The sequence below is a fragment of the Ovis canadensis genome, chromosome 22 (genome assembly GCF_042477335.2).
Source record: "Ovis canadensis isolate MfBH-ARS-UI-01 breed Bighorn chromosome 22, ARS-UI_OviCan_v2, whole genome shotgun sequence".
Taxonomy (NCBI): Eukaryota; Metazoa; Chordata; class Mammalia; order Artiodactyla; family Bovidae; genus Ovis; species Ovis canadensis.
Window position 1 is genome coordinate 40,451,356 of NC_091266.1, and position 1,153,433 is coordinate 41,604,788.

At 41.7% G+C, this 1,153,433-nt stretch overlaps 2 protein-coding genes, 1 long non-coding RNA gene and 1 other non-coding gene across 5 annotated transcripts; 2 read left to right on the top strand and 2 right to left on the bottom strand.

The window, feature by feature from the left end:
* The first annotated feature begins 75,891 nt into the window (after nt 1-75,891).
* LOC138427668 (uncharacterized) lies at nt 75,892-99,584 on the top strand. 2 transcript variants are annotated; one of them, XR_011252103.1, is made up of 4 exons: nt 75,892-76,015; nt 95,845-95,890; nt 96,560-96,628; nt 98,311-99,584. It is a non-coding gene; the product is annotated as an uncharacterized lncRNA (long non-coding RNA). The 2 variants fall into 2 exon arrangements; XR_011252104.1 differs by having other exon boundaries at nt 75,906-76,015; nt 96,560-96,772; nt 98,311-98,646.
* A 33,422-nt stretch (nt 99,585-133,006) lies between these two features.
* On the top strand, nt 133,007-783,438 carry SORCS3 (sortilin related VPS10 domain containing receptor 3). The gene is made up of 27 exons (XM_069567050.1): nt 133,007-134,075; nt 330,905-330,972; nt 421,184-421,283; nt 472,559-472,717; nt 538,700-538,773; nt 592,155-592,219; nt 611,128-611,246; nt 646,393-646,482; nt 658,675-658,854; nt 670,983-671,129; nt 672,748-672,850; nt 678,096-678,172; nt 681,420-681,511; nt 689,631-689,738; nt 717,499-717,616; nt 718,582-718,715; nt 731,493-731,606; nt 735,829-736,000; nt 738,387-738,573; nt 747,894-748,027; nt 759,228-759,351; nt 761,813-761,925; nt 769,289-769,420; nt 771,158-771,257; nt 772,171-772,276; nt 780,386-780,546; nt 781,501-783,438. Exons 1-27 carry the CDS (start codon nt 133,452-133,454, stop codon nt 781,563-781,565), a joined length of 3,666 nt encoding a protein of 1,221 aa, XP_069423151.1. The 5' UTR covers nt 133,007-133,451; the 3' UTR covers nt 781,566-783,438.
* Nucleotides 783,439-1,005,141: 221,703 nt separating this feature from the next.
* LOC138427682 (ATP synthase F(0) complex subunit B1, mitochondrial) lies at nt 1,005,142-1,006,269 on the bottom strand. Its single transcript, XM_069567492.1, has one exon. The coding sequence runs from the start codon at nt 1,006,193-1,006,195 to the stop codon at nt 1,005,425-1,005,427; it is 771 nt and encodes a 256-aa protein (XP_069423593.1). The 5' UTR covers nt 1,006,196-1,006,269; the 3' UTR covers nt 1,005,142-1,005,424.
* Nucleotides 1,006,270-1,068,883: 62,614 nt separating this feature from the next.
* Nucleotides 1,068,884-1,068,955, bottom strand: TRNAA-AGC (transfer RNA alanine (anticodon AGC)). The gene has a single exon. It is a non-coding gene; the product is annotated as a tRNA-Ala (tRNA).
* Nucleotides 1,068,956-1,153,433: the final 84,478 nt, after the last annotated feature.

A 1,153,433-nucleotide genomic window follows, 5' to 3' on the forward strand; every position in this document is an offset into this window, starting at 1 on the left:
GATAACTTAAGAGGACTTAGGTATTTCTATTAACTAAAATTTGTGATAATTCTAGAAAAATCGGAGCTCCTTGAGTATACGCATATGGATACAGATGTTCACACTTATATATCTTCTCTGTTCAGTCACTGGTTCTCAGAGTGGGGTCCCTGGCCAGCAGCACGAGAGTCACCTAGGAAACTGCTGCAAGTGCAAGTTCTTGGGCCTCATGCTTGACCTGCTGAAACACTGGCATGAAACCTGGAAACCTATGTTTGAACCAGTCCTTCAAATGGCTCTGATGTGTGAGAACTGCTGCTTTAAATGCATTGTCTAATTGAACCCTCACAAGAACATAGAGAGAACCTCCACACAAGAAAAGACAAGGCAACTTAGCAAGGCTAAACATAAGAGGGTTGACTATGTCCCCTCAAAAATCCTAATGCCAGCAGATCTGGAGACTCTGGGGGTCCTTGGAAGGGTACTCTTACAGCTCCTTGCATTTCTAGCAAGCAACTGCTACCTAGAGAGAAAGGATCACAGGCCTTTGCAAATACAAAGGACAAAGAGGGCAGAGTTTGCAGATGGGAGTAAAAGGCTTGGTGTCAGGGGGCTGTCTGTGCAAAAAGCAGCCAGGAAGCATCTTTGCATACAATTTCCCTTGTCCTGCATTTAGCCGGCTGGCCCACTCCAGAGGGAAACCTTGGCTTCCTTTGGCGTCAGCAGCTGGCTGTGCTCTGCAGGAGGTGGGGAAGTGTCATCACTCAGGGCAGGGTAAGGGGGGCACAGGAGGCCAGCTGTTGGCTCTGGACCTGCAAAGATTGGTGCCATTTGGTCTGGGCTGCTGCTTCCCATGACCCCAGGGAACTGCTGCACTCACAGCTTGTAAGCCAGCTGTTTGGGATGCCTCTGAACAAGCATAAAGTCCTCAATAGCTGTTTTTCTTATTACTTTAAAGTTTGCTTTGATTAGCATGAAGTTTGCTAATGGAAAATCAACGTGTCTTTCTGACTCTGGGTCTGGCAGCAAGGCTGCGGGGCGTTGGACTATTGTCTTCCGTTTTCTCCTGGTCCAACCTGAGGTTCAGATGAGCAGGGATGAACTCACCCACCAATACTCAGGGGCTTCTGCTCTAGGCTGGGTAAGGTTCTACCGGGTAGGGACACAGCACGCAGATGGATCCTCCCCTCATGGAACTTGCCTTCTAGAGGCAGAGACTTCCTTGTTTATTTGTGATAGATGGTATGAAGATAGAGAGACAGAAAGATATGGTATCATGTGTCTACTGCTGTGTGATGCACCATCCTAAGACTCTGGTTTAGAGCAATGCTTATTCAAGGTGAACATGTTAGTTGCTCAGTCATGTCTGACTCTTTGAGACCCCATGGACTATAGCCCATCAGGGTCCTCTGTCCATGGAATTCTCCAGGCAAGAATACTGGAGTGGGTAACTAGCTATTCGCTTTTCTAGGGGATCTTCCCGACCCAAGGATCAGACCTGGGTCTTTTGCATTGCAGGCAGATTCTTTACCGTCTGAGCTACTAGGGAAGCCCTATCAGGACTGAACTCATCAGGGTGGCTTTTTGCGTAGCTTACCGATAGTCCCTGTGTGTGACTGCACTTGGTTGACAGGTTGGCCATGTCTGGCATTAGCTAGATCAGCTGCCTGCTTGTCCTCTCACCATGTGGCTTCAGGACATCTCCTTCTGCCTGTGGCTTCTCCATCTAGGATATCTAGGAAGAGGCCTGGATTTCTTACACAGGGGCTCCAGCCTTCCACGAGCACAAAAGCAGAAGCTGTCAGGCCCTCTTAAGGCACAGCATCACCTCTGCCACATTCTTTGGTTAAAACAAGTCACAGGACCAGCCTAGATTCCAGGGACTATGACTGTAGAAGGTACAGGTACCTGGAAGCCTGGTGGCCTGGGAACCGTCATTTAAAGGGCTATCCCAGAGACCTAGATGAGATGGTGGGGGGCGTCACATGGATGAGGTGCACACGGGGGTGGTAGGCGGGCTGGTGGGGGCAGCCCTCTCTGGAGAAGTGAGCTTTGGACTGAGGCAAAGGTCTGAGGGATGAGCATTCTGGTCAGTACAGTATGACTTTCTCTACCGCAAAAGTGGCCTCCTCACCTTTTGCTCCCCAAATGGAGCTGTGTGAAGACCCCCTTTATTGACAGGGATGGCAAAATGGATTGAAGGAACCGGGGGGAGGAAAATGAGGTGCTTCACAGTCATGGAGCCGGTCATGAGTCAGCCGGGGGGACCAGGAGAATAGGACTGAGGGAACAGCCTGGGGACAGCCTCCCAGCTGGCTTCCTGAGTGCTTCTAGAACAGAAGCTGAGCCACTGGCCATTGGCAGGGGATGAATGGAATATGGGGCATCAGCTCTGAAGAAGTTCTTTGCGTTCTTTCGGAGGCACCAGTCTTGTGGCAGCAGCTGTTGCTTTGCTTCTTGGGAGGGGAGACCTCTGTGGAAGGTTCGGGAATCGTTTTCAAATGTCAAGTGTCTTGACAGGTGTCTGAAAACAGCTCTTAGGGCTTTTTCTTTCTTTCGTTTTGTAATAGTACAGGTGGAATCAGAAAGGATTGAACCCGTTTTTTCTCTATGATCTACAGACCAGCTGCCCCAGAATCCCCGGTGAGCTTGTTAAAATGCAAATTCTCAGTCCCAATTTCAGACGAATTGATCAGAATCTGTGGGAGATAGACCCTAGGACTGCACATTTTATAGATAGCTCCCCTCGCCAATGATTCACATGTTCATAAAGGCTCAAGAAGCACTGCTTTAAACTTCCATGACCACAGATGGAGTTACAAGTGAATTGCTTGGAAATGGCATACAGAATCATTCTTTGAGCTCCAGCTCAGATATTACCTTCTCCAAGAAGCCTTCCCCAAATTTCTGGAGATGAACCTGCTCATATGGGTACTGGGGTGCTTAGTGCACATCTTTGAGATGGTCTGGTGGCCCATTCTTTACTCTTGGCATATCAAGAGCTCTTGTTGGTGGAAACAAAAGTGTTAGAAGGCTATAGGGGCGTTGTCCTAATCTGTAAGGAAAAGGCCTCCTTCCCTACTCATGAAAGTGAGTCTCACTAGCAATTTCCTGGGCTCTACCAGGTCAGTTGGTCCTGGGAAGGAGTCCAAGAACTTCATGCACTGGAGAATACTTCATGTAATCCACTCCATCTGTGAATGAAGACTTGAGTACCTAAGAGGCAAGGTGACTAACTCAAGGGCTCAAGTCCAGCTTGGAGTGGTACCCAGGTTTTCAGAGTCCCCATCCAGTGCTCCATTCTTCACATCCCAAGCTGACTTCTTCCTTCAGGTAGCGGACATTTTGGTTTCATTTAGAAATTAAACCCTGACCATTTTCCTGCTCTCCTCCCATCTCACTGTGCGGTGTGGAAGGAAGTTTGTGCCCGAAGCAGCTCTTCCTTCACTGTCCTCACTCAGGTCGAGCTGGGTGCAGAGGCAGGGCTGCTGCTGGAGTGTTCTGAAGAGCACCTTGTCCCCCACCTCCAGCAGGGACAGGCTTCCTCTGACCCTGACCACCCTGCTTCATTTCTCAGCCTGCAAATCCCGTTTGGTGAGCATCCCCTGGGGCTCCTTGCAACAAACGTCAACGGCTGCTAAGGGTGCCTCCTGCTTCTTTGTGGGTAGCTAAGGGCTTGGGGTGGGATTTGCATATTGCTAATTACCGTTGATTCCAACTTCGGAGAAAAATCATTGATTCGTTTATAACTTACAGTAATTTGCAAAGCAATTACCTTCTGGCATCTTCTTTCTTGCTAAAAAGTTGTCATTATTTTTTTCTTTGAAAGAAAAATGATCTGGGTGCTATCCACGAAGGACCGACCAGGCTCTCTGATGCCTGAAAATCCTGCTGGGCTGGAACCTCCTAACCTTTAAATCTCATTTGGCACCCACACATAGTAGGTGTACAATCAGTCACTGGCTGAGAGAAGTGATTAGAAACACTGTGGGGATCTGCTGGACCATAGGACCTTCCTGTCTCCTCTGATGGGTGGTGCAGCAGGGCAGGATACAGCCTCTGGGGGCAGACTGTCCAGGTTGGAATCCTGTCTCTCCTCTTCACTGCCTTTGTGACTTTGAACAGACATAGCTTTCTGTACTGGGCATTTCTTGAAATGGAAAGGCTAGGAGTACCTCGCTCCAAAGATTTGACATAAAGATCGAATGAAATGATGTAGGTAGAGTGCCCGGTCCACAGTAAATGTTAAATTAATGTTGATGATGACCTTTTCTTGGTTTGATGAGTTGTTCATTCTGATTCGATAGGTGAATTGTCATTTTCCAACTGGACACCCAGCAGACAAAAGAAAGGCTCTCTGGTGTGGACTGAGGGTGTTGGCAGACAGAGGGCAGTGCATGCATGGTGGGAGGCTCTCATGGTGGGGGATAGGCTCTGACAACCTGCCTGAAGGAATCTGAGTGGTGGGAAAACAGGGGTGCCAGAGGGTGTGAATCTGGGGAAATGGGACTTAGTGGAAAGAGTCACAGATGTGGGAGTCAAAAGGCCTGTGTTTGAGTGATGGTTTTGCACTTGCTATGTGATCTTGGGCAAATCACTCTACATCTCTGAGCCTCAGAGGGAAGATAAGCATCCCGGTGCCAGTCTTACAACCAGGGCCAGGATTAGAGTAAGGAGAGTCAGGTTTGTACCTTGGGTGCGAAATTTAAGCAGGAAGGGCACCAAAATCTCAGTAATCAAGATGAATAATATTTTAATGTAACATTAAAAAAAACTCCTAACCTGGGAAGACACACTCTTGTTTGAACTCATCAAATAATGGGAAAAGAATTTCCATCTCCGAATGTGGCACTCCACCAGAGACTGTGTGGTCCCTTACCCATCTGACAAAGGTGGTGTGGTGAGCAGAGCAGAGACACAAAGCCAGGTGATTCTTGTCTGAAATCCACAACATTGCGGCAGTGCTTCCCTCATTTCATCAGTCCTACTCATTATGCAAGAGAATCGTGTGTAACATATTTCTTCTGATAAACCACCTGGAGGGGGACATCTCTCTAACTATTCAACACTTTGCGTCACTCTCAGCACCAAGCAATGTCTTGCATATGGCACACACTAAATAAGAACAAATCAATGAATCCTCCTTCTAATTTTGAACTCTTTGGTCTGCTTGACTAATTCCACCTCATTCATCTTAATACATTTAATAAAGATAAAGGGAACCCAGCCAATGCATCACATTCTGCTCATTTAGACAGCCCTGAGTGGACAGTGAGGGACACGACCCTCTCTTGAGCTGCCCTGTGTGGAACTTCTATCTAGAGAAGTAGTTCTTACAGGGTAGCACCCAAGGGCAGCATCAGCACCACCTAAGAAAGTTCTTGGGCCCCATCCCAGGGTCTACTGAACCAGGAGGTAGAGCCCAGGAAATTGTGAGTGAGATCCACTTTCACGAGTTGGGAAGGAGGCCTTTTCTCTCCAGATTAGGTCAACATCCCTGTAGCCTTCTGATGCTTTTGGCTTGTAGGGAAAATGTCTATTTTCTAAGGATTTATAAATGACTCCCTCTATCCTTCTGGCCTCTTGGACACCTCCTGCCCTTCCCACACTAGTTAGTGTGTAGAATTTGTAACTTGTTTTCTTTTTTTCTTATCTTTATAGTATGGACATCCTTCCAAGTCAGTATTTATAGATTGATCTCATTCTTTTATTTTTAACAATTCATATAATTAAGATTCATAGAATTTTCACACAACTGCTGCTGCTGCTGCTGCTAAGTCGCTTCAGTCGTGTCTGACTCTGTGCGACCCCATAGACACAGTAGGATGCAAATTCTATTTAAGTTCCATAGACTACAAACTAGGAGACAATGGAACAAATCCAGGGACATAAAACAAGGTGCAAGCATTTCATGGTCTAAAGGTACTGAAATCATACAGAATCTGTTCTCTTATCACCATGGAATTATGTTAGAAATCAGTATCAAAAGATGGTTTAAAATAGCCCACATATTTTCAGGTGCAATGTGATGTTTACCAAGAGAGATCTTTGACTTAGCCATTGAAAGCCTCAGTAAAGTTAGAAGACTGAAAAAACACAGAGGGTGATTGCAGAGAATAAATGAGAAATTAATATCAAAGATACTTTAAAAGCCCCATATATTTGGAAATTAAATGTCCATTGTTAAATGATGGGTGTATCTAAGAAGCCATAACAAGGTAAATATTTTTAATGGAATGAAAACGGACAGAGAATCTACCAGAATTTGTTGCATGCAGCTGAAGCTGCTCAGTGCAGCTAAATACAAAGTGGAATCTTGAATAAGGTATGAAAACAAATAACTGACATGCATAAGATTTTATGAAATTTGAGCAAAATCTGTACTTTAGTTATTACTATTGTTGTTCAGTAGCTCAGTCATGTCTGACTCTTTGTGACCCCATGTACTGCAGCATGCCAAGTTTTCTTGTCTTTCACTGTCTCCCAGAGTTTGCTCAAACTAATGTCCATTGAGTCAGTGATGCCATCCAACAATCTCATCCTCTATCGTTCCCTTCTCCTCCTGCCTTCAGTCTTTTCCAACATCAGGACCTTTTCCGATGAGTTGGCTGTTTGCATCAGGTGGCCAAAAAGTATTGGAGCTTCAGCTTCAGCATCAGTCATTCCAATGAATAGTAATAAAACAATGAATTTGAATAATACTGTATCACATGTTAATTTTCTGTTTTTTATAATCTTTTTAAAAATTTTATTTATTTATTTGGCTTTGCAGCATGTGGATTTTGGATGAGCTGGAAATAGAACCATTTCCTTCTAGCTTGGAGTTGCAGTGAGAGAAGGTATGATGCAAAAGAACTTTCTCTGTTTCTCCAGGCTTAATGCTGTGCTCAATTGTCTTTAATTTTCTTGTCAGAACAGACAGGTTAAATATCATATCTCCTTCGCCCTCCGCCTGCCTCTCCTGGCCTGCTAAGCTTGCGCTGTAGTTAAATACATTTTAGTGGCAGCTCTTTTGTTTCTTTTCTTTTAAAAGAGCCAAGTAAAGAGAAAACATGTTGTTTCTTTGCTTTCCCATTTAAGTAAATCTCTCTCTTTTTCATTTCTAAAAGTCTCTTTGCACTGGTGGTTTTGGTACTTACATGAATCCCATCAACTCTTAATGCATGCATTTTTGGAAGAAGCATTAGAAAATAATCTCTCTGCCTTTTTCACTCTGCCTGAGCCCCAGCTAGTCTAGCTAAAAAGCCATTTCTGCAGAAAAATGCCATCATCCTTTGGTCAAACACATAGCTGAGAGAGTGTTCGGTGGCTAACTTGTAATTGGTTAATTTGTATTATGCGAGTTCCATTCCTCTCTCTGTTGACAAAGGCAGCTTTGTCCACCAATAGTACTGCCCCATGGATGGAAATGTCCTGCATCCCTGGTGTCCAGTATGCAGCCACTGGCCACAAGGTGAGCACTTGAAATATATGCCTTGTGCAACTGAAGAACCATTTTCAACTTTATTTAATCTTCATTCATTGAAATGAGAAAAAGCCACATGTGGCTTTTGTTGTGGACGTCCAGGTCTATGAACAAGATCACTCTTGATTAGAAGGGAATGACTCCTGCCCCACCGTGTGCTGCTCTACAGACCACCTTGAATGCCTGGCGAGGGTTTACATGTCCCCCTGAGGGGAGTCGGCGGGGGGGTGGTTGGCTTCCTGAGCTGCTCCAGACTCCTCTTCCACCAAGCACACCACTGCCCTCAGCTCTCAGTGGTCCTGGAGTACGTCTGGTCATAGGGGCGATGGTAGGTCCCACAGCAGTGGCAGGGCCTGAGCTACAGGTGGGGAGCTCTTAGACTGTCAGTTCAAGTCCTGAGACCACAGGGGTCCTTCCTTAGCCACTTGGGGTCTGTCGGTCACTCTCCTGGAGCACAGGTCCACTGATGAACTGCACAAGGAGCAATGGACCAGAGATGCTTTGCCTCCTAGGCCTGAGATGCTGACATAACCAGGGGAGCCGGTGTCAGGAGACAGGGTCCAACAAGGAAAACAGACTCTGTGAGTTTTTACAACGCTGGACAGTGTAATGTGATGGAAAAGCCTCAAGCTGAAAGGGATGGTGAGGCAACTCAGAGATTAGCAACCACAGGATGTAGTTACCCTCACCCCCCACCACACACACCCCCTGATCAGGCTGGAGGATCAAGCTCTGTCTTCTTCCTCCCACCCTTCAGTCTCCTACTAATGTTTCCCATTGGGCAACCCAGTCGGAAGCCAACTGACACAGGAGTTACCCCAAGTCTTCTGTTACAGAGGACAGAGCAGGAGAGGGCTGAGGACTGGCCCAGAGTCTATGTGAGTGTGTTTAATATATGAGCCCCTACTGTTTCCCCAGTGTACAGTTATGGGGGGCAAGACCCATTCCCCTGCTTCCTGCCCAGTCTTCGCCTCCCCTGGTTCACAGCACATTTTGGAAGGACTGACACTGAAGCTGAAGCTCCAATACTTTGGCCACCTGATGCGAAGAGCCAACTCATTGGAAAAGACCCTGATGCCGGGAAAGGCAGGAGGAGGAGGGGACGACAGATGAAATGATCGGATGGCATCACTGACTCAATGGACAGGAGTTTGAGCAAACTCTGGGAGACAGTGAAGGACAGGGAAGCCTGGTGTGCTGCAGTCCATGGGGTTGCAAAGAGCTGGACATGACTGAGAGACGGAACAGCAATGCAGCACACCTGGTGGGGTGTCAGAGGTGTTTATGGACTAGTCCTCTTAGAAAGGATGCTGTAGAATAGGGTTCAACAATGGTGGTGATCTGGGCTTGAACTACATTTCAAAAAATTTTTTGAGTTATTTTTAATTAAAATTTTAAAACTTGATAATTAAAAAAAAATCGCATAACATAAAATTTACCGTTTTAGCCTTTTTTAAAGTTCAGAGGCATTAAATTTATCCACATTGTTGTACAACCAATTTCCAGAGCTCTCTTCATCTCACAAAACCCATCCGTTCTCCCCCAGCTCCTGACAACCACCATGGCGCTTTCTGTCCTTATGAATTTGACTGCTCTAGACACCGCTGAACTGAATTATTTTTGAAGTGACTGCCAACCTGGAGATTTTGTGGTTCAGGCTCAAAAGTCTGTGTAGTACAATGTCCCTGTGATTTAAAAACAAAACGAAAAAGAGCATCTGGGTGAGATTGCCGGGGGTGGATTCTTCCCTCAGAAAAAGAAAGAAATTCAGAAAGGCCTGATGCTGGCAGGGTAGGCTCCTATTGTGTGGCGTTCTCCTGGTGGGTGAGCTTCATTCCTGTGAGATCTAAGTCTGTTAGATTGCTGCTTTTAACCATTAATAATCCATTAGCCAGGATTATTGACTGGGAGAGCGGGAGAGTGCCCAAGGTACCTAGTGATTGTCTGGAGTTCCAGACATAATTTCTCTAGTCCCATGGTGGAGCAGCCACCCAATCTCCCTTTGGATCAGTCCCCTTCCCTGGCTCAATCACCCCAGCCCACCCATGCTTGAGACCCCTTTTCTGCCTGTTGGTTCAGCAGTGTGACAGGTGGTTCAGCCTCATTGCCTGTGTCTGTGACTGAGGTTTAGGACATGAGAGTGAATCTATCCCGGGTCCACCTGGTTTGGATATATGTAAACTGCTTGGTTTTGTCATTGTTGGTTGGTTGAGCAATATTCATAGCAGCTTTATTTGGAATAGTCAGAAACTCTGTGTAGGAAGAATTCTAAGATTCCTGGCCCTTAGGCTATAGGTGCTTTTCCCCAGTTATTCAAGAACTGATCTCGCTATGCCTGTAAAGTGACTTTGCAAATGTTAGGAAGGTTTCAAATCAGTTGAGTTTAAGATAGGGAGATGATCAGGTGTAGGCTTGGCCTGAAGCACACAAGCCCTTTAAATTTGGATCTAGAAGTCAGAGACTGGAGACATCAGAGATTTGAAATGTGAGGCAGGAGATTCAAACACGAGAGTTTTTCCACTGTTGGCTTAAAGATGGAGGGAGCCATGTGACAAGGAATGAAGACAGCCTCTGCGGGCCGAGAACAGCCTGTAACTGATAGTCAGCAAAAAAACCTAACTTGAGTCCTGCAACTTCAAGGAGCTATTTGACGGTGAATTTGTTCTCAGAGACACCAGAAAGGAATGTGTTATGGCTGACACCTCGACTGCAACCTGCGTTTCTCAGAGCAGAGAAACCTGGCCATCTGGGCCCGGCCTTCAGACCTGCAGAACTAAAACAAACAGACAGATACTGTTTGTAGTAGGTAAGGTGGCAGTAATTTGTTATGCCCCAAATGCTTAGTTTTCAATTAAAGTAAGAGACTGGATTTAGCATGAAGTTCAGCTCTCTTTAAGTAGAAAGGGCTGTTGTCTACTACCTAACTGAGTTCTTAAATCATTACAGGGTATGCAGTTTGGATATGGGTACAATTAATTATATAGTTAACTGTAGAGTTAAAACTAGTTCAATCTATGAGGAAATTGAGTCCCAGTGAAGATGATTGACAAGCCCAAAGCTCCACATCTTGTTAGTGCCTAAGCTGGGACTGGAGTCTAGAAGTCTCCTGAACTCAAGCCTGATGTTCTAGTTACATGCCCACATTCCTTTAAAACTATTTTAAAGTTTCAGGAGTCTGTGGGAAGGGCAAGGTATGGCTGTCCCTTCCTGGGCTTTTTCTAGAGGCATTAAATGCAGCTAGAAGGCAAGCAGGGCCCTTGGCCTGTCTGTATGGGGAGCCTGGTTATCTTGACTCCATTCCTTGGTGGGAAAGCCACCACCAGCTGCAGCTACAGGAGGCTCTGGGCAGGGGTCTGCAGGAGATGTCGAGAAAGGATCAAGTGCTGCTCCAGCTGGCACCTGCTACCCGTATTTCTAAGCCCGATAATCAAGGTGCTCACTGGCAGAAATGGGTGGAGGCCCAAACAAGGGGTCCTTGAGGGAGGATCTTCAGACATCTGTTCTCATCTGTTTTATTCAAAGAAATTCCTACACTAAACTGTCCCTGTTCCAGGTGATTGTGGGGGACCTGAAATCAGCCCCAGGCCATGGCTTAGATCTGGGCCCTGGAGTCTCAGAGATGATGGAAGTGAGGCTTTGAGGATTTAAGCTAGGGTTATTGGGAGTGAAAAGATGAAGGATGGGCTCCCTCCTCAGACAGCTATCCACATGTACCCCCATCGCATGTTCTGACCCAGGTAGTGTTTTTCCTTGGGGGCTCCATTTATGTGTCTAAAGAGCCCTGGAGTGCTCCAGCTGGAAAGGACCCCAGAGATGGATTAGTCCAACCCTCTCGCTGTGCAGGGGGGAAACTGAGGGTGCTGTGGGGTGGGTAGGTGGAGGGGGGCCAGAGTCACCAGATGGCAGAGTCAGGACCCAAACCTAGTGTCCTGGCAGATGGAAGACAGGCCATCTGTTGGGGAGAGGCTGCACTTCTGAAAGCTGTGGGCAGCCCTGTCTCCGTTAGTCTGGAGACAGACTTTTAGACACGCCTGTTTATTTTGACCTACTTACTGAGAATCTGCAGTCTTTTGAACATGGAACCCACAGACCTTGTTGAGAAACAGGTTGAAATCAGTAACATAGACCTGTAGATAGTTAACACAAGGAGAATGCATTTGCCTGGAGTAGATTCGGCATCAGACTAATCTGCCTGGATTAAAATCAAACTCCCCGTTACTAGCATATGCCTTTGACCTATAATCTTACCGAACTCCAGTCTCCTCATCTATAAATTGGGGATTTTAACAATTATAACTACCTGCTACTTAGAATTGTTGTGAGGATTAAATGAAGTCATTTAACAACACCTGGCATATTAGGAACACAATGCACTGAGTAATAAGTATGACGAGTGTCTTATTTGTGTGGGTCAGCTAATTGTGAATTTGCAGTGATCTGCCTCATTGAAACTGATCAGAGTCATTTGATTTCTTTGTGGAAAGTACTTATTATAGTTAAATGCAAAACTGGGCAGCATTCACCATCCCCTCTTACCTCCAAAGCTTTCTGAGGTAGTGAGATATTTTAAACAATTATCAGGTAGTTTATTAAGCACCATCACCGAAACTTCAGGAGGTAGTGAGGGACAGGGAGGCCTGGAGTGCTGCAGTCCACGGGGTTGCAAAGAGTTGGACACGACTGGGTTTTTGATCAACAACAACAATGTGCTTGGCTCTGGGTTACAAGCCTATCCATGCAGCAAGAGAAAGAGAAGACTTGGTCCTTTCCTTAAGAAACTTGAACTTGCTGAGAACACTCACTGCATGGCAGCACACAACATATCTGAACGTGTTCTGCCCCTGCGAGAGGTATGTGCTGCTGTTTCAGGGGTGGGATGGGCTTTGGGACCCAAGTATTTCTATTAGCTTTTTAAAAAAACACTTGCAACTCTTAGAACACTTTTAGACTTACAGAAAAATTCCAAAGATAATAATACTCCACACCCAGTTGGACCTATTATTAAAGTCTTACATTAGTACAGTATGTTAGCCCTATGCAATGAAACAATATTTATTATTAACCGAAGTGCATACTTTATTCAGATTTCCTTAGTTTCTTGCCTAACGTCCTTTTTCTGATTCAGGATTCTATCCAAGGTGCCTCATTTAGCCCTCGTGTCTGCTTTGGCACTTCTTGGTTGTGGCAGTTTCTCAGACTTTCGTTGTTCTGATGACCTTGACCGTTTCAAGGAGAACTGGACAGATGTTTTGTAGAATGTCCTTTGGGGAGAGACTAACACAAGATACCTTTTTCTGATGGACTGAGATTGAAATATGAGGCTGCCGGAAAGAAAGTTTCTCCTTCCCACATAGTGGACAGAAGGATGTGGACGTTGGAGGAGGGTTGACTGATGAGGGCTGCGGAATCAGGGATGAAACTTGGGTGGGGTAGACTTAAGGTTTGGGAAGGAAACTCTAGACCGGTAGTCCCCAACCTTTATGGCACCAGGGACAGATTTCATGGAAGACAATTTTTCAAGGGCCCAGGGGGGTGCAAGTGATGGGGAACAGCTATAAATAATGATGAAATTTTGCTCACTTGCCTGCCACTCACCCCCTGCCATGTGGCCCAGTTCCTAACAGGCCACGGACTGGTACTGATCTGTGGCCTGGGGGTTGGGGACCCCTGCACTAGAGGGACCATCCTGGCATTTCCTCAAAGACACAGCCTATTTTCTGATATGGCATTGGTAACCACATTTTGGAGAACGTGATGGCAATGGGTTGCCTCACATTGAACTTGTTAGAAATGTGTGTGTCTCTAGGGTGGGCAGGACAGGAGGTCACTTGTTGGGGCTCAAAGCAGGCTACACTGGGCTTGGCATGACCTGTGAGGGAAAGCTCAGAGGGACAAGTTGCTGAGGGCCTGCAGGCAATGGCATTAATTAGGAGGCGGATGGCTGTGGCCTCCTGATGTTTGGGATGTGGTGCTAGTTGTTTTTATATTATTTACTTTGGTACCTCAGCCAGTAAAGAATCTGCCTATAGTGCAGGAGACCTGGGTCTGATCCCTGGGTCAGGAAGATCCCCTGGAGAAGGAAATGGCAACCCACTCTAGTAATTTTGCCTGGAAAATCCTATGGACAGAGGAGCCTGGCGGGCTACAGTCCATAGGGTCTCAAGAGTTGGACACGACTTAGCAACCAAACCACATAACACAAGCAAGCGAGAAAACTAATCAACCTGCCCCTCCAGCCTTTGGGTTCAGCTTGGCTGGAATAACTGAGCTTGTGGAGGAGGAAGGAAAGTCAAGATTCAGGGTTAGTTTGAAGGCACTACGGGGCCAGAGAAATCTCAGGATTAGGTAATTCTATCTGTATCCACCCATCCCTCCCTCCATCCATCCTTCCTCTGTATGTGTGGGCAATGGGCAGGCCATGACTTCAGCACACAGGGAGACAGTCTTTACCTGGCCAGTCCAGCAGGTTGAGTTTTCTCACCCACAGGCCCCTTCTGCCTCTACAATGAGCCGGTTAAACACCTCTTGTTTGAGTTTTCACCCTATGCCAGTCTAGTGCCAGATTCCAGAAGGGATCCATAAGAAGATTAAAGACAGTCCCATTCTTGTAATTACAGAAGAGACTGTCCCTGTAATTGAGAAGAGAGCATGTCCACTCTGAAAACAGAAGGTGCAGTTGGTATATGAAAATATTCAGTGACCCGTCTATAACACTCATCCTTTTCCAGCAAAGGAGGAAATGGGGGTGAGGTGGGGGTATTTGGGATATTGTTATCTCTATTGCTGAGACTAAGCAGTGACTGTTAAAAGACTGTCTTCAATTCCAGCTGAGTCCACTGCAGACTCCATGAGAGCGCCTTTAGGGTGTCTGTCATGACACGGTGCCCTGCTTTCATCCTTACGTGAACTGAGACTTCCTGAGGTTGTTTCGCTGGTTGTCGCATAAGCCCAGACCTTCTCTTGGTCTGACACCTCCTGGGGCAAATCCCTTGTGAACTGGGGTCTCTGAGGACTTCCCTGTGGCCCCAAAGTGCTGTAGTGGCCCTGCCAAGCAAGGCCTCCCTGGGCTTTCTTGGGTTCCCATGAGAAGCCCAGTCTGACCCTGAAGGGAGCATGTACTTCTGCTGTGTTCGTGACTTAAAATAATGAGGCAGTTGTCTTAGCAAGAGGAGGCAAATAAATCACTTGGAAGGGTTTTTCACAGGTCAGCAGGTTTGGGACTCGGATACATTAAGATGGAAAATTGCTTTTCCTTCTGAGAGGGGGGCTGGGGATGGGTGGGGTATGACTTGAGCTTCCCTGTCTAAGTCACTTTGTCCCACTTCCCAGAGCCCTTCCTTGGGACAAGTGGGGAGTCAAAGGCTCAGCAGGCCTGGTACCTCTTGACCCTGAAGTCTGTCACACACTAACTCTGAGACTTCCTACCACTGCCCCCTGCAGGGCTTTCTCTAGCTCACCACTCAGGGTCTACTGGTTTTTCCACTCTTCCCTCTGCTCCTTCCATACATGTCCCCATTTCTGTCTTTGCTTGGGTTGGCTCCCCTCTGCTCTGAAGAGTCTCTCATCTCAGCTCACCTCCTCCCAGAAGCTCTCAGGGATCTCTCTTCTATAGCCATAGACGCTTGCCTTCACCCCTCACTGTGGATCTTCTCCCTGCGCTCCTCAGCTGGTTTTGGTAGCTGTCCTGTCCCTCCAGTGAGGCCAGACTTCCCTGAAGACAGGGAACTTGCCTTAATGCCCAAGAGCCACTAGATCTGGGGTTAGACAGGTCTGTCTTGTGCTTTTATGACAGTTCTCTTCACTTCCTGCCTTGTAGGGTGGGGGCAGACTCCCCTTAGGCACAGAGAATGAGATTTGGAGTCTGCATCTGGGCAGCTCTGAGTTCTGTTACTTTCCGCTTCAGGAACTTGGAGAGGGTACTGAACCATGCTGAGGCTCCTTCTCCATCCCTACAAGGGGGGCAAGTTCAGTATTATCTCATCAGATAGCTGTGAGGATGAAGTGCTAGAATGCCTGTCAAGTACTTAGGACAGCTCCTGGCAGCTTCCTCTGCACACCTTCCCGGATGGCACAGCTCTACTTCAGCTGATTAGTTAAACCAACTGATGTACTCACAGGCCTGTGTGAACGAGTCCCTCCTGTTGGAAGAACTGAAGTCTGGGTCTTCCAGGGCCATCTGTGGGTGAAGCATCTCCGTGTAAAGGTGAGACTCCTGGCTTCATAGGCATGAAGCTACCTTGTGGCTCTCAAATTCTCCTTCCAGGCATCTGCACAGTTGAGGCAAGGCTAGATTTTCAAGTAATGCCTTCCCAAGTTCTCAGGGGTGTCAACAAGATGAAGAGAACTGAATAGTGATGGAAAACAGCAGAGGGCTTGAGTTTGATACCCACAGCACTGGTACGCCACCCCCAGCTCTTTCCCTACTGGGTGGAGGGACCCCGACCATTCCAGGGTCAAAGCCGGGCTGGGCTCTGTGTAAGCTGTATGGGCTCAGGCAGGAGGCTATGATGCGCAGTCTCTTCACATGGACATTGGGGAGAGCACAACGTGTGCCTCAGAGGGCGTGGGCCTGTGGCCACAGTGAGACAAAGCAGGCTTGGTGCTCGCTTAGCACAGACAGTGCACGCTCATGAATCAGTCCCTTGTTATTAACAAACGAGATCTGGTTTCCTCACCTTCAGCTGTGGCTTCCCCCACTGGGACCTCTCAGCTCCTGCTTTCCCTCTTAAGAACCCCTTCCCAAGACAGCTCTGCCTTCAGGAGCTGGGACTGAAGAAATCTAGGCTTCCCAGCCTCAGGTTGATACCAGAGAAGACTTCCCCCAACCCCAGGGGCCACTCATACCTCCTACCCCAGCCCAGCCTCCCCCACAGGTCCCCTCAGGATAAGCCCTCATGAATGCCACATGGTAATCCCATATCCCTGTGTTCCTTTGTCGGGGAGGGCTTGAGGTGAGGAAGAGGAAGGAAGAAAGAGGAGTGTAAAATCATTCTGTTATAATGTCAACAGCCTCTCCTGCCATCTGGAACCCAAACAACACCCTTTATTGCAGAAATGCATCAATCTATGGACTTTTTGAAAGAACAGAGGCGCTTAGAACAATGTGCTGTGTGCTGTAGCCATAGAGGTGAGGGGCCCATTGATGGCGCCTCCTCATAGCTACACCCACCTCTGAGTGAGGCAGTGTTTATCCTCACAACTCCAAGGGCTGAGTGCTGCCATCATTCCTGTTCCTCAGGTGAGAGAGCTAAGGCATGAGAGGACCTGACCCTTAAGAGCATCATTCCACTGCCTTGCTTTCAGGATGGGGCAGTTCAGTTAAGTTCAGTCGCTCAGTCATGTCCAACTCTTTGCGACCCCATGAATTGCAGCACGCCAGGCCTCCCTGTCCATCACCGACTCCCGGAGTTCACTCAGACGCGCGTCCATCGAGTCAGTGATGCCATCCAGCCATCTCATCCTCGGTCGTCCCCTTCTCCTCCTGCCCCCAATCTCTCCCAGCATCAGACTCTTTTCCAATGAGTCAACTCTCCGCATGAGGTGGCCAAAGTACTGGAGTTTCAGCTTCAGCATCATAACCTCCAAAGAAATCCCAGGGCTGATCTCCTTCAGAATGGGCTGGTTGGATCTCCTTGCAGTCCAAGGGACTCTCAAGAGTCTTCTCCAACACCACAGTTACCTAAGCCCTATTTGAAAGGAAGGGAAATCATAGTTCAGAGACTCAAAGACACCTGCCCAAGGACACACAGAGCTGTGTTAGGATGACGAACAGAGCTGTGTTAGGATGCTGGCTGCCTAGTTCTAGCCTACCCTGGTTCTGTTTCAGAATCAGGATGGTCTGTGCCCCGAGGCGGGTGAGTTGGGTGGGTTGGGGGCAGGAAGCTCTGGTCTGGTTCTCCTGCAGGGTCTGCAGGGAGATGCTGATGCTGGCAGCCTCCGCTGCTGCGGCTGAAGATGAAGAGGACGCACTATGGGGCCAGCCCCAGCCTGGGCGTCCTGCCAGAGCAGCTGACACTAAGTTGCATTTTGTCGTCTGCTCCCTTTGCCTGATTTAATACAACCTTAAATAATAATGGGGCAGGGGGAAGGGGGAGCAAGGGAGAAACAACCCAGCCAAGATTCTGTGTAACAATCTCATCAAGCCTGGCGTTTTCCCTTTGCTACTCGAGGAGCAATTTCTCCTCTGATGTAAACATTTTTTTTTGATGATGATTCCAGGCTGAGCGGCACCAGGAGCTGCAGCTCGGTGCTTTCCTCCAGCTCCCTCTGGTCCTCAAACGGAGGCAGAATGGGGCCTGTAACCATAGCAATTCTCTAATATTCTTCTTCCGTAAACCGTAAACATAGGGGAGTCTTCATTATGGCTTCTTCAAGGAGAAAATAAAGCTTTCCCTGACTGGGGCAGGGCAAGGTGACAGGCAGAGGGGAGGAGAGGAGAGGAGACATCCTAGATTTTTTGTTTTCTTTTGCAATAGAGATGAATTGCCTCAAATTGGCTCAGTCCAATGTATGGTTCCAGCAATTAAAAAAAGATGCAGCCCCAGAGCTGGGCACAAAGGAGGTGCTTCTTAAACGTCTGTTGCAAGCTGGCAGGGAGGGAGACAGAGACAGAGTAGTGTGGGTGAGGGGACAGGATTTGAGGAATCCCAAGGAATAAGTTGGGTGACCAGATGGGCCCATATTTTGAAAGGGTTTCAAGTTTTGCTGACCTGTCTAATAAGTTTCTTGAAAGAGCAAGATGCTGTATGCATTGTCCTCCCTGAAGGCTGGCATGGCTTCGTATCTTGCTTGTATTCCCTGGGCTGGGTACTTGCTCTCTGAATTGTCAGCATCAGTGTTTGTTGAATAAATGAAGGAGTGGGTCAACTTTTTAGACTTTTTTTTGAAGTTGTACTGAGGATTCTACTGAGGATAATTGTACTGAGGATATAGATTGATGAAAGCTATGACTTCTTACTCCAAAAGTGTAGTCATGAAAGCACACATTTTATTGGTCATTTCAGGGTGCTTACAGACTTACTCATCACCATCCTTAGAATTCACAGTGAGAATCCCTGGCTGCATTAACCTCTAGATGACCTTGAGCATTTGTTAGTTTGGATCATCAGCAAGAGAAGGGTCTACTACGCTGCCTTGGTTTCCCCAAAGTAACTGAGAACAGATGGATCTGAAGAGGTAATCTTGCTCCTAATTGCCAAGTTTTGGGAAGACAATCAGGTTTCACTCAAACTCTTTGTAGCTCAGGGGCTTCACAAGAAATTTCACACCAGGCACCTACAGACAGAGGATTCAGATCCTTTTCCAGGGAAAAGTGCAGAGTGTAGACCTTGACCTGAAGCCTCTCAGCAAATTTCTGTCGTCCTTGAAGCTGTCACGTTAGTGCTGTCCTTGTTTCATGTGGCTTTGGTGTTGCGAACTGGTTCTGTTAATTTCCCACAGCCGTAAGCCACACACCGGCGCACACGTGCAAACATCTCTCATCTATTCTGAGAGTCTTAAAGACTGCCTGGTCTTTAAGTCAGGGGACTGTGTCTTGCTCATCTTTGGGTCCCCAGGGCTTAGTAGAGTTCTGGGGTCCTGATACAGGTCTTAGTTTAGGTGACTTCTAGAATTCTCTTCAGCCTGATCAAGTTGGGAACCCAACACCCCCTGTACCCTTAGTATCCAGTACTATGAAAGCAGTTTACAGTATAAAAGAACACATTAGGCATTGTCTTTGATCTTGGATTTCTTGTTCTTGACTGGAGAGCTAAGAGTCCTTTTTTAAAATCCATCAGAATCATTATTGTGCCTAAGATATTCCCTCTCCTGCAAAATATTTCTTGACTTTTGCAGACAGAATATGTCACTGCCATCCCAAGTTCTTTGCTTCATATTTCAGTGTTAACCTCTTTATGGACTTACCTCTTTTTTTTTGTTAGGTTGTAAATTTCTGGAGGGAAGGCTGAATGGAATTCAACTTGGTATTCCATGGTGCCTTGCATATGGTAGAAACTCAGCAAATGTGGGGCTTGGTGAACAGCAGATACTTTACTTATTATGGGGAGGGGATTACCCCTCTCTGTATCTAGTCCCCATGCGGTGTCACTTTGCAGTCCCTCTCACAAAGGTGGATTACATGTCCCTGCTCTTTAGTGTTGGGCTTGGCCATTGGACTTGCTTTGGCCAAAAGGATACTAGGGGGAATCATGCAAGCAGAGCCTTGGGATGTGCTGGTGCAATTGACTTGCACTCTTATGCTGTGACCATTGCTTGACTCACCCCAGCCCTAGGATAAGAGTGAGAAACACGTGAAGCAGCCTGCCCAGCCAACCTGCTGAGTGACACATACGTGCCTATTGTTGGTGCCCATGGGATCTGGTGTGGCGGGACGGGGGGGTGGGGGTGGGTTGTTCATTCCTCAGCAACAGTTGTTTAACACAACTGCTAACCTAAAATATCGATTGAGAAACATGGAAGGCTTTGAGGTGAGTTGTTTTTAATCTTTTAGAAAGAATGAAACATTGAAAAGTGACTTGAAGCGGTTGGTTGTTCCCCAAATGTAAGACTGAATGGAGGTGGAGGAGGTGTAAAAATTTTCCCAAACATCTTCCTCTCTTTACTGAGTCTGTTGCTATTAAGACCTGAATGATGACAGCTTTTGTGGGAGGAAGAAAGAAACTGAGCTTCTTTGAAGAGCAGCACATTTCCCCCAGAGTTACAATAGGTGTTGTTTCCTATCCCTGACTTCCGTGAGCATCTCTGCAGCATAAGACAATGCGTGTGCACACGTGAGAGAGTGTGGATCTCCAATAGAGTCTGACTTCGGTGCTTTTTAGAAAATCGGACTTTCCCATGATCCTGTCATGGGGTTTCCCAGCCAGCTCACTGCATTACTAGCGGCAGAAGGGATGATGGGACACAGGAGGTGAGGGAGCCTAATTGGGTTTCCATGCTTGTCTGTGACTTCAGGGTTTCCACACTGCGCAGTCTCCTCTTCTGGAGCATCGTGATGGCCGTGCTTCTCATCCGCTTCTAATGCACAGCCGTTCTTCTAGGTACTGGCCTCCCTGGGTGCCCTCTGGTCTCCCGGAAGTTCTCACACTGCTGTGTCTGTTCTCTCACTGCTTCGCTCACCCGGAGTTTCCTTTCTCAGTGCCGGCTGTAGGCACCCTTCTCACCTTTCATGTTCCAACTCAAATACGATCTTTATTGGGAAGACTCCCTTAAATAATCTGTGGGATAGCACGTTGTTTCTGTGTTACAGTCCATGTCTCTGCACTTATTTTCTTGGGTGTTTTTCTTTCTAGGTTGAGTTTGGTGTCTTGCAGTGTCTTTCTATCTGAGGTCTCCCATAAGTAGTTACTGCTGTCCCAACTATAGGCAAGAGAAGGTGGGTTCTTATACGGAAGGCGCTGCTTGTCTGGGTGAAGAAACCACAGACAGGCGCATAAAATGCCGCGAACAATCAGCAGTGATAGAGACACGAAATGGTGCAGTCATAGCGGAAAAGCAATATGGTGGTCCCTCAAAAAATGAAACACAGAATTATTGTGTGCCCCAGAATCCCACTGCTGGGTATATATCCAAAACCATCAAAAGCAGGAAATCAGACAGGTATTATACACCCACGTTCATAGCAAGATTATTCACAATAGTCAAAATGTGGGAACAACCTGTGTCCATCTATGAATGAATGCATAAACAAGATATGGTTATACATGCAATGAAATATGTCTCTAAAAAGAAGGAAATTCTGGTACATCTACCAGATGTATGAACCTTGAGGACATTATGCTAAGTGAAACAAGCCAGTCACAAAAGGACAAATATTGTATGATTCCACTTATGAAGCATCTAGAGTCATCAAGGAGAAGGCAATGGCACCCCACCCCAGTACTCTTGCCTGGAAAATCCCATGGACGGAGGAGCCTGGAAGGCTGCAGTCCATGGACTCGCTGAGGGTCAGACACTACGGAGCGACTTCACTTTCACTTTTCACTTTCATGCATTGGAGAAGGAAATGGCAACCCACTCCACTATTCTTGCCTGGAGAATCCCAGGGACAGAGGAGCCTAGTGGGCTGCCGTCTATGGGGTCACACAGAGTTGGACATGACTGAAGCAACTTAGCAGCAGCAGCAGCAGAGTCATCAAGCTCATTGAAGCAGAAAGTAGCATAGTGGTTACCAGCAGCTAGAGGGAAGGGTTATTGTTTAATGGGTATGGAGTTCAGTTTAGAGTGATGACAAAGTTCTAGTGATAGATAGTGGTGTGGTTGTACAACCATGTCAAGGTACTTAATGCTCCTGAACGATGCACTTAAAACGAATTAAAATGGTAAATTTTATGTAATCTGTATTTTATCGCAATGAAAAATGAAAACAATAGCAACAACAAAAATTTAGCACGTACAAATAATGGTCTGTATACAAACTGGTTTCAGGCGCAAACGTTTTTGGCAGGGAATGCTGAGGTGGGTTTAAAGAGTGGGGGTTCCAGCAGGAATGTATGAGCTCCTTGGATTCTGCCTAAGGGGGAAATGGGTGAAGGGTCTTCTGACATCGTGTGTCCTTGATTGGAGGTTCCTTACTTGAATCCCAGAGGCTGACCACCAAGGACCACTCAGCTGGAGTCCTCCATTCCCCAGGTGGGTCTGGCCGGTGTGAAGGGCCAGCAGGTGGGAGGAGAGCAAGAGGTCGACGAGGTCAGGGACTCTCCTGCAATGTGGCAGCGACTTTGGTCCTTTACTGCCATCACATCTGCGTATGAGCAGCAAATGGGAAGAAGGAAAGAAAAGGAAGGTTTCCTCTAAGTTTTTCACATATTTCTGCTCCATTTCATGTGGTCAGAACCCAGCTTACTGGGGAGAGCAGGGCATATAGGCTTTATTCCTAGAGACAGTTTGTGGGAATAAATGTTAGAATTCTGTTTCTAAGGAAGAAAGGGGGATGGATACTAGAGTCCCCTGGCTGGCTCTGCCATGGAGCTGACCAGAGCCCACTCATGACTGGGGTGGACAGGGTCAATGTGCCTTCTTTCCTCTCCCACTGTTGGGTATCTAGGCTTTGTCTGCTGGCAGAGTCTTAGCCAACTTGGGCCCCTTCTCTGTGCTGCATGTGGAGAAGGTACCACATGCCCTGCCTCCAGGAAGAAATTAAAGAACCAGAACAGATCCATGTACAAGCATTTTAGACCAGGAAGCTATAAGTCCAGTTTGCACGCTTGTGCCTCCCATCTCTCAGTTATCATGGGACATAGGTTGCTATGGTGACAAGATGAGGGAGGGTCTGCTTCCACTTATACATAAAACTTCATAAAGTTTCCTCTGAGGAGCTGGACTCCAGATAAGGCAAAGCCTGCCCCCGGGTGCCAGAGGGCTCGAAAAGTTTTCCCAGATTTCTGTTCACCAAATGAATCTTGCAGGAAGCCAGTGCTATAAACTGAGTCCAGAAACATCCTAGGAAGAGGAACGATTCAGTGCAAATCCTAAAGAACTGGAACGAGCTGAAAAAGAGCTCTGCTTTGGAGTTGAGAGTGGGCACAAGGAGAGAGGTGGTCAGGACTGCAGCCTAGGAACCACTTCCCACCCCTCTTCTATCCCTGCCCCTCACCCCATGGCTGGCCATCTGCGCTCAGCATCGGAGTGCTGGTGGGGGTGTAGGCTCTGGCATCTCCTCGGCTTGAGCCCTTCCTCCATCACTTTCTAGTTATATGACTTTGGGATAATTTCTTTCGCTTTCTGAGCCTCTGCTTCCTCATCTGTAATAAGTAGATAACACCAGATTCAGAGGGAATTCCATGAGGGAATGCACACAACAGCTTAGCACACTGTCAGACTGGTGGCTATTTTAACTGGTATTTCCAGATGAGGCTTCCCAGGTGACGCTAGTGGTAAAGAATCCACCTGCCAGTGCAGGAGATGTAAGAGGTTCATCTATGGCCATACCACCCTGAATGTGCCCGATCTCGTCTGATCTCGGAAGCTAAGCAGGGCTGGGCCTGCTTAGTACTTGGATGGGAGACATGGGTTTAAACCATGGGTCGGGAAGATCCCCTGGAGAAGGACATGGCAACCCACTCAAGTTTTCTTGTCTGGAGAATCCCATGGACAGAGGAGCCTGGCAGGTTATAATCTACAGGGTTGTAAAGAGTCAGACATGACTGAAGCAACTCAGCACACATGCACTCATTTCCAGGTGACCAAATTTCTGAGCACTTCAGTGTGCAGAGAGTTACAGTCTTTGGGGTAGAATTAAAAAGCACCCCAGGAGTGAGGAAGGGATGAGGTTGGAGGAGGGGTGCTGTGGTAAGCAGGTAAGGGCAATCCTTTGTTTCTGAATTATTCATAGAAATAGGCTTTGAATAATTGGAGGCCATTTTTCATTATCATTATTTTCCAGAGAAATGACTCCATTGCTAAAATCTGAGGCAAGGAGGTACACTCGACTCGGCTTAGATTTCTTTCTTAAAAACTGTTTAGGGACGGCCCCAAGCCAGCGGCTCCTGTGGGGAGGTATGGATGCAAGGGTGGATAATCCCCCCCTTGTTGATTACTCCCAAAGTGAAAGGGAGGAAAGGGAGGGAGATGGAGAGGGGAGGGAGGGGTACGAGGGAAAGAGGGAGTGGAGTTGAAAGGCAGGCTCTAGAAAGTGTTCAGTTGCTCAGTCGTGTCTAACTCTTTGTGACCCCATGGACTGCAGCACGCCAGGCTTCCCTGTCCTTCACTATCTCCTGGAGTTTGCTCAAATTCATGTCCAGTGAGTCGGTGATGCCATCCAGCCATCTCATCCTCTACCACCTTCTTCTCTTCTTGCCCTCAGTCTTTCCCAGCATCAGGGTCTTCTCCAATGAGTTGGCAGTTTGCATTGGGTGGCCGCAGAGGGAGTAGGGTTGAGAGGCAGGCTCTAGAAGGATCTGATAGGTGTGGGGTCAGCCAGGACCAGGGAGTGGTTCTGTGAGCCTGCGCCTGGTGGGGCTCCGAGGAGCATGTCTTCCCATCTGTCCCCAACCTCCCTGCAATATTTTATCCCCATCCAGGTACAGGGTATTGAAAAGGGGCAGAGCTGCTCCACCTCAGGATGACCTTGGGCAAGCCCTGTTCCTGCCTCCATGCCCCGTTTCCCTTTCTGAGAAGTGAGGCTGAGAATGTGTCTTTTGCAGAATTGTTATGAGGGTTGAATGAGATAATGGATGTGATTTACCCAGCACTGTGTGTGAGTTACAGGAGGTTTATAACAGCTGTTAGAAAACCCATCTCCCCATCATTGAGTGCTTCCCGTTAGAGACCTAGTCCTAGGGGTTCAGTGTTGATCGCCCCTTTTCAAATGCAGAGGCAGATGCCCTTGGTAAGGGGCATGCCTTTAATCACAATAAATTACTTATCTCTGGGGCTGGAAAGGCCTTTGGTTCTTGAGTGTGTTGTGGGTGGGCAGAAGAGGAGGCAAGGGGAGGGGGAGGCAGAGAGTGCTGAGGGAAGGGGGAGAAGTGTTGCGGCTTGAGATTGCTGGCGAAGGCCAGTCTGAAGAGGCACACGCACACACACACACTCAAGCACGTGCACACATTTGCCTGCTCTGAGTGTCTCATGAAGCCTTCTTGAACCCCTCACCTCTACCCGCCTGCTCCAGCCCGGCTGACCCCGCTCCAGGCAGATGCATTCATATTGGGCGGATGAGACGTAAGTAGAAGTGTCACATGTCAGTGTCTGGGAGGCTTCCTTAAGACAGCTGGCACATGCCCTTGGTTGTAATTTAATTGCATCTGGAAGGTTTGCGGGGATTGCATCTGTCTGTCTAATGAGTTAGAAGCTCTCAGTGAAAGAAATACTTCTTCCGTGTCATGGTACCCCCACCCCCGGCCCACACATCTTGCCCAGAGTCAAGCGCAGGGCTCTGGGTGTCATTAGCCGGCAGTGCTCCGCAAGCTGTTGATTGATGGCTGGCTGGATGTAAGCAGATACCACCTAGTGACATGTTTTGAACCTAACTGAGAATTCATCCTGGGGACCAATTTGAGTGGAGAGAGCCTAGTGTTGAAGAGAATAAATGAACCAAATTTGACAAAGGAAGATAAGCAGGGGGCCCCCCATCTCCCCACTGGCCGAAGAAGCCCTGTGCCCGGGGATCAGTTTCCCTGTCTATGTCAGTTCTCTTCATTCCATTCTGTGTGAATATCTTTTCTGAGAAGAAGAAGAAGAAAGTGCCATATATGTAGTAACACTGGTCTTGGCCATTTGGGATTGTCCCCAGAGGGCAAAGCCTTAGGCAGCAGGATGGATACGAGGAAGGCAATAACCTCCTTAGGTCCTTTCTGGAGCCCCTGCTCTAGAAAATCACACAAGGGCCCCTGTGCTTGTGGTTTGTCTGGTGTGGGGGACAGAGGGCAGCTCTGACTCGGTCGAATGAGTGCCAGCCCTGGCACGTGTGAGCTTCAGACCTGCAGTAAAGCTGCTTATTGGGGAGGGGAGTAACACTCACTTCAGTGATGTTCCCGGGTAACCTGTGGAGGGACCCAATCCAGACCGCCAGCTAAGACGGCTCATCAAACCAAGTGAACATCTGAGCCTACTGGACCATTCCTCTGCAGGGTGAGCAAAGATCCTTAAGAATCCATTCATTCCATCCGCACAGATTTTCTTCCCTGTGATTTGCCTCACAGGGACAAATATGTGACAATTTCCAGATATGCCTCATTCAGGGACAGAGATAGAGAGATAGGAGATGAGAAGAGGGAGATGAAGAGAGGAGATTATGTGAGTGTATTTGCTGTGTGGAGTGCCTGTGGAAGAGGTCTGGAGAAGGCATGGCAGGGACTGCAGGGAGCCGCTGAAAGAGCACATGAATCCTGTCATTGTAAGTGAAGATTAAACAGTGGAGAGAATGGGGCTTTGCTGCAGCCACTGGATTAACAGCTTGTAGATTTCAATAATCAGTTTAAAGTTGAGTTTATCACTCATGCCAGGAAATGTGGCTTTTTAAGATGAGCTACGCCGTTGCTGCTGGAAATGGTTGAAAGTCAGGGAGGCGATTTGCAGCCTGAAGATGCTGCCTCTCAGAGAAGAATCACCCACCCCTGTAGCAGCAGCCCACTGGAACGAGAGATCCTGTCAATTCCTTAAGACCATGAATTTGAGTTGAGATGCCCTGAGAGCAGATAGATGCTATTTCTAAGGTGACTGAGATGAACTGGCTCAAGAAGCCGCTGCAGTGCCCCAAGGCCAAAATGTAAAGCTCTAACCGTTGGCCAGAAGACTCAGCCTTCGCTTGGGGCCTCCTGAACCCATTTATAGCCCCTTCCTAGGTGCTCCTTCTCACAGGCCTGTCCTAAATCCCAGCCCCCATAATTCTTGATCAGCCTTCCTACTTAAAACATTCATTCTTTTCCACTTGTCTAAACTAGCCCACTCACCAACTCCAAATAAAAAATAGATGCCTCCACTGAAAGGTCTCTGAAGCCCTCCTCCCTCCCCAGGTGGGAAGACATCCCCCTGCTCCTGTAGGCCCCAGCATATTTTCCTTGTTATAATAGATAGATCGTTGGAACATGACCCCTGGCAGGTTGTAAGTTCCAGAGGCACACAGCTCATCTGGGCTTCCCCATGTGTCCTGGGGCTTGTACTCTGCTTGGCAGAGTACCTTGCCCATGGCTACCACATCAGATCCTATCTACTTATCCTTGGCTTTCCCATTACATTCTTTCACCTACAGTAGCCAGCTCACTGTCCCGCAATGTACTGTGAGATTTCACACCGCTGAGCCATTCACTGATTCTTTCACTCATGCCTTCTTCCTTTCAGCATGTATTTTTTGAATGCCTACTCTGTGCCAGACTGCTCTACTTCCAAGACCCAGGGATGAGCGCAAGACCCAGGCCTGGCCAGCCTGAGAATTCCCTTTTCTTAGCCACAGGAATGGTTCCAGATGGGCAAGTGGCACAGGTCATACACTGAGACTCAGATCTAAGACTCCTCCAGAAACTTTCATGTACTTTCCTCTGGAGTTGCCTAATAGCAGGTATCAGCCTGGAGCTGCTGGGAACCACGCATGAATGGTGAGAAGCAAGTCCCACCAAGGAAAGCAGATCCGAGAGGCAGAGAGTTGGAGATTCCTGGGGACTAGATCAGTTATGCCTGACCCATCCCTGGACTTCAGTTACATGGGTCAGTCAGTCAGTCCCCTTTTCTCATTAAGCCTGTTTAATCTTGACTCCGTAACATTCAACCAGTGTCCTCACTAGACTGAAGGCAGAACATGGGCCTTTATGGGTAGGAAAACCAGTTCTTTGTTTTCCTGGCTGTTCTATACCTGGGTTTAGACTGTCTTTGCTTTCTTGCTGCCAATAAAGTGGGTGGGTGGGTGGTGGGTGATGGCAGAGGAGTTGTTGGCTTGTCTGTCGCCATCTGTGCCTGGCCTTCAGGCCCCACTTGGTTGTAACTTCCTGCTCTGTCTAGAAATGAGCCTGAGATTCTTTCTTTAAGAATATTTTGGCCACCTGATGCGAAGACCCAGCCCTGGCCAGTCTGAGCATTCCATTTTCTTAGCCACAGGAATGGTTACATCAGGGTCTTTCTCATTGGAAAAGACCCTGATGCTGGGAAAGATTTAAGGCAGGAAGAGAAGGGGATGACAGAGGGTGAGATGGTTGGATGGCATCACCAACTCGATGGACATGAGTTTGAGCAAGATCCGGGAGTTGGTGATGGACAGGGAAGCCTGGTGTTCTGCAGTCCACGGGGTCGCAAAGAGACGGACATGACTGAGCTCTATGGCACCCTCTGATTGTGTCTAGCCTGCACAGAGGCATTTCTCTTAGCTTGCTTGATTCCTCTCTTCAAATGACCATCAAGGAGGTGAGCTGGCCTTATGGACCACGTCTTCATGGCTAGTGCATAAGAGACCTAGGATGCTCAGCTGTGCCTGTTACTGTACCTCCCAATACCCGGTTCAGGCTGGATAGCCTGCCTGAGAGAACTGGGACAGAGGTAACAGCTCACCCTTGCTCAGCTTGATTAATAATTGGGTGTTAGTGGTAGGTCACATTAGGATTTGAATATGAACAGATTGTTTTGGTATCAGATATCTATATTTGTCATTCCTGTTGTTGTTTTTATGTTGAATTTTACTTTAGCTGCCATTTCTCTTGTGCTCCTTGAGATCCTGAGGTCCCGTCATTGCCCCAGGGACTGAGAATGTTCCTGCACACTTAACGAAGTCAGCAACGGGTATATTTTTAGTTGGCTTGTTTGCATCTGTTCTCTCCCTGTTCCTTGCTTGATTGACACCCCCTGGATGAGAGTCACAGGAGCATAGTTTTGCCATGGGAGCTACAGGTTATAGCAGCTGGCTCCACGGCACCCTCTGACTGTTTCTAGCCTACACAGAGGCATTTCTCTTGGCTTGCTTGATTCCTGTCTTCAAATGACTGTCAAGGAGGTGAGCTGGCCTTATGGACCACATCTCCATGGCTAGTGCATAAGAGACCCAGGATGCTCAGCCATGCCCCTTACTGTACCCCGCAATGCCTGGTTCAGGCTGGACAGCCTGCCTGAGAGAGGTGTTTCCAGACTGTGCCTGTCTCTGGCTTGGAGTGGCTTCTCAAAATGCTTGTTATTGTTCAGTCATTCAGTCGTGTCCGACTCTTTGAGACCCCACGGACTGCAGCACGCCCGGCTTCCCTGTCCTTTGCTCTCTCTCAGAGTTTGCTCAGACTCGTGTCCGTTGAGTTGATGATGCCATCCAACCATCCCATCCTCTGTCACCCCCTTCTTCTCCTGCCCTGAGTCTTTCCCAGCATCGGGGGCTTTTCCAACATGGGTGATACTTGATACAGCCCTGCTGTCTGCTGGAGCTCCCTGAAGCCAGGGAAGAAGCTCAGGGTCCTGGCATGAAACAGATGGTACCTTCATGGGGTGGGGGATGAGAGTTTAATAAAGGGACTGTTCACAAGTGTAGGCATGTTTGAGGGAACCATTCAAGGATGCGAAATACCTCTGGATTAGTAACAGCAAGAAACTTACCACACTTGCCCCCCACCAAGACATGGAGCACTTACACACTCCAAGAAGGCTGAAGATGGGGCGCCCAGCAGAGCAGTGGCTTTCCAGAAGAGGAACACAGCTATTACCAGCCTGGGGCTGGGCTGTGTGGGAGCTGGAGGAATGAGGGGCCTGACCCCTCTCTCCTCCCACCCTCTGCTGACTTGATCCTTCTGTTGGCTGAACCCAGCTAGAAAGGCCGTCTTATTCACTGTACATGGATGCCAGTCTCCTGGGGGCACTGTCTAGTTTTCAAGTGCTATCTGCTGTTTCAGGCGGGGCTTCCTGGGACAGAAGGAACAAAGCCACCCATGGTTCCTTCAAGGAGAAGTGGGCAGGCACGGCACTGTTTAAGATGCCCAGGGAGTCTGTGTATGGATGCCACATGGGATGGCAGGAGACAGATAATCTGCCAGGTCCCTCCTCGTGCCAAGCTTGGCCTTAAGCCTCATGGGAAAGAGATGCTGCTGTCTGGATTAGAGCAAAGTCTGACATAGCTGGACTTCGCTCTATTTGTAACACTTACAGATGCCCCTCAGAGTGAAATGTAATGCATGTTCGTTGCAGCCGAAGGACACAGAGACCCGCAAAGGAAAAGCCGACTCCCTCCCCCACCGCCACCCCCCACAGCAAACATTAGCAGTTTGGTGTGTGTTCTTCCTTCCTTTCCTCTGTGCTCACTCAAAATATATTTAAATGTTTATAAAATATAAATTTTTTTTCTTCAAAAATCAGAGGATGTGCATAACCTACAACAGTTTTTTCCACTGAAAGTATAATATCACCCTAGGTCAATCAATATATATGGCTCCAACTCATTGTTTTTAATTGCTTCCTACAGTACTCTTGCAAAGAGTTGACTCATTGGAAAAGACTTTGATGCTGGGAGGGATTGGGGGCAGGAGGAGAAGGGGACGACAGAGGATAAGATGGCTGGATGGCATCACTGACTCGATGGACGTGAGTCTGAGTGAACTCTGGGAGTTGGTGATGGACAGGGAGGCTTGGCATGCTGCAATTCATGGGGTCGCAAAGAGTTAGACACGACTGAGCATCTGAACTGAACTGAGCTGAACTGACAGTACTCTTGCCTGGAAAATCCCATGGACAGAGGAGCCTCGTAGGCTGCAGTCCATGGGGTCACGAAGAGTTGGACATGACTGAACGACTTCACTTTCACTTTTAACTTTCATGCATTGGAGGAGGAAATGGCAGCCCACTCCAGTGTTCTTTCCTAGAGAATCCCAGGGATGGGGGAGCCTGATGGGCTGCCGTCTATGGGGTCACACAGGGTCGGACATGACTGAAGCGACTTAGCATGTCATAGTATCCTTATATAAAGATTTTTTTGAGGAAATCACACTTCCCTTTCAATTAGCCAACACAGAATTTTTGGTGACCTACGAAGTCAAATTACTGTAAAGACTGTCTTTTGGTCTCTAAGTATTAATACTCCTGGTCTAGTTAGGGCTGTAACTTCTGGGCATGTGACAGAACTTATATTTCAAGAGTACCCATAAATGGCACCTAGGTGACTTAGACTCTGGACACTTTAGAGAACGTTGTTGGACTGAGAAGTCCTTGAGGGTCTCATGTGGGAGCAGGAGAGGGGTGATGTGAGCTGGCCTTTAAAGAGGGAGACAGTCACTAGCACTATTTTAAGCACAGGTGGCAACACCAATTGGGCCTTCCCTGGTGACTCAGTGGTAAGGAATCCACCTGCCAGTGCAAGAGACGCAAATTCAATCCCTGGGTCAGAAAGACGCCTTGGAGAGGGAAATGACAACCTACTCCAGTATTCTCACCTGGAAAATCCCTTGGACAGAAGAACCTGGGGCTACAGTCCATGGGGTCATGAAAGAGCTGGGTACAACTTAGCAACTAAACACCACCGCCACCACCACCGATTAGTGGCTGACAGAAGTGTTATATGGCAGAGAGTCTGCTGGCCCTCTGAAGTAAGGAGACGGCTATCGTGCATAAGAGATACAGAGAGAGGCGCTCGTACCATTCCAGATTCTTGAAATCTGGTTGCTTTTCTCCAAATAGGTTAATTATCCCTCTAGCCCAGAATTCTTTCACATTCTTGATTTGTGGAACACACTCTTTTTATTGAAATCTCGCATGTCAGTTCGAGTCTTGTCTGTGTCTGCACGATCATGAGTTTGAAATAGGGCATGTTTCTGTTAATAAGATTTGACGTGATGCCTGTTAGCCAGTGAACAGCATGGGGCTCTGCGGTTCTGTGTCAGACCCCAAGGGCTTCTTGGTTTAGGTTGCCATAAGCTTCCTGCAGAGGGAGAAGGAGGCCCTACTCTCTGGGCAGAGCAGGAGGGCAGCTGGGAAGAGCAGGCTCCCTTCCTTCTGGTCCCACACCAGGGTCGTTTGCCTTTGTGCCTGCCTCCCTCAAGTGCTATTCCCTTATCTTGGCCATCGCCTCCTTTCTCTCCCCTCTCCCGAATCTCTGAAGGCGTCTCCTGTGCTTCCAGGTGGCCAAGCATTCTCTCTGGCTCCCCAGTTGGGTCCCTCCCCCAGGCACCCCGGGAGACACTTCTCTATACTTTCTCTTAAGTTTCTGGCCCCCTTATGGGGACATGGCTCCCCTAAGGTGCTTGTCTAGGGCAGCCACGTTTTGATCTGGCCTCCATTCATTTCCCAGAGCTCACAACTTGAGGACACAAGTTTCCCATCAGAACCCTGCCCCCAGCTCTGAACTCCTTGAACACTCTGTAATCCCTCATCCTGTTACCTCTCTGTTGTTATAACTTTGGACTCTTCCAAGGTTTGGGGTATAACTATTCACTGTTCATCTCCAGGGCAAACTTAGTGCTTTAAGACTCTTCATTCAAAAGATTTGAGGAATCATTACAAACCCCAGTGAGGAGGAAAGAGACACACAACTTGATACTATCCCCTTTAAATGGGAGAAACTCCCAGTTATGAACCATATGGGAGGCAGATTCTCACCTTGAAGAAGTGGTGCTGGGAATTGCTTTTCCTCTCCTGGCACTCTCCGAGCTGCTGAAATATCTCCCCTCATTATTGGGAGCCTATATGAAAGCTGGTAAACTTTTATTGCAGGCGTATCATAGCTTGACTTTAAAACATTCCCCCCACCCGCCCTACACTTGGCAGCACTGAGGGATGGATTTCATATGAAATTTGCAACTGTCATTCAGGCCCTCTTTGAGCAGGGAGGGCAGTGGGGAATAAGTCTGGGAGCCCCCAGGGCCTCAGACAGTCTCCTCTGCCCCCAGGTCCATTCCCCTTTTTGTGTCCGCTTTTGCTGAGCCTTGCCCTCTCCAGGGGACTTAACGAAGGTCACGGAATTACCTGCACATAAGGTCTTCAGGAGGGGAGAGTGGTTCTCAGTCATCCCCCATTTGGGTAGCTGCATAGAAGGCTCTGGAGAGAGCCAAGACTGGCGAGGATGGCCCGGTTGAAATGGGAAGATGATGAAGAGGAAAGGGTCCACCCTCTGCACTCGGAGCCTCACAGGAACCAGCCCTTGATCCCCCTAAGTGACCCAGGCTTTGGAATCTAAGGCAAATGGGAAGTGGGGGAAGGGCAAGTGTGGGCTCTGATCTTGAATTATTCTTGGTTGTCATCTTGGTGTCCACACTCATCAGCTGCAGCTCCCAGGGCAACTGACATCGTTTCTCTGCCCCGAGACCTCTCATGTTTTAGTACAAGTAATATTCTACTGGAGAGGAATGATGAGGACTAAACACGATCTCATTTGCAAAACTCCCAGGGCTGGTCCTAGCTTAAAGTAAATGCCTGATTGATGTCGAGCCTCTCCTTGTATTTGATTCAAGCTGCTTCTACCGCAGTCATGGTTTCCCTCTCTCATTCAGTTCTCAGTGGTCCCATCTTGCTGTTTTCTATGGAAATATGTCCATCAATTGAAGTGTTATGTCTCTTGCAAGGCCAGCTCTAAGACCCCATATGTCCATAGTTCTCTATTAACTTTTCATAACTGTTCAACTGTTTTCTTTTCCTTTTGCTTTCTCTTGATCTTTTCCACATTCTCTAGCTAGGACTACTCAAGGTCTCCCAAAGGGTTATCTGAAATAAGGGCCAAAGTTGAGGTTCAGGATAGTGAAAGGATGATTCACATGTCTCAAATATCCCTTATATCCAACAAAGTTGGGTGCATAATGGTAAAGCATTACCCAGTCCTGCCTAAAATGATTCAGACTGGCTCTCTAGATCAGAGGTCAGTAAACCACAGCCTATGGGAAAAATCCATCCCATCATCTTTTCTTGTAAATAAAATTTTATTAGAACATGGTCACACTCGTTTGTTTAGAAATTGACTATGGATGCTTTTGCATTATGGGCTTTCCAGGTGGCTCAGTGGTAAAAAAAATCTGCCTACCAAGGCAAGAAATGTGGGTTTGATCCCTGGGTTGGGAAGATCCCCTGGTGAAGGAAATGGTAACCCACTCCAGTATCCTTGCCTGGAGAATCCCGTTAGAGGAATCTGGTGGGCTACAGTCCATGGGGTCAAAAAGAGTCAGATGTGACTGAGCAACTGAGCGTTACCTTTGCATTACCACGACAGAGCTGAGCAGTTGCAACAGAAATTGTACAGCCTGAAAAGCTTAGAATATTTACTATCCGACCCTCACAGAATTTTGCTGACCTCTGCTCTAGGTCATCTTCTGTTGATGTGTTCCAAGGCTCCTGCCTCAGCTTCAAGGGGGCACTGAGGAATTAACTCTGTCATCCATTAGGTAAGCTCACCTGCTGAGCTACTCATTTATGAGGAAATGTTGCATATATATTGCATGACTCATATGTTGAGTAAGCATTTTAGGCAGTTTGGGTCTATCCTGACAAATGAATCTTAAGATTTATTTCAAGGGTAAGGCCAATCCTGGATGTGCCTAGGAGCTTGAGAAAGATCTGAAAGGCAGTTAACTCAGCTGTCATCTGTCCCTGATGCTGATCACAAGCACTGCTTGGGTCCAATACCTTAATAAATAGCATCTTATGTTTGTTGAACATATAACTGTTTCAATAAAGGTCCATATAGTCAAAGCTATGGTTTTTCCAGTAGTCATGTACAGATGTGAGAGTTGAACCATAAAGAAGGCTGAGTGCCAAAGAATTGACGCTTTCAAATTTTGGTGCTGGAGAAGACTCTTGAGAGTCCCTTAAACTGCAGAGAGATCAAACCAGTCAATCCTAAAGGAAATCAACCCTGGATACTCATTGGAAGGACTAAAGCTGAAGCTGAAGCTCTAATACTTTGGCCGCCTGATGCAAAGAGCCAACTCATTGGAAAAGACCCTGATGCTGGGAAAGATAGAAGGCAAAAGGAGACGGGAGCAGCAGAGGATGAGATGGTTAGATAACATCACTGACTCAATGAACATGAATTTGAGCAAACTCTGGGAGATAGTGAAGGACAGAGGAGCCTAGCATGCTGCCGTCTATGGGGTTGCAAAGAGCCAGATGTGAGTGAGCGAAAAACAACAGCAATCATTGTTTCATAGGACTCTAATATACGTATATATGATTTTTTTCCACTTGATTCTACTATCACTTTTGAGAGGTATACTCTGTTTTGTATATGTTAAAGGCAAGACCTGAAAGTGTTTCAGGACTCTTTTTACACACCATGATTTATCTGTATTTTCACAATTACAGCCTTATTTTCAACCTCTCATTAAGCCTCATTCTGCTTTGCGTGCAGATCTGGACAGACAGACTTTGAGGAAGTGATAAGATCTTTGGCTTTATTCTGGCACTCATCTTGCCCAGATCTACGCTTGACTTGAACTCATTAAGTTTTGGGCCAGGCCCTCTACTACTTTCTTCCCCCTTGTCTGCCATCCCTGTAAGAATTTGCCTTCTCATGCTCAACTTCTTGCCATTCACTCAACATTGGACAACTTGCCTTCTAGGTAATATATTCTCCAGACACTAATGAAAGTCTCCAGGTAATTTGTAAATGTTCATCTTCTTTTATAATAGATAGTTGGGAGGTTAAGGATATTTTGAAGAGAAACAACATGGTCTTTAAAGTCCCATGGAACTCAGCTCCTGACTTTCCATTTTGAAAGATAGTTCAGTCTTTGGACTAAGGTAAGCATGCCCTTTTTGCTTCGTTCACCATCTAGCCAAAGCCATAGCCTCCCTCCCAGGACCCTTGACTAATTCTTCCTTTGATAGTTGCCTGTGATATTCTGCCACGTGCAAGTGCCCAGGTGTGGAGCAAGGCAACACATGATTATATTGCTTCCTTTAATAAAGCCAGTTGTACCCTAGTGATGGGGCTACAGCTGTCTCAGAGAGTGCCAACAAACAGTTACTCAGCATAACAGACTGAGGTAGGTGTGGGGAGAAGACAGGAAAACCAATCAGCAGATCCAGTAACCAGAATCTTCCTTGAATTTTAAAGAAATGAGAGGGTCTTTAGTGATCACATACCTAAGCTCTCCATTTTAATAGGGAGAGAGCTGAGGCTCTGAGAGCAGAAGTAACTTGTCCAAGGTCTTCCTGGGAGTTAGTGGCATAACAGATATTAGAATTTAAGACTTCCAATTCATCTTACGCAAGTAGTTTTCTAAGGGTTCAGAGAGAGTGTCTCTGAAGACTCTTCCGGAGGGAAGGGGGTGATGGGACCAATTTTATCTGTTTGATTTATTTTAATGGGAGTATTTTGCTCCTTAAAATGATTTGAAAGTCACGGTAGCAAAACATGCTGACTTTTGCTTGGAGGAGATTGAAAATCCTTAAAAGAAAACTGAAAAGTCATTATACAATTGGCTTCCATTGACTGTCTATTGTGTTCCATGTACTTGATGCTCAGTGGTTCACTTAATCTTAATAATATTCCTAGGAGGTAAAAGCTATAACCCATTTTAAGTGGGGAGACTGAATGTCATGCAGTTTAAGAAACTTGTCCAAGGATTCATATTTGAAAGTAAGTGGAGTAACTGGAATTCAAACTGAGGTCTTTCTGATTTTTTTAAAAAAAATTTTATCTGAATATAATTGATTTACAATGTTGCATTAGTTTTTGCTGTATAGCAAAGTAAGTCAGTTATACATATACATAGATCACTCTCTTTTTAGATCCTTTTCCTTTATAGGTCATTACACAGAGCATTGAGAAGAATTCCCTGTGCTATACAGTAGGTCCTTATTAGTTATCCAGTATATTTTATTCTGATTTTAAAATTCATTCTTTCTTTATAGATTAAATTAGATTATCAAATACTTTCAAGTTTATTGAGAATATACCCTAACAGTCCACAGACTCACCAGTGGCCACAGGACTGGAAAAGGTCAGTTTTCATTTCAATCCCAAAGAAAGGCAATGCCAAAGAATGCTCAAACTACCACATAACTGCACATGCTAGTAAAGTAATGCTCAAAATTCCCCGAGCCAGGCTTCAACAATGTGTGAACCATGAATCCAGATGTTCAAGCTGGTTTTAGAAAAGGCAGAGGAACCAGAGATCAAATTGCCAACATCTGCTGGATCATCAAAAAAGCAAGAGAGTTCCAGAAAAGCATCTATTTCTTCTTTATTGACTATGCCAAAGCATTTGACTGTATGGATCACAACAAACTGTGGGAAAATTCTTAAAGAGATGGGAATACCAGATCACCTAACCTGCCTCTTGAGAAATCTGTATGCAGGTCAGGAAGCAACAGTTAGAACTGGACATGGAACAAGGGACTGGTTCCAAATTGGGAAAGGAGTATGTCAAGGCTGCATATTGTCAGCCTGCAACTTATATGCAGAGAACATCATGAGAAACGTTGGGCTGGATGAAGCACAAGCTGGAATCAAGATTGCTGGGAGAAATATCAATAACCTCAGATATGCAGATGACACCACCCTTATGGCAGAAAGCAAAGAAGAACTAAAGAGCTTCTTGATGAAAGTGAAAGAGGAGAGTGAAAAGGTTGGCTTAAAACTCAATATTTAGAAAACAAAGATCATGGCATCTGGTCCCATCACTTCATGGGAAATAGATGGGGAAACAGTGGAAACAATGACAGACTTTATTTTGCGGGGCTCCAGAATCACTGCAGATGATGACTGCAGCCATGAAATTAAATGACACTTGCTCCTTGGAAGAAAAGCTATGACCAACCTAGACAACATATTAAAAAGCAGAGACATTACTTTGCCAACAAAGGTCCATCCAGTTAAAGCTGTGGTTTTTCCAGTAGTCATGAATGGATGTGAAAGTTGGACTATAAAGAAAGCTGAGTACTGAAGAATGGATGCTTTTGAACTGTGGTGTTGGAGAAGACTCTTGAAAGTTCCTTGGATTGCAAGGAGATCCAACCAGTCTATCCTAAAGGAGATCAATCCTGAATATTCATTGAAAGGACTGATGTTGAAGCTGAAACTCCAATACTGTGACTACCTGATGCAAAGAACTGATTCATTTGAAAAGACCCTGATGCTGGGAAAGATTGAAGGTGGGAGGAGAAGGGAATGACAGAGGATGAGGTGGTTGGATGGCATCACTGACTCAATGGACATGAGTTTGAGTAAATCCAGGAGTTAGTGATGGACAGGGAAGCCTGGCTTGCCGAGGTCCATGGGGTCACAAAGAGTCAGACACGACTGAGCAACTGAATTGAACTGAACTGAACCCTAAGGGAATAATTGGTGTAAAGAAGTGTCAGAGGGTATTGCTTTCTTTGAAACATGAGGTGCTACCTTAGGCCAGGCCTAGATGGTGTCCGTGGGACAAACTCGGCATGCAGGGGTCGCGTTCATAGATTGGGCACAGGGGAGACATGCCTAATGAGATGCATCTAGAAGGAAGGGGCAGGGCAGGAGCCAAAAGCAGATACTAATCACTAACTTTTATTGAATATGTAGTGTGTACTGGTGGCTTAGATGGTGCCTGCAATGCAGGAGACCCAGGTTCAATCCCTGGGTCAAAAGATCCCCTGGAGAAGGGAATGGCAACCCATTCCAGTATTTTTGTCTGGAGAATTCCATGGACAGAGGAGCCTGGTGGGCTACAGTCTATGGGGGTCTCCAGTAGCTGGACATGACTGAGCAATTGACACTTTCACTTTTTCACCAAGAACTCACTTATGCATTAGCTCTTTTAATCCCAAGACACCCTTGTGGTATAGGCGTTATTATTACTATCTCCCTTTTATTGATAAGGATCTTGCGGTATAGAGAAGTTAAATAGCTTACTTTAGTTATTTAGTTAAATAGCTGAAAAGTGCCAGAGTTAGGATCTAAACACAGGTAGTATCACCCCAGAGCCTGCATTCTCTATTTTTTATTTTTTGTAGAGTTTACAAAAGCAGGACTGTGAAATAATAAATATATGGAAAATATCCATGACTCTAAAGCTCTGTTTGAGGCCTTCTCTTCATACAGGATGATATAACACTTTATACTGCACATCTCTTTACTCTCTGCAGAGTATATTAACTTTGTTGGATGGGCTGGAGGTGGATAGGGTCTGTAGATTGGCTGGCCAGGGCCTTTGGAGGGTGCTATATGAGAGGGAACATCTTGACTATGGAAACCAACCCTGCAGAGTGTTAGCCCTGCTCCATAAAGCTTCAGGCAGGGGTCCCACCCCATGTCTTTAAGCTTTATTTTCTGCTTCTCTCCCTCTGTGGTTCAGCATTGAATGTTGGGACCATAGAATTTTCTTCCAGAATTAAGGGGCCCCAACTTATTCACAGCCAAACCAGACCTGGGGAGGGTTTTGTTTCTACAGTAAGTTTTCTAAAGTCCTAGTCAACCTGAGGAGTGCTGGCTGAGCAGGCACAGGAGGGCCTAGAGGAGCTATCCCACGTTGAAGGTCAGGAACAGCAGTGGTAAGGAGATACCCTTCGTCCAAGGTAAGGAGCAGAGGCTGCGATTTGCTGGAGCAGCCGTGAAGAGATACCCCACGCCCAAGGTAAGAGAAACCAAAGTAAGATGGTAGGTGTTGCAAGAGGGCATCAGAGGGCAGACACACTGAAACCATACTCACAGAAAACCAGTCAATCTAATCACACTAGGACCTCAGCCTTGTCTAATTCAATGAAACCAAGCCATGCCTGTGGGGAAACCCAAGACGGGGGGGGGGGGGGGGTCATGGAGGAGAGATCTGACAGAATGTGGTCCACTGGAGAAGGGAATGGCAAGCCACTTCAGTATTCTTGCCTTGAGAACCCCGTGAACAGTATGAAAAGGCAAAATGATAGGATACTGAAAGAGGAACTCCCTAGGTCATTGCTGCTGCTGCTGCTGCTAAGTCGCTTCAGTCGTGTCCAACTCTGTGCGACCCCATAGACGGCAGCCCACCAGGCTCCCCCGTCCCTGGGATTCTCCAGGCAAGAACACTGGAGTGGGCTGCCATTTCCTTCTCCAATGCACGAAAGTGAAAAGTGAAAAGTGAAAGTGAAGTCGCTCAGTCGTGTCCGACTCTTAGCGACCCCATGGACGGCAGCCTACCAGGCTCCTCCATCCATGGGATTTTCCAGGCAAGAGTACTGGAGTGGGGTGCCATTACCTTCTCCCCACACCAGGTCATTAGGTGCCCAATATGCTACTGAAGATCAGTGGAGAAATAACTCCAGAAAGAATGAAGGGATGGAGCCAGAGCAAAAACAATACCCAGTTGTGGATGTGACTGGTGATAGAAGCATGATCCGATGCTGTAAAGAGCAATATTGCATAGGAACCTGGAATGTCAGGTCCATAAATCAAGGCAAATTGAAAGTGGTCAAACAAGAGATGGCAAGGGTGAACGTCGACATTCTAGGAATCAGCGAACTAAAATGGACTGGAATGGGTGAATTTAACTCAGATGACCATTATATCTACTACTGCAGGCAGGAATCCCTCAGAAGAAATGGAGTAGCCATCATGGTCAACAAAAGAGTCCAAAATGCAGTACTTGGATGCAATCTCAAAAACGACAGAATGATCTCTGTTTGTCTCCAAGGCAAACCATTCAATATCACAGTTATCCAAGTCTATGCCCCAACCAGTAATACTGAAGAAGCTGAAGTTGAATGGTTCTATGAAGACCTACAAGACCTTTTAGAACTAACACCCCAAAAAGATGTCCTTTTCATTATAGGGGACTGGAATGCAAAAGTAGGAAGTCAGGAAACACCTGGAATAACAGGCAAATTTGGCCTTGGAATGCAGAATGAAGCATGGCAAAGACTAATAGAGTTTTGCCAAGAAAATGCACTGGTCATAGCAAACACCCTCTTCCAACAACATAAGAGAAGACTCTACACATGGACATCACCTGATGGTCAACACCGAAATCAGACTGATTGTATTCTGTGCAGCCAAAGATGGAGAAGCTCTATACAGTCAACAAAAACAAGACCAGGAGCTGACTGTGGCTCAGATCATGAACTCCTAATTACCAAATTCAGACTCAAATAGAAGAAAATAGGGAAAACCGTTAGACCATTCAGGTATGACCTAAATCAATCCCTTATGATTATACAGTGGAAGTGAGAAATAGATTTAAGGGCCTGGATCTGATAGATTGAGTGCCTGATGAACTATGGAATGAGGTTCGTGACATTGTACAGGAGACAGGGATCAAGACCATCCCCATGGAAAAGAAATGCAAAAAAGCAAAATGGCTGTCTGGGGAGGCCTTACAAATAGCTGTGAAAAGAAGAGAGGCGAAAAGCAAAGGAGAAAAGGAAAGATAAAAGCATCTGAATGCAGAGTTCAAAGAATAGCAAGAAGAGATAAGAAAGCCTTCTTCAGCAATCAATGCAAAGAAATAGAGGAAAACAACAGAATGGGAAGGACTAGAGATCTCTTCAAGAAAATTGGAGATACCAAGGGAACATTTCATGCAAAGATGGGCTCGATAAAGGACAGAAATGGTATGGACCTAACAGAAGCAGAAGATATTAAGAAGAGGTGGCAAGAATACACAGAAGAACTGTACAGAAAAGATCTTCACGACCCAGATAATCATGATGATGTGATCACTCATCTAGAGCCAGACATCTTGGAATGTGAAGTCAAGTGGGCCTTAGAAAGCATCACTACGAACAAAGCTAGTGGAGGTGATGGAATTCCAGTTGAGCTGTTTCAAATCCTGAAAGATGATGCTGTGAAAGCGCTGCACTCAACATGCCAGCAAATTCGGAAAACTCAGCAGTGGCCACAGGACTGGAAAACGTCAGTTTTCACTCCAATCCCAAAGAAAGGCAACGCCAAAGAATGCTCAAACTATCGCACAATTGCACTCATCTCACACGCTAGTAAAGTAATGCTCACAATTCTCCAAGCCAGGCTTCAGCAATACATGAACCGTGAACTTCCAGATGTTCAAGCTGGTTTTAGAAAAGGCAGAGGAACCAGAGATCAAATTGCCAACATCCGCTGGATCATCAAAAAAGCAAGAGAGTTCCAGAAAAACATCTATTTCTGCTTTATTGACTATGCCAAAGCCTTTGACTCTGTGGATCACAATCAACTGTGGAAAATTCTGAAAGAGATGGGAATACCAGACCACCTAACCTGCCTCTTGAGAAATCTGTATGCAGGTCGGGAAACAACAGTTAGAACTGGACATGGAACAACAGACTGGTTCCTAATAGGAAAAGGAGTACATCAAGGCTGTATATTGTCACCCTGCTTATTTAACTTCTATGCAGAGTACATCATGAGAAATGCTGGACTGGAAGAAACACAAGCTGGAATCAAGATTGCCAGGAGAAATATCAATAACCTCAGATATGCAGATGACACCACCCTTATGGCAGAAAGTGAAGAGGAGCTAAAACGCCTCTTGATGACAGTGAAAGAGAAGAGTGAAAAAGTTGGCTTAAAACTCAACATTCAGAAAACGAAGATCATGGCATCCGGTCCCATCACTTCATGGGAAATAGATGGGGAAACAGTGGAAACAGTGTCAGACTTTATTTTTTTGGGCTCCAAAATCACTGCCGATGGTGACTGCAGCCATGAAATTAAAAGATGCTTACTCCTTGGAAGAAAAGTTATGACTAACCTAGATAGTATATTCAAAAGCAGAGACATTACTTTGCCGACTAAGATCCGTCTAGTCAAGGCTATGGTTTTTCCTGTGGTCACGTATGGATGTGAGAGTTGGACTGTGAAGAAGGCTGAGCACTGAAGGATTGATGCCTTTGAACTGTGGTGTTGGAGAAGACTCTTGAGAGTCCCTTGGACTGCAAGGAGATCCAACCAGTCCATTCTGAAGGAGATCAACCCTGGGATTTCTTTGGAAGGAATGATGCTAAAGCTGAAGCTCCAATACTTTGGACACCTCATGCGAAGAGTTGACTCATTGGAAAAGACTCTGATGCTGGGAGGGATTGGGGGCAGGAGGAGAAGGTGATGACTGAGGATGAGATGGTTGGATGGCATCACTGACTCGATGGACGTGAGTCTGAGTGAACTCCGGGAGTTGGTGATGGACAGGGAGGCCTGCGTGCTGCGATTCATGGGGTTGCAAAGAGTCGGACACGACTGAGCAACTGAACTGAACTGAGTCTGATAATTTGGGGTACCAGCCTAGTCTCACTGGGTCAATCTGGGGAGGTGGTTATGGACCTCCATTATGGAGCTGGGGTCTGTGTTGTTACAGACCTGGCTTCAGTCCTTCCTTTTTCATTCAGTCAAATATATATATATTTTTAAGTGTTGGAGTGTTCCTTATGAGCCTGGTCCTGTGTGAATGTATGCAGGAGATGGGGCAGGGGAAAGATCCATCTCTGGCTTCAAGAAGCTTCCAAGTCTGTTGAGAGGAGAAGGCTCCCACCAGAAACAGTTGATCTACATCTGGAGATTTGGAAAAGGAGAGGGTGAGAGGACAGGGTTCCCCATGGTGAGCTACTATATAGCACGGGGAACTCTGCTCAGTGTTAGGTAACAACCTGAATGGGAAAAGAATTTGAAGAAGAGATACATGTACATGGATAACTGATTTACTTTGCTATATGCCTGAAACTAATGCAACACCATTAATCAACTATACTCCGATATGAAATAAAAAGTTTCAAAAGAAAGTGAGGGGAGAGCTGCCCAAGGGTGATAGGACCCTAGCTGCCTATCCAAACTCCATCCATCTTGTGTCGCTCAGCCCAAAGCCTCTCTTCTGTCTGAAACCTTCTGTGCTTTTGTGGTTATGTAGATCTCTCCCTTCTGTGGGCTCAGCAGCACTTTTTTGTTCTCTTACAAGACTTAGCATTGTTCTTTTTTCGACTTATTTTTTGGCATTCCTCATCTCGACTGGGGCAGAGCCCACTGTTATTCCCATCTTCTCTACTCCCTACCAGTACTTTAAAAAATTCATTGTGAAGCTGAAGCCCCAGAGAACTTGTTAAAATGCAGATTTGAATCCAGTTAGTCTTGTGTGGATCCCAGGATTCTGCATTTCTAACAAGCTCCCAGCTTGTCAGATGCTGAACCCAATGGTCAATGGACCCTGATTTGAGCAGGAAGGTTCTATAGTGTTAGACACAGACAGTACCTTTTAAGTGAACTTGTTGATGTATTGAAGTGGTTAATGGGGGCATTTTTTAATGGGGGCTTCCTTTCTCTGGGTTTCTTTTTACCTATAATCCAGAAAAGGAACTTTTTTAGGCTTGACAGATACTAAGGCTTCTGTACCCTCATTTTCCTCTCCTGCATCCTTAGCTGATATTGAAGTTAAAGATGGTATTCTTTCCCACTGAACTTGGGAATGTCCTCTTGAGAAGGATTTTCTCAATATAGTGCCCTAAAGATTCACTTCTGGCCCAACAGAGCTGGCTGGAGGATGAAACCTACCTGCTACCCTAGCTAAGATGTCCCTTAAAGGTGTCTTCTAATGGAAAGATTTGGGATGTGTGGGGAAGCTGAGTGCTACATAGAGATGCTCCAGAATCCAGCCCACTCTGGGAGATGAAGACTTTGCTACCTTCAGAGGCTCTCATGCTAGAGAAGCCCTACAGTCTGGGTTTGGGAAGTGAGAAGAGGGGCAGGAAGATGGAGAAGAGGTGATGGATGGGAATGATGAAGTCAATGGTTCTCCCTTCTTACACTGTTGGTGGGAATGTAAATTGGTGCAATCTCCATGGAAAACAGTATAGATTTTCCTTTAAAAACTAAAAATAGAGTTACCACACGATCCAGCAATTCCACTCCTTGGCATATACCTCGACAAAACTCTAATTCAAAAAGATACATGCACCCCAGTGTTCATAGCAGCTCTATTTGCAATAACCAAGACATGGAAGCAACCATCAACACAGGAATGAATAAGAAAGATGTGGTATATATACAATAGAATATTATTCAGCCTCACAGAAAAGAAAGAAAGAATGTCATTTGCAGCAGCTTGTATGACTTAGAAATTATTATACTAAGTAAGCTAGACAGAGAAAGACAAATATATGATTCCATGTCTAAGTGGGATAGAAAAAAGTGATACAAATGAACTTATTTGCAAAACAGAAGTAGGCTCACTGACAGAAAACACACTTACTGTTAACAAAGGGGATGAAGGAGGGGAGAGAGATAAATTAGGAGTCTGGAATTAACATAGGCACAAGTTTGGAATTAACATGGACACATTAATATATATAAAACAGATAGCAAGGACCTACTGTATAGCCCAGGGAACTATATTCAGTATCTTATAATAACCCATAATGGGAAAGAATCTGAGAAAGAATATACATGTCTCTCTATATCTGAACTGCTTTGCTGTATACCAGAAACTAACACAACATTGTAAATTAACTATACTTCAATTTAAAAAAACGATTACAAAAACAAATCTGGTTCTCAGCCGAGATTGCATATTAGTAACAGAATCATGAGAAAGCTGTAACAAGTAGAGATGCCTGGAGCCACTCCTAGATACTACATTTAACTGGTCTGGGATAAGACCTGGGTATCAACATTGAAACATCTCCCAGGTGAATCTAATGTGCAATCTAATGAGAACCACTGGTTAAGCCCGCATGTTCCTGCTCAGCAAGTGGCGAGAGATTGAGGAGCTGGGCTCACTTTCAGTCCTGAGCTCCAGGAGAAGCAGAGCCCTGACCTCCCTCCCCTAGCTCACCACTCCAGGGCTGGGACCAGTAAGCTCTTGGAAGCAGCTCCAGTTCAGGGAGCCTTGTGGTTAGAACTGACCCTGTCTCCAGAGGCCACGCCAAAGGGCAAGGGTTTGAGGAAAGATAATGCCTCCCAGCCACGTTTTTTTGCTTAAAATGGATCCATCCTCAACAAAATGAGGTAAGGTAGCACCTTCTCAGGTGCCATACTTTCTTGAGGCAATGCTGCTCTTATTGTTGTTATTGGCTCCAGGTTGGCTTTTCTCGTCCTCTGAGCTTTCTGTGGGGACCTCTTCTCCTTCCTGGTTGAGGGCTGGGAGGTAGAAGGCCGCCCTAGTCACCGTCGTCCTCCCTTGAACCCCACCCTTGAGTGCAGTCCTTCTCTTCTCACTTTCCTCCAGACACACACACCCTGTTTCCCCCGTCTCTCAATCCTGTCGGCTCAACTATTCTGATGAAAGACTGCATCAGTGTTAACCCACTAAGATGTGGACGACTGATCCCTACACTCTTGGATTTGAAGAGTCTGCTCACTGTCCTAAAATGCTTTTAATTTGTGGGATTCCAGATCATGCATGAATGATGAGAACGGGAAGCATTTTCACAACTACCATTAGGGGAGATGGGGGGGGGGCTTTTGGGGGTGGGGTGGGGATGGCGTTCCTATACTCTTCTGTGTAGATGTTTCCTTCAAAGGTGAGAACGAGGTATTGCTTGAGAACAAGCCAGATACCTGAGGAGGAACAGCTTGTGTCTCTTCTCTCTTAAAAAAAAAATGACAAAAGGGTGTCTGCTTTAGGCAGCTTCAGCATATTTCTAATTTTAGTGCCCATTTGTAACCAAGACTTTGGCCTTCCAAGAAGACTTGATTACTACATTCATAATTCATTGGCAGCCCATCTAGTCCTAATTCAATGATTTCTCCAGTCAGGGAGAGAATCTTGATCCTTTAAAAACTGATTTTTCACTTTAGAATAGCAAAAGCAATTAGTTTTATTTTTAGCTCAGTTAAGCAAGAGCTCTAATGAAGCTGAAAGGAGGTTTTTTCTCTTCTCTCTTTCCCCCGAGGTGCTTTGCAGGATTCAACCTAGAAGTTGGCCCACTGCTGCTGCTGGGTCTGGGTGAGATGCTTGTGGCTGACAGAGGAAGCCTAGAGTGCGGAGTCTGTGAAGGCGGAGGGTGGTTTTCAAAACTTTGTACTTGGCCATGTGTTTCCCGAGGCCGAGACTCCTACCTCGACTCTCGTCATGAAGGTGGGGGTGGAAGTGTGTGCAGGGCGAGCTTGGCAGCCTTAGTCCCTAAACTCTGTGTTGTATCTGGAGTTCTTGGCATGAAAGGCGGAGAATAATAGTACTTGGCATTCAGGTTCTTTGTTCCAACAGTACTGGCTCGACTTGCCATTTCCAGCCTTGCATCCCACTAGCTCCCCTGCACAGGCCCCCAGTCTGGCCAGAACGGTTACACATGGGCCCCAAGTAGGACCACACATGTCTCCCACCTTTCCTTCACCATCCCCCTCCCCCAACATTCTGAATCCCCTTTCCTCTGGATTCTTGGGAGTCCACTTGTGCCTGTAAGTGTGAATTCCTAGATGGTGTTGGGCACGTGCGGTCATAAGCCACAAGTGAATCTGCTCAGGCTTATTAACCATTCAGATGGCTGCAGGGTCTGGAGAGGAGAGGGCTGGTTGGCTTAAAACAGGAAAGCTGATTGCAGTGTGAACTGGGATGCCCTGCAGAGCACAGGCCCAGTCTAAAGGCCGGAGCCATTCTTCAGCTGCAAAAGACGGCTTTCATGCTGAGCTTCTGGTCTGGTGTTGTCAGAATTCCTATTTTCAAGAGCAGCTGGAAATCCAGTTTAAAATGTAAAATCTCTTAATTTTTCAATGTTGGAAATTTGGGTTTCTTTAATACCTTGTGTGACCAAATCCCCATGTCTCGGGTCATCATTTTGATTCCTCAGCTTTAGGTTTTAAGAGCAGAACCTTGTAGACCCCAGCTGAGAGCCACCATTTTAAAGCATCTTTGAGCCCCCTCTGCCTCATAGTCTTATAGATCAGGCAGAAGAGCCGGCCCTACATGCAACAGGCTCAGAGTGGTCCAGGGGGTTCCCAGTTACCATAGGGACCTTCACAGGTCCTCTGGGCAAAGCCAGCATTAATTTGTGGCCTCCAGCCCAGAATTCTTTCCATCAGTTTCACACAGAATGCGTGGTGTGGTGTCAATTTTTGTAGCATCTTCACTGTTGAATCTTACCGGTAAATGAGGAAAATGCTCTTCCCTTGGAATGAATTAGATGAGAGAAAAAAAATATAAGACTTCGTTCCTGTTGACTCCTATGTGATTTTTTGTGGGAAAGATGCTACTAAAATTGAGTATTGGAAAGTGCCATTGAGGCTATACTGTGTGCCAGGCACTGTGAAGCTACAGGGCAGAGTGAGCCACTCCCAGACCTAGTCTGTGTCCTTGGCAGGCTTAGAGTTGCAGGCTCCAGTCACAGAGCTCCTAGAGCAGAGACTTGGCCGCAGTCAGCTGTACGTGTCTCCCGACCCCCAGCCCTCTGCCCAGCACATCAGAGGGACTTAACAAATTAAAGACATGGCAACCCAAGTGAGGGACAGAATAGAGAGGCAAAATAAGGCTTCCAACTAAAATCGCGAGACTGCTTCATCTTGATCTGAGGATGTTCCTTCTCTTAGGAATCAGATTTTGGCATCCTTTTCTCTTGGTGAACAACTGCTTGTTGTAACAGACTCGTGTCTTGAATTGATAACTGAATAATATACAATTATTCCAAGTGACATTCCCTGGAAAACCTGAGATGTGGCTGGGGGAGGGAGGGCGGGTGCTCTAAGGGTTAAACGCTGTGGTTCATGCACTTCTTCCAGGTCTTTCCCTCCTTTCTCCATCTTCTTTATCCTGACTGCAGCCCCTAAGATAGTCCCATGGGAAAATCGAGCATTGCTGCAGTTTCCCTATGTCCAGCCCCTGAGAAATTGCCTGCTGTTCTCAGGGAGAAGGTATACAAATTGGACCCCCATGGAGGCCAGCTCAGGGTGTTAGATGAGCCTCTGACAGAGGATGTGAATCTTGGCCCCAGGTCTCTGTGAAGGATGGTGGGGCTGACAAGCCGACATCAAACACGCCTCTGTTCTGGGGGAGCCATTACTCACCCCCTGCGCTCTGGCAGTGCATGCTAATGAGGGCCAGCTCGTATACCATCCGTGCCAGAGGCTGGGGGTGGGGAGGGGGTGCAGCCTCCTAGCAGATTAGAAAGGGAGCCCTTGGGGTTGGGAAGGAGACGGCGGTTAGCTCTACCCCTTCTAATTTCTGGTGGTCCCCATCTGTAGCAGCCCTTCTGTTGTCAGCCCCTGCCTCAGTTTCCTAGTCACCCATCCTTCCTAAGCCATGGACTGCTTTCTCAGAGCATGAATTGCATGTGTGAGTCGTTCTTGGTGGCTTTTCTGTTTACAGGAAGACCCCAGGCATAGGACAGATTCTTAACCTCAGGAACAAGTGACTGATTACCCACTTTAGGCACCTGCTAGGAAAGGGTCTTGAGAGAGCCCTTGTGAAAACAGAGGTTCCCTTCTTATCAAGGGTGGTCCTGTCAGCTCAAGGGGCACCGAGGACAGATGATGACAATGATGATGACACAATGGCTTCCCTGGGGTAAAGACGGTAAAGAATCTGCCTGCAATGCAGGAAACCCAGGTTTGATCCCTGGGTTGGGAAGATCCCCTGGAGAAGGGAATGGCAACCCACTCCAGTATTCTTCTCTTGAGAATTCCAATGACAGAGGAACCTGGTGAGCTACAGTCCATGGGGTTGCAAAGAGTCGGACACGACTAAGTGACTAACACACACAAGTGCTTTCCATGTGACAGAACTATTAAGAGCTTTGCATGTGTAAACTCACTTAATTCCTCCCATGAGCTCTGTGGTAGGCACTATTGTTATTCAGAAAGTGAAGAAACTGGGGCTCAGAGAAGTTAAAAAGAACTTACCTTTATAGCTAAGAAACATTCTTGGGACATGTCCCAGAAATCCTGCCTTTCTGTAATAACGAATGTGGGGGCTTAGTCTTCTCTAATGCTACTTCTGTGTGAAGCATCTGCCAGTTCCCACCAGTTCCCCAGTGGTGCAGAGTTGAAGGGAAATGACCTAAGGCTTGACTTTGAACCCCCATCTTAGACACTTAGAAGCGGTGTGATCTCAGACAAATTTTATAACTCCTCTGAGATTGCGTCCCTCTGAGGTTGATGGGAACAACGTCATTCGGATAGCTGTGTGGGTTAAGTGTGTTGAGCCCACTTAACTGGCTCAGCCATGCTGCTTGAGCCCCCAGCGCAGGTCAGCCCATCCTCGGCACATGGTGCTACCTTTTCTGTTACAGGCAGCCTACCTCCTCCATCTTGATGTTTTATGCATATGCTTGTCTTCCCCATGAGGCTGAGTATCTGGGGGCAAATTCCATGTGTTATTCATCTTTGAAAATACTTCCCTTGGAACTTTACTTAGTTGACTTGACTTAGTTGAAGCTCCCTTGGAACTTGACTTAGTTGACTAGAATTGAAACAATAATAGCAACCAACTTTTATGACGTGCACACCTCATGCTATGCTTCATTTTAAGTCCTTCCAGCCATCTTGCTGCCTGGTCCTGTTGTGATGCTCACCTCTGTATCAATAGTTGGAGGACTTGTGACCCAGATAACTCAGATCTCTGACTTGGAATCCCACCATCAACAGGTGGTGGAAGCCGGAAGTGACCCAGGTGGTCTGAATCACAAGCTCTTAATCACTCGCCTGTGAGACCTTTGCCTTAAAGATCCTTTCCTCCAATCCTCATTCCTTTTAAATAAAAAGTTTCAAATGAGTGGAAACTCGAGGCTCCCAGAGGGTGAGCTGCTCAAGCTACGTCACAGGGCTAATTTGGTAGCCAGGCTGGGGCTGGAGTGAGCTCTCCCCACTGCCAGCCCAGTGTTCCTCCTCGGAGGTATGCCCTGTCATATGGTACTGTGATTAATTGGGAGAGAAGCTGTAGGAGGCTGACATTTTCCCAGCCTCATCTGCGTTTGCTGCCCACACGCCAGGCCCTGAATGTCAAAGCCCCCCACGCTGCTTTGCCTGGTGGGGGGAAGAGGGAAGCCCACTCACTATTATTAAGCAATTAAAAATAAGGGCTGAGCAGATGTGGGCCGGCCTCCTCTCCTGACGTGTCGGGCAACAAGATAGCTGGCTCCTCTCACTCACGCTGAGAGACATTTAAGGGACTAAATGAAAAGCAGCTGCTCTGAGCACTGCTGACTTAGTACTTCTCCAGCACAGCCTCCCCAGCAGCCTGCCGCTGGGGTGGGGTGGACCCCAGGAGAAGCCGGGGCTCAGGACTGTGGTCAGTAATCTCAAAAACACTGTGGTTATCTCATTATATCCATAAAGAGAGACAGGGTCTGAAAACTTTCTCTGGGTCCTGGGGTCTGTTCCCAAGGCTGATGTATTCCTTACTCCACTTCCCTACAGCAGCCTGGAACCTCAGCAGCCAGGTTCATGTCAGGTTGGGCCCAAATCATTTCCTATTCTTCATTTCCACCTGTAAGGAAGCGCCCAGGACCTAATCTATTAGAAGAGGAAATGGGGACTGAGGCGGGTCAATACCATGGTCTGATTGTTTCAAAATTTTTATGTTGCAATCCTAACCCCAAGGTGATGGTATTAGGGGGTGGGGCCTTTAGGAGGTGATTAGGTCATGAGGGCAGAGCCCTGATGAATGGGATTTGTGGCCTGATAGGAGAGGCCTGAGACATCTCCCCTACACCCTCTGCCAAGTGAGGTTACATGAGGAAGATGGCTGTTTATGTATCAGGAAGGAGGCCCTCGGCAGATATAGAACCTGACCATGTCAGCACCCTGACACCAGACTTCCAGCCTCCAAAACTGTGAGAGACATTTCTGTTGTTTAGAAGACATCCAGTCTATGTTAGTCCAGGGGCTTCCCTAGTGCCTCAGACAGTAAGAATCTGCCTGCAGTGCAGGAAACTGGAGTTTGATCCCTGGGTCAGGATGATCCCTTAGAGAAGCGAATGCCAACCCACTCCAGTATTCTTGCCTGGTGAATCCCATGGGCAGAGGAGCCTGGCAGGCTACAGTCCATGGGTTATGAAGAGCTGAGCCTGACTGAGCAACTAACGCTTTCCGTCCGTGTTAGTTTGGTTATAGCAGGTGGTGGTTATAACCCATTTGCTGAATAGGTTGACAGTTGGTGAAAAAGGCCTCCTTTGTGTAAGACTGAATGCTCTTGTTAGAATCTGGCCTTGGCACTTAGAAATGAGAGCAGAGGATGGTCTCCGCGATCCTTTCCTTTTAGGTACTTCCATTTCTGATGGACTGACTTTTTCCATTCCTTTCCAGTGTCTGCCACGTTGATCCTAACCTTTGCTTTCTGCACGTCTGTGGCTGGATACACATCTCGTGGATGGAGAAGAAGCGAGGCCACCCAGTGAGTCATGGGAGGGGGTTCAGGCCCTTCAAAGAAGGTTCACTTACTCTGTGTTGTAGAAGGAAGACTGGAAGCGAGTCACTCCTTATTGTTCCACAGTGTGTGATGCTCGAGTTTCCAATACATATCTACTGAATGAATGAGACGCTTATAGATGGGATTTGTGGGAAGTCCTTTATTTTTTGCTACCTGCAATTGATAATGACAAGATTTCAACTCTACTAATACTACAAAAATATTGAGTATGGCTTGATGGTGTGAAATTTATACAGTGTAAGTGGAAAAATCACATGTTTTAGAGTGTGTGTATGCACACATATACACATGCACACACTCATACACACACAACTTGGAACACACCACTGCCATCTAAAGTGATGGAAATAATTGTTAAGCACCAGTTGGGTCAGAGCTGGAGTAAGGACATGGAAGGGGGAATAAATCCTCTGAAATGCTTACCCCGGCATGTGGGGCCCCAGCATACAGAAAGGATAATTGGGTAGTTAGGCAGATTAGCGGGAGAGTAAGGCCCTCCCAAGTGGGATAAGGGTTTGACCAATGAGACTAGTCCTCCAGGTTCTGTGTCAGGACATAGTTAAGTCTATGGGAACAAAAATTTCAGCAAACTATGGGCTTCCCAGGTGGTAAAGAACTACGGGCTAGTGGTAAAGAACTTGCCTGCCAATGCAGGAGACATAAAAGACACATTCCATCCCTGGGTCAGGAAGATCCCCTGGAGGAGGGCACAGCAACCCATTCCAGTATCCTTGCCTGGAGAATCCCATGGACGGGAGCCTGGGGGGCTATAGTCCACAGGGTTGCACAGAGTCAGACAGGACTGAAGCAACTTGCACACACACATCCAAGATGGAATATCTTGGAATTTCAGCAAGAGCCCGCCCTCCACTGGTCATCCACCTCTGAGCCCAGAAGCTATTGGCAGCCATCCAGGTCTCCTTTGGGCTGGGCTTGGATGTTCCTACCTTTGTGACTCTAAAGGAGCTTGAAAGATGTGTCTTTCCCTCTCTCTCTTTCCAGATAAATAGAGGTGAAGAGAATAAGGAACAGGTAAACATCTTTTTAAATATTTTGTATTGAATTTTACGCTTACAGAAGAGGTTGCAAAATGGTACAGTGTGTCCATGGAGAAGGAAACCGCAGCCCACTCCAGAATTCTTGCCTGGAGAATCCCATGGATGGAGGAGCCTGACAGGCTGCAGTTCATGGGGTCATAAAGAGTCAGATATGACTGAAGCAACTTAGTACACACACACAGTGTCTCCATGTACCAGTTTCCAAACATCCCCTGACATTAATGACTCCCATAACCTCAGTGCAATGATTGAGACTGAGACATTAACCTTAGCACAGAACAATCTCTGCTGATATCCTTCTTGGGTTCCAGAGTCCTATCTAGGACCCCACATTGCATTTGGTTGTTTTCCTTTTCATATTCTGTTCAGTTCAATTCAGTCGCTCAGTCGTGTCCGACTCTTTGCGACCCCATGAATCACAGCACACCAGGCCTCCATGTCCATCACCAACTCCCGGAGTTCACTCAGACTCATATCCATCGAGTAGGTGATGCCATCCAGCCATCTCATCCTCTGTCGTCCCCTTCTCCTCCTGTCCCCAATCCCTCCCAGCATCAGTCTTTTCCAATGAGTCAACTCTTCGCATGAGGTGGCCAAAGTACTGGAGTTTCAGCTTTAGCATCATTCCTTCCAAAGAAATCCCAGGGCTGATCTCCTTCAGAATGGACTGTTTGGATCTCCTTGCAGTCCAAGGGACTCTCAAGAATCTTCTCCAACACCACAGTTCAAAAGCATCAGTTCTTCGGCTCTCAGCTTTCTTCACAGTCCAACTCTCACATCCATACATGACCACTGGAAAAACCATAGCCTTGACTAGACGGACCTTTGTTGGCAAGGTAATGTCTCTGCCTTTCAATATGCTATCTAGGTTCATCATAACTTTCCTTCCAAGGAGTAAGTGTCTTTTAATTTCATGGCTGCAATCACCACCTGCAGTGATTTTGGAGCCCCAAAAAATAAAGTCTGGCAGTTTCCACTATTTCCCCATGTATTTGCCATGAAGTGATGGGACCAGATGCCATGATCTTCGTCTTCTGAATGTTCATTTTCTGTACTCCCTAACAATTCCTTGGTCTTTCCTTGCCTCTTAAGACCTTGACAGTGTCAAAGAGTGTTGTGCTCAGGGCACATCTTCACGTCTGTGCAAAAATACCACTTGTGCATTTTTGCCAAAAATGCATAGCCTCAATCTGATCATGAGAAAACACCAGACAAACGCAAACTGAAAGACAGTCAACAAAATGCTGGCCAACCAATACTTCTTGAAAAAACCTTGAGCCTCTGTTTTGTACTCGGTTGGTCCCCAAATAGGGACCACTGCTTGCTCTGGTAGAAAAATAGGACACTGAATTGGAATTTTAAACACGACCTCATGAGGGAGAGGGTGTGCTTCTGTGTGGCTCTGGCAATAGTCCTGAGTGGTTGGAGCTGGGGATTCTGATGTCAGTTCCCTTGTGTCACTCAGAAGCCTCCCAGATGCCTTTCTGAGACATGGTGATACCTCCTCTGACTCTTCCAAAGGTTGGGCTAAAGACTCAGTGAAATTATGTAGAGGGGCTTATCAGTTCTCTTGGGATGATTCACAAGAAGGGACTGTTGTTTCTAAACTTCACTGGGGACACAGAGAGGTGAGAAATTGGTAGCTCCAGGCAGTCTAGAACCTTGTCAACTGGTCAACTCCCAACTCTTCCCTTGTGTGTGTGTGTCTGTATGTTAGTTGCTCAATTGTGTCTGACTCTTCATGACCTCATGGACTGTAGCTTACCAGGCTTCTCTGTCCATGGAATTCTCCAGGCAAGAAAACTGGAGTGGGTTGCCATTCCCTTCTCCGGGGGATATTCCCGACCCAGGGATGGAACAACTTTCCCTTATTTAGCTGTAATCTTCCTGGAGAACCACGAAGGAGAGGAGACAAAAGGAAATATACCAAATTTATACCCCTAATTTTTCTAGAGGGAGGTGACCTTTACAAGAGGTCCTAAAAGGGGAGATCTTGTAGAACTTTATAAACGATATATTCTCATATGATCACCTATTATGAACCAGGCAGTATTCTAGATGCTGGACTTACGTCAATGAATAGAGCAGGCTAAAATCTCTGCCCTGTGGAGGTAACATGCTGGAAGCAGAAGGGGCAGACACTAAGAAAAATAAGTAAATACAACTATGCTTTGATATCCTTGGGGATTGATTCTAGGACCCTGGTAGATATCAAAATCCATGGATGTTCAAATCCCTTATATAAAATAGTGTAGTGTTTGCATATAACCTATGCACATCCTCCAGTGTACTTTAGACCATTTAAAATGTGCTCAGTTACCAGGTTATGGCAAATTAAAGCTTTGCTCTTTGGAACTTTCTGGATGTTTTTCCCGCCAAATACTTTAGAGCAGTGGTTGGTTTAGTCAGCAGATGCAAAACCTGAAGATAGAGAGGGTTGATTGTAAATAAGTAAACGTTTGGAGGTGATGGAATGCTACCTGTGAATTAAAAATTAAGTCAAAATAATCCTGGATAAAATTTATGTTGGGAGGCAGACAGTCTCTGCTGATAGGCAGGGATGGTTATAAAGTAACAAATAGCACATATTAGGGGAGGGAAAATGGGCGTTGCCAAATGTCTCAACTACCTAAGTGTTCTCATTTAAAGTTTCAAATCAGACTCCTCCTTTCTGTAATTAGGCAGTGCATGGAGCTGTTGAAATTCATACCTTTGACCTGGCAAGACGACTCCTTATCATTCTGTCTTGGTCCCCGGCATCCGGGGGAGGAGATGGATGAACGAGCAAGCACAGGAGTAATTCACTCTCGGAGTACTAATACCAAAATGATGACTGAGAGATGAGTTGCACACATCATTCGGGGGATCTTTGATTAAGCATGAAGAAAACTTGTAAGTGTAAAATACACACCAGACTGTTAGTCTATTAATACCCGGTGTTTGTGAGAGTGCGGAGGCCGCAGTGTTGGAAGTGTGGGGTGAGCAGGTGGTGGAAAGGCTTTGCATACCTTGGTGGTTGACTTGTAGAAATCAGTGAGTATTGCTTTTGTGGTTGGAAAAAGAAAATCTAAGGAAACACTTATATAAATGAAGAAAGTCAGGAAGATATTAGGGAATTTCTAAGTCTCCGTAGTTTACGTATAGCTTTTCTTCAGATTATTTATTCATTCAGGCAAACACTGCATCTTGTCTTCATGAGGCTGCTGCTGCTGCTGTTGCTAAGTCACTTCAGTCGTGTCCGACTCTGTGTGACCCCACAGATGGCAGCCCACCAGGTTCTGCCATCCCTGGGATTCTCCAGGCAAGAACATTGGAGTGGGTTGCCATTTCCTTCTCCAGTGCATGAAAGTGAAAAGTGAAAGTGAAGCCGCTCAGTCGTGTCCGACTCTTAGCGATCCCATGGACTGCAGCGTACCAGGCTCCTCCATCCATGGGATTTTCCAGGCAAGGGTACTGGAGTGGGGTGCCATTGCCTTCTCCGCTTCATGCAGCAGATAGTGCTAAATATCAAGGGGTGAGGGCACATAAAGGTGAGTGAGATTCGATTTCTACCTTCCAGTAGCTTTGTTTTTTAATAAACTATTAAAAATTCAAAAATTGATTTATCTGGTTTACTTTTTCTTTTTAACTGAGGTGAAATGTACACGAGATAAAAACGAACCATCTTAAAGTAAAGGATTCAGTGGAATTTAGTACATTTACAAAGCTGTGCCTTTACCACCTCTTTGTAGTTCTACGATATTTTTATCACCTCCAAAAGGCAGTTAACCTCCATTTCCCTGTCCCCTCCAGTCCCTGACAACAAAGAATCTGCCTCCTATTTCTTTGGATTTAACTATTCTGGGTATTTCATATAGATGGAATCATACAAGATGTAATATTTTGTGTCTGGCTTCTTTGGCTCAGTATAATGTTCCCTGGGTTCATCCCGGTTGTAGCACGTATCAGTACTTCATTCCTCCATACGGCTCAATAGTATTTCATTGTCTACATATGTCACGATTTTTTATGTGTTCATCCAGTGAAGAACATTTGGGGTTCTACCTTTTGGGTGTTGTGAAATGGTGCTGTTATGAACATGGGTATACATACATTTGTTTCAGTACTTGTTTTCAATTATTTTGGATCTATATCAAATATCCATATCCAAATTTGAAGGGAGTTACTTATTTACATTGTAGCTCTAATTAACTTTTTGAGTAACCACCAAACTGTTTTCCGCAGGAGCTGAATGTTTTATATTCCCACCAGCAACGTACAAGGGTTCCAGTTTTTCCATATCTTTACCAACACTTGTGATTTTGTGTGTATGTGCGTGTGTTTTTTTAAATAAGTATCCTAGCAGGTGTGAAGTGGTATCTCATTGTGGGTTTTGTTTATAATTGGTTAATGGCTAATGATGTTGATCATCCCTTCATGTGTTTGTTGCTGCTCATTTGTATTTATTCTTAGAGAAATGTCTACTCAAGCCTTTTGCCCACTTTTTAATTGAGTTGTTTGTCTTTGAAAGCTATTGGATAAATAATCTACAAATACTCTTTCCTGTTCTGTAGGTTGTCTTTTCACTTTCCTGATGATGTACTTTGAGGCACAGAGTTGTAAAATTTTGAAGTCCAGTCTATTTTTTTCTTTTTTTGTTCATGCTTTCACTGTCATGTATAGGAATCTAGTTCTAAATTCAGGGTCTTTAAGATTTATCCCTAAATTTTCTTCTAAGTATTTTAGTTGTTGATACATTTTGATAATATTTGTATATGATGTGAGGCAGAGGCCCAACCTCATTCTTTTGCCTTTGGATATCTAGTTATCCCAGCATGATTAAAAAAAATATATTGAAGTATATAGTTGATTTACAATGTTGTGTTAATTTCTTCTGTATAGCAAAGTGATTCAGTTAAATATATATATATATATTCTTTTGTGATTTATCACAAAGTATTGAATACAGTCCCCTGTATTATACAGTAGGACCTCGTTTATCCATTCTACAATATATATAATAGTTTGCATTTGCTAATCTCAAACTTCCAGTCCTTCTCTTCCCAACCCTGATCCCCCTTGGCAACCACAAATCTATTCTCTATGTCTGCATATATTTCTCTTTTGTAGATATGTTCATTTGTGTTGTATTTTAGATTCCACATATAGGTAATTTCATATGGTATTTGACTTTCTCTTTCTGACCTAGCTTACGTGGTAATCTCTAGGTCATTCATGTTGCTGCCATGGAATTATTTCATTCATTTTCATTGCTGTGTAGTAGTCCAATGTATATGTATATATGTGGCAGTCTTCTTTATTCATTCATCTGTGGATGAACACTTAGGTTGTTTCCATGACTTGGGTATTGTAAGTAGTGCTGCTGTGAACATTGTTGTGTGTGTATCTTTTTGAATTAGAATTTTCATCTTTTCCAGGTGTATGCCCAGGAGTGAGATTGTTGTATCATATGGTAGCTCTATTTTTAGTTTTTTTAAGGAACCTCCATATTGTTCTTCACAGTAGCTGCATCAATTTACATTCCCACCAATAGTGTAGGAGGGTTCCCTTTTCTCCACATCCTTTCTAGCATTTATTATTTGTAGACTTTTTTGATGATGGCCATTCTGACTTGGTTTTAGAAAAGGCAGAGGAACCAGAGATCAAATTGCCAACATTTATTGGATCATCAAAAAAGCAAGAGAGTTCCAGAAAAACATCTATTTCTGCTTTATTGACTGTAACAAAGCCTTTGACTGTGTGGATCACAACAAACTGTGGAAAATTCTTAGAGAGATGGGAATACCAAACCACCTGACCTGCTTCTTGAGAAATCTGTATGCAGGTCAGGAAGCAACAGTTAGAACTGGACATGGAACAACAGACTGGTTCCAAATAGGAAAAGGAGTACGTCAAGGCTGTATATTGTCACCCTGTTATTTAACTTCTATGCAGAGTACATCATGAGAAACACTGGGCTGGATGAAGCACAAGCTGGAATCAAGATTGCCAGGAGAAATATCAATAACCTCAGATATGCAGATAATGCCACCCTTATGGCAGAAAGTGGAGAAGAACTGAAGAGCCTCTTGATGAAAATGAAAGAGGAGAGTGAAAAAGTTGGCCTAAAGCTCAACATTCAGAAAACTAAGATCATGGTGTCTGGTCACTTCATGGCAAATAGATGGGGAAACAGTGGAAACAGTGTCAGACTTTATTTTTGGGGGCTCTAAAATCACTGCAGATGGTGACTGCAGCCATGAAATTAAAAGATGCTTGCTCCTTGGAAGGAAAGTTATGACCAAACTAGGTAGCATATTAAAAAGCAGAGACATTACTTTGCCAACAAAGGTCCATCTAGTCAAGGCTATGGTTTTTCCAGTGGTCATGTATGGATGTGAGAGTTGGACTATGTAAAGAAAGCTGAGTGCTGAATAATTAATGCTTTTGAACTGTGGTATTGGAGAAGACCCTTGAGAGTCCTTTAGACTGCAAGGAGATTCCACCAGTCCATCCTAAAAGAGATCAGTCCTGAGTGTTCATTGGAAGGACTGATGTTGAAGCTGAAACTCCAATACTTTGGCCACCTGATGCGAAGAGCTGACTCATTTGAAAACACCCTGATGCTGGAAAAGATTGAGGGCAGGAGGAGAAGGGGATGGCAGAGGATGAGATGGTTGGATGGCATTACTGACTCAATGGGCATGAGTTTGGGTAAACTCCAGGAGTTGGTGATGGACAGGGAGGCCTGGTGTGCTGTGGTCCATGAGGTCACAAAGAGTTGGATATGACTGAGCGACTGAACTGATTCTGACTTGTGTGTGGTGGTACTTCATTTTAGTTTTGATTTTCATTTCTCTAATAGTTAGCAATGTTGAGCATCTTTTTATGTGCCTATTGGCCATCTGTCCTTTTTTTTTTTTAATTGGTTTTTTAAAAAATTGCGCTGTTTGTATAGTTTGGAGATTAAGCTCTTGTTGGTCTCATCATTTGCAAATATTTTCTCCCATGCCATAGGTTGTCTTTTTGTTTCATTTATGGTTTCGTTTGCTGTGCAGAAGCCTTTAAGTTTGATTAGGCCGTATTTGTTTCTTTTTGCTTTTATTTCCTTTTGCCTTGGGAGACTCACCTAAGAGAACATTGCTCTGATTTATGTCAGAGAATGTTTTGCCTATGATCTCTTCTAGGAGTTTTATGATGTCATGTCTTATATTTAAGTCTTTAGCTATTTTATTTCTGTGTATGGTGAGAGGGTGTGTTCTAATTTTATTGCTTTTCATGTGACTGTCCAGTTTTCCAACACCATTTGCTAAAGAGATTGTCTTTTCTCCATTGTGTTTTCTTGCCTCCTTTGTTGAAGACTGATTGACTATAGGTGTGTGGGGTTATTTCAGAGCTGTCTATTCTCTTCCACTGATTCATAGTTCCGTTTTTGTGTCCAAAATATGCTGTTTTGATTGTGTATGTTGTTACACTTATGTTTTCCACAGATCTGTTAGGCTCTGTTCATTTCTCTTCATTCTTTTTCCCCTACTCCTCAGACTAGATAATTTCAGTTTACCTATGTTCAAGCTCACTGGTTTCTTTCTTTCTTTTCTTTTTTTACTAAAATCTATGATTTAAACCCTTTAGTAAGTTTTTGGTTTCAGTTATATTATCAGTTCCATAATTTGCTTGGCACCTTTCTGTGATGTCTGTCTGTTCCTTTTGAAACCTACCTGTACTGAGTGCCTTGGACAATAAGAATGCATACAGCTCATGGTTGCTTTTGAGTTTTGATAAATGCACACGGCATTGGGACTCTTTCTTGAATGGCGACCACAGTCCAAATGGATGTGACCTCTGTGGCCCTGATGTGATACAGCCTGAAGGACAGCTGGGTGCCCCCTGACCTCTGGTGGGATGAGCATCCATCTAAAATTACAGCCAAGCCTTTGCTAGTGTCTCAGGAAGAAGCACCTCTTTATAGCTGGTCATGAGCCTTTAATATATTACCCTTAAATCATTTAAAACTGGGCTAGCCTGAGCAGCAGTGAATATGCCAGTGCAGCTGGGAGCAATCTCGGGCAGGCCCAGCGAGATGGCCGGGATGATCTAATAGATTCGCTTCCTCTCCAACAGTCTATCGCCCCGCCTCTCTCCTCCTCATTAAACCAAAGCTCCCCACTCACAGGAAATAAAACTGCTACCTGATATTTATATATCTTCAGAGTGTAGTGTAATTCAGAAACTAGGGAGAATGGTTTAAAACTATTTATTGAAAAGGAGACTGTTTCTTGCATGAAATAATCTTATTGGAAAAGTTACCTTATCACATCCACGGCACTCGGAAAATCTAGATCATTTGTAAAGCAAAGGGCACAACAGAAATTGATTTTTGTTGGCATGAGGTTGGTCTTTGTACTTTGATTAGTGGCTTGAAGCTGGTGAGTCATGTGATAGTTCTGATATTTGGGGGGAGGGTATTCAGACTGAGATCATAACAAGCCTTTTTGACCTTGACTTTGAGCAGAGTATTGCGGGAAGTCTTATGTCACCCCTAAGTCTCTGGCTGTTTGCAACCTTATGCTATCTTTTGGATTAATCTCTTGCATTAAGCAGGCCCCTTCCCTCCCTCACTGTGCCATTCCTAGACTCTACAGTTTTGGATGGTTTTGTAGCATCTACAGGGGAAAGCCCACATCCATTGTTCTAGTGTTCTTGCTCCTCTAAGCTCTGACTGGATCTGACTTCACTTTCAGCCTGCTTGCTCTCTTGCCTCCATGGTGTGAACCCTCTGCTACCTTCACCCACTCTCGCTGCTCAGCGTACCTCTGGGCACATCTCACCTGCTTCAGGATTCATGCTTCTGTGTGGCCTGCCTGCTCTAAGCTATCTACTTCTTTTCCAGGTATGTGTCCAAAGGTGGTCTCAGAAGCTCCACCCTACCCCCCTGTTGCCTACCAGTGGAGCTTCTGAGCTCTCTATGAGCTCAGTATCCTCTGAAATTGACATACTATTGTACCTGCCATCAACTCAGCATAGATCAAGTACCTGAAATATCTCATGTTGATGGTGTGTACATTGATCTCATGGAAATTCAGTTTTACCTGCTGGAGAGAGAGAGAAGAGGGAAAGGGAAGGAGAAAGATGAGAAGAAAGATTTTGTGTGTGTTAGTTGCTTAGTTGTGTCTGACTCTTTGCAAACCCATAGACTTTAGCCTGCCAGGCTCCTCTGTCCATGGGATTTCTCAGGCAAGAATACTGGAGTGGGTTGCCACTTCCTTCTCCAGGAAAGATTTTCAGTTCAGTTCAGTGCAGTCAGTCACTCAGTCATGTCCGACTCTGCGACCCCATGAATCGCAACACGCCAGGCCTCCCTGTCCATCACCATCTCCCAGAGTTCACTCAGACTCACATCCATCGAGTCTGTGATGCCATCCAGCCATCTCATCCTCAGTCGTCCCCTTCTCCTCCTGCCCCAATCCCTCCCAGCGTCAGAGTCTTTTCCAATGAATCAACACTTCACATGAGGTGACCAAAGTACTGGAGTTTCAGCTTTAGCATCATTCCTTCCAAAGAAATCCCAGGTTTGACCTCCTTCAGAATGGACTGTTTGGATCTCCTTGCAGTCCAAGGGACTCTCAAGAGTTTTCTCCAACACCACAGTTCAAAAGCATCAATTCTTCGGCGCTCAGCCTTCTTCACAGTCCAACTCTCACATCCATATATGACCACTGGAAAAACCATAGCCTTGACTAGACGGACCTTAGTCAGCAAAGTAATGTCTCTGCTTTTGATTTCACCTACCCCAAATTTATAGCTTGAGGCCCTAACCACTGCACCTTGGAATTTGACTATATTTGGAGATAGGGCCTTTAAAGAAATGATTAAGATAAAATGAGGCTGTTTAGGTGGGCTGTAATCTAGTCTGACTGGTGTCCTTACAAGAAGAGGTAATTAGGCAGACATCTGCAAGCCATTTTGCTTTTTTTGCATTTCTTTTCCATGAGGATGGTCTTGATCCCTGTCTCTTGTACAATGTCACGAACCTCATTCCATAGTTCATCAGGCACTCTATCTATTAGATCTAGGCCCTTAGATCTATTTCTCACTTCCACTGTATAATCATAAGGGATTTGATTTAGGTCATACCTGAAAGGTCTAGCGGTTTTCCCTATTTTCTTCAATTTAACTCTGAATTTGGTAATAAAGAGTTCATGATCTGAGCCACAGTCAGCTCCTGGTCTTGTTTTTGTTGACTGTATAGAGCTTCTCCATCTTTGGCTGCATAGAATATAATCAATCTGATTTTGGTGTTGACCATCTGGTGATGTCCATGTGTAGAGTCTTCTCTTATGTTGTTGGAAGAGGGTGTTTGCTATGACCAGTGCATTTTCTTGGCAAAACTCTATTAGTCTTTGCCATGCTTCATTCTGCATTCCAAGGCCAAATTTGCCTGTTATTCCAGGTGTTTCCTGACTTCCTACTTTTGCATTCCAGTCCCCTATAATGAAAAGGACATCTTTTTGGGGTGTTAGTTCTAAAAGGTCTTGTAGGTCTTCATAGAACCATTCAACTTCAGCTTCTTCAGTATTACTGGTTGAGGCATAGACTTGGATTACTGTGATATTGAATGGTTTGCCTTGGAGACAAACAGAGATCATTCTGTCGTTTTTGAGATTGCATCCAAGTACTGCATTTTGGACTCTTTTGTTGACCATGATGGCTACTCCATTTCTTCTGAGGGATTCCTGCCTGCAGTAGTAGATATAATGGTCATCTGAGTTAAATTCACCCATTCCAGTCCATTTTAGTTTGCTGATTCCTAGAATATTGATGTTCACTATTACCCTCTCTTGTTTGACCACTTCCAATTTGCCTTGATTCATGGATCTGACATTCCAGGTTCCTATGCAATATTGCTCTTTACAGCATCGGACCTTGCTTTTATCACCAGTCACATCCACAGCTGGGTATTGTTTTTGCTCTGGCTCCATCCCTTCATTCTTTCTGGAGTTATTTCTCCACTGACCTCCAGGAGTTCCTCTTTCAGTATCTTATCATTTTGCCTTTTCATACTGTTCATGGCGTTCTCAAGGCAAGAATACTGAAGTGGTTTGCCATTCCCTTCTCCAGTGGATCACATTCTGTCAGACCTCTCCACCATGACCCGCCCGTCTTGGGTTGCCCTGCGGGCATGGCTTAGTTTCATTGAGTTAGACAAGGCTGTGGTCCTAGTGTGATTAGATTGACTGGTTTTCTGTGAGTATAGTTTCAGTGTGTCTGCCCTCTGATGCCCTCTTGCAACACCTACCATCTTACTTTGGTTTCTCTTACCTTGGGCGTGGGGTATCTCTTCACAGCTGCTCCAGCAAAGCGCAGCCACTGCTCCTTACCTTGGATGAAGGGTATCACCTCACCGCTGCCCTTCCTGACCTTCAACGTGGGATAGCTTCTCTAGGCCCTCCTGCGCCTGCTCAGCTATGGCTCCTTGGACGTGGGGTTGCTCTTCTCAGCCGCTGCCCCTGGCTTCGGGCATGGGGTTGCTTCTCCTGGTCGCTGCCCCTGGCCTTGGGCGCGGGGTAGCTCCTCTCAGCCATTCCTGCACCGTCGCAGCCTGGCACTCTTGGCCACTGTCCCTGATCTTGGACATGGGTAACTCCTCTTGGCTGCCGTCCTTCAGGCATAGGGTCTTCCTGGCTTCTGCCCCTGACTTCGGAGGTGGGGTAGCTCCTCTCGCCCATGCTTAGTGTGCTGGTCGCAGCTGCCCAAGAGATAAGAAAGCCTTCTTCAGTGATCGATGCAAAGAAATAGGGGAAAAGGACAGAATGGGAAAGACTAGAGGTCTCTTCGAGAAAATTAGAGATACCAAGGGAACATTTCATGCAACGATGAAAGAAGAGGTGGCAAGAATACACAGAAGAACTGTACAAGAAAGATCTTCACTACCCAGATAATCACGATGGTGTGATCACTCATCTAGAGCCAGACATCCTGGAATGTGAAGTAAAGTGGGCCTTAGAAAGCATCACTATGAACAAAGCTAGTGGAGGTTATAGAATTCCAGTTGAGCATTTCAAATCCTGAAAGATGATGCTGTGAAAGTGCTGCACTCAACATGCCAGCAAATTTGGAAAACTCAGCAGTGGCCACAGGACTGGAAAAGTCCATTTTCATTCCAATCCCAAAGAAAGGCAATGCTAAAAAATGCTCAAATGACTGCACAATTGCACTCATCTCACATGCTAGTAAAGTAATGCTCAAAATTCTCCAAGCCAGGCTTCAGCAATACGTGAACCGTGAACTTCCTGATGTTTGAGCTGGTTTTAGAAAAGGCAGAGGGAGCAGAGATCAAATTGCCAACATCCGCTGGATCATGGAAAAAGCAAGAGAGTTCCAGAAAAACATATATTTCTGCTAGTCCTATGCCAAAGCCTTTGACTGTGTAGATCACAAGAAACTGTGGAAAATTCTTGAAGAGATGGGAATACCAGACCACCTGACCTGCCTCTTGAGAAATCTGTATGCAGGTCAGGAAACAACAGTTAGAACTGGACATGAAACAACAGACTGGTTCCAAATAGGAAAAGGAGTACGTCAAGGCTGTATATTGTCACCCTGCTTATTAAACTTCTATGCAGAGTACATCATGAGAAATGCTGGACAGGAAGAAACATAAGCTGGAATCAAGATTGCTGGGAGAAATATCAATAACTTCAGATATGCAGATGACACCACCCTTACGGCAGAAAGTGAAGAGGAACTAAAAAGCTTCTTGATGAAAGTGAAAGAGGAGAGTGAAAAAGTTGGCTTAAAGCTCAACATTCAGAAAACAAAGATCGTGGCATCCAGTCCCATCACTTCATGGGAAATAGATGGGGAAACAGTGGAAACCGTGTCAGACTTTATTTTAGGGGCTCCAAAATCACTGCAGATGGTGACTGCAGCCATGAAATTAAAAGACACTCCTTGGAAGAAAAGTTATGATCAACCTAGATAGCATATTCAAAAGCAGAGACATTACTTTGCTGACTAATGTCCGTCTAGTCAAGGCTATGGTTTTTCCTGTGGTCATGTATGGATGTGAGAGTTGGACTGTGAAGAAGGCTGAGCGCCGAAGAATTGATGCTTTTGAACTGTGGTATTGGAGAAGACTCTTGAGAGTCCCTTGGACTGCAAGGAGATCCAACCAGTCCATTCTGAAGGAGATCAACCCTGGGATTTCTTTGGAAGTAATGATGCTAAAGCTGAAACTCCAGTACTTTGGCCACCTCATGTGAAGAGTTGACTCATTGGTAAAGACTCTGGGACGCTGGGAGGGATTGGGGGCAGGAGGAGAAGGGGATGACCGAGGATGAGATGGTTGGATGGCATCACGGACTTGACGGACGTGAGTCTGAGTGAACTCCAGGAGTTGGTGATGGACAGGGAGGCCTGGCGTGCTGCGATTCATGGGGTCACAAAGAGTCAGACATGACTGAGCAATTGAACTGCAAGCCAAGGAGAGAAGCCTCGGGAGAAACCAAATCTGCCTACACCTTGATTGTGAATTTCCAGCCTCCAGAACTTTGAGGAAATAAATTTCTATTATTTCAGCCACCCAATGTGTAGCATTTTGTCCCCGCAGCCTGAGCAGACTAATACTCTCACTGCCCTCTCTAAATTCGTTCTCCCAAAGCAGAACCATCTCCTACTCATCCAGGTTCCCCAGGGAGCTCACCATGCAGAAGCTGTCTCTGGTGTCTGTGGTCACTTGATATATGGCCATCCAGGGAAAGAGGAGAGAACCAGAGAGAGGAGGGTTGGAGAAGAGGGTGCATCCTCTGTTTACATGGATGGAGGCGGGGAGGAAAGGCAGAGAGGCTGAAGAAGAACCAGGAGAAAGGTCTCAGAAGCTAAGGAAAGCGTTTCAAGAACAGCTGGGAGATCCTCAACGCCAAGTGCTGCAAAAGGTCAAGCTGGACAAGACATGAGGAAAGGCTTCGGATGGGTAGTTAGATGGCAGGTGGGTGAACCCAGGGAAGCGGGGCTGGTTTGGTTGCCAGAGGTGAAAAAGAGAGTGAATGGTGGGAAAACGTTGAAATGGCTGTAGACCACAGATTCTTAGTCTTGACCCTACTGACGTGTTGGGGGCTGTCCTGGCTATGGTGGAATGTTTATCAGTATCTGTGGCCTCAGATCATCAGATGTCATTAGCAACCCTGCCCACCTCCAGCTGTGACAATCCCAAAGGTCTGCAAACAGTGCCCAATGTTCCCTGGGGGCAACATTGCCCCCCAGGGAGAGGTTGAGAATCACTCTGTATACCGGCCTTCTTCCAAATTAGTTGCCCTGGAGCTGCTCCTGTGAAAAAAGGCTGCATGGTCGTTTCAGACGGGTGGACAATGCTGACTGAAACAGGTTCATCTGCTGTAGGAACGCTCAGAGCCTTATGACACCAAGATGCACCGTAGCTCTCTTTCACACTGTGGAAGACTAGCTTGGAAGCAGGGATACCTGAACATTTTTATAGGACTGTGTTACATGGACCACAAGGAGTGTTCTGGCAAGTATACTTTGGGAGACACTACTACAGACAGTATTTAGGGGAAGAAGTGACCTAACGTGCCCACTGTCACTCAGGTAGTCAGCCCTGGAGGGCAGGAGGGGACCTAGACTGTTTCTGCAGTCAATCCCAGCGCTTCCCTCTCTACTGTTCACTTGGAGCTTGCAACCCCTGCCGGCCCCCTCTCACAGCACAGGGCAAAGCTGAGACGGTTTCCCTTCACCTCTTCTCAGGCACCCAGAGGGCCTCAGGCTCTCCATAGGCGGGTTACATTCGGGGGTCTCTCCAGCTCATCGAGCCAGGGTGGCACTTAGGAGTGGGCTCCAGCGGAACCTGTAGGGTCGAAGGACCCGAGCATCTGAGCAGGAAGGCTGCCTCCCCACAGGGCACTCATTCGGACGGGGCACCAGACAGGGGACTCATAGCATGCTCTGCGAGAGGGCTGTTCTGTTTTCTACCGAACCAACATTTACTGAAAGCCTTCTCTGTGGGGTCTCTCTAATTCTCTGCCTTTTGATCCTCTCTTCTAGCAAAGAAAGGGGTTCATTTAAGAATCTGTCAGACTCTGCCCAGCAGCACCTTCTGTTTTGGTTTTCCCTCTGCAAGGGCCAGGCAAAGCCTCATCAAGGCAGTGATGGCTGGGAATGGGCACTGACAATGAATGAATGAGTTCTAAGCAAAAATCCTGAAAGAAGAGGATACAGCCTGGATTCTTCTCTCTCTTATCTTGTGAATTAGCTTTTAATGAGGGATTGCTTATTTGCTCTTTGGGAACTTTATTAATTGTGTGTTCTGTGTGGCAAGCACTTTTTGAGGACAGAGGGGAAAGCGAGGAGGATGAGGGTTGAGGGTGAGGCAAGGGAAAGTCAAGGTCTTTTGAAAGCATAGATTACTTCTCAACAGCTACCAGGGATGAGCCCTCAAAGAGCCAGGGTTCACTGCTGTAACTTCCCTCCGTTATGGACAGAGAGTCCTCTGAAGGCCTCCGCTCTGTGTAGGGGCACCCCAGGGGGACCAGCTCAGAGCACCTGCTTGACTCTGGGTGATGCAGTGAAGGTGAGTGCCACTCTGCCTTCTGAGGCAGCACCTCCGGGTTCCTGGCCTGCTGATCAGAGCACTCTGCAGGGAGTCCTAAAACAGGCCTTCTCCCCAGTGTCTCTGTCAGATGCAGAGAGGCAGCTTGACAATCCTCTCATCCGTCCGTGACAAGCCACTGGTACCCTGTGCCTGGGGTGGGCTTCTGATCTCAGTGTGGGGCTTACTGATGATCCGAAGCCTGCCGTTCTCACCGAGAGCCAGCGGGACACGGTCAGATCACTGTTTGAACATGACAAAGGGATGAACCGTGCTAATGTTTATTCCGTGGTTTCAAAGGCAGCCATCTAATGTTTAAGAGCACAGAGACATTTCAGAGAACAAACGGTCTGGTGGAGAATAGAAGCAATGGGCACCACCATGGTTTGCTACCTAGTAGACAGACTTTATTTTCTTTTTTTATGGCTCAGGTGCATAGCTTTAAAAGACTCCGAAAGTGTAGATAAGATTTGGAAAGTCTCAACTGTGCTCCACATTTGTGAAGTAGTCCCTTATGCTGATGACATTTTTGTAAGAAGATGGTCTCCTTGTCATCACCAGATTGTCCTTTAAATTAGTTGAGGCCTGGGGGCCTTAAATTAAAAGCAAGAAATTACAATGCAGCAGATTGAATTTAGGTTCATGTGCTGTGTTTGAAATACATGAGCGGCTGTTGAAAACATAATTTTAAATGAATAGTGGGTTCCTTATGCAGCACCCCCCAAATGTCAGATTATTTGCATTGAAAGCCCAGTTTCCACCCAGTTAGTGCCGTGAAAAGAAGGTCTTCCTGTCCCTTAACCGCTACTATGGCTGTCTGTCCAGGCCAGCTGGAGCTGGCAGGGCCACCCTGGAGCCTTTGCTGATGCCAGTCCACCTGCTGGAAACTATTCCTAAATTCCTAAGTCAGACAAGGCAGAGCTAGGCCCTTGGGGTCCCATCCCCCTCTTGGCCATCAGCAAGAGCTGTGCTCAAGGAGGAGTGAGAACCGGAAATCTTTACCAACCTAGGGCTCAGCATCCTCCCTTTCTTCCTGGTCTGAGTCTCAGGGTGCTTGGAAGGCAACATTAAAGCATACCGTTTCATCCTGCATTGTCAGTGAGGCTGTGCTCTCTGGGCAAGGACCCACTCCTTCATGCAGCAATTTTTAACCCTGGATGCATATCAGGGGGCTTCCCAGGTAGTGCCAGTACAGGAGAAAAAGAGATGTGGGTTCAGTCCCTGGGTTGGGAAGATCCTTTGGAGGAGGGCATGGCAACCCACTCCAGTATTCTTGCTTGGAGAATCCTATGGGCAGGGGAGCCTTGTGGGCTACAGTTCATAGCTTTGCGAAGAGTCGGACATGACTGAAATGACTTAGCATGCACACATGTGTATTGGGAACTTTGGAAAAATACTGATGCCCAGGCCCTGACCCCTAGAGAGTTCTATGTAATAGCTCTGGGATGGGTCCTGAAGACTGATTGTGTGTGTATGAGCACATAAGCTTCTCAGTTTATCCTCATGTCCAGCCAGAATTAAGAACTGTTGGTTTGAGGGAAAAGGTTATCCATTTTCACTGTTAGAAGCAGGCATATTTTCTTTATTCAGTTTAAGCAATGTGATGGGCAGACAATGCAAAATTGTGCAGAGAGGGATTTCAAGACTCTAGGCACCCATGCAACAGTGAGCCATGACCTTTTCCCACTGTAGTCAAAATAAGAGAGATGAAAAAGCTCAAGCTTACAGAGGACAGGAATAGGGTCTTTAGGGGCTCGAGCAGGACTAGAAAATAAGCAGCTTCAGAGCTAGAGGCTTGTAGAGTTGCACACATTTCCTCAAAATCAAATTCATTTATTCCTTCAAATTCACTCGCTCTCAGTCATGCACTGCCTATTTCTTAAGTACCTGTTGGTGTCCAACAGTTTAATAGGTTCCAGGGGGTGCAAAGATGAATATTTTAAAGTTAGAGGCTCTAGAAGTATTGGAAACACAGGAGATTCGGGTTAGTTTTCTTTATCATAGATTCTTGGCTTTTCATCTGGGCAAATGCCAGAACCCAACATCTGCCCTTGAATTTCCCCAGGACGGTGACAATACCCACCAACCCCCTCCCCAACCACCTCCACCTTTCTGCTTCACCACTTGCAACATCTTGCTGACGCTTTCTCCAGGACATTTCCGTGTGATGATGAGTGGCATATGGGCACCTCTTTGTCAGACACACATCACCCTCGATCCATCCTCCTCCCCATCCTGCCTGACTCATTCGGTGATTCCAGAGACCTCATATGAATAGCAAGGGTGTGGGGACAGGAGAAGCATTTAGAATATATCAAGGTTGAATGCTGGAATATATATGTATACACACATATTCAGTAGATCCAGTACTCAGGCTCCAGCTCATGGTTACTTCACACTTGGGTGCTTGGGCTGGGGTTATTACCCTCATTTTAGGAAACAGGAATCTGAGACTCAAGATGCTTGCTGGAAAGGATTTTGATCTGGATTCCTCCCCCTGTGGATGGTGGATATATATATTGGATATATATATAGGATATATATTTCTAGGATTGGTACCTGAAAGTACTTCCCTCCCCAGCTTGAAGCTCCCCTTTGCAGAGACCCCAGAGCAGCCTCCTCCACCTCCAAAAGCAACAGAATAGCCTACCTTCTTATGGGCACATCTCAGCCGGCTAACTAGCTGTGACCACAAGGGGGCACCAAAGAGTTTCCATTACTTTCAGCAATTTCACTCGCTCAGTCCTGTCCGACTCTGCAACCCTGTGGACTGTAGCCCACCACGCTTCTTTGTCCATGGGATTCTCCCGGCAGGAATACTGGAGTGGGTTGCCATTTCCTTCTCCAGGGAATCTTCCCGACCCAGGGATCGAACCCAGGTCTCCCATATTGCAGGCAGACGCTTTAACCTCTGAACCACCAGGGAAGTTTCTTCTGTGTTTTCTGCTACGTATAGTGAATGGGGACCGGTTAGAAAATACCGTGAATTTAGAAAAAGGGATGATGTTGGGAGGTAAGGCTTAAGCCCCAGGTAGAAAACTGACTGGAGAGCAGAGACGATGCGCTTAGTTTCTGCTTTGGCTGGATAAGTGGGCAAGTGCTACGGGGCAGTGTAGGTGTCTGATCACTATCAGGACGACTGTGAGCACGCGCCCGGAGAATGCTTCCATTTTTCCTTAAGAAGTACAGGAAGTTGGAGAGTAACGCATAATATATGAAGGAGGCATTTGTTCACGGAGTGTGGTAGGACGTTAAGTATGAAGGGTGAGCTGAGGATTAGCAGGACCACGTGGATCATGGGAGGGAGCAGAGATTTTATCTCAAGTGCTGGGGTAGTCACTGGGGACATTAAGCTAGGGAGGGAGTGGTGTGACTTGTTCTGCTGTCTCCTCTGGAGGAAGGGAAGCTGGGCCATGGGCGTGGACACATCAGAGAGGCCTATTCCAGAGACACTGGGGTGGGGAAGAGAGCGCGTGCACAAGGGACCTCTGTGGGAGTCAGAATCTGCAGGATTCACTGGTGGATGGTCACCACGGGGATGAGCGAGGGCAGGGCATCAAAGATGACGCTCCCATCTGGGTCTGGATCTGTGCCCTGGCTGGGTGTGTGCTTAGTCCCTCAGTCTGTCCAACTCTTTGTGACCCTATGGACTGTAGCCTGGCAGGCTCCTCAGTGCATGGGATTCTCCAGGCAAGAATACTGAACTGGATTGCCATGCCCTCCTGGAGGGGATCTTCCAAACCCAGGGATCAAACCCAGGCCTCTCGCATTGCAAGCAGGTTCTTTACTGACTGAGCTATCAGTGAAGCCCTGGCTGGGTGGGGGTGAGATTTATCGTGGAGAAGGGCTGTGGTAGGGCGAAGCTAGGTGGAATGCGGGGCTTATGGCTGACCCCTGGGGAAGACAGGGCTGCCAGGTCCTCTGATCAGAGGGTTCTGGGTGGTTGTGGTACAGGGAATGGGGGCTGGAGTGTGAGTAAAGGCAGGATAGAAGGTCTGAGGGGCTCATTCTCATTAGGGGCTAAATGTCATCATGAGCTGAGGATCAAGAGGCTGAGCGAGGGGTCTTATTGAGAGGAGAGACCTAGCTGGAGGGAAGAGAGGGCTGCCGGACAAAGAATGAGGCAGGTGGGTGTAGATTGACAGGGAGGTCTCCCCGGGGACCTAGATGGGGAACCTAGGGAAACCTTCCTGGGGCCCTCTCTATGGGCAGTGTTCTCTGACCCCCGCCAAGACTGGTCCTTCTGGGGCAGGGTTATCTCACATGTAAGCACTTGACAAGGGGTCAGGAAGTGAAGCTTCGCGTCTGCATCTGATTTGTTCTGGGTGACCAACCAGGCAGCTTCGGACAGAGCAGGGACCCTCTTGGATGGTGATGAATTCTAGCTCAAGTAGGTGCTAAAACGCTGAACCTGCTTGTACTTCAGAAAAACAGGGTGTGAGAACATGAGGCCTAAAAGGAGGAAGCCAGAAGTTATTTCTGGGCCCTGAGATTTACAGAGTGGCTTCAGAAGAAAGAAGGCACAGGGTAGTTCTTTTCAGACAGAAAAAAAAAAAAAAAAAAAGCCTAAAAAGAAAATAGGATGGGAGATTACGTGGAGATGGGCGTGTTAAGGCCTCCTTAAACCAGGCCCTGCTCAAACCTGTCCAGTCAGCGGGAAGGACACATCCACGGGCTGCCCAGGCTCACCCTGTGTGTCTGGTGGAGTCTCTGCTGCTCTCCATTCTGCAGAAGCCTGCTGGCCTTTGTTCCTTGAGGTCTGTGGGTGAGGAATAAAATCAAGGCCCCCAGCAGAGCCTGGGCCCTGAATAGCCCTCTGAGCACTTGGCTATCTTGACCCCCCGTGTCAGTGGTGCTGGCCCTACCACTGCAAGGGTGACTTCAATCTGCCCATGGCAGCTCCTTTCTTGGGTGGTTATGGGGCTGCTCATTGTGTACTTCCTTTGCCTTACCTTAAATCTGTTGGGGAAAACCACGGTCAGAAATTGGTGACTCAGGCAAGTAAAGAGTCTGTCTGTAATGCAGGAGTCATGGGTTTGGTCCCTGGGTGGGGAAGATCCTCTGGAGAGGGGAATGGCTACCCACTCCAGTATTCTTGCCTGGAGAATCACAAGGACAGAGGAGCCTGGCAGGCCATAGTCCATAGCATCACAAAGAGCTGGACATGACTGAGTGACTAACACTTTGACTTATCCTGAGAACACTTGGTAAGATGTGTGCAGGAAGCAGACCCCTGGGAAGTGGGAAGTGGATTTAAGGTGCTGTTTCGAGCCGGGGACAGGGACTGGGATAGGCGCTCCAGAGGAGAAAGCAGAGCCACCAGCAGCTTCCTAAGGGGTCAAAAAGCTGGGGTGTCCCCCCCCACTCCTTCTAAGGTCACCTTGAAGCAGGCTGTGTTTTGCCCACCTGAGTGGGACAGAGATGGAGAATGAAGAAGGACAGAGGCATTTTGCACCAGAAGGATGCCCCAGGGACTCTAAATAGCCATCCTGTAGCGATGTCGGCCGCTCCCAAAATAACAGAATGCACACATCACTGCAAAAGACGTTTTTCAGGAGAATGTCATCTCCGTTCAAGCTAGCTAGGGCCATTGTGTACCCAGAGAGGAAGCAAGATAGATAAATATTTGGGGGAATGAGTGTGTGGGAGAGATGAGCTGTCAGGGCGAGTGAACATTAGGTAGAATGGATTGCGTTTTCTTTCAGCTTTCCCCTAGCTCAGTAACAAGATCGCTCCTGGGTCTGGGTTTCCTGGTACACATCTCCCCAGTGCCATTCATATTCATTGAGTTCCTTCCAATCAGTGTCACCTGGGGAAGGAAAGGTGGGTAGAGAGCAGGGGAGCACATTTCCTCTGGGGAAGCGGGGAGAGGAGGTGGGCCTTGCCTTAAAGACTCATGATCTGTCAGTTGTCCTGACACTAGACACATAGCAGACAGGTGAAGGGAAAGAGTGTGCAAGTCAGTGGAAGTGTTAGCTGCCCAGTTGTGTCCGACTCGTAGCGACCCCGTGGACTGTGGCTCTCCAGGCTCTTCTGTCCGTGGGATTCTCCAGACAAGAATGCTGGAGTGGGGAGCCAATCCCTTCTCCAGGGGATCTTCCTGACCCAGGGATCAAACCTGGATCTCCCATGTCGTAGGCAGATTCTTTACCGTCTGAGTCAGCAGGGAAGCCCTGTGCATGTCAGGTGCCCCTTTTATTTAAAGGGCGTGAAGAGTCGAGAATGTTTGAGTCAGATCGTAAGCCTCAGACACCTGGGGGATTTCAAACCACTTGTTAACCTTTGTCAGGTAACCTTTGGGATCCTTGCTAACCTTCCTGGCCTGGTTGCTTATTTTCTTGTTGCTGGTGTTTGGTCACTAAGCTGCGTCTGGCTCTTCCATGTGCCACCCCGTGGACTGCAGCACACCAGGCTCCTCTCTCCATGGGATTTCCCAGGCAAGAGTACTGGAGTGGTTTCCACTTCCTTCTCCATTATTTGTTTTTATTGATGTCTAATTCACACACCAGAAAGTTCACTCACTGTGCATGTACAATTCAATGAGTTTGAGTGAATGTAGAGCGTTGCACAGCTACCCCTGCAATCCTGTCTCAACACAACGTTGTTTTCATCATCTTGTTTCTCTGAATGATTACCTCCCCAGGTTATTAAAGGAGATTGTAAGGTTTGGGACGAAGCTGCACAGCCAGTCTTGGGAGAAGAGTGAACCTAAGCCGTGGAGGTGGTGGAGCAGCATGGATGGAAAAGTTCCCTCTGGGAAGGAACGGTGTGTGTGGACCTCGTCACAGGAATCATCATATCAGCAGTAACTCAGTGAGCTGGGTGGCCTTGTTATTCCCATTTTACAGATGGAGAAAACTGAGGAGGCTGAGGCGCTTGTACAAGGTGTCACTGCCAGGGAGTGGCTGAGCTGGGATTTCAACCCATACCTCTCTGCCTGCAGAGTCTGCATGCTCAGACTATTATAGAGGGGGCATTGAAGATGCCAGTCTAGAGCATAGACTGAGCTGTACGATGATGACCTAAAATGCATCAGATCCTGACTGCACACTCAAAACCTCTAATCCTGTGACTCTTATCCAAGTTGTCTATTAAAGAGGAAAATGAGCTTCTGCCCCTAATTGATTCTAATCTTCCCCCACCCCCGGGTTCACTGTCATTTTGGCTCTGCTTGGAAAGATAAACACTAACCACTGGACTTTGCCCTCTGAGGATCCTGCTCCGACTCTCAAACAGGAGAAGGCACCCAATGTCTGGTTCCCTCGCCTGTGCTGAGGAATAAAGGAACCTGAAAATGCACTGCCATTTCAAAAAGAGCCTGCCTGCCACAAAGGTAATAGTGTTTGATGATGCCACTATCTTTCTTTCTCCCTTTCAAAATCAATCTTTAGATTGTAGGCCTGAAAACCAGGAGCCACCATCTTCTAATGGTATGCCAGGGGTTAGAAACAGGATACTACACAACACTTAGCATGTGAACTATGAGTTATCTGTGCGGGCATATATGAAAAGAAAGAAAAACCTAACAACAACCGTCCTATTGAGTTTTGAAATGTAAATGTTTGCTAATGGTTTGCCAAAGAAGACAGCTTCACTTGGGCTGAGAGCTGTGTGTAAAGAAGCATTAAAATGCATCATTTGCTCAGGGCTAAAAGTCATCAGCTTGTGATATTAATGCCCTTTAAAAAATAATTTGTCGGCATGAAATCAGAACATGCCTTGTGCAAAGCATTGGCTCTTGTCAATTTCCTCATGGATCTACTGAATTATAATTGCATTTAGATCTTGCCCAGAATGAAAGAGAGCTCTCTCTCTCTCTCTCTCTCTCTCTCTCTCTCTTTTTTTTAATCTCCACCTTGGTGTGTGTGTGCTGGAAGAGAGCCAAGGAGGTTAACTAATTTCATCTAGGGTGAAGGACCCCTGCCCTGCAGGCTGGGAACGTGCTGGTCAATAGATGGTCACAGGTTTCTACTGCTGCTCCTTCTCCATCCTCAGCCCACAGTTTCCCAGTAGGGCTCATGGGGGTGATTGCTGGGAAAAGATAAAGGCTTAGGGGCTCCTGTGACGGCATCCACACAGATCGGCTAACTTTATTAAGGCTGCTCTGGCTACAAGCGACAAAAACCTTCCTCAAACTGGCTGAGGCAGCAAGAGGACATAGGAGTGTGACTCACGGAGGCCAGGGACCCAGGGACGGAAGATGAGCTTCGGCCCCTAATTGATTCACTTCTAAAATAAGTATCACACCTGGAAACAGGCTCAGTGGTACCAAGACTCCTATCTCTCCGGGGAGTGTCTGGATTGGACTGTGGCCTCAGACTGTTCCTGGGATGGGGGCTGCATGGTGATGGGGGGTACAAGGAGGAATAGAGGGGCAGATGAAGAGGTTGATTCCACAGAGCGCCGCCTCATCTGAAGCAGCCCCACTTCTCCGGCGGCGTGCGGTGGAAAATGCCATCTGAGATAACGATTCTGTTATGAAGAAAGAAATTGAAAATGACTGGGCCAGTTAATTCCTTGGCCCCCTCACTGATGCTATGGTTTCGATGCATCAGCGTCCAGGAGATGCCCGTGAAAAGCATTACAGTGACAGAATACGCGCAGCAGACACCTGCCACACCAGACCGTCACCTCTCCACTGTGTGGTCATTCATGCAGCTACCCTGAGCACCTATGAGGTGGGGACCTCCTGGGAAGTGCTGGGGTAACACGGATAAGTCACAGCTTCGGCCATCACGGTGCTTCCTGCCTAGTTGTGATCCTGGAAAGATGAGTGTTCCTAGGGGTGAAGTACCATCACGGTGCTTCCTGTCCAATTGTGATTCTGGAAAGCTGAGTGTTCCTAGGGGTGAGGTTTATCACCTAGGGCATCTAGGCTTTTCTGTTTTCTTTCTTAATTTTTTTTTAGCAGGTTCCTTCAAATATACCCCTGAGTCAGGGAAGATCCCCTGGAGAAGGGAATGGCTACCCACTCTGGTATTCTTGCCTGGAGAATTCCATGGATAGAGGAGCCTGGCCGGCTACAGTCCATGGGGTCTCAAAGAGACACGATTAAGCAGCTAACCCTTCACTTCCAAAATAAGTATACACATGTGTTTATTTTATTCATTCTCTCAACACATGTTTATTGGGTGCCTACCAGAAGTTCTCCTACCTGTGGATGGAGCAGTGAGCAAAACAGAACCCAAGCCTGCCCTCATGGAATGTGTGTTCTTGCTGGGGAGATGGTGGCGACTGCTCTGCTTTTGGTCCCCTTGGTTTGCTGCTTATTCTCCCACTCTTGTCACCAGTGCCAGAGCACCAGGGTCATTTCCCTCACAAGATCAAGTGTTCCTTAGCCAGCTAGTCAGCCCCATAAGTAGGTCTGATAGGCTTAAATTAGTGATTCTCAAAGCGTGCTCTGGGAACTCCCATGGGTTTCAGAGACCCTTTCAGAGGGGTATGTGAGCTCACATGTGTTCTTGTAACAACAGGGAGGTATTTGTCTTTTTCAGCCTTTGTCATGAATGTGCAACGGAGTTATTCAAAATCTACAAGATATGTGGTATCAAAACAGATTGAAGGGAGAAGCAGAGAGATGATAAGCCGTCTGCTATGAAGCCAGCCATTACCGAGACCTGCAAACTCAGAAAACAGTGCCATTTCATGCCACTAAATTTTTTTTGGGGAAAATACAGTTTTTATAAAACACCTAATTTATGTTAACATGTTGTAAATTTGGAGAAGGAACTGGCAACCCACTCTGGTACTCTTGCCCAGGAAAACCCATGGATGGAGAAGCCTGGTAGGCTACAGTCCATGGGGTCGCAAAGAGTCAGACACGATTGAGCGACTTCACTTTCACTACAAGAACTTAATTATTATTTTTAAATCATTAATATCTTTTAAAAAAAGTCTCACTTTTAATTTCTAATGCAGTAAATATCAATAGATGTAATGGAATAAACAAAAGCTCTTGAGGATCCTTAATTTTTAAAGTGTGAAGTGGTCTTGAGCAAAAAGTCTGACAACTGCTAGTTTAGAGGCAATGGGTATTGTGTACACACAGTGTAATGATCGTGTAGCAGCAATGGAAGTTATTAAAAAGATGTTAAAGGGGGGATGATAGGAAGACTGCAGAATCAGCCTTGGAAAGCCAATATCTCCAGGAAAACTAGGAGACCTGTGGTTTCCAACAGCCTGGTAAGGACATTGCCATATGTGCTAGACACAGGCGGACATGGGGTTTACCCTGCTGCTGGAGACTGCAGTCCCACAGCCATTCTGGAGTCCTTGTGTTCCCAGGTTCTGGGTGAGGTCTGGTGTGCGCGCATCTCCTGATGGAGCTGGGGTCACCTGTGCAAGGTCCCGTAGCCTGGAGCCTAGCGGACTGTGCATGACTCCAGGTTCCTGTAGAGGAAATGGTGCTTTCTTACCCAAGAACCCAGTGTAGAAAGTGATGGGCAGCCAAAACATCTGACCATTTCCCTTCAGCAGAGCATGTTTCCAAGATTCTGTTTGTTTCCAGAGCGTGTTCCTGGGGCTCTGGGCACCCTCTCTAGATTCTGAGCAGTAGGGAAGCTGCAGATCAGGGCAGTCATGTGTTACCAGTTCTGGTTCCATCTCCCAGGCATTTCTGTCTCTAAGCCTTGGTGGCTTAGGGTTGTCATCTTTGTGTGTGTGTGTGTGACTAAATGACAAGCAAGGTGCATGGAATACAGAAAAAGGTGAGGAGTGTCTTTTATATTCTTGGGTCTGCCTTCTTTCCTAGGTGAGGAGTGGGGGGAAACCGTGCAGGAATTAGGAGCTATTTCTAGGAAGAGTAGACTAGGTCCCAATCTTGGGTCTGAGCTTTGCTTCCCTAGAGTTTCTGGGCAGGAACCAGGTAGTCATGTCAGGGAGCCCTGAGAGGCAGAAGGGAGACAGAAGAGCTTGCTGGACCAGGGCTCATCCACTTAGCAAAGTGGGCATGTTCTATGCCAGTGGTCCCCAACCTTGTTGGCACCAGGGACCAGTGTCATGGAAGGAAATTTTTCCACGGACTGGGCGGGGTGGGGTGAGGTTGGGATAGTTTGGGGATGATTTAAGTGCATTACATTTGCTGTGTACTTTACTTCTCTTATTATTACACTGTGATAGATAATGAAATAGTGATGTGATTCATCATAGTGCAGAATCAGTGGGAGCCCTGAGCTTGTTTTCGGGCAGCTAGATGGTCCCATCTGGGGCGATGGGAGACAGTGACACCTGAAGTGTGTTGCTCTGTCCAGTCTACTCTGGAATCTCATTGCTGTCACTGCAGAAAGCCCTGCTTCACAGGGATGAAAAAAAATCGGATGTTGGAAGTGGAAACAGGCTTTTCAGTGCCTTTGTGGCAATCTCAGGATATTCCGCTTTGACTTTAATCTGTGGAGATTTGAAGCTGTCTCAAACATACCTTAAACCTAACCCTAATCTACTGTGTGACTCGGTTCCTAACAGGCCACCAACTGATATTGGTCCATGGCCTGGGGGTTGGGAACCCCTGTTCCATGCAGCTGTCTCCACAATGCTCTCTCTCATCTGGTTTTTCTGGCTCAGAGCAACAGGTAGGCTTATGGAGGGGTAGGAAGAATTTGCATGTGGCTTGAGATGTAATGAGCTGTAAGGCTCTCTCCTTTTACTGCCGCCTGCCGGCGCTTCCCAGGGCCAGCGCTAAATCCCTTATGGTGATCAGGGAGCTTGGGGTGACCCATTTGTTAGAGTTGGTGATCACGGCGGTTGGAGGTGGGCAGGAAGGTGCAACCCCCGCCCCTCCTACTAGGAAGAGTAGTCACAGAAGAAAATCATGGATGAGAGGGCCTCATGGGTACTGGGACTCGGGGACAGACAGCTCTTAATCGGTGTAGCAAGGCTGTGGGCTGCTAGAGGGTGGGCACCTTATATAACTGCTTCCCTGGCACATGGCAGAGGGTCTCACAGGGTGATTGATGGATGAATGTATGGCCACAGCATACAGAGCACCCACCCAGTCAGGCTTCTGGCTGCTGCTTCCCCTCCCAGGACTCTCTCCCTCAGCCAGTGGACTTACGCTAATAATACCTGGTGTTCAACCTGCAGGAAATTGCCTACTCAACCAGGACTCCCATGAAGATGTCTTGCTGAATGTATTCTTTTTCTCAAGGGGGTTTGAGTTTTTAAAGATGATAATGATGAGAGGGCAATGCTTTATCTAGGTTGGTGATTCTCTAATGCAATTTTCTCTACCTGTTTCCTCAAGATTTTAACTAATGTTCTGTAAAACTTTTGATTAAACCTTTTGTCAAGTGAATTTGAAAAACCCTGGCCATATCTGCAGCTCTTTCCTGAAGATTTAAAATGTACATCAGTGTCCCAAAGGCTCTGAAACATCTTGTGGTTTAAAAACAACCTGTTCAATTGGAAAAACATACACAACAGTATTCTTGAAGTAGGGTTTACATGCAATAAAATTTGATCATTTTAAGTTGAATGAGTTTTGCTGAATGTATACATTTAGTAACCAGTAGCACAATCAAGGTATAGGACATTTCCATCAGCCCCTGAAGGTCACTCATAACCCTCTGTAGCCAATCTGTTTCCCCAGCTCCCAACCCTTGGCAACCAGTGGTTTATTTTTCTTTAACTATAGCTTTGCCTTTTCTAGAGATTCACATAAATAGAATTGACAGTAAGTAGTCTTTTGTGTCTTTGGTTTCCTCCCCTTAGCATAGTGCTTTTTGAGGTTCAATCCTGTTGTGTGTTGGCAGTTCGTTTATTGCCAAGTAGCAGTCCGTTGTATGCATATATCTTTGTTAATCCACCCAACAGCTGATGGACATTTGGGTTATTTCCAGTTTTAGGTGGTTAAAAAGAAAAGTGCTGTGGATCTTTGTGTACAAGGGCTCCTGTGGACAGACATTTGTTTCTCTTCGGTAAACACCCAGGAGGGGAATTGTTTCATTTTATTTGCTCTTCTAAGAGGAAACTCAGCCCCTCCCCATCTCTGTCATCTCTGGTCTCCCCACAGTCGGGGAGCAGCGACTCCGGTCTGGAGCCAGGCTCCGAGTCCCCTCTCGCTGCTTCAGAGTCTAGACGGGACGGAGCCTCTGTTGCTGAATGCCATCGTTGTCATCAGCAGATGGTGGAGGAGAGAGGCTAACTGAGAACTCCCGTAGCATAAAAACCAAAAACCAGCCAGAGGAACCCTCAAGGAAAATGATATCGTTCTCAGCCAAAATAAAGGAACAGCACCTGTCCCTGCCAGAACCGGAGCTGGGCTGCTTGGGAGGTGGCCGCTCCCTGAGGTGAACCTTTGGGGAGGTGTCTTTCACCCCGCTGCGAGGGAGCTGACAGCTCGGCACAGGCTCCCACTGACCTCACCTGAAGAGAAGAAGACTGCAAGGGCTGGGCCGGGGCTAGACTTTAAATGCTTAGTGAGCGACCCAACTTCCTTTTGTTTATTGTTGTCAGACTGTCATACCAGGCTCTTGTGATCAAGCTTGTTAATAAACAGAGTAAGAAAAGGCACGCCCCGTATCCCACCCTCTGCTTTGTGTGGGGCATGTACGTGGCACCACCTGGGATAAGCGTATGCGGGCTGCCAGCTTCTCTGGCGCGAGGGCTGGGGCTGCGGGAGGCACGTGTCATTTGCAGTCAGAACCAAGAAGTTAGACTCCTTCCCTCCCACTTAGCTCCGCTTGGCTCTCAGGCCATGTTAACATCTGGAGAAGAACAGGGAAGAGACAGCTGTGTTTTGCAGCTACCTTTCACAGGCATTCTGGGGTTTTGTGAAAAGAGCAGAAATTTCTGGAATCAGACAGACCCAGGTTCCCGCCCTGACCCTGTCACTGGCCAGCTGAGGCCAGGCCCCTCTCCTGTGACGTAGTTTCTTTGTCTGTAGAGTGGTGTTGGGCAGGGAGTATACCTGCTTTTGTGGTGTTGAGAGCAGTTTATAGGACACAGCATTTCCTGTGGATAAATGAGTGCCCAGGGGGATATCAGGTCGAAATAGGACATTGTAATCCTGAACTCCTGGGCCCACCCCCATACGTCCTCCCCCCAGCAACAGTGTGTACTTGGCAAGGAGGCAAGACAAAGCGGGGAAGGAGGAGAGTGTTTGGGGGAAAAGAACCTGTGGTGAACCCCCTCTTCCAAACACCACACTCAAAATCCTGGAATCTGGAAACCCCAGGTTAAGAAGTTTCCTCAAAGATCCTTTAGTCACCTGTCCACTCGATGCTGGAAGCGGTTTTTCAAAGTCCGTGCTGAATGGTCCTATGACTTTCCCTGGACCGTCTTCAAAATATAGCAGTGGGTGAGAGCGAGGTCTCCCTCACTTTCTAATCCTCAACCTTGGGCTAGGTCCTTGCCCCCTCCCTGCCTTGGTTTCCTCATCTGTAAAATAGGAACACTGACAGTACAGACTTAGACTGCTGTGAGGATGAGGTGGTCTGTATAAAAGGCCAAAAGTGGCCCTTGGTGAGAGGACCCCCTCAATACATCACCTTCAAAGACTTGCCTTACTGTGTAGGGTGTTTTCAGGGGTGAAGACTTGATATGGCCAGTGATACCCACACTGTCGCCTGGCACCTCAGGGTAGCTTTTGGTCCAGGAGGGGAAGGTCCCCCTGCTTTACTTGAAATTTCCACTTCAGAGAGTCTCTTTATTATCCTTCTCCTCAGACTTTCAGTGTTTTGTTTTTATTTTTTCCTCCCTTAGCGATTATCTCTCCTCAGGGTCTTTTCCTTGGTTACAAGGAACACCTTATACCCAAGAGATTATTATTCAGTTCAGTTCAGTCACTCAGTCATGTCTGACTCTTTGCAACTCCATGGACTGCAGCATGCCAGCTTCACTGTCCATCACCAACTCCCAGAGCTTGTTCAAATTCATGTCCATCAAGTTGGTGATGCCATCCAACCATCTCATCCTCTGTTGTCCCCGGCTGGTCCTGCCTTCAATCTTCATCAGGGTCTTTTCAAATGAGTCAGCTCTTCACATCAGGTGGCCAAAGTATCGGAGCTTCAGCTTCAGTGTCAGTTCTTCCAATGAATATTCAGAACTGATTTCCTTGAGGATTGACTGGTTTGATCTCCTTGCAGTCTAAGGGACTCTCAAGACCCCAGTTCAAAGGCATTCATTCTTCGGTGCCCAGCTTTCTTTATGGTCCAACTCTCACATCCATACATGACTACTGGAAAAATCATAGCCTTGACTAGACGGACCTTTTCCGGCAAAATAATGTCTCTGCTTTTTAATATGCTGTCTAGGTTGGTCATAGCATTTCTTCCAAGAAGCAAGTGTCTTTTAATTTCATGGCTGCAGCCACCATCTGCAGTGATTTCGGAGCCCAAGAAAATAAAGTCTGTCACTGTTTCCATTGTTTCCCCATTTATTTGCCATGAAGTGATGGGACCAGATGCCATGATCTTAGTTTTTTGAATGTTGAGTTTTAAAGCTAACTTTTCCACTTTCCTCTTTCACTTTCATCAAGAGGTCTTTTAATTCCTCTTCGCTTTCTGCCATAAGGGTGGTGTCATGTGCATATCTGAGGTTATTGATATTTCTTCTGGTATCTGGATTCCAGCTTGTGCTTTATCTAACTCGACATTTCACATGATGCATATTATTAGCTCAAAACATATGAAATTGCCATTTTGTATTCAAGAGCTCCTGAATGTCAGCAAGTTCATATGGTCTCACCTAACATGAAGTTGGGTTTCCCTGGTGGCTCAGTTAGTAAAGAATATCCTGCAATTCAGGAGACCTGGGTTTGATCCCTGGGTTGGGAACATCCCCTGGAGGAGAGCATGGCAACCCACTCCAGTATTCTTGCCTGGAGAATCCCCATGGACAGAGGATCCTGGAGGGCTGCTGTCCATGGGGTCACAAAGAGCCGGACATTACTAAGAAATTAAACACTGCTGCTGCTACTGCTAAGTCGCTTCAGTTGTGTCTGACTCTGTGTGACCCCATAGATGGCAGCCCACCAGGCTCCCCTGTCCCTGGGATTCTCCAGGCAAGAACACTGGAGTGGGTTGCCATTTCCTTCTCCGATGCATGAAAGAGAAAAGTGAAAGTGATGTTGCTCACTTGTGTCCGACTCTTTGCGACCCCATGGACTGCAGCCTACCAGGCTCCTCTGTCCATGGGATTTTCCAGGCAAGAGTACTGGAGTAGGGTGCCATTGCCTTCTCCGAACTAAGCACTGCACAACATCAAGTCACAGAAGCAGTCCTGTCTTTGGGATTTCCTAGTTACTTTGGGCACCTGCTTCTGGGCCCTATCCCAGATCTGAGTGGGTGCCCAGGAATCTGCATTCCTAATGGTCCACTGATACAGCAGAAAAGATCCCAGCCTGGGAAACAGGACATCCAGGTTCGAGGAGCCATCCTGTGTCTGGCTGGTCATGCAACCTTGGGCAGGTCACTTTATGTCTTTTGGTCTTAGCTCTGTTACCTCCACACAGAAATCTCCAGAAGGTGATCTCTAAGATCATTCCCAACCTTGACCTTCTATAGTTTGTGAAATATTTATTGGGTGTCCACTAGGATCCAAAGGTCACCAAAAATTACATTCCAAACCTGCAAGGGGTTTACACTGGTTGGGGAGATCCAAGGCCATGAGATGGAGCAATATCACATGGAATATAATACAATACAATGATGGAGGTGATTTCACTCTGGAATCAAGGGTGAACCATAAATTTCAGTTCAGTTCAGTTCAGTCCAGTCGCTCAGTCGTGTCCAACTCTTTGCAACCCCATGAATCGCAGCACCCCAGGCCTCCCTGTCCATCACCATCTCCCAGAGTTCACTCAAACTCATGTCCATCAAGTCGGTGATGCCATCCAGCCATCTCATCCTCTGTTGTCCCCTTCTCCTCCTGCCCCCAATCCCTCCCAACATCAGAGTCTTTTCCAATGAGTCAACTCTTCGCATGAGGTGGCCAAAGTACTGGAGTTTCAGCTTTATCATCATTCCTTCCAAAGAACACCCAGGGCTGATCTCCTTTAGAATGGACTGGTTGGATCTCCTTGCAGTCCAAGGGACTCTCAAGAGTCTTCTCCAACACCACAGTTCAAAAGCATCAATTCTTTGGCCCTCACTGATGTAGAAACTCACAGGAAGGTAGGGCAGGCTTCCTAAAGGAAAGGGGGAAGGACTTTGGCAAGAGTTGGAGCTGAGACAAGGAAGATCACCTTACTTTCATTTCTCTGGGTATTCCCAGCACACCCACTCCTAAAATTTCAGTAGCCTTGAGTTACTTCATTTTTTCATTTACTTATTCATCTGTCTATTCATTCACTGTATCCAAAGATACACGTTGGATGCTCACATATAGTGAACAAGGTAAATCAGTTCTGGCCCTTATGGATCCTAACCATATAACGGAAGGATCCAACAGAAATGAACACACAACTCAAAGTAGGAGATGCGACATGAATGAAGATAATTGAACTAGGGGGAAACAATAGTGACTGCGGTATCTTGGGCTGGGGGAGGTCAGTAAAGGCTCTCCAAGGACATGGCATTGAAGTTGAGATCTGAACGTCAAAAAGGAGCCAGCAGGATCTTTCAGAGAACAGAGTGCCCTAGCTAGAGAGAACTGCTGATGCAAAGGGTCTGTGGTGGGGAAAACTGGAAGAAAGAAAAGCCAGGTAGTGCAGGAGGAGTGAGGTGGGAGATGGGCGGGTGGTACAGATCTATCTGGTGAAGCAGGCAGGGTCAGAATGTAAAGGGTTTCATAAAAAAGGAGAAGGATTTTATGGTTTATTCTAAGTGCAACAGGGAACCACTGACTGGCTCTAAGTAGAGGAACATAATTTGACTTATAGTTTTGAGAGATCTCTGCAGCTACAGAATGAAGAATGATGGGGAAGGAGGCAACAATGAGAATAGGACTCTGGGTGAGGTTAGTGCAGTGGTCCAGATGAGTGAGGGCGATGGTATAGACTAGAGCAATAGCTGAAGAGTGGGGTGCAGGTGTTAAATCCTCAGGGCGGGGAGAGTGGGGTAGAGAGAGGCCAGGAGGTAGGGGAAGGTCTCAGTATTTAAAGCAGTATTTCTCAAAGTCTTTTTCCTGTCCTCGAGGGGAATGTTGTGTACTTGCATCAAGAATGTAAACACAGGGTGTCAGTTCAGCAGTGATTCTCATCTTGGTTGCCCTTGGAAAGTGAACAGCACATTGTTGCTGGAGGAATGTGGGGGACATGCTCTCCTCTACCGATGGACACAGGATTTTTGTGTCCTGATTATTCTACAAATCCTGACTGTGAGGGAGGGTGGCTGCCCAAGTGATAGGCACCATGTATAACTACAGCCCAATGTGACCTACTCAATGCTCATTCTTGCTATTTTGACCCCCTAAGGACATTATGATTCCATGTTTATAAATAAGATCATTTTAATTGGAATTGAAAAACAACTATTTTTGTCCACACTGTGTCTCATATAATCTTTGTTCCATCACCAGAGATCAAACCCAGGCCCTTGACAGTGAGAGCGTGGAGTCCTAACTACTGGACTGCCAGGAAATTCCCCAAATTTAGCTTCTTGATCATCTTTCACGATCCGATAATATCCAAAAATTTTCAATAATTTGGCTTTCACTTCCATTTCATCATGAGAAGTTCTACTCCCTATATATTATACAATAATAAATATTTGATTTATTATGCAGGTTTTCTCTTTTGGGACCATTTCAAATGTTAGTTCTTGCCATAATAATTTTATTCTTTTCAGGTCCAGTTTTCTCAGGTTCAATTTTGTCAATCTAAATTTGGTCAAGGAGCTAGGACTCTTAAGTTGTGTTTTAATTATAAGGAAATTTATCCTGTGCAGTCTGAGCTACTGTCAGTTTTAGGTTCTGCTCTTTTCTCCCAATCCTAGTTACTATAAATTGAGAAGAGTTAATAGCTGTATTTGTATTCTAGCTTGTCTAAGAGGATCTTGCCGGCTATTGTCTCAGGTATATCAGAATTGTTCTTGTACCTCAGCAGCCCCGGTGGGCCACGAGTATCTAGGCTCTGGAGATAGGCTGACGGGTTACAAGCCCCAGCTTTGCCACCTTCAAGCTGGGTGGCCCCGGGCCTAGTTTTGTCACCTAAAAAGGAGAGTGATGGTGGGAGTGTCCACCATGTAGGTTTCTGCTGCGGTGAGCTTTGAAATGGTGAATGTGCAGCAAGCTCTTGTCACTGCATCAGTCAATGAACCCCATTCATTATTCTGGTGAAGGCAGGATCTAACGTGTCAGGAAGGCCTGAGTGGGTGGAGGGTATGTCAGCTGCCCCATGTCCCCTTGGTATTGTTTTCCTCTATTTTACTGTCAGTTTCCATCACCATCAGAAGCCTCTTGGGCTCTCATTCCCACTGAGTTTTTTCCAAATGGGATCTACAATCTGCAACAGAGTCAAGTGGAAAGTCTTTAAAGTGCAGATTTTCTGTTGAGCTAGAATCTCTTATTTCTGGCCCATTAATCTGCATTTTAACACAGTCCCAGGTGTTTCTGATGCACACTGGGGTATGCAAGAGATTTAGACCCTCGTCCCTGGATGTCCTCTATGGCTGAAGAGTAATCTGTTCTACCTGTCAGACCAGGTGTCCCACCTTCAAGGTAACCCTGAATTGCTCTCCGCCTAAGGTTTTTAGCAATAGCTTCCAACTTGGAAGCACTCAAGAAAGGCCAGAAGAACTTGACTACCTTTCCAGGGCTCCTAGGGTCTGAAGGCCACCATCTATGTCAGATCCATAGGCTTCATCTTACTCATAATTTTAATTGCTGCTGAATAGAAGCAATTCTATCATTGTTAGCTTTCTAAGGTATAGTCCAACAAAATTATCAATGAGTGTTCTGGTTTCACATCAATGGCAGTTTATTGAATGGAAAACAAATCAATGTACACATATCCAGTACAAATATATCTGAGGTTCACCCTCTCTATTTGCGACCAAATTTACAGTGCTTACAACACAGGAGTTTCTGGTCCCATGACCCACCAAGGACAATGTGGATTCTTTAGAAGGTCAAGTTGGCAGACAGGGAGAGAAAATGTTTGACAAGGTGCTGTGTTCGCCTTTGCCTCCTTGTAAGGCTGACACTGCTAATCCATTGCTGCCCAGTTCCCATGAACCTGATGCACAGGCAGAGCTGATACTTTACATGTAATACTTTACCTGTCATCATACTTTATACGTAATCATCTTCTGCATCAGTTGGTAAATAGCTGCTGCTGAGATTTTTTGCTTGGACCTCCCAAAACTGACCTAGCAACTGAAGAGTTAACATCCAGACTATCAAGGGGCCAAGAAGAGTTGATTGGTGGGTTGTTAAATATTTTGAATACCCCCCTGGGGAACAGTTTTAGACTCTTTCTCAGTAGAATACTCCAGGCGGTCATTACCAATTGATCAAAGTTGGTAGTTAAGATAAAATTTATTTACCATCCAGGGATTAAGGTCTTATCTCCCCCCAGGGTATTTAGTTTTATACAGTGTGCTCTGGAAGTTAAAAAACAAGGCTTCCAGGACTGGACCTCTAATGCTCTAACTTCAAGAGCTGAACGTGAATGGAATTGGGGGCTGACAGCCTCAGGTTTCCTTCTCTGACCTAGACTGGTTTTGACCCTTGAGCGTGAGATAGGGCTATAGAATGTACCTCAAACCCTCAGCCCTACCAAGGCTTCCAGCAGAGCAGACACATCTCTTCCAGGTCTGCATTCAGCCTCAGCACACTCCAGTGTAGAAGCCAGGGCATCAGCAGTTTCTCTGAAACACATTTTGATTTTTAGGGGAATGAAGGGACCTGTGCTGCCTATAGATGGCAAAGGTAGCTTAGCATCTAAACAGTGTAACTTGTGCCCTTAAAAATCCTGAGTAAAAATAATCCTGCCATATTAAATCATTTTTCTTTTCCATAAGTAGCATAGTGCCCCCTGGTTTTAAAATGAATATGGTCATGTTATCCCCAGTGACAATCTGGGGAAAAGTAGAGCTCCTGTGAAGAAAAGAACTCTTAGGGGTATGAGCAGAGAGGACACATTTATACCTTTGGCATAAACGACCATATATGAATTAGATGGTCCATGGGAGGAACCCCATGAGGGCTGCTGGTACTGTTGGAGTGGAATGGGTGGAAATAGTTACTCTCTCCAGGATCTCTTTGTTTGCATGAAAGACTTAAGAGTTGACACAATCCTCATTTCATCAGTGAGATGACTGAAGTCCAGAGGGGTTCACTGACTTTTCCAAGATCACACTGCCTTGGCCAAGACAGATGCAGAATCAATAGCATCCTGACCGTGCATTCCATTCACTTAGACAACACGGCAACGTAATTTATCCTTTTCTTGATAACCAAGAGGTATCATTAGGAACACTAATTACCATATAACATTGCAATATAAGACTGACTGGGGTATGTGGGTCTGGTTGCTTCTCTACTAAGGGGGCGTATTTAGTGCTATTTTGGGGTCTTCTCTTGGTACTTCTTAGGTCTGTCTTTATCATGATCAATCAATCTCTGATTGTGGCTACTTCAAACAAATCATCTAAAGACTACCCCCCCACCCAACGTTGTTGATTGCGAAAGTACAACAGCAATTTAATTTTACGTAATGACACTCCCAGCATGGCTGTTGGCGATTTTCCCAGTTCAGTGCTTCATGTTCTCAGCACCTCTCTTGGGCAATGCAGGGTTCTTGGAGGAAGCCTCTCAGCATTATGGAAAGAGCAGGGTTCAATCCTGCCGCTAGCAGTGTGACCGTGGGAAAGTTTCTCAGCTTCACTGAGCCCTGGATACTCCCTTGGTCTTTCAGGAAGAATGTGAGGTTCAAATACCTGCATAGAGTTGTCTTTTAGCAAAGTCTAGTTTCCTTTCTTCATTAGAGGCATGTTCTACCTTTGCCTTTTATTAGGGTTGGTGATGGGCATATCTGGAGAAGGCAATGGCACCCCACTCCAGTGCTCTTGCCTGGAAAATCCCATGGATGGAGGAGCCTGGTAGGCTGCAGTCCATGGGGTCGCTAAGAGTTGGACATGACTGAGCGACTTCGCTTTCATGCATTGGAGAAGGAAATGCCAACCCACTCCAGTGTTCTTGCCTGGAGAATGCCATGGACGGAGGAGCTTGGTGGGCTACAGTCCACGAGTCGCAAAGAGTCGGACACGACTGAGCAACTTCACTTCACTTAGTTCTGCAGAAGAACTCAAAGACATTGTTATGTGTATCCCTTGAAGTGGAACCAGTATCTTGTCCTAAGGCTTCTCTATTATCAGATATGCAGATGACACCACTCCTATGGCAGAAAGCAAAGAACTAAAGACCCTCTTGATGAAAGTGAAAGAGGAGAGTGTAAAAGTTGGCTTAAAACTCAACATTTGGAAAACTAAGATCGTGGCATCTGGTCCCATCACTTCATGGGAAATAGATGGGAAAACAGTGGAAACACTGTCAGACTTTATTTTGGGGCTCCAAAATCACTGCAGATGGTGACTACAGCCATGAAATTAAAAGATGCTTACTCCTTGGAAGGAAAATTATGACCAACCTAGACAGCATATTCAAAAGCAGAGACATTACTTTGCTGATAAATGTCTGTTTACTCAAAGCTATGGTTTTTCCAGTAGTCATGTATGGATGTCAGAGTTGAACTGTAAAGAAAGCTCAGTACCAAATAATGGATTCTTTTGAACTGTGGTGTTGGAGAAGACTCTTGAGAGTCCCTTGCATAGCAAGGAAATATAACCAGTTCATCCTAAAGGAAATCAGTCCTGAATATTCATTAGAAGGACTGATGGTGAAGCTGAAACTCTGATCCTTTGGCCACCGGATGCGAAGAACTAACTCATTTGAAAAGACCCTGATGCTGGGAAAGATTGAGGGCGGGTGGAGAAGGGGACAACAGAGGATGAGATGGCTGGATGAGGAGGAGCTGGTTGGATGGTATCACCAACTCAAAGGACATGAGTTTGAGTAAATTCTGGGAGTTGGTGATGGACAGGGAGGCCTGGCGTGCTGCAGTCCAGGCAGTGGCAAAGAGTTGGACACGACTGACTGAGCGACTGAACTGAACTGAACTCATTGTCTCTTGACTGCCCCTCCCTTGTTTCAGCATCTCCTCTCTTCCTTGATTAGCAACTGTTTGAAACTGCCCTTTGGAACTCTGGGAAGGTCTTGGAGACTGAAGCCTCTTTCCTACAATCAAGAAACAGGGGACACAGAAAAGTGTCCATGCCCAGGATCCCCACAGGGTCCTGCTTGGTTTTGTTATCATCTCTTTTTGGAAAGTGGCCCCGTTGCAGAGAGTCCTTCTCAGGGAGAATCAGATTCAGAGGACCAACTTCAAAGCCCTTGTAAAACAAGCCAGGCTGCTCCTTCCCCGGGGGCACAGCAAATGGGACGAGGAAGTCTCCAAGGCAGTCAGTCCATCTTTCGGAGGTAATGAATTTGCGGGCGCTGAGAGTTTCTCAGCCTTCAGCCAGTCTCTTTGTTCCTTAGCAGCAAGTTTAGTTGCCTAATCAAGGGTCTGCCCATTCTCCACACTGCTGGTTGTGTGGACGCAGAGGGGGCTGGTGGAGAGGTTAAGATGAGGTAAGAGAAGCCTCAGAAAGAGAGTTGAGAGGGCAAGACTGGGGGGTTCCAGAGAGAGGGAGAGGAGTCTGCTGTGCTCTCTGCACCCGGGTTCCTCACGATGCTGCTCTTAACAACAAAACTCCTCTCTCCTCCAGTCATTTCCAGTGGGCTTTTAGTTCAATTCAGTCATTCAGTCATGTCCAACTCTTTGCAACCCCAAGGACTGCAGCACACCAGGCCTCCCTGTCCATCACCAACTCCCAGGGCTTGCTTAAATTCATGTCCATTGAGTTGGTGATGCCATCCAACTATCTCATCCTCTGTTGTCCCCTTCTCCTCCTGCCTTCAATCTTTCCCAGCATCAGGGTCTTTTCTAATGAGTCAGTTCTTTGCATCAGGTGGCCAAAGCATTGGAGTTTCAGCTTCAGCATCAGTCCTTCCAATGAACATTCAGGACTGATCTCCTTTAGGATGTACTGGTTGGATCTCCTTGTGGTGCAAAGGACTCTCAAGAGTCTTCTCCAACACCACAGTTCAAAAGCATCCATTCTTCAGTGCTCAGCTTTCTTTATAGTGCAACTCTCACATCCATACATGGCTACTGGAAAAACCATAGCTTTGACAAGACGGACCTGTTTTGGCAAAGTAATGTCTCTGCTTTTTAATACGCTGTCTAGGATGGTCATAGCTTTTCTTCCAAGGAGCAAGCATCTTGTAATTTCAAGGCTGCCGTCACCATCTGCAGTGATTTTGGAGCCTCACAAAATAAAGTCTGTCACTGTTTCCACTGTTTCTGCATCTATTTGCCATGAAGTTATGGGACCAGATACCATGATCTTAGGTTTCTGAATGTTGAGTTTTAAGCTAGCTTTTTCACTCTCCTCTTTCACTTTCATCAAGAGGCTCTTTAGTTCTTCACTTTCTGCCATAAGGGTGGTGTCATCTGCATATCTGAGGTTATTGATATTTCTCCTTGCAAGTTTGATTCCAGCTTGTGCTTCATCCAGCCTGGCATTTCACATGATGTACTCTGTATATAAGTTAAATAAACAGGGTGACAATATAAAGACTTGATGTACTCCTTTCCCAGTTTGGAACCAGTCTGTTGTTCCATGTCTGGTTTTAACTGTTGTGTCTTAACCTCCATACAGATTTCTCAGGAGGCAGGTATGGTGATCTGGTATTCCCATCTCTTGGAGAATTTTCCACAGTTTGTTGTGATCTACAGAGTCAAAGTCTTTCGGGACCCATTATAAACAGACCTCAGCTAATTTCTTCTTTGAATAACCTATGGGTCACGTGGTAGATTTCTTGAGAACCAGAAGTCAGTGTTTCCATTCTTATCTCCGGACCTGTGCACACTACAGGGTGGGGCAAGGAAGAGATGCTGCAGGGCTAGTTGCTGGAGGCCTAGTAGGTGATGTTCAATGGCTGATGAGCTTGGGTGGCACCAGGCTGGGCATGGGGATAGTGTTTGCCCACAGAAATGACAACATTGCTTGGACATTTTAGGGACAAAACACCTGTGTATGTGTATATTTATGAGTCTGGTCCCTTAAACATATCATTTATGGCATAGTTTGCAGTGGTTTTGCAAAGGAAAATCCATTTGAATACAGTATTCTCAGATTGCCTTGTTCACTCAGTAATTAAGATATATTACCCTTGTAGATTACTTGAGCCTTATAGTTTTTGGGTTTTCAGCCCTCTCCAAAGCTCCTCCAGACCCCTGCCAGTGAGACGTGTGGGGAAGGTTGTAAATGCCTTTGCTGTATCTTTCTGCCTAAGTATTTGCAGCAGATTTTATGGAGCTTGTAAATAGGAACTGATTTTCTTTTACATATGTGAGTCAGCCTTATTTGGGTCTAAAGTGGACTTTATGAACCTGCACGGGTTAGAATAAACACTGTGCCCAGCAATCAGTTCTATATTTAGTTCTTAAATAGGCTAGGCTTTTTTGTATGTGTGTATATGAGAACTGCATATTAAGAAAAAAATTAAGTGTGAATACTGCCGGCTTGTGTGAAGCTGACTGATCTAAGGATGGGCCTGGGAGAATTCCTGGCCAGGTGGAGCCACAGCCAACAGCTAAGGGATCTCTTTTTCTCCTGGAAGTCATTGTTTCTTTACCTATAAAATGAATAGGATGGGTCCCCACAAAACCCTAGGATGGTTGTGCAGATCAAAGAAAGCAGGAAAGCCCAAGGATCTAGCAAAGTGGTGGTGTCTAGCTGGGACTCGGTAAATACCTACTACTTATGGAATCTCAACCTGGAAGGGACTGGAAGTTTCTGGAGGAGAACGTTCCCAGGAAGCCCAGGGTCAAAGAAATAATAATAGGTTTTTACATTGAATGAAAGTATCAAAGTCCTGCTAAAGAAAAGTTCCCATTGAAAACTGTTGTCCTGGCTCATGATCAGTAATAGAGGAGTGAGATGGGGAGATAGGAGGGATGGTAGAGGACAGGGCCTCTCAAGCTGGACTGCTTGGGTTTGTGTCTCAGCTCAGGCACTTTAGAAGCTGTGTGACCCTGGACATGTCATTTAGCCTCTCTGTGCCTCAATCTCTTCACCTGTAGGATGGGTATAATCAATACCAATGTTCTAGTGATAGCATATGGACATGTATCATACTTACAGATGTAAAATGCTTAGTGTGCCTGGCACACAGTGCTTGTTATTATTATCATTATCTTTATCTGTATTAATGGTGGTTACAAAAGGGGATTTTGTTGATAGAGAGACTTGGACTTGAGTCTTAGCACTGCCACTTACCAGCTCCATGACTTCGGATAATTACTCAACCTTTCTAAGTCTCTGTTCCCTCATCTGTTATTTGGGATGTCTCTTCTCCTGGGGTTATTAGGAGCATCAAATGAGATAAGATGTTTAAAGTATTGAGCCTTGTGCCTGTCATAGAAAAAGCACTTAATCAATGTTATCTATTTTATTATCTCAAGAACTACTTGAATTTAATACCATTCATTCAACAAATATCGGTGAAGCTGGTGTGGAGTGTAGGCCTGGTATGGAATGAGGTTTCTTCCTTCTCTAATGAGGGAATGTGGACATCTTTTCTGTTTTGGATGAATATTTGCTTCTTCCATTGTAGTTAGAACATTGTAAGATTGCACGAAAAAATCTGGAGAAGAGACTAAAGGTGGGGCAACTTGAAGCCTCAAAAGGCAGCTTGGCTCTGAGGATTAGTGCTCTCGTGGGGAGACCCAGGTACAAGCAGTTGCACGTCAGGAACCTGGGACCAGAGCCTGTGGGGACTTCCAGGGTGACCACCCATCCTGGTCTTTGCCACTTACTGGTAACTGTGCCCCCTTTCACTTGAAAACTGTCCTAGGTTAGATGTTAAATTATCCGATTCCTCATACTTGAGCTACTTAAGAGAAACACCCCCTTATATCTCAAAAGGGTGTGGCTGGAAGCACCAAGAGGCCTGTTCTGACTTTGGGAAGGCAGCTTGGCATTTTGTTGGGTCGAGGGGGTGAGGGGGCTTCTCAGGGGTGGTAGGGGAGGCCACAGGAGGGGACATCATGGAGAACCCATTTCCTTCCCTCACCTGGAAGCATATGAATGTTTCCTTTTTCCTCTCTTTTTCCAGGTCAGCACACACTTTGGGAACTTTGTCATCTTCCTAGATTCTGAAAGTGAGTGGCTACTTGCCAGAGGGAGAGTGGTACAGAGAGGACAAATTAAAATGACAACAGAGCAACAAAAACCCACATAAAATAAATAAGCCACTGGCTCCAGGGAAGAAACTTCTGGGCTGAATTTGCATCCTGTTCTCTCCTGATTGTTGCCACGGTTGTTATTGGGGGAGGGAAAGTGGTTGGTGGAGGGGTGCTCGCCCGCTCAGCTCTTGAGTTCTCACTTCTGCTTTTCAGCTCAGTGATGAGGACAGCCAGGATGGAGGGGGATGGGACCACAGGAGAGGAGGCATTGACTAAATATTTTAGAGCAGTGCTCACTAAGATTCTTGTTAAAAAATAATTACATATAAATAGCAAACTAGAGATCCCCCAAGATTTCTGCAGTGCTGATGTGTTACTTTCAGTAGCAGGACAAAAAAATTGTTTTTGAAGACTAATAAGATCCCCTGGAGGAGGACAGGGCAACTCATTCCAGTGTTCTTGCCTGGAGAATCCCATGGACAGAGGAGCCTGGTGGGCTACAGTCCATAGGGTTGCAATGAGTCGGACATGACTGAAGATACTTAGCATGCACGCAAGACTGATAGTAAAGCTTATATAATGATAACAGTACACCAGATTTTCATCAGAGTGTTTCACATGTGTTTACTTCTCTAATCCTCACAGCAAACCTCCAGTTGGCCATATCATCATCCTCTGTTTCCAGATGTGGACCCTGAGGCACAGAGAGCTTCGGTAACTTGCCCAAAGTCATATGTCTGGTCAGTGGCAGAGAGTCTACCTGGGAAGCCAGTCTCCAGAGCTAAGTTCTTAAGCAAACTCTGTATCACCTTCTGGGCTGAAAGTCAGGCTGAGACCAGGAAACTGAGGCACAAAAAGGTGAGGCTTAAGTTACACAGCTAGGAGGTGAGAGCAGGACCCAAGCTCAGCTGTGCCATGCTCCAGAGGTGTTAATGCTTAGCAGTTATAACGCTTTTTCTCTTTCTCATTGGGTTCCCCAAAGGATTGTTGTGAAGGTCAAGTGAGACACAGTACATGGTATGTGGATGTGTTTGTGTGTTAAGCTGCTTAGTCGTGTTCGACTCTGTGCGACCCCATGGACTGCAGCCCACCAGGCTCCTCTGTCCATGGGGATTCTCCAGGCAAGAATACTGGAGTGGGTTGCCCTGTCCTCCTCCAGGGGATCTTCCCAACCGAGGGACTGAATCCAGGTCTCCCGCATTGCAGAAGGATCCTTTACCAACTGAGCCACCAAGGAAGTCCGTTGTAAAGCACCAAACAAGCTGTCATTCAGACACTAGATCTGAGGACAAGGGGGAAAGACACTTTCCTTGTGTCCAGGGATGGCTTAGGCAGAGGCTGGCGGAGAGAAACCTGCGCATTTGCAGCAAGTGGACCCAGCAGTGGGGATATAAGGTGTGAAGGAAAATCGGGTGGGGTCCTAAAACTGGGCAGACAGGAGGAGGGGAATGTTCCCCCTCCAGTGCTAGATGATCGGGCCAAGAGATCCAGCCTTCTCTCATCTGTGCCCATGGCTCAGAGAGCCCAAGGATAATAAAGCGACGTCACCACCGGGGACAATGACAGCAACTTTCTTTTAGCCAAAGACATTCGATCTTCCTCTCACCAAACTGTCCTTTCTTCAGGCTGTTTCCAAGCCTCTCCCCAGGTTATGAGCTCTTTGCAGGCACCTCTGCAGTGGGGTCCTAACTTGCATCTCATATGGACATCTTTATCTTGAGCTACAGGGCTCCTCTGAGATGCAATTTGCCTACAGAAACACACTTACTGTGGATCTTGAAAGTGGCTCCTTCCCTCCTCCCTTCCAACCTTTACCCCACCCCCCCACCGCCTAGTTTTCCCAAATCCTGGAGCCTGCTAAAGGCTCAGTGGTTTCCCAGGGGGGCACATATGCCTGTCTTTCTCTTCAGGCTGACTTATTGTACACGCCTTTCATCTGCTCAGAATCTGATTTAAATATGAATCCATAGAGCCCAGACACCCAGCCCTCAGAAGAGCTGTAACTTTGTTATATTTTATTTTGCCCAATCATAGCAGTTATCTTATTCTCCTCTGCTCTGCAAGGTCCTGTCAAAAGAGACTAAATGACAACCTTTGGAAAGAGAGCAACCTTAATCACGTGAAAGTAGTTTATTTTTAATCCGCCACACTGCAGCTGTCCCCTAGTTGTTTGTGAATATGTATCAAGCCCAAACTTAGAAATTTTGATAACTGGCTTCTTGCCGTTTCATTATTTCTCCTTCTCTTCTGTATCTGATATGTGTGAAAAGTTTCCCAAGAATATATCCAGTAAATGCATCCTAGACTGAAAGATAGGCACAGTAAAGCGCAATATAGTAAAGCCTCCGTTATTCACTGATTTAATGAATGTTATTTGAATGTCTTCATTGTTTCAGGTACTGGATGCGGTGCTGGCGACACAGTAATAAGGAAGGCCAGAGTCTCTGGCTCTGGCCTCACAAACATACTGGCTAGTGGAGCAGAAGTCAATGAAAGAGCAAATAAAGGCATTTTACACATTGTGATAAATTCTGGGAGTGAAGCAGGTGGAGATATTATGATCCAATATGGCCGTCCCAGTACCAAGCATGGTGGACGGATCAGTGTCTGTTTTCCAGGAAACATAATTCTCTGAATGCAGCCTAAAACTGCATTTGGGTTGTTTCTTTTTTTATCAGCCACCTTACACTTTTTATCTGTATTGAGCCAAAATAAAATTTTTATTATACAAAGTATTTTCAGTAAATGCTTTATTATACAAAGCAACTGCAGTAAATATGTAAAACAGAAAGAAGGTGACCTGAATTATCACCACTGAGAATTACTGCTACCTTTTGGATCTTCTTTCTATTAATAACTGTGTTTGTGTATGTGTCTTATAAATTTTATGAACTGGTTTGATCGACTTAAGAAAATGTTACATGTTATTTTCCCCCACGTCAGGAAGTATCCTACATTATCATCCATAGTGGTGACATCATATTGCACTCTGTGGTCAAGCAAAATACCTCATCTCTTTTGGATGCGAAGCAGTTAAAACAGGTCTTCCTCCTTCTGTACTTGTGTAATTTTTTCTTTTCTAACCTAAATATAGGACTTTACATTTTTATTAAAAAATCATATTGTTGCTTTTAAGATAAATTATTAGTCTGTTATGATCTTTTAAGTCCTGATTTCATTAACCAATCTCTCCCATGTTGATACGATTTTAAAATCAATAAGGATCAAAATCACTGATACATCATTTTAAGTAGGATAGAGCCTCATAGTATTCCCTTGGAAACCCCCCTACAGTTACTCCATTGATCAAACACTGTTTAGCTCTGATCAATTAATAATTTTAGCTGTACTATCCCTTGGCTTGTTTCTCCACTGGAAAATAAGAACTTTCAAAAACAAGAAAAAATACTGCCAATCACCTTACCATTTGGATTCGTTATATCTGCCGTATTCCCTTTTATGCTCATCTTATAATTTTATTAATGACAGGAGATTGGTTTGGTATTCCTTGCTCTTTTTGAATTCATGCTGTTGTTCTGGAGGGAAAGAAATTGGTCAAATACTAAAATCCAATTCAAATTCCTTGTCATTCTTGAATGTACAGATTGGGCTTAAAGGTCTTAATCTTGATACATCCCTCAATTTTGAGATTAAAACTATTTTTTTCAGACTAAGGTGTTATTGTTGTTTCTCTTGTTATGTACAATTGCTGGTGAAACAAAATGGGACTAATTAGTTCCTTTAAAAAATATTTAAGAAATGAATACATTTTTCTAATGTGTTAAAAAACCAACTGTTTGATTTTTCCAAGGATTAAATACAACTCACTGGACTGTAAATAATAAAATTAATTTAAAAATCCAGACAATTTTTCAATTCCTCACAGTCCTTCAGAGAGCATTCCCTGTGGCTTGGCATTCTCATCTTTAAGTCCTGTAAGCACACTTCAGTGTAGCTCAGGTGGGCCAAGCAATGTGGACTCACTCAAGGCAATGGAGAGCCTTTTTCCATCTTCTCATTTATCTCAGATTTCTGAGCCCTGAAAAAACATTTGTTCTACCCTCTCCATATGATGTTTGCTTTTCTTGAAATGATAGAGGCAAAATACAAGTGGAATAATTAGTTGTGCTTTCTACTTCCTCTTCCAATAATGTCACCAGCTTCAAATAATGGAACCATTTATTTCCTCTCTCAATTGAGAGAGAGGAATTTGCTCATCTTGAGATTCTCCATGGTGCCCAACACAAAGTCTTACTTGTTATGGGTGTATTAGGTAGAACCTTTTTTGGGTGCAAGGGATAGAAATCCAATACAAACTTTCTTAAACCAAAACATAGAAACACACACAAACGTGTGTGTGTGTGTGTGTGTGTGTGTGTGTGTGTGTGTGTAGGGGGGTTGTTTTCAATGAGGTCTAAATGCTGTGTTTAAAGCAAGGGCTTAGAGTACAGAAATTCTATCATGGAGGTGCTGAACACAGAAAGTTCTATGACATGTTGGGAGTTATGAGCAAAAGAAGTATTAAACTGAATCCCCAAAATATAAAATGTAGCCAGGTCTAGACACCATGTTGTATCTGAGTAATTTTTGTGCCAATAAATGATATCAAGATTTAAAAAAAAAATCAGAGTGTTTGTTCGATATATATATATATTGAATTGGCCAAAAAGTTTTTGCCATCCCAGTGTATTTCAACAGCACATTAACTTAACAGTAACTGGATAAACATATGCAAATTATACCATCAGGACCTGGATTCTCTCTCTCCATTTTTCCTCAGTGTGTTTCTCTTTGATTTTACTCAGAGTCTCCCTCCAAGTGGGAATTCCAGGCTTGCATCTTCACACCTCTCAGCTGTGAGAAAAAGAAATTCTTTCTTGATTGCTCAAGCAAAAGTCCCAGGATTAGCTCTATTTGACCTGATTGGCTTAGATTAGGTCATGTGCCCATTTGTCAGTCAATCAGTCACCTTGGCCATGAGCATTGATGCTGATTGGCCTGACCGGAGTCACATGACTCCCCAGGGTACTTGGGATATAATCTGCTCTGTATAAAGGGCAGGCTTCCCAGGAGGCAGACTGGTAAAGAATCTCCCTGCCAATATAGGAGATGTAGGCTAGGTGAGTTCAATCCCTGAGTCAGGAAGATCCCTTGGAGAAAGAAATGGCAACCCACTCCAGTGTTCTTGCCTGAAAAATCCTATAGACAAAGGAGCCCAGCAGGCTATAGTCCAGTGGGGTCCCAAGAAATCAGAACTGAGCACTCATACAGGCATATAAAGGGCAGTGGGAGAGTGAGGCACTGGCTTCCTCCAGAGGAAAATCTGAGTTATTATTGTCAGAAGAATTGAGGAAGGATGAAGGGTAGGTAAAAAATAACACAGAATCATGACAAGTTTTTCAATTAGATACTTTTTGAAGTAGCTAATTAGTCTTATTTTTTTCTACCAATGATTGTATATGACAAAAAGAAATAACAAAAAACTTTGTCTGAGAAAAAGGTTGGTTTTAATCTCCAAGTGGAAGAATATCTCAGGATTAAGACCTTTAGGTCCAACCTATATATTCACGAATCATAAGGAATTTGAATTGCATTTTTATTTGACAAATTATTTTTTAGTATCTGACCAATTTTTTTCCAGAATATATGAGTTCATTTTTCATTTTATGAATTTCCTGGAAGCAAATGCAATACTTCCTACCATCTGCCATTTAAATAAAAGATTTCTTACTTTTAACTAAAAGAAAATTTGTTATAAGACTACTGTATACATGGCATCACCGACTCGATGGACGTGAGTCTGAGTGAACTCCGGGAGCTGGTGATGGACAGGGAGGCCTGGCGTGCTGCGATTCATGGGGTTGCAAAGAGTCGGATACGACTGAGAGACTGAACTGAACTGAACTGTATACATCAGAAAAGATAGTCTTCCTAGCTTGTGGTGGCCTTGGTAGAGAGTTGGGGGGTCTCAAGGACATTATCATATTAATGCATTGCTCCATAGTTTGATACTACCCTCTATGGTGCAATCAAGAAAAGGAGGCTGGTGCTCTGATGATGAGGTCATCTGAGATAGCCAGTATCCAGTCAGAGAAACAGAGTACATACTCATACTCTGAACAGGTAGTCAACAGAAGGAATTAAATACGAAGAATCGATTATAAAGGTGTTGGGAGAGTTGAAGAGTCAAACAGGACCATGCAGCAACCCAGAGATAAACAGAAGCAAGAAACCTCTGCAAACTTTAAGACATAGGCAGTAAAGGGAGAAGATGGTATGACCAGGGCCAGAGAGCTGGAGTTCAAGCTATTCAGCAGGGTCTGGATCTACAGTAGCCTGCCTGATGGGAGCTGGGGCCACAGAGGAAATGCTAAGCATAGCAGAAAGAAGGGGGAGGAATACTCTGACTTCTCCCTCTTTTCTGCCCAGCAACCTCCCAACATTTTCTCTCATTGGCTAACCCAGAAGGCAGCCTGCAAGGAAGCCAGAGAAACGCATTTTTCCTGGGCAAAGGAAGAGGGACAAATGAGTGACACATGGCCTGGGGCAAAGGTGTGAAGCTTGAGGCCGTTTTCATGTGGAAAATTAACAGCTTTATTCTTGATTCATTTCTTTTCTGTAGTAAGAGGATTTGAAGCCTTCCTGCTTAGAGGAAAGAGAAACTCATACTGGCTGATTCTGGGCAAAGGACAACTATGGACAATGAGGATCAAGGAATAGAAGGAAGTGGGGAGTTTTCAGAGGAAAGAGTTAAAAGAAATGGAGTGATTCTCTGGTGTAAGCAAAATCTTGGAGAAGCAGTGGGGAGGGTGGAGACTGTCCTTCACAGAGAAAAGGTAGGGGGAGAAAGAGAAGAGAGATCAGATGGGTCCTGCTTGCTACTTCCCAGCATTGCTAAAAGTGTGTGATGTATCTGGACTGTTGAAACCACAGACTGCCTTGCAAAAGGCCCCTGAGCCCCAGGCATAGCACGAGACTGAAAGAAGACCACTAAGAGGGTCCCATTTGGAGGGACCAGGAGTCATCTCAAAGGGCAGATAATGATAGCTGACCCTTCTCTGGCTCTGTGGAAGATTTCATTGGTTGGCTCCTCACCCGCCTAGGGCCACTATGGGAGAAGTGCTCAGTAGAATCACTAGATCCTGCTCTCCTCTCCACCTACCAAGTGTGGGCATAGCCACCTTGCCCAAGAAAGTGAGGCTGCAGGTCTGAGTACTTAGTGTGGGTACCGAGTTTGTATAGTGTGAGTTTAGATACTGAGTTCAGATAACATGAATACCGAATTGTCTAAATCTTGTTAGCTTCTAGGCATCGATAACAAGAGTTGAGACAGTGGTAGAATCCTAGTATTTCAATATTTTAACAGCTGGCACACTTGTGTGTCCTAACTGAATAACACCTCTGCCCACCGTCCTCTCTTCTCCAGGAAGACTTGGGGTATTATGATCACTCATAGATACTCTTCCCAATCCTAGGTTTCTCTGTAACAGAGTTGGGGCAGAATTCCTTATTGAGATTTCAATTTGTCCTTTTTATTGTAGTTATAACCCACAACACAGCTTCCAAGAACATAAAACATAGACAAAAATTTGAGCTCCTTTGCCTCAGGAGCTTTTGTGCCTGCCAGACTACAGCAGACTTTTCCTTTGTGTTGGAAAGCTCAGGCTTTCTGAGACCATTTGTGTCTTACACAGCTGGTCCGGGGCTGAAACCAGTGAAGAGCTATGTCCCGTATGTCCTGAGCAGAATCTCTGTGTGTATCGTGTGTGTGTGTGTGTGCATGCACACGCAAGCATGCTCGGTCATGTCCAACTCTTTGCGACCCCGTGGACTGCAGCCCGCCAGGCTCCTCTGTCCATGGACCTTTCCAGTCAAGCATAGTGAAGTGGGTTGCCATTTCCTACTGCAGGGCATCTTCCCAACCCAGGGATTGAACCTGTATCTCCTGAGTCTCTTGCATTGGCATTTTAAATCTGATTGTTTTTAAATTTTTTAAATGAAGAAATTCTGTATACAAACCCAGATTTTAAGCTTTTCCCAGAATATCGAGTGCCCAGTCCATATTGGCTCTGCATTTTAAGGGCCAGCAATGACCTTGTCTGCTTTAGAAGACCTGGATGGTTAGCTACAATCCCTATCCCTCTGTCTTGTCTTCCTCACCCAGACTTGAGAGTCAGTTGCTGTTTTATAATCTCCCAGCTGGTAGATACCACTCATTTGCCCAGGTACCTGCTGGTCATCTTAGGTATTTAAGTTTCTGACTTGAGCTGGAGCAGGGCTTTTGGAGGGGAGAGACAGAGACAGCTGGAGGGGAAGTGGAGCTGAGATTCTTCAAAGTTAGGTGATGACTGACTTTCATGGGTCCTGTGAGGGGAAGAGACTGGCTTCCCACTTTGGGGTGATTGTGAGGTGGGTTTGCAGATGCTTGGAAGTTGAATACTGTGGCTTTGGTCACTGGGTTGGGAGATTTCTGGACTATGCCTCGAATCTACCACCTCAGATGACCAGACTAGCTTAAACCAGGATCACCTTGTCGTAACCATGGGGACTGGAGACAAGAATTGTCCTTTGAACATTTAGAAGGTACAAGAACCCTGGGACTTCTGAATAGCACTAAAAGGAAGACCCACAGGATTATAGAAATGAACATCCTCTGGCGATGTGGGAGAGAGTTCAGAGCAGAGTTCTGATTGAGTGACAGACATCAGCAGTTTTGGGGAGTGTGGCTGTCCCCTGATGTCTCCCTGTACTGAGAGCTGTGATGAATCCCATTCTTCTCTCTGCAGGGCTGGATTAGTGTGGTTTGTTTCCATGCTCTCACCAAGGAGGGCTTTCTCTTTGTTTTGTCATTGTATGAAGTTGCACATCTGAAATGATATGGTGATGATATTTCAAAGAGCTCCAAGCACAGAGCTCAGTGTTGTTGTTTTTTTTTTCCTTGAAGGCAGCTGTTCTAATAGTCTGTCTCCTGTTTCATGGAATATGAAGGAGATGACGGAGCCACCACAGATATCTGAGCAGCAGTTAATCTTCCTGTGGGATCTTCTGTTGTTATTCAGTTGCCCAGCTGTGCCCAACTCCTTGCGACCCTATGGCCGGCAGCCCACCAGTCCTTCCCTGTCCTTCACCAGCTCCCCTGTCTAGTCACTTCCTAAGCAGTCTCCCACATTCTGCTTTCCCTGTTGACTCCATCCACTAGCTTCAGGGTCCTTTCCCCAGCTCCTGGGGCTATTCTGGCTACACTCACTCTTTCACAGTCCATTTCTGCTTCCCTATACCTTCATCTGGTGGCAGAGCGGTAAAGAATTCCACCTGTCAGTGCAGGAGACTCAAGAGATGTGGGTTCAATCCCTGGGTTAGGAAGATCCCCTGGAGTAGGAAATGGCAAACCACTCTAGTGTATTTGCCTGGAAAATTCCATGGACAGAGGAGCCTGGTGGGCTACAGTCTATGGGGTCCCAAAAGAGTCAGACATGACTGAGCACACACACACACACACACACACACACACACACACTCTTTAATATGGCTTTCTAGACTCTTCCTGCATAGTCAGCTTCATCCCTCCACCATCATGTGCTCCTCCCAACTCCCCGAATACTCTGTTCTCTGCTCCCCTCTAGACCTCTTGCATATTCTGGTCATTTAGCCTGAAGGCCCCCACCTTTTTTTTCAACTTTGCTTCTTAAACTTGTGTCAAACTCCTGCATTCAAAGCTCCCCTTATATGCTGCTGCCCCCTTCCAAAGTCATTTCTGGCATTTTCAGAAGCATCACAACATTTTGGATCTCTGTCCCAACACTGTCCCTAACTTACAGTGTTCACGACGCCCCCTCCACCCCTCTAGTCCAGAACTCCATAAGGCAGAAGTCCAATACCCTTAAGGAGAATTTGGACAGAAGGAAAATCAGGTAAATCTTCTGAGAGTTAAATTATAAAATCGGTCTATCAGGCCAGAAAAGTCGGAGAGAAAGACAACTTAAGTAGTCAGAATGATTTCTGGTTCAGAATGTGATTTGATGGAAACTAATTTGAAAACAGCACTCAACAAACTGCGATCTGGGGGTTGGTGCGGACAGAATTCGTTGTCTTATTGTATCTTCCTCTGGGTGGTTTGCATCATGATTTGCAAAGTCAATGTTCTGGGAAGTCCTGTAGTAATGAACCCCTTTAAATTTTGCTGAATCTAGTATTTTTGAATTAACACGGCTATTTTATTTTTCACAGAACATTATGAAATGTAATTTCTTTATGGAACACTATTAATATCTGCTAGGCTAAAGAAATACTGTACCAATCACAAGGAGAATTGTCTGTATTAACTATGGAAAAGAGAATATCAGATGGCCGGATGCCATCAGTGTCCATCCAAAGGCCACATGAAGGAGCTGATGTCTTGGCCCAAGGTCTGGGCTGTTGGGTTCTGGCAACTGGTGGGTAGTTTCCAGGGAGGTGAAGGCAGTGTGCTCCCTTGACCTGATACCATCAAATCATTTGAGTCAGGTAACTACTTTCCCTTATTCTCACTTTATACTCACTAGATACCTGATTATACTTTATTTTCCAAAGTAAATTTCTTACATGGAGGAAATAATCTGGTCTGTGGACAGAATGTTTAACCACTTTGCAGTTTTATTATGATAGTAAATTGTCATTCTGGCTTGCACATCAGTCCTTTGTGACCTCAATTAGTGAGAGTCCATCCCCGATTTACTGAGTCATTCTTAGTGGAATAAAACAAAACCACATTTTAGAACCTGAAAGGCTGTGGATGATATCCTAGCAAAGTCAAGACCTAGCATTTATGAAGCACCATTTCAGTTACCTGTTGTAATAAATCATCACTTAGTGGCTTGAGTCAAGAACAATCATTTTACTGTTTCATACTGTTTCTTTGGATCAGAAATCTGGAGAGATTCAGCGAAACAGTTCTGGCCTGGATTGTATTTGAACAATGACCAGAGAAGTCGGGGGTTGACTGGCATTTCTCTCTTTTCCTATCAACTCAGGACCTCCCCACATGTTCTCTCCATGTGAACTGCTCAAGGCTTCCTCACAATATGTTGTTCCCAGGGCTCCAAAAGCAAAGTTCTCAGTAAACCAGGTGGAAGCTCTAACAACTTTAAAATTTTTTTATTTCATTAATTTTTTAAATTGAAGCACAGTTGATCTAATGTAACCTCGAAAGTCACGTCACCTCCAATTGCCTGCCATTTGTTACAAGAGAGTCAGAGGTTCACCTAGCTTCAAAGGGAGGGGAAATAGACTCTCTCCTTTGATGAGAAAATGCCAAGTGCAGTGGGAAGAAATATTGTGGCTTTATTTGAAAAAATACGACCTGCCACGAGTACTCTTGCCTGGAAAATCCCATGGACGGAGGGGCCTGGTGGGCTGCAGTCCATGGGGTCGCTAAGAGTCGGACACGACTGAGCGTCTTCACTTTCACTTTTCACTTTCATGCATTGGAGAAGGAAATGGCAACCCACTCCAGTGTTCTTGCCTGGAGAATCCCAGGGATGGGGGAGCCTGGCGGGCTGCCATCTATGGGGTCGCACAGAGTCGGACACGACTGAAGCGACTTAGCAGCAGCAGCAGTCACAAGCACTTACTATATTCAATGCCACTGCTAAATACCGCTCCCATCTCTCTCTTTCTCTCTCTCACACACGCACACACATATTTATTTCTCACAATAAATCCATGAGATAGTTCTTACAATTCCACATTTTTATAAATGATGAAACTGAGTCACACCAATGTTAAGTAATCTGTCCAGGGACTTGTCGTTGGTTAGCTATAGGGTTGCATTCTTAAGCAATATGCTCCCTACTTCCTGAGGCACCAAGGTAAATGCCACCTGGAGAAGTTCCTGGCAGCCTGTCAGCCAGCCTTCCTAGTGACTTCCACTTTGCTGTGAATGCAAAGTGTGGTGGGAGAATTTTTCAAAGTGTCGATCAAAATGACTTCTCTCTTAACTGCATTTCTTGACTTGTGCCCTGAGGGTCTTTTCCTCAGTGGAGACCTTGTCTACTCCCTACCACCTCTGGTCACCCCCTTAATGAAACCAGAAAATGAAGGCTACAGAGACTTGCCTATAAAGTTTCCAAGCTGCTTGTCGACTAGATAAAAATATCCTAGTGTTGCTGACAGTGTTGGTGTTTTGCTCGGATGTCGTCGGATCCTCTTTTACCATCTGTGAAAGTAAAAGTGTTAGTCTCCCGGTCATGTCTGACTCTTCGTGATCCCATGGACTGACTCACCAGGTTCCTCTGTCCATGGGATTATCCAGGCGAGAATACTGGAGTGGGTTCCATGCCCTTCTCCAGGGAATCTTCCTGACCTAGGGATTGAACCTGGGTCGCCCACATTGCAGGCAGATTCTTTACCATCTGAGCCACCAGGGAAGCCCTTTCACCATTTAGGGTCCCCCTCAACCCCTTGTCCTTTAGCTCCCAATAGATCCTGTGGCTCTTTTTCAAAGACCTACCCTTGGCCACCTGGCGCGCATTCTGCTCAATCATAAGAGAAGGTAGAAGGGCCTGGAAACTTATATATCACCAGTGCATCCTGAGCCAGTGACTGCAGGCTGGGACTATGAAATCCCAGCCTCTCATCCTCTGGTTGGGATAACTCCCAGTGGTGACTTACACTCATGAGCATCCCTCCAGGATCATGATGAAGCCACCTTCCATGGGATTTTTCATGAAATTGTGCCCTTTTTTGGCTTCTTCCCTGTTCTTCTCCTGTCTCTTCCACTTCTCTGGGAGGATCACCTATAAAAATCACTCAAAAAGTTAGCTTCTAGAGAACCTGAGCTAAGTCACCTAGGTTGGGAAAGGAGAGAGGAGGGGAGGAGCTGGAGGAACTTCTTTAATACAAACCCTGTGTCTCTCAGGATGCTACAGGGAAGCTGGGCCAGCCTGGCCTTTCTCATTGTCCTTCAGAGAGTACACCTGCCCTTGCCCCCAGCCCAAGTGACAGCAGCTGGCTAGGCTTCCAGCCACAAGTACGTGTTCTGGACTGGAGCCTCTCCTTAGCTCTCCACTTAACTTGCCTTCTCTCACCCCATTCAATGGGACAAGTCCCTCTGGAATGGAGCTTGAAGCGTGGCCATCTAAGGAAAGTTGCTCCTAACATCCTGTCCCTCATACCTGACGAAGGTGATACTTGATGGGACTTGTTCAAAACCTGCCACCGATCCAGGGTTGGAACCACATTGAACTGTGAGTTAGAATGATTGAACTCTAGTCCTAACTCAGCCCCAAACCAGCTCTGTGACTGGTGTTTTCTCATCTGCAATATAGTCTCTGAGATCCCTCCAGTTCTAAATGTCTGTTTGCTCAGTATGACACGTTCGATGCCTCCCAAGAGTTTATAATCTTGTTAGGGAGACCTGACACAATTAGAGGGCTGTATATGACAGACCGTAGTACAAAGCTGAAATCCGTCCAATTAAGGAGGAAAATGTCTGGTGTAGAGAACAAGTGTGGCTGATTAGTATGGGAGGGTTTCTTTGGGGCAGAGTCTTTAGGAAACGGTTGAAGGAAAAGGTTTAGAAGGGCCTTAGAGGTTGACAATGACTTGGATGGGGTTAAGGGGAAACGAAGCCACCATAGTCCTATGCATGTGATTGTTACCTGGCTGTGAAATGAGGATAGAGGCAAGGGAGGGCAGAGAAAGCAATCCTGGTTATCATTTAATTGCTATTCCAACTCAAAGTGATTACAATACACACATTGCTCCAGTTATAATATGCTAGTTATTTACAAGACTGTATTTCTATTCTCCCAGGCTTAACAAACATCACTGGAAAGCTGACATTCAGAACTGCCTTTTCCGACCCCCTAAATTTTAATTAAAGTAATTATGTTACTAACAGAAGCTGTAATTTAACTTCTCCTTGCATTTACAAAGAGGAGAGAGGCAACTTTGGCCAAACACATTTCCTCTGTATATTTTGTCTGGTTTGTCCCTTTTGTTGGTGGGGATCAGGAGTGGGTGTATCTCTGGTCTGGGTGGTCCAGAGACTGTATTGCTCATTGCTGTCTCCTCACTGCTATGTAGAGGGCCCTGTTCAGGCTGTTTGGAGTAACTTTGCCACTAAGGGCCTCAAAATGGTTTGATCTGTGTCATTCAGAAGCAGCATCTGAACTAAAGGACAAACCTATCTTCTGACAAAACCCTTTTAGCACAGGACCCTCTGTGTGTGTGTGTGTGTGTGTGTGTGTGTGTGTGTGTGTGTAAGTATGTGTTTTAGGCACTGGTGGAAATAAAGACACTCAGTGATTTAGCTGAGAACTTTCCATGCAATTAATTTCCTCCAGACTACAGCAGGTGCTGATGGGAATCACTGGGCAAGTCTGCTTAGTAAGGACCCATCCCCAGATGTAGAGCAATTCAATGGAAATAATTATACCAGGTCAATTAAGCAGAACTCAGACCTCCTCCTGTTAGCCTGTTAGAATTTTTTATTTCTGTGAGCCAGGTTTGCTCAGGATGTAAGCTGCTTTATACCTCTGGAAAAGGCGACCTCTGGGCAAACATCACTGGTTTGTGTGGTGGTTGTTATTACTAAGGAAGGTGGTCCCACTTCTCAGGGAAGAGTTCTTGGCCTCATTCAGGCCTGGGATGGGATGCTGGCCCGAGTACCTAGGAGCTCTGTGACCTTAGGCAAGTTACATAACTCTCTAAACCTTAGTTTTCTCATTTGATAAGGGGGTGTGAGAGGACCTATATCCCTGTTCTTTCACAAGGATTAATTGAGAACCTGAATATAATAAATGCCCCATGAGCTGCATGTACTGTTATTATGATGAATTACTATCAATGGGAAAAAACAGGTATTATTATAATTGTGCCACCCAGGATGATCCCATGGAAAATCTCTATAAAGTGCAGCATGTAAGCACAAGAGTTAATTACGTTCAACTTCCAACATGCAGAATTCAAAGAAACCAGTATGTGAGTCTAGAAAATGGAACAATTAGGGGGTGATGTAAGGGCTTGACAAAAGAAGGAACACCAGAATTCAATGAATTCTAAAGACCTTTGGCTGCACTGACCATCAGTCCATTTATAGATTACCAATGGCCTGTCACAAAGGCTGAGAGGGAGGCTGAGAAACTAAGCTTTGGGGACCATTGTCAGGTTGAAAATGAATCAGAAATGAAATGACATCACCTTTAAAATGATAAGGAGAATCAGTGAGAAATGCAATCTAACTGACAAAAATTCAGGGTATTTTTTCTTGCCCAGTAATAGTATTTATTGGGAGCTTACAATTTGACAGAAGCATTTCTTAGTGCTTTGTGTGGATTTCTTATTTAATCCTTACCATAACCTGCAAGGTTGGTTCTATGATTATCTCAATTTTACAGATATATAACCCTTCAGGGACGTACTTGCTACAGAAAACGGAAGGCCACCTACTTCTTGGAGGCCCCTTTATAGCCTGGGCAAGCATGGATCCATAGAAAAGCTCACATGTAGGATGAAGGGCTTACTTAAACACTGGAGAATTTGGATTTGGTTGTATACATACATTCACTGAAGATCTATCACTCTGTGCTAGGAACTGAGTTTGGTGTTGAACATACGAGTACAGTTACTCAGTCGTGTCCGACTCTTTGCGACCCCACGGAATGTAGCCCTCTAGGTTAGGCTCCTCTCTCCATGGATTTTTTTCCAGTCGAGAATATCGGAGCACGTTGCCATTTCCTACTCCAGGTATCCTCTCAACTTGGGGATTGAATGCGCGTCTCTTGGGTCTCTTGCATTGGCAGGTGGATTCTCTACCATTAGCATCACCTGGGAAGCCTGTTGAACACATGATGATGAATAAAATAGGTATGATCAGCTTCTGGGAAGATGAAGTAGCTGTACTTTTCTTATGCTTCCTGCTATGTATTAATACAACAAACCACATGATATTACATGTAAAATAAATATAATAAGACTCTGAAGCGTGGAAATAAGGCAGATCAGTCAGGGACCTGGGACTCAAGGAATGATGGGGTGAGATCCCTGAATCATCTTCTTGCCTTATGTGTCCCAGACTTGGAGATGAAGAAACAAGAAACTTGGAAATACCAATAAGCTAAAAAAAAAAAAATTACCAATAGGCAATAAAAAATCCTCCTCTTTTTAGCCAAGGGACCAGGAAAGATGAAGCTTGGCAAGACAGAGAACTTTTAGACAATGATAGATCAACTCTGTCCAAACACCACTAAAGAAACTGTGGCTTCACTTCCACCTAGACTTGCAAAGCCTGACTGAAGATCCTAGACTTGCACCCTTTTGTGGTTTTAACAGGGTGCTCCAAGCCCCCACTGCAATTATATTAGAGGAAGACCAAGTATAACAGGAAGCCAAAACTTTGATCTACTCCAGGTGGTCATGAGGCTTCCCCCATCCCCATCTGTGATGTCAGTAGAAGCCATTTCTGCCCTGACCCTGCTGGAGTGGTGTCAGAGTATGCCTAGTGGAGAGTCAGGACTTTAACCTCTGCCCAGGGGTAATGAAGTCATATCTCACCTCCACATTTTTGTGTTAGTAGAGGCCATAGTGAAGCAGTAATGAGCTACAGTCCTACTCTCCTAGCTAGAGAGGTATCAGTGGAGGTTTGTTGGGGATAGGGAACTCAAACCTTTGCCCAGCCTCACACCCCACTCGGTGCCAAAGGAGGCCAAGTAGGGAAAGTAGGCTCATACTCTTACCTGGCAGTAATGAAATGATATCCCTTCCCCTTCTGCCAGAGCTATATCAGAAGAAGCCAGTTAAGACAGGGCTTCAAATAAAATTCAGTCTCATATATAATATTCATAATTCCAGATTTCAGTGAAAAAACCACTTGTCATACTAAGAATCAGGAAGTCTCAAATTGAATGTAAGAACACAATCGATAGATGCCGGCACTGAGATGACAGGGAAGTTGAGATTCTCTGACAAAGATTGAAAAGCAGCTGTAAAATACTTCAACAAGTAATAATAAACACATTTGAAAGAAATAAAAATGTAGAAAGTTTCAGCAAGGAAATAGAAGATATAATGAAGAAACAAATGGAAAATTTAGAACTGGAAAGCATAATAATTGAAAAAAAAAAAAGCTTCCTCAAGGGATAAATTCTACAGCAGAGTAGAGTGGACCAAGAGAAGAATCGTTGAACTCAAAGGTAGAACAGTAGAAATTATCCAACCTGATCAGCAGGGAGAAAATTGACTGAAAGAAAAATGAACAAAATCTCAGAGGCCTGTGGGGCTGTAACAAAAGATTAACATTCACGTCCTGGGACTTAAATAAAGAGAGAAGGAAAAAACAGGAGGATAGAAAAGTACTCACAGAGATGACGACTGAAAGCTTCTCAAATTTTGCAAAAGACATACCTACATATTCAAGAAGCTGAGTGAACAGTCAGAAAAACAACGTGAAGAAATTCACAGCAAAATACATCATAATCAAACTTCCAAAAACTGAAGACAAAGAAAACTCTTGAAAGCAGCAAGTGAACTACATTAGCTATAGGGGAAAAACACAATTCAAACGACAATAGATTTCTTATCAAAAATCATGGAAGTCAGAAAGAAGTGACATGGCATTTGTTCAATTGCTGAAAGTGAACAAATGTCAACCCAGAAACCCATAGCCAGTGAAACTATCCTTAAAGAATGAAAGGAAAATGAAGTCGTTCTCAGGTGAAGAAACACTAATAGGATTTATTACTAGCAAACCTGCCCTAAATGAATTACTATAGGAAGTACTTTATTTTAGCATTTAAAGAATTAAGACCAATTTTGCATAATGTTTTCCAGAAAATAGAAGAAGAGGGAACATTTCTCAATTCATTTTACTAAGTTAGTATTATCCTGATACTAAAATCAAACAGTAACAAAAAAGGGAGGGGGAGAACCACAGACCAATATTATTCATGGATAGACACAAAAATGTTTAGCAAAATATTAGCAAATAGAATTCAGCAATATACAAAATGAATTATATACTATGATCAAGTGGGGTGTATTGCAGGCTTCTAAGACTGCTTTAATATGAGTACATCAATATCAATAGATTAAAGAAGAAAAATCAACTGATCATACCAATCAGTGCAGAAAAAGCATTTAACATGTGAATTGCTGTCTGACAAAAAAAGAAAAAGCATTTAACAAGATTTAACACCTATTTGTGATTAAAAACTCAGTATATTAGATATAGAGGAGACCTTTCTCTTTGATAAAGAGCACTACAAAAAAACAACATGTGAAACTGTATTTAATGGTGAAATACTGAATGCTTTCCCCCTAAGTTCAGAAACAAGGGAAGGATGTATACTCTTACCACTTTTATTTAGCACAGTTCTACAAGTTTAATCCTGTGCAATAAAGCAAGAAAAGAAAATAAAAGGCATTATGGACTCAGTTCAGTTCAGTTGCTCAGTCATGTCTGACTCTTTGGGACCCCATGAACTGTAGCATGGCAGGCCTCCCCGTCCATTACCAACTCCCAGAGTTCACTCAAACCCATGTCCATTGTGTCGGTGATGCCATCCAACCATCTCATCCTCTGTCGTCCCCTTCTCTTCCTGCCCTCAATCTTTCCCAGCATCAGGGTCTTTTCAAATGAGTCAGCTGTTTGCATTAGGTGGGCAAAGTACTGGAGTTTCAGCTTCAGTATCAGTCCTTCCAATGAACACCCAGGACTGATCTTTAGAATGGACTGGTTGAATCTCCTTGCAGTCCAAGGGACTCTCAAGAGTCTTCTCTAACACCTTAGTTCTAAAGCATCAATTCTTTGGCGCTCGGCTTTCTTCACAGTCCAACTCTCACATCCATACACTACTACTGGAAAAACCATATCCGTGAGTAGATGGACCTTTGTTGGCAAAGTAATGTTTCTGCTTTTTAATATGCTATCTAGGTTGGTCATAACTTTCCTTCCAAGGAGTAAGCGTCTTTTAATTATCATGGCTGCAATCACCATCTGCAGTGATTTTGGAGCCCCCCAAAATAAAGTCTGACACTGTTTCCACTGTTTCCCCATATATTTGCCAAGAAGTGATGGGACCAGATGTCATGATCTTAGTTTTCTGAATGTTAAGTTTTAAGCCAAATTTTTGACTCTCCTCTATCACTTTCATCAAGAGACTCTTTAGTTCTTCAGTTTCTGCCATAAGAAATAAAGCTGTCTCTATTTGCAATATGACATGATTATTTACTTAGAAAATCCAAAGGTCTCTATAAAAGTAATCCTGGAATAAATGAGTTCAGCAAGGTGATGGGATTCAAGTAAAGATAGAAAGATTAATTGTATTTCCATATGCTAACAAACTCATGGGCACCAAACTTTAAAAATAAATGCTATTTAGGGACTTCCCTGGCAGTCCAAATTGGAAGAGGGTGTTTGCTATGACCAGTGCATTTTCTTGGCAAAACTCTATTAGTCTTTGCCCTGCTTCATTCCGCATTCCAAGGCCAAATTTGCCTGTTACCTCAGGTGTTTCTTGACTTCCTACTTTTGCATTCCAGTCCCCTATAATGAAAAGGACATCTTTTTGGGGTGTTAGTTCTAAAAGGTCTTGTAGGTTTTCATAGAACCATTCAACTTCAGCTTCTTCAGCATTACTGGTTGGGGCATAGACTTGGATTACGATGATATTGAATGGTTTGCCTTGGAAACGAACAGAGATCATTCTGTCATTTTTGAGACTGCATCCAAGTACTGCATTTCGGACTCTTTTGTTGACCATGATGGCTACTCCATTTCTTCTGAGGGATTCCTGCCCGCAGTCATCTGAGTTAAATTCACCCATTCCAGTCCATTTTAGTTCGCTGATTCCTAGAATGTCAACATTCACCCTTGCCATCTCCTGTTTGACCACTTCCAATTTGCCTTGATTCATGGATCTGACATTCCAGGTTCCTATGCAATATTGCTCTTTACAGCATCAGACCTTGCTTTTATCACCAGTCACATCCACAACTGGGTATTCTTTTTGCTTTGGCTCCATCCCTTCATTCTTTCTGGAGTTATTTCTCCACTGATCTCCAGTAGCATATTGAGCACCTACTGACCTGGGGAGTTCCTCTTTCAGTATCCTATCATTTTGCCTTTTCATACTGTTCATGGGGTTCTCAAGGCAAGAATACTGAAGTGGTTTGCCATTCCCTTCTCCAGTGGACCACATTGTGTCTGACCTCTCCACCATGCCCGCCCATCTTGGGTGGCCCCACAGGACATGGCTTAGTTTCTTTTTTTTTTTTTTTTTTGACATGGCTTAGTTTCATTGAGTTAGACAAGGCTGTGGTCCTACTGTGATTAGAATGACTAGCTTTCTGTGATTATGGTTTCAGTGTGTCTGCCTTCTGATGCCCTCTTGCATCACCTACCATCTTACTTGGGTTTCTTTTACCTTGGACGAGGGGTATCTCCTGATCACCACCCCTCCCGACCTTGAACATGGAATAGCTCCTCTAGGCCCTCCGACGCCCTCGCAGCCACTGCTCCTTGGACGTGGGGTTGCTCCTCCCGGCCACCGCCCCTGGCCTCGGACTCGGGGTCAAGAAACACCTGGAGTAACAGGCAAATTTGGCCTTGGAATGCAGAATGAAGCAGGGCAAAGACTAATAGAGTTTTGCCAAGAAAATGCACTGGTCATAACAAATACCTTCTTCCAACAACACAAGAGAAGACTCTACACATGGACATCACCAGATGGTCAACATCAAAATCAGATTGATTATATTCTTTGCAGCCAAAGATGGAGAAGCTCTATACAGTCAACAAAAACAAGACCAGGAGCTGACTGTGGCTCAGATAATGAACTCCTTATTGCCAAATTCAGACTTAAATTGAAGAAAGTAGGGAAAACCACTAGACCATTCAGGTATGACCTAAATCAAATCCCTTATGATTATACAGTGGAAGTGAGAAATAGATTTAAGGGACTAGATCTGATAGAGTGCCTGATGAACTATGGATGGAGGTTTGTGACATTGTGCAGGAGACAGGGATCAAGACCATCCCCATGGAAAAGAAATGCAAAAAAGCAAAATGGCTGTCTGAGGAGGCCTTACAAATAGCTGTGTAAAGATGTGAAGTGAAAAGCAAAGGAGAAGAGGAAAGATATAAGCATCTGAATGCAGAGTTCCAAAGAATAGCAAAAAGAGATAAGAAAGCCTTCCTCAGCGATCAGTGCAAAGAAATAGAGGAAAACAACAGAATGGGAAGGACTAGAGATCTCTTCAAGAAAATTGGAGATACCAAGGGAACATTTCATGCAAAGATGGGCTCGATAAAAGATAGAAATGGTACAGACCTAACAGAAGCAGAAGATATTAAGAAGAGGTGGCAAGAATACACAGAAGAACTGTACAAAAAAGATCTTCACAACCAAGATAATTACGATGGTGTGATCACTCACCTAGGGCCAGACATCCTGGAATGTGAAGTCAAGTGGGCCTTAGAAAGCGTCACTATGAACAAAGCCAGTGGAGGTGATGGAATTCCAGTTGAGCTGTTTCAAATCCTGAAAGATGATGCTGTGAAAGTGCTGCACTCAACATGCCAGCAAATTCGGAAAACTCAGCAGTGGCCACAGGACTGGACAAGGTCAGTTTTCCTTCCAATCCAAAAGAAAGGCAATGCCAAAGGATGCTCAACCTACCGCACAAGTGCACTCATCTCACACGCTAGAAAAGAAGTAATGCTCAAAATTCTCCAAGCCAGGCTTCAGCAATACGTGAACCGTGAACTTCCAGATATTCAAGCTGGTTTTAGAAAAGGCAGAGGAACCAGAGATCAAATTGCCAACATCCGCTGAATCATGAAAAATCAAGAGAGTTCCAGAAAAATATCTATTTCTGCTTTATTGACTATGCCAAAGCCTTTGACTGTGTGGAACACAATAAACTGTGGAAAATTCTTCAAGAGATGGGAATACCAGAGCATCTGACTTGCCTCTTGAGAAACCTATAAGCAGGTCAGGAAGCAACAGTTAGAACTGGACATGGAACAACAGACTGGTTCCAAATAGGAAAAGGAGTACGTCAAGGCTGTATATTGTACCCCTGCTTATTTAACTTATATGCAGAGTACATCATGAGAAACACTGGGCTGGAGGAAGCACAAGCTGGAATCAACATTGCCGGGAGAAATATCAATAACCTCAGATATGCAGATGACACCACCCTTATGGCAGAAAGTGAAGAGGAACTCAAAAGCCTCTTGATGAAAGTGAAAGAGGAGAGTGAAAAAGTTGGCTTAAAGCTCAACATTCAGAAAACGAAGATCATGGCATCTGGTCCCATCACTTCATGGCAAATAGATGGGGAAACAGTGGAAACAGTGGCTGACTTTATTTTTGGGGGCTCCAAAATCACTGCAGATGGTGACTGCAGCCATGAAATTGAAAGATGCTTACTCCTTGGAAGAAAAGTTATGACCAACCTGGATAGCATATTGAAAAGCAGAGACATTACTTTGCCAACAAAGGTCCATCTAGTCAAGGTTATGGTTTCTCCAGTGGTCATGCATGGATGTGAGAATTGGACTGTGAAGAAAGCTGAGCACCGAAGAATTGATGCTTTAGAACTAAGGTGTTGGAGAAGACTCTTGAGAGTCCCTTGGACTGCAAGGAGATCTAACCAGTCCATTCTGAAGGAGATCAGTCCTGGGATTTCTTTGGAAGGAATGATGCTGAAGCTGAAACTCCAGTACTTTGGCCACCTCATGCGAAGAGTTGACTCATTGGAAAAGACTCTGGTGATGGGAGGGATTGGGGGCAGGAGGAGAAGGGGACAACAGAGGATGAGATGGCTGGATGGCATCACTGACTCGATGGACGTGAGTCTGAGTGAACTCTGGGAGTTGGTGCTGGACAGGGAGGCCTGGCGTGCTGCGATTCATGGGGTTGCAAAGAGTCGGACACAACTGAACAACTGAACTTACTGACGAACTGACTGGCCGTCCAGTGGTTAGGACTTGGCACTTTCATAGCCATGGACTGGCTTCAATCCCTCTTCCAGGAACTAAGATCCCACAGGCTACATGGAATGGCCAAATACACACACACACACACACACACACACATTAAATATTGTTTGCTGCTGCTGCCGCTAAGTCGCTTCAGTTGTGTCTGACTCTGTGTGACCCCATGGACACCAGACTCCTCCATTCATTGGATTTTCCAAGCAAGAATTTTGGAGTGGGTTGCCATTGCCTTCTCCAAAATATTGTTTATAGTGACTCAAAATAGAAATATTTAGGTAGAAGTGTAACAAGACCTGTGCTGAAATTTTATGCTAAGAGCTACAAAATGCTGATAAGAGAAAGCAAAGGAGATATAAATAATTGAAGGGACATACTGTGTCCATGAATGGGAAGACTCAAATTAATATTAAAGAAGTCTGTTCTTCCTAAAGTGGTATACAGTTTTAATATCAATTCAAAATCCCAGCAAGATTTTTGTATATATATATACACAAGATTATTCTAAAGTTTATATTAAAAATAACAGTTTACATCAAAAGTTTTGAAAGAGGTAAAACAATTTTGAAAAGAGGCATAAAGTGGAAGATATCAGTCTATCTGATTTCAAGATAATCTATAGCTGCCATAATGAGCTCTGTGTGGTACTGGCAGAAGAATAGGCAGATTTGATTGATCAGTTGAATAGAACAGAGAACTCAGGCCCACACAAATATGCCCCACTTATTTTTGATGGAGGTACAAAAGCAATTCAGTGGCAGAAAGATAGCTTTTCAAGAAATAATGCTGGAGCAATTGGATCTCTATAGCCATACAAATGAACCTCAAAGTATCTCATACCTGATACAAAAGTTAAATAAAAATGAATCATGGCACATACATGAGGACTCTAAAATGTGATGCAGATGTACTTATCTATAAAACAGAGGACAGATTTGTAGCTGGCACAGGGAAGAAGAGGTGGATTAGGGATGGACTGGGAGTTTGGGATTAGCAGACACAAACCATCATGTGTGGAATAGATAAACAACAATGTCCTGCTGTATGGCAGAGGGAATTCTATTCAATATCCTGTGACAAACCATAATGGAAAAGAACATGAAAAAGCGTGTTCAGTTCAGTTTAGTTACTTAGTCGTGTCTGACTCTTTGTGACCCCATAGATTGCAGCACGCTGGGCTTCCCTGTCTATCACCAAGTCCTGTTGCTTGCTCACGCTCATGGCCACTGAGTCGGTGATGCCATCCACCCATCTCATCCTCTATCGTCCCCTTCTCCTCCTGCCTTCAATCTTTCCCAGCATCAAGATCTTTCCCAGTGAATCAGAAAAAGCATGTGCATATATGTAAAACTGAATTACTTTGCTGTACAGCAGAAACTAACATAACATTGTAAATCAACTATACTTGAATAAAATAGATTTTAAAAATTGATCATGAACTTAAATGTAAAATGTCAACTGTAAAATGTTTAGAAAAAATCATAGTAGAAAATCTTCAAAATCTAAGGCTAGGCAAAAAGTACTAATGACATTAAAACTATGATCCATAAAAGAAAAAGTGATAAATTGGACTTCATTACAGTTGAAAAGTTCTGCTCTGTGAAAGATCCTGTTAAGAGGATGAGAAGGCAAGCCATGGACTGGAAGAAAACATTTCCAAGTGACTATCCAGCAAGGACAATCAAGAATACATACAGAACTTTCAAAACTCAACAGGCAAACAAACCAGTTCCATCAGAAAATGGGCAAAAGATAGGAAGAGACATTTCACCTGAGTGAGCACGCAGATGGCAAACAGGACATCAGAAGACGTTCAACAGCATTGCCGCTAGGGAAACGCAAGTTAAAGCCACAGTGTGATTCATTACCCACCCGCCAGCATGGCTAAAACGAGGGAGACTCAGGAGAACACTAAATGCTGGAAAGATTCTGAGAAACTGGATCCCTCACCCATTGCTGTTGGGGATGTAAAACAGTACGGCCACCCTGGAAAACACTTTGGCAGTTTGTTTAAAAAAAAAGGAAAAAAACCCCGAAAAACTAAATATGCAATCACCATACTGCTGCTGCTGCTGCTGCTAAGTCACTTCAGTCGTGTCTGACTCTGTGCGACCCCATAGATGGCAGCTTACCAGGCTCCCCCGTCCCTGGGATTCTCCAGGCAAGAACACTGGAGTGGGTTGCCATTTCCTTCTCCAACGCATGAAAGTGAAAAGTGAAAGTGAAGTCGCTTAGTCGTGTCTGACTCTTAGCGACCCCATGGACTACAGCCTACCAGGCTCCAGGCAAGAGTACTGGAGTGGGTTGCCATTGCCTTCTCCGATGCAGCCACCATAGGATTGAGCAATTGTACTTTAGGCATTTATTCCAGAGAAAAGAAAAATTAACCTTCACAGAAAAACCTGTACATGAATATTTATGGCAGCTTTGACCTTAAAACCCAAATCTGGAGAAAACTCACATGTCCTTCAATAAGTTAAACAGATAATGATACATCCATTCCATAGAATACAACCCAGCTATATAAAAGAATAAACTATTGACACAAACAAATAACAACTTGCATGAAGCTCCAGAGAATTAGGCTAAGTGAGAAAAGCCAATCCCAATATGATTCCATGTATACAGCATTCTTGAAATGACAAAGCTACAGTATTGAGAACAGTTTAATGGTTGCCAGGGGTTAAGGAGAGATTGGAGACAGGATGGAAATGAGTGTGGCTCTCAGGTGGCAACTTTTGTGATGGAAATATTCTGCAGCTTGACTGTTTCAGCATCAACATGCTGGTGATGTTACAATGTACTTCTGTAAGATGTTACCTTTGGGGGGACCTGGGATCCCTTTCTGTTATTTCTAACAACTGCATGGAATTCTATAGTTATCTCAAAATTAGAAGTGTAACTAATAATATGTATGATCCCTTTGCTGATGGGGTTTACAGTATTCTGGAAGAGAAAAGCATTAATTTAATCTCTATACAAACACAGCATAAATTCAACTATGCCTGCCTGCTCAGTTGCTTGCAGCAGTGTCCGACTCTCTGTGACCCTGTGGACTATAGCCCGCCAGGCTCCCCTGTCCATGGGATTCTCCAGGCAAGAATACTGGAGTGGGTTGCCATGCCCTCCTCCAGGGGATCTTCCCAACTCAGGGATGGAACCCAGGTCTCCTGCAATACAGGCAGATTCTTTGCCACTGAGCCACCAGCAGAGCCCAAATTCACTATAATAATGCTTTAAAGAAGAGGCAGATAGTCCTAGGAAAGCCTGTAATAGGTAGGGTGGGTGACCACATAACTTATTGCTCAAACTGGGACACTTCTGAGAGTGAACAGGGGTACTATTACAAATTAGGTTGGGAAAGTGGCCTGAGCTGGGGCATGTGGTCACCCTAAGGAGAAGCGAAGGGGCTCTTGAGGTCAGGGGAGGCTCCCTGAAGGAGGTGAAGGTTGACCTAGGATCTGAAGGAAGATGGAGAGTGGACTAGGTGGGCAGGGAAGGGATGAGTAGTATCGGCAGAGAACCTGCGGCAAGAGCGAGCCTGGGCCCCAGGGCGCAGGAGCAGCGCAGGGAACAGCCTGCGTGGTTTTCAGTGGGGGATCTCTGGTTGCTGTGACCTCCCCTGTGGTCTCTCTTCTGGCCGGTGCTGGGTTGGTAACCACGTGTTTGTTTTGAGGCTATATTTAGCTCCAGCTCTGCTCTCTCTGCCATGCTTGAACAATTTCCCCAGAACTGCCAGCTCTCTTAGGGCTCAGGCTGGCTCCTGATTCTGGCTCTGGGATGAGTGAAAGGGTCATGACCCCTGAGTGTGGGGGCGGGAGGACCACAGGCCATCCACCATACATCTTCTTCACTTCTCAAGCAGCCTTGGGTCATCCTTGAGGGTTTCCTGTCCTTCCTGGTGATGCTTCTGAGCTGCAGCCTCATCTCTCTTTGACTGTTCAAACTCTGGGGGCTCTTTCCCCTTGGTTTCTCCACCCAGACCACTCTTTTTTCCTTCTCTTGGATCCTAACTTGCTCTGAGAGGAAATCTCCTAGTCTTCCCTCTTCTTAGCTTTGGAGGGTGGGTTTAAGTTCTCTGAGCATTGGGGGGTCTGGATCTGACCACCTCCCAGGACTCTGGGAGGAGGTGGGGTGCACACCATTGTTCAGAGCCACAGCATGGAGGTGGCCCCTGAGGCCTTTTGTAAGAGATGATTTGCCCTCTAATTCTGCAATCTCATCATGGGAATAAAACCGTTGACTTCTCAAGAAAGAAATCATCATTGGGCTGATAGAACATATGTTTTTTTGGGGGGGGGATAAAAAGAGGAATTAGAGAGGGGAGGTTAAGGGGGTCTAATAGTAATTTATAAAGTGCTACTTATGTGTCAGGCACTATTCAGGCATTGCCTCATTGGATCCTCAAAAACTCATTGAGATAGGAACTATTGACATCTACAGATGGAGAAACTCAGAAGGGTTACACACTTTCCCCAGGGTCACACAGCCAGAAAGGCAGAACTCGGATTTGAACTTGTTTGGATCCAGAATCCTTGCTTGTCCACTGGACTCTCCCAGGAAATCATGTCCCATCTCCAGGACCTGAAAGCTTATTTGTTTAGTCTTTTTCTCCCCAATATTCCCACTACCACCATCCAGGGACCTCATCTCTCTCTCCTTTTCTCGCCCTTCTCTTGTCTTGTCTTTGCTTTTCTATTTCACCTCCAGTCCTATTTTCTTCCCCGTTCTCTGGGCCTGAACCCAACAGTGGTATCCCTGGGGGACAGGACAGCTCCGCTAGGACCTCCCTGTCACTGCTGCCTGGAGTTTCACGTGCTGGTCTATTCCCCTTGTTAAACTTGGTAAACATCTGCTGGTGTCTTTTTAAAGGCAAATATTATACTCCCAGGAAGGGGACATTAAGACATCAACTTTGAAGGATGAATTAGATGCTCTTTCTGTATAAAATTCTTTGGAGAGCACAGAACTAGAAGTCATGGGAAAAGAAAGGGAGGCTGAATGCAACAAAGAGTCTCTCTAAGCAAATACTGGGTTCTAGAAATCTGAACTGGGGGTTGTCTTGGATCCAGTCTAAAGAGATGAGCTCTGTAACTACGTGGATGTCACCTACAACAGCAGGCCACACCTTTCCTTTTGTGTCACTCTGTAAGTTTGCTTGTTACTTCCTTGTATGTTCTTTCCTTTAATCCTCAAAATCAGTGAAGTGGATTTTCTTTCCTCTGTCATAACCAGGAGACTTGTTAAAATTTCTCAGCTAGCGCTGGGAAAGCCAAGACTACATTTTAAATCCTTTCATATCCTCATCTCCACCTCTCCTAGAAAATTCCCTGCCTTTCTACTGTAAGATATTCTACTTCAAATTGCTCAGATCTCCTTTCTGTCTTCTGTTCATTCATTCAATTACTCTTTTATTCATTTGACAAGCATTTAGGAAGAGCCTGTTAGGTTCATCAGGCACTAGGTTAAGCGTTTACATATATTATTCATTGACTTCTCAAAACCACCCTGTGGGGATAATGTGAGAATACCTTCTTTTAGAATGAAAAGCTGAATAATGGCTAATTGACCAATGCCCCAGCAGCGGTGCTCTGAAATCCATTACCACATTAGTGCCCAAGCTGTGTGTCCCAGAGGCCGCTCCAAGCCACGGCCGGGTGTGGCGTGGATACCATGGCAGGCCTGATTCTGGGAGCTAGAGAACTCCTCAAGGAGTGGCTCCGACTTGGGGACTCCCCTCTGTCTTGCCACACTTTATAAGAATGCACAGTAACCAAAGGTTCTTTCACCCATCTTTCCTTCTTCCCTCCCCTCTTTCCTCCATGAGAGTCCAGACATGCATCTTGGGCTGGTGGCTTTCTCAGCCACCGCTCCTGGCTCCCTCTCTTTTCCCCTTACAGGGCTTGCAGGTCTAATCCTGTTGTGTCATCTGCTTCTTGTAATACCTAGATTAACACACTTGCCTTAAAAAAATACATGTCTGGTCTTTGTGGCCAAGGTCAGAACTTGGGTCAGGAGGCTGAGGTGGAAGGAGGTGTCCTCCTCCTGGTCCCCTTGCCTAGGATGGTATTTGAGATCCAGCAGGATGCAGTCTGTTCGGAGCTTGGGGGCTTGTGAGCTGACCCAGGAGCACTTGGTAACACAGCCTACTCTTTATAAAACTCTCATTTCCCTTGCTTCAGTGATGCCATGCTCTATGGATTCCCCTCCAACCTCTCAAACTGTGCTTTCTCAGGCTCATATGCTTGTTCTCCTGGGTTATCCTCTCACCAGTGCCAAGGGTCTTAGTTGGAAGCTTTCATTTTCCATGTTGTTTTACAGAGACCACTTTTTCTTTAAGAAAGACAGCATTACATTTAGAGCAATGGGGAGAATAATAATTAAAAAGAAAATCCCATGTTCCTTCAAACCTTCTTTCCCAATTGCATTCACCTCCTTAGATTTTTGCCCTTCTTTTCTTTTGGAGGCATGACTTTGGGGAAAACGTTGACAAAGTTGTTGATGACTTTCTGTAGCTTAATGGGTATGTGCTTTCCTGGATGTTCTTCATTTCCCACTTGTTGACTTGACTTCTTCAAACCTGAACTCACTACTTGAATGCACGCCTGGAATTCACTGACTACCATAATCACTTCTTTACTAGGGAGTGCCATTTAAAGAAAAGGACACCGCCAACCAAATCACTAACCTCTTCTTAAATTGCTAGGCATGTTATGGGAGCCATATGCTCAGTGAATATCAGCTACCAGGGTTAGTCCTCATGGTGTGTCCTTAGGTGGGAAGATAGGTGATGCAGCAGAAAGAGCACAAAGCTTTGGAGCCAAATAGACCTGAATACAAGTATTTTCTAGGGCATGTTATGTGATCTGCCTGGGGTAGGAAGACAGTAGAGACCACTGTGCAAGAGCTTAGCCCTATGTCAAACAGATCTGGATTCAAACCCCTAGTTCTGTCACTCACGAGGTATGCTACCTAACCTGTCTGAATCAAAGTTTCCTCATCTGTAAAATGGGCACAAAATACTGGCCTCCACAAGACTATTAAGAAGAGTAAGGAAATTTATAGCCAGACTTAATAAAGCACTGTATTGGTACTGCACTTTGTTTAACTGTTGTATGTACATTAATCCATTTAATCTTCACTAAGGTTCCAAACAGGAAAAGGAGTACATCAAGGCTGTATATTGTCACCCTGCTTATTTAACTTATATGCAGAGTACATCATCGGAGAAGGCAATGGCACCCCACTCCAGTACTCTTGCCTGGAAAATCCCATGGATGGAGGAGCCTGGAAGGCTGCAGTCCATGGGGTCGCTGAGGGTCGGACATGACTGAGCGACTTCACTTTCACTTTTCACTTTCATGCATTGGAGAAGGAAATGGCAACCCACTCCAGTGTTCTTGCCTGGAGAATCCCAGGGACGGAGCCTGGTAGTCTGCTATGGGGTCGCACAGAGTTGGAGACGACTGAAGTGAATTAGCAGTAGAGTACATCATGAGAAACGCTGGGCTGGAAGAAGCACAAGCTGGAATCAAGATTGCTGGGAGAAATATCAATAACCTCAGATATGCAGATGACACGACCCTTATGGCAGAAAGTGAAGAGGAACCAAAGACCCTCTTGATGAAAGTGAAAGAGAAGAGTGAAAAAGTTGGCTTAAAGCTCAAGATTCAGAAAATGAAGATCATGGCATCTGGTCCCATCAGTTAATGGCAAATAGATGGGGAAACAGTGGAAACAGTGGCTGACTTTATTTTTGGGGCTCCAAAATCACTGCAGATGGTGATTGCAGCCATGAAATTAACAGACGCTTATTCCTTGGAAGGAAAGTTATGACCAACCTAGATAGCATATTAAAAAGCAGAGACATTACTTTGTCGGAAAAGGTCCATCTAGTCAAGGCTGTGGTTTTTCCTGTGGTCATGTATGGATGTGAGAGTTGGACTGTGAAGAAAGCTGAGTGCCGAAGAATTTATGCTTTTGAACTGTGGTGTTGGAGAAGACTCTTGAGAGTCCCTTGGACTGCAAGGAGATCCAACCTGTCCATCCTAAAGGAGATCAGTCCTGAATGTTCATTGGAAGGACTGATGTTGAAGCTGGAACTCCAATACTTTGGCCACCTCATGTGAAGAGTTGACTCATTGGAAAAGACACTGATGCTGGGAGGGATTGGGCGCAGGAGGAGAAGGGGATGACAGAGGATGAGATGGTTGGATGGCATCACTGACTCGATGGACATGAGTTTGAGTAAACCTCAGGAGTTGGTGATGGACAGGGAGGCCTGGCATGCTGCAATTCATGGGGTCACAAAGAGTTGGACACAACTGAGCTACTGAACTGAACTGAACTGGAGATTCTATCAGTAAGAATTTTCACCATCCCTATTTACAGATGAGCAACTGAACAACAACGATAGAGGTGCAGAGAGGTTAAGTCATTTGTTTAAAATCGCACCGTTGGTGTTTGGTATGGTGGAATGCGAACACAGAAATTTAGCTCCAAAGTCTGAACTCTTAAATCACTCTGCTGGAATGCTGATGGGTCCTTACCACACATCTGGTTCAGAGTTATCTCATCATATGTGAATGCTCATCATTACCATCACCGTGACCACTTCCTCATCACTGCTTCACCTGTATACATTTTTGCTTCTCAGTCTGTTGACTGGAACTGAGAAAAATGACTTTGTCAGAATTATATGAAGCAGTGGGCATAGAAGACCTAAAGCCTGCTGTGAAGAAAGCCTGGGCTAAATGTCGGTTTTCAGGTTGTTCTTTCCTGCCTTCTTTCCTCTGCTTTTCTTCTTGCTTTTCCACTTTCCCTCATCATAAAATTTTTGGTGCCTTTTGAGGTAAGATTCCTAACGTACTACCTACACCTGCGACTGCTGGGCAGATGGTCACCTGTGGTAGGGAACAGTGTTAGTCAAATCTCCGAGCTTTTGCTTCTTTAGAAAGTACGCATATGCTAAAAAGAAAAGATGATCCGTAGTTGCAGCAGAAACGTGATTATCTGCATTCACCTGTTTTGTCTTTTATTGCACATTTTCTGAGGGTCAGTGCTTTGCCAGGTATTGGGCCAGATGCTTGAAGATAGAGCATGAAGCAAAACAGACAGTTCTTGTTTTCTGCACACTTCTTCCCACTACTGTGTGAAGTCCTGATGTCAGTGGTCTTCTAACTGCTTTCATCTGCATTTCAGGTTTTGTGTTATAATCATCTCCTCTGTAGAAATCCAGAGTTACAATGTGGACTGTTGTTTTGATGTTAATCAATTAATTAATTTCCTATTTAGTTCTTAAAAGGATATGAAGTGGCTTATCAACAATGCACAGATATAGTATGACCAAAGGACATCAAACAATAAAAACAAACAGGATTTCATAAAAGGGGAGCAGAGGATAAAGATCTTGTTCTGAAGACTGTTAGAGCAAGTGAACATGATACTCAGCCTGCCTAGTGAGACACGAGGACAACAGAGTGAGAAGACAAAGCCATTTTAAGGAAGCCTTTAGGAATGTTGGCATGTCAGCTTCACAGGAGAAATCCAATGTTTTCCTGGCTCTGAGTTTTATGAGGAATTTGTCTTTAGATCCTCAAATGAGTGCTGAACATGTTATAAAGTATGAGAAACAGGCATAATTGCGAAGCTTCCCTATATGTGCCAGCTGTGGGTGCTCGTGGCAAGATATTTGTTAGATTATTAAGGGGTTGGAAGACTGTGTGAGTATGTGCATGTGTGTATATCTGTGATGGGAGAGAAAGTGCAATTTCCCTGAGTGTTATTTCACTGTGATGGTTAAAAAACCAAAAACAAAACCTGAAAGAAGCCATATTAGGGTGATGTTTCAGGTACTCTCATGGATAACTTATAGCAAACAATTTATTTTCTCCAGTTGTTTGTAACAGGCTAGAAACCCAGAGGGAAAATATATTCTTCATGAGGGCTTCTTTGCTCTCCCCACTGGGACTGGGTTAGGGCTAATCTTAGCTCCCAACCGGCCTTTCTCAGCTGCAGTAGGCATTATGCCAGCAAAGGACATGGGAGCCCTCTCTTTTAAATTCCAGATAAACATTTAACAACTCCCATCTTAGGGCAGGAAGACAAAGAATTTGGTGATGATGACGAAGATGACGCAGTAATGATAATGATGGATGCAGTATGAGGCATTATGGGATAGTGGGGGCTGGGTTCATGGAAGAGCTGGCATTTAAACCAAACCAGAACAGGAACTGTGGCAGAGGACAGATTACAGGCTTAAGAGAGAGAATAATCAAGTTCCTGGAGGTGAGGGAATGCCTGGAGTGTTGGGCACCATTCTAAAAAGTTTGGACTTCATGGGCAGTTTTTGAGGAGAGCAATCCGTGACATCATCTTCCTTCTGTTTAAGAGTTTATTTCCGCCAATAGCATGGAGCTTGGAACTGTGCTGTCTAAAACAATAGCCATTAGTCACATGCAGTTACTGAGCACTTGAAATGTAGTTAGTCTGAGCTGGGATGTGCTATAAGTATAAAATGGGACTTACCTTGTGGCTCAGCTGGTAAAGAATCCACGTGCAATGCAGGAGACCTGGGTTTGATCCTTGGGTTGGGAAGATCCTCTGGAGAAGGGAAAAAGCTACCCACTCCAGTATTCTGGCCTGGAGAATTCCATGGACTGTATAGTCCATGAGGTTGCAAAGAGTTGGACACAACTGATAGACTTTCACTTTCATAAGTGTAAAATACACACTGAATTTTTGAAGACTTAGTACAAAAATATGTAAAAATACTTCAATACTTTTTCTGTTGACTATAAGTTTAAATGAAAATATTTTGGATATATATAGCTCATTGAAATATACCATTAACATGAATCTCATTAGTTTCTTCTTACTTTTTAAAATGAGGCTACCAGAAAATTTTAAATTACCTTTGTGGCTCACATGTTTATACTGGACAGCACAGATGGACAGTGGAGAGGTTGGCTTGGAGAAACAAAGTGCGGAAGAGCAGGAAAAGACAGGAAAGTATAGCAGAGTCCTACAAGAGACGATGAAGTTCAGATCTAAGGCAGTGACCCTGGGAACAGACAGAAAAGGACAGGTAAAAAGGTTTTTTAAATAGGACTTTGCAGTGATTTTCCTGGATGTGGGGATTAAAAGAGGAAAGAGCTAAGGTTACATGTTAAATGTCTAGTCTGCATAACTGAGGTACTGGGGATGGTTTTTAGAAATTGATGCAGATGGTTTTCAATGTGGACATGCAAAAGGGAATTTGGATAGGAAGCTCACAGGAGAGAATCGAGTAGGGTTGTATATCCAGGAGTTAATGCACTGGTGATTTTTGAAGTAGCACAGAAATGGATGAGATCGTGGGGCTTACTCATGGAGAGAAGGTGGAATGAGAACCAGGTACAGAGAACTGGGGAGATGATGGAGATTGAGGCTCCACATTTAAGATGTGTAAGGAAGAAGAGAGGCTGGTAAACTTGACTAAGGTTGGTCAGAGAGAACCCAGAAGAACCTGGGTACCATGTAGACCAAGGGAGATCTTTTCAAATGGAACACATTTGCAAATTCGCGAAGCAGAGGCTGCTGGGTCTGCTGTCTCAGGGAGCCACTGGAGGTGTATGTTGGGATAGGGCTTTGATGAGTCACCTAAAGGCAGATGTCAGGTTGCAAAAAGTCCAGCAGAGAGAGGTTGGTGAGGAAGGAGAGACCTGCAGAGGTCTGGACACTAGAGAAGGCTGATGGGAAGTGAGCAGCTGCAGAGGGAGGGGCGGCACAGCCCAGAGGGTTGTTAGGCAAGGGGTGAAGCAGGGAGAGACAGAAGATAGGAGAGGCTGTGCTAATGAGTGGAGAAGGCTAAGAGGAGGGACTGGTGCAGGAAAAGACATGAAAATGTTGTACCTGGAGTCTTTTATCCATTTTTTCCCAAACAAATATTTCATAGCCACATATCCACAAGTCCACCTTGAGGATGGGACCTTTCTGTGGGCTGCATCTGGGTGGGAGAGAAAGAGGAGAGACCCCAGCTTTGCTCTTGCAGACAACTGCCCTCCACGGGGAAGCGCAGGGGCTTGGACAGCCCACCTCCCCTGCGGGCCTGGGGCTTGGAAGGCCGGACCCTCCCTGGGCTATGTGAGCTTCTGGTCCGGCAGCCCTACCTAACAGTCCAGATCCAGCCCTTCAGCTGCTCTGACATCTACCAGCTTCGCTCAGAGCCCAAGCAGAGGGGAGGCTTCCCGTCCCTCCCCAAGCCCAGAGCTTCGGCTCCGGCTGCAGTGCCAGGCCTTCGCCGGCAGGGGCGCTGGGAACCTGCGGATTGCCGGCTCGGGTCCAGCGCCTGATTCTGAGCCCATCTCAGCCTTCAGCGCCGGAACTTTTCTTGGGGCGGCTGATCGACGTGGTCTTCGGAAACCCACAGACTCCAAGGACCAGTCTCATTCTGAGTGGGACGTACGTGGTCATCGGTGTGGTTTTCTGCCCTAGCCTCCTCCGTTCCCAATTTCCATTTCAGCTCTTGGCGGGCGGGCGTTAAAGCAAGTTCACCACGGGTCTGGTGGCGGCTCCTGGGAACCGCAGGTTGTCTCCATCCTTGGCAGGCTCTGATCCCAGGCGCCTCTGTCCTCCGCATCCCTCTTGACCCTCCTGTGGCTCTCTTTTGCCTCTTCTTTGCTCGCCCCTTTCTTTTTGCAACAGTATTTCGCCCTCTCTCCACCACTTCGTCACCTCCCCGCTGTCTTTGTCCGCAACCCCCCTGCCCCTCCGCCCTTTTTAAACCTTTCCTTCCACCTTTCTTTCCTTCCCTCTCCTTGCAGCCCCCTCCCCCGATAGAGAACTCTTCTATCGATTCCGGAAGACTCCCTCCATCCTACTCCTTTCTTAATAGCCCCTCCTCCCGTTCCACGCATCTAGGTCTTTTCAACCCCTAGAAATTCCCGGAGCTCCTCGCAGCAGCCGCTGCTATACTTGCCCCAGGGCCTGTAAACTACATCCTCAGATTGTCTTTGGGTCTAGGTTCCTCTCTCCAGCTCACCCCGAGTCTCCCCTTTCCTTCGGTCGGGAAGAGTCCCAGCCAAGGCTGAGTTCCACGCGGCCCGGCTGTGCTTCTGCAACTGGGGACAGTGGGGACTGATCCCCATGCCTGCGCGGCGCTGGCCGGGACCCTCTAATTGGCAGCCCGACACTTTGAGAGAACAACTGAGCCCTTTTAGTAATGAATCTGGGGAGATGAGGGAGCAATCTCATAATCGCAGGCGGAAAGATGGGCTCTCCTCCTCCGGGTAGGAGCAACCGGTCTGGACGACTGTCTTTCCCCAGCTCCAGCTGGGATCCTGGGAAGAAGAGCTGGCGAATCGGGGAGGAGCTGGCAAACCCCAGACCGGGCTGCCAGCGCCTCCTAGTTCTCTCCTCCAACCCTCCCGGAGGTTCTAGCAACAGTCAGCTTACGTCCGCAGGCGATGGGGGCCTATGGGTGAGCTGGGCGCCTTGGAGGAGCGGGCGGTCCAGAACCGCCGGCCTTACTCTCAATATTGCCTTTCTGACGACTCACAGGTTCATGGAAATGCAAACACAGCCCGTGCCTGATCCACACGTGCCCACAGCCCGAGCGCACCCCTCCCTGCCCCACACTCCATTGCTCACACTAACACGCACAAACACGCGTGCAAACGCGCACGCAGAGAGTCGCGCGCCCCCGCACACCCAGGCACCCCTGATTCAGCCAGGTACCCCCACCCTGGGTGCCCGCCCGCCAGCCTCGGGCGCACTCCTAGCCTCCCCTCACGCACGCGCACGCACGCATTCCCCGCGCCCCCGCACCGGGCGGAGGCACTGGGTAGAAGTGGGGGTGGCGGGAAGAATAGGCTGGGGAGCCCGGAGCGGAGTCCATCCCGAGCTCGGCTTCCGCAGCCTGCCTCTGCACGAAGACTCCGGGCTCCCGTTAGGCTCCCCAGCCTGAACAGTTGGCGCTGAAAGCACTTCACTCCTCCTCCTCCCGCGAGACCACCCCCCAACTTTCCCTGCGCGCCATCTCCCGCCCCCACAGCATGCCCGAAGAGTAACCCCCCCAAACGCGGCCAGAAGCGGCTCCCAACTCTTCGCCGAGACGAGGTTGGAGGCTGGGTTTCAGAGAGACTCCGGACTAGGGTCCGTCGCCAGCCTCTCCTCCTGGATTGGGGTTGCTTTTCATATTTTAAAAGAGGATTTTCTTATTACCTTTGAATACTCCTTTTGACAAAATTTCTGAAGCAGCTCAGCGGGGAAGATTTTGGGGGAATCTTATTTTAAGAAAATGAAAAAGCACCTACGGGGTATTTATTAATTTTTCTCGGGTTTTGGAATCACCCTGTGGAGGAGAGAGCCAGCGATCGAGAGCCAGGAGCGAAGACTGGAGAGGACCAGCAAGGCGCACCAGGCCGAGCCACCTCCTTCCCGGCCGCCCCCTCCCCACTCCCCCGACACACACTCATTTTGCTCGCTCGCCGGCGCGCGCAGCGCACACCCCCCGCGCCGGACCCGCACCTCGGCTGGCGCCACACACTTGCCAGCCCGAGCCGCGGCAGCCGCAGCGGGATGGAGGCGGCGCGCACCGAGCGCCCTGCAGGCTGGCCCGGGGCGCCCCTCGCCCGGACCGGGCTCCTGCTCCTGTCGACGTGGGTCCTGGCTGGCGCCGAGATCACTTGGGACACCGCGGGCGGTCCTGGGCGCCTAGCGGCTCTGGCTTCGCGGTCCCCGGCGCTGCCTCGTCTCTCACCGCTGGCAATGGCAAGCCAGTGGCCGGAGGAGCTGGCGACTGTACGGAGAGGCGCCGCACTGGAGCGCCGGCCGGGACCAGAGCCGCTGCCCCAGCCAAGCAGAGGCAGCGGCAGAAAGAAGCAAGAAGCCGGAGGGCTGTCTCCAGCAAGCTCGCGGTGGGGACCGGGCATCTCGACTCCTGGCAAGCCTAGCGGCGTGAGGAGGAGTCGTCGGGCGCAGCCCCCCAGTGCCCTGGAACACGGGGATGCCAGGGCTTCTGTCTTAGCCGATGGTTCCAAAGGAAGCCGCCCTCTGGCCAAGGGTCTCCGGGAGGAGGTGAAGGCACCACGGACCGGGGGTTCAGCGACTGAAGAGCTCCGGTTACCCAGCACCTCGTTCGCGCTGACCGGGGACTCGGCTCACAACCAAGCCATGGTGCACTGGTCGGGACACAACAGCAGCGTGAGTATCCGCCCGGCTGCGGAGCTCACAGTCTCCCGACGGCAAAGGAAAATGAGGGGTGGGGTGGGGTGGGGTGGGGTGGGGTGGGGTGGGGTGGGCGGGCGGGCGGGAAGGAGGGGCAGATAGTTGCCCTGGGTTGAGGTGAAGGCGGGAGCAGGGGGCTCCGCGACTTTTGGTCTGGTGCATCCCGCTTTCCCCACGCCCCCAACAGGTTATCGGAGTTTGTTGTAAGACTGTGTGAATTTGTTTACCGGAGACCCTAGGATTGGGGCTGTCTGGAGGAAAGAGGGGAAAAGAGGTGCCTTATAGGGATCAGTGATCACTTCCTCTGGCGCTCGGCTTGGGGAGTCAGTTGTCCTGTCCGGTGTGTGTGCGCGCATGGATTCTTGGGCGGGGAAGTGTACTGATTTGGGGAAAGAACCGCTGGACAGGCTGACTGACTCCTGTGACTGCCCGGGGTTCCCCTCTCTCCTCCAACCACAGGAGAGAACCAGGAGATGGTGCCATTCGGACTACTCCTGCCCGCCCCACTTAGGATGCTGCCCTGGGCCCCAGGCACACTTTGTCCCAGTCTTAGCGGGAGGCTGGGCCAAGTTGGCCCGAGTCTGGGCCTTTCTTGACATCAGTTTTCCCCTTCAAAACCCAGGCAGCTGCCCTGCAAAGCTATAGGAGAGGCAGGGAAAAAAAGTTTAGTGTGAAGTGAAATTCAACACCCGTCCCACACCGCTTGTTCTCATGCAAGCAGAAGCACACTTAAGTCTCTGAGCACAGAATCGCCCCTGCCGCTGCGTCCTGCGACTGCAAACTCGCCGGGGCTTTCTACGCGCCTCTCCGCGTCTTTCGGCTGCCAGGTTACCCTGGGAAGCTGCTGTACCGACAGGTGGCGCCCTGGAATCCACTCCGGCGGCTCCAGAGCCTCCGGGCGGCCGCGGGCCGGCCTTAGGGCGCAGAATACAATCTACCCCGGCAGCGGTGCAGCCCGCAGCGCGTACCCAGAGGGGCTCCCCACCCCGCCCCCAGCTGGCCGTCAGAGCGAGCAGTCCAGCCCAGGAACCGTGGGGGACGGCTCCAGCCATTTACCCCACTCTCCTGCCTTCCTCGGGCCCCACTTCAGCCAATCCTGCAAAAACCCTTTCCTCGTCTCTGGCTCATAGCATCAGCTCAGAACCGGGGCTCTGGGCAGAATCTGGAGGATGGTGGATGTCCCTACCTGCAGCTTTGGGGAGCTCACTCGATGGGAAAGCACCGCCGCCGCTCCCTTTGTATTTCTCATGACTGACATTAAAGGTTTCCCTAAGAAATCCTCGCCTTATTTTAACAGCGCCTGGGGGGTGTCGCAGGGGTGACTTGTGAGTAACAGGAAAGCGAGGAGTCTTTACAGAGGGGCTCATCAGCAATACCGAGCACAGATTTCCTGGTTCTTATAGACATACAGCACCAAGCAGGCAGCCCAGCCGGGGCTGGAAGCATTTGGGCAGACCAGCTCCTCAGCAGCGTGGTGGTGGCTGCATCTCAGTGAGGGCCCCCCACAGCTTCAAAGTGGTCAGCTCTGGGCTTAGGGGGTGGACATGTACGAGGGATGGGTGATCGAGGACTTGCAGGTGCTGGGAGGATTGTGTGTGTGTGTGGCGGGGGGAGGTGGAGAGAGAGAGACAGGGCGACATGTAGTTCTCTGACAGCAGGGTTTGTGACTCTCAACTTCTCTTGGTTTGAGAATGAGCAATCGCGTGTATGTGCATTATTTTGTTCCTGTTCTTACTCAGTGAGGAGGATGGACTGGATGTGTGGAAGCAAATGTATCCCTAGGAGGAGGAGGAGGAGGAGGTGGAGGTGATGTCCTTCGATTTTAGCGTGCCACACTGGGACGATATAAATTCACTCTGCTGAAAGAGTTCTCTTACGTTTCTGCTTTTAAGGATCATTTCTGTGTGTTGACAAATTCCCTGAAGATGGGATGTTAGAGCATGCTCTCTGCAGATAGTAGTTACATGTGCATGGTCTTCTCTGACTATCTTCAAGGCAGTTGTACAGCAGAGAAAGTGAGGGGGCAAGTCTAACCCTATACCCTCCTGGGAAATGGCTCTCCGGTTAAAAAGGCGGGCCCGAAGGGCCTGAGGAGCAGACCAGTTGGCCTTGGAGTTCTTAGTGATAGCGATAAGAGTTGGGCAGTCCAGGAATAGCCCCCCTCGGGGGTTCATTGGTTGTGCTCCTGGCCAGACTTACTGTCTGAGCAAAGGGTATTACGGCAGCACAGGTGAATGCGGGGACCCCGCATTCTGCTCCAGAGCGGGACTGCCTCTTTAGACCATGCTTCACAGGCACTTCCAGTGGAAAAGGCTTCCTCAAGGGTCAGTCTGTTTTGCCCTGAGGAAGATGAGCAAACAAGCTAACCCAGCCCTGCCTCTGGGAGACTTTAAGGAAACAACCCCTGGTGAGGGGGAGTAGCTAGAAAACCAGTTTCTGCAACATTACCGGGTTTCTTTCTTTCTTTTTTTAAATCTAATCAATTTCTTTCTCCTCTCCTCCTTTCCTGAGGTCAGCAAAAGAAGGTGCTGTTAGGAAAAAAAAAAAGCCAGGGTAAGGATTGATGGAGAGGATGTTCCTTCTGGAAGGTCCCTTTATCATTGGTTGGAGAAGTCCTCAAGGCAGAGAACATGGATCCTTGTTTCAAGCTCTTTTGGCATGAAAAGAAAATTCCATCTTCCCTTCTGACTTGAGTGTTAACTATGTCCTTCTCCAGGAAGGCCACCAGTTAACACATTGTGGGGCTTGCTGCTCTCCCTCAACTGCCTCTGGTGGACCACATTCCTCCTGTGAGTTCCTTCTGGAGGAGAGTTTCCAGTTACTCCGTATATCTGAAAACTGAACTCTACTCTGGCCATTTGTGGTCAGGCATGAGGAGATGGGGCTTCCCAGGTGGCTCAATGAGTAAGGAATCCACCTGCAATGCAGGAGACGCAGGAGATGTGGGTTCAGTCCTTGGGTTGGGAAGGTCCCCTGGAGGAGGGCATGGCAAACCACTCCAATATCCTTGCCTGGAAAATCCCATGGAAAGAGGAGCCTGGCGGGCTACAGTCCACAGGTTTGCAGAGAGTCAGACAAGACTGCAGCAACTGAGCACATATGCACGCACATGAGGATATGCAAGTGAAGGTCTCCACCCCCTTCCCCACGTGCCCAGCATGTGCCCAGGGGCTGAGAGTCTTATTCCAGGCTTGAATCACATATTCACTTTGGTCCCAGGAGGGGCTGGCATGACTTGGTGGGCAACAGAGGAAGTGCCCAGCAGGTTTGAGTCAGGAGGAGACGGGGTCTGGGTTCCCCTCTGGCCTTTTTTGCCCTGCCAGGTATTTCGGAAGGAGAGGTGAGTGAGCTTGGGCTTGAAGCCTGTACTCTGGAAGAGCGATTTGCTTTTCTCTTTGGTTGTCTCCAGCTAGGATTCTGGTGATTAATGGGCTAGAAAGTGTTTCACAAACGCCCAGAGGGAGTCCAGACCCTGGGGCTTACAGGGATACAGAAAATCACATCAGCCTGCTCTTCTCTTTTGAAAGAAGAAATACGCCTTCCTGCTTGGTTAGTGAGTTGGCAAATGACCCTGGAGAGAGGGGGGCTGTGAAGACAGCAGCCCCCTTTCCAGGCCCCCTGAGCATTATAAAGCTGTGATGGGGGAATCCCTTGTTTGTTCACGGCTCTGGGATGCGAGAGTGCTGCCTCCTCCCTTAGACTGATCCCCATGCCTTTCCGGCAGCTCACTCAGTGTGCTGCCCTGCGGTGTGTCTGGTTGGGATGCTTTGCCAGATAGTCTTTAATTCTTGTGCCTAACGCTGCACCTTGGTGAAGAGAAATGGGAAGATGCTGATCACTCGAGGTCCTTATCCTGCCCCGAGCACACCAGCAGGTGGAACACCCAGATGCTCCCAGGCATGAGTTCATGCTCTTAACTAATTCAGCTGGACAACACTCTAAAATATTTACTCCTAATGTGCAAAATAGTGACAGATTTGATCAGATTAATTGTGTCTCACTCACTGGAGCATCTAACTGTGGCTCCCAAACAGATTTTTCAAATAGCTTTTGGCTGGGATGTCTAGCCTTCTCGTCCCCGCTCACCGTACCCGTGTCACAATATCTTAATGCATTTTGTCTTCTCAGAGGCTTAATAAAGAAGCCTGCCACTGGAGCCATTCTTCAGGGGTTTGCCAAAAAGAATCTGTTTTTAATTAATATTACAAGGGAAGCCATCTCAGTGGAGACAGAGCTGGGAAATGCAGTGGGACAGAGCAGCACTAATTGCTCCCGGTCACTCGCTGTCAGCCTGGGGGTGGGAGGCGGGGAGTGGAGTGGCCACACACAGGCTGTCTGCTCTGCATTTTCTCTGATGGCCCAGTTGGTTGGTTACAGGGCGTGATTTGCTTCCCAGATCCTGCAGTGATTTCCAAGGTGAGCAGAAGTTGCAAACTCCTTAATTGGGAGGCCTGATTTAATGATTGCAGAAATGCAGCGGTTGGAACTCGCTTTGTAGTTGGCAGAGAAGGCACACAGGAAGTGGCTTCTCTGATTGTGTTGGATTTAAGGGGAGGGGATGGTGAAGGCTCAGGGGGCCGAAGGGAGAACTGCTTCTTCCTCGGGCTAGGTAAATCTCTTACTGTAACTGGGGGAACTTTGGAACTGGATGCTCTGTGGGCCCTGAATCATCCTACAGGGCGCAGAGAAGTGTGACAAAGCTGGCTGCTGAAATAGGAGGTTGTGTCCGAAGGGTTTATTCAAGGCCAGGTACTCCAGGGCCTGGGGGCTTGATTTAACTATTGATTTTCTGCTTCCTTTGACCTCTTGGCTCACTTGAAGTGTTAGTTGCTCAGTCATGTCTGACTCTTTGTGATCCCATGGACTGTAGCCCACCAGGCTCCTCCATCCTTGGAATTTTCCAAACAAGATTACTGGATTGGGTTGCTATTTTCTTCTCCAGGGCATCTTCTCCATGCAGGGGCCGAATCTGGGTCTCCCGTGTTGCAGGCAGACTTTACCATCTGAGCCACCAGGGATGCTCCTGGCTGGCTTGAGACACTTCCCTATGAGGAGAAGATGTCAGAGGATTAGTTTGCAGCAAGTTTAGGGGGAAAGAGGTCTTGTGAAGTTGGAAAGTGTAGCATGCCAGTGCCTGGTGGGCCACTTGGGGTAAGTATCATTGGTACTGTGGGATAGATGGCCTTCAGCTAACCTTGGTTATTCCTCTGGGTGATGGGTTACTGAAAGGTCTGGATGCTGCTCTAACTTCGTTGGTAGAGAGCGGAGACAAGAGAGCTCTGCCTTGTGTGCAGTAGAGAAACTCAACTAGGTTTGACTAAGTCAGTGACTGAGTGAGTCCCAAGTCTCATTGAGCAGAGGCTATGAAGGAATTGGAAAGCCTTGTCCCTTGGGATAGCAATAATTTTCTCAGGTTGTTCATAACTTGACAGCTGCTGTATCCAGGAGCATTTCATCCAGTAGGTCTCCATTCTAGCTTGAGACCCTTTAGCTTCTTGAATTTGAATTTAAAGTCAGTTAGCCTGGCTTTCATGGAGAGGGCAGTGGCACCCCTCTTGCCTGGAAAGTCCAATACTCTTGCCTGGAAAGTCCCATGGATGGAGGAGCCTGGTGGGCTGCAGTCCATGGGGTCGCGAGGAGTCCGACACTGCTGAGCGATTTCACTTTCACTTTTCATTTTCATGCATTGGAGAAGGAAGTGGCAACCCATTCCAGTATTCTTGTCGGGAGGATCCCAGGGATGGCGGAGCCTGGTGGGCTGCCGTCTATGGGGTCGCACAGAGTCAGACACGACTGAAGTGACTTAGCAGCAGCAGCAGCAGCAGCCTGGCTTTCAAGGCCCCTCACTGCATATGTCCTGGGTCTGCTTCTTCAGCTCCGCATTTGACTGTTCCCTGATAGACCCCTTCACTCTAGCCAAGGCAGCCCCTTCATTGTCCCCATCCCCTTCTTCACTCCAAGCCTTTGCTCTTGAGGTCTTCTCCACTCAGGATACCCCTCTTCCTCTATGGAGACACACGCATTCCTTATGGTTCAGTTTAAGATCCAAACAGGATTCTCTTTAGAAGCTTTCCTAGCAGCCTTTATTTGCCTGTTTATAGAATTTACAGTGTGTACCACACTCTTGATTATACTTAGGTTATCACTTGGTTGTTTTATGAGTGTTTCGAAGGTGAGGGATGAGGGCTAAAATACTTGCTACAGCACCCCACGTCCCACACCTCCTGCGAGTTCTGCTTTTCTCATGTGGTCTTTGTGACATGTGGTCCAGTGCTTGACACATAGCTCAGTCCGTACTTGCTGACCTGACCCTGGGAACTGGACGGTGCCCTAGCTGATCCGACCCTGGGAACTGGACGGTGCCCTGGCTGATCCGACCCTGGGAACTGGACGGTGCCCTAGCTGATCCGACCCTGGGAACTGGACGGTGCCCTAGCTGATCCGACCCTGGGAACTGGACGGTGCCCTAGCTGATCCGACCCTGGGAACTGGACGGTGCCCTGGCTGATCCGACCCTGGGAACTGGACGGTGCCCTGGCTGATCCGGGGGGACAGCTGACACTGTTTCTTAACAGTGCTGAGTTTATGCACTTGGTTTATTATTTTATGTATGACTTTTAACAGAAGATGTAGAGACCTCTCTACCCCACTTAATGAGAGGATGGAAATAGGTACTAGTCAACCCTCCTGGCTTTTTCCTTATGTGCTTGAGAGATCAGATGGACTCACATAAGATATTCAACCATTTGCCTAGTGTTCACTGGGTGTGTGGCACGGTTCTGGGGACTGTGGGGTTGGTAGGACTGTGATGGAGAGACAAAGAAGGATAAGATGGCATTTGCCTCACGGTCCTTCTAATATGCTTTGGGTATGAGGCTGGTCTTCTGTAAAGTTTAATAACATATGACAATAAGACAGATGCCACGGGGTGATGTGTGATTATTTGCCAAGTGATTGTTTCAGGCTGTGAGCTCAGAGGAGGAGGGTCATTGTGGGAGATGCTGTGGGCACCTTAGGCCAACAGGATGTCAAGGCTGGCTGTGCTGTTGGGAACAGTCTTCATCACATCATTCAGCAGAGAGATGAAGGGTATGAGGCTCAGACAGAAGCATGGCAGCCTACAGTGTGGACTCTCTCCTGGTCTGTCTTTCTATAGCTGTCCTCTGCACGCTCCTGCTTCTCTCTTTTTTTTTTTGCTTTTACAGACCGTTTTCTGTTATATTCACTCAAGCGAAGTAGGGTGCTGCCCATTTTACAGGTCGGATAGAGTGAGGCATAGCATGAGTACACACAAGGCTAGCTGGAGAGACTGAGGAGTAGATTCCTCCCTCTTGCTCCCTGGCTGTATCCTGTGGCCACCCTGCCTACGCACCGCAGTGACTGCAGACAGTAAGGACCAGCTCCTTACTGGGAAGTCTGTGTCTTACTAACCATTGTTAATGGGGACCTCTTGTGAGACACCTCGTCATTTGAGTTAGTGAGTGAACCAAGTCTGGTTGCATCACCAGGAACATTTTGCTCGTTTGTTTTGATCAGTGTAGTTTGGGTTTAATTATTTATGGAGATGCTGTTCTTTATAGTATGCTAATAAATGTGCTGTAGTAAATTTCCAAAAAGTAATGGAGTCTGAGAACTTCAGGATTGCACAAGTAGCTTCCTGGTATGAACTCCTTGCTGGGAGGCAGAGGAAACCATCCCTACCAGGCTGGGGTGAGAGGACCCGGAGCACAGTAGGGTCAGCCATTCAGGGCTGTTGGTGACCAGATCTGTGCCTGTCGCTAAGCAGGGGCCTGGTACTTGACCTGTGCTGGAAGAAACCTACCTTAGGGGAAAAGCTGACCATCGTTATATAGGATCATCAAGGCTCCTGTTAGGTTGTAGGTTATTTAGCCTGGATATGACTGTGTGACTTGTGTGAATGCCTACTTGAGAGTTTTCATCATGAATGCAATCAGGATCATACTTTTCAGTGTATACTAGGAATAGAAGTAAACTAGCTAAGAGTTGGACACGACTGAGCAACTTCACTTTCGCTTTTCACTTTCATGCATTGGAGAAGGAAATGGCAATCCATTCCAGTACTCTTGCCTGGAGAATCTCAGGGATGGCAGAGCCTGATGGGCTGCCGTCTATGGGGTCGCACAGAGTCGGACACGACTGAAGTGACTTAGCAGCAGCAGCAGCAGCAGGAGCAAGAAACACAGCCATATAGGAAACAGGAGCAAAAGTTCTGAAGCCAGATGCCTAGCTTTGAATCCTGTCTTTGTTTCTCTCTCTTTCTTGGGTTAAGTTCAACTTACTCTTTTCAAAAATTAATATAAAGTTGCTGTACAGTATTATATAAGTTACATGTATACAATATAGTGATTCACAATTTTTGAAGGTTATTTTCCATTTATAGTTATCATAAAATATTGGCTATCTTCCCTGTGTTGTATAGTATATCCTTATAGCTTATTTTATATCTAATAGCCTGTCTCTCTTACTCCCCTACCCCTATCCTCCTCCTCCCCACTTCCCTCTCCTATTGGTAGCCACTCGTTTGCTCTCTGTATCTGTGAGTCTGGTTCTTTTTTGTTAGAGTTACTAGTTTGTTATCTATTTTTATTTTTTGTTATATATTTTTAAATCCTACATATAAGTGATATCATACACTCTTAGTCTTTCTCTGACTCGTTTCATTTAGCATAATGCCCTCTAAGTCCGCCCATGTTGCTGCAAATGGCAAACTTTCATTCTTTTTTATGGCCGAGTAGTATTCCATTGTATATACTCACATACAGACACACACCACCATCACATTTTCTTTATCCATTCATCTGCTGATGAACATTTAGGTTGCTTCCACTTCTTAGCAATTGTAAATAATGCTGCTATGGACATTGGAGTGCATGTATCTTTTTGAATTCATTTTTTGTTTGGTTTTTGATATATGCCTGTGAGTGCAATTGTTGGGTCAGAGGACGGTTCTATTTTCAGCTTTATGAGAAACCTCCGTGTTGTTTTCCGGAGCGGCTGTACTGATTTACATTCCCACCAGAAGTGTAAGAGGAGCCCCTTTTCTTCACATATTGCCAACACCTACTTCTATTCTTTTTGACGATAGGCCTTCTGATAGGTGCAAGGTGATATCTCAATGTGGTTTTGATTTGCATTTCCATGATGATTAGTGGTGTTGAGCATCTTTTCATGCGTCCATTAGCCATTGGTCTATCTTCTTTGAAGAAATGTCTGTTCAGTTCTGCCCATTTTTAAGTCGGGCTGTCTACCTCTGTCTCTTAATAGCTGTGTGACATTAGGCAAGTTGTCACCCTCTCTTGTCTATTTGTTATATCCATAAACGAAGTGATAAAATAGTACTTCTCATATTGGGCTGTTTTAAGAATTAAATAAGATGCTGTGCTTAGCAAAGTGTTGAAAAGAAGCACCTGACCTATACTTAGTCCTCCAGACATTTAATTGGTTTAATTGTTATTCTTATAGTGGATGGGGCTTCCTCTTCATTTTCAGAAGGAAACATGGAAGCAGAGAAAGGAGGTGGATGCCCAGTTTCCCAGTGAGCTGATCCCTAAGCCTCGGCTAGAACCTAGTTCTCAGTGAGGCACTTGTTTCAACTGCCAGCCATAGTCCACATCCTGACTCAGACAAATCTGTGTTATCTGTCTTCTGTGTTATACTGAAGGAGACAGTGACATACACACACAAAGAGAGAGAGAGACAGAGAGAGAGAGAGAGAGAGAGACAGAGAGAGAGAGAGAGAGAGAGAGAGAGAGAGAGAGAGAGAGAGAGAGAGAAGTGTGACTGGCTGGGGACTTGGCTGCTTGAAGCTCATGCTCAGAATTTTCTTAGAAATGATTGGAATCAGATAGGTAGGGTCAACTTAACGATTGCACTAATAAATAACTAACAAGTAGAACTTTTTTCCAGGGCTTTCATTGAGTGGAGTTTTGAGAAAGGCATCCAGAAAGATGCAGAGTAGCTTCTCTTGGCTTGGGCATCCGTGATTGTACCTCACAGCTAATCATGGAAGACTTCTGGAAGGAAGTGAGTGAAACGTGTGGCTTTAAGAAAAGAGGACGCAGGGCTACTGGAACTGGCAGACAAGAAGAGTCTAGAGTACCAAAGACTCATTTCATCCAAGTCATGGGGTGGACCTTGATGCTCTGGGTTTGCTTTTCCTCTCTGTCTCCTATCTCTGCTCTGTGCCTGGCAGGAGATGGGAATATCTGTGGCTGGAACTAGTTGCAGAATATCTGTAGCTTCTTTCTCAGAATTATCACATTGGCCAAACCATGAATATCTTGTTGTGACCCACACGCATCGAGGTGCAGGCTTGAATTCCCTTTTTTGTCTGCACCCTGCGCAGCAGGAATGGGACCTGAGATCCCTACACAGACACTAGAGGGAGTGTTGCCCTGGGAAAGAAGTGAAAATCAGTAGAATGAAATAATAAAACAACTACTGCATGAGGAATTGTTTCAAAGGAGTGAGGAAGAGCTGTAGTAACCTGCGAGTTCACTGTGGGTGGGCTTGACCCGTAGATGAACATTTCGTTAACAGCCAAGGAGTTGAGTCCTGGGGGGCTGAACATTCAGTCCCTTCCTGCAGAAAAAAGGGCACGGATGTTTTGTAAAATGCATCCATTCTGCAGTCCATTAAACCCATAAATGACTCAACTAAAACTCTAGATATAAATAATCCAGAAGAGATGCTCAGGCTTGGTTCCCCCATCTCTTCTGCATTTTCTGACTTGGTGCCCCTCACTTTCTTGTGCACGGTAGTCAGTCAATAGAAGCTTACTGAGCTGAATGACATGAATAAATTCTTAAATACGTAAAACTACCTGGGTAAAGAATGACTGTCTTGGGCATGGGGAAGAGTCTGATTTCTTCCTGCTGCCTCCAGGCACAGGATCTACCCCCTGGGGGGCATCGCAGTCCTCTCTCCCTGGTTCTCAGGCCCCACACACCTGACTCAGTCCTCTCAAAGCCTTCTTGGCATTTATGGTGAGGGAGGCAGTTTTTCTTCCAGATGGTTAGAATCAGGTTAAAGATCACACTGCTGCATAAGAAATGAACTTTTTCCTTTTAAAATCTGTTCTCAGTGGGAAATGGAGAACAATTACAGAGTTGAACTTTTTTTTTTTTTTTTTGCAGTCACTCAAGCTGCCGTATCTGAATGTGATTACACGTATGGAGGGAGCTTGTTATGATTTGGAGGCCCTGGTACTGGAGATGCAGAGAAGCTCGTGTTCTAGGCTAGTGGCAGGTAGAGAAAAGAATCTTTAGAGGCAAAAAGAGTTGCTTACATCACTGTGTTGCTTTCAATGTTATTCATGCTTGAAAGAAAACTTTTCACTGGAAGATTTCTCAAAATTCAGAATTTTTTTTTCTCTTATGAGAAGGTACCCAAGTAGCAGTGATTCCAAGTAAGTCTCTGAACCTTAGTTTCACTGGCTGTAAAATGGGGATAATCCTGAACTTGTAGGGATGTTGTGAATCTTATAGGTAATACTGTGAAGGGGGTAGTGTTGATAGGTATTACTCTGGTTAAAGATGTTGGTCCTCATTATCACTTAGGCAGGAGATGGGGTGGATTGAGTGTCTGTCCTTGTAGCAGATCTGTTGGCACCCTGCTCTCTGCACCTGCCATTAGTCTGCAAATGGGGCTTACTTCTGACCACCAGCACCAGGGACTGTGTGCTGCCTGGAGCTTCGATCACTCAGGCGCAGGTTGGAAGCAGGGAGTTGATTTCTATCAAGAACTAGGGAGCAGCCACCTGATAATGACTACTGGAAGTTGGTGGATAAATACCCCAGCTCCCTTTCCCTTTGGGGTGGGGTAACTCTGAAGCTTGTTTCCTACACTATCTCCCAGAAGCCATCACTGGGATTAAGTGCCAGATGCCCAAGGTGGTAATTTGCCTGTTTTATTGGCTACCTTCCCATCGCGCTATGCTGTTTCTAGCTCAATCAGTATTTCCTCGGATCACCTCCCAAATAAGTTACATTTGACCCTTCAGTAATGTGGGGGTTAGGGGCATGGCTCTCCATGCAGTTACAAATCTATGTATAACTTTGCAGCTGGCCCTCCGGTATTCAAAACTCCATGTCTGTGGATTCAACCAAGCACACAGATCCTGTAGTATATGTTTACTGAGAAAAATCCAAGTATAAGTGAACTCACGCTGTTAAAACCTGTATTGTTCAAGGGTCAACTGTACTTGAACTCAAGGCTTTGTTTCAGAGTATGTTTCTGGAGGAAAAGGAACTAATACCTTTGGTTATTTCTGAGTGTGTTAGCCTGGGTCTTCAGTGAAACAGAACCAATAGGATATATATCTCTCTCAAAGTAAATCTTTTTCTATATTTGTATATATATCTGAGAGATTTAGGTAAGGAATTGGCTGACACTGTCATGGAAGGTGAGAGTCCACAGCCAGCATTAGCAGCTGGAAATCCGGGAGAGCTGATCCTGTAGTTCCCATCTGCATCCCTGTCTGAAGGCAGGAGGAGGCCAGTGTCCCAATTTAAAGACAGACAAGGAGGAGGACTCTCTTCTTCCTCAGGCTTGTTGTTCTATTCAGGCCTAGAGGGGGTTGAATGAGGCCCACCCACGCTGGGAGGGCAATCTGCTTTATTTAGTCCACCAATTCATATGCTAAGCTCCTCCAGGAAAGCCTTCAGTTCAGGTCATTTCAGTCACTCAGTCTTGTCCTACTCTTTGTGACCCCATGAACCACAGCACGCCAGGCCTCCTTGTCCATCACCAACTCCCAGAATTTACTCAAATTCATGTCCATTGAGTCGGTGATGCCATCCAACCATCTCATCCTCTGTCATCCCCTTCTCCTCCCGTCTTCAATCTTTCCCAGCATCAGGGTCTTTTCAAATGAACCTCCTTCACAGACATGTTAATATTTTGTTGTTGATTTTGTTCAATTGCTCAGTCCTGTCTGGCTTTTTGTGACCCCATGGACTGCAGCATGCCACCCTTCCCTGTCCACCACCATCTTCTGGAGCTTGCTCAAACCCATGTCCATTGAGTCGGTGATGCCGTCCACCCACCTCATCCTCTGTCATCCCCTTCTCTTCCTGCTTTCAGTCTTTCTCAGCATCAGGGTCTTTTCTAAGGGGTCAGCTCTTTGCATCAGGTGGCCACATATTGGTGCTTCAGCATCAGTTCTTCTAATGAATATTTAGGGTTGACTTCCTTTAGGATTGACTGGTTTGATCTTGCAGTCCAAGGGACTCTCAAGAGTTTTCTCCAACACCACAGTTCAAAAGCATCAATTCTTTGACACTCAGCCTTTTTTATGGTCCAACTGTCACATCCATACTTGACTACTGAAAAAACCACAGCTTTGACTAGATGAACTTTCAGTATATTGTTTGTCAAATATCTGGACACCCCACAGCACTGTCAGGTTGACACTTAAGATTATCCTCAAGTATTTCCCTTACCCTTTTAAAGTTCTGCATCCAGCCCCACCGTGGTACCGACTCGGTACTGAGGGGGAGATGGAGGCACTGATCTTGGTTCTGAGGGGGTCTCCCTTTCGGGTTGGCTCCTTCCACAGGTAAGGAGCCCAGGCTATATTGAGTGGCAAGAATATGGTGTTGGGGGTTTGAGGAGGGGATGCATACCTCCAAATTAGCTTTCGCTGTCACTTCTCAGAGCTAAGGAGCCCCACCCCACCCCAGGGCATCGGCTGCTGCTGCTGCTGCTTCTTTTCTATTTTTTTAAATAACAATGTTGTGATAGTTTCAGGTGAATAGTGAAGGAACTCAGCCGTACATATACGTGTATGTCATGGACTTGCTCTTCATGATACATAGTTGTTGTTCAGCTGCTCAGTCTGATTCTGTGACCTCATGGACTGTAGCCTGCCAGGCTAGTCGCCCTCATATTTGGACCCATACCTGCTGGTGCATGATCTCTGGCCTAGGAATAAGATGTGATTCTTTTTTCCTTGGACTTTGTCAAGATTTTGGCAGGAAGCAGCTGAGCTTACAGTTGGTATCTCCCCATCTGAGATATCCTTAGTGTGGGGCATCTTGAGAGTCTGGAAAGCACGCTGGCCTGGGAGTAGGGATGTGTAGCTGCTTTCTGATTCACATTTACTCTCTTCTGCAAGTCACCTGTTTTTTAGGTGTAAGAGAATGAAGACCCTTCCAGGTGTAGTAGCTTATTTATCTGTGAATAAAACAACTTTTAATGGGTACATTAGGAAGGAAAGGGTCTAGAACTATGATTTTAAAAAATTGGAAGATGCTTTTTTTAAACATGTATAAATTTGGTCTTATCCAAAACAGATATACTTTCATTCATTCATCCATTCAATAACTTGTTTGCTTAGTATGATGCTAATTAAGTTACTTGCTTATTCTGGGATCCGGTTTTCTTATCTATAAGTGAAAGAGTTATGCAACTCTTGATGCAGACCCATATCACCACAAGCTAGAGGTAGTATCAGGTCAGTCGTTTCTTTACGTGTGAAATGGGGACAATGCTGTTTGCTCTGCCTATGTCACAGTTAAATAACGAGCTACTGCAGCCTTTTGAAAAGAGTACTTTTCAAAGCGCTGTTAACAGAGGCAATGTGATCTCATGGTGTTAGTTCACATCACCTCTCCTTCATTCTTTGAGTAGCTGGAGGTCCTTGTGCAGCAAATTTGAAACCATGCATTTCTTTTGCCTTCTCCCATATCTCCCAGCACAAATGAAACACCTTCATTAGCATGCATACCATGCTGCTAAAAAAAAAAACCAAAAACAAAAACCTTGGTATTCTTATTCCAGGCATGATGTACAATTTATTTCAAGTCACATCTGATATCATAAAATTCTCAGATAGGAGTGTAATTTGATGTCTTTTAAAAAAACAGCGTTTGTTCTAGGACTTGACCTGTATTGATTGCTTTATACTTTTCAGATAATATGAAGTGTTTGGGAGAGCATCTACTATATGCCTAGTGATGCAGGATGTGCAGAAAAGTGTATGATGCTGACTGGATACCCAAAAGTTTGTGGTCTTATGTGTGGGACTCATATATTAGACAAATATTGCAAAGAAATATGTGAGATCATGCAAAATACGTGCTAAATTTGAGGAAATACACTGACTGTAATCAAGACCGCAGTAAATGGAAACTCATAAAATGTTTAAAATATTATGATTGTTTTATTATCTACAAAAAAAGTTCAGTAGCATGATTAGAAATAGACGTAATCCTAATGACTAAATCTGTGTCCCTCAATGAGAATGTTCCTCATAGGAAGACAAAAGAAACATCTATTTTTTCACCATAGTACTAAGATAGTCCAGCTTCTTAATTGTATCATTAATGGATATTCTAATTTGAACTGATTTCTTTCTAGGCCTGCCGCCTTGCTGTCATCTTGATATTTCTATTTATTTCTACTCCTGGATTCGTGCCTCTGTTTCTTGAATTCCATTCCTCTTTTTTTTTTTGGATTGCATTTCATTTTTCTGTGGTAGATCTTCAAGTGTTCTTTCTCAGAGAATGCAGAGGAATGTCCTGACTTGTTCCTGTGTCCTGACATAAATATTACTAGGTTCCTTTTAACTCTCAAATGATCCCACCTTGGATGGTATATTACGTAGTCACCCAGTGCTTGAGTGATACTTTCATTTTTATTGTGGATATGTCTAAAATTTATTTTTATCTCACATGGCTTTGATGGCTCATCTGGACATAGAAATGTAAGGTCAAAAAAACTCCCCCTGGGTCTTTGACATTCTTAGAGTACTTGCTGATTCTGCGTAGTTTGCTGTTTCCCCCCTCAGGGAACAGAGGAGCATGGGGAAAGGGGATGCCTAACATGGGACATCATGGCTTTGTTCCTATTGTTGAGGCCCAACCCTTTAAGGGAACCTCATGCATTAAAACCACATTTATACAAATCAGCAGTGTGGTGTGGGGAAATTAAATTCTCTCTGAAGCAACTTGCCATAGACACACTATCTGAATATCTTTAATGTATAGCACAACCAGATGAGGTACTCTTCAGTTCAGTTCAGTTGCTCAGTTGTATCTGACTCTTTGTGACCCCATGGACTGCAGCACGCCAGGCCTTCCTGTCTATCACCAACTCACGGAGTTTACTCAGACTCATGTCCATTGAGTCAGTGATGCCATCCAACCATCTCATCCTCTGTCGTCCCCTTCTCCTCCTGCCTTTAATCTTTCCCAGCATCGAGTCTTTTCAAATGAAAGTTCAAATGAAGTTCTTTGTATCAGGTGGCCAAAGGATTGGAGTCTCAGATTCAGCATCAGTCCTTCCAATGAATATTCAGTAGTAGTGTATATTCAGATATATATCAGCCAATATTCTTTTAGGATGGACTGGTTGGATCTCGCTGCTGTCCAAGGGACTCTCAAGAGTCTTCTCCAACAGCATAGTTCAAAAGCATCAATTCTTCAGCGCTCAGCTTTGTTTATAGTCCAACTCTCATATCCATACATGACTACTGGAAAAACCATAGCCTTGATTAGATGGACCTTTGTTGGCAAAGTAATGTCTCTGCTTTTTAATATGCTGTCTAGGTTGGTCATAACTTTTCTTCCAAGGAGCAAACATCTTTTAATTTCATGGCTGCAGTAACCATCTGCAGCCATCTTTTATTTAAAAATAATTCAAATAGCTTTAAGAAATGTTGTTGATATTCAGCAGATATTTGTGGTGTGCCGTCTATGTGCCAGGTGCTGCTGGGTTCTGAGTACATAATGGTGAGCTCTGAAGGAGAGGTTCATGATACCGTCAGAGGTTCACCAAGAATGTTTATCTGGGAGAGGGCAGAGAGGCAGAAGCAGATGAGCACAATCAGTTATATGAGGAGGAACGGGCAGAGTGTCTTGGATACCCAGCTTCTGTGGCATGAGAGACTGGGGTTTCTGAAAGGAACAGGGAGGACAGAGTGACTGGAGCAGAGGGTTTGTGGGCTAGGGGCTGGTGGGAGATGAATTGAGATAGACAGGCATGGATTGGACCAAGAAAGGCAATATAGGCTCAGTGGAAGGAGTTTATTCTTTATCCTAAGAGCAAAGGGGTAAGCCTTGGGAATGTTCAAAGTAGGAGAGTCATATAATTAAATTTGACCACCCTGTGGGTTGGGTTTCCGAGGTGGTTCAAATGGTAAAGAATCTGCCTACCAGTGCAGGAGATACAGGTGGGAGATGCAGATTCATCCCTGGGTCGTAAAGATACCTTGGAGGAGGAAATGGCAACCCACTTCAGTATTCTTGGAAGATCACATGGACAGAGGGGCCTGGCAGGCTACAGTCCATGGGGATGCAAAGAGTAGGACATGTCTTACCAACTGACTGACTGACTGATGGGTTGGAGGGAGAGAAGGCTGGGTTTGAGGAGACCAGAGTGTTGCGATGGCTAAAGAGGATGGTGGCTTGGGTGGTGGCAGAGTAAGTGGTGAGAAGAAACCAATTGAAGAGCTATTTAGCAGGCGTGGTTGGCTCTGTTGTTGGCTTCTCTCTCTAATTCTTCACTCTCTCTCTAACTCCCTTAGTACTGGGCTTTTGCAATGCCCTTTCTCTATGGATGGGACCTTCTTCCTCATCTCCTAACCTTGAGTTTGGCCTTGTGACTTGGTTTGGCCAATAGAAGTACTGCTAGTTCTAAGCTTAGTTATCAGAAGGCATTGTGTATCTACCTGCTGCCTTGCACCTCTGCAGTAGCCATGAGAAAAACATGCCCAGGTTGGCCCACCAGTCCTGGGTAGAGAACGCGAGACAAGTTGTCTGTAGCTACTTCCATCCAAGCCCAGCCTAGATCAGCCCAGCCCCAGCTGCCCTGTATACTTATGAGAATAAATGACTGTTGTGAGAATAAGTGATTGATTTTTTTTTTTGAAAAAGATTGAGATTTGAGTGATTTGTTCTGCAGCACTTTTGCAGCGAAAGCTGATACAGCAGATAAAATCAAGAACTTGATAGACTGGATGCAGCAAACATGTGGGACCATGAGTACAGTGTAAAGGGAGGCTTGCTTGTATTTCAAGGCCATGAGCCTCATACATGTTCAAGGCTATACTTAGGTGTATCTTTTTGGTGGTTTCCTGCCACTCACCTCTCTTTATAGTTCGTGGCTTATTTTCCTGGAGCTGAATGAAGTAGGTCAGATTCATGGTTCAAAAGAATTCATCTTCCACTCTCTTTCTTTCTCCTTTCTCACTCTCTCTCCAACAGCTTGGCCAGATTCCAGCAGAGTATGTGAGCTGAGCAGTCCTCAGGTCCTTCCATGAGGGCCTTCCAGCCTTGACACTCAGTGTATTCTTGAGAGAGTCAAAGTCAATTTCTCCTCTAGCCAGAGAGATGGAGTTTCACTTAAACAGGGGAGTAATGTGGGGCCAGGGATTTACTTGGTCTTGATGGATTATTTAAAATATATTCTGATAAAATATTTAGCTTTTAAACAACAAATTCAATACAGGGAATTGTGTTTTATTTATTAATGGCAGTTGCAAGGTTGGTAGGAGTTGTGCTAAAGTGCACTATTGTGATTTTGCAAAGTATAGTAATTACTGTAATATTTTGTTGAATTATTAATACCTACCATGCCTGCGGGAACATATGCTTCTTCAGTCGCATGGATTTCAAGATTGCCTTTTCCCTCTTCTGGTTTTCTTTTGTGTTTTTCTTTTCTTTTTTTGCACGCTTATGAATTTTTAAAGAAATGGAGTTGGGGGTAGAGCTGATGATATGGTATGAAACACCACCATGACGACCGTGTAACTGAACATAGGCAGGCAGTAGAGAAGCACTCTTGCTCATTGACAATCCCCTGCCTCAGCCAGCCTCTCCACGGTTTGGACTGAGGGATACTGAAAGAATCATGTCTGGGATAAAATGCTTCTCAGTGGGCCTTTTCAGGAGTGGAGAGAAATTGTGGGGAGGTCATGCGTGTGTACATGTGAGTGTTAATGTGCACATGCCTCTAAACAGAGCTGATTTGACCTGGAGATGGAGTTGGCAGATTTTCAGGTTTATGTGTTGAAACAGTACTAGCATCCTTTATTAGTTATTTCAACAACTATTACTTAGTGTCTGTTATGGCCTCAAAAGAGATTAATGGGGATGACGATGGTCATAGTTTAGTGGTTGTATGAACAGGCTCAGGCTGCAAGAGGACTCTGGATCCAAGTACAGGGTATACTCAGGAGCATCCCTTTCGCTTGTGACTAAAAGCTGGAACTGGAAAGCCAGTCTCTATATCATCTTCTACCAGCTTTATGAAATGGTCCAAATCAGTCAACATGGAGACTCATTTTCTCATCTGTGTAGTAGTGGGAGGGATCAAAATGAAATCATATGTTTGAAAGGGCATTATAAACTATACACTTCCAGACATGTGTGAGGGAGTGCTGTGGCTACCAAATCATAAGAAAAGTTGCTCATACTTGTGATGTGACTTTGGGAGGCAGAAGAAAGGATTTTGTGCTCAATCTTTTTTTTTTGGCGGGGGCAGAAACTTGACAGTTCGAGTCATTCCTTTGGGTTAAACATGGTCCTCTCCAAGATTCTCTAAGAATATAAATAGTTCAGAGGTCATATTTTAAAGCTAGAAAGAACGCTTAATGACCTAACCATATGCTTTTCCAGGTATGAAAAATATGGCTAAGAGAAACTGCAGAGTGTTTAAATTCACCAAGATAGTGGAGGAGCCCATACTGTCTGTCTAGCTGATTCCTAATCCACTGATCTTTTTTGGCACCTTGAGGTTCTTGTTTCCCATTAAGTTCTTAATACAGTCTCAGGCTTTTTTCTCCCAGTAGGATGGAATGAATAAATTAGATGACTTATGGGGAGACAGAAGCTGGGGTGCTTTAGGTGGCAGAGTCATGCTTAAGTAGATGGACCTCACCTTGATTCTTAGCTCCATCCTTGACCAGCTCTATGACTTTGGGCAGTTTCTTTTCTGAAACCTAGTTGTCTCTTTTATTTAGCTGAATTATAATCCTTATTTTGCACGCCCGTGTGGGGATTTGGTGAATTTGAAATATTTGGCAAGGTGTGTATTTGAAAATGGGGGTGATTATTAGGTAATAAGAGGTCCTGAATATTAGCTTGGTCTGCCTCCTGGTTGGGGCTTCCTGGGTGGCTCAGATGGTAAAGAATCCACCTATAAAGCAGGAGACCTGGGTTCAATCTCTGGGTCAGGAAGATCCCCTGGAGAAGGGAATAGATATCCACTCCAGGATTCTTGCCTAGAGAATTCCATGGACAGAAGAGCCTGGCGGACTGCAATCCATGGGGGTCTCAAAAAGTAGGACACAACTGAGCGACTAACAATTTCACTTTCACCTCCTGGTAGATCTGCCTCCTGAGAGCCCTTTTCACCACTGTAAGGATGTGTGTTTTAAGGGGAGGAGAAAGATGCCACTTCCCTTCCTCAGCGATGGGGGAGGAGGGACTCATGAAATGCTCCAGCAGAGAAAAGCCCTGCACAGTGGGAAATGATCCTGTAATGGCTAGGGGCGTGAACTAAGACTTATCAATAGCCTTCTCTTTCTCTTTAATCTCAGATTCAACCCTATTTAAATTTCTCCCAAAGGGAGTGGAAATGGTAAGAGGGTAGAGATAAGTATCTTTAAAGAGCAGCAGGTGACCCTGAGGATGAAACGCTTGTGTCCACCTGCTGCACAGCTCTGTTTTATGGAACTCTCTCTTACAGCCCCCTCTTCTTGTTTTAAATTTAAGCGGTTTCCTAAAAACAGGCTTTTAGAGAGAATTTATCCTGCTTTTAACAAGTCTATTCTGAATCCTTTGTGAATGGATAGGACCCATTGTTTCTTGTGAAGTTTAGTATTTAACGTGGGGTCACCCTATGGGTTAGCGCTTGAGTAGAGGATGAAATTTCCAGGGGCAGGAGGAGATCTCAAATGCCCCAGAAAGTGAAGTCGCTCAGTGGTGTCCGATTCTTTGCGACCCCATGGACTGTAGCCTACCAGGCTCCTCTGTTCATGGAATTTTCCAGGCAAGAGTACTGGAGTGGGTTGCCATTTCCTTCTCCAGGGGGTCTTCCCGACCCAGAGCCCCTGTTAGCTCTCAGGACTGGGGGCTGGACCAGTGTTTATTAAAGAGAAATAAGAAAAGAAAGGGATGCTGGGAAAACCACCCTGGCTCTTACCCTCTCCTCTGCCCAGCACTCTCCATGTTCCTCACTCTTCTCCTCTGAGAGAACCTTCTGATACTAGTCCTTTATTCTTCCCTTCATTTTCCTGAGATATTTGCATTGTATTGGATTTCCCCCCAGGTTTTTGGAGGTATAATTGATGAATAAAGATTGTACATATTTAAGGTATGCCGTGTAATGTTTTGATGCACATGTACATTGTGAAATGATTACGATCAAGCTAATGAACAAACCCATCACTTCACATAGCTACTCTTTTTATGTGGTGAAGACATCGAGGATCTATTCTACTAGCAAATTTCAAGTAGACACTACAGTATTGTTAACTGTCCTCACCATGCTGTACATTAGAACTCTTAACCGAAACTTTGTATTCTGGCCAACATCTCCCCATTTATCCCACCTCCTAGCCCTCAACAACTACTACTCTACCCTCTGCTTCTGTGAGTTTGACTTTTTGAGATTCCACATATAAGACAGAGCATACCGTCTGTGTCTTTCTGTGCCTGCCTTATTTCACTTAGAAAAAATGTCCCCAGGTTGCAGATGGTAGGATTTACTTTTTTTTTTAAAGGCTGAAACATATTGTGTTAAATATAAATACTACATTTTCTTTATCCACTCATCAGTTGACAGACACTTAAATTGGTTATCTTCGCTGAATTCACTTTGCTATCTGAGCAGGTGGGCTTCCCTGGTGGCTCAATGGTAAAGAATTTGCCTGCAATGCAGGAGTCTCAGGAGATGCAGGTTCAATCCCTGGGTTGGGAAGATCCCCTGGAGGAGGGCATGGCAACCCACTCTAGTATTCTTGCCAGGAGAATCCCATGGACAGAGGAGCCTGGCCAGCTACAGTCCATAGTGTTGCAAAGAGTCAGGCATGACTGAAGCGATTTAACATGCATGCATGCATCTGAGCAAGTGTTGAGACTTGCAGTTTGTTTCTTTTCTGCTTTCTCCTATCCCATCCCTAACTCTTCTTTCCTCTCCTCTCACTGCAGGGGCCAGTGGAGCTGAGAGATGTGCTCTGGCAGCTGCTGGCCACCCTCCCTCCTTGCCCTGGGTCTGTTCTCTTCCCACCAGCAGGACCTCTTGCCTGCACCCTCCTCTCTACTGTGAGCTCTGTGCAGGAGCGGCCTCTCCATCATTAGAGGAAGCAGTGGGGTTCTGCTGTAATTAAAGCAAGCCAACGGGAGGAAGCAAAGCAGAGCAGGGGAAAAGCAGCCACCAACAAAACATCTCATTTCCCACACAAACTCCTCAACAACTGCTGTCTATTGGCTTTCATGGGAACCTGATTCCTTTAAACACAGCAAAAGGAAACCCCACAGGATGGTGTGGGGAAAAAAGTTATCCTCAGGCTGCTAGAGTGGAGATTCAGTCCTTTCCCCCACTCCCTACCCTGCAGAGCAAAACTGATCAAATGTCAGAGTCGAAAGAGACCTCAAAGTTTATTTAGTTCAACTTCTCCCCCAAGACTGGGGTTTCCTTCATCACCTACTCCTCTTAAGATAGCATCTCTGACACATTGTTACCTGCCTCCCACTCTTCCCAGCTCCCTAAATTTGCTGGACCAAAGCAGAGGCAAGTATCGAAGGTACTTTACTAGCAGAAAACTGGCCACCCAAGCCTGTCGTCATTTATGGCACTGGCTCTGGAAATATCTAATTAATTCATTTATCCAATTAGCCCCTTGCTCTCTGAAATGCTTTTTCTTGGTTGCTGAGCAACGAGGAGAGACTTTCAACACATGCATGCTGCTGGTGAATGAACCATCAGTTTTTCCCTTCACCCTGGCACCCCCAATTTCCTTTCTCCTTTTACTTGTCTGGTGCACAGTAATGAAGAACATCTCCACCAATCTCCAGTTTTCTCACCTTCCCCAGGCCTCTGGATATGCTTGCTGTCTGCCTTAACACATTTCTGAAGGTAATTTTTATGCCAGACGTTTGTCATGGACAAGGAGAGTGACAGAATATACAGGTACACAGAGATGTGTTTGCAAAATAATGGAATTAGCCCCGCTCACGCAAGACTTGAGGAGAGCTTAGCTGGTGCCTGGGACCTGGCCAAGGTTATGCTCAGAAGTGTTTGGGCAGAGTGGGGAGACTCTCTTCTGGTGATGTGGCATTAACAAGGGCAGTGGTTCCATTTGTCTTTATGGCCTGCCCTTCCTGGGGAATTGTCATCCGTCTCCAGCCTACAGTGCATTGTGAGCGCTAACCAGGAGTCAGGACTTTAAGAGAGACTGAGAGAGACAACCAGGAGGGCAGTACAGTGCCTTGAGGAATCATCCTTGAAATGTAACATGCTCTTGTTGCAGGATGTGGAAGTGCCACATGCTGCCTCATTGAGTTAGAGTGTTAGAACTGGACTTTGAGCTGAGGCTTCCACCCTTTTCTGTCTTTACAGATGAGAAAATTAGAGGATAAACCTTCTGGAGGATATACCATCTGCTTGGTGTCTCAGAACCAGAGTTTGTGGCTCCAGAGTCCCAGCCCTTCTCATTGGACTACCCTGCTCCTCTTTGATCTTATGGAACTTTGTCCATAAAATTAGTCACTGGAATCACCAAAACTCGATTTTAAAAATCAGCTTTTATTTTGAAGCTGGCCGTGAAGATTTGCAGAGCTCAAGGGTCTTGGTTCTTGTTCCCCCATCCAGCTGGGCATACGTCCGTTGCAGAGGCTGGAGCATGTTTTCAGTATGAATAAGGAATGGTTCTCGCCCTCAAGAGCTCCTGCTTGTAGGGGAGGAGATGGCAGTGAAGGAGGGAGGGACTCCTTCTTGGAAGGAAACATTCAGAAAGGAGGATCTGGGCCGTTTGACAAGAACCCAGATCTTAGAGTTGAGGGGGCGGTGACAGTAGGATGGGGCTGAGGGACATGCTTGGGCAAGAGGGCGGCATGGGCCAAGCTTAGCAGGCATGAGAGAGTCTGTTTAGGGACTGGAGAGTGGCCTGGAAATGGGGCCCTCAGGCCACTTGACTTTCTCTGAGACAAGATAACTGGCTCGTTGCTGCCCTTACTGACATCTGGAAAGCATGGCCTCCTCCTATCCAGAATAATAAGCAAGCTCTAGTACTCTTGCCTGGAAAATCCCACAGATGGAGGAGCCTGGTAGGCTGCAGTCCATGGGGTCGCAAAGAGTCAGACACGACTGAGCGACTTCACTTTCACTTTCCACTTTCATGCATTGGAGAAGGAAATGGCAACCCACTCCAGTGTTCTTGTCTGGAGAATCCCAGGGACAGGGGAGCCTGGTGGGCTGCCATCTATGGGGTTGCACAGGGTCAGACACGACTGAAGCGACTTAGCAACAGCAGCAGCAGCAGCAGCAGCAGCAGCAGCAGCAGCAGCAGCAGAGTTATCTGAACTATATGCATATGTGGGTATAGGAAAGCATATGTTAAGTTTCCTGGATGGATACGACTTCACTTTGAATTTAATTCATAAATAATGATAAAGGTCATGAAAGTACATGCACACGACACGTGTATTTAGCTACTGCTGTGGACCAAACTTGCCAGGAGCAGAGCATTCAGGAGAAGCAGCTGCCTAGAGAAGGAAGAGGGGACTCTGCAGTGGCTAAAGCACTGGCTCCTAGAGCCTACTGTGGGACCAAAGGAAACCTTTTACTGAGAAGAGCCCGTTCCTTGGCACTCACAATTGTGTCAGTCACTCAATCTGTAATTTCAAGGGATACACACAGAGGGGCCTGGCCTTGACAATGAGCACCGTGACCAGGCCTTTCCAATGCGACCAGTGCTTCTGTACTTGCAAGCGTTGCTCTTCTGGGTAGAGGTCTCCTTCCTTCAGCTGTGCAGACAAGACCAGGCTTACTTTTGCAGAACCTAGAGATGGCATTACAGGATGCTCCTTTGAATAAAATCTCCTCTGAGAATTTTCTTATTAAGATGGCTTGAGTTCCTCTTAGGAATTAAGCTGACGTTGGTTGCTGTATTTCTGGTAAGACTTTTTACTTTCAAAATGCATGCTGGGCTGACAATCACCATGGTCTGTCTTTGGAGCAGTCAGACTCACATGACAATTGAAGGCTCCGGCAGGGAATAGTTGGTAGCTTTTTACTCAGTAAACAGTGCAGTGGGCTTTGGTGGATGCAGCCTCTGTGAGCTTGGGTCTTCCTAGACCAAAAGGTGGAGTCTTCGGTAGTTGCTGCCTCTTGTTTGTTCCTTTTTTCTTTGGCGAAACACGATTCTTGTCTTAGTGAGGTCTGTTAAATCCGTTCTTTTCCAAATGGGGCTGCTATTGTGTGGAAGGGACTGGAACTTTCTCTCCCTCTGGTCATCCCTTGCCATCCCTCGGGTGATTCGGTTTCCCATTTTCTGAGAGGTGTCCACGGGCTTGTCCCCCACCCCCTCTTATATAAGGAGGCAGGGTGCATCTGGTGCCAGATTTCATTCAGCCCTGTAACAATCCCCCCTTTATGACATCACTGCTCATCACCATGGAAACAGTCCGGAGTCACAGAGACTGGATTGTAGCATCATAGCATCAGACAGGACGAGGGGGAGAGGAGAGGAGGGAATTGAGACTGTCTGGAGAGATGAAATTCCAATAAAATACCATGTGATGGCAGGATGTGGGATTTTTCTGTTTGGATTCTTGCACAGAAAGTCTAGCCATGGATTGCCAGAATAAACCTCATCTAAGATAAGGAGGAAGAACTGTTGTGGCAGGTGGACTCTGGACCCTTTGTTCTTGCTCAGTAATAGTTAGGTGAAGTTGATTAAATTTAATGAGTACTCCGCTATATTTTATGTGCATTTCTCATTTGAGCCTCACAAAATCCATGTACTACTGGATCAGAGAGGTTCAGTAACAGGACTCAGATTACTTAACTGGAAAAGGCAGAGCTGAGAATTAGAGGCAGAAGTTGTGGTCTGTGCTCTCATGAAGCTTACAGTTTGTGTGTGTGTGTATTAGAGACAGTTATTAAGTAAATAAAATAGAAATAGTTAAAATTGTGCTACAGGTAACATGAATGCATGGTGCTTCAGTAAGGAGGTGTTGGCGAGTGAGTAGAAACTGACTTATGTTCATGTATTATGAGATTTGGAAACATGGTTCTGCATATGAGCGAAAGTGAAAGTCACTCAGTCATGTCTTAACTGTTTGTGACCCCATGAACTGTAGCCTACCAGGCTCCTCTGTCCATGGAATTCTCCAGGCAAGAATACTGGAGTGGGTTGCCATTTCCTTTCTCCAGGGGATCTTCCCAACCCAGGGGAGAGAATACATTCTCCTCTAATATAAAACATCCCTGGCTTGCCCAAGGATCAGGCTAGAGTATCTCCTGCAGAAATAAAGGAGTAGTGGCCTTTTTTTAAATAGGAGAAATAAATAATGGCTAGATTTTGCATGATTAGAAAATATTCTCTTTTAGACTTGTTAAACTCTGGCTGATAAATGCATGAATAAGTAACAAGCGAACATTAAAAGGGGAAATCCCCCAAGGAAATGGTCAGTCATGTTTAATTCAACAGCTTGTTTCTTGTTGTGGTTTGCATGGTTCCCAACAATTGCGATTGCCTATTGTAGTCATGTGGTCTGGCCATATATTCTCTTAGTGAAATTGGTCCAAGTCTGTAGGACTGATTAGCTTAGTCCTTCTCAGTGTTCCAAGGGCTTTGAGGGCTTCATTACAGATCACTTCTGGGTGCTGATGTCTTGGTGCACCCCCCACCCCGGCAGATGGATAGGTCTAAGGAAGCCCATTCCTCTGCATTTGTGCCACCCTGCTGAGCTGTCAGGAGTGTTGGTGCCCTTCATTGCACCCCTGGGACTTAGAGTGGACAGCTGTCTGTTTGGTCTCCTGAGTTGAGGTTGCCCGTCTCGGCTGAGCACCTCACTGGTTGGAGCTCTGCTGTTATACTTTTGCAGTGGCAGGCCTCTGTGTGTGTCTGTGCGTGTGTACAGATTTTAATTAGTAAGCCAATGAAGTGCAATTACAATCCAAGCATGTTCTTTCTAAGACTAGAGGATGCCAGTCTAACTGCTAATGTGGCCCTTCTGGACCTGTGCTGTTGATTCTCTCTGAACCATTTATGACAGACTGGCACATACAGAACTAAGTGGCTTTTTTAAAAGTCATGCATGAAGAGTCGTATAATGAATTAGCTAAGATCACAGACTTGGAAAAGACCCTGATTCTGGGAAAGATTGAGAGCAAGAGAAGAAGAGGGTGGCAGAGGATGAGATGGTTAGATAGCATCATTGACTCAGTGGACATGAGTTTGAGCAAACTCCGGGTGATGGTGAAGGATAAGGAAACCTGGCTGCTGCAGTTTGCGGGGTTGCCAAGAGTCGGATATGACTGAACAATGATAGACTTGGGAGCAGCATACAGAGCAGCTTGGCCTCACTTGGTTGGGCCTCTTACTAGCCAGATAATCTTGGGCCGTTTACTTATATTCTTTACATATAATGTCTTCATTTACAATGTCAGTGTGTATCTTAGTTCCTAATTCAGGGTGCTGGGGTTCAGATTCAGTGAGATGTATCTCTAACATCTGATTATGGTGTCATTCTCATCAAAATCAACTGTAATTAAGTGGGCCAAATGTACCCTTTATGTTTTCCCCCAATAACTTGTTAAATAAACACTTTTTTGAGCTTAGCGCAAAACTTTGGCTGTTACCCAGATCACATCTAGATTTTTCTCATATTTTGAGTTTGAAAGATCAGAATAATTGGCATTATTATTGTTCATCATTTTCAGGCACCATAAGTGAAGAGGGCCCAGAAGTGTAACTCCTGGTATGGAACTGATTTCTGAGAACTTTGTCAAATAACAGAGATATTTTCTGGAGTGTAACCTTGACCTTAGCGCTGGAGGAGCACATTACACAGTTTAGCCTCTGCCTCTAATTGCGAACAGTTCTCTTCACATGGAACTGCCAGAGGGAAAATCCAGCCAGCGGCAAGTGTGAGGTGACATGCACACACTGACCGTATGAGAGAGGCTAACCAGGGCTAACCACTCACAACTGGCTCTCTGACCTCAGGAACTCAGATCACCCTTTAATATCCTCAGATACAGAAGGGAGAAGATAGTGGCTACTAGATCCTTTAATTCTTTTTAATTGATGTGTAATGTACATGCACTGGAGTGCGCAGATTTGAATAGTACATCTCAGTGAATTTTCTTTATGTGTGATTATACTGATGTTACCCCACCATGTAAGTGAGATCAAGATATAGAACATCTTTAGCATCCCAGACAGCTCCTTCATTTCTCCTTCTCCTCAATAGCCTCTCCCCATGGAAATAATCAATATTTTGATTTCTATCAAGATGTGTCTGTTCTTGAAATTCACGTACATGGAATAATGTGTGGCAGCCTCTAAGAGGGCTCCCAATCATCTCTGCCTCTTGATAATCGTGCCTTTGTGTGATGTCCTCCCTTGGATGTGGACTGGACCCTGAAGCCTGCTTCTGATGAATAGGATATGGCAAGAATGGTGGGATAGCACTTCCAAGATTAGGTTCCTCAAGGCTGTGACTTGCATTTTGCTTGTGCTCTCTCTGGTTCTTCTAGTTTGCTCTGACAAAACCAGCTACCATATTGCGAGCTGTCCTCTGGGCAACAACCGGTGAAGAACTGAGGCTTGTTGCCCAACAGCCGTATAAGTGAGGCTGGAAGCAGATATTCCCCGAGTTGAGGCTTGAGATCACCATAGTCTGACTGACACCCTGATCAGAGCCTTGTGAGCAGCTCTGAGCTGGAGGACTCAGCTAAACTGCACCTGGATTCCCAAACCACAGAGTGGATACAATAAATATCTGTTATTTTAAGCCACTGCGTTTTGGCCTAATCCATTGCATAGCAGCACATATGTGGTATGTGTAGTATGTTCTGTTTTTTTTTTTCCACTTAACTTTATGTCTGAAATCTATCCGTATTTGACATATATAGCATTATTATTAAAAAAAATTGTCCAGTATTACAATGTAGAAATGCACCCAACTTATTTACTCATTCTATAATTGATGGACATCTGGTTGTTTCTATTTTTTTTTTTATTGTATAAACATTCTTGTACATCTTCTTTTTGGTGGATATGTACGCTCATTTCTCTTGAGTGTATGCCCAGGACTGGAATAATTGGATCATAGAATTTAGTTCAGTTCAGTCACTCAGTTGTGTCTGACTCTTTGCGATACCATGAACTGCAGCAATCCAGGCCTCCCTGTCCATCACCAACTCCCAGAGTCCACCCAAACCCATGTCCATCAAGTCGATGATGCCATCCAACCATCTCATCCTCTGTCGTCCCCTTCTCCTCCTGCCCTCAATCTTTCCCAGCATCAGGGTCTTTTCCAATGAATCAGCTCTTCACATCAGTTGACCAAAGTATTGGAGTTTCAGCTTCAGCATCAGTCCTTCCAATGAACACCCAGGACTGATTTCCCTTAGGATGGACTGGTTGGATCTCCTTGCAGTCCAAGGGACTCTCAAGAGTCTTCTCCAACACCACAGTTCAAAAGCATCAATTCTTCGGTGCTCAGCTTTCTTCACAGTCCAACTCTCACATCCATACATGACCACAGGAAAAACCATAGCCTTGACTAGATGGACCTTTGTTGGCAAAGTAATGTCTCTGCTTTTAATATGCTGTCTAGGTCGGTCATAACTTTCCTTCCAAGGAGTAGAATAGACTTTAGTAGATAATATCAGACAACCTCCCAAAGTTATGCCAACTATTCTCCTTTGAGCATTGTTTGATTCGCATTTGTGCCACTTCCTTGCAGAGGCTTATGTGGTGATAGTAACATATCTCATGTGGTTTTAAATTTGATGATTGATGGATGTTGACCATTTTTTATATGCAGCATGGCCATTGGATATCCTTTTCAGTGAAATGCCTGTTCAAATCTTTGGTCCATTTTATGTTAAATTCTGTATTTTTAAAATGGATTTATGGGAGCTCTTCATATTCTGGATTTAAGTTCTTTGTCAGATATATGTATTGTAGAATACCTTCTTTCAGTTTGTAGCCTGCTTTGTTATTCTGTTAATGGTGCACTTTTTATAAAGGGATGCTCTTAATTTTAATGAAGTACAATTTATCAGTGTTTTTAAGCTTAAAAATCTTTGCCTGTTCCTGTAGCAGGAAGGTTTTAGTCTGTGTTTTCTTTTACACGTTTTACTGTTTAGCATTCACCTTTAGGCCCATAGTCCATCTGGAATTTCTTTCTTTCTTTTTTTTTAATGTGCAGAATTCTGAAGAAGGAGGTCAAATTCATTTCCTTTTCTCATATAGAATTTCAAGTGACATAACACCATTTACTGAAAATACATCTTTGTTGCAACTCAAGTGTCTTTATTTGTGAATTCTCTATTTGGTTCTGTTGGCCTTTTTTTCTATCCTAATACCAATGCCGCACTGTCTTAATACTGTAGCTTTATGATCCATCATATTATTTGGTAATTTAATTTTGTCAACATTTTGTGTTTTCTTCTTGGCTGTCGGCTCTTTGCATTCCCATATATATTTTAGAATCAACTTGCCAATTTCCACCAAAAAAGCCTGCTAGGATTTTTGGCTAGGGTTATCTTATATCAGTTGGTCATTTGGATGAAAATTGACATTATTTGGTTTTCCTTAATTTCTTTCAGCAGTGTTCCACAGTTTTCTGTGAAATTGTCTTGAAAATCTTCAAATACGTTTATTCCTCAGAGTCTGATGCTGTCTGATGCTATTTTAAATGGAAGCTTAAAAAACTTTCCTTTTCTAATAGCTGACTGGTAGTATTATCTTTAGATTCTTTTGAAGTTTCTTTTCACACCATTATATCATTTGTGAATGGGTGTTTTGTTTCTTGTGTTTACATCCTTTAATTCACTTTTTTGTCTTATTAGTCAAATTATAACCTCCCGAAAGTATTGAAAGTGAAGTCGCTCAGTTGTGTCCGACTCATCCCAAAAGTATTGAAAAGAAGTGGTAACAGCTGACATCTTTCTCTTATTTCTGAATATAGGGGAAAAGCTTTCAATATTTCATAGTGAATCACTGTGTTTGCTCTAGGTGGTTATATATACCTTTTATCATATTAGGGGTAAAAAAATATTTTTCAAGTATAACATTTTATGATTGTTTCTGAGTGTATCACTTTTTAGTAAAAACTAATATATAGAAGGGAATGATAATGATGATAATATGAGTAAGAATAAGAGAGACAAGAGAGAGGAGGAGATGAAGAAGTATGCTGAAAAGGAGAAGAATTTCCTGGATGCTTCCTATGTACCAGGCACTTTGACGGTTGTAGGAAGTTATGATCAATGGGTCACATGGATAATCAAGGCTGGAGCTGGGTGAGAGTCCAGCTCTCCTGGGAAGCAGGAGAGAGAGCAAACAAAAAGGAAGACCTGTAAGGAAGAGAACAGTTATTGCACAGTCCTCCTAGGGCCTCTGTCTTTACTGTGTCTCTTTGTATCTGATTTTTTTTTGTCTCTTTTTCAATCACTATCTTAAAAAATATTTATTTTGGTTATGCTGAGTCTTCATTGCTGTCCTGGGCTTTCTCTAGTTCGGGCGAGCAGGGACTAGTTTTTGTCGTGGTGCACTGGTTTCTCATTGCGGTGGCTTCTCTTGCTGTGGGGCACAGGCCCTGGGGGGCATGGGTTTCAGCAGTTGCCACTGGGGGCTCTTGAGCACAGGCTCAGTAGTTGCGACGCACAAGCTTAGCTGCTCTGTGGCATGTGGAGCCCTCTCGGATCAGGGATCGAACCTGTGTCCCCTGCACTGGGAGGCAGATCCAGGGAAGTCCGATCTATCTCAGCCTTGATCTTAATCTTGGACTCAAGCTCAGTCTCATTCTTCTTCCAGTGGAGAATGGTGGTGGGTACCACCTTTTCTCCTCCATCAGGTGGTATGAAATCCCTTTTTCTAGACTCCCTCTTATTTTAATTCAGTTTTGAGATGCCCATAACATAATACCAGCTTACCTGGGTCACTCAGATCACAGTGTCTGGCAGGAGATGATGGTGCCTCCTTGGTATCTCAGCGTCAGCTCTCTGCGAATAATGGCCATCCAACAGTAAGTGGTACACACAGAGTAAGTGAGATGGCCATGCTTCAGGCTGAAATAAAGCTGCAACCACCCTCCTCATCCCAGACAAGCCCAACTCTTGTGGCGACAAGCCGAGCTCATCTCCTGTGGGCTGAGGTCTTTGTCCCAGACTGACTTAGGGGTATCTGTATGCCATGAAGCTGCTGTGTTGCCTGAGCCCTCTGCAGCTGGCCTGGTTCCCCTGTGGATTTTGCTTTTTCTTTTGCAAAGTCTATCCTGTCTTTTGTTTGGTTTGTTTGCTATTGTTTGGTTTTCTGGTCCTGACTGAATTAGGATGGTTTCATTTATGGTGAAAACAATAGAAAACAATCACAAAAAAAGTGCTGAAGAAGAAACAGAATACAGAGGGTTTTTTACTCTTTGAAGGACGAATGCAAACATGTTTTGCAGTGTTTTAATACGTTCAAGATGCTCCCTCTCATGTTAGCCAATCTCTCACCACCTACCTGGGGAAAGCTGGTGTATGTATGCGTATTACTTGTTGAGTCGTGTTCAACTCTTTGTCACCCCACAGACGGTAGCCCATCAGACTCCTCTGTCCATGGGATTCTCCAGGCAAGAATACTGGAGTGGGTTGCCATTTCCTTCTCCGGGGGATCTTCCCAACCCAGGGACTGAACCCGAGTCTGCCATGTTGCAGGCAGATTCTTTACCATCTGAACCACTAGGGAAGCCTGATTGTTGTGTGGCAGGAGTTTATTGGGGAAAGAGGCTGAGTTTTGGGCTAAGAAGTTGCCTGCATGCGGGCTCCCGAGCCATCATCATCATCACGGAAACATGAAATAACACTGGTCCCCAGGGATGGTCATGAGGATTTGGTGCAGGGGTGAAGTGTGGTGGGAATGAGACCATTGTTATCACCTTGCTTGGTACAGGTGACCCCAGGGCTACAGCCAGTTTCCTAAGAGTGGCCAGTTGTCTCTAAGTGTGTCCTTCTGGGGAAAGTGTGGCTCATTTGATACCATCCGTTCCCCATTCCTGAGGACAAACCATGCAGTGCGTGTGTATTTAGCAAAAAGGACCACTGAAATTGCTTTCATTGCTGAGATTTTCTACTTTTTTCTCTCTTACACAACATTTTCAAGAGGGATGATTCATGACCAGGTATGTGTTTAGAGCAATAGGCACTCATGTCCTAAGAACATTCTAGGAACAATAGAATTGATGTCAACGGTAGACACAACACGTGCATGGTCTGAAAACAGAAAATTGTGAAGATGCCAAAATTAAATCTCTTAACTGAGGATAGAGCCCTTGAGAATAAATACTTTGAGAGTAAACAAGGAGGAACCTCAGCATTTCATGTCTTCTACCTCCTGCCCTCAGGTCGTGATGTGCTACAATGACCTGCTAAGTAGCTTCAGTCGTGTCCGACTCTGTGTGACCCCATAGATGGCAGCCCACCAGGCTCCCCCATCCCTGGGATTCTCCAGGCAAGAACACTGGAGTGGGTTGCCATTTCCGTCTCCAATGTGTGAAAGTGAAAACTGAAAGTGAAGTCACTCAGTCGTGTCCGACTCTTAGCCACGCCATGGATTGTAGCTCACCAGGCTCCTCCATCCATGGGATTTTCCAGGCAAGAGTACTGGAGTGGGTTGCCACTGCCTTCTCCAACAATGACCTGAGGCTTTAGTAATAAGCCTTGTTAAAGTGAGGTGACACCTCATATTTGGAATTGATTAGTTGGGTGGCCTAGACCTAGTGCACATGAGTGACTTCCCAAGGCAGAGAGCAGAGCTGCAAAGGCAGTTAGTAAATGAATTCACACAAGAAAAGCTCTTACACATGCCTGGGGCATAGTAAGTATTCCATCAATGTTAGTGCATATAGTTATTATTGCTGGGCCATGTCTACAGTGATGCCTTCAGGTCTGGATGCCCAAGATAAATGAGAATATCATTTGCTGAGAGAGACCAGGATGGGGGAAGGACATTGAAATCCTCTTGTAAAAGAAACTGTGGAAAATATGAGCTTCGTTTAACCTGGGAAAGTGATGACCTGGGGGATGGGAGCACCAAATGTTTGAAGGAATTCTATGCAGAGAAGGAAAAGAATTGTTCTTTAGAACCTTAGAGGGTAGAAAGTAGACTGGAGATGAGAAATTGCAAGGAGGCTGATTTTGTGGCACTTTGAGTAGGAACTTTGCCTGGAAGACATAGGTGGAGTCTAAGGCAGCTGTAGAGGGGTGTGTGGAGGACTTTGAACTGTTTCTTCCAATTTCCTTCTAAGATAGAAATCAAATGAGATGAAACTGGCTTCTCTTGCTTGTGGATAAGGAAGGAAAAGCTGTTGAAGTGGCCCACTTGGGCCAACCGTGGCTGGTGAGAACTTTATCCATCTTGAAAGAGAAAGGAAGGCTCCATCATTTATTGAGCACCGACTATGTATCAGGAGCATTGCCAGCTTCTCTCTTTCTTTTCTTTTTCCCCCTTCCTTCCTTTATTCATTCCTTCATTACGTTATAGGCTATTGTAAGATATTGGGTATAATTCTCTGTGCATGCTAAGTCACTTCAGCTGCGTCTGACTCTTTGCGACCCTTTGGACTGTAGCCCACCAGACTCCTCTGTCCATGGGACTCTCCAGGCAAGAATACTGGAGTGGGTAGCCATGCCCCCCTCCCTGAACCAGGGATCGAAGCCAAGTCTCTTATGTTTCCTGCATTGGTAGGCAAGTTCTTAACCACTAGCGCCACCTGGGAAGTTCATAATTCCCTACACAGTAAATCCTTGTTAATGTGTAGTAGTTTGTATCTGTTAATCCCATACCTTCAATTTGTCCCTCCTCCTTCCCCCTGTGGTAACCATAAGTTTGTTTTCTAGCTCTGTGAGTTTGTTTCTGTTTAGTATATACATCCATTTGTATTATTTTTTAGATTCCATTTATAAATGATATAGCATTTGTCTGTGACTAATTTCACCAAGGATAATATTCTCTAGGTCCATCCACATTGCTGCAAATGGCAATATTTCACTTTTTAATGGCTGAATAATATACCTGTGTGTGTGTGTGTGTGTATGTATCATGTCTTAATCTCACTGTCTGTTGATAGGCACTTGGATTGCTTTCATCTCTTGGTTATTGTAAATAGTGCTGATATGAACATTGAGGTGCTTGTATCTTTTTAAATTAGGTTTTTGGTTTTTTCCATATATATGCCCAGTAGTGGAATTTCTGGATCATATAGTAGCTCTGGTTTTAGTTTTTTTAAGGAACATTTATACCGTTTGCCATAGTGGCTGAACTAATTTACATTCCCACCACAGTGCCTGGGGGCGCCCTTTGGCCAGATGCATTCATTACATGACTGACTTGTCTCAGAACACCTTCAGTTCAGTTCAGTTCAGTTCAGTCACTCAATTGTGTCCGACTCTTTGTGACCCCATGAACTGCAGCACGCCAGGGCTCCCTGTCCATCACCAACTCCCGGCGTCCACCCAAACCCATGCCCATTTAGTTGGTGATGCCATCCATCTCATCCTCTGTCATCCCCTTCTCCTGACCTCAATCTTTCCCAGCATCAGGGTCTTTTCCAATGAATCAGCTCTTCGCATCAGGGGGCCAAAGTATTGGAGTTTCAACTTCAACATCAGTCCTTCCAATGAACACCCAGGACTGATCTCCCTTAGGACGGACTGCTTGGATCTCCTTGCAGTCCAAGGGACTCTCAAGAGTCTTCTCCAACACCACAGTTCAAAAGGATCAATTCTTCGGCACTCAGCTTTCTTTATAGTCCAACTCTCACATCCATACATGACCACTGGAAAAACAATAGCCTTGACTAGACGGACCTTTGTTGGCAAAGTAATGTCTCTGTTTTTTAATATGCTGTCTAGGTTGGTCATAACTTTTCTTCCAAGGAGTAAGCATCTTTTAATTTCATGGCTGCAGTCACCATCTGCAGTGATTTTGGAGCCTATAAAAATAAAGTCAGCCACTGTTTCTCCATCTATTTGCCATTAACTGATGGGACCAGATGCCATGATCTTAGTTTTCTGAATGTTGAGCCTTATGCCAACTTTTTCACTCTCCTCTTTCACTTTCATAAAGAGGCTCTTTAGTTCTTCTTCACTTTCTGCCATAAGGGTGGTGTCATCTGCATATCTGAGGTTATTGATATTTCTCCCGGCAATCTTGATTCCAGCTTGTGCTTCCTCCAGCCCAGAACACATTCAGGTGAGCGGTAAAGAAGGAAGAAACACTTAGGCAGCTGAAGTGACAGTGCCTTTCTTCATCTTCTCCTTCAACTCTGTGCTCTCAGCTGGGTTCTTTCACACCAAGTCCACTTTTTCCTCATCTAAATAGATGACTTCTGGGTAGAACAGCCATATTACAAACCCTTTTGGAACTTGCTCTGGGGGCTGGGATGGCCCTCTAAGCACACGCTTTTGCCTTGTCAGCTGAGATCTTCCCTTTCCTACAGAGTCCTCGCCCAGGGCTCCCCATCAGTGTCTATTCTTCCTCTTCCTTTGGTAGAGAATTCCAGAAAGCCTTCTGTTGACCTTCTTTTAATTGCTAATAGTTATCAATAACCTCAGATATGCACATGATAACACCTTTATTGCAGAAAATAAAGAAGAACTAAAAAGCCTCTTGATGAAAGTGAAAGAGGAGAGTGAAAAAGTTGGCGTAAAGCTCAACATTCAGAAAACAAAGATCATGGCATCCGATCCCATCACTTCATGGCAAATAGATGGAGAAACAGGGGAAACAGTTTTCAGACTTTACTCTTTTTTGGGCTCCAAAATCACTGCAGATGGTGACTTCAGCCAGGAAATTAAAAGATGCTTACTCCTTGGAAGAAAAGTTATGACCAACCTAGATAGCATATTAAAAAGCAGAGACATTACTTTGTCAACAAAGGTCTGTCTAGTCAAGGCTATGGTTTTTCCAGTGGTCATGTATAGATGTGAGAGTTGAACTATAAAGAAAGCTGTGTGCCAGAGAATTGATGCTTTTGAACTGTGGTGTTGGAGAAGACTCTTGAGAGTCCCTTGGACTGCAAGGAGATCCAACCAGTCCATTCTAAAGGAGATCAGTCCTGGGTGTTCATTGGAAGGACTGATGTTGAAGCTGAAACTCCAATACTTTGGCCACCTGATGCGAAGAGCTGACTCATTTGAAAAGACCCCGATGCTGGGGAAGATTGAAGGTGAGAGAAGGGAATGACAGAGGATGAGATTGTTGGATGGCATCACTGATTCAATGGACATGAGTTTGAGTAAACTCTGGCAGTTAGTGCTGGACAGGAGGCCTGGCGGGCAAAGAGTCGGACATGACTGAGCGACTGAACTGAACTGATTCAATTTATATAGCCCAGAGTGATAAATATTCATGCATAGCACAGTACATCCAACATTTTAACCTATTTGTTTTTGTTCAGTATCCAAGACGTGTTCGAGTCTTTGTGACCCCGTGGACTGCTGCATGCCAGGCTTCCCTGTTCTTCACTATCTCCATGAGTTTTCTTAAACTCATTCCCATTGAGTTGGTGATGCCATCCAACCATCTTATCCTCTGTCGCCCCCCTCTCCTGTCCTCCATCTTTCCCAGCATCAGGGTCTTTTCTGATAGGTCTTTAACCTTTGCGTTTTTTAAATCAAACTGGAACAATTAAATTCAATAAAAGGGAAAAAAGGGAGAGCATCTATATGAAGCTATTTTAGTCTTGCTGTGGGACTGGGAGGGAGGCAAATAGGAAATGACCCAAGTGTTGCAATATTCTATCTGAAAGTTCCCTAAGGAGACATCTGAGACATCTGGGCCTGCCCACCTTTGTTCATTTCTGCTCATGCCTACTTATTAACCAGAGAAGGCAATGGCACCCCACTCCAGTACTCTCGCCTGGAGAACCCCATGGATGGAGGAGCCTGGTAGGCTGCAGTCCATGGGGTCGCTAAGAGTTGGGCATGACTGAGTGACTTCCCTTTCACTTTTCACTTTCATGCATTGGAGAAGGAAATGGCAACCCACTCCAGTGTTCTTGCCTGGAGAATCCCAGGGACGGGGGAGCTGGTGGGCTGCCGTCTATGGGGTCGCACAGAGTCGGACACGACTGACACGGCTTAGCAGCAGCAGCTACTTATTAACTTCCTCAGCACAAAGTGCCTTTTTGTGGGATGCGAATAGACTAGAAAAGAGCTTCTGCAGCTCACAGCCTAGTCCCGGATGAGACAGACACATGATCAGATGTGCCAGAGTCACCAGGGAAGTGTAAGGACCGTGTGAAATCTGGTGTTCCCAGAGGAGCACAGAGGACTTGCCGGCACAGAGATGGGACCCCCTCAGGACCACATCATTTCCTGATCCTGCCTCCAAGGCGTCTATTCTCAGTGTAGTGAGTCTGATCTTGGGGCAGGTCCTTGAAGGACTCGAGTCAGACTGCTGCGGTTCATATCCCAGCTCTGGTTCTTACCGTGAATGAACATGATCCTGAGTAAGTCATGTAACCTCCCCATGCCTCAGTTTACTTATCTGTATAGTGGAGATAATCACAGACCACACCTCGGGGTTGTTGTGATGGATGCACTGGTGTGTACTTGTGAGGTGCGGAGACACAGCTGAGCTGAACTGCATGGCCTTGGCTGCTGTTGCTGCTTGCTTAGAGGCCCTTATCTGTGAATTCCTGGGGCTTCCTTGTGCTGTCAACCTCTGGGTTCTCAAAGGTTCTTGTGAAGGTTTGCAGTGTGAGGACGCAGGCACACCATGGGGGTGCTTGGTTGCGAGAACTGAGCCCTTCTGAGAACCTACTTGAGAGCCTTCAGGACACCTTCCAGAAGCCAGCACCCAGGTCAGGGAGGCCAGTAGGGCAGGCACCTTGGCAGTGAAAGGGGAAAATAGCAAACCTTCCTTTGATATCCCTGCCTCTGCTGGATTCCCTCTTTCTTGGGGGGAAACCTGCTCACACGTAGGTGTGACTGTGACACACGCTGCACCCTGTGGGTTGTGTCCCTGCTTTACAGTGGGAACTAGGAGCTCTTCCTGTGTAGTGCACACGTGAGAAGATGCTCCTGAGCCTGGTAGGGATTTTCTCCAATAGAGCCCCTTTCTGGAGATTTTTTTTTTTTTTTTAATAGTCCGAGGAGAGAGAAAGCTCACCATCACCAGACGTTCCTAGCACCTGGCTCCCTGTCTCTTCCCATTTGAGCCACCAGGGAAGCCCCTAGCCCTGTATGGCTTTTAACAAATCACCAGCCTCTCTGAGCTTGGTTGTGTCATCCATCATGAAGGGATTGATCAGATTCAAGGCCCCATGACTGGTCCTTGTCACTGCCCTCACTTCCTGCTTGCTTCCCTGCTTCACTTGATCCAGCAAACACTGAGTTCTCTGCTCCCCAACACATCAGCAGAGCTCCTGCCTCAGGGCCTTTGCACTGACTCTTCTCTCTGGAAGATGCTGTTTCCAGCTAGCTGCATGGGTCACTGTCTTATCTCCTTCTGGTTTTTGCTTAAAGTTACTTCTGACGGAGGCCTGCCCTTGCCACCTACTCTAAAATTATGCATCTCTCCTATTCAGCTTCCTTCCCTGCTCTAGTTGTCCCCCTTGTAACTGTCTTGCATATTATATGTTTTGCAAATTCATCTTATTTATTGTCGCTCGTCATGAGAATGCAGGCTCCATTTAAACAGTTTTGCCTGTTTTGTTTCCAGCTCCCACATAGTGCAGTGGAGGAGGACCCTTGAGGTGGGGAAGCTTAGCAAAGCAAGGTGGGAGAAACACTGTGATTGCAAGCTCTCCGGCTCCCCTTTATCTCCTGAGCTGTGAAAAGAAATGGCTTCTCCAGAAGGCAGTTTGTTTACTTGGAAGAAATTCTATTTGGTGCCTAATAGATATTTGCTGAATGAATGAATCCAAGGCCAGGCCCTGGTGCTATATGGCCTAGACTCCTCCACTTAGCAGCTCTGTGAACTTGGGCCTGTTCCTTAGCCTCCCTGACTTTGGCTTCCTTTCTTGTATAAAGGGGATAATGGTATAATTACCTTGTATGGTTGTTGTGAGGAGTCCATGTGAGGCTGAAGAATGATTGAATCTAGTGAGTGTTCAACAGGCCAGCTGTAATTTTTTTAATGCACTTTCAGATTTGATATTTTAATTGCAGGCATAGGGACCTCTCCTTGATGGAACTTGGGTCAAGCATTCAAGAAATGACTCTGTAGACATGGATAAGGTGGAGGCATCCTGCCTCCAGCCTGCCCTGGGAAGGAGGGTGGGGGTTACTGGACAGGTTGCATGGGGAAAACAGCATCCAATGTATTTATGTTTCTTTTGCCTGCCGCCTCCAGCCCTGGCCCACCTTCCACACCTCTGAGCCCTGCTGAGTGAACTGAGTGAGGGAAGTCGCTCAGTCGTGTCTGACTCTTTGCGACCCCATGGACTGTTAGCCTACAAGGCTCCTCTGTCCATGAAATTTTCCAGGCAAGAGTACTGGAGTAGGTTGCCATTTCCTTCTCCAGGGGATCTTCCCGACCCAGGGATCAAACTTGGGTCTCCTGCATTGTAGGCAGATGCTTTAGTGTCTGAGCCACCAGGGAATGCCTGGAAGTTTGGTGTGGCCCTAAGCAATGTTTTAAAAATAGCGGGCACATTGGCTTTGGTGGGCAGGGAAACGTCCTTTCTGGTACCAGACTGTCATGTGCATGGCCAGACTTGGTGTCCCTGCTTCCAGCCCGTCAGGTCAATGTCCTCAGTGTTCTCCTTTCTGGCTCCTCATGTCTTCTAACAGATGGCACCACCCCAAGTGAGACTCACTGGAGTTGAAGTGGAGAAACTTTGTTGATGTGTCTGCCTCTCTGGGATTGGCTGACCCTTCTCTTGGCTGACCTGTTGCTGCTAATGGTTAGGGGTCAGTGAGGTCCAGCAGTCCTGGGGTGAGGAGGGGGGAGGGCAGGGGACTCGGGAAGGCAATGCAAATGGAGTGAAGGGAGGTAAGAGCAGGCAGGGCAGGGGCGCAGGACGCCTCTTCAGGGGCCCTGGGCTCTGACTTCTCTTGTAGACTCTTGTTAGCTTCTCAGTAGTGAGAGGAGTCAGGCAGGAGGCACCACTGTTTATATGGAAGGCAGGCTCTGAGCAGGGTCTGGCTTCCCAAGGGGCAGGCAGGCAGGGGCTCTGTAGGCATGCTCTCTGAGTCTCAGCTATTTTAGGGGCATCAGTAGCAGTAGTGACTCCCTTGGGGCTGGCAATGGGAGCGCAGGTGAAAGAGCTGCCAACTGCTGCAGCCTCAGACTGCAGTGATGGCAGCCTTACTCACCCCTTGTACCAGCCTCCTGGGTAAATAAAGTGACGAGTAACCAATCGTCATGAGCTCTAGAACACCCACACTCAGTAAATTGCAGAGATGAAAAGCTGAGGTCCCCACAGGGACATCTGTACCTTGGGGTAACAGCCTGGAAGGTTCAGGAAGCTTGTGAGGGAGCCAAATGAATTCAAAATGCCACCCACCTTTTCCTTCTCCCCTATGTTTTCCTTCCCCACTTCCTCCCTCGTTACCCCTTCCTAGCTAGCCTGTCCTCTTCCCTTTCTCCTCTCTCCTTGTGTTTAATCTTTTCACTGTACATTAAGGAAAAGACCCAGGCTCCCAGGAGGAGCCCCATGTGGTCAGTGGTCTCTCTAAGAATCACAAACCCACCTCCCTCAGTTCCGCATACATTCAAACATCCATCTACCTATTCATCCATCCTTCATATACCCACCCACACACATGTCCATCCATCTACCCATGTATCAATCCATCTATCCACCCGTCTACTCACCATTCCTCCATTCATTCAGTCTCCATCCAGCCTCCAGTGTCGCACTTACCTACCCATGCGCTCATCCATCCGTTCATCCATTCAACCAGCCTTGCCGAAAACCTTCCCTCCATCATAAGAGTTTCTTCTCCCTGGCTGGACAGTAAGCTCTCTCAATTAGAGCATGTGACTCAAACTTTAAAAAAATCATCCAGCCAGTCTGGACTGGAGGATAAGGTACTGCCTGAGACACTTGGAATGTCTCTGGGTCCCTTGCCTCTTCCTGCTGCCTCCAGATAGGGTTTGGCTGGGTGAATGGGAAACCCCTTCCCCAATACCAAATACCAGTGATTGAGCTTCCTTTCATGGTGAAGATCTTTATTATTAATGCTTAATAGAGATGACTCTAAGTTCAAATGTCTGGTAGAGGTCACAGCATATGTAAGTACACACTAAGTGTGAATGACTGCTGAAGTTCTTCCCTGAGCGTGGCTGTGCACTGAGAGCAAGGGCCAGGAGGGAGCCCAGGGTTGTGGGTGGGTGGGTACCACATAGTAGAGTGTGGAAGGAGAAGTCTCTTGGGATTCTCTGGCTAAGTGATTTCAAACCCAGGTGTAGTAACTGAGCAGCTGAGCACACAAGAACTCTTTGGCTCACTGATATCTCCTGATCTGCTGTGTGTCTCAAGATGTTGGTGGGGAGCTTAGGGCACAGGCTCTGAAGTTTGATTCTGATGTGTCCAATCTTAGCTCCCACTTTTCTGGCTGTGTAGACTCAAGTAAGATCTAAGTCTCAGCTTCTTCATCTGAAAAATGGGGATAATAATCATACCGATCTCATAGAGTGGCTGTGAGGATTTGATGAAATAAGACATCATTTTTCAGAGAAGAATTTGGAGCAAAAGGAAGAGGAGTTTGCCTGCCTGAACCATCAGTCATAGCATTGCCAGATTTAGCAAATATAAGTCCAAATCAATGTGGTGTTTATCTAAAATTCATATTTAACTAGTGTATTTTATCTTTGGATCTTAACCAATTGAACCATTTAGAAGCAGGATCTGGATCCCCTAGGTCAGTCCCAGAAATAGTCAGGGAGTCCTTGGAAGACATGGGGGCCAGAGAGGCAAGGGGACCTGCCCAGGCAGAGGCTGTGTGTGTGTGTGTGTATACGTGTATATGCATGTGTATATGTTTGCATGGGTGTACATATGTGTATATGTCTCTGTATATATACATGTGTATATGTGTGCACGTGTTTATGTGTATGTGTATGAGTATATGTGAGTATGTGTGTATAGGTATGTGTGTGTGTGTGGACATGTATGTGCGTGTGTGTGTAGGGGGCACTTGGGGGAGGACTCAGATGTGTCACAGAAGCTGCGTGCTTGGTGGATGCGGAGGGCCTTGTGAATCAGAGCGTGCAGACTGGGCGCCTGCCAGCAGGCCGTGGGCAGGGAGAGTAGCAGCGTGTGTGGAGAGACCACGCTGTAGTTCCCAGCACTGGGGACGCAGTGGAGGGGACCGCTTCTGTTTTTTTCTTCAGAGAAACAGCCAGGGCGTTCGGAGCTTTCCCAGCCCAGGGGGGTGTGTAGCCCCTGCTCCAAGCCCTCCTGTTCCTGCTCTTTTCACCTCCTCCCTCTCCTCTCTCCTTTCTCTCTTCTCCTTCTCTCCCTAATCCCCTGCTTACCAGCCTTTCTGAGAGAACTGGTGTGGGTGGGGTTCTGACGCATCCTTATCCTTGGGTACCTGCTGTTCCACACCCACAGGCTTCTGCCCTGCCACGTGCTGACCTGTTGCCTCCCCAGCAAGGCAGGCATTTGGCAGCAGGGCCCTGGATTCCCTGCAGTGAGGAAGTGCCCCATTCTGAGTGTGGCTGGGAGTGACCTGTTACCCAGTGTACATTTTGTTGCTCCATCTATTGAGGAGTCTCCTCCTCCTTCCTTCTCCTTGCCTTGGCACACGGGACTCTTCAAGATTTAAACCGTTGGATCTGCTTTTTTTTTTTTTTAATGTGGACTGTTTTTAGACTCTTTATTGAATTTGTTACAGTATTGCTACTGTTTTATGTTTTGGTTTTTCGGCCCGAGGCATATGGGATCTGATCTCCCTGACCAGGGATCAGACTTCACCCCCTGCACGGGAAGGTGAAGTCTGTTAAGACTGCCAGGGCAGTCCTCTTTATCTGTTTCTTGCTTCACCTTTTGTCACTCCTTTCCTCCCACCTGAGGCTCCAGGAGCTGCTTGTGGCAAGGGGACCTGCCCAGGCAGAGGCTGTGTGTGTGTATAACTGCTTGTGGTTCAGGGAAGCTCTGTGTCCCTCACCCCTCCAGCTCTTTGAAAATTGTGTTTCTCCTGCCTTGGCAAAATCCACTCATTTCTCAAGATTCAGATCATATACCTCCTCCTCCAGGAAGCTCTCCTGACCAGCCAGTGCCTGGCCACCTTGGCTTTCAGGGGCTCTTTCCCTTCTCATTTTGGTTCCACTCACTTTGTTCTTATGAACTCATGGTTGTTTGTTTGCAAATCTGTCTCTTCATCCAGATAGGAAGTTCCTTGAATTATTCCTTTAATTGTTTCTGCCTCAGGCCCTTTGCACATGCTGTTGGTGCGTCATGAACATTTACATCCTCTCACTGTTCATGAGACTGACCTCACATCATCCTTCATATGTCAACTTAAATGTCACTTCATCAGAGAAGCCTGCCCTAACTCTCCTTCCCCTCAGAAGATTATTTTGTTTAATACAATGTTTCCTCTCACAAGAGTTTATTACGACTTGGAATTTAATTTCTTTCTCTTTTGTTAGTCTTCACCACTGGATGATAACACTTGTGAGGCAAGGGCCTTGTTGCTGGTTCTCCATTGCCCCCCACTTCCCAGCCCAGGGCCATCTGTGGATAGGCTGCGGAGTGAGGTGTGTGGAAACAGTGAAGGCCTGGAGCAAAGGAATTATGGATTAGGACTCCCTAGATGTGTTTAACAGAGAGGAAGGGCTGTAGGGGCTGATTCTGCTGTGAACCCTACCTTCCCAGCTTGCATATAGCTGTACTGGTTAAATGTGGAGCAGATACTTCCACTCTGTGACATCATCACATTTCCTTCTTTCGGATGTTTTAGTTTTCAAGTGAGTTTCCTTGGATTTCTTCAGTTTGGTTGCTGTGTGGCCAGTGGAAGGGATCTTTGGACAGTTTGTGTATGTTTGACAGGAGCAGCTACAGTGCCTGGGTCAGCTCTGAGTTCCCACCCTCCAAAGAGGGGCTGGAGTAGCTCTTATCCTTTGCCTGCAGGTGGGAGAGTCCTTTTTAAATGCCTCTGCCCCGGGGTGGCAGTACTACAAAGGCCTGTTCTTAGTGGTGAAGCCCTTCGCTGGCCTTGGGACTCCTTGGGACAGGGGATGGGGCATGAATTCAAGGATCCAGTCCTCTGTGGCCTGGTTTCTGCTGCTTTGCTCCTCTGAGGAGGGCAGACTCAGAAGTCCCATCCCTGGAGCCTCCATTGATAGTGAAGTCTGGCCACTTGGGTGGAGCCCAGGGAGATGATCTGCTCAGGAGTAAAACTCATGGAGAAGAAATTCTTTGCCCAAATCACAGGGTTGAGGCAGGAGTAGAACTCAGGTCTCTTGGGTGCTTTGCCGTCATCAGAGCTGGACGGACCCTCACATAACCCATGTTAATTCAGAGGTGTGTGCATCCGTGCAACACGAAGTTTACTTTTGTTCTCACTGTACAGAGATAGCATACTGAAAAGCAGAGACATTACTTTGCCAACAAAGGTCCGTCTAGTCAAGGCTATGGTTTTTCCAGTGGTCGTGTATGGATGTGAGAGTTGGACTGTAAAGAAAGCTGAGTGCCGAAGAATTAATGCTTTTGAACTGTGGTGTTGGAGAAGACTCTTGAAAGGCCCTTGGACTGCAAGGAGATCCAACCAGTCCATTCTAAAGGAGATCAGCCCTGGGTGTTCTTTGGAAGGACTGATGCTAAAACTGAAACTCCAGTACTTTGGCCACCTCATGTGCAGAGTTGATTCATTGGAAAAGACTCTGATGCTGGGAGGGATTGGGGGCAGGAGGAGAAGGGGACGACAGAGGATGAGATGGCTGGATGGCATCACTGACTCGATGGATATGAGTTTGAGTGAACTCCGGGAGATGGTGATGGACAGGGAGGCCCCAGTTCAGTTCATTTCAGTTCAGTCAGTCGTGTCCGACTCTGCAGCCCCATGAATCACAGCACGCCAGGCCTCCCTGTCCATCACCAACTCCTGGAGTTCACTCAGACTCACGTCCATCAAGTCGGTGATGCCATCCAGCCATCTCATCCTCTGTCGTCCCCTTCTCCTCCTGCCCCCAATCCCTCCCAACATCAGAGTCTTTTCCAGTGCGTCAACTCTTCACGCCTGGTGTGCTGCAATTCACGGGGTCACAAAGAGTTGGACACGACTGAGCCACTGGACTGAACTGAACTGTACAGAGATGAGTCTTTTCTTCTTTCATGTCCCCCCTTCTCCCCCTTCTCACCTTCCTGAGAACACTGAATGAAGGCCAGGTCTTGGGTTCCAGGATAGAGGGTGGACAATAGCTGTTTCCCAGTGATCTGTGATCCAGACAGTTAGTGCCCACCCCTGGGTGTGCCTCTAAGGGCCAGGCAAGATTTGTGCTAAGGGTTCCCCTCTGTTACTGATGACTCCATGGTTCCTTTATGAAACAGGGCTCCACATGTGTTCAGAGCACTTTTTTTTTTCCCAGATACAGATCTTAAAAGGCTGTTTCTGTGTAGCTAATCTTTTGAGGGGTTTCCTGGAACACTCTTCTGCTGGTTGCCTTGGTTCAGGTGTGTGATTGCCTCTAGCTCTGACCACTGGGTCCTTTAGAACAATGTCCCGGGAGATGGGCTTGGCCAGCAGCCTGTGGGCAGTTATTCTTCAGTGCTGTTCCCCCCTGACATGTGGTAAAGGATGCAGAAGGAAGGATTCCATGGTAACAAGGCTGGAAAGTCCTAGCTCCATAGTGTCATAGCAACCAAATGGAGGAATTCCATCCGCATAGTGACAGGGGACCCCTGGACCTGTCAGACTGGGCTGGCCCACAGCATTAGCAACCAGGCTATGATGTAGTGGTGGTGGGTGGAGAGTGAAAATGACTAGGGTGGGAGGGTTGGAAGAAATTGCTTTGTGTGGGTTTAGAAAACTAAAAAAATAAAAAGAAACAGAAATAGGGAAGGCTCTGCTGGATCAGTACCAATAAAAGAGAAAAAAAATCACATCCCCTAGGAAGTATTTCCTGATTCATCCCCCTCCCTACTTGGGCTGTTTAGTTTTCCTATTCCTTGTCTGGTCTGGAGCAATTGATCTTCAGCTTTGGGACAACACTCACCTATGGCTTTCCTCTTCTCTCTTATAACTTCTCTGTTTCTTACTGCTTACTTCAGATATGGAGTAAATGCTACAGTAACAATCGTTGACTGCTCTTTTCCTCACCCTGTATGTTCGTGGCTTATGATGTTATCTCGTAGGTCCATTTTGCAAATTAAATGGTCTGTGGTGTGTGTTGGATTTCACCTTTAAACTTGACCTCCCATTTTGGACAAGTGTGTGATTTCTCACCCTGCAGTGTGGACACATGAAGACATTTGTGAGCTGATCATGACTTGATTTAAGGGCAGGTGCTTGGCTTTTGAGGCTGGTGTCTTTTAGTAACCTGGCAATCTTTATGAGGTGGGACCATCTCTATATGGGGCTGGAGGAGGAGTTGAGTCTTCATCCACCTTTCTTATATGGGGAAGAGAAGGGAGAATGGAGGATATGGGAGGCCTTAAGGAGAAAGAAGAGAAGGAGGGATGGATGGCAGAGGACGGTCTGTGTCTGCAGCAGCAGAGAAAAGAAATATGGGCATTGACCTTCCAGAACCAGGTCTGGATGAAAGGTGCTTCGGGGGTCCAGGGCAGCTTTAGATGCGGAGTGTCTCTGAAGCCTTAGGCCACAAGGTGGATGGAGTGGGGTGTGTATTCACAATGAGCTCCTGAAAGGCTGGCCCATGGCTAGACGTCTCTATATCCTGTGGCACCTGTACGTGGATGGGCAGCCATATTTGGATGTCCCATATTTATTGAATGAGTCCTCTTTCTTATTCTTGTCAAACTTGCTCTCTACCTGAGATAACAGAACGTCTCTCCATGGATTGCTGAACCCCAGGGACATCAATAGACTACACATTTCCAATAAGGGTTTGCTGACTGCCGAGTGACTATTTGGGACGTATGGAGCCAGGGAACGGGGAAATTAAAAAGAAAAGTCGTCATGACCATGGCAGGTGATGTAGACTGTAAAGTATAACTGTATTTTAGCGGCCTTCAGACTTTCAGTTCAGTTCAGTCTCTCAGTCGTGTCCGACTCTTTGCGACCCCGTGGACTGCAGCACGCCAGGCCTCCCTGTCCATCATCAACTCCCAGAGCTGACTCAGACTCATGTCCATCGAGTCGGTGATGCCATCCAACCATGTCATCCTCTGTCGTCCCCTTCTCCTCCCACCTGCAATCTTTCCCAGCATCAGGGTCTTTTCAAATGAGTTAGTTCTTCGCATCAGGTGGCCAGAGTATTGGAGTTTCAGCTTCAACATCAGTCCTTCCAATGAATAGTCAGGACTGATTTCCTTTAGGATGGACTGGTTGGATCTCCTTGCAGTCCAAGGGACTCTCAAGAATCTTCTCCAACACCACAGTTCATAAGCATCAGTTCTTCAGCGCTTGGCTTTCTTTCTAGTCCAACTCTCACATCCATATGTGACTACTGGAAAAACCATAGCCTTGACTAGATGGACCTTTGTTGGCAAAGTAATGTCTCTGCTTTTTAATATGCTGTCTAGGTTGATCATAGCTTTTCTTCCAAGGAGTAAGTGTCTTTTAATTTCAAGGCTGCAATCACCATCAGCAGTGATTTTGGAGCCCTCAAAATAAAGTCTGTCACTGTTTCCCCATCTATTTGCCATGAAGTGATGGGACCAGATACCATGATCTTAGTTTTCTGAATGTTGAGCTTTAAGCCAACTTTTTCACTCTCTCCTTTCACTTTCATCAAGAGGCTCTTCCGTTCTTCTTCACTTTCTGCCATAAGTGTGGTGTCATCTGCATATCTGAGAGTATTGATATTTCTCCCAGCAATCTTGATTCCAGCTTGTGCTTCATCCAGCCGAAAATTTCTCATGATATACTCTGCATATAATTTAAATAAGCAAGGTGACAATATACAGCCTTGATGTACTCCTTTTCCTATTTGGAACCAGTCTGTTGTTCCATGTCCAGTTCAAACTGTTGCTTCCTGACCTGTATACAAATTTCTTAGAAGGCAGGTCAGGTGGTCTGGTATTCCCATCCCTTGAAGAATTTTCCACAAATTTATTGTGATCCACATAGTCAAAGGCTTTGACATAGTCAATAAAGCAGAAATAGATGTTTTATGGAACTCTCTTGCTTTTTTAATGATCCAGCGGATGTTGGCAATTTGATCTCTGGTTCCTCTGCCTTTTCTAAAACCAGAGGGAATTTTACAATTCATGTATCGTTGAAGCCTGGCTTGGAGAATTTTGAGCCACTTTGCTAGCGTGTGGCATGAGTGCAATTGTGTGGTAGTTTGAGCATTCTTTTTCATTGGATTTGGAATGAAAGCTGACCATTTCCAGTCCTGTTTTCCAAATTTGCTGGCATACTGAGTGCAGCACTTTCACAGCATCATCTTTTAGGATCTGAATCATCTTGAGATCTGTTTAAATATGCAGCTTCTCACCCAAACCCTAGAGATTCTGACTCAACAGTCTTGGGAATATGCTTTTTAAAAATTATTTTTATTGAAGTGTAATTGATTTACGGTGTGTGGTAGTTTCAGGTGTACAGCAAAGTGAGTCAGTTATACATATACACACTCTTTTTTAGATTCTTTTCCCATATAGGCCATTACAGAGAGTTGAGTGGAGTTCTTTGTGCTATATAGTAGACCCTTACTAGTTATCTATTTTGTACACAGTAGTGTGTACATGTCTATCCCAATCTCCCAATTTTTCCCTCCCCACCCCTTACCCCTGGTAACAATAAGGTTTTTTTTTTTTTTTTTTTTTTAAATATTTGTAACTCAAAGAATGGAAACCTGCATTTTAAGCAGGTTACCTGCATTTGTGACAGGTGTCTTTGGCTTGGTAGATTCCTTTTATTATTGAATTCAAGAATTCTTTTCTTCCCTTCCTTTTGGTGGGAAATGGCTGTTCTTACTGCGTAAAAGATCAGATTTGAACGGTGAGCTGCAGACCAGAAACTACCTTTCTCTGAAACCAGAGGCTCCACCTGGATAGGTGCTTGGTTTGGGGAGGCAGCGTGGCAATTGTTCAGTTGCTCAGTCATGTCCGACTTTTTGTGACCCCATGGGCTGTAGCACGCCAGGCTTCCCTGTCCTTCACCGTCTCCTGGAGTTTGCTCAAACTCGTGTCCATTGAGTCGGTGATGTCATCCAACTCTCTCATCCTCTGTCACTGCCGTTAGGGAAGGAGTTTTGGAAGAAGGAATGCCACATTGCCACCAAACCATGTCTTGCACTGGTGATTTAATTTCTCTGTTGCCGCACACTCATTTCTGGAATGTGGATTTGATCATAGCTTGTGCAGTAGATGCTGGGCTGCATTGTGAAGACGTGCCGTTTCAGGATCAGTCTTCATCCCCTAGCTTCTGGGAGTGTTGGCAGCTGAGTCTTTCTTAGAAATGGCCCTGAGAGCTGCCTAATCCAAGGTCATGCCCGCTCCCTTGAGGTAGGCTGTGTCCATGTCAAAGGTGTAAAGGCCTGCCATCTTGATGCAGGGGGAGATAACTCCAGAGCTCCTGGGGTGGGCTGAGGGAGGCCTCTGTTGTGGCTGCATCGTCCCTCTGTTTTCATGGAGGGGGGGCTTCATTTCCCTCTGCTGAGTCCTGCAGCCTTCCCGTCCCCACAGATGTTCATCTTGAGCTTCCCCTTAACTACCGCCTGCGCCGCCAAACCCTCCTGCATGCAAATCTTGGTTTGTAGAGACCTAGGGTCTCAACCTAAGAACACCTGTCTTGCAATAATTACTTGAGATCATTGATATAAGTGCTTAGTGCAATGCTTGAAAAACTGTAGGTCCTCTGTAAATGTAGCTTTCATTTTATTAGCTTTGAAACTTTATAAAATATATAGCTATAAAATTTCAAGGAAGTTTTCTGTATTTGGGAAACATATTGACTACACAGTCATGATCGGGGCTCAATAAATTTCAGTGAAAGTAGGAATGCTTTGAGCTATGAAGGAAGCCCTCTTGGTGATTCATGTCAAACTTTGTTATAAGATGTGGTCTGTGATATTCAGATCTGCTTTGTTTCCTGGAATTTTATCATTGTGGGTCTTTAAAGTTTTGCTAGAAATCATAGGCTCTCTCTCACAGACTTAGAGAATGAATTTATGGTTGCCAGGGGGTGGGGGAAGGAGAGGGTAAAGGGATATTTTGGGAGTTTTGGATAGACATGTACACGCTGCTATGTTTAAAATGTATTACCAACAAGGACCTACTGTATAGCACAGGGAACTCTGCTCACTGTTATGTGGCAGCCTGGATGAGAGGGGTGTTTTGGGGAAAATGGATACCTGTATATGTATGGCTGAGTCCCTTTGCTGTTCACCTGAAACTATCACATTTTTACTTGGCTATCAGTTCAGTTCAGTTCAATCGCTCAGTCGTGTCCAACTCTTTGCGACCCTGTGAACCACTGCACGCCAGGCCTCCCTGTCCATTACCAACTCCCGGAATCTACCCAAACCCATGTCCATTGAGTTGGTGATGCCATCCAACCATCTCATCCTCTGTCATCCCCTTCTCCTCCTGCCTGCAATCTTTCCCAGCATCAGGGTCTTTTCCAATGAGTCAGCTCTTCGCATCAGGTGTCCAAAGGATTGGAGTTTCAGCTTCAGCATCAGTCCTTCCAATGAACACCCAGGACTGATCTCTTTTAGGATGGACTGGTTGGATCTCCTTGCAGTCCAAGGGACTCTCAAGAGTCTTCTCCAACACCTATACCCCAATACAAAATAAAAAGTAAAAAAAAAGAAATCACATGTTCCGTGGAGGACCTTCACAAAGATATTTTCCCATTTAGGAAGAACTTAATGTTTTAGTGAGGAATTAATAAGGAAAAGAAGTGTTCTAAATCTAGTAAGGAAGAGGGAAGAAGGAAGAAGGAAGAGGGAAGAGGGAAGAGGGAATGTATTATCCTTTAAACCGGGTCTTTCAGTCTTCCACGTGTGTGTGTGTGTGTGTGTGTGTGTGTGTGCCTGCACATGTGTGTGTCCCTAAGAGTGTATTTGTGGTTTCTTAGTGCTGGAGTGTTAAGGAGCTTGGGTGATGGTTACCAATGGGAATGGTTATGATGCTGGAGAAAACAGTTTAGTACACCATTTAAAAAATTGAAATATAATTGACATATAACATTACACTGACCCTTGAACAGTGAGGGTTTGAACTTTCCTGGGTTCACTTATCTGCGGATATTTTTCAGTACTATAATACTATATACAGTTATGTGATTGAGTGAGTCTGCAGATGCAGAGTAACCATGGATACAGAGTGAAAACTGAAAGTGTTAGTCACTCAATCATGCCTGACTCTTTTTGACCCTGTGGACTGTAGCCCATCAGGCTCTTCTGCCTATGGAGTTCTTCGGGCAAGAATACAGAGGATGGACTATAAATTATATTGAGATTAACCCCCACATTGTTCAAAGGTTAACTGTATATTAGTTTCAGGTGTACAACATGATGATTTGTTACTTGAGTATATTGTACTGATCATCACTACAATAAGTCTAGTTAATGGTGACTAAGCACAGCACAGCACATACATAGTTACAAGCTTTTAGTATTCTGTTTTAAAATAACATCTTTGTTGGATGATTATAACAGAAGTATAAAAGGAATGGGAAGAAATTCAACATTACTGAAATGTATAATATAAAAAGTGAAAGGCCCTTCTCCATCTCTGGCTCTCAACACAAATTCCACTCCTCCAGGGTAACCACTATCACACATTTAGGACATGTAGCCCTCCACTTTGCTCTATACATGTATGATCAGATGCATACAGATTTATAGCAACGTATGTGTGTGTATACGTATGTATATATGCTGAATAAGTAAGATCCTATTATTGAAATGCTGGGCTGAATGAAGCACAAGCTGGAATCAAGATTGCTGGGAGAAATAACAATAATCTCAGATACACAGATGACACCACCTTTATGGCAGAAAGTGAAGAACTAAAGAGCCTCTTGATGGAAGTGAAGAGGAGAGTGAAAAAGTTGGCTTAAAACTCAACATTCAGAAAACAAAGATGATGGCATCCGGTCCCATCACTTCATGGCAAACAGATGGAGAAACAGTGGAAACAGTGAGAAACTTTATTTTTTGGGGCTCCAAAATCACTGCAGGTGGTGACTGCAGCCATGAAATTAAAAGACTTTTGCTCCTTGGAAGAAAAGCTATGACCAACCTAGTGAAGTGAAGTTGCTCAGTCGTGTCCGACTCTTTGCGACCCCATGGACTGTAGACTACCAGACTTCTCTGTCCATGGAATTTTCCAGGCAAGAATACTGGAGTGGGTTGCCATTTCCTTCTCCAGGATGACCAACCTAGACAGCAGCATATTAAAAAGCAGAAGCATTACTATACCAACAAATGTTCATCTAGTCAAAGCTATGGTTTTTCCAGTAATTATGTATAGATGTGAGAGCTGGACTATAAAGAAAGCTGAACACTGAAGAATGGGTGCTTCTGAACTGTGGTGTTGGAGAAGACTCTTGAGAGTCCCTTGAACTTCAAGGAGATCCAACCAGTCCATCGTAAAGGAGATCAGTCCTGAACACTTGTTGGAAGGACTGATGCTGAAGCTGAAACTCTACTACTTTGGCCACCTGATGCGAAGAACCGACTCCTTGGAAAAGACCTTGGTGCTGGGAAAGATTGCAGGTGGGAGGAGAATGGACGACAGAGGATGAGATGGTTGAATGGCATCATCGACGTGATGGACATGAGTTTGAGTAAGTTCCTGGAGTTGGTGATGGACAGGGAAGCCTGTCATGCTTCAGTCCCTGGGGTCGCAAAGAGTAGGACATGACTGAGCGACTGAACTGAACTGACTGATTATTAATTCTACTGTGTATTGCCTTTTTTCACTTATGTAGTTGAGTATCTTTTCAGACCTGCACATATAGATCTACTTCATTCTTTTCTGCTAGTGCATAATACTCTCCTGGCTTTCCAGGTGGCGCCAGTGGTAAAGAACCTGCCTGCCAAGCCAGAGATGCAAGAGATGTGAGTTCGATCCCTGGGTTGGGAAGATCCCCTGGAGAAGGAAACTGGCAACCCAGTATGCTTGTCTGGGAAATCCTATAGACAGAGGAGCCTAGTGGGCTGCAGTCCATGGGGTGGCAAAGAGTCAGAAACGACTGAGCTGTACACGAACACAATACTCTACTGAATGGTTTCAGTAAAATTTATTTAAGATGACTATGATTGGTGGATATCTGTGTTGTTTCAAGATTTTCGATATAGTAAGTAAAACTTCAGTGACTAGCCTTTGTTCAAACACCCATTATACCATTTAAACATATGATCCTCAACTTGCACCAGTCTGAATACACAATAGGGGCTGAGTTATCAATGGCCGAATGGAACTGAAGGCAAAGTACAGCTTGATGAGAGATTATAGGTGCATGACTCTCCTTGGCACACAATTTGGCACTGATTTTTCAGAAGAGATTGAACATCATGAATACATTTGGACTAGGATTCTTTGATGTCCTTGGTGAAAGTTTGTTCTGGCCAGATTGTCTAGGTCCTGCTGGCCATTCCTTTTTATGTCACAGACAACTTTTCCTGGTGGTGTGCTTCGCCTGTGTGCTGAAGATAGGGTAGTCCTTTTCTTCCTTTGTAGTTTTAGGGTATGGAATTTAATCTGAGCCCATTTGCAGATTATCACAGGGCTGCTGCCCAAGTCTGCTAAAATGTTCACAGGTGTTTCAGGCTTCACACAACAAGGGGCTATTCAAAGAGAACAGGCGCATCACCGGATGCTAAGCACCCAACATGTAAATAAGCATCAGAAAGGATCCTCTATGAGGAGTTAATTTTCAGATGCATCCAGGACACTCTCCATGACACAGTAGGGGATCTAGCCCTATTAGTGTATCTAGGTGAAGGGCCTAGTTAAATGATGCTGTTCAGTGTATTCACAGGCCTGTCTGTCGTTTAATTCCTTCACCCAGAAGTCTGAGCGAGCCCAGTGTCTCCAGTATGCTCTAATGGAGGTCAACTTTTAAAGGGTTTAGTGCACTATGTTGCCTCGAGTTCAGGGGACCTCGAGTTCACGAGGACCATTAACTGGAGCAACCCATGGGTCATGCAGTTGTGGAGCAGGGCAGGCACTAGTAGCCCCAGTTTAAAGATGGAACTCTGAGGGTCAGAGTTGCCTGGCTTATGCAAAGTCATACTGGACCAGTGATCAGACCAGGATCTCAGACCTAGACTTCCTGTTTTATATGAAATTTCCTTTCAGTCTCTTTCTACAAATAACCACAGGATATCTCAAAATTGTGTCCACACAGCCTGTGTATGCTTACATACATCACATTGAGCACCAAACTAAATCTGTATGTGCCGATTTCTGGGTGATAATTTTTAGGATTTTGTTTTGCGTTTGATTGTCAACAGGCCTTGACTGTGTCTCCACCATCACAGCGAACCATTGTCACTCCCGTGGTTCAGACTATTGTTGGTCATTCTCTTTAGCAGAGGTATCCATATACCCTCCTTTGTATCAGCTCTCCCAAATTAGCCACAAGCCTTTTAGGAACAAAAAAGGAGTAGTTTCACTATAAGGCAACATAATTAGACTTCTCACTGAAAAAATGTCTATTGAATGCTTACCTTGTGTGACTCTGGACTGGACAAAGGGAAGGATACCAAGCTATGGAAGGAATTGTCCCTGCCTTGGGGAACCCGCAGTCTAGTTGAGAAGATGGGAAGACAGTTAAATAACACAGGGAAACATGTCGTTGGTTATCCATCATGGGCCATGAACGTTCTCCTTTCAGTATGATTTTGGAGAAAGTGGGGTCACTGTGGTATGAAGGAGTCAGGAAACAGCATGGGTCTTTTTATTCTCACAACAGAAAGATTTTGGAGGCTAGGTAGCACTTGGATGAAGGAAATGGGAAAAGGAACAATCTTCTGGGACCTTTTGAACTCCAAGTGTTTGAGGTTCTGTGAGAAATGTTGGGCCTTTGTAAGCAAATGTGATCCATCTTGTTGCTTTGAGTCCTGTTTATTAGTTTCTGCTGCTGCAGCTGCTGCTGCTGCTAAGTCACTTCAGTCGTGTCCGACTCTGTGCGACCCCATAGATGGCAGCCCACCAGGCTCCCCCATCCTTGGGATTCTCTAGGCAAGAACACTGGAGTGGGTTGCCATTTCCTTTTCCAATGCATGAAAGTGAAAAGTCAAAGTAAAGTCGCTCAGTCGTGTCCGACTCTTCGCGACCCCATGGACTGCAGCCTATCAGGCTCCTCTGTCCATGGGATTTTCTAGGCAAGAGTACTGGAGTGGGGTGCCATTGCCTTCTCCATTATTAGTTTCTAGAGTGCTGAAATCACTGGTTACTGGGACCCCTTTGCATAGGAAAGACCCAAGGGTTTAGGTGTAAAAGGATAAAAGCCTGGACTCCCAAATTATCTCATAGGTGGATCGTTTGGGCTTTAGCTTTGGTCTCTGATTACCTGGTCATCATCCCTACGTCTTCATCATCATTATCACCACTGGCCATGTGTGCAGAGCTCTTGAGGGAAAGTCTTGGTGGTGTGAAAGGAAGACTTGTACTCAGAAGCCTCCTGAAGACTGTAGAACTAATTATGCGTATGGGTCACGGTTCTACCAGATATCTATAAATGTCAGCTAGGAATCAGGTACACACTCGGAGATGAGAGAGGTAACTGGGCTAGGATGTCTAGTACTGTTTCAAAGATGACATAAGACCCAACTGACTCTTGAAGAGAAGCTAATCTTGGGATCTCTAGATGAATGAGTGGAAGGTGAATGGGTCAAGAGAATTGTCTGTTCAGATTCAAGGCAGCAGGAATGTAATAGTCTGTCTGGGATAAAGTGGACTAGTTTTTCTGGAAGGCAGGGCGCTTGTGGATATCAGGTAGGGGGAGCAGAAAGGGGCTTTAATATGGGAGTCTTTCATATCAGTTTAAAGGCCTTAAGAATTTGGGTGCAAAGTATTAAGAAGTTAAAATCAAGAAAAGCAAATAACAAAGACAATCAGGAAATTGATGATTATCAGAAAAAAGTAAGAATAATAGATTTTAAAAAACATAATTAAAAATTATTTTAATTGGAGGATAATTACTTTACAATATTGTGGTGGTTTCTGCCATACATCAACATGAATTGTCCACAGGTATACACATGCCCCCTCCCTCTTAAAGGATGAGTGTTTTATTCATTAGGGTAATTTTATCTGAATGCAATATGAGCTTTATTCTAGAACTAATGTATTCTGAGATACTTACAAATTATTTTCTCACTCAGTTCTAAATGAAAGTGTAATAAATACCCGTTCAGGAGGCTGTTGACAAATTGCAAATGTAGCATGCCATGAAACAGGATGAAGTGAAAATACTGCTTTAGGTGTTTCAGATACACGGATGGCTGGGCAGATGCTGAGCTGTGATTTCAGGGGTGGGATGGTTTGCCTGAGCCACCCACAGCCTATCCCTGATCCCTTAGTGAAGGCAAATGAGATGACTTGAAATGTGCATTCACCATACTGGTCAGGAAGCTTTGGGTGGAAGCTACATAAACTAAACTCAAAATTAGTTTAATCCAAAGTATTTAACCGGACTAAAAACTTAACCTTAATTAAGGGCTCTGGAGTGGATGTGGCTTTCAGTTGAGGTTAGATCCAGTGGTTTAGCGGGGTTGAGTCTGTCTTTTCCTCTCTCTTCTTCCAAGTCTGCTGTCCTCCTTCTCAGCTTCTTTGCTTTGTAGGAGGCACTCTCCATGCAGTAGGAAAGATGGAATTTTAGAGCTTGCAGTGACTGAAGGAGAGATAGCCTCTCTGTTCCTTCCCCTCTTGGTTCTCTTCTCCTTTTTTAAATTTTTGTCTATGAAAAAGTTGCCCATTTGGTTCATGTGTCCCCCACCCCAACTTCTGGACCAATGACTGGTCAGCTTGAAGAGTCAGACTCTCTGATGGGCCTCCTTATTACAATAAAATAGAATGAGAGAAACAGTTTTAAAATGCAAGGGATGCTGGCCAGACCAGAGAGAGAGAGAGAGAGAGAGAGAGAGAGAGAGAGAGAGAGAGAGAGAGAGAGAGAGAGAGACTGGGAGAGGGGGAGGGAGAGGGAGAGGTTCAGATCAAGGTGGTACCAGATGATGCTGGCATCTTGAGGTGGGACTCTTTGATCTTATGGCCTTAGATGTTCTCTGCTCCACACTCTCAGGCTCAGATTTCATTTTAGCCTGGACTGCAGCGAAGGATGTGGCCATCAGAGACAGGGACCTATTGTATCTCACAGCCAACCACAACCCTAGCCCTTTAAGGCTGGAGAAAGTGACTTAACCCTTTGAATTTCTGTCCCAATTTACAAAAAAAGTTATTCATCCTGATAGAAAGCAACAATTGCTTAGCCTTTGGAGGATGAAGATGCTGAAGTTCCTTCCTTAGAATTTACCGGAAAGCTTTCTTCTTGCATTTCCACGCTTGGAATAAGGTGGGGGATGAGTTGATAGGTCGTTTGCCCTTTCATCTCTGGCAGCTATTCTACTGCTTCATGTTTGTATTTGCTGAGTTCCACCTCCCTGGAAAACAACCTGGGCTTGGAGAGCATACACGTAGCAGTGGTTTAGCACTTACCTGAGAAAGTCTTTTAAAAAGCTCATAATGAATGCTGTCTTATGCATCCTTTCTTAAACCACTGGTTAGGAGGAGGCAGATAAGGGGTAGAAGATGGATATGATCTTCTTCATTTAATAGTTGTAGGAAAGTAAGGCATAGGGAGGGTTAAGTGGTTTACAAGGGAATATCAGTGGCAAAGTCTAAAGATAGAAAATCAGTTCAGTTCAATCGCACAGTCGTGTCCAACTCTTTGCGACCTCATGGACTGCAGCACACCAGGCTTCCCTGTCCATCACCAACTCCTGGAGTTTACTCAGACTCATGTCCATTGAATCAGTGATGCCATCCAACCATCTCATCCTATGTCATCCCCTTCTCCTCCTGCCCTCAATCTTTTTCAGCGTCAGGGTCTTTTCAAATGAGTCAGTTCTTTGCATCAGGTGGCCTAAGTATTGGAGTTTCAGCTTCAGCATCAGTCCTTCCAATGAATATTCAGGACTTATTTCTTTTACGATTGACTTGTTTGACCTCCTTGCAGTCCAGGGGACTTTCAAGAGTCTTCTCCAACACGACAGTTCAAAAGCATAACTTTTTCAGCAAATTTGAAATCAGTCTTCCTAACAATTGGTCTTCATCATTTATGGTTCCAATATGCTATTTCCTTTCAAAAGAGTAACATCTTAAACATTCCACTTTCACTGGAGAATCCATTCAGATCCATTGGTGAGCCCAAAGGATAATAGCCAAGGAATCATTTAGTGAGATCTAGAGCATTTTACAAGGCATGCTGAGTTTCCATTTATTGTAGCATTGCATTCAACATGCACTTTTCTTATTTTTTTCTTTTAAAATACAGTAAAAAAGTTTGCTTTCTAAGCTTCTCCACTGATTGCTGATCCTAAATATAGTCAAACTGAAGGGAGTAGGTGTCTGGTTCAAAAGCTCAGGCAAGAGTAGATATTATTGACAAAAGGCTTCCAAGTATCAAGTATGTGAGAATGTGGATTTTATTTTTTGGTGTTGGGTAAAAAAATGATGCTTCCAGCTCTTTGAACATGAGTAATATTTTATTTCATTTCTTCTGCTGCTGTTGGTTCTCATGTTGTTATTTCCTGAGTCTATACCAGGAGCTGGCAAACTTTTTCTGTAACAAGGTAAACAGTAAAGATTTTTGGTTTTGTGGGATATAGGGTAGACTACTTGACTTTGCTGTTGTAATGTGAAAGCCCCCATTTACAATATGTACATGAATGGGCAAGCCTTTGTTCCAGTAAAACTGTATTTACAAAAACAGATACCCACTCCAGTATTCTTGCCTGGAGAATCCCATGGACAGAGGAGCTGGGCAGGTTACAGGCTGTGGGGTCTCAAGAATTGGACACAACTGAGCGACTAAGCACACACACACACACACACACACACACACACACACAAACAGATGGAGGTCCAGACTTGGCCCCTTGGAAGTTGTTTGCAGATCCTTTGTGTACACAGTCTGCTGGAGTCTATGTGGACTCCTCTGCCTGGACACAGCTGAAACACACTATACTTTCAGTATTTCTATAGCCTCCATCATGATCCATCTCCTTTTCTGGCAGAGTTCTGCTACAGGATTCAGTTTTAAGTGGTGTTTCCAAGAACCCCTTTTCCAGTGTCTTAATTTCCTTCTTAAGAGCAGTGGGTCTTGGACTGGACTTGGGGGACTGATTTCAGCTCTGCAGAAGCAAAAATCTTCCTTTTCTATTGGTGGAACATGCTGGAATATGGTCTAGTAAAATGGCACCAGACAAATGTTGATGGGGTCCTCAAATAAGGGAGCCTAGACAAATTGCTTCACTTGAATGAATCTATCCTCAACTTGCCTCAACTTGCTTACTCTGCAGAATGATTTTGAGGATTACCCTTCATTCAGTTTCTCTGTATTGAGCACCTGCTTCTCACTGTATCTTCTGCTTGGCATTGGAGATGTACTGGGCTTCCCTGGTGGCTCAGGGATGGTAAAGATGGTAAACAATCCACCTGCAATGCAGGAGACCTGGGTTTGATCCCTGGGTTGGGAAGATCCCCTGGAAAAGGGCATAGCAACCCACTCCAGTATTCTTGCTTGGAGGATTCTTGTGGATAGAGGAGCCTGGTGGGCCATATTCCATGTGGTTGCAAAGAGTCGGACACAACTGAGTGACTAAGTGCAGCACAGGGGATGTACTGGTAAACCAAATGCTTACCAAGCTTATCTTCAAGTGATCCAATTCACTAGCTCCAATACTTTGGCCACCCGATGTGAAGAGCTGACTCATTAGAAAAGACCCTAATGCTGGGAAAGATTGAGGGCAAGAGGAGAAGGGGGTGACAGAGGATGAGAGGGCTGGATGGCATCATTGACTCAATGGATATAGTTTGAGCAAACTCTGGCAGATAGTGAAGGGCTGGCATGCTGCAGTTCATTGAGTTGCAAAGAGTCGGACACGATTTAGGAACTGAACAACCACGGAGAGAAAACTTCATGTTGATTGATTTTACATGAGTTAGATTTTCCTGACCTTTTAAAACAAAGATTGTCCCAAAGACTGAGGAGAAATTTGGTCTCTTTATTTAGAATTTGAACTCTCAAGGAAGCCAGTGGAATAGTAGCTTAGATCAAATGATAAAGGTTGGGGGTGAGGGCAGGCAGAGAATGAAAACAGAATGTTTAAGAGTAGCCTGATGAAGCTGCTTTCTACCAAACCTCACTTCTGAAGGAAATCAAAGAGATTTTCTGCTCCATCTGGGCTATAAACCTTACAATTAAAGTCAGCTAGTTGAGGGTAAAAATAAGAGTGTAGGAGGATTCATTTTGAAACGTTGTCAGCAACCAACTGGAAAAAAATAGCAGCTACTCTGATTACTAGGAAAGTTCTTGGAGGGTGTAGAGGTGTATCACATAATCTAATCTGCCACCTATTTCAGTGGTGTTTGGGTGGTTGGATAAGCATTACAATTTAGAAGGAAATAGCACCAGCAGAAAAGAAAATAAGATGGTTATTTTCAATTCTGGCTCCTGTTGGCTAGTGTGAATTTATTGTTGGTCAGATGTGATAGCCTGTCCAGGTTCATTTTGATGGTATTTACTGAGGAATAAGTTTGTGCTCTGCATTGGGTTGGAAGTCAGAGGTGGGGTAGAGATTGTGTGTGTGTGTGTGTGTGTGTGTGCGTGTGTGTGTGTGTGTGGTGGTGGTGGTGAGAGGGGGGCGAGTAGGACCAAAAGCAGAGGCAGACTGAGTTCTAACCTTCCGAGGATCAGATTTCTGGAGACTGTACATAGAGAAGCTTTGTGCAGTGTGATAGATCCGTGTCTCCACAGAGCAACAAGACGGTATGTTGTACGAGCGCAGATCTTAGTATGGTGCCTGGCAAACAGCAAGCGTGGAAAGAATCAGCTTTGCTGCGCATGTTCAGTGTTCTAGCCACACCAACTCACCTGGGTCCCACACACGCACCAGCTGCCTGACGGGTGCTGCTCTACGGGCTTGGAATACCTTTCGCCTCCACTTTGCCTTCTGTGCTTTTCTTCTTCAAGACTATACACACATGTTCCTTCCCCTGAAGGTGTTTCCTTTTCCTCTTTCCTTCTTCCCACCGTAAGCCTGGTTGAGATTCTCCATCTTCCCCCCTCCCTTTCCTACTCCACCTGCCTCTCTTACAGCCCACACTCACTGGATTGTGGTTGTTTGTATCTTACAATGGAGACCAGTTGCTAGTAATTGAAACATTTGTCTGGCATTTGGGGGAAATCACACAAAAAATAAAGTTCATACATCTGCTGAATATATTATTTTACCTGAAAACTGAGAGCTGTATGTTCATTGATCCATTATTTGATATAGGCAGACTCTGTCTTATATTGTGCTGACTAGAGTCCTAGATCACGTTTCTCTTTAAAATCATACCTCTAATACGTTATCTGTAATTTCTAGTTTCTGATTTTTGTTTTTTATGATGTGTGAAGACACTGGGAAAGCCATTCAAAGATACTAGGTTCTTCCCCACATCCAGTATTTTATTCTTCTCCTCCTCACATGTAATTAACCTGTATTTTTTAGTGACTCACCTTTATCAAATCTTTGCAAAACATTCAAATAAGTATTTATGGAGACATGGATTTTGGGGTACTCTTTTCTGTTGATTTACATACTATTTAATTAAATAATATAATAACAAGTATGACAGCTATACAGTTTTGAGAACACAGTTAGCTGTTGCAAACACATATATCGGCTGGTGGGAGAAGCAATGGTTGAGTGATAACATGTGATTCACTTAGTAGGCGGGCAACACAGAATGGAGAATGGCAGTTAATCCAGCAGGTTGGTTAAGCAAAACTCAGTTGAGGGAGCATATACCTGGTTGAGCTGGTCCAGTGGTTGGGTCAAGTATATGTTGAACACTTTGTTAAATGGATGTGTGAACAATCCAGTAAGAGAAGGAGAGAACTTTGATGGATATGCGTTTTTCAGGATCACTGATGCTTGAACTCATAGTTAGGCATCTCCTCTATCTATAGGGAAAAGTGTGTTAGTCGCTTAGTCCTGTCCGACTCTTTGCCACTTCATGGACTGTGGCCCCCCAGGTTCCTCTTTTCATGGGATTTTCCAGGTAATAATACTGGAATGGGTTGCCATTCCCTTCTCCAGGGGATCTTCCCAACCCAGGGATCAAACCCGAGCCTCCTGCATTGCAGGCAGATTCTTTACTGTCTAAGCCACCAGGACAAACTAGCTATAGGGATGCTGGGCTCAAATCAAAAGGCCGGAACTTTCCCTACCATTTGCAGAATATTACTGTGAAGAGAAATCTCTCTCCAATGAACAGGGCACAGATTTCTGGATGAGCCTGCCAGCTGGCTCCCCAAACCCCTGCCCTACCTTCTGACACAGCTGCTGTCTTACTGATGAGCAAACGATAAAATGTCTCCTGCACTCCCTTAGGGGCCCTCTGTGCCATTGCTTCTTATTTCAGCCGCTTCTACTTTGGCTCTGAAACCTGTGAAGTGTTCAGGGACTAGAGTTTCTAGAGAGATAGACCACTGAAGGACGTCATTTGTATTAAAATTCTGTATATGTAAATCCCTTTAATGAATCTGGCTCCACTGCAGCATATGGTACGCCAGCTGGCAAGGGGTGTAGTGTATACATCAGGGCCCCATTTCTGGTGTACGACCTTTTCCCTGTAGATAATTTTACCTTACCTGTATGGAGACAGCAGCAAGAAACTGATACACATGCATACGTGTGCGCACTTCGTTTTTATATATATGTTATGTATATATATATATTTACTGTATGTATTTACTATGTACCTTGTATATAAAGTGATTTCTCTTCCCTAAACATGAGACAGATTAATGTGGGCACATGGAAAATTGCTGTGGATATAGGGTCAGCTATTGCAAAGGAAAGATTATGGAGAGAGAGAGAGACTAAAGCTGTGTGTGTGTGTGCGTATGTGTGTGTATAGTGATTAATGAGTTAATAGAAGGAAGATCTGCCTGACCCATGGCCAAGTGAGCCTGGGTCTTGAAGCCTATAGTCTTGAAGAAGAAGTCTTGAGAAGAAGAGCCTGTCTGACCTAGTGGCCAAGACAGGCCACTCAGGGGCTTATCCACTAAGTGAAACAGTCTGAGGTTGGATCTAAGAAGCAGAAAATTTGCATGATGCAATGGCTAAGAGCATATATTCTAGTTGCAGATGGGTGTTGGGTTCAAGTCCTGGCCCTGGTACTTAACTCACTATGTGTTCAGGGAATGTACCCTATTGCTTCCTTCTTAGTCCTTAATAAAAGAGTAATAGGGCTGCCTTCACTGAGCTGGTGGGATGATTAGATTTTTATTTGGAAAGTAATTCACACAGTGCCTGCCAAATGGTAAAACACTTTAAAAATGTGATCTTCTCATAAATATTCATTGTATTTCAGGACAGCACAATCTTGTCCTGCTATGGGGGTGTTTCTTTGGATCATTTGGGATCAGAAGGCCTTTTTGAACTAGACTCTTGCTGATTAAGACTGGGTGGTACAAAATGTAGTGCTGAGTACTTTGGGGGTGGGAGGATCGAAAAAGTAGATTTCAAGATTGCTGTGACAGAGGTTTGTAATATAATAGGACAGAGGGGCCTAATATCCCCAGAGGAAGACAGAGTCACAGTCAGAGAAAACGTATACATGACTGTCCCTGATGAGCTTCCATCCTGAGGAGGGATCGAGATGCTTTGGCCAGTTTGTTTCCTCTGCTTTTAATCATTGAGATTGTTAATACTCAGGAGCTGAGAGCTGCTGAAGATGTAGCCGCTTCATGTCGATTTCAGAAACCAGACTAGAACGCCTGTTGCTTCCCCTCCCCCCTGCCCAGCCCAATGCAAGCCTGTTCTGCTTTATCCCTTCTATTAGGAAGGATTCGTCTATGACAGTCCTGAGACCTAACATCAGACACACTCGGGATGCTATTCTTTTATTGCTGACAAGGTTGAGGCTTTCCATGTGAGAGGGGGTTGAGATGAATGAGTTTCCACTGTATTTATAGAAACTCAGTGCAATATCTCCCAAGGTATAAATAGAACAATGAAGTGTTGACAAAAGGGCTGGTTTTTCTGTAACTGTGGAAACCCTGCAATTATTCCTAGAACTATACTTATTGTTTATCTGCATCTAAATTTTAATAAACAGGGCTCTTGCTGCTTATTCATGAATTTTCAAATGGAAATATATCTCCCATTATTATCCCCTCCTTCTGAGTCAGGCCCCAACTTGCAAATTTGCAGCTGAGTAAATAGAGGGAACATTAGCAGCAATTAGATAATTGGCACCCTGGATAAACCCGCCCACAGCTGTGAATGAATATGGACCACGCCAGTGTCACCTGCTGCAGTCTTTGTGTCCCGCCATAGCCTTTGCCCTTGAGCATAGAAGTTTACCAGCTCAAGTCCTGGCCCCTCCTCTTCCCAAGAGGCTCAAGGGAGCAAAGTAAGGGAGTATCCCTATAGTTCACGTGAGCCCTTGTGCAGTGAAAGATGTATGGCTAGAGAATTTAGTAAAAAGGGGAGAGTGAGTCCATTTATCTTTGCTCCAGTGGTTGCTAAATTGCTTATGATAACTTGTTTGGTGCATACGGCCAGCAAAAATTAATGCTTGGATTCTGAGCTGGAGAAAAAGGGTTTGGTTCTGACTTATGCTTTTTGGTAAATCCCTCCTGCCCACCCCGAACTTGCTAGCTTTGAGATGACCATTTTTTAAACTCTATCATCAGTCCCCACCCCCCGCCCCCGAATGACTTGGGTTTCCTTTAGTCACCATATTTTCACTGGTTCCCAACCTTTTTGGCACCAGGGGTTGGTTTCATGGAAGACAGTTTTTCCACAGACTGGGGGCGGAGAATGGTTTTGGGATGATTCAAGCACATTACATTTATGGTACACTTTGTTTCTGTTATTATTGAATTATATATAATGAAATAATTATACAGTTCATCATAGTGCAGAATCAGTGGGAGCCCTGAGCTTGTTTTCCGGCAGTGAGATGGTCCCATCTGGGGCGATGGGAGACAGTGACACCTGAAGTGTGTTGCTCTGTCCAGTCTACTCTGGAATCTCATTGCTGTCACTGCAGAAAGCCCTGCTTCACAAAGATAGGATGTTGGGAAAGGAAGCAGGCTTTCAGTGCTTTTGCGGCCATCTCAGAATAAATGTCAAGGCTGTATATTGTCACTCTGCTTATTTAACTTATACACAAAGTACATCATGAGAAATGCTGGGCTGGAGAAAGCACAAGCTGGAATCAAGACTGCTGGGAGAAATAACAATAATCTCAGATACACAGATAATACCACCCTTATGGCAGAAAGCGAAGAAGAACTAAAGAGCCTCTTGATGAAAGTGAAAGAGGAGAGTGAAAAACTTGGCTTAAAGCTCAACGTTCAGAAAACTAAGATCATGGTATCCAGTCCCATCACTTCATGGCAAATAGATGGGGAAACAGTGGAAACAGTGGCTGACTTTATTTTCTGGGCTCCAAAATCACTGCAGATAGTGATTGCAGCCATGAAATTAAAAGAAGCTTACTCCTTGGAAGAAACATTATGACCAGCCTAGACAGCATATTTGGAGAAGGCAATGGCACCCCACTCCAGTACTCTTGCCTGGAAAATCCTATGGACAGAGGAGCCTGGTAGGCTGCAGTCCATGGTGTTGCTAAGAGTCGGGCATGACTGAACGACTTCATTTTCATTTTTCACTTTCACGCATTGGAGAAGGAAAGGGCAACCCACTCCAGTGTTCTTGCCTGGAGAATTCCAGGGACGGGGGAGCCTGGTGGGCTGCTGTCTATGGGGTTGCACAGAGTCGGACATGACTGAAGTGACTTAGTAGCAGTAGCAGACAGCATATTAAAAAGCAGAGACATTGCTTTGTCAACAAAGGTCCATCTAGTCAAGGCTATGGTTTTTCCAGTGGTCATGTATGGATGTGAGAGTTGGACTACGAAGAAAGCTGAGCACCGAAGAACTGATGCTTTGAACTGTGGTGTTGGAGAAGACTCTTGAGAGTCCCTTGAACTACAAGGAGATCCAACCAGTCCATCCTAAACGAGACCAGTCCTGGGTGTTCATCGAAAGGACTGATGTTGAAGCTGAAACTCCAATCGTTTGGCCACCTGATGGCAAGAGCTGTCTCATTTGAAAAGACCCTGATGCTGGGAAAGATTGAGGGCAGGAGGAGAAGAGGACGACAGAGGATAAGATGGTTGGATGGCATCACCAAGTCAATGGACATGAGTTTGGGTAGACTCTGGGAGTTGGTGATGGACAGGGAGGCCTGGCATGCTGTGGTTCGTGGGGTCACAAAGAGTTAGACACGACTGAGCAACTGAACTGAACTGAAGAGAATATTGTGCTTTGACTTTAATCCAGAATGTATGGAGATTTGAAGCTGTTTCAAATACATCCTAAACCTAACCCTGAACACCTGCTACGTGGCTCGGGGGTTGGGGACCCCTCCCTGTTTTAATTTTTCTTTATTTGGGAGGATTATTTCTCCTGGATGGAAAAGGATGCCTTTTCCAGCTCATTCCTTACTCCTGTCCCTCAGGCAATCACGGAGCCCTTTAATTGCTGGTGACTCCAGGGAAACAGAGTCATATCACAAAGGGAGGGTGACAGTAGGGCTTGCCCGTCCCTTCGAATCACCACGATGGAGACACATTGGAGTGCAGTGGGCTCATCCACCCATCCTCCTCTGTCCCACCCTGTCTGGCCTGGGTCCTCACTTTTACTTTGGGGTTAAGAGCAGTTCTGTCTAGACCTCTCACTCCTGTCTCCCTGGATGCTTTCATAAATCCCTTCTTTCTTTCTTTCTTTTTTTTTTTTAATTGCATACACCTTCTGTGGGTTTGGAAGGAGGGGGATGGGGTAGGAGTTGGGTGTAACAAGAGTGGGGAGGTTTGGATTGGGTGTGTGGGTCACTGAATGAGTCGCATGGAATCCATTAGTCTCTAGGGATCACTCCAGGCCATCTCACTGTGTCCCACTTAGAACAGGAATGTCACAGTGGGTCTTGAACAAGGCTCTAGGAGAGCTCCAAGAGAACCATAGGCCCCTATGAGATTTCTTGCCAGACCTGTCCTGTGTTTTGATATGTACCATCCCCATGTATAAACTTGAGAGAAATTACCTTTTATGTTAATTATTGATATCATTATTTTTAACATTTCTGGCATTAATGGTATTGATATAATGATAAAAATGTATTTTACATTTTGAGCACCTACTTTGCTTTATGTATCTAAAGCATGCTAAATTGCTTCAGTAGTGTGACTCTGGGTGACCCTTAGCCCACCAGGCTCCTCAGTCTGTGGGATTCTCCAGGCAAGAATACTGGAGTGGGTTGCGGTGCCCTCCTCCAGGAGATTTTCCCAACCCAGGGATGGAACCTGAGTCTCTTACATCTCCTGTATTCAGGTGGGTTCTTTACCATTTGCCTCACCTGGGAAGCTTCATGTACAATTATACATTATTTAACAATCCAGGAGATTAAGTTTATTATCCTTATTTTATAGGTGAGGAACTCAAGGATCAGAGAAGTTAGTATGTATCCCAAGACCACACTGATAGTAAGAGGCTTATCGGAGAAGGCAGTGACACCCCACTCCAGTACTCTTGCCTGGAAAATCCCATGGACGGAGGAGCCTGGTAGGCTACAGTCCATGGGGTCGCTGAGGGTCGGACATGACTGAGCAACTTCACTTTTCACTTTCATGCATTGGAGAAGGAAATGGCAACCCACTCCAGTGTTCTTGCCTGGAGAATCCCAGGGACAGGGGAGCCTGGTGGGCTGCCGTCTATGGGGTCGCACAGAGCTGGACACGAGGGAGGTGACTTAGCAGCAGTATCTAATTGCAAAACCCATATTCTCAAATACCGTGCTAAAATGGCAGAACTCAAGTCATTTGGGGTAACAATTAATGTCTGAATTCTGGTCTTGAGAATGAGATGTTAACTGGATAGCCTGCATTTTAGGTCCTTAAGTCATAATCATTTGCACATTTTGGAGAAGACATTACAAACACAAACTTGGGTGGCAGTGGTTGCTGTTGTTGCTTTTGATGGTGGTGGTGGTGTATTTTTAGTTTTCCTTATTTTATTTTATTTTTTTACCTTTCTTAAATCTTCCCTTCCAGCTAGAAACTAGTTTTCCCAATGCTTCCCTCTTGGTTCTCACTGCTGCCAACACATCAGATGTATCAACCACCTGAAACTGGGCTGCAGGGGTAGGATTTATTTGCAGACATTTTAATTTCCCTGGTGATAAGAAATTAATTTTGTTGCAACTCTTTAACTTTTTAATAGAATGATGGAATGTCACGGCGTGTGTTTTCCAGATGAAGGCAGTCAAAGTCTTACTTTCCACCTGAAAGAACTGAGTTGGGACCTGGGTTTGCAGGTTCTCTTTGCCCTACAACCCAGCTCAGCCCATCCTTCTGGGCTTGAGAAAAGACATTTGGCAGAAGGGTGTCAACTCTGCAGTCCTTCCCAGACTGCTGGTGGTCATGTCTGCCAGGAGACGACCTCTGCTTCTTTCATTCACTGAGCAAATATTTCTTGAGCACCTCCTGTGTGTGTGTCAGGCACTGTTCTAAGCTCAGCAGAGAACAAAAGAGGTGAGTCTCCCTGCCTTTCCCTTGGGGAGGAGGCAGAGGAGAAATTAATCAGCAATTGTCATGTAAAATTCTGTGAAGAAAAGCAAAGCAGGATAAAGGATGGAGAATGTTGGAGCACTTAATTCAAAGAGTGTCTCTTGGGAGGTGACAGCTGAGAAAAGCTGGAATGAAGTGGGAAGAGCATTGAGCTGGAGGGAACAGCAGACCCATGAGGTTTATGCTCATCTTGGAGTTCAGTTCAGTCGCTCAGTCGTGTCCGACTCTTTGCCACCCCATGAATCGCAGCACGCCAGGCCTCCCTGTCCATCACCAACTCCCGGAGTTCACTCAGACTCACGTCCATTGAGTCCGTGATGCCACCCAGCCATCTCATCCTCGGTCGTCCCCTTCTCCTCCTGCCTCCAATCCCTCCCAGCATCAGAGTCTTTTCCAATGAGTCAACTCTTCGCATGAGGTGGCCAAAGTACTGGAGTTTCAGCTTTAGCATCATTCCTTCCAAAGAAATCCCAGGGCTGATCTCCTTCAGAATGGATTTGTTGGATCTCCTTGCAGTCCAAGGGACTCTCAAGAGTCTTCTTCAACACCACAGTTCAAAAGCATCAATTCTTCAGTGCTCAGCCTTCTTCACAGTCCAACTCTCACATCCATGCATGACCACAGGAAAAACCATAGCCTTGACTAGACGGACCTTAGTCGGCAAAGTAATGTCTCTGCTTTTCAATATGCTATCTAGGTTGGTCATAACTTTTCTTCCAAGGAGTAAGTGTCTTTTAATTTCATGGCTACAATCACCATCTGCAGTGATTTTGGAGCCCCCCAAAATAAAGTCTGACCCTGTTTCCACTGTTTCCCCATCTATCTGCCATGAAGTGATGGGACTGGATGCCATGATCTTCGTTTTCTAAATGTTGAGCTTTAAGCCAACTTTTTCCCTCTCCACGTTCACTTTCATCAAGAGGCTTTTGAGTTCCTCTTCACTTTCTGCCATAAGGGTGGTGTCATCTGCATATCTGAGGTGATTGATATTTCTCCCAGCAATCTTGATTCCAGCTTGTGTTTCTTCCAGTCCAGCGTTTCTCATGATGTACTCTGCACAGAAGTTAAATAAGCAGGGTGACAATATACAGCCTTGACATACTCCTTTTCCTATTTTGAAACAGTCTGTTGTTCCATGTCCAGTTCTAACTGTTGCTTCCTGACCTGCATACAGATTTCTCAAGAGTCAGGTCAGGTGGTCTGGTATTCCCATCTCTTTCAGAATTTTCCACAGTTTATTGTGATCCACACAGTCAAAGGCTTTGGCATATTCAATAAAGCAGAAATAGATGTTTTTCTGGAACTCTCTTGCTTTTTTGATGATCCAGTGGATGTTGGCAACTTGATCTCTGTTTTCTCTGCCTTTTCCAACCCTAGCTTGAACATATAAAGCCTGGCTTGGAGAATTTTGAGCATTACTTTACTAGCGTGTGAGATGAGTGCAATTGTGTGATAGTTTGAGCATTCTTTGGCATTGCCTTTCTTTGGGGTTGGAATGAAAACGGACCTTTTCCAGTCCTCTGGCCACTGCTGAGTTTTCCAAATTTGCTGGCATATTGAGTGCAGCACTTTCACAGCATCATCTTTTAGAATTTGAAACAGCTCCACTGGAATTCCATCACCTCCACTAGCCATTGGCTTAGAAACAGATTTTATGAGTAGATGGAACACACCAATGTGGGGAGATTAGAAGTCCCCAGAATCATTCCCTGAAAATGTTGATTAATTTCCTATTATGTGCTAGTGCATGCGTGCATGCTAAGTTGCTCCAGTTGTGTCTGCCTCTTTGCGATCCAATGGACTGTAGCCCACCAGGCTCCTTTGTCCATGGGATTCTCCAGGCAAGAATACTGGAGTGGGTGGCCCTGCCCTTCTGCAGAGGATCTTCCTGATCCAGGGATTGAATCCGCATCTATTATATCTCATGCATTGGTAGGAGGGTTCTTGACCACTAGCGCCAGTATGGGCTAAGCCAGGACTGTTTTGGTTTTAAACACCATCAGCAGTCATTTACTATTATTATCATTTATTTTTATTAAGCAAATATTAGCTGTCACAATTGAGTACTTAGAGTATGCTGGACTCTGTTCTAAGCACTTTACATGGATTAATTACTTTAATCCTCACAACATGCCTAAGAGGTAGATTCTTTTATTATTCATATTTGATTGAGAAAACACAAGCACAGAGAAACTGATAATTGATATACCCTCTGAGTATCCTGTCTGGGTTTGGAACCTGGGCAGTCTTGGGTTAAACACATACAGTTTACCACGACATGGGACAGGCACCATGGGAAGAGTTATAACCAAAGGGCTCTTGCCCATCCTCATAGGAGAAAACGGAGGCTCAGAGAGCCAAGCCTCTAATTCAAGGTGACATAATTGGGCAGCTGTGCAGAGGCCAGGGTTTAACACGGGTATCTCTGACCTGAAATCTGTGTTTTTCAAGCTCTTCTAGGCTGGCCCTCCCATGGCAGCCCAATCAGGCCACGCCCACTGTGTAGGGTGCAGAAGTGACCTAGGCCAGTGGCAGCCTTGGACAGGTCTCCAGCATCGAGCCGTGCCTCCTCTTCACCCCAGCGATTCTCCAGAAATTGGGATCCCAGGTTAAGACTGTCCTTGGGGATGACCGTGGACTTGTACTGGAAGCGTTTTGGAAGCATCATGGGCTTCTGAGCTCAGAGAATCTCTCTCAAGTCCGGGTCCCCATGTCTGGCTCTTGGATACTTGATGGTTCAGAGATGAGGGTGTTTGAGCCAGGGTGCTGCCTTGTGAATTCTGGGCTTAGAGGAGATGTGGAGGGAAGTGGGAGGGAGCAAATCTTTGTGTTTCATCTGCTTTCCCAGGCTTGTTGTGATGGGTCTGTCATGCAGTTCAAATTGCCAAGTGACCATTCATGGCTAGGTTTTAGATCTCCCTGCATCTCCAACATCTAAATTCCCCCTCATTCTTACTCTTGTGGCTCTTCCAATAATAACAATCATAAACTAGTAACAAGTCTATTTGGGGAGTGTTTCCCATGCCACGAAACACTTTTCATATGCATCATTTCCTTAAAACCAGATAGCAGCATTGTGAGATAGCAGTATGTTACTCCTCTATTAAAGACGAGGACGTGGAAGGTTCAGAGAGGTTGTTTGTCCTGCCAGATGCCACACAGCAAGTACTGTATAACTGTGCCAGAATCCAGTCCCAGTCATTTGACTCTCCCCCACAGCTCTGCTTCACCACCTCTTCAAACAACTTCCTAGTTAGTGTGCTTAATGGCTGTCTGTCAGTCTAGCTTTGGTTGGCCTTACAAAGACAAGCTTCAGTGAAATCAAATGATTTTGCTGCTGAATGAAGACATTTGCACAACGTAGTTTTCTAGGCCACCCTCATATATGGTTCTCTCAGCTCAGTGAGCCCGGTTGGGAAGGGCTAGAGAGGCTGAGGAGGCAGAGGCTGTCCTTCTGGTCCCAGGCCGGCTGGTAGCAATCCCAGAGCCTGGCGGCATGCTCCTTGCAGGATGAGTGGGTTTAGGGGTGTAGGACACAAAGGAAGCGTCTATTGTGCTGTAGGAAACCTTCCTCTCTGAGAAGATGCCCACAGCTGAAAGATGACTGCTGCCCTGCTGCTTTCAGCCCAAGACTTTCACAGTGTTCTTGGCCCATGAGTAACCTAAAACCCCTGGAGGCCCAAACTGATTCATTCATTCAGTGAAAGCAAGCACCATGTGGTGGCAATATAGCAGTTATTAAAACAGCAAAACCCCTGGCCCCGTGGAGTTCACTCTCTAGTGGACGATAGTCAGCTAGAAAGTATATTCATCATACAGCATGTTAGAAAGCAACAAGGGCTGTGGAGCAAAAACAGAGAAGGGGTGTGGGATGTGTGATGGGTGGGTCTCCAGGGAAGGGTTTTATCATCTCAGCTCCCTTTCCAGCACTGCATGCCAATTATTGTGTTATCATTTCAATATGTAGATATAAAATATTAATGATGCTTTTATATAGTTTTCTTCCATACTAAGTCTTTGAAATCTGGTGTGTATTTAACACCTGCAGCCCATCTCAGTGCTGACTAGACACATTTCTTGTGCTCAGTTAATACACACGGCTATTGTATTGAACAGCTCAGATCTAGAAGAATATCTTTCTCTAAGTCCCCATTCTTTTATTTCTTCATCGATAGAAGTGTCACTTGGTTTTGTGTGCCCTTTGTACTTGAGTGTTTAGTGTATATGTGCCCACATGTGGGCTGGTTAATTTAGGTTTTAGGTTTTGTCAGTGTGGTGGAATGTAAGTAATTTGAGGCTGGAACTACATCCCTTTACTTCTGTATTCCTTGACTCAGGCCCTCTCCACAGTGGGGGAGGTTGCGGAGAATGATGGTCGATGCAACACAGGGAAAGTCATTATTATGTATCACTGTCTGACCTTAGGCTAAATTGCTTCATCTCTCCGTTTCCGTTTCCTTCTCTGTTAAATGGGGGCGGTGGGATCATTTATACCTGCCTCCAGGATTGTCATGAGGATAAAGGACAGTGGATATAAAGGACAGTGGAAAGGGTAAACACACTACACAGAAAAGGGTGAAAAGCTGGGTGTTTTTGTTATTTTAAGTTGACAGAAATCATCTGGGTCTTCTCCCGGTGTTTGCACGAAGGTAAGCTTGTTGGGAGCAAGAAACCATGGGAATTATACTCATATTGAGATTGGAGGAGTGTGTTTGCATGTGTGTTGGGGTGAGGGAAACCCATGAAATTGGATCTTAGTGTCCTTAGGGCCGGGGAAGTCACGTCTCACAAAAGATCTCTCTTTTCCCCTCTTGTGCGTAAGACAGTGTCAGAAAGACAATCAACCAGCCGAGCTCTCTGTGCAGAGAGGTTTTTAGAGTAACCAAGCCTGGCAGTTCAAACCAGCAGAGACCAGTTTACCTCCCTCAGTGCTCAGTGGCTCCCAGTTCCAGGAACCCCTGCAGTGTGGAGAGCACCTTCCTCTTGGGGACTTTCAGAGGACCACCTGGTCTGGTCCTCTCCCGAACGCTTGTGCCTGGTGTTTCTTCATGACTGTAAAGGCGCTTGCTGGCAAACAGAGTTTTACTTTGTTAGACAGTCTGCTTTTGCTGGGAATAAAAACCACACTTATTCATCCAGACTCTTGCTTTCTGCAAATATGGTGAGGTGGTGGAGGGGGGTGGTGGTTTGAGAATGACAGCTGACATGTGCATTAGGAACTGTGGAATCTGATGTAACTTAGAGCAACTATTTTGCATGTTTTGCATATAAATGGCCTTAGTACCATCCTGCCACACACTTCCCCTAAGACAGACTCCCTTGGGCACCTTTCTGAGAACTCACCTTGATTCCTTCTCTCCTCTAGTTTGCCAGGTGGACTCCTGCCCAGTTATTATTCCCAAATTGCTACTCCTCTGGTTGCCAGATGGACTAATATCCATCTCCTCTGACTAGACTTTGGAGTCATCCGCAGCTTGGCTCCTATTCACCTTTCCTCTAGGTGGGCTGCCTTCCGTCTACTGAGAAAGCTTTGCCTGATCCCTTTCTCCTGCAGAGAGCATTTCCCATTGTGGGTTACCAGTTGTCTCAATTCTCCTGGGCTGTGGGACTTTAAATGCTCAAGCTGGTGAAGTCTTGGTGAACCGGGATGGGTTGGTCATCCACCCCCTACACCATCTCCATCTGTTAGAATTCAGCCCAATTTAAGGGTCCTGCCCAGTTCCCTGCTGGGTCTGTGAGCTCCAGTATTCGTCTGTATATTCATGTGGCACTGGCTGTTTATAGTGTCTTTTGTTATAGGTGTTTGTGTTCATTATTGTCTCTTCATCAAAAGTGTGATGAAGGTAGGTGTTTGGATCTCATTTGCTGAATGAATGAATGGAGAATGAATTATATCCTTGAAGTGAGAGGATATGTCATAACTACACTGGTGGGTTTTCATTAATTTCAAAATAATAAACGTCCATTTTGTTTTTACAGAAAAATGTGTAAGAAATAGAAAATCACACTCATGTTCTTGAAAACCCACTATTCAGAAATAGCCACTATTAATATCTTTTTGCCTGTCCCTCCAATGTCTCCTGTCTCTCCTCTCCATCTGTCTCTCCAGTCGTCTTCTATCTTTCTGTCTATATATCGCTTTAAGATCTTATGTACATATGATTTTGTAATCTGATATATCCCTTTACAATATATCATGAACATTTTTTTCTCATGCAATCAAATATCCTATGATCAGAATCCTTAAAGGACATATGCATATATATCATATATTTATCATTATATATAATCTGTCTGTCTACATCATTCCATTTGTGGCTGTACGAGTAGTTGTTTTTTTTTTTTTTAATCAATCCCCCATTCTTGAACATGTAGGTTTGTTTCATAAATTTTGTTCATGTGGCTTTGTCTTTTTTTTTTAACCATCTTTGATTATTTCCTTGAAATCCTTAGGGATAGAATTTCTGAGTCAAAGGCTTCTGAGTGATTTTAAAAGTCAGGGTGCAGCTTGTATTTCTCAGGTTACCTCTAAAAGAGAAAGTGAACTCTAGAGGTTAAACCTTGCTTTGATCTCAGCTTTAGCCATGACCTTGTGCTTCTAATGGTTTTCTTAGACCTGAACAATGAAAGTTTGAGGGGACTGAGTTCTATTGCAGGACTGAGAAAACCCAGGCAAGGCTGAGAATTCACTCTGTTTCTGGTGGATCTGGATGTTGGGAGCATGTGTACCTGAGATGATAATATGAAGATGGCTGAGACCAGAAAAGGATTTGGGACCAGGTTAGAGCAGTGTGAAGAGTCAGACTAGGTCAAATCAGGTCAAAGACCTTTGAAGTTTTGGATTATGTTACACTGCATACGAGGACCTTCATACAGTGATAAATACTACCCCAGGCAGAAAGCCTTTTACACCTGTCCTACCAGAAGTCAAGGACTGGTTTCTGTGATGGGGCTCTCTCGAGGCTTGTAGGCTCAAAGCATGTCTCAATATAAGCCCTGGAAAATCCCAGTATCTGGCTGATCTTTCCTAGCTCCAGCTTGTCTGAGCTTAGCAAGTGGCAGCAGAAGTCCAGGCTCAATGGAAGACAAGTCCTGTGGGTCACAAGCCTGGGGAGATCAGGACTGTTCAGAGTGGGCCACCAGCCCTGATGATTCGATTAGAATAAAGCTCCGTCTGCTTTAAATGAGCTCAAGTCTCTCGATCTCAAAAGATCCCATCCCGGGTTAGATGTCAGATTCTGGTGTAATACAATATTGCTGATGATATTTGAGGAAATCATTGCAGAGTGGGAATGTTCCAGAAGGAGACAAGGAATTATTCAGACTTTCAAAATGGTCTGTATAAGGTAGTTTACAAATTCATGTGCTAGTTGAAAATCCTGGGCAAGAGTCTAAAATTGAGTATTTAAAAGAGGGATTGTGTAACCTTGGAAAAACAAATAGTAATCACTAGGAATAATCATGTGCTAACTGAGGAGTGAGTCTTTTTTAGCTAACCTCTTTCCTTCTTCGCAGTAGGCATGGTATGTCCTGATTTCAACAAGGCATTGGAAAGCTCCTCAGGGTACCTTGGGCTCAAGACAGAAGGCTTTGGGCTGGATCAGTTATTCATGGAATGGTATCCTCAGAGTATGTTTTTTTTTTTAATTTAGTTTTTTAAATTGAAATATAGTTGATTTACAGTGTTGTCCTAATTTCTGCTGTATGGCAAAGTGATTCAGTTATACATGTATATACATTCTTTTTTAAAATATTCTTTCCATTATGGTTATATGTGGAATCTAAAATGTAGCACAAATCAACCTATTTACAAAACAGAAATAGACTTGCAGACATAGAGAACAGACTTGTGGTTACTAAGAGGGAGGGAGAGGAAGAGGGATGGATTGGGATTTTGGATTAGTAGATGCAAAAGTTAACATTTGGAATGGATAAACAAGGTCCTACTGTATAGCATAGGGAAATGTATCCAATCTCTGGAATACTTTGTAATGAAGCAATTCTCAAGCCAGAGGCAGGTTTCTGGAGTCAGGAGGTTCTATTCTTTATCCTGTGTTGTTAACATTTCCTTTAATCAATGACAAAGAAAGATGGGAGAGATAATAGATATGTTGGATGAAAAGATTCAGATCTAAAATGATTAGTTCAGGCTTGGAAAAATGAACTTGATTTAACTTAAAATGATGGTTAATAGGGTCATGTTGCTGGGTTTTAACCTTGCATTAAAAAAAGTGAAACAGCTGCACAAGGCCAGGAGGGGGAGGTTTGACTACTCATATTTCAGAAGATATATTTTCAAGTTCAATGTGTGTCAAGTGGCATGAATGGAACTACGGAACCTGTGATGAGGCTGGAAAAAGTCCTTCCCCGTCACTGGTTCTGGAATGCTTGGAATGAGGTGGCTCCTTCTGGGCACAGCACTTTTGAGAGAGATGAAAGGCTGACAGCATGCTAGAGGGCAAAGAACATGGGGACTTCCCAATCCACCAGTGACAGGCTATGTGGACCTTGGGGAATGTGTTAGTCTCACCGAACCTCAGTTTCCTTATCTGTAAAATGGAGCAGTAAAGAGCTATCTCTATCATGTTTTGTGAGAACAGTATAATTCATGAACATCCGTTAGAACAGGTCTTCATTCAGACTTACTGCTTGGCACATCTTGGACTTCTTTTTGTTGTCCTTGCTATAGGAGAGTGGTCAAGATTCTAAGAGTTGAAATTCATGTCAAGCCCAGATTTGCAGTCTGGAGAAGCGTGGACTTGGAGGCATGAGAGACGAGCAGGTACTATCTGCCAGACATTGTTCAGGGGGCTTTACTTGGATTATCTTATTTGCCCTTCTGGATAGCCCTGTGAAGGAGGGAACTTTTTTTTTTTTTTTTTTGGCATTTCACAGATCAGGAAACTGAGGCTTAAGGAAATGTGTTTAGACCGAGGCTCCATAGCTAGAAAGGGACGGAGTTGATCTGGAACCTGACCTTCTGCCTCCCTGTCTAGACTGCCATGGTGCATCTCTTGCATTCTAGAGCACTGACACTTGGCAGGGGGTCAGGCGGGCATGCTTTGCGGTCAGTGGAGAAATCCATCTGAACTGGGTGCCGGGAGAGTCTGAGTCCAAGACCAGCTGCAGACCAGCTAGGCTGTATCTCTTGAGGCACCTCATCGGCCTCCCAGTTTCCTCACCTGTTTTCCTCAGCTGCCCTTCAGGCGTTTTGCTGGACAGTTGGTGAGTCCAGCTATCTGTTCTACCCAGTAAAAGGGTGATCCCAGGGTCAAGGGGCCAAGATTGAGTTGGATGTGGTATGTTTTCATCATGATTGGGATGGCAGTGACTAGATGGGCTTTGAGTGAGTGAGTGCGTTCCCAGGGCAGCTGGCTGCTGTCTGGCTATCTGGTAGAGCACCCCCTTTATTCCCCTCATTCCTTGGCTCCTGCTGAGCTGACTGCATGGGAAAGAGGCCTGGAGGAGGCTTGGAGAAACATCAACACAATCCGCATATTCACTTCTGCCACCATAATAAGTGGTCCATGGGGGCATCATGGCAACCTTTTCAAAGGGTTTTCTTGGGTCCCAGCCAGAGACAGAGATGCTAATTGATGTATCTTCTTAGTCTGTGTCTTCATTTACTGGAGTATTGTTTATTTTGGGAGAAAGAGGAGGGCTTGGGGTCTAATCCTAAACCGTCTCCTTCCCAGAAGTCACTGCTCAGGATTTTTCCAGAACTGGCCACCTAGTCCCTGAGTCTTTCTCAGCTCTGGTACTAGGAGCCTCAGTTTCCCTGTCACCTTTCATCTATGAACATTCCAGCCTCTAGGACTTGGCTCTTACTGTTTCTTCCACTGTGATCCCTTACACTTTTGTAGTTTTCCAAGTCTTACCCTGGAGTCTTCCCTCTTCTGTGGACCTGCCTGGGTCACTAAGCCTGTACAGATTGGCTGAACTGAGTAACTGAAGGGCAGGGACATTGCTTCCTGTGTCTAGAATGTGGCTGGCACTCTGAAGATGCTCAGTAGATATTGTAAAAGAATGAGTGAGAACAATGAAGGGATGAATGCTGGCTAGCACCATTTAGCCCTTCAGAATTCCTTGGTTGCTTCATGTTGGTGCTTTACTGATGCTGTCTTCAGGATGTGGGCTTAGAAATCAGAGGCCGAATTCAAATCTTAGCCCTTCCACTAATTTGGGTACATTAGTTAAATTCTCTAAAACAGTTTCTTCAACATTGCAGAATGTCTCATAGGGTTTTAAGGAGGTTTAAATGAGAGAATGAACATAACACTCTTAACTAGTTGCAACAAGTGCTCAAGAATCCTAGCTTGCTCTAGTGTGTCTATCAGGAGGGCAGGACCCTGACTCATATTGCTACTGCTGACTTGGTGTTGCCTTGTCCCTTGGTGAATCCATCTTGATTACTTATTGGATAAGGACCCTAGGGGTCATAGACAAAGAGAGCAAGAAGGGACTCTGCATAGGGGTCTGATACACTTGTAATAAAATAGGATATTGTTTTGCTTTAACAGTATTGTGCTAGCTCAGAGGCTTCATAGCAGACGTTATGGCTACAGAGAGACCCAGAGGACCATGACGTCAGGGCCATTGTTACATCAGTGTTCTCTGCTGTCTCTGAACACAATGTTCCTAAACTGTGGCACTTGTATTTGAAAGGTGAATCACTCACTCCAGGAAGACACTGCTTTTAAAGATGGTGTTAGATGCCTGTGAGACAGGAACACATAGAACCAGCTCCACTGCAGGAAGTTAAACACGCCTAGTGCCAAGTATCTCTGCAGGGGCCCCCAGAGGAAAGAGGGTATCAAATTACTAGAAAGACCAACCCCAGTCTCAGTCTCCTTAACTTCGGACCAGCCTCTGCTTTTGCACACACGCTGCTGTTGGCTGCTGTTTAGAAGCCTTTATCTTGGGCTAAATGTCATACTGTAGAGCAGAGATGTTTCTCTGCTTCCCTGAGAATAAATAGCTGTGGAATGAGCAGGACAGACAAGGAAGAAGGGTTGCAGCAGCACTTTGACACCCAAAGGGGCTGTCAAGCTGGGAAGCTTTGTGTAGGCGTTCTGCGCACAGCCTGGTGTAATCAGAATGGAGGTGGGTAAGGGGTCGGGGTGATGGACCCCATGCAGGCGGGACCTACAGGGGAGAAGGAGAGGCCCCTCCAAGCCCTATTTCTGGCTCTAGTGTCTGAAGGTTGAGGGGCTGTGCAGCAAACAGTGGAGAAGAGTGCCCCGGAGCCAGAGTGGGGGCAATTCAGGCTACCATCAGCCTGCAGTAAACAGGCTGATTAATCAGGGATGAATTCAATTTCCCTACAAGAGCAGCTATGGACTGCATGGGCATCTGCAAAAGAATCATAACAGCCCTTGAACTTACAGAGTGCTTTATGCTTCTGAAAATGCTCTGGAGTCCGTGAGCTCCTACGCTGCTCCCAGGGGTCCTGACGGTGGGGAGGGCTGGCACTGCTACTCACTCAGCAGAGATGAGGAGGGCAGAAGGGCTTGCTTAAGACCACGCAACTATACCCTAAGGAACTGGACCCGGTGCCTCCCTGATTTCTACAATTCATTCATTCATTCAGCAAATATTGTGCACATTTCTGGTGTCAGGCATTGACTTAGGTTTAATAAATATGGAGATCTGAGGCTTGCCTGCAGATAATCCCGATAGTTTATGCATTTCAATAAAGCAGCTTTGCAGTGTTTCCCCATCAGTTTCTCTTGGGAGGCACTGACTCGGTGCTTTGCTGTAATGTCCAGAGGTTTCGAGTTTTTCAATCCCTGTTTTGCAGTGGGGGAGGAAGAGAGGAGCCCCCTCTTTTGAGTGAGTTTGCAAAGGTAACACCATTTACATGGGGCTGCTCTTTTTTTTAGCATCTCCTCAAAACCAAAGGGGGCTTCCCTGATGGCTCAGTGGGTAAAGAATCTGTCTGCAATGCAGGAGACACAGGAGACATGAGTTCGATCCCTGGGTCAGGAAGATCCACTGGAGTAGGAAATGGAAACCCACTCCAGTATTCTTGCCTGGAAAATTCCATGGACAGAGAAGCCTGGTGGGCTAGAGTCCATGGGGTCGCAAAGAGTCAGACGTGACTGAGTGACTAAGCACACAAAACCAGAGGACTGGGGCTGTGATGTCCCCTCAGCGATGCTTAGATGGATGTCTGTCCCCAGACAGATGATAAATTTCTTAAGGATCCTAGTATCTTGCTCATCTGGGCAGCCTACCTTCATGGCTCTCACTGCAATAGTAGGCTCTCAGCATATACTAATTGGATTGAGCTGGAGTACAAACATTAGTGTATTTAAGTTCATGTCTCTCTGTGTGCCTGTGCACGTATGTGTGTCTGTATGAATATGCATGTGTTGGGTTGGCTTAATCTGAAGTGTGGGAAAAAAACATTGTTTACTGCTGTAGTTTGTTTTTGTGGATGCTAGAAAGATCTCTTCCCTAGAAATGTATTTTTTTCCTAGTCCAGCATGCAAGGATAATTTTTATCATTAGAAATATACTTGTTTATTATAAGGATGAACATCTGCAGTTCTGTGCACTTGATGTGAGTTGGTCAGTGGTCTTTTCTTTTAGCTCTAGGAGCAATCACAGCCGTGAGCGTATCCTGCAGCCCTTGAAGGTGAAGAGGAGGCACGAGAAGGCTAAGGGCAGAGGAAGTGGAGAAAGTTGAGGCACAAACGGCAGGCTGGTTTTTCATAGTTCAGTTAAGAGCTGACCGTGGTCCTATCTTCCCAGGTAGATTGAAAGAGCTTCAGAGGCAGAGTATGCATTTCTCCCTAAGAAGCAAAATTCTTAAGAAGCCAGAGCACAGGAGACCCCATGCCTGTGCACAAGACCCCAGGAAGATCTATTGTCCAGTGTGTGGGTTGCACCCTTATGCAGGCAATGATGGTCTTAGTGACCATCACCAAGGTGATGAATGACACCTGAGGGTCCACATGTGGGCAGAAGGGTTCACCTCTATTAACTTTCTCCATCGCCTCTACTGATCCCGCTCAGGACCGCTTGACAGGAGAGATGACATTCTGCAATGCAAAGTACATCCATAGGCTTTGAATTGGAGAAGGCAATGGCACCCCACTCCAGTACTCTTGCCTGGAATATCCCATGGACGGAGGAGCCTGGTAGACTGCAGACCATGGGGTCGCTAAGAGTCAGAGACGACTGAGCGACTTCACTTTCACTTTTCACTTTCATGCATTGGAGAAGGAAATGGCAACCCACTTCAGTGTTCTTGCCTGGAGAATCCCAGGGATCGGGGAGCCTGGTGGGCTGCCGTCTATGGGGTCACACAGAGTTGGACACGACTGAAGCGACTTAGCAGCAGCAGCAGCAGGCTTTGAATGGAGCTAGCTGGGTTTAATCCCAACACAGGTACTCTTGAGGCTTCCCAAGTGGTGTTTGTGGTAAAGAACCTGCCTGCCAATACAGGTAGACGTAAGAGACGTGAGTTTGATCCCTGGGTTTGGAAGATCCCCTTGAGGACGGCACAGCAACCAACTCTAGTATTCTTGCGTGGAGGATTCCATGGACAGAGGAGCCTGGTAGGCTGTGGTCCATAGGATCATAAAGAGTTGGACACAACTGAAGCAACTTAGAATACACGTACACAGATACTTTTGAGCTTTATGACCTTGACTGAATGATTTAACCTCTCATCATCAGAGATAAAAGCATCAGTGACCTTGTACATGTGATAGGAGTGTTAGGTGATATATATACAGGGTCTGTTACTAACTTATTAATATGCCTGGCAAGTTAGATTTCTCTTTCTTAAGACTTTTTTTTATATATATATATATAGTTAGTAGAAGAATCTGCCCCTTTAAGGTTGTCAGTTAAAAAAAAGTCTTTCTCCAGAAAGGGTGGAGTACAAATTTAAGAGTTGGTGAAGAGCATCAGGAAAGAGAAGGGCTTCCAGAGGGGGCTGTCCCCCTGCAGCTTGCCTTTCACTCGGCCCTCCTGCCTGGTGAATGTCTGCGGCGGGCAGGGGGCCCGGCAGCTCTGGTGGAAGCTGTGCCACTGCATTGTTCTTGGCACTTATGCCAGCCATTCAGGGCTCTCAAAAAATTGACTTAGGAAATAGTTTGAAAGTTATTGCTCGGGATTCAGGAAACTCCAGGTGGTTTTTGAGAGCTGCCCCCGAATGCAGCCGGAGATGTATCCTCAGCTGTTCATTTTCAGGACTTACGTTATTTTTCATGTTTATTTCTGGCTGGAGCCAGAGCTGGGGTATTCATGAGCTCTCATCGTCTGCTTTTTTTTTTTAAAAACCCATCCCTTTGTTTCTTTGGGAGAGAATGAAGCTTGCTACCCAAGCCCCTCTGCCCCACTGCAGGGTTCAAGGAAACTGGCCCTTGTAATTGTAAATTACCTATGAAAAAGACAAAGCCTTCAGCTCCCTCCCTGACTAAAGCTGCAGAGATCAGTGGTGATGGTGGAAATTAATGAAAGCCGTAGCTGAGTTTTTGGCCTGTTGATGACTGCTGAGATGAAAAGACAGCAATTGAAGCTGGCTTTGGGGATGAGCATTCCAGTAAGGATTTCTTTTTGGGACACAGTTATTGCATGTACCATAGACTCCAGCCAGGCCCCAAGTTTCTTGAAGCCAGTTCTGAAATGCTCCCTAATAATCAGTTTTCTTTTCTTTCGAAGTGTGGCCTCTAATCTGACCACCCCCTCCCTCAAGGAAAAATACAGTCTTTGAAGCACAATACAGTCATAGCTCAAAGTCAAGTCAAATACATTTGCTCTCTCTGTTTCTTCTTTTTAATAGCAGAATGAGGCTTGCTTGAACTCATTTTCTTTTTCATCTTGGCTTATCCCCTTGGGCTGGTGTTAAACAGCTGTCATACTTGGGCTGCCCAGGAATCCACTTATGAAACAAACCAGTCAGCCTTCCTAATTGTCCTCCTGTGACTGGACTAAATTGTCATCTTAATTTTTCAATGTTGAGTTCCTGGGCCTCGGGCCTGTGAGTGTCATCTCTCACAGGCCAGTCATTTGCCCCCAGCCAGACCCTCCTGTGAATTGATTGGGTGGAGCTGAGACAGCCTGAAGTTGGGGGTCTGACTTCAAATGAAGAAGGAGGAAAAGGAATAAGGCCGTGGGAGTGGGGTGAGCTTGTGGAAAACAAAGCCATTTCTTGTTCGTGTGGAAGGTTTGTTTTCTTTATAATGTTCCGTATCTTCCTAAGAGAAGTAAACACCCAGGTATAATGAACACCCTCTAAGTGCGCATGCCTGGGCAGACACATCCTGGCACCTGTACACGTGTATTTGGTTGCAAGTGAGGGCTTCATTCTAGAGAGCACACTGATGCTTCACTATTCTGTCAAGATTTAGAAACATATTTTAAATTGACATTGATGAATTCAGCATTCATGTTTTCGGTTATTATTGGTGGCATTCTGAAAGAGCTTTAGCATTATAGTAATTTTTCTGACCTTGGTGATTTTGTAGTTTATTCTGTTAAATAGTTGTTATATTCTCTTTTGGGGAATGAGTCCTTCTGAAGACTGTTTCCCTTGTACTGTTTTCAAGGGAAATTTTTCTTTTAAAATATTCCCCTCTCTTAGTCTTCTTTTGACTTTTTAAATTGGAAACTTGCTTTACTATTTGTTGTCTTGCTTGGTGTTCAGGCTTTTAACATGATGACTTCTTTGTTCACAACTCATCCACACATCTGTAACTCATCCACATGTCTGTAACCTTTGACAGCGTTTCAGCCCAGGCACTCTCCAGAAGCAGGTTCATCCACCCCACTTGCACTGACAGTGATCCTTGTGTCTGCTGATTTCACGGTGCATTTCTGGTTTGCAGGCTAGGCAGTATCCTTGTGATTGCTTTTCTCCTGTGCTCCGTTCTTGTGGTGTTTTCTTTCCTTATTTCCCAAGTTTTCTTCTTTGATCACTTTTTATTTTCTGTTTCAAGAGCTTCCTTTAGTCCTTCTTTTGTAACAGGTCTACTGGTTAAAAAAAATTTTTTTTCTTAGTTTTCTTTTCTTGGAGAATGTTTTCATTTACGCTTTCATTCCTAAAAGATGTTTTTGTTGGATAGAGAATTTGGGGTTGACAGTATTTTATTCTTTCAGCTCTTAGAAAATGTCATGCCATTTTTCCTGATGTCACTCACTTCTCATGACAAATTCACTGTCATTTAAATGGTTTTTTCCTTGTAGGTAAGGTGTTTTCTCTTGCAACTTTCTAGATTTTTTTTTTTTCAATTTTCTTTAGATTTCAGTAGTTTGTGATATGTCTTGGTATGTGTTTCTTTGGGTTTATCCTGTTAAGAGTTTGCTAAGTTTTTTAAATCTTTATGTTTGTGTCTTTTTGCCAAATTTGGGAAAATTTTAGTCCTTATCATTTTTGTGGTTAAAATATATCTTAGATTAAAAATTAAATGGTTATAAAGCAAATACTAATAATCTCCACTATCCCTCATCCACTGCATATATACTCCTATCCAATCCCACCTTCCTTTGGTAACCAGTAGTAGCATTTTAGTATGTTTCTTTTTTTCCCCCATCTTTACTGAAGTGCATATAATTGGTATATGAAACACTGCACATAATTAGTTTATGCAGTTTGGTGAGTTTGGGCATCTGTATATACTTACGGTCCGTCACCACAATCCGGGAAATAAACATTCATCACCTGCAAAGGTTTTCTTGCGTCTCTGTTTGTCTCGTGATAAGAATGCGGCATGAGCTGTGCCCTCTTAACACGTTTCTAGCGCACAGCACCATGCTGGCGACTAAGGCACTGTTGCTCAGCAGGACTCTGGGACTTGTTCCTCTTGTGTAACTAACTTCACACTCATTGAAATGCAGCCGCCGTGTCGTCTTCCCCATCCACGGGCAACCAGCTTCTGCTGTCAGCCTCTCTCTCTCTGTTTGACTATTTGAGGTGACTTGGGTAAGAGGAGTCGTGCCGTGTTTCTCCTTCTGTGACTGACCTAGTTCACTTAGCTTCATGTCTTCCCGGTGCATTCCTGCTGTTGCAAATAGTAGGATTTCCTTCTTTTTGAAGGCCCGATTCCATTCCATTGTGTGCATGAACCACGTTTTCTTTATCCCGTCATCTGCCATTGGACCCTTGAGTTGTTTCCTGTCTTGACTATTGTGAATAATGCTGTCAGGAATGTGGGAGTGCAGATATCAGTTTCTAAGATCCTCATTTCAGTTCTTTTGGATACAGACTTGGAAGTGGGATTTTCTGGGTTGTACAGTAGTTTTATTTTAATTAGTTTAATGAATTATAATTTTTTGAGGAATCTCTGTACTATTTATCACAGCAGCTGTACCACTTTACATCCCCACTAACAGTGTACAAGTGTTCCAGTTCTTTTTCATAACCTCACCAACCCTTGCAATCTTTTGATATATTTTTAAAATTTTCAAATTAAGCATCTGCCATATGCCTATAATCAAGGTTGGGTATGGAAAAGCCTTTATTCTTCAAATGGCCTCTCCACTCAAGGGTGTCCTGCTCTGGGGTGAGGGGGAGGTTAAGCTTAAAGTTTGAATGGTGTAGTGGGAGGCAAGGCAGAGGATGTATTGTGAGAGGCATTGACCTTGTGTTGGAGTTCCTTGACCAAGTGCCTCACCATGGGGGTGGGGGAGTCCAGCAGGAGCTGGGTGCCTTATAACCTGTGTCCAAGATGTTCTCTTCAGTAAGTCAGTATTATTGAGAGTGGGCTCTCAGGAAGTGGTGGATTCGATTCTAACTTCCTGAGAGGGGATGAGTTTGTTCTGAGCTGTCTCTGTGCTGTCCTAAGTGCCTTCGCACACACGAGCCTGCTCTGGTGAGGTAGCAGGCTAGGAGTGAAAACCGCAGAAAGTCTGCCTGGTCCGTACAGCTGTAGAAGTGGAGGCTTGGAAGAGAGGTTGGGAACAGGACAGTGAGAAGCATCCTTTATTCAGGCATAAAGGCTAGGGCTCCAAGAAAAGGATCTCAGAATGGGCTTGCCTAAACCTTCATTCATTCATGGTGATGATAATGAAGCCAATAATAATAGTAATAAACCCTGATCATGATGCTTTCAACATTACCCGTTTCATCACCTCATTTGATCCTCACAGCACTGTGAGATAGATATTATCATCTCCATATTACAAATGAAGAAACCAGCTCTTAAAAGCTTGATGGGCTTGTGCACAGTGGCTGGCAGAGAGTGATGGGGCAACCTCCTCATGCCAGTGAAAAGTGAAGAGAAAGTGAAGTTGCACAGTCATGTCCGACTTTTTGTGACCCCATGGACTATAGCCCGCCAGGCTCCTCTGTCCATGGGGATTCTCCAGGCAAGAGTACTGGACAGGGTTGCCATTTCCTTCGGTGCTCCCCTTCGCCCATTTCCACCCTGAGCTCTAAACTCAAACCCTAAAACAGTCTTATTCAAAACCCCCCCCAAACAAAAACTGAAAACAGTCAGAGTTATCTTTGCATTCCCTTCCCTATCTCACTCTTAGACCTCTGACATACTGGACCTGCCTGGGGGATATTTATTTATGCCAGTGCTTTCTGTCGAATGAGATTCCTAGCTGTAATAGCAAATTTTCTGTTATACTTATGGTGATCATTATCAATTATAATAACGTTGCTTTTCTATTAAAGCACAAACCATTTGCTGAGAATAGTGAAGTATTTACTTTTTCTTATTAATCCTTACAACTATCCTATGTTATCTCTACTGTTACAGATGAAGGAGCTGAACGTTAGAGAGAATGATTGACTTGCCTAAAACAATACACCAGCTAATAAGGGGCAAAACTGGGGCTTCCTTGGTGGTCAGATGGTAAAGAATCTACCTGCAATGTGGGAGACCCAAGTTCAATCCCTGAGTTGGGAAGATCCCCTGGAGAAGGGAATGGCAACCTGCTCCAGTACTCTTGCCTGGAGAATTCCATGGACAGAGGAGCCTCTCGGGTCCATGCGGTCACAAAGAGTTGGACACGACTGAGCAGCTAACAATTTCAAGGGGCAAAGCTAGGATTTGAAACCAGATCAGATTCCAAGCCCAGTCTTTAACCCCCAAATTCAATTTTCTCCCAACTGATGTGTTCTAATGCTGTGCTTGCAAAACTTGAACTCTGCCTGCACCCCCAGAATGCATCATCCTGAGAAGGGAAAGACACTTAGAATCTTCTTCCCGCAATGCCTCTCTTGACATTTGCCTGCAGCAGGCTGTTACTTTGCCTGGGACCCCTTTTTAAGGCTGTGCTGCCTCAAGATGTGAGTGGTGTATTAAAACTGAAGACTCCATGTTCACTTCACAGGTGTTAATCAATGGCAAATTAGAACGGAATTGATATATGCATATGACATGCACATTAATTCCAAATGTGTTTATCGTAATTAGTGCTATTACAATGAATACCAAAGGAATCAGGAAATGATTAGCTACACTTAGTATTTGTTACGGTTTGTTTAAAAAAGTTAAACATAAAATTAGTTGTGGTTTGAGGAGTGATGTTTCATTTGCTCAGTGAACATGGCTACAAGCCTTTGGTTTTTGTGACTTGAGAGGTTTCAAGGGGGCTTCCTATGCAAGATTTTACAGTAAAATAAATTAATGAGTCTATCATCCTCAGTTAATGATGTGGTTTTTCTTTTTAATCATTGTTGTTGCCTCGCTGTTCCCTATTGTCACCCCTGCATTGAAAAGTCTACTGACTCAGAAGGATGAAAATGGAGGAGGTAGAAAAATAGATCATAAAATGTCTAAAAGGATCCGTGTATACTTTTAAGAGATATGTTATCTTCACTGGGGGTGGGCTATTCATCTTTATTGATCTCTACTGTGTTCTGGCACTTTCATTTGTGTGATGCCCATTTAATCCTCCAGATGATTCCCTAAGGTGAGTATTTAAGTGAGAAAGATCAAGGCTCCGAGAAGTTTGCTTGTTCACAGTTACCCGTGTGCTGGGTGGAGATGCAGGCATTCACCTCTACGTCTGATGCTTGCTCTGCTGAGTGGGACACTTCACCCTAAGTGACCGAAGACCTAAACTAGTGATGCTAGTGCCGTGAGTGTCGTTTACCAGGAACCTTGCTCCGTGGTCCTGTGGCTCAGCTGCACCAGGCATCTGGCTGGCCACGTCCCAGTGGGGAAAGTTGTCAGAAAGAAGACAGGAGGAAAGAGAACAACTGGTTTAGAACAAGCTCAACTCTGCCAAAGGACCAGCTGCTCAGAGCGCTTGTCCTGACATGACTTTTGTTTTCAAAGGATGGCCTTCTGGAGAGGTACTAGGTCACCCTGAGGAGTCCATTCATACAACAAACATTTGCTGAGCACCTCCATATGCTGGGAATTCTTCCCGGCCCTAGTGAGGCAGGTGAATAGTGCAGTCATATGTGTAAATAGCTTATATTGTAGTGGCCTGAACAGACACACAGATATTTCCAAAGCACTGTGGGAAATCTGTTTAGAGACACAAGGTCCCTAGAGAATTTGTGAGGGGTGCTGACATACCTGGAGTTTGTAAGAAGGTGAGAAATGCTTCCCATGTGTGGAGCATAGGTTATTTCTCGAAGATTATTGAATGCCTACTTAGTATAAGATATTGCACTGTATATACTGTGCCCATAAATAGACTGTGCATACATCTTATGACTCTGTGTGTATGTGTGTTTACAGGCTTGGTCATGTCAGACTCTTTATGACCCCAAAGACTGTAGCCCGCCAGGCTCCTCTGTCCATGGAATTTTCCAGGCAAGAATACTAGAGCGGGCTGCCATTTCCTCTTTCAGGGGATTTTCCCCATCCAGGTATCGAACCCACACCTCTTGTGTCTCCTGCATTGGCAGGTGGATTCTTTACCACTGCACCACCTGGGAAGTCCTGTAACCCTGGGCACCATGTTTTATAAGGGAGGTGTCATTGGGACTGTTCTCAGCACCTAGCACAGTGCCTGGCAGGTAGGGAGCATCAGGAAAAGCCTGCTGAATGAATGAACAAGTTCACGTGGATAATGTCAGACAGCTCCTGCTAGAGAGTTTCCTCTCTTTGCCTTTACATTTCGGCACCAAAAATGCCAGCATCAGCAAGAATGCAGTCAGCTTGCAAGATGGCCCACTGCCATTGTTAAGAGCATTGGGTTTGAAACCTCCATCTGCCACTTTTTAGTCATGAAACCTTGGGAAGATCCTTTACCTCTCAATCCCTGAGTTTCCTTCTCTTTAGTAGCTCCATGTCACACAGTTGTCATGGGGGTGAGTATATGCACATAAAACCACTTGGGGCAGTGGCTGCCATATAGGAAGCACTCAGCCAGTGTTGGCTCTTATTTTGCCACATAATTTTGATTAATCGTCTAAGAAAAATATCTCTCTTGGAAAATTCTAGCTTTTTTCTGATTTTATATGATCTGAGTTCTAAAGTCTCTATCTCTTATGGATCTTGAAGATACATTTTGCTAATATTGATTCTCTCTTGGAAAATTCTGGCTTTTTTTCTGATTTTATGTGATCTGAGTTCTAAAGTCTATATCTCTTATGGATCTTGAAGATACATTTTGCTAATATGAGTACATAATCTCTTTCCTAAGTTCTATTCATTCTGTTCTAACACATTAGTAAACTATTAGATCTTGTTTTGGTTGTTTGTATCCATCAAACGCATCGATAGCCACAGGCAAGGCCAGGCTGATGGTGTAACTGGAATTCTTTCTCTTCATTTTCCTCAGTGTATTGGTTCTGTTTTCATTTTTAAACTAAAGGCAACAGAAACCATCTGAAATTCACTTAAGCAAGAAAATGAAATTCATTGGAAAGATACTATAGTACCACAGGCATTTCAGGGAGTGACCAGACTTGAAAAAAAAGGGTGGGGATTAAGCAAATCCAAGGCTTCAGAGCCAGGAGTTTGCAGACCCTCCTTCCAAGTCTCCACCAAGAGTGTAACTAAAGTCCTAACAGACCCTCGGGGAGAGAAGCCAGTTTTCCCGGCTGTCCACTCATGGTGGTCAGGTGTCCACCATGAAACCTGTCTGCTGTGGTCAAAGGGGCAGGGTTATGCAGCAAAAACATGACTGCAGGGAGGCCACCTCATGATGTGGGCGAGGTAGTTCCCAGGGAAAGGGAACCTGGGTATATAGCATGTCTACTACAGTTGGAAAGCAAGGAAATCAAACCAGTCAATATTAAAAGAAATCAATCCTGAATACTCTGCAGAAGGACTGGTGCTGAAGCTCCAGTACTTTGGCCACCTGATGCAAACAGCTGACTCATTAGAAAAGAGCCTAATACTGGGTAAGATTGAAGGCGGAAGAAGAGGGTGACAGAGGATGAGATGTTTGGATGGCATCACTGATTCAGTGGGTGTAAACGGGTAAACTTCGGGAGAAGGTGAAGGGAAGCCTGGCGTGTTGCAGTCCATGGGGTCAGAAAGAGTCAAGACATGACTTGGTGATTTAACAGCAACTGCAGTTGATTTGTATGTAGCCTGAAGTGTTGTAAATTTACGTCTTGTTTTCTGACTCTGAGGAGCTCCCTGCTCAGTCAAGCATGGTTACTTAGCACGTGCCATGTACCTCACTCTGTGCAAGATGTGGCTGTGTGTATGTGTGTGTGCCTGCACGTGCACGCGTGGTGGTCGCAAAGAAATGTATTTCAAGGACCTTGTCCTTTAGGAAGTTATAGTGCAAGGCCAGAACCGGACAGGTATGACTTTATCAACTTGAACATGATTGTGTTTTCTGTGTCAGCTGTTTTCCTAGTTTCTTTTCTCCTAAGCTATTTATATCTACCTCATATTTCATGCTCCTTAAAAAATTGGGGCATCTTTGGCTCAAGTAGTCAATATTAAAAGTGGATTTTAAATGGGAGCATATAATATACTGTGCAGTTAGTGAGTGCTTGTTGTACGTCAATAACTGAACAAATTGATTATTTCTTCTTTTTCACTGAATCCTCCAAGCCCCTTAAGTGGGAGGCACTAGGATTATCTATATCTCACAAATGAGGAAGATAGGGTCTTGGAAAGAATACGTAAGTATCTCAAGATTACACATTTAGTGTGAACTGAACAAAAGCAGTTGAACTCAGCTTTGTTAACCCCCAAACCAATGCTCTTAAGCATCGATGCTGTGCTATCTTCAGTTCACTTCAGTCGCTCAGTCGTGTCCGACTCTTTGCAACCCCATGAATCGCAGCACGCCAGGCCTCCCTGTCCATCACCAACTCCTGGAGTTCACTCAGACTCACGTCCATCGAGTCAGTGATGCCATCCAGCCATATCTTCCTCTGTCGTCCCCTTCTCCTCCTGCCCCCAATCCCTCCCAGCATCAGAGTCTTTTCCAATGAGTCAACTCTTCGCATGAGATGGCCAAAGTACTGGAGTTTCAGCTTTAGCATCATTCCTTCCAAAGAAACCCCAGGGCTGATCTTCAGGATGGACTGGTTGGATCTCCTTGTAGTCCAAGGGACTTTCAAGAGTCTTATCGAACACTACAGTTCAAAAGCATCAATTCTTCGGTGCTCAGCTTTCTTCACAGTCCAATTCTCACATCCATACATGACCACAGGAAAAACCATAGCCTTGACTAGATGGACCTTTGTTGGCAAAGTAATGTCTCTGCTTTTCAATATGCTGTCTAGGTTGGTCATAACTTTTCTTCCAAGGAGTAAGTGTCTTTTAATTTCATGGCTGCAGTCACCATCTGCAGTGATTTTGGAGCCCAGAAAAATAAAGTCTGACCCTGTTTCCACTGTTTCCCCATCTATCTGCCATGAAGTGATGGGACCAGATGCCATGATCTTCGTTTTCTGAATGTTGAGTTTTAAGCCAACTTTTTCGCGCTCCTCTTTCACTTTCATCAAGAGGCTTTTGAGTTCCTCTTCACTTTCTGCCATAAGGGTGGTGTCATCTGCATATCTCAGGTTATTGATATTTCTCCCGGCAGTCTTGATTCCAGCTTGTGCTTCTCCCAGATCTTAGCTTTAATTTTTATAGGATTTAGTAAATTATAAATTATTTTGCTTATTTTTTTATATATTTGATACTGTTTTCTTTCTTTGATTTCCACATGGAAAGATTTTCATTGTTTTTTAAAACATATCTTCACTGATATTTCCTGAGCCTGAACTAAGTATAGGTCCCTTGCAAAGAAATGAGAATGAATATTGTTCTTTGAAAATCATCAAATAACAAAAATTACATTATTACATGGCCATATAACTTTATTTTGTCTTGATCAGCATCAGACATAGTTTTTAAGCAATATGTTAGAAAATGTGTTCAAAGGCCAAGTGTGTGTAATATACACGAGTGGGTGACATGACACTGACCTAAAATAATCATTTGGAAGGCCAAATTTTAGAATATTTTATAGTTAAAAAATACACAAGGGCAAGAGTGAGATTTTTGTAAATATTAGGACATAGATATTAAGGAAGTTATGGATAACAGGGAGAAAGCAGAGTACATCATTTTCCACTTTAAGTTTGCCTTCTGGGTCAAGGTAAATGTCTGGACTCAGTGGTGTAGAATGAACGTGTGTAAATGAACATGGAAAAATGAGAAAAGCCATGTAAGGTATGTGAAGAGACTGGTAAAATATCATATTGATTTAAATAAGTCCAAGTCTTCTATCATGGAGCATTTTTATGCCAGTGCTCTGAAAAACATTACCTTGGAGATCACTGTTAAAGACTGACTAATTTCAAGCATGAGCTAGACAAATGTCAGATGATGGATGTCACACTCTGGAGCAGTGGGCTTGAAAATGACCACGAGCAAGATTTAGAAGGTTATATTAAAATAATGAGGAGGATTTGATGATAACCAGGATGCTGCGAGGGTCTGAGGCAAGCAGTCAATTTTGCTTATTTTGTAAGGGTCAATAATCTATTATGTGAGGAAAAAAAATAACATGAGCAGAAAAGATCTCAGGATATTTGAACAACTTCCTTGTGATATTTTTGTGATTAATACAGATTTTTAAAAATTTGTTTACTTATTTTAATTGGAGGATAATTGCTTTACAATGTTGTGTTGGTTTCTGCCATACAACAACACCAATCAGTCATCAGTTCAGTTCAGTTGCTCAGTCGTGTCTGACTCTTTGTGACCCCATGAACCGCAGCACGCCAGGCCTCCCTGTCCATCACCAACTCCTGCAGTTTACCCAAACTCATGTCCATTGAGTCGGTGATGCCATCCAGCCATCTCCCCCTCTGTCATCCCCTTCTCCTGCCTTCAATGTTTTGAACATCAGGGTCTTTTCAAATGAGTCAGCTTTTCACATCAGGTGGCCAAAATATTGGAGTTTCAGCTTCAACATCAGTCCCTCCAATGAACACCCAGGACTGATCTCCTTTAGGATGGACTGGTTGCATCTCCTTGCAGTCCAAGGGACTCTCAAGAGTCTTCTCCAACACCACAGGTCAAAAGCATCAATTCTTCAGCGCTCAGCTTTCTTTATAGTCCAACTCTCACATCCATACGTGACTACTGGAAAGATCATAGCCTTTATCATAACTGTATATATATATATACACACACACCCTCCCTCTTCATCCTCTCTTCCACTACCCCCCATCTCACACCTCTAGGTCATCACAGAGCACCAGGCTGGGCTCTTCGTGTTATATAGCAACTTCTCACTAGTTATCTGTTTTACATATCACAGTGTATATATGTCATTGCTACTTTCTCAATTTGTCCCACACTCTCCCTCCAGCACTGTGTCCACGAGTCTGCTGTCTATATCAGCATCTCTATTCCTGCTGCAAATAGTTTCATCAGTGCCGTTTTTCTAGGTTCCATGGGTGTGTGTATGCTAATTAACTACCCTTCAGTCATGTCCAACTGTGTGACCCCATGGACTGTAGCCTGCCAGGCTTTTTTGTCCATGGGATTCTCCGGGCAAGAATATTGGAATGGGTTGCCATGCCTTCCTCAAGGAGATCTGACCCAGGGATCAAACCCACATCTCATATGTCTTCTGCACTGCAGGGGGGTTCTTTACCACTAGCGCCAACTGGGAAGCCCCTAGGTCCCACACAGATGCATTAATATACATAATTTTTCTCTTTTATGGATTTATATTTGTATCTAATGGAAACTGAATGGACTAATAACTGTTCAAGCAGTTGTTCTCAAGGGATATTGACCATGGTTGTAAGTTAACCTGGAGATCACCCAGTAACGGGCTGTAAGCTGCTGTCCTTGGTCCTGCTGTCTACTCTGCCTGAGATGCAGGCATCGTTTCCCTCAGCTTGGGGAAGATACTGGTGGCAAATTCATCCAATGTTCAAATAATACAAAGACAGGAGAGACAGTGAATACTAAGACAGAAACAGGATATAAAATGATATTTATAGACCAGCGATCTGGGCCAACTCTAACAGAACAAAATGTAGCAGGGATAAATGTAAAGTTCTACAAATCCCAAAATTAAACTGCACAAAATCGGATGAGGGAGATGTTTCACAGAATTAGTAGCATGAGTAAAATGTTATCAAGTGGCTTGAAAAACAGTAAGCTCATGGCTCACTATGAGTCAACTCTGATATAATAAGCCAAAAAGCTCATGAAACCTTAATCTCTGCTATAGATGTGTAATCTACAATGAGAATAGGGGTGATTTCTTTGTACTGTGCACATTTAAGTTTGGAATATCGTGTTTGTAATGGTTCAGTTTAGAATAATTTTCCTGTTTTGGTGGATACATAATAGGACATGGACAAATTGGAGGACGTGTAGGAGGAAAACCCTATGACCAAACTTCAAACCCGTCATATAGGGTATGTTTGAAGAAACAGGGGATTATTTATATAGAAAAGAGAAAGAGAAGGCAAAGAAGAGCCATGATAGCGGCGCTCAGATACTGTAAAAGTATCAAATACAAGAGCTATTAGGATTGTTTAATATGGTATCAAATTGAAGAATTCATGCTAATCTCTGGCAGCCATAGGGAGACAGATTTGAGTTCAAAATAATGAATACATTCCAAATAGAAATGCCTGGTCATGAGATGAGTTTTCTTGGGAGGTTATGGAATTTCTGTTATGGGAAGTTAGTTACCAGTGCTGGGTTGGAAGACCACATGGGGTGAATCTCAAAAGACATTCCTGTAAGATTACTGGTGTGTCCTGCAATGTGGGGACTAAGCATTCGAGTGTCAGAGACTCTCAACACCCTGTAAGACTTATGCTGCCATGCAATCAGGGAGGCTAATTAGGAGGCTATTTCTGATTTTCCAGGTGATACAAAACATGGCAACTGAATGTAAAGGTTAAGTAGATGCAGAAGAAGTAGGGTGTATCTATTTCTCCAAAGCCCATATAAAGCAGAAAGTAAATAAGATGACTGTAGCTTTCTGTGTGATCTAGGGCAGATCACTAAATGGCTGTGGTCTTTAGCTTCCTCAGCTGTGAAATGAGAGGCAAGAATCAGGATCTCTTCATTCATTACATCCTGGGGTGAGAACAAGCTACAGTAATCCTGTTTTAGGGAAAGTGCATTTATACTTCTATGACTTCCCTCTTAAATAATGTGAGATGAGGAGGGACATGAAGGTGGCTCCTTCCCAGGTAAATTCTCTCATATTCTGGAGTGACTTTATACAAAAATTGGAATTTCACCCTTCAGGTTTTATTCGGTTGAATTAAGTCCTCATCCTCTTTCTTTAAATATGTTCTCATAAAAATGCTAATGGAAGGTCCACATGTTAAACTGCAATTGATAGAGAATTAGGTTTTTCATTAATTTCCTATGCAAGTTCCAGCTAAACACAGGATTTTAAGAAATTGTTGGTGTTAAGGAAAGGAAAGATCATTTTCTAGCATGAGGACATTGGGTTGCAAAGTTGAGTAAAGTTCAATAGCTGGCAAATGTAGGGGGATGGAGAATCACCATAAGCCTTGTTTTTCCTTTTTAAAAAGTGGAAGGACCTCAAGGGCACATTTAAATTGTTTTGCTGTGCTGTGGCCCGGGCCTGCTTTCTGGCAGGATCATAGATTCATTTAGTTACCTTTTTCCATTTATTTTTTTTCCCCTTTTCCATTTCTTTGAGAATAAGATCTCAATGGTATTTGGTGCGTTCCATTGTGATTATTCTTTTATCTGTTCAGTGATTGAAATATATCTTCCTTTCACTAGTATTTGATTCCTTTAGATGGAATTAATTACTTGCATTTGAATATTTCATGTTAAAAATAAAAGCTCATAGTGTGGAATGGGGCAGGGTATAATAATGAAGTTACTCTTGGGTTTCTGATAGTTACTATGGACTTTAGAGAGGTTATATATTTTCCACTGATCTTGAATGCCTGTACTGTTCATGGGGTTCTCAAGGCAAGAATATTGAAGTGGTTTGCCCTTCCAACAACACAAGAGAAGACTCTGCACATGGACATTACAGGATGGTCAATACTGAAGTCAGACTGGTTATATTCTTTGCAGCCAAAGATGGAGAAGCTCTATACAGTCAACAAAAACAAGACCAGGAGCTGACTGTGGCTCAGATCATGAACTCCTTATTGCCAAATTCAGACTTAAATTGAAGAAAGTAGGGAAAACCACTAGACTATTCAGGTATGACCTAAATCAAATCCCTTACAATTACACAGTGGAAGTGAAAAATAGATTCAAGGGATTAGATCTGATAGACAGAGTATTTGAAGAACTATGGATGGAGGTTCGTGACATTGTACAAGAGACAGGGATCAAGACCATCTGCAAGAAAAAGAAATGCAAAAAAGCAAAATGGCTGTCTGAGAAGGCCTTACAAATAGCTGTGAAAAGAAGATAATCAAGAAGCAAAGGAGAAGAGGAAAGATATACCCCCAAAATAGCAAGGAGAGATAAGAAAGGGCAAAGAAATAGAAGAAAACGATAGAATGGGAAAGACTAGAGATATCTTCAAGAAAATTAAAGATACCAAGGGAATAGTTCATGCAAAGATGGGCACAATAAAGGACAGAAATGGTATGGACCTAAAAGAAGGAGAAGATATTTAGAAGAGGTGGCAGAAATACACAGAAGAACTATACAAAAAAGATCTTCATGACCCAGATAATCACAATGATGTGATCACTCACCTAGAGCCAGACATCCTGGAATGCGAAGTCAAGTGAACCTTAGGAACCATCACTACGAACAAAGCTAGTGGAGGTAATGGAATTGCAGTTGAGTTATTTCAAATCCTAAAAGATAATGCTGTGAAAGTGCTGCTCAATATGCCAGCAAATTTGGAAAATTCAGCACTGGCCACAGGACTGGAAAAGGTCAGTTTTCATTGCAATCCCAAAGAAAGGCAATGCCAAAGAATGCTCAGACTACTGCACAATTGTACTCTTCTCACATGCTAGTAAAGTAATGCTCCAAATTCTCCAAGCCAGGCTTCAACAGCATGTGAACTGAGAACTTCCAGATGTTCAAGCTGGTTTTAGAAAAGGCAGAGGAACCAGAGATCAAATTGCCAACATCTGCTGGATCATCAAAAAAGCAAAAGAGTTCCAGAAAAACATCTATTTCTGCTTTATTGACCATGCCAAAGCCTTTGACTGTGTGGATCACAAAACTGCTACTGCTACTGCTAAGTCACTTCAGTCGTGTCCAACTCTGTGCGACCCCATAGACGGCAGCCCACCAGGCTCCCTCATCCCTGGGATTCTCCAGGCAAGAACACTGGAGTGGGTTGCCATTTCCTTCTCCAATGCATGAAAGTAAAAAGTGAAAGTGAAGTCGCTCAGTCGTGCCCGACTCTTAGCGACCCCATGGACTGCAGCCTACTAGGCTCCTCTATCCATGGGATTTTCCAGGCAAGAGTACTGGAGTGGGGTGCCACTGCCTTCTCCAGTGGATCACAATAAACTGTGGACAGTTCTTCAAGAGATGGGACTACCAGACCACCTGACCTACCTCTTGAGAAATCTGTATGCAGGTCAGGAAGCAAGAGTTAGAACTGGACATGAAACAACAGACTGGTTCCAAATCGGGAAAGGAGTACGTCAAGGCTGTATATTGTCACCCTGCTTATTTAACTTATATGCAGAATACATCATGAGAAACGTTGCGGTGGATGAAGCATAAGCTGGAATCAAAATTGCCGGGAGAAATACCAATAACCTTAGATATGCAGATGACACCACCCTTATGGCAGAAAGTGAAGAACTAAAGAGCCTCTTTATGAAAGTGAAAGAGTGAAAAAGTTGGCTCAAAGCTCAACATTCAGAAAACTAAGATCATGGCATCTGGTCCCATCACTTTCATGGCCAATAGATGGGGAAACAGTGGAAACAGTGACAGACTTTATTTTTTTGGACTCCAAAATCACTGCAGATGGTGACTGCAGCCATGAAGTTAAAAGATGCTCACTTCTTGGAAGAAAAGTTATGACCAACCTAGACAGCATATTAAAAACAGAGACATTATTTTGCCAACAAATGTCCATCTAGTCAAAGCTATGGTTTTTCTAGTAGTCATGTAGAGATGTGGGAGTTGGACTATAAAGAAAGCTGAGCACTGAAGAAGTGATGCTTTTGAATAGTGGTGTTGGAGAAGACTCTTGAGAGACCCTTGGACTGTACGGAGATGCAACCAGTCCATCCGACAGGAAATCAGTCCTGAATATTCATTGGAAGGACTGATGCTGAAGCTCCAATACTTTGGCCACCTGATGCAAAGAGCTGACTCATTTGAAAAGACCCTGATGTTGGGAAAGATTGAAGGCAGGAGGAGAAGAGCATGACAGAGGATGAGGTGGTTGGATGGCATCACAGACTCAATGGACATGACTTTGAGTAAACTCTGGAGTTGGTGACGGACTGGAGGCCTGCCGTGCTGCAGTCCATGAGGTCGCAAAGAGTTGGACATGACTGAGCAACTGAACTGTACTGAATGCCCATGGACAGTGTTTGTCTTTGTTTATTAAACAACCTGGAAAGATCTTGCTAGTGGGATTTAGTGAGGATTTGTTTTTCTTTAAACCTTCATGGAAACAGGGAGTTTGACTCCAAAAATAGTTTATTAAACTCTTTCTAGCAATTAAATGCTCAAGCAGGAGTATGTCCACCCCATTGCCTGACCTTCCTTTAATTAAATGCTGTACCTGGCTAGGTATCTTTTAAGAATCTGGCACGGACTATAGACAACCATGGGGAATCTATCCAAATATGATTTGCTTGGGTCTCTCCCACAGAAAAAGCTTTAGGGCACCTTCTAATATTTTAAATTAAGAGTGAGGAATCTATTTGATGGATGGAACCAGGGCCACCTTCACTATTTGAGAAAGGTTAAATGATATTTACCAGCAAATTTTCTTGCCAAGAAATAAGTGATCTACATTCATGTAGAGTGACTGGGTTGAGTTATGTCAAGAGGAAAAATCAAATGCTGAAGTCTTTCACACCTTTCCTTTAAGGCCAAATTCTGAAAGATACTCTGAATACTGAATGTATGTAAAAAATAAGAACAGAAAGAATATAAGTGTTTGCTGAAGGAATGCAAGTGTTTGCTGATAGCAACACTTAGCTTTAGTGAAGAACCCATTTCTTAATACTATACAAATGATTAACCTTGATAATGCAAGTATAAGAACCATTGTAATGTGCAACTTCATTGATCTTTTGTTCTTTATCCCCTCTGTTCCCTCTAAATGTGGCTTTTAAAGATACTAACTTTTATTACTCTGTAGTAGACATTTTGAAGGACGATCTTATTTTCAAGTATGACATTGTCCTTGGAGTTTATGTTATGGTCCCATGTTATGAATGAGGTGCATCATTATGACATTCTTCAGAGATCAATGATCTAAAAGTCCAAGGCTGAGGCAGTGGAATTCTGTGCTGTCATCATGGTTAACTGTATTTTCAAAAACCCCAACTGTACTTTATTCTCATTGAGAATTTATGTATGTGAAATGATTAAATCATACTTACATCCTAATACAGAGCTTTAATTTGATAGACCTAATATGATTTAGTGACATTTGGACTGGCCAGACTGTCCAACTCTCTTTGTGGGCAGTTTCTATTTACAAAAATTCTGCCACAGGTCTGGCTCTACACTGCTAGTTTTGGGAGTGTTTTGTGCTTAAAAGCCTACAGCAGCTTTCTGAAGAAGCTTCTCTTACCCAGAAGTTAATTAACTTCTTCCCCACTTTGCAGTATATAGTAGAGGTGAGACTTCAACCTAGACCACCTGACTCAAAAGCACCTTACACAGTGTTTCCATTTGTTTACCAGTCTACCTAATAGGTTGGTTTCTAGGGGCTCTTGTTAAACTTCAGATTGTCAGACTCCACCCAAGACCCACTGAGTCAGAATCTATATAGCTGTTGTTAGCTAACTCTCTAGGTGATTTGAACGTGTGGCCAGGTTTGGGTCCTCTGTGCATTATTGCCTGCCTTAGATGTAACCCTGTAGAGCAGCGGTCCCCAACCTTTTTGGCACCAAGGATCAGTTTCATGGAAGACAAATTTTTCTGTGGACTTGGGATGGTGGGGATGGTTTGAGGATGATTCAAGCACATTACACTTATTGTGCCCTTTATTTCTATTATTATTACATCAGTTCCACTTCAGATCATCAAGCATTAGAGCTCAGAGATGGGAGATCCCCTACTGTAGAGAGAAGGACCTTTTCTGTCTCATACCTATCAGCATATTTTAGAGACAGAGTTCAAAATAGTGGGGTGAAACTCTTTTCCTGTGGCATTTCTGGTTTTAGGTGCTGTAAAGGGAGAAGTCAAGAGAGACATCATAAGATCGATAAGCTTCCCTGGGCTTGGTGGTGAGAGCAGTGTTTGGGCTCATGGCCTTGTTCTTGTATGTGGAAATTTACCCAGGAAATGGTTCCCATCCAGACCACTTGTAACTTGGGTTATTCAGAGAGGAATGAAAACTGATTATAGAAATCAATCTCTGCTGGGGCCCCACCAGGCTGGACCCTGACCTCCATGCCCATGTTCTGCCATGTTGTTTATTAGCATCAATAAAGATTTATTCCACTCATTAGAGGATGGCAATTTGAACCACTGAATTATACTCTTTTCCTGCCAGCTCATTTTCTCATTTTCTCCTTTTCCCCAAGCACTAAAAAAAAAAAATCCAGATGGAGTCAGGGCAGGATGGAGGGGGATGCCAAAGAAAAAATTAAATTAGAAGAGATACTATTAAAATAATCTGGCTGATCTTAGCAGAGATCTGTGGCTAATGCATTCCAGGTGAACTCATTCTGGCTGACCCAAAAGAGTATCATGGCTCCCTGTGTTAGTGTATAATAGGGAGGTGAGAAGACTGCAAGAGGATAGATTTATTTGGAATTCTTGACGAACAATTGAAGCCTGACTAGTAATATGACACATTCATTTGCTTGTGCCTTTATTCTGCAAGGAGATATGCTGATCTCTTGCTGTGTATCTGAGAGTTGCCCATATGTGAATTTTCTTCAGAAGAGAACTTGAGACCTACTATTAATGACTTTTGAAAATTTAGATCAATAATAAGATTGCATGAGAGTTAAGTAAGGACATAAGAATTGGACAGGAAATACTATCGAGACAAAATAAGTGCTGCAAAAAAGGAAGTGGTAAGGTAGTTAAGGAGAGCCTGGATGAAAAGACTAATCCTAAAGGTTTAGGATTCAATTTGAAGCTTGGGTTTCTGAGATGTATTAAATTTACAGGGGAAGTGAGGACATTTGGGGTGAGGAGGGCGGGATGGAAGAAAACCTAGAAGCAGAGGTGTGCTGGGGACTTTGGCAGATAGTCAAGCCGTTCCGCCTGTGTTCACAGGGAACATACTGCTGAGTTGAGAGACATATGGAGTTTCGTTTAAGAATCTAGAATGATACTCCTTTGCCTTTTCTCTGTCATCTCACTTTGTCACATGGAGTCATAATGATCTGTGTTCCTGTCTGTCTTCTTCCTTAGATTGAAAGTCAAGAGCAAGGACTGTCTTTTTTGACTTTCAAGTACTGTTACTTTACACACAGCTGGGAAATAGCAAGTACCCTGGTAGTGTGTGGGGACTTAGTAGAGATCTCTCTGGATGAAGGTGAGGAACCAATCTCTCTTCCCTCTCTTGTTGCCTGCTGCCTTTAGAACAACAGCCAAAGTGGCTTGCTCTTCTATAAAGTTATTAGGTTGTTACATAACTCCTCATCAGTGGGTTAGAGGAAGGTAAGGTCATTCTGAACCCCATAGTACTCTTCCTGGAGTTAGGTCTTCAGTGGACCACAGAGGAAAAGGACCAGTGTTGGGCAGACATTTATTAAGGATCTACTTCCATGTATGTTAAATACTATGTGGTTATATAAAAGACTAATGTATAGGATAATGTAAGAGCTCTGTCTTTAAGATATATGATAGCATATAAGACCCATGAGATTCCCATACATTAATCCAAAATTAACAAAAGGATGTCTAGATTAGCTAGGTTACCTGCCGAGGGTTTGGTTGGTTTATTTACTTATTTTAATTTTGTTTTTCTTTTTTGATTGAGATATAGTTGATATACAAGGCTTTAGTTTATTTTTATCTACAAAGTTGGGCTGGATTATTCTAAATACCCTTTGGGCTTGGAATTGACTGAGGGCTCAAAGAGTTCAGCGGGTAACTCACTGTGAAGGGCAGGTGATGCTTGTTCAGTGCCTTCTTCATAAACAGGGTTTCCTGGTAGATAAGTGGGGTGTGGGGCAGGAATAAGATGGAACTTAGAAGGTACCAGGAGGGGTTTGACTGGAACAGGAGGAAGCATTCCAAGAGTGGAGAGCACCAGTGAAGAGTTGGAGCCTGGAGTGAGCAGGCAGAATGGAGCATGCTGTGAGTCAGAGTGGACCTCACCTGGCAGCAACCCTCTGAGAGTGGGCAGAGTGATATAAGTCAGATCCCTTAGGAGCTTAAGCACCTCAGTTTCCCAAGCGGCTGGCAGTGCATTGCCTGAGCCAGGATGTTCATGCCCTGTGCTGGTGCCTGGGGAAACCTTCCTGACTTTCAGATTAGTGATATCTGGAACTCAGTGCTGAGGACTTGACCTCCTAACAGTTCCACCTGCTCTCAGGATCCTTCCTGAGATAGTCTCTTGGTTTCTAAAGCTGGAAGGTCTGAATCCACGTTCAAGAACAACTTTTATACCTTCACAACTCTCACTCACTCCAGCACTGAACAGCTGCTGTTGTCCAAGGTGAGGTGTTGGAGCCCAATGACAGTTCACAAAAGTTTGTGCCTGCTCTGTCCAGGTGGGTCTGCCAGAGGCCCAAATGGTCTGTCCCCACATCACGTGGCAGCAGAGCCCAATTACAAGTGACCAGGGGAGTCACACACTTAATTTTATGCAGTTAACACCTAACCCTTGGTTTTCTTGGCAAAGCAAAGGCATTGGCCTTTTGGCCTCTACTGGTCTGCTCAGCAATTACCCAGTTATTAAAACTCAATAATTGTCATTAGCTCTCGTCCTCTGGGCCTGCAGAGTCCCACTGCAGCCTGCTTTGCATCTCATTTGCAAAGTTCTCTGAGGCAGGACTGGGCATGCTTGTCCTTCAGACACCATGCAGGTGCAGCAACAGAGCTGGCTTCCCGGCCCACTTTCTCTGGCTGGTTTTGCTCCCAGAGATTGCGCCTCTTGTTTACACTTCAGCTCTGGCTGCACTGCCTATGTGTCTGTGTTCCTGCGTGTTTGGAGGGCTGCAGCTCGTTGTCAGGAGAATCGACTTTCCTCTTGGTTTTCTGAGCTGGCTCTTGCTTTGTGGTGGTGGTTTGAAATTCAATTTGGTGGGACGCGTGAACTCTCTCCATTTCTTTCTCTTTCCCTTTTTTCTTTTGTGTTTCTCATCTCTGAAGAGATTTCTCCTCTTAAACTCTGGCATTAAAGGGAGGCACTTTCATTTTATGTGGGCAAGGTCTCTCCACACAGGTGTCTGCCTGCTCTCTGCACTGGCAGTTGTTTTTTTCCTGCTGCCTTGATGCTGATCGCGGTTGTCTGAAGTACAAAGGGAAAGTTAAGATTACAGGTTGTCCTTCTCTTTGATTGTATTCTTGGCTGTACCTTCTCAGTCCTTTGCGGGAAGAACTCACATTAGGCTGGGATGTGGAAGCAGGAGAATTCTTGGCCCCAGAAAGAATATAATCACTTCTTGGACTGGATTGTTTGGGAACCTTAGCACTAATGAATCGATTGAGACTAAGCCCCTGGAACAGACGGGTCCTGGTCGGGGAGAAAAGGTCTGAGATCTGTGTTTTGAGGCAAAGGAAATTCTGGCTAGACCAATGTGTATATGTATTCAGAAGTCTAATTAGATCCTGGGTGTGATTGCTCTGCTCCTTTGCAGTGGCTACAATATTATTTGATTTTTAACTACTTCCAGAGGGCAAGGATCTTTACCCCAGATTTGTTTCTGATCCTTTCTTTTTTTCTTCTTTTGATTGAGGTTAACCGCTGTGATGGCTATTGCACCTTATCCTTATCGTCTTGACTCTGGACTCATTCATTTATTCCTTCTGTCATTCAGCTCTTTGATAAATGTTCATCAAGGGCTGCCAGGTATGAAGTACACTACAGCCTGGAACCATTGACCAACATAGCAAGAAGGGTCCAACTTCACATTTCGCAGATGAGCAAACAGTGTGTATTTCCTCATCTGTACAGCCTGTGTCCAAGGTCCAGGCTCTGGGATCTCTTATCTCCTGAGTGTCCTGGACCTCATCACTTTAAAATGACAGCTCGGACCTCAAGGGGCTTTTAAGCTGTTAAGAGAAACAGCCTGGTACTCAGGGGACTGTGGGTGTGAACAGAGCTCACATCCGTCCTCCAGGTCTTCTCCCAGGCGGCTCCTCAAAGCCAGGGGCCTGTTGGCTTTGTGTTCCCCGCTTAGTGGCCTTGGTGGTGCTAGTGGTAAAGAATCTGCAGGAGACACAAGAGATGTGAGTTCGATCCCTGCATTGGGAAGATGCCCTGAAAGAGGAAATGGTCCTTCACTCCAGTATTCTTGCCTGGAAAATCCCATGGACAGAGGACCTTGGTGGGCTAATGACCTTAGGGTCGCAAAGAGTTGGACATGACTGAGCACGTGTGTGTGTGTGTGTGTGCACACATGCATACACACACGCACACACACACTCTCACACTCTTAGTGGCCTGACAAGGCTAGTATGCCTCCATAGGGTTCCCGGTTGGACCCCAGACATGTCTTCATCCTACAGACGCAGACCCTGATAGGGAAGCTGGTTTCCAGTCTGAGGTTCTGCCGTGGGTTGAATTGTATCCTCCTAAAATATATATATATATATGTTGAAGCCCAAATCCCCAGCACCTTAGAATGTGACCTTATTTGGAAATAGGGTCATTGCCAATATGATTAGTTAATGTAAGGTCATACTGGAGAAGGTGGACCCCTAACCCAGGATGACTGGTGTCCTTATTGAAAGGCAGCTTTGGACATAGAACTCCATGTGAAGATGAAGGCAGAGATCAGAGTGATGAAACCCAGGAACACCCAAGGTTGCCAGCAAACCACCAGAAGTGAGGGGAGAGGCATGGGACAGATTCTCCCTCCCAGCCCTCAGATGGAATCAGTCGTGTCCACACCTTGATCTTGGTCTTCTAGCCTCTGGAACTGTGAGGCAATATATTTCTATTGTGTAACCGTGCAGTCTATGGGACTTTGTTCTGGCAGCCTGAGCTGACTAATCCAGGCTCCATGTGCAGTGTGTGTGTGTGTGTGTGTGTGTGTGTGTGTGTGTGTGTGTGTGTGTGTGTGTGTGTGTGCTCGCGCACTCGCTCCACTTTGAGAAGGGAATGCATCACCCAGAGGGAGATGGTGGTGGAGGGGCTTCATCTTCCTTATTGCCCATCCAGCAGTGTGGAGGAGTTTGGGGCAATATTTAAATCATTAGCTTGAGATTTTGTGGAGGGATTATCTTAATACGTATTTTTAGTACATTTATTACATATGTTCTTTTTATTAAAAAACCTTTTTATTTTGTATTGGGATATAGCTGATTAACAATGTTATAGTTTCAGGTGAACAGCAAGGGGACTCAGCCAAACATGTTTTTGTATCCATTCTCCCCCAAACTCCCTCCCATCTAGGCTGCCACATCACACTGAGCAGAGTTCCCAGTGCTATGCGGTAGGTCTTTGCTGGTTACGCATTTATTGCATGTGTCCTTTGGTCTGGAATACTCTCAGTCCAACTCAGATAGCACCTCCTTGAGCTGTCTTTTCCTCCTTCCAGGCTCAGGTGGGTATTCTCTGCTCTCCTTATCCAGAACTTACCCTGCTGTCGTTTAACCATTTGTGCTGCTTTGCTGGGTCACCAGGTGATCCGCAGAGGGCCTGGTGCTATCCCGGGGAGCCTGGGCTGCTGGCTGACACCACGGAGGCCCTTGTGCTAGGGATACTTGTGCAGAAGTGGGACAGGTAGACACACAGGATGTTACTGGATGGGATCATGTCAGATCATGGAGGGTTCTATGGAGAAGATTGTTTTTGTTGTTTATTCACTAAGTTGTGTCCCCATGTCCCCAAATTGCTAAGTTGTAACCCCATGGACTGCAATATGGCTGGTTTCTCTGTCCTTCACCATCTCCTGGAGTTTGCTCAAGTTTGTGTCCATTGAATTCATGATGCTATCCAACCATCTCATCCTCTACCACTCTCTTTCCCTCCTGCCTTCAATCTTTCCCAGCATGAGGGTCTTCTCCAAAGACACAGCTGTTTGCATCTTCTTTGTGAAGAAGATAAAACACAGTAATGTACTAGAAGGGAGCAAGAGGCGGTTGGAGATGGGAACGTCAGGGAGGCCTCTCAGACAGAGAGATTGCTGAGTGAGACTTGTGAGCATAGGAGGAGTCAGCTCTGCAAAGACTTGTGGGAAGAGAGCACCAGGGGAGGAAAGAGCAAAGTCTGGAGACCCACAGGAGGGAACGGGCCTGGTGTGTTCAAGCTGCAGTGGTTGGAGAATGGCTGCAGAGCAGGAGAGTGTGGGTGGGGTTGACAAGAAGTAGTAGACTCCTACTAGCCTGAGTTCATGTGGAGAGGATTCCGTACCTTTGTCAAGACCATACCTAGCAGTCAGTGCTTTATACACACACACACGCATGCTGAAGGGATGACTAAACACCTGTATGTACACACGCTAATAAAAAAATCTCTAAACAGTAACATGTTTATCTAAGTATTGCTTCTCAGGCAAACCCTACTATCCAGGCTGCATCAGAAAGCAATAAATAAGTAATCGTGGTTCATAGATGTCAAGGCAAGATGGCTCAAGGTCATATAACTTACATAGCCAACACTGTCTTTGGCCCTTGCTTGGAGCCTATTAACTCTCTTTTTATATACTATTGTAATGATGTTGGTTGTTAAGTTTCCCAATTCCTAGAAAATTTAGAGCAATGAATTATCTGGGAAGTAAGTAGAGGTGGGGAATTGACACTGGAGGCAAACAGAACTCATCAGTGTGAAGCAGTTATTTTTGGGGCAAGCAGCCCTAAGCGTGACAGTAAGCTGGGACATCACGTATTAGAGCAGAGTGAAGATACAAGCCGTTTACAATGAGGATTCTGAAGTACATTTTGCTTCACGTATTTTGTCTGAGAAAACAGGGAAGTAGGTACCATTCTGAAATTATTTGCATTTGAAATGGTTAAAATTCAAAAACAAATCTAATGCTTAAGGATAAGCTTCATTTATCTGAAAAAAAAATGTACGTCTATGGAATTCTGCCTCCTTAAATGATGCCACACAATTGAAAATGTGATTGTTTAGCCCTTTGATCTTCAAAAGCCTTAGTACAAGCGGTAGATGATTTCCTGCGACCTCCCAATCAGAGCCAGGAATTATTATTTCTGTTTTTTTTCCTCCCTAAGAGTCAGGTAGAAAATGACGAGTGAACAATGACATTATTACAGTGGCACTTTAATAGGTGTTCAGGGAACTAAAAAGTCAGCTGAGGCACCATATGAAATATTCATGAGTATTTTTCCTTTTTCTCGCCTTTCCCTTCTCCAGTCACCAGAGCGAAAACATCCAGGACAAAAGTTCTGAGTACAGGGATCTTGTAGAAATGGCTCCTGCAGGCTTGTCCCTGACCTTTTGGGGGAGGGACAGATAGACAAAGCTCTTCCCCTCCAATTCCAACATTATCCTGTCCCTTATTGGAGGTGCTAAATTTTGGCCCACACCCCGGACCTACTGGATAAGCAACAAGGAGGAGGAGAGTTAGACCAGCAAACTGTGGTCTAATAAGCCCTCCAGGTGATTCTGATGCATGGTGACTGTAAGAACCTCTGTCATATGTCTCCTGAATCCTTATTAGAACTATAGACAGTTATCGGCACACAGCTGCACCCAATCAACACTTGTTGATTAAAATCTATTAAGGAGTACATTTTCATGAAGCAGGCTATTTTTTTCCCTCTTTGTGACAGGATTTAGTGCAGAGCACCTTAAAATAGAGTTTCTTCTTGCACACTGAGTCATGTGGCTCACAAATATTCAAGGATCTAACACTTAATGTTCATTCAGCTGTGCAGAAATGTACCATTTTATGAAAGAAAAGCACAATGACATTCGTTCAGTTGTTCATTCAACAGATATGTATCGATGGCTGGAACCTCATGCTGCTGCTGCTGCTCCTGCTAAGTCGCTTCAGTCGTGTCCGGCTCTGTGCGACTCCATAGACGGCAGCCCACCAGGCTCCCCTGTCCCTGGGATTCTCCAGACAAGAACACTAGAGTGGCTTGCCATTTCCTTCTTTAATGCATGAAAGTGAAAAGTGAAAGTGAAGTCGCTCAGTCGTGTCCGACCCTCAGCGACCTTATGCACTGCAGCCTTCCAGGCTCCTCCGTCCATGGGATTTTCCAGGCAAGAGTACTGGAGTGGGGTGCCGTTGCCTTCTCTGGAACCTCATGCTAGGTGTGAATAATTTTTTATTAGTCTGTCTTTCCCTGTGATGGTGGTCAGCATCGCGACAGCACAGACATGGACATTTCTGCTTAGTCTGTCACTCATGAGCTGGGTCATCTTGTGGGAGACCCAACTTCTCTAGACTTTAATTTTTTCGTAGTTAATTAATATTTACATCGAGATTTCTGCTTTAACTGATACCGGATAGCTGTCAAAAACTTGTAATAAGCATCATAAAGTGTTAATTGCTCAGTTGTGTCTGACTCTTTGCAATCCCATGGACTGTAGCCCACTAGGCTCCTCTGTCTTCTCTAGACAAGAATACTGGAGTAAGTTGCCATTTCCTTACTCCAGGGGATCTTCCCAACCCGGGGATCAAACCTGGGTCTTCTGCATTGTGGGTGGATTCTTTACCATCTGAATAGGTACCTTCTCATTACAATCAGCAAAAATAAGGAGAGCTTTACAATTTCTGTTTTTTTAGTAGGTGGTAGAGCAATGCTTGGGCTTCCCAGGTGGCGCTAGCAGTAAAGAACCCCCCTGTAATGTAGGAGACATAATGAGACACTGGTTTGATCCCAATGTCAGGAAGATCCCCTGGACGGGGGCATGGCAGTCCACCCCAGTATTTTTGTCTGGAGAATCCCATGGACAGAGGAGCCTCACAGGCTACAGTCCATAGGGTCACAAAGAGTCGAACATGACTGAGATGACTTAGCAGGCACAGAGTAATGTTTCTCTCATTTTAATGTGTGTGCGAATCACCTGAGGATCATGTTAAGTGCAGATTCTGAGAATTTTGAGATGGAGCCTAAGATTTTGCCTTTTTAGCCAGCTTCCAGGGGAGGCCACTGCTGCTGGTTCATAGGCCATACATTGAGTAGCGAGGCTCTGAGAGTCTGGCTGGTGCAACAAAATAGGAAAATAGAAAGGAGGGGCATGAGACTTGTAAAGGAAATTACTTGCAAAAATGATTTCCTACTTAAAAAATTTATGAACCACTAAAACTGCTAAGAATTTAATGCTTTATGCATTTACAAGGTGCCCAGCTGTCTGGTGAGGTAGTTTTGAGAGCAAAGTGATGCTGCTTTGTAAATCATAAAGCATTCTAGAAGTTTAAGCTAAGTTCTGGGGAGGGAGGTGGGAGGGGGGTTCATGTTTGGGAATGCATGTAAGAATTAAAGATTTTAAAATTTAAAAAATAAAAAACTAAAAATTAAAAAAAAAAAAAAACAAAAGCAAAAAAAAAAAAAAAAAAAAAAGAAAGCAAGGACTTACTAGTTTCTCAAAGCACAGCTAATTGCCTTCATTGCCTGGCCCCATGGGGTGGGGTGGTCTTTTTTTTTCTGTCCAGAATTTTTAACCAAGTTCATCCAGCAGGTTCTAGGAATGTATATTTTCACTTGTTTCCTCTGTCCTTGTCATTTCCTTAAGTAGATTGTCCACACTTCAAAGACAGGGGACTTCTTTGACTTCTTTTGATAGCATGGTGAATGGATTCATGACAAATAGATTTTATCTAGCAGTCAACTCTGATTGATTGGCAGGGCTTCCTGGAGTCTGAAGGCTGAAACTCTTTCCAGGCCTAAAGGCATGAGTGCTGTGTTCGATTATTGATGTCCTTTGACAGAGGACAGGGTAAGTGGTGGGCTGGTCCTTAAAGCCAGATTGACTGAAGTTTGAATCTCTACCAAGAATCAGAGATATTTCCAGAAATTCCTCTCATGAAGCTCCAGGACTTCTTTCTAGGCTCCCAACTCCACCTCTCTCTCCTCATGGCTCCATGGAGCCTAGTCTTTTCTCTCTACCTTAGCCGCACTTCCTCCATCTTCTATAATTTCTTTCTCTATAGATTTGGACAGAGAGGAGGGCAGTCTCTCCAGCTCCACTTTTTCTCATAAGCCCCATTCTCTCGTGGACCCAACTCCTACTCTTTCTATGGAAATAGAGGAACAATGACATGAAGCAGTTAAGAGGTTTATGGACCCTCACAGAACTAGAGAGTCATGGAGCTAGGCTCTAGTTCCTCAATAGGTCAGAGGAATTTCTGAACCTCTGTCTCCAGATCTGTGAAACTGAGGATAATGATTTTGATGTCTCAAGGCTGTTGGGAGATTGAGTGGTATATAATGTATGTGGGAATACCCAGCCCAGTGGGTGGTGGACAGCAGGCATTTAGTCAATGCTGGTTCCTTCTAGCTGACACTGCATGCAATACTTCTTTTTTTTAAACAGTGTTGCCATAGCATGAGGGTTACGACTAGACTTAACATGGAGTTTCCGATAACCTTCATACATGCTATTGGATGGGGAGAAAGAAGGATCTTTTTTAACAAAAACTTCCAAGACTCTTTCTCTGTGCCAGCTGTAATTCAAAGTGTATTATAGATATTAGTTCAGTTAATTTTCATAATAACATTGTGAATTAAGTACTGTTTCCCAGATAAAGAAGTAACCGCTGAGATATTAAGTATGTTGCTTGAGATCCTCCAGCTAGTGAGTGTCAGAGCTGGGGTTCCCACCCAGGGAGGATGGCTGTGCAGTCTGTGTTTCAGCCACCATGCCATGCTGCTTCATCTAGCCCTGCGAGGGGGGACACCCTAATATCCACAGCCATTAACTTCCCATCTGAGTTCACAGATGTTAGAAATTTGCTTTGTTTCCTGGAGGAGTCCTTGTCTTCTAGAATTTCTGGAAGCAGTACTTCTCCTCGATTCTGGTGTCATCCTGCTGATTTTAGGAGAAATGACCCAGGAAATAGTCCAGATGGGAGAAAGTGAGTGAGATGAAGCCTGGGGGAGGACCCCCTAATGCTGTGAAGTCAAACCAGAGAGAATCTCAAAGGTGAGGTGTGGTCTGATTGTGGTGGCTTCCATGAGTGGAGCTGAGAGTGGTCAGGAGGGTGCCGATGGAGTAGATGCTTTCCCCAGATCTGGTCAGTATTTGCCTCCTTAAGCCAACGTTGGATGCACACCCCAACTCTCGTGTGTGGAGTGGTGCTTTGTGGGCAGTGAGTGAAGCAGCGTCTTTACATGCCTTTGCTCTAGTACATTACATTCACAGGGCTTGTTCACTTGTTTATGTCCTGTCTGAGCCGTGTGGGAGGAGCTGGGGCTGTGTCATCTTGTCCCCTCTTGCATGTCAAGCCCTGGAATAGGGCAGGGCATGTAGCTGCTATATGAACCATGAATGAATGAAAGAATGGTTGCAGGAAGGGCCCTTCATACCTCTGACTGTTGGAGGAGGCTTTCCTCCTTCATGGTGGCAAGTTGAGTGCTCACCTTGACTTTCTCTTGCTGTAAGGGCCATGATGGAGTCAGGATTTGGGGAGGTCATTGATAGAAGGAGGAGGGGATACTGCACAATGGGATCGAGAAGCTGTGGGGCCGTAGTGTATAAAGAACATAACTCTGGACTGTGACTTGAATTATTTGCTGAAAGGTGGCTGCTTCCTTTCTGTACTCTCCTCAAAGGAGGGTCTTTGCTTTCTGTGACGCGTTCTCTCATTATTCCATCTACCATGACTGCCTGCGTGGGTTTGATGTAATGTAAATACTCCCTATCCTCCAGTATTATGGGTAAGACCCATTATTTCCTAGGTAATGACTATCAGGTTTCTAGTTTTTCTGGGTTTAGAGGAAAGATGCAAAAAGTGGCCATTCCTTGGATTCATGTTCTTCAGTATTTTTGAAGAAGAGTGTCCCTGGGTCCTCCCTGACCACTGATTAAATGTGATTCTGACTCTCAACATCTTATTTCCAAACTTAAGTGTAAGTCTGCACAGAGCTGGTTCCATGCCTTGTTCTGACACAACCCAGGATTTCTACAGAGCAAATGATGCGTAAATACTTGCTGAGTTAGTGGGCAATGTTTGTATACTTCCTCTGCTCTGGAGCAGCTAAGAAAATGATCTTCCCCAGAGGCTGACAGGGTTTGCTTTCTGAATCACTGAGTAAATGAAAAACTCTGAGGCGCTTCGGGATCTCAGGCCTATACCCTTGGCATGCTTGATGAAATCCCACCTTGAGATACAGGTGAAACCCTATCCGCCAGCCCTGCAGAAATAACACCTTTTGTAATGCTGCATCCAGAGGACTTGCCTGTGGCAAGCTTTTAGGTTCTGCTCTGAAAGTTGAGTGTCACTACTTCTGTTTAGAATTGTGGCCCTAGGGGCGGTCCTAAGATGGCAGAGGAATAGGACGGGGAGACCACTTTCTCCCCCACAAATTCATCGAAACGTTTGAACGCTGAGCAAATTCCACAAAACTACTTTTGAATGCTGTCAGAGGACATCAGGCACCCAGAAAAGGCAGCCCATTGTCTTCAAAAGAAGGTAGGACAAAATATAAAAGATAAAAAGAGAGGCAAAAGTGGTAGGGACGGAGATCCGTCCTGGGAAGGGAGTCTTAAAAAAGAGAGAAGTTTCTTTACAATATTGTAAAGTAAAAAAACAAATAATAATAATAAGTAAATAAAATGAAAAATAAATAAATTAATTTTTTAAAAAAGAGAGAAGTTTCCAAACACCAGGAAACACTCTCTCTGGTGGTTCTGTGGTGAGCCTTGGAATCTCAAAAAGGCAAAATAACCTGGAGGAAAAAAAAAAAATTAAACCCCACAGATTATGTGCCTAACAGCAACTCCCAGCGGAGCAGCAGCCTAGAGGCTTGCATCCCCCACTCGCAAGCGGGGCTGGACAGGGAGGCGAGAGCTGCATTGCTTAGGGTAAGGACCGGGCCTGAATGCCCCGAGGGCAATCTGAGGGAACTAGCTTGAGATAGCAATCGAGACTGTGGGATAGCTATCCTGCAAAAAGGTCTAACCTAAGACACCGCCAGGCATGCTCACAGAACAAAGGACTGAGCAGAGCTGGCGGGCTGTGGACGGGCCCATCCGCCGCTGGAGACGGGCAGGCGAGGGCAGCCAGAGCTGGAAGGGGGCAATCGCGGCCCCAGGGAGGCATCCTGTACCAAACTGCAAGCAAGCTTCATTGCTAACCAAGACTTCTTGGGATTCTGGCTGGTCGACATCTGCTGGGAGGGTCGCAGTCAGAGTTCAGCTCCCCAGAAGAGACACACGGCCCACCTGAGAAGGCGCACCTGCTGTACACCCAGAAAACCGAGCAGCTGGGACGGGGGAGGCGATAAGTCGCAGCCTTCAGTTGGGGGCGACAGCGCTCACCAAGCGCCTGGTCACCTGAGCTCCTTCGACCTGGGATGGGCACAAAATGCAGGCCCAGCCGAGTCTGCACCTTTGTGGAGTACCTGAGAACCTGAAGCTGAGCGGCTTAGACCTGGGGAGTTCATGCAACCCAGGGCCAGCACCAGACAGTTCCCGGCAGAGCAGCCTAGAGCCTGAGCAGTGTAGATTGCGGAAGCACACACGCCGTGAGTCGGGGCAAACCCAGTGTGGCTGAATCACTGCGAGCACACGCCAGGGGTATTTGTTTGCAGTGTTCCTCCCTCCCCAAAGCACGCCTGAACAAGCGAGCCTAAAAAAAGTGACCACCACCCCCCCCTTGTGTCAGGGCGGAAATTAGACACCAGAGAGACCAGCAAATAGAATTGTGGCCCTCTCCTCTTTCATTTTTACAAAAATTATTCACAATAGTAGAGCTTGGCTGTAATATAAAAGATGGTCAACAGGCGCTGCTCTCCGAATCATTTTACTACTCATGAGGAGCCCATCAAAGCTCGTGGCATTCCAGGGCAGGACAGATTCAGGGAGCTAGCACCCAGGGGTTAAACTGGATGAAGCAGAATTAGCACTTACATCAAATGTTTTCTGAAAATAAACCTCTAAATAATGTTCTCCTTGACCTGGCTCGGAACTGTTATTTGAGGAGAGCTCCAGGTGTGACTCAGAGAACTGCCTCAGAATTACCTGCCTTGCTTGTTATAATTATGGTTGCCTGAGCTCAGAAGCGGAAGCATAGAATCTGAGTCTGTTGGGAAGGCACTCTGAATCCACACTGTTTTACAACCTCCCCAGTTGATTCTTATGTGCATTAAACTTTGAGAGTCATTTAGTGCGGGAGCTCTTCCTTCTTCTAGGGGAGGGAAGTAGGCACATTGGATTGGAGTTAAGTAGTGAGGAGGTGGAGAACAGGCAGTTTTTGAGAACTCTGAGAGTGTTATATTAAAAAGCCCAGCAGCCTACTTTTTCTGTTTGTAAATTATATTTTATAATGCAAAGAATATTTAAAGAGAAGTTGTGCTTGAGATGGGGCTAAGGGAAGTGAAAGGAGGAGAGGAGCCCTTGATACATAGGAAAGGAAAAAATCTTGTCGCCTATTTAATTTTCTGTTTTGTTCGACAGTGTGGTCTCCATGGCCACCAAACAGCATCTATATAATAAGTCATTGGGGCACTTGAAGGCGATGGTGTTTAGTTCTCTTGTGGTGTTTGTTAACCATTCAGTGCTTGTTGAAGCTTCTGGAGAATTTGCTATTCAGGAGCTTCATGAATCAGGAGTCACCTCTTGCTCCCTTCAATCCAGTTTCCTATGCAAGAAGCATCTTCTTCTCTGCCTAATTGGAGGCTCTCCTGCTCCTGAGTGACACTGAAGTGACCTGATGTGGAGGCAAAATACGAGTTGCACAAAGCATGTAGATAAGTGTGTAAGGACTTGGGCACAGAGGAGGTGAGGGCCGAGGGCAGCTCGTAGATTCCTGCTGACTGTGCAGACAGAATCCACACAGCTTGAGAGAGTGTCTCAGCCTAAGGAGACACTCAAGTGTGGAACCTTGACCCTGGGCTTCACTTTGTCGCCTCCTTGCTACTGCATCTCCTGCCTGCCTCCCTGCCCATCTTCCAAGCCTCCCTGCTCTCCCATTTTCCTGAGTGACAGGAGGGTCAGAGAACCACTCATTTACTTGCAGTTAAGGAAGTGGATCTCTCAGGGGGCTTGAGAAACATTGTGGGTTCATCAGGAATGAGGGAGTCACCAGCTGCAGGCTTTTTACTACTCCACCAGGAAGAACAGAGAGCGTGGGAGCAGTGACACCCTGGGGGTCTCTCCATTGCCACCAGCATATAGCTAGAGGGAAAGCCGGGGTGAGGCCAGTTCACGGGACTGGCTCCAGAGGCCTTCCTGGGCACTGTGCCCACAGGGTTGCTGCCGGCTGTCTCTACTTTTGGAAAGATTTTTAGAACATAAATGTCTGGTGGGGTATTTGGAGTGCTGCCACGGACATTCCTACCCCAAGGAGTGATGCCGGCTGTGGTCCTTGCACTGGGGAGTGTGCCCAGGTGTGGTGAGATGCCTGCTGAGGAGCTGGGGCTGGCTGTAAGATTCAGCACCTGATGGGAGAGGCTGGTAGGCATTACCAGGGTTCCAGTCTGGTGCCTAAAGGGAGCGGGGGCAGGGGGAGGGGTGGCAGGTCCTCCAAGACAACTTGCTGGAACTAAGGGAGGTCCACCAGGAACTGGAGCCAGCCTCCAGCAGGGCTGGGATTTCTGGTCAAAGCCAGAGGGGTTTTGGGCTGCAGGGGTCTGAGGCAGGGCTTCGGGAATTAGCCACTGATTCCGAGTTTGATTCTGTCCATGTGTGTGACCTAGGATAGGATTGCCCTTCTGCAGTCTCAGTTCCTTATCTGAAAGACGAAGGGTTTGAGGTTGGAGAGCCCTCAGTCCTCTAGATTTTAAGAGGTACAGTTTGGTCAGATGGCTTTTCTTTGGGGGGCCACTTGGGATAATGATAATGCTGGTAATAATATCACCAGTTGGGGTAAGGATTGTTACAAGAGTATTAGCTGCCCCATAGTGAAGCTGGCTGCCTTATAAGGTGATGAGCTTCTTATTTCTAGGGGTAATCAACAGCAGTCAAAGGATTCTTTCTGGCCATTCCAAAGTAATGTTATAAGAACCATCTGATTATTAAAAAATTGATTCCTGGACCCTACTTCCAGAAACTCTAATTTGACCAGCTTGGGATGGGACCTGGGAGTTTACCTGATAAGTCTGAAGTCATGTGCTTCTACAGAGAGAACAAGTAAGTCTGGGAAATACTGCACACTAGACCCTTTGTTCTCAAGTGGGTCTTGTGAAGTTCACAAAGCAGAGGAGCCCAATAAAGGCTTTGGGGAATCTGATGAAGAAGGAAGCAATTTGATTTTGATTAACCTATTGTTTCCAGCAGAGAAGGCAATGGCAACCCACTCCAGTACTCTTGCCTGGAAAATCCCATGGATGGAGGAGCCTGGTAGGCTGCAGTCCATGGAGTCGCTAGGAGTCAGACACGACTGAATGACTTCACTTTCGCTTTTCACTTTCATGCATCGGAGAAGGAAATGGCAACCCACTTCAGTGTTCTTGCCTGGAGAATCCCAGGGTCGGGGGAGCCTGGTGGGCTGCCGTCTGTGGGGTCGTGCAGAGTCAGACACGACTGAAGCGACTTAGCAGCAGCAGCAGCAGCAGGAGCAGTGTTTCCAGAGTGGAGTGTGGGACTTTACTGGACATGGGAGGAGAGGAGTACTCCTCTGATGAAGCTGCAGAAGCACTTCCATGGATGCTGCCTTTGTGGAGTTGCCTGTGTTCACTGGGAGGTTCTGTGACAGCATTGTCCAGTAGAAATACAGCATGAGCACCATAGGGAATGCACAGTTTCCTAGTAATTACGTTCAAAATAGTAAAAAATGGGTGAAATTATTTTTAATAATTTATTTTACTTAACCTAATCGATCCAAAATATTATTTTAACATGTAATCAACATAAAGTTATTGAGATATTTTTCGTCCTTTTTTCCTACTAAGCCTTCAAACTCTGGTACAGATTTTGGGACTGGTGGGAGTCCTTTTGGACAGTGCACATCTCTGAGCTCTGTGTCACTCCACCTATGGTCCAAAGGCCAGCAGCATCAGCAGCACCTGGGGACCTGATAGAGATGCAAAATCTCACACCTGAGGTATGAATCGGAATCTGCATTGAATTATTGGAAGGAGGATATCCCCTCTTCCTATTTACTAATGCCCTATTTCTGGGGATTCTGTACACCTTAAAGTTTGAGAAGCTGTACACCTTAAAGTTTGAGAAGCTGTGTTAGTTGAGTTGCCTTCTAATTCCAAGATTTCCTGTTTCTCAAATTCTGTGAGCATACAGTTAGCTAATAAGCGCTGCTGATGTGAGAAGTGGGGATCCCATGTGCAAACGTGGATACAGTTTGGCTCAGGCAGTGGCCTCTTGGCCCCTGACCCTGTAAAGGAGTCCTGGGATCCCTGGGTGGAGGGCAGACATATCATATCATAATGAACAGGTTGTAGTTTGAATCTTGGTGCTATCGGAATGCTTTCCAGGGAGACCTGGTGTCAGGCAAGGCTTTCTTGAAGAAGCAATGTTTAGAATGAGAATTGAAGGGGCTGTGAGCTAATCAGTAAAACAGCATAGTTGTAAGCCTGGAGGCTTCTGGAAGGAGGTGAGGCCAGAAAGGTGGCAGGGGTCAAGTCCTGCCAGTCCATGGAGGCATAGCTTTTCGCCCCAGCACACCTCTCTCCTGCATAGCATCGTGTGTGTTAATCTGTCCACATCTCATAACCGGGCCGTGGGCTCCTTGCAGGCAGGGGCTGCACCCGGACACCTCTGATTCCTCCTCAGCAGCAGTGGTTGCTGGTGCCGAGTGGCTTTGTGAGCTGAAAGTTACATTTTGGGAAATTTTGTGAGCTGGTTAATGCACATGGATGGTTTGAAATTGGCCACGATGACAATATTTACACTATGGAAATTGGTGAATGCTATATAAATCAGGGTTCTTATTTTTCCTCTCAGTGAGCCTGTGTTTAAACATTTCCCAGCACACCCCTGCCAGCTGACTCAGGGTTGGGCATAGGCATACAGAGCAGGAGGCGGCAGCAGGGGAGAAGCTGGAACTCAGAATTGGAAGATGAACACCAGCTGTGTGTTGCCAGTCAAGTAACTTAGCCTCTCTGAGCTCAGTTTCCTTATTGGTCAGATGGAAATTCTGAGACAGATTTGAGAGTATGGCTACCAGAAATGTGTCCCACGAAGTGTCCTCGGTTCAGGGCAGACAAACCAAACCAAGCTGGTTTCTCCTATCTCTCAACAACTGGAAATACCTACTCTCTTTTCCTTTTGCATTGTTTTTGATTATTCTTTAAACTTTTTTTTTTTTTTTTACTCTGTAATATGATATTCTCTGTGGTGGTTAATTTCACAAGCCATCTCCCATCCTTTCGAAAGAAGGTGAGATGTATACCTTCCTGTACAGGGTAAACTCCAGGAATAATTGTTCTGTTGGCTTAAGTCATCCCTCCCCCTCCCTACCCTGGCTCTCAGTGCTCTCAGCTGGAGATCATTCTTTCCTTTTGACTAGACAGACTGGCCCAGCTTGTCCATCACAGCAGAACAAGGGCTGTCCTCCTCCCTGGAGGCTCTCTGAAACTGATGACTGGATCTTGGAGGCTGCACTGTTACCCCTCAGCCTCTGAGCGGGTGGCAGTGAGCAGCAGCCCCTTCTTTCTCTGCAGGCTGTGCTGATATCAGCGTATCCTCGGGAAAAGAGGAAGACAGTCTTGTGCCTTGAAGGGTATCTGCTGTGTCTTGATTATTTGCGGATAATATTTCTGGCCATGGGGCAAACGATGTGGGAAATGGCTTTTGCGGGTGATTAAATGCTGGGGTGATGTGGCAGCTTCCATCTGTGGCTGTGAGTCCCAGTCACCTGACCACAGAGAGAAATCTGGCCAAGAGTCCATCTGTGAGCCTGGATTCTGAGGGTGGTGGGCAGTGAGCAGCCACATGCAGGATATTTAAACCTTCCCCATGGCTTAGACGGTAAAGTATCTGCCTGCAATGTGGGAGGCCCAGGTTTGATCCCTGGGTCCTCACTTCAGTATTCTTGCCTGGAGAATTCCATGGACAGAAGAGCCTTGCAGGCTACAGTCCATGGGGTCATAAAGAGTCAGACACCACTGAGCCATGAATACATTCATTCCCAGGGCACAAAGGGCACCACGAGGGACCATTCAGAATTCTGGTTCTGTCATTGCTTCACTTTGACATGCTTATGACATTGAGCCAGTCATTTTCCATCTCTGCCTCCGCGTACCTTTCTTTAAAAGAAGGGTGGATTTGAACTGGGTAATCTAACTGAGGTCCCCCTTAGCTCTGAGGTTCTGTGATTTTATGAACTTCATCAACAAGCAGAGACATTCCTATTTAGGCTTGTTTTATGTTCTAATTCCCAAGGACGTATTTCTAATGGACTGTACTCCAGGGACTCTAATTATTTCTTGTTAGCTAAGAATAATTTTAACAAGCAGCAGTAAGCTGTGAGGAGCCTGGTCTGCGTGTGTGTTCCATTTTAGAGTGTTCTGGGAATTGAGTTTAACTCAACAAGCATTTATTGAACGTCCACTCTTGGGATGAAGTATTCTACACTGGAAGCAACATAGGAATTTGAGTCGGAAACCTGGATTTTAATCTATGATTTGCTGTTAGCTGTGGCCTTGGGCGTGTGCTTAAACTCTCTGTGTCTCAGTTTCTCCACCTATAAAATGAGGAAATAAAGAGTCCCTTCCTCTTTTGAGGAATGCATGAGAGAATGAGTCTAGAGCCTATAACATATCATGCTTGAGACACAGAAATGCCGATAAACGTGCCTCCTTTCCCTGTTAGGTGCCAGGCTTTGATTAGGTATTAGGAACACAAAGATACATGCAGGTCAGGGGTTTCTTGCCTGCAAGACACTGTCTAAGCTTCAGGCAGACAGACACCCAGTCTGTGATGGGGCATCCATCAGCACTTGGGATAGGAATGCAGTCATCAGGACCTCAGAGTAAACATGTTCAACTTCTGGAGTCACGAACTAGAAAGCCAGTGGCTGGTGTGCTCCTGGTGATAGGAAATAGAGACGCAATGAAGCCAGACCAGCTCTGCAAACGCAGGATGACAGGCTTCAGTGCTACCTTGGGCTAGGGCGTGGCATTGAGACCATCTCTCTCTTGGAAGCACTGAACTTGAAGTCTTTTGGACGGAACAGTGTTGGTGTCCATCTTTCCAGTGCTGGGCTGGCACCAAGGTGGTGTGCTGGGCTTCTTTCTACAGGTGAGACTATACAGCCCCTGAAGCCAGGAGTTGCTACTTAACTGGGAGACAAGGTGTGCTCACCTGAATAGCAAGAACCTAGAGGCAGAGATACATCATGGCTTTTCCCACCCCAGCAAGTACACGGTCACTGTAGCGCTTTCCCTCATGGCAGTCTTTCCTTCCTGTTCTTTCATAGAGTAATTAGATACTGAACACTTGATAGTGTTGTATGCTATGGGTCTTTGAGTGACTGAACCTGGTTCTTGCCTCTGGAAGCTTCTAGTCTGAAGGGGAAGCAGACATATAAGCTACTGTGCTCAGCAAGGTGTTGTAGGTACTAAGGATGCTGAGACAGAGTATGGGAGCTAGGGTTGGGGGGTAAGAGGTGATAGCATGCCTGGATGTGTGGGGCAGGGGCTGCACCAAGGTGTATGAAGGAGTTCATGGAAGTCCATGGTGGTCGGGGGAGGTTTTCTGCAGGAATTAGAGCTCTGTGCTATTTCTTCAAGTCTTCCTTCAGCCCACAGAGTACTAACACTCCCCAAGGTGGGGGAATTTTCCTGTCTGTTTTTGGATTCTTTCTGTTCATGCTGCTCGAATGTTGCCGGAAAATGCAAGGATAGTTGGTGTTGGCATGAAGCCCTCATCTAAAAGTCAATTGCATTTGCCTTTTGAAAATCACACATTTTTGCTTAATAATTTGGGTATTTTTGTTGTTGGCTGCTTTTTAAAACCTTTTCTTTCTTTTTCAGGTCACACTCTGCTCATGAAATAAGATTAATTTGAAATGGAATTAACTGTGTTCCATGCGGGACACTCTTGCCAAAAACTTATATCAAATGTAGTTTGCAGGGAAGGTTGTCTTTTTATCTTTTCTTAAAGGGCAGTGCAGGATCCTAACACATGCCCACCTCTAGAACCAGCCTGTTCTTAGGTCTTTCCACAAGACTGCTGTCTCAGCTCATCCCTCTTTGAGATCCTGGAGCAGGCAAAACTGTAATAATCTTACATCTCAGGTCTCAGAACTTTTCTGTATGGTCTTTGCTGAAGGTATCAACTATAATAAAAATAAAAGTACCTGGGCTTATTCCACAGCAAAGGAAAAAAAAAGAGTAAAGCCTCGCAAAGCCCTGCATAGTTCCTGTTTGTTATATGGCAGTGGAGATAGAGAGGCAGAGAGAAAGACTTACAAGGACGGAGAGAAATGGGGGTGGTGTGGACTGGGGCTGTTTCTGGTTCACTGCACGTGCCCAGGTCATAGTGATGAGCCCTGGGTGGGTCGGTGGGACAAGAACTCCGCACTGTTGATGCCCAGGTGCTGCACTTCCCAGTGCCTCGTCCTCACCTGAGCTGACCAGTGACCCCAAGTCTCTGCAGGCAGTGACTTTGCTGTCATAACCATTCTTTTTGCCATCACCCTTCCCCTCATCACAGTGGTTTCCAACCAGAGGCAATTTTGCCTCCCAGGGGACTTTCAGAGATGTCTGGAGACATTTGTCGTAACCGAGGGGAGAGTGTTATTGGTATCTAGTGGGTAGAGGCGAAGAATGCTGTTGGGTATCCTGCAGTGCATAGGACAAAATCCCAGAACAAAGAATTATGTGGCCTCAAACATCGGTCGTGCTGTTGTTGAGAAACTCTGTGTATCTGATTTTGCGTGTAAGTGTGTGTGTGTGGCAAGGAGTTGTATTTAAAAGAGACGAGAGTTTCACTGTGACTACAGGGAGGACCCTGATATTATTTTGGGGGTAAACTGTTGTTATTGTTTAGTTTCTAAGTTGTATATGACTCTTTTGCAACCCCATGGACTGTAGCCCACCAGGCTTCTCTGTCCATGGGATTCTCCAGGCAAGAATACTGGAGTGGGTTGCCCTTTCCTTCTTCAAGGGATCTTCCGGACCCAAGGATCAAACCCACATCTGCTGCATTGGCAGGTAAATTCTTTACCACTCAGTCACCATGATTAGGCTCCTATTTCATAAATTTGCCCAAGCATTTAAATTATACATCTAGTTTGTTAAAAGATATATTGCAAGCCCAACTCAATATAGACTTAGTCAGAATCTCCAGGATTGGAAATTTTATTGCTACTCTATTTCAAAGGTGATTCTGACCCAGAACCCATTTCTATACATAGTGGGTTAGGTAACAGTATTGGTCAAATATTTATTTTTGCCCAAATCTGAATCTTAACCTCAGCCCTGCCATTTGTCAGCTATGTGACCCTGGACATGTCACTTACTCTCTGAGCTGTGTTATCTCATCCTCTGAAGAGGGATGACCACATCCATCTCAGGGTTTGCAGTGAGCATGCAGTGAGATGAGGTGCGTCAAAGCTCATGGTTGACAGTGAGTGTTCAGATCTGTCTGACGTGTCGAGTGTGTTGGATAATAAGAAGACCTACCAGTCATCAGCAGCTTACCATCCAGACGTCATGTTCAATGCTCTTATCATATCTTTTCTATGTAGCTTCATAGCAGCCTCTTTTTTTAAAAAAAAAATAGCTGGGGCACTTTCTAGGTACCCTAAGGATAGTAGGCTGAATACTAGCTCCCCTCCAAGATGTTCATGTCCTTATCTCTGGAACCTTGTAATGTTACCCTACATGGTGAAAGGGATTGTTGGCGTAATTGGGTAAGGATCTTGAGGTAGGGAAATTATTCTGGATCATCTCAGGGAGGGTGATATCACAAGAAAGCAAGAGATGAGAGGAACTAGGAGACACGACTCTGGAAGTCAGAGGTTGGAGTGATTTGAGGAAGGGGTCATGGACTGAGGAGGGCTGCCAGCCTCCTGAAGCTGAAATAGGCAGGGAAGTGCTTTCTCCCCTGGAGCCCCCAGGAACCAGCCCTGCAAGACCCACGTCAGGCTCCTGACTTTCAGAACGTTAAGGGAATACGTCTGTGTTATTTTTAAGACTCAAAATGTGTGGTCATTTGTTAGAGCAACCATAGGACAGCTATACACTTACCATGGTTTTCTATCCAGAAATTCTTAAAAATTTTTTATTAAAATAAATTTTTGTTGAATTAGAGTTGATTTACCATTTTATACTAGCTTTGAGTGTGCAACATAGCCATTCAATAGTTTTATAGGTTGTACTCCATTCAACAGAGAAAGCAATGGCAACCCACTCCAGTACTCTTGCCTGGAAAATCCCATGGGCGGAGGAGCCTGGTGGGCTTCAGTCCATGGGGTCACTCAGAGTCGGACACGACTGAGTGACTTCACTTTCACTTTTCACTTTCATGCATTGGAGAAGAAAATGGCAACCCACTCCAGTGTTCTTGCCTGGAGAATCCCAGGGATGGGGGAGCCTGGTGGGCTACCGTCTATGGGGTTGCACAGAGTCGGACACGACTGAAGCGACTTAGCAGCAGCAGCAGCAGCAGCAGCAGCAGCAGCAGCAGCAGCAGCAGCAGCAGCTCCATTCAAAGTTATTACAGATAATGGCTATATTTCTCTGAGCTCTGTCTGTAATATATCCTTATTGCTTGCTTATTAATATTTTCTACATAGTAGTTTGAATGTCTTATCTTAATCCCATATCCCTTTCCCCATCTGATAACTATCAGTTTGTTCTGTGAGTTTGGTTCTGTTTTGCTATATGCATTTGTTTTATTTTTTTAGGTTCCACCTGTAAGTGATAGCATATCTCTGCCTAACTTATTCCACTAAACATTACTCTTTAGGTCCATCCACATTATTTCAAATGTAGAAATTGAGTGGTAAAAGGGAGGTCAGACGTCTGATGTCTAGCTGGTTAGAAGAGAAAAATACACAACTGAAAAAGCAGGGGGATTTGCATCAAGGAGCAAATAATAACATTGGAGAGAAACAGTTGAGAATAAGAGAGGTTCCTTCCCATCTGGTACTGGTAATCTGGGGGAATTCCTGGGAGGAAGCTGGAAGGCAGCTGGGCCCTTGACATTGTGGTATCTTGGAAAAAAAACCCATCTCTCTTGCCCAGTGATCCTTTGAGCCTTAGATGCTGAGCCTTCCATCTGATCTCCTGCCCTCTCCTCTTCACACATGGCTCAGTGGCTCCTGCTGTTGGCTTTCGTGTTTGGAAGCTGCTTCTGTCTCCCCTATGACTCTGATTAGATAGGATGGCATGTGAGGTCCCTCTTCATTTCCCGTCTGTGCCATGCAAGCCTCCACTTTCCCCAGCCTCCACCTGCATTACCCCACATCAATTGATGGGCTGTGTAAATGCTGACTAACATGGTGATTAGAAGTATGAATTATTTAAGGAGATGTGCACATCATTAACCTGTTGTTCATTGGGGGAAGTCTTGACAGGCATATTAACCTTAAGCACAGTGCAGTTTTACTTGTGGGAAGGAGGAGGGAGGGAGGGGTGGGGGTGGTACAGAGAACTGGCTGTATTTTGCAGCATTGGAAAGAGTTGCCCTGAGAAAAGAGGCAGATAAAAAAAAAAAGAAAAGAAAAGCTGAACATCTTCTGAGAGCGGAGTATTTTTGGCTCCGGGACACTATGAATTGGAAATGCAGGAGAATTAGCACGTCACACGTTCAGAGGCATCTGCGAGAGTATGTACCAATATGATCACTGTAATTATAATAATAATAAATGTTCTGTCGTGCTGTGACTTATGGAGGTCACCCTGAGATGAGAGAGAGAGAGAGAAGAGGAGGGATGGAAGAGAGGGAAGTTATTAATAAATCTTAGGCCCACCCCCCCATGTTCTCACCTCTTTCCCACACTGAACCCTTCCCTGCATAGTCCCTTCATCCAGACTGGTGACTTGAGCCTGCTTGGTTTAGAGACTTGAGCCTTCGGTCACTGACCTTCTTTCCAAAGGGGCTATTTCATTAGATGAGGAGTCCTGTTCTGCTCTGGTCCCTGTTTGGATCTGGAAGGGCTTCTGAGCCCAAAGCAGACTTTCCTTTTGTGGGGTAAGGGGATTTGAAACTGGATCTCTGGGTGCGATGGAGATGAGAACCATCTCTGCTGGAATCTGCTGCACTCATGCTCTGAAACCAGTTACCTTTACGGGGAGGCCAGGCCAGAGCCTGCTGAGATGGCATCAACCAGGTTTGCCTGCGGCTTTTGTCAGTCATCAAACGTTTGCTAAATGTCTGCTGGGTGATCCTCATCTTGCAGGGACACAGAAATGTCAAATAAGACTTCTGCTCATTAGCTCACTGCCTTCTTAGGGAGAGAATAATAGCACACTATAGAATATAGAATATTCTAGTGATAGACTACTGATGTTACCAGTGCTGCTAGGAAATATATTGTTCTCTAATATCATAGAGCAGTTTATAATTTTTATGAGATACATTACATAGCTTTCTCTTATGTGCATACCACTGTTAGCTGGACTTCCCTGGTGCCTCAGTGGTAAAGAATCCTCCTGCCAATGCAGGAGACTTGGGTTCGATCCCTGGGTCAGGAAGAAACCTCTGAGAAGGAAATGGCAACCCACTCCAGTATTCTTGCCTGGAGAATCCTATGGACAGAGGAGACTGGCAGGCTCCAGTTCATGGGATTGCAAGAATCGGGCACAACTTAGCAACTGGACAACAGTAACAACCACTATTAGTAGCAATGAATGGAGAGCACACTTAGACCAGTGAGATATGTTTTGGACATAAAATGAGTATCCCTGGGGATTACAGAGCAGAGAGCTCTAGAAGCAGCTGTGGTAATTCTAATATCTAACGCAACGATGTTTTATACTCCATGTGTGTTCAGTTGCTCAGTTGTATCCCGACTCTTTGTGACCCCATGAACTCTAGCCAGCCAGGCTCCTCTGTCCAAGGAATTTTCCAGGCAAGAATACTGGAGTGGGTTGGGTTGCCATTTCCTACTCCAGGGCATCTTCCTGACCCAGGGATTGAACCTGAGTCTCTTGAATCTCCTGCATTGACAGGCAGATTCTCTGCCACTGCGCCACCTGGGAAGCCCATTTTTATCTCTCTCGTGAACTTCACAATGGTCAAGTGCATCCTGGAGAAGTTAACTAGCTTGCTTATATCACAGCTGGTAAGTACAAGAGCTGGGGATTGAACCCCTTGTGATGCTGAGCCCAGGACTTTCCCCACCCGCCGCAGCTGCCTGCCCTGTGGAATCGTGTCTATTCCTGTGCTTCATAGTGCCTTATGCTTCAGAGTCCTTCCACATCAGTCACTTCCTTTGATCCTCACAGAAAGGCAGCATATGAGGAAGAACTGGGTTTATTCTGGGCCTTTCAGAGGCACCAGCTTGTTGGAGGACATAGCTTTGAGCCACTTGTCAGCTTATGTGTGAGGAGGGCATCGTGACTCCTGGAGAAAATGCAAAAGTCACACACACACACACACACACACACACACACACACACACACACACACACACACACCCCAAAATAAAAAGATGAAAAACATACGGAGCAAACAAGACAATAATAGAAAGTGCAAACCTGAGGAACTTCTGGCGGTCACTGTGCCTCCCACATTGCCGAATATCAGAAGTCCTTTCCTACATTCCAAAAAGGCTGAAGCTGAAGCTCCAGTTCTTTGGCCGCCTGATGCGACGAGCCGACTCATTAGATGATATCTTGATGCTGGGAAAGATTGAGGGCAGGAGAAGAAGGGGGAGGCAGAGGATGAGATGGTTGGATGGTATCATCGACTCAATGGACATGAGTTTGAACAAACTCTAGGAGATAGTGAAGGACAGGGAAGCCTGGCATGCTGCAATCCACAGGGTCACAAAAAGTGAGACGTGACTGAGCAACTGAACAACAATAAGATATCCTTTCCTAGATTCCAGAAAAGCAATAGAAAATGCTGACAGGTTCACTGGGTGCCCCTGTTTCCTCCTGCTAATCATCAGGCCCAGGTTGGCCACCTTGTGCTATGCCATGCTTTGGCCTCAATCAGGGCGGGTCTTCCTGCCTCTTTCCTGGTCCACTGGGTCTGTCTCACTTCTCCGCCATCACTCGTCTCCTTCAGGTAGAAGAACTGAGATGGAATAAGGCTAGTTACTGAGTTTTGAAGACACAATTCCAGCTTTCTTTCTATGTGTATTGTGAGGTGCAGGTGTGTGTATGTGCCTGTGGACGCCCCCCCCTAAAACACACTCACAGAGATGCCTCCACACTCAGTAATCTGGAGCAGGGCCTGCCATCTTGTGCATGGATCATTTGTATTAGCAGTTCCGAGGCAGCTCTATTATTTTAAACCTCTTTTATGATATTTCCTGTGATTGACAGTCGCTGTCATATTTCTGCCTGATACACACTGAGCCTGCCATTGCTGACTTGGTTTAGGGACGTGTCACCTGGCTGTCTAGCACCGCTCACCCACGCCGAGCCCCACACTGTTCATTTCAGCTGGTCTGCTTCTGTCAGGAGGAGGCGGGAGCTCGGGAGCCAGATGGGATGGGCAGTGGTCGTGGTCACTCTTTTCTCTGGGGCTGTGTCTCTTCTCTAAGAATAGGCTTCCCCATGCACCCTTGTCGCTAATTACAGGGAGGACAGGGCAGGGCTAGTGAGACTTTAAGAAGAGATTGCAAAGATGTCTAATTCATCTTTCACATGAAAGATTCGCACTGACCTTACAAGTGGTCATCAGCTATTCTTGAATACTTGCAGAAATGAGGTGATCGCTGCATTCCAAGGCAGCTTGTTATCTATTAGCACCCAGCTCAGCATGCAGGGAGACAGGAGATGTGCTGAGCTCGCCCGGGTGTGAACCTGGGGTCCGCTCCTGACTCTCTTACCCGGAAGCTGGGACCTCAGGCAAGTGCCATTGTCTGTCTGGGCCTCAGTTTCCTCTGGCTGTGAAGTGGGAGGGGGAGGGACTGTGTTTCAGATGGTGCTCTGAGCAGCTTGGGGTTTCTGGAAGGTTCTTCAGGGGCTGCAAAGAAGGTTGATATGGGGGTTAACTGTTGGCGGGGACAGTCATGCTAAAAGAGAATTGTTATGATTTTGCATTTTGTGTTTTTGGCTTTGAATAAATGACTTTTATAGATAAACACATTAAAATAAATAGAGGATTCAAGGATCTTTCTAGCTCTAATTTTTTATGGTCATGGAAATCTGTAAAAATTACCATGAGGTCTGTTTAGTAAAATAATACTACTGTAAATCTATTTTACAAAAACAGTTCAACCCCCTCTTACAAGACAGGCTTTCTACTGTCTCCCATCTTTTTAAAGTCCACAAGGGCATGTTGTGATTATTGCATCAGAGAGAGCCCTGGCCAGAACAGTGAACTGAAAGATGTTTGTTCTGATGTCCTCTTCCCTTACTTTCTTTCCTATGTTACTTTCTTTTCTACTCTGAGTCCCTCTGTGGTTTGCCGTTCTCCACAGACCACTGGACCCAGCCAGCTCTCACCATTGGGGAATTCTCTGATAACCTTACCCTGCTTATGAAGCATTAGCTGAGGATGTTTTAATAGCTTCCAAAATATTTGGCACTTTTGAAGCCTGAAAATCTAAACCTGTTCTCAAAAAACGAATGTCTAATGATGGAGTCTGGGGTTCTAAGATAAATTGCATCCCGGAAGTCATGGTGTGTGCACAGCCTGCTCTCAGCATCTTCAGCTTCCCCATCTCTTCCTCTGAGTGTGTTTGCTTAGAGGTATATTTCCAATTTTGCCTTACAGAAGTGTTTCCAAAAGTAAATCCCCCAGAATACTAATCCTGAAGGCTCTGAGATAAAAGGATTCTGCAGCCAAATGCCTTTGGGAGAATGCTGGGTATTATGTTTCTCTCTTATAGATTCACGGTGCACCCTGATCTATTTCAGACTCTGAGAAATCCATCGTGGAGGAGTCCCGGTTTATCTTCGTTTAATCCAGGGTTTCCCAGACTGTTTGACCACAGTATCCTGTTTTCCTCTAAGTAACAGCTGTTAACATCCCTCAGATCTGATGTTCCCCAGGACCCAGTGGGAGCACCAGTTCTCACTGTGGATGATGTTGCTCTCTGGGGGACTTTTGATAAAGTCGGGAGACGTCTTGGGGCTGTTCCAGCTGGTGGGGAGAGTGCTCCTGGCATCTACTGAGTAAATACCAGGGATGTTGCTGTTACACATCCTAAATGCACAGGCCAGTCACCCGCGATAAAGAGATATCTGGACTCAAATGTCCATAGGGCCGAGGCGGAGAAACTGTTCTAGAAATAGGCAAGGATCAGGTCTGTTTAAATGCAGGGCAAGACGCTGTAAAATCTGATACTCAGCCAGGCATTTTATGAGGAAGGATGTTTACTGGACAATGCAGAAGGAGATGCACCCAGGTAATATTCCCCTAACACCACCGAACAAATCCAGAGCTGAGCACTCCTTCATGCCCAGAGGGAGCACTCAGCTCCCCCAGTACCCCGTGTAGGAGGAGATGAAAAAGACGCCTTCTCACTGCTGAGCTTCTGGGATCTGAGCTGACAGGGCGTATCACCTGTTCTTGTCCTCCCTTCCAGAATCAAGCGATTTAGCACCATTATAGGATGAGCCTATTTTCCAAGCTTGCAGATTGTGGTTTATTTATTTCTTTAATCTTGCTCCAAGCTTCTTTTCTTTTTCTCGAACCGACAGGGCTTGGCTGCACTTTCTGGAGATGTTGACTTGGTGGAAGAAAATGTGCTTGCTGTCAAGCACAAGAGCATTCCTGGGACTGAGCTTCTTTAAGTCCTGGTGATTTATCTGTTTCCATAAAGCAGAGCAATGATGCTTGTTAGTCAGCAGAACTCACACCTGCAGCCTCCCCCGCTCCATTCCCGCCCCCACCCCTCACCTCCGCATCAGGGAGGGCAGAAGACTGCTCCGTGCTTTCTGATTCTGTAAGTCAGTGAACAGCAAGCTCTTTGGGGATATGGATCCCTTTGAGATTCTAACGGAAACAAAGGAACTTCTTGCAGAAAAATGCATACAGATGCATATACACAATTTTGCATGTGATTCGAGGTGGTGCATGGTGGTCTGTGTTTACAAACTCAGGATTTGACAGGGTTCATTTTGGGGACACGCCTTAGAGATGGTGGCTACTTTTGTGGGTCTGCATTGAGCCTCATCACTGGGGTGTACAAGAAAAGGAGCACCTCAGTTCCTCACCTCAGAGAGCTGTTGTTCTTAGGGAATCATAATTTAACAGAGTAAGTTAGTAACGCCTGTTGTTTTAGCTCATTCATACATTTAACACATATTTATTTTGTTTCCGAGGAACTAAATACCACCTACTGGGAAGTCAAAGATGAAAAAAACTCTCTTCTTTCTCTCAGCAATAGGGGATAGCTGGTCTAAGGTCCAGCTGCTGGGATGGAAGAATTGTGCAGGGTTGGCAGGGTCCGCTTGATGCCTGGTATTTTAGTTTGGACTCACGCTTGACCTGAGAAGCACCTTAAGAAATTGCCCCAAAGCTTCCAGGGCCCCAGGGCAGCACTGCCCATTTTCCCTTTTCAGTGTCTGCTGCTGAGCTGAATCCACTTGAGTGACTTTCCATAGTTGTTATAGGTAAAGTACAGAGGACACAGGGTCTCACTTTGAAGTTTTAGAAATTGTCTCACTGGTATAGTCCACAGCCCCACAGCTCCTACCAATATATTTGGTAGGGGTTAAGGCTGTCTTTTCTGATCACATGTCCTTATTGATGGAGCTCACTGATGTGTGAGTCTTTGAAGAGGGAGAACTTTGCAGAAAGATGAACATCTTTGCAGTGAATCATGTTAATGCCAGTTACCTCTGTTTCCTATATCGTTTGGGCTCCATGATTTATCTAATAAAATGATTAGCTTCCTTCTTTCTTGCTAGGACACGTACTATAGGCATCCTGGGAGGAAGATGAGTTGATCTGTTTGTTTGAGCCGGTGAGTACTTTGAACTCAGCTACAATGCAGCCTAGCCATCTGACACTCTCACAGGACAGGCAGGTGGGATTTCCTTTTCCAGAAACAATCTGTGTCTGCACAAGGTTGTGATGTTCTCACCTGAAGAGGGGCAGTGAAGTCCATAGCAGTTGGATTCAAAAGAAGAAATCGCTTTTCCATAATTGTTACCTTTTCATTCTCTTTTTCAAAATGCCCAGCACCACTACTGCAGCTCTGAATTCCCAGTGAACCACAGGGTAGGGAAAAAGACCACACAGAAATTACTGTTGTAAGCAGGTAATGAGAAGCAGCTACAAGCAGGCAGCTCTCTGCCTGTGAGAGTAGGGGTTACAATTACAGACTCATATGGCTCCATTTTCTGCTTTCAGTATAGCTGTCGACATCTCAAACTGAGAAGCCCATTGCTGCGGCCTGGGCAGCTTCCTTGCAGCTCTTGTGTCAAAAGAAATTTATTATTCTTACAGGTTCTTCTCATAGCGACTCCCTCCAGATGGGTCTTTGGAGAGAAGATTTTATTTTATTTCATGTTGCTAAGAACCACAGCTCTGCAGAGACTTTGTTCTGTCTCTCGGGTGAGGCTCCTGAATCTGGGTGAAGAAGGCAGAGAAGTTGAATCGGGCAGTAGCTGCATTGAAAGAAATGAAAATGGAGCCAAAAGACCATTTATTGCTGCCTTGTGGGGTCAGAAGACTAGAACAATAACCATAATGTCCATCAGTTGGTAAATGGCTAAGTCAGTTATGGTCCATCCATAAAATAGAATACTATGCAGCTGTTAAAAGGAATGAGGGAGATTTGTTTCCACTGATAAGGACTGGTCTCCATGATACAGTTTTTTTTAAAAAAGGTTCAATACGTTGTATATAGCATGCTACCATTTGTATAAGAGTGATCTCTAAATATGTACCTTACATCTACAAGGATGATTTCTGAGATGACTTATAAGAAATTTATAATAATTTTTGCCACTAGGGAAGGATTTCATGGAGAGACCAAGGGAAGCAAGAAAGCTGGTTGTAGAAAATCCTTTTGTGCTTCTGGATTTTTTCCCCCTATATGCATGTATTACTTTCTCAAAAATCACTTAAGGCTAGAAAATGATTTTCAAATCTAATAATGCCTAGCAAGGTTTGCTTTTGGAAGGATGAGCAAATTGTGGTTTGAATGTGACTAACCAAAGCTACCCAGAAATGAAAAGTTGTCTCCAGGAATTCCCATTATTGTGTGGGATTTATCACTGCTAATGATAAGTAAGAACTAGAACCTGTCAGGTGAGGTACGATTTTACCTTCATTTATGGGAATGAATTGAGTACATTATGGTCCACATAAATTGCATTTATACCACACCAATTTGTTATGTGCCATTTATTAGAAGCTCAAGCTTCCTTCCTAATGACATCATTGTTTCCACCACCCGGGCTCATTGCCTCTTCTGTCCTGCTGTTTTTCAGCAGGTATAGGGTGGGTGGTCTATTTCTTGGGAGCTCTCAGCGTTTCTTTCCTGTGAATCGGGGTCAAAGGGGTAACACAAATGTTTGGAATGGCCAAGTCGGACGCAGTAGAAGCGGCTAGGTCTTTGGCAACCAGAGTGGCATGCCCCTCTTGGATCAAATTCAGCTTGAAAAAATCTGCAGGTCATATCTTTTCAAGGTCTGGGGGATTCTACATCCCCTTTGCTAATGATTGACAGAAGCCTTTCTAGTCAGAAAGGATCCTCCAGGGTGTTGGTATAGAGTCCATAGAGGAAGGTTGACCAGATAGCCAGGAAACAATCTGATTTCTGCCTGTCTGTGTATTCTGCCCCAAGTTACTGAAGAAGCATCTTGTTCTTGTATTGGACACCAGATTCCTGGAGATTGAGGACTTACTCACCTTTTAATCAGGGCAGAGATGAACATATCCTGCCCTGGGCTGTTCTTCAAAAACTTACATCATACAGGGTTTTACTGGTTTAAAACATTGCAACTGGGAGGCTTTCTTCTCAGGGTATATTTCTGTGACAGGAAAAGTGAAAACTAGAACAAAATTGCTGAGAAAATGAAATTAACAAGGAAATCATTCTTAGTACAGCATGTATTCAGAATAAGAACTTGATAATCATTAAGAGTGTAATGATTGCCCTTCGAAAGTGTAGTTGTAAGTGGAAGTGAGTACTTTAGATGGTCCTGCTCTGAGCCTTCTGCTGCCTCCTCCATGTAAAGAATATCTGGCTCTGTGGCTTTTGGGGTGACGTTTCCTCTGTCTGGCTTCCTTTGACTAGTGGGAACCTTGGCTGTCCCAGTGGTCAACTTTGTCAGATAATTCAGGACTTTCTCCCTTATCCTGTCTCTTCTTAATGGTTTGGCATGACTCAAGGGATTCTGTGCCAATGCTGCCATAACTCTCCTTGGAAACTCACCCATACAGGAGCTTTTCCCTCAGAACAGGAGATCAAGAGTCCGTCCAAGTTCCATATAACACTGCTTCTCCCTCCCGCAGAAGACCAGTGTGCAGACTATACCCAAGAACCACACGCAGTACTAAATAACACAATGCAGCAGACACCCGTTCCTATAAATTACTGAAAACAATGCTGAAAAGACAGTGTAAGGTGCATAAATTCAAGTATTTAGCCAGAAGCCCATTAACTTAGGGTGGACAAGAAGAAAATTAACAAACCACTTCCAAGGAGGAGTTTGCAGTGGGTGGGGAAATAGGAGAGGGTAGCAGAAAATAGGTCATACTGGAAAGAAGTCCAGAGAAAAGGAAGGGAAAAAAGGACATAGATCCTTTTCAGGACTGTGTGAGAGGAAGCCCTATGGTCTTGAGTTGTATTCCCCAGGTAGACTGATTACCATCGGAGGATCCACCCGTTGCCTTATTGGCACAGCTCTTCCCTATCTTTGCAGTCTAATGGTTTACTCATTCAGTGGCTTATATGCCACCTCCTCCAGAAGCCTTCCCTGATGTTCCAGATGAAAACAGCTTTTTCTCTTAGGAGGTAAGTAGTTAGATGAGTACTCTGTTTCAGTACTCATCTCTTAGTTCTGACCTTTTATGGTGATTAAATAGATGGGGAAACAGTGGAAACAGTGTCAGACTTTATTTTTTGGGGCTCCAAAATCACTGTAAATGGTGATTGCAGCCATGAAATTAAAAGACACTTACTCCTTGGAAGAAAAGTTATGACCAACCTAGACAGCATATTCAAAAGCAGAGACATTACTTTGCCGACTAAGGTCCGTCTAGTCAAGGCTGTGATTTTTCCTGTGGTCATGTATGGATGTGAGAGTTGGACTGTGAAGAAGGCTGAGCGCCAAAGAATTGATGCTTTTGAACTGTGGTGTTAGAGAAGACTCTTGAGAATTCCTTGGACTACAAGGAGATCCAACCAGCCCATTCTGAAGGAGATCAACCCTGGGATTTCTTTGGAAGGAATGATGCTAAAGCTGAAGCTCCAGTACTTTGGCTACCTCATGCGAAGAGTTGACTCATTGGAAAAGACTTTGATGCTGGGAGGGATTGAGGACAGGAGGAGAAGGGGATGACAGAGGATGAGATGGCTGGATGGCATCACTGACTTGATGGACGCGAGTCTGAGTGAACTCCGGGAGTTGGTGATGGACAGGGAGGCCTGGCTTGCTGCGATTCATGGGGTCGCAAAGAGTCCGACATGACTGAGTGACTGAACTGAACTGATCTGATGGTGATTATTTGTGTCCATGTTAGGGAGGAGCCTGGTGGGCTATAGTCCATGGGGTCACAAAGAGTCGGACACGATTGAGTGACTTTACTTTCACTTTATATAAGATCTCGGAAGGAAGGGATTATGACTTGGTGAGCAACAGCTTAGCAACTGTTTTACTGAATGCTTATTATATACCACTCCCAGTGCTTGAGAAAAATGTGGTCTTAGCACTAAGGCATTTACCTTTAGGAGACTCATGTGTAGGTCTTTGCACTGTGTACGTGCGGTCCCTATTGAGTGAACAAGACTGAACCCTCTCTGACCTGTTTTAAGGATTAGGAAATTGAGGTCCGTGACTACTTGACCTCCATAAGATGACATTCCTAGTTTGCATAAAGATTGAAACTCAGGCAACTGTTTTATTGCTTGATTTTATAGTCTACAAATATCATTCTCTTGGCCGGTCATCTCATAGATGAATAAGTAGGGTTTGGAGAGTCTGGCAGTAGCCCTGGCCCCTCAACATTGGGTATGTAACTCCTACGTGCACTGAGAACTAAAGAAAGAGCATGCACAAGCTATTCAAAGCAAAGCCAGTGGAATGGTAGGTATGTCTGAGGAAGGCTAAGAAAGGAAATATTGAACCTGTGGAAGGAAGGAGGAAGCCCATAATGGAGTGAGAGGAATGAGACTTGGGCTAGGTAGATCTTTTTTAACTGGTTACTTTGCATTTGGAACTGGTCACTGGAGGCAACATGGACTCAGAGCTCTGCAAACAAATCTATGTGCGTCCCTAATTAGTTTAAATCAGTCCCTTGTCAAACTTGAAAGCCAGCCTTTGCTTCTGTTGGTTGCTAAGCTGGTGAGTTAGAACTAGAATGTATCTCAGGAAGCTATCTGATCCAGTCCCTTGCCTTCATACCAGTAGGATATTATCTCCATTTCAGTTCAGTTCAGTTGCTGAGTTGTGTCCGACTCTGCAACCCCATGGACTGCAGCACGCCAAGCCTCCCTATCCATCACCAGCTCCCAGAGTTTATTCAGATTCGTTTCCATTGAGTTGGTGATGCCTTCCAACCATCTCATCCTTGGTAGTCCCCTTCTCCTCCTGCCTTCAATCTTTCCTAGCATCAGGATCTTTTCAAATGAGTCAGTTCTTCACATCAGGTAGTCAAAGTATCAGAGTTTCAGCTTCAGCATCAGTCCTTCCAATGAATATTCAGGACTGATTTCCTTAGGATGGAGTGGCTGGATCTCCTTGCAGTCCAAGGGACTCTCAAGAGTCTTCTCCAACACCACAGTTCAAAAGCATCAATTCTTTGGCACTCAGCTTTCTTTATAGTCCCACCTCTCGCATCTATAACGTGACTACTGGAAAAACCATAGCTTTGACTAGACAGACCTTTGTTGGCAAAGTAATTGTCTCTGCTTTAAAATATGCTGTCTAGGTTGGTCATAACTTTTCTTCCAAGGAGCAAGTGTCTTTTAATTTCATGGCTCTATGCATGGACATCTCCAGATGGTCAACACCAAAATCAGATTGATTATATTCTTTGCAGCCAAAGATGGAGAAGCTCTATACAGTCACCAAAAACAAGACCAGGAGCTGACTATGGCTAAGATCATGAACTCATTTGCCAAATTCAGATTTAAATTGAAGAAAGTAGGGGAAAGCCACTAGACCATTCAGGTATGATCTAAATCAAACCCTTTACGATTATACAGTGGAAGTGAGAAACAGATTCAAGAACTATGGATGGAGGTTCATGACATTGTACAGGAGGCAGGGATCAAGACCATCCCCAAGAAAAAGAAATGCAAAAGAGAAAAATGGCTGTCTGAGGAGGCCTTACAAATAGCTGTGAAAAGAAAAGTGAAAGGCAAAGGAGAAAAGGAAAGATATCTCCATTTAACTTAAGAGAGGCTCAGAGGGGCTTAAGTGTCTAAAACCACTCAGAAGAGATTGCTGGTTGATGGTAGCCCAGTGGTGATCCTCAGTGTGCAGAGTGACCATTTCATGAACATTCTTTCTGATGAAGGTGCTTCATTCAGTTGAAACTCAGGTCCTCAGGGACTGACACTAAAGCCACCCCTTTGGCCTTCACCTTGGAGCATGGGAATGTTGGTGGCTAAGCCTTTGAATCCTGGCTGCTGTGCTTGGGTAATGCAGGAGGACTTGGAGGGGTTGCCCACGCTGGTCTGAGAGGGTCTGGGGCTGGAGCAACCGCAGACGCACAGACTCCAGAGTGTCTCCTTAGGCCTCCTTTCTTTATTCATCACACGTAGCTCTTCTGTTGGTAGCTAACGGATCATCCAGAGTTCTCTAAAACTCGGGGAAAACTGAAGATCTTTTTGAATTGGGAGTCTTTTGGTGGCTGTGGTCAGAACAGATATTTATATTTTTCACACCTTGTTTCCATAATACAACCAATGATGAAAATCTTTTGTTGAGGCCAGAGTGTTATATTTATGTTTGAGAATCAAATAAGAAAGAAGGGAGGGAACTAGATCAGAGGCATAAGTGTAGAGGGAAGCCTGGACTAGTGTCTACATTCCCTGTAAAAAAAAAAAAAGCTCATGTCTGGGGAATGGTTCTGATGTGAATTCAAAACTCAGGGATCCAGAAAGTCTGAGTTATCCTAAAACATCATGGGCCTGTCCTGTTAGAGTTACCTGGGCAACAGGGCTCGGTGGGAAAAAGAGAGAATAGGTGATGGAACCGCCACACTCACACTCCTGGGGCTGCCTATTTATCAGTGTAGCTTGATGTTATTTATAGTCTCATCTTCCTATGGCATGTGGTTAGTTCTTCTTCTCAACTGCATCCCATTTTGCTTTGCTTCACTGGCTGAGCAGGTTAATTACTTTGTAAGACTGTTTGGTCCTTGAAGGCATTGAGTATTTTATTTCCCTTGGATTGCATATAGCATTTATGCTGTTCCTGGCAGTTAGAAGAAATACAATGGATGGTTAATACTATGGCTTTTGCAACAATTCTTGCTTTGGAAAGTGAACTTCTAAATATTCTTGGTATCAGAATGGCTACAGTTCTTCAGTTCAGTTCAGTCACTCAGTCATGTCCAACTCTTTGCAACCCCATGACTGCAGCATGCCAGGCCTCCCTGTCCATCACCAGTTCGCAGAGTCCATTGAGTCAGTGATGCCATCCAACCATTTCATCCTCTGTTGTCCCCGTCTCTTCCTACCTTCAATCTTTCCCAGCATCAGGGTCTTTTATAATTAGTCAGTTCTTTACATCAGGTGGCTAAAATATTGGAGCTTCAGCTTCAGCATCAGTCCTTCCAATGAATATTCAGGACTGAGTTCCTTTAGGATTGACTGGTTTGATCTCCTTGCAGTCCAAGGGACTCTCAAGATTATTCTCCAACACCATAGTTGAAAAGCATCAATTCTTCAGTGCTCAGCTTTCTTTATGGTCCAACCCTACATCCATACATGGCTACTGGAAAAACCATAGCTTTGACTAGATGGACATTTATTAGCAAAGTAATGTCTCTGCTTTTTAATATGCTGTCCAAGTTGGTCACAGCTTTTCTTCCAAGGAGTAAGTGCCTTTTAATTTCATGTCTGCAGTCACCATCTGCAGTGATTTTGGAGCCCAAGAAAATAAAGTTTCTCACTGTTTCCCCATCTATTTGCCATGAAGTGATGGAACCAGATGCCATGGTTTTAGTTTATTGAATGTTGAGCTTTAAGCCAACTTTTTCACTCTGCTCTTTCACTTTCATCCAGAGGTTCTTTAGTTCTTCTTTGCTTTCTGCCATAAGGGCGGTGTCATCTGCGTATCTGAGGTTATTGATATTTCTCCTGGCAATCTTGATTCCAGATTGTGCTTCATTCAGCCTGGCATTTTGCATGATGTACTCTGCATATAAGTTAAATAAGCAGGGTCACAATATACAGCCTTGTCGTACTTCTTTCCCAATTTGGAACCAGTCTGTTATTCTATGTCCGGTTTCTAACTGTTGCTTTTTGACCTGCATACAGATTTCTCAGGAGGCAGGTAAGGTCACCTGGTATTCGCATCTCTTAAAAAAATTTCCACAGTTTATTGTGATCCACACAGTCAAAGGCTTTAGCATAGTCAATGAAGAAAAAGTAGATGCTTTTCTGGAATTCTCTTGCTTTTTCTAGGATCCAACAGCTGTTGGCAATTTGATCTCTGGCTCCTCTGCCTTTTCCAAATCTAGCTTGAGCATCTGGAAGTTCTCAGTTCACATACTGTTGAAGCCTAGCTTGGAGAATTTTGAGCATTACGTTGCTAGTGTGTGAGATGAGTGCAATTGTGCAGCAGTTTGAACATTCTTTGGCATTGCCTTTCTTTGGGATTGCAATGAAAACTGACTTTTTTCCAGTCCTGTGGCCACTGTTGAGTTTTCCAAATCTGCTGGCATATTGAGTGCAGCCCTTTCTCAGCATCATCTTTTAGGATCTGAAATAGCTCAGCTGGAATTCCATCACCTCCACTAGTTCTGTTTGTGGTGATGCTTCCTTCTCTAAACTCCTGCAGTTTGTAGGTTGTGCATTATCCTTTTTTTTTTTTTTTTTCCATGTCTTCCAGCTTCAGTAGAATGTAGGATCCTTGGGTCTTCCACAAGGGCTTTGTGGAAGCAAGTGTCCCTGCTTTGGCACGGAATGATTTTTGGATCACTTAAATCCCAAGTTTTATATCTTAAAAAGGGGTTTCAGGGCTTCCCTAGTGGTCCAGTGGTTAAGAATCTGCCTTGCAATGCAAGGGACACCAGTTCAATCCCTGGCCTGGGAAGATTCCACATGTCATGCAGCAACTAAGCCTGTGCTCCATAATTACTTAATCCTGTGTGCCTAGAGCCTGTGCTCTGCAACAGGAGAAGCCACCACAGTGAGAAGCCCGAGCACCATAACAAAGAGCAGCCCCTCCCACTTGCCACAACTAGAGAAAGCCCACACTCAGCAATGAAGACCCAGCACAGCCAAAAAATAAAAAAATAGATAGATACATGTTTCTTAAAAAAAAAAAAAAGCATTTCATGGTATCAGTATCTTGTTGGGGCAGATGAGGAGAGGAGCCTTGGAACTTGTACTCTAATATAGATAGATATAAAATGTATATGCATATATGATATATCTTTATATAAATGCATATGCATATGAACATATATGTTTATGAATATATGAACAAATGTATTATGTGATATATGTACTCTGCATATATATATTTTCTCTTTTAGTCCTTAAAACAGATTTATAATAACATTGCTATTATCTCTGTTTTTGAGAGAAGAGAGATTCCTATCACTTTAGAAGCAAGTTACTTTGAATATCAGACAACATAACCCCATCACATATGGGTGAATTTTTTTTTTTAACCTTGAGTGGCTGAATAGGAAGTTGAGCTCCATGTACAATAAACACAGGCTCTACAGTTAGAATAATTAAAATAATGAGCCTGAACTCTCATTCTTGCCCAAGGTCACAGAGCCAGTAATCTGTGAACCTTTTATTCCATCTCAGGTCTGCCTGATTCAAGTGCTTCTAGTCCTTCCTGATTGAAAGGGAACAGTAATGGAAGGCTGTGTTTAGGAATTTGGATTCTGCACCACAGGTGACCTCTGAATGCTTGATGAGGGGCCAAGTGTGAGATTTGACAATATATTTTATTAGGACATTCTTGTTGGAAGGTTGAGAGATGGGTGGGAGGCTGTGAGAAGGAAGTAGAATCAGTTAAAATCCATGGTATTACAGCATTCCAGGTAAAAGATGATAACAATCAGGATGGAAATTGTGGGAACACAGAGGATGTGATAACAAATTATCATCGCCAAGACAGTGTTGTTAGGACTTAGCAATGATTAAGTAAGTTTGGGGAACAATTCGATCAGTAATATGACTTTAAGTTTCCTGCTGACACTGTTAATCCAAACACGAATGCAGATAGAGGAACAGGAATTTTCTTCAGCAAAGGTGAGGGAAGGAGAACATGTATGATTCTGACATGCTATGGTTGAAGAACCAGTGGTTCACCAGGCTTCCCTGGTGGCTCAGTGGGTAAAGAATCTGCCTACAATGAAGGAAACTGCCTGCAATGCAGGAGACCCAGGTTCAATGCCTGAGTCAGGAAGAGCCCCTGGAGAAGGAAATGGCAACCCACTCCAGTATTCTTGTATGGAGAATCCCATGGACAGAGGAGCCTGGCAGGCTACAGTCCATGGGGTTGCAAAGAGCTGGACATGACTTAGCAACTAAGCCACCCCCAGTAGTTCGAAAGTTTGGAGGTTTCAAGAAGGCAGTTGGGTTATAGGACCAAGGAGCAGGAGGGCGCTCTGGATGAAAGAGGGAGTTTTTGGATTCATTGGAAGTTAGGTGGTAATGAAGCAGTCAGAGTGGATTCAATTTCCCAAGAATAGAGTATGGAGAGAAAGGGACGGTTGAAGATAGGACTCTGGCAGTGACAACAATTTAAGGGGGTGGAGTGAGGCAGGTCAGCAGTGACAAAGCTGGAGAAGTTGCCCACAGAGTGTTAGAAATGCAAGGACTGGGCCTTTGTCTCATCTCAGTTTCCTGGCCAGAGAAAAGTAACATGCAGTTCTGTCTAAAAACTTCTAAGACTTCCCTGTCAGGATCACTCATCCCTGAATTTCTGAGACAGTCATGATTCCAGATTCTTTGTTCTGTTGTCAGAATTCATGCCCATACTTTTGTCAGATTTTGTGTCCAGGTTTTTGGCCTGGAAAATGTTGTACATGGATTGCTCATCTGCTCTATGGAGTGAAGCATATGATATTCCCCAGTGCCCTGACTTTTCTTCAAAGGCTGATGGTTGGGACATTTTCTTTCACAGCGGCTGCTATAGATGGGAAGGACAAATAGAAATACAGGGAGTTCTGGGGCTCAGAGTAGATGCCTGTGGTTTGAGGTGGAGAGTCTTTTAGAAACCCAGAGGGGAAATAGCTACAGGAATCCAAGGGGAAGTTGACATGAAGAGCCTCCATCAGAATGACTTAAGCAAAAGTTTAAGGCGGGATATCAAGATAGATTGTGTGTGTGTGTGTGTGTGTTTGTGTGTGTGAGAGAGAGAGAGGTAAGGAGGTGGCAGCAGGGGGAGGCAGAAATTGATTGATTCTTATCCAGCATAGTTGAAGAGGAAAAGATTTGGAAAGTTACTTCAATAGACAATATATACCTACATATCTTATTCAGGTTTTTCTGCCAGGACAAGGAGATTCCTGTGGTAACAAGAGGATTCAGGAGGGATCACTCTGATGCTGAATTCCCTGGCAAATACACTGTCCTTCTGGATGTCATAGCCCAACACCCACTTTGGGCTTAGAGAGGATTAAGAGCTTGCTTTTCTCTACCCTCAGGAAGGCTCTTGATGGGCTCAGTGGGGGACATGGAGATGCTTAAAACACACCACAGTGGGCCTGATGTCTGAGAACAACATTCTCAGGCATATCAGACCTAGTTTCCCTTTTTGTAAAAAAATATTTTGAAATCCTTGCTTTACAGTACTGAAATGAAATTCAGAGAAAAATAAACTGCCTACACACATAATTAAAATCAACACAATTCCCTAACTGTAATGTAAAGGAAAAATAGATGGATAGAAATTTATAACGAAACAGTGTGTGTTTCACTAAATCCTGAGGTATGACTATGCTGGAAAGTTTAATGACATCATCACAGAATCACCATGAATAAGACAGCTACAAAAGCAGTCTGACACAAGTGTGTGGTGTTAGAAATTCAAACACTATAAATGGTGTTTCCATTTACTATGATGATTTTTTAAAAATGATGCCTAATTTGGGTAAGTTCTTTACTAAACAAAAGGCTATCTTCCCTCAACCCATAAGGTAGTTTTATACCTAGAAAATTTAGTCTATTGATCCTGTACAAAAATATTTTCTTCTTATAGACGAAAAGAATTTAGGCTGTGAGCTTGGTTAATAACCAACAGGGTCTTCTCTGCAAGAATGTCCAGTGACTGTTTTCTATTCAGGGATATGGTATAATTTTTCCGTGGTACAGTATAGAGTGATTAGCTTTTGTGCCTCTGTCCACTAAGTCCAGTATTGCCCATCTCCCACCAAATTTTCAAAATGCCTCCTAAGGGTCAGTAGCTCTTCTGTTGGAATCATATTTTAGACTTGGTGGGATCCAGAAAAGACTCCCATTTCTGCTGGGAACTGAAGAACTCCAGTTATCCCGTATGATTAATGCTTGGTACCACTGAGGAGCTGTCCATGGTCCTGCTGAGTCATTCATTGCTATGAAGTGAAGTGTTAGTTGCTTTGCGGCCCCATGGACCATAGCCCATCAGGCTCCTCTGTCCATGGAATTCTCCAGGCAAGATATACTGGAGTGGGTTGCCATTCCTACTCCAGGGAATCTTCCTGACCCAGGGATTGAACCTATGTCTCCCGCACTGGCAGGTGGATTCTTTAACACTGACCCACTAAGGAAACTCAGATTACTATGAATTTGGTTAATTTCAAGTCCTACTTCCACTGTGACCCTTATTTCATTATGGATTCCTGATCCAAGACTCTAGTTACCAAGTTTAGTTTTACCTGCAATAAGAATTATGTCTGCAACAGCCAGGCCGACAGCTAGATCTGGCCCTGCTTTGAATTGAGAACCAACCTGATCAGTGATGTTGCTTTGGCTGAACCTTATTGGTGTTATCAAAAGGAGGGCAGGATATTTACTTCTAAGATGTTTCACTGAAAAGTCATTAAAGAAGGATTTCACTAGTTGTCTACCCTTTAGCTGGGTAGAATGCAGTTGTTTTCTCAGATTTGGATTTAGCATGGCCTGCGATTTCCATAGCTGGTTCTGTATTTGTGAAAAGCCTGTCAGTGTGATGCTTTCTGTAGCCAAAGTGCTTAACAGTATTTCCCAAAATGTGATGCTTGTAGGAGTTCATCTGGTACATGGATGTGGCAGTAAGTAACATTGGCTCATTTGGTGAGATAATTAATCCTTTCTCAATCTGCTTTCAATCCCTTTAGGATATCAAGAAGAAAATCTCAGTTTGGGGCTGGCGTGTCTTTAACACCTTTCTAACACTTGATAATCTCTTATTTTAACAAAGAAAGGGCAAGCTTCAGGCTCAGAGCCCACAGCAGGGGACAGTATTGACTAGACTTTAATGGCCATGCTTTCTCTGCTTTGTAATTATTTTCATGATTACTCCACATTTATGGAAGGTGATACTGATTTTCCATTTTGGTAGTAATACCAAATTTTCTCTCAACATCAATTAATTTTAGTAAAAAGAAGAGCCAGTTTAAAGAAGTACATTTAGCACAGGTGTTACACAGATGTAGTTTGAAAAGACGGTGGTGTGTGTAGAATTGAATTTTAGAAAGTATTGCCATCTTGTATCAGTTGAGGGGCTGGTGCCTGGGTGTAAAACAAGTTCAGGGGCAGAGGCAAGCCATACTCTCAGGATATTGGCTGGTTGTCAGTTCATTAAATTATTGGTTTCTTTCACAGACTTACTTCAGATTATTTACTATTCTTGTTGCTGTCTTTGTCTCTGGGTAGGGAAGCAGCATGTTAATGCCTCATATAATCGGTGATGGATGGCCTCAGCCTGTCAGTCTCTGACACTTTGAGTGTTCAGTAATTTCATTATCTGCCCATTTCTCTACTCTTTGCAGCCTAGCACTTATGACAGGGTGGCATCCATCCCTAATGACATGGGATGGGCTGAGATTCCCAAGAATCATTCTGGTTTAGAAGAGGTAAATTTCCATGAAAGGAGGCATTTCCCATTCCACCACCCTCCCCCCCCCCCCCCCCCGGCAGTCTAGAACAAAGCAAGAAGCTGGACCAAGAGTATTTGCTTCTGTAAGAAATAAAGAGAAGAATAAGTAGCCTAGCTAAGAAGTCTGTAAGTTGAAACCTTTAGTGACTAATGACAATGATTGAGGTAAATGTTTTCTAACTCAGAATGAAGCTAAAAGTGTTTTTTCCACCAAATATGTTTTTGTAAAACAACAAATGTCAATGTAGATCAGATGCCCATCACATAAATAAGATCAAAGGAGCTGCATTTGCCGTTGGTTTGATGGAGCCAAGCTGTTTGCTAAGCCAACCTTTGCCAACTTTTCTTTTCTGAGAAAGCTCTGAATCAAACCTGATTTAAAAAAATAGAGAGAGAATCTAAAAATGTGTTGGCTGTAAACATTTGACTAATTTCTATGTGCCATATGCATTTATCTCACCTAGTCTCAATAGCAAACTGTAACTTCAGAGAACTTCAGCCTCTGAGAGTTTAAGGTTAATTGCTCAAAGTCACACAGCAAGCAAGGTGAGGCAAGGATTGGAATTTCATATCTCCAGCTATTCTCTCTACATCCAAAGTCAATGCATTTTGGACTTAGTTGCCTTTTTCTAGACTGGGTGTAAATATCCCCTTCTCCTTTTAATTGTAAAATTCTCTCAATGACAAGAGAAGAATGTCACTTGGGAGATTGCAAAAAAAAAAATCATCTTAGGTATTAAAAAAATAAGAGAACAAACATACACAGGTTTCTGAGTCCCAACTCACATCTTCTGAATCAGCATTTCTAAGGGTCAGGCCTTATCTTTTAAACAAGCTCAGCTAGTGCTTATAGTCATCAGGAACGTTTGGGAAGCAGTGCATAATCTCATGGGGCAATCCCATGGTTGATATTAGTGGATATTAAAAATATTCAATGACCAGAGAAGGGCTGTGCTCTGCCTAATCAGAAAGGACCTTTGCTATAGCTGAAGTGGAATCTTAGAGATCCTCTCATGCCAAGCCTTAGTGACTTAGTTATAGGATATGAGTAAAGCTGAAAGGTCTAAGCAGCATGTCTGGATGGTAGCTTGGAGCAAAACCTTTTTAACCAATGGGGCTGCGAGTATGTCAACATTTTAACTGGTGTGGCTATACCAGTGAGTTCCTCTTGAATATCAGCCCTGGTAACCTTCATATAAGAAAGTATAAACAAATGGTAAGAGCTTCTTTTTCTATAAATTTCATATTTCTCAAAACTTTGAGCCATCTGCATGTGAATCGCAGGGAAGCTCTTTTTAAAATGCAACTTTGAAACCACTACACACCTATGAGAATGGCAGAAATCCAGCACACTGACAACACCAAATGCTGGCGAGGATGTGGAGCAACAGGAACTCTCGTTCATGGCTGGTGGGGATGCAAAGTGGTACAGCCACTTTGGAAGACAGTTTGGCAGCTTCTTACGAAGCTAAACATACTCTCACCATATGATCCAGCAATCATGCTTCTTGGTACTTAACCAAATGAGTTCAAAACATATGTCTACACAAAACCCTGCGTATGCACATTTATAGCAGCTTTGTTCATAATTGCCAAAACTTGGAAGCAACCACGATGTCCTTTAGGAGGTAAATGGATCAACAAACTGTGGTACATCCATACAATGGAATATTATTTGACATTAAGAAGAAATGAATTACCAAGCTGTGAAAAGACATAGAGGAACCTAAAATGCATATTACTAAGTGAAAGAACCCAGTCTCAAAAGACTGCATACTGTATGATTCCAACTATATGACGATTTGGAGAAGGCAAAACTGTAGAGACAATAAGTAGATTGGTAGTTGCCAGAGGATAAGGGGAAGGGAAGAAGAAAAGATTTTTAGGGCAGTGAAAGAATTCTGCATGATATTATCATGGTGGATACAGGTCATTACACATTTGTCAAAACCCAGTGAATATACAAAACTAAGAGTAAAGAAAAGCAATGGTTTTGAGGCTAAACTGAGTCAATCACTGAAAGAACCTGACTATGTAAATTTCCTTCATCACTTCTGGTTCCCCTCATGGCTGTGCTAATCATCCCCTCATGCCTTTATTATGAAGCCTTCCCTGATTCAGCTAGCCAGGACTGACTTCTCCCCTAATTTTAGAAATTAGTGACTCTTTTATTACCTCCCTTCACCTCGTGTTCATGTCTTTTCACTTCCTTTAGTATACAGAGGCAGCTTTAATGAGGTGGTGAGGGGCACAGTCAGATGGCCTGGGTTCAAATTTCATTTCAACCACTTGTTGGTGTCAGCTTGGGAAGTCACTGAGCCTGTCTTCCTCATCCCAGAGTTCCTCATCTGCAAACATGGGGTTATTAAGAGGGGCTGTCTCATATGGAGCTTTAGTTAGGGCAGATCAGCCTGTATTATTCTTTTCCCACTTTCCCTCCTCCCTTGGAAGAAGATAGAGTAGGACAGAGGATAGGCTCTGCAACCTTGAGGATCTTTGATTTTGATCTTAGAAAAATTAACCTTTTCAAATCATAATTGTCTCATTTATAAAATGAAAGGAAAAATACCTACTTTGTCATGTAATTCTGAGGGCGAAAAATACCACCCCTGGCTCTGCCAGCACACTTTTTCCTTTTCTATTGTCACTCATGCTGCCGTAAACATGACTGTGTGAATGAATGAATTATGCATTGCCATGCAGCACAGAGGGAATCTTTGAGGGTAAGATACAAATCTGTTGTGAACATAATTTTTGCATCTTGGAACTTTCATCTGGTCATGTTTGTTTTGAAGCAGAGCCTGAAAGGAGGAACTATAACATTAAGGGGTGCAGTTAGTTCTAATAGCAAAATTGTACACAAATTTATAAATATGTAGAAGTTTACAGAGTCATTGTGGTATATGTCAAGGGCAAGCTTCAGACACACTTAAAAAATTCAAAAGTTTTAACCACTTCTGACGGTCTAAAGTTCACTGATAAGAATAGACTTTACAATGATTTTGAAAGATCCTGGCTGCTTTGATGCTAAAATGGGAATTGTATTCTCTGAGATCTACTTCCCATTGCCAGCGCACTGAAGTAATTGCTCACATTCTCTCTTTTCACTCTATTATATTTTAAGACATTTTAAATATTTGGGTGAATCATTCTTCTTGGTAATTAGATGTAGTATTAGAATAGCTCTTATATTCCTATGCATTACGTTTCTTTTATATACCTCAACATCATCATTTTCAGTAATGACCTAGTATTTAATGGTGGTTTCACAAAGATTATGGATTCCTGAAGCCAAGAGAGGGTGTTGGAGGAGCTCACATCTCCTTATTCTGCCTTTGCTTTACAATTGGATCATCCAAGAGGAGAAAATAGGAAAGAAGAAAAACGAAAACAGCCTCAGCAGAGATAAAACCTTATGGGGTTTCTCAACATCCTGTAATAGTTCTTAGAACTGAGATGGAACTTTTCAGTCAGAGCTGATAGATCACTTTGGGATTTAAAGAACTAGATACTAGGCTGTGGTTTCCTCTAGGAAGTAATAGCTCATCCTGAGAATAGCCTGGAAGCAGCAGTGTCAGGAAATGGAGAGTGAGCAGGACTGTGAAATCCTAGTTCCAGTTCTGAGGCACTGAGTGAAAGCAAAGGCGGGAAAGGAACTCTGTGCTGCCATAGCCCGGTCTAAGGATCCAGCTGGGATCTGTTGTGCATCTTCAGAATACTTTTCCCTGAACAATGAAGCATAAACAGAATCTGCTACCATTTAAAGCTGCTGCCAACTTCTGAAGGTCAGAGAGGTCACCATTTTGGTTTTAGGGCTGGAAGTCATGTGCTCAGAGGAGATCTTGGAGGTGGATAGGAGGCACCAAATTGAGTTTTTGGTGCGTGGACCTGGTTAGGTCCTGCAGACGTGGTTAGTTAGATCATTGACACCTGTTACCATGGTACCCAGAGTACTGAGGCTTGAACAAGGTGGAGATTTCTCTCCCATGTCCAGGTGTTGGGTGGTTCAGGGAGGGGAGACGACTCTGACCACAAGGTCACAGAGACCCAGACTTGTTCCATCTTGATGCTCTACTGGCCTCTCTATCTTTCCCACATGCTCAAAGTTAGCTACTACTATGTCCGTATTGGTGGTGAAGAAGAGAGCTGTCCATTTCTTTTTGAGGAACTAATTCAGAAATTGCACAGGTCACTTCCACTCTCATTCTCTTGGCAAAAAAAAAAAAAAAAGAAAGAAAAGAAAAGAAAGAAAACAAAAAACTTAGTCTCATGATCACTTCTAGTTGCAAGGGAAGACTTTCTAGTAAGATAAAGGCTAAAATGTGGTGGGAGGGTTTCCAGTTCTAAAAGGAAGAAAGGGAAGCACATTGGTGTTGTTACAGATCTCGTCCCTTATTCAGTCAGTGGCCATCTAATTCTGCTGTCATATCCCTCAGGGTTCCTCACATTCCTCATGGAAGCCACCTAAAGGGGAACAGAGAAGCTGTGGGATTGCACCTTCAGGCTCCAAACCCCTCCTCAAATGCCTCATCTTGATTTTACTTTATTTTATGCATTGGGTTTTCACATCAGTTTCCTTTAAAGAGAGATTTCCTAGGCTAAAATATTTCTGAAAACCTCTGCAGTAAGCACTTTTCATAATCCTCTGTACTACCCATCACTAGCAGTTTTTCCCCTCTATCTCATCACCTCTCTCCCTTTCTGGGTGTCTCTGGGTTGCTGTTTGTGAAGAATGCATTTCTGTTTCCCTGTGAGTCCCCAGGCTCATTTACTCACTCAAGGACTTACTACAGGTGAGTGACCCCATTTTTGCTTCTGGATTTTCTTGAAAAGCAGTATTTTTTTCCCCTTAATCCTTTTCTCCTCCAGCTCTTCCTTGGAGGGTCCTCTGGCTCCTTCAGGACTCAAGGTCTCCCTCCTTGACTAAATTTACTGCTGTCTCAGAGATTGTCTCTAACTCCTGGCTAAAGCCTGTTTTAAACTCCAGGGAAAGAGCCATTATATCATTATTTACCACCCAATGCTAGGACCCAAATCAATGCCAAGAAATTGCTTTGGGATTCCAGTCCCTAAGTTGCTGGGTATACATCACCCATTTATTTCTAGTTATCTGGTTACCTTGTAAGGGCAAAGTGTTCTTCTGTTTTAGTAATGATACTTTGAAATTGCTTAGTGCTTTCCAATTTCCACATATTTCCAATTTTTTCTCCCCACATAGAGTATCTTGTGTGATTCTAACAAGCACCTGGAAGGTAGGATTTTCACCATCCTCAGTTTAAAGATGAGAATACAGTTGGTAATCAAAGGTCAAGGGACCTGGCCCAAGGCCTCACAACTGCTGAGTGGCAGAATCAAGATTTGATTTCAGTTCTTTCAACCTCACCCTTCATGTATATGAACTCTTGGTAATATGGATTATAGAAAGGATAGAACAGGATGTTGAAAGTTTCTTTCATGGTCCTTGTTCCAAAGGAAGAGCTCAAAGTAAATTTTAGTTTCCCTCCTCTATTATTATACCTGATGCTTTTGTAAAGTGACCTCACTTACATTATTTCATATACTGTCACAGCCCTGGCAGTGGACAGGGCATGGTTCTGTGTATTATACAGCTGTGGATACAGAGGCTAAAATAGATGAAGTGACTCTACTGTTGTCGTATAATTAACAGCAAAATCTGAAGCTTAGTGCCCTCCCTTCCCATGAACTGCATCATGGAAGGCGGCACATTAATGCATATATTTTAAATGTTGATGTTCAATCTTCAGATTGTAACGGAGATCCAATCTTTTCTCTACTGGAGATCCCGGTAGAGATAGGATAAGATTTGAACACTGATGTCATTTCCTGAAGCCAGAATAGAGGCCAAATCATATGAACTGGGCAAATGTATTTGATTTCTGCCAGAAATGGGCAGAAGGGTAGGTGTGAGCTTCTTGTGTGCCTTAGGAAAGGTCTGAGTCTAGACACTCTGAAGTTTCATCCTTTCATTTGTACATTGATTTAGTCATTATTCATTCATATAAGTAGGGTTTAGATGAGGAGATAGATAGATAGGGAGAGACAAACCCTGAGTATCACCCTTAGCTGGTTCTCAGGTGCTATGTGGAACTGTTTTTCAGGAGGTCCATCCAGATGTAATAAGCACCTACTCTGTGAGTGGTCAGGGTGCTACAAACTTTGGTCCTTGCACTTCAGTTTCTTACCCTTGAATATAAGGAAAGTGACACGCATACACAGAACTAATACAACTAGAATGTGATTTCTGTATAGAAGAAGCAGAAATGAAATTGTGCAAAGTCACGGGGGACAATGAGATTAAGGTCAGAAGGAGGCTTTCTGGAATAGGAGCCATATCAAGAGGGAACATGCGCAAGGCTCAAAAGAGGAAAATGCAAGGAATAGTCAGAAAAATCTCAATTTTCCCAATGTTGTTTTAGAGTGGTTTTGGCTAGAAGACATTAGTACCAAACATGAGTTGGGGTCCATTTCAGGAATTTTGAAGTGGGCTGAAGAGTCACCCTAAGGGGGTAGGGCTTCTCTTGGAGCAGTAGGGAGTAAGGGGTAATGGGAGGTGAGAAGGCTCTAAGATCGAAACCAGTCACAATCACTTTCTTCTGGAGGGTGGAATTTGGGTCAGGGAGTACACAGAAAGGACCTAACATGATGGATGAGCACAATGCCCTTCCTTCTAGCTGACACCCCATTCCCATCGCCTTCCACCCTCCACATGGCCATCATCCTTCACTTTCAGCAGCCCAGGGCCAACTCCCCCTCTCCATGCCCTCTGCACCCTCACCCTCTCTTCCTCCTGGTCCCTATCCCCTCTCACCATTTAACCTTTTCTTCCTCTCTCTTTTTCATGAGTACATTTCAGACTATTTTTTTAAACCTCTGTCTCAGATGCTTGTCTGACTGCAGATGATGTCAGTCTTTATTGTAAAGGCCATGGAATGAGGGTGGTAGTTGGAAAAAAGTTAAGAACATTTGCAGATGAATATGATAATTTTTTTAATCACTTTTAAACTTCCTGTAAAGTAGGTCAAGTTGTCTTTAGCTTCTTGGTGAGGGAGTTGCGGCACAGAGGGGCCGAGAATCCTTGCTAAGATCGCACAGCTAGTTATTAGTAGCATTAGGAATCTAAGGGAAATATTTGTGACTCAATCTCAGGCTAGGTGTTTCTTCCATTTTGGGCTGTTTCCTCTGAGTCAGTTTCCTATGTGCCCAGAGGGTAAGAATAGGCATAGAGAGGTGGGAAGCTTAGTTACAAGTGAGACAGTAGGATTATGAATAATAACCTCAAATAACAGCAGCATGATGTCTCTGACTGGCTAACGGTACTGTAAGCTCTAGAACCTCTTCAGTAGCAGTACAACTGGAATGGTCTTGCTGGTGACACTGTAAATCAAACCAACTGTTTTGGAAAGCAGTATGGTAGGATATACCCAAAGCTATAATAAGAATAATGACTTTTGATTATGATTAAGTAATATCACACATTGGAATTTATCCTAAGGACTTGTCTGACAGTGAAAAGATGCTAAATGCATGAAAAAAAATCACATTAAAAAAAACCGAAACATACTAAGGTGTGTTCCCTGATAATAATAGTGATCATTATGAAGACTTTAGGGTTTCCCTGGTGGCTTAGTGGTAAAGACTCCATCTGCAATGCAGCAGACCTGGATTTTATCCCTGATCAGGAAGATTCCCTGGAGAAGGGCATGGCAATCCACTCCAGTATTCTTGCCTGGAAAAATCCCATGAACAGAGGAACCTCGTGGGCTACAGTTCATGGAGTCACCAAGAGTTAGACACGACTGAGCAGCTAACACATGAAGACTTCAGTTAGAGCAATGGGGGAGTATGATAGATTAGGTGAAAATGCAAAGAGAGCTGAAAATGCTGTGTGTACTTGACCACAAGTCTGTGCAAAGGTGTACGTTTCATCCTACCAGAAGAGAACATAGGGATAGAAATAGGAAGGGGCTAGTGTGCTTACGATGCTGGGAAAGAGTGAAGGTGGGAGGAGAAGGGGACGACAGAGGATGAGACGGTTGGGTGGCATCACCGAGTCGATGGACATGAGTTTGAGTAAGCTCCAGGAGTTGGTGATGGACAGGGAAGCCTGGCTTGCTGCAGACCATGGGGTCGCAGAGTCAGATATGACTGAGCGACGGTACTGAAGTATGCTTATAGATGCGTTTTCTTCTTCCTGAAATTGTCTTTGGTGTGCTGTGGTTTTCATAATGAAGCATGTGGAAGAAAACTAAGGGTTTAGGGTTTGCTTGGAGCTGTTGAGATGAGCTGAGGTCTCCCTTTCCATGTTGGATGTTGACAAACACTGGAAAAGTCCTCTAAACCTCAGGAGCTTTTTGGACAGATCTGCATTCCACACAGCTGACATCCTACACCTTTTATTCTTCTTGCATTCTGAACACCTCTGTGAAAATCTCATATGATATGCATTCCGAGGAAGCATTTTCAGACACTCTGAATTGTTACCCTTGAGAAACTATCTCCCACTAATAACCTTTTAGCTAAGTTTCCTCCACAAAGAGTGTGTATGTGTGAAAGAGAGAAAGTGGGATGTGTGTGTGTGTGTGTGTGTCTGTGTGTGTTATGCATTTGTTGCTCTGCTTGGTGTTTGGAGACTTCATCCTACCACTATTTCTTCTTTCAGTCTCAGCTGATGGCCAATATAGAACAAATTCTTTTTTGAAGTTACTTGGTCCATAGAGAGGCTTTAGGGAATTCACAAATATCCTCTTATTGAGTAGAAAATATTATGTGAAGTATATGTTTCTGTGGAGAAAATATTTATCATTTAATCATTTTCTCTAAGAGCTCCTCTTTGAGGCTTTCAATTTAAGAGAACTGACTTGAAGTCATCATGGCAAGGACAGAAAGAGCTGCCTAGACCAGAAGGGGGAGGAGTAACCTTCTGAAAGTTCAAGAATCACGTGTTGGGAGCATCTCCAGTTGTTTTGGTGGGAAGCAGTCCCTGTCCTCCAAGTGCTTTCTCTATCTCTTCTCTCTCTCGCTCTTTTTTTCACTTGAGGCTGATTTTTATAGCTGAACTTTTTAAATATGAGGGTGACAGCCCAGAAGTTAAAAACATTCTGTGGCTCCCAACACTTGCTGCTCTCCCAGCTTGCAACAGATGGATTTATAGCTATTATTCCATAGAATATGATGCATGATGAGGTTGTCCTCACACGAGGAAAAAAGCCTTCATAATTTACCTTCAAATCAGAGTTTGAGTGAGTGCTGGGAGGCCCAGCTCTGCCATGGTGTGAAATGGATTCCTGGGAAGGGGTATGGCTCAGTTGTCTGACCTTTACAGCATATTTAAATACATATTCTGGTGTTTAGGGTAGTAAATGATGCAGCTAAGGTTATGTGCAGAGGAGAGCAGAGGGAAACATTTGCAGCAAAGCTGTGGGCTGCCCTGGCAGGGAGACAGGCACTTGGCTTTGAACTGGAATTTGGAATCTGGGTGGGGGAGTGACAGCAAATATTTTCCACATGGATGCCAGTTACTTTGGCACTGAAAGGACTAAGAATCCCGAGGCAGAAGTTGGTTCTGTTGATTCAGGGTAGGTTTTGCCTTTGTGAGCTGGTGGAAAGTGTACGAGTGGATTTTCATTTATTTATTCATCCATTCAACAAGCATTTATTTAGCACCTACTGTGTTGTTATTGTTCAGATTGCTCAGTTGTGTCTGATTCTTGGTGATCCCATGGATAGCAGCACCACGCCAGTCTTCCCTATCCTTCACTATCTCCCAGAGTTTGCTCAAACTCAAGTCCATTGAGTCGATGATGCTGTCTAATCATCTTATCCACTGTCACCACCTTCTCCTCCTGCCCTCAATCTTTCCCAGCATCAGAGTTTTATCATATTGTGTATTGGGTACTGTCTTATGTGCTGAGGATGTGAAGACCTTGACCTCTGCCTTCAACAAGCTTACAGTAAAGATGGATGGGAATGAATTAGCTATGATAATGTACAATTCAGTAGAAGCATGTATGGAATGCAGAGATTACATATAAGAGGGACTGATTAGAGGGACTGACTAACTCTACTGAGGGCTCAGGGAAAGCTGAAAGTATGGGGGTAAAATATGGCTTGGGTTTTAAAGGATGGATAGGAGTTCACTCATGATAAATAGTGGGGTAGGACATTCCAGAAAAAGGGAAAAGCATGTGTAAAGGCCTGGAAGGAAGAGAATTATTAGACATGGGTAAAGATGCTTTGCTGTTGCCTTTGTGTAAGTAAGATGGTAGGAACTGTCAGTAGATAAGAAGACTGAGGCCCTAAATAAATGGGCACTGTATGATATATTATTAAGGAAAACAAACATTTGCTGAACACTTACATTATGCTAGATTTTCTTTTACGTACCTAGATAATCTCGCTTAATACACACAGCAACCTCTGAAGTAGGTACTAGCGCTATTTTCATTTTATAGTCAAGAAAATGAAGGCTCAGAATAGTAAAGTGACTTGTCAGAGGCCACACAGAAATGAACTGATGGTAACTTGAAAAAGTGTTAATAATAAAGACTGAGAGAAATAAATGGATTTGAGAAGTATTTAGGTGGCAAAATCGACAGAACTTAATGATCAGTTGGATATAGAAGAATGTGGAGGAGGACAAGAAAGGATCTGAGGATGATTTCTAGATTCTTGTCACTTGTAATGAGAAGGCTAGTCATGACATTCAGAGAGTACTAGAGGTCCTGGGAGAAAGAATGTGAATTATTTAAGAATGTGTGCCTTTAAGATACATAAATAGAGATTTAAAAGCAGAAATGAAAGTCCATTTGTCATTCATCTCCTAACACTTCATAGCTTAAGAGAACATTTAATTGCTTTGGGATTCTGTGAGTTGGCAGGCTGGGCTGGGCCAGGTTGTTCTGGTCTTGGTGAGCTGGGTGGCTCTGTTCCTGGCGGGCGGCTGGCCCTGAGTCTCGTCCCCAGGTAACCCAGGGTGTTCTCATGGGGGCCAGGCAATGTTCTAAAGGAGCAAATAGAAACAAGCAATGTCTGGAGACCTGGGCCCAGCATTGGAACGCTATTCTTCTGCCGTGGTCTTCTTGGGCATGCGAATCACAAGCCACCCCAGATCCAAAGGCTGGAGAGGCAGACCCCGACTTGTGATGGGAGAAGCTGCAGGTCACAACTGGAAATGAGCCTGGGTACCGGCAGGTGTGACAGTTGGGTCTGTTGCTGCAGGCGTTTGGCCATAAATGTGTCCTCCAGGGAAGCAGGTTGACTTTATGGTCTCAGATTGCATCTCCACTCCTCCACCTTCAGCTTTCACTCTTGTCTTGCTCATCCTTGTGTAACAAGCGTTATCCTGTTGTCTGTTGCGGAGGCTGCCACTGCTGGCTGCTGTGAATACAGAAGTGAATGAAGCACACTCCCAGCTTAACTTGAGCTTAAAGAAAGTTGTGGTTCTTTTAGTGGTGAAGTTACTGCACACGTCCCCAACCCTGCGTGGTGTTCTTTATCTGACATCCTCCTGCTGTAACGACTGCTGAAGCCTCAGCCCTCTGGGACAGAGGCTGCTTCCTGTAGGTGTGCAGGAAGTATGTCACCCACCAGTGGGACGGGCTATTTCTGAACACGCTTCAGAGAGAAAGCACGTTTCCCTGTAAGCACAGCCATATGCCACATCTTGAATGTTAGAATTTAGCCACCGCTGAATCATCTAGAGATGAAATAAAGGTTATGAGTGTTTTTTAAAGTAGAAATAAAGGCCTTTCAGCTCTATTTTTATAACTTCCTTCTGATTATAAGAAATAGGAGTATCTATTGTAACAAATTAGGAAATCTGAAATGTATGATGAAGGAAATAAAAATCACCTATTGCTCATGAATGGTTATATCAACATGCATGAGCATTAATTTTGTAAAATATACTTGACACTTTATATAAAAATTTTAATTTAACATTGTCATTATATAGACTATATACATATGCATATATTTAAAACAACATTTGTTAGTATTATGTATTATTTTATAGATTGTATTTTGCACTTGACACTATATAGTGATACATTATATACAATATTATAAAATGATGTTATGGAGATGTGACTTTATCTTATATGGAAATATCACAGCTTAATTAACCTTTTCCTATTGTGCAGTATATACAGTGTTTCAGATGGTTTGCTACTATAAATAATGCTGTTATATCCTTCCCGTGGGCATCTGACTATTTACTCTGGACATAGTCTTAGAATAGAAATACTGGGCTGGAGGGTATAAGCACGTTTTAAAAGATTTGTAATAGATACTAAGAAATAGTTTGCAGAAAAGTGCCATAGCAGTTATAACCTCATTTTCTGAATTTTCTTTGATTCAAAACCTATCTTGGTGGCAATTATGGAAACTTTCCCAGCAAGCATTTGTTCACTGTTTCCTTCCCTCAGTGACTCATTCATTTATTCATTAAACATTTCTAGAGAGAGAAAGTACCCAGGAGGAATAGGAGGAATAAAAATGTTTAAGGTACTTACACAACTTTATGCATTTGTCAAAACTCATAGAACTGTGCACCAAAATAAGTTAATTTTACTGTATGTAAATTTAAAAAAGAACTTTAAAAAAATGACTAAGACATGCCCATAGCTCCAAGGAACTTAAAATTCAGTGAAAAAGATAAGATATGTGTATGATAATTACAGCATAAGACAACATATTAAGATACCATAGAGGAAGGGAAAATATGTATCGGCATGTTTTATGCCCTAGGAGCTGGGCCAGGTGTTTTACACATTCTTTCATTTGTTCATTTCCTGGGAATACAAAGATGAAGAGCCAGAGTGCCTTTTCTCTAAGAGACCCCAGCAGCACGAGAGTCAGACCTGCAGGTACCACCAACATGATAATTATTGTAACATGCATACGTAAGAGGAAAGCGTCTGCCTGGGGCAGTTGAGGTTAAGAGAGAGTTTGATGTAAGACATGAAAGAAAAATAGCCTCATTTACTCCTCACAAGTGCCTGGAAAGGCAGGGGCCTCCTGCTTGGTCTACGGGGGAAGAAGTTGAGACTTCCAGAGGTTCGGAAAGTGGCCCGAGGTTATCCAGCTTAGAAGTGGAGTCACAGCATCCATATAGATCTGTGCGCACTGTCCCAGTCACTGGATGTCTGGAGAGGCACTGGAAGTTGGGATGAGCCTTATGGAGTGAGGAGGAGGGAGAGCTGGAATGACCGAAGTGCAGCGTCTCCTGGGAAGAGCTTTGGAAGCAGAGCTCTGAGTAGGAGACCTGATGTTCATTTGGGGAGTGATGCAGGGAGGTGATGGGGAGCCAGATGTCAGAGGGCCCTGTGTTCTAACCTCAGGACTCTGGGCCTTAGTTGGCTGGTAGAGAAGCCATTGATATTTTGAGAACAAGGGAGTTGCCTGCTGGGAGGTGTGCATCAGAAAGGATTAATCCCAAAGTGACATCTTCAGTGATTAGATGAGGGGTAGGTGGAGACCCCGTTCCCCTTGGAGAGCTGTCCTGCTTCCAAAGATGGCATTTCCATGTTAAAGAAAGGAAGCCGGTGCAGATAGCCTGGTGCTCAGTTCTTGACTCATTAGACCCATTCCTAGTTATTCCAGGGTTTTGTTGGCTCTAGCAATTCTTTGGCTGAGTCAGTCACAATAGAAAAAACTCTGACCTAGATTTTGTTATATTCTTTCAGTTAAAATAGCAAATAAACAAAACCTCTCTGACTCAAATATTATTTCCTTTCTACTTTCAATCTCTACTCTCAGTTTGCAATTCCAAAAATAAAAGGTCTGTTTTCTTAAATAATAACAGCACTCAATGTTGAAAGAATCCAGTGAGTGATATAGTGGTGCTACTACAGTAAGGATGGGAAAGAAGGGGACCTGAGAGGCCCAACCCCCAACCAAGGCTGTTCTGGTGGGAAACAGCTTTCTCTCTTTGATGGTCCAGCTTCAGCTCAGGCGCGTAGGTGGCTTGTGGGCAGGGGTCGGGTGAGGTGGTAGCAGGGAGCACTGCAGTGCTCCCTGAGAATCAGCTGGGAAAGGGGAGCTTGTAGAGCCTCCCAGAGGATGAGCAGAGTGGTATTTGGGGGAAGTATGGGCCAGTTTGACTTCCATTTCCTTTTGATGAGGGTGTTATAGGTGGGTGGTGGGTATCTGAATTTTATATCTCTGTCTATCTATCTGGCAACAGAAGGAAGAGCCCATCTCTTTCTTTCCTACAGAACCATGATTATATTCACCTCTAACTCCAGGACACCGATCCTTGGTCTTTAGCTCCAAAATCATCCTTAGGATAGTTTTCTTTTTCCATGTCCTACACGGCCTCTGTCTGCTTCACCACCTTCTTAACTCCAGCTCACACTTATCTGCCATGCTCCAGCCTTGATGACTTCCTTTTTGATTCTTATTCCAAGGCATTGAGTATTTTCAGCCTGAGTCTTCACCACTAGTGTTCCACGTGAGTTCAGTGATTTTCCTTCTTTGCTTCTTCAGATGGCTAGCTACTTCTCATGATTCATTCACCGTTTGGAAAGAACATTTCTGACCTCAAAAAGTGAAAGATATACAGATACATATTTATTTTATAATTCAGAGAACATCATTATAATTTGTAATTACATATTCATTTCTTTGACAAGGGCAGTGTATTTTTTATATATATTAATTATATATATTTATATAGACATATTTATGCTTCCCCGGTAGCTCAGTTGGTAAAGAATCTGCGTGCAATGTGGGAGATCCCAGTTTGATTCCTAGGTCAGGAAGATCTGCTAGAGAAGGGATAGTCTACTCACTCCAGTATTCTTGGGTTTCCCTGGTGGCTCAGCTGGTAAAGAATTTGCCTGCAATGCGGGAGACCTGGGTTTGAACCCTGGGTTGGGAAGATCCCCTGGAGAAGGGAAAGGATACCCACTCCAGTATTCTGGCCTGGAGAATTCCATGGACTGTATAGTCCCCAGTTCCATGGGTTCACAAAGAGTTGCACGCGACTGAGCCACTTTCACTTTCACACGTATTTATATATGTGTGCTCAGTTGCTTCGGTAGTGTCTGACTCTTTGGACTCTATGGACTGTAGTCTGCTAGGCTCCTCTGTTAATGGAATGTTCATTAGGCAAGAACATTGGAGTGGGTTGCCAAGCCCTCCTCCAGGGGATCTTCCTGACCCAGAGATCTAACCTATATCTCCTGTATTGCAGGCAGTTTCTTTACTGCTGAGCCCCTGGGGAAGCCTACATATATTTATATGCTTTTGAACTGTGGTGTTGGAGAAGACTCTTGAGAGTCCCTTGGACTGCAAGGAGATCCAACCAGACCATTCTGAAGAAGATCAGCCCTGGGATTTCTTTGGAAGGACTGATGCTAAAGCTGAAACTCCAGTACTTTGGCCACCTCATGCAAAGAGTTGACTCATTGGAAAAGACTGATGCTGGGAGGGGTTGGGGGCAGGAGGAGAAGGGGACGACAGAGGATGAGATGACTGGGTGGCATCACCTACTCGATGGATGTGAGTCTGAGTGAACTCCAGGAGTTGGTGATAGACAGGGAGGCCTGGTGTGCTGCGATTCATGGGGTGCAAAGAGTCGGACATGACTGAGCGACTGAACTGAACTGAACTGAACATACATTAATATATACATATATAATACACACCTGACTCAGTGGCTGGAACATAGAAGAGGGTTGATTAATATTTACTGAATGGTCAGACCCGAGGCATCCCATTTCTGTGGCCTCATCAACACATTTCCAGGGTGAATTGGATGTGAGCACACCACATATCCTGGGGGTAGGGAAGCTTTGTCTTCAGGGTTGACCATGTCAGTCCTTTCTATAATCCTTGGCTCTTTCCATGAGTCAAACTAATGGCCCCAAATGAAAATATTTCACTGATGATGCTCTGGTAGGAAGAGATTTCATTAAAGATAAATAATTCATCTCTGAAACAAAATTAGTAATCAGGACAAAAGCATTTTGATGGGTTTGCTGAGAAGATAAGTTTCTTCTATCATTGTCACAAACATTTTGGGAATTTTAAAAGTTATTTCTTCGTACAGGAAAATTCTCTCACTGATAAGGTATATTTGGGGGAGTCAATTTTTGTTGTTGTTGTTGTTTCTAGAAGTAATTTAAGAAAACTCAAGATTATTTTTCACTGTGTTCCAGAATAACTTTGCAACTTACCAGGTAGAAATTTGTATGTATTCTCTCCCATCTTAATCACGTAACACTCCACTAGGACATCTCTTATCTGAATAGCTTCCGAGTTGCTAGTTCTTCACTGCAGGGGAAGTGGTGGTGTTTTGAGTGTCCCAGCATGTTGGGGAAGTGGAATCTACTTTCCTTTAGATTGGAGATGGGGTTCAGAAAGTTCTCTTTCTGCCTAGCTGCAGCGAGGTGTGTCACTTGCTGTATTCCTTTCTTTCCATCTTTCTGCTCTCCTTTCCCATTCCTAGGACACATACTACCCCAAATAATCAAGCAAGACCCTTCTCAAAAGCCAGGCGTTTGTAGTCACGCAGCCTCAGCTGCCCTAGACTCAAACCCTGTGTTTGAGATCTGTTTGTTCTTAATCACCATGCCTCTGCCTTGGCAGGCGTTCTTCACTTTGCCTGGAATTCTGCCCTCATCCTGCTCTTCCACCACCCTCCTCCCTTCCATACCTCCCCTCCTTAATCATCCTCTAGAACTCAGCCCAGATGTCACTCCTCCTCCTCCCGGAAGCCTGACCTGACTGCCCTTCTCTGTTCCCTGACAGCACCTCATGCTAAATAACCTCTATTAAAGGCATCCTCTTTTGATTACTATTGTTGTGTTCATGTATCTAACTCACTAGTTGTGAAACACTCTAGAGGAGGGTAGGACTGGGTCTAATTTATCTTTACATCACTAGGGAATACTAGATGTTGCTTATTAATTAATGGATATGGAAAGCATTTTATTTGTTTCAAGTCCTATGCCAAAATAAAACACAGCAAGTTGCTTATTTGTAGTGAGATCCTATTTTCAAGTCTCTGGAGAAGGCAATGGCACCCCACTCCAGTACTCTTGCCTGGAAAATCCCATGGATGGAGGAGCCTGGAAGGCTGCAGTCCATGGGGTCACTGAGGGTCAGACACGACTGAGCGACTTCACATTCACTTTTCACTTTCATGCATTGGAGAAGGAAATGGAAACCCACTCCAGTGTTCTTGCTTGGAGAATCCCAGGGATGGGGGAGCCTGGTGGGCTGCTGTCTATGGGGTTGCACAGAGTCGGACATGACTGAAGTGACTTAGCAGCAGCAACATTATTATAGATTTAAATACAGTTGATAATTATGGTTCTCCCTTTTCTCTTCCTCTGTATCATTGAATTCTAACAGATAATCCAGTCTGTGAATGAGAACTTCAAAGATGCTCTCTATGGATACACTTGGAAGAAGCGGGAAGACACAATCCTTATTTATCAAAAGCCTGCAGTTTGAAGGAAGAGGGAGGATAGACAAACAGTATTAATAGACGAAGGATCTGTGTACATGGTTTTTGCTGGTGCATCTTCTAAGCCTCAGGGATTAATAATAACTAACCACAGTAGCAAACAATAATTTGGAAGTCAGTCATTGGGTATCCTGGAACATAACATACTTGAATACACTAAGCTATAAATAAATAAAGGTTTTAAATTAAGATTCAAAGTACAGTCATCTTGATCCTAATGATCAAGATGTTATTCTGATTATCACTTCTGGCCATGTGTAAAGGGAAATATATTAGCATTTCCCCGGTTACATGTTAGTTAGATCTCAGGCAAATCAATGCATAAAACAAAAACAATTTTTCAGTGCATATATGTGTGTGCATGCTAAGTTGCTTCAGTCATGTCTGACTCTGTGTGACCTTGTGGACTGTAGCCCACCAGGCTCCTCTGTGCATGGGATTCTCCAGGCAAGAATACTGGAGTGGGTTGCCATTCCTTCTCCAGGGGATCTTCCTGACCCTTAGATCAAATCTGTGTCTCTCATATCTCCTGCATTGGGAGGTGAGTTCTTTACCACTAGCGCCGCCTGAGAAGCCCATATAGATAAATGTGTGTGTGTGTTTGTGTGTAATCTCACTGACATCAAACACCAGCATCGGTGCACATACATATCTGCATATAGCTCTAATAACCCTGAATGCACTCTTTGGTCTAATTTGTAATATAAGTATGTTTCTACCTTTTCCACCTGTTTTAAAGTAGACCATGTAGTTTTAGTTTTTAATTTGTAATAGCAATGTGGAATCCATCATAGAATATGCTACTAATTGCTTGAATATGTCTGTACTGTGGGGTTAATTGTTGTGTGTGTTTTCCTGTGATGGAGAGCAGTGTTGTGAACATTTCCATACAAATAGCTTTTTTTCTTTTTCTTCCTGAATGCGTTCCTTGGAATATGAGTATATTACCCGAAGTGCAATTAGCTGGTTAATGGCATAAATAGCTTTGTCATTTGGCTAGAATGCTCTCTAGCAGGCTGGGCTAGCATCCCCTGGAGGGTTTCTGTGCTCAGTCATGTCCTACTTTGTGACCCTGTGGACTGTAGCCCATCAGGCTCCTCTGTCCATGGGATTTCCCAGGCAAGAATACTGGACTGGGTTGCTATTTCCTCCTCCAAGGGATCTTCTTGACCCAAGTATTGAGCCTGTGTCTCCCGCATATCCTGAGTTTGCAGAGACCACAAGACAGCAGCTAGTGTGCTGAGTAGCTCTAGGCCCACCCACTCTCTCAGTTTACTTACAAAGGCCACTCCCAGGGCCTTTAGCCCATCTTCAGGGAGAGCAGGGGGGGAGGTGCTTGAACCCATGTGCCCAGACCCTGCTCCAGCACTGCTTGTCCGAGTGGCCCTCAAGCAAGCGACTCAACCACCTCTCAGCTTCCATTTCCAGATCTGTATGATGGGGGAATGATAACTACTCTCATCCTGAAAGGTTCTTGTGAGTTAACTCATTCCAAGTGCTGAGGCCGACCCAGATAGAGACAACTCAGTACTGCTACTGTCAACTGTTATCACTCAGGTTGGTGTGTGTTGAATTTTGTCCTCTGGGTTCAGGAGGATATTCTTTCTTTCTTTTTTTTTTTTTAGTATGTCTTTTTTTTTCTTTTTTAAAAATTTATTATTATTTTTTACTTTACAATATTGTATTGGTTTTGCCACACATCAACATGAATCCGCCACGGGTGTACACGTGTTCCCAATGTAAATTCAGAATTAACTTTCACTAATTCAAGTGGTACCCCAGCTTTTCAGAAGTGAGTTAATTTGCTCTTCTAGAAATTGGCTGAAGATGGTCTGCTGGGCACTTGCTTTTCTCCCCTTCTAAACTACCTCTTCTGTGCTTGCAGCCATCTCTGTCTCTCTCTCGTGTCCGTAAGCATGGCTTCCAGTCTTGGACCAGCAGATAGTTATCCTTTCCAATATAAGGAGAAACAACCAAGCTTCCTTGCTTTGCCAGTCATTTTCCTTGTTCTTGTATTTGCTCTTTCCCTGACAGCATGTTTCCACATTATAGGAATGACAGCTACTCGAAGGCAGGGAATTGGTAAATTTAATGGATTCCCAACTGTGCCCAGGGGGCCAAGCAGGACCTGGTTCTCCTCAGGTCATCTTCCAGACCCACAAGAGACTTTTAAAAACTACACTGAGGAAAGATCAATGGCCTTGAGGTTCCACCTGGACTTGAGTCTTGACTCTGCACTGTGTAACCAGGGGAGATTTCTTAGCTTCTCTGAGCCTGAGCTTCCTCAGCTGGATGACGGGGAGAACATGCCTGAACTTGGAGGGTTTCTCTGGAATATCTTCTCTCCTCTACCTCTTAAGAGAACTGGGACTTTCTGGGAGCTAATTCTAATGCCAGCTAACATTGCCTAACTTCCTTCTATGTGTTAGATGCTAGGTTCTGATTGACAGTTTTTTTTCTTTATTCCTCATGGCAGCCCTATGAAGGCTGTGTGCCTGTGTGCAGGGGCAGAAAGGGAGGCTCTGGGGATTAAATAACTTGCTCAAGGATATGCAGGAAGTGGTGGTGCTGGATGTAACTCAGGATGTAAGCAAACCCAAGGGTGTTCACTTTCTGTGATTCAGGGCTTGACTACTATGCACTGGGGCTTTCCTGGTGGCTCAGACAGTAAAGCATCTGTATGCAGTGTGGGAGACCTGGGTTTGATCCCTGGGTTGGGAAGATCCTCTGGAGAAGGAAATGGCAGCTCACTACAATACTCTTGCCTGGAAAGTCCCACAGATAGAGGAGCCTGGTAGGCTATAGTCCATAGGGTTGCAAAGAGTTGGACAGGACTGAGCGACTTCATTTTCACTTTTCACTTTCTAGCATACATTTAGTTTCTTGGGTAATTCTTCTCTGTTAAATAATATCTATCCCAGGAGCTCATTAACCACCTGTGACTTTGCTCCTGCCTTCATTCAGCCAACTTGTTTGTTGAGTATCTCTTTCATGCCAGTCCCTGGTCCAGGAGCCAGGATACAGCTGTGATGTGATGACGGGCTTGCCTCCTCCAGACTGGCTGTGAGAGAGCCTAGGACTTAATCCTGAGAACTCTGTCCTCCTCAGCATGCAGGGGGCCTCAGCATGCAGACCTTGGCTGCATGGTGGGGGTGAGCTCCTCTGGTGCGGCTGTCCACTCTTCAGCACAGGATGTATCATAAATGGTGGCTTGTAGGTGTCCCGTGGCTGCATCCTGCCATACTGGTTATCTGATGTGATGCTTCCACTGCTCAGGGCTGGATTAATTAGAGGCTACTGGAGAATTTGAGTGAGGCTTATATGTGAGAAGGGAGGCTCCTGGCTGAACCAGAGATCTTGACTGCATAAAGGCCATTAAAAGGGGGATTCATCTTCCTTGTTCTGGGCCCATTGGGAATAAACATTAAAGTCATTATAAGACTCCCATCACCTTGGCCCTACTCTGGTATTTCCCATACCCCCCAGCCCCAGTATCTTCTGGAAGGACTCCTCATGTATTAATAATTCTTGGTTGTCTTGAGTTACTATAGTTCTAGAGACAAATCCAGTTTCCCCAGAGGCAGTTGTGTCCTCTGGCCTCCTCTGGAGGCTCCTGTAGACAGTTTAGGTCTGTGTGGGAACAGAGCCCTGTAACAGCCTGCAGCACAGAGAGTTGCTGAAGAAAGGCCCCCCCCTCCAGGCACAGGTCAGCCCTGGAGGCACTCAGCTGTCAGAGTTGCAGAGCGGCCAAGCCTTCAGCTTGGGTACCAAGATGTCACATTGCCCAGATTCCAGGTGAGCATCTCTGTGTGCACCTTCATGGACCCTTTTCCCTGCCCTTGGGTGCAGTGTGAGTCCATTGCTCCCAAGCCCGGAGGAGGTTTGTTATTTCTGCGGGAGTCAGTCCGGTGCTGCCTTGGCTACAGGCACGGCCTGTGAAAGGCAGATGACCAGTCCCAGCTCTCAGAGATGTTACTCAGTGTAGAAAGGGTAGGATCCAGAATCTGTATGTTTGTAAGTTGCTCAGATGAGTCTGATTCATATGGTCCGCAAGCCACACTTAGAGAGGTTCTTACATGTTCTGTGTTGTACACAGGTGTGCGCACACACACATACATACGCCTGCTTCTTTCTGACCCTCTCCCACACATTCTCCCATTCCCAGCCTTCCACTCGCTCACCTGTATTAGTGCGCTCCCTGCCTCCTAGGCCCTACAATACCTGAGAAGCTAGTGGCATGTTTTAGGTATTGGCACCTGCCAGCTGGTTGAATGACATCTCTGCTGTGATTCTGGGTTAATTTCTGCTTGAAGTGGAGCTGAGCACTCTCCACCTGGACCCTTCAGAGTCCTGTACAGTGATAGTAGGCATGCCCCTTTCCTTTCCCCAGGTCACCTCCTACTCACAGGGAACCTATTCTCTTGAGTCAAAGTTCCAACTTTAGAAGAAAAACCAGAGCCTGTGCCCAGGTAGGTGGCCTGGAGGAAGAACCTGAGTGTGGGCTGTGATGCAAAGTTTAGGGTGGAGCTTAGGTTTCAGGAGAGTGGAGAGGTGGCCAGACCTGTGGAAGGAGTGTCAATTCTCACTCCTGAAGAGCTGAGCTTGCTCAAACAGCTCTGGAAGCCCACTTGTCAGTTCCTGTGTCTTCCTGGAGCCCTGAGCTTGGAATAAAGAGTTGGCTTGAGGTTGACTTTGTGGTCCTCTTTTGAGAATTTCATTGGGTTTACTTTGAACTTAGTCTTGCAGAGATTCAGCAGAGGTTCTAATGTACCCCAACCACCTTGGGAACTTTAGTGGCACTGATATTGCTGAGTTAATTGATGCTCTTAATCAGGAAGGAGGTGGAATATAAAACATTGGGAGGGAACAGGGCTAGATTTTTCAGAGGAAAGAATATACCAAGCACTACCGTTTATATATTGTGGGACTTTACTTAGTTATTTAATCTTTTAGAGACTCTGGTTCAGGACTTCCCTGGCAGTCCAGTGGTTAAGACATCACCTTCCAATGCAGGGGGTATGCATTCAATCCTTGGTCATGGAGCCAAAATACCACATGCCTCATGGCCAAAGAACCAAAACATAAAACAGAAGCTACATTGTAACAAATTCAATGAATACTTTTAAAAAAGACTCTGGTTCATCCTTGAAAAAAAAATGACAATAGGGGTGGTCACATTTCATAGGGTTTGGAGGATTAAAGGTGAAAATAGATGTGAATATTGACTTCTATTTCTATTATTATTATTAGTTGAAATTTGTCAGTTGACTACTATTTGTCCTCTATTTACTTGTTAACAGATATTTTAAGCATCTATTATATATCAGGTAGGGTTATGTTAGGGTTTAGTGAGTTAATTTAGTTTATTTATTTATAATACTGATTAAGAGGCTCAAAACTTGCTCTCACATATTTCATAATATAGAAAGAAAATAAAATGTCAGTAATACAATTCAGTGAAACATTGATGTAATGTTGGGATGCATTGAGGGACATATACAAGAATGAGTAGCAGAGTCTGCTGAAAGAGTCATGGTAGGCTTTATGCAAAAGATAACTTTGATTTGAGGCTTAAAATATGAGAGTAGTATTTCAAGTATGATAGTTAATGAAATATGTGTGCTGAAACAAAAGGAAGATTTATTGACTGATATAACATAAAAGGTTAGAGGTCAACAGCTTCAGGTCAGGCTTGATCCAGCAGCTCAAATGATATTATCAAGGAATTAGGTTCCCTTAGTATTTCTACTGGGTTGTGCATTGTTGGCTGACTTTACTTTGTCTTCCTTCAGTGACTTCAGAAGCTCCCTTCAAGACAGCAAAATGGTTGTAGTTATTCTGGAACTCATTTCTTTATTCAATGTTATCAAAAGAAGTGGTGTTGTTAGGGTGTTTCCTGAAAGAGGATGGTCCTCTCTACCAGAAGTCCCAGCAAGACTCAAGCTGAATTTCATTTCATTTCGTTCTAGTTAGGTAACATATTTTTTCCCCCTAAGCCAACCACTGTGCCATAGGAGTGAAATAGAGCCAAACAGAGCCTACTCCTTAAACTTAGGATGGATCAGTGCATGGTCCATACCATCTGAACCACATGTCTTATCATGGGGAGACTTGCTTCCCCAAAGTGATATTGTTCCCATGAGGAGAGAGCATGGATTCTGGGCAGCATAGAGAATCTTATTGTTGCTTAGTTGCCAAGTCATATCTGACTCCTTTGCAACCCCATGAACTGTAGCTGTCCAGGCTCCTCTGCCTTGGGATTTTCCAGGCAAGAATACTGGAGTGGGTTGCCATTCTTTTCTCCAGGGGCTCTTCTAGACCCAAAGATCGAACCCACATCTCCTGCACTGGAAAGTGGGTTCTTTACCTCTGAGCCACCAGGGAAGCCCATAGAGAATCTGGCTATCTATTATACCAGTAATTTGGATGAGAAAAAAAGTGGGGGGCAAGTGAGAACAGAGTATAGTTGAAGAACAACTCTTAGTTGAGAATCTCTAGAGCAGCACTATTCAACAGAGCTTTGTGCAATGATAGAGATATTCTGTAATCGACTATTTGCAGTATGGTAGCCACTGGCCACATGTGACTGTTGAGTGTTTTAAATGTGACTAGTGTGACTGAAGAACTGAATTAGTAATAGTTATTTTTAAAATTTAAGTGATTGCTGTGTAGCTAATGCCTATAGTGCTAATTGGAAAGCACAGGTCTAGAGTCTAGATAAGATTATGAAAGATGATTGAGAGAGAGACAGAGAGAGAGAGAGAGAGAGAGAGAGAGAGAGAGAGAGAGAGAAATAAATTAAGCCAGAATGCCCTGGTTATATATTATTTGGGGGAACTAACTGAAAAAGTTGCAGAAATAGTTTTCTCTATTCTGTGGTTCAGAGTAATACAGAAAGTAGAAGCCAAAGTAAAGAGCTAGTGACAGAAAATGAGGATAGAGGCCTAGGCTGGGCAAGGTTGAGAAGGCCTTTGTGCCATGCTGGTCACTTTAGATTCTCCCCTGTAGGCAGTAGGGGGTCACTGAGGATTTGTAGAAATGACATGGTCTTACTTGCTTGTTGAGAAGGCAGCCTGGCACCTTGTGGAAGAAGGACTTGTGCAACTAGAGACAGGGATCCCAGTAAGGAGGCAGATAAAACAGAGCTCATGAGAGAGGATGAGAATTGGAACTTGGGAAGGACTGGTAGCCACGCACGGAAAAGTGAGACACAAATAGCAGGGGAAGAGTAACGGAGTGGGTTTGTGTGTGGTGTGCAGAAGAATATAGCAGGATTCACTTTTGGCCTGGATGACGGAGTGGGTGATCATGCCCTCTTTAAGATGTGGCATTCCCAAAGGAGGGGGCAAGTCGGAGTGGTTCTTGATGAACATGTTTTAGGGCAGGTGGTATTTAGTATACCCATTGGAAGTTGGCTGATAGGGTCTTAATCTGTTCTCTCAAGGAGTTTATATTCTATCTATGGAAATTAGATCTACATAACTTAAGTCATCAGAAAACTAATTCCACATGCACAATGACTGGAAGCCTTAAATGGTGCACGTGGTTTATGCATGTGTTCCAGGTACTTTTTCTGCATGACAAACCACCCCAAAATTTAGTAGTGCAAAAGGAAAACATGTTCATGAACATACTATGTTCATGATTCTGTGGGTCAAGGGTTTTGACAGGGCACTAGGTAAACCTTGTCTGAAACTTCCACTGGAAGGAGCCAGAACTGAGGCTGACCCAAAAGTGGGGGTTGCAGGCTCTGAAGATGTGCCCCCTCAGAGCTGGTGGCCGATGCCTGCTCCCCACTGGGTTCTCAGCTGGGCTGTGGGCTGAAACACTGTGGCCCCTGTGTGTGGTGTTTCCCACTGTGGACCAGTTTGGGCATCCTCACACATGGCGTTGGGACCTTGAGAGTGACCATCCTGAGTGCACAAGCTAGCCTTGGAGGTCACTTAGCACCACTTCCCCTCTACTCTGTTGGTTAAGGTAATAACAAAGATAGGTCCAGTTTCAAGGGAGGGACATGAACTCCCTCTACGTCAATAGGAGTTTCGAGGTTAAATTGTAAGATAAACATGTAGGATGAGAGATCCCGGGAAATACGTTGACCATTGATGGAGAGATGAGTGGGGACTGGGGTAAGGAGGGATGGCTCTCTGCTGGGGGTGAGATTGGAGCTGACACTTGAGGGTAGTAAGGGGGTGCTTGGAAGAAAAGTTACGACCAACCTAGATAGCATATTATAAAGCAGAGACATTACTTTGCCAACAAAGGTCTGTCTAGTCAAGGCTGTGGTTTTTCCAGTGGTCATGTATGGATGTGAGAGTTGGACTGTGAAGAAAGCTGAGTGCTGAAGAATTGATGCTTTTGAACTGTGGTGTTGGAGAAGACTCTTGAGAGTCCCTTGGACTGCAAGGAGATCCAACCAGTCCATCCTAAAGGCGATCAGTCCTGGGTGTTCATTGGAAGGAATGATGCTAAAGCTGAAACTGCAGTACTTTGGCCACCTCATGCACAGAGTTGACTCATTGGAAAAGACCCTGATGCTGGGAGGGATTGGGGGCAGGAGGAGAAGGGGATGACAGAGGATGAGATGGCTGGATGGCATCACCGACTCGATGGACGTGGGTTTGAGTGAACTCTGGGAGTTGGTGATGGACAGGAAGGCCTGGCGTGCTGCAACTCATGGGGTCCCAAAGAGTCGGACACGACTGAGCGACTGAACTGAATTGAAGAGGGTGCTGGCAGGGAGAGAAGGACACATGCATGTTGTTGGTGACAGCAGAAAGGATTTCTGTTTCTTTGGGGGCTACCCAGGGACAGAGGAGCCTGGTGGGCTGCCGTCTATGGGGTCGCACAGGGTCGGACATGACTGATGCGACTTAGCAGCAGCAGCAGTCAGTGTTATTAATGCTGAGGGCAGCTGAATAGGCTGAAGAAGAAATCCTACCATGAGATAAAGCCATCTATAGCAAATGGCTTACTTCTAGATATCCATCAACATATTCCACATCAAGTTTAAAGATCCTTGTGTCCACCCAGGTTGCTCAACCTTGTTAAAATGCATGCCATTTCTCTTTATTTTTCTCGGGATTTTTTGTTATATTCTGGAGTAAGAAGAGCCACTGCACCATGAAATTATGAGTCACAGAATTTTTTGAGTTAGTGCAATAGGTAGTACACTAGAAATCACATTAAATAAAATGCTTACTTGCCTTTTTCCCCCCTTTCACTAGATTGAGAGTCTCTGGAGGAAAAAACAAACAAACAAACAACTGTGTGTAACCTTTTCCAGCTTGTGGAGCAGAACCAGGCACATAGTAGATGCTCAGTACAACATTATTTGGAAGGAATAATATCCCAAAGCAGGGGCTTCCCTGGTGGCTCAGTTGGTAAAGAATCCAGCTGCACTGCAGGAGACTGGGGTTTGATCCCTGGGCCAGGAAGATCCCCTCGAGAAGAAAATGGCAACCCATTCCAGTATTTTGCCCTGGGCAATCCCATGGACAGAGGGGCCTGGAGGTCGCAAAAGAGTTGGACATGACTGAGCAACTAACTAGCGTGTGAGATGAGTGCAACTGTGTGATAATTTGAGCATTCTTTGGCATTGCCTTTCTTTGGGATTGGAATGAAAACTGACCTTTTCTTTTTTTTTTTTTATGCTTAAAAATTTTAATTGCAGTATATTAGTTCAAATATACAACATAGTGATTCAATACTTTTATAGATCTTAGTCTATTTAAAGTTATTAGGAAAAATGGCTATATGTATTTAGTTTACATTATATTAATTCTTGATTTTTTATCAGGTGTTTTTTTTTTTCTACTGTAGCCTTTTATTTTTTATTTATTTATTTTTTTTAAATTTATTTTTAATTTTAAAATCTTTAATTCTTACATGCATTCCCAAACATGAACCCCCCTCCCACCTCCCTCCCCATAACATCTCTCTGGGTCATCCCCATGCACCAGCCCCAAGCATGCTGCATCCTGCGTCAGACATAGACTGGCGATTCAATTCACATGATAGTATACATGTTAGAATGTCATTCTCCCGTTAAAAAGAATTCATTTGAATCAGTTCTGATGAGATGGATGAAACTGGAGCCGATTATACAGAGTGAAGTAAGCCAGAAAGAAAAACACCAATACAGTATACTAACAGATATATATGGAATTTAGGAAGATGGCAATGACGACCCTGTATGCAAGACAGGGAAAGAGACACAGATGTGTATAATGGACTTTTGGACTCAGAGGGAGAGGGAGAGGGTGGGATGATTTGGGAGAAAACTGACCTTTTCCAGTCCTGTGGCCACTTCTGAGTTTCCCAAATGTGCTGGTATATTGAGTGCAACATTTGCACACCATCATCTTTCAGGATTTGAAACAGCTCCACTGGAATGCCATCACCTCCACTAGCTTTGTTCATAGTGATGCTTTCTAAGGCCCACTTGACTTCACATTCCAAGATGTCTGGCTCTACATGAGTGATCACCTCATCATGATTATCTGGGTCGTGAAGATCTTTTTTGTACAGTTCTTCCGTGTATTTTTGCCACCTCTTCTTAATATCTTCTGCTTCTGTTAGGTCCATACCATTTCTGTCCTTAAACTACCGCACAGTTGCACTCATCTCACATGCTAGTAAAGTAATGCTCAAAATTCTCCAAGCCAGGCTTCAGCAATATGTGAACTGTGAACTCCTTGATATTCAAGCTGGTTTTAGAAAAGGCAGAGGAACCAGAGATCAAATTGCCAACATCTGCTGGATCCTAGAAAAAGCAAGAGAGTTCCAGAAAAACATCTATTTTTGCTTTATTGACTATGCCAAAGCCTTTGACTGTGTGGATCACAATAAACTGTGGAAAATTCTGAAAGAGATGGGAATACCAGACCACCTAACCTGCCTCTTGAGAAATCTGTATGCAGGTCAGGAAGCAACAGTTGGAACTGGACATGGAACAACAGACTGGTTCCAAATAGGAAAAGGAGTACATCAAGGCTGTATATTGTCATCCTGCTTATTTAACTTCTATGCAGAGTACATCATGAGAAACGCTGGACTGGAAGAAACACAAGCTGGAATCAAGATTGCCGGGAGAAATATCAATAACCTCAGATATGCAGATGACACCACCCTTATGGCAGAAAGTGAAGAGGAACTAAAAAGCCTCTTGATGAAAGTGAAAGTGAAGAGTGAAAAAGTTGGCTTAGAGCTCAACATTCAGAAAACGAAGATCATGGCATCTGGTCCCATCACTTCATGGGAAATAGATGGGAAAACAGTGAGAAACTTTATTTTCTTGGGCTCCAAAATCACTGCAGATGGTGACTGCAGACATGAAATTAAAAGGCACTTACTCCTTGGAAGAAAAACTGTGACCAACTTGGACAGCATATTGAAAAGCAGAGACATTACTTTGCTAATAAATGTCCGTCTAGTCAAAGCTATGGTTTTTCCAGTAGTCATGTATGGATGTAGAGTTGGACCATAAAGAAAGCTGAGCACCGAAGAATTGATGCTTTTCAACTATGGTGTTGGAGAATAATCTTGACAGTCCCTTGGACTGCAAGGAGATCCAACCAGTCCATTCTGAAGGAGATCAGCCCTGGGATTTCTTTGGAAGGAATGATGCTAAAGCTGAAGCTACAGTACTTGGCCACCTCATGTGAAGAGTTGACTCATTGGAAAAGACTCTGACTCTGGGAGGGATTGGGGGCAGGAGTAGAAGGGGACGACCGAGGATGAGATGGCTGGATGGCATCACTGACTCGATGGACATGAGTCTGAGTGAACTCTGGGAGATGGTGATGGACAGGGAGGCCTGGTGTGCTGCGATTCATGGGGTCGCAAAGAGTCGGACACGACTGAGCGACGAACTAAACTGAGCAGCTAACGGAGAAGGCAATGGCAACCCACTCCAGTAAGCAACTAAACCACCACCACAAGATTATCTGGATGAATAACCTTCATTCAAGCTTATGTGAAAGTAGTGCTGAACATCTGGGCACTGAGTCTCACATGGGGTCCAGACCTGTTTCTGCTCCTTATTTTGCATTCCTTCTCTTTGTCTCAAGGCCCAACCCATCTCTCTGTGCTCCTTGTTCTTCTAGAGCAGTAATCTGATCTGGCACTGATTTCCGTTTTTGGATCTGATGGTCCCTGTCCCAGAACTGAAGCTTTAATTTTCAAGCACACCTTGTGTGTGGGAGGGAGATTGTTTAGAACAGGGTCAGCACACAAGGAGGCTGCTGGCTCCTTTCCCCCTTTTCCTTGGCAAGCCTCTCTGACCTGACTCTTCTGCTGTAGCTAAGATATGTGAGGAACTTATTTTTTACAGAGATATTTTGTGAAAGATAAATTTCTAAGGGCTGTGGCCATGGATTCTTAGCCAAAAGAATGACAAAGAGATATGATCAAATGTGTGCTGGTGAATCAATACAAATAAATTGTGTGTTCTTTGTTATTATGTCCTAGGCTACACACAAGAGGGCTCTTAAATCATCTACCATCAGCCGTTGGAGGTTCTGCTCCTTTCCAAGGTGTTATATGGAGACGAAGTCCAGGCTGGTGTTATTTTAGGCAATCCGGATAACTTTCTAGTGGGAATATTGGTTTGGCTGCTAGAGGAATGTTGGCCACTATAGGAGACTGGAGGAGAACAATTCTTCTCTAGGTCTGGCATGGCCCTGATTATACCCTAAATATTTTTTACCTCTAGTGTCTAGGATTTATGAGCATTCTCTTGCCTGAATGGATGGTCCTTTTACTATATGATTTAGAACCTGGGGTTTTGATCAAGTGCTTGTCCAGGAGCTTGAATGGATTAAAATCGGCACCCCCTCCTCATTCCCCACCTCATAAATGCTTCATCTGTTAGGTCTTGGTATTTGATTGCCACGGTCCATTCTCTTGACAACCCATGGGTAAGATCCAGGCAAGCAGTCTGCTAAAGCAGCTCAAGAGGTAACCAGCCATGTGAGTAAGGCCAGGAAATGTTAATTGAGGGAAGAAGATTCTCAGAAGTTCAAGCATTGAGCAGATAGTAATTAAGAAACATGGCCTTCAGTCCCCTAGGCAGATGAACAAGAAAAAGGTGAGGCAGAAGGAACAAATTGGTCATAAACATGTTTCCAACAAAGAGAGAATGCATAGGTGCAGGGAAATAAGCTGAAAACCCATTCAACCAAGCAGGGGCATGAGAGGGTTAGGCCGTGGAAACATATTAGATGGTCCTCCTGAAAGTGTTGGAGCTGGATTTCAAGCCCAAGCCTTTGAATTAAAATGAAGCACATTAACTTCTTGGAAACATCAGAGGTATCTTCGACTCGATGCTTTTCTATTGTGCTCTGTTTGCAATTTTTAGCAACAATTTTCCTAGGGCTCCCACCCACTACTTTCCCTCTTTCCTTTTCTATCACCATTGTCTTAGTTCAGTTCTCTTATCTCTTATATTGGGACTATTGTAATATCCTTCTTACCTGACTTCCTGTTTTTCATCTTCACTGATTCACCCTTCATATTCCTGACTGTTTTATTTCCAAAATGCAGGTGCCAACTGATTTTTTCACCTGCTCAAGCACAGTAGACATTTGTGTGTTATTTCCTGAGAAGAGTTGGAACTCTTAAAAACCTGATGTACTAGGCAGAATAGTGTCCTCCCAAAAGATATCCATATCTTAATCCCTGGGACCTTGGATTACATAGCAAAGGGGAGTTAGGATAGTAGATGGAAATAAGGCTGTAATGAGTTGAGTAAAAGATAAAGTGAGATCCTGGGTTATCTGGTTGGGTCTAATGTAATTAGAAGGATCCTTCAATGGGGGAGAAGGAAGAAGAAGAGTCAAAATTAGAGTGATGCAATGTGAGACTCAATCAGTCATTGCTGGCTTTGAAGATGGATGGGGACCAGGAGCCAAGGAACACATATAACCTCTGGATCTGGAAAAGGCAAGGAAACAGATTCTCCCGTAGAACCTCCAGAAGGGATATAGGAATACAGCCCTGCCAACACCTTGATTTTAGTCATTGAAACCCATTTTGGACTTCTGATCTCCCAAGTTGTAAGATAATACATTTATGTTGTTTTAAGCTACTTTATTTGTAATAATCTGTTACATCCAATTGGAAACTTACATACCTAGTAGTTAAAAGAATTGTTGTTTGACTCCAACCTGGTCTCCATCTCCTTCTCCACACACCTGAAGCCCTCAGCAGACACCCTGCCCCGCCAATTCCACCCCAAACCTGGAACGTGACAGGAAATTTCAGCCCAATTGAAATTTCCCATGCTTATCCTTAGCCTGAAAACTCATCGCCTTCTTCACCTACTAAATTAAGCCAGTTCAAATAGTACTCTTGTAAACATTTTCACACAGGGTAATCCTCTACATCATCCCTGTGAGGAAATCACTCATTTCTATCACATATCAACCTTGCAGGTTTAGTGTGAGACTCCCAAGAGACAAAAGGTGAAATGACTTACAAGCGGGTGCAAGTCAGAGTGGTTGCAACTTTCTCTGAAGGTGGTTGCATAAATGTATATCTCTGGTTGCACTGAAAGTGTCAGGAACATTGTGTCCTTCATCCTTACATCCTCCACAGCATTTAGTATGGTACACTGCCCATAAGAGGGCTTCCCACGTGGTAAAGAATCTGCCTGCCAATGCAGAAGCCACAGGAGAGGCAAGTTTGATCTCTGGGTTGGGAAGTTCCCCTGAAGGAGGAAAATGGCAACCCACTCCAGTGTTCTTGCCTGGATAATCCCATGGACAGAGGAGCCTGGGGGGCTACAGTCCCTGGGGTCACAAAGTGTTGGACACAACTGAGCGACTGCACATGTACACATTGACCGTGAGAAACTGTGTAGTAATTTGTCAGGTTGAGCAGAGAAATATCAGATCATGGGATTATAAGGTAGGTCTTTCATTCCACGCTTCTATACGGAGAATCTGGGACACGTCAGGTACTGTCCCAGGTGCTGAAGATATTATGAAAAATAGGACAGACCATTGTGTTGCCCTGAGGCATTTTACATTCTAGTCAAGTCCCTCCTATGGGTCTCTTGGGGTATTAGCTACTTCCAATCTGAGGACTTGCTTATCCCTTGTAAATCCCCTTTGGTTCAGCAGCTACAATGATTTGGCTGAGAGCTCTTTCAGTTCCTGAGCTCTAAGAGGGAATGATGCCCCTTGACAGGAGTGGTGGAAGGAAGGGGAGTGTGCATTCCTATAGGCCAGAAAAGCAGAGAAAGACCCTGAAATGAAAAGTGACAAGTGGGTAGGATCACACACTAGTCAAAATGGACTTGATGAGCCTGTGATCTTCCCATTGCTGAGGCTGTCAATGTATGTCCACTCAAAGTAAGCACCAGCACCCAGGGAGCGCTCCAGGCTTTCATCTCTACATCAGTGAGAGGCCTGGTGAAATTGCTCTTTATTTTCTGAGCTTCAAGTTGTCAGCACTAAAGAAGTGACATGCTTCATCTTGTGGCATGCCATTTTCCTACTTGGGTGGTCAAATGACCTGGTTTGCTCAGAGATGAACCTAATGTGTACTGAGGCCTGACCATGTGCCTGGAACATAATTCTAATCCTCACATCAATCCAGTGAAGTGAATGATATTGGCTTCATTTTCCAGATAAGGACACTGAGACTCCATAGGGCAAGCTACTTGCCTTAGGTCACACAGAGAGTAAATGGCAGAGCCTGAACTCTACACTAAGACTGTCTGGGTCAGAGCATTTGCTCTATTACCAAGGTAACAGATTGCTTATATTTTCCTCTGTATTGATGATTATCTCTAGAAGTTTCACACCAATGGGTTTGGAGCCACGGTTTCATCTTTCATCTGTTTAGACCTGTTACTGCCCTTGGCTTCCCCATGAGAGTGGTGCTGGTGGTGGTTGGATGGAAGGAGTGATGGACATGTAGGAGGGTATGGACTCAGAGTCCTACTTAATGGTACACTTTGAGCTAATTAACTCTAGTTCTGGTGATCTCTCATCATGGAATATGGACATTGGCAGGGAATTCTGGGGTCATTTGGCCCCACCCCCTTACTGGGCTGCATGCTACCTAAATCATTTCTAAGAGATGGCTGTCTCCTTCCTTTTCAGTGTCCCTTAGGAAATGAAAGTGAATGGATTTTTAATTCATTTTTAATGGCTCGTTACACAAAACCAGGACAACCTCCCACTACTCAACAGCCATTTTTCACCAGCTCCTAGTTTCAACAGCGCTGCATTCTGCTTCCTTTATCTGCCACTTGCCTTGTTCAGCTGCCACATGCTGCAAAGTTCCTTCTTAACAGTGGTCCCATTTTAATTAGGGATGACTAATGTCTATTAATTTCTTTATCTCATATCTCTTTCTTGGATCATATAGGAATAGACAAGCCTGTGTTTGGCTGTTGACTCCTACCTCTCTCCAGCAGCATGGTCTGGACAGTCTCTTCATCTGGACTATGTGGATGATGATATCCGCTCTTCACTGTGGTTATGCTTATTACCTGTGTAATGCACACAGAACACCAAGCACAGCGCTTGGCATTTTGTAGGTGCTCAGTATATACCCCACTCCAGTACTCTTGCCTGGAAAATCCCACGGACGGAGGAGCCTGGTAGGCTACAGTCCGTGGTGTCGCTAAGAGTCGGACACGACTGAGCGACTCACTTTCACTTTTCACTTTCATGCATTGGAGAAGGAAATGGCGACCCGCTCCAGTGTTCTTGCCTGGAGAATCCCAGGGACGGGGGAGCCTGGTGGGCTGCTGTCTATGGGGTCACGCAGAGTCGGACACGACTGAAGCCACTTAGCAGTATGTACTAGCATTGCCACCTCTACCGTTTCTGTGTTTGTTCTTCTCTTGTCTAAATTACTCTACTTAGTCATGTTTCTGACTGTAAACATACTGTTCTCTTTCATCTACATCCAGTCAGGCATAGGTATATATCTTTGTCATCTTTAGAAGTCCCTAGAGAGTAAAATCACGTTAAAACTTAATATGGTCATAAGGATATCTCCAGTGGTCCAGTGGTTAAGACTTTGTCTTCCAATGCAGGGGGTGAGTCTTTGATTCCTGGTTCAGGTATTAAGATCCCTTATGACTCATGACCAAAGAAACCAAAACATAAAACAGAAGCAGTATTATAACAAATTCAATAAAGATTTTTAAATGGTCCACATAAAAAAAAAATCTAAAAAAAAAAAAAAACCCAACAACTTCATGCAGTCGTATAGGAAGGTTGCTTTCACCATCTTCCCTGCTTGGCCTTGTGTTCCTTTTGTTTTATCCTCTGGACCCTCTTGAAGTTCTTTTGCAGTCACTTTGAATTCTTCCTTTTGGGGAGACTTAGCAGACTAATTTATCCAGGAAAAAGATACCTTTGAAAACTACATGAGATACTCCAGAAAGAAGACATCTGGGAATTTCCACTTCCACCCACCTATTATGACCTTACTTATGCCTCTCATCCGTTATGAGGACATGTTGCTCACCCCAGCCCAGACTCATTTTCTCCTCCTTTGAATGTCTGTGGCAACACTTTGAATTCACTGAATGCATCATATCTCTGTTGGCTAATAGGCAGCATGCTAATGGAGAGTGTGATAATAATCTTGTAGTACAATGATGAGAAAAATGACGTCTGTCCTGAAGGAGCACATACCCTTATGGTGGAGATACCTATGCAAATAGACAATTATAATCCACTGTGAGTAGCATAGTTGGAAGTATGTGCCACAAGGCAAGGGAGCATGGATGGGAGGGGGGATCTTTTCTGTCTTGTATTTGAGCTAGGCCTTGAAGAAAAAGATCCTCAGGTGAAGAGTGAGAGAAGAGCTTTCAGAAGATGGAAAAGAGCTTGTGTGAAAGTGTGGGAGCATGGAACAGGGAGAAACATGGATATTCTGATGTGGCTAGAAGCTAGATGTTGTTTTGGGAAAGTGGCTCTAGAGAGGGGTTACAATGTCAATGGGGGCCAAGTTGAGAAAGACCTTTTATGCTGTGCTGAGGAATTTGATCTGAAAGGCAGCCTGGAGCCACTATAGATCGTTTGACAATGTATAGGCAATGGAATTCAGCCTCTGCTTTAGAAAGGTCATTCTGGTGTAAGGATGTAAGAAGGGGGAGAACTTAAGTCAACCAGTTATTTTGAAGGCCCCTGAAGTCAGCTAGTAGCTAATCCAATGGTTCATCTTCCTTGCACATGAGGTGTCAGCAACATTTCTCATGGCTGATCACTCCTTCCTTCTTGAAACCCATTCTTTGCATGGCTTCCAGAACACACACTTCCCTGAGTTTCCTCTAAGCTCACAGACCATTCTGTGTCAGTGAGGGTCCCCGACTCTAGGTATTTCTAGAGAGAAGCCATCAAATATAGGAATTGATTGCAAGTGTACCGGCAGGACTGGAGGAACAAGAAGGAGAAAATGTATTTTCTCAACTTTGCAGAAACTATTAACCCCCTTGCCCGGGAGGAAGAAAAGCAGTACAGAAGGCCAAGGGTCTCTCCCACTGTGATTCCTGTGGGTGTGCTGAGCTGCACAAGGAGGGCCCAGGAACCTGCCTCACATGTCATTGGGACCCCGTGTTGCTGCTGGTGATCTGTTGCCTACAGAAGTGTGAAGGGAGTAGCTTCTCCCTTGTCCACATCCCCACAAGTACCCCGAGCCCCACTGGCAGAATCAGATGCCACATGTCAGGAGAGTCTTAGAAATACAGTTCTCAGGGTCCTGGTTACCTTCTATAATTAGGCAAGAAAGTGGGCTGAGCCTAGAGTAAACAGCAGCATAGTCCACCCCTTTAGCTACTGTGAGTGTACATCTCCATCCCCTGTTTGTAAGTAGCCTCCTCTTTTCCTGTTGGTTCACTGGTACCACATGGCAAATGTGGGCAAAGGTTCTCTCTCTGCCACAGTAGCCACTGTACACAAGAACCCATGGAGCAGATGGGGGCATTTCGGAAAGAAAGGCTTACCGGCCTCAACAGAAGGCCTTCTTGTTCCATCTACTTATTGAGAGATTCTTCTGTAGTAAGTACCATTTGGTGAATATTCATACAGGACACAGATATTCACTGTGCCAGTTTCAAAAGGTTTAAGCACATACTGGTTTCCCTTCTTCATTTCCCTGATCTCTCAATACTGAAATGCCCAACTTTCAATCTTCATCTCTCTATTCAAACTCCATGTCCTGGTGATCTAACCTAGTCTCATGTCTTTAAATACCATCTAATCACTGACAACCTAGTTATGACCAACCTAGACAGCATATTGCCGACTAAGGTCCGTCTAGTCAAGGCTGTGGCTTTTCCTGTGGTCATGTATGGATGTGAGAGTTGGACTGTGAAGAAAGCTGAGTGCTGAAGAATTGATGCTTTTGAACTGTGGTATTGGAGAAGACTCTTGAGAGTCCCTTGGACTGCAAGGAGATCCAACCAGTCCATCCTAAAGGAAATCAGTCCTGAATATTCATTGGAAGGACTGATGCTGAAGCTGAAACTCCAATACTTTGGCCACCTGATGTGAAGAACTGACTCACTGGAGAAGACCCTGATGCTGGGAAAGATTGAAGGTGGGAGGAGAAGGGGAAAACAGAGGATGAGATGGTTGGATGGCATCACCGACTCGATGGACATGAGTTTGAGTAAACTCCAGGAGTTGTTGATGTACTGGGAGGCCTGGTGTGCAGCAGTCCATGGGGTCGCAAAGAGCTGGACACGACTGAGCAACTGAACTGAACTGAACTGAATCACTGACAATTCCCATATTGATATTTTTAGCCTGGACTCTCTGCCCTGAACTCCAGACTCATTAATCCAGCTATTTGACTCATCCACTTAAATTCTCTTAGGCATCTCAAACTTAATGTCCAAAACTATACGTCTCAACTTTCCTCCCGACCTCCTCCTGCTATAGTCTTCATCTCATAAAATGGCACCTCTATGCTTCCAGTTACTTAGTCCCAAATCTGAAGGTCACTTTGGACTCTTCTCTTTTATTCACACCCCATATCCAAATTTTCACCAAATCTTCCTGGCTTTACCTTCAAAGTATGTTCAGACCATGTTTCTTTTCCTGTCCATGCTTGTTTGGACCATTTTCACCCGGATGGTTACAACACAATCCAAATTCGCATTTTTCCCCACTCTGCCTTTCTTTTCTTTTTTTTTTTTTTTAGTTTTTTATTTTTTAAATTTTAAAATCTTTAATTCTTACATGCATTCCCAAACATGAACCCCCCTCCCACCTCCCTCCCCATAACATCTCTCTCGGTCATCCCCATGCACCAGCCCCAAGCATGCTGCATCCTGTGTCAGACATAGACTGGCGATTCAATTCTTACATGATAGTATACATGTTAGAATGTCATTCTCCCAAATCATCCCACCCTCTCCCTCTCCCTCTGAGTCCAAAAGTCCGTTATACACATCTGTGTCTCTTTCCCTGTCTTGCATACAGGGTCGTCATTGCCATCTTCCTAAATTCCATATATATGTGTTAGTATACTGTATTGGTGTTTTTCTTTCTGGCTTACTTCACTCTGTATAATCGGCTCCAGTTTCATCCATCTCATCAGAACTGATTCAAATGAATTCTTTTTTATGGCTGAGTAATACTCCATTGTGTATATGTACCACAGCTTGCTTATCCATTCATCTGCTGATGGACATCTAGGTTGTTTCCATGTCCTGGCTATTATAAAGAGTGCTGCGATGAACATTGGGGTACATGTGTCTCTTTCAATTCTGGTTTCCTCGGTGTGTATGCCCAGCAGTGGGATTGCTGGGTCATAAGGTAGTTCTATTTGCAATTTTTTAAGGAATCTCCACACTGTTCTCCATAGTGGCTGTACTAGTTTGCATTCCCACCAACAGTGTAGGAGGGTTCCCTTTTCTCCACACCCTCTCCAGCATTTATTGCTTGCAGATTTTTGGATCGCAGCCATTCTGACTGGTGTGAAGTGGTACCTCATTGTGGTTTTGATTTGCATTTCTCTAATAATGAGTGATGTTGAGCATCTTTTCATGTGTTTGTTAGCCATCCGTATGTCTTCTTTGGAGAAATGTCTATTTAGTTCTTTGGCCCATTTTTTGATTGGGTCGTTTATTTTTCTGGAATTGAGCTGCATAAGTTGCTTGTATATTTTTGAGATTAGTTGTTTGTCAGTTGCTTCATTTGCTATTATTTTCTCCCATTCAGAAGGCTGTCTTTTCACCTTGCTTATATTTTCCTTTGTTGTGCAGAAGCTTTTAATTTTAATTAGATCCCATTTGTTTATTTTTGCTTTTATTTCCAGAATTCTGGGAGGTGGATCATAGAGGATCCTGCTGTGATTTCTGTCGGAGAGTGTTTTGCCTATGTTCTCCTCTAGGAGTTTTATAGTTTCTGGTCTTACATTTAGATCTTTAATCCATTTTGAGTTTATTTTTGTGTGCGGTGTTAGGAAGTGATCTAGTTTCATTCTTTTACAAGTGGTTGACCAGTTTTCCCAGCACCACTTGTTAAAGAGATTGTCTTTACTCCATTGTGTATTCTTGCCTCCTTTGTCAAAGATAAGGTGTCCATATGTGTGTGGATTTATCTCTGGGCTTTCTATTTTGTTCCATTGATCTATATGTCTGTCTTTGTGCCAGTACCATACTGTCTTGATGACTGTGGCTTTGTAGTAGAGCCTGAAGTCAGGCAAGTTGATTCCTCCAGTTCCATTCTTATTTCTCAAGATTGCTTTGGCTATTCGAGGTTTTTTGTATTTCCATACAAATCTTGAAATTATTTGTTCTAGTTCTGTGAAAAATGTGGCTGATAGCTTGATAGGGATTGCATTGAATTTGTAAATTGCTTTGGGTAGTATACTTATTTTCACTATATTGATTCTTCCACTCTGCCTTTCTTAACACAGCAACCGGCGTCACCCTGTGAACACTGAAGTCCTCTGTTATAATCCTCCAGTAGAAATGGCAACCCACTCCGATATTCTTGCCTGGAGAATCCCAGAGACAGAGGAGCCTAGTGGGCTGCCGTCTGCGGGGTCGCACAGAGTCAGACACAGCTGAAGCAACTTAGCAGCAGCAGCAGCAGCTCCTCGTCTCACTCAGAAAGAGCCAGGATCTTCACAGTCCTTCACCAGTCCCAGCAAGATCTAAGCCTCCGCAAATCTCCCAGACTTCATCTCCTTCTGCTCTCTCTTGTCTCTCAGCTGCATCCTCATTGGTCCTCATGATGTTGATTGAATATGAAAGGCCTCAGCATCTTTGCATTTGTTGTCTCTTACATGGCTTCATCCCTCAGCTCATTCAGGTTTTGCTCGAGTGTCAGTTTTTCATCGTTTTCCTGGGCTCCTTTTTTTCTGCTGCAGCTGCATAGCCCCGGACTACCCTGCATGTTAGGACTCGCTCTTCTCCTTTTGTTTATCCGCCTGCCCCTCCCCATCCCCATCCCATAACACTCACCATCATCTGACTACTATGTTACTTACCTACCTGTTTGTTTATCTTCCTTGCCAGAATGTAAGCTCTCTGAGGGCAGAGAAGCTGGTTTGTTTTCTTCACTGCTGAACCCATAGCCCTTGGCCAGTGGGAAACATTCCATACATATTTGCTTAGTGGGTGAATGAAAAAATTATGAGAATCAGAAATTGGATGATTCAGTGGGCTATCATACATTTCAGAAGATTTTGTGTTTGTTTGCTGTATGTGGGATGAGGGTGGGATAAGGAGTCATGCTGAGGTTCTTTCTTAAACCACAGAGTTGACAATCTGCCCTTTAAAACATAGGGAAGGGTGTAGCAGTTTTGTGAAATTTCATGCACTGGAATTAGGTAATAAAGTTAGTATTTCTTGTACCATTTCTTGTCCTCAGCTAGATTGTAAACTCGTGGTGGGAGCACCATTTATGTTATTCTGAACTTGGCACATACCTAGCACAGTTTGGGATATCAAGTTGGTGCCCAGACATTGTTAGATTGGGGATCAGTTGGGCTGTGGACTTGTTCAGTCACTAAGTTGTGTCTGACCCTTTGTGACCCCATGGACTGCAGCACACCAGGCTTCCCTGTCCTTCACTGTCTCCCAGAGTGTGTTCAAACTCATGTGCATTGAGTCAATGATGCCATTCAACCATCTCATCCTTTGTCACCCTCTTTGCCTCCTGCCCTCAATCTTTCCCAGCATCAGCTGTGGACTACAAATGCTCAATTTCTGTTCCCTGGGGGGAGTGCCTCGTGAGTTGGGATGAGGACTCCAGGATTTAGACTCTGCTGAAATTGAAAAAATGTACTCTTGTGTACAGTCCCTGAGGGGTATGTTTTAGCATCCTTACTACATTACCACTGTTAGTCGCTTTCAGTAAAGGCCATGGTCCCTATTTTAATTGGCTGGAAACAAAGAACTATCAGGTAGGGGCAGGAATGAGGTGGTGAGACATGAGGGGGAACTTCAGGGGGCATGCATAGAACCTGATGGATTTAAAGACATCAGGGCTTCAGGAAGGTTTAATGAACTAAAGTAATTTTCCTTCAGAGTAAAATTTTACAGGCATTAAAGGTCCTCACTTCACTGAATGTGCTCACGGGCCAGAGCATCCCAGTGATTTATGAATTTGCAGATTATGCATTATCCTTTCAGAGGACAGGACTCCCCCAGGGCTTCCTGCCTTCCTTCTGAAGCTGAAGCTGAGTAGAGGAGCCCAGAGAACACATCACATCTGATTTGTAGCGTCCTGTATCACAACTGGGGTCTAGAACGTGTGGGTATTTTTCAGAGGGAGCTTAGCAACTCTAGTATCTGAATCCTCCTTCCCCCCATCAATAAGGATAACTTGGAAGCCTTGCCTCCTGAAGAATAATTATCATACTAATAACTCATATTTGCATAGTACAGCTTCTAAAGCAGGTCAACTTTCCTTATTTGATTTGATTCAAAAACCCTGTGAGGTTGGCAGGGGAAGGAGAATCATTATCCCCATTTTAGGAAATTGGAACAGATTCTGAAAACGTAAATAAGTTGCTCAGGCTTGCCCGGTAGCATATGGTGAGACTGGGTTTTGAGTGCAGCCCTCTAGTGGCAAGTGCTCTTTCCATGCTGCCAGGAGAGCCCCATCCAGGAGGCAGACGGCTGGACCCAGTGGGTTCTGTCTTCATGAAATATGCAGTCTTACTAAAGGAGGAGCCATCTCTCTTCTGATCACTTTATCACCAAGAATCTTATGTTGTGTTTGGCATAGGCAGGAATAGAAGAATGAAAGGGAGAGGGCATGTGATGAATAAAGACATTAGTTACTGGCACTATGTGTGTCTAAAGACCAAGTAGTTGGCTGAGGGCTGGTCTGAGCATCTGGGGGCAGTAGAAGTCATCAGATTCCTAGAGACAAGGAGATTGGATGGTCAGCAAGGGCAGCACCTCTGATTTTGTCAGAGGCAAGCCATGTTCCTTACGGCCAACTAATTATATGAGTCTCAGTATTCTTGCTTGGAGACTCCTGTGGACAGAGGAGCCTGGCAGGCTGCGGTTCACAGGGTCACAAAGAGTAGGACACAACGGAAGCTACTTAGCACACAGGCACTTGTTTTTGCTCATAGGCTTCCCTGGTGGCTCAGTGGTAAAGAAGCCACCTGCCAGTGCAGGAGATGTGGGTTCAGTCCCTGGGTTGGGAAGCTCCACTGGAGAAGGAAATGGCAACCCACTCCAGTATTCTTGCCTGGGGAATTCCATGGACAGGGGAGCCTGGCGGGCCACAGTCCACGGTGTCACAAAGAATCAGACATGACTTAGTGACTAAACAACAGCAACACACACACACACACACACACATATATATATATATATATATATATATATGTATATGTGTATATATAATATATGTGTGTGTATACACACACACATACACGCTAAGTCCCTTGTTATACTTTAGTCATCTAATATACATTATATATTAATATTATATATGTTATGTGTTTATGCATAGTAAGTCTCTTGTTACAGTATAGTCCCTCTATGTAAACACCCTCTTCATTTTTATCAAACTTTATCAACCTGTAGTTGGTGGTAGGTTGGACTTCCTCTGTCCCTGATGCATGATTCTGTCATCCTTTGTGCCTTCTTTCCCACCTTTGTGCAGCTGGACTGTGTCTCCAAGTGGCTGGTGCCCCCATGACATTGCACTCAACGCATGACTGCTCTTGCCTCTGATGGCCCATTTAGCTCCACCTTCATGCTGTCTTTTCCACCAAGCAGGGTGAAAGTGGCACCTTTCCACCCTGCTTTTTTCTATCTACTGCTGTCCAATTAAAACACGAAGGAAAGAAAGAGAGGGAGGGGGAAATAAAGAGGCCAGACAAGCCAGGGAGTGAGCTTCATTTCTCTATATCCAAATTCTTGATACTTCGAGTTTTGGCTCATATAATCTTTCCCTCATAAACAGTTATCTGTACCTCTCAGATACATTTATCTTCTCACCCCTCCTGTTATTGTCATTCATTTATAATTCATTCGCCGGACCTTGTATAGCACCTGCCATGTGTCAGGTGTTGTGCGAGGCACTGGGGATGCAAAATTGAATGAGACCTGACTTGTGACCTCAAAGAGGTCACAATCTAACAGATGAGACATATGGAGATGTCACATTAATCCAATTTGATAAAAACTATAAGAGATGTATGAGCAAATGTTCTTCCAGAGATTATGTCTGATGCTAATTTAAGGTTATATGTGCCTGTACACAGGAGCTTTTATTTAGGTGGCTTTACTACTCTGTGTGTGTGCCTGTGTGTAGCTTATATTAAGAGAGAGGTGCTATTTACTCATGAATAATTCCAATTTATTTTAATTTCTCATCTGTCTAAAATCCCCCTAGGATTATAGCCTGTTGGCCACAAAGGAAATTTTTTTAATTTATTTTTTTAATTAAAGGATAATTGCTTTACAGAATTTTGTTGTTTTCTGTCAAACCTCAACATGAATCAGCCATAGGTATACATATGTCCCCTCCCTTGACAAAGCATATTTGGCAAACCTGGGTCTCTCAACAATTTGTCTTGTCATTTCATTACACATCTCTGTTTCCTATTTCTTTCTCCAAAAACAAAGAAAACAAAAGTTACTTTCATCTGTGGGCCTTGAGCTCTGGCTCTTTCTCTGATTCCCTGAGTTCAGCAGGTGTCTGATTCACATAAGAGGAGCTCAGTAAATATTTGTGGAATTCATGATTGAGTGATAAACTCTTTGAGGGCAGGAATGTGTTTTTCTCTGCTCAGTTTGCCTGCCCATTGCCTTGCACACAAAAACGTCACATCAACATTTGCTAAATGGAGGATGCATCGTATTAGAGCAGAGCAAGCATGGGCGGCAGTCTCATAGCCCTGGGTGGGAATGCTGGCTTGGGCCCTTGCTAGTTGTGCACACTGGGGAGCAGACTGCTTAACTTTTAGGCCTCACTTTCCTCATCTGTAAAATGGAGTGCTAACTATATTATGTCTTCTCAGTCTCAACAGTTTGTTGTGAGAATTGAGAAGCACCCAGTATAGTATTTAGCACATAGCAATGTTCGGTTAATCTTTGGTCCCTGCTTTTTCTTCTTTGAATTGGACTGGCACCTCTCATCTGGGGACATCTGCTGGAGAGGAGTCATGTCAAGCTTTGCTGTGGACCCCAGGCTAGCTCCTCCATCCTTCTTCATCTATCCACTGGTGATTATTTGGTCACACTCCTTTCTGATCTGAGTCCTCTCCCAGGTAGCCTGGGGCTTGTTAGTGGGTTTTCTGCATCTGCTTTCAGTTTTCTTCCCTGGTGATTCCCTTCTCAGAGCCTTTGGAAGGCTTTGATTGGTGAGAGAAGCAAGGATTTGGTGGGCTTTTTTTCAATCTTGGTTTTCTTTGCTAGGCACAGGATATGTTGGGCTAAAGGTTACATTATCATCTCTTCATAACTTTATTTTTGTCCTTCTTTGCTGGCTCCAGGGAAAAGGAAGCTTCCGGTCCTAATTCTCTGTGTTTGGACTTTTCCTCTGGAGGAATGCCTGGGTGATTTTGTTGGGAAGCATCATCCTCATGCATCTCCTATGACCTGTTTTCTTTGTAAAATTCAGCTCAATTTAAAGGTAGACTGCTTTTCTAGATCAGGAATCCACCACGCTGGACGGCAGTGTCACTGCAGCCCGAACCTGGGAGAGGAATCATGGTGTGATGGAGTCTTTCTCAAAGCTTGGTTCTCTAATAGCCACAGGAAGATTTCTGGGTCTTCCCCAAGACTCACCGAGTCAGACTTGCAGGGAATCTTCATTTAGCAGGCTCCCCAGTGACAGTTAGGCTCCAACTTTGCTCATAATGTGGGAGGAACAGTGCCTTGGGCCCTTGACCAAGGCCACACACTGTTGGAACTTTAACTTGAGTCACTTTGTCTCTCTTTGTCTGTTTCCTCATCTGTAAAACAGGGATAATAGACTGGATTGACACCATCCCCTTCTGAAGACTATGCTTTACAGCTAAGACACTATTATCTTTCACTGACTCAAAAATAATGATCTTTGGGAACCTTTGATGTACTGAGCCTGTCTCTTGGGAGACAGAGTAGAAAACGTGAAACCCGCCTCACGGTGTTCAGAATCGAGCTGGGAAGGCAGATCCTGTGACATCCAGAAACTATCTAGATAGTGTTTAACTCTGTGGCAAATTATGTAATGCAATTTTGAATGTAATAGGACTTCAGGCTACTTGAGGAAGATGGATCCTGAGCCGTTTCTTGAACAAAGGTAGGCATGTTCAGGCAGGAATGAAAGGACTGTTCACAGGCAACGACACAAGAAGACAGCAGGAAAGAAGAAAAGCAGAGACGTGAGAATGGGTTTCCTTATCTGCAGCACCTTGGGGACTTGGATTGTTAAAGCAGAGGGCAGTTTCTTGCGATCCATGGAAAAGTGCCTGGAGACAGTATGTGAGTCAGACTGTAGGGTGCCTTACATACCAGGTAAGGAATCCGGATTTCAGCCTTAGGCAGAGGATCCAGTAAAGGCTTCTAACCAAAAAAGTATGTGTATTAAGAGCAAAATTGAAACTATCTATTATGAAGGCAGAAATTAAATTCATGGAGTTGTGGAAGGATGTATTTATTTGGATCCTCTGAGAAGCAGACACCAAAAATAAATTAGATATGTAAGAAACACAATAAAGACTGAGAAGATGGTGGAAAGGAAGGAGAGTGGTCTAAGCACTGGGTAAAAATGCTGATAGAATGAGAACAGCTCTGGGTTCTTAGAAGGGTTCTCAGTTGTTTGTTAGACCCTCTATTAAGTAGTAGGACTCTTACCCTCAACATCTCTTTTTTCTCCCCTTATGGGCTTTGCACTTTTTGGAAATTGCTTGGTGCCCCAGAAAGCCTGATATCGGAAGACACTGATGTAGTCTGACTTGCTCCGGCAGACACTAAAGGGGTTCTGACCTGTTTCTAGAAGAACATAGTTTTGGGTTTCTCCAGAATTTGGGATGGTCTACACGTAGCACTCATGTTTTACCTGCTAAGTCACTTCAGTCGTGTCCGACTCTGTGCGACCCCATAGACAGCAGCCCACCAGGCTCCCCCGTCCCTGGGACTCTCCAGGCAAGAACACTGGAGTGGGTTGCCATTTCCTTCTCCAATGCATGAAAGTGAAAAGTGAAAGGGAAGTTGCTCGGTCGTGTCCGACTCTTCACGACCCCATGGACTCTTCGCAGCCCACCAGGCTCCTCCATCCATGGGATTTTCCAGCCAAGATTACTAGAGTGGGGCGCCGTTGCCTTCTCCACATGTTTTACCTAGTGACTGTGAAAGAATGATTTCATCAATGAAAGCAGTAAAATGAAGAGAAATCTGGTGTGTATGCATTTGAATTAATTTAACAAATAGGAATTATTGGCACATTGCTAGGCATTTGGTTGGAGAAGGTTTGGACAAATCCTGTCTCCATTAGCCCCTGAATTTAACAGATGAGGAAGCAAATGGGAAAGGCATGGAGTGCAATACTTTGCATAGGATACATGCTCCTTGCTTGTTGGAGAAGACTCTTGAGAGTCCCTTGGACTGCAAGGAGATCCAACCAATCCATTCTGAAGGAGATCAGCTCTGGGATTTCTTTGGAAGGAATGATGCTAAAGCTGAAACTGCAGTACTTTGGCCACCTCATGAGAAGAGTTGACTCATTGGAAAAGACTCTGATGCTGGGAGAGATTGGGGACAGGAGGAGAAGGGGACGACAGAGGATGAGATGGCTGGATGGCATCACTGACTCAATGGACGTGAGTCTGAGTGAACTCCGGGAGTTGGTGATGGACAGGGAGGCCTGGAGTGCTGCGATTCATGGGGTCGCAAAGAGTCGGACACGACTGAGCGACTGAACTGAACTGAACTGAACTGAACTGAATAGTGTAATAGAGTGGGGGCGTGTGCAGCCCTTAGCACGAGGCTGCTGCTGGGTGCCATTACCTCAAGACACGTTACCAGGCAACGGTTAGTTATCTAATTACCAGAAGACCTGTGGGAGATTAGAGTGGCAGTTAGAGGTCCCGCTTAGCCATTGGTCAGCACCACAGTTGGCCCCTCCCCCGAGCAAGCATCTGTCAATGAGCGACTCTTGGTGGTTCTGCTCAGCCATTGGTTAGCACCACAGTGGGCCCCGCCCACAAGTGGCCCATTGTCAATGAGCGACCTTTAGTGGGTCGTTCAGCCAACTGTCAGTGGAATGGTGGTCCTCAGGTGGAGAGTGAGGTAAGAGTTGGATCCAGCCTTCTCCCTTAGAGCCTGCCAGCGCTCCTGGTTGCCGGTCAGCAGGGAAGCTGGAGGGGTCCTAGGGAACAGCCTTGGAGGGAACAGCCTTGGAGCTGTGTCTTGCAGGGCTCCAGAGCCCTTGCTGGGGACACCCATTGGCCTCATCCCAGGCCTTGAGGTGACCGTGAACCCGCTCCCCCGTCTCCACCTTTGTGACATAATGGCAGCCGCTGTCCACACTGGATGCAGTCTACAGGACCTGCCCCCACCATTGGGGTTGCCTGAGGAGCCAGAGGATCAGTTGGGTTATGGGTGCCTGGCTCCCTCAGCAATGAAAGCTGGGCAGGGTCTGGGGACCTGGCCCAGAGGGAGTTGCTAACTGAGGTCTGCCTCTTAGCCAGGACCTGGACCTCAGAGGGCAAAAGCTATGCCGTTTCTTGTCAGAACAGAGAATAACTTTCATTTGTAGAGATTTACAGGAACGTCGTTACCTGACCGTGACCTGACCTCAAGAACAAAGGATCCAACACCAGAAAGTCTGCCACAGCTAACCACACCCCTCCTTCACGTTTGCTAGAAAAGCTAGGTTTTGCTGAAAGCTTTCGGCGAGTTCAGAGTTTTTAGGGCATAAGCCACCTGTCTCCTTGCAGGGCCCTGCAGTAAACCTTTCTCTGCTCCAAACTCAGGTTATTTGGTATGTTTGGCCCCATTGTGTGTCGGCCACACAAACTTGCGTTTTTGGTACCAATAGGTCAGGTGGTTTGGTAGATTCTACTGTTCTTAAAATAGTTGCATCTTTGATGTTCTTCTTGGTTTGGCTGTTTCTTTCCAACCTACAACTCCTCATCACAGGACAAAATCTGGGAAGAGACCTAAAGCTAACCCTCCAGTCGTAACCTTGCAGAGAAGCTGAAGTTTCCAAGTCAGGTTTTTCAGGGACTCTCTCTGACTCATAAATGGGACATATCCTTGCCTCTAATTTTTTCTTAGTTTACATAAAAGAGATGGAAATGGTGCTGACCGACCCCATGGGGTGGTGGATGAGAATAAATCTCAAAATGAGTGTCTTATAGTTGGTTAAATGCCATAAAAATGTTCAATATAATGGCTGATTATTTTTCTTTAATCTTAAATGGATACCTAGCATGCAAGAGTCCCATCTTGGTAGCAGAAATTCATTATCTTGGAAAGAGTTTAATGGCTGCTGTGCAAATGAACTGGAGGAAGTTAAATTGTGGAATGGGAAGGAGAAAAGTGAAATGAGTTGTGCATTAAATTTAGATAAACACAATTATGAGTAACTGGATTATCACGTGTGCAGGCAGGCGCTGTATATTAGGCACCTGTGTTTTGATTAAAATAGATTCAGGTGCATGCACTTTGCATCCTTGTAGATATGGGATTGTGCCTTAGCCACCGTCCAGGCGCATGAGGGGGCAGCAGGGAAATGGCTGAGATCCAAGTCCTCAGCTGTAAACGTTTAAAGGGACTGGGAGTAGTCTGGCCAATAAAGTTCATTTCAGAAAACTGCTGACCCTTTTACGGGCTGTCCAGCTGTTTGTTGTGTGCAGTTTTCTTCTGGGTTTCTTTTTACTGGAGTCAGGAGAGTGGTCCTGGAGTCCAGTGGAGTCTAATGTCTGCTTGGATGGGACACAGAGAAAGACAGATGGCATCAGAGAGCGTTGGTGGCTGGGCTTGCCTGTTGTTCGAGATTTTATGGTTGTGAGGTGCTAGCGGTGGCGTGGGAACATGAAATCTCTTTGAACCCGTCTGTAGACAGACAGAATCAGGCCCAGTTCTTTCTTACCCTTCTAGGTCCACGTCTGTAAGTCAGAGTCATCTCTAGATCAAAGGCAAGCCCATCCTCTGATCTCTGGGTGGCCATCTGAGTGAACAGAGCTAGCCAGCCTGTGCCTGACCTTGAAGGAGGACAGATGTGGGAAGACAACTGTAGATATCCAGTTAATTCCTGTTGCCACGTTTTATTTCAAGTGCAAAGCACTGTCAGGATTAAAATAAATGCTACCAGTTATGAGGTAGCATTAAGTTAATAATTTTTCCCCCATGCTTGATCCTATAATACCCCTCAACTCAACGGATAAATTCTAAGTTCTCCTCTGGGTGATTTGAGATGCAGTGAATATTGTTGCACAAACTAAAGTTGACTTCCTCTTTTTTTTTTTCCCCCTTCTCATTCCTCTCCTGTGCCCTTCTCCGCATCCCTCTCTCAGGTTATACTTATCCTGACGAAGCTGTATGACTTCAACCTGGGGAGCGTGACAGAGAGCTCACTTTGGAGGTAAGTGGCTTAGAGGTCCTTCACTAGCTTCTCTGGCTGGGCTCACCTGAGAAACACCAACTGAGCTGCTGGAGAGCATGTTTTGAAAGGAGCAGAAGATGCTCCTGCTCCTGGATGCCCACTTTAATGCCCCGGTGGCGATGATGGCCTCCATCTGTGAAATCCTTAGCTCTCTGCTGATCTTGCTTGGGGCCTGTTACACATTCTCCTTGGCGTTGTGGTTGCTTCTGCATTCATGCTGTGTCTCCTTTGGCTCGACAAACATGAATGAAAGATAGATCAGAGCATATCTGATGCAAGAGGAGACTGTGGATAAGGGAGCCTGATATAGGAAGGATGCTAGCCTTGGCGTGAGTCTCGGCCTAAGGACTGTTTCTCATTGTCCTTTGCTGTGACTTGAGAAGCCTGTGCTTCTGGGCATAAACACACATGAGAATTGGATCTGTGTGATGACTTTTGTGGTCTCTAGCCTTCCTGGACTCCTTCTTTCATAAAATAATATTAAAAATATATTTTATAACTACATTGAAGTAAAAACAAATATATTAATATTGTATATTAAAACCTGTTTTCAGCCTAACATGCTCATTCTTTGGTTTTGACTTTAAAAGAAATGACAGCATTTTTGTGAACCCTAGGCTCTATGTCTCTGTGCCTGTTGAATAAATCAGCCCTGACAGGAAGCTGGGATGGGGAGAAGGATGTGAGTGGATTAAGTCAGAGAGGGCTTTAAGGAAGCCTTGAACCTGACAGTTTCTCTGGACAGGAGACACCACACACTCACCCTTGCATACACCTCCTCACATGCCAGTTTGCTATTCCAGCCATGTTGCTGGCAGTCACCCAGGGCCCCAGTGAGTTTCATCAGCCTTTCTGAGTCGGCGCTTCATGCTCTGCTTATTACATCCGTGGGCCTCAAGAGGGCTGTGTGTCTATCCTGTTTACTCTGTCATTTGTAAACACTGGGGAGAACATGGTCACAAAAGGCCATTCACTTGGTGGTATCTTTCATCCCAGCACCTGTCCTGAGGGTTTCTGGGGTCTTGGAGCAGAGGGCTCTGGGGCATGAGTATCTGTGATCCTGGCTGCTTCTTTATCTGACCTGTTTGCAGAGGACCAACCAGAGTCTCTCTCTTGGGAGGGGAGCAGTCGAAGCGTCTATTAAATATTTAGGGGTTAATTGCTCATATCGGTGGGGCCTGCCTCCATTTGCACAGGATGTCCAAAACCTAATTTGGTGCTCAGTGGAAACTGGCAGAGGTAGAAGTAACCAGGCTGCCTCTCACAGATGAAAGCATGCCTGTTTCCACTCACACAGGACTCCTGGGGAACGAGAGCCTCAGAAACCATCTCCTCAGGCCCTATCACAGTGATGCTGTGGTGATCCTTTAAGCCTGACTCCAGTGCTGTCTGCTTGGTGCAAATAATGAAATAAGCCAGAAAATCCTGTCCTTATAGTGAGAGACAGCTATACCTGGCAGCCCATATCATATTTCAGGAAAGGTTTGGTAGTTCTAAGGGTGAACCAGGCAAAGCCAGGAGTCAAGGCCAGATGCTTAATGCTGGAGGCCCAGTAAGGGACAGAGTGTGTGCCCCATGGACATAAGAGTCAGTATATTCACTAATGTGTGTCAAGGACAGCAGATGGCCGAATGGCCCTAAGGGCACCCTGATGTCCCATTGCTAAGATTCAAAATCTAGCTTGTCCACCCAAAGAGCTCTGTGGCTTTGGGCACTTTATCTAACTTCTCTGGATCAGTTTTTGGGGATGCTGGAATCAAGGACCACAGACTGAGTGGCTGCAAACTGCAGAAATGTATTCTCTTCCAGTCTGGAGGCCGGAAGTCTGCAATCAAGGTGTCTTTGGGGCCCCCTCCCTCTGGAGGCTCTAGAGAGAATCCTTCATCACCTCCTTCAGCCTCTGGTGCCTGTCAGCATTCCCTGGGCTGTGGTATTCCCCTCTCTGTCTTCTCCTCTTCTGTCCCTTAGAAGGACACTTGCCATTGGATTTAGGGGCCAGCCCCATAATCCAGGATGCTCTCATTTTCAGATTCTTAGCTTAATTACATCTGCAGAGATGCTCTTTCAAGGATAATTCCATTGCAGGTTCTGGGGGTTAGGACATATTTTGATAGGGGCACTGCCATTCCACCCACTTCGCTTGTAAATCTCGGTTTCTCTGAATGTAAATTGGAGACAGTACAAATCCCACTTTTGCTCCAGCCACATTGTCCTCGCTGTTCTTCGGACAAGCCAGCATCTTCCTCAGGACCCTTCCACTCGGCTTTTTCCTGGGTCTGAGCTCCTTCCTCTCTGCTCACCTCATCAGTGAGGCCTTAGTCTCAGGACTTGGCATTTCATCACTGGGCTGCATTTTCCTCCCTGGAACCTGTCACCCTCTAGCTGCTAAATATTTACTTATTGATTTATTTATATTCAACCTAACACCTACTAACATCTAAGCTTGTAAAGACAGAATTTTTTTTTCATTTTGCTTTAGTGCTGTATCCTCAATACCTCAAATAGTATCTGGCACACAGGAGGCACTTAATAAATGTTTGCTTGATGAATAAATTCATGGATGGATTGTAAGGACTAAATGAAATATTAAATGTGCAAACATTTAGGACAGTTACATGTGGAGAGGACTCAGTTAATTGTAATAATTAATGATTATTGTAACCCTGTGTATTTGTATAGTTTTGTTTGTAAGAATCCACTAATGCAGGGATCCATGGGATGGAAACTATAAGTGCATGCACAGGGTTGTATTCTGTGCTGTCTAGGAATTATCACAGACCTTCCAGGGTGTTAGTAGGGGGATAGGGAGGGGAGAACCGTGATTTATGAAGTTTTTCCTCATGCTGACTAGGGAGGGGGAATTGGAATCGCAGTTTCTACCTAGTTGGAGATGTGATTTTGCAAGAAAGATTCTCTGAATGGCTACTGGAGTGATGGGTGAGCTACAGTTTGGCAAATGGAAGGTGGAAAAATGTGCCTCGCACAGGGCAAAGGCCAGGCAAAGCGAGGCTGTAGGAGATAAGGGGACCAGAAAGGAGGCAGGGAGAGCAGCTGGGTGCTGGACTAGGTAGGGAGGAGTGTTGGAGGACTCATCAGGTTCACAGGAGGGGCCAAACCAAAGGGGGTTACTTAGCATAGGCTGTAGATAACAGAGTATATATGGTGTGACCTTTCAGGGATTTGAAACAAGCTGGTAGATGTTATAGGCATTCCCTATGGGTACGCATTATGTGAGTATGTATTTGTGTTATCCAGAAGGTTCACAGGTCTGATAAAGCCCAGCTTAGGAACCCCTGCAGAGAGGACAATTGAGGAAAGGGACTGATCCTAAACTTTGTGGAAACTTTCCAACTTCCTGGGCCCTCACCAGGTGTCTTCTTGCTTCTTATTGTTATACTTATCCCTGAAGATCCATGCCCCTATCCTCTTTTCTCTGCTGTTAGTGATGTATTTTTCAGTTAGAGCCTAGAGCACTATGATCTTCCTTACTAATACAGTGAGCAGAGAAAAGAAACAAAATTAAACACACACCTTTTCATTTCTGTGATTTGGTCCAACATGCTTAACTAAGTTGAAATTGAATTTGGTGATTCTTCTTCAATTTTCTGTACAGCAGAGGCGCCTGGAGCAGCAGCTGTCATGACAAGATGACGCGCCCTGCCAGGTTGCAGTATGACATAATTATTTGTCTCACTGAATTAATAATTCAGAAGCCATCTACTTCTGAATAGACAAAAGGCTGTTTAAAAGCAGTCTGTAGCATAGCGGTAGCGTGTGTCCTTGGTGACACCCTTTCTGGAACTCCTAGGTGCCATTAACTGGGGGTGGTCAAAATATTTTCTCTCCACCAGCACAAGAATGGGTGCATAAATTGGTCATTTAGCACAACCATCTGTTGGCATCCTTTAGTCAAAGGACATTTTACATATGGAGTGTCAAGCCTGTAGAATTAATGAGGCTGGGGAGTGACTTTTTACAAAGACCCAGGAATTTGTTTTTAGGGTGTTTTCAGTCCACAGTGTGTCAAGCCTGGAGGTTGTCCATCCATCAGGAGTGATACCAGAGACCTACTCTATCAGACTTTATAGAGGCCAGACCCAAGGAGGAGCAATGAGTCCAGATCAGGAGGCTCAGATCTAATCAGCTTCCTCCTCATCAAGGTAATTAAAAGTGAAGCCCTGGGACTGATGGCCACATTCCTCCACTGAGCCACTGAGTCATCTTGAACACATTTGTTCATCTCTCTGTGCCTCTGTTTTCTTATCTGTCCCATGAAGGTTGTAGCCACACCTACCACATACAGTTGTTTTGAAATTTCATTGAAATGAACTATGTCAACTGCCTTGAAACATACCTGCCCTGCAGCACCTATGCATGGGAGGTGCTCGGAGAGAGTTAGTTGTCATCGTACGATCTGCAACTTGAGCTGCTTCTCTCTATGAGTTCCTGTACCTGAGCTGTCTTGTTCTATCTTTTGCGAGAAACTTGAGAGTCGGCTATCACTGGGCTCAATTTGCAGATGGGAACATTGAGCACTGCAGAGGTTAAACAATGTGCCCCAGATTGTGAAACTAACGAGTAGGGGGAATCCTACTGAACCCTGAGCCTGTGCTTCATCCACCCTGTGTGCTGGCTCTGGTGCTGGGCAAGAGTGGGTTCATGGACTCCTCCAGAATAAGATAATTTTTTATGAGTAGAAGATTGGGGTGATATGGAAAGTGGAAGAGGGAGAAGTTCCTAGAGTAGGAAAATTGCCCTCGAGTGGTTGGGCTGGGATTTCAACTTCTAGGCTAAAATATTCCTTCTATAATTGAGATGGATGCTCTCTAGTCCAGCACTGTCTGATTAGAAATATATAGGAGCCACATAATTTCCTAGCAGTCAATAATGTGAAAAGAAACAGTGGAGATTAATTTTACTAATAAATTTTCTTTAACCTAGTTATATAGAACTATCATTTCAATAGACAATCAATAAAATTATTAATGGGCAATTTTGCATTAGATTTTTGTAATAAGTCTTTTAAATTGAATGGGCATATCTCAATTTTACATACAAAATGCAGCCACAGTTTGTTTAATAGTTAAATATGGCTGTTGTATACCATAGTGCCCAGTAGAGGTCTAGTAATCTCTCTTTCAAATATTATCAGTTCATTGGGTGGGGTGGGGGGCGGGAAACTTTTTTCACTATAGAAATGCATGTCTGTTTCATCAAAGGACAAAAGGTAAAAAATTCCACCTGTTCTGGAAGGAAATTATTTTATAATGTTATGATACTTGGAATATGGGCAATGTCAAGGGCTAACCTGATCCATATTAAAACTCTGGTCATCTAAAATGAAACAAGGGCTGTGGAAATCTGTCCACAGAAACAGAAAACTTGTCACCAGAACTCCTAGGTCTTTGAACTATGATTCTTAGTAATTCTGAAATAATCATGGCTATTGACCGTAGAGTTGAAGAGACTTGGGGTGAGAAAGGATCATAGCAAACATTCTCCTTGAGCCCCAGAATCTTATCATTTCAAAGGTAAGGACGTGAGTTCAGGGAGAGGAAGACACTTTGGCTGAGTTTCTTGGATAAGAAGTCTAAGAGTGTTCCCTGGCTCCTCTATTATGCAGAGCGAAGTAAGTCAGAAAGAAAAACACCAATATAGTATATTAACGCATATATATGGAATTTAGAAAGATGGTAACGATGACCCTATATGCGAGACAGCAAAAGAGACACAGATGTATAGAACAGTATTTTGGACTCTGTGGGAGAAGGCAAGGGTGGGATGATTTGAGAGAATAGCATTGAAAGGTGTATATTATCATATGTGAAATAGATCTCCAGACCTGGTTCGATGCATGAGACAGGGTGCTCAGGGCTGGTCCACTGGGATGACCCTGAGGGATGGGATGGGGAGGGAGATGGGAAGGAGGGTCAGGGTGGGGAACACATGTACACCCGTGGCTGATTCATGTGAATGTAAGGCAGAAACCACCACAATATTGTAATTAGCCTCCAATTAAAAATAAAGAGGGTTCCCTGGCTCCTGATCTCCTTCCATGAACACACACATCCCCTAAATGGAAACTCTGGAACTGGATAGACAGCCCTCTTCTTTTTTCTTTCTTTTTTTTAATTGGAGAAGATTCTTGAGAGTCCCTTGGACTGCAAGGAGATCCAACCAGTCCATTCTGAAGGAGATCAACCCTGGGATTTCTTTGGAAGGAATGATGCTAAAGCTGAAGCTCCAGTACTTTGGCCACCTCATGCGAAGGGTTGACTCATTGGAAAAGACTCTGATGCTGGGAGGGATTAGGGGCAGGAGGAGAAGGGGACGACCAAGGATGAGATGGCTGGATGTCATCACTGACTCGATGGACGTGAGTCTGAGTGAACTCCGGGAGTTGGTGATGGACAAAGAGGCCTGGCGTGCTGCGATTCATGGGGTCGCAAAGAGTCGGACACGACTGAGCGACTGAACTGAACTGAACTGATAGTTGATTTATAATGTTGTGTTAATTTCTAATGTATAACAAAGTGACTTGGTTTTATGTGTATATGTACATCTCCTTTTTCACACTCTTTTTCATTATGGTTTGTCAAAGGATATTGACTATAATTCCCGTGCTATATATATGACCTTGTTGTTTATTCTATGTATAATAGTTTATATCTGCTAACCTGAAATCCCACTCCATCACTCTCCTCCCTCCTTTTTCTCCTCCTTGGTGACCAAAAGTTTGTTCTCTCAAGTTTGTGAGTCTGTTTAGAGAGTCTTCACATCTCCTCCATTGTCAACTGAGAATAGACCATTGTTGTATGGTGTGCAGGCATCACACATCCAGAGACTGGTCATATTCTCACTTATCCCTATGACAGTGGCGTGCGGCACATGCTTTGGTGTCTTCTTCATGCCCTTCTGCACACGTGGGTCTGTGTATCTGTGCTGAGCTTGCTGGCATTCCTGGTCCTTGATTTCGGAGCAAGGGTGCCACTTTTCTTTGGAAGTGGTCCCTGTGAAAAGACTGATTAAGCCACTGCTTGAGGTTTTTGAGTCTTTAGTTTTGAATATAAGTCATGGTAGGGATTTATGTTTCAGACTGGCAAATTGCTTCTTGGACTCAGTTCTCCATGTCCTAAACATTAACACTTGGATTGATAAACCCATTGCCCTCTCCTCAAAAAATTTGCTTCTAAGGTCCCATTTTATGGAGGTAGATGAGCTAGCAGCCAATCCCCCAGCTTCCATTTGTCCATCCCAAGCACTAGTCTCTGGCAAAGGTCTGTGAGTGGCCAGCTTCTGATTGGGTGTGAGGTCCCCACACGAGCTTTCATCTGGAATTCCTATTGGATTAGGGGTCCTCACAGAGCTAAACAAATTTGCAGTTTTCTGGGCATAAGAGGAACCAAGAGTCCTTTGCAGTAGATGGTCCCCTGGTATTGCTATTTCCCCTCAGTTTCCTCTTCCCCTCTTACTCCATTTCATCCACCCCCCACCTCTGCCCCCCGGCAGTGTGAGAATTAATATGCTCGTGGAAAAGCAGCAAGGATGCTCAGCCCTTCCTCCTATATGCTTGGTCTCGGGGCCCACACAGCAAGGGGACTTCAGATCAAGGGGCTCCTGGTTAGGGGGTTTACGTGCCCACCTCCTGGGCACATCCTCCTGGATGCCTTCCCTCTCCTTCCTCCCTGGGCCGGGTGCCTCCTCTGCTTCCCACTAATGTCTCATCCTTACACTGTGTTCCCAGGCTGGGAGCCTCTTGAGAACAGGGACCAGTGCCCTTTCTGATTCTGGATCTACACTGCCAGCACTTGGGCTACACTAAGTAAAAGCTGAAAGAACTGAATTGACGTTCCAATTGCCCCAAACCAATCCCAGCCCCAGCCTTGCCTTATCCTGTTGCTCTCCTTGTATTGAGTTGTCTTATCCCCCCTGCCACTGGGGAATCCTGTGACTCTTCATCTGCTTTGCAAGCTGTTGTCTGGACCATTTATTTCCTCCTCTAATTGTTCTGTCAGTGACCTTTCTGGGGGATGCTGTTTTTTTTTTTTTTTTTTTAATAGAAAGTGGAGAGACCTTTGGATTTATTAATTTTTTTGTTTGCCAAGAAAACTCTGATAATAATTACCACGACTTCCCAGAAGTTATTAGTTTACAAATTTTAATGACACTCATGATTTATTTATGTACTTCCCTCCCTCTACAGCTGTTCATCCCAATTCCTTAGTGGAATTCCTGCTGAATCTGAGTGAATTAACGGAAACAAAACTGCAGAGTGGAATGACATTTTTTTTTTCCTAGGCTGTTAATTAAAAGCTTTCCATCCTATTTGCTAGGCTTTTCATATGTGAGGTCCTGAAGACTGGGTGGATACAGGCTGTGAAATCCTCCCTCTAGAACTGGGGCCTTTTTCTGTTTGTTTTCAGTGGTAATGAATCTGGTGAAAACTCCTGTATTGGTCACAGAGCATTCAACTGAACAGATATTAACTGAGCATTCTTTATGTAAGCAGCCCTGTGCTTATTGCTGGGGAATGCGGAATAAGTATGTTGTGATTGCTATTCTCAAGGAACGTTTAGTTCGGTTGAAAGATAAGATTAATGCATACAAGGAACAGTGTCAGGCATATGCAAGTATATATAGGTACATGCAAAACACATTGTATTCTGTGATGAGTGGCCCTACTGCAGAAGTACTTATATTTTTATTATTATCATACCTCACTGTATGAGGATGTAAAGCAATTCTAGGAATGAATTAGAGGAATGATCAATGCTGTTCATATGTTTTGTTTTGCTGTTTAATATAAAACGTCTTATTTCTCCATTCAGTTCCGTTCAGTTCATTTGCTCGAGCGGTCGTGCCTGACTCTTTGTGACCCCATGAACCACAGCACGCCAGGCCTCCCTGTTCATCACCAACTCCCAGAGTCCACCCAAACCCATGTCCATTGAGTTGGTGATGCCATCCAACCATCTCATCCTCTCTCATCCCCATCTCTTCCTGCCCTCAATCTTTCCCAGCATCAGGGTCTTTCCAAATGAGTCAGTTCTTCACATCAGGTGGCCAAAGTATTTGAGTTTCAGCTTTAACATCAGTCCTTCCAATGAACACCCAGGACTGATCTCCTTTAGGATGAACTGGTTGGATCTCCTTGCAGTCCAGGGGACTCTCAAGAGTCTTCTCCAACACCACAGTTCAAAAGCATCAATTCTTTGGTGCTCAGCTTTCTTTATAGTCCAACTCTCACATCCATACATGATCACTGGAAAAGCCATAGCCTTGACTAGATGGACCTTTGTGGACAAAGTAATGTCTCTGCTTTTGAATATGCTATCTAGGTTGGTCGTAACTTTTCTTCCAAGGAGTGTCTTTTAATTTCATGGCTGCAGTCACCATCTGCAGTGATTTTGGAGCCCATAAAAATAAAGTCTGACACTGTTTCCACTGTTTCCCCATCTATTTGCCATGAAGTGATGGGACTGTATGCCATGATCTTAGTGTTCTGAATGTTGAGCTTTAAGCCAATTTTTTCACTCTCCTCTTTCACTTTCATTAAGAGGCTCTTTAGTTCTTCTTCACTTTCTCAATGAAACTAAACTTCTCCATTAGGATACGAAACTTTTAAGAGGAAAGACTGCTTCATATGAGAACTAGTAGTTCCCATAGTTCTCAGAAACACCTGGTCACAGATGGGATAGTGCATGTGTAGTGGTTAAAGGTTCTGATTTCACATTGCCTGGTTATAAATTTGAGATCTACTGCTTGCTAACTGTACCACCATGAGCAATGTCTTCATTTCTCTATGTCTAGGTTTACTTATCCGTATAGTAAGATGACAGTAAGACAGATCTCATGGAAGCTTTGTGAGGATTCAGTGAGATAATGCATGGAATGCAAAAAATGCGTACTATTTAGTTAGTACTTTATGTAATAATTATTGTTTGTTTGTAGGCCCATATCTTCCTAGCCCAGCAGCTTCTACCAGCTCCAGAGGACAGTTGTGCTAATATTTTTTAGGAGGTTGAGGTGCAGGACAAGCTTAGAATCCTAAGCATGTGGTGCCTGGAAATGTTACATTTCTTTTGAGAGAATGTTCTGGAGTCTTTTCCTTCAGATATTTATCTGTGCTTGGCACAAGGGGGAAGGTTAATATATTTATTGGTTTTTCTACATCAGCTATTGCTGCTGATTTGGGGTGTAGGATGCAAAGCACAATCTGATTTAAGTTCCCTGAACATAGTGTTGAGTTAACTCATCCATTGCTGGTTATTTTCTTTTTACTGCAACTATTGGGGGGTATAAGCCTCTTGAAGTGCTTTCTTACCTCCTACATAATTAATATGGAAGGCATTCTGGGGTCATCCGGTTTCTCAAATTTGGTGTATCCTCAGCATTACTTGTGGATTGTGTTAAAAATCTAGATTCCTGGCCCCTAACCAAGGGATTCCAGTTTGGTAAAGCTGGTGGTTACTCAGGATGTATACTTTTAAAAGCCCCATGATTATATTTGATTTTCAGGTAGGACTGGGAGCCACTGAGCTCTGGGAGCCACTGAGCTCAGAGGAAGCCTGGGTTCTAGGACTGCCTCAGTTGCTAATTCAGTTCAGTTCAGTTCAGTCGCTCAGTCATGTCCGACTCTTTGCAACCTCATAAATCGCAGCACGCCAGGCCTCCCTGTCCATCACCAGCTCCCAGAGTTCACTCAGACTCAGTTCCATCGAGTCGGTGATACCATCCAGCCATCTCATCCACTGTCGTCCCCTTTTCCTCCTGCCCCCAATCCCTCCCAGCATCACAGTCTTTTCCAAAGAGTCAACTCTTTGCATGAGGTGGCCAAAGTACTGCAGTTTCAGCTTTAGCATCATTCCTTCCAAAGAACACCAGGGCTGATCTCCTTTAGAATGGATTGGTTGGATCTCCTTGCAGTCCAAGGGACTCTCAAGAGTCTTCTCCAACACCACAGTTCAAAAGCATCAATTCTTCTGCGCTCAGCTTTCTTCACAGTCCAACTCTCACATCCATACATGACCACAGGAAAAACCATAGCTTTGACCAGACGGACCTTAGTTGGCAAAGTAATATCTCTGCTTCTCCATATGCTGTCTAGGTTGGTCATAACTTTCCTTCCAAGGAATAAGTGTCTTTTAATTTCATGGCTGCAATCACCATCTGCAGTGATTTTGGAGCCCAAAAAGATAAAGTTTGACACTGTTTCCCCATCTATTGCCTATGAAGTGATGGGACCGGACGCCATGATCTTGGTTTTCTGAATGTTGAGCTTTAAGCCAACTTTTTCACTCTCCTCTTTCACTTTCATCAAGAGGCTTTTAAGCTCCTCTTCACTTTCTGCCATAAGGGTGGTGTCATCTGCATATCTGAGGTTATTGATATTTCTCCCAGCAATCTTGATTCCAACTTGTGCTTCCTCCAGCCCAGCGTTTCTCATGATGTACTCTGCATAGAAGTTAAATAAGCAGGGTGACAATACACAGCCTTGATGTACTCCTTTTCCTATTTGGAACCAGTCTGTTGTTCCATGCCCAGTTCTAACTGTTGCTTCCTGACCTGCATATAGGTTTCTCAAGAGGCAGGTCAGGTGGTCTGGTATTCCCATCTCTTGAAGAATTTTCCACAGTTTATTGTGATCCACACAGTCAAAAGCTTTGGCATAGTCAATAAAGCAGAAATAGATGTTTTTCTGGAACTCCTCGCTTTTTCCATGATCCATTGGATGTTGGCAATTTAATCTCTGGTTCCTCTGCCTTTTCTAAAACCAGCTTGAACATCTGGAAGTTCACGGTTCACGTATTGCTGAAGCCTGCCTTGGAGAATTTTGAGCATTACTTTACTCGCGTGTGAGATGAGTGCAATTGTGCAGTAGTTTGAGCATTCTTTGGCATTGCCTTTTTTTAGGATTGGAATGCAAACTGACCTTTTCCAGTCCTGTGGCCACTGCTGAGTTTTTCCAAACTTGCTGGCATATTGAGTGCAGCACTTGCACACCATCATCTTTCAGGATTTGAAACAGCTCAACTGGAATTCCATCACCTCCTCTAGCTTTGTTTGTAGTGATGCTTCCTAAGGCCCATTTGACTTCGCATTCCAGGATGTCTGGCTCTAGATGAGTGATCATACCATCATGATTATCTTGGTTGTGAGAAGTTGCTAATTAATCATCTGCTAACTAATCAATTCATGCCATCTTCTATTTCCTCATAAATAAAGATATTAGATGAAATGATCTCAAGTCCCTTTCCACTCCAGGTCCACAGATGCTGTCAACCTGGGAATTTAAACAAGAAACACACACAGGATTTTTGATGGCCAACAGGTACCTTTTATGAGCTAACATTGTGAGCAAAGCCATCCCCCTTAAGGAAAACTCATGTGCTGTTCATGAACAGATAGTAGCCAGGGGGCAGGTGTTAGCCAGAACACCTGTTCTAACTACTGAATTTAAATTCATTAAACATAAATAGCATCATCCAAGCTGTAAACTCTTTTCTCCCCCAAAAAACAGAATGAAAAAAGAGTTTGCCCTAAATATTGAAACCTTAGACACCTTAACTTTGCTGGAGAATTGGGCAGTGTGAACACTGGAGAAACAGATCTGGTTTGCAGATTTAATATTTTCCTATTTATTATGGGAAAAAGGTTTCTTTTTATGGCCTAGTCTTTTTTCTTCCATCCTGACATGTATAAATCTTGATTTTTGTCCAGTGGCTGAGAGAACGCAGTCCTTTCGTACGGATTGTGCCTGTTGATTGTTATTTTATGTTGCTTTTTCCTTCCTTCCAAATGTGGTGCTGTTTTATCACAATCATAAATAACCTCACCATTGGGAGAAGGGGTATGAAATTCTGCCCATCCTTCTCCTCACCCTGAGCTCCCTCTCATTTTCTCAGCAGTAGATTCATTAGCCTTCTAATGAAGTTAATAAGTAAGCAGGATCAGACAGTTCCTTCTAAAGTAACATTTATAAATGGATTCCCCCCCCCAACTCTCTCAGGTAGTGCCTTAATTTTTTTCCTGCCAGATGTCCACGTGTGTAAAACTATGATGGGTGGGCCCTTGGAATGTGATTTGAAGTCCCCCCCCACAAATAAAGGGAAAAATTTCAATACACACAGAGCCTAGCTACTTTCAAGTTTATAGGAGAGTGAATTTTTATGTACTCCATTCCTGCTTATATATTGATATATAATGACTATAAAGATTAGGTAGTCAAGCTTTCATAGTTACTTTCTCATCCTTTGGAAGCCAATTACTTTATTGGACATGGACTGTAAATGTCATTAGGAGGCTTCTGGCAACTTCTCCCATGAAGACCACTATCCTAGACTTTATTTGGGGAGCCATAAAGTGGTTAAAAAGACCTCTTCTTTATGTTACGTGTCTGTGAGTTTTCTTTTCAGAAATCACTGAACTTATAAGGGAAACATTTCACTGCTTACTTTTGCTTCCAAATGGTTTGTGCCCAAATTAAAGCTAAAATGTGAAATCAGAAGGAGAAAGACAAATATCTTATATTAATGCATTTATATGGAGTCTAGAAAGATGGTACTGATGAAGCTATCTGCAGGGCAGCAGTGGAGACATAAACACAGAGAACAGGCTTGTGGGCAGGAGGGGAAGCAGAGGGTGGAATGAACTGAGAGTTTATTGAAACATATACATTACTGCATGTAAAATGAGATGACCAGTGGAAATTTACTGTATGATCCAGGGAGCTCCAATCTGGTGCTCTGTGATAACCTAGGGGTGAGATGGGGTGGGAAGTGGGAGGGAGTTTCAAGAGGGAGGGGGCATGCATATATCTATGACTAACTCATGGTGATGTATGGCAGAAAGCAATACAATATTGTAAAGCAATTATCCTCCAACTAAAGACAAATTAAAAAAAAATAAAGCAATACATAGTTATATTTTAAAAGATCTTCCTTTCAATGGCTCTAATATCTTAAATTGATATAATATTTGTAGTCATTGCCCACATGAATACATAGCATGTCTCATGTTTCTAGGAGGAATGGGAGGCCTGTGTAATTTTACAGGTGGATTAACTCAATTTCTTGAGTAGGTTGGTGGTCAGTGGTTTCAAATTTGGTGCCCAGATCTAGGCCTCCCAGTTCTCAGCAGCCTCATGATCTTGCTCTTTCATTAGTAATCACGCTCTCCTGGCCTTTCCAGCTCAGCAACCATTCACATTTCCTAAGAGATCTATGACCAAGGGACAACTTCGGGGACCAGAAATGGGTTTCCTTGGACACTTGTCTCAGTGACTTTCATTTCTGGTTGTTCATGAGAATCACCAGGGAAATATAAGAATATCCAGTTTCCTGGGTCTTATTCCAAACCTACTGAATCAATTTCTGGGATCAAGATCTAAGAACTTATGGTTTTAAAGAGCTCACCACTTGATTTTGAGATGACCACTGACCTCAGAGACTTCATAGCTATTTTTATTTCTTAAATGCTTGTGAAGACTTATTTTTCAGAATCTTCTCCCTAGCCCTCTTGCCCTCTTACCCATTTTTCCTTCTGGCTGGCTCAGAATGACAAACGCAATCATTCATGCAAAAATACATAGTTGTACCCTCATCTTCATAGATGACAACCAAAAAGGTTAGTAATTGGAATGAGCTTTGGCACTTATTAGTTAGCTCACATTCTGTCAGCATCAGGCTTGTTAATTGGGCAATTAACACTGATTTCAGAGACTGGTGCCATAGGAGAATGGTTATAAGGTGCTACTCTCCATGGAATTGTGTTGAGATAAATCTGTAAGGGTGAGTTGGCAGCTGCAAGTCTAGGCTTTGGATCAAAAAGTGCAGCAAATGGGGATGGTTTTCAGGCAACTCTGAAAGGCTTTTTATTCATACTTTTTGTTTACAAGCAGCAGAAATCATCACTGGCTTTGGGCCACATATAGGATTTATAGTAAACATACTGGTATAGCTCAACATCTGGAGGAAGAAATAACAACAAAACCACAGGAACAGCAAAATCCTAGGCGTCTCCAGAGACCATAGGATATCATGGATCTGTACATTTCCAGGGACCACGACAACTGGCTTTGGCCATTCCAGTAGATGGTCTGCTGCTGAGTCGTGTCAGTCGTGTCCGACTCTGTGCGACCCCATAGATGGCAGCCCACCAGGCTCCTCCATCCCTGGGATTCTCCAGGCAAGAACACTGGAGTGGGTTGCCATTTCCTTCTCCAATGCATGAAAGTGAAAAGTGAAAGTGAAGTCGCTCAGTCGTGTCCGACCCCTAGCGAACCCATGGACTGCAGCCCACCAGGCTCCTCTCCTCACAGGATTCTCTAGGCAAGAATACTGGAGTGGGTTGCCATTTCCTTCTCCGAGTAGATGGGCAATAATAGCTTTTTATGGTTTAAATTTGCATTTCCCTGACAGCCAATGATGTTGTACAAGTTTCCATGTGCTTTTTCCTCCATCTGTGTATTTTCTTTGGTGAAATGTCTGTTTGTATTTTGCCCTTTTTAAAAAAAACACATGAGGAAATATGATTGAAAATAGACATATTTAATGTATACAACTTGATGAGTTTGGAAATAAGTGTATATCCACAAAGCCATCTCCATAATCTATGCCATAAACATATAAATGACCTCTGAAATTTTCCTGTACTGCCCTCTTTATTTTTATTTTCTGTGATGACAACATTTAACATAAGATCTACCCTATGCCTTCCTCAGTGATCAGTGCAATGAAATAGAAGAAAACAATAGAATGGGAAAGACTAGAAATCTCTACAAGAAAATTAGAGATACCAAGGGAACATTTCATGCAAAAATGGGCTCAGTAAAGGACAGAAATGGAAGCAGAAGATATTTAGAAGAGGTGGCAAGAATACACAGAACTGTACAAAAAAGATCTTCATGACCAAGATAATTACGATCACTCAACTAGAGCCAGACACCCTGGAATGTAAAGTCAAATGGGCCTTAGAAAGCATCACTATGAACAAAGCTAGAGGAGGTGATGGAATTCCAGTTGAGCTGTTTCAAATCCTGAAAGATGATGCTGTGAAAGCGCTGCACTCAATATGCCAGCAAATTTGGAAAAACTCAGCAGTGGCCACAGGACTGGAAAAGGTCTGTTTACATTCCAATCCCAAAGAAAGGCAATGCCAAAGAATGCTCAGACTACCACACAATTGCACTCATCTCACATGCTAGTGAAGTGATGCTTAAAATTCTCCAAGGCAGGCTTCAGCAATACATGAACTGTGAACTCCCAGGTGTTCAAGCTGGTTTTAGAAAAGGCAGAGGAACCAGAGATCAAATTGGCAACATCTGCTGGATCCTGGAAAAAGCAAGAGAGTTCCAGAAAAACATCTATTTCTGCTTTATTGACTATGCCAAAGCTTTTGACTGTGTGGATCACAATAAACTGTGGAAAATTCTTCAAGAGATGGGAATACCAGACCACCTGACCTGCCTCTTGAGAAACCTATGCAGGTCAGGAAGCAACAGTTAGAACTGGACATGGAACAACAGACTGGTTCCAAATAGGAAAAGGAGTACATCAAGGCTGTGTATTGTCACCTTGCTTATATGCAGAGTACATCATGAGAAATACTGGGTTGGATGAAGCACAAGCTGGAATCAAGATTGCTGGGAGAAATATCAATAACTTCAGATATGCAGATGACACCACCCTTATGGCAGAAAGTGAAGAAGAACTAAAGAGCCTCTTGATGAAGGTGTAAGAGAAGAGTGATAAAGAAATTGACTTAAAGCTCAACATTCAGAAAACAAAGATCATGGCATTTGGTCCCATCACTTCATGGCACATAGATGGGAAAACAGTGGAAACAGTGGCTGACTTTATTTTTATGGGCTCTAAAATCACTGCAGATGGTGATTGAAGCCATGAAATTAAATGACACTCTTAGGAAGGAAAGTTATGACCAACCTAGACAGCATATTAAAAAGCAAAGACATTACTTTGTCCACAAAGGTCCATTTAGTCAAGGCTATGATTTTTCTAGTGATCACATATGGATTTGAGACTTGGACTATAAAGAAAGCTGAGTGCCAAAGAATTGATGCTTTTGAACTATGGTGTTGGAGAAGACTCTTGAGAGTCCCTTGGACTGCAAGGAGATCCAGCCACTCCATCCTAAAGGAAATCAGTCCTGAATATTCACTGGAAGGACTGATGGTAAAGTTGAAACTTCAATCCTTTGGCCACCTGATGCAAAGAGCTGACTCATTTGAAAAGACCCTGATGCTGGGAAAGATTGAGGGAAGGAGGAGAAGGGGATGACAGAGGATGAGATGGTTGGATGGCATTCAGTGGACATGGGTTTGGGTGGACTCCGAGAGTTGGTGATGGACAGGGAGGCCTGGTGTGCTGCAGTTACTAGGGTCAAAAAGAGTCAGAAATGACTGAGTGACTGAACTGAACTACCCTCTTAGTAAAATTTTAAGTATACAGTACAGTATTGTTAGCTATCGCTCTGTGCTGTAGAGTAGATTTCTATGACATAATCATCTTGTATAATTGAAACTATGTACCCTTTAATACCTCCCCATTTCTCATCTCCACCAATAACCCTTGACAGTCACCAATGTACTCTCTGCTTCTATGAGTTTCACTAGATTCCTCATGTAAGTTGTATTAATACTGTGTAGTATTTATCCTTCTGTGTCTGGCTTATTTCATATAGCATGAAATCCTTCAGTCTCATTCACTTTAAGGCTGGATTATATTTCATTGTACAAAGGGTGCAAAGTTTCACATTTTAAAAATCCATTCTTTTGTTGATAGACAATTAGGTTGCATCCACATTTTCATGGTTGTGAATAATGCTGCAGTGAACTTGGGGGTACAGATATCTCTTTGATCCTTTCAGTTCCTTTGGATATATACCCAGAAGTGGTATTGTTGAATATATGGTAGTTCCATTTTTAATTTTTCGAGGAACCTTGTTACTCTTCTCCATAGCGGCCCCAGCAGTTTACATTCCAACCAATAATTTTAGTGTTCCCTTTTCTTACATTCTCACAAGCATTTGTTATCTCTTGTCTTTTTGATAACAGCCATCCTAACAGTGTGAGGTGCTATTTCATTATTGTTTTGATTCATATTTCCCTGATGATTTGTGATGCTGAGCATATTTCCATGTTTAATGTTGTGTATCCTCTTTGGAGAAATATGTATTCAATTCCTTTGCCCATTAAAAAATTTCTTTTGCTCTTGAATTGTGGAAGTTCCTTATATTTTGAATATTAAGCCTTTATCCTGCTGATCTATGGTTTTAAAGTACTTTCTATCATTCTGTAGGTTGCCTTTTCATTGTGTTGATTGTTTCTTGTGCGGTGAAGAAGGTTTTTGATGTGATGTAATCCTGCTTGTCTGTTTTTGCTTTTGTTGCTTATGCTTTGGTGCCATATGTAAGAAATCATTGCCAAGGCCAATGTCAAGAAGTTTTTCCCCTTTTGTTTTCTTCTAGGAGTTTATAGTGGTCTTACATGTAGGCCTTTAATCCATTTTTGAGAGTTTTTTTTTATTTTTTATTTTTATTTTTGTATTCTTCTGCATGTGCATACCTAGTTTTTGCAACACTATTTGTTGGAGAGACTGTCATTTCCTTGTTGTGTGTTTTTGGCACCTTTGTTAAAAGTCAGTTGACTGTGTTTATGTGGGTTTACTTCTGGACTCTCTATTCTAATTCCATTGGTCTTGTGTTCAGCCACCAAGTTGTGTCTGACCTTTTGCAACCCTTTGGACTGCAGCATGCCAGGTCCCCCTGCCCTTCACCATCTCCTGGAATTGGCCCACATTCATGTCCACTGAATCAGTGATGCCATCCAACCATCTCATCCTGTCACCCTCTTTTCCTTCTGCCTTCAATCTTTCCCAGCATCAGGGTCTTTTCCAATGAGTTGGCTCTTCGCATCAGGTGGCCAAATTATTGGAGCTTCATCTTCAGCATTAGTCCTTCCAATGAGTATTCAGGGTTAATACATGACTTTTTTTTGCCAGTACTTATTGTTTTGAATACTGTAGCTTTGTAATGTATATAGAAATCAGGAAGTGTGATTCTTCCAACTTTGTTCTTTTTGTTCAAAATTTCATTGGTATTTCATTGGCTTTTCAGGGTCTTTTATGGTTTTGTATGAACTTCAGAATTTTTTCTTTTTCTATGTAAAATGCCTTTGGGGATTTGATAAGGACTGAAGTGGTCTGTAGATCATTTTGAGTAGTATGAACATTAACAAAATTTGGGGTTATAGCTGTGTTTTAGAAAGATATGTTTAGAAAATATGATTTAATGTGGGAAAAAAAGCTATAGGCAAGGATGATCTATTCTGAGACTGCTGTGACATTCTTACTGCTTTTTACCTCTATCCATCCATCCATACACATGTTTGCTTCTGTGCTTATTTATTTGCTTACCTTGATAGAATGCCCAATATTCTAATGGTATTTAATGGGTCAGGAATGAGGAAGGCAGGAAACTGAAATTTAAAATCCCTTTGCTTGAAGGAAACTAGAAACTTCCTCTTCACCCCCCTGAGTGTCTGACTGGCTTTCAGATATATAAACATATGTTCTATACCATTGAAGTTAGAATCCAATGACTGGCTTATCAAGTTGGACCTGATGAAGAGCCATCAGGAGCTAGACATGCCTTACTGGCTTCCTGTACTCAAACAGAGTTCAAACTTTTGCATTCTGAAAGCATGGGGCAGAGGACAAAGGAAGTGATTGACTTCCTAAGATTATTATTCCATTTCATAACTTGCTGTTGGGGATATGGAAGACTGAATAGTAACAATACAGACTGCAAAGAATTTGGAATTGGACCAAATTCTGATTTACTCTGGTGCCTTATATTGGCATTCTCTTTAAAAACATCTGCCTGAATTCTCTAGGACTTGAGAATAGAGTTGTTATACAAGATTTTGTGTGGCCAACAAGGAAGTAACAATGAGCCTCCTAAGCGTCTATGTTTTTTTAAAATAGTTTTTACATATTTACATTATCATGCAATAATTTCACTAATAAAATATTTTTCAAAACTTAAAAATGAAGAGTACTATAAAAACTATATATAATCCTGTTTAAAACTATTGTTAAGTTTTAACAAATATACTTAGCCATTTTTTACCTATACAATTTTACATAATTGTGATTCTCTTGTATAAACAGGTTTGTTTCTTATTTTCTTATAACATTTGACTAAGCATTTTTCTATGTTATTCAAAATGGTTTGCAAACATAATTTTAATGTTTACATAATAGTGTATTGTATTGCTTTTCTGTAATTTACTTAACTATATTTATTCCTCTATTTTTAGAGATTTAGATTGTCATATAGTTCTTCACTATTTAAAAATGTTGCCATGAATATCTAGATACATAAAGCTTTGCTTTTGTCGGCATTTTAGATGATTTTCTTAGGGTAGACTTCTAGAGGAGAAATTATAAGTCTCAGCACACTTGAATTGGTTATGAAAAAGATGTATTTCTGAACCTCTTATGCTGAAAAAGAGGCCTCTGAAATTTAAAGAGAAAAGTTAACACAGTTACCGGGTGCATATATATGTATGTAATATATGAATATTGCATATATATTTACTTGCCTTAGGATAATTAGTGTGCCTAAATTATTGTAAAATTATTGGAATAAGATTGGATAGTAAGATCCTGGGAAGTGATGTATCCCAGTCTCCAAGAAGAATATACATGTCTCTTGCTCACTGAGTGTATTCAGACCCATCTGCATTGATAAGATGAAAATAGTAGCAACCACAGTAAGTAGCTACTCATACTTAGCACTATGTGTCAGGTACTGATCGAAGTGCTTTACATATGTTTAACTCAGCCTTATAAAAATTTGGTTAGTTAAAGAGTGCTGTCATCCCCATTTTACAGCTCAAGGCCAGAGAATTTAAATGACTTTCCCAAGTCATGCACTTAGCAGATGGTAGAGCTGGGATTTGGATCCAAATGCTTGGATGCTAGAGCCTGGGCACTTCATCCTAGTCTAGACAGCCACTAAGGATGACCTGACTGAGGTTGGAAGTTGTTACAGAGGTTCCAACCAGTCTAAGATTTATAATGCTCTTAATGCAAGATCTTGGTGCAAGATTCATGTGGAGGAGGGAGACTACAGGGAGTTCCAACTGGATTTTACCTACAGCTCCTCCAACTCAGGGCGTGATCTGTGATGGAATCATCAAGGGTGGGAACACTGGAGGGCCTAGTCTCTTCCCTTCTGTAAAGGTTTGAAATAGGTCTCATGTCCACAATTTTCTTACTAACCCTTGAGGGACTTGCTGAGCAGAAACTTATATGTTCTGTTCTGTCTTTCCTATTATCTGTACCTGCTTGCCTCTATGTTCTTGAGAATCGCTGTACGCAGAGGTTGAGAGCACAGACTCGAGTGCATACTGCCAAGGTTCACGTCTCAGCTCTTTCCAGTTGTGAGCTTTGGGCAGTAACTTCTCTGGGCCTCACTGGGCCCCACTTCATCATTTCTGAAGTAGGAGTGACGACGGTGCCTACCTCACTGGGCAGCCGAGAGCCACCGTGTCACTCGTGGTGACATGTTTGGAAGAACCCTGGCTCACGGCACATGCGCTCTGTGAGTGTTCAGCCTTGGACTGCTCTGCCTTTTGTCCTCATCCCTCAATCCAGTCTCCTGCCTGCCAGGGCTTATTTGCGTGTTTCCCAGACACAGTCAGCAGATACTTGTGCGGAGCGCCGCATACGCGATTCCATGGGTGGAAAGGGAGCAGAGAGGCCTGCTGCCTGCTCCTTTCCTGCTTTCCTCCAGTGTGGAGGCAGACAGTGACCCAGGATTCTCCACAGAGGGTGAGAGAAAGCACGGGCTTCCTGAGGCACTGCGATGGCGGGAGCTGCTCCAGGGGGAAGGATCGTGGAAGGCTTTCCTAGGGCCACTGAAACAAATATCACAAGGTAGGTGATTTAACCCCAGAAACCTATTGCCTCATCATTCTGGAGGCTGGAAGTCTGAGAACAAGGTATGGGCAGGGATGGTTGCCTCTGAGGTCTGTGTGAGGCTCTGCTCCATGCCTCTCCACTACTTTCTGTGATTTGCTGGCAGTCTTCAGAGCTCTGTGGCTTATGGGAGCATCACCACCCCGTCCCTTCCATCATGCTCACATGGCCTTCTCCCTGCGTGCATCCAAATTTCCCCTTCTTATAAGAATACTAGTCATGTTGGATTAGTTCCTCTCCCCTGCTGTAATCTGACCTCATCTTATCTAATGACACCAGCAACAAACTTGTTTCCAAATCAGGTCACATTCTGAGGTACTGGGGAGAGGACATGAGTATGTGCATCTTTGTGGGGAATATAAGTCAACCCATAACATCTGGGAGGTGCCCATAGCTGGGGCTGAAAGATGAGAGAATTAACCGGGAGCTGAGGGCTTGGAGAGGAGAGAGGGGAAACATTCCGGGCAGCCCTGTGCAAAGATTCTGTGGTGGTTGGGGGTTTCCCTTTTCAAGAAGCCAAAGTAAGCCAGTGAGTAAGTGAGGAGTGGCCTATCAACTGCGGGGAGGTGACAAGAGGCACACCTGTTGTGTCTGGTCAGCTGTTTAAAAACACGGGTTTTACTTTGGGCACATGGAAGATACCTAGAAGGCTTTAAGCAGGAGTGTGCCATCATTTAATGAACACGTTGTATGTGCGCTCAATTGCTACATCATGTCCAACTCTTTGCGACCCCATGGACTGTAGCCTACCAGGCTCCTCTGTCCATAGGATTTTCCGGACAGGAATACTGGAGTGAGTAGCCATTTCCTTCTTCAGGGGATCTTCCCAACCCAGGGATCGAACCCAGGTCTCCTGCACTGCAGGTGGATTCTTTACTACTGAGCCACCAGTGAAGCCTTAATGAATACTATTATTATTGGAATTTTGTGTAATTTTTTACATTACAGATTCTGTATTATTGTGAGTAGAAGTTTTTTCTTTGTTTTGTTGTTCACTTGTAATCCCTTATGCATTTTTCTTTTTATGCATTTTGTATGTTTATCTATTGTTGGATTGCTTGCCTTATCATTTATACATCTTTTAGTACAATATATAAATGGAAAACATTGTTGAATCTTATGCCAATATTTCCCCCATCCTGTTTTTTCCTGTTATCATAGTTTTGCTTTTCATGAGCAAGTTTTACATTTTGTAAATAATCAAATCTGCTAATCTTTATTAAAAAATCACATTCCTTCTTACTTTTATTAAGATTGAAGAGCTCTTACCTTTTTAATCTATTCTTATGAAATAGCACATCTATCTCCTATTTAGGAAATGTGTGCTAAAAATGGTGTGCTAAGCTGTGACATTCAGTTGGGAAAACATCTGCTTGTTTTGTGCTCAATTATCTCATCCAGTCCTTCACCAAAATTTACGAAGTAGCGACTATTATTACTTTTCTTTTTTGAAGGTGGGGAAACTGAGTTTTTAATAAAATGAGTAATCTGCTTAAGTTCACACAGGTAATTTTCACTTTTAACCAAGAAGAACAGACTCATGACTTATTCATAACTAAGGAATTTTTCCACTACAAGCTTCGAGTGGTATCTTGGGTGGCCTTCACCCTATCACTTCAGAGCTTAGTACCCACTTCACAGATGGGAACTAGGGAATTCCCAGCAGAGAAAATGCTTCCGTAGATTTTGTTCTAGCCAGGTTACTACCTCATTTCCCAAGAGCCCTGCTTTTATTTATGCCCCATCTGTTCTGGAATTCCCTTTTCTCTCCTGCTAACCTGTTTCAGGATGTATGCTCTGTTTTGTTGAGCACCCTAGCCCGGCACTCTCTTCTCTCTTGAGTCTGTCAGAATCTACTTTTCTCCCCACTTACCTGCTACTTGGTCTTACCATGCATGGCTTCCTAAGACCACCCACAGCACTTGGCTATGTGCTCTGAGTGTCTGTGTGCTGAACAGATGTCTTCTGGGTAGTCAGAGGACCAGGACCCACTTGGGTGTGCTTGATACTGGTGCGAGTCTATTGAAAACCTGGCTGCGCCCGGTAGCCTCAGGTCCTGCAGTGACTGCAAGTGCCAGGCAGACCCCAGCAGACATTAGGTTCCTGGTGCCCCTTCTACGGTCACCAGCTTTGTAGTAGCAGTGTTTTCGGCTCTGGAGCCTGTCCTTTGTCACAGTTAGATGGTGTGGGATGGGATAAATGGCTATTTTGGAGTGACAGCATGTGTTGGAAGCCAGCCAGCTGAAAACTGAGAATGACACGCACAGAATGCCACAGTTATAAAAATTCACTGGCCATTTTGAGGCAGTGGCCAGATTGTTTCATCGGGCTTGACAAAAGGAAAATTTCCAAGAGAGTGGGGGATTAAGTGAGGGCAGTATATGTTTAGGGGCTGTTTCCATATTTGTTAAGATATCTGAATGGCTGCTGTGCACCAGGAATAGGTACTTTCTGAAATTATTTACAATCTAAACATCTTGATGGCAAGATGTGTAGAGACGTGCTGGGTGTAGTATGAGCTGAGCAGGATGCTCTGTGTGTGTGGGAATGGAGTTCTGGGTTTGCTATCTTGCTCAGAGAAGTCAGGAATTATTACATGATTTTAAAAGTCTTAAGTTTAAAATTAAAAAAAAAAAAAGATTTTCCCCTGCTAGGACTCTGCAGGAGTTGGGAAGTGCTTAGTGCTTACTGCAGCCACGACCTCAGAGCCCTCACAAGCATGGCCTCCCTGCAGTCACTGGATGGACGCAGCACAGAGGGGCCTGTCCAGCCTCCGGCATCTAAGCAAACCTCAGTGGCATTTCATACACAGGGGTGCCAAAGCCACATGCAGTCCCTTCAGGGTTCGGCTCACTCCCGTGGCCAAGACATGCTGGAGTGGTGCCTGGTATTAAGCTCCAGGAAGTTTGTTCGTTAGGATCTCACTGGGCTGTACTATCTTTCATGCCCTTTGGTGTGTGTTATGATGGACAGCCTCAGCCAGTGAGGGCTGGACCAGGGTACTCCCAACATCTTTGCATCAGAGATAGTATTGGACCTATGATTTTGCTCCTCATTGTCCACTATTACAGCATCAGTGATAAAATATGAATGCACCAAGTTTTTCTAGACCTTAAGAGCAATTAGTGGAGTGATAGTGAATGCCGCCCCATCTCACCACAGGCAAGCTGGTGCTCTCTCAGATGCTTTAGAACAAAGCGTCCTTCTTCCTGCCTGGGGAGTTCACATCTGTCTGGAAAATACTGTCATTTTCCTTTTGCTTCCAGTTACACTTTTTGCAAGTCTAGTTCTTCTTCACCTTTTTATTTCTTCAATCTGAGCATCTCTTCTCCAGAGAGATGTTACTCGGCCAGCCTCTCTAAAAGAGGTTTCTGAGCTGGCCTGTCTCTTAGTGTCTAACAATTCTAACTATTACACAACTTCATCTTGCACAACAGAATTTGGTTTTATGTCTTACATAGCGGTTAATTATTTCACTTTTGTGCTACCTTTCCCACTGAACAGAGCTTCACTGAGAGCGGGAATGTGTTTGTATCATACAACATTCTCTCTCACTTCAAGCATTGTGCTTGGCACGTGATGGGAACCATGTGAAGGGAGGGAAGCGAGAAGGGAGATGGGAGGCAGAAGCCAAAGCAGACAGGTTGACATGAGAGTCTCAGCTCCCTGGATGGCAGTTCTTGATATAACTCCTCGTAGATCTCTTCCTTTACACATTCTCTCAACTAGATTGCTGATACTTCCTGTAGGAGAAAAATACATCATTAAGCCTTCCCTCCTGAAAGTGAGGTTCAGAGAAAGGAAGTGACTTACTTCATGTCATTTGGTTGGAGCAAGACATTGGACCAAAGCTGAAACCAGCACACTTTCAGATGGAAAGCAGACATCCCTGTAAGGTCTTAGGAGTCCAGTCTTTAGGGGTTTGTGACTCAACCCTTTGCTTTTGAATAGAAGTGGGAAACTGAAGACATGGAGGAAATCAAATGCTGGGGCTTTCACCCAGGAGAAACCTGTGGGTCTGAAAGGCCTTTCTCTGAGAGGATCTTGGCTTTTTTTTCTTTTCCCTGAAGCTAAGCTATAAGCTGAGCACAGTGCACCTAACCATGAAAAAGTCCGGCTCTGTCCCGGAATTGACCAGGTGGCAAGGCTCCTGCATCTTGCACCTTCTCTGCAGACCTGTGCTCAACTTAGAGGCTGACTGCGCTGCTCCTGTCCTTGGTCACGAGTCTTCATGGGAGGCAGATGTGTAGCATGAGTGCATGCTTAGTTACTCAGCCCCTTCCTACTCTTTGTGACCCCATGGACTGTAGCCTGCTAGGCTCCTCTGTCCATGGGATTTTCCAGGCAAGAATACTGGAGTGGGTTGCCATGCCCTCCTCCAGGAGATCTTCATGACCCAGGGACTGAACCCATATCTCCTGCATTGCAGACGGATTCTTTACCACTGAGCCACCTGGGAAGCCAACAGATGTGTAGGGATCAGACAATAGTTCTCTGCTCACTTTTGATATTCATCGGCTTGTGGTTGACACCTCATATGTATTATCCGTGAAATTTTGAAAAGGGAGGGAGCAAGAAAATACATTTAAAATACAGCTAAAACAGTGAATAGTGAATTTGAAAAGAGGTCTGAGAAGGAAAAGGGACACAGTTGTTGGTGTTTTCTTTTGAGGGAGTTTGACCTAACTTCATGGTTACTTAGCAGAGAGGTCTGATCAAGAAGAAACGGACACAGATTAAGGCAAGGCAGACTTATATAGTAGAAGTTCATGGAAATTATGGTGGAAAGCAACAGATATTTAAAACATGTAAAAAGATATATACTTCCAAAAAATTTTTTATCTCATCATGCTGACTGCTCTTTCGGGATAGGCTTATTGGATTTATTGACCCAGGAATTCTTTAGAATAACCAGAGTTAGGAACAGTCATGACCAACTGTGTGTGTGTACTAAGTTGCTTCAGTCCTGTCCAACTCTTTGTGAGCTGATGGACTGTAAACCTTCCAGGCTTCTCTGTCTGTGGGATTCTCCAGGCAAGAATACTAGAGTGGGTTGTTATGCCCTCCTCCAGGGAATCTTACAGACCCAGGGATGAAACCCATGTCTCTTACATCTCCTGACTTAGCAGGCAGGTTCTTTACCACTAGGGCCACCTTCGAAGACCATGACCAGCAGAATTTGTTATGTTTATACCCTGAGTCCTTGAAGTTAGATCAATCTAGATGCTTTTTGCAGCCATGTGAAGGAATAATTTTGGAAACCTGGATCTGAACACTGGGTACTTCGGTTATTCTCTGTAAAATCATGGACAGATTACGTAACCTCTTTAATCTTCATATTCGTGTCCTCATCTGGAAAATGGGAACAAAGTTTATTTCAGAGGGTTAATGTGAGCATTAATTGAAATAATCTGAAAGTGCTTACTATAAGTGACTGTTCAGTCATTGTTTATTTTCTTTCCTGTCAGCATTTTGGGAAAATGTGGCTCTAATGCTTGGGAAGTTCATATTTTCTGAACTGCTCTTTACTAACTCGGGTGCTTCCCCCACCCTAAGTCTCTTTGGGAGGATTTCAATTTTGTGCATGCACCCACAACACTAGTTCCTTCTGTAAACTTTAATATGAGAAGAAAAAAAAAAAGGATTTAGGAGGGTTTTGTTGGGTTGTCTAGAGTCATTGGATACCATTTTCTTAGGAGGCTTTAACATTCTTGTTTTACTCCCATTTAACACATACATTCCCAGCAACCTCCTTACCATGTTCTGGACACACTGAAGCAATAGGGACTCCTGGCGAGGGTAGAGAAGACAGACAGACCATGTCGCTACTCTCATGGAGTGGACACAAGAGTGGGGACAATAGGAAGTAGATGCGTAGCAGTGAGAACTGAATACGGTGAGTGCCACAGGGGTGTGTGGTCAGTGGGTAGAGGGGAGGAGTAGTGAGGGGACCAACTAAAGAATGTTGCTCACCATCAGTTTCTACGAGAATTAGTTGCTAGTGACTGCATCAGCTGATGTTTAACACACCCTGAAAGAAGATCAGGGTGGAGGTCAGGAATGAGGTACTCTGTGTTCTAGAAAAAACTGGCAGAATAGGCTTTCAGATCGTTATTAATACTTTCAGGAGAAAATTTTGTGAATGCAATTTCATGCATTTCATACCTAGAAAAGCTCTAAAATCAGTCACAGAGACATCTGCTCCTTGTGACTAGCAGTAACCTCTACCAAGATATGTGCTTGGTTGCATGTATCCTCTTCACTAAACTCATATATATTGGCCTCTCCTCTTACCTCTTTGGAGCACTTCCTCAGAGCTATCTGAGAGGCTGTCTGCCAGGCTGTAGTCCTCAGTAAGCCCCAAATAAAACTGAACTCACAGCTGTCATAGTGTGTGTGTGTCTTCAGTCAACAAGGGGCACATTTATTAGAATGGTCTGAGATGACCTCACCTACAAGAGGGGCTGGGACTGGGATGAGACAGAAGAGGCAGGTGAGGTGCCCGGGGTGCATTATTTAAGGAGGCATTCACTTTTAGGGTCCTGCATGGGCCTCCTTACATTTTGTGCCCTAGACACCCTGCTTGCCTATCTCCTGCTGGTCAACAGCCCTGCCTACGGATTGACATTTGAGCTAAGACCTAAAAGCTAACGAGCAGGCAAGCTTTCAAAAAGCTGCATGCTCATCAGCTAAGCATGTGAGTGAAGATTGCTTTTGCTGTGGCTTATTTCAGTGTGGTGCAAAGATAGCCGCGTAAATCCTGTAATTGCCAAAATTGACCCATCAATGTTAAAGACCCTTTTTAAGTGGATCATTTTCTTCCTTTTACACAGCCATCAAATGCAGCACTAATGAGGGGTGGTATTCATCTTGTTTTACAACCCAAGCTTTTCTGCATTCATTAGCTCACAGGGATCTGGCCCTGTGTGGTTCTTAGAAACACCACCCCGCTGCCCCCGCCCCACCCTAGTTTCCTCTTTTCATAATATGGCTGCTTTTAATTGCTGAGGAGCCTTGTGGTTCCATCCATTTTTTCCTTTACTCTAACTTCAGAATGCTCCAGGGGCTTGTTCTCTGACCGAAGGAAAATGTCTTGGCTGCTTTCTTGGAGAAATATCTCTTTATAAATAACATGCGCAGCTAGAGATCATTAATTTAAAACATGCTAGTGATATTAACACATCATTGAGAAATGCCACATTGCAGTGTTCTAAAACTATGAGGAAAGTTCTGACTCCTGAGCTCTGTCTGATGTCTTACTCTGTCTGATGTGGACTCTGTAGGAGTTTACCCCCCCAGTTGAATCTCCTGCTGTTGTAGAGCTGTTTTCTCATGGGACTGCCCACCTCCCATGCTTCATGCAGTTTGCCAGGGATGCTCACTTGCATCTTTCACTTCATACAGAGGTCCTTTTAACCTGGCTAGTCCACGGCCCTGGCTTCCAGGACAGACTTTGCCCAGACAGTCCAGCGATCTTTCCCCTGCCTGTGACTTCCTGATGGATCTCTCAGGCCCTTCTAGGCAGTGCTACCAGCCGTCTTTCCTCAAACCTGAAGCAGAACATACCATGTGTCATGTTCAAATGTGTTAGATTGAATGTCTGAACTCAGAACTCAGTTGGGCTATCAGGAAGCGTGATCACCGCACATGTGGCGTAGTGCTGACTGCCGCGGAGCTCTTGCTTGGCCTCCTCATTATTAGCTGCACATCCTTTCCCATTGTTCTGTTTTGGTGTCCTCATCTGCACAATGGGCATAATGATAAAGGCATCGACTACATAGAGTTGTTTTCTGGAGTAAATAGGGGGTGCTTGTTAACACTGCCTGGCACATCAAAAGAGCTCTAGTAATGCTATAGATTCTTGTCATTGTTATCATTGTTGTTAGTATTCCTATTATTATTATGGTTGATGCATAGTAGATGCATGTCCTAAGTTGCAACAACTCTCAAAGGATGGCATAAATTTTACCCTATTTTTATCTTTCAGATAAAATATGTATAAACAAAAGCACTCAATTCAATTTCTATTAATTTTTTTCCATATTGAGCCTATCATCTGCACCTCCCCTTCTTGGCCAATCTAAATCCTTGGGAAAGCGAAGCACTGAGCCACCTTTAGTAAGTGGCAGTGAATGGGAGCCATTCATTCACTCATGCATGCATGCATTTATTGAACACATTGTTAAACCCCACTATGTGCCAGGCTCTGTGCTATCTCCTTGATGAAACTGATGGATCATTATTATATCTAATAAATATTTTTGTTCTTCTTTAAAACTATATTAATTCAAAGAAAAGTAATACCTATAATTGCTGTCATCTCCTGGCACCTCAGCATGAGGGAAAGTTTTGAGAGAGACTTTGATGAGGTACCAGGGAAGGTGTGACGATTCAGGCTACCTTTGTCCTGGGGATAGCAAAGGGCATAGGACAGCTGGCTGAGAGGGCAGAGCTCAGAGTGACCAGAGGAGCAGAGGGAGCAACAAGTTCATGGTGGAGAGGGATAAGCTGGCCATAGTGGTGATGGTGCCTGCCATGTTGAGAGTGGCCCTGCAGGGCTGTGCCCCGCTTATTTTGGATGAGGCATGCCTGTCCCACACCCATCTGCTCTAGCCACTGCTCCTCTTACCCTCCCTGGATGTCTGACTTGGAAGGAATCTTGCAAGGAGCCCACCTCTAAGGCATCCTTCTGACTCTATTGCCGGCTTGTCTTCTGAGCAGCTTATACAGTGACAGGCCAAAGAATTTAAGGCTGCTAACCCTCAAGGAGCCTAGAGACCAACACAAAGCACAGGAGTGAGCAGAGATCAAGGTGAGCAAAAACAGCCCTGCATGCTCAAGGGATCCTCTGCGTTCTTAGGGACAGGAGTAGTCAGAAGAAGTGAGCCAGTGTTGGCCAGAGGAGTGAGGATAAAGCAATAGTCGCATCTGTTGAGAGATGACTATGTGCCATGTGCTGTTCAAAAATTACATGTAGATTAAGTTCTCACAACAGTCTGAGGAGGTGACTACTCTCATGATCCACATTCTGCAGAGAAAGAGATAAAGGCACAGAGATGGCTTCACAGAGAACCCAGCTCCAGTGTGGATTAGGCCTTGCTGGATCGCTAGGATTTAATTATGCAAAGAGATTGGTGAGAGCTTTCCAGGAAGGGCGGGGGAAAGACATGCAGTCTATGTATGTTATCCCCTTAACTAAACTGGTGATGCCAGCTGATGTTCAGAGTCAGGATTCTTTTGAAGGTGCAGTGTTTTCAGTAGAGTTCGGTTCCTTTAGAAATGTGGGGTCCCTGCTCTCAGCTCTGCTATGTGTGCTGGCTGCGGGCCTCTGGCAATACAGGTGGACCCTCAAGTGCAAATCGCCAGGAAGATAAATGAGAATTGGCAGCTGTATTTAATTATGCAGCCTTCTGCAATGTGCCTACAACAGACATTTTTCTTACGGAGAGTAATTATTCTTACTGTGCCCATCTGAGTGAGATTATACTTTGGTAATTGGTTTTGAATCCTTGATCCATTTTTATTTGAGCCATCTTGCTGGAATCCTTTCTATCAGTGTTTGTGAGCTGAAGCCCAGATGCGCCTGCCCCTAAGACCCAATTGAACTGGAATCTTGCTTCTGCTCTTCCTGGAAACCTAGGGGAGCGGAGTGTAGGGAGTGCCCAGGGATGCACAGACTCTGGATTGTGGGATATGCTTGCTTGGCACTCTCCCACCCTGCTGAGAGGTCTTTATTTTATTCTTTTGCTTCGTATTTCTGATTAGAGTCTTAACTGATTGGAACACAGCTATACTTTAGGCAAGGAGGTGACTTCTGCTCTGTCCCACACTAACTGCTCTGCTCACTGATCATTTGATTCAGATTAAAATCATGTAGCCAGACACTGGTCTGTGGCTGAATAAAGCAAAGTTTATACACTGGTCAGCCACATCCTTCTCCAAGTCTCTGTACCCAAATGTGTCATATAAATATAACTCCTGCATGAAACTCATAAGATGCCATGCGCAATGCCTGTGATGGTAATTGGCAAAGTGCTCTTAAATTATATGTTAACTTATAAATGGCAGAGATTGTTGCCAACCTGGCTTGAACTCCAGCAATGACTCCTCTGTGACCTTGGGCAAGTTGGTTTTCCTTCCTGGATTTTGGCTTCATTGTCTGGAATATGAGGGGACTGTGTCTGATGACACTCCTACTTAAGTATTTTTGAGAATATATCTGCATATTGGGGTCTTTTGTCTGGACAAGAAAATAGATGATTGCTTTTCAAATTGAGTGTCCATCAGTATCATCGGGCCATGACAGATCACAGTCTCGCTAAGATTTCTACCTTCTGACTCCCATCTTCCAGGGACTCTGGTCCAGGAAGTGTGAAATTGGACCTCAAAATCCTCATACTTTTGCAAAAATCCCAAGGGGTTAGTCCACAAGTCATCATTTGGGAACCCCAGAAATAGGAGAAGAATAATATAGGAGTGAAGGAAACAGCTAATTGCATGGACACCTCCTTTTGGGGTGTCTGGGTTTCTGAGGAGCGTCCTTTCTTTAGCTCCATTTCTTTGTGTGCATCTCATGTGCTTGCCCAAATGTGCAGGCGCACACCCACTCCCATGCACTATTACAAACAATATGGGTTGAAAAGTTTGTTTTCTGAAAAGCACAATATGCTGGAATCTTGGCAGAAAGAAAATTGTGTTATGTGCTGAAAGCATCATCATTTGCCTTGCGTGAGAGCTTATGGCTCGAATGGCTCGAAGGACTGATATTCTGTTTGCAGAACGAGATTTATAATCACATGCACACACAGGCACACAGACACATACACTTGAGTATGCTCCCACACAGCAAATGTGGTAAGAAAAAAATCCAAGGAATCTGTGCCCTCTGCAGCAGGGAGCAAGGAGCAGGGGATGCCAATGTGTCAGTCATTTTCTCAAGAAGGACTGTTGCTTCCTCTTTTCAAAACTAAAAGAAAATAGGAAAACATAGCAAGGGCTTCTTCTGAGGCAGAAATGCGGTCAAGGGGGGTGGAACGCTGGGTGTCTTTTTCTCCTGGACCACTTTCCCTCTGTGGAATAAGACTCCTGGCTTTCCGTTCTTCCTTAGTTGCTGGGAATCCATTCATTCCTAAATTAACTTGACAACCTCCACTTATTCCAGGGTGCCCTCCCCCCCCCCCCCACTGAACAGTATAGGTTCTGAGCAGTGAGATCCAGTTCTGAGCACAGAGTAGAGACAGTCAAGAGCCCCATTTGACTTTCACCTGACTGTCTTTAGAAGTACTGTTTTGCCTATTCAGAAAGAAAGTGTGCCTGAAAAGTAATTTCCTCCCTTTTTTTCTTTAGAGCAGAAACAATTGCTTTTTGCAGGTAGGGCCCCAGCATTCTCTTTTGGATGCAGTAGTCATACAATCACTGTTTGCAGATGCACAGTCTCTCATTTTTATTATAATTGTGGCATATCTTTAATTTGCATGGCATAATGCACTTAATCCATAATTATAAAATATGTGACTAGCCCTTGGCCTCATCCTGCTCTCCCACCACAGAGGCAGCTTGGTGTATTTATTAATTTAACTTTGTACACGCTAACAGATTGCCATAAAGGAAAACAGAATTTCTCAACCAGTTCAGCTAATAGCTGTGTTCCGGCAAAGGGCCCTGTGTTACGTGCTGAACAATAACCACCTCTCTCCAGCACTACTTGCAGCTTCTAATTGAATTTCTATCCTGTGAATATCATGTTGCACCTATTCATCTGCTCCACTAAGTCTTCCGATATTAAACAAGTTCTTCTAGGTTATTATTGTAGTACAAATACTGTTGGACAGTTGACTTGCATTAAAAATTCACTGCTGTGGTGAGGTGAACACAGCAATGGGAGCTTGTCCTGAACAAGGCCACTCAAAGAAATCACATTAATAGGGGTGAGGATGCCACGGGCTTATCTGATTTGCTTCCTCCAAACCCTCCTTCTTTGTTTGAGTGAGAGGGTTTGGCCATGCTGACAAATTCTGATAAACGACAGAATGCCAGACATTTCCGTATAGTTCCTGGTTTGGCTGTAGGTATCTGCCATTCTGATCTGCCACTGAGAGGCACAAACGTCCTGCTGAGTTTCTCTTTTCACCTCCGTTTACCCTTTGCTATCTTGTCTCCACGACACACAGGTCTTTTCTGGTGACTCCGATAGTGGGGAATGTACCTGCAATGCAGGAGACAAGGGTTGGGAGATTGATCCTCTGGGTCGGGAAGATCCTCTGGAGGAGGAAATGGCAACACAATCCAGTATCCTTACCTGGAGAATTGCATGGACAGAGGAACCTGGTGGGCTACAGTCCACAGGGTCACAAAGAGTCAGATATTACTGAGCGACTAACACTCCAGCACACATTGCTATTCTGGTTGATGTTGGGAATATGTGCTGCCGAGGGCTATTTTAACTATTATGAGAAGGATTTTAAAGGTCTTAATGTTCCCTGGACTATGTATCTTGGTCCCTTTCCAATGTTTATTACCTATACTTTTTGATTAGTGTAGGTTGGCTAATTCATCAAAGTTTTGGGGCATCAAAACTATGGAGGGCTTCTAAAACTCCCAAGAGGTAATTTTCTTAATAAATGAAAACAGACCTGATATGTAATTCGGACGGGTGAAATTAGGAATGGCTACTCATTCCAGTTGAGCTATTTCAAATCCTGAAAGATGATGCTGTGAAAGTGCTGCACTCAATATGCCAGCAAATTTGGAAAACTCAGCAGTGGCCATAGGACTAGAAAAGGTCAGTTTGCATTCCAGTCCCAAAGAAAGGCAATGCCAAAGAATGCTCAAACACTCATCTCACATGCTAGTAAAGTAATGCTCAAAAATCTCCAAGCCAGGCTTCAGCAATACATGAACCATGAACTTCCTGATGTTCAAGCTGGTTTTAGAAAAGGCAGAGGAACCAGAGATCAAATTCCCAACATCCACTGGATCATGGAAAGAGCAAAAGAGTTCCAGAAAAACATCTATTTCTGCTTTATTGACTATGCCAAAGCCTTTGACTGTGTGGATCACAATAAACCATGGAAAATTCTGAGAGAGATGGGAATACCAGACCACCTGACCTGCCTCTTGGGAAATCTGTATGCAGGTCAGGAAGCAACAGTTAGAACTGGACATGGAACAACAGACTGGTTCCAAATAGGAAAAGGAGTATGTCAAGGCTGTATATTGTCACCCTGCTTATTTAACTTGTATGCAGAGTACATCATGAGAAACACTGGGTAGGAAGAAACACAAGCTGGAATCCAGATTGCTGGGAGAAATATCAATAACCTCAGCTATGCAGATGACACCACCCTTATGGCAGAAAGTGAAGAGGAGCTAAAAAGCCTCTTGATGAAAGTGAAAGAGGAGAGCGAAAAAGTTGGCTTAAAGCTCAACATTCAGAAAAGGAAGATCATGGCATCCAGTCCCATCACTTCATGGGAAATAGATGGGGAAACAATGGAAACAGTGTCAGACTTTATTTTTTGGGGCTCCAAAATCAGTGCAGATGGTGACTGCAGCCATGAAATTAAAAGACGCTTACTCCTTGGAAGAAACATTATGACCAACCTAGATAGCATATTCAAACACAGAGACATTACTTTGCTGACTAAGGTCTGTCTAGTCAAGGCTATGGTTTTTCCTGTGGTCATGTATGGATGTGAGAGTTGAATGGTGAAGAAGGCTGAGTGCCAAAGAATTGATACTTTTGAACTGTGGTGTTGGAGAAGACTCTTGAGAGTCCCTTGGACTGCAAGGAGATCCAACCAGTCCATTCTGAAGATCAGCCCTGGGATTTCTTTGGAAGGAATGATGCTAAAGCTGAAACTCCAGTACTTTGGCCACCTCATGCGAAGAGTTGACTTATTAGAAAAGACTCTGATGCTGGGAGGGATTGGGGGTAGGAGGAGAAGGGGACGACCGAGGACGAGATGGCTGGATGGCATCACTGACTCGATGGACATGAGTCTGAGTGAACTCCGGGAGTTGGTGATGGACAGGGAGGCATGGCGTACTGCGATTCATGGGGTTGCAAAGAGTCAGACATGACTGAGTGACTGAACTGAACTGAACTGTCTATTCCAACTCTGTGAAAATGTCATAATGGAGGACAACTACTACCTACTGACCCTTCAGCTTGTAACAGCCTCAAGTCTGCTTTGCCATGTTCCTTCCCATGTCCCTGGTTATAACTCTCCTTCTCATCATTGTCCCTTAATATCTATCCTCTGTGATGACTTCTCCATTTATAATGGAAGTCACTATCAGTGCTTTGACCTCATAGTCTCAGCTCTCTCTTTCAACCACCTACTAGCATTACCAAATCTTGGTTCTCATTATCATTTGAAGCTGCTTTTTTATAATAATGTTAACCCTGAAATTTGCCTCTCTGATCACATTCTCTTTCTTCTACAATTTTCTCATACTTTTATGTCTGCTGAATTTGTGTTTTTATTTGAATACATGATGTCTTTCATTTTTTCAACTCCTCCTTACCTTCAAGTTCTCAAGGCACATGGCCTATCATGCTTAAGACACTGTCTTCTTCAAAGACAAGAATCATGTTTTCTACATACACAGTACTTTGCTTCAAATAAATGATCAATGAATGTTTGTTAATATGTAAATTTTTTTTCCCAGAAAGTCAAGAACATTTGACCAATCAAGAAAATTATACCCTACCTTGTATTTTGGGATGTACATTGGGTCAAGATGCCATCTTGGCACGTAAACTATTATTTGCACTTTTTTTTCCCCAGCAGTGGTTTATAGGAACAGTCAATCTTGACTTTAAGTCCTGGCTCTGCCACTAAATAGCTGTGTGACCTTGGGCAAGTTACTCGTCTCAGCTTCAACTTTCCCATCTTCAAAACGAGGCATATTTGGAACCTAGATCTCAGAGACCAGGTTTGCACATTTGTAACAATTCCAAGATCTCCTCAATCAAAATAATTCCTAATTGCTTTTGAAGTTGGATTTTTGTTTTTTAGGATAAAATTAGGACAGAAACAGGTATGCCTCTTTGGATACATTTCTGTAATTTAAAAGAATGTCATCAAGCTTTTGGGTTCTCTGTAACACATGATTATCCATAAAGGAGATGCAGTGTCCTTCCTGAAATCATTATGTTTAAAATCTTTTTAAGTGTGTAGAGGGATGGGATGGGGAGAGAGGTGGGAGTGGGGTTCAGGATGGAGAACACATGTACACCCATGGTGGATTCATGTCAATGTATGGCAAAACCAATACTATATTGTAAAGTAACTAGCCTCCGATTAAAATAAATCCAAATAAAAAATAAAGACAAATAAAATCTTTTTAAATGTAGAAATAATACAGAAGCTTTGGTCTTATGTATCTTAAGTACAAATATCTGCACATTTTTTGCACATTGGATTAAAGTTATTTCCATCAGCAACAAACATCAGTCTGTTTTTAACCAATAGTAAAAATTTTCAGACCAAATGTTTATGTTTTTGAAGTATATTCATCACTGGCTACAGTTTTAAATGGAACTTGGCTACATTTTCATAGCCATAAGTGAAACTATAAGTGCTGTTCCAATTCTGAGGTATGAAACTTCTTTTTAAATATTTATTTAAGAATATATTGAAATATTAATACCAACAATAGTTTGAATTATGTCCAGTAATAAAGTATTAATTCTTTTAGAATGTACTATCTTCCCAAAATGTCTGTTTTTAAAATTTATTTTTTGTTGCTAGGATTTTTTTTTAAGATACATTAATTGCATTTTCCAGCTCATTGCATTAACACTTATTATTATTGTGAGATAAATTTTATTTTTTAAACTAGTGTATGTGTTATGCCCAAGATTGTAGGATGAAGATGGTACCTTTTTAAGAAACTTATTAACTGGTAAATGTTTAATTTAGTTTAAGACTAATTTAATTTCTTTTCTTAAAAGATAATTATTTTCTCCTAGAAGTAGTCCTATCACTGTGTTTATATGCTATTTATAGAAGGGGAACTGATTTGTCATTCCTAGACTGTTTTAAGGAAAGGAAAGGAAAAATAATGTCTTGTGGATGGCTACTTCAGCAAATCATATTCGAGGTCTTCATTTTGTGTATAAAAGAATATATGCTTCTGTCATTCCTGTTTTCATTTTTTCCTAGCAACCTGTCACATACCTAGCTTTCTCCCCAAGTGCATTTTCTATGCTGTCTTCATCATGGTTGCAAATTCCCCATGTGGCATTAACCCTCATTCAAACCACATAATCACGGTGGTACCCCAAAGAGAAAACTTAATTATCACCACTTTATTTGCATCATGTAAATGTGTGACATTTGTCCTAAGAAATATATTTGTGTTGTAATTTAAAAAAATGAGGCATGATGATAGGGTCCACCTTGTAAATTAATTGTGTTGTTTACATTAATAAATATTTGTAAAGTGGTTAGCATAGCTCTTGGAACTTAGTAAATTCTTTAAAAAATGTTAATTGTTATTACTAGAAGTCACTGACCTGCTCAATTTTCAAATCAGGGTTTGCCTAGATGCACCTCTGAAATTTCAGATTCAGCTCTAAAGTGTTGAAGATGTTTGAGTCTATAAATTGTGACTGAGACCCAGCTGCTCTAATGAAATTCCTAGTTAGTTATTGCTGCTGGCCTGCCCACGTCCATGAAAAAATAGATGGTCTCATGAGCTCAATGGCACATATTAGAAATGTTTCCAAATTGTAAAACCTACATGCCTGTCTGAGTGAATAAGTGCCAGGCTGATGGTCAATGCAGAACTTTACAGTGGACATAATTATTAGTGTTTTTGAATTTCTAGACACTATAACAGTGATGGGAACACTTTAGAATGGCTAGGCTCACATGGCAAAAGGAAAGTGGCTGTTTTCACACAACACTGCCAAACATAAACTGTAGACTCCTCAAGTTTATTGGGGAGTTTTTGAACTATGTCTTTTCTCTCTCATTAGTATTACTCCATACATCAAGGTCAAATGCCAATAAGTAGCAGATTGTATTTCTCACCTTAATGTGGTTGTTAGACCTGACATTTCTTAAGAAAAACAGCAAAGCTGCTGACGAAGGAGGATGTGGCTTCAGTTGTTTTAAGTCACAAAGAGCAGGCAACATTCCTGAAAGGGAGTGTATTCTAAGGATTGTAATCATCTCCTATTGTAACCAGTTTGTCCTGGATAACATTATCATCAGATGTTAGTTACTTGCTTTGATTTTCCTGGTCAATGGGGAGTGGTGCTTATTTTCATAAGGTTATTCTTTTTCTTTGGGTTTCTGCATTTTCTTGTACCTATTAACAAAGCAAGTCAGGTTCTAAAATATTTTTTTAGTTATGTGCCCTTCAAATTAATCTGTCAAATGATAGAAATTGCATGTCAATTAAAAACCTGTTTCTATGAGCATGACACCAGAGACTCCAAAAGGCCTTCGGGCCCTTTTAGAAAATAATAATACTTTCAATTTGCTGTAGAAGAAAGAGCCTGAGTTGGAGGTTAGGAGGCTTGGGTGGAGCTTTCCATGGGTCTGACTCTTGCAGATTGTGGAATGAAAAGAATGCCTCCTCTGTATGCCACCCAACTCTGTGTGGCAGTTGAGCGCTGGCATATAAAATGCACACCACACCCCAGTCCAGGTCCAGCTGTTCTGATCACAACATCTACAGTTTCTCAGTAACTCTAACCCCTGCTTCACCACCACCACCCACCCCCACCATCCAGCATGCCCTGTCGTTTCCCACATTATTGTTGACCTTGAAATGTCTCGCATTCCTTTCTTCGTCTTTTTCACTTTCTCCATCTTTCAATGCCTAGCCGCACTTCTTTCCAACCCGTAGTGATATATGTGACCTTGGACAATCTTATTGATCCCTCATTTCTTCATCTATAAAATGGAAACAATTTTATCATACCTTTTATGAGGATTAAGTCAGTAGTCAGTACACAGGTATTTGACTTATTATAGATATTCAATATAAATAATTTCCTGTCACTGTTAATTTAGCTTATTGTCATTTATTCCCTCAAGTCTTGTGTGTAGGGACGTGGACTGGGCACAGGGGATAAATTATGATCTGAACACATCTTCAAGAGTCTCAGAACCAAGGAAAGAAAGATGTTCACAAGTAATTTCAAGGCAAGACCTTATAAAGAAATGCTATATAAGGGGCAGAAAACAGGCCAAGAGAGGAGACGAAGGCTAATTATACAGGGAGAGGGCAAGAACATCTCCTGGGAAGGAATCAGATACCACACAGGATGCCCTTGCTCTGTTGTTATCTACAGTTTCCAGTTTCAAAGGGTAATTTTGTCATTATCATTGACTTTGAAAGTCTTCTATAGTCTCTGTGTTATAAAGTTAGTTTTCTTAAAAAGAGGTCTCTTTGGTAATAACACTTATATTTTGACAAATTTTTGCTTGTTTATAACTTACCATTTTTTCAGAAAGGACTTCAGATGACCTGATAGTATGTTGACTGTCATCAAGATAGTCATGTTGATCTAGCTTTTAAAGAAATACCAGGTGCATATGTTCATGAAATTCTTTCGTCTTTTTATTGAGCACTAGCTTAGGGACAAGAGTATAGCCTTGGAGATTTCCATGGAGAACTGGTATCTTGTGCCTGCACTCTGTTGCTGAAACTGGGCTGTGCTCTCGGGATGATGTTGGACAGAACATTCATGGTCTGCCCCTGGCAAGCCAATGTGCTGGTGAGGGAAGCCTGTAAAACTCAGGTAAATTAATAGGCAATGTAAGGAAAGCTGGTAGTAAATGCTGTGAAAGAAATGAAAAGATACTTTGATAAGGAAAGGGATGTGGTGAGGGTAGGGCTGTGGAGAATTCCATTATACGAACATTTTGAGCAAAGGACTTGGTACTTGATGTTCAAGGAGATTTACTTAAAACCTATGAAGAATTTGTGGAGAAGGCACAAATTCCAGTACTCTTGCCTGGAAAATCCCATGGACGGAGGAGCCTGATAGGCTGCAGTCCATGGGGTCACGAACAGTCAGACATGACTGAGTGACTTCACTTTCACTTTTCACTTTCATGCATTAGAGAAGGAAATGGCAACCCACTCCAGTGTTCATGCCTGGAGAATCCCAGGCACGGGGGAGCCTAGTGGGCTGCCGTCTATGGGGTTGCGCAGAGTTGGACACGACTGAAGCGACTTAGCAGCAGCAGCAGCAGCAGCAGCAGCATGAAGAATTTGAACTATTGCCTCTTGTGTTTCTTGTCTTTAACTATAAACATCTATGTGTGTGTGTGTCTGTGAGTGTACACATGTATGCATTATTTAGGAAAAGATGAGAATTCTCGATTGAAATGGTTAAGTAACTTATTTTATATAATGTGATGAAATATTATGAGACCGTTTAAGTGATTTGACAAAGGGCTTTAAATAATGATAAAATACTTGTGTAAAAAAATTGATAAAACCATATGGGTTAGAATGTGAATGCATAAAATTTGCCTTCCTCATTCATATTTTAGTCTTTGTGGAATATACTCTATGTGTTACAAGTATCGACAGTTTTCATACCGAGAATTGGAGGGATTTACACAACCTGTTGGAAGATTTTAGGGCAGGGGGAATTGGTCAGAGATGCTACCATGAAACCCTGACTGCAGCACCATCAGTTCAGTTCAGTTGAATACAACCTTTTGCGACCCCATGGACCCCATACATGCCAGGACTCCCTGTACATCACCAACTCCCAGAGTTGACTCACACTCATGTCCATTGAGTTGGTGATGCCATCCAACCATCTCATCTTCTGCTGTCCCCTTCTCCTTCAATCTTTCCCAGCATCAGGGTCTTCTCCAGTGAGTCAGCTCTTCCCATGAGGTGGCCAAAGTATTGGAGTTTCAGCTTCAGCATCAGTTCTTCCAATGAATATTCAGGACTAATTTCCGTTAGGATGGACTGGTTGGATCTCCTTGCAGTCCAAGGGACTCTGAAGAGTCTTCTCCAACACCACAGTTCAAAAACATCAATTCTTCAGTGCTCAGCTTTCTTTATAGTCTAACTCTCACATCCATACATGACTCCTGGGAAAACCATAGCTTTGACTAGGCAGACCTTTGTTGGCAAAGTAATTGTCTCTGCTTTTTAATATGCTGTCTAGGTTGGTCATAACTTTTCTTCCAAGGGGCAAGTGTCTTTTAAGTTCATGGCTGTAGTCACCATCTGCCAGTGATTTTGGAGGCCCCAAAATGAAGTCTGTCACTGCTTCCATTGTTTCGCCATCTATTTGCCATGAAGTGATGGGACCAGATGCCATGATCTTAGTTTACTGAATGTTGAGTTTTAAGCCAACTTTTTCACTCTCCCCTTTCGCTTTCATCAAGAGGCTCTTTAGTTCTTCTTCGCTTTCTGCCATAAAGGTGGTGTTATCTGCATATCTGAGGTTATTGATCTTTCTCCTGGCAATCTTGATTCCAGCTTGTGCTTTATTCAGCCCAATGTTTTTCATGATGTACTCTGAGTATAAGTTAAATAAGCATGGTGACAATATACAGCCTTGACATACTCCTTTTCCTTTTTGGAACCAGTCTGTTCCATGTCCTGTTCTAACTGATCCTTCCTGACTTGCATACAGATTTCTCAAGAGTCAGGTCAGGTGGTCTGGTATTCCCATCTCTTGAAGAATTTTCCACAGTTTGTGATCCACACAGTCAAAGGCTTTGGCATAGTCAATAAAGCAGAAATAGATGTTTTTCAGGAACTCTCTTGCTTTTTCCATGATCCATTGGATGTTGGCAATTTGATCTCTGGTTCCTCTGCCTTTTCTAAATCCAGCTTGAACGTCTGGAAGTTCTCAGTTCACATACTGTTGAAACCAGGCTTGGAGAATTTTGAGCATTACTTTCCTAGCGTGTGAGATGAGTGCAATTGTGCGGTAGTTTGTGCATTCTTTGGCATTGCCTTTCTTTGGGATTGGAATGCAAACTGACCTTTTCCAGTCCTGTGGCCACTGCTGAGTTTTCCAAATTTGCTGGCATATTGAGTGCAGCACTTTCACAGCATTATCTTTTAGGATTTGATATAGCTCAACTGGAATTCCATCACCTCCACTAGATTTGTTTGTAGTGATTCATCCTAAGGCCCACTTGACTTCACATTCCAGGATGCTTGGTTCTAGGTGAGTGACCACATCATTGTGATTGTCTGGATCATGAAGATCTCTTTTGTATAGTTCTGTGTATTCTTGCCACCTCTTCTTAATATCTTCTGCTTCTGTCAGGTCCATACCATTTCTGTCCTTTATTGAGCCCATCTATGCATGAAATGTCCCCTTGGTGTCTCTAATTTTCTTGAAGAGATCTCTAGTCTTTCCCATTCTATTGTTTTCCTCTACTTCTTTGCATTAATCACTGAGGAAGGCTTTCTTATCTTTCCCTGCTATTCTTTGGAACTCTGCATTCAAATGGGTATATCCTTTTCTCCTTTGCCTTTTACTTCTCTTCTTTTCACAGCTATTTGTAAGGCTTCCTCAGACAACCATTTTGCCTTTTTGCATTTCTTTTTCTTGGGGATGGTCTTGATCACAGCCTCCAGTACAGTGTTATGAATCTCTGTCAATAGTTTCAGGCTCTCTGTCTGTCAGATCTAATCCCTCTGGCAGGGCACAAACAGAACCTTGTGTGTACCGGGACCCAGGAGAAAGGAGCAGTGACCCCACAAGAGACTGACCTTGACTTGCCTGTGAGTGTCCAGGACTGTCTGGCAGAGTCGTTGGCTGGCGGCAGCCTGCTTCAGGGTTGGGAGCACTGACTGTCGCAGTGTGTGCATGGGACGTTTTGAAGGAGGTCACCATTATCTCTATTGCCTCACCATAGTTTGGCCCCAGGTAAATAACAGGGAGGAAACACAGCCCCACCCATCAACAGAAAATTGGATTAAAGTCTTACTGAGCATGGCCCCACCCATCAGAACAAGACCTAGTTGACCCAGTTTCCCTGTCAGTCATTCTCTTCCATCCAGAAGCTTCTATAAACCTCTCATCCTTCCCCCTCAGAAGGCAGGAGAACTGAAAACCACAATCACAGAAAACTAACCAGTTTGATTACATGGACCACAGCCTTGTCTAACTCAGTGAACCTGTGAGCCATGCCTTGTAGGACTACTCAAGGCGGATGGGTCATAGTGGAGAGTTCTGACAAAACATGGTCCACTGGAGAAGGGAATGGCAAACCACTTCAGTATTCTGCATCAAGAACCCCATGAACTGTATGAAAAAGCTAAAAGATAAGACACTGAAAGATGAACTCCCCAGGTTGGTAGCTGCCCAATATGCTACTGGAAATCAGGGGAGAAATAACTTCAGAAAGAATGAAGAGATGAAGCCAAAGCAAAAACAACACCCAGATGGTGATGGAAGTAAAGTCCGATGCTATAAAGAGCAATATTGCATAGGAACCTGGAATGTGTAGGTGCATGAATCAAGGAAAATTGGAAGTGGTCAATCAGGAGATGGCAAGAGTAAACACTGACATTTTTGGAATCAGCAAACTAAAATAGACCAGAATGGGTGAATTTAACTCAGATGATTTTTATATCTACTACTGTGGGCAAGAATCCCTTAGAAGAAATGGAGTAGCCATCATGGTCAACAAAAGAGTCTGAAATGCAGTACTTGAATGCAGTCTCGAAAACGACAGAATGATCTCTGTTCGTTTCAAGGCAACCATTCAATATCACAGTTATCCAAATCTATGCCCCAACCAGTAACACTGAAGAAGCTGAAGTTGAACTTGTAGGTTCTATGGAAACCTACAAGACCTTTTAGAACTAACACCCCAAAAAGATGTCCTTTTCATTATAGGGGACTGGAATGCAAAAGTAGGAATTCAAGAAACACCTGGAGTAACAGGCAAATTTGGCCTTGGAGTACAGAATGAAGCAGGGCAAAGACTAATAGACTTTTACCAAGAGAATGCACTGGTCATAGCAAACACCCTCTTCCAACAACACAAGAGAAGACTCTACAAATGGACATCACCAGATGGTCAACACTGAAATCAGACTGATTATATTCTTTGCAGCCAAAGATGGAGAAGCTCTATACAGTCAGCAAAAACAAGACCTAGAGCTAACTGTGGCTCAGATCATAAATTCCTGATTGCCAAATTCAGACTTAAATTGAAGAAAGTGGGGAAAACCACTAGATCATTCAGGTATTACCTTTATCAAATCCCTTAAGATTATACAGTGGAAGTGAGAAATATGTTCAAGGGATTAGATCTGATAGAGTGCCTGAAGAACTATGGATGGAGGTTTGTGACATTGTACAGTTCAGTTCAGTTCAGTTCAGTTCAGTTCATTTGCTCAGTCGTGTCCAACTCCTTGCGACCCCATGAATCGCAGCACGCCAGGCCTCCCTGTCCATCACCATCTCCCAGAGTTCACTCAAACTCACGTCCGTCGAGTCCATGATGCCATCCAGCCATCTCATCCTCAGTTGTCCCCTTCTCCTCCTACCCCCAATCCCTCCCAGCATCAGAGTCTTTTCCAATGAGTCAACTCTTCGCATGAGGTGGCCAAAATACTGGAGCTTCAGCTTTAGCATCATTCCTTCCAAAGAAATCCCAGGACTGATCTCCTTCAGAATGGACTGATTGGATCTCCTTGCAGTCCAAGGGACTCTCAAGAGTCCTCTCCAACACCACAGTTCAAATGCATCAATTCTTCGGCGCTCAGCTTTCTTCACAGTCTAACTCTCACATCCATACATGACCACTGGAAAAACCACAGCCTTGACTAGACGGGACCTTACTCGGCAAAGTAATGTCTCTGCTTTTGAATATGCTATCTAGGTTGGTCATAACTTTTCTTCCAAGGAGTAAGCGTCTTTTAATTTCATGGCTGCAGTCACCATCTGCACTGATTTTGGAGCCCCAAAAAATAAAGTCTGACACTGTTTCTACTGTTTCCCCATCTATTTGCCATGAAGTGATGAGACCAGATGCCATGATCTTCGTTTTCTGAATGTTGAGCTTTAAGCCAACTTTTTCGCTCTCCTCTTTCACTTTCATCAAGGGGTTTTTTAGTTTCTCTTCACTTTCTGCCTTAAGGGTGGTGTCATCTGCATATCTGAGGTTATTGATATTTCTCCTGGCAATCTTGATTCCAGCTTGTGTTTCTTCCTACCCAGCGTTTCTCATGATGTACTCTGCATAGAAGTTAAATAAGCAGGGTGACAATATACAGCCTTGAGGTACTCCTTTTCCTATTTGGAACCAGTCTGTTGTTCCATGCCCAGTTCTAACTGTTGCTTCCTGACCTGCATACAGATTTCTCAAGAGGTAGGTTAGGTGGTCTGGTATTCCCATCTCTTTCAGAATTTTCCAGTTTGTTGTGATTCACACAGTCAAAGGCTTTGGCATAGTCATTAAAGCAGAAATAGATGTTTTTCAGGAACTCTCTTGCTTTTTCCATGATCCAGCAGAATTGGCAATTTGATCTCTGGTTCGTCTGCCTTTCTAAAACTAGCTTGAACATCAGGGAGTTCGTGCTTCACGTATTGCTGAAGCCTGCCTTGGAGAATATTGAGCATTACTTTACTAGCGTGTGAGATGAATGCAATTGTGCGGTAGTTTGAGCATTCTTTGGCATTGCCTTTCTTTGGGATTGGAATGAAAACTGACCTTTTCCAGTCCTGTGGCCACTGCTGAGTTTTCCAAATTTGCTGGCATATTGAGTGCAGCACTTTGACAGCATCATCTTTCAGGATTGAAACAGCTCCACTGGAATTCCATCACTTCCACTAGCTTTGTTCGTAGTGATGTTTTCTAAGGCCCACTTGACTTCCCATTCCAAGATGTCTGGCTCTAGATTAGTGATCATATTATTATAATTATCTGGGTCATGAAGATCTTTTTTTGTACAGTTCTTCTGTGTATTCTTGCCACCTCTTCTTAATATTTTCTGCTTCTGTTTGGTCCATACCATTTCTGTCCTTTATCAAGCCCATCTTTGGATGAAATGTTCCCTTGGTATCTCTAGTTTTCTTGAAGAGATCTCTAGTCTTTCCCATTCTGTTCTTTTCCTCTATTTCTTTGCATTGATTGCTGAAGAAGGCATTCTTATCTCTTCTTGCTATTCTTTGGAACTCTGCATTCAGATGCTTATATCTTTCCTTTTCTCCTTTGCTTTTCACCTCTCTTCTTTTCACAGCTATTTGTAAGGCCTCCCTAGACAGCCATTTTGATTTTTTGCATTTCTTTTCCATGGGGATGGTCTTGATCCCTGTCTCCTGTACAATATTACTGTAAGAAACGCCACGGGAAGAAAGAGCCACCGCTATGGACCGTTGGTGAAGGCCTTTATTGGGCGGTCGCTCTCGGGCAGAACTCCCGGGGGAAGGTGAGCAAGGAGACAAAGGGAGTCTGCGAGGTAGGAGGGGTGAGGAAAGGTTTTATAGCTAGGGCTGGGTTCCCATATAAGGAAGAAAGCGCGGGTTTCAGCGGTGTCTAAGGGCTCCGTGTCGGCTTCCTGATTGGATGGCTTGGTTGTCGGCCCACCTCCTGGGCTTGTTTGCGGCTCTCTGCCGGGACATGTCCCAACATGTCCGACCTTGCCCTTACCTTTCAATTACGAACCTCATTCCATAGTTCATCAGGCACTCTATCAGATCTAGACCCTTAAATCTATTTCTCACTTCCACTGTATAATCATAAGGGATTTGATTTAGGTCATACCTGAATGGTCCAGTGGTTTTCTGCACTTTCTTCAATTTGAGTCTGAATTTAGTAATAAGGAGTTCATGACCTGAGCCACAGTCAGCTCCCCGTCTTGTTTTTGTTGACTGTATCGAGCTTCTCCATCTTTGGCTGCAAAGAATATAATCAATCTGATTTTGGTGTTGACCATCTGGTGATGTCTATGTGTAGAGTCTTCTCTTGTGTTGTTGGAAGAGGGTGTTTGCTATGACCATTGCATTTTCTTGGCAAAACTCTATTAGTCTTTGCCCTGCTTCGTTCCACATTCCAAGGCCAAATTTGCCTGTTACTCCAGGTGTTTCTTGACTTCCTACTTTTGCATTCCAGTCCCCTATAATGAAAAGGACATCTTTTTTGGGTGTTACTTCTAAAAGATCTTGTAGGTCTTCATAAAACCGTTCAACTTCAGTTTCTTCAGCGTTACTGGTTGGGGCATAGACTTGGATAACTGTGATATTGAATGGTTTGCCTTGGAGACGAACAGAGTTCATTCTGTCATTTTTGAGACTGCATCCAAATACTGCATTTCGGACTCTTTTGTTGACCATGATGGCTACTCCATTTCTTCTGAGGGATTTCTGCCCACAGTAGTAGATGTAATGGTCATCTGAGTTAAATTCACCCATTCCAGTCCATTTTAGTTTGCTGATTTCTGGAATGTCGACGTTCACCCTTGCCATCTCTTGTTTGACCACTTCCAATTTGCCTTGATTCATGGACCTGACATTCCAGGTTCCTATGCAATATTGCTCTTTACAGCATTGAATCTTGCTTCTGTCACCAGTCACATCCACAGCTGGGTAATGTTTTTGCTTTCGCTCCATCCCTTCATTCTTTCTGGAGTTATTTCTCCACTGATCAAGACCATCCCCAAGAAAAAGAAATGCAGCACCATAATGGATATTTTTAAGGGCTCACTCTGAAATGATGACAGACGTTTAGGAACCTCTGGGAAACACCAACCTGTGTCATCAGTTTGCATCAGCAAAGTTGCTGGTTTTCATGGACAGCTGCCTGTTGCAAAAGACTGTTTGGAACATGTTTTCCCCAAGACTTCTGCTGCACATTGGGACTCTGTTTGGAGAGTTTTAGGATAGGTAGACTATGATGGATCAAGCCTTTATTAGTTATGTATTGCTGCTATAACAACTTATCATAAATTTAATGTCTTCAAACAACAGATGTTTATTATTTTCACAGTTCTGTGGGTTAGAAGTTGGAGACAGATCTCACTGGGCTAAAAGCAAGGTCTCCACAGGCTGCGTTCTATTCCAGAGGCTCAACAAGGGCAGTGGGGCATCTGTTTCCTTGCTTTTCCAGCTTCTAGAGGTTGCTTGTGTCCCTTGGCTAATGATCCTCTTTGCCAGTGTCAAAGGCAAGAATGGCAGATCAAGGCTTTCTCGTGCTCTGTTACCCTGAATCTACCACAGCTGGGTAAAGTTCCCCTCTTTTAAGGACTCATCTTAGGTTGGGCCCACCTGAGTAATCCAGGATACTCTCCTTATCTGAAATCTGTAGATGCATCTGCAAAGACCCTTTTGCAGGTGATGAATTCATGGATCCCAGGGATTAGTGCATGGACAATTTATGGACCATTATTCTTCCTACCACAATGTACACGCAAGGGATGGTAGGGCTAGGCCACTACTGTCCTATCATCTAGCATACACATTAGTCTAATGTGCACAGAATTACTTCCTCTGGTTGGACACAGCCCTTTGGTAAAAAAGATAGAATGTGCACGGGAATTGGAGAAGTTCCTCTAACCTTAACCCCAAGCCTGTTCCACTGAACAGGTTCACAGCCTGCCTAGCAGAACATACACTGGGCCCACTCTCTCCCTTGGCACAGTGTCCTTAACCTGCTGAACACTATACAAAGACTGTAGGCAAGGTCAAAAGATGGAGACATCCAGAAAAAAGTGTTGAAGTCCAGTGAATTTTACCTACTACCTCTTTCACAGGACAGCGGTGGTTGTGGTGGTTAGCCAGGGCGATGCCTTGGGGCAGGTGAGGAGTCCACAGCTCAGATCCTTTACCCCAGGGCCCAAGCCACCCTGGATTCACTTGCTCATAGTTTCATCTATACTTTTAAATAATTATATATCACCTCTCCAACCAGGCTGGAAGTTCCTGGATGGCAGCATGCCTTCATTCTCTTCTCCTTGCATTCACTGTAGCTCAACCTCATTATTAGATACTTAATGACATGCAGAGCCTAAATGAACCAATGGCTGAGATAAAATGTGGTAGGACTTGTTAAAGACCTTTGAGACTTGTAATGGCAACACAGAGCTTATCTGCCTTCCTTAAACACTCCTTTTCTCCCTGAGATCTCTCTTCCTCTGGTTTGGCTGCTGCATACTCTCTGCCTTTCCTTTCCTCTGTCAAAATCTGCTAGCAGTTACTGAGTCTATCACTGTATCCTTTCAGGATATGTGTCTTTGATGCTTAATTACAGGATTCAAATTTTTGCTTTGTGTTAATATAAGATTTGTCAGAGTAGGTAGGAAAAGCATTCTGGGGTCAGGGGCTTCTTGGTGCCTCTAGCACCTATCCGTGTGGTTGTCACCTCCTCCACCAATGCTTCTAGCAGCCTTTCCCCCTCTACACTACCCCTTCACCCGCCATGGGGAGAAAAGCCTTCCTCCAGAACACTGAAGCACAGTCTCCAACCCCTTATTAGAAATCCCATTTTCCGCCAGCCTGGCCTCCCTGCTTTGCTCTGTAATATTGTAATGCAGATGAGCTGAGAGGTAGCTCATGTTGATGGGGTCATTACTAAGCGGATCTCCAATTACATGCTGTCCATTTTGCAGTGGTAATGTCAGGATGTGAACCACAATTGGATTTCAAAACCACATGTTTGCCACTCTTCATACAGGGGAGAAAGAGATTAATATTTTAAAATTCTTGACATGGTTCTGTGTATCTGACTTGTTAAAATATATAATCTCTGTAGTCTGAGAGATAATGTCTTGAAGTTGAAACTGTGATTATTTATTTCCTCCAACGTCAGCATCATTTATGCAGCAAAGTATGAAAAAAGAGTTACACTTCATAATCACATCACTAAACCCATTTTTAATGCAGATTTAAAAGGATAGCTGCTAGTTTACTAGTCCCCCTGATCAGTATAAACACACAGAGGTTTAGCAACTGTGGAGCTGTGTGCAGAGTACAAAAGTGATTTGAATATGGGTGGGTGCATATAGATTGTAGTTTAATCTGCCAAAATATTTCTACTGATCAATTACTATAGCATTGTGATATGTAAAATTTCCCCTTTTAAGCCAAAATGACCTGCCTATTTGTGAACTCCAGCTCTGTTCTTTGCTGAGGGAAAGAAGTGGGAAAGAAACATGTTAAAAATGCATAGAGCAATACTTTGTAATCAGAATATTAACATTTTGATTGAATTGATGGAGCATTTAAATGGAAATATTCAGATGCAGAGACCAAGCTTGGGAGGGAACCTTCAACATGCAGACAGATTCTAAGTCTTTTTCCTTGATTAAGGAGAATTCTTTCAATAGGGAAAAAAGCAACAGACTAAAGAACTTCATATTAAGAATGGAAGGATGGGCAGTGTTCACTTTTTCAGTTGCTTATATATATATGTATATGTATAAGTAAGCATGTTGACAGCTATAAAGGCAGAAGCTTTGCTTCACTGGTGATTGAGGAAGAGTATTGTAGTTTTGTAAACAAACAAACAAACAAACAAACACCACAAGTAGAGTAGCGTAGCAGAAAGGCTATGGAATGGGTTGTATCATCACAATGCATGGTGCTGGATGCACTTGAATGCCAGATCTACCTCCATCCCTAGCTTGCTCTGTGACCTTGGCTGAGCCACCACACTGTTTGGGCTCAAGTTTTCTCACTGGTAAAATGGGAGCATCAATACTTATCTTAAAGAATTCATATGTTTTTCAGGTATACTTAATGTGATAAAAGCTCGTTGCCTCTTCAGCAGTCAGCAGGTATCTCTGTTTCTCATTGGGAAAAAAAGTGAGTTTCCATATGGGATCTGAAGCCACAGGGGATGCACAGTGGATGCACAATGGAATTTGGTAGGTAGATTTCTCTTTGAAAATTTTAGGTTCTCCTTTGAAAAATTTTAACAGATTACTGTCACTGATTAATACCCTAGTTTTGTAGAGTTAAAGGAAAAAAATCTGAATTTCCATTTGCAATAAATTGTGGATGGAGATCCACCTGATTTACTTTCTACCTCTGCTTTATTCTCAATCTGACCACTTGTGAAATGCCCAGATTTATCATAAAAGTGGTTCCCAAATCACTTTTTTCAGTTTGGCTTTGATACAAGATGGAAAGTGTGACTATGTCCTGAGTCAAAAGAAACCTCCTGTCTTCAGACACTCTTGGGCAAAGCTTAATATTTGGAATGGGAAAGGAGAAATGAGTATGAGAGCATCAGCTAATGAAGCAAGTATCCTCAGAATGCTATGATTTTGAAGGGAAATCCTGATGAATATGACCTCATTGTTTATGATGGTAAAGAGCATGGCCTCCCAGAACTGTAGAATTCTATGGAACCATTTTATGAATCAGTATGCTGAAGCCTGAAGAGAAAAAGCCCACTGGGAAATGTGTTCATGGATCTGACTCAACCCTCCTATTTAGAGAAGGAGCATCCAGATCAAGATCATGCTTGAGATCAAGAGCATCTCCCTTGTCCATAATATACACTGTGATTTGTAAATCTCCTTGGACAACCTTCCAGTTTGATGCTGCCTAGTCCCAAACTATAGTTGCCTATAATAACCTATCCCAGTAGCCCCATCCACTGCCCCCTCCCAGCCACAGCCTTGAATGAGAGAATCTTTTCCAATATCACAAAGGCCAGTGAACAGTTGGACTAGAGAAAAGAATGCTAATTCACCGTTTCATTGTCAGACATCATTTACGCTGTTGACCCATCTCTTCTACTTCAAAGAGAATGCTGCTGATTTACAGCGAAGTCAAGAAGAAAGCGTCGGGTCCTCAGGAGAGCAACATCACAGAATCACAGGGAAGAAGGGCACACATTTTAAGTTTACAGGTGGCTGTGCCATCTGCTTGGTTCATTCTCGGCAGAAAAAGGAGAAGCTTCCTTTATCTACTCCAGATCAGAACAGAGTGTGGGCAAGTTTCCTGGACCTCATTCAAGTTGCTTGCCATAGGGCCTGGGGAGCCCAAGAGTCTCCACTTTTGGGTGAGTGGGTTTGACAACAGAGGCAGGGTGGGAGTCTACGGGAAAGAGTTACCTAATTAATCATAAGCTCTCAGAGCCTGTCGACAGACACAGTCTCCGAGGTCTTAATGACACCCCTCACTGATGTTAAAACCCAGCTTGGCATGACTTCATTTTCTTAGAGACACATATTGATCTGGCTATTGGTGAATGGAGACACAGCGGCTTCTCTCTGTAGACAGTGTCACTAGATGAGAAGATTAAGTACCTTTGTGCAAAGGCTATGAGAAGCCTGATAAGGATTCATCGGCAATGAAGGGAAGATAAGAAAACTCTGAAATATGTATTTTTAAAGGCAAAACCTTAGACTCGACCTCATTTATTAGTATCATAAAAAGCTTGGTGGAGAATCTGAACTGAGAAAAATGGCTCTTTGGGTCAAGTCTTGCTGAGATGTTGCACAGAGCAGCCAACTGGGGCAGGAATCTATGGGGGGACATCTCATTTCTCTTTTTTAACTTTTCATTTTGTATTGGGGTATAGCTGAATAACTAACAATGTTGTGATATTTTCAGGTTAACAGCCAAGGGATTCAGCCATACATATGCATGTATCCATTCTCCCCCAAACTCACCTCCCATCTGGGCTGCCATGTAACATTGAGCAGAGTTCCATGTGCTATATAGCAGGTCCTTGTTAGTTATCCATTTTAAGTATAGTAGTGTGTACATGTTGATCTGAACTCCCAGAAATGTCTTATTTCTTATTGGTGATCCTACTAAGCATTAGAAGACTCTAAAAGGAGGTGGACATCTTTTTACCTGGAGCTTCTCAAGTATTAGAGAGCCAAACTGGGGCAACTCAACTTCTATTCCTCTGAGAAAACTGGGAGTTGGGTTTGTTACTGTAATCCCTGAGACCAGTGCTCCACTATCCCGAGCTTCCCTGAACTTCTTAAAGAAGGCGTGCCTTCTTTCCTGTGAGCAGCCAGTAATTATACCTTAAGTTCCTTCTGTATATGAATCACAGCAGGGACCAGCCTCTACTTTTGTTGATACAGCTGTCCAGTTGGGGATAATGCTAGCACCACTGAACTATTGAATGCCTAACACCAGGCCATTACTGTTGACTTTCAGATTGTTTAAATGCAGTAGTACATGAAAATCCCTGGAACAAGTTCTGGCACAAGTGAATATCCAATAAAAGTCGGTTGTTGTCATAATTCAAGAGTATATAAACTTGAAGTCAAATATTGCAGAATCAAATATTTGGAGGAGAACAAATGGATAAATCAGAACAGATAATAGAGGGTAGAGCCTGTGGTCAACAGGAACATTTACATTCCCCCTGAAGTCATTCAGGTTCTGATTTTTAAATACTTCTTGGCAGGCTAGATCAAACACAACCAGGAAGACTTAGCCCATAAGCTTCTAGTTTGCAATTCTACAAGTGATACAGATCTTCAGAAAAGAGAAGAGATATTTAACACAAGTATGCTTTGATGACTTAATTATTTAATTCATTCCTCAGATATGGAAGGCTACCACCTGCTAGGTTACCCTGGGGCAGATAAAAAGATAAGTAAGATGTAACAAGTGACATAAAGCAATCTAACATCTAGGATCTGCAATGTAAAAATCAGTATGTTCTATCAGAGACCTTTAAGTACTGTGATGTTCAGAGAGAAGCTAGGATGGTGAACTTTGGATAGCAGATTAAGGAAGCAGTCATCAGATCTTGGGGGGCTGTTGAAATTTTTGAGGGGGTGTAGGAAGATTAGAAATAGAAGTTAGGAAAAATAATCAGGTGATACTGTATGAGATGTATGTAATAGGTTGGTCTTAGAAAAGAAGGAGTAGGGTCCATTGGATATAGACAAGAGATGACCTTTTTGATAAATAGAATGGAACAAAATCCATCACACTTAATGGGACGTTTAGGTATAAGGAAAAGAAGACATTTCCAAAAAGAAGTATTGAACTCCTATAAGTATCAATTGAGGAGAAAGAAGGTGCCCATCAGTAAAGCTCTCCAGAAAATGGTTCCGTAGACATTTCTACGTTTTCTTTCTCCCACATTCCTCCACAGATCCTTGCTACTAATTATAGTAGTCCTGCACTAGGTACTTTCCCAGCGCGTCTCTTGTATTTCTTGTTTGTAGATTTTCTAATTCTATTTCTTCTGTTTCATCAAAGTTGGTAGGAAATCAGGAAATTGTGGATGGACTAGTAGTAAATTTCCAAGTCAGTATTTTAACAGAGCTTCTGAGAATCCCCCAAGTTCTGGGAGCTGGGAATATACTTAACAGGCTAATCTCTGCTTTAAAACCCGGACCATGAAAGAGACCTGAACTGCTGCTTGCCCATGCAGGAAGCATCATCTCCATGTTCCATTGTGGGTGCTCATAGGCACAGCCAATGCACTGCTGTCTCCTATGGCAACAATGTCTATTATTGGACTTTTTGGAACCAAAACTGTTGCCTTTATTAGGATCATGTAAACAAAGATCTCAAGGACAACAGATTTCAGTTTATGCTGCCAAGGAGACCTAGATTTCTGAGGGCACACACTTATGTCTCAAGTGCCCAAGAAGCACTTTAAAGATGTTCAAAACATTTCTTTCTATTCCAGAGACCCTGCTGTATAGGTGGTCCTTGTGGCAATATGGTCTTTAATACTCAGCAGGATTTTATTTTTTTAATTTTGTTGGACTTATAAAAAAGGTTAATGGTCACCATCTTTTAAAATGCTTGCAGGTTATTAAGGCTTAGGAGAAAAGGTTCTCCCTCAAAAATAAAGTGCATAACCAAGAAATTCCTTTTTGGTTTGTTTCTTTCTATTTCTCTTCCACTCCCGTACCAGCCTACTTACATGAAGTGTTTGCTATAAAGCAGATGCTCCATCAAATTTGACAGAACATACATAGGATGGCTATCCTGATATCCTGGGAAGGTTTTGAATGCAACTTACTGCAAAAATATTTCAGCTTTATGATTTCTACTTTTTTTCTCAATATTTCCAAGAATTTTTCTTAGTTTGCATGATATGACATGAAATAGCAAAGAGAGCAATGTCAGCAGAATAGTGAGAAAAGAGAGAGCATAGCTATAACTAGTCACTGTGACAGGTGATTTGGTAATGTTCACAGTAAAGCAAGAACCTCAGAGTCAGGAAAGACATCACAGTTCTTCCTCCTGTTTAACAGACTGGGAAACTGAGAGTTCAGAAATATCAGGCGATGATCTCATAGATTCCTAGCTAGATAGTAGTTGTGTAAGGACGTTTATGTCTCTTGGCTCCCTGTTCCATAGTCTTTAAATACATCGTTATTTTTTTTTTCCCCTAGTAAGGATTACTTGATCCAGAGTTTTATATAATGGATTGGGGGTGGAGACTTTTATTTTGGGGATTATGATACATAATGATTGGTCATCCCTGTATGGAGGCAGCAAAGTCTATTTGGATCCCCTCGTTCTCATCAGCAGTCCCAAAATTCTTGTCAAATATGGCTTCTCTCTTTTCAATATTCTTGGAAATTGAATTTAAATATCTTTGTTACAATGATAAATGGTGAATTCATTGCACTTTATGGACTTAATTTTACATAAATTTCCATTTGTTCAGAATAGGCACCTACACAGAATGTGCCCTGGCACCATATAAGTAAAAAATTGCGTATATTTATGTATACATATAGTGTATATTTTATACAATAATGTATGTGTATATGGTGGTGCTGTGTGCTCAGTCGTGTTTGACTTTGTGACCTCATGGCTCCTCTATCTGTGGAATTTTCTGGGCAAGAATACTGGAGTAGGTTGCCATTTCCTTCTCCAGGGGACCTTCCCAACCCAGAGATGGAGCCTGGATCTCTTGTGTCTCCTGCACTGCAGGAAGATTTTTTTTTTTACCACTGGTGCCACCTGAGAAGCCCAAAAAGCTGAATTCATTCTGATGGTGGTGTATATATGTACATTTTTTCTCTAGATATAGATTAGGAATTATAATATTTTTTGCATTAGAACTCAGGACAGTAGTTAGGTATCAGCTAGAAATGACATGTCAGATAGAGTCTATTTACTATTGAGCTATTTGTTTAAAATAATATATAAAATTTGTAATATAGTGGAGAAAATATTTCTCCCTAGATTTCCTGAATTAAAATGTTTACACTTTTATCTATGGTGATAGCTTTCAGTCTTGCTTAGAGGTTTTTTTTTTTTTTTTTCTTCACAGTTTACCCACCATCTTCTTGGCCCAACTTTTTGAGTAATCTGATTGGAATTTGTAATATATGATTTTTTTTAAATTTTCCTATCTGTGAGCTTAGGAGGTGCAGTGCAGGTTGACAGCCGAATTTTCCAAAAGTAATATTTAGGTGGGAACATCTGAGTAATCCTAGATATTTAAGTTTCTTCATTTTGCAAGTAATTTAATGAATATCTCCCTAAACATAGTAGGGAAAACTATTTATTTTAGAGTGTCTGTTTTATAGGAATTTATAATTTAATTGGAGAAGGAAATGGCAACCCATTCCAGTGTTCTTGCCTGGAGAATCCCAGGGATGGGGGAATCTGGTGGGCTTCCGTCTATGGGGTTGCACAGAGTCGGACACGACTGAAGTGACTTAGCAGTAGCAGTAGCAGTAGCAGTGATTTAATTGGGGCAAGCTAAAAAATTCACATAAGCAGTAATTATATGCAAATGGAAAACATCTATGAACAAAGGGCATAGACACTTTACTGTTTGTAAATGCTAACGGACTACAGAGTAAGAAACAGTCATTACAGACTGAAGTGCTTGGGAAAGGGAACTTGAGTGGGAGCAGCTTGAGCTAAGGCAGAAAAGATGGCTAGGAAAGAGCTGGGCGTGGAAGTCATGGAGGGTATTCTAGAAAAAGATTTGGCATGAGAAAAGGCTTGGATCAGAAATGAGCATGGCTTTGTGGTTACTTGGAGTCACTCATTCCTGCTGGTGTAGAGAGGGACTGCAGAGGAATAATCAGAGACACGGTAACAGACATGGAGGTGGGAAGATGTAGGACCTAGAGGGCTTTAAAAGCTCCACCAAGGAGCTTAACTTGCTGCTGTAGGCTTGTGACATGGAATACAGCCCCTATACAAGAGTCCAGTGATAGGAAGGGCTAGACTTGCCACTGTGGGTTAGGTGATGGGTGCTTACCTCAGCATCCTCTCTGCCCCAAGATCTCCAAGTGGTAATGGTAATGTTGATGACATGCAGCTTTCATTCAGAAAATTACCTAGATTTCGTGTGAACTGAATTATTTTCAAATGGTACTGCTTTTGAGAGTTGTGCTTATATCTTCTGAATCTGTTACCTGACTGCCTTACTTGTGTTTCTGTGTATGTTTTAAGCTCTGCTGTATCTATCATGATGTACAGTGGCCAGATCTGCATGGGGTGTACAAGTACAGATGCCTGCACATTTAGTAAAAGCCAGGCTCTCTCTCCCATCTCCTGTGCCCTCCCAGCAACATGGAGAGGAGTGAGCCCATGGAGACAGCCTGAGACCTATATGAGTGCTATTAAGAGCTGGGAGTTTATGCCAAAATTGAAAAAGACACATGCACCCTATTGTTCACTGTAGCACTATTTGCAATAACTAGAACATGGAAGCAACCTAGATGTCTATCAGCAGATAAATAGCTAAAGAAGTTGTGGTACATATACACAATGGAATATAACTCAGCCATAAAAAGGAACATATTTGAGTCAGATCTAAAGAGGGGAATGAACTTAGAATCTGTTATACAGAGTGAAGTAAGTCAGAAAGAGAAAGATAAATATCATATTCTAAAGCATATATATGGAATCTAGAAAAATGGTACTGAAGATTTTATTTACAGGACAGCAGTAGAGAAACAGACATAGAGAACAGACTTATGGACATGGGGAGAGGGGAGGAGAGGGTGAGATGTATGGAGAGAGTAACATGGAAACTTACATTACCATATGTAAAATAGCCAATGGGAATTTGCTGTATCGTTCAGGAAACTCAAACAGGAGCTCTGTATCAACCTGGAGGGGTGGGATGGGGAGGGAGATGGGAGGGAGGTTAAAAAGTGGAGGGGATATATGTATACCTATGGCTGATTCATGTTAAAGTTTGACATAAAACAACAAAAGTCTGTAAAGCTATCAATCCTTCAATTATAAAATAAATTAATTAATAAAACAAAACAAAACAAAGAGTTGCGGGTTTATGGTCACCTTTTCTGAGGTGGTTGGGAAGCTATGCTTTTCCTCAGCCCTCTTTTCTTCTTGCTTACAGCATTGAGACATCATAGATTTCTTTTAGAGAGCACCGTAAAACCGTTCCCCTCACTTTCACTTTTTAGGGTCTCATACAATTGTAACACTTAACCTCTTTTAAACGATTTTACTCTTTCATTCCCTTGGTACTGAGAATAAAACTGAGAATTAAATGTTGAAATCAAATCCATAAATCCCAGAGCAAAATGACAGTTTGGGTGGTTGGGCAAAGAGACTTATGTGCTAGTTGATACCAAGAATTGAGCTGAATTGTATTTCCCTACAGAGCACCAGACCTTGTAGTGTTTAGTGAGAAATGTGAAGTGGAGGAGGCCCTTGTTTCATATTTCTCTACACTTGTATTCTACATATACCACCAATGCAAAATAAAGACACCCATTCTTGTTTCTTTGCTCTAATCACTCCTTCAGCACCTGCTCTTTTCTCTGTATTGAGTCAACTTGAATACATGGAGTGGTAAAATCTTATAAGAGGCAGGAAATTTGGATACTACCTTTATCTAAGCTCAGAAATTATATTTAAAATACTAAATCAATTGGAGTAGATGCAGGCAATAGGGTTGGAACAGGGTAATGAGGCACCATGTGGTACAGATGTTCCTCTTGTACAGAATTGTGTGAAGATCTTAGGGGAGCAGCAGGGATGTTTGGGGATATTTAGGGGGCTTGGGAAAATCATTAATTTACCAAATTCCATTATTTTAACATTATTATGTTTGAATATTAGCCCTGCTTATGCCTTATTATGCTTTATCTATTTTGAAATTCTATTAGGAGGTGCATAAACGTAGGATTCTTATGTCTTCTGGAGAGATTGACTACTGTACTATGATATAATGGTCCTCTTAATCCATGGTAATATTCTTTACTCCAAAACCCACATTTCATGATAATAGTATATCCACTCTGGCTTTCTTTTGATTGGTGCATTTTTTTGCATCATTTTCCCTATCATTAGCTTTAACCTGTTTGTGTCCTTAAAGTATTGTCAGTCAGTCAGTTCAGTCGCTAAGTCTTGTCCGACTCTTTGCAACCCCATGGACGCAGCACACCAGGCCTCCCTGTCGATCACTTAACTCCTGGATCTTGCTCAAACTCATGTCCATTAAGTCAGTGATGCCATCCAACCATCTCATCCTGTCATCCCTTTCTCCTCCTACCTTCAATCTTTCCCATCAACAGGGTCTCTTCAAATGAGTCAGCTCTTTGCATCAGGTGGCCAAAGTATTGGAGTTTCAGCTTCAACATCAGTCCTTCCAATGAATATTCAGGACTAATTTCCTTTAGGATGAACTGGTTGGATCTCCTTGCAGTCCAAGGGACTCTCAAGAGTTATCTCCAATACCACAGTTCATAAGCCTCCATTCTTCTGCGCTCAGCTTTCTTTATAGTCCAATCTCCCATCCATATATGACTACTGGAAAAACCATAGCCTTGACTAGATGGACCTTTGTTGGTGATATCTCTGCCTTTTAATATGCTGTCTAGGTTGGTCATAACTTTCTTCCAAGGAGCAAGAGTGTTTTAATTTCATGGCTGCAATCACCATCTGCAGTGATTTTGGAGCCCAGAAAAGTAAAGTCAGGCACTGTGTCCACTGTTTCCCCATCTCTTTGCCATGAAGTGATGGGACTGGATGCCATGATCTTCGTTTTCTGAATGTTGAGCTTTAAGCCAACTTTTTCACTCTCCTCTTTCACTTTCATCAAGAGGCTGTTTAGTTCTTCTTCACTTTCTGCCATAAGGGTGGTGTCATCTGCATACCTGAGGTTATTGGTATAGTCCTGGCAATCTGGATTCCAGCTTGTGCTTCTTCCAGCCCAGCATTTCTCATGATGTACTCTGCACATAAGTTAAATAAGCAGGGTGACAATATACAGCCTTGAGGTACTCCTTTTCCTATTTGGAACCAGTCTGTTGTTCCATGCCAAGTTCTAACTGTTGCTTCCTGACCTGCATACAGATTTCTCAAGAGGCAGGTCAAGTGGTCTGGTATTCCCATCTCTTGAAGAATTGTCCACAGTTTGTTGTGATCCACACGGTCAGAGGCTTTGGCATAATCAATAAAGCAGAAATAGATGTTTTTCAGGAACTATCTTGCTTTTTTCATGATCCAGCAGATGTTGACAATTTGATCTCTGGTTCCTCTGCCTTTTCTAAATCCAGCTTGAACATCTGGAAGTTCATGGTTCACATACTGTTGAAGCTTGGCTTGGAGAATTTTGAGCATTATTTAACTAGTGTGTGAGATAAGTGCAGTTGCGCAGTAGTGTGAGCATTATTTGACATTGCCTTTCTTTGGGACTGGAATGCAAACTGACCTTTTCCAGTCCTGTGGCCACTGCTGAGTTTTCCAAATTTGCTGGCATATTGAGTGCAGCCCTTTCACAGCATCATCTTTTAGGATTTGAAATAGCTCAACTGGAATTCCATCACCTCCATGAGCTTTGCTTGTAGTGATTAGTCCTAAGGCCCACCTAACTTTGCATTCCAGGATGTCTGGTTCTAGGTGAGTGATCTTCTTTCTTCTGCTTCTGTTAGGTCCATACCATTTCTGTCCTTTATTGTGCCCATCTTTTCATGAAATAATTTTCTTCAGTCATTTTAGCCATGAATTTTATTTCATCTGTTATAACCCTCATAATACATTGTTATTATTTTTGCTTTAAGCAATCATTTATCTATCAAAGGTATTTAAATAATAAGAAACACTTATATTTAACCATGCATTTACCATTTCCATGCTCTTCATTCACATAGATCAAGATTTCCATGTGGTATAGCATTTGTTGTTGTTGTTCCCAGTATTTGAAAGTATTGCTTCACTTCCTTGTCATTTACATTGTTTCTAACAGAAAATTTGCTAACATCTGTATCTTTGTTCCTCTCACTGTGACATACCCTTTTTCTCTCTTACCTATGTCTTTATTATTGGTGTTAAGCAATCTGATTATGATGAACTTTGATATTGTTTTATTCATAACTTGGGATTTTTGTGTATCTCTTGGATGTTGCTTTATAGTTTTCACGAATTTTTGAAAATATTCAGGTATTACTTCTTCAAATGTGTTTTGTTCCCTGCCTCTTCAGGAACTCTTTGTCACACCTGATGTCCCAGCACACTGATGATGCCTTTCCCCCCCCATTTTTCTCTTGTGTTTCATTCATGCAGTTTCTGTCATTATGGTTTTACTTTCACTTGCCTTTTCCTCTGCATTGTCTAATTTGCCATTAATTCCATTTAGCATACTTTAGGGTCAGACATTACAGTTTTTCTCTCTGAAAGTTTGGTTTGTATCTACTTTTTATTTTTTGCATGTATATAATTAACATATACGCTTTTTCTTCTAGCTTCTTGAACATATGGAATATAGTTTTAATAACTGTTCTAATGTCCTTATTTATTCATTCTATAACTTGTATCATTTCTGAGATGGTTGAATAATATTTCCAACACTAGTAGTAGTGACACCTTAGATTGGCTAACTTTTTGTTATTGTTGTTGTGGGGGTATTTCCTGTGTATCGTAGGGTATTTAGTGGAATCCCTGTTTTCCATTCACTAGATGCTAGTAGCATCTTCAGTCTTGACAGTTAGATGTTTCTCATCATTGACTAATGTTCCTTGATTGCCAAATTGGAGAGTGTAGGAAATCACCCCTAGTTAAGAGTTAGTAGTTTAGATTGGTTAATTTTTCTCTTCATTATGGGCATGGTTTTTTTCTGTTTCTTACAATGCCAGATAATTTTTATTTAATTCCAGATACTAAGATTTTTGTCTCACTCATTGCTAGATATTTTTGAATTCCAGTGAATATTGTTGAGCCTCGTTCTGGGACACACTTGTTACTTGGGGGTGTTTGAATTCTTTCAGGTGTTAATTTTAAGCTTTATAAGCTGGGATCAGAACTTCATTTTGTTTAGGATTGATTTTGCCCCACTACTAAGGCAGAACTTCTCTGAGGTATTCATTCCATGATTTATGAGGGTTGCCACTCTGGCTGGTGGGCACAGTGATGGTTATTGATGTTGTGTAAACTTCTAGGGTAGCACTAGTGGTAAAGAACCTGTCTGCCAGTGCAGGAGAAGTAAGAGACACAGGCTCAATCCCTAAGTTGGGAAGATCCCCTGGAGGAGGGCATGGCAACCCATTCCAGTACTCTTGCCTGAAGAATCCCATGGAGAGAGGAGCCTGGTGGGCTACAGTGCGTAGGGTTGCAGAGTTGGACATGACTAAGGCGACTGAATACAACGAGCTTCTGAGTTTGCTCCTTCTGGTCCTTTTAGGTGATTCTTTCTCCATCCTTTGGTTTCTTCATTTTTGTGAACCGATTAACACTCAGCTGATGACTTGGAGGGGGGTGCTCTGCATTACTCTAGAGTTCTCTCTGCTTCTGCAGCTGTCTCTTCTCTAGTACTATTTCTTGCAAATTCTAGGTACATTTGCCTGGCCAGATCCCCCATTTCATCAGCTCAACTCAGGGAGATCACTGGGCTTCATATGAATACTTTACTTTGCGTATAACCATATAGCCCAGAAACGTTTTCCATGCAGTGATCCAGGGCAACTGTAAGACTAACCTCACTTGTTTCCAATCTCTTGGGGATCCCTGGTTTTTGTTGCCTGTTGTCCAGTGACTTGGAAGTAATTGTTTTGTTTATTTATTTTACTTTACAGTCATTTCATGTGAAAAGGTAGATTCAGTTCTGGTTACTCCATCATGTTCAGAATCAGTAGTGCCTATTCCTTAGTTTGGAGAAGGCAATGGCAACCCTCTCCAGTGTTCTTACCTGGAGAATCCCAGGGACAGGGGAGCCTGGTGGGCTGCAGTCCATGGGGTTGCGAAGAGTTGGACACGACTGAGTGACTTTACTTTCACTTTTCACTTTCATGCATTGGAGAAGGAAATGGCAGCCCACTCCAGTGTTCTTGCCTGGAGATCCCCAGGGACAGGGGAGCCTGGTGGGCTGCCGTCTATGGGGTTGCACAGAGTAGGACATGACTGAAGCAACTTAGCAGCAACAGCAGCAGCAGCATCGCTTAGTTTATACTGATAAATCAACGTCCAGAGAGGTGAATGGTACTTAAGGTTTATTCAACTAGTCTAAAGGCAAAGCTGACTTTGGATCCCAGATTTCTTTCTCCCATGTTTCTCCTCCTTTAGTCATTTTACACTCTGCAACTGTTACCTCCAAATGTAATTATTTGGCCACTGGATCTTTAATCGTCTAAGCTTGAAATCCTAGACAGAATCTCATGGAATTCCTACTTCTTTGATTCTTGTTTGTCAAACACATGTTTCTGTAGACAGGGTTGTGATTCTCAGGAAGAATATGCAGACAGTGTGTCAGCATGAATATTTTGTGAAGATTCTTGCTTTAAGTTTTACAGCTTTATTTGATGTTGTAAAAATATGTACGTGTTGTTGATGTGTCCCTTCAAAAAATTTCAGTTTGATGTTTAAGATATCCATTCAGGGTTCTGTCCATCACTGTTGCTAAGAAACTTACATTTTAAGTATATAAAAAACGTAGTAAAACTGTGTTTAAGGAGAGGCATCAGGGTAGTTGTGATTGTTATTTTGCCTAAAGGTGCAAAATGAGATTATGTCTTATCTACAAGTTCTTGCCAAACCAAGACCAATGAAAACATCTCCATTGTGATTGACTGTGTCCTTTCTATAAGCTTGTGCAGGCAAAAACAGAAACCATTGTCTGTTGTCTTCGATCACTGTGGGTTGTCTTCATCCCACATAGAAGACATAGAAGGCAATCAATACATGTTATTTTCTCCAATTTTGTGTCATCCCAGTGTGGAACATGAGACTGGACAACAAAGGTGCTTCTGTCTCCCTTGCTCACTATGCTCTAGCCTTACTACCTCTCTTTAATTCCTTAAACTGGTCAGCCTCTTTCCTGCCACAGGACCTTAACACATACCATTCTCATGGTGATGCTTTTTATTCCACACTTTGCATGCTTGTATGCTTCAGATCCAGCCTAAATGACATTTCCTCTTAGAAGATATTGCACCCTACTGGTCTCTCTCTCTAGTCCCTCTTGATTTCTTCAGCATCCTTCATAATCTTAGCTTTTGAATTTATTATTGCACTGGCTTATTGTTTTTATTTTAGATAGCGAGATTGATGAGAGCTAGGATCTTATTTGCTTTATCCCTCCTGGAGTGGTTGATTTAGATGATGAGACAATGGGAAAATGTGTGGTTTCCACTTGTTGGGATTTGTGTTTATAAATAATGTCGTAAAGGCTGATGGAGATACTCAGTAGGAACTTGTGGAGTAGAATCTCCAAAGGCAGTGAGTCAGTCTTCTGGGCACCACTGGGTACAAAGCGTAACCTCATTCTGGGTATAGAGCACTTGATGGCAATGCCATCCAATCCCCACGCTGTCTGCACTGTCAGCTCTGGCAATCAGAACAAGGTAGGGCATAGTTCACTCGAGCTTGATGTCACTCATAGTGTGATTTCCTGCTTATCAGATTTTTTTTTTTTTGTTTTTGGTTATCAGATTTTATCAGTGCTACCTACCAGATGTTTCCAGCGCCTCTGACATGTGACACGCCTTGTGTCCCTCTTGTCCCCTTTTGTGTCTTGTCCCATTTTGGTTGCCCAGTCTCCCTGTGTGAGGCCTTTAACAGGTGCTTCTGTGGAGTCTGTTTCTCTGAATTAGGGCTCCTTTCCTTCCAGGTGCCCAAGACTCCTTGCGGTGCCTGCTCTGCATGCCGAGAGGAGCCAGCAGCATCCGTGGCAGGATGAATGGCTCTGTGCTCCCTCCAGTTATTTCCTTCTCAGGCAGGCCCTGTCAACTTAGTAGTCTGGTCAGCCTTCTGCTCTTCGGAGACACCCCTTCACCCATTCTGATAAGGACTTTGGGTTTTCTCCCATGGCAAATTTATGCCTTTCCTCCCGCACCTGTTCCTCCTCCCTTCCTGCAACACTCCTCCCCGACAAATTCATTTCGTTGTTTAGCTACATCTACTCCTCATCAATAAATTACTTCTCCTCACTCACCCAGGACCTTCTGTTTTATTCACAGATCTTTTTGGGGTCTTGCTTTAATTATTTGATCTGCTTACCAACTAGGCTGCCTCCCTGTTATTTGTCATGAACTCTGGTGTATTCTTTTTTTCATCCACCCTTTGCTTTCTTGTCATTGTTTTACACACTTGTAACTGTCAAATCAGTTCAGCTTTATAAGCCAACAGATCCTCTCAGTGGCAGCATTTCTCCCAAATGGTCATGGAGGGGAAGAGAGAAAGCGTCGCTCTTCTGCGTATTGTCCATTCATCAGACACCATCAGGCAATTACTGAGATTCAGCTGTGTGGAGTCCCTAGAGTTGGGGTGAACAGTGGTGATTAACGGTGAGACAGAATATGGAACCAGAATTATAGCTTTTAGTAACTAGAAACCATGAGGTTCTTGAGCTGGAAAATGACTGCCTATAGCTATGCTGTAGGAAGGTAGCCTGGACACCACTGTGAACCCCGGGCTGAGGAGAAAGATGTCTAGAGGTGGGACAGCGATCTGGTGGAGCATTATAGCTGCCCAGGCAGCCCATCCTGTTAAACTTCGGTTGTTCAGAAAGAGAGAAAGAAGGACCAGTGCAAGAGAGATTTCTGAAGCACAGTTAACAGGACTTGACAGTGATTAGAGGAGAGTGAGGAGGAGAAATTGTCATGATGACTATACGCTTTCAGACCTGGGAGGGTTCCCATTACAGAAGCGGGCAATGGAAGAGGAAAGGGAGGGAGGAAGTGGGGAGCGGGAACAGTGTTGTGGTGGAGGAGTGCTGAGCTCAGATTTAGTGTCCTGGAACTGAAGTGCCAATGGCTCATTGCACAGCATTTGGAAATGGGAGACTGGAGCTCACAGGAGAGGCTGGAGCAGGAAAAGTTTTGGGAATCATCCAAACAGAAGTGGCAGGTGAACCAGGAGAGCAGTTGTATGCATATTAAAAGGTAGCTAGTATTGCAGGCAGCAGAGGTGGAACCCTAGTGTGGTGTGAGTAGGTCCTCTGGGTTGTGGACACTCAGTGGATGGAGCCCCATGGACAGAATCGTCAGGGAGGATTTTCTCAAAAAGGTGAACTTTCCTTTGCCCCACTGGGTCATTTATATCCTTTTTCCATGCTTTTCAATCCCTTTTCGTATCTGGCCACTATTTTCATTTGTATTAATCATCTTTAGCCTCAGTGTTTTCCTTTCTTTCTGTTTGTCATCATTCTGAAAGGGAGGGTAGACCATGGAGGAAGCGAAGGTGTCCAGGGCAAACTTGTGTTTGTTCCCTAAAGGCAGTGAGTGATTGCCTTTCTGTAGAGCACGCTGAGCAGCAGAGATAGAATCAGAAATTTCTGCTTATTTCTCACTAGCATGGAGAAGGAAAATGATTGAACAGAAATGTAATAGAAAGCTGTGTGCACTTTGCCTTCCCGAGAAACTTTGTGTGCTGTGCGTCCTCTTTACTTATCCAGAAGATTGCTTGCTCCTACATCTCTTAGCCCTCACCCTCCTTTCTGGTCTGTTTCTCAGTATTCCTTTCTCTGACCTGTGCTGGAATAGAGAAATGAGTCTGTCCTTCTCAGCTGAGCTCATCAGCTGCTCGTATTCCCACTACACTACATTGTGGGTTTTCTGGTGAGGGAAGGCTCCCTCTGCTCTCTGCATGCAGGCCTCCTCGCCTGTACACACTTACACATGTGTCGGAGGAAGAGTTTGGGATGCTCTCTCTGCCTACTAGCTTTGCCAAGACCATTGAATTAAGCAGGCAATTTCCTCTCACTTTGTATCTCTGTAAATTTCCCAACCATATGGTATGAGAAGAGTTTTTGGATTATAAATAAACAACACTGCTCATAAATCTCAGGGTTTTTGTTTTTCCCTCCAATGGGAATAAATAGAAACCATTGATTTGTAACTTCAGAAAAATGTGTTGGAGAAGAAGATAATGTCTCTCTCTCTATGGATATAAATATTTTCCCCCCATTTCTCCTTATGCAGAGTCTCTTTTTTTATTGAGAATCATCTCTCTGGCTGGGTTCCATTATATTTTTATTGCTGCCATTTTCCAACCTGGAGGTAAACTGTTGCTTTAGGCAACATGAGTTTAGCCGCATGGGCCTGGCCAGATTGCACTGACCAGATGGGTTTGGTGCATCTTTTCCCCTGCAGGGGTTGTCACTTCCCCTCCTCACAGGACACATGCTTCATCCCTGGGCTTGTGGCAAAGAAAGGGAGGTGGTGGGTGCTTCCCGTTCACTTTTGGAAGAACCCCCGCTTGGACATCCTGCATGTTGGTCCACTGGGTAAGCTGCAGCTTGGCCACATTTAAAACGCAGATATTTTGAAGGCATGAAGAAGCACAGCATTTAGCAGCCCTTTTGTTTGCTTTCCCACTACTAAAGCTAGCATGAGCCAGATGAGCATTCTAGCCACCAAGGACAAAGTCCAGGATGCTGCCCTGGGACTGGGGTGGTTCAGGCAAGGCACAGCTCAGAGAAGGCATGGCTTGAAGTATGAGTGCAGATTTTGGTCTAGGAGGTAAGCTGAGTGCTGGTGCTTCTAGGTCAGTAAGTTGTTAGGGAGCTAATAATGGGGAGGGGGCAAGAAGGCAGGGGCCAAAGGCAGAGGTCAGCAGACTGTAGCCCATGAGCCAAACCCTGCCTCCCTTCCGGTTTATGTGTAGCCTGTGCGCTAAGGACAGCTTTCACATTTTTAAATGGTTGAAAAACAGAAGAATACCAAATGTTGAGTGGAGTAGCTCCACTCATGCCTGCCAGCTAACCTTTGGGGACACAGATTCAGATACGTGCCGCCTATCCTGACTTCTCACACTCAGTTCAGCTCATTCATTTTCATGGAGGTGGAGAACAGAGGGTGAAATCTCCCTGGTCACACATATGCTCCTCAGCACCATTGAGGAGGAGATGTAGGATCGGGCTCTAATGGCCTCTTCCAAGTCGTCTGCCGGTCTCTTTGGCTCAGAGAATGACTTGTGTTCTAAAGTCAAGGAGACATGGCTCCAAACGCCCACGCGGCTTGGCAGACACGTGACCTAGAGCAAGCCACTTGGGCTCATCGAGACTAGCTGTTTTTCCCTTTCTTTCTAATGAACATTTTTTTTAAATCATGGTAGAAATATACATAAAATGAACTACTTTAGACATTTTAAGGGCATAATTCAATAGCATTATGCATATTCACAAAGTTGTACAATAATCACCACAACCTATTCCCAGAACTTACATAGATTTTAGAGCACAGGTTTCTAACTGCATGGGGGATCAAGTTTGTTGAATAATTTTATTATTATTATTGGGTCAGGACACTTAAATTCTACTCTCTTAGCAAATTTAAATTGTATAACACATTATTACCAGTGGCCATAATATTAGATCCTCAGACTTGAAGACCTTTCAGTCTTAAAACTGAAAATTTGTGTCTTTTTGCAAGCCTCTATCTCCTACACCTACAGCCCCTGACAACCACTATTCTACTCTATTTCTATGAGTTTGATTCTTTGATTTATTTTTACTTTTTAGATTCTACATGAAAGTCATATCATGCAGTATTTGTCCTTGACTAGCTTATTTCACTTAGTATAATACCCTCCAGCCTCATCCATGTTGTCACAAATGGCAGTATTTTTTCTTATTTAAGGCTATATATTATTTCATTGTTTACTTGTGTGTGTGTATATATATATAATCAAATGCTGATGGCTCAGATGGTAAAGAATATGCCTGTAATGCAGGAGACCCGGGTTCAGCCTTCAATCAGGAAGATTCCCTGGAGAAGGAAATGACAATCCACTCCAGTATTTTTGCCTGGGAAATTTCATGGACAGAGGAGTCTGGTGGGTTACAGTCCATGGGGTCGCAAAGAGTTGGATATGACTGTGTGACTAACACTATATACATATATATACATATATATATCTGTGAGTGTGTGTGTACATCTATACATGTGTATATATGTGTGTATATATATATATCTGTGTGTGTGTGTGTGTTATTGTTGTTGTTTAGTCACTCAGTCATGCAGAGGACGAGATGGTTGGATGGCATCATTGACTCAATGGATCTAAGTTTGAACAAACTCCCGGATGTAGTGAAGAACAGGGCAGAGCTTGGAGTGTTACACCTCAGGGGGTTGCAAAGAGTTGGACATGACTTGTGACTGAGCAGCATTCCTTTCCTTAAACGTAGGCATATGAGTGAATCCTGGCCCACACAGAGAGAGGCTGGGAAGGATGGATGCCGCTTCCGTTCATGGAAAAAACAGTTCTCACTCATATCTCTTTCCACCAGTTCAACTGAGAATTCCTAATATATCTAGAAGATAGCAGAATTTTAATATGAGAAGAGCCCGGGTTTCTGAACCATGGTGCAGAACAAGAGCCCCTTCCTGCCCGCACCTCACTGCTAGTCTGTGATAGACTATGAAGTGGATCAGAAGTACACTAACAGTGTTAGGTCACGGACATGTTGGTGGTGTTTGCTACTGCAGCTAATGCTTCAATGTATACACTCTCTGGAATGCACATCCAGCCGTTCTCTTCCTATATTCACTTTTGTTCTCTGGCCAGAATGTCTTTTTACTATTCCTAAGGTATACGGTATTAGCATAGTGCCTGTCACACTATGAGCATTTGATAAACATCTGTTGATTTCTGGGTCAAAGACTGAAGCCCAGCTTCCAATAAAATGCAAGCATGTTTTCTGTTAGATCTTAGTTTCAGAGGAAATACACATTTGGGGGTGATTCTCTACTACAGGATTTAGTATACAGCTCTTAAACAGAGAGTTCAGCTTGACTGGAACATTAAAACTAACTTTAAATATATACACAGCCTTTCGGAGAGATTCCTACCACACACAAGGAAAATCCAGCCATACAGAATTCGAGATGTGTTACAGCAGCATTGCAGATGGGCTCCATCCAGAAGAGACGGTTCTAGGCCAGGATATACGAACTTGAAGAGAATGTTAAGGGCTCAGAGGTTTTCCCATTCATATTCAAGTGCTTAAAATAGAAACAGCCTATCTTTCTTCCACTTTTAGAAAGCCTCACCTAGCTTTTCTTTCATGCTTTTGCACCTGTGATGAATTGTAAGACTAATGTTGAAACTCTGGAGTATGACAGCTACTAGGCTATCTGCTGCTTACACAAAGCAGGTCAGAAAATAAAGGGGAAGTGATATTCTCAGATGAAAGTTGTACAGAGGCAGAGGACTGTAGTTGCCCAGTGTTGTTTTCTTTCATTCATCAAGTTTCTTGGATATCTTGCCATCTTCTCAACGCTAACAATCTCAGTAATGATAGAAGGCAAATGCTGAGAGTTACATGCAATAAGCCTTAGGTTAAATTTAGGTTAACATTCCCTTTAGGCACCCATCAGCTGCAAGATGTGATGACTTCCTCCAGAGGTCACCACTTCCCACATCTGGGATGGCCAATAACTGGCTGGTGTGGAGTACAAAATCCTGGCCCCTTGCCTTAGAGTGGGTCAAGTCTATGGAGAGAGTTACCCATTGGAGCCCCACTGTGGATCAGGCTTTACCTGGAACCTCAACCCCGATGATCTGCTGCCCCTTCCCTGTCTTGCCTCCCTCTCTTTCATTAGGTTTTGCCTACAAGCATTCCCTCAATCAGGGCTTCCCTGATAGCTCAGTTGGTAAAGAATCCGCCTGTATTCTGGGAGACCCTGGTTCAATTCCTGGGTCGGGAAGATCCGCTGGAGAAGGGATAGGCTATCCACTCCAGTGTTCTTGAGCTTCCCTTGTGGCTCAGCTGGTGAAGAATCTGCCTGCAATGCGGGAGACCTGGGTTTGACCCCTGGGTTGGGAAGATCCCCTGGAGGAGGGAAAGGCTACCCACTCCAGCATTCTGGCCTGGAGAATTCCATGGACAGTCTATGGGCTTGCAAAGAGCCGGACACAACTGAAGGACACTCTGGTTTTAGGCAACTGAGCCTAGAATGTTTTTCTGTTTTCTCAAAAACCCTTTATAAGCTGCTCCAGAGATGTCAGCTCCACTCTTGTTTCTGTCGGCGGTAACAGCATTCTCTTAGGCACTCAGGCTTGGAATCTTGAAGCTGTCTTTACCTGTTTCTTCTCCTTCATCTCTGCCCCAAGTGAGTAAACACATTATGCTTCTTCTGTGTCCCTCTTCATTTCTTACAACCTACTGTCATCAAGCTAGTGAGATGGATTCCTAATAATTCTTTCTACCTCTAGAAGAACATGGTTCATCAGCCCATCATATCCATCAGCGACCAATTAGTCTTTCCAAATGGACTTCTGTTGTGTCTCTGCCAGATTCTGGAACGTTGAGGGCCCCTGTTGTTTGTAAGATAAAGTTCAAGCTCTTTAGCAGATATTCAAGACCCTCTACCAAATCTTATTCTACTTATAAAAACTTATGCTCATTTATGCCTGTGTAAGAATATTTCTTTCAGATCAGGCTCAATTCCTAATTATTTTCTGAAAATATTAATGTGTTTTAGGTTCCAAGCCTTTGTCTTCCTCTGGACTCCTGATTCTCCATCTTTTCCTTCAAAGCTCACCTCTTCAATAAAATCTTCCTTCCTTTTCTCTGAGCCTGCTAGCACTAATGAATATCATTATCTGCATCATTTTCATCATCACCATCATATGCCAAAATCAATATTAAAAACCTAAGTAATCATAAGCCTAGGGCTTCCCAGGTGGCACAGTGGTGAAGGATCTGCCTGCCAGTGCAGGAGCTACAAGAGATGTGGGTTCAGTCTCTGGGTTGGGAAGATCCCCTATAGGAAATGTCATCCCACTCTGGTATTCTTGCCTGGAAGATTCCATGGACAGAGGAGCCTGGTGGGCTACAGTCCATGAGGTCTCAAAGAGTCAGCATGACTGCGTGAGTGAGCACACACACATATAATAAGCCTGACGTTGTGATAAATGTTTTATGCGCTTTTCCTCACTGAGTTATCACTAAGTTCTCAAATAACCCTGTGCAGTACTTAGTTTGGTTTGTTTGCTTCCCCAGTGGCTCAGCAGTAAAGCGTTAACCTGCAACGCAGGAGCCACAGAAGATGCAGGTTCAATCACTGGATTGGGAGGATCCCCTGGACGAGGGCATGGCACCCACTCCAGTATTCTTGCCTGGAGAATCCCAAGGACAGAGGAGCCTGGCGGGCTATAGTCCATAGGGTCACAAAGAGCCGAACATGACTGAAGCAACTGAGCACGCACATTTATAGGTCTGTGTGTGTGTGTGTGTGTGTGTGTCTGTCTGTCTGTCTTAGTCACATTCGACTCTTTGCTGTGTCTCCGACTCCAAAATGTGTTCATTTAACAACACTGTTATCCTATTGAATTTGTTCTAACTGCTTCCTACTCATTTGTCCTTTATTCATTTATTTATTGAAAATAGTGATTGAGGGCCAGGGAGTGGACACTGGGGACTTAGTAGGACCTTTGTCCTCACAGAGTTTTATCTAATTGCTTTTTTGAATCCCTTTACTAATTGTCCCTCTCTCTGAGCTTCTGCCTCCTCCCTAATCTTTCCAGGAGAGGGCTGTATCAAAATTTCACTGATATGCTATATTGTTTTGCCTATCATTTCGTGATGGTTCAGATGTTGTGTTTAAAATGACACATATTATCCCTTGGCTTCCAAGACTGACTCATGCCACGCTTCCTAGTTATTTAGTGAGAAATGATCTTGTCTCCCCAAGACCACATGACACTTTCTGAGAGCATTCCTTAGTTGTCTAGATTAGGTGACCCATAGGCTCATAGACGTTTGGGAAGCTGAACACTTATTCTAGGGACATGCCTGACCTCAGGCAGTCTTTTGCAGGACCTCAGTGGCCCTTGGTGATGACAGATTTGCATCCTTAGAGCATAGATCTGCATTTTGAAAGCAGCCAGAAGCCATTTGGAGCTTGATCAGATGCACAGAAGTGAAGATGGCAGAATCTTTGAGATCATTGATTTCAACCCTCTCATTTTACAAAAGAGAAAAGTACTCAAACTGTGGATCATTGTTTTTGGTTAGAAACAAGGAGTGTCGATAACCACAGGATTCTGGAAACCCAGTCAACCATAACTTATGGGACTTGCTGAATGCTGAAGTTTGAGCCGCTGGAGATAGTCAGCACACTGTGTTGTTGCCAGTCCTGGTATTTGTTGCTGGGCTGGGAGGCACTGTTCCCAACCTGGCCTCTGTCTCCTCTCAGCATCTTGACCTGACCAACTGAGCACTACCTTTTCCCCAGAGAAGCAACCTATGTCCGGAGAGGTACTGAGTTCCAGAGACTCCTAGGGGACCTGAGCTTGAGGAGTCTGTGTGTGCTGAGAGGAGCAGGCTGGCTTCCAGAGCTAAGACCCACATAGTCTCTCACACGGATTGGCAGTGAGTGTCCTTTGGTACAAAACGCCATCCTTTCTTTCCAGTGATGCTTTTGGCCTGGGCTTCTGCAGCCTCCGTGTTCCAAAGACTCCAGACCCAGGTGTCTGGGATGAAGTATTTTCCTTTTCAATAGATTGCTTAGGCTCTAGGCAGTGCCTATCTTCATTTCATGAAATCCTTGTTTTCCAGAGGGGAAATAAGGGATGATGGTGATGGTTTTAGGAAGAAATGGAAGTATATCCAAGAACGAAGCTGATTCTTGCACTGTGCTTTATGTAGATTTTCTCATTGGGTTCTCTCAACAACTCTGCCTGGTGGCAATTATGCCTGTATTAGAGATGGGGAAAGTGAGGCCTAGAAAGCTAAGGAAATGTGCCAGTGTGATATTGCTAGTAGGTGGGAGGATAGGAATTCCAATTTAGTTTTGACTTCAGACACTCTTGTTTTTAATGGTTGTGTAGTACCTCCTCTTAGGAATGTCTTTGGAGTTCCCCTGAAAGGATGAGTCTATGAAATCTCTACTCTGTGACACTGTGGGGCTCAGTCACCACTGCTGCCAGTTAGTAGCCAAGCACTGGGGTAGAGTGCATGGGATTTGGAATCTGTTGACCAAGGTTCAAGTTTCAGTATTGTCATTTGCTTTAGTCACTTAACCTTTCTGAGTCTCTACTTCCTCATTTTTATGACAAAGATAAAATGTCTATGTCAAAGGGTCCTTGTTAGAATTAAATAAAATATCTCAAGAGAAAGTGTTTTGTGTAAAGTATCATGCAAATGTTAGTTCCTTAAATGCCACAGTGACTTAGAGTAGCTCTCTTCTGAGAAATCAGTTATTGAGCCCAAGTGTGTGCCAACGACTTGATCCCCAACCTTAAGAAGCTTATGGTTTTGGTGGGGACAAGAGGCTATGAACATCAGAGGGTGTAGGCCAGATTGTTATGCAGTGATATAAAAGCAGTAAAGAATCAGAGAAAGGGAATATCACTGAAAGGCAGGTTAGATGAGAAGGCTTTATGCAGGAGATGGGATTTGAACTTTACAGGGTCTGGTGGAAGAAGAATGAAGGGAGAACATTTGCAAGAAGTCCATAGGTTTTATTAAAATTAGCAACTATCTCTTTGTAAGTTGCAGTCCTCTTGGGACCCAGTTTGAGCTGCTGCTGCTACTGCTGCTAAGTCGCTTCAGTTGTGTCCGACTCTGTGCGACCCCATAGACGGCAGCCTACCAGGCTCCCCCGTCCCTGGGATTCTCCAGACGAGAGCACTGGAATGGGTTGCCATTTTCTCAAAGTGTGATCCTGGGAACCCTGGGGAATGTCCATGACCCTATCAGCGGATTAATGAAGTCAAAGCTATTTTTAAAGTATAATAAAATGTTATGGGCTTTTAAAAAATTTCTCATTCTCAAATGTACAGTGGAGTTTCTAGAAGTTGTATGACATATGTGATATAATGATTAAGCACAGATGCAGATATAATCCAACTGTTTTCCGTTAAGTGAGATATTAAGGGACTAGGCAAAAAATGTAAAACAGTGCAGTGCTTTCTCACTAAATTATTTTTGCTTGAGAAACTCTAGTTTCTTTATCATAAAAAATTATTTATTACTTTAAAATAAATTAATATTGTAAAATTTTGCCAGATGTAATTTCTAAAATTGCAAATTTGTGAATGTAGTGTATGAATTAATTTTTAAGAGTATAAAGGAGTCCTGAGTCATAAAAGTTTGGGAACCACTGTTAAAGACCAAGCATTTTAGTGTGAAGACACGATTAAGGGCTTATATATATATTTTTTATATTAAAATTTTTATTTTGTATTGGAGTTTAGTTGATTAACAATGTTGTGATAGTTTCAGGTAGACAGCAAAGGGACTCAGATATACATATACATGTATCCATTCTCCCCCAAACTCTCCTCCCATCCAGGCTGTCAAATAACATTAAGCAGAGTTCCCTGTGCTGTACAGAAGGTCCTTATTGGTCATCCATTTTAAATATAGCAGAGTGAACATAGAGATCCCAAGTTCCCTAACTACTCCTCCCCACCATTCTTCCCCTTGGCAACTATAAGTTCATTCTCTAAGACTGTGAGTCTGTTTCATAAATAAGTTCATTCGTATCAATTTTTTTCAGATTCTGCATATTAGGAATTCCATACAACATTTTTCTTTCTCTGCTTGGCTTAATTTACTCAGCATGACAATCTCTAGGTCCATCCATGTTGCTGCAAATGGCATTATTTCACTCTTTTAAATCCAAGCCCATGTTTCAGTTGGGTACTTACTTTTTTTTTTTTCTTTTTCCCAAACATGAACCCCCTTCCCACCTCCCACCCCATAACATCTCTGTAGGTCATCCCCATGCACCAGCCCCAAGCATGCTGTATCCTGCATCAGACATAGACTGGTGATTCAATTCTTACATGATAGTATACATGTTAGAATGCCATTCTCCCAAATCATCCCACCCTCTCCCTCTCCCTCTGAGTCCAAAAGTCCGTTATACACATCTGTGTCTTTTTTCCTGTCATGAATACAGGGACATCATTGCCATCTTTCTAAATTCCATATATATGTGTTAGTATACTGTATTGGTGTTTTTCTTTCTGACTTACTTCACTCTGTATAATCGGCTCCAGTTTCATCCATCTCATCAGAACTGATTCAAATGAATTCTTTTTAAAAGCTGAGTAATACTCCATTGTGTATATGTGCCACAGCTTTCTTATCCATTCATCTGCTGATGGACATCTAGGTTGTTTCCATGTCCTGGCTATTATAAACAGTGCTGCGATGAACATTGGGGTACATGTGTCTCTTTCAATTCTGGTTTCCTCGGTGTGTATGCCCAGAAGTGGGATTGCTGGGTCATAAGGTAGTTCTATTTGCAATTTTTTATGGAATCTCCACCCTGTTCTCCATAGTGGCTGTACTAGTTTGCATTCCCACCAACAGTGTAGGAGGGTCCCCTTTTCTCCACACCCTCTCCAGCATTTATTGCTTGCAGATTTTTGGATCGCAGCCATTCTGACTGGTGTGAAGTGGTACCTCATTGTGGTTTTGATTTGCATTTCTCTAATGATGAGTGATGTTGAGCATCTTTTCATGTGTTTGTTAGCCATCCGTATGTCTTCTTTGGAGAAATGTCTATTTAGTTCTTTGGCCCATTTTTTGATTGGGTCGTTTATTTTTCTGGAATTGAGCTGCATAAGTTGCTTGTATATTTTTGAGATTAGTTGTTTGTCAATTGCTTCATTTGCTATTATTTTCTCCCATTCAGAAGGCTGTCTTTTCACCTTGCTTATGTTTTCCTTTGTTGTGCAGAAGCTTTTAATTTTAATTAGATCCCATTTGTTTATTTTTGCTTTTATTTCCAGAATTCTGGGAGGTGGATCATAGAGGATCCTGCTGTGATTTATGTCTGAGAGTGTTTTGCCTATGTTCTCCTCTAGGAGTTTTATAGTTTCTGATCTTACATTTAGATCTTTAATCCATTTTGAGTTTATTTTTGTGTGTGGTGTTAGAAAGTGATCTAGTTTCATTCTTTTACAAGTGGTTGACCAGTTTTCCCAGCACCACTTGTTAAAGAGATTGTCTTTACTCCATTGTATATTCTTGCCTCCTTTGTCAAAGATAAGGTGTCCATATGTGTGTGGATTTATCTCTGGGCTTTCTATTTTGTTCCATTGATCTATATGTCTGTCTTTGTGCCAGTACCATACTGTCTTGATGACTGTGGCTTTGTAGTAGAGCCTGAAGTCAGGCAAGTTGATTCCTCCAGTTCCATTCTTATTTCTCAAGATTGCTTTGGCAATTCGAGGCTTTTTGTATTTCCATACAAATCTTGAAATTATTTGTTCTAGTTCTGTGAAAAATATGGCTGGTAGCTTGATAGGGGTTGCATTGAATTTGTAAATTGCTTTGGGTAGTATACTCATTTTCACTATATTGATTCTTCCAATCCATGAACAAGGTATATTTCTCCATCTATTAGTGTCCTCTTTGATTTCTTTCATCAGTGTTTTATAGTTTTCTATATATAGGTCTTTAGTTTCTTTAGGTAGATATATTCCTAAGTATTTTATTATTTTCATTGCAATGGTGAATGGAATTGTTTCCTTAATTTCTTTTTCTACTTTCTCGTTATTAGCGTATAGGAATGCAAGGGATTTCTGTGTGTTGATTTTATATCCTGCAACTTTACTATATTCATTGAAGAGCTCTAGTAATTTTCTGGTGGAGTCTTTAGGGTTTTCCATGTAGAGGATCATGTCATCTGCAAACAGTGAGAGTTTTACTTCTTCTTTTCCAATTTGGATTCCTTTTATTTCTTTAAGGGCTTATATTTTTGCAATACATTGTTGCCAACACACCTATGTCTGGAGATTTTAAAATAGTTATGCCCAATATTGGCCAGTATCCAGTGAAACCAGTACTTCCACGTACTGTTAGTGGAAGTACAGATTGACCAGCATATTTATGTCATATAGAATATTTTATAACAAGAATGTTAATGATAATCTTTACCCTTTGAACTAATAATTACACTTACATGAATGTACTTTAAGGAAAACAGATAAAGATGCACATAAAGATTTATGTAGAAGAATACACACTAAAGTTATTTAATGTAAACATTTGGCCAGAAACCAACCATCTGACCAAGAAGGCAGTTAGAGTAATTTATGATATGTTTGTACATTGAGATGCTGTAAGGCTTTGAAAATTATTTTGGAAGGCTATGTAGCAGCATGGGGAGATATTTAAATATTATGTTAAGTGGAAGAGTAGGACAGCAAACTGTATACAGAGAATGATTCCCAATTTTGTAAACATACACATACACAGAGATTAGAGAAAAAAAAATATTAAGTGGATTTTTCTCTGTATAGCATGGCTATAATTGATGTCCATGTTGCACATTATTCTTTCCTGTATTCTACAATATTTCTATCATTGCTTTTCAGGCCTTTTATATATATTCTAAAAATGCCAGAGTATGGCATTCATTTTCCCTAAAGCCATGGGCACCAGTCTGATGAGGCAGTCCATGTCACCTGGACTTAATGAGCCCTGCCTCTGGTCTCAGAGGAGCATTTCTTTAAGGGCTGCAGGATGGTTTAAGAAATACTCTATGACTTGAGAACAAACCCAACTTCTGGCTAATTGCTTATTTTTCTTACTTAACCTTTCTAAGGAAAGCTTTAAAAAACTGAGATTGGTTTTCAAGCCCTATAGCTCTGATCATGTCAAGGGCATGTGGAGTGTAGAATGTGGTGCTCGACAGGGTGATGTTTAAATAATACTTAGGGAGCATAGCCATTAACATATAATTCTTTTAGGGGAAGAGATAAGTGAGATTTCAGACTTCTGGGCCCATGAGGAGATGGAGTGCCTGTGGTTCCTGAGATTCACTCCTGGGTATCTGGGAATTTCCTCTTCTTCCTTGGGCTGGGCAATGTCAGGTGCGGCATAACTTTAGTCTTCTTTCTTCCCCAAATGACCAGTAAGATAAACTGATAGAACCAGCTCTGCCTGAAGCAACATCTGCTTAGCTGTCAGTCTCTCCCAGGAGAACCTTTCACAAGCAGCAGGGAATCTGAGTGTGACTGTTTCAGTCCCTGGGACACATTTGCTCAGCCTGAATATCTAAACTGCATGGCATTATTCAGCAGGCAGTAGGGGTTAAAAGAGACAGGCAAGTAGCTCCTTGACCTCAGAGGACTGATTCTCTCTGGAAAAAGGAGCCTCATGCACAAAAAGTTAAATAATGACATAAAACAACTGCAGAGGAGAAAAGAGGTGTATCCCCAGGGAGTAGATACGGTGCTCCCTGACAGTGATGCTGATGCTGAGTGCTAGGAAACCAGAGGCAGGAAAGGTGAGAGGTTTCTCGGAGGAAGATGGAAGCAAGAGGAACCACTGTCTTCTCTACAGGGTTGGTTGTTCAGAGAAGAAATAGACTGTTTTGACTGATTAATTAATGCCTTGAGTGCTTACCACATAGAAGGTATAATGCTTATGCCAGAGAAGAAAACGATTTACAAATGAATGAGGCACAGAGTTTAGCTTTTCCAGGGTAGAGGGATGGTCTGAAGGCTCTCCATGAGTTCACATCTCTCCATTAGGCAGCTACCCATTTTATCCTGGGGGTTTCTAGTTGTGCACAGCAGACATAATTGCGTGCATGTCACAGGGACTCAACTGGCTGCATGTAATATTAAAGGGAAATGGTAAACATCTACTCCCCAGATAGAAATGCCTTGCTAAAACTGTCCAGAACCTTCTAGTTTGTGCCTCATTATTTTTTTCCCCAGGAAAACTTGCTGAAAAAAAGTGAAGTCTGTTTTCCCTGGACTTTAATTTCTACCTGCTGGAGGCTATCTTTGATTATGCGTAGCAACCCCTCCATCTTCCCATGTGCCTTATGGTCGCTGATTGCTTATATAGTGGGAATGAGATGGCCTTAGCCTGCCCACTGGTGCTTATGTAACTACAACTTACCTTCTATTTGCTGAGAGATGTATGAGATGATTTCTCCTCCAATGATCACATTATTGTTCCACCATGAGGTCTCCTAACAACTGATAGTGAAGTGAACTGCATGATATTAGGGCTATTTAAGCTTCATGGTAATCCTGTGAAGGCGATATTTATATTCCCATTGAGCAGATATGAAATAGGAGACTTATGTAATTAGTCTAAGGTTGCACAGGCTGGATTTGAAACCAAATCTGCTTGACTCTGAAACGAATCCTCTTATGGTTATGCCAGGGCTGCCTTTTAGAATGCAAATGCTTATCTATAATAGAGTTTCTCTACAGATGTGTTAATTTACTGATCTGCCTTGGAACTGTTCTGTAACAAATCACTTTATTGTGATTACTTTTAACTGCATGAGCGATACATGGATATATTTTTGTTTTGAAAACATTATAACATTACAAATAAACTCTAGTTCTTATAGCCAACCAACCCACCCTGGACCCCTAATCAGAGGTAACTTCTATTACCATGCATTTGTGTTTTCTTCTAGAAATTTTAAAATACACTTGTATTCGCACTTCTAAACCGAATGGGAATATATCGGTTTGTTTTGTCTGGGTACACTGTTTGTGTCTTTAATGCATTATTATTCAGCAGCCTTTTTCATTTAGTTATGTCTTAGAGACGTTTCTAGGTCAATAATCTTGATATTACCTGCTTCTTTAATGCTATTGTATAGTGTATGTGTATGTGTGTTGTATAAAATACACTATACGCATGTGAATAAAGGTGTGATCAATGGGACACCACCTCCTCTCAGAGCTCTGCTCATGTGCTTTCCTCTCTCTGGAGGACTTCTTTCCTCCTTCACCCATATGTCACAAACAGGCCTCTTGGCTGATAATGTTGAGGTCTTTTGTCATTTTCAGTCCTCAGAATAACAATCCAGCAGCCTTATTTTCTGAACTGAGATTCTTCAGTGAGAACTGAAGTGTTCATACTTCAATGTGAAAGACCAAAGATCTGAATGTTTTGTCTAACTCCCCACACCCCATCCTTCCCTCCTAGATCTGAGCTGGAATGGTACTGCTGGTGGGTCTATATTTTGTTTTATATAAACTATGAATTCTGCATGATCTGGTCTGCAGAGTCAGGTAACCTTCAATTCCCTGTACTTGGAACACTATGATGGCTCTCATTCAGATAGCTGGGGCAGGAGAACATTAATTATTTTGTATCATTGTGTCTCTCTTTGTGAAACGAGATAATTAGGCTGTGGAGTCAGATGACATGAAGAATTATGGAGAGCTGTGTGAGCTTCTGCCTGGGCTTCAGCCTGTCTGTGGTTTTTCTGAAGTAGGGGATAGGGCCAATACCCACTTAGGAGGGAAGCTATTTAAATCACTTGCCTTTGGCTTGGAGTCTGGAATTAGTTTTCTGGCTGGTTATTTGTGGTCAGGTTGGGCTTCTGCCACTGCAAAGACATGAATTAATGTGGCTTTAGACACTGGCCCTAAGACTGGGAGTGGAACAGGCTAGAGGGGAACATCAGTGATTTTCCCATTTGGATGGTAAAGACTCTCTGGGAAGCCATGGGTCTGGAGCTGCACTGTGGAAACTCCTGACCTGCCTGCAGAGTGGGCTGAGGTTCACTGCACACTGGAGCCCCTCATTGCCTCTGGTGTTTGACTGTTGACTGTTCTCAGTGTAGTGTAGGTCAGTGGAGCACACTCAGGCGGAATGGTTGTGGGTAGGGCACTTCCCTGGGTCTGGCACTGGGAAGCATGGGCCTGCCTTTTGATTCCCCAGCAGCTGGGCCATAGTGTATTTTCATGGTACAATTGGAAACAGTAGCCAAAAATTCCTTAATGATTAATTGGGCATCCATGTGCCTCACCCACTAAGAGCAAGGAATTTATAAATCAAGGGAAAAAAACAAGGTGATTGTCCTTGAGAAAAATACAATCTGGGTGAGTAGTCATAAAAATGACAGCCATACACATTTATGCACAGGGTTTATCAGGTGCTAAACTAAGTTTCTCACTATTCTCTATGGAGTGCTTATAATAGCGACCCTATTGTTCAGAGAAGTGAAGAGCGCATGGTCTAGTTTGCCCAGCCCTGTGTATAGTTGTCTTTGCCCTGCTTCTGTCTTCCTTGTTTTCTCTACTTAGTGCTCTGCACTTTTGGAGTTTCAGAATATATTTATTTTATTTGTTATTTTTCTTTTAAGGAGCTTTTAGTCATTTCTGAAAGGAGCACATATGTGTATTCAGAGAATAAATATGGCACTCCTAATGCTGTGGATATATTCAGGGGAGAGTGTGGGCTGAAGTTGTAGGAAAAGTATCCACGATGTAGTTAGTACTAGACCCGGGAGTCAGAAAGGAGGAAATCCAGACACTTGCCAGCCATAATCTCACTGGGAGAGTGGGAAAGGGGAGGAAAGGGGGCAGACTACACACGTCTGAGTGCCAGGCTGAGGCAGACACTTGGACCTGATGGCAACCAGGCAGGGAACGGTGGGGCAGGGCCTCAAATACCTTGGCTGAAATCTTGGGAAGCTGTCTGAGAGACAACAGTGAGATGGAAGCCTGGCTGTTGGTAGGGATGGTAGGGGTTGATATTGCAGTCAGCTAGACTAGTGCCTGACAAGTTATGCCCTGCATGCTCTTGTAAATATGCTTTATTGCAACACAGCACACCCATTCAATCGGCTATCCTCCGTGGCTTGTTTTGAACTACAAGAGCAGAGCTGAGTAGTTTTGACAGAAATCATGAAAACCTAAAATACTTACACTCTGGCCCTTTTATAGGAAACAGCTCACTGCCTGTGCTAAACTGCCTCATAAGTGCCCCTGACTTGGGTGGAGCAGAGGGCAAGGCCAGTATCTAGCACATAGTCAATGCCATAATACAGATAGATATGCATGAAGAACTAAGCAAAATAAAATAAAATTGCTAACAGGAAAAGGAACTATCAGAACTGAGGTGGTTTACTAATTTTAGATAATATCACAGAGAAGGGAGTCCACTGAGAAAATGAAAGACTTATAAGAGAATCGAAGAGTGAAAAACTTGATATTTCGTAGTTCCTTCTCAGGGACAAGCCTTGGAGGGGGAGGTGGGAACTGAGGAGCACAGGTGGCAAACAGGGGAAGGCAGCTGGCATGATTAGGAAAGCAGTGTGTCCGCCCCATCCTGAACATCTGGTGGCCCCATAAGAACTGGCAGCATGCCCTGCAGAGCCCTCTCACCTCTGGCAGGAACGTGGTGCTGGGAATGCAGAGTGGGCTGGGGTGAGGGCGGGGGTGAGTACTGAGCTTCAGCTCAGCTCTAATGGGAAGCCGACTTGGCTGCGTTGGCTAGAAGTTTTTCTTTTCTGTTCTTTTACTTTTAAAATAGCAGCCCATATGTTTGTTGCCACCAGCCTCTCCACTAGAAGCTCATCAGAGGAATGGGAGCTTGCTGGGTGGATGAAAGTATACTATATTCACAACTCAGCTCTGGAAATTGTCATTGAGAAAGTGGCCTTGGATAGCTACCTGGGTTATGACAGGTTAGGTTGGTGAGGTAAGAGGCTGCTCCCAGAGTGTATTGGCCCACATGGAAGTTTTCTGGAGGCTTGTCAGGATGGGACAGGAGCTCCTAAATAGACGAGTCAAACCCAGGAGTCCTGGGGGAGTTGAAGAGGGTGGACGTCTAGTCTACCAGTGAGCCTGGGGTACCTGGGGAGGAGTGTGAGTAGTTGGCAGCTGGGAGGCTCAACCTGACAACAAGCAGGTCCCTGGGCAGGGTGGAGCCACAGAGCAGATGACCAACAGTGATGCAAATGGGAAAACAAATGGTAGAGTCTTGAGGCCAGGACTCAGGGTCCAACTACTAACTGGATTCAGTTGCTCTGGAATTGAAGATTTTGGACACAGAGAGAGCTGGGACAAGACTGGTCAGGAGCTGTGGACTCAGACCCTGGCAATAAAGAAAGACTCAGTTTCTGGAGCTGGAGACTAAGGGAGTATCTCTTTGAAGGTACAGTCCCCTTAGAGAAAAATCTGTCAATAACCAGCAGAGAAGTTAAGTGTGGGGTATGAGAGTTGTGCATGGGGGATGAGTCGTAATTTCACATCAAGGTGTCTCTCTAGAAAAGACTTGTGTAAAAATGGTGATTGAAATATTTATCATAGCAAATTTTAAAAGACAAAATATTTATCAGAGTTTGAAACGGTAAACAGACAATGGTTTATTGGTAAACTACAATGCTCCGTAGCAGTTAAAGTGAATGGATTATGGCTAAGTGTGTCAACATGCATAAAATCCTCCAAACTGAATGTTGGACAAAATAAGCTAGCTGCAGAATATATATCCTGTGGGATAACATTTATGTAAATGTAAAAACACTTGAAAAGATCATCAAATATTTGTGTTGATGGATAACATATATATCTAGTGGTAGATTTATGACTGGCATCTTATAGTTTTCAGTGTGTTGGAAATAATTCATAACGAAAGACAACAGAAGAACAAGAGGCGCGCACACACACACACAGAGCAGTGGAATAATCTTCTGGAACTGGAGGAATCTGAGCACAGACATAGAGGCTGGGAGCGCTGTGGCTGGGCACCTCTCACGTGCTGCCTGCCAGGTTAGCTGTATGTTCTGAGCTGTTCCAAATGGTAACTGGCCCAGGGCCCAGCACATGGCAGGTGCCCAGGGTCTCCAGCTTTCTGGACATTTCAGCTTTAGGAATTTAGCATCAGGATTTGGAAAGTTAGCTTTAAAATAGGGGAAATGAGCCTGCTTCCTCTAAGTGACCCTGCCGGCAGATGTCTCGAGTCATGAGGTGAAGGATGATCTGCTTTTTTGTCAAGGTGACTTCTCCTGGCACTGCTGGCTCTGGCAATGGTGCAGAGGCTTCTGCCAGCTGCCCCTAGCCCACAGGAAGGAAGCCCACTGCACGCTGTGGTCAGTGGAGTGTGCAGTGTCCATGCTAGAAAGGGCAGAGTCTAGGCCTCCTTAGGCCCCAGGGCCCACTGGCTCCTTGAGGGGCCCTCACTGAGTGAGACTTGTGTCTGTGTGCCTGCTTGAGCAGCCACTGCCCCAGAAGCGAAGGAAGCTGAGCCATGGCATATCATTTGTTGGGAAGCTCCTACCCTCAGCAGCCACTTTTGGAAAAGAGCAAAGACAATGTGAATTGGTTGTGCTGCATCCAGAAAGACAGACTATGTGTCATGTTAAGTACACTACCTTTGATGAGGGTTATTTGGATTCTGGAAGGAAGTCTGTTGTGACATCAGTCATGAAAAGGAGACCTGAGAATTTAGCTCTTACAAGCAAGATGTTTGCTATATATAGCATGAAGAAAAGTCATTAGTTGGAAACAGCTTAGCGCTGTGTTGGTGGGATAATAAGATTTAAAGTCCAGAAGAGGCCTTATGATTATCTGCGTTAAACCTCTTGTGTTGAAGATAGAATGGGGCTTGGCAAAGATTCTCTTCTTAACCAAGCTCCAGTCAGGATCCTCTGAGCTCTTTTCACCTAGGGCCAGTCCTTAGATATGTCCTCAAGAGCCCATTTTTTAGCAACAATCCTGCTAAGTGAGTTTAGCCAGAATCCCCACCACCCCTTACAATATCTCATTGTAGTCCATATCTGATCAAAGTCCTCATCCCCAACCATAACCCAGGTGACATCTGATCACCTCAGCCTGCCTTCAGCAAGAATCTTGCCAGTCAGCAAACAATTTCCATACCTTCTTAGTAATGTTCTATCCACTGATCCCCATCCTTCTCTTTGGCTTTAAGTTCCTACGTTTTCCTTGGTGTATTTGAAGTATGGCCTAATCTCCCATCTCTATTTCAAAACCTCATTACTGTGGTCCCTCTACCTGTTGCAATAGTCCTGAATTATGTCTGCCTTGCCATTTTAAGAAATGTCAGGATGATTCTTTCTTTAACAGACTTAGAGAAGACTTTTCCAGGGTAACACTTTGAGTACATTTCAGAGTCAGTTCTTTACTCTAGATTCCAAGTTCAATGTTCTTTCCCCACCTGGTGCCATCTTTGTGCCTTCAAAACTGTAGAATCAAGAAGCAGTTTGTTCTATAAAAATTTTTTATTTGTATTAAGAAAAATATACTATTGATAGTCTCTCGAGATTATGATATGTCTTCTCCCCTGCCCTGGGTAGGATAGGAGATTAGAATGACTGGTCATTTAACCTTACTTCTAGTGTCATTTAACCTGATGCTAGATCCTTCCCTGGTACCAGATGCTAAAAGACTTTACCATTCTGCAAATTGTGCCAGCATCTGAAGTATCAGGTATGTTTTCTAGGTGTGGCTCTCTGTTGAGTTGTGATTGGACATCAGCAGGTGTTTGAGAAAATGTGAGTAGATTTAGACAGATTCATGTATTCATTAACCCTTGCAAATAAAAACAAAGCAAAAGAGTGCAGAAATCAGTAGATTTTCAGCGCTTACTTAGTACCATGTATGGTGCAATGCACTGGGCTGCTATAAGAAATGGCTTTTTGCTCTTGGGGAAGTATAGTTGAGGAAAACGTTACAGAATAAAAATAGTATGATCACAACAATAGGATAAACACTAGAACAGTAAAATGTGTGAGGCAGTACAAGAACACAAAGGGAATGGTGATTAATTCCCCAGTGAGGAAGTTGGAAGGAGGGTGATAATAGAGTTGAGAATAAAGATTAGAGAGAAATTTACTAAGTAAAGGAAATAGGGGGTAGAGATAGTTCAGAAGGAAGGGAATGCTGTGCCAGAAACGTAGGCAATAAAAATTCAGGACATTCAGGAGCTGAATGAGGCTGGAGAGGAAGGGACAGAGGAGTCAGTGGCTGGAAATGGGCCTAGTAAGGGAAGTTACACCCAGATTTTACAAGACTAAGCTTGAAAGATACAACTTCACTGTGTGTAGGCAGTGGGTGATTACTACCAGGGAGTAAGGTGGACAGATCCGTGTGGTTGATATGTAGCCTGATGACAGCATGGAGATTGGTGGGAGGGGGAGAAGGCTGAACAAGAGCATCTGATTGGGGGATTGTTGTAAAAACGATGATGCGCTAGCCACTGCATTGGAATGAGGATGAGACGATCAGAGGTCTCAGTTATTTAGGAGATAGAATCATTAAGACCCAGAGACTAAGCTGGGTTCGAGAGATAAAGGCAATGATTTCTCTCATTGGCAGTGATTCCTAGTGCCTAAGGTAGACAGGAGACAGAAGATAAGAATTCAGTTTTTGGGGGATGCTGATTATTAAAGTTAGCGTAACCAATGACCATGTGGGGCCTGTAGCCTAAGGAAGGATTAGAAATACCGACGTTTTGTTTATTCAGTAAATGTGCCAAGTGTGCACGATGTGTAAGACGTTCTGTGCATTTTGGAAGAAGACATGAAGATCCTTTGTATTTTCATTTATATATATATATATTTTGACATTTCAGAATGCCTACATCCTGTTAGGAAGTTTCCAACACGTTGTATTTTTTATCCTCGTAAATGCCCTGTAAGATTAGATTATGCCCATTTTTTTTGAGTAAGAAATTTGAGGCTTCACCAGCAGGTGAAGTAACCTGCACTTGGTCATGAAACCAGGGATCTGCCCATCTAAGAGTGAACTAGAGTTTGCTGTGGCCCAAGTTCATGTTCTTTCCTCTTCCCATAGCATTCTCTGAATTTCCTTGTCCTTGAGGACCTTATGTTGTGGCGAGGGAAACAGAATATAAGGAAACTAATCATGACGATATCAGAAAATCAAAGAGTACATTTCATGTACAGTATGTGCCTTGGGCGTACAACAGATGGGGAACTTTGTACTTGTGCAGAGGAGAAATGAGCGGCAAGCAGGAGAAGGCCAGTGAAGCCTTATCAGAGGTGAGGGTGGGTCTTTAATCCAGGCCTGGGACACTTGGCTTATAAAGCTAAGCTGTGGGCCAAGGCAGAAGCAGATTAAAGTTAGAAGGTGGGAAAATCAAGGGAGATTAGATTAGAAGGTAATCAAGGAAAAGGCAAGGGCAGATAGTTGCTGTTACTAGGAGAGCGCAGGGCCGGAGTTGGAATGCAGGCACCCCTGGGGTCACCTGACCGTAGAGATAATGAGTAGTCCTCTGTGGCTTTCTGAAGCTCCAGTGGGAGAGATTTCCTGAGTCTAGCTAAGGAAGGTGATGGCAGACAGAATGAGAACCTGATGATACTGGTCCTGAAAAGGGAGGGAGGTGTGTGGGGTGGGGGAGGGGAAGCGAGGAGGGAGCAGCAGGAAGCTTGGCTTCTTGAATCCACTTTTGGGTACTGGCTCTCCCTCCAACATGGGGAGAGAGGTGGGATGGAAAGAAAGGAGCCTGTGGATTGGTTGGCCTGCCTTTGTTCTCAGAGCCCTGGCTCGTGGTCTTGGTGCAAGGTCAGAGCACCCAAAGGAGGAACAGGTAGGCAGCAGGATCGCTGGCATGCGGAATGAGTGGTAGCCGGTCAGTGTTGCTGGCTCTTCCCCCTGATGCGCCATTGCTCCTGTGGGAAGCATCGGACTCTGCTGGGTATGGCCAGTTTGGCTGTTGGATCCCATGAGGCTCCTGGGTGTAGCACTTCCTGCCCCTCTGAGGGTCTCCTGGTTTCAGGCTCAGTAGAGGGGCATGAAGGTGGTTGTACCTCAGAAGAAGGTCTGGCCTTTCTCCCTACTGTTCCCCCGGCAGGGACTCAGGCCTCCCCACAGAGCTCTGGGAGGACAGAGCGCTGAGCACCGGAGGCAGCCTACCTGTCACCGCACCACTTCACAAAGGGCAGGAAAGTAGGTCTCTGAGAAAGGCCAGGAACAAAGGGGAGCAAGCTTAGGTAGTAAGCAGATGCATTATTAGTCTAATTGCTGTTCTAAAATCAATGGGGCCTTTTATCTCAGAGGAACACTTTTTAAGCACTCATGTAATTTGGGAACAAAGATGCAGGTCGGGGTAGAGCTGGGCTCCTCTGGAAACACAATCCCCCATTAAAACAGTCTTTTCCTTTCTTTCTTCCTCTCTTACCTGCAGATCAACAGATTATGGCACCACCTATGAAAAGCTGAATGACAAAGTGGGTTTGAAGACTGTCCTCAGTTACCTCTACGTCAACCCCACCAACAAAAGGAAGGTGAGAAGGGGGATCCCTGGGTCCTGAGCACTCCCTGTGGAGTGGCGGGGAAGCCAAAGGCCAAGAGTTAAGAAGAAGACAGTAGCCATGGATTCACTTGCAGAATGTCTATTTTATATGTCAAGAACACCATAAGCACTATAATTCAAACAACTGCCTTGACATAGTAGCGACAATGGTAACAACAACAGCAATGGTAAAACGACGTAACTATTTTAGGAGCTTCTCTGTGCCAAGGAGGGCTTGTGCTATGTGCTTTACACACTTTATCTCATGCAACCTCACAGTGAATCTCTAGGGTACAAATGATTACTATCCCCATTTTACAGAGGAAGAAACTGAAGTTCAGAGAGTTTAAGTAACTTTCTAGCCTAAAGCCAGACAGTAACAGATAGTATGGTGATTAACAGATCTGGGATTTGAGAATGGGTTGGCTTGACTCTGGGCTTCCCAGGTGGTGCAGCGGTAAAGAACCAGCCTGCCAATGCAGGAGACTTTCAAGAGATGTGGGTTCTATACCTGGGTCTGTAAAATCCCCTGGGTGAAATTGCATAAGGTCAGACTTTGCTCACAGAGACGTCTTGGAAGAAGGGGGCCTGGGTTCCACAGAATGATGGATGATTATAGAAAATAAGTGCTGTACGATCTGTTGGCTGTGGGGAGATGTGATCTTTCCCCAGCGAGGGGGGCACTCCTATTCAGAAACTTAGGCAGGCCTGGCCCCAGGAGATATCCCACAGTTACGAAAGGCCTTTTCAGGGTTTCTAATTTGCCAACAAAGGTCCGTCTAGTCAAGGCTATGGTTTTTCCATTGGTCATGTATGGATGTGAGAGTTGGACCGTGAAGAAAGCTGAGCGCTGAAGAATTGATGCTTTTGAACTGTGGTGTTGGAGAAGACTCCTGAGAGTCCCTTGGACTGCAAGGAGATCCAACCAGCCCATTCTAAAGGAGATCAGTCCTGAGTGTTCATTGGAGAGACTGATATTGAAGCTGAAACTCCAATCCTTTGGCCACCTCATGTGAAGAGTTGACTCATTGGAAAAGACCCTGATGCTGGGAGGGATTGGGGGCAGGAGGAGAAGGGGACGACCGAGGATGAGATGGCTGGATGGCATCACCGACTCGATGGACGTGAGTCTGAGTGAACTCCGGGAGTTGGTGATGAATAGGGAGGCCTGCCATGCTGCGATTCATGGGGTTGCAAAGAGTTGGACACAACTGAGCGACTGAACTGAAAGGACTGAAAATGGCATTGCACTGCCCAGCTCTCCCCTTGTCATCTGATTTTTACTCGCCAGTGGTTTCGCAAACCTTTTCTTTAGCGAGGTAGGTGCAGAGGTGATCTTCAACCCGTTGTTCAGGTGTCCCTGATTTCTGATTCCAACCTGGCAGAGTCCAAGCTATGACTGAGAGCAATGATTGCCAGTGCTACTCAAAGCAGAGCAACTTGGACTCAAACCCTTAGCATCATAACCCAGAGCCAACCCTTCTCACTCCCACCTAGCTATCCCCAGTGAAGGGAGGAGCAGAATTGGTGTCGGCCTCCTGGCTCAGCATTGGTGGCCAGCAGATCCAGGGGTGCCCACACCTGGGAGTGTGCCCACCAGCCAGGTACCAAAAACCTGATAATCAGGATGACTGCATACATGCCTGTTCCTGGTTTTAGCTGAGTAGTTTCTCTCTTTTTTTTTAAATCACAAAGGGTTGTCATTTTTCCATTTTTCAATATTGTTATTTGAATTATTGAATGTTAGACCTGGGAAGGATCATAGATTTCATCTGAACAAGCAGTTATTGATGGGTTTTGAACTGCAACTCCTCAGCAAATATGTTTAAAGCTCTAGATTTCCTCTTAGACACATACCCCCCCCCCCCACACACAAAATTTTGCTAAGAATTTTTGGATGTTAATGAACATCCTTAATCCCATCTCTTGACCCAAGATGTCCATGGAGTCTTGGTTAAGAATCTTTCATGTATAACAATAGTCTTATTTTCCAGATGAGAATCTGAAACCAGAAAAGCCCCCAAAGCCAGGTAAAAAAAGGAGCCAGAGTAAGAGCCGAGGGCTCCTAATGCTCAGTCCAGGTTTTCTGGCTTCAGAGCATATTTTGCTCCTTTTCCTTCCATACGGCCACAGCCCCGGGCTCTAGAATTAATGGTCTAGTTCTGACCTGGGAGCTTGAGGCAGCTTGCTTCATGATCTGGAATTTAAGCTCAGTGCCATGTCCATGATGGACACGTGATTAAACTTGACTGAATCAAGTCGGCCATGATCCTCCATTCTGCCTTATCCTTTTATTAAGAAGGAAGCTGAGTGCAACGGAAGACGAAGGTCCTTCCCATGTGGCTCAGATAGTCAACGGCAGGATGGGCAGTTTGTTTTTGACTCTCAACATAAAGCTCCTCCCGCCCACACAGTGACTTGGGGTCAGGTGAAATCACAAGGAGTGTCTGCACTCTGGGAGAAGAAAGAAGTAAGTGTTTGACACATGGCAGATGTCCTTCAGCAATGATCTCTCACCTATGTCTGGACCACAACAAAAGTAATCATCTCTTCATGGAGATGATAGGTCAGCTATCTTTGTAAGGATTTTCCCAAGGGGCATATGAAGAGTCACGCCTGTTTGCATCCATTCTGGTAGTCGTCTGCCACATATGTTTTCCATTAGCCTCCTACTCATAACATATCTTTCAGTCTTCTGCCATTTTTCTCTACTCCTAGTTTCTCTCTTCTTAGTATAACCTACAGGTGGTCAGTCATGTGGGAGACAAAGAGAGGATAAGACAAATGCTGAGGGTTAGAAAGGACATAAAGCTAGGCTTTGATGCCCACTGGGGCAGAAGGCATCTCCATTTCCCCATCCCAGAGATCATGGGCTCTCTGGAACAATTTCTCAGAGGAATTATTGCCCAGTTAACAAAGGTTAAGCCAATTATGGGCTTCCCAGGTGGCGCTAGTGGTTAAGAACCTGCCTGCCTGCCAATGCAGGAGACATAAGAGATGTGGGTTCAATCCCTGGGTCAGGAAGATCCCCTGGAGAAGGGGATGGCAACCCTCTCCAGTATTCTTGCCTGGAGAATCCCATGGACAGAGGAGCCTGGTGGGCTATCGTCTATACGATTGCACGGAGTCAGACTTGACTGAGTGACTAAGCACGCACACACGCACATACGTTTTAACTTCGTAAGAAACTCCCAAACTCTTTCCAAAAGGCCATTTTGCCTGTGTTTTCAGAGAAACACCACCGAAACGCAGTTAAATCCCACGTAAGAGGCACTGTCACCCAGAAAGCTAAAAGTGCAGATATTTTCTGCACTCAGATCAGGAAGAGACAAAAAATAGGCTAGTGCTATGGATTTGCTGATTTATTTATTTTGGAACCAGCGATTGAAATTGACTTCATAAGGAGACTGGGTGATCCTGAAGTGCTTTCTGAATCATCCAGAGAGGGATGAAACTAAGTTCTGTTTCATTTTATTGTTAAGTGTTTTTGATTGTATCCTGAGCCTCAAGATGTTGGCAATGCACAAATATTCTATGTGGTGACTTTCTCTTAACCAGAATGTTTAGGTTTACTAGACCTACCCTTCTCAAGCCACTCAGGAAAAATGATAGATGTAAATTAAAATATCCTTGTATGCTTCTTTACTGGTCTAGTGATGTGTGGGTCATTATGACCTTGTAATGCAACTTTCTAAAAAGGTCCTGTCTTACATGTATCTCAGAGTTTAAACCAGTGGTCATCTGAATTCTCATCTGTTTCAATTAAGCAAGATTCTTTTGATTCTCTCAGCATTCAAATTATCTGTAGCTCCCGATGTTCATCAAGCGGCTAATGGCAGTAGTCTCTAGCAGATTTTTCAGTTAATCTTGTTGAAGTAGTGACTTTTCACCTAATGAGTTACTTATGTAACAGATGGCTACTGCTTTCCCTGGAGGCTGTGAGTTCATCAGAGTTCTGTCACCCTTAGCAAGACAGTAAAGTGTGCTCGTATTTATATAGTTGTTCCCAAAGCTAATTGTTGATGTCTTAATATTTTTTTGACAACATAAAATTTCCCAGTGTAGATAGCTAATAAGCTATTAGGTTGAAAGTAGGAATATTGATGTGTGTAGAGTCTCCTACTAGTATTAATCTTAGGTAGCATTAATTGAGCATCTACTATGCTCAGATTCTTTTTAGGATCGTTATCTGTATAATTGCCAGTCCTCTCAACCACTTTAGAAAGCAGGCAAGATAAGGAAAGAGCCTTTCTGTAAATCACACCATGCTTGCTATACTTGTAAATGGTGAATCTTCAAGAGTCTTCCCAGGTTTATTTATAAATAAAGGTTTATTTGGGGGACAAATTTGGGGGACGAATTAGGAAACATCTGGCAATGCTGCTGCTGCTGCTAAGTTGCTTCAGTCGTGTCCGACTCTGTGCAACCCCATAGACGGTAGCCCACCAGGCTCCCCCGTCCCTGGGATTCTCCAGGCAAGAACACTGGAGTGGGTTGCCATTTCCTTCTCCAATGCATGAAAGTGAAGAGTGAAAGTGAAGTTGCTCAGTCATGTCTGACCCTTAGCTACCTCATGGACTGCAGCTACCAGACTCCTCCGTCCATGGGAATTTCCAGGCAAGAGTACTGGAGTGGGGTGCCATTGCCTTCTCCGTCTGGCAATGCTAGACTCCTTTAAAAGTGAAAGTGAAGTCACTCAGTTGTGTCCAACTCTTTGGGGCCCCATGGACTGTAGCCTACCAGGCTCCTCCGTCCATAGGGTTTTCCAGGCAAGAGTACTGGAGTGGGTTGCTATTTCCTTCTTCAGGGGATCTTCCCGACCCAGGGATCGAACCCAGGTCTCCCACATTGTAGGCAGATGCTTTACCATCTGAACCACCAGGGAAAAATACTCCCTTAAGGAAGCTGCAATTTGGACTAGTTGTATCTAAATAGAGTATAGATGCGAAATGCTGGGAGCTACTTGAGTTGCAGTTGTTCTAGACCATCCCGTGGTGGCACCAGCATTGTTTTAATGGCATTGATCTGCACGAGTTGCATTTGATGTGATTCTGCATTTCTTGCTGTTTGCCTTTCTCTGATCATTTCCTGGGTGATGTCTGAGCCTGCCACTTTGAGCTTGAAGACCAGTGCATTAGTTTCTGATGCATGTGTGTGAGGTTTGCCTCTGGAGGAGCCCTCTGTTCTGGTGGCATCTGAGCTCCAGCTCACAGCCTACCCTTCCCTTTGTAGGAGATAAACATCGCTGGGTTCCTGGAACTCATTATTGTCAGCTGACTCTGTCTACAGACCCATGCAGAATGACACCTGTCAAGGTTAAAAGCCTGCATTTACCGGCACTGTGCTTCGTAAAGCAGGCTGAAGTCTTTGTGCCTCAACAAGAGAGGGGGTCAGCTATCATGGGTGTCTATTTAAGAACAAATCTTTGAGTGAATGGAGAAATGCAGGCGGGTTATGGCCTAATTGCTCTGGCTCGAAAGCGGCTGCCACCTGCAGATTTGGAAACAGTGTTTTGGAAACGACAGAGAGCACAGAAAGTCCTGACTGCCAGGAAATGTGATCAAATTGCTGCAGGGTAGAGGTGTGTGTTCCTGTGTGTGGGGATGGAGTGAGGGGGTGTGTGGGAAGGTGGCAAGCACTGATATCAGAAGAGAATGAAGACTTTTTTAAACTGAGCTCCTAATAAGTTCTGGGCACTGGGCTAAGCTCATTTCTACATTCAGTTTTTAGTTTTTCTTTTAATCCCCTGAGCCCTGGTAGTTTTATTCCCACTTGGCAGGTGAAGAAACTGAGGCTCAGGCAGATGAGCCATTTGCTTTCTCTAAAGTAGCTGGTAAGAGGGGGTTCAGGATCTCTGCTCACCTCTGTCTGACCATGCAGGCCATGCTCTCTACTCTGACCTGCTTCAGCTTGGCTGCCCCTGCCACAGGTACAAAGACCAGGTTGCTTTCATCCCTGGATGCATAGTAACTCTGTTGCCTGGAGCTTTCTGCCCATTACTGTTAGAGGATTATCAGTTTCTTGGAGGAGGAGAGGAGTATTAGATCCTCCTTTCCTAATTGATTTACCAGTGAGAAGAATAATTACTTCCAGGCTACCCTGCAGAAATACAGTGGGAATCACCACTCAGATTTCTCTGATGAGCCGGCTGTCTCTGTCAAGCTGTTAAGAGGCATTGTGTGTCTGATCAGATGCTGGTTATTTCCACGTCAGCTTCTCAATACAGCAGCATAACCCTGAGCTCTCTTTGACACAATGGGAAGCCTCTAAACAAAACACAGAATCTTAAAATCTTGGACCCCCTGCTTTCCCTGACCGTGTCTCCTGAGATTGCTGGAGGGTCAGGGAAAATCAGTTCTAAGGTAGTATGCTTTCAATTCACAGATATTAAAATCTCTTACACTAAAGCAAAGCAAAAGAAGAATGCGAAAAAAAAAGGATAATTTTAGTCTATTAAACCATCTGTTAAGTGTCTTGCTCTGAGCAAAGTATTTTGCCTGAGAGGTTCCTGCTTTCGGAAATATGGAATCTACTCAGCCAGATAGGATGCACACAGGAAACAGCTGCACGCATAGACCTAGGGTCTCAAAGGTGAGTGCAGACCAGGGCCAGACAGAGAGTGCCCAGGAGAGGTGTGGGCCAGGTGGGGGCTGCCGTGGCCCTCGGTAATCTAGGCTCCTGGTGACTGTCCTCATGCGAGGAGAAAGGCTTAGAGCAGCCACACCGTCATTGTCACTGTTTCCTGATTTCCTTAGGAGATTTGTCTCTGCCTATTTGCTTATAAATTTATTTATTTTGAAATGTTTTAGATAGGCTAAGATGTGGAGTTCAGTGTGTGGGACCTGGCAGGGTGTCCCAAATTTGCTTGAATCCCTTGGACCCAATTGGCCTCATGTGTCATATTCTGAGTAGTAAGTCTCCAGATAAAAAGCTGGTATTTAGTGTGGTCCTTGGGGCAACAGGATAAGGATGACACATAGAAGCTGCTGTTGTTGGGGCCCTACGGTGCTGCTTTTATGATCTGTGTGAGAGAGAAACTAAGGTGAGCAATGCTCATGGGGCCCTCCCTTTGACTCAAAGGACTCACATAGTAGGTTCGGCAGGGCAGAGGGACTTTTACATCAGGTAAGGGTAAGACCATTAGGACAGATGGAGGAGGCAGACATCTTCATGGTCCTGGTTCTCCACTTGGGTTACAGAGTGTTCTTGAATAAGTGAGCTTCCTCGCAGAGCATCCATTTCCTTAGTGGCTAGGGTGGGGCCTAAACTTTCTGAGGCTCCTTCCTGCTTAGATGGTCTGGCTGGCCACCAATTGGACTATGCCTCCCAGAGGGCTACATGGTGATATGTGACGATCTGTGGACTTTGGGTTTGGTGGCAGTCAGGTGGGTAGTCCTTGGAAGGTGTGATCCCCAGAGCTCTTGGATTTATGGCCATGTATTCAGGAAGATGCCCTAGAGAAGAGAATGGCTACCCACTCCTGTATTCTTCCCTGAAGAGTTCCATGGACAGAGGAGCATGGTGGGCTGTAGTCTGTGGGCTCACAAAAAGTCAGACACGACTGAGCGACTAACACTTTCACTTCATTGGCCAGCTAAGCCCTGTCATTCAGGCCAGGTCTTCTGAAGTCAGAGTTCCGTGTTCAGAAGGTGGCTGATTCCCTGCAACTTACTGTCTCTGCTGGTGGAACTCAAAACGGCAGCATCTTCCATGGCACAGTTGAAGAACTCCATCAGCATGAGCTGACGCAATTTTCCTGAGCATCACTTTCTCAGCTAGGCATGCACAGCCCTCCTCCAGCAGGAAAAGGAGCTGGAGAAGCTGTCTGCATCTGTTCTGGCAACCCAGATGCGAGGACACCGCATATCAAAATAGCAGGCAAGGGACGAGCTCTTCTGTGCCATACTTCTTCGTTCACAGCCACCTACTTCCTGCAGTCTCAACCAGGCATCTCATCTCTGTTGACCCTGCTTTCTTCCTTCAGAATAAGAAGCATAGTAAGCTATATTTTAAAAGCAAATAAGAGAAATCCCTCTTAGACCTAATATTTGTTTCTGTTTCCAAAGAATCTAAATCTAAAAAGGAATGGATATATGTAACTGAATCACTTTGCTATACACCTGAAACTAAAAACACATTGCAAATCAATTATACTTCAAAGTAAAATAAAAATTTAATAACAACAATAACTTAAAAAACAAAAGTAACAAGTGTTTATGATAGTAATAAAATGGCAATAATAATGATGTTGATGATGATGATAAGAAGGTGAAATACCAGCCAGCAGCTTTTGAGAAGTTTCACTATGTGCCAAAATTATTCTAAGTGCTTTATATAAATTAACCCATTTAATACTTCACCAGCAACTGTAGGGTGTTGGTACTATCATTAGTCCATTTACAAACGATGGAAGTCTGACACCAAGAGGTCAGTGACCTATTCAGATTTGACTGCTGATGGTCACTTACCTTGGTCTAATGTGCTCATGTAACTCACTTTTACTCATGCTTAATTCTTAGACTCAATGTGTATCCGGGATAAAAGGGCCCTCAGAGACTGTCTAGGAAGGCTGTCACTAAACAGACGAGGCCACTCGGGAACTTGCCCAAGGTCATGAAGTCATTTGCAGCTGAGCCACGTTCTCTGCCAAGCCCGGAAGCTCTTGACAGCTAGAGCGCACAGATCTGATGGAGAACCCCGACTGGGTTCCACGGTGGGTGCAGGTGGGGAGCAGTTGGGAATATGTACTTCCTACCCATCTCAGTCAGCGTGTGTTACAAACTACAGGCTTCATCCAAATATCTATAGCGTGTCACGTCTCTGGTCTCGAAGCCTGAGGGATATCTCAGCTGGAATTCTGTCTCAAATGAACCTGAGTGAGAAATCAAGAGTCTGGAATCCAGGCCACCTCTAGCATGTTGGAAGCACAGAATGGTTGAAAAGTATGCCCAAGGCAAACAGTTATCAGAGAAATTAGACTGGGTCCTTCGGGGCAGAGTGTCAAGAAAAAAACAGATGGGAATTCTGGTTTAGGCCTCTCTCTGCAGTAGCTGGGGAACTTTGACCAAGTCACTTAAATTGCTTGAGCCTCTGTTTCCTAAGCTGTAAAGTGGGGATAAAAGACTGTTTACTTGTCCCCTCCTCCTAGGACCATAATTAGAATAAAATGGGAAAGGTAGTATTGTTTTGGAGGAAACCAGCTACAGAAAAGGAGCCCTCAGAAGAAGCTGCCCCCCAGGACCACACCCTGGAATCCAGGTGCCCCGTGAGCTGGCTGCAGGGCTCCTGAACCTCCACTGCTGGGCTGCCTGCTTCTTGGCTTTGGTGGGGAGGAAGCAGATCCCAGAACCCTGGTTTTTTGAAAGCCTTACATCCTGCCCTGTTCAGGAGGCACACCACCACCTGTGTTTTTCCAATCATCTTCCCTGTCTTTTAAAACCAAATCTGCTGCCTGCCTGAGAGAGATCGATTATTCTGCTGATGGAGAGAAATGGTCCCACTCTTGTTAATTCACAACCAGCTCGTTTTTCTTGCCTCATAAATTAACAGTTACTGAGAGGCTAGAGCAGTGTTTCGGGAGATGAGTTTAGGGGAAGATGTGTGAAAGGAAGGAGTGAAAAAAGGAGAAGAACGGAACTTGGACCAAACTGTCTTCATTTATAACTGATTCCAACTCCAGACCTTTCTTTTCTTGGTATGTTCAGAAAAAGAACCAGAAAGTAAAACCTCAAGAATGAAAGTGTCTAACTTCAGGGACTGAGAAATCAGAATAAAGGAAAGAAGAAATCAAAAGAGAGTTGAATCAATGAGGGGAAAGACACTGGTTTACAGGTTTCCGTTTGCCTTTGCAAGTGTGGCTCAACGACGGGGTGGATGTGAAGTGTGGTTCAATTCAAGCTAATCACTTAAAGGAAAGGAATCGAGAGTGATTCTTGGAAATTCACTCTTTAGCCACAAAGTCCCTTTCTCAGCAAATATATGCATGTGGTCCCCTGTATAAATTAGTGCAGTGTGCTCTAGCCAAAAATTTATTTAAAGGGTCATTAAAATGATTACTAGTTTTTTTTTCTTTTGCATTTTATTTGAAAATGGGAAGAATATAAACCTATAGCCTGGCTTCTCTCCAAAGTGCCCTTTGAGGTTTGCATTGAGTATATCATATTTTTAAAAATAAAGATATGATTTGCACTAAGATTATTCATGCATTTAAGAGGAATAATAAAAATTAGCTCTTTACTGTACTTCATCATGATTTATGTTTGCCTAACCTGTTTGTTTTTTGTAATTTTGTTTTTATTGGTTTTGGGTTTCTTTAGATGCATATATGCATCTATGTGTGTATAGACGATGTTCAATAAAGAACATTATGCACACTTTAGAAATAACTGGAAGAATTAACATTGTGCCAGACTTGAAGAAAGATGCTATCCTGTGGTATAGTCTGAGCCAGTGAAAGATAAAGGTGCAAATCAGGTAGACTTTTGGAATAAAGCTTGGGATTTGAAGAGGGAAGAAATTACAATCTCATAGGGGAAAGAGGGATTGGAGGTCTTGAGAGGCATATTGTGTTTAGCAGTGTGGCAAGTCTGGAGAGGGATGGATGGGGCTAGATGTTGTAGACCCGTCGAAGCTCAGGAATGGAGTCAGAACTCGGTGCAAAAGGGCATGGAGAGCCATAGCAGGCTTCTGAGCTGGGGGCTGATAGTAAGAGAGCTGCGCATGAGAAAGGCTTACAAGAACCTCTTGGGCTGATGAGGTGCCCATGTCGGGCATCCTACTCCATCTCTTCTCCCTGCCCTGTCCTCCCCGGACCTTCTGGTTGTGTTTTCTGAGCATCACGGACAAGAGACAATATTCTTCCTAATGTTCTGATGCACAGTTACATAGCAAACGGGTCTCACTGCCCCTAAGGTAGAGATGTCTGTGACAAAAACAGCCATCACCACCAGTGAACGAGATGACTATCGTTTTCTTTCTTGGTGTGCTCAGCCAAGCAGAGAGATTGCTCCTGGCACGCATGCCTTGCCCCCAGCCTGTCCCCCCGTTACCAGCCCAAGGTCAGAATGATAGACATCAATGTTCAGCACACGCTCAGCTGGCAGGCATGTCCAGGCATGAGGGGCGAGCATCCTGGGATCCTCTGGCTGCCAAATAACTCCAGGGCAGATTGGGAGGAAGCAAAGCCCGGCCCCTGCAGTTGGGGTCAGACCAGCTAGTGCACATGAGACACTGACCTCAGCGACAAACGGGCACCCAACTTGTGCTGGCACCTCCATGTGGAGAGCCCTGGGTACAGGAGCAGACAGACAGCCTGTCCCTCTACAGCATGAGCATAACCTGGAGGAATGGCCCAAGATGTCTTATGATGACCAAACTGAGGAAAGAAATGAACCAGAGAGGACAGAGGTGCGAGAAATGTACATGACGATCTCCCAGCTGTCAGAGTGCAGCTTGGTTTAGAAACTTACTCACTGTTCCTATTCCTCCCTAGTGCCCAGCAAGGAGCTCTGATATGGAGAAAAGGGCTTCAGAGTGCACTCCATGCCTGGCTGTGTGACCTTGGATGCACTGTTTGCCTTCTCTAAACCATAGCTTTCCCATCTGTAGATGGGGCTCACAGTGGGGTTAAAGAAGCAAACCTCAGAAGGAGATAATTTACATAAGGGTGCAAAGAGTAGATGTTCAACACTGCAACCCCCTTCCACCACCACCCGACTTAAAGGAACCTCAGTTTGGCTTCCCCTCTGCTCAGCGATGCCTCCCAGTTTCCAGGTAGCCCATCTCTGATAGCTGATTTTTTCATGGGAAAAGGAATCTCTACCTCTCTCAAGCCAGCATTAGACAAAATCTGTTCAACTTCTAAAACATCAGTAAATGTCCCCTCTGCATCCCTTCTATTTCTCCCTCTATCCAGCCACCTGTCTTGTGTACTTTCTCACTGATCCATTGATTGCTTCTATCTCTCTTAATGGAGTATAAATTAAAAGTGATGGTTGCCAGCCTTGGGCAGTATGTGCAGAGCAAGTTTCCACCCATTATTACCCAAGCACCGTTAGGCACATAGAGCTGGTGAAACAGGGCTTTGCATCCAGGTCGGCCTGGCTCCAGAGCCCCAGAGAGCTCTCCAGCGTTGTAACCCCACGGAAGCCATCTCCATCTGTGCAGACGCACACGCAGCCTCATTGCTCCCTCTTGGTGGTGTACAGATGATCTGTCTCAACACTGTGCATCTGGGGAGCTCCTTGCTTTGTGGGGGCTCTGTGCCAGGCCCAGGGAGCACACAGGCACTTCAGGCCTGGACCCCACACAGGCAGAGATTGTATTTAAGTGGAACTTTCATTTAGGACTGAGATTTGGGAGAGAAGTGGGTGGTGTAAGACCTCAGGAACTGCAGTTATGGCAGCAACTGCTAGAATGGAAAATTGTCTCCATTTTATGAGAAAGTTGGGAAGGCAACAGAGTGAGAATGAATGTGGGTGTTCACAGGGGGAGAAAGAGAGAGAGAGAGCACATTGAAGCAAAAAGACAAAGGTCTCGCAGCTGCAGAGAGGCCAGTCCAGGTTTCAAACCCAGATTGTCCAAATTGGAAACATGAGCTCTATAATACAATGGCTTATTGGCCCCCCTTGGCTTAGATGGACACTCTGAGCTTCCAGAATCACCTCTTTAACACATCTAAACTAGTGTTGCTATGCAGTGCCGTGGCCCTGTGCTAAGAAGTTATGCAAACATTTCCTGTATTGAGGAGAAGTCAGAGGAGTGCAGGGGTGCTGAGTTTCCTTCAAAGTCAGACAGACAACAGTGCAGGGACAATGGAGTGGCATGTCACCCGCAGAAGGTGCCTGAGCATTCAGTAGTTCCCAGGAGGGAGCTGCTCTGGCATCCCAGGGCTCTGCTCTGGCATTCCCACCAGGAACCCCCACAGGGCGAGGCTAGCTGGTCCCCAGGGCACTGTTTGGTCAAGAAGCCACTTTGTGCAAATCCTGGCTCTACCTCTCTAACCATTTCTAAACTTCTGTTTCCTCGTCTGTGTAATCATGATAATGCAAGTACCTACCTCACAGGCTGAGAGGAGGAATAAATGAAAAATACTTGCACATGCTTAGCCAGTGACTGGCTCCAGGTGTCAAAGTTAGTAAATCCTACTACTATTACTCTTATCATCACCCTGATGTCAGGACAACTGATGCCTATAAACAAGGGGCAATCCTGTGCTGGGGCTGCCCATTAACAAATGGCCCTCGTCCTAGCTGGGTACTCAGGGTCTTCTTGGGCATCACGTGATCAGTTTGGAGCAGTGCAGAGCTAGCAGGTGACTTGAAGGTTCAAGCCTCTCATCAAACTGATGCAGAAACTAAGTCCCCATGAGAAGACTCTCATATACCCAAGGTTACCCGTAATGGCAGAACTCAGGACCTCCCTGGTGGCTCAGACGGTAAAGCATCTGCCTGCAATGCAGGAGATGAGGGTTTGATCCCTGCGTTGGGAATATCCCCTGGAGAAGGAAATGGCAACCCACTCCAAATTTCTTGCCTGGAGAATCCCATGGACAGAGGAGCCTGGTGGACTGCAGTCTATGGGATTGCAAAGAGCTGGACACAGCTGAGCAACTAATGCTTTCACTTGCACGGCTTTGGACCTCAGAGTTCTGGTTTCAAGCCCAGTTCTCTTCTTGTGAAGTGGCACAGAAGGCACTGCCCAGTGCTGACAAATCTAGGTAGACGGGTGGCCAGGGAGGGTGCAGACAGCTGGGAGCTCTGAGGTTCTTGTGTGTCCAGTAAACTGAGAGCCTGCAGGGCACTGGGATCAGAAGAGGCTAAGTCAGTCTTTCAGACCAGGGTGACTCAGGTAGGGAGTCTCCCAAGGACATCTGGCTATGGGTAAGGTCCCCAAGGTCATCTTGGATCCAGAGCAGGCCAAAGCAGAAAAATCAGAGAGTCTGAGACAAGGCTAAACCAAGAGGGAAAAGGTCCAAGTTGCTACAGTCCAGAGGGTGAGAAAAGACCCCTAATGGAGAGACCAGCCTGAAGGGAAGAGAGCTGGAGGACAGGGGTGCAAGGCAAGCCTGGGCACGGGCTCCTGAGACTGTGATGTTACTGGCAGCCTGTTTTCATGGGGTCCTTTTCCCTTGTTGGGGGATGGTAGCAGGAGAGGCACTTGACTGATTAAAACAGTCAAGCCAGGCCAGACAAAAAGGACGGGCACAGAAGAAGAGTAGCAGAGAGATAGGCTGCAATTATCCAAAGTGGTCTTTGGCCTGGACCTCCGATCTTTAATCATCCCTGGGGAGACAGTGACAGGAGATATATGCATGGATGATTTCCTGACGCCACTCTGGACCTTTGGAGAGGAGTGAGTTGATGTCAGAGCAGACTCTTAGCACACAGGTTAGCTCCAGAAAGTCGGCTTGGAGTGATAAAGCACTGGCTTCCTGGTCTCAGCCGCCCTGCCTTGATCCCAAATCACAGTGCATCAGCATTCCATAGCTCAGAGGAGAGCAGTCTTGGAGACGCAAGGTTGTAAAAAGTTATTTCTTGAAGAAGATTTCCTCAACAATAATAGCTTCATGACGCGGCTGTCTGGAGAGCCCATCTTGCCTCTGCTGGACCCTAAGACAGCTATAAATGGTTTAAAGTACTCTGCATCACCCTCTCCTCTCAAGTAGCTATAAAGATGCTTTCTCTGGAAACCTCCAGCTGCTTGTGTATGAACTCATGCACGCTGAGTTTACCCTGAACTCCTCAGGTGTACTTAGGGTCTGAACCATCAACCTCTAGAAGCGATGGAGGGAGAGGAAGTGATAAGGAAGCAGACCCTTACCCCAGTCATCCTTTCAAAAAATGATTTCAGTCAGAATGTATCATTTATTTTTAGGAATTGTCACTTTGATCATGGCATTCCTTACTCAGAAACTTCCATGATCTGCCCAGTATCATCACTGGGCAGAAACCTATACCAACGTGTGATTTACCTTTACAGGTTCTGAGCTCACCTGTCCACGCTTCTCTTTGTCCTGCTCAACTGCATCAGTTCTTTGACCTGGGACAAGTTTTTAAATGCGTCAAGAACCACTGGTCTAGTTGGAAGAAAGAAAAAATCATTTATCTGTCAAATATGTTGGAGTGTCTTTCTTGTGTCCCTGGCCTTTGCTTTCATGGAGGCTTGTCCAGGAGGGTGATAGATGCTCTGGGTCACAGAGGAAGGAGGTGCTGGCTCCACCTGGCAGGGCAGGAGGGCTCACGGTGAACCTAATATTGAAGCCAGGTCAGTGCATCAGGAAGGGTTTACTGAGGACTCGTGGGGGCGGGTTGCAGGGGGTTTCTGGGCAGAGGAAATAACGTGCATGAAAGCTGAGATGTGTGAGTGCATGAAGCATGCTCAGGAAGCCCCAGGAACTTTGCAGGGGGTAGACTGAAAGCCCATGTGGGGAGGTGGCAGAGGAAGAAAGAGAGGTGTTAAAGTGCCGCAGAGTAAGGGTCTCCTGTTCTGGGCTAGGCAGTTGAGTGTTTTGTTTTGTTCTTAACAGAATACAGAGTAGGGTGTCATTGGATCAGATCTGTTGCTTAGAAAGGTCGCTCCAGGAGGTAAGGGTGAAGGATGGTGAGATTGACATCAGAATCCAGTATGACATTGCCTTATAAAAATTATTATTAAAATAATTGCTATTATTTGAAATAATTATCTAAAAGGTTAGAAGTCATCTAAATGCCCAACCATGAGAGATGTATTAGTCAATTAAAATGCATTAGTGTGGTAGAATATCATGTAATAATTAAAGATTAGATTTGTTGATATGAAAAGTTCTTCATTATATATTAGAAAAAAAGAAGTTATAGAACTATGTATTTGAAATAGAGCAAGTGAAACGCTAGTGACTGACGTGGTGCTCTGGGCAAGGGATGCTGAGGGCCTGGACTCCTGCAGTGGTGGAAAGTTGGAGAGGAAGGTTGGCTTTGAGAAGGGCTAAAGACATGGAGTCAACTCAAGTTAGAGTTTATTTGGATGTTGCAATACAAAAGGTTTTAGGGTGGTTCTCAGAATTTCAGCTGAGTAGATAAATGAGTGGGGATTGGGGATATTAATTAGACATGGATGAAATACAGAAAAAGAACAGGTTTTGGGGCAAAAGATAATCAGTTTGGTTAGGGCATGTTGAGTTTGACCTCATGGAACATCCAGGTATGAAAGTTTTTAGGCAGTTGGATTTATGGGTCTAGATCTTAGGAGACAGGCTTATACTTAAGAGCACACGTAAGTCTTGGCAAACAAAGATGTATTCAACAATAAAGTATGTTTGCAGTTCTTGTTGTTGAACATAGGATTAAGAGCAAATAAACCCAGTTTGGCATCAAAAAAGCAGACATTTATTAAAAATTTACTCTGTGGTTAGCACAGCACCAGGCACAGGAATCACCAAGATGAACAAGACTTGGTCTTTGTTCAGGGAAATACATTATAATAGAGGTGTATTAAATGCTTTGGTAACAAAAGAGGAAGTGATTAAGTCTACTGAGAGTGGTTAGTAGAAGACATGGAACAGGTCATGTTTGACTTAAGTTTTAAAAGATGAGAGAGTTTGTCAAATGGATTAGTGGTTGCAGTTGAATTTCACTTTAGAAGGCATGTTGTAGAAAAAAGTAGGTATTAATTTGAATCCCAGGAAGCTGAATATTAAATCCATTAGAAGCTTTCACTATAAAGTTCAAGTTCCATTCTATGTGACTGCTAAAACTGAACACATGTTTTGCAAGCCAGTTTAAGTTCTCTCTGACTGAATAGCTCATGTCCCCTTCACTGACCACGAGGCAAAGCAGCATTGAATACCTGAATATGGATGGTGCCTGTGATATGTTTTCTTTACCTCCTGTTCATTGCAGCCAAGTCAAGCCTGGGTTTTGGATGGACAGCCCGTCCCTATGCTCCAGGCAGATGCCCCTGGTTGCTTTAATAAGAGCGGGTGAATGCACCCTTTTTCTCACCGCCCAGGGGGTTATTGAAGGTCATTTAGCAAAGTGGTGGTGGAATCCCACTGCTGCATGTACCTTGCCACACCACCAGGCACTTCCAAATGATGCTTCCCACGTGTTTGGTCGCTCTCCTTTGGCGGTGCTTGTGTGTACTTCTACCTTGAATTATGAGGCACAGCAGTGAGGACCGGTTCACATTTGAGCACCAGTGGGGATGGAAGCCAGCCAAGTAGTAGATGCTTGACCTGGTGGAGGATGACTGAGTGGCAGAGTTTGGACTCCCATCTTGCCCTTTGATATTGCTACATTTTAGTGTGTTTTCTGTACTTCCGGGGCTTTCTGTGCTCCGGGAACCCACTCAACCTCAGCTTGCCTCTTTCTCTACTGCTATTAGTGCCTTGCATTTTTGACTGGGAAGTAAATCCAATGCAGAGACCAAACCTTCTCAAGCTGATATGACTCTCAGTAGTTGGCAGGTAAATTTATAATCTGAGACCAGGCTGTACTTTGACATCTTGCAATCAGATGGTGTTTATTGGGCAGGGAGGTCTGTTTTTCAGGGAAAAATATGATGTAAGTTAATTTGCTTTTATGCAGTCCCCACCCTGCTCAAAATCTGCTAGCCACTGCCCATTGCTTCAGGATTCAGGCTAATGTCCATAGCAAGGTATTACAGCTCCTCCCTCACCTGGTGGCTCAGATGGTAAAGACTCCACCTGCAGCGCAGAAGACCTGGGTCAAATCCCTGGGTCAGGAAGATTCCCTGGAGAAGGGAATGGCTACCCACTCCAGTACTCTTGCCTGGAGAATTCCTTGAACAGAGAAGCCTGGAGGACTACAGTCCATGAGGTCACAAAGAATTGGACACGACTAAGTGGCTAACACACTTACCTGCACCAGATATTTCCTCCTGCCCACTCTTCTACCCTCGTAGAATTCAGACATGCTCCATGTTCCCTTTCATCTCTCCAGCAGATCCTATGCTTGGGCTCACAATGTCTTCTTAGAAGTTCCTCCTCATGCTGCCTCTCTACTTACTTGGATTCTAACCATCCTCAGGGCCCCGTGCAGAGTCATCTCCTCCTTGAGACCTTTACTTATCAACTCACCCAGTGTTTCCTCCTGCATTGACTGGCCTTTCCACTTTACATACTGTTTTTAATGTTTCTCTCTGTAGAAACACGGCTAGCTCTTTTGGGGCCTGGGCTGAGTTTTCCCATTCCTGTACCCATCAGAATGCCTGACACAAGGTCTCCAGTTCTCAGAAAACAGCATTCTTGTTGCTGCCTTGAACAGAAACCGTGGTGCAGGTGTTGAGGGCATTTCCAGTATAGCTGGATCCCAGTCACCTGTCAATGGTTCTCAGCCTTTCCCTGGGCATGGCCTGTGGAGGGTTAACTAAGCAAGAGGCCTTTTGCTTCAGGTTTTCTCTCTTCCCTATGTGCTTTCCTGATCCAAATGGCACCTGAGTTTGGCTGCTTCATCCTGGACGCACCTCCTGTGTTCAGCCTTCTGCTGGCCTCTCCTGTCATTGCATCGGGACTAATGGCTTCCAGCTGTTATAGCTTATGATCTTTTACCAGCATCCTCTGCCAGAATCCAGAGCCTAGCACCTTCTGCTGGAGGGAGAGAGATGAGGAAGGCGAGGGGAGCATTTGTGGCGGAATTGATTACTCCCTCCCTATGCTTTTACAGCATTCTGTTTATCCTCTCCTAGCATAAATCTCCCTGTCGTTTAGCCATTCACCTGTCTGTCTCCCCTGATAAACATTGAAGACCCCCAGGGCCAGAACCAAGCATTATCTGTCCAGGCTTCCTGGTGCCTAACACAGTGGGTGGCACTGCATTGACATTCATTTTAACTAAGCTGAAATTAATAAGCCATTATGGAGTGAAGATAACCTCAGAAAGTGCCCAAACAAAGCAGATGAACCATCCAACCTCATATCACATTCCTGCTGCCACTCTTGCCAACATACCCTGCAACTTTAGGGGACATCTCTGTCCTTTGGGTGGAAGTACCACTGGGGAAGAAGGAGGTCAAGGCAGGCCAAACCATCTCTGAGGCTCTGTGAAGTGACTGCCCACACCAAAAACCTACTTAGAAAATTAATTTCCTGGTCAGTTTCCAGGGTCAGTTGACCCTGTTCCAAAATGTCCAAAGAAATACAGGCATGGATTCCCCTTGTTCCATAACACTTGGAGAGTAAAAGATAGGAAACATTAAACATTTTAAAATTTGTTTTAATTGAAAAATGAAAAAAGAAATTGGGGACTAGAGCCCTTAATTACTATAGTTATTTATCTATTTCGTATCAGTTATTCTTTCAGGCTCTCTCCCCCCTTGGGTCATGTAAAAATGCTGGCTGTCACACAGCCCAGGGAAGAATGCGAATGGCTTTAACGTCATTTGGTGATGGTCTTCACTACACTTGGCCCTTGACAGGTGTCTGTCTGGCCCATTCAGACGTGGCTCCCTCCAAAGTCATCTTCACTCCCTCTGTTGAATCAAGTTGTGCACCCCTTCCCAAGGCTTAGTTCATAGTCTATATACAGTAAGTAGTCACAGACAACCCCGTGTGAGTATTTGCCATTCTGAATGTTGTTTATCTGGCTAAGAGAACAAACAGTTCTTCTTACTGTTATTGAAATAGACTCCAGTGATTTGGACTTTTTTCAACCAGAGCACCAAAACTTCAACAAATCTGACTAACTTCCCTGGACTGGTCTAGGCCTTGGAGAAACAAGCAAAGATGATTTTAGCACTGACTTCCAAGTACAAGCCTCTTTCACTTCTCACTCTGGCTCTGAAACACAGTAATAAAAAAGCTGTGAAGTCTCCTTTGGGGGAAAGAGAGTCCAGTGCTTGGAAACCAAGCCCTGGCTGCCTGTCTGGGAAAGTTGACGTGGGGAATTGGGACCTAGCCTTTGTTCCAGCTTGATGAGTCTGGAGCGTTGAGAAAGAAGACAGTGTTTCTGTCTTAATAGGTTATACTGCTGTGTTAAATTCTTGATAAATCACCCTACTGCAAGGACAGGGATTTTCTTTTCTTTTTTAGCGATAAAAACATTGTATTCATCGGAGAGGCGATGCCGAGAGAGGATGAACGTCGACAAGATCAGACTAGAAGATCAGGACCCAGGCAGGAGAGCCTGACCACTGCAGAGGGAACCTGACCGTGGGTGTGTCGGAGCATTTTCTGAGAACTCTTAGGAGTCAGATACCATGGCTTCTTAGAGAAATCGTTGAAATATTTTGGAATACTGAAAATGTGCAGAGTCCAGTGTCTATTAGGGAAACTGAGTCAGTGATGAAAAGTCTTCTCGCCAAAAAGTCACCAGGCCTAGATGGCCTCAGCAGTGAATTCTTCCAGATGTTTGGGGAAAAAAAACCAGAAGGAATATTAGAGAAATTCTTCAGGGAATAGAAAAAGGTGGATGTCTTTCCAGCTTATTATGAGCTGAATATCAAGACCTGAGAATGACATTAAAGTAAATAAAAAATTACAGATTAGTTCCTCTTGTAAACATAGATGCAAACAGCTTTAACAAGCATTAGCTAATTCAAGCCAGCAAAATATAAAGAGGATAATATATTATACCCAAGTTAGGTTTATTTCAGAAATGCAAGGTGACATTAATATTAAAAATGAAACATAATTCACCACACTTACATAATAAAGGAGAAAAATCATATGATAATCTCAGTTGATGCAGAACAAATATTTGATAACAACATTCACAGGGTTTTCCTGATCGCTCAGTTGGTAAAGAATCCACCTGCAATGTAGGAGACCCTGGTTCTATTCCTGGGTCAGGAAGCTCTGCTGGAGAAGAGCTAGGCTACCTACTCCAGTATTCTTGGGCTTCCCTGGTGGCTCAGCTGGTGAAGAATCTGCCCACAATGCGGGAGACCTGGGTTCGATCCCTGGGTTAGAAGATCCCCTTGAGAAGGGAAGAGCTACTCACTCCAGTATTCTGGCCTGGAGAATTCCATGGACTTTACAGTCCATGAGGTGACAAAGAGTTGGACACAACTGAATGACTTTCACTTTTCAACATTCTCAACACTCATTCATATCAATAACCCTTAGCCAACTAGAAAAGAGAATTTCCTTACTATTAGGAAGTGTATGTATGTATACATACATTAAAAAAAAACAGCAATAGTGCTTAATGGTGATATTTTTAATGTTTTTTCCCTTAAGATTAACAATTGAATAGGAAGTCCACTTTCACCTCTTTTATTTGGCTTTATAATTGAGGTTCTATCAAGTGCAAAAGATAAGAGAGAAATGAAATGTATGAGGTTTGAAGAGAAGGAAATGATAACATCATTGTCTATGTAGAGTATTCAAGAAAGTCTATAAAAAAACCACTAGAATTAATAAGTGAATATGGCAAGATCACTCAATATAATGTCTTTGTATGTGTGTATATGCCATATTTCTATATTTTATATATTTTATATAAAATTCTATGTTATGGTAAGCAAATAGAAAATAAAAATATTAAAAAGGTTCTGTGTAATAACATCAAATAATATCTGATAAATGAATAGGTAACTATAATGAGGTAATGAATAGTAGTACACAGTGAACAAGATTTTGATACAGAAGACTATGAAACATTGCTGAGAGAAAATAAAGGAGACTTAAATACAGTGGAGATAAAATCATGTTTATGAATAGAAAGACTCAATATTATAAGCATGTTAATTTTCTCCCAAACTCATCTGTTAATTCAAAACAACCCCAATAAAAACTCCACTGTACTTTTTCTGTAGAATTTGACAAACTGATTCTAAAATTTACAGAAAAATATAAAGGGCCATGGATATATAAGATAATCTTGAAAAAAACAAAACACTGGAGGAATTACACTACCAGCTATCAAGACTTATTTAAAGTTGCAGTAATTAAGACAATATGATATTAGCACAAAGATAGAAAAATAGACCAATGGACTGGAGCCCAGAAGTAGACATATATACATATATATATATATAGCTTCTTGATGTATAACAAAAATAACAGTGAAATGCTGTGACAAAGAGGATGTTCTTTTTAAAAAAATGTAACTTGGTCTGTTGAATATCCTATTATTTTTAAAAGAAGATTCTGAACTCCTATCTTACAAAGAGTCATTCTTGATAGATTACAGATATAAATGTGAATGTTGAAATCATAAAGCTTCCCAACATTATTGTTCACACCAATAAAAGCCACCATCTGGAACCGACTCAGATGTCCACTGACAGACAAATGGACAAGCAGGTTGTGGAATATTTGTACAATGGAAAACTGTACAGCAAAGGAAAGGAGAAAGCACCTTGATAAGCAAGCAACACAATGGGTTAATCTCATAGAAGGTGGAGTCATGCAAACAAGTGTAGTTCTGTTGATACCGCATTTTAAAAATGGTCAAAACTAATGAGTGTTTGTAGAAGAGGGAATATGGGCTACTTTGGGAAGAGAGTGGGCGCATGTGGTTTTCTGAGTGGCTGCTAAATGTTCTTTTCGTTTATGTCGAAAGTAAATATGTATAGCACACTCCCCTGTTAAAATTCACCAGGCTGCACCCTAATGATCTGTGAACTCTGTATATATTGATTTCAATACTTTACATAATATTATTTTGTGATGTTAAGGAGGCATTTTGATTTAAAATGGGGAGCATGGCTGCTCTGTTGAGCAGCACACAGTTTTTTGAAAAAATTTGCTGCACATACCTATTCCCAACAAAAAGGAAAGGGTGTTTGCTCCATGCTGTGTTTTATCTTCAGACCAGCGAATCCTCAGTCATGTTGGGGAAGTTGTGTGGCTTAGGAGACCCAATCTGGGGCTATGGGAATGGGACATTTTACAGCTATCCAGTGTGATTTTTAAGACCCTCATGCTGGTTTCAGGCAGACTTGAGTTTTAGGTGCTACAACTTCTTATTACCAGTGTTATTTGAATGAGTAGGTTGAGTTCTGAAAACTTCAGTATTTTTATCTATGAAATGGGAATAATATTAATACTTACCCTCTAGAGTGTTGTTATGAAATGAAACAGCTCATGAAAATGCTTCACACAGTGACTGGCATATGATATGTACTCAAGAATTGACAGGTTTGATGGTGGGGACCACAAGTTCTTTATATACAACTGGCTATGAAGGGAACAGGGGGCCGCGTAAGATGCCTGTAGGGGATTGAGAATAAAGAGTTGCAAACCCTAGACTGCCAGGCTGGTTCCTTCTGCTCTCCTGCTCAAGGCCCCTTTCCCCTGCTCTCTCTCCTTTGGACCCCCGTCCCCTGCCCCACTCCTCTACTGTTTTGCAGCAGTTTAGTAAATTCCAGCCACACTGCCCCCTGCCTGGGTCACATAGTTCCTCCCTTTCTCCGAGTAGTAGGTATGGTTATAATGGAAGCAGTCTATTTCTCGTGTATCAGCAGAAACCAAAATCATTCGATAAATGCTTTGTGGTATTTAGACAATCACTGGGCTTTGACATGGAAATGGGACATTCAGAGTTCTTTGTGAATGCTGGGAGCCCTCTTCTGCTCAGAGGTGAAGTTGGCTGCAGATCAGTAGCTTTTCTGACTCCGTGGTTTCTCTGTTTCCCCTAGCAGCGAGCACTCCCATGTCCTGCGGTCACATAGCCCATTATCCTTCCCCTCTTCTGCGGGAGAACCAATCACATGTGGCCCAAGCAGTGAAGGCATCAGAGCAGCTTCTCTTTGTTTGGAGTTAATAGTTTTATCCGTTCTTGGTGGGGTTTCTGCATCCTAGAGAAACCGAAGCCCTCTCTCCCTCTGAGCTCTCCGCCCGTCCCTTTTGTGTGGGAACAGGCGAAGGCAGATGTAGAAGGAACGAGGATTGCAGGGAACAGCAGCCTATGTTGAAGCCAAACTCACTTCTTGGGGTGACAGGTTGGGGTTGTCTACAGCACCTGGCATGGGAGGTGGAGAAAGGCGATGGCAGCTCGTGTTTTAGAAAAAGCCACGGTGCGGCCTGTTGAGGTTAGCACTGATACTTAGTCTAACATGCCACCCCATCCTCACCATCACATTGCTTTTTCTTTTGATCACATGTAAAGAATTCTTCTGTTTCCTCTTCTAGGAGGGAATGTGATTGACCAAGGAAAGGCTGTTGGAGAGAGGTTCACTTTGAAAAATAAAGGTTCTCTGGCAGAGACGAGAAGTATGATCCATGCTTGCTGCAGTTTTCATGGATTGGGGAAAGTTTTTCCTTCTCTATCAATATCTGAAAGAAGAACGGGTACGATTTGGAATCCTGCACTCCAGCTAGGACTGAGGGAGGATTAGGAAATGCTGGGTTTTAGAAAGAAGAGCTCTGTCTCTCTCCTCTTGAGGGAAGCTCAGTGATTCTAGAAATACCAAGGCTCTCTCAGAACAGGGATGCCATCCCTCTATGGACAGTGAGGCTGACGTACGTAGCAACACATCTATCCCATCAACTCAGAGAGTTGTCTGCCCCGTTTTCTTGCTTACCAAGACCCACTTCCTGACCCAATGCTGTCTTTTATGGTTTTTAAACACCTTGAACATAAGCATTTGGAAAATAAAACTGCTTTTGTCTGGAGACCAGGTCTATTTTTGTCATTGTAAAAGTGAGTGAGAACGTTTAAAGAACTCCTTATAGAGAACTCCCAGCAGGACCAAAAATGGGCTTGGAATTCAGAAACAAATAACACATATCCAAGCTGCATGCTTTTCCCACATGGACATTTTCCACCTCTCTGACTGATCCAGGATCCTGACCCCTGTCCAGCCCTGTACCGAGTGCCCATGGGTTCTGCTTACTTCCAGAGGTCAGCTGTGTTCCCCCTTAGCATTTAAGTCCATCCCCAGGGTTCTACTGTGCCTGGTGGAAGTCACAAAGGACAGCATGCAAAGCCCAGGAATGAGGACTTTACCAAATTAGTAGATCATTACCAATAAACTGAGATATGGGTGCATTATATAAGATAAAGAAATGAGCATCAAAGATCTGGGAATCCAAATTCAGATATTATATGACATCCAACTGGACATGAAAATTGAAGAGGATGGGTGGGTATGGAAGTGATTTATATGGAAATGGGCAAGGACCGCATGTGCAGTTCAGTGGAATAGAAGGAGGGACTTCTCATGAAAGAAGTGATCCAGCTGGGAACTTAGCTGACGTGGATTAATTCACTTATGACCAACCTAGATAGCATATTGAAAAGCAGAGACATTACTTTGCCAACAAAGGTCCGTCTAGTCAAGGCTATGGTTTTTCCAGTGGTCGTGTGTGGATGCAAGAGTCAGACTGTGAAGAAAGCTGAGTGCCAAAGAATTGATGCTTTTGAACTCTGGTGCTGGATAAGACTCTTGAGAGTCCCTTGGACTGCAAGGAGATCCAACCAGTCCATTCTAAAGGAGATCAGCCCTGGGTGTTCTTTGGAAGGAATGATGCTAAAGCTGAAACTCCAGTACTTTGGCCACCTCATGCGAAGAGTTGACTCATTGGAAAAGACTCTGATGCTGGGAGGGATTGGGGGCAAGAGAAAAGGGGATGACAGAGGATGAGATGGCTGGATGGCATTACCGACTCGATGGATGTGAGTTTGAGTGAACTCCAGGAGATGGCGATGGACAGGGAGGCCTGGCCTGGTGCGATTCATGGGGTTGCAAAGAGTCGGGCACAACTGAGCGACTGAACTGAACTGAACTGAACTGAATTCACTTCATGACGAAGAAAACTAGGCAAGGTGAAAAGGTAGCCTTAAGAGTGGGAGAAAATAATAGCAAATGAAACAACTGACAAAGAATTAATCTCTAAAATATGCAAGCAGCTCAATACCAGAAAAATAAACGACCCAGTCAAAAAATGGGCCAAGGAACTAAACAGCCATTTCTCCAAAGAAGACATACAGATGGCTAACAAACACATGAAAAATGTTCAACATCACTCATTATCAGAGAAATGCAAATCAAAACCACAATGAGGTACCATCTCATGCCAGTGAGAATGACTGCCATCAAAATATCTACAAACAATAAATGCCTGAGCGGGTGTGGAAAAAAGGGAACACTCTTACACTGTTGGTGGGAACACGAACTAGTACAGCCACTATGGAGAACAGTGTGGAGATTCCTTAAAAAACTGGAAATAGAACTGCCATATGACCCAGCAATCCCACTGCTGGGCATACACACCGAGGAAACCAGAATTGAAAGAGACACACACATTCCAGTGTTCATTGCAGCACTGTTTACAATAGCCAGGACATGGAAGCAACCTAGATGTCCATCAGCAGACACGTGGATAAGAGAGTTGTGGTACATATACCCAATGGAATATTACTTAGCTATAAAAAAGGACACGTTTGAGTCAGTTCTAATGAGGTGGATGAAACTAGAGCCTATTATACAGAGTGAAGTGAGTCAGAAAGAGAAACACCAATACAGTACATTGTGCATATATATGGAATTTAGAAAGATGGTAATGGCGACCCTATATGCAAGACAGCAAAAGAGACACAGATGGAAAGTACAGACTTTTGGACTCTGTGGGAGAAGGCAAGGGTGGGGTGGTAATGAGAGAATAGCACTGAAGCATGTATATTACAATTAGTAAAGGAGATGACCAGTGCAAGTTCGGTGCCTGAAGCAGGGCAATCAAAGCCAGTGCTCTGGGACAATGCAGAGGGATGGGGTGGGGAGGGAGGTGGGAATGGGGTTCAGGATGGGGGGGCACATGTACACCCATCACTGATTCATGTTGTATGGCAAAAACCACCACAATACTGTACAATAATCAACCTCTAATTAAAATAAGTTAATTAATTTAAAAAATTCATTTCACAGCATCTTCAGGGTGCCAAGCCTGGGGACACAGTAGTTAAAATCTTAATATAGTCCTGTCCTCATGTTGTTGACTGTCCAGTTTGGTGTCTATCAGTGACTTTCCTTTTCTTTGACCTGACATGCCTCATGAGTCCAAAGAAAGGGTCTCTAATGAAAGAAACCTCCTCAAGAGGAAGAACACATAGGAAATGAATGAGTGAAGATCAGATTTGCCTCTTAGGAGTTAATAAATGGGACAGACAAGTCCATTATTGTAATGTTGACTGTTCATAGTTGTGTCTCTATGTAAAGTATTTAATGATAGGCCACTCTTCACCCTGTCGCATTTGCTACCACCCTCATTCCTGCCAGCCACCCACTAAATATTACTTACTTTGTCAAGGAATGCAAATCCATGCTAATAGTAGCCCCAGCTCATTCAAGCTAATTTGTTGCAGAAAGGACCACCATCCAGGATACAAATGCTTTAATAAGTCACCGCTTGGGATTACACCCTTCCAGGTCTTCTTCACATTATGAATAACCAAGCTTTGACTGTTAAAGTCAAGTTGTTTTTTTTTTTTTCTTCCATGTTTAAAACATCAGTAGGTTCCTTGAGCACATATAATCTCCACTCACTCCAGAGGCAGAAAATTGAGAGTTGGCTTTGTTTAAAATTGCTATGGTCACTTTGTTTCTAAACTTCTATGTTTTCCACAGATACTATATTAGTGTTTGGGCGTCAGTGGGGAGACACGGATGGTGGAAGGAGCTTTTTTGCTTACATGCCGTAGGGAAAGTGAAATAGTTTGGAAAGTAATTCAAGCCTGGGAAGTCAGGCTTTTAGTTGGAATTGGCAGTTCAGGCAAATGATAGATGAACTGATTTATTTTTCCCAGTAAGAGAGTGAAACATTTTAACAGAGTAGGCATTCTCTAAGGGGTTCACAGTATAGCATATTAAGAAAATAAGTTAAGTATGACTTCCATCTTCTACTTCTTAGGGAACTTGATGCTATCTCTTGGAAATTCTTTCAGCCTTTCATAAATACATTCTATTTTTATTCCATATACTTATGTAATAAAGAGAACCTTAGAGCAGTCATCTGGCATAGTCCCAGTTTTGGGCCTTTGTTCATTGTGACTTTTTGAGCAGAACCAAATGTATACTTAAATTCATGTTCCCTTTAAGAAAACCCTCAATATAAATATTTTGAATTTTAAAATAGGTGAGGAGAAGGAAATGGCAACCCACTCCAGTACTCTTGCCTCGAGAATCCCATGGAGGGAGGATCCTGGTAGGCTACAGTCCATGGGGTCGCAAAGAGTCGGACACGACTGAGCGACTTCACTTTAAAAAAATAAAATAAAATAAAATAGGTGGGCTTTGAGTGTGTGTGTGTGGAGGTGGGAGTGGAGGAGCAAATAGTGAGCTTACTGGTCAATGCCTTGGTATAGTTCACTGTCGATTCATAGACCATTAGCTATGTGGCAGAGAACCTAAAAGAAACTTTAAGTCAGTGGAGGAATAAGATTTGATTTATGCATTTAATTTTTTATGATTTTTATTTTAGATTGGACTATGGCTTATAATGCATTAGTTTCAGGTGTACAACAAAGTGATTCAGATATACACATACTATTCTTTTTCAAATTCTTTTCCCATTTAGGTTATTACAGAATATTAAGCAGAGTTCCTTGTGCTATATAGTAGGTCCTTATTGGTTATCTGGTTTGTATATAGCGCTACTATATGTCAATTCCAAACTCCCAGTTTATGCACAAGTTTAGCTTGTGTGCAGTTTTTGTTCAAGCTGCACGAGACCACCTGTACAGGTGTCAGGTCAGTTACAGTAAACATCAGTATAAGATTTAGAGGAAGAAGCCAGGGCAATAGGAGATGTAAAGACGGAATAAAAATAAAAGCAACAAGCAGGGTAGGGAAACCAGGGCTGCTCTGGGCATCCCCCGCCTTTACACACTGCGCTCTCTTTGCAACACTCTCTGCTCTTTTTCCTGTTAACTTTCTATCCCATTCAAAACGTCACCTTTTGAAATGAAGCCGTGTGGGATCACTACCCACAGTCAATGAGATACTGCCTATTGCCTTTTTTGACACCCCACCACCACCACCACACACACCAAATGCTGATTTTAGACTAGTATACAATAATAAGTTTAAGGGTTAAAAACATCAAATTTTTGTTCCTGCAACATTACCTCCTAGCTGTACAATCTTAAATGTTTCCTCAAATTTCTGGACTTTTCTCTGAAAACTGGTCAATAAAGAGTGTTAATTCCTAGAGTCCATGTGAGGGTTAAGTGAACGCTGCATGTAAAAAATTCTTAGCATACAGTTTGGCACATTGCAAGAGCAAGGAATATTAGCTATTATGATTGTGATTAAAATTTTAAGGCTATTTTTATAGATCTGGTTTAGTTACAAAAATGTTTTATAAATCAGTTTTGGAGAAAACCCGCTGGAAATTTCCATTTGAAATAGCAGAGCTTGGGGAAAAGCAACATTTTTCTTCAGCTCAGCCTGGAGAAATGGTGTCTTGGAAAAAAATGGGGTCTTGGGAGGTTTATGTTTTAACCTCAGAACTTCAGAATCAGCATCTCCAGAGCATGTAGCATGGGATGGCGGATGGTCTGCCAAAATTTCCAGGTGATTCTTATATACACTAAAGTTAAAATTCAAAATTGATATGTAAATACTGTTCTGTCAGTGGTCTCATAACTGAAAGGTTGGGTCTTAAATATAAACGATTTCAACAAAGTAATAGTGTAATAGGGGTATCTTAAATGGAATGTGTTTTTGAAGAAAGTCTGCTTTTTGGACTTTCCTGTCTACAAAGGAATAGCTGTTCCTTTACTGAGCCCTTCAGACATCTACAGAGGGCACTAGCAGTATTTCCATTTTCTGGTTATTTTTTATTATTTACAGATAATTTACTTTATAGTCATCACTAATTCTACTCACTGTATTCCTTGTTTTGCATATTCCCTGTGATATGTCTTTCCCATAACAGACCAAATTCTTACTACTTAGGACTGAATGTTCCCTGTGAGATTGTACATTTCTTGAGAGTACAAACCATCTAGCTCAGTCCCCAGTTGCAGAGGCATCTTTCACACTGCCTTGCATCAGTTCAGTTCATTCTCTCAGTCCTGTCTGACTCTGCGACGCTATGGACTGTAGCATGCCAGGCTTTCCTGTCCATCAGCAGCTCCTGGAGCTTGCTCAAACTCATGCCCATTGAGTCGGTGATGCCATCCAACCATCTCATCCTCTGTCATCCCCTTCTCTTCTTGCCTTCAATCTTTCCTAGCATCAGGATCTTTTCCACGGAGTCAGTTCTTTGCATGAGGTGGCCGAAGTATTGGAGCTTCAGCTTCAGCATCAGTTCTTCCAGTGAATATTCAGGACTTATTTCCTTTAGGATGGACTGGTTGGATCTCCTTGCAGTCCAAAGGACTCTCAAGCATCTTCTCAATACCACAGTTCAAAACCATCAATTCTTCAGCACTCAGCTTTCTTTATAGTACAACTCTCACATCCATACATGACTACTGAAAAAGCCATAGCTTTGATTAGACAGACCTTTATCAGCAAAGTAACATCTCTGCTTTTTAATATGCTGTCTAGATTTGTCATAGCCTGTCTTCCCAAGAGTAAGTGTCTTACTTTCATGGCTGCAGTCACCATCTGCAGTGATTTTGGAGCCCAAGAAAATAAAGAACAGTCTACATATCAGAGGTGGAAGGTCAGACATGGGCAAATCAAAGCAGGCACAATATATAGATTCATGATTATCTTGACTCCTGGGCAAAGCTGGCTTTTGATGTGAATTCTTATCTTGGTGAAGCCACATCCCAGGATAGTCTTATCATATAGACATTCCTCCTTCTGTCTAATCTTGACAACCAGAAGGAAGTTCACTGTTGTCCATTGTTGAGGGGCTAACAAATTATGATTAAAATTTTATGTTCATTATCTCATTAATTTAACACCCACTCAAACCAATGAACCAACCCATAGTTATTATTATCTGCTTTTGCACCAGGTTCTGAGAGCTGAGAGAGTTGGCCCCACAGTGATGTCTGAATCCAGGGCTGCCAGATTCTATGTCTAGTGTCCTTTTACTACTCCAGTGCTTCTAAAGTGTGATTCCTGAACCACAGCATCAGCAGAACTTCTTGGAGATGCAAAATCTCAGACCTCCCCCACTAAGTCCCTGAATCATGCTCTGTGGTGCGGGGCTGCAATCTGTGGTTCCACAAGTTCTTTAGGGGAGACTGAGGCACGCTGAAGCCTAAGCACCACCAGACTACACCACTTCTATCTCAGAGCCCTTACTTTCTCTAAGTCCATGTTAGTCAAGATATGGTCTGTAGACCTGGAAGCATTGGCTTAAGTTAGGAGCTTATTAGAAGTACAGAGTCTCATACCCATCACTACACCCATTGGACCTGAATGTGTATTTTAATACAATCTTTGGTGATCTATGAACATATTCAAGCTTGAAATTCACTGCTCTCAACTATATCGTTTTCTCCCCTTTGACTTAAATTGGCCCTTCCTAGTCTAGATGTCCAGGACCCTTAGGGTCTGCATTAAACCATGGGGCAGGAACAAAGGCTGAAAGTCCTCTTGCTTTCCACCTTGGGACTGAGTTGAGAGCTGTGCTTACTCTCTTCTGATCAAATTCAAGTTTGCATTCCCACATCCTTGCCTCTCTAGCCTAAATGAACACACACAGTGACACCAAATACTATGTGTTTCCCTTTGACGTCACCTTAAGCTAGTCACGACAGCCAGGGAGTAGCTCAAGTTGTGTTAACATGTTGCAAATTAGCAGGGATGGCAACTATTGCCTATTAATGAGGAGAGAAGCTGGCTAATTCCTGCTCATTTCTAGTCCAGAAACTAAATGTAGAAAGCAGCTCATTGCTACACAGTTGATGCTAATTTCTTTCCAGTTCTATAAATGGGTGATGTTTAGAAAGCCGAAAATGTAGGTTCTTTAGGGAGGAAGACATAGAGTTATAAGGGGGGCTGTCTGGGGATCCCACCTCTGACAGATGAATGAGAGTCATTCAGTCGTGTCCAACTCTTTGCAGCCCCATGGACTATACAGTCCATTGAATTCTCCAGGCCAGAATACTGGAGTGGGTAGCTGTTCTCTTCTCCAGGGCACCTTCCCAATCCAGGGATCAAACCCAGGTCTCCTGCATTACAGGCAGATTCTTTACCATCTGAGCCACCAGGGAAGGCCTGTGGCAGAGTAATGGGGGTTAAAGACTAGTCAGAGGAGCATATTAATCATCGCTGCCATGATTCCCTTGCTGTGGTTGGTTCTGCCCCTGGACCACCTCCTTCTCATCTGCAGCCCTTGGTTTCCCATTGAGTCCAGAAACTCTAACCCATTGTGCAAAGGATGCCTCAGCATTTCATGCTCCATTTTAATCTGTGTGAGTCCTTCAGACTTTCCATGGCCACCCCCTTAATACAGGGCTATCAGACACTAGCAGTTTACTTCTGTTCTGTGAGAAACTGGAGGAAAATTGATGTTCTTGCTGCAGACACTCTAAAGGGGAGATGCTGACCCGTGTATGCATTAGAATAATCTCAGTGTTTGTCATAAGGTCAGTTCAGGGGTCTGCTTCCTGAGTCCGAAATCCCAATTTGGGATATCTGTGGTAGGATGTAGGAAGATGTAGTGTTTAACAGAGGTTTTAGAGGATTCAGATAGTCTTTTCCATGGTGCCACCGTTGGCTAACAATTATATCATTGACAACTGTGGGATTTTAAGAAGATTGCTGTATCTTTCATGTGCTCTCAACTATGTGTTGATATAGTTGTGATTGATGATCATATCCCTAATAGTTTTCTCAGAGTTAGTTAATTATTATTTTACTCAGGTATAGCTATTCGCATCTGCAACATACTAGATACTATGCTGAATGCCAGGGATAGACAGGTAAGTCAGGTGTCACTATTCTCTGCTAAAGACACAAACATACAGAGTTATAGAAGACCATAAGCAGGCTAACTCATATAATAGCAACAGGACATAGGATTCAGGAGGGTCCAGAGATGGGAACAGTGACAAAAGTTAATTCCCGCTGTGTTCTGACACTTCTCTCTGTTGAGTTCTATGGGGGTATCTACAGCAAGGGGAGACATGAGTCATAGGGAATTCTTGGCCAAATGGGAAGGGCAGGGCTATGCTAAAAATGTCCAGTCTGATGGAGAAAGCAGATCCAAATATTCAACTAACTGATTTTCCTCTGACTGATATGAGATTTGGTCTCCACTAAAGTAAAAATAAAAAGAACTGTTAAGAAAATTCATGCTGCCAAATGAGAATCTCAAGGGGGACTCTGGGAATTTGTGTCATTTCCAGGAAATATGGTAGTCCTGTTATTAAAAGCTTAGAAGAGACGTGGTTCATTCCATTGCCTGGCGGTTTGAAGGCTATCTGTCCCATTTTTCATTATCCAATAATAAATATCATAGTGAAAGTCACCTTTAACACTTAAATATTGCTAGGATTTTATGGGATTGAAATGAATGGACTGCCATGGTATAGAAAAGCCATATTGGGTGAGGTGGTTTTATAACACATGCTTCATAAAGCTATATAAAGCAAGCACCTGTACACCATCCTCTAAAATGAGAGCATTCAAGCATGGTATTTAGGCATGAAGGAGCCTCTGCTTGTTAATTAAATCTGTTGGTAGTGTTAATTTCAAGAAATAGGAAGAGGAGGCTTGAGACGATTAGAATGGATTTGTTCCTGGGAGTGGTCGTCAGCCTGGAACTGTTCCTTACCTTAGCAGGACACATGAGTTCTTCATGTGGGTTCTTCAGCCAGAGCTGCAGTTGGACATTGTGGGAAGAAAATAGACCAGTGCTGAGACTCACAAGCCAGTAGTGGGCTTCAGGGTTAATAGAGCTGTTCAGGCTTTCCTCATGGCAGTGGGCTGTGGGAGCTGTTTAGACCAACTATATTATTATTATTTTTCATCAAGGAGAGGGGTTTGTTAGGAGACTACTTACTTTACAAGCCAGGTGGAGTCTGTTTTGTGCTTACTAGTAACTTTGGTTTAATATTGTCATCCTAGTTTTTCTTGGCCTGCCCAGGGGAGACTGGAGACAACCAGTGCTGGCTGTAGCTCGTTTATTGTATTTTTATTGAGGTGAAATTCACATAACATAAAATTAACCATTTAAAAATGAACACTTCAGTGACATTGAATACCTTCACCGTACTGTACAACCACCACCTCTATCTTGTCCAACACATTTCATCACCGTCCCCCAAACCCTGTAACTATTAAATTGTCCCTACCTGTTCCTCCCTAGCCAGTCCTTGGAAACCACCAACTTGCCTATCTTTAGGGACTGGCCTTTTGTGAATATTTCATACCAATGGTATCATACAATATGTGACCTTTTTTGACCAGCTTCTTTCACTAGCATAATGTCCTTGAGTTTCATCCATATTGTGACAGGTTATCAGGACTTCTTCCACTCGATGGACGTGAGTTTGAGTGAACTCCGGGAGTTGGTGATGGACAGAGGGGCCTGGCATGCTGCAGTTCATGGGGTCCCAAAGAGTCGGACACGACTGAGCGACTGAACTGAACGGAACTGAATGGTCCCTGTATATGTACCAGAATGTGCTTATCCATTCATCTGTTGATGAATGTTTGGACTGTTTCCACATGGTTTAGCTACATTCTGTGCATAGTGCTGCTGTGAGCAGGAATGTACATGTATTTGAGTATCTGGTTTGAATTTGTTTGGATATATACCTGGGAGTGGAATGTAGGTATATTATTTATACAAGTTTTTCCTTGCCTCAGTGCTGAGGGTGGTCACAGGGTAAGACAGCACAGCTCTGGTGAAGTTGAGGGAGGCTGACTTTATGGGGGTCCTAAATGCAGGGGCTTCACTTAAGAGAATATTCCCATTTATCTCTGGTCCCCTTTCTCCGGACAGACTTCTGGGTGCAGGAAAGCCGTTGGACTGATGCTTTTGAAGTACACTGTCAAGGGCATTTTCTGGTCCTGTGCTGTGGAATTAGAGCTCTTTGAAAACCATAGCTAGAAAAGCTGGGGGAAAGTGAAGAAAGTGAGCCGAAATGTAATTTCCTCTTTAATACAAACTGTCATTTAATCTAATGTTATAGAAAATGATTAGATCTTAAAAACCTATAAATTACATTTGACAACTCTCCGGTCGGCCTCTGCTCTCGCTTGGCAATTAGACACCACGACAGTGGGCTGTGGCTGAGAGGAGCACTCTTGGTGCAGTTTGTTTATTGGCTCTTAATGAGAAGCGATTAATCTAAATCACCATAGGGGTGGATCCTTTGCAAGCTTTGGAATCTGAGGTGGCAGGTGGACCTTTTGACAAATGTGCTGCTTCATCCTTCACAACTTAGAATTTGTGAGGGTGTGTGTGGTGCCTCCTTCCTTGGAGCTATGGGGAGAGAAAACACACACAAGCTCACGTACGTGCACACGCATACACAGAGTAGCAGTCACTGGGGCAAAATATAAAATGACAACCTTTGGACATCTCCATCTCTCCACTTCAGTTTTTCCTTTCTTGCCTTGACCCCCTCTCCCCGACTGCAGCAGCTGGGTCTCCTCACTATGCTGCTCCCTGGAAGACCCTCTTCTCTGTTTATTACTGGTTATTGTGGCTCTCTCTCCCCTGCCTGTCTGGGGACTGCCCAGCGCAGCGTGATGGATCATTACAGAGAATACCTGCCTGGCAAAATTGCTGCCTCTTAGTCCCCTCCCTTCCTGCTTCATGTTGGGAAAGAGAGGAAGCCCCACCAAACAACCCAACTCCCTGAAAACCCAAAAGGAAAAGAAAAATACATTCTGCCAAGGGCTCTTTTGTTTGGGAAGAAGGGGGTCAAATTTGCAACTAAAGGGGTGGAAACCAAAGCGGGGCAGGGTTGGGAGGCGGATGGTGGACAAAGACCTAAGGAGTCTCTCCAGCTCTGATTCCTTTCTGCTCCTGTGTTTGCACTCACTCTGTTCCCTTGCTGTGTCCTTTCACTTTCCAGAACAGCAAGGACAGAGCTCTCAACTTGGGAAATCAGGTTCTGAGTTTGAGCCCCGTTTTTACACTCGGTGACCAGATGTGACCTTGGGCAAGTTGCTCATCAGAGGCTCCTAGTTTCCTTGCCCCTAGAAAGGAATGTGGTTGGCCGCCTGGAAAAATCCTAATCCCTGGACTGTTTATATGTTAGGTTACATGATAAGGGGGGACTCAAATTGTAGGTGGAATTAAGGTTGTTCATCTGCTGGCCTTAAAATTTTTCGCTGTTACTGTGGCTTTATTTCCCCTTCTTGTCTGGAAACTGCCTGGCTTAGGATGGTGATGGTCACAGAGAGAAACTGCCTGGCTCAGTTGCCAGGGGAGCACTCTGGAATGGTCCTTAAAAGTGGTGTGGACAAAGACTGTCCCTGCCATCTCAGTAAGTAAATGCGGTTATGACCATCAAGCTGCTGCTGTCAACCCTGGCTGTGTACCCTGAAAAGATTCAGGCAGGAGAAAAAACAGGATACTGGTCCTGGAAAGGTAGGGTTCATCTCAAAGGAATGATTTCAATGAGCCCAGACTATTGCATCTTCTCATATATAGAATAGTGCTGAATTCATTAAGGTGAGATGTTTGAGTTTTCTTTAATTAACAGCAGTCTTTTGGTGTTCTAACTACCTGATTTTGCTGCATAAACTCCTTTGCATCCTGGCTCCTGGCTTGCCTCTTCACAGCCATCCCTCAGAGCTATCTGAGAGAATGCCTCCCAGGCTTAAGTCCTCAGCAATTTCACTGAATAAAACAGAATTCCCAGCTTTTAGGTTGTGCTCTTTTTAGTTGATAGTTTGTAAGAGGGAAGGAGTCAGAGTGTTGTGATGTGAGAAAGACTGGACTGGTCATTGCTGACTTTGCAGATGGAAGGGGGCTTTGAGACCAGGGTTGGGAGTAGCCTGTAAAAGCTGGACAAAACAAGGGAAAAGAGTCTCATCCTAAGCCTCCAGGAGAGAAGGCAGACCTGCTGACACCTTGGCTTTGGCCCAGTGAGACCCATTTTGGGCATCTGACATCCAGGACTGTTCAGTGCAGTTCAGTTCAGTTGCTCAGTCGTGTCCGACTCTTTGCGACCCCATGAATCGCAGCACGCCAGGCCTCCCTGTCCATCACCATCTCTCAGAGTTCACTCAGACTCGCATCCATTGAGTCCGTGATGCCATCCAGCCATCTCATCCTGGGTCGTCCCCTTCTCCTCCTGCCCCCAATCTCTCCCTGCATCAGAGTCTTTTCCAATGAGTCAACTCTTCGCATGAGGTGGACAAAGTACTGGAGCTTCAGCTTTAGCGTCATTCCTTCCAAAGAAATCCCATGGTTGATCTCCTTCAGAATGGACTGGTTGGATCTCCTTGCAGTCCAAGGGACCCTCAAGAGTCTTCTCCAACACCACAGTTCAAAAGCATCAATTCTTTGGCACTTAGCCTTCTTCACAGTCCAACTCTCACATCCATACATGACCACAGGAAAAACCATAGCCTTGACTAGACGGACCTTAGTTGGCAAAGTAATGTCTTTGCTTTTGAATATGCTATCTAGGTTGGTCATAACTATTCTTCCAAGGAGTAAGCGTCTTTTAACTTCATGGCTGCAGTCACTATCTGCAGTGATTTTGGAGCCCAAAAAAATAAAGTCTGACACTGTTTCTACTGTTTCCCCATCTATTTCCCATGAAGTGATGGGACCAGAGGCCATGATCTTCATTTTCTGAATGTTGAGCTTTAAGCCACCTTTTTCACTCTTCTCTTTCACTTTCTTTTCTTTTTTTTTTTTAATTTTAGTTTTTTATTTTTTAAATTTTAATATCTTTAATTCTTACATGCGTTCCCAAACATGAACCCCCCTTCCACCTCCCTCCCCATAACATCTCTCTGGGTCATGCCCATGCACCAGCCCCAAGCATGCTGCATCCTGCGTCAGACATAGACTGGCGATTCAATTCTTACATGATAGTATACATGTTAGAATGTCATTCTCCCAAATCATCCCACCCTCTCCCTCTCCCTCTGAGTCCAAAGGTCCGTTATACACATCTGTGTCTCTTTCCCTGTCTTGCATACAGGGTCGTCATTGCCATCTTCCTAAATTCCATATATATGTCTTAGTATACTGTATTGGTGTTTTTCTTTCTGGCTTACTTCACTCTGTATAATCGGCTCCAGTTTCATCCATCTCATCAGAACTGATTCAAATGAATTCTTTTTTTACGGCTGAGTAATACTCCATTGTGTATATGTACCACAGCTTTCTTATCCATTCATCTGCTGATGGACATCTAGGTTGTTTCCATGTCCTGGCTATTATAAACAGTGCTGCGATGAATCAAGAGGCTTTTTAGTTCCTCTTCACTTTCTGCCATAAGGGTGGTGTCATCTGCATATCTGAGGTAATTGATATTTCTCCCAGCAATCTTGATTCCAGCTTGTGTTTCTTCCAGTCCAGCGTTTCTCATGATGTACTCTGCATATAAGTTAAATAAGCAGGGTGACAATATACAGCCTTGACGTACTGTTAGGTAATAAAATTATGTCATTTTAAGCCATTAAGCTTGTAGTAATTTGTTTCCAGCCACAAGAAACTAATACAGTGGGTAACGATACCAGCCCTGCCTTCCTCAGGGAGCAGACTGAGGAGAAAACAGCTATGGAAGGACTTGGCAAAATATAAGATGTGATGCCACTCAAAGGCCTTGATACTAACTCCACTTGAAGGTGAAGGAAGGCAGAGCAGATGTCTTGAGCTAGAGGTGGAAATCACAGATCAAGGGCCTCCAGCTCCTTGCAGAGCCTGGTTCTTTTTCATTTTCACTCTCTCTGGAAGCTCAGTGTCTCTGGTCTGAGAGACTGGACTCAGTGCCACCGTTGCCTTTCTTAGGATGGTTCCTGCACTGCTGAGGGACAGTGAGGCTCCACTAGTTGGGACAGACTGGCTTTCAGATGGTCCATTGGCCCAAGGGCTGCTCTTCAGAAAGTCACCTTGCTCCCTGTTGATCACATCCAGCATTTAGCTGTTTGGGAGCCCATCCTGTCCCTCAGAAGCATAAATGGTGATGGGGATGAGGAGTTGAGTTCTAACTCGTGTTCATGTGCTTCTCATTCTTGTTAGGTAAAGTAATTAGCCTCCAATTAAAATAAATAAATTAATTTAAAAAAGGAGGTGCTCTTGGAATGGAGTGATTTGTTCCTGATGCTAATGAAGCTCTCCATAGCATTGTCTCTTCCAACTAAATCAGGACATAGGACATTTCCAAGCCTATTTATTCCCCTAATTGTTTTCCTTGGCATAAGCTAATACTTGTCTTGCCTCTTTTAACAAGAATAATTATTCCCAAACTGCTAATCCCAGTAGGATTAAGTCCCTGAAAACTGCCTAGGTTTTGAAGGCTCATCATATAAAGAATTCAAGATCTATTGGGAAAAACAGTTTAGCAGGTTTCCATATTTTTTATAGTGTTCCCAGAATGAAATACGAAAGCTACCATGCTAGATAAATACTGTATCAATGACAATCTGCAATTTTAAAATTAGTCATAATGAGTACTATGCAATTAATTTCCATTTACCATCCCTTGTGCATTAGAGTGTTTCAGAATCTTTGTCACCCATGGCTTCAACAAGATAGCTTATACATTAGGTTTGTTTTGTGGTAGATGGTAGATAATATGCAGGCTGGTGAGCATTTTTTCTTTCTCTTCATATAGTCATTGCCTTTCTGATTTTAGGATTTTGAACAGTGATTCTTAACTCTGGGGCTCCACTGTGGTCCCAGATGTGCACAGTAGCAAGTTGGAGGCTTGAAACAATAACTAATGTGGATGATCTTAATTCAGCTAGCTTGATATTTCTCAAGATCTTTCCCACTACACCTGGTTATGATTGATGGCTATGTAAACATTGTACCAAATCCTTTGCCTTCTAACTTGTATCTCAGCACCCTCCCTCTGATCTCAGGTATGCATGTCTGGTTTTGCATCTTTCTTTAGTGTTCCTAAGATGAAGAAAGACCAAACAAGCAAACCAAAGACCCTCAAATCAAACCATAACAAAACACTAAAGCAGTTTGACAAAAGGAATGAAAATGACTTCCAACCCAGTCTTACAGATTTCAGGTTTGTTTTTTTTTTTAATCATGAAACTTCTTTTTCCTTCTCTTCCAGGGATAGAATTGCCTTCTTAAAAATATTGGAATTAAACATCTTGCAGAAAAATAACATGGCCATCAGTTTATTGACTAACATGGTCATCCATCTATGTACTGATCTGCATTAGGCTTTGACAAGACGAACCAGAGTGACACACCACTGCCCCGAGAAATCATTGCCACAGGTGGGGCTGGGGCGGGGTGGGCTGCCCGTGGACAGTGCTCTCCGTAAAGATTTGCTGACTGCTCTTACTGAGATGAAGCTGGCTTCTCTGGCCAGGGCACTGGTGAACCACAAATCCGATGTAGTAAACATTTGGTCAAGCAAACTTTGAAACCCTTGAGTGACCTTCACTCACCACACGTCAGGTATTTATTGAGTATGTGCTTCCTTGAACCCCAGAAGGACCAGGGCATGTGATATCAGTGACATTCTCTTTCAGGAACTTAACATCCAGATGGCACAGTGCTATGAATACAAGTGAAACAAAATTTAACTAAGTCAAAATATATGAATATGTTTATAACTTTTCACATATTTTAAACATGAAGCCATAGTTCACTGTGACAATGAATTTTCCAGTGGAGTTGGTGGAAAGTAGAGACCGTTCTGCTGAAGCATTGGAGAAACTTCATGGAAGGGAGAGAGTTAAAATGGGCCTGGAAGGAAAGTATGGACGAGGGAAGATGCTGGGCTTTCTAGGTCAGAGAAGAACATTAGCAAAGACAGGAATGTTAGAGGAGTGGGCATAGTGATTGGGGAAAAAAAAAAAACTTTTAGAGAATTCTTGGGTAGGATTTATGGCTATGTTGTAGAGATCAAGCTTGAGAACAGCACAGGAACCCACTTATACGATGTCTGAGGTGCCAGGCTTGATGTTCATGACCTGTTGAGGGGACTGGAATTTCTTATGGTGAAGAAATGCCATGGTCAGGATCAGAGCTGTGCTGGGGGCCGGGGGGAGCCATCATGCAGTGCAAAGCGGGTGGATGGTTTAGAGCATGGGTGGGGTCAGACACCAGGGATTCCTGCTCCAGTGAGGAGATCCACTCTCGGAGCGGCGAGATGCTCTTGTTGCTTCAACAGTGAGGTACCCTCTCTACCTGACCGTCACCCAGGCCTGTTCTGCTCTCAGAACAGAGGTCACGCTGTGCAGACATATTTGTCCAGGTTCTCAGGTTTTCCAAGGGCAGACAATGGGTAGCATAACTCTGTTGGGATTCTTGAAAGGGCTAGTGGGAAAGAGTGAATATGTGAGTGTGTGTGTGTATGAATATCTGTGTATGGGGGGGGGAGCATAGAAAGAAACATTTTGTCATTATAAAGGTAATTGCAGAATATTAGAAAAAATAGGAAAGTGTAAAGAAAAAAATTACTCATGATCATGCTACACAGGAATAGCTACTGTTAAACATGCAGTGAGTTTTTCCTTCCAGTTCTTTTGTGCATATATATATGGGCATGAGATAGAAAACCATTTTTAACAAATTTGAGATTATGCCTCATATCTTTTCACCTCTGTACTGGTTCCACATATGATTATTTTTCACATTTCATAAAGCTATTTGAATTCATACTTAATAGCTGCATAATATTCCATTGAATGGATTTAGCCTACTTTAATTATTCTATCAGATATTTGAGTTGTTTCCAATGCTTTATTGTTATAAATAACACTGAGATGGACACGCAGGTGCATAAGCCTTTTATTGGGTCCCTGATGGTTTCCTTGGACAGAGTCCTAGAAGAGAAATTATAGGGTCAAAATTATGAATATTTATGAGTCCTGTTCCCTGTTGCCACATTGCTTTTCGGAACAGTCACGCCAGTTTATACTCGCATCAACACTGACTGCCCGCTTCGCTCTCTGCCTTTGCCATGTTCACCAGCGCCCCCCGCATTGCTAGATTCAGTGGTCAGTTCTCCAGATTTCATTCTACTGAACTGTCAGCTACATTTGACACAGTTGAACAACTGTCTTTTCAGATATACTTTCTTCCCTTGGTTTCAAGGTTTTGAGAGCACAACACTCTCTGGGTTCTCCTCTTTCACGCACTCCATTTCTGGCCTCTCCTTATCTCTTTGACTCTTCCGCAGCATGCTAGAACCCAGTTCTCAGGCTCTTTTGTATCTTTATCATGTCTCCCTGATGTCCAGATTCATATTTTTAAATGCTGTTCAAACACTGATGTCTCCTAAATTCTTATCTGCAGGCCAGCTCCATCTCCTGAAAATAAGACTTGTATGCTGATGCTGCTGCTAAGTTGCTTCAGTCGTGTCCGACTCTGTGCGACCCCATAGACGGCAGCCCACTAGGCTCCTCCGTCCCTGGGATTCTCCAGGCAAGAATACTGGAGTGGGTTTCCTTCTCCAATGCATTAAAGTGAAAAGTAAAGGTGAAGTCGCTCAGTCGTGCCTGACTCTTAGCGACCCCATGGACTGCAGCCCACCAGCCTTGTATATCTAGTGTCTACTCCTCAGCCCCTTTGGATGGCTATTAAGCATCTGAAACCTAGCCTTTTCAAAATCATACTCCTTATTTCTACAGCCTGCAATTTACTCCTCCCATGAGCTTTCCTGTCTCATAAAGGTCAGTTCTGTTTTCCCACTTGTTCAGACCAAAAATCTGCCTGATCATTTGAGTTATTTCGGATTTTTGATCATGATAAGCAACACAGAGATGAACATACGGGTATGAAGCTTCCTAATGCACTCTCCAGCTTCTCTTACTCCCTACAGCTCATCTGTTGGCTTTTCCTTTATACCCACAGATGGACCACATCTCAGTTACTGAGCTGGCCCTGTGTCGACAGTCTCTCCCGCTTGGATTCAGTGGCCTCCTACTGGTCTCTCTGATTCTTCCCTTGCTGTTCCCTACCTCTCACAGTGCTCTATTCAGCCATGGTGAAAGGATCAAAATACAAGCCATAGGCTCCAGTGCCTAGCTGGAAGCCCACCAATGCTTTCTGTATCACTGGGGTAAAGCCAGGGTGCTCGTATCACTTACTGCCCCCCACATTCAGCACTCTGCTGCCTTTGTTCTGTTCCAGCTCTCTGGACTCCTGTATCCTTTCTGAAATGTCACCTTCTCAGTGAAGCTTTTCCTGAACCTGCTCTTCACATTTCAGATTCCCCCACCCCCCACCCCCACCGACTTCAGCACTTCCTGTCTCCTTTCCTGATTTATTTTACTCTAAAGTACTCATTACCATCTGATAAGCTATATATTTTACTTATTTATTTACTTATTTTCTGTTCTTCCCTCACTTGGATGCAAGCTTTCTGAGGGCAGAGTTTTCATTTGGTTTGATTACTGCTCTTATCCTGGACTTTATAGTAGAGCCTGGCATAAGGTAAAAACTCTGTAAGTAATGGTTGAATGAATAGTGTTTATGTCCGATTAGTGTTTCATCTCATTTCATATCTAATTTTGTGTTTTAAATTGTGGTAAAATACACATACCACATAGTTTAATATACCTACTTTAAAATGTGCATTTCAGAATTGTTAAGCAATTTACATTGTTGTGCAGTCAGTCTCCAGAACGCTTTCTATCTGTAAGACTATGCCCATTAAACAACTCCTAATTTTCTGTTTCCCCCCAGCTCCTGGCTGTAATTTTTAAACTTTCTCTCTTTATGAATTTGACTAGTATAATTACTCTAGTGGAAATCATATAGTATTTGTCTTTTTATGACTGGTTTATTCCATTTAACATAATGTCTTTACGTGTAATCCACATTGTAGCATGTGTCAGAATCCCCTTCCTATTTAAGACTGAATAATATTCTGATATAGGTATATACTACATTTTGGTTATTCTTCCATCAGTAGACACGGGTTGCTTCCACATTTTGGCTGTGGTTAATAATAATAATATGAACATGGGTGTATAAATATCTCTCCAAGATCTTGCCTTCAGTTCTTTAGGCTATATATCCAGAAGGGAAAAGCCTGGATCATATGTAATTCCACTTTTTATTTTATGAGGAACTATGATACTGTTTTCCAGAGCAATTACACTATTTTAAATTCCCATCAGCAATGCACAAGGATTCCAATTTCCTTAAATCCCCATCAAAAATATATTTTGTATTTTTTTTGGGGAAAATGTTTACTGAAGTCCTTTGCTCATTTTTTAGTTGAGTTATTTTTTATTGTTGTTGATTTTGTTATTTTTATATATTTTTTCCTGATTGGCCTCGATGATTGTTGCTTTACTGGTGACGCTTGAGTTAATTTCTGAAGGATAAGTAGAAAGATACTTAATATAATGGGTAGGGCTGAAAAGGTGGGGAGTCTAATCTTGGTAAAGAGAATGGCATGTGTAAATGGTAATGAGTGAAAGGGACATGCACATAAGCATAAATATGCATTGATGTTCTATCTGAAGAATGTATATGTAGTTTACATATTTTCCCCTAAATAGGATATATATATAGTATATGTGTGCATATGTGTGTATGTATATATATATATACATACACTTATAAATGCACAAATATGGTAACAAGTCTTCTCAATAGCAGCACTATTGACATTTGGGCCTAGATAATTACTGGTTGTCCAGCGTTGTCCTGTGCATTGTAATTATTTAGCAGCATACCTGGCCTCTACCCACTAAATGCCAGTTACTCTCTTCCCTACCCTGCAGTTGTAACAATTAAAATGTCTCCAGGGATGGGGAATGGATGAAATAAGTGAAGGGGATCAGAGGTACAAAGTTCCAGCTATAAAATAATAAGTTATGGAGGAAGTGAAGTACACGTAAGGAACGTTGTCATTAATATTCTAATAACTTTGTATGGTAACAGGTTGGTATCTGGTCTTACTGAAGCAATTTCAGAATGTATAAAAATATAAATCACCATGTTCTACACTTGAAACTAATATAATATTGTATGTTAATTTGATTCAATACAAAAAAATGTTTCCATGCATTGTTGGATATCCCCTGGGAGCAACCCCTTTTCCTGCCAGCTATAACCTCTGCTATAAGAGGAAATGTGAGAGAGGTAAATAGGTAGATGGTGGTGGGGGTGAATACTGATAGTATATTGTTATGTTGTGATTAAAAGCCTTATCTGTAACAGGCTCTATTTGTGTGTAAACCAATATTCAACAACATATTGATTATGTCAGTAGGTTTAGAGGTCAGCCTAAAGAATGTCTCTTATACTCTTTGTGAGCTTATATTGATATTATTGTTATTTCTTACTGAGCTCTTAAGAGTCTCCCATTAGGACTCAATTATACAGTAAATTATAGCATTTCTCTTTTTCTATTCAGAGGAAGTCTGCTTACTCCTATTCAGAGACTGTTTTCAAAGCATTGAACTACAATTTGTTTCCTTTGCATTTCTGGAAACTCTGGCAGAGTGAGAGGCTGAGAAACCTATAGCTTTCATCCCATTTTGTAGACCATACACGGGAGAAGCAGAGTATGGCAATGGAACAAAGTAACATATTCATTAATTTTATAACTTGGGTGCTTTAAGACTTACCCAGCAGCAGGAAGGTAGGCATTCTAGAAAGATTTCTGGGGAGAATTTTATCATTTCCAGTACTGATTTTGATTGATTTAGACACAAACAAGCTTTATAGGCTTTTGAAAATCTAAGTTAGTGAAGCAAAATCTCTGCCTGATTCATGACTTCCACCTGTGTCCCTTGTAATTTGCAACTCAGCATTAAAATTAGGGCCACCATTATTCAACTTTACCAGGAATTTCCTACTAAAAGATAAAAGGACCATACGTATATTGATAAACTGTAAAACTTGTTAATCTCTAATCTGAGGTACAACCCATGTACAGGGAATAATCCAATTCAAAGAGATAGGTTGTATGAGGTTCTTACTCCTAAGGAATGTTCATTTATGTTCTTACCCCTAAGGTATGTTTAGTTTCTTCACAGGCCAGAGCCTCCCACTGAAGAGATGAGAGTGGTTATTCCAAGTGCAATTGTATTTAATGAGTTGACAATTACTTACTGATGGTGTCCATTTTGGTGGTGTTTTATATTTGCTAATAGAGTGTGCTTTTCTTAAAATGTTGCCAAGAATGCAAAATGCACGTAAAATAAGTGTAAAATGTAGTTTTGTTTTCCCCCATCCTTTCACATTTTTTAAAAAAATTGTGATAATGCACAATGTGAGATTTATACTCTTATCAAACTCTTCCAATTGTACATTGCAGTATTGTTAACTCCAGGTACAATGCCGTTCAGCAGATCTCTAGAACTTGGTTATCTTGCAGGCCTAAAACTTTATGCTCATTGAGCAGCATTTCCCCTATACCTATACCCCCACCATTCATCCCTTAGGTTTTTATCAACAAAATTCTGGAACAAGGGGAATCGTGACAGAGGCAAATAATACCTAAATCTCCAACCTGTTTGGCATTACTTCTGCCTTTAGTTATGTTCTTATTCTGGGTAATTTATAGATAAACATTCCAGTTTATTTAGCAGTTGTGGCCTATGCTAAGCTCTTTAATCATTATTTCGTTTAATCCTTTCAATAGCATGGTGAGTTAAACATGATTATTATCAGTATTTTTCTTAGATGAGGTAACTGATTGGAAAAACTGGGTAAAATCCTCACGTTTACACATAAAGTAGCAGACTGGAGATGTGAGCCCAGGACAGCTGCCCCAGAGCCTATAGCATTGATAACTCTGTTCATGTTTGAAAGGCCCCCTTCTCTTCCAGCATATGTATATGCCCAATGCATGCATATCTTGTATCAGGACAAGCTGGATAAAGAATCAAAGTCAAACTGAAGCAAAAGCCAAATAAAACAAAACAAAAAAATCTCCAGTGGGAACTCTTTCCTGCTCATGCTATCAAAATCACATAAATACAGAATTCACAGATGTCTGAACCTGTATTGCCATAGGCTTTCTACATATATACCTACAATTATGGATTCAAAGGCAAGGGTTGTAAATTTCTTTGTAGGATGAAACTCTCATAACTATGCCAAGAGTCACATGCCTATATCACAAATTTAGTCCACAGACGATATTTAATGTGAGTATAAATGTTTTTGGTAACAGTCTTATTTTAAACATTTTAAGGAAATGTGTGCACTCTCTATGTTGACAAAGTACTTACTGCTTCTTGTCTTGCTTTAGCTGCTTTGCTGACTTAGTTTACCTGCTTTGTCCTTGTAGGCCTTTCTTTACCTTTGAAATCCCTGTTTCCCAATAACAATTTGGGTGGACGTGGAGTGATTTTCATTATATATGTAGGTATAGAAGTTGTTATGTGGAGTCATACTGTCATGTGAGTGTATGTTCCTCAATTCTTTGTCTCGTCACAACAAAGATTTGGAGTGATGATACAAAATATACATATTTTACTTTGAGGTTTAACTTCTACTGAGGCTTTGCTTTCTGATTCCATTTATGTTAATATTACGGTTCCCTCTCTTTTTCTTTTTTTTTCTTTTTCAAGCATTAACATTCTATCGTCCCTTTGGATTCCTATTCATTTAATTCTTCATGTCCTCTTGACCAAAGTTGAATGAGTCAGAGGAGGAAAGGGGGTTTTTTGAAACTGCTTTTTTTGTGTGTAGATTTCTTGTTGTTGTTTAGTTACGAAGACATGTCCAACTCTTTTGTGACCCCATGGACTGTAGCCCACCAGGTTTCTCTGTCCATGGGATTTCCCAGGCAAGAATACTGGAATAGGTTGCCATTCCCTTCTTCAGGGTATCTTCCTGACCCAAGAATTGAACCCACGTCTTTTTCGTTGCAGGCGGATTCTTTACCACTGGGCCAATTTCTTAAAGATGCTTAAAAAAAGAATAAAAAGCTGCTTCTTTGACTTCCCCTTGTCCCTTGGTAAAGATGACAAAGTGCTTTTCAAGGCGTAGCAAAGCATTAGCATTAGTATGTGTGTATGTGACTCGAGGTGGTGACATTTGAGTCTGTTAGAGAGGGTAATAGGCAAGTTACTTTCCTCCTCTGAGCCTGTTTCCTTACGTGTAAAACACAAATAATGATACATCACATAATTTGTCTGAGGCTTCAATAAAATATCCTGCAAAGTACCCAGCATAGGTCAGAAATCTAAAACATATAGGTTTCTACATCCCTCCTTCCATTCTTCTCAGACACTAGATTGAATATAGACACTGCCAGTGATATCAAAGTATATAAAAGGATTTCAGAGAAAGATTGTAATAAAAATGTACTCTTGCCAAAAAGGGTCCCCTAAAACCAACTGACGATGTCAATACACCTTATATACAATTGCTTTTCTGTACGTATGTGTGCATAAATGTGCCACAGAGGTGTGTACATAAGCATATGTGTGTACACATGCATGTAACGTTTGTGTTGTGTGGAGATTAATGTGCTTTGTATATGCAAGAGTGGAGTGTGTGCACAGGAAGAAACAGGGCTAGAAAAAGAGAGTACATTGCACTAGATATTTGATGGTAACCCTTATTGTTACTCATGGCATATAAAATAAAGTTCATTTATGATGTTGGTCTTATCTTCTAATTAAAATCATGGGCATGAAACTTCTTTATACCTGCATAAAAGAAGCAGTTTAATTTCTCTGCACCAGGGGAGAAATGATTTCATTGCCTGTTATGTAGCCCATCAGTACTTGGTGAGAAGTGAGGGAGAGTAGTTATGAAAGCCTCATTCTTTCCCAGTATATTTGTCCTCGCAGTCTTCAAGGAGCATGGATGCATCCTCTGAGGTTTTTTTCAAGGTCAGCAGGGGTGCTTTTCCCAGTAGTCCTTACCCTTCACAGTGCCAAGGGAGGAGACGGTTATTCTGTCTACGGGTCTAAGAGCTTTTGTCCTAGATTATTCACACATGAATTAAAAAAAAAAAAAAAAAAGAAGCTAGACTGCCTATACTGCACCTATTTTTCAAAAATTTGCTGGTAACTAGTAATAACTTATTTCAGTGAAGCGAAAGCAACTATTTGAGAAAAAGAAAGTAAGCTTGTCTTGGAAGTTATAAAGGAGTGAAAAAGGAAAATGACTATGAATCTTAGCAGTTAAAGGCATTGAATTTGTGTAAAGCTTACTTTATAATACTGATATATACTATTGGTAAATTTTTTAAACTCTACTCTTCAAGAGTTTCATTTTAGAAGCATATGGAAATGTTTCTTTGACTTTACTTGGTACTTTGGACCCCACGGTACATACTGTGTGTAGCTGTAACCCTAACAACTAGTGGCAGTACAGCCCAAGACAGGACAAATTACAAGAGGAAATAAACTCATTTGCTCATTAAGTCACTTAACAAACAGGAACTCAAGGAAGTTGGGTTGAGCTAGATGATAAAGATCAAAAGAGCTGTGCTAATGATGACTGCTGCTGCTGCTAAGTCGCGTCAGTCGTGTCCGACTCTGTGCGACCCCAGAGACAGAAGCCCACCAGGCTCCTCTGTCCCTGGGGTTCTCCAGGCAAGAACACTGGAGTGGGTCGCCATTTCCTTCTCCAGTGCTAATGATGGAGCGAAACACAAACACAAGGGCGGATTATGTCAACCCATTTTAAGAATTTTAGGATATAGGAAAATCAAAGAGAAGTCATTGAATGGTTTTAGATTATTCTGGCCACAGTATACAAAGTGAATTGGAGGAATACTGGTTGAATCTGTGAGATGGACTAGGGGTATCTTACAGGAATCCAGTACAGAAATGGTCACATTTTGGACTAACAGAACCACAATGGGCAGGGAGAGAATGGATCTGATTTTAGAGTTAATTAGTAAGTAAAACATGCAGAGCTTAGAGACTAGTTAATTATAGGAGGTGAATGAGAAAGCAGAGTTAGGGATGAACCTCGGGCATTTAGCTTCACATGGGTGGCTGGTGGAAACACTCACGGAACTAGGAAACACTATGGGTGGGGACTGGGGCTTGGATGAGGTATCCTGGGACATGCTGAGTTTTAGGTCTTGTGGGATATTCAAACTGAAGAAAGTGCCAGAACACTTAGTGTTCAAGTCTGAAACTGAGAGGACCTTAGATTAACTTTTAATTTATGGATTGTCGCCAGAAAAGTGGTAACGAAAGAATAAATAAAAATGAGAGTGGAAGAGGTCACTGAGGAACAATGTATCTAGTGAAAAGAGAAGGTCAAAACTGAGGGTTGAGGAATGGCTATACTATAAGGATAATCAGAGAAAGTTAAGTAATCAAAAGAGGTAGAAAGGAAAACCAAGATGAGTATGGTGTTACAGAAGCCCCTGGAATAAAATGCTTCCAGAAGGATGGAATTGTCAGTGACCACAAAGACTGCCAAGAGTTTAACTAAGGGAAAGATAGGTCTGAGTGTCTATCGGATTTAAATACTGAAAAGTCACTCACACATTTAGTGAGACGAATGCCACTGAGGTCCTATGAGAAGACTTTTGGCTCCTGAGAGGTTGATAGTAACCATAGCTATCACTTGTCAAGAATATGCATTATGCCAAGCATTCAAAGCCAGTTCTGGTATCATCAGACTCAGTTATTATTGAGGAAACCAATAATAATAATAATAACCAATAATAATATTGAGGAAACCTCTAGAAGTTAAGGAATGTTCCAAGGTGACAGTATGCAGAGAAGTGTTGAGACCTGGACTTGCTGTATCAGATGTCTGTTCACTACACCACTCTGTGTGTTCGGCTTGGGAAGGGTAGACTTTCTTGAGCATCAGTATTTCTCCAAAATGGCCTTCAGGGATATGTACTTTGGAAAACAACTAGAGCAAGGGGATCATGAAGCCACCTAAATCAATTAAATCTCTAAAACTGTTCAGAAGGAACAAAACAGTGGGATCTTTTTCACGACTTAAAAGCAAGAGAGTGATGGAGAGTGATGTGGAGAATTGACAGAAGGAAGACGAAAAGACAGAGGTGTGACGGTCCCGAGGTCAAGGGACAGAGGACCATAAGCATAAACTTCCAATATGTACAAGTATAAATATCAAAAATAAAAGTATTTAGAAGATGGACATCAGAAAAATGAAGCCTCATTTGTATGCAGACCTAACCTTGCACAGTATTTTAGCTCAATTCACCAATAAAGGACTGAATCAGGAAAAAAAAAAAAAATACCAGTATTTCATCTAGAGACCCAGATGCCCTTTTCTGTGCTGTGATATATAAGTAGAAATGACTTTATATTTATGCTTTAATTTCTTGTGTTTATTCTCTGCTAGTGACTCTGTCTATATTTTCTTCCCTTTCCTTTCTTTAGATCATGCTTCTTAGTGATCCTGAGATAGAGAGCAGCATATTGATCAGCTCAGATGAAGGGGCGACCTATCAGAAATACCGGCTCACCTTCTACATCCAGAGTCTGCTCTTTCACCCCAAGCAAGAGGACTGGGTACTGGCCTATAGTTTGGATCAAAAGGTGAACAAATTCTGTTTTCATTCACATCCTGTCACCCAGGTACCACCCCGTGAAAAGCACTTGCCTATTTACTCAGTCCACATATACGAGGGTATTCAATGGCATTGCTTTGTTCCAACTACATTGATTGTGTCTGCAGCATCTAACTTTCCTTTTTAGTCTTTAATATCAAAATATGCAGGTGGGTCTATTTCATTAATGACAATGCCATTTGTCATTTCACAGGTTTAAGATGGCTTTTTGTGTGATTTTACTCATTTAACCTTTAAAACAAACCCTGTGCTATAAATGGGAAATGTGTATTCAAAATAATTTTATGGAGACTGAAGTAAGCAAAGGTGCAGAAAAGCCAAGGTACTTGTTCAAAACCACTCACCTGGTAGCTAGAGGAGCCAGAACTTGGAAGCTTTTTGTCAGACTTCAAGTCTAGGCATATCCTGTCACACCATGCTGCCTTGAACTGGAATAATGTATCATTGTTCTCAGTTTAGCAAAAGGAGGAAAGCCTCAAACATGTCCATTTCATTGTTTTCTAAAAGTACATTCAAGATAGAGTACCCCGTGAGTCCTCCCCTTTGAGCTTCAGATCCATACATATATCCAGCTGTGTACTTGGCTTTGTCTACTGTATGTCTCAGAAGCGTTTCAATTCAACATATTCCAAAGATGAACTCTTGATCTTCCCACATCTAAGCTGGTTCTCTTCCAGTATTCCCTAATTATATTCATTCAGTTGCAAAAGTCAGAAACCTAGGAGGTACCCCCGATAGCTCTTACAGTATATGTTCATCTTATAACTTGAACTATATATTTCCCAAATGTAAATCTTTAGATTTCATGCCTTTGCTTAAATTCCTTCTGCATCTTCTCTTTGCTCACAGATTAGTCCAAAGTCCTCAGTAGGCTGCAATAAATAGCACCCGCTTGGTCTGGTCCCTCCTTCTCTCTTCTAACTCACTGTTAGTACTTCAATGACCATCTTCAGTCCCTCCCCACAGCTGTCTCCCTTGCTGCCTTTCCTGGGCCTGGGATCTTCCATACAGTAAACCTCTTCACTGTCAGGTCTGAGACATCACTTCCACAGGACATCATCCCTAAGCTCCCTGACAAAGTTAAATCCCCCTCGATGTTCTTTCTTACAAGGCTCTGCACACTTCCCTTCAGAGTACCTGTCATGGTTGAGATTTTCCTGTGGATTGACGTGCACTTGGCATCATTTGCATTTCTCCCTAGATTGCGAGTTCCAGGACAGCAGGGTTGTGCCTACTTTCACTCACTGTTCTAGCACCAGTCTCTAGGACAGTGCCTGCCATTTAATAATGATCAGTAAATATTTGTTATAAAGTTTGGACTTCCATGGGGGCTCAGACAGTAAAGAATCAGCCTGCCATGCGGGAGACCTGGGTTCGATCCCTGGGTTGGGAAGAGCCTTGGAGGAGGGCATGGCAACCCACTCCAGTATTCCTGCCTGGAGAATCCCCCATGGACAGAGGAGCCTGGAGAGCTACAGTCCATGGGATCGCAAAGAATCAGACACAACTGAGCTACTAAGCACAGCACAAATATTTGTTAAGCAAATGAATTAGTGGATGGGTACATTACTATGGTAATGAGCCCTTTATAGTTGATCAATTTATATTTATGAGAAGAGAATTTAGATTGTTCTTTGTATTTCCTGCTTTTTCCAGAACCTTAGTACAGTGTGTGATGACGAACTATTATGTCACAATGTTGTGGAATCAATCAGTGAAAGGGGATGGATGCTTATGAGTACTGTCTTACATGGAGTTGTCTACAGAATAATGTTGTTGAAATAGCTTCTTGTCTCTGTTCTCTCAAGTCCTGAAACAGTTGCTCCTCACTATATGTTTGAATCTGTAGTTTGTAAACGTGAGTGTGTATGAGGTGTCAGCACCTTTAAACAATAATTTCAACATAACCTTTATATCTCTCATTAATAGAGTCTCAAGGTGGGCATCAGGTGCTAAATGCAATCCCCTAAGGACACCCACATGACATTTGCAGAGCAAAAACCATTGCAAATACGTTTCTTTCATGGCATCAGGTGGATATTGTATGAAAGACTTAGCCAAATGTCAGATAGTCTCTGTTTAAATGCTTAGTATAGCCAGGAATGTTGAATATATGTTGAAAAAAATAAATCATTTAGGTGTTATTAAATGGCTGTATGATAATTTATTTAGATGAAACTCAGAACTCTTAAACCATGTTTTTATTTATGCAGAGACAAGCTAGGTTAGACAAGCTAGGCAGCAGACATCTCATGCCAAGAGGTTGATAAACCAAATGCAATATAGAAATATTCCTTTTCTTTAGCTCCAGAGCACTGAGAACATCTACAGCATTGCTCGTGTAGTACCCTTACAGATATAATACATTCAAGATAGTTTCTGACTCAGTGGTTGCTTTTTCACCTGGTGAAAATATTTGCAGATGTGGCAGTGGGCACTGATGGATTTTCCTAACCACACTGAACATTTCTGGATGCATTCTTCCTGAAGTTCTCTTTCTTGTTGACATCTTTTGTGTGAAGTGGCTGAATGTTCTTTAGGCCCATAAAGTTTCTAACTGGTGCCCTGCTACTCTTTTAAATAAATGGTCTGAGAAGGCTGATGATGCCCCTGGCGACATTTGTAGAGATGCCATGAAACATCATTGAGGCATTCAGGTTACAGCAGAGTTTTTCTTTATTTGGGGGTAATATATTGGTTTAGAGTCAAGGAGAGGGATGCTCTGGAGCAGGAAATGAAGATGCAAGGGTAGCCGAGATTGATATACAAATGTCTCGTTTCGGACTGCAGCCTTCTCTGACATGCATACATTGAGGCGCGGGCTTCTTCCAAAGAAAATGAAAAGTGCTTGTATTAAGGTAACTGCAGCATCAAAGGGAGATGTGTGTGGTGAGGAGAGAATCGATGTTTCCATTATTGTGCCTTTGATGAAATGCACTAGCAATTTCTTTAGGATCTGTAAGGCTATCTCTTTACGTTGTATGTATTACAAAAGACCTAATTGAATGATATTTTAAAAGGACAATATCCAATTGCTCTACCTTCCAAATTGCTACCCCAAAGCTGCAGGAAACTTGCCAGGAACTCTCACTCAATAAAGGCACTGCTGGAGAATTAAGGAAATACCTTCTGGAGAGAACAAAATTGTGTCTAGAAATTGAGAGTGCACATAATCTTGTGTTCATTGAGATATTGGCTGGCAGCTTGTGAATCCCCTGGGGAACTTGGCTACCTTGTGCTGGTCAGGGCCAGGTTGGCGGTGAAAGAGATCCAAGCCTTCCAACTTCCAAAGCTATGAAAGGGTGGGGAGGTGGGGCAAATGCACCTTGCACTTGACCCTGTGGGAGACTCATGCCTCTCCAATTCTGATGCGTCCCAGTCTCAGACTCTTTCTGTGTCCGTCTCAATGTGTCGTGGGCCTTTGAGCAAGTCCTTCTGTTCCGACTATACTCTGGGTCCTATTACCTCCTATGCCAGCTCCCCTCTGCCTTACAGATTCTCCTGCCATCTTGCATTTTAACATTAACTGACTCAGTAAAGATGAGATTCTTTCTTTTGTGTAAGAATCTTGGAGATGTTTTAATAAGAATCTTGGTGGTTTAAAAAATAGCACAACAGAAATAATGTTATGGTTGACCACACTGGAAACAATAAAAGAAAAGCTACTCCTCTCCTCTCAGAACCAAAGCTCTAGAACATCTTAGGACAGCTGTGTATTTACCAGTTATTTAGAAGGCAGTATTCTCTTGCCTCCATCAGACTGTTTCCTTGCTAACGACTGAAACAACTCACTTTGTGATATTTTGAATTAGCTGAAGGGCTCAATAATCTTACTGAAACCAAGAAGTTTTGAAAAGATTTTGAGATAGGTTTTGAGGACATTACAGTCCTTTAAAAAGCTAGGTGTTATTCTTGTAGTTACAGAAAGCTGATGTTTAAAAACAATCCCTCATTTTGACAAGGAACTCAGTATAGTTTTTTGAATGGGCACATGCTCATGTATTCACAGATGCATACAACCTGGACACAGAGATGCAGAGATGCAGAGTTGGTAAGAGTTGTTTTCCTGCACGAGAGGTGGGATTGCAGGGTTCTCTGTTATCATTTGTCTTCTTGGCAAAATGAAACTTTAACACACCTACCTGGCTTTGGCCATCTGAGATGAGAATCTCAATGGGATTTCAGACATGATTGTTGTTCAGACGCTTCTGGGCTAGACTAGTCTAGAATTGCCTGAAATGTCAATGTAGAAACTACTTTCTGAAACACTGGCACACATAATGAAGGGTTGCTATATGGTAATTGGGAGGGAGGTGGGTGTGCAGCTCTGGGTGTTTTGTTTTTATTGCTGGCCACACACCAAGTTCAGCAGCAGCTGACAGAGTGACAAGCTGGTTAAGAAACTGACGCCATCTTGGGAATTGTTGTTTAGTTGCTACGTCATGTCTGACTCTTTTGTGACCCCATGAGCTGTAGTTCACCAGGCTCCTCTGGGCGTGGTCACTGGCAAAACAGGGTCTGCAGTGGAGGCGATGGGCTGCCACATGTGAGCAGACACTAGTGAGTTAGGGTGCATCTAGTGTGTGCTGCTGCTAAGTCGCTTCAGTCGTGTCCGACTCTGTGCGACCCCATAGACGGCAGCCCACCAGGCTCCGCCATCCCTGAGAGTCTCCAGGCAACAACGCTGGAGTGGGTTGCCATTTCTAGTGTGTAGAAGGCCTGAAAACTCAAAGGGAAGTTTAAATTTGTACTTCTGGAATGCTGGTACAAATGAAGATGTTTCTTTCGTTTATATTCTCATGAAAACCCTCTGATTAGAAATGTAATTGTGCTCAGAGCCTTCAGGATTAGCAGGAGATGGTAACTTTCCTCAGTAGTCGTGACAGAAAGGCTTCATGGCTCCCCAGCTGGTGGGGACGACACTGTTGGGAATTACCTTGGGCTGGCTGTGGTGTTGAAGCCTATTCCCTGTGGAATAAGACTGGGACAAAAGGTACCTTTTATTTAGAGAGAGAGACTGCATTTTCATTGGGTCCTCTTTCATGCCTATAAAATCACTTGTGTGTCACTGAAGAGGAGAAAGGAAAATCCATAGCCCCACTCACCTAGGGTGAGCTCACACTGCTCTCACAGATGTCTCATCCATACAATAGAAACATGCTGTCTCCATCACCATAGAAACACCAGTTTCCAGGAGGCCACTTTCCTGAAGGTGAACACAAAAACAGTGGACTGAGAGAAAATGGCCCTATTTTGTATTAAAAAAGATGGCACAACCACCGTGTTATTCAAATGTTAGCGTTAACCTATTCGAGCTGAGTTCTGAATGACAAAACTGGTTTAATGCACAATATTAACTTGCATTCAGTGAGAGTGGTGCAGTAAGGATCTCTAGTCTTCGCAACATTGCTCTAAGGATGCTGGCTCAAAGGAACAGACTTCAGCAAAAGTCTTTATCTTCCCAAGCCTGCCTTTTCTATACCGTGTCCCAGACTTCAGGTCCCTGCCTCTACCTTCTAGGTGTCCCTTTTGGTAACCTGACACCTTTCGGTCAGGAAAAGAACATTTGCTAAAATAATTAATGGAAGATGCAGCATATATATGTATTAAGAAGGGTATACAGGTATTTCTTCTCAATGACACCTTTCCTGAAGCAGTAATGCTCTCATGATAGAAATTCATGAGGATTTCTGGTAATCCTTTGGTGAAAGAGGTGAGTATAGAATAGGTGGGCAAGGGCTTGTGTGACGCAGTCTCTTCTGATTGCATGTAGCCTTCTCTGTGTTCCTCCACCCCTTCCTATATGGAGTGACCTTACCTTCACATGTGCGCTGGTCCTTTGTGCTCACACTGCTCCCCAGTGGCCCTAACTCTCATCCGTTTGCCTGATTCTGACCCTAGGTTTCCAGTTTTCCAGTTGAATCTAGGAGTTCTTCTGCTTATTCCTTCCTTTGCAAGCCTCTCTGGGCTTATGATCTGGCTGATCTGACCTGGCCAAATCTCCTATCCTCCCTCCATTCTCTGCCTCTACCTTGACCCCTCCCTCTGGTACCTGACCTTAAGTCAGGGTCAGTCTTTAAATGTTTTAAATCAAAGTATAATATATATACGGAAAAGTACACAGATCACGAGCTTAATGAATTTTCATAAACTGAATGCGCCTATGGAACCAGCACCCTGATCAAGAAGCATAACATGATTGGAATCCTAGCATCATCCCCTTTATGTACTTTTTCAGTTATTGCCTTCCCCCCAAGTCCAGCTGCTATCAGTAGGGTCATTTTTAATGGCTGCCTAAACTGGTGAAGAAATAGACTCAAGATGAATTCCTTCGAAGAAAGGTTGGAAGATGGCAAGTGAGGTAACTGACAGACAAGGAGACTTGAAAAATATTAGCATTAGAGAATTAGTGTAAGCCAAAGGCAAGAATTCATTGACATTCAATAAGTCTAGTTAATCCAGAGAATTCATAAGGAAACTTTCAAAAGATGCTCATTTAAAATTAATTTAGTAAGTTTTAATTTAAATATATTTTCCTTTCTGTGCCATAAGGAAGACACCCAGTGTAGACAAAGTTTTGGTGAAACTCACATTCTGAAATTGTATTGATGGTCATGCAAATGAGTTTTCCTTCCTGGAAAACATCTTGGCAACGTATCAGAAGACAAACACGTTTTCATAACTTGATTCAGCTACTTCACTTCTGAGACTGAACTAAGAGAATAATACCAAAAAGATTTAGGCATAATAAGGTTTGTCAAAATCACTCATAAAATCTGAATAGAAATTTACTTAGTGTCCAACACTAAGGAATTTTAAATCAGGGTATATGCATTTGCCCAAATATTATGCAGCCATTAAAATGGTGATTATGATGACCTTGTAGCAACATGGATACATATTAATATCTATTTAGTACTTATAAATCTCATAGACATTATATATATATATATATAAATTCTTACATGATTCATAGAAAATTAAGTAGTATGCTTTGAGTATAAGTATGCAACAAATAAAAGATGGAAGGAAGGAAGCAAAGAGGGAAGGAAGAAGAAAAAAATTAAAAATGGTAGAAGATATTGCCAAATATTACCTGAGTTCTCTTAAGATGATGGGTTTGTTTTTAGGGTTTTTTTTTTAATGCCATTTGTTTTTTAGATTTTGTATTATCTCATTAGATTACTTTTATGATTCAGTTCAGTTCAGTTCAGTTGCTTAGTCGTGTCTGACTCTTTGCGACCCCACGGACTGCAGCACACCAGGCCTCCCTGTCCATCACCAACTTCCGGAGTTCACTCAAACTCATGTCCATTGAGTCGGTGATGCCATCTAACCATTTCCATCCTCTGTTGTCCCCTTCTCCTCTTGCCTTCAGTCTTTCCCAGCATCAGGGTCTTTTCGAATGAGTCAGTTCTTCACATCAGGTGGCCAAAGTATTGGAGTTTCAGCTCCAGCATCAATCCTTCCAATGAATATTCAGAACTGATTTCCTTTAGGATGGACTTGTTGGATCTCCTTGCTGCCTTGAATAACTTTAGTCCCAAATATAAGACAATGATCTTTAAAAAAAGATTTTATGTGTGAATAAGGTTAATTTAGGTAAAATCACTTTAAGTTATAATTTAACTACATTGTCAAGAGGTTGTGTGCTATAAAGGAAAATTTCCCTGGACTAGGAATATATCAAGTCTGAGGTTTTTCTCTTTTTTAGCTTTGCTTCTCACTATGGTCCCTTTTTAACTGTGAAACTCAAGGAACTGTTTTTTTTCTAACAAAAAAATATTCTTTTTGGATATAACCTCAAGCCATATTATTTACAACTCAGTGATAGATACAGGTTTTATTATTTAGAAGCACCCACTATAGTTAGATATTAAGAAAGTGATTTCTTCTGGTGGTTTTTCAGATGAATTTTGTGACTGTATCCTAAAATTGACTTGGCATTTGGTTATTTGATTTGACAGCTTTAATGGAAACAAATACTCTGGAGCCAAGAGGTATAGACATATGCGGTGAATTGGTATTTGTGCTTAGTAACTCTTATATTCCTCATGTTATGTTACTCGGTATTGAACATGTAAGTGCTTCTTGGAAACAGAGCAAATATGTCCTTAGGTATCCCTGTGTATGGGCACCAGTGGGTGCCTTTATATACATGGTTACATTGAATTCTCATAGGGATCTGCAAAGTGGGTATTGTTATTTCCAAGTTAATAGGAGAGTATGTGACTCCTAAAAGCAGTATCCATTTGCTCAAGGTCACCCTGACAGTGAGGAGACTGGCCTGCTCTCTGCATCTGGCTGAGACCCTCAGCTATGACCATCACACCTGACGCTGACTAGTAGATGGACAGACTTTCCGCCTCCTGGGGCAGAATCCCATAGGGGCCGGTTTACACGGAACCTTAGCCTCAGAGAACACTGTACTAGTGACACAACAAGATCACCCAGGCAGAGACCAGATCTTCAGATGAATCCAGTTACTTCTAGCACATCCCTCAGCTGATGTCACTTGCCAAGGTGGGGCCTTGAATAGGAAAGTCATCAAACTGCTTCCTGATAAGTCATAGGACTAAATAATCCCCCCCCCCTCCCCGGCAGAAAATAAACAACAGAGCAGTTTTGTGTGTGTGTGTTTCAGGCTTTATGCAGTTTGGCTCACTTTTCCCATCCATTTGCTCCAGTGTTTGAGTTAACGTATAGATTAAATAAGTCTTTGCCATTCAAATAGGTAATACTATAATCTGGGTTTTTTAAGGAAGTATATAGAGACATCTTTAATATGGTAATGAAGATAGAAGTTGAAATCATTTAACTTCATTTACAAACCATGAATATGTATTATGCTTTAAATGAAAAGAAAGGCTAAAACAGATATAGTGTTTGTTCAGTTTGCTAAAGAGAAGACAATTTGTCGAGATTTTTTCCCCAAAACTCAAGCAGTATGCAAATATAGGAAAATCAGACCCCCATGTTAATTCCATGGCATGATGAATATTTTTATAATCCTAATTAGTACCAGTCGTTTAGTCTAGCAATTTCCCCCAATCTAACCAATTTGAAATTAAAATAGATGCCTTGATTACAAAACTCATTAGCAAAGAAGCACCCTTCTCACTAACCAGTTCATTTAAAATGCACGAACTGAATGAAGTGTGGAATACTTGTGTTGTCAATTGGCATAAGTGAAGTGAGTCTTAATTGGGACCATTGTGAAGTATTTGTATTGCTGCATGTTTCATTGCAGTATAATATATCATTCATTAAGTGTAACAAAAGCAGCTTTTAAATGGTTTAATTAAGTGAAGTTGGTGTGCTTGGTAATTTTTATAAAGTCTAATGTCACAATTGTTTACATTTGGAGTCCTGATAGGTATTAATGTCAGGAAGATGAAGTCTGACTCTGCATTTATCACTCCGATTACGCAAAGAATGGCAGGTTTAATGTCAGAGGAGAAAATTAAATTATAGAACATTGACTTCTTACTGAAAAGTACCCACATGCATATTGTCCTGGTGCGTTTGGATATGGAACCTCCAGAAAGGCCTGATTTATGGCTGAGAATGGAGAGGAAGGGCTGAGGACTTGGGAGGGAAATGAAAGGAGAAAATAACAGTTGGGTTTTTTTTTTTTTTTGGTAATTTCTTTTTTAATTTTCTTTTTTTAATGAAGGGAGGAAGTAGTAGGTGGAGGGAAACTCTATCCAATATATTTTTGTCTACTCAAAAGAGCAATAGAGATGCGCAGCACTGCAGATTGATGTTCTGTCTAAGCCAAGTGTGGGAGTCTGGGGAGGGGGCAGGAATTGGCTTTGGACCAGGGAAATACTGGAAACGGCTCTACAGAAGTCCTGAATGGGGCCAGATAACAAATGAGTTCAAGGCTGGTTTTTTTAGGGACAGAGACTGTACGGTGAGTTGCAGCAGTGGCAGGTTTATAGGTATAAGACAAGCACAGAAGTTACTTTCTGTTGATGCTTCTGCTCTGTGCAGTCCAGGTGTCCGCTGTTATCTCATATTTATGGACTGTTTCAACCATATCAATAAGGATGCAAAAGTCAGCCATGTCACTGATTTCCTTGAAAAATCTAATTTTGACAGTCCTGCCCATATCCATTTGGTGTAAAGGCAATGGTCCTATTGACTTCTGATTGCAGGATTTGCATTTCTTTGCTGGAGGGCTTTCTCTGAAGCCTTTTGAGGTTGCTCAATCTATTTCTATAGAAGTGCCCTGGAATTAACATGTAGGAGCAGCCCTCAGCCAATGACCAACAGAATTTGGTGTAGAGATAGTTTCTTCTCTTCTCATGTGGAACAACTCCAAAGAGTTTTACACTTTTTTTCCCCCAGAAGTCCCAATGGAATTAAGCTCTAGTTGCCCAGAGATAGCTGACTTTATAACATATCATTTCTACACTCCATTGGCTATAATTTCTGTACTCCCATTCTATTTCCCAAATACACTACTTAGTTCTTATCTCAGTGTCTGCTCCTGGGGGAACTCTAACCAACTGTGACAAGCGTGTTGCGGTTTTGGTAGTGGTATCTGAAGATTTCTAAAGGGAAGGACAGGGGACACAAGCAAGTCTCCTTTGACATTTCTGCATTCTTAAGTCCCTTCTGGGCTGTGCCACCCTCTTGTTTTCCTCATTGTTGTTAACCAAATAATATCCTCTCCCCCGACATAATGCCCATCTCTGAATCCTTAGACCTGTAAATACATTTCCATAAAGGGCAAAGGGGGACAGGGTGGATGTGATGAAATTAAGGGTCTTGAGATGAGGAGGGTATCCTGCATTACCAGGTATGCTCAGTGTAATCAGGGGTTTGGTTTTACAAGAAGGAGGCAGAAGAATAAGCATTTAAGGAGGAGATGTTGAAATTATGCTTTCTGAAGATGGGGCCACAGGCCAAGGGATGCAGGCAGTCTCTAGAAGCTAGAGAAGACAAGGAAATGGGTTCTCCAAAACCTCTGGAAGGAAGACAGTCCTGCTGACACTTTGGTGTTAACCCTGTCAGACTCATTTGAAGTTCTGACTTCCAGAAATATAAGATGATAAACTTGAGTTGTTGTAAGCCCCTACTTTTGTGGTAATTTGTTACAGCTGCAAGAGGAAGCTAACGCAATCTCTGACCTTCCCCCAGCTTCAGTGCATCTTCTGTCTGACAGCAGGCAAAATCCTCTAGTTACCTGGCTCTGCTTCCTGGAAGCCCAGGTATCCAGAGTTCCAGACACAGGTCATACGTTTGACTTCTCTTAACATTGATCCATGCCATCTTGAAATAAGAAAAGTTCCTCCTAAGAGGAATTACGGTGAAAAGAAATACAAACCTGTTCCCCATCTTGTCACATACTGTATTTGTTTTAGGTCTGCTGTGGCAAAGTACCACAGACTGGGTGGCTTAAACAGCAGAAATGGAAGGTCTCACAGTTTTGGAAGCTGGAAGTCTTAGATCAAGGTGTCAGTGTGGTTGGTCTCTTCTGAGGATGCTGTCCTTGGCTTCTTGATGGCTGTTCTCTTTGTACTTCACAAAATCTTCCCTCTGTGTCTTTCTGTGTTCTAATTTCCTCTTCCTATAGTAACATATTTTGTTAGGGCTCAATCTAATTAACTCTTTAAAAGCTTCATCTCCATATGTAGTCATATTCTAAGGTACTAGGGATTAGCATTCCACAAATAGATTTGGAGGAGATACAATTCAGCTGATAAATGCATGTCCAGGTTGCTAAGTGATAAAAATCTTGCTGGGCTTTGGGTCTGTGCGGACCTGAAGAGTTTCCTCTGTGTAGCACTGTTACTTCTGAGGCAAGTGGAACATAACCAGCCACCAGAAATAATGTGTTAGGAGACTGGGGTGGGCAGTTAAGGAAGTAAGGGTGGGGTTTACCCCTGGAATGAAAACCAAATGCTCATAAGAGTTCCTGAGACTAGTCAGGAAGGTCTCAAACCGGTCTTCGGCTTTGACTCTGGGTTAGGGAATCATAGAAGGTATGAGAGGAAAGATGGCGCTCAGGCCATGGAGAACATAGGGGAACAGTTTGAAAGAAATCTCTGCTAGAAACTTATTTTGAGAATCATGGATATTTGCTTGTATAAGCTGGATTTGTTGTGTTTGATTTTTGGTTTGATGTCTAAGATTTTCGTTTTCTCTTTGCATTTGAAAATGTCAGTAGACCTCAGAGAAAGAGGTTTAAATGACTTGAAGACGTTACACATGCTGTTTAGTCGCTGAATCATATCCAACTCTTTGCTACCCCATGGACTGTAGCCTGCCAGACTCCTCTGTCCATGGGACTTCCCAGGCAAGAATGCTGGAGTGAATTGTCATACCGTCCTCCAGGGGATCTTCCCAACCCAGGGATCAAACCCACGTTTCCTGCATTGCAGGTGGATTCTTTACCACTGAATCACCAGGGAAACCTACACATCTTCTTACAATTCATCATTGTAATATGTTTCTCCATAGCTTAGAAGGTAAAGTCAGCTCAGCAGAGAGATAATTGTAATTTGAAGGCTGTCTCATTTTCTAACCCTTTCTCCAAGTCTTTTGTTCACTCATGTAATAGGGAAATGTGTCCTCTTGGTTCAGCCCAGAATACCTTGGCATAGATACTTCCCTCTGGGAGTCCTTTTCTCCTTTTTTATCTAGTCATCTATCTCTATCTTTTACAACTCAGTGCTAATATGACTTCTGAGATAAAGCTTTCCCTAGACAACCTTATCTATGGAAATATAACTATCCCAACTTATAAGAAAAATTTAGAAAAAAAGCTATTTTCATGTTAGCATACTTGAAACGTTTTGATTTTATGGTTTTACATACTTTTAAGTACACGAGGGGTGGAGAGGCCAAAATGTTTCTCAGTATTTAGGACATCCAAAGATCTTAAATTTTAAGTCCCTGGACAAGAGATAAGGAAGACCTGAGTTAAGATAATAATTGTGGAGTTGAAAAGAAAGGAGACAAATTATAGAGGGATTTGAAAATAGCAAACTTGATGATTGTGTAGAAGTTATAGGGAGGAGGGGTGCCTGATAACCCTGATGTGACAGAGATCAAAGGGACATCACTGATCTGATAGTATAGTTGCCTTCAAAAATATCTAAGGCTGTGCCCATAGCACATTTCTTTCCTGACCAAGGAGATACCTGTTTCTCAAACACACTGAGTGGAGAGGGAAGGCCCTGGTGGGCGTTGCCACCAAGGTGTAGCATGGAAGGGGCAAAGACCTTCTTTAGTGGTTGCTTCTCCATTCAGCTGCTTTTCTGACATTTTGCCTGTTGCTTCCCTTGGCTGCACTGAGCACTGAAGGCAGCATCCAGCAGAATCTGTCTGAGAAAGTTATTGAAACAGTCTTTTTAAAATGAGGACTTTCTGATTTCAAGCGCTTGGTAGAGATAGCAGGGATCATCATTCAGAGCTTTGTAATAAGCAGCTGGGGAATGAGTGAAGGAGAAAAGATATATTAACTTTTCTTTCTTCCAGTGTTGTGGTACTAATATTGGACTTGAGTGTTTTCATAATTGAGATGCTGGAAGGTGGCTGAGGTATCTACTCTCTCCTCTTTTTATCTCAGGCAAGGATAGTTTCTGGAACCTTCTAGCCCAGAGGCTCCAGCCCTTGAAGGGAGCTTTCCAGTTTCACTAGTAGATCATTACCCTTGATATAATCTGTTTACCCTCAGGTTTATACAATCTCTTCCCTTTTTTGATGCTGAGAAATACCACTTTAAAAATCAAGTAAACAGCTGATATTATTCACCTAATCACCATTACAGGTATCACAACTTAATTATTAAAAATAACTGAAAAGTATGCCATGATGTATGTCTTTTTTTTTTCTCCCAAGTAACTTATTAACAGATACCAGGGCCTAACAAATTCTTACAAAGATTCATGTTTTAGAATCTTGAAATAATTTTTTTTTCTCAAATGAATATTGACAGAATAAATGGGAAAATGAAGAAAAGCTTAGAGAGCAAAAACTATCTCATATTTTCTAGTATATTGAAAGTATCAACAACCTCCTCCTTAATCACCCAGATAACAGGTCAGAGATATTATATTCCACAAGTACTTATTGAGCACATACTGTGTACCATCACCTAGGGATGCAATAATGAAGGATACTGATATTATCTCTCCTGTCATGGACAGAGAAGCATTAATGAAATGAGTAATTGATGGCAATGATGATAAGTCTACAAAATAGAGTTCAAGGTATTGAATCTTTTCCCTACCTTCATTGCAGGCAGTTTCACTGCATAACTAATTGACCAGAAGATAATTTTCTGTAAAAGATAAAATAATGAAAATAAAAGAAAAGAAGGGCATTAAAAGAACACAATGAAACATGGAAAAATAATAAAATTAGAAAAATATTTTATTGTGAAAATGAAAATATAAGAAATATTGAATACATTTAAAATGTGTACACTGATGGTTATCACCATATGTGGGTGTACCTTAGAGAAAACTATGATAATTTGTTTCTCAAAGTTGATTGTTAAGGCTTCAGGATCTAATGTTGGACATAAATTCTTCATGATACAGAAAAATCTGCTGTAAATCTCTTCAGATTTCCCTGGAAGGAAAACAGAGGAGGGATGCTGTTATTTTCCATCAGTATGTGTAATGTACATAACTGGCAGAACATATGTGGATTTCAGTTAAATGTTCCATCACATACCCAGTCCTTATATTTCACCAAATCATCAAAGCCAATTTCCATATCAAATGCTGGCATTCTGTGGGCATCATGTTATATACTATCAAATAGCAAAGAATTTTTATCATTTTCAAAAACTTAAGTTCATGAGAAATCATGTAACGTGTCTTTTGGGGGGGAATAGGGGAAGCTTGATTTGTCTTCCTTGCCTTCAGTTTCTCGTGTTGTGTGATAAATTTGGTAAAGATGTCATGAGTGAACAAGCGATTGTATCTAAATCAGCCAAAGACTCCATAATTAAAGCTCCCATAAGCAACCTCTCTTTCATTTGCTGTAGCTTGGTTTTGACGAGTGGGCAGGTGGCTGGGTTTCCTGAAAGATTTGCAGGCTGTTTTGTTATCATTTTCTAGTAGTGTACAGACTGGCTTTATACTCTCTTGCCTCACACTTCCTGTAAGTTTTCTTAGCACCATATTTCCTAAGACCAGAGTTGTTAGCCTCTAATTTAAGGCCATCGTGTCCACTCATCACAGTATAGACCATGTGAGACCTAAAATTTATATAATATAAAAATAGGAGTAGCATGTCAATGGTGAAATGAAACCAAATTGCCAATCCGTTATTCTATCTTTTATGTCAAAATTACTTTTCAACTAATTATTGAATAGTTGCACTGTGAAATTGCATGTCCCAAAGGTGTTTATGGTGAAAATACTAGGCATGACAAAAATAGAACTCTAGATCATTATGAAAACGTATTTAGGGAAAAGGTCTGAGCTAGCTTCAAAATGGTTTATTTGGCATTTGAAGAGTGATATCTTGAAGATATACGTATTGAAAAGTTAAGATATTCTTTTGGAGTTAAACATTTTTAAGTGCTCATAAAACATTATTTAAAGTAAAACTAAGGTCACTCTATGAGTTGCTTTCAGGTGTGTATAAACAACTTTATTGAGGCATAATTGATGTGCAATAACTGCACACATTAAAGTGTACTAATTTGATAAGTTTTGACACCAGCATGCCCATGTATTCATAACTAGAGTCAAGAGAATCAGCATATATATCACTCCCTTATGCTCCTTCATAATTCCTTCCTCCCACCCCTCACAGTGTTCACAGTTGGGAGTTTGCTGACAGCAACTATAGGTTAGCATACATTCTCTAGAATTTTGTATAAAAGGAACAGAATGTACTCTGTTTTTGCATGGCTTTTTTTCTCTTCTCATAGTATTCTGAGATCCATCCACGTTGCATGTATCAGTAGTTTATTATTACTTTGTCTGGGGAGTGTTCAATTCTATACCACAATCGGTTTATCCATTCACCTATTAATGGATTAATCTAGGTTTTGGCTATTATGCATAAAGCTGCTATGACCACTCCTGCACAAGTTTTTGCACAGATATATGCTTTTATTTCTCTTGGACAACTACTTAATACTGCAATGATTGGATCATACAATAGATGTAGGTTCAAATTTTGGGGAACATGCCAAACTGTTTTCCAAGGTGGTCATGTCATGTTACATTCCCAAGAGTAGAACATGAGTTACAGTTGTGCCACCTCCTCATCAACACTGGTTATGATTAATTTTTAATTAATAGATTAAATTGAAAAATAATTGACAAAATATTATATTAGTTTCAGGTATACTGCGTAATGATTTAATGATTTGACATTTGCATATGTTATGAATGGACTTTTCAGGTGGCACTAGGGGTTAAGAACCCACTTGCCAATGCAGGAGACATAAAAGACCCAGGTTCGATCCTTGCGTGGGGAAGTTCCCCTGGAGGAGAGCATGGCAATAAGCTCCAGTAGTCTTTCCTGGAAAATGCTATGGACAGAGGAGGCTGGCAGGCTACAGTTCAGTTCAGTTCAGTTGCTCAGTCATGTCCGACTCTTTGCAACCCCATGGATTGCAGCACACCAGGCCTCCCTGTCCGTCACCAACTCCTGGAGTTTACTCAAACTCATGCCCATTGAGTCGGTGATGCCATCCAACTATCTGATCCTCTGTCGTCCCCTTCTCCTGCCTTCATCTTTCCCAGCATCAGGGTCTTTTCCAATAAGTCAGCTTTTCACATCAGGTGGCCAAAGTATTGGGGTTTCAGCTTCAGCATCAGTCCTTCCAATGAATATTTAGGACTGATTTCCTTTAGGATTGATTTGTTTGATCTCCTTGCAGTCCAAGGGATTCTCAAGAGTCTTCTCCAACACCACAGTTCAAAAGCATCAATTCTTCGACACTCATCTTTCTTTATAGTCCAACTCTCACATCCATATATGACTACTGGGAAAACCATAGCCTTGACTAGATGGACCTTTGTTGGCAAAGTAATGTCTCTGCTTTTTAATATGCTGTCTAGGTTGGTCATAACTTTTCTTCCAAGGAGCAAGTGTCTTTTAATTTCATGACTACAGTCACCATCTGCAGTGATTTTCGAGCCCCCCAAAATAAAGTTGCCACTGTTTCCATTGTTTCCCCATCTATTTGCCATGAAGTGATGGGGTCAGATGCCATGATCTTAGTTTTCTGAATGTTGAGCTTTAATCCAACTTTTTCACTCACCTCTTTCACCCTTATCAAGAGGCTCTTTAGTTCTTCACTTTCTGCCATAAGGATGGTGTCATCTGTATATCTAGGGTTATTGATTTTTCTCCTGGCAATCTTGACGCCAGCTTGTGCTTCATCCAGCTCAGCATTTCTCATGATGTACTCTGAATATAAGTTGAATAAGCAGGGTGACAATATACAGACTTGACATATTCTTTTCCCTATTTGGAACCAGTCTGTTGTTCCATGTCCGGTTCTAACTGCTGCTTCTTAACCTGAATACAGATTTCTCAAAAGGCAGGTCAGGTGGTCTGCTATTCCCATCTCTTCAAGAATTTTCCACAGTTTGTTGTAATCCACACAGTCAAAGGCTTTTTGGAACTCTCTTGCTTTTTCAATGATCCAAAGGTTGTTGGCAATTTGATCTCTGGTTCCTCTGCCTTTTCTAAGTCCAGCTTAAACATTTGGAAATTCACGGGTCATGTACTGTTGAAGCCTGGCTTGGAGAATTTTAAGCATTACTTTGCTAGTGTGTGAGATGAGTGTAATTGTACGGTAGTTTGAACATTCTTTGACATTGCCTTTCTTTGGGATTGGAATGAAAACTGACCTTTTCTACTTCTGTGGCCACTGCTGAGTTTTCCAAATTTGCTGGCATATTGAGCTCAGCACTTTCACAGCATCATCTTTTTGGATTTGAAATAGCTCAATGGAATTCCATCACCTCCGCTAGTTTGTTGGTGGTGATGCTTCATAAGGCCCGTTTGACTTTATTTTCCAGGATGTCTGGCTGTAGGTGAGTGATCACACCATTATGGGTATCTGGGTCATGAAGATCTTTTTTGTATAGTTCTTCTGTGTATTCTTGCCACCTCTTCCTAATATCTTCTTCTGTTAGGTCCATACCATTTCTGTCCTTTATCGAGCCCATCTTTGCATGAAATATTCCCTTGGTATCTCAAATTTTATTGAAGAGGTCTCTAGTTCTTTGTACACTTTGGATATTAACCCCTTGTTGGATATGCCATTTGCAAATATCTTCTCCCACTGAGTAGGCTGCCTTTTCATTTGTTGATAGTTTCTTTGCTTTGCAAAGACTTTTTAGTTTGATATACTCCCATCTGTTATAATTATTTTTAAAACATTTTGATCATTCTAATAGGTGTGTAGTGATGTAGTGATTTTAGTTTTCATTCTCTCAGTGACTAAGGATATTTTGATCATCTTTTCATGTGCTCTTTTGCTTTCTATATTATTTATTTGATGATATCACTGTGAAAATATTTTGCCTATTTAAAAATTTGGTTGTTTTTGTCTTATTATTGAGTATTGAGAGTCCTTCTGTATTCTGAATGAAAGTCCCTTATCAGATATAGGATTTCCAGATATTTTTCTCCCATACCATAGCTTGTCTTTTAATTCTCTTAACAGTGTCTTTCAATGAAGAAACTCTTGTCACTTTAATAAAGTGTAACTTTTCAGTTACTTGTTTTTAGATCATATTTTTGGTATAATATCTAGGAAATCTTTGCCAAAGTCAAGTTTACAAAGATTTTCTCCTCTGCCCTTTTGTACATGTTTTATAGTTTTAAGTTTTATATTTAAGCCTTATGGTCTGTTTTGACCTAAATTTGCAGATGATGCAAGGTATAAGTAAAAGTTTACTATTATTGCATGTGGATGCCAAATTATTCCAATGCCACTTATTGAACAGATCATAACATCTCCATTGAATTGCCTTTGAACTTTTGTCAAGAATCAGTTGTCCATATACATACAGTTATATTTCTGGACTCTATTCCATTTCAACCATTTATTTGTCTGTTTGACACCAGTGCTACAATATCTTGATTATTGTAACTTTATAATGTCTTGAAGTCAGGGAGTAAGTCTGTTAAAGTTCTTATTTGTCAAAAAGTTTTTGTCATTCTAGGTACTTTGAATTTCCATATGAATTTCAAAATCAACTTGTCAATTTTGCCTCTCCAGAAAAAGATTCTGGAATTTTTTATTAAGATTACAGAAAGTCTATAGGTCAATTTGAGTATAATTGGCATTTTACATATTTTAAGTCTTCTGATTCATGACTATATTCTCTTTAGTTATTTGGGCTTTCTTTAATCTAACTCAGCAATATTTTATATAAATATTTTATAGGTCTTGCATCTCTTTTGCCAGATTTATCCCTAAGCATTACAGATGTATAGAACAGTCTTTTGGACTCTGTGGGAGAGGGAGAGGGTGGGATGATTTGGGAGAATGGCATTGAAACGTATAATATCATATAGGAAATGAATCGCCAGTCCAGGTTTGATGCAGGATACAGGATGCTTGGGGCTGGTGCACTGGGATGACCCAGAGGGATGGTATGGGGAGGGAGGAGGGAGGGGGGTTCAGGATTGGGAACACGTATACACCCGTGGCAGATTCATGTTGATGTATGGCAAAACCAATACAGTATTGTAAAGTAAAAAAATAATAATAATAAAGTAAAATTTAATTTTTGATTCTTTGTTAGTTTATAGCACAAGTAGAAAGAAAAATCAGTAAGGATGTAGAATTAAACAACACAGCAACTTAGTCTAACTGATATTGATAGAATACTTCATCCAGCAAAGCAGACTACATTCTTCCCAAGTACACACAGAATACTTAACCAGGATTGGCCATACTGTGTTCCTCTGTGACTGAGCATACTTATTGTACCTCTTCGCTTGTATAATAGAACTATTTTAACTGGTTTCAGAAAAGTATGAAAATTACCTAGTGTAAGAGAAGATGCTTTGAAGCCATTAAAGGAACTTTGAGAGACAAGAGTTAGTAATAGAGGAAAAAAATCCTTACTACTAAAACGTAACTTTAAAATGTCAGATAAGTACAAATTTCTGCCCTCATATCCCAGTGAAGAGATGAAAGTAAATACTTCAGTATTTCAGTGAAGGAAGATGCAGCCAAGGTGTATGGAAAATGAAAAACGTGGCTTTTTTCCAGAGATGGTTCCTGGAAACTCAGATTACCGTACAGGGAAGATATTACAGCTAATGCAAAAAGCCTAAGTAATCTTGTGAAGGTGATTTCTTCTTGCCATAGTTCACCTGGAGGTTGGGAACTGTCTATATTAAAATAGCAAAGGCTATTTGAGTACATCATTTCTTTACCATAAACTATTCAAAACTTAGAGATAATCTTTAGTTTTGCCTTTCATCAGCTTCATGTAGACTTTCAATTTCGTTTAGAATTTAGTATGTGTACTTTTCTGTCCAATTCTGTCTCTCTTGGTGTGAGACTTGAACTTTCCATAATCATATCAAGAAATCCAGTCTTGATTAGACACTGACCTGTCTTTATAGCCATAGGGAACAACCCTTTGTGGATGCTTCCAATCTCTGGGAGGAGAAAGCACATCTGGAGTTGGAGGGGAGAGAGGTATATGCGTGCTTTTTGTTTTCAGGGGACTGTCTCTTAGGGATTATCTCTGCAGTAATTAAAATCTGGAATACACAGTGTAGCATGTAATGATCTTTTCTTCAATGTCTGTTTCATGTGTACAGCTTGGCTCTGTAACAAGACCCTCATTTTCTTATGCTGGAGGTTGCTTTTCCATTCTACAAAAGTTCACTGAGAACTTCAAAGGTTTAAATAATTGTGTACAGTGCTTATGTGGATATAATGATGAATCAGACTCAGACCTTCCCGAAGTAGCTCAGTCTAATGAGAGAGAAAAAGTAATGAACTGTTAGTCACAGATGTTGACATAGGAATCTAAGAAACGAATGACTTTCTGAGACCACCAGCAGGGAAGGGACTGCGGAGACTACAGAATATTGAGGGAAGGAGTTAGCTGGACTTTGAAGGATGAGGGAGATTTCACCAAGGAGGGAAACCCACTGGGGTACTTACTAGGTACTTGACACATGCTTGGTGACAGATAGGTTATGGAAAAAGGCTCAGTTAAGGAAACAGTTTAGAGGACAATTCATAGTTAATAGCTGAAAGTTGACCCTCTTGAGGGACACAGAGTTAGGCTCTGGAGAGAACTGAACTTGGACTCAAAAGACCCGGGTTTGTAACTCCATGCTTCTCTTTTCTTCCCAGTGGTGTGACCTAGAGTATGCGACTTTATATCTCTGCACTTACTTCATTCTGTGTAGGCGAGAATCCTGATATAAAGCTCGTGGGTGCACCATGAGAGTCCTGTAGGTAAAGGATCCTTAGTTGCGCCAAGTCCTTTTCCAGTGTGAGCTCTCTGCTTGGGCCTTCAGTCAACCAGATGATACTGATCTCCATGTGATTTGGCCTCTGTTTGTCCTTATCCTTCTTGGCAGGTTTTTTTTTTTTTTTTCCTGTTTGTTTTCTTATTCTGTGTTTTTTAAAAATTCCTTTTTTTTTTTTTTTTTTTTTTACTATCTTGAGTTTTAACTTTTCTAGGACTTCAGAGGATATTTTCTCTTGAGTGGAGTTACCTCCCAAGGTTCTTTGATCCTTCAATCTCCTTAATGCCCACTTCTCCAGACTCAAAACTAAAAAGGCCAGAGGTCTTAGGCCAAGGGGGTCACTTGGTCAGTCGTTGGATAATAGGACCGTATATCAGTAAGGACAGTTTCCCAGGAGAAACCATCAGCCCTTGATTAGTATGGAGTGTGGATGGCCATGACTGGGCTATCTTTTGCTCCTTAAGCCACAAGCTGGGATTATGACTCTATGCATCAGGGCCCATGTTCCCTAATTACAAGGGTTGAAGACAGCAGAGCTCGATCCAGCTCTTTCTCACGGAGATATACACAGAGGAGGGAAGTGAGGACAGCATGGGAACGATGACATTTTTAGCATTGCAGTTGGGCCAGTGTCACTGGGTGCTGTTCCTTTGGATTGCGTATGTGAATGAGTACTCACCCTCTGTTCTGAAACAGGAAAGAGGAAGAGAGGAAAAACACTCTTATTGTCTTTTATTTAAATTCTTTTTGTTTTCATTAATACTTCTAGATATGGAATTTCTTTTATATATTCTCATTGGTAAATATTTTTGCAGGGTGTTTGCTGCTGCTTTTAACCATTTTTCTTTGCCTTTTATCTTCTTAGGCTCTTCTCATAGAATCTGTGAGCTGGACAGGTCTTTAGTCTAGCTTGCAAATCCTTTGTATATTAGCTCTGACAGCAACCACAGAGCTTCTGTTTACACATTTCCAGTTTCAGGGAGCTCATTTTCTTAAAGCAGCCAATTCTGGTTTTGGAGAATTCTAATTATTAGCTAGGGCCTTATCACATTAAAATAAAAATCTATTTCCTTTACTCTTCTATCTACTGGAAATAATTTTTCTTTTGGTACCACCTCATTCAAACACTGTTTTCCAAAGCTCAGAAGTCCTCTTTCTCTCCTTGTGAAAACCATTCAAATAGGTGGCACAGCTTAGTACTTGCTCCAGTTACTGTTGTCCCCTCCAGGGTGAACGTCTCTTGCTCCATGAGTAACTTCTGAAAACCCTGAACTGTAGCCCTGTTATATAATCGGGGATCAGGAGGATTCATTTTTCCATGGTCCAACTCTTGGCCTTTAAAACACACACACAAAGCTTGGAAGGATGCTTTAAGCTCCTAAGCTTGGGGACCCAACCCATTAGAATCCGCCAGTGGCACTGAAGATTCCTCAAGTGGCTCCCTGCTCTATCCCACTAGCTCCTTCTCTTATATATATTTTTTAACCACATGGCTACTCTCTTGTTGTAGACAGATAGATTGCCTTTCCCTTGAACTGCCTGCCTCTGTCTTGGTCCCTGGTTCTCCATTATTGACTTCAATTATTTTATTCTTTTTTTTTTTTTTTTGCATTGGTGTCTGAGTCAATTTGGTGGTAGCACAAAGGACAGTCTTCCTAAAGCTCAGGTCTGTTCATGGGCAACTTCGCTGAATGAATGAATGAATAAACTATAACAAATGCAAAACTAAATGTCCCACACAAGGAGACAAGGGCAGACTTTTGGAAGCAATATTTAGGATGCAGAAGAGAAGAGGGTGGGTAAATTGAACCTGTTGAATACCTGCTATATACTAAGCATTGTGCTGTTTTACTTATACTAATTTTAATAATCTAGCCTCTTTCTGACTCATTCATTCATTCCATTAATTTCAGATACCATAGAGTTTTATTTGTGTGTGTGTATGTGTTTTGGGGGTGGGAATTATGTATGTGTTGTAAGTAATTAGTTCATCTTCACATGGAGTTTTCTATTCTGAATTCTTAGAGGTTCCTTGGCTTGTAAAATATCCCCCATAGGTGGTTTTGCATTTGCCTCTGTTTGATCCCTTAGTATATGAATGGATGTGCCGTATCTATCTATCTGTATGTCTATCTGTGTATCTCTCATGCAGGTCATATGAATTCAAACTCCAGATCCATAGCAGTAATTAGCCTGGGATTTTGTTATCTTTTGGTGGCTATTCTCACACACTCTAATCCAAGACTTTGATCAGTAGGCAGTTTGTTGTTGGTTGTCCAGACACTAACATATTTTAAGGCTCTGTCTCATGTCTGATAACACTGCAGACTTTTTAAATGGGCTGTTTCCAACTATTTACCTTGTAGGATACAAAGATTTCTCTTTTCCTTGGATAGATCTTAGAACCCACCCTTCAGTTCCAAGAGCCTATATTTACCATAGATCATGACTGAGCCAGTTCCTGATTATAACTTTGATTTTGAGTTTTCAGTTTGATTTTGATACCTTGGAATTTCCTTCCAAGCTGGGAAGCTATTTAAGATTCTGAGTTTTATTTTATTTATCACATCAAAGGTCTTATTAAGAGATGAAATACCATCTGGTTTGGTTATGGACTGTTTCTCCTATATAATCTTCAAACTAACCTTCTGAGGTAGGTATCGTTACATTGATTTTGTGGATAGTGCTGTCAAGGTTCAGGATGGTTAGGTTAGTTTTCAGAGGTCACATGGGCAGTAAGTAGCAGAGCAGAGATAGTAACAGCCAGCCAAGGAGACAAAAGAATAACGTTGGATGTTCCTGAGGCAGGATGAAAACCAGAAATGCCCGATGCTATAAGGAAGGAGAGAGGTTCCAGGTTTCAATGAGAATCAAATGCTGTTAGAGGGAGAAGAGCTGAGAAAGCCTTTGGGTTTGGAGATTTTCTGAACAGAACAGATTGTGTCTAAGTGATTTTTTGAAATGTGCCTGGAGGGCAGGACTCTGTGGTCTTGTCCTCTTCCTTCAGTACTACTTATGAAGAGGTGCTTAAGTGCTTTTTGATGGTGATGGTGATTATCCAAAAATTTCCCTGAAATTGCATTTGCCATTTGAAAATTTATGCAAAAATGTGGATCGGGTCCAGCATTATGCTCACTCTTTGTATATTCTTTTTCTTTGAAATGTTGCCTGTAGAATCCCCTCAAGGGAAAAACATTGAAAGGAAGGATGGGCTAGTGACAGGCCAATTAGAGGAGGCATTTGCCATAACTCCAACCTTGCAGGGAGATGTAGGACATCGTTTCTTGAACAAGTACAACACATTGGGCATTGCACTAAGCTCTTCATACTCAGCCTGTCTTTCCACCCTTTGGGGAAGGGCCCTGTTGTTCCCATTTTAAAGATAAGATGACTAAGGTTTTACAGCATCAATAGACTCAACACACCCAAGCTAGAAACAACAGAACTGGGATTCAAACAGAGGCTGGTCAGACTGCATGCTGAGGTGTCTTAATTTTTCAGGTCCCAAATAGGATATAAATGCGTTTTGAAAGTTCTCTAGGCACATGGAGAGATATGTCCACCAGAATCAAAATGCGAGATCAGTGCGTTCCAAATTCTCCTCCAGACACTCAACTGTATGCCCAGGTAGGAACCAAGTGACCAATAATTCAGGATCGTTATGGCCTCTGAATCTGGCCACTTGTTTTTCCTTAAGAGCAGACAAAACCTGACAGGCTGCAGGCTGAGTAAGGGGTCTTCATCATGACAGAGGAGGGGAGACCAGGAGACCCTCCTTGCTTCACATGGAGCCATTTTCGACCTCACTGAGGTGGCAGTTCATTTATTTATTCATCCATTTTACAGACATTTATGGGATCATTTTAGTTATATAGCCCTTTATAGAGGACAGCCTTGTGAAGACCCTAATGTCAGGAAGGCGGGGATAAGGGTTTATATCTAAGAGAGTGCATGGAGTGCCTCCCATAGGTCAGGTACTAAGCTAGGTGTAAAGACTCCAAAATGAGTAAGGTAGTGAAGAGGTCAGCTGTTCCATACAGTAGTCATTACTCACACAAGGCTATAAATTACTTACAAATAAATAAGATTTAAAAACCCACTCCCCAGATGCCCTTGCCACATTTCATAGTTCTCAGTAGCCACATGCAGCTGGTACCCAGTGTATGCGTTAGCACAACTGTAGGCCATTTCCACAGAATGTGCTATTGGACAGTATCAATGAGAAGGAATGCTGGCTCTGGAAACAGAAGGCCTGGATTGGAACCTGGCCTTGTCCTTTAGCAGCTGGAAATCTGTGTGTGTCCTTGAGCACATTTAAAAAATATCTCTCTGTATTTCTTCCTTTATCTACAAAATATAGAATATAATTAACAACAAAATAGGGAACATCTTAAGAGTGCTTGTTATGTTTTAGGCACCATGGTAACTGCTTTATTTGATTATTACTTAATCATGCAACCACCCTAGGATATAAATGCCATCATTGCCATTTCATAGATGTAAAAGCAGGGACAGAAGCAGCTCTTTAATAGAGCTGGATGTGAACCTAAGATCTAGAATCTGTGCTCTCAATCTTTTAAATTCCTAACAAGGGCATCAGTCTCATAGTGATGTTGGGAGATTCAATCATTTTACTCCATGGAGATCTTAGCATCTGACTGGCATAGAGGGAGAGCTGACAGAATGTTAGTTATTATTATTCTGGCCTTCAAAGAAGTTAGAAAAACTCGAATTTGTATTCTCTTTAAGAATTTGGTACTGTGTTCTCCTTGTGAGTGGAAAATAGAAAAAAAAAAAAAAGCAGGAAATAGACCTAGTGGAGACTTGGACCCTTACCCCTTGCTCTTCGCCATTATGGACATATCAGTCCCCTTCTCTGCTTTGGTTTCCTCACCTAGAACATGTAGGGTTTACTAGAATGTCCCTGGACTCTTGTTTCCTTTTCTAAATTCTCTGATTCCTTGATAAATGGGGCCTAATTTGCATTGCACAATTACAAGTCATGTATAAATATTAGCTTATGCAGCTGGTTAATCACTTAATGTCAGATAAACGTGCAGAGCAAGGTCTTAATATGTTTACATAAACTGTACAAACCTCTTTGTCATTAATTGTGCTTACCCAGTGTCCTAGCATGAGCAGGCAGAGGCGGGAACTCAGGCTGGGCACCTGTCCCCCACACTGTTCTGACTGCCCAGGCTCTATTTGATGCCGAGGACTCCCTCCCGAGGAATTGTGAGCTGGGGTTTGGAAAATGTTTATGCAAACAGTGTAGCCCTCAGAACTGGAGGCCCATGAGGCATTATCTCTATCTTCAAACAGCCAAGCACCTCCAAGGCACTTCATTTCTCATCCAGTCATGGAAAAGATGGGAATTACTGCTTGTTTACACCTGGATGTCAAAACTTCTTCCTTCTTTTCTTTTATTCAACTCTTTAAGTTTTACCACAGGAGATCCAGGACAATTTCAGGGCAGTTATGGGAAATTTCTCAGATGTGATAAAGATTCTCTGGGTTTTTGTTCCATTGATTTTTATGGGACTGTGGATGGCTGTAAAATCAGAGTGGACATGGTACAGTGGCTGCCTGACAGTCTGGGCTGTGCAGGAAGATGGGAGGGGCTGGGCCAGAGCAAGATGGCACCAAGAAGGGGTGTGCTTTGACCTTGTATCAGCCAAGGTTCAGGCCCGGAGGAGGAGGTTGGCCCTAGCTAGAATTCCAGTGGGAACAGAGTGAAGGGACTCTTCAGAGGGGTGTGCAGCCTGAGGGAACAGTGCAGCACAAGGCCCTCAGAGCCAGCAGTGGGAAGCAGCAATGGGGAGCTGCCAGACCACAGGGCCTGGAGCAGCAAGCACACTTGAATTCCTGGAGCGAGCTGAGGTGGTCTGGGGCAGCATCCAACAGCTGAAGTCACAGGAGAGGGAGCACCTGCTGAAAATGTGGGGCCACGCAGGCAGGCAGGAAGTGGGAAAGACACATCCTGCCATCTTCGTCTTCCTACCTGCCAATCTCCTGCAGGTGCTTTCCTTTGGCTGAATCCTAGAAGGTGAGGGAGCCAGGTGGGCTGACGCAGTCCACGTGGGTGGGCCCTGTGAGATCATAAAACAGGCCAGAGAATGGCAGAAAGTGGCTCCAGAGGAAGGCCAAATGGTGACCTTTCAGCATAGACAGACGTGCAGGGTGTAGTCTGTGAGGTAGTGAGTAAGTAAAGGTGGAGAACTTGAGGAGAGGTATGGGGTAATGACCCGGGGAGATGAAGCTTGAGCTTAACAAGTCTCCTCACTTCTTCTACCATTTGTAATTGACTACTTTCTAAATGGACCAGCATCATATATTAACTGAACTGCTATGATGTAGGGGCAAACTGGAAAGGGCATCTGTTTGGAATTAGATAGATTTGTGTTTTCTTTTAAATCCTGGTCTAGTTGCTTATTAGCAAGGTGGCTTTCAACCAGTTACTCAACTTTGTTTTCATGCCTGCAAAGTAGGAGTAATTTTGTAAACATCACAGTATTGCTATTATTAGATAATGAACATAGGACACCTAGCAAGGAGTCTGATGTTTGTTCTTGCATTAATTCAACAATTGCACCCTGGGGTGAATGGGATTAGACTGTGTGCTTGCATGCAGAAGGTTTCCCTGGTGGCTCAGGTGGTAAAGCATCTGCCTGCAATGCGGTAGGTCCGGGTTCAATCCCTGGGTTGGGAAGATCCCCTAGAGAAGGAAATGGCAACCCACTCCCGTACTCTTGCCTGGACAATTCCAGTAACAGAGGAGCCTGGTAGGCTACAGTCCATGGGGTTGCAAAGAGTCGGACAAGTCTGAGTGACTTCACTTTTCGCTTGCATACAGATAACCAACAGTCCAATAGAAGGAGGATATTCATTGTGGTATACATGTGGTATACCACATGTTTACCATGTGGTAAACAAACATGGAATGATATAAATTGTCATATCTAATTCTATTAATAAAGAAATATATGCACAGACTCATACCCAAAGTGTTAAGAGGGCAAAGACCAATGTGATGTGATTACTAGAGAAAACTTTATATTGGGGATTAGAGAAGTCCTTTCTGAGAACTTAGTATGAAGGCTGAGCTTTGGAAGATGGATTGAAGTTATACAGCAATGCCAGTGAAGAGTGTTCAGTAGGAGGAGGAGTGAGGGGTGGCGGGGAATTATATGGAAGAAGGAACACTGTATCTTCTCCTTCACTGGCTCCTCCTTATCAGAAGCCTTTATTGACGCTACCTCATCTTTCTGACCGCTCAAGATACTTAAGAGCCCTTGGGCACAATTCTTGGACCTCTTCCCATCTCTGTCCTCATTCATTCCCATTATGATCTCATCCAGGCTCATGATTTAAAATATCATTTATTTATCCTAATGATTAGCCCATATCTCTCCTCTGTACCCCAGATTTGTTTATCGTCAACTGCCTACTTAACTTCTCAATATAGGTATCTCATAAATGGGCCAAATATTCCATCCTAAAATAAACATATGGTTTCTATTCATTCCCCTTCACAAATTTGCCACTCTCACCATTTCATTCTTTCAGATTTTCAGGAAAAATAGAGTCTTGGAGCTTCTCTTTATTTCATATTCCACCATCCATCCCTAAGCAAGTCATCTTGGCTCTGTTTCTGAAACATATAGAATCCCAGTGGTGCCCAGGCCTTCCTCCACTGCTCCAGACTGCTCTGTGGCACCATCATCCTGCCCTCACTTTCTCTTCCTTCATTGTCAACCTACTATCAATTTTGGCTTCATAAAGCAGCCAAATGATCTTCTAAATGTAAGTATTATGTCATCCCTGATTAAAAATCTCCAAAGAATACAAAAATACTGATTCAAAAAAGATACATGCATTATTTACAATAGCTGAGTTATAGAAATGACCTAAGTGCCCCTCAGTGGATGAATGGAAAAAGATGTGGTATTTATACAGAATGGAATGCTACTTATCCATGATGACAGCATGGATGCATCTTGAGGGTATTATGCTAAGTGAAATAAGTCAGATGGAGAAAGACAAACATCTTGTGATTTCATTCATATATGGAATATAAAAAAGCAAATGAACAAATAGGAAAAAGTCATGAATACACTAAACCAAAGAAAAACAAACATTAAGGTATAGATAAGAGAGTAGTAGTTACCAGAATTGAAGGGGCCAGTGGAGGGAAGGGCGAAATGGGTAAAGGGAATCAACTGTATGTGATGGTGATAGATGGAAATTAAATTTTTAGTGCTGAGCATGCTATACAGTATACAAAAGTAGAAATATAGTATTGTATGCAGAAAGTGAAAAGCCTTTTGATGAAAGTGAAAGAAGAGAGTGAAAAAGTTGGCTTAAAGTTCAACATTCGGAAAATGAAGATCATGGCATCCAGTCTTATCACTTCATGGGAAATAGATGGGGAAACAGTGGAAACAGTGGCAGACTTTATTTTGGGGGGCTCCAAAACCACTGCAGATGGTGATTGCAGCCATGAAATTAAAAGACGCTTACTCCTTGGAAGGAAAGTTATGACCAACCTAGACAGCGTATTGAAAAGCAGAGACATTACTTTGCCAACTAAAGTCCATCTAGTCAAGGCTATGGTTTTTCCTGTGGTCATGTATGAATGTGAGAGTTGGACTGTGAAGAAAGCTGAGTGCTGAAGAAGTGATGCTTTTGCACTGTGGTGTTGGAAAAGACTATTGAGAGTCCCATGGACTGCAAGGAGATCCAACCAGTCCATCCTAAAGGAGATCAGTCCTGGGTGTTCATTGGAAGGACTGATGCTGAGGCTGAAACTCCAGTACTTTGGCCACCTCATGTGAAGAGTTGACTCATTGGAAAAGACCCTGATGCTGGGAGGGATTCGGGGCAAGAGGAGAAGGGGATGACAGAGGATGAGATGGCTGGATGGCATCACTGACATGATGCACATGAGTTTGAGTGAACTCCGGGAGTTGGTGATGGACAGGGAGGTCTGGCATGCTGTGATTCATGGGATCGCAAAGAGTTGGACATGACTGAACGACTGAACTGAACTGAACTGAAAGCATGAAAAATAATGTGATAAACCAATGTTACTTCAATTAAAAACAAAACAAAACACAAACTCCAGTAGATTCCACCTCACTAAGTAAAACCCTGAAAGTCTTTCATGGCCTACACACCACATGTAGTCTTCCCTGTGTGCCTGCTCATCCCCTTCCCTGGGCCCATCTCCATCTCTCAGAGCCCCCATGACCCAGGCTTCCATTGCCAAGTACAATCCTAGCTCAACCCTCTTTCCTGTCACTCTGTTTGGGATGTAGGGTATTCACTTGACTTAGGTTCTCGTTGCCTTCAAGTCTCTGTTCAAATCCTATTTTTAAAAAAATGCCTTCCCCAACTGCCTTATGTAAAATTCAGGTTCCTTTTTGGTTTTGCACAGGTACAGCTTCATCTTATAAACATCCTTTTATTTATTTATTTATTTTTTGCATAGACTGTGTACAGTGGAGAAGATCCTTGTCCCTTTGTGAAGCACTGCTGGTGCTAAGTCGCTTCAGTCGTGTCCGACTCTGTGCGACCCCATAGACGGCAGTCCACCACGCTTCCCCATCCCTGGGATTCTCCAGGCAAGAACACTGGAGTGGGTTGCCATTTCCTTCTCCAGTGCATGAAAGTAAAAAGTGAAAGTGATACCACTGTCATGTCCAATTCTTCGCGACCCCATGGACTGCAGCCCACCAGGCTCCTCCATCCATGGGATTTTCCAGGCAAGAGTACTGGAGTGGGGTGCCATTGCCTTCTCCACAATCACTAGTGCCCAGCATATACTAAATATCCAGTAATCAGTTCTTGGATGAAGGTCTGTATTTTCCTGATATCCAGTAGAAATTCCCCATGGAGACATTTTTTTTTTTTTTTCCCATCAGCAGTCCTGAATGTATTCCAATCTGGATGAACTTGAAGGCTGTAATGATGTTATGGGTGCATTTATGCTTCTGATGTATTTTTGAACTATCCTTTGGTACCTGAAACATGGTTTTGTTGCATTTGAGTTATCAGAAGAGGCTTGTGGTGAGTACTTTATAGTCAGTGTGTTTTTAGAGGATGTCCATCTTGTTGAATGTTACTAACAGAGTAATGGTGAGTAGTTTTGATCAAGTTGTGACTGCATAGTTTTTCTTTTTTCTTCTTTTTCTTCTTCTCTTTTCGCTTGAACTCTAAGGGGAACTATAAACATAGACACATGTTGTTTTGTATTCTTGTGTCTAACACATGTTTATTGAGTACTTGTTATATACTAGGTATTGTGCTAAGTGCTTCCATGTACTTTTTATGCCACATTTACCTGGTGAATTGGTAATTTTTTTAATTTTGAAATTGTAATTTTTTCAATTTTGAAATTGAAGAATTAAGAATAAGTCATAGAGAAGTATGTGATTTGCCTCTATACTGAAAGCTAGTGGATGCCAGAGCCAAAATGACAAATTGACTTTATTAGGGAAATGGGAAAAAGAAAGAGGAGCTTTAATTGTGGAAAGACAAATTCAAGAAGCAGAAGAACATACTAAAATGTCTATTAACGCTTTTAGTGTTACTAATAATAAAAATACTGAGGCACATGTGAAGACGTGTTACTTAGGATCTCTGCCCTCAAGAAGCTTACAATCCAGGTGGAGAGAAAAAATATTCAAGAGGTGCAATATTTGCCCTAAAGAAGAATAAAAGGATAAACCTTCTTCTTTGTAAAAAATCGCAGTGAGATAATCTATCAGCATGGAAATGTATAGATGTATGTTGAGGAGACCTGTCAGAGATTATGAGGGAATAAAAACAGTTGATCTCTTGGGGTTAATTGACTAATAACTGATTTTTAAAGGTCTGATATTTTATGATGCCATTTTTCTCAGTATGTTTGAGAAAAAGGCAGGAGCAACAGTGAAATAAATGCTGCCTTTTTTCATGCTCTGCTGCTGCAGAGCCCTCACAAGGAAGAAAACTAACCATTCTCCTATAAGCATGAAATAAAACTCCCTTTTCTCTGGTTTCCCATTTCTCAGTTTATGAAAGAATATTTAAGAGACTATTAGAATTTAAGAATTAAATGGATGTTGAAATATCCCTTCTGATCACAGATAAAGAGACTAAAACCCAGAGAGTTTCCAGGATTTGTTCTAAAGCTGGTCATGACTCATGGCAGAATCAGAGCAGCCACCTTAGTGCCAGCTCCGTGGTGGTGGAAAGAGCACTGGCCTTGGAGCCAGAGGCGTGGGTCTGGCACATCTCTGCTGTTTTCTGTACCACCTTGGTACCTCATTCACCCTCTGACTTTAGTTTCACAGTCAGAATGGGAGGTAATAACACTTCACAAGCCCTTTAGGAGGACTTCTCTATAAACCATAAAGTAACATGGATGATGGGAGTGTTAGCAATATCCCTATCTCATATTTTGAAGGTTGTAGAAACTGTCTAGCATCTGCCCTTTCTCTGCCTGGTTCTGTGTTTCTTCTAAGGGTGAAAGATGCAATCTCGGTGAGACAACAAAGTGAACCACATAAGGTTTTTGGAAATAAACACTGTTTTTTTCAGAAGAGACCTATGCAAATTGATAGAGAGCATCTCATTGCAATGAGCCACAAACCCTGAAGATTATCTGCCTCTTAAAAGCTCAAAAGATCAGGGAACTATAGCTTTAAGTTGCATTCTAGCTAATGTGTGAGTTTCCACTGCATTGCCCTGGCTACTCTTGCATTCAATAAACATGAGGAATTGCACTGTAATAGCAACCAATGCACCCAGACACACACTTTAATTAAAGGAATACATCACACAATAAGGTGCATTTAAATGAAAAATCTTTCTATTGGAAGTACACTTTCTGTTTTTTTCTTTCTTTCTTTCTGTGGTACTTACCTGATCTTTAAACACTTTTAAAAGGATAGTCAGGGGAGGTTAGGGTCAGGGTGAATCTCTAGGGAGATGCTGGGGATTATGGCTGCCTTGGTTCAAATGGAGTGTTGCTAAACCCTGTATGGTGACAAGCGGTACAAACAACATCTAGGATGGCCACACAGGTACTGAGATGGATGGAGCAGAACTGTGTATGCTGATATACTTTTTCAGGATTTCTTCATATCAGGAGGAGTGATGGCTAGAAGAGGGGGCAGGGCAAGTGAGAGAAATAATTGAGATTGCATAGATATCTGGACTGATGATTATACAGAGGTCTGGTTGCTGTTGTTCTTTGGATAGAAAACCAAGCTAAAGAGCCATCTGCCTCTTCCTGTGCTAGTTATGGTATTATTTTCCTTATCAACTTTATTGGAAAATATTTTCTGTCTAATAAACCACATTTATTAAAGTACACAGTTCAATGGGGTTTGACAGTCATAAGCTCCTATAAAACCACTTCCAAGATGCAGAACATTTCCATCACCTCTGCCAAAGGTGTCTCGTGCCTCTGTGAAGTCCATTTCTCCCTCCACCTATGGCCCCAGGCCAGCACTACTCTGCTTTTTATCATTGTAGATTAGTTCGCATCTTACACAAATGGGGTCATACAATGCCCACTTCATTTGTGTGCCTGGCTTTTTTCATTAAGCACAGGGATTCTCAGATTCCATCATGTCACTGTGCATATCAGTAGTGTGTTCCTTTCTACTCTTTTCTATTGATTTTGGTGTTTAGGTTAACACAGCTCTTAAACCTTTAAATGGCTATTCTTGCTGGTTCTGTACTTGGGAAACTCTCTATGCATATCTGAGCTGAGGTCATTTGTCTCCACATTTTAGGAGTATAGACACTGCTCTAGTGACCAACAGTGGTGGTCAGCATGTCCCAATCCAGGTTGCACAGTGAGAGATTAAGGCCAACTTCAGACATGAGTGAGCGACTTCACTTTCACTTTCCTCTCATTACCTCCCTCCATTCCAGTTTCCTTTTCTCTTTCTATTAGTATTCATGGCACAGTGACGATGTCCCAGGCACTGCTCTAGGCACCTGAGTACATTAAGGAACAAACAAAAAGCAGACAAAAAATTTCTCCCATCATGAAACTTTCCATGTGTGTCAAATTAAAAATAAAGTGCTATAACATTTATTGTTATCGTGGGTTTGTATAGTTGGCCAACTCTTGATATACAGATGACCCTTAAACAATGTGGGGGTCAATCCGTGCATATTTATTGTCAGCCCTCTGTATCCTTGGTTCCTCTTATCTATGAATTGAACCAGCCACTGATTATGTAGCCCTCCCTGTAGTATTTACTATTGAAAAATATCTGCATGTAAGTGGGCCTGGGCAGTTCAAACCTTCATTGTTCAGGGTCAGCTATAGTTGGCTAACTATTGTTGGACTTGGTCTAACAATAACCTGTGTTGTTAATTATTGTCATAAGTGCTATAAGGAAAATGGCATAAGAAAGATTAGGGAGAGTCAGGGTGGGAGAGCTGCAACTTAGGGGGGTCCAGAGAGGCCTCATCAAGACAGTGTGAGAGAAGCAAAGTTCCAGAGCAGAGATTCCAGTCAGTTCTGTGGATCTTCAGCAGACCATTAATGCCTGGAACATGATCTCTCGAATGCGGGCAGGCTTTTAATAGCACCGAAGGGACAGAGCCTCTTGACACCCATTCTTGAATTTTCCAAAGCATTTTCCTCCCTTGACCTAGGTTCTTTCCAGTTCATTTGGGTTCTCTATGGTGTTTGGCTCTAGTGACTGAATTTAGAAAAGGATGTGGAGTAACTGGAGTAGGTTGAGAAAACATACATGTTCAAAGTGAAGGAAAAACATGGTTAAGAGGAGATCTGAATTAATTTTTGGACATTGAATGGTTTGGTGAAAGCTCGTCATTTTTCTTTTTTTTTTTTTTTCCCCAATGAATGTCTTTTGTATTGAATGATTGACAATGGTAAAAGTTCTGATGAGGAAGTGTGTAAGTGCAGGTGGGCTTGGGTAAATAAACTTGATAGATACATAAATCTATTAATACATAAATGGGAAGGAGATGAGTTCCCTCCCTTCCTATTAAGATGGCAACTTGATAAACTTGGAATCATTCCCTTTAATAGACCTAAAAGACATTTGAGTCTGCATTTATAATCTATCCCTCTTGTCTTAGAGCATGTTAATACCAGAAGTTCAATCATCTTTTCCTCTTTTTACACTCAAACATTTAAAAGGTTGATTTTCAAGGTCCATCAGTTTAATTATATCAGCCTGTTGGATCTTACTGTCTCAAGAGGAAAAAGCTAGATTAGTGGACACTATGCAAATGTATGTTGATGCACTTTCATGAGTTGTAAACTTCAAAGGATCCAAAGAGCTATAGCAGATGGTTAAAATCTTGGAGTTTGCAACCAGACAGGCTCGAGGGCAAGTTCTACCTTTACCCTTGATCATGTCACTACTAAATGACACTCTGTAAGGAGACTGTAAAGCACCTATTTCATAATGTGAAGATTCAGTGGGATAAACTGAATCCAGCAGCGTATGCAAAAGAAAATGTGTTATTCTCATATATAATTTATTTTTAGGATGCAATATCATTTAATGCTAGAAAAATGAAATTACCTGCATTAAAGGTTTAAGGAGAAAAATTACATTAACATTTCAGTTGACTCATGAAGATTCTTGAATAGAATTCAACATCCACTAGTGATTTACAAAACAAAAACAACAAAGCAAACAAAACCTTTAGCAAATGAGTAGATGAGTGCTTCTTTAACATGATAAACATTATCAATGAGAAAATGTAATGAATGTTATTTTAAATTGCTAAATATTAAAAATATTTCTTTTAAAATCAGGACTAAGACAAAAATACCTACTTACTATACCTTTGAATTAGTGTTGCATTGGGAATCTTAAGGATCATAATAAGATAAGAAAAAAAATGTCATCCTTTGATAATATGATTCTCTACATTTAAGACTCAAACTACAGACAATTTATTAAACTTAATAAAGCTTATCAATATCAAATGGATTTTTATTCCTCCACAATAATTAGTTAGAAAACATAATTAAAAACATAATTTACAATTTGTAACATGTTTCACTTTCCAATAAGAGTAAAGTTGTGCAAGACCTTTATGGAGAAAACTTCAAAACTTTAAAAGAAAGCAAACTAAATGGAAAAATATACCATGCACACTTAATAGAAGTCTCAGTAGCATAAAAAAGGCAATTTCTTCAAATTGTTTTGTTTTAATATAATTTGATCAAAATAACAACATATGCTTGTAGAAACTTATTAAGTTGATTTTCTAATACATGAAAAACAGCAAAGGCCTAAAAATAACCCAGATTCACCTAAAGGAGAAAAAAGTGTATGTTGTTGGGTTATCAGATATCAACAGTTTCAGTTTTATTCTGTGTCCCTGTTCAGTTTATACATGCATATACACACACACACACAAACACACACACATACATACACACAGAGACATAGGCATATTGACGAGTGGTTACAGAACATAGAGCTCAGAAAAGATTCATGCAAAACATATGGCAAGTTAATAATACCAATGTTGGCAAAACAGAACAGTAGGTGTAGAATGAACTGTTTAATGATTACGGCACAATTGTTTATTCAGAGGAAATAAATATATTTGGATCCGAACTTCTTAACATACATAAAAGTAAAATTCCAGATGAATCTAAGAATTAAATGTGAAAGAAAATATTAATCTTTAAGAGAAAATTCTGAAAGTCTTATTTTACACTTTATTACAGGAAAGGGCTTCTTAATTAAGACCCTAAAAATGCTAACCTAAAAATAAATACATTCAAATTATATTAATTAAAGTTCATAATAATGAGGAATAGTTTTTCACTAAAAATACCAAAAATGATATGTGAAAATACAAGCCACAAACTTGGAGGAGATATTTGCAATTTTTGCAATATCTCTATCAAAGGATAAGGATCTATTTTTTACAAAGAAAAAGTGTAAGTTTATAAGTGAATCACAGGCAAATTAACAGAATAATTGCCAGAATAAATGACAAGGCATAACATTTAAGAGGATACACTAATGGAAAATAAACATGAAAAAAATGCTCGACCTCATTAGTAATTGGTGCAATGCTAATTAAGATGACGATAAGATAGCATTTAATACCAACCAAATGGGCAAAATTATGACACCTCATCATTTCAAGTATGAGGGTGGCTGAAGTTCATTGAGAATCCTAGTACATCCTGGGTAACAGCTTAAATTTGAATAATCACTTTGGGAAAGAGTCTGGCAGTAGCTTTGACACCAACTACATGCAAATCCTATGACTGAACAATCAACTCGTGGAGTAAACCCTGGGGAAACTCTTGCCAGGAGACACACACATGAATGTTCATACATAATTGCTTTTTACAGCAAAAAAACACTGGAAATAAGTATCCATTGATAGGCAAATGGACAAATAAATTGTGTTATACTCACACAATAGAATATTATTCAGCCATGAAAATCAACAAACTAAAACTGCATTGAACAACATGCATGGATGGATCTTGGAAAAATATCCTGGGTAGAAAAAAAATCCTATCAAAGTAGATTTTAAACAGTAACGGCTTCATTTTTAAATTTCAGAAAGAAACACTGCCTAACAATGTTGTGTTTAGAGTTACATACTTATGGAATAGAATTACTTCTAAAATCAAGGGGACAATAAAACTCCAATTCTGGTGAGTGCTTACCTTTAGGGTTCAGGGGGAGCACATAGATAGCTTCAGTGCAATAGGTGAGGTTCTAGTTTTTAACTTTTGGTAGTAGGGAATCACAGGTATTTATTTTGTTGTGCTTCAAAACTTACATTTATGTTCTATAATTGCATATTATAAATACTACATATTTTATAAGAAGAAAATATTTACAGGACTTTTTAAAAAACTGAGAAAAGGCACTGGGAAGAAACTGTAAAGTGAAATAAACTTAGCACTATGTATTTGACTAATCGCTGTCACTTTTATTATTGTAACTATTTTTGTAAGTAGTCATCAGTTTTTTTGTGCTCCCTCTTACATAAATTATTATCATAAAAGGTAAGACCTTCTGAGGGCTCTGTCACGTTGTCTGAAAGGTGGACTTTGACTGTAGCCAGTGATATTCCTGTCTGCCACTCCAGTTTCTTGACATCCCTGGTGAAAGTTGTTTTTTCTCTCCACTCAGCATGTTTGCTCAAAGCTCAAAAAATAAATGTTATTTCAAGTTGTGGTGGGGGTGGGGTGGGGAAAGTTGCATAAAACAACATATACACTGTTTTTAATCTTGAAAACTGTCTCAAGGAAGAAATTTTTGAACCAGTTTGACTCTTGGAATCAGGAGAGCAGTGTTCTCATTTGGAGAACAGTATTTTGAACAATGAGTTTGATGTGGTCCTAGAAACTCCATTATATCTCATTTAAAGATTAAGTCGCTCGTTTTCTTGCGCTGGTAATATTTTTTTCTGCCGCTTCTGGATAATTATCAAGCTATTTGTTGTAATGAAAGGGACTTTTTTTTGTGAGAGCCCTCTGCTTCTTCTGCTGGTCTCTGCATGAAATCGTTGCACTGCTAGGATGTGTGTAGCCAGAGGCAGGGTAGGGGCAGTCATGATGGCAGTGGTAGAAAGGTCCTAACTTGGATGAGCATAGGGTTCCAAGAAGCAATCAAGCAATAGGAAGGTAGTTAGTCACTGCCGTCTATGGGGCCGCACAGAGTCAGACACGACTGAAGCGACTTAGCAGTAGCAGTAGTCACTTCTAACTACCAGAAGTGAAGTGAAGAGTCTTTGCAGACTCAGGGGAGTAAAGAGGATAGATTAACCAGAAAGGCCAGTTGGATCAGCCAGGCAGCAAGAGGTTGCAAGGTAGTATAGCTTACTGGTTAAAGCACAGATTTTAGATTACATAGTCCAGTCTAAAACAAAATAGGGGAAGCAGTCATGGACTTTATGGCTCATATTATTATTGTTACTGATGCTTTTGAGAACAGAACTACAGAGACAGTAAATATGAGAAGTTTTAGCACACAGAATGTTGCTCAATAAATGCTTCATTTGAAGAAACACCACAGTCCTCTTTAATTTCACTTGTCTCAAAAGGATGGGTCCTTCTCTGTTAGATTCCACTCTTCGTCTACTTAAGCTTTGTTCACTCATTTGTTGAATTTGGCATGCAGCTGTTTCCTACATGAAATCATGAGGCCCCCAATAAGCAAAAGCTGCATTGAGATAATTTTTTATATTTCCTTCAGTGCCATATAAAAATGTCATTAGCCAAAGCACAGCAAACCAACCTCTAAGAACTGGCCTTTTGCACGAAGTATTCACTGACTAGCATAGCCTACAGAACATACAGACTTAGTTTCTGTATGATGCAGTGTTGCCTATGGATATATATTATATATAGTAAGGAATATTTTGTTTGGAAGCAATGAAATCCCATCTCAAACTGACATAAGCAAATGGAATTTGTGGAGTAAGTAGGTATGACATTCAAGAGAAGACTGGATCTCAAGTGTGATTGAGTCTAAGAGATCAAAACATGCTGGCAGTGCTCTCTTTTCCTGTGTCTTTCAGCTCTTCCTTTTTTCTAACTTCATCTTTGTTCTTAAGAAGTAAGCTTGCCCTGCAGAGTGGTGGCCAGCAACTCCATGCTTCCGTCCTAGTCTCTCACACCCCTGGTGGAAAAAGTCTTTTAATATTAGCTCCAATTGCTTCTGGCTGTGCCACACACCTACCCCAAAACTAATCACCAAGGCTGTTGCATTTGGCTTAGGTCTAGATCACATGTTGACCCTGATATCAAGGTGAGAATGGGGGAATAGTCACACACAAATCTCATGAACTAGTTGGAGGACAAATGGTGCCAGGGAATTTCAGGGTTACTGGAAACTGTACAAATGAGCAGAGTAGCAAAGCAACAGACACAAGTCTTATGTTGATTTGGCATTTTTCTCCACTGCATTTGGAGGTTATTACATGTGAGGCTGTATTTTCCTCTTTTATCTCTTCTAATTTTAACAGAATACACAGTTTTGATATAATACAGACTCAACACAGTTGAGCTGAATTGCTTCCCTTGGTAGAGTCTGGAAGAGCCATAGCTGTTCGTCTAGATTCTCCCTTGACTAATTACAGTTACTATAAACTCAGTTTCTCTCTTCTTCTCTCTGTATCTTAAACTTCTGTTCATGAGAGCACCAAGGAACTATTTAATTTCTTCCACCTTACCTGTTGAACTACAAACTTAATTTTGTTTCTTTTCTTCCCTTGTTCTACCAATGCCCCATATATTCTTCCTGTCACTTAAGTTTGGGGCTTCTCTCCCATGTCACCCATGTTGAAATCATTGAATCGTACTGTCTTCTCACTATCTTCACTTCTTTTCTATTCCCACTGTTACCACCTCAATTTTTGTCTTTGTTTTGTAACACCTGTAGTGGCTTCCTAATTTTTCAGATGTCTTTCAGTGTCTCTACCTGCTTCCTATGCACTGACGTGAGTTAAAATTCCTACAGAATAACATATTTGATCATTCTGTAGAAGTCATCTCTACCCTTTCCTCATTTTACAGGCACTAAAACTGAAAAGAGATCAAGGTGACAGTAGAGTGTCATGCAGTCAGTGTGTGGTATTGTGCAGGTCATATGTCATTCCCACGCAGGAGAATAACCAGTTGTTCTCCATTGCTCATATTTTGAGTTAGCATTCGTGTCTTTCCGTCTAGACTGCACCTTCCATCTCTACTCTTCCTCTTCATGTACTTCACATTCTAGACACATATGGGTCCTGTTCACCTCTGTAAAATTTGCTGTTCTGCCTCTTTCCCTCCCTTCTCTCACCTCCCCAACCCACATGCTAATCCTTGAGTAGATACCATTTGCCAAGTGCTTCCTTTAGTCATCCAACGGAAAGTGGTCATGCTACTTCTGAGTTTTGGTGTTCCTTCATCCTTTTATATAGTACCAAGGGTGGCTAGCTATCAGGTGTGTACTTTGAGCCACATCCTGTGTCAAGCCCTTACTTATTCTGCCTTGCTCAAAGATGCCCATTCCTATGTTGTATCTAATAACCATGCTGGAGTCAATCCATCTTGTCATCTTTGTTACTTTTGCATTACTCAGAATAATACCCAGCATGCAGGAGATCGTCAGTGGGCATTTGTTGAATGGATGAAAGAGTTAATAAATGAAGGAATGCAATTATTTCTAAATTAAAGGTCAGCTTGATGCAGGAGTCCGTTATTCCTGATGAAAGTGGCAGGTGATCTTTCTGTTTTATGTCAGAATGGGACTGGTTACCATAGAAAGGCATTCCTTTCTCTTACCTGAATTTTGCAGAAGCACCAACAACTTGCATTTGAATGTCAAGGCCTTAGAGCTCTAATACTTCTTGACTTCACCTAACTCAGGTGACTAACGTGAAAGTGAAAGTCTCTCAGTCATGTCCAACTGTTTGCAACCCCATAGGCTATACAGTCCATGGTGTTCTGTTGGCTAGGATACTTGAGTGGGTAGCCTTTCCCTTCTCCAGGGAATCTTCCCAATCCAGGGAGCGAACCCAGGTCTCCTGCGTTGCAGATGAATTCTTTACCAGCTGAGCCACAAAGGAAGCCCAAGTGACTAAACCAGAGCCCAAATTTGCTCTCTTGGAAAATCCACTATTTTGTTTTAAATACCTTGCATCCATGGTCTTATTGCTGTACCAGAGAGCTTTCTGGATCTGTTATTAGAATCCACAGGGTTGCTCATATTTACTTGTCACTGGATGTCCATGATATGGGATTTGCTCTTTATGGGATGAGAATTTTTTAAGGCAAGGGGTCTCATAAGTGTTGACCATATAAGATAGTTTCTTCCAAATGAAATTGCCAAATCTCGAATGGCTCTCCCTTGCTGTCAGGGTGAAGTACAAGTTTGTAACCGCAGAATTCAACCTTTATGCAGTTTATAGCATATATGCATTACCCTCTGCTTCTTTCTGCAAACCCTATTCATTGGATGTATCTTGGATACACACTAAGTATGGGAAGATCATAGAAATAACAGTTTTGGACTATAGTAAATTGATGTGAACATGCCCTGCTTAAAGATAATCAAACTCATTAAAGAGCTATTTTAGCAAACAAACAAATAAACCAAAGCAACTCCCTTTCCTCCCCCAAAACGCTCCACATGAAGTTACAAAAGCTGGATTTGGATTACAGAGTTGGGGACAGGGCACCTGATCGTCATCATTTCCCTCATCCTCTTTATGCTGTCCTGTCACTATACCCTTGCTTATATATGAGTTTCTGCCCTTGCTGAAGAGCTACCAGCTCAGATATCAGTCAGTCAGAGAGCATCTCCCTTGTCTGAGCTCCCATTATACTCATCTGTACCTCTGTTACTCCAGCACGTAATATCCAACATTGTAGTTAATTATTGCTAGCAACGCTCTCCCCCAGGAGATGATATGCTACTACAGTGCAGGGCATGTGTCTTAGACATCCATATGTCCAAAGTGCATTGCACAAAGCCTTGTCATAAATAGAGTCTCGGGTAACACCCATTGGCTGGTACTTGATCCATCAGCGTGTGTGTACACTAAAATAGAATTAACCAACCAGTTGCATGACTTTCTCTCTGTGCTGTTTTATAGAGCTCAAACACTCTTTTATTTTCCCACCTGAACTCTGACACATTCTCATTTTAATAATGAATAATTCTAATAACCGGTAATTGTAATAATGTTCCCTGAGATGGGATAATTTCAGTTGACTCACTTGACATATCTATAAACACACTGGATAATATAAAATGCATCTTTGTGAATTTGCCCTTAATAATGTTAGGAAGCACTAGGCTTTTGTTTGATTAGTTTTTCATGGTGTCCCCAATCTGGTTCAGAGCTTACAGTTAAGAGAAAGTTGGGAGACATTTACGTTTTCCAATATGTATAAGCCAATTTGTATAAGCTACAAATCATAATGTATAATTCCAAATATATGAAATTCTGGAAAAGGCAAAGCTATGGAGACAGTGAAAAATCAGTGGTTTCCAAGGACTAGGGAGAGAGGAAGGATGAAAAGGTAGAGCATGGAGAATTTTCAAGGGCAGTTGAAACTATTGTGTGCCACCAGTGGATATATATCATTCCTCCTACATTTGTCAGAACTCAGAGGATGTACACAAAGAGTGAAAACAATGAGCTTTAGTTAATTATAACCAATCTACCACACTAACGCAAGATGTTAATAATAGTGAGAAACAGAGAGGCTGTCTGGGAATTTCCACCTGTTTTTCAGCAACCTAAAAGTACTCCAGAAAATAATCAGTAATCATTAATTTGAATAATTAAGACACTAAAATATCCCAATTGTCAAGAGATGACTTCTTAGATATTTTACCCAAAACAATCCTTTTTGGTCAACGTGGGAAGTTAGAGAAAGGCCATTGCAAGGATTTCTATGGTTAAGGAGATGGAGAATAGACTGCTGCTGCTGCTGCTGCTGCTAAGTCGCTTCAGTCGTGTCCGACTCTGCGACCCCATAGATGGCAGCCCACCAGGCTCCCCCATCCCTGGGATTCTGCAGGCAAGAACACTGGAGTGGGCTGCCATTTCCTTCTCCAATGCATGAAAGTGAAAAGTGAAAGTGAAGTTGTTCAGTCGTGCCGGACTCTTAGCGACCCCATGGACTGCAGCCCACCAGGCTCCTCCGTCTATGGGGTTTTCAGGCAAGAGCACTGGAGTGGGGTGCCATCGCCTTCTCTGGGAGAGTAGACTAGGTAAGCCAAAACGACGGTTAATTCCCTTGAGCACGTTTTCCAAACATAGAACTTTTAAAGCAATTATTTCTAAGATGTCATGATCATTAAGTCTGTAATAAAAAGTCTTTAGAAGAGACAGGATTAAAAAAAAAGAATAGAGCATCTGTGGGTAGTTAGTCCAAGAATGACCTTGTATTTAAAATGCTCCTTGTTCCACCAACCAATGAAACATATTACAGTTCCCTCTCTCTCCCCCATTCCAGGTTCACTTCTGGTAGGAGCACTGGGATAAGCTATTTATACAAACTCTCCTGTTGAGTGAAACACTATCATGGAGTTGTCACCAGTTTCAAATTGACAGAGTAAAAGTGAAACCAAAGCTAGTAGATAAATGGGTCTATTTGTTTTTATTTCGGTTACTGGTTTCATTTTTTATTATTATTACTGTGAGTAAACAAGGGCTAGAAATAGAAGTACATATGCAGATTTATTTTTTTATTCTCCCGATTCCTGTCTGCTGGCTGCCATTCCTGAAATTGGTTGGCCCATACTGGTGGCTGCCTCTAAGCTCCTGCCAGAAGAAAAAGCAGAGCGTTCCCAGTGTTGGAGAGAGGACGGTTGTGCTGGGGCCACTTTTCTGACTTAGGAAAACAGCCCCTGGTCTTTCCGTCTTTGAGACTGATGGATTAAGTCTTTGTTTTTTGTGCCACAGCTTTTTTTGTGTGTGTGTGTGCCTGAGGCTGTCAGCAGAAAGCTGTTTGCGTTGGAGGCTGTGTACCGTGCCGTCTTGGCAATTCTGTGTTTTCAGCATTTCATCAACGCAAACAGTAAGATAAATTGTAATTGAGGCTGCCTTTCTATAAATCATGCCACAGAGAATGAGCACATCCAAGTGATGGGTCCAGTAGGAACTTCTGTCCCTCGCCCGGGGACAGTGGTGGTGGGAGCGCAGTATTGGAAAATCAGTCTGAAGTATTTCAGTAGTTGATGAGGAATGCAGTGGGAAAGAAACTGAAAATAAATTCTAAGTTTCCTGGCAAAATTATGAATGCTGAACACTGAGGACTGGGAGAGCAGGGGGCAAAGAGCAATAAATTAGCAAACTATAAAATCCAGTTTCAAACGAGAGGAGGAGCTCACGGGCAGGGTAGTTTCTGTGTTCTTACCTAGGCAGACAGGAGCTGGGCGATCTCCAATTCAAGGAGTAGCCAGCCTTCCCTTTTCCTCATTATTTTCATTTTTGTAATTTGACCATATCATGACAACACTGTTGGAATTTAGTGTTTTCGGTGCAATAATGTTAAAATCAAAAATAAAACAAAATGGTATCTGTATCTGTATATGGCTATATGATATACAGTGGCACAAAACTAACCTCTGGGTGAGAGCTCATTGCGTAGCCCCTTGTGTTACTGCTTTCCCTCAAAGATTATACAGACTTTCTTGTTCTGGTGTCTTCTGATGTAGCTGAGAATGCATTTGACTGTTGGTTGTCCTTCACTATTCTTTGAGTACAAAATGCCAACAATGGAGGGGTGTGGGGCCACTTTACCATCAGACAAAAATATAATACGCCCATCCCTGGGTTCATAGGGTGCTCCTGCATGGTTCCAGCCCTGAAATGCAGAGTTTTCATGAAACAGGATAGGCGCAGGAGAAATAGAGAAGAGGGGATCAGGCCTTTACCTACCCCCGTCTTAGCTGTCTTATGTTTCAAGGAATCTGAGTTTTGCCTTGTTCACTCCCCTTGAAGGGGGGCTTCAGCATTCTCAATACCCACATATTTTCATGCTTCTGGACTAGCGTAAAAGTTGCACGCGTTATCTAGAAAAGAAGTGGTCAAGGAGTATGTATAAAAGTGTATGCGTGCGTGTGTGTGTGTGTGAGCAATAATAGAGCCATTTTCTAAAGGTAGAACTTTCAGACAGAATGTGTAACAAAACAGCCTGTGTGCCTGATAACATTCTTAGCTATGATGGAGTTAGGAACCTCTGCTGTGGGAGTGCAACAATTTCATGGCTTTTATATTTTCTTTGTTTATTTCCCTCTTGCATTGCTACAGTAAGTTCTTTTCGAAAATGCTGGCCTCTACCAGCTGAACTGTGGGGTCTAAGGGAAAGGATTGTCTCTTTCAGTTTGGTCTCAGTCAGCACTGAGACCAGAGAGAAAGATAGAAACATACTCAGAGGGAAAAGAATATGACTTTCAGCAGAGCTTTTCCTCAAGAGAGGTTTTTTCCCCTTGCTCAAACTTTGGAGGAAACTGTGTTTTGTTTGGTTATGGAGGTATTTCCCTTGCTTGAGGACTTTGAGTTTTGTTGGCATCTCTATCCAAAGGTTGCTCTTGGTTACATATTGAAGGCAACAAGCTCAGCAGGTGAATGAATGAACCTGGGGTACCAGTTCTGGGAGCTGAGGCTGCCCTCTGAGCAAGGAGACATTTATGTGCCACTTGATGTCATGGCAACTATTGGCCTGCCAGGGTAGAAATTTAATCAGCAGCTGAGCTATAAACTCTTCACTGTATTTCTGAGACTAGCAAAGTCATTATTTCTCTGGTCTTTCTTTGGATAACTTGGTGTTTCAGCAGATTAGGATTTTTGAATCGCCAGTGTTCTTTCTGTGTTGCTCTGGGCATTGCCTGTCATTCTCTGGTTGTAGAACCTTTATTGCAAAAAAGATTTATTAACAGAATAATCATCTGTTTACTTGTCTGTTTCCCCCATCAAATTTTGAGCTCCTCCATGGTGGCTGTGTTTTGTTTATGCCTATCCCCTGGAGAAGGAAATGGCAACTCACTCCAGTATTCCTGTCTGGGAAATCCAACGAGCAGAGGAGCGTGGCTAGGTACATTCCATGGGGTCATAACAGTCAGACATGACTTAATAACTAAACCATCACCACCATCCCTAGTAATTAGCAGAGTATTAGTTCAGTTCAGTTGCTCATTAGTGTCCAACTCTTTGCAACCCCATGAACCGCAGCACACCAGGACTCCCTGTCTATCACCAACTCCTGGTGTCCACCCAAACCCATGTCCATTGAGTCGGTGATGCCATCCAGCCATCTCATCCTCTGTCATCCCCTTTTCCTCCTGCCCCCAATCCCTCCCAGCATCAGGGTCTTTTCCAATGAGTCAGCTCTTCGCATCAGGTGTCCAAGGTATTGGAGTTCCAGCTTCAACATCAGACCTTTCAATGAACACCCAGGACTAATCTTTAGGATGGACTGGTTGGATCTCCTTGAAGTCCAAGAGACTCTCAAGAGTCTTCTTCAACACCACAGTTCAAAAGCATCAATTCTTCAGTGTTAGCTTTCTTTATAGTCCAACTCTCACTGCCATACATGACCACTGGAAAAACCATAGCCTTGACTAGACAGACCTTTGTTGGCAAAGTAATGTCTCTGCTTTTTAATATGCTGTCTAGGTTGGTCATAACTTTTCTTCCAAGGAGTAAGCATCTTTTAATTTTATGGCTGTGATCACCATCTGCAGTGATTTTGGAGCTCAAAAAAATAAAGTCAGCCACTGTTTCCACTGTTTCCCCATCTATTTTCCATGAAGTGATGGGACTGGATGCCATGATCTTAGTTTTCTGAATGTGAGCTTTAAGCCAACATTTTCACTCTCCTCTTTTACTTTCATCAAGAGGCTCTTTAGTTCTTCTTCGCTTTCTGCCATAAGGGTAGTGTCATCTGCATATCTGAGGTTACTGATATTTCTCCTGGCAATCTTGATTCCAGCTTGTGCTTCCTCCAGCCCAGCGTTTCTCATGATGTACTCTGCATATAAGTTAAATAAGCTGTTGTTGCTGCTAAGTCACTTCAGTCATGTCCGACTGTGCGACCCCATAGACGGCAGCCCACCAGGCTCCCCAGTACCTGGGATTCTCCAGGCAAGAACACTGGAGTGGATTGCCATTTCCTTCTCCAATGCATGAAAGTGAAAAGTGAAAGTGAAGTCGCTTAGTCGTATTTGACTCTTAGTGACCCCATGGACTGCTGCCTGCCAGGCTCCTTCATCCATAGGATTTTCCAGGCAAGAGTACTGGAGTGGGGGTGCCATTGCCTTCTCCAGTTAAATAAGCAGGGTGACAATATACAGCCTTGACGTACTCCTTTTCCTATTTGGAACCAGTCTGTTGTTCCATGTCCAGTTCTAACTGTTGCTTACTGACCTGCACGATGGTTTCTCAGGAGGCAGGTCAGGTGGTCTGGTATTCCCATCTCTTTAAGAATTTTCCACAGTTTATTGTTATTTACGCAATCAAAGACTTTGGTGTAGTCAATAAAGCAGAAATAGATGTTTTTCTGGAACTCTCTTGCTTTTTCCATGATCCAACGGATGTTGGCAATTTGATCTCTGGTTCCTCTGGCTTTTCTAAAACCGGCTTGAACATCTGGAAGTTCATGGTTCACGTATTGGTGAAGCCTGGCTTGGATAATTTTGAGCATTACTTTACTAGTATGTGAGATGAGTGCAATTGTGTGGTAGTTGGAGCATTCTTTGGCGTTGCCTTTCTTTGGGATTGGAATGAAAACTGACCTTTTCCAGTCCTGTGGCCACTGCTGTTTTCCAAACTTGCTGGCATATTGAGTGCAGCACTTTGACAGCATCATCTTTCAGGATTTGAAATAGCTCCACTGGAATTCCATCACCTCCACTAGCTTTGTTCGTAGTGATGCTTTCTAAGGCCCACTTGACTTCACATTCCAGGATGTCTGGCTCTAGGTGAGTGATCACACCATCATGATTATCTGGGTCGTGAAGATCTTTTTTGTACAGTTCTTCTGTGTATTCTTGCCGCCTCTTCCTAATATCTTCTGCTTCTGTGAGGTCCCTACCATATACCATTGGGTATAGCAGAGTATACCCAATAGGTAATTTATACACGTTTGATGGGTACCTATTACTTCTTTATTATTTTCACTCTTCTCTCTCTCTCTGTCACACACACACATAAAAATCCAAATAGTTAAGTTAATGTATGCAACTCTTGACAACCCCCACATAATCTTTCCTTTTCCAGACTGGAATTTTAATAAATGGCACTCCTTTCTAAAGGCTCAACATTTTGGAATTGTCTCTTTCTCTCAAGCTTGGCGCTAGTACAACAGCGAATCATGTAATGTCTACTTGCAAAATATATCCTGAATATGATCATTTCACTCATCTTCCTCCACTATTCAATTAGTAGGAGTCCAAAATTTTTGAGTTGTCTGTGATGCCTCTTTTATTCTCAGATCTCACAACCGTATCATCACCAAATCTTCTGGCTTTGTCTCCAGAATATTTTGCAAATCTCTCACCTTCCCAATTTCACCACTCACAGGCTAATTCAAGGCAATGTCCCTCTTCCCTGAACCACCTCAATAGTCTCTTCTCTGTGGTTCCTCCACGTTCTGCCAATGATCTTTAAAACTTTAATCAGATTTATGGCAGATTGTTCCTGAAATGCTTCCGTACACTTCCATCATGCATGTAAGACCCCAGATCCTATTAAAGACAGACATGCCTTATACATGAAGTCCTCCCTGCTTCCTCTCTGACTTTGTCTCCTGAAGCTTCTCTTTTATGCTCACTGTTACAGATACACTGGGCTGGATTGTTCCTCCCACACACCACTACGTTCCCACTTCACGACCTTCACCCTCACTCTTCTTCCATCCTAGGTCACGCTTCAGATGTTCATATCACCTGCTCTTTCATTTAATTCAGGTTTCTGGTCAAATGTTAGCTATTTGGAGTGGTCTTCCCTGACTGCCTTCACAGAAATAGTACCACTTGTCTTGCTTTATCCCCTTATCCTGCTTTGATTTTCTTCTTAGCAGTTATCTTTGCATGATGTTAGACAGCTGATCGTCATTGATTCAGATTGTGAATATGTGAATTTATCTACTCGCTAAAATTCATTTCTAACCCCCAAATCAATACTCAGAATTTTGGACATTTGGAAACCTGTGCTGAGTGGCAAAAAAATTGAGTCACCCGATATGCATGTTCCCAACAGAGGTTGAATAAGGCAATGGTCTGCCTTCTTGTTGAACTCTCAGAGTATAAACAACTGTTTTGTGCCATTTTTTGTGTGTGTATTTTTGTGCTTTTCTTTGGTGGTTTCACTATTTACAATGGAACCCAAGCAGAGTACTAGGTACCTGTCTACTGTTCATAAGCACAAAAGGCTGGTGACCCCTCATATCATGGAGTTTACATGGTAGTGGAAACAAATGGGCAGCAGGTGGGTAAAATATGTTTAAAATACATCTTCACATGTAGGATCTTATTTCAAGGATTGAATCCACACTCACTGCAGTAGAAATGTGGATTCTTAACCACTAGACCACCAGGGAAGTCCCAGTATTTATTTTTTAACAACTGTGTTTCCCAGCATCTTGTTCTTTGCTGAATCCTTAGAATATAGAACCACACATGGTTGAGGTAAAGTGTTCACTAAATTACTGAGTGATTCGATGGATGAAGGTAATTAATGAAATATTGTCAAGAATGTCTCCAGAAAAATTTTTGACAAAAATTAGTTTTGGTCTTCCAGACATCATTTTAGTAGGCATGGATCATGCTACCCCTAATCTTACCATAACTATGTAAGACATGTCTTCTTAGAACTGCCCTACCTCTGCCCATGGAAGTAACCTGCCCAAGCTCATGCTGCTGTCTGGATCAGAGGCTCCACATTTCCATGTTGTGAATCTTGGCTTGTGTGTTTATTGAGCACACAGGCCATGGAATCAGACAGCCTGGTTTACATCTGACCTCTACACTTACTCTGTGTTTTCAGACCAGTGACTTAGTTCTCTGCAAAGCTCTGTTTTCTATTCTGTAAGATGATGTTAACCGGAATTCCTCTCAGGGTAGTTTAGGGTTTAAACACACTGATGCTAACCTAATCTCTGACATATAATAAGTGCTTGTTGGACATTAGTTGTTATTTTTATCATCAAGTACTTCGGGCTCCTGGTGTTGGAAAAATAAGGTTAAAGGGTGTGTAACCAAGGCGAGGGGCACTCAGGATAAAATTTCTCTATTGGGACCTCTTAACCTCAGTACCCAAGAGCAGTGGTCAGCAGAGGGTTGAATGGTAAGTATGTTAGACGTTGCCAGCCATGTGATCTCTGTTGCAACACTCAACTATAGACAAATGAGCATGGCTGGGTTCCAGTCACACTTTCTCTGTGAAAACATGTGGATCATGGTTTGCCAATCTATGCCTTAGACCAGTAGTAGTCAACCTTGTCCTCACATTAGAGTTACTTGGAGAGCTTTAAAAATACCTTTGCCTAGCTAGTCTATTCCTAGAGATTCTGATTTAAGTTTTCCAAGATAGGGCCCAGGTATTAGTATTGTTTAGAACTTTTAGGCAACTCTAATGAAGAGCTGAGAACCACTGACTTGGGTCACTAAAGCCAAGAACAGAAGAGCATTGGAGCAGTTGCTGGCTTCTGGCTCTATCCCAGCTCCCTCCCCACTCATTTTAGGACCCAGGGATCAGCACTTTTCTGTGCACTCTGGGAAAAGGTTGACTAGACTGTGGTAAGTCCCCTTTGCTTAATGCCCAGACTGTATGACTTTTGGATCTAGAAGGAAATCTAATTATCTGTGTAATAAATGCACTGTACTTTCAGGGCACACAGTCCAGCTGTTACTGTGCATTTTAGCTGAGGCTATGCTGTTTGCTGTTTAATTGTGTTCCAACACTGGCAGTTGGACAGAAACATTGTGAGTGGAAACAGTCTGCCCATCTCCTTTTCCAAGGTTCTGGTTTCTAGGATGGCGCTAGAAGTGGGTTTCCCAGGAGTCAGAATGTGTCAGACTTTAGGACAAATCACTCTTCTCTAATGGGCCATAGAGTAGTGGTGACATTCCTATTTCCGAGGAGCTATAAATAGTCAGCTGGGCATCATCGACCTGTGATGAAGGTAGAGGTTGACTGAAGGCAGCCCAATGAGCTTAGTTACAAATGTCCAAGCTCCCATAAGAAAGATCTAGAACAGAGTTTTTCCATGTATCATTCCTCTGCATTTATGTTAGAATTATCTAATATCTTGTTAAAATGCTTATTTTGGGGCTCCACTCTTGACTCTCTGAATCAGAATTTTTAGGAGGTGTGCAAAATATACTTCTTTTAACAAGACATCTGAGTAACTTGATAGCAATTTGAGAGCTGCTATTGTGGAGAAAGCTTTTCGTTATATAAGAACACTGAGATTGAGAGATTTAAAGTCTTCTTCAAAATTGCTCAGTTAGGCCATTGAGAGAGCCAAGGCCTGTATCTAAGGTTTGTGGGTCAGGTAGTTAATGTTGTGTAACCAACTCTCCCTAAACTTAGAAGTTTTCAACAGTAAACCTTCATTATGACTCACAACTCTGTGGATTAGTTGGGTGGATTTTTTTTTTCTTTTGGTCTCAGCTAGATTCATTCACGTGTCCATGGTCCACTGTGGCTAAGTTCATCTTGGGTGGGCTTTCTCTTCTAGTTAGAGCTCAGCTGGCTGTGTGCAGGTCTGAGATGGCTGTAGACTGGGTTCTGTTCTATGTGGTCCTACATCCCCTAGCAGGCCAGCTCGAGTTTGTTCACCTACGGTGGCAGCATTCTGAAAGATTGGAAATGTTCACAGCTTCTTAGGGACCATGCTCAGAACCAGGACCATCATTTCTACTGCATTCTGATGCCAAAACAAGGGGTGAAGAAATAAAGACTAGTTCTTGAAGGGAGGGGCTGAGAATCCTTTTGCAAAGGTTTTAGAAACAGGGAGGCTGAATGAATTCATCAGAGCTGCCACATAGTGTCCTGGCCTTTCCAACATTTGAGTACCTTTGAAAAATGGTCCTCTGTCATCTTTTACAAATGTTTAGGGAGCATCATAAATGAATATTCCCTTGAGTTCTCTTCCATGATTTTGCTCATGAAATAAGAATCAAAAATCATGAATCCAAAGGGACCTAAGAACTCATTGGCTTAAACCCCATCTGACACTTTAATTTTCTGATGGTATCAACTTTAATCCAAGTGCTCATCCATTTTCTACTTAAACACATCCAGTAACTCCCTGGAGAACTTGTTGCCACCCGAGACAGCTTCTTTCAGCACTAGAGAGTTTTTTCCATTAAAATATTATTTCTTATGTCAAGCCAACACTTACTTCTGTCTAGATCACCTTCTGGTCCTGCTTCTGCCCTTTGATACAGCAGGAGAAAGTCTCATTGTCCTTCCACAGAACGACTTTTCCCCATATTTGAAAACAATTATAAACCTCTTTGCTCCTTGGTCAGTGTTTTGCATCACAAACCCAAGTTCTGACAACTTTTCTAGGATAGAGTTTGCCTCCTTGGTCAGTTTTTTGTGTTGCAAACCCAAGTTTCTAAAACTTTCTAAGGAAAGAGTTTGAGTTCTCTTACGATTCAGGTTGTTTCCTTGATAACACTCATTTTTTCAATGGCAGTATATGTTTTGGAATGAACACTGGTTTTGGAATCAGATGGCTTGGAATTTACTTTGGGATCTTGAGCAAGTCCATTACACCCATGGGGCCTCCACGTTCTCCCCCCAGGAAGTATGGACAGAAATAAACATCAAACAGTATATTTTGAATCAGTCAGGCTGTATACAAAAATGCCTGTCAGGGGCAGATCCTCCATAAATGTTGGTTTCTTTTTGTCTTTATTATTATTTTTCTGAAAGAACACTTTGAAGTACACACTATTGTTGCCTTTAGTGTCTTGAGTTTTAATGAACTCTTAGATTTTCTGGCCACATGTTAATACTAATATCATGAACATCTTTAAACAGTCCACCTGAAAATATATTTCAAATGGTGTTTCATACAGTAGGTTTAGTGACGTCTTCATCTCTTTCATGTTGAAAGCAGGTATTATTGTTTTGATACTTAAAGAAAGCAATTTAAATTAAATGACCTGAAACTAAATAATAATAATAATATGTTTTCCCATCTCTTTTAGATTCAGGCTTGGGGAAAGAAAAACAAATTTGAACTTGGAAAAGAGTTAAAGACAAATTGAATGCAGTGAATAGCCAGGAAATTAAGTGATAAATAGGATATTAATTGTAGGATGTGATGTGAGACCAAAGCAGACGAAGGAGAAAGAACATAGGTACAAGAGGAGGGTGGTGGGTCAGAACAAATAAAGTCTGTTAGAGGAGGAATATCAACAGTTGTGTTCGAAAGGTACTGCTTAAAATGAGATGTTTCTGAATCATAATGCATAAAAATGAACAGAATCTGATTGCAAAGGAAAATGGTCAAGAGAATAAGGCTATGGAGACAAAAGAATAAATTTTGATAAATAATATGTGAATTGTTTACAAGATTTTCTTATATGACTGTTAGCTCAGAAAATACTCTTCAGCATAAAAGGGGATAAAATGAATTCTGAAAATGATTTGTAAATAAAAGCCCTGAATAGATTCAAGGCAGTGTCATTCATGCATGGTATACCCAAATGACCCATCATTCCTGTTAGGTTATGTGAACTTGTTTTGCTTTTAGATTAAACAGTTACCGGCCCCCTCCCCCACCAAAAAAAAGATAATACAGCACAGTAATAAGAGCATTGGGTTGGGAATGAAGACCCTGGGTTCAGATTCCAGCTTCAAACTAGCTAGCTGTGTGGCACTAGACGAGTCCTGTAGGTTTTCTGAGCCTTAGACTCTCCATGTGTAAAAAGAATTGGCCACTCTCAGCTATAAAAATATTATTCTCTGATTCTCTGTTGTGAAGCAGCTAAGTAGAAGTTTGTTTACAGGGATCATGATATCAGATGGCTTTCTGTCAGCCAAGGGCCTCTAGTTTATTTGAAGAGATTGCCTGAAGTTATGGTGCATTAAGTGAACAAATGACCAGATTAATGGTTGGATGGATTACATAAAAGTGATTTGAAAGCTTATAAGAGAAACCTGTTACTACCATTTCCTTCTCCAGGGGATCTTCCTGACTCAGGGATCAAACCTGTATCTCTTATGTCTCCTGCATTGGCAGATGGATTTTTTACCACTAGTGCCACCTGGGAAATCCCCAGATTCCTGGCGGGATGCTTTATTCCCTTTGGCCATTAGAAGTGTTCTGATGAAAAACTTTGGAAAGCATTGAGTCTTAAACTGTTTATAGGACATCCTGTGCTTACCTCACTGACTTCTTAGAGTAATGAAATTTATGAACTTGCTTCTAAAAGTAGTCCTTCATTTTTGCTGTTGTAATCTTAACTCTTTTAAGTTTCAAGGAAGGATGTTTCAAATTTGATAAGAAAAGTGTGTATCTACTTACATCTCTCTGCTTTCATAGCCTTCACTCTCACAGCCCATCTTCAAGTCTTCATTTTACTCCTCACACTCACTCTTCTGGAACTGTTTTCTCCTCTTCTTCTTGAATCTTTTACATGACCTTGTTCAGCTCCCTTTCCATCTCTGCTTTCTCCTTTGAGATGTGACAGCTAAACCAATGTACACTGATCCACAGCCAAATGAATTTTACTTTTGTAAGAGGATGAGATAATGTTTGTTTTATTTCCAACATCTTTTCTAATGTCTAGAAATCTTCACCTTTGTTAGCTGCAATGTTTTGGGGGGAACTTATCCTTCAGGCCAACTCCTACTCATCTATTCTGACTCAGCTCCTGGCCTAGTGTCAAGCCCAGCAGAGCTGACCACTCCTTCCTTTGAGTTCTCCTAGCTCTCCTCTGCTTCCATTGGCAGGAGTCTCCTTGTGTCATGATGCACTTAGCTGTTGCCACATCCATCGTATCTTCCAGGCTTTGAATTTCACAGGATCAGGGAACCTTGGGTTATTCACCTTTGTATTATCATACCTGGCACTGAATTTAGCACATGCTAGAAGGAAATGGCAACCCACTCCAGTGTTCTTGCCTGGAGAATTCCAGGGATGGTGGAGCCTGGTGGGCTGCCATCTATGGGGTCGCACAGAATCGGACATGACTGAAGTGACTTAGCAGCAGCAGCAGCAGCAGTACTCAATTGACATTAAATAGATAAAGTGAAATGGTTTGAACTAGTTGATTACAGAGAATATTTATAATAATTTCGAGATTCTTTTACTCACTTCCCCGTGGTTCAGATGGTAAAGTGTCTGCCTACAATGTGGGAGATTTGAGTTTGATCCCTGGGTCAGGAAGATCCTTTGGAGAAGGAAGTGGCAACTCATTCCAGTACTCTCGCCTGGAAAAATCCCATGGATGGAGGAGCCTGGTAGGCTACAGTCCATGGGGTCACAAAGAGTCAGACACGACTGAGCGACTTTACTCACTTCATTCACTTGGCATCCAGTGTTCAAGAGTAAAGAACCCCAATGTAAGGGAATGCATCTTATAATCTAGACTTGTAGAAATGGAATGGGAGGGACTTCAAGGTAAGACTGTCAGATAAATTATAGGAAACACAATTAAATTTGATTTTCAGATAAATAACATTAAAAAATAGGCATATCCTTAATGTTACATGGTGTACAGTTACACAAAATATCTATTAATTTTTAACTGAAATTTGAATTCTCTGGGCATTCTATATTTTTATTTGATAAATCTAGCAATCCTACTCTAAGATCAAATAGTCCTACTCTCTCCTGCAGGCCACTCTAGTATTCTTGGGCTTCCCTTGAGGCTCAGCTGGTAAAGAATTTGCCTGCAATGTGGGAGACCTTGATTTGATCCCTGGGTTGTAAAGATACCCTGGAGAAGGGAAAAGCTACCCACTCCAGTATTCTGGCCTGGAGAATCCCGCTTGCAAAGAGTCGGACATGACTGAGTGGCTTTCACTCCTGCAGGCAGTTGTAAGTCTACACTAAGATTTAGTTCACAAATTGGCAGTCCTCAGGCAGCACCTGGTCACTTGGTTTAAAACGTATCTTATTTGTCCTTTGGTACATTTTAAATTTTTGCCAAAATTGAAAAAATATGGAAAATTTCCATTAAAAATATCAGAATTTTCAAGTTCTCTTAAATGTTGTAAAACCTGAACACATTGGCTCAGCACTCCTGTCCAGCTAGGGAATAACTGAGCCCATTTTCAGATGGAGCATGAGCTCTCAGGACTACCTGCTTCTCCCCAGGATTGTGGGGAAATGTCACCTGTCGAACGTCACATATGGTGTTTTCCTTAGAGTTAAGAGAAAAGTGATAATGCTCAAAATTCTCCAAGCCAGACTTCAACAGTACATGAACTTTGAACTTCCAGATATTCAAGCTGGATTTAGAAAAGGCAGAGGAACCAGAAATCAAATTGCCAGCATCTGCTGGATCATCGAAAAAGCAAGAGTTCCAGAAAAACATCTGCTTTATTGACTAAGCCAAAGCCTTTGACTGTGTGGATCACAACAAAATGTGGAAAATTCTTACAGAGATGGGAATATCAGCCTACCTTACCTGCCTCCTGAGAAACCTGTATATAGATCAAGAAGCAACAGTTAGAACTGGGCATGGAACAATAGACTGGTTCCAAACTGGGAAAGGAGTACATCAAGGCTGTATATTGCCACCCTGCTTATTTAAATTCTATGCAGAGTACATCATTCAAAGTGTCGGGCAGGATGAAGCACAAGCTGGAATCGAGATTGTCGGGAGAAATACCAATAACCTCAGATACGCAGATGACACCACCCTTATGGCAGAAAGTGAAGAAGAACTAAAGAGCCTCTTGATGAAAGTAAAAGAGGAGAGTGGAAAAGTTGGCTTAAAACTCAGCATTCATAAAACTGAGATTATGGCATTTGATCCCATTACTTCATGGCAAATAGATGGGGAAACAATGGTAACAGTGACAGACTTTATTTTGGAGGGCTCCAAAATCACTGCAGATGGTGACTGCAACCATGAAATTAAAAGATGCTTGCTCCTTGGAAGAAAAGCTATAAACAACCTAGATAGCATATTAAAAAGCAGAGATGTTACTTTGCTGACAAAGGTCCATCTAGTCAAAGATATGGTTTTTCCAGTAGTCATGTATGGATGTCAGAGTTGGACTATAAAAAAGCTGAGCGCCAAAGAATTGATGTTTTTGAACTTTGGTGTTGGAGAAGACTCTTGAGAATCCCTTGGACAGCAAGGAGATCAAACCAATCAATCCTAAAGGAAATCAGTCCTGAATATTCATTGGAAGGACTGATGCTAAAGCTGAAACTCCAATACTTTGGTCACCTGATGAGAAGAACTGACTCATTGGAAAATACCAATGAGTTGGGAAAGATTGAAGGCAAGAGGAGAACGGGATGACAGAGGATGAAATGGTTGGATGGCATCACCAACTCAATGGACGTGAGTTTGAGAAAGCTCTGGGAGTTAGTGATAGACAGGGAAGCCTGGCGTGCTGCAGTCCATGGGGTTGCAAAGAGTTGGACATGACTGAGTGACTAAACTGAACGGAAAAGATAGCCTTAAGAGTGTCAAGGGTTTCAATAAAAAGTGAAAAATCTTCTTGGATAAGCAAAGAAATTTCCTTAGTGCCTTAAGTGCCAGCAAAATTAGGCTGCATCTAAAGAATACAAGTAATGGTCCTGTTTCTCTTATACCTCCCCTCACATATTCACACAACATACTTGAGAGCATTTGAGTTCTTGATCTCCACTAGAATGTAAGATTCCTGACAGCAGAGACTTTTTGTCTTTTTGGTTCACTGATATACCTTAAACCCATGGATCAGGGCTAGCTCTTAATAGGTATTTGATCAATATTTGTTAAATGAAGAAATGGATGATGTAAACCATTTGAGAGAGAGAAAACCTTTGTGGCTAGAAGTCTTCAAAAAGTGAAGAAAAATGTTGCCATCTCCAGTAGAATGGCACAACTAGGTGACTCTCTCTCTCTCTCTTTTTTAATAAATACCTCTATGGTGTAGATGTCTTGTACCTCCCAAGGGCAAAGGAAAATGGTTGCTGAGGACAAAAGTTCTTGCCTCTGTTCCCAGAGCTTAAAGGGACATTAGGTGGAATTATCCCACCTAATGTGTGTGCCCTCTCACATTAGGGCACATGTTGGAAAGTGCCATCTCTTGTTATGAGATCCTGGCTTTTCTCCTGTCTACTGCAATTATTGCCACAACCCAGGAGGGTTTTCCTGTAGCCCTTTGTAGCCCAGTTAAGCCCTCCCACTCGCTCTGTGATTACCAAGCAAATAGATTCAGAGAACTTATTTTGAGCAGAAACCAGTTCTCAGTTTATTAGGAAGATCAGGCTGTCATGACCACAATTCAGCAGAATGCTTTATAAACTATAAGGGTTTTGAAGAAAAAAGTCAGAGCAGTTACGCAGTAAGTTTGAGTTTGCCTATAGACTAGAGCTTTTGTGTAAATGTATTCCAAAGCATCCTCCCCTGTATATGGAAGATCTGCTGGCTCTAGGGAATCTGGCTGGAATACCAAAGGCTGCTATAAAATGTGTGTTTTGTAGCTTCTTCTGATTATGTCTGGTTACTGCCATATGGTCATTATGAATTCAAATATATTCTTAGAAAATACCCTTAAGGGTGTGGTAAAGATACACAGGACAGAGAAATAAAGGGAAATGAGACTTTGGCTTTCAACCGCAAATGAAACAATCTGGACCTAAACAAAACTTCTGGCCTTACAACTAAATACCTAGTAGTGGAGACAAGAAAACAACAGAGAAGTGTAACATAATCTGTCATTATTACCCCTAGTATCAGCTGTAAGAGGATGCTATAATAAAGTGTCACAGACTGGATGTGCTGGGGCAATAGAAGTCCACTGTACTGCCATCCTGGAGACTAGAAGTCCAAAATGATGTTGGTAGCAGGATCATGGGCCCTCTAAAACTTATAGAGGAGTCTTGATTCTCCCTATCTTTTGGTAATTTGCCAGAAGTTTTTGGCATCCCTTGGCTTGTAGGTATATCACTAAAACTCTCTGTCTTTATGTGGTCTTCTCTCTGGGCATCTTCTCGTCTTCCCTCTGTGTCTATGTGTGTGTCCAGATTTCTCCTTAGGAGAATACTGGATTAAGCTCCATCCAGCCTGACCTCATTTTAACTTGATTGCATCTGCAAAGACCTTATTTCCATATAAGGTCACATTTTGAGATACTGAGGGTGAGAATTTTGACAGACCATTTTGGGGGAGGAGGAAGATGGGGCATAATTCAACCCATAACCTCCTAACACAATCATATTATTCTTCAAACTTAAGCTTTCTATATACAACATGTTGTTCTTCTTAAGGAACATTCCTTAACATTGCTTAAATTGCCTTTTTAGTTCTTCAGCTATCAGATGCTTTTCCCTGGCAGGCTGATGTAATTAGGAAACAAATAACTGAATCAATAAGGAAAAGAGTGTGCTCTTTCATATTTTCCAGCTGTGCTGATGATTCATTTCAGTTGCTGTGTGTGTTGCTACTGAATATGTGCTTGTTAAGAGAGATGAGACCATGTCATATAGTGAAAGAAGGGAGAGAAGACGATCTGGATTGTTCTTTGGTAAAAGTCAGGAATGACATTGTTGCAGGAAGGGGACATCATAAGGCAAGATATGGAGAACACAGTCTCATATGTAACTTTGTATAAGTAAGAATGTTTTAAATATATTTGCTGTTTGGAAAATACATTTTATTTTAATGTTGCATGAAACACTTTGGGTTGAAGCCATGCAGGACTATATAAACACTAATACGTTGCCTGTCCTAGGAAGGATTCACCACTATTTGTGATAATCTCTCTGAAATACCACTTTATGGAAAATCCCATATTGCTCTCTCTAATTCCAGTTCCCTAGTGGAAAGATTGCAATTTTAATCCTTGGCCTTTTCAAAAATAGACAAATATATATATTATAGATAGAAAATTACTAGAAAAATAGAAATAGAAGAAAGCATAAGTTTATATTACTATTGAAATATAACATATATCTATTTTAAATAAATTTTAAAATGATGGGAAACTTTAAAATGTATGTAAATTACCCATCATTCCACAATTCAGAGATAACCACTGCTAATATTTTAGCATATTCTCTTCAAATATATTTCAAAGTATGCAATATTTTAAATATAATTAGCATCAATATATGCATGTTTTGTAACATTTTAAATAACATATTATGAGCATTTTTATATTACTAAAAAATCTTTTAGCACCATCTATTGAATGATTGCCTATGTACTTTGTCTCTCAGTGTTAGAGCTTCTATTCTTTAAATTACTAAAGTAATAGATGTTTGAAATAATTTTTTAAAATCCCAGTAACCAAAAGAAGACAATATCAATTGCTCACAATCTTACCATTGCAGAGATAATTAGTATTAATATTATGACATATAATTCATAGCAGTGTAATTGTCTGAATTTCTGTCTTCCACTGTCCATAATATTTTTAACCTTTGCAATCCCAGAATTTAGTTCAGTGCTTAAAGCATAGCAATTGTTTGAAACACTTTTAGTGAATGAATGAGTGAATGAATGAATTGGAGAGGCTGCAAAGATCCAGCATGTGGGAGAATAAAATTAGTTTCAGACTCAGCAACTTACTGTAGATTGCAAGACAAGGTAGATAACCCAAGGCACTTAATGAATAGGAGCCTACTGTTTCTGTTCATTCAAATCAGCCTTGAGACAGAGAATTCAATTTAATTTTTCTCCCATCAATCAAAATGAAGAGCTGAAAAAGCAAAACCAGAGACGGGAAGCAGTAAGTGGAACAGGCTTAGATGAGGAGATTGGCAGCTGAGCTCTTGTTCTTTCTGTTGGGAAGAGCATGGGATAAGAGGAGTCATGCTTCTCCCAAGGGTATGCCTGAGCAGGAGCTGTGTGTGTGTGTGTGGGGGGGGGGGGTTGCATTCTGCCACATGCAGGGTCCCCGGTGATGGAAGGGCTGATGATTTTCTGGGGGATTAAGACTCCAGTGGCATCAATGTGACCTTCAAGGTTTTTCCCTGACTTGTCACTAGATTTTGCAGCTCTGAAGACACAATAATGCTGGGTTTTATTTGAAGGAATTTGGGGTTCTATTTTCTCTGTTTGGACTCTGTTTTGACAGAGAGTCTGATTGATATCTTTGGACAGAAGGCACCAACTGAAGTCTCTTCTAATTTTAATTGAGAAACACCTGTCTTAAGTTTGGGCAATGCCATGAGAAAGAGGGTGATCCCATTTCTTAAAACCCTGCATGGAATACTCGGTCCTTGCAATAAATTACGTAGGTGTATTATTCCCAATGGGATGGTGGGGTCCTCAAAAACCCTCTCCTTCCACCCAAACACTTCTCCAATGTACGGATTAGATCTGATTAGATATGATACATGAGTGGCTGAAGAATTATGTATGGAGGTTTGTAACATGGTACAATAGGCTGTGATCAAAACAATCCCAAAGAAAAAGAGACACAAAAAGGCAAAATGGTTGTCAGAGGAGGCCTTACAAGTAGCTGAGAAAAGAAGAAAGGCAAAAGTCATAGGAGAAAAGGAAAAATATACCCATTTGAATGCAGAGTTCCGAAGAATAAAAAGGAAAGCCTTCCTAAGTCAACAATGCAAAGAAAAGGAGGAAAACAATAGAATGGGAAAGACTAGAGATCTCTTCAAGAAAATTAGAGATACCACAGGAACATTTCATGCAAAGATGAGCACAATAAAGGACAGAAATGGTATGGACCTAACAGAAGCAGAAGATATTAAGAAGAGGTGACAAGAATACACGGAAGAACTATACAAAAAATGATCTTCATGACCCAGACAACCATGATGGTGTGATCACTCACCTAGAGCCAGACATCTTGGAATGTGAAGTCAAGTGGGCCTTAGGAAACATCACTATGAACAAAGCTAGTGGAGGTGATGGAATTGCAGTTGAGTTATTTCAAATCCTAAAAGATGATGCTGTGCAAGTGCTGCACTCAGTATGCCAGCAAATTAGGACAATTTAGCAGTGGTCACAAGACTAGAAAAAGTCAGTTTTCATTCCCAAAGAAAGGCAATGCCAAAGAATGTTCAAACTACCACACAATTGCACTCATTTCACATGCTAGCAAAATAATGCTCAAAATTCTCCAAGCTAGGCTTCAACAGTACATCAACCAAGAACTCCCAGATGTTCAAGGTGGATTTAGAAAAGGCAGAAGAACAAGAGATCAAATGGCCAATATCTGTTGGATCATAGAAAAAGCAAGAGAATGCCAGAAAAACATCTACTTCTTCTTCATTGACTAAAATAGTCTTTGACTGCGTGGATCACAACAAACTGGAAAATTCTTAAAGAGACAGGAATACCAGATAACCTTACCTGCCACTTCAGAAACCTGTATGCAGGTCAAGAAGCAGTAGTTAGAACCAGACATGGAACAATGGACTGGTTCCAAGTTGGGAAAAGAGTATGTGAAGGCTGTATGTTGTCACTCTGCTTATTTAACTTATATACAAAGTGCATCATGTGAAATGCAAGATTGGATGAATCACAAGCTGGAATCAAGATTGCTGGGAGAAATATCAATAACGTCAGATGGGCAGATGATACCACTTTTATGGCAGAAAGCAAAGAGGAACTAAAGAATCTCTTCATGAAGGTAAGAGAGGAGAGTGAAAAGTTGGCTTAAAGCTCAACATTCAAAAACTAAGATCATGACATCCAGTCCCATCACTTCATGACAAATAGATGGGGAAACAATGGAAACAGTGAGAGACTTTATATTTTGAGGCTCCAAAATCACTGCAGATGTTGACAGCAGCCATGAAATTAAAACACACTTTCTCCTTGGAAGAAAAGCTATAACAAACCTAGCTGCTGCTGCTGCTGCTAAGTCACTTTAGTTGTGTCTGATTCTGTGTGACCCCATAGATGGCAGCCCACCAGGCTCCCCCATCCCTGGGATTCTCCAGGCAAGAACTGGAGTGGGTTGCCATTTCCTTCTCCAATCCAGAAGTTCATACAAAAGCTAATTCTGTATGCATTGTGAGATTATGGGCTCACAATTTACAGGTGGAAACGTTACCAGATGTGGTACACTGGAGAGCACTGTGGGTCAGCAGCTACCTGGGATTACATGTATGACCTTCTCCTGACCCTATTCCCGTAAACCTGAAGGCCACCTACTTCTGCCTTACTCAGTTTCCCGACTTGTAGATGTTTGTGGAAAAGTGTAAACATGATGGAATTCTCAGGATAGATTAGACATTGTGATTCCATGGAAGGAGATGTGAGCTAGGGCCTCCAAAAACCTAAATCCTATTAATAGTTCACTTGACCAAAATGTCATTTCTCTAGGACTGTCTCATTAACTGTGAAACAGATTTGTGTGTTCTTTGGTTATATTCCAGGCATTGTATAACCACAAAGGTGAATGAGGCATGGTCACTGCCCCTTTATTGACTCTTCCTCTAGGGAGGGGAGAGCTAACCAGTAATGAACAAGTGTGAACGGCTTCTTGGAGGCAGTTAGTATGTACCCTGGTGACACTGTGAGGAAGTGGTTAACTGTGCCTGAGTGGATCAGAGAATGTTTGAGAGCAGGGTTTTCCATTAGTAAGAATTGTCTTGCTTTCCCTTCCATGTCCTTGTAAGGCTAAAAGGTATGTGAAAGAGCAACACTGTCAGACATTAGTAATAATAATATATAAGTGATGATAAACATCATTATTATTCCATTATCAGTCACATTCAGATATTATGCTTTTAGGTATTCAATTAAAAATAAACTCCATGCTCCTGGTGAGTCTCTTACAGGGATGTTGTGTTTTCCCTTTTGTGTTATAAAGGATCAGACTCTGGATTCATAAAATAAGAGAATGTGCAATCTGAGTCATTTGGCCTTGCAGAGGTGTTTTTTTTTTTTTTTTAATTCCAAAATCCTGGGGGTCTTCTGTTGTTGCTGTTGTTTTTTCTCATTCCATGAGTTGATACCTGTCTTCACCTACCTGTTTTAATTACTGATTTAGGCGATACATATTTAGTGAACACTTTGTATGTATTCAAGGAGTATAGATACAATTAAATAATACAACCAAATCTGAAAGACATGCTATATTTTACCCATGATAAGTGCTCAGTGGAAACAAATGATGAGTGCAGTGAATGGAAAGGGAAGAATAGTGAGTGGGCTAAAGATCAGAAAAAGCTTTGGGGAAGAAGCCACACTTACGCTGGCCCTGTGTGCACTCTGGGGCACAAGAGTGGTCTTATCCTTGCCATCTTACAAAGACATGAGAGTGTGAATGAGCCTGATATCTTGAGTGGGATTGAAAGGTCCATTTCATTTAGGAAAGATTGATAAAGTAAGAGATAAAGCTGAGAGTACAATATTTTGCATGTAATATTGGCTCAGGTATCAGCTGATGAGCGTTTTTACCCATGTGTCTTATTTTTCCTATGAGCACAGAATCTACCTCTTTCTTATCTTCTTATCCATCAGAGTGCCTTTCATGTAAGAGCTGTTCAGTAAATATTTTTAAAGTTAGTGTTGCTGAATTATTTTAGATATAGCTACAGACTTCATGGAATTTGAAGAAAATAGAAAGATATAATTTTATTAAAGGTTTTACCTCTAAAAGTGGGACATGGGTGGCATCAGAAATAGTTTACACTCAAAAGCCTCAGTTGATTGGGTATATATTGAGCTAGAAGACCCCACGATAAGCATAGCACAGTCATGTTCATAATATTTTTATCTAGATAGGATGGATGTCTACTTGAGTGTGTTAGGCACTCTGGTGGGTTGGAATGTTCATCTCCAGAAGGATGGCACGTATGTTTCTGTTAAACAGCGTCCCTTGATACTTATGCTCTGCTCACTTCCTTGTTTTGCAGCTCTACAGCTCCATGGACTTTGGAAGACGGTGGCAACTCATGCATGAACGCATCACACCCAACAGGTTTTACTGGTAAGCCCCATGCACAGTCTCACCACTCTCTTGGACAGGAATCAGGCAACACGGCACTCTGGCAATTTCTGGACACCTTCAGCACGTCAGGTCATTGTGTGTCCTAGCCCTTTGCTACTCAGTTTACATGAGTAGCTACATGGACTGGTAGCATTAGCATCACTTGGGAAGTTTTAGAAATACAGAATCTCAGGGCCCATTGAAACTTATTAAGCAGAACTCTGCATATATTAAGCAGAACTCTGGTGATTTTATGTGCACATTGAAGTGAGAAGCCCTGGGCTAGAGCGCTTCATGGGAAGGTCATGACTGGGTGCTCTTAGCTATGTATTAATCTCCCCTCTTTTAGTAAAAAGTAGATATTTGATGAACCTATTCTAAAAAGCAAGCATTTCCTAAAACGTACTATGAAGAACACTAGTTTCACGCAGTGCTTCTCCTTCCAAAGGTGTTTCTACGGTCACATAATTTTAGGTAACAGTTATCCAACTCTGCCCTTGTGGAGACTCAGGATTCACATTAGGATATTAGAGCCTCTGAGAAATGCAGAGTAAAGGAAGCTGCCAAACATGAAGTCACTGATTCCCAAACTCACTTTACTCTAGAATCCCTTTCTCATGTCATACCTGATCATCTTTTAGAACAACTTCTGTGGAGCACATTTTGACTAGCTTTTCAAGGAGTGAATATGTTTCAGCTGGAAAATTAGCCCTTTCCTCTATTCAGAAAGTGTTATTAACTGGTATTTTTTATACACAAATTCTATTGTTAATTTAGTTGTAGCAGAGTAAACTTGGTTTGGTATAATGTTTACTTTTTTACTCTTCCTAGCGATATGAAATGCTTCTAACATGTATCATGCTTTCATTTCTGCAGAAGCAAAGCCAAATATATCTAGGAATGTATGTAGGAAGCATATACCAAAGTGTATAGTATGCTTAATTATGTGCTTAATTAGAAACAGAAACAAAATTAACAGTACTTAAAAGTAATACCTATTCCATGTCTCATATTAAATACCTTAGCTCAGCTCTCTTAAAGAGTCATGAAATGACCCTTCATGCCTTCCACAAGGTGGGGGTGGTGTTGGGGGGCACTGGGGGGAGGTACATATATGCTTCTTTGAACATATATATATACAACCATGCCAGCATCTTTGGAAGCAACATTTCACCCTATCCCCTCTGCACCTACAGAACTATGTTCAGAAGTAAAATGATGATTGCTGAAGCACACTGTGAAAATCAACTATGTCTTATTATATACAAAGTACTCAGAGGAAAAAGGGAACTGGTAGTACTGCTTTTACCTCAATGCCTGGACTATTCCCAGTCATTTTTCCCTTTGCAGACCAATTATTATTTGTTCTATAACTACTATTTCAATTATTATTTAGTCTGTATTTAGAATTATATTAAGATTTTTTCAATAGACTGAGACAGAAAAAGGAAATATTTGTTTTTCTGATGTGCTAGTTATATAATTGCTGCCTTTGGCTCAGCTAAGATGGACCAGTTTCTCAGTGTTCCATCACTCAAAAAGAAAGTGAAAAGTGAAAGTGAAAGTTGCTCAGTCATGTCTGACTCTTTGCAACCCCATAGAATAGTGCATGGAATTCTCCAGTCCAGAATACTGTAGTGGGTAGCTGATTCCTTCTTCCAGGGATCTTCCCAACCCAGGGATCGAACCTAGGTCTCCCACATTGCAGGCGGATTCTTTACAAGCTGAGCCACCAGGGAAGCCCAACCATCACTCAAAAGTCCCTAAAAATAAATAAATAAATAAAAATTAAAAAAAAAACAAAGCCCTCTGCTATTTCTGGAACAAATTCTTGAGATGGTAAGGCAGTTAGCTGACTAGGAAGTCAAGTTGATGCAGAAGAGAAGTACTGTAGACTGGATAAGCCTTGTCATCATTCCTGAAGGAAATTAAGTGGATGGAGGGTAGCATTTTCCTATTTGCAGAGGGCAAGAAGGGAATGTTCCAGCTTTTGTCTGCTTTCTCCCTTCCTTTATAGAGCAAAAAGAGTAAATCCCCAGGTCCTGATGATTATGTTTCATTTCTTTTCCACCCTGTGCTTCTTTCATATATGCCCCCATGGGGAAACATAAAAGTTAGTGCCTGTGCTGGCTATCCAAGTAGTAGCTGAAAATTCCATTTTTGTAATTATCACTTCTCTGTTTCTGATATATAATTGCCACAATTATTCTTTTAGGTGTCACTGGAATTGTAGAGAAAGAACTCATTTTACATAGACCTTTTTTTCTCCCATGGATAGAATCATGATTGGGAAAGCTCTTATGCTGAAAAGACTTGGCTTGTATGGGTTAGGAGTGGAAATATCAACTCGATACCTCCTTGAGGAAAGACAAAGTGTGCATTTGTCAGGGTCTAGAACACAGCTTTGGTTAAGACAGAGCCTCTCGGGGCTCTGGTCTCTGCATCCATATAAATGGGAACAGTATTCTTCCTGTCAACTTCATATAGTTATTGAAAGGACAAGATATCATCCTTTCAGAATTGGGCTCTTGGCAATTTTATTTCTCTGTTTCAGATTTATAATTTGTAAGTTATGTCTTTAATTACTATATTTATTAGTAGTTCTGAATTTACTCAGTTGCTTAGTCATGTCTGACCCTTTGCGACCCCATGGACTGCAGCCTGCTAGGCTTCTCTCCTGTCCTTCACCATTTTCCAGAGCTTGTTCAAACTCATGTCCATTGAGTCAGTGATGCCATCCAGCCATCTCGTCCTCTGTCGTCCCTTTCTCCTCCTGCCTTCTATCTTTCCCAGCATCAGGTTCTGAAGACCATAACATGTAATTGATTTGTCATTTTTTCTGGGATCCAGAAAATCCTATGCCCAGTGAGACTTTTCCTGTGCACATCTACTAACAACTGAATGGGTCCAAGAAGCCACATCTCAAGCTAACTTTATTGTCCTCACTCTTTCTTGAATCTTGATTTTTCTGATGTCATAAAAACAAGACAAATCAACAGCCAAAAGCCTTAAAACTGCTTCTTTTTTGAGGGATGATGCAGAGTGAAGTCGTATTGGGGCTGATAGGGCCACATGGAGGGAAGGGCAGTCATGCCAAAAACAAGAAATTGAAGTAAAAGACTTATCTTGCAGTAAGTAGACAAATAGAGTAAACATGCAACCCAGACAGAATATTGCCCAAATAATGTTGTCTATAATTTAGAGATTTTCAAATTTCTCGGGATAGATCCTTAATGAATGCTAGGTTTCTTCTCCCATACTGCCTTCAGTTGGTGGAAAGTAGCAACCTAGAGGGGACCTGTGGGGAAGAACACTGTGATATAGAAATGATTTCTGCCAAGGGTGCAGAAGAATCAACCATCTACGATGATGATCAGTGTAATGGCTGTGAAAATGCATCAAGAACTGTAAGGGGTATCATCATTATTCATTTCCTCCTTTGTGCCCTACAGTGCCTATGAGTTAGGGCATGGGCCATAATTTTCCCATGGGCCATAATATTAGCATTAATAATAAAAGATTCATTAGAGGTAAAATTTTCTTTATGAATTCCAGATGTTCTAATGCCATCAAGAGAGGTCCCCTAGGAATCTTGCACTATGGAGTGACTCCACCATCATGCTCTGAGCATCAGTCTGACATGCAAACTCTTTTATATATGACCCTTTCACTCATTTGATATGTGGTTAACAGGCAGATTACTAGCCCTGTCTTATGCCCCTATTCATTACCCCAGTTGCTTTAGCAATTTTAGTTTGCAGGGAGAACACACACACAAACAGAAGTCACTCAGTCATGTCCAACTCTTTGCAACCCCATGGATTGTAGCCCACCAAGCTCCTCGGTCCATGGGATTTTCCAGGCATGAATACTGGAGTGGGTTGCAACATAGGAGTAGCTAAATATCCTACTGTAATCTTTCTCTAGTCTCTGCTTGGGCGGGGGTATCACAGGGAAAAGTGGTTTTTGGTTTAGTAGCCTACTGAGCTGCAAATGACTAGTACCTCCACTCTTCCATTGGGAGATATTTAACAGGCAGGCACATTCTGCAGTGGGAAGATTGTTTTCATTGCACATCCAATTTGAATACTTGTTATGGTTCACAGCTTTACCTCGGTGGCCCCTCAGTCTCCCTAGGTGTTCACCCTCCTCTGGCTTCTTTTTCAATGAGGGGACAGGGATGCGAGGCCTTGCTGAGTTCTCTGTGTAACTGGGCTGGCCTCTAAGTGCCTCTGATCCCTGATAGCATTTGTTTGTGTAGTATCATGAACAAGAGAAAGAATGTCTCCTATGTCTCTTTCTTACTGACTTCCCCTTAATTGTTCTCTCTCCTGGAAGACCAAGGTCTCTGTTTTTCCTTGATGTCACTGCAGGAAAATGTTCTGATAAAGTAATACACCCAAAGCTGCCAGGAACTTAAATTCTTACCCCTTTTCTGGGGTCTTTGGGCTGTAAAATGGACTGGTCTTCAGAGTAGAAGAAAAAAGAAAGCCCTATAAGAAGTCAACAGGTGTGGAACAAGCTCTAGATCAGCCCACTTCAGGGCGCTGAAGGAGAGAGGGTTCCTAATGGGTGGCTCTTTGAAGCTGTAACAATGCCTGGCTGCAGGCTGAGAATGGCTGGCATGCAGGGACAGTCAGGATGGGCTTCACACCTCTACTGTCCTTTGATTTAATTTGGCTTACTCTTTGTAGATTTCTAATGATGGTTGTGCCAGCAGCTTCTATTTTCTTCTTTTAGAAAGGTCATTAGGGAGGGTAGGAAAAATGTTAAAGCAAAACATGTCTCGTCTGGTATGTAGAGCTAGAATGTCCTAGGAATATACCTTTTAAAGAAGAAAGGAAGGGTGTGGACTAAAAACTCCTTTCATCACAATACTTCCTTTCCAATCTTCCATTGTTCTTGTTTTTTCCAGTTTCTTTGTATGCATATGCTCGTTTATACATAGCCCAAAGATTTTGCACATGAATTTGTGTAATCTGCCTTCTCCCCTTTTAATGTTCTATTATAATAGTTTTATGATATTATAAAATCTTTACAATCATTTTAATTGTCTATGCAACACTTCATTATGTAAAGAGACATATTTTATAACTCTGTTTTTATTGAACATTGGAAATTTTCATATTTTTCATTGTCATAAATAATAGTTTAATATTTTATGCATATTCCCTTAATATCTAGGATTTTTTCCTTGGACAAGTGTCCTTGGTAGCCCCAATAAAAACTTGTGTTTTGTCTCAGTCTCAACAGAGTGTCACATTTAAATGGAATGACCAAAATTCAACACTGAAGCATTTTAGGGAAATAAAGTTTTTATTGAACGTTTTCTTAAAAGAGTTGCAAACAAGCATCACATCACACAGCACACAGTGAGTCTTTCTAAAACTTAGTTTGTCCATATCTAACAGTCCAAGATCCTGATCATCATGGTAGTTACTGTCTCTTCTTTTCCTTCTCTTTCCATGGGCTCTAAAACTATTCTCAGTCACAGAGGTTCATTGTCCACAGCACGGCCCCTTCCAGAGAATACCTTGTATCCCACACACCTTCCTCCTCAGGTATCATCAGGTTTTCTTATATAGAAAAACTCATCTCACCATCTGTCACTCTTACCCTTCCCTCCAGGAAATCAATCTTTGCCACACAGCCCTTAGAAAATGTAGGAGGGGGAGCTGGTGATTGTTAGAGTCCAATAACTTTGGTTTAATCACTACTAAAAGAAGACTAATTACATCAAAATACATACATTTTGAGTATCTTTAATACCTTTCTTTAGAAATGTCAATTGTGTGCTGTTTTATGTTCTCACCTAAAACATATGCAAGTATGAGTCTACTTATAATTAATATTGACTTCATTCTTGGGGCAGGCAGCTTCCAGATGGTCCCCAGTGCCCTCTGTCTTCTGGGAACCTTCTCATTGAGTTGGAGCTCCTTTTAGTGACTTGCTTCTGGTGACTAGAGTGAGGCACAAGTGAAAAGATGCCACTTCAGAGATTCATCTATAAAAGTTTTTGTCTTAGGGACCTTCTTGTGATTGCTTTGTGAGCTGCCCTATGGAGAGACCTGTATGATAAGGAACTGAGGGAGGTTGCAGTCAGTAGTCAGTGAGGAAGTGAGCGCCTCAGTCCAACAGCTTGGTTTTAGCGAGAAATGACTGAATCCTGCCAACAATCTTGTGAGTGAGCTGGGAGGCGGGTCCTTCTATAGTCAGGCCTTCAGGGGAGACTGCAGCTCTGGCCAGCTCATCAAGCCTGCGAGAGACCTTGAGACAGAGGCACCCAGCGGAGTCATGCCCAGACTCCTGACACATAGAACTGTGAAACAATACACACTTGTTTTTAGCTGCTAGGTTTTATAGTGAGATTGTCTGAACTTGTTTCATTCTATTCTATTTTATTCTGTTTTGCATTCTGATGGCATGATTTTGCTTTCTGAGTATATTCTTTGATGCCTGTGTGTGTATGTGTGAGGGTGAGCCCAGTGTGCACATTCCCATTCAGAGAAGTGTTAATCTCACTTACAAAAATCCCGTTTATCTCAGTCCTAGGCTTACCTAGCTCAGCCTAGTAGTGGCTGTGTGAGTGGAAGACATAGAGCAGAGAAGCAGGAGGTAAAAATGGGACATGACCACCTTGAGATAATGTGGCTAGTGAACCCTCTTACATCTTTACTTCAATTTAAACTCTGAGATCTCACCTGTTCTGGAATGTGTTCTGTGTTTTGCTTCAAGGATAATCTCCTAAACTTTGGTTCCTGAGGAACTGCATGGCGAGTCATCCTTTGTCTGTTAATACATTACCCGTGACAGAAGGAGAGTTAAGGGACAGGCAGAATGGCCTGAGATTGCTTCCTGGAAAATCAAGGTCTTTTCAAACAAAGTTACCATTATGAGCGGAATTTTTGAAGCTGCCTCTACAATTTTGCAAACACAGTCATTTGCAATCTCGAATAATGGGATTTAGGCATCGACCTGATAGAATCAGATTTAGAGGCCCTTTGCAAACCAGGGTACGAAACAAATAATATTTAATTCAACTTTCCCTTACATTTTATAAATGGTGCAGCAATTTAAAAATGGATTACATTCAGAATAATACATGCAAGGTCAGAAGGGGAGATGTGAAAGCTCAGTTCGCAAGGAGAAATCAGTTTCTACTTTGCTGATGGGGCCACCTGTATGCTGTATGTCTGGTTGCATCTTGGCCTTGGAAGAGCTATCTTAGTGCTGAGAGCAAATGCAGCACTTCAAAGCTATTCATGGTTGTCAGCCAGTGCACGGAGGAAAACAGAAAGCTCACCTCTTCTGGTGAAATCAAGGCCTGTTGGACTCATAATAATTATCCTAAGCACATATGAGTTCTGTGAAGGAGGGTAAACAAGGAGTTGTAGGTAGTTATAGGCTATAGACTTATGAGCTCTTTACTTTGAAGAGAAGGTTTCATATTTGACCCCACCTTAGGAACTCTGAAAAGATTTGTGTGTCAAGCAGAGAAGTCAAATACTGAATTAGGCAATGCATCCACTTACTTAATCCAGTCTAAGAAAAATTCCAAGATACAAACGGGAAACATAATTTCTTTTTTTCCCAGCTTCTTGGATGATTTCTCTGGAATTAGAGACACATGGCTTCCAAATGCTTCTTCCACCCCATGACTATGTGGAAAACACGAGAAATAGTTCTTCAGCTCAGAGACAGGAGGATCTCACTGATAAAATTTCAGAGGGTATGAAATGTGATTGTTCTCACAATGGGTGAGATTTCAGAGGTTACTATCCTTTGAGGAGAGGCCAGGAGAGACCCACATGGAGTAAAGCACTTAGACTGCTCTAATCTGCCTGAAACTCAAATTGTCCATTTAGAGCTTCTTCTCCCTATATGAAGAAGTGGGGACAGTGGAACCACTGATAGATAGATGAGCTGTGTTTAGTGGCCTTGACTAGGGAATCTGAGAATTGGAGGGTCAAGGAGAGGGCCAGAGAGAGAAGAAAGAAAAGGATATTGAGCTGAGCAGCCCAAGGAGAAAGCATCCAACTGAAAGGTTGAAAGTGAAAGTGAAGTCGCTCAGTAGAGTTCAGTCAGTTCAATCGCTCAATCATGTCTGATCTTTGCGACCCCATGAATCGCAGCACGCCAGGCCTCCCTGTCCATCACCATCTCCTGGAGTTCACTCAGACTCACGTCCATCGAGTCAGTAATGCCATCCAGGCATCTCATCCTCGGTCATCCCCTTCTCCTCCTGCCCCCAATCCCTCCCAGCATCAAAGTCTTTTCCAATGAGTCAACTCTTCGCATAAGGTAGCCAAAGTACCGGAGTTTCAACTTTAGCATCATTCCTTCCAAAGAAATCCCAGGCCTGATCGCCTTCAGAATGGACTGGTTGGATCTCCTTGCAGTCCAAGGGACTCTCAAGAGTCTTCTCCAACACCACAGTTCAAAAGCATCAATTCTTCTGCGCTCAGCCTTCTTCACAGTCCAACTCTCACATCCATACATGACCACAGGAAAAATCATAGCCTTGACTAGACGGACCTTAGTCGGCAATGTAATGTCTCTGCTTTTGAATATACTATCTAGGTTGGTCATAACTTTTCTTCCAAGCAGTAAGCATCTTTTAATTTCATGGCTGCAGTCACCATCTGCAGTGATTTTGGAGCCAAAAAAATGAAGTGTGGCACTGTTTCTACTGTTTCCCCATCTATTTCCTATGAAGTGATGGGACGAGATGCCATGATCTTCATTTTCTGAATGTTGAGCTTTAAGTCAACTTTTTCACTCTCCTCTTTCACTTTCATCAAGAGGCTTTTTAGTTCCTCTTCGCTTTCTGCCATAAGGGTGGTGTCATCTGCATATCTGAGGAGATTGATGTTTCCCCTGGCAATCTTGATTCCAGCTTGTGTTTCTTCCAGTCCAGCGTTTCTCATGATGTACTCTGCATAGAAGTTAAATAAGCAGGGTGACAATATACAGCCTTGACGTACTCCTTTTCCTATTTGGAACCAGTCTGTTGTTCCATGTCCAGCTCTAACTGTTGCTTCCTGACCTGCATACAGATTTCTCAAGAGGCAGGTCAGGTGGTCTGGTATTCCCATCTCTCTCAGAATTTTCCATAGTTTATTGTGATCCACATAGTCAAAGGCTTTGGCATAGTCAATAAAGCAGAAATAGATGTTTTTCTGGAACTCTCTTGCTTTTTCCATGATCCAGCGGATGTTGGCAATTTGATCTCTGGTTCCTGTGCCTTTTCTAAAACCAGCTTGAACATCAGGAAGTTCACAGTTCACGTATTGCTGAAGCCTGGCTTGGAGAATTTTGAGCATTACTTTACTAGCCTGTGAGATGAGTGTAACTGTGCGGTAGTTTGAGCATTCTTTGGCATTGCCTTTCTTTGGGATTGGAATGAAAACTGACCTTTTCCAGTCCTGTGGCCACTGCTGAGTTTTCCAAATTTGCGGGCATATTGAGTGCTGCACTTTCACAGCATCATCTTTCAGGATTTGAAACAGCTCAATTGGAATTCCATCACCTCCACTAGCTTTGTTCATAGTGATGCTTTCTAAGGCCCAACTGACTTCACATTCCAGGATGTCTGGCTCTGGATGAGTGATCACACCATCGTGATTATCTGGGTCATAAAGCTCTTTTGTGTACAGTTCTTCTGTGTATTCTTGCTACCTCTTCTTAATATCTTCTGCTTTTGTTAGGTCCTTACCATTTCCGTCCTTTATCGAGCCCATCTTTGCATGAAATGTTCCCTTGGTATCTCTAATTTTCTTGAAGAGATCTCTAGTCTTTCTCATTCTGTTGTTTTCCTCTATTTCTTTGCATTGATTGCTGAAGAAGGCTTTCTTATCTCTTTTTGCTATTCTTTGGAACTCTGCATTCAGATGCTTATATCTTTTCCTTTCTCCTTTGCTTTTTGCTTATCTTCTTTTCACAGCTATTTATAAGCCCTCCCCAGACAGCCATTTTGCTTTTTTGCATTTCTTTTCCATGGGGATGGTCTTGATCCCTGTCTCCTGTACAATGTCACGAACCTCATTCCATAGTTCATCAGGCACTCTATCTATCAGATCAGTCATGTCCAACTCTTTGCGACCCTGTGGATGATAGCCCACCAGACTCCTCTGTCCATGGGTTTCTCCAGGCAAGAATACTGGAGTGGGTTGCCATTTCCTTCTCCAGGGCATCTTCCCAACCCAGGAATCAAACCCGGGTCTCCTGCATTACTGGCAGAGGCTTTATCCTCTGAGCCACCAGGGAAGCCCCAGCTGAAGGGTTGGAGGTTGTTTAATATGCAGGTTGGAGACAATGTTACAGGCAGGAGGAATCACCCTTTTCCTCACTGAGGGAATCTAAGCTTGCTCTGTTTCTGATTGGGTTAAGAGTATGTATTAACCTGAGGCTACCATAGCAAACTGCCATAGAACTGGGTGGCTTCAACAGTAGACCTGTGTTTTCTCCTACTTCTGGGGGCTGGGAGGAGATCAGAGTGCCATCATGGTTCTGGAGAGAGCCCTCTCTGTGGCTTGTAGCCTTCTACCTTCTTGCTGTGTCCTCTCACGCTATTGCCTTTCATAAGGACACTAATGCCATGATGAGGACTCTACCCTCATGACTTCATCTAACCCTAATTACCTCCCAAAGGTCTTCTCTTCAGGTAGCAATGCCTAGCATTGCCTTAGGATCTGCCTGCAATGCAGGAGACCCGGGTTCGATCCCTGAGTCAGGAAGATACCCTGGAGAAGGGAATGGCACCCACTCCAATATTCTTGCCTGGAAAATCCCATGGACAGAGGAGCCTGACGGGCTATAGTCCATGGGACACAAAGAGTCGGACACGACAGAGCAACTAACACTTTCACTTTTACTTTAGAGGTTAAAGCTTCAACATGTGAATGAGGATGAGTTGGGGGTGGGGAGCACAGTTCAGTTTACAGCTTGATAAAGCAGGGAAGACATTGAGAAGAAATGCAAAATTTCCAGAGAACTTCTCACTAAGAAGAATCCTGGAGCAGAAGTGCCTCAGGCTTGTAGGAATAGATGGGAAGGCAATATCGAAAATACAAAAACAATTTTTAAAAGATACAAACACAATGTACTACTTTTTTTCTGATTGTAGCATCAACACAATCTTATTATAGACATTCAAGAAAATGTGGGAAAATGAAAAGAAAATAATTACTTCTAATTTCACTGCCCAGAAGACATCACTTAAAAAAAAATCACGTACTTTTTCATAGACTTTTCCCTGTAATGTAGTATAATTTTCAATATACTTAAGTTTGTTTGACAATTGAAATCATGCTGTTTATGAAATTTTATATTTTATTAAAACACACTTGAACATTTTCCTGTACCATTCTGTACTCTCTCTAAAAATAATTTAAAATTTCTATTACTTGAGTTGTATTTTAACTGGTGGCTATATAGTAATTTAATCACTCTACTATTATTTTACATTGTTCTTGCTTCTAAACATTTACTATTAAGGAAGTTACTGGAATGTTATTTTGAAAGCCTTTAAGTAATTATCTTTCCAAGGTTGGTTTATTATGATTTTTAAGGATAGACTACCAAAACAATATATATAAATATTAGCATGCCAAATTGTTCTCTGGAAAGTATATACCAATTTCTACTCAAACTAGTGAAATGCCATTTCAACACCTCATAAAAATTTAATTTAAAAAAGTAATCTAATTTAATATGCAGAAATGGATTTCCCTTGTTTTAATTTGCATTTCTTATCAGACTGGTGAGCTTAGACAAGTTTTCATATATTTATTAGCCATTGTATTTCTTTTATGTGACCATCTGTTTTTGCTTCTTTATTATAAGTTTTTTAGTCTCTCATTTTGTTTCAATGTTGTCTCCAGTTTGTTCTTTGTATTTTAATTGGCTTATGATATCAAACATACTTTTAAAAAATTGCTCAAATCTTTTTATTTTTTCTGTTATATCTTCTATTACTTTATGTTTAGATTTCGCCCTCAACTGTGATCATGCAAATATTAGCTGGAGTTTTCTGATTTGCTGTGCGCCTTTATTAAACAGTATATAAAATGCATATATATTATACATTCAGTTCAGTTCAGTCACTCAGTCATGTCTGACTCTTTGTGACCCCATGAATCGCAGCACGCCAGGCCTCCCTGTCCATCACCAACTCCCAGAGTTCACTCAGATTCACGTCCATCGAGACAGTAATGCCATCCAGCCAACTCGTCCTCGGTCCGTTCCCTTCTCCTCCTGCCCCCAGTCCCTCCCAGCATCAAAGTCTTTTCCAATGAGTCAACTCTTTGCATGAGGTGGCCAAAGTACTGGAGTTTCAGCTTTAGCATCATTCCTTCCAAAGAAATCCTAGGGCTGATCTCCTTCAGAATGGACTAGTTGGATCTCCTTGCAGTCCAAGGGACTCTCAAGAGTCTTCTCCAACACCACAGTTCAAAAGCATCAATTCTTCGGTGCTCAGCCTTCTTCACAGTCCAACTCTCACATCCATACATGACCACAGGAAAAACCATAGCCTTGACTAGGCGGACCTTAGTCGGCAATGTAATGTCTCTGCTTTTGAATATACTATCTAGGTTGGTCATAACTTTTCTTCCAAGGAATAAGCGTCTTTTAATTCATGGCTGCACTCACCATCTGCAGTGATTTTGGAGCCCCCAAAAATAAAGTCTGACACTGTTTCTACTGTTTCCCCATCTATTTCCCATGAAGTGATGGGACGGATACCATGATCTTCGTTTTCTGAATGTTGAGCTTTGAGCCAACTTTTTCACTCTCCTCTTTCACTTTCATCAAGAGGCTTTTTAGTTCCTCTTCGCTTTCTGCCATAAGGGTGGTGTCATCTGCGTATCTGAGGTGATTGATATTTCTCCTGGCAATCTTGATTCCAGCTTGTGTTTCTTCCAGTCCAGCGTTTCTCATGATGTACTCTGCATAGAAGTTAAATAAGCAGGGTGACAATATACAGCCTTGACATACTCCTTTTCCTATTTGGAACCAGTCTGTTGTTCCATGTCCAGTTCTAACTGTTGCTTCCTGACCTGCATACAGATTTCTCAAGAGGCAGGTCAGGTGGTCTGGTATTCCCATCTCTCTCAGAATTTTCCATAGTTTATTGTGATCCACACAGTCAAAGGCTTTGGCATAGTCAATAAAGCAAAAATAGATGTTTTTCTGGAACTCTCTTGCTTTTTCCATGATCCAGCGGATGTTGGCAATTTGATCTCTGGTTCCTGTGCCTTTTCTAAAACCAGCTTGAACATCAGGAAGTTCACGGTTCACGTTGCTGAAGCCTGGCTTGGAGAATTTTGAGTATTACTTTACTAGCCTGTGAGATGAGTGCAATTGTGTGGTAGTTTGAGCATTCTTTTGCATTGCCAGATTCTATATATTAAAAGACTCTGTATTCTCCTATATTATGCTTCAGAAATCTCATACTGATAATTGTTTATTTCATCTTTTGACTGTATTATAATTTAATCATTTTATAATTATTTTATCCAGATTTTTAGAGTTTAGCTGGATAGATATTTTTAGAATTTTTAGGATTTTAATTTTTTAAGTAATTAAAATCTCCTGAACATCTTCCTACTTAATTCTGTGCCCATATTTCTGACTACTTCCTCTGATGGTTTCCTGCAGGAGAAACTCTGATCAGAAGTTAGGGACCACTGAGGTTGGTAACACTTGTCACCAGCCTTTATCCTGCTGGATTGGTTGGTCCTCTGCGCCCTGAGCCAGACCCGACTGTTTAGTGATTGTTTATAGAACAGCATAGTGCCTAACTGGGCAAGTCTCCTCTCGCAAAACGCAGCAAATCGTAAAACAAAAATAGAACCTTTTCTTCTTTTCCCAAATATTCTTGGGCTTATTTTACTCATCTGTCCATCCAGATAAATTTAGAATCACTTTGTCATGTTTCAAAATGTCCTGCTTCCCCCCACCACTATAAAGCAGCTATTTAGATTATTGGTTAGAATTGTGGCAAAGCTATACATTCATTTGGCAAGATCTGAATGGTTTTCAATATCCAGTTTTCATTTTTGGCCATATGGTTTGTCTCTCCTTTTATATTACTTGTTTGTTTCTCAGTAAAAATTGTATAGTTTTCTTTATATCAGCCTTACATATTTCTAGTTAATATTATTTCTAGGAATTTTCACTTTTAGTATTATTATAAGTAAATATATTTTGTATGTAACATCTTTATTCAGATTGGCATGACTGAATTGGGTAACCAATTCAGTTAGAAGTGTATATATAATTTGTATACATATAAGAAGTGTGTCTATAATCTATAACCCACAGAGGTATATCTATAATGCATATATAGTTGGTGCCCTAAGATTCTTTATATTATAAAGAAAATGTGTTTAAGGTTTTTAAGTGATCAAGAGAGTGTGATATGACTACAGATTCATTCCTGTGGGAGTTTAGGAATTTAAATAGGAGGAGAGCTTTGCCTTTAATAGCTGTATGAGATGGGGCAATGGTACTTAATCAGCTGGTGTCCTTTCTGACTGGTGGGACATCAGTATACCCTGCTATTGCCTCCTGGCTAAGTGTCAGTCTTTTTAGCTTGGAACATCATAAGTGCTCAATAAATATTAGATAGAAAATTAATAATAAAACAACTTATGAGAAGATAATTGGAAGAAATGACCATCCTCATTAATTTAGCGGCAGATAATACTTAGCATCTCTTTGAAACTGAGCAAGGTTGAGTGCATCTGCATATCTTATTTTTCTTCTATGTTCAAATCCCATTCATTACCTAATAGTCAGTATTCATATTTCTGATCTGTTTCTCCAGCTATCAGGATATGTCTTATTATTATACTTGTTAAAGCTGTTTTTAGAGGAAAATATTTCTAGTTTGATGTTAATAAAATTCATAAAACCATAAACTAAAGATTGTATTGTATCTTATCCTGTGTACTTTAACAGATGTGATGCAAATGTTGAGACATGTCCATGCAGATTGTGAGTGGAACATGGCTAGAAATGGGAAGCACCAATGGAATATGAGTAAGAAATGTCATGATTGCTCAGAAGTTGAAGGGCCCAGGTTAGCCTGGTATACCAAGTGAAGGTTTCTTAGAGGAAATGGGATGAACCTTGAAGAGTGGGTTTACTTGGCAAGTAAGAAAGGGAGACAGGTTTTCTTGCAAAGGGAAGCTGATTAGAACAAAGCTGAAGTCATGGGATATTTGGAGAGCAGTTAATATATCTGCTGAAATAGTGTTTCTCAACCTCAGCATTTTTACCATTTTGGTATGGATAATTATCCTGTGCGTTGTGAGAGGTTTCGCTGGATTGATCTTTATTCCGTAAATGCTTACAGTATCCCTCTAGTTGTGAAAACCAGAAGTATCTCTAATATTCTGATATTGCCAAATGTTCTCTGAGGGGCATCTTCACCCCTGATTAGGAATCACTGTGCTAGGAAGATAGGATTTGTGTTGAGGGACAGTGAGAAATGAAGCTGGACATATAGACTAGATTCAGACTGTGAAGGGCTTCAAATACTGGATAAGTGATTTAGACATCTCTCTCTGGCTAATGGAGGGAATTCATCTTTTGTGCAGGGAAATGACATGATATTCATATTTTATGAAGATTTATTAACATTTGGCACTTTCCTTGTGATGCTTAAGTGCATTTTGTACAGCTCTCTGTCAATAGATAGGCTACTGATTTTTCTCAAGACAGATGCAGCTCCTCTAATGTATCTTGATCCCAAGTTTCCTCCTCCAGTGGAAAAAGTATGGAATTGTGGACTTTTAAAAATATAAACCTAGTATATATTCTTAAATAATTCATTTCTGTTTATACTTTAATCAATACAACAGCATTATAGATTTTTATTGAACTAATGATGCAATCACTTTAATACACATTTTATTCTTGTCCTCTTCCAATTTTTGTAAATAATTTTTGAAAGTAATTTTTCACAAAAATATAGTTGCAATAGGTTTCCCCATTTATGTCTTTTTTTCACTTTTTCCTAACTGAAACAATTTTCTGTGTATAGGCAGAGTATTTATAATTATTATATTCATGGTGGCAGAGTATCATACTGAATTAATAAACTCTTTTATACTAATGAAATATGGAAAAGTTAGAGTGGAAAGGACCCTAAAAGATCCAGTGATTTTGGTCTAGTGTTCTTGGAAGTTCTAAGAGGTGATTCTATCTCTAAGGTGATTAGACATCTAAGAGGTGATTAGACCAGGACTAATCACCCTGGTCTAGTGATTTCTTCACTAGTGCTCTTGGAAGTTCTAAGCATGTTCGATAAATTGCATGATAAAATTCAGTCAGTTCAGTCGTTCAGTCATGTCCAACTTTTTGAGACCCTGTGAGCTGCAGCACACCAGGCTTCCCTGTCTATCACCAACTCCCAGAGCCTACTCAAACTCATGTCCATCGTGTCGGTGATGCCATCCAACCATCTCATCCTCTGTTGTCCCCTTCTCCCACCTTCAATCTTTCCCAGCATCGGGTGTCTTCAAATGAGTTGGTTCTTCGTATCAGGTTGCCAAAGTATTGGAGTTTCAGCTTCAGCATCAGTCCTTCCAATGAATATTCAGGACTGATTTCCTTTAGGATTGACTGGTTGGATCTCCTTGCAGGCCAAGGGACTCTCAAGAGTCTTCTCCAACACCACAGTTCAAAAGCATCAATTCTTCTATGCTCAGCTTTCTTTATAGTCCAACTGTCACATCCATCCATACATGACTACTGGAAAAAACATAGCTTTGAATACATGGACCTTTGTTGGTAAAATAATGTCTCTGCTTTTTAATATGCTGTCTAGATTTGTCATAGCTTTTCTCCCAAGGAGCAACTGTTTTAATTTCATGGCTGCAATCACCATCTGCAGTGATTTTTAGGCCTCCCCCCCCCCAAAATAACGTCTGTCATTGTTTCTATTGTTTCCCCATCTATTTGCCATGAAGTGATGGCACTGGATGCCATAATCTTAGTTTTCTGAATGTTGAGCTTTAAGCCAACTTTTCCACTCTCTTTTGCTTTCATCAAGAGGCTTTTTAGTTCTTTGCTTTCTGCCATAAGGATGGTGTCATCTGCCTATCTGAGGTTATTGATATTTCTCCCAGCAATCTTTATTCCAGCTTGTGCTTCATCCAGCCTGGCATTTCACATGATGTACTCTGCATATAAGTTAAATGAGAAGGGTGACAAACTGCCCCAGGAACTACCTGATATACAGAGAAACTTTAGGAGTGCTTAGTGATCAGTTCTTTGGCTCCATCAGTTTCACTCAGTCAGAACTACTCAGCTACTTAATGTTTTATATATTAGGCTATGCATAAGGTTTATTTTGAAGATAGAAGACCATTCAATGAAGAAGCAAAAATATTTATAAAATCACTGATCTAGATTAATCTTTTCATTTTACATAAGCTGCATACTGATATAATAATCTAAAGGTTATCTTAGTGCTTGCACTACCCTGAAGTGTTCAGTTCTGTAGTGCAGACGCTTATTGAATGGTTAAAATGTTTCCAAAGTACCTAAGTTATTGTGCTAATGAGGATACTGTCTGGTGACCATCCACTCTATCAATGGGCTCAGTGTATTTTGGTGAGAAGATAAAGGTCCACATTCACATGAAAATGATTTTGACAAGTTAAGTGATAATTCATAGAGCCAGATGTGAGAGTGGGTGAAAGACTGGTGACTGAATTGAAAAAAATGTCTACTTTCATTTACTTGGTGGTAAATGACACTGAGCCTGGGTGTTGTGACTACACCCTAGCTTGTTTTGTTCTCAAACTGAAAGTGAAAGTGAAGTTGCTTACCAGCCTACCAGGCTTCTCCATCCATGGGATTTTCCAGGCAAGAGTACTGGAGTGGGTGGCCACTTCCTTCTTCAGGGGATCTTCCCAACCCAGGGATCAAACCCCGGTCTCCCTATTTGCAGGCAGACGCTTTACCCTCTGAGCCACCAGGGATGCTTAAAACAGGAAATTTCTTTAGTTAGTTACGCTTTTTCAGCTGTCAACAAATTGCTTTTCAAAGGCAGCAGTTTTCCTTCCATGTACATGTTTGTGTATTTCTGAATCCAGCAACTAACGTATGCTACCACCTTGATCCCCTTCGTTTACAAATACAATGAGGGACAGAACTGTCATTCATTTCCTCAGTTTCTCCCAAATCAGAACACATTCTCCACCTTCGGGCCTCTTACTTGAATCTGCTCTTTCGAAAGGACTGGATGATGGATTAAGGGCGCGCCCCTCCCCTTTTCATCTCCCAACTGGCCAGCCGTGTCGTGTTCAGACATCCCAACCTTTTCCCCTCACAATGTCGAAGACAAGCTGTCAAGTAATTTGGGCAGAACCGTGCACAGTGGAGGCAGAGAGAGAGAGAGCCCCAGGGGGATCCTTGCTCTGCCCACTCAGCATTTCGTATGGATGTGGGGAGACTGAAGCGTTGCAAAGGTCAGACCCTGGAGTGAGTCTGATCTATAAAAAGCACCAAAGTGTGCAATAATTGCCAAGGAGCTGGGCCAGAAGCACTGGGGGATTTAAAATGGGTGGTCATGCACTTGTCCAAGCGATGCTGGGAATGAGAGGTCCAGGATCCTGAGTCCTAACCTTTCTTAGCATCACCACCCCCTTGTTTAACACGTGTTGCTAAAAGAAGTGACAGCCGAATAGAACGAATGGAGTTGGGTTTTGTGACTATTTTCTGCTTTCATGGAAGCAGAGATTTGAAACATAAATGACATAATAAGGGGAGTGACGCCATGTCTCCTTTTGTAATTTCTTTTCTTTTTTATTCTTTTAATATGAGAGTGCTTAGGATTTTCCAGAGCTGAGAGAAACTCAGTACATTAGGAAGAGCAAATCTCTGACCTGTGAGGTGTAGTGGAAAGAGTCTGAGAAGGAGTCAGCGCTTCTGAATATAATTCTATTTCTGCCACTGGGTAGTGGCCAAGCCTGGGGTGCTCATGGGATTCCTGTCACTTTCTACATACTCATCTGTAAAATTCAAAGAGCTGAAGGTCTTGAAGGTTTGGTTCAATGCTTTCTTCCTAGGCATCGATGATCCTCTTGCAGCCTGAATGTTGATCTCCAACATTAAGTGGTGGCAGGAGAGGAGATCCTGTCAGTCCTCTGACAGAGATAATTTTGCTTCTCAGATGGTAGTCAAGGGAGAACCTGAAGTGCATTGACCTAAGCTGCTCATTAAAGCACAGATTCTTGGTCCCCACCCTGAAACCCTCAGTTGTAATCAATAGACCCTGGCCTCAGGTACCTCTGTTTCGGCACTCTTTCCCAGCAGTTTCTTTGTATATTAGGTTTAGAAACCAGAGGAGTTAGTTAGGAAGTGGTTTTGAAAACAGAGAGGTTTGGTAGTGGGGTCCCAGGTGTTGTGCTTTGGGTCCTGCAGACTGGGGTTACCAAAGTTCCCTTACCAGACCCTCTTTCCTTTCTCCTCAGTACTTGACATCCACAGTGAAAGAGTAGTTCCAACCAGTGAAGACATTGCCACCTCCAGGCATCTTTTAAAAATGCAAACACTCCCTGCTAAATGAGATAATACATTTAAGTGTGCTTGAAAGCTGTAAGGCATTATTAAAATGCTTTGTAACTGTTAAGTGTTGTATAGATGTTAGTCATTATTAAAATGATGCCTCTAGTTTTTATTAACACTGTGGCATAAATGAGATTATGGATTTTATCCACATCCATTGTACTTACTAAGGACTTCTATTCAGGAGACTGTTTGGACTCCCTAACTCTGTGCATCGTGTATTCATACAAAGGACAGTAGATGTGGATTATTGTTTCAATGCTTAATTATCTCTTAAGTAATAGAATTGTACTTCTAAACTCACTGCCATTTAACTCTATGATGCCTTTTGACTGTACGCAGCAGGTACTTTCTCAGCCTGGCTATGGCTCATCTATTTGACGTGTGTTGACACGATTTAGCAGATGTAGCACAGCAGAAGCTTTAAAGTGCCTTCCTGCTTGGGGCGTGTGTCTTTTGCCTCTACCATCCCCTGGTAGCTGTGATCCTCTCATTCCGGGTTCCATAATGAACAACAAGAGGCACACCTACACCTGTACCTCTGTGCAGAGCCCAGCTCCACCCCAGTCGCTAGTTTGGAGCAGAGCCTTCTATGCAGCCCAGGCTAAACAAATTCCCCAGTTATCCCCTGGATGTATGAGCAAAATATATCACTGCTGTTGTAAGCTATTGCATGTTAGCATGGGTTATGATGCAGCAAAAGCTACTGATAACAGTAGAGCAAAGAGAAGTTGTGACAAATGGACAAGTGCCTGATACAAAGGACAGTGGTGGAGTGGCTCAACAGAGGTACCACCTGAGATTACTGTGGCCAGGGGAAGTGGCATCAGGAAAGTCTTCATGGAGGAGGTGGCATTTGAGAGGAGCCTTGACAGTTGGCTTCATAGGCAGACCTATGTTTGTGCTTATGGGCCTTCTAGTATGACATAACGGAGAAGGTAATGGCACCCCACTCCAGTACTCTTGCCTGGAAACTCCCATGGATGGAGGAGCCTGGTGGGCTGCAGTCCACGGGATCGCTGAGAGTCAGACACGACTGAGCAACTTCACTTTCACTTTTCCCTTTTATGCATTGGAGAAGGAAATGGCAACCCACTCCAGTGTTCTTGCCTGGAGAATCCCAGGGACGGAGGGGCCTGGTGGGAGGCCGTCTATGGGGTCACACAGAGTCGGACACGACTGAAGCGACTTAGCAGCAGCAGCAGCAGCAGCAGTGTAACATAATGTGGCATTTCAGGCAGAGAAAGGATCAGGAGGAAAGTCTGAAAGTAGGAGAGCATAGGGTGTGTTCAGAAAATTGTTAATAGTTCAGTCTATCAGGAGGTTCAAGTTCTATGCTCACAGAAGAGATGCCGATAAGGCTGGGAAAGAAGATTAAAGTGATAACTTAGAGATTTTAAATTCCAGCTTGCAGTTAATACAATTGAAGGGCTCTGCTCAGTGATGGGCATACTCAGATTCAGCCTTTAGGAAGGTCATCCTTGCAGTGGGATGAAGGGCAAATCATAAAAGGGAATGCTGGGGACCAGGTGGCCTATTAAAAGGCTATTACCGGGAGTGGCAAATCCTGGAAGAGGAGATGGAACTTCAGGAAATTCTGGAAGATGTGCTTTGCAATTAAAACAGAAAAAGAACATCGTGAAGAATAGAAAATTAGTCTAACTCCTTCTCCCATTCTAGAATGTTGTTTCCTGTCTTCATAATATCTAAAAACTCAAGTTCTACTTGGAAATGAATCAACAAGTTATAGTGACCACAGATTCCAAGACTTTACAGATACATTTTTAATGAGTATTTAAATTCTGCATGAAAGTTGCACACTTCATGGAAAACCATACTCTGGACTTGGGTGTAATTTCCCCTAGTGTAAAAAGGCACTGAAGCAATATTCTCTGATGTTTCTGTATTTGTTGTTTGTGTAGTTTTCTGGGGAGGTGGATGTTATAGGCAGTGCTCCCTTGACAACTAGACTTTGAGTCAGGAATTTGTGGCAGGAGGTTTGCTGGAGCTCAGGAATAACACCCCTTTGAGGGGTGAGGGGAGCAGTGTCGGTCAGGGGAGAAGTGTCCTGTGACGCGGGTGCGGTTGCTGGTCCCAGGGAAGCTGTTGAGCTGGGATGGTCCTTCAGAGATGTCCAGCCTCCAGCCAAGGAACGGAGCCTTCCTACCTCCGCATTGACCGTCCATAGATGTGGGCTACCACTGGGGAAAAGTGTGCCCTTGGTGAAGGGTTTTCATCAGCTGTGAATATTCCAGAGAGCAACTCAGCTGGGAGTCACCAGCCATTCACACTTCTAACGCTGGGGAGTGAATGCCTGAAGAGAGTGGGGTCTAGATAGCACACCACTGTATCCATACAGCAGGGGCACAGAAGTTACTTCAAATCCTGTCCTCGTTCCTAAAGGGAAGTGAGTTTTGATAATAATAGCAGTAAATAACAAGGCGGTCATAAACAGCATTGTGAAATAAGTAACAATGAATATCATAATTTTTCATTTATTGGCTAGGCCAAGTAATGTGCTTCATTCATGGAACCTATTATTGCAATTATCTGTTAACAGGCATACAGGCAGAACAATGCAATGGGTCCACTGACTGCAGACGCCCAGGTTGGAATCATGATTGTACCATATATTAGCCGTGTGTTCTTGAACACCCAGGGCCTCAGTTTCTTCCTTAGTAAGATGAGATTAGGGCCAGTAGACTGTATGGATGAGTGTTATGAACTAGGAAAGGGTGGGGGGATGATCTTTCTGGGTTAAAATCCCACACTGTCAAGTTTAATTTTTGGTATTTGTGAGAGGATAGGCCAAAGATGGATGCCATAGCCGGGACCTTGCTCAGTGAGAGGGTGTTTGGTGTTTGTGGAGCAGGAGGGTCAGGGCCAAGAGGGCTGTGTGGCGGCAGGAGACGGCCGGAGATGAGCAGCTCACAGGGTCTACGTGCCTTTCCCACAAAAGCCCTACCCCTGAAGAACGAAACCTAGGGAGCCAACACTTTGTTCTTTTGTTTTGAACATTAGCTGTGGTTGTCTGAGGGAGTTCCATGTTTTCTAACTTTTCCCCCATGCCACGGAATGTGTCTTATTTATTAATAAATGCTTTCATTCAGCCCCACTATGGCTCCGAGCTTCTTTGGAGAGTTTTTGATGGAGATGAAGACTTTTTAGGCTCAGAAATCCACCCTGGTTATAGAAGGAGGCTTGTCACTGCTGGTGTGATTGCTGGACTGGCAAGTGGGTAAGACCAGAGAGAGACAGCAGTGCGGGGAGGTAACCACGGAGAAACTTACTGTTGTATGTCATTAATCACTAATTGCTGAATGATTTTATTATACAGCAGCCATAAAATATCACTTGAGATTTTACAGCCAGTTCTTGCTTTAAGAAAACAATTTCTTATGTCAAAATGACTATTAAATTAAGTGATTCCATATTAAACATCCTTTGGACTCCAGGTGATTGATGGGGGTATGTAATGAATAAGAACCTTTCCTTCCGGCTGCTCAGAAGAGATCAGCAGTCATTTCTGAAACAGCCATCGACCTTGGGAACCCAGGTGAGACATACTGGTTTCCAAGATACACCTGGACAATTAAAGCAGAAAGAGAGTCTTGAGAAGGCAGACTTAGCTTACAGATAAGGAAACAGAGGCCCAGAGAGGTAGAGACTCACTAAGAATCATGGTATAGACAGTGGTGCGGTGACCCTGTTATCTCATACCATGGTTACTCTTAATTATATATTGTTCTCATTATTCCCAGTTGGACTAACTGTCCCCACTTTATAATTGACAAACCGAGTCTTGAAAAAACTCCCTTGTCATTACCCCAAGCACAGCCACGTCTGAGATAGATTGTGTTGCCTTCCAACGACACTGACTTGCATTTTGCCCTAAATTTGCTTGTACATGTGCTAGGTGATGGTAGACTCAGTACAGTGACCTAAAACTAAGTCATTTTGGCCTTTCTAGCTATTTCTACTGAAACATTCACGATTTCAGATTTGAAGTACTCTGGGGACAGTGACTAGATACCAGCCACAATCCCTTCCTTCAAAGAGCTTATAATCAACTGGGGGCCTGACCATCAGGTGTTGAACGCTTCAGTGTTCACCTGTATGATCTGGATAATCTGTGCCTCAGGAAACTAAAGGGTGGGGTCGGTCTCACAGGTGGTGGCACTTGAGTTACATCTGGTGAGATGAGATCTAGCAAAGCCAAACGAGGGAGAGTGTTTCAGCCAGAGCCACAGCAGGAGCTGAGAGTTGGAGACAGAAATAGGGTGATGTTTTGGAGCTTTGCACTTTCAGAAAGCTTTGCACTTTCTGCTGCATGCCAAATACACCTTGGCCAAGTAGTATGCCATCTGATTGCGAAGGGCTCAGAACCTGCGCAGAGGAGTTGAAATTCCTAGAACTCATGTTGTTTTAATGTTTATCATTCTCATCAGCTGATCATTTGCTCTTCTCTCTCCCCCCATCTATATTTTAAACTTGCTCGGCAGAGGTCTTGCCAGATAGTTTATCCCTGTATACATTGCCTCACACTGAAATAATTAAATAAATAATTACAAGGAGGAGAGAAGGAAGAAATGAATTGGTAAAATGCCACTTTAAATAAGCCTGGAGAAGTTACTAGGCATGAAGAACTCAGCTGCCCTGGAGAAGACTTGGCTAGGCTCAGCTCGGAGCAGTCCTAGCGCCCCTGTGGTGGTGGCAGTTCTGGGCATCCTGCTAGCTCCTGTGGTGCCTGCAGGTGGCCCCAGAGTGCTACCCTAGCATGCTTCACTACTCCAATGAATTCTCTCAACAGACATGTTCATTAGCTGCTCCTGGTGAAGCACTATGCTAGGCACCAGGCTACGATGGTAGGCAAAACAGACATGGTCTTTACCCTCTTAGTCTTCAGAGCCTAACAGAGGAAGCAGATGGTAATGAAATAATCAGATAAAGATGTAATTGCTTACTCTAGTGAAAGCACTCGTAAAAGTAAAAGCAAAGGTTGTAATGTGAGGGTAAAACCGAGAGATCTAAGCTAGTCTTGGAGTCTGAAGAGCCTGCCTTAATCGTGTACATATAACAAGGAACCTGAACTTGTCAGATAAACAAATCTATTTAAAATCAAACTATGTCGGGTGCAGGTAATGAGGACTGTTCGTGCAGGCGTCCATCTTTCTGATCTCTGCGTGAGTGAACAGGAGAGGTGCAGTGGTTCTGACTAGCATCAGTCCTAACCTAGCTCTCCCGCAATGACATTCTGTGTTTGTGGTTAATTGCCTCTTCCTCTTACATTTCATTATGTATATGAGGAAGTTTTTACCAGCATCACTGCTACTCAAGGGACAGTCCAGGTACCAGCAGTAGTCCACAAACTGCTACTGATCTGTGATCAGACAAGTAAAGATAAGCACATTCATTGTGAATCTTCAGAGACATATATGGCAGTTTGATGTTCTGTGATTTTTTTTAAAATTTTTTATTGCATTTATAAAATTATCATTTGGTAATAGTTCAGGAAAATCTATTCATTCACAAGTGGTTTGAAAACCAACTCTACATGATGACCTCTGAGGACCCTTCTGGCACTGAGAGCCTTTGATTTTAATTGGATGAGGGTAGAAACTTCTAGATCACTGTTATAAAATATCCAATGTGGGTTTTAGAGCCTGGAGTTGAGTGATTATGAATGAGAAGATGTTATTCTAGAAAGAACTCTCCTGCAGCTAGATCTCTCAGACATTAGCCAGGCCAACTCCAGAGTAAAGAAGACATGATATCTCTGGAGGCGGGAGTTGGTGGTTTAAGAGGACAGTCACAACGTGTCCTTCTCTGGCAACGTACTTGATTTCCAAGCCAAAGCTCTGGTCTCAGAGCATCTTCACAGAAGAGGTTAGAAGTAAAAATTTTGAAAAAATCCAATAAACTCAAATGACCCAGTATGTTTGCTCTTTCTTAATCCATTTCACTCCCATCTAACTGCTCAAAAGCTACTTTGATTTATAAATGGAATTTAGGAAGTGAGTAGTTTGAAACATAAGCAATTTAAACTTTGAAAAGTAGCTCCCATGAAGCAGAGTAAAGGTACTTAAAGGATTTCTATTTCCCAAGATCCTGGAAACACAATGAATTAGAGTGTCTCTGTTTAACCAGTGTTATGGATGGTCCCCTGGGTAAACATTGTGCTTTATAAAAAGCTAATACTCAGAAACGGTTTTTTAAAATTAATATTCAGGGACTCTTCCAGTGGAACCATGCACTGCTGACATTTTGTGACCATGTTGCACAAAAGACCTACATTATTACTAAAAAGCAGCTTCTCCCTGCTGCCCCCTGAAATTTTCCCTGTGAACCTCAATTTCTTGGCTCTCTTCTCCAATGCTTCAGGCCTTAGGGGATCTATTCTAGACTTATGGTCTTGCTAGGAAACAGTGGACTTGAGTAAGTTGAGATGGACAATAGAAGGGTCTAGGTTTAGAGATTGAAAGAGCTGGGGCTAGATTAAGGACAGCCTGGGGCTTCGTCGCATTGGTCACAGAAGGCTGATTTCCCTTGCCAGGAGCAGAGCTGGCACGGGGCTGTGGACTTGCCGCCTCACATTCAGATCGTTATTCCTAGAGACCTAACTGGCTCTGTCATCATTGTCTACCATTCATTTGGTAGGCACCACTGCATGTCACTCCATTCTTGAGCAAAGAGAATTACAATAGCTCAACACCAGCCATGACTTGCTTCCTTCCACTCCTATTTGATTAGCCAAACAGCCCTTGCTCTTGCCACAGAGTGCTTTTTAATTTACTGTTCCTGATGTGGATTTGTCCAGCTCTACCATGCCTTCACCACTGGCCTTCATTCCTATCCTTCCCTGTCCCTTACTTTCAGCAATCATTGAGCCTCCTGTTTCACCAAAAGCTAGAGACTACTGCATATAAATGCATTCTACTTTCCTTTGCCCTTCTCCCTGAAAACTTTTCTCTTTCTCTGTATTTCTCTGCTGTGCTGGAAGAGTAATAGTACCTTCTTAGTGAACTTAAATTTCAATTACACCTTTAATCCTGTCTCTTCCAACGTTTTAGGAGTTTTACTTCATCAGTTACTCTCTGGGTCCAGTATCTTCAAACTCTTTATTCCCTTGCAGTAAGAAGATCATTAATTCTCCTCCATCTAAGAAAAAAAGGAAACGGAACTGTCCTTTCCACTCAAGTAACTTTTCTATTTGTCTCTTTTCTCCATTGCCAAATTTTACAAAACTGTGTATAATGAGTGTGGTTCCTCATCTTCAAATCTCCTTTAAACCCACTCAGTCAGGTCTCTGCACCACTACTCCTTGGACCATGATCCTTGGGGAACTCCTAGTGTTGAATCCCGTGCTTTCTTTTCATTCCTCATTCTTCCTCACTTCTGCAATATTCTCACTGGTGTCAGCTTCCTTCTAGAGTTTGTCCTTCCTTGGTCACTATGATTTACTTCTGTTTCTTTTTTTTCTTTCTGTCTTTCTGACCTTCCCATTTTTGTATTTTGTTGGTTCCTCTTAATTTGGGGACCCCACGAATGTCAATCTTTCCAGGATGTCCTCACCATTTGATTGTGGGCTTTTGAAAAAGATTCATTTCCCCAGAAAAGCATACCCACTATCTTCGAGACTGTTGGTTCCTATAATGATCACCAAATCCTTCCCCCACTCTACTCGTTCCAGAATTTTGTGCTTTCCATGCCCCACTTAGACATCCCTACCCTGTCTACTCAGTTCAGACACTGAGGGATAGCCCTAGTGAGATATTCCTCATAGACCTCAAAGCCCAAAATCTCCATGACAGAGCATACTGCCTTCCTCCCTCCCCAGGTTAGTTAAAATCATTCCTCTTGAGTTCCTGGATTATCTTAGTAAGCAATCTCACCACCCGTCTTTTCCAACATGGAAATCTCAAATCACCTGGACTCCATTCATTCTCTCAGTAATCCCCAGCCTCTTGAACCCATGACAGTTTATGACACTTGCAAGATATATTTTTCAGCTGCGTCTTTATCATCCCTATGGGCATTAAAAAAAAAAAAAATATCCTCATCATCTTTCGCCTAGCCCAGCTTCCTTTCTGTCCTCTCTGCCTTCCAGTTTTGCTCCTCTTGAGTAAGAATCTTAATGTTGCCTTGTAAGTTTCGAAATGCAGACAAAATGATGTTGTCCTTTTGGTTAAAAACTGCTGTTGAAATTAAAAGAGATATGTAAAAGAATTTAAAATAAAAGTGTAATGACACCCTGGTGAGTCATGATTACATGCAAAGTGTGTCACAAAAATTTTGTGACCAATAGTAAAAACTGATGTTGATGAGTTATCTCTTCTTCATTTTTTTTTGGTAAATTTGAGGCAATTCAAGGTTACCAGTACCATTATGTCATTTTTACACACTTGCACTCCTAAATGAACAAAAATCAATTGCGTGACAGCCAATGTGTCCCCAGTCATTTCTGTCTTACTGCCCATAGTCATCTGCCTTTTTGGACAATCCATAAAGAGATGCCATAAACATGAATCATTGTTGGGCAGTATTTTACTAAAGATTATTTGAGATAGTGTCAAAATCAAGGTGTACTCACCAGATTCTGTCTTATGTGATAAACATAACCAGGGAATCAAGATTGAGAAAAACTAGCCTAGAGAACTTTTTATTGAAGTATAGTTGATTTACAACATTGTGTTACCTTCAGGTGTATAGCTAAGTGACTCAGCTATATACACACACACACACGTGTGTGTGAGTCGCTTCAGTCGTGTCTGACTCTTTGCAACCCGCTTGACTGTAGCCTGCCAGGCTCCTCCATCCATGGGATTCTCCAGGCAAGAATACGGGAGTGAGTTGCCATGCCCTCCTCCAGGGGATCTTCCAAGCCAGGGATCAAACTCGTGTCTCTTATGTTTCCTGGGTTGGCAGGCAGGTTTTTTTTTTTTTACCACTAGTGCCATCAGTTCATGTCTGACTCTTTGTGACCCCATGGACTGCAGCACACCAGGCTTCCCTGTCCATCACCAACTCCTGGAGTTTATTCAAACTCATATCCGTCAAGTCAGCCATGCCAACCAACCATCTCACCCTCTGTCGTCTCCTTCTCCTCCTGCCTTCAGTCTTTCCCAGGTCGTTGGTCTTTTCCAATGAGTCCTTTGCAACAGGTGGCCAAAGTATTGGAGCTTCAGCATCAATCCTTCAGCATCAGTCCTTCCAATGAATACTCAGGACTGATTTCCTTCAGGATTGACTGGTTTGATCACCTTGCAGTCCAAGGGACTCTCAATAGTCTTCTCCAACACCACAGTTCAAAAGCATCAAATTCTTCAGCGCTCAGCTTTCTTTATAGTCCAATTCTCACATCCATACATGACTACTGGAAAAACTATAGCTTTGACTAGACAGACCTTTGTTGGCAAAGTAACGTCTCTGCTTTTCAATATTCTGTCTAGGTTGGTCACAGCTTTTCTTCCAAGGAGCAAACATCTTTTAATTTCATGGCTACAGTCACCATCTGCAGTGATTTTGAATCCCAAAGTCTCTCCCTGTTTCCCCATCTATTTGTCATGAAGTGATGGGATTGGATGCCATAATCTAGGTTTTCTGAATGTTGAGCTTTAAGCCAACTTTTTCACTCTCCTCTTTCACTTTCATCAAGAAACTCTTTAGTTCTTCTTCACTTTTTGCTACAAGGGAGGTGTCATCTGCCTATCTGAGGTTATTGATATTTCTCCCAGCAATCTTGACTCCAGCTTGTGCTTCATCCAGCCTGACATTTCGCATGATGTACTCTGCATATAAGTTAAATAAGTAGGATGACATTATACAGCCTTGACGTACTCCTTTCCCGATTGGGAACCAGTCTGTTGTTCCATGTCCAATTCTAACTGCTTCCTCTTGACCTGCATACAGATTTATCAGTAGACAGGTCAGGTGGTCTGGTAATCCCATCTCTTGATGAATTTTCCAGTTTGTTGTGATCCACACAGTCAAAGGCTTTGGTGTAGTCAATAAAACAGAAGTAGATGTTTTTCTGGAACTCTCTTGCTTTCTCGATGGTCCAGTGGATGTTGGCAATTTGATCTCTGGTTCCTCTGCCTTTTCTAAATCCAGCTTGAACATCTGGAAGTTCATGGTTCACGTACTATTGAAGCCTAGCTTGGAGAATTCTGAGCATTACTTTGCTAGCATGTGCTGCTGCTGCTGCTAAGTCACTTCAGTCATGTCCGACTCTGTGCATCCCCAGAAACGGCAGCCTACCAGGCTCCTCTGTCCCTAGGATTCTCCAGGCAAGAACACTGGAGTGGGTTGCCATTTCCTTCTTCAATGAATGAAAGTGAAAAGTGAAAGTGAAGTTGCTCAGTCATGTCCAACTCTTCATGACCCCATGGACTTGCAGCCCACCAGGCTCCTCCATCCATGGGATTTTCCAGGCAAGAGTACTGGAGTGGGTTGCTATTTCCTTCTCCATTGCTAGCGTATGAGATGAGTGCAATTGAGTAATTGTGTGGTAGTTCGAACATTCTTTGGTATTATTGCCTTTCTTTGGGATTGAAGTGAAAACTGACCTTTTCCAGTGTGTGTGTGTGTATATTTATATATATGTGTATGTATATATATATATATATATATATATATATATATATATATATGTATACATAGTTTTTCAGGTTATTTTCCCTTATAGGTTATTGCAAAATAATGAATATAGTTCTCTGTGCTATACAGTAAATCTTCGTTGGTTATCTACTTTATATTGAGGAGTAAGGATCATAGGTAGCAGAGTTTTAAATAATCTGCCTGCCATTGCAGGAGATGGAAGAGACGAGGGTTCAATACCTGGGTCAGGAACATCCCCTAAAATAGGAAATGGCAACCAAATACTGGAGAAGGCAAGATAGGCGTCTTGGCTTCTCCAGTATTCTTGCCTGGAAAATTCAGTGGACAGAGGAGCCTGGCGAGCTGCAGTCTGTGGAGCTGCAAAGAGTCAGACATGAACGAGCACACACACACGTATATGTTAATCCCAAGCTTCTAACTTCCCTGGTAGCTCAGAGGGTAAAGCGTCTGCCTGCAATGCGGGAGACCTGGGTTGTATCCCTGGGTTGGGAAAATCCCCTGGAGAAGGAAATGGCAAACCACTCCAATATTCTTGCCTGGAGAATCCCATGGATGGAGGAGCCTGGTGGGCTAGAGTCCACGGGGTCGCAAAGAGTCGGACACGACTGAGCGACTTCACTTCACTTCACTTCTAACTTAACCCCCACATTCATCTCTGGTAACCATAAGTTTGTTTTCCCTCTGTGTAGATCTATTTCTGTTTTGTGTATGAGTTCATTTGTATCATTTTCTTTTGAAATTCCAAGTATAAATGATATTATATGATATTTATCTTTGGCTTACTTCATTTAGTATGATAATCTCCAGTTCCATCTATGTTGCTGCAAATGGCATTATTTAATTCTTTTTATGGCTGAGTAATATTCCATTGTGTATATGTACCATATCTTCTTTATCCATTCATTGTCAATGGACATTTGAGTAGCTTCCATGTCTTGGCTAGCCTACAGATTAAATTCCAAACCTTTTAACATGGTGTAGACTGCCTTCTCACACCAAATACTTGAAACATCTTTCCAAACTCACATTCACCTACTGACTTACATTCTACACCTATCACTCGTCTCATACATACCAGGAGATCATTTACCTCCAGGTCTCCAGTCATGCCTTCCCTTTGCCGGGATAGTGGAAGCGGAACATTGCAGTTCCAGACAAACTACTTAACATCTCCTCAAATTCTGCTCAAAAGTTACCTAACTTTTGAAACCACCTGAACTCTTTCCCGTTTCATTTTCAGAGATGTTAAGGGCATGTTTCCTAAGATGGACATGTTTCTTGAGATAGGCGTCTTGGCTTCTCCATTAGAAGTTCTGATATTTGGGGCCATTTTTCTAAGCCTAAGTTTCTTCATCAACCAAACGATGATAATCATGCTGTTCTCTAGCTTATAGAGTTACTGTGGAGATGTGTCAGGTAATTAACCATGCCTGGTTGGGGCTGGGTATCTTCTGCAGTCCTTTTACAGGGTCAGGTCCGTTAATGTCTGCAGCTCCTTCAGACAGTACATGGTAATACCATGCTCATCTGGGATCGACCTCACTTTGCATCTCTCCAAAGCACCTCAAGTGTGGAGTAAATTAATTTTCAGCATGTTAGATGCAGTCTCAAGATAATTTTCCATGATACTTCCCAGCAGGGAGGCTTTGAAATAACATCCTTCTTATAATTAGTACTATGCACTGTGCTGTGCTCATCAGCAGATGGGATTTATCCTTGCACATTTGGACTTGACAGAGGTCAGCCCTCATCTCTCTCTCTCTACATGTCCTTGTGTGTTCCTGACAAGCTGGCCTCTTTCCTTTCCTTCTTTCCCAGCCCTCCTCATCATACCCTACCTCTTAGTCTAGCCAGATCCTTAGCTCATTGGCTGAAATTAATTATGATATCAGCTGGAGCTTTGAGACTTGGAAGGACTTCATTCTCTGTTTAGATTTCATTTCTGATGAGAGTCATCAAGCCGTCACAGTATCAAAGATGCCATATTTACTGCTCCCAGACAATGGAGGACACGGAACAGGGACCTTCCAACCTTTTCTCTGCCCCTTAGAGTCATTCTTGGGTTCAGTTCCATTAAAAAAAAATGTAATTAGGATTAATAGCATGAACATTTATTATTATCACTAGCATCTTTGCCTTTCATGCCATTATTAGCCCTCTTTCACAGAAGAGAAAACTAAGTTGAGAGGTTAAGTAAGCAACCCAAGTTCATACAGTTCCCAAGTGGCAGCATCAGAATCCAACCTAGGCTTTACTCCAGAGCTGAGATATTAACCACAATTCCTATACCACCTCTCTGTGTCAGATGGTTATCTCCTTGAAGGCTATTTTCAGATTCAGCAGGAAGGAGATTTCTGGATCAAATAGACCTGAATCAGAAATACCTGACATCTTCACAGGAGGGGTGAAATCCCAGGACCTCTGTCTAAGGGCCGCTTCCCAGCCTGTGATCGAGAAGCTTCACATCATGTCTTTCAATGGAACCTCCATCCCCAGCCCTTTGGAGAACCCTGCATGGGAGGGAGGCAGCCTGTATTTTCTCCACAAACTACAGTACCCTTCCTTGATGGTTACACAGGATGATCTCAGCAAAGCTGACAAGATGTTTCCATATTTGTTAAACAAGAACCATTTGTTTAGCTCAGGAGCATCTGTTGAATAAACAAGATATCTGATGTGCCATTTGCTCATTGGAAATGAACAAACCCTTTAAAAATGGCAATTTGTCAGGAGTTATATGAGGCAGAATTCATTCTCAGCAAGTGCACAAATTGAAATTTCCTTCCTGGGCTTTCTAGAATCCCCCAGAGCTAGCTATACAGAAAAGGTTCCGTTTAATTCTGCCATCATTAAGGAAAATATGCAGACATGTTGGGGGAAGTGAGGCAAGTGTCCTGTTAACGAAATGAAGGATCCCGGAGAATGTGTCCTCCAGAACAGTTGGTAGGAGCTAGTCCCCTTCTGGTTTGTTTTTCCATTCAGAGAACGTATGTGCCCCGGTTGGGAGGCACTTTTTTTTTCTTTTTTTTTCCCTTCTTCCTTGCTGTTTCCAAGAATCGTTTGGTAAACTTGTCATCAGCCAGCATTATTCCTGTATGTGGCTACCTGTGGGGAGGGGAGGGAGAAGGGGAGGGATTAACTTACTATAACAATAAAGGAGATAGGGAAAATAGTGAAATGAAAAGGCTGTCACATCTTTCAGGGATGTAGTGGCTACTACTAGAACACTGGCTAAAATGAAGTCTGAGTATAATCCTATTTTCCCCATGAAACACAAATGATTCACAGTGTTGGCCCATTTTGAATTCATCCTTGAATGACCACAATGTGCTGGCACCAGGTGCCCCAGGCAGAAGGGACAGTGAGTGATAGTTAGCATTTAGCAAGTGCAGGTGCCACACTAAGCACATTACTGGCATCATTTAGCTATATGCCCACAAACCTGTACTGTTACTCCCATCTACAGGTGAGGAAACCAAGGCTTAGAAAGGGGTAGACATGGGATTTAGACTCACGTAGTCTGAATTCCCATTGATGTGGTCATGATGTTGGATTGTCTCTGTTAGTCTGAAGAATCAGGGTCCCTGGCATGCTAGACATGAAGACTGAGCAGGGCAGGCTCCATGCTCAGGAGCCCTGCTCTGGGCCAGAGCAGGAGTATATTCAGCAAGATCTTCCTGAGATTCCTGGGAAGTGTTGGCTGGCTTGAGGCTGATAAGCTGTTCTTGGTGCTTCGTCACTCAGTCATGTCAGACTCTTTGTGACGCCGTGGACTGTAGCCACCAGGTTCCTCTATCCATGGGAATTCTCCATGCAAGAATAGTGGAGTGGGTTGCCATGCCCTCCTCCAGGGGATCTTCCCAACCCAGGGATCGAACCTAGGTCTCACACATTGCAGGCTGATTCTTTACTGTTTGAGCCACCAGAGAAGACCAAGAATACTAGAGTGGGTAGCCTATCCCTCCTCCAGGGGATCTTCCCAAGCCAGGAGTTGAACTGGGGTCTCCTGCATTGCAGGCAGATTCTTTACCAGCTGAGGTACCAGGGAAGCCCCAATTTTTGCTGGGTTACAATTCAAATTCTTTATCTAGAGGGGCTTTGTGGGTGGGAGGGGCTATTGAGCCAGGCGAGTTCTTAGGCTTTATATAAGTGAGTCCCTGCGGACTCTAGTTAGAAGCTAAGGAATTAGCTGACTCTGGGCCCAGAGCAACTTGCTGCCTCATCTCCTCACATTAGCCCTCTTAGCAATTGATCTTGTAAACTTTCTGAATCAGAGAAATTAAAGATGAAAAAGGGCCTATTAACTGATGTTGCTCCGGCCCTGGACCAAGCAGAATGGCTCCCAGGAGAGGAATTCAGAGCATCTGGTTCAGTTTAATTGTAATTGTCCCAGAGGGTCTGACTTCTTGCTCTTCCCCCAGGCAGCCCTTCTCCAGGCCGGCAGATGCAGGTGTGAGTGACGTCTCAGAGGAGTACGCTGCCCTGTGCCAGGGCTCTGAGTCCTCACCTCCGTCTCAGTTTCGAAGGCTTGGGAGTTTTCATGTGTTGCCTCTGGAATGTGCTGGGGTTTGGGGGGGTAGATGAAATAACTCTAACTCCTAGGTAGAAGCTGGTGATTTTACCTGTTTCTCCTCTTAGCCAGGAGATGTGCCTCCAGCAGTGTCTATGTAGGTAAAAGGGAGTGTGGGGGCTTGAAACAGAAGTGGGAGTCAAAGACTGACAATACACTGGGAAGACCTGACATGAGTTGTTGAGTATTCCTAAGCCTAGGAGGGACTTCCCTGGTGGCTCAGATGGTAAAGCGTCTGTCTGCAATGCAGGAGACCTGAGTTCGATCCCTGGGTCGGGAAGATCCCTTGGAGAAGGAAATGGCAATCCACTCCAGTACTATTGCCTAGAAAACCCCATGGACAGAGGAGCCTGGTAGGCTACAGTCCATGGGGTCGCAAAGAGTCGGACACAACTGAGCAACTTCAGTTTCACTTTCAAGCCTAGGAATGTCTTACTATCAAAGCCTTACTATCACAAACTTTGATCCTCACAACAACACTTAGAAGTAAGTATGTTGTTATTCTCTTAACAGAGAAGGGGAGTCTGAGGCTCAGAGAGGTCAGATGAGTGTCAAGGTCAGGTAACTTGGTGGGGAAGCTAGAATCAGAGAGATCTTGGACTGCAAAGCCCCCTCTTGTCCCTGCTTCTTAGTGAAATGTACTGAGCAAGATAGAAATGCGGGAGAGGAAGAGGCAGGAAGGGCTGGTGCTGACTTTGAGTTGAAATGGCTGATACTCAGATCAGCCAGGTTTAGCGTCCTAAACTGGGAAGCCTGGGCGTGTGGCATGAGCTTTCTGTGCAGGTCTCAGGTGCAGAGATCTTACAGTGTTTGCAAATCTGTTAGTACGTAGGCTGTGTTCCCTTCCAGGCCTAGGAAAGGGGGTAATTCAGTCGTATACCCTCTGCTTAGAGAATGAGGCAAAGGTGACTGATCCTTGCATCTTAAGTGCAGCTGGTTAGCATTCATTGGCTCTGCTGCTCCTCCCTAGATCTCCTCACTTGTTACTGAAGGAGATCTTTTCATTCTTTCAGTTACTCTTTTGGGGCTACTATTGGCTGAGGGTCTGGACATTGCCATGAGCTGCTGGTGGTTGATTTTAGATCCCAGGATATTATTCAGGAAGGGCAGGCCTAGTTAGATAGATGACTGTCTTGGGTCCTGGCACACATGCAGGGTGAGAAGCATGAGACCTCTGAATGTAGAAATCAGAGAAGTACAGAAAGGGAACTGGGGATTGGAGATGGGGGTGGGAGGGATCATCAGAGAATTGCCTGTGCCACAGTTTGTCCCCAAGTTGTCCCTGAACGAGTTGTTTGCAGGAACAGGAGACCATATGCTTTTTTTTTTTTTTTAAATTTTAGTTTTTTATTTTTTAAATTTTAAAATCTTTAATTCTTACATGCATTCCCAAACATGAACCCCCCTCCCACCTCCCTCCCCATAACAACTTTCTGGGTCATCCCCTTGCACCAGCCCCAAGCATGCTGCATCCTGCGTCAGACATAGACTGGCGATTCAATTCACATGATAGTAACATGTTAGAATGTCATTCTCCCAAATCATCCCACCCTCATTTCCACGCATCCATGCCTTGTGTTACTAGGATGAGTTTGATCTGTGTCACTGTGTCACTCTTTGGGACACATGCAGTAAAAGGAAGCTCTGTTGAGGTTAACTTATGGGATCATTTGAATCTTCTCTCATCTCCTTTTCCACCTGAGGAATCTTGGGTGAGCCACTTAAATTCTCAGGATCTCTATTTATGCATTTATTTTTGATCATGCGGTAGCTCTGTTTTTAATTTTTTGAGGAACCTCTATACTGTTTTCCATAGTGCTGGCAATTTAATTCCCAGCAGCAGTGCAATAAAATTTTCTTGTTCTACATCCTTGCCAACACTTGTTATTTCTTGTCTTGTTGAAAACAGCCATTCTAACAAGTGTGAAGTAATGTCTCACTGTGATTTTGCTTTGTGTTTCCTTGATGATTATTGATGTTGAACATCTTTTTGTATACCTTTTGGCTTGCTTTATACATTTATGCATTTTCAGTTTGGGGCAATACATGCTTCATAGATTTCTTCTTAGAATTAAATGATGTAATGATGTAAAGAAATGAGGTGCCTGGAACATTGTAGCTGATAAACACGTGTTGGTCATTTTCTCACCTCCCTCCTTCTTTTTCCATTGAAGAAAGGCAGGCTCCGTGGTGTATCATAGAATGTCCTCCAGGGCCGAGTCCAGTGGACCTGGGTTTAAATCTGAGAGCTGCCATTTATTAGCTGTGATGACTTAGACAGTCCACCAACCTAGCTCCTCTGAGCCTGTAGTCCCTGGCTAATGAAATGCAGACAAAAATTAGAAGTTTTGATCATTGGTTGAACCTCATGATTAAGTACCAGCTTTATGCTAGGAAGTGGATTCACCATGGTGGACAAAGCAGGCAAGGCCCCCTCCCTTTAGGAAACTTACATTCTCGAGGAGAGGCAGGCATTATTCAAATAACCACACCAATCCTTATGAGTCTTAAATAGTATCACACACACTGCCTCATATCACAGGGACCATAACATAGCACACACACTGGCTATCAGTACATGAGCATCAGTGATGCTGTGGTTACCGTCTTCTTCATGAGGGTCCCATGTGATTACAGCCTCTTTCCCCTCATAATTTCTGGTTGTCTTCCAGACACATTTATACACATAAACCCATGTGTACAAAGCAGAGACCCTTTTCTCTAACTATTCCTTTCAGCCCCAGTTAGGTCTGGCACAGCCATTAGTAAGGCTTTCCCATGAAGTGGGCTGTCTTTGTAGGCTCTGAGCAAGCATGTTCATGCTACTATAATGTACCAGAATGTGTGCTCCTAACAGTCCTGAGGCAAAGATCAGGAAATTCTGTTTTTATTCTCGTCAGAGCTAAGATACAATTAAAAATGTTACCACAGTAATTGGCAACATCCATTAACTTGATGAGAATTGCCAGAGGCAGCACATTTTTCCCCCCTTCTGCACATTATTAGTCTATAAATATACCTGGTTCCTTTCTCTTTCTTCTCTAGAATTTTTATGAAATATCTGCCCAAGTTGTCTCCTTAATGCCCTTTGCCTTTTCAAATTAACTCTCTCAGTTCCTCCAGCACTTCCAGTCCATACCACACAATCATGCATCTAATTGCACGTGCTGATGTACGGGGAAGCAGTTGGGGAAAGCCCACAGCACCCAGAGCTCTGGGCTCAGAGTCAGCAGAGTCTGGTGGGAATCCCAGCTCCACCTGGTTATCTTGAGTGACTTTGGCTTGGGGTTTGATTATCTGCAAAATGGGAACAATACCTGCTAGGACTAAAGCAGTGGGATTACAGGAGGATGATGGGAAGGTGCTCTGTAAACTCTTGCATGTGGGGCCCTCCAGATCATTGGTCCCCAGCAGTAACTTTGCCTTCCTGCCTCCTCCCCCCCCCTCCCCAGTCTTCTGGTCCCCATAGAGGTGCAGGGCAGATGGGATTTGGTGGCACAAGACTGTTGAGAAAAGCCCTCTTCAGCTGCAGCTGCACCCTGCTGGTGGCCAGTGACACCTCAGGGACCTTCCCAGCAGGAGGTTCCTCTCCCTTCTGATGCACTCACTTGATTAGAAAGATATCCCACCCCTGCCTCAAAGAAGGAAGGCAGAGCAGGATGGAACAGGGGTGTAAGAATGGTCAGCACAAAGGAAGAGCTCATGTACCTCCATCCTCCACAGCCACAGAGTCTCTCAGTGCCAGAGAGCAGAAGGGGAGGGAATCCCAGCATCACCTACCCCACACCAGGCAAGCCCTGTGATTTGCAGAGAGAAGAACAGAGCCCAGAGGGGGCAAGTGACATAGCCAAAGCCACAGTGCTAGACTGTGACCAGAACTAAGGTCTTTGCCCCAGCCCAGTGCTTTTTCTCCTACACTCCAATGCAAGTTTTCCTTAGACACTTTTGAAAGGTTGTTGTTGAACCATGTAAAGATGCCGGGATTCTTGGCCTCTGGAGGAGAAGAATTCAATCTGGGGCCAGAGATGAGGCTTGATTGCTTTTGTGTACTAAACTTTTATTAAAGTATAAAGGAGATAGAGAAAGCTTCTGACACAGACATCAGAAGGGGGCAGAAAGAATACCCCCTTACTAGTGTTAGCAATGGGGTTATATACTCTCTAATGAATCCAAAGAATCTCTGGAGGTTGTAAAGACCTCACCAGACCTACTCCCATAATTTACATTTTCAGTTCAGTTCAGCCGCTCAGTCGGGTCCAACTCTTTGCGACCCCATGAATCGCAGCACGCCAGGCCTCCCTGTTCATCACCAACTCCCGGAGTTCACTCAGACTCACGTCCATCGAGTCCGTGATGCCATCCAGCAATCTCATCCCTGGTCGTCCCCTTCTCCTCCTGCCCCCAAATCCTCCCAGCATCAGAGTCTTTTCCAATGAGTCAACTCTTCGCATTAGGTGGCCAAAGTACTGGAGTTTCAGCTTTAGCATCATTCCTTCCAAAGAAATCCCAGGGCTGATCTCCTTCAGAATGGACTGGTTGGATCTCCTTGCAGTCCAAGGGATCCTCAAGAGTCTTCTCCAACACCACAGTTCAAAAGCATCAATTCTTCGGTGCTCAGCCTTCTTCACAGTCCAACTCTCACATCCATACACGACCACAGGAAAAACCATAGCCTTGACTAGACGGACCTTAGTTGGCAAAGTAATATCTCTGCTTTTGAATATACTATCTAGGTTGCTCATAACTTTTCTTCCAAGGAGTGTCTTTTAATTTCATGGCTGCAGTCACCATCTGCAGTGATTTTGGAGCCCCCCAAAATAAAGTCTGACACTGTTTCCACTGTTTCCCCATCTATTTCCCATGAAGTGATGGGACCGGATGCCATGATCTTCGTTTTCTGAATGTTGAGCTTTAGGCCAACTTTTTCACTCTCCTCTTTCACTTTCATCAAGAGGCTTTTTAGTTCCCCTTCACTTTCTGCCATAAGGGTGGTGTCATCTGCACATCTGAGGTTATTGATATTTCTCCTGGCAATCTTGATTCCAGCTTGTGTTTCTTCCAGTCCAGCGTTTCTCATGATGTATTCTGCGTATGAGTTAAATAAGCAGGGTGACAATATACAGAGCTGACAGACTGTGGTCCACTGGAGAAAGGAATGGCAAACCACTTCAGTATTCTTGCCTTGAGAACCCCATGAACAGTATGAAATTTACATTTTAAGGTAACAGAATTAGCCAGAAGGTTTAATCCAGAGACTGTCCTCAGGCAGGATACATTGTTATATAATCCTTGTAAAGACCAAACCTACTCCCATAATTTGCCCTGGTGGCTCAGATGGTAAAGCATCTGTCTACAATGCAGGAGACCCAAGTTTGATCCCTGGTTTGGGAAGATCCCCGGGAGAGGGAAATGACAATCCACTCCAGTACTATTGACTGGAAAATCCCATGTACAGAGGAGCCTGGTAGGCTACAGTCCATGGGGTCCCAAAGAGTTGGACAACTGAGCAACTTCAGTTCACTCCCATAATTTACATTTTAAGATAATAGGATTAGCCAGAAGGTTTAATCCAGAGACTGTCCTCAGGCAGGATACATTATTGTTATAGAATCCTAAGGAATGTAGAGGAAAGAAAAGTTTGTCTTTTCTTCCTCCTTGAGAATTCCAGACCCCTCTCTCCTTGGGGACCCCTAGACTTCTTACCAACCTGCCTAGGAAATGACTCTCTCACTTTCTACGCAATCAGTGGTATTCAGATGAGTGTATGTGTGTGTGCACATCTTTGTGTGTGTTTGAATGTAAGATGCCAGGAACCATTGGGCATATTCTCTAAATATGTGCATATGCTATTTCATGTTCATAAAGACAAAACAAGGAAGTTTTGACTCTTATGGAAAATTATAGGTTTAGAGAAGTTAAGTAACTTGCTCAGAGTCACACAGCTAATATATATAGAGCCAGGATTAGAACCTAGGACTGATGATTCCAAAGCTCCTAACCACTGGACATAGAAGAGACAAGTTCTTGTCCTAAAAACAGATTATCAGTTAAAAATAATACCTAGTGTAATCAGGCAACCCCAATAAACACTGACTGTGTCATCCCAGACTCCAGTTTAGGAGATGTGGGGCAGTGAGACTTCTTTTTTTAATAAGATAAAGTGATTTTTCTCATTAAAAAAATTATTTACTTTTAATTGAAGGATAATTGCTTTACAATAGTGTATTGGTTTCTGCCTTACATCATCATGTATCAGCCATAGGTATGCATATGTCCCCTGTCTCCTGAGACTTTGTCCCAGCTCCCACCCCATCCCACTCCTCTAGGTTGTCACAGAGCCCTGGTTTGAGTTCGCTAAGTCACACAGCAAATTCCCACCGGCTATCTATTTTACATATGGTAATCTATATGTTTCCATGCTACTTTCTCTATTTGTCCCACTCTCTCCTTCTCCAGTCCCCCAGCCTGCGGTGAGACTTTTGTTCCTTCCTAATTGTCTCTGAGCTGTTTCAAATCCTAAAAGATGATGCTGTGAAAGTGCTGTGCTCAATATGCCAGCAAATTTGGAAAACTCAGCAGTGGCCACAGGACTGGAAAAGGTCAGTTTTCATTCCAATCCCAAAGAAAGGCAATGCCAAAGAATGTTCAAACTACCACACAATTGCACTCATTCACATGCTAGCAAAGTAATGCTCAAAATTCTCCAAGCCAGGCTTCAGCAATACGTGAACCGTGAACTTCCTGAGGTTCAAGCTGGTTTTAGAAAAGGCAGAGGAACCAGAGATCAAATTGCCAACATCCACTGAATCATCAAAAAAGCAAGACAGTTCCAGAAAAACATCTACTTCTGCTTTATTGACTATGCCAAAGCCTTTGACTATGTGGGTCACAAAAAACTGGAAAATTCTTGAAGAGATGGGAATAACAGATCACCTTACCTGCCTCCTGAGAAATCTATATTCAGGTCAAGAAGCAACAGTTAGAACTGGACATGGAGCAACAGACTGGTTCCAAACCGGGAAAGGAGTACATCAAGGCTGTATATTGTCACCCTGCTTATTTAACTTATATGCAGAATACACCGTGCAGAATGCCAGGCTGGGTGAATGCAAGCTGGAATCAAGAGAGCCTGGAAAAATATCAATAACCTTAGATGCGCAGATGACACTTATGGCAAAAAGTGAAGAAGAACTAAAGAGCCTCCTGATGAAAGTGAAAGAGGACAATGAAAAAGTTGGCTTAAAACTCAACATTCAAAAAACTAAGATTATGGCATCTGATCCCATCACTTCATGGCAAATAGATAGGGAAACAATGGAAACAGTGAATGTCTTTATTTTTTTGTGCTTAAAAATCACTGCCTGTGGATGGTGACTGCAGCCATGAAATTAAAAGATGCTTGCTACTTGGAAGGAAAGTTCTGATCAACCTAGACAGCATATTAAAAAGCAGAGACATTACTTTGCCAACAAAGATCTGTCTAGTCAAAGTTATGTTTTTTCCGGTAGTCATGTATGGATGTGAGAGTTGGACCATAAAGAAAGCTGAGCACCAAAGAATTGATGGTTTTGAACTGTGGTGTTGGAGAAGACTCTTGAGAGTCCCTTGGACTGCAAGGTGATCAAACCAATCAATCCTGTAGGAAATCAGTCCTGAGTATTCATTGGAAGTATTGATGTTGAAGTTGAAACTCCAATACTTTGGCCACCTGAAGAACTGACACACTGGAAAAGACCTTGATGCTAGGAAAGATTGAAGGCGGGAGGAGAAGAGATGACAGAGGATGAGATGGTTGGATGGCATGGCCGACTCTATGGACATGAGTTTGAGTAAGCTCCGGGAATTGGTGATGGATAGGGAAGCCTTGCGCGCTGCAGTCCATGGGGTTGCAAAGAGTCAGACATGACTGAGCGACTGAACTGAACTGAATTGTTTTGTTTAACTGATCTCTACATCTTTATTATATATTTATTACCTATTTCTCTCTCAAATTATATCCTACCCCACTTTCTAACCCCTCCACTACGTCTGGCCCCTGACCCTCATTTTTCTGCTGAGGTCCATGCTGGACACACAAGAAGCATTTGGGAAGTTTCAGGTATTGGCTCAGGACCTCAGTGAATGAGGACATGAGAGGATCCCCACAATGCACCGCCATTTGGGGGTCACACAACACATGTTGTGATATTTTAAGCATATCCCATAGAAACCAAAAATAAATAAAGATAAAGCAACATTATTAGGTTGTCCTAAGTTTTAAAAAGTTGTATTGGAGTACAGTTGATTCAGTTGTCCCTGGTGGCCCAGATGGTAAAGAATCTGCCTGCAATGTAGGAGCCCCAGGTTCAGTCCCTGGGTCAGGAAAATCCCCTAGAGAGGGGGATGGCTACCCACTCCCATATTCTTGCCTGGAGAATCACATGGACAGAGGAGTCCGGCAGACTGTAGTCCATGGGGTTGCAAAAAGAGTCAGATGTGACTGAGCGACTAACATTTTACTTACAGTTGATTTGCAATATTGTGTTAGTTCCTGCTGGACAGCAAAGTGAATCAGTTACACATATACATATATCCTCTTTTTTAGAAGATTCTTTCCTCATATAGGCCATTATAGAGTACTGAGTAGAGTTCCCTGTGATGTATGGCTGGTTCTTATTATCTATTTTGTTATACATAGTAGTGTGTATATGTCAGTCCCAATCTCCCAATAAAACATTTTTAAAAAGTATAGACTTTTCTAAGTAACAGTTCATAAAAGATGTTTTAATAGAATTAACTTCTAAAGAAATAGAGTGAATGTTCCTACAGAAAGATAGGAATTTGTCCAATGTTATGGAATGTCACAGATTTTAGTTTGCAGGAAGCAATTCATAATTCCCGGTATGGTGGCTTTTCATTGACTTCAGATCCTTTCTTATTCTGTCTCCAAAATGGTCTCTTACGACTGCTGCTCAGTAGTCTCCTCCCCATCATGCCTATTTGCACCATCACGCCTTGGGCCATATCATCGCTCTCTCCTTTCTGGCTTTCCAATCCCACATATTCTTCAAGCCTGCTCCTTTTATCCCCATTGCTGTGAAAGCCTACCTGATCCACTGCACCTTTCCAACAAGACTGAAATTCCCTCTGTGTGTTTCCCCATAAATACCTATTAAAGGTGCTCTCAGGAGATAGGTTGTGGGGTCTGAGAATGAACATTCCAAAATCTAAAGGCTGGGAATAAGAGCATTGCCTGTTCTCTGCAGTCCCTCTATAAATGAGGCAATGTGTTTGGTCTGTTTAATAGGCTCAAATAGTTTTCTATGAGCAACCTTTCCTTAAGCTGTGATCATATGACATGACCTTGTTTTCTAGAGCTATGCTAATCTATAGCCCATATGTATGTAGAAAACAAATGGGCTGTGTGGTAGACTGGTTGGCAGCTTCCTAAGTGCTCACACATAGTGAGTATTCAGTACTTGCGAACGGATTACTGGTTGTATTCCTAGCAGACCAGCTATTCAGTTGTATTCAGGTAAAACCTCATGGATTGTGACTATATTAGCACAAACCCCAGTGACCAAAGCTTAGCTTCAAATCGCTGCTGCCAGCATGAGCGTGATATTAGCTATGGTTCACTGAGATTTTTCAGTTGAGTTCAAACTCCTCATCTGTTGCAAGTGACCTCCTGATGTGTGTATGCCTTGTCCTGAAAATAGTTCATGTGACTGCTGAATTTCATTCTAGCCATTTAGAATTTAGAAAGGTATTATATTAAATTAGACCATGTAGTTTCTCTTTCCTTCCTTCCTCCCTGGCCCCTCCCTTCCTTCCTCCTTCCTTCTCTCTCTCTTTCCCTTCCTACCTCCCTTCCTTCAATACTGCTCCTCTGGTAAGGAATGCTATACTTATGTCCCTGGATAAACCTATATCTTCTTATATATCTTTACCTGTTATGAAAAATACTTAGTCTACCACATGAGATGCTCTCTGAGACTTCCATTCCATATTTTATAAAAAATAATTGGGGTTTGATCTGCTAGATGTATTTTACAATCCACCAGTAGAACATAGCCTATTGTTAGAGACACTGATAAAGTAATCAGTAGCCCTTTTAATTTTCTGGGAGAATCAGAATGCTAAAGGGACAGTAGCTAACCCTTATGTCCAGAAATGGCTCTGCACATGCTGAGCAACTTCTAGAGAGCATATTAATAATGATTCTGGGTATGGGAAACAGTAACTAATTTTGTTGTTGTTCACTTGCTCAGTCACGTCCAACTCTCTGTGGCCCCATGGACTACAACATGCGAAACTTCCCTGTCTTTCACCTCTCACAGAGCTTGCTGAAACTCATGTCCATCGAGTTGGTGATACCATCCAACCGCCTTATCCTCTGTTGTCTCCTTCTCCTCCTGTCTCAATCTTTCCCAGCATCAGGGTCTTTTCCAATGAGTTAGTTCTTTACATCAGGTGGCCAAAGTATTGGAGCTTCAGCTTCAGCACCAATGAAAGTGAAGTGAAGTGAAGTCACTCAGTTGTGTCCGACTCTTAGCGACCCCATGGACTGTAGCCTACCAGGCTCCTCCATCCATGCAATTTTCCAGGCAAGAGTACTGGAGTGGGGTGCCATTGCCTTCTCCACATCCAGTGAATATTTTAGGGTTAATTTCCTATAGGATTGACTGGTTTGATCTCTGTGCTTATTAGAGACAAAGAGAAAGAGAGAGAGAGAGACATTAATAGAATCCCAGAAAGGGAATGCATTTAGACCTCACAAAGGTCCCTATCCCATAACCTCACAAAGGGCCTTCTTTCCTTCTTTCTTTTTTACCTCTCGTCTCTGCTTCTTTCTTCTTTCTGGCTAAATAGTTGAAGGTGTCCAAGACAAGTTTCTCTGAGTCTCATGCTACAGTTTCTCAAGGCAGTCCTAGAGTCTGGGAAACGTGTCTTTGAACCAGCTTCAGTGAGGATCTACTCTGGTCTAATCAGCTATAGACAGGGACAGAACCATATAGTACAATACGGGCATAGGGTTCTACACCTAGAAATCTGTGGCTCTGGGAGGAGCCAGCAGTTGACCGAGGCAGGGATTATTGTGATGTAGGAGGAGAGCTTCCAGAGTGCCCACTAGAGGAGCCGTGTTCATTTGAGCTAGATAAGATCCCTGGATTTTTGTGGCCCTACTGTTTTCAAAGGATGGTCGTGCATTTGTCAAGCAAATCACAGATGACTGTGTTTGACAGATCCAATATTGCTTTGAGGATAAATGGTGAAAATAACAGCATAATAATGGAAAATGAAGACTTTATTTACTTAATTGCCTAGAGATTAATTAAACAGATGAAATCTGTTCCACTGTATTATGGAACCGTTTTCAACATTTATCCTAAACATACTGTTGGGGTTATTACTACTTTGGTTTTTGTGTTCATCTATCTACTCAGGCAATATTTAATAATACAGAGCAAGAAGGCACAATGCTAGGCGCTAGTGGAAAAATAATTTAATCAGATCTAAATCCTATCTTTAGGGACAGTACAATAAAGAAGGAGAAAAAAATTGAGGTACACAGATAATTGATGGTGGCATAAAGCAAATTATGTATGAATCTAAGATCCATCTCTTTCTCACTCTGTACCAATGATTAGGCCATTTGCATCTCACAATTTTCATTTCCTCATCTGAAAAAAATTATACTGCCAATTTCAAAAGTTTGTTTAAGAATTAAGAGAGATGACATATTAAATTAATAATAAAAGGGGCCTTTCCTGGAGGTCCAGTGGTTAGCACTCTGTGCTTCCACTACAGGGAGTGTGGGTTCGATTCCTGCTTGGGGAACAAAGATCCCACATGCCACATGGCCAAAAAAAGATGATGATAACATTTTTGGTACATTAGATACTCAATAAATATTATACTTAAAAAATATTAGTTCCACATAATGTGAGCTCTATATTAGTAAGCATTACATAGAGTTAGGTGTTGATGTATGCCTCTATTTGAAATGTTTACATGCATTTAGTTCTCATAAAAACATTGAAAAGGGTGCTACTATGATATCCCCAGTGTGCAGATTAGAAAAAGGCAGCAAGGAGAGATTGAGTTAATTGCCTGTGATCCCACGGCAACTGAGTGATGGAGCCGAGACTCTAACTCGGAGTGTCTGATTCCAGAATGTATGCTTTTAACTACCTCACTGATATATAAAAAGGAAGGGATAGTTCAGCTTGGTTTGTGAAAGTTGCATTTCAATCTCTAATGAGTGATTTTCAACTCTGACTGCACATCCTTATCACCTGTGAGCATCTAAAAGCTATTGATTCCTGGATGATACTCCAGGGTAGTGGTTCTCGAGTGTGTCCCCTGACTATCAACACCATATGTTTTATGTGTTTGCTAAGAATGCAAATTATTGAGCCCTACGCCAGACCTCTCAAATACAAAACTCAGAGGGCTGAGACTAGCATCTGTTTTAATAAAAAGATTCTGATGTAGCTAAAATGTGAGAGGACTATTGCTCCAGACCAGTGAAACCAGAATTTACGGGACTGGGACCTGTGCATTGGTATTCAGTATTTTCAGGAAGTTTCTCATGGCATTATAATGTTTAGTCAAGATCAGGAGGCTTTCATGGAAAGTGGTATTGAGTTGTACCATAAGTGGGGAAGATGCAGAGTGGGACAGAAGGAAAATTCCAGGTGGAGGGGCAGTTTGAGCCAAAACATCAAGGACGAGAATATTGGTGGTGTGAGTTGGAGAAATGTGTTGAGACAAGATTATCTTGAAATTTAAGAGTCTAGCAAATCAGTTTGTCAAGCATTTGTCCTTTGTCCCCTCAATACCTCCCTCATGCACATACCTCCCTCCCTCATGTTCTTATTTCTGGGGAAGATTTTTCTCTAGAATTCACATCCACAAGGAGAGAAAAACACACCAAAGTTTAGCTCTGTCACTTCCTCACAGCAGCCCATGTGCTACAAAGAGGCTGTCCTGAAGTTCTAAACTGGATTTTAGAGCCAAGTAACACTGGCTAACTGTGTGTCTTTGGACCGTTGTATGAAGCTCAGTTTTCTCATCTGCTTAGTGAAGGGGCTGAACGAGATCATGGTTTCACAGTTGTTGCACCCAGCTCTCTTGGGCATGGTTGTCTGGGTGAGCCATTTCTGGTTCCTGATAAGTTCCTGTTTGATCTATTGCACATGTTAGAACTTGCAGACTGTATATGAACAGAGAATTCAGTTGCTAAAAATAGGTTTGAAAGCTGCTTGGCCTTTTTCAGGTATTTCCATCAGTAGCAACTGCACTTCCATCATAGCACCTGTGAGCATGTGGTTCCAGGCGCCACATGAAGTTTCAGTTTCTTCCCTGGAGGCTTGGCTGTGGCTTCTTATGTCCTTTTGTCCCCTGTGTCCTTGGTGCTTGCTCAGATCAAGAATTCTCAATTTTGAAGAAGAATTCCTATCTTTCCCCTTTAGGGTTTCAAATGATCCTTTTGTGATGATGCTGAGTTTGGTAATTGTTATAAAACTAAATATTCCCAGGAAGAAACCACTTCCCACATTATTCAGGTCTGTGTAGACTTTTTTCTGTTTTCTCACCAGTTGAGTAATTTTCTTGATAAAAAATGTTCTGGGACATAGACGGGAAACTGAGATCTTGTTTGAGCATAAGAAAAGTTTTATTTAAGACCCACAAGTGAGCTCGGGGCTTACTTGGGGCCTTACTTGTTTTGCCTGAGTGAAAAGTGTTGTAATCATTTATTTAAAACATATTTGTTGATGGTCTACCAAGGATGTCACCAAGGATTAAAAAAAAAATAGAATCCTACTTCTTTGAAATTTGTATCTAAGTAATGCACTGGTCATAACAAGCTCTCTCTTCCAACAACACAAGAGAAGACTCTACACATAGACATCACCAGATGGTCAACACCAAAATCGGATTGATTATATTCTTTGCAGCTAAAGATGGAGAAGCTCTATACAGTCAGCAAAAACAAGACGGGAGCTGACTGTGGATCAGATCATGAGCTCCGTACTGTCAAACAAAGACTTAAATTGAAGAAAGTGGGGAAAACCACTAGACCATTCAGGTATGACCTAAATCAAATTCCTTATGATTATACAGTAGAAGTGAGAAATAGATTTAAGGGACTAGATCTGATAGATAGAGTGCCTGATGAACTATGGACAGAGGTTTGTGACATTGTACAGGAGACAGGGATCAAGACCATCCCCATGGAAAATAAATGCAAAAAAGCAAAATGGCTGTCTGGGGAGGGCTTACAAATAGCTGTGAAAAGAAGATAAGCAAAAAGCAAAGGAGAAAAGGAAAGATATAAGCATCTGAATGCAGAATTCCAAAGAATAGCAAGGAGAGATAAAAAAGCCTTCCTCAGCGATCAGTGCAAAGAAATAGAGGACAAGAACAGAATGGGAAAGACTAGAGATCTCTTCAAGAAAATTAGAGATACCAAGGAAACATTTCATGCAAAGATGGGCTTGATAAAGGACAGAAATGGTAGGGACCTAACAGAAGCAGAAGATATTAGGAAGAGGTGGCAAGAATACACGGAAGAACTGTACAAAAAAGATCTTCATGACCCAGATAATTACGATGGTGTGATCACTCATCTAGAGCCAGACATCCTGGAACGTGAAGTCAAGTGGGCCTTAGAAAGCATCACTGTGAACAAAGCTAGTGGAGGTGATGGAATTCCAGTGGAGCTATTTCAAATCCTGAAAGATGATGCTGTGAAAGTGCTGCACTCAATATGCCAGCAAATTTGGAGAACTCAGCAGTGGCCAGAGGACTGGAAAAGGTCAGTTTTCATTCCAATCCCAAAGAAAGGCAATGCCAAGGAATGCTCAAACTACCACACAATTGCACTCATCTCACATGCTAGTAAAGTAATGCTCAAAATTCTCCAAGCCAGGCTTCAGCAATACGTGAACCGTGAACTTCCTGATGTTGAAGCTGGATTTAGAAAAGGCACAGGAACCAGAGATCAAATTGCCAAATTTCGCTGGATCATGGAAAAAGCAAGAGAGTTCCAGAAAAATATCTATTTCTGCTTTATTGACTATGCCAAAGCCTTTGACTGTGTGGATCACAATAAACTGTGGAAAATTCTGAGAGATATGGGAATACCAGACCACCTAACCTGCCTCTTGAGAAGCCTATATGCAGGTTAGGAAGCAACAGTTAGAACTGGACATGGAACAACAGACTGGTTCCAAATAGGAAAAGGAGTACGTCAAGGCTGTATATTGTCACCCTGCTTATTTAACTTCTATGCAGAGTACATCATGAGAAATGCTGGACTGGAAGAAGCACAAGCTGGAATCAAGATTTCCGGGAGAAATATCAATCACCTCAGATATGCAGATGACACCACCCTTATGGCAGAAAGTGAAGAGGAACTAAAAAAGCCTCTTGAAGAAAGTGAAAGAGGAGAGTGAAAAAGTTGGCTTAAAGTTCAACATTCAGAAAATTAAGATATGGCATCTGGTCCCATCACTTCATGGCAAATATAAGGGGAAACAGCGGAAACAGTGTCAGGCTTTATTTTGAGAGGCTCCAAAATCACTGCAGATGGTGACTGCAACCATGAAATTAAAAGACGCTTACTCCTTGGAAGTAAAGTTATGACCAACCTAGATAGTATATTGAAAAGCAGAGACATTACTTTGTCAATAAAGGTCCATCTAGTCAAGGCTATGGTTTTTCCAGTAGTCATGTATGGATGTGAGAATTGGACTGTGAAGAAAGCTGAGCACTGAAGAATTGATGCTTTTGAACTGTGTTGTTGGAGAAGACTCTTGAGAGTCACTTGGACTGCAAAGAGATCCAACCAGTCCATCCTAAAGGAGATCAGTCCTGGGTGTTCATTGGAAGGACTGATGTTGAAGCTGAAACTCCAGTACTTTGGCCACCTCATGCGAAGGGTTGATTCATTGGGAAAGACCCTGATGCTGGGAGGGATTGGGGGCAGGAGGAGTTGGGGACGACAGAGGATGAGATGGCTGGATGGCATCATCGACTCGATGGACATCAGTTTGAGTGAACTCCGGGAGTTGGTGATGGACAGGGAGGCCTGGCGTGCTGCGATTCATGGGGTCGCAAAGAGTCGGACATGACTGAGCGACTGAACTGAACTGAACTGATGGAAGACATACAAGGGCAACTGCATAAGTGATGTGATTAAACCATGCAAAGCAGTGATTCTAAGACTTTGCTGTGCATGGAAATCATCTCGGAGCTTTAAGACATGCAGATGCCTTGATCCAACCCCAAAGGTTTCGATTTCATTGGTTTGGGGCAGGGCTTCAGGATTCTGGATATTCCAAGGCTCCCCAGTGACTCTTACAAGCAGCCAAGTTTGAGAATCACCAAGGTAAGGAAGCAGAGAAAGTTCTTCTTTATCTGCTGGAGGGAAGGATGCTGCTGGAGGGAAGAGGCCAACTAAGCAGTGAAGGAATGGTAAGAGGTATTTGGAGAAGAAAAGGGGCAGGGAGAGGGTTGGATACAAGGGCACTGCAGGCAGAAGGGAGAGGAGTCAAGACAGTGGGAGCTGCTCTCGATGGAGAACTAAGTCAATCAGTCTGTCTAATTCTGGCCTAGTTTCTGTGTCTTCTTAGACACATGCCCATTGTTCTGTGCCACAGTTTCCCATTCACTCAAATATAACTAATGATAACTGTTCTCTTTACCTTAAGTGTTTTGCTTTAAGGTCAAATGAGATGAGGAAAAATTAAAAGATAGTATATTGATGATCATTAAGCAAAAAACAAAGCACTAGAGTAAAAACCTCTTTCATTCAGCTTCTTTGGGGAAAGAACTGTTTCACGTAAGTGCGCCTTCTCTGTTGCTGAGCACAGGCTCTCTCCAGTTGCAGTGAGTGGGGGCTACTCTCTAGGTGCAGTGCTTGCGCTTCTCATTGCAGTGGTTTCTTATGTTGTGGAGCACGGGCCCTAGGGCGTGGGGCTCAGCAGTTGTGGTACACAGGCCTAGCTTCCTGGCAGCATGTGGGATCCTCCCAGACCAGGGATTGGACTCATGTTCCCCGCACTGACAGGTGGACTCTCAACCACTGGACCACCAGGGAAGCCCACATAAATGAACTTTTTAAGTAACTGAAGTTTAGCCATTCAACACAATGCTGCTGCTGCTAAGTCGCTTCAGTCATGTCCGACTCTGTGCGACCCCATAGACGGCAGCCCACCAGGCTCCGCCGTCCCTGGGATTCTCCAGGCAAGAACACTGGAGTGGGTTGCCATTTCCTTCTCCAATGCATGAAAGTGAAAAGTGAAAGTGAAGTCTCTCAGTTGTGTCCAACGCTTTGAGACCCCATGGACTGCAGCCTACCAGGCTCTTCCATCCATGGGATTTTCCAGGCAAGAGTACTTCAGTGGGTTGCCATTGCCTTCTCCAACACAATAATCATTAACGAAAATCATTTTATTTTTCCCAACATAGGTCAGTTGCAGCCCTATATTCTTAAACTGAGTTAACTGATATCATTAGTCCCCTGCTTCCCATTTTCTCTGCCTGCAGCCTCTTGGCGCAGATGTCAGATAGTGAACTGTGATATAATAACAGTTAGGGCCTTAGGACCAGAAGACGCATAGTAGATTTATGATGTGGAAGATTGGGTTTTGGGTTCTTTGATCTGTTTTTCATAAGTTTTCTATTTGTCTTGCTATCTGGGTACCAGCTGTTGATTCTTATTATTTTAAATTTGACTTCTCCTTTCTAACTTGCTGCCTCTTATCTATTCAGAACTGAAAAAACAGAAAACCAATCTTTGAATGAGATTGAAAATAAGAGTAGAAAGACTAAGTGTCCAGTTTTGCCGGAGAGAGTGGGTTATGCAATGTCTTTAGTATGTGAATGTTTTCATGTCTGTGTTGCCTTTCTAAGCTGACTTTCTGGGTCCTACTCTCACCTGGATATCTTATGCAAGACTGGGCTCTATATGTGGAAGGTTGGAGGCCCACAGGAATTAGATTGTAAAGATTCTCAGCCTTCCTTTTTCTGGCTGTTGGCCATAGAATTCTAAGGTTCCCCATTCCTATCACCAGAATTGTGTCCATGTCAGACCAGATATTGAATATTTGTTACCAAATGTTTATTGTTTACAAGGTAGAGGTAAGGAAAGGTAGATAAGTCCAAACTCAGGAGGGCAGGAGTGTCTGGAAGCAAACAGCCAGAAGGGAGGGTTAACCACTTTCCCCAGAGAGAAGAAAGCGGTATGGAATATGGCACCTCAGGTGGAAAGGAAGTCAGAGAAATAGTCAGGTATGGGATGGTAGAGGGTCAATGACGGAAGTTTAGACCAGCTTTACTATGGGGCACATTATTCTGTGATCTTTTAGTTTCTATGTTTTTGAGAGTTTCTGACTCCCTGGCAGCGCTCCGGGACATCTGAGTTGTAACCATTATAGGTGGCAGCTGCCAGAGGCCACCACTCTGCAGGGCCTGGGAGTCACTATATTCTGTGGGTCCTCAGTACAAGACAGGCCTCCTTTAGAAAGCAGCTTTCTGAGTAATAACCCCGAACGCCTCCCCACATTGTTGTCAGCTGTCCTTGCGGTCACTGAGCTTCTGACTCTCCTTTCCTCCCCAGGTCAGTGGCCGGACTGGATAAGGAGGCAGACCTGGTGCACATGGAGGTGCGGACAGCGGACGGATGTGAGTGCTGCGGCCACCAGCCGGCGGGGAAATCTGCCTGCAGGCCTCTCTCCTCCACCCCCACAATTTGCATTTTAATGACTTGGGAAGATGAAAAGCCCTGAGCTCCCTTACCGCCATACCCATCTTTATTTCCTAGAGTGGGGGAGAGGCCTTCAGTCCCCAGGGAGACGTTTCATTGAAATAAACTCTCAGGAATGAATTTTCTGGGGATGGGAGTTAATGAGATGAATTTCCTGGCATCTTCAGTGTAATTCGAATAGGAATGTCCACAGCTCATCGTGGTATTTTGCATTCGTGTGGTGAATTGCAGGGATTGCAAGCTTTAAAAATAACTAAACCTTTACATAGTCAAGATTACGAAAAAAATGTAACTGGAAAAATTATTTGCAAAACTATTTGTTCGTCTGTTCAGCAAATATTTAGGGATGGCCTACTGTGTGCCAGGCAAATTTCTCAGCCCTGGAAATACCATGCTGAGCAAGGCCTCTATTGTCCCTGCAAATTAGCAATGTAATCCAGGATTTCACCCCTTTGTACGTCACGCACCTATATGCATCTTAAACAGAATTTGACTGATAAAGTATCATTTTGTACCAGTTTAAGACTAAACTGAAACTGAAGGTATCCATAGGGGGCCTTTCCTGTCCAATAAAAAAAGATCAACTTAAAGTATATTAAATATGTGAATTATATATATGATATACATGAAATATGTAAAATATATGAAAACTGATTAGCATATTCTAGGTCATAAATAGACCCAAATAATAAATGAAAATAACAGTGACCTAATAGTGCAGCAGATCAAAGTACCATACTGTGAGTTGAGATCCTGGATTCTGCTATCCATTAGCTATGAGACCGAGACCCTCTAACCTCTCTGTTCTCCAGCTCCCTATTATCTGGGGACACTCATCCTTGCCCTGCTCACCTCAGGGCTATGGGTTGAATGTACAAACATAAGGAGATTGTGTTTGGCCTGTATGCTGACATTAGGATATCATTCAGGATACATTAAATAAAGAAGCTGCATGAGCTGTGTCCTTGGGAAATCTACCACTTTTGAGGCCAAACACAGATGTATGATAGAAACATGCACTTTGGGGAATATATTTTATTTGCTTTGTTTTTATTTTCAAAAGAGTTAGAAGGCAATTGCCATGTTACTCTATGCCTGTCAGTCTACTGAGTTCCTTCCTTCCTGCCTTCCTTCCTTTTTCTTTTTTGAATCTTGAGTAAATGTAAGTCTCTGAAGCATCCAAGGATGAGGGATGACCCACACTCTTTTTTTTTTTTTAACAGAAAAGCTTTTTAAGATTTATGGAGATAATGCCACATATTCAAATTCAGTGATCATAAGTGTGGTGAAACCTGAATTCTAAATTACTCTTACTGCTGAGGAGAAAAACAAAAAAAACAAAACAAAACTGAAACACTGGAGGAAAGATGAGATGGAGGGGTTTGAAGGGGTGAAGTAGAGGAGCCAGAGAGGGGAAGACAGCAGCTCTCAGAAGATGAACCACAGACCAGTTTTCAGGACAAACCCGGCCCTGGCCTTGATTGCATGTCAGCCTTTTTAAGCCATATATGTGATCTGTGGTATCTGCCTGTGTGACCTTCTACCTGATCCAGAAATCCCTTTCCCAGTAACCTCTTACAGTGTGTCGTCAGGTTCCATGAGCTCAGGCTTAACACATATCCTTTTCTGTTGCTGGACAAACAGCAAAGTTTCTGTCCCTTTTTAAAAAAAGTAATTTCTTACATTAAGCTTAAACTTATTTTCTGAAAGTTCAAGAATTCTGGTCCACATTAGAATAAGGCCTATAGTGCAGGATTGCTGTGAAATTTTATAAGATTAAAAATGCAAAACAGATAAAGTTCCTGGCCTCTTGTCAAAAATTGAAGAAAGCAGAATCGACTTAAAAAATACTCACAACCTAAAGTTGAGAGTTATGTTTTATTTGGTGGGAATTTTTAGGACATCATGCCTGGGAGACAGCATCTCAAGTAACTCTGAGAGAGCTGATCTGAGGAGGTGGGGGGAGTAGTCAGGTTATATAGAATTCTGCAACAAAGGGCAGGTAGTCTGAACATCAAAAGTATTTTGTGAATTAAAGAAAAGCCAGATTAACGAATATAGCACTTTTCTTCGTATGGGAAGATGCAAGAGTCTGGGCTCACTGAAATCACTCCTTTCATATCTGGGGCCAGTATCCTGTGTTTTTCACATCCTGAGTTCCTCAGTGCTCACCATAGGGAGTGGCTGCAGCCTGGTGCCTGCCAGATCACAGGTATTCTCCTCCATGCTAAGTGCTCTTAGAGCTCAAGAACTCACATTTGGAGGGGTAGAATTGCTGATGATGTGAAATCATTGTGTACTGATATAGCAGGAAACACTCCATTTCTCAGCAGACAGAAATATAAACAGGGATAAATGTCATGTGCCACACTTATGTTAAAGTATGGTATATATTAATTCTGTGTGATTTTTTAGGTTTTTATAAAATCAATTTTTCAACAGTTCAAAGAATCATCTTTCAACTCAGTGAATTGGCTCTAACCCTCCTCCCCCTTTATTTAGAAAGTGCACATAAGACTGAGCTGAACTGGGGATGTTTTATTTTGCGTACACTAATGAAATGCATGATTTCTTTCTTCTTTGGTATGTGGTGAATGCTTTCTTATGCATTCACTCATGCATTCACACTCACGTATATACATACATCTCTATCTTTTTGATCATTGCACATGGCACAAAATATACTTTATTTCCTTCTCCCTCACCCTGATGTGGTAGTTTAAACTTGAATTTGACTTAGACTTGAATTTCACCAAATTGACATGGCTAGCCTAATGAGAGAATAAAAACATGAACACAAAACTCTCAACACACTACAAATGAAAGAAAACTTCTAATAAAGATAAACTAATAAAGATAAGCTCTATACAGTCAACAAAAACAAGAGCAGGAGCTGACTGTGGCTCAGATCATGAACTCCTTATTACCAAATTCAGACTTAAATTGAAGAAAGTAGGGAAAACCGCTAGACCATTCAGGTATGACCTAATTCAAATCCCTTATGATTATACAGTGGAAGCGAGAAATAGATTTAAGGGCCTAGATCTGATAGATAGAGTGCCTGATGAACTATGGAATGAAGTTCATGACATTGTACTGGAGAAAGGGATCAAGACCATCCGCATAGAAAAGAAATGCAAAAAAGCAAAATGGCTGTCTGGGGAGGCCTTACAAATAGCTGTGAAGAGAAAAGAGGTAAAAAGCAAAGGAGAAAAGGAAAGATACAGGCATCTAAATGCAGAGTTCCAAAGAATAGCAAGAAGAGATAAGAAAGCCTTCTTCAGCGATCAATGCAAAGAAATAGAGAACAGAATGGGAAAGACTAGAGATCTCTTCAAGAAAATTAGAGATAACAAGGGAACATTTCATGCAAAGATTGGCTCGATAAAGGACAGAAATGGTATGGACCTAACAGAAGCAGAAGATATTAAGAAGAGGTGGCAAGAATACACGGAAGAACTGTACAAAAAAGATCTTCATGACCCAGGTAGATAGTCAAGATGATGTGATCACTAATCTAGAGCCAGATATCTTGGAATGTGAAGTAAAGTGGGCCTTAGAAAGCATCACTATGAACAAAGCTAGTGGAGGTGATGGAATTCCAGTAGAGCTATTTCAAATCCTGAAAGATGATGCTGTGAAAGTGCTGCACTCAATATGCCAGCAAGTTTGGAAAACTCAGCAGTGGCCACAGGACTGGAAAAAGTCAGTTTTCATTCCAATCCCAAAGAAAGGCAATGCCAAAGAATGCTCAAACTAGCACACAATTGCACTCATCTCACATGCTAGTAAAGTAATGTTCAAAATTCTCCAAGCCAGGCTTCAGCAATATGTGAACAGTGAACTCCCTGATGTTGAAGCTGGATTTAGAAAAGGCAGAGGAACCAGAGATCAAATTGCCAACATCCACTGGATCATGGAAAAAGCAAGAGAGTTCCAGAAAAACATCTATTTCTGCTTTATTGATTATGCCAAACCCTCTGACTGTGTGGATCACGATAAACTGTAGAAAATTCTTCAAGAGATGGGAATACCAGACCACCTCGCCTGCCTCTTGAGAAATCTGTATGCAGGTCAGGAAGCAGCAGGTAGAACTGGACATGGAACAACAGACTGGTTCCAAATAGGAAAAGGAGTATGTCAAGGCTGTATATTGTCACCCTGTTTATTTAACTTACATGCAAAGTACATCATGAGAAATGCTGGGCTGGAAGAAACACAAGCTGGAATCAAGATTGCTGGGAGAAATATCAATCACCTCAGATATGCAGATGACACCACCCTTATGGCAGAAAGTGAAGAGGAACTCAAACGCCTCTTGATGAAAGTGAAAGAGGAGAGTGAAAAAGTTGGCCTAAAGCTCAACATTCAGAAAATAAACATCATGGCATCTGGTCCCATCACTTCATGGGAAATAGATGGAGAAACAGTAGAAACAGTGTCAGACTTTATTTTTTGGGGGGCTCCAAAATCACTGCAGATGGTGACTGCAGCCATGAAATTAAAAGAGGCTTACTCCTTGGAAGAAAAGTTATGACCAACCTAGATAGCATATTCAAAAGCAGAGACATTACTTTGCCGACTAAGTTCTGCCTAGTCAAGGCTATGGTTTTTCCTGTGGTCATGTATGGATGTGAGAGTTGGACTGTGAAGAAGGCTGAGCACCGAAGAATTGATGCTTTTGAACTGTGGTGTTGGAGAAGACTCTTGAGAGTCCCTTGGACTGCAAGGAGATCCAACCAGTCCATTCTGAAGGAGATCAACCCTGGGATTTCTTTGGAAGGAATGATGCTAAAGCTGAAACTCCAGTACTTTGGCCACCTCATGCGAAGAGTTGACTCATTGGAAAAGACTCTGATGCTGGGAGGGATTGTGGGCAGGAGGAGAAGGGGACAGCTGAGGATGAGATGGCTGGATGGCATCACGGACTCGATGGACGTGAGTCTGAGTGAACTCCGGGAGATGGTGATGAACAGGGAGGCCTGGCGTGCTGCGATTCACGGGGTCGCAAAGAGTCGGACACGACTGAGCAACTGAACTGAACTGTACTGAACTGATGAAATATACAATGCTAACATCATATTTAATAATGAGGTGTTGAATGCTTCCCCTCATAAGTGTAGGAAAAAGGCAGGGATGTTTACTATTAACTTCTCCTTTCAACATTATGCTGAAAGTCCAATCAGTGCATGACAAGTAGGAAAATGAAATGTAATTCATATAGATTACAAAGGAAAAAACTGAACTATTATTATTCTCATTGACATGGTTCTCTTTATAGAATATCGCAAGGAATCTGGAGGGGATAGCTTCTAGAACAAATATGTAAGGCAGGGTTATAGGATACAAAACATTGAGTGGAGAGAGGATAATAATTTTTAATGAATGGCTTTGGAAAAATTTGGGCAACCATATGGGAAAAACAAACCTTTACCTGTGATTTACAACTTATAGAAAATTTAATTTAAAATGGGTCCTATTTCTAAATGTAGAATATAAAATTATAAAGCTTTTGGAAGAAAATAGAGGAGAATATCTTTTTGACCTTAGATTGACACCAAGAGAAAAATTGATAAAGTAAAAGACTGATAAATTAGAGTTCATCAAAATTTAAAAAAAAAATTGTTGTTCAGGAGACACAATAAAGACAGTGGGAGAAACTATTTGTAGGTCGTATAACTCACAGAGGGCTTATACCCAGAACACATAAAGAACTTTTAAAACATAGGAGTAAGAGACAACCCATTAAAAAATGGGAAAAAGGTTGAACAGAACATTTACCAAGGAAAATATAAAGGTGACAAATAAACACAAATATTTGTGTTTCTATATTAAATAATCCCGAGATCCCTTGAGTCCTTTTGTAATTCATATATTTAAAAGAACAATAATGTCTCTAACAATCTTAAATCAGACGACATAGTGGATCTTAGATAATTATTTTTTCTTTAATTCCTCAGACGTTGCTTCATTATACCACTTCTACTGGCATATTGAAAAGCCTGCTCATTAATCAGCCTGTTTCAGACCCTTAACCCTATGTTATACCTTTGCCAATTGCTGTTTTGAAAATTATAGTCAGAGGGATCCTGAACAGTAAATTCTATTTCTCTTCATCTTCTTTCATCACAGTTCACATGGCCACCTTGCTCAACAGGTAGCATTCATGACCATCCTCTGGTGAGCAGTTTTCATTGCAGATTCCTGGGGTCCCCCCAGAGGTGTTGCTTTAGGGGGTCTGATACAGGACCTGGGAGTCTCCATATTATGAAGCACACACTCCCAATATGATTTTTATCCAGGTGCCTATTCAGCAACACTGCTGTGTGGATTCTGTACCTTGCACGGTACTGAAGTCACAGCCCAGGGGCAGTTGTCCTCAGTAAGCCTGGAGAAGGAGCCTTGGTACTGGGGTTGGGAATTACTCGGCTCTGTAGCACCTGCGGAGCAACACGGCTGAAGTGACTGAGCGTGGCACAGCGTCTCCGCTTGTGTGCGCATTGGACAGCACTGCCCTAGAATGAAGGGACTGCAGGTGTGGCATCAGGGTGTGTGGCTCTTCAGTGCCGTGGTGTGGCACTGACAATCCTCTTTCTAAACTTGGCCCCACACTCCGAAACAAATCCAACATGAATAGGCCCCTTTTCTTTGTTTACTGTAAGAATCTCCACTCTTCCCCAATCCTGGGCCTCCTCTTTGGCAGTCAGATTTCCAGATTAAACTAAAACCACTGAGTTCTCTCTTGCCTTGGCACAGTTTAAACAGGGCAAAGCCAACCAATTTGGTTAATAACAGTATGAAGCCTGTTTCTGCTGCGACATTAAAGATTCAAATGACTTTTTCTCCCATTCTCTTCTGGAAATCATCTCTTTCTGAATGTCATCAATGTCCCCTGTGAGTAATCCTATTCATGTTCTTCTCTTTCTTTCTCCTTCACGCACTTACTCAGTCACATACACATTCCCCATCCAAGAGATAACTGAGGGTCACTAGAGTATTAATGTGGTGCCCTAAGAGTTAGGGCTTCCCTGGTGGCTTAGCTGGTAAAAAATCTGCCTGCAATGCGGGAGAGCTGGGTTCAGTCCCTGGATTGGGAAGATTCCATCTGGCCTAGAGATTCCATGGGCTGTATAATCCATGGGATTGCAAAGAGTTGGACACAACTGAGTGACTTTCACTGAGTTAAGTTGGGGAATTAACCCTGTCAGAGTCTGTTTGACCTTAGACAAGCTTTTCTAACCTTTTTGTGATCTTCCAGTGTTTCACACGTTTGAGAAAACAAATATAAGCAATATTTTTTTGGTATCATTTTTTCATCAATTGTCTAACAAGATTCTTATGTGGAGTAAAATTTACAATGAGAAGATTTCAATTCAGTGAACAAATGTGTAACCATTAAAGCAACCCCAAAATGATGCTGACTGCTTTGCGAAGTAGTGAGTTTCTCTTCATTGGAAATTCTCAAGCATAAGCTATATGTGTGCCTTGTAGGACTCTGAAATAAGTACACCTGTACATGAGCTCAGTTCAGTTCAGTTCAGTTCAGTTACTCAGTCATGTCCGACTGTTTGAGACCCCATGAATCGCAGCACGCCAGGCCTCCCTGTCCATCACCAACTCCCGGAGTTCACTCAGACTCAAGTCCATTGAGTCAGTGATGCCATCCAGCCATCTCATCCTCGGTCATCCCCTTTTCCTCTTGCCCCCAATCCCTCCCAGCATCAAAGTCTTTTCCAATGAGTCAACTCTTCGCATGAGGTGGCCAAAGTACTGGAGTTTCAGCTTTAGCATCATTCCTTCCAAAGAAATCCCAGGGTTGATCTCCTTCAGAATGGACTGGTTGGATCTCCTTGCAGTCCAAGGGATCCTCAAGAGTCTTCTCCAACACCGCAGTTCAAATGCATCAATGCTTCGGTGCTCAGCCTTCTTCACAGTCCAACTCTCACATCCATACATGACTACTGGAAAAACCATAGCCTTGACTAGATGGACCTTAGTTGGCAAAGTAATGTCTCTGCTTTTGACTATGCTGTCTAGGTTGGTCATAACTTTTCTTCCAAGGAGTAAGCGTCTTTTAATTTCATGGCTGCAATCACCATCTGTGGTGATTTTGGAACCCCCAAAAATAAAGTCTGACACTGTTTCCACTGTTTCTCCATCTATTTCCCATGGAGTCATGGGACCGGATGCCATGATCTTCTTTTTCTGAATATTGAGCTTTAAGCCAACTTTTTCATTCTCCTCTTTCACTTTCATCAAGAGGCGTTTGAGTTCCTCTTCACTTTCTGCCATAAGGGTGGTGTCATCTGCATATCTGAGATTATTGATATTTCTCCCGGCAATCTTGATTCCAGCTTGTGTTTCTTCCAGTCCAGCATTTCTCATGATGTACTCTGCATAGAAGTTAAATAAGCAGGGTGACAATATACAGAGCCTTGAGGTACTCCTTTTCCTATTTGGAACCAGTCTGCTGTTCCATGTCCAGTTCTAACTGTTGCTTCCTGGCCTGCATACAGATTTCTCAAGAGGCAGGTGAGGTGGTCTGGTATTCCCATCTCTTTCAGAATTTTCCACAGTTTATTGTGATCCACACAGTCAAAGGCTTTGGCATAGTCAATAAAGCAGAAATAGATAATTTTCTGGACCTCTCTTGCTTTGTCCATGATCCAGTGGATGTTGGCAATTTGATCTCTGGTTCCTCTGCCTTTTCTAAAACCAGCTTGAACATCAGGAAGTTCATGGTTCACGTGTTGCTGAAGCCTGGCTTGGAGAATTTTGAGCATTACTTTACTAGCATGTGAGATGAGTGCAATTGTGCGGTAGTTTGAGCACTGTTTGGCATTGCTTTTCTTTGGAATTGGAATAAAAACTGACCTTTTCCAGTCCTATGGCCACTGCTGAGTTTTCCAAATTTGCTGGCATATTGAGTGCAGCACTTTCACAGCATCATCTTTCAGGATTTGAAATAGCTCTACTGGAATTCCATCACCTCCAGTAGCTTTGTTTGTAATGATGCTCTCCAAGGCCCACTTGACTTCACATTCCAGGATGTCTGGCTCTAGATGAGTGATCACACCATTGTGATTAATTATCTGGGTCATGAAGATCCTTTTTGTACAGTTCTTCTATGTATTCTTGCCATCTCTTGTTAATATCTTCTGCTTCTGTTAGGTCCATACAATTTCTGTCCTTTATCGAGCCAATCTTTGCATGAAATATTCCCTTGTTATCTCTAATTTTCTTGAAGAGATCTCTAGTCTTTCCCATTCTGTTCTTTTCCTCTATTTCTTTGCATTGATCGCTGAAGAAGGCTTTCTTACCTCTCCTTGCTATTCTTTGGAACTCTGCATTCAGATGCTTATACCTTTCCTTTTCTCCTTGGCTTTTCGCTTCACTTCACATTTCTAGAATCAAAACCCATAGCATGTGTAGTACCATTCCTTGTCTTGGAACCATTATCAACTCTTCATGAGTTACTGTACTTTCTCACTAAGCCAAGATTAAACCCATTACACCTTAACAGAGCATTCAGGCTTCATTAGTAAGGCAAATAATTTTGCCTTAAAGAATCCACCTGCAATGCGGGAGAGACTGGGTTTGATCCCTGGCTTGGGAGGATTCCCCTGGAGAAGGGAAAGGCTACCCAATCCAGTATTCTGGCCTGGAAAATTCCATGGACTATATAGTCCATGGGGTCACAAAGAGTCAGACACGACTAAGTGAGATAAACTTTTACTTGAAAAAGGATCTCAGAATTAAAAAAAAGAAAATAGTTGGACTGTATTTGCAGTTTTCAAATTGTATCACTTTCCAAAAAGTACCAAAATATGTAACAATTGGCCCAAGATCACAGGTAGATAGTCAGTGACGGAAAGAACCAGAATATGGATTCTGGTCTGATTCTCAGCCTGGTTTTCCTTTCACAGTTTAAATACACAATGGTTAGGATTACTGGTTCTGGTGTCCAATTGCCTGGGTGCAAATCCCAGCTCTGTCACCTTCTAGAGCCATGGAATTCAGGTACATTTACTTAATCATTGCTTAAGTTCCCTCATCTGTGAAAAGAAATCATAATAGTTGTGACTTCTTATCTGGGTTGCAATAATTCCTACATGGCTCTTACCTTCTTGTAATAATCAGTTTAATACATATATTTTTTTATTGAACCAGACAACAGAGTGAAGGCTCAAAAATGTTACTTCTTATCATCATCATCATCATTACCACCTAGTCATCATATTCACAGTCAGTATATTTAGTGGGTGGAGCAGAAAGAACCTTGAATGGAGCATTAGGAATCCTAAGGCATTCAGAGTTGCTATGATTTCTAAACGGCTGTAACTCTGTGAGACTACCCTCATGCCATAGGAAGGAAAAAACACTAGAATTTTCATGTGGGTACAAAGAAGTTTCACAGAACTCTAAATCCATAAGCACAATAGGGAGGAATGGTAGCTGTCTTTTCTTTTCTTGCTGCTTTGTAGGACCTACCTTGTCTCGGGTGCTGTATTGGACAGTTTTTTGAAAATGTCAGTCTCTGTTGTTTTGCACTATGCCTACAAATAGGTTAGCCCCACTCCCCAGGTGAGAAAAGGGAGGCTTTTGGAAGCTAAATATTTTTTAAGAGTTTCTTGAAATCTGCTCCATTTCACTTATTTGCATTTGAGAGTTCAGTTCAGTTCAGTTCAGTCGCTCAGTCGTGTCCGACTCTTTGCTTTTGACCCCATGAATTGCAGCACGCCAGGCCTCCCTGTCCATCACCAACTCCCGGAGTTCATTCAAACTCATGTCCATCAAGTCGGTGATGCCATCCAGCCATCTCATCCTCGGTCATCCCCTTCTCCTCCTACCCCCAATCCCTCCCAGCATCAGAGTCTTTTCCAATGCGTCAACTCTTCGCATGAGGTGGCCAAAGTACTGGAGTTTCAGCTTTAGCATCATTCCTTCCAAAGAACACCCAGGACTGATCTCCTTTAGAATGGACTGGTTGGATCTCCTTGCAGTCCAAGGTACTCTCAAGAGTCTTCCCCAACACAATGCTGTTTATTTAAAATAAATAGCTCCTGAGTATTTCTCTAAGAAAAGACCTGAAGAGCAGAATTTGCTTTTTGTTCACAATTTTAATTCACTTTTTAAAATTTTGACAATAGCTGGTGCATGGGGATGACCCAGAAAGATGTTCTGGGGAGGGAGGTGGGAGGGGGGTTCATGTTTGGGAATGCATGTAAGAATTAAAGATTTTAAAATTTAAAAAATAAAAAACTAAAAATTAAAAAAAAAAAATTTTGACAATATGTGTATACCCAAAGGGATGGAAGTTGAGAGAATCATGGAAAATTTTTTTTTTTTCTTTCCTCTCTGAGATGGAAGGAGGCATGACATTTAGGATAGTTTGAATATTTAACACTCTTAAAAAAAAACATACTCATAAATCTGAATGTAACAAAAATGTAATGTAATTCAGTTCAGCTTAACTTGCCCTTCAGTTGCCCAGTCGGGTCCAACTCTTTGCGACCTCATGTACTGCAGCACATCAGGCCTGCCTGTCCATTACCAATTCCTGGAGCTTACACAAACTCATGTCTGTTGAGTCAGTGATACCATCCAACCATCTCATCCTCTGTTGTCCCCTTCACCTCCTGCCCTCAATCTTTCCCAGCATCAGAGTCTTTTCCATTGAGTTAGTTCTTTGCATCAGGTGGCCGAAGTATTGGACTTTCAGCTTCAGCATCAGTCCTTCCAATGAACACTTAGGACTGATCTCCTTTAGGATTGACCAGTTGGATCGCCTTGCAGTCCAAGGGACTCTCAAGAGTCTTCTCCAACACCACAGTTCAAAAGCATCAATTCTTCAGCATTCAGCTTTCTTTATAGTCCAACTCTCACATCTATACATGGCTACTGGAAAAACCATAGCCTTGACTAGACAGACCTTTGTTGGCAAAGTAATGTCTCTGCTTTTGAAAATACTATCTAGGTTGGTCATAACTTTTCTTCCAAGGAGCAAGCATCTTTTAATTTCATGGCTGTAGTCACCATCTGCAGTGATTTTGAAGCCCCCAAAATAAAGTCTGTCACTGTTTCTACTGTTTCCTTGTCTCTTTGCCATGAAGTTATGGGACCAGATGCCATGATCTTAGTTTTCAGAATGTTGAGTTTTAAGCCAACTTTTTCATTGTCCCTTTTCACTTTCATCAAGAGGCTCTTTAGTTCTTCGCTTTCTGGCACAAGTGTGGTGTCATCTGCATATCTGAGGTCATTGATATTTCTATCGACAATCTTGATTACAGCTTGTGCTTCTTTCAGCCCAGCATTTCTCATGATGTACTCTGCATATAAGTTTAAGCAGGGTGACAATATACAGCCTTGATGTACTCCTTTCCCTATTTGGAACCAGTCTGTTGTTCCATGTCTAGTTCTAACTGTTGCTTCCTGATCTGCATGTAGTTTTCTCAAGAGGTAGGTCAGGTAGTCTGGTATTCCCATCTCTTTCAGACTTTTCTGGAGTTTGTTGTGGTCCACACAGTCAAAGGCTTTGGCTCAGTCGTTAAGCAGAAGTAGATGTTTTTTCCTAGAATTCTCTTGCTTTTTCGGTGATCCAATGGATGTTGGCAATTTGATCTCTGGTTCCTCTGCCTTTTCTAAATCCAGCTTGAACATCTGGAAATTCATGGTTCACGTAATGTTGACACCTGGCTTGGAGAATTTTGAGCATTATTTTACTAGCGTGTGAGATGAGTGCAGTTGTATGGTAGTTTGGGCATTCTTTGGCATTTTGCATTTACTGAAGCTTTATAAAGTCAGTGCTAGGAGAGAAGCAAAGATGACAAGACTTTAATCCAGGCTTCTAAGGAGGTGATCCTTTTGGAAAGGTTTGACACAGTGAAAAATGCTAGACTTCACTGTGAAACTCATTGATGTAGATGGATGAGAAGCTTGCCTTACAAAACTCCTGGTGGAGATGCAGCCTGTTGGGAAGACTAAGGATGCTGGGGTTTCTTCTTCATACTCTTTCAGAATTCCTAAGTTCTCTGATTAGCCTCTGTGCAGCACAGATGCCAGGCATGTTCAGTTGTGTAAATATTCTATCTCTGTCACTGGCCTGGGATTCCTCTGGGGCAAGAATCAGACTTATATTTTCAGGTTTCTGGAACCTCAGGGAGTGTCGGATGCATGCAGCTTCTCTATGCACCTTGACCAAACACAAAAGAAACGAATCATTGAATCTAAAGTCACTCCTTCTCACCAAATAAGACCCTTGGGCCACCATCTGCTAGATGGGGAGGCATGAGGTTGGCACAGTGGTGTGATGGTACCACCTTGCTGCTAAGACGCTTCAGTCACGTCCAACTCTGTGCGACTCTGTGCGGCAGCCCACCAGGCTCCCCTGTCCCTGGGATTCTCCAGGCAAGAACACTGGAGTGGGTTGCCATTTCCTTCTCCAATGCATGAAAGTGAAAAGTGAAAGTGAAGTCACTAAGTCATGTCCGACTCTTAGCGACCACATGGACTGCAGCCTACCAGGCTCCTCCATCCATGGGATTTTCCAGGCAAGAGTACTGGAATGGGGTGCCATTGCCTTCTCTGGGTACCACCTTATAACTAATCAATAAAGTTATGAAGCAGATCTCTATTCACGGGGCAAGGAACAAAGCCTTTGACTTTTAGTTTTTGTAAGTGGAGGAGTGACTGTACCAAATCTTAGAAATACTTTATAAGGGCATTTGATACTTAGAAATACACTAGTCATGAAGATTATGTTGCTCTCAACCATTTGGGAAATCCCTCTCAGGTTTTACCACAAGAGTAACCAAATGAGAATTTCATTCAGTCTAGTCTTTCTGGTTTTAAGTTCAAAAAATAAGGATGTATCAATGTCCACCAATTATCATGTAATTATATAATACCTTCCAAGGGCTTTCCCTACCTAAACATCCACATACAGTTTTTACTCTCTTTCTTAAAAATTCCCTTCTCTCATAGAACACTTCTCCATCCAGGCTAAACACAAGCACTCTCTCCATCTTCAAGTCCTCCTTGATTATTCCAGCTCAGGTATGCTTTTTCTTGTCTGACCACCTATAGCATTTAGAGAAAATCATCAGTGATGTCAGTCCAGAGTATGACTTTACTAGTAGGACTTGTGCTATCATGGTCTTTTGATTCTCCACAATAAAGCACAACATTACTTGCTATTAATTGAATTATGAAAGATACTGAGTGTTAAATCCCCTTCTTCTTCTCTTCATAATAAAAAGAACTAAAATTTTTGGTTTTTAAAAATGTATTCAACTAAGCATATTTCATACCTAATCTTATTTAATCCCGATGACAGTCCTGAGAGACAAATACGAGCTTGTTTGCACTTCACAGATGAAAAGTGGTACTACTGCTTAACCAAGGATAACCAGCAAGTAGCAAGTTCAGGATTTGAATTTCTCACTTTTCCTTATAGCATGTTAAAAAGCAGAGACATTACTTTGCCAACAAAGGTCCGTCTAGTCAAAGCTATGGTTTTCCCAGTAGTCATGTTTGGATATGAGAGTTGGGCCATAAAGGAGGCTGAATGCCAAAGAACTGATGCTTTTGAACTGTGGTGTTGGAGAAGACTCTTGAGAGTCCCTTGCACTGCAAGGAGATCAAACCCATCAACACTACAGGAAATCAGTCCTGAATAGTCACTGGAGGACTGATGCTGATGCTGAAACTCCAATACTTTGGCCACCTAACTCAAAGAGCTGACTCATTAGAAAAAAACCTGATGCTGGGAAAGACTGAAGGCAGGAGAAGAAGGGAACAGTGAAATGGTTGGATGGCATCACCGACTCGATGGACATGAGTTTGAGCAAGCTCCCAGAGTTGGGAAAGGACAGGAAAGCCTGGTGTGCTGCAGTCCATGCGGTTGCAAAACGTCAGACATGACTGAGCAACTTAACAACAATTTTCTACCTTCAGAGGCCTTTCTTTTACACCACGATATCCTTCAGAGACCTGGACCTCTTCCTTTTTATCTGGTATCTTGTGTTATTAAAGCATACAAAAGTGCCACAGGCATAGACCTTCCCTGGTGTTCCAGTGGTTGAGAATCTTCCTGCCAATGCAGGGGACAGGAGGTCGATCCCTGGTCCAGGAAGATTCCACATGCCATTGGGCATCTAAGCCCTTCTTCTGAGCCTGTGCTCTCGAGCTGGAGAGCGACTATTGAAGCCTGCACATCCTAGAGCCTGTGCTCTTCAATAAGAGAAGCCACTGCAGTAAGAAGCCATCACACCACAACCAGAGAAAGCCTGCGTGTGGAGATGAAGACCAATCCAGCCAAAAATAAAGTAAATGAATAAATTATTTAAAAAAGTGTCACAGTCATTAGAAGCCTATTTGGGGATCTCAAGTTATATGATAAATATTTGCTTTCAGTTTCATCATAGAATCTTTATTCGGCCTCATTTGGAGATAATGTCCCAAGTCCATATTTAAGACATTTGGCAAATTAGAGGCTTGAGCCAAGTGGTGACTCCTGCTCACCTTATGACACCCACAATGTGCTGTGACCTCCGGTCACTTTCACCTGGTAGCCTGGCCCGCCTGACTCATTCCTCTCCCCAGCCTCCCCATTTTGGGTTCTCCCCAGGCAGCAGGTGCAAGCACTTATTATTGTGTCTCTTTGTTTTGGAAAATAAAAGTATTGAGACTTCTCAGATATGAGTCTGACCAAAAACTACAAGGCCCCTGACTTTTAAAACTCATTTTAGTGCTGCTTTCCTGTTGAATTGGACCTTTTGTTCCATGCTAGGCAGTGGCAATCAGGGTGGGAGCCAGCAAATAGGGTAAGTTTGGCATAATAGCTGACCTACTAGGGGCCAAGGTTTAGGTAGGTTTTGGTTTTGTTTGGGGTGGCCTTGAATGCACCTGATTCTTTTTTCAAAGTGTCCAAGTGTGGGAGTAAATAACAAACAGACAGGGAGGAAATGAGCCCGTGGGAGGGATAAACAGCTGTCCTCCTGTGCATACCTTTGATTACTGGTATAAGGAGCTTTCCAGGGCACTCGCTGGCAGGAAAGAAGCAGGTTGTCATGTCAACACTTGTGGTTTCTTTACATGTATTTACAGCATTTTGCTGGGTTTCAGTGCTTTATTCTAGGAACAAATTACTCAGGCAGTGTGGGGCCAACAATATTCCTGGTGGACAGCCATGTGCTCCAAACGGTAGCCTGGGCTTCTTGCCTTCCCTGTCCTCCCAGCCAGTGGTGCAAAGCCAGGCCACTCTTGGCTTCCTGTGTGGACAGAGACAAAGAGGAAGGGGCCTGCAGGCTGCACTCACGAACGAGAAGCAAGCTGGTCTTGCTAATGCATCAGGCATAGGGGGATGGGGCAGTGTCTTTGGAGGGTAGGGAGGGACCAAACCACAGAATCAATATGCAAAAGGAATGGCTCCTGGGCTTGTTTGGGCTGTAGGTTTGTTTTGGTTGGCCTTGTACTGTTTGGCCTGCATCATATTTTAAATTTAAATTAGCTGTCAATTTTTTAAACATTAGGAAATTTCACATTAAAAAAGTTGGGACCTTTACCTTTATGTAGAAACTCAGAACATCTTATTCCTGCATCTCAGTGATGACTGATGCAGAGAAGCAGCTCCCCCATAAAGAGGCAAGTGTTGGCCATGTTACTACAGTCCCAGCTGTTCCGCAGTGATCCCAGACACTGAGGCCATGTGCCAGCTGTCATTCATCAGCTTTCCCAACTCAGTTTCCTCTTATGTTATTCACCTGGCCCCTTAGACATTTGATTTCAAAGGCTAGTTGTAAAAGACCTTCTATTTCACAGAAAATTATCTGGGCCTTGTCCCCTGTCAGTCAGAACTGTTGCTGGTTTTTGACCCAGGAGGGATTAGCTGAGGTTAGGGTTGAGAGATGATGTTGGCTCCTTTCCTCAGGTTCAGCCAGTTTCCAATCCATCCTGCACCTGAGTAGCAGTTGTGAAATGGGAGGCCTTGTTGAGGCAAGTGGCAAGGGTCATGGATAGAAGAAGAGAGATTCTAGAAGCACTTTAGGGACAGAATTCAAGGTTTGGACCAGCTGGGTCACATGTCATGTGGAAGAAAGAAAAGTGAAGAGGCTTGAGCTGCTGGGCAGATGATGAGACTGCTGATGGAGAGAATGAAATCAGTGTTTGATGTGTCTGGGTTTAGGAAACCAAAGAAAATTGACTTTGCCCAGATACAGACATTTAAAAAGTAGGGCTGTCACATGTAATGAATTTATTTCCTACCAAAACACATTTTTTGTTAAATTAGCATCATGTTCATTAATAAATGTGTGTAATATCTAGCTAAAGATATGTGTGAACCCCTTCTTAGACAGCAGGGCCTTTCAGAATAGAAAATCTCTGCCTCATTCACTGCCATATTCCTGGTGCTTTTAAAATAATATCCACTACATTATATACACACAAGGAGTACTTGCGGGATCATTCCATCAATCACTTAATTAAAGAACAAGAATTAGGGATAGTTTAAAGTACCCTCGTTATAAACTCAGTTATAAATTTTTGCTCATTTAAAGTTTTGCCTTCATTTGTCTCTGCTGCTTACCACTCCTTCCAGTGTCTCCTCCAGTACTCATGCACACCTGTACATATTTAAGTGGGCAAATGCATTAGATGTATGTAGTAATGCATGTTATTTTAGGCAATAACAAAGAGTTCTCTGCTTTTAACCCTAAAGTGACCTTTACTTTTTACTTTGACCCATTTATTTTTAAACACCATTATTTTTAAAGCAAGTGTATGCAGAGGTTTCTTTATAGAAATGCACCTGTGGACTCCTGGATTCCTCATTCAGTGTATAGATTTCAGGGGTTGATTGAGGAAGATTTTACAAGTAATTATATAATAAGTAAATATATTCTTATTGTAGACAAAATATAGATGCACATAATATAAAAAGGAAAGGCCCCACTTCAACTCTGTCTCCTTAAGCCCATTCCTTTCCCCAGAATTAATCATAGCTCATTTATGTAGGTATTCTTTAAAACATTTTATTTCCATGCAGTTATGGCACAAACCTATATTTATAAAGACATCTTTATTTGATTTTTTTTTTCATCAATTGGATCATGCCACGGGTGCTTGTGCATGCTCAGTCGCTTCACTGGTATCTGACTCTGCAATCCATGGACTATAGCCCACCAGGCTCCTCTGTCCATGAGATTCTCCAGGCAAGAATACTGGAGTGGGTTGCCATGCCCTCCTCCAGGGGATTGTCCTGACCAAGGGATCGACCCTGCGTCACCTGTGTCTCCTACGTTTCAGGTGGATTCTTTACCGTGGCACCATCTGGGGGTCTCTTTTATTCGCAGTGTGGTACTTTGTTATATCTGTACCTTTGATTATTTAAATGTTCCTTAGTTCATGTACATTAGCCAGTTTCCGGTTTTTCATTGCTGTGAACAATACCACAATGAACATTTTCGCCCTTGCCTCTTTCTGAAGATATATGAACATTTCTCTAGAAAACATCACTTGAGTTAGCATTATTGGTACAAGATATGTACATTTAAAATTCTGATAGATATTTCAAATTTGTTCCTCCAGAAATCTGTACCAATTTCTCTTTAACTGGTAGGCTATAAAATTAACTCTTTCCTGCTCCCTTGCCTGAACTAGATACTCTTTTTAAAAAAAATTATTACAAATTCTGTGGACAAGAAAATGCAATATAATGGTTGTTTTAAATTGCATCATTGTTCCCAGGAGGTAAAGCTCTGTGTGCTGAGAGCTTTGCTTACCATTTTCCCCTGTGTCTAAGTGTTGCTCTTCCCTCCCCTTGCAGATGCTCACTACCTCACCTGCAGGATCCAGGAATGTGCCGAGACTACTCGGAGTGGGCCTTTTGCCCGCTCCATCGACATCAGTTCCCTGGTGGTCCAGGATGAATATATATTCATTCAGGTGAGTCCAGGTACACCATCACTGGTAGAGGGAAGATGCATGGGTGAAGTCCAACTGATCACTAGGAATATGAGGATGGCTTTCCAGAGGCTGTAAAGCTGTGGACCTGGGGTGCTGTCCCTTCTTTGCTTTGGGTACCCAGTACCCTGGGGAAACCCCAGACTTCTGGGGAAAGATGAAGGTGTTATGGGTCATTATTGTTTACAGGGAACTTTAGTGGCCCTCTGAATCCCGTGGTGGAATTGCCATTTTATTCTGTCGATGGGATGTTGAAATGACCAGGACTTGGGCTGGGGTTTGAGATTACTTGGAATCAAGTCTCATTAGAAATGAGTAATCAGAGATGAGATAAGTAATTTATCAAAGCCACATTCTATTTCTGTCCAAAGTGACTTGTCTAATGTGGGAATGAAAATCTCCAAGAAATTAAGCCTTCTAGGATTTTGTTTCTGTGAAAATCTAGGTCTCACTAAATCTTCCCCTTCCTTTCCAGTGCCTACCACCCCCTCAAATGTGAAGCCCCAAATTCTTGACTCCAAGAACTCCATGACTCTTAGAGAAAACTGGATGTAACTAACATTTTTAGGCAGGCAAGGGAAGCCTTGGTTTAGATTTTGAGTTTCACTGGAAGGAGATGCAAAATAGATTTTTAAATGAGGGAAAAGAAAAGAAGATGCTCTACTGAGTGATGGACTCTGTGTGTGTGTGTGTGTGTGTGTGTGTGTGTGTGTGTGTATGTGTATGTGTATGTTATTGAGATAAATCATACTTGGATTTGAGGGCAAGTTTGATTCCTCCCAACCCCCGCCTTTCCACCTTTCTCCAGTCCATTGTTTTCCAGACTGCTTCCTTTAGGAACCTTTGACCTTTGAAATTTCTGTAAATTTTCTCTGCCTCACTCCTGGCCTCTCTGTCCATAGTAGGACTATCTTCTCTGTGAGACCTTCTGTGTATTTCCAAGTTGGGTACGACTCTTCCTTGAAATTGTGAAGGTCTTATTATCTGCTGTTCCTCTAGCACATAGGCTATTAGGCATTGTTACTTCAGTCTTAGTGGAGTTGTCTATTTCCAGATTGTGTTTTGCACTCTCTGAGAATAGGGACAATGTTTTATACACACATTTTACACTGAACTTTCACCCTAACAAGATGTCTTTGCAAATCAAGGATGCTCAATGACTACTTGTTTTATTGATTGACTCTACATGTAGCAGTTACTTTTTTTTTCTTTTTTACAAATTAGCTGCATAGATTTTTGAGGTCTAATATGATACAGGAGAGGTTTCACAGGTGGCGCTCATGCTAAAGAACACTCCTGGCAATGCAGGAGACATAAGAGACACCAATTTGATCCCTGGATCAGGAAGATTCCCTGGAGGAGGGCATGGCAACCCACTCCAGTATTCTTGCCTGGAGAATCCCATGGACAGAGAAGCCTGGTGGGCTATGGTCCATAGTGTCGCAAAGAGTCAGACACAACTGAAGTGACTTAGCACCCGTGCATGCATGATACAGGAAAAGTAGCCAGCCATTCAAAAGCAAGCTCAAAAGAAGGAGTCAAAGAGAGATTTTTGTGTTTGCATAATCACTGGTTTCTCAGCTTGATTAAAAGCCAGAATTTTAGGAACTTTTTTCCTAAATTTTGGCAGGTCGTTGATACTACAATTTTCTTATTCCTAGACATTCATTGAATACATACCATGCACAATCCACAGTAGCAGGCACTACGCTTGGTGTTCCCTAACTTTCTGCCTTTGACCTTCTTAACCACCACCAGCTCCACCACCACCCACCCCGTTCTACCCCGCACGCTGCTGCCTGGGAAATCTCATGGTTTTGAGCATCTTCTCCACGTTCTGGTAACTCTTAAGTCAATGTGCTATGACCTCTATCATGTACAGCAGGCCTACATATCTAACAGCCGTCTCAGTGTAGCTATTACGTAGGTAAAATATAATTGCCATGTCCCCTTTGAATTTCAACTACCCTCAGGATAGGGTAGTTGATGGTTGAGTTGAGTTACTCTGCCAGATCATTCAAGGTAGAAACCTGGATGTCATCAGTTAAAATTAAATGAACCCACAGCCTCTGCTAATATCACTGTTAGTTATTTCTCAAGGGTTTCCTTTCATTCTATTCCCAGTGTTATGGCCCCAGTTTAAGGCTTTATTATTATTTTCTCAGTGTTAATTTTTTAAGGTAAAAGCACAGGGATGATTTATGAATTTACCAATCTGATTGCCCTTTTCTTAACGCTAATAGTGCATAAAATGACGAACATGGCAGAATTGTTTCTGGGAAATATGACTTAGAACTTAAAATGTTCATTTTTTTATTTTGGTTTCATTTCCTTGTATTGCATAAAGTTTTCTGTAACTGCAGGCCAATATCTATATTTGTTTTCTAAATGTTCTCAAATACTCTTTTTTTAAAAAAAAATTATTGTTCTGGAAACCAATAGAATTTTTTTCTCTTTGATCAGCATTAAAATTTCTTTTGAAAGAGATATGAGTTCCATTATTCAATAAAGTTTATTGATTCCCTACTACATTGCAGACCCCCTGTTTTACGTGCTGGGGTAAGATATTAAACACAATAGAGTTCCTGTTTACATGCTAATGGGAGACAGGAAAAATATGTAGATGATGTGTATATATATATATATATATATACACACGCACTGATATATATATATATATATATATATATGTATATATATACACACACACTGATATGAAAGGCCATGAAGGGTAGTGGCTAATGACCTGTAGTTTAGAGCCTGACAGCCAGCATTTATTCTGCTGCTGCTGCTGCTAAGTCACTTCAGTCGTATCCAACTCTGTGCAACCCCATAGATGGCAGCCCCTTGCCAAACAGCTGAATGATCTTTACCTCATTAGACTCATCTATAAAAAGAGGAAAATTGTAGTATCTACTTCATGGGTTGCTAAGAGGATGACATTTGTCAGTTAAATCTATAAAGCACCAAAACAATGTTATAGAAATGTTGCTTTCTCTTTATCTATCTTCTATACCATCTATTAATTTAGTTATAGAATATATCAGAGAATGGAAGTGCTATGGATCAAAATAAATGAGGGGCCATGAATTTTGGGTGTCTGTAGATACTTCTATTTAGGATGACCTGGGGAGACCTCTTTGGTTGGTGATCAGGGAGAGAATGGCCAGAGTGTGCAGTCAGAGGGGGACGAGGAGCCAGGTCTCTTGTGCTCTATGGTTTCTTGAGCCCCTGATACAGATGTGGGGTAGGCAGGTAGAAATTTGAGGCTGAGTTTAGAAGCAGGAATGGTGGAAAATTAGGGGCTGGGGATATAAATTGGGAGGGTGTCAGTGTATTGATACTTTTGAGCCACAACATTGGAGTCACTAAAGGAGTAAGTATTGATAGAGAAGAGAAGAGATCTAAACACTGGGCCATTGGGCACTTCAATATATAGAGTTCAGGGAGATGAGGGAAGTGGCAAATGAGACTTGGAAAGTTTAGAGATGACATCAGAAAGGCATAGGCTGGTAGATTCAGAGTCTTGAAGGGTTTTTAAGGATTTATTATTATTGCTAAATAATAAGAAAGAAATGGGAAACAGTAGAATTACAATGCTCCAAATAATGCAAAAGACCAATGCTCTTGAGCAAAACATTGAGTTTCATTAATAATGAAGTAAACATGGATTAAATACTGTTATTTCCAACTATCAATCAGGTAGGATGAAATGAAATAAAGTCAATGGATTGCAGGTAAACAATAATATACATCTTCAGGTACAGATGTAAGTAGGTTGCCCATCAGTACTTAATCAGAGTCCTTTCCTCCTCATAGGTGGGTTTGAGGGTTGATTTTGATCAATGTGAGAGATATCTCTTAGTTCTGACAGTGTATACTTAGTTTTTAGTTATAATTGTTTATTAAAAAAAATTATATGATCTGTTTAATATCTTACCCCAGCATCTAAAACAGGGGGTCTGCAATGTAATATGGAATCAATAAACTTTATTGAATAATGGAACTCATATCTCTTTCAAAATAAGTTTTAATACTGATTAAAGAGTAAAAAATTCTATTGGTTTCCAGAACAATAATATTTTTTTAAAAAAGTATATGAGAACATTTAGAAAACAAATATAGATATTGGCCTGCAGTTACAGAAAACTTTATGCAATACAAGGAAATGAAACAAAAAAACTGCATCTTCTATTTCATATAATCTATTGATTTCCTCCTGTGAGCAGTTTAAAAGTTAGTGCATTGCCATGCCTTTCTAGTTCTTCCGCTTTCTCTTTAATTCCTCTACCACCCAGTTTTGATTGGTTATATTATCTTTTAGTGTTTGCTTTCTTATCTTGAAATGCAATTTGCTATTAGTTTAAATATTTTATTAAGCACTGTTGAAAACAGGTAGAAAAAAATAGTATGTGTGTTTATGATCGCCTTTTGTCTCCCTTCTATACAACCTCAGTTTGCTAATTAAATCATTTGGAACATTTATATTCTGCTCAAACCAGAATTCCTGCATTTATTTTTATTTTAGTTTTATAGGTAAATGAATTCAGTGCTCACCATCCATCCTTTTACTAGAGTTTCCCATTTATTTCTTGGTTGTCTGAAATTTGTCTTTTAGTAAAGTCTTCAAGAGAGATGAATTCTTGAATGCCAAAAATATGTTTGTTTATCCCCTTTATGCTTTAATATCATCTTTTAAGTATAAAACTTATGTGTTATTTACTTTCCATGAGAACTTTGTTTTGTTAACTTATGGAATGTTACTGTCTGTGGTTAGTCTCACATTTTTGCTTTCTATGCGTCTTTATGTATTTTTTGCCCTTGATATGTAAAGATCATATATATATATATTTGCATGCTATTTTATTTTATTGGTGTATGTTTTATGGTCGGTAATACTATGTTGATTCTTTCCGCTGGAATGTATCTCATTTAATTGGCTCAATTTCTCCTTCCTTTTTAATTTCTCAAGTTTCTGTGTTTTGGCTGTCTTTCTTCTAGACACTTAGAATGTGTACAGTGGACAAAAAAGCAAAGGGGAGACATCAAATTTTTCTTCCAGTATGTTTAACTCCCTGAGCAGAATGAGATTTATACAAACAATTTTATTCATACTATCCTTGCATGAGTATTTAGCCAAGTCCAGGCTTCCCTGGCGGAGAAGACAATGGCAACCCACTCTAGTACTCTTGCCTGGCAAATCCCATGGATGGAGGAGCCTGGTAAGCTGCAGTCCATGGGGTCGCTAGGAGTCAGACACAGCTGAGCGACTTCACTTTCACTTTTCACTTTCATGCATTGGAGAAGGAAATGGCAACCCACTCCAGTGTTCTTGCCTGGAGAATCCCAGGGACGGGGGAGCCTGGTGGGCTGCCGTCTCTGGGGTTGCACAGAGTTGGATACTGTGCAACTTAGCAGCAGCAGCAGCAGCAGCAGCAGCAGCAGCAGCAGCAGCAGCAGCAGCAGCAGGCTTCCCTGGTGGCTTAGATGGTAAAGAATCTGCCTGCAATGCGGGAGACCTGGGTTTGATCACTGGTTTGGGAAGATCCCCTGGAGGAGGGCATGGCAACCCACTCCAGTATTCTTGCCTGAAGAATTCCATGGACGGAAGAGCCTGGAGGGCTACAGTCCATGGGGTCAAAGAGTCAGACACGACTGAGTGACTAGCACACACAAGCTTCTTTCTCCCTTTTTTGCTGTTGTCTTTAAGTTTTTTTCATGCACATTGCCAGCTTATATTTTATCTGTTTTTGTTGTCTCAACATATCTCTCCTGAGCTCTTGTATTTAGGCTTTGACCTCTTCTCTTATAATGGTAATCTCATCATGTGAGTTATTTTGAATCATTAAAATTAACCAGTGTAATCACAATTTTTATTTACTTCATGGAAACATTTTTTTTCTATATCTGCTCTGTGTTTTTTCTTTTTCCTCTCTTCTTTAATTTTGTTGTTTTATAACCTGTGTTTTCTCCATCTTTATGTTTTTTATAGTTACCTTTTTTTTTTTTTTAATGATATGAGCTCTTCCAGCTGAACTATTTGAGGAGGTTCATCTTGGGGATCAAGGCTCTGATCAAGGTTCTTTTTCAGCTTGATAAGAGTCCCCTTTGGTTCTCAGTAAGTTTCTATAAAACTCAATTACTCCCCATGGACTATACAGTACCCAATGGTGTGGGTAGCCGTTCCCTTCTCCAGGGGAATCTTCCCAATCAAGGGATCAAACCCAGGTCTACCCACACTGCAAGAGGATTCTTTACCAACTGAGCCATCAAGGAATCCCATAAAAGTGAATAGTATTAGTCTTTTAATGGATTTTTCTTATAAGGTAAAACCACCCGAGTGTTTCTCATCCAGCCATACCTCTCCAGCTTCTTGTCTCCAACCAGTTCCAGGAACGTTTCCACTGCCAGTTCCTGGGCAACAATTCCCTTTGTTCCAAATAATAGGTTGTTAGTTTTGCTCCTTTGAAAATATCTTTAGAGAACTCTATTTCTCTAGCTTGATCTAAGATTGTAGCTGCAGGCATTTTTGCTCTGGTGCCTGTCTGTACCCTGTTTGTCCTTCACTGCCTTTGGCTTCATTTCCACGTATAGTGTTTCAGGGTTATATTTTCCTTAAGTATAGAATTTGTGTTTTTCTTTTTGCATGTTTTCCTTGTTGCTCCAGGATGATTTATGAAAGAATAGGGGGAAGCACCATTATCACTTGGCTATTAAAAACCATTTATAAACCCTTTTATATTTTTTGAAAGGTTGCAATAAATGATTTTCTTACTCCCAGATCAGCACTCCTCCAATCAGTTTACAACACTCCTTCCAAAGTAATTTATTTAAAATAAAAATCAATGTCCTTGCCTTCAGTGGCTTCTCATCATCTATAGGTTAAAATCCAATTTCCTTAACATTGCCTGTAAGGTATTCTGTGATCTGGATCGTGCCTCCTGCATCAGCCTTCTGTGAATTCCTTTTCCACCACTGTCCCCCATGTACTTTCTTTTTCGTATTTTACACTTCAATAAAAATAAACTGTTTTAGTCTCTATTCATGCACCATGTCATTTTTGTACTATGTCAGTTCTTGCCTAATATGCTTTTCTTGTTTTGTTTTGTTTTTCCCAGCTTGGAATGTTCCTTCATCAGACTAACTCAGTCTTTAAGGTTCAACTTAGGCAATGCCTCCTATGGGGTATCTTCCCTGACACCCTCAGTCAGATCCTATGCTGATTACTTATGTATGTGCATTAAGCCTCCTGCAACAAGTTTTGTAAACTTTAAGAGGAATGAGACTACGTCTTATTCATCATTGCTTTTCCTGCACTTGGCGTCATGACTGGTGCTCAATAAATGTTTGTTCAACTGAACTGAACTGAGAAGATAAGACACCGTCCTCATTCCCAGGGAGTGTAGTTAGTTATCTTTTTAAAAAACAAGGGAGTCTTGTTTCTCCAACTAACAATAGAAGACAACTTAGAGTGATTGGCAATTGCTCACTGCATAAGAAATGACCGTTTGTAGAATGTCTCTGTATCTTTATAGAACTGCTGTCCAGGAATTATCCATTATGTTATTCAGTGTCTTTTTTATATTCATTCATTTAAATGTATTAAAATACATTCAGCCCGGTGGGGAAAACAGACAATGAAACAAATATAATCAAGTGTGATAAGAGATGTATTTGTGGGAAGCACATGTTGCTCTCAGAGTGAGGAAAGAGCTCTTCAGCCTGCCCTGGGTCAGTGCAAGCTTCCTGGCAGCTGGGCTGTAAGTATCAGTTAGACAGGTGAAGGACAAAGGGCACTGCAGGCAGGGGAGGCAGGGGGAAATGAAGTGAGAGCCCATAGTGTATCAGGACCTCTGTCTAAGGACACTTGTAGGAGGGAATGAAGTGGCTGGAAAATAAACTAGAGGACTGTCCTGGAGAGGCAAACTTTTTCTGTTTCCTGTCATTAGATATCGGTAGTTTTGTTTTTCCCTCTTTACAGCAGCTAAAAACTTCAAAACTAATTTTTGTGTCAGTTTCAGCAGCTTCCAATTAAGCTCTATGATATTGTTTTCCTTACCACTGGTCATTTTTGATGGCTTGGTACCTCTCTTCTATTTATTCAGTTGTTTTTTGTTTTTTATATTTTTGCTTGATAGTTGACTAGATAGGAAGGGCTTTATGGAAAAGGTAAGATTTGCACTTTAGTGGATGAATATCAACCTCCGAGGCAAGGAAAGAGCAAAGATTTTTCATTCTGTTTGTTGAGATAAAGCTGCTTCAGAAGATCTTTGTGTCAGAGCAGCAAACCCTCAGAGACCACCAGCAGCCCCCAAAGTTTGAACCTACAGATTTGTATCTGATCAAACTATCATGGGTTTGGGATAGGTTGTATTCTTTCTATAGTGGCTAGAAGTCTGTCAAAGAACAGTCTTGGGAGAAACAGCTATAGCTCGCCCAGGCTTGGGTCCAGCCCAGCGCTCACGGGTACCATCCCCGTGGAGTCTTCCTAAAGCAGAGCTGGACACTGAGGATTATGCTGCCACTGACAGGGTCTGTCCTCCTTCCATATTTGACTTCCGAAGGGGAGATTTGTAAAGGCAGATTATTTACTTCTTTTTTTAAAAAATATAAATGTATTTATTTTAATTGGAGGCTAATTACTTTACAATATTGTATTGGCTTTGCCATACATCAACATGAATCTGCCACGGGTGTACATGTGTTCCCCATCCTGAACCCCCCTCCCACCTCCCTCCCCATACCATCCCTCTGGGTCATCCCAGTGCACCAGCCCCGAGCATCCTGTATCATGCATCGAACCTGGACTGGCGATTCATTTCATATATGATATTATACATGTTTCAATGCCATTCTCCCAAATCATCCCACCCTCTCCCTCTCCCACAGAGTCCAAAAGACTGTTCTATACATCTGTGTCTCTTTTGCTGTCTTGCATACAGGGTTATCGTCACCATCTTTCTATATTCCATATATATGCGTTAGTATACTGTATTGGTGTTTTTCTTTCTGGCTTACTTCACTCTGTATAATTGGCTCCAGTTTCATCCACCTCATTAGAACTGATTCAAATGTATTCTTTTTAATGGCTGAGTAATCCTCCATTGTGTATATGTACCACAGCTTTCTTTTCCATTCGTAAGGCAGATTATTTACTTCTATGCCGATGACCTGAGGAGCTAAATAACAGTAGTACAGGTGTTAAGTGGCTTTGGTTTTTCACAATTCCAAGGGACTTACCACCTAAATCTGCTAGCTTTTTAAAGTATTGATATCTTACATTTTGTTTAGTGCCACCAGAGGTAGAACTCCAAAGGGGGAAAGCAAACAAAGCCTTGACGAAAAGGAGACGAGTCTGTCCCTTCACTCTTTCATGCCTTCATGTGCCCAGGTGTTTCTTGGGAGTCTGTACACTGGCTCTTAGAAGACTTCTCTTGATGCTCACAAAAATGGAAGCGGTTGTCTGGGCGGGCAGGGTTCCAGGACTCTTTAGTCCCTCCTTAAAAGTGTACTTCTGCTTTGTTTTGCTCTGTGTATCAAGGTTCTTAGTGCTTTTATTTGGCAAAAGGAATCTGCCACTGAGAAATGTTTGAAATCCACTGATGATTTTGTAGCTGCTGACTGTGTAGGTCAAGGTCAGGCATTTTTTTGTGTGTGGACAACTGAACCACTAGGAATTCAAGTAATATCCAGGTCTGCATCTATCTCTTCATACTCATAAATGAGGTGCATGGTTTTGAGGCAAAATTATTTACCCACAAGTGAATCATTATATACAAATGCATAGACATTTGAGAGAGTGGGTTGAATAACCCAAAACCTAGCTTACCTCTTTATAATGTACTTCTCATAATATTAATTTTGCATAAAATATTCACCCTCTCTCATTTGCCCCTCTACAGGTAAACTTCCCATGACCTGTTTCATTTCCTTTTTGTAGACACATTATTAGCTTTGATCCTGTATCTTGTATGGAGAAGGGTCCATGTACTTACTCAGCTCCTACAGTTTCGAGAGACCCCAGACATTCTGCCTCACCTTTTACTGTTTCATCAACAAAGAGGTAAAGGTAGCTGTCTTGGTGGTTTTGCTTGGGGAACCTACTATGTGACCTCCTGCTGCTGGGGAAGCTGAGCTGGAGATGTACAGGAGGCTGTGAAATGTGTTCATCTGTCCATGCCTTTTCTGTGCAGGGGGCCCAGGGCCTAGAGTTTCATAGTGAAATCAAAAGGAGTTAATCCTTCCCAGAAGAGCCCTTGTTTTAATGGGAAAGTATCTGCCTGAAATGCCTTTGTTCCACATGGATAAAAGAGAAATCAGTTTTCCTCTGTTGGGGCTGGGTAGAGAGAGATAAGTTGGTTTCTGTGTTCTGAGTCAAGATGGTTGGAAATCCTGTCTTTTCTCCTTATGGAATAGCTTTTCTGGTGATTATCTTGGAGAATAGGTAGCTCAGCAGTGGTTAGCAGTAAAATCCCTTCATTGATATGATTCATACCCTGGCTCTTAGGGAGTGTGTTAAAGAAACAGGAGCCACACCCTAATAAGTCATCATAAGAGATTTGTATGTTTCTTAACTGAGTTATATGAAGCCTGGTCCTTTCCTCTCTTCTGGCACAGGAGGTAGCCTTGAATGTAATATGAATTCAGCCACTCATTGAATGCTTTAATTTTACATGCAATTGAATTTTAAAAAGAATGTATGATATTGACCTATCTTCAAATGTCTAAAGTATAAGAGAAAAAAAATCCATAATTAAGATACAAATAAAGTACTCTAGAGGGGTGGACAAAGCCAAAAATTCAAAGGAAGGAAGGCCACTCCAGCCCTGCCAGGTCCTTCTCCATATCCACAAGCAGACCAGTAATTTAATGTAGATCTTTCTGCTACTTAATGCCACTTTCATCTGCTGGTGACACTGTGTAGCGAAGACCCCTCTATAGCAAGAGAATCTGAGACTGGACCAATGCCATACATACAGGTGGTTCTCATATAATTCTAATAGTACAATGAAGCCAGCAGGTAGTTTGGATACAAGTTGCTGTTAGTTTTTAAGAGTTCTGTGTATACATATAGAAAAATAGCACCATTGTATTATTCCCGTGTATTATTTGAGACAGTCTAGAAGTATTAGCAATTAACAAGTAGAAGTAGCCAAATCACAGGTGTTTGTTGAGCTGCTAGAAGTAAAAACAGCAGAGCATGTAAGAGACAGAAGTTGTTGTCCCTCCTCTCAAGTACTTTGTGATTTGAAAGCTGCTGGTCTGATGTGGGGAAATGAATCCTGAACTCAAAGACCTAGGTTGTAATCAGGAATCTGCCACTTACTAGTCAGAGAACGAACATTGGGCAAATCGCTTGGATGATCATAGCTTTAATTTCCTAATCTCTGTAGAATGGAATCATGCCAGTTGCTCTGCCTAAATTGGAAGGTTGTTGTGAGGATCGAGCAAGATAATAATGGCTTTGAAATGCTTTGAAAACAAGCCCTGTAAAATGCAAGGTTCAAGAGACTAATCTACATACAAAAATCAGTGTCACTATTGTGCACGTCCTCGCTGAAAGGTTTTTATAAGCCTAGCATATAAAGGATTACTAATCTTTTCCTCACATTCATCCTTTAATTATTCATGGTTTCAACTCATATATGGACACGTGTGCATGAGAAGCTCATCCCACATACCTTCCATACCCTTTTCAAAGAAACAAACTTTTGTGTATAGATAACTATAGATATTCTGGCACTTAATTGTCTTTCAAGATTCTTGAGTACCTTATTGCAGCATCTTGGTCCCCAGATTGCTTGGGTTTTGATACTTTCTTTAAGAGCCTGCTTTATACACCCACATGAGTGGTAGAAAAGCCTCTATGTGTGGCTACTATATCCCCTAATAAATTTTTTATCTTTCTGAGAGAAAAAAAGAGCCCTGAGGCAGAAATTAATAGAGTGTAATCATTCAAAGAGAAACTATTTGGCAATACTTTAAATGATGTTAATTTTGTCTTAATGGGAGAGATTTTGAATGTTAGATAAATAGCAATTTTATCATTATGGATACATTTACAACACAGGAGTTTAAAGAAAAAGAAAAGAGTTTCAGAGATGATCTTCAAAAGAAATCCAATAAAGACATTGTTCAGTTGCTCAGTCATGTCCGACCCTTTGGACTGCAGCACGTCAGGCCTCCCTGTCCATCACCAACTCCCAGAGCTTATTCGAACTCATGTCCATTGAGTCAGTGATGCCATCCAACCACCTCATCCTCTGTTGTCCCCTTCTCCTCCCGCCTTCAATCTTTCCTAGCATCAGGGTGTTTTCCAGTGAGTCAGTTCTTTACATCAAGTGGCCAAAGTATTGGAGCTTCAGCTTCAGCATCAATCCTCCCAGTGAATATTCAGCACTGATTTTTCTTTAGGATTGACTGATTTGATATCCTTGCAGTCCAAGGGACTCTCAAGAGTCTTCTCCAACACCACAGTTCAAAAGCATCAATTCTTTGGTGCTCAGCTTTCTTTATAATCCAACTCTCACATCCATACATGCCTATTTAGCTTTAACTAGATAGAACTTTGTCAACAAAGCAATGTCTCTGCTTTTTGATATGCTATCTGGGTTGGTCATAGTTTTTCTTCCAAGGAGTAAGCATCTTTTAATTTCATGGCTGCAGTCACCATCTGCAGTGATTTTGGAGCCTAAGAAAGTAAAGTCTGTCACTATTTCCATTATTTCCCCTCTATTTGCCACAAAATGATGGCACTGGATGTCATGATCTTAGTTTCTTGAATGTTGAGTTTTAAGCCAGCTTTTTCACTCTCCTCTTTCATTACCATTATGAGACGCTTTAGTTCCTCTGTGCTTTCTGCCATAACAGTGGTGTCATCTGCATATCTGAGGTTATTAATATTTATCCCAGCAATCTTGAATCCAGCTTGTACTTCATCCAGCCCAGCATTTTGCATGATGTACTCTGCATTTAAGTTAGATGAATAAGGTGACAATATACTGGCTTGACATACTCTTTTCCCAATTTGGAACCAGTCCATTGTTCCATGTCCAGTTCTAACTGTTGCTTCTTGACTTGCATACAAATTTCTCAGGAGGCAGGTAAGATGGTCTGGTATTCCCATCTCTTCAAGAATTTCCCACAGTTTGTTGTGATCCTCACAGTCAAAGGCTTTAGTGTATCCAATCAAAGGCTTTAGCGTATTCAATGAAGTCAAAGGCTTTAGAGGTATTCAATGAAGCCGAAATAGATGTTTTTCTAGAACTCTCTTGCTTTTTCTGTGACCCAATGGATGTTGGCAATTTGATCTCTGGTTCTTCTGCCTTTCCTAAATTCAACTTGAACATCTGGAAATTCTTGGTTCATGTAGTTTTGAAGTCTGGCTTGGAGAATTTTGAGCATTATTTTACTAGCATGTAAATGAATGCAATTGTCCAATAGTTTGGACATTCATTGGCATTGCCTTTCTTTGGGATTGGAATGAAAACTGACCTTTTCCAGTCCTGTGGCCACTATTGAGTTTTCCAAATTTGCTGGCATATTGAGTGCAGCACTTTCACAGCATCATCTTTTTTGATTTGAAATAGCTCAACTGAAATTCTATCACCTCCACTAGCTTTGTTTGTAGTGATGCTTCCTAAGGCCCACTTGACTTCACATTCCAGGATGTCTGGCTCTAAGTGAGTGACCACACCATCGTGATTATCTGGGTTGTGAAGATCTTCTTTGTATAGTTCTTCTGTGTATTCTTGCCACCTCTACTTGCTTCTGTTAGGTCCATACCATTTGTGTCCTTTATTGAGCCCATCTTTGCATGAAATGTTCCCTTGGTATCTCTAGTTTTCTTGAAGAGATCTCTAGCCTTTCCCACTGTATTGTTTTCCTCTATTTCTTTTCATTGATTACTTAGGAAGCCTTCTTATCTCTTCTTGCTATTCTTTGGAACTCTGCATTCAGATGGATATATCTTTTCTCCTTTGCCTTTTGCGTCTCTTCTTTTGTCAGCTATTTGCAAAGTCTCCTCAGACAACCATGTTGCCTTTTTGCATTTCTTCTTTTGGGGGATTTGGGGGATTTCTTCTTTTTGTTTTTTTGTCCTAGGGCTGATTTGTTCCTAAGTAGGAGACTAATGAGAGACCTTAGTCATTCTGGTGCAGGTGCCTACCTTGAATTGCAAGGGTGTCAAGGTCCTCTGTAATGATTTGACCAAGCAGAGTCATGGGCCAGTGGATAAGCACTCCTCTCTTCCTGCATCAGAAAGGCAATTCTGAACTTCATCCTCTGAGTCTTTATAGAGTGCACAGTAGAGCAGCCCAGTGGCTTACAGTAATGACCTTGGGGTGGCTTCTCTCCCTCCTTGTCTCCTGCTTTCTAGTTCCACCCCTCCTGGTCCCTAGGAAACTTCCTGAAAAACAAAACCCAAACAATCTGCACAAAAGCCTTTGTCTCAGGCTCTAATTCTGGGGGGAACCCAACTCAGGACCACTTGGAAAGACTCTCTTTGAATCCCTGCTATGCATCTAGGTCGCAAAGAGTCGGACATGACTGAGTGACTGAATTGAACTGAACTGAACTATGCATCTAGGATTGCAGATCAGATGGACAATACAAGACAAACAGAAAGAATCACCCTCATTCCTGTATAAAATGTTTCAATCCAAACACTCATTCCCATCTCTTCTAACTGTTCAGGGACCTGGATTTATTGCTGATTCTTCTGTTCCCTCTAACTGTAGCTTATTCAATCCTTTTTCTGATTTTCCATCAGCATTTAAATATTTTAAAGTATCTACCATCCTTAAAACAAAACAGAACAAGGTTGTTTTGAACCCTATACCCCTTTCTATAAATGACCCATCTTTCATTCACAACCAGATTTCTTGAGCTCAGTCTACATTCATTATGCCTTTTTCTCATCTTTTTCTTTTTTAAACCCACTTGAGTCTGACTTCTGCATCTGCCGCTTCAATAAAATTACCTTTGCCAAGTTCATCAAAGGTAGTTTGGAATGGAATCTGGACAACACCCCTCAGTAATGACATTGGCGGACTCGTCTGCAGCTTTGAAATCCGACTACTCCTTCCTCCTCGAACCAGCCTCTCTCATTTGCCTCTCTGATAATGTGCAGCCCATCTCTTCCCCGAACCCCTTCAGTCTCTTCTTCCTTTCCTACACAGGTGCCTCTTCCTTTGCCCACCTTTTAAGTGTGGTCTTTTCTCAGGGCCCGCACTAGGTTCCTTCTCTCTGCTCGCTTCTTCCCTGTGATCATTCCCTCCCATCTATTCCTATAGCAGAGCGTCAGTTACCAGCCAGATGTTGATGATTCTCCAGTGTCTCCTGCTGAGACAGAGTGGCTCTGGGGAGGGTTTCTTTATTTTCAGGATGCCCATCAATCTTTTTGGCATGGCAATCTCTTCACTCTATTCAAAGCTTTGCTGTGCCTGTCTCTAATAAGTGAATCCAGTTTGCTTCTTCCCAGGAGATCTGCTGAGGCTTCATGGAAGTTATTAAATACAAGTGCTTATTGCTTGCTAGGCCGAAATAGCAAGGAGTGTTTTTCCTTAATTTCAGAGAATTGTTCTGTGATTAGCTACGTATTAGAACCTAAGTATTTGCCTTTTTAGTAGTACATGGATGGGATATGTCTGGTTTAGGGGTGTCATTTTTTTTCATTTTGTGTAATTGGTAATAACTGCATAGAAAACTGTTACTGTGATTCTGTAGGAAAGACTGATTTTGTTAATTAACAGTATCTCCATGGGCATGAGAGGGGGGTGGTGGCGTGTCTGTTGGGCAGTGTATCTTACAGGGAGAGTGGCAGTCGGTGTCTTGCTAGCCAGGAGCCTCATGTGGCTGCATACAACCTGTGTGTTCTGGTCTGGAAGGTTGGTATACTGTCCAGGGCCACAAACACTTCTAAATTCAGCTCAAAGGAATGAGATCAGCTCCACAACTTTCAAATCTCTTCCACTATTTGGAAATCTGCAAGTTCCTATTTCCAAAGCAGTGGTTCTTCAGAATGATTTTCCACCGAGCCACCGCACCATTTTTTACCCACCAATCAGAAAACTGGAAGAACTGTTGTCTTTGTTGGAAAAGGACCTCATGTTTATTTAGTGCCAAGTTCCTACCTGGCATGTGTGCATTTTATTTTACTTTATTCTACTTTATCTTCATAATATCTCAGTATGGTACATAGCATCATCTTTATTTTGCAAAGGAGGAAACTGAATTTCAGAAAATTTTAGAGTCTCACCCTTTGTTGTATAGCTTAATAAATGGTAGAGTAAGGAGGATTTGACCTCAGGGCTGCCTGGGTTCATAAAGCTTGGCAAAACCAAGCCACGATCCTCTCATTCATGTCTCCAACCTGAAGATCTTCACATTAGCACTGAGTATGCTGGTATTCTCAGTACCTTTTCTGGATGACTGTAAAGGTGAAATAGACAGATGCTGCCCCTGTCTTGGGAGACAGCAGTGGCAGGAAGACTTCATTCTACTACTCCTAGTTCAGTGGCCTGTTTGTCAGGATCTGTTTCAATTTTACTTCAGATCAGAAAATTTCTGCATCATTAACCAAAGAAAGGCTTAATGGAATTCAGTACAAGGTAATCATGCCTGCATCTCTGAGAGTTGTCCCTCAGATACACTTAGAGGATTGTTCAAATACTCATCACTGGGGTGCCAAGGGGGTGAGTGACAACATGGTTGATCATCATTGCCATCCCCAGCTCCACTCTTCTCCAGCCTTCCCCACTTGCCTTGCACCTCTCCGATGCTTGATCCAATTTCCACGGTATATTTCAGGAAGCTGTGTCTCTTGTATTCCATTCCAGGGTGTGGAAGAACTATGGAATCATGACCCGATCAGGTCTCCCTGTTATCCTGCCCTTTCAAGTTCCTGCAGGGCTCTACCACACACTCTGCTAAGCCCAGCTCCCAGGAGGATCCCTTTTCTGGGGCCTTCTATTAAAGATAATTGTACTGTTGTAAAAACAACAGTGTTGATAATGAAGGTAGTCGGACTGTTAACTGAGAAGCAGACTATTAAGTCCAGTTCTCTCCCCATCACCATTCTAACCAGAATATATATTTCAGAGGTTCAGCTTTTAAAAATTTTAATCGCTCTTTGCTTAACTCCTTTGCTAGCTAATGGGGTAAACAGACATTTTGGATTTCTGCAAGTAGCTTTTAAGACTCAGATTCTGAAAATCCTCAGGGTCAGTCAGAATAAGATCTTCTTGGAGTTTTATAGTAGTGGAGCCAGTGGGTAAATAATCAGCTTGATTTGACTGAATGCTTGCTATTACCCAAGGCTGTGTGAGACTGAAGTGTTGTTTGGTAGATTCATTCACTCATTTTCATTCAACAGTCATTCACTGAGCACTTAAGATGCTCCTATTACTGTGCTCGATGAAAGGGGTGTAATGGTAGACAAGACTGACAAAGTGGCTGTCTTCAGTTTTGTTGGTTTAGATGAAGAGGTAGGACTGGATGGCCTGACAGTCTCCATGAGCGATGCTCAAAGCAGCTAAGGTATGTAAGGCTCCTTCCCAGAGAGAGAAAGACCCATGAGGCATACTATGATCAGGGGTATTTTCTAGAGAATGCAAGGCTCAAGCCAGTTCCCAAAGAAGGGAATTGATTTGAGGAGTCTATCTACAGGACTAGCCAGTGCTCCAAAGAAAAGAAACGTTTCATGGAAGGAGACAGTGTCCATGGTGTGGAGTAGGCGGTTGGGGAAGGGGTGGCATGTATTCCTGCCTTTAAGTCTGGTCTCACCATAACTCACTCTGTGACCTTGGGTCATTATTTTTCCTCCTTGGAACTCAGTTGCCTTATCACAAAACGATAAGATGGCATCCAAATAGAGCTTTCAGACTTTTTGTTGTTGCTGTTCTTAACAGTGGGAACCACTTTTCAGACAACAATGTTCAAGGAATTCCGATGTGTAAAACAGATGCAGGTGGAATGGGTCCTGTTCTAAGCGAGTGAAGAGTTAGATCAGCTCTCTCATCCACCCAGCCTCCTCTTCACCTTTTTACAGACACTCTCAAAGTATCTCTGTAGAATTCTAGAATGCCATAGAATCCAGTTTGGAAGGCAGTGGACTGTATGATATGACTCCAGAAATTCCCTTCTCTTGGTAAAATTCCACAAGACTGCTCACTCTACCATGCGGTCCATTGATTCAGACCCAGAGAAGGACTACTATTAGGAAGTATTTCCCAACTCATTTCTCCAGTATCAGAAAAAACCTTTTTTAAATTGGGATACAGCTAATTCCTCAACAGAGTTGCTGAATCATTCTTCCTCTCTTTCCTTTCACATCCATTCACTGAGGGCTCAGTATGGAGATAGTGCAGTAGGTCAAAAATTAAACAGCAGAAAAGCCCAAAAGTTCCTGCCATGGGAGGGTTTGTATTTAGTGGGAGAGAGGGAGAGAATACATAAGCAAAACAATAAAGAAGAAAATAATTGCAAATGTGAGAAATCTGTGCAGAAATGTAAGAGCCAATAATAGCAAGGAGGGGACTTCATTCCTTTTTTCATTCCAACAGTCCCTCAACACATTTTTCGGCAGTTACTACTACTCACAAAGCATGGAGCCCCACTGTTGAGATGTTATAGTGAACACAAGACCGACCCTAGTCTTCTCATGGGAGCTTATGATTTAGATGGATTCTCATCTCTGATAGTCATTAGGAGGCAAAAATAAAATAATGTAGAAGTATAAATTAAGAAATATTGTGTATGTGTGTGCTTGTGTGTGTGTATGAAACATTCCCTGATTTTGCTTTTGAGGCCGGGACATGTGAAGGGTTTTCATGACAGGCGGATTCACGCAGCCTCATTTTTCCCCCTTCCTAAACTGGGAGTCAGAAGGTCTGAACAGAAATCAATTCCTGCAATTTATTTTTAACTTCTTTCTCCTTAGCCAGGATTGATTTTTGTCTTTGTGATCAATGCCAGAGAGAATAGCTCCATGGCCTGAGCAGCTGTTCAAGCCATCAGTCTGGTCGACCCCACATCTATTGAATGGAACTTTAGAAGCTGATTATGAAAGTAATAGGATGAAGATGTTTAAAGGATGAGCCTGATTACCCCTGCCTTCCTGGTGAAAAATGCCTTCAGGTCGGGGGTGGGTGAGGCAGTGGGACACCTTGTTATTCCCAGTGGGTAAAACCTATCATGGTGAAGCTGGGAAGAGGGGAGGCCTTGGGGATCTCTCCCTCCCTTCCTTTTAAGCCTTTTCTTTTCTTCCTCCTCCTATTTCATCCTTACTACATCAACTGCTGTTAGATTCAGAACTGCAAGCAAAACATCTGTTGTAAAAAAAAAAAAAAAAAAAAAAAGGAAATTGATTGGTTCTTCTCTCACTGTGTTTCTTGGGCTTTAAAATTGTCTGATTCTTTAATCCCCATTCTCTCCTCCTCCTCCCTTGTTTCCTTTTAATCCGGCTTGTGTATAATGGGAGCAGGAAGCTAGACACTTACCCTCTTTCCCTCTAGCCTTGGAACCTCTCGAGGCTGGGCTAGATTGCTTCCACTTTCTTCTATGAAAAATGTTTTTGGAAGGCATGCGTACCTAGTGATCCTGTGTGGTGGCAGTTCCAGCGAATGCAATTAGAATGGAGAGGAAGCCATGCCCAAGGCCTTCTGTCTGGTTCTCCAGAATAAACGCCTGCAGTTTTACTGCCTGCTCCAGGTGGCAACTGCTTCCAGACTGCAGTATGGAGAAATCATCCCAGGGCTCTTAGTATGTTGTGTTTATTATCTCAGGGCGCTGTGTAATTGCTTCTTAGGTGTTTGTGGGGGCAGGGAGGGAAGGTGTAGAAGCAGTGACTTTCTTACTTCCTCTGAAATATCTAAGATGAGTCCTGTGAAGCGGACTGAACATACCTCTTCTATGTAAGCATTTTCTCTCTTAAGATTTGTCCTTGCCCTTCCTCCACAAGTTTTATCTCCTATCTAATTTTCTTTCTTATTGGATGATCTATAGTTCTTGGAGAAACAATTGTATATAAAGAATCAGCTACCATTTCCTGAGAGGCTAGTATGAGCTAGGCATATTATTAATGAATTTAATTGTTATGGCATCGTATTTCGAGAGTCCTGCTCTTAATTCTATTTCAGAGAAGAGGCACAGAGCAGTTAAGTCATTTTCCCAAGATCACACAGCCAGCAAAGAGTGGAACAGAGATTTGACCTAGGCAGACTGATACTAGAGCCTTCTTTCTCAATCTCTGCTCTTGTTCTGCTGTTCAAATAAGAGTCACAACTTAAACTTCCTTGTTTGCCTGAAGTAAATTGGGTCAAGAACTGTGTAAGAGGGCATGAGCAGGGGTGGAAAGCTTAACACAGAGTAGATGCTTAAAACAGGTTTATGGCGTCATTGAATGACGACAACAAAAATAAACTGAGATGACCCAGAGGGATTGGATGGGGAGGGAGGTGGGAGGGGGTTCATGAAGGGGAACACATGTACACTCATGGCAGATTCAAGTCGACGTATGGCAAAACCAATACAATATTGTAGGTTCAGTTCAGTTCATTTCAGTTCAGTTCAGTCGCTCAGTCGTGTCCGACTCTTTGCGACCCCATGAATTGCAGCACGCCAGGCCTCCCTGTCCATCACCATCTCCCGGAGTTCAGTCAGACTCGCGTCCATCGTGTCAGTGATGCCATCCAGCCGTCTGATCCTCTGTTGTCCCCTTCTCCTGCCCCCAGTCCCTCCCAGCATCAAAGTCTTTTCCAATGAGTCAACTCTTCGCATGAGGTGGCCAAAGTACTGGAGTTTCAGCTTTAGCATCATTCCTTCCAAAGAAATCCCAGGGTTGATCTCCTTCAGAATGGACTGGTTGGATCTCCTTGCAGTCCAAGGGACTCTCAAGAGTCTTCTCCAACACCACAGTTTAAAAGCATCAATTCTTCGGCGCTCAGCTTTCTTCACAGTCCAACTCTCACATCCATACATGACTACTGGAAAAACCATAACCTTGACTACACGGACCTTAGTCAGCAAAGTAATGTCTCTGCTTTTGAATATGCTATCTAGGTTGGTCATAACTTTTCTTCCAAGGAGTAAGCGTCTTTTAATTTTATGGCTGCAGTCACCACCTGCAGTGATTTTGGAGCCCCCCAAAATAAAGTCTGACACTGTTTCCACTGTTTCCCCATCTATTTCCCATGGAGTGATGGAATTGGATGCCATGATCTTCGTTTTCTGAATATTGAGCTTTAAGCCAACTTTTTCACTCTCCTCTTTCACTTTCATCAAGAAGCTTTTGAGTTCCTCTTCACTTTCTGCCATAAGGGTGGTGTCATCTGCATATCTGAGGTGATTGATATTTCTCCTGGCAATCTTGATTCCAGCTTGTGCTTCATCCAGCCCAGCATTTCACATGATGTACTCTGCATGTAAGTTAAATAAACAGGGTGACAATATACAGCCTTGACGTACTCCTTTTCCTATTTGGAACCAGTTTGTTTCATGTCCAGTTCTAACTGTTGCTTCCTGGCCTGCACACAGATTGTAAAGTAAAATAAATTAATTAAATTAAAAAAAATAAACTGACAGCAGGGGGCAAGGGTGGGGGAAGGAATAGTAAGGGAGTTAGATCACATGTCCACACTGCTGTATTTAAAACAGATTACCAGCAGGGTCCCCCTGTATTTCACAGGGAACTCTGCTCAATGTTATGTGACAACCTGGATGGGAGAGAGTTTGGGGGAGAATGGCTATACACGTACACGTATGGCTGAGTCCCTTTGCTGTCCACCTGAAACTGTCATAACTTTATTAATTGGCTATATCCAAAATAAAATAAAAAGTTAGAAAGAAAGAAACTGACAGCATAGGATCTTCAGTTCAGTTCAGTTCAGTCGCTCAGTCGTGTCCGACTCTTTGTGACCCTGTGAATTGCAGCATGCCAAGCCTCCCTGTTTATCTCCAACTCCTGGAGTTCACTCAAACTCACGTCCATTGAGTCGGTGATGCCGTCTAGCCATCTCATCCTCTGTCGTCCCCTTCTCCAATCCCTCCCAGCATCAGGGTCTTTTCCAATGAGTTAGCTCTTCGCATGAGGTGGCCAAAGTACTGGAGTTTCAGCTTTAGCATCATTCCTTCCAGAGAACACCCAAGGCTGATCTCCTTTAGAATGGACTGGTTGGATCTCCTCTTAGGAGATGGAAATTGAAGAAAACATTCATGCTGAGAAAACCAGGACCAGGAAGTGAAACGAGGCGCACAGAGATGTGGCATTTTTGAGTCTCTGCTTTTTGTCAGGTGTGTGTTGCGCCTATATTTTGAGGTTTTTATCTGCTTTGAGGTGAAACTGGGGTGTGGGGCAGTTAAGTGCTTTTTCTTAAAGAGTCCTAATTGCTGATGGGCTGGGGAAAGTTTGGCATCCATGTCTGAGCTTCTGCTCTGATGTTTTTCATAAATTTTCATAACAAAGAACTAAGTCAGTAACCCTAAAAGATAAAATCCCTAATAACCCAGCTGTGACTCTTGGATGCTTCCTTGAAGGGGAATCACATTCCTGACATGAACCACCTCTGCAGAGATAGACAAATAAAATTTTAATAAGATTATTGAGCAGTGTAGTATAGACTTTTTATTGAAAGTGTCAAATAAAAATGAAGCAGAGTGTTTATGTCAGATATTGAATGGCAAAAACCCTTAATAAAACCTACACACACCCACTGTTCCTTGCCCATCTCCCAAAGTGCCTCTTGTGGAACCAGTCAAGCACCACTGATCCACTCACGTGGATCTCCTGTCCTGCTGCCTCTCCAGCTCTTCTGGCCAGGTCCACCCCTGTCTTTACTCTCCCCATCTCACTTTGGTGTGTAGCTCAGTTCAGCTGTGATCTGGTTTCTCTAGTTTTCTGTCCTCAAAGTCATCTCCTCATTCGCCAAAGATGTCCCTCAATGTGAGAATCCCCTCTCCTCCTAAGGCAGTGGGAGTGTAAATAACACTTAGACAGTAAAGAATCAGCCTGCAATGCAGGAGACCAGGGTTTGATCTCTAGGTGGGAAAGATCCCCTGGAGAAGGAAATGGCTGCACCCTCCAGTATGCTTGCCTGGAGAATTCCTTGGACAGAGGAGGCTGGTGGGCTATAGTCCGTGGTGCCGCCAAGAGTCAGACATAACTGAGCAACTAACACTTTTACTTTTCATTCAATTATTATTGGCGTGTATGTACACACATGCACATCACACTGTGGAGGGTGATAAAGAAGGCTTGTGCCTACATCTTTGGAGTCAGGCAGATATGAGCTGCAATTCAAGCTCAGCCCTCTACCAGCTGTCACTCTTCCATCTCCATGTATTAGTCATGTTATGTATAAAATGATATAGGATGAGTATGGACTCCACAGTGCCCAGTATTGATTTATTGTAATTCTAGAAGGATCATGAGAATATGCTGTGGTGTGGTTCCGGGGTAGGGGTGTTGTAGCCACACGTTCTGGGAAACAAACTCACTCAGAAGGACAATGCAGATAGTGGAGTGCAGGCCCAAGGCAGAGTCTCTTCTTAGCCAAGGACCCCGACCAGTTTTTGTGAAAACCTTATATATCCTAAGTGTACATGTCAAACCCACCTCCCCAAATCGCTGAAACTAGTCTGAACGAAGGAAAAGAAAGATACTATCAAAGTTAACCCATGATTTGTATGCCTTAAACCGTGATTTGTATGCCTTAAACCCGTGATTCGTATGCTTTAAGCCTAGGTAGTTAACAGTGGACAATTATCAATAGGCCTGTGGTCATATCCCAATAAGCATAATAGAATTTATGATTCTATTCTATTAGGGTGGTATTTTTTTAGGCGACGGAGAGTCTGGGTACAAGCCCTGGGGCTCTCCCATCTGGGGGGTCTGATTTTCCAGTTTGTATGTCGTTTCCATAGATACAGGGCACATAGCTCAAAGTCCACAGTCCAGCCCAAGATGGAGTCCTGCTTTCAAGACGGAACCTGTTTTGTCTGTTTCCTCCTTCAGGGGTTTCTCTGTTTTATACTTCTTAGCTTTTGCTCTGCTCAGAGTACCATGGCATTGGCATTCATTCTGCATTGCTGTTGGTGCATCTTACACGTTTGGCTTATTTTTACAAAGAAATGGTGAACTCCATGAGGTCACAGCCCATGACTCCTGTGACATCTAACACAGCCTGGGCACAAAAGTGCTGAATAAGTAAATACATTGATTGATTGATCAATGTAACATGTAGTAGAATTGGGGCTGATATCCCTAATGAGGTGTCTGAATGTGATTAAAGTTTGAGGAATGATGTGAATCTGGCCAGACCTTTAATTAATCTGTGGTTTCAGCAGTGGATAGGGAAAAACATCTTGTAATCTGCTTCTTCATGTCCCACAGGAAAGCACTCTTTCTTATGGCCCCTGGTTTTCCATGTTGTGGTGTTGCCAACCACTCAAAGGAGTATTTGATGTAAAATCAAGACCCACTTGTAGAAATCCATGCAATTATCTCCGCTTTGTGTTTTTCTAATCTTGATTTAGTGAACACAGAATGATGCAGCCTAGCAACATGAAAAGAGCCTCAGGCTTCAAGTCAGAAGTTAGGAGGTTGGCTGTGAGCCTTACCTTTTAGTAGCAAGGTGACCTAGTGGGGCCTGTCTGGGCCTCAGGGCCCCTGAATTCTAACATGGGAATGTATTGATAATTAGACCTCCCTGGCATGCTTGTGCTCTGGCCAAATGAGATTCAGTCCAGTGATGAAAACGAATGGCACAAAGCAAAATGCTCTACAAATATGAGTTGTGACATGGGTGCCAGCAACCAAGAGGCAGTCAAATGGGAATAGGACATATTATCTCCCCTCTAAGATAATACAAGAGACCCTCTTCTAGTAATCTCCTCAGCAGCTGATAAGTATGACAAGAGAGCTACAGAGAGCCCTGAGAATCAGAGAAGAAAGGCTGCATTCCAGCTGGGAAATCCAGATGGAGGAGGATTCTTTAAGGAGGTAGCTTTTGATGTAAGCCAGTGTGAATTTCCTTAATGCTGGTATTTCTAAGGATCTGGGTCAGGATGAATCCCTTCAGGAAACTGGTCCTAAACTAGCTATTCTTTGGAGAGGCTCTGCAGTAGACTCTTTAGACTCGTTCAGGGTTGCACAGGGTAGTGGACATTGTCAAAATTTAAAGACCCAAGTTCAAATCCAGGCTCTGCTGCTTTGAAGCTGAGTGACCTTACGCATATCATTAATTTATCAGTAAAGCTAGGCTGTACAGTATCTCTCCACCAAGGCTGCTATGCGTGAGGGCAGCCAGTGCGTAACAAGAGGTGAGCACCAAGCCTGACTTTTCAACAGTGATGCTTCTGCTGGTGGAGGACAGGACAAGAATGACATAGTACAATGGGGAAGCTCCAAGAAATAGCAGTTGGCATTTTACAAGTATTCATGGCTCTCTTGGGGAAGTGGCAATGTTTCCTGAAGAAAACAGGTTGAGAGATGGTTTAAATCTATCCACTGCTGTCCACAAATTCACTCATGAGGGATGCAAATCCCATGTTGGAGAAGTTTGGCTGTTATATCCAGCAGCCCACGTATCTCCAAGTCTGCCTAGAAATCCCATATCTCAAAGACACATCCCTGCTTCTCTAGAAAATTAATGGCTTTGTTTGCCTTGCCCTTTTAAGTTCTTTAAAATACTGTGAACATATCAATAAAATTAGTCATTCTGTAAGCAACCATGTGCACCTGCCATTTATCCCATGTGGCTGAAGACACGTCTGTTCTGTAGCTCTGCCCTGGATTCCATATTCCATACTGCCTCTAACCTTTCATTCAGTCTGCAGACAACTATAACCCCACAGGGTATATGCAGCTTCTGCCCCAGTGGCAAATGTTAATGCCCTACACAATCTATAGACTGGGCATGTCTAGACCATCAGCTTGGTTTCTGTATTAATGCTGCCATTAAAGCTGTAGACTGAGTGGTTTATGAAAAACAGAAGTTTATTTCTCACAAGTCTGGAAGCTGGAAAGTCCAAGATCAAGGCACTGACAGATTTGGTGTCTGCTCGTAGATGACTTGTGTCCTTGTGTCCTGTGTGTAGTATGAGAGTGCTATCTGGGGTCTCTCTGGTAAGAGCACTAGTCTCCTCATGAGGGCTCCACCCCCATGACCTAATCATCTCCCAAAGGCCCCACCTCCAAATACCATCACAATGGGGATTCAGTTTCAACATATGAATTACAGAGGGATACAAAAATTCAGTTTATAGCAATTTGTCAGTGAAAATACTTCTAAAATCTTTGGGTTCCTGGATACATAAACAGGTCAATCATTACATCCTATTCATTGTACTCGTAGAATAATTTACAGATAACATGAAAACATTTTACTATCTTATCTCATTTACTTTCTGTAAGAGAAGAGTAACTATTATTTCCATTTTATAGGAAAATAACCTTGAAATTCCAACAGACTATTTACTATGCCTAAAATTGCATGCCTGATACATGATTGAGCTGAAACTGGAATCACTAATGTTACAGATACTGGTACCTTTTACCTTTCTTCCTCCTTCTCCTCTCCCATTCTTTTGTTTTAATTTTCTGAAATCCTGGAATGTTATATAAAAGACAGAGGCTAGTGTCGATTGGGAATATTTTAGCCAGTTAATTGACCTCATAATATCTACCAGTATAATGGAACTAACCTATGTAATATCTCAAAGAGAAAAACTTATATATAAGTATAGGAAGACTGTATAAGCTTGACTCCTTGAAATATCTTTTCAAGCCCTTTCTCAGTCTATCTTCTATGAAACCATACTACACTCATGGTGTACAAGGAACATTTGTGAAAACAGAAGTCGGACTCTTTTGATAGTAAGTTGTAATATTTGTCTTCAAGTTTTCCCTAAGTAGTGTTTCCTTTTTCTGTGAAGCTCTGGCATCCTGATTTAGAACACTCAATGTAGACTGACTGAGTTTTAGTTTTTTTTTTTTTTTTTCAACTATTACTATATTAACCGGGAGTATTCAAACGCTCCCAAATTTTGTACTCCAGGATAACAATTCAAATCCATATCAATTTGTTTTATTGCTGCACTTACCATCTTTGCCTTTTCATCCACCAACAAAACTAGGAGAGGAAAAGCAATGAACTTCTACCTTTATGGGTAAAGGGAACATCCCAAGAACTTCTTTCACTCCTTTTAAATCATAGAAGCTAGAACATGAAGACCATTCATGGTCAAATATCTGGCACAAAGCACATTGGGTTGGCAGTCTCTATAAGTGTATTTTCCACAAAGTCATCCTTGCTGACGGCAAGAAGAATTTCAGTCTTCTATACCTGGTTGACTTTGACCAGGAAGCCCACGTGGCCACCTCAGCTCTTCCTGAAGCCCCCAGTTTGCATGTCAACTGTCACCATGGCCAGTCACCATGAACCCTCCAGTATATTAAACCGATACAGGCATCTGTGCCTCTGTTTCAGCAGGGACAGGTAATATGCATTGAGTACTTAGCATGTGCCAGGTTAAAGGTTAAACTCTTTACATGCCATGGTGAATTCAATCATCATGATAAAATATAAAAAAAGTTCCAGAAAAACTTCTATTTCTGCTTTATTGACTACACCAAAGCCTTTGTGTGGATGACAGCAAACTGTGGAAAATTCTTCAAGAGATGGTGGTATCAGACCACCTGACCTGCTTCCTGAGAAATCTTTATGCAGGTCAGGAAGCAACAGTTAGAACCGGACATGGAACAACAGACTGGTTCCAAGTTGGGAAAGGAGTACGTCAAGGCTGTATATTGTCACCCTGCTTATTTAACTCACATGCAGAGTACATCATGTGAAATGCTGGGCTGGATGAAGCACAAGCTGGAATCAAGATTGCTGGGAGAAATAATAATAACCTCAGATATGCAGATGACACCACCCTTATGGCAGAAAGTGAAGAAGAACTAAAGAGCCTCTTGATGAAAGTAAAACAGGAGAGTGAAAAAGTTGGTTCAACATTCAGAAAACGAAGATCATGGCATCTGGTCCCATCACTTCATGGCAAATAGATGGGGGAACAGTGGAAACAGTGTCAGACTTTGTTTTGGGGGCCTCAAAAATCACTGCAGATGGTGACTGTAGCCATGAAATTAAAAGACGCTTACTCCTTGGAAGGAAAGTTATGACCAACCTAGACAGCATATTGAAAAGCAGAGACTTTACTTTGCCAACAAAGGTCTGTCTAGTCAAAGCTATGGTTTTTCTGGTAGTCATTTATGGATATGAGAGTTGGACCGTAAGGAAAGCTGAGTGCCAAAGAATTGATACTTTTGAACTGTGGTGTTGTAGAAGGCTCTTGAGAGTCCCTTGGACTGCAAGACAATCAAATCAGTCAACCCTGAAGGAAATCAGTCCTGAATATTCATTGGAAGGACTGATGCTGAAGCTGAAACTTCAATGCTTTGGCCACCTGATGCAAAGAACCGACTCATTGGAAAAGACCTTGATGCTGGGAAAGATTGATGGCAGGAGGAGAAGGGGACGACAGATGATGAGATGGTTGGATGGTGTCACTGACTCAATGGACATGAGTTCGAATAAGTTCTGGGAGTTGGTGATGGACAGGGAAGGCTGGCATGCTGCAGTCCATGGCGTCACAAAGAGTCAGACACGACTGAGCAGCTGAAATGAACTCAACATTAATATCTCCATTTTCCAGAAGAAGAAATTAGGAACATTAAATTACCTGTTCAAGGTCACCAAACCAGCATATGACAGAAGCAGGATTCAAACACATGTCCGACATCCCAACTGATGTACTATAATGCTTAACAATCAGAAGAGTCTTCCTTGAAAATAGATAATTGGAAACTTATCAAGTCTAACCCCTTTATTATATTTGAAAAACAATCCCAGAGAACTAGGCCTCCTGATTCTTATTGTAGTGTTGTGTGTGGTCTAGACATGGTCTTTGTAACATGCTCTTCTAACCCACCCCTGTTCTGCACCTTGCTAGCATTCCCCATAGCTGAAGCCTCCAGGAAGTCTCTTGGCAGGGCTGGTGACTGTGCAGTTGATTTGTCGTGTGTTTTGACCACTTGTGCGGTGGACATGCCTCTCCTCCAACACTGCCCCTCCAACACGCACACTCATACACAGAGCAATACTGGCTTCACATCAGCTGTCTTATCCGAAATCTATTCTTGATGAAGCTATTTTGGGGGGCTACGTTAGGGCCCCCATAAAAAATTTTTATGGGAAAATCTGTTTCAAAAAGGTTCAGCCTCAGCAGGAGTGTTGTTAGGCATTAGACCCACTCCTTCTAGAAACAGGCAGATAAAACTGCATATTTCATTAGTAGACCAGAGCCCCCAGGACATAAAACAAGCAAACACCAGTTTGACAAACATTAAATTCAACATCAAACAGTCTAGCAGGGGAGATGGCTTGCTGATAGGTGTCTTGTTGTTCCAAATGCCGTACCCAATTCTGGTTCAGACACACAGTGCAGTGCCTTAGCAGAAAGCTTTTAGAAAATGAGCTCAAGATGACAGAGGTGATGTAACCTACCATGTAGAAGCTCCCAAGCCAGCCTGACACATAGAGCCACATCCTAATGAGACCAGTGGCTGTTTATTGACTCTTGTGACCTGGTAGTCAGAATTTTCTTTGTTCTTGAAGAAGAAATATGATCTTTAAAGGAATTATGTAGGAGGAGAAGAAGAGAAAGGTCTAACAACGTCAAAATGTATTTTAAATAATCTGAATAGAATTAATGAGCAAAGAAATTGGAAAAGTTAATTGTGCATCTTAACAACTCGACTGTCGCCTTTCATTTTCTAAGCAGGAGGAAACAATGCAAAGGCTGCAAGAGAAATAAGTATTGTCTGCCCATAAAGGTAGTCATTTCTCTTGTCTTAGATTCTTCACATCCTCCTGGACCTAGCAAGGTCCTCTAGCTGGAAAAACTTCTAAATGTCAACTCCTGTGAAGGTGACAGCCCTGGTGTAAGCTGAATTTATTTCCATTATCCCTCTTTATTCACCAGTTCCAATAGCAACCCCATTGACTCCTATGCAACAATAGAACCTTGATTTCTCAGGGATAGGGAACTGACATGAAAGACCTACCTTGTTGGTGGGTATCTTAACTGGGAAATTGGGAGTTGAGTGACCAGGATTCATTCTTTTCCATGGAGAGGTGTGGAAACCCCACATAGTCGAGAGACCAGAATAAGGTTTGCAGTCACATAAACTTGGGTTCAAATTCCAGTTCCAGCATTTACCTGCTGTGTGTCTTTGAGCATATGGTATAAGTTCCCTGTGCCTCCTCTATGCCTCCTCTATGCCTCTGTGCCTCAGTTTCTCACCTGATTATAAAATCGGAAAGCTGGTTCATACAGAGTAGTGCCTGGCATATAATAAATGCTCAAAAAATTTATCAATAGTTTTACCCTGTAAGGGTACTAATAATGGTTTTAATAATAATAACAGTAATAGTAATATTTATTGTGGATATTGAATAGTAAAATGAATCTGAAGCACTCATCACATGATAGGTATTTGAACGTGTTAGTTTCTACTTCTCTTCTCAGAAGCCATATGTCCACTTATGAATTCTAGAGACATTACAAGTTTCCTTCTCTCTGTGACAGAAAAAGGTTCAATATGACTCAAGGCCTTCTGGTTCCAATTTTGAGGGGCAGATTTCTCTCTCTCCTCCAAGACAAGTAATCATCCAGAAGCAAGGAGAAATGGAAAAAATAAAGGATATGTCGGTTTAGACTTGGTTACAGAGGCCTGGGAACAAGTCAGAAGAGACAGATGTGTTTAATGGCCAATGCATTTGTCCAAAGGAATCATTTTCACTGGCCAGGAGCCCAATTAAACCTGTAAAATGGAAATCCAGAAAATCAGGTTAATGAGCCAGTCATTAGTGAGGAAAAGACCCAGCTAATTCTGTGTTTAGCATGACAGATGGGCCCAGAGCAAATAATTGGATGACATTCATCAAATGTAAAATAAAAGGTGTCACTGAAAAGGAAAGTGGTAATAATCTCTGGGATTTACAGTGCCAGCAAATTTGCTTGTAAGGAAGAGAAAAGTTCATCAAAATAGATTAATAGTTGCTAAACTTTATTCCTTCCTTGTGTGATTGCCAGGGAACCACACAAATAATAGCAGAGAGGCAGCGAATGCACTAGGCTGGCATCACTCAGTGCTGGGAGGACTCTGCTCCCCAGGGAAGCGCTAGGGCTTCTGTGTGGAGCTGAGTCCCTGGGACCAGCAAGCACTGGGCAGGGATGGCGGGTGCTTCTCTGTAGCCACTGTTCGTTAGCCACTAAACAACAGAGAAAATCGAATCTGAAGGCTCACCAGTTAAGTGAATGAATCACATTTCATTGTTCAGTTAGTCAGTTAAGTATTGACCTCCTGCCCTATGCCTGACATTTTTGGGGATGTATTCATTCCTAGTTATATGTCCAAGCATAGGCTGGAATTGTACATGGCTAGGTCAGTGAAGGGCTGTATGTTGTTGGACAAATTAGTGGCCTCTTAGCCTCTTATTTCCTGACCCATAGAGGCCGTATCCTCTATGGGTCAGGAATATATAATATAGTGTGTGTGTGTGTATGTATATATGTAAGTGAAGTATGGATTAGAAACTGCTTACTGTAGCATCTTCCATGTTAAAAGTTTTCACTGCGTGGTAATTATCGCTCTTCTTGTTTTTATTAACTCACCACTTCTCTTCTAAGAAGGCATCATTTTTAAGCTGCAGCATCAGTGCCATGACAGATTTTCTGGGACTGTAAACATATACACACACATCAATTACCGAAATTTAAAAGAACATGTTTTAAAGACATTGGAATCAAGGGAATATAGTGCTGAAATTACAATACCACTGGTGACATGAATAAGATGAATAGAGGATTGTCAGTCACAGGAGGAGGAGAGCAGGTTTAGAGCCAAGCTTTACTAGGTTCATACTTGTCTTATGAATCTAGTAAAGGTTCATATACTTATACTTGGGCAAGTCGTTCCATAGACTCAGAAGGGTTGTCGGTGGGGTTAAACTATTAACAGATAATTTATATAAGGGCTACGTGCAGTTCTGGAACAGGAAAGATGAACCCAATTGATGACAATTTTATCATTATTTTTATCATCATGCATCCACTGATTGCCTGCCATGAGACCAGCATTATTTAGGAATTAAGAAGTTATAACTTTATAATAGGACATGGAGGGATCACTATAGGTACATGTACACCACAGGAGTAAATGTTGAAAGTGCTATAGAAGTGGAAATAACAAAATTCAGGAATTAGGAGGAGGGAGAAGTTAGCATGGTGCTGTCCACACCAAGGCCGGTGAACTCCTGGGCCTTACATGAGGTGTGAAGCCTCAGGTTGGATCCTGTAGTACAGCCACTGGCATGACTGGGACAGAGGGAGGGCTGCAGGAGCCCCTGGATGTCTCTGGGGGGTGCTGTGATGTCAGAGGCAGCAGAGAGCCTCTGCGTTCCTTGGGCTTTGTGCAGCCATTTAATGCATTTAATACTTTCCCATGGCATTTCTGAAGTGTAGTTCCATCTTTATGATATACTTAAGTGCAGACTCTCCCGGGTGGTATGTGTGAGCTTAACAGAGAGAGAGAGAGAGAGAGAGAGAGAGAAAGAGAAAGGGAGTCTGTGCTTGAATAGCGCTATAACAGGCACAGCTGGACTGAGTTCCAGAGTCAGTGGGACTGAACACACACTCAAGGGGACCACTTTGCTTTCCTTCAACCCTCGGTAATTTGGAAACCCCGCCGACCTTGCTCTCTGCTACTGATGAGAAGTCTGGCGGTGCTGTCGTCTTGTTCCCTATGGAGGTGACTGGATCTCCTGGGGAAAGGCATTTTTAGTTGCTGAGTCCTGGTTGGCGTTAGTGCTGAGATTTGTCTCTTCTGATGCTGGGCTCATTCACTAAAGGTGAGGATGGTGAGGTTCAGGGTGTCTTGTAGAGAACTGAGTTTTAAGCATTTGATAGGTAACCAGAGGATGTATTCTGGGCTTTAAAAACTTTATCACTGGGTAAATGGTCTTCTTGTGGGGGTGACAGAAATGATTTAGGACTAGAAGAGGTGTTGGTAGTATAGCACTGTGAATATGCTAAATGTCACTGAATTATACACTTTAAAATGGTTAATTTTCTCTTATATGAATCTCACCTTGGTTAAAAAAATTTTTCTGTCATCACTAAACACAAAATTCAGGAAAATAGCTGCATCTGAGAGGGAGGCAGGGTTCAAGATAGGTGAGGAGCAGAGAGGCACAGAGCTGTATGTCAGCTGGCATTTAAGTTCTGCTTCTGTGCTGCTCTAAGTGTGGTCCCCAGACCAGCAGCATCAATATCATCTGGCAACTTATTAGAAAAAGAAATTCTTGGACCCCACCCAGACTGATTGAATCAGAGGCTCCATGGGTGGGGCCCAGCAGTCTGAGTTTTAACAAGCTTTCCAGGTGATGCTGGTGCATCCTGAGACTTCAAAACTACTGATCTGCTTCTTGGGTTTGCAGGTATGTTTGCGTGTGTTGGTTTTACAATGAAAAGCAAAACCAAATTAAAGAAGCAAATAAATAGCAAATTAAAGAAGCAAATAATTGCCAGGATTAATGGTGACTGTGTTTAGAACCAAGGGTTACATTTTAACCAGATTCTATGCAGTTGAGATTTATTTTAAAAAGAAAAAAAAAAAGTTCTCTGGAACTCATTGATCTTAATCTGTCAACATCCCACCTCTAAGCCGACATAGAACAACATAGATTTAGAACAGATGTCTTACCCAGAAAAAAAAAGGTCTTGGAATACGAGACAAGAGTGATTCTAGTTAGAAAATAGAGAGAGCAGTGACCATCAGGGAGAAAGCTGCTCTCTCCTGTTGGTTTCCAGCCTAAGTCTTTGCACCAGGTTTTTTCACAGCTCTGCCCTCGCACTGACTCGAACATCTGCTCTCCCTGGCAGCTTGTGGTGCCTGCTTTGTGGGCTTCCAATCTGCAGAGGTTAAGGAGGAACCACAGGAGATGCCATGCCTCAGAGTGAGGAGCGATGGGTGGCTTTCACTAGAAATGTAACAACCTCCCACTCTCAGCAGCCGCTATGGATGGGCACCAGGGTTGGAGCAGATTTAGGGGACTGGCCTGTCTCCAGCAAGTGCTGGGGTCTTAGTGAGCACAGAGCCCGTGGCCCTAGTAATTGCCTCCTCAGCACAGAAGCCTGGTTGCTATTGTCTCCCTGCTATTTTCTCTGAACAGGCTATGTTGTCTTCTCCTGTGAATATTAATCTCCCCTGAGTTAGGGTAATTGGACCAAGAGCAGCCATCTGCAGAGCTGTGCAATTTGGCAGGCTTTCTAGCAAGTGCAGGCCAGAGGACCATTTCTTGCTGTGGTTTCTGGGTTCCTCTAAGAATCCATCTTTCTTCTAGTGAGGTTCCAGACCTTGACGTCGCCAGTCATGAACTAGCAGAACTAAGATTCAGGCTTTGGATTTCTGATTTTCAAATCCACAGTTCTTTCTTTGACTTTTGATGCCTTTAATTAACTTGCATATGGAAAGAATCAACAAGTATCTGTTCAGTGCATGGATTTGTAAAAATAAAGGGGAAAAAATTGTGCTCAGATGGGAAGTGAAATTAATTGCAAAGTAACAAGAACTTTGAGCAGATTCAGAAAAAAAGTTTCTTTGATAATCATGTCATCATGGTAATGGATTAAAAACTGTTTAAGAAAAAAAGAATAGAATATGTAGATCATGAATATAGCCCATATCAATAGCTTCCATCTGTTTTCTGTTGAAAATGTTTATTGTGTATGAATTCAGAGCATAGCAACCAAGTAGAGAGCCCCTGCTCCCCCAGATATCACCAGCCATGGGGAAAGACTTCTGGAATTGCTCACTTATTGTCTAAGTGCTATGACATGGGAGTAACTTAGGGTGCTGTGGGGTTGGAGGATCAAAGGCAACAGGGAATATTCCCTTTAAGGTTGTCACAAACCTACTGTGGTTTTTGATGGAGAGGCTACTACTTTCCACCTTGCACTGGATCTGTATCCCCATCTGACCTTTCTGTGTTTCCCCATGATCCAGGTAACAACTGGTGGAAGAGCCAGCTACTACGTGTCCTACCGAAGAGAGGCCTTCGCTCAGATAAAGCTGCCCAAGTACTCACTGCCCAAGGTATTCATCACCTGCTGCCCTGGGTCCTTCCAGACAAAGCAGCAGGGAGAGGCTGTCTTGTTGGGCTGTGGAAGGTTTGATCCCTTTCTGGGAGACAGCAGGCATTCAGCCTGACTTACCACTGGGGGTTTGGCCTCTGCTCATGTCAGTGAATCTGGGTTCTGTGTTCCCCTCCCAGCAGGATATCCAGGCAAGAGTTTTGATTTCCTATCACTCAAACATACAGTATAACCTTGGGTCATTTCCCAGGACTGGTAGTGAAAGGAACACTAGCTTTGAAATCTCTTCTGTGGGTCCCTATCTTTCACAAGGGCCTGTTTGATGAATAGAAGGCCAGACTCAGAATGGCCTAGGTAGAAACATTATATGTACACACACATATGTGTGTGTGTGTGTGTGTGTCTGAGAGAGAGAGAGAGAGAGAGACTGTAGCTGATGGGTACATCAGAGAGAGAGAGAGACACTGTAGCTGATGGGTACATCCTGCAACTGTGATCCTATACAATGGTCCTATAAAGTCAATTACAGATGTTACAGAAAATGAGAAATTAATGCCCGTGGCCCCTGGGGCTACATATACTTACATATATGTAAGGTGCACAGGTGAGTCCCATGTCTTTCATGCTTCTTTCTACATTTTAATGCTAAGTATAAATGCACTGCTTGTACTTCCATTCCCTTCTGCCACAATGAGCAATTAAAAAGGAATAATTTACTATAATGTTAATATCGAATCATGGCATTTTAACTCCTGTTTTGGAAAATCATAACATTTATTTTGTGGACCTCATCCCTTATAAACAGTGGATCCTGGGAGAAGATGGGTCTTAGAACCTCAGTGTGAACATGGGCAGGCCTTGATTGCATTAAAGCCTCAGTTGCATTATTGAGTCGGCAAAGAAGCAAAGTCTCAGATTGGACATATATCAAATGTAAAGTTACAAAGACTTAGATCTCCAAGCCAGTGCTAAGAAGCATATCATAAAAAGTGAAGTGAGTACAGAGGTAGACGGGATTATGAGATAAGAAGATAGATAACCATCCACCCCTAGTTGCTTTTATCCATTCATTTATTCATATAATCATGCACATATTCACTCATTTTTTTCCCCTTTCTTTATTCACCCATTGATCTTGTCTTTTTTCCATTTAGGTTTTTACACAGTGCCATGCATTGAACTAAGCTTTGTGGTTAGAGTGGTATAACACACAGACATTCCCTACCTTCATAAAACTTGTATTCTGGTAGAGATGGTAAACAAGCAATTGTGGGGATGAGAGGTGTTATAGGCACAGAAGTTCAAGGTCCATTGTGACATAATAGTTTGAGTTCAGTTCAGTTCAGTCGCTCAGTCATGTCCGACTCTTTGGGCCCCATGAATCACAGCACACCAGGCCTCCCTGTCCATCACCATCTCCCGGAGTTCACTCAGACTCACATCCATCGAGTCAGTGATGCCATCCAACCATCTCATCCTCGGTCGTCCCCTTCTCCTCCTGCCCCCAATCCCTTCCAGCATCAGGGTCTTTTCCAATGAGTCAACTCTTCACATGAGGTGGCCAAAGTACTGGAGTTTCAGCTTTAGCATCATTCCTTCCAAAGAAATCCCAGGGCTGATCTCCTTCAGAATGGACTGGTTGGATCTCCTTGCAGTCCAAGGGACTCTCAAGAGTCTTCTCCAACACCACAGTTCAAAAGCATCAATTCTTCTGCGCTCAGCCTTCTTCACAGTCCAGCTCTCATATCCATACATGACCACAGGAATAACCATAGCCTTGACTAGACGGACTTTAGTTGGCAAAGTAATGTCTCTGCTTTTCAATATACTATCTAGGTTGGTGATAACTTTTCTTCCAAGGAGTAAGCATCTTTAATTTCATGGCTGCAGTCACCATCTGCAGTGATTTTGGAGCCCCCAAAAATTAAGTCTGACACTGTTTCCACTGTTTTCCCATCTATTTCCCATGAAGTGATGGGACGAGATGCCATGATCTTCGTTTTCTGAATGTTGAACTTTAAGCCAACTTTTTCACTCTCCTCTTTCACTTTCATCAAGAAGCTTTTGAGTTCCTCTTCACTTTCTGCCATAAGTGTGGTGTCATCTGCATATCTGAGGTGATTGATATTTCTCCTGGCAATCTTGATTCCAGCTTGTGTTTCTTCCAGTCCAGCATTTCTCATGATGTACTCTGCATAGAAGCTAAATAAACAGGGTGACAATATACAGCCTTGACGTACTCCTTTTTCTATTTGGAACCAGTCTGTTGCTCCATGTCCAGTTCTAACTGTTGCTTCCTGACCTGCATACAGATTTCTCAAGAGGCAGGTCAGGTGGTCTGGTATTCCCATCTCTTTCAGAATTTTCCACAGTTTATTGTGATCCACACAGTCAAAGGCTTTGGCATAGTCAATAAAGCAGAAATAGATGTTTTTCTGGAACTCTCTTGCTTTTTCCAGGATCCAGCGGATGTTGGCAATTTGATCTCTGGTTCCTCTGCCTTTTCCAAAACCAGCTTGAACACCAGGGAGTTCGTGGTTCACGTGTTGCTGAAGCCTGGCTTGGAGAATTCTGAGCATTACTTTACTAGCATGTGAGATGAGTGCAATTGTGCGGTAGTTTGAGCATTCTTTGCATTGCCTTTCTTTGGAATTGGAATGAAAACTGACCTTTTCCAGTCCTGTGGCCACTGCTGAGTTTTCCTAATTTGCTGGCATATTGAGTGCAGCACTTTCACAGCATCATCTTTTAGGATTTGAAACAGCTCCACTGGAATTCCATCACCTCCACTAGCTTTGTTCGCAGTGATGTTTTCTAAGGCCCAGTTGACTTCACTTTCCAAGATGTCTGGCTCTAGATTAGTGATCACATCATCATGATTATCTGGGTCATGAAGATCTTTTGTGTACAGTTCTTCTGTGTATTCTTGCCACCTCTTCTTAATATCTTCTGCTTCTGTTAGGTCCATACCATTTCTGTCCTTTATTGAGCCCATCCTTGCGTGAAATGTTCCCTTGGTATCGCCAATTTTCTTGAAGAGATCTCTATTCTTTCCCATTCTGTTTTTTCCCTCTATTTCTTTGCATTGATCACTGAGGAAGGCTTTCTTATCTCTTCTTGCTATTCTTTGGAACTCTGCATTCAGATGCTTATATCTTTTCTCCTTTGCTTTTCACCTCTCTTCTTTTCACAGCTATTTGTAAGGCCTCCCCAGACAGCCATTTTGCTTTTTTGCATTTCTTTTCCATGGGGATGGTCTGGATCCCTGTCTCCTGTACAATGTCATGAACCTCATTCTGTAGTTCATCAGATACTCTATCTATCAGATCTAGGCCCTTAAATCTATTTCTCACTTCCACTGTATAATCATAAGGGATTTGATTTAGGTCATACCTGAATGGTCTAGTGGTTTTCCCTACTTTCTTCAATTTCAGTCTGAATGTGGTAATAAGGAGTTCATGATCTGAGCCACAGTCAGCTCCTGCTCTTGTTTTTGTTGACTGTATAGAGCTTCTCCATCTTTGGCTGCAAAGGATATAATCAATCTGATTTCGGTGTTGACCATCTGGTGATGTCCATGTGTAGAGTCTTCTCTTGTGTTGTTGGAAGAGGGTGTTTGCTATGACCAGTGCATTTTCTTGGCAAAACTCTATTAGTCTTTGCCCTGCTTCATTCCACATTCCAAGGCCAAATATGCCTGTTACTCCAGGTGTTTCTTGACTTCCTACTTTTGCATTCCAGTCCTCTATAATGAAAAGGACATCTTTTGGGGGTGTTAGTTCTAAAAGATCTTGTAGGTCTTCATAAAACTGTTCAACTTCAGCTTCTTCAGCATTGCTAGTTGGGGCATAGACTTGGATAACTGTGATATTGAATGGTTTGCCTTGGAGACGAACAGAGATCATTCTGTTGTTTTTGAGACTGCATCCAAGTACTGCATTTCGGACTCTTTTGTTGACCATGATGGCTGCTCCATTTCTTCTAGGGATTCCTTCCCGCAGTAGTAGATATGATAGTCATCTGAGTTAAATTCACCGATTCCAGTCCATTTTAGTTTGCTGATTCCTAGAATGTCGACTTTCACCCTTGCTGTCTCTTGTTTGACCACTTCCAATTTGCCTTGATTCATGGACCTGACATTCCAGGTTCCTATGCAATATTGCACTTTACAGCATCGGATCTTACTTCTATCACCAGTCCCATCCACAACTGGGTATTGTTTTTGCTTTGGCTCCATCCCTTCATTCTTTCTGGAGTTATTTCTCCACTGATCTGCAGTAGCATATTGGGCACCCTATGACCTGGGGAGTTCCTCTTTTGGTATCCTGTCATTTTGCCTTTTCATACTGTTCAAGCTCACCAAATATGGGTAGTGAGGGCCAGTTTTCTAAGAAAGTGATGCTTAAGATGATTCAAGGAAGATGAGGAGTTAACCCTGCAAATAAGTGTTCAGGAAGCTGGTAGAAAATACACACACTGGCCCTATTTTAAGACAAGGCTTCCCAGGTGGCGCTAATGGTAAAGAGCCTGCCTGCCAGTGCAGGAGATGTAAGAGATGTAGGTTCGATCCCTGGTTTGGGAAGATCCCTTGGAGGAGGAAATGGCAACCCACTCCAGTATTCTTGCCTAGAGAATCCCCTGAACAGAGGAGCCTGGTGGGCTACAGTTCATAGGGTTTAAAGAGTCAGACACAACTGAAGTGACTTAGCATGCACACACGTGTGCATATGTTTAACAAACTAGAAGGCCACATTAAGGGGCAGGGTTGCATAGAAGAGATGGAGACGTTGGCAGGGATCATAGTAAGTAGCCCCAGGGGCCACAGGCATTAATCTCTCACTTTCTGTAATGTCTTTGTGATTGACTTTATAGGACCATTTTATAGGATCATGGTTGCAGGATGTACCCATCAGCTATTCTAAACCCAAGCAGGAAAGAGATACCCTTCTTGCAGAACATGAAGAAGGGGAAGTTCATGATCATGAGAATGACCTTTAGCAGCGGTCTGGTGATTTCCATGTGTTGGCCCAGGAAAAGAGTTTCAGGAACTTTCTAAACCACATTCTCCATGTAGCACCTATTTTGTTTCTTTATGTATGCCTATTTTATGTATTTTTAACCTTCTCAGGAAAACAAACAGTTTGCTCCCCTGGGCAGTATGGCTGCAGGTGGGAACAAATGAAGCCTGGCATCGATCACAACCCTAGAACACTCCATTAATGACTAGCAGCCCCGTGGCAATTTACTGTGATGGACTACCATCCACGCGGCTCCTCTGATGGAACTTCATCCAGAACAGCTTCTCATTAATATGAGGGCTGCTGTGCAAATAGCTGGATGGTTATTGATCCCCTTTATTAGTCGGCATTGACCCGGATTTTTGTAACCTCGGACTAGGATGTGAGGACAGAGTGGGCGGAAGGAGATTGGTTCTTTCCATTGTTTAAAAATTGAAATGGCTTTTAAGCAAGTTGTTGCCATTCCATGTAGTGCTGCAGCTGCTGCTGGGCATCTTGCTTAAACACAAAAACACAGAAAAGCTCCCTGCCATCATTGCCCTCACACTTCCACTCCCAGTCTGTTCAGAATATGTTCTCCTGGGGCACTCCTTGGCTTTGGAGTGCTTTGCAGGGAAGGAAATGAAGGCCATTAATAATGAGCAGCATTACTAGGGGCAGCAACCTTGTGCTGCATCCTCCATAACCCAGCCCCTGGGCATCGAGTTGGCGCTCTCAGGCCACTGTCATGAGAAGCACGCATCAGCAGAGGGCTTGGAGCCAGATGATGGGAGCCCTGGCAGCCTCAGGAAAAGACAATGGAGCTCATGAAGAGAATGAACAGAAAGCAGGCCTTTCCTTCCAGCTCTGCCACCTGCTCATCTATGAGCCCAGGTCTTCTCATCTGTGAAATGGGCATCATAATACCATGTGGCAAAGTTGCGAGGATGCAGCAAATGACTTGCTTTTGGTAAAGCATAACATGCTGGGCAAGTCTAAGCAACACTTGTGATCAGGGGAAATACTACTGATGCTCTTAATCTGCCAGGTGAGTTCCTGATGGGGTCGTATCCCAGGCTTCTCTTGCTTTCAGAGTTGCTTGCCTCACTGGACCACTCTGAGTCTCATAGACCTCCACTTGTCTCTTAGATTCTGGACTTATTCTTGACTTCCTCTTCTAACAGTCATTTCTGCAAGAGAAAAAATTGTTTTTTGCTGGTTTATTTTTATGTGGAACATTGATGACAATGTTGAACTTGACTTGAGATCCAGATTCCTGGGAAACAGCAATATTTAGGAAATCCTCCTGCCCTTTTGTGTTCCTGAACATGGTGACCTCAAACCCCCCACCCCTGCCTTCTCTTAAATGTTCCTTTCGTTTACCTTTGGCAAGACCTCAGATTCCTGTCCTTTTTCTCGTAAGTGATTAGCTGAATCATTTGTCCCCACCGACCAATCTGGATAAAATGCTTGTTAATTCAACTGGACCAAACTTAAGTCTGACTTTTCTTCTGAGAATCACCTGACCTTAAGGAAAACAATTTCCTGTCTACCTATTCACATCACTCCCCACAGTTCATTCCAGCCTTGCTTCACTTCTGCCAATACAAGTGATTCTTTTCTGCCCTCACTCTGGGGGTGCTTGCAGATATTTTGATCAGAGTGCTTTTGCTATTACAATAGTGTTTTCAAATAAAACCTCTCCTTACCTGAGTCTGGGTTTGTTTCTGACAGTAGAAACCCCACTTTTTTTTTTTTTTTTCTGGTTTCCCTTCCTGGATCCTATTCCCTTGCCATCCTTAAAATGTTGATGTTCCTGAGTTCTGCTTGCATAAATCCCACAGTTAATCCCACTTTGAATAATGAAAGAGGAGGGGGGAAATAAGTTCAGATAATTTATTATAATGATAGTGATATTAACCTTTTCCTTAATTTCCTTAATGTTTGCATTTCCCCAAATGCTGATTTAGCCTTCCTTGCTGTGTCACAGCCTTACTTCCTAAAGAGTCATCTGTAGTTCTAACCTCTTTTCTCCCTTTCATTCACTCTTGAACTTGCTGCTAGTTTTCCTCAGCTGTCCCACATCCATCTCTCCACTATTCCACTAAAAATCTGTTAGCCATTGTTACTGCCTACGTGCCAAATCCAACCAGACATCTCCATATCTTTATCTTTTTCTGTTTTTTTTTTTTTTTTTTTTTTTTTTTTAACCTCCCTGGAGCATCTGACATTGGTGGGAGAAAAATTAATTTTTGGTGTGTAGATTCCCTTTGGCAGTGTTGTTGTTGTTTTTCCTGATTTCCTTTCCTGGATCCCCTTCCCTTGCTATCCTTAAAATGTTGATGTTCTTAAGTTCTCCTTGCATCCTTCATGGTTCCTGAGTGACCTCATTCCTTCTCTTCATACCAATGAGTTCTGTATCCACAGCTCCTGTACGCATCTGTGCATTAAATTCTGAACGGCATTGTTAACTGCCTGTTAGAGGTACCTCCCCTTCAAGGTCCCATTCAACAACTGAGCTCAGAGTCTCTCCCTTTGGTCCTTTATGTCTCCTCCTCCTCACACGTTTACTTACTTCATTGATTTACTCAGGAGGCTTGTGTTGGATGTCTACCACAAGCTAGATGCTCTGCTGCTGCTGCTGCTGCTGCTGAGTCGCATCAGTCCAACTCTGTGCGACCCCATAGATGGCAGCCCACCAGGCTCCCCCATCCCTGGGATTCTCCAGGCAAGAACACTGGAGTGGGTTGCCATTTCCTTCTCCAGTGCATGAAAGTGAAAAGTGAAAGTGAGGTCGCTCAGTCATATCCGACTCTTAGCGACCCCATGGACTGTAGCCTACTAGGTTCCTCTGTCCATGGGATTCTCCAGGCAAGAGTACTGGAGTGGGTTGCCATTGCCTTCTCTGAGATACTCTGGTAAGTGCTAAAAATAGACTAATAAAAAAGAGAGACATAGCTTCCGCTCTCTGGGAGCTTAGAGTCTAGAGAGAGCCAGACATCACACAAATCATTATAGAAGTGATTATTAATCTTGATTGTAATGAATACTCTAAGAAAAAATAGAAAATTTTGCAATTCAGATATCTGAGATATTAAAGGTATGGCCTTCTGCCTTAGCCCCTGTAGATGCCACCTCCTTACTACTTCAGCAGTTCATTCCATAGGGTTTTTATAGAGAATCTACTTCCTCAGTTCAGCCCTTGTACACTCCTGCCTAGAAGGTTGCCATGACCTTTTAAGCCTTCTCCTTGCCTCTAGCATTGCCCCATTTAAATCCACTCTTCACAGTGCTTCCACACTGAATATCATCATGTAAAGAATTTGATCATCTTAAACAAAATCTATGCATTGACCAACTCTAATCTTCTCCTTCTGCTTCAAATCTTGTGTCAACTTTGTACCCTCTTCAGGGTAGAACTTCACTGTGCCATGCAGAACCCCTAGTAATGTGCCCACTCTCTATCTTCATCTTCCGCAGCAAAAAATGGCCTTCAGGCTCTTCTAGGTTCCATACAATCCCATGAATGCTCCACCCTCTCTCTCACCTCTAAGCCTTTGTACTCCTTTCACCATTTTCGGGAGGTCTATTGTAGTCCTTAGTCAAGGCTACACAAGTTACACAAGGCTACACAAGGCTATTACAAAAGGCTACACAAGTTTGTGATATCTCCACCACCAAGTGGGCATCTTCTTGAAGTCAGGACCTACGTTTTATTCTTCTCTGTATTGATTATGGTGTTTGGCACAAGAATGAAGTTATATTGGGCCCAGATTAAATAAAATGTTTCAATAACACAGAGTATTTTTATTATTGTTCATCTAGGAAGCTGAACGGAGAAGGCAATGGCACCCCACTCCAGTACTCTTGCCTGGAAAATCCCATGGGTGGAGGAGCCTGGTAGGCTGCAGTCCATGGGGTCGCTAAGAGTCTTGACATGACTGAGTAACGTCACTTTCACTTTTCACTTTCATGCATTGGAGAAGGAAATGGCAACCCACTCCAGTGTTCTTGCCTGGAGAATCCCAGGGATGGTGGAACCTGGTGGGCTACAGTCTATGGGGTCGCACAGAGTCAGACACGACTGAAGTGACTTAACAGCAGCAGCAGGAAGTTGTAAGCTTATATTTTTCAAAAAGCAACTATGATTCTTCCTAGTGACTGTATTGGGAGGATGTAGGGGAAGTGTTATTTATAATCATTTAAATAAGGAAGTGACACATGCTTTGAAATTAGATTAGGGTAGCAAGATGAAAGAAAGAAATTTTATTGTCATTCATATTCCTATTGGGCCAATTTTAAGTAACAATGCTTTTTTGTTGTTGTTTTTCTGGAAGACTTAATATTCTGATTCTTGGTTGACCCCTGTTCAACTCTAAGACTTGTTAAGAGAGGGGACACATCGTTCAGAGTTTTTCAAAAATTGATGCCCCAAATTGCATGCACCAGCATCATCTGGAGGGTTGTTCAGGTGGTAGAACCCAAGGTTCCACACCAGACACACTGAATCTGAATCTCAGGCATTGGGTCGCATGAGTCTGCATGCTATCAGGAGCTCCAGGTCAGACCGATGCACACTGCATTATACACCCATTGGTAAGGAGTTTAACCTCTCTAGGTAGTCTTAGGCTCAAATCTTACTAATGTACTAATCAAAGCTAAGTGACTTTGATTAGCTAAGGAATTCTCAAGCAGAAATCCCATAACTCTATATAGTAGAGAGTAGTCCCTCATCCTGGAGCCTGGAATTACTGCTCACCAGGTGACACGGTCCCAGAGCAGGTCTAAGATGTACTCACAGCAAATCTGGCTGCTTCTAATCCTGACCATGCCCCAGTGTTTTAAGTTGTTTCCTTGCCCCACCCCCCTGCCCAACACTTCTTTTACATTAGTTTAGTCTAAAATAACTTAGCTCATTCATTTTTATGACCAAAACATCTGGGGAAAGCCAAGCATTTCTATTGCATTTTTAACAGGGTAAGTGAATTTAATCCGAATTTCCTGCAGCTGCTATTTCCCCTCCTACTGGGTTCCTGGGCTTTCATTCCACACCAGCACAACATGACTTCATCAGATGGTTTTTAAGAGTAAGCCTCATTTCCATTTTTAAGCACCTCAGCAGGAACCTGCAACTCTACAAGGTGTGTAAACACGAACAAGCAGAGCAAGTGAGGTCTTAGTCAAGGTGACCTCGGAAGTCCAAGGCTAGAGGCTGAGACTTCACAGAGGATCTCCAATAAAAAAGATCCAGGACTCCTTTTCTTACTTTCCCCACCTCCCAGGTGTCCAAATCAAATGTTTGCTTCTTTTGAAAAATCCTCTCGGAGGAGCTCTCCATGGTTCTGATATTATAGGCATGGCTGCTCCTGTTTTGTTGAAACCATTTCTGGCAAAGGTGGGTCAAATAAGGTAAAGGCTAGATCCAGCCTACTTGTTTACTTACTGTTAGTTCACTCGCCTGTGTCCCTGTCACTGTGCTTCCCGCATCAGTGACAAGGATGCCCCTCTTTTGCTTTTCCAGCATGCTATTACTCCTTGGCATATACACTTGTATATTCATAGTTATTCATTTTAAAAATTACTCTTGTTTTGTCAAATGTTTATCCAGGTCAACATTTCCTTCTGACAGTATGCAAACTGGGTTTTGAAAACTATTTTGAATTCTGAATTATTAGAAATGATTTTAGAAATGACCCAGTCATTTCTAAATACAATTAGAATTAGGAATTACGAATACAAATTAAAGTGGCTTCAGGGACCAAGAAGGTAACATTAATATATATATATAAGCAGACAATAGGAATCTTTGGGTATGCAAGGCTAAGACTTCAATGAGTACTGACTCCATCTAAAATACTACACTTTCAGGTATATGGTAGAGGCTTTGGTCAAACCAAGGGCTTCCCTGGTGGCTGAGAGGTAAAGAAATCCACCTGCCAGTGCAGCAGATGTGGGTTCAATCCCTGGGTCAGGAAGATCTCCTGGTGAAGGAAATGGCGGTCCCCTCCATATTTTTGTCTGTGAAATCCCATGGACAGAGGAGCCTGGTGGGCTTCCATTCATGGAGCTGTGGAAAAGTCAGATAGGACTTAGTGACTGAACAACAATAACAATAATAGTCAGACCAAACAATTATGATTCACATTCATTTCACGGGTCACTCATTTCCAACTTCTGGTTTAGCAGTTATGTATACAACTAGTTAGAAGCTAACAATTAGGTTAGAGTCATGTCACAGAGGTTCAAAACATGGTTTGGCTACTTATGAGGTACATAATCTGAAGCAAGTTGGTAAACCTCTGTGTGCCTTATTTAATTTCTTAGTAAAATGGAAATAATCATGCTACCTCCACTGTAGAATTATTTGGATTTTTAAAATTGAAATAATGTGTTTAGAGTATGCCCAAATATTAGCTATTTTTATTGTTAGCTTAACCTCTTCACTCTGTTCAGTGAGAAATTGGAAGCTCAGGGAAACTGACATGTTCAGTATCATGCAGCTGACTTATAGTAGAACACTATTGTGACCCAGAACTCTGAATTCAAGGTTAAATATCCTTTCCTCTATAATCTGTGGTTTTCAAATATTATTCTATTAGCAGTAGAACCCTTCCCCTCCCACCTCCCCCATAACCTTTTACTCCTAAAACATTACACAGAACTCCATGATATAACAAATCTAAGTAGTGCTGGTATGTTTGAAACAGATTTGGAAACCCAGAGCCCCACCCATTGGCTGTGCCTCTGGGCCACCCTTCTTCCAATCCTCATCTGAAGATTCCCAAGAAAGGCATGAAAACCACTATCCTAGAAATGTTGAAACCATAAATTAAGATGGAGTGAAGGGAGAGGCCCTGTCTTTTTTTCATGTGTGGGTTTCCTCACGCAAGATTGTATGTCTCTGTTAGCGCTAACACCACTTTTCAGTTATAAAAAATGAAAGTGGATAAATCCCCTGAAGCCATGGAAAATGATACCCACCAAAGCCCCTTACACCCATCTTACTGTCACTTAGCAAGGAGCAGAAATCACGAAGCTCATAATTTATAGCCTTGGCCCAACACAGAATTGTTTAACATTGCCTATAACTCAAGCTTTTCCTCAGCCATTTCATAAGTCATGGTAATTACTCTGGGTCCCAGTGGGCACGGTGATATGGAGATCTGCTGCCTTACGGGCTTTCCATCCTCTTCCAGGACATGCACATCATTAGTACCAATGAGAACCAAGTGTTTGCAGCGGTCCAGGAGTGGAACCAGAATGACACGTACAACCTCTACATCTCAGACACACGCGGGATCTACTTCACGCTGGCCATGGAGAACATTAAGAGCAGCCGAGGTCTGATGGGAAATATCATTATTGAATTGTATGAGGTATGTAGCCAACATTATCCTGCACTTGAATCTCTCTCTCTTTTTCATGAGTTCTAACAATATGAACACAAGCATTGGAGTCATAAAGTTCTGAGTTCAGATATCAGCTGTGTGTGTACTTAGCCGTTGTGATTTGGGGCAAGGGACTTAACTTCTCTGTGCCTCAATTCCCTCACCTGTAAAATGGGGATAAAACATCTATCTAATAAAATTATTGTGAGAATGAGGGGTAATGTTTGTAAAGCACCTTGTGTGGTAGTTGACTCAATAAGCCTTCAACAAATGGTAGCTAGAGTCGACGTCTTAAATATAGCATGATTTTAGGCCAGAAGTGAAGGTACTTGACATCAGTGATCTCTGAAGTACCCTTTTCAAATCTGTGCTTCTTTATATGAACTCTAGGTGGAGGGATTAGTACTATTTATATGCTTTAAATTATTTGGAAAATCATGTTTTATGAGCAACTTTATAAGAGAAGAAAGCAAATATCAGTGGTAGGAGTGAAGGTTCCTCTAAAATGCTACCAGATGCCAACACCTATGTATGGGAAAGAACTGGCCTTGACTTAACACTGAAATTTTCCTATTTTTAAATATGATAACCTTCATTGGGTTTATATCTATCTATCTATAGATATACATATATACACACACACCAGTTAAAGAATAATTTATCTAGGAAACTAAGTGACTCCATTTAGAGACTATATTAAGAAAGCAACCTAATTGTTTCAGTAACCCTAATGATATATTGTATGTCTGTACTTCTAGTAACAATGTATGTGATCTTTCTCAGTGAAAGTGCTTGACTGACTACTTCAACTAGATGGATTGATTTTAGCAAAGTAGGTATGTCTCATTATCTCCAACATTTACTAGTAACTTGTGGTCAGACCCCTAAATACTGTGCTGGTGGAGGTCATTCATTCACAGTTGCCTCTTGGGGGTGGTAGCTGCAGATTGCTTGCAGAAGCTGCTTCCATGTGACTTTTCCCCTTTGAGAAGTGGGAGTGGCTGTCAAAACAGAGAGGTGGGTGCATGGGCTTCTGCTTTACAGTGGTCTCTTCTGAGCTTCTCATGTCAAAGTTCCAGGATCCCCTACTCTGGTGTCTAAGTTGGTTGCTCATTTACTAACAGTGATGGAAATATATAAGATCCCAGTTATTTTACAAGGTAGAAGGAGGATTGCAAAAAGGCAGGGGGTGAATGGAAGTATATAAAAAGAAGGAGAGACATGAATGTCAGGGAAGAAATACCCTGATTTTCTAGGAAGTAGACTGGTGCTGAAATAATTCACTTAGCAACAAGATTCCAGCCTGGGAAATGACCTAGATTTCTTCCCAAAGTTGTAAAGACCCCACTAGAGATGACTAAAGAGTGTAAATGGCTTTGAGAAGCTTACATTTTCATGCCTCTAATCACACTAGGAGGCAGAACTATACCTTTGTTATTGTGCAGTAAGTCGCATCTGTGGGAAGGTTTGGATGAATGTTCCCAGGATGAAGGCCATTCCTGTTTGCACAAGTAAGCCTATAGAGGTAAGAGGATTATTCATGCTCCTGTGGTCAGAGCCCATTAAGAGAGGTAGACGTTGCTGCAGATGACCTTTAGTTGAGAAATCCATTTCTCAGACTCTGCTGATATGGTATGAGTGCATTTTGCCTCTGTGCTGTTCCTTTTCCTTAAAAAAAAAAAAAAAAAAAAAAGGGTTCCTGAAATTCCTTGGTCATTTAGAACAATGAGACATTCTGCTCTGGAGTATGAATCAAAATGAAGAATGTGCCAAGATACATGTGATTTTTTTTTTTTTTTTTTTTTTTGTAATCTTGCTGAAGTTGGTCTTGTTGAGGGGGAAAAAATTACATGGTGTCATTGCGTTCACATAGAAGCAAGATATATCAGGCAAGGTAACTTCTCTAGAGCCAATTCTGTTGTCCTTGTTCTTCCTTCATTTTTATCAGGGTTGATTGTATCCCTGTATTGTGTTCAAGTCCATGAGGAAAGCAGGAAAGACAAGGGTCCTTCCCCTCAGGGAGCTTGCAATCTAGTTTTTTGGGCTTTGAAGGGGTACATAAATGAATTTCCTCTTCTTCCTGCCCAAGAGTGAAAACAATTGAGATAGAAGCAAAAGGTGAGACAAAAGGAGATCAGATACCAGCTTTATTGCCTTTAAAAGCATGAAGGAGGAAGTGTTCTTGGTAATACTGCTCCCCAGAATTGAACTCATCCATCCAGTCTCAGGCAGAAACTGTGAATCAAAAGCTCTCTTATGGAAGCCTATCTTCATAACACCACAACCTTGTGATACAGAGGATGTGATCTCTGCAAGCAGATTATAAGAACAGTTGAGTTAGGGATGCATTGTGCCTGCCCAGTTCTTTTTCTCAATGTTACCGATCTGACTATCAATACATTTGCTCTCAGGAGGAAGAAAGGAAGAAGTGGAATGTCAAGAAAGACAGAAGCCAAGAGTTAGAGAGATGGTATAAATTTTTAAGTCCGTGAGCTAGCCAGTCTAATTGTGTAGAATAGATGGTTGTCAGGTACAAGAATGAATGCTGGATAAGAAGTTGGGGTTCAGATTCTAAAAGGCTTTTAATACCAAGGGAATAAATTGTATCTTGACACTATCTGGACCATGACCATATTGAAGATTTTTATAGGGTGATCCTGTTTTGCACCTGGATATGCATTCTGTGATCTGGAGATAAAGCTCAATTTAATTGGTCTTTAGGGATCATTAGACTTTAACTTTCTTCACTGGAGATTCTCATAGAAACTGAGATTGTGTACCATATGGCCAGTTAACAAAGAGACTATAATTTTTGTGGACTCTAGATGCCCTTGAGTAATACAGCTGGAAAAAAACAGCATGCTTTTACATTCAATTTCATTTAAATTAACACACTTTTGTGAAGTGTATTTTGTTTGATGAGACTGGTGCATGAGACCATCTACTGGAAAGATGTAAGTGACTCTAATAGGGTTGTGATCATGGTCCAGTTTGTATTAGAGGTATAATTCCTGTATGTTATAGAATTACTGTAAGAGTAAAACATTCTAATTTGATGAATCTGGGGAGTCTTGCAGATGAGTTGGTTTAAATGATGAATCGTTAGAGCATGAGAGTAAGGCATGCCTGAGTCCCAGCATGAGAAGAGAACCAGAGTCTGATGAGTAGAGGTCCATTTTATTAGAGTGTGAGATGACCTTGGAAAATAATTGGGATAAAAATTTAAAGATGCTAGGAAAGAGCTTGACTAAAGAGTTGGACATTTATTCTCCAGGCTACTATATCTCTGTTTTCTCTTTACATCTAGCAAATAAATATATGAATGACTTAGTCCCTGTGCCAAGTTAATTCAAAGATTTATATTCTAGTGTAACAGGGTATCCCATCTGTTCTTCTTTGTCTAAGATGTGCATAGTTAACACAGATGTGAAGTGGCTTGAGCTGCCCATGGCCACTTGGAGCTACTGGTGTATCATTCTGTCTTCTACGTGAACCTCTTCTTGGCATTGGAAAGGGAACAAAGAAAGTAAGAATTTATTTGAGAAATTTACCTTCTAGTCTTTGGCACTAAGAGACCCTGGAGACCAATGGGGATCAATCTCACCCAACTCCGTAAACTCTAAAGGGAAATATTGTTCATTTCCTTGTCTGTTGGAGCAGTTTACTGCTAAAGAGGGACTCTTGTCCACTCCCTGCCTCAGAGTGCAGTATTGGCATGGCTGTAATTGTACAATCAGGGGAGAAAATGCTTCTTGAAGGCCAAATAATAATCCCTTCTTTAAGATGACAGAGCCCATTCCATCCAAGGTTGATGCTGGCAATCAGTGTAGCTCATCAGGTGTGTTCACCATTACTCTTATGACACTCTTTCCATGTAGAGTTCTGTTGTTTTTTCATTTCTCTAAATATAAACTGTGTTTCTTCTTAGATGTTCTCCATTGATAAATTCAGTTACAAATATTATTTCCAACAGTCTCAATTGTATTATGGAGACATGCTTTGAGCTGCTGCATTTTCTTCAGTATTTTCCAACTTGTAAATCTGTACAGTAATAATGATGGTATACCAAATAATTCCTTAAATGCCCTCGTTGAATGAATATATAACACAAGTTACACAGGCATTTTTACAATCAAGAAAAAAGAAGTAAAAAAGAAGCAGGTGAAATTAATTATAATGTTAAATGTTATTTAACTAAAAACCTAAAATACTATCATTTAAGTACATACTTAATATGAAAAATTACTAATGAAATATTTTATGTTTTTGTCATACCAAGTCTATAATATCCTGGGTGCATTTTACACTTCCCAAGCATCTCAATTCATATGCTAAATTTTCAGCATAAATACTTCATCAGCATTTTCATTTCATAAAATTTATAGTAGAAAAGGTAGATTCACATACCCTGGTGATTCCAAACATATTTAGAAGTTTGCCAGTAACTGAATCCGATATCAGTTTTAAATTTATATTTAAATTGGTTAAAATTAAATAACACTAAAAGTCAGTTTCTCAGTCCTACTGGCCACATTTCAAGTGTTCAGGAGCCCTATGGGGCTAGTGGCTATGGTATTGGACAGCATAACTCTTAATTATATATATATATATGTATACTTTTTCTTATTTATCTATTATAGTATCTCCATGTGGTAGATATTATTCCCTATTGTGCCTGTGAGAGTACAAAGATGTAGAGAACTTGGTAACTTGACTCGGGTCACACAGCTAGTAAAAGGGAGAAGCTATCTGTGAACCAACTTATGTCCATTTGACCCAAAAGTTCAGCCTCTTCCTATTATACATTTTTTTTTTCACATTCATTTTTTTAAATTGAGGGATACTTCACGTGCAGTAAAATTTAACCTTTCTGGTTCTATGAGTCTTAACAGAGGTATGTGCATCTACCACCATAATCAAGACATAGAACACTGAATATGTGGGATATTGTCCCCAAACATTCCCTCTTATGGCCCTTTTGTGATCACTCTCCTCCCATCCAAAGTCACTGGCAAGCCGATATGATTTCTCTCCCTCCAATTTTGCCTTTTCTCCATTTTCATATGAATGAAATTGTGCAGTAGGGAGTCTTTTGAGTCTAGCTTCTTTCACTTATTATTTTGAGATCCACCCATGTTATTGAGTATCAGGAGATGTTCCTTTCTTTCTATTGCTGCGTAGCACTGCATTGCCTGTGTGTGTTCTTGTTTGTTCATTTATTTGCCAGTTGAAGGTTATTTGCCAGTTATTCAGGTTGTTTCCAGATCTGTGTGACTATGAATGAAATGTCTGTAAACACTCATGTGAACATAAGTGTTTCCTCCTAATGGATAAATACCTAGAAGTAGAATTGCTAGGTCCAATGTGTGTGTTTGTTGTTGTTCAGTTGCTAAGTCATGTCTAACTATGGACTCCTCTGTCCTTCGCTGTCTCCCAGAGTTTGCTCAAGTTCATGTCCATTGAGTCGATGATGATATCTAACCATCTTATCATCTGCTGCTTCCTTCTCCTTTTGCATTCAATCTTTCTCAGCATCAGGCTCTTCCCCAATGAGTCAGCTCTTCACATCAGGTGGCCAAAGTATTGGAGCTTCAACCTTAGCAACCGTTCTTCCAATGAATATTCAGGATTGATTTCTTTTAGGATTGTCTGGTTTGATCTCCAAGGGACTCTCAAAAGATGTGTTTGTGTTTATGTTTATAAAAAGCCACCAAGCCATTTCTTAACTGGCAATGTCATTTTGTTCTCCACCAGAGATGAAAACAAGTTCTAGCTGCTTCACATCTTTACCAATATTTGGTATTATCAGGTGTGTGTGTGCATGTGGGGGCGGGGAGGTGGGGAGTGTGTGGCATGCGTGTGTGTTTAGACATTCTTTTAGAGGCCTAGTGGTACTTTGTTAGTTCTGTTTAGATTTCCTAATGACTAATTATATCTTGACCTCACTATACTTGGTTGGATGGATAAAACGAAACTCTGAGCCACCCTTAGTGTTCTGGCCTCTTTGCCCATATTATTGACATTTCATTGCTTTCCTTGTCTCCAGTGACTGCCCTCCACCCAATGCCTTATCTTGACCTTACATTACCCTTCTTTGGACAGATGGACAACTACTTATAGACTCCATGGGGACACTTTACCCAAACTAATCTTCTTCAGCTCCTCACCACAGGTCCAACTCTAGGGACAGCCCGAGGCACGCCATGATAATTGCTTTTCTCAGCAGAACCCTGGTTTCCTTGTCCTGAGGGCCCAGGGGAGTGAGCGACAGAAGAGCAGGCCACCTGGACTCAGTGCTGTGCCAAGGGGCTGCTGCCAGTGTCCCTTTGCACCTCAGATTGATTCCCAGGGGGAAAGTGGGTCATGCAGGCCTGAGATCTTGTATCAGTACGACCCTCTTCTGTGGGGACTGCCACAAGCTGGTACCTTTCTCCTTGAGCTCTCGAGGCCAACAGCAGCAGCTATGCTTCTGATTTCAAACCACAGTGGACCATAGCATGTTTAAGTTTATCAGATTCTAGATGCTTCCTTGAATGGAGAAGCTAAAATGTGTGTCTTATTCTCCAGTTTCTTTATACTGCATGTAGTGAAGGCAAGTAGTATTTCATGGAACTTTTGTTTTGGATATATATATATATGTAGCTACATGTGTACACATATATGCATATATGGTTATGAGTCTACTAGGTGGCAACGAAAATGGATTTCATACTTGGGCTGTGCTTGAAAAGTTTGAAAGCTATTGGCCTAGGATACAGAAAGCAAAGCGCCCTCCAAACTCGCAGCTCATTTATTCAAGAGACGGAGCCAAAAAGCAATTCAGCAACAATGATGGGGCTTAGAAGAATCCAAATACAAATGGAAAGTGTTCCTTTTTTCCCCCAGAAAAGACTGAGATTTCTTGGGCATTATGTGCAGCTACAGGAGGAACACCCTCAGAGATGCATCTGGGTTCCCTCAAAATCTCTCCTTTCTGCATCTTTTCAGTCTCCATTCTTATGATTTTGCTCCCAGACTAAGCGAGGCACACAGAAAATACCCCCCTGAGGGGTGGGGCTCTTAGGGGAGAAATGCTGATGTAATACTGGCGCATGCTTTCCAAGCACGCTTATCCAGAAGCATACGAGAAGCAGAAGAGTGGCCAGCGGTTCATGCTAGAATGCGCCAAACTAGCAGGAGGCAGGGGTGCAGGTGACAGACGAGAGGCTGGTTCTGACCTGTTTGTGTTCTAGAAATTAGACAGCAAGGCCCCAGGTGCATGATGGAGAGGGGCAACTGGCATGAGAGAGAGATGGCGTTATTAACTGGTAATACACCAGAAAAAGCACCAGCCCTGCATCTCAAGAGAATAACAAAAGCCTCCACTAGGCAGAAGGTTCTAAGGAAACTCAGAGTCGATTCCCTGTGAGGAATTATCAGTAACTGGGTTTGAGACAGACACCTTTGTAGTTGGTTTTAAAGACTGAGGTGATCGCAGAGCCTCACAGACCTTGGATGAGTATATGAGGTACCAGCCTTCCTGAAATGACACTGTCTCTGAGCAGCTAAGGCAGGGAGGGTACCACTGGGAAAGGGCGTAACGCTGACACCACTGTCCCTCACCCAACCCTGGCTTCTGTCCTTTCCCATCCTCTGTTCGCAATAGGATTCTAATCAATTCCATCCTTGGCCCTTTGTCAAATTCCCCTAGTGGTGTCCTTCCCAGTCTGTTCTCCTCCAGACATGCTCTGTTCATTTTTTGTTATTTATTTATTTTGTATTTGGGTTGGCATTCTTTATTCTCTTTCAAGGCCAGTCAGGTTACTTAAAAAAAAAAAAAAAAGTACTTCTCATTTCATCAGCTAAATTATGTCATTAAAAATCAAACAAACAAAAAAACCAGAAGAGCTGACTTCTATGAAAGTCTTTCCCTTTGCTCCCACTGGGATCCTCTCAGAACTGCAATACACCTCAATTCACGATGACCCTCAAAGAATGGGGGTAGGTATGAATACAATTAAAATATCGAGATATCTGAGTGTTATCTAGAAAACATGCTGAAGTCTTGTTTATATGGTGTCTAAACAATTTGAATTACCTTTCCTTTGGAACTTAAATGGAAAGTCAAGACAACATAGATTTCTGTCATTCTAAATATCTCTTCTTATTCCTCAGATGTGGGCAGAGAAGTAATAAAAGTGAGTCAAATCTGTGCTTACTCTTGAACCATCTGGATGATAAATCTCCTCACTCTGTAGCTACTTGTGTTGTGGCGATGCTCTTCTTCCTTCAGAATATCGAAGATATGCAAATCCCAACACACGGGGGCTCTGGCAAGAGTGTCTACATTATCTGTGGTGTCCTTTGCCAACCAACGGAGGAAAAAAAGAAAGGGAAGGTTTTATTCCACCTTTTTAAAAGTGACAATTGGCTGAGACCGAAGATAAAATAAGAATTATCCAAAGTCCACAGTGAACTGGCGTCACAGCCAATGATAGGGGCCAGGTCACCAAGCTGGGTCATCTGAGACAGAAAACATCTCAGTTCACTTCAGTCACTCAGTCGTGTCCAACTCTTTGCAACCCCATGGACCACAGTACACCAGGCTCCCTGTCCATCACTAACTCCCAGAGTTTACTCAAACTTATGTCCATTGAGTCAGTGATACCATCCAACCATCTCATCCTCTGTCATCTCCTTCTCCTCCCACCTTCAACCTTTTCCAGCATCAGGGTCTTTTCCAACGGGTCAGTTCTTCGCATCTGGTGGCCGAAGTATTGGAATTTCAGCTTCAGCATCAGTCCTTCCAATAAATATTCAGGACTGATTTCCTTTAGGATGGACTGGTTAGATCTCCTTGTGGTCCAAGGGATTCTCAAGAGTCTTCTTCAACACCATAGTTCATAAGCATCAATTCTTCAGTGCTCAGCTTTCTTTATAGTCCAACTCTCACATCCATACATGACTATTGAAAAACCATAGTTTGACTAGATGGACCTTTGTTGGCAAAGTAATGTCTCTGCTTTTTAATATGCTGCCTAGGTTGGTCATAAATTTTCTTCCAAGGAGCAAGTGTCTTTTAATTTCATAGCTGCAATCACCATCTACAGGGATTTTGGAGCCCAAATAAATAAAGTGTGTCACTGTTTCTACTGTTTCCCCATCTATTTGCCATGAAGTGATGGGGCCAGATGCCATGATCTTAGTTTTTGAATGTTGAGTTTTAAGCCAAACTTTTCACAGTCCTTTCTTCACTTTCATGAAGAGGCTGTTTGGTTCTTCTTCACTTTCTGCCACAAGTGTGGTGTCATCTGCATATCTGAGGTGATTGATATTTCTCCTGGTAATTTTGATTCCAGCTTGTGATTCATCCAGCCTGGCATTTTGCATGATGCACTCTGCATAGAAGTTAAATAAGCAGGGTGACGATATACAGCCTGGACATACTCCTTTCCCAGTTTGAAACCGGTTTGTTGTTACATGTCCAGTTCTGACTGTTGCTTCTTGAACTGCATGTAGATTTCTCAGGAGGCAGGTCAGGTGGTCCGGTATTCCCATCTCTTTAAGAATTTTCCACAGTTTGTTGTGATCCTTTATCCTTAATTATCTTATTGATTAACTTATTAAGAGAACATCTACTTCACTACTAATCAGGACAGTTCAACTTACTACCATTACAGATTATACCTTGATGCCTTGAAAACCTGTCTATAAGCCCCCTCTGAGCAAAATTCTATGTTCTCCGGTTTTATTTATTTTTAATTTTTATTGAAATATAGTTGATTTACAATGTCAGCAGTGGCCACAGGACTGGAAAAGGTCAGTTTTCATTCCAGTTGCAGAGAAAGGCAATGCCAAAGAATGCTCAAACTGCCGTACAATCGCACTCTTCTCACACGCTAGTAAAGTAATGCTCAAAATTCTCCAAGCCAGGCTTCAGTAATATGTGAATTGTGAACTTCCAGATATTCAAGCTGGTTTTATTTTTTTTTTATTTTTTATTTTTTTTCTTTTTCTTTTTTATTTATTTATTTATTTATTTATTTATTTTTTATTTTTAGTTTTTTATTTTTTACATTTTAAAATCTTTAAATGTAAATCTTTATTCAAGCTGGTTTTAGAAAAGGCAGAGGAACCAGAGATCAAATTGCCAACATCCACTGGATCATGAAAAAGCAAGAGAGTTCCAGAAAAACATCTATTTCTGCTTTATTGACTATGCCAAAGCCTTTGACTGTGTGGATCACAATAAACTGTGGAAAATTCTGAAAGAGACGAGAATACCAGATTACCTGACCTGCCTCTTGAGAAACCTATATGCAGGTCAGGAAGCAACAGTTAGAACTGGACATGGAACAACAGACTGGTTCCAAATAGGAAAAGGAGTACGTCAAGGCTGTATATTGTCACCCTGCTTATTTAACTTCTATGCGGAGTACATCATGAGAAACGCTGGGCTGGAAGAAACACAAGCTGGAATCAAGATTGCCGGGAGAAATATCAATCACCTCAGATATGCAGATGACACCACCCTGATGGCAGAAAGTGAGGAAGAACTAAAGAGCCTCTTAATGAAAGTGAAAGAGAAGAGTGAAAAGGTTGACTTAAAACTCAACATTCAGAAAACGAAGATCATGGCATCTGTTTGCATCACTTCATGGCAAATAGAAGGGGAAACAGTGGATACAGTTGCTGACTTTAATTTTCTGGGCTCCCAAATCACTGCAGATGGTGACTGCAGCCATGAAATTAAAAGACACTTACTCCTTGGAAGAAAAGTTATGACCAACCTAGACAGCATATTAAAAAGCCAAGACATTACTTTGCCAACAAAGGTCCATCTAGTCAAAGTTATGGTTTTTCCAGTAGTCATGAATGGATGTGAGAGTTGGACTATAAAGAAGGCTGAGCACTGAAGAATTGATGCTTATGAACTATGGTGTTGGAGAAGACTCTTGAGAATCCCTTGGACCACAAGGAGATCTAACCAGTCCATCCTAAAGAAGATCAGTCTTGGGTGTTCATTGGAGGGACTGATGCTGAAGCTGAAATTCCAATACTTTGGCCACCTGATGAGAAGAGCCGACTCATTTGAAAAGACCCTGATGCTGGGAAAGATTGAGGACAGGAGGAGAAGGGGACGACAGAAGATGAGATGCCTGGATGGCATCACCAACTCGATGGACATGGGTTTGGGTGGACTCCAAGAGTTGGTGATGGACAGGGAGGCCTGGTGTGGTGCAGTTCATGGGGTCACAAAGAGTCAGACATGCCTGAGTGACTGAACTGAACTGAACAATATTTCAGGTGTACATAAAAGTGATTCAGTTATATATATATGTGTGTGTGTGTGTGTATATATATATATATATAATACACACACATATGTATATATATATATATATATGAGTGTGTGTGTGTGTATTCTTTTTCAGATTCTTTTCCATTATTATAAGTTATTGTAAGATACTGTATATACTTCTTGGTGCTATGCAGCAGGTCTTTCTTTATCTATTTTATATATGGTAGTATATGTTGGTTAGCTCAAATGTTCTCTAGGGTAACTACTTTGGTTGTTATCAGCTACTCCCACCCCAGAGGAAATTTTGGTAGTTAATTAAGGATAAATAAATTAATTAAGGGTAAAGTCCTCTGAACAAAGTACAGAGATGTGTAGAGTGGGGCAAAGAAGATGAGTAAGAGGAGGATGGAATATCTGGTTTGTGGCGGGAAGTGGTTGAGGGAGTTGGGGGTTGTGTGGAGGCCAGCAGCTGCTGCTGCTGCTGCTAAGTCGCTTCAGTCGTGTCCGACTCTGTGAAACTCCATAGATGGCAGCCCACCAGGCTCCTCTGTCCCTGGGATTCTCCAGGCAAGAATAATGAGCTTAAACTTCTCCTGTAGACCATGTGGAATATGACATTTCTCACCATGCTCCTCCTCTTTTCCTCTTGTGTACTTCAACACACTGTGGACAATCCTGGGGGCATTTCTCCCTGCTGCTGCTGCTGCTGCTGCTGCTGCTGTCGCTTCAGTCGTGTCTGATTCTGTGCGATTCCATAGACGGCCTCCCTACGCTTCTCCAAAACTATCAGCATTTTGGCCCAACATGGTTTTCCATCTCTCGCCCTTTTTCCTAGGTAGCCGGTATCAAAGGGATATTCCTGGCAAACAAGAAGGTGGATGACCAGGTGAAGACATACATCACCTACAACAAAGGCAGGGATTGGCGCCTCCTGCAAGCTCCAGATATGGACCTGAGAGGGAACCCAGTACACTGCCTGCTGGTCAGTGTCCTGGTCTCATGTGAGACCACAGGCCAGACTACTTACCTGGGGATGCTCCATCAGGGGCCTTATTCTACCAAAGAGGCCTTGGGAATGTTCCTGGTTCTGGGCAGGGATTTCCTACAACTGCTAGGGTATTGATCTGTGGACTCAGACTGCCATATCATCTGGATGGAAAGTTCAGTTGGATTCCACAAGCTTTTACTTGAGAATATACTATGTGCTACAACTTCTAGTAAGAGAAAGACGCATAAGAGAAAGCCTGTGCCCAAGGGTCCCAGGCAGAGCTCAGTAGTGATAAATACCTATTAGCTGATACTGATATGATACCATTTGATAAGTGCTTGAAAATGGGCAAGGTAAGTAAAAGTTGCATTAGAAGCCCGAGAAATGCAGGCTGGTATGTCCACATGGACAAGAGTTAATCTCTCAGCATTCCTAGGGTTCCAGCTCTATGGGATATTGACATAGGCACATAGAGAATCTAATGTATAAGACATTATCTCTGTTCTCAGGGGCTGCAACTCCAAATGAGGAGGGAAGACAGATCATTAACAGTGAAATTCACAACCCTCATTGCCCTCTTAAAGAGGATATATGTGAGAAATCTTTCTACAGTCCCAGAAATGATTATGTTTCCCCTTAGCAAAAAAAGTTGCTTTTCACTACTGAACTGAATATTCCGGACATGATGTTAAAAATTGAGTGTATGATGGTAAATAGGATTAACTTGGCCTTTTCCTTTTGCAGTTTTCAGTCCAGCTCCATGTTTTTGGCTTGGGGTACTAGGAAGCTCAGAGACATATGCCTGCCTGTGTCCAAGAACTGGTCACAGCAAGAACTCCCCCCTCCCTAAACCTTACCCATGGACTCATCTTATTTTATTAACCTAATTTTCTCCTTTCCCAAATTTCACAATTTTTAAATATATTTTTTTATTATGTGTCTACATCTCTCTAAATCCCTAATCCTTTTAAAGAAACTCAACTAGGGATAAAAAAGTAAAGAAGACAAACTTATACAAGTTTCAGATAATGGCTTCAGACATTTTAAGTGAAATTCAAAGTAAAATTATAAACAGGAACCAAACCCATGAAGCAGAAAGAGGGACCATCTGATTGAAGAAGAGGGTAGAGAGTCAAGGCTGTCTCTCTTGACTCCCCCCTCCACTGCTCCCAGTGGCCCCACAGAGCTCCAAGAAGCAGAGTGTGATGGCCACGGTCAAAGGTGGGAGCAGGTCAGTGTCATCCTGTGGGTTGGACGGAATGGTCAGGAGGCTTCATGAGGCTGACCATGAACTGGACCTGGATAGATAGAGTGGGAGTGGGAAAGGGAGGGGAAGCATACAATTGTGGTGGGAGCAGGGACAGGAAGGGGCCCATGGATGGTGCTCAGGGCAGGTTCTGATGTGATTCTATCATCTGTTCAAGGAGAGATGACTCCTGCCCCAGGTCATCTCTTGGGGCAGTGAGTGAGTGACTCACACCTAACCCTCGCTGCTCCTGGAAGGTTGGCACCTGTGAGCCCTGTATCTGGTGGGGCAGGGATGCATGTCAGGAGCTCCCTGACAGGAATGAAGTTCCCAGGAATGAAACTACTTTCTTCTTTTCCATTTTAGCCTTTCTGCTCCCTACACCTACACTTGCAGATCTCTGAAAATCCATATTCCTCAGGAAGAATCTCCAGCAAGGAGACAGCTCCAGGGCTCGTGGTGGCTACAGGTAAGGAAGACTGAGCTTCTTCCCTGCTGAGGGCTTCTGGCATATGTCATGACCTCTTTGTAATCATTTGAGCATCAGATAAAAGCTGTGGGCATTCATCCCAGAAAACAGGCAGAATTTGTGGAACTGCAAGGCCAATCTAATAACCCAGGCAAAGAGCTCCAGAACCTTGTAACTCTTGGTAAATGCAACATTTCACGTGGTCATAGGGCAGTCCCCCGTGTTAGCTAGAGGCCAGAGTTCCTTTTCAAGTCGTCTGACTGATCAGAAAGGTTGTTTATAGGTGTAATAGGGAATTCTCACTTTAAGAAAACGTGATATATGAACTTCTTAGCTCACCAAGTATAAGTTGGGGTAGTTTTCTCTTTGCACAGAGGATTCTTTACAAAAGAACCTTTACAAAAGGTTTCACCCCAGAGCTGTTTTTAATCAGGAGGTCTCTGGTGCGTGTAAAGGTTTGTTTACACATGATTAACCACTTGGCTGAGGGCCTGGGGGAAAGGGCAGAAAAACTCCAGGTTGCATTGTTGGAACCACTGTCCACTGAACATCAATCAGAAATGAAGATAAAACAACTCCGAGATGAAAATGAAAGTCTCCTGGGGAAAATGCTCTGATTAGCATGCATTTGATTTCCATACACCTTTTCAGGAATACATTAATGGCATAAAGTGAAGCAGGCCTCTAATCTTCGAAGTTAGAGCTGTGGTATGAGGCAGGTTTTTTTTCTAATGGAAGTAGATAAATTCACAGAGACTTGTCGAGATGGTAAACTCATCAACCTGAAACTCCAGGCCCTGGAGTTACTGCTCTGCTAGCCATGACTTCCTTCTCCAACCCTTCAACTGCATGAAGTTTTAATCACCACCAGTGACCATCCACTCGAATTGGGGTGACAGCTAGCATAGCCTTCTGAAGATACCTCAGTCAACTCTCCACGCATAGAAACTGCATCCACCATATTTAACACCACTGGCTTCAGGGAGCCCAGCACAGTGAGTGTGGAAGGCAGGCTCTGGTACTATGTTCCTGATAGGGGGAGTGACCCCCACACTCCATCACCCATGCCTGTTAGGCCTCCCAGCTGTGGGACTGCTATACCTTGCCTCTCCTCCAGGCCTATAGGAGGCCCTGGACTGGAGTGGAAGGAACACTGGAGAGCAGTAATCCATAATAAAAGTTATAGAGCACTGACTTTGGGTTCCCTGTGGGACAGAGTGGAAAGGGAGGTGGCGGGGGGGTTCAGTAGGCAGGGGACACATGTATGCCAGTGGCTGATTCATGTTGATGTGTGGCAGAGGCCATCACAATATTGTAAAGTAATTATCCTCCAATGAAAATAAATTGTAAAAAAAGGAAAAAGAATAATAAAAGTGATCGTTATGTAAATACTAACTATGTAGCCAGGATTGCCTTATGTGGCTTAACCACTCTAAACATTGGTGTTTTCATTGACAGTGGGAAAAATAGTACTGACATAACGGAACTGGACTATTAAATAAAGTGATGGGTTTCAAGTGTTCAGAACAGTACCTAGGAGATATTGAATGCTCAATACATGATACATTTTATAATATCATCATTAATATTACAGAAATCTAGAACTGCTCTTATGCACCAGAAGAACATGATGTGTGCACCTCTTTCAATAGAATCCACAAATGATGTGCATACAGTGTGCATCTCCAGAATGAATGAACGCACTTAGGAACTCTGTAGGCCTGCTTTCCAAGCTGAGCTCTGACACTAATGAGCCTTAAGAATTGAACCAAGTTCTTTAACCTCTGTGCTTCATTTTCCTCATCTGCAAATCAAGTTATCTTCCCCTGCCTTGTGAGGGTGTTGTAAGAATTAGAGATTGGAGAGTGTGCCTACAAGATCCCGCTGAGGGCTCAGAGCATAGTCAGGAGGGTTAGTTGTGGCCGTTATCACCTACGGCCATCTAAATTACTCTAAGTCTTTATGAGCTAACAAACACATAGACATTCAAGACTGGATTCTGAAACTTCTTTTGCCTATATGTATGAGAATTTACTAATATCTCCCCTTTGTAACTCTTGTAACTTTGCATAGTGTATTGAGAGGGGCATAACACAGCTGACAAGATCCTCATGAAAAGCCGGTACTGGGTCACTGACAGATGCCTCCTTATTCCTAGCTTCTCCTTACCCTGCTTGCCTGTTCTCCCTGAAGGTCGTCTCACTATCGGAAAAATAATGAACTTAGCCGAGGATGCCTTCCGTGGTCTGGATGGACCTGTCTCTCCAGAACCCTCTTCCAGATCCATGCGTGTCCCCTGCCTGCAGGTGTCAGTAGCCCTGGCCCCTCTCATCTTCACTCCGCACTGCCTGCTCCCATCTCCCACTGAGACCAGGGGGCGGGGAAGCTGCATGGATGACAGTGCCTGCTGGGATTCATCTCTTAGGCCTGTTGAGGCCACCTCTGAAGGTAGATGGAGTTCCAGTCTGGAGAGTTTGGCAATTGCTTTTTAGCAGCAGAAGCACCAGAGTACTAAGTATCCTTACACTGTGGTTTCAAGCTGGTCCTCGAGACCGTACATCCTCCCAGGCCCTTAAGGTGTACAGAGCACTTTCCTGCTGTGACTGCAAATGGCCCTACGATGTAGATTTATGGGTGAAGAGGTGGAGGGCAGGAGGAACAGGTATCTTGCCCTCACTCACACTCCCTCTGCCTCCAAGTCTAGTCCATCCAGTAGCCATTCGGCCAGACCTAGTCCCAAGCACCTTTACCTGCCAGCCCCACAGCCACTCCAAGCTCCCTGCCATGCTTCCTGTACACTCTGAATGTTCATACCCTTATGTTCCCCACTCCATGGAGGTGCTTTCCTGTACTGTTTGCTTCCTCTTCCATTTAATTACCCTGATTGGACATCAGTGGTGGTGAGAGAAGGATCTCTAACCTCAGAGCATGTTAAAATTCTCCCCTGTCTCTTGTGTTTCTCTCTCTGTCTCTCTCTTTTCCGGGAGTGTCTAAATAAAGCCTTGGGAGAAATGTACCTTGGGAGGACATGAGGCTAAAAGCATGTTGTTGACAGCTGCCCAGATGGGCAACAGAACCCATGTGATTGACCAGCTAAGCTGTTGTTGTGAGGACCTCCCTGTTTTCCACGGCTCTCCCATTTCTCCCTCCTATCACACCACTCCAAGGGGGACCAGCTGCCTCTTCCTCTCACCTGGCCTGGGGGTGCCCTGGGAGCCCTCCTCCAGCTTCGCTTTAACCAGTGAGACACAGCATTCAGATCTTCCTTCTCTTACACCATAATCCAGACTCTCCCTCTCAGAAGTTTCCTTCCTATAGGTCCAATTGGGGACTGAATGGGTTCAAAGATCAAGTCATCCTGGACACCCCTTTTCTGTCCTTTCCTCTGGGAACTGACTTTTTGTCTCTGTGATCAGTAACGTTTCTTTCAGGGATCCTTTCAATTGACCCAAGATATTTCTAAAACAAGCTTTACTGGGAGCCTTGGATTCTCATCATCACCATACCTCCAAAATCAATCTCATTGAGCTTTGCAAGAGAGGTTTAAGTTATAGGCGGAACCAGCTCCTAAAGAGGATGTAACAGATGCTAAGCCCTGACAGGGCTGGCAAATTCTAGCTCTTGGGGGACTATACCCCTGACAACTTGTAACAACCACCCTCGGTAGATGTTACTAATCAATCACCAAACTCTATTCTATTGAAACCAAACATGGGCTCAGAATCTTTAGCACAATGCTCCAGGTGGCATGATTAAAGGACGAGTTGACATTCTCTGTCATGTCCCTCTTTACTTTCTTCATTTCTGTGTCTTCCGAAACCTGGATCTGAAGAGCTGAATTCCAGATTCTAGACATAGCTCCTCAGAACTGTTCACCGTGCTGCTCCCCACTCCACTGGTACTGACTGCCTGAGCCCTGAGCCCTAGGGTTATTTTTGGAAGTCTGAGTGTCAAAACAAGTTGGCTAGCTGTGTGCTCCCTGATGCTGATGTGAGCTTGACAAGCTGTAGCCTGGGTTTAATTTCTCATTTTGAAGCACTAAATGTCAGGAGCTCAATTAACATTTTCATTATTGCATTTTTATTGTGCTCTTATTTAGGCTACAGATGTGTGGGAGCTAACATTCCCTTCCTGCTATTTTTAAAGAAAAAATATCAGCCTCAGTGATAAATTCTTACATGTTTAGGGCACTTTCCTGCTTCTAAAGACCTCCCCAAATGCACATCAGCATCATGACATAATTCAATCACGTGTTTCCTCATTCATCTGTTGTACAATTATTTGTTCAGCAGCTCTCTTTTAAGTTTGGGACATTTGTTCTGGGACCAAAGGGTTTGTGGGTAAACTTGGGCAATATGGGTAGGCTAGAAATTCTTAACTACTTTCTTGTTTATACAAATATAACCACAAAGTGATACAAAGGGAAGAAAAGGAAGGGGGCAGGGAAAAGGTGTGAAGGAATAAGGCAGGAATTGTGGTCAGCCCAGGTGTGATCCAGGTGACTTCTCCTACCATGCTTGATGACCATGGCTTAGTTGCTAAGTCGCAGTCTTGTGACCCCATGGACTGTAGCCCACCAGGCTCCTCTGTCCGTGGGATCCTCCAGGTGAGAATATTGAAATGGGTTGTCATTTCCTTCTCCAGGTACTTGACGACCACGGTCTGCTGAATATTGTCCTCTTCTTCTGGAAACTCTATCACTTTGGTTACATATTCTGTAATATTGGTTTATTCAATGGCCTGGCACACAAGAAATATTTTGACAGGTTTAACTTGGAAACAGATACACATATGCACCCACACATACATATACATTCTCACACACACATATACATACTCACACATACACCAGTTTTTCTTAGCATAAAATTACATATGAAAAGGAAGGTGTTCCTAGGCTAGCATAATTGTTTACTCTTCTGATTTTTGCCATCATCAAGATCAATTTTGGAGAGACTAATGATATACAGAATGAGTAGTTCAAGAGATCCAAGCTAATCAATATTTGGTCTTTGGGTGTTGCCTTTTAAACAGGCATCCCTCTTGTATTATTTATTTATTTGTTGTTTTCCATGTTAGGTTTTCTTCCTGCTGGGGTTTTGATATGACACCAAGAGAAAACTACATAAATATATTCTAAACATTACTTGGAAAACCTTTACTCTCTGCTACCCCTTTCCTCAACCCCAAGCACACGTAATCTGTAAAGTGCCTGACATTTTCAAATAATCTGCTTCTGTTTTAGGCAACATTGGTCCGGAGCTCTCATATGCTGACATCAGTGTATTCATCTCTTCCGATGGGGGCAACACATGGAGACAGGTAACTAAGAGATTTGGGAACAGAGAAGAGATATTTAGGGCAAATTCTGCCAATATTTCTCTTATCTATGGATTCTCAGGCTCATTGTGACTTTTTGTTTGTAAAAAAACCCCCCAAAATTAAAGCAGCAATTCTGTTTGGTCAATGTAGCTGGAAGAATCGATGAGCAATGGGGTAAAATGGGAAGAGCTGGGCAAGGAATAAGAAGAACTGGGGTTTCCCTAGTTTGTTCATTCTTTCATTCAGCAAATGGTATGGAACAGTCACCAGATGCTAATTACCATGCCTGTGTGAGGGGATACAATCAATAAAACAATTTTGTGTCATTAATGCACCACAGGATCATGGCAAGCAGGTCTCTTTACTTTTCTAGGTCTGTTCCTTTATCTACAAGGTTAGTGAAGTAAAGTCACTCAGTCGTGTCCGACTCTTTGTGACCCCGTGGACTGTAGCCTACCAAGCTCCTCTGTCCATGGGATTCTCCAGGCAAGAATACTGGAGTGGGTTGCCATTTCCTTCTCCAGGGGATCTTCCCGACCCAGGGATCGAACCCGGGTTTCCCGCATTGGAGGCAGACGCTTTAACCTCTGAGCCAGCAGGGAAGCTATCTACAAGGTTAAGGGTATAGAATACTAAGACCAGCAAAGCCACGGAAGTGGCTTAAGCCATCTGTGATGCCTTAAGTAATATGTGGGCCCAACCTTAGTTAAGGATGAGACTGCTTAATAGATATATGACCATATGAAAAATTAATTCAATTTTACAAACATTTTTGCTTGTAGTGCTGTCCAATAGAACTTTCAGCAATAAGGAAAATGTTCTGTATATATACTGTCCTTTGTGTTTGTTGCACACTTGAAATATGGCTAGGGTGACAGAGGAGCAAATGTTTAATTTTATTTTAATCAATTTAAATTTAAATTGTCTCTTGTAGCTACTATATTGGACAACACAGACTTATATAGTGTCAACCAGGTGTCAAGTATAAACCTGATGAGGCCATTGAATACTTTTGAGTCCCTTTTCCCATGGAGCTCAAAATTAAGTAGAGGAAACAGGTTCATAAATAACTGTAGTTAGATTGTGTTATTTTAGTGTCATTATTAGCTTGCAGAGAAACGGAAGGAATTAATTTCACTTGGGCAAACTGGGAAAGACTTCATGAGAAGAGTTGACATTTTACTAAACCTTAAAATGAGAAGGTTTCTATCTGAGGAAGAAAGAGGATGAGTATTGAATGTCTTAATGATGAAGATGAAGCAACTATCTGAAATCTACTTGCACAACTTTCTGTTTGGGTCCCTTAGTGAGGATTATTATCACCATCACCAACATCATCATCATCATCACCACCCCCATTGCCATCACTTCCACTACTACCACTTATCCAAAAAAAAAAAAAAATTAAAAAAAGTTACCAAGGACATACTAGACACGACCCCTCTATTAACTACTATAAGGCCTACTCCAAAGAATAAATTAAGATTCCTGCCCACAAGGGAATCAACTGGATGAGGAACAGACACATAAATAAGAACATACTTTCAAAACATAAGATATTCTCTTATAAGTGCCAAATGGGATAGAAACTGGAACGTAAATTCTTCTGGTCCAGAAATTCACAACAGACAAAATATTGTCCCTGATACAAGGACTAGCTCACCTGGCCACGTGGCCGCTGCAACATTCCTTCCTGTGTTGTCTCTACTTGGGTTTCCTGGTCTCTTTTCCCAAACAGCTAAGCATTCCAGCTTCCACTACAGTGCTGAACAGGGCAAGAGTTAGAAGTGGCCAGAAAAATATTTTAGAGAGAATAGTATGAAGAAAAGTAACTTTTTTCTTTTCCTCAGTACTGAGAATCGTCTTGTAGTCCTTACTCTCAGACTTCGATCCAGCGCTTCTATTTATAGAGTCCACTTTTCAACTCAGAGTCTATGTTTATATCTGGAATATAAAAAACAATAATCTTTAAGTCTTCTGTGCATGAAAGCTCACCATTAGTGGGGACATTTAAAGGCAAATATGAGAAAGAAAACCAATTGAAAGGCTTAGGCCCGAGAGTCCATTTCCTTTTCTCTATGGTGTTCTCGGAGTCATATTTACAGGGGACACTATTCCTCCTATCCCCTCCTTTTTAACTCTGCTTATATCTTTTTACCCCTTCTAGTACGTCTCACTTAACCCACCACCGCAACCTCTCCATCCAGCTTGTAAGAACTGGAGGAATTTCTCTAATTCCACTTTTCTCTAGAAGATCTAAAGGAAAGAACTTGTTCTCTGGTGGAGAAAATTTTCTCTGTCTTAGGTTGAAGACTTCAAAGTTATAAATTATAGAAGTGTTGCTGTATGCGGGGTTAGGTCTGAGCTAAGGCGCTGAGACTTGCATCATCTTAGGTGCTTAGTAAATGTTTATGCAGATAGATGGATGGATCACTGAATAAATCGATGAGTGAGCGGAAGGATCGATAGGTAATAGACAAAAGAATGAGTCAAAGAATGAGTAACTCTGCACCTCAGAAAGCATGGTGTCTCATTGAACATTTAGTGTAAGGATCCCCAAGCACTAAACTTAAGTCTTCATTCAACTAGCATGGGAACTTAGGATGTGGTGACTAAGTCTGAGAACTCAGTTATCATGTAGACTTTAATGTCTCCATATCTAAAAGGGATTGTCTTTTAAGTTCCTAGAAAGTTTATAACCCTACTATATGATACATCACCTACTCAATGAACATGAATTTGAGCAAACTCTGGGAGACGGTGAAGTATAGGGAAGCCTGGCGTGCTGCAGTCCATGGGGTCATAAAGAGTCTGACATGACTGAATGAGACACAGACCATTTATAAATTAGCAAATGTCTCATTTGAAAAGATGAGAAAGAGAAAGCTGACTAGTAACATACTCAGATGAAAAAGTGTTTTGCAGCTATGTTTTCCATTGGGTTATCTAGTTGAGCATGGGTCTTGTTGCCTGAATTTCTTGTGGCACACTGACTCACAGTACTAGGGGAAAGAACCCTGGAAGTGCCATTTGAGTGGATTAGGGACAGTTGACAGTTATTTGTTCTCTGCTAGCCCATTTTTTTCATCTATTAAATGGGGATGACCTCGCTTGTCAAACTTCTTGATAGGATTGTTGGAAGGCTCAAAATCTAGATGAAACAATATATGTGAAAAACTTTGTAAACTTTCAAGCACCATGCAAATGTAAGGTGTTGCTATGATCGTTATTGTTGTTGTTGTTCCAGATCTTTGATGAAGAGTACAATGTCTGGTTCCTAGACTGGGGTGGCGCCCTCGTGGCCATGAAACACACACCTCTGCCAGTCAGGCATTTGTGGTAAGGACAGCTTCCTACCCTATTAATGAAAAGCTCTTCAGTGGAAATTATTAGGACAAGTTGTTATGCATGGTTTTATACCCATTTCTTCATCCATTTCTTTATCCACCTGTTCATTTAATGTACATTACATCATCCAACTCTTAGGTAACAGTAGTAGACCAGATGATTTAGATGAGGAAGTATAATGAATAGTATTAAAATGCAAACATATTAAATACATTACTCAGCTACACAGCTAGTACTTGGCAGCACCAAGTTGGGTTTCTGTCATCAATATGCTTCTCTTTTACCTGCTAATTTTCCAGATACTTTAATAAGCACATAGAGTGTTATTACATGGTCTCTGTCCTCTGGGAGATCATAATCAAGATATGAAGTTTAGATTGTCTACATATTATCACAAATCTAAGCAATGCCTGCACAAGGATGCTGACTCTGTGCGTTGCTGGAATCCTGAGGCTGGATGGAGCCCCCATACCCCCAGTGTGTGAGCAGGGGTGGGGGTCTTCATACCATAGGTGGCATGAGGGCTGATCCTTGAAGAAAGGATGCCATGAGCAGGAGTAGAAGTGATGGGAGGAAAGCCAAGGGACAAGAAAACTCTGACCAAGCCTGGAATTCAGGAGACATAGGGAGTGCTCTGAAGATTGTATTTGGTTGGAATCAAGAAAGTGAGTAAGTAAGGATGGGTAGGATTCAGAAGAACTAAAACACAGTTTAAGGCATTTGGGTAGAATCCATAGATAATTCCTTCTAGTACCAAGACCTCTCTCTCTGTAGTAGGAAGAGCTCGCTCTGTTGAGGACTGAGTAGGGCTTACACTTCTAGAGAGGACAGCTTGACTCTTAAGTTCATTAAGTAATTTTTTTTTTAACCAAGAAAAGTAACATCTCAGCCCTTATCATTATATTCTAAGCAATGCTATCCAACTTGGGAAAATTATTTAATATTCACTCAGGAAAATGTAACAGGATCAAATGTTGCTTCTCAAAGTCATTAATGCAAAGTTTGATATTTCCCTTATTCCATGAAATATATTTTTTGTTGGGAAAATATTTATAGAGCTCAGAAAAAAAATAGCTACATTCCTATTGAATTTTCTCTTATAATAGTAATGATATTACCCCAATTTGTTCACTTCGTTCACTTCAATTTACAAAATATTAAAGATGATTGTTCAAACTAAGCTCTTGAAACAAAATTTTTTTCCATTTAGAGGATGTTGATACTGTCATAAATGCTACAAATATTTCCCTAAAGTTAGTTACCACCCATGGTGTCTGCTTACTTGTCTACTAATGAATGCCCTTCTCTGAAATAGTCCTTGCAATGGTTAAATGCCAGCTACTGAGTGTGTCAGCAGACAACAGTGGCACTTAGCTCGTTCAAGAATTCTTTGCACTCCTCTTTAAAAGCTGAGTGAGTGTTTTGTAAGGGCCTGACCTTATCATTATCATCAATATTTCCTTATAAACTTCTTGACTTTGTCTCTGGCTGGCTTATGAGTTGCAAGTTTGTGAAACTCAAATGCAATTTCTTCATCACCAGTAGCTTCTAATTAAGTTACAACCTTCAAGGTAAACAAATAGCTTATTTTAAGTGGAAGAAAGGTTAAGTAATCAGTTCATTGTTCTTTTCTGTAGTAGGTCTCAGACTGACATTATTTTGGCAGCATACACAGATGTATATATATTTGCATAAGAAAAAGACATTGGCCTACCCACTCTCCTGCAAGGGTATAGTGGCTCTCAAATTTAAATAATAGCTATATCATCTTTCAGAAAAAAATGGAGCAATAATTGAAAAGCTGGGGAAACTTTAGCTCAGCTAACAAGGCATGCTGTTTCCTATAAATTGAAATGATAGGTAGCTAGATATGCATGGAGACAAAACAGCATACAAATGAACCCATCCATTTGTGACTGTGTACACTTAGATCCATTGAGATGAGAATTTAAGTGCTATTTCAGGTAAGCCCTCCATCCAGTATTATTAGTATTACCTTTGTACCTTAGAAGCATTAGAGTGAAATGAATAATAGAGCCCCATGGAATGCAATGCTCTAATGAAAACTTATAATAGAGTTACTCATCAGTGGGTAGACAGCTGCTGCTGCTGCTAAGTTGCTTCATTTGTGTCCGACTCTGTGCGACCCCATAGACGGCAGCCCGCCAGGCTCCTCTGTCTCTGGGATTCTCCAGGCAAGAACACTGGAGTGGGTTGCCATTTCTTTCATTCATCCAATGCATGAAAGTGAAAAGTGAACGTGAAGTCGCTCAGTCACGTCCGACTCTTAGCAACCCCATGGACCGCTGCCTACCAGGCTCCTCCGTCCATGGGATTTTCCAGGCAAGAGTACTGGAGTGGGTGCCATTGCCTTTTCCAACAGGTAGACAGGGATCCTCCTATTTGCTTAGCCCTGACAAACTGTCAGTGTCTCCTTTCAACAGGATGCTCTTGGAAACTGAAAACAAAACAGCACCTGGCCATTTTTGTTCCTTTGCTCTTCTATATGTGGTTATGAGCACTGGCGTTTTTGTTCAGAGAAACATTCACACGAAAACAATAGTTCCAACCGGTGTGTGCCTCTGAGAAGTGAAAGTGCATGTGCTATTCTTAAGGACTCCCATGTAGCTTCATGGCCATCACCTCTTGCGTTTGGGATAATGTAAAATGGAGCAATACACCTAACCCAAGGGATGAACATCGATCATCGATGACCATTATAACTCTCTCTCTGTGCTTGAGTATTCAGGGGAGGACTCTGATTGTTGTTGAGAGATTTTATTCCTTTTAGTGGCTCTCATCTCAGTATGATAAAGTCACCAATGCATGGAGTTAGGAAGGGTCCTGAGGAGACATAGTACAGCAGATACCTCTCTGACAACACAGAGCTGACCAGCTTACAGATGGATGCCCACCTTGTACGTCAGCTTTAGTTGTTAGAAAGTTAGCTTTGTGCTGAACAGTAATGAATCTACTTGCAGTTTCTGTGTGTCAGTCCTTGTTTTGCTGCCCAGACCTATGCAGAGTAATTCTGTTCCAGAAATGGGTGTGAATTTTAGAGTCCTACACTTGGAAAGGACTGAAAGAGATGGCTCTGTCTAGGCTTTCTAAGTTGTGGAAAGTGATCAAATATGCAATTCAAGACTGATTCCATGCATTTGTTCATTTATTTCTCACTTATTCATTGAGCCTATACTATTTCTCCAGTATTAGTGTAGGGGTTGGGATATGCCAAAGGACAAGACAGAATACTCATTTTTTTTGTTGTTGTTGTTCATATATTTGACTTTCTTTTTAAGAACAATTATGAGAATACAAATCTTTTCTACCTTATTCTATCTGTATTTTTAAACTGATATTTTCACGCATCTATCCACATTCTAATTTCATTTGCAGACATTACCCCTTTTCTGTAGGCAACAATTATTTTTGTGTGCTGAACTATTTGGATCTTTCTTACTTAAAAAGTTAAAAGGCGATGGTAAATTATTCAGCTCTTATTCTTCTTTCCCTTAAGCTTGATTCAATTCATAGAATCTGTTTCTAGAACAACTTGTTTCTTAATTTTAATCACATTGATTGTCAGTTTTCTACAATGATTGAAACTGAACATAGTGTTTAGGATCTGGTGAAAGGATAATTTCTTCTCTTGCTGTATGCTAGCTGTCTGTGAACACATCCTAGACTCACAATGACTTGATTATCACAAAGTGACCTTGCTGGAAAATATTTATCTTGTGATTGACAATCACCTAAGTTTTTTTTGTTTTTTTTTTTTTGTTTTTTTTTTTCAGCTTGAGCTTCTCATGAGAGTTATTGTTTTTCCTTTCTCTGGCTATGGGAATCTTTGCTTTTTTTTTTTTTTTTTAAATGAAGTATTCTGCTTTAAGTTGGTCTTATCTTATAAGTGACAGCCAATTCTACATCCCTGGCTTTGCTCTCTCTCCATAAATCTGGATGCATCCATCCAAAGGACTTCTTGACAGTGTTACAGCATGGAAATCCCAAGCACATCTCAGCCTAGGTGGACTGAGCAGAAACAAACAAAACAACAGAAAGCTTTGCTTCTCCTATTCTTCCCATTTCCCTACCTCAGTTGTTTAACCCCTCAAATTCATGTTGTCTGTGATTTCTTTTTGTTCAAGCAAAAGCCTATTGATTTTATCTGTAAAAATATCCTAAAAGTCTTATTGACTTTCCCTGTAAGAATAGCCTCAATCTCTCCATTTCTTTCTATATCCACTATTATAACCTCTGTCCAAGCCCCTTCTCTTACTTGGCCTCTTACAATTACCACACCTCCCCTTAGCCCCAACACACCCCCACACACCCCCACCCCCGCCCACACACACACTGATTCATCTCCCTACATCCTGTTTGGGCCCTGACAGTCCACTCACCACAAAGGAATCAAAGTTATCTTGTAATGGTTAAATCAGATCCTCTCTTCTCATTTCAATTTGAAAGCAAAGTTGTTTGTAATCTGCCCCAGCCTTATTTTCTTGACTCAATTTCCTCCTGCCAATTCCTCTTCCACTAATCTACAACTACCTGCTGGCCTTCTATTCTCCATTTCACACCAGATCTGACCTCCAGAATGGCTCTCACCTTGATCTTTGCATAGCAAATTCCTTATTATCATTCAGATCTCAGTTTAAATGTCACCTCCTCAGAGAGGACTTTCTTAAATTTTCAATGCAAAGTAGCTTCACTCTCTATCATATCACTCTATTTTAACTGTTTTCATGACACTTATTTTTAACATATTTTTAGCCCATTTATCTACATGTTGTTTGTCTCCTCAAACTAGAATATAATTGCAGAGAAACTAGGGCATTTCTTGTTCACTGCTTATCCCTACACATAGGCTTCTGCCAGACCAGGCATATAATTAAATATTTATAGGTGAATTTTATGTTTTATGGCCCTGTCTTGTCACTATTTAGAGGTCAATGGTAACTTTACTCTTTTCTCCCTGGTACTGGTGATCTTATCATTTCAGCTTTACCTGTACGCCTAAAAGAATTCCCAGTTCCTTTGTCTTGCCCATTAATGAGCCTACGAATTGGGAAGGAGGAGGTGGGTCCTGTGGGGTTACCATTCAATATAGTTACTTCAGAACATTAAAAGCTCCTAATTATCTGAAAGAATAGCTCTCACAAATGGCAGACCCAAATTTCTGATACTCAAGAGATTAATTTTTATAATGTTGTATTTTGTGGATTTTCTTTAGGAGTTTTGGTTTTAATAATTACCTCAGTTTGAGAAATTTGGGTGCTAGAAATTACTGATCTCAGAAAGTCACTTGAATGGCACAAACTTGGGCTTCCTAGTGATACACAGACTAAATTATAGTCACAGCATTCATCCCTCAGCCTGGCTCTGGAGATTTTCTCCTTGTTTATGCTCATTTTGTATCATCTATAGACTTTGGTTATTGTCTAGGTTAGTCTTCCCACTTGGATGTTGGCATTTCCTAGTTTCTTTGGCTGATCCTATCCTTCCATTTAATCCATGCTTTTGCTCCTTCATGCTGATTCAGTTCATGCAGCATGCTTTTATTTTCCAACAAACTATTTCTTCACCTTGGGCTTAGTTTTTCTTTGGAAGTTCCATCTCAGAACTCAGAGCTCAGAAGGCTGTGAATGGTCCCTCTGTTTCTACTTTGTGGTATCTTATCTTCATGTATAAAGTAAAGATGGTTGTCCTCTGCCCTATTAATGGCAGTGATTTGAAGGTTCCTCCTTCCCTGGGATGCTGGTGGCACTCACGGCAATTTTTTTCTGCTGACCTTCATCATTAAGGAAACTGAGAATGAAACCAGGACAGAGGCCTTTAATAACTACTTTGACATTTTCCTATCAAGACAATAGTCAATCCAAAGTTGTCAAAATAAAGCAGGAGCTAAATAAATACATTTTTTGACATATTTTGAAGCACCTGTGATTAATTAGGAATCAAACCAAGAGGATACATGGCAAGAAAGGTAAACCCATTCCTAATTATACTCTCCTTTCACTTTTAAAATGAGAAACTCATTTCCATGAGAAGCAGTTCAGATTTGCCCAACTTCCTCTGGTTCCACATCAATGATTATTTAGCCTCAGCCTATTAAAAAAATAAGGCAAGTCTGTAAAAGTCGAAATAAGATTAACTATCATCATCGTGCTGTACATTAGATCTCCAAGAACTCATTCATCTTGCATAACTGAAACTTTGTACCTTTGACCATTTCTCCCTCCTGCCCATTCTCCATTCCCACCCCCTCAGAGATCAGCTTCATTATGACCAACCTTTCACTATATGTCTATCTATCTATCAAAATGTCATTTTATACTTTAAATATGTACAATTTTTTAATGTCAAAGATATCTCAGTAAAGTTGTTTAAGAGAAAATAAAAGTCAAGACTGATGCTGATAATTTAGGAACTACTGAGGATGACATGGTTGGATGATATCACCAGCTCAGTGGACATGAGTTTGAGCAAGCTCCGGGAGTTGGTGATGGACAGAAGCCTGGCATGCTGCAGTCTATGGGGTCACAAAGAGTCAGACACAACTGAGCAACTGAACTGAACTGAAAAATTTTTATGACCGCTGACTGATTTTGTTTATAAGCAGGCCTAGGTATACCAGAAATATAAAACTTGTTTCATGACAGACTAGTTTTTCTAGCTGAGTAAAGAGATTGGCTTTCTTATTTTTAAGATCAGTTTATTTGGGAAGAGAGAATAAGATAGAGAGACAAATTTGCAGAGACTGGACTGAGTAGGTTGACTAGTAATGGGGACAGATTTGTATGGATGTTAGTTCATGGATGTTAGCATAAGTCATGCTTGAAAAGTGCCTAGATAGATTAGGAGAGTTTTCTTAATCATTCCTTTTTTAAAAAAATTTATATATTCATTTAACATTTATGTAGTACCTTGTGCCAATGTTTCTGCTAATTACTAGGAATGCAAAAATGAATAGTATGGTCTTTGACCTCAAAAAGATTACAGTTCATTGAGAGAGTCAGACATATGTTTTAAAACTGTATGTAACATCAGGTAAGAAGCATTATCATAAAGGTGATATCAAGTGGATCGGGGTGGTCAGACAATGAATATAACCTATGTGACCCCTGGATTCACACGATTATAATGTTGAGCAGAGGGATTCCAGGTGAGTTAAGAATTCATCACTCAGCACTATGATAGGGGAAGGCCTGAATGTTGTAGGAAAATAGAGTTTCTACAGTTGAACTCAGAGAACTGTGTGTTGTGGAGTCAGAGAAGAATTAAGAACTAACCAGGCAAAAGGATTGCAGAAAATGAAGCAAGTAAAGCTTCTTTTGGGAAGGAGGAGTGTTGAGAAAAGTTTCTCAGAGAAGATGGTCTTTGAACTTTGTCCTGTGGTTAAATCAAGCAACAGTTGGGAACTCCATAATATCAAGAAAGGGATATTATTAAGGAATTGACCGCTCAAGATTGCTCAAATCTTCTTCATTAAGCAGCATCCTTTTAAAGAGTTTCAGATGCTATGTCCACAAAGGGCCAGGCCTTCCTCTTCTCACTGGTCAAAAGATGGAACAGTGTTGCCCAGAAGGTCTCAGGCACTCAGTACTTGTTCCTAAAAGCCCCTTAAAGTGACATCAGGGAGGGAAAATGATGCTTCATCCATTCTGAACAAATAGGAAATTGCTATTTTCTGATCTGAAAGACACACACCTCCCTTCCCATACGGTACACCCTACACTACTCAATTTATCCGTGTCAAAAACTCCGAGACTGAATTGATTGTGCCGTAATTGCACCTCAGGTTTCATTCTGAGTACTTGAAACGTGACACTCCATCCACTAAGCCCTCCTGCCTGGCTTGTTTTTTTTTCCCCAATTCTAAGGTGTTGAAATATTTTTGCAGTTCTTGGGGTTGTCTCTGCCTGGGCCAGGAAATGCTGTTTTGATCAAATCTCATAATAATATAGAGAGATGTTGAAGATTAATGCCTATTGATAATCCAGACTGCCGTAAAATGAGATAAGAGGAGAATTTAATAACTGAAAAGCAGTTGTGAAAGAGTGTGGTTTTCTCTTCAGCTGTCTCTTCCACGTTCTTGTTTCCAACCCAGGGTGAGTTTTGACGAGGGCCACTCCTGGGACAAGTACGGTTTCACTTCGGTTCCTCTCTTTGTGGATGGGGCCCTGGTGGAGGCAGGCGTGGAGACCCAGATTATGACGTGAGTACTTCTTTGTGGCTGAGCGGAATCCAGGGGCTTGGTTTCTGCTTCCACGGGAGGCCGTGGGTTTTCCCCAGGGAGGCTTACACTGAAGCATTTCAGTCTCTGGGCCAAAGTTTCCTCATCTGTAAGATGCTCACACCCACCAATTCAAACGGCCACTGATGGGATTACAGAAGCTGGGCTTCTAAGAGAAAATTTAGGGTCTCTCATAGAATTACAGTATTGTAACAAATTTCCGTTTATCCAAAACCTAAGCAAACAGAAAACTTAAGGCTTCAGATGTGTTTTCTCTTTCCAAAACAGCCCGGTAAAGGACTAAAGATGGGGACAGAGAGAATGAAACAGCCAACTTACTGAAAACAGGGAATGTTTATAGGAGCCTCCTGGCGTCTGTGAGACGCATACACACAGGTTCTGTTCTTCCGCTTCAGAGTCATTTGCTGTGAAAATTCCCATAGTCCTTCACAGTGTGAATAGATGGTTGGGATATATACCTGAAAGCTATATAAAGCCCCAAAGTACTTTCTGAATATTAAAGAAGAGAACTTGATGTTTTCTAAAAATATATCAAAATCTAATTTTCAAAAAATGGATGACCCATGTGTGTGTGTGCACTTGTGTATGTAGAGGAGCATGGGGGAATAGTTACGGTAATATTTCACCAGTAATACCAAACCGCACCGCTCCTCACCTTCCCCACTCCCAAGAGACTGGAATACTTCACACTTTAATTATTCACTGGACAGAATGAAGGGAGTCTCTGAGCAAGATTAAGGGGAATTTGCTGTACTGTGGAGTTGTCACAGAAAGGCTTACAGAGTGCTTCTGGACTGGTTTGGGGGGAGGTTGTCTTTTTACTCTAAGAGAGACTGCTGTTCTTTTAACCTTTGTGTTCATTAATTTCTTTATAGCTAGAATCAGTCTTCCCAAGGAGACTGATGAGCTTTGAGGAGGAGGCAAATGGCTAATTCCTATGCTTTGCTTTTCCCCCAGAGTGATGTTAAAAAATTATTCATAACTGTGGATATGCAGTTTTGATCAAATGTTATAATCTAGCCCCAGACTGGACCACTTTTACCATGTTCCTCACCTCTACTTCCATCCTCATATCCAGAGAGTAGTCCAGCCACTTCTCTGAGCTTTCAGAAATACAGAAAGAACCCAGCCATGATGGAAAATGGTGCACAAATTGGGGAAAACAAGCAGACAGAACAAATGGACAAAAGTCCAGCCCTAAGAAATTCAGCAGAAACACTGCAAAGGGGTTTCTTATCTACAGGATTTGTCTACAGCAAGAGTCTTATAGGATTCTCAATGTCCTCATTATTTCAAAAATGTTCATAACAGAAAATTTGGCTCCACAGTATGTCTTTAAAATTATTTGGAACAAATGCAGCAAAGAGCAATTTTAAATTATCTTTAACTCTCTCTGAATTTTCCAAATTGCCTGTACAGACCTGTCTCAAACTTCAAAGGTTTGTGAAATGTGTCTTTTAAAGCCTTAACACTCATTTTTGAGCGTGTTGTTTGTGTTTGGCACATAGACTCTATGGCTGGAAAGTGAAAGAGATGATGTCAAACCCTACGAGGAACTGCTACTATAAATCTTCCCAGTGGATGTATTTCATTTGCAACTGGTGTCGTTAGCTGCAAACCTTTGCCATGACAGGACTTCTCTAGACAATTCTGTTGCACAGTGTGAGGATTTCCTGTAGAATTTGTTACTCAGGAAGTACAGCTTTAATATGAGTTTTACAGCAATTTCTTTTCATTCTCCTAAAATATCCTCTAAAACAGATATCTTACCATCTAAATTTCTGATTAAAGTTTCTATGATAACAAGTGAACTCTGTGGGTAAGCTGGTGAGTCACTTGATTAATTAAGAGTTAACAAAAAAAGAAGCACAAGCTGGAATCAAGATTGCCGGGAGAAATATCAATCACCTCAGATATGCAAATGACAACACCCTTATGGCAGAAAGTGAAGAGGAAATAAAAAGCCTCTTGATGAAAGTGAAAGAGGAGAGTGAAAAAGTTGGCTTAAAGCTCAACATTCAGAAAACGAAGATCATGGCATCTGGTCCTATCATTTCATGGCAAATAGATGGGGAAACAGTGGAAACAGTGTCAGACTTTATTTTGGGGGGCTCCAAAATCACTGCAGATGGTGACTGCAGCCATGAAATTAAAAGACGCTTACTCCTTGGAAGAAAAGTTATGACCAACCTAGATAGTATATTCAAAAGCAGAGACATTACTTTGCCAACAAAGGTCTATCTAGTCAAGGCTATGATTTTTCCAGTAGTCATGTATGGATGTGAGAGTTGGACTGTGAAGAAAGCTGAGCACTGAAGAATTGATGCTTTTGAACTATGGTGTTGGAGAAGACTCCTGAGAGTCTCTTGGACTGCAAGGAGATCCAACCAGTCCATTCTGAAGGAGATCAGTCCTGGGTGTTCTTTGGAGGGAATGATGCTAAAGCTGAAGCTCCAGTACTTTGGCCACCTCATGTGAAGAGTTGACTCATTGGAAAAGACTCTGATGCTGGGAGGGATTGGGGGCAGGAGGAGAAGGGGACGACAGAGGATGAGATGGCTGGATGGCATCACGGACTCGGTGGATGTGAGTTTGAGTGAACTCTGGGCGTTGGTGATGGACAGGGAGGCCTGGCGTGCTGCGATTCATGGGGTTGCAAAGAGTCGGACACGACTGAGTGACTGAACTGAACTAAACTGAACAATATTGTATGCAAGTTTAGCTGTTCATAGACAATATTTAAGATATAGATTTGATTAATGCTTAGCATCTAAAGCTTCATCATTTGGTGAATACACAGCAATGATGTATTGCATAAACACAAGGACTAAATATTCAAAGACACTATCATCATACAAATTTTATTTCTAAAATATAAATGATTTGAGAAATATGTAGATATATTTGTATAGTGAATATGTATGTGCAAGTATTTTTGTATATAGACATATGCACACATATACATGTACACATAGATACACATGTATATATGGAGAGATTTAGACAACAGAGATATACAAATGAGAGAGAAATTCCAAGGATCTGGGATTGTGGCAAAACTTTTATAAAGTTATACTACTAAAAAACTATTGGTACCTTTTTGCCAGATACTCTTATTGATGAGCAAATCAAGAAGAAACCCCTGTCCTTGTGGACTTTGCATACTTGTGCATTAAATAAACAAATGACTCTGTCATGTTATGCAGAATACTCTGCCAAGAGATTAAAATATTTTCATAGGAACTCCAGGAAGAATATCACAGAATACTAGGAATACCACCTTCTTTTTTTTGTAAACTGACTTTTCCAAATTATTTCCCATACTTTGTCAGTAGCTATGAAAAGAATGCCTTCCTTTCTAGAACCTCCTGTAATAGAACCACTAAAGAGTTTTAAGTTATGAGTTCCAAGTTCTATAAGGCAAAGGTACTTACACTCAATTAGATTGTGCAATCTGCTTTGAATTTATCAAGCCAGATGTGGCTTTTCAGACCTGATGACAAGCCCTAGAAAATTGATACAGCTCTAGAAGATTGGGCAGTGACAATATAAGTGGTCCTCAGGTTAGCTTTTCCCTGTTTATGTAGCAAAGAGATATACTAGTCCTCCTTTTATTCCGTGCTCTCATCTCTTTATGTGATATACCCTGCATTCTCCCCTATGTGGCCACATTGAACTCGCTTCATGCTTCTCTTGGGCATTCCTTTGGATAATAGTGCTTATACACCAATCTGTACATTACCTGGCACTCCTCAGCAACTTTAAGGCCATAGTTTAAAGTCTGTATTTATCTAATAATAAACAGTAATATTTTTTTTTTCTTAACTTCAGATGGGGTTTAGTTGGTCACACGGATATGAAGGAGGTTGACTTCAGGGCTAAATCATTTACTGAAAAGATGATATAGCCCTTCTGTTTTCCTTTCCTCCCCAATAAGACTCCAAGGAGTGTGGTAGAGTTTCGTCCCCCTTCTACCTTGCTTATCAAGATCTTTTAAATGTTAGTAAGCAGAAAAGGAACTAGAATAGTGCGTAAGTTTCTTATATGGGATTTGAGACAGGCAGGTATTTGTCTTTAATGGAATAAGATGAGTTTTGGAAGCAAACACCCAACTGACTATAAACAATTCAAGCTTCCTATTTTTAAATTTTCATTAAATCAAAGTTTCTGTAGTATGAAAATGACCCAGGGCCCTTTAGATAGCAGAAAGGTAGTCTTTGGAATGATTGCCAAGAGGCAATTTCTGTCTCAATTTTAGGTTTAAAAAGGGCTTTAAAACCAAGTGACCCGCTAGGATGACCACTGCTTTTCTTCAAGGAATGGCCGTGCAAAGACTGAAGCAGGAGTTCAAAAAATTGTATATATCTCTTACGAATTTCAAGGACAGGAAGTCCATTTGGGGACAAGATTGCTTAATCTTGCCATTTAACCAAAAACTTACTAATGATGTAATTCAAATAATGACGTTGGTTATTTGAATTCTGTATCTTTCCTCTTTCTGTTTAACCCTGACTCTGAGGCTCAACTAGAGTCAGGCAGAAAGAAAGGCTAACTCATTCACACTGAGGTTTTATTGCCTTATCCTGTTACATTCATTTAAATATTTATAAGTTTGTGATGATTAATGTTATGTGTCAACTTGACTAGGTCATGAGGTACCTAGATACTTGGTCAGACATTATTGTGGATGCTTCTGTGAAGGTGTTTTTGGGTAACATTAGCATTTAAATCAGTAGACCCAGTAAAACAGATCATTCTCCCTAATGTGGTGGAACTTATCCAATCAGTTGAAAATCTAGATAGAACTAGAAGGAACTAAAAGGCTAACTCTTCCCTGGGCAAGAGAGAATGCTTCTTGCCTGGCTGCATTTGAAATGGGACATGGCTTTTTCTTGCCTTTGATTCCAAGTGAAACTTCCACTTTTCCTGAGGTTCAAGCTTGGGATTCCACCACTGACCCTCCTGTCTCTCCAGCTTGCTAAACCACTCTGCAGGGCTTGGGATGTGTCAGCCCCCATAACTGTATGAGGCAGTTCCATATAGTAAGTCTCTCTCTCTCTCTCTCTCTCTCTCTCTCTCTCTCTCTCTCCAATCCCTGTCTCTGTGTCTTTTGCTATTGCTATCGCCTATTCACTCTGTTTCTCTAGAGAGCCCTGACTACTACATAGTTAATTAATTCAAAAACATTTAATGAGATTCTAATATATTTTAGACTCTTTTAAGGGCTATTAAAGAGGTAAATATAACTCTTTCTACCTTTAAGGAGCTCTCAGTCCAGTGTGTTGCTGTGGGGGGAAATGAGATACACAATCTTCAGGAAATCCTAGTTAGAAAACCAGGATATAAGTAGAAGGAAGTAAAAACTTCACATATACGAAAGGTGACAACTGAATCAGTCTGGAAGTTTCAGTAGCAGTTCACCAGTAGAAAATCAATTTGTAGGTAGTAGAGTGTACATTCAAAGAAAGCACACATTTGTAATGGTTTTGCTGAGTACCGTAACTGCAGTGCCTAAAATGGGAGTAGGTGCATAGTAGAAATCAATAATTATTGGTTGAGAGAATGGGTGACTTCAAAGCAAAGGAAAGAACCATGAGAGCGTATGCCTGAGATTAAGTGATATTAGGCAGTAGAACCTATGAAGGGTCTTAGGTTATATTTAGAAATTTGACTTATATTCAGACTGTTCTTAAAATTGGGTTCTCAAAACCCTTCTTCAAAACTTCTTCAAAGTGGAAGGCTTTCCATTGCCTTTCAGATAAAGTCCAAACTCACTGAAGGGTCTACAAATGCCTACACTGAGTCCATGTTTAGAACTCATTTCTGACCCCCATGCGCTAACCTCCCTTCTCTGATTCACTGGTACCTTCCTGCCCTGGGGTCTTTGTGTATCCTTCTGGAATATACCTGTCTTCCCTACTTGAATAACTAAGCTTCTAATTAAGTATCCTTCAGGTCTCAGCTTATGTATTAGTTTTTCTGGCACATCTTCCTTTAGCCCACCGGAAAAGGTTTAGGCTCCATGTTATACGTAGTCCTACCTCATATATTTTTTCCTTCACAACACTTTAGGCAATACATATTAACAAAAGTGGCAGTTGGTTTAGTAGCTTCTCCTCCCTCTTCATACCCTTAAGATACAAAGATATGTATATACATGTAAACACACACACAGGCAAACATTCAAACAAGCACACGCACACACACCACAGACTTGAAGTTCCCATGAGGGAAGAGCTCTGTTACCTTATTCTTTGACTGCCATTTGCATCAGTTTTGTGCTAGCACTGAGGATTTAACCATATATATGTATTGATTGACTGAGTGCAGAAATGAACATTATAGACCCCAGATATTCTGACGTGTTCTATGTGATCAGAATCCAGGAGTTGCAAATTATGGGAGCCTGGAGTTGGGGAGGAATCTGAGTGGTGCATGTCTCTGTGCAAATGTGCGTACTGGCGATGATGAAGCAGGGTGGATAGAATGGCAGTGGGCACAGAAAGGCAGTTAGAGAATAAGGAACATTCTAGAAATTTCTTATTTCCTTCACCATCCACAGACTCTTTCCAGCTTCCACTTCTACTAGAAGCCAAAGCTCAGGAGCATGCAACTTTCTAATACCGTGCTTTTTTAGAGGAATTTGTGTGGGGGAGACAGTCCCCAGCTTGCAGGCATGGGATTTGCTTGCTTTTATTGCTCTTTTTTCCACTGTCTCTTCAAAGGTTATTATTTCAACATTCTCCAGGTAACCTTGACAGGAACCATCTAGTCTAGTCTAATTCACAGTGAAATGTGACCATTCTTATTACTTAAGGCTTAGAACGGGGCTGGGTGCTTGACAAGCTGGAGGGCCTATTGCCGTCTCAGGCAGAGGCTTTCCAGTCAAAGAGATGCCCGTGGCTGTTAGAGCACTTGTGTTTCTTTGGTTCGCTGCTGCTGCTGCTGCTAAGTCGCTTCAGTCGTGTGTCGACTCTTGTGCGACCCCATAGACCGGCAGCCTACCAGCTTCCCTCGTCCCTGGGATTCTCCAGGCAAGAACACTGGAGTGGGTTGCTATTTCCTTCCAATGCATGAAAGTGAAAAGTCAAAGTGAAGTTGCTCAGTTGTGTCCGACTCTTCGTGACCCCATGGACTGCAGCCTACCAGGCTCCTCAACCCATGGGATTTTCCAGGCAAGAGTACTGGAGTGGGTTGCCATTGCCTTCTCTTTGGTTCGCTATTGGCCCCCAAATTAGTGTTTTAAGGAGAGCTCTTTTTTTGCTTGGCTCAGATGTGGCATCAGATGGAAAAACACTGCTTTTCTGCAGTCTCAAAGCAACATTTGAAATTCTTTCTTGATATGAAATATTTTAACCAATTGGTTGTGATTCAGTTGATCCTTTACAGGGGCCAAGGAGAACCTGGCAGCCTGTCAGGGGAAAAGAAACCCCCAAAGGGAGGGGTTCAGCTTCCTTGGAAGAAAGCAGATACTCCCTAGCAGGAGCAAGTGTCAGCCAGCCTGCATCTGCTCTACTCCCTCCTTTGTGTCAGCTGTCTGCTGAACTCTCTCTCACACTTGATGTCACTGACATCTCACAGTAATCCCACCAGGTAGATTGGATTATTGTCCTTGGGCAAGGGAAAACACTGAAGCTCAGAGAAATCAAGTGCTCAGCTCATACATTCAGTAAGAGGAAAGCAGAGCAAGGACTGAGTTTCAAACTTTAGGCTCAGAACTGAAATTTGAAGAAAGGTACTAGAATTCTCCAAGGATTGTTCACTGAAGGATCACAGTGTTTGGGACAAGAAGGGCAGGGATGTTATTCTCCAGGAATTTTACTTACTGTGATGCCAGACACGAAGTCATAACAGACCCATTCAAACACAACCTTTCTGAAAAAATATGACAAACACATGAAAACTAGAAAACAAGTAAATGGTAAAGGGGTGGGACAAATTGCAGTTGCCATTAAATATCAAAGAAGGGATTAAAATAGAATAGATACAGCTTTGTGTCTCTGCGGAGATGGGGGAGCAAAGGTATCCAGGTGGAAGGAGAGTATGAGCGCACATGGAGCAATAAGAACTTGTTTGGCCTGAAGAGGGGAAAGCAAGAAATGGGAAGGGCTAGAGATGCTCTCAGCAAATTGTCTAGGGCCAATTGCCTCGCTGAGTCCCTGTATAAATCCATTTCTAATTGGCATAAATCTCTGATCCATTGTTCCACCAGCAGAACTAATAGCCGAAGTGAAGGGAAAGAGATAACAGTTTTGTAGAAAATTATGCAAACCCCAAAGCTGCAGAGGTTTTAAAGAAAAAAAAAAAAAGCAAAGACCTTCTTTCTACTTAAGAGACTGTGACTGCATGCTTAGCAAGAAACATGTTCTCAAATACAGCCCTGGTATAACACAGAGACCCAGCCCTGAGCTTAAATGTATTGTTTAGCCTCTAGTAACTGCATCCGATAAAGTCATTGGAAATTAACCAGCACTGCTTCCATCGATCTGTTTTTCAATTCTCTGTTGTTTGCTGGAAGAATCTGATTTTACTTTGCCCAAAGTAAGTCATTCGAGTAATCAGCAAATCCAGTGGAACTCTTAAACCATCGCCTCTCAGGCTGGTTGCTGGATTCAGGTCCTTCAGGTTGTCACCAGACTTGCCATCCATTCAGAGGCCTGCTGAGTAGGAGCCAAGGAATAAAAAAGCAGAATTCACGCCTACGTAGTGGCTTTGGATGATACTCCAAAGGGCTTTGGATGATTCTGGGAGATACTGGAAGCTGGCAGTAGCCTGGAAAGCAAAGGCTTATGTTGACCAGTAGATTGCTGTGTGGGATGAGTGGTGGCTGAGAGCATAGATTTTGTGGAGTCACACTCCAGGGACAGGTCTCGGACCACCACTTACTATCCCTCTGATCTTAAATGTCTTACTTACTTTTCTTAGCTTTGGGTTCTTCATGTGAATGTGAGAATTAAGTGAAATAACTAACACTGAGTGACATTTGAGATGCTTTCAGTCTCCATAGTCTAATGATCAAGAAATGGGCCACCTGCAGGAAGAACTTTAGCCAACTAGGGGAGAGGTGAGCAGACTCTCCGTGTAAAGATTTCAGACTTTGCAGGGTCTTTCCTGCATCTGCTTGGTTCTCCTGGTCCAGTGTGAAAGCCACCACAGACAATAAGCTGTGAATGGACATGCGATACGGAAGACAGCATGCAGTGTCTTCCAATGAAAATTCTCTTATAGATGCTGACCTTTGAATTTCATACAATTTTCACGTGGTATAAAATATGATTCTTCATTTGCCTTCCCCTCCAACCATTTAAAGTATAAAAATTATTGTTTGCTCATAGGCCATCCAGAAGAGGCATTGGGCCAGATTTGCCCCATTGGCTATAGTTCGTTGACGCTGAACAAGACGGTACATGCAGTTTAATCTTTTGTTACAAATACTGAATTTTTAAAATGATTTATGCAAACTTCCCCTATCCATAAACCATTTTAGTTGCTTATGAAGGAAGTGATCTCTTGGTATCCACTGGTGGTTGGTTCCAGGACACTGCTCACCACAGTGGGTACCAAAAATTCATAGACGCTCAAATCACTTATATAAAATGACATAGCATTTGTATAATACCCTTCTACATATTTTAAATCATCTCTGGATTACTGATATAATATTTAATTCAATATAAAAGCTATTAAGGAGTTCCCAGTGTATGGCAAAGTTAGGTTTTGCTTTTTGGAACTTTCTGGATTTTTTTTTTTTTTTTAATGTTTTGTTCCATGGTTGGTTGAAATTGTGGATGTGGAACCGGCAGATATGTTGGGCTAACTATATTGAATTGAAAAATCATTGGAAATTATTTTCTCATTTCCTCATTGAGGAAGTTTCCTCATTTCTTATGTTAGCCATACAGACAAATCTCACCTCTTTCAGGAAGCCCTCCACAGTTCCTCCAGCTCTTACTTATTTTCTTTCATTGAATTCCTACCTTAGGCTTCTGGGTTTGGACCACAGATAAATAGTTTGGTCTACATTTTTCTTAATGGAACTAAAATTTTAAATCAGAAGGATCTTGTGGCATTGAGCCCAAATGCCCATCATCCTACAGGCTGCTGGAGCTACGTGGAAGCTGCCTACTTTCCACTGGTTAAGCTGTTTCTTGCCCGCCTCTCATCTGATGTGTACATCTTCTCCAGCTGTATCAGCTTACTCATTGTTCATTTAAGTTGACCCCCGACTCCTATATGATTTTGGGTTTATGATTCCCAATGTCGACTCTACATCCTTAATTTTATACCTTTATTTTTTTCCTAATAGTTCTTTTTGAAAGTTTTTAAAATATAGTAAAGCACAAAGAATAGTATTATAAACACTAGTGTGCCAACCCCTTGGGATGTAATAAATACTAACACATTACCATTTTAGCTTTATATTTCTAAAATAAATATGCAGGGTATCCTAGGTACTCTAGCAAAGTAATGCTCAAAATTCTCTAAGCCAGGCCTCGACAGTATGTGAACTGTGAAATTCCAGACGTTCAAGCTTGATTTAGAAAAGGCAGAGGAACAAGAGATCAAACTGCCAACATCTGCTGGATCATCAAAAATCAAGAGAGTTCCAGAAAAACATCGACTTTTGCCTTATTGACTACATCAAAGTCTTTGACTGTAGACCACAACAAACTGTGGAAAATTCTTAAAGAGATGGGAATACCAGACCACCTGACTTGCCTCCTCAGAAATCTGTATGCAGGTCGAGAAGCAACAGTTAGAATTGGGCTTGGAACAACAGCCTGGTTCCAAATTGGGAAAGGAGTACATCAAGGCTGTATATTCTCACCCTGATTATTTAACTTATATGTGGAGTACATCATGCAAAATGCTGGATTGGATGAAGCACAAGCTGGAATCAAGTTTGCTGGGAGAAATATCAGTGACCTCAGATGAGCAGATGATACCACCCTTATGGCAGAAGTGAAGAAGAACTAAAGAGCCTCTTGATGAAAATGAAAGAAGATAGTGAAAAAGTTGGCTTAAAACTCAACATCCAGAAAACTAAGATCATGGCATCCAGTCCCATCACTTAGGGAAAATAGATGGGGAAACAGTGGAAACAGTGAGAGACCTCATTTTGAGGGGCTTCAAAATCACTGCAGATGGTAACTGCAGCCATGAAATTAATAGACACTTGCTTCTTGAAAGAAAAGCTATGACCAACCTAGACAGTATATTTCAAAGCAAAGACATTACTTTACCAACAAAGGTCCATCTAGTCAAAGCTACGTTTTTTTCCAGTAGTCATGTATGGATGTGAGAGTTGGACTATAAAGAAAGCTGAGTGCCAAAGAACTGATGCTTTTGAACTGTGGTGTTGGAGAAGACTCTTGAGAGTCCCTTGAACTGCAAGGAGATCCAACAGTCCATCCTAAGGGAAATCAGTCCTTAATATTCATTGGAAGGACTGATGCTGAAGCTAAAACCAATACTTTGGCCACCTGATGTGAAGAACCGACTCGTTGGAAAAGACACTGATGCTGGGAAAGTTTGAAGGTGTGAGGAGACAGGGACGACAGAGGATGAGATGGTTGAATGGCATCACTGACACAGTGGACATGAGTTTGAGCAAGCTCCAGGAGTTGGTGATGGACAGGGAAGCCTGGCGTGCTGCAGTGCGTGGGATCACAAAGAGTTGGACATGGCTGAGCGACTGAACTGAACTGATCCTAGGTAGAGTTGGTCTCCTTGGAGTTGCCCATTTCCAAACCCCTTCCCATTGTTTCCTACACTAATCAGCCACTGCTGTGAATTTGGTGTATATCCTTCTAGTAAGGGTATTGATACTTTTGGGGCTTCCCTGGTGGCTCAGAGGTTAAAGCGTCTGCCTCCAATGCGGGAGACCTGGGTTAGATCCCTGGGTCGGGAAGATCCCCTGGAGAAGGAAATGGTAACCCACTCCAGTATTCTTGCCTGGAGTATATATTTAATTATCTGTAGAAATACATGTGGTATTCTTTGTTGTTTTTTTTTTTTTAATGTCTAATTATCTAAAAGCTATTATTCCTCTGTGTGTCTTGTCATTGAGTATTACCAAATCCGTCTGATACAGACACATAAATGCTGTGGCATTCTATTGTGATATGAATATGCACAGTTTATTTCTCCATTCTCCTATCGATGGATGTTTAGTTTTTTTTCCTGTTTTGCACTATTGCAAACAATATTGTCCTATCTTTATATGTGTCTCCAAATGCATACACAGAAGTTCTCTGAGCTGCACACCTAAAAATGGAATTGCTGGCTCATGGTGAATTGGTGTTGTCACTTTTATTTTTCACCGTGTTCTAACTGTTTTACATATTGGTCATCTCTGAAGTTATAGCGTGAGGTCTTTTTTAGTCTGAAAGATTCGTGAGGTTGGCAACCGTCTTATTTGTCATCCTCCACCACCCTGAATGTGGATGCCTGTGCATAATTGGGCTCAGCAGATATGTAAAGAGTGAGTAATACTATTATTGAACAGAACTGCAATCTATTTAAGGATAGGAGCTGAATTTTTCCTGATTCTTTGTACCTCTTGGTTCGGGATTTGACACAAAGTAGGAGACTGAGAAATGCCAGTGGAAAACCGGTCCCTCCTTACCCTGTACGCTGTGGCTTGTTTGATTCCCAGATATTTCCTTCTCTCTCAAAATTTATCTTGAACACCCATCTTCTCCCTTTTGGTTCCATCTCTTGGGTTCTCCTTCATCACTAACTCCTGACTTATCTCTCACAGGTTCATGGAACACACTTCCAATGTTGTGGACTTTAAACATTCAAGCCCATTGAAGGAGCTTATTAAATTTTGAGAAAAGAGTCAAAGTTGTTTGGACATTGAATTATTTCTTTCAATGCATTTAAAAATCAACCTTCTTTCTTTTGCCTCTTCAGATCCAAAGCCTTTTAGTCTCTTTCTCAATCTCCCCTTCTTCTCTTCTGGTTTTTTTTTTTTTCAAACCTTTTAATCCCTGCCCCTTTTCACCATCTCACTCATCATCATATTGTGTAACTAACACAGGCTTTGCATGCAGAATTCCTTGCTGCTGATCCTCTGTCAATTTCTATTAAGGCCTAGTTTGTGTCTCACTTTTACTCAATTCCTCTGTAGCTGCTGACCTCTTTTACCACTAATCCCTTCTGCTCCCTAATGGGAAAAGTATCAGGTGGCATGGAAGCACTCAGAAAGTCAAGGATGTGGCCTGAATTTTGGGAGACGAACAACTGCTGGCCTCCAAGCCTCACCTTTCTAGGGCACTGCTCTTTCTGCTTTGATTTGAAATTGGTCCTTGGCAGCTTCCTCCATGGAAGCAGAGAGGAGGGCTTATGGAGGCAGGGAGGCAAAGGAGGTGAGGGAGCCTAGGTCTTTCAGAGAGAACTGAATTCTCTAGAAACCCATGAAGAAGCGCACAGGAATCCACCTGTATCAAGTTGCTATACAAGAACATTGACTATTTCTTTATTCAGTGGTATGTATTGAGTACCCACTACAAGGTAGACACTATTCTAAGTGCTCTAGGAGCTGAGCTAAGGCATAAACAGTACAGTCAAGGTCTCTGCTGATGAAAAGGTGCTATGTTTTACAGCCTCTTCTACACCCTATAAAAGAAAACAAATTTGTATGAGGTTTATGTCAGCACTAGTATTTATGGAATATTCTCCATAATCAAATTTTTAATGTTGGTGGTGGTGATGCTGGTGGTAGCGGTGGTGGTGGTGTGTGTGTGTCTGTGTGTTACACAGAGAGAGAGGCAGGTAGGGAGAGAGATTTCAGGATTACTTCTAATTTCCGAGGTCTTTAACTCTAGTTGAGAACTGTGATTATTGCTTATCTCTTAGTCTGAGAAAGAACAACACTGTCAGTGAATGGAAGGGAATATCACAAAATATTAAAAGTGGTTTACCTCTAGTGAGGTTTTTATGTTCCCATCTATAGATTTTATAGTTTTCAATTTTTATAATGAGAATGCATTCTTTTTATAATGAGAAAATGGAAATCACTTATCAAAACGTACTCATGAAATAAAAAGTAGCTTCCAGATAATGAAAGAATAGAGGCTGCATTTAGGCATGTGTAGATGATTATTTGCATTACACTTACTATACCTTTGAGGTCATGACCTAAGGGAAGGGAGAGTCTTAACTACCCACTATCACTCCTCAGTGCTAACTAATGCTCTGAGTAAATTAATACTAAGTCATTTCAAATAAGAAAGCTACTAGAATCTATCAAAGACAAGAAGGGAAAAAGATAAATCCTATTTGTAAAATAAAAATTTAGGAAATTACTAGATAGTGGCTTTGGATGAAGCAGTGCTCTAAATAATTTTTTCAAGGTCATCTGGTTAATTTATGCTTCATTTGTAAGTTATTGTGTATTTTAAAAATTAATGAAAGATTTAATTATAGCAGGGTTGCCTGTGACCTTTTGTGAAATGACTTCATCATAAATCTACAGGTATTTCAGAACTGTTTTCCAGGTTTCTAATAATTTGCCCTCAAATTAATGACATCCAGCCAGTGAAAGTCGTCAAGGCAGGGTAAAATGTTTGAGTTGGGATTTGCGGTTTCCTAGCAATGGCTAATTCTGAATCCTGGACGGAGGTGGCATAGAAGATGGTGTGTGACTCACCGGAATCCACAGCTGGTTTAATTGTTTACTTAGAAGAATGAGAAATAAATCCAGTGTGTCAATAGGGGCAATTGCAAGTAGCCAGACTGTCATTGCAGAGCCTTTGACTTGAAGTGAAATGAAAGTTGTTCGGTCATGTCTGACTCTTTGTGACTCCACAGATACAGGCATGGAATTCTCCAGGCCAGAATACTGGGAGTGGGTAGCCATTCCTTTCTCCAGGGGATCTTCCCAATCCAGGGACTGAACCCAGGTCTCCTACATTGCAGATGGATTCTTTACCAGCTGAGTCCCCAGGGAAACCCACCTTTGACTTGGGGCATATTTATCTACATGTCAGTGTGAAGGCAACACCTGGGCCAGTGGAGCATCCTTCTTGCCAAAGTACCCACAAGGATTCTCCCTCATTTGTGAACTGAAGGTTTATGTCTTCTTTCTAGCCTGCCGACCATCCATGAAGTCCAATTTAGATTCTGTCACCCTCCCTAGTATCTCTGACCGTCACTCACCTTAGGAGCTTGATGAGAGCAGCTAAACTGTCTCAGCTCATTTCCCAGAGACCAGGATACATCATTGTCTATGTCATTCTGATGACTCATTTGATCTGTTAGACTGTGCAGAGGAATGCCACATCTTAGCACATCAAAGATAATGCTCTCTTAGAAGAACCTAGTAGCTCAGTTTATAGTTCTAGAGTTGCAGGCTAGAGCTTGGGAAACCCAGAACTCTCTAGATACGAGAGCCTTAAGGAAAAGCCAGCAAAGTGTGAAAAGTGGCTCTTGGCTGAAGCCTTCCCTGGTCAACCATAGCTCCAGATGTGATCACCTTCCTCCCCTGTGTTCCTCCAGCAATTACTCATGATACTATTGTCATATATGATGCTCCATGGCTCATCCTGCAAGATGCAGAGGTTTCCCATGGAGAACAGTTAGTCAGCCAGGAGAAAGACTTGGGGTTCAGGTGACTTGGACTCTACTCCTTTATGTTAGTGAGCAGACCACTACCTAGGCTTTGGTTTCCCCAGTTAGCAGGTGAAGGGTTTCAGCCAAAGGTTTATCCCTAAGGACCTTTAGTCTCGAGCACTAAGACTTTATAGCTTGGTTTGTTCATTTTCCTGCCCCAGGGACTTTCAACTTGAGGCCAAGCCAATGAAGACTGTCATAGTACTGGTACAGGTATTCTCCATGGAGTAAATGCTTTAGACCTTGAGACAAACTGGACCATAATTGGAGCTCTCTAGATAACACCTTCTCTGCCTATTTCTCTTTTCTTATTTACAACAACTGTGCTTTCAGGTTTATATATTTCATGGTGTTTCTGTCTTTTATTTAAGCAACCTAATAGACCCCCATACCCATACGTCTATGCCAAACAGTGCAGTCAGATGATTGCTAATGAGTCACAAAATGCTTGGAAAGGGATATGAAGTCTTGTTGAAAGCACAGTGCTGAGAACCATGTTATAATATCAGCAGCAATCATGTCAATTGGACTCCTGGCTCCAACACCTATTCATTGCATAACCTTTTAATATGAGCTATTTAGCTTCTTTGAGCCTTAGCTTCCCTATCTGTTACATGGGAACAATAAATGAGATAATTCACACAAAGTGGTCAGCACATTCAGGTCAGTTCAGTTCAGTCTCTCAGTCGTGTCTGACTCTTTGCAACCCCATGAATCGCAGCACGCCAGGCCTCCCTGTCCATCACCGACTCCCAGAGTTCACTCAGACTCGCGTCCATCGAGTCGGTGATGCCATCCAGCCATCTCATCCTCGGTCATCCCCTTCTCTTCCTGCCCCCAATCCCTCCCAGCATCAACGTCTTTTCCAATGAGTCAACTCTTCGCATGAGGTGGCCAAAGTACTGGAGTTTCAGCTTTAGCATCATTCCTTCCAAAGAAATCCCAGGGTTGATCTCCTTTAGAATGGACAGGTTGGATCTCCCTGCAGTCCAAGGGACTCTCAAGAGTCTTCTCCAACACCACAGTTCAAAAGCATCAATTCTTCGGCGCTCAGCCTTCTTCACAGTCCAACTCTCACATCCATACCTGACTACTGGAAAAACCATAGCCTTGACTAGATGGACCTTAGTCAGCAAAGTAATGTATCTGCTTTTGAATATGCTATCTAGGTTGGTCTATGTTTCAATAAATGATCACTAATATTGGTGTTTTTATTATTATTGCTGCTATTTGATTGACTTCTGCTAGAATACCTACTGTTTGCAACGACTTAAAGTAGAGATAGTGGGAATATAGAAGCATAAGATGTACGATCTGCCCACAAATCCTCAGGCATCCAACAAAAGATATGAAATTAATTATCATATTTAAGTCCTATTATATAAAATATGAAAGGTAGTTAAAGTACTAATTTCTTAATTTCTACTAAATATTATAAACATACAGCACATTTAAACCTCAGAATTCTGCTAGGTCATGCTGTTATCTTCATTTTGCACATGAGAAAACTGAAGTCTAATTAATATGTATACAGAACTTCCCATTGGTCCAGGACTGGGGCTCACATACTGGCCCATATGAAGTCAGCATCTTTTATGTTGGACCATTTCCCAGACAACACATGGTACTGTGCAAGGGAAAATTTGTGTAAGTTGAAGACTTGTAAGAGTTTAAAATCTAGTGAAGGCAATACTACATATAGGGACATATTTTATGAATTATGATACCTGTTGGAAGTGCTAAGGATGATACTCAAAACAGAAAAAAATGCTACAAAAATTCAAAGTAAAGAGATAATTTTTTCTTTATAAGAAAGGAATAGAGGAAGAAGAAAGATACAGAGAGCAAAAAGTTAGCCTTTAAATTAAAATAAAAAAGAATAATCCATCAAGAAGACAGAAAAATCTCAAAATCTATAGAGTGCTATGATTACACAATATAAAAATCTACAAGGACTAAAGGAGAAGTGGAAGATTTAAAATATCATAGAGGGATAGTTTAATAAACTTCACATAGAGCAAGCAGTCCAAAAGTTCATGTGATTTTGGATATGAATGACACTATTAAGAAACCTGATTTAAAAGAACTGTATACAACCCTCCATACAACAAATAGAGAATACATTTTTAGAGTAAACAGTTAATATATTTTTTTAATTGACTACATACTGGGTCACATAGAAAGGCTGGACTAATTCCAAAGAACTGATATCATTGAGATTATGTTCTCTTTAAACATTACAAATTTATCAAAATCTTTAAGTGATTAGAAAATAAATTTTAAAACCTTCATCTGTTTATTTTTGAAAAGTGAAATCAACATGGTCACTACAAAATACTTCGATTTGAACAGTTTTCCTCCCCCTTAATCTCCCTCCCAAGAAACATTGCATATTATTTGCCTTGAGGCTTGCAGAATGGGCAGGAGTTGGACATATAAGATAAGATTCTGGGGGAGGCATCCTAGGCAGAAGAAGAGCAGGCTTTAGGAAGTCATGTTTCTTTTACTGGAACAAATGGAATTCTGTCTGAACATGAGGAACACTATGAAGTAGCAGGACATAATACTACAAAGGTAGATAGGGAGGCTCTTATAGCAAATTCACAGTTCTTAGTGTCATATTCATGACTAAATCTTGTAAGAGTTCACAACAAGAGTAGGTGCCTTGGGAGTTTTCTGCATAGAAGTTGAAAAGATGAGTGTTATAGAAGGACATTAGGGGACCTCTTGACCCACATGTGAAGCACAAATGCCAAGTGTAGGGACAGAGAAAAAGAAGGCTTAAGTTACCAGCAGAGATGTGAAGAGGGGCGAGGAGAGAAGTATACTTAGAGACGGGGAGGTGGAATGTATGGTGTTTGAAAAATCGAGGAAGCCCTCTGCCTGGAGGAGAAGGTTACCATCTGTTCATACAGGAAGTCAGAAGTTTAGAGGAGAGATCCTTTAGACTTTGAATACATAAGGAACACTTTTAAGAGGAGGTGGCCTTTAAGTCAGAGCTTGTGTTGGTTTTAGAGCAGGCAGAGACCATAGGAGGATATTTCTAATGAAAAACATGGAAAAAAACAAAGTGCATAATCAGGAGTATATGTGGGTGTGTGTATGTGTGTATGTTTGTAAGTATATGTGTTTGCTAGAGGCTCTGATAAGCATTCCACAGCTATTATTATCAGCACATGTGTGTACACACAAACACAACTACCTATGTAGAGCAGGCACCTGTAGAAAGGGAAAGAGACCAGTTTGGCTAGGACAGAGAGGGGAGAAGGAAGATTTTTGGAAAGGTATACGATGGAATGGCATAGGATGAAATGCTAGTTCTAGGAATGTGGTCCCTATTCTATAACCTGTGATTTCTGAGTAGGTATGTTCAGTTCAGTTCAGTTCAGTTGCTCAGTCATGTCTGACTCTTTGCGACCCCATCAATCGCAGCACGCCAGGCCTCCCTGTCCATCACCAACTCCCGGGGTTCACTCAAACTCACTGTCCATAGAGTCAGTGATGCCATCCAGCCATCTCATCCTCTGTCATCCCCTTTTCCTCCTGCCCCCAATCCCTCCCAGCATCAGAGTCTTTTCCAATGAGTCAACTCTTTGCATGAGGTGGCCAAAGTACTGGAGTTTCAGCTTTCGCATCATTCCTTCCAAAGAACACCCAGGACTGATCTCCTTCAGAATGGACTGGTTGGATCTCCTTGCAGTCCATGGGACTCTATGTAGTGTCATTGAAATAATGCTCTAAGACAACGGTCTAGGAACAGGTGGGGGATAGCCTTCATGAAGACGTAGGTGTAAACTAGTGAGGCAGGAGGTACTGAGAGCCTGGAATATGGTCATCAGCAGGAAGAAGCACAGCCAGTAAAAGCTTTGGCTTCACATGAATGTCAACTTGATTCCCAGCTCAGTATTAACCTTGAGCATGATCCTGGAGCCACAGTTTTCCTCATCTGAAATGGCTGTGCCTAAGATTCTCAGGTATTCTGTGGAGGATTCAGGATGAGAATAGCTGAGGAACGTTCAGCAGAGTCCCTGGAATCTGATAAGCATGTCATCAGTGGTAGCCGTCAATGGTGGCTGTTATTGGTTATCAAAGCATAGGAGTGGAATACAGAAGTTGGTGGATTTGGGAGATTTTTTTAAAAATATAAATGTATTTATTTTAATTGGAGGTTAATTACGATAACCCTATATGTGAGACAGCAAAAGAGAGATTTTGTAGAAATGTAAGGAAAGGATGGAGTGCTAGGCTAGAGTTTAAGAGCGAGGACAGGCTGAGGGCTAAGTCTCGGCTAATGCAAAGGTTTCTAGCCTAATATTTACAGAAAGAGGAAAATTAGGAAGAAACTGACAGAGTCAGTTTTGGCCTTGTTCTCTTTCTTGAGGCAGATAACAGATAGAGAGCTGGTGGTTCCAAGAACTCAAGGCGCTAGTGCTGGGGTCACTGAGGAAGATAAAGGAAGGGAGTCCTGGGGCAGGTTGATGACAGCATAATATTATCTTAGTTGAGTTCAATCAAGTGTTTCCTCAAAAGTCAGTCTGCAGTGACATGCCTGCTAATCTGACTCCCCAAGAACTGTTCGTTCGTTTACATATTTCCAGTGGTTTCCTAATAATGAATTCTTGTCATTTTCCTCTTGGAAGAATTGTGGTCAACCAGTCTCTTCTTGAAATTTCTTTCCGCTTTCATAACTGTATATAAAGCTGGTGCATTTGGAGGTTGAAAAAAGCACCCAGTTACTATGCAGGGGAGAATCAGGTGACCCAGAGTTGCTCTCCAGTAAAGAGGAAAATATCCTTACAGAGCCTGCTCCTCTAATTACACTTAGTGTGGCATTGTTTCCACCTAAATTATAGCAATTATATACCAAGATCCCCTTTGAAATCATTTAATTAATGAGTAGCTAACCCTCTGTGTGGATGGAATTCTAATGAAGTCTTTTACTTTTATAAACTACCTCCCTCCCTCAAATTAATCACTTCCCTTCCCACAAGGCCTGCTCAGGTTTGGATAGTGGATTAGACAAGGTGTGTTATTTAGGGTCCCAGCAAATCACAGGTGTTTGTGGAAATCCTAGCACAGTCCATGATAACAAGAGGTAGAGATACTGCTGCTATTTTCCCTGAGATTGTTTTTGTTTAAACCCCAAAGGACATACAACTCAGCCATGTTCTTCGGCCCAGAAATAAGGCCAGATAAAGCTATCACCCCAGTTTTGGAAGAAGTAGACAATTTTGATAGATTAATTCTACCCATCCATCAACCCAGAACTATTTATTGAGCATCTGTTATATGAAAGAAGTGCCAGTGGAGACAAAGATTAATGGCTCTAACTGTTAAATCCTTTGTGTATGGGGTCACCAGGAGACAGTTCGTTCACCTGAAAGTAGACATAAGGATTAAAAGAAAATAAACTCTTGGAAATTGTTTTTAACGAGCCATGTTTCATCTAGACAATTTTTGCATCCCACCCTTTCAGTATATGTGTCACTGAACAAAAATGTTGTGTAAGGAAGCTGAAAGCTTGAGAGATGAAGTGATTTGCTCAAAGTCACCTCACTCATTTAGTAGTAGACAGGGGCTAGGAAAAGACACGTCTTCTATTTCCTTACCTGGTATCACCATGCCCAGACTACCTGTATGTTAAAAGGTAAACAACCACCCAAGAGCGGAGGAGGACACTTTGTGACCAGAGTCACAGCAGCACAGACATAGCAACAGAGGAGGCTAAAAAAGGACAGAGACGCTCTCAGGTTTGTAAAGCCCAAGAGGAAGGTGAGTCTTGAGTGGAGCCGAAAAATCTCATGAAAAAACAACAACAACAACAACAACAGAAAAACAAAACAGGTGACAAAGTAAAAAAGAAAAAGAAAAACACAAGTAATAAATTTTAATTGATTTTTCCTGAAAATCCATATTGTGAGAAATGTCTCCGAGAATTCATTTATTTTGTTCTATTGTTGGGAGCAACTTCTTCAGAGGAACTAGAGAGTAGCCTACCCTTTCCAGACAGTCATTTGTATTTTTGTATGAGTTATCTACTTTCTCCAAGGCCGTATAGAAGATGTCTTACACGCACACACACACACACACACACACACACACACACACACACACGACAAAGAAAGCCCCTGCATTAGAGGTTAGTATTTACCTTGGAAAGGGAATTTTGAGCCAACCTTATTGAAACCTCTTGATGAGCAGGGCCTTGAGTATGACTCTGTGGGGGTCCTAACAATGAGAATGATGGAGATAGGAATGAACACTTATTATCAACTGGGATTTTCAAGATATTTCCATACATTATCTCAGGGTTTTGATTATGTTGATGAAAATATGCTTTGAGTTAAGGGGGACTAGGAATACATTTCTGAAAAAAAGAGGTCAGAATAGTTTATCTTGATAATGGCAAGAAAGTATGGCTGTGGATGACCGTGGTTTGACTGTGCTAGGAATTGGCTTTTTTTTCGGTCAGACTTGAAAATGAAGCCACACTCTAGAATTGCCTTGATCCACTAGTACTCAGGAGTCAGCCATTCTTTGTCAAGCAACTACAACTGAAAGGCTTTATGTGGTCCAAAGAAGTACAAGAACCTTCCCAGCTTTATGGAGCTTTCTAACTCATTGATACAAATTTGACCAAAAATATAAGAAAATTAAATACAATTAAATTAAACTTTTTGTTTCCCAAAAAGTTACCACAAGTGGGATGAGTATGCTATTCCTAGTTTATTGGTCATAAGCTCAGGGGAATATTTCCCTAAGGAGGTGAGGAGTTTTTATCTGAGAAATTTAGTTCTTGTACTATTATTTAAAAGCAGTCTAGACTTTCTTTTTCTCCAATCTAGGACCAAGTAGATCTAATTAGTGTTTATCACCCCAAAGTGAGGGGCTTGTTTTCTAATCCCTTGGACTGCAAGGAGATCCAACCAGTCCATTCTGAAGGAGATCAGCCCTGGGATTTCTTTGGAAGGAATGATGCTAAAGCTGAAGCTCCAGTACTTTGACCACCTCATGCGAAGAGTTGACTCATTGGAAAAGACTCTGGTGCTGGGAGGGATTGGGAGCAGGAGGAGAAAGGGACAACTGAGGATGAGATGGCTGAATGGCATCACTGACTCGGTGGACGTGAGTCTGAGTGAACTCTGGGAGTTGGTGATGGACAGGGAGGCCTGGCGTGCTGTGATTCATGGGGTCGCAGAGAGTCGGACATAACTGAGCGACTGAAATGAACTGAACTGAACTGACTTTTCTACTAGGTTCTCACTTCTACAGATCCCGTTGTGAATACTAACATATGTTCTAAGGTTAGATAGGAAAAGGGTTGAGAAATGCTTGAAATTCAGTAAGTCTTTATTTTATCTCCTACTTAGTTTGCTGTGCTTCTGTCATTTCATCTTCCATGACTCTAATCAGAAGATCAGTGAGTGAATTCAGTATTGAACAGAGCTAGGGAAGCCACATCTCTGCAGAAGAGAGACCCTATATCGGAGTCCCTCACGCCCCACAGGAAGGAGTCCACCATGAACTGATAATGGATAGAGAGATGGGAAGTACATCAGTGTCTGAAAGTTGCCAAGAGATTAGTTGGGGTCCAGTGAGAAAATGCATAAAGCTAGTAATGCTAGCATTAAATGTTTAAAATTTTTCATCTGGCACATGGGAGAAGCAGAATAGCCAACTTTCAAATGGAAATATTAGTGAGTCAATTTAGAGGTTGGGGAAAGACCTAGGAAAAATGGGACAGGAAATCTGTCATAGAAATCAAAGAAATGTAGGTGAAAGGACGTGACCTGCCGAGATTGCAGAGGAAAGAATCTGAATTAGTCCCCAAGTCCCAACTGGGCACCTACTGTGTTCAGTTCTGAAATGAGCACCCTGGGATCAGAAACAGATATCCCAAAGTGTTGGGAAGACCAATACCATGGACCTGCTTAGAGGCTCAGTGTCAGTTCAGCTATGTATTTGGATATTGCCTGCACCCTCCTCAGCATCAGCCCTGGGAAATGATGAAGTCTGAGGGTGAGATTCTCTGGTTACCAACTCTTGAGCTATTCCTTTGCTGTGTGGGCAACTTTGTTTATTAGAACAATCTCTCCTATTTTGTAAACTTCTGAACTTTTATTTTCTGTTATTTTTTAATACTGAAGACATCTCCCCAGAGCACCTGTTTATTGGTCTTCACTCCCCTGACCCTTCCTAAGTCATCTCCAGGTTAACCAGCCATAGTGTTTACACCACTTGGATTGGTAGCTGAAAATTGGCCTCAAATTGTAGCACCTTTTGTATTATTTCTTTTTTTATTATTTAATTTATTATTTTGTTATTTCTTCTATTTGTGCTTCCTGTAACAAATTACTACAAACTGGGTGGCATTTAAGAATAAACCTTAGTTTAGATGAAACTGGAAAATAAATAGAATTCAGTCTAGGCTTGTTCCATCTTTTGGTGGCTCCAGGCGTTTCTTAGCTTCTGCCTGTGTAACTCCAGTCTTCACCTCTGTCTTCATGTAGGCTTCACATCTCTGCATGTCCCTCTTCTTTGTATCTCTTATAAGCATACTTGTCATTGGACTTAGGGCCAGGATGATTTTATCTTGAGATTCTTAACCCACATCTGCAAAGACTTTTTTTGCAGTTAACCTGTCACATTAACAGGTTACAGGGAATAGAATGTGGTCATATCTCTCTGGGGATCTACTGTTTAATGTAGTACATCATCTTAATCCTCTTTTTTTTTTTTCAATGGTCCTTAAACTTTGGGAACTGTGAACCCTTTTGAAAATCTGATAAAAGACATATAACTTCTCCACAGACAAATAAGCACATCCCAATAAATGCATATTTGTATTTAAAATTTCAAGAGATAAAAACTCCACCACCACCACCACCACCACCAAGGCCCCCAAGTATTCTGGAGATACTCAGTCTATTCTCTGCATTAAAGCTGACACCCAACACTAAGTAAAATTTTCCTTTGTGATTTAGTTAATGTAAAACAGACCAGGACATTGCCTCTTTGTTCTAGGCAATATACAAAATTCTTCATTCACTGATGCATTCTAAGATTATCTTAAATGTTTTTGGTCTCTGAAGTGTCTACTTATGTTAATCGCATTGTATATGAAAATTCTTAAGCTACCATCCTCATTGTCATCATCATCATTGTTTATCCTGAGCTGCAACAAGTCGCATTTCTTTTATCCAGTGCTTATGTAGTTGCCAGGGAAGGACCTGACAGTTTCTACCCTGTTACATCACATGTTGTTAAATTCAGCCTGTCTCTTTAGTCTGTCAAGAGCTTTTTGGTTCCTTATTGTGCCATCAAGCATATTGACTGTTCCTTCCAGTTTTGTGTCATCAGAAAATGCAATTTCCAATGATGACCATTATTTCCATGTCGTAAAGTCATTAATAAAAATGATGAACAAGAAAGAGCAGACAGCTGCAGATAGCAGCTGACTACACACCCCCTCCCTCCTGGCTGATTTTAATGCCTTAATTGGATACTGTTCAGCCACATAATTTTACCAGCACCTGGTTTATATTTTTCACCTTTTCTTCAAGACTGCAGCAGCAGACTCTGTATATGCCTTATTGATATCCAGGTAAATCATATGCCTCATATTTCCTTCTTCTGTCTGTCTAGTTATCTTACCATAGAAAGAAATGTGATTAACCTGACATAATGTATTTTGTGATCCATACAATAACTGTGAACTATTCAGAATAGGCAGAAGTGTTTATTTTTTGTTTAGCATCACTAATATCCTGTTACTCAGGGTACTCCAATCAGGGAAGACTTTCTAGAGGAGGTGGCATTCAAATGTGGGAGGATTTAGATAGGTTGGATAAAGAGGGAAGAAGACATTCGTCAAAGTTTCTTCTACTGTTTGTTTTTTGATGAGCTCTTACCCTCATTCTCCTCTCTTAAAACACATAGAAACTTTTTATAAGAGATAAGTGTTTTGTTAAAGATTGAAATTTGATTGACTCATGACCTTTCCATGAACTGTATCTGATCTATTAGTAAATGGTAGAAATACCTTAATATAGACTTGGCATGGATATATTTGCTACTAAATGTAGCAAGAATGTGATAGAACAGAAGGAATGGCAGAGCAGGAACCCCGCATAGTACTGGCCACGCAATCTAGGATATTCTAACCCCTCAGCCCCTACTAGTCAGGAGTGAGGTAAGGTTCATGCAAAGACCATACAGTTTTACTAAAGGAGAAAACCAGTCTTTCCCTCGAAGTCTGTTTAGTCTTTTTTTTTTTTTTTTAGACAGAGATCTTAAAAGCTTTATTTAATGTGTAGATGATTATTGTTGTTGTTATTAAGTCTTACCCAGTGGTGTCTGATACTTTGTGACCCCATGGACTACAGCACACCAGGCTTCCTGGTCCTCCACAATCTCCGAGAGTTGGCTTAACCTTATATCCATTGAGTTGATGATGCCATCCAATCATCTCCTCCTCTGTCGCCCCCCTTCTCCTTCTGCCCTCAGTCTTTCCTAGCATCAGGGTCTTTTCCGGTGAGTAGGCATTTTGCATCAGGTGGTCAAAGTATTGGAGCACCAATGCCGAAGCTGAAGCTGAATATTCAGGGTTGATTTCCTTTAGCATCTACTGGTATGATCTCCTTGCTAGCCAAGGGACTCTCTATAAAGAGTCTTTCCCAGACCACAGTTTGAAAGCATCAATTCTTTGGCACTCAGCCTTCTCTATGGTCCAATTCTTACATCCATACATGACTACTGGAAAAACCATAGCTTTGACTATAAGGACCTTTGTTGGCAAAGTAATATCTCTGCTTTTTAATACACAGTCTAGGTTTGTCATAGCTTTTAAACATTAAAAGTCATTTCCTACAGTGTATTTTAAGTTATATAATCTACAAAACAACTCTTATTGCATTTCACAGGTTTAATCCACTCCACCCCTCCTTAAGCTTCCTCATCTTTCAGATAGCAGAAGGAAATGTCGCTTGAGGGGAGTTAGTATTTTCAGTTCAGTTCAGTTCAGTCACTCAGTCATGTCCAACTCTTCGTGACCCCATGAATCGCAGCACACCAGGCCTCCATGTCCATCACCAACTCCCGGAGTTATTTTAGGTGTCACCATAAGCATATTTGAACTTGGGAAAAGGAGAATTCAGAGCTAGGACTCTGACTGAGTCTTACTGGGATGGAAGCCATCCAGTTCCTTGAAAGACTTCAGTGGGTTTTGGTTCTGGGCATGACTGGTCTCCCCTTTACATCACTGTGATAGGTGCCTTGCATTGTAATTATAAGACATGCCACCGAGTGGAGTATGGGTGATCAGTCTTTTTTTCTATTTTTCTAGAAACGATTGATCATTCATATTTATAGGGCTATCAACTGCTGGACTTTGAAAAGGTCAGTATTGATTATCTAAGTCATGCAGACAGTGTAATTTACATAAATATGAGTTCCTTTTATGAGATGACTGATTTTTCAGGGAAGAGGGAGAGAAGGTGATATTCATGTGAGTTAAGTGATGAGAATTTCAACTAAAACATGCTGAGATTCAGTCAGAATTTTGGACTTGGCAGGATCATACTTTAGATTAGCTAATCCAACCCCCACCCCTAAAAGAAAAACACACACATTAAGTTTACTTTACAGATGAGGAAACTGAAGCCCTGCCTTTGGACATCAATGGATATAACAGTAGTGCTTGCATTAAGAAGAAGGCTGGCTATATGTTAAATTAATACTTGTGTAGAAGATTGTAGACAACTGGGAAAGTTTTTCCTTCTGTATACCTTGTTTTACTTCATATTCTTCCTATAAAGCACATATATTAATTTTGCAAATATATACATTTGAAAGCAATTATATATATATATATATATATATATATATATATATGATTTTAAATCCATAGCGAATACTGTGTCAGTTGGCTGGAGTTGTGTGGGCAGTGGACTTTACCGTCAATGGACTGCCAACAGTTGGCTTTAGAAGAATCATTAAAATCCAGGCTGTAATTCAGTCCTCTCTCTCTCTCTCTAGTCTTTGCATTTTAGTGACTGACTGTGGGACTCTGCTTGTCTCTCTCCTTCCTCCCATAAACACTTAGAGTTTTTGGCCACTTCAGCCTCCGCTCAGAATGGCAGTTGGTGAAGGTGGACTACAAATCAATCTTCAGCCGACACTGTAGCGAGGAGGACTATCAGACCTGGCACCTGCTCAATCAGGTACAACGCTGGCTGGGGAACCCTGGCTCCTGGAAACAAGGGCCGCTGCAAGCCCTGTTTGGTCCCGTGGGTCTTCCTATTTGGAGGAGGGAAGTAGCGGGCCATCTGGGGAAAATGGTGAATGGTGGGGGTGGGACTGGAATTCATACACCAAGTTGAGCGGGGGCATATGAAGTTTTGGAACTGCTGTGCACCCTGGAATCCTGATCTAGTCATTGAAATCACCGAGCAGCCTGGAAGAGAGGCAACAGTGATGACCTGGGGTTTTAGTGCTACCCATGGAAAATGAAGCAACCAGCACACCCTCTAATGGTTTGATCATTTTTACCTTCTAATGGAAACAGTGGGAGCGTTTCTCAAGCCATCCTGAAGTCAGGGCCCAGGAGCACTGGGAACAGGACCCCAAAGAAAGCTGAAGGTGAGGGACTCTAGCAAGGCAGATATTTAGTGCTATTCAACACAGGCAAAATTCTTTTGTCTTCAGAACCATTGAGTCCCTATAACTTGTACCAATTTCTTCTCTTTTTGTTCTTGACTAGGAATAAGGACTCAGGCATGGTTGTTTATCATAGAGAGGGAACATATTGAGTCCACTTCAGTTTCACTCTGAAGATGATGTGAGAAAGATGCCAACAGTAGATTACTTTCCACTGGAATTTATGGCAATTCAGGCAATTGCCAAGTGGTCTGTGGGGATGACTGGTATGTTTGCATTCTCTGTGGAAGTGGAGAAGCAGACATCACTGGCCAGGTTGGGTGGAGGGACAGTAATAGCCCAGTCTCCCCCAGTGTTCCTCTTGCCTGGTAGTAAAAGATCAGTCTTCTAATCTTGAATACTCCTGAATGGTTCCTGGGAGGTAGATTTCTACATAAAGTGACCAAAAGGGAATGCAAAGACTAATGCTGGCTTATTTCACTGTCTTTTGTGTTTTTCTGCCTCTCTTACTGTGGACTTTCTTCCTAAGGGGGAGCCTTGCGTCATGGGAGAAAGGAAAATATTCAAGAAACGCAAGCCAGGAGCTCAGTGTGCCCTGGGCCGAGACTCCTCAGGGACAGTGGTCTCAGAACCCTGTGTCTGTGCTGACTGGGACTTTGAATGGTGAGTCTCTTTATATCTCATCACCAGTTCCAGCTGGACACGGACTGGTTTGGGGGATAAGAGTGAAGATGAAGTTGAGGAGGTAGGCATGACTCAGCTGGCCTGCCAGCCTGGATGCCTCAGGTCTTGGCCAGATGGGATGTCTACAGCCCCAGAAGGAGGAGGGGGAAGCTTTTCACAGGAAAGATCATTGTCCTACCAGAGTGGTGTGTCCAAGGGGACTTCTCATCTTCAGTCAGCAGCTGTCCTGGAAAGTCCCCAAGAGGAGGGGCTGGGCATGGAGAGCTCAGAGAGCTGCCACCATGGGCAGTCACCTCCGCACACGAGAGCTCGAACTGTGCTCTTTCCAATGAACTCTCTTATCACCATTTCTTTTTCCCTCCCTCTAATGACAACCAGAGAGAATGACTTTGGATCTCACCTCTTAGCTAATGACTCACAAATTTCCAAATATTTACCTCCAGCTCCAGCCTGTCTCTCCTCTTAGATGAAGACATTTGTGTCCATCTGTTTACTCAGCATCCATCTTCCCTTGAATTGGTAACAGGGATTTCAAAGTTTATGTTGCCAAGCAGAGTTCTTCCCAAATGCCCACTATTAGAAGTAGTTTTCCAACTTCTCTTGAGCCCCCCAGCCCAAACCAGGTTTTCCAAATTTGGTAAAACACATAGACATCCATTCAGTCCAAATCCCAAGAGAGCTTGATTTTTCCCTTTACCCTCAGGTGCAGGCCATCCAGAAGTCCTTGCATGTCCCTATTTCCAAAACACATTCTAACACAAAGCACCGCTACCCATGTCCATGGCAATCTGGATCACCCCAACAATTTATTAATTCACTCTCTGTGTCCATTCTGGTCACCTTGAAATCTATCCTTGTTGTTCAGTCAGTAAGTCATATCCAGTTCTTTGTGAATCCATGGACTGCCGCACAGCAGGCTTCCCTGTCTTTCACTATCTCCTGGAGTTTGCTCAAACTCATGTCCATTGAATCGGTGATGCCATCCAACCGTCTCATCCTTTGTCACCGCCTTCTTCTGCCCTCAATCTTTCCCAGCATCAGTCTTTTCCAATTAGTTGGCACTTTGCATCAGGTGGCCAAAGTATTGAAACTTCAGCTTCAGCATCAGTCCTTCCAGTGAATATTCAGGATTGATTTCCTTTAGGATTGACTAGTTTGATCTCCTTGTTGTTCAGTGGACTCTCAAGAGTCTTATCCAGCACCATCCATCCATAGAAGAGATAAAATTATATTTTAAAAACCCAAATCAAATCTTATCATTCCTATGCTTTAAATACTACAGTGGCTTCCCTGCTCCCTTAAAATATAATATAACCTTCTTTCTTTGCTCCACTGTAGATTATTGACGCACTAGCACTGTTCCTTAACTTCTTAACTATTCTCTCTTCTTTCACCGTTTTGCAGCCATACCACTATCTCCTGCACCTTGATTAACCCAGACTCATTCCAAGCAAAAGAAACAGCAAGTACAGATATTTCTTTCAAATCTCAGTATGACTGGCACTGTTGGAGCACTCATACCTCAGCAAAAACTGCAGCTCAGAAATGCCTTCTGAGACCATCTGACCTCACCCCTACCCTAGCACTCTCAGGCATATCACCCTGTTCAGTTGTCATCTTAGTATTAATCACAAATAGAGAGATTGTGTTTTTTGATTGCTTTATAATTTGCCTGTCTTTCCCAAGTAGAATGTAAGTGCTGTGAGTGCAGGAATTTTTGACTTTCTTTATTTTTGTATGCTCAGTGCCTCCCCCCGCCCCCAATGTAAGGACAAACCAGTTGCACAGTATTTCTAAATGTTGTTTCTTTAAGAGAGGCAAAAACCTTCCCAAACGTGGGAATGAGTAATCTCATTAGTAATTGCAGAGTGATTCCATGCTAATCCCAATTGGATGAATTCTTTCTCTGTGTCATATTCAAAAGCTGAAGTTCAGTTTATATATTTTCATTATATTAATTATAGGTTAAAAGATAAAGCTAAGGGCTCAGGTAACAGCCTATAAACATGGAAGGGGCAGGACTATGACAGAGTTGCATTAGGGTTTTGTTATTGTTGTTGTTTGGTCCCTAAGTCGTGTCTGACTCTATGTGATCCCACTGACAGTGGCCCACCAGACTCCTCTGTCCGTGGGATTTCCCAGGCAAGAATACTGGAGTGGGTTGCCATTCCCTTCTTCAGGGAATCTTCCCAACCCAGGGATCGGACCTGTGTCTCTTGCATTGTGGGTGGATTCTTTACCACTAATGGTATCTAATAGCTAAATTAAGTCCAAACAGGCACAGAAGAGCTGCCCCTGCCCAACAGCCTCATGCCCTTCATTCTCATTTCATCCAGCTTGTTTCTTGATTTTGTTTGGGAATCCATCTTTCATTTCCTGCTTTCTACTAGGACTATACTGGTAATAGCAAGCAAAGTAGACAATTATGACTGCTCCCAACCTGCTCTTCATCCCTGCCTTGAAAAGCTTGACTTCAGGAAGAATCAACCACATGGATTGTGCTAAGTTGAATTTAATTTGAATGGCAGGATCCTATCTGTGGTATTTTTGACCCTTTGGAAACAAAGGCTATTTTCATACTTGGGAAGAATAATTTTAATTATTAATTGTAATCCAGAAGAATAGTCATAGCAGTATATACAGTGACCCACTCAGATTTATGGTACATGACATATTGATGTCAACCTGAGTATTCAGAATGTCAGCATCAGCCTTCCTTGTGTCCTTCAGCAGACTGACTCCACATCTTTCTGTGTGTCATGCCACATTTTCTCCTGTGTCTCTCTGAGTTGTTAGACACTCACCCATTCTGGGGAAACCTCACAGTTGAAGGAAGAATTGTAACATAAATATTTTTCCTTCAGCAATTACTTTAATGTTTACTAGTCTGAAAAAAAAATATCCCAGCTCTGATGCTCAATTTCTGACCTTAGGAAATTTTTTAATCTCTACAACTTCACATCCTGGGCTATAAACTGCAAATGAATAACATGTATCTCATTGGGTCCTAGGGAGGAATAAATTAATTCATATTCATCGTTAATGTGAATAAGGAATTCATCCTAATGGTGTACATAGCTTTTGCTGTTGTGGTTATTGTTAATCTTATACCCCAGGGTTAAGTGGTCCCCAAGGTATTTTTAGCAAGTAAACTAGAGCTTATATATCCGTATAAGCACTATGTTCGGAGTTGTACCTTTGGGTGTTATCCATTTATTTCAGTGGTGATGGCTTTGCTTAAACTATTTCTAAATGGTTCTTTGGAAACTGCTGTCAAAATGCATCTATAAGTGAAGAAGTGGAGGAAGCGAGCCCTTGCTCTGTGATTCTCAGCTTGCCAATGCAAGTACCACCTGGACCTAACACCCTATAATGTCGGTGTCATTACTGTGATATTTTAATGAGAAGAAAATTAGCATCTGGAATAGAAATTACTTGACTGAGATCATATAACCTGGGAGAGAAAGAGATGAGGAGCAAAAGCAAATCTAGCCAAATTCCACATTCTCTTCTCTATATTATGCCATTTCTCATGGTACCACTTCACACCAGTCAGAAGGGCTGCAATCCAAAAGTCTGCAAGCAATAAACGCTGGAGAGGGTGTGGAGAAAAGGGAACCCTCTTACACTGTTGGTAGGAATGCAAACTAGTACAACCACTATGGAGAACAGTGTGGAGATTCCTTAAAAAACTGCAAATAGAACTGCATTATGACCCAGCAATCCCGCTGCTGGGTATACACACCGAAGAAACCAGAATTGAAAGAGACACATGTACCCCAATGTTCATCGCAGCACTGTTTATAATAGCCAAGACATGGAAGCAACCTAGATGTCCATCAGCAGACGAATGGGTAAGAAAGCTGTGGTACATATACACTATGGAGTATTACTCAGCCATTAAAAAGAATGCATTTGAAGCAGTTCTAATGAGATGGATGAAACTGGAGCCGATTATACAGAGTGAAGAAAGCCAGAAAGAAAAACACCAATGCAGTATACTAACTCATATACATGGAATTTAGAAAGATGGTAATGATAACCTTGTATGCGAGACAGCAAAAGAGACACAGATGTATAGAATGGACTTTTAGACTCTGTGGGAGAGGGAGAGGGTGGGATGATTTGGGAGAATGGCATTGAAACATGTATACTATCATGTAAGAAACGAATCTCTAGTCTACGTTCGATACAGGATACAGGATGCTTGGGGCTGGTGCACTGGGATGACCCAGAGAGATAATATGGGGAGGGAGGTGGGAGGGGGGTTCAGGATTGGGAACTCATGTACACCTGTGGCAGATTCATGTCAGTGTATGGCAAAACCAATACAGTATTGTAAAGTAAAAAAATAAAAATGAATTAAATAAATAAATAAATAAAATTAAAACTCATCTTCAAATGATCTAGGTTAACTGCTGGTGATGACGTTTAATATAGAATGTGCCATTAACTCCAAACCAATGCCAAATTAAACAGTTTAGGCCATTGGTGCTAGAATTGAAAAGTCCACAGAGTTGCAAAAGAGTCAGACTTGACTTAGCAACTAAACAACAATAATTAGAATTATAATAAGTATATGGCATTCAAGAAGACTTTATAGAATTCTAAGGGGAGATATATAAGATATGATACATTTGCCTTTCTATAGCCAATCATGCCTCATTTTCAATTTTTTTTAATTGAAGGATAATTGCTTTACAGAATTTTGTTGTTTTCTGTCAAACCTCAACATGAATCAACCATAGGTATACATATGGCCCCTCCCTTTGAACTTCCCTCCCATCCCACCCCTCTGGGTTGATAGAGTCCCTGTTTGAGTTTCCTGAGCCATAAAGCACATTCCCATTGGCTATCTATTTTATATGTGGTAATATAAGTTTCCATGTTACTCTTTCCATACTTCTCACCCTCTCCTCCCCTCTCCCCGTGTCCGTAAGTCTGTTCTCTATGTTTGTTTCTCCATTGCAGCCCTGAAAATAAGTTCTGCAGTACCATTCTTCTAGATTTCATGTAATACAATATTTATCTTCATCTTTTTGACTCATTCACTCTATATAATAGGTTCTAGGTTCATCCATATCATCAGAACTGACTCAAATGCATTTCTTTCTAAGGCTGAATAATATTCCATTGTGTATATGTATCACAACTTCTTTATCCATTCATCTGTAGATGGACATCTAGGTTTCTTCCATGATCTAGCTATTATAAATAGTGCTGCAGTGAACAATGGGATCATGCCTCATATCATATAAGAAACGAATCCCCAGTTTAGGTTCGATGCAGGGTGCAGAATGCTTGGGACTGGTGCACTGGGATGACCCGGCTGGATGGTGTGGGGGGAGACGTAGGAGGGAGGTTTGGGATTGGGAACACGTGTACACCCATGATGGATTCATGTTGATGTGTGGCAAAACCAATATAATATTGTAAAGTAAAAAAAATAATAATAATTTTAAAAAATGTTTTAAGAGAAAAAAAGAAAATAGAAGAATGAGTCTGAGATAAGACAAACAAACACACAAGACTTGAGGCTGGCTTAGTTGTCATAATCTGAGAGAAAAAGCAAAAAAAAAAAAAAAAAATCATGTGACCTAATAAAGTATTTAGGCACTACTTTTGAACATGGCAAAGAGAGTTTGATTTCTGAAATTTCTGGGATATTTTGCTGTTATGATGACATCTTGGACATCATTGAGTATTTATTTTTTCTTTTTAAGTCAACTTCAGTAAGCATAAGTATTAGTCATAAATACAGTTTTTCCATCAAAAATAGTTTGTCTGTCATTAATGATTGTGCTGGAAAATCCGTGTATGGCAATAGTTTCATAGCCCTTCTTCCTTCTCAAGGCTCCTTCCTACCAGGAATCGTTAGCTAAGAAATATGAAAAGCCCAGCTTGGTTAGTATAAGCTGTTATACACATTCTACCTAGCTGTTTCCCTAAATCAGACAAGGCAATGTCCACTGGACTGGTCCAGGCAACTTCTAAATCTGAGAGACAGCAGGGAGTGGAGACTTGGGAGGATAGATTAAATGCCTTGATTCTGGTGGAAAAGTTAAGGAGTGCAGCCTGGATTCACAAAGCAAAGGTGTTTTCCACTTGTATCCCTTCTCTACTTGAAGTAAAAAGGCTTTATAGATTCTCAGATGCAGTTATTTGTAGGGAACCATTACCTGGGTTCAATCCCTGGGTTAGGAAGATCCCCTGGAGAAGGAAATGACTACCCATTCCAGTATTCTTGCCTGGGAAATTCCATGGACAGGGGAGCCTGGAAGGCTACAGTCTCTGGGATGGCAAAGAGTCAGACATGACTGAGTGACTAATGCTTTCACTTTTCATTGACTTTTGCTACTCTCTCTCTTCTATGCAGAGTGGGTGTCCGTAATAACTATGCAGTTTACATAAGTACGGATGTTTCTACTTAATAGCCTCATAAATCCCCCAGCCTCAGGTTTACTGTAGAGAACCACTCTGAAGCATCCTCCATCGTGGTACTGGTGAGGGGCCAGGGGCAAATCCTTCTCAAGAAGTAAGCAGACTAATGGGTAGTCAGAAAAGGGAGAGTAAGAGGTCTCCTCTCAAGTCTTATGGAGTCTCCTAGGAAGTAGTTGATCCCCGGGAGATCCAAGTACATTTGTTCAGTGAGAAACCAGTGTGCACTAGAAATTATGCCCAGTTATTCTCTTTTATTACTCACTCATCCAACCACTCTCAGAGCAGTAGTTTTGCTGAGCATCTACTATGTGCCAAGATTTTTAGATGGATAATCTCACTTAATCTCTCAATCAGGAGAGTCTGTTATTTTAGGCATTTTATAGGTGAGGAGATGGAGATACAAAGAATGTTAATATATTTACTCAAAATTATAATAGTCTGACTCCAGAGTCCTAAGTCTCAGTATGTCTTAGTGTTTATCTTTCATGTCCATTATGGCTCAAGATCCACAGAGTGCATTTATCAAGTGGTAATGTAAACAAGTGAGGGGAAGAGACTTGGATATGCCATTGTACATAAATTCAGGCATGTCTGAAATCTACTCAACCTTATTATTCTGTATATAGAGTCCAATCAATTGTATTTTTTCTATAGACAGCACATTGTAGAAAAATCGAAGATGTATAAACCAGAGTTATTGGATGCAAAGAAAGCATGACAGCAAATAATAAAGAGTATAATTGGGTGTTGAATCTCATGATCCAGACCTATGCTGTACAGTATAGTATCCGCTAGCTACATGTGGTTATTTGCATTAAAATTAAAAACAGCAAAGTATTCATTTCTTCAGTTAGTCATGTATTGGGTGCTTAACGGCCACATGTGGCTAGTGGTTACCATATTGGATAGCACAGACAGAAAGTTCTTTAGGACGACATTGGTCCTACCTGAAAGTATTGGGAGTATTCAGAGCAAAGAGCCCACCAAGGACTGGAGTAATGATGGAAGGCTTCCTGTAGGTGGTGGTAGTGGAGCTATGTAGACTTGCTGCTAAGTAAGTATGAGGAAAATGAGCAGCATATCTAAGAAAGCAGTTATATGAAGGCTGTTGATGCATAGAGGAATAAGGGCAGACAGGTAGCTTGGTGTTAGATAAGGAGAAATACTCAAGCCATGATTGTTTGGTTTTTTGAACCATTTATGAAATGGTTAGGATATAATTATCTTTCTATCTCTATGGCTGAATTTAGACTTATGCATTACAAAATGATGATTTGTTTATTATTAGTCCATTGTTTTTGTTGTGATTACTTCTCTTTGCTGAGTGTTCATGCTGTGTCTGCTAAAAACCTCTATCTGATCCCAAATCAACCACACTCTATTGTCTCCTAAAATGAGACAGAGACATCTGTGAAATACTCATCCTAGAGCCTTAAATCCCAAATCGGAGACTGGAAGAACTGGAGATCAGTGAGTCTTGATGGGACTGTGCATGGTCTGAGAGTAGGATACTCCCTACCCCTGGGCCAGCAGAGACCATGACTTCTTGGCCAGCTCCAAGGGGCTCAGAATGACACTGGGCCTCAAAGCCTGCTTAAAACTCAGCATTCAGAACACTAAGATCATGGCATCCAGTCCCATCACTTGATGGCAAACAGATGGGGGAACAATGATAACAGTGACAGACTTTATTTTCTTGGGCTCCAAAATCACTGCAGATGGTGACTGCAGCCATGGAATTAAGACACTTGCTTCTTGGGAGAAAAGCTATGACCAACCTAGACAGCATATAAAAAGCACAGACATTACTTTACTGACAAAAGTCCATATAGTCAAAGCTATAGTTTTTCCAGTAGTCATATATGGATGTGAGAGTTGGACTATAAAGAAAGCTGAGTGCTGAAGAATTGATGCTTCTGAACTGTGGTGTTAGAGAAGATTCTTGAGAGTCCCTTGGACAGCAAGGATATCCAACCAGTCCATCCTAAAGGAAATCAGTCCTGAATATTCATTGGAAGGACTGATGCTGAAGCTGAAACTCCAATACTCTGGCCACCTGATGTGGAGAACTGACTCATTGGAAAAGACCCTGATGCTGGGAAAGATTGAAGGCAGGAGGAGAAGGGGGTGACAGAGGATGAGATGGTTGGATGGCATCACTGACTCGATGGACATGGGAGTTGATGATGGACAGGGAAGCCTCGCATGCTGCGGTCCAGGGGGTCACAAAGAGTCAGACATGACTGAGCAACTGAACTGAACTGATAATTAAATGCCTAGTTCATGGGCTTATACTAATGCCAGGCCAGGGGTCAGGAGTCTCAGTTATCACCTTTGATTGACATCCCAACAGCTGTGTACAATCTTTAGCAAGTCATTTTTTTCTCTTTTTCTTCTCCTTTCTGTGAACTGAGGGGATTGGGTCCAAGTAGTACTAGTGTCCCTTCCTTTTCTAACATGCAGAAACTTTTTGGTTTCTGAGCCTTTCCTTATCTATCCGCTCTCTGGATTGTTTGAGGCTTCTCTATGGGTGGGATTTTGAGGACACACCCCCCCCCCCGGAAATGGACAATTTTCCCCTAAACTTTTAGAAGTTCTCACCCCATTTATAGTCAAAGAAGACACAGAGGTGACTTACTTCTTAAAGAAAACTACCTGTGTGTTTGCAGAAGCTGTGGCAGCTTCCTTTCCTGAGGCGAATCGAACTTTCTGGCACATTCTCTCCAAATGTCACAATTCAAGAGAAAAACACCTTTCCCCAGGAAGCTGGAGCAGCAGCTGGCCCTGCTTATTTGCTGAAATCATAAAAACTTCAGAGCTGGGAGGGGACTTGGATAGGATGAGAGATTTTATTCAATAGTATACATTTAGCAGAAGGTAATGAAAGCCACAGCTTGGGGGCAGCTAGTGATGTTTCCATTAATGTTATTAAATATTAATGCGGTGCTTTTTCTCTTTGGGGCAAAGCAGCGTGGCTGATGCACCTTCTTAATTACTGAATCACTAACAGGTAGCAGAGCTGAACATTACTGCTAAAGATGGTTACACTGAGCAAGGAGCATATGACATTTCCCTCCCTCATAAAGCTGCTTAGGAGAGCACCCTTCCTTCCACAATTACAAATATTTCTGGGATTAACAGGACAGTCGATAGATTTACCATATAAAGCTATCAGGGGATTTTCTAGTAGTGCAGGCCCATCACAGCCCAAATCCTTCTACAGGTAAAAAATACTTTGAAATCAGATATTCAGTACTGTGCTGGACAACAGTTAACTACTGTCTCTCTGGGCTTCCCTGATAGCTCAGTTGGTAAAGAAGTCACCTGCAATGCAGGAGATCCCAGTTCGATTCCTGGGTCGGGAAGATCCTCTGGAGAAGGGATAGGCTACCCACTCCAGTATTCTTGGGCTTCCCTTGTGGCTCAGCTGGTAAAGAATCCACCTGCAATGCGGAAGACTTGGGTTTGATCCTTGGGCTTGGGAGATCCCCTGAAGAAGGGAATGGCTACCCACTCCAGAATTCTGGAGAATTCCATGGACTGTGTAGTCCATGGAGTCACAAAGAATTGAACACAACTGGGCAACTTTCAGTTTTCTCGGGAACAAAGAAGTAAATAAGCCCTTATTAGTAGTGATTGGTGATTGCTGTAAATATCCCCATGATATACGATTTCATGCTGCCAACATGAGATCACTGAATGAAGAATTAGGAAACAAAACATGTATTTCTACTATACACAGGTACACAGACATAAATGATTTCAAGAGCATATAATGATTATATCATGACATTTTATATGTAGTATTTATTGCATATAGTAATAATAAATGCAGCAAAATAATGGGGAATTTCTGTGTCTTAGGTATTATCTTCTGAATATAAGTAAAATTTTGTATAAATTTTAAATCATTATTTAAACTGTGTTTAACAACCTTAACTAACTCACAAAGTGCCTGGAATTTTAAGTAGGCTCTCATGGGCTGTTAGCAGCTGGCACAATACTGAGTCCATATGAACTCTCAGGGGGAAGATCTTCAGTCATTAATTGGGAGGCATGGCAAAAGATTATCTTGACAAACATGTCCCAGTCTCCTTTTCTTCCAGTTTCATTTAAATTCACCTTATTGAAGCTGGTCTTGAGCTTCACCTTTTTGTGTAGCCATCTGCAATGACTCGAGCTCATACTCACTCCACAGACATGTTTTGAGCTCCTGGGATGCTTTGTGGTACATACTGGGAAGTTAACCATAGGCTCACAGTCTCCCTGAAGAAATAGACTAATGCAATGGGATAATTAGTGTGATTATTTAAAAATGCAGTGAGAGTACCATTTACCCACTAAATATTTATTTAAGACCTGAAGATATGATTTTGATGAAAAAGAAAAAAATAGTGTCCTATTCTAGACCCTAATATTGCTGAACAAAACCAACAGAAGTAACTATCCTATTTTAGCCTCAATGTTTCCCAAAATGGTAGAGCCACAAAGATTTGGTTTTAGAAAGCAAGGATGGCTTCATCAGACATAGCTATTGAAGGATGCATAGGAAACTGCCTAATACAGAAAAGGGTAGAGTGCTTCAAAAGTTCCGGGGAATACCACATACAAAGACAAAGGAGGTTGAAAGATTGGTCTGAGTTTGGTTTGGAGGGAGGTGGTGAGAAGTAGGGTGGGATCAAACCCAGCAGATATTTATATAATCTCATCAGTTAATTGATACTTCTAAACTGTACTGCTTCATACTATATTACTCTGTACTCTGCTTCAGACTGTATTCCTCTGTTCTTTTGTTGGATTAGAGGCATGGTGTCTTCCTCTCTCCAAAAGACTGAAAACCCCTTGAGAATAGAAATGATGGTCCTTCTTTCATAGGACAGGGCACATACTGAGTAATAAATAAATGCAGAATTAAACTTTTCTTCCTCTCTCCCTTTCATTCCTACCCCAGTTGCCCACACAGACAATTTGCCTCTATTTTCATTGATCTTTAATTAAATCATGTCTCAAAGAATATGGGAGTAGAAAAAGAAAGGGGGAGTGTGTCAGGAAAGGGTTATTTTCCTGTTGTTGCATGTTTCATTAACATTCAGTGGATCAATATTCAAAGGTCCACATTGTCTGCCTTGCCTGTGGGTTTCAGGAAACCCTTGGATGCTTGACTTAGAAAGGCATGACTTCTGCCGAGTGAAGCCACCTTCAGTATCCTGGGGTTGGTTGTAAGAGCAATAATGCCTACTTTCTTATTCTCTTTGTACCTTGGCATTTACAATTCTGGGAGTTTTATAAAACCTCAAGAAGTAAGGCAACACCATTTACATTTCCAATGGGAGCCCTCCTCTCACACCACACACTGGCCTTTGACTCCCTCATTTTGGAGTGCTGAGGGAAGAAGAAGGGATCATACCTGACGTTTCTCCATTTTATTATGGCTCGGCTTTTACAAAAACATGGAGAAGAGTTACAGTCTAACTTTTGTGGGTTTTTTATTTGTTTGTTTCCTAAAGGACACAGAGGGCTTGTGTTATAAATAGTTGGGGAAAGTTTGAATGTGAATGCAAATGTGTATATGTGTTTGAGAGAGAATTTCCAGAAAAAATGAAGATAAAATCAGTGAAATCCATTTTGGAATAAAGTGTGGAACCATATCACATAAATAGATCTTTACTTTTAAAATCATCTTCTTGATTGACGTCCGTTTATTTCAGTAAATCCACTGTGACCCAAAATACGCTTTTAAGCTTATGACATCCCTCACACCCACCCAGCCTAGTGTACCTTACACATTCACACCTTTTTAAAACTGGACTCTCCATTGCTGATCCACTATGTCTTCTGTACACTGGACTCCAAATGACTGAGTCTGAAAATCTGTTTTCAAAGCATGAATTTTGCCCCTACTGGGAATATTTAAAGAATGTGTTTGGCTTTGGGGATGGTTAGAGAGATATATTGGAGAAGGCAATGGCACCCCACTCCAGTACTCTTCCCTGGAAAATCCCATGGATGGAGGATCCTGGTGGGCTGCAGTCCATGGGGTCGCTAAGAGTTGGACACGACTGAGCAACTTCACTTTCACTTTTCACTTTCATGCATTGGAGAAGGAAGTGGCAACCCACTCCAGTGTTCTTGTCTGGAGAATCTCAGGGACGAGGGAGCCTGGTAGGCTGCCATCTATGGGGTCGTGCAGAGTTGGGCACGACTGAAGTGACCTTAGCAGCAGCAGCAGAGAGATATATTTGTGTTTATATGTGTTTGTGGATATTTTCACATTTGTGCATCTACAGCAGTATTCAATGTTTATTTTCTGGACAGTGACTATGGTTATGAGAGACATGGAGAGAGCCAGTGTGTCCCTGCTTTCTGGTACAATCCAGCATCTCCATCAAAGGACTGCAGCCTTGGTCAAAGCTACTTTAACAGTACTGGGTAAGTAATTTACCTGAAGGAACCCCACTCACTGTCTTCCTGTTTCACTATCCACTAAGCTGGGATCAGAGGAACATTGCTAGTGAAGCAAGAAAGAACATAGATAGTCTGTTTACAGCAGGTGGCTTCTGAAGAAAGTCGAGGGGTTCTTTAGCTGAACCTAGGTTTTTTGAACATAGAAGAGATTTCTGATTACCCAGATTTCAATACCTTTTGCTGTTTGCCTCTGAAATATCATAGCTATTATTTTAGTCAGGTCTTCTCTTCTGGAAAGAGATGCCACCATATTTTCCAGACCCTGATGGAAATAAATTAACACAAGTGGTATGCAGATATTATGGTTCTCTTTAGTGATAGATGAGCTGAAGCTCTTGTGGACCAATGATGGAAACGAAATGAAAAGTCAAAGTCCCATCCTGGGAACTCCTGGAATAAGAAGCTGAAGGCACCCTTTCTGTAATTGTCAAATTATGTGTGTTTCTCTTTTTGTTACTTATTACTTCCTCAGATGCTTGAAAAAAAATTTTCCATGATTGTTGTCTTTCCTCTTTACTTTGCCACTTCTGTGACCAAGTATAGATTTGGAAAGCAGATTGGTGGTTGAAGACAGTGTTTTTAAAATTTTTATGTGCTATGAATCACCTAGGGATCTTGTTAAAAGGCAGCTCCTAATTTAGGTGATCTGCAGTGGCATTGAGATTCTTTATTTCAACAAACTCCCACACATTGTTGTCTTTCCTGGTCCCAGCACTCATCTTTGAATAACAAGGGACTAGAATCCAGTCTCAACTCTTCCAGTGGATGGATCTTCTAACGTCTCACACAAGTTACTCACCATTTCAGTATTTTTACTTTACCTGGTTGTAAAATAGTGGCCAGAGTACTACCTACACAGCTGATGTCTAGAGAGAAGAAAAAACATGATGGAAGAGATGTATCAAGTGATCTGAGATTCTCTGAGAAGTATACATTTTATTTTAGCCAAATATTTGGTTCTTAGAGAGCGATTCTTGGGATCTGAGCTGAGGTTTAAGCACTGCTGACGTAATTTTATCGTAGATGACTGTCTTGGGAGTCAAGTCATTCAAACTACAGATCCTGCAGAGTGAGATTTAAAGACACGAGGTGTTGGAGAGTAAAGTGCTCTGAAGTTTGAGGAAGAGAGATGTAACAGGCATATATGACCAGCTAGGCCAGGTCTCAGCCAGAGCACACGTGGACATAGCAAGCAGGTAATTGCATTAGGGCTTCTCGTATGATCATGTAATCAGTTCAGTTCATTTCAGCTGCTCAGTCGTGTCCGACTCTTTGCGACCCCATGAATTACAGCACGCCAGGCCTCCCTGTCCATCACCAACTCCCGGAGTTCACTCAAACTCACGTCCATCGAGTCAGTGATGCCATCCAGCCATCTCATCCTCTGTCATCCCCTTTTCCTCCTGCCCCCAATCCCTCCCAGCATCAGAGTCTTTTCCAATAAGTCAACTTTTCACATGAGGTGGCCAAAGTACTGGAGTTTCAGCTTTCGCATCATTCCTTCCAAAGAAATCCCAGGGCTGATCTCCTTCAGAATGGACTGGTTGGATCTCCTTGCAGTCCAAGGGACTCTCAAGAGTCTTCTCCAATACCACAGATCATGTGATATGTGGACCCAATTGTAAGCAAGTTCAGTGTGCCAAAACCACTAATAGCCAAACAAATAAGAAGATAAAAGGGAAAAACTACTTAAAAAAAAAAAAAGATTCTCTAAAAATGCCTATACTTACCTCTAGGTTATTTAAATGTTGGCTTCTATTACAAATCATCCACCAGCTGGCCATAGTTAAGAGCAAGAGTGGATGATATCAAGTGTACTTTAAGATGTGACATCCTCCAAAATGTCTATCACAGGTAAAGCTCAGTATATTCTAAATGAATAAAGGTCAGCAAGAAGCTGTAGATAATAAAAATTTGATTATATAGACCAGTGCTGACTGAAAGAACTATACTATGAGCCACATCAGTTCAGTTCAGTCACTCAGTCGTGTCCGACTCTTTGCGACCCCATGAACTGCAGCATGCCAGGCCTCCCTATCCATCATCAACTCCTGGAGTCCACCCAAACCCATGTCCATTGATGATGCCATCCAACCATCTCATCCTCTGTCATCCCCTTCTCCTCCTACCCTCAATCTTTCCCAGCATTAGGGTCTTTTCCAGTGAGTCAGCTCTTCGCATCAGGTGGCCAAAATATTGGAGTTTCAGCTTCTTCAACATCAGTCCTTGCAATGAATACCCAGGACTGATCTTCTTTAGGATGGACTGGTTGGATCTCCTTGCAGTGCAAGGGACTCACAAGAGTCTTCTCCAACACCACAGTTCAAAAGCATCAATTCTTCAGTGCTCACCTTTCTTTATAGTCCAATGTTCACATCCATATGTGACCACTGGAAAAACCATAGCCTTGACTAGATGGACCTTTGTTGGCAAAGTAATGTCACTGCTTTCTAATATGCTGTCTAGGTTGGTCATAACTTTCTTTCCAAGGATACATAACTTAAAATTTTCTAATTTCCACATTGAAAAATATTTTTAAGTGAAATTAATTTAATAGTATATTTTATTTAAGTAAATATTCTTATCATTTCAGCGAGCACCACTAACCACATTTCAAGTGCTGAGTAGCCACAGGTGAAAAGTGATTAGCATATTAGACAGGGTAGCTCTGGACCCACTGTGAACTTAGTTGCCAATTAAAATAATATGTGTCTACAAGAGGATATCAGAGAAGGCAATGGCACCTCACTCCAGTACTCTTGCCTGGAAAATCCCGTGGATGGAGGAGCCTGGTAGGCTGCAGTCCATGGGGTCGCGAAGAGTCAGACATGACTGAGCGACTTCACTTTGACTTTTCACTTTCATGCATTGGAGAAGGAAATGGCAACCCACTCCAGTGTTCTTGCCTGGGGAATCCCAAGGACAGGGGAGCCTGGTGGACTGCTGTCTATGGGGTCGTACAGAGTCGGACACGACTGAAGCGACTTAGCAGCAGCAGCAGCAGCTGCAGCAGCAACAAGAGGATATATTATAAATTCACATTAGCAGTAACTACATATAACATTTGCTTGACATCCTCTTGAGATCCCCTGATGAATATGTTGGGCTATTAGTTCAGCAGTATGTGGGGGTCAGGGAAAGATGAAATTTCAGGTAGAGTGGAGGGCCTATATCATTCATATAGACATTTGCTTTCAAGGCCACCAGAAGAAGCAACATGGATAGACTGGTTAATTACTCCTGACACACAGAGTGAAAGAAGATGTGATGTGATGATGATGATGGTGGTGGTAGTGGTGTCTATGTGTCTATTTTATGTGTTTTTACCAGAACATTGATTTTATGCAATTTTACGGATAGTAATATGCCTGGATATAAAGTCTGTCATGCAGGTCAGGGCTATGGGCAAGCTCTCGCCTTGGCTTCACGTGCTTGGGTCAGCGGTCAAGAAAGATGACATGCCACCACCGTGCCCAAAGATGCTCTTATCTTAGAAAGTCACATTGTTTATGGGGAGATTTTCCCATGCAGGCTTCTTCTCTGAGACAGTTTTACCACAGCAGGATCAAATAGGAGTCTCACACTTGTGCTCCTGGTCTGGTGTTAGTGATGAATGGAAAATGAAATATTAGCAAGGAGACAAAATCTGCTATGAAAGAATCCAGTGGCTCCAAAGTAAGAACTAGTAGGTGTTAGGGTATGCGGTGGTGTCCTGGTGCCAAAGGGAGACAGGAAGCGGCTTCCTGAGTAATCAGAGTTAGAAGAAGGCTGATCTTCTAGCTGCTTTCTGGCCTCAGGGAGGTAGAAACAAGTCTGTCTCTCACAGGGAGAAGAACCTGCTTTTTCTTGTTTCTTTAGACCAGCGGGTCTGCCACTTCCTGCCTCATGCGTGAGTCAGACATTGATTTTTCTTGGCTGGTTTAGACACTGATCTGATCTGTGGTTCACCAGGTAGGATCGATAATAGTGTTTAAAGAGCTGCTCTTCCTGAGATGAAGGGATAGTGGCTTCTCAGCATTTGTTGAGCTTCCTAAATGGCTGTCTTCTCTGGGACTCAGACGTCAGGTGCAACTGTGTGAAATCTCTGTCTCACTCTTGCTCTTTTGCACACTCTACCATACATGCTTCACACGAGCACACATACATGTGATAAACCACACCACTGACAATGATCAATACCCTTTAGGTATCGGCGAATTGTGTCCAACAACTGCACAGACGGCCTGAGGGAGAAGTATACCGCCAAGGCCCAGATGTGCCCTGGAAAAGCCCCGCATGGCCTCCACGTGGCGACGACCGATGGGCGCCTGGTGGCGGAGCAGGGGCACAATGCAACCTTCATTATCCTCATGGAGGAGGTAGGGGCACCCCTCCTGGGCCTCTGAGGTCAGAACTCACAACCGGGTCATGTCCCACATCCAGATGGGAAGAGAAGAAAGAGCTTGTGTTCCCACTAGTCCTTAAAACAAAGTCAATGGTGAGAAGCACCACTTGTGTGATAAGATGGAAGGGGTGAAAGAGGGCTTGGGATGTTTAGGGACCCTGTTCCCTTCATCCCACAATACAGACCTAGGCCAAACGGGTCCCCTTGTCTCTGAGCAGGCACAGATCTGAATATATTCTTTGAGGTACCCCTTTAGGGCCTGCATCATTAAAGGACTCTTAATTATCATTAGACTGTATACTATAAACATTGCCAGAATGGAATTCACATTTTTCCTGTTTGTTCCAGGATCCTTATTTTTTTCTTTTACCCTTCACCCTACTAATTAGAAAAGCCCACAAGACTTCTAGAGAGTCTTAAAAGTATGAGTGTGAGGATGGGGGAGGGTGATCCCAATCCTCTAAACTTATTTTTCTGAAGAATGCCATATGAGTTGACTTTCCATCAGCTGCCTGCTCCATTAGTTCACTTTTTAGGTCATTTGCAGTCTGGGGAGTAAAACCAGACTGTGTTCATTCATTCTGGGTAAACTAGCTCTGCTGTATGCTTCTTTGCTTCCTATATGAGTTGTTTCATCTGTTTCCATACCAGGGAAGTTTTCAGGCACTCCTTGCTGAGGCGCTGGGGCAGGGAAGTTTGCCTGATTTACAAAGCCATCTAAATTTAAATGCAAATTACTGTGTGCTCTTGAGATCTTGGAAAGAGACCAAAGCAGGCCAGGAGTGTGTCCCCGTTACATACCCCCTACCCCCGCCCAACTGTGAATACTTTAGAAATCTTTTAAGTCTGGCCCACATTGGACAGGACAGTGAAGACTCCTTATCCTGGGTTGGCAGATTCTTTAGCCTTCATCCATACTGGGTGCTTAAATTAAAGAACTTTAATATTCAGAGGAGGTGATTATCGCATTCCCACTAGGGAGTTTCCAGGATCAGCTCTATTAAAACCTTCTCTTGAATGGATGTGAAGAGCCATGATCTTATCCATCTGAATTGCCTTCAGTTCATTTCCACTTTAATTTATATTCATAAACTCAAGGGTAGCTGACATTGTGTTGGGGGCAAGGTAGCACCTATCAATATTTTACTCACATCTGGGTTGCCATGGCCGGGGAGACAGTGAAACTGTGATGAAAGCACAGTCACTTGGCAGGAGAATTGAACCATAATTCCAAAATGATGTATTTCTCTTTTTTCTTCTCCATCAACAATCTTTGTAAAGAAGCAGAGAAACCTGATTCTTCCTTTTCATCTAGAACCCTTATCTTATGGTTAGGTTCAGTTGAATTTATCCAAACTGTCAGCCCAATAAAGTGGGATGAAGTACAAGAAAGTTCAAGTACAATGTACAAGTACAAGTACAATGAAGTACAAGAAAGGATGGGGTTCAGTATCAGCTCTTAGGAAGCTAAGGATCAACTAAACCACTGACATCATCTCTCAGGTGGACCCATGTGGCTCTTGGCATCCCTCAAGGCAGAAATGCTTGTGAGCTGAGATGGTCAATAAATGCTTCAGGGAAGAGGGGGCTTAGGCAAGTTTAGGGAAAGCCAAGATCAACAGAGCACAGGTATGCTTTCAGCTGGCAGACAGCATTCATCTATAGAATGGAAATAATCACCCTATCTCAGGGTTATTTTGAAGGTGGTATTATATAATATGTGTTAAGAGATTAGCGTAATGCTTGGAACCTAATGATAGATACTAAAAAATAGGAAAATTTTAATAATAGCATGGTGGTTGAGAGTACTGACACCAGACTACTTGGGTTCAAAACTTGGCTTCTCCACTATTGGCTACAGAGACTTTGGTCTAATTCCTTTATTTGTGTCCTCATTGCCAAAATGGGAACAGTAATACTTTCTACATTTCAGAGTTATGAGGGGACTAATTGCTTGGAACTGAAAAGAAGCTTTATCAGTGTTAGCTGTTACTACTACTATTACTATTATCATGAAACAAGAGAGGAACAACTAATGTGCATGAGAGATGGAGGGAGGCCCTTGGCTTCCACACTTCAGAGCTTCAGAGAAGCTCTACCTTCTCCATAACTGATGATATCAGCCACATCAGGCTACCTGAGTTTGGGCATAAAAGGGCAATAGACCCATAGTACCTGTTTGCAGTGCCCAGTAGCTATCAGACAGGAGTCTGATGATTGTGTTGAGAGTGTTTCAGGAGGGTGTTTGGGGGAGATTCAGGCCTCTAGGGGTGATGCCAAAGGCAGAGGACCAAGCATCAGAGAGGAGTTAGGCTGGACCATGCAAATGGGCCCAGGCCAGCTTCTATTCCCCCTTGCAGGGTGATCTCCAAAGGACAAACATCCAACTTGACTTTGGGGACGGGATTGCAGTGTCCTACGCTAATTTCAGTCCCATTGAGGATGGCATCAAGCACGTGTACAAGAGTGCAGGCATCTTCCAGGTGACGGCCTATGCGGAGAACAACCTAGGCTCAGATACAGCGGTCCTCTTCCTGCATGTGGTTTGTAAGTAGCTTGAGCCGCCCCTCCCTTACTCCGCCCCCGGTTGACTACTTCTTCTGTTCAGACTTCCTGAGATCCCTCACTGAGCTGGAATTGGTATGACTGCTACCACAAATGATAACCCCAGTCAAAAGACAGATGTGAGTTCATCCATGTTGGTGTTTCATGATGCTAAAGGAGACGGATTATTTTGAAAGTTTGGAAAGTGTTACCACCTAGTCTCTCCTTTTCAGCTCCACTCTGTTCTGATATAAGTGTGCACATGCAAACACATATTCAGGTAAAAGTCCCTTGCATTGGAGGCTGCTAAGATAGAGGGAGAGAGGAGTCATCCGGTTCACAGCCGCAGGCTCATTTTCAAGCTACTCTGTGTGAAGGCGGCACAAATCAAAGTAAATTGTTCTCTCCATTGAAAGAGCCAAAGAAGGATTAAAGAAACACATGCCCAAATTGTTTTAAATGTAGAACTGGACACATAAAATAACTTAATTCTTATACCCAAGGTTACTTCAAGTTTATACCAGATGTAAATAATTCTAAGAACTCCCCAGCAGTTTTGTTGTCCTGGATTTGTTTCATGGCTGTTGGCTGCTGCTTGAAAAGTGAAAGTGTCAGTCAGTCACTCAGTCATATCTGACTCTTTGTTACCCCAGGGACTGTAGCCCACCAGGCTCTCTGTCCATGAAATTTTCCAGGCAAGAATGCTGGAGTGGGTAGCCATTCCTTTCTTCAGGGGGTCTTCCCGACCCAGGGATTGAACCCCAGTCTCCCACATCAGAGGCAGATTCTTTACTGTCTGAGTCACCAGGGAACAAACCAAACAGTTGAAGTTCCAAAGTAGTGTGTTAGTCCTGGATGTATTTTGTGTATTTGATATTCTGGAACTTGACTTAGATAAATTGAAACTTAAATATGATTTAAAAGGTTGGGTTAAGGAAATGTTGTTTGGGGACTGTTATTGGTTTCCTATACTTTATAGTGATAATCATGGGTCTAAGGACTACTGTAATTTTTACTTATATACCCCACAATAGTTTAGAGGCTATGCTATATCTGATGGTCTTCCCAGGTGGCTCAGTGGTAAAGAATCTGCCCGCCAATGGAGGAATCACAGGAGATGCAGTTTTGATCCCTGGGTTGGGAAGATCACCTGGGGGGCAAATTGCAACAAAACTCCAGTGTTCTTGCCAGAATAATCCTCTGGACAGAGGAGGCTGGCGGACTGCAGCCCACGGCCTCTCAGTTTTGGGCATGACCAAGTGATTGAGCACACACGCTCATACATGCTACATATGGTGAAAATTAAACACTTTAAAAGAACCTAGGTGAACATAAGAAACACTTTTTCTATTAACAACTCAGTAAAAATATAAACAACCTTACACTTGAAAGTCCCTGGCAAACAGTGACCTAGCTGGTCTCCTAGCATTCTGGTTACACTAATAGTATAAGGACCAGCAGCGATGAGGGAAGTGCATAGAGAAAGACCTGGATGATATATCCTTAAAGACACCAAGCTATTGGACCATGGGATAAACGATTCCTTCTCTGAATCTTCTGAACTTCAGTTTTAAAATGGCTTAATTCTAACTGGTACCTTGCTCCATAGGTCTCTTGCAACAATAGTAAGTAGGAATTACAAATAACACATCCAGTCATTCACTAATTTATTCAATGACTATTTGTTGAGTTCTTAATATATTGCTAGATACTGGGGATGCAGTAATAGAAAGATGGCCCCGCCCTTGCAGAGTTTACATTCTGGTGAGGGAGGGAAAGCACTGTTAGGAATGGGCTATCAATAGCCCAGTGGTGATAATCACACCACACCATCTATAATCTTTCTGTGCCAGCAGCACCAGGTCAGAAACCCAGGTGGGTGTTGTGCAAGGTGTTTACAAGCCAAGATTAGAGCAAAAAAAGACCTGTATTTGAATACTGATCATATCCTTTTGTGAAATGTTTAATATCTGTCAACTTTCATAGTCTTTAAAAACTTCTGATCCCTCTCCTATAATATTTAGATTATAGTGAGGCTCTGAGAATCAAATTGGATTATGTGTATGTGTCAGGGTCCCCAAGACGTCCTTTCCCAGGTTTAGTGATTTGCTGGAAGGACTTGCAAGTCTCAGCATATAGTCATACTTCAGACTTTGATTCATGACACTGATCAGCAGAGAGAGATCAACAAAGAGAAAAGGCCTGTGGGACAAAGTCTGTAGGAAACAAAGTGCAAACTTCCAAGAGTCCTCTCCCATGGAGTCCCACAGAACATGCATAATTCCTCCAGCAATGAGTTAGAGTGACACGTATGAAGGGCTGTTTACCAGAAAAGCTCATTGCAAACTCAGTGGCCCTGGCTTCTACTGGGGACTGATCAAATAGCCATCCTCTGCCTAGTGTGCACAACATATCGAGACTTCCTGAGGAAAATACTTTTTTTCAGAATAAACCACGTATGTGTGTGTGCCTCGTCTCTCAGTCATATCCGATTCTTTGCCACTCCATGCACTGTCGTCTACCAGCTCCTCTGTCCACAGAATTCTCCAGGCAAAAATACTGGTATGGGTAGCCATTCCCTTCTCCAGGGGATCTTCCTGACCCGGGGATGAACCCAGGTCTCCTGCATTACAGGCGGATTCTTCACCATGTGAACCACCAGGGAAGCCCTAGAATAAATCATATTATTGCTTAAAAAAAAAAAAAAATTCTAAGCAGAGTGAACCAGTCCTATCAGCTAGTTGCTGACTGGAAACACTCTCAGAACCAAGTTCCCTTATGCCAGAAAAGGGCCAGTCTTACACATAGGTCTTTTTAAAAAACGAATTTACTTTCCTCTGTTCCAACGACCTGCCCCACCCATGTTCCTAATTCTCCCGAGTGGACCTTGTCTGCTGGGCATAAAGACCAGTGTACTTCAGTGGCAAAAAAAAAAAAAAAGAAAAAGAAAAACAACAAGGAACAGGTTTATATTGTGGGTTATGCACATGAAGGAGGAAATATTCCTTGAAACTTTTATCATGCTCATAATTCCCTCCAAATCAATCATGGCTGCATTTACCAGACAGTTATTATACTGGAAACTGCTCTTGGCCTCACCTTGGGCCATTAGCTAACAAAAGTAGCTGTTAGCCACCCATAATAACCAATCTCGCACAGATTATTAGATTTTTTATTAAAAAGAACACTCTTTGACAGTGAGGATTTTAGGAGTTTCCTGTATTCCCTTCTGAATCCTCCCAGCTCTCTTCTCTCCCATCCATGGTTTATCTCTAGGTAGAAGCCTGGAGCTTCTGGCTCAGGTTCTTTGCTCTAAAAAGCTGTTTAGTGTTGTTCCTTGAGATTATGTTTACCCCAAAGTACTTGTCCTGAAACTGGCATATATGTGGCTGTGCTTGATGGTGTTCTAATTCATGGAGGCTCCACCCATTTTGTATTTGGCATGAATTTGGTGAGAAGAGGGCTTCCCAGGTGCCGCTAGTGGTAAAGAACTCACCTGGCAATTCAGGGAACATAAGAGACGCAGGTTCAATCCCTGGATTGGGAAGATGTCCTGGAGTAGGAAATGGCGCCCCATTCCAGTATTCTTGCCTGGAAGATTCCATGGGCAGAGGAGCCTGGCAGGCTATAGTCCATAAGGTCACACACAAGGAGTCAAATAAGACTGAAAGACTGAGCACAGTAGGGAGAAGGAGGTCTCATTTTATATTTGGGGGCATCAAAATACCCAACAATGTAAGTCTTAGATGAGTGGAGATGTCTGAGTAACAGAAAACCGAGAAGCCTGTCCAGTGCTGTGAATCATAGCGATGTGGAAAAAGCGCAGGGTTCTCATGAGCTAGCCAGGAGGATGGGCTCTGCACATTTTGAAGGAAAAAGCTAACAATAGGAGTGTTATCTAAAAAATAGCACAAATGAACTTATTTACAAGACAGAAACAGATTCACAGACATAGAAAATAAACTTATGGTTACCAAAGGGGAATAGGGTGGGGGTAAATTAGAAGTTTACCCCAACCAGTAGCATTAGAATATGTTACTGGAGATCAGTGGAGAAATAACTCCAGAAAGAATGAAGGGATGGAGCCAAAGCAAAGACAATACCCAGTTGTGGATGTGACTGGTGATAGAAGTAAGATCCGATGCTGTAAAGAGCAATATTGCATAACAAACTGGAATGCTAGGTCCATGAATCAAGGCAAATTGGAAGTGGTCAAACAGGAGATGGCAAGAGTGAACGTCGACATTCTAGGAATCAGCGAACTAAAATGGACTGGAATGGGTGAATTTAACTCTGATGACCATTATATCTACTACTGTGGGCAGGAATCCCTTAGAAGAAATGGAGTAGCCATCATGGTCAACAAAAGAGTCCAAAATACAGTACTTGGATGCAATCTCAAAAATGACAGAATGATCTCTGTTCATTTCCAAGGCAAACCATTCAATATCACAGTTATCCAAGTCTATGCCCCAACCAGCAACGCTGAAGAAGCTGAAGTTGAACGGTTCTATGAAGACCTACAAGATCTTTTAGAACTAACACCCAAAAAAGATGTCTTTTTCATTATAGGGGACTGGAATGCAAAAGTAGGAAGTCAAGAAACACCTGGAGTAACAGGCAAATTTGGCCATGGACTATGGAATGAAGCAGGGCAAAGACTAATAGAGTTTTGCCAAGAGAACGCACTGGTCATAGCAAACACCCTCTTCCAACAACACAAGAGAAGACTCTACACGTGGACATCACCAGATGGTCAACACCGAAATCAGATTCATTATATTCTTTGCAGCCAAAGATGGAGAAGCACTATACAGTCAGCAAAAACAAGACCAAGAGCTGACTGTGGCTCAGATCATGAGCTCCTTATTGCCAAATTCAGACTTAAATTGAAGAAAGTGGGGGGAAACCACTAGACCATTCAGGTATGACCTAAATCAAATCCCTCATGATTGTACAATGGAAGTGAGAAATAGATTTAAGGGCCTAGATCTGATAGATAGAGTGCCTGATGAACTATGGACTGAGGTTCGTGACACTGTACAGGAGATAGGGATCAAGACCATCCCCATGGAAAAGAAATGCAAAGAGGCAAAATGGCTATCTGGGGAGGCCTTACAAATAGCTGTGAAAAGAAGAGAAGCAAAAGGCAAAGGAGGAAAGAAAAGATATACCCATTTGAATGCAGAGTTCCAAACGATAGCAAGGAGAGATAAGAAAGCCTTCCTCAGTGATCAGTGAGGAAGAAATAGAAAAAAAGAAATAGAGGAAAACAATAGAATGGGAAAGACTAAAAATCTCTTCAAGAAAATTAGAGATACCAAGGGAACATTTCATGCAAAGATGAGCACAATAAAGGACAGAAATGGTATGGACCTAACAGAAGCAGAAGATATTAAGAAGAGGTAGCAAGAATACACAGAAGAACTGTACAAAAAACTTCACAACCAAGATAATCACAATGGTGTGATCACTCACCTAGAGCCAGACATCCTGGAATGTGAAGTCAAGTGGGCCTTAGAAAGCATCACTATGAACAAAGCTAGTGGAGGTGATGGAATTCCAATTGAGCTATTTCAAATCCTGAAAGATGATGCTGTGAACGTGCTGCACTCAATATGCCAACAAATTTGGAAAACTCAGCAGTGGCCGCAGGACTGGAAAAGGTCAGTTTTCATGCCAATCCAAAAGAAAGGAAATGTCAAAGAATGATCAAACTGCCGTACAATTGCACTCGTCTCACATGCTAGTAAAGTAATGCTCAAAATTCTCCAAGCCAGGCTTCAGCAATATGTGGACGTAAACTTCCAGATATTCAAGCTGGTTTTAGAAAAGGCAGAGGAACCAGAGGTCAAATTGCCAACATCCATTGGATCATGGAAAAATCAAGAGAGTTCCAGAAAAACATCTATTTCTGCTTTATTGACTATGCCAAAGCCTTTGACTGTGTGGATCACAATAAACTGTGGAAAATTCTTCAAGAGATGGTAATACCAGACCACCTGACCTGCCTCTTGAGAAACCTATATGTAGGTCAGGAAGCAACAGTTAGAACTGGACATGGAACAACAGACTGGTTCCAAATAGGAAAAGGAGTACGTCAAGGCTGTATATTGTCACCCTGCCTTATTTAACTTATATGCAGAGTACATCATGAGAAACGCTGGACTGGAAGAAGCACAAACTGGAATCAAGATTGTTGGTAGCAATATCAATCACCTCAAATATGCAGATGACACCACCCTTATGGCAGAAAGTGAAGAGAAACTAAAAAGCCTCTTGATGAAAGTGAAAAAAGAGAGTGAAAAAGTTGGCTAAAAGCTCAATATTCAGAAAACGAAGATCATGGCATCTGGTCTCATCACTTCATGGGAAATAGATGGGGAAACACTGGAAACAGTGTCAGACTTTATTTTGGGGGGCTCCAAAATCACGGCTTATTTTGATTGCAGCCAAGAAATTAAAAGACGCTTATTCCTTGGAAGGAAAGTTATGACCAACCTAGATAGCATATTGTAAAGCAGAGACATTACTTTGCCAACAAAAGTCCGTCTAGTCAAGGCTATGGTTTTTCCTGTGGTCATGTATGGATGTGAGAGTTGGACTGTGAAGAAGGCTGAGCACTGAAGAATTGATGCTTTTGAACTGTGGTGTTGGAGAAGACTCTTGAGAGTCCCTTGGACAGCAAGGAGATCCAACCAGTCCATTCTAAAGGAGATCAGCCCTGGGATTTCTTTGGAAGAAATGATGCTAAAGCTGAAACTCCAGTACTTTGGCCACCTTATGTGAAGAGCTGACTCATTGGAAAATACTCTGATGCTGGGAGGGATTGGGGGCAGGAGGAAGAGGGGACGACCGAGGATGAGATGGCTGGATGGCATCATGGACTTGATGGACGTGAGTCTGAGTGAACTCCGGGAGATGGTGATGGACAGGGAGGCCTGGCGTGCTGCAGTTCATGGGGTCGCATAGTCGGACACGACTGAGCTACTGAACTGAACATAAATTAGAAGTATGTGATGCCAGATGCATACTACTGTACATAAGATAAATAAGCAACAAGGATTTACTGTACAACACAGGAATTATGTTCAATATCTTATAATAACCTAGAATAGAAGAAAGAATATATGTATGTATGTAGATATGTGTGTATAACTAAATCACTTTGCTGTACACCTGAAACTAATGCAATATTGTAAATCAACTATACTTCAATTAAAAAAACAGAAGAGAAGCTTTGACCTTGAGGATAAAGGGACTCTATTCCCATCATGGGGAGAATGAAATCTGAATGTGGGCATGAAGGACTCAGAGGTGTTAAAGTAAAACCTTGGTTTCTCATCTCCCTCCCAGGACATGGCCTGGTCAGGGACCCCTGCCCATTGCCGTATTCTCTTCCACAAAGATCAATGAAACACAAACAGCAAAGAGAGTTTAACCAGATGAACTCCTAAAATTGAGTAAAGAAATGAAAACTAGTCAGTATTTTTTCACACATGTATTTTTTAAATTCTAGCCCACAGTCAAACCATACAAAATTATTAAACAGACTTACTAATTGAAAATAATTAAGCCTTTAGCCAAATGTGTATCTGAAGTGACAGGTTGGAAACTATTTGTTGGAAGAAATCTTGAAATGCTGAATGCCTGGGATCAGCTGAGAGAGCTGTAGGCAGAGAGTGTTTTCGCAATGTAGATACACAGATTCTTGAATACTTTGTTGATTGTTCAGAAAAATACCATCCGGACAGTGGCAAGCAGGTTTGGCTGATCTCCTCATCTGATCTCAGTTCCTATCCAAACACCTTTTCTCCCAGTATAAATTTACCTCTGACACAGGAGGTATGAATGAGATTCACAATAATGCCCAGTCTTGTAAGAGAGACTTTAACCCGGTGATAAACAGGAGCCATGATGGTGTGGTAGCGGCAGTGGAAATAGTCAGCCCATAACTAATCATATGATACTTTTAATATCCTCATATATTCTTATTACTGTCAGGAAGGCAAAGGACAGTGTAACAGCCTGTGTAGGGTCAAAGTTCTGTAAAATAGAAGAAAAGGTCATACAGCCAAAATTAAATAGGAGCAGAAGTAAAAAGTATCTTTCTGCTTTCTTCCCTTTAAACTGAGCCATCTCCCAAATAACCAAGGGTGTCATTAGTGAAGGCCTGGTGGCCTGGAAAATGCCCCACCTATGAGAAGAACTCAAGGTCCCAAGGATAAAGAGATGTCCTTGCTACAGTGGTGACCTTTAGTTACTTTAGCTCATCAACATTATCATGTTGGAAACCAGAAAATGTGTTCCAGCAAAGTGTGGGCAGATAACTAGAACATTTTAGCTGGATCTGGTGAAGTAGAAAGGATGTAAGAAAGGGAAAGTGGAGGAAGGGAGCAAAAGGAGGAGAGGACGTGGGTGGGGAAAAAAAGAAAGGAAAAAGAAAGGGGTAAGAGTTGGGGAGAAAATCCCACGGAATTAAAAAATAACATATCTGCCTCACAAATGCAGTGCTGACTCATTAACATTTTTCTTCAGCATTTTCCTCCTCTCATGTTATTTTGAAAATGAATTAAATTAAAATTCTCACTTACCATGCATAGAATGGATTCCAATCTATTCTCTTACTTGCTAGTTTAGGACTTGAGACTGCTTACATCAGTTTTCTGAGGAGCAAAAAATAAAAGTTTGGTCACCTTTTGGCAAACAGCTTTTAAAATTATTATTATTTGGGAACCTGGCATTATTTCTCTTCAATTTAAGGAGACAGGCTTTTTCCTTTTTATAATACAGCCCTGCCAGCTTCTGAGTGACACCCTCTGAGTATTGCAGATGACAGGCACAATGGCCAGTTGTTGAACAAGATGGAACCAATTAACAATCGAGGATAATGGCAGAGCCCTCCATACAATGCACCAACCCCCAATCATGATACAGGCTAATCGGTAGATATGCAAGAGATCGCTCTTTATCTTCCTATTTTTTGGCTAAGTGTCCAGTAAACTAGCTTTGTCCTTAGATTTGAGGTTCATAAGCATATGTGGTGGGATCATCAGATGGAAGTTAAGTTCAGATGTCACTCAATCTGAAGCCCAAATTGAGTTCCCTGTTGTTTGCAGTGCTTCATTTCAAGCACATACAAACACACACATGCACACACACACACATACACACACACACATACACACACACATATCTCAACATCTGTGAGTTTGTGATTGTTGTTTTATTATAGGTGATGGTAAAGATAAAGAATATGGGAATGTGAGCTTTTGTTTATTTCGGGGATAGAAACACTGACATTGTTTTCCTTGTTCCTTTAGGTCCTGTGGAGCATGTTCATCTCCGAGTTCCATTTGTTGCCATAAGAAATAAGGAGGTCAACATCAGTGCAGTTGTGTGGCCCAGCCAACTGGGGACTCTTACGTATTTCTGGTGGTTCGGCAATAGTACAAAGGTTTGGCCCTTATCGATTAGTATCTGCTTAGATTTGACCCTTTCTGATTGGTATCTGCTTAGATGATCCCATGTTCTAACTTCTATTTGATGCTGGGAGCACAGGGGTATATGGGCAATAACAGATAATCAATGAAGCTTGGAATCCATGTCAATGAATATGACATACCTTCCCACACCAAGTTCATTCCTATAATAGGGGAACTTCAAATATCCTAAGGGAGAAGAGATTAACAAACCTGGTTGTTCTTGCTCCTCTGATCAATTTTTCTAATATTCATTTTGCTCTGTTTTGTTTTAATCCTAGCTTTTCTACTCATTAGGTATATAATATCAAGAAAGTCATTTAATGGTAAATAATCAGCCTGCAATGCAAGGTGACCCCAGTTCAGTCCCTGCATTGGGAAGATCCTCTGGAGAAGGGCATGGAAACACATTCTAGCATTCTTGCCTGGAGAAGCCCATGCAGAGAGGAACATGGAGGCTACAGTCCATGGGTTGCAAAGAGTTGAACATGACTGAGCAACTAACACACACACACACACACACACACACACACACACACCGAGAAAGTCACTTCAGTTCAGTTCAGTCGCTCCATTGTGTCTGACTTTGTGACCCCATAGACTGTAGCACACCAGGCCTCCCTGTCTATTGCCAACTCCTGGAGTTTACTCAAACTCATGTCCATTGAGTCAGTGATGCCATCCAACTATCTCATCCTCGGTCATCCCCTTCTGCTCCTGCCTTCAATCTTTCCCAGCATCAGGGTCTTTTCAAATGAGTCAGTTCTTCGCATCAGGTGTCCAAAGTATTGGAGTTTCAGCTTCAGCATCAGTACTTCCAATGAATATTCAGGAATAATTTCCTTTGGGATGAACTGGTTGGATCTCCTTGCAGTCCAAGGGACTCTTAAGAGTCTTCTCCAACACCACAGTTCAAAAGCATCAATTCTTTAGCGCTCAGCTTTCCTTATGGTCCAACTCTCTCATCCATACATGACTGCTGGAAAAATCATAGCTTTGACTAGACGGACCTTTGTTGGCAATGTAATATCCCTGCTTTTTAATATGCTGTCTAGGTTGGTCATAGCTTTTCTTCCAAGGAGCAAGTGTCTTTTAATTTCATGGCTGCAGTCACCATTTGCAGTGATTTTGGAGCCCCCCAAAATAGTCTGTCACTGTTTCCACTGTTTCCCCATGTATTTATCATGAAGTGATTATGATCTTAGTTTTCTGAATGTTGAGTTTTAAGCCAACTTTTTCACTCTCTTCTTTCACTTTTATCAAGAGGCTCTTTAGTTCTTTTTTGCTTTCTGCCATCAGGGTGGTATCATCTGCATATCTGAGTTTATTGATATTACTCCTGAAAATCTTGATTCCAGCTTGTGCTTCATCCAGCCTGGCATTTCACGTGATGTACTCTGCATATAAGTTAAATAAGCTGGATGACAACATACAACCTTGACATACTACTTTACCGATACCAGCCTGTAGTTCCATGTCCAGTTCTAACTGTTGCTTCTCGACCTGCATACAGATTTCTCAGGAGGCAGGTCAGGTGGTCTGGTATTCCCATCTCTTTAAAAATTGTCCACAATTTGATCCATAGTCAAAGGCTTTGGCATAATGAATAAGATGCACAAAGGCAAAATGGTTGTCTGAGGAAGCCTTGCAAATAGCTGTGAAAAGAAGAGAAGCAAAAGGCAAAGGAGGAAAGAAAAGATATACCCATTTGAATGCAGAGTTCCAAACAATAGCAAGGAGAGATAAGAAAGCCTTCCTCAGTGATCAGTGCAAAGAAATAGAGGAAAACAATAGAATGGGAAAGACTAAAAATCTCTTCAAGAAAATTAGAGATACCAAGGGAACATTTCATGCAAAGATGAGCACAATAAAGGACAGAAATGGTATGGACCTAACAGAAGCAGAAGATATTAATTAGAGGTGGCAAGAATACACAGAAGAACTGTACAAAAAATAAATACTCAGTTGCCATGTAATAATTCCTTTCAAAAAGGAATGGAACAATGCCAGTTTTGTTTGTTTGTTCAAGATGAACAAACAGAACTTCAGCTCTTGCATGATAAGAGTAGGATATGATTCATTCCTGCTCTTATTTTAAAGTAAAAAAATGTTTTTTATTGAAGTAGAATTGATTTACAGTATTGTGGGTCCTGCTTTTGTTTAGGGAAGCGGCATTATATGGTGCTAAGTAAAATGAAGCACCATATAATGGTGCTTAGTAAGAAAACTAAGATCATCAAAAAAGCAAGAGAGTTCCAGGAAAACATCTACTTCTGCTTTATTGACTACTCTAAAGCCTAAGCTGTGTGGATCACAACAAACTTGGAAAATTTTCCAAGAGATGGAAATACCAGACCACCTTACCTGCCTCCTGAGAAATTTGTATGCAAGTCAGAAAGCAACAGTTAGAACTGGACATGAAACAACAGACTGGTTCCAAATAGGGAAAGGAGTGCCCTGCTTATTTAACTTACATGAGGAGTATATCATGCGAAATGCTGAGCTGGATAAAGCATAAGCTGGAATCAAGATTGCTGGTAGAAATATCAATAAGTTCAGATACACAGATGACACCATCCTTATGGCAGAAAGAAAAGAACTAAAGAGCCTCCTGATGAACGTGAAAGAGGACAATGAAAAAGTTGGCTTTAAACTCAACATTCAGGAAACTTAAGATCATGGCATCTGGTCCTATCACTTCATGGCAAACAGAAGCGGAAACGATGGAAACAGTGAGGGACTTCACTTTTGGGGGCTCCAAAATCACTGCAGATGGTGATTGCAGCCATGAAATTAAAAGATGCTTGCTCCTTGGAAGAAAAGTTATGATCAACGTAGACAGCATATTAAAAAGCAGAGACATTACTTTGCCCACAAAGGTCAATCAATAAAAGCTATGGTTTTTCCAGTAGTCATGTATGGATGTGAGAGTTGGACTGTGAAGAAAGCTTAGTGCCAAAGAATTGATGCTTTTGAACTGTGGTATTGGAAAAGACTCTTGAGAGTCCCTTGGACTGCAAGGAGATCCAACCAGTCCATCCTAAAGGAAATCAGTCCTGAATATTAGTTGGAAGTACTGATGCTAAAGCTGAAACTCCAATATTTGGCCACCTGATGTGAGGAACTGACTCATTGGCAAAGACTCTGATGCTGGGAAAGATTGAAGGCAGGAGGAGAAGGAGACGACAGAGGATAAGATGGTTGGATGGCATCACTGACTCAATGGACAAGAGTTTGAGTAAACTCCGGGAGTTGGTGATGGACAGGAAGTCCTGGCACGCTGTGGTCCATGGGGTCGCAAAGATTAGGACATGACTGAGTGACTGAACTGATTATATGGTGGAGAGAATATGTACTGTGTGTTCAGAAAGAAAAGGGTTAAGTTTCTAGCATTGCTGCATGTTGTTTGTGTGAGCTTGAGCAAGTGGTTCAACCTAACATTTAATGCACTCAGCTGAAAACTGAGAGACTAATGCTTATGTCATCTTGATTTTTGTGAAAACTAAATAAAATAATCTATGTTTCCGTGGCATAGATTAGGTACTCACTAAATGATGCTCTTTTTTTTTTTGGTATAAAATATGGCAGTTAGGATGGGTTGATAAAAGACAATTAGATTTATGGGACACCAAGGACCATTTTCTGTTTGTATCATTTGTGCCGTGTACTTTTAATTTCTTAGTATAAGCTATGATGCTTTTGCATTTCTAGTGTTATTGTTCACTGGGACAATAGGTAAGGAGGTTAGTTAATAAGATGCCCATTTGGTACATTAGAGTCTTGAAGCTCCCTATGTGAGATAAGCATTCTAAGGGCAAACATCTGGTTCACTCTTGAGCTAGAACCCAGGTGTCCTCACTTCCGTCTATACCAGTACCATTCCCAGCCCCAGGATGCTTTCTCTGCATCACTCAGTTTGTCTCTGGGAGCTCACAAAGTGAAGTGAAGTGAAAGTTACTCAGTCATGTCCAACTCTTTGAAACCCCATGGACTATAGAGTCCATGGAATTCTCCAGGCCAGAATACTGGAGTGGGTAGCCATTCCCTTCTCCAGGGGATCTTCCCCACCCAGGGATCGAACCCAGGTCTCCCAAATTGCAGGCAGAGTCTTTACCAGCTGAGACACAAGGGAAGCTCAAGAGCTCATAGACCCTAAAATTCTGCTTCAAACACTAGCAAACATAAACATGGTGAAAGAAAAAGAAAAAGTTTTCTGGGAGGAGAACATCTGAAAGAGAAGGATTTTAAGTTCATTTCACCTCAGAGGATGTGATGTTTGGGCTGTCCAGCCAGGGAGTTCTTTTCTCATAGAGTTTGTTCACCTGTGGACTTTCCAGGGAGATGACTGTGTACAGAGGGCAGTTCTTGGCCATCATAAACACAATGATTTACTCAACTGCCCACAAGGAACTGAGGACAGTGCTTCTCTGTGGCACCAGGTTTTTCCTTTGTATGTTGATTCTGTGACCTGAAATACCAGACAGTGTCTAATAAATATTTGATCAACGGAGAAGTGGACAGTGTGATTGGAGGGTCATTTCTATTTCTCAGATAATCATCTGTGTTAGTTTGAAGCTCAATGTACTTTTCTCTAACTCAAGGATAAGAACATCTAATCCATGAACATCCCTGAGTTATTATTTGAAATTATCTGCCTCTCTAATTTATATTGTGCCATATTATGAGGGGGAAATTTTAAAATTGCAGAATGCCATTATAGTTTTTTTTTTTTTAATGACAATGACCTGAAGTATTCCTTTGGTTAAGAATTCCACCTATAATGAGCATAAAGTGTTGTAAAAATACTTAGATATCAAAGATTCTACTGGTTGGTTTTTGTTTCCAAAGAACCAAGAGAATGAGAGTACATTAGAGGCATTCAGAGCGGTATTGAAATGAGACAAGCCTGGCTTGGGGTCCTGATACAGGTCCTTCTTTGTTCTATGTCTTTGATCAAAGCAGGTAATTTCTCGGTGCCTCAGTTTTGTTCATTGTAATGTCAGAGTAAGGCTAGCAGAGACTATATTCTAGTATTGCTTTGAAGATTAATAAAGAAAGGTACTTAAGTGCTTAGAACATATCTAAGCACTTGAATATATCAGTCACTGTTGTGGTTATCCTTTGTATCAGTGGGATATACCTCTTGGGGGGCAAATCTGACATGGTTCCACAGATTTCCCTCCCACCTCTAAGCATGGTTATTCTGCCTAGTTAAAAAAGGTGTATTTTCAGTGCTTTTTCCAGCATCAAGATGGAAACACATTAAGGTGGCCATAGTGCTGAAAAGTTGATCCAGTGAGAATTTTCCTGGCAAATGAGTTTCTTTGGGTGGTTGGTGAGTGCTCTGAGTGTCAAGCTAGTTGGCTGCCCTTGATCAACAAACTGATCTGTGAAAGGAGTGGATATTAATTTTGGGCATTTATTTCTATCATTGTCTTTATATACATTTTTGTATTTAGTCATCAGAATATCACTGATGAAAGAGAAATTGGCTAGCGTGCATATATCTGTGTGTTGTGACCAGGTGAATTGGACAGTTTCACCCCAGTGGTTGAATTAAGTCAACCTCCCAGTAAGAATCTGTTGAGGGTCTTCCCTGGTAGTTCAGTGGCTAAGACTCCTCTCTCCCAATGCAGAGAACCTGGTTTTGATCCCTGGTTGGGAAACTAGATTCCTCATGTACAACTAAGAGTTCAAATGCCACAGCTAAGACCTGGTGCAGGCCAAATAAATAAATAAATAAAATTGTATTTAAAAAGAATCAGTTGACTTCCTCCCCCCACCCCCGCCAATATTTATAGTCAACCCTCTGTTTGGTGCCCTTAGGAATAGAAGAGCGCTTTGTCTCCACCTTCAAGGAAATTACATTTCTGATAAGAAGGCACAATGGATACACACACAGTTATTGGTGATCAAGTATGATGATGTATACATAAATGGAAGAGATCAAGTGTTCCTAAAATCCAACTGTAGGCCCATATACCTTCAAACCTATTAGCAGATATGAAATTATGTCAGTAGTTCCATGAATCTTTCTCAAGAACTTGTGTTTTGTGCTAGCTGTTATGAGGAACACAAAAACAGCATAAATTTCATTTGTTCCGCTTAGTGAGTGAAGTCGCTCAGTTGAGTCTGACTCTTTGCGACCCCAAGGACTGTAGCCTACCAGGCTCCTCTGTCCAATGGGATTTTACAGGCAAGAATACTGGAGTGGGTTGCCATTTCCTTCTCCAGGAGATCTTCCTGATCTAGGGATCAAACCTGGGTCTCCCGCATTATAGGCAGACGCTTTACCATCTGGGCCACCAGGGAAGTCCTCTATTTGAGAATATGAGGTTAACATCCAAGAATAGATACTATAAGCTATGGTAATAGGAATATAACATTATTGGCCCAGCCAAGCAGCTTAGGGGGTGATGGATGCAAGGCTTCTTGGTCTTAGAGCAAGTCATGTATGGAGCTGGTCCTAAGCTGGCATTGAAGGAGTAGTAGAATTGGGGCAGAAAGGAGGGAAGGGATTTGTATGCAGTGGTAAGGCTTTGGCTATGTTTTTGTTCTGTGTAGATTTATTCTACCAAAGTAGGATTCATTTGGGATGAATTGCATAACAACAAAAATTGGAGTGGATAGGTGACCAATGGCTTTAAATGACACAAATGAATACATTTTATTTTGTCATAGAAATTCATACTTAGAAGAGGATATTGTAAGATAGTGGGCTTTCCAGGTGCCTTAGTGGTAAAGAACCCACCTGCCAGTGCAGGAGACTTAAGAAAAGTGGGTTCAGTCCCTGGGTTGGAAAGATCCCGTGGAGGAGGGCATGGCAACCCACTCCAGAATTCTTCCCTGGAGAATCCCATGGACAGAGGAGCCTGGCCAGCTGCGGTCCATAGAACTGCACAAAGTCAGACTTGACTGAAGCAACTGAACATACATGCACATGTTATTGTGGAATCTGCTAAAACTTTTAAGGGAGATAAGTGTAGTGACTGCATAGTCTGTCTAATTTGGGAATGGCAAGTTTTTATCAAGGTAGTCGCAAAGAGTCAGACAGGACTGAGCAACTTCACTTTCACTTTCCTACATTTAAACTGTGGACATTTTATGATATTCTATGTTGATTTACTGTGTTTGGGGAAATGGTTTAGGCTGCATCCAACATTTCCTTGAAGCTCCTGGATCCATTATTCAGGTGGATATCTTCTAACTAGGTAGTCACTCGAGAGCTTTGCTGATGTCTTGCTGGGTTTACTGGATAGTATGTGACCTGTTGCACATAAGGGACTCTTTGTGGGCAGGGATGTAACCCACAGCCTATGCAGGCCAGGAGCTTTGCCGTGGGCTGTCCATGCAGCTTGGACAAAACACAGAGAAGTCAATTGGCCGCATGTTGGATTTGTGGGGCTCGAAAAGGCCAATTTGCTGGGATTACCAGAGGTCTGGCTTAATAAATGTGTCTGCTTGCCTAATAGATTTAGTAAATGAACCTTAAAATACTTGATTTAATTTAGTGTTGTGCACTAGACATGGGTGGCCAGTGAAGAACTCAAGAATTCTGTGGAGTGTTCCAGCTTTGCAAGGGAGGTGAAATCAGCCATGATGCCATAATAGCTGATGAAAAACAAAAGCAATTTGGAAAACAAAATTAGCTTCTGCCATCTCTCTAGCCTGGAAGCCTGTGGTCTGCTACCCTGGAGGCCAAGTGTGCTCATTTCACACAGTTGGCTGTGGCTCAGAGCCCTGACTGGCTGGTGGGATGGCATGCTCCCTCCCACCTCAGCTGGCATTTCCTTTCTTGGTTCCTGGATCTGCTAGGAAAGCAGCCAGAGGAGAGAAAGTCAGATCTGCTGGAACGGGAGGAATCCCTCTCCTTTTAGGTTGCCCAGCCCAGTCACCTAAGTCTAAGACAAGAATAGTGTGCAGAGAAAGAAGAGTGGGGACCACATAGACCCCTGAGTGCTGAGGATGATGTGGGAGTAGTGCAGATTCCTTGAAAAAAAAAAAAAAGTGAAAGTAGCTCAGTCGTGTCTGACCCTTTGTGACCCCATAGACTATACAGTCCATGGAATTCTCCCGGCCAGAATACTGGAGTGAGTAGCCAGATTCCTTGAAGGGGCTACCATTAGGGGATAAAGGATCCTGATGGTGAGAAGTGGGAAGAGATTAGAGATAGCTGAGGGCAGTAACCAAAACAGAAGGGTAATGTGATATAGTTATGGTCAGAGAGAGCAATTTAAAGAAGTAAGAAAAACTAAAAACACATCAGTTATTCCTTTGCTGTTTTGTTTCTTTCCCAACATTTTATTATTAAAAACTTCAAACACAAAGTAAAAAATGAAATAATTTTACAGTGAATATGCATATGCCTACCACCTATAGTCTATCATCGGAGAAGGGCGTGGCAACCCACTCCAGTCTTCTTGCCTGGAGAATCCCATGGACAAAGTACACATAGTCTATCATTAACATCTACTCTGCTTGTTTTATGTCTATTTATCTGTCCATCCTCCTATCCAGCCATCAACTGATCTTAATTTTTTAAAATTCATTTCAGAATAAACTTCAGACACCTGTGTGCTTTATCCTAAATGCTTCAGGCTACGAATCATTGGCTAGAGTTCTTTACTTGTTTACACTTTTTCCTCCATGGAGATATGACATGTATCAATCATGAAGTGGACAGATCTGAAGTCTGTACTTCCTGAGTTCTGAGAAATACACATACCTATAACCCAAACTCCTATCAAGATATATATTATTAGCATTGCTTCCAAAAGTTCTCCATACCCCTTCTCAGTAAATTCCCACCTAAACCTCAGAACCAACCACTGTTTTTTCCCATCATGAATTAGATCTATCTTTTCTATTAATAGAACTTCATATCATACCATATGAATTCTTTTATATAAGGTTTCTTTAATTTCTTATGGTTTTAAGACGCATCCATACTCTTAGGTATATCAATATTTGCTTTTCTATTTTGTTGAATGCATGAGCTTTGGCTTGCTTATTCATTTTCCTATTGATAAATTCTTCTAAGTTCGCTTAGTTTTTGACTACTATGACTGTAACTGCTATGAGCATTTTCTTCTGTTTGTGGATACATGTTTTCTTTGATCTTGACTAAATTTCCCAGACTGCAATTGCTACGCTATAAATATAAAATAGCATAATTATCTTGGAAAAATTATTACGATTTCTTATAAAAGTGAACTTTTTCCTACATAGTTGCACCATTGTACATCCCATCAAAAATGTATGAGAGTTCAAGTTGCTCCACATCCTCGACAATATTTGTTATTATTTTTAAAGAACTTTTTGTCATTCTGTTGGGTATACAGATGTATTTCATTTTCCTTCCAAAGAATATGACTAAGGTAACAAAACAGTTGAAGGCATTCTGACAGACAAGCCCTAACAGGTTGACTAGTAGGAACTAGAAAATTCGCCGAAAGCCATTCATTAATTCTGTGTGTTCTTACTGCTGAGTAAGTCCTTACAACTTTAAGCTAAGGCCCACAGTGGGGACAGACTTTTCCCAAGGCCATTCATTAAAATAGTAACAGAGCCAGAGTTTCAAGTCTCTGTTCTTGTTACACCAACGATGGCAACTCAGTGGCATACTGTTTTCCTTTATTCCATGTCCATGGCCAATATTGCTGTGTTAAGCCTGACTTGACTTCTCAACACAGGACACTAAACAGCCACCGTTGGTCTGTTGGAGTTGATGTCCATCACAGAACCTACTTGTACCTCATTTGTGGTTTAATTAATGAGTTCACATCCTTGTGCATAGCATCACAGAACCATAAGTATGAGGAAGCATGCTTGGACTCTGGGCTTACCCTTAGTTAATAAAAAAGAGTATAACTCTTTCCGCACTCCCTTCTTTCATTTAGCAAACAGAGAAGAAAGGGTGTCTGCAAGCTTAGGGCAATGTCTAATCCTGTCTGACTCCAGCCATCAGCTTGGCCATAAAATAGAGCAATAGAATTTTAAAGCCAATAAATCAGATTATTGTTTCAGAGGCCCAGGTGAAGATTCTGAGCTAGAAAGGGATTTCAGTTTTGCAGAAGGGACGTTGTGGTCTGAATGCTGCATCTGTGAGCCTCTGCAGCATCTAGGTGCACAGATGTGCTGTATGAACACTGGCTGATATCCACATTCTTAAAAGGCAAGTCTACGCATCCTCGCAGCTGGTGACATCACTGCTCTATCCTATTGTCATCCTAACCCACAGAGACGAGATGGGGTCTGCTCATCTGCACTTGTGACATCTATTCAAGAGCTGCCTTAGAAAAGCCTCCTACTAGAGTGCCTTACCTTGCAAACACCAGATAGCTTGAGAGGACATGGGCCTCAAGATAACCACTGAATAATGACACTTTAATCTCAGAATCTGCATTCTCTTCTCTCCAATAAGCCCTTGCTTCTACTGAGATCCTAATTTCTGAGGGAAAGCATATGCTTATTATCTTTCTCTCTTTATCTTTGGCAAGTCCCTATCTGTTATGATCAGGGAAAGAAAACAGGAAAAGAAAAAAGATTAAAAAGTAAGCACAGATATGCATGTTTATCTGTTTCCCAACTTATTTAAATTGGTAGAAATGCCTTGCAATGGAACACACAAATATGATAAAACAAAATGTCAATAAATGATTGTATATACAACTTATCTATGGATTATGCTAGATGTAAGACAACATGCCAAAAACAGGTAGGTGATTCAGAAATAAATAAAATATGGTCACTTCTCTGAAAAATCTTGCAGCCCAATGGAATACATGATGAAAATATAAATCACACAAAATATTAGAGGAAAAGAGAAAGTGATCACCTATTCCCAGAGTCACTAGGAATAGATTACAAAAGGTGCTTCTACTTTGCCCCAGGAGAAGTAACAGAATGATGGACAAAATTCATGGTGCCCAGTCTTATCTTCATCTCTTAGAATTAGCATTTTACAGTGCACTTCAAGTATATTAATATGCTTCCTGGATACTTACTATATAATTTAGAAAGCTGTGCAATTTTTTTTTTTCCTTCTTCAAGTTAGGATCCCTTGGGGATATGCAAATGTTACACAGATTGGTGACAGTCTGAGATTTACAGGAAAGGAGGGAATCTGATATTCCCATAAAGGACTAAGTAAGTGTTTTGGCTTCTCTCTTTTAGCCCCTCATCACCTTGGACAGCAGCATTTCCTTCACATTCCTAGCAGAGGGAACTAATACCATCACTGTCCAGGTGGCTGCTGGGAATGCCCTCATCCAAGACACAAAAGATATTGCTGTTCACGGTAAGCCCTGTGATGCCCCTTTCTGCCCAGTGATCCCCTCCAGCCACCCGAGTGGCATTCACTGACTGCTTTGGAAGTTGCCTAGGCCATGGGGAAATTATGTAGGTCCACAAAAGGTATCTAAAGGTACTTCTTTACTTGTCCTTGAATAGATACTGAGATTGTTAGAGAAATAGGTACAGATAAGCATTGTTTGTCTTCTGTGATATGTCTGCATCACAACCTGATGTCTCATTAGACAGGGATAAACCATAAGTTGAAGCTCAGCACTGAGCTTAAAAGACTATCATCAAAGCATTTTGATCTGTTGAACCACCAAGGTATCTTTAACACACGTGTAGCATCCATTCTTTGTGAGGTGCGAATCAGTGATTTCAAAAGCTGGAGGAGTTACAGTACCTGCTCTTGAGGAACTCATAGCTTAGGTACTGAGATGAACTATACATAACTGATGTGTTTTGTTTGTTGCTAGAGACTAACATCTTTCACTGCAAAGGATAAGAATAAGGCTAAGAATATAAGGATAAAACAAGGCAGGAGAGTGGTAAACAGAATCACCATTCTGTTCTCTATCCTGGAGGACCATTCTTAAGTTAATTTTCAATCAAACTGTGCTTCTACCACCATTCAGTGAACCTCCCTTAGACCCTAGAAACAGCCACTATAGGAAAAAAAAAAAGCTTAGAAGAAAACCCTAGAAAACAGGGTTTTCTGGAAAATTATACTAAGGTATATGATCCTTTGACTCAGTTTATATCTTCCACTTCACCCCAGATGAGTGCCTTTTCCTACAACTCTGCAAACTTGAGGTTCAGGCTCTCTTATTGGGCACCTGGAAGACTTTAAACATTTTTGTTGGAGTGCAGCTGGGAGTTTGGGGTTTGTAGATATAAACTATTACATTTTGAAGGGATAGACAATAAGGTCCTACTGTATAGCATAGGGAACTATATCCAGTCTCCTAGGATAAACCATAATGGAAAATATAAAAAAGAATGTATATATGTATAAAACTGGGTCATTTTGCTGTATAGCATAAATGAGCACAGCATTGTAAATCAACCATACTTCAACTGAAAAATTAAAATACAGAAGTACACAGATCGTGTTTCAGCTTCATGAATTACCACAAAGTGGACAGACCTGTGTATCTACCAATCAGATCAAGACACCAAATGTTACCCACACCTAGATACAGCATTTTGACCTATTTTCTAACCCCTGAGGCATTTTCTAGCAGTATCGATGGAACAACGGGAAACACAAGAAAAAGCTCCATTCTAACCTAGCTCAATTTATTAATGCTTAATTGTTGCCTCTGCATGATACTACCTGTAGCAGCAGAAGTCTCCTTTTCCTCGAGTTTCATAATTATCTTGCATTGAGGTACCACTTCACACCAGCCAGAATGGCTGCGATCCAAAAGTCTGCAAGCAATAAATGCTGGAGAGGGTGTGGAGAAAAGGGAACCTTCGTACACTGTTGGTGGGAATGCAAACTAGTACAGCCACTATGGAGAACAGTATGGAGATTCCTTAAAAAATTGCAAATAGAACTACCTTATGACCCAGCAATCCCACTGCTGGGCATACACACCGAGGAAACCAGAATTGAAAGAGACACATGTACCCCAGTGTTCATCGCAGCACTGTTTATAATAGCCAGGACATGGAAACAACCTAGATGTCCATCAGCAGATGAATGGATAAGAAAGCTGTGGTACGTATACACTATGGAGTATTACTTAGCCATTAAAAAGAATACATTTGAATCAGTTCTAATGAGATGGATGAAACTGGAGCTGATTATATAGAGTGAAGTAAGCCAGAAAGAAAAACACCAATACAGTATACTAACGCATATATATGGAATTTAGAAAGATGGTAATGATGACCCTGTATGCGAGACAGCAAAAGAGACACAGATGTGTAGAGCGGACTTTTGGACTGTGAGGGAGACGGAGAGGGTGGGATGATTTGGGAGAATGGCATTGAAACATGTATACTATCATGTAAGAAACAAATCGCCAGTCTACGTTCGATGCAGGATACAGGATGCTTGAGGCTGGTGCACAGGGATGATCCAGAGAGATGATATGGGGTGGGAAGTGGGAGGGGGGTTCATGTTTAGGAACTCATGTACACTTGTGGCAGATTCATGTCAATGTATGGCAAAACCAATACAGTATTGTAAAGTAAAATAAAGTAAAAATAAAAATTAAAAAAAACCAGAAATTCTTAAGTTAAAAAAAAAAAGTGGTAGGAGCACAAACCTACCTCCAGTAGGTGACTTCCAGTCACCAAATCCCACTTCATTTAGAAGCCAAGAGACAGGCTGAAAAGACAGAATTAGAGATGAGGGCACATGGAAGCCCTTTTCCTAAAGCACAAAGATGGTGCTTTAGGAAAACACCTTATCACATCCTCTCTCAGCCTCACTCACACATGCTCTCTCCTTGCAGAATACTTCCAGTCCCAGCTCTTATCTTTCTCTCCTAATCTGGATTACCACAATCCTGACATTCCAGAGTGGAGGCAAGATATTGCCAATGTGATCAAGCGGGCTTTGGTGAAAGTAAGTTGACTTTACCTTTGCTTAAATCTTCATGAATAAAGAACCAGACGGTGTGGTCCCGGAGGCATTTTCATGGATTCAGACCACCATTCTACAGTTAAATAAAGATTATTGCTCTGTAAAAAGAGAGAGAAGGGTAGAGGAAATGAAGGATGGAAAAGAAAGATGGAGAGATTCAGAAGAGAGAGAGAGAGAGAGAATCAGTCCCATGTTTGAGGATGAGAAATTGGCACCATCTTTCTCCTACATTTTTCTAAGACAGGAGATTGACCCCTTTAATAAAATGATTGATGGACCACTGCTTAAGTATATACTAATGTCATTCACTCGTTTGGCCCATGAAAGTTTAGAGAGTTTTTGTTTGTTGTTTTTGTTGTTTTTTTTTTTTTTTTAAATTGTGTTTTAATTGAAGGATAATTGCTTTACAGACTTTTGTTGTTTTCTGTCAAACCTAAATATGAATCAGCCGTAGGTATACATATATCCTCTCCCTTTTGTTGTTGTTTTTTAACCAGACAGACTTCAAGATTTCCACTGACCATATGTCGCAGTCAGAAGGTGACAAGCTAGGAACTAGGGCATGCCAGCAGACTCTAGGGTGATAGTTAGCACCAAGCCTGGCACGCTGCAGTCTGTGGGGTCACAGCGAGTCAGACATGACTTGGCAACTGAACGACAACAGCATATTTTCCTTAGAGCAAGTTGAAATGGTTTTGTTAACCATTTGCTCAGACCTAGGTGCTAGAGTATGATGATGGGTAAAACATGGTCAATTCAAATTTAAGTCTAATGTGCAACTAGGTGTATGAGAGAGACATGACCAGCATTTCAAAGGAGCATGGAGAAAAGTGCAATTCACTCTATCCAGAAAAGTTCAGGCTTGACACATATTCATGATCCAGTAAATACTTGTGAACTAGTAGAATAGTCTTTGGAGGGAATACTTGAACTCCATTTTAAAGGATAAACAGTAGTTAACAGAGAGAGGATGATGACTCTCAGGTACAATGAAAGAATGTGCAAAGCCATGGTCTATGGTAAGTACAGCATATTTGATAAGTGGCAGTTTATTTTAGCCAATCTATAAGTTATAAGGGCAGGTGTGACTGATGTTATGCTGGGATGGATTGATCATTTTGTGAAAGGGCTGAGCAGCTAAAAGGGGTTTTGCATACATCCTGTAGGTTCTGGGAAGTGTGAAATGTGTTCTTTCTTTATTATTTAGGTAAAAAAAAAAACCAACTTTATTTATTTATTTAGCTAACAAAGCAAGAGATTTTATTGGGAAGTGGTGCCTGGGTGGAGAGCAGTAGGGTAAGGGAACTCAGGAGAACTGCTCTGCCACATGGCTCACAGTTTCGGGTTTTATTGTGATGAGATTAGTGGCTTTGTATTTCAGACACCCAATCTTGTGGTAATACAGAGGATGGTCTCTAGAGGTGGGAAGTGAATAGGGTAGGGGATGATTTCACAGGAGATGACCTGTTAAAAGACTACTGCGTTTGTCTAAACCAGGTGTAATAATAAAATCCTGAAAAGGAAAGATCCAAAGGCTAACTTAACCTGCTGAGAAATAGAACTGGTGACTAATAAAATGTAGTGTGAATGAGAAGGAAGGAGAAGCTTTCTGATTATAAGAGTAGGAAGGAGAGGATTTTCCTTGCCATTGATCAAGATGGCAACTGTGTAGGAGAAACATACTTGGGGAGCAATGATGATTTGGTCTTTTATATGAGTTTGGAGTATCTGAGAAACAACTGGATAAAGATAACCAAGAAAGTTAAAGATATGATTGGAAATCAAGTGAGGTTTTTGTAGGAGGTAGTGAGGCTGGAACTGAGGCCATGGAGGTCTTTAAGTCTGCCCCTACCCCCAAGCCACCCTGAGAGGGAGAGGGGGCAGGGCAGAGATGGATGCTGATGCTCTCCAAGGTAAAGGAGAAAGATCCAGGGAAGGACACAGAAAAGAAGCTGCCAGAGAGGAAAAATAGATAAAAGATAATAATATAAGAGCATTCCTGTGAGGAGCTGTCTATAAGAACCATACTTCATATCTGTTTACAAAAACTTGTTCAAAGAGAGGGATGAAAATGAAATTGATCTGTATGCCTTTGACTATGAGACATCCAGGATTGTGCTGGATTTGCATGATTGGAGTTAGGTCCTTCCACATTCCCTAGCTGAGTGATGCACCCTGCGGCCACTCTTCCCTGGACACGGGGTCACACCTGCCGTGACACTCCTGGGTTTTTCCATTTTCTCCATTGGCTGATTATCTGACCTCAGTCTGTTCTCTGAGAATTACCTCCCCTGCCTAGTTAGAATAAATCCATCTTGCCTCCCAGTAGGGAACTGAGTTCAGTTCAGTCGCTCAGTTGTGTCCAACTCTCTACGACCCCATGAATCGCAGCACACCAGGCCTCCCTGTCCATCACCAACTCCTGGAGTTCATTCAGACTCACGTCCATTAAGTCAGTGATGCCATCCAGCGATTTCATCCTCTGTCATCCTCTTCTCCTCCTGTCCCCAATCCCTCCCAGCATCAGAGTTTTTTCCAATGAGTCAACTCTTCGCATGAGGTGGCCAAAGTACTGGAGTTTCAGCTTTAGCATCATTCCTTCCAAAGAAATCCTGGGGTTGATCTCCAGAATGGACTGGTTGGATCTCCTTGCTGTCCAAGGGACTCTCAAGAGTCTTCTCCAACACCACAGTTCAAAAGCATCAATTCTTTGGCTCTCAGCCTTCTTCACAGTCCAACTCTCACATCCATACATGACCACAGGAAAAACCATAGCCTTGACTAGACGGACCTTAGCCAGCAAAGTAATGTCTCTGCTTTTGAATATGCTATCTAGGTTGGTCATAACTTTTCTTCCAAGGAGTAAGCGTCTTTTAATTTCATGGCTGGAGTCATCATCTGCAGTGATTTTGGAGCCCCCAAAAATAAAGTCTGACACTGTTTCCACTGTTTCCCCATCTATTTCCCATGGAGTGATGGGACCAGATGCCATGATCTTCGTTTTCTGAATGTTGAGCTTTAAGCCAACTTTTTCACTCTCCAATTTAACTTTCATCAAGAGGCTTTTTAGTTTCTCTTCACTTTCTGCCATAAGGGTGTTGTCATCTGCATATCTGAGGTTGTTGATATTTCTCCTGGCAATCTTGATTCCAGTTTGTGCTTCTTCCAATCCAGCGTTTCTCATGATGTACTCTGCATATAAGTTAAATAAGCAGGGTGACAATATAGAGCCTTGACGTACTCCTTTTCCTATTTGGAACCAGTCTGTTGTTCCATGTCCAGTTCTAACTGTTGCTTCCTGACCTGCATACAGATTTCTCAATATTTCTCAACAATTTCTCAATACCAGATCACCTGACTGGCAGGTGGTCAGGTGGTCTGGTATTCCCATCTCCTTCAGAATTTTCCACAGTTTATTGTGATCCACACAGTCAAAGGCTTTGGCATAGTCAATAAAGCAGAAATAGATGTTTTTCTGGAACTCTCTTGCTTTTTCCATGATCCAGCGGATGTTGGCAATTTGATCTCTGGTTCCTCTGCCTTTTCTAAATCCAGCTTGAATATCTGGAAGTTCACAGTTCATGTATTGTTGAAGCCTGGCTTGGAGAATTTTGAGCATTGCTTTACTAGCGTGTGAGATGAGTGCAATTGTGCGGTAGTTTGAGCATTCTTTGACATTGCCTTTCTTTGAGATTGGAATGAAAACTGACCTTTTCCAGTCCTGTGGCCACTGCTGAGTTTTCCAAATTTACTGGCATATTGAGTGCAGCACTTTCACAGCATCATCTTTCAGGATTTAAAACAGCTCAACTGGAACTCCATCACCTCCACTAGCTTTGTTCATAGTGATGCTTTCTAAGGCCCACTTGACTTCACATTCCAGGATGTCTGGCTCTAGATGAATGATCACATCATCGTGATTATCTGGGTCGTGAATATCTTTTTTGTACAGTTCTTCTGTGTATTCTTGCCACCTCTTCTTAATATCTTCTGCTTGTATTAGGTCCATACCATTTCTGTCCTTTATCGAGCCCATCTTTGCATGAAATGTTCCCTTGTTATCTCTAATTTTCTTGAAGAGATCTCTAGTCTTTCCCATTCTGTTCTTTTCCTCTATTTCTTTGCATTGATCACTGAAGAAGGCTTTCTTATCTCTTCTTGCTATTCTTTGGAACTCTGCATTCAGATGCTTACATCTTTCCTTTTCTCCTTTGCTTTTCGCCTCTCTTCTTTTCACCGCTATTTGTAAGGCCTCCCCAGATAGCCATTTTGCTTCTTTGCATTTCTTTTCCATGGGGATGGTCTTGATCCCTGTCTCCTGTGCAATGTCACAAACCTCATTCCATAATTCATCAGGCACTCTACTTATCAGATCTAGTCCCTTAAATCTATTTCTCACTTTCACTGTATAGTCATAAGGTATTTGATTTATGTCATACCTGAATGGTCCCTACTTTCTTCAATTTAAGTCTGAATTTGGTAATAAGGAGTTCATGATCTGAGCCACAGTCAGCTCCTGGTCTTGTTTTTGTTGACTGTATAGTGCTTCTCCATCTTTGGCTGCAAAGAATATAATCAATCTGATTTCAGTGTTGACCATCTGGTGATGTCCATATGAAGAGTCTTCTCTTGTGTTGTTGGAAGAGGGTGTTTGGTATGATCAGTGCATTCTCTTGGCAAAACTCTGTTAGTCTTTGCCCTGCTTCATTATGCATTCCAAGGCCAAATTTGCCTGTTACTCCAGGTGCTTCTTGACTTCCTACTTTTGCATTCCATTCCCTATAATGAAAAGGACATCTTTTTTGGGTGTTAGTTCTAAAAGGTCTTGTAGGTCTTCATAGAACCATTCAACTTCAGCTTCTTCAGCGTTACTGGTTGGGGCATAGACTTGGATTACTGTGATATTGAATGGTTTGCCTTGGAAATGAACAGAGATCATTCTGTCGTTTTTGAGATTGCATCCAAGTACTGCATTTTGGACTCTCTTGTTTACCATGATGGCTACTCCATTTCTTCTGAGGGATTCCTGCCCGCAGTAGTAGATATGATGGTCATCTGAGTTAAATTCACCCATTCCAGTCCATTTTAGTTCGCTGATTCCTAGAATGTCAATGTTCACTCTTGTCATCTCTTGTCTGACCACTTTCAATTTGCCTTAATTCATGAACCTGACATTCCAGGTTGCAATGCAATATTGCTCTTTGCAGCATTGGACATTGCTTCTATCACCAGTCACATCCACAGCTGGGTATTGTTTTTGCTTTGGCTCCATCCCTTCATTCTTTCTGGAGTTATTTCTCCACTGATCTCCAGTAGTGTGTTGGGTACCTACTGACCTGGGGAGTTCCTCTTTCAGTGTCCTATCATTTTGCCTTTTCATAATGTTCATGGAATTCTCCAGGCAAGAATACTGAAGTGGTTTGCCATTCCCTTCTCCAATGGACCACATTCTATCAGACCTCTCCACCATGACCCGCCCGTTTTGGGTTGCCCCGCGGGCATGGCTTAGTTTCATTGAGTTAGACAAGGCTGTGGTTCTAGTGTGATTAGATTGACTGGTTTTCTGTGTGTATGGTTTCAGTGTGTCTGCCGTCTGATGCCCTCTTGCAACACCTACCATCTTACTTGGGTTTCTCTTACCTTGGGCATGGGGTATCTCTTCACACCTGCTCCAGCAAAGTGCAGCCGCTGCTCCTAATTAGCACGAACTGAGGCATCTGGCAAAACATCCTCGAGCTCCCTGGAGATGACTCCCAGCTTTGGGGGGCTTTCCAGGCTTCTGACTGCCACTCACTAGTTCTCTGAAGGTTGGCACTCTCTCTCTCTTTCCTTCGTCACATCCCTGAGAGTTAACACCATCTCTAGTTCCAAATACGAACCAGAGCTGAGCTAATGGGAGACAGCCCCTCCACTCATATTCAGTCCAGTGTCTATTTATTCTTTCCTCACTGTCAGGCATCATTTGGAACAGTGAGGTAGCCATAGAGACCACCCCCCTCTCCTCCGAATATCTTGGCAGACGTAAACTAAGACCCTATTAAAGAAAAGACTGTATCAGATAAGCATACCTTACTGTGGGCATGATCTAAATTCCTTTCGTGGAAATCTGAAGTGCTAGGAGCCAGAGGCTGACTTAGAACAGGTCATTGAAGGTGAGATAGTCAGGGGAGACTTCTAGAAGGAGATGGGAATTTCTGCCAAGTCAAAAACTGTATTTACATATGTGTATATCATATTTGAATTGACAAAAGATTAGTTCTGGATAAAAGACTTTCAGGAGACACATAGGAAAGAATAGGACTACTCTTTACAGGGAAAAATTCAGAGTTTTATTTTCCTGCGGATTTTACCTTCAGATGGAAGCTTACATTTAGTTTTTATCAAAAAGCAATATAATCCTTTTACTCAACCCTCAGGAATAGAAAAATTCATTTAAAATTTCAGCATCTTAACTCAACTTTTAGTGTCTTATTCGTCATATGTATACGTTTTTATTTTTTTAGAGTTGTAGCCAAGGAAATGTAAAGAACTAGATCAGAAAGAATACAGCTCTCATTAAGCGTTTTTCCATGTTGTCTCACTGTGCTAATTATCATCTTTATGGTAGCATAACCATTATTTACTTAACTCTTTCGAATATTTAATATTTTCCCATTTATTGTATATTATAAGTAATGTCATGAGTGTTTCCTCCTCCAAATGGCCTTTCCTATATTTTGGATTATTTCTTTAAGACAAACACTCCAAATTACAGTTTCTGAATGAAGGGTCTGAATATGTTTATGACTTTACAGTAAGCCTGTTGAAAAATAAATTGGCAACATGTATCAGTTTTTAGTGCTGCCAGCAATAGTTGAGGAAACCTCTTAATTGAAGCTGCACCAGTATTAGCTATTTTAACTTAATAAAAAATCCTGCTTTAGTAAGTGAAAACAAGAACTGTTTTGCTCTTTTTTAAATTTGCATTTTCCTGTGTTTGTTTTTAACTTCTTCTTCTTCATTTGCAGCCAGTCTGTTCATGTTTTAGCCAGAAGCTCTAGTCCTCTTGGTGTAGAAAAATGGAAAATACGGGAGGAGCTTTTGCCAATGTTGCCAGCAAATAATATTTTGCAGATCATTCATAGTAGTATTTTCGTTTCATGAAAGATGTATGGAAGAGCAGAGGAGGTAGAGAAACTAATTCTCTGCTTAGCAGTTATAGGGAAAGTAAAAGGAAAGCCTGAATGTGTATTGGAAACTGTGCCTTAAATGCTGTATTAAAAATGCATAGTCAATATCCTTGTTATTGACTTGGGGAAGGCTGGATCCTTCAGGACCCCACTCTTCAGTCAAAACGTCTTTGCAGGTAACCAGTGTCCCGGAAGACCAGATCCTAGTTGCTGTGCTGCCTGGCCTCCCCACTTCCGCAGAGCTCTTCATCCTTCCCCCCAAAAACTTGACGGAGAGGAGGAAAGGCAATGAAGGGGACCTGGAACAAGTAAGTGAGAGAAAACTTGGTTAGGACACTCTCCTGCACCACCCTCTAAGGGAATACAAAGTATTTCTAGCCCAAAAGGTAGATTGAACCCTTTCCTATTTGTCCACCAACCTGTCACTCATTGTCTGGCACCAGGGCTTTGGAGAGCAATCAGCTTTACCCAGAATAAACACAAACACTGGAGCATTCAGCCACACAGGAAAGTAAAGCACTCCTGAAATCATTCATTCCAACAGTTGCCATTCTTGCAACTTGCTCATATCTCCCAGCTAATGAGTTGTCCTGGCGAAAAGAGATGGGGGTGGGGTGGGGGATGAAGAGAAGAATTGGAGTTTCCCTGTCTATTTCTCAAAAATGTGCTTCCTGTCTTGAAAGATCCTGGTCAACAGAAGTCCTGCTTCTGGGAAGAAAGTGAACTGCTTTTAAACATGTGTCTTTGGAGAGAGATGGATTGCCTCATCTTGCTTTGACTAAGGAAGCAGCGTTCCCCAAAGGGATCATGATTTACTGTCTTTATCAAATGGCATATAGCTCTTATGATCTGCATACCTGCCTAGAAGTGAAGGTGGCAGTGGTCCCAAGTCTCCCTCTCTCTCTCCCTGTGCTTGCTGGGGTCTTACTTGACTGGGCTTTGCTTTACCTCCCCATGCCTTCCTGTGATGAGTTAGAAATAGAAATAAGTGAGAAAGAAGCTGCTAAAAACCAGCAGGAATCAAACACATTTGCTCCCTCTCGAATTAATCAATGTACAGACATCTTCCAAGTCCCTCTGCCACTCACCTAGCTGTCACCCCATCCCACGTTGGGCACAGTCCACCAAGGGCTGCACAGCTGCCATCATGGTCAGTTTCTCTGGAAATGAAGTGGATCCTTGCATTACAGGGCTGCATATTGAAATCGGCCAGATATAAATTCAGCTTCTTAATGCATACATCCCTTTTACAAGACCTCTTTATTCTGAAATAGCAAGTGGCATGTGTGAGCTATATTTGGAAGCTACACTATCCATCCATTTAGATAAATAGGTAATTACCGTGATGAATAGCGGCTGTGATATTAAGGCACGGACAGTGAGATAAGAGTTGGGACAACAGCCTCAGTCTGCCTCAGCTTTCATGTGGGAATTACACAGTGATTAAATTGATGTTATGGGTTCTGAAGCTTGCTGGGGAAAAGGAAAGAGGAAAAATCATCCCATAAAAAGGAGGCAGCTTCTGCTCTGATGTTTGCCTCCCATTGTCTCTAAAAGAGAAACAGCAGAGGAGTGGGCTGTGGCGTACATGCCTGCTTTAATCCTGGCAGGGGCCTCTATCCTGTGTGTGTTGCTTGTTCACATTAAAGAACTAATGGTGGGTTGACTTTCTTTCATTGGGACCCATAACACCTCTCTCTATGGAAAGTTATACAGGCTTGGATGAAAAGACACTGAACTGGGAGTTGAATGAAGCATCTATGTCTGTTGTCAACTCAAATTCCCTAGGTGACTGTGGACACACCTCTGTCTCACTCTCCTTTCCAGTAATAGCAAAAAATACCAACTTGTCCTTGGCTTCACAGGGCTCTAGGGGCTGGGAGATCCAAATGGATAAAAATGTTCCAATATGCTGTCCTCAGAATAGGTTATTATTTATTTATTTATTTGCCTGAAACCTGGTTTCTTTCTCCATGAGGGGGCACCATCACATGACATTACTTCCCATGCAGCTTCTCTCTCTTTTTTTTTTTTTTTTCCTCCAGATTGTAGAGACTCTGTTTAATGCTCTAAACCAAAACTTGGTCCAGTTTGAGCTGAAGCCAGGGGTTCAAGTCATTGTGTATGTCACACAGCTGACCTTAGGTAAGTGCCTGAAGGCATATGGGGTGGGGAGATGGGTATGGTGACCTGATATCCTGAAACAGAGGCGATGGTTACCAAATACCTTCCGATAAATGCTCATAAATGGCTTTGTGTAGATGGCAAGGAAAGATTAATTACATCTTTCTTGAGGTCTCTGGTTAGGGTGGCAAGAAGACATGTTTAGAAGTGGCTTTGCTATTGAATTCCTGGAGGAACTTCAGGAAAACCTGCAATTTCTTTGGGCCTTGACTTTATTATCTTTCTTATGTATAACAGTTTAGTTCTCAATCTCCCTTAATTTCTACAGTTATCTGATTCAATGAATTTTGATTGGGAGACCAGATCAAATAACTTTAAAACTCCCTTCAATTTATAATGTTTAAATCTAAGTGAAAAGAGGGACTAGCTCTGGGTGGTTGATTTATGAAAGAAATTCTAAAAAGGCATGGCCCATTGAACACCCACCTTTGGCTCTCTGGAAAAGCCTATTTGCTAACTGTTTCTAATTAATGAAAGCTTTTCAGATGTAGAGGTTCCACATGTGCCCATCCAGCCACGTTTTACCAGAATTGACTAGAGGAAGAAATGGAAACACTCTATTACCTATAATCATATTGACAAGCACTCAGGTGTCTAAGAAAAGGAACATTCATACCCTATTCCTGCTCCCCTTAGCTGAGTACAATTTACAGCAGGAACAGCAGGCTTTCCCAGGCAGAGCAAGGAGTTTACTTTCCCTAAGAAGCTGTGATCAGGGTACCATCCTCACTGAAGCCAAGCTTCCTCTGCCCAGATAGCGTGCAGGGCAATCGGAGGCTGTAAATAAGGTTGGAGACCAGCTGGCCTCATTCTCCAATGGAGACTCCCCCCAGCTAATAGCTTCTGAATGAGCAAGTCTGTTCTTTCCTCCTAGCTCCGCTGGTGGACTCTAGTGCTGGGCACAGCAGCTCAGCTGTGCTTATGCTCTTGTCAGTAGTGTTTGTCGGCCTGGCTGTGTTTTTGATCTACAAGTTTAAAAGGTATGTGCTGCCGTCACTCAATTTTACGCATGGGGCTAGGTTCCTGGGGGCTGATTCTTCCTGTAACTTATATTGCTAAACTCATCCCAAATATGTGATATTAACTTTCCCTGAAGCTGTATTTGGCCTTGGGAAAGAACAGGACATGTTTTAGGGTCAGAGAGTAAATAGACTTAATATGAATCTCTCCAGTCTATAATTATGTTGAATTGGGAAAATGAAGTGGCTTAGATGGTAAAGAATCTGCCTGCAATGGGGGAGACCTGGATTTGATCCCTGGGTCAGAAAGATACCTTGGAGAAGGGAATGGTAATCCACTTCAGTATTTTTGCCTGGAGAATTCCATGGACAGAGGAGCCTTGCAGGCATTGTCCTTGGGATCACAGAGTCGGACATGACTGAGTGACTGACATAACACTAGGAAAATGAGGGGTAGCCTATGAAGTCAGTTTCTTTTCTAGAAGAGAAGTTTGAGGGTTTTCAGACCTCATTTAAGTTTCTATAGTAGGATCTCAAGTATTTAGGAGATCTTTTTCTACAGCTTACCACTCATCTAAGGTGACTAAGTAGAGAAATGTCTGTGTGTGTGCTCAATTGTATCGGACTCTTTGCTACCCCAAGGGCTGTAACCTGTCAGGCTCCTCTATCCATGGAATTTTCCAGGCAAGAATATTGGAGTGGGTTGTATTTTCTCAGTTCAGTTGTGTTCAGTCGCTCAGTCGTGTCCAATTCTTTGAACTGCAGCAGGACAGGCCTCTCTGTCCATCACCACCTCCCGGAGCTTACTCAAACTCATGCCCATTGAGTCAGTGATGCCATCCAACCATCTCATCCTCTGTTGTCCCCTTCTCCTCCTACCCTCAATCTTTCCCAGCATCAAGGTCTTTTCAAATGAGTCAGCTCTTTGCATCAGGTGGCCAAAGTATTGAGTTTCAGCTTGAATGTCAGCCCTTCCAATGAATATTTAGGACTGATTTCCTTTAGGGTGGACTGGTTGGATCTCTTTGCAATCCAAGGGACTCTCAAGAGTCTTCTCTAACACCACAGTTCAAAAGCATAAATTCTTCAGCACTCAGCTTTCTTTATAGTCCAACTCTCACATCTATACATGACTACTGGAAAAACCATAGCCTTGACTAGATGGACCTTTGTTGATGAAGTAATATCTCTGCCTTTTAATATGCTATCTAGGTTGGTCATAACTTCTCTTCCAAGGAGCATGTTTTACTTTCATGGCTGCAGTCACCATCTGCAGTGATTTTGGAGCCCCCCAAAATAAAGTCTGACACTGTTTCCACTGTTTCCCCATCTATTTGCCATGAAGTGATGGGACCAGATGCCATGATCTTCGTTTTCTGAATGTTGAGCTTTAAGCCAACTTTTTCACTCTCCTCTTTCACTTTCATCAAGAGGCTTTTGGGTTCCTCTTCACTTTCTGCCATAAGGGTGGTGTCATCTGCAAATCTGAGGTTATTGATATTTCTCCCAGCAAACTTGATTCCAGCTTGTGTTTCTTCCAGTCCAGCGTTTCTCATGAGGTACTCTGCATATGAGTTAAATGAGCATGGTGACAATATACAGCCTTGACATACTCCTTTTCCGCTTGGGAATCAATCTGTTGTTCTATGTCCAGTTCTAACTGTTGCTTCCTGACCTGCATACAGATTTCTCAAGAGGCAGGTCAGGTGGTCTGGTATCCCCATCTCTTGAAGAATTTTCCACAGTTAATTGTGATCCACACAGTCAAAGGCTTTGATGTAGTCAATAAAGCAGATATAGATGTTTTTCTGGAATTCTCTTGCTTTTTTGATGATCCAACAGATGTTGGCAATTTGATCTCTGGTTCCTCTGCCTTTTCTAAATCCAGCTTGAATATCTGGAAGTTCACAGTTCATGTATTGTTGAAGCGTGGCTTGGAGAATTTTGAGCATTGCTTTACTAGCGTGTGAGATGAGTGCAATTATGCAGTAGTTTGAACATTCTTTGGCATTGCCTTTCTTAGGGATTGGAATAAAAACTGACCTTTTCCAGTCCTGTGGCCACTGCTGAGTTTTCCAAATTTGCTGGCATATTGAGTGCAGTACTTTTACAGCATCATCTTTCAGGATTTGAAATAGCTCCACTGGAATTACACCATCTCCACTAGCTTTGTTCGTAGTGATGCTTTCTAAGGCCCACTTGACTTCACATTCCAGGATGTCTGGCTCTAGGTGAGTGATCACACCATCGTAATTATCTGGGTCATGAAGATCTTTTGTGTACAGTTCTTCTGTGTATTCTTGCCACCTCTTCTTAATATCTTCTGCTTCTGTTAGGTCCATACCATTTCTGTCCTTTATCGAGCCCATCTTTGCATGAAATGTTCCCTTGGTATCTCTAATTTTCTTGAAGAGATCTCTAGTCTTTCCCATTCTGTTGTTTTCTTCTGTTTCTTTGCACTGATCTCTGAGGAGGGCTTTCTCATCTCCCCTTGATATCCTTTTAACTCTGCATTCAGTTTGTATATCTTTCCTTTTCTCCTTTGCTTTTTGCTTCTCTTCTTTTCACAGCTATTTATAAGGCCTCCTCAGACAGCCATTTCACTTTTTTGCATTTCTTTTTCTTGGGGATGGTCTTGCTCCCCGTCTTCTGTATAATGTCACGAATCTCCGTCCATACTCCAGGGCATCTTCCTGGCCCAGGGATCGAACCCATGTTTCTTGGACCTCCTGCATTGGCAGGTGGATTCTTTACCACTGCCCCACTTCAGATGTTAAATAGAGAAAATATAGCTGAAATCTGATTACACACATACACATACATACTTGTATAGTGGTTATTATCAAGTATCTCTGTATAAATTTGCATGCAGAAGTATCCATTTTTAATCCTCCTCCCTATTTTCCCTGTTTCTAAAGGTAAATAGATCAGAAAAACCAAACCCCACATATATTCAAAATTTATTTTTGAAGACCAGAGGAGGGGTGATATAATAGGATACTCATTAAAAACATGAAATTGAAATCAATAATTCTGTACCATTATTTATATAATGTAATGCATCGACAAAGCATATACTGGTTAAGAGCATGAGCTCAAAATCAGACAGGCTCAGTTTTATTTTAGCGCTTGCAGCCTTAGGCAGTTGAATCTGCCTCTCTAACTAAGCCTTCATTTCCTCATATGTAAAATGGAAAAGCAATAATACTTTATAGGTTTGCTACATGTTTTCAAGGCAAAAATATCTATATCTAGTACATAATATGTACTAGATTTCATGATTTTTCACAAAAAATTTTATAATTTCATGATTTAAAAAAAAAATCCTGAAAGCTAAGCTATTTTGAATAACAGTATGCCTCCAGAAGGTGACTCTATGTCACAAACTGGCACATAGTAGGCTCATATGTATCAGTGGCATAGAAAGGTGCATCACAGGAAGTCTGTGTAAAGTAAAAGTATCATTATTTATTGTCAGATGAATTTTGAAACTATAGCTTTGGAATTTTTCTAAACTCTGAAGGTAATGCTTTTAGAAGAGATCAGCGGTAAACATGCTTCACTCTACCTTCCCTTCCTCCAGCCCCTGTCAGCTCCCTGCTAGTGGATTTCTCAGGCTTAAAAAATATATATAATAAGTTTTACTCAGTGTACATCTACACACTGGCCAACATCAGGAATCCTTCCACACTCTCCATTAGAAGGACAAAGTGGGGTTTACCGTCCTTCTCAGTATATAGACTAATGCTTGGGTCCATGTCCTCTTGGATCATGATGTGTCAACCCACCTACCATGTTCCATTTGAAGAAGGGAAAATCCTTCTTATCCAATTAGCAAAGATTCAATATATTAATAGAGATGGTCTGGTCAGAGCAATACCCATTTATGAAGATACTTCAGTTACATACAAAGCACAGTTTCATTCATTCAGAGATTTGGTTTGGGGGATGCCTGGTGGTTGCTGAGGCTTGAGGATCAGCTAAACCAGATTTATCACCTTCTGGCTCCTAGAACTCCATGTTTGCTGAGAACAGGGACCAGTAGAAGTCCTGCAAAGATTTATTTGTGTCAGGTGTCTCCAAATTAAGGCCAGAGGTATCCTGTGACTTAAGAAAACTTTCTCTTCTCTTGTGAGTGAAATGAAGTCGCTCAGTCGTGTCCGACTCTTTGTGACCCCATGGACTGTAGCCCACCAGGTTCCTCCATCCATGGGATTTTCCAAGCAAGAGTACTGGAGTGGGTTGCCATTTCCCTTCTCCAGAGGATCTTCCCGACCCAGGGATCAAACCTGGGTCTCCCACATTATAAGCAGACCCTTTACTGTCTGAGCCACCAGACAGCCAACTTATTAATGTAGCTATGTCTTAATGTGCAGACTTTAATACTTGAATCTATGCCAGGTAATAGCATTTCTGAATTATTAAGCCTCTGTAGAATAATTAAATACCAGCCAACCCTTTCTTAAATACCAGTCAACCCTTTCTATGTCCCTGGCAGTGAATTAGGATACAGGAAACAAATACTAGTTAAAATGGATAAACAATGAGTCAGTTAAGAGTAACCAATCATCAGTTAACTTTTCTTTTCTAGTCACTTTTCTGGAAGCTTTTCTTCCAGTGCCCAAACCTGTTGGCTGAGGTCCTATTGGATCTCCCTGTATTTCTTTGTTCTCCTTTCCCTCTCACTACCCACGTGGAACTCCAATGATGGCTATAGGGAGGGTACCTGGCCTGCCAGCAAGTAAAGGTCAGGTTCTTATCCATGGTTCCCAGAGTCTCCTTTGCTTCTTTCATTTCTGTCCAATAGAACTTTCTGCAATGATGAAAATTCTTCATGATCTCTACTGCCCAATGCAGTAGCCACTGGTATGGTGAAAAAATGGAATTTTCAGTTTTATTTAACTTTAATTAATTTAAAGTTAAATAGCTATAGCTGACTAGCAGACACTTGGACAGCATAGGCTAGGGGAAGTGTCATTCTCTTTCTGTTTCTAGATCACTCACAGGCTCTGTTTTCAGACCCCAAACTTTCTCTCTGCCATCTCCAACATTAATTCATTAAGCCAATAATTCATTCAGCAAACATTTATTGAATGTGTGCTCTGTACCAGGCATTGTCTACAATCTCAGCATCCTAAGTGGTCACTTAATAAAAGGGGAATTGAATTATTTAAAGGAATCTTGGAGATCATAGTAACTCTTTTCTCCTTCCTCTGTTAAGGGACTATATTTGATCTTATTCTTGGATAGTGACTGCTATTTTGTGATATCTTTGGCAATATAATAAAAAATCATTTTGTGATTTTCTGAAAATTCTGCCTAATACCACCTTCTTTCTAGACTGTAGATTTGTTTTTTTCTTATTGTCCAAGAAAACTTTTGAGTTGTTGTATTTTCTAGTCTTTTTTTTTTTTTTTCCAGTAAGGCTTTCATGATAGTGTGATGCCTACTCTGCTTCTTCTAAATTCTTCTCACAAGCTTCTAACACTTAATCATAGTTGGAACAAACAAATAAAAGCTGAAATTTATATAGATGATTTGGATTGATCCATCTTACTCCTCTTATTAAGATCCTCTTATTAAAACTTATATGAATGTATAGCTCAGGACGTGCCTCTAAACTTCATTTCCCACCTTTCTTTTCTGCAAAGTGGGATTTAGTCTTGACTTATAGTCTCAAAAGTCTTAGAGGTGGATGTGTTAAAAAATGAACAGCAATTTGAAAAAAAAAATTAAATGCTTCCAATTGTGACATAAAATTCATTCTCTTCCAACCATCTATTAAAAATATTGAAAAAAAGTGTGTTTTCAGAGAAGCAAATAAGGTAAGCAATCTTTATAAGGGCAAGTATATCCAAATTCTCACAGGTATCAAACATTAAAAAAGCAGGAAGGGGGAGACAGTGATCTCTGGCTGAAGCTCTGAAGTACCCAGACTTGTGTGATCAGGAGTGGTTTGACTGCCCCAGCACCTAATAAATATTACAGTTGATCCCAACATTTACGAGTAATATGTACTTTTATGATTAGAAGAAATCTCAGTCATTAGGCTGCGTTTCTATTTAGATAAGAAGAAAGTAAGGGCTAGCATGAAATTTTAATTACTCACATTAGGAGAGCCTGTGGTTTGCTGCCTCACACATAATCTATTCATTTAAGGTTCTTGTCAATTATATTAAGCTAGTTTAGACCAGTAGGAGTCAAGGGACACCTCCCTTAATGTATGGAAAGCAGCCATTAAAAACATGAAAATTGGATGTCAATGAAAGATAGAAACTGTCCATGTTTCAAACATATTTTGAGGGCTTTCCAAATTAGCTACAGAAGGCCTTATTAAATGCCCACATTCTACCTTGTTGTGGGGTTGAAGCAGGGAAGGGAACGTAGATGCTTAAAAATACAACTGGTTGGCACTAGGGCAATAGAGTGATTCTGCTTCACACTTTCACAGAATGTTCTGTATTCGGATGGGTGTCATATGCTTTGAGTTCTAATAACATCTATGCCAGTAATTAACTTCATGAAAATGTCTGAACTTCAGGCCAATTTCCCCACCATTTGTTGAGGTAAGACAGGGCTCTTCTATCTGTAAAATTCTAAGATAGAAGTGTGGTCTTTTTGTTAGAAGGCATAATAAATGAAAATAGAGCATTAGCTTTGAGGCCATCTATCTATTTATTCAACAAATACTCACTGAATATAAACCACATCCCAAGCATTATGTTAAGTGTATAGCATTGAAAATGGAAAATGTTGACCTTGCAGACATGGGGCTTCAGTGGGAGAGAAAGACAGAAAAGAAGTCCACACACATGGCCTATTCCATCACCCTAAACCAACACCCTATTCATTTCTTTCACAGACACCATCCTGTTATTACACATTTATGATGGGAGAGTTTGAGTGGTCAGGAGAGGCCTCTCAGTGTGGCCTATAAGCCAAATTCTGCCAGGCAAGAAAGACACTATCACAAAAAGACTAGAAGGTGTGTTACAGAGGGAACAGTTTATTCAAGGTCCCCTAGGTGGAGACGAGCCTGATGTATTAGAATCTTGAAACTCAAAGATTGGGTTTCAGACTAGCGGCATCACCCAGCTGGGAACTAGGCAGAAATGTAGAATTTCAACCCATCCTGTTCAGACCTCTAGAGCAACAAATGCATTTTAATAGGAACCTGGTGAGGCATAAGCACATTGAAGTTTAAGGAGTGTGGGATTAGAAGAAATCAAAGGAGGCTACAGACGTTGGTGCACAGTGGGTCAGGAAATGACAGAGATGAGCCAGGAGATAAGTACTCCTATAAGATTTCAGTCTTAAGCTTCCTGCTTCTTCAGACTCGAGTCTGTCTGCCTTGTTTACAAACCTACTACTTTGGTGTCTTTGAAGGAAGTTACTTCTCTTAATCCTTACCTTAGATAGCATCGCTGCCTCAATGGACATGAGTTTGAGCGAACTCTGGGAGATAGTGAAGGACAGGGAACCCTAGTGTGCTGCAGTCCATAGGGTTGCAAGGAGATGGACATGACTTAGTGACTGAACAGAGAAGAGCAATCCTTGCCTTAATCCTCTCCACAATCCTAAGAGAAAGCTATTATTATTCCTGTTGAACAGATGAGGAAACTGACTATGGAAGTATTTACGATACTTGGTCCATGGATGGTGTTCAGAAAATGGTAGCAGTGGCTATAAGTCTTTTATCTCCTCTCCTATTTATAAAGGAAACCAATGTGAGTTAATTAAATGGATGTAAACTTAGAAAAAGCTGCCTTTTCACTATGATGCCACCTCATAGTCTCAAAGTTCAGCTCCTCTATAAATGTAGTAACTGGTAAATATTTTAAGGGTTTTAATCCACAGCTGGTCAATAGTATTGCCCTTCTTTTTACACTTGCTGGTTTTGCCCCAGAAAAAGGTGAATTCCTTGGGGAGTTCTGTGGTTTGCAATTCCCCTGGGCATCTGGGTCCCTCCTTGTGTTCTTTGACTTCGTGAAGACAGTATCTGGGTGGCCTGCCCCTTTCCCTGACTTTGATCCTGTAGCTTCCTCCTCCCCGTTATCACCCAGGATTTCCAACTGTCTCAGTGTGGCACGCCCTGTGATTACAATCTGATTTTGCTCCTGTCCCATGTAGGAAAATACCCTGGATTAACATCTATGCTCAAGTCCAACACGACAAGGAGCAGGAGATGATTGGGTCAGTGAGCCAAAGTGAAAATGCCCCCAAAATCACACTCAGTGACTTCACCGAGCCCGAGGAACTGCTGGACAAAGAGCTGGACACCCGGGTCATAGGTATGTGTACTGGAATCCCCAAGCTCCTGATTCCTCTGTCTTCCAGACACTGAGTCAGCCAGCCCATGTAGCCTGTCCTTCAGGTAGAGTCTAGAGGGTGGGAAAACAAACAGTTGCCTCAGTGACATAAAACCTGACATAATCAGGTTTTAAAGTGTCTGCCTCCTCTGACAACATGAAATTGGCAGAACTTTTTCTCTTAAAAGTCGATCAAGATCCAAAGTGCTGGAGTCTGAGTAGGAGAGGGCTGAGGCCAACTATCCATTACTATTGGACTTTTCTTTTTTTCCTTTAAGGCAAAGATTATGCATCCTAATAATCACACAAATAGGGAGTCTGCCATCAGAGAGCCCTGCATTCATTTTCTTGCTCTGTCAATCTGCTAGTTCTGTGGTCTCTCATATGTGCCTCATATTCCTCATCTGTGAAATGGGAATAACATTACCTGCCTTGTAAGATTGTCGTGATCATAAAGTGGCGTATGTCATTAGCACAGTGCCTGCCACATAATAAGTGTTCAATTCCTATTGGCTAGTACTGTTGAGTCACAAGAGTATAAGATGGCAAGGTATTGATGCTACCTTGTGTGCTGGCATGGGAGAGGGCAAACATTAAACACAGATTAGATAGACCACCCAGCTGCCCTGCTTGATAAACACACAGCAAGGTGGCTTGGTATTGGACTTCCCTGGTGGCTCAGATGGTAAAGCTTCTGTCTACAATGCGGGAGACCTGGGTTCAATCCCTGGGTTGGGAAGATCCCTTGGGGAAGGAAATGGCAATCCACTCCAGTACTATTGCCTGTAAAATCCCACGGACAGAGGAGCCTGGTAGGCTACAGCCCATGGGGTCGCAAAGAGTCGGACACGACTGAGTGACTTCACATTCAAAGCAAAGATCCATCCTCCTGTGACATGCGCATCCTTACCTTCCTTTGTCTTCTCTCCCCTGCAGGAGGAATTGCCACCATTGCAAACAGTGAAAGCACAAAGGAGATCCCCAACTGCACTAGTGTTTAATACCAAGAAGCCGCGTGGTCAACCATCTTTCTGACTTTTTATTTTTGATGATTCCTATTACTCTTATTATGGAAAAATGAAAGTGTCTTTTTTACCTATTGTTTACCAAGGGCCCCATGAATAGCAGGCAGATGCTTAGCTTTGGGAGGCAAAGCATACTTAGCTGATTATGAGCCACGAAGAATAAATGGCTGTTTTTGTGCTAAGGGCAAAGGATGCATCTTCCCATGGCTTTCTCACTTCATTCTGCCATTTATAGTGCAAGAAATCTTGTTTCCCCCCGTGGTCTGTCTTTTTATTTTTTTAAGTTGGGTTGGTTTTCCACTAACCTCCCATCCTCTCCCTGCCCCGTACAACACCAAACCACCAATACCCGGCTCCTCCCTCCCAGCACACCCACCTAAAACAGAAACCATTTCCCAGTTAGATCTGCAGAAGGTAGGTTGGTGGGGAGTGAGCGCGGCTGCAGAAAGTACACACCTGTCAGAAGAGACCCTGCCTCATGCATGTCCATTGCGAGGCTGCAGATGGCTTATTGTATATAATTACAATGTAAATAGCTTTTTATTTCCTAAGAAATAATTTAATGTTTAGTAAAAAAGAAAACTGAAAAAAGAAAGATGCGTCTGTTGGCTTATGCACTCCGCTTCGGAGCTGACCCACCCCCAGGCCTGCTTGATGTGTTGGGTTCTGGATGCTCCCCAGTTGTCTGTCGCACTTAACTCTTGCATCTCTGTGTCCCTGCCATCACTGGTTTCTATTTCTATATATAAAGTGGGGGAGGGGGAGTACTTCTTTGAAACAAACAACTGGTAAAGGGAGGACAAGAGTGATATCGTAGAACATGTGAGTTTTTGGTCCCATTTGTGATGTGGAAGAAGTTGCAAGATGAAGTCCACTAGAGACTTCAGACTGAAACCCAGATGGGCAAACAAGGCTTCCCCTCCAGAAGAATGAGTTTGAGGATAGTTACCAGTCTGAGGTTTTCTCTAAAGAAGCCAGGCAATGGATCTAAAAAAAAATGGCATCCTGTTTTCTGGTTGGATTCCATGGAATTGTATAATGCTTACAGGGAATTCTCTGGCTATTCATAACTCATAAAAGTCCCTTGGGCACTAGGTTGAGTCCATGAGTGCCTCAGCCTGGGAGAAGTTAGAGGTGGGAAGGGAGCCAGCACCAGTGGAATCGTGTGACCGTGCAAACCCTGCAGGTAAATAGGGGTCTAGCCTTTAATGATCTTAGTCGAAGTTGATTTTAGCAAAGCTGTGCTACTTGCTTGTCAGATGTACACAACTTCCTTAAAGTCAAATGTCTGCCTTCAGTTCTCTTAAGATAGTTCTTGCATCTGGGGCGAGTAACTTTCAAAGCCAGTGTTCTCCCGCACCCCAGTCCCTTCACACATTTCACATGCCAGTTCTTTTTAGGAGGGTTGCTTGAAACCATGCTGTAGCGTTGTTTTATTTTGGACTCAGCTTGAGCACACTTGTTTTAAAGAAAAGGTATACTGTATATATATATATATGGGAGGAGAGGCTACATTTTGTACCTGTCCATTTTTGTGGGATATTGTTCACATCCTTCTCTGTGAGACATTGAGAGAATGTGACCTCGAGAAATTGGACTGGCTACAGCATAGAATTAGGACTATTTCTAAAGATCCTGCTTTTTCATTTCAAGGGTTAAATGGGGCAGACAATTGCAATACTTGTACTAAACACTGGAATACAAATGCATGAGTCATATCTATATATACAGTATATGTACATATACTGTTCTTGGTTTTATTGTTCCATTTGAATATTTCTACTGTAAAAAAAAAAGACAGTGGTTTTGAAATTGTTGAAAATAAATGTATTTTTGTACATCAAAGCTATATACCTGGCTGAGAGTTCTCTCTTTGGGCAGTTGTCTTGATCTATCGTATCAGTCAACTATTGCTGCAATAATTCTCCATGGGTAAAAGAATCTGACAGGTGTCTAAGAACAGATGTTGAGTCTTCAGGTTGGCTGTGATTTGGCTGAGCTCACTTGGGGTTGACCAGGCTCTCCTGAATGCACCCTTCAGTTGGTTCAACTCTGCTTATCATTCTGAGACTAGCTGCCCCCCGCAAGATGTTATTTTCATGGTAGATCACAGAATTCCAAGTGAGACCAGCAGCATATGCTATCCTCTAAGGCCTTGGCTCAAAATGGCCCCTCTATTACTGTCACTGACCTTCCATTAATTAAGGAAAACCGTACAGCCATGTTCAATATTAAGAGGCTAGGGAAATAGACACTGGTGTGAGGCATTACTGAATTACATGACAAAAGGTGTGGATATATAATTCCAATCTAGGCAGGGTAAGAAGACCTGAGAACAATAGTTCAATTTAGTCTACCTATTCATTTCCTGTGACCCCATGGGGAGCTTTCACTAGATGGCCCATTTGAATCAGGATCCAAGTTTCCCATCCCAAATATTTGTGGCCAGGACTTTTGAGCAGACGTCTTATAATCCCAAGGCCTTTGAGTCTGACACAAGCTCCCAGTAAGTAGTAGAGGTGGGACTCCCCCTCAGGTCTGAAAGATTTCAGCAGGAGTAATGAAAAGAGGAGACGAAACCAACAAGATATATATCCTTTTTATTTTTTAATTGTTTTAAAAACTGGAGTATAGTTGCTTTACAATGTTGTACAACAGAACAAATTAGCTATGTATGTCTATATCTATCCCCTCCCTCTTGGCCCTCCCGCCCGCCCGTCTAGGTCACCTCAGAACGCAGGCACCCGTATTCACTGAAGCAGTGTTGACAACAGCCAGGACATGGAAGCAACCTAAACACCCATCAGCAGATGAGCGGATAAAGAAGATGTGGTGCGTATATACAATGGAATGTCACTCAGCGGTAAAAAGAATGGAATTGGTCATTTGTAGATATGTGGATGGATCTAGAGTCTGTTATACAGAATGAAGTAAGTTATATATCCCTTATTAAAACCTTTTGTATTCTGACTGATGCATGAAACTAGCAACAAATCTCTTTCCCACACTGAGTGAGGAATTTGGAAGGCGGGATGAGTGGCTCTCCTGCGTATTAGGTAGTAAGGAGTGAACCAAAACCTAGAATAAGGGCTATAGTTAGATGTTTTAAGGTTTTAGTATTCAAAATATGTGATACATTTCCATGGATCCCAGAAACCCAAAAAACCAGAAGTTTTGGTCAATAGTAGCCCATATTTTGGATATAAGTGACTATCCTGGAATTGTATTTTTCTGAACTCACTTGAAGATGTAGGCTAAAACAAAGATGGTTTTCTTTTGCTCTGTGAATGCATTTTAAAATTACGTATTTTCTTGTTATAACTTTTCTTGAGTTATACATACCTTTAAAAAATTACAGATATTGAGAATGTCATTTATGGTACTTCTAAAGAAGTGGTGTTTGGGGGTCTAACTTCAGTGGTTCATAACATAAAGTGGCCCCCATCTTTAAGGGATTTTTAATGGTTTTAAGCTTCTCCAATAATGTGGGGTGTCTAATAGTCCTATCCTAAGTCAAAGGAGAATTTCCTAAATGAATTGGCTTTTGCTTTCCATGAGATCTGAGTTCTTCCCATGTTAATTTTATGTCCTGGCTGATGAAATTGCCTCACCAGATTAAAGAGGATTAAAATGAAATACAGTGGTAAAATGGAATGAGTCAACTGGTTCATCTGAGCAAAGTCACACTAAAAATATAGCCTCCATACCCACCACCAGCATGGGCCTGGCAGATTGCTCGGTGGTAGACAGAGAAAGGCAGACAGCAGAGAGTGTGACTGGCTTTGTAGCAAGTTCTATGCAGGATGTCTCACTGGTGGTGAGGGTTCTCTGTGAATGGGAACTGTCTTCTCTAAGGCAGTTCCAGACCAGAGAAGTAAGCCTACAGAAGTCTTCTGGAGCCAGAGCCCCAGAATCAGCACCATAAGCCGATTCTCTGAGGATCCTGATGAGCACTGAAGTTCGAGAATCACTGCTCTGTCCAGCACTAAAATAGCGAGAGTAAGAGTCACTGGGATAAAGGTCACCTCCCCTAGCCCCTGTTACCATGATACAAGGCATCTTGACCTATAGAAGTGAGAACAGTTTCCAAATTTGCTCATTTTCTCCTGGGCAACAGCCGCAACTATGGGCAAGTTCCCTGATTGAGTCACCTAAAGCAAATCACACTGAGTCAGGGTGGTGATGGATTGTGCCCTGCAACAAATAGCAAGCCAAGAATTAGAAGAGCTCTGACAGTCGGCAAGTCATTCTAGACCACAATTTCTACATTTGTAAAAGGAAAACACCTTATGGGTCTGCCTCACTGTATAGTTTTGATTTCCACAGATGTGAAAAGCACACTGCAAATTCCACAGTTATCTAGAGATCGGTGCTTAGGAGTGCTTAGGTGAACTTGCTTCTTCTGTAGAGGGATAAACTGAGACTCAGAGAGGAAAGTGACTGCTCTAAGGCTACACTACAGATTAGCACAGAACTGAAGATAGAATCCATATCCTCCTTATTGTAGGACAGTATTATTTCCATCACATACCTCCTCAGCAAATGCAGAACTGATCCAACTGCCCTTGTCGAGAGTCAGCAGAGAGTCTAATTGGGTATGCAGTATGGCCCTTATATTCATAATGTACAGAATGCTTTAGAATCTGACTTCCCAGGTGGGCTCATCATTTGAAGGCTCATCTCCACTTGCCATCTCCCTGCTGACCCACCTGTTTAGCAGCCTAAGGCCTGATGTCCTTGCTTCCCTCACTGGACTGAAGTAAGGCTGCTCAACAGACAGCTACCAGGCTCCAGCTTCACATACCCTGCTGCTTGCCTTTCAAAACATTCGGCTTTGTTCAGATTATGCTTGCCAAAGAGCAAATATAAGCAGTGAGAATGCCTCATCCTGACACACATACCAGATCCTGCCAAGTTCTCTTGTCCAGTCCAGTGTTACAGCCAAAGGGGACCAGATGTGGCCCAACAATTACCTCCCATAGTATCTGCATCACCAGGTCCTTAAGCTTAGCTTCTTAACCATTAACTTTACAGTAGCAGAGTTAAATTGCTCTTTGCCTCTGTGTTTTCACACCATATTATCATTATGAAATATCAGTTCATTCAAAGAGAAACCAATGGGACATTGTATACAAAACAGGAGAGTCTCTGCCAGTGTTCAATTTATTCAGAGACTCAAAATCTCAAAAAAACAAAACAAAACAAAACAAACAAACAAACAAAAAAGAAAACACCACAAAAACCAACTTGACAGCTCTGCTTTTAAATTATCTCAGACCTGGAGGGGTACAATGACATCATTGGAGTCTGGTTTCCCTGTCTGTAAACTGACAATAATGACGTCTACCTCGAAGTGCTGGAACAGTGATCAAATAGAATGATTGGAGTGCTCATGCAGAGTCGTTAAGTCATGTCTGACTCTTTACAAACCCCATGAACTATAGCCCTCCAGGCTCCTCTGTCCATAGGATTTTCCAGCAAGAATACTGGAGTGGGTTACCATTTCCTTCTCCAGGGGATCTTACTGACCCAGGGATCAAACCTACATCTCCTGTTTGACAGCAGGGTTCTTTACCACTGAGCCATCAGGGAACCAATAATCGGAGTAAACCAACCTGAAATAACTGGACCTTAGCAGAAAATAATTGAATCTGAGAAGCTCTAGTTGTATTGTGCTAGATCCTTCTCCTCTGTCCTTCCTGGCCTCAAGTTATAAAAGTTAATGACCAGTCTCTTGCCAAGAGCCATTCTGCTAGAGAAAGAATTCAGAATTACTTGACATGTCATCATCCCCAGCTGAGAGGAAGAGATTTTTGGTTAAAATCCACTATTTATACCTTGATCCCTAAAGTCACTGCTTATTTTATTGCTTTTTGTTATTGCTGTTAATATAACTGATCTAATTTTACTTGGACTATATGGTGGGGACAAGAAATGGACATTTCCAATCAGGACTGTCAGAAATGCCTCATAAAACTGAAGACTGGAGGTTTTTAGGTCCTGAGCCATGCTTATACTTGCAGAACGCAATGATGCCCTGAAGAGAGCCGCTCTACTGGAGATAAACCGTTTGGCCAAGCTTGTTTATGGTTTTGACTCCAACCTTTATAACATAACTTGCTTTTTATTTACATTCTCTTCTCATACAAAGCTTTTGTGATCTACATTTCTAGGTCCTGGTGTCCCTCGAAGCCTCTCTGAGGGTCACTGATTGAGTTTATCTCCATGCATTGAAAAATAATCAGATAAAACAATTATCTGTAAAAAAAAATACCTTTTATATAAATGGAGGTACCAAAGAAATGGTTTCTTGCCTTTGACTCTGGTCACAGCTTAAGAAGAGCTCTTTCAGAAAGTGAGCACAAGAGACAGATTCTTCCCAAAATGTCAGCAAAGATGGAAGAAAATAGATCATGACAGGCACACATGCCATCTGTCATTATAGCTTAGTCTCTGGGGAATGGTGCTGTTTGCAGCCACTGGAAATGAACTAGAGACAGTGGGGCTTCCAGTGATTTGCTCCTGAGAAAGCATGTGGTCCAGTCCACGAAGAACAGAAACTTCCGCTGAAATGACCGTGGCAGAGTGCCCCATGTGCTGAAGGCTGCTGGACTCCAGGGGTTTCGCCGCACCAAGAAAGCCCTGGTTCTCCTCCTGGAGCCTATCCTTGAAGCCTCTTCTTACACAACAAGGTCTTTTCTTGCATATTCTCTTTTGCAAAGGGTTGTCGGCTATTAATTGGCACTTGCCCTGGGTGCTTGCCATTTGCCTCTACAAGGATTAAATCGTATGCTGCTGCAGCTGCTGGCTTACAACACCCCCTGAAAGGAGTTCAGGATGGAGAGCACAAATGAGGTTGTCTGTGCTCTGGGAAAACCTGGCAGAACAGGTCTTCAGATAGTTAGGTATTTTCAGGAGCTGATTTTGTGAGCCCAATTCTTATATTGCCTCATATCTAGAAAAGCACTAAAATCCTTCATGGTAATGACTGATCCTTGTGACGAGCAGAAAATCCTGCAAAAAAAAATGTGTGCTTGAGTGCATGTCCTCCTCCTTTGCCAAAGTCATGTACATACTAACCTTCCCCTGTTTCTTTGGAGAAGTTTCTCAGAGGTATCTGAGATGCTGTCTCCCAGGCTAACATCCTCATTTTACCCCAAATAAAACTTAACTTACAACTTCCATGTTGTGAATTTTTTTTTTTTTTTAAGTTGCAGGGTTATCACTGCCCATGGTCCAGGACTGGCTGCCGTTAAGAGTGTGTTCAAGCATGGTGGATATAAGAGAAAGGAGGCTGTGCTGAGGCAACAGAGACAGAACAGAATTGTTTTTCTTGTCACTAATCTGCCTTTCTTGGTTTCCAGGTAGAATCACCTGGGAAGCACGTAATTGTCTCCATAAACAACACATCTGGTCCTTGGAACACCAGGATGGTTTTCTTACACTGACCTTCCAAAATCGTATGGTTCAATTAGAGACTTGCTGGGTGTCTTCCACTGGCAGCTGGGATATTCTGAGGGTGGGGTGCCAAGAGAAGAAGAGGAGAGAGATGAGGTGAGAGAAATAAAGTTAATCTTTGTCAATTACAAAGCTCTCCTTGACACATTCTCATTTCAACCTGTCAATTTCAGATTCTCCTCTGTGAGGGGAGAATACAGATGCTCCCCAGATTTCTAATCTATTTATAATGGTAACAAGACAACTCTAGGCAGCATGTGCTCATCACGAGCTAATCATCCTCTGCTACGCCTCATGCCTCCTAATTAGTGGCATGTTGGTTGCCTACTGATCAAGTCGGAGCCTCATTCAGGGGATAGGGAGGGCAGGTAGGGGGAGGAAAAGCTTCAAGGCCGGTGGAACTCAGATCTTGGTAGGCTTTTTAACAATGGGCGGGCTTTATACCTTCCCTTCAAATGCATCCCTTTGAAAGAGGCAGCCGTCACTTCCATGGGTGCTAACAGGTCTCCAAACCCGTGTCTCCTTACGTTCTTGTAAGTATTCAATTTTCTATAGCACTGTCTCATGGGACAAAATGCTCTGATAGTTTAGAGAGAGCTAATAGAGTGATGGAGAGGGGTTATCCTGCCATCCGGAGGAAGGATGGTGGTAAAAACTGAGAAAGAATTAGCAAAGTAAATGGCATTTACACTAGGCATTAAATACGTTGGTCTTTGTTCACATTTTTCTGTATCTAGCATTTTCCTTTCCTTTCTTTCTCTAGCAAAGTGATAGAGCTCTAAAAGTTGGGAAGTAGCAGAACAGGAGGATGAATGGGAATGGGGGAATGGTAGGAAACTGGCTAGAAAAACAACTAGAAAATAACAAGTCAGAAGTTTAGAAAAGTGTGGACCTTATTTGCACAGGATAGTTTGTATTTGCTACATGAACTTCAAATGTTTTTGATGAGTGTATGTTCACTTCATAACTCGAAAAAATAAAGTGCAAATCCTATTAAATGTTTATAGAAGTTTTCAAGATCTAGTAGATTTCCAGGTATTTCATTACAGTCCTTTTTAATACACTTTTTAAAAAATCATAAGAGATTGTTCTTCAATACTGATTATTAAGCACAATTAAAGTAAGAACATTTATAGGTCAAAGATGCACAATAATTTCACGAGACTTGTGGTAGCATAATATCTATGAGAGAATGGTTTATTGGTCTCTATAAATGGAAAAAGAAACTAATTACTTAGGTCTTTCACAATGAGTATTAAAAAGATACAGGAAATCATTACTCAAGATTCTTGGCAAAAGAAATGGGCTCTTATGTTGCTCTGTGCTACTCTTTTGTCTTCTTTCTTTCACAAAAGTGAAAAAAAAAAACTTTTTTGTTGAGCAATTTTGCTGGCACCATCCCATCTGTAAGTAATTTGCCGTTGTTAACAAATGTTGGAACCAAACACCACCAATTAAGGTTTTAAGTGGCCATCAAACATGGTGAGAGATTCTGTGTGAACTCTGAGGTGAAGAACTCAGCTTGAGGGAGGCATTGCCTAGTGCTAGAAGACATTTTGAAAAGAGGGGAAACTTGGAGCAAAATTCTTCCTTGAGATTTAGCTCCCAGCTGACCATCTGATACAAGGGTGACAGCTAGAGGTTCAGAATTGAATCTATAGAAGCCATGAACCTGGATGCGGTGACCCACAGGAGACATCAAATGGAAGGTAAGCACGTTCAAGCTAGCCCCAGCAGCTTTGGAAGATAGACTGCTCTTTAAACAATTTTTCATTTATAGTATATGTTTTTTATGAGCATTTATCAGTGTATCACATAACTTCCCTTTGTTAAAATGAAGTGAAAGTCACATCAAATGTTTATAATGGTTTTCCAAATCTAGTGGATTTCTGAATTCTGAGCTCTCAGAATTCAGAGATCATGTCCCACCACAGACATGGCTAGGGCATTGCCTCCACATTTAGGGACAGACTCGTGATGCTATCAGAAGGATTTAGCCTGTGAAGGGCTTACATGTTGGTTCAATTCCAGCTTCTGCCTTTCCTCCCTGTGTGGTCTTGGGTGAGATGCTTATCTTCCCAAGCCTCAATTTTCTCATTTGTCTTGTGAAGAAAATAAAATAGGAAACATCTAGAGTATGACAGTTTGGGCCTAAGTGAGCACACCCTCTGCCCTCACCCTTCTGTGCTTTCCTAGGACACATGTGCTTTCCTGGTCCCATCACTTCATGGCAAGTAGATGGGGAAACAGTGACAGACTTTTTTTCTTAGGCTCCAAAATCACTGCAGATGGTAACTGGAGCCATGAAATTAAAAGATGTTTGCTCCTTGGAAGAAAAGTTATGACTGACCTAGATAGCATATTAAAAAGCAGAGACATTACTTTGCTAACAGCGGTCTGTCTAGTCAAAGCTATGGTTTTTCCAGTAGTCATGTGTGGATGTGAGAGTTGGACTGTAAAGAAAGCTGAGAACTGAAGAATGGATGCTTTTGAACTGTGGTGTTGGAGAAGACTCTTGGGAGTCCCTTGGATGGTGAGGAGATCCAACCAGTCCATCCTAAGGAAATCAGTCCTGGGTGTTCATTGGAGGGACTGATGCTGAAGCTGAAACTCCAATACTTTGGCTACCTGATGCGAAGAACTGACTCGTTTGAAAAGACCCTGATGCTGGGAAATATTGAAGGCGGGAAGAGAAGGGGACGACAGAGGATGAGATGGTTGGATGGCATCACCGACTCAATGGACATGAGTTTGAGTAAATTCCAAGAGTTGGTGATGGACAGGGAGGCCTGGCGTGCTGCAGTCCATGGGGTTGCAAAGAGTCGGACATGACTGCGTGACTGAACTGAGGACACTGCATGTCAGGGCGCAAGGGGCTCCTTGCTAAGGTAGAAGCGGTACAGGAAGGCTCAGACCCCAAGGAGTGTTCCTCAGTCCCCTCTGCCATCGGGTCCCTGCTGCAGCCCATTCGTCAACCCAGAGCTGCCTCTCCTCCCTAGCATAGGAAACAATGGAAAACAATTAGAAAAACAGCCACTGACCCCACAGCCCACCTGTTCTTTTGTCCAGTCTCAGAAAACAGCCAAGATAGCGATAATTTTGTAGAGGCAAACCCAGGGCTGGGACAGTGAAGGAGACAAGCGGCCCTGCCAGTGAGGAGGCTGGTGGGCTTTTGGAGGATGAATGCTGCATTTCAAATAACAGCCCTGCCTGCCAGCTGAACAGCTCCTTCTCTTTATAAAAAATCTGAGATCAAGAGAGGGCCTTCCAGGAGCCTATCATTAACTTTATTATTATGGTTATTATCAACAATGTGCCAATTTTCCTGCATCTTTTAGGATCGTTCAATTATGGCATGCTGAGTTTTTTTCCCTCCCCTTCTTTCTCCTGGCCTCTCCCCTCCCCCTCCCTCCCTCCCCTCTTCCCCAAATGCCAAGGTTTCTTTTCTTTCCTCCTCCTAAACTGTTCTCCTTAGAAAAGAATGGCAGTGACAGGGCTGAAAATTCAGCAGGATTTGGCACCTCTCTGACTGTGAAGAAAGAAATATTTGTATATTATTCAACAGTCCTCCAAGTTATTCATCAGAAGTTTCATTTTTCACTAAAGTCTTTTCCTTATCTTAAAGCCACTGACATGAATATATATCATGAAGTTAAAAAGATTGAATTACACTTCGCCGGCTACTGCTAAGATTCATGGACGCTCCAAGCCCCAGCTAGTCCCTGGGTGTACTAAGCTGCTGCATTTTACATCTGCCTTTTTTTTTTTTTTTTTAACTTGCTCAGCGAACACACACTAACAGGGTTTGTCTCTTCATTGTGATATGAGAATGATGGAAAATACACTCAGTATTGCTTGATGAAAGACCTTTGCCAAAAAGGAGAACGTCTCAGTCATTTGAGTATATTTCCCAGGGGCCCTGAGAAGTGCCTGAGCTGGGTTTAACGGGATATTTTGGAGCCCCAGAGCTACCTGGGGGCCAAAGCCAGAATCTTGTGTGTGGGATGGCTGGCTCCAGAGGAACTATGGAAGCCCCCCCACCCCACTTTTGGGTGTAGGTTACAGTGCTGGTTGATGACCTTGTGTTCTGATGGCTGGGGTACCTGAGCAAGCAGCATCCTGGTGGTTCATCCATCCACCCACACCATTGTTACTAAGGATAGTCCTATGGAACATCACCCAACTGGCTGTATTCCTCTCCTTAGGGGTGCCCTAACAGGTTATCACACACCAGGTAACCAAGGGCAATGGAAATGGATTCCCTCATGGTTTTAGGGCCAGAAGTCCAAAATCAGAGTGTGGCAAAGTTTGGGCTCCTTCTGGAAACCCTGACTAGAACTTCATCTCCTGTTTCTCTCCTGGATTCTGCTGCCTGCTGGCAATTCTTGGCATTCTTTGGCTTGTACCTGGATCTCGCCAGTCTCTTCCTCCATCTTCACATGACTCATTTGTATGTTCTCCCTTCTGTCTCATAAGGACATCCGTCATTGGATTTAGGGTCCATCTGATTAATCTAGGGTGATTAATCTCATCCAAAGATCCTTAATTATATGGGCAAAGATTCCTTTTCCAGCTAAGAAATCTGTCACATTCACAGAGTCTGCGTGGTTATGTCTTTTGAAGGGTCACCACTTCAACTCACTACAAGACCCAGTCCTAAAAATAAAAATGAACAAAGGTGTAAGTAGAAGGATGAAAGTTTGGATAGGCAGAATATCTGTGTAGAAACTCCTAGCACCCAATACCAGGCCCTGCATCCACTTCTTTCCGCTAACGCTTTCTTCCCCATCAAAAATACCATGCCAGGGTCCCTTTGGTTTTCTAACAGGAATCCAGGCTGTCCACTTGGGTTTGTTTTTCTGATCTGCATGTTGTGAACTATTATAATTACCTGGTGTCTTAGCTTAGCCTAGTGGTTTCTCATTGGCAGAAACTTCTCATTGATACCCCTGTCCATACTTCTCTTCAAGGAAGGAGAGGAAAGTGGTCTGATTGCTCAGATTCTAGAACACAGGTTGGTTGAACTTCCTTGGTTAATTATTTGGCTCATTGTGCTGCTACGAGGTGGCTGGCCCTCAGCTAAAAGTTTTCTTTTGTATGCATTCTTATAGTTTTCTATATTTTCATAAAATAGATTGAGCCATTATATCCTGTGATTTCACTGGTGCTTACAGGAAAGGTTGATAGAGAGGCTTCATAAATATCGAGGCTAAGTCACAGGTATCACTCAGGTTTCTTAAAACATGCTGCATTTAGAGTTTGTGGCCCAGGTCTTAGGAACCAGAAAGTAGTAATTGATTTCCCTTTGTCTTTTCCCATGAGACTCTTGGGAACCTCTCAGGAGTGTTTGAGACCAGAGTGGGGCATTTTTGATACACTGTCCTATTTTACACCATCTTATTTCTATAAAATCCCACCATTGCTCCATAGCATCTGTATCTTGAGTTGAAAGAACTTTATTCCTCTTCATCTGGTGGAGGAAAGCAATTTCATGCAACTCTCCACCATGTGGGACCAATTATTCAGGAGTTAATGCAACCAGAAAATACGGCTGAATTTAGAAGCTAGAAAAGGGCATGCTGTGCGTACATAGATAAGTGAGAGGAAAGACGAGCTACACCACTCTTCCCAACACATACACACAGCTGAACGATGCTTCTGCAAATCTAGCCCTTCTCCAGAATGATCCACATGCCATACCCCAGATGTACCCAGCATTGTTATAGTCTCTGGACTACCTGAGTCTGAGAAGCTCTCAGACTCTCTCCATCCATCTAAATCCAGCCGAGTTGTGACTCCCTCAGCAAGCCTTCCTAGCAGTCTAGCTCAGTTTTCCTCCATGTTCCCTGTTTCCCATGTGTTTGCTCTACAACCTGGAATTGTACTATCACCACTTTTCTCTCCCTTTTCACCATGAGAGGGGCAAGAGACAGAGATGTAGCAGAAATGGACAAGGAACTGAGGTCAGATGTCCTAGATTCTAGTTCCAAGTCTTCTCACTCTTTGGTTGTCTTTGGCTAGTTAGTCCATCTATCTGGGCATATGTCCTTTTCTGTAAAATAGGATTTGATTTTTGAAGAGAAATGATGTCTGCCCTTTCTGTCTTATCAGGCCATTGTTTGTACCAAATGAGATACCCCATCCTGTAATGAATTTAATATACTAGCTGACAGCTGCTGCAGCAGTGAGCTGAGAATGAAAGCAATTTCCTGGCCTTTCCCTGGGCCTGTTTGCACTTCTTCGACTACAGCAGCGCACCCAGCACCAGCCTCTCTGACTGCTGGCTGCTAATGCCTCACTGTTGCTCCTGCCCAGAGGGGTCGCTGTCTCTCTCTAACACCCCAACCTCCTCCGGATGGGGCACACCTGTGGTGTAATGGACTATCACAACAACAGCCCTGCCTCTATTAGGAGTTGTCTTCAGTGGCTGCTAAGCCCTCAATCTCAGGAATGATTACTGACCACACAAGCTGAGCGTTCTTGAAAGTGATTGTTTACTGGGAATGTCTGGTGTGTGAGTGATTGTTTACCGGGAACATCTGGTGTGTGAAAGGAACGCTTATACTTTGTCTCTTCCCTCCCTCCAGTCAACACTAACTGACACTTTCAAAGGCTGCCCTTCTCTCCCAAGGACTGGAGACCTGCTTCATTATTTAGCTCCAGATTTTCATCACTGCACAAACGGTTTTTGTGGAGCCCTTTTCTGGAGAGAGGAGGTATGACCCACAACCTCCCACAATGAGAGATTTTCTTGCTAATTAAGTTTCTAACATCTCTGTTTGCCAAAGAAAACACTACCATCTTAGCTTGTTCAATTACTGCTAAGTAGGACCAGCTCACTGTTCCTGAAAATAATTGTTATAAGACCTGTGAATTTCTCTATTTTTGCATCAATAGGTCTGAATATATATTCACACATACATACACAGCCAGACTCATGTTTTTATTTATATATGTGGAAGTTATTCCCTGGGACCCTTATAAAGAAATTATCTACTCATACATTATCTTTTACTTACTTAAATCCAGGCTTTTCTAGGTTTTTCTTTGCAACTGTTCTCCCCAAAGCCCATAACTACTAGGAGTGTGATTGGTGAATATGTAACTTTAACTACTGATTGCCTTGCTCTTGCTAGCAGTCTGGATCAGTTTGGGTTGGGGTGGGGGGGGTCTTCTGTATTATGTCTCTCTTTGATGTAATGATGAAGACCACAGAAATAGAACTGGGTTTTATCTGTCACCTTTGGCTGGTGACTTTGGCAAGTGAATTCACATCACTAAGCCTTAATTTCTTTTCATTTCAAAGTGTAAATAATAATAGTAGGTGTTCCATGGTACTATTTGAGGATTATATGAGAGAATTCTTGTACCCCACTTAGCTCCCATTTATCAAATGCTAATCTGAGTGCCTCTTGTCTGTACATTATTCTTGTGACTTGGTTTGGAACTCTCAATGAAGAAAACTATATTTACATTTTATAGGAATTATCCAGACCAAATCAGTATATCCCTCTAGTTACAACCCAGAGGTAGTGGACAGACTATGGCTCTGTAGTGGAGAGAGAAACCAGCCTTTCAAGCGGGCTAAAATATGAACACTGCCTATAGTAATGAACCAATGATTAGAAACAGAGGTAAGCTGCAAGCTCCCTGTGGTCATCTATGGGAGTCCAAGCTGTCCTTGGTTTGCCAAGGGCAAGAAAATCAGGCTGCCCTTCAATTATGGCAGAAATGCTCTACCCCCAAACTGTGACTTTAGCTGCTGTTTCTAATTCTCCTTTTCTCCCATTTGTAATGAACCCTCAACACAAGTTTCTCTTTCCCACTCAGAATTATTTGGGGACAGTGAAAATAGGGTCTTAATCTCTATCATCTTGCATCTCTGATTTCCTCTGCCTGCTGTTAGCCCTCTCTATTTTCACTTGCTATACCAGTGCTTGCTCCTCCAACTGTAAGGGAGAAGAAAGTTTCTAGCTCCTACAAGCTAAGAGCCTTAGAAAGAAGTTTCAGATAGAGGGGATCTTATTATTGCAGTTTTTTTTTTTTTTTTTTAACTAGCCAGGTACTGTCTTTGTGCAGATTTTGAGTGATTGTCCAACTCTAGCCTCATCAGCTGAGACCTGGCCAGTGGAGTATTGTGGTGCAGAGATGACCGTTTCTCCTGGTGTGCACAGAGATGAGGCAGTTCTCTGAGAAGGTGGTGGGATGGCTACTGCTAGACAGACCATGTAAGTTTCATACTCTTCTTCCTCCCTGCCCCTTATGAGTTAAAAATGAACAGAGGAAATATTCTCTCTTTAAGCATATGTTCATGAGTAATGGCAAGGTACTCCCTAAGCATGAAATTTAGATTCCCTTCCAAGCCAAGAGCTAGGAAAAAGTCAACATGCAGGAAATGAAATTAGCCATCTGTAGAAAAACCTACCCTAAATGATAAGCAGTTGAACTTCCAGGTTCAATGATCTGGGTCTCATCCATCATCTCAGAAGAGTATGGTTGCTTAGCAGAGCTAAAATTGATGCTTTCTGCATCCTCCATGTAAAGATGGAATGTGCTAACAGAGAGTAGTTTCTGCATGAAGACAAGGGAACGAGGGTCCAAGCAGTGTCTTGGAGGAAGATTATCCAGCTCTCCCCTTTCCAGAAGGGAAGGGCTTCTCATCAAACTTGAACTCTCTGGTTCGTTACCCTTGCTATTTGTGCTTCCACCCCCATCAACTTTTGACTTTTATGCATCTAACTTTGTTCCCCATTACTCTTTGAAAGTGCTTTGTCCAAGTGTATCAGTGATTCACCTCATCCCAGGCACCAAAATTCCTGGACACTTTCTAAAGTAAACAATAATTTTAAAAGATTAACAGAGCAAAGTAAAACTCTTCCTTCTGGAAATGCCTTATTACACTTTCCTTTGTAAAACTCCTTCCTGATAACTTCAAACCAATGTGCTCAAATCTCTTTGCCTTGCCCTTGTTTTTCCCTTTCTCCTCCCCTAACCACCCCTTTGTTTTGGGTGTGTGTTTTAACCTCTTTTCTCAGTCTTCTCCTTTCATCACTCTGCCCTGGGGTAGTGTATTTATCCCAAGACTTTTATTACCATCTGTATTCTATTAACCTGGAAGCTTCACTACAGGCTCTAGAATGCTGGGAGGTCACAGCCTCTCTCTGGTCTGTGTATCCATCCTCTGCTCCTCTACTCACTCAGTGACGTGCCAGTAAATCTTTACCAACCAGCTCTCATGGGGACCAACCAGCTCTCATGGGGAGAGGAAAGACGTGCTCCAAAGTGAAGTCTGCCAATTTCCATGACATAAATATACTGATCATGGTTGACTTTTAGGTACCAACTGACATCAACCAGCTCACAAAATGACGGAAAAGTAAACAACTGGCTCTCAACTGTTAGACGTCTCAAACTCTATGTGACTGTTTTCCTCCCAAGCAGCAGCCTGGATTATCAGGGCTGACACTGTAATCGCCATGACAGCAGTCCCTTTGCTGCTCATATTTTCTGTTTTATCCCCACCATCTAGAACCACTCTGGCACCTAGTACATGATAAATGTTTGTGGAATGGATGCGTCAGTATAGCCAACATTCCTCTCTGCTCTTTGGGTCTGCTTCGCTTTTAAAATAATGAATTAGAAGGCTTACTCATACATCAGATTCCTGTGCACTTAGAAAATTATTTTCTAATGAAGGATAAAATTGAGCTCTGAACCTAAAGGCTGAGAACCTAAAAATGGACCATGGGGATTCCCTGAAGGCCTGTGCAGCCAGATGTCACCTTACTGTTTTAGTGCCCCAATAAATGTCCTAGAGAAAATAACACAAACTTGTTTACAGAAGTGCTATAAATCAGGAAACATCACCATATAAAAATCACTTGAAAGAGACTGAGTAACTGACAGAGGTACCTGATAGAGTGGAAGCTGCATGGATTTGAGATATTTCTAAATTTGTGTCAAATTATTAAACTGAGAGTTTGGATGAATTCCTTAAAACAATTCCTTTGTTTTGCCAACTGTAAAATGCTTATTATAATACCTACCTTGCGTTATGAGGGAGCAAATCATGTCTGTAATACAGCTGGTGCATGAAAGCGTTTCAAAGAGAGCAGGTTATAATCTTAATGATGTAAAGAAATCATTGTTCCAATTCCTAGCAGATCTAGATTTTAATTTTGTTGCCTACCAATCATCCAATCATACACAAAGTAGGTATCCATTAGCCATTTATTGAATAAATGAATGTGAAAATGATGGGGACAATGATGAAGTGAGAGGTTAATGAGTTATCCTACTTCAGAGGCAATGAGTTGCTTTTTCTGGAAACTAAGGATTTCATGAGGCAAACAGGAACAATGTCACATGAGGACCCTTATCTGAGGTACCTGCTGATCTGGCTGCCAAGGACAGAGAAGAGATTAAGTCCTCTTGTTTTCCCAGCTGGTATTGCTTCAGTTAGTGGAGAGAAGATCAACATCTCTGCAGCTGGCTGTTCTCTACGCCAGGGCTGAAGCACTTTGCAGGAAGGATGGAGGCTGGTCTGCCTTGCTCTGCTGCGGTGCTTCTATCGGGGGAGGCAGATTCCCCCTGGCACTGACAGTTCCTCAGTTTCTGTCCAGCAATCAGCTATGCCTTCATGGGACCCCTGAGCTGAGAAACTAGCCCTGCCAGGCAGAAGCAGCAGATACAAAGGCCTCTAAGTAGGCTGTGGCATAAAAAATTCAAAAGATGTGATCAGAGCAATTTTGTTTCTTTCCCAGATGTGATAAAGTCCTCTTGTTACTCTGGGGCTGGCTAGAAAATTCCTCAGGGAATTTCCTTTATCTTTTAAACCGAGGGAGTCCCTGAAATGTGACTAGCTAATTCTGTCAGTCACCACTAACAAACTCAATGGCAATGCTTAATAACAGCAGGGGCCAAGATATAGTCTTCTAGAATCCTAAGGACTAAGTCCTGTACTTGAGAAATCCCCCTGACTTCGCAGCACCCGGTGCTGATTAAGGTTCAGTGGCTCAGGACAAAGTGTGTCGAGGGAACCAGCCAGAGCAAATAGTTTTTTAGGAGGCTAATTTTTCTTGTTACCTATAGAGATGGGGAAGAGGAGATCCCTCTTTTCCCACCTGCTTCTTAGAGGTATCCCAACTTGGATCAGTCCAACAAAATCCTAATTATCTCAGTGTCCTTCTGACTTTTATCATGTTCTGAGAATTTAAACTACTGGACCACAGCCAGGCCTCTCTGGCTGGAAGATGTGCTTTGTGGGCCATATAATTGTTTAAACTGCTTTATGGAGACATAATTGAAGTACAATAATTGCAAATGTTTAAAGTATACAGTTTGATAAAGTTTGGCGTATGTATATACCTGTTAAACCAGCATCACAATTAAGGGAATAAATATTTCCGTCACTCTAACATTCCTCACGCTGCTTTATCATCCTTCTCTTTCTCCATCCCCACGCTCAGGCAAGCACTGACCTGCTTCTGTCACTATAGGTCTGTTTGCATGTCACAGAATTTCATGTAAATACAATCTGTCATGATGCACTTTTGGGGAAGGTCTGGTTTTCTTAACATCACCCTTTTGAGATTAATCCATTTTGTTGTGTATATCAATAGTCCATTACCTTTTAATTACTGAGTAGTACTCCATTGTATAGATATACCATAATTTCAAAATGAAAATCCATTTACCTGTCAATGGGCATTTGGATTTTCCCCCTGGTTTTGACTGTTACCAACAAATCTTCCATGTATGTTTGCAAACAAGTTTTTGTATGAACATTTGTATGTTTTCAATTGTCTTTGGCAAGTATCTGAGAATGAAATAGCAGGATGGTAGTTCTCTGTAGGGCTTTCTTCTTTTCCACTAGTAATGTATACCTATTCCACTTACATCATGATCTCCAATCCATGGTATGGCTAGTTGTTTTTTTTTTTAATTCGAGGTTAATTACTTTACAACATTGTGTTGGTTTTGCCATAAATCAACATGAATCCACCACAGGTATACATGTGTGTTAAACTGTAGCCATTTTAATGCATATTCATCAATATCTCAGCATGTGCTTGATATGAATCTTAATGATTCATGATGTTCAAGGTGTTTTCATGGTTTTGTTGTTCATTTACGTATTGTCTTTCATGAACTCTATAAAATATTGTTTCAGTTGCTTTCTAAAATTTTTCATTTATTTATTTTATTTTTGACTCTGCTGGGTCTGCATTGCTGCATGGGGTTTTCTCTAGTTGCAGTGATCAAGGGCTGCTCTCAAATTGTGGTGCACAGATTTCTCACTACGGTTGCTTCTCTTGTTGTAGAGTGTGAGCTCCAGGGCACATGGGCTCCAGTAGTTGTGGTTTGCAGTCTCTAGAGCACAGGCTCAGTAGCTGTGGCACACAGGCTTAGCTGTTCTGCAGCATGTGGGATCTTCCCGGACCAGGTATCAAACCCATGTCTCCTGCGTTGACAGGCTGATTCTTTACCACTGAGTCAACATGGAAGCCCAGTTCAAATTTTAAATTGTGTTGCTTGTTTTCTTATTAAGTAATTGCAGGAGTTCTGCATGTATTCTTGATACAGGTCTTTTATTCAATTTATGTCTTGCTAATATTTTCTTCCTTTCTGTGGCTTGTCTTTTCACTTTCTTAATGGTGTCTGTATTAGTTTTCTATTGCTGTGTAGCAAATTGCCATAAACAGTGTGGCCTTAAACATCACCCATTTATTAACTCTCAGATCTGTAGGTTATCAGTCTGGCACTTTGTGGCTGGATTCTCTGCTAAGGGTCTTACAACACCAAAGTGTTGGCAAGGCTGTGTAGCTTTCCAGAAACCCTGGGGAAGAATCTGTCTCCAAGTTCACTAAGGTTATTCGAATTCAGTTCCTCGTGGTTGTAGGACTGAGTTCCCTGTTTCCTTAACACATGGTCCTATCCATATCTTCTGACCAGCAACATTAAATTATTCTTACATTTCAATTTTCTGATTTTTCCCTTTGCTTTTCTCTTCAGCTTTTAAGGGTTCATGTGACTACACTTTGTCTATGCAGAAATTCAAGATAGTCTGCCTATTTTAAGGTATGTTGATTGTTAACCAAATTTAGAGACTGCAAAGTTCCCTTTATCATATAACGTAGGATATTCACGAACATTCTAGGGATTTAGACATGGGATTTTTTGTTGGGGATTGGGGCATAATTCTGTCTGGCATTAATTATGATGACGCTCAGTCTAAAAGGATATTAATTATGATGAAGTTCAATCTACCAAAATTATTTTGTTTATTCTTTTGTGTGCTTTGAAATCCTTGCCTGCTTTTGGTTGCAAAGATTTTTCCTTATGTTTCCTTATAGAAGTTTCTTATAGATTTAGGTTTTGCATTTAGGTAGGTCTGTGACTCACTTCAAGTTAATTTTTGCATGTGGTGTAATATAGCAGTCAATTTCCTCCCCTCCCCCATATAGATATGTGGTTGTTTTGGCACTATTTGTTGAAAATACTCCCCTTTCCCACTTGATTTGAATTGGACTGGTTGTTTACTATTGAGTGGTGATAGTTCTTTACATGTACTTGAAATGGATGAGTTTTTTCAAATATTTTTATCCCAGTCTGTGGCTTATCTTCTAATTTTCTTCATAGTAACTTTCAAAGAGCTTTAATTTTAATTTTATGATGTATAATATAGCTGTTTTTTTCTCTTATGGTTTATGCTTTTTGTGTCTTATCTAAGAAATCTTGATCTAATACAAGGTAACAAAGGTTGTCCTCTATGTTATTATGAAAAGTTTTATATTTAAGACTATAATTCACTTTGAGTTAAATTGTGTGTGTGAGCTGTGGACTCAGTTTATTTTCTTTCTCTCATTTATTTTAATATGGCTTTCAAGTTGTTCCAACATAATTTCTAAGTTGAATTTTCTTAACTCCTTTGTCAAAAATCAATTGAGCATACAATTGAGCATGTATGGGTGTATTTCTGGACTCTTGTATGTCCGTTTAATCTGTGTCTTGATTATTGTAGCTTTGTAATAATCTTGAAACTGGATAGTGTGAAACTTGCAACCTTGTCCTTCTTTATAGAAATTGTTTGGCCTATTTTAGTTCCTTTGCTATCCCATATAGATTTTAGCACATTTACTTCTAGGTGACTGCAATTGCTTTAAATTTATTTATCAATTATGGAAAAATTGACATCTTTACAAAATTAACCTTCCAATCCATTATTGTTTAAGTATTCTTTGATTTGTCTTAATAATGTTTTATAGTTTTTAGAATAAAAACATTGTATGTATTTGGCATATTAACACCTAAGTGTGCATGTAAGTCACTTCAGTCATGTCTGACTCTTTGAAACTCTACAGATTTTAGCCTGGCAGGCTCCTCTGTCCATGGGATTCTCCAGGCAAGAATACTGGACTTGGTCCCCTCCTCCAGGAGATCTTCCTGACCCAGGGATCAGACCCACGTCTCTTATGTCTCCTACTTTTTATGCTTTTGTAAACATTACTCGTTTTAACTACAATTCCCTGATGTTTGCCAGTATAAATGTATATGTAGCTTTTGTGTAGATTCTTTGTAGCTGTCTGAGCATAGCTCCCTCTTCCTTTCTCATAGCTCACACTGTATATTTCAGCCTTCTCAACTCCCCCAGACTCTGATCTCTGCCTTTGCAACTCAAAAGGACTGTGACAGCCTGCTTTGGCTCTAACCCTCTGTACATTGTCAGGAAATTATCCCCAGGTAGATGGTTGGACAATTTGCCCCTTACCTTTCTAGTTTCCCTCGGCTCAGGAATCCCAAAGTTATACGATCCGTTATCTAGTGCTCAAAAATACTGCCTCCTGTATTTTGTATATCCTTTTAGTATTTATGTTTAGAGAGTTAGCTCATACCAGTTACTCCATCATGGCTGGAGGAAGACGTTCCTCCCATAGTTCATTTAGCCAGGTGCTATATATATATATATATATGTGTGTGTGTGTGTGTGTGTGTGTGTGTGTGTGTGTATAGTTTCCTACCTTAATTTTACCTATGTTTCAATAAAGGTCTTATGTTGTACATATGTGAGTTTGTCTGTAAGATAAATACATAAGAATGGAATTGTCAAGAATACTTAATTTTTACTAGATATTGACAGATCACTATATGCATTTGAAATTCCGCAATCATCATAAGGAGGCACCCATTTCATAGCTCCCAGCAGAAGTTTGTGGATTTTTGCTTAATGGAACAAACATACTCATAGAAAAAGAAATGCAAATGATTCTCCAACATTTGAAAGGTGATCTATCTCACTCATATATTTACATGCTCTAAAGATACTATTTCTCACTTATATAAGATTAGTAATATCATGTGAAGCTTTCTTATAAGAAGAAAAGTCTGCATATAGTGTAGAAACAATAAGCCAAAAAAAAAAAAAAGCAAAGTCTAGACAGACTGGGGAAATGGCAGTTCCATTTTTCCCCAGCCATGTGCTGCTAAGAGTTATCTGAGAGGAACAGTAACCATAGCCAAAGCACCCCTCAAACCTCTATAGGTTGCTGCCAATCCTTGGCCACCCCTTCAGTACCGTTGTCCCTTACTGCATTCCAAGAACTGACTTGTGTCACTGGCATTGCCAAGCGCAAATGACGGATTGCCTGAACTGCTTCCACCAACAAAAAAATCTGCAGAGCAAAAACAGAACCAAGTCCCAGGCCAAATTCTCAGCATACTTCTTAATTACCCCATTAAATCTTGTGCAGGGCTGCGGTGAACTCGCTCTGATCCTGGCAGCCGACTACTAGGAGGGAGAAAACCTTCTGGGGATTTAGAAATTGTGTCTTATTTTAGATAAGGGAATTTGGAGTCTTTCCACCTACTGGTTTTCAAGGTCCCTTTTGGCCATTAGACATGTTACGCTCAGTAGAACACAAAGAAGTTTAAACTTATGATCTGCAAGGTAGACGGTCCTTATCCTAAACATAATTACACATCACCAAATATCTATTTAGATTACAGTGTCCAAAAAATATTTTTTTACAAAAATATAGCTTTTCTTCCTTCAGCCCTTAGTGGAAGATCTCTTATCTCATAGAAACTTGGAAACCAAGGCTAGACAGTCTAGATTTGGGAGACTCTAGAGTCATCATGCATACATTTGAATCTCAGCTCTATCCCTAATGGGTACATAAGCTTGGGTATTTAGGTATCCTTCTATGCCTCAGTTTCTTTATAAAAGAATGTCAAATATTAATAAGTAAATATAAATAATCAAGATGTTGAATAGTAATAACTTATTTACTTGAAGTTATCATCATTATTTTTGTGATTATTAGTTATGCTTTGATAACTGTGAGTCGATACACCATGGACAATTGTTGGGAGCCAGCGTGAGGAACTCCACCCATGGCAAAGGCTATGAGGAAGGAAGGTTGGCATACGCAAAGGCGTGATCAAGCCTCAGGAAACCCCCTGTTCCCGAGCATCTACCCCCAAAACCAGAGTACTTTACGGGGAGCTCTCCCCCATAACCATTTCTCTCAGAGAAGGAGTTAACTTGCAGCTCCAGTTAATAAAAATTCCTGGGCATGACAAGAGTGTTTCAACTTACAAACTCTGAAGGTTCTCTGGCCTGCCTGATCAGGCTCGTCCAGCCGCATGTGATTGTTTACAGCCTCCCAACTGTGAGAGGCATGGGATGTTTTAAAACTTTCTAAATACAGACTCTTTTGAGAAGTTAAAAGATCATTAGTATAGCATAAGTAGGTTGATTAGGAATTATATTGGTGAAGGGTTTTTTCATTTGTCCTGCCAATAATTACTGCTAATTCCCTGCCCTGGGTGTGACAAGGATGTCTCAGGTCAAACCTCTCTGCTAACAGACTAGCTCGTGTGACAATGTCTCAACCATAAACAGCACAGAGAGTTTGGAGTATTAGCATAGGGCTTTTTTCATTGATGAGTCAATGATTGCCATCAGGCCTCTATATCCTTAGGCACCTGGGAATATATTAATCAATGTATTTGGAATATAGAAAAGGAAATATAGTAGTTTTTTGATGTTAGCAATACTAGACTTTTGAGTTAATGAATCTTCTCTTTTGCTATAGATCACTGTACTTTGTTATAAATCACTATAAATCACTGTGCCCTTGCTATGCAAAAATGTAACTTTATCACTATCTTAAAACAAAATAGATCTTAAGGGGAACATTGGTGAAAAGTTTACATTTGTTGAGCCAATATTTGCTGCTAAATCTCCATATTCCTGTCCTTATAATGAATATAACTAGCATATAGGAGAAATAAGTATTAACCTTTAAGATTAATCATGTTAAACCTTAGGTTAAGTAAATTCCTTTCTTGATTGTAACTCACTACACCCTCACCCTATAGGAATGCAACTTTATTTGGAGGGTGGCGCCAGATTTAAGAAAAAATCACCCCTGGAAAAATAAGTTTTCTGGTTAACTGACCAGTATCAGAAAGGGCCATAAAATGTCAGCAGACCTGAAAGATGGCTAAAAGATGATGAAACTCATAAGACCTTTGTATAATTTTATATGAAGCACCTGATTGTGACAAGGGTCAGGTCTGCTGACCCCCGCGTGACTCTGTATTCATCCCTATGTATAACAAAAAGGTATATAAACAAACCTGAAAAATAAAGAAATCGGATCAGTTTCTGGAAAGACTGATTCCCCCGTGTCGTTTCTTTCTTGCTCCCCATTTTCCTGGCTGAATTCCCATCTGAAATGTGGGTACTCACAAAGCCTGCTAATTCTGCCTGGGCTTCTGAGATTGGACCGGAGAGGCCTCAGTGCCTCTTCTCCTTTGGGAGAATGAAAAGACGCCTGTGGCCTACGTAGGTGGTGATTGGTATTCCATGTAAACCAGTTATTCAGCCTCTTTTCTCCACTAATTCTCCTACTACACTATCTGTTTCTAATCTCCCTCTATATCTGTAATTAAATAAGTTTTTTCCAGGACGCCGACTCTGTCCCCACCTTCGAATCACCCTGGATCCACCGGGGCTGGACCCTGGCAGAGAATGGCTCCAAGAACAGAGGGACAGTGACTACTTATATATTAGTAAGTTAGCAAGTTAGCCAAACATTTTGAATGGCAACTATACCCTCAGTACATTGCTAGTCTGTGATCCTCAGCTTTGTGTGTTCAGTGGTCCATTTAAAATACAGTGGATAGTATATGTGAAGATCTGATGAAAGGAGGATATCACAAAAATATCACTATCGTTAATATGTAATAATTCAAGAACCGCATTCTTAATACAGTCAACAAAGAAGTCAAGAGTAGGCTTACACTGAAATCTGTGTGTTACTTTGCTTTACTTGGACTGTTTCAATAGACTCATAATGTCCTTTGGAAGGAATTAAAAGGATAAGGCTTAACTCGTTTCTTCAGCAAGATCCTACTCCAATCCATCCTACTGCTCAGGCCAACAGATGTGTCCTCTGAAATTCATGTCTAATCTGGTCAACCCACACTAAGCACCTTCAAAAACTTAGCAGTGACTTATATGAGTACATTTAAATTTCATGGTGTATTTTGTGTTTGTCCTGGCATATTCTTATACTTCAGGCTCACCTACACCTTTCTCACGTTAAACCAGACTACTCACTGTTCCGCTGGTAAGCTGGTGTCAAATGCCATGAATCTTACATCAGACGAAGTTATTTTGCTTCTATCTGAACTCTCACAGCTCCCTGCCACTACACATGACATTTGAAAGATAAAATGTCACCGTACCTTTTCCTGAATGACTGTATACACACATATACATGTACACGTAAGTGCCTACATATAACACAGTTCAAAATGTTATAACCTAATGGTCAAGGCTTAATTTCTGGAGTTAGTTCTGGGTTTAAATCCTGTTTCTGTTGCTTACTAGTAATGTCACGTTTAATGAGTGAAGGAAAGAATATGATTGATTTCTGATAATATGTGTTCCAGACTGTAAAGTTCTTTGAATTCAAGGGAAAGAGTGGAATGTGAACTGAAGGAATGGGAGAAGTCTTTCTAGAGCAGTTGAGAGAACAGAGTTGAGTGGATGAGAAAAGGGCAAGAATAATGGAGACAATGTGTCTTGCTTATGAAGAGAAAACACAGGACTGGAACGGTCTTGAATCTTTGGCTGTGATTTGGCTAAATGAAGCAAACAACATTCTTTAACCATACAAGACTCATACTCCACACTTGTAAAAGCAAACTAGCTACAACAGCAGCTGTCGGTCCCAATTTAGATATTTCTCAATGAAAACGGGAATCTCAACTTGAGAATAACTTTGCTCCCTTGCAAAAGCATTGTCATTACAGTGAAGTCAGAAAGCTTGAATGTCACCTGGGATTTTTTAGGTTGCAAGTCAAATCTTAACGGGGTGAAAGAATTTGGAGTGAAGTCTTAGATGGAGTCCTGGACTGAGTGGCCCATTCATTACCTGGAGACTTTTTAGCAAATTACCTACCTCTCTATTTCAAGTTCCTCAGCAAAATAAAAGGACAATATCTGACCTATTTTCACTGCAAGTTTTTTTGTTCTTGTGGTTTGTTTTTGTTTTTAGTATTTTAGGTATAAATACACTTAAAATAATTAAAACTCTTTGCAAGCTTATTTGAGGCCATAGTGTGGGGGACTGGTACTGTATCATTTAGAGAGCAGAAACGAAGTACTGTGGTCAGCACCTCTTACAGATGCTAATGCTGAAGAAATACCTGCATTGGCTGTGTTTCCAAAGGTCTTTTTGGCCACGGTTAAAGCTAAGAGATTGATACAGAGTCTATTCTTATATCTGAGTGTTTAGTTGTAGAGGTGACCCTTGTGAAAAACTCAGATCTCTTTGAAACCACTATGGAAAAGAATACTATTATTAAAATGGTCAGTGTATTGGATTGCAGGTGCTCATATTTTGTTCACATTCTTTCCATTAAGAAGTAGACCTATTTTTCTTTCCCTTGAATCTGACCTGGCTTTGCTTTGACCAAGAAAGTACAATAAAATTAAAGTGATAGTGAGCTTTACCAGGTGCAGCCTTTAAGAGACCTGCCAACTTCTGTCTCAGGCTTTTCAAGTCCGAGGTCTTCACTGAGCATGTTTAAAACAAAAACAAAAGCAAAACATGGCTGTCTCAGATTTTCAGAGCCTTCCAAGCACCAGCTGACCCTATTCTGCATCACGTGGAGCACAAGAATTTCCCAGTTGACCTATTACCAAATTCCTCATCAAAAAATCATAAGATATGATTAAATGATAGTTGTTAAAGCCACTAAATTTGGGGATAGTTTTTTCTTTTTTAAATGAAGCCTTCTTTCACAAAAAGATGCATGCAAAGAAACTCATATAGTAAAATTAGGAAGTGACGGACCAAATAGATCAACACCCTTGCCCTGTCTGTAATTAGTAATTGAACCATCAGTGAGAAGTTTATTAATGCAGTTTTAAATGAGAAGTTTGCTTTGTTAATTCTGAAGATCATTTAAAGTGATAAAAAGAGGGAACATATAACTCAATCAATGCCGGTTTCTGACAGTAGTTTTCTTGTTAAATCTACACCAGATAATAGTATATAAGGAACGTATCATGCCCAGATTCCACTTTGAGGCAAAGGTAAGTACAGAACTCTTAAAATGCTTAATAATTAATGTCTACCATCTTTGCTCTAACTTGCCCCTCGGAAGCTGTCCACATCTAAATTAATTAAGCTTCAGAATGCCTCTGTGATGCGGAAAAGGAATAACAAGGAATCGTTTTACCCAGCACTGAAACACAGTCACCTCTTGGGTTGAACACAGCAGCTGTTTAGCAGCTGTAAGGGAATCCTGAACTATCATTCTGGGCAGCCATGCTAAGGAGGATAACGGATCTGATTGAAATTGCAAAGTAAATTTGAGTAGACAGGATGCAATTACCTGAGTTGGAGCCTAGCCAGCTCACCAGGGCTAAGTGGCCAGTGACTGGAGCTGAAGAGCGTGTCTTCTGCATACTTCACCAGATTACTGGGACCATTCGGCGCCCTGTGTGGATGATAATCAGAGGCTGTGCAAGCCTGTGATCCTGAACCTGCATTACAGCTCCCCAAAACACATTTCTTTCTAGAACAATATGGCTATTCCGTTAAATCTATCTGGGAACCAAAGTTCATATGGGCACTGAACGTAAATGTGGACAGCCAAAATTAAGTAATTGGATGTTAGACTGTTAAATCACTCATCGTAACACAGTTTGATGCACACATTTTAAGGATGTGAAAAATAATAAAGTGGTTTCTACACTGAGATACTTACAAATATATCAATATGATGACCATTTTCATAAGCCATAAATATACAAGATAAATGACATTTGTGTTTAAATTCAAGAAGCACTGAGGATCACATTTACCTTTAAAAATTCGAAGAAAGACTAAAAATAAAGGAACTAACCATAAATTCTAGTTTTTACAGGAAAAACAAGGGTTTTTAGATGATACACATTCTAATAACCTGCTCAACCTAAAATCTTATAAGTCTCCACATCTGAAGAGCAATTGCTGGCTTTTCTTATTTTTTATTTGGACATACATTTGATTTACAGTGTTGGTTTCAGGTGTACAATCATGGTATTTAGTTATATGCATTCTTTTTCAGTTTCTTTTCCCATGTAGATTATTACAGAATATTAAGTACAGTTCCCTGTTCTGTACCGAAGGTCCTTGCTGCTTATCTATTTTATATGTCAATTTCACCCTCCTATTTAATTGCTCCTCTCCACTTTCCCCCTGCCCCATTAACATACATTGTTATCTAAGTCTGTGTCAGCTTCTGTTTTGTAAATAACTTCATTTGTACCATTCTTTTTTTTAGTTTCACATTTAAGTGATATCATATGATATGTCTCTTTGTATGACTTACTTCAGTTAGTATAATAATACCCAGGTCCACCCATGTTGCTACAAATGGCATTTTCATTATTTTTTATGGCTGAGTAATATTTTCATTGTATATATGTACCACATCTGCTTTGGCCCATTCCTCTGTTGATGGGCATTTAGGTTGCTTCCATGTCTTGGCTATTGCAAATAATGCTGCAATGAGCACTGGGGTGCATGTATCTTCTCAAAGGATGGTTTCTCCAGATACATGCCTAAGAATGGTATTGCTGGATCATACGGTAGCTCTAAAGGCTCTAGTCCATGGGGTCACAAAGAGTTGGACACAACTGACCATGTGTATACACATACACGCGATAGCTCTAGTTTTAGTTTTATAAGGAATCTCCATACTGTTCTCCATAGTGGCTGGCTTTACTCTTGAATAAAACAACTAATTTTCTCAAAGCATTTTTAAATAAAGTCAATGATTAAATAGTATTAATGAATTAAAATTAATTTACCTAAAGAAAATACTCAAAAAGTTTTTAAGCCAGCCAATTACAGGACCCCTATGCCAACATCAGAGAACTGGGGTTGTGGAATTCTATACTTGACTTCCCATATAATATAATGCACTAATACTGTAATGAAAAAGGCGCCCTGCTGCTGCTGCTAAGTCACTTCAGTCATGCCTGACTCTGACCCCATGGACAGCAGCCTACCAGGCTCCTCCATCCATGGGATTTTCCAGGCAAGAGTATTGGAGTGGGGAAAGCCCCCCTACCAAGTGCTTAGAGGAAGTGAGATGAGAAAACAAACAGCAGGCTGGACTTAAAGGGTCATCCTGCTTAGTAAAGGTAAATCATATGTTCAATAAAATAATCTTTGAATTTTCTCTTTCCTCCTGTAAAAGATGCAAAATCAAAAATGTTTTATTATATCTATTCAGCTTTCTCACATAAAGTTTGGATGCACTGAAGCACTTTTTCACTCCAAGTGTGGTCCACAGACCTGCAGCACTGGTATCACATGGAAAATTCAGAATCCCAGGTCCCACCCCTACCTATAGAATCAGAATCCAGATTTTTAACATGATCTACAAGCAGTTCATAACCACATGAAAGTTTGAGATGCTCTGCTTTAGCATATTCTGTTTTTGAAGACTCCTACACCCATATACATCATTTAACCTTGTTTGACTCAGTACTTGTCTTTGAATATCATCAAGAACCTAGACCTATATATACAATAATAACTTATCCCTCATCATATTCAGTGGAGGCTTCCCTGGTGGCTCAGATGGTAAAGAATCTGCCTGCAATGCAAGAGAGTCAGATTTGACCCTTAGGTCAGGAAGATTCCCTGGAGAATGGAATGGCTACCCACTTCAGTACTATGTGCTGGAGAAGACTTTGAGAGTCCCTAGGACAACAACTGAGCCATTAGGGAAGCCTCAATATGCAGATGACACCACCCTTAAGGCAGAAACTGAAGAAGAACTAAAGAGCCTCTTGATGAAAGTGAAAGAGGAGAGTGAAAAAAATGGCTTAAAGCTCAACATTCAGAAAATGAAGATCATGGCATCTGGTTCCATCACTTCATGGCAAATAGATGGGGAAATGATGGAAACAATGACAGACTTTATTTTCTTGGACTCCAAAATCACTGCAGATGGTGACTGGTGCAATTAAAAGATGCTTGTTCCTTGGAAGAAAAGCTATGACCAACCTAGACAACATATTAAAAAGCAGAGATATTACTTTGCCAACAAAGCTCTGTCTAGTCAAGGCTATGGTTTTTCCAGGAGTCATGTATGGATGTGAGAGTTGGACTATAAAGAAAGCTGAGCGCAGAAGAATTGATGCTTTTGAACTGTGGTGTTGGAGAAGACTCTTGAGAGTCCCTTGGACTTCAAGAAGATCCAACCAGTCCATCCTAAAGGAAATCAGTCCTAAATATTCACTGGAAGGACTGATGCTGAAGCTGAAGGTCCAATACTTTGGCAACCTGATGTGAAGAACTGGCTCATTTCAAAAGATCCTGATGCTGGGAAAGATGAAGGTGGGAGGAGAAGGGGACAACAGACAATGAGATGGTTGGATGGCATTACCAACTCAGTGGATATGAGTTTGAGTAAACTCCAGGAGTTGGTGACGGACAGGCCAGCCTAGCGTGCTGCAGTCCATGGAGTTGCAAAGAGTCAGACATGGCTGAGTGACTGAACTGAACTGTCAGCAAAGAGATCAAACCAATCAATCCTAAAGGAAATCAACTCTGAATATTCACTGGAAGGACTGTTGCTGAAGCTGAAACTAAAGCTCCAATACTTTGACCACCTGACTCGAAGAGCCTGCTCACTGGAAAAGACCCTGATGTTGGAAAGATTAATGGCAGGGGGTGAAAGGGGCAACTGGGGATGAGATGGTTGGATGTCATCACTGAATTAATGGACATGAGTTTGAGCAAGCTCCTGGAGATAGTGAAGGACAGGGAAGCCTGATGTGCTGCAGGCCATGGGGTGGCAAAGAGTTGGACACAACTGAGCAACTGAACAATAAATATTCAATATTTTCAACAATTATGTACTGTTCATCTTTTTCAGGTAAATATTGGAATAATTTATTGATTCTTCAGGGTGTTCTATTTAAAGATATATTCAAATTACAAGTAATAGCTTTGAAAACCAAAAATTCAATAAACTGAAGACCCTTTTTGCTCTGTTTTCAATTTTTCTACCATAGCAATTATTTCTCTTATGCTAAAGGACTTCTTTGTGATCCATCACCATGCTATGTAGGCCTATAGTGGGCTGTAACTTTACATAAACTTATTCCATTTAGCTTAATAGTATTCATTTATAACTCAGTTTATAAAACACTCTTCACTCGAGAGTAATACAATTGCATTTTGTTAACAAAACATCTGTAATTTGGTTTTGTTACAGAGTCATATTAGCATCATTATTCAAAATTAGTGAGGCTTTACCACGTAAGTCGTGGCTGCAGACATCAGCCACAATTGTGTATATAATACAAACACTGATTGTAAGATGTAGAATTTGTTTAGATGTTCCTCTAGGAGTACACAAAGCGTGCTTCTTCAAACCCAAAGGACCTGATGAACTTCTTGGAGGCACCGTGTCCAGAGTATAGAGTACATCTGATTCAAACTCTTCTTTGGGCTGGGCTTCTGCATCAACTGTCACTTTAAGAAAGCATTCTATGTGAAGAAGTTTGAAAGTTACTCATTTTCTTCTAGTTTGTCATTCACCAAGAACACGCCTTGGTGAGCAGAGACAGTGACTAATACAACTCGCAGGAAAACAAGGATTATTCATCTCAAGTTTGTGACAGACATGTTTTTAAAAAGAAATGCAGTAAGTATGTCACTCCAAGGAAAACAAGTTATAATAGATGTTACCAATGCAAAGTTTAAGAAAATTGAATCTGGAAAACTTGTTTAAACCACCATGACCTAAAAGATTAACAAAATTTTAAGACTTTTCTGATGAGATCTGTGGTGATATTATTGAATGGGATTCATTTGATACTTTTTAATGACATGTGTCTGTACTTAGAATATCTTCATTACTCCATGATCTAATATTTTCCATTCAAAGGTATAAAAGGAGCTACCAAAATGTATGATAAACTAGTTAGCTGATTTTAATCAGTAGTAAAAGTTCACTAATATAGCATCAGATTCCACATTGTAACTAATTTTTTAATGTGTGTGTGCTCAGTGATGTCCAACTGTTTGTGGCCCCATGGACTGTAACCTGCCAGGGTCCCCTTTCCATGGAATTTTCTAGACAAGAATACTGGAGCAGATTGCCATTTCCTACTCCAGAGAATATCCCTGACCAGGGATCAAATATGCTATTAAAAAAAAAAAAACAACAACAAACTACCACTTCTCTAGTTTTGATGCAGTATCAGAAAATAATATCCACCATTAGCCAAAGACTATTAAAATACTCCTCCCATCAATATGTGGCCATTTTTTCTTATATTTCAATCTAACAATATATCACATCAGAAAAAATGCAGAATCAGATATGAGAATCTGTCTGTCTGCTGTTTAGCTGAACATTAAAGTGATTTGCAAACCTGTAAAAATGTCACTTGTCTTACTGCTTTTTGTTCGGATTTGGAGACATATAAGAAGAGACACAGGGAAAAACAAAAAAAAGAGACATAGAAGGAAAAACAAAACAAGAACAAGTGTTGTTAGTTATCCTGGAAACGTCAGCTGCTACCCAGTCCCTGTTGCCATCTTTGGTTCAGGTCCTGAAGACTGTCAATTATGAGACTTCTCAGGGGAGGGGGGGGAGCCCTGCTCAGAGATATTAAGAGATGGAACCTCTCAGATTTCCTGAGGGGTAGTGTGTTTTCCGTCACTGAAGATGTGCAAGGGTCTGTGGGATGACTTAGACCACAGACCTTAAGAATCAGCTGGGGGTCATCTTAAAATGCAGATTCTGATTGAGTGATCTGCCCTGGTGCCTGATATTCTGAATTTCTAACAAGTTCCTAGATGCTGCTGCTGCTTCTGGTCCATGGAACACACCTGAGGGCTTTTAAGTAATTAGGAAAGATGAAGCTGAAGCAAGCTTTCTAGGTTATAAGAATCACCTCAGATCCTTGTGAATCCAGCTTTCTAGCTTCCTCCCCAGGAGACTGTGACTTAGTTGATTTTGGTGGAAGTCTGGAAATTGTGTGCTTTAAAAGGAAATTCTTATGATCAGTTCAATCAGAGAACACTTAAGTAGGTGATCTTCCATGATCTTTCCACAGTGTAATTCTTCTGTATTTCCCATAGGGCTAGCTATTGATTTTGTATCTACATTTTTTGTTAGTTTTTGCCTTTTGCTTTTGTATTTTTTTTTGTCTCAGAATCAATAAGATTTCTACTAGAGGGAATCACCCCCTTATATCTTTAATAATCAAGTACAAGCTCTCCGTATGTGAACCTGCTGTCATGGTTTGGTGGTTACGTGATTTGGGTAAGTGTTAGAATTTTATTTGTATAACAACTCTGAGTTTCATATTATTTCCCTCATTTGTGTGGGTTAAAAACTTGATAGAAGCCAAGTGACTTGCTCAAGGTCTTACAGATGCAAGAAGTCGTGAAGCCAGGATTTGGCTCTCATCTCACTGCGTAGCCTGGTTACTCAGACCCTAGACCCCTGATCGCCCACAGTTCCATCTCCCTCTCTGTGCTTGCAAGTCACAGCGCCTGCACACCGCTCACATCCTCTGCTCTCTCCTTACCACGATGTCTCCTTTTAATTTGGCTTTACTTCCGCTCTTCAGCACGTTATGTTCTTACGTTAGCCTTTGCTCTCCCCAGTCTCCCAGCCCTGAATAAACACCAGCCCTGATTCTGGGGGTCAGCGTCGTTCTTTCTAATCTCTCTCTCTGGTCTTTGTGAACATCCACATTCATTGGGGTCTGGAAAAAAGGCCAAATTGTGATGCGGTGAGGTTCTGCTGACAGGCTCCTCAAAACGGCAGTACAATGCATTGTCTGAGCTCTTCTTAAATCAGAACCAACTATCCTGCATAGAGCTATGTGGTGGGCTTGGTAGGATGGGGAAATTAGCCCGCATGGGTGGTTAATAGTGACTTTGGCTTATTTTCTTTTCTGGATCTTGGTGATAATTGGTATGAATTCTATGGAGCTCATTTTTTAAAATTAATTTAATACAGATGTATTGAGCACCTACAATATGTCAGGCACCATCTGGTAGCTGGAGCTACAGTACTGTTCTAAAGCAGACAAGGATGCTGTGCTCATGAAGTGATGATCCAATGAGAGTCAGATTTTAAACAAATAATCACAATAATGACCGTGTAATTACAAGCCAGTAGCAGAACCATGAAGCAAAGGAATCCAGTTCCTTGAGTTATAACTGTGAAAATGGAATTAATTTAAAGGCTTAGAAAATAATAATAGATAAACATATATACCTGGCACTTTACTATGTGTCCTACACTATATTAAGTGGCTTTTAATCAAAATGTATTATTAATATTTTATGCAATTTATAAAGATTACTTTCCATTTGCAGTTTGGACTATGTTCCCTATGTTGTACAGTACATCCTTGAGTATCTTCAGTTCAGTTGTTCAGTCGTGTCCAACTCTTTGCGACCCCATGAATCGCAGCACACCAGGCCTCCCCATCCATCACCAACTCCTGGAGTTTACCCAAACTCATGTGCATCGAGTCGCTGATGCCATCCAGCCATCTCATCCTCGGTTGTCCCCTTCTCCTCCTGCCCCCAATCCCTCCCAGCATCAGAGTGTTTTCCAATGAGTCAACTCTTCCCATGAGGTGGCCAAAGTACTGGAATTTCAGCTTTAGCATCAGTCCTCCCAAAGAAATCCCAGGGTTGACCTCCTTCAGAATGGACTGGTTGGATCTCCTTGCAGTCCAAGGGACTCTCAAGAGTCTTCTCCAACACCACAGTTCAAAAGCATCAATTCTTCGGCACTCAGCTTTCTTCACAGTCCAACTCTCACATCTATATATGACCACTGGAAAAACCATAGCCTTGACTAGACGGACCTTTGTTGGCATAGTAATGTCTCTGCTTTTCATGTTATCTAGGTTGGTCATAACTTTTCTTCCAGGGAGTAAGTGTCTCTTAATTTCATGGCTGCAGTCACCATCTGCAGTGATTTTGGAACCCCCCAAAATAAAGTCTTACACTTTTCCCACTGTTTCCCCATCTATTTCCCAGGTTGTGATGGGACCAGATGCCATGATCTTCATTTTCTGAATGTTGAGCTTTAAGCCAACTTTTTCACTCTCCTCTTTCACTTTCATCAAGAGGCTTTTTAGTTCCTCTTCACTTTCTGCCATTAGGGTGGTGTCATCTGCATATCTGAGGTGATTGATATTTCTCCCAGCAATCTTGATTCCAGCTTGTGCTTCTTCCAGCCCAGCGTTTCTCATGATGTACTGTGCATAGAAGTTAAATAAGCAGGGTGACAATATACAGCCTTGACGTACTCCTTTTCCTATTTGGAACCAGTCTGTTGTTCCATGTCCAGTTCTAACTGTTGCTTCCTGACCTGCATACAGGTTTCTCAAGAGGCAGGGCAGGTGGTTTGGTATTCCCATCTCTGTCTTACTACACCCAAAAGTTTGTACCTCTCACTCAGCATTGAACGTAAGTGATCTCGGGCTGTCCTGAAAACAGCTATATTAGCAAGTTACCTCATATTGGTGAGAAAGCTGAGGCTCAACAGTAAATGCTTAATCTCAGTATGTGCTTCCACTGACCTCTAAAGCTCCCTGCTGGCTACTCATTCCATCTGGTCAGAGCAGAGAGAAATCCTGCAGAATTTAGTGTGGAACAGACTGCTCCATCCTGCTCCCATTTGAGGTTCTCTGCCAGGGTTCCCAAGTGCTAGTTCTCCTTGAGGCTAAAGGTTGTTTACCTGAGATTTTTAAGGCAAGGTTTGCCTGGTTTGAAATTGTGTGTAGGAATTGCTACCTAGGAATTAAGAGGTCAGTAAGATTGAACCATTTTGTGCAAAGGAGGTGGGAAAGGCAATGGGAGCTGGTCTGTAAATCAGTAAAGGCTAAGCCTTGAGGAAATTTAAAGGCAAACTAAAAATGTTTAGCACCTTGATCCCCAAATCCAAAAGTAGTAGCACTACCACTGAACCAAATCACCCCACTTCAGTTTGTGGGGCCTGCTCTGCCTTTGTTGATTCTGAATCATCACAGGAAGACTATAAGTCAAGTCCACTTAATACTAGGTACACTTCCTAATTCTTTAGTTAGTTTTCATCAAATGCATAGCTTTTTATTTGTATAAAACTTTTACGTTTTTCTCAGTGGGTTTGCATGCTCGCTCAGTAGCTCAGTTGTGTCCAACTTCTTGACTCCATGGATTGTAGCCCGCCAGGCTTCTCTGCCCATGGGATTGTCCAGGCAAGAATACTGGAGTGGGTTGCCATTTCCTCCTCTGCGGAATTGTCTCGAACCAGGGATCAAACTACTTCAATAGGTTTACTTAGGGTCGAATCTGATACCCTGAGTCTTGTGATTATGACTTTACATATTGTAAACCAAAGCTGCTGAGGACTGAAAACAGTGGATTAACATTCCAAAACTCATACAGCCCATCAGTAACCTAGCTAGGATTGCCACAGACATTGGGAGTTTTGATCCTGTGTACTTCCTTACTAAATAAAAATCATCATTCACTGTAAATTAATGACACCATTTTATTACCCAGAACTAGCTTATGTTGTAGACTTGCTTCAAAATGCAATAATTGTATATAAGATTTTAGGTTATAAAATATTAACAGAATATGTAACAGAATGATCCATCATCATGTGGATTTCAATGTATGTCAGGGTAAGTTGTGTTCACTGATAGAAACAACTGCTATTCATTGACCTTGAAATATCAGATTAGCCAATTTTCCTGTCCTATGAGTAGTACGTATCATGCAGAATATTACCTTAAACGTAAATATGTATGACCATGCGCTTCTATACCATAAAGGTGCCATCTTTTAAAAAATAAGCACAGTTAATGCAACAAAATTAACCATTAATTATTTCATTTTTAACTTAGATTTCTAGAATATCATGCAAGTGAATCGTAGACCCATTAATATCACTGAAAACTCCCTGTGTCACATTTCTACTGAACTACTCTCTGAAAAAACACAGCCCTCCTGCCTTTTCACCTAATTATCCACTACAGATATTGCAAGAATTGATCTGGGGCATCAGAGTTCCCTCTCATATGGTGAAATTAGAAAGATAAAGTCTAAGCTCAAACAACCTAATTCAGGACAGGAAAATGGCTGGATCAGTACAGGCTGTTTGATTTTTTTTTTTTTTTACCATCCCAAGTATAATTCAGGTCTCTCTGAGCATAGTGCACAGCTCTGTCTGATAGACTCCAGGGACTCAGCATGTTGGATAGTGCTCTGGGTGAGAACTGAGGGAGAGGAGCAGGTTGGCCAAGGAAACCCCTTGCATTCAAGTTCAGAAACATCTAGAAATAGTGATGCTGAAGACCCTTATCAATATTTCATAGCAATGGCAGCATATTTCTCCTGCCTTCTTTCTTCTCTCGTTAATTCCCCAAGAATAGATTGTACTCTACAGTAGCAGAAGTTCCTTGTGAGGTACTACTGGGGGTGTCTTGAATAATTGTGTCTACTCCTTGATGTCACTGCCCCAGTCAGTAGAGGGTCTGAGACCCTCTGTATTTCCCACTGGTCTTGTGGACACATCACCAGTCCATGCTTACTAGATAGGCGTGTGCTTTGAGTGGTCTCTTGCTGGAATTTAGTGTTTTCTGAATTACAAGTAGTTAGATCGTCCTCTGTTTTGTTTTTAAGCTGCCTCTTAATTTCTGTTTCTATCCTTGTGACCACTTTTTGATTTATTAGCATATGCTTATCAGAATTCCCAGAGGCAAATGCAGGTTACTGTTTAGAAATGCCACTGTTTAAATTCCAAAGGATGCAATTAAGCAATCAGCCAGAACCTAAGCCCAGGGCTCTTGTTTGGTCAGGAGCCTGTGCCTGTGTGTGTGCTCAGTCGTGTCCAACTTTTTGCGACTTTATGGACTGAGCCTGCCAGGCTCCTTTGCCCATGGGGTTCTCCAGGCAATACTAGAGTGGGTTGCCTTGCCCTCCTTCAGGGGATCTTCCCAACTCAGCGATTGAACTCGTGTCTCCTGCATTGTGGATGGATTCTTTACTGCTGAGCCGCTGGGGAAGGCCAGGTCTGAAGTCTTTAAATCTCTGTAAATCATCTAACATGACTGACCATTCTGGTTTGCCCTGGACTGGGCAAGGCAGAGCAGGATTGGGGCTGGATAGTCACTGCAGATTGAGGGACTTGCTGTGATAAAACTGGAACAGTCCCAGGCAAACTGACTTGATTGGTCAAGATATAATTGGCTGCAGTTATCACGAGGGGCCCTAGGCTAAATTTGCCCCTGCAAAGTTCTCATATTTCTGGGAAGAGGAAGTTGATTTTTGAAATGTCCTGGTTCTACTTCCTACTCTGGCATAGTCACTGCAGACCAGAGGGGATCTGCTCTTTAAAACTGTTGGGACTGTAATAGCGGTCCCTGCTCTTTGCTTATTGGTCTGTGAAATTTACCATGTAGATTCTTATTTACACAGAGGAATCCATGAGAGAGAAAAATGCAGGTCAGCTCGTGCACCAATTAGTCCAAGAAATCATAGTCCCTACTACAAAATGCAGACCACTGTAGGGACATTGCTGGAAATCTCAGGGAGAGGTAAGGTCAGCAGATCATAATGCCCATTTTTCTCATCTTTTTAGACTTGAGATTGAGTGTGAGCCCTCCCTTTCCTAGACACAGTGCAGATGTAGATCTCTCGCACCTAGACAGCTGAATTTTCTTCTCGACTCTGTCACTCTTTATGAAACTTGGAGCAAGTCACTTCTCTTGGGCCCCTGTGTCTTCATTCATCAGATGAGGATGTTAAAGTAGATCATTCGTAGTTTATCTCAACTCTGGACTTGTAGCTAAGACTTTCATGGGATCAGGATCCATCTCAGTACTTTATATGTTTTCATGTAATCCTTGCAACTGCTTTCAGAGATGGGTACTATTATCATCCCAATTTGATAGATGCACATTTGTTTTCAGATCCACCCTCTATAATTTCCCATTCTGTTAGAATACTTGGAAGGCCAACTTCTGTGAATGGCCTTCTTTCTGGCTTCTGTTTCAATTCTGCCACCAGGGAGCAGAAAATTGTAGGAAAGGGAAAGAGTGAGGTTGGAGTACTTATTCTCCAGCTCCCTCACTGTGGGGTCCCCTTTGGATAGACACATCTCTTGACTGAAATTTGCATCTTCTGCCAGCCAGCCATCCCCACACAGCTCTCCTCTCTCTTTGTGTTCCACATTTTCCCTCTTCAGCCCTGGAGAGGGAGCAGATCCTGGCACTGTTAACAGTTGAGATTAACAGTTGAAAAACTCTATTATTAAACTCTCCTCAAATTCCCTAGTCTTTATCCTAAGTGGTTGAAGTAGGATTCAAAATCCAAGGATGGATTTCAGAACCCATGGCGGTAAAGTCCATGTTCTGTTGCCCTATAAAGTTGGTGATTACTTGATGTAGAACCAGGTTTAATTTATCTCTTAGTCTCTGAAACTCTATGAAAAGTAACATTAACACTTCTGGGGATTATATTAGACCCCGCCCATATATGAATCTTGTACCATTAAGTAATTCATACAGAAAGTGATAAAGAAGGAAATTGCAACCACTCTAGTATTCTTGCCTGGAAAATCCCATGGACAGAGGAGCCTGGCAGGCTGCCATACAGTCCATGGGGTTGCAAAGAGTTGGACACAACTGAACACGCACAGAGAGTGAAAAGTGCTATAGGCTTTGGAATCAGACAAACCTACATTCTAATCCCACACTTACCTAAAGGTGAGATCATGGTAATTTACTTAATGCAATTAAGCTTTTCTGCTCAAAACATCTGCAGAGTTTAAACTCCTTTCTTAAACAAAAATATGATAATGTTGAAGCATCCAGTTGGACAGGGTAGGGGTTTTTTCTCTTCTCCTAAACTTTTATTCCTGAATTTCTTAGTAAGCCATCATTATGCCCCATTTGAGATTTTTGCTACTGTTCTTTTTGGGTTTCTGCATTTTTTCATCTGAAAGCAAAGACTGAGACATTTCTCAAATTGCTTGCTGAATAAATACATAAATTGATTTTTACACAAGGCTTCTTTTTTTTTTTTAATATTTGTTTATTTGTCTGCCCTGGGTCTCAGTTGTGGCAGGTGGGATCCCTTTTAGTTGAGGTGTGCAAACTCCTAGTTGCAGCATATGGGATACAATTCCCTGACCAAGGGTCCAACTCAGACCTCCTGAATCGGGAGCATGGCGTCCTAGCCATTGGCCCACCAGGGAAGTTCCTTGACAAGCTTTCTGACCAGTATCCAGATCTCAAGATTTCCTAGGTCATCTTCTTTTCTAGAAGGGACTTTTTTGAAATGAAGATCACTGATATATTCCTCAATGTATTCGACCCTTCCCCTTTGGATATCTCTACTACAGCAGAGGCAGGAGAAAAAGTAACACGTTCTTACAAATACAAAATGGTCATTTGAAATACAAACTTGTTTGCCTGCTAATATATGTTTCAACAGGCTTCCCTGATGGTGCAGTGGTAAAGAATCCACCTGGCAATGCAGGAGATAAAAAATGCAGGTTCAGTCTCTGGGTCGGGAAGATCCCCTGGAGAAGGAAATGACAACCCACTCCAGTATTCTTGCCTGGGAAATCCCACGGACAGAAGAGCCTGGCAGGCTGCAGTCCATGGGGTTGCAAAAGAGTCAGACACAACTAAATAAACAACAACAACACATGTTTCTACAAACCACTATTTCATACCCTGAGGCTATGGACTGATAAGAAAGAATGAGACAAATTTCAAGTCAGGTCGTCTGGGTGGCTGCCATTTTTCATCTTATCTAGGAAAGGCCTCTATAAGGTTGCAGTTTGGTGGGAAAATTTTCATCTCTATTTGTTGGTATACTGATGAGAAACCCTTCAAAATCCTTGGCCTTTCCATAACTATTGTCATAAATGGGGACTGCACATCTTGTTTTGTTTCTAAGTAGATTAAATTATTTCAAAAATCAGTGGTGTGTACTCCTAATTTACTCTGTTCATAAATTCCCCAAATTTGTGGTGTTATAAAGGCAAACTGAATTAAAGAAAATTGAAAATTGAAAAAAAAGAAGTAACTTGTGGGTGAATCCGTGTATCACTTGTCTCATTATGGTGACTATGGAATTTATGGACAATAAAAGTATAAAGAAAATCTCTCCCAATTTACTTACAGTTTAATAATGTGTGAACTGTTACCCTGTTAGAGTGTCAGTTTCCCTTTATAAAATGCAGGAGTTGCACTGAATGGTCTATAGCATTGTCCTCAACTCCCATTTGGAGAGCGGATGATTCTTTGAGATGCTGCCCTGAGCGAATTGTTAGAGTAGCATTAAATAAGCACAATGAAGGCCCCCTACCAACTGGCTCTGTAGATTAAAAGAGCCTCAGCAGTAACTTTCCTTGAAAAATGTTAAACATTTAAAATAACCACCCTTGTGAGGAGAGTTGTGTGGCTCTGTGATTAGAGGCTGGAGGGAAGAAATCAGACCCCCTACAAGCATGAAACTGCTCTCTGCAAGAGAAAACCAATGGTTGTTAACCATTACTGTGATCTTCTCTCTTAAGGCACACTTGAGTTTTGAGGCAAGGTTAGGATTTTTAAAGAAACCTTTACTTATTCTTCTTAGGCTTCTTCTCTCCACACCTCCCCCCCCCGCACCCCCGCCCCCCGCCCCGCCCCAACCTCAAAGCATCTCATACTCGAGCTTCTAATGAGGAAGTTAATGTTTTTGCAAGCTGGTGGCATCTGACATGTAAAGGTTCCACTGAGGATGTATTTCCAAATCCTTTACGACCTTAGGGAGTGGTGTGTAATTGTTGCTATAAACTAAGGTGTGACAGTAACCTTGGGGATTTAAAATCACTACAGGAAATTGAAGAGTAAATTCCTCTTAATAAAGCAGTGCACAGCAAGATGCCAGGGAGCAAGAAATTAACTCACATGGCAGCTGTTGCTTAGGAGGCAAGAGAGAGTTCTACTACCAGGACCCATCCTGAGAGGCTCAAGATATTTTTTCTACCAACAGCCCCCTGCCTTGTTTCAGAAGTGGCCTTATGACATTCCGGATGAAAAATGCTGAAAGCGAAATGATTCCTCTGGCATAAGTAGCAGAGGCAGCAATCTGGGGAGGTGGGTATGGGGGCAGCAGGGGAGATAACAGCCTTGAGAAGCAGAATCTTAGTTTGGGGCTTTCCTCTATGACTTAGTCTTTGATGTTGAGGACGCAAATCATATCCCACCAGCCTCAACTTCCCCAGGACTAAGTCTAACATTAGAAAGCATGGTGACCTTTATTTCCCCAGCTCCTGGAGAGAAAGATAATGTTTGTTGCCTTGGACATGGAGAAGTCTACAAGAAAGAAAATATGAGAAGCTTGGGCAGAGAGGTAGGACATCAATACAAATTACAGTATCAGTATGGTAGCCCTGCTGTTCGAAGCACTTTGCGTCGTGTTAGTTGTTAATGATTTCTTTTCATTAAAAACTCATAGATTGAATGTAGACAACCTATCAAGGCAAGAGACAGTGAAAACACCACTCAAGCCAAGTGATATTGCCCTGAAAGGACAGAGATGTGAGGTCCTGCTGGATACAGGACCTTTGTCAAAAGACTTCACGTGGTGAAAGACCCAAACTCAGGGAAGGTTGATATTAACTGGAGTTGGTTGTAGCCATTGCTTTCCAGACACTGTCACTCTCTTGATTATTCTAGTAACCCATGATTACTCATATTATCAGTCCCTATCCCGACCCCTGCATCTTCACCCCAATATCATACTAGAGTCTACCAATTGCTCCCCAAGATCCAACACCTCTCTTTTCCTAGCCCTGCTGTCCCTTGCTGTCCTCCCCCAACCTCTTGGTTTTCTCCTGTTCTAAACTATATTAGAAGTAACAAAGGGTTGGGTATTAGTATAGCCTCTGTAGTCTGACCAGATATGGCCTAGTCATAATTCTGCTTTGTATAAGCAAGTTACTTCATCTCCTCCAGCCTCAATCATCTTTCAAATGGAAAAGGATTGCTAGGAATATTAAATGAGTCCAGGTATAGAAATCATTTAATAGAGTGGCTGGTATAAAATCAGAGCTATGCATTTTTACTAGCTATTGTTTTTGTTGCCAAGCACTTTTTGTACTGACTCTTGAATTGTTTTTTTGACATTCTCCCTAAAAAGATTTACCTACTTTATTCTCTGTCTCTCTTGATTTACCCAGCATGTCCTTAACTCAGACTAAAGCTACTGAAACTTTCTTGACCTCAGTTTTCTCATCTGTAAAATGGAGACTAACAGTTATTCTCTGATGGTTTCGTCTTCCTGGGCCCAGGGGTCTCATCAATAACCCCCATCCCAAGCCCCACCCGACTCGATGTCATGCCACCTCTTCCAGGAGAATCCAAATACTGCAGACAGCTCGTCAGTTTCCCTGAGTCATATCTGCCCTAGAGTAAACAACCTAGTTTTATTTATTCTTTTGAGTTTTAACTGCTCCCCATATGAAATTATTTCCAAGCTTTTAGCATCCTGGCTTTTCTCTTTTAAATGATATGATTGGTTCATATGTAACCGAAGACATGTGGAATACATTATTCCATAAATGGTCAGCTCGGATAAAGCAATGCTGTCTCTGATAGCCTTTATTTTTCACATTTTTTCTAATCTTTGCACATCTCAGAGTCAAGCACAGATCTCATTAAAGTTTTTACATATCACCTTCTATTGTTTCCTCATCTTGAGCATCCTGCCCACAAAAAATGATATCCCTAACTCAAAAGGCAAGACCTCACTTATATTTGCATTAAATATCACATTTATTGTGAGGCACATTTAATGAGATGCAGACCTTCATTTGAGTTGGTGGGAATTTTTGTGAATACTAATTTTGTCAATCAACATATTAACTCCCAGCAGTTTTTCATCCGTAAATGTAATGAACCCTCACCTTCCATATGTTAACCTAGATCCAGTGATAAAATATTTTAGGGCCAAGGTATTACAGGTGGCACTAGTGGTAAAGAACCTGCCTGCTGATGCAGGAGACATAAGAGATGCAGATTCAATCCCTGGGTCGAGAAGATCCCCTGGAGGAGGGCATGACAACCCACTCCAGTATTATTGCCTGGAGAATCACATGGACAGAGGAGCCTGGCGAGCTACAGTCTACAGGATCGCAAAGAGTCAAACATCACTGAAGCAACTTAGCATGCACACAAGATATTACAAACTTTCCTCCTATTTGTTAACCACCAAAAAAAAAAAAATCATCTTTGGTTCTGTTTTTTCAACCAATGATTCATCTACCTAATTGTTCTTATATCTTGTCATAATCTCTCCATCGTGGATCCAATTACTATATGACACAACTTGTTACTGTTCCTACTGGCTCTCAATACACTACATCATCATGTTTCCTTAAGGCAATAACTAATCCACAGTTGTTTATAAACTTGAGCACTGGAGTCAGATAGAATCCTGCTGAATTCAGCACCTACTACTTACTAGCTGTATGATTGTGGGCAGGTTACATAAGCATTCTGTCCAAAAGTCACAAAGGAAGAAACTGAAGTGAGCAGGGAATACCCTATTTTGTAGGGCTAATATGGTATCTGTTTGGATATAATATGATAAAGCATATCAAGTACTTATAAGAAGCTACTTGCATACAATAATGACTCTATAATTGTTGGCTCTTTTTACATCTATAAACATTACAACTTCACTAAAGAGGATAAATAAAAAATGAGGTTAGATCAGATCTTTAGATTATCAGAGATCTGAGATTATCAGATCTTTAGATTAATCTTTAGATCAGATCAGATCTGATCTGATCAGATCTTTGCTGATTTCTACCATGTTTGTAGACTTTACGTCTATATTCCTTTCCTTATTAGCCCTGGTCTCTATTTGGAATCAGGGGCTTCCCTGGTGGCTCAGAGGATAAAGCGTCTGTCTGCAATGCAGGAGACCTGGGTTTGATCCCTGGGTCAGGAAGATCCCCTGGAGAAGGAAATGGCAACCCACTCCAGTATTCTTGCCTGGAGAATCCCATGGACAAAGGAGCCTGGCGGGCTACAGTCCATGGGGTAGTAAAGAGTCGGACACGACTGAGCCACTTCACTTTCTTTCACTTTCTATTTGTAGTCGCACATGGATTGTTGTGATTATTAGGCTGTGCCTGGCTTAGTTGCAGCATGCAGGATCTTTAGTTGTGGTGTGTGGGGCTAGTTCCCTGTCCAAGGATCGAATCCTGGGCTCCTGTATCGGGAGCATGGAGTCATACCCACTGGACCACCAGGGAAGTTCCTATTCTGCTTATTTAATTATAATTATCTTCCTCCATGTCAGCTGGGCTCAGCCCTGCATCTTCAAGTACCATGTACAGTGTCAGGAAGGTGTTCAATGTGTATCTGTTAAATGAATGATCACTGTGTAATTTGTACTAATGATGATTGAGGTACAGAGAAGAATCAGCAATAGTCATCATTAACCACCTATGAGGGCTAATTTCCCCATCCACTAAGCCCACCACATGACTGTGCAGGGTAGCTGGTTCTGATTAAAGAACAGCTCAGACAATGTATTTTACTGTTGTTTTGAAGAGCCTGTCATCAGAACTTCATTGCATCACAATTTGGCTTTTTGTCTAAACCTCATGAATGTGGATCTTCACAAATACCAGAGAGAGAGATTAGGAAGAGTGAATCTGACCCCCAGAATCAAAGCTGGTCTTAGAGCTGGGAGACCTGGGGAGAGCAGAGGCAAAGGTGGGAACATCAAGTCCTGAGGAGGAGACGTAAGCCAAGGTAACGGGAGACGTTATATTAAAGAGAAGAGCAGAGGATATGAGCAGTGTGCAGGCTCTGCTCATCGCGAGCAGGCAGAGGAAGACTGGCATTGAGTGTGATTAGGTGTTTAGTGTCTGAGTGTGACCAGCTTCAGACTGAAATGAGAGCCAAGTCTTGACCTCACGAGTTCCTACATCTGCATGATCTTGAGCAAGCCATTTGGTTTCTATCAATTTTTTAATCAAAAATGAGAGAAATAAACCTCACAGCTACACAAATAAAATTATATCACTGAATGAAATAGCTTACCCATCAAATGATGAAAGTGGATTCACATATTGGTTGCTTATTTTGGTTATTGAAAATAAAAGGTGGTGATCCTTTTTATAGGAATGTGAAGGTCCCTGAAGCAGCACATTGAGAGAAAGATGGAGCTAGGTATTCACCCAAATCTAGTCTAGAGCTAACCCTACGAGGAACATAGAGAAGCAGGATCAGGGAGAGTCACTATTGAAAACCATCTTAAAGATTATTTAGTTATTATTTCCCCCAATTTGCTGATTATAACAATCACAAAGCTGAAAGAAAAATTCCAGACTTCTAAAGAACAAGTAGGGCATCACCCCTAGGGCAGGAGCCTAGATATTGATGTTAACAGGAGTACCAGGTGACTCTTATGATAAGATGAACTTGGTAAATCCTGCCTTTGATAAATTACCTTTGATAATTACTTGAATTTCTTTAAGCTTTCTCTAGTCAAGGTATGGCCCTTAAATCAGCAGTATCAGCATCACCTGAAGAGTATAGATCTTTGTAGAATCTCAGATCCCACCTAGACATACTTCATAGAAATTTACAGTTTAACAAGCCTCCAGGTGGGTTGTACGTGTGTTAAATTGTGGCTGTGCCTGCCTAAGATACCTCCACCTCGTCTTGGACCTAGTCGGGAGCAGGGGGACCTCTTTGCCAGGAAGGTTTTTGCAACCTCCTGGCACTTCTAACTGTTTAAAATATAGCAGCCACAACCTTCCCTACAGAGTCAACATCATTGAGAGTGATTTGGAGTCTGAGACAAAGGTTGCATCATGGGCTGATAAAAGCTGACAATTCCAGACACCTAAAATAGGTAGGTAGTAACTCTCTCTTATAATATTAATCCTTCGATCAGAAAGGTGTTTGTGTTTCAGTTTGGGAGGGATTTTAAAAATATGGTAAACATATAATGCAAATTCGCCATCTTAACCAATTTTAAGAGTACAGTTGAGTAGTGTTAACTCTGCACATTGTCATGCAACAGAGCTCTAGAACTCTTTGCATCTTGCGAAATTGAAATGCTAAACTCACTGAACAGTACTCCCCTTTCCCGCCTCCCCTAGTCCTTTGCTGTCTTTGAATGAGTTGTCCTATTGTGACAGGGGCTGTGACAGGCCAGCTGACAATGACCTGCAGGTATCTTCCAAAGGTGTACAGCCCCACGACAGTCTGATGGCAGTCTTGGGAGGCCCCGTGTTGTATATTGCGTGCCACTTTAAGATACTAAGTTTTTGGAATTCCCTGGTGTTTCAGTGCTGAGGCTTTGGGCTCAATCTCTTGTAGGGAACTAAGATCTTGCAAGCTGCACGGTGCAGCAGAAAAAGAAAAAAAGACATGTCTGTGGTAAGTTGTTATGCAACCACATAAATCATGTACATCTGTGGAGTTTGCTTTTTGGAGTAATACTTAAAAACTGTGTAAACATCCCATTCTCTATTTTTTTACCTAATGATTTTATTATCTTATTTCATTTACATGAATGTCGAAAAAAATTATTCTACTTTCTTTTTGGCTTAATTTTGTTGAAGTATAGATGATTTACAATACTATGTTACTTTCAGGTATAAGTAAGTGATTCAGTTATATATATTTTTTCAGAATATTTTCCATTATAGCTTATTATAAGATATTGAATATAGTTCCTTGTGTTATACAGCAAATACCTGTTATCTATCTACTGTATGTACAGAAGTTTGTATCTGTTAATCTAAGACTCTTAATTTATCCCTCACCCCTTTCCCCTTTGGTAACCATACATTTGTTTTCTATGTCTGTGAGTCTGTCTTTGTGTTGAATATAGATTTATTTGTATTATTTTTAGATTCTACATGTAAGTGATAACATATGCCTTTCTCTGCTGACTTAATTCATTAAGTATAATATTCTCCAGGTCCATCCACAGTGCTGGAAATGACAATATTTCATTATTTTTATGGCTGAGTAATATTCCATGGAAACCCACTCCAGTATTCTTGCCTGGAAATCCCATGGACAGAAGAGTCTGATGGGCTACAGTCCATGGGGTCACAAGAGTTGAACATGACTTAGTGACTCAACAGCAAAAACATTCCATCATATATGTATGTATATATATATGTATACATATATACCACAACCTCTTAGCCAGTTGTCTCTTGATGAGTTTTATCTTCTCTGTACCACAATCATTATTACAAATTGCATGGTGATCATTGAGGTCTCAAGGCTCCATTTCCCTTGAGTTCATGCCCTGCTCCAAAGGAGGTCATTCCAGAAGCAAGTGAGGCCCTTGCCATCACAGGGAACCTGTGTAGGGGTCCACAGTTCAGCCTAGATGCAGCCTAAGATCGCATCCCTTTCTCTGTTGTGTTCGTTCCAGATCTAGCGTAAGCCTGTGGCGTGGAATAGATGGGGGCTGGGGTGCTGTGGCTGCAAGAATTGAGGTGGCTGTGCTGTCAGCTGGGATCAGGGCTCTCTCTGCCACAGACTTCTCCCAGGACCTGTCTGCCCCAGGTCCAGCACCAAGCTGTGGTGTGGAGTGGGTGGCTCCAGGGTGCTCTCACTGGGAAAGGGATTGCTGAGGACTGCCCAGGGCCTGTCTGCACTTAGCCTCTCTGCATCCCTGTGGTGCTGTGTCGGTGAGCACATTGCCAATGTCTCCCATGGCTGGACTCACTGCCACCCTGCCTCGTGCACTGACAGTGGGCTCCGGCCCTCCCTGACCACACCCCAGGCCCTCCGGGCTGTCTCTGAGGAGCTGGACTGAGTCCTCTCCTAGGGCCTGTCTGCTTGTGACTCAGCGCTTGGCCACTCCCAGTTCTGTGGTGCCACCTGCCTGGTAAGCACACTGACAGTGTCTCCCTGACCCGACTCGCTGTCCCCGTGTGTGTACTAACCATGGTCTCCGTGATTCCACCTGGATCACACTCCAGGTGCCCCTGTCTGTCTCTGTGCAGCTGGGTTAAATCTTTCCCCGATCTCCCTCCAGGCTGTGATGTGGAATGAGCAGGCTGGGATGTTTGCCTGTTTGGATTGGGAAGTGTGGTGAAGAGGCAGCTTCTAGTGCAAGGCTTTTTCTGTCCTTGTTGGCAAGCCAGCATGGGGACACTCCTTGCAAGCAGAGTCTAGGCTTCTTCAGCCCTTCTGCTGGTCTCACTGGATTTCCCAGCAGGCAAGCGGGCTTGCCTTCTCTGTACAGGATCCCTGGACTGGGATGCCCAGACTATGGGTCTATTTGCTCCTTCCCCGAGGTAAGGGTCCACCTGTGTGTATCTTCTGTTTCTTACAGATTCCTGCCAAGGGTGCCAGTCCTGACCTGATGCCTTTTTTGCTATCCTACCTAGTTATGTGAAGGTCATTCTTTCAACCTTGGTTGCATAGGGGATCTTCTGCCAGGTTCTAGTTAGTTTTCTGGGAGAATTGTTCTATATGTACATGTACTTTTGATGTATTTGGTGGGGGAGGTAAACTCCATGCCCTCCTACTCTGCTATCTTGACCCCCTCTCCTAGTCTGTGTTCTTAACTGCCAATTTTCAGTGTGGAATTCAATTGCAGTAACTGGCTACTTCCTTTTATGGTGACTATGGGCTAATGGGTTTTTAATCCACTAAATATATTGCAAATAGTCATTCTTTTTGTTCCACATAGCTTTTGAAGCATCTTAATTTACATGATACATTTATGTAAAGAAAATGATAATTGTGCATTTTGTAATTGAAGCCAAAGGTCTTGTACTAATTTCTCTTCTTAGAAGAGAATAATATACATTTTCTATTATTTAGGAGCTCCAAGATTCTGGGCTCTGTTTGATTTTCCAGAACTCCTCCAAATACAGGCAGACTTTTGGTTGATTTAGATGTGAATCTGGCTATTTTGCATTTGGTAATGCAATCCTTAGTGTTGTCTTTTGAGGAATGTGAATAACTGTGATCAGATCATCTATAACAAATCAATAGGTCAGAAATTCTTTCAACACTTGTTTCTTACAGCAAAAACATTCCTACCTAAATTTATGAAGCATAGCTTCACTTTCAAACACACACAGTAAGTTGAGGATTGATTCCTGTAGTCCTGAACTTTCCAGTGTTTTCTTTTCATAGAAGAGCCTCACTCTCAAGCCCTGTGTGGGTACATGTTTTCTGAAGGATCTTCCTTAGACTCTTAGAAGCACTGCCTTCCTTAAATGCACTCTCACCTGCTCTTTCATGAAACTGATGAACCCTTTTGTTTTTGTGCGTTCTGTCCAAGGAAGTCCTCCTTGCTGGAAAAGGGAGAAACTGGAAAACAGAAAACTCAGCATTTGCAAGAAGACTAGAAAACATCATGAATCACTAATGCTCAAAATGCAGTTGGCGATTTTGCACCAAACACAATTACCACGTGCCTTGAGAAGCAAGCCTATTCTATTGTTAAACTAAGAAAGGATTCACTTCTAGTTTCTATGACAGTAGAAAGTAAACACTATACAGGCTCAGAAGAGAGAAGACTCCAAAGAGATCTGAGAAATGCTTAGAGAATAGAGGAAGAAAAAAAAAAAAAATATATATATATACACACACACACACTATCTTCACAAAATGTGAAGTCATTAAGAAAATGGAAAAGGACATTCTTGTAACATTTAAGAGATTTGTACTTTCTTTTTTCTCTGACGTGCAAAGAAGTTTGGAGACCCAAAGAACTCAGCAATGCTTCCACTGTTGACTAACTCTTCTATGAAAGAGTAGAAATTATCCTGGGCTATGATCTAGGGATCTTAGCCTGAGCCTTGGATTCCTATCTCTAGTTTGGTATTCCTCTTTTTATAGAAAAAGATTATCCTTTCTTCCTTGCATTTTCATAAGCCCATATGGAAATTATTTTGATACACCTGTCAAAATAGTAAAGCAAACAGAATTTATTGTGGAATAATAAAGCATTAGAACTAGAAGAGTTCTAATAAATCCATGAGTCAAATACTTGATTGCTATTGGTGTTTTAATAAAAAATGAGTGAAACAGCTTGGTTTATTTTATGGTGGTCACTTAAATTATATTACTTCATTGCCTACCTACACATATGAAAGTGTTCTTTATTTCAGAGACATGCTGAATCTGACTTTTCTTGAAACATATGGTCACTCAGACCTGCTTTAATTTGCTTTCTTTGAATTGACTTCTAGGAAAAGAGCCAAAATACCTTCCCTTGTATTAAATGACCATTGGTGTGCAACCTTAGAGTCTAGGAGACAGTCAAGGCACAAGATATGAGAAACCTAGAACAGGAAAAGTAAAGGGAACAACAGCCTCTTCTTAATTCAGAAAAGTATAAAAATAGAGCCATAAATCCAATATGAATATAAGAAGGCCAGATTTTAAAATGTTGACAAATATCTCACTTTCTTAAAGACACTGGATGGGCCAGTACTGCTCAAACTGGATCCCATCCAAGGGCAGTTAACTAGTCATCTGATTTAATTTGTAGGTTATGGTTTCATTTCTGAAAAGGAAATGTGCCAAGCCAGTTAACTACAAAACTTAAAGCAGAACCTGCTTCTCCAAACTCTTCCTGTGAATACAAATGCCCCATCAAAGGAACCAAAGTAAACTGCATCCCCCTGGACTCTAAATTTTGCTGATGATTTGTTCGTCCACTTTTGTTGTTGTTATTCTGAGAGATAATCTGGTCAACCATGGAGCAGAACTTTTATTGTTTTTAAACTTTAATGTTGGTTAAAAAAATAATAATGCATCTTTAAGGCATGTGTTATGGTGGTAAATATTTAAAGTCTCATAAATCCACCATGATGGAAATTCCCAAGTCAATAAAAATGGAGAGCAACACTGAAATGTGCATATCACCTTTGAGAAGGTTATCTGAGACTGGAATTTACTCTCTCTGAATTCTCCTTTACCTTTGCCTTAGGTCAGAATTCCTCATTTTTCTAGGTAGAAGCAATTTTGAATGTTCATAGCCTCCTGCCATTTAAAATTGTCCCCAATTTATGAATGTTTTTTTCATGATGAAACATAGTAGGTGAGGCATCTGAAATATAATCCACAGGAAAGATTGATAGTCATCAATTGCATTTCTCCTTATCCTTTTCATCTGGACTGAAGGACACTCAAAAAACCTTTCTGCCTCTTTTGAAAACATTGATGTATAAATAAGTTATGGTTTACTTCCATTATATCTTCGCTTAAGTTAACATGAATATTGTGTATATATTATCTGTTCAGTTTAGTTCAGTCACTCAGTCGTCTCCAACTCTGCCACCTCATGAATCGCAGACCACCAGGCATCCCTGTCCATAACCACCTCCCGGAGTTCACCCAAACTCATGTGCATTGAGTCAGTGATCCCATCAACCCATTTCATCCTCTGTCGTCCCCTTCTCCACCAGCCCCCAATTCCTCCCAGCATCAGAGATTTTTCCAATAAGTCAACTCTTTGCATGAGGTGGCCAAAATATTGGAGTTTCAGCCTCAGCATAGGTCCTTCCAATAAACACCCAGGACTGATCTCCTTTAGGATGGACTGGTTGGATCTCCTTGCAGTCCAAAGGACTCGCAACAGTCTTCTCCAACACCGCAGTTCAAAAGCATCAATTCTTCGGCGTTCAACTTTCTTCACATTCCAACTCTCACATTCATATGTGACCAGTGGAAAAACCTTGACTAGACAGACCTTTGTTGGCAAAGTAATATCTCTGCTTTTGAATATGCTATCTAGGCTGGTCATAACTTTCCTACCAAGGAGTAAAAGTGTCTTTTAATTTCAAGGCTGCAATCACCATCTACAGTGATTTTGAAGCCCCCCCAAAATAAAATCTGACACTGTTTCCACTGTTTCCCTATCTATTTCTCATGAAGTGATGGGACCAGATGCCATGATCTTTGTTTTCTGCATGTTGAGCTTTAAGCCAACTTTTTCACTCTCCTCTTTCACTTTCATCAAGAGACTTTTTAGTTCCTCTTCACTTTCTGCCATAAGGGTGTTGTCATCTGCATATCTGAGGTGATTGATATTTCTCCCGGCAATCTTGATTCCAGCTTGTGCTTCTTCCAGCCCAGCGTTTCTCATGAGGTACTCTGCATAGAAGTTTAAAAAGCAGGGTGACAATATAGAGCCTTGACGTACTCCTTTTCCTATTTGGAACCAGTCTGTTGTTCCATGTCCAGTTCTAACTGTTGCTTCCTGACCTGCATACAGATTTCTCAAGAGGCAGGTCAGGTGGTCTGGTATTCCCATCTCTCTCAGAATTTTCCACAGTTGATTGTGATCCACACAGTCAAAGGCTTTGACATACTCAATAAAGCAGAAATAGATGTTTTTCTGGAACTCCCTTGCTTTTTCCATGATCCAGCAGATGTCGGCAATTTGATCTCTGGCTCCCCTGCCTTTTCTAAAACCAGCTTGAACATCTGGAAGTTCACAGTTCACGTACTGCTGAAGCCTGGCTTGGAGAATTTTGAGCATTACTTTACTAGCATGTGAGATGAGTGCAATTGTGTGGTAGTTTGAGCGTTCTTTGGCATTGCCTTTCTTTGGGATTGGAATGAAAACTGACCTTTTCCAGTCCTGTGGCCACTGCTGAGTTTTCCAAATTTGCTGGCATGTTGAGTGCAGCACTTGCACAGCATCATTTTCCAGGATTTGAAACAGCTCCACTGGAATGCCATCACCTCCACTAGCTTTGTTCATAGTGATGCTTTCTAAGGCCCACTTGACTTCGCACTCCAGGATGTCTGGCACTAAGTGAGTGATCACACCGTGGTTATTATCTGGGTCATGAAGATCTTTTTGTACAGTTCCTCTTTTTATTCTTGCCACCTCTTCTTAATATTGTCTGCTTCTGTTAGGTCCAGACCATTTCTGTCCTTTATCGAGCTCATCTTTGCATGAAATGTTCCGTTGGTATCTCTAGTTTCCTTGAAGAGATCTCTAGTCTTTCCCACTCTGTTGTTTTCCTCTATTTCTTTGCATTGATCGCTGAGGAAGCCTTACTTATCTCTCCTTGCTATTCTCTGAAACTCTGCATTCAGATGCTTATATCTTTCCTTTTCTCCTTTGCTTTTCTCTTCTCTTCACAGCTATTTGTAAGGCCTCCTCAGACACCATTTTGCTTTTTTGCATTTCTTTTCCACGGGGATGGTCTTTATCCCTGTCTCCTGTACAATGTCACAAACCTCCACCCATAGTTCATCAGGCACTCTATCTATCAGATCTAGGCCCTTAAATCTATTTCTCACTTCCACTGTATAATCATAAGGGATTTGATTTAGGTCATACCTGAATGGTCTAGCGGTTTTCCCTACTTTCTTCAATTTAAGTCTGAATTTGGCAGTAAAGAGTTAATGATCTGAGCCACAGTCAGCTCCCGGTCTTGTTTTTGCTGACTGTATAGATCTTGTCCATCTTTGGCTGCAAAGGATATAATCAATCTGATTTTGGTGTTGACCATCTGGTGATGCCCATGTGTAGAGTCTTCTCTTGTGTTGTTGGAAGAGGGTATATGCTATGATCAGTGCATTCTCTTGGCAAAACTCTATTAGCCTTTGCCCTGCTTCATTCCGTATCCAAGACTAAATTTTCCTACTCCAGGTGTTTCTTGACTTCCTACTTTTGCATTCCAGTTTCCTGTAATGAAAAGGACTCTTTTTGGTTGTTAGTTCTAAAAGATCTTGTAGGTCTTCATTGAACCATTCAACTTCAGCTTCTTCAGCATTACTGGTTGGGGCATAGACTTGGATTACCGTGATATTGAATGGTTTGCCTTGGAAATGAACAGAGATCATTCTGTCATTTTTGAGGTTGCATCCAAGTACTGCATTTCAGGCTCCTTTGTTGACCATGATGGCTACTCCATTTCTTCTAAGGGATTCCTGCCCACAGTAGTAGATATAATGGTCATCTGAGTTAAATTCACCCATTCCGGTCCATTTTAGCTTGCTGATTCCTAGAAAGTTGACGTTCACTCTTCCATGTTTGACATTTCCAATTTTCCTTGACTCATGGACCTGACATTCCAGGTTCCTATGCAGTATTACTCTTTACAGCATTGAACCTTGCTTCTATCACCAGTCCCATCCATGGCTGGGTATTGTTCTTGCTTTGGCTCCATCCCTTCATTCTTTCTGGAGTTATTTCTCCACTGACCTCCAGTATCATATTGGGCACCTAATGACCTGGGGAGTTCCTCTTTTGGTATCCTATCATTTTGCCTTTTCAGACTGTTCATGATATTCTCAAGGCAAGAATACTGAGGTGGTTTGCCATTCCCTTCTCCAGTGGACCACATTCTGTCAGACCTCTCCACCATGACCCGTCCATCTTGGGTGGCCCCACATGGCATGACTTAGTTTCATTGAGTTAGACAAGGCTGTTTTCCATGTGATCAGATTGGCTAGTTTTCTGTGATTATAGTTTCAGTGTGTCTGCCCTCTGATTCCCTCTTGCAACACCTACCGTCTCACTTTGATTTCTCTTACCTTGGACGTGGGCTATCTCTTCATGGCACTCCAGCAAAGTGCAGCTGCTCCTTACCTTGGATGAGGTCTCCCCTCCTGACCTTGAACATGTAATAGCTTCTCTTGGCCCTCCTGCGCCTGTGCAGCCACTGCTTATTATATAAACATACAAATATGATTTATATATAGCTTATATACTTACATATGTTATTTGTAAACATATGAGATACTTAATAAAAATTTATATATTTTGCTCTGGTTTTCCTGTATAGAGTGCATGCTGTGTGTCTTTTGCAGCATTTCTTCAGTACCAGTGTGAATTGTCATGGTTGTGTCTTCTGTTCATGGGGATTCTCCAGGCAAGAATACTGGATTGGGTTGCCATGCCTTCCTTCAGGGGACCTTCCCGACCCAGGGATCAAACCCAGGTCTCCCACATTGCAGGCAGTTTCTTTACCAACTGAGCCTTAATCTAAGCCCAAGAATACTTGAGTGGGTAGCTTATCCCTTCTCCAGGGGATCTTACTAACCCAGGAATCAAACTGGGGTCTCCTGAGTTGTAGGTGAATTCCTTACCAACTGAGCTACCAGGGAAGCCCAAACATATGAGATATTTAATATATATTTATATCTTTTGCTCTAGTTTACCTGTATAGAGTGCATGTCCATGTACCTTAGGTAGTATTTCTCCAGTGCCAGTGTGAACTGTGATGGTTGTGGGGTACGCTTAAGGAAGGGATATTCCTCTCCAGCTTACTGACTTTCATACATGGTTCTGTACATACTTAGAATCTTCTTGGAAGGTAAAGTTATTAGAAAATATAACAGAAGGAAATATAGTTGTTGCAGAGAACTTTTGAGATATCTGTGAAGCTTATAGAAGCCATCTTCTTAGAAAAACAGTCCTACCACACCCTGAGTCCACCTCATCTACCAACAGGGATGAACAGGTTCAGCCATTTACATTGGCCATGAATGGATATTGAACCAAGTTGTTAGAGAATTTATCACTTTGGAATTCTGAAGTGTGCTTACTTCAGTAGTATAATTATATATACTTGGGATCTGTATAGCATTATTCTCCACCATGGTAATGGAGGAGAGAGAATAATGAAGCAGACACACAGAAGCACAGACCACAGACCCAAATGTGAAGCTGAGAAGCTGCTCCAGCTTGGTTGATGATATCTTTTCCTTTCCATGTTTTAGTTATTTGCTTACGCCAGCAGTATTCTTTGCCCTTGGGCTGTGTGAGATAATCCCTTTATCTTTAACACATAAGCACAAAGTCTATTCATTTGCTTAAACTTCCTTGAAATCATTTCTTCATTTGCAACCAAAAATACATTAGGCAGAAATTATTGTAGATACTATATTTTATTTTTTAGGCCATGAAGACTATAGACTGTCATTGCAGGTATTCATATCTGAATTTGAAAAGTATTCAGAATCTTGCCCTTTCAAAAATGATATGAGTTTAAGAAGAGGTAAAAATATGCTGGGAAAATATGATATCAATTTAATATTTATACACCAATGTGTGGCTTAAAAAAAAACTGTAACTCTCCCTAAGTCTCCATTCTAACTCTTAAGTGTTCAAAATAGTTATTTCTATGATATAGTGGAGAACATTATGGCTCAAGGATGTTATGTGAATCCCACTGCATCATAGCTGCCTCTGCGCAAAGTCTGATACAGAGAGAGGGTCAACATACACTGAGCAAATGTCTAGCAAGCATTCTGTATATTAGGTAGTTTATTGCCTTTTTCAGGACTGGGGAGGGTCAGAGGTAAGATGATGTTACTCAATGGATTAATTGGCAGAGAGTCAGTTAGATGCAAGAAATACACAAAGTAGCAAAGAAAGATTTTTCTAAAAAATCCTGTAGTGCATATCTATTTGTAAATCAATAACTAATCAAATAATTAAAAAAAATGTAAAAACTTGTTTTTCAATTACTTGGTATAAGGTCCTGTGTGCAGAAAACCACTTTAATAGTCACAAAAAATAGTAAAACATACACGGCAGCATAGGTTAAACAACATGGCTGAGGACAGAACTAAAAAGTTACCCTATTTCAGATACACATATATCTTTCAGCGCATAGCATTGTAACTGCAAATTCAGGTCTACCCAAACAAAACTTTTCAAAACAGTGTTAAGTCTGTCCATTGCAGATGCTTAGATCTGTTCTTACACAGAATTTGCTGGGAAATCCAGTGTTCATATATCTTCTTTATTTGAAGGGATACATTAACAACTGCGTGCATGTGAAGGAGGATGGGCCTTTTCTGGCAATGTGGCTTTGGCTCTGAGAATCCATGTAAGCTTTTTGGAAGTCTCCTTTTTGATGTGTGGACTCCATGTGCTTCAGCCAGCCAGCCATTCATTTCTCTGAAAATAAGACAAAATACGGAAAGTACCTGGTTATGCTTGAACAGTGTGGAAAATACAGTGGGCATGTAAGTATTCAGTAAGAGCAGGTTTAATCCAAAAGTAATAGGAAAAACAGAAGGAAAGGAAAACAACAACAATTTTTTTTAAAAAGCCCAAAGCACAAGAAGGAATAAATGAGGGGATATTATATAATCTATGTTGTCTTCTGAATAGTAAATACCATCTGAGAGTCCAAGAGTTTGAATTAATGATCTCTGTTTCCCACCACACACACACACACACATGCACACACGCACACACCTCTCCCCTAAGAACTCAGTGTGTGTATGAGCGTGTGTGTGTTCTTTGAAACATGGCTAACTTATAAATTGCAGGGGCTCTGATTGTGGGAGATACACGGTAGTAGGAATAAAGGTAGGAATAATGCCCAAGGATCCCATCAAGCTGACTGGATATGGCTTAGAAACATAGATTCTCTTACATGGTGGAGAGTCTGAGTTGGAAATTGATGTCTTTGAAGATATTTTTCTAAAACCAAGCCCTCTACCTATTTGAAGTTGAGAGATTAATGGACTCTAGCAAATGAAGTTAAGGATCCCATTAGATGAAATGATATATCTTAACAATAAAACATCTCTCAGTCAGGATTAATCTTGTCCCATAGGTTTGTGGTACTTTGCACTTATGTTATAAAATTTATCATAATGCCATGTATTATGGAAAAGGAAATGGCAACCCACTCCAGTATTCTAGCCTAGAGAATCCTGTAGACAGAGGAGCCTGCTGGGCTGCTGTCTATGGAGTCACACAGAGTCGGACACAACTGAAGCAACTTAGCATGCATGCATGCATTGGAGAAGGAAATGGCAACCCACGCCAGTATTCTTGCCTGGAGAAACCCAGGGATGGAGGAGCCTGGTGGGCTGCCATCTATGGGGTCACATAGAGTCGGATGTGACTGAAGTGACGTAGCAGCAGCCATGTATTATATACATAAATGGAACTGTTATTTGTTTAAGAGACCATGATATATCGTGCACTTTCTTATATTGTCTCATTATAAGTAACTCATAACACTGGATATCCTGTTTTATAAATTGTATTTTACAGAGAAAGAAATTGAAGTGTGAGAGGTTAAATAATTTAATTAGTAAGATTTCCTTCCAAACTTTAATTCAGATGTGTCCATTCCCACCGTTCTGCTAATGCATACCTATCTAGAGAGAGACAATTCACATCTTTGTCAGCTTAAGTGAATTATTGTGCAAAATAAATGCTCAATAAGTTTTGTGAAATTGACTCCAGTGAACACACAGCAACTAAGTGTGCCATTTTTCAAGCTTAAGATTCAAATTATAACCTTTAGAAGCTTTATTCAAATTGCAATGCAGCAATGAACATCAAATTAGGATCAGTTCATTTTTGAAGAATAGAAAAATTTCTGAAAGTTCACAAAAGAAATAATTATTCACAACTTCTCAATATTTAAATCAAGAATGAACTTGCCTTATAGATTAACAGGTGGAATATGTTTCCTAGTCACTGTGACAAATTTTTCAAATGTTTATCTGTATCAAATTCCCTTTATCTCTGACCCTAACACCAGTGGAATGCCTAACATTTCTACTGTCGGAGCTAATGCCTTATGTAAAATTATAGTCATCCAAAGACTTCAATTAAATTGCTCATCTGCACTAGGAATAAATAAAACTTAAGCTTCCATTTTTTTTTTCAGGCAAAGATACTGGAGTGGGTTGCCATTTCCTTCTCCAGGGGATCTTCCTTACCCAGGGATTGAACCTGTGTCTCTTGCATTACAAGTGGATTCTTTACTGTCTGAGCCACCAGGGAAGCTCCACAGTAACACACATTCACATAAATCAAAATATTAATCTACACGAAAGATCCAAGGATCAAAGGAATTCTACCTGCAGATTTGGAGGGGAGAAGAATGAAAGGGTTAGACACCAAAGAGAAACTTCTGAACCTCATGATGTTACCCAAGGCTCGTTCTGAATTAGAAGTACATTTACTATGTCTAAATGATGTAACTAAATAGAATCTAAACCAATATGACTAACATAGATGGTGTTCGGTGCCTCCCATGTAATATAATCAGTGTGCTAGGCTAGGCGTGTCTCGGGGCTGGAAGACCTGTTGGGTTCCTGAGTCATCTTTGGGCTGGAGAATCTATTGAGAAATAAAGCTTTGGAGGCTAGTAAGAACTGGGGCCCTCAATGTTTGAGTATTTAGCAACTCTGCTTTGCAACTGATATCTGAGCAAAGGTCATAAACAAAGACAAATTTTGAAAGTTGTGAGAAAGGAAATAAATGACGAGACAAGAATAGCCCTGAATTTGAGACATAATCTAATTTGGAACAGACAGAGAGTAAATGAGAAGTGTAAAAAATATTGGGACAGCACCTTAAAATTGCAGAATTCTTTTCTGTTTCTTCATTGGATGTTTTAAAGAACCTCAAGAGAAAACTATTGTTATGGGAGAAAACTAGATCCAGAGGTCAAATTCACCCAAGATGAACAGCTAGAATATGGTAACCTAAAATACTCTTTCCCTTCCTGGGTCTACGTCTCATACTTCTGGTGGCTTACGCTTGCTGCTGCATAGGAATGAAGAACATAGGACATTCTGTAATGCAGGTGTTCATTCCATCATGTGGAACATAGAAAGACTAAAGTAGTCAAGACTGTCTACCAGGAAAAAGTGAGATTTGAGCTGACTTGTGTGGAAACTGGGGTCAGAGGAGGCAGTGGTTGAGAGTGGGGCTTTAAAACTACCCTGCTTGAATTTTTAACTTCCCCACTGCCAATTTGCAGCTGTATAAACTTGGCAGATTAATTAACTTCTTGGTACCTCAGATTTCTCATCTGTAAAGTGTGGATAACTACTGTTTGCAAAAATGGCCTAAGATTGGTAAGCGTATAGATTGGTTTCTGGCATTGCACACACTCCAAAAATGAAAGCATCATTGCTGACCTTCTCTAAAGAAGGAGGCAACTCCTGAAGGAAAGTGCTTGTTTATCCACCCACCCAATTCTATAGTATGTATTGAGAGTCCCCCTGAAGGATTTCCCAAGTGGTGTTAGTGGTTAAGAACCCACCTGCCCATGCAGAAGACATAAGAGATGCAGGTTCTATCCCTTGATCAGGAAGATCCCCTGGAGGAGAGCATGGCAACCCAATCCAGTGTTCTTGCCTGGAGAATCCCATGGACAGAGAAGCCTGGCGGGCTACAGTCCATAGGGTGTCAAACAGTCAGACACAACTGAAGAGACGTAGCGCGCATGCACTTGAAGGGTAGAAAAGCACTGTCCATGGTACTTAGTCTAGGTAGGGTTAGCATTGTGTTGCGTGCATGGTCAGTCATGTCTGACTCTTTGCGATCCCATGAACTGTAGCCACACAACAGTACCATAGAGTGTGTATGGGTCTCACAATTTGGAAACCGAGGCACAAGATAATTCAAAAACTTGCCTAAGATCAAACAGCTAATAAGTGAAAATCTAGGACTCAAACCCAGGTTGTCTTGTTCCATAAACTGCACTCCCCATCACTAGATTGCCACAGCCAAAGGACCTCTTAGATATGGTACTAGCTCATAATCAGGCTACCTAATACAATGTGATTTAAATGTTGATTTTAGTCTTTGGTTTTCTAACTAGACTGCTCCCCATCCCTGCCCTCGTGAGTATTCACCATAGGACATTTCACTATCTAGAAGAAGGCAGAGCATTGGTGTGCAACGTCATAATGGATAAACCAAATTTTGTTTCTTTAGCAGTCTGAGAGAAGACACAACTGTCACAAGTGTAAAACCTTGGAATGTCAGGGTGAAAGTGGACTCGGATGAAATATAGTCCCTCTTCTTCTTTTAACAAGAGAACTAAGTTCCCAAGAGGCAAAGAAACTTATTCAAGATTATGTGGCAAGCTAATGATACAAATTTGGTGAGAGCCCATGTTTTGTGACTTGTGTACCAAGACATTTCCCCACAGGGTAGAGTCAGATATCCTAGATACTAGTTTAATACTTAATCCTAAATTTTACTGTTAGAGAAAAAATAACTATATCATCCATCAATTTCACTTCTGGGTATGTATTCAAAAGAATTGAAAGCAAGGTCTCAAAGGGATATTTGTTATATCTATTTTTTATAGCAGTGTTATTTTCAATAACCGAAAGATGGAAGCAGTGCAAATATCCATGGATGTATGATGGGAGAACAAAATGTGGTGTGCACATACAATGGAAGGAAATTCTGACATGTGCTATTGTACAATGTGGCTGAACTCTGAAGGTATTATGCTATGCCAAAGAAGTCAGTCACAGAAGGACAAATATACAGTTCCATTTATATGAGGTACTTAAAAGTAGTCAAATTCATAGAGACAGAAAGAATCGTGGTTGCCAGGGACAGGAGTGAAGAGGTAATGGGGAGCTACGATTTAAAAGATAGAGTTCAAGTTTTGCAAAATGCAAAGTGTTTAGTGGATAGATGTTGGTAAAACCTGCACAACAATGTGTACATACTAATTGCCACAGAACTGTGCATGTAAAAAGGACTGGGATGGTAAGTTTTATGTTATATATGTTTTGCCACAATTTTAAAAAAGAAACATACAAGACTAGGAGCTTCAAGAATGTTAAGGCAGCTTAAAGTTAAAACACATTTCAAGAGTGTAACCATAGTCAACAATAAGAATTCTGGCTTTGTCCTGTTATCTTACCTTGATTGCATTCGATTGCATCACAGAAACAAAGATTCTGTGTTGAAAGAACTGTGGGAAGTAATTCAACATCTGTAGAATACATCTGCCTTTAGTCATCTCTAGCCTGAAAGCTAATATGTTACCTTTTAACAAATATCTATAGGCTTTCAAAGGTAATTTTTCCCATTAACTGGAAGTCACCCCTTCTCTTTTGAAATGCACTCTTGGAAAAAACATACAAACAGACATACAGAACCATATTGTGTGTTCAAAACCCTCAAAAGGCTACTTAAAGCTTTCCAAATCTTTTCTGAGAAACCAGAAACATTCACAATTACTTGCCCCAGAACAGGGCACTCTCACCCTGCCCTGTGCCTGCATTAATCTTTTAATTTATTATCGGCATGTTTGCTTCAATAATTACACTGTGTGCTCTTTCAAAGTAGGTGCTATCTTTCATGTCTGTATCTCTTGCTTTTAGAATATTATACCTCATAGAATTAGTCTTAGCAAATTCATTGAGTGACTATATGAAGGAAAATAAATTCTGAGGCTGGGCATTGCATGTCTCCTTAACGTCTGGCACTCACAGGGCTTTAAAAGCTCTTGTCCCTTGAATCAACCCACTCGTGTCAGTTGAAATTGTCTTTGACATCTAATAAACCCAGCACCCTGCCCTAGGTTTACTCAGTGCTGCCTTCAAATATGTAAAAATGTCACGAAAGATGGCTTGCTCTTCTGGAAGAGGATGGCTAAGTGCATAATTAAAAATTGATGCAATTTTTTCTTTGATGCAACAGTATTTTGCTGTTTCTCTCTCTGTAGCATATAAATGGAGCTGGACACAGAAAATTGATTGGTTCCCAATTGTTGACATCCTCTTCCCTCCTTTTCTATGCTGGAGGTAACAGAGACCTTGATTTCTATCTCTTCACTTTTGGAACGAACCCCACAGTTACTGGTTTGCAAGATCTCTGCTCAAACACAGGCTTATTCTGTACATGTGTCATGAGATGTGAGGTTTCTAGACAAGCATTATGTTATTGACAAGCCTCAAAGAGATGGACAAGCTTCTCAATGGGCAAGGTAGAAAAAGTACAGTTTTCTGTCCCGGTAGCCCTAAGTTTTTGCAAATAGGTGTTTTTATAGTTTGAAACTGGTCAATCAAATGCTGGAAATGGAAATGCCAATCATATAAAAATGTAGTAAAGATGGGATCATTTAGGCATAGACATTGTTATAAAGGGGTTTCCCAGGTGGCAGTAGTGATAAGTCACACTCCTTCTGATCACCACCTATGTTTTCTTCTTCAAGATCAGGTTTTTACCTACCAAATTCTTTTAAAAAAAGAATATTTTTGGCTCTTGGAATACTCTAAGCTAGGTAGGCAGGGAGATGGAAAATAAGGGGTAGGACCCAATAAATTGTTACAATGAAAAAGTAATATTGGGGTTAATTGAAGAGGTTGGAACCTGGCCCATGGGATCCCGCCAGTGAGCTTTACATTCATTGGCAGCATGGGCTTTCCTTCCTGCCTGCCTTCCTTCTTCCTTTTCCTCCTTCCCTTCCTTCCTTCCTTTTGCCTTTTCTCTTGATCACTTTTTTTTTTTGAGGGGGTGGTGCTATGTGTGTTTTAAATATCCTTCAGGCATGAATTATCCTTGCTCATCTCATGCTATTTGTATCAGAAACTAAATGAAACACATAAAGTGATAGAAAAATAGACTGATAACTCCAAATCTGGACAGATTTTGTAGGACTCCAGAAAATGTATGTAACCCTTTTAAGCCTCATTTTCCTTCCCTGCCAACTGTTGAATTACATCTTTCTTGCACACATGATGGGTTTTGGTGATAGTCTTGGTCTGAGAACACAGATTCCATGGAAGCTGTGATCAGGTGGCTGTGGCAGAGGAAGGGGCAGCACTTGCAGGTGGGAACCTCAGGAAATGCTTCACAGGGAGACCAGCAGGGGAACTGGGCTTCCTGGGTGGGGCGGGGGCGGGGGGTCAGCTTAACAGAGGTGAGGGTAAGATAGGGGAGCATACTTCAGGCACTGGAAGAGTAACTTAAGGACACTGAAAGTAGGCAACCTAGGAGGATGTTTGAAAAAGTTTTAAAAAAATTCAGAAAAGGATGCTATACATATTTGCATGCCAATTTTTCTTCTCATCTATTAAAAAAAAAAAAAACGACGCTCACTGTAGCTAGCAATATCAGGCAGCTTTGTTATTAGTTCAATGTATAAGGAGGAAAGAAAGAATGCAATTAAATTGTCAATAGAGCCCTCCCTACATTTGGCCTTTCAATACGTCCCTCCCAGGGCCGCCTCCCTTGGCAGCATTGATTGGGTATTGTTAACCTTTATCTATCTCTTGTTTACGTTTCTCTATTAGAGTCAAACATCAATAGGAAGCTTTTAGAGAGGACAGCTGCAACCAACAAAGAGACATTGGGAAAAGGTCAAAATCTTGGAGATGAAGTGGGCTGTTCTGAGCCAGGCCTGGGAAAACACGCTTGGTCTGAGAGAGCAAGGTCAGGGCTCAGCAGTTGGCAGTACTTTCAGGAAGAAGTATTACAGGCAGTAATTATTAAGGCCTTCTCCATCGGGGCAGGTATCTAAAGCAAATACCCAGCCTAAAGAAGAGGGCAAGGCAAACAGGATTCATTGTCATGAATGGATGTGAAGGCAGGGAGAGCACTGGATGGGGACTCAGGATTGGGGAGGCACAGCGGGTGAGCCGTGCCTACCCCTGCCTGTTGCCTTAACTCTGCCCCGCTTCATCCCCCACCCAGGCTCCGTTCTGCAAGGCTGGAATGCCAGTTGTTATTTCAAACAGGAGGAAACTAAGGCCATGAGAGATTAGGAGACTCCTGTAGGTCCAATGGCAACAGTGCTACACTTAGGTTTCTATTTTGAGAACAGACATCTGCATCTGAGAAACACAAGAAACACCTCCCCTTCTGCAAAATCTGGTCTATGCAGTGTCTCCCTAGAACTATCTTTCCCTTATGCAACTTTTGTTGCTGTTCAGTTGCTAAATCATGCCCAACTCTTTGAGATTCTGTGACCATATGGACTGAAGCACCCCAGGCTTCCCTGTCCTTCACCATCTCCCAGAGTTTGCTCAAACTCATGTCCATTGAGTTAGTGATGCCATCCAACCATCTCATCCTCTGCCGCCCCTTTCTCCTTCTGCCCTCAAATAATCAACCTTCTTAGGGGCAAAAGCATCCCTTTGTTACATGGCCTTTGCTGAGATGTTTGCTGCCATGGGACCATGCCTTTGTCTGCTAAGCCTTCCTGTGTAGCTAATAGCACACAGCCAGATTTGTCTGTCCAGGGTCTAATCTGGTCAGATAAAGGCAGCTTCTTTACCTACACAGAGGTACAGGAGAATCCCATGTCCAAGCCTTTCCAGTAAAGTCTAGATTTCAATTATCCTGCTCCTGTGTCCCATAAACCCGCTATTTGTCAGAAGGTATGCTCTGATTCTGCATTTGTCTACGTTCATGGTTGCAGTGATGGCACTTCCTGGTAGGTGGCTTGGGTCATCAGAGGACCATGTGTTTGGTTACCGAAAAAAAAAGAAAAAAAGAAAAATTGATCAAGAAGAGCTTTCCCTCCATCTCTCACCTTATATGGACAAATTTCCAAATACATCTCATAGGTGTATATTTCAAGTAGACAGGGGTGTGCTACAGCTTGGTAACTGGCTTCTTGATCAAAGAAGGAATAAAAGAGACTGCTTATAGGCTTTTTATGAATGCTCTGACTTATAAATTGTTTTATCCTTAAATGAGATAGGTGGGGTTATGACTGCTTCATAATCTAGAAAGATACAGCTTATAAATGCTGACCCCTGAAAAGCCACCTTCATATACCTATGTTTTTGGCTAAGGCACTGATTAAAATGCAAATATCTCTAAATGGAAAAATGTAATAAACTGTGCTGGTCATTAGCAATTTAATGCTAATGTGGCTGTGAGATTGCCTTTTCCTTTCCTTACCTAGACAACCAGCTGCCATTAGATTTCTATTAGGAGTAAGACTTATATCAGGTCTGATGACTGTGAGGAAGAGAAAGAGAGAGACCAGAAATTCAGCCCTGACTGAGAAGCTCTGTCATGAGCAAACTGATAGAGTATCCTGAGACAATATTGGGAGGAAGGACATTCATGGCATTCATGTTGCTATCCAGATTATATTGGTGCTAAAAAATGTACTGGTCTCTCTCACATCCATCTCTACATTCAATCTGTATTTTTTAGTATTCTTAGTTACTATGTTGGTCATAATGCATTACTTCATTTAACCTTCACACTAGTTCTATATGGTAAATTTTTAACCTCATTTTTTTTTTTTAACAAATGACGACATGTAGGGCCAGCTAGCATCCATAGTTATGACACACAAAACTTCCATTGTTTAATTACCAGACCCATACCATGTATCAATGAGATTCCTAAAATTACAAGGCCAATAAGAGAGAAAGTCTAACTTTGAATTAATGATATACTTGCCTCTAAATGAATACTTGATCCTCTCAATCTCTGCTTTGAAGAGGACAGTGAAAGGGAATTAGAGAAAGGAGAGGAGGCTGAACCAGAAAAAAAAGAGGGGTCACCTAAGGTCATCATCATTCTTTAGTCCTAATGATAATCTTAACGAAAAATATGGACAAAGAGGACTTATCACTACTCATCTTGGTGCAGTGTCTCTTAAACAAAGAACACGACAAGATCACATTTTCAAAATGTCACCAATTCCCTAACCACCCTCCCTCTGGCAAGAGCTTTGCTATTTTCCTTCATTTGGAAAGCTAATTTCCTGATTGGGGCTGGTTCCCCTGCTCCTTCATCTTCTCTACTAAAGGGGCCAGGGGAACTGCCCTTTTAAAGTCCTTGAGATAAGGACTGGAAGGAGATATCATTTCTATCCTTGACACAGAAGACATTGCTGCAGTAAAGGGTTCGAGAGTGTTCACCTGCCCCATGGACTACCCCAGACCAGGCACAGGAGGCTCTATATTAAAGAGGTTTTGCTGAGATCTGCCCAGACATCTTGGAGAAAGCAATGGCACTCCACTCCAGTACTCTTCCCCGGAAAATCCCATGGATGGAGGAGTCTGATAGGCTGCAGTCCATGGGGTCACTAAGAGTCGGACACGACTGAGCAACTTCACTTTCACTTTTCACTTTCATGCGTTGGAGAAGGAAATGGCAACCCACTCCAGTGTTCTTGCTTGGAGAATCCCAGGGACGGCGGAGCCTGGTGGGCTGCCATCTCTGGGGTCGCACAGAGTTGGACATGAGTGAAGTGACTTAGCAGCAGCAGCAGCCCAGACATCTTAAGGATACAGTTTCTCTCTAGGTTGTCAAGAATCAAGAGTCAGAAGAACAAACAACACAGAATTGCTCAAAGATGATTTGGGAATTGTAAGGGAAGGAAAACTGACCTCCCTTCTCTCTGAACTCAAAGGAAGCCCCATCCTTGTAAATAGCCCTGTCTTAATGGCTACTGATGAAGGAAATGGGATCATTAAATCAGTTCTTGCTGACAGAGTTGGGATGGCAATACCAGTCTTTATGTGACTTACTGGCTAGTTTCTGCTATGTGCTTCTTCCCCAAACCAGCAGTTTGCTAAGGGTGCAGTTTTGCAAATCACAAGTAAATAAACAGAAGACTTTCATCCAGGAGGCTGAACAAATGGAGCCTGAGGATGGTGACACACGTGACTGTGGACTTGTCGAGCTCAGCCCTGCCCTCCTCATCACAGGCATAGATCAGGTCCCAGGCAGGAATATGGGGAAGCTCAGCTCTCATCCCCCCACCCACCTCCAGCCTGCCTCACTGTTGCTCCATTGTTCTGCACTGCAAAAAGTCATGAAACAGGGCCAGGAAGCTCATTTTCATCTTCCTTGAGCCTGGCAAAATCACCTTAATTGCAAACACATCTAATAATTGTTTCAAATCATGGGAAGTCAGTCTGACAACTGCAAAAGCAATTAAATACAGGGTTGAGGCGTCTTCATGAAATTATGGGAAGCAGCTTTGTGCTACCCCAGGCTGCTGGACATACTTAGGAAGAATGTCACTCTAAGCCTGGTGCTTTCATTAATGATAACATAATAGACAACATCAAATACCATATAGGAGCCTTCAAAAAGGGATAAGTGTGCAGGGTCTTGAGGAAAATGGCTAGACAGATATTGCTCTCTTTGATTTTCTGAGTACCATCCTTCCCTCTTTATTTCCAAATCCAAAATCCAATTAACAGAGAGGCAGAGGCAGCTGTTGGGTGGAAATAATGGAAAAGGCAAGAGCAGTGACTAAGGTATACATAGTTACTTTTTGAAGTCATGTAGAGGTGGGGCTATGTCCACCTGAGATGATAGAAAACATGCAAAGATTGATGATTTGGTAAAAGAGAAAGGGGTTGACTGTTGAGAAGATAAACCATGAAAGAAGCCTGCTTGCCTCTGGTTTCTCCTGATCAGACAAAAACATCTTGCTAATGGGGTTAATACTAGATTTCTCTTCTAGTGCAGAATTAGAAAACAGGAAGTTTTTCAGGCAAAGTCAATGTTTGCAAAAGTTATGAATATAAACACAATCAGATTCATAATGCATTGAATATATATAGCCCTTTTATTTTGAGGTGCTGTATAAAGTCACAGAGAGTATCTCGTTACTACTTCCTTCCCTCTTTTATGAGATGAGGTGATTAGCAGACACAGGGCAGAGAATTCAAGATCAAGCCAGTGGAAATGTCAGAGGAGGAATCATCACTGGCCCCACCTCCATGGCAAAAACAACTAGAAAAGTGGTTATTCTGGGTTTTGCACTTTTGCTCAACATAGGAAGCACTTGTATTCATGTCTCAAAATAGATGCATTTGTAGATACTTCTCCTGTCCTATCATATTTTCGTCAAACTGTAGAAAATGGAATATATATATTGCCTTATAAACTATAAAATTCTAGCATTTCATGAATAGGTTCTTAAATATATGCAGTGTTTCTACAATAACCAAGGAAAATAGTCCATAAGTGTTTCTTGCCATAGGAGAATGACAAATGTACACCTTTCAGAGCTTGGAAGCATTCTTCCCACCACTTCCTAAAGGAATGTTTTTAAAGAACTGTTAAAGAATTGGAACTGGTATATCCTGAGAGCCAAGATAAAAAGAGATAGGATTACTTGACATGAAAGAAAGATAGGAGAAATTTTATAGTGTAGATCTTATGCAGAGAAAAATCTTACAGAATTAGTAGTAATCAGGATCCTTTATCCTAAAGGGAGAAGAAGAAAGATTTTTTCCATAGCTGTACAAAAGAGTCAAATAGTAATGAGTTTTACCACTGTGGTTATTAACATTAAGACTGTCCATTTTGTCCATCACCATTGAGACATCCTGAAGTTTGAACCACTACCATTGCGCTCCTGGATGGCATTAACCTGATAACTGGCCGCTAGATTTTCAACTTTTTCCTTTCCCAAGTCAGTTCAGTTGCTCTCATCACACACACACAGACATATGCATGGGTGTGTGCTCCATTTCTGATTTGTGTCTGACTCTTTGTGACCCCATGGACTGCAGCATGCCAGGCTTCCCTGTCCATCACCAACTCCCTGAGCTTGCTCAAACTCATGTCCATTGAGTCGGTGATAAATAGCAACTGGAGTTGTCTTTTGAAAACACAGTTCTAATGATTTTCTTTTTCTTACAATCCTTTAAGTATTTAATTATTTTCAGTGCTTGGGCCAACTTGTTGAGTTACAAATGGCCTGTAAGATCTGATCTGCGCCAGCATCCTCTCCATCTGAACCTAGCACTTTGCTCTGCCCTTCTCTGTGCTCTAATCAGATTGTGTTTCAGTTCCTCAAGTATATCATGAAGCTTCCTTTTTCAACTGCTTTTCATATGTTGTTCCTTTTTCATATAACTCTCTCCTATTTTTCAAATGACCCACTGCTGCTCACCCTTCATAATCCAGATAGACTTGATATTCCCATCATATGCTCCCATTATATTCTTCCATAGTATCCTGCCTTTATCTTGTCTAACATTTATCATACTTGTAATTACCTGTCCAATTAAGTAGAAGTGACTTGAGGGCATAATTGTCTTATTTGCCCCTATATAGCCTTAGAATTTTGGTTGGTGTCTTGTCTCAAAATATGATTTTAATCATTATTTACTGAATCAAAAGGTGAGTCTAGTGTGTGCCCAATAAATATTTGAGAAATGAGTGAATGGATTTAAAAGTGAGATTAGCAGAGAAAAAACAAAAAATCAGGTCAATTGGATATCCTCCAAATAGGTGAACTTGAGGTCATTCTATCTAGTTCTCAGTCATATATTTCTATCCCAAATTCTGCAGATGGGGTTCAATGTGGGCTGATTACTGGTTATAATACATAATTGAAAAATAAATTTGCAGTAAAGCTACATTTGCATCCAAGTACTGCATTTTGGACTCTCTTGTTGACCACGATGGCTACTCCATTTCTTCTAAGGGATTCCTGCCCACAGTAGTAGATATAATGATCATCTGAGTTAAATTCACCCATTCCAGTCCATCTTACTTCGTTAATTCCTAGAATGTCAATGCTCATTCTTGCCATCTCCTGTTAGACCACTTCCAATTTGCCTTGATTCATGGACCTAACATTCCAAGTTCCTATGGAATATTACTCTTTACAGCATTGGACATTGCTTCTATCACCAATCACATCCACAACTGGGTATTGTTCTTGCTTTGGCTCCATCCCTTCATTCTTTCTGGAGTTATTTCTCCTCTGATCTCCTGTAGCATATTGGGCACCTATCGACCTGGGGAGTTCCTCTTTCAGTATCCTATCATTTTGCCTTTTCAGACTGTTCATGGTATTCTCAAGGCAAGAATACTGAGGTGGTTTGCCATTCCCTTCTCCAGTGGACCACATTCTGTCAGACCTCTCCACCATGACCCATCCGTCTTGGGTGGCCCCACACAGCATGGCTTAGTTTCATTGAGATAGACAAGGCTGTGGTCCATGTGATCAGATTGGCTAGTTTTCTGTGATTATGATTTCAGTGTGTCTGCCCTCTGATGCCCTCTTGCAATACCTATCATCTTACTTGGGTTTCTATTACCTTGGATGTGGGGTATCTCTTCACGGCTGCTCCAGCAAAGTGCAGCTGCTGCTCCTTACCTTGGACAAGGTCGCCCCTCCTGACCTTGAATGTGGAGAAGCTACTCTAGGCCCTCCTGAGCCAGTGCAGCCGCCGCTCCTTGGACATGGGATTGATCCTCTCAGCCAGCGCCCCTGACCTCAGGTGTGGGATAGTTACTCACAGCCGCTGCCCCTGACCTTGGATGTGGGGTAGGTCCTCTCAGCCACCCTTCTGCACGATCCGTTGCAGCAGGCATGCTTCTGCATGGATGGTCACGCAGAAGAGTTCGACATGCAGTAGTTGGATGCAGTCTCAAAAATGAAAGAAATGATCTCTGTTCATTTCCAAGGCAAACCATTCAATATCACGATGATCCAAGCCTATGCCCCCACCAGTAGTGCTGAAGAAGCTGAAGTTGAATGGTTCTATGAAGACCTACAAGACCTTTTAGAACTAACACCCCAAAAAGGTATCCTTTTCAATATAGAGGACTATAATGCAAAAGTAGGAACTCAAGAAACACCTGGAGTAACAGACAAATTTGGCCTTGGAATATGGAATGAAGAAGGGAAAAGGCTAATAGAGTTTTGCCAAGAGAATACACTAATCATAGCAAATCCCATCTTCCAATGACACAAGAAAAGACTCTACACATGGGCATCACTAGATGGTCAACACCAAAATCAGATTGATTATATTCTTTGCAGCCAAAGATGGACAAGATCTATACAGTTAGCAAAACAAAGACCGGGAGCTGACTGTGGCTCAGATCATGAACTCCTTATTGCCAAATTCAGACTTAAATTGAAGAAAGTAGGGAAAACCACTAAACCATTTAGGTATGACCTAAATCAAATCCCTTATTATTATACAGTGGAAGTGAGAAATAGATTTAAGGGACTAGATCTGATAGATAGAGTACCTGATGAACTATGGAATGAGGTTCTTGACATTGTATAGGAGACAGGGATCAAGACCATCCCCACGGAAAAGAAATGCAAAAAAGCAAAATGGCTGTCTAAGGAGGCCTTAAAATAGCTGTGAAAGGAAGAGAAGTGAAAAGCAAAGGCAAAAAGGAAAGATATAAGCATCTGAATGCAGAGTTCCAAAGAATAGCAAGGAGAGGTAAGAAGGCCTTCCTCAGTGATCAATGCAAAGAAATAGAGGAAAACAACAGAATGGGAAAGACTAGAGATTACTTCAAGAAAATTAGAGATACCAAGGGAACATTTCATGCAAAGACGGGTTTGATAAAGGACAGAAATTGTATGGACCTAACAGAAGCAGAAGATATTAAGAAGAGGTGGCAAGAGTACACGGAAGAACTGTACAAAAAATCTTCATGACCCAGATAATCATCATGGTATGATCACTCACCGAGAGCCAGACATCCTGGAATGTGAAGTCAAATGGGCCTTAGAAAGCATCTCTACGAACAAAGCTAGTGGAGGTGATGGAATTCCAGTTGAGCATTTCAAATCCTGGAAAATGATGTCTTGCAAGTGCTGCACTCAACATGCCAGCAAATTTGGAAAACTCAGCAGTGGCCACAGGACTGGAAAAGGTCAGTTTTCATTCCAATCCCAAAGAAAAGCAATGCCAAAGAATGCTCAAACTACCACACATTTGCACTCATCTCACATGCTAGTAAACTAATGCTCAAAATTCTCCAAGCCAGGCTTCAGCAATACATGAACCATGAACTTCCAGATGTTCAAGCTGGTTTTAGAAAAGGCAGAGGAACCAGAGATCAAATTGCCAACATCCACTGGATCATAAAAAAGCAAGAGAGTTCCAGAAAGACATCTACTTCTGCTTTATTGACTATGCCAAGCCTTTGACTGTGTGGATCACAATCAACTGTGGAAAATTCTGAGAGAGATGGGAATACCAGACCACCTGACCTGCCTCTTGAGAAATCTGTATGCAGGTCAGGAAGCAACAGTTAGAACTGGACATGGAACAACAGACTGGTTCCAAATAGGAAAAGGAGTACGTCAAGGCTGTCTATTGTCACCCTGCTTATTTAACTTCTATGCAGAGTACATCATGAGAAATGCTGGACTGGAAGAAGAACAAGCTGGAATCAAGATTGCCAGGAGTAATATCAATAACCACAGATATACAGATGACAACACCGTTATGGCAGGAAGTGAAGAGGAACTAAAAAGTCTCTTGATGAAAGTGAAAGAGGAGAGTGAAAAAGTTGGCTTAAAGCTCAACATGCAGAAAACGAAGATCATGGCATCCAGTCCCATCACTTCATGGGAAATAGATGGGGAAACAGTGGAAACAGTGTCAGACTTTATTTTTTTAGGCTCCAAAATCACTGCAGATGGTGATTGCAGCCATGAAATTAAAAGATACTTATTCCTTGGAAGGAAAGTTATGATCAACCTAGATAGCATATTCAAAAGCAGAGATATTACTTTGCCAACAAAGATCCATCTAGGCCCTTTGATAAACTGCTGTTGGGAGTTTGGATTAGGGATATCAACAGCATTAAAGAAGTGGAACCTGATAATCCTATTTTGAGGAAGCTTTCCTCATAAATATCATAACAATAAAAATATAGATAAAGATTTTCACATTATTGTGCTCAGTGTAACCATTTTTACAATGACAAAAAAGTTGAAACCACTCTAATGTCAAAGAATAGTAGGCTGTTCGAGTAAATTATGGCACATCCACACTGTGACTCTCAATAAAATAATGTGTTTAAGTAATTTTCAAAGATATGGGAGTGTTTATGATACAAATATTAAGTGAGATAAGAATGCAGCATTATTATCAGAAAGACTTTGACACTGCAAAAATTATATTTGCAATCATAGAAAATATTTGGAAGGAGATATACCAAAATGCTTATATTTGTGTGGGAGTGTTTATGGGTGCTTTTGACTTCTTGCTTTTAGATTTTCCTGTCTCTACTTGTCAACTCCCATACCAGCCATTTCCTGACAACAGAAATTTGAAAAACGAATACCCTGTGTCTGACACTGATGGAAAACCATCTGTGTTAATTTACCTCATGCTGACCACATGCAGCCTGGCGCATACTAAGTGCTCAAAATACAAGTGTTGAACAACATATTAGAATATGTATCATTATTATCCTTCCTTTAAAAATGAGGAAACTAAGCAGAGTTTAGATTAATGATATATAGCAAATGATGAATTTGGAATTCATAGCCAAGCAGTCATATTTAAGAGCCTGCTCTTGGAAAAATGTGGTGGTTAAAGAAGTTATTAATACAGAGGTGAGTATCATTTGGCGAGCGTGTTACTACTGCAGATTCAGGAGTCTGCACAGAGGTTCTGATGAATGGGTCTAGAATGGAGTGTGAAAATTTGTATATTAATTAGTCCCTTTAAGTGATTGAGAATCAGCCAATCTGTAGGACTAACATCTAAAACCAAGAGCACTGGTTTCGGACTTAGACAGATGCAGGTTTAAGGCCTGGACACTTACAGGGTGATGGGGAAAATTGCATAAATTTTCTAATTTTAGATTACTTACCTGTAAAATGGTGACACTAACAAACTCTCCTAGAGAAAGTGTGAGGAGTCAATGAAAATAATATGTTGCTTACTTAGCAGAGTACCCTGTCAGTAGCAGTAAATAAATGAATTATCATAGAAATAGATGCCATACTTACTAAAATTTGCACTGCTAATACTAATGATAAATTATGGTTTGTTTAGGTATAGTTAATGTGCTATATTATATAAGTTATACAACATGGTTTACAATTTTTAAAGGTTATATGTCATTTATAGTTATTATAAATTTTGGCTATAATCCCTGTGTTGTATATCATTGTAACTTACTCATTTTATACTTAATAGTTTGTACCTCTTAATCCTGTACCTGTGTCCTGCCCCTCCCCCTCTCCTCTACCCACTAATAACCACTAGTTTTTTCTCTGTATCTATGAATCTGATAAGGAGTTCATGATCTGAGCCACAGTCAACTCCTGGTCTTGTTTTTGCTGACTGTATAGAGCTTCTCCATCTTTGGCTGCAAAGGATATAATCAATCTGATTTTGGTGTTGACCATCTGGGGATGTCCATGTGTAGAGTCTTCTCTTGTGTTGTCAGAAGAGGGTGTTTGCTACAACCAGTGCATTTTCTTGGCAAAACTCTATTAGTCTTTGTCCTGCTTCATTCTGCATTCCAAGGCCAAATTTGCCTGTTACTCCAGGTGTTTCTTGACTTCCTACTTTTGCATTCCAGTTCCCTATAATGAAAAGGCCATCTTTTTTGGGTGTTAGTTCTAAAAGTGCTTGTAGGTCTTCATAGAACCTTTCAACTTCAGTTTCTTCAGCATTACTGGTTGGGGCATAGACTTGGATAACTGTGATATTGAATGGTTTGCCTTGGAGACGAACAGAGATCATTCTGTTGTTTTTGAGATTGCATCCAAGTACTGCATTTCGGACTCTCTTGTTGACCATGATGGCTACTCCATTTCTTCTGAGGGATTCCTGCCCGCAGTAGTAGATATGATGGTCATCTGAGTTAAATTCACCCATTCCAGTCCATCTTAGTTCGCTGATTCCTAGAATGTTGACGTTCACCCTTGCCATCTCTTGTTTGACCACTTCCAATTTGCCTTGATTCATGGACCTGACATTCCAGGTTCCTATGCAGTATTGCTCTTTACAGCATTGGACCTTGCTTCTATCAGCAGTCACATCAACAACTGGGTATTGTTTTTGCTTTGGCTCCATCCCTTCATTCTTTCTGGAGTTATTTCTCCACTGATCTCCAGTAGCATATTGGGCACCTAATGAGCTGGGGAGTTCCTCTTTTGGTATCCTATCATTTTGCCTTTTCAGACTGTTCATGGGGTTCTCAAGGCAAGAATACTGAAGTGGCTTGCCATTCCCTTCTCCAGTGGACCACATTCTGTCAGACCTCTCCACCATGACCCGCCCATCTTGGGTTGCCCCTCAGGCATGGCTTGGTATCATTGAGTTAGACCAGGCTGTGGTCCTAGTGTGATTAGATTGACTAGTTTTCTGTGAGTATGGTTGCAGTGTGTCTGCCCTCTGATGCCCTCTTGCAACACCTACCATCTTACTTGGGTTTCTCTTACCTTGGGCGTGGGGTATCTCTTCACGGCTGCTCTAGCAAGGCACAGCCACTGCTCCTTACCTTGGACGAGGGGTATCTCCTTACGACCTCCGTTCCTGACCTTCAACATAGGATAGCTCCTCTAGGCCCTCCTGTGCCTGACCAACCACCACTCCTCCGGTTGCTCCTCCCTGCTGCCGGCCCTGGCCTCGGGTGTGGGTGTCTCCTCCCAGCTGCTGCCCCTGACCTCCAACGCGAGATACCTCCTCCTGGCCGCCGTTCTGACCTCAGACGTGGGATGTCTCCTCTGTGACTTAAATCAAATCCCTTATGATTATACAGTGGAAGTGAGAAATATATTTAAGGGCCTAGATCTGATAGAAAAAGTGCCTGATGAACTATGGAATGAGGTTCATGACATTGTACAGGAGACAGGGATCAAGAACATCCCCATGGAAAAGAAATGCAAAAAAGCAACATGGCTGTCTGGGGAGGCCTTACAAATAGCTGTGAAAAGAAGAGAGGCGAAAAACCAAGGAGAAAAGGAAAGATATAAGCATCTGAATGCAGAGTTCCAAAGAATAGCAAGAAGAGATAAGAAAGCCTTCTTCAGTGATCAATGCAAAGAAATAGAGGAAAAGAACAGAATGGGAAAGACTAGAGATCTCTTCAAGAAAGTTAGAGATACCAAGGGAACATTTCATGCAAAGATGGGCTCGATAAAGGACAGAAATGGTATGGACCTAACAGAAGCAGAAGATATTAAAAAGAGGTGGCAAGAAAACACGGAAGAACTGTACAAAAAAGATCTTCATGACCCAGATAATCATGATGATGTGATCACTAATCTAGAGCCAGACATCTTGGAATATGAAGTCAAGTGGGCCTTAGAAAGCATCACTATGAACAAAGCTAGTGGAGGTGATGGCATTCCAGTTGAGCTGTTTCAAATTCTGAAAGATGATGCTATGAAAGTGCTGCACTCAATATGCCAGCAAATTTGGAAAACTCAGCAGTGGCCACAGGACTGGAAAAGGTCAGTTTTCATTCCAATGCCAAAGAATGCTCAAACTACTGCACAATTGCACTCATCTCATATGCTAGTAAAGTAATGCTCAAAATTCTCCAAGCTAGGCTTCAGCAATATGTGAACCCTGAACTCTCTAATGTTCAAGCTGGTTTTAGAAAAGGCAGAGGAACCAAAGATCAAATTGCCAACATCCTCTGGATCATGGAAAAAGCAAGAGAGTTCCAGAAAAACATCTATTTCTGCTCTATTGACTATGCCAAAGCCTTTGTCTGTGTGGATCACAATCAACTGTGGAAAATTCTGAGAGAGATGGGAATACCAGACCACCTGACCTGCCTCTTGAGAAATCTGTATGCAGGTCAGGAAGCAACAGTTAGAACTGGACATGGAACAACAGACTGGTTCCAAATAGGAAAAGGAGTACGCCAAGGCTGTCTATTGTCACCCTGCTTATTTAACTTCTATGCAGAGTACATCATGAGAAATGCTGGACTGGAAGAAACACAAGCTGGAATCAAGATTACCAGGAGAAATATCAATAACCTCGGATATGCAGATGACACCACCCTTATGGCAGAAAGTGAAGAGGAACTAAAAAGTCTCTTGATGAAAGTGAAAGAAGAGAGCGAAAATGTTGGTTAAACGTCAACATTCAGAAAACGAAGATCATGGCATCCAGTCTCATCACTTCATGGGAAATAGATGGGGAAACAGTAGAAACAGTGTCAGACTTTATATTTTTGGGCTCCCAAATCACTGCATATGGTCTTCCATTCTTTGGAAGAGAAGTTATGACCAACCTAGATAGTATATTCAAAAGCAGAGACATTACATTACCGACTAAGGTCCATCTAGTCAAGGCTATGGTTTTTTCCAGTGATCATGTATGGATGTGAGAGTTGAACTGTGAAGAAGGCTGAGCACCAAAGAATTGATGCTTTTGAACTGTGGTGTTGGAGAAGTCTCCTGAGAGTCCCTTGGACTGCAAGGAGATCCAACCAGTCCATTCTGAAGGAGATCAGCCCTGGGATTTCTTTGGAAGGAATGATGCTAAAGCTGAAACTCCAGTACTTTGGTCACCTCATGCGAAGAGTTGACTTACTGGAAAAGACTCTGATGCTGGGAGTGATTGGGGGCAGGAGGAGAAGGGGACAACCGAGGATGAGATGGCTGGATGGCATCACTGACTCGATGGACATGAGTCTGAGTTAACTCCGGGAGTTGGTGATGGACAGGGAGGCCTGGCGTGCTGAGATTCATGGGGTCGCAAAGAGTTGGACACGACTGAGCGACTGGACTGAACTGAACTGATGAATCTGATTCTTTTTTGTTATATATATTAGTTTATTGTTTTAGATTTTGCATATAAGTGATATCATGCAGTTTTTGTCTTTCTCTGTATGACTTATTCCACTTAGCAAGATACCCTTCGAGTCCATCCATGTCATTGCATATGGCAAAATCTCACTCCCTTTTACAGCTGAGTAATATTCCATTTTGTGTATGCGTAGCTTCTCCATCCACTCATCTGATGGACACGTCCATCATCTGTTGCCTCTGCATCTTGGCAACTGTAGGCAATGACACCACAAATATTGGGATGCATATATCTTTTTGAATTAGTGTTTTTGTTTTGTTTTTCTTTTTCAAATATATACCCAGGAGTGGAATTACTGGATCATTTGGAAGTTCTGTTCTTAGTATTTGAGAATCCTCCACATTGCCTTACACAGTGGCCATACCAATCTGCATTCCCACCAACAAGGTATGAAGTTTCCTTTTCTTCATATCCTGACCAACACCTGATGGTAGCAATGTGGATCATCTTTTCACGTGCCTGTCAGCTATCACATGTCTGTGCCTGAAGAACGGCCATCCATGTCCTCTACTCATTCCTTAATCAAGCTCTCTGTCTTCTTGCCCTTGAGTTGTATGAACTGTTTATTTACATATTTTTAATAGCAATGCTTTCTCAGTCATTTCATCTGCACATATTTTCTCCCATTCAGTAGGTTGCTTTTTCACATTGTCAGTGGTTTCCTCTGCTGTACAAAAGTTTTCAAGTTTAATTAGGTCCCATTTGTTTGTTTTTCTTTTGTTTGCTTTAGGAGACAGATCCAAAAAATATTGCTATGATTTATGATAAAGCATGTTCTACCTATGATTTTTTCTAGGAGCTTTTTGGTTTCTGGTCTTACATTTAGGTCTTTAATACCATTTTGAGTTGTTTTTGTATACAGTGTTAGAGAATATTTAACATTCTTTTACATGTAGCTGTCCAATTTTCCCAACATCACTTACTGAAAAAACTGTCTTTCTCCATTGTATATTATCTCATCCTTGTGGTAGATTATTGACCATAAGTGGATGGCTTTATTTCTGGGCTATCTATTCTGCTTTATTGATCTATGAGTCTGTGTTTGTGCCAATACCATACTGTTTTGATTGCTGCAGCTTGTAATATAAGCTGAAGTTAGGGAGCACGATTCCTCCAGCTCTGTTCTTTCTTAAATTTATGTTGGCTATTTGGAGTTTTTCGCATTAATTAGAAGTCTTTTTTTAAAATTAAAAATTAATTTTAAATTATAAATTAAAATCAAGGTACATACTTTAATAATAAAAATCTATTTTTAAAAATTGTCAAAACAAGTAGTAACAAAGATTGCTGATCACAGATCACCATAACAAATATCATAATAATGAACAAGCTTGAAATATCATGAGAATTACCAAAATGTGGCAATTTAAAAATTATTATAAATGTAATTTTAAAATATACTAAATTTAAAATTATTTGTTCTAGTTCTTTTAAAAATGCCCTTGGTATTTTGGCAGGGATTGCATTGAGTCTGTAGATTGCCTTAGGTAGTATGGTCATTTTAACAATACTGATTCTACCAATCTATGAACACAGTATATCTTTCCATCTGCTTGTGTCATCTTCAACTTCTTCCATTAGCATCTTATAATTTTCCAAGCACAGGTCTTTTACCTTAAGTAGATTTACTAATGGTGAATTATTAATCAATACTAATTAACATTATTAGTAATAAAATTTCATTTACTATAGACATACCTCATTTTGTTGCTCTTCATTTAATTGTACTTCTAGATATTGAATTTATTACGAATTGAAAGTGTGGCTTTCTGTGTTGAGCATATCTATCAGAGTCACTTTTCCAATAGCACGTGTTTACTTTGTGTCTCTGTGTCACATTTCGGTAATTCTCATGATATTTCAAGCTGGCTCATTACCATGATGCTTGTTATGGTGATCAGTGATCTTTGTTACTATTTGTTTTGACAATTTTTAGAAACAGATTTTTATTATTAAAGTACGTACTTTTTTTTAGACAAAAGGCTATTGCACACTTAATAGACTACAGTATGGTATAAACATAACTTTTATATAAGCTGGGAAATCAAAAATTTTGTACAATATTTGCTTTACTGTGATGGTCTGCAACAGACCCCAGAGTCTCTGAGGTCTGCCAATATGTTAATTTATCATTATTATCATTGTGATTAGTGTCATTTTTACCTTTTGTGAAAGCCAGCTATTGGCTCCAAGTGTCTGTGGAACAGGATTCTTATAACAGTGACCTGACCTAGCTTAAGTCCCAAGGAGCACCCCAGAAAATTCAGTCTGCAGCAGAAATAACAGACGAAGCTATTACTTGTTTACTTACAGCCCATGTAGCAGGCTGCCAGTGCAACCTCACCATTATCAATATGGATTTTGAAATCACCCAAGGCTAATAGCCCAAATTAATAGCCCTGGGGTGGCTCCAGAGCAATTGAGAAAGAAAATCCATAACTTCACTAAAGACGCCAGCAGCTGTTCAGGGAGAGAGGTCTATATTAATTAAGAGCTATGAACACTGTAAAAAGTGGTGCATTCATAAGAGAGAGACAGACAGTTATAATTAACCAAACACAAGAATCCCACATGCCATCCAGGTTAGGAAGCAGAGGGAGCCTCCACTGGAGAGCCTGGGCTGGAGGCAGCCCTGCCACATATGGCAGGAAATCCCCCCAGGGAATTAGATGCTTTCTCCTATTAGTCCTGCATCCCATTGCTCACAGCAACCTCTAGGGTAAGCCGGTCCTTCTAGCATCAGCAATAAACTTTAGGAACATTCAACTTTGGGATGTGTGTAAAACTCTTTGGTTCTTTCTTTCTGCAACAAAATCATTCAGCTGCAATGGCCTCCTTTCTTGAGGTCCCTTCTGGGTACTTTGCAAGGCAGGGGACTTGGTGTGGAAGGAAATGGGCTGAGGATGTTAGAGCAATGATCCTTATCCTTCAGCAGCCTCTCTCAGATGCTTTGCACACAGGGGGTTCAGTACCTAAATATACTTCCCAACACAGGTGAGAAAATTATACACACTGAGGAGAAGCTGGGGTGTCCAGAGCACACCGTGATCAATGTATTTACACTGGAGGAGTGTGGTCTGAAAGCAGGTGTCTTGGATTTGAGACTTATCTTGTCATTTCCTACTTGAATTAACTTAGATAAGTCACTTGACCTTCCTGCATTTCTCATTTGTAAAATGAGATGCATATCACTCGCTTTGCAGAGATAATGTAAGATTCCTTAAGCTAATGTATATTAAATACATTATTCACATTTTAATTATGTTTTCTTTCAAAGTACATTTCCCCCATGGAATCTTATTTTGTGATAGCTTTAAACACTATTAGTGTTCTAATGAGAAGCTATTTTTATTTCTTGCAAGAACCACTCTCCTAAATGGCAGACTATAAATAACCTTGTCTATTCAGCACCTCCTTTTTGATATCTGATAAGCATATCAAACTTAACATGTCCAAAACTGGGCTCTCAAATTCCATTCCCCATCACAGATGGCTCAGGCCAAAAACTGTTGGATGATCTTTTTTCTCCCCCTTTTCATAGCAAATCCACCAGCAAATTCTATCATCTGTCTTCAAAAAATGTTGAGAGCTGACTCTTTTTTACCACCTCCATCTCTACCCCTCTGGGCCAAGCCACCTTCATTTCTCATTTGGATCATCACCATCAGTTGTTAACCAGATACCTTGTTTTCTGACTTTACCCCCTCCCAGTTTGGTAGTTTCTTCCCAGCACAGCACCATGATGAGCTTATTGAAATGTTAGATTCTGTGACCACACTGTTCAAAACTTTCTGGTGGTTTCCCAAATGAAAGTAAAGGCTTTGACCTACAAAGCTTCAGGTGATCTCCCTGCTTCCCCTGCCATCACCTCTTTGGCCTCATTTTCTCTTACCTGTTCTCTCTGCCTTCTTTATCTTCCTTGCACAGGATTAATAAGCTTCAGCCTCAGGGCTTTTGCACTTGCTGAAATAGTAATACTTCCTGGAATGTTTTTTCTTTGGGTAAGTATATAGGTTAGACTTTTGTTGCTTTCAAATTTCTGCCTAAACATATCAGAGAGATAGGCTTTTCCTGACCCCCTGTTAAAATAGCACCTTGCCGGTCTCCTGCATTTCTTTTTGCACTTGCCTGCTTGCTTTTCTCCATGGCATTCATCATCATTAGCCATATAATTAATTATTGACTCAGGGATTGAACCTGGGTCTCCCACATTGCAGGCAGATTCTTTACCATCTGAGCCACCAGGGAAGCCCAATTAATTACCTTGTCACCTCCCAACTAGAATATGAGATCCAGGAAAGTGCTACATTTCCTATTTTGTTCCCCCACTGTAATCCCCCATACCCAGAGCAGGCTCTGGTCCCTGAATGATAAACAATCAAAACATAATTCATAATCAATGAATGCAGGAATTAATGACTCTTGTCATTTGAATTGATTTATCCATGAAGTCTTTTGGGAAATTCTTACAAGTCCAGAAGTACTGAGGATGCGTATACTGTGTATTTGTTTATATGTTTGTGTTTATTCTTGCTTGTTTACCTGCTCACATAGTGAGGGGTCAAGATGAGGGGAGAGAAGTACAAGGCATCTTGTCAGTGTACTGGAGTGAGGAACCTCAGCACAACTCTTGATAGTCATATTCCACTCATTCAGAGTAAGGAGGGAAGCCAGCAGTTTTTTGGCCAGGGCTGGGCCAGGAGAGGATGGAGAAGCCAGCTGTACCATTCACCAGGAGACTTGCTCTGGACCCAGAGGACTTTCTGAGCAGTGTCGTACTCAGACACCCTCACTCCTCACAAGGTGACCTGGGAAGAGGGACATCACTTCACGTCCCTGTGAATTGTACACACAGACTTCATTTCTGCAAATGAAGCTGTATTACCTCTGGCAAATTATTATACCTAACTCTTTAGGACTTGGGCTTTTATTTGTCAAGTGGAGGTAATGCTAGATTATAATAAAGTTAGTTATAAATGGAGATAATGCATGCATAGGGTCTAGTTTTAGGCTAGCCACATAATAACATGCTCAATGTGTTTATTTTTGATCTGATCATCTCCATTGAAAAGATCCCCGAAGTCCTTGATATCGGAATTGACTCCCAGAACTTCCTTGTGAGGCATAATTTAGATTTTCAACCTAATATAATGCCCTTTTTTCTTGAAATGCTGACCTATAAAAGAGATAAGTGATAGAGTTACAATTCTAAATTATTTCACAAGAAAAATTTAAAAAATATATATATGTATATACATATATATGCACATATTTCTGCCATAACATCTTTACTAGTTGCCTCTAGTTGCCTCAATAGCACCCTAAATAAATATACCCCAAACTCCATTCTTTCTAAAACAGGGAGTTGCACATGGTGATTGAGAGCCTAGGCTCTGAGAGCTTAAATAGCTTGCCCTGTGTCACACCACTAGCTGCACAAAATTTAACTTCCATGTCTGAAAAATGTGGTGACAATAATGGGCAGGACCAGCTACATAATTTATGAAACTTAGTGCAAAATGAATTCAAGGTCCCTTGTTCAAAAAGCAGGATAAACCCTTAAAGGTACTACGATATGAAACTTTCTTTTTTTCCTGCAGTCTGTCTCTTGATTTGTCATGGCAGTGTTTTTGTATGTTTTTTATTTTCTTTTTTGCTCTTCCCTCTCATGTACCCTCAGGGATGGAAGTACATAGATTCTCACACATGGCCTGGGGCCCCACCCTGTGAGGGCAGGAGGCAGCAGGTCAGTCACCTGCCAGACCAAGGCAATATAGCCCAGTCAAACACCTGCCCAGGGCCTGCCTTCCCAGCCCTGGGCCAATGACGACCTCCAAAAGTTTTCATTCTCTGCCAGGATGTGCTTGGTGGCTGGGCTGGGGGAGATGAGGGCCTTGTCCCTCACCCTTGAAGAACCCCATGGTGCTGCCAGCCCTGGACAGTGGGCAGGGACGGCCACATGGGCCCTGGCTCCGTCCTGTCCTCATGCAGCAGGGAGGTCCCTGCTCGGGGCAAAGATGATGGTGAAAAGCAGGCCTTTCCAGGTCAACATGACCCGGCCATGGCAGTGGTCATGGGGCAGGGATGGAAAGAGGGAGGTCTGGTGGGACCAGGGTGCCAGGGGGCTGTGAGAAGACAGCTGAGAGCCCATCTTAGAGAGGAAGAGAAGCCAGGGGAGGCAGGACTGTGTGTGAGCTGAGGCTCTAAACTCCAGGCACGTTCCATTGTCCCATCCTTACATCCAGTCACACAATGATCAAATTATTAGGGATTTCAAGACAGACGCCACAGAGCTTTAGACCCCCAGTGCAGGGCTCTTCTGACCTGTTGTCCGAGCTGGTCCTCTGCAACGTGCTACAAAACCAGTCCATCCCAGCCACAAAGAGTGAGGCAATGTGAGTTCAAAGACATCAAGTGCATTGCCTGTCATATAGAGTGCTCTCAATACAAACCATCACCGAGATTATGTTCCAATAGCCCCTAACCCTGCTCTTCTACTTGTGACCTGTTCTCAAAATAGGGCATCTTTTAAAAAGGCAAATCCAGTTGTGCTATTCCTCAGTTTTGAATGTTGAAGTTGCTTGTCATTCTCTGATAATAAAGCTTGGATTCTCCATGTAGTCCATGGATCCTGGTGTGGTCCTCCTGAGACCCACCTCACCCTCTCACCTCAGGCTCTTCCCTCCTACCTCATTGTCCTCTAAGTTTGCTACTCTTCATTCTGAGGATCAGCTGTCTTCACACTTAGGTTCTTGGCCATAATAAGCGAAGGGAGGATTTCCAGGCAGAGGGAACAGCCAGTGCATAACCTCACTCATGTTTAGGTTTGAAAATATCACTTTCTCAGGAAGGTTTGCTTTGAAATTTCTGGCTAGCTAAAACAACCTCCACCCCACGACATGCTCTATTAATATCCTGTAGTTTTTCTTTATAGAACTTCTAACAGTTCTAAGTAGAATAAACTATTAAGAGATTATTTAATGTTTCTCTTTCTAATTAAACTTTAAGCATGACTCAGGCAGGTCCCATATATCTCTTGTTCACTGCTATATCCTGGTTCCTAGATGAGGGCCAGGCACTGTAGATTCTCTGTAAATATTTGTTGAACTACTTACATCTAGTGCTTAAAAAGGATGGCTTTGATAAATAATGATCTTTTATACATAAGGTTTTAGAGGGTTATTTTGCTTTCTTTTGATTCTTGCTCTCCTGGACATTCTAGATGTCGCTACTTTTGGTATTAAAACCTTGTCTTCAGCTATTTCCCAGTACCATTTTCCCATTTCCCCTGTATTATCTTTCATCAGCAAAAGAAATGTATGTGTTTCTTTTTCATAATCTTCGAATCTCAGCTTCTTCCCCCTGTCATTTATCCAGTCACTAACCCCTCCTTATTTATTCAGTTGGTAATGACAGAGGATAAGATGGTTATATAGCATCACTGACTCAATGGACGTCAATTTGAACAAACTCTGGGAGACAGCAGAGGACAGAGGAGCCTAATGTGCTGCAGTCCATGGAAGTGCAAAGATTTGGACATGACTTAGTGACTGAACAAAGTGTCTTTACAACAACATTTTCTATAATTTTCCTGTAAACTGTCTCATATTATTTTGAGGTATAAGGGGTCCCGTGATGCAGCTTGTACAAGAATCTCTATAGAAGGAAATAGTCTCACAAAAAAATAAATATATATATATTTTTAAAAATAACTATGTCATATAAGCACAGCTGAATTGTAGTTTCAATTGTCTGTATTACACAATTTGATAAACACATAACAGGTGCAGAAAACAAGGCCCAGGATTCACAGCCACTGAGTTTCAGGAGTATTTTGAGATGGGCCAGAATATATTTGTCATCGTCTACAGCCTAATAAGAAAATAAGCCTTCATTTTTCACCTCTCATTTTATCACTGTCTATAATAAAGGGATGTATTAATTTCATCTGTGAATACAGATATAATGGTTTTATCCTATGGCTATGAATGGTGCTTTCAGGTAAAGAATCAAAATGATAAACCAGTATAGTAATTTACCATAATTACAGCCCTGAAATATTACTTGGAATTAGTTATGGCAGTAATACATGGCTAGGGAAGTTTTTGTGAAATCTGAGAAGTGAGAGAGAATCAAAGATGGGAGGAAGTAAGATTTGAGGACATGCAAAGTTTGTAGCCACTAATCCAGACAGTTGGGGGAAATAAATGCAAGCTGGAGGGCTCTGGGAAAGCTCTGCCCTGGGAGGAAATGCCCTTGTTTTCTCTGCAAAGCCCGCCAAGTTTAGGAGACTTGCCACAGTTTAATTAAAGTCTGCAGCTGGTGTGAAAGCAAAGGAGAAAAGAAATTAGGGCAGCACAAAAACTAATGAAAGTCTAGGATCTCATTTTAAACTTTTCTCTCCATTATGAAAGAAATATGGCTTGTCAGCGGTGGCCCCATTCACTGTGACAAAGCCCTCAGGGAAGGAACGTTCTGGACAACAGGGAGAAAAGACCTGCAGTCAGGTCTCTTTGGACTTGATTACCACTTCTTTTTTCAGTAAAAACTCATCAAAATCCTTTGTTTGGTTTTTTGAAAAACAAATTAGTAAAAGAGGACAGTGCAGATTGAACAGCTTTTAATGACGGGCAAGTCCACCGAAACTCTGAAATGAAGAGCTAACCCTAGCAATCAGAGCTCGATTCACATTCAGGCTTTATCAGTGGTATTAGTCGGGGTCTCCAAAAAAACAAGACCAACAGGATATATCCTATTATAGGGGTTTATGAGTTCAAAATCCATATGGTAGACCAGTAGGCTGGAAACACAGGTGAGAAGTGACCTAGTCTTGAGTCCAAATTCTACAGATCAGGCCAGGCAAGCTGGAAACTCAGGCAAGTTTTTTTTTTTTTCCCCTTAAATTATTTTTTAAATCACTTGAATTTATATTGGAAGGATCACTTCAGTTCAGTTGTTCAGTTGTGTCTGACTCTTTGGGACCCCATGCACTGCAGCACTCCAGGCTTCCCTGTCCATCACCAATTCCCAGAGCTTGCTCAAACTCATGTCCATCGAGTCAGTAATGCCATCTAACCATCTCATCCTCTGTCGTCCCCTTCTCCTCCTGCCTTCAATCTTTCCCAGCATCACATTCTTTTCCAATGAGTCAGTTCTTTGCATCAGGTAGCCAAAGTATTGAGTTTCAGCTTCAGCATCAGTCCTTCCAATGAATATTTAGGACTGAATTCCTTTAAGATTGACTGGTTTGATCTCCTTGCAGTAAAGGGACTCTCAAGAATCTTCTCCAACACCACAGTTTAAAAGCATCCATTCCAAACATCTGTGTCTCTTTTGCTGTCTCACATACAGGGTTATCATTACCATCTTTCTAAATTCCATATATATGTGTTAATATACTGTATTGGTGTTTTTCTTTCTGGCTTACTTCACTGTGTATAATTGGCTCCAGTTTCATCCACCTCATTAGAACTGATTCAAATGTTTTCTTTTTAATGGCTGAGTAATACTCCATTGTGTATATGTACCACAGCTTTCTTATCCATTCATCTGCTGATGGACATCTAGGTTTCTTACAGGGGTTCAGGATTGGGAACACATGTACACCCATGGCGGATTCATGTTGATGTATGGCAAAACCAATACAGTATTGTAAAGTAAAAAAAGCAAAATAAAAAAAAAGAAAAAAGCATCCATTCTTTCTCACTCAGCTTTCTTTATAGTCCAACTCTCACATCCATACATGACTATTGGAAAACTATAGCTTTGAGTAGATGGACCTTTGCTAGCAAAGTAATGTCTTTGCTTTTTAATATGCTGTTTATGTTGGTCATAGCTTTTCTTCCAAGGAGCAAGTGTTTTTTTAATTTCATGGCTGCAGTCACCATCTGCAATGATTTTGAAGCCCAATAAAATAGTCTCTCACTGTTTCCATTGTTTCCCCATCTATTTGCTATGAAGTGATGGGACCAGATGCCATGATCTTAGTTTTTTGAGTGTTGAGTTTTAAACCACCTTTTTACTCTCCTCTTTCACTTTCATCAAGAGGCTCTTCAGTTCCTCTTCACTTTCTTCCATAAGGGTGGTGTCATCTGCATATCTGAGGTTATTGATATATTGGAGTATAACTGATTTAAAATGTTTTGTCAGTTTCAGGTATATAGCAGTGATTTAGTTATACATATATCCATTCTTTTTCAGATTCTTTTCCCAGTTTGGGTTATTATAGAATATTGAACAAAGTTTCCTGTGCTGTGTAGTGGGTTCTTGTTGGTTATCTGTCAAATATAGTGATATGTGTATGTCAATCCCAAACTTATAGTTACCAAAGGGGAAAGGTTGGGGAGAGTGATGAAAACTGAGTTTCTGTGTTGCAGTCTTGGGGCTGAATCCTTTCTCCTTTAGGAAACTTCAGTCCTTGTCTTGGCTTTCAATTGATTGGATGAGCCCACCCACATTATGGAGAGTAATTTGCTTCACTGAAATCCTACTGATGAAGATGTTAATGCCTCCACAGCAACATCTGAAAAATAGCCTCCATGGCATCTAAGAAACACTTTCACAGTATCTAGTCTGATGCTTGACCAAACAAATGAGTACCATGGCCTAACCAAGTTGACACATGAAATTAGCTATTAAACAACCTAATATTAATAATATACTAATTTAATATTTGTATGACACTTTCATTTGGCCAGGCTCAATGAACTCATTTAACTCTCAAAAAAAACCCCACTATGATCTGGATAATACCATTGTTCTCATTTAATGGATGAGATAACTAAAGTAAAGGGAAAGTTAAGTAACTTCCCAAGTTCACAGATAATAAGAGGCAGAGATGGAATTTGAGCTCATGTAATCTTGCTCCAGAATTTGGGTTCTTGAGCACCACAATATAATGAATCTGGGCAAGTTAAATAACTTCCTTGTCTTCGTTCCTTTATGAGAAAACACATGTAATAGCAGATAATGTGTGGTTTGAGGGGAAGATTAAATTAGAAAATGCATGTAAAGTTTCAACCATAATATCTAATAGAGACTGGCTTCTCATTAAAACTTAGCTTTCTTCCTCTGACCTTAAAGTTGATTGCTTTTATATTGTGTCTTAAGTTTAGAAATCTCTTCATTCTAGAAAGCCCCAATAAGCACTGAGGTCTTAGCATTATTTGTTGTTTTTTAGTTGCTAAATTGTATCTGATTCTTTTGCAACCCTCTGAACTATAGCCCACCGGTCTCCTATGTCCATAGAATTTCCTAGGCAAGATTTCTGGAGTGGGTTGCAACTTCCTTTTCCAGGGATCTTCTCATCCCAGTGATTGAACCCACATCTGCCGCATTGGTGGGTGGATTCTTTACCACTGAGCCACCAGGGAAGCCCGTTAGTGTTATTACATGCAATTATTTGTCTAATATTAGTTTTTCTTGGTAATTCCAAAGATTCATTTAAGCTAGAACCTATGTTATCCCATGCAGTTCCTTAGCACTAACCTTGACACTTGGCATATAGTAAAATCTTCAATTCATGCAGTAAATCACTAGATAGATTTAGAAATTAATGTCTTCTATTGTTAGTTGATAGATAAACTGTGTCACAGGGTGACTGAATGACATGCTCAAGGTATATGCAATCTGTAGATTGGTATATCCAGTTCTCCAGAATTCCATCATTTTTGTTTGTTTCCTTTCAAAAAGCAGTGTTGGGTGTAATTAGAGGCATATGCAATCTTAAGGGTCATCACCTCCCTGCCCAATTGGCATATGAGAAACTTTAAGTACTCCCATGTCTGCTTTGGGTCATGATCAGTATCTGAGAGTTGTTGACACTGGGGGACCTCATTTGGAGTGGGCTTCTGATCAGGCAGATGAATAGTTTTAGAACTCAGTAATTAAGGCATCAGTGATTCATGCAGAGTGTTCTACAGTTAGACACAGATAATTTGCCCTTCGAAAAAGGGAGAGGAAACCCTCACCTTTAACCAACTTTCATTCCTCTTGCTCTCTCACTTTCCTGGAAAGTGATAAGTACCTCTGTAATTTAAGCCTAATGACAATTAAAATGCAAAGTCATTAGCTACTTTTATTGAATTGTCTTCTCCTTTATGGACTAACTGAAGGAGTGACACGTTGCTACAGAAAGCTGTGTGCTCATCCCCCACCCATCTCAGCTTTCTTCTGGCTAAGAGTTGCTGTCTAGGAGACTGATCTTGGACTTGAAACACAGCAAGGGGACCAGTTCTGGCTTGGTCCTTTATACTCCAAGTGGCCTCAAGTACATGACTGAAGCTCTCTCTGCCTCACTTTCCTGACATAGAAAGTGTGGATGATAATTTCTACCCTAATCCCTCCATGGATAAGTGAGATTTCAATAAGGTAATCTATGTAAAAGTCTTTTAAATAAGACAATAAAACCTATAAGTAAAAGCAGAGTATATAAACATAAGCTATTATTATTATCACCATGGATTTTTTTGAAAGGAAAATACATTCTACTTGGTATTGTTTCCTTTACACTGCAAATTCAATGTCTAGATTTTAAGTACAAGTAAATAGATGAGCAATTCACAATCCTCAAAGTGTTACTATCTTCTAGTCATTCTGAATTCTTTCAAACTGCCAATATTCCAGTCATTCTTTATTTTTTGATCTTCTGTAGAGTCGTGATTTCTATCTTTTTATACTTTCTTTCACATTTCCATGAACAACATCTCAAACCAAAATCTCATTGTTTTCTAATAGATATTTCTTTTTTCCTTCTTTCCTAAAATGATCTTCATAATGGCTTTTCACTTGCTGGAGAAAATTCCAAACCCCTTCAGTTCAGTTCAGTTGCTCAGTTGTGTCTGACTCTTTGCAGCCCCATGAATCACAGCACGCCAGGCCTCCCTGTCCATCACCAACTCCCGGAGTTTACCCAAACTCACGACCATCGAGTCAGTGATGCCATTCAGCCATCTCATCCTCTGTCGTCCCCTTCTCCTCCTGCCCCCAATCCCTCCCAGCATCAGACTCTTTTCCAATGAGTCAACTCCTCGCATAAGGTGGGCAAAGTACTGGAGTTTCAGCTTCAGCATCAGTCCTTCCAATGAATACCCAGGACTGATCTCCTTTACCATGGACTGGTTGGATCTTCTTGTAGTCCAAGGGACTCTCAAGAGTCTTCTCCAACACTATAGTTCAAAAGCATCAATTCTTCAGCACTCAGCTTTCTTCAAAGTTCAACTCTCACATCCACACATGACCACTGGAAAAACCATAGCCTTGACTAGATGGACCTTTGTTGGCAAAGTAGTCTCTGCTTGTTAATACTCTATCTAGGTTGGTCATAACTTTCCTTCCAAGGAGTAAGCATCTTTTAATTTCATGGCTGCAGTTACCATCTGCAGTGATTTTTTTGCCCCCAAAATAAAGTCTGACCCCTTAGAACTCTACAGTTCTGAACTGCCATCACTGCTTTACGTTTTCAGTTTTTGTAAACTGCTCTGCCCCCAAATTTGCTAGTTTTAATATTTCCACAAAACTTTGATGTGGCTTCTTAGAGTCCTTCACAGATTCATTCATTTTTAGCCTACAAACTATTCATCACACTGGGGTCTTATTCATCAACTCTAGGGTCATCATTTCTCTCCCTCTCATAAAATTTCTCTAGGACCACACTCTCCTTAAACCAATATCTCTGAGAGGATCTTAAAGGTCTTTCATAATGTTCTTAGTTTGTGAATGCCAACCCACAATTCCTTCCCATACAAGACATTCTTTGCAAATTTGAACATCCTTCATTTCCTGATGCTTCTCCTAATCTTTTCCTGATTCAGGTTCTCTTCCTGCCCTTCTCTGTTTATCAAAATTCCAGCAATCTTTATGAAAACAGCTCATGTAAAAATCTCTCCACAAAATTTTCTCTGTAGCTATATGTTTTCTTTCACTGACCTCTAAGAATACAGAGGAGGTAGGATGGTGTAGGAGAGGTACTAGGTAGTCTAGAAGTAGAATAGCATCTGGGGTCACACAGACCTAGGGTTGGAATCCCAGTTTGGTCTTTAATATCGGTGAGTCCTTGGGAAAGTCGCATAATTCATTGAGTTTCCTTTTCCTTATCTGTAAAATAGGAATAGTAATTATAACCTTACTTGGATTGTAGTGATCGAATGAGGCAATTTATATAAAACATCTGCCATGTAATAGTTATTCAGGAAGTGGTAGCTACTATCATTATGAATACTGCCTCTGTCGCTCATTTGGCATCTACCATATGCCACCTTGTGTTATTGCTCAACTCCTTTATGAGTTTGTATCTGTCTCCTCTTAAAGTGGCTTTCAGAGACGTGCTGTGTATTCCACTTACTTTGAATGTCCTGGAGGGGTAAGCAGAGTGATGGTATCCTCTTATTTATTAGAAATCTAAGAAGCCCATCTCTTGAAAAATTCATTTCAACAGTATGCCTTGCAATTTTAAGTGCATACAGCTAAGTGAATATATACCAGTGCTTATAAAGAGTTGCTAGGTGGAAATCCTTTGGGGTTCTTTTGGCATGTTCATTAAGCATCACTTTGTAGTCCTATCATCTAGTTGGGATGCCATCATTTGAAGCTTAAGAAGGGACTCAGACCATCCCTTGGGATGATGACAGATTATTGAGCCCCCTCACCTCAACCATGCTGAAGCAGAATGTTTTATAGTTTATATACATAATGAACATGTTGGATGCTTCATAATGACTCTGACCTCTGAGAGCTTTTGATACAGGGGAAGCTGAGCAGTTTTAAGCCACATTCTACCTCTCTGAAACTTAATTTATTTTTTAAATGTAAAGTATCATAGTTCTTCCTCATAGAGCTTGTAACAGAGAAGCTCTCAGCCTATTGTCTGGCATGTAGTAGCTGCCTATATAAAAAAAGCAAGAGAGTTCCAGAAAAACACCCATTTCTGCTTTATTGACTATGCCAAAGCCTTTGACTATGTGGATAATGATAAACTGGAAAATTCTGAAAGAGATGGGAATACCAGACCATCTGACCTGCCTCTTGAGAAATCTGTATGCAGGTCAGGAAGCAACAGTTAGAGCTGGACATGGAACAACAGACTGGTTGCAAATAGGAAAAGGAGTACATCAAGGTTGTATGTTGTCACCCTGCTTATTTAACTTATATGCAGAGTACATCATGAGAAACTCTGGGCTGGATGAAGCACAAGCTGGAATCAAGATTGCCGGGAGAAATATCAATAACCTGAAATATGCAGATGACACCACCCTTATGGCAGAAAGTGAAAAGGAACTAAAAAGCCACTTGATGAAAGTGAAAGAGGAGAGTGAAAGAGTTGGCTTAAAGATCAACATTGAGAAAACTAAGATCATGGCATCTGGTCCCATCACAAATAGATGGGGAAACAGTGTCAGACTTTATTTGTTTGGGCTCCAAAATCACTGCAGATGGTGACTGCAGCCATGAGATTAAAAGATGCTTACTCCTTGGAAGAAAAGTTATGACCAACCTAGACAGCATATTAAAAAGCAGCGACATTGCTTTGCCAACAAAAGTCCATCTAGTCAAAGCTATGGGTTTTCCAGTGGTCATGTATGGATGTGAGAATCAGACTATAAAGAAAGCTGAGCGCTGAAGAACTTATGCTTTTGAACTGTGGTTTTGGAGAAGACTCTTGAGAGTCCCTTGGACTGCAAGGAGATCCAACCAGTCCATCTTAAAGGAGATCAGTCCTGAGTGTTGATTGGAAGGACTGATGTTGAAGCTAAATCTCTAATACTTTGGCCACCTGATGTGAAGAGCTGACTCATTTGAAAAGACCCTGCTGCTGGGAAAGATTGAAAGCAGGAGGAGAAGGGGACAACAGAGTATGAGATGGTTGGATGGCATCACCGACTTAATGGACATGAGTTTAAGTAAACTCTGGGAGTTGGTGATGGACAGGGAGGCCTGGTGTGTTGCGGTCCATGGAGTCGCAAAGAGTTGGACATGACTGAGAGACTGCACTGAACTGAACTGAAAAAGATGTAGCTATCATTATCCTTGTTATGTTGGAGGCTGTGATGACTGTGTACCCAGGAATGTGGCTCATGCTGTACTGGCTATATCCTTCTCAAAGACTAGTCTTGAACCAGGACCATGGATGTTCTTTGAGAGTATAGCATCTCAGGCTCTCTGACTAAACAACTGAATTCAAATCTGCGTTTCAAGAACTCCAAAACCGGGAAGCCCGGTCTAGATCAGATTCTGAACTAGTATGTGTAGGAAGGGCTCCAGCACTCTGCATTCCTGACAAGCTTCCAGCTAATACAAGCGCTCTTCATTCCACACAAGTTACCCATTTGGATCACTGATCCCAAACTTGGCTTCACCTTAGAACCATCTTGGGAGTGGGCTTTGGAAATATGGATGACAGGTTTTCACTCACAGAGGTTTCACTGGAATGAGATGCAGCCTCATCCCCCAAACTTCTGAAATAAACAAGTATATTCTCATATATGGAAAAGTTTGAGAATGACTGCTGTGGATTAATTTCGTTGGAACCTTTTATTCATACATTAATCAAAAGCACCATTTCAACCAAGATACTGCCTAAATCAATTATTTTGTAAAAATCAATCACTGAGATTTTACTATAGATATTTTTGACATAAAAAATGTAAACATGTATGTGTACTAACAGAAAGACATGTAGATCAATTTAAATCTTTTTGACTTGAAACTTGTTCTTACATGACAATCACAAAACAAGGTTGAAAGCCTGTGAAAGATACCGTTGCAAGACAGAGTTAGGGTGTGGATTGAGTTGGAGGATTTTGGAAGAAAGCATCACAGAACACCTGAAACATTAGAGAATCTGGGCGAGGTATTTCTGCCAGCTTTTCACTTGTCAGTACATCAGAATTAAGGTTGAGCCGCATAAATTGTTAGCAATGTCAACTCTGATGGTTGCAATATGTTCCTAATCATGGCTGCCAAGGGTGGATCTTGCTGACTTTTGCATCTTCCTTCCCACATCTCGAAGAATGATAGATGGAGACTTTCTTTCCAATGTGTAATTGATACATTTATTTAGAAACAAGTGACACTTTAGTGGGAGGACTTGTGTGAAAATATTCCACCTACTGGTAAGACCTGTGAAAAATCTTACTGGGAGTTTCATCTTTAGAAAAGATTGTAGTATCTCATCAGGCTAGATACATGTTCCTATTTCTTTCCAAAAGTGATATATTTTAAATAAATCTGTTAGATGCATCATGACTCTAGACATTTCAGTGGTTGACAGAACTCCAGCTATGCCTCTCATGTTAAGAAAACCCTGAAGTTAAAAATAAGCCCCTGTATTGTTTTTATTCACATTAACTAATACATCAGAAACAAGAAAGTGTAAGTATTAGTCACTCAGTTGTGTTCGACTGTTTGTGACCCCATGGGCTATAGCCTGCTGTCCATGGAATTCTCCAGGCAAGAATACTGGAGTGAGTTGCCATTCCTTTCTCCAAATATACCAGAAGACAACTTTGAAAGCATAGAGTATGTTTTCACTTTTTAATAACTTAATTGATGCTTACACTATAAGAAAAAAATGCAAAATAAGTTGTAAAAATATTTAATCTTTGGGGAAAGCACACTGGAGTGAGGTTTAAGTTGTAATTGGTAAAGAAGTAGTGTTACTCATACAAGGCTGGGGTGGAGGAGGGGTGTTTGGCATTTTGTGGGTTATAAGGCAGACTTATCTTGTTGGCATATATACAAAATTGTCAAGTGACCTTGCTTTCTCTCATTTTGTATTGGTTTCATAGTTATTTTTCTGATGTTGGTGTTTTGTAAGATTGTTTATATCCAACAGGTTACTAACCTGGCCTACCTATGAGCTGGGTATCCAGCCAGCTCCCATGGACACAAAGGCCTAGCTGTCTCAGACAGTTCCTGTATGTTAAGGGCTGGTTTGTTGTTGTTGTTTTGTTTTGTTTTCTCAATGGTATATTAAGATAGGTAAGATCCCTCAGTCCTAGTTCCTGGTATCTTCAGGGCAGCAATGAATTGGGTTGGCTGGAAAGTTTGTTTGTTTGGGTTTTTCCATAAAATGGTATGGAGAAACCAGAATGAACTTTCTGGCCAACCCAATGAAATAGAACAGATCATGTGTCTAATTCCATGCCTGGCAGAGAATAGAGAATCATCACTGGGGTGTGTGTGTGTGGGTGTGTGTGTGTGTGTGTGGGTGTATGGGTGGGGGTGTGTGTGTGGGTGTGGGGGTGGGGGTGGGTGTGGGTGTGTGGGTATGTGTGTGTGTGTGTGTGTGTGTGTGGGTGGGTGGGTGGGTGAGTGTGTGTGTGTGACCTACTACACTATGGGTATACCTCAGAGAATGAGAGAGAGAATGTCACTCACCAAAGGCAGACGTAGACGAGAGAAGGCCTATTATTTCCAGAAGGACTGAGAATTGGGGACAGTAGTGGTTCAGGAATGCTTCTTAGATCAAGTGGAAAAGACTTGAAACCTTAAAATGGGAAAGAATCTTTGGAAAAAGCACAAACAGATCGATTGCTTAAATTCTTTTTCCTTAAGTTTGGTTCTTCAAACGGCTCTACTTCCACCCTCAAAATAAGGGACTGGTTTATCCTTTTCTTTCATGAGCCATTCAGCTAAGCCGGCAACAAGTTCTGCCTCCACTATAACTCTTAATGGATTTAACGATGAAACTATAAAAACATACAGAAATGCACGGGAAGAGTGTAACCAACAAAAATTCTCCTTGTTTTAGTCCCCCATCTAAATATATTAACCTTCTATACATAAAAATATCTACCACTTTTCCCCCTTCAAGTTTTTTTCACTTTTTCTAAAAATTATTTATGAATATAGAACACAAAAATTAAGAATCAAAAATACTACAAAGCTGTTACAGAACACTTTCTCTTTACTAGCCCCGACTCTGCTTTTTTCCTGAATCTCTTGTTACATATACATGCATCAGTTCAGTTCAGTCACTCAGTCGTGTCTGACTCTTTGCGACCCCATGAATCACAGCACGCCAGGCCTCCCTATCCATCACCAACTCCCGGAGTTCACTCAGACTCACCTCCATTGAGTCAGTGATGCCATCCAGCCACCTCATCCTCGGTCGTCCTCTTTTCCTCCTGCCCCCAATCTCTCAGCATCAGGGTCTTTTCCAATGAGTCAACTCTTCGCATGACGTGGCCAAAGTACTAGAGCTTCAGCTTTAGCATCATTCCTTCCAAAGAAATCCCAGGGCTGATCTTCAGAATGGACTGGTTGGATCTCCTTGCAGTCCAAGGGACTCTCAAGAGTCTTCTCCAACACCACAGTTCAAACGCACCAATTATTCGGTGCTCAGCCTTCTTCAAAGTCCAACTCTCACATCCATACATGACCACAGGAATAACCATAGCCTTGACTAGACGGACCTTAGTCAGCAAAGTAATGTCTCTGCTTCTGAATATGCTGTCTAGGTTGGTCATAACTTTTCTTCCAAGGAGTAAGTGTCTTTTAATTTCATGGCTGCAGTCACCATCTGCAGTGATTTGGGAGCCCCCAAAATAAAAAGTAAACCACTGTTTCCACTGTTTCCCCATCTATTTCCCATGAAGTGATGGGACTGGATGCCATGATCTTCGTTTTCTGAATGTTGAGCTTTAAGCCAACTTTTTCACTCTCCTCTTTCACTTTCATCAAGAGGCTTTTTAGTTCCTCTTCACTTTCTGCCATAAGGGTAGTGTTATCTGCATATCTGAGGTTATTGATATTTCTCCTGGCAATCTTGATTCCAGCTTGTGTTTCTTCCAATCCAGCGTTTCTCATGATGTACTCTGCATATAAGTTAAATAAGCAGGGTGATAATATACAGCCTTGATGCACTCCTTTTCCTATTTGGAACCAGTCTGTTGTTCCATGTCCAGTTCTAACTGTTGCTTCCTGACCTGCATACAGATTTCTCAAGATGCAGGTCAGGTACCTCTCTCTCTCTCCCATCTCTTTCAGAATTTTCCACAGTTTATTGTGATCCACATAGTCAAAGGCTTTGGCATAGTCAATAAGGCAGAAATAGATGTTTTTCTGGAACTCTCTTGCTTTTTGCATGATCCAGTGGATGTTGGCAATTTGATCTCTGGTTCTTCTGCCTTTCCTAAAACCAGCTTGAACATCTGGAAGTTAACAGTTCACATATTGTTGAAGCCTGGCTTGGAGAATTTTGAGCATTGCTTTACTAGCATGTGAGATGAGTGCAATTGTGTGGTAGTTTGAGCATTCTTTTGCATTGCCTTTCTTTGGGATTGGAATGAAAACTTTTCCAGTCCTGTGGCCACTGCTGAGTTTTCCAAATTTGCTGGCATATTGAGTGCTGCACTTTGGCAGCATCATCTTTCAGAATTTAAAACAGCTCAACTGGAATTCCATCACCTCCACTAGCTTTGTTCGTAGAGATGCTTTCTAAGGCCCACTTGACTTCACATTCCAAGATGTCTGGCTTTAGATGAGTGATCACACCATCGTAATTATCTGGGTCATGAAGGTCTTTTTTGTACAGTTCTGTGTATTCTTGCCACCTCTTCTTAATATCTTCTGCTTCTGTTAGGTCCATACCATTTCTGTCCTTTATCAAGCCCATCTTTGCATGAAATGTTCCCTTGGTATCTCTAATTTTCTTGAAGAGATCTCTAGTCTTTCCCATTCTGTTTTTTCCCTCTATTTCTTTGCATTGATCGCTGAAGAAGGCTTTCTTATCTCTTCTTGCTATTCTTTGGAACTCTGCATTCAGATGCTTCTATCTTTCCTTTTCGCTTCTCTTCTTTTCACAGCTGTTTGTAAGGCCTCCCCAGACAGCCATGTTGCTTTTTTGCATTTCTTTTCCATGGGGATGGTCTTGATCCCTGTCTCCTGTACAATGTCACGAACCTCATTCCATAGTTCATCAGGCACTCAATCTATCAGATCTAGGCCCTTAAATCTATTTCTCACTTCCACTGTATAATCATAAGCGATTTGATTTAGGTCATACCTGAATGGTCTAGCGGTTTCCCCTACTTTCTTCAATTTAAGTCTGAATTTGGCAATAAGGAGTTCATGATCTGAGCCACAGTCAGCTCCCAGTCTTGTTTTTGCTGACTGTATGGAGCTTCTCCATCTTTGGCTGCAAAGAATATAATCAATCTGATTTCGGTGTTGACTATCTGGTTATGGTCACTATCTTCACTTGATAGTATAGTAAATAAGGGTTTAACATCCTTAGACCCTGTCTCAGCCCCTCCCACACCTCCCCTTCCCCTTTTCTCTCCCCTCCATCTATAAAATATAATTACAATCCAGTTTTGGTTAAATATATGTTGATATGTTACATTGTATGATTATGTAAGTATTATTCAATAATAGGGTACTATGATTATATTTTCAGTCTGGTCTCACTTTCTAGATTGGAGTTATTGATTACTTTTATGTAAAAAATTGCTTGCTTTTCAACACATAATCATTTTTTTCAAACTCTACAAAAGATGTATAGATTCGTTTAGAATACCTATTCCTACGGCAGCTGAGATACTATTTATTTAATCACTTTTCTTTGAAATAGTCTTCCCTCCTGGGCCCTCCATCCTTCACTTCTACTCCAGACTGGTTGCATTCTGAACTGCACAGCCAACCTCTTGGGACTTTTCTTCACTCACCTTTTGGTTGAACTAATGTTTCCTGGATGAAGTGCCTTCATCTTTCTTGGTCTATTTCCTTGTTTTGGAGAGACACGGCTTCAAGTAATTTTCTGAGAATGATACATGAGAGGAAATCATGAGACTTTGTATTTCTGAAAATGTAATTTGCTTCCCTCATACTTGATTGATACTTTGGCCAGGTATGGCATCTTATGTCAGAAATACACTTTCCCTTAGAGTTTTAAAGACGTTGCTTCATTTTCATTCAGCTTCTAATGTTGCTACTAAAAAATCTTATATCATGCTAAGTTTCAGAAAGGCAGAAAATCGTGAACAGTAGTGGTTAAGGAATGTTTCTTTTTTTATTTTTTTTTAATTTTAGTTTTTTATTTTTTAAATTTTAAAATCTTTAATTCTTACATGCATTCCCAAACATGAACCCCCCTCCCACCTCCCTCCCCATAACAACTTTCTGGGTCATCCCCATGCACCAGCCCCAAGCATGCTGCATCCTGCGTCAGACATAGACTGGCGATTCAATTCACATGATAGTATACATGTTAGAATGTCATTCTCCCAAATCATCCCACCCTCTCCCTCTCCCTCTGAGTCCAAAAGTTCGTTATACACATCTGTGTCTCTTTCCCTGTCTTGCATACAGGGTCGTCATTGCCATCTTCCTAAATTCCATATATATGTGTTAGTATACTGTATTGGTGTTTTTCTTTCTGGCTTACTTCACTCTGTATAATCGGCTCCAGTTTCATCCATCTCAACACAATGGAGTATTACTCAGCCGTTAAAAAGAATTCATAAGGAATGTTTCTTAGGTCAAGTAGAAAAGACTTGAAACCTTAAAATGGGAAAGAAGCTTTCCTGTTCCTTCGTGGGTAATCTTGTTTGTTTGCCAGCTAGGATATTTTAGGAACTTATTTTTATCCCTGGTGTTCTAAAATTTGTATTAGAGAACAGCCACTGAATAGTTGATTAGAAGATCTGGAGTGGACATCATTCAGTGATTGTTTAGTCTTAGAAATTGCATTGTGGGGATTTCAGTGGCTGTATTTTGCATATGTATTTTATGTATTCCTTTCTTGAGAAGAGAAAACAACAGCTTTATCTTTAGCCAAGTCCAGGCTGAGGGTTTGGTGTGGATAGCTGATTGTTACATAGGGGAGTCAGTGTCAGCATTCTTGGGAAAAATTAGTTGTGGGTGGTGGCTGGGGTCACTTCAATTCAACCTTCTTATTCTTCCCACTACATACTGTGCCTCCTGCCCCTATAATGGAACTTCTCCCGATTATATTCCTTTATAGAATTAAAATGAAGCACTTGCTGGGGTGAAGAAAATGTAGTTGCCTGACTGGGTAGAATAGATCATAGATCAGGGTGCTGACTCCTACCAACATCTCCCCCTTTTCTCTCTTCCAGTGCTGCTGTGATTGATGCTGAGTTCTGAGTTCTAACTGGCTCATACCCTACAGGCCTTCCTCTGCTAACGCACTCAGGTTTCTTAGCAAAACTGATTCCTTCATCCACTTGTCTCATTATAAAAACTTCTCAAAATCCCTTCTCCTTGCTGCTCCTTTTATGTGTTTACAATTTATTTTTATTTATTCTCTTATATTTTTATGAAGTTCCCTGGAGGCACAAAGATAATTCATATGTGCAATTAGAAGTCCTTAAGCTTCTCCTATTTCTCAATTGTCATTTGTTACATAATTGTCCAGCCACATACACAGAGTCCTTTACACTGATGTTAGTTATAGCACATATAACAGGATATATTTTAAGTCAGTAGAGAGAATACTCTGGTCATTACCAATAAGAGCCATCTCATCACAGTGCATAAAATTTCACTAATGATAAGCTCAGTTTTTTAAAATCATATAAGCTTTTCTAAAATAGTCTAATACTGGTCTCAAATGTTCTGTGGAATGTGCACTAGGCAATATATAAATAAATATTAAATATATAAATAGTAAATGAATGTCTGTTATTTATTAATATAATACAGTAACAACAACAACAAATCTCCCAGTCAGATACAGTGTGGACTTTGGACAATCTGTTTGAGAAATAAGTTTCTGACTCCAAGGCTTTGTGGAACCTGTATTTTCAGAATGCTCAGATAGCTTTGAACACTGACCAGAATGGAAGACCCACTGGTGTTTTCCACATTTAATACTATGAAGTTATCATGCAATATTGCAAAAATGAGACCAGATTTCTCAGGCTTCTGGGCACAGTCGAGTTTTGATGGTGGTATGCAGGAAAATGAGAAACGGAATGAAAAATCCCCGTGCACATAGCAAATATTCATCCTGCTCTCATCTGCCACAGGACCTCTGGATTTCTCCAGTATTGATAGCCCTCTTTATACAAGTGAATTCTGAAAGCTGTCTCATTAATGCACTGAATGGATAGTGGTGTTTAACTGATGCCATTTTCCAGGTCTCTCTTATCAATGCATAATGATCCATCACGGAGGTCAATTTCATTCCTTGGCATTTCTCACAGCAGAATGTTTCTTCTAGAAACCAAAGCTGCCCTTCCATTTCCCTTTATCATCACTCTTCCCCTCTTTCACAGAGGAGTTGCTCCTGCCCTGTCTCTCTTCCTCTCCCCCTCTCTCTGAATTAATGCCCTCTGGACTCATCTTTATATTGCTTATGATGTGTTTGACAATCACCAATTCCTCCCTGGGCTTCAGCTCACAGGGTAAGCGATGGAAGGAATGAGCTTTGCTGACAGATTAGAAGGTGCTTTGTAGCAGGGGGAAAATAAAGTCAAATGCCTGTCTTTGGGAATTCCAAGCTATGTTGAAAGGCAGAAAGGGCAAGAGAGAAAAGAAATAGCTGGGACAAGGTGAAAATACAGTCTAAATTATAAGAAGCAAATACCTGAAAAATGGCATCAATTGGTAAAACAAAGGAGACACTGCTCTAAGGCTGTTTAAGGATGTTCTCAACTTCTTGGTAACCCACTGAATTCCAGCAAGAGAGCTATGCAGATTTAAAAAATGGAGAAGTGGTTAACAAAATGGCAGGCTCACCAATGGCAATATCACTAGTAGTCATGTATGGATGTGAGAGTTGGACCATAAAGAAGGCTGAACACTGAAAAATTGATACTTTTGAATTGTGGTGCTGGAGAAGATTCTGGAGAATTCCTTGGACTGCAAGGAGGTCAAACCAGTCAATCCTAAAGGAAACCAGTCCTGAATATTCATTGGAAGGCCTGATGCTGAAGCTCCAATACTTTGGCCACCTGATGCAAAGAGCTGACTCAGTGGAAAAGACCTTGATTCTGGGAAAGATTGAGAACAGGAGGAGAAGGGGATGACAGAGAACGGTATGGTTGAATAGCATCAACCAACTCAAGAGACAAGAGTCTGAGCAAACTCCAGGATATAGTGAGGGACAGGGAAGCTTGGCATGTTGCAATCAAAGGAAGTTTATGCACCCATTAAAATATTAGCTATGAAAAAGTGTCATAGTATGAAAAATGCTTATTAGATTGTGATAAGTGGGAGAGTGGTATAAAATTACAAAAGCAGTGTGACCACAGCTAGGTAAAACTTCTGTACAGAGAAAAGGATGAATCTATACCAACAAATTCAGTCTAGCATAGTTAATCAGTAGAAATTCCTATATGTTTCTGTTTTAAATTTTTCTATATTTTTCACAGTTATTAAAGTACATGCCACTCTAATTCTTTTGGGGAAAAATGTCTATTTTTCATAAGGAAGAAGTCTAAGCAAGCCTCTGATCCTAAAGGAAGAAATTCAAACTCCAAAGCATAAAGAAATACAATTGAGTGTGTTAGCTATTCCGGGCTTTCTGTCTAATGAAAATGGAACCAAAGAAAGAGCTAAAATTGATGAGAAGGGCAAAGACCCAGTAGAGGTTTATAGAAATAAAGTCTAAAAGCTAATGGAGTAAGTTAGATGGCAGTTCGTAAAAAATATACATATAAAAGAATTGAGGGGGAAAACCTCTTTGAATGTCAGAAATATATGATCATTTTAGGAAAATCATTTTTTTTAATTTCCATTTTTATTTTAAAAGGTCATAGGTGCTCCAGAAACATGGAAAGACCATGAAATATACTGAAAAGGGTCTAGGAACCAATTTGGAGTAGGAAGATGTATGGATAATATATCTATCTCTTAAGTAACAATTAATTAGACTATGATACATGAAACTGTTAGTAGTATACACCCATAAAAATGACAAATACCAAAATTATAGAAGCGTGAAAATGCCTACAAAAGATATAAATAAAAATGCCAAACAACTGTATGTAGACACTGATTGCAATGATGTGAGATTTTATGTGTATATAGAAAAATGTAAATAGTTATGCGAAGGGGGATGGATCTTTATAAAGTTTTTTCTGTACAACTGTTTCATATTTAACAGTTTTCTTTTGTAAAAAAATGATTATGGATATAGGCCAGATGCATACAAATCCTGGAGCTCAAATTATTTGCCCCTAGAATGACAAAGGAATCCAAATACAGCATTTTGGAATATTTGGGATTACTTTGAAGATGCTTTAATTGTGGGACATGTAGCAAATGACTTGAGGATATTTGCTTTGTTAGAAGATAAGGGAAAAGAGGGAAAGGAGCATCTTCAAAATACTATGCTATGTCTTGGACATAGGAATATATCACCTACTTGAATCCATTGGCTGTAACTAGTTTGCCCAGCCTGTATCACTTTCTTAAAATTAACTTTTAGTGGAATATAGTTGCTTTGCAATGTTGTATTAGTTTCTACTGCACAGCATAATGAATCAGCTATACATATACATATGTCTGCTCCCTTCTGGACTTCCTTCCCTTTCAGGTCACCACAATGTACCCTTTGCTATACTGTAGGTTCTCATTAGTTATCTATTTTTATACAAGTATCAACAGTGTATATGTATCAATTCCAGCCTCCCAATTTCTTCTATCTCCCCTTTCCCCCTTGATTTCTCTCCATTTGTTTTCTATGCTTGAGTCTCTATTTCTGCTTTACAAATAAGATCTATACCATTTTTCTAATTTCCACATGCATATGTTAATATACGATATTTGGTTTTCTCTTTCTGACTTACTACACTTTATAAAACACTCTCTAGGTCCGTCCTTAAGAAAGCTCTCTAGCTCCAGTAGGTCCCTCCTTAAGAAAGCTCTCTAAGTCCATCCTTAAGAAAACTAAAACCAGATCTGCCATGTGGCCCATCAATCTAACTACTGGGCATATACTCAGAGAAAACCATAATTTAAAAGGATACATGCACCCAAATGTTCACAGCAGCACTATGTCACTTTTTAATGCTCTTTCAATACTGCCAGGTGCTGTCCTCCCAACTTGAGAAACGTTCCTCTAACATTCAATTAAAACATCAGTGTCTTCCCATGGACCTTTGAATGACAATCACACTTCATGTCACCAGCTTGCAAGTTCCCACCTGCCGGGATCCCAGTGGCCTTTTGACTCATCTGAGGCTCCATCTTTTGCCACCCCCCACTCACTCTCATTCCAAGCTGTCCCCTGCTTCAGAACTTTGCTGTTTCCTCTGCAGGTTTTGTTTCCCCCTGTTCTTCATGGCTAGCTCTTCACCTTTCAACTCTATTCAATGTCATTTCTTCGGAGAGGTTTTCCCCATTATCCTCTCCGAAATATGCCTCTATCTATCCCCATCCATCTACTTTGCTGTGATATTCCCAGTTACCACTGGGTTTACTCTCTTTACCATACTTATCATGAAGAGTACATACTTTATTGTCTGGTATCCATTTATTTATTTATTTGTAGCTTCTATTTTTGTAGCTTGAGTTCTATAAAGTCAGGGATTTCTATTGTTGATAACCATTTTATCTGTAATGCCAAGCAGGAACTCTGGCATATAATAGGGCCTCAATAAATATTTTTAGAATTAATGACTTCCTAATTGACTGATAGATTAAATGAATGAAATGAAACATTCTCTCCCTTCCCTTCCATCTCATGAAGTGTTTGTTAGCGAGTCTTGTGCCTAGAGACACCACAAGCTTTCTGAAACCACAGAAATGACATCTCTATTATTTGTAAGTTATTTGTATTTTCTCTGGATATCTGAAAGGCCAAGGTAAGACAAGATAACAGGTTTAGGTCATGCAGATATGTATTCAAAGCTTGTGTTAGCTATATGACTTTTAGTTCTTAAAACATCAACTGGTCTCATTCACCAGTAGTTAATGGATTACCAGTAAGCACACAGTATTGTAATAAATATTATTATTATATGATCAATATTATTCTTCCAATACAGCTTCCATTTTAAAGTGACTTCAGGTGATGACTGACATAATTAGTCTATGTGGGGTTACTTTTATTCATATAACTACTTGGTACAGATTATAGCCAGATTTTATTATATTAGTTATCAAATATACTATAAGCCTATCCAACTTTAAATTCCACTTAAGGAGTTTCATTATGTGAAAACTCAGAGTCTCAAATAAATTTTCTCAAGACACAGAACCCAGTAACAAAACTGTTGTTGTTTAGTCGTATCTGATTATTTGTACCCCATAGACTGTAACCTGCCAAGCTCCTCTGCCCATGGGATTTCCCAGACAAGAATATTAGAGTGGGTTGCCATTTCCCTCTCCAGGGGATCTTCCCCACCCAGGGATTGAATATACATCTCTTGCATTGGCAGGTGGATTCTTTACTGCTGAGCTGCCAGGGCAGCCAAACAGAACTTTTTAAAGTTTTGTTTTATCTTTATGTAAAAGAGTAGGAAATGAGAAACATGGAAAAATAAGAAACCTAAACTGGAATGAACTTGAGTGTTTCTATCTCAGTGACAAGAAATCGCACAAACTTCATGCTAACACAGTATCAGATTTAATTGGCAAGTAGGTCTTAACTTCTGCCCCATCCCTTCTTAAACAGGAAAGGTCAAATATTCTCTTATTATGGAAGAGAGGAGGGAAAAGGTAGAAGATAGATGGAGGCCTGACCATCTCAGTTATTCTTGCAAGAATTCAATGCCACATCTGATGTGGAATTTTTTTGTATACCACTTACTGGTGGATGACAGATTATTACTGTATTAATGAGACACAATAGCATTCACCTCTCCTGAATATATGTTGCAGGTGAAGCAAAAGCCACACTCCTACATTAGCCCACAGTCTTCTAAGAGAATCATCTAAAAAAATGGTGACTGAGCATCATTTTCTGTGTAGTTGTGGCTCTTTTGTCTGCTCTTAAGAAATGAGAGCTGTTAGCTTTGGCATACCCACTTGAAGTTTATTGCAATTGGTTTGTGTTAAGATTGTGTGACAATCAGGACAGGCTAGATTATGCTGTGATAACAAGTAATACCCAGACCTCTGTGGTTTTAAACAACAAAGGCTCATTTCTTTCTCTCATGACACAAAGTCAGTTGGGGCTCGGCTACTGCACTGTCATTGCCATCGCTTTGAAGCAGAGGCGGACAGGGCAGCTGTCATGGGAGAGAGAAGAAAGAGATCATGGCCTATCATGCACTGGCTCTTCCTGTTTCACACAGTAGTGTCTCACATCTGTTTCCTTGTATTTCATTGGCCGAGGCAAGTGACACAGTCAAGTCTGACTTCAAGGTGGCAAGAAAGTAAAATCTTCCTGCAGAAAGAAGAACTAGATCATGGTAAATAGTAATACAGTCTACTAGGTGGTTAAATGGGAGTTTAGAATCCTAACTCCTGGGCTTCACTTGTGAAGCCACACATACATACCTACATGAATACATGTATGTTTGTGTATATATAGTATGTATGTGTGTGTGTAAATCCAAGTACATTCCCATGGACCAGTGAACAATTTTGTTGCTATGTATCTTCTTTTTGTGTATCCATATTTTCAGAATTTTCTATAGCATAGCTTTATTGTTTTAAGTCTTTAAAAAATTGATTTTGTTGTTATTTCGAAACAACTGGTTACATAGTTGAACCCAAAGTCTAAACTTAGGTTCCATTATCCCCATAACTGAAACTGATGGGCCATGCAGTTGCTAAGATATAGCCATGCAGACGAATCAGATCAGCACCTCACAGGGTCAGCCATCTTTGAACCGGATGTCTTTCCCACGCAGGGCAAGAGGCATTTGTACAAGCTTGGTTTGAATCAGGTCTCTTAATGCAGTTTAAGCTGTGTACTCTGGGGAGTTGCTGCTAATGGTTGCTCAGGTTTCCACACCCTCATAATATTCCCTGAACAACCAAACAAGTGTAAAAAGGAGGAGTAAAGAGGACAACTACAAAGTGTTCTCTGGAGAGAGATGATCTCATAAATGAAAAGTTGTCATCATATTTCTCATTGTCATTGCAATCTCTAGATCTCAGTCTCAAGGTCCATCCTGAACTGTGCTAAGTGGAATGAACTTTGGAAATGCGGTTTACATTAACTATTTTTTACTTATCTGTTGATGACAACCTGGGCTTCTGGCAAATCGTCTCCCCTGCAATGCACTGCATGCTAATTGCCAGCTAGGGTTAGAGCTCTCTAGTAAAGAAGGTATGTTTATGACTGTAACTCAATTCTGGCTCATTTTCATAATGATATTTTATGATGATGCACTGGATTAAAAAAAGGTCTGCTGCAGATAGGGAATGTATAAGAAGTGCCAGAGCTGCAATATGTTGTTACCTTACCACCTTATATTTGTGTAACATATGCACAGAATAACAATAAAAAGTAAATTAAAACTGATGAGACACAAAATGAAGCAAAATGAGGCAAAAGGAAAATAAGTAAAAATGTCAGATGGAGCCACTTATAGGTTGGTCTACCACACACATGCCTTCTGCACATCTGCTAAGCCAGCCTTTGGGCTGGAGCTGTTTGTGCACCAATGGGAAGAGAAAAACAAACCCATTTCATAAAATATAGTCAACAAAGTGGGTTTCGCAAGTGGCTAGTGGTAAAGAACCTGCCTGCCAACGCAGGAGACTTGAGAGATGTGAGTTTCATCCCTGGGTCGGGAGAGGATCCCCTGGGGGAGGGCACAGCAACCCACTCCAGTTTTCTTGCTGGACAGAAGAGCCTGGCGGGTTACAGTCCATAGGGTCATAAAGGGTAGGACACGGGGGAAGTGACTTAGCATAGCACACAGTGAACCAAGCATTAAAAGCATTTAGGAGTCAAGTTATTTCTGGTAGAGGAATACAAAGAAGTATCCATCATGGATTGTTTTAGGCACTGAGTTCATGAAGTGTTTGCAAACATGAGCCCAGGAGTCAAGCTGCTTGGGTTTGAAACTAAACCAAAATTTCTTTGCTGTGTTCTCTTGGGCCAAACTATACAACCTTCTTCAGGCTCTTTTCCTCATTACTAATTGTAAACAATAGCACTAACCTCATAGGATTGTTTTGAGGATATGTTGGATAAAATATAAAAGAAATTCAACATTGTGCCTATTCATAATAGTAGCTAAAAGTTACTGCTTGTCAGTCACTAAATTGTGTCTGACTCTTTGTGACCACATTGACTACAGCATGCAGGCTTCCCTGTCCTTCACCATCTCCCAGAGTTTGTTCAAGCTCATGTCCATTGAGTCGGGGTTGCCATCCATCCCCTAGGGAGTTTATGTTTAACATAAGCAAACTTTTTCACAATTTTCACAATAATTTTTGCTAACCAAAACAACATGATTCAAAGTGCATGCATATATTGTGATGATATCAAGACAGATTTCAGTTTAGTGACTGTGAAAGTTGCTCAGTCATGTCCAACTCTTCCCAACCCCATGGGCTATGCAGTCCATGGGATTCTTCAGACCTGTAGCTTTATAGAATAGCAGGTGAGTGGGCAACACAGCAGGTAAACTAGGGCGTGTAAACTAGGAGCATATAATAGCTGGGGAAGCATTTCTGTCCTGAGTATAAAACATCAGGTTTGGCTTAAAAAGTTTCCTTACAAAATAGACTGGGAAAATCCTAGGTTAGTAAGTCAAGGCGTTTTTATTTACTTCATAAAATCTCATATATTTTTGTACACTGCTGTGCACTCTGAATCAATGGAAGGGAATATAATGTAATATTTGCTAAACCTGGTTGACCAAAGAATTCTTTCTTCACTGGATATCTTGTAGATTTATGTCCCAAAAGACACAGGAAATGCTGATTGAGGGAGGTGACAGATTTACACTTCATTCAGGCAATGGGTCATAAATACTGTTCTTATAAGCTAAGATTTTGAGCTTGAATTTAGGATTTGGGCACAGCTACCATCTGACTCTAGTTAAACATGTCATTTCTCAGCCTAATTGGAAGAAGTGATTGACATTCTCCTGTAAATATTGAAGAAACTAAGGAAGATGTGTGATTGATTAATCTATATCATTTTAAACCAACAAACTGTTTTTGGTTAGATCTATAAATCACTTCTCCTCTCCTTCCCTCTCCGCCCCCCTGCCTCTGTGCTCTCTGAGATGTCAGGTAGGATCTTACAGAACTGTGAGATTCATCCATCAGTCAGTTCAGTCACTCAGTTATGTCTGATTCTTTGCATCCCCATGGACCCAAAGCACACCAGGCCTCCCTGTCCATCACCAACTCCTGGAGTTTACTCAAACTCATGTCCATTGAGTTAGTGAGTTATTTCTCCACTGATCTCTAGTAGCCTATTGGGCACCTACCAACCTGGGAATTTCATCTTTCAGTGTCCTATCTTTTTGCTTTTTAATACTGTTAATGGGGTTCTCAAGGCAAGAATACTGAAGTGGTTTGCCATGCCCTTTTCCAGTGGACCACATTTTGTCAGAACTCTCCACCATCACCCGCCCGTCTTAGGTGGCCCTACATGGCATGGCTCATAGTTTCACTGAGTTAGACAAGGCTGTGGTCCATGTGGTGAGATTCATGACTACTCTTTAATGTTTCTTGTTAATGATATACATCTATATAAGTTTATGCCATGAATACATGCAACATATGCTAACTGTAAAAAATGATCCCAAATTTTGCAGTATAAGAAAAAGAAAGCTAAAAAAGGAAACTTTTCTTTTTATTAGGCCTTGCAATTTTTCTGTCCATTCCTTTAACTGAATGAGTATATAAACAGGTACTTTAGAAAAAAAAACAAAACAGAATTGTATGGTATATATTTTTCTATACTTGGCTTTTGGACCTTGAAATATTTCCTGTGGATCTTTCTTTGTCTTTGTCTCTTTATTTCCTTTGATCATAGACAAAAGAAGACCCGTGGAACTATAAAACATGATTTCATAAGGAGAAGTTTGCGTAGGGAGGCCTGAATTGAATAAAATTCTGGGTTGAGGATTTGGGGGTTTTATAGGAAATGGGAGTTACCAATAATTCCTAGACTGGCAAAAAGCAACAGCATTTTAGATCAGTCTGGCAATGAGAGGTGTGATGAAATAGTGTTTGTTATGATACTTGTTCATTCTTTTATTCACTGAGGATTGTAATTTTTAAAAAATAAGTAAACACAGTTGTAAACTGTGATTATGGCCATCAAAGTCACCCTTAAGTTTTGGTTTGTTTCTTGCTTTTCTGGGAAAATGCTCCCAGTTTTGAAAAACATCAGAAAGTTACAAACTTTAATGTTCCCTGGAAATTAGCTACCATTTCAGTCTTTTCTACAAGAGAAAGTTCAGCTGGGGAGTTGTCTGGGAAAGACCTTACTCTCCCTGGACCAATGAGTCCCCTGAGATGTCCAGGATGTCTACAGATGTTTACCGTCTGAGTTCATGCTTTGGGGAAGTGATACACTTATATTTTGTCTGCTTATTTGACCTCGTCCAAACATTAGGACGTTTTGTCCTCCCCAATGCTGTTTGTGGCCAATCACATTTTCTGCCTCTCCAGCATCTCTCCATACCTCACTGCCTGTCATTCCTGATGAACATCAATAAAAGTAATGCCTTGTGTTCTGCGTGTCATGTTTGAAGAGGTGCGTGTTCCTCTGGTTACCTCTAACTGTGTAAAGGAAAGACTTGTGTGCACGCCAGCTAATTGGTGTCAAATCACATCATCTTGCAGTATGGAGACAGGCACAGATTAGAGTGGCCCAGGATTGTCCCAGTCTCCACTCCACCAGGACCCAGCTGGTATTTCAAAGTTGCCACAATTTAGCATTGAGGACCCCCCACCCCCAGCTCCATACCGAAACAAATTTTGCTTTAAATTGCCTTAATCTTCAGGTCAAAAACATTTCAGGGACTCAAACAACTGAGTCTATCTAATTACTGCAGATTCCTTCCCCTTTTTGGTAGCTGACTCTAGGAGGAATTATGCTGAATGTCAAACTTAGCATGAAGGTTAATCATGACCCCAGAACAGCTGTGCCCCAACGGAGTCCCTTTCCACTCACGTTTTTTTTGTTAGGTGCCTTGATCCTCATGCACTCAAGCTACTTGTGTCTTAAACTTATAAGAAAAGAGGATAAATAAGTCACTTTGAAAGCAACCTCTTCGTTTCAGAGTTTCCCTGAGAGAGCCTTGTGAAATTTCTACTTAGCACTCTTAGAAAATGTGATTTCTTATTGAAAAGAATGTCAAAGAATAGAGCTGGTGGTCTCAAGAGACAAATAATTTCCTCTCGAATTCTTGGAGTACCATCTCAGGAGCCTTTCTGCCAGGAACACTCTCTCTAGGTTTCTTGGCTCTTTCTTAGGCTGTATGTCTCAGTTCCAAAGCAACTCCAGCATCTCTCCATACCAACACACCAGTTCCTGACCAGCTCCACCCTATCTAATGTTCCTTGTCTTATCCTCTGCCACAGGAGAAGATACAAACAAAATAGAGGGTTCTGCTTCGCTGCTTGATAACATGTGTACAATCTTTAATTATTTTTGTTCATTCATTGTTCTAATTGTGTGTGATCTGTTTCCTTCACTGGAATGCAAGGTCCCTACTGGGATGGGGAATTTGCCTGTATTGCTAACCACGGACTGATCAGGGCCAAGCCCATGGTAGGTTGTCAATTAGTGTGTAAGTAAAGGGGGAAAAGTAGTATAACTCAGTTCAGGTCCAGAGATCTCAGGCCAGGAGAGCTGGTGGTGTAAGTTCCAGTCCAAATCTGTTAAGTCTGGGAACGAGGAGAGTCAATATTTGAGGGCAGAAAAAGAGGGATGTCCCAGCCCAACCAAAAAGAGCAAATCTGCCCCTCCCCTTCCTTTTTATCCTATTCAGTTCCTCAACGAATTGGGTGATGCCCACCCCTAGCTGGTGATGTGGATCTTCTTTATTCATCTACTGATCCATATGCTACACTCTTTCTGAAACACCCTCTCAGACACACTCAGAAAAAATGTTTTACCACTGCCTTGGGCATCCCTTAGTCCAGTCAAGTTGACACATCAAATTAGCCATCATAACTGATGTCAATGGAATCTCAGGACCACTTCCTCTTCTGATGTAGGCAGTCCTCTCTGCTGCCATTGGCCTGAAGACTATGCCTTTATCTGGTTTTGGATGATGAGATTAGCTGCAACTGTTCATGCTGTTAGGCTTGTGAGTGGAAAATGGCCAAGCTTCCTTTTTATTACTCATGCAGTTGTCATAAGTTTTATATAACAACAGAAACAAAAAAGAAGCTAGCTGCAGGACTCAGGGATGATGCATCCAATATGGAAGGTCTTGGCAGCCAGTCCTGTGTGTGTGTGTGTTGCGAGGTGAAGGAGGGGGCAGAAGAAAAACGGGCTGGCTCTTCTTGGGCAAAATAGTCTAACTTCTGTTCTAATTTCACCATCGATGTGCAGTTTGCTACATGGCCTCCTGTGTCAGGTTGGCTGCCAGCTTTAAACACCAGCTTTAATTAATTTAGTCAGAGATTTACAAGGAGAAAAATGAAAGAGAACTAAGCCAAGTGCTTAACTTTAATTCAAAACGAATTACCTGATTTCTTTTAAGGAAAAGCTCCTTAAGCTTCACAGAAGCATTGGCAGCTTTTTCTAGTTTCAAAGAACATCTTAATACGTGGTTATTTCCATGTGACTTTTAGAAGCTACAGTTCCTTCAGTATAAGCCTAAAAAGCTTGCATGAGGACTTTTTTGTTTTTAACTGCTGTGGAGATAGGAAGTGCTTCTTGGAAATACCAAAACCCCCTGTTCTGAGAAAGTGTTGCTTTAGGGCTGATGCAGCACGTTTCGAATTCTGTGTATGAGATGCTGGAATGCATTCAGATTAGAATCTACCGTGGCAACCCGAAGAGATGGTCTGAAAGGTACCTATCCAGTTTGCTCTGAGATGCTCTGGAGGTACTTTGCTAGTTGTGGCATAAAAAACTTGCTTGCGATACTTGTTGAACTGTAGATCACTTGGTCACACTCCAGGAACTCTGATACAGTACGTAAGCAAGGGCTTCCCAGATGGCGCTAGAGGTAAAGAACCCACCCGCCAATGCAGGAGACTTAAGAGATGCTGGCTAAATCCTTGGGTCAGGAAGATCCCCTACAGGAGGGCATGGCAACCCACTACAGTATTCCTACCTGATGAATCCCATGGACAAAGGAGCCTTATGGGCTACAGTCCATGGGTCAGAAAAGCAGGACATGAAGCAACTTGGCATGTGCAGTGTAAATGAGGAAGCCCCCAAATTTTCATTTTTCAATATGTCAGAGCTTCATGTTATCATGTATTTTAGAAACATTGCTCTTGGAGCTTAAAAGAAAACAATATGAAACAATCCGTAGTGCGTTTACATGTAGTAAATGTATTACTGAACCTGCCTTCTAAATCGCCCCCAGTCAGGCAACTTCTTCTCAACAAGTGGACTTTGTCTTTCTTCTACTTAAGACCTTCAATCACTCCCAATATAATTCAAGATTCCTTTCAAATGTCTTTGCTCAGCCTTTGCTCTTCATTGTCCAGAACAATGACAATATTGTCATCCTGTTTATTTAACTTATATTCAGAATACATCATGTGAAATACTGAGCTGGATGAAGCACAAGCTGGAATCAAGATTGCCAGGAGAAATATCAATAACCTCAGATACACAGATGACACTACCCTTATGGCAGAAAGTGAAGAAGAACTAAAAAGCCTCTTAATGAAAGTGAAAAAAGGGAGTGAAAAATTTGACTTAAAACTCAACATTCAAAAAACCAAGATCATGGCATCTGATCCCATCACTTCATGGCAAATAGATGGGGAAACAGTGGAAACAGTGACAGACTTTATTTTGGGGGGCTCCAAAATCACTTCAGATGGTGACTGCAGCCATGAAATTTAAAGCCGCTTGCTCCTTGGAAGAAAAGCTATGACCATCCTAGACAGCATGTTAAAAAGCAGAGACATTACTTTGCTAAAGGTCCATCTAGTCAAAGCTATAGTTTTTCCAGTAGTCATGTTTGGATGTGAAAGTTGGACCATAAGGAAAGCTGAGTGTGGAAGAATTTATGCTTTTGAACTGTGTTGTTGGAGAAGACTCTTAAGAGTTCCTTGCACTGAAAGGAGATCAAGCCAGTCAATCCTAAAGGAAATCAGTCCTGAATATTCATTTGAAGGGCTGATGCTGAAGCTGAAACTCCAATACTTTGGCCACCTGATGTGAAGAACTGACTCATTGGAAAAGAACCTGATGCTGGGAAAGACTGAAGGCGGGAGGAGAAGGGGATGACAGAGGATGAGATGGTTGAATGGCATCACCGACTCGATGGCCATGAGTTTGAGTAAGCTCTGGGAGTTGGTGATGGACAGGGAAGCCTGGCGTGTTGCAGTCCATGGGGTCACAAAGAGTTGGACACGACTGAGCAACTGAACTGAAGTGAAATGTCCAGAACACTGCTTTATAAATAGAATGTGTTAAATCTTCAGATTACTGGCTACACTGAATCATATTTCCAGGACCTGGCCAAGAAACTTCCCTAGTAAATTCCCTAGGTGATTTTGATGTATATCAAAGTTTCTATTTGAGATTTTCTCTGGTCTGTTTCCCACAATTGATTGCATGCCTTTTCTGTAGCAACACACTAATTAGCTTAACATTTCTTCAATATCTCAGACTGTTTCAAGTCTTCTGGGATGTCCCACCATATCTCCCAACCAGGTAGCTCTTCATGTCATTCACAAACTTAGCTGAGGCCCCATAACCTCCAGAAAGACTTTTATGCCCTCCAGTCTGAAACCCATGCATCTCTTCTGTGTTCTCATAGCACCCTCTAAATATCTCCAGCTAAAACTTATCCTGTTGGATAGACATCATCAGTTTACTCAGAATTCCTTGAGATCCCAGAGCATATATCATTTACAGCAGATATCATATATCTGCTGCTGCTGCTAAGTTGCTTTAGTCGTGTCCGACTCTGTGTGACCCCATAGACGGCAGCCCACCAGGCTCCTCTGTCCCAGGAATTCTCCAAGCAGGAACACTGGAGTGGGTTGCCATGTCCTTCTCCAGTGCATGAAAGTGAAGAGTGAAAGCAAAGTCGCTCAGTCGTGTCTGACTCTCAGCGACCCCATGGACTACAGCCCACCAGGCTCCTCCATCCATGGGATTTTCCAGGCAACAGTACTGGAGTGGGTCGCCATTGCCTTCTCCAACATGTATCTGAATCACAGTAATCAACAGAGATTGTATGCATATACAAGTGTTTAATGGCTGTGGATGAATGAACTATAACTATAACGCAGAACAGTAGACCAATAGCTATATATAGAAAGATGTGGTTTTACATATAAAAACTATTCTTGACTAGAAAAGTATTTTAATGGGATGGAATTGATTGGAAATAATTATTTCAAAGGGGTGCCCTTCGAGCCTGACCTTGACCAAAGTATATCATGAGAAGAAAAGGACCAATTGGCATAATCAGTGGGAGGAAGGTTGAGGAGTCTAGCATGTGGATATCCCCAGAAGAGCTAAGTTTAAATAAAGTAGAGAGGTCAGAATTTGGAGCAGAGAGTCAAAGGTCTAGACAAAGACTTTATTTAGACCATGGATGCTGAGGATGCTGGTTTGCTTTAGAAGTCTTAGTTTCTGCTCTGAGAATGTCATCTGAAGATTAGCCTTATCTGTGCAGCCTTCGCTCACAGGGTACTTCACATGAACTGTATGATTCCTGGGCAGAAATCAGTGACAATGATCTATTATCCTATAAATCTTTCCTTTTCCTCTTGCTCACCTTGAGGCAACTCAGCTCCATGATTTATAGCTGCTTTTTCTGTAGAATGTCAAGGAAAGATGTCAGACTATGAGGATTTCAGCTTGTTTATACTGTAAAGAAAGCAATTATCTTGTTCAGAAGAATGAGAGAGGGATTGAAAGGGAGATGGATAGGAGAAGCAGAGATAAAAGTAATGAGAGAAAGAGAAGTTTAACAGACTCTCAGCAGTATTTATTTTACGCATGTTTATTTCTTAAAGAAAATTACAGGTTCGTGTCTTTGACTTTTCATTGAGGAACCCGAAACTTTATGACGAGAAGTTTTGAGAGGGAAAGAGTAGATCTTGAGGAAAGAAAGAGAAAAGTATAGTAAAGATGGTCCAGTAAATTAGTAAGTGAATCGATAGTTTAAAGGTGGATTCTTTCCCATTTTTCTAACTTCTTCTGTAGATCCACGGTACCATTCTGCATCTTTGATTGTGAACCAACTTAAACTGTGTGATTTCTTTTGCCACCCCCTCAAATTCTTCATATCATTGTTTCTGCCTTACCTCTAGGATTTCTTTTGCCAGGATCTCTCAATCAAAGCTCTCCATCAGACCACTTACGGATCATACCATTCTAAGCAGCACTGATTATGTGGACCTAACCTTACTTTTGGGCTTCCCAGGTGGCTCAGTGGTGAAGAATTGGCCTGCCAGTGCAGAAGACATGGGTTCAATCCCTAGGTTTGGAAGATCCCTTGGAGAAGGAAATGGCAACCCACTCTAGTATTCTTGCCTGGGAAATCCCATGAACAGAGAAGCCTGGGGTCACAAAAGAGTCAGAAATGACTTAGTGACTGAACAGCAACACAAAACAACAACCTTGTTTTTAGATTAGATATAGCAAAACTGAGATTTTTGAGGGTCATAAATGTTGAATTTCATGATAATCAGAAAAATAAGAAAAAAATGAGATATCAACTAGCTTTAGCAAATAATCCTTGAAATTTTGCAGTGCTGGATAGAAGGCCATCTGGCTTGTAGAATAGACTTACAGTAGGTAATGGGTTAATATTCCTTTTCAAGCCTTCTATATCTTGATTCCAATCTGTCATTCCTCTGTTCATCCAGATCTGAAAACTTGAAATCAATATTGGTGTTCTGTTAACCTATCCAATTTGTCACTCAGTTTTGTCGCTTTCAGCCTCTCCAAAGCTGTTCAAGTCTCTCCTATTCCCTTTAGACTTTCACTAAGGTCAATGCAGATGCCTTTTGACAGTTCTCCATGCCCTCTATTCCTCTGCCTCCACATTTTTTCCCCACTGTTCCTAGGCTTATATTTATTAATATAAAAGTATGATTATGCTATAGCTTTTAGTATTTTCCCATAATAAGCCATTTTCATGGTCTTAAGTTTTAGTCTTGAGGATCTAGTCTTTGTACCTACCCAGCCTCAAGTTTCTTTTTCCTCCTTATCACATACCCTCCTCTTTGTGGCCAGAACTACCTACAGATCTTCCACTGTCACAGGCTCTCTTGTCTGCAACATTGTCCTCATGCTGTTACAATTATTTGCAATGTGCAAGTCAATCCTCATTTGGCCAATGCCTAGGCATCCTGTAGGATTTAGCTCCTCCAGGAATCCTTTAGGTAACACCACCTTTGATTGGCTTTCATCTGTGTTCCAAGGGTACCCTGAGCTAAGAATATTCAGAAATTATCACATCAAACTAGAGTTGTCCTTGTCTGCTTCCTTTACTGTCTCCAAGTTCCTTACAGGCCCGTCTTTCACCTCTGTATGCCCTGTGTCTAATAAAATGACTTGCCCGTTTGTAGTGTGTTGCCTGGGATCCTTTCTTTCAGAAATCACGTAAGTATCGTTTTATATGATTCTGGTATGTCTGATCTTGGGCCCTTTAAATTTAGTGATGGACATAAGACCAGGCCAGGTTAATCAGTTGATTCCCTAAGACTGTTATGAAAGGGCTTTGTGAAGGACATGCTCCTCTTCTAGACTCTAAAGCTTTAAGGACATCTAAGCTGAACCTCTGATGGGTATTTTCCCCTTTTAAATGGAGAAAACCATCTTTAATAAGACAATGTGGCCCATACTCCAAAAGAAATAGAACCTGCAATCACAGGAGTTGAGAGAAACAGAAAGAGACAGAGAGCATTTGAACTTTTTATTCAAGACCCTGTATGGAGCCATAGATGAGATTATCCCATATCCCTATTCTTCTTAGTTGTATAAGCAAATAAACACTTCAAATACTGCAGTTAGAAAGCAAATGAAGAAATCTATTAATTTTTATAGAATGGATGAATTAAAAAACTATCTTTCATAAGGTGAAGGGAGGGGAAAGACAGAGAGGGTTAAGAAAGATTAGGGCATCAGAAGGCATATGGTAGTCAATTAGGATAGAATCCATACCCTAGGATAGCTTCTAATACAGGCAGAAAGATGGTGCACACACAGAGGGAAAGGACATGCATAAATCAGTGGCTTATGGACTGAGGATTTATTGCTGAAGAGACCCAGAGCAATCTGCGCTGCATGAGGTTCTGGGCATGAGGTTCAGTGCTTACAAACTGACAAGTCAATCATTCTTCTGAAAAAGGGAAAATTAGGATTAAGCATCATAAAATGCATTTAGTTAATTTCTCTCACAGTTTCATTTATTGCATGCACCTAATTTAGGGTTGAATTTGTAACATCTCTGTAGAAGTGTATCCTGACAGATATATATTCAGACTTGCACTTTTGGTCAAAGAACAAAACGATGAAACTCACCAGGAATGGGTTCAGAATACACTGAGCCTAACCAGGTCCCATTTGTCACAGTGAGGAAAACGTTGTAAAAAGGAGCACAGACATTACACTCGGAAGGTAACTTCTGTTTCTGACCCTCTGTGACTGAAAATAGCTGAGGGAAGGCCATAGCCGCAATGCAAGGGACAGCACCAGCCGTGGGAACTGTGTCCTCTGTCTGTCCTCCACACGGCAGTTCTGGGGAATTCATATTCACTTCCTGATTCTGTCAGCTTAGATTTTGCACACACAGAGGATAGGAAAACCCTTTTTCCCCTTTAATAAAGCTGACGCTAGATAATGCAAATTAGTTGGTTCTAGAAGATTCTTACTCCGCATGTGGAAGTCAGTTTCTATCTTAGGACGACGATGTGAAATGTGCTTACAAATCACATCAGTCAGTTCAGTTCAGTTCCTCAGTCGTGTCCGACTCTTTTCAGCCCCATGAATCGCAGCACGCCAGGCCTCTCTGTCCATCACCAACTCCCGGAGTTCACTCAGACCCAAGTCCATCGAGTCTGTGATGCCATCCAGCCATCTCATCCTCTGTCGTCCCCTTCTCCTCCTGCCCCCAATCACTCCCAGCATCAGAGTCTTTTCTAATGAGTCAACTCTTCGCATGAGGTAGCCAAAGTACTGGAATTTCAGCTTCAGCGTCATTCCCTCCAAAGAAATCCCAGGGCTGATCTTCAGAATGGACTGGTTGGATCTCCTTGCAGTCCAAGGGACTCTCAAGAGTCTTCTCCAACACCACAGTTCAAAAGCATCAATTCTTTGGCGCTCAGCTTTCTTCACAGTCCAACTCTCACATCCATACATGACTACTGGAAAAACCATAGCCTTGACTAGACGGACCTTTGTTGGCAAAGTAAAGTCTCTGCTTTTGAATATGCTGTCTAGGTTGGTCATAACTTTTCTTCCAAGGAGTAAGTGTCTTTTAATTTCATGGCTACAGTCACCATCTGCAATGATTTTGGAGCTCCCAAAAATAAAGTCTGACACTGTTTCCACTGTTTCCGCATCTAATAGGGATATTAATTCTAACCATGATTCACTTGGTTACAGAACTAGTTACATGACTAGCAGAAATACATATCTCTTCCACTAAGAACTAATCATGCAAAAAGGGGGTATCTCTGAGGGACCAAAAAAAAAAAAAGATAGTTCCATAGGTAAAGAGCAAATTAATTTATTTTTAAAAATCATAAAATCTTCCATCATCAGCTTGAAAAACATAGTAAGGAATATGAGCATTTGTTTATTAAAAGGGAAAAGCAATAAGTGAATTTTTCTAATGTATGATCAGTTGAGCTAATGAGGAAGAAGAGGGTCCTGAAACAGAAAAGATGTTTGAAATCTGTCAAAGTTTTAAGCCATTCCCTTCTCCAGGAGATCTTCCCATCCCAGGAATGGAACTGGGTCCTCCGTATCTCCTGCATCACAGGCAGATTCTTTACTATCTGAGCCACCAAGGAAGGTCCCATTAAGTATCTGACTCTTGTCTAATATCACCCATTTCCTGGGGGAGAAAAACAAGCCAAGAGTAACAACCACTACTCCACAGATAAAGTAAAAATAAGCAAAATTTTAGCATACAAAGAGAGAAGTATTTTATTTTCAAACATATTTTAACTTTTCCCTAAATTTAAAATCTGTTAATATGTATTATTTTCATATTTTCAAGGGAGGAAAACAAAATGTTTTCCCATTTACTAAAATATTCTACAATATATACAGTTGTAAAGATAAAGTTATTTTCTCATCAGACAATCCTTGCATCTTTTAGAATTTTTAGGATCTTAGCACGAAAGATTCAGTTCATTATTAGCATCCATGGGTGTAAATGGTTTCACACAGTTGTCCATCACCCAAATGATAGAATTTTGAGAACCACAATGTTGATATCTGTCTTGTAAACTGAAGGTAATGGTGGGGGTCTCTTGTGATGGTAAAAGGCCCCTACCACTCTCCAAACAGCACCAATTCAGATCTTTTCAAATTCTTTCTCTAATGAGGTTCCGATCATTTAACTTGCAATTTGTTCTTCACAGAAATCTATTTATTTTGCAGATGTTTGGAGAGCTCTATGTCATCCTCCTTCAGGGAAATAAGGTTTGGAAATTTACTACTAAGTGTAGGATGAAAAACTCTTGGAGATTTTACTTTGGGATATACTAGTGCTTGGAAGGCCAAGTCTGTCTTGGCAGTGGCTGCATTTAGTAAAGCTTCACTTTTTCCAGAAGGTGACTATGCTCTGAAGGAGACATTAGACAAAATATTTTCATAGCATCACAGTGTGCATGTACTCCTCATACATTGGTCCCTTCCTATCTGCCACCAAGATTACACAAGATCTGAACACCACCCAACTGATATAATCTGTTACTCCTCCCTATGAGACTTCCCTCGCAGCTCAGTTGGTAAAGAATCCACCTGCAATGCAGGAGATCTGGGTTCGATTCCTAGGTTGGGAAGATCCCCTGGAGAAGGAAATGGGAACCCACTCCAGTATTCCTGCCTGGGAAATCCCATGGACAGAGGAGCATGGCGTCTGTCCTTGGGGTCTAAGAGTCAGACACAACTTAGCGACCAAACCACCACCACCACCTCCCTACCTGGAGAGGGGCATGGCATCCCACTCCAGTGTTCTTGCCTGGAGAATCCCCAGGAACAGAGGAGCCTGGCAGGCTACAATCCATGGGGACTGGCAGGCTGCAGTCCATGGGGTTGTAAAGAGTTGGACAAGACTGAACAACTAAGCACAGCACAGCACCACCTCCCTATGAAGATTTCTTTCTATCCACTGTTTTATTAACATGTGAACACCACCACCAATCCTGTCATTTCCAAGCCATGGAGATCTGCCTTGCTTTCTGAAGAGTTCAACATGTGTTAGATGAATGCTAAAACAACCAGAAAATATTTCAAAGCTTTATGTGTATAGTATATGTGCATGGAGCATGTGTGTGTGTGTATGTGGGGGGGCTGCTTCAATTCTCTCTGCCATTTAAGTCATTGCAACCTTTGGATGACAGAAGTACAACAGAGAACTCTTGCTAGGAGTAAGAGCTGAATCACATTACTTTGTGGGTAGAGCTACAAGGCACAGGACAATCATTGGAAATCACTGCAAGGTATAATTTTTAAGTGTGTACACAGAAGTATACATTGGTTAGCACTGCAGCTAGTTGGCATTGTACCTTTGTTCCATTTGTATTTGTGTATTTTGTATGTGGATAGGAAACCTGGAGGACAAAACATTACTGCTAATTTGTTAACATTATTGTGATTTGTGCTGCAATACATAGAGTGAGAGCAAGCTTCAGTGTTGAGGAAAATTCATCATTTGTACAACAGGTGTTTTAATAACAAGTGGTGCTCAAGTTTAAATGCCCAGAGCCATAAGCTGAAGGTAAATCCTTATCTCTGATGTGGGCATAGCCTCTCCCTCACCACATAAATGACCACTCACTGTGTCCACTGCTTCTTCTCTCTTCAACCCAATAAGGGAGTGTGTGGCTGGATTATCTACCAAAAAATCCCTTATTGTTTTTTTTTTTAAGATGTTGTCTTTATGAATAATCCCAACAAATATGCCTTAATAATTAATTTTCATCCATTTAACATAAAACGATGTCATTAAAATTAAATTAGATGTCTAGCCTCAGATCTTAATGGAGCTTATTACCCCCCAAATGCAAAATCCAGTTTCAATTAGAACTCTTTGCAGCTATAAATGTAATAATAATTGCACCACCAACCCACTTATATTTCTCTCCGATCATCCTGAACATGTCTCTCATCTTGGCACTGTAGGAAGCCTTTGTGTTGGCAGGATATTAGCGAAGCGTGTTGTAGTTAGCACTAATTAATTCATGTTGGTCTCTTCACGATCTATGAAACAAAATTAAACCTGTATTTTGTTCGTTTGGTTCATAGTTTCCAAATGAGACACCCAATGGAGACTTTGTGAAGGGCATGCAAACTCTGCATAGTTAGTTCTTTGTGGCTTCTCTAATTTTTCCAAAGGGAAAACTCTAAATACCATGCCAAAAGCAGTGGTAGTGATTATATAACAAAACCAGAATGAATTGTCAGAGTGGCTAAGGTTTTTCAGAACCTATTTCTAGCTATGAATTTAGAACTAGGCAGTAGTTTCTCCTTAGAACTGACATTTAAGGAATTAAATTAAAGCACACAAATTCTTCAATGATTGTGTCTTTGTATAATATGGGAAGGGTGATATCTACACTGCCAAAATCACTTGGAAAATGGAATAATTATTCAAGTAATTTAAAAATCTGACTTTTATTGTGAGAATTTGCAAAACTCATATACATTTGGACATCATGAAGGCAATATTTGCCATTTTTATTTGCTTCGTTTTTCATTTTTATTTGGTTAAGGGAGAACTTTCTTGAAAATATTATTTCAAATATTCAGAATATTATTGGATATTGTAAAAGTTAAGTTGGTTATAATTTCATAGATTTACATACACATTAAGTCCTGCAAAATGTAGTCAAAAGACAAGTTAAAGTCGATTATTTTTCCTGGTTTATTTTCACCAAGTGTAATTGTATACATAGTTTGGAAACTGCTCTGTAATATTTCCCAAGTCACTTCCTGGCTATATTTTTCTGATTTTTCTCATTAAAAATGAGCATGTTGATCATGTGATCTCTTAAGACTAAAGTTCAAAATTATATAATTTAAAATGCAGCCAAATAATAAACAGCAAAAATTTTATTCAGAGGAAAATTCATAATCCTATAGGTTTAGCACTTGTTACTAAAAGGCATAAAAATTGCTAATATTTATATCACATTTATTGTACACTGATAAGAAATTCCTGATTTTATACAGAAATTCCTTTAGACAAGGAGAGTAGGCTGCTTTCTTAAACCACAGGCCCAAGTGCAATGCCCAGACAGTGAATCAAGCAGAAAGAAAGGAAAAGACGGATGATAGACTATCATCTGAGCTGGTTAGAAATAGCCAGATTTAAGCAAATAGCGCTGATTTTGAGGCCTTGTCCCTGGACAACTGTCAAAAACTTGTATATAAGATCATTTTTGCCATCAAAAGTCTTCACAATATAACCACAATAGTGTGTAAACTTTGATTATTTTCTAGGAGTAAGGATGTGTGAGATTCATATTGTGTAGAGAGTTCAGAATATGATTGGGTATTGCCTATCACCTCCAGTCAAGCACAATCCTCCATATTTGTTATAATGAGTCCACTGTCTTATTCAGTGCGATGACATTACTCCCTTCCCAGGACTAATGTAGGAAGTCACAGTGTTATTTTTACTTCTTCTTTTTCTCTAATTTCTCACATCTCATCACTCACCAAGAGCTTTTGTTTGTATAGACATTTTAACTTCTAAATAATTTTTATGACAACTTCTATCTGGTTTTGGTCTCAAAACTTTTCTGTCATATAAGAGATCAGTATTGGTATTGTTAAATATTCAATTGCTGATGAATAAAAATAAGACTCTAAAATGTAGTGATTTGTGTCATATCACACTTGATATCAGATAAGAAATTTGGATCCAGGCTGCAAACTCCTTATGCATGACCTGAAAAGGTTCCTAATGCTTTTTATTTCTCCCATCTGCTAACCTACAATTGCTAGATTTCCTGGGACTCTATTAAGAACTTCAGACGATCTGAGAATAGGAACAAGTATAAGCCCATAAGTAATTCAAACAAAAATAAAACCAAACAATAAAATAAGGTGAAAGAAGGCAAATATAAACCTAAGCTTATCTAGGAAGTTTTAATGCTTAAAATATTGAATATTATATTGTTTTTGTCTTTTCCTCATTTATTTTATATTCCTGTTTTACTGGTACTATAAGAACAGGGTTCATCTTTCTATCAATTAACCTATTAATCATACCAGTATATTGGTATACTGTCCCTTTGGACTTGAAGAAAGAGTAATTATATATATATTTACATATAAATACACACACACATGTATGTCTTCCCAGGTAGCACAGTGATAAAGAATTTACCTGCCAAAGAAGGAGGTGCAAGAGATGTGGGTTTGATTCCTGGGTTGAGAAGATCCCCTGGAGTAGGAAATGGCAACCCACTCCAGTATTCTTGCCTGGAAAATTCCATGGACAGAGAAGAAGCTTGGTGGGCTACAGTTCATTGGTTTGCAAAGAACCACACATGACTGAACACACACACACAATACATATTAATACCTAATTATTTTATATATTATATGTGTGTATGTAAGAAGTTTTTACACATATGAACTCCTTTGATATCTTCTGTATTTCTCTCTGACTCTGTCTCTCTTCCCCTTTTTAACACATAAACACAAAAACAGCATGCCATTTACCAGCATGTTTTATCAAATTCTCAGGTGGCATTTTCAAAGCCACTGAATTCCTTTATCATCACTTGTCATATATGTTTAGAAAAAGTCTTAAGTCCCTAGAGAAAGAAGCCTTAGACAGCTGGATTTTCCTAAACAGAAAAGTTCTGTTGGAGGTTTATCCGATTCAATATTTGTACTGTACACTCTCCAAGAACTTAATTTTCACTTAAACATAGAAACGGTTTGGAAATTCCAGTCTTAGTTGCTTCATCAAGTGTGTGCTAAGTTGCTTCAGTCGCATTCAGCTCTTTGCAACCGTATGGACTGTAGCCTGTCAGGCTCCTCTACTCATGTGGTTCTCCCAGCAAGAATACTGGAGTGGGTTGCCATTTCCTCCTCCAAGGATCTTCCTGACCCAGAAATCAAACCCCTTGTCTCTTGCCTCTCCTGCATTGCCAGGCCGGCTGTTTACCACTAGCGCCTCCTGGAAAGCTTCATCAAGTAGTTGCTGTTAATTTCCAGAGGGAAGGTTAGAACTAATTTCCAAAATTCAGCAGCTCTTTACTGAATGTCTTGGGTATCCAGTACTGTGCTGAATATGTTGGTGGATAATGAAACAGGCAAGAGCTCTTTTGGACTGACAGTACAGTCATGGAAACCAGATTTCAAGCAAAATGAAAACAGTAGAAAGCAATGAGAAATAAAATAATGATAATCATCATCAAGAAATAAAAAATGATAATGATAAATTTTAATTATATTTACTATTTTACTAATATGAATTCAGAGAAAGAAGATGGTAGGGATTATAGCGAGTAATCAAGGAATCCCTCCAGAAGGACTTTTATAAAGGCAGCCACGCTCACTCTTGTTCCTGCACAGTATACTGTGATTAAGGGCATTTTAAATTGTCTATTTGTGAAAGTTACTGTGCACACTGGATTTGATCACCATCATTATAGAATCAGCATTACCTACCCACATAAAGCAAATACCAATAGAAAAGTATATCACAAATCATCAAATAAAGAATCTATAAAATTATGGCCTCTAGGTCAAGTGATGTTCCTTGAACCTTCAGGCTAAATGATTTTCATGACCCATAAAGGTCCTCCTGTATGGCCAGCGAGTGTGCCTGTCTCCCTGGAAGGGGACCAGATAATTACCATTGCTCAGATTCCCATTTACTCTCTGAAGCAGAAGAAGTACAGATGATCAGGCTGGCTACTTCTCACAGAGTGGATTCCATCTCCCCCAATGTCTCTAGCAGCTTGATGGACTGAGTAGATGCTTGAATAGGAGTCTGGGAAACCAATTACATGGGAAACTAATTCAATTCTGTTCTATTTGACGGAACTGACTTCACTTATCTATGGAAGTCATCTCAGATGTGGAAACAGGAATTGGTCAATTCCTCCATCTTCAAATAGATGTAAAGTTATTTCATGAAACCAAGTAAAAGAGAGTAGAGGGTTGTGGTGCTGGCCAAATGCTCCAGGGCCTGGATTCCAAGTGCCTCTGGTTTTCACTGTGTGGTTAATCTAAATAGGAGGACGTTTATCGCTTGAGAACTTACTAGAAGTACAGAAGTTTAGATTCTACTTCACCTCTACTAAAACAGAATTTGCATTTTATAAAATCCTCAAGGATATTGTATGCACGCTTAGGTTTCAGAAGCCCTACACTAGTGAACATTTAAACTCATGCCTTCTTGAACTTACTATCTAGTATGGAATATGAACAAGAAAAAGAGTTATAAGAATACTCATAACAATAGCTGACATTTCTTGAGCAATTATTAATTATCAGGCATTTTTCTAAGGGTTAAATTTTTGTTCATTATGTTAACTTGTTTAGCCTTTATTTTAAACTAATGGAATAGTACTATCATTCTCATTTTACAGGTAAAGAAATTGAGGCACAGTAATTATATTTTAACCAGAGGTAGGGTTAGTAGCAAATGATGATGTCAAGGTTAAAATTGAGGATTATTAGGTACATAGTGACCTTCTGAACTCCTACATTCTATTAATAATTTCCTAGAGAACAAAATCAGGCCTTTGACTGAAAGAACAAATAACTCAGGCTTCCCAGAGAGGAAATGAGTAAGGTGAGGTACAGGAAGGAGGAATAATTAGCCAAAGCAGCAATGTCCATTTGACAGGAACCAGTCCTTGCTTTGGTCTACTGACTCAGTTGACCAGTTCCAAAGTCTGTCCCTTAGCCACGCCAATGTCATTTCCCTTGCATCTTCTCCTTCATCCTCTCTACTTGTGAATAGGACCATCCTTTTCTCAATCTGTCCCTCTTTCCTTCTGTCTTCTCAGGAATGCTTGTTCCCAGCATCAGGATAATGATTTAAATCTCTTAAGCATGTGCAAACTACGTCTGTGAGCTTTCAATTTTACCCTGGCAATATTTACACCTTTGAATGAAAGAACCCTTTCAACTTACATGTTGGCCCAACAAGGCACGTCTCTAGACAATGATCAATGAAATGTACTCACTGCTTCTCAGATTAACATGCTTTGCTTGTGAGATCTGCCTTTTCTGGAGTAATCAATAGCTTGTTTAAAAAGGAATAAACGGATTTTATATTAGCACTCCCAGAAGGAATGCCTCCGAATGAGAGAACTGTAAAAAAGAGAGCTGTTTGCTGGGATCAGATCTTGGGTCACAATGGCTCAGAGGCCTGTCTTTTACACTCTGGCCTTTCCTTTAACAAGTCTGACGTGCCTCAGCTTCTTCTGATTACAATTGAAATTGATTTTGCTTTAAAAATGAGTGATTCCTACAGACGTGTGAGAATTGTCCTCAAAATAATTCGGTTACTATGGAAAGGTTACTTTTCTCTATTTACTTTCTCCCCCCACTCAGATCAGAGGAACTCTAAAATGTGCTCACTCAATCCCTACCTTTCTCTTTCAGTATGTTACATTGGGTTTAATGTCCTTCAGAACTTGAGGTATGCAGAACATACCAGGCACATAATCGTACCAAGTGAATGAAAGCTTGTGCTCATCCTCATGCAGCCCAGTAGAACACTCATCCTTGGTTATCCATGCCAGCCTAAAAGAGTAAACCATCTCCAAGTGATCTGTCCTTGGATTTGCACTGCAACGTGTTAATGTTTTTGTTGTCATTACTGTTGGTTCACTTTGTGAATGAAGTTTTCTGTCTTAGAATATAGGCCTATATCCAGGCTCCAAATCCTAATAAAATAGGAAACTGACCTGACAATAAAGATTGGTGAGTTATTTCATATTAGCAGGGAACTAATTTGTCAGTAAATATTAATAGGACACTGGATTATCAAATTATAAATATGGTGATTTCTAACTCATAATCTAGAATTATTTTTAAAAGTTAAAAATAGAGCCTCAAATGAACCAGAATAATAAAATACAGATAGCATTTATCTGATTTCTGGGTGGGGAAGATTTTAAAAATAATGTATGCTAAAGAAAGGTATGTGAAGGTAAGGTCCAATAATAGGGGTTCTGGCTTCAGACAGATCTTCAGAAAGCCAGACCTGCCTCCTACTGACTGTACAACATTTGGAGTAACTGTTTAATCTTTATAATCTTAGTTTTGGAATTAGTAAGATGGGTGCTATAATAATATTTACTTCATGTATCTCTTTTTAAAAAAACTTAATTGACCTACAGTTGATTTATAATGTTGTGCTGGTTTCTAACTTACAGCAAAGTGATTCAGATACACATCCACATATATTCTTTTCCAAATTCTTTTCTATCATGATTTATCACAGGATACTGAATATAGTTGCCTGTGCTCCAGAGTAGGACTCTGTTGTCCACCCATCCTGTGCATAACATTAGCATCTGCTCATCGCAAACTCCCGATCTATCCCTTCACCCCCCGCCCCAGCCCCCTTGGCAACAACAAGTCTATTCTCTATGTGTGTGAGTCTGTTTCTGTTTTGTAGATCAGTTCATTTGTTCTATTTTAGATTCCACATGTAAGTGATGCCATGCGGTATTTGTCTTTATCTCTCTGACTTAGTGTGATAATCTCCAGGTCCATCCATGTTGCTACAAACGGCATTATTTCATTGTTATTTTATGTCTGAGTGATAGTCCATTGTGTGTATATATATCTGTTGTATAACAATCTTCTTTATCCCTTCATCTGTTGATAAACATTTAGGTTGTTTCCATGTTTTTGCTGTTGTGAGTAGTGCTGCTATTAACATTGGGATGCATTTACTTTGTGTATTTCTTAAAGTTAAAAAAGTAAAGCGTGTAAACAGTTCGGTACATTACCCCACACATAGTAAATGTAAATAAATATCACTGTCCCATCTCACTTTTTAAAATGATTATATGTCAGTTTATCTAAAATTACAAGAATAATTCAAATAATTCAAGAATAACTCAAAAGCAAATGTCAGCTAGGCATGGCATTTGCTTTTGAAATGCAATCAAAATTTACATGAAAAGCAAAGGGTTAATATCCTTACCCTCCAATATCTCTTATAGACAAGAGAAATATACTCTGATTAAAAATGAGCACCAACCATCACAGATAATTCATAAATAACAAACCAAAACCTGCATATACTAGCCAATGATTGTATGTAAATACAGTCAACCTTATAGGTAATCAGGCAAATACAAATCGTATAACAGTTTCAGCTATAACACTGAAAAAGCCCTAGTTAAGTGTACTAAGTAGCAAGCAATCCTATGGTGTGTGGAAAGGACTATAGGGTACATACTTTTCCAGGGTAATTTGCCAAGATACGTCAAAATTCCTAAAAACGTTCATACCCTTTAACTCCTGCAATACTCCAGCTAGGAATTAATCATAAAGAAATCATCAGAGATGTGTCCAAATGCTTAAGATGTTTATCTAAGACAGTTCTTAACTGTGAAAATGTTGAAACAACCTAAATGTTCAATAATAGGGTATCAGTCATTAAGTCATACTATATTTTGTTTCAATAAGTTATATCTATCTGAAAAATAACTTTATAAATTATTTTAGTAGAGTAGAAAAAATAGTATTTAGTCACTTCTAAAAGGTTATAAAATGGTACATAAAACATCATACCGTTACTTAAGTATAAAGAAAGTATATGCAACATGTTACTAGTTTGGTTTTACTGAAGTACACAAACATGTTTATAATGAGATATATTAAACTTACAGATCATTTTTCAATGCATATGCCTTGCATGTTTTCTTTTTATGCTTTAAGTTTTTATACTTTCCAAATTTTACTCAATAGTCTTTTAATCAAAATATGACTGAAGATTATAGCATAAGCATGTTGCCGTAGAGAAGCTTCATGCAGATGAGAGGATTGTGCATAATCGTACAGTGGGAGAACCGTTATCTGGAATGAAATTTAGTGATGTTGACCTTGTCTAACACCAACACTCTGTTTGAGGATCTTTCTAGTACAGATCATAGAGTTCTGAGAGAGGCTGGGTTGTGAAATCTCTAGTCTTTGCAGATGTACAATGTTCGCTTCTGTTGGTGGTGACCTCTAATATAAAAAAGGATTGGAGACTCATATAATGTAGAGCTGGAAGGTATCTGAGAGATCAGCTTTCTCATGACCAGCTTTATTAACAGAAATTTATTTTCAGGACCTCTCATTCTTTATCTGAAACTGCCCCCATGCCTAACACACGGACACAAGAAAGTCACTCAGCAATACTGCTGAATGATTCAATAGAATTCTTTCCTTCAGTGGCATTTGCCTATAGACTCTTATATTAATATTTTCCCTGGGCTTCCCAGGTGGCACTAGTGGTAGAGAATCCACTTTTCAATGTAGGAAGCACAAGAGATGTGGGTGCAATCCCTGGGTTGGGAAGATTCCCTGGAGTAGGAAATGGTACCCTAATCAAGTATTCTTGCCTGGAAAATTCCATGGGCAGAGGAGCCTGGCAGGCTACAGTCAACGGGGTCACAAAGAGTTGAGCATGACTGAGCACTGTACTTTCCCCTGAATATGTTGGAATCTGCTTTTCCCAAATGTCGAATGCAGATTTATCTCCTTTAGTTTTTTTCCCTACCTTTTTATGGTACTTTCTCAAAATATCATACCTTTACCTCTGAATCACCAACTTGTTCTTTCCTGTTAGTCAAAATTATGAGGGAAATAGCAGCTAACTCATTTGTTTATCAGATAATTTATTCACTAAATGCATCCCTTGTGTCCTGATACTTTGCAAATGGGTAAGAGATGAGACTAGGTGTTAAGACTAAAGTCTAGGCTAAAATACATATATTTGCTGCTGCTGCTGCTGCTGCTGCTGCTGCTAAGTCGCTTCAGTCGTGTCCAGCTCTGTGCGACCCCAGAGACGGCAGCCCATCAGGCTCCCCCATCCCTGGGATTCTTCAGGCAAGAACACTAGAGTGGGTTGCCATTTCCTTCTCCAATGCATGAAAGTGAAAAGTGAGAGTGAAGTCGCTCTGTTGTGTCCGACTCTTCACGACCCCATAGACTGCAGCTCACCAAGCTCCTCCATCCATGGGATTTTCCAGGCAAAAGTACTGGAGTGGGATGCCAGCGCCTTCTCTGATACATATATTTAGTAATTATTAAAATATAGATGGTAATAGAATATAAACCTTGTACAATTAGAGGAAAGAATGCTAAAGGAAACGCAATACCAGAAAAATGAAATGCTCAGAAATATACGTTTTCTATACTACTTGTTCATTCTTAATCATAGAGACTAGAATTGGAAGAAATATATCATATTTTCCAATTTTCTGTTTTGAACAAGTAATGTGGTCTTGTGTCTCTTGGTTTCTGTTTCATTTTGTTTCCTTAAGTTTTTAAGTATTTGTTTGTTTCTTTATTATAGGCACTTACAGGACAAAATCTTATGATTTATTATAATTTCAACAATTTTCAATATGGTATTGTACTGATAACAGGTACCCATAAAATAGTTGATTGCTGACTAAATGGATCAATTGCAATTTATGTCAGGATTCCTAGAAAATCTGGAACACTTTTGTCTTTACCCATATCTCATACCTATGTGGGCAGACAAACCTTTCCTTGTATATTTTTAAACCAGATTATAAAAGTGAGTTTTCTGTCCAAATGTTTTCCAATGCCTCTACCTCAGAGATAATAGATACTGTGGGAGTAGATGAATATTATTACTAGAGGTAAAATAAAAATATTAGGAGTATCTTACATGAAGAATCTGAACAGGTTATTGCTTTCCTTAATTACTAGTGGGTGGGAAATCCAAAAATGAGGATATCATAATTGTAATTGATGCTTTTGAACTGTGGTGTTGGAGAAGACTCTTGAGGGTCCCTTGGACTTCAAGGAGATCCAACCAGTCCATTCTGAAGGAGATCAGCCTGGGATTTCTTTGGAAGGAATGATGCTAAAGCTGAAACTCCAGTACTTTGGCCACCTGATGCAAAGAGTTGACTCATTGGAAAAGACTCTGATGCTGGGAGGGATTGGGGGCAGGAGGAGAAGGGGACGACAGAGGATGAGATGGCTGGATGGCATCACTGACTCGATGGACATGAGTCTGGGTGAACTCCGGGAGTTGGTGATGGACAGGGAGGCCTGGCGTGCTGTGATTCATGGGGTCGCAAAGAGTTGGACACGACTGAGCGACTGAACTGAACTGAATAATTAATTGGTAAGTGGGAGGCACTTAGAAGAAATAGACGAAAAGATTCCACTTTTAGCAGAGAATTAAAGCAACAAATGAACCTTTAAGGAATAAGGAAGTTAAAAAGCCAGAAACTGTGTCTTTTTATCTTAGACTAATACCCTATTATACATTTACCAAAAGGAGAAAGTCTTCTGGGATATTCTGGAGCACAGTGCCCTAAAGCATTTAGTTTTACTTGTAGTCAAGTCAGTAGAGCTAATTATTGTTCTTTGGTATTTTCAGATGTAGTGGAATTGTTTCTAATACTTTCACTGTTACATAAAGAGAGTAGCATTTAGTGCCATTCAATGCTCTGAAAATAAGGGTTAAAAATGTTTTTAAACGAAGTGGGTTTGAACTAGCCCTCTCAGAGGAGCTGTGCTATTTACAAATGTTTCAGCTCTCTCTTCACTTTTATTATTAATAATATTTTCTGCTTATACATTTTTAAACCTCTTATAGTATTTTAAAAATGTTAAATTTCTAGCTCCCAATGTCCTTACAAGGTACCATTATATTTATTTTATATGCTTTAACCAGAAGCTGCTGGAAACGAATAGAATAAACCCTACAACACTTTAACATAGTGAGGAGAAGGACTAGATTCAAGAGGATGGCATCCTTATCATTGCTGCAGGATTTGACATCACCTTGTTCAGAATCATTCAAAAATGACAGAGAAATTCCAGACAAAACACTAAGCCCAAACTGAGCATGGAAGAATGTTTGGGTACATATACAGGCTGACTCTGGGACAATCTGAAAAAATAAATCCCCAAACCGTAATTCTTGTATTTACAAGGAATGTCTTCAGAGTTAAAGGTAGAGTTTTGAGGCAAACAGAAGCCTTGGGTCACTGGATTATTTTATCAAAGGTTTAAGAGTAGCCGTGAGCTTCTGAGAATAAGAATGTGTAGTTTTGTTAGAGTTCTAATGTTGTCATCTGAAATCAATATGATTGGAAGATGTCTTAGAATAAGGCATTTTTTCCTGACCCATGTGTTGGAGGCAAATGAACTCAGAGCATCAGTGAACGTTTGGTAGCCAATACATTAATGACTGCCTCTATGAGTGCAGGTTATGCAGTGGTAAAGAATCCTCCTGCCAATGCAGGAGATTCGGGAGATATGGGTTTAGTTCCTGGATCAGGAAGATCCCCTGGATCAGAAAATGGCAACTCACTCCGGTATTCTTGCCAGGAAAATCCCATGGACAGAGGAGTCTGGTGGCCTATAATATAGCCCATAGGGTTGCAAAAGGGTCAGACATGACTGAGCACATGCACACACACACACACACACACACACACACATTTCTTCCTTCCTATGAGTGCTGGCTCCATTGGCTTGGACATTTAGAAGAATTAGGAAGCTCAGTTATACAAAGCATCCAAAATAAATGCCACCTATTCTGGAGTTTAATTTTATGAACCTTGATTCTTTTTTTTTTTTTTTTTTTAATTTTTAGTTTTTTATTTTTTAAATTTTAAAATCTTTAATTCTTACATGCATTCCCAAACATGAACCCCCCTCCCACCTCCCTCCCCAGAACATCTTTCTGGGTCATCCCCATGCACCAGCCCCAAGCATGCTGCATCCTGCGTCAGACATAGACTGGCGATTCAATTCACATGATAGTATACATGTTAGAATGGCATTCTCCCAAATCATCCCACCCTCTCCCTCTCCCTCTGAGTCCAAAAGTCCATTATACACATCTGTGTCTCTTTCCCTGTCTTGCATACAGGGTCATCATTGCCATCTTCCTAAATTCCATATATATGTGTTAGTATACTGTATTGGTGTTTTTCTTTCTGGCTTACTTCACTCTGTATAATCGGCTCCAGTTTCATCCATCTCATCAGAACTGATTACCTTGATTCTTTTGTTCCGTAATCTTCCTTGCATCAAAGAACCCATGTATCTGCCCAAAATTTATTTGGAATTTTCTTGAGTTCTCGGTTGACAAGCGGTCTTCCATCATTTCATGTTTTTACTTGCCTTCCTTGATAGAGTGCTGCTGTCAGCGTTCATGCTTATGATGAACTTCCCTGACTTCCTGTTCATCATAAATAAAAGGAAGGTGAAATAGCCTTTTAGCTGCTGCCTCCATATTCCCATTTGGTGAGGATCTTGAGGTGACCTTAAGTACTCTTTTACTACTAAATAAAAGAAAGCCTTCATCTTCATGAAATCATCAGCTACTGTTTTCTCTATTGGAAACATTTTCTCACTGTTTCCTCTTACACTGAAAAATTCCTGCTTATCTGGTAGAGCTCAGTTCTAAAGCTTCCTCTAGGAATACCTGTTGGATCCTCTAGAGTAAGTGGCATAATTCTAGTCTTTCATCCGTATCAAGCCCCATCATCATTCTTATCACGTTTTACTATTACTACTAATTTAATTGATTTATGTCTCTTCTTGCCTTTAACTCCTGAAGGCAGTCATATATCTACATTATCAAGCTCTAAGTCTCTGGTACCTAGTTCTCATCCCTTGGTATATATTCGGCAAATACTTATCCCAAAAATGACTGGATGGTTGGACAGATGGATGAATACTGGATGACTTAAGATACTTTCACTTAGCAGACAGTATGAACAGAGTAGATATAATGCCTTGGTTTGTGACCTAAACTTTACATTGTACATTAATTAACTTCCTAAATCTGCAATTTTCTGGATACTGGGAACTTCTGAATGGTAGGCCCTGAATATCTTGGATATTTATGTTGGACTCAACTGTCTGAATCCACCAGACTGTACTGGTTAGTGAAATTCTCTTTTACAATTACTATTAGATTTTCTTGATTAATCTGGTCACATTGCTTGTATACCTTAGAGGAATAATAAACATATTTCTCCCCAATCCTCACACTTCCTCAAAATATCAACTGTTGATATTTCAAAAATATCTGTGGCTTTTACCTTTTTCTGCAGTGTTTTTCCAGCATATAGTTATAAATTGTCTAAAATATTCTAGTCTAAATATTATGAATATATGGTTCTGACCCAGTGAAACTTATGACCAAGATAAAGCAAAATAGATATTATAACTGCTAATTAGTTGTTGTTTTTTAAATCTTATTTTAAAAGTTGTGTATAATATCATTGTGAAAGTACTTGATTTAGCATGAACCAAACTAGAGAGGAAAGAGAAATCCTTTCTTCCCACATGGCTAAGAAATAAGTAAATCACTTTAATGCAATGTGTAGAATTCTAAATTTTATATTATAAAATAATAATCTAAGTCAAACCAACCACTTGATCAATATTATTTAAACTAACTCAGGTGTTATATGCTAGGTTTTTACTGTTTTATGAAGCTCAACAATCAGAAAACTGAGATCATGGCATCTGGCCCCATCACTTCATGGGAAATAGATGGGGAAACAATGGAAATAGTGTCAGATTTAATTTTGGGGGCTCCAAAATCACTGCAGATGGTGATTGCAGCCATGAAATTAAAAGACGCTTACTCCTTGGAAGAAAAGTTATGACCAACCTGGATAGCATATTTAAAACTAGAGATATTACTTTGCCAACAAAGGTCCGTCGAGTCAAGGCCATGGTTTCTCCAGTGGTCGTGTATGGATGTGAGACTTGGACTGTGAAGAAAGCTGAGCACTGAAGAATTGATGCTTTTGAACTGTGGTGTTGGAGAAGACTCTTGAGAGTCCCTTGGACTGCAAGGAGAACCAACCAGTCCATTCTAAAGGAGATCAGTCCTGAGTGTTCATTGGAAGGACTGATACTAAAGCTGAAACTCCAATACTTTGGCCACCTCATACCAAGAGCTGACTCATTGGAAAAGACTCTGATGTTGGGAGGAATTGGGGGCAGGAGGAGAAGGGGACGACAGAGGATGAGATGGTTGGATGTCATCACCAGCTCGATGGACATGAGTTTGGGTGAACTCCGGGAGTTGGTGATGGACAGGGAGGCCTGGCGTGCTGCAATTCATGGAGTCGCAAAGAGTCGAACACGACTGAGCAACTGAACTGAACTGTACTCTTTAGTACAGATTCGGTTGAGAAATTTTTCTCCCCAAGTATAAGCTTTGATTCACTTGAGCCTTCTATCTTCATGCCTTTTCCTTTGTCCTCACACCTTCCACAGAAGTTCACTGCAGACAAATATTTGTTAGACACAAAATATAAATTTCTTTATTAATTCATAGATTTTGGGACCATGATTTTGCAAAGTTTAGAGATTTGGGGACCACAAGACTAATTCCTTGAGCCTTTAATATTGCAATACTATGAAATGTGAGACTGCAGACCATGAGATTCCGTGTCTGTGAATCTGCACGTGTAAATTTACAAGACAGAAAGACTTTGAAATTATGAGAATTTGAAATTCTAGATGTACAAGTAAGAGCCCTACTTCTACTTTTTAGTTTTATCTTCACATTTGCTTACCTCTCAAAAACAAACAAACAAACAAACAACAAATTCCCTTGTAGGATAATTACTTGGCAGAGTGAATTTATTTTTGTGTTTGATTGCCAGTTTATAGTTAATACATGTGTTCATCAGAAGTTCTGTCACATATAGACTTTCATCTCCCCTGCAGTCCCCCAACATTAGTAACTTGCCCCAAGCATAAAAATGCCCTTTGTCTTGCTCAACCTAGAAAGAGTTCATCATTATAAATTTCAGTTTTTTAGATTCTTTTTGCTCTCTGATCTTCTAGGGTTCTAAAGGAAAGTGTGATTTTTTTTTTTCCTCCTGTTGATTTCTTGACAGTTTGGTGAGACTGAAGGTCTTTAATCTTCTACCTCCTAACCAGAATTTGAACTTTCATTGAGTTCTTAATTTCAGTTAGTATGCTTTTTAGCTTCCATTTTATTTGCTTTCATAGTTGCCAGTTATTTGCCAAAATTCTCTCCATTTAAATTCTTGATTAGATATTTTAAAATTCACAAATCACAGTTATTTTAAAATAATCGCTTCACAACTTCAATATCGGGATCCCTTTTGATTCTGTTATTTTGTCTGCCTTTTCACTTACTCTTGAACAATCATATTTCTTTGCAAGCTTGTTAAAGCAGTTACTGAAATATAATTTCTCAGTCTCCTAACCCACTATTCTCTACCCTACTCTGAGGAGGGAATCTGAGAAAACTTGGCTGATTTGGCCACTTTCTTCCTATTAGGCTCTGCCTATACAAGACCTTAGGGGGAGATAGTAAGGTTGCAGGGAGAAGGGACTCTCTCTTGCACGTTTGCATCCTGTTTCTAGCAGTATCATCATAACAGTGTTTCTTCAGTTTGGAGTAGGTGTTTCTTAAGTAGAAGCAATTGGTTCCAGTTTCTAACTCTTCAGATGAAGAAGCAGCCTTAATATTGCTGCTCAGAGGCTCCAGCCCTGGCCAGGCATCGTTACTTCTTAAGAAGTCTGAGTCTCATTTCCACAGGAGTCCTCCTCGAAGCTCAGGGATGATGCTAGCCAAGAAGCAGGCATGTGTGCTCAGGCGCTCAGCGGTGTCTGACTCTGAGACCCCACGGACTGCACTGCTCCAGGCTCCTCTGTCCATGGAATTCTCCAGATAAGAATACTGGAGTGGGAAGCCATTCCCTTCTCCAGAGGATCTTCCCAACCTAGGGATCAAACCCAGGTCTGTGCATCGCCGGCAGATTATCATTTCAGCCACCAGGAATTTAACAGCAACCCCTTTCTAATGTCTTGGTTTCTCTCGAGGGGCTTCTCTTCCAAGCTTTGTTGAAATATTTCGAACTTCTTTTTTCTGTTCATCCAGCTGTAATAAGATGGCACGTTTCATATCTGCTACCTTTGTGACATTTTGACATCCTCCTTTCTGCCTTCCAATTCTTACATTTCCATTAAATCATTTCTACTGAATACATTGTACAGTTTCTGCTTCCAGAGTGGACTGTATCATAGATACTCAGTTTGGGGGTTTATTTTTTTTTGGCTTTTTTTTTTAGTGACACTAGACATTTTGCATTGCATGGTTTAGAGATGAAGATCAAGGAGGCCTTTTGCTGGAGGAGCTCAGTTCAGTTCAGTCACTCAGCTGTGTCTGACTCTTTGCCACCCCATGGACTATGGCACACCAGGCATCCCTGTCCATTGCCAACTTCTGGAGCTTACTCAAACTCATGCCCATTGAGTTGGTAATGCCATCCAACCATCTCATCCTCTGTCGTCCCCTTTTCCTCCTGCCTTCAGTCTTTCCCAGCATCTGGTTCTTTTCCAATGAGTCAGTTTTTCACATCAGGTGGCCAAAGTATTGGAGCTTCAGCTTCAGTATCAATCCTTCCAATGAATATTCAGGACTAATTTCCTTTAGGGTGGACTGTCTGAATCTCCCTTCAGTCCAAGGGACTCTTAACAGTCTTCTCCAACATCACAGTTTAAAAGCATCAATTCTTCAGTGCTTAGCTTTCTTTATGGTTCAACTTTCACATCCATACATGACTCCTGGAAAAACTATAGCTTTGACTAGATGGACCTTTGTTGGTCAAGTAACGTCTCTGTTTTTTAATATGCTGTCTAGGTTGGTCATAGATTTTCTTCCAAGGAGCAAGTATCTTTTAATTTCATGGCTGCAGTCACCATCTGCAGTGATTGTGGAGCCCAAGAAAATAAAGCTAGAGGAGCTACTTTAATCTAATCAGGGTTTGAGCTGATTCAACGCTGAACTTCAGTCCTTATAGAGTGGGTCTAAATCTGGTTCACACTTAAATGTACAAGGTGGCTTGACAAATTCCCAATTAAAGTCTCATTTGTGAATAAGAGCCCCTCCTTTCTGATGGCTCCTGGACTCCATTTGTGCCCCAGGATCTGTGAGACTGCCAATCATTTAACTTTAACTTTATGCTCAGATTTTTTAGCTTCTCAGTTGCTGCTTTTTGAATTAGCAAATGCCTCAGAGGAAAGCATTACTGGATGTTGGACTCACCATTCCGGGCTTTCCTGCTTTCTGAAATGTTGGCCTAAAAATTCTAACTTTCTTGGTAGCTCCATTATAACTCCAGAAAGTTAAAACAGATTATCGAAATTGTATATTTTTTCTCAATGGCAAGTTTAGCCTAAAACAAAATGACATTCCTTTCCCCTTTCCAATACCAAAGGGGATTTCACCAGTCCTTCTACTTCCTTTTAACTGCCCCCAGTCCTCTGTAATGACATTACTTTTCTCTCAGTGCTTTTAGATGAAATTTAAAGATTAATCCTCTGGTCTTGTCATGATTTCCTGATGTTTCATTTTAAATGATGGTCTCCTTAGAGAAAGCAATCAAAGGAATCCACCTAGATATCAAATTTGAATTGGACTGATAGAATATAGGTTAGTAATACAAATTCTCTTTATTTTTGGACTAGGGAAGATATCAGGCAAAGATATTGGATTGGCCAAAAGGTTTGTTTGGGGTTTTCTCTAAGATTTTTTGGGAAAAACCAAATGAACTTTTTGACCAATCCTACACAGCAGCAAACATCATCTTTGTTTTTATGATGTAATAAATTATCTATTTCAGGTATTTATAGTTATCGCCAAAACTTCAAATTGTAAATCCCAAAGTGACATTGAAACTACAAAGTCTGCGTTTATCTATACAATGTGCCAACCTAAGTAGCTTTTTAAAGTTATGTTTGAAGAAAATGTTTAAATTGTACCAGCTTAAAATGGAAACATATTTTGGGTAAATGGTAGGAAATGTAATATACCATAAAAATCTCAGATATGTTTTAAAATTGTAGAACAGACTAATTGACTGAATAAAGAAGAGAGTATAAGATTTTATTTTTGACATTGCAGTACTTGTCTACAGTTTCCCGATGTCCATAATAAGCACGTATAATTGTGATGATCAGAAAATAGTTTTAAAGGGGAATAAGAAAGAGGCAGAAAATGGAATGGGTAATTGCCAGGATTGGAGGAGGGGGAAACAGGAATTGTTACTAATGGACATATAGTTTCCGTCATGCAAATGAAAAGTTCTAGAGATCTACTCTCAACACTGCATTTATAGCTAACAGTACTATTGTTGTTGTTTAGTTGCTAAGTCGTGTCCAGCTCTTTTGCAGCCCCATGGATTATAACCTACCATGCTCCTCTGTCCATGAGATTTCCCAGGCAAGAATATTGGAGTGGGTTGCCGTTTCCTTCTCTAGGGGATCTTCTTGACAAGAGATTGAACCTGCATCTCCTGCATTGGCAAGAGGATTGTTTACCACCGAGCCTCCTGAGAAGTCCCACAGTGCTAAACCATGCTCTTCACAACTGTTTAAGAGATCGATCTCATGATGCTTGTCTCCTTACCACAATAATGAAAAATGAAAAGCACTGTGTAGAGACACATGCGCATAGACCAAACAAAACAACGTTTCCAATTCTATTTTCCTCTCTAATGTCATTGTAAAGTAGTTTTTCCATAATCATTTTAAACAGTTGCCATGAACTTATTTTTAATGTCGAAAAATGAGAAAGAGAATGAGACCGTCTTCAATGTGTTAATTAACAATCTACTTAGCTTATCTGATTTCCATCAACCTCATTAATAATTACAATATCCTCTCTGCATTCACACATCATGCAGCTATCTCTACCCCAATTGCTTCTCACTGATATCTGAGCCTCTCTCAGACCATTTACATTAAGTAGATTCAACTGCATGTCTGCTGGAAGTGGACAAGGCAAGCCGGTTGTAAAGGTGATACTCCTTGGTGAAAGTAGACAGCACACATTCACTGGGGGGAGAATGTAGAACAGTGTGAGAGCATCATGGCAGTTGCTTCACTAAATTACATACACAGATAATCTGTGACACTACTGTATCAGTATACTTAGAGTTGGAAGCAATCTACTATTTAAAGAAAGGACAGTTACAATGTGTGAATGCAAATTGTGGAATATTTTGTGGCAAGTAGAAGAAAAATCATACATACACAATAGAAATGAATTATCTCAAAAACAGGGCTGAGTATAAAAAACTGATAAATAGAAATTATTATATGATATTATAAACATTAAAATACATATGAGAAATATAGAAGTTAAGTATATACATATAAGGATAAAATATCTTAAAATAAATTAAAATTTTAAAATATCCTCTAAGTGAAAATGAAAGTTGCTGTCTTGTCTGACTCTTTGAAACCCCATGGACTATAGCCCATGGAATTCTCCAGGCCAGGATAGTGCAGTGGGTAGCCTTTCCTTTCTCCAGGGGATCTTCCCAACCCAGGGATCGAAACCAGGTCTCTCGCATTGCGGGCGGATTCTTTACCAGCTGAGCCACAGGGAAGCCCATACATTTTACAAAGTTACATACAAATTTACAAATATATTTTAAAAACGTTAAAATAATTGTCTGTAGCTCGGAGAAAAATGCTATTCATGATGGGAATACATGGGAAACATAAATGAACAAGTTAAAAATGGAGAAATCCAAAGATGAGAGTGTTCTGGGGTAAGGAATCGGAGTAGCTTTTCATTTGTACTTTTTAAAAAGAAAAAGAAGATAAAACTCAAATGAACAAACCAAAGAGAATATAAATTAAGGGAATTTGGTCACATTACAATTCTCATTAGGCTGAAGGCAAGCTAACTTTTTTTCATGATTTTGTCAACTCATTTCATATTTGGTTCCAGAGTTTGGTTGTCTTAACTGAAACATGTTCCTGCTATTTTGAATATGTTAGGTAAAGATATGGGGCTTAAATTATACTTTAGTTTTTTTAAATGACTAGTTCCTCCCAATCATTATGAGCAATAGCTTCTTTTCCAAATTGCTCTTGGATATGATTTTAAAACAATTTTTCCAAGCAGCAGTCTAAGTCACTGAGCATACTATCCAATAGAGTTTAATTATATTTATTCAGAAGGAAGTTTGATTGTAATTTTCTTTGACCTCTCATTTTCATGACACAGCTGGCACAGAGCAAATACAAGTTGAGACTAGACTCATTCTTCAGTATTTATTAAGCTGTAGCCAAACCAGTCTTGCTCTCCCTGATTATCACTGCAGTGTCAGGACCATAGCCCAGCGTTGTTTAGTGTGGGTTGTATATTGTTTGAATATGCACAGCCAAAAGAGTAGCGAAGACTGAAATCCAACCTGCATCCTGCTCACCTGGTTGAGTGCACACAGGCTCATCCTCTCAGAGTGGAAATCCCTTCTCTAGTTCATCAAAAGGAGCCATATGAGCAGCATCTGTATAAGCGCCTTCTGTCACCCCATTTCTTTGTACCTTTGTTTCTTCCCACCATTGTTTAGCTCCTGACTGGGGAAAGGAAAGAACATCGAAAATGCTTTTCTTCTCCATGGAGGATGGAGATATTTCTCTTCATCCAAAATGAAATGAGTGGAGCTTGGAATGGCTACATCACTCCCAGCCTGGTAAGTTGTTCAATTATGGAATTCTAAGGCACTGGGAAGGAGAGGAGAGAGTTTTAAGTTTTTGGTAGAGCCTGACACTTGTTCCCTAGAGTTGGGGAGCATTCCCAAAGAGACAAGGGACTGCTTTTTCCCTGGAGATGCTTGAAAGCTTAATCGCCCAGAGCAACAGAACAAGTTGGAATCACTGGATAGTGTGCCTAGCATGAAGGGGACAGGGACTCACACCCAGCCTAATTCTCATGGGGAAAAGTTAAAGGTTAATTACCCTAAACCAATCACAGTCCAGTTCTATGGCAGAGATTGAGGAAATCCTGTCCAAACCCAAAGCACCTAGATGCTACACAATGGTGTGAGAGGAGCTGTTTCCTGAAGGAAAACCTGGGTGATGTCAGCAAGAGGATATGGGTGGAAATGAATGCCAGGGGGAGCGCCAGGGCCCTATACTTATAAAGTTTGGGTTGATATATGAGCAGCATCTTGTGCCTTCAAGTGAGTTGAAATAAGAATAGAGTTAAGGCTTATGAGTCAAGACTATGTGAGATGGTCTACTTGGTCATCGAGGTTGGAGGGAACCCACCTAGAAAAAGTAATGGATATGTGGAAATTTCAGGGCTGACAAAAGATACAGCTGTTCTTCTCTGTACCCTCAGTATTGGAGGAGCCAGACTGAAAGAACATCAGCCTCAAAAAACCACTCACATATTTGCAGAAATCACTATGTTGGTGGATATGTCAGCAACAAATTGAGTTAGCTGAACCATGGTAAGATCATGGATACCTTCCTGCCACTTACACCCTTCCTTCATTTCTACTCTTCCCCATCCCCTGCCCCTGCATGGAGGGGCTAAACACAGAGGTGGGAGGAGAGAGGAGGGATTCCAAAACCAGCTCTGTATCCTCCATCCCTAAAATATTGGAATCTTGATTCAAAATCAAACCACAGGTGCCATTCACACTCCAAGTCCTCTACAATGAGGCCCATTGAAAGGGAAGGAGGAGTTGATATTTGAAATATATTTGAGACAAGAGTTTTAAATCTATCCAGGATGAGTGTTTAAGGGGTCAGAAAGAATTGTTTGATAGAATATAGTTGAACACGGGGAATCAGAACAGGATAATAATGCTCAATAAAATTGAAAATGTTCAGTATCAGGTAAACCTGTAAATATAAATACTTCCACTTAAACTGTAAGAAGACACAGAAAAATGAAGGTGCTTTAAATTTGAAGGCTATGTATTACATTGGAGGGTTTCTCTGGCCTTTAAAAGCTTTCCCATCAGCTGTTTCCCTGAAGAAGGTCCTTTACAGGATTGATGTAAGGGGAACATGGACCACTTTTCAATCCTTCTGTCACTTGTTTATCCAACAAGGATTTTTCATCACTGTGTGGGCCCTGGCAATAGATACCCTGTATGTTGAAGTAAGGATGAGATTCAGTATGGCAGAATAAAACTGTCATACAGAGACTGGAGTTCAAAAAGTCAAAACTGAACCAAAAGTCAATACTCAGTTAGTGAGCAATAAACAAGTTCCAAATGGCAAGAGGAGATCATGCCACTCTTGTACTAAAGCTGTTAATAACATCCAAACGCTTTTAGAATAAATGCACCCATGGTGCAATTATCTTGAGTGATCTGGCCCTTCTAGCCAGACATCTAATTTGTGTCCTTTCCTTTTCCTGTGTTCATTCTACAGTGCTCTCACGGCACTTCTTCGGGAATGTTTGATTCTATTCTGCTTTAGCATTTTGTCCTCAAAGTTCACTCTTCCCCAAATCCTCTTTGCTGGCTTCCTCAGATGATCAATGCAGCTCAAAGTTTACATAGAGTGACCAGCTCCTTCTGGTTTGGCTTGGACTGTACCAGTTTTAGCTCTCAATATCCCCCTCCCTAGAAATGTTTCTTAGTCCAGGGTGGTTGGTCACCATATGTACCTTCAGGTCTGTCAGACCTAATGTTACCTCCCCAGAGACACATTTCCTCAGCACCTTAGTTAAAATAGCTTCTAAATAAATCCAAATTGATTTCATCATAATGAAACAAAATGTCCAATAAAAATTCACAGTAACCAAAGCAATAAAACAGATGATGTAGTGGGGGAAAAAAAATGGCAACTTTGGTCATAGATAAGAGTTTATTAATATTTAAAGAACTTCTAAAAAGATAAAAGGTAGTTTACCCTATAGGATGATGAGCTAAGGAAATAAACAGAGTTTATGGGAAAAAAAGCAAACTGAAAATAACCTTAATCACAAGAAACCATACTCAACCTCACAAAGGAGATGCAAATTAAACTTCAGTCTGATGCAATTTTTCATGTATCGGCTAGAATTCTAAACTTTGCCAGAATACCCTGTTTTTGAGGTTATACTGATGATGCAAAATGGTATAATGCCTTACGGTCAGAAATTTGGCAATATCTAGCAAAATAGCATATTTATTTCTTCTTCCTCCTGTTGATGCCACTTTTAGGAATCTATTCCTAAAATAAGATAAACAAAAATATAAATCCTAATTATTGAAGGATTGTCAGTAACAGCAAAAGCTTAAATACAAAGGTGGAGCTAGTAATTGTTGACTCAGTAATTTTTGAAAGTAAGTATCAGATATAATTTCTGAAACATTTTTCAATGAAAACAGCAGTTGTTGATTAGGTTAGGCTCCCAATGCATGTGCAAGCTGTGTGCCCAGTCTTGTCAGACTCTGTGACTCCATTGACTGTAGCCTACAAGGCCCCTCTGTGCATGGAATTTTCCAGGCAAGAATACTGGAGTGAGTTGCCATTTCCTACTCTAGGGAATCTTCCCGACCCAGGGATCAAACTGCCCTGTCTTGTGTCCTGCGCTGGCATGCAGAGTCTTTACCATTGTACCACCTGAGAAGCCCAACGTTACGGCAAAAACTAAACTGAACAGTGGGTAAGAAAGTGGAAATTTATTTGTGTACAATCTTTTGCATGCTACCAGTGGGAAGGAGGAAGACAGGGTCACTTTTAAAGCACAAGGAATCTTTTAATTTCTGCTGAGTGAAGCAAGACATTCTAATGTATGATAAAATGAGAAATAGAAATTTCTTACCCAAGTCGTCTTCCATTTCTCCCTTATATATGGAGAGTTAAATATAATGTTCAAGCTAAGTGAATCCATCTCAAGAGCAGGGGAATTACTGGAATATTAAAACTGAAAGGGAACTTAGATGTTATGAAGTATTTTATAACTATTTTATAAAACCATTAATTGTATAGAAGGGAAAATTGAAGCCCAGAGAAGTAGAATACTTTTTATAAGATCATACAGCTAGGGTTGCAGCCAGATGTATTCAGACTGAATCAACTGTCAGTGAGCATTTTAACTACCACTTCTACCTGATGTTAGGAGAAAACCAAGAAACAGAAATAGAGCAAAATAATAAGAAAGCGGGTGTAGGCAGAGCATGAAAGGTCACCAAAGATGAGACCACTGGCCTCATCAATTTGTTTCAAACTACTTCTTGTCTGGTTCCCATTCTCTCTCCCATTTCAAATCTTGAGTTTATAGAGAACTAATGTACATTTACAACCCTCTTAATCCCCAACTATGGACTGTATCTCCTATGTTCTAGATCTATGTATAGCAGCCTTTAGGCTCTATTCTATTTTTGTTCAATGAATGGCTCATTTGGAGATAGAATAGACATTCATTTGTGACCTTTCCGGGTCACATTTTCATTCACCTCCATTTCCAATAACACTCAGATTTTCCTTTGTGGAATGACTCTTGCTCCTAGCACTTCTAGTTTGTGTTTGGTAAGATTTACTCTGTGCTGACGTCAGAACTGGACTCTGATTGCTCTAATGCAGTCAACAATAATTTATTTGCCCTAGTGATTGGTAAAAATAAATGGGCATAAACACTAGTTGAAATTAATCCGTGCATGGTAGTGTCTTAGTCATAGTCCTTGGGTAAGAAAAGTACATTTAAATTACATTGGCCCATTAGAACTAAGCCAAGGACTTGTGTTTGTAACTTTCTCTTTATGTTGTAGTTCCTCTCCTCTCCTATGCTGTGATATAGTGTGAAACATTCTTAACCCCCCAAAAAAAGAAATTACAAAAAGAAAGTGAAAAGATAGGAAAAAATTAGGTGATATTTCCAAACTACTAGATTAAACCAACCAACCAACCAACCAACCAGCCAACCATCATACCCATCTATCTACAGTTGAACTTACGATCTACATAAACCAATACATTCTGTCATTGTTTAAGTCCATTTACATTCAAGTTTCATTTATATGAAACTAAAAGTGTTGAAACTGATAGTGGAAGTGATATGATTTAGGGACAAGAATTCTTATCAGATCCAGATTCCATGCTAGCAACTGACTGTGTGACCTTGGGGTAGTCATCATAGTTTCTATACAACATTCTCCTTAGCTGTAAATTTGTAGTGAAATATTTCTCTTGCCTGATATTATGAAGTATCATGAATACCACATGAAATACTGATTTTGAGAAGGAAACCTGAAAACTCTGTGCAATTCAATTGTAGGTGATACTATTACCATCAGAAGATCTTGCAACCACAACACTCTTATTATAGAACATTGTTTCTTTTTTCTACATTGCTGGAGACAGGAATAATTTATCAAGATTTGCACTTCTACAAAGCACTTGATGAAAACAAGAGTGGAAGTTTCTAAAGCAAAGCGGATTTCATTAGGCTGCTTAATATGGGTATTTATAGCCAAATTGTTTCCCAATTGACTCTGCAGTCCTCATTTGTGATTCATAATTCTTGGTGAATAATTGCAATTATCATCTGTTTAATGAGACTGATTCCCTTTCTCTCCCATCTTTATTTTCCTTTTGGTAAAAGCTTGCATTCAATGCTGTGTAATGTCATAGAGAGTCAGTCCATTAGGAAACTGAATCCCTGCCAAATACACAGAACACCAGGCCGAGAGGCAGAAGAAAAGTTCCAAGTATGAAGCAGGACAATGCATATCAATTAATCTATAAGTGATGTTTCTCCTTTCAGATACATACACTAGCAAAATTTTTTATGACCAAACTGAGTATAGAGATGTCTATATTTATGATTGAATATATATGTTCACCCACCCCAAATTCATGTTGAAACCCTAAACCCAATGTGATATTTTTGGAGGTGGGGTGTTTATGAGATAATTAGATCATAAGAGTGGAGCCTTCAAGAGTGGAATTAGAGGTCATGCATATGTACTTCTAGTGGCTTAGATGGTAAAGAATCGGCCTTCAGCGCAGGAGACCCAGGGTTGATCCCTGGGCTGGGGAGATCCCTTGAAAGAGGGGATGGGTACCCAGTTCAGTATTCTTGCCTAGAGAATTCCATGGACAGGAGAGCCTGGCTAGTTATACAGTCCATGCGATCACAAAGAGATGAATACGACAGAGCAACTAACGTAAGCATCTGGCATACAATAGGTTCTAAGTAAATGGTCTACTTTCATTCAACCACAGACAAGTGAGCAGCTCCTGTTTTTAAATACGTAGCCAGGAAAAGGAGATGGAAGAGTTAATCGATGATTCATTTCAGAGACTGATTAAACTCATAACTCATTCAGCTAAGATGATTCAGCATCATTATCATACACGAGCCTTAAGCAAGGTGATTATAGGTTTGTTTGTTTTGCTTTGCCAATGAATAGAAGAATGTCCTAGGCCAGAGAACTGATCTACTAAGGAAACTGGTCAACCACCTTGAAACAGTCAGTGATGAGTCACTTTACTTTGCTTATTGACCTAATAGAGACATACAGTCGTAAGTGAAAGAGCTGGATTTTGATCTTCCTCAGTAAGTTTCATAAGTTGTATTTATTCTTAAACAATGTTACTTCCATTACCTTATCTGAGGTTTGGTCTCCATAGACTTTAGGAAAAGCAGTACCCCAAGCTCCTTTTCACAGATAAGGAGACGAGACTCAGACAAGCAAAATGACTGGGTCAATCTCCCAGAGCTGGAATCCTCACTCCCTTTCTTTTTTTAGCTCTGCACTATGCTGTCTTCTTGGAAAAAAATCATGTAGTTCTGCTTAGAACGGGGATTCCTAGGTGGCACTAGTGGTAAAGAAACTGCCTGCCAATGCAGGAGACATAAGAGACACAGGTTTGATCCCTAGGTTGGGAAGATCCCCTGGAGGAGGGCATGGCAACCCATGCCAGTATTCTTGCCTGGAGAATCCCATGGACAGAGGAGCCTGGTGGGCTACAGTCCATAGAGTTGCAAAGAGCCAAAAACAACTGATACAACTTAGCACATACACATGCTTTTAACAGCCAGAAGGAATTGATTAATAAAACAAAACTATACTAGTGGCATATGGAATGAAACGGCAAAGAAAAACCCACACAAAACCCTGTATTTCATTTGTGAGAAAAGCAAAAAGAGAATCATTGTAAATTCTGATTGTGAGAAATAGTTAAAACAGCTAGCATTTATAGGGAACTTGCTATGTGGCAAATATGTTAATTTTTTTTGATATTGCTACTTCAATAAAATCATGCCACTATATATAAAAAAGGAATCTATTACGATTTCTTTACACTAGGTCACAAAGATGTTAAAGAAGTTATCCTAAGTCACAGGGCTGGTCACTGAAAGAGTATAAATTTTAACCTGAACTACCCATCTCGAGAACATTCATTCTTAAACATTCATCCATTGAATCATTGATGCCATCCAACCATCTTATCCTCTGTCACTCCCTTCTCCTCCTGCCTTAATCTTTCTCAGTGTCAGGGTCTTTTCCAATGAGTTGACGCTTCACATCAAGTGGCCAAAGTATTGGAGCTACAACATCAGAATCAGTCTGAAGAATTCAGGGTTGATCTCCTTTAAGACTGACTGCTTTGACCTCCTTGCTGTCCAAGAGACTCTCAAGAGTCTTCTCCAGCACCACAATTAGAAAACACTAATTCTTTGGCCCTCATCCTTCTTTATGGTCAAACTCTCACATCTGTGGGTTATCCCAGGTGGCACTAGTGATAAAAAACGTGCTTGCCAATGCAGGAGACATGAGACACAGGTTTGATCCCTGGGTCTGGAAGATCCCTTGGAGGAGGACATGGCAACCCACTCCAGTATTCTTGCCTGGAGAATCCCATGGGCAGAGGAGCCTGGTGGGCTACAGTCCATAGTGTCACAAAGAGTCAGACATGACTGAAGTGACTAACACATACACCCACACACACTCACATCTGTATATGAATACTGGAAAAATCATAGTTTTGACTGCACAGAATTTTGTCAGCAAAGTGATGTCTCTGCTTTTCAATACACTGGCTAGTTTGTCATAGCTTTACTTTGAAGGAACAAGTGGCTTCATTTCATGGCTGTAGTCATTGTCTGCAGTGATTCTGGAACCCAAGAAAATAAAGTTTATCACTGTTTCCATTTTTTTTCCATTTATTTGCCATGAAGTGATCAGATGATGCCATGATCTTAGTTTTTTGAATTTTGAGTTTCAAACCTGCTTTTTCACTCTTCTCTTTCACCTTCATCAAGAGACTTTTTAGTTCCTCTTCACTTTCTGCCATTAGGGTGGTGTCAGCTGCATGCTGCTGCTGCTGCTAAGTCACATCAGTTGTGTCCAACTCTGTGCGACCCCTTAGACAGCAGCCCACCAGGCTCCTCTGTCCCTGGGATTCTCCAGGCAAGAATACTGGAGTGGATTGCCATTTCCTTCTCCAGGCAGCTGCATATTAAAGGTTATTTTTATTTCTCAAAGCAATCTTGATTCCAGCTTGTGCTGTATCCAAACTGGCATTTCCCATGATGTACTCTGCATAAAAGTTAAATAAGCAATGTGACCGTATGTAACTTTGATGAACTCCTTTGCCAATTTTGAACCAGTCTGGTGGTCTATGTCTGGTTCTAACTGTTGCAATATGAGGTCACCAAAAATATGCATTGAACCTATACAGACTCACATATATACACCTGACTTCCACGTGGCGCAGTGATAAAGAATCCACCTGCCAATGTAGGAGACACAAGAGAAGTGGGTTTAATCCCTGGCTCAGGAAGATCCCCTGGAGTATGTAATGGCAGCCTATTCCAGTATTCTTGCCCAGAAAATTCCGTGGACAGACGAGCCTGGTGGGCTACTGTCCATGGGATCAACAAGAGTCGGACATGACTGACCATGAGCACAGACGAATGAGCTTGAGGTAGCAAGGGCAAGTGCTTAAGGCAGCTCAAACTGTGATCAACTTTCCCTACTGGTTTGGTCAACACTCGTCATTAGTTATGACCCAGACTGAACACAGATTTGTGAATGTGACTCTACTCTCCCTTTTGATTCCCTTGGGCCTTGGGTAGGCGAAAATCCCTCTCCCGTTATCTATTATTCCACTATTCAAGACAAACGTTTTATTCACATAAACTGTTGTACAATTGAACTAACTACTGTACTTATTCCCACACAGTTTCAATTCCAATCTTAGAGGAAAACCCAGCATTATTTGAGGTATTGTTTTAATGTTTACTTGAAAGAATTATAGTTTCAGAAGAAGTTACAAAAGTAGTAAGCCCCAACTCTTCACCTAGTTTTTCCCCATGGTTACATCTTACCTAATTATAGCACAGTATCTAAACCATGAAACTGACATTGGTGTAATACAAGTGTCATTTTATCACATGTACATTTGTGTAACCACCACTGCAATCAAGATATATAACTCTTCTACAATCACAATGACCTCCCTCACTCTGCTCCTTTATAATCAGGTTTTATAGTTTAGGAAAAGGAGTACGACAAGGCTATATATTGTCACCCTGCTTATTTAACTTCTATGCAGAGTACATCATGAGAAACTCTGGGCTGGAAGAAGCACAAGCTGGAATCAAGATTGCCAGGAGAAGTATCAATAACCTCAGATATGCAGATGACACCACCCTTATGGCAGAAACTGAAGAGGAACTCAAAAGCCTCTTGATGAAAGTGAAAGTGGAGGGTGAGAAAGTTGGCTTAAAGCTCAACATGCAGAAAACTAAGATCATGGCATATGGTCCCATCACTTCCTGGGAAATAGACGGGGAAACAGTGGAAACAGTGTCAGACTTTATTTTGGGGGGCTTCAAAATCACTGCAGATGGTGACTGCAGCCTTGAAATTAAAAGATGCTTACTCCTTGGAAGGAAAGATATGACTAACCTAGATAGCATATTCAAAAGCAGAAACATTACTTTGCCAACTAAGGTCCGTCTAGTCAAGGCTATGGTTTTTCCTGTGGTCATGTATCGATGTGAAAGTTGGACTGTGAAGAAAGCTGAGTGCAGAAGAATTGATGCTTTTGAACTGTGGTGTTGGAGAAGACTCTTGAGAGTCCCTTGGCCTGCAAGGAGATCCAACCAGTCCATTCTGAAGGAGATCAGTCCTGAGTGTTCTTTGGAAGGATTGATGCTAAAGCTGAAGCTCCAGTACTTTGGCCACCTCATGTTAATAGTTGACTCATTGGAAAAGACTCTGATGCTGGGAGGGTTTGGGGGCAGAAGGAGAAGGGGATGACAGGATGAGTTGGCTGGATGGTATCACCGACTCGATGGACATGAGTTTGGGTTAACTCCGAGAGTTGGTGATAGACAGGGAGGCCTGGCATGCTGCAATTCGTGCGGTTGCAGAGTCAGACACAACTGAGCAACTGAACTTAACTGAACTAAGGGTCATTTTAGTTGTTTTCAGTTTTGTAAACTGGTTCAAATTTTTTTCATATGTTCATTGTTAGTATATAGAGGCAAATGATTTTTGTGTGTTTATTTCATATCCTGTGACCTTATTAATTTTAGGACTTTTCTTTTGGTAGATTTCTGGGAAATGTACACCACCTCCATATTATAATAGAGTGCTTCTTGGCCAGTTAAGCTTATGACTTGGTTGGTCTGAAAGGATTCATTTCATGATGGACAGCTGTGGCCCTGTCATCATTTGATGTCTCATGTTCAAAAGCTCAGTATCTGTCAGGGCCAAGCAGCATGCCTTGTGCCTTTTGAGCAGTATGTATTTCTCTGGTGCAGGAGGGGATGATCACCACATTGGACTTGATTAATTCTACAGTAACATCCTTTCCCATCTTATGACCCATCCTGCATTTTGAGAGCCATAGTGGTGAATTAAATGAAGATATGACAGGGACTAATTTCCTTCCTTCCTTATGTCTTTGAGCGTGGCATGATATGTGCCATTTCGCCTATTGAAACCATCCATAATAATTAGACAAATCTGTTTCACCTCCCTTTAGGATTAAGGTTATTTTAAGATCTGCATTTCTGAGGGGCAGGTAACCTAAACAATAGATGTTTGCCAAGTTGTTTTCTATGAACCTGGAGTCAGCCGCCTCTGGTTCAAGCTAAATTGCTTGAGACTGACTAGGACTTCTGACCCTTCGACTGGGCATGTGTCCTCTGGGTGATCTTTTGAATATGCGGATGCCTGTAGATTAGTTACGCCTGCGCAGAACAATTACCGCACCTTTTCCCAATCACCTTTCCCCATGCTCATCGTGCTTCAGACTGCCCTGCTTCTTCCAAGCCCCTTGCCTTCTGGGAGGCAGATTTGAGGTTGTTCTCCACTCCCTACACTTGGCAGCCTGTGGATAAACATATTCTTTGCTACAAACCTCGGAGTCGCCGCGTTTTCGCTTGCTGTGGATCCAGCATGACGAAACTGGTTCAGGAACACTATTATTTTTGAATTATTGTCTTTTTTGGTGGATGGGTGGGCGGTGCTACATATCAAAAGTATTCATTTAGTCTACCCAATACAATACTTCTTACCTTGTCTAGAAACCATTATTAAGATTATTTTTTAAATTTTTTTAATTATTAAATTTATTATTATTAATTTATTTAATTATTTTAATTTTTACTTTTACTTTATTTTCCTTTACAATACTGTATTGGTTTTGCCATACATTGACATGAATCATCCACGGGTGTACATCAATTCCTAATCCTGAACACCCCTCCCACCTCCTACTCCATATAATCTCTCTGGATCATACCTGTGCACCAGCCCCAAGCATCCTGTATCGAGCATAGACTGGTGATTCATTTCTTACATGAAAGTATACATGTTTCAATGAATTCTCCCAAATCATCCCTAACCCTAACCCTAAGATTATTTTTTTTAATTAATTTTGATTGGAGTATAGTTGCTTTACAATATTGTGTAGGCTCCTCTGTCCATGAAATTTTCCTGGCAAGAATATTGGAGTGGGTTGCCGTTTCCTTCTCTAGGGGATCTTCCCAACCCAGGGATAGAATTTGTGTCTCTGGTGTCTCCCGCATTGGCAGGTGGATTCTTTACCACTGAGCCAGCTGGGAAGTCCTGTCAGTTTCTACTGCACAGTGAAATGAACCAGCCATACATATACATGCATTCCCTCTCTTTTGGGTCTCCTTTCCGTTCAGGTCACCGCAGTGCATTAAGTAGAGTTCCCTGTGCTATACAATGTGTTCTCATTATAGTTGTGGTATTGACGCATATACACTGTTGACACTATGTACAATATTAGGATTCTGACAACTACAAGTATTTCCATTCAAAACATACATTTAAAGACCAAGAAAATGATCACCGAGTTTGTGTGTGGGCGCAGTGAATCCATTGTGAGTCAGACCTGGCCAGAACTTCATTACCTGCATCCCATGTGCTCCCACTCTAACTGGGGTCATGGGTACTGATCTCCATTCAGATCATGTGTCTAATCCATGTGTCTGAATATTAGTCTACTATATGTTCATCTGAGAAGTGACCAAAGAGGTATCTGAGAAATTATTACTGCGTTAACTTGTAGCGCTACTTCTGAGTCTTTAAAAAACTCAGTCTTCTTCAATTCTATGGGTTCTAAGTATGAAAAATGGCTCAGGTCTGGATACAGGTTAAAAGATCATATACTTTTACTTGATGTGTCTGCCCTCAGCCTTTTCCATTGTGACTTCATTTGATTGTATAAATTGAGCAGTGCCCTTCTTGAATGGTCATCCAGGTTGCCTCTAGGTAGATTATATTCTCTAACCGTCTCCATAGCTCTCTGTAGGTTGGACATCTGTGCCACTGATCTTGGTGAGTGTTGAGGTCACTGTAACCACTTGATTTAGATGGTAAGGCACTGCTTTGCTGTTTGGTCACTGAGTCATGTCCAACTCTTTTGCTACCCCACGGACTGTAGCGTGCCAGGCTCCTCTGTCCATGGGATTTCCCAGGCAAGAATACGGAAGGGATTGCCATTTTTCTACTCCAGGGACTCTTCCTGTCCTAGGAATCTAATTCGTCTCCTCCATCAACAGGCAGGTTCTTTACCAATGAGTGCCAGGGAAACCCAAGGCACTCCTACCTGGCCTCTCTTATTTGGGGACTTTATCATGCTTTATTGCTACCGGGGTACCCAGTTCTGTGACAGAATATCATACCAGCAGCTCTTCTATCAGTGAGATTCTCAGTATTCTGATGCTCCTCTCATTAACACAATCATTATTACTTTAGTAAATAATGCATCTTCTGAATTTACTCACAGAATATCATCAGCTGGTGTAGTATACGGTTGGCTCTTTGTATCCATGGTTTCTGCATCTGTTGATCCAGCCAACCACTGATCAAAAACACTAGGAAAACAAAATTCAGAAAGTTTCAAAAAACTAAACTTAGATTTGACACACACTTGAAACTATTTACAAAGCATTTATATTGTATTAACAACTATTTACATAGTATTTACATCTTATTAGGTATTATAAATAACCTAGAGGTGATTTAAAATAGAGGAGAGGATGTGGTTATGTTATATGCAAATGCTGTGCTATTTTATATAAGGGGTTTTTGGTATTCAATGGCAACCCACTCCAGTGTTTGTTCTTGACTGGAGAATCCCAGGGACGGAGGAGCCTGGTAGACTGCCGTTTCTGGTGTTGCACAGAGTCAGACACGACTGAAGTGACTTAGCAGCAGCAGCAGCAGCAGCAGCAGCAGAGTCCTAGAACCAATGCCCTGTGGATTCCTAAGAAAGACTGCACATACTGTAGAATGGTCACTTCTCTGAGAATTTTGCTGTCTTCTGTTGTCAGTGAGGGATTTCTGGTAAAGAATCCTGCCAGTGAAGGAGACTCAGGAGACACAAGTTCATTCCCTGAGTCAGGAAGATCCCCTAGAGGAGGAAATGGCAACTCATTCCAGTATTCTTCCTGAAAAATTCCACAGACAGAGGAGCCTGGTGGGCTAAATTCTATGGGGTCGCAAATAATCGGATTTAACTGAACTGACTTGAGCGTGCACTCACCATCAGTGATGGCTTATAAAGTGCCTGGTCTAAATAAAGCCTCTCTTTATTCTTCAAGGAAAGAAAAGCTACTACTGTCTTTTAAGAAGACATTATAATCCATTTACTTTTTGTTTTGTAAACAAAAAAAGGGAAGCACTTCAGAAGACCCTGCAGATTGAGGGTAATCCTGGAGTTAAAAGCTCTGAACTTCATCTTCTAATGCTTTCAGGGTCCTGATATTGGTATCAGGGAATTGGCAGGTCTTAGAATTCAGCCTTCTCTGAAGCTCTATTACTCTTACTATTATGCCTTGTTCCTGATTATGGGAGAAAATATTCAGTCTTTGAACATTATAATGTTAGCTGTAGACTATTTTTTGTAGATGTCTTTAATCAAGTTGAGAAAGAAAGAAGAAAGAAAGAAAGTGAAGTAGCTCAGTCGTGTCCGATTCTTTGTGACCCCATGGACTATGACCTACCAAGGTCCTCTGTCCATGGGATTCTCCAGGCAAGAGTACTGGAGTGGGTTGCCATTTCCTTCTCCAGAGGATCTTCTGACCCAGGGATTGAACCTGGGTCTCCCACATTTTAGGCAGACGCTTTACCATCTGAGCCACCAGGGAAGCCAAATTGAGAAAGGATCTTTTAACTCCTAGTTTTCTGAGAATTTTTATCAGAAATGAATGTTGGATTTTACTAAATTATTTTTCTGAATCTATTGAGATGATCATATGACATTTCTTTATTTTGGTGATAAAGATGAATTGTGTATTAAACCAAACTTGCCTTTCCAGGATAACATCTTGCTTAGTCATGATGTACTATAGTTTTTAAGGTTTCTGATCAGTTGACTTTCATTTTTAAATTTTTATTGGAGTATAATTTTTGTATACTTTTAGAATTGATTTGCTAGATTTCAAAAGAAAATTACTGAGTCTGAATTAATGAGAGACACTGGTATTAAGTTTTGTTATATCTTTGCAGTATCAGGATAATTCTGGTCTCATTAAATGAAGTGGAAAATGTTTTAAAATCTAATTTTGAGAATAATTTATCTGGATTGTCATTATTTCTCCTTAAATATTTGTTGTAATTCACCAGTGGCACCATCTGTGCCAGTGTTTTCATTGTGGAAAGATTTTTAGTTACTAATTCAATTTATCTAATAGATATATGGCTATTAGTTTATTTCTACTTGATTGAGTTTCAGTAGTTTATATCTTTCAGTGAACTTGTCCATTTCATCTAAATTGAGGGCTTCCCCAGTGGCTCAGCGGTTAAGGATCTGTCTGCAATGCAGGAGCCACAAGGGACATAGGTTTGATCCTTGGGTTGGGAAGGTCCTCTTGAGGAGGAAATGGCAACCCACTCCAGTATTCTTGCCTGGAGAATCAGAATCCCATGAGTGGAAGAGCCTGGAGGGCTACAGTCCATGGGGTTGTAGAGTCAGACAGGACTAAAGTGACTTAGCAGGCAACTTGTCCATTTTACAGATGTTAGGTTATTTATAATATTGTTTTATTATCCTCTCTACATCATAAGACTCTTTGGTAATATCCCCCCTCTTCTTTATGTTCATATTGGTAATTTGTATTGCTTTTTTTCCATTCCTTATAAGTCTGGCTGTACGTTTATCTATTGTATTGATTTTTCTCAAAGACATAGCTTTCGGTTTCTTTATTTGTCTCTGTTTTAATTAATTTTTGCTCTTACCTTCTAATTTATCTTTATGTTGTTTACTTTGTGATTAATTATTTTTTTTCCTAATTTCTTGAGACAGAAGATTAGCTCATTTCTCTGCAGTCCTAGTTTATACAATAGACAATTAGTGTTATAAAATTTTCTCTAATTGCTATTATACTTGCATCTCATAAATTTTGATATATTGTGTTTTCAAGTTCATTCAGTTCAAAATATTGTCTATTTTAATTTCCTTTTTGACTCAATGGATATATAGAGATATTTGATTTAGATCCTGTATTTGATGGATTTTCCAACTAGTATCCTATTGATTTCTAATTTGCTTCCATTACAGTCAGAATATACTTTTCTCATTTAGGTTATGGTTATGATTTGATTATGTTTTGGTAGAATCCTGAACATTTTAGATTTTATGTTCAGTTCAGTTCACTTCAGTTACTCAGTCATGTCCGACTCTTTGCGACCCCATGAATCGCAGCACGCCAGGCCTCCCTGTCCATCACCATCTCCTGGAATTCACTCAGACTCACGTCCATTGAGTCAGGGATGCCATCCAGCCATCTCATCCTCTGTCATCCTTCTCCTCCTGCCCTCAATCCCTCCCAGCATCAGAGTCTTTCCAATGAGTCAACTCTTAGCATAAGGTGGCCAAAGTACTGGATTTTCAGCTTTAGCATCATTCCTTCCAACGAAATCCCAGGGCTGATCTCCTTTAGAATGGACTGGTTGGATCTCCTTGCAGTCCAAGGGACTCTCGAGTCTTCTCCAACACCACGGTACAAAAGCATCAGTTCTTCGGCACTCAGCCTTCTTCACAGTCCAACTCTCACATCCATACATGCCTACAGGAAAAAGCATAGCCTTGATTAGACGGACCTTTGTTGGCAAAGTAATGTCTCTGCTTTTGAATATGCTATCTAGGTTGGTCATAACTTTTCTTCCAAGGAGTAAGCGTCTTTTAATTTCATGGCTGCAATCACCATCTACAGTGATTTTGGAGCCCCCCAAATAAAGTCTGACACTCTTTCTACTGTTTCCCCATCTGCTTCCCATGAAGTGATGGGACCGGATGCCATGATCTTCGTTTTCTGAGTGTTGAGCTTTAAGCCAACTTTTTCACTCTCCTCTTTCACTTTCATCAAGAGGCTTTTGAGTTCCTCTTCACTTTCTGCCATAAGGGTGGTGTCATTTTATGTTCAGTTCAGTTCAGTTCAGTTCAGTTGCTCAGTTGTGTCCGACTCTTTGCGACCCCATGAATCTCAGCACACCAGGCCTCCCTGTCCATCACCAACTCCCGGAGTTCACTCAGACTCGCGTCCATCAAGTCAGTGATGCCTCCAGCCATCTCATCCTCTGTCGTCCCCTTTCCCTCCTGCCCCAATGCCTCCCAACATCAAAGTCTTTTCCAATGAGTCAACTCTTCGCATGAGGTGGCCAAAGTACTGGAGTTTCAGCTTTAGCATCATTCCTTCCAAAGAAATCCCAGGGTTGATCTCCTTCAGAATGGACTGGTTGGATCTCCTTGCAGTCCAAGGGACTCTCAAGAGTCTTCTCCAACACCACAGTTCAAACGCATCAATTCTTCGGCGCTCAGCTTTCTTCACAGTCCAACTCTCACATCCATACATGACTACTGGAAAAACCATAGCCTTGACTAGACGTACCTTAGTCAGCAAAGTAATGTCTCTACTTTTGAATATGCTGTCTAGGTTGGTCATAACTTTTCTTCCAAGGAGTAAGCATCTTTTAATTTCATGGCTGAAATCACCATCTAGGCGATTCTAAATCTTAAATCTTCTCTTTTAGCAAGTAGGAATTCTGTTTAGTTTTGGCAGATATGGTGTCCCACTTTTGTGTTCCATAGTTTCAATGACAATTTGGTTTTGAACTCTTCCTGTGTTATCATGGTCTTCTTTGCTCTCCTGCTGCCTCTGGGGCTTCTGCTTGATCCCAGCTGATGCTGCCCATAGAGCTGAAGTACACTTACCTGTGCCTGGTGCTGCCTGGTGAGGGGTAGGAGATGCCTCACCTGTGTTTCAGTGGCTGCTTTCTTGTGTCAGCCTGCCTAGTGCTAATGAAATTTGTACTGGATCCCTGCTGGTGTCAACTGCGGGGACAGAAGGTGCTTACTTGTGTCTCTTTTTTCCTTTTAGGGGTGGGGAGCTCAGGTCATCCTCTGCTCTTAGGTAGAGGGCCAGGAGATGTCAGTCTTCTGTCTCCTTCTGCCACAATGTGTAAGGAAGTGAGACAGGGGTGTCTGCTGTTTACCATGCAGGTATGTGTGCTCAGTCAACTCAGTCCTGTCCGACTCTGTGATCCCATGGACTGCAGCCCGCCAGGCTCCTCTGTCCTTGGGGATTCTCCAGGCAAGAATACTGGAGTGGGTTGCCATGCCCTCCTCCAGGGGATCTTCCCAACCCAGAGATTGAACCCAAGTCTCCTGCATTGCAGGCTGATTCTTTACTACTCCCACTTTGAGGAATTTTAGGGAATGCTGTTCTTTCCTGGAAAGTTGTTGCTCTGCTGGTGTAGCTGTAGTGGGCCACTTGAAGGGGCTGAGCAGACGACAGGGAAAAATAAGTTTATGTCATCTTCTCTGAGACCAGAACTCTAGATTCCATTTTCTTTTTTATTTATTATGAAACAGTGCATTGTTACTATTTTTGCTTTAGACATTTAATGTTTAAAAATAAAGAGAAAAGTGATATGTTTAGTTACATATTTACCATTTCTGGTGATCTTTATTCCTTAATATGGATCCAGATTTCTATCTGAGATCTCTTTTCTTTTGCCTTAAGGATTTCCTTTAATATTTCTTGTAGTGAAATCTCCTTGTGGCACGAGCTACAAGCACCTGTCTGCCAATGCAGGAGACATAAGAGATACAGCTTCGATCCCTGGGTTGAGAAGATCCCCTGGAGGAAGAAATGTCAACCCGCTCCAATATTCTTGCCTGGAAAATTACATGGACCGAGGAGCCTGGAGGGCTAAAAACAGTCTATGGGGTCACAAAAAGTCATACACAACTGAAGGGACTTAGCACGCATGTAGTGAAATCTATTAAATTCTTTCAGCATTTACGTATCTGGTATAGAAGTCTTAGAATTCTAGGTTCAGAGGGTTTCTTAGTTTCTTTTTCCAGCAGAACTTTAAATTGTTCTCACTGTCTTCTGGTTGGCATTGTTTCCAATGAGAAGTCTATTGTCATTTGCATCTTTGTTCTTTAGTACATATGTATCTTTTCTTCTCTGGATCGGATTAAGATTTTCTCTTCAATACTGGTTTAAAGAAAATAGATTATAATGTTCATAGTTTTCTTTTGCTTGGAGTTTCTTAAGCTTCTTGATTCTGTGGGTTTCTATTTTCTATCAGTTTTGGAAAACTTTTGGAATTAAATTTTCTTTCCTAATCCTTCCTATTCTCTCCCTCTTGGATATCAGTTATATAGTTTGGGATGCTTGAAATTGCCCCACACTTTATTGATGTGTTGTACATTTTAAGTGTCTTTTTATTCTGTGTGTTTTAGTTTGGGTCATTCCTATTGCTATGTACAAATTCATCTTTTCTTCTTCAGTCTTTTTCTTCTTTGCTTTTCACTTATTCCAATGTACTTGTTGTTTCCAAAATGTATCTTCATCTGTAGAAGTTCAACTTGGTCTTTCTGTTATATGTTCATATATTCATATAGTCCTTTCAGTTCAGTTCAGTTGCTCAGTTGCGTCTGACTCTTTGCGACCCCATGTACTATAGCATGCCAGGCCTCACTGCCGTTGCTGCTGCTGCTGCTAAGTCGCTTCAGTTGTGTCCGACTCTGTGTGACCACATAGACAGCAGCCCACCAGGCTCCCTGTCCCTGGGATTCTCCAGGCAAGAACACTGGAGTGGATTGCCATTTCCTTCTCCAGTGCATGAAAGTGAAAAGTGAAAGTGAAGTTGCTCAGTTGTATCCGACTCTTAGCGACCCCATGGACTGCAGCCTACCAGGCTCCTCTGTCCATGGGATTTTCCAGGCAAGACTACTGGAGTGGGTTGCCATTGCCTTCTCCCAGGCCTTCCTGTCCATCGCCATATAGTCCTTTACCTTCTTTTATATGCAGTATATAGTAATATAACTATTTTATTGTACTTCCCCATTAATTTTATCATCTGTGTTATTTCTGGGTTAGTTTTGATTGATATATTTTTCTCATTATGGCTTGTATTCTCCTGCTTCTTTTCATTCCTGTTATTTTTTTTTTCTAGATAGTATTATGAAGTTTACATTGTTGGATCTGGCTATTTATGCACTTATTCAAATGTTTTGAGGTTTATTCTGGAATATAGTCAAGCTATTTGAAAAATGACTTATGAGATTTGCTTTTAAAGTGGCACCAGAGCAACCTATAGTCTTGAATTTATTGTATCTTCATATGAGGATTATATTAAGCATATATATATGAGATTATATTAAGCATATATATGAGATTATATTAAGATATAATAAGTCTTGAACTTATTATATCTTCCTATGAGGCAGTATTCTTCTGAGTATTCTGCCCAATGCCCACTGTGTTATGAGAGTTTGATAACGTGGCTGGTTGGAACACCAGTTATCCCTCTCCCTTTGTGAGCACTATAAATTTCTTTGCCATCTTTTAACTGATTGTACTTTCCCAAGCCTTGAGCAGTTGCTTCAGATACATGCTCTGATCAGTACTTACCTGAAGACTTATAAGTGGGAGGTGGGGCATCTGTATATCTCAGAATATGATTTGTTCTCTCTCTCTCTTTGTGTATCTCTCTCTGCCTCTCTCTCCTGCCTGGTACTCTTTCTTATGATTAGTCTTACTCTATTGACCTACCTGGAAACCCAACATCAGTACTGAACTCAGGGAGGCCAACAGCCTCTGCCCACGTTCCTCTTCCCTGCACTTCAGCCTAGAAACCCTCTCTAGGTGTAAGCTGAGGTGCAGTTATACGTCTTACTTCATTTGTTGTTCCTCACCTGGGGAGGTGTCCTGTACTGCCTGTTTTCCAGTACTTGAAAATGTTTGTCTAGTTTCCGCCCTGCTCCAGTTTTCATTATTTGGCTCAGACAATTTGGTAAATACAGTTCCAATTACTTTATCCTAGCTAGACACCAGGAATAAAATTTATTGTTTTCTTTTGAACACCTTGAATGTTTTCTTGGCTGATGTCTAGTTATTGCATATGTCTTATTTTACTGTGAATAAGAACTCATTTTTCCATTATGCTCCTTGATTTGTTATTACTGGCATAAGGGAAAGGCTATTCATTTTTCATGTTTTACTTTTAAGTCTGAGTGTGCTGTGCTTAATCACTCAGTTGTGTCCAACTCTTTCCAACCCCGTGGACTACAGGGGTTGCCAGGCTCTTCTGTCCATGGGGATTCTCTAGGAAATAATACTGGAGTGGGTTGCTGTGCCTGCCTCCAGGGAATCTTCCCAAACCAGGAATCGAATCCAGGTCTCCTGCATTGCAAGAGGATTCTTTACTGAGTGAGCCACCAGGCAGGCCCAAGAATACTCCATGGGTAGCCTATTCCTTCTCCAGAGGATTTTCCTGACCCAGAAATCGAACTGGGGTCTCCTGAATTGCAGGCAGATTCCTTACCAGCTGAGTTACCAGGGAAGCCTCTGGGGAGCTTACCAAAATAAACTTCTTCATGACTCACAGAATTTTTCCAATGATCCTCTTAGGTTTTCTGAAGGAGTGTGTGTGCTCATTCATGCCCAACTCTTTACGACCCTATGGACTGGAGTCCACCAGGCTCCTCTGTCCATGGAATTTTCCAGGCAAGAATATTGATTTGGATTGCCATTTCCTCCTCCGGGGGATCTTCCCCACCTAGGGTCAAACCTGTGTCTCCTGCATTGGCAGGTATAGTCTGCCATTAAGCTACCTGGGAAGCCCGTAGATTTTCTAGTGCAATAGTTAGTATTATTTATAGAATATACCTGTTGCTACTTTCTAAAAATACTATATTGTCTCACATATCCTTTTGTTTCATTGACAAGATTATTGTTATTGAATAATAGTAGTTTTGGGCAAAAAAAACTTTTGTTCTTGATTTTAAAAATCCAGTGATTTTTTTTTTTTCATTAAATAGGTTTGCTCTAGATTTAAGGAAGACATTATTAAGTTAATAGTGTTTTTGTGCTCCTAGTTACTAAAAATTGGTGAATTTCATCAAAATATTTTAAACATTATTTGGGTTTTCTTAAGGCAATGGCACCCCACTCTAGTACTCTTGCCTGGAGAATCCCATGGACGGAGGAGCCTGGTAGGCTGCAGTCCATGGGATTGCGAAGAGTCGGACATGACTGAGCGACTTCACTTTCACTTTTCACTTTCAAACATTGGAGAAGGAAATGGCAACCCAGTCCAGTGTTCTTGCCTGGAGAATCCCAGGGACGGGGGAGCCTGGTGGGCTGCCGTCTATGGGGTCGCATAGAGTTGGACACGACTGAAGCGACTTAGCAGCAGCATCAGTAGATTTGCTAACAGTAGCTTATATTTGCTGTTGTGGTTTAGTCATCCTGTCAGACTCTTTGAGACCCCATGGACTGCAGCACACCAGGCCTCCCTGTCCCTCACCGTCTCCCAGAGTTTTTCAAGTTCATGTCCATTGCATCAGTGATGTAATCCAGCCATCTCATCCTCTGATGCCCTCTTCTCCTTCTGCCTTCGATCTTTCCCAGCAACAGGGACTTTTTCAATGAGTCAACTATTCACACAAGGTGACCAAAATACTGGAGCTTCAGCATCAGTTCTTTCAATGAATATTCAGGGTTGATTTCTTTTAAGATTGATAGTTTTGATCTCCTTTCTGTCCAAGGGATTCTCAGGAGTCTTCTTCAGCGCCACAGTTTGAAGGCATCAATTCTTTGATGCTCTGCCATTTATATGGTCCAGCTCTCACAGCTGTACGTGACCACTGGGAAGACCACCTTGATTATAGGGACTTTGTTGGCAGAGTGATGTCTGTTTTTCAACACACTCTCTAGGTTTGTCATAGCTTTCCTGCCAAGAAGCAATTGCCTTCTGATTTCATGGTTGCAGTCACCATCTGCAGTGATTTTAGGGCCCAAGAAGAGGAAATCTATAACTACTTCCACCTTTTTCCCTTCTTTTTTCCATGAAGTTATGGGGCTGGATGCTATGATCTTAGGTTTTAAAATTGTATTTAGTTTTATTCCAGCTTTTTCACTCTCCTCCTTCACCCTTATCAAGAGTTTATTTAGTTCCTCTTCTCTTTCTGCCATTAGAGTGGTGTCATCCATATACCTAAGGTTGTTGATGTTTCTCCCACCTATCTTGATTCTACCTTGTAACTTATCCAGCACAGCATTTCTCATAATATGCTCAGCATATAAGTTAAACAAACAGGGTGACAACGTACAGCCCTGTTGTACTCCTTTCTCAATCCTGAACCAATCAGTTGTTTCATACAGGGTTCTAACTGTTGCTTCTTGACTTGCATACAGTTTTCTAAGGAGACAAGAAAGATGGTCTTATATTCCCATGTCTTTAAGAGCATTCTACACTGTAGTGTTGGAGAAGACTCTTGAGAGTCCCTTGGGCTGCAAGGAGATCCAACCAGTCTATCCTAAAGGAAATAAGTCCTGAATATTCATTGGAGGGACTGATGTTGAAGCTGAAACTCCAATACTTTGGCCACCTGATGCAAAGAGCTGACTCATTTGAAAAGACCCTGATGCTGGGAAAGATTGAAGGCAGGAGGAGAAGGGGACGACAGAGGATGAGATGGTTGGATGGCATCACTGACTCAATGGACATGAGTCTGAGTGAACTCTGGGAGTTGGTGATGGACAGGGAGGCCTGGTGTGCTGCAGTCCATGGGGTTGCGAAGAGTAGGACTTGACTGAGTGACTGAACTGAACTGATAGTTATGGTCCACACAGTCAAAGGCTTTAGCATAGTTAATAAAACTGAGGTATATGTTTTTCTGGAATTCCTTTGCTTTTTCTACGAAGTGAAGTGAAGTGAAGTCACTCAGTCATGTCCGAGTGATATTTACCTTCTTTGTGAAAAAATCCTTATTAATCATAATATGTCACATTTTTAAAGTATAGTTGGATTCAGTTATCTAGAATATTTGCATATGTATCTATATGTTACATTGATTTCTAACTGTGTTTCACAAACTGAAACCCAAGGACACCAATATTCTATAGATTTAGTTCATTATAAGATACTTACATATAGCATCCTACTTTGATAGCATTCTAAAAGTATATACATCAATTGAACTGAACTGAAGCATAATGTTATGTGGGTTGTGTGAATCAGCACCCTACAACTGAGAACTTTTATCAAGTCCAATGTCCTACTTTGCTTTTGTGCTTAAGATGGCCTTCTCACCAAGGTTGGATTGAAAAATGACAAGGTATACAGGCAACAAGGGATAGAAAAAGGTGAAGAACTGGGTCATTCTTAAAGAACATATTAATATGGGCATATCACACCCAGAAGAATTTAGCCATGACAGTTACTGATATCTTAAAGTTACATGTATATACATTGTGTGATTAGGAAGCCCCCAGCACTTGCTATACAATCTTGGGCCTGACTCTAGATTAAATCAGAATCCATAAAGTTGGGGGTAGGACATCAGTTTTGGTGTGTGTGGTTTTTTTTTGTTTGTTTGTTTGTTTTGTTTTATAAATATTTCTAAAGTGCAGCCAAAAATGAGAAGTACAGATATAGTCTTTGCCTCAAACTATTAATTTATAAAAGTAAATGAAGTTATAAATAAGTAATGAAAATTTTATCTACTTCTATTCCAGCAATAAAAGATAAAATAGCCATTTAATGCCTGCTTTCAAAGTACCACAATGCTAATTTATTTTCAAGTGAATTTGGCATATCTACAGACTTGTTGTATGGCACCTGATTAAAATTGATGTTTGAAGAGTGTGAGATTGCTCATTAGCAATTTTTGAAAAATTGTTAATTCTGATGATTTGTAACTAGTAAACCGAACCTTGAACTTTTTAGTAATTAAAAAAAATATATATATATGTGAACAGACATACTCATTATTGGTTTTATTAAGCTTAATGTCTAAAAACCATAAAAATAGGCCTTTCCTCTATCAAGTCCTATGCCACTTATTTACCTTAATGTAATAGTTGAAATTGGGTAACTGGGAATACGTTCTATAATCTTTCATTTTTTGTAGGTATGCATTTATTTTATGTGTATTTTTTTAGAGTTTAAGGTAAAAAAAGCTAAAACTAATATGGAATTGGTGACTCAGATGGTAAAGTATCTGCCTGCAGTGTGGGAGACCTGGGTTCAATCCCTGGGTCGGGAAGATCCCCTGGAGAAGGAAATGGCGACCCACTCCAGTACTCTTACCTGGAAAATTCCATGGACAGAGGAGCCTGGTAGACTACAGTCCATGGGATCACAAAGAGTCAGGCATGACTGAAGGATTTCACTTTCACTTTTCAGCCTACTTTTAACTTGTACATATATAAGTAATATGTGACTCAACATGTGGTCTGTAAGACTTATTTTTCTGAAAAGGGACTCATATATTAGTGTTCATATGATTTTTCCAAGCTTTGACTAAAATTCTTTCTGAATTTTACTCAGTTACTATAATTTTAAATAATACAAAAACCAGGCCATCCTTAATACTATGTGTTGCGTATCTCTGGCAAAGCAAACTGGGTTCTTTTGATGGAGTGTGCTGAAACTCTCTCTATGACATCCCTATATTTATCCATTCAGGTTTCTATCTTCTATTGCAATATATCCTCTAGATTTTCTAGATTATAAAATATAATTCAGTATTTACTTAAAATTTTTCAAAGAGCTTATGAATTGGTAGTCATATTTTCTTTATTATTTTTAATGTTATTATTTCAGGTTCTTGTTCCCTTTTTTCTCTCTCTCAAACCATTTTTAGGTGGTGGATCAGATTTCCCAGTTTTATTTTGAAATATATAATCTGTATAACTAGGTCATGCTTTATTTTAAATGATTTTTATCTTTTAATAAGCATTTTTTGTATGTACATGTTCTATTATATGTTACACAATGAATATAAAATGATATTTATCTTCTTTTGCTTTAAGTAAGCTCTCTAATTATTAGATTTGTAATATCACTGACTTAATTTTATGAGATTTACAATAGTTACCCTGATACCTGTATTTAAAGAAAAGGAAAAGGATGAAGGAGGCAGATACAGATGGAGATGTAATATTATTACTGATCAGGAATGCTTGGTTCAGAGATGTGGAAAGAGAACCTATAGGAATATTAAGTTTTAAAAATGAAATAAAGCGTTAGGAAAAACAATGCACTTATTCTTTATTTGTTCAAGAGAGACTTCTTAAATGCCTGCCCTTGGTGGATGGTTATATCAAAAAGCCTTTAGATGAATCTCCATGATAGTAAGAAATTTATAAAGTAGGATCACTGCAGACAGTAATTGCAGCCATGAAATTAAAAGATGCTTGCTCCTTGGTAGAAAGGCTATGACAAACCTAGACAGCATATTAAAAAGCAAAGACATTACTTTGCTGACAAAAGTCAGTGTAGTAAAAGCTATGGTTTTTCCAGTAGTCATGTATGGATGTGAGTTGGACCATAAAGAAGGCTGAGCAGTGAAGAATTGATACCTTCAAACTGTGGTGCTGGAAAAGACTATTGGAAGTCCCTTGGATAGCAAGATCAAGCCAGTCAATCCTAAAGGAAATCAGTCTTGAATAGTCATTGGAAGGACTGATGCTGAAGCTGAAACTCTAGATACTTTGGCCACCTGATACAAAGAACGGACCTACTCGAAAAGACTCTGATGCTGGGAAAAATTGAAGGCAAGAGGAGAAGGGGGAGACAGAGGATGAGATGGTTAGACAGCATCACCAACTCAATGGACATGAGTTTGAGCAAGCTCTGGGAGATAGTGAAGGACAGAGAAGCCTGGTGTGCTGCAATCCATGGAGTCACAGAGAGATGGACATGACTGAGTGAACAACAGAAAAATTATATTTTATTTGCCAAAATGCACCAAAATTGGAATACCAGAATGATAGAGTTTTGGAATACAGAAATGGAAAGTTAGTTTGAAAAAAAAATTGCAGTTTTCATAGAAAACATTTTAAAAATATTAGGAGTTATAGGTATATATATTTATACATATTTAAAGGAAATACCAGGGTTCAATATAATTTGAATACCAAAATATCCATCTGTGTTTTTCTTTAACAAATTAATTATTATGAATTGATTTACAAATCCTATGTGCCACATGAATACTAAGTGATTAAGCTCAAGAGTAGAAGTAGAAATATCAGTATTTATGTGGTTATATAACTTAGAATATTTATAGGGTTGGAAAAGAAATTAAAAGTGCCAAAATGACAACCATTTGAAAGTTTGTAAATATCTCTTTGGTCTGAAAACAATATAAAGTTTGGGTGCTGTATTTTTTAAAAAATCATTTTGTTTATTGGTTTTAAATATCCTGGGAATTTAATAACACTTCAGTGCCCCCAAATGGCCCCACAAGAAGAACTGAAAAACACAAATATATGATCACTCTTTAAGAGGCAAAAACTGACCCGGTTTATTATTACCTTTACAAATACTTGCACCCTTGTGTCCGACTCTGTGCAACCCCATAGATGGCAGCCCACCAGGCTCCCCCGTCCCTGGGATTCTCCAGGCAATAACACTGGAGTGGGTTGCCATTTTCTTCTCCAACGTATGAAAGTGAAAAGTGAAAGTGAAGTTGCTCAGCCGTGCTCGACTCTTAGCGACCCCAGGGACTGCAGGCTACCAGGCTCCTCCGTCCATGGGATTTTCCAGGCAAGAGTACTGGACTGGGGTGCCATTGCCTTCTCCGACATAACTCTACACTAAGTACTAAATTAATATTGTTGATTAGATTGTTAATCAGGAAGGAGCAGAGTTCAGACTACCAGAAGGGTCATCTGTGTTTCTAATTGTTTCCCTACAGAGAGTAGCCTGCAAGGATTCCTAGGAGTCCCTAATCTTATTTTGAATAAGTTGATCAGATTGTGTTTCTCTAGGCTAGGAAAGCCAATTCCTAATACTATACCTTGCATAAAATAGGCACTTGATATATATTTACTAATAGATGAGTTCATTTTTGCAGACAGTAGGAGAGGGCTATTAGGACAGCCATTGAAGGAACAACGGAGAATACCAATTGCAGGAAGGAATTTCACTCTTTCTGTGTATCCCACAATTGAAGTTTGCTTAAAAAATAAGTTGAGATTTGACTTGAGAATTATTTTCTGCTAGAGTGAGACAAAATTCCTGAGGGTCTATCTCCCAACTTTCCACCACCCTTTGGGTGCTTATACTTATGTTAAAAAAAAAAATCATAGTAGCTCAGAGCTTCATGGACCCTTTGTACAGTTTCTCCTACTGATGAGGAAACTGGCCCAGAATTGGTGAACTGGCCAAGGTCATGTAAATCAAGCTCTGATGTCCTTTCCACTGCACCTATAAACACACTCTGTCAATCCCTGATCTTATCAATAACCCTATCTCAGCCTAAAATGTTAATGATTTTAATACAAGGAAAGCATAAGTATCCAAAGCATAAAATGACTTAAAATTGCCCAGTTAACTCTTTCCCTCCTTATTGTACAGATGAGGAAACTGAGGGCTGGAAAAGAGTAGCAATTTCCCCATGGATATATAATAATTTATATGGGTAATGATACAGTCATCAATGAAAAGTAAAATTAAGATCCATGTAAACACTTAACTAAAGCTGGGATGTGTTAATACATTTTAAATTAGTGTCCTCATGGGTCAGCTATAGATTTAGAAGTTTTTAGTTTCCTATCATGCAAAGACTTAATTATTCAGATCAAGCTACTCTAAGAGACATGCAACAAATACTAGATGGCTGGCCTATTCATTGAGGAAATTACTGAGCATGAAATTGTTTCTCAACAAATCTACAGTGAAATAGCAATTCAACTTAAATTTACCAGTGAAATAGCCCTAAAAAGCTGAATTTTCCATTTTTTTTCATCAAAAGCATTAAACACTGTACAGTTTAAACACATTTCTTCTCTAGATAGCAAGTTTTTCCTGAAACCTTTCAGATAACAATAGCAAAATTAGCTCATTGTGTAATTTGTCCACTTTTTTTCCAGCTTTATTTCAGTCTCAAGGAATCACTCTTTGACACAGATTCATCAACATTCATTTTTTTTTTTTTACAAAATATCTTCTTTGTGCCATTAAATGTGTTAATTAACAACGCTCCATTATTGTCTTCCACATTTTTGCTTTGTTGCTAATATCTAATCATTAAATTCTGGTGCGTTATTAGAAAGGGATAGGGTAAGGTTTTTAGACAATAACCATTTGTTGGAAAGCCAACAATATACTCCATCTTCACATGATCCTTAAATAGCTTCTTGACTGACATGTCAAGGGGTCTAGTTACATCATAAGGAATTTCACCCAAGTCTGTGCATGCCCAGTCAATGACTGCCAGCATTCTGTGACCTCTCATATCTTACCGAAATTGTAAGATTTGACCCAGAATTTTTAAGATGTTCGTATTTGAAAGAGGAGCAAATGATCATCTCTGAATTGAGGAAATACCCTGCATTATTTCAGACATCAAACCATCCGCTTTCTATCCTCTAGTAAGGAGAAAAACAAATATAGTGAAGGCACAATACTCTCTTTTTCACCCTCTACCCCCTAACATCCCTGGTGCTTGCTGAGTCCAGTGTGTGCCCACTACTTCAATATCCATGAATTCAAGCATGGACAGGATTTTGTGTAATTTTCAAGTAGCCCTACATTAGACTTTTCATTTGAATCCAATTTGATGAACTGCATCAAGGCTTTTACTCCAAATTTTCAGTCATCTCAAGGTCAGTGCTGTGTCTAAAGAAACCACTTGTACATTAACAGTGTAAAGTACTCTTATCCACAGCTCACCAGAGGTGAGGTTCTAAGTAATTCTAAAAATGGCATGAGTTTTTGAACTTGCAAGCTCCAGCCAATACAATATCCTCTCCACTCCCCCCACCCCCTGAAAATTACAGAAAGCTTTTTCAAACCCAAGGTTACTCTTTGCTATAATCCAAATGCATTCTCCCTTCGCCCTTGGAATGGGAGTTCTAGAACCCTCTGACTCCTTCAGATAAGCTCTTGATTCACCACGGAAGGTTCCCTGAGCTAGGATTAGAATAGGCTTAGTGGTGAGAGGACAGAGATATTGACAGACTGTATGTCCATTGTCTGTTCATCGCACATGGCGCATAGACAGATGAGATTTATAAACCCTATTCTAACCATATATATTTCAAAAAGTGTCTCTTCTCTCTGCCTTCCCAGCTCATTTATTTGGAAAGTTTTCTGGCATTCAGCAGGCTCAATTTTACCCTTTTCATTTACAGAATATGGGGGAAGGGATTAGACAACTTGATTCTGTGTAAACAGTACGTAATTCATATATTCATATTTTTTTCACTGAATTGCTGAGTAAGACATTGTTAAATTATTCCATCATCCTTCAATCAGTGGAACATGATTACTGAATCTCCACTAATTAAAATGGCTTTTCAGGAAATGGATCCTAAACACAGCGCCCAACTTATATACATTTAGAATAAAAGACAAATGAACATGTGGGAGGAGCCTGGGACCAAAAAAGAAGCATCCTTTTGTGGGGACGAATTTCCTTCTTCCTTGTGGATGTTTTTGTTCTTTGTCCCACTGAACTGCTTACAGCTTTGCAAACTGGCCACATTTCCTCCCTGTGGCTGCCATTCCATTTTAAGGTCTATATAACTTCAATTCCCAAATTTACTCCTCCTTGTGATTTACACTTTTCAAAAGTACCAGTGTACCTCCCTGATCATGACTGAAGTGACTTAACACATGGACACCTCACTGACCTCTGTTCTTCCATAACTCTCCCATCTACACTACAGGTTACTTGCATGTCTCAATTCTCTGCTTTGAATCTTTAATCATTTTCAGGTGGAGATCTCTTCTCTATTCACCATCTCCAATCCCCTAGTGATAGGCAAAGTGCTTAGGATCGAAATAGTTTTAGAAGGCACCTGCCCGTTCTCAAGCAACTAAAAATACAGATTGTTAAAAACACAGATGCTAAGTTGCATCTGACTCTTTTGACCCCCTGGACTGTAGCATGCCAGGCTTTCCTGTCCTTCACTATCTTCCAGAGTTTGTTGAAACTCATATTCATTCATTTGGTGATGCCATCCAACCATCTCATTTTCTGTCACCCCCTTCTCCTGCCCTCAATCTTTCCCAGCATCAGGGTCTTTCCCAGTCAACTCTTTATATAAGGTGGCCAAAGTATTGGACCTTGAGTATAGAATATATCATAAAACAGAAAAATTGAGGTTGTACCAAGTTGAAATTCTTCAGTTGGATCTACTGAACTCTGTTCTATTTTAAAAATTTCATGGCTAAATATATTTTGGAAATACTACATTATTATATTTTGCTTTTTCACATTCACAGTGTACATTAATATATCAAAAAAACCTAAGAAATGCTTTCTTATAAACACCAAATTAACTTGAGTTATTATCTAACTTTTGAGTCTGTTTTTAAGGTGTCCTGTGCTGTGTTTAGTCTCTCAGTCATGTCCTACTCCTTGCAACCCCATGGATTGTAGCCCACTAGGCTCCTCTCTCCATGGGGATTCTCCAGGCAAGAATACTGGAGTGGGTTGCCATGCATTCCTCCAGGGGCTCTTCTCAACCCAGAGATCAAACCCAGGTCTCCCAAGTTGCAGGCAGATTCTTTACCAGCTGAGCCACCAGGGAAGCCCATGAATACTGGAATGGGTAGCCTATCCCTTTTCCAGGGGATCTTCCTAACCCAGGAATCAAACCAGGGTCTCCTGCATTGCAGGTGGATTCTTTATCAGCTGAGCTACCAACTGGTAATATTTGAGACAGTAGTCATATAAGAGATCTTTACAGAAATACTGTGTGTAATATGTGTCTTGTACTTTTATAGAATTATTATAACCTAGGATGCCTCTTTTCCATAATAGTTAGGTTGCTCCCTGTCATTTTCTTGCTGCCAACTACCTTTTCAGGCTCATCTCTTACTCCACCCCTCTCTTTATGTGTGTTTCAATTCATTCTCATTCCTGTACATCTCCATCATTCCATCCCACTTCAAGACCCAGGGTTCTGATCTATACAGGTGACCCCAGCTGAGCTTCCAACTGGGTTTGGCCAGCAAAGAAATATCAGAGTACTGGAGGCTAGGGTCATTGTTCCATGAACTGTCTGTCTCTGTTAGGCTGTGTTGGCAATGGGGTTATTTCTCTTTCAAAGGCCAAAATTCCTATCAGGTGTTTTTTTTTTTTCCCCCTTGCCTCTTCCTGTCTTAATTACTTCCTACTATTTCTGTCATGGCATGTTCTATAATTTCATGTAACCCTTCCAAATATCTTGCAAAATCCCCATTAGACTTGCTTTAATTATACTTTTTAGCCTATTGAAAGAAACTATAGGCCTTGAATGAAGTCACTTGTGCTGAGCCCTATATTAGCAAAGCCCTATATTAGCAATAGTTAATACCTAACATAAGTGCAAACTTTAACTTCTACCAAGAATACAGTGTTAACCCAGTCAGCCTGGAACTTCCTGGTTAGCAGTAATGAGGTAACCCACCTGAGTCACCCCTTCCATCGCCTTTTCTATTTGCTAGGTTGGATCCTATCCAGTTCATGAATCATGGCTGCTGTGGTTCAATCACTCAGTCATGCCCAACTCTGCGCCCCCATGGAATACAGCACACCAGGCTTCCCTGTCCTTCACAATTTCCCAGAGTTTGCTCAAACTCATGTCCATTGAATCGGTGGTGCCATCCATCTCATCCTCTGTCATCCCTTTCTCCACCTGCCTTCAATCTTTCCCAGCATCAGCATCTTTTCCAATATGTTGGCTCTTCACATGAGGCGGCCACAGTATTGGAGTTTCAGCTTGAGCATCAGTTCTTCCAATAAATAGTCAGGGTTGATTTATTTTATGATTGACTGGTTTCTCCTTGCTGTCCAAGGGACTCTTAAGAGTCTTGTTAAATAGAGTTAATTCAATCTTAATTTTACTTGGGTGAATTTTGCCTGTTTTTTGTTTCCTTCTAGGACCATACTTGCAGACTCTCAAACTGTTATGTTATCATTTCAGCAACCACACAGATTTTCACTTCTTTCTTCACACTGGTCTCTGAGGTTGGAATGCCACTTCATTCATCTTCTAATAATAGGCATCCTCATAATCAGTTGAGGTCTACTCTGACTGCTATATTTTTCCTTTCAGTTTTTCCTTCTTTTGAAAATTACATCTACACCTTGTTACAGATCCCACTTAGACTGAACAGACTGTCCCACTAGCTTGTAACCTCCCCATCAGTTCAATTCAGTTCAGGCACTCAGTCGTGTCCAACTTGTTGCAGCCCCATGAACCACAGCACACCAGGCCTTCCTGTACATCACCAACTCCTGGAGTTCAACCAAACTCACGTCCATTGAGTCGGTGATGCCATCCAACCATCTCTTCCTCTGTCGTCCCCTTCTCCTCCTGCTCTCAATCTTTCCCAGCAACAGGGTCTTTTCAAATGAGTCAGCTTTTCACATCAGGTGGCCAAAGTATTAGAGTTTCAACTTCAATATCAGTCCTTCCAATGAACACCCAGGACTGATCTCCTTTAGGATAAACTGGTTGGACCTCCTTGCAGTCCAAGGGACTCTCAAGAGTCTTCTACAACACCACAGTTCAAAAGTATCAATTCTTCTGCACTCAGCTTTCTTTAGAGTCCAACTCTCATATCCATACATGACCACTGGAAAAACCATAGCCTTGACTAGATGGACCTTTGTTGACAAAGTAATGTCTCTGCTTTTGAAGATGCTGTCTAGGTTGGTCATAACTTTCCTTCCAAGGAGTAAGCATCTTTTAATTTCATGGCTACAGTCACCATCTGCAGTAATTTTGGAGCCCAAGAAAATAAAGTCAGCTATTGTTTCCACTGTTTCTCCATCTCTTTACCATGAAGTGATGGGGTCGGATCCCATAATCTTAGCTTTCTGAATGTTGAGCTTTAAGCCAACCTTTTCACTCTCCTCTTTCACTTTCATCAAGAGGCTCTTTAGTTCTTCTTCACTTTCTGCCATAAAGGTGATGTCGTCTGCATATCTGAGGTTATTGATATTTTTCTCAGCAATTTTGATTCCAGCATATGCTTCTTTCAGCTCAGCGTTTCTTATGATGTACTCTGCATATAAGTTAAATAAGCAGGGTGACAATACAGCCTTGACATACTCCTTTTTCTATTTGGAACAAGTCTGTTGTTCCATGTCGAGTTCTAACTGTTGCTTCCTGACCTGCATACAGGTTACTCAAGAGGCAGGTCAGGTGATCTGGTATTCCCATCTCTTTCAGAATTTTTCACAGTTTATTGTGATCCACATAGTCAAAGGCTTTGGAATAGTCAATAAAGCAGAAATAGATATTTTTTTGGAACTCTCTTGCTTTTTCTATGTTCCAGCAGATGTTGGCAATTTGATCTCTGGTTCCTCTGCCTTTTCTAAAACCAGCTTGAACATCTGGAAGTTCACAGTTCATGTATTGCTGAAGCCTGGCTTGGATAATTCTGAGCATTACTTTACCAGCATGTGAGATGATTGCAATTGTGCAGTAGTTTGAGCATTCTTTGGCATTGCCCTTCTTTGGGATTGGAATGAAAACTGACCTTTTCCAATCCTATGGGCACTGCTTCATTTTCCAAATTTTCTGGCATATTGAGTGCAGCACTTTCACAACATTGTCTTTCAGGATTTGAAATAGCTCAACTGGAATTCCATCACCTCCACTAACTTTGTTTGTAGTGATGTTTCCCCATCACTGAGCACTATATCTTTGACTTAGCAAAGTCTTTATATGGGTTTGTTGAATTGAATTTGAGGTGAGACATTGCATAGAGCTTCTAGAAGGAAATATATTAGTAGATCTAACTCAGGTTTTCTCAGATTTCTTAACTCCCAACCACGTGGGTTCACTTTCTCAGTAAAGTGTTTGATGACAACAAAAGTAAAAAGCCCAAACTGTCTATCACTTAAGCACTTGAGAGAAACAAATGTATGACTTTCTCAACAATACTTATTATAGCAAGATGACTACATGTCAGCAAGAGATGGGTCTCAGAAGCTATCAACACCCTGCTGTATAAATACAGTGTACTTTGGAAAACCATTCTTCCATCATTCCATAGTAGTCACTTTCAATCCAGGTGATGATGTTGTGTATGCTACTCTTTTCATCTCCATCTAGGTTGTAGGTCATTACATAGGATGGGACTAGCCAGTTAAATCAGTCAGTCACAGTGGGCACAGTGATGGTTCAGGAGTGGTCATCTGACTCAAACAGGACTATCCAAGATGTTGCTGAAACTATTGGGGAAAATATTCTCTTGCTTTAGGATTTGCAAGCTAGAAGGCTGGTATTCTTCATTTTAGTTAGGAGAAGAGAGGTTATGTTAAAGTAACAAAACCCACCAAATCACCTGATAAACTAATCAAAGGTTTATTTCTATCTAGCTCTTTCTCACTGAGTCCATGGTAGTAGCAAGCAGCTCTCCTTGTGGTGACTCAAGTATTCAGTTGGATTAAACATTCCATCTAAGAGTGGCACCATCTGGGACTCATGACCTTGTCTGTCACTGTTGGAGGTAGAACGAGACTGGGGAGGCTTGAGCATGAACTTCCACTGGGTCACCCTGATAGTGTCATGTCACCACTCTTCCAGCATGCCATCCAGAACTAGTGACAGAACACGCTAACTGAAGGAAGAAGGTTGCTCAGTGTTACTACCTCTACCAGAGCTTCTAACTTTGGAACCATCCCAAATCTATGTAGAGATTGTGTGACAAGGAAGCCAAGCTTCAGTTAGCAAAGTCCAGAGTCAGATTACAATTTCTGATGAAAACAGTTGAAACTCACTCCCACAGAGCATCCCAAATGGCAAAAGCTATGCTTATGTATATGCGTGTGTGCATTTGTGTCCTATACACTTTAAGCATAGAAAATAGACATGCACCCTATGGCAGAAAAGTCATTAAAAAAAAGAACAGAATGACTGAGAAACCTAATTTAAAAAATTGTCATGGAAATCACACTGCTGCTGAAGAAACTTAGCTGCTGGTAGCTTTCCGTTCTCTGCCCCATGGGTGAATCAGCAAGGCAGGTGACAGCAAAAGCAGACCTTTATAGTCAATTAGAAACTGGAAAAGCAAAGCCAGAGTTACCCTTAGCTTACAGTTATGAATCTTCTACGGAAACAAATAGGATGTGGTTTGTTGAGATATACGATAAGCCGTCAAAAGGAATTTATCAACAGGCTGTTCTCTGCCTTTGAAAACAACCATTGTTTGAATCTATGTAGAGTCAATCATGGGCTCCCCTAGTGGCTCAAGTGGTAAAGAATCCACCTGCAATGAAGGAGTTGTAGGTTCGATCCCTGGGTCCGGAAGATATCCTGGAGAAGGGATTGGCTACCCTCTCTTTATTCTTGCCTGGAGAATCCTATGGACAGAGGAGCCTGGAGAGCCGTAGTCTGTGGTGTTGAGAAGAGTCAGATACGACTGAATGACTAACACACAAACAGAGTCAATTGCAAAAGGAGTTTCTAATCTGTAAACTCCAGTAATAAAATCAGTTGGCTTTTACTGAGCACCTGCTGTGTTCTAGGCATGTGCTAAATGCTTTACTTAAATTATATCAGCTTGCATTTATAATAACACCCTGAGTTTGATAAGATTATTGTATTATACAATTCAGAATATGGAGGCATAAAGAGGTTTTATAATTTGTGGAAAACTGATGAGAAATTCTGACTTTACTGAAACAAAGTAAGTATTTGTAGGTAAAATCAAATTATCCCTAAGTATTTATATTTTAAAAGTCTCAGTGTTTATCATGTGTTATCAAGAGCATTTGAAAAATACCTTTTTGAAAAGATTATTCTTGAATTTTAAAATGCAGAGTTCTGATATTTTGAAATAAGAAAGACAGTGACTAGAAACTGCTAATTTCTTCCCCAGATCCAACCCACTGCTGAAGTCTTATAATAAATTCTAATAGTGAACAAAATACCGGAAAAGGAAATAAGTAATTTATTGTCTGCTAAACTCTGAGTCTGGGTGAACTCCGGGAGATGATGATGGACAGGGAGGCCTGGCGTGCTGTGATTCATGGGGTTGCAAAGAGTCGGACACGACTGAGCAACCGAACTAACTAACTAACTAACTAACTAAACTCTGCAAACCTAACAGATTCAAAGACTCCTCCAGTATTAAGCTTACTCTGAGAGAGGTTTTCTTTGCCTGAGGTTAAACAGAAGATATTTTCGGTCGAATAGCCTGAATTGGAATTCTGATCTACCCATCAGTTAACTACAGGATATTTGGAAAATTAGTTAACAATTTAACCCTTAGTTTTCTCACCCATAAAATAGAAATGATAATAATACTAATAGTATATCTCCTTTGGGCTTACCACAATAAAGAGATAAAATGACCCATGTAAAAAGATTATCAACCTGCCTGGCATACTACAGGAGTTTACAAAATATGAATCATTCTCATCATTAATATCATCACCATTCATTGTCATCATCAGAATTGTCATTATCAGCCATAACCTATTTTTCAGTTAGACTCACTGAAACTACTAACCTGGGTCAATGACCATCTTTTTCAGTGACCTTTTTTCAGTTTCTGGAGGTGGCCTGAATTCAAATTCTCTGTGTTGCCAGTTTTTTGTTATCTAATTTTTTCTTTTTTTCCTTCCTCAACTTTATAATTAGGGACTGAAAAAACAGTGATTCAAAGTTAAGATACTTAACACTAATAAGATATAATTACCATTTAATAGGCAGAAGTTAGGGCTTTTTGAGTTTCAAGCACAGGATAATTGGAACACATGATTCAGAGATTGGACAGTTCTGTTGCATTGAGTAAAGAATCAAAAAAAAATATGAGGGGGGAAGTTTTGTGTTATTTTCTATCAACAGAAGGGTATTTAATGTTGTTTACAGGTATGCTTGAAATTTCAACTTTATTCAACTGCAAATCTGCTTATTTGTTTGGAAGAAAGAGTTCAGTAGGCAATTAAACACAAGAAGGGAAAAAAAGTAAAACATGGCCATGATAAAATAAGCTAAACAGCAATGAATTTATAGGAATAAAGCTTACTTAGATATCATAAGTCATTTCCCTGGAGATAGTCTTATGCTGAGATGTTGTTATAGCATCCTGGCCTTTGTCTTTGGCTTCTTCTACCATTTCTCTTTCTTCCCTCCCTCGTTCCCTTCATTACTGAGCAGGACCCAGTCCAGTGCTGGGGACACATATATGAGCATGAATGATCCAGGTCTTCTTTGCTGTTGGTCATGAATATTTATGTAGTGAAGAACACAGAAAGTGAATCAACAGTGACAAAGTAGATGAAGTGAGGCAAGTCTCTGAGCACATAATAGAGTTATAATATCCAAACTTAGATGTATGGGAGAAGATTTCTGGAGGAAGCACCTTCTGCACCAAAACTAGCAGGATAGAAGTCACTTACATTGTGTATAAATGAGGAAAGGGAGATTTTAAAAAGTGAGCAAATGGCATGTATGGAAACAGGAGACCCTAGATGTGTGCTGAGTTCTTGACATCATCCATAACAGTGGGAACATGGAGGCTGGAGATAGATCAAGTTTAGAGAGGTGTGGAAAGCATTGACAGGTCTTAAGTGTTGCTCTGTCGTGATCACAGTTATGTTCTAGGAAGATCACCTTAGCTATACTATGGAGAATGATTTTGAAGGATGTGAAGCAAGTTCAGCAATAGCAGAATCAATAAAGAAGCTATTGCAGTGATTCAAGTGACATTATGACCCAAACTAGGATAACAGAAGTAGGGAAAAGAAATGTATATGGAGTCAAGAAATGACAACGACTGTAAAATCAACAGAATTTGGTGGTTTCTTGGTGGGAGAAGGGGTCATTTTTGAGTAAGAAGAATAAGACTTTAACGAGGCTGCCGAGGTTACTGGCTTAAGGAAATGGATGGACCTATTTATGGAGCTCAGGAACCCTGGAAGAAGCATAACACTCATAAAGAAAAAAGCAGAACTTCAGGGATCTCTCATAAGGATGAGAAACAGGAGCTCACAAGAGAGACAGAAGGAACAGTCAAAGAGGCGGGAGGTAAAGCAGAAACCCATTTCGCCATAGCTTCCAGGAAAAGAGGGTGTTTGAGAAAATAAGATTGGATGTGGGTGTGCATATTGGGAGTCAGGGTTTTAAGACATTTGCTTGTTGAGGAGCAGAGTATGAGCAAACAGAGCAAATGAGTACAAATGTCTCTTTCTTCTCTAATTCTGAGTGGTATGTAACAAACAAGAGATGTCTGCCTCTGTAGGCTATAGTCAGAGTTGGGGGCCTGTCCTTGCCAGCAAGACTCAGAGAAACTGCGAGCTCTTTGGAGGAAAGATAAACAGGGGTTACTTAAACCTAGTATCAAAGTTCCTATTAATAATAAATACCTATGTACCCAGTGTATGATAGAGACAGAGGAAGGGAGAAGAGAGAACAAGTCAGGACTGAGAAACGTAGTTGTGAATGCCCATGAAAATATTCTTAATCAAATGACTGACCACCCTACTGGGAAAGTGGCATCTTTTTCCCAGTGGCAGAGTAATGCCACTTGACTTGTTGCTTTAGGACCTCAGCATTGGGATTGGCTAAAACCACTTGAGTGGTTAAGGAAAGCTAGACAAAGATGCTACAGAGATGTCTGTTCTTGTTCTGAAAGCATACAATTGATTATAACAACAGCAATAATAATCATGCTCATATTCCTAATAAATTTTAATGATAATATTTATTAAGTGCAGTATTATAAATCAGACTTTGCACTAAGTGTTTTACTTGTATTAGTACTTAATGCTTATAACTATCCAACAAAGTTACTGTGATAGCCTAGTTTTAAAGACGAGAAGATAAGAAACTGAGATATCAATGAATGTGCCTGAGCACACACCTCTGCTGCACGGTAAAATGAGGACTTGAATCCAGTCCGTTCTGCCTTTTCACCTTGAATGGTAATGGGGAAACCTTGATTATTATAATGAGAACACTGAGACAACTCAAAGTTGCATAACAATTATTATGCTAAGTGCTTTATTGTTATCATTGCTTTTAATCCCCACAATCCCAGCATGAGGCAGGCACTATTGCACACCCATTTTATTATTTTTTGCAATTTTTATTTATAAATTTTGGGGTGCGCTATGTTTTCTTTGCTACATACAGACTACTTTCTCTACAACTTTCTCTAGTTGTGGAGAATGAGGGCTATTCTCTAGCTGCGGTGTGCAAGGCGGAATCTCTTACTGCAGAACGCAGGCTCTAGGATGCATGAGCTTCAGCAGTTGTGGCTCATGGGCTCAGCAGTGGTGGCTGGCGCACAGGCCTTGTTGCCCTGTGGCATGTGGAATCATCCCACACCACAGATTGAACCCATGTGCCCTGCCTTGGCAGACAGATTCTCAACCACTGGACCGCTGGGAAAGTCCTGTATACCCATTTCATAAAAGTAGACTCAAATCAGGAAACTGTTGAATGTTATAGAGTTAGTACACTGCAGAGCAAAGACTTTATCCAAGTTGTCTTTCCTTATTAGATCGTATGTACTCAACCATCTCCCTGTTGCTTTTTAGCCTGTGATACATATCAAAGATGCCTGGATCTGAACTGGACAGAGGCAGAGTGCAGTAGTAATAAAAAAATCGATTTTGGCCTTCATTTTTGCCTCTCTGAAAGGTGACATACATTTGGTCCGTTGTTTACCTCCTTAAAAGAAATAAAGTGTGGTCACAACTCATCTGAAAATCTGCAATCTATTGCTAAGCCTATTGCTATTCTTTTTAAGAAAGATGAATCAGAGAGCTTTGAGGGGAAGAGGGGGCATTACACTTTCTAAAAGCAATTCAGAATAATTTTCCAGCTGAAGATGTTGTGAAATAAACTTAGCATCTAGCCAAGAGGCTGCCAAATCATATCTGGTTCAGGGTTTGATCCTACAAAGTGAATGTCTGTCTGGATTGGCAATGGGGACCAAGGAAAGGCTTGAGACATCCTTTCAAGATTATTTTCCTTCACTGAGTTTTGAAGAAGGGCATTGCTCTCTTGATCCTCGATCAGGACATGTTTCCATCATGAAAAATGTTATCTGGCTAGTCCTTACCACTAGAGAAAAGGAAAAGGAAGCTAGAATTCCTCTAAAATCCCCGCAGCTTGCTGAGAGCTACTAGAGCCAGGCAAGAAATGCTTTTTATCTCAAAGCTGAAACCAGCAGGAAAAGCTTTTAAAAAAGCATCACCACACAATTTATACTAAATAATAAATGTGCAGGGGATTCTGTTAGGGATGCATGTTAGAAATTTCATTAGCTTTGTTACCTGGGATTTCTATGAATATAGCCCATAGATATTCCTTCTGTAAACTAATAGTGGCTTCCTGTACCCATTTCTGCTATATTACCACCTCCACATGGTTCACAAGAGACATGGGCATAGGTGTTCAACATGAATGTAGACTGATGTTTTCCGTGAACTTCATACAAATTCACACACACATACACACATTCCTGCCCCAGATAAAAGTGAAAAAAATCCAAAAAAAAAAAAAACTTTAAGGACATTTTGTTACACTGTCTCTTCGTTTTCTATCATTCATATAGAATTTATTAAGCATATTCTTCTCATCAGGTACTCACCAGTGCTGTGGGCGATAAAATGGTGAATGATATATGGCACTTACACTCAAGGAGTTCATAATTTATTGAGGCTAACTGTGGAGTACACACTTCATAATAGTACAAAGCAGACTGTGCTATTTGTTACTATAGTAAAGATACAAACAACATTCTTAGGGGAGCACAGAGGAGGAATGAATAAAATTTGAATGGAATAGTTGGTTGCATTAAGTGTTTTGATCCCAAGTCTCTAACCGCTTTACTAGTTCTGTAACTTTGAACACGTCCTTGGCTGCACTAAACCTCGGTTTTCTCATTTGTAAATTGAAGATAAGATAATGTTTTCTTGAAGATAATCTGAGGAACAAGCAGTCAACTATTATTAGGCATTGCGTTTATAAAGGGGGTGGTGGGGAAAGCATTTCTGGGGTGGTGACATTTCAGTTAACTTTGGAAAGAGAGTAGTGTTTTTAATGGGGAGCAAGCCTTTCACAGGAGGCTGTGAGAAAGATTTCCCAGCTGAGGGACAGCATGAGCAGACTGCCAGTTGTGATCACCTGCAGGTAAACAAGTCAGTACGTTCTTTTTTCTCCTGCCCTGCCTGGTATTACTCACTACTAGGATCACCTCTTTGGATTTGCGCAAAGGAGCTGCTACCAGAATCAAACCTGGCATCTACTGTCTAAATGTGTGGGAGGTCTAGCGCTCATTTTTTAATTCATTGCTAACCATTAATGCTCAGTCATTTTCTCCAGTTAGCCAACAAGAGCCTTAGGAAGGTGAGTTTGAGGCCAAGTGGAAGCATTCAGGACAGCACTGGGATGCAGGCAGCGCCCTGAGGGCACCTCCAGCGGTGTGAGGCCGCTGCAAACCTGGTGGACTTGGTGGAAGGGCCAATAGTAAACGAGCTGCCTTGACATTCTCCTAAAGGCAAGTTCAGGCTGTGTCTATCAGCCTTGTCTAAATGGACGGAAAGCGTGACGAGGAGGGTGAGCTGGGGAGAGCTGGTACTGAAGGCCAAGTCCTTAGCCACAACCACAAATTACTTTCACTGACTTTCAGTTGAATTTCTCTTTTTCTGATACTGAAAATCAGCCCCAAGGTGACTAATACCCATATTTCCTTCTCATTGTTGACTATTTCATCACAGAGCTTTCCAGTCTAGTCGTGGTTATCTAATTGTGCCTTTTGGCTCATGTTACTCCTTAACTTGGCACACTGCACCCCTCTTCTCATCTATGACAAGCTGAATCATCCTTTCTTTCCTCCAGGGCTGAACTTCACAAAACTCTTTCCCTTGTCCCCTCTTTCTCAACTTCTGAACTGAATGTGCTTGTCACTTATTGGGTTTGAGGATACATTACCACCTAATAGAGGATATTACTTGTTTACCTTGGAAGCTCTGTTCCATTTCTAATGTTGGAATCTGAGTCTCTTGAAGAGAAAAAAGGGGCAGAGATCTGTTTTCCTGCTTATAACATCTAGTCTAGAGCCCTAGGTATGTCCTTTGAAGATTTGCCTATTAATTAAAAATATGATTAAAAAAACACAGTAAGCAAAATTCTATATCTTCAAATCCTATATCCTCCCCCTCATTATCCCCAATATATTTTATATTTAAAATATTTTCATGCCAAGCTATACCTATCTCCATTAATTTAGAGCTCTTTCCTTCATTTCTCACAAAATCAGAAAATGAAAGAAAATAAATTAACAAGAAAATGCTAAGGTAAATGAGTGCCTAGGTCATGCCTGTCTTCTGCATGTAGAAAGTTGTCCATGTATGAACACCCTGATTTGCTATAGTCCATAAGCTTTTCAACTAGCATGCATCAAATATGTTCCAATATGTATTTCCTCTATTAGGAAGGAGAAAACAAAGTCCAGAGATGCTCATTAAATGATCTAAAACAATTAAATTATCACAGCTGAGCCTGCAACCTAGGCCTTTCCAACTCCCATTTCAGGGTTCAACCCATTATGCCTTTAGTAAGAAAGGATGGCATTGGGAACAATGGCAATGTCACAATTGGCAGAGTAATTCATCTATTCTGTGAATAAACCTCTCTTTTCAGCCAGATGAACAGGAGCAGTAACACGTGCTCTAACACCAGATTCTCAGAGTAAGTTCTCTCTGATTCAAAAGTCTAAGCCCCAGTGAGCACACGCAGCCTATTCTTTCTTTCCTAAAAAGCCTCTCACACACTGGTTGCCAATTAAGGCTTTGTTGCCAATAGGGTAGTCAAGACCTAAAATTAGCCCCTCACTTTTTATGACTCCAGGCGACTCAGCCAAAGTGATATTTATGACTCTTAGACCAGTGAGCTAAAGACAGCCATAACAAAGAGTGAGTCAAAACTGCTCTTTGTTCTGGAGACGCCTAAGTGAAATGAACTCTCTTGAAATAGATGAAGAGGCTCTTCACTCAATTCTTATCTCTGTACACGCAGAGGTCATTATGAAAGACAAATAATGAAGATAATTATTGGTTTTATACCATATATTAAAACTTCCATACATGGTTCTATAATTCTAAAACAAAGCTAGCATATTTTTTGACATTTATCATATATCAAGTCCTTAACAAAACAAAAGGTAAATAAGTATGCATTGTTATTTCTATTTTTCTAACAAAAAAAAAAAGCAACATTAAGTGGTTGAATACTTGGTGAAGGTCATAAAAATTGCTGAGAGGGCCTACACCCAAACCCACCTCTGTCTCCTGTTATACCTTCCCTGCCCCTCTCTATTGCAAAGACTGACAGATTGTCACTCTGGTTTATGAGATCCCAAAAAATTTGGTCAAATTCTGTATTAGAAAGACTAAGATTATTGTATTATTTTTAAACATTCTGTTTGCATAAGTGTCTGCTTCCCTTGAGAATAGTGGAGCTCTAAGTTCTGGCCATGTTACTTATGAGCTTTATAAAGGTGGCCAAATCATTGGATAATTTCGTACCACACTTTTCTTGTCTACAGAAGAGAAATGTAAGTTTCCATATCATAAAATTTTTGTGAATAACTAAATGAGTACTCAACTTGATATTCTGTAAGTGCTCAAGCAGTTATCATTATCCAAGGGCCTAAAGAGAATGAGCAACTGATGGCAAATCATGGATGTTCATTGTGGGCAAAGACCATGTCTCTCTTACGCACCACTAGGATTGTATCCAGTTCAGTTCAGTTCAGTTCAGTCGCTCAGCTTTGTCTGACTCTTTGTGACCACATGAATTGCAGCACGCCAGGCGTGACTTAGCAGCAACAGCAAGAGCAGGCCTCCCTGTCCATCACCAACTCCCAGAGTTCACTCAAACTCATGTCCATCGAGTCGGTGATGCCATCCAGCCATCTCATCCTCTGGTGTCCCCTTCTCCTCCTGCCCCCAATCCCTCCCAACATCAGAGTCTTTTCCAATGAGTCAACTCTTCTCATGAGGTGGCCAAAGTACTAGAGTTTCAGCTTTAGTATCATTTCTTCCAAAGAATACCCAGGACCAATCTCCTTGCAGTCCAAGGGACTCTCAAGAGTCTTCTACAACACCACAATTCAAAAGCATCAATTCTTTGGTGTTCAGCTTTCTTCACAGTCCAACTCTCACATCCATGCATGACCACAGGAAAAACCATAGCCTTGATTAGACTGACCTTTGATGGCAAAGTAATGTCTCTACTTTTGAATATGCTATCTAGGTTGGTCATAACTTTCCATTCAAGGAGTAAGCATCTTTTAATTTCATAGCCACAGTCACCATCTGCAGTGATTTTGGAGCCCCAGAAAATAAAATCTGATACTGTTTCCACTGTTTCCCCATCTATTTCCCATGAAGTGATGGGACCAGATGCCATCATCTTCGTTTTCTGAATGTTGAGCTTTAAGCCAACTTTTTCACTCTCCTCTTTCACTTTCATCAAGAGGCTTTTTAGTTCCTCTTCACTTTCTCCTAAAGGGTGGTGTCATCTGCATATCTGAGGTTATTGATATTTCTCCCAGCAATCTTGTTTCCAGCTTGTGCTTCTTTCAGCCCAGCGTTTCTCATGATGTACTCCGCATATAAGTCAAATAAGCAGGGTGACAATATACAGCCTTGACGTACTCCTTTTCCCAGTTGGAACCAGTCTGTTGTTCCATGTCCAGTTCTAACTGTTGCTTCCTGACCTGCATATAGGTTTCTCAAGAGGCAGTTCAGGTGGTCTGGTATTCCCATCTCATTCAGAATTTTCCACAGTTTATTGTGATCCATACAGTAAAAGGCTTTGGCATAATCAATAAAGCAGAAATAGGTGTTTTTCTGGAACTCTCTTGCTTTTTCAATTGTGTATCCAGCAAAGAGTAAATATATACGTACATGTAGATTCACTAAAGAGGTGAGCAAATCATTTAAAGTTCTGAATAAAGTATATATAGCCTTGTTTGTTGTTGTTTGGTCACTAAAGCATGTCCAACTCTTTGCAACCCCCATGAACTGTAGCCTGCAAAGCTCCTCTGCCCATGGGATTTTCTAGTCAAGAATATTGGAGCAGGGTGCCATTCCTTCTCTAAGGCATAGCCTTGATGGTTCTCAACCCATTAACCATGGACCTTGAGGATTAGCAGATCTACTGTGAGAGATCTGTAAAACAGTATCTGCTAACAAATAAATCCCACACATAGAAGCTTTGTTATTTTCTAACTGTATATAGGTGCTCTTGTGATTTCTGAAATACAAAATTTTTTGAAATATTACTTATATCTTAGTGGTTTCTTATCATTTATTTTTCCATTCAATGGCTAATACAACTATGACACTACAATTGGGGGAGGTGTCCATGATGTTTTGTAAAACAAAGGAGAAAGGACATATACATTAAAGATTAAAAAACATTCTACCAAGACATTCAAAATTTCTTGCCAGTAACAGTTATGGTTGCTTCAAATTGGAACCACACAGAGTGTGCCTACAAAGAATTTGATTTTTTTCTCATAACATAGAATACTCATGTAAACAAGGCCAGAGTAGACAGAACCATCTCCATTTTCTGTTAAACTTGTCCTTATTTGCTACTTTTCCTTATGTCATAACAAAAGAGTATGAATGTGAGCTTGGAAAATACCTTGATACTTAAGAAATAAACATTTCCCCCACATCCATAAGAGTGAATGCCTGTAGGCTTGTTTTGCCTACATGGTCCTTTTCCTTTGGCTGTGATTGATTGGTTGCCCATAAGAGACTGGGAGCAGTTTATCCCAGGCTAGGCCAATCAAATTCTCTCTTTCAGAATTTGGAGGTTGAGAGAATCTAATAGAGTTCTTGGTGGGAACTGAGGTATTGAAAACTCAGTAATCACACATTGGATCAGTGAACATGAGGCCTCAGGGTTGGGAGGCAAGTGACACAGAAAGAGGACAAGAAGATCATGTAAGAGAACCAATGAATCCATAAAGGGAAGCTTTATAAGCTGCTATGGTTTTTCCTGTGGTCATGTATGGGTGTGAAAGTTGGACTGTGAAGAAAGCTGAGCACCGAAGAATTGATGCTTTTGAATTGTGGTGTTGGAAAAGACTGTTGAAAGTCCCTTGGACTGCAAGGCGATCCAACCAGTCCATCCTGAAGGAGATCAGCCCTGGGATTTCTTTGGAAGGAATGATACTAAAGCTGAAACTCCAGTACTTTGGCCACTTCATGTGAAAAGTTGACTCATTGGAAAAGACTATGATGCTGGGAGGGATTGGGGCCAGGAGGAGAAGGGGACAGCAGAGGATGAGATGGCTGGATGGCATCACTGACTCGATGGACATGAGTCTGAGTGAACTCTGGGAGTTGGTGATGGACAGAGAGGCCTGGCATACTGCAATTGATGGGGTTGGACACGACTGAGCAACTGAACTGAACTGAAGAGCTTCCTAGACATTTGTGAATCCTGGATTTACATCTTATGTTGAAGTTCCACGGAACATGATTGTATCTTGATTCTTTAATTCATTGATTACTTACTGAACATTTGCTGTGTTCTTTGGGGCTTTCTTCATAGCTCAGTTGGTAAAGAATCTGCCTGCAGTGCAGGAAACCCAGGTTTGATCCCTGGGTTGGGAAGATCCCCTGGAGAAGGAATTGGCAACCCACTTCAGTATTCTTGCCTGGAGAATTCCATGGACAGAGGAGCCTGGCAGGCTACAGTCCATGGGGTCAAAAGAGTTGGACATGACTTAGCGACTAAACCAAACCAGATAATATTCTAAGCAGCACTGTGGCTACAACAGTGAAATAAATTAATGAAAATCCCTGCTCTTCTGAAGCTGATATGCAAATGTAGGAAATACAAAATAAACAAGGTAAATGGTTAAAATCAACAGTGATATGTACTAGGAGAAAATTAAGTGTGGTAACAGGTGTTATGGGTGGAGGTTCACTTTTGGTTATGTAGCTAGTTGAGGCCTCAGAGAAACTGATATTTGAGTGATGTGAAGGGGATGAATTTCACACTAGGACAAGTTCAGAAGCAAACCTATGAGTATGCAATGGAGTAAGAAGAAAGGGGGATGAATAGGTAATGAGATTTCAGAGATGGTGTTTCAGATTATGTATAATTTTACAATCACACTAAAGTTTCCTGCTCTGTTTCATTCTGAAAGTATTAGCCATTGAATCATTTTGAGCAAATGAATGACACAAACTATTTCAGTTTTAACAGGGTCATTTTTAGAAGCCAACATTTTCCTTTTCTTCAGTTAGGTTAACATGTGCTGGTCCTTTTTGCTTAGAGTACGTCAAAAATTCTTAACTAAGACACCCTTTTTCTGTGCAATTTTTGAGGCAAAAAATTAATAATAATTGGTAAGGAGATCTGATAGAGTGCCTGAAGAACTATGGACTGAAGTTCGTGACACTGTACAGGAGGCAGTGATCAAGACCATCCCAAGGAAAAAGAAATGCAAAAAGGAAGAATGGTTGTCTGAAGAGGCCTTACAAATTGTGAAGAGAAGAGAGGAGAAAGGAAAAGGAGAAAAGGAAAGGAGATATATGTGCATTTGAATGCAGAGTTCCAGAGAACAACAAGGAGAGATAAGAACGCTTTCTTCAGTGATCACTGTGAAGAAATAGAAACAATAGAATAGGAAAGATTAGATATCTATTCAAGAAAACTAGAGATTCCAAGGGGATATTTCATGCAAAGATGGGTATAATAAAAGAAAGAAACAGTATGGACCTAAAAAAAGCAGAATATATTAAGAAGAGGTGGAAGGAATACATAGAAGAACTATACAAAAAAGATCATGACCCAGATAATCATGATGGTGTAATCACTCACCTAGAGCCAGACATCCTAGAATGAGAAGTCAAGTGGGCCTTAGGAAGCATCACGATGAACAAAGCTAGGGTAGGTGATGGGATTCCAGTTGAGCTATTTCAAATCCTAAAAGATGATGCTTTAAAGTGCTACATTCATATGCCAGCAAATTTGGAAAACTCAGCAGTGGCCACAGGATTGGAAAAGGTCAGTTTTCATTCCAAACCCAAAGAAAGGCAATGCCAAAGAATGGTCAAACTACCACACAATTGCATTCATCTCACACGCTAGTAAAGTAATGCTCAAAATTCTCCAAGCCAGGCTTCAGCAGTACATGAACCATGAAATTCCAGATGTTCAAGCTGGTTTTAGAAAAGGCACAGGAACCAGAGATCCAATTGCCAACATCCATTGGATCATCAAAAAAGCAAGAGTTCCAGGAAAACATCTATTTCTGCTTTATTGACTATGCCAAAACCTTTAACTGTGTGGATCACAATCAACTGTGGAAAATTCGGAAAGAGATGGGAATACCAGACCACCTGACCTGCCTCTTGAGAAATCTATATGCAGGTTAGGAAGCAACAGTTAGAACTGGACGTGGAACAACAGACTGGTTCCAAATAGGAAAAGAAGTACGTCAAGGCTGTATATTGTCACTCAGCTTATTTAACTTATATGCAGAAACTTATCTGAGAAATGCTGGGCTGAATGAAGCAGAAGCTGGAATCAAGATTGCCGGAGAAATATCAATAACCTCAGATATGCAAATGACACCACCCTTTAGGAGAAAGTGAAGAAGAACTAAAGAACCTCTTGATGAAAGTGAAAGAGGAGAGCGAAAAAATTGGTTTAATGCTCAACATTCAGAAAACGAAGATGATGGCATCTGGTCCCATCACTTCATGGGAAATAGATGGGGAAACAGTGGAAACAGTGTCAGACTTTATTTTGGGGGGTTCCAAAATCACTGCAGATGGTGATTGCAACCATGAAATTAAAAGACGCTTACTCCTTGGAAGGAAAGTTATGACCAATCTAGATAGTATATTCAAAAGCAGAGATATTACTTTGCCAACAAAGGTCTGTCTAGTCAAGACTATGGTTTTTCCAGTAGTCATGTATGAATATGAAAGTTGGACTGTGAAGAAAGCTGAGCGCTGAAGAATTGATGCTTTTGAACTGTGGTGTTTGAGAAGACTCTTGAGAGTCCCTTGGACTGCAAGGAGATCCAACCAGTCCATCCTAAAGATCAGTCCTGGGTGTTCATTTGAAGGACTGATGCTGAAGCTGAAACTCCAATACTTTGGCCACCTCATATGAAGGGTTTACTCATTGGAAAACACCCTGATGCTGGGAGGGATTGAGGGCAGGAGGAGAAGGGGATGCCAGAGGATGAGATGGCTGGATGGCATTACCGACTCGATGGACATGAGTTTGAGTAAACTCTGGGAATTGGTGATGGACAGGGAGGCCTGGTGTGCTGTGATTCGTGGGGTCGCAAAGAGTCGGACACGACTGAGCGACTGAACTGAACTAAATACACACTAGCAAAATAATGCTCAAAATTCTCCAAGCCAGGCTTCAATAGTACATGAACCATGAACTTCCAGATGTTCAAGCTGGATTTAGAAAAGACAGAGGAACCAGAGATCAAATTACCAACATGGATCATCAAAAAAGAGAGAGTTCCAGAAAAACATCTATTTCTGCTTCATTGATTATTCCAAAGCCTTTGACTGTGTGGATCAGAATAAACTGTGGAAAATTTTTCAAGAGGTGGGGTTACCAGACCACCTGATCTGCCTCCTGAGAAATCTGTATGCAGGTCAGGAAGCAACAGTTGGAAATGAAAATGAAACAACAGACTGGTTCCAAATTGGGAAAGCAATATGTCAAGGCTGTATATTGTCACCGTGCTTATTTAGCTTGTATTCAGAGTACATCATGAAAAATGCTGGGCTGGAAAAAGCACTAGCTGGAACCAAGATTGCTGGAAGAAATACCAGTAACTTCAGATATGCAGATGACACCACCTTTATGGCAGAAAGTGAAAAGGAACTAAAAAGTCTCTTGATGAAAGAGCAAGAGGAGAGTGAAAAAGTTGACTCAAAACTCAACATTCAGAAAAGTAAGATCATGGCATCTGGTCCCATCACTTCATGGCAAATAGGTGGGGACACAATGGAAAGGGTGACAGACTTTATTTTGGGGGGCTCCAAAATCACTGCAGATGGTGACTGCAGCCATGAAATTAAAAGACACTTACTCCTTGGAAGAAAAGTTATGACCAACCTAGACAGCCTATTAAAAAGCAGAGACATTACTTTGCCAACAAAGGTCCGTCTAGTCAAAGCTATGGTTTTTCCAGTAGTCAGGTATGGATGTGAGTTGGACTATAAAGAAACTAAGTGCCAAAGTATTCATACTTTTGACCTGTGGTGTGGGGGAAGGCTCTTGAGAGTTCCCTGGACAGCAAGAAGATCCAACCAGTCCATCCTGAAGAAAATCAGCCCTGAATATTCATTGGAAGGACTAACGCTGAAGCTGAAACTCCAATACTTTGGCCACCTGATGCGAGGAGCTGATTTGCTGGAAAAGACCCAATACCAGGAAAGATTGAGAGCAGGAGGAGATGAGGATGACAGAGGATGAGATGGTTGGATGGCATCACCGACTCAATGGACATGAGTTTGAGTAAACTCTGGGAGTTGGTGATGGACAGGGAGGCCTAGCGTGCTGCAGTCCATGGGGTTGCGAAGAGTCGGACATGACTGGGCGACTGAACTGAAAGAGAGCTTGCCTCCACACATTGAACAAACTTCTTTTTTTTTTTTTTTTTGTTTTGATTGGTGTTTTGCACTCTGGTTGTCTTATGCTCTTAATGATACTCAGCAGCACAGAATTTTGGTGATGGAATTTGAAAGAGATTGAGGCGCAAATGAGTTAACCTTTAACAGCAGTGAGAAGACCATATTTGTAGTCTCCCTCAAAGTCCACTGGGTTCATAGGAAAAGATGATATAGGAAGAAAGTACATTTAAAGATTTACAAATCTTTCAGCAGAACAAACAACTCCAACATGTAGCTATAAAATATCATTAGAGAGCACTAGTTAACTCACAAAAGAAAAATAGAGTTGACCATTGAACAACAGGGAGGTAGGCATGCTGATTCTCTACCCAATCAAAAATCCAAGTAAAACCTCACAGTTGGTTTTTGGTATCCAAGTTTCCTCCATAACCTCAGCTCTGCATCCACAGATTCAATCAGTTGCTAATTGTGTGGTTCTATGACACTCATTTCTTGAAAAAAGTTAAAAAATCCATGTATAAATGGACTCATGCAGTCCAAGCCCATATTGTTCAAGGGTCAACTGTTTACCTTGCTGGAGAAAAATCACAATTCATTTATGGAAACTCGTACTTTCAATTATCTATTAAAAACAAACTCCTGAGTCAAATTTAAATATCTCTGAGCAGTAATAACTCATTTTATGCTGGATAAGATTTTAAACTGGATAAATCTTTAATATTATACATTTGAAGTATTGCAGAGGGATTAACTGCAAGAACAAAATATTCTGTCTTTGTTTCTTAACAAATTCCTTTGAAGCTCCAATGCACGGATACAAATAACTTATCGATATGACGCTAGCTCATTGACTTTGGGATTAGAAGGCTGAAATAATCTCCCAGTAAAAAGATATGATACCGTCTTTGAAATCATGATGAATAATTACTAAAGTGTGACATGCGTGTTAAATTGGAAATGGTTTAGGGGCCATCAGATGATTTTGCTTTACAGACAGAAAACCAAGTGAATATTGCAGAAAGGTAGCTGGAGAACAGAGAGGTTGTGACTCTAGTTGCTTTATTATTTTATCCAATTTGATGCCTGCTTCTTTCCTTCTCACCTGGGGCCCTCCACTGTGACGTGTGCAATTTTAAAGAAAACTGAAGGGTAAAATGAATCAAACGAGGCTTTTGCTCCTAGGACCCTGATCCTTTCCAACTGAGAAGTCACAAAGGGAGCTTAGTCTTATTAAAGGGCAGTGGGTCAGACCACAGAATCCACAAAGCTGCTCTTAAGGCTCAGTGTTCTTGCTGGGTATCATTACCATCAAAACCAAATACCGTGCAGCATATCTGTTGCCAGAAAACTGTAGTAAATTGGGTTGCTGGGATGTAGAAAATTTAAAGCGTCCAAAGAGACAGTGCTATTGTCAGAAGCAGGTCTCTTTGCCCTTCTCTCTCATCTTCATTTTGTACTTTGTTTAATCTTTTCCTCCCATGAGTTTTGCTACCCCAAACTGAGCTATCATGTAGATGTTTAAAATTTATTCCGTTTCCTTAAACCCATGCTCAGGTAGTGACCTCGTTCTAAAGCATATTTTCTCAGTTTTGGCAGAATGGACACTTGGGGCAGCATAATTTTTTGTTGTCAGGGTCATTCTGCACATGTACGATGGTTAACAGCATCTCTGAGCTATATACAGTTGATGTTGGTAGTATCCTTGAACTGTGATAGCAAACACATCTCCAGACATTTCCAGATGTCCCTAGGTAGTGGAAAAACCACCCCAGGTAAAGACTCACTGCTTTGGAGGTTGAAACTGCTGGACCCAACAATTCGCTATGCAAGACAGCTCAGGCTAGCCACTGCTCCAAAGCTTTTCTTCAGCAACAGAAGAGGAAACATAAAATAACTCGCACAATATCCCAGGCTTGGAGAAACTCCATTAATTAATGTGGAAATTTGACATTGACATGATGGATTTATCTGCTTGGGAAGCGTGTGGTTTAGAAGTTGGACCTGCTGTACCAAACTCTCAGTCCATAGTATGGTTGTAGGTGTGGTATATCTGTCCTTGATTCACTGGGTGACTTGACAGGGCCTCAGTCTTCTCTGTGTCAATGTCTGCAAGATGCCTAATGCCACATAGTGACACAAGAGAATACTCACAAAAGGGAATCAGGTGTCATAGATGCAATCATGGCTAGCCACCTGCCCAAGCACTTCAACCTGTTAGCAGTAGAGCAAAATGAATTCCAAGGACAATGATGTATTGAACACTTGTAATGCGCTGGGCTGTCTTCTGTACACTTCACTTATATGAACTCATTTTATCCTGATAGCAATACTAGCTGCATTTACTATTTAAAAATAGTATTTGAAACAGTATTAGAAAATTATTATTTACTCCCATTTCACAAGGAAACTGAGACACAGAATGATTAAATAAATTAACAATGTCACATTGTATCAAGCTGTAGAGTCAGGACACAGTCTTGCCAGGTGACTGTTAACCACTACAGTGTAAATGTTACATCAGCAAAAATGTATTGTACTCTTTCAACATGCCAGGTGGTCTGCTCAGTGTTGGACAATTGCAGATGAATGTCATGTTTCTGCTACCAAGCTGACGACAAGCTAGTGTAGATTCAGTTGCGTAAGTAAAGCATTTCCTACAAGAGATTAGCATGATGCTCTTAGCACAGCAGCGGATGCAAAGCAAGTAGAGGAACAAAGGAGGGCTGATGACCTTAGCCCTAAGAGGAACAAGGAGACTTCAGAGAGTCAGGGGAGCCAGAGGAAGGTTTTAAAGAATAAATGAGAAATCACCTGAAAGAACCGATATGTGAAAGACCCTTGGGACATGGAAAACAGCCCGGTTACCATCAGTCTGTCTGGCTTTGGGTCCTAAGTGCCCATTATAAACTAGCCCCTTCTTCAAAGTTCAATTGCCTGCTATCCCCTTCATCTGAGGTCTTTTAGAATACACCTGTGCTTATTCCTGCTCCAGATCTTGATTTTCATTTGCTACCTTCTGTCCTGTGTTGGTTAGTTGAATTCACATCATTCTCCCCGACTGACTTCAAGCTCCCTGAGGAAAATGCATCTGTTCTTATTCTTTGTTATGTAGTCATGGCTGCTCAGTGTTGCTTTATGAACAATGAAAACTAAGTGGTGAGATGAATGAAACTTATCTGTACATACGGTAAATGTCATATCAGACAGTTCATCCTAACTATGGGCAATAAATTAAAATTCTTCCCTGAGGATTTTCAGGTCTTCATGAATGGGGTGAATGGGAATGGGGCCACCGATTTCCCTCTGGGTGAGAGAAAAAGCTGGTGTCTAAGAGGAGGTGGTGACTGAGGAAGGGCATGAGCTATTTTCAAGTGAGGGAGGCATTTCTGAAGGCAGAGTCACTGTGGAGGAAATTATAGCTGTGGCTGAAACTCCAAAACTGGCTGGTTCTGAACTGCTATTTGTGGCTAATCACTTCCAAATAACAAATGAATAGCATAGTAAATGTTAGCAAGATAATTTTCTATTAATCAAGAATAATGAGTGAGTAGACTAATTCCCTCTTCAAACATCCCTAATTTTAATGCTCCTGCATGTTGCTGCTCCAGATTGATTACACGGTGATTTAGAGGGAGCGAGGAGGTAGGGAGACTCAAAATAAAAGGCAGATTATTATTATTTCCCACTATGTTCACGAAGAATATCTCCTCTCCCACATGAATCCTTATATAAGATGAACGCTGTCTTTCTAAAAATGACCTTAACCTAGAGACATGTTGCTCAGATTTAAGCTCATGTGTATGTGTATGTGGGGGTGGGGGTAGAGGACAGGGGAGGGATGAGAAACAGAGGGAGAGAGGAAGGAAGTGTCCTAACCAGAAACAGACAAAACTTAACTGCATAAAATCTGGAAGAAGTCTAAGTGTTTTCTCCACTCCATTCACTGTGAAACTTTGGACAATTTGCTAAATGCTTTTGACATTTCATTTATATACTCAAGGTAAAGAAACATTCAGAGTTTGGTTATTTCACATTACATTAGACTGACCTCAACGGTCTGGGTCTTGATCCTCCACAACAGCAAACTTTCAAAGAAGTTATATAGCTGCAGCCCTTCCAGGAGTGTCTAATGTGGGAAAATCACCTACATATGAAACAAATGTAATGGGTTAGAATATATAATCAACCTGCAACAGAGTGGGGAGAAATGTCTTTCTTGTTACAGTAGTTCAAAGAAAGAGGGACTAGTGATAGTTTACGGTGAATGATGTCGGATTCATGATCTCTGAAGAAGATTTGACTTTAGGACCAGGGACTAGGCTTGATCACGCAAGAGTTTTTGTGTAGCAGAGTTTTATGAAAGTGAAAAGGGATAGAGAAAGTTTTTGACAAGACATCAGCAGGGGGATGGAGAATGCCCCCCTCGCTAGTCTAAGCAAGGGATTTCTATAATTTTTTAATTAGTTATTACAGTAAATCAAAAGAACGTCTCAAGGTTGTAAATATTTCACCAGACCCACTCCCACGATTTACATTTTAAGGTAACAGGATTAGGATTTAACAGTAGAAAGATCCTACCAGACCCACTCCCATAATATTTTACAATAACAGGATGAGTTAGTCAGGAAGGAGACACTGTCCTCAAGCAGGATACATTGTTGTTGTATAATCCTTAGTACAGGGTTTAAGCTGAGTTGTTTGGTGTGTGGTCATCAGTTCCAGGGCTTAAAGAAAAAAATGTTTTATATGACTAATGAATGCAGAGAGAGAGAAAAAAAAAAAAGACATTTGTCCATTCTTCCTCCTTGAGAAAACCAGACCTCTACCTCCTCCTGAAGAGCACCAGACTCCTCTCTTCTCTTTGGGGAACCTGTACTTCTTATTAACTTGCTTAGGAATTGACTCTTTCATTCCTCCCTTTTCTTTTAGGAGAATTATGTTGCCAAGGAAAAAAGGGTGTCATTTTCATTCTGTAACTACTTCCTGCTGCAACGGGGCACTGTCCTTACATTGTTGAAGCAACATATTCTCCTAATCCTCATATTGAGGGTCTCTGATCCTGGGGCCCTAAATGATAGTTGGAGGAGGTTGTGGCACTCATAGGAACCTGTACAACCATTTGTAACTTAAAAGCTTTCAGACAGTCAGAAACAAACCCATTATACAGTCATAGATGTAAGGCAAAATAGTCATTAAACCAAATTAAAACATATTAAAAATTAAAAGTTACATTATGTCCATAGTTACATCAATCCATCTTAAGATTGCTAGGTGTCATTAGATCAAGAAGAGGCATCACATATGATTGCTGTTGGTGAGGGTATTCACAGAGCTAAAGAAAGTCCTTTCCTTGAAGCAGAGAAACCCACCATGGGAAGCCTTCAGTTGATGAGGAGGTTGAAAAACTGAAAGCTGTATCACAGTTAGTTCTAAGTCTCTGGGATCTATGACAATATCTGTGCACAAAAGTGGTCTGTCATTGAGATAATCCCATTTTGTGAGGGGGGCAATTCGAGCTCTCATTAAAGGTACGAGTAAAACTTTAAACCAACTCTCTTGAGTTTCCTGAGTTAGTTTACACAGATGTCTTTTAATACTGTCATTAGCTTTTCAACTTTTTCTGAAGATTGGGGTCTCTAGGAACAGTGTAAGTGATATTCTATTCCTAGAGCTTTCAACATGCCTTGAATTACAGCAACTTTAAAGATGGAGCATTGTTGCTCTGAACTTTAGAGTTTAAGATCCCACTTACATCATGAGAAGTCAGTAAAGTAAAATTTCATTAGTAAACTTATGAGCTTTAGGCATTAGCAAAACAGTAGTAACAATTACCCTTATGCAATGTGGCCATAGCCTGATTTTTTCTTTTTTTCTTTTTTTTTTTTTTCAGTAACAAGCAAACTCTGATCCTGTGAGCAAGCTCAAAACAGGAGCCTGCAAGAGAGCAGTTTGAAGAACCTTAAAAGCCTTTTGAGTCTCTGGGGACCAAACCAGGTTGTTGGTTTGCACCTGCTGAGTCTCAGTTATAAGTTTATATAAAGGCCAGGCAAGTCCCCATAACCTGGAATCCAAATGCGGCAATAGCCTAAAATGCCTAAGAATCCTCTCTATTGTCGTAAAGTCATAGGTAGAGGATGATCTAATATGGGTTTAACTCTAGAAAGCATCCTTCAAATCAGTGATTGAAAAATATTTGGCTTATTTAGGAATTTCAGACAATAAAGTATAAGGATCAGGCACTCATTATTCATATATCTTGAACTAGTCTCCATTTATCATTTGATTTCTTTATACTCAAAATAGGCGTGTCGCATGGATTGTTACGGGGCATTAATAGCCCCTACTCTAAATTCTCAATGATGGATTTTAACCCTTCCTTAACCTTGGGTTTTAGTGGGTACTGCTTTTGATGTGGAAATAGGTGAGGAACAGCATTTTGTGCTCAACCCAGAGTTTTTCCATCAGCCCACACTTTAGGATCTACATTTTTTTCAATTAAAAGGGCAGGTTCCATATTCATGAAAACATAAGCCTGGACCTTGTTCAGTATACCGCTCTCCAGAAGGGCTGAGAGAGACTCTGGCACTAATAGAAACTCATGAGAAAATAGTACAGAGTCCCATTTGCAGCTTAAAGGATGATTGAAATAATAACATGTGGCTCATCCAGACAGTACCATTATGGTAGTGGATTAGGAGGAAAGTGGGCCAGGGGCTTCAGTTAGGACAGAGAAATTTGCCCCAGTGTCCAAAAGAAAATTGACTGATTGGCCCTCCACAGTTATTAATACCTGGGGTTACTCAGATTGTATTAGGACAGGGGCTTGTGTGGGGAACCCCAGGCACCTTCAGTCCTGATTGTCCTGAGAGTCTGACCCCTGAGGCCTATGCCTCAGAGGGCTGTCTCTTCTCCAGTGTGGTCCTTTACAGACCAGATATGGAGCCGAGAGTGGCTTAGATGCCTAAGGGCCATCCTGCTTGAGATGCCCCCCACCCTCTTTCCACAGTAATAACAAATCTGTCCCTTTTCACCTGAGTCCCTCTGGGTATTCTTCTCAGGCTGTTTCAGAGCAGATCTAACAGCCATGCTGGGGCTTCAGTCTTTCCCTGGTCTTTTTTTTGCCTCTTATTTTCCTCCTCATATTCTGTACCATAATATACCATCTCAACCAGTTGCAACAGTTTTTTTTAAAGACTGACTTGGTCCAAATGCCTGTTTTCGTAACATATGGCAGATATGTGGAGCTGACTGAGTGAGAAATCTATCTTTTAAGATTATTTCTCCTCTGCACTTTCAGGATCAACATCAGTATACTTGTCGAGAGCCCCCTATAGTCTATCTAGGAATTTACCAGGAGTTTTCTTCTCTCCCTGTTCTATGTCAGCCTACTAAGCATAGTTTAAAGTCTTAGTGTTCACTTGCTTAAATCCTGTAAGAATACATCCAGCAAAATGGCTCTGTTATTGGAACTGCTTGGCTTCCAGTAGGAAGGAAGGCTATTTTGTGTTCCCTCTTTCCCCTTGTCTCACGTTCAAGCCATTCATCTCCAAAAAGTAGTAGCTTCCCCTAAAACTCAAGTTCTCAAGTCAGGAGTCAGCATCTGTCCCAAGAGATACATTACACCTCTCCAAGTAAGCTCATAAAGTAAAGTTAGTCCTGTAAAGGCTTCTATGTACTTTTTGGATCCTCTCAATAGTCTCGACCACTATTGGTACTGGTTGAATTTCTACCAAAACAGAGGCAACTCCTCCTGGAAGGGTGCTCTAATTCTCATCCTGTTCAGTTGGGAGCCCCAGATACAGGGGCCAAGTAAGAGAACAGGAGGCAGCTGAAGGTTTCACACTGAAATCTGCACCCTTAGGACATAAGTCTGGCATGTCTCACAGAGAGATAAAGAACAATCTATATGGTACTTCTAGCCATTTCTCTTGTTTTCTACAGAGCTGGTCTAATTGTAAAGCAGTATTATAATTGAGACCCTTCAACTGGCCAGTGTTCCCCAATCTTCCAAAGGATACTGTGGTCACTCAGTATCATAAAGCTGATCAGGCATGTATTTTTAAAATTCTGAGGATCAAACGTGCCCCAAGTTTTTAAAATACATTTTGAAGAAGTGGTCCTGGAACTGTTAGCTCCCGTCTGCAACAGAGAAAAAAATGGCATCTACCCACTGCGGCGTCTTTCCACCAGAGGCTTCCCTCCCTATTCTAGATGGGGGTGTAGATAAACTTTACATCAAAGCTTTCCTTCCCTGGTTGGAGTTAGTTTGTCCCTTACTGACACAGGTGCCAAACTCATCCCTCCAACAAAACGGGGTGGGGATGCACCAGGGATAGACCTGATGGCATCTCAGATTGATTTTCAGTTCCTTACCACCAAGACCTTTGTTTGACTTGCCCTTTTCTCTGATGCCCCCCAAGTGTAACAGAGTAGCCTTCCAGAGTGTTTCCCACGCTAGGACTACTCGGGGAAGCACCAATCTTATGTGTGCCATGCACGTTCCAGAGCACAGTCCTAACCGCAGTAGGCCTGGTGAGTTATAAAGGCCTGAACAACAACCTAGATGTCCCTTTGGAGTGTCACCACACCAGTATAGCAAAAGAGGTGGTGGAGGGTTGGCCAGTGAGGAAAAAGTGATTTTTCCCCTCAAGCTACTAGGGCCGATGCTTCCAGTTCATTCCCACAGATTCCACAAAAGGAATATCTAGGGAGTTGAGGAAAAAGCCACCAGGGAGCCTCCTCTGGTCCACAAAGAGCCAGCGCTACCGAAGGAAGAAGTCCACTGCACTTCCAATCTGGCCAGATCCTGCAGTTCCCAATGTGTCCTTAAAAACTCTGTGGTCACGAGCAGTGCTGCTATCCACATAGACTGCAGGCACAGCCGTGACAAAGACTTGCTTTTAGGGCTCTGGCCCCTGAGACAGGCAACCAAGAGAGTCACCCCTGGCCTGAGAGACGTTCCTGAAGCTAGAGTTCCACCTCGTTCCCAAAGGTGCTCTTGTAACTTTCGGCTCCTAGCAAGGCTGGGTGCTTCCATACATGGGGTCTAAGTAAAAGTTCATATTAACAGCATGGATCACAAGTGCCTTGAAAGTCTATGATCTGATAGATTAGGTTAGTAGTTCTAATTCCCCGTGAAACTACGAAATGGTCAAAGAGATTAGGAAAAGATGACGGAGAAAGAAAAGTTGGGTCCACACACTTTGCCCATTTCTGGCTGCTCCCCTCATAGGGATGTTGTGTGTCTCTTGGCATTGGCAGGTCGGTATAAACCCTAACAAGTCCCCCTGTTTTGGGACTGCCTTCAGTTATGACAAGGCACCGTGAAACTGCAGAGCAGGGCTCATCACTTGCTTCACACAGAGCGTGTCACTCATTAACACAAGCACACCATAGAGTTAGTAAAGTGAAGCAGAAAACATGTATACTGAGAAAGCAAAGAGGCTACAGCTCTGAGTGTTCTTACCTTGTCCTGAAGATCCCAGAAGAGCCTACAAGATGATAGGTTATGGTTAATGATGTCAGATTTGTGATCTCCAAAGACAAAGATTTAACTTCTGTACCAGGGACCAGGCTTGATTGCTCAAGAGTTTTGTGTAGCAGAGTTTTATTAAAGTAAGAAATGGACAGAGATAGCTTCTGACATAGACATCAGCAGGGGGATGGAGAGTGCTCCCCTTGCTAGTCTAAGCAAGGGAGTGCTATAATTTTTTAATTAGTTATTACAATAAATCAAAAGAGCGTCTCAAGGTTGTAACCACTTTACCAGACCCGCTCCCACAATTTACATTTTAAGGCAACAGGGTTAGGATTTAACAACAGAAAGATCCTACCAGACCCACTTCCATAATATACATTTTACGGTAACAGGATGAGTCAGTCAGAAATAAGAAACTGTCCTCAAGCAGGATACACTTTTGTTATATAATCCTTAGTACAGAGTTTAAACTGAGTTGTTTATTGTGTAATCATCAGTTCCAGGACTTAAAGGAAAAAATGTTTTATATGACTAAGACGAAGGAATGTAGAGGAAAAAAAGACATTTGTCCATTCTTCCTCCTTGAGAATTCCAGACCTCTATCTCCTCCTTGACAGAAGCAGAAGATATTAAGAAGAGGTGGCAAGAATGCACAGAACTGTACAAAAAAGATCTTCATGACCCAGATAATCACCATGGTGTGATTACTCATCTAGAGCCAGACATCCTGGAATGAGAAGTCAAAGTGGGCCTCAGGAAGCATCACTATGAACAAAGCTAGTGGAGGTGATGGAATTCCAGTTGAGCTATTTCAAATCCTAAAAGATGATGCTGTGAAAGTGCTGCACTCAATATGCCAGCAAATTTGGAAAACTCAGCAGTGGCCACAGGACTGGAAAAGGTCAGTTTTCATTCTAAACCCAAAGAAAGACAAGCCAAAGAATGCTCAAACTACATCACAATTGCACTCATATCACATGCTAGCAAAGTAATGCTCAAAATTCTCCAAGCCAGGCTTCAACTGTACATGAACCATGAAATTCCAGATGGTCAAGCTGGATTTAGAAAAGACAGAGGAACCAGAGATCAAATTGCCAACATCCATTGGATCATTGAGAAAGCAAGAGTTTCAGAAAAATATCTACTTCTGCTTTATTGACTATGCCAAAGCCTTTGACTGTGTGGATCACAACAAACTGTGGAAAATTCTTCAAGAGATGGAAATACCAGACCACCTTACCTGCCTCCTGAGAAATCTGTGTGCAGGTCAGGAAGCAACAGTTAGAACTGGACATGGAAAATGGACTGCTTCCAGATTGGGAAAGGAATACGTCAAGGCTGTATATTGTCACCCTGCTTATTTAACTTATATGTAGAGTACATCATGAGAAATGCTAGGCTGGAGGAAGCACAAGCTGGAATCAAGATTGCTGGGAGAAATATCAATAACCTCAGATATGCAGATGACACCACCCTTATGGCAGAAAGCAAAGAACTAAAGGGCATCTTGATGAAAGTGAAAGAGAAGAGTAAAAAAGTTGGCTTAAAACTCAACATTAAGAAAAGTAAGATCATGGCATCTGGTCCCATCACTTCATGGCAAATAGATGGGGAAACAGTGGAAACAATGAGAGACTTTATTTTGGGGGACTCCAAAATCACTGCAGATGGTGACTGCAGCCATGAAATTAAAAGATGCTTGCTCCTTGGAAGAAAAGTTATGACCAACCTAAACAGCCTATTAAAAAGCAGAGATATTACTTTGCCAACAAATGTCTGTCTAGTCAAAGCTTTGGTTTTTCCAGTAGTCATGTATGGATGTGAGAACTGGACTATAAAGAAAGCTGAGCACCAAAGAATTGATGCTTTTGAACTGTGGTGTTGGAGAAGGCTCTTGAGAGTCCTTTGGACTGCAAGGAGATCCAATCAATCCATCCTAAAGGAAATCAGTGCTGAATATGCATTGGAAGGACGATGCTGAAGCTGAAACTCCAATACTTTGGCCACCTGTTGTGAAGAAATGACTCATTTGAAAAGACCCTGATGCTGGGAAAGATTGAAGGTGCGAGGAGAAGTGGATGACAGGATGAGATGGTTGGATGGCATCACCACCTCGATGGAAATGACTTTGAGTAAACTCTGGGAGTTGGTGATGGACAGAGAGGCCTGGTGTGCTGCAGTCCATGGGGTTGCAAAGAGTAGGATGTGGCTGATTGACCGAAATGAACTGATCTCCTCCTTGAGAGACCCAGACCACTCTCTTCTCCTCAGGGAACATGGACTTCTTATCAACCTGCTTAGGAATTGACTCTCTCACTAGAAATGTTCCCTTTTGTATGTGGGTCTGCTAGATATAAATTGATGACAAGGTGTATTGGATATTGTATTTGCCCCTCCCAGATTGGCTCTTCACCCTCCTTTATCTGTTTCTGACCCAAGAGGTTGATCTGTTCTGATCATATTAATGAGCTCCTTTGCCATCCAGCCTCCTATGGCCTTTGCCCAGTGAGGAGCTTATGAGGAGATCAGAGGGAGGGGATGTGAATTTGGACACTCATCTTCCCTTTCCTTCTAAAATTTGACTTGGTAGCTTTCTCCCTTGGATGTCACGGCTTCTTTTATAGCTGTTCTCTCCATTCTCTCTTTCTTTTTGGCTTTCAGGACCACTTCCTCCCTTCTCCCTTTTCACCTAGAAATGATGACATAGGTGGGGCACCACTCACACCCTTGGATTTTCCCAAACACTGCCTACATATTTGTAAACCGTCTCTAGCAAATTCTCCTTTAATTATTCCACTGTGAGAGTGTCATCTGTTTCCTTCTGAGTTACTAGCTAAGACACAGACTGAGAAATGGGAAGGTGGCCATATCATGCAGTGGGAATAACTGTGAAGCCACAGTTAATTACAGCCAGTTTACATAGTAGAAGGTACTAACTCATTCCTATATAGAAAGTCAAATGGCTAACTTGAAGGCAAATAAGATGTAAAAATCAATTCATATGTGGTCACTGAGATGTTACAGATGCAAAGTTGTTAGATTTGAACCTACCTTTGCTCTTTTTTTCCAAAACAAGAAGAGAGGAGATATCCCTGCTTAAAACTTTTGGCTTGAAAAGAGGAGATGGCAGCAAGAATGTTGGAAAAGACCATGAGACCATCATAAAAAAAGAGCCGCATCCTTTTAAAATTTTCTGTTTACCTAAACAGTCCTACTTGAGCCCAAAGTGTGCTTACCTGCTTAGCTTTCAGCAATGTTTATTTGGAAATGAAAGCAAAGGAAATTTTCTGAGGTCCTGATGATGTATTTGCTTATTTATTTATTTGTTCCTGTATTTATGCATTCACTTATGTATTAAGGAACCCATCTAAATAAAGTTGCATGTGGCAGTGATATCTGTTTCCTCAAAGGTCAGGAGGCTGATAAGAGTGTGTTTAGGGATAGACAAGTACATGGTTTCCCTCCTGTAGTTCTAACAAATTTGTTTGGCTTGATGGACAGAAGCAGGGTTATAACTCCCTGTCATATTTCTCAATAGAAAAAAGAAATGTTGATGAATGAAAAAAGGAAAGCCCTTGTGTGATGCTAAGCAACAGGAAAATGTGTAAAACTAACTGCAGAAGGAAGGTCAGGTTCAGCAGCCCCAGCATTCTCTAAGTTAACTCATACAAAATATCATTGCAAGTCAGACAGATGCCTCACATGGAAAGGTTCAATTATTTTCTACTTTAATTTTTTTCCCCAAGTGTGTTGAGAACTTTGATATCTTGATTCAAGAGTCAGATTTTCATTTGAGTAAAATAGATCCAGATTAGAATCCTAGCTTTAAAATGTTCTCAATTAAGAGGCATTTTCCACTCTTTAATTTTTCTCACGTGAAAAATGGGGCAATAAAACAATCCTTCAAGCAAATGCTAAGGACTAAATGTGGTCAGGTTTATAAAGTACTGGGCAAGCCAGGTATAATGAACCATAGAGGCAACTGCTGATGTCACTGTTTGAAACAGATGCACATGCAGCTTCCAGTGATCTGACCACAGCAATGGTAGCAAAAAGAGACAAACATAGGAGGCAGATGTGAAAGATTCTGCAGAAGGCCAGTCTCCATTCTCTAGGGACTTCTCTGCTCCTGTGGACTCTGGCACCTATTTCTGGTGATAGAAAGATTTTGACTTATTCAGCCAGTGATGGAATTTTTTTTTTTTAGCAGTTCTAGGCATGAGAGTGTTCTTAGAGTTTATAGAGATAGAATGATAGGAAGAGAAGAGTGTAAGTTTTAGAGTCAGTCATAGACAGATGAATATCTGTTACACTCTTCACTGTCTGAGTGGCCACAGCAAACAAGCCCCATAAACATTTCTGGTGCCCTTCTTTTCCAAGTGTAATATGACAACTTTTAAGGGCAAATCAATGAGATAAAATATCAAAATTTTAAGTACAGCTGTTCATACATAATGGGTACTTAATATTTTTTTTTCCTTCCTTCTGTTGAGGCAAAAGCTGCCTTCAGGCAAAAGCTGCCTTTTTTATTTTTATTTTTATTTTTTAATTTTACTTTATTTTACTTTACAATACTGCCTTCTTATATCTCAGTCATTTATCTTTCATCTAGCTCTGGATCCATATACGTTATGTTGGGTTCCTCTTTCATAATCAGACAGTTATTCTAATATTTCTCTCATTAATGGTTACTAGCTTTTGAATTCGATTCCATTCCTGTAGGACATGATTTTGAGAGCTCTAAGGGAAAGAGCCTGGCATGCTGTGATTCATGGGGTCGCAAATAGTCAGACAAGACTGAGCGACTGAACTGAACTGAAGGGAAAGAGATGCAGTGTCTGTGTATGATTAAGGAATATAAATGGATTTCAGATAATATTCAAGTATCAAGGTTTAGGAGGCAAAGGACTTTTCAGTACCCTTTTAGCAATGTATCTCTGTGGCCTGTATTCCCAGAACAGTAGATATCACATTAATATGGAAGAGAATATAATTCTAATTCTTATAATAAATCTTTCTTATGTAACTAAAGCTCCTTGGAGCACAGGCTCTAAAAGACAACATATCAGATTATTATTATCTGCCTTACAAACGGTGCAGGCTAATTTTAGTGACCCATTTTGTCTGTTTTCATCCTCCATTTGTATACTTGGCCTTGCAGATAGAGTAGCTGAATAAATATAGCTATATTTCTGGGTATTCTTGCTAAGTGCTTCTCTTGGTGATGCATTACTAGACATTCAACATAAACCACAGAGAGGGAGTTGTTTATCCTTGTTAGCCAGGCAAACAGATAGTTCTTTTTCACCCACTATCCTGGGCCAGCAAGAGCCTTTATCTAAATCTATGGCAACACAGAGAGAGGAGTCCTCAGCTGATGAACTAGGAAGTTATACGGAAAAATAATTTACAAACCTGTGTGTGATGGCTCTTAATAGCAATGTTGAGAAGAAACGTCTTGGCTGCCAAGATGCTGATGTTTACTGAGTGCCTACACTGTGCCACAGGCTTTCCTGGTGGCTCAGTTGGTAAAGAATCTGCCTGCAATGCAGGAGACTCCAGTTCAATTCCTGGGTTGGGAAGATCCTCTAAAGAAGGGATAGGCTACCCACTCTAGTATTCTTGGGCTTCCCTGGTGGCTTAGCTGGTAAAGAATCTGCCAGCAATGTGGCAGACCTGGGTTTGATCCTTGGGTTGTGAAGATCCCCTGGAGAAGGGAACGGCTACCCACTCCAGTACTCAGGCCTGGAGAATTCCATGGACTGTATAGTCAATGGAGTCGCAAAGAGTTGGATGTGACTAGGCGACTTTCACTTTACACTATGCAACAATCTAATTAGATAATTCTCATGTATCATGTTCTATAGCATATAGATGTATAATGTGATGTTTAATTGAAAGATAAGTGTTACTATGCTTGTTTTGTAGATAAGTGGAGGTTCAGAGATGAAGGGCTTTGTCTAAGGACAGGGAATCCACAGCAGAGTTGAGACTTAATCCTGGATTTGCATGAAACAAAGTCCATCTTTGCTATATTAGCTAACTTTGCAGTGCCAAGTGGGCAGGGAGAGCAGCATTGAGTGTAAGTGAAGACATCCCTGCATCTGTAGGAAGAACTATCTCGAGTCAGCAAGGGCCTAGTCTGTAGGCTTCGAGAGAACTTTACCCCTCAAAACAGGGGATACTTCCCTGGTGGTGCAGAGCTTGAGACTGTGCTTCCAATGCAGGGGGCATAGCTTCGATCCCTGGTCAGGGAACAAAGATTCCACATTCAACACAGTGAGTCAAAGCAAAGCCAGAAAACAACAGCATAAAAGGGGAGGGGAGTCTCCTGGTAACCTCTGGGAGTTTATGGGAAGAAATAGAAACTGCCTATGTGTACCAGTGGAACCACGACAAGAACAAAGAATGGGAGAATTAATAATCCTTCAGGGGCAAGTAGAGGAAGGAAATGGAGGGTGAGAGTGAGAGAGGAAGATGATATTGAGTGGAATGGGGGGAAAGAATTTATTCTTTTTCCTAGTGCGTCTGTGCTTTGTATGCTGTTTGCTCTTGCTTTAGAAAGATGTGAATGATGATTTTTATCTTTGCAACACAAAGTGTTCACAATGCCTCTCTGATCATTTGTAGTATTTTTAAGATCAGTTTTAACGTGAAAGTATGAAAGTGAAAGTATTAGTCACTTAGTCGTGTCTGACTCTTTGTGACCCCCCATGGATTGTAGTAGCCTGCCAGGCTCCTCAGTGGAATTCTCCAGGCAAGAATACTGGAATGAGTAGCCATTCCATTTTCTAGGGAATCTTCTTTACCCAAGGATGGAACCCAGGTCTCCTGCATTTCAGACAGATATTTTAATGTAGGCCATGTCTGTTAAGAAGGAAGGGAGAGAGGGAAAGAGACAGGTTTAATAGAACACTAAAAGATTGTCTGTGACATCAGAATAATGGCTCAGCTATCTTGTAAAGGCAAGCACGGACCTTTATATACAGCCCTAGTCCTTGTGCCGTGATGAAACCATGCTTTGCTGAAGACCTATGGAAGGCAGAGCCATAGATCTCTGCTTCTTCTGTCTGTAGCTTTGAGCCATTTGTTACCTGTCATCTATTGTTCATGTCTATAGTCAGCACCTCATCATGCCTGAATAGAAAGGAAAATTCCACTTCTGCCTGATCATAATACATCACCAGTAAAATTGGATGTAACTCCAACATTCAAAGAAAAGTAGTCAATAAATCCATGCAGAACTCCTGGTTAAAAAAAATAAAATAGCTTCAGGTCGTTACTTTTTCCTTCTTAAACAAGTACAGTTTGGTCCATAATGACACTAATTCCAATGTGTTTAATTTCTTAATTCTGTCTATGATTAGTCGTCCCAGGAGGTAATCACTAGAAAAGCAGCTTGGGCTTAGGTTTCTCATCAGGACGTTAATGCATGGTGTGAATTCTGAGAGGCTAATGCCTCCATCTCCAGGTAACCCGCTTTGCTCATGCAACTCTCTTTATGACCCTGCTAGCCTGTTCGCTAGTGTTGGTGTTGTCGCTGTGTCCCTGATCTACAGCCCCGTTTCACTTACATTTGGCATTTGGATAGCTGGTTTGAGACTTAGACTGCCTCGTTAATAATTTTCCTATTCAGTCATACTCTATAGCGACTGCCACTTAACATTGCAGTGACTCCACCCCTCTGACTTTTTTTTTTCATGTTCAGACTCCATTATACTTATAATTAATTGGCAGGGATAAGGGTCAACTCATGTTTTTTTCTGAAGTTGTGGTTTTCCCTCATTCTTAACTCATTTGAATCACTGTAACTCATTAAATGTTGCAGAAAGAATTTAATACAAATTTTGGGCATCTGTATGTTCGTGCATACACTACTGTAAAAAATATTTGCAATGCTTATTTTACTAAGAATCTATAAAACTATAAAAATCTAGTATAATTCACAAGTGGGCAGTGTATTAAATGTTTCTCAACTAGATATATTTAGAAAAATAGAATGTTTTTTGAAACACACTCCTAATTAAAAACATTGAAATTAAAATCAAAATGAGAAACTTTTCATTTATCCAACTGGATTTTTTTTTAATTTTATAATATTGATACTGAAAAGATGAGAAATTATGAATTCTCTTCAGAGGAAAATAAAAAGCTTAGTGCTTAAGTTCATTAATTCTGATTTCTTTATTTATACCTAGAAAAGTTGGTTTAGTTACTAGAACTAGAAAGGTCACCATAGCTTTGTTTATGATACAACTGTGCATACCCTACTGACAGATCAAATTTACATATCTGTCTTGGCTCAGGAAGAAGATCCCCTTTCTATGTGTTTGTATGGTATAAGTAATATCAAAGTTTCTTTAGTCTTTATTCTAAAACTAAACCACTATAACTTGATTAACCCACCACATACTGGCTTCTTTCTGTATAATCTAGAGCAGTTTAGTAATTTTGGAGAGACTTTTCTGAAAAGCTATTGTTATTTTTCTGGATATTGGGAAGTGTGTGTGTCAGGATTAGTAATATAGCTGCTTCAATAACAAGTAAACTCTGAAATCTCATGGCTGAACCAAATTAGAGTTATTAATTCTTGTTCCCATAAAGTCCAATGTGAATGTTCTAGATTAGGCAGTTTCCTTGGCAGCCTCAAACGCAAGAACTCTGAGATCTGGGATCCCTTCATATGCTCTAGGAATTCTGGGCTCCCCTGAATCTTTGGAGTTCTTTCCTGGATCCCTTCACTTGTTTAGCCAAACTGGAGGTGAGAAGGGAGGACAGGAGAATGGAAGAGAAGAATTCTGTAAGAGAATTCTGTTAAGTAGAAGAGAAAGATTCCGTAAGAGATTTTAGAGGCTGTTATTGGAGGAATCATGCCATTATACTGGCATTTCTTAACCCACGCCTGAGTCACATTGCCTCACCACCTGTTAGGCCACTTGCAAAGGTAGTTTAGCTGTGTGCCCAAGAGACAATGAAAAGGTATGGAGGGTACAGAGCCATGCTTCTGCTATGCTATTCCCATGCATGGGACATATTCAGCACCACCCCAAAGGAGACACCCCAGAATTCCGTCCAGCAGATTCTCTAGGCAATGAGCTACTTTCTCCATCTCACTAGAAGTGGCTCTTTATGGTCTAATAGCTATGACTTATAGAGACAAGCTATTTCCTTTCTCCCCATACAGTTAATGTACCATGAGAGAGTAGGGACAGGCTAATCATGGTGACACTGGAATTTGGAAAATTAGAGAAGAAAAGCACAGAGAATTTATTGATTCACTTTGCTTTCTTCTCCCTGTATCTTCCCAGGGGCTTCCTTCTATACAGTCTGTCAAAATGTCCTTTTCCTATAAGAACACCCACTGTATTGGATTAGCATTCACCCTAGTGATCTTGGCTCAACTTGATTATTTCTGTATATGCCCCATATCAAATAAGGTCACATTCTGAGGTAGTGGAAGCTAGGATACGAATAGATGAATTTAGGGAGACACAGTCCAGCCTGTAACACTGTAATTTTGTGATTATTATTACTTCTTGATGCCAACATCACCATTCAGATTTCTTTTCTAAACTTAATTTCATATCTGCATCATTTTCCTGTTTCCTCAGACTTAAGGTTTTTTCACCCAAGACGAGAGCTGTTAGGGCTTGAGTGAGAAGTCAAGTTAACATGACTCTAAACTTGATAGTCATCTTTATACATTTTTAAAAGACATTTTATTAATCTGTTTCATGAGGTCACTGACCCTTCAGTTCAGTTCAGTTGCTCAGTCATATCTGACTCTTTGCAACCCCATGAATCGCAGCACTCCAGGCCTCCCTGTCCATCACCAACTCCTGGAGTTCACTCAGACTCATGTCCATTGAGTCCATGATGCCATCCAGCCATCTCATCCTCGGTCATCCCCTTCTCCTCCTGCCTCCAATCCCTCCCAGCATCATAGTCTTTTCCAATGAGTCAACTCTTTGCATGAGGTGGCCAAAGTACTGGAGTTTCAGCTTCAGCGTCATTCCCCCAAAGAAATCCCAGGGCTGACCTCCTTCAGAATGGACTGGTTGGACCTCCTTGCAGTCCAAGGGACTCTCAAGAGACTTCTCCAACACCACAGTTCAAAAGCATCAATTCTTTAGCACTCAGCTTTCTTCACAGTCCAACTCTCACATTGATACACGACCACAGGAAAAACCATAACCTTGGCTAGACAGACCTTTGTTGGCAAAGTAATGTCTCTGATTTTCAATACGCTATAACTTTTCTTCCAAGGAGTAAGTATCTTTTAATTTCATGGCTGCAGTCACCATCTGCAGTGATTTGGGAGCCCCCCCAAATAAAGTCTGATCCTTAAAACTTTTTAACATTCCATGTTTTATTGTTTTTATCTAGAAGCAAATAGCTTTTCTGAAAATAAGCTCATTGCTGACTTTTTCTATTTCCTTTTATTTCTACTTGCAAGCCAGCCAGATTTTTCCTGAGTTTATCTCTTTCTTGCCATGCCTGTCAAAGCAGCCAACAGTATCCAACACACACTAACAGCTCAATGCTTTTAATTGCCAGTGGAGCTGCTGGCTCAGAAGGCATGTTATTGGCCGTCTATACTACTGTGGGCGAGAGTATGCCAAGTACACTGAAACTAAATGACATGTGTTCCCATCTCTTGAGCCTCTATTATCAGTCTCCTTACTACCAATTACCCAACTTTAAGACAAATGCTACATCTTTAGATTTTGTATTACAGCAGCATCTTTTTTTTCTAGCTAAAACCTGCTATATTAGGTTGGTTAAATAATCTTAGCTTCTGCAGCAACAGTAATGAAATCTTAGTCCATTAGCATTATTTAACTTCGTGTATTCTTCACGTAAAAGTAATCAGTGGATATAATTACCATCAGCCTCCCTGAGTGGCTTTCCTCCATAGAATCCAGACTGTCTTCATCCAATGGAGTAAAAAAAACTATCCTCTGGATCCTCTCCCTCCACCTAACCAATGGGGAAAGAGTAAGAGAGAGAGCTTACATGTGAGCGTTTTAAGGGTGAGCTCTGAAAATGGCATGCATTATTTCTGCCCACATTTTATTGACCATAACTTAGTCTCATGGTCTGACCTAACTCCAAGAGTGTTGTAAAATACATTTCTCTTAAAAGGAATGATTTGGTGAATGCATAATTCTAAGACACAGGAGAATTACATAAAATAACATGTGTAGAGCCCTTGGCAGGGTGTCTGACACACATAGGAGGCATTCAATAAATATCGGTTACCAGTAGAGAAGGCATTTTATGTACTGACTGATCTCAATAAACCCGTGAAGAATCTCTATCACATATCTGCATGGCTTAATCAAATACATCATTAGAAGTAGGATGACATTTTCACTTATTGAAATTCTGACAGCTCATAAATCCTAAAATTCAGGATCTGCTGTGAAGAGCAAAGAAAGTGAGATGCATTCTTTTCCATGTGTATCTGCTTGCAGACTTGCATGCAGTTGCACACATATGCACATATGCTGAGATACCAGGTAAGAAATCACCCTAATTTTCTTTCATTGCACTATGGTGAGCCTCTCTAGACACATCTTTAGTTAACTGTGTGATGCTGTTCTCCATTTAGACTACAGACAGATAGATGCGACATTCATGAAACGGCTCTTAATGTTCTCAGACTGAGGAAGACTTGGTGTCCAGAGATGAAGGCATTTCCTCCTCTCCTGTTTTAAAACATTTGTGAGCGGTATAGATTGTCATGGCAAACTCCCTCTGCCTGGGTTTGGAAGAACACACTCTCTTGGCATCTACTTGATCTCCAGTAGGTTGTGTTCACATCCTCACGTGGGCTTCCTGTGCGGTAAATATGTGTACAAGAAAGAAACTTTTTTTATATTTGGAACAAAATGCCATCTAATATTTACAGGATGAGGCAGAGAACAGAGTGCCAACCTAAAGCAATAATAATGTTAATGAAACCAATGGTTGTGGAGAAATTCCTAGTGAATGTCAGTCGTGAGGAAAAATGTCAGAAAACAATGTTAATTCTTCCCTTACTGAAGAAGCCTCAGATGGATTTGGCATTTGAAACAGCTGGCAAAGGGCCAATTTTTCCTATGATGCGGTTCCATTTAAATCGGATCTGATGTAGGCACACAAGTTACTCTAAAATGTGCAATCGAGTTCCCTACTGATTTCCAAACTGAAGATTCTAGGTTAACATCAGGTGTGCAGAAATTTGTTCTAAATCCCAGGAAAGAAAGAGATGCCAAAGAGTGTTGTTTGCATCTAGAGGTTCTTCCTCATGTAAATATAAGAACATACTTCTGCTTTCTTAGAAGCAAGGCATTTGATTCTGCTTCTTTTGTTTTCATTTGATTCACTTCATCTCCTTCTGTTCTTTGCTTTATTTCTTTTGACCTTCTGATTCTGGTTATAACCCATTCTCTTTCTTCATTTTGACTCCTTTCCTGATGCCCTGAGTTTTATTGATCTCAAGCAGTATTTGTGATTGTCAATCAAATGGAAAAAAAAAAAAAAAACTATTCAGAGCATTTTTAGTGTGCAACCAAGTTTCTGAGTATTGGATGGTCCCTCTGTACTTCTCAAGGCACTGGCTTGATGCCAACCACAGTCTTCATTGAATTCAGTTTCCCAATTCAACAACAGAAAACATCTCCAAATAGTACCAGATTGCCTCCTAAGAGATAAAATTGCCCTTGTTTGAAAAACACCAACTTAAAGGAATTTTATTTTCCTAAAAGGGGAATCGCTGGACAATTCCTTCCTTTTTCTCAGTGTTTTTATGAAATTCTGTTTTGTCCAAATAGGTTCTCTTAACTCAGTTTGATACCACAAGTCACCATGAACTAATTTATAATTTTCTTCTCCATTTTCGAATGCCATTTTCATGATATTTTTCCCCAAAGTTACCCCATATTCTCTCTCCCAACCATCATTTATGACTAAAATATCTTTGTAGCCATATCCCTCCTATAGTTGTTGTTGCTGTTGTTTTGGTTACAACTAACTAGGCTTTTAGTCCTTCTCTACACAAGGGCAGCCAAATCAATATTATATTTGATGGGACCTCTCAGGTGTGTCTGGTCCAATATAGAAACTGTAACATATCTTTATAGAAACACCAGTCACCTGAGACGGATCGGTTCCCAGACACAGACTCTTGTGTGACTGAACTCTAAGAACCTGAGCAGTCTTCTGAAGAATGCAGGGCCACACTCCATGTTCCTACACCCAAGTACTTTGTCTTGGCTGAGGTTGTCTTCATGTCATCTTGAGGCTCTAATTGCACATTTTGCCTGATCCACATGCATTTTGTGCTTAAACCCTCTCTCCACATAATCTCAACCTTTTCCTACACAGGCTTACCTCAGCCCATATTCAGACCTGCTCTTGGTCTTCTAAGTATTAAAGTTGTTGTTGTTGTTGTTTTAATTTATGTAGAATTTTATCAGTATTTTCATTAGCCTTGCTACTTTTAGTTCTCTGCTTACAAAGTTGCCCAGGTTATGCAGTTTTCCCTGTTGGTGCTTGATCCTGCAGACTGTGAGGAATTCTTTCCAGAAATATACTTATCACTTTGTAATAGAAATGTCTGAACCCAGAAAAGACCTAAAAAGTGATTTCATCTAACTCATCTCTGACTCTTTTTGTAAATAACAAAATGGAGACCCATGGATTATGATAATGACACAACTTGTTTCCTGTTTTGCTCTGTAGCCATGGAACTCATAGCAGCATTTTTGCTCCATTACAACATATTCTCTTAGCTTAGATTTGCTGCTGTAACTTTTTTTTAAATCTCAGGTTATTAACCTCATAAAAGAGTTCTGAGACATTAGTGGTTTTTATTGAAAGCCACCTCCAATCTGTTTTGGAAATAGGCAAGGTATAAATAGTAAATAAATAATGAACAGAGGAGCAGAGAGGTTTTTACAGCTTGCTGGCAGCAGCGCCAGACCAGCCCCTCTCCATAGCATTCTGTCTCCCCATACATTGGTGGATCTCCCAATTATGGAGAGCTTCCATTTTATGACCATGGCCCTGCAAACTCAGTAAATGATCACCATGTCATTGGCAGATTTACTCCCAAATGTTTCACTTACATACCAAGTTAGGCCAAAGTTTAAAATCAGATATCTGTGTCACCATCTTTTGGTAAACATCATTAGCTAAACTCTTAAGCTCAGCTAACCATCTTAGGTTAATTTTGTCAAAAAGTATAGGTTATATTGGAGAAGGACATGGCGACCCACTCCAGTACTCTTGCCTGGAAAATCCCGGGGATGGAGGAGCCTGGTGGGCTGCCATCTATGGGGTTGCACAGAGTGGACACGACTGAAGCAACTTAGCAGCAGCAGCAGCATAGGTTATATAATACATGGTGATTCACAATCTTTTCAGTTCTAATTGGAGACACATTTATTCATGAAAATTAATATAAAAATAAAACTTTTAAGCTGGATTGTATTAGCACCAAACTCTAATCTGCCTAAGCAAAGGAATCCCATATAGATTAGTCCACATATAGCTCTCTCCCCATTAATGTTCGTTAGTTCACACTTGCTGGAAAAATATTCAGCAAACAAAATGAAGGATCCAGAAACATCTTTTTTGTTTTTCTTTTTAAAGAAATCCAAAATCATAGTAAGGGTCCAAGAAAATAAAATCAATGAGGAACAAATATTGCAGCTTGCCCTGAGCCAAGTTAAACATGACCAAAAAATAGGAGGAAAGTAATAAAAAATGAATAAGCATAGATCAAACTTTGTAAACATGATCACTTCAAGCAGAATGAGAACCCTAGTTGAGCTTTGCTTGGTAGGCATGGACTTGGCCCACAAAGACTTCATAAACTTGAATGACAAATGATATAACAAGAAGATTTCACATAATCATCTAAATTTTTGGCTATTCTTAAAAAGTATGAAAAAATGTACACAAAAGCCTTCACTTTTGACTGTTAGCTGAAGCTGAATACCTGGGTGCCTTCTTGAAAAAGCACACAATCCAATTTTCACCTGCTTGCTGATGGCTCATTGCCATCCCAGTAATGGTTTGTTTTTTTTTTTTTGGATCCCAGGTACTCATATATGTGTATTGGGTAATGGAGGCTTCTTGGATTCATTAGAGATGTGCTTTCCTAGTGTCTTATTCACCTATACAGTATGTCAAATGTTAACCTATAATTATATGTAGAAGTCCAACTTTCAAAGATTAAACCAAAAGTTTTAAGATTTACTCTAGTTCATAAAGGCTTTCAAAATTTTATCTACTACTCCCATACATCTTGTTACTTTCCTTTGATAAATCTCTTACTGGCCCTGAACTGAAACATGGAGTGCCATACAGCGCAGGCAAGGCTATAAATTTTTACTCAAGTGATGGGCTTCATTTGAACTTGTCCTGACATCATTGCTACCAACTCCAACTCCACAGCCTGGCTTTCATTTCTTGATATAGGGGGCAAAATTTGAGACTAGTTTAACAGTTATCATTAAAAGGGGGAAAAGCTATAGAGAATAATTTTAATAAATCATTGGAGATACATTGCTTTTAAAAAAGAATTTTTTAAAGCCTCTTAAGAAATGATCATTAAATTCCAAACTGACTTTGCCATGTTGGTTATAATACTGTACTTAACAATTTGCAATTTTAATTCTACAAAGGATCCTCTCTGGTTACCTTTGATTCTCAAAACTCTTCACTTTGCTGCTTCTACCGCATTTGCTTTAGGTTGCAAAGGTGGTTGATTATTTCAGTTTCTTTCCTTTTTAAAAAATTATCTTTCTGGTCTCTATCATGACTCCTTTTAGATCCTACAAAGATTTTGCTGACTGTTGGTGGAGTCCCAGATCTGTCGCTGTGCTGGCATTTTATGCCTAAATTTTTTTTCCCTAAAAATCGTGCTTGTTTTGTTTAACTTTATTATGGAAATTTCAGAAGTATACCAAAGTACAGAGATTAGTATAATAAATCCCTAGGTGCCTATTATCCAGCCTCAACAATGAACAATATATGTAGCCAATCTTATTTTGTCAATCTTAGATTATATATAACCTAGTTTTACTCATCATACAGATAGGTGATATTATATTTCCAAGAGACAATGACTCCTACTAATTTTATACCATCATCTGATTGTTAATATTAACAACATAAATTATTGCTAATTTTACTAGGAAGCATTTCAATTAATATCAAAACTAGGTTTATATTTCAATAAGTATCATACAAATGTTCTTAAAAATTAACATGTTTTCATTTCTAGCTTTAATCAAGCAGCTTTCAAAACATTGTAAGAACATGTAACATGAAACCTACCCACTTAACAAATTTTTAAGTACGAGCTACAATTTCACTAACTATAGGTACTATGTTATACAGAAGATCTCTAAACTTTATCTTACAAGACAGAAACTGAATAGCAACTCGTCACCTCCCCTTGCCCTAAATACCTGGCAACCACCATTCTAGTCTTTATCTCTGTGAGCCTGACTATTTTAGACATCTCATATATGTGGAAATATGCATATTTGTCCTTCTGTGGCTGGCTTATTTCACTTAATATGTCAGCCAGGTTCATCCATATTGTCACACATTGCAAAATTTTCTTCTTTGTAAAGGCTGATAAGATTCCGTTGCATGCATAGATGATGTGTTCTTTATCTATTCGCCTGTTGATGGACACTGGGATTATTTCTCTGTCTTGGCTACTGTGATTAATGCCACAGTAAACGTAGAAGTACACGTCTCATCAATTCTTGTTATTACATACCCAAGAGCAGGATTGCTGGATCATATGGTAGCTCTATTCTTAATATCTTGAGAAGTTGCCATATTGGTTTTTTTTTTTTTTTGTTTCAACTGTCACTTTATTGTTAAGATGGCTGAATTAATTACAAATTTAAACTATAACTTTGGTAATTTTTAGCCAGGTACCAAATTTTATTCAAAGAAACTGCTTATTTAAAAGTGATCACAGGACAACTCAAAATGTACAGCAAGATGAATCAGAGAAAGATCTTACTGGCCAATAGATTGTTTCAATTCTCTCACTGTATCAGACTCAAAACTTTTCATTTATAGGAAAGGTAAACTGTAACTTCAGTAGATAACAATACAGAAAGATTTTATCACATTGACTGGTTTCCATTTAGTCAGTCAACTGTTTCTAGCTGTCTCAATAGGGACAGATGTGTTTACATAACTGGCTGAGCTTGCGCCTTCTTTGCGAGCAGCTTTAGATCTGCGATGCACTTGGCGATTGTTTCCTTCTCCTGCTGTGCAGAGATGCTCTGCACCACATGCTTCTCCACCCAGTTTATCATGTGCTCTTGTTCCTTCTGACGCATCATATTCTGCACAGAGATGTGATAGTCCAGGCGATTCTTTACCTCCCTGTATACTCTATGCAGCCGTTCCCGGTAAGTAACCTCCAAGGCCATAGCAATGTTATTCCTTTGAACATCAAAAAGGTAATGGCGCTTTTGAACCAGTGCCTGCTGTGACTTCTCCATATCAATAGCATCCTGGATTTGTTTGATGGACGCCTGTTTCACCTCTTCCAGTTGGGCAATTTTTTGCTCATTGAGTTTATCAGCAAATTCCCCAACAGAGGCACCATATTTTTTAACTACATAGACAAGGAACCCTATTGTTGATATGGCAGAGAAGGTCTCTGGAGTTATCACGTATATTTCTTTGGAGAGTAAATATAAGATAAGCCCAGTTCCAAGCACATAGGGTCCTGTTACACCAGTTTTAGGATAAAGGAACTGGAAGAATTCCTCAGGGATCAGCCCAAAACGAACTTTCCCTCCATGTTCAGGAAGAGGTGGTACAGGGGCAAGACTTGGCTGCCCTGTGTGAAAGATCCTCGTTGCCTGTAATACCCCTGGACCGAGGAAGGCTGCGTTCTTCAGAGAAGGGGCTGCTGCGGCGGCGGCAGAAAGTACCACCCGGGACAGCATTGTCAGGTAGCGTTCGCACAGCAATCTTCCCGCCCCAGTGACCCCGACAGAAGAAACTGTCAGGGACAGAAGCAAGATGCCATATTGGTTTTAACAGAGGCTGCACCATTTTATGGAGAAGGCAATGGCACCCCACTCCAGCACTCTTGCCTGGAAAATCCCATGGACAGAGGAGCCTGTTGGGCCGCAGTCCGTGAGGTGGCTAAAAGTCGGACACGACTGAGCAACTTCACTTTCACTTTTCACTTTCATGCATTGGAGAAGGAAATGGCAACCCACTCCAGTGTTCTTGCCTGGAGAATCCCAGGACGGGGGAGCCTGGTGGGCTGCTGTCTATGGGGTCGCACAGAGTCGGACATGACTGACTGTCCTCCTTCTTTTTTTCTTTAATCTCTTTGCAGATATTATGTGGGAGGACCTGAATTCTGTAGAATTTCCTAGAGAGAATCTTACAGAATTTCCTATATTCTGAATTTGACTGAAGGCATTTCTGTGATATTATAAAACACGTTTATCTATCTCTGTGTTTTCTGTAAATTATTAATTAGATATAGATCCTTGATAAGAATAAGGCTTGATTTGGGGGGGCGAGGGGCGGGCTGTGGGGTAAAATATAGCATAAGCCATGCTAGTTACTGCCTATTACACCACATTAGTAAAAGCAACAAAGTTTGACCAGACAGGAGGTGAGTGGCATCTAGGGGTAAAAGCAATATGCAAAGGTCCTGTGCAGGAAGGAAACTGGTCCATCAAAGGAGAGTAAATAAGGAGAGTATTGAGTAAATTAAGGGTATATTGGCATAATTACGACAGAACACGTAAGACGGTGCTAAAACTTAAAAAAGAAAAAAAGATTCCTAAGAGAAAAAAGAAGCAAGCAAGAATTTTAGTGAACATGACTTGGTGTGATGAAAACAACCAGAAAAGTCATATAAAGAATCACTGGGTGTAGAGGGTAGGATGGGGAGGTATTAACTGAGGTCAACTAAATGAATAGCAGCCAGGGTATTATTTTGACATCAGACAAAAGGTCACATTGGAATTCTTTGGAAACTTATTTCCTTGTTGGGGAAATCTGCTTTGGACAAATGTAACTCATAACCAATAATGAATTAAGGTAGAAGACATGGTATTATTCAAATAAGAGAGGGCTTATTATAAGAAATATCAGTGAGATTAATTTGAATCTAGTGAGCAAAATAGTATTTCTGAGTCCTAAGCCCTTCTAAACTTTCTCCAGTGCTTCCCAACATGGGAAATTATCTTTTTATGGTACACTGGAATGAACAGAGGAATCTGCTGCCAGGTAGAGAAGATCTACTCCAGGGAACTCAGATTTCTTGGGCCCTCCTGGCAGCTGTAGGAAATCAATACTTTAGCACATCTTTGAACATATGTGGCACCCCACTTACAAGACTAGATTCAGTTGGATCAAACTAGATGCACAAATGAGTGAGGGAGAGTCACTTAGTCATGTCCGACTTTGCGACCCTATGGACTATACCTGCCAGTTTTCTCTGTCCAAGGAATTCTCCAGGCCTGAATACTGGAGTGGGTAGCCATTCCCTTCTCCAGGGGATCTTCCCAACCCAGGTCTCATGCGTTGCAGGCAGATTCTTTACCATCTGAGCCACCAGGGAAACCTATTATTAAGAAGAGATATTTGTAAGTATAAAGACAGGTCCACTTAAAAAGTATCAGCAGATACATGCTTGACTTATCTTATAATCGATAGACAATTCATTAGAATATGTAATGAATTCGTATACCTTTCCCAAAGGAATACCCAAGATAGAAGTAGCAATAAAGTTATAAATGACAATCATCAATCAGATGAAATAATTTAGGTGAAGCTTCTCTCTCTCAAAGAGATGGGGACTGGGAAAGTGGTCAGGAAGGAAATGCAATGTGCTTTCAGCTACGCATGAAAAGGAGAGAGTAATTTAGGCTAGCTCTCAAAGTGTCCATTAGAGCCCTTTTGCTATCAGTCTCTGGGATTGCCATGGTGAAGCTGACTTGATCCTCCAACTCCCATATAAGCACCATTTCTATTGGCTATTTTATTTATTGTGAATCAATATACAAAGCTAGATTTTATGCGAAAAAAATGATTTAAAAATATAAGCCATTAGTCTTATAGAAAAACCTTAGGTCTGGAATGGGGAGGTTTGATTGCTTCTCTTAATATGCTGTGAAGGATTGGAACATTCAGTAAGTCACTTACCCCCTGGGATTTCAGTTTCTCCATCTGTCCCACTAGGATTGCATATCTATCCTGCATAGCTTACAGGGTTGTTTTGAGAACCCAGAAGTGTAGCAGTTTCAAAGTGTTTTGTACAACACAGATGCAAGCCTTTTTCCCCCCCTCTTTTAAGTTATAAACATTGCTTATAACACAGAAGATTAAAGAGGATCAAAAATCACTTAGATATCCCTGGAGAGAGAATGTGCTATTAAGGGCAAAGCTGATATTAGACATTAAAAATATAATGAAAACAAGTTACTTTGCAACTTCAGTACATGATAGCAGCTAAATACATACTTCTGAGGAAATATGTGTGTTAGGCTGAAATCTGTGTATATCTATAAGGATCTAAGGACAAGACAAGACTTTCATCAAGAGGGTGTGGCATATTTGTTTCTAGCTAGTATGTGGCCCTCAGTAAGGAGCTCTGGGTTCCTGAATTGGACAGTGTTTAAGAGCAGATTTTTATAATTGCTTTTACCTGCAAAGTCCAGGAGGCAAGACACTCAGAGCTTCCCTTGCTGTAGGCCATTGGGATGGGAAACTGATAATTTCAATATTATGTCATGTAGCAGAAGTTTTGTGGGCTTCATGAAGTTTTCAGCTCAATGTATTTCTCTTTCAATTGAGTCCAAACCCTTATCTTCAAAAGTCATGCCCCCCACCAAAAGTTCTCATGGTATTCCAGAATTCATTAGAATGACCTCATCAACGTATCTCCCATGATTTAGCCCATGAGTAGAAAGAGCAAGTTATTCAGGTATCCCACTGTTGTTGTTGTTGCTGTTATTGCTTAGTTGCTAAGTTGTGGTCAGCTCTTTTGTGACCTCATTAGCTCTAGCCCACCAGGCTCCTCTCTCCATGGGATTTCCCAGGCAAGATTACTGGAGTGGGTTGCTATTTCCTCCTTTAGGAAATATTTCCAACCCAGGGATCAAACCGAAGTCTGGCAGATTCTTTACCACTGAGCCACCTGGGAAGCCCAGGTATCCCATTACTAAGACAAAAATCCTCTCTTTATCACACAGTAACTATGAGTTTGGCCTCCCTCTCTGTTCTTACCTGTAAAATATTTAGAAATAATAATCATATTATGTGATTATGAAATAGATTAAAAAACATCATCTATCTAAAAGAGTTATTGAAAAGATTAAATAAGATGATTATTTTAAACTGTGAAGAGCCCCATAATGTAACATACAGTTGAACTTATTTCATATGCTAGCAAGGTAATGCTCCGAATCCTTCATGCTAAGCTTCAACAGTGCATGAATCTAGAACTTCTACATATACAACCTGGATTTAGAAAAGGCAGAGGAACCAGAGATCAAATTTTCAACATCTATTGGATCATAGAAAAGCAAGGGAATTCCAAAATATCATCTACTTCTGCTTCATTGACTACACGAAAGCCTTTCTGTGGACCACAACAGCCTGGAAAATTTTAAAGAGATGGGGATAATAGATCACTGAGAAACCTGTATGCAGGTCAAGAAGCAAGAGTTAGAACCAGACATGGAACAACGGGCTGGTTCAAAATTGGGAATGGAATACTTCAAGGCTATGTATTGTCACCTTGCTTATTTATATGCATAGCACATCATGCACAATGCTAGGTTGGATGACTCACAAGCTGGAATCAACATTGATGGAAATATAAACAACCTCAGATATGCAGATGATACCATTCTAACGGCAGAAAGTGAAGAGGAATGAAAAAGCCTCTAGATAAGATGTCAGGGGACGTTCTACTTTAAGGGATCCAATATGTTGCATTTTCCTTTGTGTGCCATTTCTCAAGGACTCTCTGTTCCTTATCAGTTCCTAGAATACAGGAATGAGTAGAGCTGCACACAGTTCTCAGAACTGAGATCATGAGAAAGGGCACCTTCTTGGATTCCTTTCAGTGACTCCCTTCAGTGACTCTCTTCAGCAACCTTGTATGTATTAGACTACCCATTTTGTTGCAACTGGTGGAATTTCATTCTTTGTAATGTCTGAGTAATCATTTTACTGAAGATACATAAGCATGCAGTTCTGCTAATAAAATACCCTTGTTCCACTAGAGACTTCGGTCCCCCATGTCCTTCTTTCTGTCTCATTCTTTTCGGAGCCTGGAAGCCTACTGAGCTCACTTTCTAGCCTGGGCTTTCAAGATCTCCTTGAGAGGACGCCCTATGCCTTCATGAGTGGTACAAGTCCTATGCATGGGCTTTATTGATTTTCCTTGTAACCCGAGAGATACTGCTCTCTCCCTCTCTTTCTCTCTTTCTTTTCATTGACTCCAGTCCCCAGGTCCCGGCCTATAAGAGATTGCAACAATGAGAGCGAAAGAAGAGAGTGAAAAGGCTGGCTTAAAACTCAGCATTCAAAAAACTAAGATCATGGCATCCAGTCCTATCACTACATGGTAAACAGATGGGGAAAAAGTGGAAGCAGTGACAGATTTTATTTTCTTGGGCTCCAAAATCACTGTGAATGGTGACTACAGCCACAAAATTAAAAGATGCTTGATCTTTGGAAGAAAAAATGTCAAACCTAGACAGTGTATTAAAAAGCAAATATACCGCTTTGCTGACAAAAGTCTGTATAGTCAAAGGTATGGTTTTTGTAGTAGTCATGCATGGATTTGAGAGTTGGACCATTAAGAAGGCTGAGTGCTGAAGAATTCATGCTTTTGAATTGTGGTGCTGGAGAAGACCCTTGAGAGTCCCCTGGACAGTTAGGAGATCAAATCAGTCAATCATAAAGGGAATCAACACTGAATATTCACTGGAAGATCTGATGATGAAGCTGAATTTTCGATACTTTGGCCACCTGATGCAAAGAGCCAACTCATTGGAAAAGCCCCTGATGCTGGGAAAGATTGAGGGCAGGAGGAGAAGGGGGTGACAGAGGATGAAATGGTTGGATGGCATTACAGTCTCAATGGACATGAGTCTGAACAAATTCCCGGAGATAGTGAAGGACAGGGAATCCTGGCATGCTGTAGTCCGTAGGGTTGCAAAGAGTCAGACACAACTTAGCAACTGAACAACAACTACAGTGTTATATACCAAGTCTGTTCCCAGATCATATTGCCCTGCTTTTGGAAGGTGCTAGAATATAATCTGAGTGTGTGTTGCTCTTTTGTTTAGTTGTTCTTCATAATATACTTTTATTATATGAGTGTATGTGATTACAGCTTGACTATCTCATTTTCAGGAAAAGAAATTTATGTGCCAGAATGAATCCATGAGGGAAATGGAAAATATGTAATAAAGGAACAGCTGGAGATTCACTTTACAGTTTTGGGGGAAATGAGCACCAGGAATGCCTTTTTTTAAAATCAAGGAATACCTTGGAGGGGACTCCTGTAACTTCCTTTTTTCCCAGATGCTTACATTTAATACATTTATTTTGCCTGTTTCTTTCCAGTTACTTTTTTTAAAATTAACTTTTATTGTAGTATAATTGCTTTACAATGCTGTGTTAGTTTCTACTGTATAGCAAAGTGAGTCAGCTATACATATACACATATCCCCTCTTTTTTGGTTTCCCTTCCCAATTAGGTCACCGCAGAGCACTGACTGCTATACAGTAGTTTCTCATTACTTATCTACTTTCTTTAGGGAGTTTATTCTCCACCATGCTAATCAAGTATCTTCTGGGGCTTCAAATACTGTTCTCAGACTAACTGGTGCTTTTGGGAACCAGCCCTGGCCTATCAAAGACCATACTCAGATCACAGGATCATTGCAAAATGGGCACATATTTCAAGCCAGCAACTCATGTTTTCCCTGGTAGACTTCGTTTTGGCCTCAAGGAAAGGCACCATGCCTTTAGGACTATGTTATTAGGGATATACAAATAGGGGACTGAACAAAGCAGTATTCCCCACAAGTCAGGGGACCTGTAAAACAAACACACAGAAAGAAGAGGGAGTGAGGATCAACCCTGAGTTTGTACACTGCTGCAGCTGCTGTCACTTCAGTCGTGTCCGATTCTTTGTGACTCCATGGGCTGCAGCCCACCAGGCTCCTCTGTCCATGGGATTCTCCAGGCAAGAATACTGGAGTGGGTTGCAATGCCCTCCTCCAGCGGATCTTCCCGACCCAGGGATCAAACCCGTGTCTTCTGCAGCTCCTGTATTGCAGTCAGATTCTTTGCCACTGAGCCACTGGGGAAGCCCAGTTTGTACACTGCTAAGTCGCTTCAGTCGTGTCCAACTCTGTGCAAACCCATAGATGGCAGCCCACCAGGCTCCCCTGTCCCTGGGATTCTCCAGGCAAGAACACTGGAGTGGGTTGCCATTTCCTTCTCCAATGCATGAAAGTGAAAAGTGAAAGTGAAGTCTCTCAGTTGTGTCCGACTCCTAACGACCCCATGGACTGCAGCCTACCAGACTCCTCCGCCCATGGGATTTTCCAGGCAAGAGTAACAAGATCCTGCCTTACATTTTCTGGTTTCAAAATATATTAACACTTCTCTCCTTTCAAGCTGAGCCTTTCTCTTACAACCAAGAGAGTACTGAGTAATCAATTTCTTCTTGATAAGTATCGGTATTAAATGCCAAGAAACATGCTCTTATAATTCTTATACACTGATACTTTTCAATATCTTATATATACATATTGATTTTAACTCCAAGCATCTGATATGAAATGAGGAGGGCAGGAGAGAATAAAGGCAGTTGACAAAAAAACACACCATTAAAAAAGAGAGTCATTATAAATTATAAACCCTCTTTCAGTCATATCTGTAAGAACTTTAGCCTCTATCCGGAAAGAAAAGACCTAATGCTTAAGATACCTGTGCTCATCATAAAATAGAGGTCCAACAACCTGATTTGGAAGCTCTGTTTCCTTAGAGGATATTATTGCATTTTGAAATCAGTCAATACATACATGTATGCTGTGATTCTTCCTTTCAAAAATGGCTAAAGGTCTTTATCATTTCCTAAATAATTTTCAGATACAGTCTCAGATTTTATTTACAGTCCTTATATTTAATTCCCATAAATCTAAAGAGGAATGGATTTGTTAGATGGCATTAAATAGTTTGTAACATTTTCCAGGATGATGAGGGGATTATGCTTGAATGATATACAGATAAGAATAACTAGGGAAAATGAGATCCTAGGGGAATACCATTGGCCCCCAGTCTGCTGCTCAGAGCCTGTGATGCCCTGGATCAGATGACTAGAACCTCTGCTCCAGCACTAAGAGCATGTGCTGGTACTCCCCTGCCTTGCAAAGAGAAACCATCTGCCCTGTGAAGCCACTGATGCCCACTCCTTGCTTCTTCCTTACTAACCTCATACGAGTATACCGTGTGGCAGAATATAAGCTGTATCTGCAGGCTTATCTGCAAAGGAGTCTCTGAAATAAAGGTTTTGATTTTCCAGCTCTATGGTATCCCCTCATCATCCTGGAAAATGTTATAAACTATTTAACGCCATCTAACAAATCCCTTCCTCTTTAGATTTATGGTATTGGAAGCCTGTTAGAAACCATTTAGATGTTGGGTATACCAATCTGCAGGCTTCCCAGGTGGTGTGTGTGGTGAAGAAACACCCTACCAATGCAGGAGACACAAGAGATGGGAGGGAGCTTGATCCCTGGGTTGGGAAGATCCCCTCCCCTGGAGTAGGAAATGGCAACCCACTCTAGTATTCTTGCTTGGAGAATTCAGTGGACAAAAGAGCCTGGAGGGCTACAGTTCATAAGACCACAAAGAGTTGGACACAACTAAAGCAGCTTAGCATGTACACATACATACCAATCTGCAGTGTCCTCTGCATGTTGTATCTGAGTTTTGTCTCATATCAGCCTTGTGACAGAGGTATTTTGATTCCTATCTTAGCGCTAAAAAGGCTAAGACTCTGTGATGGTGGGTTGGAATGAGAAATTCTTTTATTCTTAACTCCTATTGCTTCCACTTGCCCTCCTGCAATACTTTTTCTGATCATTTCTAAAACTTAAGTACGTGTTCTATTAATATTTCTTTCCACTACCACTTCAACATAGACCAAGATAGTTGTCAAAATTGTCACATTTAAAAAAGCACTTATCATCCACATTAGCTGCTGTTCAGATTAATGTTTAAGAATGGAATCAGCAACTGGGTGAGATCTGTCTCAGCTCTGTGATTTGGGGATTTTCTTAAATGATGTCTTCTAGGACTGTATGCCAGACAAAAATTCTTCATGATTGTCCTTTGAATGAACCCAATTTGACATTTTCAACAGGCTTATTGTCAAAATAGTTAATACCAGCCATATTCTTCAAAAATGTGATGATATATATATATATATGTATATATATATGTATGTATATATACAGTTAATGGCCTACAGAATATCTTGTAATCATGTCCGATGATTTGGCGCTGGAAAAAGAGCCACAATCTTTTTGCAAAAAGGATAAGTAGAATGCACATAAGACAGGAAACTGATTTACATGACTGAAAACCAGCTTCTCATACATTTACCCTTTAAATAATCCACCCACAGATGATATAGTCAATACATGATCACAGAAATCTCCAAGAAACTGGGAGAATTACTGGAAGAATTGTTACGTAGCAGAATTTCACCAAGATTCAGCCTTAGCACCAAATTCCTTGGGTTTAAAACTGCCCCATGGAAGGCGGGGGAGGGAAATAGGAAAATAAATATCAAACAAAAAGTCTAGGAATTGATGAGCTGTAATCTATATGTCAAAAGTCAAAATTTAGCCTTTAAATAAAGCCGGCAACATTTGTGATCTTAATTTGAACTTTTGTTCCTAAGAATAAAAGATTACTAAAATTTAAGGGAAGGGTTGTGTAATAGATTCAGCCTGAATCTATTAAAATGCTATCTGTTGGCAGGGATCAGAAGGAAGAAGGCACCACAATTGTTTCAAAAATCTATCCATTTCTATTCTAAATGTCAGGACACCAGCCATGACTTTGGAAAGATAGTCTGTCAGCAGAAAAATAGTGGATTTATGGCTCTGAATAGTACAAAATGTTTATAACAGGGGTATACACAAGATAAAACGAGAGGAGTTTATGAAGGGATTGATGCAAGCTCTGCTAATTGTATGATGATTGTTTAATTGTCCTGCGTGAGTGCTAATAGGAGTACATCATGATAATAGTGAGTTAGACATTTTATATTCTATGGTTTATCTACTTATCCTCTGCCTGTTGGCTGTAAACTCAACCACTGACCTTCTTCACACCAGAGAACCCACATAAGGGAGTTTGCTGTTGAGCAAATATCAAGTTCTTTTGGTGGTGGTGATTGAACTCCAGTGTTGGGGAGGGAGGATTACTATGTCTAATAAAGCAATAGGTTGAGCAAATCTCGAACACCCAAACATCCATTAGAAAACTGGCACAAAAATATGACTTATACTGTATGTCAGCAGTTCCAACTCTGCCCTGGCATATGCACCTTGCATAGAGATCTCTTTCCAAGGTAGACACAATGAACTCTGATGGCAGAATCAGCTCTCATGGTAACAGAGGTAAGTGGTAGTGTCATGGATGAGGCAGAGGGAACTGAAGCCAGGAAAACCCCAGAACTCACATTAACTCACATTAGCACCCAGTGAACTTTGCTGGGTCCTAAACTTCTTAAAGATTGGTAGAGCTCATGCAATCTATCTAACCAAATTCTAGTTTCTAACAACACTAGGCTAATTTTAAAAACTCAATTCATTTGAATCAGTTCTGTTGAGATGGATGAAACTGGAGCCGATTATACAGAGTGAAGTAAGCCAGAAAGAAAAACACCAATACAGTATACTAACACATATATATGGAATTTAGGAAGATGGCAATGACGACCCTGTATGCAAGACAGGGAAAGAGACACAGATGTGTATAACGGACTTTTGGACTCAGAGGGAGAGGGAGAGGGTGGGATGATTTGGGAGAATGACATTCTAACATGTATACTATCATGTGAATTGAATCGCCAGTCTATGTCTGACGCAGGATGCAGCATGCTTGGGGCTGGTGCATGGGGATGACCCAGAAAGATGTTATGGGGAGGGAGGTGGGAGGGGGGTTCATGTTTGAGAATGCATGTAAGAATTAAAGATTTTAAAATTTAAAAAAAAAAAAAAAAACTCTCTGGTGTGGATTTGGCAAAGACACATGAAGCACCACGTAACCACATCTGACTGTATCAGTTCCTGCTTGTGGCAGTTCATTTGCTACTTAAAAACCCTTGGAGTTCCTTGAAGTTTGCATTATTGATGAGAGTTCAGGTGCTAACTAACTAGCTCATGGATATAGATGAACATGCCACAGAGTGTAAGCCTGTCTCACTGTTTATACACATTTATTTTTAAAGTAACTTAATGCAGACAACATGACACAGACTTACATCTTCCTTTGTGGAGTTTCTGGAGTTGTTCCTTCATGTCCAGAATACTTGCACTGTCTCTTTCTAGTGTAATAAAGACTGATCATCACCATTAAGGCATTGTTCCCTTGCCCTGGAACTCTCTCTTGAACATCGACCACTGACTACCTTTTATGGACACTCAACACTGTCAAATGTTTAGATCCTGTTTCCCCAGGTAAAGAAGGGCCAGCTATCATTTTTCTGTAGCTCTTTATTCATCTACTATAGGGCCAAATAACTTGGATACATTAAAAGTATACTGAATGGATACCTGCTGAATAAATGAATGAATGATGATATGAAGTAACCACTGAGGAGAGCTCCAATATGCCTTACTATTGCTTCTATATGGAGAAGATGTTGTGGTCATTTTAACTTTGTGATCCAAATTTCTAGGGTAGAAGATGTAAACGATAATATTTGATTCTGGTAGCAGAGTTACTTTGAGGCATCCATTTTGATGGGTAAAAACAGGTGTCTTAACATTCCCCAGCTGTACCCTGCAGCAAATGCCACCTTGAGAAGGCTGATGGGGACTGCATTATGGAAATGTGTTATGAATCTTATGCTCCAGCTGTCTGCCAACCCCCATTCCAACACACACACATGCGCTTGCCACATACACGCCACATACACACCACACACTGCCCTATGATTTACTCTGTGGCTTGGCATTTAGACAGCAGCTGATGTGCTGTAAATAGACATGCAGCAACAGGGCTGGCATACCAATGAACCCAGAGGTGAGACATCTGGTAAAGCAGATGCAACGTGGCAGGGGGACACAGACTGCCCAGAAAGCGCTCATCTCCCAAGATCAGTGCCAAGGGTTTGACCAGTGCCTGCATGGGCACTGTGCCTTCCAAACAGATGGGAATAGATTTGAGCAATAAGAGTATATGGAGAAAGTTGTCAGCTCGCCTGTAAGTTGGAGAAGGCCAGTGACAGAAAAGTCAGAGCAGCCCTTTTCTTTTAAAAGTCAGCTCTTCACTGTCACCTGGGCCCCACACATTCATCATGCACTGTCAAGCAATTTTTGCCCAAGTTTCATCACAGCAGAGTGAGCCCTTAAATAAATGCCTTACCTTGTTCACGGAGATGACAAGAGGATTAATTAGTTAATGTTAGCTATGCTCCTACAAGATCAATGGATGAAAGAAAACTCACAAAGTGCATTATTAATAATGGAATGAGGTCACACTCCATGAAAGCCCTGTAAAAAGTCCCATTTTCAGGACAGAGCAGGCATTTTGTATTAAAGTCCCATTTTTTATTGAAATATTTAACAAGCATAATGCAGTGTAATTTGTGTTCTTAACTAGAAAAAAAAAAGTATATACAGGAGAAATGTTTGGGGAAAAGCGATGAATCCACTTGTTTTTTACTTCTGTGTGGTTTAGAAGCAAGGTCGTTTTTCCCCTGAAAGGATAAGCTCACTTATTTATGGCTTTAATACACTTAATCTTTTGCATCTACAAAGAACTAAAACTAATTGTAAGGAACATTTGAATTTTCAGATATGCAAAAATAAATTGTTAGATGTTTTGCTGTAAAATAAAAGCCATGAATAAATATAAATCTCTTATTCTCAGGTACATTGGGCACCAGAAAGAGGCAAACAAAGTTAAGTCTAAAGTGGCAGTCTCCAAGGGGTCTGTATTCAATAGCAGCAAACGTTGAGACAAAGAGCAATGAACTTAGATATAGGAATTTGAAACTGGCATAATCTCTTCCACTGAAAACTCTCTTTGCTTCTAACTTCCCGTCTCGACTTTCTATCAGTGCTCCTTGAGCTTCATCCCTTCATCTGCCTTTGTGAGACAGACCAAATCATGTTAATCTGAAGCTGTCTTGTACCTTACATCCATTAGCATATCATTTAGTGTATTTGCAGTTTCTAACATTGTATTTTATTTAGGTTACATATACTTTGTTTTACCCAGGTGATCATAAATCCATATTCTCCAGAATCTCAACTACATTATGTTAATGTAGCATGTTTTTCAACTAATACCTGTAGATTGTTGCTTAAAAAACTAATAGAGATGATATAAATAAGCACTCTTAAGGTGCCAGCCATTGCTCTAACTGCATTCATGCACTGTCTCATTCTAGTCAAGACTGAGAAAACAGTGGCACCCACCTTGTGGAGTGTTGTGATGACTGGAATGAGACAAAGAAGATGAGTCTCAAACATGTTCAACCTAGTTGCCTAAACAAGTAGAGCTGGAAATGTGAAGGGCCAGGACTTGAATTCAGTTTGGTTGAATACAGCTATCCACTATGTTATATCACCTCTAAAATTCTTCCATTCCTTGGAATAATCCCCACCCTGTGACAGTATATCACTGAATGTTCAGTTAGAAAACTTTTTATTGCATAATCAGTTCAGTTCAGTTCAGTTGCTCAATTATGTCCGACTCTTTGTGACTCCATGAATCACAGCACACCAGGCCTCCCTCTCCATCACCAACTCACAGAGTTTACTCAAACTCATGTCCATCGAGTCGGTGATGCCATCCAGCCATCCCATCCTCTGTTATCCCCTTCTCCTCCTGCCCCCAATCCCTCCCAGCATCAGGGTCTTTTCCAATGAGTCAACTCTTCGCATGAGGTGGCAGAAGTATTGGAGTTTCAGCTTCAGAATCAGTCCTTCCAATGAACATCCAGGACCAATCTCCTTCAGAATGGACTGATTGGATCTCCTTGCAGTCCAAAGGATTCTGAAGAGTCTCCTCCAACACCACAGTTCAAAAGCATCAATTCTTCGGTGCTCAGCCTTCTTCACAATCCAACTCTCACATCCATACATGATCACAGGAAAAACCATAGCCTTGACTAGGCGGACTTTTGTTGGCAAAGTAATGTCTCTGCTTTGTAATATGCTGTCTAGGTTGGTCATAACTTTTCTTCCAAGGAGTAAGAGTCTTTTAATGTCATGGCTGCAGTCACCATCTGCAGTGATTTTGGAGCCCAAAAAAATAAAGTTTGACACTGTTTCCACTGTTTCCCCATCTATTTCCCATGAAGTGATGGGACTAGATGCCACGATTTTCATTTTCTGAATGTTGAATTTTAAGCCAACCTTTTCACTCTCCTCTTTCACTTTCATCAAGAGGCTCTTTAGCTCCTCTTCCCTTTCTGCCATAAGGGTGGTGTCATGTGAGGTTATTGATATTTCTCCCAGCAATCTTGATTCCAGCTTGTGCTTCTTCCAGCTCAGCATTTCTCATGATGTACTCTGCATAGAAGTTAAATAAGCAGGGTGACAATATACAGCCTTGATGTACTCCTTTTCCTATTTGGAACCAGTCTGTTGTTCATGTCCAATTCTAACTGTTGCTTCCTGACCCACATATAAGTTTCTTAAGAGGCAGGTCAGGTGGTCTGGTATTCCCATGTCTCTCAGAATTTTCCACAGTTTATTGTGATCCACCAGTCAAAGGCTTTGGCGTAATCAATAAAGCAGAAATAGATGTTTTTCTGGAACTCTCTTCCTTTTTCAATGATCCAGCAGATGTTGGCAATTTGATCTCTGGTTCCTCTGCCTTTTCTAAAACCAGCTTGAACATCTGGAATTTCACTGTTCATGTATTGCTGAAGCCTGGCTTAGAGAATATTGAGCATTACTAGCGTGTGAGATAAGCGCAGTTGGATGGTAGTTTGAGCATTCTTTGGCATTGCCTTTCTTTGGGATTGGAATGAAAACTGATCTTTTCCAGTCCTGTGGCCACTGCTGAGTTTTCCACATTTGCTGGCATATTGAGTGCAGCACTTTCACAGCATCATCTTTCAGGATTTGAAATAGCTCCACTGGAATTCCATCATCTCCACTAGCTTTGTTCGTAGTGATGCTCTCTAAGGCCCACTTGACTTCACATTCCAGGATGTCTGGCTCTAGGTGAGTGATTACACCATCATGATTTTCTGGGTCTCAAAGATCTTTTTTGTATAGTTCTTCTGTGTATTCTTGCCACCTCTTCTTAATGTCTTCTGCTTCTGTTAAGTCCATACCATTTCTCTTACTGATAAACTCCAGTTTCTAAATTAAGAAATACAAATAGGTGATACACACTCTAGTATTTGGCCAGTGAATATAAGCTAGACACACTGAGCACAAACACACAGAGGTCTAAGAGAGAGAAGATAACCTGCTTTTGTAAAACAGTCTCACTCATGCCTTAAAACACCCATGATGATGTCTCTCTCCGAGCCTTTTCAGTTGCCTCTGCTCCGAACCTAGAATGCTATGGGGACTAATTAGATATCCCCTGCAGAGTGTAAAGTAATAATATGACGATGATGGGCCATCTCTGAGCTCTTCTGTGATTATGAGGTTGTTTGAATACAGCCAACTCTATGGTCCAAAAAGCAGTAAATAACATGCAGCCAAATGGCTTTGACATTCAAGTTCCAGGCATTCTAATGCATGGGATAATTCAATGCTCTCTAATAGCTTGAACTAGAGACTGGCTTTCTTGATTGACTCTCTATTAATGGTGAATTGCTTAGTTAGTTAACAGGATAAGTGCTGGAGAATGGGACGTAAAATCATAATGGCATATGTTTGAAGAAAATGGCTTCTCTGGAGTAAAGATTTATAAACTTTTGCATTCATTTATTCAATAAATATTTTTTTCATCACTATCCCTATACCAGTCATTTTAGGAGCTGCAAATACTGATATAAACAATACAAATTCCCTGGTTAGTTAGACTCTAGTAAGCAAGACACAAAATGTATATATTTAGCTACCTTATGGCAACCCGCCCCAGTATTCTTGCCTGGAGAATCTCATGGATGGAGGAGCCTGGCAGGCTATACAGTCCATGTGGTCACAAAGAGTCAGACATGACTGAGCGACTTCAGCTACCTTATCATCTAACTTCAACTAGTGATAATTTCTGCAAAGAAGGAGTACAATAAAAGTACAGAGAGGAGAAAGAAGGTGATAGACGGCCAGGAAAGGACTCGCTGAAACTGACATGAGCAGATACCTGAAGTTACAAAGCAGCAAAGAATGAAAATCTGGGAGAGGAGCTCCAGGAAAACAGAACATCAAACAGAAAGACACTGGAGTGGGAACAAAATTGATCTGTTTGAAGAATAGTAAACAGCCATGTTGGCTACTGTAAAAGGAGTGAGGAGGAAGTTCCAGATGAGGAGATTGGAGAGATAGGAAAGGGCAAACCAAACAGAACTTTGGTGGCCATCTTTAAATGTGAATGTGAAGCCATTTAGAAATTTTAACAGAGGAATGACATGGCCAGATTTACAGTTAGAAAGACCACATTCACTGCTATGCAAAAAATCTCTATAGGATGCAACAAAGATGGGAAAGAGACCAGTTAAGGGAGATGACAGTTTTTTGTTTTTTTTTTTAGAGTATTGCATAGGGAGGTAGAAAGTGAGACTATTCAGATTCAGGATAAATTCTTAAAGCTTCAGCTGTCAGGATTGGGAGTTGAATAGATTATAGTATTTGAGAATAAGAGCAGAATCTTATATTCAAGGGTTAAAAAGAGACTTAAAATGCTAAAATACTAGAAACAGTTTTCACAAATTGTTCTTTCTTCTCAGCCACATTTCTGTAGTTTAATGGACTATTCCCAGTGGGAATTCCTCAGAATAGAACAAAAAGCTCTTACTCTTTTAAAGCTCAAAAACTAGTGTGGTGAAAAAGTCCTTGGGTCTAGTCATCTAGTCCAAGTTCTGCTGTTAATTATTACTGGTGACCCAGAACAGGCTGCCCTAACTCTCTGCTCCTCAGTTTCCTTTTATTTGAAAAGAGTAAGTGAGAAGCAAGAATTAGAAAATATCTAAAAATACTTCTATCTACATTCTTTAAGCAAATGTTTAAGCTTAATAGGTTGCAAGTTTAATTTTAACATCAGTGAAAGTGAAAGTTGCTCAGTTGTGTCTGACTACTTGTGACCCCATGGAACAGTCCATGGAGTTCTTCAAGCCAGAAAACTGGAGTGGGTTGCCATGCCCTTCTCCAGGGGATCTTCCCAACCCAAGGATTGAACCCAGGTCTCCCACATTGCAGGTGGATTCTTTACCAGCTGAGCCCCAGGGAAGCCCTTCATATCAATAAGCAGCCTAAAATCAGATGTACAGTACCTTCTAAAACAGAAAATTATCATTGATGATAGTCCTATCACTAAAGTTAGAACAGATCCTAGAAGCTGATATGGTTTGGCAAATACAATCTGAAGAATGAAAATCTATACCTATAAGAGTCCTGGAGAAGGAAATGGCAGCCTACTTCACAATTATTACCTGAAGAATTCCATGGACACAGGAGCCTGGAGAGCTACCAACCATAGGATCACAGAGTCAGACATGACTGAGCAACTAACACCACTAATAAAGAGCAGAGTCAGTGAGTCTTTGAATTCTTCTGATGAACATACCTTAATTTGGAATCTTTGCAGTTAAAATATTTCCCTAGAAGTTCATCCACTATAAGTACTAAACCTACAGAACTACTATTCAATCTTCTTCCTCCGTGAAAAAGTGTTGTTGGGATAAACATCTCGACACTAAAAATAATTGTCAAATCATACAGTTTTCAGTTAGTATTATAATGGTCAGTGCCTTATATATTTGAAAATCCTTTACTTTTAAAATCAAGAATATGAAAATGAAAATAAGAACAAATATTATAGATGAAAGAATCTCTTAAAAATTGGAACACTTCAAATCTAAAATAGAGTAAACTTTTGTTAATGTTAACATTCTCTAATTGATCTTAGAGAATCCCTCAGAAAGCAGAGTCTGAGCCCAAGGCTTATATGTCACTAGTATTTTATTAAAAAATAAAATTAGAGAGACAGAGATGAGCAAAAAGGAGGGGGAGGCCAGCAGGAAAGGAGACCAATTCAAGGTGCTTTATTGAGCTGGTACCATTGAAAACGACTATTTGGTCTTGTGGAACTATGTACAGATAAGTTGCATAAACTTCATCTTAAGTGATTTATCTGGGGGAAGACTTTATCCATCAGCACTGGTACTCTATTGGTCAAAATTCATTGCATAAGGTATTCATTCCCTCACATTCCTGACCTGCACAAATAAGGGGACCAAGTGAGACCCATCCCTCCATGTCAGTAGGGAAATCCTTGGGGAGAAGGGAGAGACAGGGGCACAGGTGAGATGCCCTTGGGCTCAGCTGACCTTAAGGTGTAAAAACCTCCACAGCAGTAGCTGCAGGCAGTGAATGTCTGATACAGTACATAAAAATTGTCTGATTCAATATGTTCCCCCATTAACTGTCCAAATGCAAAGTAGAGGGAAGAATGTCTCATTAGCAAAGCACACAAGAATGACTTAGAAGACTCAGCCCACAGTAAAAGGAACAGGAGTTAACTATGTGATGTATCTACCAAACAAAATAAAACAAGACAAAAAAACACTTCCCTGTTGAGCAGCATTAATAAGAGCAGAGTGTCTAGAAATTGGTGGAAGCTGATACTATTCTAATCTGTTCTGTTCCTTTTCCACATAAAGCAGAATGTGATCAAAGAAGGTGTGTATAATAACTAAGAAAACTATGAATTGTGCTTAGGAAAGAGTCATAGATAAAGGAACAGGAACATTATAGAAGAAATAACAGTGATACTTATTCTATAGCCTAATGCAGTGGCCACAGGACTGGAAAAGGTCAGTTTTCATTCCAATTCCAAAGAAAGGCAATGCGAAAGAATGCTCAAACTACCGCACAATTGCACTCATCTCACATGCTAGTAAAATAATGCTCAAAATTCTCCAAGCCAGACTTCAGCAATACATGAACCGTGAAATTCCTGATGTTCAAGCTGGTTTTAGAAAAGGCAGAGGAACCAGAGATCAAATTGCCAACATCCGCTGGATCATTGAAAAAGCAAGAGAGTTCCAGAAAAAATATCTATTTCTGCTTTATTGACTATGTCAAAGCCTTTGACTTTGTGGATCACAATAAACTGTGGAAAATTCTGAAAGAGATGGGAATACCAGACCACCTGACCTGCCTCTTGAGAAACTTGTATGCAAGTCAGGAAGCAACAGTTAGAACAGGACATGGAACAACAGACTGGTTCCAAATAGGAAAAGGAGTATGTCAAGGCAGTATATTGTCACCCTGCTTATTTAACTTATATGCAGAGTACATCATGAGAAGTGCTGGGCTGGAAGAAGCACAAGCTGGAATCAAGATTTCCGGGAGAAATATCAATAACCTCAGATATGCAGATGACACCACCCTTATGGCAAAAAGTGAAGAGGAGCTAAAAAGCCTCTTGATGAAAGTGAAAGAGGAGAGTGAAAAAGTTGGCTTAAAGCTCAACATTCAAAAAACGAAGATCATGGCATCTGGTCCCATCACTTCATAGGAAATAGATGGGGAAACAGTGGAAACAGTGTCAGACTTTATTTTGGGGGGCTCCAAAATCACTGCAGATGGTGATTACAGCCATGAAATTAAAAGACACTTACTCCTTGGAAGAAAAGTTATGACCAACCTAGATAGCATATTCAAAAGCAGAGACATTACTTTGCTGACTAAGGTCCGCCTAGTCAAAGCTATGGTTTTTCCTGTGGTCATGTATGGATGTGAGATTTGGACTGTGAAGTAGGCTGAGAGCTGAAGAATTAATGCGTTTGAACTGTGGTGTTGGAGAAGACTCTTGAGGGTCCCTTGGACTGCAAGGAGATCCAACCAGTCCATTCTGAAGGAGATCAACCCTGGGATTTCTTTGGAAGGAATGATGTTAAAGCTGAAGCTCTAGTACTTTGGCCACCTCATGTGAATAGTTGACTCATTGGAAAAGACTCTAATGCTGGGAAAGACTGGGGGCAGGAGGAGAAGGGGACGACAGAGGATGAGATGGCTGGATGGCATCACTGACTCGATGGATGTGAGTCTGAGTGAACTCCGGAAGGTGGTGATGGACAGGGAGGCCTGGCATGCTGCGATTCATGGGGTTGCAAAGAGTCAGACAGGACTGAGCGACTGAACTGAACTGAACTGATTACTGGAAGCCATTATCTTCATTATCTCCTCCAAAGTTTGGCCTAAGGTCAAATAACAGGAAGGGAAACCAGTCCCCGCCCTTCAACAGAAAACTGGATTAACGATTTACTGAGCATGGTCCACCCACCCCATCAGAACAAGACCCAGTTTCCCCCTCAGTCAGTCTCTCTCATCAGGAAGCTTCCACAAGCCTCTTATCCTTCTCCATTAGAAGGAAGACAGACTGAAAACCACAATCACAGACAACTAACTAATCTGATCACAAGGACGACAGCCCTGTCTAACTCAATGAAACTATGGGTCATGCCGTGTAGGCCCAGCCAACACAGATGCGTCATGGTGCAGAGTTCTGACAAAACATGGTCCACTGGAGAAGGGAATGGCAAACCACTTCAGTATTCTTACCTTGAGGATCCCATGAACAGTATCGTAAAGACGAACACAATAAACAAAAGAAACAGTATGGACCTAACAGAATCAGAAGATATTAAGAAGAGGTGGCAAGAATACACAGAAGAACTACACAAAACAGATCTTTATGACCCAAATAATCACAATGGTGTGATCACTCACCTACAAGCAGACCTCCTGGAATGAGAAGTCCAGTGGGCTTTAGGAATCACCACTACAAACAAAGGTAGTGGAGGTGATAGAATTCCAGCTGAATTATTTAAAATCCTAAAAGATGATGCTGTGAAAGTGCTGTACTCAACATGCCAGCAAATTTGGAAAACTCAGCAGTGGCCACAAGACTGGAAAAGTTCAGTTTTCATTGTAATCTCAAAGAAAGGCAATGCCAAAGAATACTCAAACTATTGCACAATTGCACTCATCTCACATGCTAGCAAAGTAATGCTCAAAATTCTCCAAGCCAGGCTTCAACAGTAAATGAACTGTGAACTTGAGATGTTCAAGTCAGTATTAGAAAAGGCAGAGGCACCAGAGATCAAATTGTCAACATCAGTTGGATAATTGAAAAAGCAAGAGAGTTCCAGGAAAAAATGTCTACTTTTTCTTTATTGACTATGCCAAAGCCTTTGACTGTGTGGATCACAATCAACTGTGGAAAATACTTCAAGAGATGGGAATACCAGGCCACCTGACCTGCCTCTTGAGAAATCTGTATGCAGGTCAGGAAGCAACAGTTAGAACTGGACATGGAACAACAGACTGCTTCCAAATTGGGAAGGGAATATGCAAGGCTGTATATTGTCACCCTGCTTATTTAACTTATATGCAGAGTACATCATGAGAAATGCTGGGCTAGATGAAGCACAGGCTGGAATCAAGATTGCCAGGAGAAATATCAATAACCTCAGATATGCAGAAGGCACCACCTTATGGCAGAAAGCAAAGAAGAACTTAAGAGCCTCTTGATGAATGTGAAAGAAGAGATTAAAAAAGTTGGCTTAAAACTCAGCATTCAGAAAACTAACCTCATGGCATCTAGTCTCATTACTTCAAGGCAAATAAATGTGGAAACATTGGAAACAGTGATAGATTTTATTTTCTTGGGCTCCAAAATCACTTCAGATGGTGACTGCAGCCATGAATTTAAAAGATGCTTGCTCCTTGGAAGAAAAGTTGTGGCCAACCTAGACAGCATACTAAAAAGCAGAGACATTACTTTGCCAACAAAGGTCTGTCTAGTCAAATCTATGGTTTTTCCAGTAGTCATGTATGGATGTGTGAGCTGGACTATAAAGAAAGCGAGAACAGAAGAATTGATGCTTTTGAACTGTGGTGTTGGAGAAGACTCTTGAGAGTCCCATGGACTGCAAAGAGATCCAACCAGTCCATCCTAAAGGAAATCAGTGCTGAATATTCATTGGAAGGACTGATGCTGAAGCTGAAATTCCAATACTTTGGCCACCTGATGCGAAGAACTGACTCGTTTGAAAAGACCCTGATGCTAGGAAAGATTGAGGTAGGAGGAGAAGGGAATGACAGAGGATGAGATAGTTGGATGGCATCACCGACTCAATGGACATGAGTTTGAGCAAACACTTGGAGATAGTGAAGGACACAGAAGTCTGGCGTGCTGCAGTCCATGGTTTCCCAAAGAGTTGGACATGACTGAATGACTGAACAGAACTAAACACTGGAAACAATTCTAATGGAAGATCATTGAGAATTTTTCTGTGAGGTACAGTCTGTAGAAATAAAAAGAATTGGTTAAGTCATTGGAGACACAAATTTTTAGTAGTAATGAAGTGAAGTGAAGTGTCGTGAACGTTGCTCAGTCGTGTCTGATTCTTTGTGACCCCATGGACTATACAGTCCATGGAATTCTCCACTCCAGGATACTGGAGTGGAGCCTATCCCTTCTCCGGCAGATGTTCCCAACCCAGGGATTGATCTAGGGTTTCCTGCACTGGAGGCAGATTCTTTACCAACTCAGCTATCAGGGAAGTAGTAATAGCTGTTCCCATATTGAATGTTTGCCTTGGAATGAGGTAGAAAAGCACTATAAATGTTAGTGTACCTTAGGGGGAGTTGGAGAAACGAAGGGAGTTTTTCAGTCATGGGGTATATGTTTGGACATAAACTCTCACATTTCCAGTTGGGTGATAACTGACAATTTGCCTGACATCTCTGATCTCAGTTTCTTCAGAAGAATAATAGCAATACTCTCAGACTTAATACAAAAATTATAAGATAAAGGCTGGGAAAATGGGGAGAAGTTGTTTAAAGGGTACATAGTTCAGTTATAAGAGGAATAAGTTCTGAAAATCTAATGTACATGAGGGTGACTATATGAAATAATACTATTTGCATACTTGCAATTTACTAAAAAATTAGATTTCAAGTGTTCTCATAAAAAGTAACTATGTGAAGTGAATAAACAGAAGCATTTCACAGTGTATAAGTATAGCAAATCATTCCTGTATACTTAATTACTGTATACTTAATTTTATTTAAAAAAACTTTTTATTGTGATATAGTTGATTCACAATGTGTTAGTTGTGGTTGTACTGCTAAATAAGTCACTTATACATATACGTATATACATTCTTTTTTAGATTCTTTCCCATATAGGTCATTATTGAGTACTGAATAGCATTTTCTATGCTATACAGTAGGTCCTTATTTGTTCAGTCACTAAGTCATGTCCAACACTTTCTGACCCCCTTTTGCACACCAGGATTCCCTGTCGTTCACTATCTCCTGGAGTTTGCTCAGACACATGTTCGTTAAGTTGATGATGACATCCAACCATATCATCCTCTGTCACCCTCTTCTCCTGCTCTCAATCTTTCCCAGCATCAGAGTCTTTTTCAATGAGTCGGTTCTTCACATCAGGTGACCAAAGAATTGGATCTTTAGCTTGTCCTTCCAAGGAATATTCAGGACTGATTTCCTTTCGGATTGACTGTTTCTATCTCCTTTCTGTCCAAGGGACTCTCAAGAATCTTCTCCAGCACCACAGCAGGAAAGCATCAGTTCTTTGGCCCTCAGCCTTCATTATGGTCCAGCTCTCTCATCTGTACATGATTACTGGAAAAACCATAGCTTTGACTATATGGACTTTTGTCAGTAAATTAATATCTCTGCCTTTTTAATGCACTGGCTAGGTTTGCCCTAGCTTTTCTTCCAAGGAGCAAGCATCTTTTAGTTGTGTGGCTACAGTCATGGTCTGCAGTGATTTTGGAGCCCAAGAAAATAAAACTTGCCATTGTTTCCACTTTTTCCTGATCTATTTGCCATAAAGTGATGGGACTGAATGCCATGATCTTCATTTTTTTAATGTTGAGTTTTAGGCCAGCCTTTTCACTTTCCTCTTTCATCTTCATCAAGAGTCTCTTTCGTTCCTCTTCTCTTTCTCCCAAGAGTGGCATGTCTGAGATTGGTGATATTTCCCCCAGCAATCTTGATTCCAGCCTGTGCTCAATCCAGCCTGGCATTTCACATGATGCACTCTGCTGCATGTAAGTGAAATAAAAAGGGTAACACTATTTTGCCTTGACATACTCCTTTCACTGCAGATGGCAATTGCAGAAATGAAATTAAAAGACGCTTACTCCTTGGAAGGAAAGTTATGAACAACCTAAACAGCATACTAAAAAGCAGAGACATTACTTTGCCAACAAAGGTCCATCTAGTCAAGTCTATGATTTTTCCAGTGGCCATGTATGGATGTGAGATTTGGACTATAAAGAAAGCTGAGCACCAAAGAATTGATGCTTTTGAACTGTGGTGTTGGAGAAGACTCTTGAGAGTCCTTGGACTGCAAGGAAATCCAACCAGTCCATCCTAAAGGAGATCAGTCCTGGGTGTTCATTGGAAGGATTGATGTTGAAGCTGAAACTCTAATAGTTTGGCCACCTGATGCAAAGAGCTGACTCATTGGAAAAGAGCCTGATGCTGGGAAAGATTGAGGGCAGGAGGAGAAGGGGACGACAGAGGATGATATAGTTGGATGGCATCATCGACTCAAAGACATGGGTTTGGGTGGACTCCAGGAGTTGGTGATAGATGGGGAGGCCTGGCGTGCTGCGGTTCATGGGGTTGCAAAGAGTCGGACACAACTGAATGACTGAACTGAACTGAACTGAACTCCTTTCAAAATTTGGAACCAGTCCATGTTTGGTTCTAACTATTGCTTCTTGACCTGCATACAGGTTTCTCAGGACACAGGTAATGTAGTCTGGTATTGCCATCCCTTTAAAAATTTTCCAGTTTGTTGTGATCCACACAGTCAAAGGCTTTAGTGTAGTCAATGAAGCAGAAGTAGACGTTTTTCTGAAATTCCCTTGCTTTGTCTATGATCCAATGGATATGGCAATTTGATCTCTGATTCCTCTGCCTTTTCTAAATCCAGCTTGTACATCTAGAAATTCTCTGTTCTCGTACTGCTGAAGCCTAGCTTGAAGGATTTTGAGCATTACCTTTCTAGCATGTGAAGTGAGCATAATTGTATGGTAGTTTGAACTTTCTTTGTCATTGCCTTTTTTTGGTATTGGAATGAAAACTTACTTTTTCCAGTCAGGTTGCCACTGCTGAGTTTTCCAAATTTGCTGCATATTGAGTAGAGCACTTTAACAGCATCATTTTTTATGATTTGAAATAGCTCAGCTGGAATCCCATTCCATCCACTAGTTTTGTTCATAGTAATGCTTCCCAAGGCCTGCTTGTCATCACACTCCAGAAATGTCTGGCCCTGGATGAGTGACCACACGACTGTGGTTATCCTGGTCATTATGACCTTTTTTTTGCACAGTTCTGTGTATTCTTACCACCTCCTCTTAATCTCTTCTGCTTCTGTTAAGTTCTTGCTATTTCTGTCCTTTATTGTGCCTATCTTTGCATGAAATGTTCCCTTGGTATCTCCAATTTTCTTGAAGAGCAAACATCAACATTTTAGGAATCAGTGAATTAAAATGAATGGGAATGGGCAAATTTAATACAGATGACCATTATATCTACTACTCTGGCCAAGAATCCCTTAAAAGAAATGAGTAGCCCTCATAGTCAAAAAAGAGTCTGAAATGCAGTACATGGGTGTGGTCTCAAAAATGACAGCATGATCTCCATTTGTTTCCAAGGCAAACCATTCAATATCACAGTAATCCAAGTCTATGCCCCAAGCACTAATGATGAAGAATGTGCTGTTGAACGGTTCTATGAAGACCTACAATCCTTCTAGCACTAACACCAAAAAAAGATGTCCTTTTCATCATTGGAGATTGAAATGCAAAACTAGGAAGTCAAGAGATACCTGGGAGAGTAACAGGTAAGTTTGGCTTTGGGAGTACAAAATGAAGCAGGGCAAAGGCTAGCAGAGTTTTGATGAGAGAATGCACTGGTCATAGCAAACACCTTCTTCCAACAACACAAGAGATGACTCTACACATGGACATCACCAGATGGTCAGTATTGAAATCAGATTGATTATATTTTTGCAGCCAAATTTGGAGACGCTGTATACAGTCAACAAACAAGACTTGGAGCTGATTGTGGCTCAGATCATGAGCTTCTTATTGCAAAATTTAGGCTTAAATTGAAGAAAGTAGGGAAAACTACTATACCACTCATGTATGACCTAACTAAAATCTCTTACAATTACACAGTGGAGGTGACAAATAGATTCAAGAGATTACATCCGATAGATAGAATGCCTAAAGAACTATGGACAGAGGTTTGTAACTTTGTACAGGAGGCAGTGACCAAAACAATCCCAAAGAAAAAGATATGCAAGAAGGCAAAATGGTTGTCTGAGGAGGCCTTACAAATAGCTGAGAAAAGAAGAGAAGTGAAAGGCAAAGGAGAAAGGGAAAGATATGTCCAACTGAATGCAGGGTTCTAGAGAATTGCAAGGAGAGATAAGAAAGCCATCTTAAGTAAGCAATGCAAATAAATACAGGTCCTTAATAGTTATCTATTTTATATATAGTAGTGCTGGACTTTCCAAATGGCCCAGTGGCAAAAACACACCTGCTATGCAGGAGACGCAAGAGATATGGGTTTGATCATTGGATAAGGAAGATCCCCTTGGGTAGGAAATGGCAACACACTCAAGAATTCTTACCTGGAAAATTCCATGGTAGAGGAGCCTGGCAGGCTATAGTCCATGGTGTCTAAAAGAGTCAGACCCTGCTAAGCAGGCACATCACACATGCAGGTGGTATGTCAATCCCAAGCTCCCAATTTATCCCTTCCTTTTTCCCCCCAGTTATATACTTTAAATATATTATGACTTTTTTTTGTCAATTATACTTCAACAAACCTGGAAAGAACACAAGAAAGTTGCTCAGTAAAGTAAAAAAAAAAAAAATTTACACTATATAATATATGGCTGCATATGAATCTCTAGGAGTATTAAACATGATATACTAGTATCAATATTTACTTTCATTGTTGAGAGCCGGGAAACATATGAAAAGAAAAGAATGGAAGGAGAGTTTCTTAGGTTAGAAGGGTGAACTTTAGAATCCCACACATGGCTGACACTCCCAGATCCATAAGTGGCATGCACTTGATGAAGAAAAGTTTGTGTTATCCAGAACCAACACTCAATTAATGGCAAGAAATGCAACATTTTTAAATGGGGCTCATTTGAATGGAAAGAAAGAAGCCCAAATTGTAATGAGCCTCCAAGGCATTTTATAAAATTCTCATTAGAAAATAGCACAGCCAACAGGCTGTACGGGTACCAAATCTAAGAACAAATAACATGAATGAGATGCTAAATACTTTTTTTTGTTGTTTAAAAGCATAAATTCAATTGGTCATATTCCAAATTAAGTGTAAGACTAACAAAATATTACCATAGTAGAAAACACTATTAGAAATTAAGCAAACGAATAAGCATCCCCCCTCTGGTGAATATTTATAGTAATTATTGAAAATTTTTGCAAGCATGTGGTATTTTAACAAACCTTAGCATTATACAATGTGCAATTGTAAGTGAGCAAGCTCTGAGAATTGGACGGTGCTCTGGCCTTGCTCCTAATGAGAGGTAAATAAATAATGTACAGCATCAATTTGGCACACAGATGGTGTAAGGAATCAGCAGCACAAACAGCCAGCTCTTCTAGGTTGGGACAGGTGACTCCATGTGCAGCAAGTTTCTGGATACTAATGAAAGATTAGGCTGTCTAACAACTTCATGAGGGGTAGACACTTTAGAGGAGACATCACTGGCCTGCTTGAGAAAAATCAGTATTTGTTTAACATCATTAAAATCAGCTTGGAACCAAAAAAGTTTTCGAATGCACTGAAACTTGTTTGATATCATCTAAAAACTAACTCTTATATTTATCCAAAACCATTCATCATCTTATCCAGCCAGCCAGCCAGCCATTCATTGGGCATTTAAAGCAGGGATCCCCAGCCTCCGGGATCAAATGTCTAATCATCTGAGATGGAGCTGCTGTAATAATGATAGAAATAAAGTGCACAGTAAATGTATCATGCTTGAATTATCCCAAAATCATTCCCGCACCCCAGTCCATGGAAAATTTGTCTTCCATGAAACCGGTCCTTGGTGCCAAAAAGGTTGGGTCCTGGAGCTTTTCTGCCTGGTTTCTGAATCCTGAGCCTCAGCTTAATAACAATATAACCTTGGATACATTATTTCACCTTCCTAAGCTTCCTTAGTTTCCTCATGTATAAAATGGATCCCTCATAGATTCCCCATCATGAATAAGAGTTAAAATTTAAAATTTCTGGCACTGGTTCAGGAACATAGTAAGTGCCTGGGTTTTGTTAGAATTTTTTATCTCATACAAATTTGAATCACATGCCTGCTGCTGCTGCTGCTACGTCGCTTCAGTCATGTCCGACTCTGTGCAGCCCCATAGATGGCAGCCCATCAGGCTCCCCCGTCCCTGGGATTCTCCAGGCAAGAACACTGGAGTGAGTTGCCATTTCCTTCTCCAATGCATGAAAGTGAAAAGTGAAAGTGAAGTCGCTTAGTCATGTCTGACTCTTAGTGACCCCATGGACTACAGCCTACCAGGCTCCTCCATCCATGAGATTTTCTAGGCAAGAGTACTGAAGCGGCTTGCCATTGCCTTCTCCGGCATGCCTGCTTAGCCACTTGTATTTAAAAACTGTACCCGATAATCTTTCATCTGTTATGCTCTCTTCCTTAGTTATCCTCCATATTAAACAAGAGGAAATCACCCATGCATTGAATAGCACTCATCTCCAGAGAGCAGGATGATTCTACAAGGCAGGATGGTTCTACAAAACGCAGCCCACAGTTTGAATCAGATTTTATTGTCTTTACTCAGAAAAGCCTTTACACTACTTCCCTTACCTCTATGACATATACATACTATAGCTATCTCTCTTCTCTGAGATGTACTGTCTCAAGCGAACTAAACCTAGTATCATACTAATTTAATTAATAAAAATAAAATACTATTAGTTTGAAGTAATTAGGGAGATAATTAAGAATGTTGAAAGTTGAAATTACAGGTGGGTTTTAGGGGAAATCAAATTGTTTTTAACCCAGTTGGGTAGTGTTAGTGTTACTTGCTTAATCGTGTCTGACTCTTTGTGACTCTCATGTACTGTAGCCCACCAGGCTCCTCTGTCCATGAAATTCTCCAGGCAAGAATACTGGAATGGGTTGCCATTTCCTCCTCCAGGGGATCTTCCTGACCCAGGGATCGAACCCAGGTCTCCTGCATTGCAGGCAGTTTCTTTACCATCTGAGTCACCAGTCTGTTTTAGCTCAGTACCATAGGCAAATGCAACATTATGTTACTATGGGAAGATTCTTGAATGCAGCTTCTTTAAACAGATTAATATTGACTTTTTAAAAGCATATCAAGTCTATGTAAATGAATATTGATAAAATATTTGAAAAATATTTGTATTGTCCCCAAAACCTTACACAGATTGAGAATAGGGCACAGAAAAAAACCTCTGTTAGAGTTTTGGAAAAAGTACAGAAAATGACTCAATATAGCTGAGACGTCTCTTGTTGTTATTCTACCAAAATACAAAATGAAGATTCATAAGAAGAGAAAATGTGGGAAATGGACCATAAATAAAAAATGAAAAAGGTCATTTATCAAGTTCCAATCAAAGGTTTTATGCTGAGATATATATATTTGAATGTACAACTTAGGTTTAGCAAGACAAGCCCCCCCAGTAAGGAGGAGGAGAGGAGGAAAGGAGAGAGAAAGACACAGGGAAACAAAGAAAGTGAAGGGCAGAGGAAAGGAGGGAGGGTAACAACAACCTTTCAATGATTCAGCATCAAAGCCTAAGAATCTTGGAGCTAGGCCTGAATGGGACAGAGAGATAAGTAATGCTCACTTTTTCAGCATATATATATATATATATATATATATATATATATATATATATATATATATAACATATATAGAGTTTATTATATTCTTAGTACTGTTGTAACATGAGAAATAAAACCCTAAATGACACAGGCGATTGCACTTTATTTGACATAGAGTTACACTTTGAGGTAGACAGCTAATGCACAAATATTTAATAATTTAGTTTCAAGTAACTAAAAAACTAAGATCATGGCATCTGGTCCCATCACTTTATGGCAAATTGATAGGGAAAATGTGGAAACAATGACAGATTTTATTTTCTTGAGCTCCAAAATCACTGCGGATGGTGACTACAGCCACAAAATTAACAGATGCTCGCTCCTTGGAAGAAAAGCTATGACTAGTCTAGACAGCGTATTAAAAAGCAGAAACATCAGTTTGCCAACAAAGATCTGTATAGTCAAAGTTATGGTTTTACCATTAGTCATGTACAGATGTGAAAGCAAGACCATTAAGAAAGCTGAGCACTGAAGAATAGATGCTTTCAAGTTGTGGTGTTGGAGAAGACTCTTGAGAGTCCCTTGGACAGCAAGCAGATCAAACCAGTCAATCTGTAAGGAAATCAACCATGAATATTCACAGGAAGGAGTGATGCTGAAGTTGAAACTCTAATACTTTGGCCACCTGATGTGAAGAACTGACTCATTGGGAAAGAACCTGTTGCTGAGAAAGATTGAAGGCAGGGGGAGAAGCTGGCAATAGAGAATCACCAACTCAATGGACATGAGTTTGAGCAAACTCAAGGAGATGGCAAAGGACACAGAAGTCTGGCACACTGCAGTCCATGGGGTCACAAAGAGTCAAACAAAACTTAGTGACTGAAGAACAACAATGAATGCCGTGGAAAGAATGAAACAGGGTGGTATGTTATATGGGACTGGGATGGCCTCAGAAATGCTGTCAGAGGTCGAACTTTTGAACTGGGGCTAAGTCACAGTTCAGTTCAATTCAGTCGCTCATTCGTGTCCAACTCTTTGCGATCCCATGAATTGCAACATGCTAGGCCTCCCTGTCCATCATCAGCTCCTAGAGTTTACCCAAACTTATGTCCGTCGAGTTGGTGATGCCATCGAGCCATCTCACCCCCTTCTAATCCTGCCCCCAGTCCCTCCCAGCATCAGGGTCTTTTCCAATGAGTCAACTCTTCACATGAGGTGGCCAAAGGATTGGAGTTTCAGCTTTAGCATCAGTCCTTCCAATGAACACCCAGGGCTAGGTCACAGTTCAGTTCAGTTCAGTTCAGTCGCTCAGTCATGTCCAACTCCCTGCGATCCCATGAATCACAGCACGCCAGGCCTCCCTGTCCATCACCAACTCCCGGAGTTCACTTAGACTCAAGTCCATCGAGTCGGTGATGCCATCCAGCCATCTCATCCTCTGTCATCCCCTTCTCCTCCTGACCCCAATCCCTCGCAGCATCAGAGTCTTTTCCAATGAGTCAGCTATTCACATGAGGTGGCCAAAGTACTGGAGTTTCAGCTTTTTAGTATCACTCTTTCCAAAGAAATCCCAGGGCTGATCTCCTTCAGAATGGACTGGTTGGATCTCCTTGCAGTCTGAGGGACTCTCAAGAGTCTTCTCCAATACCGCAGTTCAAAAGCATCAATTCTTCGGCGCTCAGCCTTCTTCACAGTCCAACTCTCACATCCATACACGACCACTGGAAAAACCATAGCCTTGACTTGACGGACCTTAGTTGGGAAAGTAATGTCTCTGCTTTTTAATATACTATCTAGGTTGGTCATAACTTTTCTTCCAAGGAGTAAGCATCTTTTAATTCATGGCTGTAATCACCATCTGCAGTGATTTTGGAGCCCCCAAAAAATAAAATCTGACACTGTTTCCCCTTCTATTTGCCATGAAGTGATGGGACCATATGCCATAATCTTGGTTCTGAATGTTGAGCTTTAAGCCAACTTTTTCACTCTCCTCTTTCACTTTCATCAAGAGGCTTTTTAGCTCCTCTTCACTTTCTGCCATAAGGGTGGTGTCATCTGCATATCTGAGGTTATTGATATTTCTCCTGGCAATCTTGATTCCAGCTTGTGCTTCTTCCAGTCCAGCATTTCTCATGATGTACTCTGCATATAAGTTAAATAAGCAGGGTGACAATATACAGCCTTGATGTACTCCTTTTCCTATTTGGAACCAGTCTGTTGTTCCATGTCCAGTTCTACCTGCTGCATCCTGACCTGAATACAGATTTCTCAAGAGGCAGGTCAGGTGGTCTGGTATTCCCATCTCTTTCAGAATTTTCCACAGTTGATTGTGATCCACACAGTCAAAGGCTTTGGCACAGTCAATAAAGCAGAAATAGATGATTTTCTGGAACTCTCTTGCTTTTTCATGATCCAGCGGATGTTGGCAATTTGATCTCTGGTTCCTCTGCCTTTTCTAAAACGAGGTTGAACATCAGGAAGTTCATGGTTCACATATTGTTGAAGCCTGGCTTGGAGAATTTTGAACATTATTTTAGTAGCATGTGAGATGAGTGCAATTGTGTGGTCGTTTGAGCATTCTTTGGCATTGCCTTTCTTTGGGATTGGAATGAAAACTGACCTTTTCCAGTCCTGTGGCCACTGCTGAGTTTTTCAAATTTGCTGGCATATTGAGTGCTGCACTTTGACAGCATCATCTTTCAGGATTTGAAATAGCTCCACTGGAATTCCATCACCTCCACTAGCTTTGTTCATAGTGATGCTTCTCAAAGCCCATTTGAGTTCACATTCCAGGATGTCTGGCTGTAGGTGAGTGATCACACCATCGTGATTATCTGGGTTGTGAAGATCTTTTCTGTACAGTTCTTCTGTGTATTCTTGCCACCTCTTCTTAATATCTTCTGCTTCTGTTAGGTCCATACCATTTCTGTCCATTATCCAGCCCATCTTTGCATGAAATGTTCCCTTGGTATCTCTAATTTTCTTGAAGAGATCTCGTCTTTCCCATTCTGTTCTTTTCCTCCATTTCTTTGCATTGGTCACTGAAGAAGGCTTTCTTATCTCTTCCTGCTATTCTTTGGGACTCTGCATTCAGATGCTTATATCTTTCCTTTCTCCTTTTTTTTTTTTTTTTTTGCCTCTCTTCTTTTTATAGCTGTTAGGTCACAAGCTGGGTTAAATCTGGAGATGGCAGGAAGGACAGGCTGGAGGAGCCAAGGCAGGAACAGATAAGTGGAAGGAAACTGAGTGAGATAATGTGGGGAGGCAGGCAGGAATCAGGTCATTTAGAGCTTTATGAGAGGTTGAATTTTATTTAAGTAAGATAAGAAATAATTGGAGGTCTTTAAGTCTCCCATTTTCTCATTTACCTTATTTTCAATTGTTCATGTAACATTTGTTTTTTAATGATCATATATTAGGCCAAACAGCCCTATTAGGTTCCAAATAACACAAATTGTACAGGCCTCATTCTCTTCTCATAGTGATGTAAAAATAGCAATTAATAATAATAGTAAACTATTACCTGGAAAGTTAAAAAAAATACACTTCTATTATGAAACCATTAGATCATGAGGATGTCAAACTATAATTTTAGGCTGTTTAGAAAATAATGAAAATTAAAATATATTTTCATTTCTAGTATCTTGACTTGGTACCTTGAACATCTCTCCTATTAAAAACAATGAAAACTCCTGTATAAAATTTGTGGTAGAAAGTGGCTAGCTGTTGACTACATGCCTCCTTTCTTTAATTACACAGCTAACTTACATTTCCCAAGCACTCTTGCATCCAGGTGAAATGCTATGTGGTTCTTGCCTATGGAATGTGGAAGTGATATATCACACCCAGTCCAAAGCAGTCGGTGCACCCTCTCCAAATTCTCCTCCCAACCACCCCCTCCAAACGCACTTCTACTATCTGAAGTAAGTCAGGGTGTCCATGAAGACACATGTTGAAATGGAAGAGCCATAGCCGAGAAGGACCCTGGGTTACTGAACTGTTGATCTACGTTAGGCCAATATAAGTGAGACATAAAACCCTGTTGTATTCAGCTATGTACGGAGAATTGGGGGGTGCTTATTTCAGCACCTGCTACTACTCGTGCTGTATTAACAGAAATTAAGATCTCTATATAGGACATTGGCCTAATGAGCATTCAGTGAACAGGAAAGAAACTGACATCAGAGGCTATAAAGGTAAAGTCCATGTGCTACAGTGGCAAAACATTTTTAAAACAGGCTCTGGCACCTAGGAAGTAGATTATATGCTTACTGAATTGAAAGCTCCAGGAGAAGGGGTTAAAATTAATCAACTTTGGAGTATGTTGGCCACTATTGTTTCTTTTTGGAAAAGTATTCCAAGATAGACATTAACTCAGGAAATAAATGATTGATTGGAAAGGGAAAATAAAAGACACTAGAGAAAGTGCAAAAATTGAAGACCTTTAGATTTTGAAGAGAACCTACTATTTATAAACCACAGAGATAGGCAACAATATTGAGGGAGTCTTTGTAGAACAAATAATTAAGGCCCAGTCTTGCAGCACATATCAAATGAAGGGTATGGCCTGAGAATGTAGCCAGCACTGAGAGAATCAAGAGAATGAGAAAGCAAAGAAAGACAGCTTATCTGTGAATTTAAGAAAGAACTTTCAATATACGTGTTGGTACAAAGGTCCCTCTAGTCAAATTTATGGTTTTACCAATAGTCATATACAGATGTGAAAGCTGGTCCATGAAGAAGGCTGAGAACTGAAGAACTGATGCATTTGAATTGTAGTGCTAGAGAAGACTCTTGAGAGTCCCTTGGACCTCAAGGAGATCAAACCATTCAATCCTAAAGGAAATCATCCCTGAATATTCATTGGAAGGATGGATGCTGAGGCTGAAGCTCCAATACTTTGGCCACCTGATGTGAAGGGCCAACTCACTGGAGAAGACCCTGATGCTGGAAAAGATTGAGGGCAAGAAGAGAAGGGTGTGGGAGGGGATGAGATGGCTAGAGAGCATCATCCACTCAATTGACATGAATCTGAGCAAAATCCAGGAGATAGAGGAGGACAGAAAACTCTGATGTGCTATAGTTCATGGGGGTCACAAAGAGTTGGACCTGGCTGAGCAACTGAACAACAAGAAGTTGATTGGAAAGACATAGACTAGAAGCCAGCGAAATGCTAGAGGGCTTTAACTGCCAAAAAGTCAATAAACTCAGATGAAAAATTATTTGACCAGCGTTAAAAGAAGCTTTAGACCACCTTATCTTCATGAACAAGAAACAGACATTATAAAGCAATACTGTCTCAAAAGGAGACCTGCTCTCCCAAAGTCACATCAATATGATCATGAAAAATAATCAGAAAACAATTACATGATGATGAAGCCATAAAGAAAATATTGGCAGAGGTGCCCATCCCAGAGTAGAGAAAGTGAAAGTGAAAGTGAAGTCACTTAGTCGTGTCCGACTTTTTGCAACCCCATGGACTGTAGCCTACCAGGCTCCTCTGTCCATGGGATTTTCCAGGCAATAGTACTGGAGTGGATTGCCGTTTCCTTCTCCAGGGGATCTTCCCGACTCAGGGATCAAACCCAGGTCTCCTGCATTGTAGACAGATGCTTTACCATCTGAGCCATCAGGGAAGTCCTCCAGAGAACTTAAAGGAGGAATGCCTCCCATTTCTAGGCCTTCAGGCTATCTTCCCAGTAGCATTTTAGAATTACTAGAGAAGTCAATTTTTTGGTCTCACATTCTTACCTTTTTCAAAAAGAGTCATCTTCTGTGGTTATGTTGACTATACACCACACTGCCTTTTGAGTATAGAGGGAGCAGCTGACTTGTATTTTTAGTTGGTCACTAGAAAATGAGAAGCCAGGAATGAACTTGACAGGATTGACTACACATCTCTGACAGACCTTGAACTTTGACTTGGATACAATGATGGGTTGGGGCATTTGTAGGGGTTATAGGATGAAGATGGCCATAAATTCTTTGCTACTCCTGGTATGAAGAGGTAGAATTTATCCATCTGCCCTGAATTTTGGCTGATTTAATGATGTTCTCAACCAGTAGAATCTGGCAGAAGTGATACTCTTAGACCTCTGACGCCAGGCCATAAATGTCTGCTGAGACCTCTTATAACACTCACATCTAGAGCCCTGAGCTTCCTTATACATCTGCCTACTCTGAGACCACCTCGCTATGAGAAGTCCAAGCCTCCTGCAGAGACCATGTTGAGAGGCTCTAAGACTAATGGAAGCGGAGAGGGATCAGGCCAAACAGACTTCCAGAGATCGGAAGGCATCAGCACATTAATCAAGTTCTCTGACCAAGACATCTGCTGATCTGAGTGATCCCAGGGGAAGCCGTCAGAAGCACAAAACTGCCTGTGAGCCCCTTCTGAATTTCTGACTCACAAAGTTGTGAAATGTAAAAAATTGATTATTGAGAAAGTAATAATTACTACTGATCAAAAATCAGTAATTAAAAAAGAAACTAGCAAAACCCTGAAGTTTTGAAAATAAAAAGAGCTAATTTCTAAATAATGAATGTCAAAAAGAAATAATAAAATGAATTAGATAACTTAGACTGAACAATAACAGAAATTTTGTACCTACAACATATCTTGAGATGAAACTCTAGTAGTTCTCAGAGGGAAACTTATAGGCTTAAACACTTAAATCTATATTTTGAAAAAGAGGATAGGTTTAAATTAATATACCAAACACTAGATTTATAAAGTTAGAAAATGAATAAAATGAACTAAAATAAAGTAGATGAAAAGAAGTAATAATATTAATAGAAATTAATTTTAGAAAAACTTAGGGAAGATCAAAAAAAAAGACAAATGTTTGTCAAATTGTTGGTTTTGTCTCTGCAGGGGACTGCTCTATTGCAAGACTGAGCAATCAGGGAAAAAAAGGGCACAAAGTTGATATTAAAAATGACAAATAGACATACCTAAAAATACTTGAATGGAATGTCAGCTTGTTTTGAAAACAATTTTACTCCAATAAATTTGAAAACATAGAAAATCAGAAAGTTACTAGAAAAGTATACCTTACATAACAAAACTGAGCCAAGAAGTGATTAAAGATAAAAGCATCTTGCGATAGGAATATAAATTGGAGTACTTTAGAAAGCATATTTTTAGAAAGACATACTTTAGAAGGGTGAGGGTGCCCACGTCTCCCATTTTCTTTAGGACAGTTCCAAGTTACAACTGCTGTGTATGCCTAATCAAGATGAGCACTCCCTTTCTAATGTCAAGTGATTCCAGAATTCAAGTCTGATGGCTTTCCTACAGCCTCACAATTCTGCTCTCAGTTATTCACCCTGAACATAATTGTTGACTGGTAAAAAGGAAACGTGTAGGGGAATATCATAGCAACATCATAGGTAGGAGAGAAAAAGAAGAGCACTGGTACCAGATGAACTCTTCCTCTGAGGTATTTTCTGTGGAATATGATGGAAAACTGCGCAACAGAGAGAAAGAATGATTTAGCGCTCCATGAGTCAATGTACTTGAGCTTAAGGAAAACAATGTTGTGAGGAGGGAAAAAGAAATTCATTGCAGAATAAATCAAGATGATTTCCTGTATATAATGCCACTTGAGGATACACACACATGTAGTTAAAGAAATCTTTAGGGAATATAACAGGGACAAAAACTTCAGGACAACAGTTATCCCTAGGGTACTAGGAGAATGAAGGTTGGGATCAGTGAGAGAGCTTCCAAAGTGCCGATTAGTTTTCTGTTTCTTCAAATCTTGTTATCCTTTGTATCATACGTGAGAAGCTTGCTGGTAGTAATACTAGTTGGGGCTTCCCTGGTGACTCAGTAAAGATTCTGCAAGCAATGCAGGAGACCTGGGTTGGATCCCTAGGTTGGGAAGACCCCTTGGAGAATGGCATGGCAACACACTCCAGTATTCTTGCCTGGAGAATTCCATAGAGCAGCCTGGGTTACAGTCCATGGGAGGACAAAGAGCAGGACACAACTGAGAGGCTAACACACACACACACACACACACACACACACACACACACACACCATTTATTGAGTGCTTAATCTGAGCTAGGAATTAGAGCATTATGACTCCTAGGCACAAGAACTTTAGTTTTCATCACAACTCTGTGAAGGAACCATTATTTTCTCTTTTTAGAAATAAAAACAACAACAACAACAAAAAAATCTGGTTCATGCACAGGGATGTTACTTAAAATACAGGTTAAACTCTCATAAATGACAGTGCCAGGGTGTTTTAAATACTATGCTCTAATGCTTCACATAGCCTGGCTCTATAGTTTTACAGTTTTTCTGCAATAACTAGACATAATGCTTATATGCAAAACAAAACAAGCATTATAAAACAATTGTCAGCCTGGCTACAGAGCTTGAATTAATTTAGGCTAAGTTAAAGATGTTTTAAAGTATAACTGGAAGAACTTCGAAGCACATTAACAACTTTACAGGGCAATGCTATTTACATTGAGCTTTCAATTTTAAAAGCATGTTGCCATAAGCCTTCATAAATGCCTAGTAAAGTAGGTTTATATCATCATTTGCATTTTATGGGTATGGAACCATGTCATGTGACTGAGTCCTCATCATGGACACAGATATTTTATCTGTTACTTCTAAGTCACAGTTAGTTACATAATATGTTTCACACTGGTCCAGCACAGTCTTTTATCTCAATAATGATTATAAGGTATAGTCTCTGGATTATGCTGCCCTGAAGACTTCACTCTTCCTCAAGGAACTGGTTATGAATCAATGGTGCTCAGAGAAAATTTAAAAGAAAATTAAAGTATTAGACTGTGTCTAGGAGAAGATAGGATCTCAAGGCACATACACTTTTATTAAAATGATGATACTATGTACATCTATTATTTCCCACAGGCTGGACTTGGTTTAGGTGATGATTCAGTGTGCCTATCTCCGCAAAAATGTGAAGTTGGCAAAGTTCATCTCTCCAAATCTGTTCTCTTCCTTTTCATTTATTTTGTTGCTTTTGATTTCATATTGTTCAAGAACCTGGATCCCATTCCTGCTTCATTCTTTTTCTTAACTAACAGATCTCTAGATTAATAACTGATGAACCTGGTATATTACAAAGGAGGCTCCTGTAAAAATCATTAGGCAAGACTGGACTAATCCAAGATTGGACCGATCCTTCAACTAACTCACTTAGAGACTTGAGCATTTCATCCATGTTCTCTGAGCCTCAATTTCTGTCTTATAGAGGATGAACTAATGAGTTCAACAGAGGAGGTGCAGTCAAAATCTAACAGTTTCGTTTCTAGAGCTACAATGTGAAATTAGAGAACTACTTTAGCGATTATGCCTTCTGGAAATATTTTCAGTTATAAAGAATATATACTTCAAATCTCCTTGGTTTATTCAGTCTCTTATTATCTCTTACAGATGACTCTTAACACTCCAAATTTTCCTTTCTTTAGCCAGCCTCACCTCCAATATATTCCAAGTGCTATTGGCAAAATGTGCTTACTAACTAGTGATATACCTACTCTCTTTCTTTCCTGAATTTCTTCCTCTCATCAGCTTGTTGTACTTTTGGTGAACAACAGAAGTGTAGTTTATATAAGTTAACCAATTTGGCAATGGATACATGTTGACTATAATATCAAGAATTTCCTGCTCATGTTTAGTACATTCATTTGCATTTTTAAAATGAGTCCAGATGGTATTTCTTATTCGTTTGTAATGCACCAACCGCTTTCAAAATACTCTAGTCCTTTCCCTAAGGTGGAGTTAACTGGACCACACTTTGCTCTCACCTCGGTCAGTGTTTTCGCTCTGTTTTGTTTCCCTCATTATAGTATTAACGTGAGCAGAAAGCACTGTTGATAAAACAGTAAGCATGTGAGCCGTGGGACGGTTACCTCCTCTGAACCACTTGCTCTACTTGCTTCAACTTTGAACTCATTTCACTCTTGAGGTCATAAGGATGTAAATATTTTGCAGTTTTCCCTTTCTTGTTTTTGACAAGGTCTTTCTGATATAACATGTTCCTCTAAATGTATATGTAGTTTCTACACTTAAGGTATTTCTCTCTACACCGTGGAATTCTCTTCTTTGAAATACAACCCAACTTTAATTTATCAAGTCACTCATTAAATTTTAATGGCTTCTCGTTGCTCTTAGAATCAAAACCCAGACTTTCATAAGCTGGCATTGAAAACTTTTTACAATCTGTCTCCAATTTAGCTTTCATTCTCATCCCACTTTCCCTATCTTCTTGTCATCCAACATCCTGAATTCTATTGAATAATTAAAGCTAGTCACCTCTTATCACTCTCATGAGATAATCTTATTAATAATATCGATCTTCCAGAATTTTTTGGTGATGATTCAAGTAGTTTAAACATGTAAGGGCCTAGAAAATCTTAGACCACTTGTAAATGATTTATCCACAATACTTGAAAAAAGAAAAGATACTTGCTACAATGGGCATTTAAAAAATATTTTAGAGCAGTGGTGGGAATGGTCACCTTTCCAAGGTCAGCTATATACATTTGCTCTTTTCAGAACAGCTAGACAAAATTAGAATGTGGGGACATGACAGGAATTAATAATTATATCTATATGCTTATGTTTGTTTATAGTACCATTGCTAGGAATTAAGTAAATATTACGATGATATGCATTGACAGTCAAATAAATTATATACTAAAGAGAAGAATGACATGCACAAACTAATTATAATTGAGGACAAAAGGTAATGGCTCTAATAAAGATAATAATAATGATAATAATTTTTAATGGTGATTGAATGATTTCTCTGTGTAAGTGTTGTCCGAATAACTTTACATAAATAAACGCATAAATGTTCACCTAACCCCTCTCAGTTGGCAGATAGTATTGTTTTTCCTGCTTTACAGATGAAAAAGTAGATGATGAATATGAAGAGTGAAGAAACACTTCAAACTCAGTTTGGGCTGCTTTGTAATAGTAACTTCCTTCCAGAGAGCGAGAGTATGGAAGGAGGATAAAAGTTACTTCATAGGTGGACAAATGCCTATCTCAAGCAGGCAGTCAAACTCAGCAAAAGCAATATCATGTTGATCGTATGTATCCCTGAGTGTTGTAATCAAATAATACTTGTGGTCTTTCAAAGATTCTGTGATCTCCCTCCATAAAACCTATAACCCAACTCTGTGAGAAAAATGTCAGGAAAATTTTGATAAAGGAAAATCTCACATTTTTTTCTTACTGATACTCTTCAAAACTATCAAGGTCATTTTCCCACTGCTGGGCATACACACCAAGCAAACCAGAATAGAAAGAGACACATGTACCCCAATGTTCATCGCAGCATTGTTTATAATAGCCAGGACATGGAAGCAACCTAGATGTCCATCAGCAGATGAATGGATAAGAAAGCTGTGGTACATTTACACAATGGAGTATCACTCAGCTGTAAAAAAGAATACATTTGAATTAGTTCTGATGAGATGGATGAAACTGGAGCCGATTATACAGAGTGAAGTAAGCCAGAAAGAAAAATACCAATACAGTATACTAACACATAGATATGGAATTTAGAAAGATGGCAATGATGATCCTGTATGCAAGACAGCAAAAAAGACACAGATGTGTATAACGGACTTTTGGACTCAGAGGGAGAGGGAGAGGGTGGGATGATTTGGGAGAATGGCATTGAAACATGTATACTATCATGTAAGAATCGAATTGCCAGTCTATGTCCAATGCAGGATACAGCATGCTTGGGGCTGGTGCACGGGGATGACCCAGAGAGATGGGAGGGAGGTGGGAGGGGGGTTCATGTTTGGGAATGCATGTACACCCGTGCTGGATTCATGTCAATGTATGGCAAAACCAATACAGTATTGTAAAGTAAAATAAAGTAAAAATAAAAATTAAAAATAAAAAACTATCAAGGTCATCAAACATAACGTCACAATGACATAGTCATAGGCAAGAGGAGCTTGAGAAAATGTGACAATGAAATGCAATGTGATATCCTGGATGGAACCCTAAAACAGGAAAAAAAAAAATGGGAACATTAGGACATCAGGACAAAGGAAATCTGAATAAATGATGGACCTCAGTTAATAATAATGTATTCAGATTTCCTTTGTCCTGATGAAAATTATAAGAGGCACAGACACAGAAAAATGCCGTCTGAAGATGGAAACAGAAATTGAATCGATGTAGCTATATGCTAAAAAAGTTCCAAGAATTGCCAGTAATTGCCAGTAGCTAGGAAGAGGTTAAGGGATATTTCTTCTCTAGAGTCTTTAGAGGGAGCTTGATGCTGCCAGTACCTTAATTGCAGATTTCAGCCCCTCAGAACCATGAGACAATAAATTTCTACTGTTTTAGGCCACACAATTTGTGAAAATTTGTTGCAGTAGCCCTAAGAAACTAATTTAGTAGCCTACCACTGTAAGACATTAATAATTGAGGAAATTTATGGTCAAGGGGTTAAGAAGGAAATTCTCTATATGAGCTGCTCAGTTTTTCTGTACTTCTCAAATAGTTGTAAAACATGAAGTCTGGTAATTGAAAACGAGCAAGCAAACAAAAAGTGATGAGCTATCAGTTCAATTAACAAGGGTGACTATAGTTAAATAAAAAAAAAAGTAATAACAAATGTTAGCGAGGATGTAGATAAACTGTGTGTCTTGTGACTGCAGATGATAAGGGGAAGAGATGTGACTATTTCGGAAACTTTCTCAAGAGATTAAAGAGATAGAACTGGACGGCCTAACATTTCTATTCCTAAGTGTATACCTCCCAATTGGAAACACATGTCCACACGAAAGCTTGCACATGGACGCCCATAGAAGCCAAAAAGTGGAAGCAACCCAAAGTTTGCTGACAAATGGATAAACAAAAAAGTGGCTCAGCAGTCAATTAGCTGCCTGCAATGCAGGACACAGGAGACACGGGTTCAATTCCTGTGTTGGGAAGATCCCCTGGAGGAGGAAGTGGAAACCCACTATAATACTCTTGCTTGGGAAAATCTCACAGACAGAGCAGCCGGGCCAGCCTACATCCATGGGGTCTCAGAGAGTGGACATGACTGAGTAAGAATGCACAGTAGACCCTAAATGGACTATTATTTAGATAATGCTGCAGTATAAATGGAATTTGACAATGTTATACTAAGAGAAAGAAGCCAGTAACAAAGGCATATATATTGAATGATTTCATTTATATGAAATTTTCACAAAAGGCAAATCCATAAAGACAGAAACTATGTGAGTAGTTGCCAGGGACTGGGGGAGGAGTGGGAGGAAATGGCCAGTACTGCTAATGGGTACAGAGGAGGGGGCGCAATTGGGTTGGAGGTGATAAAATATTCTAAAATTTACTGTGGCAGTGGTTGTACAGCTATCAATATACTAAAGAACATTGACTTATAAACACAAATGGATAAATTATGCTATGCAAATTATATCTTGACAAATTCTTTAAAAGTGTATCAGAAATAGAATGATGAACTTGACCAAGTTCCCATAGCTATTGGATGGCAGAGTCAGGATTGGAGCCCAAGATGTCTCACACTAAGGGTGTTAAGCCTTAGCTGCTCCATGCATTGCATCTTTTGTAGGGGTTTCAATGATAGTATATAAAAGTATCAAGAATGCTGAGCCTAAGATGAAAGAGAAAACCATCACAAGGGTGACTTTCCTTTTGCCTGGCTCAGAATAGCTCCTGGTAACAGACAAGGGCATTTTTGGAGGAGATATGTCATTGACGTCCTGATTAAATGCACAACCTCCTGTAGAGAAAGAGGCATTTCCCCCCCTTTCCAATTCTGAGAATTGTTATCTTTAGGGGAGCAAAGAAGACTCATTCCAAGGCATACAGATAAACCCATCCCCAGTATCCACTGAAGTTCTTCAGATGCGTGACAAAGAGTCATTTAAAACCAGCTTAAAATGAGCTCTTCTGAGGCAGTGTTGTCTTCCATTTCACAGCCTGTCGCACATTTGCTTTTCTTTCCTGAGGGCTGCTGCATGTCTGTCAAGCAAATATGAGAATTTTTCCCCAATTGCTAAAAAATTTGTGCATATATGATGTTTTGAAGGTATATTCTATATTATCATGATTAAAAAATAATAATAATAGAGGGCTGACTACCTTGATCAAACTGCACTGCCAAAGTAGGCTTCCTTAGGCCAGCGTACTATGCAGAGGGTCAAGGCTGTTCACTCTTCTAATTCTTAATGACAGGCTAACCTTCCAGCCACCAAGCCTGGGGCAAACCCCCAGGGCGGCCGAATCCAGAGGAAGACAAAATCTTCAGGGCCTATTTAATGGAATGAGTGGATGCGGAGGAAGAGGCCTGAGGTGTTTGGAGAGGCAGGATCCCAGTAAGTAGTTTGTGCATTATCTGCAGGCCATGGAGAGACTCTGAAGGGATTTTGGAATGGGGAAAACATATGATATTTGAAAGTTCTTTCTGGTTGTGTTAATGGAATTCTGATTGGAGGGGACAAGAGAACCATATAACCTAAACAGTTTGCTGCTTATCATCACCTTATTTGTTGTAGAGCTGTACAGCTGATTTTTTTTTTTAATCTTTAATTGGAGGATAATTGCTTACAGTGTTGTGTTGGTTTCTGCTGTACAACTATGTGAATCAGCCATAAATACACACATATCACCACCCTCTTGAGCCTCCCTCCGAAACCACCATCTCGCCATCCCACCCCTCTAGGTCATCACAGAGCACCAGGCTGAGCTCCCCATGTTGTATAACAACTGCCCACCAGCTATCGATTTCACCCTCTCAATTTAGCCCCCCGTCTCCTTCCCCTGCTGTGTCCACAAGTCCCCACAAGTCTCTATGTCTAAATATCTATTCTTCCCTGCAAATAGGTTCATCACCACCATTTTACTAGATTCCATACTTATGCGTTAATATAGATTTTTTTTTCTCCTTTTGAGTTACTTCACTCTGTTTAACAAGCTCTAGGTTCATCTACCTCAGTTCAACTCATTCACATTCGTCCTTCTAATGGTGGCTGAGTAATACTCCATTGTATATATGTACCACAACTTCTTTATCCAGTCATCTGTCTATGGACATCTAGGTTGCTTCCATGTCCTGGCTATTGTAAATACTGCTGCAATGTACCACGGAGTACATGTGTCCTTTTCAATATGGTTTTTTTCAGGGTATATGCTCTGGTAGTGGGATTGTTGGATCATATGGTAACTTTATTCATAGATTTTCAAGGAATCTCCATGCTATTCTACATAGTGGCTTTATCAATTTGCATTCCCAACAATAGTGTAAGAGGGTTCTTTTTTCTCCACATCCTCTCCAGCATTTACTGTTTGCAGATTTCTTGATGATGGCTATTCTGACTATTGTGAGTTGATACCTCATTGTAATTTTCATTTTAATTTCTCTAATAATGAGTGATATTGAGCATCTTTTCATGTGTTTGTTGACCATCTGTATGTCTTCCTTGGAGAAATGTTTGTTTAGGTCTTCAGCACATTTTTTGATTGGGTGGGTTGTTTGTTTTTCTAATATTGAGCTACATGAGCTCCTTGCACATTTTGGAGATTAATCCTTTGTCAGTTGCTTCATTGGCAATTATTTTATCCCATTCTGAGGGTTGTCTTTTAATCTTGCTTATAGGTTCCTTTGCTATGCAAAAGTTTTAAAGTCTGATTAGGTCCCATTTGTTTATTTTTGCTTTTATTTCTGTTACTCAAGGGGAGGGATCAAAGAGGATCTTGCTGCAATGTTTTCCTGTTGCTTTTTTGTTGTTGTTGTTGTTTTGTTATAGGTTTTGGCCTTACATTTAGGTCTTTAATCCATTTTGAATTTATTTTTGTGTATGGTGTTAGGAAGTTGACCTAATTTAATTCTTTTACATGTAGCTGTTCAGTTTTTCCAGCACCACTTATTGCAGAAGCTGCCTTTACTCTATTGTTTAGAGTGAAAAAGCTGCCTTTACTCCTTTGTCAAAGATGAGGTACCCATAGGTGTGTGGGTTTATCACTGGGCTTTCTATCTTGTTCTATTGATCTATATGCCTGTTTCTGTGCCAGTACCATACTGTGTTGATGACTGTAACTTTGTAGTATAGTCTGAAGCCAAGAAGATTGAGTCTTCCAGCTCCTGTACAGCTGTACAGACTGTCAATTACAAAGGCCTGAGTTCTAATTTTGACTCTGCCTCTGACAAGCTATGAGTTTAAACAATTTTTTTTTAAAGATCATCAAGGCTTAATTTTCATATCAGTGGCTCAGATGGTAAAGAATTAGCCTGCAATGCAGGAGACCCAGGTTCAAGCCCTGGGTTGGAAAGATTCCCTGGAGAAGAGAATGGCAACCCATTCTAATATTCTTGCCCAGAGAATCCCATGAATAGAGAAGCCTGGCAGGCTACAGTACATGAGGTTGCAAAGAGTTGAACCCAGCTGAGCAACTAACAGACAAAATAAGAATGAAATCAAACTCCCTCTCAGGGCTTGAATTAAAGCAAAATTATATCATGTTTATATAAAGATATATATTTATTCATTATTATTATGTATTTTAATAAAAGAGAGAATTGGGCAGTATCAAATGTTCTTGTTTGTTCCTAATGAGTTAGGTGCTTGATGATAGAGAATCTATGTTTATATAAAGATATATATTTATTCATTATTATTATGTATTTTAATAAAAGAGAGAATTGGGCAGTATCAAATGTTCTTGTTTGTTCCTAATGAGTTAGGTGCTTGATGATAGAGAATCTAATAATTTATGGACCTGTGAAATGACAGAATTGAATTCTCCTTGATGACCTTCATGATATCACTAATGAATTTGTGAGGCACTAGCAGTGTTATAGAAATGCAGTTCTTTATGTTGTTATATCATGATGAACTGGAAAATCCAGAAATTCCCAGCAACCTCAGAAATCCCTAGAATACCAGGAAAGTACACTGAGAAACCTCTTTAAATTCACTTATCAGTCAAATAGGCCTTGGCATCTTATTTGGTCTTTATTCTCACGAATTTTCATGCGATCCCATTTGGTTCTGGGCAGTAGTAACAGATGATGAATAAACAATGAGCAGCCAAGATTAACTTTGGAGAGAAAGTGGGATGCTGGTCAGTGGGGGAGTCTGAGTCAAGACTCTGATGGAAGAAATTATGAGGCATGATCAGGAATAGTGAAAACGTGTGCTGGATAGTAAAGAGATACATGCCTAGAAAAATAAACTATGACCCCAAATGCCAACTTGTAACTTTATCTCATATGTAACATAGGTCATTGAGAAATATTAGAAAAGTCAAATTTCTAATGGAAAAACTACTTTATTTTTTGCTAAAATATTCAGGATTGGAAGAGGTGATAACCTGAGCCAGGTAGTTGAGCAGTTATTGCAATGTTTCAGGAGTGACACTCTGGGGACATAAACTAATGCAATAGGAATAAAAAGGGAGAATCTGTGAAACTGAATACAAAGGCAATACTGATATATCATGAGAAGAAAAGGAGATGGCAGATGGTCAAAACTTCACTAGTGATAAAATTATTTTGTAAACTACAAAGGGTTAGGCAAATGTATTAAAGTATATACATTCTTTCTCTGTTTGCAGTGAAAAAGACACACTGGTGTAAAACAAAGTACAGTGGATGCAACTTATCCTTCTTCAGAAATAACATCTCATAGAGGTCAATCAATTTGTCCAAGGTTATACCACAGAATGACAGTTAGAACTTGAATTTGCATCAGTTCCTCTTAATACTATAGTGCAGGTCTCTATACAGGTGTACTTACACAAGATATAGGTATGAAACAACAATAGTGTTGGTATCATTGTGAACCACGGAATTTGCCTTTTTTGCCAGAGAGTTCCCTCTGAGCATACCTCATGCATTTGTCTTCTTTTGTTGAACATGTAGTAATAATCCAGAATATCTCTTTGTGATGTTAAGAGGTCTCAGTTGCAAGTCTCTTGAAGATATTGACATACTATGCCCCCAAATTTGGAAACATAGAATGTGTTTGTTATCCCTGTGTACCAAAAAGTGGAACCCATTTAGGAGTACTAGTTACTGTAACCTCTCCCATAAAATATCTTGTTTCTTGGCATTTATGTGTTGGACAAAATAAGCTCCCTGAAGGTTTAAAACTTTATTTTATTCAGTGACATATCTCAAGTGCTAGAATGGGAATTGACATGTAGTACATACTAGATACAGACTTATTTAATGTATGAATCCCTTTCTTCTGAATAACAAAGATGAAAAATACTTAAGGAGTTAGGGGCTTAAAGAAAGTGAAACTGAACGTTGCTCAGTTGTGTCCAACTCTTTGCAACCCCATGGACTGTAGCCTGCCAGGCTCCTCTGTCCATGGAATTCTCCAGGCCAGAATATTTCAGTTATTCTGGAATACAGTTCCCTTCTCCAGAGGATCTTCCCAATCCAGGGATCGAACCCAGGTCTCCTGCATTGTAGGCGGATTCTTTACTGTCTGAGACACCAGTGAAGACCTAGGGGCTTAAAAAGCAGTGTATTTCCCTGCCAGGAAGCAAACAAAGGCTTCTTCATTACTATATCACTCTGAATCTTTGTAACCAGAGAATCACTGCAAGGCTATTCCAAGCATGGCTCTTGACTTTATTTGCAAGGACTTTCTTTACTGCTTGATTCTCTAATGCCAGAAATGGGAACATGAGCAGAAAGACTCTAGGGCTACTTGAAAATGAGGGGAACTCTATTCTCTCCCATTCCTCTCTATTATCATTATCAGCCTGAATGATTCCTGGGGAAGGGCAGCATGGTGTGATGAAAGGAATATGAACCTGGGTCTAGGCAACCAATCCTTTGAACCCCAGCCAACTCTTTATGAGCTGTATGACCTAGGACAAATGATTATACATCCCTGAGTCTGTTTACAGCATTCTCATCCAGAAAATTGAGAATAGAAAATTGCTAGAATATCTGCATTAGCTCACTTCTGTTGTGAAAATTTAAGATACAACATAAAGATCCACATAAAGCAGATTATCTAATAAGTACTGTTTTAAAATGTTTTTCACATATGTTTATTCTTTCCCTTTGCCCCTGTATCTGTGAAGATAAAGATGGAAGGCTATCTGGGAGGAAGAATCGTGTGTCAGCATCTTGTGAACTCAGGGAACCCAGGAGAACAAATGTCTGGTGGTAAAAATAATCTTCTGGTGTCTCTTTGGGTCTGTTTAATGAGTCCTGGACATGGGACCTTCAGGCTGCCTCCCTTGTTCATTAAAGCCCAATGGTGTGTTGAATCCAAGGCAGGGGTGAACAGTCAGAAATTCACCTTTAAAAATAAGATTTGCTGTGATTCCCCCCTAGGGACTGTGGCCTGGGGAATAAGCTGCCTGTTCTTGGGGCTGCCTGCTCTGTGGGAGAGTGACTGTCAGTGACTTTCAGGTTGTCAAATACATTTCTTAGCCATCAGTGTTTACTCCTGAGGGAGCCACCACTGGGAGTATCAGAGCGGAGAGAAGTTAAATAGACCACGCTGGTTTTGTAGCATCACGGCTCACGCAGGCCCAGCAGGAAGCTCCCCATTCCTGGAATTCACAGGTGGCATCCTCTGATTCTAAGTGTATCCTCAACTCCTTCCATTTTAAAACCCACTGGATTTAGCTGCTGCTTAATTCATGCCAACTTGGTGGTCTGCACTGGCATGGACACTAACGTTGGCTTTTACAGCCATCCAGTGAAGAGAGGATGAATGAGTAATTTGAATCTAAAGATAAAACTGAGGTTCAGAGAAGTTAAATTTCTTTCCCATAACCCCACAGAGAGTTTTGCAAAACAGGATCCAAACCTACACTGATGTATAGTACTCTGGGTGAAAATCATCAGCAAGGGAGTATGATCTGAATTTAGGGGTCTGACATGTTCTCAGGCTCATCCTGGTGCTAAGCACATGCACTCTTTCTGCTTCTCTTGGTCTCTATAAAAAGCTTCTCTGATCAAATCTGTTCTGTCCACTTCCCACTAAGTAGATAGGTCTTATTTTGATTTTTTTTTAATTGGAGGGAAATTGCTTTAAAATATTATGTTAGTTTCTTTTGTACAACGAGTGTACACATGTCTAGATGCTATACGTATACATGTATCCCCTCCATCCTGGACCTCCTTCTAACCCCCCCATCTTACCCTTCTAGGTCATAACTGAACATTGAGCTGAGCGTCCTGTGCTATCCAGCAGGTTCCAACCATCTGTTTTATACATGATAGTGTATATGTGGTGGTTTACTTGCTAGGTTGTGTCCGACTCGTCTGACCCCATGGACTATAGCCCACCAGGCTCCTCTGTCTGTGGGATTTCCCAGGCAAGAATACTGGAGTGGGTTGCCATTTCCTTTCCCAGGGGATCTTCCTGACCCAGGGTTTGAACCAGGGTCTCTTGCATTGCAGGCGGATTCTTTACCAATTGAAGCACCAGGGAGGCCCTAATAGAATATATATATATTAGTCCTAATCTCCCAATTCTTCACCCCGTCCTTTCCTCCCACAAACAAGACCAAGAAGTGTGCAATGGACAAGTAAAACTTGGGTCCCATTCACCCATACCCATGGTAATAAGAACCAGAATCTTTGGAACACCTACTCCACATCTGGTACATCTGTTCTCATTCAAAGTTGTTTATTTATACTGACTCCTTAGAGCCTCACAATAGACTCAGGAAGTAGGTATAGTTATCTCATACTTACAGATAAAAAAAAAAGAAAGAAAGAAACAGAGATGATACAACTTGCTCAAGATTGTACAGCTAATAAACAGCAGAATGAGGACTTGAGGCCAAGGAGATTGATTCTAGGGGCGTGCCTAATGATGAACCAGACTGGCTATATTTCTATACTGTCTTTTCAGCAACATTAAAAGGAGAAAGGCGCATAAACAATAGCCTTTTTTTCAGTTTTTAAGAGAAGACGGTGAGCAAAGATGTAAGTAGGAGGAAAATACTTTAGAAGCTCATTGTGACAATGGAGTGCCCGCCAAGGAAAGGTTATTGAGGCAACATCTCTGGAAATAATTTTAAAATAGATTAGCAAAGCATATTAAGGGAAAAGATAGAGAAAGGGTCTGAAAGAGCTGCCAGGAGTCATGTTGATTATGCCTAGAGGCTTCCATTTTAAAGGCTTAGGATACATTGAATGATGTACCCTATCTCTGATATTGAGTGCATGCCAGGGAAAGAAAAAAAAAAAAATGCAACGATGAGAATCAGAGCATGTACTAGAGATACCGAACAAAAGTGTTCATATGCCAAAGAGTGTCCTTGAAGTGCAATCTCTTCTCTGCCATTGGACCAGAGGTCACTGAGTCATTACTCGGATGATGAGCTTATGTTGGTAACAACCCCGGGGGTAACCAGCATTTCTCTTGCTGAATCACATTTACTCACATCTGTATTTTGGCTCAGGAAGCAGAAAGTCTATAGTTGGGAAGGGAGGTTACATTCCTTTATTTGCTTACATATTGAAAGGATAAATACATTCATGAGAGCTTGAGATAAGCTTTTATGGTTTCAGACAACGTATGCGTGTATAAACAACCGGGAGGAATTTGTTAAATGTAAATTCCCAGTCCTCCTCTCCAAAAAATGTAATCCTGAGGGTCTATAATGAAGCTTAATAAATCTGCACTTAATAAATCTGCTTAAGGCATTTCTTTTGCAAGGGGGTCTTCACATCTCACTTTGAGAAGACCAGTTAGTGGCTCTTAACGAGACTTGGCTTAAAGTTGCAGTTACAAAACTGCTTGTCTGTGGGGTAAAAGCCACTAGGCTCAGAATTCTGTGGAAAGAGGCCAGTTGTCACAGACTGGGTTTCCTAGGAAGCTAGCTCTAAGATAGAGATGACCTCTGAAAAGAAAGAGATTGGGTAAAGAAAATGAGCTGCAAGGCATTCTCAAAGGAGGCCTCAACTCCTCTGGGAGATTGAGGTGCTAGGATGCCTCTGCAGTGATACCCTTATATGGGGTGAGGGAGCTGGGACTTTGTATCCCCAAGGTGCATGATTCTTGGATGCTGGCTGCCCTAGGGGGAAGGAGACCTTAGCCATTAGTCTTGGTGTTCCCTATGGGGTTTCAGGGTGGAGAGTCATCTGCCAGCCATCTGGGAAGTGCCTCACAATATCCCCCAGGCTGAGTGGGCATTTGATTTGGTTTGGTTTTCTCTCAGTTCCACGCGTAATGATCACGCACTGCCAAGTTGAGAACTAGGAATGTAGCATGTCACTGGTTATGAAGAGAAGGAAAGTAGATTGTTTTCCCTACAGGGCAAGCCCTATTGATACCTCCCAGAGAATTCTGACTCATCCTACAGAATTCTGATCAAGTGTTATCTACTCTTTTGAAGACTTTTTGACTGATTCAGGCAGAGTTAATCACTCAGCTCTCGGAGCTATCACTTATATGAACTTCCATTATAATATATCTTTCCTCCCTGTTAGCCTGTTTATTTCACCATATCATATTCATTTTTATATCCTAGCATCTAACAGGGTCTACACATAGTGGATGGTGAATGAATGAATGGATAAATAAATAATTTGCTTATTAGTAACTGAAAGGTTAGAAGAGGAGGCAATGAGGAGATACCACTCCTAATAAGTATCTCTTGGTAGGGTGGCTCAATGGTAAACAATCAGCTGGCCAATGCATGCAAAATGGGTTTGATTGCTGGCTCAGGAAGTTCCCCTGGAGGCAGAAATGGCAATCCACTCCAGTACTATTGCATGGAAAATTCCATGGACTGAGGAGCCTGGTGGCTAGAGTCCATGGGGTTGCACAAAGTCGGACATGGCTGAGCATGCAAGCACATGTCTCAAAAATAAACTTTGGGCAGACTCAATAATATTTCCATCTTCTTGTGATATCACAGCACCTCTCAATCTGCTTGGTAATCAGAGTTTATTCAGAAAAACTTTTTAGACCAACCTCTAGAGTGAATTTCACTTAAAAAAATATTTTAAAATGGGACAAATTCTAGTGTGATCTTGTTTACCTTCTTTGTCTCTCTGGGACTCATGGCAGCCTTGTCATCTTCTTGCCGGTTAGAGGATCATGTGTCAAGTGAATGGGATGACATGATGAACTAGCCAGCTGGTAGCAGATCTCACAAAACCTCTGTTTAGCAGATTTTAAAAGACTAAAGACTTTCTTCCCCTTCCCCAGTAATCCATATTCCTAGTAGGTTCCCTGAGTTATCCAGTATCCTATGATATATATCACCAAGGGCAGTCAGATATACAAAGCCAAGTAAATTCTCAGCCAAGTAGTCCTTAGCTTGATTAGCTTGCAGCCTGTGGTCTCTCCAGTCACTTGCATGAACAACCCGGAGGAGGAACCACCAGTGATCAGCCACAAAAACAGGTCACTGAGGACTCGGAGGGGAAGGAAAACACAATGAGTTTCACAAGTTCCTTATCCATCCTGAGAAATGCCTGGGGACACAAGTTGTTTGAGAGCCCAGTCCCATTACCGGCTCCTGACAGTTTATTTTACATTCGTCCTCAGGGACAGAGTATCAAAATTTCCTACTGATGGCTTGAATAGGTGAGTGATGCTACCAGTTGTTCAAGCAGAAAAGAAGGCTTAGGAATATAATAGGAACTTTGGTTTCCCCTCAGTGCCTCTACAGCCAGAAGTTTTCTCGTGTTTTCTTGCAAAATCCAGTGCTTGAAACCTTCAAGAGGTGGCTCAGGGGGTAGAAAGGCATTCGTCCCAGATCCCCCATCCTACCTGACTTCAGCATAAATGATTGCTTTGCTTCAAGATAGCATTTTAGTACAGCTGATTTTCTGAGAAGAAACCTTAACCCTTTTGGAAGTCCTGTGGATACCTTATAAGTACATCCATAGGAAACCCTTAATTTTTTATGAATGTAGGTAACTATGAAGACAACAAAGCTAAATGTTAAATATGAGTAAAATAGTCTAGATAGTTGCACTAATGAGTACTTCAAAGACAAATGATGAACCGGCAATAGGAGAAAGGAAGCTAATGTCTCCTAAATACCAGATGCTATACACCTATCTCCTCACCTTTCCCTGCAGTGGAATCGTGGCCCTCTATGCTTTAGAGATGAGGAAACTGAGGCTCAAAGAATGAAATCAGTTACCTGCTGTTGCACCTTCAGTGAGGAAAGATACCAGGTTCCTGCTCAACCTTCTCATCTCTGATGCTTCCTGGTAGACTTGGGAGGAACAGAAACTAGAGAATAAAGAGGGGGAAGAACACGATGGAAGATGGTAGCAGTAGTATTGGGTTGGCCAAGAAGTTCTTTGGGGCTTTTCTGTATGAAAAAACTGGAACAAACTTTTTGGCCAACCCAGTGAAATGGACTGATAGATTATATTCTGGAGTAGTGTCATTAGAATCACCCAGGAGCTTGCTGAAGTGGTGACTCTTTCATTCCCTATTGATGCATAACACACCTACTCCACAACCTAGTAGCTTAAATAAAAACAAGGCATTGTTTTCTTCTCATGAGTCTGTGACGCAGTGGGGGCAGTTCTTCTTTCTCAGGTGGGTTTGGCAGAGGTCCTGTGTTGTCTAATAGGTTCCCAAATGGCCTCACTCACTTGACATTCTCTGCCAGCGGTAAGCTCAGCTGGGGCTTTCAGAGACAGGTCTCCGTTCTTCCTGTGAGCATCTCCAAGTAGCCACAAGTCTTCTTTACAGTTGGCAGGTGGGTTCCAAGAAGGAGCACTCCCAGATAACAAGCCCCAGCACTTCTCAAACTATTGCTTTGGACTAGCCCCAACTTAGGGGATAGACCTCTACAAGGGCAAGGAGACTACCTACCACAGAGAGGTCTCCTTTCCCTGCTATATAGATTTTTTTTTTGCTTGAAAATCAAAAGAGGTTGTACGCAGGCATCTACTTTTAATAAGCTTTCTAAATTATCTCTATACTCTATCTTCCTAACTTTCCTTATCTACCGCCTACTTTCTTTCTTTAAAACCTGCTTTTTGCTGAAAATTCTTGGTTAATTCATTAATCTGAAAGGCAATAGTTTTATTGATTATGAGAGAAACAGATCCATTGATCTAGAGAGAAAACAGCAATAACAACAACCACAGAAATTCCACTAAAGAAGCAATTTGTAGTCACCAATGACCTCCATGTCACTATGAAATGAACATTTTTCAATCATCATCTTTCTTAGTTCTTTACCAACTCTCAGTAGTGTTCATTGCACCCTCCTTCTTAAAATACTCTCTCCTCTCACCGTTTGTGATGTATCATGCACACCTCTTTTCTTCTTTTCAGTTTGCTACTTCTAGTCTCTTTCTTGTTCTCTTCTTTCTTTCTAACTTCAAATGTTTACATTTTTCAAGGGTTGGTTCCAAGTGCTTTTCCCCTCTCAACCTCTATTCATTCTCTAAGCAATATCACACCCACCAAATGCTTCCATCATCAACTATCCTGGTGGCTCAGATGGTAAAGCGTCTGTCTACAATGTGGGAGACCTGGGTTCGATCCCTGGGTTGGGAAATTCCCTGGAGAAGGAAATGGCAGCCCACTCCAGTACTCTTGCCTAGAAAATCCCATGGATGGAGGAGCCTGGTGTCCATGGGGTCACAGAGAGTCAGACATGACTGAGCAACTTCACTTTCACTTTCACTTTCCCAAGTTTATGAGACTAGTCGGTATCTTTGCACTGAGTTAGCCTATAGGCAATTTTATACCTCCAACTATTTTTTTTTCTCCCACACTTCTCCTAGGATGTCTCAAAGGAATTCAAATAAAAAATGTCCCAAAACGAATTCAATCCCCTGCTCTGTCTAGTGTCAATCTGTTCTTCTATTGTTCATTATGTTAGTAAAGCATGCAATCAACTAGGTCATTCTTCAATGAGACTTTGAAGAGTAATTCTGTCACTTCACTCTCCATCAACCACCCACACACCTCATTCAATTGACCATGACTTTTTCATCTTACCTCCTCTAATATATCAGCTTCTCTCCAGCTTCTTCTACTATAGCATCCTCAGCTAGACTGCCATCCTTTCTCATCCAGAAAGCAAATTTTAAAAAAAAGCTTTCTAAGTGGTCCCCAGAATTATCTCATTCCATTTCCTTCCACCTTTATGACCCACCATTCTTTGTCCATGTGTCAATCACAGTAATCTGTTTTTAAAAAAAAACACACACACAACATCTGATTATGTCATTTCATTTAAAGCATTCATTATTTTCCCAATGCCTTTAGAATAAAAAGCAAAATCTTACCATGATTCCCAAGATCTTGAAAGATCAGTTTCTGCTTCCTATCCAGCCTCTTGTCCCAGTCTCCCTCCTGTTTTCTGTAGTTCTCATGCCCTGGCCTTCTTTCATTTCTCAAACGTAGAAATATCTCCTACCTGACAACTTTGAATGCCTCCTCAACCCCATTTTCTTGCTGATTCTTCAGATCTCAGTTCATACATCTTCTCCTTAGAGAAGCTGGTGAGTATTCACCATACCCAGCAGGCTACATCAGGGTTTCTTATCACACTCACAGAACCATGAATTTCTGATAATTAAAATTAATCACAGTTCATGATAATGCATCTGTTTGTGTATTTAATATGTAAATGTCTCACCCATTAGATAGTAAGGTCTATGACAGCAAAAATACATTTGTTTAATTCATTATATCCATAATATCTGTCAAACAAAATACCTTAGCATGTTTTTGGTTGAGTGAGTAAATGGAGGGAGGAAGGAAAGAAAATGCTTTTTAGGACTGTAGTCTTGCCCAAGACCGCCACCTTTAATGTTAATTGCCTGCTTCTTTGAACCATTTTTGTCATACGCCTCTCATTTTCTCTGGTAGACTACCCCGGCCAGGATTTCTTCATTTTGTGCCATGACTTTTGTGCTGTGGTTAGCCTCCCTCAACACCAGCATCTGGAGCTTCCCTCCCTAGAATGAACCCTGCTTCTTCCAGGCATGTTCTAGTTGAGTATGAACTTGCTAGAATTATCCTGGCTCTGGTGAGCAAAGTCTCAAGATTACATAATATCTCTCAAAGTTGGCTGCATGAGATACATATATATAAAGAAACAAAACCTGTGTGCCAATGCTAAGATGAAATTCACCTTTAACTTGATGGAATTATAGCTGAAGAGTATAGGGGACTGTTGCTAATGGAGACAAATTTCTGCAAGTAAACTGACAATACTAGGAGATACGCACATGCATTGTTTGACATCTGCAAGGTACCTACTTCCTGTTTCCAAACAAAGCTTGCCCTCGAGAAGTATAAGTTTGTTTGATTTCTCCACTCAGTTGAATTTCTGACAAAACAACCTATGGTGCAACCAGTCAGACCAAGCTGCTTTGACCCTGTGGTATGCCTGAAGCATACTGAGGGCAATCGATCAGACCACATTACTGTCCATTCACCTTCAACTAATCCATTCTGCCTTGACCTACTCTAGGGAGGATTACTCAGAAATTTGGTTTCTGCCATTTGTGAGAGTTGAGAGTTAAGTTGTATAGGCTCCTAATCATTATTGCACTTTGCACTTTTAATGGATATTTTCATCTTGGTATTCACTTTTCCTCCCCTCTGCGCACCCTCTGAATTGATTTGTGTATAGACTAGCTTTGCACGTTGATGAATTTGAAAAATGATGCTCAGCACTTTTGCTTTGGGAAAATTATCTGCATTTTATTAAGGATGAAAATGGTTCAGTTCAGTTCAGTTCAGTTGCTCAGTCGTGTCCGACTCTTTGCGATCCCATGAATCACAGCACACCAGGCCTCCCTGTCCATCACCATCTCCCAGAGTTCACTCAGACTCACGTCCATTGAGTCAGTGATGTCATCCAGCCATCTCATCCTCTGTCGTCCCCTTCTGCTCCTGCCCCCAATCCCTCCCAGCATCAGAGTCTTTTCCAATGAGTCAACTCTTCGCATGAGGTGGCCACAGTACTGGAGTTTCAGCTTTACCATCAGTCCTTCCAAAGAAATCCCAGGGCTGATCTCCTTCAGAATGGACTGGTTGGATCTCCTTTCAGTCCAAGGGACTCTCAAGAGTCTTCTCCAACACCACAGTTCAAAAGCATCAATTCTTCAGCTCTCAGCCTTCTTACAGTCCAACTCTCACATCCATACATGACCACAGGGAAAACCATAGCCTTGACTAGATGGACCTTAGTCGGCAAAGTAATGTATCTGCTTTTCAATATGCTGTCTAGGTTGGTCATAACTTTTCTTCCAAGGAGTAAGCATCTTCTAATTTTATGGCTGCAATCACCATCTGCAGTGATTTTGGAGCCCCCCAAATGACACTGTTTCCACTGTTTCCCCATCTATTTCCCATGAAGTGATGGGACCAGATGCCATGATCTTAGTTTTCTGAATGTTGAGCTTTAAGCCAACTTTTTCACTCTCCTCTTTCACTTTCATCAAGAGGCTTTTTAGTTCCTCTTCACTTTTCCGCCATAAGGATGGTGTCATCTGCATATCTGAGGTTATTGATATTTCTTCCAGCAATCTTGATTCCCACTTGTGCTTCTTCCAGCCCAATGGTTATTTAAAGGTGAGAGTTCTTAGAATGTTTTCCATAGGGCCCTAGTGGACATGATTAGTTCGTTTGATAACTGACACATTAACCTGTCTCCAGGAAGGTGTCTTGTTTGCTGAGTTACACTAACCTCTGGATAATTATACCATCTGCAAAGAAAGACAGATATTTTGCAGACATTTTTGCAATTCATGGACTAGGAATTCAAGTGTTTTGCTTTCTTTTTTTTCTTTCTGATTTTGACAATAGAAAATGTCCTCAAACATCTCAGATTTAACATACACCAAAAAAAGATGACTGGTGATTTTATAAAAATGTATACTCATCCATCCATTAATTAACCTATGTTCCATTCACCTCCTTATACGAGGAATGTGTATTGCACTTGTACCATGTCCTATTGTTGAGTTAGATACTAGGGATATATTGATACATAGCATAAAAAATTAAAAAAACAAAACAATATATAGTTCCTGGCCTGTGGAGCTAATGCTATAATGAAATAGAAATCAAAAAAATCACAGACCAGATGTGCAATTGTTTCTACAACCACTCCCATGAATGAGAGCTATATTCTTTCTATGTAAGCATATAGTATAGGTCTCTTGCCTATACATGTACAAGTAAAAAGAAAGATTTGCTTAACCTCTGACCTCTTACTACAGTCTACTATTTATGGATGGATTAAAAATTTTGAAATAATGCCCGTAGCTATAATGCTCATAAGATTTTGCTACAGTGGGTGTGTTTTGATAGTTGAAAAAACTTCCTTAACTGTTATATTCCTGGGCTATATCCCCTTTGGTTCTTACAGAAAGTTGCATTACCACTTTAACACCTAGGACCCTCACAGGCTCACCTTATCTTTAGGTGGAACTTACCAAAAAAAACCCTTATAGTTAACATAATTTGCTCATATTCTGTGAGTATCTCATGTGTGTTCCTGTCTTGCCTTTGCTCTGTTTTCTTCACCTAAAGGTCCACATTCCTTTAGACATTTATTTCTTCAATAAATTTAAAAGATTAAGAATCATATATAGTACATTCTCAGACCACAGTAGAATAAAATTAGAAATCATTTCAGAGAAGGTGATGGCACCCCACTCCAGTACTCTTGCCTGGAAAATCCCATGGACAGAGGAGCCTGGTAGGCTGTAGTCCATAGGGTCGCGAAGAGTCAGACACGACTGAACGACTTCATTTTCACTTTTCACTTCCATGCATTGGAGAAGGAAATGGCAACCCACTCTAGTGTTCTTGCCTGGAGAATCCCAGGGACGGAGGAACCTGGTGGGCTGCCGTCTGTGGGGTCACACAGAGTCGGACACAACTAAAGTGACTTAGCAGCAGTAGCAGCAGCAGAAATCATTTCCAGGAAAAAAATTGGGAAACTCACAAATAAGAGGAAAACAAACACTTCTAATTAACCTATGGATTATAGAAGAAATCAAAACAGAAATTATAAAATACTTTGAGATAAATGAAAAGGAAGATTCAGCATAACAAAACTTGTGAGATATAGCTAAGAACTAAGAATTAAGCAGTTCCTAGAGGGAAATTTATAGTGGAAATGCCTGTATTAGAAAAGAAGAAAGATCTCAAATAAGTAACCTAACCTCTACATTAAGACACTGGAGAAAAAAGTAAAACTAAAACTAAAGATGACAAAAGAAAAGAACTAAATATCAGAAATGGAAATTAATGAAATAGAGAAAAGAAAAAAAAAGAGTATAGAAGAAATAAAGAAAATAAATGAAACCAAAAACTGATTCTTTGAAAAGATCAACTAAAGAAAAATTTTAGTTACATATACCAGAAAAAGAAGACCCAACTAGAATCAGAAATCAAAGAAAGAACATTAGCATTTCATACTAATACCAATCTTCTAGAAACAAAAGGGCTATAAAGTGAGTACAGTGGACAATTAAAAGGCAACAAACTGTACAACTCAGATAAAATGAACACATTCTTACAAGGACATAGCTAAAACTGACTCATGAAGAGATTGGCTAAATGGATCCTATAATAAATAAATTGAATTTTTAAAAAATAACACAAATATTATCTAGACCTAGATGTCTTGATTATTAGATTTTATCAAATACTCAAGGAAGAATTAATCTCAATTCTTCACAAACTCTTCTCAAAAATAGTAGGGGAGGAAACACTTCCCAAATTATAAGACCAGGGTTACCCTGATACTGAGACCAGAGAAAGATAACACAGAAATTACAGAGTTAAACCCTACCTGACAAAATAATGTGGAATATATAATGATGCTTCTATTGGGAAGTGAGTACCCTATGACATTCAGCTCTATAGGTAGGAAAAATGGAAGCGCCATGTTTAACAAGATCACAAGAACAATAAGAATCTTCCCAAAGAAAGTCAATTTATTTTGATGCCTCTTTTCCTGAAAGGAAAATAATGTCTACAGTTCAAAATATGTTTTCATAATTCAAGGAGCTCTAGAGTCTCCTTGTTACATTTTATCATTTGAGATTTGATTAAAATATGAATATTTTTACACTTATATATTCTAATCCTCTAGCCACTGAATAATCTACCTGTATCTTGCTTTCTGTTACAACAGAGAAAGCGCCACTCCATCAACACTCTAATATAGCAGTCTTGTATACACACACAATTATTATTTGACCTCTCAGTGGTATGTTTATGTGTGATATCCTATGAATTATATACAGTATATACATAAGTAAAACTCCTGCTCCTCTTTGAAAATTCTTTTGTTGGCTGCAACACTACACTTAATGAGAAAGACATGAGATTTTTCTCTAACCCTTAGTCACTCTTTCTAATGCCAGCATGCCAAAGGCTTTGGTGCCAATATAAATCCACTAAAAATGCTGCTGAGGCTACAGTGCCAGTACTGTTAGCACTGTTCTGAGATCAATGATCCATGGATGTTTAGAGAGAGATTCTTTTAGCATTTTCATTTTTCTGCTTTCTTTTCTCTCTAGGCAAATGTCCCCAGTGGCTAGACAACAGACTATTTACATGAAAAGTAGTATGCTAAACTCAGTGTCACCTGCAATGATAAACACAGTGTAGTAGCTACAGATCACTTGCCCCAGGAGGAATTCCTTCCAGAAATTTGCCTGGACCTCCTGTAAACAGAGTTCTGGTGATATGACATATACATGGCCAGCTATAACCAAATTCCTGGACCTCCCCTGAATAATCTCAAGGACTCTTGTTAATGACATTAGATCATTTAATTGAAAGGGAGTAGAGCATGCTTCATAACTTTTGTTTGTTTTTCTAATTAAGATACCATTTTAATTAATTCAGTCACTTTAAAGTTTAGGTATCATTTGCCAGTTTGCCAGGGAGTCAAAACCACATATACCAAAGGACTAATAGGATACATAGGAATCTCACTGAAGCTGAACAAAGACTTGCTCTAAAACCATACCTACCTATTTACCTTAGATATGTGCCACTGCTTATTTGGCAATGCTACAGAATGGCAATAAGGATATCTCTTTGTGGGATTAACCTTTTTCTCCATCAGAATCAAGCTCTCCACTGTAGATCTCTCTTGTTCTGACAGCAAATTCCAACCATACTCATTCACCTGAGAATTTTCAAAATTTCACTTTTGTTCATTAGTGTCACCCCATCTGAATTTTTTATCAAATACTGAACCTGTCTGATGGGCATCTGGCATTTCTTGATCCTTCCCATCTTAGCTAGTCTACTGAAATAGGTTGACCAGCTGTCTGTTTTTTTTTTTTTTCTTGATTAACATTCATTTACATAATTGAATTCAATACCTCTGATCTTTAATAATAGATAAAATCCTCCCACCATACTAGGACCACCTAGTGCTATCTTTCTCTGTTCCATTAAGGCAGGACATCTTTTCTCCTTATACGGTCTTGGCTCCAAACAATGGGCAAAAGAGATTTGATGACCTCCTGACTTGGTGCAGAAAAATCAACACAGAAGTTCTGGATTCTGTTATACGCAATTGCTTATGAGCAAAATACAGCGTATGTTTTTTTCCTTTAAAGAAGGCAGCTAAACTCTAATAAGCAAGATTATTAAGTCTGGATATGTGAAGATGAAGTCAATAATTGGAAATTCCTGTATGATGGTATATAAGATAGACGAAGCATCAAATAAAGTATGAGATATAGCAAGTGTAATCAAATGTATTTACTGTTGATAATTTTAATTAAGGAAGTTGTTAATGGAGTTGTGTATACTCAGGAAAGATTTCATGGCTTTATTTTTAGAAGCACACACTCTCAAATTTACAAGTCATATGAATTAAATGAATCCAATGATCTACTTGTAATTGAAAGCCGTCCTTCCTCTTTGTGACCCCATGGCCTATATAGTCCCTGGAATTCTCCAGGCCAGAAAACTGGAGTGGGTAGCCTTTCCCTTCTCCAGGGGATCTACCCAACCCAGGGATTGATCCCAGGTCTCTCACTTGCAGTCAGATTCTTGGCCAGATTCTTTATCACAAAGGAAGCCCAAGAATACTGGAGTGGATGGCCTATCCCTTCTCCAGCAGATCTTCCCAACCCAGGAATCAAACTCATGTCTCCTGCATTGCAAGCAGATTTTTTACCAATTGAGCTATCAGGGAAGCCCTAAAATTTTATTTGGCTTCCCTAGGTCTTAGTTGCAGCATGTGGGACTTAGTTCCCTGATCAGGGATCAACCCCCAGACCCCCTGCATTGGGAGTGCAGAGTCTTAGCCAGTGGACCACCAGGAAAATACAAGATGGAGGTACTAGGGATTGAACCCAGAGCCTCATACATGCTAAGCATGCACTCTACCACTGAGCTATACCCACAGCTTGCTATTTCCTTCTCCAGGGGATCTTCCCAACCCAGGGATTGAATCCGGGTCTCCTGCATTGTAGGCAGATGCTTTACTGTCTGAGCTACCAGGGAAGCCCTATATAAAACAGATGAAACATTAAATAGTTATGATAGATAACAACTGTAATCAAAAGTATTTACTGTTGATAATTTTAATTAAGGAAGTTGTTAATGGAGTTGTGTATATTCAGGAAAGATTTCATGGCTTTATTTTTAGAAGCACAGATTCTCAAATTTACAAGTCATATGAATTAAATGAATCCAATGATCTACATGTAATTGAAAGCCGTCCTTCCAGTGCCAGAGGATAATTTTAATTGCAAATGTTATTAAACTGTCCTTGTGAATTTATTTATGTGAACAAAGTCCCCCATAACAGTGTTAGTATTTGGTTGTTTTAATGTGTATCATACAGGCATTAAAGGTCTCCAGAAGTTAAAATAAGTATCTTTCTCTTTCATTTATTTCTTAAAATATTGATATTCACTTCAATTAGTTCCCTGAAAGCTTACAATGTGGGTTGGTGATGTTTTTGTCTTAATGACACTAACATTTATTTTTGTGAGGGTTTAAGTTCTTCAATAAATGGTAATCTGAGATTTTAAAGAAAAATGGATTACCCAAGTTCAACATAGTACCTATGTATAATAGAGAGTAGAGGAACTCTGGTTTTCAGATCCATATATGTCCATCTACTTCATTTTTTCTTTTGGGCAAAATGCAAAATGATACACTGTTTAACTTGAATAATGCAGGTAACATTTTAAGAGGAAAAGTTGGAGAAAAATTTGTGGTTAGCTCTCTTTGAAATCATTTGTTCATTTTCAGAAAGAACAGAGAAGGTATGAATAAAGATTGTAATGCCCAGCTGAAGAAATCAGCCATTTATTTATTTTTTCATTCATGTAATATATACATATTATGTGACTGTGTACATCTTGTTTTTCATTTTCTGTCTTTTATGATGCTTTTCATCTTAGGAACTTGGCTGACTGGGAAAAGAGAGGCTCTGCCAAGGCTAGCTAATTCCTAGAGATAGCAAATTAGTCCCTTTTGAACATACCTTTCATGTGCAAACCAATGACCCAAAGTTCATATCTCTCAATCACCTTCTTTATTGAATGTTTACATGTGAAGCCAATATTCCTCTGACCTGACCTGATCAGCCCAGGCCTAGGTGCCAGACAACTCGAGACAGCCCCTACTAAAATTGCAGCCTGATGAAATTATTCAGACTAACCAATTCCCATGCTGTTTACCTTGCTCAACCCATTTCTTGCCTTAAAAACCATAATCATTTTCCCCCCATACTTTTCTCTAATCCCTTCTGCCTCCTGACCAACCTTGGTGCTACCCTGTGTGGCCCTGCATGACATGGCACGTTCAGTTCTCTTAAGAGCTGTAACAAATCATATTTTCAATGGCAGTTAGAATACAGAGTTTTCCTCTTCCCACACTGTGGAGCTTATAGTAGTTAAAATGATATGCACTTATCCATATACACAGGTTTCCTTTGGAAAGTTTGTGATAACAGTTGCATAATAAAAAATACACAGTGTATAAATATCCCTTGTTCCAAAGAAAGCGAAAGACCTTTCTGCTCCTATCAGTAATATAACATAATCTTCTCACTCAGCAAAAAAAATTTTATAAGAAAACTTGGAAATCATTAAAAATCAATGATCCAGAATTAAGCCAGTATGGAGAATAGTGTGGAGATTCCTTAAAAAAGTGCAAATAGAACTACCTTATGACCCAGCAATCCCACTGCTGGGCATACACACTGAGGAAACCAGAATTGAAAGAGACACATGTACCCCAATGTTCATCGCAGCACTGTTTATAATAGCCAGGACATGGAAACAACCTAGATGTCCATCAGCAGATGAATGGATAAGAAAGCTGTGGTACATATACACAATGGAGTATTACTCGGCTGTTAAAAAGAATTCATTTGAATCAGTTCTGATGAGATGGATGAAACTGGAGCCGATTATACAGAGTGAAGTAAGCCAGAAAGAAAAACACCAATACAGTATACTAACACATAGATATGGAATTTAGAAAGATGGCAATGACGACCCTGTATGCAAGACAGGAAAAAAGACACAGATGTGTATAACGGACTTTTGGACTCAGAGGGAGAGGGAGAGGGTGGGATGATTTGGGAGAATGGCATTCTAACATGTATACTATCATGTAAGAATCGAATTGCCAGTCTATGTCTGACGCAGAGTGCAGCATGCTTGGGGCTGGTGCGTGGGGATGACCCAGAGAGATGTTATGGGGAGGGAGGTGGGAGGGGGGTTCATGTTTGGGAACACATGTAAGAATTAAAGACTTTAAAATTAAAAAAAAAAAATCTTTCCTCATTAAAAAATCTTTACAAAAAGCAGTAATCCTGATGGTATGAATTAATAACTGCATTTTGGAGTTTCATTGCTGTTCTTGTTTTACTCGTAGTTCACCAGTTTCCTGGGCCTGTTTTGGGTACAATGCTATTTATGTAGCCACTGGATTATTATCTGTCTTCAAAAGTGACAGCAAAACTCTAGGGCTTCAGGGAGCAGTGAGAAGATTGTTTGTATATAGAAAATGTAATTTTTTTCTAGGGAAACAGATTCCAGACAGTATGAAAATCAGGGTCAAGAAGTAACAAGGACAAAATGATAGAAAAGTACAAGATATGGGGGTATCAAACACAATTTATTTTAAAGTAAAACTGTGAGAAACAAGCCAGTATCAGATTACTTCATTCAAATCACTTCTTCAGTTCTCAAGGAACCAGGAGGATATTTAATAACATATATGCTCAGAAAGGCCACATGACACCCAGGAAATTGGGACCTATGTGGCTAAGGGCTGGAATTCCAATTTAGTGCCACAGATCCATAAGCAAGTTATTGTCTTTCATTTTCTCATGCCTAAAATGGAGACTGTAATACCTACCATATTGGGTGAAAGTGAAAAGTGAAGTCGCTCAGTCGTGTCTGACTCTTCACCACCCCATGGACTGTAGCCTACCAGGCTCCTCCCTCCATGGGATTCTCTAGGCAAGAGTACTGGAGTGGGTTGCCATTTCCTTCTCCACGGGATCTTCCCAACCCAGGGATTGAACCCGGGTCTCCCGCATTCCAGGCAGATGCTTTAACCTCTGAGCCACCAGTTATTAGAATTAAGTGAATGTGAAAGAACTAGGGTAATAGTTGGAACATGAGAAATGCCCCTTTTCTAAATGGGACATGTAGCCTAATAAGTTTGGGACCTGTCACTGCACTACAGCAGATTTCTAGTTTCATAAAACTATGGTATTGTGTTTGAGTCAATTAAATGAATAAAAGTCTGGCTGTGGTTTTCAGGAGGGTCTGCATTTTAAGATCTTAGTTGTAAAGTTCAGCTTAGAAATGAATAATGCATATGAAGGAAGCTGCTGTATAACTCTTTCTAGAAGGCAAAACTGTGTATTGTATTTAAGCATGCTTTGAATATTGAAGAGTTTTTGGTTAAGATCTGGGAAGACAATCCCAAGATAAAATATAAGAAAAGCAACTGAAATGGTCTTAAGTTTCTATTGAATTTGGGGTTCTGAACTATATGAAGGATGCTTTTCTCTTTCTTTGGCTCTGCTATAATCACCTGTGTAATGGTCTTGTCATCAATTCAGACCCTGCTATGCTTAGAACCTCTTTCTCTCTGAGAAACCATCACTCTGATATATGCATAAAATGTTTTGGAGGATAATTTTGTTAGCTCATTTGACTTTGTCTAAGATGGGTCTCTTGAAACTTTGTCTAGCACAAGATTCATCTTAGCTGCTGGAAACCATGGTGCTTCATTACAATTCTGACTTGCATTTTCTTTGAAGGCAGACTAAAATTTCCAAATGTGGGATCATCCAAATAAGACCCTGAGATTAAAAATCAAACTCAATGCTGTGTGTGTCTGTCTGTCTGTCTGTCTGTGCCTATTTCAAATTACTTTCAACTGCTTCCCAGGTAGCTCAAAGAATTCACATGTTAATGCAGGAGACACAGGGGATATGGGTTCAATCCCTCTGTTGGGAAGATTCCTTGGAGGAGGCAATGACAACCCACTCCAGTATTCTTGCCTGGATAATCCCATGGAAAGAGAAGCCTGGCAGGCTACAGTCCATGGGGTCACAAAGAGTCGACATGACTGAGCAACTGAGCATGCACGCATGCACATCCTGAAAACAACCTCAACAGTTTTGTGTTGTAGAAGTGTGCGATCTTTTGCAACACAAATTTCTACCAAGAAAGTTCTTCACTAAAGTTCGTTTTCATGATGAGAGAGCCACGTGCTGAATGGAGTAGAGAAAACGACAGGATGGTGAGAATCAGTCAAAGCTTAGAAATAAAACACGTTCAGCCCCTCACTTTCACTTTCAACATGTGAGAGCAAAATCTCTCTGGATTTCTGAGTTTGTTTTAGATTACATTTCTTCCAGCTGGGGAAAGATGTCAAATAGCAAATGTGTTAGTTAAAATATCAAGTAACTGGTTTCAATGGTCTGATTCAATGTTATGCTTCTGACCTGTTTTCTATAAAATTCTAGTTCTTGCATTAATGGCTACAGAATATATATTCTGCCAACTTGCAAATTCTAGCCCTAATGCAAAGACTTCTTTTTTTTCCTCAAAAAGAAGGATGAGGACAAAGGAACTGTCACTGAGAACCAACTAAGCCCCCAGGTACCCTGATGTTTAAAAGATGAACCTAACATCTTGCTTAATGCATTCTCAAGAAAGTGTCTGATTTATGGAGCTTAATGTGCACTTAAGATATATCTGATTTGCAAAGCTTTCTTGATTAAAAAGGAGTCTTTTCTTGGTCCATGATGGTAGGTTTGTAAAACTCAGATTACCCACTAAGTGCAGGCTTTCTAAGGAAAATGTGTACTCTATGGCACTTAAGAGCCCAGTATCACACAAAACTCATCTCGTGGCCTGTCCCTCATTAGCTGTGTGGTCTTGGACAGGTTCTTACATCCTCCAAGCCTCAGTTTCTGTTTTGTAATAAGAGGATAATGATGATAACTACCTAATAGGAAAAATGTGAGGATTCAATGAAATATTGTTGCTGAAAACCTTTGCAGAGGTTCTAAACCATATTGTGGGTTCAATAAATGATAGCGGTATTTTAGCTGTTATTAATCCAATGACGTTTTATATTCACACAGAGAGCAACCACAGGAAGGGAAGCAACCATTCAAGGAAGGAGAAGATGACCTTCCCACCTCAATTTTCTCTGCCTCAGATTATCCCCAGCTTTTCAGTCTTTCTCCTCCTTTCTTTCCTATCCTTTTCTCTCTTAACTCTTTCATTATAATTCTCTTCTTCTTCATCCTTAATTATTTTTATTTATAATAGCTACAATCTGCTGAGGATCAAATGCTTTACCTGTTATGTATATCCCTTAGAAACAATACAAATGTGGATATTAATTTTCAAATGAGGAAGTTAAACGTTCCTGTAGCCTAGTCACTGGCATGCTACAGCCAGAATGTGAGCACCAGCTGATTTAACTCAAAAGCTAATTCTATTTTTATTATTGAACATATTTTGGCTAGTTATTTCTGCATAACAAAGTACCCCCAAACAAAATTGCTTTAAAAAGCTCCCATTTAATTGGCTCATGATTCTGCAGTTTAATGCTTCAAGCATGGCTCAGTGAGCTGGTTCTTTTGGTCTGGGCTGGACTCATTCAGTCCGCTGCTGTAGGCTGTGTGTTGACAAGGCAGCTCTGCTTAGAAGGCCATTCTTATGTCTCTTCAGGTTGGGTTGTTACAGGATGCTTTGAAATAGGCTTAACTGGAACTGCTAATGTCTCCTCCATACCTTCTCTCACATACCCACAGAAGAACACTGACATGTTTGTGTTACCATGGCCGGGTTCTAGTAGAGTACAGATTTTAGACCATAATACCTGTTGATATCTAGGCTCATCACTGGCTCCCTATATTATTGTTGGCCTCATTCTATTAAAGTAAGTCACAAAACCCACATTTAAGGGTTGAGGAAATAGTCTCCAACCTCTGATGAAAGGAACCGTGAAGTTCATATTGCAGAGGAGATGAGTATAGGGAAGGATGAAAAATTGAGGATGTTTTTGCAATCAGTTTCCACACCAGCTATTCTGGTACCTTGGTTTCTTCCCTGCACTTTGAGTGCCTAGTTTATTTTCATTTCCCTGAAATTCTGAAAAGCATGATGGAGTATCAAAGTGCTTAGTCACCCACTAATAAAAACATCTTGCCTTTCTTAAGGCAAAGGATGCCAACTGGTTCTCAGGAGAGCAGAAAACTAATGGCAGAATCTCTGCATAAGATGAGTACAATTGAGTATCTATAATAGTTGCGTTGCAAAAAACCCTAAACAGTAAAAAAACAACAACAACAACAACAACAAAACCTTCGGGATTATTTCCTTGCCATCTATCTTTATTTTGCTAACTGACTGTTGACATCCCCAGGAAAGCCATGCATGAGGTAGCAATGGAAAAAAAAAAAAACCCACAAAGTAATTTACAAACACACATTTCTATTTTTTTATGGCCTAAAGAGGAATACAGTTTGGGTTGCATAGCCCTATGGCAACAGAGTGCAAAGCCATAGCAGGTACCCACTTCCAAATTTATCTTTGCCTAGAGCCCCATCTAATTTACTTTTAAGTACATTTCACCAGGATGCCCAAAGTCAAAATGTTATTTACAGCATGAGGCTAGCAACAGAACACACTGCATCAATTTCTGCAGAAGAAGGGAGCCCAGAAATCCATTCTTATGAAGGCAGGAAAACACAGTCCCCTTATTTCCTTATTTACAGCCATCTTCCTCCGGGAAAAGGGCTTAAGGTAGCTTACACAATTGGTTGCAAGTTAAGCCACGTGTGTTTGGAAATGAGAAATCAATTCTTTTGTAACAGTTCTGCTTTGATAGAGCAGCATCTGTATGTTTAGGAAGAAGAAGGAGAAAGATTCAGCATGTATTGATCCCAAAGTCATTATCACCCGTGTTCCGTGATAACAAACCAGCTTTCTGTTTCTACTCAACATTTGTTTGAATCAACCAGAGTACACAGATAAAAAGCCTAGTAGTTCCATCTGTGGAGAATCTTAGCCTAGACCATTGAATCTGGATCTTCCAAGTACTCATTATGTTTCTCTAAATTACACTAGGATCCACAAACAGATGCAATTAACCAAGGAAATTCTCTTCATCATTGCCAAGTGGATAGCGTTATATGACAAAGGAATTTCGATCTTGTCAGAGGCAAGGCTCTGAAGTTGCAAAAAGCTGACTCTGAATACCAGTTTTTAAATTCTTCATTTTCAGTAGGTATTCAATAAATGTTTATTAAATTCCAGCAGAAACCCGATGGAAGTTTACTGCACACAAAGAGGTGTGTATGATAAGTATTCTTAAATTTTCATACTAAGAAATTTGAGAGTAGAGAGATGAGTCATAATTTTCTCTATAGACTTCATTCTGACCTACAAGAAAGAACAGGTTATTAATATGAGTTCAATAAATTTCTTATTGAACACCAAAATGCATCAACACAATCCTAGCTGCTATTGATCATGTCAAAATGTAAAATTAGATACTATTCCTGAACTCAAAGACTTCTCAGAGTGGCTTAGAAGATATGGCAACATGAGACATAGTGATGATGGTAAATATTACTAGAGAAGCAGAATCCAGACACAACTGAGCTCAGAAGAGGTAACATTTGCTTCTGAGTAGGAAAGCAGAGACATTACTTGGCCAACAAATGTCCATCTAGTCAAAGCTATGGTTTTTCCAGTAGTCATGTACAGATGTGAGAGTTGGACTATACAGAAAGGTGAGCACTGAAGAATCTATGCTTTTGAACTGTGGTGTTGGAGAAGACTCTTGAGAGTCCCTTGGACTGCAAGGAGATCCAACCAGTCCATCCTAAAAGAAATCAGTCCAGAATATTCATTGGAAGGGCTGATGTTGAAGCTGAAATTCCAATACTTTGGCCACCTGTTGAGAAGAACTGACTCATTTGAAAAGACCGTGATGCTGGTAAAGACTTGAAGGCAGGAGGAGAAGGGGAAAATAGAGGATGAGATGGTTGGATGGTGTCGCGGACTCAATGGACATGAGTTTGAGTAAGCTCCAGGAGTTGGTGATAGACAGGGAAGCCTGGTGTGCTGCCATCCATGGGGTCACAAAGAGTCAGACATGACTGAGTGACTGAACTGAACTGAACTGAAATCAGGAAGAACCAAGAAAGACTTCATGAAAGAGGGGTTATTTGAACAAGTCCTCTTCTGGACATGGTTAATATCAGTATTGCCTACACTTCTTGATTGATATGCCTCTTTACATATCATATTGTGGTGTCTTGACCTACCCAAAGTTCTCCTAATATATAAAGTATGGGTACTATTACTGTCTTTTTTTACTTTGGAATTTCCCTTAACTACCCATTCTTGCTGTGATGCATCTCTTTATAAAAAAGGTCTTAGTGGAATTGTACTTAAGTGTTGCCCATCTTAAAACCAAGGTGGGCGGTGATAGGGGCAGGTTAGGTAAAACCCTTTCACCTTTACTCTCCTATATTCAATTACAGACTTATATTTCTCATTTGTTTTTCAAATCTCTAGATAGAGCATCTAGATTTGTTCTCTTTACTGTAAGATAAAGTATAAATGCATTTTTATTGTATAAAGTGCTGTTTCAGGTGTTTTTTGTTGGCTTGTTGATTGTTTATTGTATCTAGCTTTTTCTGAGGAACACACCAATATATCAGGCTTTTATCCCCAAATAAAATAAGAGAACTATAAAAATAGAATATAGGCATGTCCCCATCATACTTCTGTCCCTGTGAAGGTACTATAAATGTTTTAAAACTCAAATACTTTATGGAATTCAGTATTCTCACAGAAGCTTCCAGGATTGGACTGAAAGCGAAACCCCTTTGTATTTACCACAGCTACCAACCAATCCACAACATTTCCAACCTACAGCAAATGTTCTCCTTAACATTTTTGATGGAGGACTAAAAGTTGGATGAGTTGTTTCTATACTGTAGCCCAGAAGAGGAAATTCTTCCAAATTTCAATATTTATTCAAAGAGAGTTTAGTAAACTATTATTTCATTTCATAATGCTTCAAACCATCTTCACTAGGTGTTTGTTTTATGGCAGATGCTATGCAGAAAATGGGGTACACACATATGAGTAAGACATGAAACCTGCCTTGGAATAATTCACAGCCTTGGTAGTGACTACAGTAAAGAAGTACAAGAGATTGTGTTTCGTGCTATAACAATGGATATCAGTGGAAGTTACAATAAGATCATAGAGGAGAGAGCTCCTAGTTCTGCATGGGAAGGACAATCAGAGAAGCAATGGTGACTGATTTGCTTGAGACAAAGATAGGAGTTCGATCATGAAAGGCAGAGAAACTTGTCCAGGAAAAAAGAGGGATGCAAGAACGTAGCATATCCCTTGGAGGTTAAATAGTACACTATTACCAGTACCCAGGACAGAGAAAGAGCATATTATCAGAAAACATGAAGTTAGAAACTGGGACCACATTTTGAAATGAGTTACTAAATGTTAGTTTAAAAAATACAGAAATGGAATTAAATACCCAAGGAGAGACTGTTGAGTGAGGAGTAGGTGGTGATGGAACTTCATGAATACCCACACTGAAAGAAGAGATTCTAGAGAGAACCTTAGGAGGCAAAATGAGAACCATAACAGATGATACCATGAAAGTCAAGGGTGGGAAGAACTTGACAAAGCAAGTTGTGGTTAATGGGAAAAATATAACAGGGAGAGCAAGAGTATGTGAATTAGATAAAACCCAGATTCAATAGCTTAAAGTCATTAAGCATATTTTGGGTGGCCTTTGAAGGCAGATACTGGGTTGAAGTGGGTTAGCTAGCAGAATAAGCACTCTCCTCCATATGTATGGCAGGAATGTAAGCTTCCTTTATCATGTGACTCTGCCATCATCTCTCGGATCTAGCCCCTTTATCCTCTGAATTCAGGCAAAAGCAATGCAAGAGAGATTATAGGATCAATCAGGAGGTTTTACAGGAGCAAGGTCTGAAATCATGGACATCATTTACATTCCAATGGCTTGAACCTAGCTGCCTGGCCTCCTTCCTGCAAGGGCCACTAGAAAACAAAACAGAGATGTGCACACAGGAGGAAAAAAGAAGTAGGAATAGCTAACACTGTATGGCAATCATTTTGGAATATATGATTTTATCAAATCAACATGCTATATATTTTAAACTCAGACAGTGTTGTATGTCAATCATATTTCAAAAACCTGGGGAAAACTTGATAATAAAGAGAGCCATAGGAGTAGTGAATACATATCAGTCTCTGTTACAGCTGTTTTTTTCTTATTCTTTCATAAAAATACAGAAAAAAAAAATAATTTCTAAGCTAAAGAGACATTTACCAGAGGATTTTCAGTCTTTGCATTTCTTCTTCCTTATTGCAGCTTATCTCTTGGGAGAGACACAAAAATCTTTCTTCTTAAGAACAGAAACAGTCAGTTTTATAAAAAAATTCCATTTGCTTTCCAGTTTGAGGGAAAATCTGTACATACGGCTGTCAAGAGTCTCAGGCCCTGCACCTGGTATGGTGTGTGGATAAGGTTAAAATTAGATCGAAACGGACAATGAAATCACTAATGATGATTACTAATGGACATTCTGACCAGGGGAGGAAAAAAGTAAAACAAAAAGATGAACATTTCCAAATACCATGGTACTAGCTGACATCAGTTGTACAGTTATCAGCTGGAAATCTCATTCGAATCAAAGAGAGCATCCGACGGTGTCAGCTGTAGAGAAAGCAGTGAATGTGACTGCCCCTCTGGATACAGTTATGAAAGATGAAGAATGGAACGCGCTGGTGCTCTGGGGGCTCTGGGAGCCCTGGGAGAAAGTGACCACACCAGGGAGGACTTTATAGTAGGTAACAGGGAGAGGTAGACCAGATTTCAAAAGACTCATAGAAAAGAAGGATTTTTAAACTAGTGGCTCAGAAAGGATGTGGCTCAAAAGGGATAGAAGATTAAACACTGAAAATCTGACCATACACGCCTTTGCAAGTATTCCAGAAGGGCAAGGAAAGGGGATATATCAACTAAGGAAACCAGTGTCTCATCTTGGGGTGCTGACAGTGAGCTCCATAAAAAAAGGGGTGGGGGAATAATGTGAGATGAAAGAGGCCCAACCTAAACAAAGGGCTAAATCAACTGAGAATTTTGAAACAGGTAGGGCAACTAACTGTGTTTGCAATTCAGTGTTTGCACAGCCTTGGGGCAAATAGTATATTTACTGTAAGAGACAAACCTGCACTTGTTTTTCCAGTCTTTGCCAAGTACTTCTGTCCCCAGTTGAAAAAGACAAAGCCAGCATTACTTCTCATTACCAAAAACAAATCAAAAATTTTAAAAGCCCCAAAGTCCAGTGCAGAAGGAGGAATACATTTTATTTTCACCAATAGTCAAATGAACTTGTATTTCTACACCCAGGCAAAATTAATTCAAGGGTCTAGAGAAAAATTAATAGTTTCATGTTGAAACCATCAGTGACCTTTGAGAAATTTTAGAGACTTAAAGAGAAGCCCCAAAATTTAAAATAGAAAAACAAAAAGATGTTCATTAATAAAGAATCAGAAAAATAGATTGTAAGGGAGAAATACCAGTCAGTTTGCTAACAGCCTACTGCTAAATTGTATAACTTATAAACAGATGTTTATATGTACCTGAAAAAGTAAATCACACCCATTTCAATATAGCATAATTGTATTCAGGATAATATGTGCCAAACTATCTTCATTTCAGTTAAGTAGTACTAATTGCTATTGTAGTTGTGTTAACCATACAGAAGTCTAATATGCAAACAGAATTTTCAGAGCAATTTCCACACATGTGGAAAATGTGCTCTCTTTTTTGATTTTTAAATTTAAAATAATTTATCAATCAAACAAGGCATGAATATAATTTTTTTGAAAAAATTTACATTGCACCTAAAGCCAGAGACCACTTAGACTACCTTAAGCAATTCTATTCTCCTCTGATCCTTCCTGAGGATGACCACTATTGTTACATTTTTGTGCATTCTTCCAGACCTTTTCCGGTTTGTCTATACATGTATACACATACACACCCCTGCAACGTGCATTTACACAAGTGGAGAAAATAAATATTCATAGTTTGAGTATATTTCCACCATAGAAAACATTCAATTTCCTTAGCTACTCTGAATATTATATTCAAAAATACTAACAAATATTTCTCAAGCCATATAAAGATCTATCTTATTCTTTTATTGAGAGCTTCAGAATATTCCATTGTATAAAATACCACAGTTTATTTAGACAGAATACTTTAAAATTTATTTTTTAATTTTCTTTTTATGTGTGGAATTCAGGATTAGATAATTTTCTTCAGACAAACTAGCCTCAAATAGCCCAGTGTTTATGTTTGCACAATAGTGTTCCATGTTTCCTTTTGGGAGCTATTTAATTGCTTTTCAATACACTTGCTAGGTCCTGTTCTTAGATTGATGGTCCTCAGTTTTTAATGTAACTGTCTTCTTTCTCTCTCTCGTAATCTGACACAGATATTATGAGGAATACTGAGACAAAATTTTGAACATAGATCCCTTTGATTCCATGAAGTCTAGGGTGGCCAAAATCTTCCCAAATTCAAAAATTTGGAAATGCAGTTAGTGTTTTCATAGGCCAGAGAATGCTAGGGATATGGTAATACTCTGGAGCCTGCCTTTCATTCATTTGTGCAAGAATCCCTTCATTTGGCTGAGAGTATTGACTGATTACTTTGTGCCACAGGCCATTCTAATCAATGGGAATGCAGTCATGTGGAGACAGAAGTGTGTTTTTATGACATTTACTTGTCAGGTTGAATGTTATTGGAAATCAAAAAGTAAACAGGGAATGGCAGTGAACAGTACTTTGAGATAATATTATAATAATGCTTTGAAGAAAATAGGTAAATTTGTTAGAATGACTGTGAGGAAGGAAAGTAAGTGTTCCAATAATAACAATAATAATAGTGGTAATGATAGATAGTTGACCATGAGAATTTACTGTTCTAAGACTATTATATTTTAAATCATTTAATGCCCAGAAAAGCTAGGAGGTAGTGTTATAGCTTTCTCTCCTAGAGGAGGAAACAGAAGCCCAGAGACATGAAGTTGCTTTCTAAATCCCACAGCTTGTAAGAGACAGAGGAACAGTTCCTTGAGGAGGCAACATTTGAGCAAGACTAGGCAATGGCACCCCACTCCAATACTGGAAACTCCCATGGGCAGAGGAGCCTGGTAGGCTGCAGTCCATGGGGTCGCTAAGAGTCGGGCACAACTGAATGACTTCACTTTCACGCATTGGAGAAGAAAATGGCAACCCACTCCAGTGTTCTTGCCTGGAGAATCCCAGGAATGGAGGAGCCTGGTGGGCTGCCGTCTATGGGGTCGCCCAGAGTCGGACATGACTGAAGAGACTTAGCAGCAGCAGCAGCAGCAGAATGCAGTGAAGAAGTCACCTATCGAAGCCCCAGGAAACATCAAGCTCAGATTTCTTATGTTTAACAAGCGTGACCTATTTGTGGAACTGAAAGACCAGTGTGAGAGGTTTCTGATATTTTCTTTATCAAAATGTATTCCATTGAAGCAATTTGCAGACAGTTCTTCTTGTATGAAGTTCTGTGGGAAAATGTTCTGGTTTTCTCCATGAAGGCTTAAAATGCTACAGGACCACAGGTAGGGGAGAAAGATCGATCCTGGAAGCAGTTGTGCTTTGTTCTGAAGATTCAGATGTTAGACTGGAACACCAGGAAAATTCTGAGTATCCAGACTTCAGCAAAGTACGCTATGCTCAAAGAACAGCTGGGGAAGTTAGGGCACACTTAAGTGATGTCGAGTTAAAAAATAATCACAACCTAAAATTTGAGAGTTATGTTTTATTCAGTGGGAAATTTGAGGACTTCAAGCTCAGGAGATAGCATCTCAAGTAACCCTGAGAGAACTGCTCTGAGGCAGTGAGGGGAGGAGCCAGGTTGTATTGAAGTTTTGTGACCAAAGGCCAATAGTCTGAACATCAAAAGATTATTGTTAAAGAAAACCAGATATCCCAAGTTAAGGAATTAAACCAAATATATATTTCTTATTATAAATCATAATATCACAGATGGTATGCAAGCAAATCTCTCAGCTGGGTCTACTGTAGTTAGGCCAAATGATTGAGGCAGCCCTTTCCATTATTGTATTATTTTATGCAAAGTCAGAAGGAGATGTGGGGAAAGAAGAAAAGAGACGTGAGAGAGACTGAGAGAGAACTCAAGAGTGAGAGAGAGGAGAGCCACTAGGGCATGAAGACAAAAAGAAAATAAGCAAAAAGCATGTAAGTAAAGGAAAGTTACTAAGTGTCCAAGAGATGTTTGGAGCAAACAAGACTCTAAGTGATGGCTCCACATTTCATAAACTTATCAATAACAATTACAGTTAAATGAGGTGTATCCTGGGCAGCTGTCTTGATGCATCAGGCAACCAACTGGAAGAATGAAAAGAGTAGATTTCTTCTGTTTTAAAAAAACCACCACCAACTCCTAAAAGTTGTTGTCTTAAGGGTCTCAAATCAATTTAGCTGAAGTATTTTATTTAAAAAAAAAATCATACCATGTGTGGCCCAGGATGGATTAGTCTGATCTGTTTCTATGCGTTATAATTACATAACAGTTTTGTGCATCACTTATTCTCCTTAATAATAAAAGCCATGAGGGCAAATAGGTTTAACTCCTTTGTTCCCCTTCTTTGTTTCTTAGGCAGTCCTTAGAGGACGCAGCTGTCTCTTAGAACCAAACTTCACCAAACTGTTTATCTGTGATGTTTAGAAGAAAAAAGCAACAGTTCTGTTTAGAGGCTCTGAGATGATGAAAATCTATGCAGATTCACAGAAGAATGGGAGGAAAAGGGAAGAGATAATTTCCAAAAACTTCAGTTCATTTCCCTCCTGTGTCTTCCTGCTGCACAGTTTTGAAAGTTCTTGAGTTGAAAAGCCATAACTTCTGAGTTTGTTTATTGCCTCTTCTCTTCACCTCTCTAAGATAATCATGTAATAGAGAAATACATTGAATGTTGCTCTTTCTGACATTTTCCTAATTTACAGTTAAGATTTCCTTACATTCTCATCATATGTTGGGGGAACTTGTTAAAAATAGATGCACTCCTGGGTTCTCTCCTTAAATCTACAAAAGCAGAATATCATGGGAGTGTAGCCTGAGATGTGTGTCTTAAAATTTAGTAGAAGATTCTAATGTCCATAGATATGTGACAATAATATAGAGCAACCGTTTGTTTAGACAATGTTCCAAGCTTCTGTTAAACAGATTGGAATAATCACAAGTAGCAATGTGCAGGAGAGTTAGAGGATGTCTATTTTTGGTTGGTTATAGCTGCTGAGAGCTCTGAAGGGAATTCCCAGTTTTCAGTGTCCTTGGTAAATAAATTGATTGCAATTTGGTAGGCAGTGGAGAGAGGAAGGTAAAGTTGTTTCAGACTTCATAGGCAACTTAGTATATTCACGCTCTGCTTGATTGCCAATTATACCTACACTTGTTGGAAAAGCTTGTTCTAAAGCCACCCCAAGGGTGACCTGGGAAAAGCTTACAGCATCTCTAGTCATGCCATTCAGGGAAGAAGAGAAATGTAGGTTTTCTGGGCAGGGAATTGAGTACCATTCAGCAGTACCAAAAATAAGAAAGAATTATGACACAGGTGGTAAAGCATGATGGATGGTTTGGGAAAGGCTGGTTGGCATTTTTATTTACCCTTTCCCATAACAGAACAACAAGGGGGCACTCATTCAATTGGGGAAATAAAAAAGCAGCACATTTTAAACAAATGAAATTTCACAGCCTATAATGAATTCCAGATACTGTGCCCACAGATTGCCAAGGAAGATTACCAAAGCAATTAAACACTTGTGTGCAAATAATGATAGTGTTTTACAATCTAAATAGGTAGAAAAATAAATCCTGTCCTTTTAGCTAAAGTTAGCTTCTTTTTCTTTAAGAGGTATCTATCTTCCCACTTGCAGAAAAAAAAGCTGATCTTCAACTGGATACAAAAAGTGCTGTTTCTTTCTTTAACAAGTAATGGGATGCTGTGGCCCAGACTCATTAAATCTATGAGAAGAATGGGGCTGTGATGGAGGTCTCTAAGACAGGATGATCCTCAAGTATGGAGGCTAGTTGAAAAGAACTCTTAGACTCAGCATGTTGGTGTACTCATATCTAAGATTTATTACAGTAGTATAGTATTAGTCAGGATATATAGCTGTATCATAAGGGGGGAAGACACAGGCAGAGTTTGCAGGGATCTCTGTGTAGGCTTCCTTATACTCCAGTCCTTCTATGAAGGGTCACAAAACCACATTCTTTACCAACAGTGTACGTATGTGTGTGACATTTCTGCCCAGAAAACCCATTAAAGAATGAGCACTCAAGGTTTTATTGGGGCTGATCACATAAGCACTGCTTAACATATACTGAAATTCCAGGCTCTAAAATAAAGCAAGTATTTGTCATAAACCATATTGTTTCCAAAAACAATCAGGTGTAGTGATCCACTCTTCTTAGTGACCTTTTGACTTGGAATATTCCAAGAGCTAAGTTCTCAGATCCAGCCAAGGGCCAGCATGACAGGCAAGTGCTTCTAAGAAGAGCAGTCTCAGACCTCCTGCATTAAGTCTGCGTCACCAGGGCAGATGATGAAGCGGGGGTGACTCTGGGGTTAAAAGGACTTTCAGCTCTAAAGTAAACCAATGGCAATTACCATAGATTTCACACCCTGGCGAAATGAATCACTGAATGATCTAAGAGCGGAAGTCATTTTTTTGTATTAAGGTATGGATAAACACGTGATCAACCATTTCTACAAAACTTTGCTTCCTTATCTAACCTTTATCAGTTGGCCAATTCATTTCCCTTCATACAACATTCATAATCTGAATCCAAGATTAATTACACTAAAACAGTTGGAGCAATTTAGAAACTCCAGAAACCTGGGGCCAATATTTGTCCACTTATTTGTTGCTTCCTTATTTTAAAACTAATATGAAAGGTGGCCTTTAAAATTGCTTGATATGTTATCAGAAGCACAGAGATCAAAATGCTTCATAAATTTCCACTTTCTAAAAGTATCCCAAATCTTTAGGTCTTAGTATTTAAGTCAACTATATGCTGTACTCCAGACTGGAAGATGAATACAAGGGAACTGGAGAATTGAGGATAGAGGTGATAATGCATTACCTCTAAATGTAATTTGAATGGTGACATTGCACATTGAGGAATAATGATTCATTAAATACTTTAAAAATAGCCACATCTCAATATAAGCAGTCACCTATAGTTATAAATATATGTATCTGAATGAAATCAGGAGCACCACTTGGAATGCCTTATTACCTTGCATCATGACTTAAACATAGTTACTGTACTTCAGAAACTGGTATATTTGAAGTCAATGCATGATTTGAAAAAAACATTTTTTTTTCTATTTTTCACACTTTCATTTCTAATTCAAGATCTGGATGCCTCAAACCTCGACTATTCCAAAAGCCAACTTTATAATCTTCCTCCCTCTAAGATCTACCCATTCAAAACATGTCATTGCCAAATGAGTCTTTCCAAGCATTCTGCTAATGTTATTCTTTGCCCCAGAATCTGATTGATTTCTTTCAGCTTGAGAAGTCTCTAAAACTACCACCATCACTAATTTGGTCCAAATTTAGCTAATTTAAGAATGAATCAATTAAATCACTACGGAAGTCATGTTGGAATTGTAGATAGAGTTTGTTCTGTTGTGCCTCCAAGAGAAACAAATAGGCTACCTTCTTCACCCTCCATTAAAATCTTACACATCCTAGGTACATAGATGGTTGAGGTCTTCCACCATGAATGCCTGTGTTCTCCCAATTTGATGGTTAATTTTATGCATCAGTGTGACTGGGCAAAGAGATGCCTGCATAGGTAGTAAAACTATTTTTGAGTGTGTCTGTGAGGGTATTTCTGGAAGAGATTAGCATGTGACTTCAGTAAGCTGAGTAAAGAGATCAGCCCTTACTAACATCTGCAGCATTGCTAGTCTGTTTTTTAACTTTTTATTTTGTATTGGGGCGTAACTGATTAACAAACAATGTTGTGATAGTTTCAGGTGAACAACAAAGGGATTCAGGCAAACATATACATGTATCCATTCTTTTCCAAACTCCCCTCCCATCTAGGCTGCCACATAACATTGAGCAGAGTTCCATGTGCTATGCAGCAGGTCCTTATAGGTTATCCATTATAAATATAGCAGTGTGTACATGTTAATCCCCAATTCCCTAACTATCCCTGCCTACCATCCTTCCCCCACCGGCAAACATAAGCTCATTTTGTGAATCTGTTTCTGTATTTCAAGTGAGTTATTTGTATCATTTCTTTTTAGATCCCACATATCATATGTCATATGATATTCCTCCTCTCTGCCTGACTTATTTCACTCAGTATGAGACTTTCTAGGTGCATCCATATTGCTGCAAATGGCATTATTTCATTCTTTTTAATGTCTAAGTAATATCCCATTGTATATATGTACCATTTCTCCAGTACCCTAGTCTGTTTTCAAAATCCTGAATAGAACAAAAAGGCCATTTCTCTCTTTCTTCTTGAGGTGGGCATGTTTTACCTGCCCTTGCATTTTTAGTTTTTGAGCCTTTGAATTCTAGAACTTAATCAACAGCTGCCGTTGTTCTCAAACCTCTGGACTTGGATTGAATTATACCACTAGCTTCCCTCGTTCTCCTGTTGGAACGGCAGATTGTGGGACTTCTTGGCCTCAGTAACCAGACGAACCAATTCCTACAATAAATCTCCTCTGTCTCTCTCATCTCTGTCTCTTTTTGTATTTCTCTTCCTATCCATCCTAGTGGTTCTGATTCTCTGGAGAATGCTAATATACCCACCAAGTTTCCCATATGCTTTGATGAAAAATGATGTTTGTAGGATCTTCTAGAGAATCTTGCAAAGTGTTCTTCTCTTCTCAGGTAATCCATTCTAATATTCCCACCCCACTCCCTATGCTTTCTGACCCATTCTTAACACTCTGCTAAGGCTGTTGCAATGTCTCCGTCCTATCTATCGTGCAAACCACTCAACAACAACGTTTGGATTGATTCCAGATGTTGTTGCTGTGACATTAAATCGTGAATCATGAAAGGATGTTGCCCTGGAATAGTCTTCCCTCTTCACCCTTGTGACCCACTTCCACACATGTCCCTCTGGTTCCTTCTTGTATTCATGAGCCCAGTTCTTCAGTTATTTGGGGGAACAAACTATTCCCATTTCAAGTAGAGATGATAATGTCCTATTCAGGTTATATTGAAACTTGTCCATAATTATTGGCCTGAGTGAATATCTTGAGTAGCAGCAGCAGAGCAGAATATGTATCATTTTGAAAGTAAAATGCTTCAGGTGTGGTCTTTGGCAAGCCTTCAAGCAAAGAAAGACCAGTTTTCTCTGGCATGTAAATAAAGGCTGCTTCTGCAAGTCTCCTGTTTTCAGAGAAGTCTATAATTCAAGATTCTCAGTCTTGTCACCCAAATGTTCTCAATTCAGATCTCAGGTACTATGCCCTCCTATTAGATCTCCAACTTTAAAATAAGGCCTGTTAAGTTTGTATGTTTAGTATCCTTTGCAGATCTGATACCTTTACAATTAAATCTTGGCTTGAATTTTAGCCCAATCTATCCTCTTGTTGTGGGAGATAAGAGTCACTTTAAATACCATCACAGATGCCTTTTGACTTCCATTGCTTGTCATTTTTTTAAATTGAAGATTTCCAAAGCAAGGGCCTTGGAATTAAGTCAGTGCTCTTCACAATTCTTCAGTTATTGGTGGCCTCAAACTGTTTATATACCTGATTTACTAGTACTTCATCTTCCACTGGTATAGCATGCCAGTCCATCATCAATAAGAGTCAATAACTTGGTTTCTCTGGCTCACCAGGAGTTATCATGGTGAGCAGGAACCTGGAGGGCAAAAGTCCATGGAGCTGCAAAGAGCTGGGCATGACTGAGCCCTCACACACACACATACAAATATCTAAAATAAATATCTGTGGAAAACTGATTTTACACTAAAACTGATACTGGGGGAGGAGTTTTATATATAATCTCTGAAACGGGATTCATGAATATTTGTGAATACCAAATATCAACACTGTCTTTGTTGCTACATAACATTAAATGACCCCTTTCCAGAATCCCAGGACTAAATAGACTATACCTTGCAAATTTTAGAAAAATGCAGGAGATATTTTTTGCTCAATCTTGAATCGTTGAGTATTTTCTGCAAATAACAGTATCTCCTTTTTTGCATAGTAGATGCTCCATGAAAGTTTTATATTAAATAAAATAAGACTCTGTTATTTGCTGTCCATTCTGAATTTTTCATGGGAAAGCAAACTCAATGGTTTTATATGAAAGATGATTTGCAAAATAAATATTCATAAAATATTCATGAATTCCCATTTCAGAGATTATATATAAAACTCCTCTCTCCCCCACTATCAGTTTTAATGTAAAGTCGGTCTTCTGCAGATATTTATTTTAGAGTCAGATAAGATTTTCAGAAACAAATCTTAGATAGATATATTTGTGTGTGTGCATGTGTGTGCTCAGCCATGTCCAGCTCTTTGTGACCCCATGGACTGTAGCCTGCCAGATTCCTCTGTCCATGGGATTTTCCAGGCAAGAATTATGGGTGGGTTGCCATTTCCTTCTCTAGAGGATCTTCCTGACCAGGGATTGAATCCCGCATCTCCTACATTGGCAGGCAGATTCTTTACCAATGACCACTAGGAGCCCCTTTCTCCATTATTCCACTCTTGTTCATGAAGTTAGAAGTCTACCTCTATAGGAAATATTGAAAATCTTACTTCTTTTTTTTTTCTTTTAGTTTTTTATTTTTTAAATTTTAAAATCTTTAATTCTTACATGCGTTCCCAAACATGAACCCCCCTCCCACCTCCCTCCCCACAACATCTCTCTGGGTCATCCCCATGCACCAGCCCCAAGCATGCTGCACCCTGCGTCAGACATAGACTGGCGATTCAATTCTTACATGATAGTATACATGTTAGAATGCCATTCTCCCAAATCATCCCACCCTCTCCCTCTCCCTCTGAGTCCAAAAGTCCATTATACACATCTGTGTCTTTTTTCCTGTCTTGCATACAGGGTCGTCATTGCCATCTTTCTAAATTCCATATATATGTGTTAGTATACTGTATTGGTGTTTTTCTTTCTGGCTTACTTCACTCGGTATAATTGGCTCCAGTTTCATCCATCTCATCAGAACTGATTCAAATGAATTCTTTTTAATGGCTGAGTAATACTCCATTGTGTATATGTACCACAGCTTTCTTATCCATTCATCTGCTGATGGACATCTAGGTTGTTTCCATGTCCTGGCTATTATAAAGAGTGCTGCGATGAACATTGGGGTACATGTGTCTCTTTCAATTCTGGTTTCCTCTGTGTGTATGCCCAGCAGTGGGATTGCTGGGTCATAAGGTAGTTCTATTTGCAATTTTTTAAGGAATCTCCACTCTGTTCTCCATAGTGGCTGTACTAGTTTGCATTCCCACCAACAGTGTAGGAGGGTTCCCTTTTTTCCACACCCTCTCCAGTATTTATTGCTTGCAGATTTTTGGATGGCAGCCATTCTGACTGGTGTGAAGTGGTACCTCATTGTGGTTTTGATTTGCATTTCTCTAATAATGAGTGATGTTGAGCATCTTTTCATGTGTTTGTTAGCCATCCATATGTCTTCTTTGGAGAAATGTCTATTTAGTTCTTTGGCCCATTTTTTGATTGGGTCGTTTATTTTTCTGGAATTGAGCTGCATGATTTGCTTGTATATTTTTGAGATTAGTTGTTTGTCAGTTGTTTCATTTGCTATTATTTTCTCCCATTCCGAAGGCTGTCTTTTCACCTTGCTTATATTTTCCTTTGTTGTGCAGAAGCTTTTAATTTTAATTAGATCCCATTTGTTTATTTTTGCTTTTGAAAATCTTACTTCTATCCCCTTTTCAATGACTCGCTCATCTCTGCCCAGAAGAGGAAGGGCTTGTGTGGTAGGTAAGACAGGGGAAAAAGATCTGAGTACAGGCAGCATATACTTCTTGCTTCTCTATTTGAGGTGGTGGGTTGGAGGATGGGCTGGTTGGAGAGTTGGGGCAATTTCCCACTTTCTGAGCCTGTGACTGAGGGTGACTATGTCACCTAAATAGACCAACTGACTCTTCACTTGAGCTGGTCCCAATATCTAGATTACAGTGTGCCAAAGCAGATTGAGCTTCCACTTTTTACCAATGAAGTTTTATTTATAAACTGTATTTATAGAAGAGGAAAGTGCCTTTCAACATACTTCCAATTCTATTAAGAGACTACACAGACTTTTTTGCATCTGTTTGAGTTAATGAGATCTGGATGCTGACATTACAGAAATTTAATTATTACCAAGGTTTTGGTTAGTAAAATCAACTTCTAAAGATGAATATAGATGAAAAATGTAAATGAATATATAGTTTACTTCATAAACATTTTAATAGATCTTTGAAGAAATTTTTAATCTTAAGGTTATAAATCAGTGGTACAATTTCAGGTGTCTTTTTCTATTCAAACAAACCAAGGTCTTTGTGTTTCTTAGTCAACAGTCAGAGAGAAATATGCTTATATTAAGTAAATAGAAATTTATCTGAAACAGACTTGTAAGTATATGCCAACCTTTCCTTAATTGACCCAACAATATACTATACCAGCTGTGTATTTGCTTCCCTAAGCACCTATGTTAACAGCCTCCCATTCTTTCCCAGCTTCAGTAACAGCTTCTAAGCCAAGAACTGAATCACCGATTTCAGATATATTTTTCTATCCAGAGATAAATTTTAAAATGTTGAGCTCATAAATTTCTGCTTTTACAAAGGCAGCCTGATTTTATTAGCTATCTTAAATAGCATTTCCCAATCTAGGATTTCGAGCAATAAAGACTATTTCTTAAATGTTAAAAATTTCCTAAGGAATGGGGACCAGATTAGCAATCAGAGAATCTATTAACATGTTTCTCATAATAAAAACACCCAATGCCTCTTTCACTAGAGAGCTATCTCATCATAAGTAATTATCATTATTGAGGTAGCATTGTTGTATAGGACTTGGAGAGAATTTCAGACGTTTGTGACATTTTTAAATGTGTGAAATTATCTCTTCTATTTTTGCTTTATTGTTCTTCCCCACTATGACTTTTGGAGTGGGAACAAGTTTCTGATTTGTAATGATGTGTCTAGTGATTACATTTTTCTCCATGGGGATTAGAAAAGCTAGTAAAATAGAACTACAGTGTTGTGGATAGATGTCACTAAGTATAGTTAGGAGACAAACCTTGCAGTTATAACTTAGGACTGTAAAATAGAAATTAGACTTCCTTGTACCCTTCATGTACTTCTAAGATTGTACACTGAAGTTATCCCGTTACAAGTAGGATGGTATCTCAAAAGTAACAATGCTTTTGCCGGTAAGTTCAAGGAAACTAAGAACTGAGAGAGTGTGGCCAAAATAGCAAAGTGGGAAGACCTCCTTCCACAGGCACAGGAAAATTATAACAATTTTCAGAGCAACTGTCTATGAAAAAGACCTAAGACTAGCAGAAAATATTTTCCACAACTAAATGCATAAAGAAGGAACCACAGGGAGACTGGTAGGAGGGGTGGAGACGTAGAATAAACAGGACCCACATACTTGGGCAGATGACTCACAAGGGAGAGGATGAACATTTTGCAGAAGTCTGAGCACCACATGGTTGCCTAGACCTAGGGGTCCCACATTGGGAAGACTGGCTTTGAAGACCAATAGGACTTGCATTGAGGAAGGCATGGAAATCCAGCATTCTTGCCTGGAGACTCCCCATGGACAGAGGAGCCTGGCAGGCTAGAGTCCATGGGGTCGCAAAGAGTGAGACATGACTGAGTGACTCAACACAGCAGAGCACAGCACAGGACTTGCATTAGGGGAGCCAAAAGGCTGTGGGAAATAGCTCTTAAATGAAATATCCTGCCTTAAGGGTACTAAGATTACCCACCTTAAAGGTTTCCCTGGTGGCTCAGGAAGTAAAGAATCCACCTGAAATGCAAGAGACCTGGGTTTGATCCCAGATCACGAAGATCCTCTGGAGAGGCAAATGGCTACCCACTCCAGTATCTTGCCTGGAGGGCTCTAGCCCAAGGGGTTGCAAAGAGCTGGACATGAGTGAGCAACTAAGTAAGCAAGTGGCATACACAAAACCCCAGATGTTCCAAGTCCCAATGTAGAGGCAATAATTTGAAAGAGGCCCAAGTCAGAGCCATTGGCTTAACTTGGAGAGCCTCTCAAAGAGACAAGAGGAGATTGGGACTCCCCCTAGGGACACAGATGGCTGGTGGCAGCCATTTGGAGGGACCCATTTATCACAGGGTCACTCTTTTGGAAACCTTCCTTTAGCCTATTAGTGCCGAGAGCTTACTCATCTACTGGTGGGCCAGCACCAGCCATGGAACACCCTGGGCTCTGCAGTCAGTTGTGCCAGGACTGGTTCTTGTCCACCAGTGGACTAGCAGCCACCACTTGAGGCAGAGTCTGGCAGCCAGCTGGACTGGGGGCCAGCCCAGCCGGCCAGTATGACCACAGTAGTCAGTCCTGCCACATCAGAAGCTCCCATACAACTCACAGGTGGGGGCACCTCTGGAGCATACAGTTCTGGTGACCAGAGCAGAGTACACTGTTGAGTCCCACAGGACATCTCCACATAAGGCCTGTGTTCAATCAATTAGTCTCCTTCTTAATGTTCTTTGCATAAAAGGACTCCTTAGTAGCTACCATACATACAGACTTTGAGAATGAATGTGTAAAGATGTAGAAAACACACAAATGCAACTTTTGTGGGTTTCTGGGTGTGTCTAAATTGAGGACCTAGGATGATTATGTTATTAACAGTGAAGTGAACTCAGGAGGCAAGCTTGGATTGGGAGGGACTATCTTGGTTCTAAGTCCTATGGCCAAAATGTGAATATGAACTGTCTTTCCCAAGGCCATTGCCAGGAAACACATGCTCTGGGCCTGATAATATTGGGTATCTGCTTTCAGTATTTTGACTGAGAATAATAAGCAAGGTTAAATTTCTCTTGCAGCTATGATACTTAAGCATTAGAGTCCTTGAACGGCATGGGCCCCTTCCAAGACCCTCAGAAGAGTACTGACCACGTAGTTATAAGATCATTTACTTCTTTTTATAAAATTTATAAACATAAGATACTTGAACTGATAAGTGAGACCACTGTATTTCTCCACTCTGATTTCCTTCTCTCATATCCACTTTCTTCTCTCACCAGTTAGTTTGGAATGACCAAATGAGAATGAGCCTTTGGGGGATCTAATTAAGCTAAGAAAGTTGAAATGAAAGTATGTTTAATTTTAGTTTAGTGGGATACATCTATGAGGATTGCAGTTACCTGTCTTTAACTATCTCTTTACTGGTCATTCTAGTCTAGGAATAGCCCTACCATCTGCTATGCCAATAACTCTATTGCTGTGAAATGACTGTGGATAGCCAGAGGCCATATAATAATGTAACAGTGCTTTTGCTATTTGGCCATGGAAACACATATATAGTAAAAGAGAATCAGGACTTGAAATACACAGGTCAGAAACTAGTCTGTGGAACATTCTTCTGATCTTTATACATTTTAAAGTATAAGTGATAAATTCATCTTTCAAATGTTCTCATTTATGAAACATAAACTCAAAAAATGTAGACAATATGCAATTATAAATACGTCTTACTTGTTACTTTTATTGGAATCACATGAAATAAAAAATCAAAATTTTGTGTCTATTAGGACACGAATAGTATGAAAGCTAAGCATGTTTATATATATTCACAAGTTTTATGCATTCCAACATATAAGACCTTTACTAAGTATATCTGATATGTCTTGTCTTGAAGAGAATTCTGGTGGTTTAGGAAGAGGGGCACATGACATCACTAGCAACATGGGAGAAATGTCTGAAAAAAAAACAACACATGCATCTTTACAAAATTTCCACATATATTCATCAGTAAGTCAATGTGCGTAGCATAAGGATCATTTGGTTATGCAATTATGTGGTTCAGCACTATGTAATGACAATTTTGAATGCATTTGCATTGCTTTTGTGTGCACCTTATAAAGATTAAAAAAGAAGTTTTCAGAATAATTAAATGAATGAATAAGCTCTTGAAGTGTTTGACTGTTCAGTTAATAAAGAGTGAAACATAAAAATACATTTGAAAAAAAGCTTACATTTCTTGCTAATTTTAAACAATTATTGATGAAAAGTTAAGATAAAACGTATAATACATTATGTCAACCAGCTGTCACTGACAAATTGATTAGAGTGATCATTTTAAAGATTATTTAATATTAGTCACTCATAAGAAAATTTGAAGTGACCTAAAATCTCATAGGTCATATATGAAAGAAGCTTGATAGTAATTGTAAAAATGGACATGGGTTTTAAATCTGAAAACACTTTTTAAGTCTATCAATGATAGTATAAAAGTAGGTTGATCAATCATGATAAAGGAAAGAGGAAATTATCTCTCTATTCTTCCTGGAGAAATGATATTATAAAACAATGACCATACGAGAAAAGGTATTGGAAATGCAGCCAAAGTAGAGAAAACTTATTACGCATGCATGAGACAGTCGATTAATGAAAATATTAACAGCTTCAAGGAATACTCCCAGTTAAATGTCAGCTTTGAAAAAGTTGATTGGTATTATTCTGATTTATTTTCTCAACAATCACATTTGTATCAAATATAGTTCAAACTTTATAATCATTCTTTTAAGAAGGGATCCCCAAAGTATTTATTTTAATACTCCTAAAAGTTAAATATACAGTATGGCAATGTGTTACTCTTCAACAGATATCCCGGGGAAATTCTCATACAAAGAGAAGCAGAGTGCCGTGCTAGGGGCCTGACAGCTTCTTGTAAAGCTGATCATGGACACACTCAATCCTGGATCAAATACAAAGCTCTGATCAGATTCTTCATTCCGTATGCTTGTGCCTCATATGTCATCTCAGTCCTTAAAATTTCTATACTTTCATTTGTTTGTAATGTTAGGCTTTTCTTATAAACTCCTTCAATATGCTCACTGCTTTTACTCTTATCAAATATGATGGTGTTGATAAGATTTATTCTTAAAAGAACCTAAAACTGAGCATAAATTCAGCAAACACCCAATAAATTAACAATAAATTGACTGGAACTAAAGTGATTGCATGACATCCAATGCCTCCCATTAATCATAAGCAAAGAGGACACCCTTTAAGCAAAACTTGAACAAATTTTTAATAAATATGAAAAAGTTAAAAAATATGACAAGGAGCTTTTCATTATTTAGATCATGTAAAATGAAGCATCTGCACATAAATTCATTCAACCACTGTGGTATCTGCTTTAGGTTATCTGAACCTCTGTTTACTTTCATCATTGACTATGTTCATTTTTTTCCTGTAATAAATACATGCCAGAGAATATCTGGAAGGGTATGAAGGAAATTATTTTGGATTAATGGGGGGTCAATATAATTAGATATTATAGAAGAAGCATTAGCTCCTAAACATAGTATACATATACATGTATATGTGACATTTCCTCATTTCTCCTTTTAAAAGAAGACTCCTAGATTCTTCTCAAAACCATTTGATAGAGTTAAACATTAGGTTGACTTTCATCCTTTTAGAACTTTGTGCAAATACATTTAGTGACAGTTCCTGAGATTGTCGACCCTCTTCATGTAATAATAGGTAGTTGTAGGGAGGGTGATATGTAGGAAGGAGGAAGATGCTATTTTCAAATTTGAGACAGGAGCACATTCAGATTTAGGCATTGCATTAAAGGGATAAGGATACTGGAAATACCTGAAACGGATACAGGGGGTTGACAGTCAAACCAAATTTTATTTAATTTGCCTCTAATTTTACAAAAGGACTTTTCTTGGACTCTATTTCCCCAAATCTTTTTTGCTTGCTTAGTCACATCATCCAAGTCTCTGAACTTTTCTCTACCACCTCCAAGTGCAGGACCTCTTCTCTAGGTTTCTTTCACTATATTTTACTTAGGAATGTCCCTTTCTGAAATTTTGTGTTGTTATTGATGTATAGTTAATTTACAATATTATGTTAGTTTCAGGTATACAACATAGTGATTCAGGTTGTACATATTTTTCAGATTATATCCAATTATATATTGAATATAATTCCTTATGCTATATGGTAAATCTTGTTGCTTTTCTAACAGTAGTTCATATCTGTTCACCTCATCCTCTTAATTTTTCCCTCCCTCTCTTTCCCCTTTGGTAACAAGAAGTTCATTTTCTATGTCTGGGGGTGAGTCTTTTTCTATTTTATATATCAATTAGTTTGCATTATTTTTTAGATTCCACATATAAGTGATATCATACTGTATTTGTCCTTCTTGGACTGACTTCTCTCATTATTAAGGTCCAGCCATATTACTGCAAATGGCAATGTTTAGATTTTTATGGCTAAATAATATTCTGGTGTGTGTGTGTATGCATAGGTATGTATATAGAGTGTGTACATGGAGAAGGCAACAGCACCCCACTCCAGTACTCTTGCCTAGAAAACCCCATGGATGGAGGAGCCTGGTGGGCTGCAGTCCATGGGGTCGCTAAGAGTCGGACACGACTGAGCGACTTCACTTTCACTTTTCACTTTCATACATTGGAGAAGGAAATGGCAACCTGCTCCACTGTTCTTGTCTGGAGAATCCCAGGGATGGGGGAGCCTGGTGGGCTGCTGTCTATGGGGTCGCACAGAGTCGGACACGACTGAAGCGACTTAGCAGCAGCAGAGTGTGTATGCAGGTATATGTATACACACACACACCCACACACACACACCCTATATGTGTATACACACACATACATACACATCTTCTGAGGCCAATCATCTGTTGGTGGCCGCTTGGGTTGTAATATCTTGGCTATTACAATAAAAATCTTCAGAAAATGTGTTTATTGCCTATCTCCCTCACTATCTGAGGACCAGTTTTTTTCTTTTGTTACTCTACGGAGTCCTAGGATTGTGCCCAGAACATAGTAGATGGGTTGGAAATGTTTTTAGTTCTCACAAATTCTTAAAGTTTAACAACTTGCTGTTTTAGACACATAGATATGCTAAAGGCTCAATATATGTATTAAATGCTATAGTTCAAAAAGATTAGCATTTATTGTAGACAGAGGCCAAAAATGCTAAAAATATAAAATCAATATTTTATATACATAAGCATTCTATACTCCTTCAACATAAATGCATATTTAATCACTGTCCTAGTTTTAAGTGTGTTTTTTCTAACATCACTAATCTTCAGGGAAATGCTAATGAAAATCACAGTGAGATGTCACCTTACGTACTGCAGAATGGCTATTATCAAAAAGACAAAAGACAACAAGTATTGGCAAGAATGTAGAGGAAAAGGAACCCGTTTGCATTTTTGGTAAGAATGTCAATTGGTAGAGCAAATAGGAAAAACAGTGGGGATGTTCCTCAAAAAATTATAAATAGAATTACCATGTGACCCAGGAATCTCACTTCTAGGTCCATATGTGAATGAAACAAAATCACTATCTTGTAAAAATATCTGCACAGTCCTCTTCATGTAGCATTATTCACAATAGCCAAGGCATGGTCACAACTTAAGTGTCTCTCTGTAGATAAATGAAAAAAATACATGTGATACATAAAATATTTTGCAACAAGAGGATCAACCTTGAAGGCCTTGTACTAAGCAAAATAAGTCAGACAGAGAAAGACAAGCATTATGTGATCTTCCAAAGCCAAAGTCTTAGAAATAGACTAGAACAGTGATTGCCAGAGGCTGAGAATGGTGAAAATAGGGAGATGTTAGGCAAAGGGTAGAAACTTCAATTTCTAAGGCAAATAACTCCTGGGAATCTAACGTACAGTACGGTGATTATAATTGGCAATGCCATATTTTCTACTTGAAAGTTTTTAGGAATGTAGATCTCAAATGCTCTCATCACACACATACAGACTTATGCATGGGTGTGTGCTCTGTTTCTCAGTTGTGTCTGACTCTTTGTGACCCCATGGACTGTAGCTCACCAGGCTCCTCTGTACATGGGATTCTCAGGCAAGAATACTAGAGCAGGTCGCCATTTCCTCTTTCAGGGGATCTTCCCAACTCAGGGATGGAACCCACATCTGTGTCTCCTGCATAGGCAGTTGCCACTGAGCCATCTGGGAAGCCCTCATAAGCACACGCATGCACACGTGCGCACACACACACACAAATGGTAATTATTTGAGGTGATAGAGATTTTAACCAACTTCCTGTTGGTAATAATTTTGAAATATATATGTATATAAAATCATCTATTTCTATACCTGGAATTAGAACAAGGTTATATGGCATTTATATCTCAATAAGCTGGAAAGGAAAGGATATATTGGCTTGAATTTATGGGTTTAAAAAATAAGACTTTTAATGTTCTGTAATATGAATGAGTTTAAGTGACTTTGCATTGTGTTTTTTATTTTTTAAAGAGAGAATTTAATCCTTATCCTTCTGAGATAAAAGCTACATGTAGCAGCCCCTTACTGATACTCACTTGTACTTGATCCCATGTTATGTTATCAATTTAATAAAAATCAGTATTTTGCCAAAATGCTGATACACATTTTTTTTCTATTAAACACAGCTGGATCCTGTAAAATGATTAATATTAATACAGAAAATTAAAACATGAATGAAGTGGAGAAAAGGGAAGCAAATGAAATAAGTGCTGAGAACACAGCATTTACTCAGCTACTAGATTAACTTTTCTCATACCTAGAGGAAAAGAGAAAGAGAAATTTTAGGCAGTCACTGGGGAGTCACCTGACATGGCAGAAAGTGAATTGGAGTAACTACTCAGAGGTTCTAATAGTCCCAGCTATGGCATTAAATAGCTGTGAGATTATTAGCAAGTTTCTTTGGCATTTGGCCTTCAATCTCTCCATTGGAATATTTCTTTCAACTCTGTAGATCTCAAACCTACAAATTATATTTGATTGCTCCATTTTTTTCTTTATGTCCTACATCAGCCGAGGATTTCCCCTTAGCTTTAATTCCAACATATATCTTGAATACACATCCTTTTACCAATGCCTCTGCTGTCAACTTAGTCCAAGCCATCGCTGTCTCTCACCTAGACTTCAAAAATAGTATCATGAATGGTTTCCTGCTTCAAATCTCACTATTGTCTATAGTTTTTGTCCACAAAGAAGCTGGTATACTTAAAAAAAGTGAACCTCTCCAATGTATTTCAATTATACTTGGAATAAAAGCCATGTTCCTTACTTTGCATTCAAAGTCTTTTATGCCTTAGCATCTGTCTGCCTCTGACTCTTTCTACCTTGACACTTCCATTACTGACAATAACAGATTCACACAGGTCATCTTTCTAACCTCCAAACACACTGGGAATATCCTATCACAAGTTCTTTGTTGTCCCATCTGCTAAGAACACTCTTTCCCAGGACTTCAGCTTTTTAATATGTCACTATTACCACCAGGTCACTTTGTCAGGCAGATTTTCCCTGATCACACAATCTTATGTTGCCACTGTTTTACTTCCCATTATATTCTAACCCATCATCTCATTTGAGATCCCTCATGGCACTTACCAGTATCAGATAATAATTTGTGTGTATACAGGTTTATTTTATTCTCCTCAACAAAACAAGAAACTCACTGAGGACAAGAAATTTGCTGTTCACTATTAGCCTCAGTGTCCAGAATGATTGCCACATGACAGATACTGAATGAAAATGTTCTTGAATGAATAGTCAATGAATCAGTAAAGAAGACTGGTAACAAGTCTTTTCTTAGCAAGAGATGAAAATAGATTTCCTTCTAACACTCAAAGACTTTTCTATTATCTAGCAAAATATAACATGTCTTGACAGGATAGTCAAGATTCTTTTCAGTTCAATTCAGTCACTCAGTCGTGTCTGACTATTTGTGAGCCCGTGGACCACAGCACGCCAGGCCTCCCTGTCCATCACCAACTCCCGGGACTTACCCAAACTCATGTCCATTGAGTCGGTGATGCCATCTAACCATCTCATCCTCTGTCGTCCCCTTCTCCTCCTGCCTTCAATCTTTCCCAGCATCAGGGTCTTTTCAAAGGAGTCAGCTCTTCACATCAGCTGGCCAAAATATTGGAGTTTCAGCTTCAACATCAGTCCTTCCAATGAACATTCAGGACTGACCTCCTTTAGAATGGACTTTTGGATCTCTTTGCAGTCCAAGGGACTCTCAAGAGTCTTCTCCAACACCACAGTTCAAAAGCACCAATTCTTTGGCAATCAGCTTTCTGTATAGTCCAACTTGCACATTCATACATGACCACTGGAAAAATCATAGCTTTGACTAGATGGAATTTGGCGGCAAAGTAATGTCTCTGCTTTACAATATGCTATCTAGGTTGGTCATAACTTTCCTTCCAAGGAGTAAGCGTCTTTTAATTTCATGGCTGCAGTCACCGTCTGCAGTGATTTTGAAGCACCAAAAAATAAAGTATGTCACTGTTTTCACTGTTTCCACTCTTTCCCGTATATTTGCCATGATGTGATAGGACCAGATGCCATGATCTTAGTTTTCTAAATGTTGAGCTTTAAGCCAACTCTTTCACTCTCTTCTTTCACTTTCATCATGAGGTTCTTTAGTTCTTCTTTGCTTTCTGCCATAAGGGTGGTGTCATCTGCATATCTGAGGTTATTGATATTTCTCCCAGCAATTTTGATTCCAGCTTGTGCTTCATCCAGCCCAGCATTTCTCATGATGTATTCTGCATATAAGTTAACTAAGCAGGGTGACAATATACAGCCTTGACATACTCCTTTCCTTATTTGGAACCAGTTTCTCATGATGTACTTTGCATATATAAATATGCAGTTAAATAAGCAGAGGTGACAATATACAGCCTTGATTAACTCCTTTTCCTATTTGGAACCAGTCTGTTGTTTCATATCCAGTTCTAACTGTTGCTTCCTGACCTGCATACAGGTTTCTCAGGAGGCAAGTCAGGTGGTCTGGTATTCCCATCTCTCAGAATTTTCCACAGTTTATTGTGATCCACACAGTCAAAGACTTTGGCATAGTCAGTAAAGCAGAAATACATGTTTTTCTGGAACTCTTGTTTTTCTGATGATCCAGCGGATGTTGGCTATTTGATCTCCAGTCCTCTGCCTTTTCTAAAACCAGATTGAAAATTTGGAAGTTCATGGTTCATGTATTGCTGAAGCCTGGCTTGGAGAATTTTGAGCATTACTTTTCTAGCATGTGAGATGAATGAAACTGTGCAGTCATTTGAGCATTCTTTGGCATTGCTTTTCTTTGAGATTGAAATGAAAACTGACCTGTTCCAGTCCTGTGGCCACTGCTGAGTTTTCCAAATATGCTGGCATATTGAGTGCAGCACTTTCACAGCATCATCTTTTAGGATTTGAAATAGCTCAACTGGAATTCCATCACCTCCATTAGCTTTGTTAGTAGTGATGCTTCTCAAAGCCCACTTGACTTCATATTCCAGGATGTCTGGCTCTAGGTGAGTGATCACACCATCGTGATCTTCTGGATCATGAAGATCTTTTTTGTACAGTTCTTCTGTGTATTCTTGCCACTTCTTCTCAATATCTTCTGCTTCTGTTAGGTCCATACCATTTCTGTCCTTTATTGAGCTCATCTTTGCATGAAAAAACCCTGATGCTGGGAAAGATTGAAGGTAGGAGGGGAAGGGGATGACAGAGGATGAGATGGTTGGATGGCATCACTGACTCAATAAGGATGAGTTTGAGTAAACTCCAGGAGTTGGTGATGGACAGGGAGGCCTGGCGTCTTGTGGTCCGTGGGGTAGCGAAGAATCAGACACGACTGAGCGACTGAACTGAACTGAACTTCAAAAAATGTTCCCTTGGTAGCTCTAATTTTCTTGAAGAGGTCTCTAGTCATTCCCATTTTATTGTTTTCCTCTATTTCTTTGCACTGATCACTGGGGAAGGCTTTCTTATCTCTCCTTGCTATTCTTTGGAACTCTGCATTCAAATGGGTATCTTTCCTTTGCTTTTCGTTTTTCTTCTTTTCATAGCTATTTGTAAGGCCTCCTTAGACAGCCATTTTTGCATTTATTTTTCTTGGGGATGGTCTTGATCCCTGTCTCCTGTGTAATGTCACGAACCTCCATCCATAGTTCATCAGGCACTCCATTAGATATAATCCCTTTTATCTATTTGTCACTTCTACTGTATAATCGTAAGGGATTTGATTTAGGTCATACCTGAATGGTCTAGTGGTTTTCCCTACTTTTTTCAATTTAAGTCTGAATTTGGCAATAAGGAGTTCATGATCTGAGCCACAGTCAGCTCCCGGTCTTGTTTTTGCTGACTGTATGAAGCTTCTCCCCCTTTGGCTGCAAAGAATACAATCAGTGATTTTGGTGTTGGCCATCTGATGATGTCCATGTGTAGAGTCTTCTCTTGTGTTGTTGGAAGATAGTGTTTGCTATGACCAGTGTGTTCTCTTGGCAAAACTCTATTAGCATTTGCCTTGCTTCATTCTGTACTCCAAGGCCAAATTTGCCTGTTACTCCAGGTGTTTCTTGACTTCCTACTTTTGCATTCCAGTCCCCTATAATGAAAAGGGCATCTTTTGGGGGTGTTAATTCTAGAAGGTCTTATAGATCTTCATAGAACCGTTCAACTTCAGCTTTTTCAGCATTACTGATTGGGGCATAGACTTGGACTACTGTGATATTGATTGGTTTGCCTTGGAAGCAAACAGAGATCATTCTGTCATTTTTGAGATTGCATCCAAGTACTGCATTTTGGGCTCTTTTGTTGACTATGATGGCTACTCCATTTTTTCTAAGGGATTCTTGCCCACAGTAGTAGATGTAATGGTCATCTGAGTTAAATTCACCCATTCTAGTCCATTTTAGTTCGCTGATTCCTAGAATGTCAATGTTCACTCTTGCCATCCCCTGTTTGACCACTTCCGATTTGCCTAGATTCACGGACCTAACATTCCAGGTTCCTATGCAATATTGCTCTTACAGCATCGGATGTTGCTTCTATCACCAGTCACATCCACAACTGGGTGTTGCTTTTGCTTTGGCTCCATCTCTTCATTCTATCTGGAGTTATTCTCCACTCTTCTCCAGTAGCACATTGGGCACCTACCAAACTGGGGAGTTCCTCTTTCGGTATCCTATCATTTTGCCTTTTCATACTGTTCATGGGGTTCTCAAGGCAAGAATACTGAAGTGGTTTGCCATTCCCTTTTCCAGTGAACTACAATTTGTCAGAAGATTATTTTATAAAATAATTAATCCACAATTTATCCCTGAAAATATATCTTTTGAATTGTTTCCTTACATTACAATTTAGATTTTCTTTGTCCCTGTATCACTGCAAATGTAAAATTATAAAGTTCTAATTACAGTAAGTATTTACAAGTAATCACCTAGATTTTGGGGAGCTCACTCATTTTTCTCATACTTCTTGCCATTTTCTATAGCATTCAGTGCAATTTTTCCCATTTCTGCTCTTCAGTGACTTACAGTATCCTTCTACGTTAAATTTAATTTAAGGTGGTTACTATTAAAAGAAGATAGAATTTGTTAGCAAGTTCAGGACAGTCTAATAATTGATCTGCTTTCACTTGAAAACTGAGTCTCTCCTTTCATGCAATGAAAAGGGTGAGAATTAGGCACAGATTACAGAAAAGGACAAAGTGACCTAGAGTAGAGAGATGGATTATGATTCTAGATATAACAACTTTCAGACCGGCAACTAGAATAAGCTTTAAGACCCAGGGCAAAAGAAATCTCTTTAGATTTCTATCTTTTGGCCTAACTCTAACTTGGGTCTCTGAACAATATGTACTGGTCTTTCTACAGCTCAGGCTAGGCTGTGCTTGGGTATAGAACTTGTGCCTATATTTACAAAAACTGTGAGGATTATTTCTGTATTGAGTATCTACTGGTTTAAGATAAAGGAACTTAGACTTCATTGCGCACTAATGGTCTTCTTATTCTATTTATCCCTGATGCTGCTAAGTCGCTTCAGTTGTGTCCGACTCTATGCTACCCCATAGATGGCAGCCCACCAGGCTCTGCCGTCCCTGACATTCTCCAGGCAAGAACACTGGAGTGAGTTGCCATTTCCTTCTCCAATGCATGGAAGTGAAAAGTGAAAGTGAAGTCGCTCAGTCGTATCTGATTCCTCGCGACCCCATGGACTGCAGCCTACCAGGCTCCTCTGTCCATGGGCAAGAGTACTGGAATGGGTTGCCATTGCCTTCTCTGCTATTTATCCCTAGAAAAGGGGAATAATTTCAATGTGAAAGCTGTGTATGAAAGGGGCCACCGTGTCTTACTCAAAGAACTGTCAAAATCTAGCCTGCCATGACTAAAACCTACTCGAAAATGAAAACCAAATTGACCATCTTCTCACTTCCTTACATGGTTTGATAAAATGACAATGTATACTTATGACCAAATTATTTCAGAAATAGTCCTTTGCTAGAGACAGATACTTGAATTTTGTTAGAACAGAGTCCATTAAGGACAAATTTCAGTGAGCTTTCAAGTTATAAGCACCGTTTTTCTCACAACAAATATGGAATCTTTCATAAAGATGTTAAGGTATATTGAGTAAATAATGCCTGTTTTACTATGATTTTAACTACATATTCATTTGACAAATAGGAGGATTATACAGGGGCTGAATAACTACATTTTGGTAACAGCTTTCAAAGACATCATTCTTCCAGGAAAAAAAATGCATTAAGACAAATGATCCCTTAATATTTAAGTGCTTATCATAAATATTTAAATTCAATGATATTTGGCAAAAGAAATCTTTAAGTTAAATAAACTTTAAAATAAATTGAGTGTGCACAGAATGGGTAAGAGTGAGTGGCTTGAATATGCCACGTTCTTATTTTTATATCATTTTTATGTTAAAATATTGATACAATCTTCTAAAATATGTGTCCCCTATGCAGTTAGAGCTAGCCTAGACAAAGCAGTTTTCTACCCTAATTAAAATTAAGAAGGAGTTGATGAACTAAAGAATTCAGAAAGGTGCTAAATGCTGATTTAACTGTAACATCCTTAAACATCTCATATGGTAAACTTATACTTGGAATTATGGAGTTCCCTGATGTAACTGGTATCATATTTGTAGTCACTACTAATTTTCTTATGGAGTTTGGGTGGAAAGTTTAGCTTTCTGCATCTGCTAAAAACTGCACAGTGCTTAGAATGACTCAGTTTCATCTGGATTCACAAATTCCAATTTATTCCTAAGTGACTTTGCTGTGCACAATCTGCAAATATAAGCATATGAATTCATAGGCACAGTTGAAAAATGTTGGGATAGACTAGCAAGCATATGCACAAACACAAAAACAATCAGGGTTATCTTACTGTGCCCAAAGGTGGCATGCATGATCAAGGGCTACATAAATTTATTATTGGTTACACATCTCTACAGACACTTTGCAAGCAAAATGTCTTGACTGTTTTCTAAACCATTATTGTATTGCTAGTAGTCTTTGGCAACTAGTCAACTACAGCAATTTCATGAATTAATGTCCCATGTATGCAATATTTCTATCTAGCTTCAGAACTGATAATGAGAAGCATGCCTGATCACAAAATATTGGTTTAAAAACTTTAACGATGGTCATGATTTATTAATGCACTTGTCTACATCTGCTAGAGGGAGCTTTCTGCATGCCTCAATGGAAATCTTGATTTTTTGAATGTGAACTGAGGAGAAAACAGGCATGTAAGTTATTGCTTTCTTATATGTCATCCTTATAATGTCTTACGGGAGCTATGGCTTTGCTATTCCCAGGTGAATTTGGTCTTTCCATATAACTTAATTAGTGACCAAAGCAAATACTCCTGATGTGATTTACTTGGGATAAATCCAAAGCTTGTATTTTATATGTACAACAGTCGTTACAAATTTATGTAAGGCGTTATCATTGATGAAGGGATACTGGCTTTATTTATGCATCTCCCAATTGCCTGCATAGTGAGGAACAACTGTGACTCAAAGCTCAGCCAAGACTAATTACATTTCCAAATTCACTTGATTTTCTCTTCTTTTTTCACTGAAGTAAAAAATGAATAAAAGGGCACACACCATAGTGACTGTTAATAAGTAACTTCATTAGGTGATGTAATCATGAGGTTGTTGCATTTTGCAACATATAGACACAGAGGAAAAAGAGAATTGACTCTCTATTTTCCCACAAATGAGGATACAAAATTCCATAGCAATTTTTGGTATGTCTATGCGGGAACCATAAAAGGTACCAGAAACCTCCTTGGAACTATTGGGCATAACTGCAACAAAATTTAACAAGACACTTGGACATTTTAATCCAGAAAGAACAGATGTTCACTCAACTGGTAACAACTCAGGAACTGGTTCCTGAGTTCCATTTACCAATAAGACTATTTAATTATTTTAAGAATGACTGAAAATGCTGAGTGGTATGAAAAACTGATCACAGAAGAAAATTTTTTATTCTTAACATATGATTTAGTTGTGATTGAGGCACCTGGAACTTCCATTTCTAACATGAATACTATATAATTAATTGTCTTAGAAGCATATGTCGTGAAAATATTTCACCTTGTCACTTTGAAAATCCAAAAATTGACAATAATTATTTCCAAGAAAATATGAGGGCTTTGCCAATTATTTTTGTGGTTGATAATATAATGCATTACCTAGATCTCCTTTTAGTACTGAGGGACTCAGCTTCTGCTGCCAGTTCATTACAGAGACCGCTTCTGATGAAGGAGCTGTCTTACGCAAGATCCTGCTCCATTACTAAGTAGCCCACAATCAATGACTGCATGGCACGGGAGTATAAAAGTGTACTCCTTGTGTCCCAATCTGAATAACTCTGAAGGATAGGCCTTAGAACTCCTTTCAGGATTTGCTGAATCCTCCTTTAATACTTCACCACTTGAACGAAGGCAAAACACTCAAAGACCTTATAAAGATGGGAAGAAGCTCTAAAATAATAATTGCATATAAATCAAGATGGTGAATTAGGAAGATCTTCTGCTCACTTTCTCCCACACACACTTCAATATGACAACTATTTACAGACTAATTATCTCTGAGAACCTGAAGACTAAGCAGTGAAGATTTTCGGCAACAAAAGATACAAGAAGGAACCACAATAAAATGAGTAGAAGGGGCAGACATGTGGTCTACTCAGGACCCGATCCCCAGCACAGGTGGGAAACATTACCCACAGAGGTTCCCCTCTAGGAGAGAGGAAACTGATCTGCACGTTGGACTTGCCAACCTGAGTGTTCTGTACCAAGAAGATTTAATTCCCAAAACGTATGGCTTTGGAAACCAGTGGAAGTTAACTTTTGTGAGAGTCAGAGGGCTGTCAGAAACCAAGACTCTACTCTTAAATATGCCTTCAAAAGTTCTCTTGCTCTAAGTCCCAGCACAGAGATGGTAGCTTGAAAGGAACTGGGGTCAGGCCAACTTACTTATGTTAGAGAGCCTCCAAGAGTCAGCTCTCCAGGAACTGGCAGAATCCACTTTTGTGATCTCATTCTACTGTGCGGACACCAGCACTGGTGGGTGCCATTTTGGAATCTTCCCTCTAACCTGTTAGTGCCAGGGGCATGCTCCATCCAACTTCATACTCATGGCCATCTCACACCACCAGGCCTCTTGGTCAGCCATGCCAGGGGTCTGCTCCCACCAGCACACCCACAGAAATTGCATAAGGTATGGTCTCACAGTCAGCCAGATTGGAAGTCAGCCCTGGATCCCAGAGCACCCACAGCACTCAGCCTTGCCAAAATAAGAAGTTTATGCAGCCTACATAGGAAATATCCCTGAAACATCTGACTCTGATGTCCAAGGGGAGTGTGCTGCTTGGCCCCAAAGAACTTCTCCTCTATAAGGCTAATTCGCAAAAATTTGGAGATCTAATACAAAGAAATAAACACAGAAAATTTGTCAAAATGAAGGTATAGAGAAATATATTCCAAATAAGACAGAAACCTTAGGGAAAAAGCAATGAAAAGAAACAAAGATAAGCAATTTTCCTGATAATGATATCAAGGTAATCATCATAAAAATGTTCAGAGAACTTAGGAGATGAATGGATGAACACTGTAAAGACTTCAAGAAAGAGTTAGAAAACATACAAAGAATCAATCAGTGCCAAAGAATACAGTAACTAAAATGAAAATACACTAGAGGAATTCAACAGTAGATTAGATGATATAGGAGAATGGATCCATAATCTAAAAGATAGAATAGTGGAAATCACCAAAGATGAATTAAAAAAAAAAGGAATAAAGAATTAAGATAAAAGAGGACAGTTTAAGAAATCTATGGTACAACACCATGTGCACTAACATTTGCATTTAGGAGTCCCAGAAGGAAAGAAGAGAGAAAGGAGTGGGTAAATTATTTGAAAAAATATAGCTAAAAATTTTCCTGGTCTGGGGAAGAAAATAGACATCCTAGTCTAGAAAGGACAGAGATTCCCCAAAAAGACATATCAAAAGAAGTTCACATAAAAACACATTAAAATTAAAATGTCAAAATTTAGAGATGTGAAGAGACTCTTAAAAGCAGCAAGAGAAAAACAATGAGTTACATACATGGGAACATGTATAACACTGCCAACTCACTTTTCAGCAGAAACTTTGCAAGCTAGGATGGAGTGGTATTCTAAGTGCTAAAAGAAAAAAAAAAAAACCTGTAAACAAGAATACTCTGTCTGATAAAGATATCATTCAGACTTCAAGGATAGGTAAAAAGCTTTGCAGACAAGCAAAAGCTGAAGGAGTTCATCACCACTAAGTCAGTCTTAAGGAAATGTTAAATGGCATCTCTAAGTGAAAAAGAAAAAGTCATAATCAGAAGCAAGGAAATTATGAAAGAAAAAAAATTACCAGTAAAAGTAAACATATATTAAAGGTAATGGATCAACCACTTGTAAAGTTAATAAGAAGATTAAAATACAAAGGTAGCAAAATAATTTGCATCCATAATATGTAGTTAATGGGCTCACAAAATCTAAAAAAAAAAAAAAAGATGTAAAATGTGATGTCAAAACCATAAAATTGTACAGGGAGTAAAAATGTAGGGGTTTTAAAATGTCTTTGAACTTAAGCAATCAAGTTAAAATATATTACTATATACTTAGTTTATTATGTATGAACTTCATGGACATCACAAACTAAGAACAGATGCACGAAAAATAAAGAGAAATGAATCTAACATATCATTAAAGGAATTCATCAAACTACAGTGGAAGAAATCAAAGAAGACAGAAACAGAACTGCAAAAGCAACTAGAAAACAGTTAATAAAAAGGCAATAAATACATATCTGTCAATAGTTACTTTAAGCATAAAATGATTCAAACAAAAGAGATAGGATGGCTTGCTGGATTGGAAAAACAAAAAACAGCAATAGATCATATCCCTGGTGGCTCAGATGGTAAAGAATCTACCTGCAATGCAGGAGACCTGGGTTCAGTCATTGGGTTGGGAAGATCCCCTGGAGAATGGCATGGCAACCCACTGTAGTATACGTGCCTAGAGAATCCCCATGGACAGAGGAGCCTGGCAGGCTACAGTTCATGGTGTTGCAAAGAGTCAGACACAACTGAGTGACTAAGCACAGCACAGAGACTCAATTCAGATATAAAGACACACAAAAACTGAAAGTGAAGGAATAAAAAAAGATTCTCCATGCAAGTGGAAATAAGAAAGTTGAAAATATGCTTTAAAACAAAGACTGTAACAAGTGACAAAAGGCATTGCATAACCATAAAAGGATCAATCAAGAAGCAGGATATAAAACTTGTAAATGCAATATGTGTCTGTGTTAGTTGCTCAGTTGTGTCTGACTCTTTGTGACCCCAGGGACTATGTCGCACCACGCTCCTCTGTCCATGGAATTCTCCAGGCAAGAATACTGGAGTGGGGAGCCATTCCATTCTCCAAAACACAGCATAGAATATGTAAATATATAAAGCATATATAGGCAGACGTTAAAGGAGAAATCAATTGCAATACAGTGATATTAGGGGGCTTAAAAGAACCAATTGCCTCAATGGATATATTGTCCAGACAGAAAATAAAAAAGACATAGTAGCCTTAAATGACATGTTAGTTCAGACAGACTTAAAAAATACCTATAAATCATTTCATACGTAAACAACAGGATTACACTCTTCAAATGAACACAGGATGATCTCCAAAATAGACCACATGCTAGGCCACAAAACAATTCTCAATCAGTTTTTAAAAGACTGACATGATATCAGTCATCTTTTCCAATCACAATAGTATAACATGAGAAATCAATTACAAGAAATAAAGTGGGAAAAAGACACAAATAGAGGCTAAACAATATGCTACTAAATAATCAGTGGTTCAGTGAAAAAAATCAAAGAAGAAATCAGAAATTATCCGAGACAAATGAAAACAGAAACACAGTATATAAATCCAAAGGATGGAGCAAAAACAGTAGTAAGAAGGAAGTTTATAACAAATGCAGGACTGCCTCAAACAACAAGAAATGTCTTAAACAGGATAACGTTATATCTGAAAGAACTAGGAAAATAAGTAAAACAAAGGCTACAGCTAATTAAAAACAACAACAACAACAATGTTAGTGTAGTGTAGCCCTCAGTCATTTTCAACTGTTTGCAACCCCATCGACTGTAGCCTACCAGTCTCCTCTATCCATGGAATCATCCAGGCCAGAATACTGGAGCAGGTTGCCATTTCCTTCTCCATGGGATCTTCCCAACCCAGGGATCAAAACTGCATTTCTTGTGTCTCCTGTTTTGGCAGGTGGATTCTTCACCATTAGCCCCACCTGGGAAGACCAATAAAGATCAAAATGGAAATAAAAGAAATGGAGACTAAAAAGGCAAGAGAAAAGGTCAATGAAACTAAGAGCTTGTTCTTGGAAAAAATAAAAAGTGATGAACCTTTAGCTAGACTCATCAAAATAAAAATAGAGCCCAAATCAACAAAATCTGAAATGAATGATGAGTTGTAACTAACAGACGAGGGATGGAGAGGGAGCCAAAAAGAGTGTGTGTTTTATCAACCAAATACCAGTGTGGGCAATGGGAATTTACTCTAACTAAGGACCTATAGGAGACAGTGTAGAAGATGTATCCAGAGTAGATTCAGTCATTTTTCAAAGGCTTCTACTAGAGGTTTTAATCCCAACTTCCAGCCTGCCGTGTTTATATATGAGTGTGTGTTTAGGGAGTTGGGTGTTGACCAGCTCTGAAGGTCAGAGAAAGACCTTATGGAAAGGACAGAAATAGAACCAGGTGGTTATGGGTGGAATCCCAAGAACTTTTGCCCGATCCTAATACCCAGATGATCAGTTTTTAGGTATATATCTTTACAAATGCAAACACATGTGGACTAAAAGTCATGTGCAAGTATATTTATAGCAGCATTATTTTAATAGCCCCAAACTGAGAAAAATCCAAATTTCCGTAATAGTAGCATAGATATATAAATTGTAGTATTTTATAATAGAATATAAACAAGGAGAATGAATGAACTACTGCCTTATTCAACAATATGGATGAAATCTACAAATGTCACATTGAGGGGAAAATAACAGAGAAGAATATATAGGTATACATGTATATGAAGGCAAACTCAGGCAAAACTCATTTGTGATACTAGAGCTCAGGATAGCAGTTGTTGTCTTAAAAAGGATGATGTGTGTAATGGTCAGGGACACCAGGACACCATTTCACAGTGTGTGGAATGTTCTGTTGCTTAATGAGGGAAGTGATTATACGATTTTCCAATCTTTGTAAAAATTCATTGAATTTTCCATTTACTATTTGTGGCCTTTCAGTATGTGTGTTAGCCTCCAATAAAAAGTTTACCTCAATAAATATAAATCTTAACCCAAGAACTAATGGCAATATTGATTTCATATTTCTTCAGAGAGATTCTAACTCCTTTCAGAAAGTTAATGCTGGGGACTTTAATTCCATTTTCAGCAGTTCTGTTGCAGGGTGCTAGAGGATTCAGCACCTCTGTCTGTGATTAGAGGAGAATACTCTGGAGAAATGACTAGGACATGCCAAATGTTAAATCTTCATTATCATATGTTCTCTTTTACAAGTTCCTAGCTTCAAGTCTATTTTTATATTTCCGTTAACAGTTCCATAGTTCTGAGCAATTGGCTGGTTTTTGTGAAATCCATCTCATTATGAGACCAAAAGAAAATGTCTTTATTTCTTCTGATCAGTTCAGTTTTTAGGAATCCTTTGTGCACCCACCCCTCTCCCCGACTCACCACACACACACACACACACACACACTTTTTAAACATTAAACCTTTCTCCAAATACTGATGTCTACCCAACTATGGCTGCACTTCTCTCTGTTTTTACAGAAACATAATATATCTTTTGTCCACTATCTTATAAATGGATATGTCCTTCATATCCTCCTTACAGCAACCCTAGACAGGATAAGCAGACTCATCTGGGTGCAAATAAAAATGGAGACAAAGATTAAGTATTTTTAGAAATGTAGTCAAAGCCAATAGGAGCTGCTTTAGAAATGCAAATGAGAATTGCATTGCCAGAAGGCAGATGTTGTAAGAAAAAAAGTATGGGTATGTAGCATGTTACCCTGCCAGAGGTCACATTTGTGATTTTTCTCTTTTCTCAGAGAGGGGTAGTGGAAAATCTTTTTAGACTAGTGAAAGTGTCCTTTCATCACACTCTTCAAGTCTTTGAGTTTTTATAGTTGCATAGTAGTTACATATATAATTGTCAGTCATCCTATGGTCAAGTACAGATTTCCACATTCCTTCCATAACAAAATGGGCTTCCCTGGTGGCTCAGCTGGTAAAGAATCCACCTGCAATGTGGGAGACCTGGTTTCAGTCCCTGTTATGGGAAGATCCCCTGAAGGGAATGGCTACCTGTTCCAATATTCTGGCCTGAAGAATTCTATGGACTGTATAGTCCGTGGGGGTAGCAAAAAATCGGACACAACTGAGTGAATTTCACTTCACTCCATAACAGAATACAATAAGGATTAGCAAGAATATACATATAAAAAGGGAGTAAGGAAAGTAAGATCAACCCATTGATGAGAGATGATCAGTCAGAATAAATAGTTTGTGTGTATAGTGATAGAAAAACCAGGGCTGCTGGTCTATAAGAATTCTTTGTCTTTAGCTGCTATGAAGAAAATCAAGCACTGAAAATAATGGACAGTCAGCAAGGAAGTCAATATGAAACTGCTTGTTATTTAATCCTGCACAAAGGTACTCAAAGGTCATGAACGTCTGTGAAATTAATGTAGCTTTGTGGTTTGTATTCCAGTATAAGCTAATGATTGACATTGTTAAACATGAAATCATCTTGTTTGTTCTAAATGCTGGGAATTGAGATAAAAGTGAGAAAGTAACTTTCATTGGAGAGACTTGGAGAAATAAGAGGGAGAGGTGGGGAGAAAATTGACTTCAGGGAGTGACTTTTCATGGAGATTGGTTGGATTTTTTCCACTTATGATTTTATCTATTGAGGGATATTTAAATATGCAACACTATCTCTTCTTTTATTCTGATGCAGGCTCACTTTAAATTTTTCTTTTAAAGAAAAAAGGAGAGGTAAAATGGGAGCTTTGCAAGAGAGATGAGATGTGGACATTTCCCAAAAACATCCATAAGGTTAGAATAATTTGTGGTAGTGTTAGGGGAAGCACTCTGATTGAAACCGCCCACCCTGGCCAGGCACCATAGTAACCATCTGCACGAGTTGTTTTATGACAGGAGATCCTGGTAAGGAATACGGAACTAATAAGCCACCACCAACTGGAAGATTTCGGGAAAGGTCAAAAGGAGACACCGTGTGTCTGTCCAGTTCCCAGAATCCCTCTCGCTAGTATCCATTTTGGCTGAGTGATGCATGCGCCACCAGTAAAGACTCTGAATTAGAATGATTGGCCAAAGGCCACCTGGAATCTAATCCTCTCGCCATAAAATCCTAGACTGTGAGCAGAGCAGTTTTCCAGGGTTCCCTTACCCTACTGCTCTTCAGCCAGGTGCCCTTTCCCAGTAAAATCTCTTGCTTTGTCAGCACATGTGTCTCCTTGGACAATTCATTTCTGAGTGTTAGACAAGAGCCCAGTTTCAGGCCCTGGAAGGGGTCTCCCTTTCTGCAACAATAGTGGTCCAATAAAAGGTATCTTTTGGTTCCTCTCCGGGGCAGTGCTGGGTGTTACCATCTGTCAACTGAGAAAAACCAGAAAACGAAAATACACAGCATAGAAGTTGAGAGTTATATTTTTTGAAGACCTTACTTAGGACTAAAACCTGGAAGACAGCCCCTCATATAGTTCTGAGGAATTGTTCCAAAGGGGTAAGAGAAGAACCAGGTTATGTAGGAGTTTATGCTGAAAAAAAACATGTAAGAGAAATCTCAAAACATTACTGTTAATCACAGAAAAACTGGACATTTCAAGTTAATAACTTGAATGCTTTCCTATATATGGAAAATACAAGAGTCTGGGCTCATTGAAATTGTTGCTTTCACATGCATCTTAACAATCTAGGGCCAGGAATCCTGTTCTTCTCAATTCTAAATTCACCTCAGGGTGCACCTTTGGGGATGGGATGGCTTGAGGGTGGACAAAATTTGTTGTTTGCTAGAATGGCAGGCAACATTATTTGTTCACACATCTCAGGTGGCAGAAATAAGAAACCAAGACAACCATAAGGGTTGGCCCTCTCAGTTTGATTAAATTTTAAATGGGTTTCTTCCTGACTCTCGGCCCCCACCTCCCTGTTCTTAGAGCAGTTACTTTAGAAACTTGGAAATGTAAATTCTCTCTTTGCTCCTTTGAGATGTAAATCTTCTACCAACTTAGAATGTCAATGTCGTTTTCAAGGGCCTGGGGGCCATCCCTTTGAAATGTAATTATCAAGAAAGATAGCACCCCTATTTTCCAGTCTCTGTTGAGAGGGTTGGAGCCTAACTTTGATAAGTGCCAATTAGCAAGTATAGCTGGCTTAATCACATAGACCAACCTCCCTCTAATATCCTCCAGCACTTTTCCACAAGCTCATCTCAATGCTTAAAAATTGGATTTGAGTTCAATCTCCTTTACCTATTGCAATAGTCTCCCTTCCTTTTTAGGTGGTCAGATGCAGTTTGTCTTTTACAGCACCTTAGCAATCACTGCTGTTAGAATGAGTGCATCTAAAGAAAGCAGAGATTTTACAAATTATGCAGTTGCAGGTTATGCTGGTATTGGAAATCTCCTCCCCCACAATGTTTGTACAATGCAGGGCAATGGCACTATGCAATAGTTAGCAACTCCCAGAGCTTCGGAGTGGGAATTCCCTAAAGTTTTGGCCAGAGAGCTGTCTAGAATTTATACTGCTGACTTCAGAAAAATGTACTAAAGAAAGGAGGAGCTGTCTATAACCGAAGTAGGTCGAGAGCAAATTTGGCAAAGGCTTTTTGATTTAATAAATGAAGCCAATTTCAAGAGTTGATTCCTTCTAGAAATTCACATATCTTCCCTACTACTTGCATCAGTATTAACAGCCCATCTTCTAATCAATCGCTTATTTCATGTACATGGAAAGAAGCTGGTCTTCAGTCTTACGTGGTCTTCCCATATAACTCAGAGTCCAGTCTTAATCTTTCTCTTTTTTTCACACTAAGAATCCTCAGAAACACTTTTCTATCTGTCAAAGAGTAAAAAAAAGAAAAAAAAAAATGAGCACACAGAAGATGTCTATTTCACAGTACGTTGGAAATGATCTACAGGTAATGAATATTTATTGAATAAATGAATGAATTCCATATTTGAATATTCTCAAATTGGTTTTATTCCTTTATTATTGGCTAACATAAATGTCAATTCCTTAAATTTCCAATTACTAAAAGCATTTCACTTTAAAAAATGTACTTGTTGAGATTTAAATGAACTGTTACTGCATATTCAAATAGGAAGTTGTCTTTTCAGTAGAGGGTAGGAATCTATTCCATCTCACTCATTTTCTACTCTTCCTTCCACATCTTATTTAAAAACACTGAGAAGAAAGGTCTTTTAAGATTGGTGATGCAACTTTCATTTATAAAAGAGAGAGTTAATGGGCTCATAAGAGATTAAATTGAGTTTAGACTCTATCACCAATGAGCCTGTAACAACAACAAAAGCATTTAAAAGACTGTTTACTACCTAGTTGTTTTTCTCTCTGATCATTGAGAATGCTATTTTTATGTACAAAAATGTATATAAATCACAAAAATTCTCTCAGCCTTAAGGTATGCTGTATTGTATTTTTGTAGCAGTTGGATTTTGTTGGCTCAGTTCAGTTGCTCAGTCATGTCCAACTCTTTGCGACCCCATGAATTGCAGCACACCAGGCCTCCCTGTCCATCACCAACTCCCAGAGTTCACTCAAACTCATATCCATCCAGTTGGTGATGCCATCCAGCCATCTCATCCTCTGTCATCCCATTCTGCTCCTGTCTCCAAGCCCTCCCAACATCAGTCTTTTCCAATGAGTCAACTCTTCTCATGAGGTGGCTAAAGTACTGGAATTTCAGCTTTAGCATCATTCCTTCCAAAGAAATCCCGGGGTTGATCTCCTTTAGGATGGACTTGGATCTCCATGCAGTCCAAGGGACTCTCAAGAGTCTTCTCCAACACCACAGTTCAAAAGCATCAATTCTTCAGCACTCAGCTTTCTTCACAGTCCAACTCTCACATCCATACATGACTACTGGAAAAACCATAGCCTTGACTAGATGGACCTTTGTTTGGAAAGTAATGTCTCTGCTTTTGAATATACTATCTAGGTTGGTCATAACTTTTCTTCCAAGGAGTAAGCATCTTTTAATTTCATGGCTGCAATCACCATCTGCAGTGATTTTGGAGCCTAGAAAAATACAGTCTGCCACTGTTTCTACTGTTTCCCCATCTATTTGCCATGAAGCGATGGGACCAGATGCCATGATCTTAGTTTTCTGAATGTTGAGCTTTAAGCCAGTGTTTTCACTCTCCTCTTTCACTTTCATCAAGAGGCTTTTTAGTTCCTCTTCACTTTCTGCCATAAGGGTGGTGTCATCTGCATATCTGAGGTTATTGATATTTCTTCCGGCAACCTTGATTCCAGCTTGTGCTTCTTCCAGCCTAGCGTTTCTCGTGATGTACTTTGCATAAAAGTTAAATAAGCAGGGTGACAATATAAAGCCTTGACGTACTCCTTTTCCTATTTGAAACCATCTGTTGTTCCATGTCCAGTTCTAACTGTTGCTTCCTGACCTACATACATCTCTCTCAGAATTTTCCACAGTTTATTGTGATCCACACAGTCAAAGGCTTTGGCATAGTCAATAAAGCAGAAATAGATGTTTTTCTGGAACTCTCTTGCTTTTTCATGATGCAGTGGATGTTGGCAATTTGATCTCTGGTTCCTCTGCCTTTTCTAAAACCAGCTTGAACATCAGGAAGTTCACGGTTCACGTATTGCTGAAGCCTGGCTTGGAGAATTTTGAGCATTAGTTTACTAGCATGTGAGATGAGTGCAAATGTGCGGTAGTTTGAGCATTCTTTGGCATTGCCTTTCTTTGGGATTGGAATGAAAACTGACCTTTTCCAGTCCTGTGGCCACTGCCGAGTTTTCCAAATTTGCTGACATATTGAGTGCAGCACTTTCACAGCATCATCTTTCAGGATTTGAAATAGCTCAACTGGAATTCCATCACTTCCACTAGCTTTGATCATAGTGATGCTTTCTAAGGCCCATTTGACTTCACATTCCAGGATGTCTCGCTCTATGTGAGTGATCACACCATCGTGGTAACCTGGGTCATGAAGATCTTTTCTGTACAGTTCTTCTGTGTATTCTTGCCACCACTTCTTAATATCTTCTGCTTCTGTTAGGTCCATACCATTTCTGTCCTTTATCGAGCCCATTTTTGCATGAAATATTCCCTTGGTATCTCTAATTTTCTTGAAGAGATCTCTAGTCTTTCCCATTCTGTTGTTTTCCTCTATTTCTTTGCATTGATTGCTGAGGAAGGCTTTCTTATCTCTTCTTGCTATTCTTGGGAACTCTGCATTCAGATGCTTATATCTTTCCTTTTCTCCTTTGCTTTTTGCTTCTCTTATTTTCACAGCTATTTATAAGTCTTTCCCAGACAGCCATTTTGCTTTTTTGCATTTCTTTTCCATGGGAATGGTCTTTATTCCTGTCTCCTGTACAATGTCACGAACCTCCGTCCATAGTTCATCAGGCACTCTATCTATCAGATCTAGTCTCTTAAATCTATTTCTCACTTCCACTGTATAATCATAAGGGATTTGATTTAGGTCATATCTGAATAATCTAGTGGTTTTCCCTACTTTCCTCAATTTAAGTCTGAATTTGGCAATAAGGAGTTCATGATCTGAGCCACAGTCAGCTCCCGGTCTTGTTTTTGCTGACTGTATAGAGCTTCTCCATTTTTGGCTGCAAAGAATATAATCAATCTCATTTTGGAGTTGCCCATCTGGTGATGTCCATGTGTAGAGTCTTCTCTTGTGTTGTTGGAAGAGGGTGTTTGCTATGACCAGTGCATTCTCTTGGCAAAACTCTATTAGCATTTGCCCTGCTTCATTCTGTACTCCAAGGCCAAATTTGCCTGTTACTCCAGGTGTTTCTTGACTTCCTACTTTTGCATTCCAGTCCCCTATAATGAAAAGGGCATCTTTTGAGGGAGTTAATTCTAGAAGGTCTTGTAGATCTTCATAGAACCGTTCAACTTCAGCTTCTTCAGTGTTACTGGTTGGGGCATAGACTTGGATTACTGTGATATTGAATGGTTTGCCTTGGAAACGAACAGAGATCATTCTGTCGTTTTTGAGATTGCATCCAAGTACTGCATTTCGGACTCTTTTGTTGACCATGATGGCTACTCCATTTCTTCTAAGTGATTTCTGCCCGCAGTAGTAGATATAATGGTCATCTGAGTTAAATTCACCCATCCAGTCCATTTTAGTTCACTGATTCCTAGAATGTCAACGTTCACTCTTGCCATCTCCTGTTTGACCACTTCCAATTTTGTCTTGATTCATGGACCTAACATTCCAGGTTCCTATGCAGTATTGCTCTTTACAGCATTGGACCTTGCTTCTATCAGCAGTCACGTCCACAGCTGGGTATTGTTTTTGCTTTGGCTCCATCCCTTCATTCTCTCTGGAGTTATTTCTCCACTGATCTCCAGTAGCATATTGGGCACCTACAACCTGGGGAGTTCCTCTTTCAGTATCCTATCATTTTGCCTTTTCGTACTGTTCATGGGGTTCTCAAGGCAAGAATACCGAAGTAGTTTGCCATTCCCTTCTCCAGTGGACCACATTCTGTCAGACCTCTCCACTATGACCCACCCATCTTGGGTGGCCCCACAGGGCATGGCTTAGTTTCATTGAATTAGACCAGGCCGTGGTCCATGTGATTAGGTTGACTAGTTTTCTGTAATTATGGTTTCAGTGTGTCTGCCCTCTGATGCCCCTCGTGACATTTACCATCTTACTTGGGTTTCTCTTACCTTGGACGTGAGGTACTGCTTCATGGCTGCTCCAGGAAAGCGCAGCTGTGGCTCCTTACCTTGGACGCGGGGTATCCTCACCGCCGCCCCTCCTGACCTTGAACATGAAGTGGCTTCTCTTGGCCTCCCTGTGCCTGTGCAGCCACCACTCCTTGGACTGTGTGGCTGGGTGTATCAGACAACTCCACTACATTGATTAAATAATAGCAGTATTTTTCACTCATATAGAGATAGATAATCTAGTGTTACTTCAGTAGCTCAATTATCTCATCAAAAACTCAGACTCTTTCAATCTGTCTTCTCTGCCTTTCTTGGTATGCAGACCTCCGTCCTGTTACCTCTTCCTGGTGACTGAAGAGGTACTTCTCTTGGCAATATAGGCGGAAAGAAAGAAAAAGGGAAATGAGAGAGATCCAGGCCAGTCATATCTATCCATTTTAATAAATTAGAAAAACCTGTCCTGGATGCCCCACCCAGAGTCTCCCACTGACCATCATTGTCCATTCCGACAACAGTGAAAGGCAAAGTATCAGGGGAGCAACAATCTTGGATTAAAGCATCATGGTTTGTTCCCTGGGGCAGTGATGGAGTCCTACCATCCTGAGATCAAAAGATCTCAGTAACCACCTGAATAAACCTGGATTTTGTTAGAAGAGAAAAATGAGAGTGAGCAAGTTTGGGTCTTGTTTAAGCAGTAGATACTATATATTATGACTTTTCTTTTAAAAACAAACATCAACTGGAAACTTACTTTGTATAAGGTATTATTAACTCTATCTGAATTAATTTGTCTAATATGCAAAACATTAGACAAATTTATATCTATGAAATAGATACTTGCATCATTTCCACTTTACATATGAAGAAAATGAGCTGTAAAAGCTCCAGTAACTTGTCCAAGGTCTAACACCTAGAAAAGAACAGAGCCGGGACTTGAACACTAGCACTTCAGTTTAGTGCCCACCAGTTCTCCATGTCAACTAGTCTTACTCTAAATTTATTTGTGGCTTAATAAAACATATATAAAGTCTAGGCTAATTTTGTGTTACATGATTTTATTGAGGACTATTTACGGCTTCCCTGGTGGCTCAGTAGTAAAGTATCTGCCTGCCAATGCAGGGGACACAATTTCGATCTCTGGTCCAGGAAGATCCCACATGCCATGGGACAACTAAGCCCCAGCACCACAACTATTAAGCCTGTGCTCTAGGGCCCATAAGCCACAACTACTGAAATCCATGCACCCTAGAGACTGTGTTCTGCAACAAGAGAAGCCACTGCATGAAAAGCCTGCACACACTACTAAGAGTAGCCCCATTCCACTCAATTGGAGAAGGTCACATGCAGAAATGAAGACCCAGCACAACCAAAAATAAATAACTAAATCTTAAAAAAAAAAAGAGTGCTATTTATAACAGAGAACCCAGCATCTTGCCAATATAATTTTGATTTCTGTAGCACCTGATGGAAATTTTAAAATGTCATTATGTATGAAGTGTTCCTTGTTAGTTTCAAGTGTTGAAAAATCCCAGATCTAACATATATCTCTTGGCTAAATTGAATTCTACAAATCTTTATGGACTGCCCACAAAGAAATCATAAGTTTGGAGCTTGATGATAAAAATACTTTGGTCAGAGAGAGAGGTTCATGAACACATAATTACAATTATGACATGATAAATGTTATCAGAAAGAAATGTACAATTACACTAAGGTCAACAGATTTGCCTAAGGCCAAATGTGGGAGTCAGGGAATGCTATAAGAGAAGGTAACTGAATTGAGCTTTGAAGGAACAAATGTATGAAACCCACTGGAATCAGTAAAGATGATCAAGTTTTATAGATGCAGAATCTTAAAAAAAATGAAAGCTGTAGTAAGTTTAGATACCTTTTAAAGCATGGGCATATTCAGTTCACAATCAAAGAAAATTGATGTAAATGTCATGATGTACAATGAATCTTTTGATTTGCAGGAAAATTATCCAAACATGAATCACTATCAGCATCAGAACTTCAGTGCTAAAAGCTACTCCCCTAGAGCTTTAACATTCTAAGCTTTGAATGCAAAATGTATATATAGTTGGATGATCAAATTTTATTTAGCTTGGGAAAAGAGTTGGAGAATAAATGCATTATAAGCTCATGCAAATACAACTGATTTTAGAAATATGTTGAATTTTGGAAACACCATTATTTTATGTGATCTTCAAAAATTATTGCAATGGATAGATAGCTAGATATGTGAGAAAGCATATATAACAAATTGTCAGTTGTGGAAGTACATGATGGGTATATGAATGTTCATTATATAATTTTTTCAAATATTCCTCATGTTCGAAAACTGTCATAATGGAATCTTGAAAAGATAAAGCAGTGCAATATGTCTCCTCAGGAAAGCTGTGGGTTACCAGGATATATAATTTAGCTATATAGCCCTTGCATTGAGGCAAAGCTAAATGTTTTTCTGGCTCTAGGACTATAGGTCAAGCCACTTGGCTCAGGTTTAAATTGATCAGATAATCCAACCTCTTAGTTATTGGAGGTTATTGGCTATGCAGTCAAGGACATGCATACAAAGATGGGCTATTAAAATTTGAGTGAAGTTTGTTGAAGTCCTCTGAGGAAGGAAGCTTCCTCAATCTTTTGAGAAACTTCTGGAACCATCTGTCTCTCTTGGGTCATGAAAGAAGTCCTGCTTAGAATTGTTAAATGTCATTTTTTAATGGTCAGGGTGAAGTTGGCAGAAGAGTAGTTTCTTAGAGCTGCTGAATCAAATCTTCTCTGGTATGTTTTCTGTCCAGTTAAACATACATATGAATCCCTCTTTTATTTATTCCAGTGTACATTCTGTTAAATGGATATAGTTACAGATTTCACATGTAAACACAGTGCTCGAAATAAGGAGACAGAATAATGATGTTCACATTTTACAAGGATATAGACATGTGTACATATATGTGTATATTCTGTGTTCAAATGCATAAGTCTTCAACTGTAAGAAGTATCCATACAGAAAATGGGTAACTCCAAGTATATATCATAAATTAATTTGATTATCAATGACCACTTTTTCAGCTTAGAGCATTATATTTAGGCTGAATGTTTTGGGAATTTCCAGAATTATCTTTCTGATGGCTCTTGCTTTATTGAAAACAAAATAGATAGTATCCATTTATTTCAGAAAACTACTGAAATTTTTCCTGGTCACACAAAACCACATGATCACACACACACTTATATGTACATACTCATACATACATACATACACATATGTTTGTGTGTGTGTATTACTATACTTGGGTTTCTATATAGAACACCATAGACTGGGTGACTGAAAGAGCAGATATTCATTTTCTCACAATTCTGGAAACTGAAAGTCCCCTGTTGGGTGTCAGGAAGCTTGGATTCTGATGAGACCTCTCTCTCTGATTTGCAGGTGGCTGCCTCCACATTGTGTTTTCAGATGTCCCTTCCGCTGTGTGTGAGGAGAAAGAGCTCTCTGGTGTCTCTTCCTCTAAGGATACCAGTCCTTTTGGGATTAGGGTCCCACCCTTTTCACATCATTTGGCCTTAAATACCTCTTAAAGGTCTTAAACTCAAATACAGTCATGTAGACTGTTCTGACTTAAGCATATGAATTTTGGGGAAAACAGTTCATACACTATACACATATGCATGCACATAAACATTTCTATTTCCATCATCAGCCATGGTGAACGTGTGACTTTTGAACTGAAACATTATAAGAGATGAGTGAACCTAGTGTTACTTACTCCTCCACGTGCCCGCTTCCTCTATCCTCCAAGCTCCAAATGGCTAAAAGGAAAATAGTTCAGAAACACCTACGAGGCAGTAATGAATAAGGTTGCCTGATTTAGCTAGAAAAAAATAGAGGGTGCCAATTGTATTTTAATCTTAGACAAACAAGTATTGCATAAACTATATTAAAAGACTATCGCTCATCTAAAAATCAAACTTAACAGGGAGTCCTGTGTATTATATGGATAGAAGATTCTTTTTTTTGTCTTTGTTCTTGATGGAAGGACTGTAGCATTACTTTTACACTCAAAAAAGAAGTGCAGTTTTTGATTCTGCTCAATTCTTTAAGTCTTACATCCTGACCAATTCTGGGGGATCCTCTTGCTGACTATATGGCATTAAGTTCCTATTTGATGTTTCATTTCAGGAATGTCAAATGATGTTCTTGGTATGGTGTCAAATGGGTGGCTGAGTGACAGGATGCAAACACCATGCAAGATAAGACACAGGTTCTAGTTTTAATAAGTATATACTTCTGCAAACATCTTGAGAGCAATACATGCTTAGCAGAGACCTCCATTAGTGCTCAACAACTGTTTAGCACTGCACTGGCAGTTGATGTCTTTGTACTTCTGATTTTCAATAAAGATTGTGATGTAGTTGATTGTATCCCCCCCAAAAAGCCATGTCAAGGTCCCAGTTCTTGGTGTCTCAGAATGTGGCTTTGCTTGGAAATAGCATCATTGCAGATACAATTAGTTGAGATGAGATCATACTGATCATACTAGACTATGACGGTCCCCTACTCCAATGTGACTGGTGTCCTTATAAAAAGATTGCCATGCAGAGACAGACATACACTGAGAAAGCACCATGTAACAACCAAGGCAAAGATTGTAGTTACACAGCTGCAAGCCAAGGAGCATCAAAAATTGCTGGTAAACCCCCAGATACTGGGAATATGCAAGGAAGTGTCTCTTCATATGTCTGAGGGAGCATGACCATGCTATAACCTTGAGTTTGGACTTCTAGCCTCCAGAATTATAAAGCCATACATTTCTGTTTTTTTTTTTCAACAGATTGTTAACAATCACTTGTCATCAGAATAGCAGCATATCCAAGGTTTAAGATGTATCTGGGAGCCTACTTCCATATGTTGGGAGAGAATCATCAATTGGGAGAAAAAGTCTAACCCTATAGAAAAGAAGACACTTAAATATGGACAACTCAGAACTTCTTTTTCTTTCTTTTTTAAGAAAAAAAAAAAGCAATTTAGAGAAGAAAAATTTTTTTTTCATTTTCTTTATAGTACTTCTTATTTCATTTTACTGCAACAATTTCAATGAGAAGTGCGAAAGGCTTTTTATTGTCATATCAGATTTACATGGTAAAATTTAATGTACTTCTTGTCAGTTTTAAACACTGGAAATATCAATAAAATGTCAAATTATATTTGACTTTAAACCCAAGTGGTTATAAAAATGCAATACAAATTTACAATCATTTAGTCTTCTCCTTTTCCCACAATAAAACACCCCGTTTTATTCTTTATGGGAAACTAAACTTATTTTGCTCAAAGCTGGTAATTTATTAGAGCTTACATCAGATCTGAAGTGTGTTTCTCTTAGAAATCAATGGCAGGCCTGGAACTAGGACCAAACTTTTTAATTATGGCTTTGAAGTAATGTAATTGTGGTTTTTAATGTGTCATACATCTGCTTGAAGGATTATATGAGTTTGTTCAAAGTTCTGGAAGCAATAAAGTTAATTTTTTGGACGGTGAGCTAGCAAAGGAATACCAGTGATGCTAATTGGAGTGTACAGGATAATATCTCTTAATGCATTTTGTGATCTATCTCACACAAGGAACATCTTGCCCAGAGTGTCAGCAGGAACCACATCAAAGGGACTTGGTCGGCTTTCTGTTCCATCATTTCCTCCCTTTCTTTTTCCAGGTTCCTGGCTTTGAAACAACTCATCCTCCCTTCAGTGAAAGATTCAGTGGCATGCAACTGATGTTGTTCAATGTTATTGAGGATTTGCGACCAAGCCTATCTTATAGATTTGGGTATGTAGGCAAGGGCTATGTCAGTGATCAGAAAGTGTTGTCATTGCTTTCAAACCAGCACAGCTAATTACTGGTAATTAATTGTAGGACAGGAAATCCAACAGAAGTTGGAGAATGCTAGAGAGAGCAAAGAAGGAGGAACCCTTCTTTGAGTTTCTGTCCTGGCACTTTTTCTTGGATTCCCCCCTAAAAAATGTTTATTTACTAGTTCAAGATACTCAGATCTCTGTCTGGATCATAAATTTATCAGAATTAAAATCAAACTTGAGCCTGTTCCTTTCCCAGGCTTTCTTCCCCTGTACACATATATGTGTCTCTTTCTTTTATTTCAGTTTTATAATTATGTGGCATCATGTACGTCCCTCTAAAGTCTGTTCTGTTCAATTCAGTTCAGTTCAGCCGCTCAGTCGGTTATAGCAAGGTTATTGCGACCCCGTGGACTGCAGCATGCCAGGCCTCCCTGTCCATCACCAAAGCTAAAGTCTGTTAGCTTTCTCTAAAAAAACTCTCTCTTATCTTAGTGCTTCACAAAGTTAAGGTATACTTTGTGTATAACTTAGGTTGGTCTTGTAGTAAAGTAAACATCAATCTTTAAAAATTTGTAAAATTGTTCCTCTGGTTGTGGTGCTTGATTGGAATCAGCTCTTTGACTTTCTGCAAACTTCTGTTTCCTTGTTTGTTTCTCTGCCTCTTGCATTTCTCCCCAGTGATGGCTCCACTCTCCTCGGCCATCTGAGCCCACTCTTCCAATGTCTTTCCTTCAGTCAATGCCTTGACTTCAAGTTGTATAAAGAAAAGAGACGCTATCAGATGACAGCTTCCCCCTACCACGTATGCTTAGAAATTGTATTATGGTAAGCATCGTTTTTCAGATGAGGGAGACCTAGTCTTTGATTATCCTTTTTGTCATGTTTTAAATTTCTTCCTTTAAATGACTCATCAGCACTTATATTTTTGTACCCAGCACATAAAGATTTTGGTGGTGGGAAGAATTATGCCTTCCCCAATATCTGTATCTTAATTCTTGAAACTTGTGAATATATTAGGTTATATGGCTGTGAGTTTACCTAGCAGATGGAATTGAAGTTACTAATTAGCCTACTTTGAAATGGGGAGATTATCCTGGACTATCCAGCAGGCCTAGTACAGTCACAAGGATCATTGAAAAAGAACATAGAAGGCAGAAGGGGTAAGGGTGATACACTGTGAAAATGATTCAATATGTGTTTGCTAGCTTTGAAGATGAAGGGAAGGGACTCTGAGCCAAGGGATACAGGCAACCTCTAAAAACAGGAAAGATAAAGAACAGATCATACTCAGAATCTACAAGAAGGAAAGCAGCCCTGTGTTCATCTTAATTTTGGCCTGATGAGACCCAAGTCAGATACCTTACATACAGAACCTAATACATTTGGGCTAAGATGTACTAGTTCGTTAGTTTAAGTTTATGACATTAATTACTTAATTAAGTTTGTGGTAATTTTTCATGGCTGCAAACAGAAATCAGCTGTCAAACCAATAAGGCCAACTAAATGAAATAAATAAAGTCAAATACAGGCAAATTAATGAATGTTTGCAAATACCATGTATTGTTTACTCTGCCCTGCCTCAGTCTCTCCCTCAATTGTCTCTTAATCTCAACCTTTCTCATTCCTTCTCTTTTTATAACTAAAGTGCTCAAAACAACTGTATGAACACACCCACCCTGTCTTCTCGCTCTCATGCCTGTCTTCCACCTACTCTAAACATGACTTCTGCCCTCATTATGGCACAGAGTCAGCCATTGCTAAAATTGCCAATGACACCCAAGTTACCAAGTTCAGGAGACCTTTATTCCTCATCACCATTTAATGCCTTTGCTTCAAATCCCTTATTGAAATAGTGTTTTCTCTCAACTTCCATGACACCAAAAACTTTAGACTTTCATTCTCTTTTTGGACTTTCTCCATGCCTTTTCTGGCTTTCCTCACCTCATCTGATTTGTGTGTATGTGGCAACACCTGTGTGCTCAAGCCTAAACCTTTATCATGAGCCCATCATAAAACCAATACCACCATAGCTATCTTGGTCAAAGAAAACGTAGTATATGACTTGATTACACAGAGGATAAATAAAAACAGAGGAGCCAAATGGAGGAGGTCAAGGCAACCCAGAAACTAGTAACAGTGAGAAAGTGCAGTCATTCTTCCAAGATCTTAATGTATAAAACACATTGCCTGCCTTCTACCTAGTCTTTATATTTTCCCTGAAAATAATTTTTAAATGTGACAAATTTTCTGGATTCTCACAATGATTATTCTGGTACAAACCACCATCATCTGTTATAGAACCACAGAAATGGATCACATTTTTCTATTCTTTTGCCAAAGAACTACTTTCTAAATGCAAACCTGATAGGTGTACCCTGTTTCCAAATTATAAATTATATTTACATTTAGGCTACAAAAAAAAATCTTAAGCTAAAAGGTACTGGTATGATCTGGTGTAATTCCCCACTTGGCTCTCAAACTACTATTCATCCATCATAACTGACTTTCTCCAAGGAATCTTCTTTTTCTTGCCAGCTCCTCATTTTTCTTTCCCTGTAATGATGTTCTCATTGCTTCTGTTGCCTCACTCATTCTCTCCTTGGAGTGAAAGATGTGTTTATGTGATTGGTAAATTTGAGAGAAAAACCTGGACTTGTGTAGTGTGACTCAGCCATTCTTTTTGTCTTTGTCTTTTGGGATTTACCCTTTAGTAGAGGCCACAGACCTGTTTGGCTCAGTCCATCGAAACACTGAGCTGTAACCATAGTACTGAGGCCTGTAGGTTTAGGATTTTTCTATTATTTAACATGACTTAATATTTTTTTTTTTTCATCTTTCCAACTCTTAACCTCCCTCAATTGCACTTACTCTCAGGCACAGAAGGGAGAGGTTTTTATCTAGGGTGCCCACTAAAGGCACAATGTCCAGTTTAGTTACACCTCTCTCTCCCAAGGGTCTCTGTAGCACTCCTCTCTCCCCTTCTCCCTCTGCTGGGGCATTTGTCCCATTGGCCATATATCATTATTTGAGTGTTATCTGTGAATGGTCTCTTGCCCTGCAAAAAGCTGTACTCTGTGAAGCAGAAGCTGTATCTTTATCACCATTGTATTTCTAGTGGCTATCATGAGCCTGACAAAGAATGAGCAGTCTGAAATGATCGTAGATAGAATCCATGGAAAAAACTTACTCCTTTATACAAGAATGGCCAGGGAGGTGTCAAAAGGCAGCCACTACAGGCAGGCAATATCCCAAGAGGAACTCTGATGCTTCAAGGCACAGAATAAAATTCATTTCCCAGCCTTTTACAGAAAAAGAATATATATAAAGACATTATTTTCTAAGAAGAGTGACGTGAATTTTATTCTTAATATGACAGCAAACTCTCTCAAGTGTATGAGAACAGAAAAAAAAAAAAGCCAACAAAATCTGAGTGAGTGAAGTATCTCAGACTGAAAGTGTGGTTTCTGGGCTTTAGTCTGGATTTTCTTCTACTGTATATCTCAGTATTTGATTTACCACTTGTGATATTTAGGAGAGATGTATTCAATCAATGGGCATTTTTAAGCATCTCTGATATATAGTAAACTTTTAATTTTAGAGTCCTCATGGAGTTAGTTTATGGGCTTCCCTGGTGGCTTAGATGGTTAAGAATCTGCCTGCAGTGTGGTAGACCTGGGTTCAATCCCTGGGTTGAGAAAATCCCCTGGGGAAGGAAATGGCTACCCACTCCAATATTTTTGCCTGGAAAATTCCATAGACAGAGGAGCCTGGTGGGCTACAGTCCATGCGGTTTCAAAGAGTCAGACACGACTGAGCAACTAACAGTTTCACATGCAGTTTATGATCATAGCAAATACCTAATAGCAGGCAGTATGCTTTAAATGTTCTGGGCTTTGTTGTTGTAAATGTTTATTTCTTTTATAAATTACTCTGGCTGGGCTTTCCTTCTAGCATCTATTTTTAAGGTTCAGTGTATGCTTTTAGCCACCTAAAACACTAGGGGCAACATACAAGAAAAATGAGTTCTTCCTTTGGGACTCTAGCAATTCTATTAGAACCTGCCGATTCTCATGGGGGAATTCTTCACTGGAAAATAGCTCATACATCAGTATTTTAATACAGTGAGACTGGGCTCAAGTCACAGTTCTGCTCCTCAATTGCTATTTGACCTTGGTTAAGCCTCTCAAACTTTTCAGTCTCTGTTTTCACAACTTTAAGTGAAGGAAATAAAAATGACATGGAGCATTTTTCTGATGTTTTTCCTTAAATAATTTTTTTAAAATTTTGCAATAATTTTAGATTTGTAGAAAAATTATAAAGAAAGTATGGAGTCCTATATATTTCTACAGATGGTTCCCCTGTTATTAACATCTCATATTACTATGGTACATTTGTCACAGTAAGTTGGTTAATTACCATTATTAATTACTATTATACATTATGTGCTTTATGCATATATACATACATTACTAGTAACTAAAATCTATACATCATTAGTAGTTTCTTAGTTTCTACCTAAAACTCCATTTCTGATCCAGGATCCTATCCAGGATACAGCATTACCTTTAGTCGTCAAGTAGTTCCTCTTGACCGTGATATTTTCACAAATTTTTCATGCATTTTCTGTTGTTGTTGTTGTTGGTTTTTTTTTTTTACTGTTTTTATGGATTATGGTGAATACTATTGTCTTCCTGTTATCTGTTCTCTCCTTCCTTTAAAAAGGTGGTAGTTTAGAGTAAGGGCTCTTTGTTCTGTATCTTCCTCATTTATGAGATGGGGATAATAGTAGCAACCTCGCAGGATTGTTAAGAGTATTCAGTTCAGTTCAGTCACTCAGTGATGTCCACCTCTTTGTGACCCCATGAACCGCAGCACGCCAGGCCTCCCTGTCCATCACCAGCTCCCGGAGTTCACCCAAACTCATGTCCATTGAGTTGGTGATGTCATCCAACTATCTCATCTTCTGTCATCCCCTTCTCCTCCTGCCTTCAAACTTTCCCAAATTTCAGGGTCTTTTCCAATGAGTCAGCTCTTCACATCAGGTGGCCAAAAGATTGGAGTTTCAGCTTCAACATCAGTCCTTCCAATGAACGCCCAGGACTGATTTCCTTTAGGATCAATTAATTATATCTCCTTGCAGTCCAAGGGACTCTCAAGAGTCTTCTCCAACACCACAGTTCAAAAGCATCAGTTCTTCTGCACTCAGCTTTCTTTATAGCCCAACTCTCAAATCCATACATGGCTACTGGAAAAACCATAGCCTTGACTAGATGGACCTTTGTTGACAAAGGAATGTCTCTGCTTTTGAATATGCTGTCTAGGTTGGTCATAACTTGCCTCCCAAGGAGTAAGCGTCTCTTAATTTTATGGCTGCAGCCACCATCTGCAGTGATTTTGGAGCCCCAAAAAATACAGTCTACCACTGTTTCCACTGTTTCCCCATCTATTTGCCATGAAGTGATGGGACCAGATGCCATGATCTTTGTTTTCTGAATGTTGAGCTTTAAGCCAACTTTTTCACTCTCCTCTTTCACATTCATCAAGAGGCTCTTTAGTTCCTCTTCACTTTCTGCCATAAGGGTGGTATCATCTGCATATCTGAGGTGATTGATATTTCTCCCGGCAATCTTGACGCTAGTCTGTGCCTCATCCAGCCCAGTGTTTCTCATGATGTACTCTGCATGTATGTTAAATAAGCAGGGTGACAATATCAAGCCTTGAAGTACTCCTTTTCCTATTTGAACCAGTCTGTTGTTCCATGTCCAGTTCTAAGTGTTGCTTCCTGACCTGCATACATGTTTCTCAAGAGGCAGGTCAGGTGGTCTGGTATTCCCATCTTATTCAGAATTTTTCACAGTTTATTGTGATCCACACAGTCAAAGTCTTTGGCATAGTCAATAAAGCAGAAATAGATGTTTTTTCTGGAATTCTCTTGCTTTTTTGTTGATCCAACGAATGTTGGCAATTTGACCTCTGGTTCCTCTGCCTTTTGTAAAACCAGCTTGAACATCTGGAAGTTCACTATTAATCAAGGTCATATTTCTAAAGCACCTCAGCAGTGCCTGGAACACAGTCAGAAATCTATTGTGAAGAATGGGATGTTGGAGGGATAAATACCTTTCCGATTTTTACTCAGGTGCAGTTGTGTGAAAAGGGAATTGGTGAATCAAATATGTCAAACAAGAGTTACTCTAGCGGATACCAGTCTCACAAACTTGAAATCAAGGTGTCACTCAGAGCTATGATCCTTGTACAAGATCCTTGTCCAAGCCTGTTACTTATTAGCAGAATTCATTTTTTTTTAATTGTTGTAGGAGCTGAGCCCTCACCAGGGACATCCACTTTCCCCTAGAATGTGAACCCTTTCACAACAGGGCAACTCACTCCTTCAAAAGGAGCAAATGAATTTCTGATCCTTAAATTTCCCCCTTCAGGAAGAGCCCAGGTCTTTTGAAGTATTCACCTGATTAGGCCAGCCCCACTTGGAATAATCATCTCTGATAAATTCAAAATCAATTGATTTGAGACCCTAATATCATTTGAAAAATCCCTTTAATATTGCCATACAATGTAACTTAATCATAGGAGTAAATCTCATCCTTTCTGTTCTGCTTGCCCTTGAAGGGCAGAGACTATACACGGCAAATATATCAGGGAACAAGCATCAGTGGGTTCATCTTAGAATTCTGCCTACTGTGGTGTGCTCTTCAGCCCTTGGAGAGCATCACTGCAGGTTGAATAGAGATCCATCTGGCTCTGGCTGTAATGTAAAGGACTTACTGGGCAGTGCGTCAAGCAGGAATGAAAGTTGGAAGGAAAATGCCATAGTGAAAAATGATGATGGCTGACAAAGGTGGTGGCAGAGTTGGTGAAGAAAAGTTCACAGTTTTTAGATATGTTTGGAGAAAAAAAAATATTCAGGACTTGATGACGGAGAGGTGGTACATGAAGGTTGAAAGAAAGGGTGAGTAATTGATGCTGTTTTATTATTTATTATTGTGTAACAAAGTTTCACCAAATGTATCAGTTTTAAAAAACAAACGTTTGTTGTTTTGATCTTTGTATGGCTTAGGGATATTGATATAACTTAGATTGGTTGCTATTAAGATGTCGGCTGAGGTTTCAGACATCTGAAGACAAGCTATACAGGAGGACCTTTGTTCAGGGTGGGCTCACTCACATTCTCATTGGCAGGAAGCTTTCTGTTTCTCAGTATATGGACTTTGCTTCAGGGTTGCTTATGTCTCTTCACAACATGACAGCTGCTTTTTCCCGACAAGTTATCTAAGAGAGAAAGCAAATTAGGAGCCGTATTTTCTAAACTATTCTCAGATTTCATATGCTGTCACTTTTGCCATATTCTATTCATTAGCAATGAGTCACTGAGTCCAGCATGTACTCAAAGGGATTGGAATTTGGTTCACTATTTGAAGAGAGGAATGTCAAAGATGTGACTATCCACACCTTTGTGTAAGAGTTTAGAGAAGAGACAGGTGGATATGAGCTGATATGGCCATGAGAGATTTCAATTTGAGCTAGGCATTGACTAAAGAGTAGGATTTTTATAGGGAGATACAGAATAGTTATCCAAGTAGAGAAACCAGAACAAACAAAAGCATGGAGATAGAACAGAGAGAGATCCCACTGAAGCCAGACATTTGATTTGAGGATCATAGGAGAGTGGACAATATACGTTGGAAGTCACTTCATAGAGGGCCTTAGGCAACTTCATGATAAATAGTTTGCATTGACAGTTTGTGATAGTTTTCAAAGGAAAATAAAATTGTTGACAGCACTTTGCCCCAGCACAAACTTGGCACAGCCAAGTGATATTTCTGCTCCAGATCCAAGGCTAGTTCCTCAAACTCAGTGATACTCAGGAACCTAGTATTTTGTGCATTGAAGGGACTGATTGTGAGTCAAATTATTCATCAGGTTTGGAAGGATTTATAGAGGAATCCTGAAGGAAAAAATCTCCTGTCACCAAAGCAAGATTTAAACCGCTTAAGCGCACATAAGTCAAGCAGAAATTATGGTAATTGGACTTAAACCTGCTTCCCTTTCTGCATACTGTAAATAAAAGCAGACAGTTTAAACAAAGGAGTAAGATGTAAATACAAGAGTGAGATCAAAGCAAATCTGGAATTTAATTCTGCACAGATAAAACAAAATCCAAGATATATGACCAGCGCTTTGTAAAACATTTTGCAGCAGTAAAAACTTAAAACCATAAAATATGATTTGTCAGTATGTCTATACAGAGTTTGCAAAACAATTTAGAATTCACCCTTTTTTGGTATTTCCCAATTATCTTGTATTTAATGAAGTCATTTACTAATTCTTCATTGAAATATGCACAATGACTATTGTATTTGCATACAAATGGACTACCCTCATTCCTAAAGTTTTCTTTTATCACTGAAATCACCTATAGTCATGACCTTTATGTGTTATTTTCTTTAGTAATACTGTAATTCTTTTTGAAAGCCAATGAACTAAATGAAATGAATGGACATTTTTAGGTGTGGAATTAGATGATGATATGATTGCTTACGGAATCACCGTTGCTGCTGCTAAGTCGCTTAAGTCGTGTCCAACTCACTGCGACCCCATAGACGGCAGCCCATCAGGCTCCCTCATCCCTGGGATTCTCCAGGCAAGAACACTAGAGTGGGTTGCCGTTTCCTTCTCCAATGCATGAAAGTGAAGAGTGAAAGTGAAGTCGCTCAGTCGTGTCTGACTCTCAGCGACCCCATGGACTGCAGCCTACCAGGCTCCTCCGTCCATGGGATTTTCCAGGCAAGAGTACTGGAGTGAGGTGCCATTGCCTTCTCCGATGGAATCACTAAACCTTATCAATTTACTCTAATAATGAATAATTTGAAAGTAGGTCTTCAAGTAAATAGAGCTAAGAATAAAGACTTTTTGAATAAGGGAGTAAGAATGATGGGAAAGTTTAAGGCAATATTGGGGCAAAAGAAAAAGGCAAAATCAAGAAATCGGTCAGGAAAATAAATTGTGTAAGGACAGGATGCTAACACAAACATTACTAATTTATCATTTTTAATCAAGACAGTGACAGATGTGCAGAACTAGTGTTTGCCAAGTCTCCTCCTAGATAAGTTCTGGCCTAAGTTTCTGTTCCTAAATAGAAATTTCTCTTTAGATCACAAGTCCCTACATGAATAGCCTACATTCTCAATGCAAGTTGTCTTGCCTCCAATGGGGCGAAAATTGGGGCGAAATGTCATACTTGTTTTATGTTTAAAACATGGATATACATTCAGCATCTAAACAAATATACAGCTTATCTATGGTATTTAAATTTTATGAAGGGAGCAATTAGATTTTTTTTAATATCTAAAGGGTTCTATGTATGTTTGTTGAAGAGTGTCACGAGAAAAAAGTTGACAATTATTGTTCTATATCACACTTCCCTAAGTCTCATGTAGAGATCCACTAGAGTTTAAGCTCCTTGAGCATACAGATTTTTAAAAATTAATTAATTTATTTTAATTGGAAGCTAATTACTTTACAATATTGTGGTGGCTTTTGCCATACATCGACAGATATGATTCAGCCATGGGTGTACATGTGTCCCCCATCCCAAACCCCCCTTCCAGCTCCCTCCCCATCCCATCCCTCTGGGTTGTCCCACTGCACCGGGCTTTGAGTGCCCTGTTTCATGCATCAAACTTGGACTGATGATCTATTTCATACAGGTAGTATACATGTTTCAATGCTATTTTCTGAAATCATCCCGCCCTTGCCTTCTTCCCACATAGTCGAAAAGTCTGGTCTTTATATCTGTGTCTCTTTTGTTGTCTTGCATATAAGGTTATCTTTACCATCTTTCTAATATTCCGTATATATGCTTTAATATACTGTATTGGTGTTTTTCTTCCTGACTTACTTCACTCTGTATAATAGGCTCCAGTTTCATCCACCTCATTAGAATTGATTCAAATATGTTCAGGAAAATAAGTTGTGTCGGGACAATTTTATAACAGCTCAGTAATAGTCCATTGTGTATATGTACCACAACTTTCTTATCCATTCGTCTGCAGATGGACATCTAGGTTGCTTCCATGTCCTAGCTATTATAAACAGTGCTGCGATGAACATTGGGGGTACACATGTCTCTTTCAGTTCTGGTTTCCTCAGTGCATATGCCCAGCAGTGGGATTGCTGAGTCGTGAGCATATGGATTTTTAAACATCTCACTGCTACATCCTCAGTGCCTAGAACCATACTTGACACACAGGAGGTATTTATTAAATCTGTATTAAATAATTGATTCTTCTTACTAACAACAGAGATACTCAGAGTGATGATAGCAATACCTGATATCAATTGCTTTTATGATCAAAAAAGAGCAATCTAATACTTGGTCCAGGCCCTGGCTACATGTCCATTTCCATCAGTGACTAGCACCTCCTTTAAGTGACTTGAGTCCTCCAGCCCTTGCCCCACACCAGGCATCTTTTATATTCTCTGTCCTCCCTCCTCCAACAAGACCTTTGCATATAATGTTCTTTCTACTCTATATTGTCTCACTTGCAGCATAATCAACTCCAACTCACCCTTCACGACGCTCTTGACAGACTCAAATGCTTTCATAGATCCCTATATATATATATATATATATATATATATATATATATATATATATATATTTCCCCCTCCCCCACAACATTTAACTTAGGGACACAGTTGCATGCCCCTGTGTAATGTGTCAATCATGCCTGTTTTCTTGCCAGACTGTAAGGTCCATCCTGTCTGTTTGAGCTCATTGTTTTATCCTCTGCACATAGCACATTCCCTAGTACGATGCTCAATAAATATTTGCAAATAGCAAAACATTATTAAGTCTTCTGCAAATCCCAGAATTAAATAGACACAAGTGTCTCAGGTGTGTGATCAGGATAAAACAAGAACCATACTAACTTCAGTTAACTTAAGAAGCAGATATTTTCTATCAATTAGTCCCTCATGAGCCACTCGGATGTGAGAATGATTTAACCAGTGGTTAATAATTGAGATATTACCTTCTGCCCAGCATTATACTAGAACCTATATTTAATCAGCTTCTTAGTGTCTATACATATCAGAAACCTGGTTTGGTATTTGTTAGAGTGTGAAGTTCAGCTTAAGAGAATGCTGCCGAGGTTGGGGCTTCCCTGGTGGCTCAGAGGGTAGAGCGTCTGCCTGCAATGTTGGAGACCCGGGTTCAATCCCTAGGTCAGGAAGATCCCCTGGAGAAGGGAATGGCAACCCATTCCAGTATCCTTGCCTGGAGAAATCCCAAGGACAGAGGAGCCTGGTAGACTACAGTCCACGGGGTCGCAAAGAGTCGGACAGGTTGAACTCTCTGATAAGGATTTTCCATTATCTAGAGAAATCAGATGGGAAGGGTTCAAGCAAAACAAACTCTTTGCTCAGCACTTTGTGACTGTAACATTGACAAGCACGTCACATGCATTCTTATTTGTTGTCATTGTTCAGTCACCAAGTCATGTCTAACTCTTTGCAGCCCTAAGGACTGCAGCACAGCAGGCTTCCCTGTCCTTCCTTGTCTCCTGGAGTTCGCTCAAATTTGTATCCATTGACTCGATAATGCTATCTAACCATCTTGTCCTCTGCTGCCCTCTTTACTTACTGCTTTCAATCTTTCCCACCAGCGGGGTCTTTTCCTATGAGTCAGCCCTTCCCATCAGGTGGCTAAAATATCAGAGCTTTACCTTCAGCATCAGTCCTGCCAATGAATATTCAGGGTTGATTTCCTTTGGGATTGACTGGGTTGATCTTGCTGTCCAAGGGACTCTCAAGAGTTTTCTCCAGCCCCACATTTCAAAAGCATCAATTCTTTGGCCCTCAGCCTTCTTTATGGTCCAACTCTCACATCCATACATGGCTATTGGAAAAACCATAGCTTTGACTACACGGACTTTTGTTGACAACATGATGTCTTTGCTTTTAAATATGCTGTCTAGGTTTGTCATAGCTTTCCTTCCAAGAGCAGGAGTCCTTCAATTTCCTGGCTACAGTTGCTGTCTGCAGTTATTTTGGAGCCCAGGAAAATAAAGTGTGTCAATGCTTCTACTTTTTCACCTTCCATTGCCATGAAGTGATGGGACTAGATGCCATGATCTTAATTTTTTGAATGTTGTGTTTTTAAGCTAACTTTTTCACTCTCCTCTTTCTTCACCCTCACCAAGAGGGTGAAGTTCCTCTTTAGTTCCTCTTCACTTTCTGCCATTTAAAACCTCATTAAGTCTATAAGATAGGTTTTATTTATTATTATCCCATTTTAAAGATAAAGAACTTTTGGTTTAGAGTGGTGCTTTGACCTATTTATCCTCTCATGGAACAAGGAGAGCTCCTTTTAGGTAATGTCCATAGCTGAAAATAAATACATAAATAAAGTAAAATTTAAGAAAACAATGTGGCATTATTGTACTTCTATAGAGAACAAATGAGAGACAGTAAACAGAACTTCTACAGCAAGGATTGGTAATCTATTTCTGTAAATGATCAGATAGTAAATATTTAAGGCTTTGTGGGCGTTATGGTATTTGTTGCAACTACTCAACTCTGCCATTGCAGCTCAAAAGCAGCCACAGCCAATTTCTGAACCAATGAACAGGTTGAAATAAAATGATCTGTGAACACTGAGTCTGAATTTCATATAATTTTAATTGTCACAAAATAACCTTCTTTTCATTTTTTTCCAATCATTCAAAAATGTTGAAATTATTTTTAGCTCATGGATTATACCAAAATGAGCAGTGGGACTGTTTCAACCCATGGGTCATAATTCATGGCCCCCTGCTTTGTACAGAAGTAGCAGTGTTAGTAGTTATAGCTAATATTTATTGTCTCAGTACTATGTCCCAAGGACTATGCTAAGCAACTTATGTAAAAAAGTATTTAGTATTAGCATATCTTATCAGACAGATGACAATAATATTAGTCCTACTTGCTCAAGATCACATAGCTATGGATGATGAAAGAATCAGGATACAAACCCGGGTCTTTTATATTTCAAACTCTAAGTTTATAGTATATTTATGAATAAAAACTTATTTATGCAGATCAGAAATATGACCGAGTCTGAATTTATGTAGCACCTAGTATAATAATAGGAGTTTGGGGATGAATAAATCCATAGCAGTGGGAACAGAACATGGAAGAACTGAGCCTTAAATTTGGCCTTGACAGAATTACCTCTTACATTTTAGTTAGAAGTAGTGAGTAGGGTAGGGATAGCATAAACAAAGTGAAAAATAAATTCAGTTTAGCTTTCATACAAAGCTTGGTTATTTTATGTATAATTTCATGTGCATTCATATAATGTCTGGAGCTTCACTGTGTATTTTTAAAAGATTTTTGAAAAAAAAAAACTGTTCAAATATATCAATGTTGTTTCTTAGTTCTAACAAATGTTAGGCTAGGATGTTAACTTTAGATGAGAACAGAGCGCGTCATTCACCACCAAGTACTACAAAGATTAAGTCATTTTTTAAATGTATTTTATTTTTTTAAATTTTTATTGAAGTATTATTTACAATGTTGCATTAGTTTCTGCTGTACAACCAAATGAGTTAGCCATGCTTATACATATATCTACTCTCTTCCAAATTCTATTTGCATATAGGTAATTACAGAGTACCAAATAGAGTTCCCTGTGCTATACAGGAGGTTATTTGTTAAGGGTTAAGTCTTAGCTCACTACAGTCTCTGATTAGCAGTGCACTCTGAGAGGAAATTAAGATAACAACATGAGGTGCCCTGTGCTTTGACAAGCAGGATCCTTAGGTATTTAGATGCGTATCTTAAGAATTTTAATGACCCCATATTCTTGCGTCTTTAGTATATAGAAAAGTACTAAAATTACTAATTTGAGATATCCGTTCTTAGTGATTAGCAGTAGTCTTTTTTTATTATTATTTTTTTTTAGCAGTAGTCTTTACCAAGAAGTATGCTTGACTGCATCTATTCCCTAGCCAAAAATCATACATAAACTGGCTTCTCCCTAATCTCTTTAGGGCAGTTTCCTTCAAGCTAAGTGGTCTCAACAGCTATAGTTTTCAGCAAGACCAAGAATAAAGCTTCTCACAATACATATGTCATGTGCCTTACTTTAAGTTCACAAGGGAAAACTTGGAGAGGGATTTCTAGAAACTCTATATGATCTTTGCAACTTTTTCTGAATCTAAAATTATTAGAAATAAAAAAAAAAATGACAAAATTCTCTGGTAGTTTTCAAATGCAACTTTGAGAAGCTTACCAGTTCAGAATATCTCCCAACTCAAAAAATTTATTTGATTTTCTCTGTATATGTCCTGGGCTTAATCTGAGGCTTTGAGTTTCCCACAGCTAGCTCTGATTTATTTCCAGAGGAGGAAACCTTAGAGTGATTTAGAGATGAGCATTCAGGATGTACTACTCCATCTGCTCCTGCTGTTATTCCAAAACTTTCTGATATCAGATCCATGGCATGGCAGCTTTTTGATGCTGGATCGATGATATAAACAACAATCTTGAGTGACAGCTTAATCAAGTTAAAACTCCAGCAATTGTACTTCAGAGGTACAGAAACATCTGCTAGAGATCTACTGAGAATCAAAGAATGAACCTGAAAGAACTTAATTTTATAAAAGAGGCTTCCCAGAGGCCTGTTCTCCAAAAGGTTTCTTTTCCATTAGAGAAGACTGATGATAAACCAACAAAAGAAAAGCCTTTCTCTTTGAACCAGGTGAGTTTGATGGTAGTGAGGTATTGGAAGAGAGTTCTAAAATTATCTCCTACAGTTTCTTTGGCGCAATAAATATAGTCAAACATTATTTAACCATACCCAGAATCTACTCAACTGCTTTATAATATTGCAGTGTCCATTGAAAGGAAAGCCATTGAGTAGAGATCCTTCAATTCAAGTGAGTACATGAAATAATTAATTAAACATATTTTCATTGGTTATAATATGTTCATATTTTCACATTAATTCATTTCTCTGGAATTAGAATGTGCCTTAAAATTAGCAGTAGCTTACAATTGCTGCCTGCCTTCTGCCTGAATTGAAATTGTTTTGCTTTTTTCAGAGAGAATTTACAGTGGCTTCTGTCAGTCCCTTAGGTTGGCCACTACCCATCTGAGAGATGTCTTTAAATTAGATTCAGTCTTTGAAACTACACTATTAGTCTTTAGACTTGAATGCATATATCCTTGGGTAGAAAAAAAATATTCAGAAGAGATTTTCCTTTCCAACGTTTGAGACATGCAGGCTTCCTTGTGGTCTCTTTCTGCATGGTAGGTTTCCTTCCAGTTACTCTTTCAAGGAGCATAAAGTCCTTTTATATCATGGCTTTAAGCACTGTTTCTTACTAATCTCCCCATGTAGGACAGTTTGGGTTTTCTTCCTCAAATATATGGAACACTGGTGCATCTCAAAATCAATGTCTTCTCTTCAGTGAAATACAAAAACCTCTCAAGCTTGAGTATTATTTTTACTAGCTGCTATGGTAAATGTTTACATGTATTATATCATCAAATGCTCCCTAGAACTATGAGTAGCATTTCTTGCTTTGTAGTTCATCTTTTCTTGAACGTGACAGTGCAGTATTAATGTGTGTATGTACGTTTTTGTTATTATATGCGTGGCTTCTTTTTAAGCAGCAATTTGGTTTCTTTAATTTCAACAGGAATTCATACTCTCAGAGTACTGAGCTAACCATCTAATCAGGAAGTGCATTACTTCAAGCACTTTTGTTATTCATATTCCAGCAGAAAGCAAATGCTTCACTAATGAACAATTTCAGAAAGAAATTTCATTGATTAAATTGCAAACTTGTTAAAGAACATGACAAATATTAGAAGTGGACTTCTGTTGGTGCTATTAAAGATTTGCACATGAGTGACTGTTAAAATATAGAAAGTCTCCCTTCTTTTTCACAGCTGGGTATAGAAACCTCATAGATCCTCTTCCATCCCTGGCACTGGCACCTGAGAATTTAGGCAGAACTGTGCCATTGGTCTGGAGAATTTCCATCTGCCTGATGCCAAATAATAGGAAAACAGTATCTTGCCTCTAAATATTGCCTTATCCATCTTGAATGAACATTTCATGCAAGGTATGGTTGGAACATATAAAAGAAGAGAGAGGTAGACGATTGCTTCTGTTTCTCTGGAGAACCCTGATTCATGCATGAGGTTTAGATGAAATCGTGGGGGTGGGGCCCTCATGATGGTAGTAATGCCTATATAAGAAGAGATACCAGAGAGCTTTCTTTTTCTCTTTTCTCCTTCTCCCTCCTTCATGGAATGCCTGGGATCCAACCCAGGCTATCCCTCATAATATCTGTATAATGTTAGCTTAAACTTGTTTCCTGATCTGTAAATGCGCATAGAAAAATCATTGGTCTCATAGGCTCTTGAGCATTAAAGGCTGAAAAATCATATACAGCACTTAAATGAGTGCCATGAAGACAGTATGTACTTAATAATGATTATTGTCTTTATCACCATCAACATCATCAAAGGAAGCAGATGACATCCATTTTGAGGATAATCTCACTTCTGATGCCATTTACCATACTATATTATATAGCTATATACAGGGCCACATTTTCTGTTCACAACATGTTAGCATCACTACCCAAGAAGGAAGGAGATGAGAATATCCCACTGACTTACATAAGGTAACCTTTTTCATTACTTTGGACTAACATGGAAATAAAGGTCACTTCTACATTTACTAAGAGGACCTCATGAGTTGAAGTTCAACTGTCTTTTCCTCAATATTTATTGCAATTTTTATTGGCTCTAATAGGAGATAGATTAAACTTACTCGAGGTATGATAATTATAGAAGACATAACAGGTATAGATTTTAGAAGCAAAGGCTCTCTATGTCAATCACAACAGGGTCCTGGAAATATCCAGGACAAAATGAGAGCAGAAAAAGCAGTCAAGCTTCAGAATTTGTGCTTGCTAAATACGAAAATAAAAAATAAATCAAAGTCACTTAGGAAGCAAATAATGATACACCCTTCCTCCTCTCACTGTACCATACTGAGAAATATTAATTTTCCTGCCTCTTCCTAAGTGGTGAGTTATCATTTGACTTAGCTCAGGCTCAAAGTTACTGAAGACTCTTGCTTGGAAGAAAAGTTTTGCTGAGTACTTTAGTATAAGCGATATTGTATAGAGATATATTTAACCCGCTAAAAGGAACCAACTATTTTTAAGGATTCAAATTCACTAATTAGTTGTGTACAAAGTACTGTTATTTATAATTAGTTATCAAGTAATTTGGATCCACCATGATTTTACCCAGAAATATTTGTTTAAAGTTAGTTACTATAGGTTTTGAAAGTAATAACTTAATTTTTTATGTTTTTGAAAATAATAACTTCAAAATTTATTTTATAGTTATTATTTAAGCCTAGTCACATATATACAAAGCAGTGAAGCTGATACTGATACTTCTTATAAACTGGTGAGTTTCAATAAATATTGATACTTACAGCAGGGAACATTTGAAGACATCTTGAGCTTTGCATTTAAAGACATCTTGAGCTTTGCATTTAAAGAGTGTGAATTCTCTGAAACCACCTTATCTACATTATTATCTGCATTATTCTTCTAATTTTTCTGTTCACTGATGATTGCTTAATTTGCTTGTGAAAGCCATATTTTACTTAGTAAAAGTTCAATGATTTTGATTTAACAGTTACATTCAGAGTTTTTACTGAATCTTAAAAAAACTTGATCATTACACCTTGATTTATAATACTGAAAATAAGCAAAAATATATGTAGCAATGCATTTTGGAATACTGTATAACCATTAAAATAACCATTACAAATTTATAACAGACTAATGTCTGCAAGATGGCAGACTGGGAGGTCTAAGCCATTCTACTCCCATAAAAATGACACTTGACTATTCACAGATGAAAATAGCTCTGAGAATGCTTCAGAATATGATTAAAGATAAAGCACAAAACCTGAGGTTGACCACACAGAATAGTGTGGGAAGCATTTTACCTCTGTCTTTAAGAAGAGGTAGAAGATACTGTGTATCATGTTCTTTTTGCTTAAGCCTTGATGGAAACTCTGCTAGTGGAAAGTTCTCTTTGCTTTTCTATGGCAGGAACAAGTTTTTTTTTTCTCTCTCACACACACACATTCAATTATAAGTACCATCTCCAAGTGTTTGACAATAGGCCGAAGGCTTTTGCCTGTTGTCAGCGCAGGTTTCAAACTCTCCCCAGGGATGCCCTTTACTGAGCAAAGCATGAGGAGTGAAGAATGACTAGCTGTCTTCCTGCCGGGGGGGTGGGGGCAGCAATCCTCAGCTCAAGTACGAAAGAGCCAGATTGCCCTTCTGGGTCTCAATTTTAACTAAATGTTTCTTCTTTAATACCCCTCAAAACTTAACGAATCCAAAACTTCTAGGAATGGTGCCACAGAATGAATGCTACAGAAGGTCCTGACTGTATTTCATAGTATTCATCAACGTGTGTGAAAGAGTTCTTTTATTAGCTCTTCATCATAATACCCAAGCAATAACAAGATAATTCCATGGGAGTGGGAGAAAGCCAGATTTGGCTTTGAGGAAGGCACAGAATGTGAGATGTTGCTAAGAAAGACATGCGCGGATCTTTTGGTACATGAATGATGTGGCTACAGGGTTGTATATGTGCGTGCATGCGATCACACGCTTGCACTATCACAAATGTTGGGTAGAATATATTCCCAGTGAGCATCTCTTGACATGGGAGATAGGATGGGATGGGTGTATTCATGAAAAAGAGGGGGTAACCGAAGATGCTTTCTTGGATTGCCTTCTTCATCTGCTGCTGCTGCTGCTAAGTCGCTTCAGTCGAGTCTGACACTGTGCGACCCCATGGACGGCAGCCCACCAGGCTCCCCCGTCCCTGGGATTCTCCAGGCAAGAACACTGGAGTGGGTTGCCATTTCCTTCTCCAATGCATGAAAGTGAAAAGTGAAAAATAAAAGTGAAGTCGCTCAGTCGTGTCTGACTCTTAGTGACCCCGTGGACTACAGCCTACCAGGCTCCTCCATCCATGGGATTTTCCAGGCAACAGTACTGGAGTGGGTTGCCGTTTCCTTCTCCGGCCTTCTTCATCTAGTGCTGCCTTATAGATCAGTGGCCTCAGACCCTAAATACTATACTCTCCCCCACCAATGCCATTCCTCCTTTATACAGAATCCTTTATATCCTTCTTCCTCTGATTGTAGGAGGGAAAAAGACAACTTGTAAGAGTTGCAACTGTATTTTATGTGCATCTTAAGAATAGAAGCCATGACTTTTCACATAGAATGAATTTGCCCTGACACAATGAAATATTGAAAAACAAGTCTTTGAAGCTGTGTGTCTTGGTTTCTAGTTAGTGCATTTGCCACCCAATAATACATTTGTATCCTTCCTATAGGATTATTGGAATAAGAATTACAATAATGCTAACTTAAATACTGGGGGATACACCAAGGTCCTGCTGATCTCAGGAAATAAAAATTTGAGAAAATTTGTAAAAACTAACATTTAAAGAAAGAAAGAAAGGAAATTTAGATAAAGAGATTGTGGCACTTTTAGAGTATTCTCCTTGGCCTATCAAAGAGCTTATTTTCCACTTGAGATTTTGGCCATTATCCTTCAACTTGATTATAGCTTAGCAAAGGTGCTAATGATTTCATTCACAAATGGAAAGGTCCATCTGGAGTTTGAGGAAGTGAGTGAAGGTGGGAAAATACCAATTAGAGTTTTTACTGGTGCTGTCTTGTAGCCCACATCCCAGGATTGGGGAGTGTGTGCTCCTCCCTGGAGAAGGAACAGCCATCTGGGGCTTTCTTCTCTGATTTTATATGAAAGTCAGAGAGATTAGCAGTGTGGGCAGAGTCACAATAGGCTGGGCTGCTTATACTACTATTAAAAGTCCATTCAGGTCAAACTACAGGGAGGTCCACAGACAGCGAACAGTGGCTACGTACATGTAATGCTCCCTTTCAATGTATATTGGAATCTGATGACTTAGGTTAAATTTTGATGCAAAGATCCCTAGGAACAATGCATTTGATAATAATCCTGCCCATAGAAGGACATAGGTCATTGGTACTTTATCATCTCAAACTTCCGGGAACATCATAGATACAACAGATTAATGGATTATCCAGCTATTTGAAGCTTCAAAATCTTGTTATTATTATTTTAAAGCTGTTATTTATAATCTTATTTTTAGTAAGTAGAATGTACTGAATATAGATTTTTCCCCATCTCTATAACCAATCATTTTATGGATATAAAAGAATAACTTTGTCAAGGAATTTTTTCTCTCTTTTTGCTTTAGTTCTATCTTTCTCTGCCTCTCTCTATTTCTCTCTCTCTGCCATTCAATTCTCTTTCTTCTTTGGACCTAAAAAGGGAGGGATTGTAGAGATGATTCCCCAAGTCCCATTCAGCTCCAGTGTTATATGATTCTCCCATTCAAGTCCCACCTCACCCCTACTCCTCAATATATGTACTCCATCCCTGCTTCTGCCCTTAGAAATGCAATGGCAGCTTATTAGATATAATCCCGCAGAAAACTCAAAAGCAATACTGTCACAATGGAAGATTTTCTCCCCAGAAAGCTGTTTAATTTGATGGTTATCATTTGTCAAAGCCCACTGTTTGTGCAGATCAATTAAAACCTGTGGTTCCAGCTGCTGCATGGTAGCCCTCCTTGTAACAAAAACAATTTGCAGTCCTAAATTCATCAGTCTACATCTGATCCCCTTGGAAAGTCTCTACCCTACTGTGTAAGACAACATCACTCAACCTGCCCCAGACCTGTGTCAGTACATGGGGAAACGGAATCCTTTAATACGTGTCTTTTCTTGTTGAAATCTTAGTGCATAAAATTGTTAGAGATGCCCGCCCCCACCAAAATTGAGATCAGTAAATTGAAGGTCCCAGATGAGATCTCAATTAGACAACAGGAAGTGAAACAGAGCTGCTAAATCCAAAACTCATTTAAAATATCATGTTCTAGCAAATGATTTTTTAAAAAGTGTTTTGCTGTTTTGATTATCAAGAGTCCTTATGTGTTATGGATTAGCAGATGCTATCATTTCCCAATAAATAAAGATACTTAATAAGAAATAGCTATTTGATGAAGTGAGCCTAATTTATTTTCGTTTGTAAAATCTGCTGAGACCAAATACTGTTACCTGCAGTCAAGTTTTGCTTATCCAAAGTAATCTCCATATAATTGAAATGCCCAAATTTAAAAGTTTAACCGATTCACATCTATAATATTAAAAATTGGTTTCCAGCAAACACAGACCTGCTGAAGAGAGGAGGAAAATAAAGAAGTTATTTCCCAGCTATGTTTTGAGTTGAAAATGCATCTTAAATCCTCTAAAGCAGTTCATTGTTGCACAAATGAACTCAAAATACTCCAGAGAAAACCATGGGCCTCTAACACTTCCAGATATTCACAGCATTCCACCTTTGATGCAAGAGAAGTGTGAAATATATGAATTATATATAATAACCAAAAGCCTTCTCCATTGTGATTGCTATTGGCAACAGTTGGTCCTGTCATTAAACTACAAGGCTTTTAGAAGAAATTTCTTGGTAAAATCCATGTATATGTTCTAAGGTTGTTTGGTACAGTGCTTTTTTTTCTTCTTGTTTTTGCTAGCCTGACTAGCTACCTTAGCTTTGTATTTGCTTCCATTCTCCTACTTCGGTTTCCAGACTAAATGGACCAATGACTTTACTACCTGAAATGGTTCATTGGTTACAATAACTAAACTAGGTCTATGCCTGGGACCTACTAAAGCAAGAAATGTTTAAAGCAAGATCTCAGCTATGACCCTAAAAACCCTGGGAAACAAAAATAAACCCACCTAATACATCAGTTATTATTATTATTATTAATTATTTTTCCTTGTGGGCTTCCTAGATGGCTCAGTGGTAAAGAATCCACCTACAATGTGGGAGATGCGGGTTCGATCCCTGGGTCAGGAAGATTCCCTGGAGAAGGAAATGGCAACCCACTCTAGTATTCTTGCTTGGATGAAATCCCATGGACACAGGAGCCTGGTGGGCTGCAGTCCATGGGGTCCGAAAGAGTTGGATGTGACTTAGTCACTCAACAACACGACAACACCCTTTAATCCGTTGCCCTTCTTCAAGTCTGTTCTTCTAAATGCCACTTATTAATACTACGGCTGTTCTCCTGTCCCTACTTCATCTTTGGTTTTTACCTCCGATCTTCCCTCTATAGGGCTTTGGTGTCCTTTACATAATTCATTAGGAAACTAATCTGCAAACTGACTTTGGGAGGAAATATATGTCAACTGAACATCAACAGCAACAAAAGCACAACCTAAGAGGTGAGAATTATGTTTTATTTAGTGGACTTGCTGAGGACTTATGCTCAGGAGGCAGCTTCTCAGATAGCCCTGAGGGACTGCTCAGAAGAGGTAAGGAAGGAGCCAGGATATATAGGAGTTTTCACAACAAAGATCATGTAGTTGGAGCATCAACAGATTACCATTAATTAAAGACAATCAGATTTCTCAAGTCAATGAATTTAGCACTTTTCTATTTAGGGGAACATACAAAAGTCTGGGGTCATTGAAACCATTCCTTTGATATGCACCTTTGCCATCTAAGGGCAGTATTCTGTTCTTTCCTGTCCTGAGTCTCCCTGGGGCCGATCATCAGGGTGACTGTAGTTGCTGACTGCTGCAACATGCTCTGTTTACTGATATGGCAGGCAATATTTGTAATTCACATGTATAGATTAAACAAACTTAAAATGAGTCCCAGCATGCTTTGATTATTGTCTTTTCTTCTAAAGAACACCTTGAATAGCTATCTTTATCATCCCATAAAATTGAATTTATTCTGGGGCTTTATCCTTCTCCCCAGTAATTCTTCTGGGGTTTTGTTGCAGGGGCATCTTTCATCCCTTTCAGTAATACAGAATAAATAAGCAGCATTGTCACTCTGCTCTCCCAAAATAGGGGCAGGCCTTCCTGCCCGACATATATACATCCTCATTTCATGTGGGGAGTTCCTTACCGGAAATGTTGCAACCCAGCCAAGGATGAGAAGCCTGGGGCCCTTTACAAAACAGTACTTTAAAAGAGCAAGGCAAAAGGAATGATTTTTATTTTAAGAGGCTTCCTTTTAACCCAGGCTCTTATTCATCTGTCAGGGGTCACCCCACCTCACACAGCAGGAGAGACCAATGACAAGTATTTGACCAGTTCAAGAGGCAACTGTTTCACACAGGCAGATTCTCTCAAGAAAACCATTAAAGCACATCAACCCTGACAGCTGCATAGACACCCTGAGGGCTGTGCTGCAGAGACCAAGCTTTAAAATATCTGCAGGCTTTCCAGGGGCCTGTGTGGCTTCTTGTTTCAATGAGATGAGATTTCAGTTCCAGACAGTGATTGGGAGACCATGGGAGTGGGGCAGGGGAGAGTTGAACAGCAGCTGAATACTGTAAGATGACTTGATGACGGTTTTGAAGCCTTAATCTGCGAAAATGCGTACATCTCAATCCAAAATGACCTCAATTCTTTGTTAGTAGCACCAGATCAATACTTCCAGGAACTGTCTACTATGTTTGCAGAAAGTTAGAATGGGTTCTGGTTACCAGCACATCATTCCACCTGTAACTGTCTTACAGCATTTAGCTTGTTGAGAAATAATGCACTGCTTCATCCAGTATGGGGAAACAAGTGTTAAAAAAAACAATGCTTACATTGCTTAACAGCAAGGAAGCTGTTACAGGAAGGAGGATCCCTTTCAGGGCCTGAGAGCAAATTCTTATCTAATATTCAGAAATGAATTGTCCGAGGAGAAACATATGTTGACAGAGTAAGAGATTTTATTGGGAAGGGACTGGCCAGGCAGAGAGCAGCAGGGTAAGGGAACCCAAGAGAACTGCTCTTCCACATTGTTGAAAGTATCAGGTTTTGTGGTGATGGGGTTAGTTTCAGGGTTGTTTCTGGTCAATCATTCTGACTCAGGGTCCTTCCTGGTGGTGTGCATATCATTCAGCCAAGATGGATTCCAGAGAGGAAGATTCTGGGAGGTTGGTAGGACATATGGTCTGGTATCTCCTCTCTTCTTTAGACCTTTCTTGAATTCTTCCAGTTGGTGGCAGCTTGTTAGTTCTACGTTCCTTACCAGGATCTGCTACCATAACTCATGTAAGTGGCTACTATAGTGTCTGGCCAAGGCAGACAGTTTCAGTCAATGGTTCCCCTAACAAAGGTGCTAACATTAATGATAGATTTTGGAAGTGGTAAAAGTGTTAGTTGCTCACTCATGCCCAACTCTTTGTGACTCCATGGACTGTAGCCTGCCAGGCTTCTCTGTCCATGGAGATTCTCCAGGCAAGAATACTGGAGTGGGTAGCCCTTCCTTTCTCCATAGGCTCTTCCCAACCCGGGGACCAAACCCAGATTTCCTGCATTGCAGGCAGATTCTTCACTGTCTGAGCCACAAGAGCAAGCTGTTCCAAATCTTACTCTTTCCCTCTAAGTCCTAACTATGTATATCTGTTCAGTCTTTGTGAGATATCCGGAAGCCCAGAAGGAGAAAAGCCAGTTGTAATGGTCTCAACATTCTGGTGTTAGAATAGGAGCTTTGGCTAATAGGGAAGGCTTCTTCTTGCTGATATAAACTAAGAAATTGTGCACTTCTCAGCCTTCCATCTGACAATAGTTTGAATAAACTCTTAGGAGACAGTGGGGCATGGTGAGCTGTCAAGTCTTCTGAGGAACATGCTAGTCCCTGTTGCAGAGTCCTGCCTATTCCTAATTTAGAAACTTTCCAGCCAGCTAATGGGTAACAATGGAACCTAAGTGATAAGCCCTGGAGATGCCCAAAACTTTTCATAGTAACATATTAAGTTAATCATTATAATAACAATAGTTTCATTTCACAGGTGCAGAGGTCTAACTGCCATGTATATGTATTGTCTTATTTCACCCTATCATAGCCCTAATTTTCATGCCACTACATAGATTAGGACTCGGGTATTGAAATGAGATGAAAATGGTTTGTCTATAGTCAAATACAGTAGTATGTTGGGGTTATAAATTGTGTCATCATGTTGATTTAATTATGATTCTGATTTTCTTGCTTATGAACTATGTGGTCTCCTTCAAGTAACTTACCTTCTGATACATATATTAATGGTTCATCTTACAGTAGGATTATTATAGGGATGAAAAATAAGATAATAGCTCTAGTTTCAGGTAAACCAGGTAGAAGGCTTGACACAGAGGAAGCACGATGAATCAGATTTAAAAAGTGAGCAAATGATATTCTCAATTTAAAGAGAGTAGTTAACGAAATTTAAAGAATCTAAGAAATTTATTCAAGTCCACACAGAAGTAGATCACAAACCTGAATTAGAGATTAGAATTTCCAGCTAGTTTAGTATTCCTTATACATTATCACAAGTTCACTCTAGTTTTGAGAACATGAAGATAATGTTGTCAGTGGAATACTACTCATTAGAGAAGTCTGATAAAGAAAATTCACTATACAACTTAAATCTGTTGAGCCAAGAGTAATTAGAATTATTTTCCATTGTTGGATAAATAAAACAAGATGCTAACTTTGTAAGATTAAAAGTCAGTAACCTTCAATTTCATGAGAATAAACTTCAGAGGTCTATTGTCAGGTGGATAGATGCAAAGAATGACCTCTTAAGAGTCTTCAGTTTTCTATGATCAGGACTAATAAGATCTTTAACTCCAGAATCCCACTTCTATCCATCTTTCTCTCTCTCAAGAAAGGCCATGGTAGAGCAGGTCAAACTACAAGAACATCTTAATTACCTCCCTCCAAAATAGTTGTCTGACAAAGTGAATTACATCTCTTCATAGATACTCATTTATTTTCCCAACTCTAAGAAATGTAGTGAAGACATTCCTATAGTCTCAGGGAAATAAAACAGGACAGAAAAGTGCTCATTTTTTTTTTTCAAATATTCACAAGAAAAAAAAAAGAAAAACATAAAGCCTTATTTACAGTCTCCATTCCACAATTAGGCTTGAGTGACATCTGAGTCAAATAAGTTGTAGTTATGAATATTTTATCAGATTTTTGACAAAGACATCTATCTCACTGTAGAATGAGGCCTGATCTTAAATTACCTTGGACAGTTTTGGTTCCTAATTAGACGATCAGTACACTACCAGTTGGGAGATCTGGATTTTCTTTGGCTTCTATGATTGTGAGATGGCTGAGATAATTGAGAACTTGGATCTGGTCCAATTAATTCTTTTGGTAGTTTACTGTCTCTTCAGCTATGCTAGACACTTGGGCACTAACACAGCACACTGGTATTAATTTAAAGTGAAGTTCTAGAAAGGCACAGTTGATAGCATTGTTTCCAGTCTGAACCAATAATCCCATTTAAAATGGTATTGCATCTGTATATATACAAACACTGTAAGCTCAACACAATCCATTCCTTCATTAAGACTGAGGATTTTCTACTATCATCCAACTTCTTCAAGCTTCAGTTTCATCAGAATGATTATCAGTCACTAAGTTCTTGGCTGTATCTTAGAGTTCTAATTAAATTTGAGGCTTTTGTCTTGAAACCAATGGAAAATAGTTAACCACTGATTATATGTGAGTTAATACAAAACAACATG

What these genes read in the sequence shown, in the direction of transcription:
- SORCS3 (XM_069567050.1), top strand. Translation starts at nt 133,452, where the DNA reads ATGGAGGCGGCGCGCACCGAGCGCCCTGCAGGCTGGCCCGGGGCGCCC. An exon ending in ACACCCAACAGGTTTTACTG is followed by an intron (nt 538,774 to 592,154) that starts GTAAGCCCCATG and finishes TTTCCTCCCCAG; the next exon opens with GTCAGTGGCCGGACTGGATA. An exon ending in ACCCAGTACACTGCCTGCTG is followed by an intron (nt 671,130 to 672,747) that starts GTCAGTGTCCTG and finishes TTTCCATTTTAG; the next exon opens with CCTTTCTGCTCCCTACACCT.
- LOC138427682 (XM_069567492.1), bottom strand. Translation starts at nt 1,006,195, where the DNA reads ATGCTGTCCCGGGTGGTACTTTCTGCCGCCGCCGCAGCAGCCCCTTCT.